The sequence below is a fragment of the Pleurodeles waltl genome, chromosome 5, assembly GCF_031143425.1.
Source record: "Pleurodeles waltl isolate 20211129_DDA chromosome 5, aPleWal1.hap1.20221129, whole genome shotgun sequence".
Lineage (NCBI taxonomy): Eukaryota > Metazoa > Chordata > Amphibia > Caudata > Salamandridae > Pleurodeles > Pleurodeles waltl.
The window spans coordinates 261,916,793-262,907,344 of NC_090444.1; the positions used below are offsets into that span (position 1 = coordinate 261,916,793).

At 44.2% G+C, this 990,552-nt stretch overlaps 1 protein-coding gene across 2 annotated transcripts; it reads left to right on the plus strand.

Moving 5' to 3' along the window:
* The first annotated feature begins 40,380 nt into the window (after positions 1-40,380).
* Positions 40,381-852,898, plus strand: PLEKHH2 (pleckstrin homology, MyTH4 and FERM domain containing H2). 2 transcript variants are annotated; one of them, XM_069233993.1, is made up of 30 exons: positions 40,381-40,732; positions 73,775-73,904; positions 187,106-187,168; positions 214,814-214,963; positions 228,928-229,011; positions 251,182-251,263; positions 334,020-334,208; positions 347,279-348,255; positions 403,668-403,743; positions 405,931-406,025; positions 407,336-407,480; positions 438,403-438,539; positions 530,608-530,718; positions 581,828-581,914; positions 587,791-587,949; positions 590,565-590,645; positions 620,070-620,249; positions 641,169-641,277; positions 661,005-661,117; positions 667,787-667,966; positions 686,174-686,271; positions 713,852-714,029; positions 725,693-725,848; positions 739,367-739,464; positions 740,271-740,412; positions 757,526-757,671; positions 776,099-776,228; positions 782,808-782,894; positions 806,240-806,377; positions 847,601-852,898. In XM_069233993.1, exons 1-30 carry the CDS (start codon positions 40,656-40,658, stop codon positions 847,784-847,786), a joined length of 4,584 nt encoding a protein of 1,527 aa, XP_069090094.1. In that variant the 5' UTR covers positions 40,381-40,655; the 3' UTR covers positions 847,787-852,898. The 2 variants fall into 2 exon arrangements, with proteins under 2 accessions (XP_069090094.1, XP_069090095.1); XM_069233994.1 differs by lacking the exon at positions 334,020-334,208.
* Positions 852,899-990,552: the final 137,654 nt, after the last annotated feature.

Here is a 990,552-nt window from a genome sequence, read left to right on the forward strand (position 1 = left end):
GTTTTTCATCCTCACTGACACCATTCTGTAGGGATTTCAATTCGTCCATTGTATCTATAACTTTTAGAGCAAATATTTCGCTTTGTTCAAGTTCTGGTTCACTTATCAAATTCCATTCATCCCTGAGCAATATACAGTTCAATGCGCAAAACCTTGCGACTTGATCCGCATATCCATTTCCTAGGGAAACATAGTCTTGTCCCTTCGAGTGTGCACTGCACTTCACCACTGCTACTTCCCCTGGTAACTGAATGGCATGTAACAATTCTCTTATTCTTTCACCATTTTTCACTGGTGATCCTGAAGAGGTCATGAAGCCTCTCTGTGACCACAATTGTCCAAAATCATGCACTATTCTAAACCCGTATTGGCTGTCAGTGTAAATGGTAACTTTCATTAGTGCAGAAAGTTGGCATGCTCTAGTAAGAGCTACCAATTCTGCTACTTGTGCAGAGTAAACCCCTTGAAGCCAAGAGGCTTCCAGAACACCTGTTACAGTACATACAGCATACCCTGCTTTCAATACACCCAGTGCATCTCTTAAACATGAACCATCAACAAAAATGATTTGATCATTTTCTTCTAATTTGGTATCTTTGATATCAGGCCTTGGTTTGGTGCAAAATTCAGTCACCTGAAGACAGTCGTGCTCGATGTCTTCAGCGTTCTCAATTTCAGCATTTTCACTGGGAAACAAGGTTGCTGGATTCAACGTAGTGCACCTTTTCAGCTGCACATTAGGTGATCCCAGAATTATTGTTTCGTACCTTGTGAGTCTAGCACCAGTCATATGCTGTGTTCGGGAACGTGTCAAAAGTATCTCGACTGAGTGAGGGACCATGACTGTTAATGGGTGTCCCATCACTATTCCTTCACTCTGAGTGAGGCTGATACCAACTGCTGCTACGGCGCGCAAACACCCTGGCAGTGCTGCTGCGACCGGATCCAAAGTAGCTGAAAAATACTCTACTGGTCTGTTTATGCCACCATGGGCTTGGGTCAAGACAGACAAGGAACATGCATCACGTTCATGACAAAACAATGTGAAAGGCTTTGTGTAATCAGGCATACCTAAAGCTGGAGCCCTGCACATGCATTCTTTCAATTCAATAAAAGCATCCATCTCATCTCCTTTCAGCTCAATTTCATCCAATGCATCCTTCTGGGTCAGTTTCAGTAAAGGTTTTGCTAGAGTTGAGAAGTTGGGAATCCATTGGCGACAGTAGCTCACCATCCCCAAAAACTTCCTCACCTCCCTCCTCGTCTTTGGTGGACTCATTTGAAGTACGCTTGTTATTCTTTCCTTCATTATTCTCCGTGACCCTTTCTCTATTTGATGACCCAAATATTTCACTTTCTTCTGACAGAACTGCAATTTTGAAGGAGACACCTTGTGTCCATTCCTTCCCAAATGGTTCAATAGGGCAATGGTGTCGGCCGTGCAGTCACTTTCTGTCTTGGATGCAATCAGTAAGTCATCAATGTACTGTACTAGGGTTGACTCGAATGGCAATTCTAACGCTTCCAAGTCTTTCTTTAGAATCTGATTGAAAATTGACGGTGACTCCGAAAACCCTTGAGGAATTCGACACCAACTGTAAACTCTGTCTAAGAATTTGAAACAAAAGAGAAATTGGCTGTCCTCATCAAGAGGCACCGAAAAGAATGCTTGTGACAAGTCGATGACTGAGAACCACTCGGCATCGCAAGGGACTTGAAACATTATCACAGCTGGATTTGGTGCTACAGGGCAGCATTTAATTATGATGTCATTTATTTTCCTCAAGTCCTGCACAATTCGGACCTTTCCACTTGGCTTTATTAGTCCCATGATTGGTGAATTACATGGACTGCTTAACACTTCTTTCAGTACTCCCTGTTTTACAAACTCATCAATGAGTTGGGCGACTTTCATGAGGGTGTCTTGTGCCATATGGTATTGTGGGGTCTGGGGAAAGGTTACATTGGGTTTTACGGTCACTTTCACTGGTTCCACTCCTTTCACCAATCCCACCTCTTTTCCTGTCATATCCCACACTTCTTTTCCGACTGTTTCCCGTAATTCAGCTGGAATATCTGCTTCAGTGATTATCGGAAAAAAGGTAATCAGAGGATATTCTTCATCGACAGTTTCCATCTCATCCCCTTCTACACTGTCCTCTTCTTCCCCATCACTGCTCGTCTGAATTCTAATTCCATCGTTCGAACACATAATCGAACATCCCAATTTGCACAATAGGTCTCTCCCTAACAGTGATATCGGGCTTGAGTCACATACATCAAAATTATGTGACCCTTGATAGTTACCAATTCTGACTTGTACTGGATCTGTGATTGGGTTCGTCAGGTACCTGTTTGCTACTCCCACTACTTGAACTGTTCTCCCTGAAAGTGGCAGATTTGGTACTTCAATGCTCCTAACAGTGGAACGTGTAGCTCCTGTGTCAACCAAGAATGAAACACGATGGCCCATAACTCTTCCCTCCACATACGGGCCCTTTTGATCAACTTCCAAGGATGCTGCAAGCACACAATTTCCCTCCTCATCTGAACTTTCACTCTCCCATGCATCGTTTATTCCATTCTCACTGTGTAACGGGAACTGATGTACTGTGTCATTTTGATTCATTCCTTGACCCGTGACCTGTTGAGGAAGCATTGCTTGCTGCTGATTCATTGGTGCTAAGGGTATTTGGATTTGCTGATTAGGTACCATAGGAAACTGCTGTTGCATTGGCTGCAATTGTGTCATTTGCACACAAGGCATTTGCACCTGTTGCGGTTGCATGGGTTGTAGACCCTGCATCTGGTTCATATTGTTTTGAAAATTTGTATTCGGACCTCTCAGTTTCGGTCCTCTCATAGTCTGAAATGCATTGACATCATTGTTTTGCTGACCTACACCTTCCTGCACCATCATTGGGCACTCCCGTTTCCAATGCCCGACAATTCCGCACGTGTGACATGGCATCACCTTCTTCATTGCCTGTATACCATTTGGAATCATAACGGTATTCAAATCTGGACCATTATTCACAAAACCTCCTCGACCTCTGCCTCTCATCTGTGGCTGAAACATAACATTTCCCTGTTGCTGCTGCTGCGGCATCTGTTGTTGAAACCCTTGCAAACCTTGTAAACCTGTCTGAGCTGCTCTGAGCTGCATCACCATCACCTTTTCCTTCAATCTTTTCTGCTTTGTCTCAATCTCATCACTGCAGTATTTTGCATAATTCAACACTTCATCGATCGACTTTGACTTCCAACAAATCAAATGCGATTTAATCATCTGGCTAATTTCGGGTCTCAGCCCTTCCACAAACCTGAACACAAAATGGAGCATGTCTTTTGGTTCAATCGTTTCCGTGCCACTGTAATTTTTAAACGCTTTCAACAACCTCTCATAATACGCGTGTATAGATTCTTTAACCTCTTGAGCGGTCCTGTCAATCCTTTGCCAATCCACATTTTTCGACGCAACCTTGGTTTTCAAGTGCTCGATCACCTTGTGGTACAAACTCATTACCATAGGTGATGGCGCACCTGTGTCCCTATCTCTCTCTGGTTCACTCGTCGGCCAACCTACAGCCCTTTTACAATCTTCCCACAAATCAGCCGGAACCACAATTTCAAATAAGGCATTCAGGTCTTCCCAGAGACACTTCGCGAGTTTCACAAATCTATCCGTTTGTTGATACCACTCTATCGGCTTCTCTCTCAATTTGGGAAAGTCATCCGTAAAGGATTGAATATCGCACCTGTGCCATGGTACATGCACAAGTTTTCCCCCTGCTGTCTCTCTCATTGGTAACATGGTTATCAGATCGTCATTCTGTTGTTTTTTCTCACTTCGTTCTGAAGTGTTTTCTTTCTTTTTATCCTTTTTCTTGACCCACCTGCTTTCCCACTTGTCTAAACATCTCCAAACCTGTGCACCCTGCAGTATCTCTTTAAGGTGTGTTTTCATCCCTGCGGATCTCATGTGTTCAAAATCTTTTGTCTCAAAGTCTAACCTGTAACTTCTGCTCAGGTGTTTGGTCTTACCTATATCGATCTCGTTTCTGTCTGCAATTTCTTGTAACTTCTTATGTATGTTGCTCACTTCTCTTGTAATCCTAGGGCACATGTATCTTAGTTCTTCCTCTGTGTATGATTCTAATCTGTTCAAACCCATTGTTCCCTCTACCAGTTCGTCTGCCTCCATACCCAACCTTATTTTATTCAGGTATTCTTCTCCCTTCCCGCTTGATGTACTCTGTGGGGAGTTCAGGCTGTTGAACCATTGTGTCAACTGTTGCGCGTTCAGTCTCATCAATGTAGCAGTTACATCAACTGCCATCGACGGTTTCTGTAATGTTTCAGTCTGTGAGGTTAACGATACTAATGGTGGTGGATGTGACCTTACCACGGTTGACGGAGCACAAATTGGAATTGGACTAAACTCCGACAAGGACCCAGATCCATTTGGCAGTGCCGCTATCGGAGTTGTCTCTGGAGTGGTTTCTATGCATCTTCTCCCTGTCCCATTCTGTATCATTAACCCTTGGTCGCTGGTGCTTGAATTTGCCTGTATGTACAGTGGTACTGGTGGACCTACAGTGATAGGTAGAGATATTGCATCTGGATTCTGTCTGTTCCCCGAATTCTGTGGCATGTTAATCCCCACATTGTGGTTCATCATTGCTGGCATACCTAACTGGCTTTCTACCACTCGCACTTCTGGTGTCTGCTTTTGGGGCATCGAGAACTGTGTTGATTCAGCTTGAATCAATGTCGGTCTCTGATAGTTTTGTCCTCCCTGCGCCATTGAATCGGAAGTCATTCCCACATTATGCTCATCGCAATAGTGTCTTTGGACCTGTGGCTGATAGTTATCAGCAGGTTTCAATGTTGGCACGTCTGGGTACATCCTCTGAACCCGTGGTATTCGTGGCGAGAAAGGCATGTCAGAACTGCTCGGCCTCTGAGATCTTCTCAAATTTGGCGTCACATTACCCTGTATTGGTTCTGGAGGGGCAGTACTAATGCTTGAGCCTTTTTCGCTTTCCACATATGGTGGTGGGCGATCATTCAGTAATTGTATAATGAACTCCTCATCATCTGACTCGTCTCCCCTTTTCGAGTTTCTATTGCTCTTTCCTTCCCTGGACTGACTCCTGTTTGTCTTACAGGTGGCTTTCCTTCCTTCCGTCTCCTCTTCCTCGGCAATCGCTGGAAACAATTTAATTCCCTGCAATACGTCTGATCTCCAAACCTTTTGTGTGCTGTCCCATCTAGCATCCGCTAGGGTCTTTTCTACTTTCCTTATTCTTGTCTCAAATTTCTTTTGTTGTTGATTTCTAGCTATTAGCTCCCAAATTGCCAATGCCTCAAACTGTGCTGGTCTTGGAGGTACTTTCATGTCGTATAGCGCAAATCTCAGGTTTTCTAAAACCCTTAGGTTAAACGACCCATGGATAGGGAACGCTACACTTCCATGTTTTTCTGTTAATTTGCACCATTGTTTTAGCCAAAGACATGGCGCTACACCCTTTTCTTCAATGACGATGTAAGCTGGTGTACCCTCAGGCGGTGTTTCTTCTCCTACATTTGCTTTAATATAAACATCTCCCCTCATGGCACTCTTAAATGCTTTGAAAAATTTAATCTTTCCGTCTTTTGTTTTTCTAAAAATATGTAATCAATAAATGACTTTAATTCCCGGAATACTCTTCGCTTGCCTTTCCCCTTTCAATTGCGCTTCACGGCTGCGTCCAATCCGTGCGCGACCCTTCTCACCAACCGACCTATCCCAGCGCGGCTCCTAGTGACGTCACACTCACACACTGCGGCTGACAAAGTCCTGCGGCTTGTCCTCTTTTCATTCGGCTTCACTCATAAACTAATTTCTGCAATATAACGCGAGCACTTAACCAAAAGAATAAAACAGATCTGTCGGTTTACTACAGGAAGGGTAACACAACCGCTTCAGAAACCTTAGGGATTTTTCACTAGCCTCGGCAGTTATTCCATCTTTCTCGGTTTCCCACTTTCGCAAGCAAAATTTGACCCGCAAACTTTACTCTCAACTGATCAATGAACTATTCTAGTGCACTTTAGAATTCGTCAAATCTCAAAGTCGAAGTTTTCTTTCACTCTGCAACATTCATACCGACTTGTTGACCACGCCCGATCAACCTATTAAACCGACCAGATCACAACATCAAACAAGTGTCACATACACTTTTCAACATACTCCGGAGTCTCTTGACCTCGCAGGGCCCGTCTCAACATCAACAACCACGTGGACAATTTTTCTGCTCAAAGCGCCACACACATGTGAAGTTCGACGACTTCCCTACTCTCACACCTTTGGAGTAACACTCCTCTAATATCTTTTAACCCCCCTTAAAATCCTCACAAACTTCTCAATTAATCTGCGGCGATAAGCTGTGCAAGCGCGAAACCCTAACTTCACTCATACCGTCACTAGAAACGCTGAGACCGTTCTCATACCTGCATGTTCCTCATTCGCAAGCTCCGAGATCCCGGGAAAGTCATCGGGGACTTAGGGCATCATCATCTTTCCAACTTGTTTTATCAAAGAAAATTCTAACCTGACTCTGTCTATTGTTCGGATGGGGTCCCAAAGGGCTAAACCATCAATCTCTGCTACCATCTACTGATAACGCGTCCAGCCCTTGTAAATTACCTGTACCTGGACACGTTGGAGGTCGGTGAATCTTTTAACCGAGTCGGGCTCTCCTCATCCTCAATAGTCGAGTCACTCAGATCAATAATCAATAACTGTTGTAATTGGTAATCAGCACTCAATTAATAGATCAATATAACACACCAGAAATCAATAACAGTTGGTATTTCGGCGCACCATGACCTTTCAGTCATGAATAACCACACCAGTTTATTAAAAGTTAGTGAATTTATTTCCCTATATTAACAAAGCTAGCACAATATATATGTGTCTCAAAACCAATTGATATATGTATATGAACATTACTAGCTGTCCATAACGGCGGAAGAAACGCAATCTACGTAAAATCTGAATAATGATACACTCTGTTATAGCAATGCAAATCACCAATGTGACTAACTGTATTTGACTAATTGCATACATTCGGTCAGCATAACAAGATTTCAATTCTTCATGGTACATTGAATGAATACCTCGACTAACCTCTAATTAGCATTGGCATGTGGGACTTCATGCAAAACGAATTTAGTCAACACAAATTTGGAAAAGTTCTAGCTAGGATCCTATCAAAATAGCAGTTGGTACCTAAAAGGAAAAAAAACACAATGCATAATACATTTATCCTTTCATATTTACCAAATACAATCAGCATTCAAGAAAAGTCTTCGTCCTTCAGGTACCGGTTGATCAGCATGGGGCAAATTTCAAAGGGACAAAGTTAAGGGCAAGCTTCCTTGCAACGGCAAGGAGAATAGGGCAAAGTTACTGCATGGGCAAGACGGGGCAAATCAAAGTTAAAGTCTCTAGGGTGAGAATTCTTAAAGTCTCTTTCTCTCAGATAGAGAAAAGGGCATCAGGGTGTCGTCCAAAATGGAGTCTGGCATCAGGCTTCAAACTGGCATCGAGGAAAATGGCTGACTTCTCTTTGTCCGGTGTGTTTAAGTAAGAAACATTCCAAATTCTGTAGGGTCTTCCATTGGAGGGTTCATAGGTTGGCTTCAAATTGTCCAATCAAAATTGTCTTTTACTAGCGCCCATTTATGCATACACTGTCCTTGGCGCCTTGGAACACAAATTGTATCATGGTTTGCCAATTATTTTACTATCTGTACCTTCATTGTCCGCACCTGCAGAGACTGACCTTGTATCAAAGGGGATGTAACCGGCCTAGCACGAAACCTTGGAGATAAGTGTACCAGCCAGTTTCTACTGGAAAAATACAACTTCAAGCAAGAATATATTTCATTAATTCAAGAAAAAAAGAATCACGCAGTTAGAATTTGAAACCAAGCAACTAGGCCAAAGCCTGTACTAAATTTAAGCTAAGCAAAACAGTTTTCAAACAAGAAATCATGGCATACATTTGCGATTATGACGGATCAATACATTTTTAATACTTCATGATTAATAGAGCTTGTTTATAATGATGGCGAACTGCCCCGAGGGCACAATTTCCCTCGTACATTATTTCTTTTACTTAAAATCACACTTCAATATGTATGTCGGTTACACAGTGTACATGAATATATGTCGAACCCTCTTTTTCTGCGTCATCACCCCTCTCCCACATTCCTGTCTTGCTGACCGCAGCGCCGCTCTATGTGCAGGCTCACATGACTCGCCAGATACTGTACACCTCGCGCCACCTGCAGTGGTGTGTCACCGTCATTGCCGCTGTTCTACTCCTCGTACCACCCGCTGCCATTCCCTGTATGAGGCAACCGGCGGCTTCTGCTATCTACGGTGGCCTGCGGCTGCCGACGGCCCCCGTACAACAGGCAGCAGGGGTGAGGGTGGTGGACACAATGCAGAGATATGGCCCCGGTCCCAACCCCTGAAGACGGCTCCGGTCTTGGTCCAGGATCCGGGACCTCTAGGGGAAGGGCACACATTTATATGGCAGTGGCTTTTAGAGGAGCGAGAGCTGTAGCTGTAGCCAAAAAATGGCCAAAGGGAGTCCTGCAGCGTCCCCTCAGGTCCGCGACTCCACTCCGCCTCCTTTGTCCGTGCATGCATCGTTCGTACGTACTTTCGTAATCCGCAAGCGCTTTTAATCTTGTGAACACCCCAAGTGTACATTTTACTGGATATCGTTTACCTTGCAGTCAGGTGTTTTTTCTTGTCCTCTGATGAACTGTACTTCCTTTGTTCACGACACACTTTCACAGCCTTGATGAATGTATAGAATCTTTCTTCTCTCGGCGAGGAAGATAAGCGGACTTTTGTCGGTGGCTCCAGGAGGGGCTCTGCACACACACAACTGGCGCTGCCTCCATGGTGCACTAAACCGATCCAGCCTCCGCGCTCAGCGGGCAGAAGATTAAGTTATGATGAGCAGGCTTTTCATTTTATGTTCTTCTACTAGTGGATGGTTATGATGGCTCATTTCAAAGATGAGGCTATTCATTGCTCACATGGAGAGATCAGAAAGTTTTCTTTTTACAAACTCCTGGGCCACCTTCCTTGCAGTAGTAGAGCCATAATCCTCAGTTCGGTCTCCTTAACCAGCTAGGACATCTGGTCTGGGGCTTCATCTAGCACTGTCAAGCCTAGTACGAGTCGCCTAATTTATAGATGGGTCACTACTGTAATATGGAGCACAGTTGCTTCACCTCTGTCATTGTTGCCACGCCCACTGCAGATTTATTATTGGGTATCTGCAAGAAATAACCTGTAAGGGAGCTACATCTTCTCATGGGTCAGATGGCATGGGCTATGGCCTTGTTTTGCCTAGTTTCATGGGTGCTGCTTTTATTATTTTTCCCTCTCAAGGGTGCACCATGGTCTCAGAGTACGCAATATTATACCCTCCCCCAAACACCCCCTCCCACCAGCCTGTCTAGATACCCCTAACTGTGAAGTGTAGGCAAGCAATACCTTTTAAACTCTAGTGGGTTTACCTTCCTTGATAGCTGCTGTCAGTCAGAGAGTATTATGTGGATTCTCCCATTACCAACTGCCACAGGCAACATCCTCCTACCGCCTTTTAAGTAAGGCCCCCTACTCTCAGAGACCCACCTACTCCTCCAGATGCCAAGACTTACCATATCCGCTTGGTTCCCCCGATTGACCAAGACTTAGTCAGACCTCAATCCTCAGAGCTGTGTGGAACAGAGAGCGGAGCGACCATATTGCTCACATGGATAAGCACACTGGGGCACTTCTGTGACTAGGTTATGGACGACAAAGATTCCTTTCCAGCAGTGCTACAAAGGTATCTGATGTTTTTAAGAAGCACACCAAATCTGGCTGCCATGTCAGCTGCAACATTTCCTTACAGCATCATAATAGCTGCAGCATCTCCTTGCAGCATCTCAAAGTCTCCCATCAGCACAGCACTCCTCAATGACTTTCAGCTGAGCACCAACCTCTGCATCTTCTCTGGATTTTCTTATGTTCAGCTGGCACCTCCCCAGACTAGAGGGTGTATTATAAAAATATACAGGATGACCTCACATACCGCTTGACTGTCACGCTTCATCATCTGCCATCTTCAACTGAGTCCCTGTAAAAAATGTAAAAATAAGAAAAGGGGCCAGGGTAGAGTCACCCTGACCCCTTAGCTCTAGTGCTGGGGTCCCAGAGGGACCCCGTCACCCAGAGAGCAAAAAAACATTTTTGTAAAATTTTTCGGCAGGAGCAAGGGCTCCCGTGGTTGTTTAACTGTAGCCCCCTGCGTGGGCCAATTCCACTGGGCACTACCATTATGAAATGCAGGAGGGGGTCACCCCAGGGACCGCCACCTTCTCGGGCCTTAAAACACAGGGGAAGTGTCCGGCCCCTTGCAGCCCTGGAGACCGTCACCTCCCTGGGGCTTTCAACTGATCTAACATGGGGGGTGGGTGTTCTGCCCCCCCCACAGACCCAGGGACCTCGCCGGTGCTTTAAATAAAATTAATGGGGGGATGCCCACCCTCCTCGCTGCCCCAGGGAGCACCTGCTCCCCGGGGCTTTTAGCAAATCTACCACAGGTGGGGTCCAGCACCCCCCACAGCCCCGGGGCCTGCCACCTCCCTGGGGTTTTAATAAATGTAACAGGGGGGCTGTCTGGCACCCGGCGCAAACCCGTGGACCCCCATCTCCACTAGCCTAATTTTAAAACAAATAGGGGGTCCGTTTTGGGTGCCCGGGGACCACCATCTCCTTGGAGCTACTGATGTTTCAGGGGGTCCATGTGGCACCCCTCGCAGAGCCACTGATGGGCCTGGAGACCACCACCACCCAGGCCCAGCTCCTGCTATGTCCCTGGGTGACCACCCCTGGGACATAGCTATTTGCTCTGACTTGGCGGGAACTTTAACAGCTCCCACCAAGTCACAGCAAACACTTAGCTTTCAGTGAGTGAGAATTGCCAAACACTCTCCCTCACTGCGAGTGGAGGTTTTCTCTGTTTCCCTGGAAACATTGCTCTCACAGAGAGGGAGCTGCTACAGCGATGTTGGCTCCCACAGGAGTTGGGAAGCCAGCTGGGACAGTGGGGCAATCAGGCTCCCCGTGGTCCCCAACATTGTGACTGGGTACTCTTGGGGGCACCCAGGTCACATGGCGGGGCCCCGGGGGATGGGGTACCTGGGGCCGAAATGGGCCGAGGGGAGGGGAGCCACATAGCCCTCCACCCCAAAAAATAATTAATAATTAGGCCAGGCCATGGAGGATGGGGTCCCTGGGGCAGAGATCCGCCCTGGGGAAGGTGGTCCCTGGGGCTCAGGGATGGGTTGGGGCTACGTGGCCCCCCGCATTACTTAAAAACATTTGCCCCAGATAGGTCCCTGGGGCAGGCACCCCCGCATAATTAAAAAGTAGTTCCCCTGGGAGGTAGTGGTCCCTGGGACTTTAATAAACCCTAGGAAGGGGCCCTGTGCACCACCTCCTATTTTTATGCTACGCCCCCGGGACCTGGCCCATCCGGGGGCAAAAAAAATGAGCATGCGTGGAAGACTGAACTTGTTTATTTTTCTATTTAATCACACTGACATTTGTGGGTTTGCTGCAATTTTTTTGCTGTGATTTTTTTTTTCAAAGAGACTTTTAAGCCTGGGGGGGGGTTCCTGGCTTTTGACCCCCCCTTTTTCTACACCCTGCTTGATGTATCACCCCAAAACCTACCATGCATAATAAGATTCTCAGGCACACTTTTTTTGGAAGTTTTTCTGAAGATTCCTCCAACGACACCAAAGATATAGGCTAGTCAAATGTTTTTTCTATGGAAACTAGATCCTAACTATGTGTGTGAGTATAAATATACACACACACACACACATATGAGCAGAGAAGACGAAGGTTGCTACAATATACTTTCACTCTCTGGGAAGGAAAGGTCTTACCTCCTCCAAATTGTGTTATCAGGACTTCAGGACAGTCTATGTCGATGATGTCTAACCTATGTGTCCTTAGGAGCACGCACATCGCTGTGAGAGGAGTCCACGGGTACTGGTCATCGTTTTGGAAGGTGCCTGCTGAAGCAGGGGAGTGACTCTGTCACCCAACGGGAGATTTCTTCAGTCCTTCTGGTGCAGGATAAAGACAGGGAGTCCACAGAGCATGCACACCATGGAAACTGTTGTAGTTGCTGACTTGGAGCTGAGGTTGCTGAAGAAAAGTATCTCTTGTGGATACTTTGTTGCAGTTACAGTGGTTCTTGGAGCAGGCTGCAGTTGATCCACGGTCAGAGGATGATGAAGTTGTTGCAGAGGATTCCTGAAGGAAACTTGCAAGCAGAATCTGAAGGGAACCCACAGGAAAGACTCTTGGCCAGTTGAGACTTTATTGTCTAAGTGGTGATAAGTGGAGAGTAGATCTGGAATAGAGTGGTTACTCCCTTTATCATCCAATACATGGTTACTTCCCTGTGGGGATGTAAACCACCCTGTTTGGAGATTTTTACCTAACCAACAGTGTGAGTGTAAATTCTCAGAGTTCCTATTAGTATGTTTTAAAGTTGGGTGGTGGGATTGGTCCACTGGGCCTATGTCAAATGCAGTAAATGCTAGACAGGGATGCTGTCTCAATAAAGCCATGGCTGGGCAAAAACTTTGTCCATATGGCTGTAAGAGAGGAGAGGGTTGCTGTTTCTCTTGAGTTGGAGCAAGGCAGGGCTGCTGTCCTATAAACTCCACACTAGGACAGGGCTGCTGTCCTAAGTGTTTAGAGGTAGTGCAGGGTTCCTGCACTAATGTTTCTCTGGGAGGGCTGGAGGGATGCTCCATATTTACTAAAATGGTGCAATTTTGCACATCTGGATTAGTAGTTCCACAGAGAGGTACTTTTACCTCTGGAAGTCCAGCTGTGGTAGCTGATGGCTCCTTTGGTACAGGTTCCACCTCAGGAGAGGTTTCTCCACCACAGGAATGGTATCCTTAGTGGCAGGGTGGGGAAGGGATACTTTGATACCCTTTTTACCTGTTGGTGGAGAGGGATCCTGAGATTTCAGGCCTTTTTCTCTCCTTTGCTTTTTCATTTCACCAGAAATTAGAGGAAGCAATTCCTCATGGATACCCAGCATGGATGCATGGGTACTAAACTCTCCCTCAGCCAAACCTGAGGCCTCTAGATCATTTCCTAAGAGACAATCTACAGGTACGCTAGGTGATACCACCACCTGCTTAGGGCCAGTCACTTCACCCCAACTAAGTTGAACTACAGCTAAGGGAAGAGACTGAGTGGAGTTGTTGACATCAGTAACTTGCCACTTCTGTCCAAGGAGGTGTTGTGCAAGTGACACCAAGTATTCAGTCACCAAGGTAATACTGGCACCTATGTCCCTGTAGGCCTGGGCCTCAACACCATTTATTAAGATTGACAGGCTGTACTTATCCATGTTAAGGGGACAAACAGCCATGGTGGCAAGGCCAGTGCCACCAGGTGTGACAGAAACTGTCTTGGGACTGTCTACCCCAGTTTCTATTATGGTCCCAAAAGTGAATCCAACTGCACCTTCAGTTTGACTATTGCCAGTAGTCCCACCACTATTACCAATACTGCTAGGGGCACTACAGACTGATGTCTTAGTCGTGGTAGGCTCAGGGGCTTTACTTGTGCAAGACTTATCCCCTGGCCAATGGCCTTTATTTCTACACACATAGCACCAAGGCTTTTTCTAATTGCGTAAAGAGCTTGAAGAAGATGAAGAAGTTTTATCCCCACCCCCAGAGAGTGTTTTGGACCTGAAGAAGCATCTTTGTGTTTACTTTTATCCCCATGCTTGTCCTGAGATTTTTCACCATCTTTCTTCTTGGCATCCTTGTCACCCCCTGTATGAGCTTTTCTGCTCACCCTTGTTCTGACCCATGTGTCTGCCTTCTTTCCCAATTCTTGGGGAGAGGTCAGATCTGAGTCCACAAGATACTGATACAACAAGTCAGACACACAATTATTCAAAATATGCTCTCTCAGAATCAAGTTATACAGGCTATCATAGTCAGTCACCTTACTGCCATTTAACCAGCCTTCTAGGGCCTTCACAGAACAGTCTACAAAGTCTGTTCAGTCCTGTGATTACTCCTTTCTGATCTCTCTGAACTTAAGTCTGTACTGTTCAGTGGTTAAGCCCAGACCATCCAAGAGTGCACCTTTAAGAATTTGGAAATTATCTGCATCATCCTCTCTGACAATAAGAAGTCTGTCTCTCCCCTTGCCAGAGAAGGGTAACCAAAGGATAGCAGCCCACTGTACATGAGGGCCTCTCTGAACATTACAGGCCCTCTCAAGTGCAGCAAACCACTTATAGATGCCATCACCATCCTTGTAAGGAGGGACAACTTTGTGCAGATTTCTAGAATACAATAAAGGTTCCCTAATATTTGTATCTCTGAAACTGCTGCTTCTGCCACCATGGGGAACTAACCCCAAACCCTTCCTCTCTTTCTCCACAGCCAGGGATTCCCTGTCTAAGGCCAGCTGTTGTTGCATTAGCCTCAGTCTGGCCTCCTCTAACCTCAGCTTTCTGAAGTCCCTACCTAGGGACTGGTCCTCAGGGTTAGAATTATGTGAAGCCTCTGAAACAGAGGTAACATGAGAGTGTGCAGAGGCAGACCTATCTCTAACAGGGTCCACTCTAGTGACCTGGCCTCTAGGGGTGAAGGGAGCCGTACTTGAGTGTGAACCCTTCCCACTACCAGTTATACTAGGGGGCTTGTTGACAGATAGGTCTGTGGAAGGACCCTCCCAAGAAGTGTCATCTTGCTCCTCTGAGCATTCCTGATTGGAGTCATCCTTTACCTCTTCCCCTGTCTGATCTGGACCAGTGCTGAGTCCCTGGTCATCCTGGAGGAGAAGATTTAAGAGGAACCCCTTATTGGGGTTCTTCCCAATCTCTAAACGTCTTTCAATGCAGAGACCCCTCAAACTTTTAAAGTTTAGATTCTCATAGGTAGTCTTGACAACTCTAGGGGTAGCTTCTACAGAGGACATATTGAAAGAAAAAAGTTTAGGAAAGTGAGTAAAAAGTTACTAGAATAGCAGAGCTACCTTTTTAGTGAAAAGAAGAAAGAAAACTTTTCAGAACTTTGTAAAAACTTTTGCAGAGTTTAATGAACTTTTTAGAAAGTTAACAAATAGTTTCTAGGTATATATTATATATGCTCTTAGTATTGGAGCAAACTTTTCTTGTGAAAAGCACATGTAACAAAGTGGTAAAGCAATTGCAAGTTCTTATCCCACCACTGCACCACCAATGTAGGAGGCTGGCCTGGTTTGTAGTGGGTACCTTGGGTATTTCCAGTTTATACCAGGTCCAGTTATCCCTTATTAGTGAAATGTAGTAATGTTCTAGCAGCTTAGGCTGATAGAGGTAGCTATAGCAGAGCAGCTTAGGCTGAACTAGGAGACATCCAAAGCTCATGCAATACCACTTATAGTTACACAGTACTTATACACAAGTAAAGACAATACTCAGTGTTACCAAAATTAAAGGTATTTATTTGGGTGACACATTACCAAAAATATCTTAGAGACAATACTCCTTCTGGAGGTAAGTATTATACACAATATATACACTAGACACCAAAATTAGACAAGTAAATAGTCATAGAACCATGCAAACAATAGGAAATGCTATAGAATGCAATGGGAGAAAATAGGTCTAGGGGCAACACAAACCATATGCTAAGAAAGTGGAATGCGAATCACGAATTCCCCGCAAGTTTCCTCAGGACACACTGCACCTCGCGATTGGGATTTTGTAGCAACCAACCAAGTCTGCAAAGAACAACTGCTGGATTCCTGGACCTGAAGACCTGAAAAGGAAGGGGAACAAATCCAGAAGTCGAAAGAAGTTCCAGGAAGGACAGGAGCCCCTGCCAACTCAGAAGAGGGTGCAAAAGAAGAGTCCACGGTTAGTTGAAGACTGCAGAAATGCACCCTAGGAAGATACCAGCGGGTTTCTGCATGATGCAAAGGATATCCAACGATGTAAAGATTGTTGCAGATGTCATTTCGTGTTGGAAGTCGCCAACAAGCCTTGGCTACGACAAAAGTGTGTTTTGCGTCAAAATGGCGCTGGATGGACCCAGGAGGGACCTGGGGGCCTCAACTCTGTGTGAGGAGGAAGAGGGGGCTCCCAGCACTTTAGAGAGCCCTCAGAGTGCCAGCCATCACCCCTGGAGGTCCCAGGACACGGGGCAAATGAGGTGCAAAACGCAGTTGATGCAGCACAACAAAGGAAGGTCACACGCCGCCGGAGAACAACTTAGCGAGTTGAGCATCGCAGGATGGAGTGCTGGGGACCTGGGCCAGGTTGTGCATGAAGGAATTTTGCACATAAGGCACAGAGGCCTCAATAGGTGAAGAAGATGCAGTACACAGGGGTACCGTTGCTCTCTTGGAAGGCAAGGCCTTACCTCCTCCAAATTGTGTCAGCAGGACTTCAGGGCAGTCTGTGTTGATGATGTCTACCTTCTGTGGGTAAGAGCACGCATGTCGCTGTGAGAGGAGTCCAAGAGTACTGGTCGTCGTCTTGAAAGGTGCCTCCTGGAGCAGGGGAGTGACTCCGTCACCCAACGGGAGATTTATTCGGTCCTTCTGGTGCAGGATGAAGACAGGGAGTCCTCAGAGCGTGCACACTGTGGAAACTGTTGCAGTTGCTGACTTGGAGCTGAGGTTGCTGAAGAAAAGTATCTCTTGTGGATACTTTTTGCAGTTACAGAGGTTCTTGGAGCAGGCTGCGGTTGATCTGAGGTCACAGGATGATGAAGTTGTTGCAGAAGATTCCTGAAGGAAACTTGCAAGCAGAATCTGAAGAGAACCCACAGGAGAGACCCTAAATAGCCCTGAGAGGGAGATTTGCTACCCTATCAGGTGTGGACCTATCAGGAGGGGTCTCTGATGTCACATGCTGGCACTGGCCACTCAGAACCCTCCAGAGTGCTCCCGCACCTTGCAAAGCAAGATGGCTGAAGTCTGGGACACACTAGAGGAGCTCTGGGTACCACCCCTACGGTGGTAATTGACAGGGGAGTGGTAACTCCCCTTTCCTTTGTCCAGTTTCGCATCAGAGCAGGGGACAAGGGGTCCCTGAACCGGTGTAGACTGGCTTATGCAAGGAGGGGACCATCTATGCCCTTCAAAGCATTTCTAGAGGCTGGGGGAGGCTACCCCTCCCCAGCCTGTAACACCTGTTTCCAAAGGGAGAGGGTGTAATACCCTGCTCTCAGAGGAAATGCTTTGTTCTGCCTTCCTGGGACTGGACTGCCCAGACCCCAGGAGGGCAGAACCCTGTCTGTGAGATGGCAGCAGCTGTAGCTGCAGTGCAAGCCTCAGAGAGCTGGTTTGGCAGTACAGGGGTCCATGGTGGAACCCCCAGGATGCATGGAATTGTCTCCCCAACACCAGATTTGGAATGGGGGGACAATTCCATGATCTTAGACATGTTACATGGCCATAATCGGAGTTACCATTGTGAAGCTACATATAGGTATTTACCTATTTGTAGTGCACACATGTAATGGCGTCCCGCACTCACAAAGTCCTGGGAAATGGCCCTGAACTATATGGGGGCACCTTTGCTAGTGCAAGGGTGCCCTCACACTTAGTAACTTTGCAACTAACCTTCAGCAAGTGAAGTTTAGACATGTAGTTGACTTATAAGTTACTTAAGTGCAGTGAAAGTGGCTGTGAAATAACGTGTGTGTTATTTCACGCATACTCCAATGGCAGGCCTGTGCAAGGGTTTGTCTGAGCCCCCTATGGGTGGCAAAAGAAATGCTGCATCCCTTATGGATCTCCTGGAACCCCAATGCCGTGGATACCTAGGTACCATATACGAGGGACTTATAAGGGGGGTCAAGTGTGCCAATTGGAATTGGTAAATGAAGTCACTAGCCTACAGTGAGAAATTTAAAAGCAGAGAGAGCATAAACACTGAGGTTCTGGTTAGCAGAGCCTCAGTGACACAGTCAAGCACTACTGACAACACATATATTAGGCCACAAACTATGAGCACTGGGGTCCTGGCTAGCAGGATCCCAGTGAGACAGGCAAAACACACTGACATATAGGTTTTTATCTATGGGCACTGGGATCCTGGCTAGGAGGATCCCAGTGACACAGTAAAAAAACACTGACACACACTCACAAACAGTCCAAAAGTGGAGGTAACCATGCTAGAAAGAGGCTACTTTCTCACATCACCTCATAAAGAAAGTGGCATTATGGACACACTTTATTGATGATTTTTTCATCCTATTGATGATCTTTTCATCCTATGGGAAGACAATGATTTGGAATCTCATTGTGAGTTTTTGGGTGTTGAATTAGATGTTTTGGACGGTAAGTTGGCTGCAAAGGTACATAGAAAGCCAATTGCTAAGAATTCTATCTTGCATGCAAATAGTGGACATCCAGGAGTACTGAAATGTAGCATTCCTTACAGTCAAATGTTAGGAGCTAGAAGGATATACTTGACTGATGAGGAGTTCAACAGAGAGATGCTGAATATGATCGTAAGATTCATCAAAAGTGGATATCTTATGAGGGCCCTGGAAAATGCAATGAAAAGAGAGCTGTTGCAGTCAGAGGGTAATGGTCCAGTACAAAAGAATTTAAAAAGTAAGTGACTGTTTCTGAAACATAATGCAGCCCAATCCAGTGTGAAGAAGATCCTACAAAGAAACTGGCATATCTTGAATAAAGATGAACACTTGAAGGACATTGTAGATATTAGTCCATGAATAACCTCAGAAAAAACAAAATTGTTGGGTGATATCTTCACATGTAGCTTCTTTGACTCGAGAGGAGAAAAGAAAAAATGAGTTGACAGACAACACTAAGGGCTTAATCAAATTTAATGCCTGCAAAGCTAGTTGAAATGGGTCAAATTGTAAAATTAGCAAACCTTTGAGGGTCGGAGTATCAAGATAGATGACAGGGTCACCTGTAACACCGATGGTATACATATTGCAATGTGGATGCAATAAACTATGTGAGTAGCACCATTAACAAGTTGAAAATTAGGATCATACAGCATGTGCAAGGCATTAGAAATGACAACCGGAACTACCATGGCCAGCCACTTTGAAAAATACCACAACCGATCCTTAGGAAGCTTTAAATATCATGGGATCAAGCAAGTGAAGTCTCACTCTCAGGGAGGGGATGGAGAGAAAGAATTGAGAAGGGAGGAATCGCAACTGATTATAATGTTGGGAACAGAAGTCCTTTGACATAATACAGATACAGAACTGCATGTCTATCTGTAGGACTCTAGCTACAAGGTCTTGGATAAATGGTTGAGTATACTTTAATTGTTCTACCTCATCTTATATGATACTTTCCATACCCCTTACTACCCTGGATGGTGATCCCAAGCAGTTTCATGATGTTGGCCTAAGGATGCCCTGGCCTCCTGTGTATGAAATTGAACTTTCAATTTCAGTCATTTCTTTTATTTTTGTGGGTATCTTTAACTGGTCATTTGTCCAATATGTTACATACTTTTTTGTATTTTTGTATATAAGCTGTATATAAGCTAAACAATTGCACTTATTGTTGATTGAATTACAGATCACATATCAGTCCCAGAGGTCAATGTCACTGGCTCAGGACCAGCGTATGATCGAATGTTGTAAGGCAGTGCCAGCTATGATATTACCATCCAATGGATTAACATGGCCAATGCTTCTAAGTCTTATTGAATTTTTTTCATCTTGAATTGACTAAATGCATAAGCACTTTGAGAAGTTGTGCACTTTAAAGCATCTGGAACCCTAGCACATGACTCTTTAGTAGGTTAAAATCATTAGGTGCATCAGCACTTTAAATAAAGGTCAATACAGGTCCATGTGTCTGCTTCTAAGTAGTACATGCCATGATTTAACACTGTAAGGCAGTCCTAGCAGTGCCAATACTATCACCTACAAGCCCAATGCATCTAGATCCCATTAATGTATTTTTGTCTAGAACTGATTAAAGGCATAGGCACTTTGAACAAATGAGCTCATTTTAACAACTGGACCTTAGCACATGGCCCTTTAATAGGTTGAATTTACTAGATGCATCAGCACTTTATATGAAGGTTAATGAAGACCATAGTGTATGCTTGCTTCTAAACACTTTAGGACATATTTAATAGAGGTAGCAGGTCTTCCCTCTTATAGATAGCACATGGCACTTTAGGAGTTTGACTTGATTAAACACATTAGCACAGATGGGCTCATTGAAACAACTGGAACCCTAACACGTGATCCCCCATTTCTGGATAGCACATGCCACTTTAGGATGTTCGAATTGGTTGAATGTATCAGCAATTTAATATGGACAGTCTTAGAAATTGGGTCTCTAGTTGGCACTGGTTTGCACTCTGTCCAAGTAGGGACCCTCAATCTAGTCAGGGTAGGGAGTCACACAGCTAAAATAGCCCCCTGCCCACCACCTCAGTAGCTTGGCTCAGGAGGAGCCTTATCTCAGCGGCAATGTGTAAAGTATTTGTATACACACACAGTAACACAGTGAAAACACCACAAAAGTACTCCACAGCAGTTTAGAATATTAGCCAATATATTTCTGAGAAACACAAGACCAAAATGACAAAAACCCAACAGATACAAGTCAAAATATCCCCTTTTAAAAGTTTAAGCAGGTCTTAATCCATGGGAATCAATGGATGTATCTTTTTAGTACAAATTACCTGGGATGTTTAAAAAACAAAGACGATGTGGGCCACAGGGGAGTTGAGGCCCCGAAAAACAAAGCAATGCATGGGTTCCTTACTGGCAGGGGAGATGATGTGTCAATTCTTTCTTTGCAGGAAAGGTGATGCGTCGATTTCCAGACACACAGCCTCGGTTCCTTACTACGGTGCTGGATTGATGGAAACATTTGCACCCAAGGACGATGTGTGTAAAATCCAGATGCATTGTGTTGATGGGACCGTGTTGAAACAGGTGCTGCATTGATTTTGCAACCGCGAGACCAGGGCTGCGTAAATGTTTCAGCTCAGCGCATTGATGCATGGATTTTCTCCTCAGATCACCAGCTTGCACTTCCAAAGGCCCAGGGATAGAGTTGGCACCACTTGGTAAGTCAGGATTCTCAGCAGAGTAGCAGAGGGTCTGGCAGATGAAGTCTTACCTGTCCCTGATGCTTTTTAACAGGAGGTAAGTTCAGTCCAAGCCCTTATAGAACCTTTGGATGTAGAAAGCCAAATCTAGTACTTTCACTCCCAGAACAGAAGCAGCAAGCAGCAGGCCAACACAACAAAACAACAGGCAGAGTGGCAGTCCCTCCTACAGCATCCAGCTCTTCTTCCTGGCAGAATTTCATTCCAGAAGGATTTTAACTATGTGGTGTCAGAGGTCCAGTACTTATACCCATTTCTGTTTTTGAAGTAGGTAAACTTCAAGGAGAAGTCTTTGTAGTGCACAAGACCCTGCCCTTCCCTGCCCTGGCCCCAGGCACACTCCTAGGGGGTTGGAGACTGCTTTGTGTGTGGACAGACACAGCCCTATTCAGGTGCAAGCTTCAGCTCCTCCCACCACTCTAGCTCAGGAAGACCCATCAATCTGGTGATTGGCCATCAGGATATGAAGGGCATGCCTCAGCACCCTTTGTGTGACTATCTAGAGAGAATGCACAAACAGCCCAACTGTCAGCCTGACACAGATGTGTATTCAGCAGACAGTCAGAGGCAGAGAATGGGTATGCAACAAAATGTCCGCTTTCTAAAAGTGGCATTTTCAAACTCACAATTCAAAAACCAACTTCACCAAAAGATCTATTTTTAAATTGTGAATTCAGAGACCCTAAGCTCCAATTTCTATCTTCTCCTGATGGGAAATTACGCTTAAAAGATATTTTAAGGCAAACCCCATGTTACCCTAAGGGAGAGATAGGTCTTGCAGTAGTGACAACCGAGTTTAGCAGTAGTTCACTATTAGGACATGTAAAACACACCAGCACATGTCCTACCTTTTAATACACTCCACCCTACCCATGGGTCTGCCTTGGGCCTGCTTTAGGGGTGACTTACATGTAGTAAAAGGAAAGGTTTGACTTGCCAAGTCGAAATGGCAGTTTAACACTGCTCACACTGACACTGCAGTGGCAGGTCTGAGACATGTTACATGGCTGCTTATGTGGGTAGTACAATCAGTATGGCAGGCCCACTAGTAGCATTTGATTTATAGGCTAAGGGCACACATAGTACACTTTACTAGGGACTTACTAGTAAATCAAATATGCCAATCATGGATAAACCAATCACCAATACAATTTAAACAGGGAACACTTGCACTTTAGCACTGCCCAGCAGTGGGTTTAGTGCCCAGAGCCCTAAAGCCAACAAAAATGAAATTTAGCACAGGATCAAAAACTGGAGGTCAGAAGCAGAAAGACCAGGGAAACCATGCCAAGAGCTGATAGGTCTAACACACAGGCTCATATAAACAACTTGAACCCCAATTTGTGACACCTTAATATTCTAGATATATCAGAACTTCAGTACTTTATATGAAGATGACTCAGTTTAATGATTGGTATCATAACACCTGTTAGTGTTATATGGCATGGTATGCATGAGACATCTAATAGGTGGCACCTTAATACATTGTTTTGATAACATTCACCGGTACTCTGCTGTTGATCCCATTAGAACTTTAGAACATGTTGCTTTAGCATAAAGGATTATGCGTTGGACAATCTTAAGCATATTAAACATGTCTTTCTCAATTGAGGATACTGTCACTCTAACCAGTTGAAAGGATTAAAATTACAATAGGGGTCGCTTTACGCATACCAAACCAATCTGGGTATTGATGCCTTAAATACAAATTATTTTATTGAATAATTAATATTGCAGAATGTGTCTACGCCAACATGATGTAATAAATATAGCTCATTATATGAAGCGTTTTTAGTCACAGTGAATTGATTGAATATACCAGTACTTTATATTTTCGTAGCCCTACTGAAACAATGTTTATGAACTGTAATCCACTGTGATATGACATACTCCAGTTGTTTCGATATACGAAACATGGTGGATCAATCAATGTGTGTTATGCAGATGTATTTATTGCGTATCAGCAATATTATTATGGGTCACTTTTGGTACGTGGGGTTGGTCAATTAACCAGTATTTTGAACATGATGAACTGGAATTGAAACAACACTGGCTATGTGGACAGAACAGAGGACTATATGCACTAACAAAATGTGAAATTGGCTGTTGGAATGCATTATCAGAAATACGTGAAATATTACCCAAAGTGAAATTGGCTATGTGGACAAAATAGAGGATGAAATTAGTTAATAAGAGGTCAAAATGAGTGCTCTAGTGTTTCAGGGCCTATGAAACTGTGAAAGTACTATGCAATATAATGGAATCAATCGTGGCAAGAGTTTAGGACCAGTTGAGGGCAGCATGCAAAAGCCCATTAGCCGTTAAGTTTTTTAAAAAAAAGAAATTATAGTATGTTTTTTCGCACTTTGTGTGATATGACTGGTGCTCACCAATAAAGAATTACCAATAAAGAACTGTTTTTTGCCTGTGGACGGGTCTGCGGGGATGCTGCTGATCACAGGAAGGAGACGAAGTTAAGATATATATGTATATATATGTGTGTGTGTGTGTGTGTCCTTTCCAAGTCGGTGTGCTGGCACTCACTGGAAGGTCAGACCTCCTTGTTTATAATTTCCAAACAATTTAGCGGCACTCGAAAGTTTCAGTTTTAGAACGTAAGTTGGGAAGGAGAAGACTGTATGCTTAGAGAGAGGAGAGAAGGTGCTGTACGGTACACGGCGATACACAGAGAAACGCACGGTGCTCAGTGCGCAACAAGGAAGCTGGGAAGGAGAGCGCAGCCGCCTGTTTGCCACCCAGGTGTGCAGCATGTGCGGTCCGTGTGCCTGTGCACCCATTTACCCGTGTGCTGCACACCAAGAGTTGTTTGTAGCGATGGGTGCTGACTGCTGTAAACTGCTGACACCTGGTCACGGTGGAGTGCGGCAGCGGGGCTCGAAGCCAGGCCGAGGCAAGATCCTGCAGCATGCGGCACCATTTCCCAGCAAACCTGTAAACGTGAGGTCCCCCGTGCCACCTTGGTCTCGTATAAACCGCCATTAAGCTGGTTTCACTCTACCAATTGGTGAGAGAACTATTTGCTTTGAACAGCAGCTTCACTACAGTAGGTGGCATTTTATGGTCTCACTGTTTCCTGCTTGGTGCCTTGGTTTAGGGACTAGCAGAGGGATCTAATAACAGGATTACCCTCATTAGTACTGCGGCAGAGGTGGTGGGACCCGTAGGGGCGCAGTGGTGTTAAGGCCGCTGCACTAGGTTGAGCCCCCTGGCCGCAAAAGCGTCCCGACTAGGGGTGCAGTCAGGGGGGTGTGCTCCTGCCCTCGCCCCTGCCCTGAATTCTGCAAATCTCGCAGTTTGAATTTCTGGACACTGGACGTTACCACCTCCACTTTCTCCCTTCTCTGTGACCCCCCTGCTTCCTCTCGTTCTACTCGGCTGCTGTTGCTCAGCTACCTCTCCACGGATTGGGGCCAGGACTTGAGGACAGCAAACTCTCCTCCTGTGAGAGGCTGAGGATTGCATTAAATTCAGAGATACAGCCGTAGCTTGCTATAAAGCAGGGCGGAGAATACTCCTCCTCTGCAGCCTCTAGAATTCTTCACTGCCCTTCATCTGTCATGACACAGACAAGTAAACCTACCAAACAGATGACCTTGAGGTGCTAGATAGGAGTCTATAAAACATTACTGGCAAGCTATCTAAAAGGGAAGGGATAATACAAGCATTCCTGATCCTGCTACTGGAAATGTGTGCGCAGAATCTGTGGTGGTACATCACACTGCCTACCCGAACTCTAAAGCTTTGGGCAAATCTGCCCCAAAACAAATAAAGCTTCTATCAAAAAAGTCGCAAAGGAGACTGTATCAGTACTGATCAATCAAGATGTACTGAGTTCTGCAATTCTGGCAAACGATCAACCTGGAAAATTGATTGATGTAGTATTGACCTCTGGCAAAAGTGGGTTGGCTCATTGTAGAGAAGCTAGACCAGACAGCAGAAATTCAGAGGGGACTTGCTGTGAGTGCAATAGTAACTTCAGGGATAGTAGCAATGCTGAAGGGTGTCTGACCTAAGCGGGGGAGCAAATCAAATTTAAGATCTTCAGGCACACTGGACGCCTCACAGCACCCAAGAGAGCCCATGAAGAGGCCTGCAAAGAAGCCTAGTAAAAACACTGACTCTTCCTCACCCTCCCCTTAGCCAGCTAGCTATCCATCAGCCAGCCCCTTTGCTCAGTGGGATGATAAAAGTTCAGCCAATGATTAGTTGAGTGCCAGTTCTTTAATGTTCTTGGATTACTCTCCTCCTGATATATCATCTGATTGCCTCACACGAGGTGGAGTAAAAAAAAAAAGAGTGATCTGGGAACCATGGTGATCCAATCATTATACTGGAAGGCACAGAGGAGGCCCAGGTTGACTCATATACGCCTCCAGGAAAAAGTAGCAGAGCCTCCATGGGAGGGCCTCATTTTGACAATTCAATCTTTCTGCACAACACAGGAAGTCGGTCGCCGGGGAGTATTTCACTCAAAGTGGAGGCCATGCAAGATTTTTGTACCCTCAGAGGACATGACCTCAACAGAGTCCTGTTATCAATCCTCTTGCTCCTAGAGAAGTCGCTAGGTGGGACTGATCACATAACATCATTGCTGACTTCAATACTCCGCATCCTATCACATACTGCCAGAAAATGGGATGTAGCCTCCCAGACAGACCCCAAATGAAGCTGAGAAAATTGGTATCCCAAGACGCACCCATCTTCCTCAGTTCTCCCAGGATGGCTAATATTAACCCCGATATTAACCAAGCCTGCAAAGAAAATCCTGGGCCATCTGATCTCCTTACAAAAGGAGCAAAGCTCAGCGAAGCCACTAATTTGCCAAACACTAGCAATGAAACCAGGGGCCCACGAATGTGATTTTTCAGTCATCATGTAGGAATGTGAGTCTGTGGCAAGGGTCGACAACCAAGGGTGCTCTGACACTGCACTGTGCAACTTAGGAAGCTCTACATTGCAGCCCACTAATGACAAATGTCCAGGCTCTGTAGTAAGATCTTGAGTTGTAGAGAAGAAGGATAAATACAAGAAAAAGGGATAAACTAACCCCTCTTTTTCTATATGCTTCCTAAAGTGGCTATTCTTGAATCCCCAGCAGCAACCCAACAAGAAGGAAGTGGCACAAAGAGATAGCCTGATAAACACAGATCCTGCAGAAGATAAAACCACCTGTGATTTAACACCCACCTACTCAAACAAGGTTGGGATGTTGCCTGTGCCACAAATAAAACAGCCATTTTCTCATGAGATGGCAAGGCCAAAGGCTGCAAAAATAAGAAACATGTGAAACAAACTTTTATGCTACCTAAAAAGAAAAAGACAGTCGAGGAGAACCCACCTCATGAAAAGAGCTGCTGTGGAGACAGAGCCAGACAGGGCAGCCGAGCCTGGACTATCGACTTAGGGACATCTGGCCCAGCAACCTGTCTTAAGCCCATGGCTCCAATCTTTGCTATGGCAGGAAGTATTGCGGGGGTGTCTAACTGTAAAAAAAGGGACACCTGTCAGATAGCAACTCTATTTCAGACGATAAAAAGTATTAGGCTGCTGCATAGAAGTTATTGAACTCTTCCCAGGTATTGGCACTGCAAAGCCTTTAAATAGATCCAGACTGTTAGCTCTTTTCTATGCAGTCCCGGAGCTGAGAGTAGTCTTGTTGGGCAACTTGAGGGCTGTAAAATTGACCAACCAGCATACTGGGTTAGCCCCAAAAGGGAATAATGTTTATATCGCCAATGTTGAATTCACTTTACCCGGTATTACCAGACTGATGCTCAGCCATGTAGATGACTTCCATATCATGGGGGTCAATGTTCTGCCTTGCTCAGGTCTCAACCATGAGGGTGTACTTGCATCAGGTCTCCATCAGGTGAAAACAGTACCCCCCGACTAAGCGTGTTCATTGACCCATAAGTCACAAGGGGGGTGATGAAGAGTGGCTCAGAGACCACAAACGGAGTAAGTTATATGAACATCCACATTACGTCACGCAATAACTCCAGGACAATCAAGCTCCTACTTCCTGAGCACAGAGAAACCAAGACTGCATGCAAAGATTGGTCAAGGTTAGCAGCAGCACTGCCCCTGTCACCTGGAGAGCATATCAGAGGGGATTCAGACTAAGTATGGATGACTCCACTTCTTGCGATAACCAAGGGGGGTCCCCAAAGTGGGCATGATGGGCTGTGGTGGTAATGACTATCCTCTTTGCTATCTTGGAACATTTCAGGCCTGGCTGGTAAAACTGAGGATGATGACTGGTTGAAGTTCATTGAGAAGTTTTCCATTTGCTGTTTTCATGAAACATGGGTCATTGAGGGAGTCATTGTAAATGGGTTTCTATAACACTATATCCAGGCAGCTAAGAAAAGGAGGGGATGGCCCTTTGGGAGGGAGATGGTGGGGAGATGGCTTGTGTCAGGCTTATACCTTACTGCAGGAGTGAAATGGACATGAAGTAGTTCCCTACTTTCCAATTAATCAAATGAACTCTGAAGAAGTCATGCCTGACCCACTGGGAAGAAGGGATGAACCTTGACCGGGACCATACCAGATTTCCACTGTGCGATGTCGGGTGTCTTTTCAATGTCTGAAACCATAAGAACACGTTTCAGTACGTAGATTTCTCAATTTGACTTCCTCCTATTTGTGTATCCCATGTTTGATTACCTAATGTCCCTTCTCTCCTGTTTAGGTGCTGGTTCCTTTTGTCTGAATTTCGCTATGCAATACTTCTAAAAAAACAAACTCAAGATAATTAATTCCGAAGGTAATAGTCGCAGGTACAGGTAGACCTATAACTATTTGCACTAACACATGTATAGGCTTTACAAATCTAGATAAGCAAACATCAGTCCTTTACAGTGAATCAAGGTTCAATGAATAGCTCCTAGGCTTAATCAGCTTTCATCTTCTTAAATCATATAATATGCAGAATTTCATTTCTCTATCTATGAGTTACTCTGCAATGATTAATGTCTTATACGTGTACTAATAACAACCTTAATATGAGTCCTTGATCAATTTTGAACAAAACACTGCTGAAAACACTAAAAAATGTATTTTTCTTTCCTCTAGTAAATCAACAAAAAAATGGTTGACTACACCAGTCCTTTTCAACAGGATTTCATCAGATAAGTATTTCTTCCTTGTTTTTTTTAGGTTTTTTTTTTAGTAATATTCCTAAATGTTACCACAATGTATAAGTTGTCACTTGAATAATGTCCTTTGATTGTCTTTTGTAGGTTGCCAGCCAGTTACTGTGCACAGAAGCTGAGAAACCAGCGGTCTGATGGGTAAGAGAGAAACCATCAAACGAAGACGCTAAAGACTCGGGAAGAATGCAATGAGAAGGAGACGGAGCCTCCACACAGGAGAGTATGGGTGGAGAGACGCTGAGGACGAGCAGTCATCATGGTGCAGCGCATAGCCTTAAAGGGGCCGCCACAGTATGCATGCGATGCCTGAGAGCTTGCTGTGCTGGTGTCCTGCAAACTGAAATGGAGAATAGAACAAATGGGAGTAGCTAAACTAACATCTAACGCTCAGCATGTGAAAATTTGGTTGTCAGGTACAGAAGATAAAGTGATTGACATACTCAACGTTCATATCCCTATGGGTTGGTCACCAGCAGTCCAGGGGATATGGGGAAATTGTGTTTCTTATATTGATAGTGTTAAAGCAGAGGTGGCTAGCTGAAAAATAATAAAGGAAGGGAAAATGGGTACGTTCCTGCTTCTAACATGGGGCAATTTTAATATGTAACCATCTGAGAGAATTATTAACAGTGAGGTTCTAATGGAAGATCATTAGCTGGGTATCCCTGAAACAGCTATGGTCAACTTTAAATCCAGTAGGAAAGGGGATGTGTTCTCTGATCTTTTGAAAAACTATCATCTGTGCTTTATTAATGACAATACCCTGTCAGATAGAACTCCCATGATGACCTTTGACAACAGGAGAAGCCAGACACTAATTGTTCATATTATAATCAATATAGAGGGGTGGGAATGTGTGCTTGATTTGACTGTTGTAAGAGTGGAGAGTGATTATGACCCTGTGGTACTGCTTAAACCTTTGTTCATGGTGGTCTGGCAGTGTGGAAAAGCCATGGGAGTATTTTTGGCCCAACGGTTACTCCATCTAATAGCAGGAGGAGAATAAGATGGAGTACTGAGAAATATAATCAAGATCTCCCTCTGCTAGAAGATATAATGGGCTGATTTGGAGCTATAATTGTGGATTCTCTGTGTACTGAAAATGAGAAAGTGATGGTAGTTTATGAAGGGGCGGTGAAGGAGCTGATGGCCCTGTGGTCCAAGCCTTCTGGAACCAAGTCCATGGACCCTAAGGGACGGAGATGAAGTGCTGGAGCCAGCTGGTACGATGGTGAATGTTATGAAATGAAGGAAGTTGTTTCTGCTGCCCTGGTTTGGCGCAGTTCTGGCCCTAAGTGTGAATCATTGGTCTGGGAGTCCTAGGGGATGTACAAGTGCCTCCTGAAAACTAAGAAATTGTTGCACCACCTGGCACTCTAGGAGGAACTGAGGGATGCCTCCCATGGGAAACATAGCAGAAGGTTTTGGGAGTTGATTACACGTGCAAATAAGGAAGTAGTAAACATTGTAGAAACACATAATGGTCCAGAGGCAAGGACCAGATATTTTAGTTCTTTATATATACTAAACCCATAGCTCCGCAAGACTCGTATACACCCCAGGATAGTGCTTGCACCAATCCCCATGTAATACCTATTCTGGTTCCTAAGTTTGAGAGAGCATTAGAAGAAATGAAGAGACACAAGGCCCCTGGTCCTGATTTAGTATCTATTGATATCTATTGTGAGGAGCCGCACTGGTGGGCCCTCATCCTTACTAAGGTGTTTGATGCTACATTAGCCAGCAATCCTATGTCTTCCTCCTGGCGCTCTGCCATTATTGTGCCTATCTTCAAGAAGAGAGACTGGGATAGCTCATCCATCTACAGCCCTATCTCCCTTCTTGACGGGGTGGGCAAAGTGTTAGGGAAGTTTCTGTTAAATCGCCTCCAGGGATGGGTAGCTACCCAAAATATGCTGAGAGAAGTGCAAGGTAGCTTTAGGTCATGAATAAGAACTATTGATCAGGCATTTAGGCTCTATATGGTTGCCTATAAATTTACGATAGCCAGGAAGTCATCATTGTATCTCGTATTTAAGGATTTTAAATCTGCTTTCCACTTAGTGGAGAGAGAGAAGCTATAGAGGTCCCTGCAGGATATAGGAGTAGATCCAGCTCTGGTAATGGCTACTATGGCCCTCCACACTGCTATTACAGCCAGAGTCAGGTACGGCCCCTTCCTGGTCGATAAGGGTGTCCGGTAAGGGTGCGTGTTGCCACCCTTGCTTTTTAGTCTTTTCATAAATGACGTGGCAGAATACCTGATGAAAAACCTTTCTGACGTCCCCATTATAGCTGTAAAAAGGGTCCCATTGCTAATTTATGCAGATGACACAGTACTAATGGCGCGAACAGAGAATGCCACCCATAGGTTTCTAAGCATTTCAAGGAATACTGTACTTGGAAGTCATTGACTACTAATGGTAGGAAAACAAAGAATATGGTTCTAATGTCATCCCCCAGTTTTAGGCAGGTCCCCACGATTGAAGGTTTTTACCCTAGAGATCGCTAAGCAGTTTGACTACTTGGGTATCCGCTTTTCGGGGAATTTACATTGGAGTAATCAGATGCAGAAGCCAGCCATAGTCCTGCAACAAGAAGCAGGTATGGTACTTAAATTCAGGCATAGAGCTGGTGCCAGAAGCATTAGTATTATTTTGCAACTATACAAGCATAGGGCTGTGGTGGCTGAGCTTTATGGGGTGAATCTTTGGGTGTACGCAAATGTGTGATTACTTCAAGTAGCAGAGAACAACTGCCTTAGAGCCCTGCTGAGGCTCGCGACAGGTACCCCGCTAATGTCACTTTACAGGGAGCTAAATATTACTCCAGTCTCAGAAATTGCAGCGTTAAGACCAGTTCTCTTCTGGGTCACACTGCTAAGAAATCCCAAAACTACAGTGTACCTGGAAACCCTATCAATTAATCAATATTTTTAGAGCACGCTACTCACCCTTAGGGTCTCAAGGTGCTGTGGGGTATTTCCTCAGGATTCAGTAGAAGATTCAGGTCTTGAGGTCCTTCCTGAATTGAGAAAGCAATGGCGACTGTCTGAGGTGGAGAAGTAAGGTGTTCCAACATTTTGACGCAAGGTAGGTGAACGATCTTCCTCCAGCTGAGAACTTCCTTATGCAGGGTACGGTGGCGAGCGACTGCTGGGAGGAGCGGAGAGGTCTGGCAGAGGAGTAAAAGCTTATGCGGTGGTTGAGGGAGCTGGGTCCAAGGTTGTGGAGGACCCTGTAAGCGTGTATGAGGAGCTTGAAGTTGATCCTCTACTCGACGGTGAGCCAGTGGAGATCTCTCAGGTGTCCTGTGATGTGCTTTTGGTGGGGGATGTTCAGGATGAGTCTGGTGGAGGCATTCTGGGTTTGCTGTGGCTTGCTCAGGTTCTTGCTCAGGTTCTTCTTGGTGGTTCGGGCATAGATGGTGTTGCCGTAGTCAAGTCTGCTTGTGATCAGGGCGTGTGTCACAGTTTTGCGTCAGCCGCTTGGGATCCGTCTGAAGATCTTCTGTAGGAGTCGGTGGGTGAGGAAACAGGTGAAGGCTATGTAGTTTGGCTTGTCTTGTCATGGTGAGCACTGAGTCGAGGACGACGCAGAGGATGCGTGCGTGGTCTGTAGGGTTGGGTGGCTGCAAAGTGCCAAGGAGTCATTCCAGGCTGAGAAGGAGGGTCCTATGGTCAGGATCTCGGTCTTGTCTGCGTTTTGTTTAACGCAGCTCTCCTTCATCCAGGTGGCGACTGCTTCCATCCCGTCTTGGAAGTTATCCTTGGCCATTGTGGGGTTTTCAGTCTGAAGGCTGCAAGGTCCTCCAGGAATTTGCTGTTCCTCCATTTTTTTCTCCAGTTTCCTGCAGGTGCACTTTGATTCTTGGAGTGGGGGTGAACCAGCTGACTTGCTTAGTGGTTTGTTTTCCTGTGGTCGTTCAGAGTGGAGGTAGGGTGTTGGCACAATCAGCGATCCATTGGCGGAGGCTGCATGCTGAGGTGTTTGCATCTGTTGTGTTGGGGTGGCGCGTTGCTGAGGCTGTTGAGTTGCTCCTCTGTGGTCTGGTTCCATTTCCTGTGGGGGGGTGTAGATGTGAGCTACGCCTTAATAGGGGGCTAGTCTATATCACCCACTAACACTTTTATAAATCTCATGAATCCATGATTGCCATACTGGGATATAACATTGTGTTTTACTGTGAACGTGCATTTTGAATGGATTGTGTTTAATATGTTACTCTTTCTTTTTTTTAAACAAATTACCATTGTATTTATTGCATTTTTACTTACTGTTTTAATTATTGTATGGCTGACAGTTGAAACAAAGCATTTTGATTATGACTATGAGAATGTCTTCTCTATATTTATAATAGTAACTGTTATCCATTCCCCAGCCAATGCATTTCAATCTCTCAGTCTTGACTGAGAGGTTGAAACATGTTGGCTGGTGTATGGATAAATATTACTTTTATAAATAAAGAGCTAAAATTGTAAAATTGAACGTTTAGGGTGCTGCTAATGGGTTTGGGAAAAAAATATATATATATATATATTTATATAATAATGTATGTTTTGCATGCATATATATATATTTGCTATCTATGTGTACATAGTCATATATACAAATGCATACAAAGTAATATTTAATCATTTTAAGGAAACATGTGGACTTATGCATTACATCAAACAATCTTTGCATTAAAAGGTGGTTGGTTATAATAATGCATGTGACAAGGTGCACTGGCTTCCTGTTTTTTCTGTGACAGTCAACAGCTTTAGTGGTACTCCCACCTATGGTAGAGTCACTAATTGAAAATCCAGGTTTTCAGCTTCTATTGGAATTCAAGAAGAGAGGAGGAGGCTCTGATATGGAGTGGGAGGCTGTTCCATGTTCATGCAATGTAAGAGAATCGCCACCCTCCTGATTCTGTGTATGCATGGGATGTGTGCGAGTAGGACTTCTCCAAAGGGGAGGTGTCTAGGTGGTTGGTGAAAGGAGATGCAACTGTTCAGGTAGGTGGGACCTAAGTTGTGTTGTGCTTTGACTGTGTGTGTGAGGAGTTTTAAATCAACATGTTTGTGTATCAGGTGCCAGTGGAGCTCCCTGAGATTGATGTGAGTTCTGTGTGGGCCAGGTCTGGCTGCCAAGTTCTGGATGGATTGTAGTCTTCTAGTGAGTTGGGTATTGATCCTGGTGAAGAGGGAGTTTCTGTAGTCCAACTTGCTGGTTACTACAAAGTGACTGACAGTTTTCCTAGTGTTGCTTGGGAGCCATTTGAAGATCTTCCCCAGCATCTTTAGCGTGTGGAAACAGGATGCAGTAACTGCGTTGACTTGTGCAGTCATGTTCAGTTTGCTGTTGATGATTATTCTGAGGTTCCTGGCATGGGATCTAGGTGTGGGTTCAAGTTTGGCCCGTCAGCCGTTGGAGTCTCATGGTGAGGTGTTCTTGCCGAAGATCACAACTTCTGTCTTTTTTCAATATTGATCTTTATACTGTCTTTGATGATGGCAAAGTTGTCCCTGCTGCTGTTCGTGCCAGCATCAATGCAACCTGCAAGATCTGTGTTCTTGGTCTTCTGTATCTGCTGATGGTAGCAGCTTAGGGCTGATTTGAAGGTGACTTTATCTGTGGTATCTTGACTTGTTCTTGTTAGACTTTTCTTCCTTGGCGTGGGCTCCCTTAACTTTTTACCTCTGTTCCCTAGGTTGTTGATGTGTGCTGGACTCTGATTTTACTGTTTTTGTTACTCTGGGCACTTTACCACTGCTAACCAGTGCTAAAGTGCAAGTGCTCTTTTACAAAATGTGTATGTAATTGGCTTATCCATGATTGGCATGCTTGATTTATTAGTAAGTCCCTAGTACAGTGCACTAGAGGTGCTTAGGGCCTGTAAATCAAATACTCCTGGTGAGTGTCTGGGGCCTGGCCTGGGCAAGGCAGGATTTCACATTCCAAAGAGACTTTACTTTAGGCCTACTTCAAAGGAGAAATTGGGTATAAAAAGGACACCCAAAACCACAGACTTTAGAAACACTTCTGGAACCAAGAGGAACCTCTGCCTGGAGAAGAGCTGAATAGCTGAGGAAGAAGAGCTGCCCTGCCTGTGACTGTGCTTTGTGGAGCTATCCTGCAGTTGCTGCTTCTTCCAGAGTAAGAGGGCAAAGACTGGACTTTGTGTGCCTTCCATCTTGAGAAGAAATCTCCAAGGGCTTGATTTAGAGCTTGCCTCCTGTTGTTTGAAGTCTCAGGGACAGCAAAGACTTCTCTCTGCCAGCATCTGGAGTCTCTGGAGAGACTCCTACTCTGCCCTGTGGTACCCATCCAGTTCCTGGGACCCTGACAGGAGAAGCTGGCAGCCTAAAGACAAGAAAATCCACGCACAGAGCGCCGTGCGGGGAAAAGATTGACGCAAATCCGATCTGAGGCTGAAAAAACGACCCGGCGCCGGCTCCGCAGCTGAGAAACTACGCTCGCAGGAAACGCGACCGAAGAATCGATGCACGGAGCAGGAGAAACGACGCGCAGTATCGCTGACCGAGGCTGGGAGAGCACAACCTGCGCTGCGGGATTTTCGGATCATTGTGCGGCTGGATTTTCGACTCACGTACCGCCGTGCGGAGTTATTTTTGATGCACACCCGCCCGTGAGGGGTTATTTTTGACGCACACCAGGTACATTTTCACTCTAGCAGCGCTAGTGTGTGTTTAAAACTACTTAAATACTCTTTTTGCATTTTTATAGATAACTTGACTTGTGTATGGTGGATTTTTGTCGTTTTGGTCTTGTTTTGTTCAGATAAATATTTCCTATTTTTCTAAACTGGTGTTGTGTCATTTTGTAGTGTTTTCATTAAGTTACTGTGTGTGTTGGTACAAATACTTTACACCTTGCACTATGAAGTTAAGCCTACTGCTCTGCTAAGCTACAAAGGAGGTAAGCAGAGGTTAGCTGAGGGTGATTCTCTTTTACCCTGACTAGAGTGAGGGTCCTTGCTTGAACAGGGGGGTAACCTGACTGTCAACCAAAGACCCCATTTCTAACAGTTCTCATTTTACGATCCAGTTGCTTGCAGTGCTGTTTCACCACCTTGAGTTCCTGTGTGTACCAACTGACCTGTGGTCAGGCTCTTGCAGTTGGGTTGCACCTTTTGGGGCAAGGATTTCAGCACAAGTGGTGATCCAGCTGTTGAGGTTCTTGATGGATTCTCAGCAAGTTACTTGTGCCGGTGCATTGAGAAGGTGGAAGTCTCTCCTCTTTAGTGATCCTATTCCAGCTGTGATGGGCTGGTCTGGTGGTGGTAGGTCTGTGGTGGTGCGGGTGGTATGCTAAATCTGATGAGGGCATGGCGTGTCCAGGTCATATTTGCTGGTTTGTTTACTGTGATGTTGTTCACTGAGGAGAAAATGAACAAAGGAAGTAGATCAATTGACCATATATAAAATTTGTATATGGTTAATCCCTGTTGATTCAGAATTTGACATTATAACTAATTTTTTTAATGGTTTTCATGAACTTCCATTTATGGGCTTGACCTACTTTCTTTGTACATATTGTATATACTTACGTTTTTCCCTTTTAGTTTGTTTACTTTGTTTTGGCGCACTGGTTTTCACTATTGACTGTACTGCCACTTGGAGCACTGTTTTTGTTTAACAGATCAGTCTCTGTATACAAATGCGCTTAAAAATATATACCATGTTCAAGCATCTACAGCTGCATCTATTAATTATTCTTGACAATATTGTCATGGCATTGTACTAAAAAAATTCTTGTGAATCCCATGACCATATAAATAGCATTCACTTGATGATTTTCCTGGCAGAACACTTGTTTAAGTTTTGATTCTATTACTCTTTTTGTCTGGATTACAGTGTGCCCCACTGTGCATGCGTTCAAGTGAATTGAGTCAACAGGATGGACATTGCTGGTGATTCCGGTAGGGTGTATCCTGGGGACAGATGCTTGAGGGGAGCGGAATGCTGAATGGATGTTATTTTGAGTTCGGGAGGCTCTACCCACCCACAGGTATGTGGTAATGACCATAGAGTCAGATGGGAGATAACAGGAGATACTGCAGGAGCTGCTAACAAGAGGGCTGTATCCTAGAGGGAAACTGCTTGTGAGTTAGCCTGGCCTGTGCCAGCATAATGGAGACAGCATGTTTGGCATCCAATTCATCCTCACTGTAGAGATGGAAAGGTTCTCAGGGGGGCTCTTTCGAGCTTCTGCTAAGAGTTCTTCATATCTGTTTAACTCCTTGAATAGGAGACGGCTCCCTGTTATGGGCAGAACAGAAGTTGGCAATGTCACCACAATGGAAGAAGAGTGGGCACTGAATCTTTTATTCCACAGAAAGGGCAGCAAGGACAGTATCTACGTAGAGATGTATCACCCAGGTCCTCATTATGCTTTTAACAGATGATATTAGAAATTAAACAAATGATTGATAAATCAATAGCGGGGGCTGTTGCTAATCTAGATAAACTGAATCGATTTATCATAACACTGGAAAAAACTTAAATGCAGTTGAAAGTACCACTAGACAACAGCTAGATTCTTAGAGCTGGCCTCTGAAATTAGAAAGACTAAAGGGTGGAATAGCATGCGTGTGAAAGTGGCGGGCAATACTGAATGGTTAGTAAACAAATGAGAGTGACCGATCTACAGACCCTCTGACTCCCAACAGATGTTGAGAAGTTTGAGTTCAAAGGCTTTGTAGATCACTTGCTGGAGGAGCAGTACTCTTTGTCATGGGAGTACATCCAGCTCGTTGGCACAGAGTACCATTGCACTGAACCACAGAATCGGAGGTCCCGATGAACAGTGCTCTCCTGCTCTGGATCTTGTGCTTCACTGCTCAGACTGGGAGTGGGATCTGTGCATGTTCTCCACTCTGCTGTGCAATACAGCTGGGTAGAGAACATGCAAAGTGTGAATGTCTGTTTGGCTGGCCAAACAAACATGCGCACCTTGTGCAGCAAAAGTCCTCCTCCGGTCCCCTCCCTCCAGCCCAGCCCCACCCCGCCCCTTACTCCCACGAAAAATAGAATGATTATAACATTGTGTTATTATCATTTTACTTTTCCTTTCCCCAAAATTCAGTGAGGTGACGGTCCTCCGCCATAGTGGAGGAGCCGCCCCTGAGGCTAACTCTACACTGAAAGAAGGGCGGAGCAGCAGAGGGAAAGTAGATCAGAGAGACAGACTACATTGAGACAGCAGGATCATTTGAGCTTCCAGGAGCCGAGCTGCTTTGTGTTGTATGCACACTGCCATCCACTTCAGGAACTGTGAATGAACATGGGGATCAGGGCCAAGCTTTTGTCCCCTGGTGCTCTTAAAAGCAAATCAGTGGTCAGTGGTATACCTTCACTGACACATTAGGTTAAGTGGATTGTAACAATTGATTTCTCCATCTTCTTGTTCAAGCAACGTATTTGTCATGTGTGCCTAACCATATTTCTATTAAATTATTGTAATTAAGTTTCACTAACTTACATAATACCTCCTCATGATAACCCTTTTTGCTAACCTCTAATCCTTTCCTTTTTGTACATATCTATCTTAATTTTAAGAAAGTATTTCTTTCACAAACATGTCATTGTTTTATTTCAAATAATTTAAGTTTCATCACTCATGTATTTATATTGTGTTAAATGTAATGTTATTAAATTGTTTGTATTATAATATTTTAGTGAGTTTATGATATCCTAAGCTAAAATATGCATGAGAGCTACTCTCACCTTTTCTTTCCTTTTTATAAACAAAATCACCAGAATAATTACAGTTTCTAAAGAAACTCCAAAGCTCAACACTTCTTGTTTTCAGAAAAATGATGAACTTTAAAAAAAAACTTTAATTCACATACAACCAGCTATTTTTTGGTACTGTGCTGTTTGTTGACGAAGTAGTGGTACTAGATGCAATAAAAGCCACAAAGAAAATTCTGACAAGGTATTGATTGGAAGGACATTCCATAATCCCTTTGTCACTTGGCAATAAACTCAGAAAATTCCTTTGTCAGCTGCTAGAGCAGATATTTTACTTTCTGTACCTTTTATTGCAAATTGGTGTCTCATGCAGTCCTCAGTTGCATTATACAGACTTGGGAGTCTTCTTCCTTGCCCTAACTGGACAATGCCAGCAAAGTCCTAAAGGCGAGTGTTATCCCACCTTTATCTAGTGTTCTACAAAAAATGTTTCCTAGCCAATTCCTTTGTTATACCATCTTTTGTGTTTTTTGCTATCTCACTAGAGATTGCTCCAGCTGGCTGTCAAAAGACAACATTGTATGCAATACTTCACATAGCCAATCCTTGCCCAAGATTAGATTGCTTGTATGTCAATCTCAACTCCCTTGCTTTCAGTCACGCCTCACGGGAGGGAAAAGGGGTGGCACGGCGCGTGGTGGTGGGGGGACAAAAAATAATAATTAAAAAAACTACCAGCTGTGCCACCCCACTCCGATACGCTCCTCTCCTCCTCTGCGGGCACAGGCTCCCAGCCTGCCCTGCGTCCAATCCTATTGCTGCTTTCATGCTGCTGGCAGCATGAAAGCAGTGTTAGGATTGGACGGAGTGCCCTGGCTGGGCGCTCCAAGGCAGAGTGGGAGTCTTTGCCTGTTCTCTCCAACCCGGCAACATAGTTTATTATGGTTTTACTGTAACAGTTTTGCAGCTGCTACTACTGGCAGGGAGTGATGCTACCCCACCATAGCGGAGGGAGCCTCCCCTGCTTTTTTTTATGAGTTGCTTTCCTCGCTATCTGTGTTTGACCCGCCCACAGGAGCTTTTTGGCTTCACTGTTGGTAGATTTGTCATTTGTCCTGCTCCATCCTAACATTCCAAAACAGGTCAGCTTAAACAACAGTTTGCTGACTTTCAGTGCCACCTAGTGGTCACTAGGAAGACTGCATTAGTAATGTGGAAACTACAATAGCATGAGCTTGGAGACATTGAAGATTAATGGCGAAAATTGTGTGACCACTGGCAAGAGTTAGGAATGTGTATTGATGCTTCCCCGCCACCATGGGAGGTGTGATTTGGATGAACTTGACTACTATTGTATTGACATGCAAAACGGCAAATGAAATAATAGTAACTACCGTTGTGACTTTAATTGAAAAAGGATTGTCCTGACATTGTCCAGTTGGTTGGGAATGTCCGACCCTATATAGTGCTTTAGAGTAGTAATGTATAATGTACTGTACATCACCATTAAGCATCTGAATATTCCATTACTATTTAGCACTTCCTTTAAAACCTACCGTTCTCATAAAAAAAGTTTTGGAAATAATGCGGTAAAATTAACCGTTAGTTCACATTTAATTTTTACAAAATCGGGTTTGTCATCCTCCATATTATCATTTTACAATATGTTTGACTCCTTGATGCAAAATGACCCCGATATTGAGTTACAGTACTCCTGAGAACGGTTCAACGTCGTTTGTATTACACGAGGTCAGCTAACAGTTATTATGGAAAAAGCAAGGACTGGAAACATAGAGTCGGCTCGCAAGATTGTGCCGTGATTTAGAATTATAGAACTCCTGGGTTACTACTGAAATCCAAGAATACCAAGAGGGACCGTCTAATTGCTTCCTCGTGCTACTCCACAGCCTGCAGCCTGAACCTTCTGAGCATCTGGCAGCGCGTGTAGTCTCTGACTCATTATGTCTCCGTTGCAGTTTATGGTGAAAGAAGGTGTCTTTCCCACGTTCACGCTTTGTCTCTTTCTTCGATGTTTATTATTTCACCGGGACAGTTTCCATTTCCCTCTTAAATGCACACGTCGGGTAACCCATCCGAGTGACAAGTTTGCCACCCTAGCCTCGCATTGCGCATTTGTATTTTTCTCTCACAGTTAGGGTTTCGCGCGCCATGAATAATTCACTAGACTGAGAGCCGCAGTCGGGCACTGTGTGCGGCTGTCGCGGGAACATTGAGTGAGTTCTCCGCTTGACAGCTGTTAGTCATCACTGACAGATCCTCCACATGTGCTTCGCATCTACCTAGGTCAGCAAACAATTTTCCCAAAGAAAGCCATTCAGCGGTTCACCCTTCTCCAGATGTGCCCCATAAGTGTACACCACTGCCAGGCAGCGGCAGCAGGCTAATTTTGGGACTCCTAACTTTCACCAACTTTTTCCTGCCTCCCACGCTAGAAGAGGGATTGCAGGAGTTAAGTTTTTTTTTTGGGCTAGTCTCACTTTTTCCCCCTACTGTGGTTTCCTTAGTGACGCGGCGATGACCAATGGAATCGCCGCTCCCCCCTCCGCCCCCTCTCCTGTACTGTACCGGGCAATGCACGGGAGCGACGAGAGGTAAGTCTGCTGCGCCCCGAAACTTAAGCGCTTTTTAAAGTGATTGGGGGGCGGTGGGGAGGGGGGTGAAACCGCAGAGGCAGCGTTTCACAGTTAACGTTGATGAAATCCGTGTAATTCTTTCCTCGTAGTTATCCATTTCTGGCCCGGCAATCTTGTCTTTCCCAGCTGGCTCAGCTGCAGTAACAGAGGCGCGCTTTGACACGGGGCTTGGAGCATAAGCGAACAAAACCAGAGGTGTGTGTGTGGTGGAGGCCGGGGTAGTGGTGGGCGCTTTAGGAAGTGAGGAGAGTGTAGTCGCGTCTCTTCAGATGTCAAAATCGTAGCAGCAAACTGTCTCCTTCAGTCTCAAAAGCTCTGTCATGAGTTGTTTTGGGTGACTGGACCGTTCTTACTTATGTGTTATCTTTTAAAGGGGTATATTGTGCGGATTGTACGGTTCGAACTCTCATAGCGGGACAAGATCAGAAAATTCAGCTATAACCTGTGCATTCACATGTCTCAATTTCATTGATTATGGAGTGCCGTATTCCTTTTATGGGTGCCGCACCTTCGGATCTACCCCACACCCCGAAAGCTAGACATCTCTTTAGATTCAGGGTTTGCATTTTGGATTTTGTACAGAGTACTGCTGGGCTTGTGATTGCTGCTGATGTTTGGCTGTGCGGCCAGGCACTGCTGCTTCTTTCACCTGCTCTGGGGTGCCTTTTGAAAACTATTCGTCCCCTCATGCCCTCCCCGCCACCTGCGCGCGCCGTCACACCCAGGCATTAAACGGTAGCACGTGCTCCCGTCACCGCAGCCCCCGCCCGACGCCTACACCCCGCTGCTGCGTTTGCAGCAGTGAGGAGTCTTCATGGGGCGGCTGACGCCTCCCAGTTAATTACCTTTTCCACAAATACTACATTCATGTTGTTAGCCATTATAAATTAGTCAAAATCAAGGTATGTTTTCAAAATACGGGACACTTCCTATCTGCGCGACTACGGCTTCTCAACCTGTGTTTCTTCAAATAATAAGCGATTTATCAACATTGTGTTTGTGAGTCATGTTCAGAATGTGGAGAGCGAGCCAGGCACCCATTTGGTTGCTACCTCGGGGGAATTCGGGAAACAATGTAGCCAAATGGGACTTCCATACTTCAATTTTCAATTAATTTGGTCATCTGTCCTTTCATCCTTCCACCCTTCCTTTCTCCATCCATCCACCCTCCCCTCATTCCCTCCATCCTTCCCTTCCTTCGATTCTCCCTTGTATTACGTCCCCCCCCCCCCCCGCCCCCCATCACACTAGTCCCCTGCAAAGGCATGTACGGTATTGACTTGTTTGACGAGAAGTGTCTCAATAGTCCAATGAGCCTTAACTACTTGTTTGCTACTCGCGCTAACCAGCGGCTCCACCACCATTCAAGCTGCTAATGTGGGGGTCTAATGACCCTCCCCCGCCCGGGTTTGTACATTATGCATAGATTTGGAATTACAAGTAGGTCCGTGCTTTTTACACGTCTCCGCATTTCGTATGGCTCTGTGAATTTGAGTGTATTTCGCACAGTTGTTTGCGTTTTCTCATACCTTTGTGCATTTCACGGACATGTGAATTAAGTAAGTGTGCGGCTCTAATTAATAGAGGTCTGTGCATTGAATGACTCAGTCTCTATTTCATTTTTGTCTGTATAATTTTCATAGATTTCTGCATTTTGTATACTGCCATTCCTAGTGCCCTATGGAATTCCTATATACTGCGGTTTCTGTAGTGGTTTGTTTATCATACATGGCTCTTTTTCTCTCTGACTCCCTATACATGGCCTTAAATTACACTCTTGGTAGAGGCACGCTTTGTAATGAGGAAATGGCATAATTACTTGTAATATTGAACTGTACACAAGTAGTAATGCTACATTGCCTCCGGTGTAAGGGCTTCCCTTATGGACCTCCCCGCGGGAGAAGAGCCCTGACGCCTGCGTGGTGTGCTGACAGGTATCCACGTGCCTATGTACACGCTCAAAGGGGAAAGTTTGTTTTATGGTGACTGGTCCCTCACACAGTTTGGAAACACTCCAGATTCGCTTCCACCTCTGTTTTTCTTGAATTCTTGGACTTGCAGCTCTGCATTTATAATCCAAAAACAAAGTTCCGGACTGCACAGAAAACTAAAAGTCTAATCAAGTTACTCACGCTTAACCTAAAGTAGTTTGAGAGTTATGGGGTATGGATGCACACACTTATTTGATGTTTGTGAAAGGACCGGCATTTTTGCGGCCAAGGCGATTCTTTTATGTTCAGCGATTTCGCAGAGATAGCTGCATGTGACCTGGTTACAGCCTCCCCTGCTCCTGTATTGACTACGAACTAATTCAAGCCCAAGTCATTTGTCGGACATTATTAGATGGTCATAGTCAACAAGATGCAGCAGCTGTGACATTGTCATTTTCCACTCTTTCGTTTCATATTGGCCATTCCCCAGGTTACATTTGGTCCTGATGAGACCCTTACATCCATAATAAGGGTCGAAGCGTCGTCGACAGCTTACAAGACAGACCTCTTGTTCTTCCTTTGTGGCGAGTTATGAACTGAGTTATTTACATAATTGGTTAAAAAACCAGAAAGGCTGTCTGGATTTTCATAGATACACCCACTAAACGATGTCAAGAAATTTTAATGCACTGTTTTGATTTTCTTCTGGTGGTGTTTTTGTTTTGCACTTGGGGAGCACACATTTCTTTTTCTAAATGATTCAAAAACTGTTTTTATAACAAGCAGGTCTCTTTGAAACTGATTAATAAATATTTAGAGCATATCAATTACTGGTAGTATTAGGGATTTCTGTCAAAAACTATCCAGAAGCGAGAAGTTTGAGGTTGATTCATTCTTTGGCAAAACAATGATTTGCTTATTTTAATTTTTTTTTCTTCAATTGAGTTTCACATGAATGTATGCTCTCTTTTTGTCACACTTTTTATATGACATAAAATACCACCAACTGTACAGCCAGCGGATACTGCAAGTTACCTTGTTTCTCTTTGTGCTTATGGAATTGTAATATCCTCGTGAGAAATGACTTATGCTGTGCTTATAATCTGTAGGTGTTTCACTTTTGAACCCCCCTGGTTTGGCCCTCAGTTGTGATATGAGCACAGCTAACAAAGTGTAACCACTACTTACTAGATTTCAACTTAGAGTAATATCTCATTGACCATCACTGTAAGATTGCTACTATAAGTCTGGCCGGACTTGAGCCAGGAAGCTTACTGGCCACCAAATGGTGTGTATGCAAAATACCTCACATAATATCAAAGTGCATAAGGACTGCACAGTTACACATTCTTCAGTTAGCCAACTAAGAAGCAGAACATCATTTTCTCATAGTCCTGAAATGCCTTTGTGGTCTAGAAACTTTCATTAGATTGCCAGGCATTTTAAAGTTAGCCACATTGTTGTTAAGATACTAAATTTATGAAAATGTTGTCGTAAGTCACGTCTGAATTTGGCCCCATTGGTCAATGATGTTCACAAACATCGGCTGAGACCCTCGGACCTCACATCAGTAATGGGGTGCTTTTAGGCGTAGTTGTGACGGTGGGAACACACCACTCTTTGCAGCACTGTTCATTATTGTTTTGATGTTATCATTGCTCCCTTGAAGTTGTGAACTGAGGGATCCAGCACTCCCTTGGCTGGGCGTGGAGGTGCTTCTGAGCAGTTGACCTTGTGTGCCCTGTGGCAGTGTATCTCCACTGTATCTTCACCTATGAGCACACACTCAAAGACACTTTCCTCTTGCCTTGCGGGCCTGTGATGTTGTTGCTGTTGTGTTTGCTGGTTGCTACCTTAATCCAATGTTTACAAACACTTAGGTCTGCAATCACCTTCAAGTGATTTGCAGTATCCAGTTTTAGTGGAGACGTTGTAGAATCCTCCATTTCGGCTAACTCTGTCTATAGAGGTTCACATACAATAGCTGCTTCTGAAAATTGGACCAGTGGTGCATTAACAAAGGCATGGGAACTGTGATGCTGCATGCAGTGGGGGCGGGGTCAGCGAGTGCAGGGGGCAGGATCAACGGTGAGGTAAAAAAAATATTTATATTCTGTGAGAATTTTTGGTCTTCCACCCTCAGGTAGCTATATAAGAAATAGTGCACAGCTTATATGAGAAATAAATAAATCAGTTAAGGTACTCAGTGGCAAATGCACTATAGTACATTATGAAACCTCTATTAGTTAATGCACTGCAGAGGGGTGGGTGTAACCAGAGAGCCACAGAAATAAATCTTGGTGCAGTGGAGAATAGTGACTTGTGTATTTTAGTGCTATAAGGTCCCCAGCCTGTAGCAGAAAGCATTGTAAATATGTAAATCATTATTTTCAACTTAAATTATACACAATATAAGATAGACTGCTGCAAAAATGTTAAAGGTGAAATTGTGCTTCGAAAATATAGATTTTAGTAAAACCCAGACTACCCAGACTGTATGCATTTTTTTGTTTATATAGATGTCCGTTAAAAGTAAGCACTTTACAGTTGAGCTGGTAACTCCCTTGCACTACCACTCAAAAGGATAAAAGCCCTCATTAAAACATTCAATCAATCAATCAATCAATCATTAAATTTATAAAGCGCGCTATGTACCCCTTAGGGTTTCGAGGTGCTTGGGGGAGGGGGGGGGGGGTAGCTGCTATCGTTCGAAGAGCCATGTCTTGAGGAGTCTCCTAAAGGTGAGGAGGTCCTGGGTCTGGCGTAGTGAGGTCGGGAGTGAGTTCCAGGTCTTGGCGGCGAGGTAGGAGAAGGATCTGCCGCCAGAGGTCTTGCACTGGATTCGGAGGACGATGGCGAGGGCAAGGTTGGCAGAGCGTAGTTGGCGTGAGGGAACGTAGAAGTTGAGTCTGGTGTTCAGGTAGGTGGGTCCGGTGTCGTGTAGTGCCTTGTGTGCGTGGGTGAGGAGTTTAAAGGTGATCCTCTTGTCCACGGGGAGCCAGTGGAGGTCCTTCAGGTGGTGGGAGATGTGACATCGGCGGGGTATGTCGAGGATCAGGCGGGCGGATGCGTTCTGGATGCGTTGAAGTCGTTTGATGTCTTTTGTTGGGATGCCTGTGTAGAGTGCGTTGCCGTAGTCGAGTCTGCTACTGACGAGGGCTTGGGTCACCATCTTTCTGGTTCCTGTTGGAATCCACTTGAAGATCCTGCGGAGCATGCGGAGGGTGTTAAAACAGGAAGAGGAGACAGCGTTGACCTGTTTGGACATGGTGAGAGCGGAGTCGAGGATGAAGCCGAGGTTTCGTGCGTGGCTGGCTGGGGTGGGTGGGGGGCCCAGGGCGGCTGGCCACCAAGAGTCGTTCCAGGCCGAGGGGGTGCGACCGAGGATGAGGACTTCCGTCTTGTCGGAGTTAAGTTTCAGGCGGCTGTTGCTCATCCATTCGGCGATGGATTTCAGTCCCTCGTGGAGGTTGGCTTTGGCGGTGAGAGGATCTTTGGTCAGGGAGAGGACGAGCTGGGTGTCGTCGACCTAGGAGAGGATGCTGAGGTTGTGCTGGCGGGCCAGTTTGGCAGGCCAGTTGTGCGAGGGGGGGCCATGTAGATGTTGAACAGCGTTGGGCTTAGTGAGGAGTCTTGGGGGACGCCGCAGATGAGGTTGGTGGCTTCGGAGTGGAAGGGTGAGAGTCGGACTCTCTGGGTTCTGTCGGAGAGAAAAGAGGAGATCCAGTTGAGGGCTTTGTCTTGGATACCGGCTTCGTGGAGGCGATTTAGTAGGGTGCGGTGGCAGACCGCGTCGAAGGCAGCGGAGAGGTCTAGGAGGATAAGGGCATAGGTTTCGCCGTTGTCCATTTGTTGTCTGATGTCATCTGTGGCGGCGAGGAGTGCAGTCTCTGTGCTGTGGTTGCGCCTGAAACCGGATTGGGAAGGGTCTAGGATGGAGTTGTCTTCGAGGAAGTGGGAGAGCTGTGCGTTGATGATCTTCTCGATGACTTTCGCTGGGAAAGGGAGGAGGGCGATCGGATGGAAGTTTTTGAGGTTGTTGAGGTCAGCCTTAGGTTTCTTGAGGAGGGGTTGGATTTCTGCGTGCTTCCAGCTGTCCGGGAAGGTAGCGGTGTTGAAGGAAAGGTTGATGATCTTGCGGAGTTTGGGGGCGATGGTGACATCGGCTTTGTTGAAAACGTGATGTGGGCAGGGGTCAGAGGGAGATCCTGAGTGGATGGAGTTCATGGTCTTTAGGGTTTCGGCGTCGTCTACTTGGGTCCAGGTGGTGATGCGGTCGGCGTGGGAGGAGTTGTTGGGGGTGGGGTCTGGCGGAGGTGTGGTGTTGAAGCTGTCGTGGATGGCTGCGATTTTCTGGTAGAAGAAGGTGCAGTATTGGGGGTAAATGCTGCCTACCGCCTCGGCGACGGGCTCCAAAAGACCGTCGCCTCTGCTAACAGCCGTCTGCCAAATACTGACCACAGCCGGATTTCCAGCACAAGAAGGGCAGAAATCCGGATGTGGCCATGCTGGCAGATGGCATTAAGGTGGCACTGCTACCACCAGCAGCGCCACACCAGTAGAACGCCGCCAGCTGTATTATGTCAAATAATACAGCCTGGTGGTGTTCTGCTGGCGGGCATTGCCTGCGGGCGTTGCTGGTGGTTGCAGCGTCTGTGCCGTCCCCTTCCGGAAGACCCCCTGGATTCAGGTAAGTCGGGTTTCTGACAGGGGAGGGGGTGGGGGGTGTTGTGTGTGCATGAATGTGTGAGTGTGTGAGTGAATGCAAATGTATGTGTAGTGTTGTTTGCATGCATGTATGCATGTGTGAGAATGCATGTATGAATGGATATGTGAATGCATGTCTGTGTCAGTGTGAATGTAGTACGGATGTGTGCATGAATGAATGGGTGCATGGTGTGAGTGAGTGTGTGTATGCATGGTGCGTGTCTGTATGTTTGTGTGTAGGGGGGCAGGGGCATTGGAATGGGGGAGCATGGATGGAGGGGATGAGGGGCATCTATATAGTGTTTGGGGGAGTGGGGGCCTCCTATCAGTGACAGGGAAGGAATTCTTATCATGGCAGTCGGAGTGGTACATTGGCGGGTTGGCTGCCAACCCGCCAATGTCATAATGTGGCGGTATGTACTGCCAGCCTGTTAGCAGTACCACCGCCACATTACCACAGACCAACGGGGTCAAAATGACCCCCTAAATCTTTGTCATCACAAAGCTTCAAGTGATTCCATCAGTTAAAGCCTGTATGACTCTTGAGCACCCTTTACATTTGCAGATTACCCAGTTGTGCACATTTGCATTTCTTTCAGTCAAGCAGGCACCCTGACAAGAAAGCTTGTTTATTGTTTAGCTGTCTCCTTGCCTTCGGTTTTACAGCACAGGAGGCTACTTGAATGATACTTCAGCTGAATTTTAGCTGTCGGAATTAACCATCCTGGAATGGTTGTCTTTTTACAAAAAGTAGGGGATAAGTTTTTTCATAAAGTAAAAAAGTATGGGCACATCGTGCCCTTCCGATCCTGCCCACTTCGACCACTGACCTGGACACTTTATCCATGCTGCGTTGCATTTTTGTTTGGAATTTCTGCTTACAGGTTTTTCTATGTACGCTCCAAAGTTCACAATCATTAGTGTTTTGCAGCCACTAGAGCTTTGTGAATGTTCAAACTTTGTGATTGTAACATAGTATATGTGGCCATGGGCCTGGTTTTAAAGCTGTATTGTGCTTACAACTGCTCTGCTTGTCTTAAGTGCTCCTTGTCGAACCTGTCAATCCCATAGTGAGAGGTTCACTGTACTATTACTTTCCATTGCTTAATGCATTTTGGTGGTGTGTAGTATTGTGTTTTTGACACTATCTGTTTATTTATACACCTATATTCACTAGAATCTTTATAAAGGATATATTATAATTTATCTTTGCACAGAACTGTATGATTAAAAAACAAATTCTCCTAAAATAGCTATCATTAAAGTGAAGTTATAGTAACAAAATAAAACTTTAAAGGTCTGCAAATTGAGTAGTTATGATTAGCAACACACACCATGACTTTTGCCCTCTCCATGCCAACAATATCATGCACCCCAGATGCAAAGCTAAGGCTGGCACTGTACCTCTCAGAATCTGTTTAGGGGGGGTCACAGGACTCAGGGGGGGCTACTTAGCCCCAGCGTGGTGGACAAGGTCATTTGCTGCTGGTGTCTTTGGGCCTGCCCTAGTATGGCTGCGTAAGCTGGGCATCTCAGGATAGTAAAGGAGAGCATTCACAGGTTTCCCAGGAAAGTAGTGTGAAGGGGTAAGTGCACAGAACTCAAACCTCAAACAAAAGACACCGTAAGTTAATGCCCAGCTGAGTACTTATCTTTTTGGAAAAGAAACTACTTTAATTTTACAGCAAAACTCAGTACTGCACATTTCAATCTTCCATTATACAGAGTTGTTGTATGCTGTGCTAATCATTAGGTACAACACTCATCTGCAGTCCCCAGTAATCATCTTCCCTCTCTCTGAGCCCAGGTTTCCTGCTATTACCTTTATGTATTCTATGCTATAGGCAGGTCCACTGAAATAATGCGATTGTGCAGCAGCAGTGATTTTCACATACTTTTAGATTTGTCGCATTTGCCACACAATCCATCACTTGCTGCGTAATCTGCAGATTTCAACAAAAAAATAGTTTCTGACTCAAATGGTTCAAAAATTACTAAAAATGCAATGACGTGTTGCTGCATAGTGGAAGGACCTTTGCAAAGCTGGAATGGTCACCTTTCTGTTGCTTATTGCTATTTTTTGGTCAAATTGGTACAGATGAGATGCAACCACTGCCCACACAGTGTTCACAAGTAAAAAAAAAGCCAAACTAATGAAGTTATACTATTACAAAATGTGTCACATTACTGCGCATAATTTGCCTTTTCTTGTTGCATAATTTACTCAGCTATAGGCATGGACGAGGCTCAGGTGGACATTGCTCAGAGTTCTAATGAATTCTCAATAGGAAACGCCATTCAAAGTTTTAGGATGGCTTTTTGTAGCACAAAGTCTCAAGCAGGTGCAGTGACCGAACCTGCATGCATCTCAGAATCTCTCTCATTTCCAGCCAGAGTTAGGCCTGCTGTTACCTGATGTTGCTTGGTGGGGGTCCGGATTATGCAGGAGGAGCAGAGGCTGTTCCTGCCCGTATGCAGTGATGGCTGTCCATAGGATGATCTCCTATGCACATGGGTGCCGATATGTGGAAACGCTCTTTGATTTTCAGCCAGTTTCTGGATATCAATCCAGATACGAGCTAATATATGATGAATCGAAACAACAGTTTAACAATGAATAGTAAACATACAGACTACAGAGATTACCCTAAGTTAGGGACAAAACATGCTGTCTGAGTCTTTTTGTAAAGGAATATTGACAAGATATACAAATAAAGACATTGAAAGGACCCTATGTTTAGACATTCCATTTCTTTGTGAACTGTTTTTTATTTTGACTAACTTTCTTGAAGAGATCGAACAAACCCTTATATTTGGAGGCTTATGAAACACTTGGGGAATATTGATTGCCCTCCTGCTTTGGAGTTTTCTAGTTTAATAATGTTAGACTTGGCATCCTTGGCGTGGTCTCCCCTAACTTTTTGCCTCTACTTCCCAGGTTGTTTCTTTGTGCTTGACTCTGTTTTTGCTGTTTTTGGTACTCTGGGCACTTTACCACTGCTGACCAGTGCTAAAGTGCAAGTGCTCCCTATGTGAAATTGTATGTGTGATTGGCTTTTCCATGATTGGCATATTTGATTTACTAGTAAGTCTCTAGTAAAGTGCACTGGAGGTGCCCGGGGCCTGTAAAACAAATGCTAACAACTCAGCCTTCCCAGACGCTTTTCTAGATACAGTCTCAAACCTTAATACATTATACTCAAACCTATGCATTCTTGGGGACCTAAATATTTGGTTTGACAAAACTAATATGCCCCATCCAAAAGCTATCACCACTGGCCTAGTCGCATTGAACCTACATCAGATTGTACACAATCCCACACACATTGCTGGACACATCCTAGATGTAATTTTTGCTAAGCCTGAACTAGTTACCGCTCATAGCATCACGCCAATCATATGGTCAGACCATTTGATAACTTTCCAACATAAAACACCACAAATCAACACACCCCACAACTACGTACATACATGCACCTATCAACCATGAAGCAAACTCAATTTTGATGACTTAGAAACACAACTAACAGCCAACACAGATCTAGATACAATTAATTCTGTTCCAAAACTTTGAGTGGCTACAGGGAGCTTTTGATATCCTAATACCACTCAGAAAAACTAAAGAGGACAAAAGAAAAACAACACCTTGGAGAAAGATAAAGCAACAAATCAGAAGGGTGCAGCGGACGTGGCTCAAAACAAACAACATTTAAGGCAAACTGCAGCTACACAAACCTAACAGAATATATAATTCATCAATCAAAAAAGCTAAAAAAAACGATACTACTCAGACAGAATCCAAAATGCGAAATCTGCAACCAAAGAGAATTTCAAAAACCTAAATGCATGTAAGGAAGTCATCCCACTACTCAAGATTTCACAAACAAACTGGCAACTCATTACACAACTAAGGCAGACACATTGGACTCCTATTTAAAACAGAAGAAAACCATCAGCACCAACCCTTTTCCTAAAATCCCCTCTAAGAATAAACCAACCCAACCTCTACACTCCTTCAAACAACTATCACAAGGTGAATTCATGGATTTGGTCAAAGACAGCAGGCCTTCTGGTTGCCCTTCTGACCCTTGTCCACCAAACATCTTCAAGAACATTCTTTTTTCTACTTCTGCTGCCACACCTGTAAGAAGAATCATCAACAACTCTTTAGCTACAGGAACCTTTTCTGAAGACCTGAAAAAGGCATACATATGTCCATTATTAAAGAAAACAAACCTAGACCCACAGGATCCCAACAACTATAGACCAATCACAAATAGACCTGGGCAAACTGATAGAAAGAGCAGCATTCGCCCAGATGTCACAATTCATTGAAGGCAATTCCATACTTTCAGACTACCAAACTCGATTCCGCCCAAAATACAATTATATTTTGACAGTTTGCGCCGCTTTTGTGTCAGAAAATGACGCAAATGCGGCACTAAAAAAGTATAAATACGGGCCTTAGAGGCTTTCAACCTGGCTGGAACAGTGGCACATCCACTGGTGTTAGTGAGACTGATATGGTGGTTTCCTCTCGCGGGAAGTGGGGAGCGACAGGTAGTGGCACTACCGGTAGTCCATTACAGGACTAGGTTACATCTAAGTGGGAGGTGAAATCATTCATTTCTCTTTTGTCATCAGTCTCAGTGCAGATGTCAAAGGCACAGAAAGGTGCCAAAGCCTGTAAATCTGCCCATATCAGCTCTTCAAAGCCAACAAGCTCATCACCTTCAGGGGATAGCTTTATTGTTTCAGGAAGTCACACTCCCTCACTAGCCCTATTTACTGATCCTCTTTCAGAGAAAGGAACACTGGAGCCATCTTTATCTTCAGTTATGCAGCTGCTCCAGGCTCAGGGGCTAGAAGCTCAGCAACACTATGCCCGGGTCAGGGCATATAATACATCAATTCAGCAAGCCTTGTTAGAAGTCAGTGGTAAAGTAACTGCTCTCGCCACGGATGTTCTGGACCTACATCAGAGAGTCTCGACCATGGAAGACTCAGGCTCTACGACTGAGAAAAGTGGAAGGTCGCGGTCATCATGTGGGGTATGTTCAGTCCAAGACTGAAGACCTGGAAAATATGTCAAAGAAGAAGCAATCTACAGGTTTTTAGGGTCCCAGAAGGGAAGGAAGGGGATGACTGGAGGCAGTACATTGTGCAACTGTTCAGGAGGGCTTTCCCGGATTTATCAGACTGGGACTTTCACTTCTTAATCCAGCGGGCATATTGGTTGCCTCTGAGTGTTTACCAGAGAAGCTCTCCAGGGCTAATTCCAGTTCTACTGCTCCGAGACCGATTCTCATCTATATTGGCAACTATCTGTTAAGACAGGCAATATATTTGAAAGCCCACCCTTCCCTCCCTGTTCTTGTGGACTCTATCTTCATTTTTGTTCAGTCAGACCTGTGTAAATCCACTAAGGATAGAAGATGGAAGCTTTGCCAACAATTAGATCCTTTCAGGGCTCCATGGGCCCTAGCTTTTTTGCAGGAGCCTGCTAGACTGAAAGTTATTAAGGGTGGCCGAACAAGGATTTGCTTTACAGAGCAAGAAACTGTGCAACTTTTAAGTAGTATGAAAAGCTCTAGACTCTAAATAGTTTAGAAGGTCATTAGAAAACGGGGGAAGAATTGTTCTCTTTTTGTAGTAGCACTTCAATGCTGTTTTTTTCCTTTTTTTTTTGGATGGCAGACTGTCAGTTGGCAGCAAGTGAAGGGTTTGGGGGGGGGGGCTCTCCTGACTGTCTGCTCCCAACGACAGCTGAAAGGGATGGGAAGATGTCTCCCTGTTAGGTACAGGGTTGGTCGGGTTGGCAGAGGGGGCTTTTGAGGGGGGTGGGTTGAGGGGTGTTGTGAATATGAACTGCATTTTGTAGGATTGGGGGAAAAGGTCTGATCGGCTTAGTTTTTCATATAGAATTTGGGTGTTTACAGCTTATAATGAGTAGTGGTGCGAGTATGTGTGCATTCAATATGGTTCCTTGGTTGGTGGTAGATAAGGGCGGTCTATGGGTACTGTTTTTTGAACATCCTTAAGTGCATGTGCTGGAATGTGTCAGGTCTCAACTCCTCAAGTGTCGACTAGTCCGAGAGGCGATTAAAATGTATTCCCCGCATTTGGTGGCACTCAGAGAAACTCACTTGGCGTATAAGGATTGTTCTTTACTAGCACAGCTGGGGATAGAAATATTATCTGTACTTCCCAATCTGCCTCCATTTGAGGGGTTACTATTTTGGCAGCAGCCAAGAACATCACAGTCAAGGCTCTTAAAATAATGGCGGAATATGGGGGGGAGATGGGCAGCCGTACAGCTAATGATATAAGTCAGAAATATGTTATTTGTTTGATAAATGGACCAAACATAGATGACCTGGAGGTTTTTAATCGACTTGCCATAGAACTGCTGGTGTGGCCTGGGAACTACATATTATGGAGGATTTTAAATGTGTTGTGGATTATAGTATTGATTCAGCTAATCAGTCTGCTATGCCTCACATGGTTAAAACTAGAGCGGTGATTCGGGAACTGGCTCATCTTCACAGGCTTTCGGACATTTGGCGGGCAATTCATCCAAACTCCCTGTGGTTTACTTTTTTCTCGTCTCCTCACAAAGAGGACTCTCAGATAGACATGCTTTTTGGCAGGGGGATTTTGGTTCAAGATATGGATATAGAGGTCTGCCCTAGAATCACCTCAGATCATAATCCTGTAGTACTTTCATTTAAATGTGAGGGAATGAAAAGTGAGAAGTGTCAGTTCACCTTTCCTCAGTATCTCCTGAATAACATTGAATACTGCAAGTTCGTTAGGTATTCCCTTACCGAAGTTCTTGGGATCAACATATGTACAGCCTCTCCTCCGGTGGTATGGGATATTATGAAGGCTTATATCCGGGGATCACGGAGCAGTTTATCCTTAGTGCTAACTCTACTACTTTAAGGGAGCTCAGGCTGTTGGGGGATGAAATTATCCAGCTGGAGACCATGCATGCCAGGGCTATCAGCAGTAGGGGCACCAGTACATTTGAGGAGCAGGAGCTCCAATTAAAATGGACCCATAAACAGTCCCTTTTGGGGTCCCTGTTCACTTTCTGTTTTGCCTTCTTGGGGAACCTTCTCATTTTACGTGGCATGCTTTGTATTCATCACTCTCATGCCTAATGACAAAGTTTCTTTCTTTTTTTGTCCTCTGTATTTACTATGACCGACTCAGACCAATAAAATACATTAAAAAAATAATTTTATATGTTGACGTTAAAAGTAGAAGAAAATCAAAATAATTCCGAAGCACTATTAACTTAATTTTTTATTAAATCTTCAGTTAATTTATAAATATTAAATTAAAAAATATTTTTCTGAAGTTTAAATTAAAAATAGATCAAAACGTAAGTGGAAAGATGTATTTTTTAATATGCAATAATAATTATTAAAACTGATGAACAGAATTAATTAAAAGTAATTTAATGATACTTTAATAGGAATGAATGTTGCATTATTGTATAAATTCAAAAAAGTTTGTTAAAATATTTTATTATTAAATATGTTTTATTTTAAGGTCCTTTAACATTAAATTATATTTATTTATATTTGCAACTATTTAAAACAATTTAATATAATTTATCATTGTTTCCCAGTGGGTTTTATGCTAAGCGCCTACCTTCTTTATGTTCTGTTAGAAACTGTTTCAGTGCCAGTAGTTGCCATGTGTAATGCTGGACTTACTTCAGCTCTGAGCTGGAGTAATTTACTACTGTGTTGAGTCCCTTTTTGGATGTAGTATCTTTAGAAGTGCAGTTTTTGAAAAGCAATGGGTTTACTCATTTGTGGGAGCGAGGGTGGATGTCCCTCCATAAACCCCTCCCCAACACTCCTTAAACCCCTCCCATTTAGTAGTAAGGATGCTCCTTTTTACAACCACTACTCTGGTCCCTCCCACATTTACTACTTAATGGTAAACGTATATGTAAGAAGATTTCCCCATAGAAAATATAAGAGCGGTGTAGATTTTCACTTGTTGTTTTGGACATGGAATTATATAGTACTTTAGTAGTACTATGATAGTACTACTGAAGCACTTCAAAATGCAAATTGAGGCTAGACTACCATTATTTGGACACATTTGCATTTGTCCAGCTATGTTTTCTAAAGTTGTACCAATTGCTGCCCTCTTTGCTGCAATCACAGTGGCTTCGTAAATATAAAGGGCCTGATTTATATATTGGAGGCGAACCCTGTCAGTAAGAGGCAGTAAAAAAACTTTTTAAAAAGGATCCCGTCCCCAAGGAGGTCTCCCATGGCGAGGGGGATATTGCTTTTTTATTTTCAAAAATAAAAACCTTTTGTGGTTTTGTTTGTGAGAATAAAAAAAGTATTGAAACTTTGCTGTACAGCTCATCGTGCTTGATGGAGTCATATAGCAGAGTTCCAATACATTTACAAGAACTGCCCTGATGGTGGTCCCTGTGAATGGTAGAAATGTCCATTGGGCTGACGGGCATTTCTAAATTTGGCAGTTGGTTATTCTGTCATGGTGTCTGAATAATTTAGTCTATCATCCTGATGGAGTATAACCCATCTGCCAAATTATAAATAAGCTCCTAAATTTCTGTAAAATCTCTCTTTGACTGGGTTAACATGAGCGAGTGTCACAGCTCCAGAGTGCTCAGTCTTGTTACTGTAGCTGTTGGAAAAAGGAATCCAGTCTTGCTGGGATTAGAAGCAGCAGTCTGGAGAGTATATACATTGCTTTTGTGGTTCCTGCTACGCTGGAATTATTACATTTAGGTGCCATTGCCTGAAACAGGCAGTTGACTAGCAGCATAGCGCAGGTACCAGGGGATGAATCACTTTGTTCTGATCAACCATTGATGTCTGCCTTTTATTCCCAAGTGACACTGTCTTCCTCACAAAGTGCACCTTCATGAGTGATGCAAAATCCGGAGTCGAGCTAATGAAATGAAACAATACAACATGAAAATTCCAGTAGGGATTGTACCACCAGTACACAGGAAAGTAAGAAAGAAAGGGCAAGCCTTCTCTGTTAATGAGCTGAGGATGCCGAACACCGCTCCTAATGGCAGCAGCTCAGCACCAACTCTTTTCACTTCGGTAAAAAGCTGAAGAAATGCCTCTTCAAGGAGCCCCTGACCCGGCAGTCTACCCTTGACCTTCACCCAATAATTGTAAATGTCCAGAATATGCTCCCTCTTTAGCTCTGATGCTTTTAAGCTAAGTTTGTGCTCTACAAATACCAGCACATACAGACATATATACGTAAAGACGTTGACTATCAGGAAGGAATGCAATAATATCCCTGGTGGAAATGCAAGAAAATAATAAAGGTGTCAGCCAAGAGACAGGCTATGGGTGATTGATAAATTTGACCAATCCGCCCATCACTTTTTGTTGCCTACTTACAATGCTATTAGTGAAACAGGTATGCCCAGATGTGTAGTCCTGTGCTCATTGTGCCATGGGACTGAAGCTGCAACCTACTGATGACCCAAATAAGTGGAGAAGGGTCTGTGGTTGCTTGTTTTCCTGCTCAGATGGGTCCAGGCGTGGAAGGTTGGCCTAGGCTCTCCTTTTTGGGTGAGATCTAAAGTTGATTTGCATACACCCGGTTCCTGTTTGAGGGGGCATGCTCAATAAAAATAGATGGACTGCATTGTGACTGAAGTTAATTCAAGCATTCTACCCATCACTTTTTTGTTGTCCTCAGAGCAAAGGCAGAAGATGATGGCATGCAATTTGCAAAGAGCTGTCAGATCCTATGGATCTGCCGAGATTGTAGGACTTGACACCTGGGAAAACATCACTCCAGCAGCATTTATCAGTGAGTGGCTCCACACCGCTCACCTGGTCAATAATGTTGTTGATGGTTCTATCCTCTGGAAATCCAGCTGCAGGGAATTTTGGAAGAAATTAATTGAGAACAAACCTGCCAACCCAAAGATGTTGACTATTTAGACTACGAGATTCAAAGAAAGCTGACATCTCATGCAGTTTGGTTCCACTGCTGTCTAAACTCATACCTCCAGGGGCTTTCCTAATACCTCTTGATGTGATCACGCAAGGCTCTTGGCCTGCAGATCCTTGGGACCATATACTTTGTTTCAACCTCTGGACCCATCACAGAAACAGCAGAGCCCACAGCCAAAGCTCAAGGAAGAGCAACCAGCATTGCAATAATAAAACTATGGCCGTCATTACGAGTCTGGCGGGCTTTAGATCGCCAGACTCACAATGGCGGTCGGACTGCCAAATTGCAACCCTGACGGTCGGACCACCAGAGGACCACCGTCAGGAACAAGGTTCCCGATGGGTAGGCAGTGGTCGAAGTCGTGCTCAGCCACAGTGGTGCTTAAAGCAGCAACACCATGCTAATCACAACTTCACTTTCCCCCAGCCTTTTCATGGTGGGGACCCCGCCATGAAAAGGCTGGCAGAAAGCGCGTGCTGGGGGCCACAGGCAGGCCCCTGCACTGCCCGTGTCCATGTCGTGGGCAGTGCAGGGGCCCTCCTGCCCAGCACCCTCGGAATGTGCACTGTTTGCTACGGCAGGGAGTGCACATTCCGAGGGTGCTGGGGGCGCCCTCTGTGCAACAGCATTGGCCTCGGTTCTGTGTGGAGCCAGAGCCAATGCCGCGGCACGGTCTCCAGTGGACTGGCCGGCGGAATCCTCAGATTTCTGAGTTTTCTTCCAGTTAGCCTAGTGCACACCTTGTAATTGGCCAGGAGGGGAGAACACCAGCTCCGCTGCGATCTCCTCTCCAAGGGGCTGGTGGGCTGATGGTCGGCCCACCAACCTCGTAATGCAGTCCTAAGTAAATGAAGCAACAAGAATCAATAGGGTTATTCAGGACATAGAGGGACATTGCACAAGGAAAGGGTTGCCAAAGACAGGAGCCAGGGTTGGTGCTATATCACCAGGATTTCAACTGCCGTTTACCCTACTCGACTGCCATATTCCCACCCCTCTGTTTATCTATTTAGCATTTTCTTTTTCAATTGTACTGGTGTTAGCAAGACTTCAAAACTGAAAATATCGTGACAGGCATTAAGATGCAAATAAACAATGAACAGATTTCTTCTGGCTCTATCATGGCACTGATCTTGTTGCACCCTAGAGCTCACAACGAATCAGGTAGGTGGAAACATATTCTGTTTGTGTTGGGTTGGGAGAGCAGTATGCTGGATGGCTATCTGTGGAGTATGTCAGTGAGCCAATCTGGCTGTATCCTTCCACCCAGTGCAGTGCACCCAAGCACAAATATGGAGAAACTGCCACCACACCCTGTGCCCAGAATGCTGGAGCACTGGTGGGAATAACTAATGAGCCAGCCTCATAGCATGCTTGTAACAAACCTCATTCATTGCTCGATTGCCTTTGGGCTCCAGGGGGTGCCCTGAGCAATGATCTCAATACCCCAAGAATAAATACTTCCCTCTACTGTTTGTGTGGAAGAAACATGCACAGATAAGGTGCATGTGTTTCGATTCTGTGTATGTTAATGTGTAAATGTGTCAAAATCATGCACTGCTGCTGCCTTTGATGTACCAATTATGGCTGTGAGGGAAGCTGCACTGCATATGTTAATGTGGTACCTATTCTTTGTTCCTGTGTGTGTTGGGGGGACATGCACAACTGCTTCCTATATTGCACCTGTTCTGTGTGGGGAAAACATCAACAGTAAATGCCTGTGGTGCATTTGATCTCGGTATCCAAGGGAGGCTTGTACTCTTGGCTGCCCCACTCTTACACAATGCCCTGCTTCCCCTTGGAACCCTGTGCTGCTTCATATGGTCCCTGTAGTGTTACCACTTGTGTGCCCTGCTCTATTGCCTCTCTTTCTCCCAGTTCCGCTCTCAGGGTTGTCTCCCACCCTACATTCCTCCCTGACACTCTGTGTTACTCTCCCCCACCACTCTACATTTGTCATTCCAGCATCATGCACTGATTCCCGCACCCTGTGCTCCGGCCCCAGCACTCTGCTCCACACATCTGCAACCCCCCCATTGCTCTCATCCACAGCACAGAGGCAGCAGGATATACTTCTTCATTCACAGAGCAGGCACAACACGTACAGCAGCATTGCAAGCTTCCTTAACACACAGAACAATTACAGGACAGGTGAGAACAATATTTGCTTCCTTACACAGAGGACTGATACAGCATGTGCAGCAGAAATGCAACTTTTTCTTTGTGTATAAAATAATCCTCTGCTACTGTTACCTAGGTGCTACATCTTCTGTGTATTACTGAAGCTTGTGAATATTCTTCAGCTATGCAAAATCAAAGTGTTTGACTTTACCAATGTTTTTGAATACTTGGAATGAACTGGCAAATTATTGATTGTTCTTATTTTGGACATGCTCATTAGCAACCCCAGAAGTGTCAAGCAGGATCCCAGTTATCGTGAGTTTTCAGTTAAAATTGAAAAATTATGTTTATCAGTCAGTAGCTAAATATTTTTTTAAGTATGGAAAGGCGTTGTACCAAGTAGAATGCAGCACCGAGGCAATGCTTAATTTGTTAAAAGGAATGCAGGTGTCTACAGTTTTTCTTAGGTAATCCATCTACAGAGTGGCCGAATGCTGGAGTTGCCAAATAGCAAGGCTAACCAGTCTTGATTCCCACCTTGTGCATCTTCTTTCTACCACCCTACACGGCCTTTCTTTATCTTATCCTTGCAGATCCTTTTTCATCCCTGCATCTCTGTTCGTCACCTTTTACCTACCGTTCCCTTCCTCGTCCTTTTCCCCTTTTCTAACTTCTTTTTTGCCTGTTGCTCTTGGTCAAAGTCTAATGATGAAAAATAAGTTCTTGTCCCCATAAAATGAGTGGGACAACAGTAGGCAATGACTTGACAAAGGGCTTCAACCAGGTGGTAGGAAAGGGTCACTTATCCAGTAATTTTCAGTGAATGCGTATTAGTGGCAGGAACCCGCTCAACTGACATTTCGAACGCCCTGAACCAGCTCAGATTCATCCAATTGTTAGCATTTCAGTAGAACACATTCCTATCAACACTGGTGTCCTTTCACTACCTATCTTGGTTCCAGCACCATTCTTGATGTAATCTGTCCTCCTGACTGTAGGAAAGTACCATCTTGCCTGGCATATTACCCCCATATTTCACTGTATATTTGTTGTTTTAGTTGTATGTGTCACTAGGACCCTGCCAGCCAGGGCCCCAGTGCTCATAAATGTGCCCTGTATGTGTTACCTGTGATATGACTAACTGTCTCACTGAGGCTCTGCTAATCAGAACCTCAGTGGTTATGCTCTCTCATTTCTTTCCAAATTGTCACTAACAGGCTAGTGACCAATTTCACCAATTTACATTGGCATACTGGAACACCCTTATAATTCCCTAGTATATGGTACTGAGCTACCCAGGGTATTGGGGTTCCAGGAGATCCCTATGGGCTGCAGCATTTCTTTTGCCACCCATAGGGAGCTCTGACAATTCTTACACAGGCCTGCCACTGCAGCCTGAGTGAAATAACGTCCACGTTATTTCACAGCCATTTACCACTGCACTTAAGTAACTTATAAGTCACCTATATGTCTAACCTTTACCTGGTAAAGGTTGGGTGCTAAGTTACCTAGTGTGTGGGCACCCTGGCACTAGCCAAGGTGCCCCCCACATTGTTCAGGGCAAATTCCCCGGACTTTGTGAGTACGGGGACACCATTACACGCGTGCACTACACATAGGTTAATACCTATGTGTAGCTTCACAATGGTAACTCCGAATATGGCCATGTAACATGTCTATGATCATGGAATTGCCCCCTCTATGCCATCCTGGCATTGTTGGCACAATCCCATGATCCCACGGGTCTGTAGCACAGACCCGGGTACTGCCAAACTGCCTTTTCAGGGGTTTCACTGCAGCTGCTGCTGCTGCTAACCCCTCAGACAGGTTTCTGCCCTTCTGGGGTCCAGCCAGGCTTGGCCCAGGATGGCAGAACAAAGGACTTCCTCAGAGAGAGGGTGTTACACCCTCTCCCTTTGGAAAAAGGTGTTAAGGCAGGGGAGGAGTAGCCTCCCCCAGCCTCTGGAAATGCTTTAATGGGCACAGATGGTGCCCATTTCTGCATAAGCCAGTCTACACCGGTTCAGGGACTCCTCAGCCCTGCTCTGGCGCAAAACTGGACAAAGGAAAGGGGAGTGGCCACTCCCCTGACCTGCACCTCCCCTGGGAGGTGCCCAGAGCTCCTCCAGTGTGCTCCAGACCTCTGCCATCTTGGAAACAGAGGTGCTGCTGGCACACTGGACTGCTCTGAGTGGCCAGGGCCATCAGGTGACGTCAGAGACTCCTTCTGATAGGCTCCTTCAGGTGTTGCTAGCCTATCTTCTCTCCTAAGTAGCCAAACCCTCTTTTCTGGCTATTAAGGGTCTCTGCTTTGGGGATTTCCTTAGATAACGAATGCAAGAGCTCATCAGAGTTCCTCTGCATCTCTCTCTTCACCTTCTGCCAAGGAATCGACTGCTGACCGCGCTGGAAGCCTGCAAAACTGCAACAAAGTAGCAAAGACGACTACTGCAACTCTGTAACGCTGATCCTGCCGCCTTCTCGACTGCTTTCCTGGTGGTGCATGCTGTGGGGGTAGTCTGCCTCCTCTCTGCACTAGAAGCTCCGAAGAAATCTCCTGTGGGTCGACGGAATCGTCCCCCTGCAACCGCAGGCACCAAAGAACTGCATCACCGGTCCCCTGGGTCTCCTCTCAGCACGACGAGCGAGGTCCCTTGAATCCAGCAACTCTGTCCAAATGACTCCCACAGTCCAGTGACTCTTCAGTCCAAGTTTGGTGGAGATAAGTCCTTGCCTCCCCACTCCAGACTGCATTGCTGGGAACCGCGTCTTTTGCAGCTACTCCGGCTCCTGTGCCCTTTCAGAGGGAATCCTTTGTGCACAGCCAAGCCTGGGTCCACGGCACTCTAACCTGCATTGCACGACCTCCTGAGTTGTCCTCCGGCGGCGTGGGACTCTCTTGTGCAACTTCGGGTGAGCACTGTTTCACTCCACTTCGTAGTGCCTGTTCTGGCACTTCTCCGGGTGCTGCTTGCTTCTGAGAGGGCTCCTTGTTTTGCTGGACACCCCCTCTGTCCCCTCACGCAATTTGCGACATCCTGGTGCCTCCTGGGCCACAGCAGCATCCAAAAACCCTAAACCGCAAGCTTGCAGCTAGCAAGGCTTGTTTGCGGTTTTTTGGCTGAAAAACACTTCTGCACGACTCTTCACGACGTGGGACATCCATCCTCCAAAGGGGAAGTTTCCAGCCCTCGTCGTTCCTGCAGAATCCTCAGCTTCTACTTCCTAGTAGCAGCTTCTTTGCACCCACAGCTGGCATTTCCTGGGCATCTGCCCACTCTCGACTTGATCGTGACTTTTGGACTTGGTCCCCTTGTTCCACAGGTACTCTCGTCTGGAAATCCATCATTGTTGCATTGCTGGTGTTGGTCTTTCCTGCAGAATTCCCCTATCACGACTTCTGTGCTCTTTGGGGAATTTTAGTGCACTTTGCACTCACTTTTCAGGGTCTTGGGGTGGGCTATTTTTCTAACCCTCACTGTTTTCTTACAGTCCTAGCGACCCTCTACAAGGTCACATAGGTTTGGGGTCCATTCGTGATTCGCATTCCACTTTTGGAGTATATGGTTTGTGTTGCCCCTATCCCTATGTGTCTCCATTGCATCCTATTGTAACTATACATTGTTTGCACTGTTTTCTACTACTATACTGCATATTTTTGGTATTGTGTACATATATCTTGTGTATATTTGCTATCCTCATACTGAGGGTACTCACTGTGATACTTTTGTCATATTGTCATAAAAATAAAGTACCTTTATTTTTAGTATGTCTGTGTATTGTGTTTTCTTATGATATTGTGCATATGACACTAGTGGTACTGTAGGAGCTTCACTCGTCTCCTAGTTCAGCCTAAGCTGCTCTGCTAAGCTACCATTATCTATCAGCCTAAGCTGCTAGACACCCTATACACTAATAAGGGATACCTGGGCCTGGTGCAAGGTGTAAGTACCCCTTGGTACTCACTACAAGCCAGTCCAGCCTCCTACATTGGTTGTGCAGCGGTGGGATAAGTACTTTGCAACTGCTTACCACTTTTGTCATTGTACTTTTCATAAGAGAAAAATATACAAAACAAGTTCAGTGTATGTACACCTAACCAAAAAGTTTTGCTTTTCTTCTCTCACTTCTTTTCTAAGTGCTGAAAAGTACCTCTAAAACTTTCAAAAAGTTCTTTAAAAGTTTTAAAAGTTTTTTTCCTGTTCTTTAAAAAGTTCTAAAAACTTTTTCTCACTTTTTCTATCACTTAAACAACTTTCTAAAATGTCTGGCACAGGCCAAACTGTTGATCTGTCCAAACTTGCTTATGATCACCTTAGCTGGAAAGGAGCAAGGAGTCTCTGCATAGAAAGAGGTTTAAGTGTAGGGAAGAATCCCTCTAGAGAACTGTTGGTTAATATGCTTGTTGAACAGGATAAGGCCAGAGGTGGCACTTCTGTTGAGAAATTAGCTGATGGTTCCCAATCTGACCCTGGGACACCCCTAGCAAAAGATTTAGAAAGGAAACTTCCTAGCCTGCCCATTATCAGACAACCTAGCATAGCTGGTACTGATGTAGAGTCACATCATACTGATAGTGTTGTCTCACATCACAGTAAGAGTATTCCTTCTCATCATAGTAGAAGTGATGTTTATGTTAGCCAAGCTGTTAGGGTGCCATCTGTTAGGGACAGGTCTCCTTCTGTTCATTCTCAACATACGTCTGTTTCAAGGCATGCCCCACCCACCTACCCACCCTGATGACAGAGTGTTAGAAAGGGAGCTCAATAGATTGAGAGTGGAACAAACCAGGCTGAAGCTCAAGAAGCAACAGCTGGATTTAGATAGGCAGTCCTTAGAAGTGGAAAGAGAAAGACAGAAATTGGGTTTAGAAACCCATGGTGGCAGCAGCAGTATTCCCCATAGTCATCCTGCAAAAGAGCATGATTCTAGGAATCTGCACAAGATAGTTACCCCTTATAAGGAGGGGGATAACATTAACAAGTGGTTTGCTGCACTTGAGAGGGCCTGTGTTGTACAGGATGTCCCTCAAAGGCAGTGGGCTGCTATCCTTTGGCTATCATTTAGTGGAAAGGGTAGGGATAGGCTCCTTACTGTAAAAGAAAGTGAAGCCAATGATTTCAAAGTTCTTATGAATGCACTCCTAGATGGTTATGGCTTAACCACTGAACAGTACAGGATGAAGTTCAGAGAAACCAAAAAGGAGTCTTCACAAGACTTGGTAGACTTTGTTGACCATTCAGTGAAGGCCTTGGAGGGGTGGTTACATGGCAGTAAAGTTACTGATTATGAAAGCCTGGATAACTTAATCCTGAGAGAGCATATTCTTAATAATTGTGTGTCTGATTTGTTGCACCAGTACCTGGTGGACTCTGATCTGACCTCTCCCCAAGAATTGGGAAAGAAGGCAGACAAATGGGTCAGAACAAGGGTGAACAGAAAAGTTCATACAGGGGTTGACAAAGATAGCAAGAAGAAGGATGGTAAGTCTTCTGACAAGGGTGGGGACAAATCTAAAAATGAGTCTTCATCAGGCCCACAAAAGCACTCTGGTGGGGGTGGTGGGCCCAAATCTTCTTCAAATCAAAACAAAGAAAATAAACCATGGTGCTATTTATGTAAAATAAAAGGCCATTGGACAACAGATCCCAGTTGTCCAAAGAAAAGCACCAAGCCTCCTACCACTACAACCCCTGCTGCTACACCTAGTGCCCCTAGTAATAGCAGTGGTGGTGGGAGCAAACCTACTAATAGCCAATCCAAGGGAGTAGCTGGGCTCACTTTTGGTAACTTAGTTGGGGTTGGTCTTGTTAGGGAGACCACAGAGGCTGTGTTAGTCTCTGAAGGGGCTATTGATTTAGCCACCTTAGTTGCTTATCCCCTTAACATGGATAAGTACAAGCAACTACCCCTAATAAATGGTGTTGAGGTTCAAGCCTACAGGGACACAGGTGCCAGTGTTACAATGGTAATAGAGAAACTGGTCCACCCTGAACAACACCTACTTGGTCACCAGTACCAAGTAACCGATGCTCACAACAACACACGTAGCCACCCCATGGCTGTTGTAAATCTGAACTGGGGGGGGGGTTACTGGTCCAAAGAAAGTTGTGGTTGCCTCAGATTTACCTGTAGACTGTCTACTAGGGAATGATTTAGAGACATCAGCTTGGTCAGATGTGGAGTTGGAGGCCCATGCAGCAATGCTGGGCATTCCAGGGCATATTTTTGCTTTAACCAGGGCTCAGGCCAAAAAGCAAAAAGGACAGGGTTACTTGGATCCTGGAAGAATGGACCAAGTGCTCCCTAAAGCTAGGGCTAGTAGAAGTAAAGCACTACCTACTATCCCTCCCTCTACAGTGGATTCTACTTCTGAGGAAGAAGAATTTCCACCCTGTGCAGAACCTACACCAGAGGAGCTGGAAGCAGACACTGCTGAGCTTTTGGGTGAAGGGGGGCCTGTCAGGGAGGAGCTGAGTGTGGCACAGCATACCTGTCCCACACTAGAGGGTCTAAGGCAGCAAGCTGTCAAACAAGCAAATGGGGATGTCAGTGACTCTCACAGAGTTTACTGGGAGGACAACCTCGTGTACACTGAAGCAAGGGATCCAAAACCTGGAACTGCCAGGAGATTGGTGATTCCTCAGGAGTACAGAAAGTTCCTCCTAACTCTAACCCACGACATTCCCTTAGCTGGACATTTGGGGCAAATGAAAACTTGGGACAGGCTTGTCCCCTTGTTTCATTGGCCTAGAATGTCAGAGGACACAAAGGAATTTTGTAAGTCCTGTGAAACCTGTCAAGCCAGTGGCAAGACAGGTGGCACTCCAAAGGCACCCCTTATCCCACTGCCTGTGGTTGGGGTTCCCTTTGAAAGGGTAGGGGTTGACATAGTTGGCCCCCTTGACCCTCCTACTGCTTCAGGCAATAGGTTTATCTTGGTGGTAGTGGACCATGCCACCAGATATCCTGAAGCAATTCCTCTAAGGACCACTACAACTCCTGCAGTGGCAAAGGCCCTCCTGGGAATCTTTTCCAGGGTGGGCTTCCCAAAAGAGGTGGTATCAGACAGGGGAAGGAATTTCATGTCTGCTTACTTAAAGGCCATGTGGAAGGAGTGTGGTGTTACATACAAGTTCACTACACCCTATCATCCACAAACAAATGGACTGGTGAAGAGATTTAACAAAACTCTCAAAGGCATGATTATGGGACTCCCTGAAAAACTCCGCAGGAGATGGGATATCCTGTTACCTTGCCTCCTTTTTGCTTACAGGGAGGTACCCCAAAAAGGAGTGGGCTTCAGCCCCTTTGAACTCCTATTTGGACACCCTGTGAGAGGTCCTCTAACACTTGTTAAGGAGGGTTGGGAACAACCTTTAAAAGCTCCAAAGCAAGATATAGTGGACTATGTACTTGGCCTCAGATCAAGGATGGCTGAGTACATGAAAAAGGCCAGTAAAAACCTTCAGGCCAGCCAAGAGCTCCAAAAGCAATGGCATGACCAGAAGGCTGTTTTGGTTCAGTACCAACCAGGGCAGAAAGTGTGGGTCTTGGAGCCTGTGGCCCCAAGAGCACTCCAAGACAAATGGTTTGGACCCCACATAATTGTTGAAAAGAAGGGTGAAGTCACCTACTTAGTTGACTTAGGCACTGCCAGGAGTCCCCTTAGGGTGCTCCATGTCAATCGCCTGAAACCCTACTATGACAGGGCTGATCTCACCCTGCTCATGGCAACAGATGAGGGACAGGAAGAAGAGAGTGACCCTCTCCCTGATCTCTTTTCTTCCACAGAACAAGATGCTCTAGTGGAAGGTGTAGTTTTGGCAGATTGTCTTACTGCTGAGCAGAAAGACCACTGCATAAATCTCCTAGGTCAGTTTTCTGAACTCTTCTCTACTGTGCCAGGTACCACTTCTTGGTGTGAGCACACTATAGATACTGGAGACAGCTTTCCTGTCAAAAGTAAGATCTATAGGCAGCTTGACCATGTCAGAGACTGCATAAAGCAAGAGGTGCAGAAAATGCTTGAACTAGGAGTGGTTGAGCACTCTGAATGTCCATGGGCCTCTCCTGTGGTACTTGTACCAAAACCTAATTCCAAGGATGGAAAGAAGGAAATGCGGTTTTGTGTCGACTACAGAGGTCTCAACCAGGTAACCAAAACTGATGCTCACCCTATACCCAGGGCAGATGAGCTAATAGATACACTGGCATCTGCCAAGTATCTAAGCACTTTTGATTTGACTGCAGGGTACTGGCAGATCAAATTATCAGAAGATGCAAAAGCAAAAACTGCATTTTCAACCATTGGAGGCCATTACCAATTCACAGTAATGCCTTTTGGATTGAAAAATGCACCTGCTACTTTTCAAAGGTTGGTGAACACAGTCCTGCAAGGGCTGGAAGCTTTTAGTGCAGCATATCTAGATGATATAGCTGTCTTTAGCTCCAGCTGGGATGATCACCTGGTCCACCTATGGAAAGTTTTGGAGGCCCTGCAAAAGGCAGGCCTCACTATCAAGGCTTCAAAGTGCCAGATAGGGCAGGGGAAAGTGGTTTATCTGGGACACCTGGTAGGTGGAGAACAGATTGCACCACTTCAGGGGAAAATAAAAACTATTATAGATTGGGTTCCCCCTACAACTCAGACCCAGGTGAGAGCCTTCTTAGGCCTCACTGGGTATTACAGGAGGTTCATAAAGAACTATGGCTCCATTGCAGCCCCTCTTAATGACCTCACATCTAAGAAAATGCCTAAAAAGGTATTGTGGACAGCTAGCTGTCAGAAAGCTTTTGAGGAGCTGAAGCAGGCCATGTGCTCTGCACCTGTCCTGAAAAGCCCCTGTTACTCCAAAAAATGCATTGTCCAAACTGATGCATCTGAATTAGGGGTAGGGGCAGTCTTATCACAACTTAATTCTGAGGGCCAGGATCAACCTGTTGCTTTTATCAGCAGGAGGTTGACCCCTAGAGAAAAGCGTTGGTCTGCCATAGAGAGGGAGGCCTTTGCTGTGGTCTGGGCACTGAAGAAGTTGAGGCCATACCTGTTTGGCACTCACTTCATTGTTCAGACAGACCACAAACCTCTACTTTGGCTAAAACAAATGAAAGGTGAAAACCCTAAATTATTGAGGTGGTCCATATCCCTACAGGGAATGGATTATACAGTGGAACATAGACCTGGGAGTACCCACTCCAATGCAGATGGACTCTCCAGATATTTCCACTTAGACAATGAAGACTCATCAGGTCATGGCTAGTCTTATTGTCCTTCGTTTGGGGGGGGGGTTGTGTAGGAAAGTACCATCTTGCCTGGCATATTACCCCCATATTTCACTGTATATATGTTGTTTTAGTTGTATGTGTCACTAGGACCCGGCCAGCCAGGGCCCCAGTGCTCATAAATGTGCCCTGTATGTGTTACCTGTGATATGACTAACTGTCTCACTGAGGCTCTGCTAATCAGAACCTCAGTGGTTATGCTCTCTCATTTCTTTCCAAATTGTCACTAACAGGCTAGTGACCAATTTCACCAATTTACATTGGCATACTGGAACACCCTTATAATTCTCTAGTATATGGTACTGAGGTACCAGGGTATTGGGGTTCCAGGAGATCCCTATGGGCTGCAGCATTTCTTTTGCCACCCATAGGGAGCTCTGACAATTCTTACACAGGCCTGCCACTGCAGCCTGAGTGAAATAACGTCCACGTTATTTCACAGCCATTTACCACTGCACTTAAGTAACTTATAAGTCACCTATATGTCTAACCTTTACCTGGTAAAGGTTGGGTGCTAAGTTACTTAGTGTGTGGGCACCCTGGCACTAGCCAAGGTGCCCCCCACATTGTTCAGGGCAAATTCCCCGGACTTTGTGAGTACGGGGACACCATTACACGTGTGCACTACACATAGGTCAATACCTATGTGTAGCTTCACAATGGTAACTCCGAATATGGCCATGTAACATGTCTATGATCATGGAATTGCCCCCTCTATGCCATCCTGGCATTGTTGGCACAATCCCATGATCCCACGGGTCTGTAGCACAGACCCGGGTACTGCCAAACTGCCTTTTCAGGGGTTTCACTGCAGCTGCTGCCAACCCCTCAGACAGGTTTCTGCCCTCCTGGGGTCCAGCCAGGCTTGGCCCAGGATGGCAGAACAAAGGACTTCCTCAGAGAGAGGGTGTTACACCCTCTCCCTTTGGAAAAAGGTGTTAAGGCAGGGGAGGAGTAGCCTCCCCCAGCCTCTGGAAATGCTTTCATGGGCACAGATGGTGCCCATTTCTGCATAAGCCAGTCTACACCGGTTCAGGGACCCCTCAGCCCTGCTCTGGCGCGAAACTGGACAAAGGAAAGGGGAGTGACCACTCCCCTGACCTGCACCTCCCCTGGGAGGTGCCCAGAGCTCCTCCAGTGTGCTCCAGACCTCTGCCATCTTGGAAACAGAGGTGCTGCTGGCACACTGGACTGCTCTGAGTGGCCAGGGCCAGCAGGTGACGTCAGAGACTCCTTCTGATAGGCTCCTTCAGGTGTTACTAGCCTATCTTCTCTCCTAAGTAGCCAAACCCTCTTTTCTGGCTATTTAGGGTCTCTGCTTTGGGGATTTCCTTAGATAACGAATGCAAGAGCTCATCAGAGTTCCTCTGTATCTCTCTCTTCACCTTCTGCCAAGGAATCGACTGCTGACCACGCTGGAAGCCTGCAAAACTGCAACAAAGTAGCGAAGACGACTACTGCAACTCTGTAACGCTGATCCTGCCGCCTTCTCGACTGCTTTCCTGGTGGTGCATGCTGTGGGGGTAGTCTGCCTCCTCTCTGCACTAGAAGCTCCGAAGAAATCTCCCGTGGGTCGACGGAATCGTCCCCCTGCAACCGCAGGCACCAAAGAACTGCATCACCGGTCCCTTGGGTCTCCTCTCAGCACGACGAGCGAGGTCCCTTGAATCCAGCAACTCTGTCCAAGTGACTCCCACAGTCCAGTGACTCTTCAGTCCAAGTTTGGTGGAGGTAAGTCCTTGCCTCCCCACGCCAGACTGCATTGCTGGGAACCGCGTCTTTTGCAGCTACTCCGGCTCCTGAGCACTTTCAGAGGGAATCCTTTGTGCACAGTCAAGCCTGGGTCCACGGCACTCCAACCTGCATTGCACGACCTCCTGAGTTGTCCTCCGGCGGCGTGGAACTCTCTTGTGCAACTTCGGGTGAGCACTGTTTCACTCCACTTCGTAGTGCCTGTTCTGGCACTTCTCCGGGTGCTGCTTGCTTCTGAGAGGGCTCCTTGTCTTGCTGGACGCCTCCTCTGTCCCCTCACGCAATTTGCGACATCCTGGTCCCTCCTGGGCCACAGCCGCATCCAAAAACCCTAAACTGCGAGCTTGCAGCTAGCAAGGCTTGTTTGCGGTCTTTCGGCGGGAAAACACTTCTGCACGACTTTTCACGACGTGGGACATCCATCCTCCAAAGGGGAAGTTTCCAGCCCTCGTCGTTCCTGCAGAATCCTCAGCTTCTACTTCCTAGTAGCAGTTTCTTTGCACCCACAGCTGGCATTTCCTGGGCATCTGCCCACTCTCGACTTGATCGTGACTTTTGGACTTGGTCCCCTTGTTCCACAGGTACTCTAGTCTGGAAATCCATCGTTGTTGCATTGCTGGTGTTGGTCTTTCCTGCAGAATTCCCCTATCACGACTTCTGTGCTCTTTGGGGAATTTTAGTGCACTTTGCACTCACTTTTCAGGGTCTTGGGGTGGGCTATTTTTCTAACCCTCACTGTTTTCTCCCAGCGACCCTCTACAAGGTCACATAGGTTTGGGGTCCATTCGTGGTTCGCATTCCACTTTTGGAGTATATGGTTTGTGTTGCGCCTATCCCTATGTGTCCCCATTGCATCCTATTGTAACTATACATTGTTTGCACTGTTTTCTACTACTATACTGCATATTTTTGGTATTGTGTACATATATCTTGTGTATATTTGCTATCCTCATACTGAGGGTACTCACTGAGATACTTTTGGCATATTGTCATAAAAATAAAGTACCTTTATTTTGAGTATATCTGTGTATTGTGTTTTCTTATGATATTGTGCATATGACACTAGTGGTACTGTAGGAGCTTCACTCGTCTCCTAGTTCAGCCTAAGCTGCTCTGCTAAGCTACCATTATCTATCAGCCTAAGCTGCTAGACACCCTATACACTAATAAGGGATACCTGGGCCTAGTGCAAGGTGTAAGTACCCCTTGGTACTCACTACAAGCCAGTCCAGCCTCCTACACTGACCATTTTCCTTTTGACCTAGTCAACATGATGTTCCCACATACCACAAAAGGGCCTGATTTAGATTTGTTCGGTCAATGGAAATCCTCCAATTTCTGGAGGGACTTCTAAATTTGGAGGAGGATCCACTGGTGGCATTTCATCTACTATACTATGCCTGGGGTGCAGCAAATACTGTTGCTGGTTCACCTGTGGATTTAGCACTTCTCCAAGAAATAAGGTCTTTTTCTGTTACCACCTAAAGCTAAATGATGTAACAGTTCTTTTCACTCTTCTATGCTATTCACTGTCTTCAACATTCCTAGTGCACCACTGTTAAAGCCCTTACATATGTCTGCCAAGTCATACATTCTGCTTTAATTACAAGTCTTTATTTACTTTTGATCATAACACTTCTGTTCAGATACTTCTCTCTTATGTTCCTCTTCTCCCCTAAACTCAGCACATTCATTCTTCTTTCTACCTCTGCAGTATTTGATCACTTCCCATTTGAAGGAGTCTCTGCTCATTTATTAGGCACCCTTTCCCTCCACAATCAAGTGATAATTATAAATATACTTTCCATAAGAACCTTAACTATATATTTTAATTTCTGCAATGTTTACTGCCATCCAGCTCTCATAAAACTAATATCTGAAAAGTTTAATGGACATAACAAATGAATACCAAGCAGTAATAGAACCATTTGATTCAAAGTGTGGTTACTAAATCCTATCTGGCACACACCCTGACTCCCTGATTCTGATCATTTCGTATGTATAAGAAAAGGCAATCGTGGTGCAGTGGTTGCACATCCCCACCCTTAATGCATAGTTGCAATAGAGATTGGTGCTCATATACTATTTCACATCTGTTGCCACAATATGCCTCAGCAGGGTCCCAGAAAAACCTGTGATTCTAGCCCAAATTGTGTCAATACCAAGAACAATGAAGCACTTGTTATGCCTTTGGACAAGTCCAGTTGTAAGATGGTACCTTAGTAAATACGAATATAACAATTATATAGAGCATTTTCAGTCCTTATACATTCCTTTCATAATCAACGTCTAGAATTCATGTAGCGTGTTAAATCATTTTTCAGTTTATCTTGATGCTATCAAACATTCAATGCAGTTGGTACAGTCATGAGAAGTTACTGATGATTCAATCGATTCAGCCCATAAGAACATTTTGCCGCCAATCAGGTTCTAGGCACTCCTTGTCAATAGCACACTTGCACATTCGTTTTGACAACCATACATTGCCTGGCAGTTTCCCAGGACACATTCCTGTTAACAGGGGATCCATAACTGACATCAGAGCCCTTGTAAGTTCTATATGCACTGCCATATAGTGGTGCAAATAGGAGCATGCCTTTCTTACCATACTCATTTCACATACATGTGACCTAGCTTGAGTATGGTGGGACCTTGGGCGAAATGCAAATCTAAATGTTTCTCTGCTTCTCAGATAATTTTGGTTTAATAGTAACCTTATACCTTTCCAGTTTACAAAACCTAATGAAATGAAATGTGTAGATTTGTATAGCACAGCTTATCCCCCAGTCCTGGAATCCAGGCGCTTATCCATGGGCACAGGGAGATTAAGTGATTTACCCAGGATCACGGGATGTTGCACCAATGCCACGGCTCGAGTCTGGATCCCCATCTCCCGCAGCTGCGCTACATCCTCTCCCAAGCCCCTTTACCTGTAATGACGACTTGTGTCAAAATTGTATTGCATGTAATGCTTGTTTTAGGTGTTTACCTCGGCCTTTATAGTCCTTCAGTGCCTGCTTGAAGATGTAGAAAACCACAAATGTAGACAGACATTATTTAATGCTACTTACTTAAAGAGTTGATTAGCTTTTATGTGACATCATCAACTATGTCTGATAACATCTAAAAACTTTGAATGATGCTTTATGTTTATATAATAAAACGCCACTACTGCCAAAAAAAATTGTTGTAGCGCTAAGGCATGATTTTTTTTCAGAATAAATATGGCGGAGCAGTCAGAGTTGGAGGCAGATGTTGACTGGAAAGAGAGATGCATAAGCCTAGAGTCCCAGCTGATGAAGTTTCGAGTGCAAGCCAGCAAGATCAGAGAGCTCTTAGCAGAGAAGGTAGGTACTCTCACAGCAAATATAATCTTCATGTAAATTAAATATAATTTAGTAATCACACCGCTATTGCACTCCCTGCCTTGAGGCAAGATGGTGTAATAAACAGGTACCACTCTGGACATTTTCATAGAATGTATCAAACCGAAGGGAAGCAGGTGACAATTTCATAATTTTCGCATGCATGTTTTTATCTGCCAGTTTTCACTAAAATGTGTATAATAACAGTCACTTTTCTTCTTAGGAGCACTATTGCACTTTCATTTAGTTATGTTTTTAAAAAAAACATTTGTAACTGCAAATTGATGAAGAGCTTCGTCTGAGTCTGGCCAAAAATCCACATCAGTGCATCCCAGATAGATATTTTAAATCATTGTTTAACCACAATTACATTTAAGATTAAATGGCATAATTGTTAGCCCTTAGATTTTTGCCTAAAGTCACCTTGCGCATCAACTTAATAACTTTATATGTTTGTTAACTTTCATCTATATTCAGTACATTTCCTAGGAACCCAGATTCCAACCTTCACATTGGAATGATTTTGGAATTCTTTCTTGGAGGGGTGGCCTACATCCCCCCTCGACACCTTGAGGAGTGTGCTTCATGCCAGTGAGTTTTAAAGCCTGCTGCGGCTACATGTCATATAAGTCTGGCCTTCAAGTGACACGTTTTTGTTAACCTTAGAGGTTCGTAGATTGTTTTCTAGAATTGCTCTTGCAGTATGAAATTCCCTTTTCCTTGACGAATTTTTTATTTCAAAGTGAATTTTATATAATATTATTTTATCAGGTGATCGGCAGTACCCTACTATTTCTCTTTGTTTCCTTTTGTATCTTTTATGGATTTTCTGCAGTGTCATTCTAGGCGTAGTCATCGAGAGTTAAGAAAAACGCGTTACGCTGGTTTCTTGTAACTGTAGAATCAACGTGGAATCTGTCCTGTCCTTATGAAGTGAAATACTTTCTTCAGCTTCACTCTCGTGATAATCAGCCGTCTTTTAAATCATTCCTGTTATCTTCTTCCCAGCTTCCACGTGAGAATTCGTGTTTTTTATTGACATACTTGTTTCATGAGGCCTTTGCTTGGCCGGGCATTGCCGGTCACCATGGTCCGAATGGGACAAAAAATAGGCCTGGAAACCACCAGACATGTGGCCACGTTCGCAGATCACGACCATTCCAGGATCACAACTTTTCACAAAGCATTGCTTGTTAGTCTCGGAGGGTATTTTTGCGAGTCGAAGAAACAAAGAAATGCTTATGCATTAGGAAATAACATATAAAAATATCCTGCAACAGTTTTGCAGCTCACAAGTAAAGGCTCTGTCTACCACATTCACATGTTCAGCAAACATTTCCAAAAAGAGCTGAGAGGGTGGAATCTAAGAGAAGCCAAGGCTGTTTAGAAATAATCACAGTTCACTCGACCACGTCATATGAGACGGAACATGCTACATCAGGACTTCCTGCTACTTTAAATTAAACATTCCAAATCTTAGGTGGGGTCAGAACATGTTGACATCTCTATAAAACAGACAGACATGTTCTTGATTGTGACGTTGAGGCACCTGCCCTTCTACTCCAAGACTCCACACGATCTCCGGGTTCACCTTTTCTCACTTAATGCTATTAAAGCAATTGGTCCCAGGCAGTGGCTGAAGCTTGGCCTAATAGGATAGCAATTTTTACTGCTCATCCCAAGTGCAGCAGTGCTGCAGGACCGTTAATGTCCTCTGGGCTATGGATACTCAACCAGCAGATGTCGTAGGCCAGCTCATCCTTTGCTTCAGAGTGCGATACTTACCCATGAGCAAAACAGGAGGTGGTGTGGCAGACAGATACAAGCACTGAGCTAGCAGGCAAACTCGCCCAATGATGGAAATTATTTTTGGAGTTTGGGAGGGTAGACTGAGCCTTTCATCAATTTAAGTCTTTTTTAATAGGTATCATTGTATTGGGTATTGATCATACTCATTATTTATGCAGACAGAAACATTACACTTTGTGGTTTACTTTAAATCTGTATGAAACACAAGCACACAGCAGGCCTTGAGTGGACTTTCAAGCAGAAAGGGGGAGGTGGGTTGAGGTGTGTGTGTGTGTGAATGGGGTCCTCTGAATTCTGTGTTTGTTTCCTGTGATTCAATCAAAGAAGGAAAGGAAGGGGCTTTCCCTGGGGCCTAGTCACACAAAAAGCAGAAAAGCATGGGGCAAGATGTCTGTCTCTGACTGCATATACTTTTCCCACAGATACTTTTCTGACTTTTCCCTATTTATTTACCACCATTCACAGGTGTAGGAAAGGCCAGGTGAATTTTACAGTGGCTCCTATTCCATAATGTGTGGACTTCTCTATAGCAGAGAATGCCGCACGTGGTGATTATTCATCTATCTATCTATCTATCTATCTATCTATCTATCTATCTATCTATCTATCTATCTATCTATCTATCTAAAAGATCTAGACAACCTAAGTGTAGATTTTCTATACCTAACTCTTTCTCTCACTGTATATTTATATATATATATATATTAGGTATAAAACCTAAGTGTAGATGTTCTATACCTAACACCCTCTCTCTCTCTCTCTCTCTCTCTCTCTCTCTATATATATATATATATATATATATAGAGAGAGAGAGAGATACATAGATAGATAGATAGATGTTGAGATCCAGGGAATGGCCTCCCCATCCTGGAGGGCTGTTGCAGACTGTGGGCGCCATCACTTAGTGGAGCACGTTGTCAGGGCTTCACAGGAACCTACACCTGCCCTGCAAGTTGTGTCTTCAATAGGGCGGGAGGTCCCCCACACTCTTTCTTAATGGGAACATTCCCTTCGGTGAGCGGAGGGGCCGATGAGGTGGCAGCAGACTGCTTTCGCGAGCCACCAGGGAAATCTAGTGGGAGCTTCTGGCTGGGAAGCTGATATCCCAGTGCTCAGACATTGGCAGACTTTCTGGTGTGCTCAGCGTGGCACAACCTCTCCACTGAGCCCAATGCATATCTACTGGTAGCAGAGACGCAGAGCACCTAACAGCACCAACCACGCACTGATTGAGGTCCAGATAAGGGAGAGAGCAATTAGCACTCCCCAAGCTCTTTAGGCAAAGAGCCTCCAACGCAGTTCGCAGGAGCAACCAAGCAACTAAGGATGGCTCTCACCCTGTGTTAATGTAATAATTATGAAAGCGCTCTTCACGCGCTGAATTAGACAAACCAAGGAGCAGGAAACAGCGCTCCTCCTGCTCTGGGCTCCTTGGGAAACACTTGGAGGAGGCACAAAGCAGGCAATAGTGGGGAAGCAGACCAGCACAGTAAAACCAGCAGCTCCAATGGCGATCTATCCTGTTAGCACCACAGAATTTTCACAGTCCAATGAGAGGGTACAGCTGGCAGCAGGGCAACATGCAGAAAAGCAATCCAGGTGGGCCACCCAACAGCAGCTGGGCAACAACACAAGATCAGTTCAGATGAGTCCTTTGTGTAGTCCAGAAGCCCGTCTGACAGAGGTTCAGTCCCAGTTCCAAAAGTGCTCTAACACATGGGGTCTGAGCCCCTGTAGTTATACTCCAAAAATGCCTTTGTTCAGGGGGTAACTTCAAACAGATCCTTTCAAGTGAAGCACAACACCTTTTTCAACTCAGCCCTGCCTCCAGACATCAGTAGGGTGTAATCAGACCATTGTGTGAGGGCACGGCACAACCTATTCACATGTAAGGTGGGAACGACCCCTCTCCCCCAAGCCCAGGATGAGTATGCACACCCAGCCATTCCTGTGTTATAGCTGTCCGGAAAGTATGCATCATGTGGAGCTGTCATTCTGCCCCAGATGAGGATTGGAGTTAGGCTGCAAAGCGCTAGAGTTAAAAGCACAGAAAAATGCCCATTTTCTAAAAGTGGCATTTCTGAAATAGTAATGTAAAATCCGACTTCACCAGTAAGCAGGACTTCTCATTACCATTCCAAACATACCAAACATGCCCACGCAATTCCTCACAGATCAGAAATTACCACTTAGACATAGATAAGGGAATTCCCCATGCAAACCTATGAGCGGAGCAACCCTCACAGTAGTGAAAAACAAAATAGACTGTCACTTCTAGGACATGTAAAAGCCTAATAGTAAATGTCCTACCTTTTACATACACAGCACCCTGCCCATAGGGCTATCGAGGGGCCTACCTTAGGGGTGACTTAGGTGTAGTAAAAAGGGAGTTTAGGCCTTGGTAAGTAGTTTGACTTTCCAAGTCAATGTGACAGTAAACAGCACACACAGACGCTGCAGTGGCACGCCTGAGACAAGTTTGAAAGGCTACTTTTGTGGGGGGTGCAATTTACTCTGCAGGCCCACTAGTAGCATTTAATTTACAGGAACTGGGTACATGGTATACCCCTTTACAAGGGACTTACATGTCAATTAAATAAGCCAAAAAGGTGTAAGTGAATAATACCAAGTTTTAGAGGAGAGAGCTCATGCACTTTAGCACTGATTAGCAGTGGTAAAGTGCCCAGAGTCCTAAAGCCAACAAAGAGAGAGTCAGAAAAATAAGAGGAGAAAGGAAAAAAGTTTGGAGATAATCCTACAGAAAGGGCCATTTCCAACACCATGAGTTACTTATACCTTCAAAGTACGTAGATGTGAAGTTAGGAATAGTAAATCTATACTGCCCTCTATGCACTCACCTTTTGATATTTTGATATTATTATGCTACAATATTGTTGGTGTCGTTATTCAGTAGTACAAGCCTGGAACAGAATTTACTCTGTCCCATGCTGGAGTAACTATCATATCATTTCCAGTGTGGAAAGAGGTCAAAGAGAAGTGTGGGAATGTTGACAAATAAAGCATGAAGAACTGATGTGTGGAAATCCACCTGCAGGTGAGCTGACAAGGCCTGGGGTACCTAGCAAGCACAGCTGTCAGCATCCAGCAGGTCAGTTAAGCAATGGATGGGTCATGTCATTGTAATGATAGTTCTCCACCATGCAACAGGCAGCAGATAGAAGGCATCAGGGTGGCTGGGATCACCTGTGTCGGCTGCCAGGTGCAATTTTAAGTGCAGAGAAACCTCTGTGCTGTAAAGACGTGAGTCAGACTCAGCCATACTGAGGTCTACCCAGTCAGTTAGAATGAAGGCCTGACCATCATACCTCCCTACGATGGGGATAGTTGTTTCGGCCCTTGCAGCCTGCCTCGGCGAGGGGTGAAGTGCAGTGGTTAATACATTTTATATGAGAGAGGGTGCCGCAAGCTCTGTTCAGAACCCCGCGGCCGCGCTATTACATTTTGGCGTGCCGAACACCAAGGCTGGTTGGTGTTGACTCCACCTCGTCCCGCTTTAATCCTCTACCAGACATACTCTGTACATTTATCTTACTTGTGCAGGTGCCTGCTTTCTTAGTTTGTGACAGTATTTCTGTCTTTTTCTTCCTCCTTGTTTCCTGTTTGGGCGATTTTCCGCTCTTGCTCTCAGAAAATGTATAATAAAAACAAGTGCCGGTCCCCTAAAACAAGTACCGATGGCCAGCACTGGCAACCACCGGCTCAAATTAAGCATTGGGAATGTGTTACTTGATCTGCACAGAAGTAGCAGCATCAGCTCCTTAAGGCCCGGACAGGACTGAATGAGAGCAGAGCAGGCACACATCATGCAGGACCTGCCCAGGCGAGCTCCTTGCCGTTCATATGTACAGCCTGCTCGACTTTGCATGGCGTCACAGGCACCATAAACTGCTTTGCGCTCCTCTAGATCCCTAAACTGGCTCAGCACGGAAAAGCTGTCCAGATAGGACCAGATGAAGCCAACAATTAAAAAAAAAAACAATTGTTCCTAACAAGCTCCCCTTGTCATTTTTACTGCCTTCATGCTGACAAGTAGTGTTAAACTTTAGTTTTTGTAGCATAATGTAACAATATGTTATGGTAATTACCATATATGGTAAAAAGCTCAGAATTCCTTAGCATACAAAACCTCGATGTATAATAGAGATATTTATAGACCCTTGGGAGGATGCATGGATGTGAGAGTCATTCTCGTGCTTAAGGAGTGCTAAGTAGTATTTTGCCAATATCGTATTACGAATACATTTATTTCCTTAAAAAGCGAGCAACCTTTATTTTTATCCTTTTTACGCAAAAGGCTGATTGCTCTGAGTAATTTTTAGATATTTTTATCATACATGCAAATTAATACCATATATTTCTTAATGCTTCCTGTATGGAATATTTTGCTACTCTTAAAAACTTGAATGAGCTGAAGGAGTTAATTTGATTGAGCATTGTAAAGACTAGGGCTATGTAAAGAAGCGTTTTCACTCCAGAACTGTTTAGAGAAAATCCCAAATTTCACAAAGTTTCCCAAACTAACTCTTTCAAAGTTTTCCTGCGCATTACGATGTAATTGTCACAGCGCTGTGTAAATGGCCACTATTACGAGCCTCGCTCCAGCAGTGAGATAGCTGACACCTCTGCTTCTGTTAAGTCTCTGCTCAGTAGTCAGGGTGGTCCAAGTTCCTCTCCACCATTCTGAGATTCGTGGAGCTTCTTGTTCTGCATATGTGCCAGAAAAATACTCTTGGCTTATAAGGTGGGCTGGGTGATGAGTTTGGTCTTTATCAAATGTAACTTGTAGAGTTTACCTTCGCCCAAGACCCCCAGCAGTACTATACCAGGGGCTTGGGTGATTGAATCCTCCTGACTTGTTGATTTTAGTAAGGACTACTTCACGGTATGCAAGAAATACCATAGATGCCACCGTATATGAAGCATTGTTCCAAACTAGCAATCCAATCCTTCTCTGTGCTGGTGGAGACATCTCTCTACCAATTCCTCTCTCTCACCCCTACACCTTCATTTGTGAAAATGCACTGCCTCATTTTCCCTCCCACAATATTTGGAGTGCCAGATGTACTGCCACACTGACTGCAAATTGCACATTGATATTTTGTGACCAGTATTTAATTTCACAAAGTGACTTATGTACTATGAGGTCGCTTTGTAAAATCATCAATTGCAGGGAGTCGCAGAGTAATCTGCCTACTGGAATGAATATTTGTTAGGCAGAACATAATTTGCGACCCTCTGATTGGCTACAAACAGGATCACATGATTAACATGCTTTATGAAAAAACAGAAAGGAATCACAAAATTCAACAGAGGAGAGGCTTTTCTTTATGAATGTTAAGTTGTTTCAACTAACATGAAAGTGATAATTGCACATTACAAGTGAACACGGTCTGTACTCTACACTCTAACATGAGAAGGATTGCTTCCAAGGGAACATGGTCTGCACTTTGTATCCTCTTCTACGTGTTGTGGCTTTTGTAACAATTGTTCCACCTAAAGCCACAGGTCCGAAAGGCTCAGCAAGGAGAGAATGGTGTATGCTTGTAAATATAGTTTGGTGGGTCAGGCATCTGCTTTTTAACTGGACTATACATTTTAGTATATACACAATAAGGCAGACGCCCCCCCTTGATTTTTCTTTCTTCGTGTTTCGTGTTTATTCACATTCATTTAGCCATCTTCCATGTCCAGAATGAGCCAAGCTTCAGCTCAAACTCCAGCCAACACGTTTCGTCTATTGGAGTTTAACCCATAGACTTCAAAAGTGGGAGAGAGCACCCCATTTACCCCGATCTCAGCCCAAAGAGAGCAGTATAGATTGTTAGCTTATTTTTGAAACAGGAGGCTGAAATTTATGCAGTCCAGGACTGGGAACTTTAACAGCCAGTGAAAAATATCAAAGACCTGCTGAAGGTCGATGAGAAACAAGGCATAGGTTCCCCTCAGACAGCCAGAGTGGTTAAGGTCCACCTACATGTGCCAGAAGGAGAGGTATGCCCTCCATTTCTGTACCTTTCATGTAGTGGAAGAAGATAAACAATCTAATAACTTCTTGTGGGATTGTGGTGTACCACAAGGGTCTTCTGTCAGCCCAACACATTTTAACATTTACGTTAGTCCTGGGATTATTAAAAAGTATGGCTTTACTGCTATTTCTTATGCGGACAACACCCAAATGATCATAAGTCTTTCGCATCAGGTGGACACTACCTCCACCCTTCTTGACGGAAGTGCCGGTTTTAGGGAGAAAAAAAACAGCACAGTTGTTAGACCTGAATTGGCCAGCATGCATGGGCAGTAAACACAACCCTAAACAAGAGGTGAAAAATCTTGGGGTCTGGATTGATGAGGGACTCTCTGTGGCAACACAAGCAAAGAAATTAGCCGCCACCTGTTATGGCCTTCTTCACACTCTCAGGAGTTTACAGAGGTCGCTGCCAGACTCCACACGTAGACCTGCAGCAGCACCCGCATGGTAGTTTTGAGGGTATCCGCAGCAGTCATCTGTGGGATATTTATGCTAAGTATGGACCATTTTTGTTTACCCAGGAGACCTGTGGTGGCTACAAACATGCCCAGGTAGTCAGTATGCATTTTGCTGACTATGAGGAAGAATGATTTGTGCAGGAGTATCGTTGCCCCCCTTGAGCCTTTAGGAAAGCCTGTGTGGTAGACCCTTGTGAAGCCACATTGACCTAGGAAATTGCAGTTGGTGCCTAGCAATGTGTTTCCTGTAGGGTTTACACTTTAGGAGCCTGTCTTTTGAGGCATCTACATTCCACAGTATAAATAACCACACTACATGAATAAATATCCCTTATGCAACATTGACCCGTCCCACACTAGAACTGAAGTATTTGTCACCTAAACTAGACTGTATAACTAACAAGAATGAGATCTGCACAACTAAACCAAGCCTATTTGGGCCCAGGTCACTGTAAGGTATCGATGTATGCCAGCCCAGTATTTGAGGTCATGCTGTGTCTAAGAAATGGTGTATTGTTTCATGGCTGTCTCAAGGTGACAGCACTACCGGAGCCATCATGCCCGCAGTCCTCTGGTTAAGGCATTGGTGTCTGATCTTGTAGCAGTAATGTGTGAGGCACTCGTTTGATTCCTTCACTGTCGTTGCTGAGTACTCTGATGAAACACCCTGTCATCTGGAGTCCTCCTGAGCCCCTATCCTGGAATTCCAGCTTTCTCCTCTTGAATCACCCTGTTTCCTCCCAGCCCGGGAGTTGGACTTCCCCCATACTCCAGGACCTAGGGTGATGCTCTCTCCCACCCACTCCCAGGCATCCTAAGGAATCTCAAAAGAAAAGGAGCAACTCTGATGCACAACTTTTAGTTTTGCCAGAAACAGAAGCATGTATGATAGCTACATCACTTTTAATTTGTGCTTAACACCCACAAAGTACTTCCTTTGCTGATGAACCAAAGCTGTCTAATCAGGAAAAATCATAACTTTACAATAGGCGATGTTGAGGGCTATTCCTGGCAGTGCCAAGCATTGCATCAACATAGTGGTAATTAAGAATGTGGACGATCATAGCACCCAGATGCACAAGGAGGGGAGCAAGAGGTCAAGGCAAGTTCACTCTTTTATTTATGAAGCGAGTCAAAAGGCTCTCTGAGGGCATGAAGAAGTAGAGCCAGTCTGCAAGGAGTTTCTCTGGCAATGTGCCTACAGACCCTCAGGTGATGGCCTCTAGCCAGAGGTTGTTGCACATCGATCTGATCTCCACATCCTCTGCTTTTTTCCCTAGCTGCGATGTCTTGATTGCCAGGTGGTACATTTCAGCTTTTAACTCATGGAGTGCATTTTCTGTTGTGGAGATTTGATATTTCGCTTCAGTCACATGTTCAGCCACCTTCTACAGATTTTGATGTATGAGGGAGTTTTCTAACTCTACACCGCCAATTCTTCCCTCTAGGGCTGTGTGAATTCCACATGTCACCGGAAAGATATTTTCCTGGAGATATTGATGGATGCTTCCGGACCAGCTACATCTCTCGGAGATACCACTGTCAACAGCACGGGCCCCTAGCCAGTTTGGTGAATTTGCCAATTTTATTTTGTTGTGCTGAGGTCTGTGCTTGTGATTTCCCTACCTTATTCAGGGTAACGGGGTCAGCTCAGTAGTGTAGGCGATCTAAGGGGTCTGCCACAAGAGCAACTCCAAGTGGCCCAGCAACACAAAACCCCTGAAATGCTGTTCTCGAAGCAGCCTTTTACACCTGCTCTGGCCATCCGGTACCATCGGCATTAATGGACTGTCCAAGGGGCAGCTGTCTTCTCCACTGGAGGGCTTTGTGACTTTCCAAATGAGAAGGGGGAAGAAAACCACAAACAGCTCCACAACAGGCACTGCCTCTTCTCCCCAGGGCCGGCCACACTTGCTGACCTGTCCACCAGATCCCCAGTAATTGTCACATCTGTAGACCCCTCAGTCAGACCAGGTGGCATCCCTTAGGCTTATCCAAAGGTGTCTGGCAGGGGAGGGCCTTGACCCCGAATATTCCCCAGTCTGATGCTGACAGGCCCCCTGGAGGCCTCCTGGCTAACCAAAGATTTTCTCTTTTTCAGTTTGGGCTGCTCCATTGTCCCAATATCACCTTGCTCAGACCTGATCTGCTTATTTACAGTGAGCCCCTGCAGGCCCTGCAAGGTGGCCAGCAACTCTTCAACACCACAGGGAGGCTGTGCTCACTTTCTATCACTCACCGGGTTGAGCCTTCCACCCACTCTTCTTACGCACACTACAGTCTTCGGCCTCAGTGTCTCCTCATCACACAGTGCAGGCTGCCATTACAGGTTTGGCATGGACCACCGCTGCACTGCTACATGGCTCCACAGCTTCCTATTAGCTCCTTCCCCTCACTCAAACCCAGTGCAGCCTCTCAGTTTCTGTAGGAGTCCGCTTTTGATTGAAGGCCCAAGGCCAGAACAAAGCTCTATTAAGTTGTGGCCACAATCTTGGTGTTCAGGACATGTCCCGCTAGTGGTAAACGTTGTGTGGAATAACAAAGGATGCCTTTACACCATGGATTTTAATTCTGCAAAATGCTAGGGGTAGCAGAAGTGACATCAAACATCCTTGGACCTTAGTGACATCACAGGAAGTGACATCATATGAACTTTGACCCCTGAATCTTCCCAGGAAGTGGTCACTTGACCATAACCCTGATGACGTCACAATAATTGATGCTGCTGAAGTACCATAGTGCCTGCATGATTAATATAACACCAAAACAGAAGTATCTGTTTCAGATAGCATCTATGTCATGGTGCTGGAATAATCCTCAATATACAAAATTGGCCCTAAATTGCAGCCAGTGAGGGAAATGAGTTTGTCAGACGTCTTTTAAGGGAGGTTTGGGCGGTTTGGTCCCAAGAAAACTTTGAAAAAAGGAGTCAAATAGTGCATTTGAAAACAATGTTCACATACATTTGCAAAAATAGCAAGGGGTTTGAAATGACACACTTTAAGTAGTCCATGTACGATGTGCCAAGGTATTTGAAGCCTGATGCTCCCCAGGAGACACCTTTTTCACACAATGTTTTGGGTGCTTCTGTATATCTAAAATTACCTCCATTGTGCCAGGGCCTGCATGTCCTCCTGGGTGCCTGTGTATGCACCAAATTACATACAATATGCCAGTTTCGGAATTTTGTCATTAATGCCTTCCGTATACCATCAGTGACCCTTATGTTTAGAATTACCCTCTAGTATGCCAGTTCCAGCATTTTGACAAAACTGCGCCCTCTAATTGGCTACTGCTGTCCTCCCTTATCCATTCTTTAAACACATTCAAAGTGCTATCACCAGCATTTTGACATTGGTGTCCCTATGCCAAGAATTTTCTACAGTGCACTAGACCCTACATTTTTTCACCGGTTTTCCATTTGCCAAGAATTACCTCCAGTATACCAGTACAAGCCATTTGCTATGGATGTCACATATGCTAATTATTGCTTTTAGTATGCCAGCACCAGTATTTTGTCATGGGTGCCTCCATAACAGTGCTTCCCAAACTTTTGTAAACTATGACCCATTTTTTTGGAACGTCACGAGGCAGGCAATTTCTGAATATAACTAAAGCATCATGTCGTAGCGCATTGCCATTTACAGCCAGCACATTTTCAATTGAAGTGACCAATACATTTGCACAGTCCTACAGTTATACTGATAAGACTATACAGCACACAAATGATAATTTGTGGAACTCTGGCTTCTCTGAATATTTATCATATGTTCATCACCAAGAAAAGTGTCTTGATTTGTTTAAATCCTATTAAAATCTCTGTTTCCAGCACCCTTCAGAATTACAAAAAAATTGACTTAATTTTTGCTATCCTAACTGCTGAATGCATACAGTTCATTTACAGGTATTTACATGTTGTTTTGTGCTGCAAAAACAACACCCTCCAGCTTTTCCTTTCACACTCCCTGTACTCCAGCAAGATTGTCATATAATTCACTTTTCTTTCTCTGACTGCAAAGTGAGAGGAGTTTGTAAACATCAATTCACATGGTAAAGAACAATAAGCAGCAATTTGTCAGAAGGCATAGCCTGACATCTGACCCCTCACTCTCACTTCAGTCCGAGAAAGTAAAATAAACACCAATTCCATATTCAGAGAGGAAGCAACAATTTGTCAGAAGACATAGGGCCTGATTTAGATTTCGGCAGACAGGTTACTCTGTCACAATGGTGACGGATAGTTCGTCCTCAGAAATATAAATCTCATAGGATATAATGCGATTTATATTTCAGCGGACGGGCTATCCGTCACCGTTGTGACAGGCATTGCTGAAATCTAAATCAGGCGAATAGTCTGACATTTGACATCTTCTTTGAAGCACTGGCAAATGTGACAAGATCAATGATTTAAAGGCATCTTTATTTATTGTTCACTCTTACTTTCAATCCTTTTTACTCTCACCTATGCTTTCTCATTAACTCACACTCACTAGTACTTACTCTCACTCCATAGTTCTCACCTTTTTCTCATTCACTATAACTTTCTTCTCACTCACTTGTTGATTTGTTCTCACATTCATTCTTACTTTCACTCATTCATATGCTCGTACTCTTAGTTTCATTGTCACTCACTCTCATTCTTTCTCACACATTAACACTCCCACACACTCATTTTCATTCTTTCTCACTCATCCACTCTCACTCGTTTGTAGTGACTTTTAGTCTCACTCATTCTCATGTAATCTCACCCACTCGTTCTTATTTACTGACATTCAGTCTCACTCATTCTCACTCACTACCTGTCACTCTCTCACTATCACTCACATACACACCCTCACACATACACAGGTTCTCTCACACACTCATCTGCAAGCACACCAGCAGCATAACATGTCAATTTAATTTTACTTTCCTCAGCTGTTAGCTGTTAGTTCCTGCTCCTGGTGCTCCATGTTTCTTTATAATAGTAGTGAATAATAGACAAATATGAACTTTTATTAAAATAAAAAATGGTCAGAAAACAAGGATCGCAAAGCACCAAGCTGCCCCTGTGTTCTTGCCACTGATTTGGTACCCCCTAAGACCAGGGCCACAAAGGCAGTGCCAGGTGTCGTAAGAGATAAGCCAGGATTCGCAACTGCAACCCCTAAATGACACTTACGCTTTACCCCTACTAATGTCATAGCAAACCTCTGATATTTACATTTTATGCATCAAAATGTGCAGTAACCCTGCAGGAAGCCCATGCAAATAGTCCAGTAATATGGTGACAGTCAATCGTTCTTTCAATGTCTGCATTTTCGGGGATTCCTCTTGATGAACCCAACTGTGGATGGTGCTTGAAGACCCTTCCAGTTGCATCAATGGGCCTGAAGGCTGATTTCAATCGAAAATATACTGTCTGCTGTCGCAAAACCTCACATGCAGCCACGAATCGGAGGCTGATGACTCTCAAAGTTCTCCTGGGTGAACAAGATACTAGACAACTGGCTGCTGGGTATGCTCGCAGTGACAGAAACATGGAAAATGGGTCCAATAAGCCAATATCTTTGAATCTTACTTTAAAGTTATAAGAAGTGGCCTTTTTGTCATCCTCCCTTGGACTCTGTCAAGCCATGGAGCAAGCTGTTTCCAAATATTTGGTTGAATACCAAAAATATAAGGGCATAATATTTAAGTTACTATGCTCGCAAAGTATTGAAATGCCTGTAGATACAGAAAACTAAGGGGGGCCATCAAACTTTATATTTGACCATTTCCTTTCACACTTTCCAAAAGAGTTTAAGGGGTGAATGAAGCTCTCCCCCGGGCCACTCACGCGCCGCACAAAAACAAGATACTGCAGACAAATGGCAGCAGCACAGCACTTGATGGTTTTACCTTTCCTGGTCACCAAAAGAAGTGCCTCAAATCCTGCAGGTACAAAATTCAAAATTATTTACATCCATCAAAACCATAGTGGCAGCTGACGGATGGCCTCGTGCCTAGTTTCACCCATGCCCTTGGGTGTTGGCACATGGTGAGGCACTTGCGACCCAAAATAGTACATGACAAACTGAATTCAGATGTAAATAGTTACTGTTAAATTAACAAAGTGAATTGCCATGTATGATCTGAATCTACGAAACCCCATATGGTTTTCGTTGTATGTGAGCTTAACTAGTAGATTAGTACAAACACTTTTTAAATAAGAAACACGCGTTACAAATAGCCTTCCCTTTAGCAGAAATAGATTGTTCAGAAAATGAAGCATCCTAGGACTCAAATTCACCTATTTGCAGCAAAAGACATTGAACTTTTGCAACTAATCTTTCAAAACCGCGGTGCTGTGCGCCAATGCCCAGGGACAGGCATCCTTGTTTTTCTTATGTTGTAGTTTATCAAACGTTTATTTTAAAGTTTACATTGTATGTAGCTGAACAGTTCAGGCAGAGTTGTTCCTAATGAGTCATCAGGCAAACAGTCTGCGATTGTAAAATATTAACATTCCAGTGTGCAAGTTCGCCATGGGACATTCTACATTGGGGGCCAAGTCGACTGAGGTCAATTATGTTCAAGTCACAGTGAAGTGAATTGTAATTTAATTTTACTTTAATTACGTGTAATTAGCATAACAGTTAAATAGAGGGTACTTTCGTTCTGAATTCCATTTACATCCTTTTGAGATGCTTGTTTTCGAACAAGGTTGCATTTACATGCACAGTGTTTTCAATTAGCATAATATTATTTCATAAGCACAAACATAATTTAAGTATTTTTTTCTTAGTTTAAACATTTATGAATATGAATGAAGCTTACTACATAGTCAGTAGTTTCCCCAGACATGGACATCCCTGCCTTAGCATTTGGCCATATGTCAGTTTCTGTTGGTGATACCAGCCTACGTGCCTGCCAAAGATTCTTGTACCATTTCCTGATGGGGCAAACCTGTCCCAGTGGCACATGCGCCGTGCGTTAGGCTTTACCTGATATGTGATATGTGTCTAACTGACAAAATGAATTGCTCTAAAAATGTGCAACTGCACATATAAATCTTGATTCTGACTCATAAAGTTAGAATCTCCATCTTTTTCTGGGGTTATTGGTGTGTCAACACGTTTGCAATATAAATTGTGTAAATACCCACAAAGTCGTATCCTTATGGGCATACTCAAACATTTTTTCCCACGCTTGCTACACTTCCAAATTAAAATCAAATTAGCCAGTTGAAAGTGAGTTGAGCGCATGCACATTTACATTTACAGCAGGTATTTGAGAAAGAAAGTCTTCACCTAAAAATGATTTTCCAGAAGAAACAAAACACAAAATGAATATTGAATTTCACAATAAACCTAATACTCCTTACATGTTTATAGTTTCAGAAATTCAGACAATAGACAGTGCGGATGTATTTTTGGAGGTATTCGAGATTAAAAAATATTGATATATTGGCACGCGGCTACTCCACGGATCCAACTGGCACCGTGCTGATATATGAAAGGCTGCGAACACTTCAACAAGGAAGTCTTGGCAGCCATCTTGGGACTCGGCTTCTGCCGAGTCCCATAAAAGAAGATTTAAAAAAAAAAAAATGGCCAGAATAGGGTCACCCTGTCCCCATAGCTCTGATGCTGAGGCCCCTGAGGGACCCCGCCAGGGCTAAAAAGCATTATTATTTTTTTTAATGCTGGAAAAATCTGCAGACCCAATGATTTTTCTGACGTTTAAAAAAACAAAAAACGGGTGGTTTCCTACCCTTTTCTTTTAATTAGCCTCGGGTTGGGCCAGGTCCTGGGGGATTGGGAGCTCTTAAAAGGAGGGATACATGGGGTACCCCTCCTTGGGCTTCTATTAGTCCCAGGGACTGCCACCTCCCGGGGCAAATACACAATATTATGCGTGGGCGGCACAGTGCCCTTGCAGCCCCGGGAACTGCCACCTCCCAAGGGCTACAATAAAAGAATGAAGGGGGTCCATTTAGGACTCCTGAGCGCCAGGGACCACCACCTCCCTGGGGCAAATAGAACATTGGAGGGGGCCATGCGGCCTCCCTCGAAGAGCCAATGAACCACCCCCCGGGCCGGATCCTGTTATGTCCCGGGGTGCCCACCCCTTGGAAATAGCTGCTTGCTCTCACTTGGCAGAAGCTTTGACAGCTCCTGCAAAGTCAGAGTAAACACTTCACTTTCTGCAAGTGGGAGCTGTTGTACAGCTCTCACTTGCTGAAAGTGAAGTTTTCATCTGTTTCTCTGCCTGCAAACATGCATGCAGGGAAACAGATAAAAACATTGCTCCCGCAAGCAAGGAGCTGCTATTTAGAGCAGCTCCTTGCATGTGGGAGCAATGCCGACTCCCCCAGGACGTAGAGAGCCAGCTAGGACCACGGGAGACTTGTTATTGAAATGGTCTCTCCATACAATTACTTCAAAGAGACAGATTAGCAGGATATTTGGTAAGAATTTTATAGTTACTTTTGATGAACAGCAGACCATGTTCACTTCTGGCTTAATGGTAAAGCTCATGGACTGTCACTCAGGAGATTGAAGGTTCAAATCATTGTATCTTAGGGCAGTGTGTCTGTTTATTTTCCAGTATTAGTGTGTGTGGCAGGGTGTGTGGCACTATCTCCCCTAACTAAGTCAGATTGCCTCTTGCATCCTGAGCTGAAGATGCTGTAGAAACCTATTATCGTGGGCAAAGAGTCAAGATAAGACACATGAGCTGACTCAAGGTAATTGAGCCACTCCCCACTTGAGTTGGTGTGATAGAGAAGTGAACATGTGTTGCACTTGGCAAGTTTTTTCTAATGTAGATTTTAGGTGGTACAGCAGTCCTTCCCAATGCTTTATCAGGAGATCCAAACCTTTAAAAAACATTTAATTTTATCTTACATTCCCTAAAAGCATTTGAATTTTCTAGACAATGTTGTTTTTGATTATTTCTAGTGCCTGGTTTAAAGGTTATGGGCCAGAGCTTCTCACAGTGCCTCAGAGCATCTCACAGTGGTGGGTCGAATAAAGGTGATCAGACTGTCCAACCTTTGGCCTTTCTGCAAAGCGATGTTCATATATGTGCCAATAGCAATTTCAGTTTTCTATTAAAGTGTCTGAAGTAGTAATCTAAGATTTGCAGATTGAGAATTTCAGATGGAGAGCAAAAGAGGGTGTAAGTGGCTGATGATAGTGAAACACTGCAGATGAGGGCAGTGTAAAGGGAGAATAGGAGTGATCAGATTGAGAAACTCCAAAGATGACTAGCCCTTTCACAGATCCTACTAATGTTTAATTCACATTTGCATCTTTTCAGGCTCAAATTATATTTTCAAATTTAATTATTCAGAACACAATTGTTATTACTCATTAACTGGTACTGTTAACAAGGATTGCCCATGCCAATAGGTCTGTCTTGTTTTAACGGTGTATGCATTTTTGTGATATGTCTAGACATAATAATAGGAAATTTACAGAGAGCAGTCAAGTACTACTTACTGCTTTGATTTACGTGCAAGAAAGTGTCACTCAAAGTGTGACTCATTTGACAGTATAATGCCACTCATGCACACAATTAAAACTCCAAAATGTCAGACATAAGCAGTCTGAAAACTTGACAGCTATGCACGCACATTGTATCACTAAGCATATTGTGCTTCATGATGGTTTTGGAATCTATAAGACAGATGAGATATACACACACACATGCACATACACGCATTGTGTTCATCCTACCAGGGCTTCTTTCCTTCACTTGAAGAGCTTTTTTTGAAGGATTGTTCAGAAGGCAACAGTGATGAAAAACACCACGGGGGAAAAGAAAACCTAGGAAAATTCCACACACTTATTTCAGAAAAAGAAGGGGGTGTTTAAAAACGTCTTGTCAGACAAAATTAAAACAAAACTGTAGCTTTTGCAAAAAAAAAGCCTTGAAAAGGCCACCGTTTTCAGCGATCCTAAACAGGTGAGGGAGGGCAACTAAACTGCTTCACTGATGCTGCACTGCATAATGATTAGAATACATTCATCGGCTTCATCACAATTATTTTCAGGGAGAAAAATGGAAGTATTCCCAAAGCCGGGCTCACATCCTCCCACTTGCCAAAAAAAACATAAGATAATGGGGAGCCATGGCCAACGGCCAATAGGTCAAGGGAGTTGTGGGTCAAAAAGTTTGGGAACCACTGCCTTAGGGATGAAGGTCACAGATCACAAACTTCTCAGACAGAAATACAAACACACATATACTTCCTAAATGCTTCATAATGCATATGAAGTATTAGATAGGTAGTGGGGACTTGCCAGTCTAATTGAGATTATTTCCGGTGGCAGGTGGTGAACTTTGAAAGTGGTAGAATGTAAAGAGGTGCCCTGAATTGGGCAAAGCAAGTCATAGTACTGAAAATCTTAAATGGAAAGGGCAGCTAGTTAGTTTGTGAAAATTTAGTACAAGAGTTTCATTTTGATAAACTCTATTCTCTCAAAGAAACATGTGTTGTCACAAAATACCACTTTCTATTTTTCACAAAATCAATCTTTGTCCTCAAACATCATCTTGTTGTTTTCGTGGTGTGCTTGCATTTGCTACATGCACATTTTCTGCCTAACATGCTCATGTATCACCATCAAATACCAAGGATACCCATCATATTCTGGTGATTTTCACCATTATGCCATGAATGCCCACAATCTGTCAAAGATGAGTCTTGCAAACATTGCCCTAAGTTCTGGTTAGATGACATGCATTCCCCGGAGGGTTTAAAGTCTGGACTCACAGGCTATTTGGCACACATATTATGTCTGTGGTCTTTTAAAGGACAAGGTATGCGGGTGAAATCCTAATCCTTGATGGATAAAACATGTGTGGCACATAATTAAATCAGTTGATCGGGGAGTTTAACACACTCTTTCTTGGGACCAATACTCCACTCTTGTTTTCCCATCACAAATTGTGCAACTCCAGATTAGATTCCTGTGGGGTACAGAGAACATTCTCTTGGCCAGTAATCATTCCACATGGTGGGGTGAGGTGGTGGGGGTGGGGGGGAGGGGGGGGGGTAAACGATAGGACCAAGTGATGTGGAGCAATAAAATGGAAGATATTTCATATCCGACTAATATGCTTACTAATTTTGCATTGTAGTTGTTCAAATCTTTCGAAAGTTTAATAAAGGTCATTTGAAACGATACACATACCCCTTACGAGTATCCCACAGAAATGGATTGTGCTGTCCCATTATTGATCCGCTACAGCTATGGCAATTTTTCAGGATAACCATTATGTAAATGATTCCCCTTTAGATTAATTGCAAGAAAATCTTAAAACTTAACTTTAAAATTAATTTGAATATAGTGAAAACCTGCATGACTCTGGCACATGTCTTTCTTCTGGAGCATGCCTATGGAAAACGGGGGATTTTCTGGAATAAAATGTAGGTAAATAGTATGAAATATAGCCCCGACATGCCAAATCCTGATTAAATACGGATTAAAATTGTAATTAAAACATGTGTGGGCTGGGGCTATGCTATTATATCTTTTATCATTTCCAGTTTTCTCTCTCCGTCAGGAGAATGTTCTGAAATAATAGTTCTCTTTCAGTTGAGCCCTAAGGGATGGTGGGACTGATATCATATCGGATATAGAGCTTCATGTGAAAGACATTACACAGATGGGTTGTTAGTGTAACATCATGTTCTTTGGGCTTCTTAGAAAGTCAGACGTCTCTTCAGTTTACAATAGGACAAACAAAATCGGACAAAAATGCTTAATTTGTGAAAGTCCACTGCCAAACTCACAGAGTGTCCCATTGGCTGCCTCCCTATGAATCCGGGTCGAAATACTGACTTAATGCTCAATATAGGGAATGGGCCAAAGAAGCGCAGTGGCGTGTACATACTCCTATTTTGTCAGTGTTGATTGTGCAAAAATCTGTTTCAGATCCAAAGTAAGAATAGGGAGGAAGGCTCTTCTCAGTGCTAGTTGCATCAAAGTGGAACAAGGTGGCAGTCCAATTAAACATGAATAAATACTGGCTTGTTTAGGAAGGGCGTTATGGAAACATCATTTTAAGCAACTTGCATTCATCTGTATTTCATGTCCAAATTTTGGGAGCCTTTTTCTAAAACTAGGCACTGTAAAAATACATATTTAGACATTTGTGTGAATTTATGGTATGAGTGTACTATTTCGAACTGTGCCGCATTGAAGGTCATGGGAAATATAGTGTTGTACATGTTCCTGGCGTGCATATTCTATCAGTATATTTTCACATGTGTACCCACCCTCATTATTCTTCAGAGGCGCACATCTGACATTTGCTACCAAATAGAGTGAATAACTATCCCGCCCAGAGGTTGGGCTCTGCGGAGTCCTTTCATAATGTTCCCGGATATACCACAAGATGAAAATTGCAGAAAAACGCAGAAAAACCTCTGGCTCGCTCACACCAACCATGTGTGTGTCAATCTTAAAATATAATTACAAATATTAAACTATTAAATACAAATCACCAATAACCAAGAGTACCAGTAGGATACACCGGCCGGTGACCTGGAGACGCATGAAACCTTGACTCATTTAGAAACCTCTCTTCTTGAGAGGGAGTATTGATGCAGACAGTTTCAGTATACCTACATAATGAAGCCTACACAGTACAAAGTGATTATTCTCTCTTCCGGTTCAAGGTCAGTGTTCAGTATTAACCTTAAGGTTCGTGTAGTTAAGTCCTTATTCAGTGCTTTGATCACGAAGTAAGGAAGGGTGACTAGATGGAAAATTATTTGTGGTTGCTCAGTATCCCACCATGTGAACATGTGAAAGAGCTGCTAGTGAGAGTATGTGTATACTGTGCAAGGATCCTTGCCCAGTTTCCCCTTCTGGCCTCTTGAGGGTCTCCTTGGTCCACAGTGATGTTTCCATCTAATCAGATTGATGGAGAGGGGATAAGATGTCACCACCAGCTGCTGCTGCTATGGGATGTTTCCATGAACTGCTGCTGTGGACTGGACTCTCTTAACATATAAGAACAAATGCATGGCCACATTCCCCTGTGCCATGATCTTTGTGATGTTATGTTTGTCTCTGGCCACTGACATTCATTGGTGGATTTATCCTTTCTGTGCCCAATTGTGGGGCCATCCACTTTACTCCAGATGTTCTATGTCCTTGAATAAATAGGGGAAGAGGCATTCCCTCTAGACCCTAACATCCTGTGACATACAAGAACATGTGCTGCCCAAATCATCCTGTGGCATTATTCTGATGATGACAGCATTTCTTGCTGGGGCAGTGACTGTTAGGAAACTATTCTTCAACCCTCCTCAGAGTGACGCAAAGAAAACACAAACACCAGGCAAGGCTCCGGAACAGATGAAATGCTTTCATGAGGTATCAAGGTTTATTGGCATGCCAAGGCAGAAGGCAGACGCACATCCCAGTGTAACGTCTTACAAGCTGGCATCTTCTGCCCTGAAGCATATAAGTCAGGCATTTATATATGTTGATAAGTGCTGTCACTGCACAACCCAAAAGGGGGACACAGTCCAAACATGGGCACGCACATACAAAAGAAATGCTGCACATACAAAACTAGAAGTCCATAGTGTAAAAATATACAGAATGCAGTGTGAGCATGAGCACGTGAACAGACAACAGGTGGTCCCTAAAGAAATGGGGGCTGGGTTGCTGGCTGAACTTAAAGTGTGAGACTGAGCTAAACTTAACAACGTGGCCTGGAGAGGTTTGTTTGTACAACTGGCATAGGTGTCAGAGAGGTCAGTAGGGAAGTCTTACTGGGATTCAGATAAGGGTAAAGAGAGTTGGAACTAAAGTATAATATCTATAGGTACATACATGTGAATATATATTTTTCCCAACAATATCTCCTTTTTGATAGTAATATCATACTGGATTGCAAAAATATATATATACATTGCAGAAATATAGTAATAACATATCAAAAATACATATCTTTGGATGGCATTACACATTTTGTTCAGATGAAACACATATATTGTCATCTAGATATACATCTATGAGGTATTCATTATTTAAACATAGACTAAATGATACGCTAGTATTTAATCTAAAGCATTCATGTGTTATGGGTCTATAGCCATTAAATCAAACATTTCTTTGTGTGCTTCCTCTACATCTTGTTGTATTGTAAGATATCTGAGGGCTATCTCCTGCTCTGTAGGATGTAGGACTTTAACAGCAGAAAATGAATAGATGTTCTTACTACAGAACTGCTGGAGCATGGAGCAACAGCACTGGAGGCAACACAAAAGTACCACTATTGTTATAAAGATACCTATTAGCGCTAGAACTAAGCTCTTCAGCCATCCTGTTGGTAACCATGACCAAAGCCAGGACCAATCTTCAGAATCAGACATTTTCTCTGCTCCATGAAATATTCTAACTGCTTTTTTAATTTGGGTGACATCCCTTGCTATGTTTCCACTTTTATTTAAAAAATAACAGCAAGAGGAATTCAACAAAACGCACAGTCCTCCTTGTTGTAGTGTCAGGAGGTCAAGGGCAATTCTATGTTGGATAGTCATGGCAGCCACTGAATTAATTTCCACCTGCAACTCTTGAAGTGCATCTCTTGTTGCATTGAATGCTATGGCTAGCTCAGCAGACATGTTAACAAGGGCCAATTCCAAATCATATACGCCATATCCAGGGATTAATATACGCATTAGCTCAAAAAATAGACCTTGTCTAGCCTCCAGAATAGGTGTATGTATATCTCTTTGATACCTATGAGCAAAACTCCCCAAGTTTAATGGCTCATGCACTGCAATATGCGGCACAACTGAAATGTTTGGTGTTAGATAAGAAATAGCACACATGCCTTCCCAATGCCGCGGAAGCACCTTGTAAGCCTTAGTTCCACAAATGAAATACATACTGCCCTGTAACTGTGTGTCCAATGTGTGATATTTACTGAGAGGAAGGCCTACCCCCTCAGGGAAAGTGTTCTGAAATTGGTCACACCATTTATAATCAATCCATGCAGAGTTTATAAAAGTAACATTTGCCCACGGCGCCATGTAAGAGCAGCGAGCTGACCATAAAGGATATTCTAATATTTTAGAAATCACACTTGGTGCCCTGGTATAATAATTTTCTTGTTCAATTAGTGGATCATATAGAAGACCATCAGGTGTTATCAACAGTGTTTCTCCAAGAATAGTGATGTTCCAGTAATGTAAAGTGTAGGTAACTTTCTTTCCTTGCCTCTTAGTTGTCCAGATCCTACTTATTAACTGTCTGTCCTTTAAATTCCAATTACCCGTGGTATCATCAAATTCTAATATGTTAGGACACTTGCTACTTGCGAGGTATCCTAAGTATCGGGAATCTGGGTTACATCCTGAAACTTGATGCTTTATACATACAGGAAAAGCACTGTCCTCTGCATTGTTCTCTCTCATAGGTGACACTGGGTATTCAGCTTGAATATTGGGCAGTATGGTACAACGTGGGTACCATCCAATCCTTCCTTCTCCACAGTCCCAAGTTACATTTGGTATAAGGCATCCTTTTCCTTGTGCATAATTCTGTATAGGCACAGGTGTCCCATGTAAGCCAATAGGGTCATTGGGGTTTCTGGATAATTCTCTACACATCCAGCAGTTTTCAAGACCTAAGACTTGGGCTATTTTCTCATGTACCGCAATGAGGGGATGGTCAGCTGTTTGTCTAAATACTGTTAGGACATACAAAATTAAGGTACTAAAAAATATTATTTGTACTATGCAATGCATTTTTTTTTTTTTTTAAAAAGTTTACCAAGTGCCCAAGGCCAGTAAATTAAATGCTACTAGTGGGCGGTAGTACTGGTTGTGCCTCCCACAGATGTAGCCTTTCAAAACCTGTCTCAGGCCTGCCACTGCAGCCTGTAGGCGCAGTTTACTGCTACTTTGGCCTAGCATTTAAAACTTTTTGCCAATCCGTAAAAATCCCTTTTTGCTACATATAAGTCTCCCCTAAGGTAGGTGCTAGGTTGGTGGGGCATGTACTTTTAAGTTTATATGTCCTGGTGGTGTCACGCACAAATTCGTTTTTTTTTTTTTTTTTCTTTCTTTCACTACTGTGAGGTTTACTCCTCTTAAATTGAGTGCTCTTTTACTATTAAAGTTAGTTTTATCATCACTATGTTATAAATGTCACTCCTAAAATGTAGATATTTGTCTGCTGTTACAGTTTTGTGTGCATGCAGCCTGTGTTTAATACCCAGGCTTTGTTACAGCTGCACTCTGCTTTTCCTCTCTCTGTCCACATTAGCACGCAAACTACTTTACATTTGTTAGACAGTCTGTGTCCTTCTTACCTTGCTCTATGGGGCTATCTGGTCAAAACATTTCTCGTCTGTCATCTGTTTAAACAACTTTTTAGTATTTTTCAGCATTCTAGGGCTTACCACCATTACATTTCCTTTAGACTTGCTGCTGCCCATTGTGCCCTTCCCTCTCAATTTTACAATCTGGAAATAATAAACACAATGGTTGTATCCTGCAAATAAATTGTTAAACAGGGAAAAAAAATTGTTATGCAGTGGTGGATAGACAGAGAGATAGAGAAAACAGGAGCTGTTGACAATTTAGAGGCACAACATAAAACATTTTTCTTGTCTAATGCAGTGCTGCTCTACTTTACATGGAATTCAAAAAAATTGCAATGAAACATAGTGGCACAGTTACACTTAAACAACACATAATTCAAACACAGCCATTGATCAATGACAGACTATTTGTCTGTGCACATTTCAAAATCATTTCCTGTGTTCCGGCGCCAGACGATCAAATGCTTCCCAAGCTACACTCCAGGAGGGTTTCTAAATAATTAATTTATTTATTTTCTCTCTGGGATTCCCATTAAACAAAAACAAAATTCTCTTCTTTCTGTTCAGGATCTCCTGCGTGGAATTACAATTCGCAGTACGAATTTGCCACTATCATTTAACGCAATGATACGGATAACTTTGTTACTCCTCAGTCACCTATTTAAGAAAAAAATTATCTTCAGTCTGGCCAGGTTCTCCTGCGTGGAATTACAATTCGCCGCACGAATTTGCCACTATCATTTAATGTAATGATACGGATAACTTAGTTACTCCTCAGTCACCTATTAAATAGCCAGCTATATTTTTATTTATATCAATCCCCAGTTTAACTCTTAGCTAAGCGTTGAAAGGCCACAACAACAGGCATTCATTTAACTTACCCGTGGTGGCATTTCACACATCCCACTTCTGACGCCATTTGTTAGGAAACTATTCTTCAACCCTCCTCAGAGTGACGCAAAGAAAACACAAACACCAGGCAAGGCTCCGGAACAGATGAAATGCTTTCATGAGGTACCAAGGTTTATTGGCATGCCAAGGCAGAAGGCAGACGCACATCCCAGTGTAACGTCTTACAAGCTGGCATCTTCTGCCCTGAAGCATATAAGTCAGGCATTTATATATGTTGATAAGTGCTGTCACTGCACAACCCAAAAAGGGGACACAGTCCAAACATGGGCACGCACATACAAAAGAAATGCTGCACATACAAAACTAGAAGTCCATAGTGTAAAAATATACAGAATGCAGTGTGAGCATGAGCACGTGAACAGACAACAGGTGGTCCCTAAAGAAATGGCGGCTGGGTTGCTGGCTGAACTTAAAGTGTGAGACTGAGCTAAACTTAACAACGTGGCCTGGAGAGGTTTGTTTGTACAACTGGCATAGGTGTCAGAGAGGTCAGTAGGGAAGTCTTACTGGGATTCAGATAAGGGTAAAGAGAGTTGGAACTAAAGTATAATATCTATAGGTACATACATGTGAATATATATTTTTCCCAACAGTGACCTTCCTGCATCTTCAAGCATGGTCCAGCACTTCACTCCATTTGTTCCATCTCTCTGGGCTAAAGGGGGGAGGAAATTGGGAAATGTTATTCCGATGAGCATCCACTGCTGACTAGATCCTTTGCATTATAGGAATAGCAGTGACTTTGTTCTTTGCTGGTAATGCATGGATGACATGCATTTATTACTGCATATTCTGACTTTGCCTGGTTTAACATTTGTCTGCTCTCACTGCCAGGACTGCTCTTGATTGGACACGATCATTCAGGAACTGGTGTGCTGCTACAGCTGTGTGTCTTGACAGACACAAAGCACATTGCTATGGGGCGGTTGGTCTGCAGGTGATGGCTAGAACTGTTGAAAGAGAAAAAGCCATGTAAATGATAATCTGTGCCGCTGACAGTACAGAAGTAGACATTTTCCTGCCAAGATACTGATCTGACTATCATTACCTGCTTTTTGTCCCTCATCTTGCCCCAATGTCAACCCATTTTTGCACCTCCCTATGGTATCTCTTTGGTTTTTGGTTGGTACATGGAAACGTAGGTGTTTGCAAAAATATTTAAATCACACAAATCAAAAGCAAACACAAATAGCAACTACACTCTGGAGGACACCTGCAGAGATAGAGGAAAGTGTCTGGGAGTTCCGAATCTAATTACAGTAAAATAAAACTACTCATGACAGGCTCCCAATTCTCAGTTCACCTATGTCATTTTCACACCTTCTAAAAGGCTCTGAAGTGCAGATGTGGGTATTGATTAGGTAAATACCTTGTAATACACTAGTTACACATGTCATTTTCCATTTTAGGTTGCTCAAAATATGAAAGGGCACTAATAGTGTGCATAATTTGCACTTAGTGTTACCTAATGAAAATTATGTGGGCTAAAAAACGATTGTGTGAAACTTGCAGCCGGGTTGCAATCCAAATTCCAGTTTGCATTCGAACCTGTATCAGCATCACCATTGGAATGAGGTTCTAATCGAGCACCTTAATGTCTGCTATAAGGGAAGTAGACACAACTGCATTTTGAAGTACATAAAGTAATACTTCTATGGGACTAATCATGGACTCCAGAATGCTATTCAGTAACCTACAGATGGAGTCCTCTGCCTCCACCTCCTTTATATTTTCTATGCAGAGATATCTGACCCTTTGTCGGAGATCTCCGCACAAGTACACTTACATTTTAATAGTAAATGTGGTGGGGGGAACTAGGAGAGTGGATGGAAAATGGGGAACCCTATCAAATAGTAGGGGTTCATTAAAATTTGAGAAGGGGTTTCGGAAAGGATAGGCTATTACAAACACCCATGAGCAAAAGAGCAAGCCCATTGCTACCTATAAGCTACACTTCTAAACGTGCTACTCCCCTAAAGGTGTCAAAACAGTAGTAAAATGTTCACGTCTGGGACTGAGTGAAACACCACACATGGCTAGTCACAGGTACTGCAACACACTCCCATAGGTAATAATAATAGCAGGGACTTAAAAATACACCCCACAGGAACTAAAACAGCATCAAATACATATATATATATATATATATATATATATATATATATACACACACACACACAGAGAGCAAGAGTGAGTTTAATGTTAACAAATACAAATAATTATTAAATAATTATTTTATTTCAAAATGTAACATTGCCAATTTGAACTGAAAGCTAAATTAAATATTTAAATGTTATTAACGACATTTAATTATGCCTTAAACATATTATTTGAAATTAAGTGTATTTAAAATTTTAATTAATTAATTAATTAGAATATATTTAATTGAATGAATTAATTTGATTTTAGATTGTATTAGAGTGAACTTAATAAATATTGTAATTATTATTTTTTGTTTATTTTTATTTTATGTTTAACAATGTTATTATATTTTTTAAAGGTGAATGAACTTTAATAGTTTTCTGTCTACTTTCCCATAGTGGTAGAGATCTTCACCCACGTGTTAAATGTTACTAGGAGTAACTTCATACTTCTAAATCCTCTTGTAGAGGTTCTACCAGGGAGTGGAGACATTTAAATATTTACTGTGGTGTAAATCTACTCCGTGAAACAGTATATACGTACACCAAGTGTAGTAGTAAATATATACGTGTATATCTGCAAATTGTAAATTTGACTCTGTGAGTCGGACCCCATGTGTCTATGCAACTTTGACCTGCTTTAAAGTCAGTCTAATAACAAAAGGCAAGGTCAGCAAGAACTGCATTGGGAAATAAGTAACTCGTGTTTTCCCAACGATGCTTTACCTACAATAAATTTACAGGGCACAAACGAAGACAACATCTTAAACGCGCAGCCTTTGGCCATGAGGTTAATTAGTAACCAAGGGGGTTTCAATTGTTTCCATGTGTTGCCAGCGATTTCAGTTTTATGAACCTTTGACTGACCTTCTACACAATTTACAATGTTGTTGTTTAGCTTGTTGGAACAGTTACTTATAGAAAGCGCAATTCCCTTTTCAGAAGGAAATGTTTAAGGCCGCTCTGCAGCTGCAGGTCCGTCTCACCGACTCGCTGGGCTGAGTGTTCTGCAGTCTGGGCTGTAAAGAAAGAGGCCTTGTTTGCGTGTAAAGCAGAGGCTGCTCTGATTGGGAGAGGTCTGTATAGGAATCCGAGGAATGGTGTAGGAATATGCCTCAGACACCAAATACTGGCAGCCTTCGGAGGCTAAGCTCACAGCATCACGTGCACATATGTGCTGCACGACCTCTCGGAGCAGTACACGCGCACTGACGCTCTCTCTCGCTTAAAGTGCTACAGGCTGAGGAGCCTTGGATTGCATTTACTGACCGGCCTTTGAAGAAATAAAAGAACTTTTGCATTCATACATTCGGACTAACATGGATACCACGTGACGACATGGCATATTAACCACACCGCAGCATGTTGAACAGCTGCTGCCACCCCGGGCGACGAGGTAGCCAGTGGCGTGATGCAGAAATGTTGGGGGCCCCACTGAGAATGTGATGGGGGCCCCAGAGTCTCCCATATCTAACAGATGTTCACTAACCGTGAGCTGACAGGTGGCCCCTGAATTATTCGGGCCCTCGGAAGAGCTTGGGGCCTGTAGAGAGCCACTCGGGCTCTCCTATGTTTTGTAGCCCTGCTCTGTGTCGTGGTACTGTGTCCGGAGTTTAGGGCTATATAAAAAAGTAGGGCGGGACCCTCGTGGTTTTTTACGCCCGTGTAACCAACGATGCTGTGTCGGCGTTATTGTACTGCGCGTGCTGCGCATAGCGTGCCATCGCTGCACCCGGGGTCGCTGGTTAGCACCCCTCTACAGGGCCCCCCTCACGCTGTAGGGATACACAGGCCTGTGTTACGCCCCTGGTGGTAGGCAGTAGCTGAGCAGGAGTGCCTGGGGCCTAATGTAAGCACGCCAATCCCCCTCTCTCATTGGTTTGGTAATAAAAAACAGCCACCATTTCTGGTGGAGTGGGCCCCTCGCACACCTGGGCCCTGGTGCTGCCCCTGCTACACTTTTGCTAGATTTTTATACACATGAAGTTTTGTTCAGTGCTTCTAGAACTAGTCATACATTTTAAAATTTATCAGGCTTGTGCACTAAATTCAAAAGGTACAGGGAATGCCACAGTCTCTTCACCCTGCATTTACTATGGGGACCACATCGCATTCTCACCGCTTGAGTCGAGAGGCGGGGCTCGGATGGGGCGGGGCCTTGAATGGTGCTTTAAGACCTCCAGGACCGGAAACCGGAGAGGCTTTGGCCGTGGTGAAGTTTTATATCCAACATTGGTACTCCAAACACACAACGATGTGTCAACAATCAAAAGGCTTCTGAAGCTTCCGCCCTCGTCCGGGGAGGTTTCAAAATCCTGCATAGATTTATTTAAGAAGCACAGAACCTGCACATGCGAGCAGGAACCCACCTTGTGTAGTGGTTTCCAGCGCACAGTCTGCTCACTCTGTGATATCGCTACATCAGCGGGTGACTGGTTGAAGTGTGCTGGTGTTGTGTCGCATCGGTGCCAAACTGTGTGCAGGTGTTCTGGGAAATCAGAGGAAGGTTCACAGCAACATTTTGAGTCCGTACGTGAGACTTAAACACAAATGCAATAAAAAAGGAAATCATATGTTCTGCCGGGTATGGGAAGTGATCATACTCTAACTGGCTTCTGACTGGCCCTAAAAGTCAATGAAATTCCTTCAGGGCTTTTACAGGAGTGCTGGCATTTAAGTAAATAAAGTGCATGTGCATGAAATTGTACACTAGGAAATAGCAAGGTTATTCACAACATTAACTGGCCTACACGACCGACGGAAGCTCCATAAATATTCCTTTATTAGGAATATGGAAACGAGGGCTACCTTAAAGGCTTGCACGCATATTGAAAGTGCATTTGCTCGAGGCTGGCCCCCATGCTGTTTGCGATAACATTCCTGGTTCACTGAATAACAATGGGTTGACGGTTTAGGTAAACCATATGTGGGCTTGCCTATTAAACACTCAAAGTTTAAACCATTTACAAGACTACTTAAAAAAAACCCACAATAGATAATTTATCAGCAATTATATATTCAGTCACCTAAGGGCACAGGCCCTTGTTTGGTTACAAAGTAGATTCCAAGTTTAAAACTCTGACTCGTTTGCACTGCTTTTATGTATTGTATGGAGTGGGAAGGCTACTATGACCTGGTTAAGTTCACACATTAAATTGATTTACAAAAACCGTGGCTTATTAGCCTCTGGGTCTTGTAGACTGACCTCATGGCTTCTCTAAAAAAATATTCTTAAAACCAATACTATAGTGTCTTGAGGAATTGGGTGAAGAACACAATTATTTTCAATAGGCTGGCTTTAGGACAGGCCTGGATATGTTGACCAAAATGATTGTTTTGTCAACTTACAAGTAGCCTTAATCAGGATTGAAAGCTGTGATTGAACACCAAGAAATGTGAATCCCTTTTGCAACTTGCTAAGTGGATCGGTTGCGTAAGAGGTGGATGAAAGGGAATATGCCTAAAGCAATCAGAAAAAAAGACCAACATCAAAGAAAGCCTTGTCCATGCCCTGGTTCTTGTTTGTGCTGTGTTCAGCAAACATACGACGAACTGCGAAGCATGCCAAAGCAAATCTTCCAAAGGTTTTGGATTAAACCTGAATCTACTACATTATGAAGAAGACCTTGTCATAAAAGATTAAGGGGGTTATTACAACTTTGGAGGAGGTGTTAATCCGTCCCAAAAGTGACGGTAAAGTGACGGATCTACCACCAGCCGTATTACAAGTCCATTATATCCTATGGAACTTGTAATACGGCTGGTGGTATATCCGTCACTTTACAGTCACTTTTGGGATGGATTAACACCTCCTCCAAAGTTGTAATAACCCCCTAAATGCCTGCTGGCCTCCACAAGATGAGAGAATGGGGGTAAAATAGTGAGTCAAGGTCAAGGGAATCAAAGAATCATGGAAAGTAGCTTTGACGGCCAGCAGAATGACAGTCTTGTTCTGCTCAGTCAAAAAATTGCAATATTTTTATAGCCTCATTTGCCCACCTAAGAACTCATAGGTCGTCATAAATGGTCCTATACAGTGCGGACTCACAATAATAAAACTGACAGGGTATATCACGTACCAATAACCCTTTATTAGCGTCTCCATCTTGTCTGCACAGTTAATGAGGTGCTCCTTTAGGTCTTAGTATCAAATGACCTTTTATTTAGTTCAACCTCTGTACCATCGCCTGTTCCTCGACATCTCTTAGTTGTTCACTTCTGTTGCTACTTAATTTCATCTGAATCCCTTCCACTTTATCCCCCTCTGCTCCATTCTTCGGCTTCTCATCTAGACCATCCAATCACCTAGTCACTGTACTCCAGTGGCTTAGTTCAAATGTGGAACTGCCCCTATGGTGAGTCTTTTCGTATTGCAGCACAATAAACCTGTTTGCAAGTCCTCCTCAGTGCCCCTAATTTCCAGGACCACAGCCACCTAAAGCAGGCATCGTCCTCCATTTCACCTCCAAGATGAAAAAACTCCTCTCCTATATCCCTGGGACCTTCAGTTATTGCCTCAAAACAGGCATCATTGCAGATTTTGGATTAACATTATGTGGGCTTTTTTAAAGTAAACCCGCAAAGTTCTCTCGCAAGGAGCATTTTTAAGTATCCTTAGCATGCCTTTGTCACTGTTTGTTACATTCCCATATTCAGGCAGTTACCATGTCACGGGTCCACTACTTTTCTTCTTGCATCTTCCAGACCATAGTCTCTCTGGTCCTTTCACACCATTCAATCTTGCAAGTCCCCAGCCTTCTTTAGATCCCCCTTTCACATACTAAGACTCTGCACATTGCCCTCAAGTGAGTTTGGCATCCCCAGGGGACTATTACAGTCGTTTTTACAGCTCTATAAGATTTCCATGCTTAAAATAAATAGATACATGCTCCTACATATTGCAAGCATCTCTAGGGTCAGTCAGTAGTCCAGCCACAAAACCATCCTCTTTTTTTACCTCTGCATAGTGCGTGATGCTGAGCAGGGATTGATTCCTTCACTTCCATAGTTCTCTGATGGTGAAAAGGGCTCAGAACAGTCATGGCGCACAGAAGGGGCAGGGCGGTGCGCGGTGGGGGATAAAAATTAAATACAAAATAAACATTTACCTTGCTCACCGCACCCCTCTATCCGCTTCTCCTCAGCAGGCACAGGCTCTCAGCCTGCTCTGGGGCCAATTCTGACGCTCAGAGCAGTGTCAGGATTGGCTGCGGGTGCCCAGCCAGGTGCTTCCAGGCAGACTTGGAGCATGTGCATGCTCTCTGCAGCCCGGCAACACAGTGCCGGGCTGGAGAGAGCCCACTGCGCATGTGTGTTTGGCAGGCCCGAGACGGCCAGCCAAACATACATGTGCAGTGAGGGGCAGTAGTGTGCACTCCCCCTCAGTGTACGCCACAGCCTGTGTCCCCACCCCTTTTGCCAAAAAACGATAATAAACGTGCTGCTGCTGGCGGGGGAGCGACGCTCCTCCACCCTAATGGAGGAACCACCCTTACTCAGACTCAAGCTAAACTTGTGTTTGAGTTAGCCATAACCTGCTGGGACTCTCTAAGCGGACCATGAGTTCGTGTTACCTTCTTCAGTGTCCAGACAATCAATTCAGCAACAGAAGCTCTCCGAGTTTTGAGTTTGCCGTAATAGCTATGTCCCGCCAGTACATGACATTTATACCCATCACTTATGGGAAAAGTAACTGTGCAACTACCTGGCAGGCAATACATATCAATTTCAAACACATCATACTCTATTGGCCATCTCACTGGATCTTGTGCACAAACAGTCCCATTGTGCATGGTGCATGTTTTATACATGCAGTATAATCTTCATCCACACTCCGTGGTCTCACTCCTTCCTCATTATCAACTGTACAAAGTGCTTTGATTATTTTTATTTGAGGTATAGTGGGGTTTTGAAGCATTTTCTGTGATCGCACCTCGTGCATGCTGAGTATCACATTTTCCTTGCTCATACAGTAGTGACAGCTTTAAGGTATTGCAAAGGTCAGGCCCTAAATATTACTAAAATTGCTGCATGGCCTACCTTAGAAAAAAGAAGAGGTTCACACTGTCTTCTCACGATGACTTTGGTATGCAGTCAAACCATTCATTTTCACTCAAGACACCCTACAAGGGGCTCCACTTATCTAAATTCCTTGAGGACCATTGCCCATAACCAGTGTGCTGTTCTCCTTTGGCTTATTCCATCAGAGTGTTTATCAACTAGCATTCAAAGCTTACACTTTCTCTAGTAATCCACTCACTGTAAACTCGTACAGCCTCTTGTACCCCTCCCCCTTTTCAACTTGATACTATACCAGTGCCCCTCCACTCCCTCTGTAGTCTCTAAGTGTCCTGCTATTTTGGGTCACGGTGGCCTGCCACCAGGGCAATCAATCAATTATCTAGCCATCTCTGCTCATACCTTTTAATCATCCACTCATTTTTCATCCGCCGGACAATTTTCATTAAAGTTTCTTCTGCAGTGGCCCACTCCACCATATCTTTAACCCAGCAGGCAACCCTTGGAGGCTGAACAGTACGCCAATATACATCAATTTGTCTTTTAGCTAGCACTATAATTTCCTGCCCATCTTCCATTTTTTCCAGCATAAGCCGAGCAGACAGTCCTTAGTTGTGGGGGTTCTCATTAAAATACTATTAATATGCTCATAAAAAGGGTCTATCAATGTTTAATAATTACTGTTCTATATCTTCCTATCTCCATGTTTCTGGGATTTTGCTGTGACATGAGTCTCTTTAGTCACCTATCTTTTCTGTTGGACCAGTGTAACAATGGGTAGTGGAGGACCACTGTGATAGTGTATTGTACCTGCGTTTGTACAGAGCAGTTGGATTTTGTCATTTCTCTTGTTTCACTTGTGTGAATGGTTTTCCATTGACTGGCACCTTCTGATGGTTGGTACTCCTAGGGGACATTCCAAAGCCCAAGTGTATGGTTCTGAATTTTTGGGCTTTCTGGTAAGCTATGTTGTATCTGTGAGCATTGTTAAGTGTAAGGACTGTACACCAGTGTTGGAGTGCATCACATTGACAACTGTATGTCTGTGGGGCTGTTGCATGCATGAATGTGTGGGGAGGTCTGTCAGCGGTGTAGCTGTCCCATTAAAGTTTGGTGGGTGGAGCCCCACACTTCCCATTCACTGCTGCAGAGAGTCTTCAGCAAAGCTGGGGGGCTGAACATTACCTATCAGCTTTGCTAATGGCTCCTGTACACAAGAGAGATGTATGCAGAAGGGGAGTGGCTGAGCTGTAGCTCTCCATATGCATGGAGTGTGCAAATAAACAACTACTTTTGCTGTTTTTCATCAACAAGGCACAGTTCTAGCACCAGTTCTCGCTCAGAATCTCCTGTACTCTCTTTATTCTCTGATTGGCAGATGAGGCGTGCACCTCAGTAGAAGAATGGGAAGCTTTCATTCATGACACCTTGCACCTGACCCTGCTGTCTTTCTATTGCTGTAAAATTGGAGGAGAACAGGAAAAGCAACTGCAGTGAGCAGAGCCTGGTATGATAAGTCGGATAGGGCTGATGACTTATTTGTGCATAAGTGCATAAGGATGATATAACCTGACTGCTGTTTGAGTCTGTGATGATCTCTATGTAGTTGAGCAGTAACATTGTTGTATGAGATTACAAGATGTGTGCAGCTCTGCTGTTTGTGGTCTATAATTGTGCTATTTGCATAGCTTTTGAATTGTTCACCATGCACCCTCCATGTAGATTTTCAGTCATAAGACATGACTGACCGTCTACATGGAAGGACATGGATAACAAAAGCAGTGTAGAATGGTTCTTTATTCAATTTGAAAAATGGTAGATTATGCAGCAGAGCATAATAAGATTTAACTAGATGAAAAACAGAAAGCTCTATAGCCATTTAGAAGGGGACTTTATACTGAAAAAACTACTGTTTTCCCACTATTGTTTTCAAAGCTTTCTTGGGAAGCATGAGTTTCAATACCCGTAGGAAGTATACATCCTGCCTTGCATACCGCAAAAGTATTGGGATATTTAATTAGTTCCCCTTTGGAAACGTGATTTATTCGAAATGGTGCTGGAAAATGCTTCATTTGGCCTTGTTTTTCAAACTTTTTGTAAAATTCCCCTTTGGATCCCTGAAAGGAGGTTGGACATACTCACCCAATTCGAAGAACACAGGAAAATGTTTGCATCTGTCCATTTGCACCTTTTGCATCAAGTGCCTTTGCTGTGTAATGTGTTGTGTCGTTGCTGTGAATGAGGGCTGTAGATGACAGGGTTTTTACTATTGATAGATTAACTTTCAAATTAAAAGTTGTATTTTGCAACACCCCCAAGGAATCGCCTTCTTTCATAGTGTGATGTCATGACTGGCACAGGCTGTGTGTAATTTTTAGGTCGAACGCAAGCGCTTTGACCTGTTGTAAGTATTGTGGCGTTTAACCACACCCCTCTCATGCCCATCACTTTCATTCATTCCTGGGCTTGCCTTTCAAAAATTTCTTGACGTAATTCGTAATTGCTTTATGTTTGTTCCGTTCTGAGGCTGTTTTTGTCATGCCTTGCAGACTGCCCCTATCACATGGATTATGGCATGATTGCCAATATACTTCAGTGAGGGCAAACTATTTAATTTGTCTCTCTCTTTCCTGCTGCATGGCGGCCATGGCTCTCACAGTGTGAGCAGGCCCAGCAGTGTGAACTCGATCAGCGGTATTGGAGCGCTGGTCATATTGTTCACAGTAACCTAATCAGAGTCATTTCTTGTGGCTCTCCCCTTAAAACACTTAAAATTAGTAAATGCTTTAAATAAAACAGAAATCCTCAAAGGGAAACTGGCTCTCGTGGCACAGCAGAGGACCAATACTACAATATTCACTGTGTTCAGGAAAACTCAGCCCATAATGCTTTATAAGTTTTCTTTTTCACAATTTTTTTGTCCACAACACATCTTGTGGTGGTCCTAGGACAATGGGACTACCACCAAAACGTTCAGCACAACACACTCTTTCTGTCTAGGCAATCCTTGCGTCCCCATACTGAGTTAGTGGGGACCCCAAAATAATAACCCCTCCCACCATTCAGTCTGTTTTTAAGCATTCTCATGCCTGGGACTTTCGTTTTTTAGCTAGGAATAGCTTGTGTTTTAAGGGCCTTGTTTGTAAAACTATTGCTATAGGCCTGTTAGTCCTGAAAATATGTAATGCACTATGCCCTCTAAGGGCTACATTTATGGTTACTCTGTATTATTTATTGTCATTTTGTTTTGAATTGGTTATTGCCATTTTTTTCATGTGCTCATGCCCTCTAGGGGCTAACTATATAGTTACATGACCATGTTTCTTACAAATGCTATTTTCATTGTGGTGTTCCCTAGGGGCTGTTCTAAGCTTTACAGTCATATCAATATATAAAAATATTCATGGAATGGAAACTTACCCCATAATGCTTTGAAGGGCATTACTTTTACAAATTATTTTTGCTAATAACTCAGCGTGTGGTGATCCTAGGACAGCAGGACCACCTTCAAAACATTGACCACAGTGTGCTCTTTCGGTCTATATCATCTCTGGGTCCGAACACTATGTTAGTGGGGACTCCAAAATAATAGCCCCTCCCACCATACAATGTCTTTTAAGCTGTCTTTTGGCTAGAACTTTTGTTTTACAGCTGGGAAGTTTTGCTTTAAAGGCTTTGTTTGTAATGTCATTGTAGTAGGCCTGCTAGACCTAAAAATGCTCTCTAGGGGCTAATTATATGGTTATGCTGCATTATTTTCTTCAGTTTTTTTTTTCATGGGTTTATGCTCTCTAGGGGATAACAATATGGTTGCATGCCCATGTTTTATACAAATGATATTTTTGTTATGGTGCCCTCTAGGGGCTGTTTTGAGCATTACAGTCTAATGCCAAAAAATCTTTCTGATAAAAGTTTTATATGATAATTGTATATGTTTTAACAATCTCTCCTTATTACAATTATGACCATAGTTCAGGCCAACTCAACAGCCTTATTACAGTATGACCATTTGAACACTCTTGATATGTTTGGGTGAACCTTCTAGTTTATTTCTTCTCTGTGGCTGTCATGCGTCTTTTTTGGAAATTGTTTTAGCCAGCCAGCAACTCTGATGGTGGGGTTGTGAAAGTGGTATTATCATTCTAATTAGCACAGCATTTGGTTAAGAAGATTTAACATTCAAACCCGGGCTCATTAGCCATCCTCACTTTTCTAAGTATGTCTGCGATGCCCACTGAAAATATAGGATGTACAACCTGAAGCAAGACTACTTATTCCATTCTTCATTGTCTTGAGTGATTTTTCTACTTTAGTGCAGTGAGTGCAGTAACACAGGTGCACAGAATTATAAAGGACCCAGGCCCATAGATGTTTTCTAGTACCAAACCAAAGGAAGGGGTCCCATTTTTAGCTGCTTGCATTATGGCATCTTTGCTACGCCACTGTCTGCTTTGTTTCTCTTTTAATATTCTGCAGGTGTAAAGGTGTGGTGACACTTTCTTCTATCAAACCACATCTGTGGCAAATGTAGCTATATTATTTTGCTCAAGATAAGCATTGCACAGGCTTCTTAACATGTTTTGTTAGTTTACAGGAGGACGGTTTTTGTTTAGCTGGGGTCTCTTTAGTACAGTGGTGTTCAAGGCAATAGTTTTTAGCTCAGTCATGCTCCGTCTTGTAATATTCTGGAAATGATTCATCTCTTGTGACATGTGGAAACAATGAAAGTTGAATTGAGCATGAATACTTCCGGATTGTTTTCCTCTGGTACCGGAGGCGTTTTGTAAATATAATGATGCCTAATCACTCCAGACCTAAACATTGTGGCTGTGTCAGCATTTGGACGTGATGGGGCCTTTGTTACACACAATAAGCTGCAGATGTTTTGGCTTTTAGTCACCAATCTCCAATTCCTATTGACCTGGACAGAAAGCTAATTCTAGACGGCTACAGTTATAGTTTTGTCTGCAACAGTATGAATGTAACCTTTGTATAATTATGGAATTTAAGAATGCCTTAGAGAAGGCACCCAACTAACACGACTTTTAGCAAGCAAGTTTTGCTTATTAGAGTTCTCTAAAGATAACACCACCTGAGTTAGCACCCAGAGAACCTGAAATGAACCAGAGCTCTTTACATACTTTATCTGTTTTTGTATAATGCCACGTGTCGCCTCAGTGACTTCAGGAAATTAAAAGCAAAAATAATGCACAGACAAAATTGAATCACTGAAAATATTGGGGTGAGAGTTTTACCAGTAATTAGAAGTGTCTGGAACGGGCATTCTTGGGGCACTCTCTTTGGTGAGTTAGATGTCTAGTTAGAACGTCTGCTGTATAGCTCTATTTTCAGGCATTTTAAAACGGAGTTTATTTTGCATGGAGAAAATCTATTGACTGATGGGTTTACAGAATTTCAGGCTTTGCATCCCCAAAGATCTGAATCCGTGTCTGATTCTTTTGAAAGATCGGTGTTGGGTTAAACAAATGAGAATTATCTTATGTTGCTGATTGGTAAGTAATGTGCAGCCAGGCTTTGAAGAGAGCTTGGGCCTTTTCTCCATTAGTCTGTATGCCTCATACAGACATTTTTAATTGTGGTTCTTTATTCTATTGAAGACAAAGAAGAACCATTAGTGCCAGTTTGCTATGATGCCATCTGTATAATTGCCTACTCATCTGCATTCTTTATAGCCTGGTGATGAGTTATTTTTAAAGACAGTGTAGATCACGGTATATTAGTCCAGGGAAGCTCATCAGCAGGGGTTGCGTCATATCTTTATAATGATCTGTCAGGAAGGATGTGAGGATTTTCATAAGTGTGAAAGTACATATTGATGCTCTTGACAGTTGTATTGATTTGAGAGGTCAAGGTGAGATTTGAATCAAAAATGTTTCCCAACTTTCATACTTTGTGTGTGGCTGTTAGATAAGTTGAACGGTTCACAAGTCCATTGAGAGAGAGTGATTCAGTTCCTTCCCAAAGATGAAAACTTTGCTTTTGCCTCTGTTTAAAAAGAGGAGGTCTTTATCCAATGATGGATAAAAACTATGAGGAATATTAACTATATTCTCTGGAGCTTTACCCAGATGATTATGAATCTGGTCATCGACTGAATACATTTGAAAATGCTCCTATTGTCAATGAAGAACTTATGCAGGGGTAATATGTTGAGAGTAAAGAGCAGCACTGAGAAGGAGGGTGCTTGCGGCATGCCATGTAGCAATCTACAGGATGGTAAAATTGAAGACCCAATTCGTACTTGCGGCATCAACTATGAAGCAAAGAACAAATCCATTGTAAGGCAAGACCATTCATCGTAACCCATTCATTAAGACTTTTATTATGAGTATTGTGGCAATTCCAATTGATCAGTGACATCAGCGACTTTCCTCATTGGAAATAACGTTTTTTTCTTTCACATGGAGTTTTCGGTTGCTGAAAAAAGCTGAAACCTTCATTTGAAAGTCCCCTTAATAATGAGGGTTACCAATCCTTTGAGTAATTCCTCATGTATTAGTGAGACTTCAGGGTTCAGTTCATAATGAGTCTGATTTTGGCCATAGCCAGATTTACTAGTTCCCATGCTATTTGGTAGTACCAGGCCATGTTAGGGATTTGAATCTTGGCTCAGGGTTGATTGGTGCTATTTAAAAGATATCAAGGCCATTCAGGTTAGATGGTATTGACCTTGTTGCTTTATAAATTATGTCAAAATTGCCTATTAAATGATTCATTTTTATATGTGGTATGGGATACTCTCCATGACTGAGATGAGGATGAGATTGATAAACAAAGGGTGGCCACTCCAGGATTGAGATTACACGGGTAACAACTTGGTTTTATTAATATTGGTGAACACCAATTTGAGGGTGTGATCCACCACATAAATGGGACCAGTCACTGCTTCAGGGAAACCTAGAGTTTAAATTTTTTCAATTAGTTCTGATGCTGGTTTTCTTTCATTGTTGTCTCCTCAAAGATTGAAACTTCCTATACTGATTGTTTGGGCAATAGATTGTAGGAGCATGGCCAGGTCAAGCAACTCTGCACAGAGTGGTGCTGAGATAAATAGTTGCCTGCCAGTTGTGCTTCTGCTTATCCAGTGCCAATTGTTGGATTCAGAACAACTGACTATACCTTAATGGTGACATAACTGAACACCTCTTCCTTGCTTAGTGAATCACATGCCTTTCGGTTCTACTACTGAATATCCACACCAGCGATATTGTGGTACAAGAGTATCGAGGACAGAATATCATGGGATAACATAATGAAAGGTAAGTGCATATAGGGAAGTATAGATGTATTATTCCTATCTCCACATCTATGTACATTGAAGATATATGTCCTGTATAAGTACACATATGTGGAGTTAGCTGCAGAAAATGTAGACTTACTTACCTTTCAGTATCTTACTTTTTATATTCTTTCCTTGACATTGTGATCCATCGATATTGAAGTTTGAATATTCAGAGGGCACACCGTGCCCTTCACCCTGTCTTAGCCAAAGGACCTATGCACCCCTTCCCCATCCAGGTGGATAAGGCCTGTAACCTTGGTGTGAATTGTAGTAGCAATCTCTCTTTCATCCCCTAGATCAAAACAGTGTCCGATATGACATTCCACCAACTTCGGCTGCTGAAAGGGCCCTACTACAGTTGCTCACAGAGAATCACAATTAACCTCACTGTTGGATGTCCCAACTCAACTATTTCAATTGCTTCTACTTTGATCATGATACTCTAGACCAGTGGTTCTTAACCTGTGGTTTGTGGAACCCCACGGGGTCTGCAACACCTACTGACGGGGTCTGCTACTGCTTATAAAATACATTTAGAAGAATAATAAAGTATATCTAGATAGTAAAACAGAAGTGAAATATGTAATACTGTGTAAATGTGAAGGAATATGAAATTATCATGATCCCTGGGAGCAGCAGAAGTACAGCAAAGGGAATTTAGTAGGGACTATTGTTGACCTCAATTGAAGCACTGGTATGCAAGGACAAAAGGAGAGTAATTTGCAAGAGTCTATCATATCACTTCATCTTTTATTAATAAAAGGACATTTTGAAAAGCTCCAACCTACCCATTACAATTTCTGTTTTTGTTTGTGAACTAAGGGCCAGATGTAGCAAAATGCAAAATTGCGACTTGCAATTTGCGAGTCCATCCGACTCGCAAATTGCAAGTCGCAATTTGCTATGCAGTACGGTGTCTCAGACACCGACTGCGACTCGCAATGGGGTCGCAATGACCCACCTCATCAATATTCATGAGGTGGGTCGCAAATTGCGGCCCCATTGCGAGTATAGGCACTCGCAAACATGGAGGCCTGCTGTAGTCAGCAGACCTCCGTGTTCGTGACTGCTTTAAATAAAGCAGTTTTTTTTTTTTAAGTGTAGCCCGTTTTCCTTAAAGGAAAACGAGCTGCACTTAAAAAAAACCCGAAACCTTTAGTTTCGGTATTTTTTCAGGGCAGGGAGTGGTCCCTTGGACCACTCCCTGCCCTGAAAAAATATTTTGGGGTCAATTCACAAAGTGGAAGGGGTCCCATGGGGACCCCTTCCAATTTGCGAGTGGGTTACCATCCACTTGAAGTGGATGGTAACTGCGAGTCCAATGGAATTGCATCCCACTGCGAGTCGCAAATAGGAAGGGAACACCCCTTCCTATTTGCGAGTCGGAAATGCATTTTGCGAGTCGGTTCCGACTCGCAAAATGCATTTCTGCATAGCAAAGAGGCATTTGCGCCTCGCAAACGGCGATTTTCGCCGTTTGCGAGGTGCAAATCCTTTGCTACATCTGGCCCTAAATACCATATTTCAGAATTTATGCACAGGTTTCATGTATACTTGTTTCTTTTTTGTATTCTTAGAGGTTCCAGTAATAGAACCTCGTTAGGTCAGGTTTCTCATCTTCCAATAGAGATTCAGTTGGGGTCCACAGAAGTCAAAAGTTTAAGAACTGCTGCTCTAGAATGACCAAACCTTGGTAGGATTACAGGCACCTTTTAAAGGACAGGGATTCCTTTTTAGTGTGTAAGGCATTCCATGACTATGCACCTAACTATCTTGCTATAATGTTCCTTCCGTACCAATAGTCCACGTCTGAGATCAGGGACAAACAGGGGCTTGTTGTTAACCAAGACACTCTAATACTGAAGTATCTGAGGCCGATTCTTCCACTTCCAAGACTCTTGTTTCTGGAAGTTTCTGCCACTTCACCTGTCACTACAAAGTGATTACTTTACATTCAGAAAATCCTTAAAAACGCATCTGTTCACTTTGTTGTTTGGTTGATTGTAGCCGTGCATATCACTCCTCGCCAGTCCAATGCCTAAGAATGGGCCTTTGCACTCTTCACCTACAAGGCTTTAACTTCTAACTGGGATTGTATTGTACCCAGCATCTTCCTCTGCTGCATGTTGCCTGATTGGGTACTTCTCTGTTCCATCATTAGGACCCAGCTGCAATTTCCACTCATTCAGTTTCTCCTCCAAATAAGTCTGAGAACACTACTCAATCGTTTATGGTGCTTTGTAAAAAGAAAAACATAAATACAATAATTATGAAGTAACTTTTTGGATTTATCCCACAACATATGACAACAGGCTCAAAGTAAGAAAAGAAGTACTGACTTTCTGTACAAGTCAAAGTATCTGAGTATGTAAAAGCTACCCATCTGAGAATCTTTGTATTCTATTTTTGTGAATGAATCTGTTTGGGATTAAGTCATCAAAATGGTGATCAAATGGTCACTGACCTATGTCTCGGTGAGTCAAAGTATGTGTTAGTTGTTTTCATTGAAGTGCCCTTGTGTTGCCATAGCATATTTGTGGGATGACTGAGTTTGTGTTAAGCATGTAGACACCTGATGGGGCCAGGGTCTCTCTTTGGTGAATTCATTGTCATTTGATGAGATGAGCTGTGTATAATGCCTGGCTTTGAGAGAGGGTAGGTGGGTGGATGCAACACAAAAAGATGATGGACAGAGTGCTGAACATTATCAAACATTCACCCCAGTACCAGATCTGGGATAAATCCATCGGTTTTTTTGCTCACCATGCCACCCTAGTTTGGACCCAGCCATATGCAAATCAGCCTTGACCCTGCTTCCCATGGGAACATTCCAGCCAGAACTGCCAGGCCAGGTCCTCCCTGGACCAGAAACAAGGGACCGTTTTCAAGGTGTCACCACTCATCAGCCAGGCTAGCTTGAATCCAGTGGCACAGTGAGCACGGGACCCTCATCGGGGCATACCCTTCCCACTTAGGACAACTATAGCAACACAAAAAGATGATGGACTGAATGCTGAACAGTGTCAAACATTAACTCCAAGGGTGGATGTGATGAGTAAGGCATTGTGTTTTGTCGATGTGTGATGCTATTTAAATTTGATCATCATTTGACCATCGACCCCATTTTGTTCGAGGGATTCCATTTTGTGTCCTGCAGCAGTTGCAGGGCAGCGCAGGTGTTTTTCCTCCCAAAAGCTGTTTTTCTCTTTTCCAGCACAGAGTCGGACAGTGCTGGAACATATTATGTGAGATGCGGACTTGATAAGAGTTTCCAAGACTGAGACTGTTTTTACCAGAGGAATGTACGAATCTGCCTCAGAACAAACATTGGGAGCCTGGCCAGCTTCTATGGGTGTTTTCGATGCAGATTTAGTACAGCCAGCATTTAATTTCATAACAGAGGGGAGGGCTTTCTAGAGCTCTCTTCTTGAGGTGTTTTAAGTTATAAAAAATGGGGAGGCTTGGTGCACTGACAGGTGCTCACTTGTGGAACAAATGCCTTGCCCAGGATCTGATTTGTGATTCCAATCGGGTCTCCTGCCTGACTGATCTGAGGGCTCCCTCAGTCACGCTGGCGAGCATGATGACTTCAGCTTAATTGGTGAAGTATTTTAAATCTTGATTATTTAGCTCATGTATACATGCTCTGTTGATGCATTGCAAATTCCTTTTTAAATATTGACCACGTGATGTATGTCTTTATCTTTGTATATACACATGTTCTGCTGCACTTGAGTTATATGCTTATTCTCATATATTTGTATGACCTTTATTTGATATTTTGGAAGTGCCATAATACATTCATTATTCAGACTAAGAGTGCTGCATTCTTTTGGCATTGTGTCCTCTTAATTTAAGTGAAAGCAATACCTGATGGTAAGGCCAACAATGCAGCATACAGCTGTTTAGTTATGGTATTGCTTCCTTGTGCTTGTGCTGTTCCAGTGGGATAGGGGTTGCAGATTTGGAGTATAGAGAGACATTTGATGCTTTAGTGACATATTGTATGCAGTGAGAAGTTGAATGTTTTCCTTAAAGGTACTACTGTTCCTGTTTCTGGCGAGGATCATAGCCATTGGTGTAAATGTTAACTGTGTTCTTTGTTACGGTGGGGAGTTCCCCAAATGCCCAGTTCTGTACCCATGGGCATCTAGATTTTAGGAAATGGTAAGTCTTTATAAAAATGTTACCAGATTTCAGTATTAGGCTGAAAAAAGATATCTGTGACATTAATCCATTTTAAAGTTGTATATTCATCTGCAAACAGTGTTTGAGAATTCAAAGAAAACAGTGATGCTATACGTGAATTGTCTCATGTGACCCTGGGCAAAGTGTTTATGACACAGAGAGTGATATTATTTGGCCCACCTGCTTTATTTGGGATGTCTGGTAAACAACAACATGTCTCTGATGCTTTGTAGCATCTTTTTAGAGAGGATCCCTCTTCTACCGTTATGCTTAGAGGCTGCGTGGGGCCTCTGAAAGTAAGGACCCAGGGAATTTATCTCTAGCTGTCCTACTCCCTTGTCTAAGACTCAGGGCTGGCTCCCAAGAAGGACAGGTACAATTAGATTCATGTGCATCACATCCCATGAACAACTATGCAGCATTTCCTCAGCCAATACCATATTCATTTTCCAAACCATTCCTAGGGACCCCACCCTTTCTCACCGTTTATAGAATATGTTGCCACTTACAAGCTTTGTGGTAACTGTGACCTGCAATAAGATCACATCCTGCTCTTCTGAATTATGTCACAAAGGGCATTAGGAAAAGGAGTTGTTTTCATCCAAGTGTGTGGCTCAACATATTCCAACTGTTATACAAGTTTTGTCATAAGGACTCTCGCATAGTAACGAAACTGCTGGATTTGGTGTGGCAGCACCTCTGCAATGTAGGCAACTGAGTCACTCCCACATCAGTTGGCAGCTGTCGGCCCAACCCTCTCTGCTCACTAGCAGCCCTCAAGAAAAAAAACTGGTAAAGGTGATTTGTGGCGGTCGTTCATGGACTGTGAACACCCTCTTAAGGGAAATCGTGGTGGAAACAGGTCTTACCCTTTTCTCTCCACATACAAGTCTCTTACACACACACATAGGCAAGAAAAGAGATGCAGGACAGTTTCCAATACATTTATTGAAAAGACTGAAATCTGTTAATATAAACAACCCCAGCATATTGTCATAACTTGAGTAAAAAATACCTATCATTATAACAATCTCTGCACAAGATAAAAACATGGAATATGTAATGCTATGCTTGCAAGAGTGTTCCCCTTTACTTTAATGGGAATGGGTGCTCATGCAGTATTCAAGTGATGGCTGTTTATTGCAAAAAAATGAAAGCAGCCAATCACAGCGAGGCAACCTCACTCTGCATAGAACAAAACACAGAAACCCAGTTCCTCTTCCAGCTATACCCTCTGCTGTGATTTTCAAAGGTAGGAATCTTCTTTCTGTCTTTCTCCTTTTAACTTGTTGGTTTAAAGTCCCCAAAATAGTGCTGTATACGGAAATCCATCAGCCACTCCTTGTTGACTTAGTGATAAGTCCAATTTAGATTCAACCTCACACTAGCAGCACCTGAGGGATATATCACACTAGAATAAGAAGGGTGACTGTCTTCTCCTCCTGTTCCCCATGGGGAAGCTAAAGAAAGTGTTCAGCAAGGAACTTTTGAGGGAAGCGTCTCAACTGTCTCAGATTTCTTTGAGGCTTGGCAGCAGCATTGTGAGTGGAACACCTTTATACAGCTGATAAAGGAACAGGGTGCAAGGGTTTGATGGAGGAGAAGATGTGGACTCTTAATTCTGGCCTTAATGTGCGCCATCTTCACCATCATTCTGCATATTATTTGAATATGATCATCAGATGGAGGTTGACCCAAGAAATGCTGAACCTATGGAGAAGGAAACAGTGACCCAAGAAATGCTGAACTTATGGAAAAGGAAACAGTGATGTTAGTAATGTATCATGTTATGATAAATCTGATCTTCCTATCATAAAATGATTCTCTTCACCAGAGGTGAAGAAAGCCTATTTTAGTAGTTCTTCACTGTCCAACCCCCAACTTGCCCTTTCAGCAGGCAATGAAGGAACTGATTTTGGGCAACTGTAAAGAAATACAGAAGCCCTCAGTTTGCATCACTATAACCCCTCTTTCCCCCTTATATCACTTTGTAGTGGCAGAGGCGATTTTCCTCAGAGTGTTATTGTGGCTGTGCCTAATCTGGTGGGCAAATGGTCTTTAGGTCTGAAGTTCACCTCTCTCAGTCCGAATTGGAAGAAAGTAAATTCTGCTTTCCCCAACACATGTTCGAGGCTGAATCATACTTGGCTGCCTCACCTAGACTTTTCAGTCTCTTTTGAAGCTGTGTCATGTCCCTTTATGGGCCCTTCAAGAAAGCAGGGTGCTTTACCATTTATCAACACAGTAAAATCAGAAGACCAATTTGTGATCACATTTGATTTGTTTCGAACCACTGCTTGGGCATCCCTTTGGCATCTGTGGATGGAGGAACTGATGAACAGATGAATGGAAAAGGAAAACATGTTCAGTTTCGCTTTCTGGGCAAGAAACTATTTGGGTTCCAACAAACCTTCAATGAAAATAAACACATGTAACCCTTTTGGAAGAGCCAAATTGAACTCTGGTGGGGCCTTTGCAGGTATTTCCCCATATCTTGCCTCCTGACCTTCTCATCCTTCCTTTCCTGAAAATACTTCAGTTATTTCACAGGCAGATTAGGTGAATGAACAGACTTTCAGGAAGAGTTTCTGGCAACGTCCCACTAATACCAAAATGGAGCCTCTAAATGTTAATGCCAAGTATTGAATGCTGGAATCTTAAGTTGGTGGTTGTGTGCAGTAGTTTATGTCCATCAGGAAATGCTTGCTATCAGCTAGGTGTTCCCTGGAAGTAGTCATGTAGCAGAAGATTAAGGTTGGCACTGTGTTCAGTGCTTTGGACATTGTATTGTCTGTCACAAACAAGTTAAAAAACACATGGTGTGAAAAGGCATGCCGCAGCTGTTGTGAAAGAGGCCAACCCACTGATTACTTGGTCACAGCAAAAGAGGTCCTTCTACCTGAAAATCAATCTTAAGCGGGATATTAATTTTAAGTGGAGGATTGTCTTCAAATTGAACATTTTCACCACCATCATAACCACCAAAACTACCACCCTAAACACCACGTTAATCACCACCACCTCCTTAACCACCGCCACAAACTAATCATCAACACCATCGGCCTAACCACCACCACCCTACCTACCACCACACTAACCAGCACCACCCTCACCATCACCACCACTGTAACCACAAACACCACCACCTCTACCATCTTACCAACAACCTGACCACTACCACCCTAACCACAACCACCACCAACCTAACTACCACAGCCACCCCCTTAACCTAATCACCACCACCCTATGCTAAGCACACCTACCCTACCCTAAACAAAAAAAGGCTAGCCACCACCACCATTCTAACCTAACCCCATTCCTAACCAACAACCCTCTACTACCACCATTAATGCCCTATCACCATAACCACCACCACCCTAACCACTACCACCCTTACCAGCTTACCACTACCCTAACTCCACCACCCAGGTGGTGGACACAGCCAACACAACCCTAACACTGTCCTACCACTGACCTAACCACAGCACCCTACCACTATCACCACACTACCACCACCCTAACCACCACCCTACCATAACTACCAACACTCTACCCAAACCACCACCCTACCATAACCACCATCACCACCACCACCCTAAACTCAATCACTCTACCCTAACCACGACCGCTTTAACCACCATCACTACCATTGCTACCACCCCCTACTACCTTCCTTTCACTTTAACCACCACCCTAATGATCAACACACTACCAGACACACCACCTCCCTACCACCACTACCCTACCCACCACCACCCTAGCCATCACTACCTGATTCTAGTCACCAGCACTCCAACCACAACCACTTTAACCACCACCCTATCATTACCACCCTTATCACCACCCAACCACCTCCTCTACCACCTTACCTGCAACCCCAACCATCACCACCTACCCTAACCACCACCACTAACCTTCCCCAAAATCACCCTAACCATCATTACCCGACCCTAACCAGCAGCACTCCAACCACAGGCTCTACAATCACCATCCTAACCACAATCACCACCAGCACTACCCAAACCACCACCAAAACCACCATTTTCTTCACCACTACTTTACCAGCATCATCCTACTACCATCATAACCATTACCACCATCACCCTACCACCACCACCCCCTGCCATCACTACCCTAACCACCACCACTCTACAACCATCGTAATTACCACCACCTTATCCACCACCATCATAACCACCACTACCACGTTAACCACAATAACCACCACCTTACCATAGTGTCCACAACACTGTCTTCACCACCACTATCCAACCCTAACCACTACCACACTCTCTACACTAAGCACCACCACCCTACCCAAACCACCAACCTACCCTAACCACCAACTCTACCACCATAACCACCACCACCTTCACCAACATCACCCTACCACTACCCTCTTATCACACCCTACCCCCACCACCAACTTAACTACCACTACCATGCTCACCACCACCACCCTGAGCACCACCACCACCTAACCACCACTACCACCAAACGCTAACCACTACCCTACCCTAAGTACCACAACCAACTGACCCTAACTACAGCCACCTTAACCAGCACCCTAACAACCACTCCACCCTCACCACCACCACCTTAACCACCACCCCATCTTCCCACCACCCCACATTCACCGCCACCACTACCCTAACTACCACCATCCTAACTACCACCACCACCTTCATCACCACCATCAACACCAACACAATCACCCACCCAAACCACAATGGCCCTAACCACCAGCACCCTAACTAACACTATGCTAACATCCACACCCTAACCACTATTACCCTGACCAGCCCATCTCCACCACCCTATCACCAGCACCATAACAGTAACCACCATTCAAACCACCACCCTATCACCAGCGAAGCCACTACCCTACCCAGCACCCTAACCACCACAACCCTAGACTACCCAACACTGTACCCTAATCACCACCACCCTACTCTATCCACCACCCTACCCTAACCAACAACCTACCCTAACCACCAACTCCACCACCATCACCTTCACCAACATCATCCTACCACCACCACTACCTTTTTATCACGCCCTATCACCACCATCACCCTAACCACACGAACTTAACTACCATGCTCACCACCCTAAGCATCTTCACCCTAAGCACCACCACAACAATAACCACCACCGCTACCATACTGCAACCACTACCCTATCCTAAGTACCACCACAATTAACCCTAACTACAACCTGTCGCGCCGCGCGGTGCGGCGCGAGCCGAGAGCTCGACTTCTGCCGGGCGTTCGGCTCGGGCCGCGCACCGCGTTAAGACGCGGCGCGCCCCCAGCCTCTCCTGCGCGTTTCGAGGCCCCAGATTTGCTTGGGGCCTCGTTCTTCCTTCTGCCTTTCACTGTCCCAGGGGTCTCTGAACCCTCTTACCTGTTTTTCTTCGTTTCTTTGTCCTTTCTTCTTTTTTGCAGTCTGTTGTGTGCCTTTCTTTATGTTTTTTCCTCCTTCCCAGATTCCTGTGCTTTCCCAGCATTCCTTGTTCCCTATTCTCTATGGTTCCTCTACTATTCTGTTCTATGTATTGTTTCCCTATCTAAGATGGTGTCCTTTTACTTCCTGTGGGTCACTTCCTGTTTTTTGGTATATAAGGGCTGTGTTTTTCCTCTTTCTTTGCGCTGCAACACTTTCTGCTCAGTTAGTGTCTTCGCTCCTGATTTCCTTGCCTTTTGGTTTTGGATTCAGCATTCTGTGTTTTCTGATTTTTGCTCCTTTTGGATTCCTGTTTGTTTGTTCTTGTTTTTCTCCAGGAGTCTTCCTGTTTGGAGGTTTTTTCCCCTTTTTAAGGGGTTTTTTCCCTCTGGCGCTACTTTCTGAAGGGCACGGTCTGTTCTTGGTGTCTCCATTGCCTACAGCACCGTGGCTACCAGAAAGAGTCGCCCCTTTTTGGGCCAAAGCCGAACATTGAAGATTCACGCCACCAGATCTGCAAATTCCAGGCGCAAGCAGCACGTGAGTCGTGATAGATTGCAGCGCCAAACCATTCCGACGTCCTCAAACACCATGGATAATACAGTGGCGGCTGCTGCAGATCCGGAGCAATCTCTGTTGACCACGATTCAGCAACAAGCCCAGGAATTGCAACAACTACGTAATGAAAATGCTGCGTTACGACAGGCTTTGGCCCACCGCACCAGTGATGTTCCGACAATCTCCGCTTCTACCCCTTGTTTCTCTGGTGAACCAACCAAGCTTCGCGAGTTCTTGGATGCTTTAACGGTGTATTTCGCCTTCCGACCTACTCAATTCTCCCACGACAGGACCAAGGTGGGTTATCTTATCAGTGCCTTATCCGGTCCAGCCTTGGCCTGGGCAACCCCGATGGTGTCCTCCAACGACCCTGTATTGTCAGACTATTCCGCCTTTGTGAGTCGCTTCAAACAGATGTTTAGTCGTCCTGGATTGGAAGCCTCCGCTGAAGAAGCCTTGTGCGACATCCAACAAGGCTCCCAAGACGTCCTGCAATATATAACCCGTTTTCGTCAGCTGGCGGCAGAGACCACTTGGGTGGAACGTACTCTGGTAACATTATTTCGTAGAGGACTCAAAGAAGAAATAAAGGATGAACTAGTGCATTCTACCAGAGCGGAAGATCTTCGTGGCCTGATGGATCAAGCACTGTCCATCGAATATCGTCTTCAGGAACGGAGATCGGAGAAGAAAAGGAGTAGAGGGTTTGCCCAGCCAAGTAGCTCACGTGCATACCTGCAGCGTTCCGAGGAACCTCGCACTCCTGCTAGAGACATCGAAGGGGAACCCATGCAGGTGGATACTGCCCGAGGTCCGCTCTCTGCTAGTGAACGAGAAGACAGACGCAAGAGAGGGTTGTGCCTGTATTGTGGTTCTGCTGGTCACATGCTCCGTACCTGTCCAGTACGTCCGTCCAGGCCTTCGGGAAACGCCACCTCCCGTCCTCTGTAAGAAGGGAGGGGACGGGATCTACAGCTATACCTTCCATCAGCTCCTTTAATGACAATACAACTGCCTTGTTCATCTTTCCGGTCCTGTTACAACTTCCTGACGGTCGTCAAGAAAAGACTATGGCATTACTAGATTGTGGTGCTAGTGGTATATACATGGACAAGACGTGGGCTGCTGCTAACCTAGTTCCTACTCAAGCAAAAGAAGTACCCGAACAGGTACACACTGTGGATGGATCTTTGATATCCTCTGGTCCTGTAGACACCACTACCCTGATGTTAAGTCTACAGGTGGGAAACCATCAAGAACACATCTCCTTCGATCTTATTACATCCCCTAACCATACCATCATTCTTGGAATTCCGTGGCTCATCAGACATAACCCATATATAAATTGGGTTACCCGGACAGTCTCTTTGTCTTCGCAATTTTGTCATGAGAACTGTTTTACTTCCGACAAGTATTGGTCTCCGAAAAGATCCTTAGCTACTGAAGGTGCCACTGGTATGTCCATTAATACGGTCCAAGGGATCCCAGACCACTATTTGGAGTTTCAGGATGTTTTCCAAAAACCGTCAAAACCTGTGCTACCTCCACATCGAGAATATGATTGTGCAATTCCATTGGAACCTGACACAATTGTTCCTTTTGGGAGGATGTACTCCCTCACGGAACCCGAAAAGGAAGTTCTAAAGGAGTATCTGGACGAAAATATACAGAGTGGTCTTATTGTTCCATCGTCGTCTCCGGCTGGGGCCCCTCTCTTTTTTGTGCCCAAGAAGACTAAGGATCTTCGTCCGTGCCTGGATTTTCGAGGTCTGAATAAAATTACCATTAAAGATCGTTATCCTTTGCCTCTCATCAGGGACATACTGGAAGCAATCAGAGGGGCCCAACGTTTTACTAAATTGGATTTACGAGGAGCCTACCACCTTTTACGCATAAGAGAAGGCGACGAATGGAAGACAGCATTCAGGACCCCATTTGGCCATTTTGAATATAGGGTTATGCCGTTTGGTCTTACTAACGCCCCCGCAATCTTCCAGAGATTTATGGACTCAGTGTTTTCAGACCTACTGAATCAGACAGTCGTGATCTACCTAGACGACATTCTTATTTATTCTAGAAATCCTGAACTCCATACTTCCCATGTGAAACAAGTTCTTCAAAGACTTCGTGATCATCAACTATTTTGCAAACCAGAGAAATGTGAGTTCGACATGACGGAAGTCAAATATCTGGGCTATCATTTAAGTCCCACCGGCATAGCTATGGATCAAGAAAAGGTACAAGCTATCCTCGAGTGGCCTTCTCCTTCTACCATAAAAGAAACACAATGTTTCCTAGGTTTAGCAAACTTCTATCGACAATTCATTCTAGACTTTGCCAGTCAGACTAGCCACATAACTCACACCTTAAAGAAGGACAATTTAAAGAAGGGGTTTGTCTGGACTGAGACTGCTGAAGCAGCCTTTCAAAGCTTAAAGAGAGCCTTCACCCAAGCCCCCATCTTAAGACATCCAGATACCACCAAGCAATTTATAGTAGTAACTGATGCTTCTGAGAGAGCCATCGGAGCTGTCTTACTCCAACGACAAGAGGATGATGGCCTTGAACATCCTGTTTTCTATTTGTCTCATATCCTTTCCACAGCTGAACAACATTATTCCGTACTTGAAAGGGAATTATTGGCTCTGAAAACAGCCTGCCTTGAGTGGAGACAGTTTCTGATGGGTTCCAAGGAACCATTTGAGGTGAGGACAGACCACCGTAATTTACAATGTTTAAGAAATTTTGTATGCCAGAATAGTCGTCAGGCCCGCTGGGCCTTTTTCTTCAGTCAGTACGATTTTTATATTACATATATTCCAGGATCTCAAAACATTCTGGCTGATGCTCTGTCTCGTCGATATCCAGAGTGTTCTCCTTCCTCATCCCAGTATCTTCTAGAACCCAGTAAGATCATTGGAGTGGCTCAGTCTTTCCTGGAAGAAGTACAACAAGAATACGCCAACCTATCGGACCATGACATAGAAGAACTAAGACCATTATTGTACAAGAAACAAGGATATTTTTATTACCAAGACCTGATATTCCTCCCTACAAACAAGGTGCAAAAGAAAGCATTACAAATGTGCCATGATTCCCCTGTAGCTGGTCACAGAGGCATCAAAGCCACACAAGAACTACTTTCACGATTTTTCTGGTGGCCTACCTGGAAACTGGATGTGGAAAAATACGTTCAGGCCTGTCCCATATGTGCCCAAGTCAAAATACCTCACACCAGACCGGCAGGATTACTACAGCCTTTGCCTGTTCCATCGGCCCCATGGCATACTATCTCTACTGATTTTATGTGTTCGCTCCCACCATCAGCAGGAAACCGGGTTATCATGGTCACAGTGGATTCTTTCACAAAAATGGCTCATTTCACTGGCCTAAAAAAGCTGCCTACTTCTCAAGAACTAAGTCAAATATTCATAGATCATGTCTTCCGTCTCCATGGACTTCCACATACCATAATATCAGATAGAGGACCTCAGTACATCTCCCGATTTTGGAAGCATTTTTGTAAAACCCTGAATATAAATAGAGCCCTGTCTTCAGGGTTCCATCCTCAGACCAACGGACAGACTGAGCGTCTGAACCAAGGACTAGAGCAATATCTTCGATGCTTTTGCAATTCTACCCAAAGTAACTGGAGCACTTACCTCTCTTTAGCTGAGTTTTCCTACAATAACTCAGTCCATAGTGCCTCCAAGGTCACTCCCTTTTTCTGTTCCTATGGTTTTCATCCTACCTCTTTCCCTACTTCTCCACAATCCAACTCTCCTCTGCCTGCTATTAACTATTTCTCCAAACGCCTTCTCCAACTCCATAAACTAATTCGATCTAATTTGTTACATACCAAGAGGTATATGAAGAAGGCTGCAGACAAGAGACGTACAACCAATCCAAATTATCATCTGCAAGATAAAGTCTGGCTCTCCTCCAAATTCTTGCCCTCACGTCTCTCTCAAAACAAGTTCACACCTCGTTACTATGGGCCTTTCCGTATTCTCCAGTTGGTCAATCCTGTCACTGTCCGTCTTCACTTACCCCATACATGGAAGATCCATCCGGTTTTTCATGTTTCTCAGCTTAAACCTTATGTGCCTGATCCTTACTCACGTCAGTTTCCTTGTCCACCTCCTGTCCTTGTGGATGATGCTCCTGAATATGAAGTGCAGGAAATTTGTGACTCTCGTCTTTTTCATAAACGACTTCAGTATCTGATTCATTGGAAGGGTTATCCTCTCAGTGAATGTTCATGGGAAGATGCCTCTTCCGTTCACGCTCCTCTCCTGATTCAACGCTTTCACCGTTTATTCCCTCTTAAACCTGGGCCTTCGGGAGGGGGACCTACTGTCGCGCCGCGCGGTGCGGCGCGAGCCGAGAGCTCGACTTCTGCCGGGCGTTCGGCTCGGGCCGCGCACCGCGTTAAGACGCGGCGCGCCCCCAGCCTCTCCTGCGCGTTTCGAGGCCCCAGATTTGCTTGGGGCCTCGTTCTTCCTTCTGCCTTTCACTGTCCCAGGGGTCTCTGAACCCTCTTACCTGTTTTTCTTCGTTTCTTTGTCCTTTCTTCTTTTTTGCAGTCTGTTGTGTGCCTTTCTTTATGTTTTTTCCTCCTTCCCAGATTCCTGTGCTTTCCCAGCATTCCTTGTTCCCTATTCTCTATGGTTCCTCTACTATTCTGTTCTATGTATTGTTTCCCTATCTAAGATGGTGTCCTTTTACTTCCTGTGGGTCACTTCCTGTTTTTTGGTATATAAGGGCTGTGTTTTTCCTCTTTCTTTGCGCTGCAACACTTTCTGCTCAGTTAGTGTCTTCGCTCCTGATTTCCTTGCCTTTTGGTTTTGGATTCAGCATTCTGTGTTTTCTGATTTTTGCTCCTTTTGGATTCCTGTTTGTTTGTTCTTGTTTTTCTCCAGGAGTCTTCCTGTTTGGAGGTTTTTTCCCCTTTTTAAGGGGTTTTTTCCCTCTGGCGCTACTTTCTGAAGGGCACGGTCTGTTCTTGGTGTCTCCATTGCCTACAGCACCGTGGCTACCAGAAAGAGTCGCCCCTTTTTGGGCCAAAGCCGAACATTGAAGATTCACGCCACCAGATCTGCAAATTCCAGGCGCAAGCAGCACGTGAGTCGTGATAACAACCACCCTAGTTAACACCCTAACCACCACCCCACCGTCACCACCACCCTAGCCACCTCCCCACCCTCACCACCTCAACCCTAACCACCACCACTTCCCTATCACCATCCTAACTACCACCACCACTACTCTAACTGCCAACACCACCCCACCCAAACCACAGCCGCCCTAACCACCACCACCCTAACACCATGTTGACATCCATCACCCTAACCCGCCCATCTCCACCACCCTACCGCCCCACTGCTCTATCACCAGCACCACAACCACCACCACCTAAACCACCAGCCTATCACCAGGCAAGCCATTTTCCTAACACCACCCCACCCACCACACTAACCACCACAGCCCTACGCTAATCAACATTGTACCCTAATCACCACCACCCTACTCTAGCCACCACCCTCCCCTAACCAACAATCTATCAAAACCACCAACTCCACTACCATAACCACCTTCACCAACATCCCCCTATCACTACCACCACTAATCTACCACCACCCCTAACCACCATCATAATTACCACTACCATCCTCACCACCCAACCACCACCACCGTAAGCACCACCATCCTAACTACCAACACCACCCTAACCACCACACCATCCTATCCTAACCACCACCACCACCAAATGGCCCTAACTACAATTGCACTCGCCACCGTCCTAACCACCACTTCACCCTCACCACCAACACCCTAACTGCCACCACCACCCTAACCACCATCACTACCCTAACCACCACCAGCACCTTAATCATCACTATCACCACCACCCTAATCACCAACACCGTCATCCCACCATAACCAAAACCACCTTAATCACCACCCCAACACACCACTAACATCCACCACCCTAACAACTGTCACCCTACCATGACCACTACAACACTAACCAACACCCAAACCATGGCCCTATCACCACCCTACCACCACCCTACCACCACCACCACTCTACCCTAACAACCACCACCTTCACCACCCTTATCCTATCCACTACCATCCTAACTATACCACCATGACCACCACAACCGTAACCACAACACCAACCTACCCTAACCATCACCACCCTATACTAACCATGACCACCCTACCCTAACCCAAACATCACTACCCTTTTCACCACCACCCTAACCACCACTGTACCCTAGCCACCACCACCACCCTAACCACCAACACCTTCACCAACCTTACCCTACCCCTATTACTACTACCCTACCACCACCCTAACTCCCACCCTCAGCATAACCACCATCCTAACCACCATCAGCCAACCTTAACCACCACCACCCTATCCTTACCACCACCACCACAATTGACCATAACTACACTCATTCTAACCACCAACCTACCCACTCTCACAACCATGCTAACCCCCACCACCACCCTAATCACCACCACCATTCTAACCACCACCACTCTAACCACCTCTACCCTAAACATTGCCACCCTAACAGCCCACCACCACCCTGCCACTAACACCAACACCTCACCACTACTACAACCCTCTGCCCCACCACCTCCTACCAGCATCCTAACTGCAACCACCAACTTAACTACCACCACCATACCTTACCCACCACCCTAGCCTAACCACCACTACCCTAACCCTAACCACCACCATCTTAACCACCCTCACCACTACCCTATCACCAGAACCCTAGCTACTACAGCCACTCTGACCCCTACCAGCACCACACTCACCACAGCTCTCACCACCACCACACTCACACCACCCTATCACCACTGCACTGTCGCCTCCCTCACCACCACCTTTCTCCCCATCACCACCACCTCCGTCACCACCAAAACCCTCACCACCACCACACCTCCTTACCACCTTCACTACCACTATCCTACTGGCCTTACCATCAACAATTCACCACCACCACTCTCACCAGAGACTGCATGTGTTTTCTAGCTGTCTCCCTCATGTATTTCTCTTCATACCTCCATCATGCTCCATGTTGTTGTCATTTGAGTGCATCTCCTCTACACCTATCCCTGCTGTGCTTGCCCTTGTGTGCTTCTCCCCGCGCTTTGTTTTCTTGCCATTGTGCTTCTCCCCATTACAAGTTGATATCTCTCATCTGCTTTGTGTACTTCTCCTGCCACCCTTGCTGTATTACTTCTGACCAATCCTCCATGATCCTTCACCCCACCTGCGTCCTTTGTTTGTTTCCACACGAGCTCTCCTTCTTGCATCCTCCACTCGTTTTTTTTAATGATTTGGCACTAAGGTTTGTTTCTTTATTTACCAAACCAACTTCGACCAGTAAATAAAAGCATAAAACACCTACACATTTTGTAGGCGAATGTATGCGTGGAACTCGCACCTACAAAATGATACAGTCTCTGCTGCTGCGTCATGGTTGTTTTTTTTGGTTTCCTCTTTAGCCTAGATACACGACATCGCTGAAAACCGATGGCAAAGTCAATAGTTCCCAAAGGGTCTATTGGCGTTGTCAGTGTTTTTTTTTTTAAGATCTCTTTTATTGCTTTATAATTGCATGAAACGCATACAAAAACAAAATAACTTCCCATCTTTTTGTAACTCCCCCTCCCTCTCCCCTTTCGCACTTCCCATCAATTATACAGAGGTATTTGTTTGGTTCACAAATGAATCACTTATTTGGTCTCTTGTACGATCTTCAACAGGAATGTCTTGAACAATTATACATGATCTGTTTCTGGTAAATCTGCCTCCGCATCAGAGTTAGAAGTGTCAGGTGTTCTAAAATTCTCCAGTATCATGTTCCAGTGCTGAGCATTGTCTCTAGTTCCTAGGCCCCTGAGTGTTTCCCTTAGTAATACTGTCCCTTCAGTTTCCGCCCACTTGATTAATGCATTTCTCCAACGATTTATCTGTGGTCCCTTCGGATCTTTCCAGTGTGTAGTTATTTCTCTCCTTGCAAGTATCAAAGCCAGGTCTATGAATCTGTTTGTGATTTTATGCTTGCTGGGGCGAGGGAAATCTCCCAAAACCGCCACCATGGCTGATCGGGATAAAGTTCTGCCCGTGCAAGTGGAGAGTGCTTCAAATATCCCCATCCAGTAGTCCCCGATTAGTGGGCAACTCCAGAGCATGTGCAGCAACCCTGCTGCTAGTTCTGCACATCGGGGGCAGCTGGCATTTTCTACACCATAAATCTTTGATATCATATAGGGGGTTAAGTAAGCTCTGTGATAAACATATATTTTTATTAATTTAAACCTGGCATTTCTGGAAACTGTATATATGTGTGTGGTTATTCTGGTCCACTGTGTGTCATCTATTGTAACATCCAGTTCCCCCTGCCATTTGGTCTTAAGTTTATTTAAGGGAAGACATATGCTGGTTAGTAGAGATGTATATATCCCTGAAATACACTTCCCCTGGTCTCCTATAGTGCATATTTGGTCACAGGTGTTATGTCTGGGGGGCTCTTCTAGTCCTGTACCCCATTGTCTACGAAGAGTCCTAGCAATTGCGTTAAAGGTTAGGAACAGCCCTGGTGGTATCTGGAACCTTTCCTGCAGTTCTGCATAAGTGCACAGTTTCCCGTTATTATATAGAGCCCCTATGGTGTCGATCTGAAGTGCCATGAATTGGGTGATACCCCTTATACATGATTTCCTGTGACGGTTCCTATACAGATCAGGGGGGCCTCTGGCGAGTACGGTGTTCTGGTGTGTGTTCGTTTTAGGTATTGTTCCCAGCAGTGACGTGATGCTTCCCATTCTATCGGAAGTGTTTTATTCTGTTTCTTGGGGTTTAGTAGAATGCCCAGCATTCTATCACGGGGGCAGTGGAGAGGGGTTCTCAGTGCTTCCCCCACTGGGGGTGCTCTGATGAGTCGCGCCAGCCATTGGAGTTGGCTCGCCCAATAGTATAATTCAAAGTCAGGAACAGCCAAACCACCCTCTGCTGTTGTTCTCTGGAGGGTGCGCAATGCTATCCTTTGTCTGTTGGTTCCCCATATAAATCCTGTAATCAAGGACGAAATTGTTTTAAATACCACCCTCGGTATAATGAGTGGGATGGTTGCAAAATAATATAACATTCTAGGTAACACTATCATCTTAATCAGTGCAACTCTCCCAGTAACCGCTAGCGGGAGTGTCTGCCAGAATATCATGTTGTTTTTGATACTCCTAATTGTACTCTGAATGTTTCCCTCTAGTAAATCCTCAGCGGAGTGATAGATATTGACCCCTAAATATTTGAATGTGGACGGGGACCACGGAAGACCCCGATTGTCCATTGGTTCTTCGATACCCCTAGCAGCTGGAAAAATGGAAGACTTCCCCCAGTTTATCCGGAGTCCAGATGCGGCTCCAAAGTTGTCTAACATTGTCATTGCTCCTGGTAGATCGGTCTCTGCGTTCCGGAGGAAGAGTAACATGTCATCCGCATAGAGAGCAATATGATGCGTCCAAGCATTGATTGTAATGCCTTCGTAGAACCTCTGGGACCTAGCTGATTGGGCGAGAGGTTCAACTGCCAATACAAAAAGCAAAGGTGAAAGCGGGCATCCCTGTCTTGTACCCCTACCTATGGCAAAGGAAGGGGATATTGTACGGCCAGTGCGTACTCTCGCTGTGGGGTTTGTGTAGAGAAGCCTCGTCCATTTGACAAACCCTTCTCCTAGTCCTAGCTGCAGCATCACTCGTTCTAGGTAGTCCCATCGCAGGCTATCAAAAGCCTTCTCGACATCTATCGAGATGATTACTGCTCTATTTGCGTCAGGGGGTAGGGCATGAAGGAGTGAAATCAATCGACGGATATTTTGGGCAGTGCTTCTCTTTGGGATGAATCCCGATTGGTCCTGATGGATTAATGAGGACATATATGGTAGAAGTCTATTAGCTAGTACCCTGCTTAGTATTTTATAATCTAAGTTCAACATTGATAGTGGGCGGTATGATCGAACTTCTGTGGGGGGTTTGGTAGGTTTCAGAAGGGGAATCATTATTGCCTCTGTAGTGGAAGGAGGTAAGCTGTTGTTATTCCATGCCTCTGCATATAAGATGCTGAGCTGGGAGGTTAATGAGTCCTGATATGTAAGGTAGAACTCCAGAGGGAGACCATCTGCTCCCGGTACCTTGCCCCTTGCCATGCTCTGGATTGCAGCCTTTATTTCTGTAAGTGATATGGGAGTCGCCAGGGCTATTCTATCTTCCCCTTTCAATGCTGGGAGGTTGAGGTTCCCCAGATCTTGTAATTGAGCGTCGCTGAGTACTTCGGAGGGAGGCGCATACAGCTCTGAGTAATATTTAAGAAAGGTGGTATTGATCTCCTTCTGTCCATATACTTTTATACCCGGGTGGTCTCTAACTCCACCACTATGGTTTGAAGTTGGGGCGGTTTGGCCAGCCATGCCAGTAGGGCGCCTGCTCTGTCGCCCTCTGTATGGTGCTTCTGCAAGAATTGTTTGTAATCGAAACATGATAATCTAGTGTTAGTTTCTATTATTCTAGTCCTTGTCTCTTCTAGTTGTGTTGAGAGGTCGGGTTGTGATGGGTGCTTACGTTCGAGTTCCCTAAGGGAGTTCTCGAGATCGGTTAGTTCTGTCTCTAGCACTTTCCGTACTCCCACAGTAGTGCTAATACAATATCCCCTGATCACTGTTTTAAAGGATTCCCATTCGACAGATCTGGACGAGGCAGTTCCAGCATTGTTCTCGAAGAATTCCGTAATCTGCGTGCCCAGTTGGGTTCTAAAAGCTTCGTCTTCAAGTGACTCTGCTCTCAGGCGCCAAGTGGGAATCAAAGGTCTTTCGCCGCACCAGGCCAAAGAGATCAATAAGGGATTATGATCTGAGATGGTGCGGCCAAGATACTCGGCCTTCGCCACCACAGGTTGCACCTCTGGAGATGCCAGAACGGTGTCCAGTCGTACATGCAGGTCGTGAACTGCTGAATAAAAAGAGTATTTTCTATTGGGGGGATTAAGTTTGCGCCAACAATCCGTTAATTGCCAGTGTTTTTGCCACTGCTGGAAGTGCAGTGCTGTTTTATGAGTTACGGATTGTGACAATGGTGGGTGCGATCTATCCATTGCGGTATCCAATACACAATTAAAGTCTCCTCCTATTAATGTAGTGCTAGTGAGAAGTGTGCTCATGATCAGTGATAATCTGTCTAGGAATTTTCCCTGTTCGTGATTTGGGGCGTATAGTCCCGCAAGAGTTATCTCTCTCCCGTCCAATCTACCAGATATTACTACGTATCTCCCCTCAGTGTCGATCAAGGTATGAAGAACCTGTAATGGAACGCCTGGTCTGATCCATATCAACACTCCCCTCGCAAATGCTGAGTGGTTAGTGACGAATATTTGTCCCCTCCAGCGCTTTTTTACGGCCTTGATCTCTTGCTCCAACAAGTGAGTTTCTTGTAAGATAGCTATGTGCACTCCCCTTCGTTTAAGAAAGCTGGGAACTTTGTACCTCTTGGACATGTTATTTAGGCCCCTGACATTCCATGTGATTATCTTGTATTCTGTGGTCATAGTTTAGGGAGGGGTGTGGAGGCGGTCCGCTAACACCGCTCTATTACTACTACTGGACAAACCTATTGAGTCTCGTAATCTAAGGTGTGAACCGTTTGGGCTGCGGTCAGTGTTTTTTTTCATTTGTGAATAAGGAAGTGATGGAACTCAGTTGCAGTACCTCTAAGATAAATAATTCTTGGTTGGGGGGCGAGGGGTGCAAAGAGGTAACAGAGGAGGACAAGGCAATGTTGAACGGACGGGAGCAAAGCTAATTCTCTCTGGTGGCAATTGTAACAGCTCTGTTTTCTACTAGCCCACTAGGTAAGGTATGTAAAAAATACGTATCATGTTGTTCTTGAAGAAGGGCGAGTCTCCAGGTTGGCTTCAGCCAGATGTATGTTCCCCCCTATGAGTCTCATGTGAATGGTAGACAAAGCCAGGGCATTGTCCTCCCTAAGCCCAACATTAAGGAAATTGTGCGAACAAAAAAAAACACGAAACATCCTGCTAAGCGAATAAGAGTTATTGTAAAATGTAATATGGACATAATCACATTTAAAATATTTGTGTTTCTGCTTTCTCTGTAATTGCAGTTCTAAATAAAAGCAGAGGAAATTGAAAAAGTATAGACACTGCAGTCAAAATCATGCCATAGATGTACCCGAGAGCCCGATGCTGGGGCTTTTCTCAATCTTGTTGTGTTGCAAATCTATTTTATGGCTCCTATTGAAAATAGTTTTCTATTTTGAGTTAGAAAAAGCCAGGGATAGTAAAATAAACCAAGGTTGCCTTGCTGTCTTACATTTTTACTTTAAAGTGTGGCGAGCGCATATGCACTAAAATTGTTTAAGTTCGCGTAATTTACTAGTTTTCCCAATAGCCATTTGGCAAATATTCGTTCACATCTGTACCCTTTTTAGGCTGAATGACACTTGGATTACTCAATGTGTTTGCAGAAAGAATTCATATATACTGTCAGGTTTATTCATTGTATGATTAGCAACCTTTGCAAGTCAGCCTTAATGAACGTACTGCCATAAAGTGGCCTTTGAAAGACCATCACACTAAAAGAATTGCCTTTTCAGTTAAAGTGGAGCCACGTAGGGATAACATGGTGTAATTGAGCACTGCGTGACCAAGAGATCTGGGCCAAATCCTATTTAGTTCCCTTGGCCAAATTGGATGATCCAAGGTAAATCGGTTTGTCTCTGTGCTGCTTGTTCCATAAAGGCCACATCTGGGAGTACCTGTTTTGTCAATTTATGCAGTGTGGTTCAAAAATGCAATAGTCTCGTGAATTAATTCAGGGCATCTTTAAGTAAATCTTTCTTAGATTATGACTGAACATTTTGTTAAATGTTACTCAATTCAGTAATATGATCTAATTAAAGATTATGTTTAGACATTTTAGAATGTAATAAATGTCACTGAATGCAGTAAGATAATCTAGCAGTAATATATTCTAATGTATAAAATCATAAAGCGTAATCATGTCAAAAAAATGAGAACTAGTTTTAACTTTTATAGCGTCACATATACGTTATCACTTGTGTTATGTACATAATAATTTTTTTTGTTGACTTGTCATCTTTTTTGGCCAAGCAAGGTAGTACCTCTGGCTCGTGCACATGGATAACTCAGCACCCACCTTAAAGATCAGAGTCAGTGAATTTATGAAGGCTGTATGGAGACTTAGCTTGATCTATTATTAAATCTCAGGCAAAGGAGCCATGATTTGAAATTAAATGTGTTACTCTCTATGAAGACATTCACGTTCAGTAAAAAGGACCATTTGGAGACAATACTTTGATCCTGTTTTGAAGTGGAGATCCTGCTAATAAAATGGGTTGGAGTTCAAGGCCACTCTAACATAAGTCTTACATGATACCTTCAGCATTGCACAGGCATAACTCAAAGCTTCGATAAAGAGGTTTTGATATATGGATAGTGCCTGGCATCAAGAAGTAGCGAGTATGGATCCAGGTATATGGTGCTACCTCTTTAACTGGGAATGGGAATGGCAAGCTTCCCAGAGTTTTGTTGAGCACTAACCAGGCATCAGGATGCACCAAAAAGGGTAACAAATATAACAGACTGTTGAGTAAGTGAAAGAGTAGTGTGTGTCATTAGATGAGGAGTACATGGAGAAGCAAACATATACAAAGTTGTCATTAGTCGCTGAAGATTTACAAATACATAATCACCAGTCATCTTGTCAGTCATTTTGCACAGTTTAGGTTAACATTACATTGTTTAACCCATGACAGAGATTCATTGCAACTTTGTACTGAAAGCTTGAAGACAAGCTAAATACATCAGCCAGGCTGAATACCATAGTCTTATTATCTGATACCTTGATTAACATCTGTATTACACATATATAACCTGCTACTGGGCAGAGAGGGATAATCAGGGCCACTGGAATAATGTGTTTGAGCAGTCATGCGTTTTTCGCATAATTATGAATCTGCCACGTTTGCCGCTTACTTCATCATCTGCTGCATACTCTAGAGATTTTAACAAACAAATTGTTTCTAGCTCAAATGGTTCAAAAGTTAGTACAATTGCAGCGACATGTGCCGTACAGTGGAAGGTCCTTTGCAAAGGTCGACTTTGCACCTTTCTTTTGCTTATTGCTATGTTTGGGTGTTAAACTGAGGTGCAACCTATTCCCAGACAGTGTTAGCAAGTGTAAAAGTGACAAAATAATGAAGTGATATCAGAAAATCTGCTGCATTATGTCTCATAATTTGCCTTTTCTTGCCACATAATTTGCCTTTTCTTGCTGCATAATTAAGTCGACCCTGATGCACAATTTGCCCCTCTCCAGCTGCATAATTCCAGCGGCCGTGGTAATAATCCAGCCGAAAGGGCATGGTTGTCCCTGGACCTTAACAAATTTTAACCAATTTTAGACCTGTCTGCCTTAGGGTGGTCTTCCCCCCAACTTTTTGCCTTCCTCCTCCATTTTCCTGGCCTGTTTTGTTCTGCTATTAGGACTCTGCACACTTTACCACTGCTAACCAGTGCTAAAGTGCTAGTGCTCTCTCCTCTAAACATGGTAACATTGGCGTATCCCCAATTGGCATATTTAATTTACTAATAAGTCCCTACTAAAGTGCAATACATGTGCACAGGGCTTGTAAATTAAATACTACTAGTAGATCTGCAGCACTGATTTTGCCACCCACTTAAGTAGCCCTTTAAACATGTCTGAGGCCTGTCAGTGCAGAGCCTACCAAAATAAACCTCTTGCCAGTCCCAAGCCTCCCTTTTTAATACATAGGTCAACCCTAGGGTAGGCCCCGTACAGCCCAAAGGGCATGTGTAATATATTAAAAAATTAGGACATGTACTTTTAAATTTCACATGTCCTGGTAGCAAAAAACTCTTAAATTCATTTTTCACTGCTTTCAATTCTTAATTAATTCCCAGTTGGCATTTTTTTGTCTCCAGCCATTTGGTGCCTGCAGCCTGTCTCAGGTCACATGACTCGGTGTAGTTGGCAGTTAGGCTTTGTGAATTCCTTCTAAGCTCACACACAATGGGAGCTTAGATGTGACTTGATGGGCCATCCTGGGCAGGATGAGCGAGAGGAGGTGGACAGGCTGTGTCCCGTCCACACACAAAGGGCCGAACAACCCTGTATTATAACTTTAGCCAGCTTGGAGGCAGGGCATGGGAGGCAGGGAAAATTTGCACATCAAAGCCACGGTCTAGATGTTTCTCCCACCCTCCTATACCAGAGTACCTGGCTATAAATACTAGTCCTCAGACACCATCACTTCAGCACACTTCTGGACTTGTGAATACTCTGCCAGGAAGAAGGACTGCCACTCTGCTGGTCTGCAGTCTGCAGCGCATTCCCCAAGCAGAACCGATGCATTGCTGCTGCTGTGTGGATTGGACCCGTTGCAAAGACCCGCATCGCCAACCACAGTTCTCAGAACCGATGCATCGTCCTGGGGATGGCGCATTCACCGGCCAGGCCATCACATCTCTCATTGAAGGCAGTCTTAATGACCACACCAGACTCCGCATCACAGCCGCACAGCTCTTCAGAACCGATGCATTGCCCTAAATATGCAGTGCATCCCAGACATCGGACTTCATCTCACAATCTCTGTCGATGGGATCCTCAACATCAGCGCAGCAGGACCTTGCATCGTAACCTCACTGCATCTGAGAACCGACGCATCCCTCTAGCTGGGCAACACATTTTCAACGCGGATCCACGCAACACTCCACAACCAGGATTTAACGTACTCTGTTCAGCGGGTCTAACTGGGTTCCAGTAGCCAGCCCGTGCTCCATCATGGTCTAGTGCGACTCGACCAGATATACCCAGTAGTGCTTTAAGCTTTTTGCCACTATTTTTACCTAATATGTTTAGATTCAAGATCTCCAGTTCTATGAATTAGATTTTTGCCATTTTGGTCTTGTTTTATTTAATAAAATCTACTCTAGTTTTCTAATTCTGTTATGGGCTCCTTTTATGGGGTGTTTTCACTGTGGTACAGTTTGAAGTGTTGCACAAACACTTTACACATTGCCTCTAAGTTAAGCCTGACTGCTCTGTGCCAAGCTACCAGGGAGGCTGAGCACAGGTTCATGTGGGGTTTGCTTCTGTCTTACCCTGACTAGGATTGTGGTTGCTGCTTGACCAGGTATCACACCCTAGTCAACCAGCAACCCAACTTCTCGCAAACAAACATTTACATCTGCCTCTCTTTCTACGTCAGACTATGTATTAACTTTTTGGAGGGCTCAACTTCTGTGAAGTGTTACTGGGAATTAATTTTAAGAGGAGTAAGCCCAGAAAGAACAAAGGATTGCCATTTAGACCTTGGATGATATTTAAATTAGATGATACTAGTACAAAAGAAAATTAACACTTATGGTGACTAAAACATAGTCACCATAGGCATTAGCCAACTTTTTTCAATTTATAAACTCTTTTGCGATTGAAACATGTTGAAAATGGTTTTATGAAATAAGCGTCTTGTACATTTTTGCACAAATTATACCGTTGCAAATCTTAACAACACAAAATAATAAATTGTAAATTAGCCTGAACAGGCTAAAAAAGCATTATTACACATGAAATAAGGGTTGAACAAGATAGATTTTAGTCAGTGCCATCTTCCTGGACCTCACTCAAGGGCAGTGCATGTGCCACATCAACTTTCCAATAACTCATGTTATTCAAATCCAAAGATACAAGTGCACCAACACAGAGAATAGCAGTTATGCATGAAGATGTGGCCCAAATGTCAATGTTCACACTTTTTCATTCCATAGAAACATGAAAAATTGAATCTATGCATAAAAATATGTACACATGGTTATGACCAGCAATGCAACATGTGACAGTGACTCCTAAAACCCAAGCATGTAAATCTTACACATTCATACATAAAATCCACATGTGTGCAGAATACATACTGGTACATGTATATTTTACACTTGTGCGCCTAAAGTATGCATCTAAACTTTATTTGAACTGTTTTCTCAATTACAAATGAGGCAAGACAGTGGGAGCGGTTTGTAATGATGAAGCTTTTCAGAATGTACACATCCACTAGTAATGAGAAGTGGAGGGGGGATTATAATTATGCGATCGTAGAGGATAGTTAGTGGGATTTGGATACTGGAACACACACACAAGTTCTTAACTTAAATGACATTCATTAATGTTATGCAGCACATATCTGGTCACCTTTGCCAGTCCTAAGCTAAAAATGCAAATTGGTGGCACAAGTGTAGGTGAGCATGTGTGTTGGACCTGTCAGCCTTTGAGTGGTCTTCCCCCAACCCTTTTGCCTGCTTGTCTCATATTTTTGCTGGTTGTTTTTGTTGGCCTTAGGACTCCGGGCACTTTACCACCTCCAACCAGTGCTAAAGTGCATGTGCTTCTCCCCAAAAACATGGTTTGATTGATGTATTCACAATGGGCACATATGAAGTATGTAGTACAGTGCATTACATGTGCACAGGGCCTGTAAATTAAATGCTATTACTGTGACTGCAGCACTGCTTGTGCCACCCACTCAAGAAGCCCTTAAACATGTTTCAGGCCTGCCATTGCAAAGCTTGTGTGGGGAGTTTACACTGCCATGTTGACTTGGCATTTAAAACCTCTTGCCAAGCCTTAAACTCCCTTTTTACTACATATAAGGTAACCCCTAAGGTAAGCCCTAGGTAGCCCATAGGGCAGAGTGCCATGTAACTAAAAGGTAGTACATGTATTTTTAAGTTTTACAATTCCTGGTAGTGACAAACTCCCAAATTCGTTTTTCCACTACTGTGAGGCCTACCCCTCTGATGGGTTAACATTGGGGATTCGCATTACATTTAATAAGCTGTATTTCCTAATGGAGAACAAGTAGCTATGTCATGTTTAGTACCTATAGAATTGTAATGACAAATCCTCTTTAAAGGTTAAGTCTGATTTATTATTATTGCAATTTTGAAAATGCCAGTTTAGAAATTTGGCATTTTTCTGCTCCAGACAGTCTCACACGAAGGAAGGATAGGTGTGACTGAGCGGCCATATGCATGTTGATGGGTTATCCTGGGCAGGATGGAAGGGAGGAGCTGACACTTACACCTGAATAGACAGTGTCCTGCTCTCACACAAAGGAATTTTTAACCCCATGTAGTGAATCTTGAGCCAGGGCAGGAAGACAGGACCTCTGTGCACTTCAAAAACCCTTCTTTGAAGTCGTCCCACTTCAAAGGCAAAGCTGGGCATAAGTACTGGATTTCTGACCCTAACAAATCAGTACACTTCTGGACCAGTGGATACTCTTGAGGGACTGCTACTTTGCTGACTGCTGCTCTGGAAGAACTGCTTTTCTGCTGTGCAGATGTGCCTGCTGCCCTCTCCGTCTGTGTGAGAAGGAAAGGGCCTATACCACTTGAACCCAGAGTGACTCCAAGGTCTTGTCTGCATGCCTTCTGTTCTGAAGTCTCAGGGGCATCAAAGACCTCTAGCAACTTTACACCAGCACCTGGGCTCTTGTCAACTGTGAGTCCTCCCTGCCAATTGGTGCTGATCCAGTGCTGGGCCCCTGCAAGTGGGTTTTCTTGTGCTGAACCAGCAGAAACCACACACTGCTGTCACTGCCAGTCGGAACCAACACATCTCCCTTCAACGCCAACACATCTCTGCTGTTTGAGGACATTGCATTACTGGCTGCGTGGTTCGATGACAACACATCACCTTAATCACAAAGGGTTCGACGTTGCACCACTTCTCAAGGACATTGCATCCATGACTGGACGGCTCCACAATGACACATCCCTGAGTGCATTGGTCGGAACCAGTGCATCACCTTAGCATCGGACACTCTGCTCTTCACCTCAGAACTTCAACGTCGATGCAGCCCACCATACAAGGTACTTTTTCAGTGAAACAAGGTGGGTCCCTGTAGCCAGCCCATGCTCCATTGCGGTCGGCCTGAACTTTTGGATTCACCCTGGTCTAGCGCGACTAGATAGCTCCAGTTGGTGCTTTAAGCTTCTACGCACTACATCTGCAGATATTCTTTAAAAAAATCTTATTTCAAATTCTACATATTGGATTTTTGTCGTCTTTTGGTCTAGTTTTACTCATAAAAATATAATCTATTTTTCTAACATGGTGTGGAGTATTTTTGTGGTGTTTTCATTGTGTTACTGTTTTAAGTGTTGCACAGATACTTTACACATTGCCTCCTACGTTAAGCCAAGCTACCAAAGGGTGAGCACAGGTTAATTTATGGTGTGTAATTGACTTACCCTGACTAGGATTGTGGTTCCTACTTGGATAGGGTGCATACCTCTGCCAAATAGGGACTCAGTTTCTAACAACGTGTGAAGACATTTTTGTTGGATGGAGAATGAGAAGGTGTGTTGTGGAAAAATATTTTAAGGAGAGAAAAAAATGTTTACTTGTTTTTATCTTTTTCATTTCAAAATTCTTATTTGTGTCATTGAGATCGCTTAAGCATGGCATAGGTTAAGTCACTTTTCATCTACTGTCAGTTACTTAAATGTCTTTTTTTGTGAATACCATCTAACTGCGTTTCAGACTTAAGACTTTCCCATATTATGTCTGGATGCTTTGCCTGGCATAATTTAAAAATGCATAAGAGTATTATATGATTATTGTAGGTTATGCCACTTTTGTTAATTGGCCCTCTCGTTCTACCAAGTTTTTGGACTGCATACTTTGGTCCTGCGGTGCCCACCACAGTTCGAGGGGAGAGGGGATGATACTAGGCTTCAGTCGGGGATGGTGTCTGTTGTACCCTTTTCCCCACAGCACCAGGGCTCAGAGCTTGGAGCAGTGAGGCAGTGGAGCCATCTTGGTGCTCAGTTAGCTTCACCCTGCATCAATAAATTTTTAAGTTTATGGGCACCTTAGAAGTGGACTTTTTGTATTTTCTTTCTGAAACATTGAGATAAAGCTGTATAAATATAGGTACCAATGCAGTCAATGTGTTCTTTCCACATGGAATAGCCAATCCCCAGTCAGCACTTCGAAGTGACTGAGAAGTGTTTGCATGCGCACAACAAAAATTTGAATGAATAAATAAAATGTATTCAAGTAAAATTCACCATGTTGTCACAGGATTCCATTAATCACTTATGTCCTCCTTACACCCCTCATTCTTGCGTTCCGTTTAGTGTAGGGTGCGATTATCGCCCCTTGCCAGTACAGAGCCTTGATGCTGTACTGGCGAGGCGCGTAAGAACCCGGTCCACACTGTACAAAACTACAAATAGAAAACAAAATCACCACAGACCGTATGACTCAAAGCAAGGACATAGGTAAGCACCCACTAAACCAACTTAAGCAGGGTTGTAATGGGACAAATTGAAGTGTTTTTTTTAACTTTTATAATTATGAACTGTGAGTCCCAGATTTCAAGACAGAAGCAGAAACTAATAAGTAGCAAAACGAAGATACCATAAGACAGTTGTGGGCTGGGGCCAATGTGTGACTAATGAACCAGAGAGACAACAAGCATTCGCAAAACCAATTGGTCTCATCTATGCAAGAGATATTGGCTTTGCGAATATGTTTTAGCCAAGTTGTACACCAAAATGGCTGCAGTTCAGCATGGCTAAAAGTTAGTGGGGGAAGGGGAGTGGCGTGGAGTGGAGTGCTGTAAAGTGGAGCAGAGTGGAGTGTTGTGGAGTAGCATAGAGAGTGGTGGAGTGGCGTAGATTGGCGTAGAGTTGAGTGAAAGGAGTTCCATGGAGTGGCATAGAGTGGAGTGTTGTGGAGTGTCACGGGGAAGCAGAATATCATAGAGTGGAGTAGAGTTGAGTGGCACAGAGTGTCAGAGTGGAGTAGAGTGTTGTAGAGTGGAGTGGCACAGAGTGTTGTAGAGTGGTGTAGAACAGAGTGGAGTGGTGTAGAGGGCGTTGCATAGAGTGGAGTAGAGTGTTGTACCATAAAGTGGCGTAGTGAGGAGTAGATTGTCATAGAGTGGAGTGGCATAGAGTGGAGGAGTGTAGAAGAGTGGGGATGTATACAGTGAACTAGAGTTTTGCAGAGTAGAGTGCCGTAGACTGGAGTGGCATAAAGTGGAGTACTGGAGTGAGGCGGAGTGGAGTAGTGTGTCATAGAATAGAGTGCAATTAAGTGGCATGGAGTGGCATAGAGGGAGTTGCATACAGTGGAATAGTGTCATAGAGTGGCACAGAGTAGAATAGAGAGTTGTAGAGTGGCATAGAGTAGAGTAGAGTTTAATGGAGTAGAGTGGAGTGTTGTAGAGTGGTGTAGAGTGGCCTAGAGTGAAGTGGCGTAAAGTACTGTGGTGCAGAGTAGATTGGCTTAGAGGTCAGTGGCTTATAGTGCATCAGTTTTGAGTAAAGGGGTGTAGACTGCATTAGTGTAGAGTGCAGTGACGTAGAGTAGAGTGACGTAGAGTAGATTGTAGTAGCGCAGAGTGGAGGAGAGTGGTGTAGAGCACAGTGGTGTAGTGTGTGGTGGACTACAGTAGATTGTTTCAGAGTAGAGTGGAGTGGTGCAGGCTACGGTGCAAAAGTGTAGAGTAGCGTAGAGTAGAGTGGTGCAGAGTGCAGTGGTATGGAGTTTAGTGGTGCAGAATAGATTAGAGTGGAGTGATGTAGAATGTAGTGGTGTAGAGTGCATTGGCATAGAGTACAGTTGAGTGGTGGAGAGTACAGCGCAGTGACAGAGAGTGCAGTGGTGCAGAGTAAAGTGGCATTGAGTTCAGCGGCAGAGTGCAGTCTTGCAGAGTAGAGTGTCATAGAGTGCAGTGGCATAGAGTGCACTGGCGCAAAGTGCATTGGTGCACAGTACAGTGGCACAGAGTAGTGTGTAGAGGGCAGTAGTGCAGAGTGTAATGGCTCAGAGTAGAGTGGCAAAGAGTGCAGTGGCGTAGAGTGCAATGGCATGGAGTGTTGCAGAGTATAGTGGCGTAGTGTGCATTGGTGCAGAGTAGTTGGTGTAGAGTGCAGCGGCATAGAGTGCATTGGTTTTGAGTAAAGTGGTGTAGAGTGCATTAGGATAGAGCACAGTGGTGTACAGTAGAGTGGTGTAGAGTGGCGCAGCATACAGTGCAGTGGCATAGAGTAGATTGTTTCAGAGTAGAGTGAAGTGCCATTGAGTGGAATGGTGCAGAGTAGAGTGCAGTGGCATAGAGTAGTAGTGTAAAGTCCATTGGCATAGAGTGCAGTGTTGCAGAGTAGAGCAGGTTAGACTGCACTGACATAGAGTAGAGCAGTGCAGATTAGAGAGGTGTAGAGCGCAGTGTCATAGAGTGCAGTGGTGCACTGTAGATTAGAGTGGTGTAGAGTGGATCGTCAAAGTGTATAGGTGTAGGGTGTAGTGATATAAAGTGCTTTGGTGGTATAGTGCATTGGTGTAGAGTGGTGTAGAGTAGAGTGGTGCAAAGTAGAGTGAGGTAGCATAGAATGCAGAGCGTCAGAGATTAGAGATTGGCATAGAATTTAGTGACAGAGAGTGCTGTGTTGCAGGGTAACATAGAGTGCAGTAGTGTAAAGTGACAGATGGCGTTAGTGTAGAATGCAGTGGTGTAGAGCATTGCAGAGTAGAGTATGGTGGTGTACAGTGCAGTGGCGCAGAGTAATTTGGCATAGAGTGCATTAGTTTTGAAACATGTTACACAAAGTGCTCAGGCAAAACCTGGCGCAATCCTTAGCGTATTCGGTAATTACAACAGAAACAAGAAAGCTTGGTGCTCAAGGGCAAAGAATCGGCCACTTCAACAAAACCCCTATGACCCACAAGGGATGCACAAATATACAACAATAGTCCTGAGCACTCTAAGAAGACATTAAAAAAAAGTCCAAATCAATCACATATGATCACAATGATCATGAGAAAAATGACTGGAAGATGTGTCTGTATATTATACTGGTGGGTATATGCTTTCTATGTATGAATGCACATCCTACTGGTTTCTTGGTTTGCTTTGGTGTTTATGTTTTACCTCAGAGGGATGGGTTATGTGAAGGTATCAAATTAATTAGATATTAACTAATTACTGATTTTTTGCTACATTTGATTACAGCCCTGAGGAAGATGGTGGTGAATAAGCCATTTTGATGAAACACGTGCTGGCTGTTAAGGAAAGAATGAACCCTTCTAGTGATTGTTTGGATTTAAGAAGCATGAACTCAAGAGAACATATATGGAATGAATAAAAGACCACAGAAGACATATGTGATTGATTTGGATTTTTTTGAACGTCTTATTAGAGTGCTCAGGACAATTGTTGTGCATTGGTTTTAGTAAAGTGGTGAAGAGTGCATTGGAATAGGGTAGGGTAGAGTAGAGTAGAGCAGAATAAAATAGAATGCAATAGAGTGGAGTGGAACATGGTAGACTGAAGTGGCGTAAATGGAGTGGAGTAAAATGGAATGGCGCAGTGTGGAATAGTGTGGCATAGAGTGCAGTGGCATGTTGTAGAGAGCAGTGGTGCAAATTAGAGTGGCTTAGCTTGGATTGGTGTAGAGTGCAGTGGTGTAGAGTGGGGGAATGTAGGCTGGTGGTGCAGAGTGCATTGGTTTAGAGGGCAGAAAAGTGGTGTAGAGTACAGTGGTGCAGAGTAGAGTGCAGTTAAATAGAGTGCAGTGGTGCAGAGTAGAGTGGCATAGAGTTCAGTGGCAGAGAGCACAGTATAGCTGTGTAGAGTGCTGTAGAGTGAGGTGGTGTATAGTGCATTGGCATAGAGTGGCATAGAATAGAGTGGTGCAGAACAGAGTGGAGTGGTGCAGGGTAGAGTGCAGTGGTGTAGAGTGGAGTGATGCAAATTACAGTGGCGTAGAGTGTAGTGGCATAGAGTACATTGGTGTAGAGTGGCATAGAGTATAGTGGGGTAGAGTAGAGTGCAATGAGTGCAGTGGCACAGAGTGCAGTGGCAGAGAGTTCAGTGTTGCAGAGCAGACTGTCGTAGAGTGCATTAGTGTATAGTAAAGTGGCATAGAGCGCACTGGCATGGAGTTCAGTGGTATAGAGTAGAGTGGCAAAGAGAGCAGTTCACAGAGTGTAATGCAGAGTCCAGTTGACTTGGAGTCCTGTGGTGTTGTGTGCTGCAGAGTATAGTGGCACAGAGTACATTGGTTTTGAGTAAAGTGATGTAGAGGGCATTGGTGTAGAGTGGAGTGGTTAGAGTAGAGTGCAGTGGCACAGAGGAGAGTGGCAGAGTAGAGCACTGTGGCACCGAGTGGTGTGGTACCGAGGGCCGTAGAGTAGATTGTTTCAGAGTAGAGTGGAGTGGTACATGATAGAGTACAGTGGCATAGAGTGTATTAGCAAAGAGAACAGTGGTGTAGAGTAGAGTGCAGTGACGCAGTATGGAGTGGCATGGAGTGGTGTAGTGAGGGGTGGTGCAAAGTAGAGTGCAGTGGCATGGAGTGGTACAGAATAGTAGTGTAAAGTGGAGTATGCATGGTGTGGTAGCGTACTGCCATTACAGACAGCACATCTTCAATTGAAATGACCATTACATTTGCATAGACGTACAGTTTGACTGATAACAGTATACAGCACACAAATGATAATGTGTGGAAATGTAATTGCCTGGAGTATTGGTTTGTTTTGATCATATCAAAATATTTGTTTCTATCACACTTCAGAATTACCAAAAGATGTGCTTCATTTGTGGTGTACTAATTCTGATATATTGTGAAATATCCTCTTGGAGAAGGTCATGTGGATCTCCTGTCATGCTCTGTGACTGAACCGCTTCCTGAGGATAGCAAGATGGCTGGATTGTATGCGGCTCCGGGCGACACCGCATTGTTCACTGCATGTTTCTGAAGTGCTATCGCCGGGATGAGCCCTCTGCCTGCTCAACAACACTAGCTACAGCCACAGCTGTACCTAGGGCCTACCAAACACTCCAAAGGGATTGCCTAATATGCTGGCCGGTTCAGTGGGTGCCTGTGTTCACGCTGACTCCGCTGGTCGAGAGCGTGGAATTAGCTCGTTGTTCCAGGCCACGTCTGTGCAGGTGCTGGAGACCCGCGATGCTGGGCAGAATCTGCAGAACCCGTAGAGGAGAATTACAGACCTTCGCAGCCGCAACGTCTTTTTTCTACTTGGATCTTTTTTCTACTTTTTTTACGGTGGATCCCCACCGAAACAAGAACGGTCGCCCACACCCTCGTCAGCAGCAGACTGGACTATGGCAACACACTCTACGCAGGAACCATAGCCAAGGTCCAGAGGAAACTACAACGTATACAGAACGCCTCTGCACGCCTCATTCTTAACATACCTCGCCGCGACCACATCTCAGCCCACCTCAGAGACCTGCACTGGCTTCCTGTCACCAAGAGGATCACCTTCAAACTCCTCATCCATGCTCACAAAGCTCTTCACAAAACAGGCCCGGCCTACCTCAATGAGCAACTCACCTTCCACACTCCCACCCGTCAACTTCGCTCCGCCAACCTTGCCCTCGCTGCCGTCCTTCGCATCCATCGAACTACAGCCGGCGGCAGATCCTTCTCCCACCTCACCACCAAGACCTGGAACACACTCCCTGCCCACCTTCGACAGACCCAGTACCTCCTGACCTTCAGGAAATGCCTCAAGACCTGGTTATTCGAGCAGTAGCAGTCCTTCCTCCCCCCCTTCTCTCAGCGCCTTGAGACCCTAGCAGGTGAGTAGCGCGCTTTACAAATGTTTGATTGATTGATTGATTCTACTTGAATGGACGTCTAGCCCAGCTCTCTGGCTGCTCAATGACCCTACAAGGGACCATACGACTGCACAACGCTGTAAGGTACATGCAATGCGTTTCCCCCGTTTTGAGCTTCTATTGTGCATCCTTTCTCTTTTTTTACCAAAAATAATAGGGGGGAAAAACAGACAGCTGATTAGCAGGATAACTTATATTGTAAAAAGAGTCTCAATCAGCACCTTTTTAATATTTAATATTTAATATTTTGCCTGTAGCCAAGCCAGCAAGCCAGGCCCATGTATTATTGTGCCATATCCCACACACTGTGCAAGCTTTTGATATTGGATGGCAAAGACATTAAGCGCTATATCTAATGCAAAAGCTTACGCACTAGTCAGAAGCATTAGCGTCCTGCTGCATTTACAGGAGGTTTACAGGAACTCCATCTCTGTCAGCCAGCTCTAGAAGTGGAGCTTCATCCAGTGTCTTGGTTCCTATGATTTTTCAGCACAGTCCTTCCTTTTTACAGTATTTACATTATCATTAGTCCTAGTATGCAGCATCTGGTATTGCAGCTACTTAAGAAACTACAGAGCTCATGGTGTACTTCTGTGTACTTTTACGCTTTTCATATCCTCCTGACATTTCTTTGTGCTGGGGCTAAGGGCCAAGGACTAAGGACCACATAGGGGTTGAAGCAGCCTCTGGACGCTGCACTAGGCAGCTCCATAGGTGTAGTGTGAAACGAGAGTGGTAGCGGAAGCGGTCTGTGTAGCACAGATACAGCCTGTTGCGCTCCAGTTTTTCTCTGGCGTCCCCCTGTACAATTTCTTCTAGCCAGCCTGAAGCACATTGCTTGTGATGCTTCATCCAAACCATGCACAGCGGATAAGGCCATGAAAGCTAGCAGATTGAAGAGTTTGACTCCTCTATTGGTAAGATAAAAGTCAGGCCCTGAACAAGACCATCTGTAGGTATCCTTGAGAAATTCTGAGAGGACTCAGGAAACTACAATTGTTCCTGTGTCTCTAACGGTATCTGCTCCAACCAACTCTAGCTCTGTGGTACGGCAGGAGTCTGGGTCAGCACATGCTTCACTGATCAGAGGGTCATCACCGCCCTTCTCAAGTTGGGAAAGGAATAACTCCCTTCCAGAGGATCAGACAAGGCTCTCAGCTGCAAGCATGGATACCCTTCCTCCCTCCGCCACATTTTCTTTTGTGGAGTATCATAAAGAAAAGCCCTATTATCCCTTGTTTTCAATGCGTAAAAACAAGGGGAGCGAAAAAAGAGACGATCATATCTCTGTCTAATGAAGCACCAAATAATCAAACTATCAACAACTCAGTCGATTCAGCAATCTGAGACCTCTCTTATTCTGTACCAGATCCGCTGCTTAACAGCGATGTCATCCACATTGAGACCTCGTCTACTATTTCATCCAGCTCAAACTCTACAAATTATGCTCAATCAGGTCCTTATCGAGTAACGTGATCTGAAATTTTTGCATGAGGAGGCACATAGGAAAACCAACAAACATCTAACTCAGCTCAATGCCAACATATCACATCTTTCCTCACGGATTTCCCAAGTAGAACATTGGGTCTCTGATCTCGAGGATGTACATAATAGACATGAAACTATGACAAACAAGGTTCAGACAGAATTCGAGGAACTTCATTGTAAGCTTGATGAAGCTGAATCAGATCTAAATGTTCAAATCTCAGATTTGTTGGCATTCCCAAAGAGGCAGAAGCAACGTCTACGGTGTCTAAAGTGATTACAGATCTCATCAACAAATGCATTCTTCCTAATAAGGCCACAGCTTATTCAGACCTTATCACTATGCGGGCTCATAGGGTTCCCGCAGCAAGATCCTCCAGTTCAAAGTATTGGCACACTATATTAGTCAACTTTGGTGAATTCAGGATCAAGGAACAGATTTTATCACAGGCCATAAAAACGAAAACTTTCAACTCTGGGCAACTTCACCTTTCAGGTCTTCTCCCACGTGTGTATAGCAACTGTGAGTCAACCCTGTGAATTTAGTAGCCTCATTGATGATTTCAAAAGGCTCAGGCCCCTGCTGGCATTGTCCTACTTGCAAAACATTTCACAAGAATCAAGCCAATATTTTTCAAAATGTCCAGCAGGCAATGAATTTCTTGGGCTCCCTTAAGAAGTAACACAGGTTCTAGTAAATCACTCAAATAACATAAAGATTGTATAAAGATTGTATTTCACATTAAGATTACAGATGCATCATTAATGAGGGGATATTGTCCACAATCGTGTTTACATAATGTTTGTTTACCTCTCGGCCTATCCGCTGTCTTCTCCTCGATGCAGGTTTTGAGAGTGCATTCCAGTGCACTCCAATTAAGGGTTTGGCGGGTGAGTCACGGGGGGTGTGGGTGCCAATGAGGGGGTGAGGTCAATAAGGGTTGGGCCTCTTTTGGTTGTAGGGAGGTGGAATCTTAACGTGGCGGGGGTGAGAAATGTGCAGGTGGTTCAAAAATTGTTGTATGTCTTTTTTCAGGGCTGACTTCAGGGGGGGCAGGTCCTTTTGAGTTATTGACTTCAAGGCTCTTAATTTGGTCATCAAATGATCATCAGACAGGCTAGGTTGCTCCCTCACAGCTCTTTCAAAATTGCTTCTTGCAATGCTAATAGGCTTAATAATTCCAACGCATATAGCGCTATACTTCAGTGGCTAAGATTTTCCAAAATTCAGGTCATTAAATTTCAGGAGACTCACTTTAAGCAACAGGCAAATCTTCCTAGCACTCATAGCTTTATCTCTCATTCTTTTTTTGCCTCCACTAGTGCAGCTGTACGTGGGGTTATGGTCCTTCTAACTCAGGAATTTCAAGGGGAAGTGCTTCAAGTCTATTGCGACCCCTAAGCCAGATGGGTAGTGATCAGTATTAAAATGGGGGCACAACTAGAGCTTTTACGGTCCTATTGAGGATCAGATTGTCTCCCTGCAGAATCTTTATGATCTTTTGAGTACGCTTTCTGTCCTCTTGATAGTAGGAGGCGATTTTAATTTAATTCAAGACATGAAACTTGATGCATCCCGCAAAAATCAAGCACAAAATAAACTGCAAGCTTTCCGATTTTTGGCCAAATTTATCCGTGATTTGCCACTTCAGGATCCCTGGCAGCTCGAATATCCTCAAGCCCAAGATTATACCTGTTTTTTTAAAAGGTTCAATTTGGCCTCAAGGATCGTTTTTTTTTTTTTTCCCTAGTTTCTCATTACTGGGATAGGGCTGGCTCAAGCATAATGTCCAACCCCTTTTCGGACCATTTGTTTACAGTGGTCCAACTGCCTCTTCCAGCACGACAGATAGAGAGCTGTAGGTGGTCTCTAGACAAGTCTTTATTAACTGACAAGGGTTGTATTCCAGTCTTATGGGCATCAGTTACTGAGTTTCTAGTTAGGAATGAGGCAACTGCTTCAATTTTTTCAATTTGGGAGCAGTAAGGCATTCATCAGAGGGGAAGCCATCGCTTACAAGGCCCTACTAAAAAAAAAAGTAAGGAAAAAGTACACAACCTTCAGCAAGAACTCAAGCATGCCATGCGTTCCCATCAAGTTCACCATGAACGCAATTCATGGGCCCGTGTCGAGGATGTCAGATCCAAGCTGAAAGACCGTTTTCTATTGCAGGAGATAGTTAATCAAAATACATGCTTTCAGCAGCATTATGATGAGAGTGAGTATGTAGGGAGGTTCTTTGCTCATCTTGTCAAATGTTTCAATAATTAAAACTATATTTGATGAGACCCAGAGTCGAAATGTGGATTGGCCAGAGGAGATAGGCAGTGTGTTCTTGGCACATTACGTAAACCTTTATACACCAACGATTGTGGTGCACGATCACCATATAAATGAATATCTTGATTCAGTTACTTTACTGAGTCTTAATGAGGAGCTTCAGGCTGCATTGCTGTGCCCAGTTACGATCATGGAAGTAACTGAGGCCATTAAGAACTACCCTAATGGCAAAGTATGCAGTGAAGATGGTCTTCCTGCAGAATTGTGTAAGGCTGTTTCCAAGCAGATTGCCACAACTCTAGCTGCACTTTTTAATGCATTATTTATGGTCCAGAAAGTGCCTAGCTCCTTCACTAGGGCAGTAATACTCAGTTTTCTCAAGAAGGGAAGCCGGGGGAAAAACCAGATTTCTATCACCCTATCAGCCTCCTTAATAACAACTATAAGGTCCTTATAAAAATGTGGGCAGCTCGCATTACCCCATTAGTCTAGAGCCTCGCACATAGAGATCAGTGTGGGTTCCTCCCAGGGAGGTCTCTCTATCAACACAAATATTTTGCTTCAGACAACAGACTATTATTTAAGTAACAAAATCAAGGCTGCTATTTGATCTAGTACAATGGGAGGTTTGTTTTTCAATCCTGAGGAGATTCATATTTCCTCTCAAATTAGTCCAGTGTCTGTCAAATCTTTATCAAGGGGTTGAAGCAAAAATCTTAGTTAATTCACAAGTAGTTTGTAAGGTGACAATAAGTTGTGGGACCTGCCAGGGATGTCCTCTGTTCCCGGTTCTTTTTGCATTATTTATTGAACAATTAACTTTGGCTCTGAGACAAGATGTATTTATTAAAGCTCCAATCCTAGGAGAACCCAAACTAAAACTCTTCGCAGATGGTACCATTTTGTACCTCGCTGCTGATGCCCAGAATATTGGGCGCGCCTTTAAAAAGATCATAGCCTTCTCTGATCTAGGATGCTATCGGATCAACAAATCGAAATCCGAAGCACTACTTTTTAACAACCAAAAATCAATATTGCCATACGAAATGCAAATCGATTACCAAACCTCTCACTCAATCAGATATCTTGGCATCTATGTTTCCCAAAACATCTCAGTTCTTTATTCACTAAACTATCTCTCCACCCTCTTGTGCATAAGTGGCAGAATTCCCCATTGACAATAATCGGTCACATTGCATAAGTTACAATGATGATACTGCTACTGTTCCTATTGATTTTTTCAAATGTAATGATCAAAGTCCCCCAAAAAATTTGTAAGGATTTAAATTCAATGATTCGTCACTTTATTTGTGAAAGTAAAAAACCTATCTGGCTAGAATCACTCAAGCTGACCATTGAGGATGGAGGCTTAGCTTTACCCCATTTTAAGAAATATTATGAGGCAGAATGCATGAATTGGATTGTAAATGTTGCAAGCACGCGTCAAGGTGATTCTATTTTCTACCTCAACCAGATGCTCTTAGAGAATAATATCAAATTATCCCTTTTTTTCAAAATACTGTGGCTCCTGAAGCATACTAGATATAAAGTTCCATACCTGCTGTGGTCTAGAGGTGTTGAAATGCAACAGCTTTATAACTTTATTCGCTTTCACTCATCAGTTTCTTTTAAGGAAGCTGGGGCATTTGGGCTCCAGGTCCCTAGGAAAGCTATAGATGACTGGGCAGATTTGGGTTTCTCTTAGTTTCCAGATTTTGTATTAGCAGGCAGGCTTTAAGCTTTTCATGTTTGAAGATCTCCCATTATATCCAGCCAATGCTTTCTTCAATTTATTACCATCCAAATCACTTTCCTCTAAAATTACTCAAGCCCTGTTGGTTCAAAGACAAACAGTCTGAAATTGGTACTGAGTTCTTCAGCAAGAGTTACCAGCAAGAATCCCATCATCTGCTCTAAACAGAATAACAACTACAACAGGCTGTGTGATAGATCCCCAGTCCTGGAAACAGTATAATTTATTTTCCTGTAAAGCCTTGATAGGTGCCAACGTTAAGAGAACGGCTTTTTTTACAAAATGGATGCTCTATTATACAGTTCAGCGGGTTAGCAAGATGTTTCCATCAATTTAATGTAAATGCGTTACATGGCATTGTGATGTTGGCGATTGACTTCGCGTTTGCTTCCTCTGTCCTCTTATCACTAGCTTTTGGGATAAAATCTTCCAGTTGATCAGTTAGCAACTTCAGGTACTTCTAGTGCAAGGTCCTACTGGAGCCTTATTTGCCATATCTAGTTGTTCTGAGCTGTCAATACAATCAAAACAATTCTTCCTCATTGCATCTTTAATTGCAAAATCTTTGATCTTGCAGCAATGGAGAACACCCTTGCCGCCGTCATATGATCTTTGGGAATGCAAAGTTAAAAGCTCAAGGAATGACTTTATTCCCAAAGAATTAGGGCCACTCGGAAATACCGTAATATTTGGGATAACAACATAACACTTCCAGGGCAAGCAGGATACGAAGAAATTGTAGGGTATGCAAATCATGAAAAATCTAAGACAAAGTGGCGATTGCGATGTATTTCTTTTTAATTATTATATTGTAAAGCTAAGTCCTTATTTGTTTGTTAAATTCTGCATTAAGTAACTGTCTAGTATATTACAGATGTATGTCCTGGTCTGAGAGGTCGACCCCCGACCTAACGTTTTCCTTTGAAATTTTGATGTATGATTATCTATACCTACACATATAGGCACATTAAATAAAAAATAAAAAAATTAATATCCTCACATTTCATTTGTGGGCACTTAAATTTGGTTGTGTGCTAGAAACCTTCTGTCCAGCACACCATCAGTAGCCAGCCTGGATGTCACATAAATCCTCTGACTTTGAAGTCAGAGACAGAAAAGAAAACACACAGCTCCCTAGAAGACAAAGCCTGACATTAGACCTCTGACTTTGACTTCACAGCAAATGTGATACAAAAACAAGATTTCAAGGTCTGTTTAAAGAAATCCAGTACTGGTAGAAGAATACAGTAAATACAATTTGTGCACGGGAGGAGATAAATTGATGCTGGTCAGCCTAAAAAAACTAAACCATCAAATAGAATGCCAGACTGAGTGAGTTTAAAACCACAAAGTCAATGGTAAGCAGTGAGCAGAATGCATTTGCAGGGAAGCTTTCCAAATGTCCCCAAGATGTTGTTAGCAAACCAGGCAGCTATGCTTTCTGGTAGGCTTTGACCTAAAACGGAAACAGATTACAGACAGAAAGAGGATAGATGAAAATCACAAGGGAATGTAAGTAAACGGCAAATGGAGTGAAAGCACAAAGGAAAGAAAGAAAAATGTAAAACAAGGAAAGAAAGATGTAATGAAAAATCAAAGCAGGATGGGAAGAAGGTTGAAACTGGCGAAAAAAACATCAGAAGAAGAAATGAAAAATGGAAAAAATAGAAGGAAAGGAAGAAGAAAGGAAGGGAACTTCCTGTAGAGAAACACATTCCTCTGGACCTTCATTAAAAGTGTTGGGATTGTGTGTTTCACTCTCTCCCTCTGTAGCAGCCATTTACATCAAAGTGGAGGGCATTTTATTTTTCTGTCTACTCCCTCGACTCAAGGCACTTTGTGTGAACATGACGGAAGTTGCATTAAGAGAAAACAGGGGACATTCTGCACATCTGGTGTTCTTGAATCTGAGTACAAAATGGCTAAGGGACAGATCTTGGAGGAAAAAATAAACAGAAAATTATAATAAAAAAAGAATGTGCTGGCTGCCTTTATCCTTGGGCTAATGGTGGTGTAAAGCTGCTAGGGAATCATAGCTTCTAAAGGTCTCCGGCCTTGGTAGCTGCTGTGAATATTCAACTCATAACAATGTGTCTTTTAGAAAAACAACATCTGTTCAATCTAAGCACACTGTGGAATCCAAAAGCATCCTGCTAGTCTCTTTAGTCCTAACACATTGTGCTAAAACCTCTGTGATGTTAATTTATTAAATACATGAATTGCCTAGTGGGAGTGTTTTTAATTAATAGAAATAAAATGCTTGATTTAAATGTGTTCTAGTTAGCAAAATCAAGCTTTAGTTAATATGACTGCAGTCTAGTCAGCCTGTGTGCATGTTCATTTTGCAGTGACAAAAGATGTGCATTTAATTTACATGAACAAGCTTTTTATCTGCATGTTTCCCTTCTGTGTCCTTCCATTTCAGAAAATAAGTGAAATAGAAATAATTTCATGGTGCTGTTTACAAGCTGAAATGTATTGATTAGTGTTCTTCGAGAAGGAAGCAAAGTACAAAAAGCTTCTGGATTTGTAACAAATTCAAAGTTCTTTACCCAAGCATGCTCTACAAATCGTTTATCAATTATACCGTCCATTGGTTCCAATTGTTGCGCATATCACTTGCTATTTCCTTCATTTTCTACATACACCTCAATTATAATTTTGCATGAAAGAACATGTTCTTAAATATTTCTTATTTGATGTATTCGTATTTTCTTGAAAGCTATTGGTTTCTGTGTATTTAACATTATTAGTACAACCATATTATGTCAGATCTCTCCATGTCGACTGTGTGATTTTCACTGACTGAAACCTATAAAATGTGCCGTTTTCAGGAGATATGCCAGACTTTTCACTCACTTCCACAAAGGCAGACTCCACATCAGCCTGTCTACACTTTGACATTTTGCTTCTCAAACTGTGAAGACTTTGCAGTAGTCTGTATAGTGACTTAATACTTAGGATATTTGAGCAGATTTTATGCTTGTCCTCTTGCTGAACTATAGTTAGATTCTGGCTATTTACTTTCCTTCGAGGTGGACCTCCTCACATTTGCATTGTTTGATGCATTATTAATGCTGATTTGAATTTGACTAACAAACTACTTTTTGCTTTTTGTAATGATTCTTACATTTGAATAAACCTACAGTTTTGACTCTGAATTTTGCCTTGGGAAGGATTATTCTTTTTGCACAAGGGACATCATCATATTATTAATAATTTAATTAATAACTTGATTTATTAATTAAAAGTGCTGACACATGCTTAATAAGAAACTGATCACACACACAAGTCAAAATCTAGGTATGTGATTAGCTCTTTTCTGCTTCACCTGGGTTCAAGAACTAGTTTGGAAACTGACTGTTAAACTGGAAGGCCAGAAGAGGTGACTGAAGGCCCATAAATGCCAAAATCAATAGTCCTCAACAACAATAGTTCATTAGAGAGGTGTGAACAGGCAGAAAAATGCTCCTGAGGATGGTCCCATTCCTCAGAAGACAGGTCAGAAGATTGGTGGTGTACCAATGAAAAGGCAAAGCAGACACAAATATAAATTTTTACCATAAATGAAGAAGAAATGAAATGTGCAACTCACAGGCTGTCTACTCTAACAGGAACCCAAGACCATGGCACCTATATGTAAAAAAGGGCTCCACTGAGGTACCAAGCATAATCTTTGTGTAAAAAAAGCTCTTCTCACACCTGCAAGAGTCGGCAGGCAACACATATTTTTGCAGTTGAAAAAACGTATAATCCCTTCCTAACTCTGCATTTCATATGGGTTAGATTGTGGACTGGTGCCAATACATATAGGTTTTGTCCATCAAACTGTGCACACATAGATTTTTAGAAATAGTTTTAATTACTTGAAGCTCATATGGAGGTAATTATAGACATCATAGGGTACAAGGGTCTGGTGCTTGATGGCGATGCTAAATTGACTCACCATCAAGTATGTTGGCTTCTCTTTGGAGTTCATATTAAAGATTTCCTGGTTAAGATATTGTTTGCTCCTCCATAGGAACAGCAGTTTGATTCTTAATTTTTATTTAAAAGCTTCCATTTGGCAGCAAGCATTCACAACAGAGCAAACCATTGAGGCCTGTTCAACTAGTCATGAGATCACTCTTTTCCGCAATCTAATTAAAGACAGGGTATGGTTGTGATGGCCGTGTTTTGGGGATCTATTTGGGGATTCCTCTTTACAGAATAGGTGGCCTCACACACTACAGTTAATGCATTATAGACATATGGAATGTTCTTTAATGTGAAGTATCTTTTTTGTTTTCCATGTAAACCACTACACTTCTCTGTTGGCTAAGTAAACAGGATATAACCTCACCTGTATAAAGCTATAGCACAGTAAAGAAGTACAGACATGTTTTTTTCAATTTTAATATCACGCTTTGCTCCATGAAGTTAAAAATGCAACATCAAGCCATATTGTTGGAAAAGTGTTTACTACCTTGATGGCACACCAAATTATACTTATACCTCCTATTACATCGATAGTATAGATTAGGCAGAACTCTCTGCAGCTTCATGCATGCAGCACAACACCAAGCCACATAGCTACTGAATATTTGCTACCTGAACTACACATCCACCTCAAATAATATTCATAACATAACCTGTACCAACAATACATATTTGACACACTCTTTGGAGCCAGTATGCTTTCCCCACATCTTTAAGTCCTATAATTTGGTAGGTGTTTGCCGTCTTAATGACACATACAATCAAATTGTACTAAACATAATATCAGCAATATATATATTAGGAGGCACACTCATTAGGTGTTTCCTTGAGCTTAGCTGAGATGTTAGGCATTTAGCCTAAAATGTTTTCGACCTTTCCATACTACCATCTGTTGACACATGGACATAAGGAGAAGTTCCTCTGCTAGATCTATTAGAGGGGTTCCCAAAGTGACATCTACAAGCCTGTCGGTCAAACGACAATGGTTGGCCTTCTCGATCTTACTGTTTAGCATGTATTCAATTTTTGTGAAGAGAAATTTTTATATGATTTTATATTTGATTAATAAACAGTTACTCTGGACACCCAGTAGCTGATATGTGACCAATGGCTAATTTTGGAAAACTTCATACTCTAAAAAAAAAAAAAACAGTTGTCTTCAGTTGCTTCAAATTTCTGAAAGAATAAAGAAAGACTACTTTGTTTCTTATACTTAATTCCTCTTATCAAGAGATCTTTTAGACCCAGGCTAAAATAATTGTATCTAATATGTATGTGTGTATGTATGTAGGTATGAATATATGTGATTTTTATAAAGCTCACGTCTAACTTAAAGGAAGCTCAGGACTGTACATAGCCTATAAAGTTTGATTGGTAATGCTTGTTAATGTTCTCGTTTAACTTGTTGATCAGCACTCTCAGTTTTGGGAACTAAGCATGAGGGAGTCACAATGAAAAGTTTCCTTTTTCTGCTGAATAATGATAACTTTGTCTCTACTTTGGCCTCCAGTTCTCTTGTCCAGAATTAGTAGCATTAGGGTCTACAAGCGGTTCTCTGATATAATATTGATCTATCAAATATCGATTTACACAAGTATCAGTAATTAAATATCAACCACAAAATATTGGTTCCACATACCTAACTACAAAATCACAAATATTGCGCACACAAATATCTTTGGCAAAAAATCTATTTTACATATTTCAATTACAAAATTACCGGAAACAAAAATATCTTCATCTGTAAATAAACATACAACATATCAAAAATAACAATTCATACAATATCGACTACAATATTATCGGAAACGTAACTCATGAATCCTTCAATTTTTTATAAAGATACCATGTTTAAGATAAAACAATTACTTAAAATATACCCACAACTTATTATTAAATCAAAATATATTACGTTGATCAGAAATTAAACATTCACCAAGCAAAAGTACACCTAGAATAAATACAATAAAAACACCAAAAGCACTTATATTAACTATAAACATTTAAACACAAACCTAAATATTAACTAATATATATAAAAACATATGAACAAAAAGCAAACTATATCATACTTCAAAATGTAAACTTACGTTAGCTCTTACCAAACAAGGACTCAAAAGATAAAAAATAATTCTAACCATACTAAACCAAACAATAAAATAACACTATAAACAGCTTTATTAAATAAAATCAAACAAACTATTAAACCGACAATATAAAAGGCATACCAATTAAAACAATGAAATACTCCAAAAACACCAAATGCTGCAAGAGGAGGAAACTCTGCCAGATTTGCACAGAAAACAATTAAAAAAGAAATAAATAAATCTCAACAACTACCCAATCAAGTAAGTTATACTATATTGAAACTAAAAATTATCTGTTCTTAAACATAAAAATATAAAATAACAAATAAATATTAACACACTCTGTCACTTTTATGTTTTTACATAGACTATCTACAAGAAAAAAAAACTACTTCCAGACCAACAAACTGCCAGAAAATATTGACTGTAACAAATCAGCAAGAACATATAATAAAGTAAGTATACTTTAGTAATAAATTATAAACTCACCCAAACAGCGGCCAAAAATAAATCTAATTACCTAAACCTCAACAAACTAGCAACAAAATACCGCATTAAAAAGACCTAAGGGGAAAAGTTGCAAAACTGCAAAACATCTCAACAAAACAAACAAGTAAGTAAACAGAATACAAGTTATTGCATTTTTTAACACATTAATAACAATCACGCAAAAGTTAAAATATGATATATATTTATACTATTGATGCAATGACAGAAGTCTCCAAATGTATCACTTCACAGAAAAGAAAGCAATTATTAAATCATATGGGCTACACACTACAGCCAAGTAAGTGCATCAATAGAAATGACAAATGGAAATGTTCTAAATATTATTCTAATGCATGCTGTGGAAGGGCAGCTACAAATGATAATGTTGTAATTAATGTAAAAGAGCACAACCAACCCCTAAATGTCACAGAAATAGAAGTTAGAGAAATCTTACACAATATAAGAGAGGCAAGCATTAGCTACCAGGAACCCACAAGTAAAATTGTTAAAGATACACTAACCAAAGTCCTTGAACACATAACAGCCACCTATCCCCTAATTTTTTTTAATAGAATCTGTTTTTATTAGTAGTTTTTGAGTATACATAAAGCCGAACAAGGCACTTAATGAACATATACCAACATTAGTAGCAATGGAGGTCACTGCTACAGTCAATCAATCAACATATATATCGCTATTATTCTCACAGTGAGACCACATATATATTTTCAGACTTCATACATATACTTCTAAAGTTGTTACTTTACTTCCGTTTCCACATGGGTAGTGATGTGCCCTTTTGTTCTCTTATGACTCATCTGTTGTGTCACCCAATGCTAGACTATCTCTTGCTTCAAAGTTAGTTATTAATGTGCCCCAGGTTTGTACATCTTCTTCAGCTTTATCATCTGTTTTAACTAATCTAAGACATACCTCTTCCGCCACCGCCCATTCCAGCATGTCCCACTTCCAGTGCTCCACATTTGGTCCCTTTGACCTAGCCAAGTGATCAAGACTGATTTGCATATGGCTGGGTCCAAACTGGAATGGCATGGGCAGCAAAAAAACGATGGATTAAACCCAGATCTGTGACTGGGGGTGAATGTTTGACAATGTTCAGCATTCCGTCCATCACTTGTTGTTTTTGCATTTTTCGCCCTAAGTGGGAAGGGTATGCCCAGACGTGGGTCCCGTGCTTCCCATGCCACTGGATTCAAGCTAGCCTGGCTGATGAGGGGTGAAACCCCGAAACCGGTCCCAGGATGCTTGTTTCCAGTCCAGGGAAGACCTGGCCTAGCAGTTCGGGCTGGACTGTTCCCATGGGGAACAGGGTCAAGACTGATTTGCATATGGCTGGGTCCAAACTGGAATGGCATGGGCAGCAAAAAAACGATGGATTAAACCCAGATCTGTGACTGGGGGTGAATGTTTGACAATGTTCAGCATTCCGTCCATCACTTGTTGTTTTTGCATTTTTCGCCCTAAGTGGGAAGGGTATGCCCAGACGTGGGTCCCGTGCTTCCCATGCCACTGGATTCAAGCTAGCCTGGCTGATGAGGGGTGAAACCCCGAAACCGGTCCCAGGATGCTTGTTTCCAGTCCAGGGAAGACCTGGCCTAGCAGTTCGGGCTGGACTGTTCCCATGGGGAACAGAGTCAAGACTGATTTGCATATGGCTGGGTCCAAACTGGAATGGCATGGGCAGCAAAAAAACGATGGATTAAACCCAGATCTGTGACTGGGGGTGAATGTTTGACAATGTTCAGCATTCCGTCCATCACTTGTTGTTTTTGCATTTTTCGGCCTAAGTGGGAAGGGTATGCCCAGACGTGGGTCCCGTGCTTCCCATGCCACTGGATTCAAGCTTGCCTGGCTGATGAGGGGTGAAACCCCGAAACCGGTCCCAGGATGCTTGTTTCCAGTCCAGGGAAGACCTGGCCTAGCAGTTCGGGCTGGACTGTTCCCATGGGGAACAGGGTCAAGACTGATTTGCATATGGCTGGGTCCAAACTGGAATGGCATGGGCAGCAAAAAAACGATGGATTAAACCCAGATCTGTGACTGGGGGTGAATGTTTGACAATGTTCAGCATTCCGTCCATCACTTGTTGTTTTTGCATTTCTAGCCAAGTGATAGCCACCCTACGCTTGGACCTATCCCCACTTTAAAACATTTAATTGCATGCACTTAGAAAGCCACCAGCGATACTCCACCTGCCCCTAGTAGACATACACATACCTAATCATTTAAAAATTACACATGAGGAACCTTTCCTTTTACATGACAATCTAAATAATAACAAAAACAAATCCTAATATTCCCTATAGCAAACAACCCAATGAAACCTAGCCAATGCCAATCCTGGATGATCGACGAGACCTTCAAAATGGGTCCCAAACCATTCATTCAGATATACACCATACATGGTGAATATCAACATACCAATATTCATTTCACATATGCTTTACTACCAAACAAAGCAGCATCTACCTTGAACTCTTAAACTATGTAAAACAAATAAATATTGCCCCCCAAAATATTCATGGATTTTGAGCAAGCCATGATTCAAACAATTCTAAAAATATACCCCCCACACAGTCATACAAGGCTGTTACTAAAGTATATGGAGACACATCCAAAAAGATACACTGAGGGACTCATTACGGATTTGGCGGTGGAGGTTGGGCTGCCGCACTCCTGGCACTCCAACCACCAGATTATGATCCTGGTAGTCGGACCACCAGGAGACCACTGCCAGTGCCAGGATCATGAATCCTAACGGGTTAGCGGCGGTTGAAGTCGTGGTCATCCATGGCAGTGCCGTGTTTGGCACCTCCGTGCTGATCACAATGTCACTTTTCGCCAGCCTTTTCATGGTGGGGTCCCCTCCCTGAAAAGCCTGGCGGAAAGGCAGAGCTGGAGGACACAGGGGGGCCCGCACTGCCCACAACCATGTCATGGGCAGTGCAGGGACCCCCTGCCAGCACTCTCGGAATGTGCACTGTCTGCTATTGCAGACAGTGTGCATTCCATGGGTGCCTGTGTGTGATGGCATTGGCCTCAGTTTCGTAAGGGAGCCAAGGCCAATACCGCCACACTGTTTTCCCCATGCTGACTGGCAGAAATGTTGTAATATGATGTTTCTGCCAGTCAGCCCGGTGGAAACATCGTAATACGTCGGAGGTGAAACTGCCGGCTTGATGGCAGCCTCACCCCCGCCATACTGGCAGTCCTAATGAGGCCGAAATTGTAGAATATTCCACTAACAGCCAATTTTCATTTGAAATATAAAGAAAATAAGGCACTAACCTATTCCATGTCACAGAGGTAACCAGCCACTATAAATTATTGATAGAGAGCCATTTCTACCAACACAATGAAGTCATACCTGGTGCCTTAATGGACTATTTTGAAGACACTTGGAATGGCAGACCACATGGGTCAGAACATAGACTCCAAGCCAAATTACAGATACCATGGTGGAATGTCTGTGCCAGCACCCAGGCACAGGAAGCCAAAACAAACATCATAGTGGAACGATGCTACAGTGCCTTCCAATCCCCACTAGGCATGTCTCAACCTGCATTATACACATTTTTGAAGCATTACAAAAAGAGCAAAGGTACCAACAACTCAGAATAAAGCAATCTGTTTACAAAATTGCCCCTAAACCTAACAAGCAAACTAAAAGAATATACAACATGCTACAATTTAAAGTCATCTTCATAACTAACAAAGGAGTAGACTACTTAGAAACATAGCCAAAACCATACTATGTAATAAATATTAATTTACCAAAATTCTCAAAACCCACAACAAACTCTAAACCAACAAACCATTTTTTAATAATAATAAACAAAATATTTTACTGCATCAATGAAACAAATAAATAAAATCAAAAGTTAATAAAAACTGATACAATAAAATTGAATATATTAATTATTTAAAAAATGTAATTTGAATAAAACAACTTAAAACCAAATTCAGCACATTAAGCACATTAACTAAGCACAACACATAATTCAAACAATTCCGCATTCTAATGACATAAACATGACAAAGAATATAATATAATTTCAAAATGGGTAAACTGTTCCTATAAAGGAAAAAGACAAAGAGGCACAGGTTCAAAAAGACACTTCTTAAATGAGAAGCAAGAGCCCTCACACACCCAATGAATGTCATGCTTCATCATAGGGCCAGCTCCTCATCAGGCCGGTGCTACAATGCCAGATGGGCCCCACAAAAGGGCACTTTACCAGAGATCTTTAATCAAGAATGTGTGCCAGGGTAGGAATCAATTTAGACCTACCCTCAGTAAAGAGCAGGAGAAAAAGAAAAGTTATTGACTCAAGGGCCTCCAAACAACTAATTTAATTGGAGTGAAGACCATAGGTCAAGCTTAAAAATAAATGGGAGTGGAGAGGAAATAAGGTTCCGCCACTCAACTAACCAACACCAAGTTAAAGAGGATAGTTTCCTTTTAGCTGGTAATCTGGTCAACATGTTTCGCTCTCTAGATGTCTTTACAGATTGTGCGGCGCTTCATCAGGACCAAAAAAGTAACTCCTAAGCTGCATTAAATACACTGATAGGATTTGTAGAGAGAATTACTCACATAACACAATACACTACTTCCAGCCTAAGTAGGGGAACCTGTGCAGAAAAGATAAACAAAGTCACTGAACACAATATAGTGTGTCAACATCTTAACAATGCCCAGTTGTTTAGTGACAATCTGTGTCTGTAGTGTTTCCATGCAATAAAAATGTGAAGTAAATCACCATACATAACTGTTTCTTACCCTCCCATATTAGGGATCAAGTTCCTTGGGACAATACGGACCTTTGAACCAATGACGCTATTAAGAAAATTTCAACAAAAGACATCACATGTTTGTAAATGGAAGCACCTACACACATATGTATATGTATATTCTCCCTTTCTACTACAGAAGACATCGAGTAAAGACACCTTGTTTATCAACTAGAGGGTTAAAAAAACGATAGAATAGCTGGTGAGAAAGACTGGTAAAATGGCTACTCGTGGCTCTGACCTTCATCACGTAGCCCATTTATAGTACACATAGCCCAGTCATTTAGGAAGAACCAAAGGATTTATATAGGGACTAAACTGTGAAGTGCAAGCCTTGCCACACATTTATAAGATCTCTCAACTATCTTGAATACAAGTCATGGTTAGCAGGTGCTATGGGTCACAATCTTTGGTGTTGCTGTGAAAGGTATACATGTCAAAAACAACTGTCAAAAGCCCATAAAAAATTATGGTGGCAAACACCCACGAATAGGGTCAGAATCGAGTATATCACATAGGTGAATACAATGGTGTAAAAACCCCGCAAGTGTAGTTGGAACTCGCAGTGCGGTTACGTATTCTGCAATGGACCCATTCGGCGGCCACCGTCCTCGGGAAGGATCGGCAATGTATCAGGTGAGGTCAGAACCTGTGAAAAGGGTCACTCCTTGCCTTGGTTGTATCAGGGAGAATTGAGTATATCACATAGTATCAGGGTCGGGACCGAGTTTATCACATAGTTGAATACAGTGGTGTGACACGCTGGAATCAAGTTAGGATCCGTAGTGCGGTTACGTGTTTAGCATTGGTCCCACCCGGCGGCCGCCGTCTTCAAAAAGAATCGGCAGTACGTCTGGTGAGGTCAGGACCTGTGAAAAGGAGACGCTCCCTGTCAGGGTTGTCTCAGGGTTAGGCAGGTCATGTACAAAAGTTAAACGTATCGGCGTTGAAACTTCTGAGTACATAGAAATGTATTTCAGGTAGAGTATAACGGTGAAACGCCACCAATTAACTCCAGTATCAGTGTACTTACATATTGGAGCGCGGTCCCCCACTGAAGACCTACCCGACGGCTGCTGTCCCGGAAGTAGAAAGTGGATGCGGCAGCATCAGAAAAAGGTCCGTCAGTGCGCTGGGACCATTCAGATAATCATATTGAAATTGAGGGGAGGGACTGGTGTCTGGAAGAGACTCATAGTGATTTTAAACGGAAGCACCAAGTTTGTGGATCTCGCATATTTTTTTGCGAGTCTGCAGTACGTCGTCATTTCAAATAAATGAATAGTTAATCATAACTCGATGTTGAGGAAGGACGAATTGGGCATGTCACCACCCACAGGACAAGGACAAGGTATACACTAACCTTAGAGATAGACTACTAATGCGTAAGAAGAAAGGGAAAGGGTGGAACAGGAGGTCACAGGTGTGACAAATGGTCCAGATTATGAAAAATAGAAAAAAATAGAGTAGAAGACATTTATCTTGATTGTCCAATGATCAGAAAAAGTAAGGAATGTACATACACATCCTCTGGTCAAGTGCCTGGGAAGAAGCTCATCCAAGGAATATCATCATTTAGCCCACTGATATGGGTGCCTTGTTTGTAAACCCATCGTTGTTCTTTTTCAAAAAGACCCTTAGAACCATTAGTAATGTAGTTAGGAGACTCTAACACTACCCACCTTATGTCGTTGGGGGTGTGATTGGTCTCGCAAAAGTGAACACTGAGTTTGGTAGTTGTCCGTCCACATCTGATGTTGTGGTGTTCATTGATTCTAATCTTTACTGGCCGTGTAGTCATCCCTACATAACGTAACTGGCAAGGGCAAGTGATCATGTATATACAGTTACAGGAGTTACAATTAGTATGTTTGAAGAGCTGCCATCGTCCTATTGGATAAACATCAAGAGACTCTATCTGTGAGGTTAACAGGCATACATTACAATTCCCACAGGGGTGATGCCCCTGTACTGGTGGCAACTGCCACAAAGTGGTCTGGTTCGATTTTAAAGTCAACACCCTGGGGCGAGTGTGGACCACTAGATCTTTAATATTTTTGGTCTGTTTAAAGGCAAACAAAGGTTTTGGGATGTTTTTACCTCCACCCAAAATGGACCATCTTTTGTTAATTAATTTCTTGATAGTATTAGACTGTGAAGTGTAGGTAGAGACGCAGGTGAATCGAGGATCTGAATGATTGGGTTTAGATGTCAAAAGCACCTCTCTCTGATTGTTGCAGGCCCATTTGCGGGCAGAGTTAACTATCTGCAGAGGATAATGTCTATCATATAGTTTGTGGGATAGAGCTTCTGCTTGTGTTTCAAAACTTGAAATGTTGCTACAGTTACGCCGGAGTCTCAGGAACTGTCCATAGGGAAGATTATCTCTTAATGATTTTGGATGATGACTCTCATATAGAAGTAAGCTGATACAGTCAGTTTCTTTGTGATAAGTGCAGGTCTCTAACTTCCCATGGCGAATGGTAATGAGTATGTCAAGATATTGCAACTGTGAGGCAGAGACCATAGAAGTAAATTTCAAAAACGGGTTGAGACCATTAATCCAGGTTGTGAAATCACCCACCAGTTGGTTAGGGCCATGCCAGATAATGAAGATGTCATCGATATATTGATGCCATAAGTTGATATTTTTCTTGAATGGGTTGGAATAATTGAGTATGAACAGTTCCTCGAAATGATACATGTAGCAGCAAGCCAGACTAGGGGCGAAGGTACTTCCCATTGAAGTTCCTCATATTTGGTGGTAAAGTTGGTCTTCAAATTTGAAGTAGTTCTCCGTCAGAACCAGTGAGGCGCACTCCATGATAAAGGAGGTGGGGGTTGATAAAGACATGGTCCTCCTAGTCAATAGATCCTCTACGACCTGGAGGGTCGCGACCTGAGGAATATTTGTGCAGAGAGACTCCACATCCAAACTAATCAGGGCATGGACTGGGTCAGAGGATTGATCTGGTCAACGAGGTTGAGGACTTCAGTAGTGTCTTTTAGAAGGGTTGAAGTCTCCCTCACTAAGGATTGTAAGAAATGGTCGCAAAAGGTGGATAAAGGTTCCAGTTCTGAACCAATACCTGACACAATGGGTCGTCCCGGAGGAGGTTGAATACCCTTATGGATCTTGGGTAGACAACAGAAATAGGGTATACGTGGATTACAGGTGTCAAGATAGTCAGCCTCCTTCCTTGAAATCCATGTGTTAGTCAGTGCTTCATCAATCATGGACCGTATCCTGGATTGTAAACCACCAGTGGAGTCCCGAGTAATGGGAGAGTAGTAGGTCGAATCACTCAAAAGACGTAGACACTCCTCTCTGTATGTCGGTGTATCTAGGATAACTATCGCCCCACCTTTATCAGCTGGTTTGATGGTTGTTAGGGTCACTGTCCAGGGAATAAATTGCTTCCTTTTCCCTCGAAGAGATGTTCTTAAAAGTGTGTTTTGGTTGTAATTTTTTCACATCTAATAAAACCGCCTTCTCAAATGCGAGTACTTCACATGGCATTGCGGAGGTGGGAGGGATAAAGGTGGATGGCTTCCTTAGGCCAGAGTCTTCCTGGCACTCCAAAGGTTTGTCCTGAAAAAAGAAATGTAATCGTATCTTTCTAAAAAAATTAGAAAGTTCACAATTGAGGTGAAAAAAATATTCCTGGGGGGTCGGCACAAAAGCCAACCCTTTGTTCAACACACGTAGCTCATCGGTGGAGAGATGTCTAGAGGATAGATTGACTACTAGGTCTTTAGATTCGGATTCTTGCCCTGACTCCTGGTCACCATTTAGGATTCTTCTCTGGTCCAGTGTACATGGCGCCCTCTTCCTCTGCGCCTGCCTTTTTCTCTGCCTTGGCCTCTGCCTAAAAAAGGTCTGAAGGGTACAAAGGGGCGTGGTCGGTAAAAGGGATAAGGGGGTTGCCATGGTAAATGTTGATGAACCAGGTAGAGAGGAGGATTGTAGAAGGGTTGTAATCCACCTTCATCAGTACTCCAGCCATCAGACTAAGAGCTATTACTATAAGTACGTGATTTTCTAAGGATTGGACCTGAATCCTCGGAAGAGCGTGACTGAGTGTCAGCCTCATAATCTTCTCTGGTGTAAGGATACACCTTCTCTCTACCAAACTTGTTGATATCTTTTTGTAGTTTGTCCCAATCCTCCTTCTGACTCCCAGTTGGACCAGTCCTATCATTCCCTAGGAGGGAGGGAGTCTGAAGAATGGCAGTCACTACATCATCGTTAAAGCTAAAACCCTGAAATTCTTCTATTGTGGAAGATCAGGGTATACCTAAAAAGGTCTACGCCAAAGAATATTGTAGTGTTTAGTGTTAGTTTTATTAGTTGTGTTTCTCTATTATTTTAGAGTTGTAATTTTATGTATTGTATGGTATATTCTGTCTCCCTCTATCCTGGCACACAGTGTTACAATCTAGAATGTATACGTGTTCTACACAGAGTCAGTTAGTGAGGAGAGAGCTGTGCCAGGTGTGGATGGAGTTTCTTTTCCTGAGATGTACTAATAAAGGAGACTTAGACATCTCTACCCTAATCTTCAAGATCATCTTTATTTCTAGTACCTGGTAGTACTACTACATTTTGGCGACAATTTGAACTTGGGACCCTCCCTCGCCTCTCATGGATTCTTCTGAAACTTCAACGCACTGTTAATTGTTATTTCTATTCATCTGAAAGGTACTGTTCATATGATTTTGCAATCATTTTTTTTTTTTTTATTGACTTGTTTGTCAATTTCGCTTTTCCTATTTCTGGTGCCACATTATTTAGTTTTCTACTTTGCCGTGTGGTTGCTTGGCAACCTAAACGTTTGTGGTTGCCGCGCGCTGACGCATGCTGTTATTTTTTAGCATTTATTGCTTCCTGACACTGAAACTAAAGCAATCCATTCGGCCGTGCGGTTGCTTAGCAACCTCCGCATTGTCATTGACGCACTCTGTCCAAGCATTTGGATTCTGAAACAATTCATTTTGTCGATGTGTGTTGTTTTTATGCGCGTACATGGACTGCAATGTGAAGTACTTGTTTTCTGGATAATGCGTGCTGTTTTTCATATGCCTGTGTTTTTTTTCTCCAAGTTTTAAGCACATTCTGCACAATGTAGTAGTACTATCAGGTACTAAAAATAAAGATGATCTTGAAGATTAGGGTAGATATGTTTCCGTAGTGTTGCCATGCAGAAAAAAAGTGAAGTAAATCACAATACTGAACGAACTGTTTCTTACCCTCCCATATTAGGGATCACGTTCCTTGGGACAATACAGACCTTTGGACCAATGACGCTCTAAAGAAAATTTCAACAAAAGACATCACATGTTTGTACATGGAAGAATCTACACACATATGTATATGTATAGTCTCCCTTTTTCCTACAGAAGACATAGAATAAAGACACCTTGTTTATCAACTAGAGGATAAAAAAAAGAAAGAATAGCTGGTGAGAAAGACTGGTAAAATGGCTACTCATGGCTCTGACCTTCATAACGTAGCCCGTTTATAGTACACATACACAGTACAGTATGACATTTCCCACCCACATTAAAAGTATGAAATAAAACTTACTGTTGTATAGCTGCAGAACTTTATCCATTTACTTGTAACAAACAATAGTAATCCAAAGATAATTAAATAAACCAAAACTGATTTCCTTTAAAAAATGTAATCTCCAAATTCCCATAGAAAACTTTCATAGACAAAAAGCTGCAAACAAAATGTTAAAGACCCACCTGCATAACACATTACAGTCCCAAAAATACATATGCATAACATTTAATCATCAAAACATAAATAACATCACAAAATTTAACATAACAGATTCACACATTACTCTAACAATGTAAAAAAAATCTGAATGACAAAGTAGTGCAAAACAGTAACAAAAACAAATCTAAATGTACAAAAAATACAGAAAAACACTATACCCAAGTTTTAAACATCCATCCCAAATCCCCCACCCTACTCTCAAACCCCTTAAAACATCATTAAAGAAGGACTTAACTGTTCCGACAAACTGCAGCACCTAACCATGACTTATTCCTTGGGCAACAGATCCAAAGTGACATCAATAGACTACAAAACAGAAGGTAGCAGTAAACCAAATGGCATCCAAATGAAAAAAAAAAAAGACTATAGGCCTCATTATGAGGTTGGCGGGCTGTCCTATGAGGAGGAAACCGATGTGTAGCTGGCGGTCTGCCCCCTCCCAGCCCTATTATGAGGTTTCCACTGGGCTAACTGGTAGAAACCTCTGAATCAGGAGGTTTCTCATGGAGCCGAGGCCAATGCTGTTGCAGAGGTTGCCCCCAGCACCCTCGGAATGCGCACTGTCAGCCCTAGCAGACAGTGTGCATTTCGAGGCTGCTGGGCGGGGGCCCTGCACTGCCCACACCATTGTTGTGGGCAGTGCTGGGGCCTTCCTGTGGTCCTCAGCACTGCCTTTCTGCCAGCCTTTTCAAGACGGGAACCTCGCCATGATAAGGCTGGTGGAAAGGGAACTCGTGATCAGCACGGTAGTGCTGAACTTAGCGCCGCCGTGGCTGACCACGACTCCGACCCCCGCAACTCCATCGGAAACCATGTTCCTGGTGGTGGCGGCGGTCCCCTGGTTGTCCGACCGCCATTGTCATAACATGGCGGTCGAACAAAATATGTAAAAAAAAATTAAAACTGTAAGACATCTTACACAATGTTATAACAAATTATGACCAAATTGTAAAGTATGAATTAAATAAAATATATACAATTATTTAATGTATACTAATAAAGAATGTGTTGAAATAATGTTAACAATTGTATTTAAAAAAGTTTTAAAATGTTCAAAAGTTGTACACAATGAAAAATAACACTTGAAAATGCACACTATACAAATATCTATAAAATATTAGCTATTTTTGTTTTTTAATTGAAAACTAACAAAAATGTATGTGACTTTATAATTGTTTTTATTTTTGCTGACTATTTAATGTTGCTTATTTTGGTTTATGATCCATACATACAAGAATTAAGAATTATACTTGACAGCAGAATAATATTTTTGTTAAGATGTTTTAACTTTTAACATTATTAAACATTTATTAAAAGAAATTTGGAAAAAGTGTTGGGCACTAAAGGGGTGACATTTAATATTCCCACTCCAATCTAAACCAACTTTGGGAAGGTGTTGGACACTAAAGGGATAACATTTAATATTCCCACTGCAATCTAAACTATCTTCAGGAAGATGTTGGGCATTAAAGGGATTATATTTACCATTCTCACTCAAGTCTACACTAATTTGAGAGAAGGTGTTTGACACTAACTTTTTCATAATTCTAATTAAACCCTTTGTCCTACAATATAAAATCAACATTATATTGCGTAGAAACTGCATAGTTATCAAAAATAAAATGTATCAGTAATATATTATATATATACTGTATGTATATATATATATATATATATATTATATAATAAATAATAATTTGTAAACTTTTATATTGTGAAAATATATATATATTTTTTTATTTTTCAGTTATTTTGTTACAATTTTATATAGTTATACCAATTTCCTAAAAATAATGTAATATTTTTAATTTAACCTTCAAAATAAATCCAAAGATAGTACTTCATTACAATTTCTATAAATATTTTGACCATTATAAATATTTAATATTTTTTGAAAGATAATACTATTAAGATGTCTCTCAAATAACATATACATGAAAAATATTAAAATATATATATATATTAATTTGCATTTTAGAATTCAAAACAATTAATGTGCATATCATTGCAATTGTTAACTTAACATTCAAAAATCAAATCTATATTTTTTTAAAATCTACCTAGCCTTCCTTATATCATAGTAACACAAAATCGCACTACTAAAAAATACACCAATTAATTAAACATTCACACAATTAAAAATGCAAATTTAACCAATTTAAAGTAAAACAAATCTAAAATAAAAGCAAAATAAAACAAATTATAAACACACAATTAAACAATACAATACATGACATACTAATAAGCACTAAAAAACAATATTTTATGCAACAACATTTTCAACATTGATATTTTGGACAAAGAACGTCAAAAATGATACTTTTACCTTTGATTTTCTCATCCACAATATATTTGAATTCTTATATTCTTGACACAATATTTCTGTACCACAATATTATTTTCTGACATTTTGTGCAAACATCCTACAAGGTCATCTGGACCCATAACCTGAGTTGAATCAGCCTTCTGGGTGTGGCTGCCCTGTCTGTGTGTCTGAGAAGAGCATTGGACAAGAGAGTGTTGTGAGCACTTGTTTGCTAATCTGGCATACTCATTTGCCATGCCAGGCTTTGATGACAGAGCATCATGTCACACTGTCAGATCCAGGTAACTTTCCATGGGGTTTTCTCCTAAGAGGGAAAGGGTACCTGCTGGTTGACATCTGCAGTTCACACAGTCATAGAAATACTTGCACTTCACAGGAGTGCCACTTTTGATTTCCAGAGATGTTTTAAATGTTTGATGTTGACATATAAATGCACATCTACCTATATGTATGTCTGCTACCTATCCCTGAACTCTAAACCCCTTACAACCACATACCTATATGTTAAATTATGTTTATGAAAGATTAAAATAAATGTATATTTTAAAATGTCGAACATTCTCATTCTATTGATTTTATCAAATGTTTTTATGATTCATTTTATTATCATTTAATTTAAATTTTATTATTTTAAGTATCTACATATATTTACTTATGGTTGTATTCATGTGTGTATCAATCTATATCAATAGATACGCATATATATAGTGGTTACAGTTAGGACCTAGTATCCATAGAAAAAACGTTTTTTTGACTTGCCTATATCTTTGGCACTTTTTGGTGAATCGTCAGAAAATTTTATTTAAAAAAGTGCCCATTAGGGTCTTGTGAATGGAAGTTTTCGGGATGATCCGCCAAGCGGGAGCCGAGAAAAGGGGGTGGGGTGTCAAAAAAAGAGCGTTTCCCATGTGTGTTTAGAGGCACTTGCAGCCTGAACCCCTGGATGGAATTATACCAAATATGGCAGAAATATAGCTGTTGGTCCGGAGATCATGCTTTTTGTTATGTGGTGTAAATCTGATCAGTAGTTTTTGAGATATTCAATTAAATCCAGATTTGTAAATCTTGGCGGAGGTTAAGCACAGACATCATGGTGAGATCTGAGGGAGGTGGTGGTCCCTGGGGCGGGGGGTCAGCCAAGGTGAGATCTGATTGGCTCTCAGCACAGAAAGTAATGGCAGCCATCTTGGGACCAATATACATGATAGAACCCCATTGAAATGCATTGTAGTGAATGGCAGGTTTCGAGAGTCACAAAAAGGAGAACTTATAAAGGGTGATAACAAATTTTAGTTACAATATAAATCATTTGTTCATGGTACCAAATTAATTTTAGGAATTGTGGTGTGTTCTAAGGTGATTTTACCCTGCTGGGATTTCATGAACCATGTTTGAGAGAAAACATTGTCCTCATGATTTCCACATAGATATTATGTAAGGTGTTTCAGAAGCTAAAATAAGGGCATATTTTCTGTAAATTCACACTATCTCTCTCACCCTTTTGAGAATGAAGTCTGACATTTTCAGTAAAAATAGGGCCTCATTACGAGTTTGGCAGACGCTATAAACCATCCACCGAACATCCGACGGGGAGGTTTCTGCCATGATGGACCATTACCTATTACTTACCATTGGCGGCAGCATTGTCGTGATTCAGCCGGCTGCAATGCTGCTGTGGCAGGGGGCCCCCCACCATCACAATGCTCATGCGTAATTTTTGGGTTGTGTGTGTTTTGGGTAATTCGCAGTGCTTGCAAGGGTGTGAGTTATAGTTACTTTATGGCACAAGTTATAGTTACTTGAAATACTTATAACTGCTGAATTTCTCTGGTTTTGTATGTTTAAATTGTGAGCCTAACTATAAGGTCCCTGTAATCTTTGTTTTTTTTGTGAATTTTGATGTTTTCTTTTAAAGTACAGTAACTTTAATTACTATACATTAAGCCAACCACCGCCGTTCATGGACTTTGGCTGTGCTGGCAGAGGTTGGCCGCAGAGCCTGGCCTGTGGCCGGGTTCTGTGGCCAACTCCTAACCACCCAACCCTGCATCATGCACGGCCTTTGGCCATACACGGCTGGGGTTGGCTCTCAGCAGCATTTCACAAGAAAGGACCCACTTGTCACAGTCAAAACATGAGATATTGTACTCTAGAAAAGCAAGGATGCAAACACCTCCATAAGGTTTACAGATAACTTTTCAAGGTGAAAATGCAGAGACAAAACACTTGTTTTGCTTCGACGATGCACTAGAAATTTGGATGATTAGTAGTTTACATAACTGGAGCTTCAACTTGAGCACCTGCTTTCTTTATATCTGGTAGTGCTTCCCGTTGTGGTTTAATTACTGAGAAATGAGCATTGTTCCAGAATGAAGCCTGTCATGTGTATTTATCCAAGAAGAGCCACTGCTTAGCGCAAAATGTCTACCCAGCTGGAATACTTTCTATTTGCTAGTTAGTAAGTACTACCTTGTTGGGTAAATGTATAGTGCATCTCCTACACTACAGCTGCATAAAGGATGCAAAGGAAATGTCTTCTGTGACCTTGTGTGTCTACCTTTTCCAATGTGATTGTTCCTCAAGTTTCTTAATCATACAAGTTATTATGAGGCTGATGGTTCCCTCGGTCCCAGGCAGTTCCTGTCTCCTGCGGGAGCTGCCATTGCCCCTGCATGCAGGAAGCTGCTTTAAATAGTAGCTCCCTGTGTTCAGGAGCAATGTTTTCATCTCTTTCCCTGCCAGCATGTTAGTGGAGGTGGTGGTCCTCAGGGCTTTAGTAAGCAGTAGGAAGAGGGCCTTGTGTGCCCCCTCCTCAATATTATGAAAATGATATGCCCCCGGGACGTGGTCCACCTGGGAGCAAAATTAAAAGCAAGTGAGGGAGCTTTTTTTTTTTTTTAATCATGGCAAAAATCACTAATATTTACAAAATTTGCCATTAATTAAAAAAATGCTTTCTTACCCTGGCGGGGCAACAGGGGTACCCCTGCACCAATGCTAGGAGCTCAAGGTATCCCATGCCTGGCCCCTTTTCTTTTTTTTTTTCTTTTTTTTTTACAACTGGGCTGAAGCTGAGTCCCAAAATGGCTGCCAACACTTCCTGGTTGAGGTGTTCACAGCCAATAAAATCTCTGCACAAGGTCGGGAGTATTCGCAAAGTCGTTGCAACCATATTTATAGAAATTTGACTTCCTTTAATTTCTCTTAAACTAATGAATGGATTTACACCAACTAGGAAAAAGGATCATCCATGGACCAAAAGGTACCTTTCTGCAAAAACTTTGAATAATTCTGTCCAGTTGTTCAGGCTGCAAACATGTCTAAATAGTCTATGGGAATTAACATAGGAAACCCACTTTTATGACCCCCCCTTTTTCTCGGCCCCCGCTTGACTGATCACCCCAAAACTTTCCATGCATAACAAGACCCTAGAAGGCACTGTTTTTCGAAAATTCTGAGAAGATTCGTCAAGCTGTCCCAAAGATATAGCCAAGTCAAAAATAACTACTCGCAACCCCCAGTAGGTAATGTGTATATACATGTATAGATATAAGTATGTGTGTGTGTCTATATATATATATATATATATACATATATATATATATATATATATTTCCAAAACAGGAGTTCAAAGTTTTATTCAGGGGAAAAACACCCAACATGTTTCGGCACAACAGCCTTCATCACAGCCCTGTCTGCAGTCTAAAGCACAGTGATTGATTAACTCACAAGTACAAAGGATAGCAGTTGTCCAAACGAGATGATATCAATATGAATGCATTTCAGGGAAAAAGCACCCGACGCATTCAGACACAGGGGCCTTTATCGCAGCCCTGTCTGCAATCTAGAGCACAGTGAATGATTAACTCCTAGGTACTAGGGATAGCAGTTGTCTAAACGAGATGCTATCAATGCTTGGATTACAGTTCTGCATGAGGAAAGTGGAATAACAGGAAATATTTTTCTCATTTACCTAATGATAAAGAAACACACTGCAGCTACTTGGTTGATGTGTGCCACATAAAAGGGTTTCATCAAAAACTGCTCCTAGGTTACGAGCAGAGTTTTTTTATTTATTTCTTTATTCGTTTTTTACTATGCATACAAAGTACAAACAATGTAAAATAAACAATGCTGCACAGTTTAGATGAAGCATATAACCTGTGCTATGCTCACACCCTTAAATGTCTCATCACAATGTCAGTCCAGGGGATAAGCTATAAATGCATGCCACACCCCCTTATAGTGGTCCGGGATAGTGAGTAAGTAGGTAATGAGGTGCCCCACATATCCTTAGGCCATGAGGTCATCAGCAGTTCTTCAGCATACAATTCCAGCTGCTCCCTACAGTACACCATATCTGATTCCCACTTCCGCTTGGTATGTCCTGTGTGGTTCCGTATCGGCACTCTTCATTTAGCTAGTAGCTGGGCCACAAGTCTACAGTTTGTCGGCCGCAGATCCTTTACAAAACCAAGCAGGCATTGGTGTGGGTGATGCAGCAGTATTTTCAGAATCACATCAGTCAGTGCCTCTATGACCTGCACCCAGAAGCGTTGAATGGGGGTGGAGGCAGGACCATGCCAAATGCAGTAAATCGGGCATCCTGCGCCCCACACCATCAACAGCGAGCCTCCTCCCTGAGCCCAAATTTGCATTACTTGGCGTGTGAAATGCATCTGGTGGAGGTACCTGAAATGGGTAATGTGTAATTTACAGTTAGGGGTGAGCATATTTGTTAGCACGCAACAAAATGCCAAAATGCCAAATTCAGTGGTGGGTCAAGTACTGCATCCCACTCTTTTAGTGCCAGGTCAGGGGCCTCAGGCCTATCATTCTGTACCGAGGCATTTAATTTGGTAATAAACCCCCTGTGAGTAGTGTTAGTCATTAAGGTGTGCAATGCACTAAGCTTGTGGGGTTCCCCTAAAAATTAAGGGTATAGCTCTCATATAGCAGTTCTAAGACGCAGGTATGCAGATGTCAGAAGCAGTGTGCTGCTGCGTGTGGGAGATATCCTCGAGTGCAGTGAAGGGCCTTAGTAAACATCTCCCATGGTTTTCAAATATGCATCGCTGAGGATCCTCAGTACGCTTGGTTCCTGTGTGACCATTATGATGGGTGGTATAGCCAGGGAGAGCTGGGGAGTATATGGGCGCCTTACAAGCAGGTTACCCGAGCAAGTCACATACCTTTGCGGTGTCGTATGTAGTATTAAATTCAGTCCTAGTAATGTGAGAGTGCTTGTGCAGTAAGATTGTGTTCAGTGGTAGTTGAGTAGCATCACCATTCTCAGTTGCTAAGTGCAGTATAAACTAATGGGGAAGGTACCAATAGTTGCAAAATGTGCTGACGCACACAAATAATAGAGCTCCAGGTCAAGCGTCCCTGTGGATACGGTAAGTGAGCGTGTCCCACTGAATCTTGGGTTGTTTGCTAGCCCATGCCAGTGTTATTAAATGGGTTTGACACGTTCTAATAGCACTACAGGGATGTTAATAAATAAATATAGAAGCCTTGGTAATATCCCCATTTTCAAGGCTGCCGCTCTGTCTGCCATGAACAATGGGAGACAAAACAATCTGATCACCTGATCCTCAAGCTGCATTACAGCTCTTCTGTAGTTGTATTGTAGAACCAAATCTGGATCTTTATGGAGCCAGATTCCCAGATATTGCACATGGTCAGACCTCTACAATAAACGAAAATCCAAGGGGTGCTGTGTCATGTTCGGGGTCAAGGGGAAGATAATGGATTTGGGCCAGTTAATACTGAAGCCAGACTAATAGCCAAAGTGGATATGTTCACGTGTAATGGGCGTCAGATGGGTGATTGGGTCTCCTTCACATATTAGACCATGTCATCGGCATGTAATGAAATACTTAGGGGCCGTAACTGAAATTGTAACACAGAGGTTGCATGTTTTAGGCAGATGACACATGTCAGGGGCTCCAAAACGATGGCAAATAATAATGGGGATAGGGGGCATCCATGTTGAGTGTCTTTATGGATATGTATCTCCTCTGATATGACTGTCCCTACCTGTGCCATCGGGTTTGTTTATAATAATCAGATCCATTGTAAGAAAGACCATTGGATCCCTATGCAGCCTAGGATGGTGACCATATAGTCCCATTCGATAGAATCAAAGGCCTTGGCGGTGTCCAGAAGGACTGCTGCTGCCTCTAATAAAGGATTCAACTGATGTAATGCAAAGATGGTGCAAAAATTGTGCGTAGCGGAGCAGGATGGGGGTGGGGTCAGACTGGTCCAGCAGCACTAAGCTAGGGAAGAGTGGTTGCCAGTATTTTGGGGAGAATCTTTACATCAGTATTGATTACAGAGACCGGTCGATAGGACTCACAATACCTGGTGCTTTATCAGGTTTTGAAACTGTAATAATTAATGCCCCTGTAAGAGAGGTTGGTAAGGTCTGTTTCTTGCATGTTTCCTCTTATAATGCATGAAGGTATGGTGCAAGGATAGGAGCGTACTCTTTATAGAATTCGCTGATTAAGCCTTTGAGGCCCGACGCCTTACCACTGGCAGTGAACTTATGGCATCCCTGATATCCTTAATTGTAATGGGTTAACAAGGCATTCTCACTGACCAGCAGACAACAATGAAAACAATATCATCTAAATAATTAGCAATGTCTCCTGATGACGCAGGGCTCTGTGCTCCATATAGGTGTTTTGCAGAAGCCAGTGAAGCCTGCCAGGATGGTGGGCGTATCATAAGAATCTGTACCCTCAGAGGAGATGTTCTCAACAATATGAGTGTAAGCCCATGGCAGCCACAATATGCCTCAGATGCCCCCCTTCCTTATGTCTCTGCTACATAGTGATGGGACATGTGACACAGTTCTTGTGCCACAGTGTCATTGAAATTTGTGACCTGTTTACGAATGGCTGTGAGGGTGCTGGAAAGGGATTAGATTCATAATCCCACTCAAGAGTCTGTAGTGTGTGTTTTATGGTCTGGAACTGTGTACGTATTCATTTCAGGACACCGGCCAGAGTGCTAATACAGATCCACTAATAGTGACTTTAAAGGCTTCCCAGAGTGTGTTCACCACTTCTACAGAACCAACATTATCAGTAAAGTAAGCTTTAATAGCTGAGCATAGTATCTCTCAGAACACACAATCCAAGAGACCTTATGCTTGAAATTGCTACGTAAACTCAGTGGGGACATATGTAGAGAGTAGCAGCATAAGTCGCTCCAGTGCATGGCTGAATAGTCTTAGGTACATGTGAGATATCAACCATCCAAGCACAAACATCCTGGGTAAAGACGGGACCAGGCCCCATGTACGGATGAGGTCAATGTGCCTTTGCATTGGATGGGCATGCAGTGTCTCCAAAGGTCTACAATTCCATGTCCCTCCATCTCAGCCCTAAGAATTCTGGTGGACTGCTTAGCATGCCAGGCCGTTGTCACCAACCGGTCAAGCACCGGGTCAAGATATGTGTTCAAGTCCCCACCCCAGATAATGGTCGTTTTGGTGAGGTGAAGAAGGTGGTGCCACAGTGTGGTGTAAAAGGCTGGGTCATCTGTGTTTGGGCCATATATATTTAGTAAAGTGACAGAGGTGCCCCAAAAGTTCCCTGTACGATTACATACTGGCCTAGATCATCTGTGAGGGTGTAAGCCATGGGGAGGGTCTAGTAGCATGTAGATGCTATTCTAACCACGCTATTCAGCTCTCAAAATCTCTTCCACCTGCTGGTAGTGGAGAGGGCTTACCACTCCCTCATGGTGCACCTGCTTCCCCTCCGTGTCCCATTATAGCAAAGTTGCTTAATTATAGGGACCAGGACACAGTCCTTTGGATGGCTCATGAGAAGGGGAACTAAACTACCCTGGCAACAGTATAGTCTGTTTTCCAGATTTCACGGCAGTGGTCCAGGCAGCATGCAGATAATTCATACCTGTTAAGAGACAACTGCAGAAGGTGGGAGACACCTACGCCATGCTTTTCCCGGCATGACTTTGTATAGATCAATGTGGATATCAGAAGATAATAGTGACTTCCAAAGCAGCAATGGAATACCTTCAATCACTTACACCATGCCGAGGAACCCCATCTGACTGTTATGGAAAACCGCGAAGACTGAACATCTATAGTTCCCTCAGTGCATGTCCTACTAGACTATTTGACACTCCACATATATGGGCCCCAACTCTGGACACTGCAAATCCTGGTTTACAATACCCATCACTTGTTTTTCTTTTTAGCCTCCCACTTAACGCTATGGCTGAAGCACTCCTATCTTCTCCTGGCCACCTCTAGTCTCTGGAGGCTGAATTGGGCACCTGGTGACACCCCCCACAAGACCCCAACCTGCAGGAACACCCCAGATGTTCTTGATATGTGCAGGCCATGCAGCAAAGCCTGGTGTCAGTGGCCGCGAGCACTTTTTCCATGTTCAAGCATTTATTCAATACAAGTTTTAGGTCATCTTCTGCAGTGAATATGCACTATTCTGCAGTCGTGATGTGAGCTGATTGTTTATCTAGCTTTGCCTCCATATGATCTATGCGCAGATTTCATGAGTCCGTTTTCCCATCTATTGATGCCAGGCTTTGCTGCATGGTCTGCAGTGTCACTTCAAGTGCAGTTGAACCAGCGAGTGCAGAAGTTTGTGGGAGCTTGGCAGCACGTTTTGCGTCGAAGCTTGGTCGAGTCTTACACCGATCTGTCTTCCCCATTTCAACCCCTAGCCTTTGCCCAGGGCCCTGCAGAACAGGTATTCATCAGCGCTCCTGACACATAGGGAGGTAAAAGGCACTCACAACAGGCACAGCAGAGAGTAATGCTTTCCCACGGTTGCCTGAGTCGATTCCAGGGACCAGGGAAAGACTGTTCAGGAAAGATCATCCCCAGGGCCCAGGCCCAAGGAGAAGTACAGGATTACCACTTGCCCTCAGTCAGAGCCCTCATGGGTCATAGTCATCCAGACAAGTCTCTAATGGCCTGCAAGAGCAGCAAATGTTCACTTGGCACTCCAACTGGGAGGTCCGTAAGGCAGACAGCACATGCAGCGGGCCTCACTTTTGGTGTCTGCTCCGCTCACCTACAGGACACTCACGCTCCCTCCAACAGGTTGGGTACGCCTCCCAGGTAGGGACCCACAGCAACGACAGCCAGATTCATCGCCAAGGCTCACTCTGCTGAGCCAACGCAGAGCAAGCTGACCCACTGCACATCGCAAATCCGTCCCGGACCTTTGCCACGGCTCACCCAACAGTTCTGGGTAACAACTCCAGACAGACAGTGACCTTCCACGGGTCCGCAGTACCAAGCGGCCTACCAAGAGGCCAAGTGTGAGGCAACCTGGTACAAGCCAGGTCCTCCCCATAGTCAGACCAGACCCTGCTTCCAAGCAGTGGCCTGTGTGGTGACGCGGCTGCAGGCCCAAAACCACACAGAGGCTGGGGAGAAGTCAGTTATATTGTGGCCACTGGATCCCCGCTATACCCCCTACTCAGGATTGTATAAAAATGAGGCCTAATCGGGCCGGATGTGAGGATGTAGGTCAGATTGAAACCCTGGGCTGACGGGTGCTAAGGTGCAGCTATCTTGCCGTGTCTCTCTAGCACCCCTCCTCTAGGTTACGAGAAGAGTTCACTGCCAGGGACAGAGGTTCCCGTTCAGATGACTACCACAGATTGGACAAGATATTTGAGGCCTTGACAGATATCAGGACCTATATCTTTTCTCCGTTTAATTGCAGGCAATTTCTTCCTATATAGGTCTTTACCTCTTGCATACATTCCTGAACTTTTTCTGCAACAGCCAGGGGGTCATTTGTGATGCTAATCATAATTTGGGTATCTTCAGCATATGATGGTACTGTAAAGGCATAAAAGTGCACCAACTCAGCCATTGGGGACATAAAAAGATTTAAAAAACTCTGGGCTGAGAGATGACCCCTGTGGAACCCCACAGGGCAAGGAAAAAGGTTTTGACCTAATAGGTTTGCATGCTATGGTTTACATTCTGCCTTTTAAAAATGACGAAAGGAGCCTTATCTTTGATGCCCAGCTTGGAGAACGGGGCAGCACAAGTAGGAAATTATTAAATAAACATATTTCTCCTTGTTACACCTCCCTTCGGGAGGCATAGGATTTTAACGCATTCCCAGGTCTACCACTAATGGTAAATCTGGAAATGTGCCAAAATGCAAAGGTGTGTACGTGGGAACACCCACGCTGCACTCATGTAACGCCTCCCTGGTGCAGAGTAATGCAAGGCAGCGATTTGTACTGTTGTTGTGCAGGAAGGTCATCCTTCCTGCACAAAAACAATCATGCCTACAAAGTACTGCCTGCGGTAGCGCTAGAGAGCCAAAAGTGCGCCAGTGCTTGGAAAGGACAGGATTGTGCTGTTCAATGTTAAATATGGCGCATTCAGGCCCATTCCCTTTCATGCAGCACAGCAATGTGGCTTGCTACGTTGCACTACGGGAAAACATGATAAATATGGGCCTAAATTCAAAAGCAAATCCTGCAACTCCACAATGGGTGGAATCCAACATGGACTGCCTGATTTTTACATTATATTTCAGATTATAAAGGTGTTGCGTGGTCCGTCCTTTGTAATGTCTAGCCAAGTTCCCCTTGCATCCTAAAACATTTGCAATCTCTCAGACCAGATACAGTATAGCGTCTCAGAATAAATATTTTCAATATTTGCAACCGTGCTGCCATAAAATACTGCACAATAACCCTCCAAAAACATGGCAATGCCTTTAAAACTCAGTATTGATTAGAATGCTTTGGTTCCTAGTCTTGGCAAAAGTTTAAATACCCTGGCCTTATCTGCATAATTTCCTATATTCCGCTTTACACAAAATTCACCCAATTCATCATAGTTAGTTTTTAAGCAATTTTTAAATTTTTTCCATGTGAGTGACTTAATGCCGCAGAAAATATTTCACTAAAAGACGTTTTCTGTTGGAACTACTTGCGTTCCACTATGTCGGAAAACTTTATTGTGCAAAGTACGCAGTATGCCAAAGAAACGTCATGAATTATCACATCTCTAGTTCTGAATCAGGGTTCCTAAATTACTGTTACATCAATCACTGCTATTATTTGTTTTGTAAAGAAAGCTATCAATTCTATGTCATCCTAAAGAAATAAGTATATTTTACTGTTTTTCTATCTAGATGCAGCAGCTGGAGAAACAAGTCATTGATGCGAACCGCCGAGCAGAGAAGGCATATCACCAGGTAAAAAAGTGAACATATTGTTACTGCAAAATGGCTCAATGCTCCCTCTAAGTTTGGTTTCATCTTTGTCGTGGGAAACTTGTGTTCTTGATAGAGAGTACTGAAAGTGTAAAGAGAGTGTTCTATTTTTTGCCCTTCTTGGTGAGGGAGGCATGCATTCTTTGACAGTGGCGGCTGGTGAACTTTGAAAGTGGTGGGGTGTTAGACCAAATCCTGATTTTTCCTATTCTTACAAGCACAGTAATAGAGCACTTAAGGGGGACTTTGGGGTCTACTATGAATAATTTTGTTTAATAATTGTGTAAAATTATGCATTTTCAATCACAATTACTAGAACAAATTGTCCAAAAAGTTATAGTTTGTACAAGCATCCCTGTAAGGACACTCATACAATATTTCAGATAATTCCTGTTTTGTCAATTAAGCTGATGTACACCATAACCTCATTGTTTCCTAGAATGTTTCCTCATATCCTCCTTGTTTCTATTAACATCCTACATATCTTCTGGTCTGCCACTTCGATTCTTCTTTAATGTTCACCTCATACTTTTGTAACTCCTTTCCAAATTGTCACCTCACCCATTCCTTAACTATCTCCTTCTTTAGGGGTTCTTTTGCTGTTTCTTCAATTGTTTCTTGATATTTACCTCACACTTTCTTGAACGTCACCTCATCCACTTCTTGATTATCTTCTTCTCCATCCGTTAGCTTCCCTTTGCCTCTTCCTTAATTGCCTTGGCATACATTTGCTGTCTCCTCATGCCTTCCTTGACTATCTCCTCAGTGCTTTCTGATCATCCCCTATCCTCTTCCTTCAGTGCCTTTTCAATCCTTTCTTCATATTGTTTCCTTTCCTGATTGTCTCCTTGTGCCCTCATCTCTTCTATGATGGTCTCTTCGCTCCTTTCTTGATTGTTGCCTAACTCTTTCTTGACTCTTTTCCCTTTCCATCCTTGACTATGTTCATATACCGCCCTTGACTGTCTCCAAGTCACATTCTCTTCATTCCTTCCTTAACAATCGCTTCATTTTTTCCTTGTTACTTCTTTCTTGATTGTCTCCTCATACCTTCCTTGAATGTCTCCTCTTCTTTTCACTGACTGTCTCCTTACTAATTTGTTACCTTGTCCTTTTGTGTCATTTCCCTTTCACGATAGTGACCTCATTGCTTCATTGAAAGTTTCCTCTTCCATTCCATAATTGTATTAATTGTCTCCTCACTCTTTTTTTTACCTCACCCTTTCTTGATTGTCACCTCATCCATTTCTTGTATCATCATCTCCATCTTTACAGTCTCCTTGTCCCCTTCCTCTCCTTCACCTCCCAGTTCTCTTCTCAGCAATTACACTTCTTGTTTCTTTTCCATGTATCAGTGGGGGCACAATTTGAAACCCACACCCTTTTCTACTTGTCACAGGGTCTTCTGGGTTTTTGAGGCTTGCCCAATCCCACCCCTCCCTGTGACAAGGCTGAAAAGGTATAACCTCACTGAATGACAAATAGCCTCAAGAAACACAGGCTGAGCTTTAAAGCGACCGGTCTTTGTTCAATTAACAAAGCTTCATTACGTAATGTAGGGGTGTGGATCTACACTGTAGGAGACCACTGTGAGTCAGGGCTGAAAAAACACAAGCCCTGCAAAACATGCGGCACCTGGTGCATGTGCCTTTCGAACATGCCTGATGTGCCTGACTGACACTCAGGAAGAACGACGGCCACACAAACATGAAAAATACTGCATCTGAGTGGCTGCAGTAAAATATAAGAAATATGACCATAGAAAAGTAGGAGGGCGGCACTCAGATGCTACAATTAACCCGCCGCCACAGTTCTGGGACAAGGTGATATGAGCATTGTGATAGGGACACATGGGGATAGGGAGACGTAAACAGCTTATCAGGGAGAAACAGCCTCTTGGTCAGGGAGACGTACATTGGGGTAGTGAGTGACATTCCTAGTGACAGTATGAAAAGGACACTGAGCATGGAGACTGTGACCTGCAATGATTACTGGGACAGAGAGTCTTTGACAATGGAACAGGGAGAGATGAATTTTTACAATAGGGAGACACAGGCAGTGGGACTGGAAGACACTAAGGCCCTCATTATGAACTTGGTGGTCGAAACCGCCATGCCGTAGTCCCATTGATGAAAGCCTGCATTTGAACCTCCGTCTCCGCCAAGAAATACCGCTCACGTCGAAGGTGGGAGAGGGAAAAGGGGTTGCCAGCAGAACCCCAGCCACCTTTCCCACTGTGCAGATTTGGATGTGCTTTACCACCAAGAAAAAAGTAGCAGTCCGACCTCCGTGTCTGAGTTAACGGATTGGGGGGGAAACTCAACATTTTCCCGTCTTCGACTGGGCAACACCTGCCATCACTGATGTCACTGACCCATGGAGAAAACACGACCCCCCACTGTCCCTGGACTAGAGGGTAGGGATGCCGCATTGGAAGGGTACCTTGGGTGGGCGCTGCACGGGTGGTCGGGACCACAGCAGACATGTACATGTCACTGTAAATTTTTAAAGTTACTGTAACATGCATATGTCGTGGTCATGAGTGGGTCAGACCTCGGGGGGGGGGACACTGGTACACAACACATATCGCACACATGCACAACTGTCATTATGGTGCCAGTATTCATTGGCAAATGAATGCTGGTGCCACAGTGACAGTATATCCACACTTGTCAACAGTGTCTATTTGTACACATTGCCAGGGGACCTGTGCCTGTCATGGTGTGCTGAGAGTTGTGTGTGTGACTCAGTATGTGTCTGTGCAATGCGATTGGCTGGGTAAGGGAGAGAGAACTGGAGTGAGTGCTGTGGTTATGTCAGTATGTGTGCCACCCGCATATGGCTGGGATGTTGTTGTGTATGTTGTATTATGTGTTGTGTTGCTGCATGCAGCATTCAGGTGAGTGGTGTAGTGTGGTTGTCATTTTTGTGATTTGTGGAGTTGAGCGTGTGTGTGAGTGTGTTTGTGGAACTGAGTGTGTAGTTTTGTGGGTTATTGTGGTTGTGTCACATGTGGGTGCAGTGTCAATGGTGTATGTATGCTGTGTCATGGATGTCCATCAAGGTTTGTTTGCGGCATGTGTTGTGGTGGAATGGCAATGGATACAGGTATGTATGCGGTGTGTTGTGTAGTGCAGGGGGACACATATAGCAAAGGTACAGTGTATATGTGCAACTTACCTCTATTCCACAGCCACTGCTATTGTCTGCTGTCCATTGGGTCCCACAATGACTTCCAGTCCGCCGCTTTCAGAGCTATACCCTCTAAATATGGCAGGTGGAACACCTGCGACTTGACGGTCTTTTCGGGTCCGCTGCCGACACCGCTTGGTAATGCAACCGCCAAGATCTAAATCAGGTCCTAAATCATCAACATGAAACACATTATGATCACTGTGCTGTTCACAAAACACACAGATCGTGATCCTGTTCATAGGAAACAATGGACCAGTGTTACGCAAGGTGTCACCACCATGGATAGGCCTGGAGATATTTTCTTTTAAATCACCATGAGAAGACTGCCTGCTCTGGCCAAAATTATTATCTATTTATATACAAACATGTAAAATTTTCATTGGTGTCAACATTGATTAAAACTGGTAGAAAACATGATAAATTATCTATAACTACTTCCTCAATATTTTCTATCAAATTGTTATAGATTCTTCTGGGAACTCAAGCTTCTGGTGCTAGTACCTAACTGTCACAGTCAGTCCATTTGAAATTTGGTTGCCCAAGCGGATCTAGAGCTAACCACTCGACAATGTTTGGAATTCTATAACTTGAAATAATTTTGTGTCTTGAACCATTTGCAAAAAGCTCACAGGTACTAGTCTATTTTCCGTTTCGGAATGCAGACTTAGGGAGCTTTAAACAAGGCTGTCCATAGATGATATCCATAGGCTCTCTGGGTATTAATTAGGCAAACTACTTCAAGCCCAGGGCAGAACAATCTTCAAGTTAAGTGAGTCAGATAAGCTTTGTTTCTTGGATGTAGATGTCATATGAACCCTTGGAGACAAAGAGGCAAATAAGAGGCCATGAAGGTCACACTGTGACACATGGATCTGACTAGTGCTTAGGGCATCTGGCTCGTGGAACTCTAAAGAATGTGGTAGAGGTAAACTTATTTTTGCATCAATGCAAAGAGGCTTCTAATAGCATACTTAAAATGTTAAGAAGAAAGCAGGATATAATATTATGAGGTATACTCCTGGTAGTTGTCAACGTGTTTTTGCTGTTAGTGAAGCACAAAAGATTCAGGCATTCATGAGAACCGGTCTCTATTGTCAACCATAGACTCCAGTTACCCGTTCAGGAGCAGATTCATGAAAGTGGTGCTGTACCTAGTGCATAGTCACTTTTCTTGTGCCCCTTAGCACCCCCTAATGCCATATTTAATGTATCAAAAATTCTGACGCTAATCCTGCAAAGCCCATTGAGGCTCATTGAAACTAATGGGAGCCTTGTTTTAACGCCTGCTTTGAGCAGGCGTTAAAGAGCAGAAAAAAATGACACAAAGAAATGTCTTAGATTTCTGTGTGCCGTTTTTTTGCCTCCCCTAACAGGGGAACACCCCGTTTGCATACATTATGTCTGGCACAGGCATAATGTAGAGCAAAGGGTTACAAAGTGGCGCACTGCACACTTTGTGCCACTTTGTAAATTTGGCGTGGATGATTTTGGCCCTGTTGGGCTACATTAGCGTAAAAAAAAATTATGCTAATATGACACAGGGAGGTGCTAGGGGCTCTTAAATCTGACCCTCAGCGTTGCAAGTCAATTGTGAAGAAAAGGCAACTAGACCTGTGATGATAAAACAAATATTTATTAAATATATCCAGTGGGTCATTTATTGACAATAAAGACAGTCCAACCTCCTCAAACCATTTCGGCATTTTTACTGCAGTGACTGTGGCCAATTGTATTATATGCAGTGCTTGCTCCACACATTTTTTTCACACACACCCCGAGAACAGAGCAACACTAATCAATAACTAACATTTGCAATGCAACGGGTCTCGCATTTGCTCGAGTTAGAGCTATTAACCTTGTAAACTCCTAACCGGACTTTTCTTTCCACATAAATTGAAACAAAAAAACGAGTGTGGTCGCACTATTTAAAACCCAGCGTGATCGCACTGAAATTGAATACTAAAAAAATAAGCGCGATCGTGCTTTGTAAAACCCAGCACAATCGCACTGAAATTGAAAACAAAAACCAAGAGTGATCACGCTATGTAAAACCCAGCGCGATGCTGCTGCATGGGAAATAAAAAGACAAAGTAATGCAGATACCTGGCTGAACGTGGAACCTTATATATTTTCAGTAGTTTACTGGTGCTCTCGAGGAGGGATAAACACCGGAAAAGGCATGACGTATGCATGCCTTTCACTAATGAAATCAAGCGGATTTTAAAAGGCAGGTCCACAAACCATTGAAAGTGACAGGCGTGACATGGGCATGGTTAAAAGCCCAAAGAGAGATTACAACGGAGGCGGAGCACTTGTGCGCTCAACCCTAAAAAGGGGTTATTTACCAATAATACCATTTGTCAAATTTTCAAACATAGTGTCAAGCTCCTAGTTTCTGTCACCGAAGTAAATGTGGAATAAAGATAATGGCTAAGTGGGAAGCAGTAGCACACACACATATTTCTCTCTCTCGCTCTCTCTTTCTCTCTCTTTTTCCCTACCTAGTGCTTAACATCTGTACCCAGGTTCCTTTAACCCCCTAGGTTTGACCAAATGCATTAAATGCCTGACAGCAGCTGCTAGAAGATAGATGGCTGTGTTTTTGTTCCCCCAAGTCCATCATTATCCGAAAAAAAATCTAACACTTAGCTACAGCTGTTCTTCACTTCTCTGCTCAGTGTTCTATAATGCAGGAGTCGGCCAGACGGAATAGTGGACTCCGTATGGATATCTGAGAAGGTTTTACGTTTCTGGTTTGGAAACCAGCTACTCTTTTTATCACAGCCTTCACACAGCCATGCTAGAAGAAGGGGTCTCCAACCTTTACTGTAGTAAAAGCTACTTACGTTCAATGAAAATGATCCAGAGGTACAAAGATGCCAAAGAGGTACAAGGATGCCACGAAAACCATGGCGGTAGGCAAGGTCATAATCCCACAGGCGGGCAAGTGACGGCCGCCGGCTGGAGATTGAAGTCTCCAGCCTAGCGGTTGTTACCACCGTGGCGGTCGGTGTGGTACATTGGCGGTTTGGCTGCAACCAAACCGCTAATGTCATAATATGGAGGAAAGTACCGCCAGCCTGTTGGCAGTACTTTCCTCCATATTAACACTGACTGCCGGGATCATAATGACCTCCATAGTGTCCCACAATGGCTAAAATAAACAAGCATTTCAATGCAATAGGTGTCGCATTTTCTTGAGCTAGAGCTATTGCATTGTAAATTCATAACTGGACTTTTCTTGCCACATAAATTGGTCAACCCTACCTCATAATGTCGGCTTTTCCTGCCATATAATTCCAGTGGCCCAGCATTTAACTAAAGCACTTCCATTTACCTTCTTCCTCTATCTTAAAACATATACAATTATCACATAAACCTTTATCACATATAAACTTTTGGCATTAGAGTGTAATGCTCAAAACTCTATTACAAGAATATCATTTTGGATGGATTGGAGAGTGAAAGGAAAGAGGTAGTCGGGAGTAAAGATGGAGAGGACAAATGGCGTAGTAACGGTGTCATGGGCCCTGGAGTAAGAAAGGAAAATGGTTGACTGGATTTTGGTAGGAAAATAGAGCAGTAATTAGAGCTGAGTGATGTCCGTAGGTCTCTGCGTCCCAGTGCCACTGCACCTGTTGCTCCATTGATAACTAGGCCTCACGAGAGAAAGCGGATGGGGCAGAAAAAGAGAAGCAAAAGAAATAAAACAGACAAAAGGGAGAAAGAGAAGGGGTCGCAAAGAAATAAAAGAAAGAAGCGAAAGAAAGAACAAGAAAATTAAAGCACAGCTGAGAGAAGAAATAAAGCATACATGTGAGACAAAATTAAAAATGGAAGGAAGCTAGTGAACGAAAGATAAAGAGGAAAAAATAATGAAAGAAGTGTGAAAAGAAATGGAAAAATGAACATTTGAGGGAAAGAAGAGAGATGGTGAGAGAAATAAGCAGTGAAAGAACCGGGGCATGTATGTACTGACATTTTCCGCAGACACAGAATGGGAAAATCACTTTGACATTTCGGGTCCCGAAAAGTAGCTCGTGGCTTCCACATACAGACAGGATAAAAGAGGGATTTATAGTAAAACATAAATTGACAGATAAAGATAAGAAAAACACCAGAGAAAGGAAGGAAGAAAGATCTAAAAAAAAGTGAAAAGACGCATACTGAGTCACAGGAAAGAGCAAATAAAAAAAGACAAAGAAAGAATGAAGGGAAGAGAAAGAATGAACACCTGATGAAGAAAAAAAAGAGGAACGAAACAAGGAAAGAAATAACCACGTTTTGCAAGTTTGAAAGAACAGGGTGGAAGAGGGAAAAAAAAGGGAGAGGAGTAGAAATAAACAGTTGAAAGATAGAGCTAAACTGTTAACGTGTGGATTGTAAGAGCTGGAAAGAGTTTAGTGGGGGTGAAAGAAAACATTGAGAGTAAACAGAGTAAAGGAAAGAACACAGTAGGATAGGTGAAACAGACCCTCCCAAATAAAGATGGCAGCTAAGAATAGATTTAATTGGCTTCCCCACATCCTCAAACAGAAGTCAGAGTGTGGAACAGCCGGGGGCACTGCAGAACACCAGGAGGTGCGTTAACAGAGTTGTATATGAACCCCAATACAGCAGTATTGGGGTGCTTCTGGTCAGGATTGGGGGTTTAGACAGAGCTGTGCCCCGGCCCAATTCTGGAACAACAAATGCAGCAGGTGAGGAAGGAGAAACTGAGTGCCGTGTAAACCTTGATATTAGGATAATGGGGGGCTGCAGGTTAGGTTTGAGGTGCACTGACAGAGTTGCATGTGGGCTGCAGTACTGGAATAGCAACAAGCACACAAGGTCAGAAGTGAGATATGTTAATGGAGCTGTGTGGAACCTAGTATTGGCGTGCCAGTGTTGCAGATTGTTAGCGTGGAGGTGCCCAGGTGAAGCTGCGAGTGGGACGCAGCATGGGAGTGGCTTTGCCGCTGAACCACAGAAGCGATAAGGGGTGTGTGTGTGAGCCTTAGTACTGAGAAGAAATGTGCACTCAATGTTAGAATTTACGGATTCTGTTGGAGCTGTGTTTTGCTCTTTTGGGTCCAGTATTGGCTTGGCAATGGGACTGAATATTAGAATAGAGCTTCTGTAACAGATCTATATGTGAGCGGGGTTCCAAAATAGGAAAGGAGGTGACCTCATCAGGGTAGAACTGAGGTGCACTGATGGAGCTGCGCCGGGGGTCCCAGTACTGGAACAGCACAGTGCACTGACGGTAAGAACTGAGGTGCTCTGGCAGACACTATGTGTGGGGTTCTGGCATGGCTGATGGGCTTGGAGTGTGTGAACTGAGGTGCACTGAGAGAGCTGTGCCCGAGGTCCCAATACTGGAACAGCAGTATGTACTGACTGTAAGAACAGAGGTGCTCTGGCAGACAGCGCGTGTGGGGTTATGGCACAGGCACGGCAGAGGGGCTTGGAGTGTGTGAACTGAGGTGCACTGGTGGAGCTGCGCATGAGGTCCCAGTACTGTAACAGCAGTGTGTACTGACTACAATAAATAAGGTGCTCAGGCAGACAGCATTTGTAGGGTTCTGGACTGGGCACGACTGAGGGGCTTAGAGTGTGTGTACTGAAGTGCATTGATTGAGCTGCCTCAAAGGTCCCAGTACTGGAACAGCAGTGTGTACTGACTTTAAGAACTGAGGTGCTCTGGTAGACAGCGTGTGTGGGGTTCTGGCAATGCTGAGGGGCATGGAGTGTGTGAACTGAGGTGCACTGATGGAGCTGCGCCCGAGGTCCCAGTACTGGAGCAGCAGAGTGTACTGACTGCAAGAACGGAGGTTCTCTGGCAGACAGCATGTGTGGGGTTCTGGCATTGGCGTGTATGACAGGGCTTGGAGTGTGTGAACTAAGGTGCACTGGTGGAGCTGCGAGTGGGATCCCAGTATGGAGCAGAACTGGGCACTGTCTCTAAGGATTGTGTAGCTCTGGTAGAGGTGGGTGCCTAGGCTATAAGCAATTACAAGAGATCCTCCACCCTGGGGACCACCATCAGGCACACCTGGTAAAGAAAATCCAAGCCAAGGAAGAGTGGGATGCAGGTAGCTGAGAGAGGGTGCAGAGAGCCCACAAACATCAAATGTGACCAAAATAAGAGCTGATTTATAGCCTTGTTTACAGCTAAGCTCAGAACAAGAATGCTCTGCAAATGAAAAGGGAAGCTTCCCTGGACAGGAGCAGGAAGCAAAGGGAAAAAAGTCCCCTACAGACCAGATAAACAGGACAAAGGGTAATTATACAGTGGTTGGTCGCTGCTCCCACACAGAAGAAGGAGGGACAAAGAGGCATGACTGGCTAGTAGCAAGCAAGGATTTTTAAATGACACAGAAACTAACAAATGAAATAGCTGTAAGCCCACAGAAGAAGTATACTTCAAAGTATACAAGAGATCATACGCTTATGCTCGACCTAAAAAGAGGCCTTGAACCTTCACGGACTACATTTTTGTGATCTAGATTATGGCCTAGCTCTTGTGCATCACCATACTAATTACTCGATATTTATTTGCAAAGCACATGTGACTTTTGTGGTCAACAAAATCCCTTATAAGTGTCTATACCTGTTCCTTGCACTAGCGAGTTTTTTTTGTAGCAAAACTATTTCCACTTTCTGTGGCACTAGGAATGACAGCACTTTTTCCATTTAATTGGCCATGAATACCATTAACATTCCAGGGAGATATTTTTAGAAGTCGACTTATTTTCAGACATCCGATATATCCAGAGTGGACTTTGAAACATAAGTAAAAAATGTTATATAACCCAACAGGGTATACAAATCAGACCTACGCCTTTTCTTGTTAACATGATCTTCTGCAATTAAGTGATGCACCACAGTCCTATTGCCTAAATGTGGGTGGGCTATTCTGACTTCAATCTGGTAAACTGAAGATTGCATGAGCTGGGTGCAAGCATACATCTTTGCCCAGCGTCTTTTTTCACATTCTGCACTTAAAGGTATAGTAATAACGAAGCTGTGCTATTGGGAAACCTAAAATTGAAAATAGTCTAATTGATTTCATAATTGTACATTTGGTCCCACGAAGACTTCCAGTCCGCCGCTTGCAGAGCTATACCCTCTAAATATGGCAGGTGGAACACCTGCGACTTGACGGTCTTTTCGGGTCCGCCACCGACACAGCTTGGTAATGCAACTGCCAAGATCTAAATCAGGTCCTAAATCATCAACATGAAACACATTATGATCACTGTGCTGTTCACAAAACACACAGATCGTGATCCTGTTCATAGGAAACAATGGACCAGTGTTACGCAAGGTGTCACCACCATGGATAGGCCTGGAGATATTTTCTTTTAAATCACCATGAGAAGACTACCTGCTCTGGCAAAAATTATTACCTATTTATATACATACATGGAAAATTACTGGAATAGTAACAAGCACACAAGGTCAGAAGTGAGATATGTTAATGGAGCTGTGTGGAACCTAGTATTGGCGTGCCAGTGTTGCAGAGTGTTAGCGTGGAGGTGCCCAGGTGAAGCTGCGAGTGGGACGCAGCATGGGAATCGCTTTGCCGCTGAACCACAGAAGCGATAAGGGGTGTGTGTGTGAACCTTAGTACTGAGAAGAAATGTGCACTCAATGTTAGAATTTATAGATTCTGTTGGAGCTGTGTTTTGCTCTTTTGGGTCCAGTATTGGCTTGGCAATGGGACTGAATATTAGAATAGAGCTGCTTTAACAGAACTATATGTGAGCGGGGTTCCAGAATAGGAAAGGAGGTGACCTCATCAGGGTAGAACTGAGGTGCACTGATGGAGCTGTGCCGGTGGTCCCAGTACTGGAACAGCACAGTGTACTGACTGTAAGAACTGAGGTGCTCTGGCAGACACTATGTGTGGGGTTCTGGCATGGCTGATGGGCTTGGAGTGTGTGAACTGAGGTGCACTGAGAGAGCTGTGCCCGAGGTCCCAATGCTGGAACAGCAGTATGTACTGACTGTAAGAACGGAGGTGCTCTGGCAGACAGCGCATGTGGGGTTATGGCACAGGCACGGCAGAGGGGCTTGGAGTGTGTGAACTGAAGTGCACTGGTGGAGCTGCGCATGAGGTCCCAGTACTGGAACAGCAGTGTGTACTGACTACAAGAACTAAGGTGCTCTGGCAGACAGCATTTGTAGGGTTCTGGACTGGGCACGACTGAGGGGCTTAGAGTGTGTGAACTGAGGTGCATTGATTGAGCTGCCTCAAAGGTCCCAGTACTGGAACAGCAGTGTGTACTGACTTTAAGAACTGAGGTGCTCTGGCAGACAGCGTGTGTGGGGTTCTGGCAATGCTGAGGGGCATGGAGTGTGTGAACTGAGGTGCACTGATGGAGCTGCGCCCGAGGTCCCAGTACTGGAGCAGCAGAGTGTACTGACTGCAAGAACGGACGTGCTCTGGCAGACAGCATGTGTGGGGTTCTGGCATTGGCGTGTATGACAGGGCTTGGAGTGTGTGAACTAAGGTGAACTGGTGGAGCTGCGAGTGGGATCCCAGTATGGAGCAGAACTGGGCACTGTCTCTAAGGATTGTGGAGCCCTGGTAGAGGTGGGTGCCTAGGCTATAAGCAATTACAAGAGATCCTCCACCCTGGGGACCACCGTCAGGCACACCTGGTAAAGAAAATCCAAGCCAAGTAAGAGTGGGATGCAGGCAGCTGAGAGAGGGTACAGAGAGCCCACAAACATCAAATGTGACCAAGATAAGAGCCTGATTTATAGCCTTGTTTACAGCTAAGCTCAGAACAAGAATGCTCTGCAAATGAAAAGGGAAGCTTCCCTGGACAGGAGCAAGAAGCAAAGGGAAAAACGTCCCCTACAGACCAGATAAACAGGACAAAGGGTATTTATACAGTGGCTGGTCCCTGCTCCCACACAGAAGAAGGAGGGAAAAAGAGGCATGATTGGCTAGTAGCAAGCAATGATTTTTAAATGACACAGAAACTAATAAAATGAAATAGCTGTAAGCCCACAGAAGAAGTATACTTCAAATTATACAAGAGATCATACGCTTATGCTCGACCTAAAAAGAGGCCTTGAACCTTCACGGACTACATTTTTGTGATCTAGATTATGGCCTAGCTCTTGTGCATCACCATACTAATTACTCGATATTTAGTTGCAAAGCACATGTGACTTTTGTGGTCAACAAAATCCCTTAAAGTGTCTATACCTGTTCCTTGCACTAGTGAGTTTTTTTTGTAGCGAAACTATTTCCACTTTCTGTGGCACCAGGAATGACAGCACTTTTTCCATTTAATTGGCCATGAATACCATTAACATTCCAGGGAGATATTTTTAGAAGTCGACTTATTTTCATACATCAGATGTATCCAGAGTGGACTTTGAAACATAAGTAAAAAATGTTATATAACCCAGCAGGGTATACAAATCAGACCTACGCCTTATCTTGTTAACATGATCTTCTGCAATTAAGTGATGCACCACAGTCCTATTGCCTAAATGTGGGTGGGCTGTTCTGACTTCAATCTGGTAAAGTGAAGATTGCATGAGCTGGGTGCAAGCATACATCTTTGCCCGGCGTCTTTTTTCACATTCGGCACTTAAAGGTATTGTAATAACGAAGCTGTGCTATTGGGAAACCTACAATTGAAAATATTCTAATTGATTTCATAATTGTACATTTATAACTAAACAAATTTGGAAAGAAGAAAAAGAAATATCACAGTTTCAAGTGGGATCTTTACCCATGTAATGTATTTTACTGGGTTCACACGAGTTGTGCAGATTCATTCCCAACTAACTTCATCGCTTTCAGTCCCATTTTGAATGCCCTTTTCAACTCTCAGTGCAAGGAAGTTTCCGGGTTAATGTGCGCCTTGTCTTGCTCCTACATATACTAGGCACGTATTTAGAATAATTAATCAAACAAATTCAGAAAAATATGTAGGACGAGAGTTCGGTTGGATTTAGGCATAACGCACGCGGAATGTTTGTGGAAAATATTTATGTAAGGTCGAGATTTCGGAAGCTTCTGTTGCGAGTCTGTTTTTGCAAAATATGCTTTTGAAGTCTGTGTTTTCACATGGAGCCCATATGGGGGAGGAGAGGAGCTTTGACTCCAGTGCTCCACACAGCAGTGAAGATCGTCAGCCCGGGGCAGAAGCAGTCTGAAATTGTCATTCAAAAAGGCCTTTTGAGTCCAAAGTGATTTTTCATCGAGTAAATCCATCTACTTCTCGCTGTGGACAAGTTTACGATTAGTGACGTTAACGTCATTGGCTTGGCAGAGGCCCTGGTTGTATTACAATAAAACATGCTTGGAGTGTGCTTTGTGGATTACATATAAGTAATAATGTAAATGATATCAAACGGAGCTACTTTCGTTGAAACTCAAAGATAGGGGCATATCTTGCACTCTTGAAGCAGACGGGAAATACTTGCAGTACTGACCTCAAGGCGGCCGCTGCATCTGAGCTCTGTAAACTATTCCTCTCTATAAGTAAACAGGGCGCTTCCGGGTCAAGACTCCGGAAAGCTGCTGGTGGGGTACAGATTACTTGTGTGCTTTGTAAACAGTGATGGCCGAATAAGGAATTTTGTTATCCTTCCTTAGCGACGTGTTCCCCACATGCCTCTTAATATTTAACAAACTGTGCGTGCCCTTGTAACCTAACGTATCATGCCTGGGAACGATTTTTGTTAGGAAACTATATTTTCTCTATTCTTGAAAGAGCTAGAACTGATTAAAAATAACCCACGCTAAAAACACCATCTCCATAATCACAAACTTAGCTTTTCTTGCACAGCTCCATACTGGGCCGACCATAATAGGCTAGGCAGGTATGTAAGTTCAATTCCTTTGGTATTATTTACTCGATGATCGTTCTATGCAATACAGTAAAGATTACCAGAAGTGCATAGCCCACATTCCATAGCTTTTGTTATTTCTCCACTAAGACTGTGAGGTCTTTTGTCCTTGTCCTGCCGCAGTCAGTGGATACCTGAAAGAATCCTTGATGGCCTCTTCAGTATCCTTGTGTGAGCACTTCCATAGTCACTGAAGTCCAAGGACCACAGGCCCTACAGCGCAGAATCACGTGAATTTCCAAGGGCCAGATGTACAAAGCCGGCACAGACTTTGTGACTACAAAGCGCAGTGTCAAAATGCACGAAATATCTTTCTTACATTTCTGCCCTAAAATGAATCTCAAAGGAGATGGGTCTTAATGTGCGTCCACCTCTTCTTTGTAAGTTAGTGGGCAATGTAATAATGATTTGTGACAGCAGATGCAGTTGCAAACCATTAGTCTGTTACCAAGTTACCAAGACTCGAAAGTGGGTAGTAACACATTAACAACGCGGAAACTGCCCCTGAAGACAGCTTCTACCTTGTGAATGGTAGTTGTCAGCACTGGTACAAGCATGTTAAAAATTGGGCTGTTAGTTGAGGCGGGGAACCCTACTAAAGCAAACTTTGTCAATGTGAGTCAGAAAAAAGGACTACATTTCCCTTGCTTTACCCTCTGGTAGTTTGGCACAAAAGCAGTCAGGCTTAACGTAGAAGCAATTTGTAAAGTATTTATGCAGCACTCAAACAGTAATAAAGTGAAAACTCAACATCAGCAAAATCCCACACCAAATTAGAAAAATAAAGTAAAATGTAATAAATAATTTGACACCAAAACAACAAAGACCTAATCAGAAGAACCAGACTTTTTAATGTTTAAAGTTCAAGGTGAAAAATCGAGCCTATAAGATCAAAGTGCGATCACCGGACATCTACTAGCGCAAGACTGCAGCAAAGTCAAAAGTTATGACCGACTGTGAAGGAGTGCATTTTGGATACATGAAGTGGATTGGACCTGGTCTCCACTTACCTTCGGACTTGGAAGAGTTTTTAAAGAAAAATGTCAGAGAAGTTAAAATTCAGCAGGGAAAAGCAGCTGTTGGTGTCTAAGGAAGAGGCGTCATTGGCGGGTTGCTGCTGGACGAACTCGCAGCAAAGATTTCTGCATTTGGACTTAGGGCCTGATTACAACTTTGGCGGAGAGGGTTAATCTGTCCCAAATGTGACGGATATCCTGCCCGCCGTATTACAAGTTCATTCTATCCTATGGAACTCGTAATACGGAGGATGAGATATCTGTCACATTTGGGACGGATTAACCCCCTCCGCCAAGGTTGTAATCAGGCTCTTAGTCTCTTTTTGGGAAGTCACAATCTTCAGCATGGATGAACGGCTCCAGGAGGTTCATTACCTTTCCAAAGAACAGCCGCTGAACAGGATTTGCTGCTGTGGAGAAGAAAGTAGTGATAGGAATTGCAAAGTCATGTTGACTGGTGATGTACCTCGGATGGACCAGAGGATGGGTAGGTCCGGATCTACTCTCTGTTCTCAGAGCACGTTTTGTGAGAACATTTTTTAAGTCCCAGGTTTTGGATTTGGACAATCTGGGCACCTTTAGAACCATTTCCAAGGGTCCAGGAGAGGATGAGCACACAAAGATGGTCACGTGTCAGTCAGACTGGGTCGAGGTGCCGGTTCAAGATGGTTGGAGTCTTTTCTGTCCCTGAGGAACTGATCAGGAAGCAAGCGATTCCTTGGACTTGTTCTGGAAGTCTTTGGTGCAAGCAGAAAAGCAGGACTCAGGCACCAGGGCAGTCCTCTTAGGGCACAGGGCAGGCTTCAGATAGCAGGGCAGTCCTCTGAAGTACACTACATGCCACAGCCACCAGGGCAGTCCTCTGACAGTTCTCTGCAAAAGTGAACTTAAGAGTGGGCCCGAGGGTCCAATATTTATACCTGGTGCCAGCTTTGAGGTGGAATAAACTTCTTGTATTCCTCCCACATATGGTGCTGGAATATCTCACCTCCCTACCCTGGTCGCAGGATGTCTGGATGACAAAAGGCTAATGTAAAGTTGTTTGTGTGTAGGCTGGAGCCAAGTCTTTCGAGTATAAGTGGGGCTGTACACAGCTTCTCCCCTCCCATCCTGCCAGGATGGCCCAACCTGCCAACACTCAGTCCACTCTTTGTGATACCATCTGAAAGGTATATAAAAAGGCCAGCTGCCAACTACACCTAGTCATGTGGCCCAGGATACATACTGCAGGCTCCAAATGTTTTGAACAAGGAAATGCAAACTTTCTGCAGGTGCATTTTCAGAATTTTGACTTTAAATCTGACTCTACAATTTAAAAGGTTCACATTCGTAATTTATGAGAGACCAAACATGACATTTCACCCTCTTCCCAAATCATGTATTAAATGTAATGAGCTAATCCATTTTTATCCTGTGGGAGAGATAGGCCTTGCTGTAGTAAAAAAATAATTTAAGAGTTTTCACTATCAGGGCATGTAAACTTTGTCCAACTTTTTAAATGCAATGTCCAGCTTTGTAAATACAATGCACCCTTCCTTGTAGGCTGTTTAGGGCCTTTCCCAGGGGTGACCTACATGTATTAAGAAGGAAGGTTTAGGCCTGGCAAAATGTTTGTTTATTTTGTCAGGCTGCAGTGGCAGGACTGAAACATGATTTAAAAGGCTACTGTAGTGGTTGCCACAACGAGGGCTGCAGGCCAACTAGTAGCATTTAACGTACATGCCCTGGGTACAAGTACTACCACACTACCAGGGACTTACAAGTAAATTAAATGTGCCAATCAACTGTGAGCCAATTTTATCTTGTTTTAGGTAGAGTGCACATGCACTTTAGCTGTGTTTAGCAGTACTAAAGTGCACCAAGTCCTAAAGCCAACAAAAATTAATTTAGCAGGATGGGTGAAGGCAAAAAGTTTAGGGGTGATCCTGCAGTGAGCCAGGTCCAGCAGTGCCCCACAGTATGCCAAGAACGTCCTGTGGCCAGCAACATGGGCAATAGGATATAAATCTGCCATCCTCCCCTGGCTGACACCTTTATCCAAAGTTTGTCTGTCATAACAGTAACTAGCGACTCACTAAAACAGATGAGCAAGCTACAGAAAAGCTTTGGAGCTGTTTTCTGTAACTTTGGGCAGTAATAATATATACTTGGAACTGCTGGGTCTCTGTTTCTCCTTCCTGCAATTAAATAACATGGCAGCCGTAAGGACACAGAGTAGAGGAGTACACAAATGAGGAGGACTCAGCACTGGCTTGGTTTATTAGAAAGCATGTAGCAGTGCAAACAACATAACAGTAGAATGCATCCTAAGGGAACTCTATGACCCATGATGCCTGTCCATCATTTCCGCCACCACATGGCTGGCACGGTGACTCAGCAGTCTGACAAGAAGAATCACCAGTGAGGGTAGAAGTGCTCTGATTTGCTGAGCTGCAGCCTCCTGGAACCTATAACTGGGTCTCAGAGAAGAGGTGCAATAAGAGGTTTTTGGTTCCTTGGAGTGAGGAGGTGCCCTAAAAGTGTAGATCTCCTGAGGGACTCTAGTGTTGGGTGCAGCTTACAAATCAACTGATGCCAGTTCTCATCTGAACTGAGACCCTGAAGGAGGCATCTTGTTGAATCCAGAAATGGGATACGCCTGTTGACCTCTGTGAAGGTGGCTGCCCTGGTACCTTGGTGTTGGCATATGTATAACCTGCCTAACGAAAAAGTGGAGACTGGTGACTGTCATATGATAGCAGACACAACAATTTGGTGTGAGACCCCACTGGCGAGTTGAAAACTGTGTGGAATAAACTAAGTGTACCTTTTACAGGCAGGCTTTGGTATGGTAAAACCAGTCCATAAAGGATCAATACAGCAAATGTGGATATATAATTTGCACTTAAGTACACATGACACACGAAAACTGAATGAGGATGGGGAACACATATCAGGCTGTCAGGTGCACCTGACAGAATGATCGCAGAACGACAGTCACCAATGATTGCCAATGTAGACACCTCTGACTGTTCAAGACATGTGGACGTCTCTGGGCAGTGAAACAGGAACAAAGCAATAGATGTAGGATTAATAATATGTGCGGACTAGAGAAAGGTAGCAGAACAGGTGGTGGATTTGTCTGTAGAATATAAGATCACACATTTGTCATGATCTACAGGAAAACAATCACTTCCTGGAGTATTGTGCTGAAGATGCTGAAGGCAGGACCAGAACAAGCAATATTCAACTTGTTGGTCTCCTAGACTGAGCAAACAGATCAAACATTGAACTGTTCCTTAAGAGGTGAGTAAGTGTAATGACGTAAAAGATACTGAAAACATTTTTCTTTATTGAAAGAGTGCCCAGAACTTTGATACTCCCACCAGCAAGGCCGCCTAGAGCCATTATTGCCAAACTACTGAGTGATCACGCTGTCTTCCTCCAGTGTGCCATACAGAATGATCAATACAAGGTTCGCAGGAGCTGATCCCACCAGATTAGCTTTTTGCAGTGTGACAAGGACAACAGTTGTTTCTAGAAGTAAAGAAAAGACTTTGAGTCCAGCATCTCTGATACATGCCGACAAAGCAAAGTGATCTTACTGTGCTTGGCTATGACTGTCCTGACTGATTTGCCTGTGCTTGGATGCAACTGCAGGCCCATACAGTGCTACATCACCCGATGTTGTGACCAAGCTGGATAAGGCAGTACTGGGTATGAGGCCATCACTGAAGACAGCACTGGCTGCAACACTCAACTTTGGTCCATTCAGAACCATGATGACACAGGACTGCCATCTATGTTTCTATGCATGAGCATGGGCAGTAGTCAAAGCAAGACTCATGTACGATGCTGCTGGCTGATGTGCATCGTCTTAGGGGAGGAGGTGCAAGCACTTTAATAGCCTGGCAGCTGCACTGATCCACTCAGGACTAATCCCCTGTGTGTAGTGTGACAGAGAGCAAACAATTGAGCGCACTGATTACAGGAGTGATATAACTACAGCTGAGCCATAAACATAACCCTTAGATGGGAAGCCACCTAGACACCTGAGAAACAGAGCCTAGAGCAAGGGAGAAGATTGGGGGATAGCATATAGAGGCTTAGCACTGCCAGAAAGCGCCAAGGACACTAAATTGCATAGTTTCTCCAGTGTGTAGTGTACTATACTAGTTTGCATTAAGGTACTTCTAGCTCTTGGAGTGTACATTCATTTATTAAGTTGTTGTGTGATTGTTGAGTTTTGAGCTCGAGCTCCTCCACACAACTTGCCTGATAAGCATGTGACTGCTCTCCATCGCTACCACTGAGAGTCAATTTCTAAAGGAGTTGTACTTTGCCCTGTTTGCCATAGTAGGATGGACCCTGGGACATCAGAGGCAAACTACCTCAGTTACCATGGTTGAGGCCCAATATCCTTTTCTTCCCTTTACTCCTCTAACAGAGTCTAACTATTATTATACTGTGATAGGGATAATGTACTAGAAGAAAAGGTTGGATGGGCACTGGACACTTTGAGATACTAAGACATCGTATAGATTGTTATAGGTGGATATGGGTCGGCCTGCTCCAAGTAGGACAATTATACGATGCAAGCTTTTTCAGAAATTAGAGACAAGTTTGGGATTCCGCCAGGCCAGTTTTTAATGTACTGTAGTGCTGTGAGTGTACTTTAAAAAACAAGGAACTAGAATAGGATTGCAGCTATGACGCATGATTTACTAAAAATAACTGAAACACGTGCTGGATTGCAAATAGTGACGATCCTCTACCAAGCACTGTTCAAATCTAGCAGGCAGGACCTAGTGGATGCAAGAACCAAATGGGAAGATAATATCTGACCAAAGTATGCTGATGAGGGTTCGGTTTGAGTGGAGAACTATATTGCAGGTATTTCACACAATGCTTGATTCAAATTGATTGAGGTTGACTATCCATTAACGTTAATTGACACCAACCAAATGTAATAAAATATATAAGGGAGTTATGGATGATTATTCTAGATTTACACACAATGATGCTGGGTTAAGTTAACATGGCCTGGAGCAGCTCAGTCTTTCTACTCTCCCGAACGGATGTGACAGAAACAATTAGAAGAATGGTAGACAGGAACATAAACTATGACCCGAAAATGTGCTTATTTGATTTGATACCTAGACCCAAGAAGGTAATGAATGCAAGTCTGTTGATTTAGCAGGCATAATGGAAGAGCTGACTCCCTTATGTACCCAGGGACCCTTAATGCCACTGGTGTATTTGGGGGCTAGGGATTGCCAGAAAGGAGGAACACTGTCTGCCAGGGAGGGCCCTGTAACCAGACACATTGGCACAAACCAGTTGATAACTGTTTGCACAGACCCACTCACTTCAACATTTCCCAGACCCACATCCAATGAGCAGTTGCTCTGCTCTACTTGTCCTAGAATTTTAGGTGGATTCTATACTCAGCCCACACATGTACATCCTGACTCTTGCTGTCCTGCACTTGAAATTCGTTCCTAGCTTTGTGCTCAACACACGCAATATGGCTGACATCACAGGTCCTACAGCAAGACCAATCATCATGTGTCTTTTCACCGTGGTGATTGATTGTGCTGTCGGCCCCATGCTACCAATCAGGCTCTGTGAGAGTGAGGCCATTCTATTAGTTTGGCTGCCTGTCACTCCAAGAGAAGTTTTGTGCATGTTGTTTCCGGAGCTGAACACTTCTCATCCTCACGCCACTTGAACGATGTCACTGGGCTGGCCTCTGTGCTTGAGGTACTTAAGTAGCAGCCAGAGAGCTTCTGGTAACTCAGAAGGTAATTACTGACGACCTGGACCCTAGAGCACTCCTGATTTCATTTATATTCTTCAGTGTCTCAGAAGATGACTTTTTTGGCTAATTTCCCTTTTGGATTGTCCATTGATTGACTTTTATCTTAAGGGCCTGTGTGTCTTGTTTGTCTATATCATCATGCATTCTTTACTTGCATACTATTTTAGATGAATGAATGAATGAAAAGATCCTTATAAAGCGCACTGCCACTCAAAACAGAGCATCTTGACGCTTTCTCAGGCACTTAATCACACCATCAGTAACACAACCTGTAGAAAACAAAATCTCTGAAAGAACATGGCCCTAAGCCAGAAAACATCTAATCAAACGGCTGCACACCTCATCAGGTGCTAAAAAAGGCCCGGATCTCGGTTGTTTCTTAAAGACTGCTTCATTTTCAACAAGTCTCAAAGAACCGGCGAGCTGATTCCAGGCCTTAGATCCTAGTGAAGTACAAGATTTACGGCCTCTAATTTTAAGCCTAAAATTAGTGGCAGATTTAAGGAAAGTGGCGCTGCACCCAGTGCAGTGCCACTTTCCTTGCACCTCTTAGCGCCCCCTTAACGCCACCATGTGTGTGCTGTATCTAAGATATGGCGCACCATGGCGCAGGGTAGAGGTCAATAGCATCAACATTTTTTACGCTATTGATGTATTGTTCAGGGTTAGCGCCAACATTTCGTTGCTAACCCTAAACAGTATAGAGGGGCCCATTGTAAACAATAGTGTGCCCCCTTTTAACGCCTGCTCTGAGCAGGTGTTAAAAGTGCAGAAAAAAATGACACAAAGAAATCTCTTAGATGTCTTTGCTCCATTTTTTCGGTGCCTCTGTTAACGGGGGAACACCCACTTTGCATACATAATGCATTTTGCATGCATAATATAGCGTAGAGTGTTTCAAAGTGGCTCAGTGCATGTATTGCACTACTTTGTAAATTAGGCGCCAGGAAAAGAACACCTTAGCGGCGCCTTAGCATAAAAAAATGACACAAAGGTGGTGCTAAAGTGGCTTTAGGCCTCTTAAATCTGGCCTTAGTTTGTAACAGATTGACATTAGAAGATCTGTGAGTTCTGTAATGCGTGAAACGATCTGAGAGGTATTTGGGCCAGTTGAACGGAAAGCTCTAAAGACTAAAACCAGAGATTTTCTGAAAAAAACACACTTATAGATGGGTAGCCAGTGATATTTCTTGAGAGACAGAGCTTTTGCAGGGAAGCTTAAGAACTAGTCTTACCACCACGTTTGAACTACATAAATTAACTCCTTGGTAGGGCCTAAGTAAAGGCTACTACAGTAATACAGCCTCAAGGAAATGAGCGGAAAAGCTACAGTTTTCCTCACTGCAAGATGGAGAAGTTCAAAGAACTTTTCAAGAGATTTAATAAGGGAGAAACACATGTCAGACCATGATAAAACGAGGTTGAAAAGGCAAGGCACCAAAGTTGACTCCTATATTTGTGGCCACCTCCACGAGAGACCGTGCGATTGGGGGGGGGTCAGCAGATTATCGGCCCATTTATCTTGCAGGGAAAACATATTATTATTCCCAAACAGAAGTATCTATTATTTTCTGCATTACACTTAGGATGGAAACATTACATCCAAAGGATGCTGGTGAAACAATTCAGAAAATTTTGCTCCGAACCAAAGGAGCTTTTGTTAGGAGGAAGAATCAGTTGGCTATCATCTACATAAGGGGTGGTGGCAATACAAAATGGATCAATCAAAGAAATCAAAGGAGACGTATATATTAAATAACAAAGGATTGAGTGATGAGCCATGTGGGACGCCATATTTCAGTGATTTCTCTCCTGAAGTTAACTGACCAATAGACACCATTGGTCCCCTGTTTGCAAGAAAAGACTTAAACCAGGACCAAGTCTGGCAGCTCATACCAATTTCAGTGAGATGCTGAAGAAGGACAGTGTGCAAGACTGTATTGAACATTGCATTGAGTCCAAAAGGATTAACATCGCATTTTGACCAATAGCCAGCATACCTTTTATTGTGTCTAAGCCTGGAACTGGATTGAGAGGTTTAAAGGGATTTGGACTTTTCATGGAACTCTGTTTATTGCTCATTAACAAGCTTTTCCCGCATTTTGGCAAGAGCAGGGAAATGGGCCTAAATTTGGGAAAGGTGCTTGGATTGGCAATTTCTTTTTCAATAGAAGGATTTTATCAGAATGTTGTTCAGTTGTAAGGAGAGCCAGTTACTTATCTCTGACTAGGGAGCATGTTATCCTCTGCTGCTGTGTTTCTAATAAAGGTTATTCTTCCTCCAAAGCTTCCTCCTGTGTTCTTAGTATCTCCTTTGCCTGATATGTTTGTAATAAAATGCCTGCCCGATGCTGAGAGAGACGATTAGCTGTTGGTTGATGGGACTTAACAACTAAGGCGTTTAGTACTGGGAGGTCATAGGAGGAGGGCCAAAATTGTAATGTATTGGGATAAATCTTCCACTGGCCATTTATCTTTTGATTTGTCACAGAAAGATACAGGAATAGAGTCATTGTCATAGAGTGTTTATATTGTAATTGTTATCATTATTTCTAATTATAATGCCGCACTAAGTGTTATACGAGTTTCTGACTTTAAACATGTCAAATTTTGGTAATGATGTTTTATCACAAAATATAGATGGAGATTATCATCTATAAATTCACACTCTGCAAGAAGTATGTTGTTCAAGAAATGTGTAGGGCGGTTATATGTTGAAACAACGAGTGCTTCAACCACCCATGCCTCAACAACGAAGTCGGAACAACGACCTCGTTGTTCTCACTAATGCCTTTACCACGAATGCCTTAACAACGATTTTTCGTTGTAAAGGCATTCCTGATAAAGGCATTACTGATCAGCATGCACGGTTCCAGCATGCGTCCCACCTGGCCCCCCACCCCTAAAAATTACCGCAACCTCCCTACCCCCACAACCACCCCAACCCACAACCCCAACCCCCCTCCCCTAAAACCTAAAGCACCCCAACCCCCTTCCCCACCCCTAAAACCTAAACCCTGAATCCCCCTTCCCCACCCCTAAACCCTAATCACCCCGAGCCCCCCACCCCCAAAAACTAAAAATACCCTGAGTCTCCACCCTCTCCCCTAAAACCTAAAGCACCCCAACCCACCCCTAAAACCTAAACCCTGACCGCCCCTCTGCCCCTAAACTCTAATCACCCGAGCCCCCCACCCCACCCCCAAAAACTAAATATACCCCGAGTCCTCACCCCCACCCCTAAAACCTAAAGCACCCCAACCCCCAGCCCACCCCTAAAACCTAAACACTGACCCCCTCCCCACCCCTAAACCCTAATCACCCCAAGCCCCCCACCCCAGACCCAGAAAAACAGCCCCAGCCCAACTTACCTCCTCCTTGGCCGTGTTGACTCCCTTCTTCTGTGCCTCAACCACGCATGTACATGGTTCACCCATGCGTGGTTAAGGCCCTAAAACAAGTAAGTTGTGGAAAACAAAAGCGTTGTTTTGCTTTCATTTTCCACAACTTTGTGGTTTAGGACTCGTTGTTCCCTGGTGCTTCCCATGTAGGGCATGACCACAATATGTGTACAGTACCACCTATGTAGAATCTAATGCTTCTCTCCCTCGTCTTGCAACGTTAGTCCCATCTTGTACTCACAAGTTTCCACTAATCATTATGTAGATCTATCCCAAGTTCTTTTCCCCACTTCGTTTGCTGGTATGCCCACTTAGACTATTCCTCGAACATTTTCATTATATTATGTATGAGGGATACACCATATATGGTGTTGTTCTTGGCACATCTCCTGAAACCTAGTTACCTTCCTTATGAGCCCCTCTCTTATATTCAGTTTTAACACCCAATATCTTCTGAATTTAATTGGAAAAACACAATTTATGTATAATACAAATGTTTACTTTGTACAAGCAGTGTCAGTGTGAATTATTGGGTGTTTTTATGGTGTAAAGTTCACCCAAAAACACACAGGCACATGCGTCATGATTTCAAGTGTCAAGCTAAATGCATGAAAAATTTGCTGACACAAATATTTACATTCGCTTCAAGATATTTCAAAATAATTTCTCCAAAGGATCATATTAGAGACCACCACAGTGCAAGTGTACCAAAAGAAAATTCTTTAGGCAGAGTGAGGGAAAGGGAAGATGTAATGCCTTTGCAAGTAAAATAGATCTTTCCTTTGTCTCGTTGGCTTTCTTCAAAATGATCAAAGTTCCTCTTTGGTTAGTGTAAGTGGTTCATTTTCGACCCAAAGTGGGAAAGATATTTAATGGTTCTTCCTCTGGACAGATTGAGCCATAGTCATGTTTTTCAGCTGGTGCGTCTTTTTTCATATACAGTTTGTATGTGACATACACGAAATATGAATATATCCTTGCCATAGTTACAAATCAAATCATTAATACTTGATCAAAGGAGAGCTATTCTAAACACAATGAGCTGTTGTTTTGCTCCAGTTTTCGTTGTGGTATAGTTGCTGCCATTGTTGGATCCAGGAGACTGCATGTGCAACACAAACAATGATATGCACTGTTTCCAGGGTTGATATTTTTTTCATGACAAATTTTATTAAGTTTCACGGTAGCAGATAGGTTGAGCTGGCCGATAGTTATTCAAGGAGGAAAAATGATCTCAGTTATAGTCATAGAAACACAAAAATTGCTCAGAGAAACTACCCCGCGACTCACCACCGGCCTACCATGTGCATTAATATGTGAGTCAGATATCATTGTGCACTCATGCAACTTGCTTTCCACCCACCTGACCATACTCTCAAATCTCATATAGTAATGAAAGCTCTGAGGAGACACGTTGTAGAGAAATCCTTTGGTAATCTGATTAGCAATGCCCGATCTTGTTATACTGTTGAGGGCAACCTCCGACCTGATAAAACGCCAAGCCCATGCAGTGTTCTAGGCCTCTCTTCCACACTGCCAAGGACGGGGGGCCTCTGCCTCCTACTCTCTGGCTATGTCTCTTTTCGCCAGGGTCAGCCCCAGAGACAGGAGTGCCCTTTTGTACCTATTGCCCCTATTGTCATCCATAAAGTGCAGGAGGAGATCACTCTAACCCCAAATCTATGCAAGACAGAGCACTCCCACACTTTGTGAATGAAGGAACACTCCTCCATTCAACAACGTAGGCATAGTGAAGAGTCTACCATCCCATGCATCATAGTTGGTATCTACTGTAGTAGATCCTATGAAGGTATTTAGGCTGTATTAGCCACAGGCATGGCAAAATGGCAGCCTCAGTGCATCAGCCCAATCGTCATTGTCAAGAGCACTAAGGTCAGCTTCCCGACCATGCAATAATGTGTGGGGGTTGTGTATAAAGAGGATGCAATATTATTTTGCCAACTTGTGATCTCCCAGATCTACTGCCAGAAGCTTACCCTCTGGTGGGTTGTACTCTGGAAGGGAGTCAAAGCTGCCTATGTATGGGGCAAGTTCATGGCGAATTTGCAGATAAAAATGAAATTGACTGCGGTGGAGGCTGAATTCCTGCTGAAGCTCTCCAGGGTTGATATTTTAATGAAAGAAATATACTACTAATGTGGCAGGCAGAGGGCTTTATAATGGGTTCCCCAAACTGATTTTCATCAATGTGTATGTGTCACTTTATAGGTTCAAACACACTTAGTCAAGCTTGAGTTACATTTGTGATCATTGTATCAGGTTTTATTACTGTGATTAGGATTACAAGACCACAGCTTATGTTGACATAGAAAATAGATAACGTTATGGCTGTATGCTTATATTTTGAATCAGTTAGCCCACCAAGCTGTACCTTGTATGTATACCCTGTAGGTAATACCTATCTTTAAATGAAATTGTCTCCTCAAATGTCACCACTGTTCCAAAAGAGATGTGGCTTTATTTATGCATTTATAAGGCCTCAGTGGCCTACAGGTACTCCCCACCAAGCTCAATATAACTATGTTGGGCTTGGTGCTTTGATTAGGATGTGGTCTGTTTCACCATCAGTATCTTCCTCTCACGCCTTATATTCTCCAAATGAAATGCCACCTGGCTCCCAGTAAAGGACCAGCCTTCACCAATGGCCTCAGCCTTGTATGCCTTTTTTCTTCTTGAAGATGAAGCAATTTCCTGGCTGCCCACTTTCTTCCTGGCAAACTCTGGCCTACCTGAGGGGTTGGAGGTCATAACATGGAGAAAAGAAATAACAAACCGCAAAATATCAACTCCCCAAATTGAGTTTTCTATGTCATATTGGTAATAATATAGAGAGAAATATAGGTTTGCTTGTGTAGCTCCACATCTGCTTATCTCGATGTATAATGCAAGATAATGCAAGTCTAGATTGTGGAGATGATTTTTGTGCAGGGCATTATTAATAACTTGATATTGCGGTACAACACTTTCCGGGGCAGATGTGTGGCTGACTGTGTTCCAGAGTACCTACACAGCTCCATTGGCACAAGCACATAAGAGCATGTGGTTGTTTTTTGCAAGAGTGGGAACAGGTTATGGTCTGAAGTCTTCTTCTAGGCCTGAATCTACCTCCTACTTTTCACCAGTTGCTCGGTTCCCCCGAGGTTTACTCCTTGTTCTGCTGCGCACACCCCATGACCTTGTTGATCGCACAAGTGACAAAACATCATCCAAATTCTTAGGGCTTTCTTAATGTAGCTAATCGGCCTTATGCAGAAGTTTTAATTTTGAGACTGGAGCTGAAATTATGATTTGTGCTATCATCTAGATTTGTGCATTTGTTGTTTACCCACAGGTGCAGGTTATGGAAGAGAAGCTGAAAGAAGCAAATGTTCAAACCAGCGAAACTGAGACCAGGTTGTATAAGAGATGTCAAGATCTTGAAAGTTTGGTACAAGAGAAGGATGACATGATACAACATTTGGAGCAACAGCTTGAAGAACAGGTTAAGACAAACTGTCTTTACATATATTTTGATTCGGTAGCAAAAGTCATTAAATAAACTGGAGGCCGAGCGGGCATCACCGCCAAGCAACATGTACCTTACACTTGTCCAGTCCATTGTGCTTGTAAATGTAGCAGACTCAACGTTTATAGAGGGGAGTTACTGCCAGGCTTGGTAGAGTTATTGTATCTTCTAATAATCCGCAGGTATGCACATCTTTTTGTGGAAGTCAAAAAGAAAACAATGAAAAGTTGTGTTGCTTTTCTCCAAACACAAGAAGCCTTATATGGGCATCCACGTAATCGAGCCCCCCTTTCAACTGTGCCTTTATGTGTTTCTTTACTATTTTCCTGAATCCGTGGAGTGCATGTTTGTCTCCAAGTCAGATCAGAGTCATCGTCCTTATTCTCCTGGCCTATGACGGTGCCAGAGTACTGAACAAGGACATTGGGTTCATGATTGAAATTTATCTGAAACTGTGGTGATTGTGTACATTTGTCTAGTAATTAATATATATGTAATACAGATGCGAAGGTCTGTCTTCTGAGTGAAAATTACAGTTGAATAAACTAACGCTTTCTATTTCTTTATGTTGGCTATGATAGGGAAGCGTTTGGAGGACATTGCAGCCCGCAAAGTATAAATAGGGATTCCATCAGCCCCGGATTCATTATTTGCCAGCAAGATGGCTTTGTGGGATCTGACATATGCACTGATCTGCAGTTCAAACCCCAGCATGGAGGACTCAGGCTACTGATTTCTCAGAAATTGTTCATCATTAAATTGGATGACACCAGCACCTGTTGTTTACAGCACACAGTAACGGCAGGAGTGCTTTGGCAGGAGCAAAATAAAAAACAGGGTATGCTAAGTGTCTGCATGGGATTACTTACCCAAGAGGGAACACGCGTTGTAAGAACAAAAACTCCAGATAAGACCTGGCCAAGTATCGATGGTCAGAGGTGCGCAAGAATACCATGTGTCCTAATGCAAGCAAGGACTTTGCCCTTATGATTTATTTTGGAAAACAGGCAGAAACTTGGGTTAAATGTGCCCCTGTGCCAAGGTGCCACTGCGCCTTTTATTAATTTAGTGTTATCCTTCTCTCAGACGTATACGCATGGACAGGATTGCGTCAGAGATATGTTTTCTTGTAGAGCGCTATGCACTATAAAGACTGCAGGTATATATTGTGAAATGGTCATAGTTTAGAGTGAAATATACATGCTAAAAATAATTTATAATTGTATTTATTTGCATGTGTGCTAGGGAGTACTAGGGCATTTTCTCAGCGAAAATTCTAGGGTCGGCCTTGCCAATAATTGTTGTACCATTCATGCCCTCAGTAAATATTATTCTTCATCTTGAATCATTAAGGCAGAGCCAGGATCTGGACATCAACCAATGTGTTTTGGACAATTAGCAGGTTAATGAAAATCTTTCATACCTTAGATCTCATAATGATTATAGTGTCATCCGATGTATTTCAAGACAAAGAATCCACATACCCCAGAGAGGCACTCACCTCTTACAGGTGATTCATAAACAAGACTAAAGGGACAGCTCCTTGGCAGATGCTACACTAGCTTTTATGACATTGCAGCAGGACTGGATGCTTTTATATAATCCATGTATTAGGCAGTAGTTCAGCCTGGTTTCATTGATCAGAAGTAGCTCTCACTATTGAAGAGGCTGCAGACCTCTGATGTACAGCAGCTCTGCAAAAAGTCTGTCTTTGGATACAGCAAAATATGTGGAAATTTACAGTGTGCTCTGACCTGAGACATTTATTTTGTTTTGTGACTGTTGAAACAAATATTTGTTAAGAGCACCTACTCCTAAATGATGAAACTTAAACATTACATTTTATTTTATGAAATGTAACCGGTTTTCCTTTTTAGGAAACTCGAAGTTCATTTCAGGAAAAAGTTTGCTTTATTAAAAAGCAATCACAGACATGGTTGCCTGCTGACCCCAGCAGGTGACTGTCTGTAATGCTTGCAATTCCTAATGGGTCACACATTGCGATCGATCTACCTCATTAATATTAAAGAGGTATGTCCATTGTGACCCCCTTTGAAATCGGTATTTCCAATTTGTATATTTTTGTAATTTAGGAATTGCGATTTCCTAATTGTGATTCACAAAGGATCGCTAATAACAAACTGAAATCCCTAAATTCTGTTCAGATGGCACCATATGTCTTGGTAAAGTCTCTGAAAAGTTTTGGCTATTTTTAATCCCAGCTAATTCTATTTTTCTTTTCAACCACATGTAAAATTGTACTGTAACTTGGGGGCATTGATATTCAAATCCTCCAATTTTACTAGATTCATTTTAAATTCCCCTGCTGTCTGAAATGGATTTAATTTTGTCAGTAGTGCTGGGTTTGATCATTCTGGGTAATTCAGAGTGAGCATTACATCATCGGAAATGCTGTAGCTTTTAAAATTCTTGCGCTAATTTCACCACTCCAATATTTGGGCTGTGCCAAATCTGCTATAAAAAATGCCTCCACAACTAGTGCAAAGAGCAGGGGGTAAATGTCACCTTTGTCTTGTCCCTCTTCCTATATGAAAACTGAGGAAAATATCCCCCAAATTTCCAATTTGTAGTGAAACCCTGCACCACATCTTTGTAAAGGAAGTCTGTGTTTAGGAATTTCAGAATTCCTATACAGCACTTAATACTTTCCCTTGTTTGGCAAATATTTAGAAAAAAGGATGTAGGTGTTTAGCAAACAAAGCTATCTTTTTTCTTTATAAACGTATTTGTAATTTTCACGCAAACAGTTCATCTTTTTTAAAATCCAACAAAGTGTATGTAGGTTTTTCAAAGTTGTTTGTTTGTTAAAAAGTTCTATATTCATTTTCAGCTTATAGTGCCAACTACTATATTATTTTCATTTGTTGGTTTATCCGTTGTATAAAAACACATGTATTTATCAATTAAAACAGCACCAATAATTAAGTACAATTCAATAAATTTTATGACACTTAGGTTAAAACCATTAAAAGTCCTATCATCATTAAATCATTATCATTCATTAATAAAATAGTTTGCTCAATTTCGGTTATCACTGCATATGTATGCAAATATGGAGAAGTAGCCTATTTTCGATATTATTAAGTGCAGTCAATGAAATAAAATATAATTAGTGGTTTCATTTCTTTGTTGGTAGAGGTTTCAAATTCTAGGTGATCAGCAACAAATAACCTGGCACTCATCACCAAGAGGGTGTTAGCATAAGGAAATCTATTGCCCATAAACTTTCTCATGATCTATGTATCTTTGAGTAGATTCAAGTCTACAGAAACCTCCCATTCTATAGGCGTCATAGTGCTGCTTGTAGGATACTTTTTCACAAAGAGTGGACACATCAACATCTCTAGAAAATTGACTCATATTATCTGTGGTTCTAACCTTAAAAAGTTTTAATGTAGTTGCTTGGTCACAGAGAAGCTGCTTATGGTTCCAGACCATCACCATACGCTACAAAAGAAGCTAAAGTTCCTGGTGGCACCTATAGATTGCTTTTGAATTTCTTCCCAAGCAAGTCTTAGAAAGAATGAGCATCGGCTCTTATGGAAGAAAAACTCACACAAGGGGTAATGAAAGTTCCCTTGCCCAAAGATTTTGTTAACACTAACTTGATTAATTGGCTGAGTTAGTTCGTCAGATCTCTAACTGTTTCCTCCACAAAAAAGCATTTAGCCTGTCGATGGACTTCAACATCGCTTGAAGACATAAGAATTGCCTCTAATTTGATATAGGGGTTATATTATCATTTTTATTAGATTCATGAGTGAAGATAAAGACTGAGTAAAACTTCGAAAGAGTTCTCGAAACAAGTTCCATTGATTTCTCCTTAGCTTCCCTCTATTTTGTTCCAAACAATATTTTAGGTACTTATATGTTTTGGTATGAATCCGTTTGAGACAACTAACCTATTATTTCCCATAAATGCAGAAGCACCAAACGTCATCATCTGGTTCTTCACCATATTTATGTTAAAATGGTTTATGGCTACAATTTGACAAGAATATTTAAAGTATACTGTATCCACTTGGAATTTGCTCACAGATTAAAATTTTATTGAGAAAGTGCAGAGCTGGCTCTGCTCTGGAGCCAATTTTATTTGGAAAAATCCCTACCTTAGGATCCAATTCTAATAACATCTAGCACCTGTTTTATTCCGCTTCTTTAACTTGTGTTTATGTTCATTTAAATTCTTATGACTCTGAACTGTCTTACGTGCCATAACAGTGAAAATATAATGCATTTAGGGGTGCTTTTAATAGGCCAGGAGACTGCATTTCAGTGTCCTTTTCCATTAACCCTTACAAAAATTAAAATAGTTGTTTGTAACCTTTAGTAAACAGTAGTTGATTTTTAATTACTTTCAGAACTTATCAGAACTTTGGCCCTAGCACCGGGTTTGGGTTTCATGTCAACGCCCCCTGCTCGGCTGTGCAGGACATTTATCTCCATGGCTGTCTTTACTTTACGTTTAGCTGACAAGTTGGGCAGCGTAGGGGAGAGGAGGACCATACTGGTCGTTGCCCCAGGCCTTCCCACCAGGCAGAGCTGTGCGTTCTTTGCTCACTACAGGACTGCTGGCAAATAGTGGTGCTTTTCCCAACTAGTGCTGCAACTGGTTGTCAAGAATTACATAATGGTCAAGAAGCTAATGTGCAACTTGAAGGAGCTCATGTTTTTTGGTATTTTTTCCTTCTCTGTTCTTTGGACACAAGAGCATTTGTAACGTTTATATGAATAGCATACTCGTTTATCCCTTCATTATAAAAGTAGCCTCAATAATTGCACATTTCTTTTCAGCCAGCCGGGCAAATGTTCTAAAATTAAGAAAATACGAAAAACAATGAAACAGTGGTAAGATTTATTTTCTGAGGCCAAATACAATATCCCTAAATCTAGATACTGTAATTTGATTTAATATGAAAGATGCTTTGTATTCCCTTGAAATTAAATAGAGTACAGTTGCCATAAACACTACTGCAAATTAACTACACATGATGAAAGGCAAACGCTTCAAACACCCTTTGAATAATACGAATAACATAGAAATTGTATTACAATATGGTATCTTGTTTTATGATGTTTTGACTATAGTCAAGTGTACCATGTCTTTTACAAAAACAATATTGCATTAGTATAAAACAATAAAGTAAGCTAACTGCATGAATGATACGCATATTTAAAAAATATATATAGGGGCATATTTAACAAAAATCACGTAGATCAGCAAGTCCCCTGTCCGTGCTGCGTAATAGGGAAAGGACAGGAATGCGCTATACTTAACATTATACGGCACATTCCTGTCTTTTCCCTGGCTTGGCGCGCAATGTGCTGCCAAGCACCAACGGAGTTACCCTTGCACTCTACACAAAAACAATCCTGAGAGGCATTTTCGTCTTACTGTGTGTGCTGCAGAATGTAGCACACCTAGAAAGAGGAAGTAATGAGGAGAAATAAAGATATTTCTCCTCGTACGCCTCACCTGGGGAGGCGTAGGATTTTAATGCATTCTGAGGGCTACCAGTAATGGTAAATCTGGGTATGTGCCAAAATCCATGGGTGGATGTGTGGGAACACCCACATTCCACCCATGGAATACCTTTCCAGGGTAGAGTAACGCAACTCAGCCATTTGTGCTGTGTTGCGTTATTCTAGATTTATCAAGCCAGGCAGTGCCATGAAAGGTGGCCTTGTGTGGGTTGATAAATCTAAATTAAGAGTTGAATGGCTCCTGCTCCTGTTGCATGGCGCAAGAGCGACACAACTGTTTGTGAAATATGCCCATAAAGTATTAAAAACAAAAAAAAAATGTTTAAAAGTGTACTATCAATTGTCAAGTCCATTACAGTTTAAAGCACAGACAAAATGGGCTGATAATGCTAATCCATTAAGGCCCATATTTATACTGTTTTTGAGCCTGATTTGCATCTTATTTTGATGGAAAAATGGCACAAACTTACAAAATATAATTGTATTTTGTAAGTTTGCGCCACTTTTGCGTCAAAAAATGATGCAAATGCGGCGCTAAATAAAGTATAAATATGAGCCTAAGCATTGAAATAGCTTTATATCTGAACTATTTAAGTCATAGAGATTTACCTCTGAACTAAGTAAATAGCAACCATTTTCTGTTCCACACATTGCTGTGGGTGGCACAGATTTTCTCTAGATGCACATACCTCCTAACTAGAGGGTCTTGAAATCTCCTGACTAGAGGGTCTTTAAATCAGGGCAGGATGGTAGTGGCGCTGTGAGGTTAATCTAATGTCAAAATATGTGTTTTGTAGCATAACATAAAATAACATAACATAGTATAAAATAACCTAAAAACCGTCCACTTCAAAATTAGATCCTACTGAATCATGGTTCAAGCAGCAGAAAAGATCGTAGCATGGCACAACCCGAAACAGAAAAGCCCTGTCAGCAGCAGAGGCAGTGCTTTATTGGGCGTGCACCCTGGTGGCCCCATTGCATACATACTTTACCTGGACTATAAATCAATGGGATTGCACAGGTTTTGTCCATAGGCCAAACTATGGGCCTGATTTAGAGTTTGGTGGACAGAGTAAAGATAGTCAGGGTGATGGAGGGCTTTAAGTTCACCACCCTGCCATTACTCCACCTGCCAAACTTAGGGCCTAATTTGAAGACTGGCAGTCTTAAGACCGCCAGACTCTCTGTGGCTGTCTGACCACTGCACTCCTGGTGGTCCAATCGCCATATTACGACCCTGGCAGTTGGATTGCTAGGGGACTACTGCCACCGCCAGGAGCATGGTTTCCGCCGGTCAGCCTGGTGGAAACATTGTAAAATGACTAGTGGAGGAGGCTGCTGGTAGGACGGTAGCCTCCTCTCCATGGCTTTGGCATCAGATGGTTCCAACCCTCAAAAGTTGTAATGAGACCCTTAGAGTTTACTGTCGGCCATGCAGTGAACTCTAATGGTAGGTACGAACCATCGTCACAGCAGTTCACACAGAGCCATTTATAAGTTTGGAATACATCATTCATTGGTGACGGATGCTTACACCAACATTTTAAAGTTGTTGCCTTTCAAAAAATAAACTCTGAAAGTGGGAGTTTGTTTTAAAAAAGTAATCTGACCACCCACTCTGAATAGGGTGGATGGTCAGATAGCTTACCTCCAAAAGCCTGTCCTCCCTTGGCTGTTGGAGGAATTTTTCCACCTATAGGTTATATTTTACTCAGTCTGCATAAATCATATGGTCCACCTGACTCAAAATTAGGCAGGCGGACCAAGAGTATGACAGATAGGTACTCCATTCCCATTATGATGATTTACCCTGTTCGCCAGACATTAAACTGGGCCTATGGGTTTTTTATACTGAACATTTTTGTCTGCTTTGAATACTCAGGTGTACAGCTGATGGAAATGTTTCACCTCAATCTGTGTGCTGGAGATGTCTGACTACCCATTCTGCAAGTTCCTATCCCACTTACCTATGAGAAGGGCCATTGGAATTATGCAGCAGCATTGACTAAATTATGCGACAAGGAAAGGCAAATTATGTGGCACATTTTGTGATAGTGTTACTTCAATATTTTGTCATTTTTTACACTTTAATACTGTCTGGGCAAAGTTTTCACCAGATTAGTACCGATTTAATACCTAAATACAACGATAAGCAAATAAAAGATGACCAATCAATCTTTCACTCTGTGTTTGAAAAGTTTCAGCACTATATCCAATATCCTTTTGTGTTGCTAAAATTGTCTTAAGTGGGAAGGGTATGCCCCGACATGGGTCCCGTGCTCACTATGCCACTGGATACGAGCCAGCCTAGCTGATGAAGGGTGATACCCTGAAACCGAACCCAGGATGCTTGTTTCTGGTCCAGGGAGAACCTGGCCTAGCAGTTTGGGCTAGACTGTTCCCATGGGAAACAGGGTCAAGACTGATTTGCATATGGCTGGGTCCAAAATGGGTTGGCATGCTGAGCAAAAGAACAATGGATTAAACCCAGATTTCTAACTAGGGGTGAGTCTTTAAAAAGTTTCAGCACTCCATCCATCATCCTTTTGTGTTGCTAAAACCTTTCACTCCACAAAGTACAACTCACCGCATTTTTTGTAACTTTTAATAAAATCTCAAATCATAGAAAAGATGATGGATTATGTGTCAAGGATGGCAAACCTATGATTATGTGGAATAAGTTGCCGCTGCAGAATCACAAAATTGCATTTACCCTTCCTATGAGGTTCTTCTTCCACTCTGTCCTTGATGTTGGGCGAAGTGTTAAGTAGGAAAATTGGCAAAATGGATCTCTTCTTACAACATGAAGACTCAATTCTGCCCCCCCCTACTTTTTTCTTTTTGTTTAACAGTCTTGCACGCAGGAAGGATGAGTAGTTCTTTGAACCCTGGTTTTTCAAGACTTATGCATTTTTGTACTTGCATTTAGCACCTTTTTATTATGTGAGTAAAATGGTTGCATTATCAGTTAGTTAAGGTTCTACATTTATGATGTGGGGCAGTGGGGCTGAGATAGATGAATGAAGCCAAACTTTGGTAGTTGGTTTGGCAGCATAGAGTTCCTCCTAAAGTCTTTATAGTCCCATTTTATTTGCTAGATTAGTACAGAGAAACAAAGGAGACTTCTTCCTCTTAGTTTTTCTTCATGTCTTTACTCTTTGCTTTTCCGTGCATGCAAGGACATCTGGTCAAGTAGGATGGATAAGTCAAATGTTCCAGCTCTCATATGCATTGAGCTACAACTGGTAAACTGTTGGTTTCCAGAGGATAATGAGTAGGAGTGCAAATGCTTCGAATCAGGAATAGGGGAAGAGAAGAATAACATTAAGTAATAAATGGGACAAAGCTAAGTTCACAATGGAATAAAGAAAAAACATCACAAGCATCGGAAAAAACGATGGCTGAGAAACAGATGGACAAGGGAGAAAATTAAAACTTGTGGAAATGAATTGAGGGCTTAGTTCACAAATCCAAACAGCAAATATTACTAATGGAGTCAGGAATGGGGAGCAGACTAGAGTGTGTCATTCCACTGAACAGGTTTTTCCTCTGTTGAGGCATGAAAGGTCCTAGAATTTTCTCAAAAGTCTAGGGGTTTGAACCCCAAAGAAAGCTGTTTCAATTTACTGTTATTGACTAGATAGATGCACAAGTATTCGGGTGACAAGGGGGTCTCGGTGCCGCGCTCCACATGGTTTGTGTCGCTGCCCATTGTTCCAACCCTAATGTTGCTGTGGGTTAGATTTGTTCATCTTGTATCTTGGAAATATTAGTAAAGAGATCGATTTTGATTACTCATAGTTGCCCAGAATTGTAGTGTAGTGCTTTGAACTCCATCCAGCGGGTCTATGCCAGAACTAGAGGAGTGAGATCATGCTTACACTTGTGGTAAGATTTAAAAGTCAGTAATATCGAGATAAGGAAATACCTAGGATCCAGGACACCTGCTAGATAGTTACTATCACTAATCACACTTGTAGACCAATGCAGATCAATGCAGTATCATTTGGATGACAGAGCAAGAAAGTCAATACATTGAACAGGAAACATTGGTTACATTGGAGACAGAGGCGGTCATTCTGACCTTGGCGGACGGCGGAGGCCGTCCGCCAAGGTACCGCCGTCAGAACACCGCACCGCGGTCAAAAGACCGCAGCGGTGATTCTGAGATTTGCCCGGGGCTGGCGGGCGGCCGCCAAAAGACCACCCGCCAGCCCCGGGCAAATCAACCTTCCCACTAGGATGCCGGCTCAGAATTGAGCCGGCGGAGTGGGAAGGTGCGACGGGTGCAGTTGCACCCGTCGCGTATTTCAGTGTCTGCTAAGCAGACACTGAAATACGTTGTGGGGCCCTCTTACGGGGGCCCCTGCCGTGCCCATGCCAGTGGCATGGGCACGGCAGGGGCCCCGAGGGGCCCTGCGGCACCCCCTACCGCCATCCTGTTCCTGGCGGGAGAACCGCCAGGAACAGGATGGCGGTAGGGGGTGTCAGAATCCCCATGCCGGCGGAGCGTGCTCCGCCGCCATGGAGGATTCTGACGGGCAGCGGAAAGTCGGCGGTACACCGCCGGCTTTCCGCTTCTGGCCGCGGCTGTACCGCCGCGGTCAGAATGCCCGGCGGAGCACCGCCGGCCTGTTAGCGGTGCTACCGCCAACCTCCGCCATGGCGGTAATTACCGCCGGGGTCAGAATGACCCCCAGAATGTATTGGGCTACATTGATCTGAGTACAAACTCACCAAACCTCAAATAAAAGTGCAGCAGTGCAGCCATGTTCCATGCCAGAAGTAAGACGGCTGAAGATATTGATAAGGTCATTAGCCTCCACTCCCATCCAAGTTTATTGTCCCTGCAGCTGGGATTATGTGACCTCTCAGGCAGTCACACCTGCCAGTACAGGTGCTGATAGCAGTTCAAACACCCAATATCCCTTTCCCAGTGTACAGACTGGTAGCATACAGCAAGAAAGATGCCTACTTGACTGATTAGAGGTCTTTCCGATGTTCTTCCCAACTCCTCAACTGCCAAGGATAGCAGTGCTGCACTTTCTCTACTGTTGTTGAATACTTGTCAGAGAGCATAATCCCCTTCTGTACTCTCTCTAATGTAAATGGCAGAACTGCTACAGCCTCCTTGGAAGAAAGACCATCCATTTCACAAGCCTCAAGGGGTTCCATACTTTGAGATGTTCACCCTATTTCTTTGCTCTGAGTATCTTTGTTTTTGGGCCCACCCACATGAGCTCTCCTTAAAGTACATCTATTTTGTTTCCCAAATTGCATAAATGCTACTATAGTAGGACAAGTGTATGTAGGCATATCCCCTGTTGAGATCCCTATATAGAAAGTAGTAGTGAAAAACAAAGTTATTCCAGTGACTTCTAAAACTACAGAACATAGAGGTGGTTGCAAGGCATGTCACAGACCACAAAGAATGACACAAAACAGAGGCAAAAGGGCCATTCCACCCATGCATAACTAGCACCCTTCCATAATATGTTAATGACCTTTACAGGATAAAATAGAATCTTGATGCAGGGCTTAAGGAGGCCCTGATGCAGGGCTTAAGGAGGCCCAAGAGCACTTGAGACATCAGAACAGACCACCAATGCCTGGGTGGTGGGTTACTTTCAATGTCAGAGGGACATCTACACAGTGAGGCATCTTCCGTAGAAGGCATCGTCCATCCAATGAGATGAGCAAGGATGAAGCTAGAAGAGGATGAGGTAGAGCACTGATTACATACAGCAGGCCTTATTTCGACCTTGGTGGGATATGATACACCAACAAAAGCATGACAGATTACCCTTTAAACAAACGTACAGTTCCCCACCTCTATTTAGAGTTGGTGAACCCTCCATGTGTCTGCTGACTGAGCCTAAGCTGCCTCCACTGGTGGAAACGTTTGACCAATGGCATGACTGACAGTGGACTATCAGTCAAAGTACCTCAGAGACTATCCGCCCTATTTTCCGACATAATTCTTTCCTGTTCAGAGCCACCAGGCTTTTCCTGGTGGTCCAAATCAGGAAACTAAAAATAAATGAATCTCACTGTGGAAGAATCCTCCATCATCTCAGGGTCATATGTTTTGTGTTTTCAGTAGGAAACTTCTGGTTTGGGAGTTTGTTTTTGAAAAGCAAAAATACTTTGCTCTATGGGTGCATCCAACACAGTGCTCACACAGCAATATTTGCACTGCCTTTAGTGCCTTACATAGTTGTTAAAAATTTCACTGAGTTCATTATTCTTAAAAATATTTAAACTTATCTAGCGGTCACCCATTGCAATAGAAAATAAACTCATACTTGTATTTGCAATTGTTGCTCCTAAGAATTGCAACATCTATTTTATCTATGGATAACATATGTGTGTTAGAGTGAAACTGTTAAAAGGTAAATACGCAGTGAATTTTACTTTATAATTTTCAGCAGATGCTTTTAAAGCTAAGTGGCAAGTGACACTTCTGAAAAGAGCGAGCTCTGTAGCACAAATGCACAGATTGAAAAACAAAATGTCTTACCTATGGTAGGCACCTTGTTTATTGCTGGATCTCCATGTCTTTTGTTACCCACAAGGGAACTTCCATGAAAAGTGAATATTTTAATCGGCCAAAGAAAGCCCTTCCCTTCCTCAAAAAGGACTTAGACAGGCTGGCTACACGAGGAGTTTGACTGAGTACTTGAAGATGCAGGGTTACTAAGGGAGATGGAATCAGTATATGATCTGGTGTCAATGGAAAATCCCCAAATTGCCTTAAGACCCTCTATCTGTTTGAAAACGTGAAAGGAAAGAACTTCTAATTCCACATCCTCAGGTTTCAGAACCATATCAGAAATGTCAAATATCAGATGAAACATGAGAATAAGCCATGCCCAGAGTTACAAAGAAATCCAGAAATTTACAGAGTTTGATTAATAGTTTAAACTTTTACAGAGGGTCAGAGTTACACCAACGACTCCATTTTGTAGTTGCTAATTGCAGCGGAACCCCAGAAGAGCAGGACACAAACTGGTAACAGCCATGGAACCCATGCTGGAATTGAGTGCAAGGTTTTATCACAATAGTGTTGCTCACCTTTTAATGGTGTAGCCAAATGTAGACTGTACGTGTTACTCAATGTTAGCAGCGTTCTTAGATCAGGCAAATCCTTTTGATGAATTCATCCAACAATGTGTTCCTGCATTTCTGCCAGCAGGATCCGCTTTACATGCCACTGTCCTGGCACCACTTGAGAACCCAAACTCACAGATTCCAGCTGCACACACCAATTCACTCCTCCGGAAAATTGGAACAGGTTCTTTGGTATTGACACTGGGACAGGAAAGGGATGATGTAGGACCCAAAGTGGATCTGGAAGCATAGGAACACAACAATGAGCCTTCAACCATGAGAGGCAACAATAGGCACGATCCTTTGATGCTTTATTTTAAAATACAGCTTTGCATTTCAGGTTAACTTCCGAAAACGTCAGAACTTTGCAAACTTCCAATTACCATGACCGTTGGTTGTTTTTTCTTTATCCAAATGCGTTTTCCTTGATCTCACGCTAACATTTGGCTTCCTGCATGGTTTCACGGTTAGAGCTATTGCACCAGAAAACTGTCTTCAGAATCTATGATTGTATGTAGTTGGGTTGTTACATTAAAATTTAAAAAATATAAATCACCTCCCATAGACCTTTCCCACTTTTAATGACGGGCACAACTTGCTCTCATTGGACAAACATTTATAGAAAATGGACATTACATTGGAGAGTTTCATCTAAGGTTAACACACCTGTCTACTAAGTGTTTATTGCCTATAATACTGTTTAAGGTATAGAGGATAGTAGCTGTGAAACAGACAGAACTCTTTTCAGTTTGCATCCTGGAATCAGCAGTCCTGTGTGTCAAGGTCAAAGACTATTGCTTTCTGACCTATATTCTGGATGTCAGTTCACAAAAATGCCAGGGATAATGCAAGTGACATGAAGCACACTTTGACCACCAGTGACTTCACACTTGACCAAGGATACCTAGCTATTAGATCTTTAACAAACCCCTCTTTACTACTGATGGGAAAAGGTGAAAACTAAACAAAATATACAAAGTTCTTTGAACCCTGTATACTTTTTGTTCGTGCATCTGGTTTCATTTATCCTGAGATCAGAGGGCTGTGTCAGAGGTACCAGAGAGCAAGCCAGGGGTGGACGTTGCCCCAAATTAATGCCTACCTGCTTTGCCAGCTAGTGTTATATCTGATAACCTTTTGTATGAGAGAAATATACTTTGCTTTTAAAATGGGTCAATTATATTTCTGTAGTGATATGCATTTCACATGGATATGAATGGCACATATTTGATGCTATGACAGTAATTGGATAAAACAGAGTTTCTGCTACACTTGTATATTTTAGTTTATATTTTTACTTAATATGAATCCTCTTACTTCAGAAGGAGATAAGGTTACAAGAAGCAAAAACCATAGAAGAGAAAGCAGCTAAGATCAAAGACTGGGTGACAGTTAAGTTACATGAGGTACAGTATAACTGTTGGTGTTTAACCTATTTGACCACTATTTGTTTAATTAAAACATGTCTATCAATGAAAGAAAGATGCACATTTTGATTTTGGATGCACACTAGTTTCATTAGTAGTAAACAATGCCATTTTGTTGTAGCACACCTTCAATGTTTCTCTTACAATGAATTTTTATGTATTCATTTTTATTTATGGTTATTACACTGCTAATCTTGCCTACCTTGCTTAATGAGCTCTGTGTAAATGATAATTAAAAAAAATGCAAACAGCAGATTAAATACAACATCATTATCAATATAAAACAAAACCTGACAACATTGATGTATAAAAACATAAACTAGTCATACATCAAGTGCATGATTAATAGGGAAAGTTGTCAATGCCTTCTTAATAGTCACCCATGTAGGAGCAAAATGTAAGCTTCAGCTGGGGTGGAGGGGAATTGCAACAGAACATTTTTTTTATGAAGACATAATGGCTTTATTAACTTTTGCAATCTTCACATGGAAAATATCCTTAATCTGTGTTGTCCAGGACCTACCAGTAAGCACTAGTTTCTTTACCAAATAAGTTGGTAGATTCAGAACAAACAACTTTTAGAGAAAACATTGTATTTTAAATAGCCGAAACAGCACTGATAATCAGTCTTAAGGATAGGTGTAAATCTGATGGATTTTCATGTGCCTACAGTAAGATGCACCGTAACGGAAAACACCTTTCAAGGGTGGCAGTACATATGTGGGAAGTCCCAGTAGAACCTCATTGCCACATTGCACATGTAAATATGTAATAGCTTGTGTTGTGACAGCAAAAGCTCTTGGATGGAGGAAAGGCTTGATGTGCCTTAAGAGTGATAATTGATATTTGATTGACTTCACTTTCATGACAACATGACACTGAAAAACTCCTACACCTAATCAGAATCTGTGGGCATGATTTAGATGTTTGTGGTAACGGTCCTGCTGTCCATGTTGCATATGTGCAGCCCCCTGCCGCTGCAGCGATCTACCTACTGTATTTAGATGTTGGTGGTCCCATAGATGAAAGGCTGTATTCGAACCACCGCATCGACAGCCGGTAAGGGAAATGGGGATGCCTGCGGGACTGCAGCCAGCCTTCCCACTGTGCAGATTTAGATGAGCATTACTGCCAAGGAAAAAGGGGTAGTCCGATCTCCACTTTTTAGTTGGCAGATTGGGGGGGAAGGGAGTGAAAACGTACCTTTTTACCTCTTCCCCTTTCCCTGTCTTTGACTGGACAACACCTGCTCTTGCTGTTGCCACCAACCCACGGAGAAACACAACATCCATTCCCCCCCTCCAGTCGATGGACTACAAGGTAGGGATGTCACATTGCTAGGGTATGTTGGGTGGGCAATGTGCGGGAGGTGGGGACCACTGGAGGCAAATACATGTCACAGTAATTTTCTTAATCTCCTTTGAGATGCATATGCCGGGTATACAAGTGGGTCAGGCACGAGTGGGCACATGCTGGTACACAACACATATCACACACATACATGCCCTTATAGTGCCAGTATTCATTGGCAAATTAATACTGGCACCACAATGACGGTACATTCACACCTGCCAACTCTGTCCATGTGTGAACATTGCCAGTGGACCTGTCATGTTGTGCTGAGAGTTGTGTGTGTGAGTCAGTATGTGTATGTGTAAATGCACATACATATAAATAAATAAATTGTCTGGGTGAGGTGTGGCTGTATGTGAGTGTGTATGTGTAGCTGAGTGAGTAGTTGTGTTGCCTGTTCTGGTGTGTGGGTGCAGTGTCAATAATGTGTGTATATTGTGTCATGAATGTGTGTCAATGTGTATTTTTGGCGTGTACGGGCTGTGTTGGGTCGTGCCGGGGTGGCAATGGTCAATTGTGTGTATGTGTTGTGTAGTGTGGGGGTGCACCTATGGCTAAGGGACAGTGTGTGTGTGTGTCACTTACCTCACTTCCATAGCCGCTGCCTTTGTATGAAGTCTATTGAGTACTGCTGCTGTCTCCCGCCGTCAGCAAACCGCTGCCATTCAAACCGCCTGCAGAACTGTAACATTTAAATATGGCGGGCAGAACACAGCTGACTTAACGGTCTTCTAGGACCCACTGCCGACGCAGTTTGGCGTTAACACCACCAAGATCTAAATCAGGCCCTAAGAGACTTAGGGGGTCATTCTGACCTCGGCGGTAAAAGGCCCTTACCGCCGGTCAGAAGTCCGCCATTCTACCGCCGCGGCCGCGGTAAACCGCCACGGTCATTCTGACCCACAACGGCGGGACCGCCAAAATCCCGACATCCAAGGAAGGCCGCCACATCAGCGGGCCGCGGAAAACTGGAGATGACCAAACCTCCACCGTCACGCCAACACAAACACGCCCATGCCATTCTGACCCACGAATCCACGCGGCGGTCTTTCAACCGCGGTATTCCATTGGCGGTACACACCGCCGCGGTCAAAATACACACACAGCTCCAAAACCCAGCCACATTGGACAATTTGAAATACACACACCTGACACACATACAAACAACACTCCCACACATCCAACCAACTATAAAACACACACCCACATCACCCACAAACCCCTACGACCGAAGATCATAGACGAAGGAGAGAGAGACACATCACAGAATAGAGAGCTACATCACACAGAGGCACACTACACCATCACACACACCACATAGAAGCACAAAGCACCACACACCAACACACTCTTCACCATATACACCACCCCACACCTCATCCACACCACCCCATGGCACCCCAAAGGCACCCACGCTTTTCGGACCAAGAACTCTGGGTCATGGTGGAGGAGATCATAAGAGTCGAACCCCAGCTCTTCGGCTCACAGGTGCAGCACACCACTATAGCCAGGAAGGCGGAGCTATGGCAGCGGATCGTGGACAGGGTCAACGCGGTGGGACAGCATCCCAAAAATCGAGAGGACATCTGCAAACGTTGGAACGACTTACGGGGAAAGGTGCGCTCGATGGTCTCGCGACACAACATCGCAGTACAGAAGACTGGCGGGGGACCCCCACCCACACCACCCGAATTCACAGCATGGGAGCAAGAGGTACTAAACATCCTGCATCCTGATGGCCTCGCTGGAGTACACGGAGGAATGGACTCTGGTAAGTACAATCTCAACTACTTCACCCCCCCCCAGCATGCCAACCCCCACCACCACCCTCACCCCCAACCCCCCATCACACATCCTCCCTGAGAATGTCTCCCCAGCACAACCCACCCAACACCAACCCCTGCATGCCACCACAAACTATGGACACCCATCACCTAAGCATGACCACTGCACATACCCCCCCCCCCCCCCAACACCCCCACAACACCTCCCCCAAGGGAATGACAGCACTGGGGGACAAGGGCACCCTCAAATCGCACACAATAGCACACACAGAAACAATAACCATACTCTCTTACCCCATGCAGGACCCGAACGCCAACACACCGACCAGGAGGGTCCAGAAATGTCCATCCCCCCCCCGGAAGAGGCACCCAGTGATGACAGCAGCTCTGTCGACCTGGAACCTGACGACCAGCCCGGACCATCGGGGACCTCTGGACAGTCGGTTCCCCACACACAGGCCACAGCAGAACCAACCCCCTCTGGGAACAACAGCACAGCTCCCACCCAGCGGGCCCATGGCTCTGTCTCTAGGACAGGTCAATCAGCAGTGTGTCTGCCACTACAGGGCCCCCAGGCTAACCCACCACCCCCACAACAACAGGGACCTGGGGGCAGTGGTAGTGGGCACACCGTCCAGGGGACAGAGTCCGGGGGAAACAGGGCAACTCGGAGGGCTGCTGTGCGACAGGGGGGGGAGGAGAGCCCCAGGGAACCGACTCTCCAAGAGGCCCTCACCACCATCATGGCAGCCTACCACCGCTCACAAGAGACGATGGCGACGGTACTGGCCAGGTTCCAGGAGATTCAGGCACAGCAGGAGGAACGCTACATGGGGTTCAACAATCATCTCACCCACATCTCTACCGCCATGGGGAGCCTAGTCCAGGCCCTCCACCGGATAGAAGACACGTTGCGGGACCATGTGGCACCACACAGGGCCCCTGTCACTAGCCCGGACCAGGAACATCCTACCACCTCCGCCGGCGCTAGTGGACAGGAGGCCCCACCACAACGACAGGCCACCAGAACCCCACCTCCTGCTGAAGAACAACCACCCCGCAAGAGGAGCCTGAGATCCAAAAGACAGAGTAGGATGTCAAGACCCCCGCCAGCATGAGATACCCCCTGAAGTCATCCCACTGTCCCACATTGCCACCCTGTCCAACCTTGAACTGCCCCTGCTCCGTCCTTCCACAGGCATATGGACAATGCACCTGTGAGACTGAGAACTGGACTCTGCCATGGACATTACTCCACCCCCACCCATCACCGTGTGAATATCATGTACCATTATCTAGCACCAAAAATAAATCACTCAATGCACTGAAATCATGCTGGAGTCAGGCTGTATTATTTACAAATGTAAAACACATTACCGATCAATTATGTTCTGTAAACTTTGTGCTGAACACATACCGAGATCAATAAGCATTAGTCCATGGGCTAACCAAGCAGAAGTCACGCAGTGGGTCATACAGCACTGAAAAGGGAAGGGAGAATCAAACATCAGTTTCAAATAACTGGGGGGTCATAGACAAAGTTGAGAAAAACGAGGCAGTCAGGAAAATTAAAATGGCGTGTGTGATTCTTACCTGTGTGCTACTGAAAATACTGTTGGATAACTCTGTCCCTGTTGTCTGGGTCGTCCTCTGAGTCTTCCTCCTCTTCACTCTCCACAGGCTCTACAGCTGCTTCAACACCACCATCTGGACCATCCTCCTGCAGGAAAGGCACCTGACGTCGCAATGCCAGATTGTGAAGCATACAGCAGGCCACGATGATCTGGCACACCTTCTTTGGTGAGTACATCAGGGATCCCCCTGTCATATGCAGACACCTAAACCTGGCCTTCAGAACCCCAAAGGTCCTTTCTATGATCCTCCTAGTTCGCCCATGGGCCTCATTGTACCGTTCCTCAGCCCTGGTCCGGGGATTCCTCACTGGGGTCAATAGCCAAGGCAGGTTGGGGTAACCAGAGTCACCTATTAGCCACACACGTTGTCTCTGTAGCTGTTCCATCACAAAAGGGATGCTGCTATTACGCATCACATACGCGTCATGCACTGAACCAGGGAACATTGCATTCACATGGGAGATGTACTGGTCAGCCAAACAGACCACCTGGACGTTCATAGAATGGTAACTCTTCCTGTTTCTGTACACCTGCTCATCGTCTTTTGGGGGGACTAAGGCTACATGGGTCCCATCAATGGCACCAATTATGTTGGGAATATGTCCAAGGGCATAAAAATCACCCTTCACAGTGGGCAAATCAACCTCCTCTGGGAATATAATGTAACTCCGCATGTGTTTCGTCAGGACAGACAACACTCTAGACAAAACCTTTGAAAACATTGGCTGAGACATTCCAGATGACATGGCCACTGTTGTCTGGAATGAGCCACTTGCAAGAAAATGGAGGACTGACAGCACCTGCACCAGAGGGGGAATTCCTGTGGGTTGGCGGATGGGGGACATCAGGGCTGGCTCCAGCTGGGCACACAGTTCATGGATGGTGGCACGGTCAAGTCGGTATAGTAGTATGATGTGGCGTTCTTCCATTGTCGACAGGTCCACCAGCGGTCGGTACACGCGAGGATTCATCCTTCTCCTCGCAAATCCCAGCGGACGGTGCCTAGGAAGGACAACATGGAGCACAGAGTCAAGATAATCACTGGTACGTTCACCACTGCTTGCATGGCACACGGTTATCTAGGTATTGAAAGGCGTGTATGTGTGGCAATGCCAGGCCTAGGCCTGTGTGTCGCAGTAGAGATTATGCCATGTGGGCCCTTGAAATGGCGGCTGCCTGACCTGTGAAGTGGGACAATGGGATGTGAGGTCACTGCGCTGGCGGAGCACACCGTGGCGGTAGGCGGTCGAAGACCGCTATACGGAGCCGCATTGGATAACATTGAAGCCTATGGGTTTCAGGAGCCAATGACGATGTGCGCCGGCGGTCGCGGTACGCACCGCCGCGGTACGCACCGCCATGGGCGTGACCGCCATTTTCTATCTGCTTAATCACTCGAGACCTGATCATCCACAGGAGAGGACCTATACTGCAAGTGCTGCTGTGAACTCGGTCTGGAAGTGACAATGGCTGCTGCGACTGGGGAAAGGGCCCCTGCCTTCACGTCTGAAGAGTTGGAGAAGCTCGTGGATGGGGTCCTCCCCCAGTATGCGTTACTCTACGGTCCTCCAGACCAACAGGTGAGTACACCGGGTGCACATGGAATGGGCGATGCCTGTGTGGAGTGGGGTGGATGTAAGTTGGTGGGGTGGGGGGCGAATGAGGAGTGCAACGCACGACAGATGAGAGCATGTGCTATATTGCAAGGTTGGGGAGGGGGGGCCAATCACATGTGACATGCAGTAAGTTGATGATTGTTTCCTTCCCACCCTGTACATGTCACATAGGTCAGCGCCCATCAGAAAGTCGGGATTTGGCGTGCCATCGCCAAGGAAGTCCGGGCCCTGGGGGTCCACGTCAGACGGGGCACCCACTGCCGCAAGAGGTGGGAGGACATCCGCCGCGGAACCAGGAAGACCGCTCAGTCACTGCTGGGGATGGCCTCCCAACCTAGGAGGGGTGCCAGTCGTACCCTGACCCCCCTGATGTCCCGGATCCTGGCGGTGGCCTACCCTGAATTGGATGGGCGCTTGAGAGCATCACAGCAGACACAAGGGGGTGAGTATCAGCACATTCAGCTATCTTTCTGCGCAGTGGAGGCGTCTGGGTGGGGGAGGAGGGTTGGGGGTGACATTAGGCCAGGGCGCTTTCTGTAGTGTAGTCCTCTCCCTTAGGCATGGCCCTGTGCTCCCGGCCCCCACCTCCGTAGGGTGACAAGTCCAGCTATTGATGGTCCAGCCTCACACATGTGCGCGCTTGTCGTCTCCTGACCTGTTGTCCGAGTCAGAAGTACTGAGTAGTGTGCCCCGAATGCGCGGCTTAGTGCATGCGGCTCCTGTGTCTGTCGTCTCCGCCAACGGTGTTGACATTGCATTCACTCAACCAGGTCTTCTCTTTCTCCCCCCACCCTTCTTCTTCATCTTCTTGTGCATGTGTGCATTAGCATCATCAGGCGGAGGAGATTTGGCATCGGAGCACGAGGGAGCTGCAAGCCACAAGGCCCCGGTGGGCACAGGAACAGACACCGAGGGCCCAAGTGAGCCGGAGGGCGAGGGGAGCACCACGACGGGGACCGCTGGTGAGAGCAGCAACAGCGACACGTCCTCGGATGGGAGCTCCCTAGCGGTGGCGGCAACATCCGGGCCCCCCGCCTCTACAGGTACAGCCGCCACCCAGCGCACCAGCCCCGCCCTCCCAGCAGCCCCTCAGCCTACGCTCCGTGCCCGCTCACCCAGGAAGGCGGGCGTCTCCTTCGCCCCAGGCACCTCAGCCCCTGCCCCTGTTACCCCTGCTGCCCTCAGTGAGGAGGTCATTGATCTCCTCAGGACACTCATTGTTGGGCAGACTACCCTTTTGAATGCCATCCAGGGGGTAGAAAGGGAGGTGCATCGGAGCAATGCCTACCTGGAGGGCATTCATTCGGGTCAGGCTGCCCATCAACGATCGTTCAATGCTCTGGCCTCAGCACTGACGGCAGCCATTGTCCCTGTTTCCAGCCTCCCTCTTCTGACTGCCTCCAGCCTGTCTCTGTCTCCTGTTCCTCAGCCTATCCCAGCCACACCATCAGAACAGCCTGCACACACCTCAACACCCAAGGGCAGCTCATCCAGACACAAGCACCACAGATCCCACAAACACTCACCCAAGCAACACACAGATGCAGACATCCCAACAGTCACTACCACCCCTGTGTCCCCCTCCTCCTCGTCTCCCTCCTCCCTCCCTGTGACGTCTCCACTCACACCTGCATGCACACCAACATCAGCCAGTGCTACCATCACCACCACACCCTCCTGTACAGTCCGCACGCGTGCAATCACCACCCCCACTGCCATTTACACGTCCCCTGTGTCCTCTCCCACTGTGTCTGTCACCACCCCTTCCAAGACACACAAACGCAGGCAGACACCCACCCAACAGACATCCACCTCACAACAGCCTACAGCACCTGCACCTTCACCCAATGACAGCACACCTGACTCTCCTACAACCACATCCTCTTCCTCCACTTCCATCTCCACTTCTACCTTTTACCTTGGCCCTAAAAAGCTTTTCCTGGCTAATCTTGACCTCTTCCCCTCCGATGACCTACCCCCTCCATCTGCAAAGAGTCCCAAGAGCACCACAGCCACCACCAGCCCAACTTCGGGTGTAACTGTTGTGCATGGGTTCTGGAGCCCACCCTTTGCCAGCAGTGACACCTCCATCAGCAGCAAGGACACATCCAGCCCCCCCCCCCGGCAAGAGGACCAGGAAACACAAGGGCCGCCGTGCGAAGACTGACATGGCTGCCCCCAAGGAGCAGAGTTCGCCCACTTCACCAGCCACAACGTCTAGGGGAGGCAAGGGCCCGAGAGCCCCATCTAAGGAGCGTAAGGGCAGCAGGGCGGAGACGTCAGCCAGCAGGAGCGCGGCGCAGGTGGGCCCCACATGCCACATCCCAGCTGTAAAGGAGGACACCAAAGGGCCCAGGACTCCGTCACCGAAGGGGCCAGAAACATCACGGCCGGAGGGCGTCTGAGCACGGAGTCCAGGCCAGGTCTGGCTCCCTTGAACCTACTGGATGTGCACCGCTGAACAGGGCCCGCCGTGCAGAAAAGCACTGCTGAACAGGGCCCGCCGTGCAGAAGAGCACCGCTGAACAGGGCCCGCCGTGCAGAAGAGCACCGCTGAACAGGGCCCGGCGTGCAGAAGAGCACCGCTGAACAGGGCCCGCCGTGCAGAAGAGCACCGCTGAACAGGGCCTGCCGTGCAGAAGAGCACCGCTGAACAGGGCCCGCTGTGAAGATAGGCACCGCTGAACAGGGCCCGCCGTGCAGAAGAGCACCGCTGAACAGGGCCCGCCGTGCAGAAGAGCACTGCTCCGCTGGGCCCTTCCTGTCAAGCACCGCTCCGCTGGGCCCCTTCATCTCAAGCACCGCTCTGCTGGGCCCCGCCGGCTCCAGCACCGCTCCGCTGGGCCCCTTCATCTCAAGCACCGCTCCGCTGGGCCCCTTCATCTCAAGCACCGCTCTGCTGGGCCCCGCCGGCTCAAGCACCACACCGCTGGGCCCTTCCTGTCAAGCACCGCTCCGCTGGGCCCCTTCATCTCAAGCACCGCTCCGCTGGGCCCCGCCGTCTCAAGCACCGCTCCGCTGGGCCCCTTCATCTCAAGCACCGCTCCGCTGGGCCCCTTCATCTCAAGCACCGCTCCGCTGGGCCCCGCCGGCTCCAGCACCGCTCCGCTGGGCCCCGCCGTCTCAAGCACCGCACCGCTGGGCCCTTCCTGTCAAGCACCGCTCCGCTGGGCCCCTTCATCTGAAGCACCGCTCCGCTGGGCCCCTTCATCTCAAGCACCGCTCCGCTGGGCCCCGCCGTCTCAAGCACCGCACCGCTGGGCCCTTCCTGTCAAGCACCGCTCCGCTGGGCCCCTTCATCTCAAGCACCGCTCCGCTGGGCCCCGCCGTCTCAAGCACTGCTCCGCTGGGCCCCTTCATCCCAAGCACCGCTCCGCTGGGCCCCTTCATCTCCAGCACCGCTCCGCTGGGCCCCTTCATCTCCAGCACCGCTCCGCTGGGCCCCGCCGTCTCAAGCACCTCACCGCTGGGCCCTTCCTGTCAAGCACCGCTCCGCTGGGCCCCTTCATCTCAAGCACCGCTCCGCTGGGCCCCGCCGTCTCATGCACTGCTCCGCTGGGCCCCTTCATCTCAAGCACTGCTCCGCTGGGCCCCTTCATCTCAAGCACCGCTCCGCTGGGCCCCGCCGGCTCCAGCACCGCTCCGCTGGGCCCCGCCGTCTCAAACACCGCACCGCTGGGCCCTTCCTGTCAAGCACCGCTCCGCTGGGCCCCTTCATCTCAAGCACCGCTCCGCTGGGCCCCGCCGGGCCCCGCCGGCTCCAGCACCGCTCCGCTGGGCCCCTTCATCTCAAGCACCGCTCCGCTGGGCCCCGCCGTCTCATGCACCGCTCCGCTGGGCCCCGCCGTCTCAAGCACCGCTCCGCTGGGCCCCTTCATCTCAAGCACTGCTCCGCTGGGCCCCGCCGGCTCCAGCACCGCTCCGCTGGGCCCCGCCGTCTCAAACACCGCACCGCTGGGCCCTTCCTGTCAAGCACCGCTCCGCTGGGCCCCTTCATCTCAAGCACCGCTCCGCTGGGCCCCTTCATCTCAAGCACCGCTCCGCTGGGCCCCGCCGGGCCCCGCCGGCTCCAGCACCGCTCCGCTGGGCCCCTTCATCTCAAGCACCGCTCCGCTGGGCCCCGCCGGCTCCAGCACCGCTCCGCTGGGCCCCTTCATCTCAAGCACCGCTCCGCTGGGCCCCGCCGGCTCCAGCACCGCTCTGCTGGGCCCCGCCGTCTCAAGCACCGCACCGCTGGGCCCTTCCTGTCCAGCACCGCTCCGCTGGGCCCCTTCATCTCAAGCACCGCTCCGCTGGGCCCCGCCGTCTCAAGCACCGCTCCGCTGGGCCCCTTCATCTCAAGCACCGCTCCGCTGGGCCCCGCCGTCTCAAGCACCGCTCCGCTGGGCCCCTTCATCTCAAGCACCGCTCCGCTGGGCCCCGCCGGCTCCAGCACTGCTCCGCTGGACCCCGCCGTCTCAAACACCGCACCGCTGGGCCCTTCCTGTCAAGCACCGCTCCGCTGGGCCCCTTAATCTTAAGCACCGCTCCGCTGGGCCCCTTCATCTCAAGCACCGCTCCGCTGGGCCCCGCCGGCTCCAGCACCGCTCCGCTGGGCCCCTTCATCTCAAGCACCGCTCCGCTGGGCCCCGCCGGCTCCAGCACCGCTCCGCTGGGCCCCTTCATCTCAAGCACCGCTCGGCTGGGCCCCGCCGGCTCCAGCACCGCTCCGCTGGGCCCCGCCGGCTCCAGCACCGCTCCGCTGGGCCCTGCCGTCTCAAGCACCGCACCGCTGGGCCCTTCCTGTCAAGCACCGCTCCGCTGGGCCCCTTCATCTCAAGCACCGCTCCGCTGGGCCCCGCCGTCTCAAGCACCGCTCCGCTGGGCCCCTTCATCTCCAGCACCGCTCCGCTGGGCCCCTTCATCTCAAGCACTGTTTATGGTTCACTGTGCCCCCCATGCCTCCTCCTTGACCAGTGGAGACTGTTATCCACTTGAGAGACTGTGGCTTTGCACTCCCCAGGATGGTACAGTGGGCAAGCCACCCACTGTAGAGACTTGAGAGACTGTGGCTTGGCACTCCCCAGGATGGTACAGTGGGCAAGCCACCCACTTGTGAGACTTGAGAGACTGTGGCTTTGCACTCCCCAGGATGGTACAGTGGGCAAGCCACCCACTGTAGAGACTTGAGAGACTGTGGCTTTGCACTCCCCAGGATGGCACAGTGGGCATGGTGGCCCCTTCGTGGATCTTGCGTCGTGGACTCATGTGGCTGTGGTGCCCCCCCCTTCCCTTCCCCCTGAGGTGCCTGTAGTATTTTCATCAGATGCCCCTGCAGTGTTCTCTCCAAAGGACTCAGGTCTCCTGTGTGGGCTTTGCCCTTGTGTCGCTACACTGTAGCCCATGGACTGTTCCATTTGACTTGGATGTAGCGGACTAATTGCCTCGGTTCGCCATGGCAGTGTGTATAGTATTATTTTGTTATGGATATTTTGCATAGTTGCCGATACGTCTCAGAGTCTATTTTTTATATAAAAATTTGGTTCAAAATTTAATTATGTCTTTGCATTTTTCAGGGGGGTTTGGGTGGTGTCACTGTGCATTGTTGCTCTGCATTGGTGTGTACATAGTTTGGGGGGTTGGGGGTCGCATATGTGTGTGCCCGTAACCTTTCGTCCTCCCCCCTCCCGTGTGTCGTAGGTGCAGTACTCACCGTTGTCATCTGCGCCGGAGTTCGTACTCGTGGTAGATGAGCAGGTAGACGAGTGCAGGTAGGATGTTTAATTTGGGTTCCATGCTGTCCTCCGTACTCGTGGAGTGTGTTTTGGTGAGCGTTTTCCCGTCCGTAGTCTGTTTCTGCCGTGTTTTTATCGGCGGGGCTCCCACCCCGGAAAAGGTGGCGGATTGGTGAGCTGTGATACTGTGGGCGGTACATTGTCTGCCGCCTGCCTGTTGGCGGTGACCGCCGCGCTGTTTGTCTGTACCGCGGTGGCGGTCGGAGTGTTAATGTGGCGGGCTGTGTTGGCGGTTCCCGCCAGGGTCAGAATTCCATTTTTTGGACCGCCGGCCTGTTGGCGGGTTGGCCGCCGCTTTATCACCGACCGCCAGGGTTAGAATCACCCCCTTAGTAACAAAAGCAGGTATACTACCTTGTTTTGTCAGAATAGATTTCTGAAACTGAGCTGCAGGTTTGAACTTTACAATATAAATTAGTAGTTACTCAGTTTTGAATGTATTAAACATTTGGCATGCTGCTTTCAGCCAAGCCTTGATTAATGAGAGGGAACAGTTAAGGCATTCGATTCATAAAACTCTCAAACATAAAGCAATGTGCCATCGACATACTGATGAATGGAGACACCTCAGCAAGTCACCAGATCTCCTAGTGGCCCAATATATAGTTTAAAAACACTGAAAGACAGGATAGACCCTTTGTGCACCTAGCACAATGTGGGCTTGGATGAGAGAAAACCATTGGATTGGATTGAGTACTTCTTGAGAAAAAGAACAAGGGCCATTCCATGACCTTTCAGTCCAAGCCCATAGGTCAACAACCCCTTGGTCGCCAATAAACAATTCCAGGGAACTCTAGCATTAGAAGCAGACTGATATCGGCACCATCAGCAGCCCTGGTCAAGTCATCAACCATCTGAGAGTAGACAACTCAGTACTGTGCCTGCAGGTGCAGCATCATTGTCTTCTATAACATATTCTCTCCAAAAAGTAGATTGTTAGTAGGAACAAGGGAAGAGTAATTAAGATTGGACTATTCTGTGTTATTTTGAGCTGTAAACAGAAAATACAATAACCTAAAGACTGATTATCAATTAACCTTGAAGGAGGCTTTACATCATGGACTAGATATTTATATAATTTCACAGAATTCAAATCAGAATGACACACGGCTTAACAAAATCATAACAATCCAAAGTGGAAGTAAATACAACGGTTCCAAGAAAGAATGGAAAACACCTGGTATGAAAAAGGCAGACTAATGCACTAGAATTCATATTTGTTTTCTAGAATGAGAGTTGTTTTCTTTCCAGACCTCCTGAGTAATATTTGAGGAACTAGATAGCAGAGTAGTGGAAAAATGATTTATGCACAATATGAAAAAGAACTATAGGCTAATTGATAGCATCAGTATTTTTATTTGAATCAGATTTTGATTTTGCTTCATTAACTAAGCCTCGTCTGACTGTCCTGGATTTTAAAAGCCCTCACCTGCAATATCACAGACTATTACTAGGTGCTCTGAGAGTGAGAAGTACAAGGGTGCACAACCACACTCTTGAGGCTATTCACAAAGGTAACTTACGCTTCTGAATAATTTGCACATGTAATTTACACCTAAACTGTTGAGTAACTTTCCTACGTTTGGATATTCACAAAGTCTGTATATAAGTTACTCAAAAGAGTAGACTTGCACATATCCACACCCTGGAAAAAGGGGTGTAGCCCAGATCACTAGTGTAAGTTACTACTGTCAAAACAAAACAGTAGCAAGTCTTGCAGCACACATGGCCAACCTCTGGTACTGCAACACCCTCCAATAGAAAATAAAGGGTAGGAACCTTCATATAGACCATTGTCACAGTTAAACACTGAATATAAAATCCTAAATAAAATACTTGCGTAAAAGGCTGCTCCGTTTGCACCCGAGGTTATTGCACACTGACCAATGCAGCTTCGTTCCCTGATGTAACACCTCCCTAAATATCTGTTGCTTATTTCATAGAATGGGAAACGCTCAAGAGCAGTACCCATTTGCTGGCTGTCTATTCCTGGATATTTGTCAGTCCTTTGACACCTTGGGATGGGACTTCATGATGGCTGCATTATATATACAGTGGGTGCAACTTATATACAGAGCACCCACGGCCCGAACTGGGCCTTATATCTCTGACTCTTATCAAGTATCATGTGAAACTCTGCAGGGCTACCCTCTTTCAATGCTCCTATTTGTACTGGCTATTGAACCTTTTGCAAACCAAGGTGCATTGTTACGAAATTAGAGGCTCCACTCAACCAATTTGAGTGGGAGTCTACGGTCCCCACAAGCGCTAGCTTACTAGGAACAATAGCCCTCACTCACCATTAGGTGACATGCCTCATCATCGGGCCATGCTCCTCATAAGGCCGGCAGTGCAATGCCTGACGAGCCCTTCAGGAGGGCTCTTCGCTGGAGATCTTTTTTTAAGAGAATGCCGGTGGTTAATGGGTGTGTGAGAAATTTGAACAAGCGTGCTAAAAGTGACGTTGGGTGTAAAAAAGACAATCTTTTCTATGACCTGACACCGATGTCAAGATTAATTAAAAACAGAAAAGGGAAGGCAACAGATTGTAATAGTCTGGTTCCCTATAAAAGTGAAGACGTGTCTACCTAACACCTCAACTGTTGGTGCATGTATGGGACTGAGTGTGTATATTCCCTAAACTACAGAACCTATGGTCAACATGGTTCTTGCCAATATCGTCACAGGGAACTAGTGGCGATTCATCAGGACCTACCATATAATCCTTAATCCTCAGTAAGAGAGTAAGAATACTCTTTATTGTCTAGATAAATGAAACCTAAAACTCCTAATAGGATATTGCTCATTGGAATGTAGGGACCTGGATTAAAAGACAAATAATAGAACAGTAATTAAATATACACAATGTCGTGGATGCACTTTTTTCTTTTAAAACAAGTGCATCATGTGCAAGTGAACACTGCAAGCCAAACTTGTGCTCTATATAAACATGCAAAAAAAAAGGCTGATAGACACACACCACAGAGTCATTCTTACCCTCTTAGATTCAGGTACAAGCCTCTTGGGAATTTCATGGAAGCTAGCTGCTCCTCCAATAAAGTAATCTATCCAAAATTAGATTAATGAAAGCAGAGCAAAACATTGACTGTCTCAGGTTCATCCTAGCTCATTTGCTAGCTGTCAACCTATCTCTAAAACTAGGGATGTACGAGGCAACTTAATTAAGTAATGAGGGCCTAAGGGTGTGGGAATGGCTTTGCAGAAAATCCTAATATCAAAGAAGAGTTATATTCAGTGAAATACTGGTTAAGTTAGAAGCATAAGTTGACAGCAGTGTTACTTAAATGGATGTCATCTTGAAAACATTGAAAATCAAGACCTGTCCATAGCTGCTCTCAGTAGGTTGGGAGTGACCCCGGAGTAACAGCTCCCACCAGCTCAATTGTTTCCTAAATAAAGCACTCCTAAATGCGTGCTTAAACAGCACCACCTCAATGAATGTGATTGAGAGTAAATGTGCGTACTGACAAAATGCTATCACTGTATAATGAACTCCACAAGTTAGAAAAGTTATGGTACTCAAAAAAGTGCTTATTGTCTGGCCCTGGTTATGTTAGTCCTTCCCATTTGGTAGCCTTAGTTAGTAGTGCAGTGCCCATATCGTCTCGGTGTAACTGGGATATTGCCCATAACCTCATCATAGTTAGATGGTACCGTCTCTTAAATCGCTCCCCCGTTTTGGCAGCCCCCACTGGTAAAACTAAAAAACAGCACACAGAATGCCAAAGAATCATGCTTCAGGGCCTCCTACTAGGAGGGCATTCCTAAATACACATGACCCAGAGATAATGTCATGTCAAGCTGTCTAGCAGTGATATTATGACCCCCGCCAGCGTTTTCCTTGAAAAACTGTAAAGATTAGTGAAACTCTCCCTGCGAGTAGCCAATTAGACCCGCCCCCTCACTACAGGAAATAGATGGAGAGCATATACAATAAACGTAAAAGAGTATTCACTTCTCTCTTGGAAACAGTGGTCACTTTGACCTACCCACTCACATTGCTCCCTGAAATGGATATGGAGCAGAAGAGTGTCTGTTTGAAGCCCTGCGGCTAGGAGGGAAGGTGGCACACCCTAGAAACTGAGAAAAGACTGGGAAAAGGGGCCTATAGATGTTAATTTCAGGATGGTGTGTTTATGTCTCATACTGATTTCATACATGCACATGCTTTACCAGAAGCCCTCTTTCTAATGAGCACCAGAATTCTTCATTTTGTCCGGCAGTACTGGGTGCCAGATGGGAGAGAACCTGTGACCCATGAACTGCTTCATGTGTTGCTTACTATGGAACATGGTAGACTACTAATACTCTGGTTCTATCAGGGACTCCAAGCTCACCTCAAGATACCACTGGTGTCCTTAAAAACTAAATGGAAGTTTGATGTTTCCCAGCAGTTCTTAGACATAGAATGAGCGTATTTGCTACAATATTCAAAAAAGTCTCAAGTAATTTGAGATTTAAATTCATTCTACATGTTACATAGAGCATATCTCACTCTGGATAGGCTTACAACATGTATCAGAAGGCCTTTTCACTGTGCCTCTGTTGTCATGCAGAAGACGCTGACCACAAGCTTGAAATCTCCGAGGTCAACACACCCCCCAGATTTGCTGTGGCAGTTGGACTGCCGTGGTTGTGGCGGTCCAAACTCCACATTACGAGGTTGGTGGGCAGACCCGCCAACATACTGCCGTCCCCGCCAGGATCTCCGATCCCGACAGGATAGAGCGTTCCCGCCGGTCAGTCCGGCAGTAACAGTGCTACGAGATAGCAATTGGCTCCCTCAAACTAAAATTGCACATTCAGTTTTTTGTAAGGGGCATGATGAAACTGAAAATAAGCCAGCTGATCCAACATTGGGAATAAAGTGGGAGTCTGTGTAAAGTAGTGACACAATTCATTAGGACAATATGTAAATGTTTGTTAGTTTTTTTTAAAGAAAATTATATTAATGTAGATTTTTCCCACACAAAAATGATTCCCTTTAAAAATTACACAACACATGGGGGGTCATTCCGCCCAAACACCGCCCCGCGGTCAAATGACCGTGGGGAGCATTCTAACTTTCCCGCTGGGCCGGCGGGCGATCTTCAAAAGATCGCCCGCCGGCCCAGCGGGAAAGCCCCAGCAAAGATGAAGCCGGCTCCGAATGGAGCCGGCGGATTTGCTGGGGTGCGACGGGTGCAGTTGCACCCGTCGCGATTTTCAGTGTCTGCCAAGCAGACACTGAAAATCTTAATGGGGCCCTGTTAGGGGGCCCCACGACACCCGTTCCCGCCAGCCTCTTCCTGGCGGTGTAAACCGCCAGTAAGGCTGGCGGGAAGGGGGTCGGAATCCCCATGGCGGCGCTGCAAGCAGCGCCGCCATGGAGTATTCCCTGGGGCAGGGGAAAACCGGCGGGAAACCGCTGGTTCCCCTTTTCTGACCGCGGCTTTACTGCCGCGGTCAGAATTGCCCCGGAAGCACCGCCAGCCTGTTGGCGGTGCTTCCTCTGCCCTCTGCCCTGGCGGTTACAAACCGCCAGGGTCAGAATGAGGGCCATAATGTAAAGCATTTACATACCTACGGCCTGATCACGAGTTTCGCGGTCTGGTTTGCCAAGTGTCAGACCCGTGGTGAGGAGACGGCCATCGAGGTGGTGGTCTCCCTACCGGCCATATTACGACTTTCCCACTGGGCTTTACAGGTGGGAAGCATTGCTGCCGGCTCATAATAGAGCTGGCAGCAATGCTGCTGCATGCAGGGGGCAACAGCACCCTCGAAATGTGCACTGTCTGCACCTCAGACAGAGCACATTTCGAGGGTGCTATGCAGGGGGGCCCTCACTTGTTCTTTGCCAGACTTTTCATGGCAGTAGAACAGCCATGAAAAGTCTGGTGGAGAACAAAGTTGTAATCAGCAGGGCGGCGCTGTGTTTATCACCACCGTGGCTGATTACAACCTGCACTGCTGTCATCCCATCGGGATCAGCGGTCCTGGCTAGGATGGTGGTAGGTTGGAGGGTCTGCCAGCCAACCTCGTAATGTGGTGGTCAACCGCCACAACCATGGCAGTCCGACCACCACCGCAAGTCTGGCAGTCTGTTTAGATCATACCTGGTGTGTTGGTTTTAGAGTTTGAAGCCTTCCATTCATAGTGACTTCTGTGCCCCCCTTACTCTTCCCACAAGCAGAAAACGGTGTCTCTCATGCATGCCAATAGGAGGACTTCCTAGAAGGTGGAATGATACACTAAACAGAAAATACATTGATATTAGAGCTGTTTATGCATATTTCTAGATAACTAGTGACAAACCCTCTGGCAGGAAGCTGTGCTGTCAAGTATGAACTATAGCCTTAGAACCTGCCGTAGCGGCCTCTACCGGCTATTAAAGGCCTGCTCCCGCGTTAAATGCCCGAGCCGAAGGCGAGGGCATTTAATAAGGGAAAGGGTCTTTAATAGCCGGTAGAGCCCGCTACTGCGGGTTCTAAGGCTATTAGAACATTCTGCCACTCAGGGCAGAATGTTCTATTAAAAAAAAAATGTTCACGGAGTCCGAGGGGATTAAAATCCCTTCGGGCTCCGTGAGGCTTTGTTCACAGCTGTTGCTGTGAACAAAGCGAACATTGGAATGTTGGCGCTGCGGGCTTTTACCGGCCAGTAAAAGCCCGCAGCACTCCATTGTTTTCAATGGAGCTACCAACATTCCAATGTTCTAATAAAAAGGAAGGATCCTGCCAGTTTGCATTTTCTGCGTAGGTAATATTAAGTGAAAACATACTACTTTTAATATCAGGCAGGCAGAGGTTGATGTTGAAACAGGTCATTATTTGGGGTAATTCAGGTTGTTTTCAGTTTTTTACACCTTTATTAACAAAACCGAGTTGTATCTCTGCTAATGCCATGATAACGGTCACGTCTGTGTTTACAATGTAACAGTTGCCACAGATCATGATATGCTTTGCAACAACAGGAATAAAACAATTTTGCAAACCCAAACCGCCCACCCACCAACATGAACACTTCAACTGTTAGGGCTCCAGTCTCAATACACAGGCCACAGACATTGGGGCAACAGTTAATTCTCGTACCTCTGGGGTTGGCAGGTGTAGTCCCCGCACTAACTCTGGGTGTTCAAACATCCCTAAGAGTTCACTCTATGTATCCACAATGGGATATTTCCGGCATCCCCTACTGTCTTCCAGTTTCAGTGCTAAGTGTTTGCTCCTTGACCACTGCACCACATCACTTCTCCACTGTATGGTGGACAGGGCCCTATTGGCCGTCCAGTGCAGGGCTTTGCACCATTTGGCCAGCGTCGGAGCTAACATCAGAAACCTACATCCCACACCTCTGGTTTATGTTCCCTTGTGTGAGTTCCAATAAGCATATTTCAGGCAGATGTGGAATCTCCCAACACCCCGCCCAAGCACTCCAGGATCTTCCCCCAATTTGTCTCCACCTCCCCCCCCCTACCATGCGCATAAAATCAGCACTGGCCAGGCCACATCGAGGAAAAGTATGGACAGTGATGGGGACCATTTTTATTAGCTGCTTGTGGGTTAAGTAGGTTGTGTGGATATAATTGAACTGTGTGTATGTAAGTATTGCATTGCGAGAGACCTTCTGTGTGTTTTCCAGTGTCTTAGACCTTTGCTTCTCCGTAAGTTTTTTCTGGAGATGGGTCTCCCATCGGACCCTCAAAGCATGAGATGGGGCATAAACATATTCAGGAGTGTCTTTTAAAAGCAGGCGATCAATCTGCTCCCACTCCCATAGATAATATTAACTGTAGGGCTCCATGTATGGCCAGCTCAGATTGCCCGGTTCCCCACAGCGCTTGTGCCATGCCCGATATCTTTCCATATAAAAGGAAATGCATGGCTGGGAGGCCCAAATTGTCCATCATCTCAAGCCCTGTCAGGAATTTTCCCTCGCTGTAGCAGCCCCCAATAGTGAGGTCGTCCAGTTCAGCCCACCGCTCAGGTTTGGTGGTCTGTTAATTATATGAAAATCTTATTTTGCAGTGGGGGGTGGTCTTTACAATAGGTGACTACTCAAAGGAAGAATACAACTGCATGGAATGAAGAGAGCATTGTTAGGCATTGCAACACATTATTACCGCCCTAGCCTCTCACCCAGGTCAGTGTGATGGCAAAATAATTTCTCTGTCAATAGTGTGTAAAAACAAGGTGGGGAAGAGGCTGAAAACCAGGTTTTAGTAAGAAGTAAAAACTTAACTTGCGGGGCTTGGAATAAGGTCAGCTATCTCAGAAGAGTGTGCTGAGGCACAGGGCCAGTTTCGAGCAAAAGCCTTATGCTGAATTTTACTTTAGGAATAAAGGAAGTGATAAGGACAGCAATACAACTGCCTATGTATGAGCTAGGCCTAAGGTGCACACAATATGATGAACTTGAATGTAGAAATGCACTAGAATAAATGGCATGTCATATTGTGATAACAAGATAAACACTAACTATAATGGCAAATAATAAAACTGCAACTCCCCATGCCCGGTGGCTCAGAGAAATAACATGCTTGGGGGAAGTGGAGAGATGATAATGTACAAGTGCAGTAAATGTTAAAGCCTACAAATAGTAGTGCTGCCTTAATGGTAATGTGATCCAGTGGCACAAGTGGGAAAGGGCAAAGTGCTGAAGGCAGATGGAGAAAAGCAGTTTTGTAGGTTCCCCCATATGTCATGTGGAAACACCTGCAGAAGCAACAGTTTGGGTAAAAAATACAGTCGATAGTCGAAAGCAAGAACAATTCTGATAGAAAGCACTATGCAGTAGATGGCAGGATTTCTGGCTCTTGGTCATGTGACCTGTGTTGTCACGGAATGGCATACAATTACATTATTGGGTATAAGCGTTGATGGCAGATAGAGAGGTGCATTTGAGGAGTGCATGTCTGCCACAACCTTTTAGTGTGTGTTAATTCTGAGGGTGTAAATGTTTTCTGAACTTTTTATCTCCGGACTGTTGAGATTTTCAGTAGTCAATTGTTGCATTGCTTTGAGAAGCTTGAGGACCAGCTGGATAAAGTCTATGGGCCTGATTCATAACAGTTAACTTAGTCTTTTGTGTAAGTTTACTCTTTTTCGGTATTCACAAACTACAAATTAATAATAACTTTATGACTGCGGAGACCCGGGGCGGAGAGCTCTGCACATAAAAACCTAGGACAGTATTATTATTTTTTTTGTGCGGAGTTCTTTGATTGCGACTAAATTGTAGTTTGTGACAGTGGCAGCTTCTCTGTTTCGGCAGAGGAGCATCGTCCCCCTGCCAGCAGCCGGAGCTGCAAACCTTTCACAAAGAAGGGACAATAAACGATGTTTATTGTCTCCGGCCAGCCAAACATACATGCGCAGTAGGCTCTATCTAGCCCGGCAACACAGTTGTTGGGCTGGAGAGAGCCTGCACAGGCTCCCAGTCTGCCTGGGAGCGCCCTGGTTGGGGGCTCCCAGCCAATCCTGATGCTGCTCTGAGCAGCGTCAGGATTGGCCCCAGGACAGGCTGGGAGCCTGTACTGCAGGATGGAAGAGAGGAGCGGTGTGGCGAGAAGCGGCACAAAGGTAAATTTATAATTTTTTTTAATTAAAATTCCTTAATTCCTTTTCCCTCCGCCTCCTGTAATCCCAGTGAGCCACGACTGGTTTGTGAATACCGAACTACACACTTACACAAAAGATATATATACTTTTGTAAATCAAGCCCTCTGGTTTGATTGCTGCAGGTGCGTTCGAACAGGTGGACACGCAACACAGATGTCAAATCTTGTATTGTTCCTGCCTGCCTGCCTAATGTTATGTGGAATGTTCAAAAGTGGAACCTGTCAAACCACTGAATGAGCATTCTTAGCCCATTGGGCGATAAACGGAGCTTATAGGGGCTAGAGTATGTGTTTGTATAAAGTGTTTAAACGTCAAAGCTCAGGCTCACAGGGTCTACTGAACTAACAATCTATGTTTTTTTTAATCAGCTTGAGATGGAGAATCAAAATCTTCGTCAGAGTAACAAAAACTACAGTGAAGAGATAAAAACAATACAGTCTCGAATGCAAGGTAATGTAAAAACATCCTTATGGCAAAATATCGAGATTTACTTTATTTAACAATGTAAATGAAGGGATAGGCATTACCTTGTGGTAGTATTCACGTAATGTAATGGAGACTTATTCTTCCCATTAAAATCCTGATATATTACTAAAAATATAACTAACGAGTCGTTTTGTCAAGCTGTATATCAGAAATAATAATCCAGCTGGGTTGGCTAACTCGATCCTTTACTAAATGGATTTAATTTCATTTTCTGGTATTCAATTAGTCACCCAGAAGTACATTTTGTTTGAAAGCACTAACTAGGTACAAGAATACGCACTACATTTTCTCACTAAAACAACATTTTACGAAACTATATTTTAATAAATACATGATCACAAATAGCTCAAATAAAATGGAGCATTCAATCAAAATTAACAATTTTATTGTAAAATTGCTTTTCAGTTTTCTGATGGAATGTTCAACTACCTTAAGCTACAGTAATGGTTGTTGGCATTCAGGCCAGCCATGGAAACGAATCCACAGGCAATGTCTTTGACTGCACTATATTTCCTCACAATTGCGGGGTGGGGGAATAGCGAGAGTCACTCATACTGGAAATAAGTCCTCGGCACACTAAACCTATGGACTTTCACTTTGGCAATCTTTACTCACACTTACAATCGTTTCTCCTGATTTTTCCATTTAACATGAGGATTTTCCGCATATAAGTATGCTAATTTAAAGGTAAACACTGGTTCCTTTCTCAGGTCAACTAATTGATAGCTAACTAGAAAGAGTAATTCCTTTTCTCCAACCAGTATAAGCAAGCGCTAACAAAGCATTGCATTGCCACCAGCCTTTTGACTTTATCAGTGCTTGTTTTGTTTTGCCATGATGTTTACAAAACGTTTATCTTGGTGGAGCTGCAGTGCCCTCATCAATCAAGAAAACGTTGACTAAAAGTAAAACTATTTTTTATTCTCTAAACGCACACATTGCCACAGTAGTCCCTGACACTTAAGGGAGCTACTTTGTGTGTGGATGTAAAACAATAACACACTAATGTTAGAAGAGGACGGCCTGATAGCTACTGTAAGTAAATGTGTTATACATACCATATGGTAAAATCAAATACCAGTTACCCTCAGACTTAAAAAACATGCAATACATGCCGAGCACGTTTTCATTTCATTCAAGGGGAAATGGAATGGAGATTTGATACGAAAATGTGTTATGCATAAACTCTAAAAGCAACCACTCTCAGCTCTCCTGGTAAATCCCAACCTTATGCCACCCACTATAAATATTTCTTTAAATGTGTTGTGTATTTCTTTCCATTTGCCTCTGAAATAATTTCGGATTATGGATATCACATAATTTTGAAACGTATTCCAATTTTACGTCCATTATACGTAATTGAGGGCACTCATAAAACACAGTATTTGAGGATAACACCACTAATCACACATTTCCAAATGCCTGCAATTGAATGAAAATAGTTTGGTTGGCAAAAGTGATCTTAATAAGCGAGCAAAATCTTGAACGAGCTGGCTTTATCCTTGCTGACAATGAAACTCAGACTTGAGAATGTCCTGATGAAATAGGGCCAGTTGATAGAAGGCTCCTATTTGTGGACCTTAATGAATGGATAGTTTGGGTTAAATTAATCTTTGCCGAAAAGTATTAGGGATCAAGACCATGGATAGCATTGTAGAAACGATAACACTTAACCCAAATGAAATTTCATAACGTAAAAGAATGTATTTCTATCTGATTAGATTAACTTGCATTGATTTTTTGTTTAAGGTTTCTGCATTATTTCATATGCAATTAACTGAAAGTGAAAAACAAACCACTTGAGGAATATTTTGTTCTTTTTAGCCACGTTTTTGACCCTGCCACCACATGGCTAAAATAAACAAAATATTCGGTAAATATTTTCTTTTCCACTTTGAGTTACCCGAATATAAAATAATATAGAAACCTTAAACAAAAAATAAATGCAAATTAAATTAATCAAATGGAAATATATTTTTACATTATGAGATTACCGATGTATGAATTCTTAACCACATCAGGGACGGCAAGCAAATGAAGACAGCCTGGAAACGTGCCCAGCTGCACATCCAGGCCATCTTCATTTACAAGTACTTGTTGAGCCTTTTGCGCCCCCCCTGGAAATGTAGCTACAGCCCCCAGGGAAGAACGCCCCACAGTTTGAAGACCTCTGGTTTGGATGGCTCTTACTTATATTTATATATTTAAAAGTTCCGTCTAGCAGTTGTGGTGATTGTTTAGGATTCCGGATGCTTGAAAGGGTTGAAAAGCACAGTGAGATTTCTAGGTGAACAAAACAGAGCTAGTTTATCAAGGGGGAAAAAGTTATCTTTGCTTTCCTGAGTTCAGCAAGAGGAAGGAAAGAACCGTAGATTGGAAAATGGATATTAGGTAGTCGGTGATCCATGACTGGAGAACGGTGTTTTGAGGGAGTTTGATGTGAGGAGCAGGAAGATGAATTGGGTGATGTCCAAGTAAAAGTGATAGCAGAACTAGAGAGAGAAGACAATATCACTACATGAAGTGATGTAAAAGTTGAGTAGGGGTCTGTACATGACTGATTTTTTCAGGACACCCACAGGTTGAAAAATTGAGATGCGGGAAGTAAAGAGGACTATTAGATGAGGAAGGATAGGAAGACATTAGTTACAGAGTGAACCAATAATGCCAATAGTGGTAATAGTCCATGTGCTTGTGGTGTGAGTGGTCAGCTGTATAAAATCTTACAAAGACTAAAGAGCATAAGTGTAGAAGAGTGGTGATTGTGGGGAGAAGAGGTCATGAAGTTAGACATGTAAAAGAGGGAAGATTTAATTGAGTAAAGAGTCCGGAAGCTTGATTGAAGATTGTTAATAAGGTTTGTGTGATGAGAAAGGTGAACAGTTAAATACAAGGCCTTCAAACTCTTTAAAGAAGAAAACGTGGGAAGATGAGGTGATAATTGAAGGTAAAAGAGGAAGCAGCAGGAGTATTTTAGCAGTGGCAGAACTACAGTTGATATGAGTCATTGTGTTCCTTATATTATTGAGTGAGGTCAAGCAGCCCAGGTCACAATGGTAAAGTTTCATGGTGTGAGGCTAAATTGAAGAATTTGAGCACATAGTAGGAGTGCAGCATAGACACAGAAGGGGAGAGAAACTGTTGGGCAGAGTGGTTGGGTGGGACAGGAGGAGAATTTCCAAGACAGTAGGACTACCATGCAGAGTGTAGGGAGGGTAGTTCTGATGGCTATGATTTTGGATCAGAAGTCAAACTAGAGCTGAGAAAGCTGAGGTGAGCTGGGAATAGTGAATGAGTTTCTAATGGCAGGGATGGATGTTGTGAATAAGAATGTAATGCTGTGTTCTGTTATTTTAATTACATTTCTAAAGTACAACTGAGACTTAAAAGGTATCCTGGTGCTCAGGTAAGAGACTAATGGAAACATCATACTAGCAGTAGGCAACTATTGCGAATAAAGCCAAGTTTTCAAGGCTTTCCTAAATGAGAGCAAATCTTCTGTCTTGTGCAAAGAATGAGGGATCAGATTCCAGAGAGAGGACCTCCAACTGAGAATGATCTACTTCCTAATCTCACCCTCTAAAAATGAGGTATTGGAACTAGCGTAGCCTCTGCCGAACACAAATTGTGCGCCAGAGTCTAAGGCATATTTTCATTGAAGATACTAAGGTCCTTTCAGTTAACGGCCCTATGGACCATGAATAAGGAACTAAAACTGATTCTTGTGGTATATGGTAACCATTATAAAGTGTTCAACTGTGTCAAAAGAGGCTATTGCAATTGCTGTCTGCCAGCTGCATTCTGAATCTGTTATAAACATTTTAGGAGTTCTGCAGGTGAGTCAAAGAATAAGGAATTGCAGTAGTCCAAATGGTTTAAAATTAGGGTTGTACAGTCAGGCCCCTACTGGGAAAGGAACTAAAGGTAAGATTTTTCACAGGACCTGCAAATGGGAAACAAGTTAGTTGACAGATGGATTTACACACAAAGTTACGCACAAAACTAGCTGGAGAGGGTGGAGAGTCATGTTACCCTGGTCAGAAGTCCATAGTGATGACACTAGAGGGGGAGGCACAAGAATAAAATAAGATCTCCGTCTTATCAACATTAAATGTCAAAAAATTAAATGATTGTCAAAAAGCAATGTTAACGCACAGTCCTGAGAAACCACATAGACTGCAATATTGCATAGACAGGCACTGTCTTGTCAATAGAATTCAACAGCTGGGTATCATTAGTGCAAGTTATGAAATTGATATCTGAGACCCTATCAACTGTACCAACGAGTGTAGTTTAAAGTACTGTTAAACATTAACTATAACTCGCACCTTCTCTGTGCACTTCTTATACCATTTGAAATTACATCACTTACACCATCTTTAATTGTAGCATTCATAACAACATGTATAACATTGCAAATTACATCATTTATTAGAACACAGTGCTTGGTAGAATGGCTAGTTATAGTTAATGTGGTGTGGCTCCCGAGTTCACTACGCTGTGTATGGAGGAGCGCAAGTTTGAATAATTTGAAGGTGGTGCGCAAATTATAAATTTAAGGAATAACTTTGACTTTAGATTTTGTAATGTATGTGTAGTTTAAGCTTTGTTTTTATTAAAAGAATAAATAAAGTTATAGTAATTTAAAGATGTTACGTAAATTATTAATTGAAGGTATAACTATAACTTTAGAATTTCTAATGTTTGTGTAGTTTATGTTTGGTTTGTATAGAAAGAATAAATAAAGTTTTCCTAACTATAACTAAGTTTTAACCTTTGTTTTTTTCCTTAAATTTCAATGCTTTATATTTTCAATAAAAATTAGCTTCAAATTGCAGAGTCCAATGTTGTTGAGTAGAGAGTCATTATGTACAATGTCATGCAATACCATGGAGGAGAGTGTCATTCAGTTTAGCGTGGTAGAGTGTAGTGTCGTAAAGTGGAGTGGCGTAGCGTATAGTGGAATAAAGTGTTATAGACTGGAGTGGAGTCTCGTAGAGTGGTGTGGAGTGCAGTAGAATGGAGTGAGAATGTCTTGAAGAGTGGAGTAGAGTGTTCTATGGTGGAGTGTAGCGGAAGAGAGTGCAGTACAGAGTTGTACAGTGGAGTGTATAGGGCTAGAGTGGCGTAGAGTGTTATACAGTGTAGTAAAGGTTTGTAGGGTGTAGTTGCATAGAGTGGAGGAAAGTGTCATATAGTGGAGTGGTGTAGAGTGGAGTGTCGAACAGTGGTGTAGAGTGGGGTAAAGTATCGTATAGTGAAGTGGAGTCAGGTGGAATTGCATAGAATAGAGTGAAGTAAAGTGTCCTAGAGTGGAGTGTTATGTCAAAGAATTGAGTGTCAAGGAGTGGAGTAGAGTGGCCTGGCGTAGCACACAGTAAAGTGTCATCGAGTGGAGTGATAGGTGGTGCACAGTGGAATGGCCCGGCGTGTCATAGGGTCTTGGAAACTGTTATAGAGTGGAATAGGGTAGAGAGCCATTGAGTTCATTAGAGTGCTGTAGAGGGGAGTAGTGTGGAGTACAATATAGAGCGGTACAGTGTGGTAGCAAAGAGTGGCCTAGAGTAGCATACATACTTTGGAATGGTGTATAGTGGAGTACAGTAGAGTAGAGTGGAGTAGTGTGCCACAGAGTCAAGTGTATAAAAAGTCTGGTGGAATGGCATTGAGGGAGTTGCGTAGAGTGTCGTACTTTTGAGTAGAGTGTCGTACAGTGGCATAGAGTAAACTAAAGTGCATATACTTGCATAGACTAGACTACATTATTTGACAGTGGAGTGCTACAGAGTGGAGTATTGTGCAGGAGAGTGGAGGGATGTAGAATGATGTTGAGTGGAGCAGAGGGTCGTAGAGTGAAGTAAAGTGGATTGCATACAGTGGACTACTGTGGAGTGGAATGCAGTAGAGTGGAGTGGTGTGTCACAGAGTGTTAGAAACTGTAGTAGAGTGGAGCGGCTTAGAGTGGGGTTGAGTGTTGTAGAGTGGAGTGGTGTACAGTACAGTGTTGTAGAGTATGGTAGAGTGAAGTGATATACAGCGGAGTAGTGATGTACAGTGGAGTAGATTGGAGTATGTGTCAAGAAGTAGAGTGGAGTAAAGTGGGGTGTAGTTGCGTAGAGGGAGTTGTATAGTGTGTCCTAAAGTGAAGTAGAGTGTTATTGAGTGGCATACAGTGGAGTAAAGTGTCATACAGTGACAGAGAGTATTGTACAGTGGAGTGTAGGAGCATAGCATGTAGGAGAGTGACATACAGTGGAATAGTGTTGTAGCGTAAAGTTATACAGAGTAGAGTGTCGTAGAGTGGAGAAGAGAGAGGTAAACTGTAGTACAGTACAGTTGAGTGTAGTGGCGTAGAGTGGAGTAAAGTGTCATTGAGTGGAGAGCATTGCCATGGAGTACAGTGCCATGGAGTGGAATAGAGTGAAGTGGCGTAGCATAGAGTAGAGTTGCCTGTCATAGAGTGGAGTGGCGTGTCATACAGTGGAGTGGTGTGGCATGTTATAGAGTCTCAGAAACTGTCATGAAGTGGAGTGGCATAGAGTGAAGTACAGTGTTGTACAGTGGTGTGACGTAGAGTACAGTAGAGTGTGGTAAAGTGGAATGGCATAGAGTGTCGTAGGGTTGCATAGAGTGGCGTTGAGCAGAATGTCTTTGAGTGGAGTAGTAGAGCAGAGTGATGTTACCCTTGCATTGCTTGGTAAATTTTACATAAGTATTGCCTGACCCTTACAACACCATACCTGATGTAAAAGCAATTCAATACAATGATAAATCTCTTCCATAGTGATATTTTGTGCCATGGTATACTGAGGTAACTTTGCAGTATAATATGGTATATGTCGATGACAAGGCGGTATATTATTGGCTAATGGCTACCTTTACAAAATTAAAAGGTAGCCATATTCTTTTTTACTACACTTTTGATGTGTTCTGGGTTAGGGCCTAAAATATAGGTAAGTAGTAAGTTTTATTGTTGTTCCCTACCTATTACCACTTTTTTAATGTGATAATAGGTAGGGAAAGTTATTTATATGTTTCTATATATTTTTTAAACATTTACTGAGTACTGCATTAGAATCTGGGAAGTACTATGCTTTGTAACAAATGTATCTTTTATAAAAATGATTTTTTAAGTAGTGTGCTGATTTCTCAGTATTTCTGTGGTACTCCGTACACTTTTCTTTAATAAAGAATAAAATATATGAACAAATTGAAAATACACTGTAGAACACTATATTTGTGAAATAGAAAGCATTACAGTATTTATTTTTTACATATATAATCTTTTTTAAGTACTGCAGTACTTCCTATATAGTACTGTGGTACTCTGTGATTTTTTTTTAAATATATAGAAACTACATAGAATATTTCCCTCCCTATTACTTTGATAAAGTGGTAATAGGTAGGCAAACATTTATAAAACCTAATACTGACCGTTGTCACGCACTCTCCTGCTCCCAACTGCAGACACGCCACTGGTGCTGATGCTGGATCTCCTGTCTCTCTCAGGACAATACAGGATTCAGGGACAGAACGCCTAGATCCTGCACTGTTCCTGGGTAGAAGGGGCTGGGAAAAAATAAGAAAAGAGAACCCTGCAGTTCTGGATCCGCTCAAGCAACTGTACAGCACTACTTAACAAGATGCCTCACTCCTGAGACCCTCTGTGTTTGCGAAGGTGAACATTTATGGGACCAGAACCTCTGGTTTCGTGAGGACACAAAACAGTGGGAACAACATGAAGAGGCAATTACCATCAGTACACTAGTGATTCGGTTCTTGGCAGTATTTCTAGATCTGGGGTCCTATGAATCTTCTTCCAAATTCTGAGGGGTGAGGAGACACACATTAACCTTTCTCAGTACAAATTACAATGTAACCTATTGCCCACACATTGAATCTCGGAGACCAAATAAAATTCAAAGGGCTTTATTACAGACTCAAAGTCAAGGTTACATAAATGAGCCTCGAAACCATAGTATAAATATATAAAGTCATCAAAGGAGAATTAAAGTGTTGCACTACAATTCATTCAATCAGCATGTGCATAACCGATACTTCAATAGTTATAATGCAGAAAATGAGAAAGAGTGTCTGATGGTTTAAATCCAAATCAATGTTTTTCAGCCTAACTATTAAATCTAGATTCCTAGCTATGCCAATATAGCCTATAGCCCACCTTAGTGGGCTATAGCAACCATTAAAGGCCTGTTCCAGTGTTAAAGGCGCGAGCCAAAGACAGGGGCCTTTAACAAAGGAGCAGGACTTTAATGCTGTATAGCCCAGTTACGGAGGGCTAAAAGGCTATTAGAACATTCTACCACTAGACGGCAGATGTTCTAATAAATAAAATAAAGTCTTCATGGAGCCCAAGGGGGACTGAAATCCCCCTGGGCTCCGTGAGACCTTTGCCCACAGCAACAGCTGTGAAGGAAAAACCTGGAATGTTGGAGCTTCGGGCTTCTACCAGCCATTAAAAGCCCAGAGCACTCTATTGTTTTCAATGGAGTTCCCAGCACTCCAATGTTGTAATATCTATGAAATGAGCAGAAAAAGGTCAGCACAATACAACTTCTGCAGAAGCTTCTGTCAAGAGAGGTGTGAGTTGCATAAAGCCACTTAGAAATAATTTGAGAACTGTGCCTCAGATAGTCCTGCTCTGATCAAGGGGAAAGCGGATTCTGAATCTACAACTAGCTACACCACATCTTGATTATTCCAGAAACTGACATCATAGCCAAAACCTTCCACTGAACAGCAGTTCTGTAAATCATTCATCTAATTGACATTTAAGCCCTTTGAAGATAATTGGTTCAGACTTGCTTTAATCCCATGCTCAGGAATTTCAGATGGGAGTCTGTCTGCCATCTACAAGTTATTCCTCTCGACCTAGGTAACACGTCTTTTCAGTCCTTCTTGTCTTCTCTATTCAATAGTGTACTTATTAGCCAAAACCCGTACCATTGCACATGCAGCTTAGGAAGATATGCAATAAAAACAAGCTTTGATGCTGAAGGTTAGAAATGCAAAAATAAGTCGGGCCTTCATTCTGGCCAAGCTAAAATAAACATGAATACCCTTTAGTTTAAATGGTTTTCCACATGTTTCTCATGATGAGTATATAATGATTATGGAAATAACATTTCCAAAATAACATAACATAGTTGCAAAACAACAAATAAATGTGGTTTACATGAAAAGCTATATTCATATGTGCACTTTACCTGTATGCATTTCAGTGCACCACATTATACGAAAAGCTACTTGCACAAGTTTATATAGGAAAATAATCACTCCTTTATTTCACGTTTATGAGACATAATGGCACAGCCAAGTTATGCTCTCTCAACCCTCCTTCTGATGGCATATTAAGTCATCATAAACCTGCTTCATCCTTGAATGAGACTACCCAAAACCATCTTTCGTCTGGACTCCTCCAAACGTTTCATATCATCATAATATTTACACTGACTCTCTTCCAGCTCAACCTCTTCTCTCCTTATTTTTCTACCTTTCTGCTTCTTCATACTCTGGAAAATATTGTATCCAGCCAACAGAACTGTTGCCGCTATCGAAATAATCAACAATGGCTTCAAAATAAACCCTACAATTTCACTCTCCAGGTTCCCAAACCATCAGCTTATAGCAGAAATCCATCTGCTATAGCTTCCAATGCACCTGTAGCTTCTCATTCCTTCAACTCCTTTGTTAGTCCTGAAATATTCTGGATATACCTCTTCAAATCCTTACTTTTATCTGGAATATAAGTACAAAATTTTGATCCTTCAGAATCTGATAGACTTTGCCCGTTTTTGTGAGTAACAGGGGTAACATCATAAGCCTATTTCAAAACCACAGATCTGATCGTTATCATTTCAGAATTTATTACTAACAAAGTTCCCACTGGACTAGTAGCTAATTTATCCACCATAGTGGACAGTCTTCTGATATTCAAATCATTTAAAACCACTCCAACAGATGGAATTAGAGCACCCAATACATCACCCAGTACCTCTCCAGCACTAGCACTTAATTTGGGCCTACAACCTCTAGTACAGACAAGATCATTAAAATAATCTACATGGTAAATCTTGGGAAAAACTATACCTAAATAACACCTGTCGTACCATCCTTTCACCAACTTAAAATTAGCACGCTCTCCACAAACAAAATAATCTCCAGGAATAACAGAGTCCTCACCATCTAGATACAACTTATAATTTCCTGGAACTTCAAAAGCTATGTGGGTCCTGGCCCCAAACATATTGACTGTATCAGATCTCTCCATCCAAATATACAGCCTTCCCTTATATTTCCAGTCTAATGCTAATGCAACAAAATTCCCAGCTAACTGATCTTCGATCTCTTCTTTAGTCCATTTATTCTGACTTTGAAAGGTCTCATGAACCTTGAGCTAGCTTCTAATTTCCTTCTTCGTCCCTTAACCAAATTTTGAAACTTCTTCTCATCTTCTGACAGCATACATGTGTGTCTGTGTGTATAAACGTTGTCTGGTGTTGTAACAGGTTTAAAAAATCTTGCAATTATTTTTATCTCTAAAGGGGCTGGATGCCTGTCCAAATGATCTCATATAGGAATCTCTGAAAGAATCAAATCACAATTTGAATAATAATATTGATAATGGCCTGTTCTATAAACCAAACTCAACAAAGGACTGCATGAAAGCCCGTTGGTCACAGGAATATGATGACAGGTGATACTTTTTAACACAGAGACAGGTAACTGGGTACAAATGTAGAAGTCTCTAGCATCCATTGTATTAATATAGTCATATAGCAGCTTAAAATATATATTTGCTGAATAATCTCCTCTAGACTCATCTAAGTATAATGCTTTCTTGACTAACATATAAGTATTATTAACTTTAGGACTAAGAGTTTGCGGGGAAGCACTAGGAGATAACTTATTTTCTACAGAAGGGGTAGGAGAAAATGATCCTATTAACAACACTACTAGTATCACAAGGAATATGAGCAATAAAGCACCTACCATGTATCTACATCTGTTTTTCTGATTTGGCTCCATTACATCTTCAGAATCAGATCTATTATCAAATAAGTATAGCAGCAGCAAAATATTTCTTTGTTAATATCACCAATATGAACAGCTTTCAAAGTTTAAAGGTAGAATCTTCGTGAGACTTCCCTCAGCATACTCCGTGTTTTTCTAAATGACAACCATCTCTCTCTCTAAAGGGTCCTAGGAAATCTTTTACATTTTCTATCCCAGTTAAGGTAAATTTCTATAATATTTACACAAACCAAGTTCATTGATCGCAACGGAAATTCAAGATAGAAATCAACCACAATGTTATGTTCATGGAGGTTCAGCTGAACCTCAATATTGATACCAATATTCCCAAAACTCTTGATTTGTGTCATTTGCAAAGTAGGTCTACTCAGGTGAAGAATACCTATGACTGGGCATTCTTCTTCTTTTTGATTTTCTGCCACACCTTCGTCTTCACTTTCACTCAAGTCAGAGTTCTCAGTTTCTTCAGCAATTGTTGGTGGCACACGTTCTTTAGGCAGACTCACTTTCCCTCTTTCCTTCCTTCTGGGCCATAGGTCTCCAGCTTCCACTTGCTTTCTTCCAGCACTTATTCCTTCTTCCGGATCTGATTCTGAGTTTAACTCATTCATCACTGGGCAAAGCTCTATTGTTTCTACTTCATTTTCAGTTGGACTTGCTCAAGACCCCCTTCAGCTTGATCAAGTGCTTTTTCAGGCTGAGTTTGATCCTCAACAGCTTGTCTTACCTGCTACTGTTGTCTTTCACATACACAGGTTCTTCTGGAACCGGTGCTGCCATATCAAGGGGATAATCAACTCTGCAAGTGAGGGGAGCGTGACTCCAGTTGGGGAGACCTCCACACTTTACAGCAGTTGTTGTGACCATAATAACCTGTTAAGGCCCACATCAACGGGCTTCTAGACACGTTTTCCTAAAGTGTTTCAACACCAAGACCCAATCGCCAGGAGTAAGGTCATGGCACTGTTCCTGATGAGGAGAGGCTGTAGCTGCTCCACCCTGATGAGACACAGAACGCACCACATCAGCTAGTCCTTTGCAATAATCTAGGACTGTATCATGAGTAATATTCACAAGTGCATTCACAGGAACTGCTGGTAATCTCATCATCCTCCCCATTATGATCTCATGGGGGACAGTCCAGTCTTTCGATCAGGCACACTCCAAAGACTCATCAACACAAGAGGCAGAGCAATCTCTGTTCTATATGCAATGCTGCACACAACAATCTCAAGACCTCATCATTGAAATTAGTTCCTCGATCTAATTCCAAAGAAGTTGGGAAGCCAATCTGGGAATGAGTTCTCTTGACAACAGTTTAGGTACAGTGAGACTATCCATTTGTCTATTTGGGTAAGCCTCAGCCCAATGAGAGACGATACATACCACAACCAAAACTTACCTCAATCCATTACACACAAGAATCTCAATTAAATCTATCTGTGTTTTATTAAAAGGTCCTCCTGACCTTCCTGTGTGACTTAATATGAATGTAGTTTGATTCCCAACATTGTTCTGTCGACACACAATGCACCTAAGACACAATGCTTCAGCCATCAATCTAAATCTAGGATTGAACCCAGTCTGTCAGAACAACCTCACCATAGCATCCCTACCGATGTGTTCTGGACCATGGAAATATCTAGCCATAGGAGGTAACAGACTATTTAGCAACACTGGTCATCCATCCACTGAAGACCAAATGTCATCATCTCTTTTGACACAACCTGCCATGACCTAACTCTGTTGGTCCTCCTCAGACACTTCCTCCTGAAGCCTCTTCACTTCATCCCAAGTATCAACTGTTGTCAACAAGAGGTTGAAGTTATTCTCATCCATTCCCTAGTTTGTGAATTCACCATTAAATGTAAAAACATTGTGTGCACAGTATTTTGCAACCTCATTGGCATACCTATTTCTGAAAGTCACATGATCATCTCCTGCATGATGTGCAGGGCACTTGGCCTCTGTGACTTTTTAAAGCAATTGTAGGGCATCAAGAAGGTTTCTTGCTTGTTCATCATTCTGGATCAGAGAAGATTAAAAAACTCCAGAAAGGGTACAAACAGCATAAGCTGCTCTCAGACTTCCTCCAGTGGGAGGACTTCCTTTTGGATAACCCTGCAACTTCCTCCTTGAACTTCTGTCGAAGGTGCTGATCCATGACTTTTCGAACCCCACAGTCATAAAAGGCAACTCAACCGGAATTGGAAGTCGTGTCCAACTTTCTGCAAACTGGAACAAGGGGGCGGCTTCCCCAATGACCAACAGGCCATAAAATCAGGAATTCTTCTGATCAGAACCTAAAACAATCAATGAAAAAAGGACCGGAAGCTGCTCTGCTCCCGGTGAGAACCGGCACAACCCCAGTTTGAGGACCGGACGCCTCTGTTTTACGTTATCCTTGAAGACTGAAGTTCCCTTTTAAAGGACCAACCCAGCGTCTTCCACACCCCACAGGACACCGTCAGCGGCAAGAGCCCAGCCCGCAGAGAGCAGCCTGGGGCCCGGACCCACATGAGCAGGCGGGAGAAGCGGGAAGCCCAGCAGATGTTCTTTGGGACAATTCAAGTTGGTGTTTCAGAGTTAAATTCTGTCTGAACAGGAAACTGCTCTCGTTTTGGGTTTGGAGATCCTGTGATGATAATATTGCGTGAAGCGGGACAGCGGAAGTGAAGTGCCAGCGTCTTGCGCACCAGCCGCAAGTGTTTGTCTGTCATCCTGCCGGAGGGGATCTCGTGCGGAGGCGGGGGTCAGGAGCGGGGAGCAGAGGGCAGGTGCTGTGCGGGCACGCCGCCGAGCACCTCCCGCGGACCCTGCACCGGGAGATTACCCCACCGTCAGACCGCCGAGAGACTCTCCTCTTGCCGTGAGTCCGTGAGGAACCAGCGCTTGGATTCCCAAGAGTTTACCCGCTGTGGCCTGTGTGCCCCGCTTACCCACCACACCTCCCAACTACACCTCGCTCCTCACCTACCTCCTCACCTACGAAACTTTCGAACATTCAGCCCTTGGGCACTCACCCCACTCCTGTACGGCGTCATGTGTACAACTTCACCTATTACTATCTAAACAGAAGGGGTAGTGCTCAGGGCCTACCAGGACCCACCATTCTCTACAGGTCGCAGTGAGCGCAGCAGTTTTGTAAACTGCTGCAGAGAGAGTGCACCGGGGTTACACGGATGCGGCCCGCTAGGTTGGGTGCGGCTTGTGAATCCCCCGGGTGCCCCGCTCACCTGCCGCTGCAAGCCACCGTAATCCTGTAATCCTAAACAACAGGAAAAAGCAAATTGCGCTTCTCTTTCACCAGTCCGGGCCAAAAGATAGCCACCATGAGATCAGGGCGACTCAGGACTCTAGCAGAGGGCAAAGTCAAACCTTTAAAACCCCAAAGGAGAGCGCAAGGGAAAGTGCGCAGTGAAGCACTCAGCACCAAGTCCGCAAAGTATCAGACAGGATCAGCTGGTAACGCCCCTCACTCCTTTTCAGCTCAACTTCAAACAAACAGGACTCACTAACAAGGCGGACCTTTTTTTGAAAGATCCAGAGGCGGCTTTCTTCTCAAATCCCGACGCCGACGTGGGCCTTCCAACCCCACCGATTCCACAACCTCTGATCACGGGGCAGCTGGGGCCCGAGCTGTTAACAAACTCAACACAACAATTAGGGGTAGCCCTCCCCTCTCAGGAAACATCAAAGGACCAAGCTCCTGTAGAGCTTAGTGATTCCCTGTTCTAAGGGCAACAAATCAACTTTAGCTACTTAAGTAGCCCAATAGCGCACAAAAAATCGCAAGCAGATAGAATCGTGACTATGGCTCAGGTACATGCCCAGGAGCAGGAAACTTCTCCAGGTGCTCATCTAAAGGGTTTTAACGGGCAACCCAAGTAACTCCGAGCTACCAATCACTACGGGTAATGCGACAGAGGTACATAATGACACTGGGTATGTGAAAACCCACCAACAATCGACCCCAATCCCGCGGTCAAATTTCAACACCCAGGGGAACAATGAGAGACTGGACATTGGTTCCGAAGTAATTACAGGATTGGAAGATTCCTGGTTACGGTCGCTCTCCATAACAAATAACAAAGACCTGGGAGAAGCGCTGGACTTAAAAACTTTTGGCCAAGTGAATCCTAAGGACCAGCAGTCGAGCTATCCTCTGGTGGTAGGGAGCATTAAAAACAGTATTACTACCCACCAACAAGAAATAACTTTTATCTTGATTACTGAAATTTCTAGCGAGATGTCCAAAACGCAATCACTTGAGGAATTAATGGTAAAAAACAACTCGACTGCTTCACCATCCAATAATATCCCCTCAAAATCCATTAACAGGGAAATTTTATTAAAAAATCCCACTCATGCAGGCCGCCCTACTTGTGAAATGGGAGATCTAACGCGACTACATACCTCATTGCTGAATGCTCTACATACTTCAACAGCGGTTCTTAACATGCAATCAGATAAATTAGACTTGCAAATGGATCTAATGAAGGTAATGGCCACATGCATAGCTGGCATCAATCACAAACTGGTCTCGCTGGCCATTCGTCCAGCTGAAAAAAATTGCAACCAACAGCATTTTCCTTGTAATTGTGGCCCAATATTAGATAAACTATGTACGTTACCACAAGTCTTAGTAGAGATTCTGCAGGAAGTTAAAGCAGGGAAAACCAATGAGGCCATCTCCAGGAACCAAGATACATCTCAAAAGACATCAGACTTTGGGGCAAGCAGCCCAGCAAAAAAAGATGCAAACATTCAGTGCATTAACCCAGTGGTCACAGACGGATCATATAGATCTTCACAGTCAGAACAAACAGCATCTATCAATTTGGAGAGTATAATTGAACAGCCGGGGCCGGCACTGAAACCCCGAACAAAGAGACAAAAAAAGCGAGCAAGAAAGGCAAGGAAACAAACACGTGCCAAAGCTGTTAATGACAATCTATATCCCATATTTTCAACGCTTCGGCAACCGCACAATCGAGCTTCAGGAACCGCAAGCAGCATGCAAATCTCAAATAGCTTCAAAGCCATAAGGGAGGGGGTAGTCACCAGTCCAGAACAACAATTCACTGGTGAGCATCTACCGACTGACTCGCCAATGTCGCTCAAATATAACATGCTACACCCAACATCCCAAGACAAATCGAACGTGCACGCATTGGCCACGAGGTTGGCAGCTCCTTGTCAGGGAGACCTAAGGGCAGGAAATAGTACCTACAAGGTTAAATCTGAGATCCCTTTAGATGCCCAATTACCAGTGAAGATTCCACCAGAACCACCCTCCTATGCAGCTGTCACACAAACCACTTCCTCACGTTCTACAATAACCCTTCCGGATAAGACCCAGGGCATCTTGTCGAGTCTCAAAACATCTTCCAGGCAAAGATTGTCAACCCAGGTCAATGCGGGGCAGGTCATAGTTATCCCCGCAGGCACAAAGAACAATAAATGTGCTCCTTTAGCAGATGACTCGCAGTCCAGATTCAATCCTCTCACCAGAGAAACACACCTGTCACCGACCCTAAATCTCAAACATCCTCCTAGGAAGGTCGCAACTACTCATCATGATGGACGAACAAAGACTAAAGTAACGATTCAAAATACTCAAATAGCCGCAACAGATCTTGAAAATAAAGCCTTTTTAAGCAAACAATCAGGCACGCTCAAAAGGGCCCCAACTAGAAACAATTCGGAAGATGGTCAACGGAACAGGCCTATGCCACACAGTATTATAGATCATTCCCAATCCAGCCATGTTATTGAAAATGATAGGGAATCGAGGCAGGTCATTCTAACCCCAGATTATGACTCACGCGGCCAACAAGATAGCCTGAACAGGGGCAACATTCTGAGGCTTTTGGCAGAGCTTCCTTCAACTAAGAAAATCATGTTCCCAGATTTAATATCACTGAAATTCCTCTCCAACACCACTCAGAATGACCGGGAACAAACTCTGACTATGTGGAGAACAAGCAAAATCGCTGCTTCAATTATGGCAGTTAAGCAACAGTTCGAAAACTGGGGTATACGGCTATCACAACCAACTAACCCACGTTATCCTTTTCCCCTATTGCTAAATCTGGAAAGTAAACCAATTAAAAAAACTGAATCACAGGCCCGCAAGCGTGGATGGGGCCCGGACGTCGGGGAAGCGGAACTGCTTCAATCCAAAAGGGGGGAAAAAGATTCAAACACCCCTATTGACCCCCTAGTTGTAGGGAATGGTCTACAAGACGAATGGAGATGGATGGCACGCACCCTAAATTCAAGGAGAAATAATTGACCCACCATACGTAATGCACCAGATACAGATCAAAGGCCGACCGTTACTATTATGTCCTGGAACATTGCGGGAGCAAAAGCAATTATTACAGAAGGATTTACAGCAATGCCCAGTTGCAACTACTCGATAATAGTGCTGCAAGAAACATGGCTGGTAGACCCGATAGAACTAGGAGGCTATTCTCTACACCACATTGAAGCTGAAAAATCAAACAAATCAGGCAGGGCAAGCGGTGGTCTAGCCACATACATCTCTACGGCACTTCAGGTCACAAGAGAACAGCTGGCCTTCTCATCAACGGACTTACAGGCAATAAAAATCAATTTTAGTTGCAACCGTCACGCTCCACTAATTATCTTTAATGTCTACGCCCATCCGCGGAAACATCGCAAAGTACTTCTCTTCGAGAAGTTACTACAAAAGGTAGAAGAGATACGGTGCGCTAATCCAGCATGGGACATCTTAGTAACAGGCGACTTCAACAGCAACCTGATATATACTCCAGAACCAGACGAGCAATTGGCAGCAGAAAACGCAATTTGGTCAGTGCTACCACAGTTACCATCAACACATATGAAACTGGATACAAGGGGCAAACAACTGGTCGAGGCCTTAGAACATCTGAGTATGAGGGTGCTAAACGGCAGGGTGAAAGGTGATGTCCCACCCAACTTCACTCATCATAGTGCAAAATCTGCAACTACAATTGACTATACTGCCGTCTCTCTTCCCCTACTGGCACATGTTAAAAAATTCAAAATCATACCTACTCTTCACAGTGACCATTCGCTTTAGCACACAGAATTGGCTTGGAACGCTCCGTGTTTTCTTCCAGCCATAAATGAATTAGGTACAGTTACCTCTGTCAATCTAAACCGCTTGTTCTGGACGGAGTCCTCCTTACCACAGCTGTGCAAAAATATAAAAACCCTTCTTCAATCAACAGCATGCCAACATCTCTCAGCTGGGGAAGTGTGGGCCAGCTTTCTACAGTTAGTACCATCACTTGGCTTGGCCAGGCGTCAAGCACCAAATCACAACCGGAGGCCACTAACTATGCCACCAAATATCTTAGAATTAAGAAAGGATCTGAGACGTAAACTCAGATCCACAAAAGATAAACCTCCTACAGAATCTTTATGTGCCCAAATAAAAACCATTCGGAAAAATTATAAGAAACAGCTATGGCAAATACGAACCCAAAAGGAGGAGGATTTCTGGATCAAATTACTTTTCAACTCAAGAAAGTCTAATATTAGAGAATTCTGGATGTCAGTGAATGAAATAGACCGAAAAGCAAGAGTAATAAACTGTACTTCAATTTCAGAAGATAAATGGGTGGATTACCTGTTAGACATCTTTTTTAAGCCAACTCCTCCTGTAGAAAATCAGCAACTGAAGGCTTCGCTAAAACCTACAGACCTTCCTCAGAGTGATATGAGATTCAGTGCCAATAAAGTAGCCCAGGTGATCAGAAGGAGCCGCAGGGACGGAGCTCCCGGCCCTAATGGTCTCCCCCAAGCCATATTTAAGGCAGATCTCGATTACTGGTCAGCCACTCTGTCAATATTATATGCTGAAGTCGAACGTAAAAGTACCATTCCTGATAGTTGGAAAGGATCCATCATTAATCCTATATACAAAGGAGGCAGCAGGGCAAACCCAGCTAGCTATAGGATGATAGCTCTAATTGACAGTGAGGCCAAATACTTTGCCTCATTAATCCTAGCAGACCTGCTCTCCTGGTCTAATTCAAATAACTTGGTCCCTATGAATCAAACTGGTTTCCGGAAGGGCTACGGCACATTGACTAACATTCTTGCGCTAGGAGATATAGCCAATCGAGCAAAGTGCTTAAAGAAATATTTACACATATATTTTGTGGATTTCAAAAGTGCTTTTGATTGTGTGGACAGAGCAATTCTCTGGAACAAACTACAGAGTTGGGGTTTGCAAGAACGCATTTTGAGGTGTATAGAATCACTGTATGACAAAACTTGGGTACGAATCAAGGTAACAGACGGCTCAAAAGTTTCCAGGAGAATACCAACAAATATAGGATTAAAGCAAGGCTGCGTGTTGGCCCCGCACCTCTTTAACCTCTTCATGGCAGATCTCTCTGTAAAACTAGATGCAACCAACTCACATTCTCCAAGGATGGGAAGTCTGGCTATAACACATATATCGTATGCGGATGACATTGTTCTGTTAAGCCACACAAAAATAGGGTTGCAACGCCTGGTTACTGCCTTGAGCAAATTTGCAAAGACAAACAAACTAGAGGTTAATACTTCAAAGACAAAAACAATGTCAATAGGCTGCTCTTTGAATCCTGCAAACAAAATAAAATTGAACGGTTTCACTCTCGATACGATCTGCAGCTACAAATATCTTGGACTTACAGTAGACAATAAGATCAATTTTGTGCCGCAAAACCAGTATATTCTACAGAAGTCCAAAGCCTTGGCGTTCGCTTTCTGCACTCTTGCTAAAAGATTAAAGGGCCCATCATATAAACCACTAATGTCGGTCATGTCGGCTAAATTCCTTCCAGCAATCACATACGGAAGTGCAGCCCAATACGGGAAAGATGCAAGCCTTCTCGAAAGGCAGCAAATAAAAATCTATAAGCAAGTCTTCAATCTTCCTCGCTCTGCTTCCCCGGCACAGATAAGGCTGGAATTTGGTCTAACGCAACAGCAGCTCGACAGGAAGGCCCACACAATAAAGATCTGGTACAAAATAAGTAAAAACACTGCCAGCCCGCTAGTAGCAGCACTATGGAGTTCAGTAAATGGCAATCCTAATTCAGTATATAACAGATACCTAAACAACTCCTTGCAAGAGACGAAAACAAAGTACCTATGGGATTCCAACATGTCGTATTCCCTTTTGTGTCAAGCAATAAAAAAGGAAATAAGTACCCAATCTTTTCTGGATGATAAAGCTAAACTTGTGCAACGCTCACACGCCTGGCTGGTAATGCACACTTATACCACCATGGCCCCATCACAATACCTGGCCGAAACCTTCGCACTTCACATCAAGCATCACTTCCTGACTCTGCGTTTGGGAGCAACTCCTGCTAGAGCGGATCAACCATCGGGGAAGAATAGAGGAGAGACTTCCTGCAGGCTATGCAAAGGCCCAAAAGAAGAAATGGTTCACCTGATTTGTATTTGTCCAGCCTTAAAAGAAGCCCACAGACAACTATTAAAACCGCTTTTTATGAGAAATGGGTCTCGTACCTGCCGGTCAGCGGTGATGTCAATATTTGATCCCAATGACGCACAATCAATATGCAAATTCATCAAATTCTTGACTGCACATACCAAAGACTTAAACCTGCCATCCAGGATGCATACCGAATCACGCACTTTTTTTGCATCCTAGAATTAAGAAACTGATTTTAGATCCTCGCATGGTCTCATGGTCAAGGAATTTACGGAATTTTAGAGAAGTTTTGTCTTTTAAACGTGTTGTATTATGAGATGATTGTTATGGTTTTTATTAACTAAACAATAAAGATTTAAATTACAAATTACTTCCTCCATTGTCTCTCAAACATGAACCATCAACATAAAGTACAAAATAAGATTCAGGTAACGGTTCATCTTGTATATCTGGTCTCGGGTTGGTGCACAGTTCAGTAACATCAAGACAATCATGGTTCCCTTCACAATCTTCATTGCTTCCCTGACCCCATACTGGCAACTGAGTACTAGGATTCAAAATCCCAAAGTGTTTGATAATCACATTTTCTTCTGCCAGGATAACCTGCTCATATTTAGTAAGCCGACTACTTATTAGATGTTGAGTTCTTGTCCTGGTCAACAAAAGCTCAACAGAATAGGGAACATACACAGTTAATGGGTGACCAATAACAATATTTTCATACCGCTCTATGCTAGTGCTGACTGCAGCTACCGCTTTAAGGCAGACAGGCAATTCAGAAGCAACAGGATCTAGTGTGGCGGAAAGTATCTTAACATTTTCATGCATTTGGGTTAGCAATGAGAGAGCACAGCCCTCTCACTGCAGAAAAGTGCAAAAGATTTGTTCTAATTGGGCGTCCCTAGAGACGGGGACATTCTCTCAGCTCTGTAAACGCAACAAAACACTTGTTATCACATGGTACTGGATCGGACACATCCTTGAGTGTCCTCCTCTGAAAAGGCTTGGCCACCAGAGAAAAGTTGGGTATCCTCTGTCTACAGTAGCCCACCATTCCCCAAAACATCCTGACTTATCTCTGTGTGGTTGTCAGACTCATTTTCAGTTGGCTGAAATCCTCTCTTGTGACACTTTTCTCACTCCTTTTTCAATATGATGTCTAAGGCACTTCTTTTTGACAATACAGTAACTTTCTTGGGGGATACTTTGGGAGTCATTCTAACTCTGGCGGGCGGCGGAGGCCGCCCGCCAGAGTTCCCCCTCCAGAACACCGCTCCGCGGTCCGAAGACCGCCGCTGTGATTCTGTGTTTCCCGCTGGGCTGGCGGGCGACCGCCAGAAGGCCGCCCGCCAGCCCAGCGGGAAACCCCTTCCCACGAGGAAGCCGGCTCCGAATGGAGCCGGCGGAGTGGGGAGGTGCGACGGGTGCAGTTGCACCCGTCGCGAATTTCAGTGTCTGCTAAGCAGACACTGAAATTCTTTGTGGGGCCCTCTTACTGGGGCCCCTGCAGTGCCCATGCCACTGGCATGGGCACTGCAGGGGCCCCCAGGGGCCCCACGACACCCCATACCGCCATCCTGATCCTGGCGGGCGAACCGGCAGGAACAGGATGGCGGTATGGGGTGTCGGAATCCCCATGGCGACGCAGCAAGCTGCGCCGCCATGGAGGATTCCTGAGGGCAGCGGAAAACCGGCGGGAGACCGCCGGTTTTCCCTTTCTGACCGCGGCCAAACCACCGCGGTCAGAATGCCCTTGAGAGCACCACCAGCCTGTTGGCGGTGCTCTCGTGGTCGTTGACCCTGGCGGTCAATGACCGCCAGGGTCAGAATGACCCCCTTTATGTCCATTCTCAGCCAGGTGGTTCAGCAACACAATGGTGTTCTATTGATAGGCTTCGTGAGTATTCAACACCACCATTAGGTCGTCGATTTGCTGGATCAGGGCTGAATTGCAAGGCATAACCAGAAATTCCAGATTTTCCTTCAGGATCTGATTAAAAATGGATGGAGACTCAGTATACCTTTGTGGGACCCTGCACCAGGCCAAAACCCTATTTCCAAACCGAAATGCAAAGAGGAACTGACTGTCCTCATGTAACGGTATAGAAAAGAAGGCTTGACACAAATCATTGACAGTGAACCACTCAGCCTCATATAGAATCTGAAACAATATTACAGATTCTGGATTGGGCACCATAGGAAAACAAGAAACAACAGTGGTATTTATTTTCCTAAGGTTGTGTACAATTCTGCATTTACCACGCGATTTCTGGAGACCCATAATGGAAGAGTTACAAGGACTCCCCATTATCTCCTTCAGAATTCCCTGCTGTATCATGGACTTGATCACAGGAAGTATTCCAGCAATTGTTTAGGGGGTCAGATTGTACTGTGGTGTTCTCGGGAATTCAGCATTAGATTGAACAGTAATTTGGACATATTCTACACCAGTTCTATGTATTTTACCGAAAAACCCCACACTTCATGTTTGACAGTCTTTCTCAAATCTGGGGGCAAATTATCAACTGTTAGCAACGTCAATAAAAAAGAACGTGAGACATTTCTTGATACTTTAAAGAAGGCATCTTCTACTTGGATTTGAATGTCTATTCCAGCAGGGGTACAAAAGATAACACAATTCATTTTTTATAGCAAATCACTTTCAAAGATGTTCACTGGACTGAGATAACATATTATAAACTTGTGTTTACCCTCAAAAGATCCTATTTTCATTGTGACTAGGGCAGTTTCTTGAGCTGTCATCTGTCTATTCTCTACACCAACAACATGGTCTGTTTTTCCCGAGAGAGATAGGTTTGGAACTTCTACTGTTCTTAGAGTAGAACGGGTAGCCCCAGTGTTGACCAAGAATGACACAGGATGGCCATTCATCTTGTTGTCTGTGAATGGTCCACCTCCAAGGCTGCGCCAAGTACGCAGTCTTCCTCCCCTCTCAGGCACCATCATGCTGACTGATTGGAGCCATTTCTCTCATTCAAAACAAACAGGGGAAACTGTTAGAATAGATTATTATCCTGTGTTGTCTTTGCATTCATTCTCTAACCCTGATTTATGTTCTGACGTGACCCAACAGCATTCTCCTGTAGCATCCGAGGTTGACAAACTTACATAATTGGAGCTTGGGGCACATTACATTTTTGACTCCTGAGTCTTTGTACACCCTGCATCTGATTAGGTTTATTATACTGAGAAGGCATAATCCCTGCATTTTTTATATCTGATTGGCTGGATTTAAACAACATTCCTGCTTCCAATGTCCCAGGTTATTGCAGATGTGACAGGGAGTTGATATTTTTAGGCTATATCCATCCATTCCTGTTCCAGGATCTCGACTTCTACCTTGTATTGTAATTGCTGATATACACCTTGCATCATACCTACATTATTTACAGCTGGAGGTGTCTGGCTAGTTCTTTGAGCTGCTTTAATCTGAGAATCAGCTTCTTCTTCATTTTCTTCTATTTCATCTCAATTTCGGCATGACAATACATGGTGTAACTCAGAATTTTGTCAAATGATTTGTTCTGCCAGCAAATCAAATGTTGATGTATCATCATCATGCTGATTTCTTGTCTCAGTCCTGTCACAAACCTCAACACAAAAAGTCCCATATCCTTAGCCTCTAATGTCTCCATACCAGTGTAGTGTTTGAATGCCTGTAACAACCTCTCATAATAAGTATGAATTGACTCCTTCGGCTGTTGAGTTGTTCTTTCAATTTTAACCCAATCAACATCTTGAGGAGGCACCTTCCCTTTCAGAAATGTAATGACCTGCTGATACTTCTTAATCACTATTGGGAAAGGACAGTTCTATTTGGTTCAGTCTCGGGCCACTTGACAACTACCTTACATTGTGTCCACAAATCACTTGGAAAAATATATTCAAATTAATCCGCAACACTTGTGAAATTTTCACAAACCTTTCAACCTATTGATACCACTCTCCTGGCTTCTCTCGTAATTTTGGAAAATCATTGGGAAATGATGAAAGATCATTTTTACTCCATCTCTTTCTTTTTTTGCCCATTTGGTCTCCCACTTATCTAGTTCATTCCATTTCCTAATATTATGAACTAGTTCTTTATTCTGAGTTTTCCTTCCTGGAGTTCTCATATAAAAAATTTCTATTTCACTGAAGCACACTCAATAGCTCCTCTGCAAACCCTTAGTTTTATTTAAATCTACTTCATATTTCTGAGCCACTTTTGCCAATTTGTCTTGAACTTGGCCCGCACTCTTAGGGATTTCCCTACACTCTAATTGTTCTAGGCCAAGATTTTCAGTAATCATGGCATCTAATTCTATTGTCATCTTTGCTACATCCAAAGTCCTTTCTCTCAGTGTGGATGGAAATGTTTCTTAACTCACTTCTGTACTTGCACTCCCTCTTGATGGAGTCCCTCCATTAAAACATTGTACCCAGCCATCTATATCCTTCACACTAATGGATCGAGTTACCACCGGAACTTTAGGTATGGAATTGTTCCCTTGGGCAACAACACCTGAATTTAAAGGTGGTTCCCATACATGAGTAGAACGGGTAGGTACTTTCTGATACATACCTATTGATGTGCATCCTGACATATTCAAATTCGTATCTGCACTTGCTATGCATGGAGTGCTAGTATGTGTTGGAATTAAAGGGCCAAACTCCCTAACATCTGGATTATTTGGAACTCCACTCTGTCCCCTATTATTGGGTACAGCCAGATTGTAAGTGTTTTTGTAAATGTTTTTGCTAGAGCCTTCTGACTTATACATGGGAACTACCAGGTGAATCATAATAGGGACTGTAAGAGCATTAACGGTACTCATGGTAGGATTAACTTGGACACACTCTCTCAAACCTTCCCTTCTAGATTCTTTAGGCTTAGTCACTGGAACAGCCCCTACAGGACTAGGAGTCACCTTGGCTGGGTCAGTTGGAAACGTAATTGTGCCATTTCCACCAGTACCATTATTCCCACTCTCACTCCTGACTTCATTATTCGGGGTGGACGTTCAGATAGTAACACATCCAAAAGACTTTCTCCAGAGCCATTATTACTTTCAGTGCTCATGTCATCAGTTTCTTTTCCTTCTGTTTTCTTATTTCCCTTTCTCCTTCTCACTTGCACACATCTGTTGTTAAAGTTGCATACAACCAAACTCCTTCTATTATGTCTGTTTTCCACCTTTTCTGCTCAGCATCCCATCTAGCATCTGGCTAAGTACGTATAGCTTTCTTTGCCCTACCCTGGTATTTATCCTTTTCTCTTGCATGGGCCACAAGTTCCCAAGCATTAAGTGCTTCATATTGTGCAGATCTAGGACGTGGCTTTATTTTGTACAGCACTCTCCTCAAGTTTTCAGTAATCCTCAAAATGAATGTGCCATATTGTGGGAATTTCAATGGACCTTCTTTCTCTTTGATCTTGTGCTACTGACAAAGCCAAACATGTGTGAAGCCCTACATTAATTGCCAGATAATGACCTGGGGTATCTTCAGGAGGCGCCACTTCATCTTCTCGACTTTAGATATGAACACCACCTCTAAACAAGTCTTGCATCAATTTAAAGCATTTCATTGTTCAACAATTATCACGAAGCTTCAGTTCAGTTCGAAACAATGCTGTATCCAAAATCCCTTGTTCCAAGGAAACTACCAGTCACAGCGCAGTTCCTTATGACGTCTTCAACCAATAGCAGCACAGTACCACACCAACTGACCTATACCAACGCTGCACACTATGACATAAACCTTGCTGCAGGTCCCCCTGCTTTACAATCTGCATGCACACTCGCTCTGCAATGTCACACACAGTTATAAAATACAATACAATACCCTTTGTCTTCTCCAGTAAAGAATGAATTGTTTCCAAACACACTAGAAAGTTTCCAAAAACTTCAAATTAAACCTTGACCTGTGGGGTATCATCCATATTAGTACAACTCCACATATTAATTGCCTCACATTCACACAAAGTAAACCCCTATCTTACCTATGCCATTGGCGTCTCATAATGCACACAACCTCTTAGCAGACAATTTAATATGGTGTCTTCTACGTCTTTTAATAATATCGTGGGATCTTAAGCCATGTTGGACTTGATAACCTCTTCAACTTCTTTATAAATCACCACACGCACACAACATGAAAAAACAATACCGCAAGACACCACCCAAATTCACACAATCACAGAAAACTAGATACAAACTGCTGTAATCAGCAACCCTATGAATACTCACTCTTCCACTGCCAGTACAACTCTCTTCCAAGTCTCTGCGGTTATGCCGATCCTCCAAATCTGGGTACTGGCATTTCAGGTTGGGTACTGGGGACTAACTACTCTAGAACATGGTTCCAGTTCTCCCCACTATTTCTAGATCAAGGATCCGATAAATCTTTTTCCAAGTTCTGAGAGGTGAAGAGACATATTACCATTTCTCAGTACAAATTACAGTGTTACCTACTGGCCAAACATTGAATCTCAGAGACCAAATAAAATTCAAAGGGCTTTATTACAGACTCAAAGTCAAGCTTACATAAATGAGTCTCAAAACCATAGAATAGATATATAAAATCAGCAAAGGAAAATTAAAGTGTTGGACTAAATTGAATTTAATCAGCATGTGCAGAACCAATATTTCAATAGCTAAAAAGCAAGAAATAAGAATAATCGTCTGATGCAGTACATTCAAATCCAGGTTTCCCTGCCAAACCATTAAATCTAGGTTCCTAGCTATTCTATTATCTATGAAATTCAGAGACAAAGATCAGCACAACAAAACTTCTAAAGAAGCTTCTGTCAAGACAGATATGAGGAATATGTGACAGAACAACTAGGTCCTAAACAACTATAGCCTAAACCACTACTGCTAAACAACTAAAAAGTCTCTACAACTAAGTACTGAACAACTACTGTCTAAACAACAATTGTGCCTGAATAACAATTGCCTGAACAACTATTTTTTATATATATATATATATATATATATATATATATATATATATATATTCTAAACAACTAATAAACCATAAAAACCCAAAAGAAAACTTTACCTTAAAATTAGTTGTTCTGGAACTCCTAGGATAAACTCAGAACATAGACTGGATTTACTGGCACTCACAAGATTACACTCGGCAGGAACATAGGTTGGAGTTACTGGTACTCCCAAGGTTACACTCAAAACATGGGTTGTAGTTAGGGACAGTCCCAAGGTTACACTCAGAACATAGATTGGAATTACTGGCACTCCCAAGGTTACACTCAGAACATAGGTTGGAGTTAGGGACACTCCCAAGGTATGCTACAAACACAGATTGGAGTTTACAAATATCAATCACTCTTAAAGAACATTCTTCTTTGACACTTATGTTCATCAAAGAAACACAGAATTAAAGCCTGATTTAGAGTTTGGCAGAGCGATTACTCCGTCACAAACGGGATGGATATCCCTTCCGCCGTATTACAAGTTCCATAAGCTGTAATGGAATTGTAATAGGCCAGACAGGATATCCGTCATGTTTGTGATGGAGTAACCACCTCCTTCATACTCTAAATCAGGCCCTAAGTCTCTAGTCCTTGTGTAATAGCAGTTCAAACACCAAGGTTGTAGGGAGGGTCCGGAATATGAACAAGCAAGGAACAAGCAAGGAGCGCTGGAGGAAGATCACGGAGAAGGGATTCGAGACAGGTCTTTAGTCTTGAAGATACTGATACTCAGGCCTGATTTCTACTATAAGAGGATTAGTGCACACTAATACTTAGCCTTGTCTAGTAGTTTAACAGGAGTCTGAAGATGACAGGAGACTTGGTGCAAGAGACTCAAGAGGAGATGGAATCATAGATCATGGAGGAAAACACTATAAGCGTCACAAAAGCCAGGATCACAGGATCATCAAGAAGGCTAGAAAGACTAGAGGGCTGGAAGTTCTGGGAGACTCAACAGGTGAGTGTAGGAACGATGCTTGCATACAACTGGAACAAGGCCAAGCGCCGATGCAGGTTTAGAGGGTGTATGTATGCTGAAAGGTAAGAGTGTTCCAGATGGCACATGCCCGATGTGGAAGCATGGAATATTCCAGTGAACCCGGGGAAGATCCTGTGTTACATACAATGGATACGAAGCCTTGGAGGTGCAAATGGTAATTGGCAACAATTAACAAGTATAACAGAACCCCAAGTTTATGATGGTAGAATCCAGTAAATCATAGTGGATAACGTAACTAGCCCTAAAAGACTCATAGTTCCTGATCAGCTTAATGGTGTCAAAAACTATGGCTCAAAAGCACAAAACCCTTGGGCACTCTCACGCCAAATGTAAGAAGGTAGTAGTAGGCACAGCGCAGTGTGAACAATGTGGCTCTTTGAGTACGCCCATCCCATGTAGCTGCACCGGTGTATTGTACAGTTGATGCAGGTATTTATAATGAATATGGCAGAGCCTGTAGTTAGGGGATAGGGCCTGGGACTGGAAGCAACAATAATGCCATTGTTCTTCATTGACAGGGGATACCAAATCAGCTGCTTAGGCTTCCCACGCAAGGGGTGTGTGGAGGAGCCCAGTTTCTTGCATCATAGTGAACAAGAGCGTGATGAAGCAGCACAGCGATTGATTGCAGCACACAGAAAGTCAGAGGGGCTGCAGGGAAGGTGTCATGTATAGCACGCAGGGTTGCCCACAGCTGATGGTAAGAAAGAACATCCAGAGGTGTGGATGCAGAATCATCAGATATTCTCAGCAAGGATGTGAAGGTCTCTTTCAGATAGACATCCCTAAAGGTCATCACCTACAGACATCGAAAGTGGCTGCGGGCACCCGCATCCGTAGTCACAGGAATCAGGGGGTGATGCATGAGTAACACTCCTAGGGCATACCAATGGTTGAATCTCATCAGCTAATGCAGCTTATCCCAGGCCCAAACCGCACAAGCCACATTTTTAACCTGAGCATGTGGTAGTTTGGGAGGGAGGAAAAAAGCAGCCCATAATAGGGAGGTGCCAATGTGATCATGATCGGTCACTCTGTGCAGATGGAACTGTGCGGTGTACAGCTAGAAATGGGCAAATTGTGCATGTACGCTATAGAAGTATAGATCTATGTCAGGGGCACAAAGCCCACTCTGCTGTAAAGGAAGAGTCAGCACCTCCCATGCCACCCTTGGCTACCTTCTCGCCCAGACTAATGTTACAAGGAAGAAGCAGTGGTGTCCATGAAAGTGAGCTGTCAGTGGCAGTGGGAGATTGATGAAGAAGTATAGAAATTAAGGGAGTACCACCATTTTAGTTAAGGCAATCCTCCCAATAAGAGGCAGCAGGTCATCAGCCGGCCATAGTTTTCACGCTAGAGGTCATCCATGTTGTGACTAGCCAAACTCACAGATATTTAACCAAGTCAGCTGCCCATACCAGGGGAAATGTGGACTCAAAGGCATGTGTGGCAGCTGTGAGCAGGAATATTATAGATTCCAACCAATTGACAGTAATGCCAGCAAAGTCTCTGAAAGGTATTATCTCCCTATTAGAGGATCTAAGTTAGATAGAGTGTCTCAAACTTACATCAGGGTACATTGAAATCAATATCCACCTGGGGGGAACGCAAGCCCATGATTGGCATGATGCTTCTGCCGTTAGGCAGCAAAGGGCTCTATTACAGTCTCAAAAAGGTGTAGGAGGCTGGCCTGGTGTGTGGGGGGGTCCTAAGGTACTTACACCTTATACCATGTCCAGTTATCCCTTATTAGTGTAGTGTAAGAAGTGTCTAGAAGCCAGGCTCTCTAAGGTAGCTGTGGATGAGCAGCCAAGGCTTATCTAGGAGACATGCAAAGCTCATGCAATACCACTGTAGTCACACAGTACTCACACACATGAAAGAAAATATTCAGGCCCTCATTATGACCCTGGTAGACGGCGTTATTTTGAAGAAAGGTACTGCCAACAGGCTGGCGGTACATTTCCCCAAAATATGACATTGACGGTTTGGCTCAAGCCAAACCGCCAATGTACCACTCCGTCCACCAGGGCAGTAACAGCTGCCGGTCTGGAGACTTCGGTCTCCAGCCAGGCGGCCGTCAGATTCCCACCCTCAGGATTATGACCCCGCCTACCGCCATGGTTTTCGTGCAATCTTACTGCCACGAAAACTATGGCGGTAGGCACTATCAGTGCCAGGGAATTCCTTCCCTGACACTGATAGGGGTCTCCCCTGCCCCCCTCCCCTCTCCAGAGCCTTCCCCCAACCTCCCCCACCTGAACCCCCGACATACACACACCTACACGCACAGACATACACACGCATACCCACATTCTCCCACGCATGCATACATTCATACACACACACATCAACACACACTGACATACATCCTAGCACACACGCATTCACACAACATACACGCACACTCACACCCATTCATGCACACACACATTCCACATGCCTCACACCCGCAAGCATGCACACAAAAACAGTCACACATACCCCCACACACACACACACAACACCACCCACCCCATTCCCCTGTCGGAGCACCCGACTTACCTGCTTGCAGGGCGTGCTCCAGCAGGAGACGGGATGCAGTGCTGCTGCCAGCAGCAGCGTCCACCAGCGGAATACCGCCAGGCCGTATCATGTGTCATGAAACGGTCGGCGGCGTTCTACTGGTGTGGCACTGCTGCTGGCAGCAGCGCCACCTTGCCGCCATGACCGTTGCCAGAATTCCGCCAGCCTTCTGGCGGAATTCCGGCTACAGTCATAATATGGCAGATGGTAGGGAGCCACAGCGACGGTCTTTTGAAGGCCGTCGCCGTGGCGGTAGGTGGCCCTTACTGCCTAGGACATAATGAGGGCCTCAGTGTTACAAAAATAAAGCTACTTTATTTTGGTGACACAAACACCAAAAATACTATAGAGACTATACTTCTTTAGGAGGTAAGTAATACACAAATTATATACACTAGTATGCATAAGTGTTATTTTTATAAATTGGTGTTAGATTCTTTATTAAGTGTGTGTCTCGCTTACTGGCTCTGTGTGTGCAGTAAATGCTTACACAGTCCTTTAATATGCCTAACTGCTTGCCCACACTACCACAAAAGACAATTTTTAGGGTCATTATTGTAATCCCTGTCAGTCAATAAATGTGACCCAGGATAATCTACATAGTGCCCGCTTGCCTCAGTACACTACACAGATAGCCAGCTTCCTACCGTACAAGGTGCCAGCTTTCTGCAGGGAGTGTTTGACAGGGAGAAGCTCACACCAGCCAGCCTGCACATCAGGGAAGAAGGAGACAGTATTTCTTTAGTACTGCAGTAGCTGGCGCTCCCTGGAGAGAGACAACATTGTGTCATACTCCCTATAAATCAGAAAACGTGCCACGATCGGGTGCGCCAGTGCTCCAGGGGTTGGACACACACCTAAGTACCGGTGTGCATGGGGTACAGGTATCCCCAAACAAGGATTGCAGCATAATTTTCATGTAGGCCTCCACCCTGTCCATTGCTGTTGATTCAGGGAGGCCAAGAATGCACAGATTTTTGCGGCGTGACCACGCTTCACGGCCTCCTTTTTTGTTTTTAATGACCTCAAGGACTTTTTTCATCTGGATAAGCTGTTCACCAGTAGCAAATTGTGGCCCTCATTATGACATTGGCGGTAAATTCCACTTACTGCCATGCCGACTGCCGCCAACATACCGCCGCCGCTGCGGATATCCACCAACCATGTTCTGACACACACATACCAATCCGTCACTATACAGCGACACACACAAGTCCGCCATCCCAAAGGTCAGTGATAAACTGGCGGTATCCAAACCCACACCGTTATGCCAACAGAACTATGCCCACACATTATGACCCACGAATCACCGCGGCGGACATTTAATGGTGGTACACCATTGGCGGTACATACTGCCACGCTCAAAATACACACAACCTGACAAAACAACACTACATTGGTTAATTCAAACCTGCACCTGGCACCTATACACACACCACACCACACCCACATCACTATAAAACACACACTCACATTACCCACAAACCCTTTACGACTACTAACCGTTGCCAACAGGGAGAGAGACAGCAAGAGCACCCACGCAACCAGAGTCACGTACCACCATCACCTATACACCACAAACGCACCTAACAACACACACCCTAATACATCATCCTACACACCCTCACCCAGACCACTCACACCACACTCATGGCACCACAACACCCCAGGTTCTCTGAGGAGGAGCTAAGGATCATGGTGGAGGAAATCATCTGGTTAGAGCCACAGCTATTTGGATCACAGGTGCAGCAAATATCCATTGCTAGGAAGATGGAGCTATGGCAGAGGATCGTGGACAAGGTCAATGCAATGGGACAGCACCCCAGAACAAGGGATGACATCAGGAAGAGGTGAAACGACCTGGGGGGAAGGTACGTTCCATAGCAGCAAGGCACCAACTCGCTGTACAGAGGACTGGCGGTGAACCCTCACCTCCTCCCCCACAACTAACAACATGGGAGGAGCAAGTCTTGGAAATCATGCATCTTGAGGGCCTGGCAGGCGTAGCAGGAGGACTGGACTCTGGTAAGTCAACTCTCTATTACTACCACCCCCTACCTGCATGCCATCACATACCCCATCCTCACCTTCACTCCCATCACTCCACCACCTCTCACACACCCTACCATCACAACCCACTCATCCCTGCATGCAACACCAATGCATGGACACCCCTCACAGACCTGCATGTGGTCCTATCACCACAGCATGCACACTAGAGAGAATCACCTAGCCCACCACATAACAACTCACACAAGGAAAAGCTGCCAGGGTAAATCGAACCAGAGAGGGCAACACACCAGTGCACAATATGCCACACACAGAAACAATAACTCTTCATTTACATCCCCACAGGTAACCCAGCCAATGTCACAGATGAAGAGGTGCCAGCAACATCCAGTCCCCCCACAGAAGAGGCCCACAGTGATAACAGCAGCTCTGATCGCCTGGATCTGGATGACCACCCTGGCCCACCTGGGACCTCTGGGCAGTCGGTTACCCAGGCACACTCTCACACCACCACAGAGCCTCCCCCCTCATGAATCACCATCACAGCACCCACCCAGCGGGCCCATGCTTCTATCCCCAGGACACATCAATCAGCAGCGTGTCCACCACTACAGGGACCCCAGGACACCCCACAAACACAGGACAATCAGGGACCTGGGGTCAGTGGCAGTGGGCACACGGTTCAGGGGACAGAGGCACAGGACAACAGGGAAACTGGGAGGACTGCTGTGCGACAGGGGGAGGACAGGCCCAGGGAACCGACCCTCCAGGAGGCACTCAACGTGATCCTGGGAGCATACCAACATTCCCAGGATACGCTGGACCAGATCCTGGACAAGTTGCAGGAGAACATGCGACTGTAGGAGGCTAATGGAGTACCTGGGTATCAGGGAGGACTTGAAGGTCATCAACACCACCCTGGTTTCCATTGCAGGGGTGCTGGCAGACATGGGCAACAGTATGAAGGAGGCAGTGGCACACCACCGGGCCCCTGACACTAGTCAAACCACTGAACCCCTCCACCTCCGCTAGTGAACAGGAGGCCCGCCACAGGACCAACAGGCCGCCAGGACCCCTCCCCCTGCAGAAAGAGAACCAATCTGCAAACGTTCCCTGTGATCCAGGCAGAAGCCAGAGACTATTGCCAAGACCCCCGCCAGGAAACGAGACTCTTCTGATTGTCACCCTTGTGTCACACTCTGTCACCCTGTCCACCTTGAACTGCCATTGCTCTCCTTCCTATGACCCCTTGGACAATGCACCTGTGATACAAATAGACTGGACTCTAACCTGGACTTTCCTCCATCATCACCCCAGCCCATTCCACTACCCCCTCTTCTTCAGAGCACTGCAATAAACACACTTTGATAAAATACAATTATGGTGAATGTCAAATGTTTTCAAAATGTATTCCTTAAACCAGGTTCAAACATTGCAATTCAACTGTACAGTAACGTTTACATTGGAAAGACCTGTAGTTGGCTGCACTGAACATACCTGGAGCAATAGTGGGGCACCAACATCTGCAAAAAGAGATGCCAAATGGTACAGTGAATGGGCATAGAAGTAGAAATACACAGCCTGCCAGTGACAATGTCACACATCAAACTGTCAATCAAATGTGTACTAACACTGTCTTACCTGTGTCTCATTGGAAGTATTGATGAATAATTGCACTTCTGTTGTCCTCATCCTCCGCCTCCTCATCTTCAATGTCCACAGGATCCACTGCTGCCACATGGCCATCTCCAGCCACCTCCTCCTGCGGAAAAGGCACTTGGCGACACAAGGCAAGGTTGTGCAACATACAGCATGCCATGATGATCTGACAGACCTTCTTGGGTGAGTAGCACAGGGATCCACCTGTTAGATGGAGGCAATGAAACCTTGCCTTTAGGAGACCGAAGGTCCTCTGTATAATCCTTTTTGTTCACCCATGTGCCTCATTGTAACGTTCCTCTGCCCTTGTCCTGGCATTCCTCACAGGGGTCAGTAACCATGAGAGGTGGGGTTAACCAGAGTCACCTGCAAATATCGAGGGACAACTTTTAGCCACACACTCTCCCTTGAGGCCTTGAGACACCAACATCCACTGGGTGGGAACCAGGGCTCATCCTGTGCCTCTGGAGTTGGCCATCACATTTGAGATGCTGCTATTCCTCAGGATAAAGGCATCATGCACAGACCCAGGATACTTTGCATTGATGTGGGGAGATGTAATGGTCCGCCAGGCACACCACCTGGACATTCATGGATTGAAAACTCTTTTGATTTCTGAACACCTGTTCATTTCGCCGGGGGGGGGAACAAATGCAATATGTGTTCCATATATTGCCCCATTGATGTTGGGGATATGTCCCATTGCATAGAAGTCAGCTTTCACTGTGGCCAAATCCTCCACCTGGGGGAAAACGATGTAGCTGCACATGTGTTTAATCAGGGCAGACAACACTCTGGTCAGCACTATTGACATTCCTGCTGCCAAGCCCAATGTCACTTGGAAAGAGCCACTTGCCAGGAAATGGAGCACTGATAGGACTTGCACAAGAGGGAGGGATCCCGGTGGGGTGACGGATAGCAGATATTAGGTCAGGCTCCAATTGGGCACACAGCTCTGTGATTGTGGCCCTGTCAAGTCTACAGGTGAGTATAATGTGCCTGTCCTCCATTGTTTCCAAGTCCACCAGGGGTCTGTACACGGGGGATGTCTCCATCTCCTATTCATCTGCAGCAGTTGCAATCTATGGGGCAAAAGAGTGAGCTGCTGGTCATTATCTCTACACTCCAACCACTAAAGTTCAATACATATTGTTATTGTAACATTATTTTGTTGGAGATGTCCAAGTAGTGCATTTGTGTACTGTGATGCAGTTAGGATCCATGGCCTGCACCCCCCTTGAAATGGCATCCGCCTGTCCTGTATGGAGGGACAGGTGGAAATGAGGTAATTCTGCTGACATTGTGCGCCGTTGCGAGAGGTGGTCGAGAACCGCAGTGCAACTCCTCATTAGTTATCATTGGGCCCTATGGGGTCCCGTGGCCAATGGTGATGTATGCCGGCGGTGACGGTAGACACCGCCGTGGACGTGACCACCATTTTCTAGCTGTGCACTCACTTGCTACATGACCTTCAACAGGAGAGGACCTACACTGCAAGTGCTGCTGTGACCTGTGTCTGGGACCTACCATGGCACATGTGACTGGGGAAAGGGCCCCTGCCTTCACCGCAGCTGGAGTTGGAGCGACTGGTCGTTGGGGTCCTACCCCAGTACCGACAGTACACCGTGAGTACGATGCATGGGGCGTGAGTGCGTGGAGTGCTGCTGGTGGGGGTTGGTGGATGGGCCATGGACAGCATAGAGCATGTGTGGTAGGCCATGTCTGTGCTAATGGGGATGGGAAGGGGTATGGTGGGCCATTAGTGTAACAGGCAGGACGGTCAGACTAATACCTTTCCCTGTGTATATTTCCCTGCAGGTCAGCGCCCACCAAAAGAAGGGTATATGTCATGCCAAGGGCGCGCGGACCCTGGTGGTCTACGGCAGGTGGGGCACCCACTGTCAGAAACGGTGGGAAGACCTGAGACGCTGGGCACGGAAGATGGTGGAGGCCCAGCTGGGGATGGCCTCCTAACGAGGAAGGGGTGCCCGTCGAAACCCAAACCCCCTGATGGCCTGCATACTGGCTGTGGCCTATCTGGAGCTAGATGGGCGCTTGGGGGCAACACAGCAGCCACAAGAGGGTGAGTACAGTGCCCTAATTTACAACTTACGCCTGGTGGGGTGGTATCCGAGTGGGGGGTGTGGGCCCTGTGGGTGCCCCTAGGCCAGGTCTGGCATTGCAGAGTAGGTCCCATGTTGTGCAGGATTCTGATGTGAAAGTCCTCCAACTGAGCTAGTAGGCATCCACTACCGGGCAGGGGTCTGTGGGTCTCAGGTATGCTGCAATTAGTGTTAGATGTCCCTATCCATGGGCTGGTGACTAGCATTGTGACTGGCAGTGTATTGCCTAATGCGTAGGGCTATTCCTTGTGTGTGAGTGTGTTGTGTACGCCAACGGTGGTGTTGGTGCCGCCAGTGACCAAGTGTATCCTTTGTCTATCCCCCCCTTTTTGTTTTGTCACCTTGTCCTTATGTGCATTAGCATCATCTGGAGGAGGAGCAGAGGCACCGGCACTCTTCTTCTCGTGGAGATTTGTCAAACAGGCACACATTTATTAACGATCAGAAATCTGAGGGATTCCCATCTGAGGGAATCCTAGCTACAACTACAGAGTGGCTACCACCAGTTTGTATATATATATATGTGTGTATATATATATGTATATATATATATATATATATTTTTATTTTTTTTATTTTTTTTAATTAAAAACAAAGGTCAAAGATAAGTTATGCTTAGGAAAGCTTTATTCTTTCTATACAAATGCAACGTAAACTATACAAACTTTAGAAATTCTAAGGTTATAATTATAACTTAAATAAATTTCTAATTTACACACCACCTTCAATTTACTACAAGTTGTGCACCTCCATACAGTTTTGTCACCTCGCTCGCCACACTACATTAATTAGAACTTGCCACTCTACCATGCAGTGTGCTCTCTGAAACAATGTAATTGCAGATTTTATAAGTGATGTTCTGAGTACTATAATTTAACATGCTGTAAGTAGTGTAATATTGAAAGGTATAATGAATGCATGGATTGGCCTGTTTTGTGTGGTGCAGTGGAGTGGAGTGGCATTTCCTTTAGTGTTGGAAAGTGCTGCACAGTAGAGTACAGTCGAGTGGCACAGAGTGGAGTAGAGTGTTGTATAGTGGAGTGGCATACAGTGTGTTGTATAGTGTGGTAGTCTGTAGTGGTATAGAGTGTTGTAAAGTCAAGTGCCATAGAGTTGCATTGAGTGGAATGGCGTATAGTGGAGTAGAGGAGTACAGTGCAGTGGAGTGGAATAGTGTGTCATAGAGAACTGTGGAGTAAAGTGTGGTGGAGCATAGTACAGGTAGCTGCGTAGTGTGTCTTAGAGTGGAACATTGTAGAGTGTAGGGTAGGGACATACAGGGCACTACAGTGTTATACAGTGTTATAGAGTGTAGTAGAGTGCACTATAATAAAGTTGAGTGTTGTAGCGTGGAGCAGTGTACATTGAAGTGTTTTACAGTGGCACATTGAGTGGGGTAAACTGTTGTACAGTGGAGTCGAGGGGAGTGGCATAACATAGAGTGGTCTAAAGTGTCAGTTAGTGGAGTGGCATCTTCTATGGTACAGTGCCGTGGAGTGGGGTATAGTGCAGTGGCGTTACATAGAGTGGACTAAAGTGTCACAGAGTGGAGTGTTTTTTCTTACAGTGGAATGGTATGCCATGTTGTAGAGTGTGGGAAACTGTTATAGAGTGGACTAGAATGGAGAGTACAGTGTTATAGTGTGGAGGTACAGTAGAGTAGTGTGTGGTAGACTGTGGTACACTAGAATGGCACAGTGCGTTGTAGAGTTGAGTGGCATACAGTGCCATTGAGTGAAGTAGAGTGGAGTAGTGTTAAAGAGTAGAGTAGTGGAGTAAATTGTGGTAGAGTGGCATAGAGGGAGTTGTGTAGAGCATCAAAGAGTGGAGTAGAGTCTGGTAGAGTGGCATAGGAGTGCACTACAGTTTTGTATAGTGACCTAGACTGGAATATCATGTTGTAAAGGGGAGTAGCATAGAGTGGAGTAGAGTTTGGGAGAATAAAGGGGCGTAGAGTGTTGTTCAGAGAGTAGATGCTTATAGATTAGAGTGGACAGAAGTAGAATAGACTGGAGTGGTGTGAAGACAGTGTTGAACAGTGTTGTGTCATTAAGTCTTGTATCGTAAATTACTGTGGCGTACAGTTTCATGGCATACAGTGTCATGAAGTACAGTAGAGTGGTGTAGAGTGGAGTGCCATACACTAGAATAGCATATAGTGGAGTGGCAACAGTTGAGCAGCATACAGTGACATGGCGTACAGTGGAGTGGCATATTGTGGAACAGCATACAGTGGAGTGGCATACAGTGGAGTAACATAAAATGGAATAGCATAGACTGAAGTAGCGGACAGTGGAGTGGGGTTTAGTAGAGTGTCCTAGACTGGAGTGGCGTGCAGTAGCATGGGTAAAGTGGAACAGCATACAGTGGAGATGGGTACAGTGGACTAGTGTACAGTGGAGTGCCAGAAAGTGGAATGGCATACAGTGGAGTGGCAAAGAGTAGAGTGGCATACAGTCGAATAGCATCTATTGGATTGGTGTACAGTGCAGTGGCTTAGAGCAGAATAGTGTAGAGTGGAGTAGCTTACAGCGTAGTGGCGTAAAGTGTAGTGTCATACACTGGAGTACTGTACAATACAGTAAGGGTGAAATAGCATAGAGTGGAGCAGTGCAGAGTGGAGTTGCATATAGTGGAATAGCGTAGAGTAGATTGGTCTAGTGTGGAGTAGAGTACAGTGGAGTGTCATACAGTCATAAAGTGGAACAGCATAGAGTGGAATGGTATATATTGGGGTGGCAAACAGAGGACTAGCATAGAGTCGAGTGTTGTATAGAGGAGTGGCATACAGTCAAATAACGTAGAGTGGACTGCCATAGACTGGAGTAGCACGCAGTGGAGTTGGTTGAATGCAAAAGCATATAGTGGAATGGAGTAGAGTGTAGTTGCATACAGAGGGATAGTATACACTAGAGCAGGGTAGAGTGGAGTGACGTACACTAGAGTGGCATAGACTGAAGTGGCATACAGTGGACTAGAGTACATTGCATAGAGTGGAGTGCCATAGACTGGATAGCATCCAGTAGAGTGGCATACAGTGGAATAGTGTAGACTGGAGTGCATACAGTGTAGTGGCATACAGTTGAATCGCAGAGTGCCGTGGCGTACAGTTGAATGGTGTTGAGTGGAAAAGCATAGAGTGAAGTGGTGTACAGTGGTGTTGTATACAGTGGAATAGCATAGAACGGATTGCTGTACAGTGTATTAGAGTACAGTGGAGTGGGGTAGAGTAGAATAGCATACAGTGTAGTTGCATACAGTGTAGTTGTGTAAAGCCGAATTGCAAAGAATGGAGTAGTGTACAGTGGACTGCCATTGAGTGGAGCTGTGTACATTGGAATAGCGTAGAGTGGAGTGTCGTAGAGTGGAGTGGCATAGCATACAGTGGAGTGGCATGGAGTGGCGTACAGTGGAGTAGTGTACACTGGAATGGCATACAATGGAATAGCATAGAGTGGAGTGGCATAAAGTGGAATAGCATACACTAGATTGGCATTCGTTGGAGTGGCATACAGTAGAATAGTGTACAGTGGAGTTTTGTACAGTGGAGTGTTGTACATTGAAGGGGCATACAGTGGTGTGGCGTAGAGTGGAATGGTGTACGGATGCATATTTAATTTGTGAGGAATGTACAAGATGGTGTGCAGATTGCTGCAAGACAGCAATTTGCACAGCCTTGCTTTTCTCCAGCTTTACCAAGCAATGGAGGGCCAAGCATGGGGGTCTTGTGTTGCTTTCTAAATGTGACTTGAGTATTATTTTGCCCACGGAAGACCATGTATGACACAAGGGTAATGCAATAGAATAATGAATCTGGCCCTTAGTTATGTATTGTGCCACGGTATACCATGGTAACTTTGTGGTATACCGCGATACATGCCGATGACAAGGCAGTATATTATTGGCTAATGGTTGCCTTTACAAAATCAAAAGGCAGGCATATTTTTTATTACAGTTCACCTGTGTTTGTTCTAGGTTAGTGCCTTAGTTACAGGTTAGTAGTAGGATCCTTTATTATTACCTGCCTATTACCACCTTATTAGAATGTTAATAGGTAGGGAAATTAATTTATATTTTTCTATATATTTATTAAAAAGATTATGGATTACCGTGCTTGTACCTAGGATATATATATTTTTTTTAACAAATGTACCTCTTAATTATTAATTGTTTTTAGGTTGTGCTGTACTTTCTCAGTATTTCTGTGGTACTCCATACACTTGTTTTTAATGAAGTAAAATAAAAAATGCATGCTAGTGCACCATATCTGTGATATACAGTGTATTATAGTGTCATGAATTTTTTTTAGAAATATCATTTTGTTTTTAAAATTGTTTTATAAGTACAGCGGTATCTCCTTGAACGTATTGCGGTGGAAGTTTTTTTTTTTTTTCAGTGGAATGGAAACTATGGCCCTCATTCTGACCCTGGCGGTTTGTAACCGCCAGGGCAGAGGGCAGAGGAAGCACCGCCAACAGGCTGGCGTTGCTTCAGGGGCAATTCTGTACCGCCGCAGTCAGAAAAGGGGAACCAGCGGTTTCCCGCCGGCTTTCCCCTGCCCCAGGGAATCCTCCATGGCGGCGCTGCATGCAGCGCCGCCATGGGGATTCCGACCCCCTTCCCGCTAGCCTGTTCCTGGCGGTTTACACCGCCAGGAAGAGGCTGGCGGGAACGGGTGTCGTGGGGCCCCTGGGGGCCCCTGCAGTGCCCATGCCACTGGCATGGGCACTGCAGGGGCCCCCTAACAGGGCCCCATTAAGATTTTCAGTGTCTGCAAAGCAGACACTGAAAATCGCGACGGGTGCCACTGCACCCGTCGCACCCCAGCAAATCCGCCGGCTCCATTCGGAGCCGGCTTCATCTTTGCTGGGGCTTTCCCGCTGGGCCGGCGGGCGATCTGCTTGAGATCGCCCGCCGGCCCAGCGGGAAAGTTGTGATCACCGCCGCGGTCATTTGACCGCAGTGCGGTGTTTGGGCGGTTTCCGCCGGGGTCGGAATGACCTCCTTTATGCAATTTTTCACTACCTATTACTATATTTAAGTGGTAATGGGTAGGGGAAAATTATAACACCTAGGCCTTGATTTATCAAACTTTCACGCATTGCAGCAAGACATCTTGCTGCACTCTATGAAAGGATAGTAATGCACCACATTTAACAATATATGTCAAATTCCTATCCTCTCCTTTCGCTGGTGCACAATGTGCTAGCTTCCGTTAAAGCAGGCACCGTTGCACCATGCCAAGGGGGCCTGTGTTGTGGGCAGGATTGCTTATGTGCAGTAAAGGGCACCTCTCTGCACACTAACACTCCTCATAGGAGTTTTCCTCTTTCTATGTGTGCTGCATAATGTAGCACATGTAGAAAGAGGAAAAACAAAGAGAAGTAAACATATTTCTCCTCGCTAAGCCTCCCGTCGGAAGGCACAGCATTTTGATGCATTCTCAGGTCTACCACTGAAGGTAAATCTGGGAATACACCAGAATCCATCGGTGGATTCATGGGAACACCCATGCTCAACCCATGGGACGACCCCCTGGAGCAGAGTAATGCAAGGTAGTGATTTGTGCTTTCTTGCGTTACTCCAGATTTACCAAGCACTGCTGGGCCATGCATAGTGGCACTGCATTACTTTGTACATCTAACTTCCTTGTTGCATTGCTCTTGCATGACACAAGGACAAGTCAACACTATGATGAATATGCCCCTTAACTTACCTGTAGCTAAGCCCCTAACCCAGACAAAGGGAAATTGACTGCCTTTATTTTTTGTAAGGCAGACATTAGCCAATCACATCACTAGGTCCCACGGTTGTTTTGCAAAATACCATGGAATTACTGCAACAATAGATATTAAAAAGTTAAAATACTTCATAAGTTAAAAAATACTTACCCTACTTATCTGTATTACCCAGAAAAGTCATCTACATTCAATAATCTATATTTCTGCCCAATTTAATTCAACTCTGTTTAGCCATTTTCCCGCCACATGTGTATATAAAGTCTTCGGAAAAAAGATTGCTGCCAAAACGAGTCTTGCGACCCTTTTTTTTTCTTTCCACTCCCTTGACGAATGTCCAGGAACGTCTGCATCATCCTCCAATGTAGAAAAAGGAATAGGTCTGCAAAGTTTTGTTGGGATTCGTGAAATGGACGCAAAGTTCTTAGTGACCAAAATTCGGAGGAATTCCTAAGGAATTCCTTTCTCTGGTAACCCTAACCATAAATATCTAACTATAAAGTGGCTACCGTTGTCCTATAAAATATATATGCATACGTTACAGGGATGTTATAGTTAGGTTCTGAATTTACTCATAGAGAACTGTAGAACTTCAGCAGTTACAGTTAGAGTGATTTCAAGTAACTATAACTCATGCCCCAAGGTAAGTATAACTCAAGCCCCACTATGCACAGTTTACTCTTGAAAATTCTGACTACTAATGTTTCATTGATATTCTAATGAATTTATAAAAGTTGTTTGAAATTGGGTCTTTGGTTGGCAGTCAGGTTACCCCCTGTCAAAGTAAGAACCCTCACTCTAGTCACGGTAAAGTAGAATCACTGCTCAGTTAATCCCCGCTCACACCCTTGGTAGCTTGGCATGAGCAGGCAGGCTTAACTTCAGAAGCAATGTGTAAAGTATTTGTACCAACATACACAGTAACTCAGTGAAAACACTACAAAATGACACAACACAGGTTTAGAAAAATAGATAATATTCATCTAAACACAGGACCAAAATGACAAAAATCTGACATACACAAGTCAAGTTATGAATTTTAAAAAGGATAAGAGTCTTAGGCCCTCATTACAACATTGTGGGTAACTACCGCCTACCGCCACGGCGACGGCTGCCAACATACCGTCGCCGTGGCTACCAGCCACCCATCCGCATTATGACTTTCTGGCGGAATACCGCTGACGTTCATGGCTGCGGATGGCGGTAAGGTGGCGCTGCTGTCAGCAGCAGCGCCACGCCACCAAAACACCGCCATCCGTATCATGAGCAATGATACGGCCTGGCAGTGTTTTGCTGGCGGACGCTGCTGCTGACAGCAGCGCTGCGTACCGTCTCCAGCCAGAGGTCCCCCTGCAAGCAGGTAAGTTGGTTTCTCCGACAGGAGAAGGGGTTGGGGGGTGTTGTGTGTGTGTGTGGGGGGTATCTGGTTATGACTGCGTGCATGCGGGTGTGAGTCGCGTTGAATGTGTGCGTGAATGCCTGCATGTGAGTGTACGTGCATGTTGCTTGTTGTGAATACATGTGTGCAGCAAAGTATGTTGGTGTGTGTTGCGGTGTGTGGGTATGTATGTGTGCATGCGTGGGTGGATGTGGGTATGCATGTGTGTATGTGTGTGCGCCTGTGGGTGTGGAAATGTGCGGGGCCAGGAGACGGAGGGGGAAGGTGGGGGAGGACTCTGGGGTGGGGGGGCGGGGGAAACCCCTATCAGTGCCAAGGAAGGAATTCCCTGGCACTGATAGTGCCTACCACCGTGGTTTTCGTGGCGGTAAGATTGCCACAAAAACCATGGCAGTAGGTGGGGTCATTATCCCTTGGGTGGAACAGTGACGGCCGCCTGGCTGGAGACTGAAGTCTCCAGCCCGGCAGCTGTTATGGGCCTGGTGGACGGAATGGTACATTGGCGGTTTGGCTTGAGCCAAACCGCCAATGTCATAATTTGGGAAACTTTACCGCCAGCCTCTTGGCAGTACCTTTCCCCAAATTACCGCCGACTGCCAGGGTCGTAATTAGGGCCTTAATTTCTTAGAAAACAGTGAGAATGCTGTTACTGCACTAAAGTACCTGGGTAGCGTCAAAATTAAGCCGCACTGGTGAGTGTGCGTCAAAAAAGGGCAGCGATGTGTTGATTTCTCACTCGCAAGCGAGCCTGTGCGTCGGCGTGCGGCATTTCTACCCTCCCGCAAGAGAGCAATGCGTCGTTTCCAGACAGGCATCTCGGGTCCGGGCATACTTTGCGCTGATTTTCCGCACCCAGTGATGTTGTGTGGAAATCCAATCGCATGGTGTCAAGAAGCCGCACTGCGTGGAGGCTTGCGTCTTTAACAGCAGCCGCTGCAGGTGTTGTGCGTTGTTTCTCCAGCCCCTGTGCGTTGATCTCCCAGCCACAATGCAGGTCGAGCGAGATTTTTGTCTCGAGGCCGGCGGCACATAATTTAGCAGCCACGAGGTGGGTGGTGAGTCAAACATTTCTCCGCACGGCGATTTTTGTGTGGATTTCTGTCCACCAGCTGTACCTTTCAAGGGCCCAGAGACAGGTTAGGGCACCACTGGTAGGCAGGACTCTCAGCAGAAAGCCCAAGTGCTGGCAGAGAGAAGTCTTTGTTGTCCCTGAGACTTCAACAACAGGAGGCATGCTCAGTTCAAGCCCTTGGATATTCTTCACCAGTAGGAAGTCAGACAAAAGTCTGTCTTTGTCCTCTCCCAGGCAGAAGCAGCTACTGTAGGTAAACCCAGCAAAGCACAGTCACAGGCAAAGGGGCAGTACTCCTCCTCCACGTTCACCAGCTTTTCCCCCGGGCAGAGGTTCCTCTTGGTTCCAGAAGTAATCTATTTTCAGGGGTTTTGTGTGCTCTTCGTATACCCCTTCAAAGAGAAGTCTCTGTTGTTTACAGGGTCCTGCCTTGCCCAGGCCAGGCCCCAGACACACACCAGTGGATTGGAGACTGCATTGTGTGAGGGCAGGCACAGCCCTTTCAGGTGTAAGTGGCCACTCCTCCCCTCCCTTCAGCCTAGATGGCACATCAGGATATGCAGGCTACACCCCAGCTCCCTTTGTGTCACTGTCTAGAGGAGCGGTGCAAGCAGCCCAACTGTCAAACTGACCCAGACAGGGAATCCACAAACAGGCTGGTTTAAGCAATAAAATGCCTACTTTCTAAAAGTAGCATTTTCAAACACACAATCTAAAAACCAACTTCACTAAAAAAATGTTTTTTTAAACTGTAAGTTCAGAGACCCTAAACTCCACATTTCTATCTTCTCCCAAATTGAATCTGCGCTTTAACCACATTTAGGGGCACCCCCATGTTAACCTATGAGAGAGATATGCCTTGCAACAGTAAAAATCAAATTTGGCAATATTTCACTATCAGGACATGTAAAACACATAGGTACATGTCCCACCTTTAACATACACTGCACCCTGCCCATGGGACTACCTAGGGTTTACCTTAGGGGTGCCTTACGTGTATAAAAAAGGTAAGGTTTAGGCCTGGCAAGTCAAATTGGCAGTTTAAAACTGCACACAGAGACACTGCAGTGGCAGGTCTGAGACATGTTTACAGGGCAACTAATGTGGGTGGCACCACCAGTGCTGCAGTCCCACTAGTAGCATTTGATTTACAGGCCCTGGGCACCTCTGATGCACTTTACTAGGAACTTACTAGTAAATCAAATATGCCAAACAGGGAAAGCCAATCAACAATACAATTTACACAGAGAGCATATGCACTTTAGCACTGGTTAGCAGTGGAAAAGGTCACAGAGTCGTAAAGCCAACAAAAACAGGTCAGAAAAAGTAGAAGGAAGGAGGCAAAAAGATTGGGGATGACCCTGAAAAAAGGGCCAAGTCCAACAGTTGTCATGAGTGCTGTAATATCTGGGGTAATTAGCAGTGCATGGTGAAGGAACAAATTATAGTTACCTTAGGGTGCGAGTTATAGTACTTGAAATCAGTCTAAATGCTGAATTTTTATGGGTTTCTAAAAGTAAATTCAGAACCTAACTATAACGTCCCTGTAACCTTTTAATTTTTTCATTGAATTCCTATGTTTTTTTTTAACGTAAAGTTATTTTAACAACTATACGTTAATCCAACCCCTGCCATGCGTGGCGGGGTTTGGCTGCGGCCAACCCCCTATAACCAACCTAACCCCCATGCACAGCCTTTGGCTGTGCGTAGCAGGGGTTGGCCGCAGGGCCCCTATTCACCCAACCCTGCCTTGTCTTCCTTCTGCCTTTCTGCTTGTTTCTTGCCTTCTGTTTGTCAATCTCTGACCGTTTCTTGCCTTCTTCTTTTTCTTCCCTGCCCGTTTTCTGCTTGTTCCCTGCCACCTGTTTGTGCCTTTCTGCTCATCTCTTGCACCCTGTTTGTACCTTTCTGACCATTTCTTGTCCTTTGTTTCTCCCTCTCTGTTCATTTTCTGCTCACTTCTTGCCCTCGGTTTGTGCCTTTCTGCCCGTTTCTTCCCTCTGTTTCTGTCTTTCTGGTCATTTTATGCTCATTTTTTGCCATCTGTTTCTGCCTTTCTGCTCGTTTCTTGCCCTCAGTTTGTGCCTTTCTGCTAATTTGTTGCCCATTGTTTGTGCTTTTCTGTTTGTTCTTCGCCCTCTGTTTGTGCCTTTATACTTGTTCTTTGCCCCCTGTTTGTACCTTTCTGCTCGTTCTTTGCCGTCTGTTTGTACCTTTATGCTTGTTCTTTGCCCTCTGTTTGTACCTTTATGCTTGTTCGTTGCCCTCTGTTTGTGCCTTTTTTTCTGCTTTTAGCCCTTTTCAGGTTATCTGGGACCTTGGGGGAGCCTCAAGGCCCCCCCATGGTCCCAGCCGCCTCCTGCTGGAGCCAGCATAGATCCATGACCCATGGAGCTGCTTTAAGTATCAGCTCTGTGGTTCCTGGAGCAATATTTTCATCTCTGCTCCCTGCATGCATATCTGCGTGTAGGGAACAGAGATGACAGCAGATATGTTTGCTTTTGCTTGGTGGGAGCGGTCAGCTCCCACCAAGCAAAAGCAAACAGCTATGTCCTGGGAGTGAGCACCCCAGGACGTAGCAGGAGCCGTGATCGAGGGTGGCAGTCCCCAGGGCCATCATTGATTCCAAGAATTATAGCCCCGGGAAGGTGGTGGTCACTGGGGCTACAGAGGGTTCAAAATGGACCCCCTTCACTTTTTTTAATCTTTGCCACCGGGGGTGGGGCAAGCGGTGGAGGGTGGAAAGCCCCCCGCACTAAATATTAGGAAAGCCCTGGGGAGTTGGTGGTCCCTGGGGCTGGGGGCGGGCGCTCCTCCCCCCAATTTAATTTATAAGGCCCAGGGAGGTGGTGGTGGACCCCAGGGCACCGGTGGGGCTGGGAGCACCCCCTCCACCACCTGTGTGTTAATTGATTAAAGTTGTGGGGAGGTGGCAGTCTCTGGGGCTGTGAGGGTGGCGTATGGGCCTCCCCTATGCCAATAATTAATTTAGCCCTGTGGAGGTGGTGGTCCCCGGGGTGTCATGTGGCCCCCCCGCACATAATTTTAGCTCCGTTCCGGGGAGGTGGCGGGCCCATTCCTGGGCTTAAAAAGGACGAAAGAGCAGGAGACTACACTTTGTTTTTTTCCATTTTTGCCAGATCCACGGCGAATCAAGGCAAAAAACAGCTTTTAACTCAGGGGGATGGGGTGGATTCCCTCTGGGACCCCACCACCAGAGGGAAGGGTATCAGAATGTCTGAACCATGGTCCCTTTTATTTATTTTTTTACATTTTTTTCCGGGACTCGGCTGCCAAGTCCCAAGATGCTGCCAACACTACCTGGTTGAAGTGTTGACAGCCAATCAGATCTCATCACGAGATCGGAAGAGGTCGCAAAACATTTGCGTCCCTATATATACAAATTTGTTTTCCAGTTAATTTCTCAAAAACTACTGAACAGATTTACACCAAAACAAAAGGACACTTTCTGGACCAGGACCTACCTTTCTGCCAAATTTGGTGTAATTCTTTTCAGTAGTTTCAGCCCTATTACTGTTCAAAATCCCCATGGAAAAATGAATGGGAAAAAAGTTTTTGGGGACTCCCCTTTTTCTCGACCTCCCCAACCCGCCCACCCCCAATCTCGACAAGCCCCTCTGGATGGATCATCCTGAAACAATTTTTTTGGGGACATTTTGTGAAGATTCATATCAAGCGGTGGCAAACATATAGACAAGTTAAAAAACACTTTTTACCTAGAAACTAGGTCCTAACTATAACTACCTAGTGGCGACCGCCACTAGGCAATATATATAAAGAAAGAGAGAGACAGAGATTTTGAAAAGGGAAGGTCTCAGCAAGGAACCTTGTGGAATGGCCATCTGTAAGTACTTAAACACGGAGCAGGACAGAGTAAAATATGCTGCCTGAAATCCATTTTCCGAATAAGACCTGATCCATTGATGGGCTGAACCACAAATTCCAACCTCTAGCATTCTTAAGAGCAGCTTATAATGGGACATCATATTGAAAGCCACAGACAGGTCTAACAGCACCAACACTGCAGGATGGCCCGTGCCTGCTGACAATCATAGGTCGTCCAAAATGGAAACCAGAGCGGAGCTGGTCAGAAACCTGATTTAACTAGATCTGATATATTATGTTGCTCCACAGACTTAGACAAGTGCCTGTTGAGTGTAGGAAAGTAGCCTCTTTCTAGCTTGGTTACCCCAACTTTTGGCCTGTTTGTCAGTGTGTTTGACTGTGTCTACTGGGATCCTGCAAACCAGGACCCCAGTAGTTATGCTCTCTCCCTTAAAATTGGTTGTTGGGTACTGTTAACACAGTATTTCACCCACAATTGGCATACCAGTGCCCCCTTATAATTCCCTAGTATGTGGTACCTAGGTACTCAGGGCATTGGGGTTCCAAGGGATCCCTATGGGCTGCAGCATATATTTTGCCACCCATAGGGAGCCCATGCAAAGGCTTCTGCAGGACTGCCATTGCAGCCTGAGGGAAAGGACCCTTTCACTGCCATTTTCACTGCACCAGGTCACTTATAAGTCACCCAATAGCAGGCCTTCCAGCCCTGAGGGCAGGGTGCGAAGTACCTGTGTGTGAGGACCCCCCCCTTGCACTGGCAGAGGTGCCCCCCCGAACTCCAGGCCCATTTTCCTGGACTTTGTGAGTACGGGGACGCCATTTTGCGTGTGTACTGGACATAGGTCACTACCTATGTCCAGCTACATAATGGTAACTCTGAACATAGGCATGTTTGATATCAAATATGTTGGAATCATACACCAAGGCTTTTGCAAGCATTGGTTGTATGACTCCATACACTCGGGGGGCTCCTTAGAGGACCCCCAGTATTGCCATTTCAGCCTTCTGAGATTTTCCAGGCAGCTCCAGCTGGTGCCACCTCCCAGACACGTTTCTGCCCTCCTGTTGCTTGGGAAGCTTGAGCCCAGGAAGGCTGAACAAATGATTTCCTTTGGGAGAGGGGTGTTACACCCTCTCCCTTTGGAAATAGGTGTTATAGGCTTGGGAGGGGTAGCACATTTGTTGCCCTCCTTGCATAAACCATTCTACACTGGTTCAGGGACCCCCAGTTCTTGCTCTGGTGTGAAACTGGACAAAGGAAAGAGGAGTGACCACTCCCCTGTCCATCACCACCCCAGCAGAGGTGCTCAGAGCTCCTCCAGCGGGTCCTAGGGTTTTGCCATCTTGGTTGGCAGAGAACTCTGGGAGTGTCTGAGTGGCCAGTTCCAGTAGGTGACGTCAGAGCCCTCCCCTGATTGGTGCTTACCTGGTTAGGTGACCAATCCCCCTTCATGGCTATTTAGGGTCTCTCCTTTGGGTGGTTCCTCAGATTCGGATTGCAAGACTCCAGCAGGAATCCTCTGCATCCTCCACTTCGACTTCTCACTGACATCACGGGTGGTGGACCGAAGTGGTCCCGACTGTCCTCTCTTCCAGCTGTCCCACTTTGGTAGCGATAAGACCTTGTCTCCCCACGCAAGACAGTACCCCTGTGCACTGCATCTTTTGCATTCTTCCTCCAAGTCTTTCATGCATCTTGTAGTTCTAGCCCCCAGACGGAGCAGGTTATCCAGCAGTGTGGGAGCCTTTGTTGTAGTGCTGCATAGGTCTCTTCTGCAACTTTCTTGTCCCCGTCTTGTGGGACTCCTGTGTGCGCTGCCTGGTGTTCTGTGGGCTCTCTGTGTCGCTGAGGGCCCCCACTGCGTACCCCTCCTGGGTAGAGTCCACCTAGTCCTTCTGGGTCCCCGGCAGCACCATTTTCTGTTAACCGAGAGCTTTGTGTGTGCCAAGGCTTGTTGGCAGATTTTGATGACACAAACCCGACTGCAATCCTCCATCCAGTGTGGGACATCACTTGCATCCTCCAGGAACCCAACTTTGTCTTCTTGGGTGCAGTGCTGACTTTTCTTCTTCACTCGTGGTTCTCCTTTTGCACCTTTATACGGGTTAGCAGGGGCTCATGCTCTTCCAGGACTCTTCTGTGCTTCTTGGACTTGGTCCCCTTCTTCCACAGGTCTTCTTGTCCAGAAATCCACTGTTGGTGTCTTGCAGTCTCTTCTGAGTTTTGCATAATTCTTCTTCTCATTTCTGTGTGAGTTCTGGGAAAGTTACTGTGATTTACGCCTGGTTTCCTGGTCACTGGGGTGAGTTCTGGTACTTACCTTTGGGCTTTCTAAGTACTCCCAGCTCCCCTGTACACACTACACATGCCTAGGTGGGAGACCGATATTTGCATTCCACTTTCTTAGTATATGGTTCGTGCTCACCCATGCCCATTTCCAACTATTGTGATTTTCACTGATAGCACTGTTTTCTAACAGTTTTTATGCCTATTTCTGCATACTAGTGTATATAATTTGTGTATTACTGACCTTCTAAGTGAGTATAGTCTCTATGTTATTTTGGGTATTTGTTTCACCAAAATAAAGTATCTTTATTTTTGTAACACTGAGTATTTTCTTTCATGTGTGTGAGTACTGTGTGACTACAATGGTATTGGCTGCTCTTCCACAGCTACCTCTAGAGAGCCTGGCTTTTAGCCTACACTACACTAATAAGGGATAACTGGACCTGGTATAAGGTGTAAGTAACATAGGTACCCACTACACACCAGACCGGCCTCTTACAATTTTTTCCACTCATCCAGCAAGAGTGCTGGAGTTCCAAATTTATTGTACATATCCAAGAGGGGTGTAGCAAGACAAGGCACAGCTGTCCTCTGTACTGCTGGGGAAATGGGATCTAAAGGAGAACACAATGTGGGGGAGTTGTCTCAGCCCAGAAAATCCTCATGCGTTCAGGTTTTGAAAGTGGGATGATTTACCATGTCTAAGGCGAGGGCCAGGGTCCTCAGGGCCTCAGGATTGTCAGAGGAATGAGATTTGTTGCATGAACTGAGATGCGTTATCATTTTTGTTATTCATGAGCAGACAGGGTGATTTGGACTAAGGCCATGTAGGTGGAGGCAAGCCAGCTGGGACGGTTTGGGGAGGGATGTAGTTATAGTTGAAGGTCTTTCTCTGTGTGTCATGACAGTGATGTAGACCATGAATGATGGAATACGATTAAGGGAATGTTTACATTTTGTATTATAAGAGAAAAGGAGGATACTGACTGGCTTGTAAAGAGACATAGACAGCTGGAAAAATGGTGATTGGTAGGCAAGGAGTGATAGAATTCAATATAAAATGTTGATACAAATGCTTCCCAGATTGATGAGAAGAATCCTGTCTGTACGGGTAGAGGTGGTGTGGGTGTTGTATTAGTGAGAAGCTCATAACTGAACAGCATGTACTTGTCATGCAATATTTGAGGTATTAGCCGTGAACCAGTAATGTCTAATTTGTAAAACATGCATGATGCTCTTGCAGGTAACTTTAGCCATCAATAGTGAATATGGCCAGTCACCTGAAATGCTTGGTTGAAGTTTGCATAGGTTTTCATCAGTTAAAAATCGATATTGATGAAACCAAAGCATTACACTATTATTTCCATTTCTAAAAACAACCTTGTCCTAATTGTCTAGAAATTATTTAGAGCAATTTAAAAATGCTTCTTTCAGAGTCTGGAAAATATTATTTTTCAGGAATCCCTTCAGAAAATGCCCTTGGAGCGTGTTAGACCTGGCAGCTTTTTGGTGTGTGTTAGAAATAGGGTCTTTGGTTGGCAGTCAGGTTACCCCCTGTCCAAGCAAGGTCCCTCACCCTAGTCAGGGTAAAAGAGAATCACCCTCAGCTAACCCCTGCATACCCCCTTGGTAGCTTGGCACGAGCAGTAGGCTTAACTTCAGAGTGATAGGTGTAAAGTATGTGTACCAACACACACAGTAACTTAATGAAAACACTACAAAATGCCACAACACAGGTTTAGAAAAATAGAAAATATTTATCTAAACAAAACAAGACCAAAACGACAAAAATCCACAATAGACAAGTCAAGTTATCACTAAAAATGCAAAAAGAGTCTTTATGTAATTTTAAAGACACACTAACGTTGTCAGTGTTAAAATGTACCTTGGGTACGTCAAAAATAACCCTGCACGGGCGAGTGTGCGTCAAAAAGGGCTTCTGATGCGCTGATATCACTCACGAGCGAGACCTTGCGTCGTTTCTCCTTTAGCTGGGTCAGCGTGCGTTGTTTCTTCTCTCTGCAGGAGAGCGATGTGTCGACCTGGTCAGCACTCTCGGGTCTGGGCAAGCCTTGCGTCGCTTTTACACGCCGAGCAGTGTTTGTGTCAGAAATCCAGCCGCATGATGATCCAAAAACCACGCAGCGCGGACTGCGATCTCACCAGTCGCCGTCAGCGATGCTGTGTGTTGTTTCTCCAGCTCCGGGCGTCAATCTGCAGGTCGCGTTGCAGGCGAGTGTCGATTTTCAGCCACGAAGCCGGTGGCACGTAGATTTTTCAGCCGCATATCAGAGTCGCGTTGATCTTTTCCCCGCATGGCGGTCTGTGCGTGGATTTCTCACTCTTGGGCTGCCAGCTTCTCCTTTCAGGGTCCCAGGGACTGGATGGGTACCATTTTGCAGAGTAGGAGTCTCTGCAGAGACTCCAGGTGCTGGCAGAGAGAAGTCTTTGCTGTCCCTGAGAATTAAAAAACAGGAGGCAAGCTCTAAATCAAGCCCTTGGAGATCTTCACAAGAAGGAAGGCAACACAAAGTCCAGTCTTTGTCCTCTTAGCACAGGCAGAGGCAGCAACTGCAGGATAGCTCCACAAAGCACAGTCACAGGCAGGGCAGCTCTTCTTCCTCTGCTCTTCAGCTCTTCTCCAGGCAGAGGTACCTCTTGGTTTCCAGAAGTGTTCTAAAGTCTGTGGTTTTGGGTGCCCTTCTTATACCCATTTTGCCCTTTGAAGTAGGCCTACTTCAAAGTAAAGTCTCTCTTGATTGTGTATTCCTGCCTTGCCCAGGCCAGGCCCCAGACACTCACCAGGGTGTTGGAGACTGCATTGTGTGAGGGCAGGCACAGCCCTTTCAGGTGTAAGTGGCCACTCATCCCCTCCCTTCTAGCACAGATGGCTCATCAAGATATGCAGGCTACACCCCAGCTCCCTTTGTGTCACTGTCTAGTGAGAGGTGCAACCAGCCCAATTGTCAAACTGACCCAGACAAGGAATCTACAAATAGGCAGAGTCACATAAATGATTTAACCAAGAAAATGCTCACTTTCTAAAAGTGGCATTTTCAAACACACAATCTTAAAATCAACTTCACTAAAAGATGTATTTTTAAATTGTGAGCTCAGAGATCCCAAACTCCACATGTCTATCCGCTCCCAAAGGGAATCTACACGTTAATCATATTTAAAGGTAGCCCCCATGTTAACCTATGAGAGGGACAGGCCTTGCAACAGTGAAAAACGAATTTAGCAATATTTCACTGTCAGGACAAATAAAACACATTACTATATGTCCTGCTGTACCCATGCACTGCACCCTGCCCTTGGGGCTACCTAGGGCCTACCTTAGGGGTGTCTTACATGTAAGAAAAGGGAAGGTTTAGGCCTGGCAAGTGGGTACACTTGCCAAGTCAAATTTACAGTTAAAACTGCACACACAGACACTGCAGTGACAGGTCTGAGACATGATTACAGAGCTACTTGGGTGGTCAACCAGTGCTGCAGACCCACTAGTTGCATTTGATTTACAGGCCCTGGGCACCTCTAGTGCACTGTACTAGGGACATACTAGTACATCAAATATGCCAATCATGGATCAACCAATTTCATATGCATTTTGTATAAGAGCACTTGCACTTTAGCACTGGTTAGTGGTAAAGTGCCCATAGTAACAAAAACAGCAAAAACAGAGTCCAGCACATGTCAACAATTTGGGAAACAGACACAAAAAGATAAGGAAGACCACGCCAAGGATGAAAAGTCTAACAGTGTGTCTCCCCTGTCTTTTTGCATTCTGACCTCCTGTTTTTATGGTATACTGGACTCTGTTTTTGATGGTTTATTGTCTCTGTGCACTTTCCCACTACTAATCAGTGCTAAAGTTCAAGTGCTCCCCATATATCTTGGACTGTTGATTGGTTTATCCATGATTGGTATATTTAATTTACTGGTAAGTCCCTAGTAAAGTGCAATAGGGATGCCCAGGGCCTGTAAATTAAATCAAATGTCCTAGTGGGCCTGCAGACCTGATTGTGCCTCCCGCATAAGTAGCCCTGTAACCTACCACTGCACTGTCTGTGTGTGCAATCTTGCACTGCCAATTTGACCTGGCAAGTGTACCCGCTTGCCAGGTCCAAACCTTCCCTTTTACTACATGCGAGGCACCCTTAAGATAGGCCCTAAGTAGCCCCAAGGGCAGGGTGCAGTGTATGTTAAAGGTGGGACATGTTTCTGATTTGTCTTACATGTCCTAGCAGTGGAATACTACCACATTCGGTTTTCACTGTTGAACGGCCTATCTCTCTCATAGGTTAACATTGTGGCTGCCTTTAATTATCCTTAAAGTGTAGTTTTCCTTTGAGAGCAGATCGATATTTGGAGTTTGGGGTCTCTGAACTCACAATTTAAAAATACATCTTTTGGTAAAGTTGGTAAAGTTGGTATTTAAATTGTTTGTTTGAGAATGCCACTTTTAGAAAGTGGGCATTTTCTTGCTTAAACCATTTTGTGCCTCTGCCTGCTTGTGTATTCCATGCCTGGGTCAGACTGACAGTTGGGCTGTTGTGAATTCCCTCTAGACAGTGAGACAAAGGGAGCTGGGGTGTTTCCTGCATATCCTGATGGGACATCTGTGCTAGAGAGGAGGGAGAAGTGGTCACTTACACCTGAGAGGGCTGGGCCCGCCCTCACACAATGCAGTCTCCAACTCCCTGGAGTGTGTCTGGACCCAGGCCTGGGCAAGGCAGGACCTAGGAGGCAACAGAGACTTTCCTTTGAAGTATGCCTACTTCAAAGGCAGAAAGGGGCATAAGTAGTGGACCCGAAACCCCAGTCTTTGAGAATCTCTATGGATCAAGAGGAACCTCTGCCTAGGAGTACTGCCCCTTTGCTGTGTTGCTTTGCTGGGTTGACCTGCAGTTGCAGCTTCTGCCTGAAATGAGAGCAAAGGGTGACCTGTGCTGTGTATCCTGCTTGAGAAAGTTCTCCAATGGCTTGGAGTACAGCTTGCCTCCTGTTGGAAGTCTCAGGGACACCAAAGACTTCAGTTTCATCTGCCTATAGCACTGTGAACTATGTGTTGTTTGCTGTTCAGAAAGAAAAACCACTGCGACGACAATGCTGGCCTGCACCGTTACCTGCAGATGCCGCACTGAGCTGCAGTGCCCCCTTTGCGCCGCAACCCTAGTCTCACTGACATGGACATCTGATGCCACCACTGAGCCACTGCTTGCACCATGACCTGAGGGCCCGACATGCCTACATTGCCTTGCTCACTCCGCAGCCTGGGTATTCCCAACGCCGCCGCTCCTGCTGACACCGGTGCCAACCCCTGCACTGTGGACACCGCTCGTGAGGTACTCAAAGCATTGTCCCGTTCTGCACCGCAGCCTCGGTCCACTGACGCCAGCACCATCGACTCCAGTGTTGTCACCAGGCGTCCCTGCCTGCACCGCTACCCGTCTCATGCTACACTGCCGACAGCGCTCCAGCAACAATGCTGCCACTGCCTGTACTGTGATCTGGTGACAGCACACGTCATACCGCCCTGCTTCATACCGCATCCATGAGCCGCTGCCTGCACTGTGACCTGTGGGCACTGCATGTTGCATCATCCTGTTTCGCACCGCAGCCCCAAAGCCATCCATGCCAGCACTCCTGACTTCATCAGCCCGGCGTTCGATCCGCAACACGTGTGAATTCAAGGGGCCTGACGACCCCCGCACCGACCTCCAGAACCAACGCCTGCGACGCCGCTCTCCAGATCTCATCACGAGGATCACAATGCCCTGCATTTCCAAGATACTGTTTGCGGGTCTTCCCAATACCATAGCTGGCCCGTGACACTGCGGCCAGCCTGAACTGTTGGTTTTATTGATGACAACGCTATGATAGCCCCAGGTGGAGCTATTGACTTCAAGGAACTGTATTTTTAAGTATTTTTTTCAAAATTCATAGCTTTTTTCTCTTTTTGGTCTTGTTTTATTTAGGTAAATATTGGGTATTCTTCTAAAACTTGTGTGGTGTCCATTTGCAGTGAGTTCACTGTGTTACTGTGTGTTATGTGCAAATGCTGTACACATTGCTTCTGCGATAAGCTTGACCGCTTGTGCCAATCTACCAAGGGGGTGAGCAGGGGTTATCTGAGCTGGGGATCTCCCTTATCCTGACTAGAGTGAGGATCCCTACCTGGACAGGGTGCAAAACAACTGCCAACTAGAGACCCCATTTCTAACAGAGTGATATTGTCCCACGTTGTTCGTAATGATAACTCATTATTTTGAAATGATTACAGAAGCAGTCCCACCTTTACAGTTGCACCCAATAACTTAACTCTGGTCTCCCTTCTGAGTATGCAGGCTTGGGCTCGCCAGAATATTTTCAGAAACGTATTTTGCTGGGGCGTAACACAGGGCGTGGCAAAAGAGGTCCCGGGTTCCTTGTCTGAGGAGATACCAAAGACACCTGCTGTATTTTTTGTGAAAATCTGTCTGGGCATGTGGTCGCTCCTCCGTGTACTTTGCAGCCCCACCTTATGTTTCATTGTGCCCTTGATGTTTTCAATGCTTTTTGTTCAACTACTGATGGTACAGTTTCTAACCCTTTGCCATAGGAATTTTAACTTCAGGCTACATTTTCTTTTCCAACACAGTTATATGTGACTTTTAGAAATGTCATGGTAATTGAAACAAGGTGATAATTTCATGTATGCAAGCATTATCTCAATTAATTTTAATTACTCGGTGATTTGTAGTTTGCATATTTTTACCCCTTTGTACTTTATATGCTATCTGTGAAAAGAAACTGGAAAGAAAATACATTGAGCAGATATCTGCCATGACGTTTCTATGTGAAGGGAAACCTAAAGGACAATTGTCATTCAGACGACCAACAAACATAATTTGTGTAATGCATGTCACTGTTTTAACAATTGTACATGCTATACATAGAAAAAAACAACTACACAATTTCACACACCCCTAATGGCAATTCTGTCATACAACATGGTTGAGAGCACACAAGTGTGATGTCTACAACAGTGGTTCCCAACCTGTGGTCTGCAGACCACCCGGGTCCCTGACACATTTCCAGGGCTCCGCAGGTCTGGAGTGCCTAGCCAAACTTTCTCTTATAATTGAAGGCATAGGGATCGGCTACTGGATATAGAAACGCCCATGCCCCCTCATAGCACACAAGAGCTGTGAATGTGAGCAAGGCCAATCACCATTCAGCCTTAGGTGCCAGCTGATGGGTGATTTGCCTTATTCTATTATCTGTCTCCGAGTCGCGCTCACCCTGCAGTGCTGGTGTCCCCTTGATCGAGTCGCTCCCCATCCCTTGCACTGGGTTTACTAACACGTAACTGTATGCAGTCTTAGCAATGGTATGCAATGACAAAGTAGTAAAACCATTCATACCTGCCCGGTATCCTTTTGTGGATGCATAACAGACTGAAATGAAACTATCTTTGGCCCAAAATGCAGGTTTAACGCTGTAAATGGTTTGTGAATTGGGCCAGTGAACTTATTTAACGGGACTAGGGATGCTTCTTGTGAATTTTGTGAACGATTATTCAAGTCCTACCAAACTTTTACTTGTACTCAGAGGGATAATGCGTCCTCCTATACTCTATTTGTTCAAGGTCCAGTTAAAGGCTTCTAAATACAACAACAAACTCTGTTGCCTTATGTGTTCACGTTGTTCAAATGATATTTGTTGTAAGCAAGTGGTTCCCAACCTTTTAACTCCTAAAGACCCCACCTGAATCACTACTGGAAGCTGGGGACACCTTAGCAATTTGTACGATTTCAAACATTAAAACAGTAATTTGCTCAAAATATACAAACAAGTACACACCAAACAAAAACTCGAATTACTAACGATTATATTTTTTTAAATTGAAAAAATATGCAGAAATCGAAAACATTTAATGGGAAGACTGGTACTGCATCTCAGCGCCTAAGTTTTCAATGCTTGGTTTTATTTCTGAAAGTTGAATACTCAGGTAAGATTCTACATTTCCAAAATTCTGTATTTATTTTTAGGTACATAGGATCTGAGAAAGCTTTTTCAAATAAATATGTGGTTGGGAAGAAAGTAAAACGTTAAGTGCCTCTCATCTCTCCATAGTCCCCATGTCACATGTATTACATTTGTTTTATAGCACATCTCATACCTGTTTAGCAGAGGTCTTCAATCTGGGGGGTGGGCTCCCCTAGGGGGACCTCAAGTGGTCCCGGGGGGGGGGGGGGGGGCAGACTCTGGCCAAAAGAAGCATTATACAGATAAAAGGCCTTTGTGTTAAGCAGAAGCATGTCATTGCCTTTTTAAAAAAGGTAACAGTACTTAACTGCAATGTTTTAATAGGTCTAGACATATTTAAACATTGCCATCTTTATAAAATACTTGTGAAAAATTCTGAGGGGGGGCCAGTGATTTTTATTTTTCAACTGGGGGGGGATGCGGCATTAAAAGGTTTGGAGACCACTGCTGTGTAGAGTGTCAGAGCACTTCAAACCACACACAAACAGAGACAATGAATTATATGTGTGTAAATCAGTGTATAGAAAATGGTACATAGGGCAAAGGGGCCTAGAAGCTGTAGGATTCACATCATCCATACTGGTAGGCATTTTTAAGAGAACCACAAACTCAGGATTCAGAACATAACACAGTGGTTAGTGTTGACTTTAACAATAAGAATTTATTTACACCCAAACAAACCTTCTTAGCAGCATCAGGAAAATGCCAGACTAGGACAAAAACATAACTTCCAAACTTGCATCATGCAGTTTGCATGCAGCTCTTTGTTGCCACTTCATAGCTCACCATGCTAAATTACAATTGTTACTTATGAAGTGAGAGCGCGACTCAGAGACAGAAAATAAAATAAGGCAGATCACTCTTCACCTTGCGCATAAGGCTGAATGGTGATTGGCCTGAATTCATTTTAGTCCCACCACCCCTGCACTGTCATTCACAGCTCTTGTGTGCTGTGAGGGTGCATGGGCATTTCCTTATCCAGCAGTTTATCCCAGTGCCTTCAATTATGAGAGAAGGATTGGGAAGGATCTTGAGACCTGTGGACCCCCTGGGAATGTGTTGCGGACACATGGGGGTCTGCAGACCACAGGTTGGGAATCACAGCTCTAGTGGAATCAATTACCTATGAATCACAGGCACAAAATAGTTGCCATTAGATCGAACAAAAAGCCTGCTCCTGTGTGGCGCTCTTTAGCCCCCATCTGGCATCAGTGATACAGACCCTATTCTGCGAGCCCATTCCTTGACGTTTAATACCGAGCCTCTCTGGAACTGCCTGTACATTTCCCACTTTGATACCCAGTACCTCATCCCTTCTGCGATATATTCTACCCAAATTGTTTCAAAGTAGCAGATATTTCCAAACCATCCCTTATTCCTCCCCTTTGCTTATTTTCTTTTTTTCTTTTTGCACATAACGTTTTCATCTACAACCCTTTTGCTGTTGCACAAGAAAAGCAATAGGTTAGAATACATAGAAACAACATTTAGAGTATACTCAAGCCAGAATTTATTTCATGTCTTTTTCCCTGGTCTATGCTGCCCAAATAGTGTTCTAATTAAGTTTAAGAGAGATGTAACCGGGAGGAGAGGGGGCGCTTGGAGGCATAGCGATTGACACCATAGGCATAGACATGCTAATAAGAAACATCTAACATGGCAGAACACAAACCACATTGTGCAGGCCGGGATGACCCTCAAGGTACTCTCCTGGAATGTTAATGATTTAGTAAGCAAATTGAAGGGGGGTTAATGTGGAAATATTTGGCTAGACAGGACCCCAATATTATCCTGCTGCAGGAATCCCATTTTGGGAGCTAGAACTGCAGGGGCCTACATCAGGGATGTACAAGCTACTGGTGCACATGAAGGGGGAGGAGTTTTGGTCAGCCAGTCCCTCCCACCGCAGGTTACTCATTCATGGGTTAACAAGGAGGGGTGTCAGGCGGCTATGAGTGGGTGTAAGAACGGAGAGACCTTGTTACTTGAGTAATGGTACTTCCCCCCAGCATTGCAGGCCAAGTGACTGGAAAAACTGGGGGGAGTAAAGAGTGTATAGCGGAGACACCAGAGGCCTATTTCTTACTGGAGAAGATGTCAACAGTACAGGGGGACTTAGATAGAGTGATAGTCTTGTGGGACAGACTCAGGGTAGACAAGCACTTACCCTTCTGCCTTGGCTCTAAGGGGATGGTAGACCTGTGACAAGAGAAACATCCAGCGACAGTACAGTATTCCCATGCCTCCAACAATATGTGCTTGCAGTCCAAGTTAGATTATTTTCTGGAGCCACACCGCCAGCTGGGAAGATTCAGTGACACCCGTTTCTGCCAGGAGGTATATCTGATCACTTGCCAGTAACCATACAAATACTGACAGATCTACGGGGACGTTGATTGATTGGAATACCACAAATTGCTCATAGACACTACAGAGCTTTATCTGAAGGAGAACACATGCACTGTGGGCTCAGAGGTAGGTGTCTTGAGACATATTAGGTGGTCGTATCTGGACAGATGATTGCACATGATCAGGAAGAGGAGAGAACGTGATAGAGAGTGCATGGAGTTGGAATCAGAATTGATCCAATGGGAAGGGAAATAAGTAGACACCTTCTCCCTGAATCTAGCCCACAAGACAGACTGAGAAGCATTCTCCAGCACTCTTCAGAGCAAAAGAAGGCATACTATACGAGGTGGACAACAAGAAAGGGAAGCTCCTGTCATGGGTAGCTAAAAAGAGAAGGGGGGCAACAATGGATTCAGGGTATGCACACTGAGATGAGTGAGACTGCGGAAACCCTGACAGCTATAGATGTGGCATTTGCAACAGATTTAGAGTGATTCATCATCGACATTCCAGACCCTTGACACGGAATAGAGTCGAGCCAGGCTGTGCAAGAGGAGATCATGCAAAAAGGAAATAGTAGAGGCATTGACACAGATAAAAGGGGGTACATCTCCAGGCCTGAATGGCCTGCTACCTGAATTTTTTAAGCGCATCAAGTCGTGAGTGGTGAGCCCTCTCCGTGTGCTGTTTTACAGGGAATAGTGGGATGGTCGGTTCCTACTGGACCTAAAGAGGGTGGCAATAGCAATGATCCACAAGAAAGTGAAGCCCGCAGATAACTGCACCTCATATAGGCCAATCTCATTGTTAAACATGAAAACTAAGGTCTTAACAAAAGTACTTGCCAATTGCTTGCTGCAAGTAGTAAATACTCTCTTGGCAGCGGATCAATCGGGCTTCATGCCATCTAGGCCAACAAGGCATAACCTCCTCAGGTTGGCTGGATGCTTAGGGCCTCATTCTGACTTTGGCGGGCGGCGGAGGCCGCCCGCCAAAGTACCGCCGTCAGAATACCGCTGCGCGGTCAAAAGACCGCTGCGGTAATTCTGAGTTTCCCGCTGGGCTGGCGGGCGACCGCCAGAAGGCCGCCCGCCAGCCCAGTGGGAAACCCCCTTCCACGAGGATGCCGGCTCCGAATGGAGCCGGCGGAGTGGAAAGGGTGCGACGGGTGCAGTTGCACACGTCGCGATTTTCAGTGTCTGCTATGCAGACACTGAAAATCTTGGTGGGGCCCTGTTAGGGGGCCCCTGCAGTGCCCATGCCATTGGCATGGGCACTGCAGGGGCCCCCAGGGGCCCCACGACACCCGTTACCGCCAACCAGGTTCTGGCTGTCAAAACCGCCAGAACCAGGCTGGCGGTAAGGGGGTCGGAATCCCCATGGCGGCGCTGCCTGCAGCGCCACCATGGAGGATTCCTCAGGCCAGGGGAAAACCGGTGGGAAACCGCTGGTTTCCCTTTTCTGACCGCGGCTTTACCGCCGCGGTCAGAATTGGCCTGGATGCACCGCCAGCCTGTTGGTGGTGCATCCGCGGTCCCCGGCCCTGACCGCCAGGGTCGTAATGACCCCCTTAGTGTGTAGTGAGCAGATGGAGGAACCAACAATGTTTCTGTAGCTGGACACCAAAAAGGCATTTGATTCCCTACGGTGGCCCTATCTGATGCCAATATTGCTCCAGAGAGGTTTCAGTCATGAGTGAAATTGCTGTACACTGATCGGGTTGCCAGGGTCAATGTGAGTGGAGTATTTTGGGGCGAATTCCGGCAGGTACCTGGTAAGCTTTCCCCACTGTCTCCTCTACTTTTGGCAATGGCAATTGAAGCCATTGCTACATGGATACGAAAGGTTGTACTGCTAACGGGTGGACGGGGAGACACAGAGTGGGAGCATGTTGTGTCGCTATATGCAGATGACATCCTTCTCTACTTGTCGGAGCCATACAGCTCCATTCCGAGAGTGCTGGAGATCCTGGAGATATTCAGGTCCTTGTATAAATTGACACAAATCAGTGGCATTCCTGCTTTCCAGACATGACCGAGGGATGACATGTCCTTGGGCTTCAGGTATCTAGGGACCTTCCTAACGAAGGACCACAACATATTCCTGAGGGAAAATCCAGCCAGAATCTTTGAGGCCTACTGAAGAGATTGCAGGACATTTGGAGAAGTCTCCTGGTATCCCTACTGGGTAGAGAGGCCCTCTATAAAATGATCTGTCTCCCAAAATGTCTTTATGCATTGCAGAGTATGCCTTTTTTAGTCCCAGAAGGGTTTTTCCGCTTAATCAACAAAGTGACGAGGGGGCTTACTGTGGAAGGGAGGGGCACCAGGGATGGCCATGATCACTTTGACTCAGAATCTCTGCCTTCCCTGACTTACATCTTTATTAGTCGGCAACACAACTGCAAGTGATAAATAATTGGGCCTTCACCATATAACAAGAACCTTCCCCACTGGCAGACAGGTGAGCGATGGACCAAGAGAGCTACATCAGATGCCTCTATGGGAGCAAGGAGCTGACACCACTGCCTGCACCAATGGTAGTAGTAATTATTACATGGCACCGGGCAACTCGAGTTGCGGGCTGGAAGGGAAAACGAACGTTGGAGACCCCCATTCAGGAGTAAGACACCCTGAGAGGTCTGGGGGAGATGAAGGGTCATAAAAAAGGGACTTACTGGGCATCTCCAAAGTGGGTGATGTGTGGTAGGATGACTAAATTATACAGTTACCGGAAAAGAGCAGTATGAACTGATGGGGAGTCAGTATATTTGCTACCAGTAACTACGATACATACTGCTGAGGCATGCAGAACTGTTACATGCGGTGCTGGGCGAGTTACCCTTGGAGTGCAGGGTGCTGGGATGCCCCTTGACCCACCACGCTGCGTCCTAAATATATTCCACGCTCCTTCCTACATAACAGCTCCCCCCGCTAGATAGCCTAAGAGGCAAGTGGGAATGAGACCTCGGCAGACTGGAGGACTGTAACTCGGGTGGCGCGTGCTGCTGCCCACAGGCTGTGTTCCCTCTAGCCTGAGCGCTTGCGCACCAGCCCGGCTTCCCACCTAATGCAGCGCAGTAAATTGTACCGAGGGCACAGGCATACAAAAGTCAAAAGTATGCAACTGACACACCTACTATTTTAAGCTTCACAGACAAAACACACGCCAGTGAAAAGAGTTTCCCTTCATGCCCCGATAGACCGGATTGCAAGTTAAACAGATTTGTTGAGGCAAAAATGTAAAAACGGTGGGGTGCAGATGTCTATGTGCTTGCAGCTCCTGGGGTGTAGCTATCAATGATGCAGCAGGTGTAGAGCCACTGGACACGAGGGCCCAGAGATCCACTGCACCCCGATTGTTGTATTTCAATCCCCACCCTGGAGTGGGGGTGGCTTTTTCTTGTCTGTACCAAGGCATATGGCATCCTTGCTAGCCCTTTGCAAGTTTACAGTAGTATTCCAGGGGCTGAGGCACAAAGGTTTTCATTTCTTACTGGTGCACGTGTCTTCACAGATAGTCTCTGCATTTAAAATGATTTCATAGTAAAATCGTTACCATTTTTAAACGCGCAGCTATTAGGTGGCTGGTCTGCCGCTTCTTTTGTCGTTGTTAAAAGGCATTGGCCTTGCTGTTCACATACATATGCACTGACCAGATGTAAATGCACTCAACGTTTTAGCTTCCTATGAAGGACAGAGGCGCGAGCTCACTAAGCAGAGCAGCTCTGCTCCAACTGAGAGCTATAATACAGAAATAACTCAAAGCATATTCTTGTCGGTAATAGTGCTGTCTTGCTATACACTATACCATATTTCCCTGGTTTTAACCGGATTTGGCACTATGAAGTCAATGTGGGGGCTTTACTCCTGCACTGAATGAAATGCTGACACGGGAGCTGCATATGTGACCTCTAGTGACAGGAAAGAGTACAGCATCCTCTCAGTATTGATTTGTTCCTCCTCGAGCTTACAGCCTCACAGGGCAGTAGTCTGTAATAAAGACCTACTGCAAAGCTTCTAAATCACTTAGCTGGTGGTTAAAGAGTTTTGTCTGGTAATATTAGACTGTAATAAGATCAATAAAAAGTAGCACTCTTGCACGAAATGCATTTTTTCTTTTAAGAAAAAAAGATTGATACTGATAATAAAAGTCTGAAATGACTGTTAGTGTAATGATTTAATGGAAACCTGGCATATTAGAAATGTATGTAGAGAAATATCTTTCTGTGCCTACCTTTAAATCTGCAGCTACTCTGGACCAGATTGCATTACTACAATGCGCCAGTTCAGCTGAATGTGCGTATCTAGCTTCTCTTCTATCACGCCCTATTCTAGCCTCTGCTGCACTTGCATGTGTAAGCGCGCACAAATGTCAACAAGTCTACCGTATTTTGACCTCATCCCCTTGCGAGGACATCCTTTCTACTGGAGCGAATTCTTGCACAAAAGTAATTATAGATGATTCCTGAACAGTATGTGGTTTGATTTATTTCTCAGATGTAAGTTCTAGGCTTTCCAGAGTTTTGGCCTCTGCATACCTAAGTAGCTGACAGTTTTTTTAGTCATCTAAAGGCTTGTGTGTGGATTAGCTGTGCAGATGCCAAGAGTCAGTTCCTGCTTGGAATGCAATGGGAGGCAAATCTGCAGGGGTATTGTAGGCCCATGTCCCAGTAGCAATTGTACAGGTGACTTTGAACTTCACCTTTCATGCATAGTCAGACAGCCTGATTTATGTAAACTCTGCAGCCTATTCATTTATAACGTACTTGTGTAGATAAGGATGCTGCGATCAAGCCGTTTTAGCTACCTTTGATTTGTATGAGCTAGAAACTAATGTTTTTGTCCTCACATCTAAAAATTATAAAGCAGAAGGTGATTTATGTGGCAACAGTGTGTGACATGTATGCAGAAAGACTAAACCATTTGGCTAAAATTTCAGATCCTTATATTTGATTCTTTTTAAGTAGCAGACAGTAAGTAGCTCGTGTCCCCATCTCCATTTATCCAAGAATTGATAATCCCAGATATTATTCTAAACATAACATTCTATCCCTTTAACACAGTCTATTAACGATATCAGGTTGCTAGAGTGTTGTAACCATAATTATGTAACAAATGCAACTGAATCATGAAATTCCAGTTGTCCTGATAGTAGTGGAGGAATGCCAAGGCTGGGGCTTTCTTGAGCTCCACTCAGTACAAGATGGAGTAGTGGGAGGATTTTCTGGAGGGGTGAGAGGTGCATTTTGATAAAGTTATCTACTGCATTGATTCGTGGTGCAGAGGGGAGCAAGAAGTCCGAGTTCCTAGGGTACCTTTGAAGGTCCCTTTGTATGTTAAAGAAGTCAATTGAGGTCTCGAGGCCAGGCGAAGGAAAATGAGTTGGATTATGCTCCTCTCACTATCAAACATGTGAGCTAGGCACAAAGTAATGTGGGCTACATTATCTGCTACATTTGCAAGCTGGAATTAAGGATCACTGCCTAATGTTTAGAACGTTTACTGAGATTGAGGAGATGCCAGAGCTGAACATTAAAAAATAGGCAAAATAGAAGATACATGCTGAATGACACTGATCATGAGGGCGAATCCATTCAGGTGCTTCTTATTTTTGACTGCATTTACAGAGAATGTATTGGATGTTGCTCATAGCCTTTTTAATCGTCAATGGATATCCTGTTTCAAAAAACAAATAATGACTCTTATTGTGGGTCACCTGAAACTTGATGCTGCCCGCAGCTTAGAAAATGGTGCACACAAAAATGTTTTGCCTCTCACAGAGAAAAATAATTAGAAGGAACATTGCCCTCAGGAGGTGGCTGTATGGGTGGGATTCCAATTCATCCAGCTAAAACTACTCCAAAGAGCATACATCACAAGGACCCAGTTATAAAATATGGGTAGGTCTGACAACGATCTATGTCAAAGAGACTGCCAACTGATTGAAACATTGGTACACATGCTCTGGGGCTCACACAAGATCCAGGAGTTTTGGAGGGAGGTGGGTGGCAGGATATAAGAAGTCATGGATCTTACGCTGGGTCTTATGCCACAATTGGTGACCTTGGACATCTGGTGGGAAACAAACACTGGACAACTGCACACTCTTGTTTTGTAATATCGCTCTGATCGTTGCATGTTACGTGATCAGACACTGGGGGCAAGGCGAGATCACTGTGGGCCTGGAAAGTGAATGGATTGGTGCACGAGGGTAGAAAAACTGGTATATCAGACAGATCAGTATGTCTCAGTCACTTGAACGCAGGTGTTAGTTGTTAAGGTACTTGTTTCTGTACTGAAATTTCAATAAAATGTATTAAAAAAAAAAAGAGAGATATAACCCTTCTCAATCAACCACCCGCACCGCACCCAGACTGTAGCTGTAAGAGCCGCTGCACTCACCTGCATCAACATCGGTCTAGAGGCCAAAATGGCAGCATGCTAAATCGGGAATGAGGAGGCATTTTGGAACTCAGGCAGAGGACCCGTTGGACCTGCTATGGGTCGCTTCTGCTTGAAGCCGCACTGGATGGCTCTGGACCTCCTACCCTGCCCATGACTGGTTTCTGCAGCAGCAGAGTGGCGCGGCCCTGCCTGGTGCCAGCCTGAGGGTCTTTCCCCGTGACCGGGAACCATCTGGACTAGCCCTACTACCAGACTCCTTGGACTGCACCTGGACTTTCCCTAGCAGAATGCTGGATTATGACCCTGGCAAGAGCCATTGGGGCAACAGTAGAGACTGAACACCAAGACCTGCAGCGACGCTGCATCTGGGCCCATATTACCTGCAGTGGCATATCCTTGCTTGCAGTGCCCCCGCCTGCTTTCTGACCTGGCAGAGCCAACACAGTAGAGCTCCTTCAGTACTTTGGCCACCAGCTCCCTGGAGGCCCACATGCTTGCCCCTATGCCAGGACTCAGGTCAGTGTGCTAATGGGGGGGCACAGCCCATTCATTATGATTGTAAGACCACCAACCTACCTGTACTCCTACTCGACCAGTGTTATTGCACGGCATCCCCCAGACCCATGCTGATATAATGCCTGGGGCCCAACCCATCTCGCTCTGCCACTATAGAAAGTTATTGTCTGCTTGGCCTTTTCCACTACACGTGTTGCACGCGGATGGTGTAGTCTAGACTGGCTATATCTGGTTTGCATTGCTGTCCTGAGACCCCTGTGTTAGGCCTTCTCCTTGGGGTGGGGTACGGAGCTGGTTTGAGTGACCACTTGCATTCTTCGCTCCGTTGCTGCTGAGCTATTGGGTTGTATCCTTGGTGCTCGTTTTGGAACAGGTCACAGACTGGTGACAGAGTACGTTCCCTGTCTTGGTTGGGGGAAGCACAGTCCAAGCCCTTCGTGCCTGCGCAGGGGAAGAGAGAGGCAGTCATTTTCAGAACACGACGTCCCACGTCGATCTGCAAAACCACATCACTCCCAGAAAAGCCACTCTATGACCCTTTCACAAACTTACCTCACCTCTGGGCTCTGACTGCTGCACCTTGCCCTGCCTGAAAAAAAGAGAGTTGTCTCTGGGATTTGATTGTTGCGCATTGCCCTGCCTTGGAAAAAACTTTCCTCCCTGCCCTTCCTGCTTCTCAAGGGTCCTCCTCACCTAACGGCCTCATACACATGCAAGCTTGATCAGGAATACTGCAGGCCTATTGCTCCCTGGTGTCCTTCCGCCTTCTTCACCTCAATAGGTTGCCCAAAAACCAGTGTACCAACCTCAAAACTGGTGCAGGCAGTCCCCTCTTCCTTGATACCTGATACCCCTCAACTGGATCTGCCTGCAGCTCCCCTACACAGACAAGCTTGACCAAGTTGTTGCAGCAATTAAAAGCTCACTCAAATCAATGTAAAGAACTTTGGAATCTTTAGTCACAGAGTTAAGCTTTCTCAGAGATGAACATCACAAACTTGCAGACCAGGATGCTGATGGGGAGAAGACTGTAGCGGCAATTCAACCCCAAACCTTGGACAATCAACAGGCAATCTGCAGGAGAGAGTCCACATGTCAGAGGAACGGGCTGGCTATGCAGAGGGCCGATAAGGAGGGCCATGTCCGAATTCTCAGCCTTCCGGAGGGAATAGGAGGGAAAGACCCCCTGCAGTTCCTCCACACCTGGTTTCGCTCTTTCGTCCCCGCCTCCAACCTCACCACCTTCTCCTCACTGGAGCCTCCATGGACCTCACCACAACCTATATAACCAAGCTTCTTCACCTCCACAACGGGGATGCCATCTTACACGCGCTTACCTCCATGGCCCTCTCCTGCTGGAAGATAAACACATCATGATCTTCCCAGACTTCACCCTTGCTGTCTGACACCGGCGGAGTACTTTTTTGGAGGCCAAGAAGCTTCTCCAGCAGGTGTCAGAGCTGAGTTCCTCAGGAGGAGTACCTTCTATTGCGCCCACCTTCTGGCAACGCCGACTCTGTGAATGTGACTTATACCAGAGGATCGGGGGTGGCCAGATGAGGGGAAGTGTTTTGGGGAGGGAACTGTGGGAAGGGAGAACTGGAATATCGATGAATGATGTTTTATGTTGAGTTACAAGATCAAAAATAACTTAACTGTTATGAATGTACCCAAGTTAAACTTGCCTTACCTCTATGGTATTTAAAGATGTGTCTCACAATGTGTTATAACTCACAGGAAATCTTAGAGATTTACATAGATAACGTATGGTGACTGCTTGACTCACCTGCCTTGTATTTGACTCACACCAGACTTAATTTTATTTTGTCCACATGCTTATGTTAGGTTTAATGTCCGACGTTCAAAGCCTTTCAAAATATAGACTCTAACCACTGCGTTCTGAATATGCATATAAGTAAAACAACTCAAACAATGGCACAAACCAAATACGCAGTACCATTTTAGAGTCTAACGTCAAAGTGTGTTTAAAGTTTTAAACCTCATTTAAAGTTTTCCAGTCGATGTGCAGATTTCAGTATTACTCGGATTCACTGATGGAACATTTTGCTGCATTAAATATCAGGTTCAGGGAGTGCAATGAGTACAAAGTCCCCTACTGTGATTTTGAAGTCAGGAACTACGGCTGCTGCCAGGATAAGAACTAATTACGAGCGCTCAGTAGCGGGAGGGGCCCGCTTATGTGGGCGCCTCCTACCTTATACTTGTTTTCACAATTTGTTTTATAAGGGGACACGTGAAGGTAACCAACCATTTACCTTCAGAAGGTCGAATGAACCTTTGGACTCAGATAGGTCTGAGTGTTTGGCTCTGAACAAAACGAAATCAACAATAAACAAACCCAAACAATACCATCATTAATCAACATTAGTCAGTAATTTATATGCACCATGACCTATTTGGCCATGAATCACCACACCAGTTTAGTAAAGTTCAAACATTTATTGCCCTTTATATTAACAATACTAAGATCATGTAAATCAAATGCAAAACCAAATTAAAAAGATACATGAATAACACAGGTTGAGCAAACCTTCTAAAGAATCTCCACTTTGACAGAATATGAATTATTAGGCACTCAAGAATCACCATACAGAATAACATCAATATCAGATGCACAGTTGAGCTTGAATACATTGATTTAACTCAGATGTATTATTCACAATCAGTTATTTTACACAGCCAAATTCAGAATGTGACATTCTAACTATTACCCTAATTAGATTAACCATGTTGGACTTCATGCAAAAAGAAAAAGAAGACAAAAACGAATTTAGAAAACATCTATCTATGGTGCTAGCAAAAATAGCAGTTGGGTTTCTAGAAGAGAAAAACATGTAAACCTGCAAGAAAGACAAATGCAAATTCTGTTATACCTCTCCTTTGTGGGTTCAGCAGGCAGCGAAGTCTTCATCATTTGAGCTTTTTCATGGTCAGCTTCAGTGGACAGTTACATATGTGGGAACAGTTCAGTAATATTTGGCTTTGATCCGTATGCAGCTTACCTGATGTTGGATGTGGACAAGGTGTTTGACACCATAGACAGGACTTACCTCTTCTCCGTACTTGCACGTATGGACGTAGGGGCCATCTATTAGGCTACCGTAAACACTTATACAAAAATCCAACCTCCAGAGTCAGAATAGGCCACCTAATTTCGGAAGCCTTTCCAGTGGAAAGTATCACACTTCAAGGGTGTCCGCTCTTCCTTCTTCTATTCACAATAGCTATGGAACCACTGGCTAGTTAATTCCACCGATATGGGACTCACTGTGGTATCCCTCTCAGGGACATGACACACATTGTTGTAAGGATTCTCGTATTGCAACGAAACTTCTGTATTCGGGGAGGAGCTTGTAGGTGACTGAGTCACTCCACACCAGTTTCCAGCTGTAGGCCCAACCCTCCCAGCTTGCTAGCAGCACCTCACCCAAACCCAAACGGTAAAGGTGAGTTGCAGCAGCCTAGCACATGGAACTCTGAAGACCCCTCAGGGAAGTTGTGGTGAACAGGCCTTACCCTTTTCTGTCCAAATCCAAGGCTCTTACACACACGCGGGCAAGAAAGGAGATTCGTGATAATTTACATGTACTGAAAAGACTGCAATCTGCGATAAAATGTATTAGCTGCAATGATTATGATAATGAGGAATAAAAAAATCAGGATTGTGAAGATTAGAGATGTAAAGATGAACAACATTAATATACTGCAATAAACATGAATATATGATTCCTACCTAAAGCCTATTCTCTAGCCTACAGGGAGAGCATGGCGGTGTAAGCCCAATCTGTCCATGCAGTGTTACCTTGATACAAGGTTGGGCCTCCAGTCTCCAGATCAGGTTGCATTGAGACACAAAGGCTGAGGTTGGCTGCAAACTGACATGCAGTGTAAATGGAATATCTTGGCTGGAACTCCATCTAACGCCCTTTGTCCTATAAGGTGTTTATAAAAGGAAAATGCTTTGTTCTTTCACAATAAGTCTGACGCTGGTATGTACTTAAGTGTTAGACTATTCATGCAGTCTTGTGGCGGCAATAAAATTGATATCCTGTGTCCTTTGCATTCTGTTCTTGTCAACCCGGGCCAGAAGAACAAAATATGTCACGCATAACACTGATAGTGAAGCTTTCACAGAATAGCAACTGATTATGAAAATAAAACATCACCACTAAAACAAGCTGTACTAAAATGAATAAAATGAATAAATGAAAGCAGAGCATATTTTCTGGATAAAAGGGCACAGGCTGCAAGCCTAAGCTAAGCCAAATACTGTGCCCACGCAACGAGCTAAAAATGGATGCACAACAACGTTGTATCCCTCTATGCGGATGATATTCTTCTGTATCTCTGTATCAGTTTTGAAAGGTTAATTGGTGTAAATCCTCTAATTACCCATTGCACAATAACCTGCCCCCTATATACGTTAAAATACACCGTGTTTCTCTTACTTGGCAGAACTTAGCAGTACAATATTTAGGTATCTGTCTAAATCATACTCTAGAAGACATCTTTGACAGCAGTTTATGCCCCCATTTGACATAATTTAAATTGTTAATGTTATTCTGGACCAATTTACCCCTGGCCACCACAGGAATAATAGCAGTATCGAAGATGGCCATCTTGCCCTGCCTCATGTATTAATTTGCTAACATCACAGTTATCCCACTGCGCAACTTCTTTTGAGATCTTGGTTTCTTTCTTACTGAATTTATCTGAGAAAATGGCCGCCGCCAAGTGGCTTTGTGAAAATTAGAATTTCTCACAAGAGAGGGAGAACTGAGTGCCCCTTATTTCGAGATATATTTCCTTGCAGCCCAACTTCAGTGGGTGGGCAGATGAGCCGCCCACCGGAATATGGGCGAATGCTGCTACCATTTCCCACCCCTCATTCACACCACAATTAGGAATCTCTTCCTCCCTCAAGACACCTGATCCCCCTCGTTTGCTCCAAGTTTGTGTCACCTCCAAATGCATTAATAGGACCCATGCACTTACACATCAGGTACTTTAGTATGCTCCAGGATTCTCGTTGGTAGGACTTCAAAATTCCCTGGCACTTATTCTTCCTCCACCTTTCGAAGCTGAACTGACTGCTCTATTACTATGATCGTAGAATTATTCTTGGGGGGCCATCTTCTTTCAGTTGAACAACCCCAAGAAGAATTCAGCCTCCCTGCGGAGCAATTCCTCATTTGGTGTCAGTTACACAATACTTGTCTCCAGTTGTGGCGAACTCGGGATGCAGAACCCCCAGTACATTCAGTACTCCAAACCATACTTACCATGGGTGAGGGACGGCGACTTATAACATGGCTACACAAATCTCTCTAAGCCCACACTGGCATTCCCTTGTCCTCCCTACGCACCAAATAGGAAGACAATATTTGGAGAGTATTCCATGATAAGAAATGGACACAAGCATTGACCTTCCAACACAAGGTTTCATGGAATGCGAGACTGAAGAACATACAGTTTCACATTTTGTACTGGGCATACCTTACACCCATGCAACTTAACCAACATTTTCCACCAGTGAATGTAGCCTCCCGTAGATGTCAGTCAAGCACCGCAGTTGTACGTTATATGTTATGGTCATGACCCACCCTTCATGATTACTGGCAAGGCATATACACCATCGAGCAGGAGGTCACCTAACTTACAGATTTAAATTACTGGGAAGCCTGTGCCCTTGGCATTTTAAAATGCAGGGAACAACATGTCGTTCGTATCTGTTTTGCCAGTCTAGCCCTTCTGTTAGCAAAAAGAACACTCACACTACAATGGAAGTACCCACAAGCCCCATCACTGAAGACATAGGAGGGCTCAGTCAGAAAATTGGGGACCACAGAGGGCACAGCTCTTCCCTGTGAGGAAGCCTGTCACATCCACAGACGTCCCATCTCTCTGGAATGGGCACCTTAATATTGGTGTTTGTCCATTTCACCACACCAAATGACTCTCCCCTAGATTCTCCAGCACCGATACTCACTGGCTGAGCCTCCCTTACTCACACTCCTTCATAACCCAGGTCCTCCGCAAATGAGCAATCAGCATACCTCACCACCTCATTATTGTTCACAACTTTTGTTCCCTCCACGCTAGGCGTTCAACAACTACATTGTTATCTTAGACAGACCACCTTGTGACACTGGGTTGTCTCCAGTCGCCCCCTCTGTGTCATTTATTAGCCCTTTAGGAGTACATGCCTCCATCCCCACCCCTTAGCCCCCAACCCTCTCTATGTTCCCCTTTTTAGGGTTGAACATGCAAGCGCTCTGGCCTCTGTTGTAATCTCTCTGTGGGTTTTTAACCACGCCCATGTCATGCCTGTCACTTTCACTGGTTCATGGGCTTGCCTTTTAAAATTCACTTGATTTTATTTGTAAAAGGCATGCATACGTCCATGCCTTTGCCGGTGTTTAGCCCTCCTCATGCGCACCGGCCAACTACTGAAAACCTACGAGGCTCCATGTTTTCAGCATGGTTTCTGGACTACTTTTTCTTTTTATTTCCTACACAGCGCGATCTCGCTGGGTTTTACACAGCGCGATCCTGATTGTTTTTTAAAACATTTTTTTTTTATTTCCCCGTCCCCATCCACACCCCTGCCCGCTTCCCCTTGAGATTTGCTGTGGCTGCCGCTGCACATATGCATTGCCATGCAGCATCTATTTTACAACGCTAATAGCTCTAACTCGAGTAAACGCAACACCTATTGCATTGCAAATGCATGTTTAGCTTCTGCTCACTTATCACTTTTCTCACTGGCCCAGATTCTTTGACTCGAGATGAAATGGATCCTTCCAATGACCTATGTCTTAAAAAATCGCTGTGGAGACACTGGCTTTCACAGCACTAGAGCCCCCAGGCTGCCGGTGCCACTCCCCGCCTACTTCTGACACAGACACTGTCATCCTTCCAAGGCCCACCCCACTGCTCTATGTAACGCTACAAGCCCCACTTCCTGCTAAAACTACATATCCCAGCGTGCTCCGTTAATGCTAATCAGTATCTCAGCTGGAGCCCTCCTCGCAGTCTAGCAGCAGTGACTTGTGTATGTTGGGTTGCTCTTTCGAGTCTCGTGTGCGTTCTGGAATTCTATGTGCATGAGACTCGACAGAGTAGAACGGAAAGGAGAACATTTGGGATGGGGACCGAAGTGGTTGTGGTGTTGCGCTGTCCTGTCTTCGTCTCTAATAAATAAACTTACCTTGTATCTAACGCTTCATTGGTGATGAGGGACCGGCAGGACAGCATGTATTTCCAAATATGCATTCTGCCAGCCGTTACAGCTTCATAGCTGCCTTCCGGCAGGCAGTGGATTTAACGGACATCTCCTGTGCAGGGTGCAACTCTTCTTTCTTTCTGCTGGCCGTGGTGACTCTTCTGCGACCGGGAGGTGTGTGTCAACTCGGTGGATTTTGAAGCAGGAGTGAGTAAACTGGCGAGGGCAAGTGCTGGTGGCATGCGATAGGTTGGAAACGTGCACACCTTGCACAGACGTTGTTGGAGACACAAGGTGCAGAAGCTGCCTCGCTCACACGCGCTGCCTTGCGCACACGTGCACCGCGTCATCAGGACATTTCAGGAAGAGACTTGTCTCCTAGACAATGGAGACACCTCCACCGCAGCATTCGGGGTGCTGGGAGACCTGGGAGATTTGTTATGGTCTTCTCCTCGGCAACAGTGACGCCTCCACCTCGACATTCGAGGTGCTGGGAGACCTGGGAGATTTGTTTTGGTCTTCACAGCTTCAGGGAAGGCAGTTTCAATGGTGATACGCACACCTTGTTTAGCAAGCATATCACTTTGTTTCAATTACAGTGCTTTACGGTGATACGCACACCATATGTTCAACATTAATAACTCTTATTAATTTATATTTTCAAACGGTAGTACACATACCTTGTTCTGTACGTTCTCTAGTATAACTTTACTATGCCACACTCCATCGTTCCTCCTCCTGTTTTTTCTCCTGATCCGGTTTTGTCAGAAGCTGATTGGGATTCGTGGAAGGAAGGTTTTGAAGCCTACCTAAACTCTCTTGATGGTGACTCCTTTACTCATAAAAAAGGTTTGCTGTTCTACGTCATTGTTTAGGACCAGAAGGTCATACATTTTAAAACACATTCCCTAAGTTTGTGTTCCATTGGTTGAGGGAGAAGGGGATAGAGGAACTGACGACTATGCTTCTGCCATTAAGTCACTTGATGTTAGATTTAAAGCAGGTAAAAATGTAATTATGGAGAGGCACAAATTTTACAAGAGAGTACAGGTTTCTGGTGAACCTGTTGAGAGCTTTGTGGGAGCTTGGAGAATGTTAGCTGTTTCATGTGATTATAAGGCGTGTGAGGATGAAATGCTAAGGGATCAATTGGTTGAGAAGACTAATAATAAGAAGGTACAAGAGACTCTCTTGTCTACTCCAAACCTAACGTTAGAGAAGGCGGTGGAAATTGCTACCAGAATTGAGAGTACTACTATGTTCGTGGAGTAAATTAACACACCTAGTGATAAGGACTCACATCAGAGTGTATCTTTAATTAAACAGAGGTTTAACAAAACTCATATCAATGTCAGGCCTGAAACATCTGTTAGGAAGGAGAATTCTAAGAAGCAAGAATGTTTTAGATGTGGTAGTTCTTTTCATTTAGGTAATGAAAGTAGTTGTCCGGCAGTAGGAAAGAAGTGTTCCAAGTGTTCTAAAATTGGGCATTTTGATAGGGTGTGTAAAGCCGCTAATAGGACGGGATCTCGTTCACAGGACAAAGTTCTTAAACTACATAATGACAATATGGGTGGTATAGAGCCATCTACTAGCGAGGAGGACGAAATTCTTACTGTCGCCAGTATTTCTAAAGTAAGCGATGGTAGTAATGAGGGTATATTTCTTAATAAATTTAAGAGGCCTTCCTGCAAATTGTTAATCAATGGATGTGAAATTGTTGTCGTAGCTGATTCAGGTTCACCCTATACTCTTTTGAGTGAGAGGAAATGGAAGGAGTGTTTTGATCATATTGAGCTTAGAAAGTCTCACATCAGACCTGTGGGGTATGGAGGGAAACCTGTGGAGGTTTTGGGTGAGTACGAGGTTGAGTTGGGTTTTCAGGGCAATTTTGCTAAAGGTATAGTGTATGTGGCTAAGGATGATACAATCCTGTTGGGTTGGGAAGACCAAAGGAATTTAGGAATTTTATTAGATCCTAATAACCCTGAACAGGTCATTTTAAGCAAAAATTATAACCATGTGTTGTCGGTAGGATCTACGTGGGTTGATGCTTTTCCTGATGTTTTCAAGGAAGGAATTGGTATGTTCAAAGGTTTTGCGCACAGGATTAAATTGAAAGATAAAGATAATGCTGTTCCTAAGGTTCATAGAGTACATAAGGTACTTCTAGCGCTGAGAGCGGAATTGAAAAAGGAACTTGACAGATTGTGTGAACAACACATAATTGAGAAAATTGAAGCGTCTGATTGGGTGGGTCCCATAGTGATTGCTCGTAAAGCTAATGGTTTGATCCGCATGTGTGTGGATTTGTGTGATCTCAATGCACAAATTTGGGTGAATCGCCATCCCTTGCCTAACATTGTTGAAATGTTGTCTACACTTGGCAATGCTAGTAAGTTCAGTTTGTTGGACATGACCTCAGCTTATCATCAAATTAATATGCATCACGATTCTAGGCACTTAACAGCTTTTGTTACACATGCCGTTTGGCTTGGCTGTGTTCCAAAGGGTGCTGGGCAGTTTATTCAGGGATATGGAAGGTGTTATTGCCTTCCAAGATGATATTTTGATCTTTGGAAAGGATCAGAAGCAGCATGACGAAAGAATGAAACAAGTGTTGTCTATGTTGAGTGAGAAATGGATCGTTCTCATTGCGAACAAATGTAAGTTAAGTACATCATGCATTGATTATTTAGGTTATAAAATATCAGAACGAGGGGTGGAACCAAAGGAGAGTTTGATTAAAGCTGTTGAGGATTTCCAATCACCATGTAATAAGGATCAAGTTAGATCTTTTATGGGTCTAATTGAGTTTTATGCCAGATTCATTCCTAATTGTGCTAGTAAAACATATAATATCAGGTCTCTTTTAAAAGATTTTTAAAATTTGATTGGTGCCACGAATGTGAGCAGGAGTTTTCAGCTATTAAAAAGGAAGTTGCCCTGGCCATTCCGTTGAAGGCATTCAATACTAAGGACGAAATTGTAATTATGAATGATGCCAGCCAACTTGGTTTGGGGGCTGTTTTGCTGCAGCAGAGGAATGGTAAAGATGAAGTGATAGCTTTTGCCTCACGAAGCCTGAGAGGGGCTGAAGCTACTTATTCGACTATCGAAAGAGAAGCTCTCGCGTGTTGGTGGAGAATTGTGCACTTCAAATCTTATGTGTGGGGTGTACATTTTACGGTCAGGATGGATCATAAACCTTCAGTGCAAATATTTTCTACTTCAGGTCGGCAACGCGCTACTCCAAGAATAGGAACAAGATGCTTCCCAGCAAATATCGTGATTTTGTACTTTTTGCTTAGAAGTTGTATAAGTTTAATGTTCTAATGTTGATGTACATTTTATTGCAATTTACTTAGAATTGTTAAGGGAAAGGATGTGTTGGGTTGCTCTATCGAGTCCCCTGTGCGTTCTGGAATTCTATGGGCACGAGACTCGACAGAGTAGAATGGAAAGGAGGACGGTTGGGAGTGGGACCGAGGTGGTTGCGGTGTTGCGCTGTCCTGTTTTCGTCTATAATAAATAAACTTACCTTGTATCTAATGCTTCAGTGTACCCCCAGATCCTACTGCTTTATAGCACCTCGGAGCTATAAATGCAGGTCTCCGTGCATTGTACGGGCATTCCTGCACGCTGTCGCAGATCGACGAGCTTGCAACATGAGCTTTACTGCGAGCAAACGGGGGTATGGATATGGAGGGGGTGCCAACTGGGTCTTAGGCGCCATATAATATTAAAACAGGAGTTTGTATCATTTGAAATGTCTTTAAAAGTGGTACTGGCTCTTTTCCATTCCATTGGGGCTAAAGGACCACTTCCAGGCCTGAGGTCTCCCTCTCCAGACTGTGTGGTGGCAGGTTATATATAACTCACTCACCTCACACATTCTTGTAGTGAAATTACGTCACCGAGTGAGGCGGCAAGAGTTTCAGGGGCTGTAACGCAAACAAGGACACTGGAACCCACTGCCTGGTGTGGTGGAAACAGCAGCTGTAATTGGGGTGTGGTGGGCTGAGGGACCCAGCGTCACTATACCCGCTGCACTTAACAGCTAGGCCGAGGGCTCGCACTCCCTCGACTAGGACACTTCTCTTAATAACGGGGCTCACTTTTCCAGAGAGAAGGGCTCACTGACGCATTACTCTGGTCTGGCCCATCCATGGCTAAAGTCTCTCACTCTCAGGGTTGGTCCCACGGCGTTTCGATGGAGGGGTCTGACCTTGGATGAGCTGGTATTCACTTTTCCGGTGCTCTCAAAAGTGGAGTGGCTCACTGTCTCAGGGCTGCAACCACACTCTCCAGGTGTGGCGTCTCAATCTCTTTAGGTGGCCAGTTCTGTTCTAGTGCATGCTTCTCTCTCTATAAGTGCTAAGGTCTCAGTTTTACTTAGGTAGTGTTTCGCACTCCTTCTGGGATGGGAGTGTCACATGTTTAGGCTGTGCCCATTCTCTGCAGGTGAGGGGGCTCACTCGCCCTCTATTCTTTTGCTGGCTTCCCACTTTCCCAATGATAGGTCTTGGTTTTGCTTGGCTAGGGTCTCGCACTCTCTCAGGGACGTGGATATCACCTGTTTGGAGCTGAGTCCACATGTTTCCAGGGATGTCTCACATTCCCTGAACATTTTTTATTTATTTATTTTTAAATATTTTGATTGTTTTCAAACAGCACAGGGTCATAAACCGATATCAGTTGCACCAATAAATAGATAAATTGTGGGATACAGATTCACAGCTTTAATAAGAGAAATAACATCATATATCCATTAAATAGTGGCATCTCAAACCTCTGCTATCATACACATATACATTTAGGGGTGGTGGACCTGTGCTATAATCGAAGTATAAATTGCCATCTATTAAGTTGGTCCTGCCATATTTTGTTGCCCTCAATCTTATCTTCATTTACAATTCAGTTAGATGACTTCAATTCCCTGAACTTTTATGACGATATTCTAATGCTGGTTTCTCACTCTCCCAGGGGGAAGACTTCTACCACAGAAGGTGTGAGACCTGTTTGTTCGCACTGTATGCTGGTAATTGTAGTCCCGCATTTGCAATGAACGTAGACAGGCAAATAAAGGAAATACCTTGGCTGGGCGAGCCGTTCACACCTGCCATCTGACAATTTGCGCGCTCTGATGTGTAAATGCTACATTATTATTAAGCGCCTCAGCCAAGCCTGCCCCTCCCACAGATAATGCTGGCAGTGGGAGGGGTGACCCAGGCCTCAAAGGCCGGGATAGAGCAACAGGAGGCGGCCTGGAACCTCCTTTCGAGGCCCTCTGATCGTAGCATGATTGAAGGAAGACTTTAAAACTCAGTTGGTGGCGTGGCTCGTCACCTGTTTGGGAGCTTGCTGGGGAGCAGTGCTTCAGAGTGAGTCTGCAGGAGCAGCAGGGGGCATCTGCGCCAGATAACAGGAGAGGAAGGGGTGCACCGGTGACTCTGGGCTGGAACTGTCTTCATCAGTTACCCTGTTGTGCGAGTTACTGCAGTGGCCATATCTGGGGGAATCTGACTTTGAGGGGTGGCCTAGCATGCGCAAAGGTGCCAAGTTGGCTACAGGAGTTGTCCCTGTTGCCCGAAGAAGGTGGCACAGTGTCCCGTGCTGTCCCACCGCACGCCCATCACTATCATTCGTTCATGGGCTTGCCTTTCAAAAATCCTTTGATATCATTGGTAAATGCTTTAAGTTTGTCCCTCCTTGGGGCAGTTTTGTTACCGCCTTGATTTTTGTTACCGCCCTGTTACATGGATAATTGCAGGTTTGCCGATACGTTTCACTGCAAGCAAACTTTCCTTTTGTGTCACTCCTTCGCACTCATGCTCATGGCGGCTGTGATTGCTTCTGTCAACTGTTTTACTTTTCATTTTTAATTTTGTGGCAAGAAAAGTCCAGTTAGGAATTTAGAATTCCAATAGCTGTAACTGGATAAAACGCCAGACCCATTGCATTGCCAATGCTTGTTGACTTACTCAGCCACATGTTATACAGCAAACGATATTATTGTTTATCTTATTTGCTCCCAGGTTTTTCCATGCGAATGCTACAAACTTTTATTGTATTTCTCTATATGTTGTAAAAACCCCAATAAATACAATATTTAAAACAAATTAACCTTCCAGCTTTTCCAAACCCTCTGATTGAGTGAATAGGAGGGTTTATGACCGCTTAAAAGTTTAGTACATCTGCATGTTGTGCCTTATTTTTTGCCAAAACTTGCATTTGGTGCTTTTTGATGTACCCAAAAAAATCTGATTCCTGCGGGATTTTGGTAGATTTTTTAGGGCACAACAAATATGGTTCCTTCCCCTGGGCTAGTCGTATTTAGGACCTAAGTCCAGTCAGAAAACAAAACTTCGAGCCGGAAATTAGAGTCATAGTGATGGACAGTCCAAGTTATTAGGATGGCACTCTACTAAAATATGGGAAAACATTTCATTTTTGTTTTTCATAATTTAGGTAACAACCTTGGCTTCTGTAGAGCTATCCGCAATATTTCCCGATGGCCACATTGCTGATGATGTTCCAACCTATTTTAAATGATATGTCCATGGACAAACTCTTCACTCAGCGTTGCAGGATTTGCTATGTGTTTTAAGACAAGGATTGTTAAGGGGGTGGGCAGAGCCTTTTCTGTGGAAGCCCCTGGATGCTGGAACCACAAATGTCTCTACTCAGAATGCTGTGTTGTTTAATCTAGAAAACCTCTTAGAATTTGTTTTTTCACTTAGTAGTATCTCTTTGTGGCTTTTCTCCCTATCGTTGCATACATGATTAGCTATTGTGTTAGGAAACTAGCACCATGAAGCTATGGTGATTGCACTCTTTACAGACTGAAGTAGAATAACATAACAAAAAATGCGGACTTTTTAAAGATGAATTTTGTCATAACAATATTTTATTAAAATTAATTTTCAGAAATTCAGGAGAAAAAGAACTCTGTCTCTGTAACACAAAAACCAGGAGAAGGCCAACGACTCAGCAGTTTAACATTTGGCTGCTTCCTAAACAGAGCAAAAAGCCCTCAGCAGCAAGTTATTCGAACGGAAGGAAGCAGTAAGACATCCGCTAAAGAATTAGATTTTTGTGAACGACACAGCCCATTAGGTACTTTAAAAAAAATACATTTTGTTATTAAAGTTTTAGTAGCAGAATTAGAATTTTGCTGTGCTACACAAGAAGCTTACATCATAGACATTATTCAAACTATGATCACAGACCAGAGACATTTTTCAACACAGCAACGTTCCAACTCCCTCCTCTCGGGGTACACTAATCTCTCTTCCTAAACCAGGCTAAGCATTGTATCTATCCACTTTTCCTTGTAGTAGACCTCCTAATAGTAGACCTCCTTGAAGTTATTCTTGTTTACATGTCTGAACATTCACCCAGGTCCTTTGTAACCTTGTTGTCTTTTCAAGAGACCCTCTTATGTTGTTTGACTGCCAGTGGCCATTCTGAAAGATCCCCATTCCATATCTCCCACCCGAGACCCCCGAAAGCACCCAATGAATAGCGATGCGCCTTTTCGCCAGGACAGATCCCAATGCCCACATTCACAATCTCATTTTGCAGTGTTCTCGTTTCAGTCATATGCCTAACAAACATGCCTTTATAGACTTAAACAAAGGCATGCCTGTCATAGCGTTTAGAATTTGCACCACCTCATTCAGGGAGCACGCAACACTTGGGCACACATATGTAAGATGGAAAGAATCTGTGTGGAGCAACCACATCTGCCACAGCAGGACGACCTACCCGAATAAATTGGGGCCAACTCACAAGGTGTTAGGTATCTTTTATGCAACTAATGAAATTGGATTAATTTAAACTGCGCATTATTGTCTTGACTTGCTCACATGCCGTCCTCCATTCACTTTCTGTAAGGTTTTCCTGTCAGTCCTGCTCCCAGCGGTCTCAAGCTTTTCACGTCTGTCAGTCTAGACTTTTGGGAATGTTCTCCAAATGTCATGCACCATTTTAGATACTGTGAAAATTGTCATGTGCCCATCCAAAAATACCCCTGTGCCTGTGTAAATGAAATAAATCTGCCTTTGAGGAACAAACTTCTGCCCACCAAGCATCCACCGTCCAGCCAGGCATGGAAGGACATTTCCTGTTCTATTTTTATGAAAGGCCTAGGATCTCCATGGCTAATGGACGTCTTCTCAGAATCTTAACCACAACTGTATGCCACAGGTTTGCCGTCCTGCAAATATGGTAAGGATTTTCCAGCCCACACAAAATGTGAGAGGTAGCTGACCTTGTTCACGTGCCTCAGTAAACACTTCCAGCAGTTTTCCTATTAGGGTGAATGCATTTTCTGATTAAACTCAGCTGGGATGCCATCCAAACCTGGTCTTTTTTAAAATCATACAATGCCTCAACGCTAAAAGGGGCCTTTAAAAGTAAGCAGTTCTTCCCCAATGGGTGTGGAAGTCCTGCCCCCTCTAGGTACCTCTCCTTCTCATCTGAGGGAACAGTCAACACCTGTGAAAAGCAATCTTTCAAATACACACAACTATCCTCATTAATATGTTCCCCCACTCCATATTACACTTCCATGCCAACATACCACAAACCAGTGCACCCACCTGTGACATTTAACCCACCTGCAGCTCAGGCAAAATCTGAGAAGCTAAGTGGTTGATAGCCCTCAGCACAGATCAGGGCAATCCCACAGACTACCTCAACAAGGACATCATTCGCTTCAACAACAAGATCAAGAACTCTGCAGACTCCTTCACACCCATTAAACCAAACAAGTAAAGAAGGACCAACAAGCAGGTCAGCTGGTACACAGAGGACATATGGGGCTCCAAACAACACTAGAAATGCAACTAGAAAACAAATGGAGAGCCAACCACAAAACTACTGACAAAGCCACCTACAAAGTGGCACTCATATGGTACCACCAGCAATTGAGAGACACAAAGAAAAGAGTGCTAGCTGAAGTATCAAAAAGAGCTCCAGCAGCAAGGGAATCTTCTCGATCATCCAGGATTTCGCCATTCCTACAACCTCCATCAACAGCATCATCCCCTCCCAAGAACTCTGCAATGACCTATCCAACTTATTTCAAATAAAAATAATGACGATCTACAGCAACTTCACTCACCAACCAGGCCCTAGTGAACTCATTGCCTACTGGCCCATCACCAAGCAAGATGTCCACCTGACCAAATGGAAAACACTCACTGGAGAAGAAACAACAACTATCATGAGGACATCCACTCAGAGGCCCAATTAGACCCATGCTCTCACCGTGACTAAAACCTCTCAGAGCATCCTGTATCAGCACTGCCTCACCAACATCATCAACACCTCCATAATCTCCACTACCTTCCCAGAAGACTGGAAGCGTGCAACGGTTCAAGCCTTCCTCAAGAAACAGTGAGCCGGCCCCAGCCAACTGAGCAACTTCTGCTCCATATCCCTGCTCCCCTAGCCAGCCAAATTGATAGAGAAGGCCATCAACAAGCAACCCATTAGCCACCTTGAGCTATACAACCAACTGTGCAATACCCAATCAGGATTCAGAAAGAACCACAGCACAGAAACAGCACTTATCGCAGGTACCGACAACATCCGAACCATTCTGGACCGAGGAGAAACAATGGTCCTCATCCCATGTGACCTCTTCACAGCCTTCAACACAGTCTCTCACCTCACACTCATCAGAATACTCCATGAGATCGGCACCCAAGGATCTTCTCTCAAATGGATCTGCTTCATCCTCATTGGAAGAACCCAGAGAGTCAGTCTGCCACCCTTCACATCAAAAACCAAGAACCTGATCTCTGGATTCCCCCAGGGACAGTCCCTCAGCCTCACCCAGTTCAACGACTACATGACAGCGCTCGCCGACTTGATCTGATCCCAAGAAATCACCATCCTTTCCTACACCGATGACACACAACACATCCTCTCCCAGGCAGACAAAACAACTTCCACCATAACCAACTTCATCAACTGCATGACCATAGTAGCACAATGAAAGAGAACCAGCTGTTTGAAGCCCAACTCAGACAAGACAGAAGGACTGGTCTTTGGGAACAAGTTCTTCCCATGGGTTGGCACCTGGTGACTAACAGAACTAGGACCAATACCCGCTAAACACGCCAGAAATATGGGAATCATCCTCGACAACAAACTCATCATTAAAGCACAATTCAATGCAGTGAGCTCCACCTGCTTCGACATCCTACATATGCTGCTAAAAATATTCAAATGGCTGCCACAGAATATCACATGAACCGTCGTGCAAGCCCACATCACAAGCAGACTCAACTACAGGAACACACTCCATGCCAGAATAGCCAAGCAGCAGCTCCTGCATAGACTTCCGACCATTCAAAACTCACCTGTAAGATTCATACTCAACTTTCCACACCGCAATCACATCTCACTTCAGAGAGCTCCACTAGCTCCCCATTTACAAACGCAGCCAATTTAAAATCCTCAAGCACACCAGATCCACATACTCCTCCACCAACCAACCAGACTCCTAGCCCCACTCCCACTCCCACCCTGCCCCCCGCATTCACAAAAGCAAAGTAGGAGGGTGCTTGTTATCTTATATCGCACCCAAAACATGGAATAAACTTCCACAGCACACCAGAGCCTCCTTTTCACTCCTTGAGTTCTGCAAGAAGCTGAAGACCTGGATCTGAATAACTCTATGGGGTGCACATGCTGACACAGCAGGTCAAGTGCCTGGATTCCCGCAGGGGTGATTAATGCGCTTGGCAAATCAGTGTAACATAACATGTCAGTAGAGCCATGATTGTGTGCAAGGAACTGGCTGGTATACTCACTCATATGGCCACCTCTGTGCAATAACCATCCTGTATACATGTCCTAAAACAACTAGGCCATTATCTCCTAACTGTGTTGAAATGGTAACACTACTATCTTCCATTTATGCAGTCAATTTAACTGCCTAAATTGTGCAACCAAGATTTTATTCATACGATACAAAAAGAAGCATCCTCTCCAAACCCACCCCAAGGGCAGACGCGTAGATTTCCCAAATGTTGGTTCACCCAAGTGTGTCACCAAGCCTCTCAAATATATCAAGTGACCGCACACTATTAATAAGACATCAATTCTGTAAAATATGAAAACAGACACTAATCATCCACGGTCAAGTTCCACCACAGACAGGACCCCAGCAAGGTGCAATGCCTCCAGACTAAGGTCCTAAACCAGGGAAGGATCAAGGCCGTACCGAACTTTCACGTCCACATGCAGTTGGGCTCAAGTCCTTTGTAGCATCACCCTAGCCCTCCCAGCTCACAGCAATGCAGTCACCAACCACAGCAAAAACCCATGAGATATAAACTGAACTACACCCAGCATATAACACCTTTCCACAGTTTCTACCCTTTGGAGGGTGCCACAGTCTTAACAGCAGTGTGCAGACTTCGTCATTCTGCCATCCCTCTACACCCTGTCATTTAGAGCTCTCCAGGATCTGGGTCCACTTTCACCCTGTCGCTCGGGGGGTGTCTGACAGTGATAAAACTTTTCAGCCTGTCTCTTCCACCCTCCCAATATACCATCTTCCTCTGCGATCACTCGGGGGGCTTGATTAGTTGTTCCTGCACCCTTGAGATGACTTTATACTGTCTGCCATAGATCCTGAGCGTCCCAGCAGGGGGTGGGCAGCCATGCCCCACTCCGGCCTCGCCTTTCCAACATTACCAACCAAGACAATAATTCTTCCGGTGTCACGAAGAAGTAACTATTCCTCTGCATGAGATTTCGCAAACGTGCATGGAAAAGCAACATATGTTGCAAATTAATTGCTCGAAGCTTCTGTTTCACTTCCAAGTAGGGTTTTCTTTGCAGTTGCAATTAACAAGTGTATTCCGGTCTGCAATGGAATGATTTTCAAACATGAACTTGTTCCCGGTCTGAGCTGCCCTAAAGATGAAATCTCTATGACTATGAAAAAAGGATCCAGAATATCACAGATTGGCGCGGGCCAGTGGAGAGGGGTCCGACAAACCCTGTGGCCTCACTTTCCCTTTAATCCATTCCTCCTTGCATTGGTCCACAGAGTCTCCTTCCACCCACTTCGGAAATCTGAGGAAGAGACAATTTTGTTGGTAGCATTTTTTGTGTCCCCTGCGCTGTTTCCCAAGGCGTTACACATTGAGTGTCGCCATCAGTAGTTTGAGGGCAGCCATTTCAGTATGCATCTCTGTTACTGTGTCTGCAACTGTTTGAACTTTATCTGACATTTTTACGAACATCTATGTGCAGTATAATCACAAGTATTGCGACTATTTCAGTTTTGCCGCTCATGAGGGCTCTTCTAGGGGTGGCTCCTGAGTCACCATCCTTTTTGCCCCTTCATGGTTCTTGTGGCTTCCTGTGGGAGGCGTTGTGTAGAAGTAAATTGAGTGACTGTGTTGCTTTGTTGTGATTTTAACACCTTATCTTTAACCACTTCACAGTCTATATGAAGGCACACCTCGGGAAAGTTACCCACCCCACTTGATGCTCAGTAATTTCCACAACCAATTTATTGTAAGCCACACTTAGAGGCCGGCCTCAGTGCATTCTCATGAGGTGGTTATAGCAACTCCCCCGGAAAACGCAACCTGCACAGACTCATACATAACAAGGAGGAGCCCTAGCTTGCCGTCAGCTCCAGGGTAAACAGTGCAGCATTTAGTTCTTCCTCAAAGAAGGGGCTGTTGGGTCTCAGGCTTCTGTAGTTACAAGCTACAGTACTTTCACATCACAGTACTGTACATATTCAAACCAGGCGGGAATATAACAATGCCAGGAGCCCCAAACATCTGCGGGTGGCCCCTCAGCACTCATGGTACAACTCAAGTGCTCTAGTACAGTCCCTTAGCTCACCCCCACCAGTCCAGCCAAGTCAGTATAGGGCAGCATCCAACTCCCTCCCACCACCCCGCTCAGCAGGAAGTGCTCTCTTGCTGCCTGGTGGACCCGATAGAGTAGACAGCCCTCAATACCGCTTGCTGAAGGCCATATCCTGAAAGCCACTTTGGAGGTGGAGTTGCAGCATCCCACAGTTGCTCTGTCTTTCTCCAGGCCGCCCCCTGTCTGAGTTTCAGCACCACTGGGGGAAGGCGAGTTTTCACTCTGTGTCTGTGATCAGCATCCCAGACCACGTCACCTCTCCCAGCAGGCAGCGTCGCTCACTGCAGCACTCCAACTCAGCCCAGCAAAAGAAGTCTGCTCCCATGCACTGCTCTCCTGCAGGCCTCACATCGGTGTTATTGTGCAGAGATTTTACTTAGCCTTTTCAGGAGACAGTGGGGGAATCAGCAGAGAGTAATAAAATTAAACACTTTAAAGCACTGTCCTGGCGAGGAAGAGTAAATTGCAAGGTGTAGGGTATAATAAATTTTTTTTTAAACTGATGGCGATCTAAAAACATTTACAAATTACACATTTTCCATCACACATCTCCAACACTACCCAACATATTCTGTTGCTTCAGGTGATCTTTCCTGTGCCACAAGTGGAAGAGGGATTGGAGTGACAAGTGTCAATGACTGAGTTTTGCCCAGCTGCAGCAAGGCTGCATCTCTTCCATGAGCACCAGTCCTAATCTTGCACTGACACTGGTCTTCAATTCCATTGACCCATTTGGGGCCACTGATAGACTTAGGGCCTGATTTAGACTTTCTCTTCTGCCAAATTATAAATCCAGAGGATATAATGGGATTTATATTTCGGCGGGTGGTATACCCCTCACCAAACTCTAAATCAGGCCCTTAGTCTGTTAGATGGAAGTGATTTGTACAGGTAACTCACAAAACCTTGTGTCTACTGTGGTCTAGCGTCACTACTGCATCACATGGGTGTTGGCATCCAAAACTGGTTCACTTGCAAACCATGTAAAGACTGGTGCTCCATGGAGAAACTGAAAAAGTCACTGATCAGTCCAAAATAGCCTTTCATTTTTTTTAAACCCATCTTTATTAAAGTTTTATAGCTGCAACAGTCATATCTTAGTATACAGTCATACAGTGCATATTCAACTGTGCACTGCAAATTTGTCCACAACAAGGCATAACACAATGCTTTGATTACATGCCATTTCAATCTTCTGTAACCCAATCAACAACATATAACATGAGCCTATAACCTCAGTATTCCATGTTGATGCAGAAAAAAAATTCTCTCTCTCTCCTGTCCTCTCCTGTCCTCTCCTCTGCTCTCCTCCTCCCCTCTCATGCCAGGAGCAGCAACATGCCACCCAGGCAGGGCGGCAGGGTCTGTGTACTCACTATTTGGCCATCCTCTCTGTGGAGGGAAGACTAGATCGATTCAGGAAGTTGCTGTTATCACAAGGGATCACTGGGGCCAGCTAATCATAGACCTCCTCGCTGTCAGGTGGCCCCTGAAGAGCAGACAAGCATTCATCCCATGCTGCCACTGTGAGTCTCTTCCTCAGACTACTTGCCTCTTCTCGACGAAACACTGTGGCCTCCACCATCCCCCATTTGATAGTCGCCGCACACCAGCACTCTGACTCAGGAGCACAGTGGCCTCCCAGTGCATTGCTATCAGCCATTGGCCTAACAGCAGCACCAAGTGGTTTGTGGCCCCCCTCACCCAACGGTGCTCATAGAGGCCCAATAGGCAAGCATCCACCCTGTCCAGCCCAAGGCAGCCCGTAACATGGATTATGGTTGTGCATAAATCTGCCCAAAGCACGTGAGCAGGACCAGAACACATGCAGCATGTCTGCAGCGGGGGCATGACTTCAAGAGCAATAAACGTATGCTGTAGGGTATATCCTATGCAGTCTGGCCAGAGTGAGATAAGCCTGATCAAGTAATTTAACTGAATGTACTGGAATCGTGCATTACAAGAGACTTTTCATGGGTACCCCAGGGCCCTAGCCCACTTCTTTTGCGACAGTCGCATTCCTAGTGCTGTCGGTGTAATGCAGGCTCAGTGTCAATGGGGCCCCACATTTGCTCCACTGCAATGTTAAGGTGTCTATGCATCAGGAACTGGTCCACCAGGATCCCCGATTGCTGTGACAACAAGTCAAATGGGATGTTGCCCTTGTTCTAACTCCCATGGGTCCCATACCTCCAACCCCGCTTGACCTGCGGCCTCACTAAAGACTCGAATAGAGGGCAGAGGTATCTCAGGTGCGTACAATATTGTACCAGGAGTGAGCCACATCACTCGGCGGTGAAACTCATATGCCACCTGGTGGAGGTTGTTGGAGGGCACCAGCCACACCGTGCCAGGAAGGAACAGCTGTCTGATCAACCTGATCGACTTTGTCCCTGGTGCGGATCGCACCTCTGACAAGTGCCGCCCAGCTAGCCACTGCACTGGCCATTGGAGCTGTGCTGTCAAATAGTAATGCTCGAACATGAGAGTGCAGAGCCCTACGCTCTGCGGATGATACAGATCAGCAGATTGGTGAAAACATATAAAAGCCATAGCAGCATGACCATCTTTGAGAGGGACACTCAACACTGCACTGTAAGGGGAAGGGAGCACCAGAAGGCAATCTGGGGTCTCAGGGAAGAGATAGCCTTGGTGAGGTTGCCCTCGAATAAATCTTGAGTCACATGGTAAATAGTAATGCCCAAATACAGAAAGGTGTGTGGCTTCCAGTGCAAGGTATGGGTGCCAACCGTGACAGTGTGAGCTGAACAGTCCAGGAGCAGGGGAAACAGACATGTCTTGGCCCAGTTGACCCCCAAGCCTGAGGTGACCCTAAAGTCAGCCAGGATGTGAGCAGTCGCCATTCCATACATCCCTTATGTACACAAGGATGTCGCCTGCGTACAGTGAGACAGCATGGGTCTCACCACCAACCGGCATACCCCAATCGTCAGACTGCCAAAAGCACTGTGCTAAAGGCTCTGTAGCCAAGGTGAACAGTAGAGGAGGGAGGGGGCACCCCTGGCTTGTGCCCCTACTAATAGGAAAGGGGTTGGAAATTCTGTAACCAATTTTCAACCTTGCAACCCCGTCAGTGTATGACAGCTTGAGCATTCGGTACAGCCTATCCCAGATTTCTACTTTCTGCAAGACTGTAAACATATAGTCCCCGTATAGGGTGTTGAATGCCTTCTCTAAGTCTAGGACGGGGCAGGCAGAATATGGCCAGCATGCTGTGGCCCCTTCCAAAATTCTATGCAGCCAGCACATGTTGAGGGACTTAAACCTGCTCGGTATAAATAAAGCTGTTCTGGTTGGGGTGGACCAGCTTCAGCATGTGCTCCAAGACACGCTTCACCAGTACATTACTTAGGATCTTATAATCACAATCCATCATGGACAACGGTCAGTAGGAAGAAATGCCCAACAGGTCCTTACATGGCTTAGGGAGGGATACTAGCAGGGCGTTCTGCATAGTTGGAGGGAGTTGACCAGCTGAAAGGGCGGCTGCATGCAATTCGATCAGCTTGAGGGCCAGCAGGGTGGTGAATGCTTTATAAAATTCTATATATAGGCCGTCCAAACTTGGAGACTTGCAGGTGGGGGATTGTCGTATGGCATCCCTAATTTCTGACTTTTGGGCTCCCATCCATTCATACTAGGGTGCTGGATTGTAAATGAACTCCTAATGCTTGCAGAAAACTCTATGCATCGCTTCATCGGTGGAGACCACCATACCAAAGAGATCGTAGACAGTGATCACTGGCACCACATAAGCCAACTTGTGCCCCGGCTTATATCCCTCAGTGTGTATTTTGGCTTGGTAAGCTTTGTAGTCAAAGCATTGCAGTGAATCAATCAATTGAAAATGGTGAATTCTGGCTCCCGCCAACCTGGTTAGGGTGCCATTGTCCCCCAGTGCGGCCTTCTCGAGTTGTTGCAAAGAGGTCTCCACTTGAATGAGTTAAAGATTGAGCATCTCCCTGGCCCCTATCACTGAACGTATGCAGTGCCCCCTGATCATAGTTTGAAGCGCATCCCACTCCACCATTCGTGTGAAGTCTGTATTGCTGTTCCCTGCTATGTAGGCAGTTAGGGTCACCAAGACAGAATCACAGAATGCTGGGCCGTTCAAAGCTATGGGCTGCAAATACCAGGTGGGCACCGGTGGAGCAGGGTTCCGTCACCCCACACGACACAACAGTGGTTTATGGTCAGACAGTGTCTTCCCAAGGTACTCCGCCTCTACCACTTTAAGGTGGGAGGCAGGGTGTCAGAGAAAGTGATCCTATCGGACATAAAGGTTATGTGGAGGGGAGTAGAAGGAGTATTCTCTGGCAGCCAGTGCAAGGTATGCCAGCTGTCTACCAGGGACATGTGGGTAAGCCATTGCAACACATACAACACAGTAGGTGCAGTGGGCGACTGGTGTAGAGGAGGATAAGACCTACATAGTGCAAGGTCTAGAACATAATTAAAGTCACCCCCAAGTATCCAGGGCAGGTGGGACCAGCGAGTCAAAAGGGAGAAGATAAGCACCAAAAACTTGGCCTGGTCAAAATTTGGCAAATATAGACATACCAGCAATACATCCACCTCGTTCAGCCTCCCTTACACAAACACATACCACCCCCGATCTACTTCAACCATGCTACTCTCAAAGGGCACTGACGGCCACACCCATATCAGCACTCCTCTAGCATACCCCAAATAGGTTATGCAATAACATCCACTCCAGCATTTTTGCAGTTTCGGGCCATTGCCTTTCACCAGGTGTGTCTCCTGCAGAAATGACGTGTGCCCCTCATCGTCAAATATATTGATGAACAGAGTTTTGCCTTCGGGCAGTTCCCAGCCCTCTCACATTTCAAGTGAGAAACATAAGGTTCATCATCTGACAGCCAATAACGGAAAGGAAAACGTAGAGAGAAGCCCCAGGCACTGTGTAAGGAAGGTACAATGAGAGGCTGTAGTAGAGCAACAAACAAAGTCCTGAACTCCCCACTCCAGGTGACAGAGCAACATCTGGCTGGCCAAACTGCTAACAGAACACAGTGAGTTCTGAGTCCCTGCAAGTAAGTAGTCCAGAAGGCTGCAGGGTTCTTGATATAGGAGCGTGAACAAGCCTGCCAAAACGGAGCAGTGAGTGCTATGCTATACCCAAGTGGTCAGCGCGTGGGCCCAACTTCAGTTACATGGCCCACAGCTGCCTCAAGCTTGACAGCAGGGAGAAGGGTTTGGCATCAAGGTTGAATTAGTCAGCAGCTAGTGAGAGGAGGCTCTGCAGATGGTCACAGCAAATCATCACCCATTTGCAGCGTAACAGAAAGGAGAACAATAGATAATATACTCAGCCTGGAAACTGCTGACCCCAACAGAGGACACCTCCTCCGACCCCTCCATGGGATAGATCGCTGCAGGGTCCTAAAGATGTGACCCCACTACGAGGGCAAAGGCCCTCTTGCGGTGCGCCTGAGCAATTGAGGGCACCCTAGGGACACCAGCACTAGCCACTCAGGCTGATCTGTCCCGCATCCATCTCTGCCCCAATATGGAGTGGCCCAAAGGCGACCCAGGCAGTGTTGGAGCACCGGCGTTGGGGGAAGTGCTCAACCAGTTTTTGACTCAGTCCCATGCATCCCCCCCGGCTCCATGAGGAAGTATGGTTTGCCATTTGCCATCACTTTAGGTTTAGTGGGAAACAAAAGAGAATATTGCAGACCCTCCTTTCATAGTTTGCACTTCACACTTGTGCACTCTCTGTGCTGGACCACCAGCATGTAATTCAGAAAAATTAATATCAGTGATTTGCCTGATGTGACACCAACCATTTGCAGAGTGGCTTGCAACACCATGTCGCAGTCCCTGAAGTTCAACAGTGTAGCCACCACAGGCCTTCGAGGGGCTCCCGACGGGGGGTGCTTAGCAAGCACTCTGTGTGCACGTTTGACATTAAAGTGGGAGGAGAATCTCTTAGGCAAGATGGTGGTTGAGAGCCAGGCTTCAAAGAAGGCTGTGGATCGCCCTCTTTTGCCCTCTCCAGGAAACCATTGATGCATAGAGTATCCCTCCAGATTCTCCAGTTTTCTCTCTACCTGCTGAAGTCAGACAGTAAGACCACCAGCTTGTGAGCGAAGGAGTGGTTATGGGTCACAACTCAGAATGGGCAGTTTTGCCCCCTTTACTTTGTCTGAGACTTTACTCTTGTCCTCGTGCAATAGCTCCAATTGAAGTGCCACAGCGTTGACTCTGTCCCCCAAGGCAAAACAGGTTGCGTCGATGGCCAGGAACATCTCGCCAAACTCCGAAGAGCACAGAAGCCTTGCCGTCAGGGCCTCAACACTGCAGTTTTCAGGAGCTTCGCTCAGCGGACAGCGGGAGTCCCCGCCTGGGCCATCAACATTCACAGGGACTCCCCATTATGTTTCTGATGGCTCCCACCCGCCTCAGGAATGGCAGATAATGGTGGATTTCAGGTCCTCTTCTCCGGAGCCTTAAGGAGTCGCGTCTGCTATCTTGTAGCGCTCTCCCATGCCCCTCTAATATATCCTTTCAAGTTGCACAGGTGACAATGACAAAATTGGTACTCTACTGTCCTCACCTATACCCATGTGGTCTTTGTAGGGCCATGATTTTAAAGCAATCCCTTGTAGGTTGGGTTGTCTGTGTTCATAAATGTGGTGTTGTCCAACATAGCAAACTTTGCACAGGTCCCATCTGCACATTTCATTCCTACCAAGACTACTAACATTCATGACATTGCCGACTTCATGGATATATATATATATATATATATATATATATATATATATATATATATATATATATATATATATATATATATATATATATATATATATATGTTACTGATGCATTATGCAGTGCAACTATTACGAAGTAACATACTTCCTTGCATAAGATGTAAATATTTCTTATTGAAAATATAAGTCTAGGGTGAGAGGTTGATGTCCCCACACTCCAATCAAACGGATTCTGTGTAACACAGATTTTGAACTGGTCATCTTTAGGTGTGCAATATGATTATGGACATTAACACTATGCCAGCAGATTCTAAACATTATATGATTCTCAAAATGTTGTACAATACGTAATCATGTACTGAATTATATTATTGTTATTATTTGTTAGTGTCATTTACAGTTAGTACGGAGGACTGATGGTATTTTAGACCTGCCTTGACTAGGACTTTGATGTATTTTTTATATTATGCCTATTTATTTTCCGATTTCTCAATTATATATTCTGTTCTATAGGAAAAGAACTCAGAGAAAGGTCAGTGGGCTGTCAAGCACAGGAGAACAGCAAAGATCAGAGACCAATCAACCAGAATTCTGTTACAAATGACCACGTTAGGAAAGGGCAGGCTAGTTACGCTGTCATAGACTTGGATGATAGTGTATCAAAGAGCTCTTCCATCAATACAAACAACTGGAGTTCTGATGAGGAGGAGGGACAGAAACCGCAGGCTAAACCCAGGTGCGCGTCTACACTTTCAAGCCACACTTCTGAAGAAGGCAGTGGGTTCTGCAGAATGGGAAGTGAAATGTACCTGACTGCATCTGATGATAGCAGTTCCTTTTATGAGGAAGATGGCTTTGAGGGTCAGAGGCCAGAAGATCGAGTGCTCTGTTCTTGGGTACTGGGGTCCCAACGGAAATCAAAGAACCATCCACCTAGGAAATGCCTGTCAGAATGCTTAAGTAAAGAGCGGGACGTCGACAGCTCTTCTGATGAACTGAGTAGAAAGTTTCAGTCTCAGAGACTTGATTATTCAACTTCGTCCAGTGAAGCAAACACCCCAAGCCCAAGTTTGGCCCTGAAGCATCCATCAGCATCATCTGCATGGGGCACACATTTTTCAACTCCAGCGCATTCAGCATCACGGCTTCCTCCTCAAAAGCTGCAGACCCCAAACGCATTCAATGTAAGTTTTGCTTTGACAAAGAAGCACTTAAGTCAACCACAATTGAATAGTGATCGGATGTTCGGGAGGAACAGAAATGCTTTAAGCATGATCCGGCCCTTCAGATTACAGGAGACGGATATAGATCTGGTGGATGGGCAACACATGGACATACTAGAGAACATGGAGAGTGCTTATGATGAAAGAGCTTTTTTTCATGAGTCTGCCCAAAATGAGAGCTCCACCGAGCAGGATGTTAGTGAAGCAACAGGGAAGGCAGCGACCAACACGCCTCCAACGCCACCCTTGCATCGATTCCCATCTTGGGTAAGTAGCATTTTTTTATTCGCTCAGTCTCTTTTTAACGAGACAAGAAGGGAACAATATAAGGATTTTCTCGAGAAAATGTGTATTATTACTGTAGAAAATCTTTAATGTAAGTTAGAATTATGCCAAAATACTTATGTTTCTACGTGGTGCAGATTTGGATAACCTGTTACTTTTACAATTTTTCTTATTAAAAATCCTAATATTCGTATTTAATGGCTGTATTCAGACGGACTTGTTTTTAATTTCAATTAGGTTTTTTAGTTTTCCGATAGTCTCTCCTAGTCAAAGTGTACCACACTCCTCCTAATCCCCGACGTAGAATATAAAGGCACTACAAGGAAAGTCATGGAAAACAAATGCAAGTCTTGTGAAATGTTTTTAAAAATGTGTTTTTCTTTACACTTTCGCACTATAATATGTCCAAGCATTTTATTACAGAAGAGTGGCAACACCTGGTGCACTTGCTGCAGTATCTGCCCACTAACAGGTGCGGGTGGAGTCTGATCAGTATCAAGACTTTCAACAAGACATAATCAATAACTATGTAATGTTACAGAAATTATCTTAATATGATATATATCATTTTCTACAGAGCCCCTCACTATGGTTTGGTCACTTAGGAGCACTGGAGTAAAAGCATATAAAGAATAGTGACTGAATTAGTGTAACCAATGGTGCAGCACAATGACCAGGTGTTAGCTTGAGCAACAGGTCTGGATTTCCTTGATATGTCAGCTTTGGGTGTTAGAGGGAAGTTGTTAATGATAGGTAGAATGTGGTGGGAAAGATATTATTTGTCAATGTGTAATGCTATTTATAATAGGTATCCTGTTTAGCAAACATGCACTACCGATGAGTTGCAACATCTGGCTAAATTGTTTTAATTTCTGTACACTGACCAATGTGGCTGGGTTTAACATATCTGTATACCGCATGACACAGTAAAAGTACAGAATAACTCTCCCTTGAAAACTTCATTCTGTTCTCACCATCTTTCTGAAGATGAGTCAGACTAGCAAGGCTCCTAGAGACAGTTTCATATATTTGGGTCCCATACTTTCAGGGGACTGTCCCAAGTTCTTGTCATTTGAACGTTGGTGAAAAGATGGTCTGGTATTTGGATGAGATGTAGGACCAGGGCAGAACAAGGTAAAAATTTGAAATGCACAATACCACTACGAGTAAGCGAAGTATTTTCAGAGCAGATTTGAAGTGGTTCCATCTTTAAGGTTTGGGGCACGTTTTGCTGCCTAATTGTGCACTCTGCATCATGTCTGTCTTATTGTAAGGGTTGTAGGCTATGATCAGCTCCTGCCAATGGCATGTTTGTAGAAGTGTAAGTGGTAGAATTTGTGAAGCATGTTTAGCTAGAAATCGATGCATTAACCGTATGTTGACTTGTGAGTGAAAGGGTATCTCTAGTTGAAGAACATGCAGATATTATTACCTTTCTATTTCAGGCAGGACCTGTTCACAAATGACTACCATTTATGCTACCATTGGTATAGCCCAGCACAAAAATCTCAGTGCTCAGGAGGAAGCTCCCCCTCATTCAATGATAAAGATAATTCAGGTGCTTTGTGATGTTGAACTTATTCCTGGTCGCGTTTTTCAGGTGACTATAGATTTGAGCCTCCATACATCTGAAAGTGTTAGAACAGGTGGGCATGTGTGGATGCAGATGTCAAATGGGGTTGGCATTGGTAAGGGATGGTGGTGGCATAAACCATGTAGGAATCTACATTTGAAGGATTTAGTATACTTTGTCTTGATATTATACGACTGCTGAGGAATGGTCTAATTCCTTCAAACGTGTCTCTTTGACTAAATTGTATTTTCTTAACCTGTTAATGAAAATGCTGTGGTTCACAGAGATATACCCCAGCGGCAGTGTATGGAAATGTAGACATGCATTACTCCATTAATCTAAGATCATAGAGATGTCCCTTTGTAAGTATCTTGATTAATACAGCTCTTGGAATACATATGATTACCTGGGCCTTACTATAGTTATATATTAATTTAAGATTTTGTGCAGCCTCTCTGCAGGTCTTGCCACTTTGATACCATTTGACCCCCAGTACCAGTCTACAGAGAGCTGAAAGGAGCTGGGAAGTAGATAATCTACTGAACCTGCTTTTGTTCCCTCTGGTGGCTAGGCAGAGACACAGTGTTGTATATTGTATTGTGTTTATTGTGTTACCTTATGTTATCTTATGTTATTTATTATGTGTAAAGTGCAGCATTCCCCATACACATCTTGGCTTTGTGAAGGTAACATAACTGCTAAAATGTAGCCTTAAATCAAGACAAAGGATCAATATAATAGAAGGAGGCAACAGAGGGAAAAATAGTTGAGGTTTTCAGGCTTCATGGTTAAGAGTTAAACAACCATATCTGGATTTTCTGTTCACAAGAGGATCAGCATAGTTAGAGCCAGAATTCCATTGAAAGTTTTTTTCCAGCTCCTTGACACTTCAACAGACAATGCTCTGTTACAGTACATCATCATTCCAGGTTTGGCAATCTTCAGCAAATTTTGGTGTAAGGAGTGTAGTTTATGGAAGGTGGGGCATTATTCACCGAAAAACTGGACAGCAATACTCAAAGATGGAAACCATTGTAATGGAGATAACCCAAGGGATCTATGCAGGGCATTGTATGGAAACTCTGCCAATAATAGTCAAGAGACCCAATCTTTCTGATGTTCTGCCAAAAAGCATCTTAAACATTGCTCCATGGTTTGATTTTAATGGACTCTCTCATTGTGCCCATCTGATTGAGGATGATAACTGGTGGATTTAAAGTTCACTGTCCCTGATTGTTTTAATAAGTTCCAAAAAAGGAACATGAATTCACTTTCCCTATCTGTGATTTCGGGTGTACCATGAAGCCAATCCGACTGCTGTAGGTAATGTAGGCAAAAGAATCAGATGTGCCAGCTTCACAAAGTGATCTTTTATCAGTCATAGAACTGTGTCTCCATGGGAATCTGGAGGTTCTGCTACAAAGTCCATACATATAAGGGGCCATGGCTGTTTGGGTGTAGATGAGTGGTTGCACTAAACCGTTTGTTCTTCTTGAGTTGTCTTTGTTCTGGGCTCAGGCAGCAGTATACCTCATATGTCTCTACTGTCATCTTTAAATTAGGTAACTAAATGTTCTCACTGCCTTTTCTTGTGTCTTCTTAACTGTCATGTGATCTATCCAAGGAGAGTCATTGTTCATATGAACAACCTGATTTTGAAGTTCTTGCCCTAGACCAAATAGCCTATTCTCATGGAATAGAAGTTCATCCACCCTTCATGCTTTGCAATAGTCCTTAAACCAATTCTTCTACTAGTGTACCTTTTTCTGATTCTACTTGATCTGCTCAAAAAGCTGGATTTCAGTTCCTGGTGCATTTATTGTTTGGCTAAAAAAGGTTAAAGGAATGGGATCCAATACAAGTCCACCAACCTCTACCATATAAGAGGTGAGACCTAGAAGGATACAATTGCAAGACTGCACATTCTGGAGAAGGGAAATGGTTTGGGATGGAAAGGGAAATGCACTGGTGTATAATGATTCATGTTGTAGTAATTCCGGTGAATATACATCTGCTGTCTGTCAGAGTTGGTAAATTGACATCACTCGCTACTGGTACAGTAAGACTGACTACAACAAAACTATAACAAAAAGACATAGCATTAGACAGAGAAACTGGTAGGATTGCACAAGTCACAGAGCAATCCCTATCCCACTATCTCTTACCTAATGCTTCATAAGCGACAGAGATCTTCCTCAAGCTCTTGAGCATCAAGCGATGCTAAGACCTGGCAGTTGCAATGAGCAGAGATCAGAAGATGATGGCCCAAGGTTGTAGCTGTAATCTTCTAGGAGATATGAAGTTGAAAAAGAGGGTGACACAAAGGGAAACAGATTTAACAAAACAAAGAACAGGTATTATGTCAAGTACGGTAAGGAAAGCATACAGGAACCATTCAACTAAGCAGTGACAAGTCATCTTGTCCCTACTACCTGACTGCTTAAATTTTCTTGGATGCGGTCCTTGTGGTGGTTTGACCTGGAATCTCTGTTTGACCTGGAAGACCAGGCTCCCATATGTCAGCCCTGCCTGCCACTGACCGATTCTTCACAAGTTCCACACCTATATCCTTTGTCGCACGTTCAGTGTATTGGATGTTCTGATCCTTGAGTGTTATTCCTATGAGTCATGCCATTTGACGATCTCAGGGCTTCATTTATATCTTGACGGATGGGATACTCCATCACTAACAGTATGGATATCCCATCATCCTTATTACAAGTGCATTACATCCTATGACACTTGTAATATGGCGCCAAGATCTAAATTAGGCCTTCAGTCCTCTTTTACACGGTTTTGACTATTAATAACCAAACTAAGGTGATTATGCATTCACTTATCGGTAATTTGTAATAGAAAGGATACTGGTAATAGAAATTAACATGGCATGATATTGAAAATATAACTTGTTCTTTTTTCTTCATATCCACAGAATTGGTTAGTTCTGAAACTGATCATCACGTTAAACTTCATATACTCAGGCCCGTATTTATACTCCGTTTGCGCCGAATTTGCGTCGTTTTTTTCGACGCAAATTCGACGCTAAACTAACGCCAACTAACGCCATATTTATACTATGGCGTTAGAGGCGTCTAGCGCCAAAGTTCCCGGAATGTGCGTCATTTTTTAGCGTGAACCCCTTCCTTGCGTTAATGATATGCAAGGGAGGCGTTCCCGTCTTAAAAAATGACTCCCAGGCCTTTACGTGGTATTTATACTCCCGGGCAAAAGAGACGCCCGGGAGTGGGCGTGGCTAAAAACGGCGCATTTGCGCCGCTTTTTAACGCCTGGGTCAGGCATGGCGTTAAGGGACAAGTGGGCTCAAAATGAGCCCAGAGTGCCCTCCCCTGCCCCCAGGGACCCCCCCTGCCACCCTTGCCCACCCCAGGAGGACACCCAAGGACGGAGGGACCCATCCCATGGACATTAAGGTAAGTTCAGGTAAGTATTTTTTTTTTTTTTTTTGTGGCATAGGGGGGCCTGATTTGTGCCCCCCTACATGCCACTATGCCCAATGACCATGCCCAGGGGACAGAAGTCCCCTGGGCATGGCCATTGGGCAAGGGGGCATGACTCCTATCTTTACAATGATAGGAGTCATGTTGATGGGGGATGGGCGTCGAAAAAAAATGGCGCAAGTCGGGTTACGACGATTTTTTCGACGTAACCTGACTTGCCCCATTTTAAGACGCCCATACGCCATTTTCCCCCTACGCCGGCGCTGTCTGGTCTACGTGGTTTTTTCCCACGCAAACCAGGCAGCGCCGGTCTGATTGCGCCATCTAACGCCATTCCATAAATACGGCGCCCGCATGGCGCTTCAGAATGGCGTTAGACGGCGCAAATTTTTTTGACGCTAAACTGCGTTAGCGCAGTTTAGCGTAAAAAAGTATAAATATGGGCCTCAGTGTATATTAGGCATGTGTGTTACTACACATGATGTGTAGAAATCATGATTGCCAATACACATTATGACTTAAAAACTACAAACACAAATACAGAAACACCAACTTGACAACAATACTTAATTTATACATGGTTCACGTTGTAACTTTGGTGAACTGGAGGGCTCTATACATCATTTAAAGCTCAAATTGTCTTCTTTAAGAGTACCTAAGAATATTTGGCATAGAGCTGACTGTGTGATTATGCAGCGATGCTTCTATTCACAAACTGGGATATGGCCTCCAAGATATCCTCTGATGCAGTAGTTATCACTTAACTGTGAAACATGGATTTCCATGTGTAAAAGTATTCCTAATTCAACTATTTACCGTTGAGTTCAACAATGTAAATAAAGTAGCATTGTTGAGAAAATAATGTATTATCGCCAGACAATTGAAAGACTTGGTGTTCCACTACATCACATGACATTGCTGAAAAGTACTGTCTGTCCCTTTTCAGGCTAGTGGTTCAATTGCTCTCACAAACAAGGCATGAGACACATCATAGCCCTGCATGGACCCACCATGCAGAGTGAGTATATACGTATGTATATATGTATATGGTAGTTCTACAGCACAGTCCTAGCCAAAAGGTATTGGAGTGCAGTACATAGTCAAAGACAAGTATAAACTCGATGTGATAGAGAAGATGGAGGTGGGTGGAGGATGGTTAATGCATTGGGATGTAGTGTTTTATAAAGAGATGAGCCTTTAACTCTTTCCTAAATTGGTACATAATTGAGGTGGTCAAAGTGGATACAGGAATGCTGTTCCAGATCCTGGCTGCACAGATATATAAAGCCAGCTGACTTTTTTCCCACTTCAAAGTCTACAGTCTTATGCTGTCCTGTCTGCGGGTGCTCCAGAGATGGTGAGGTTGTCTGCAAGATAAGCACAGGCCTTGTTGTGATAGCTTTGTAAATGATGCAGTCAGTTTTGAAGATGATGTGGACCGGAAAATGGAACCAATGGAGTTTCTTCAGGATAGGCATGACATGATTATTTCAGGCCCAGGATGACATGCTGCAGCATGTAGGATGCCTCTAAGGGTTGTTAGTGTGGGGTCATGGAGGCAATGGAGCATGACATTACCATCCAGATGCAGAAGTACTAGGGCTTGAACAGCTGTACTTAAGTTGCTTTCTGTAAGAAATGGTTTGACTTTCTTTAGAAGAGAGATATTGTACCAGGCTGTCTTTATTCTTTGGCAATGTGCTTGTTGCTGGTAAGTTTGGTGTCAAGGTTGAATCCAAATGACTTGACATTCAGTGAAACTTAGTGTTTGAAGCTGTCAAGATTTATGTAATTAATTAAGGGTTGTACTGTGTCTTGTTTACTGTTCCTGGCATCTGACAGGGATTTCACATTAGTTGTGTTGAGCTTCAGGTAAGTAAGACTATCAGATGACCCCACATAGTCAAGGATGCAATGCAATAGTCTTGAACTTTTCTGTGTTTTGTTTTCAGGTGTGTGGGTTCAATTTGATCAAGTCAACAAGAGAATTGGCCAAAAAATAGCAAAATGCATGTCGTCTTAATCCCAACAGAGTGATAAATGACACCAGGATCAGATTTCAGGATTTACACACCCCTTACAGTCACAGAATGTACTGAGACCGAAAATGCAGAATTCTAATGTGCCACCAAATTCCAGTGATCCAGGTTCAACAAGACCTGATGCCTCAGCAAAATGGTCCCCAATTTAGTTCAAATCAAGCCCCAAATATTAATCCCAATTCTTTCCAGAATCAGAATACATTTCAGCAGCTTCCCATGTTAGACACATTTGAGGGCTTCGGCTCTGCTCAATCACAATGACGGTGCCTGAGGGGGGAGGAAGATTGCGTGCTTGGTGCAGTCTTATGGGTAGACCAGAGTGGTCCATTTGTAGAAGGTGAGGTGAATGGCCACCCCATAGCATTCTTGATCTATACTGGTGCTACCCGCTCTACTGTTAAAACAGTGGAAGTTCGAAACCTACTCCTCTCAGGAAAAAGAACGCAAGTTGTAGGAGTCGTAAATAACCAAGGGCCAGATGTAGCAAAGGGTTTTACCCATTCTGTGTCTATGGGAAAATGTGTTTGTACATATGGCCCCAAATTACAAACCCTGTAACAAAAGAAGTATCTGTTAAAATAGGGTCCTTTGCAGAGAATGACCAGTTTGTTGTGTGTGATTCAAGTCCTGTGAGCTAATTAGGACGTGATTTGTTGTGAAAGATAAATTGCTCCCTGAAAGGAGTAAAATCCCAGACACATGAGGAAGATACAGACTTTGACTTGCTGAGCTAAGGGCTAAATGTTGGGTTATCTCCCATGATGGCATCTGAGGATTTACTGCCGGATTTTAAAGATATGGTAAAACTTGAGGTCATGGACTTTTCAGAAAAAGACATTGGTCTCATAATATAAAAGGAATTGAGCCTGTCCGCTTAAAAGTAAAACCCAATTCTGAATAGCCAAGAACCCCACGGTACAATCTGACTCCCGAAACAATTGCTGGGACTACTCCAGTGATTGTCAATGATACAAGGCATTCTGAAGGAGATGATGGGGAGTCCATATAACTCACCCTTTATGGGCTTACAGAAGCCTAGCGAAAAGTCCCACATAGTGCAGGACCTGAGAAAGATTAACAGTATCATTATTCCCTGTTGCCTCGTGGTACCGAATCCAGCTGTGGTTTTGTTTCAAGTTCCATAAGAGGCTGAGTAGTTCACTGTCATCAATTTGTGTCAGGCATTTTTCTCTGTTCCCTTGCATGAAGACAGTCAGTACCTTTTCACCGTCTGTTTCCAGAACCGTGTTTATCGTAGCTCCAAATCCCACAAGGTTATACAGAAAGTCCCTCGATCTTTAATGAGATGGTTAAAAAGAATCTTAAGGCTCTAATCATGCCATGTAATACTGTCCTGTTCCAGACACTGTCGACCTGTTGGTGGAGTCATATACTCAAGAAGCTTGCAAACGAGACACCATTTCATTGCTAAACCACTTAGCTGAGAATGGACATAATATTGCAGTATTGTCAGAGAGAAATTCAGCATCTTGGACATCACATTGAGAAAGGAGCAAGGAATGTGTCGCAAGAAAGAATCTTGGCGACTCTTAAGATGAATCTTCCAACCACTTAGAGACGTCAGGATGTTTTAGGAATGGTGGCCTACTGTCGCCAGTGGATACCCAACCTTTCCCTAGTGGTCAAGCCTTACACAGACTGACACACAGGTATGTGTCTGATCTGTTACCACGGAATAATGACTGCTTAATTGCCTTCCTAGAGCTGAGAGAAAGTCTCTGTCATGCCCTAGCATTGGGAATGCCTGATTACAATAATAAAGTGTTTACTCTTTTTTGCAGTGAGAGGGAGGGCTGCACTCTCTCAGTAGTTACACAGATTCACAGAAATGCGAGATGTCCTGTGGCTTACTTTTCTGCCACCCTTGATCCTGTAGCCGGATTCCTTAAAGCAGTGCAGCAGTTGGTGTAAGAATAGAACGGTGTGAAAGCATTGTGATCGGATATCCCGTAACTGTTCATGTGCCACATTCAGTTTAGATCTTGTTAACATGTACCCATACTCAATATTTGACAGATAGCTGCTTGGCTAAATATGAACAGGCTATACTTGCAGCTGAAGACGTTATGCTCAGAAGATGTGCTTCTTTGAATCCTGCTACATTGTTACCTCCCCGATGATGGGGAGGTTGAGCATGATTGTATCAATGTCAATGAATTATGCACCAAGGGCCAGATGTACAAAGCTTTTTGCACGTCTCAAACAGCACGTCCGCAGCAGGCCACCATCCCTGTGAGGGCCGCCATTCGCAAGGGGGTCGTAAATTGCGACCCTCCTCATGATTATTCATGAGGTGGGTCTTTGCGACCCCCTTGCGAGTCGCAGATGGTGTCAGGGACACCATCCAACATTCTGAATTGCGACTCACAAATTGCGAGTCGCTCTGACTTGCAATTTGCGGGTCGCAATTCAGAATATTGCTACATCTGGCCCCAAGTCCTGACCAGATATATGAGATGAGCCACTAGTCGAGTCTTATTACATACTATTTGTGGATGGGTATTGTCTAGGAGACAATGAACGAGCCTTGAAAGCTGCCTACGCAGTCTGCACAGTCTCAGGAGTAGTTGAAGCCTCCTGGCTTTGAGGGGTGTTTTCTGCACAAGTTGTTGAATTGATAGCTCTTACTAGAGCTTGCTGTGTCTCTGAACAGCTGAGAGTGACTATGTTTACTGACAGTATTGTCGCGTTGGCTCTCATTATCCTAAATGAGACTACTGGATTTCTCGGTGTCAGAGTCGTTCCTGGTGTGGGGGACTAAGTCTTACCCACTAAGAAGGACACCTGTCACCTTCAATCCGGTTTTGCTCCGGCTAACTAGCAGTGCCTCATCTCTCCCAAGGGGAAGGGATGATTTGGCAGCCGAGCGCATGACATCTTAGAACTTCTCAGGGAAGTCGTGGTCGCTCAGGTCCCAACAAGCTCTCTCATTTACAGTATGAACTCATATGCAAATGACAGAAACAGTTTAAGTTTTATAGATTGATTTAATAAAACAACTGCATTCTAGATAATAAGGTGTGAGCCGCAATAACCAGAACCATACAACACAGTAGGATTAAAATAGTAACCAAGAGAGTGAAACATAGGAATAACGCTATCATAGTGTCAACAAACTACGTTCCCTCTAGTTTTGTTCTATTTCGAGCACGGCATGTTAAGCGCTAAGCTTGCCTTTCAGATTCCCTGGGAAGACATCTACCCTCATACCTGAGCAAAGGCCTGTGATCTGGATCAGCATCTGCAACAGGGCAGTCAGTGTATAGTTGTGGTTCCCTGGTCGGAATCTCCCTCTTGCTTGTATTAGGACAAGGAAGTGTTTTTATAACTAACATGTCGATGTGGTAACAAAACGTCCTACGCAAGAATGTGTATCGTCTACAACCCAAAGACTAAACTCCTACCACGTCTATCGGCAATGTACCAGACTGTATCCTTGACTGAAGCACAGAGTGAGCGTATTGAAAACTCCGATGCTGAAGTAGGCTAAACAGTGTGATATAAAGAATAAAACAAGACCGTAGAACTGGTTATTAAAAAATAACAGTACGAAGCTGAATAAAATGCCTCTAGAGCAAAGTGCACAGAGGCCCGATGCTGCGAGCAAAGAAATAAAATGCATCTAGGGCAAAGCGCACAAAGGCCTAACGCCTGAAGCAAGCGCGCAAAAGCTACATAAAAATGGCTACACTACACCCTCCCCTTGTCGGTAGAAAGTGGTTCTAATCAAAGCATAATAAAAAATGCCCTAGAAAATCTAAAAAACACATTTCGACAAGTCCAGAGGACATCAAAGTCCAAAATTCTAATTTAAAGCATGTGACTCGAGAGCCAAATTTCATAGAACAATGTCAATTTTGAAGGAATCCAATTCAAACGGAAGTCACGGAAAGCAGGATAGTCTCCACTTCAGCAGATGACAAGACCGGAAAATCCACGTCAAACACCATCATGGAGCAGGTGTGTTCCAAAGCCCCAGAACCATCCAAGGCGGCATCCTGTGCAGGGCCTATGAACGAGTTAGTATCATCTTCCTCCAGGAAGGGAATCTCGTAAACCGCCTCACGAAGCAAACGCAGCCGCAGTGAGCATGTCTGGAATGAGCCCTGACCGGGAACATCAACAGATCAGCATCAACCACTGGGGGGCGCTGCAATGAGAGACAGAGAGCCAGTGCATGTTCAAATGAGCACCAAAGGCACCGAAACACGGGTTGCACACAATCCAAAACTGGCCTGAATGACAGGGACCAGTCACACTCCAAATGTCCCAGGAGTGTTGCTCCAAAATGCTGCATCATGCGTTCACGACACAGCTGTACCGATGGGAGCGCCCACACTCGCTCTTGTAGCAGCGGGACAGCCATTGCGGAAGAACAAAAGCAACAGCAAAACACCAGCCAATAAAGCCAAAGTTATCGGAAAACCACCAAAAATGCTTCCGAAAATAGAATGAATAGCCGAAGGTATCAAACCGAATATGGAAGAGAAGGTATGAGCAAAACCAACACCTACGGCTTTGAAAAAATGTGCTAGTCCAGCAGTGCTGGACGCATTAAATATACGTCCCACGAGTTCACCAAAGTGGCTCAGAAAGTTAGTATTTAATAGGGACTGTATTTCTGCTGATGACCTTGCCACCTGAAGTGCGTAGGTCTCGCTTGCAGATGTAAGGCCCACATGCTTTTGAAACAATAGAGCCTTTAGTCAACTCAACTTGTCAAAATTCACCTTGGAAGTAGCAATGTGAGGCCAGATATCAGCCACCTCCCTTAATTTAGTGGGGGGAAATAACACATTTCCGCAGCAAGTAACGACCTTGGTGACCAAAACTACGTAAACTATTCCGGCACGCATGCCACAACAGTCTTCACTGTTAAGGAGGACGTAGCTGCCGTTTGAAAGCACCTGGAACGTGTTTTTAACCACGGGGACTGGAACTCCCTTTAGATAGCAAACCAAATTTGCAACCGAGGCATTACACGCCCCATGCAAGGACAGCTGCTTACAAACCATCGAATGGCTGACAGAAGTTTTGCATTCACTACCGCTAAGAAAAACCTCTCTCATGCCATTAAGACATCTGTATATAAAGGGAAGCTCCCACACCTCATGTATATAACTGTCTCCTAACCTTTCATATCTGCCCACCGGAACGTGTTTCAAACAAGAAGTGAACTGTAATGTGGAAATGGGCAGATTAATAACCCCGTGTATTAACCATTCAGATGAGGGAATCTCGGCCACGGTAAAAGGCAACCTTTCCAACTTTTCAATATTCAACATGACATATGTCGCTTCCTTTTTCGCCATCAGCTGTTGTTGACGTGTCAAATTAAAGGAAAAAAATATCTCCCTGTCCCTGATGTGCTGCCACGGAACGCGACCCGCTTTCAGCGTCTGAAGTGTCCAACCCAACTGCATAATGGACCGCGTTTGACTCTGTCAATGATATAAGGAAGACATATCTGATTTAATAATGTCTATAGCAGAGTGAACAATGTTGTCAATTGTATATATACGGTCAGACAGGGTGTGTATTCCATTATCCACTACAGATAAGGCTTGTTTAAAATTTTCCTGATCTATCTGCCTTAACCGGGCCGCAGCCTCCTGTTGGGAAAGTTTCCATATCTCATTGTATACTTCGTACAAAAAACTTTTTCTCTTGGGCACTCTCGGTCCTGACAAAAAGTCTTGCAAGTCAGTATAATTAGACAGAAGCATGAGATGTGTCTTAACTGCATCTAGCGTGGATGACTTTAACCATTGTTGACAACGTTTCCCCACGCTATATGTAGTAATGATATCTGCATGTTCGAGTGATATATAGCGAGGGTCTGCCCTACTGGTCCTGAAACCCCCTGAGGAGGTGACAAAACGCTGATGACACCCATTTGTGTCTATGGGCCACAATAACCACCCGCCTGGACGTGTCAATGAAGTGTTAAACGTACCATTCTGGACCCACTCTGTAAGCGCACTAAAAGTGGCATTGATATATTGCTGCCAATCTTTTAGTTTGGAAGGGACAGGTATGCCAGGCATATTCAATTCTCTAATGGTTGCTAAGCCCAAACAGATAGTCTGTTGTACAGTGTCATTTAAGAATATCATTTGGACAGGAATGAGACATGCTCTAAACAATGTTTCCCTACCCTGCGTCTGCCAATGTTTTGTTCCCCAAACACTTTTCAAATCAACATTTTTTGACCAATACTCATACCCCTCAATAGATAGTTGGGAAACAAACAAATTTGAATACAGGAATTTCGTATTAGTCAACAGTATTTGCTTATTTGCATGCAGAGTTAATTTAAAATAATATGACTTAGCACTTGTTTGATGATGCCCAGAAAAATATGCAAACTTATCCGAATATGTTTTAGAACTCCCTTGAGGAGGAGTCGGGCAATGCTCCCATTCCGTATAGTCAAATATTGTTTTAGGACTACTGGCTTTATGAATAAAGTGGTGCCCATACAAATTGTAACAAAACATGTCACCATAATTATCTCTAAACTGGTAAGCATCTTCATTGTCATAGACAGTATAATATTGCAACTCTGTCAACATAGAATCAACTGTCTTCACGTCCCAATCATCAGATACAATGCCTGGTATTACTATATCATTCATCGATAACTTTAGAACATACGGTATTTGAATTGTCTCAGTGGGACCATATATATCAAACATTACTCTATCCCACACAATCCCATCCGGAATTGGCACAGCGGAAATGTTCACAAAGGACAAGTCTCTTCGAACCTTATGTGATGAAAAATGTGGCTTCAACACCTCCTCCACTTGTTCAACCTCTGATCTCTCAGGTAGAAAATGACCATGTATTACTAGAAAAAAGGTAACAACAAACCCTATCCACAGAAAAAAAGCCATCAGAGTCATAAGAAGCCACAGATAGTTCCTAGGAAAAACAAAATACGTATCTTTAAGCCAATACATCAGCTTACTTGGACCCGGGACAGTTGTTGAAGAGGACAAAGAGTCTGATAGACCATCGTCGTTGTTATGAAAGCATCCGGAGGCAGTTCTCGCAAAAGGTGCCACCGTAAACAAAGGAGTAGTAGGTGTTTCTCGCCGTGGTACACTGTAGATAACACCCTCAGTAACATCAGTAGTTACAGCGACTTGATCAAAGGATGCCAAATTATTTGTCGTGAGTGGAACAATCGTAAGATCATCTTCCACCCTCCCCATGCCCGGAGAGGAAGCAGCGTTGGAGCAAACCACCTGTAGCGGAACATCTTCCCCAATAGTGAGAGGGATTTGGGAACTACTGGGCGTTCCTCTTGGTCTGCTGTGCAGAATCGGCCACATGTTGTAACTTGACATTGTCGATGGAGACAACGCGATTTCCTTTGGCACCTTGCAACGGCGGCAAAATCACAGTTCGTGTTCCGTGGATTCCCAGTACAGGGACTGGTGCTCGATACGAAGGGACAAATTCTTTTTTCACTGCGACCTTTTCACGCACAAGATCCCCATTTCTGGGAATCCAACCAGTAGGCGTTACTGGCTCATCCTTAATTCCTGTGGAGGCAACACTGGCGGAAGAGTTATCCTCACAGAACTGCTGTAATTCCTGCAAAATAGTGACATGATCATTTATGTCAAAAGGCGTTTCCGCCGCCTCCAAACCAGGACCATCTAGATCCGGAACAAACATTTGTGTTCCAAACAGGCACTCATATGAAGTACGACCACCCAGGGACCTCCTAGGCAAGTTATTGAGTGCTCTCTGTACTCCATACAGGTGGGTTAGCCAACTACGACCCGTACCTATAACTCTAGCCGTTAAGGATTGCTTTAAATCGCGATTTAAACGCTCCACAACAGAATTTCCCTCGGGATGAAATGGAGACGAGAACTGGAGCTGGACCCCCAACGAAGCCATGGCGTCCCTGAATGCCTTAGAGGCAAAAGCAGGGCCCTGGTCCGAATGGAAAGCCGCAACTGCATATGTACCGACAAAGATACGCAAATCTTTAATAACAGTTCGAGCGTCAGCCGAGCGCTGTGGCCACACCCACACAAATCTGGAGCACGAATCTACAGCTACCAAGATATATTTGTATGCACTATCTGCTGTCAGCGGACCACAATGGTCCAAGTACACACACTGTAATGGTTTATTTGAAATCAGAAGGGGCGTCTGCTGCGGGCGTTTAGCCGTTGAAACTTTAATTTGTTGACATATGTCACAACAAAGGACATACTGCTTCGTCTCTTTATAGAGACCAGGCCACCAGTAACGGGCCTGTAACAGCGAAATTGTGGCAGCCACGCCAGCATGTGCAGATGCCACCCCCTCATGCGCTACAGTAATTAATTGAGGTTGCACTATTTTATTGGGCATTTTGCGTACACCCACGCCTGGAATTTTAACCTCAGCGTTCAGCATACCACCCGTTGAGTAATGATATTTAGATTGAAATCCCTTAGGATAAGGTGTGCCATCAGCCGTAGCCTTTATGGCCGCCAAAATCTCTGTGTCTGGTTTGGAACTCGAACGAGTAACTGCAGCCACAGTGGCAACTGCCACTGCCGATTTTGAGGCTTCATCAGCCAAAGTATTTCCAGCAACTCGATTCCAACACGCTGGTGTCCAAGAGTATGTACAACATGGACTTTAGGTAGCATCTCCTTTAGATCCGCTACCTTCCCCCACTGCAATCTGTGCTTTATGGTGTTACCCTTTGAATCTCTGAACTCATTTAACCTCCAGTAATGCAAATATTAATTAAAAGACTGGACACAGTAATAGGAATCACAAACCAGAAGTGTAAACTGTGCCGGATCCGTATGTTCCAAGGCCAATAATAGAGCTTTCAGCTCAGCCAATTGTGCCGTACAGTCCCCCAATGTCTGTGTATAAGTATGTTGGGGGCAGAACTTCTCCCCCTCCATATGGCCGCTCACCACCGCACATGCAGCAGAATATTGGTGTTTTGTTCCCACCGCAGGTTGCGCAGAGCCATCAGTGTACATGACTACTTGATATTGATCAATAGGCAACGTGTCAGCGGGAACAGGATATTCTATTTCATATTGGAGAAATTCCTGTGTCTGTAGTTTTGGGTCAAAAACGTAATCTACATCAGTGGCTGTCAAAGACGTAGCCCATTGTATCCAACGCGGATGTAATGCTTTCGCATTTGGTACACTCGCCTTTGTAACAGCCTCTAGGGCCGGAATGGGGGAAATGACTGATGCGTTTTCCCTGGGCAAGAGGTCGTTCTTTAATAACAGCCATCTGTACAGCAGTGAGAATCTTCTCTGTTTGTGCAAAACGTTGTTCTGCAGCTGAATACAAGTGAGACTTGTATCCTATCGAGACTGTATCTCCCTCATTAAAGGTAACATACGTAAAACCAACGGCCCCAGCTACAACCCTGATGACCAGATGTGTCTTATTGTCCCGTGTGTGTAAATGCTTTGCAGCTAGGAGATCATGTTGCAAATCTCGAATAGTATGTGTATGCTCAATCGTCCAAAACCTACTCGAAAAATCTGGGTGAATCAACTCGTATAATGGTTTTATACAAGTAGCATAATCAGGAATGTAAGTTCTGCCAAAATTTAGAAATCCCAACAACGACTGAAGTTTCTTAATCGTATTAGGAGGTTGCAATTGTGCACATTTTTCTAAGAAGTGTGGCGCTAGGCTCTTACCTTCATTCGACAGCTCATATCCCAAGAAAATGACGCTGAGGAAGGCAATTTTTGATTTTTTGAAGTTGAATTTGTAGCCAATATCTGCAAATCCCACAACAATGCGGGCCACCCGCCTTAGATGTTGTAGTAACTCGTCATCTGTGAGATATATATCATCAACATATGACAATGCTTCAGGGTCCAGCTCGTGCAATATCTCAGTCACACGAGCTGAAAACAGTCCTGGGCTATTCTTATACCCCTGAGGCAAACGCACTAAAACTCGTAAAATCCCTGCTTTCGGGCGCTATATTCTGGCAGAAGAAACCATTCGAGATATCTAAAGTAGTTTTGTATTTTTTACGCACTATATTATTCATGAGTGCTGCGCTATGTGAATTTTGTATAGCATATGTACGTGCATGTCCGTTCAAATGTCTGTAGTCCACTACTATTCTGTAAGAATGGTCCGGTTTAGCCACAGGAAATAAGGGATTATTCATCGGCGAGACACAGGGTTCAATTACTCCCTGGTACTCCAATTGTGTAAGTATGTTCCTCACCGATGCCCTAGCTTCATATTTAATAGGATATTGCGGTTGTGGCTTAGGTTCGCCCTTAATCGGAATTACATGATAAGGAGAATCCCTATCCCACCCCACATGATTTCTATATAAGGCGGGTGCTTGTGCCAGAGCCCAATCAATGCTATAGGACTCTGCGAGTTCTCCCGGAACAAGCGGTGAGAACGAAGGTGTAATAACCTCCTCCCCAACTGGACAGTCGCGAACAAAGTCAGGGGGCCAATCCTGTTCGGCCAGCAGAATGTCATATATCTTGACAACACGATCCCAAAAGATGGCGTTAATAGTGCGCTCAATGTCCCCTTCTAATTGCAAAGTCACCGAATATACTCTATCAGAGACATGCACATCTGCCGTTTCGACTTGTATGAAGTTGCTTTCACCTCCAGATGCTCTAGAAGATTCCGGCGAACTATTGTGACCTCTGCCGCGCTGTATAACATGGCTAGTGCCCATGTCTTGTTCTTCAAGAGAACTCTCTTCCTGTGTGGCATGTCTAATGAGACTGCCGCCACCTTTTTCTTTTTAAACTGTTGTTTTTGTTGGATCAGTTTCTCTTCCTTCTTTACAGAAACCTCCGAAGAGCGTTGTGATTCCTGTCTGGATTTCACGTACTCCGTTCTGCGCTCTGACCGCCCACTTCTCTCATTTCTTTTGTCTGAGGAGTCCTGAAAGGAACGAGATTGGAGATATATTGATATCTATCAGGCGTCTTCAAATTATCCCTATTTCTAAGATTATATTTTGTCTGAGGGGTCTCCACTCTCGGAGATTCTCCCCTTTCTTTCTTAGGTGTTTGTTGTTTTTTCTCCCAACGCTTATTATTACCCTCAGGCTTCTGGTTTTTAGTAGTATCCTTACTACCCTTCCTTTGCAACTGTGGTTTCTGTGGTCTAGCCCCTAGGCTATCACGACCAATACTGGAATATGTTTCCGCTATTATTCTCGGCAGCTCCTGCTCCTGGTCGAGTTGCGGGTCGTCACAAAGACGCATACGCACCGCCAGTGCTACTGCCTCTCCCTTGAGATTACTCAATATAATAGAAGAAACCGCGGCAAAGTTGCCCATCAGTTGCATCCCCAAATCTAAGGCTGGGGCAGCCCCATATTCATCCTGAATTTGTTTGAGCACTTCCGGTAAGTTTGCTAATGTCGGTGTACCGTGTTCTGTAGTGTAGAGCGCGGCAAACACCGTGCCCCATGTATTACAATGGTCCACTGCAGGAACCATTCCAAACGGTAAACACATCGTCAATATTCTATGTTTATCCTGAGGGCCCGTATGGGGAAATACTGCCTCTAACTTATTAATTTTTTGTGCCAGCCAAAACCGAGTTTCCTCCCTTTTAGCCGGTACTTTGCTCATAACAGAGTGTTCAGTCGCCGGATTGATACCCGGTACTACTGCATGTTGTTGCGCTGGGGCAGCGCGCGCTGGGTTCGTGTTTAGTGTCTGCATCACAAATTTTACTAATCTTCTATATGTAGCCGTTAAGTCTGTGTATAAACGACGAACTTCAGCCACCGCCATGTTAGCCACCGCAGGATGTGGTGTATATGTAGCCAATAAAGGCCATGTAGGACCATCGTTACTTAGTGGACCTAACCGAACAGGTGATATGGTGTGGGGAAGGGCACCATCAAGCCAATTGTTATGTTCTTGATAAGATAGAGGTATTTCTAAGTATGCATATGCCCTGTACTGTCCAGAGGTGTTCGCAAATGTGTAGTTGTGAAATGTGTTTGAAATCCCATCAACTGCTGGAAATGTGACCCAAGAATAAAAAAGTTCTGTTCTATAGGCTGCATGGGCGTTCACCACAAACGTGACTGGACCCCCCTGGTTTGTCAGACCATGTGCAAGCAAATGCCCTGTGAGCGGTTGTCGCATATTAACTGCTATTTGTATTACTTGGGGATTCGCCATTATTAAAACAGCAATAGTTCAGAGAAAGCACTTCAATTCGGGGTTTTTCCTTTCAAAGTTCAAGCTTGAACAACCAACCGCTATATCACGGAGGCGGAAATCCTCAGAGCCACGGACGTCTCCGTTTAACGGAACCGAGGAGTCAATATATATATGAGACCGAGAGAGTCAGCCGGACCCGAAAATTAGAGCCAGACCAATCGTTGGCGGCGCCATGTCACGTTGGATCTCATTATCCTAAATGAGACTACTGGATTTCTCGGTGTCAGAGTTGTTCCTGGTGTGGGGGACTAAGTCTTACCCACTAAGAAGGACACCTGTCACCTTCAATCCGGTTTTGCTCCGGCTAACTAGCAGTGCCTCATCTCTCCCAATGGGAAGGGATGATTTGGCAGCCGAGCGCATGACATCTTAGAACTTCTCAGGGAAGTCGTGGTCGCTCAGGTCCCAACCAGCTCTCTCATTTACAGTATGATCTCATATACAAATGACAGAAACAGTTTAAGTATTATAGATTGATTTAATAAAACAACTGCATTCTAGATAATAAGGCGTGAGCCGCAATAACCAGAACCATACAACACAGTAGGATTAAAATAGTAACCAAGAGAGTGAAACATAGGAATAACGCTATCATAGTGTTAACAAACTACGTTCCCTCTAGTTTTGTTCTATTTCGAGCACGGCATGTTAAGCTCTAAGCTTGCCTTTCAGACTCCCTGGGAAGACATCAACCCTCATACCTGAGCAAAGGCCTGTGATCTGGATCAGCATCTGCAACAGGGCAGTCAGTGTATAGTTGTGGTTCCCTGGTCGAAATCTCCCTCTTGCATGTATTAGGACAAGGAAGTGTTTTTATAACTAACATGTCGATGTGGTAACAAAACGTCCTACGCAAGAATGTGTATCGTCTACAACCCAAAGACTAAACTCCTACCACGTCTATCGGCAATGTACCAGACTGTATCCTTGACTGAAGCACAGAGTGAGCGTATTGAAAACTCCGATGCTGAAGTAGGCTAAACAGTGTGATATAAAGAATAAAACAAGACCGTAGAACTGGTTATTAAAAAATAACAGTACGAAGCTGAATAAAATGCCTCTAGAGCAAAGTGCACAGAGGCCTGATGCTGCGAGCAAAGAAATAAAATGCATCCAGGGCAAAGCGCACAAAGGCCTAACGCCTGAAGCAAGCGCGCAAAAGCTACATAAAAATGGCTACACTACAGTATGGCTTTTGTGTTGTTCATGACTTCGGACAATTATGGTCACAAAGAGGGCTTATGATATCATCTGAATCCCCTATCCGAAACGGGGAACATGTCATGAGACTGCTTGACGCACTACAGCTGCATGCCAAAATTGCAGTTGTAAGGTGTCCAGCTCATTACAGTGGTGATAACTGTGTGACAGGGCAACTGTAATACTGATGAGGTTGCACGATACTGTACTTATGGATCATGAGCATTCAATGGTGAATATGTAAATGAGACTGAACATGAGACCAACTATATCTTTTTGTTATCAACAACTGATACTTGGGAAGAACTGTAGAGAATGCAGAAGGAAGTGCCACAGCCAGAACAGAAGGGTTGGATAAGAGCAGATTGTGGGAAAAGAGTTGATGATCTTTGGGTTTCTGTAGATGGCAGACCAGTGTCACCAGATAGCATGCTGTCCCCTATGGCCAAACATTTCCATGGACTCACAAACACACACAGGGAGGGACGCCATGGTCAGATTGTTCAGACAACTTTGGTTCAACCTACAATGTAGACTGGTGACTGAAGAATTGTGTCACAGATGTGCTGTGTGTCAACAGATGAAAGTAGGGAAAGAACTCCAGTTACACTGAATCACAAAGGAAGATCAGGAGGGCCATTCAACAAGATGCAAATGGACTTCATCGAAGCGCCTGTCTGCAACGGGCTGAGATGTGTCCTGGTGATAGTGGGCATCTTCTTGCGTTGGGTGGGAGCCTCCCCAACCATGAAAAATTACATTCTCACAGTAGCCAAGCTGTTGTTGAAGGAGTTAATACCCAGATTTGATTTCCTGACTTCACTGGAATCAGACTAAGGGACTCATTTCAATAATGAGATCCTGAAAATGTTGTGTGCAGCATTGTAGGTGGAGCAGAAGCTACACTGCAGTTTAGGCCCGAGGCTTCTGGCATTGTGGAGCATGTGAATATAACGTTGAAAGCCAGATTGGCCAAGGTGTGTGCGTTAACATCTGTGAAATGGCCTGACTCTTTCCCTCTAGTGCTTATGACTCTCTGCAGTGACCCTGACCGGAAAACAGGATTCTCCCGACATGACATAATCATGGGGAGAGCAATGAGACTGACTGCAGTGCCTGCAAATGAGCTTGTGAACATTATGGATGACATGCTTCTTGACTATTGCAAGGGACTAGCTGATGTGGTCCATTTTGTGGCCCACCAGGTTGAAGCTTTTGCTGTCTCTCCACGTCTGGAGCAGTGCCATGACCTCAGTCCCAGCAACTGGGTCTTGGTGAAGAAACATGTCCGGAAGATGTATCTGGAGCCTAGGTGGCGTGGGCCGTACCAGGTCATCCTTGTTAGAAATACTGCTGTTAAGTGTGGGGGTCTTCCCAATTGAATTCAAGCAGCCTAGACTCGTAGAGTGGATTGCCCTCTTGATGACGTGACTGTACCTCTTCCTGAAGTGCAACCCACAATGGAGAGGCAGCAAGAAGAGGGTGCACAGAGTACAGAGACTCTGCAAGAGCCTGTGACAGTACATCCTCAGCCTGAAAAGGGCTGTAATGAGTTGACATTTGAGGAGTCTTGGCCTGAACTGCTACCTGAGCCAGGCTTAGACCCTGACTGACGAAGGGCCTAGTGTTGTGTCATGCCGAGTAGAGACTGAAGATTGTTGGCCGAATAGGCAAGAAAGAGACAGGCTAAGATTGCCTATTGAGTGAGGACCGAGTATTGTCCCAGATGATACAGAGGACTTTGGCCTGAGTGACAGTAGAGACGAAAAGCCTGTACTGAGATCAGAGAGAGCTAAAGTGCCATGTCAGAGGTACTCTGCTCCTGTCTGAGATACTTCCCCGAGTATGACAATGAAGAGGGAACATGTGATTCAGAGGACAAGAGTGAGATCCCAGTTGAACCACAGTGAATTTAAGTTGCAACCTGAACTGAGTTTAAACTGGCACTCTCAGAGAACTAATTGATTTGAAATACTATTGACATAATTATTTGAACTGAACTTTGACCTGTGCTTTGTTAGGTTAGTAAAAAGGATGTTGTTTGAAAAGAATTGAGAAGATTCCACAGGCTCGAGGCATCAGTAATAGCATAAGGGTATAATTTAGAAGAAGATGGAGTAGGGCTAGGTAAGACTCACAAAGACTTTGTAAATAACATCATTACACATCACATGAACTTTGTTTTATCATTTGCACACATAAAAACATACAGAGAAGACTCTTCTGGTAATTTCCACTTAATAGTCTGATTCTAGAGGAGACATGGAAACCAATAACACTAACAAGCACAGATTTATATCGGTAGGAGTGTTGTTTGTCATTGTTGCAGTACTACTTGTTTTTCTTGTAGGATTGTCTTCACCTGCCTTTTCCACAGTAGCTGAGCTTAAGCCTAATGTTATCCCAAAGGCCTTGAGTCCTGTAGATGATAGCTTGCACATGGTAAATTATAAGGCTTTAAATGTAGATTCGCCTGGAGGAGATTACTCTTAAAATGCTTTTTTAAAATTGCTTTATGAATATGTTGACACTTTGGAGTGCCATGTCTGCTTGCAGATACCCGTGTCGGCAGAAGAAGGGATTACCTATCACCATATTCCTTTTAGATATTGTGTTACATGTAGCCTTTTGTTGAGTCTGTAGTATGCAAAGAGGCATTTTCAATACTATTATTCAAGTTATGATTTGGTGCTTTCTGAAGTTCCTTTGTCTTGGCATGTGAATAGTCACCCCTATGCTAAGACAATGGAAACAGCTGACAGTTTCTTTAAACCGATTATGAAACTGGACACAGCTTATGCTAGTAGACATAATTTAACATGTTCTTTAAAACTGAATTTGAGAAGAAATTTTTAGATTTGACATTAGACAGGAAGAGAGAAATGGATGCATGGGGAAAAACAGGATGGGATCAGAGACATAAAGGACAGTGGGCTAAGGAAGAAGTGAAACACCAAGACTCAGGAATTATGCCCTAACTACTTTTAGATTGGCAACACAAGGGAAAATTATGTGTGTGTAGAGTCAAATCTGTTGTTCATACTGAAAACATGGGTAGGAGTGCCTGTGATCACATTTTTGAATATGGAGGAAATTGGCCTTTATTCACGGGAGAAGATCCTGTGATTCCTGGAATATATTATATTTGTGGGGCACATGCATACTTTACATTGTGCAAGGGATGGTATGGTACATGTTATTTAGGTCAATGTTTTTCCCAAGATTTATCATGTGGAACATTTGAATGATCCTGTGTGGGAAATTAAAGGTAGACCTAAACGAAGCAGTGGTGGTGCTGAAATAGGAGGAGATATCTTTGGTGCAGTAATTCCATCTGTGGGAGTAGTGCTGAATGATTTCAAGATTATCTTACATTAGACATCCTGCTCGCAAAGGAGGACCCAGTCTGCAAGATGTTAAAGGTCCAGCAATGCTGTTCTTATAGCCAGACAAAAGTAAGGGCATAAAGAAATATATTGAGAACATTACTGACCTGGAAGGAGATTTGAAGGAATTAGAAGCTGCAGGTGCTTGGAAAGATGTTCTGGATTTTCTAGAATTTGCAAATGGCTTGGAAACCTAGGAAGTGGAATAATGGGTTCTATTTTGAGACAGCTTATTGTTATCACTATCTGTCAGATATGTCTGTTCATTATTTTCAAGGGATAGAAGTGTATAAAATCAAGGGAGGAAGATCAACTTGCAAGGAGATTGGAGATAACTAGAAAGGATATATAATTAGAGGAGAATAAATGTAGAGTGTATGATGAAATGAAACACCTGGAAAATACTAGACAAAAGTTATTGAAAACTTCAAGACTTTGATTTGATCTTGCCTGATGAGACTCTGATGTGTGTTATTGTGATGGCTAACATAGCCATCAGAGGGGATATTGGAGCATCCAATTTAGACTCCATCCTTCACATGTTTTCATCGCACAATTAAGCATTTATATTCAATATTATATTTACTGTGTGCCTTAATAATATTAACATGTGAAATATTTAAACACACTAATGAATTGTAACTACTAAGCAAGTGAAGCTTTATAAATGTGTGTACTAATGTTCATCTAAAACTCTTACATATATTTATTTTTCATGTATATGATTACATTTCAAGTTATATTTGCATAAGTAATAATGCATTTTTTTAAATTCATGTTTTGCATTTATTTTGGAAGTTACATGCATGTATAACTGTGTTTAAAATGCACATTAAATATACAGTTGAAGTTAGCGTGACTAATCGTTTCATTTTTTTAAATATACTTTGCAGAAGCATTCTCATGATTCTTATTAGCTAGAGAAACAAGTATTGTTGCATGAGTTTGCTGATAGTAAGACCTGAAAGGAGAAATCTTGGCAAGGACTGTGGACACCTGGTGAGCAAACAAAGCCTCCTATTCATTGTGTACCAGGAATGGGAGATGCTGAAGGTTGCATTAACTTTGAAGTTTCTGTGGGTTGAGAAACTCAGGTGATGTTGCAAATGCATCACGAGAAGTGAATTGATTGGTTGCTGGTGGGGTGGGAAGAGATACTGATGTTGCTGAAGTTTCATGTTCTAACTGTTAGGAGCTAGAACAGATTCCCTTAGACTTTTGAGGGGGACATACCTCTCTGTTTCCTTTATTCTTGCAAGTTTGAAGGTTTATGCTAAACACATTTTTTGTTGTGGAAGGCTTCTACTGAAGTCTTCACTATGCTGGCACCTTCTTGTTTTCCTGAATTTCCTTGAGACACCATCTTACAAACCATCCTCATTCACTATTTAGACCTCTGATTAGATGAGTTTAGAATTGTTTCATGTTTAGGAGAGATAACAGGAGTTTCTTTATAGAACACCTATCTCTAGTTCTCATTTTCTGTATTGTTGTGGCTGCTACTTTTTCTATTTAATTCTGCAGAGATTGAACCATTGCGATATTTCAGCATGCCAGCTGTATTATTGTGTGTTCTGAATATATTCTTAACATGTCTTTATACTTGACAGATCCATAATCTGAAATACATCCTTCAACTTCAGTTACTGATTCCTAGACCTCATTGTGGGGTCAATTTAGCTTCAAAAGAATCTAAAATGTATTATTATTTTTAACTCCATTTCACGCTTCATGTCAACTTAGAAAGGTCTATCAAACTTAGAGATTGTAAATTGCGATCCTGAATGCTCTCATGTTGGATGTCTGAGGGGTTACTCTTATTGTTCTTCCTGTAGGCCAAGCAAGTGTAAGGAAAGTACCTCACTTCAAACACATCACATATATGACTAGCCCCATGAATGTAAAAAAATATAAACTCAAAATAAAAAACATGAAAAATGCATATATGTATTAAAAAACTGAAATTAATTAATACATATACAAAATTTATATTTAATCATTATCATTCAATAAATAATTGTTATTCAATTATTACTTAATTGATTTCCCGCCCTATACTCCTATGAACCTAGCAGCCCAAGCCTAAAATAAAACTAAAAATGCTTTCCATCATTTACATATTTAAAATGAATGAAATAATTAGCAATTCATTGTTAATCAATTTTTACCTAATTAACTTCCCACCACAGACCTCACAAATCTAGCCACCCACAACTAAAAAATAATTAAAGTAAATAAAAATTTCCCTAATTTACATATTTAAATTTCAATTCAATAATTAATTTACAAGTAATAATTAATAATTACGTATTTCTTCATTTATTTCCCACCATATACCCAAACAAATCTAGCATCCCACAACTAAAATATAAGTAAAATCAATCAGTATTCCATATTTTACATAATTAAAATCAACTAAATAATTAACAATTAATAATACATAGTTATTAATTATTACTTAATTAACTTCCCACCCTACAGGCCTACAAACCTAGCAGCCCACAAGTAAAATATAAGTATAATAAATAAGAAAACCATAAAGTACATAGCTAAAAATCAATTAAATAATTATTTAACAACTAATAATTAATTGTTAATTATCAGATAACTTTCCACCCTATACCTCTACAAACCTAATAGCCTGCAAATAACATAACAAGACTACATCAGTATTACATAATTTACATTATAAATATCAATCATTTAATTAAATATAATCTACTAAATAATTAGTCATTAACTTCCCACCCTGTCCCCCACAAATGCAACAACCTGCTACAAAGCTATAAATTACTAATAAAAATTGTATACAAAATTCAAACTCGCTTAAAGTGGCATGCTATATTAAAAAAACATATAAACAGTAGCGACATATAAAATAGATATATCAACTTAAACACATAAAAATAATTAATAAACAATATTTCTAACCACTATATTACTGAAAACAATATTAAAGACATTGAAATTATTTGAAACAATATGACTTACCTTGAAAAACAATATTCTTGACAGTGATATTCTTGCATCACTATATTTATGTATCACAATATTTTATTTCCAATGTTTCTGTATCTAGACATTTACAGCTCAATATTTTGAACAAACACCAAGAAATCCAACTGTGCAAGAATTGATTTAAAAAAGTCCAAGGAGCATTTGTTATCACATTCGTAGTGAATACCATCACTACTTTTATGCTACTCATACTTCAGTTCTCCTGCCCTTAGCGCCATGTTACCCCACCCACTGAGGACAGTACAGGAAAAGACAAACATTAAAGGCTAATGTTGTTCTAGTGGTAGAATTGGAATGTCTGGTATCAGTAAATGCTTTGGTTAAGAAATTAGTTTTGTAAGAGGTATAAACATTTGGCCTCTGTACACAATATTATTAACCATTCCATTCCTGTATGTTATAACAAAGAAGTGTTTTTTCTTTGTTCCAATAAACTTGAAAAACTAACACCAGGGTGTTTTTATCACAGTAAAAATCAAAAAGGCAAGACCTAGTGTTTCGGTCAGTGCCTCTCAGTTTTGTGGGAAAGGGTATTACCATTCAGTGACACAATGCTTTCATGCAATGTAATTTATTTCTTTTTTCTATACTTCTGATGAAACTGGGTCAGTCACATTTAAATTCATTAGCATCCTATGATGCACAACTACAAATTCTATGCATTTCAACCCATTATCTGAATTAGTTGAAATGCATATTGTGAAGTGTGGTCTTCATCTGAACAAAGTTGAGGACCTTGTATCTCAGAGATTGTTGTGATTGTTAGATATATGTTGTAGTTTTGGCACTGGATTGATTGATATACCATGTTGAATGGTAACCTGGTATTTCATTACATCCCCATCATGAGCTAATACAATACAGATGACACAGCAGGTGCCACTACATTGCAGGTAAGTATTAATGACTTTTACAGCAGGAGTCACTACCTCATAGAAATCATTACATATTAGTTAAGTATATATAAGTTGTAGTTAAAAATGATACAAATCATATAAAAATATAGTTAAGCATTTAAATTTTCAAAACTAGTACGACAGTCTGTTCAACTGTTGCGTTGAAAGCTTTTGGGTGATTCATCAAACGGGGGCCAATTAAAAAGGAGGGGTCCCAAAATGCTTTTTCTCCCAGGCAGTTTCCATAGGGATATTTTAGACACGACTAAAGCCCGAACCGCCGTACGGAATTACACCAAATCTGGCACAATGTAGCTTTTACTCCAGAAAGTGCCCTTTTTATGACTTGGTGTAAATACATTCAGTAGTCTTTAAGATATTAATGGAAAAATGCATTTGTATATCTGGGCGGAACCTAAGCCCAGATCACATGATGACATCTGATTGGTTGTCAGCACTTCAACCAGGAAGTGCTGGCAGCCATCTTGGGACCAATATGCATGATAGCACCCCATTGAAATACATGATAGAGAATGACAGGTTTTGAGGGTCACAAAAAGAGCACGTATAACGAATGATAACAGATTGTAGTTATAATATAAATCATTTGTTGATGTTACCAAACTAAGTTTAGGAATTGTGGTGTGTTCTAATGTGATTTTACCCGGTGAAAAAGCCGTCTACTGGGATTTCATTAATCATTTTTGAGAGAAAACCTTTTTCTCATGATTTTCTCATACAGGTTACGCAAGGTAAATTCACACTATCTTTCTTAGCCATATGAGAATGAAGTCTGACATTTTCAGTTTAACTTGCACTTCTAGAGGGAGTAGCCTGTCAGTTGTTTCCCTTGTGTTCTACTGTCGCCTCCCAGACTGTTCTAAAGAACAACTACAGCACTAATAGTCTTGCTTATGACAACAGTGTGGCACACCTGAAGCCATCTTGATTAAATCAAACTGGTAAAACTTAAAGCAGATAATTTAGAAAGGAACAAAATGAGGGGGTTCATTTTGCCATAGAAATCATGGTTAGTGCTGTCGAAAGAAACATTAGGACACGTTTTAAGTGAATTCTCAAATATCTTTCTCTTCTATTTTATTAAAACGTCCTGACATGTAGACTGAAACATGTACTTTCAACACCAGCAGTAGACTGACAGTTAACTCCGTGGTGATCAGAAGCTTTGCTACAGTGTTCTAATGAGCAACTAGAGTGCTAATATTATAAATTTATGTCAAAGGTGTGGCACATATGAATGCCTTCTCGATGGAATCAAAGTGGAAAACTGAAAGCATTTTCTTCTGCAGTAAATGAGGAAATTACAGAGCTTCATAACAAATAAGTCTTCCAAGATGGCCACCAGAGAAAAAAGAGACCAAATTTAGCACAAAAAGCGCGTAAATGTAGGCCAAGTATAGCCCAATGACAGAAGTGTGCAGAAAACTTATGGCCTCATTACGAGCCTGACGGACAACTGACTGGTGGCCACATTACGGCCTGCCAGCACTGCCAGGATTAGTCATCCCATTCGTCTAGTGGTCGTGGCAGCCCTAATCTGCCAATATGACCTCCTTCTCTGCCATGAAAAGGCTGGCAGAGACGGGTGCAGGTGGCCCCAGGGGGGCCCCTGCACTGCCCATGCACTTGGCATTGGCTTTGCAGACAGTGAACATTGCGACGGGTGCTGGTGCACCCTACTCATTACAGTATTGCCGCCTGAGGTTCCACCCGCTGACCCAGTGGGAAACTTGGAATGGGCCCAGTTGGGAGGCTGCCAAACTGGCAATAACCTACCTGTCTGGATTTCGGCAGATGGGCTTTTCTGTTCGCCAAACTCATAATCAGGCCCTTCATATTTTTGTTTTTTTAAAGTTTTATATAGCACAGGCTTGACCCGAAGGTACTGGAGTGCTTTACATGAGCACATGTCAGGAACTGTCAGTGAGTGCAGCTAGACTGGCAAGGAAGACAAAGGAGGTAGAATACTGGTACAGAGCTGCCCAAGATCACACAGAGAGTCAGAGGAGAGAGGGGATCCAAAGGGAAAGCTTTATTTAAGGGAACAAGAGAGATAAGGATCGGAAAGAGCAGGCAATGAAGAGGCAATGTGGCACCCAGACTAATGAACACCCCAGGACGGATGTGCAAGATATATATATATATATATATATATATATATATATATATATATATATATATATATGTGCAAAGCAATAAATTGGATGTTGGGTAAGGATACACACGGTAAGACTGAAGCTTAGTAAGTTCCTCACTCACAATTGTTTTTACAGATTCTTACTGCTAATACCGATATATTGGACATACATGCAAAGGCAGGATCTTTGGAGCTGACGACTATGGTGATGTTATAAAAGTACCTGAAAGACAATACTCACAGTGGACAAGAAACACCATCTAGGTTGTCAGCTGCTACCCTGGATCCTGGCAATCAAACAGGAACACACAAGGCAGTAACAGCAAGGGTGTAGAACTAAATACAACCATGATAGACAGGGAGCTAGCAAGAATGAGTACTTAACAGGAAAGAAGGGAAAACAAGGGCACACTTGGCAGAAAGCAAGTAATAAACATACAAGGAAACTAGAAGCAAGACAGCAGGAAAACAACCAATTAGGAACTGGAACAAGGAAATGGAAAGAAAGGCAAGGACTGGAAGAAGGAGAATTGAGAAGGAGAGGCTTTGAGGGAGCACACAATGTGCTGTTGCAGGAATCAAGGAAACATAGCAGGCAGAAATAGTTCAAGGGCTGAGGCTCAAGAGTCAAGTAGCACTGCAGGGAGTCCTAATCCAGGAACAAGGATTTGCTAAGGCTCGGGAACGGGGACAAGGAACAATGATGCAAGAACTCAGGAAATAGGAATAGCAAAGCTCAGGAAATAAGGGAAGAATAACTAAGGCTCTGGAACAGGAATAACTATGGCTCAGAAACGTCAGGAAACAAAAGTCGGTCTCACCGGAAAACAGCTACAATGACCAGCACTGGGCTGAAGGGAGCTGAGGCTTAAAAATGCTCACAGAAATCACATGCATCAGGTGTGAGCAGGTTAGCAGCAGCCAGTCATAGGCGTGCTGATTTCCTCCACTCATTCTTGGTCTGCAGCATGAGCAGACTGGCTTCCACAAACACCCGGCATGGATTGGGAGTGGATGGTAACTTGAAAATAGCATCCAAATGGCTGGAAGTCAAGATATGCATGCAGTGGAAGGTCTGGAAGCTTATTAGAGCATTGGAAAGTCCCACAATTTGGCCCCCTGGTATTGGCCACGAGAGCGCATGGAGTAAATTGTGACAGCATCAGTCACATTTCACAAGGACATGTTCATTTAGAGTTTAGGTATGGGGGGATTAAGTGATTTGCCCAGAATCACAGGATGTCGCGCTGATGCCAAAACTCAAACCTAGTTTCCCAGTTGCAAAGTCTGCAGCTCTGGCTGTAACGCCACATCCTCTCCCCTAAATGTGACATATAATCAAGTGATCAACTGGATACAAAAACAGAAAGATAGCAAATAATTTAAAAGTGCTTTGTCACTATTTGACAACTCAGACAATATGTCCTCATTTTAATTTTTTAGTGCATTAACTATAATTCTTAACGGAATAAGGCCCTCTCATGTTTATAATGTCTAAAGGAAATGCTTTAGGTATTACAGTTTTGATTACATCAAGATGACATAAGACTTGCCATTTCTTTTGCAATAAATATAGAATGTTAGCAGTCTAATTGTTCATTAGAGTACTGTGGGGAGGCAGAGGTCAGGGGCACAGACTCGGATAATTGAGGGAAGGGAGGGGATGCAGAGGCAACAAATTGACCATGCTTGGAAGGCAGGAGGGGCAGTGGCAGCACAACGGACCATGGAGGGAAGGGGAAAGAGTGGGCAGGGGTAACAAACCAACCATGCAGGACAGACGAGAGGCTGTGGCAGTATAACACACCATTGAAGGCAAAAGGAAGAGGCAGTGGCAGTACAGCCATACATGCCAACAGACCGAATCAGGCAGGAGACTTCTAATATTTTAAAGCTCAAAAGGGATTTATTTTTATCTGTCTCTCCTCTTTTTCCAATGTAAGTCCATGGAGAAAATCAACTCCCTACTTTTTTTCAAAATCTCCCTCTTACCAAGTTCAAAATATTGGCAAGTATGGTACATTGGATCAGAGAAGGCAGGAGGAATGGGGTAACCTCGGTGGTCTTTTTGGAAGACCACCGAGGTACCGCCGTGCTGAAGACCGCCAGTGCAGGCGGTTTTCCGCACAGCGTATCATGACTGCTGGCAGCCCTCCTTCCTTTTTCGGATGGAGAGCCGCCAGCAGCCATACTGGCGGTCGGGAGGGAAGTTGAGGCTGCTCCACCTCCACGTCATCAGAACACCGCCCACCGAATCACGTCACATGATTCGATGTGGCGGTGTTCTGGTGACGGTGTGCTGGCGGCGGAGCCGCCCCCATGGATCCTGTTCCCTCCCGAAGGATCACTGGACCAGGTAAGGTGATCGTCCGTGTTGTGTGCGTGCATGGGGATGTGAGTGTGAGTGTGTAGAGGGGGGTGTGAATGCGTGTATGCATGCAGGGGTGTGTTGTGTGTTTGAAAATGTGTGCATGTCTGTCTGTTTGTATGTCTGTGAGTATGTGTGTGTGTATGTCTGTATGTACGTGTGCATGTATGACTGTGTGTGTGTCTGTTGGCATGTTTGTTGGTATGTGTGCGGGTATGTGTAATGGTGGTGTCTGTATGCATGTAGGGTGAGGGGGTATTTTGATGTTGGGGGGGTGGGGCGGCGGGTCCTGCCACCTTTGGTGGGTGGTAGGGGGGTCGGGGGTGTGGGCGGAGGACTCTGGGGAGGGGGAGGGGGTGCGTGAGACCCTCCTTCCCTGGCACTGATAGTGCCTACTGCCATGGATTTTGTGGCGGTACAGAACCCCACGAAATCCATGGCGGTATGCGGGGTCGTGATACCGCCGGTGGTGTTGTGACAGCCGCTAGTCTGGAGACCGAAGTCTCTAGCCGCTAGCATGGCGGTCACCGCCATGCTTGTAATGCCATTTTGTTTTCCACCGGCCTGTTGCCGGTATTACCACCATTTTTCCACCGACCGCCAGGGTTGTAATGAGGGCCATTGTCTTGAATAACAGAGGACAGGTGGGAGATGGGCAGGGGAACCAAACTGACCTTACAGTGCAGGCATCAGGGGTTGTAGCAGCACAGTACACCACACAGGGCAAGCAGGATGGCAGAGCAACACAACAGACCATGGAACACAATTATGTACCTGTACAACAGAGAGTAGATGGAAAAGGAGCAAGGGCAACAAGCTGACCATACTGGACAGACTGGAGAGGCAGTTGCAGCATAACAGACCATGAAGGGCAGAACGGAGGGGTCAGGGGCACAACAGCAGACCCGGCAAGGCAGGAGGGAGGGGATAATGGCCTGCTCTTGGCAAAAGGAGGGCATGGGGCAAGAGGGCAGGTCAGGAGCAGCAAGTTAATCATGGAGGGCAGGCAGAATGGGAACTGGAAGCACAATACGCCATGGATGGCAACAGTGAGACTATAATGACATACACACAGACAACCGAAGGAATGTGAGATGGGGTCGGTGGCAGCAAGCTGAGCACACAGGACAGGTGAGAGGGGCTGTGGCAGCACACAAGGCCATGTGTGGCAAGTGGGAGTCTTAGTGGCAGCACAATGGCCATGGTAGGCAAGAGGAGGAGGCAGGGGCATGCACAAAGACCATGGAGGACAGAACGGAGGGGTAAGGGCTGGACACAGACAAGAGAGGGCAGGGGAAGAGACTTCACAACAGACCACGCAGGGCAGACAGGAGCAGCTGTTGCAGCACAACAGATCTTGGGCCATGGAGGACAGGAGGGAGGGAATATGGTTATGCAACTCAGACAGGCAGCAGCCCTCTGACCATGCTAGGCAGGTGGAAGGGGCTGTGGCTGCTCAACAGAACACTCGGAGTAGATAGGAGGGGCAGTGGCAGGCCCATGAAACATGGTGGGCAAAAAGGAGGCAGCAGGGCATGCATACACACATCAGAGGGTGGGGGAAGGTGGATAGGGACAGCAAGCTAAGCACAGAGGCTAAGCAGGAGATCCATAATGGAGATAGAATTGGGTAATGGAGGGCAGGGAGAGTGGGCAGGAATATCAAGCTAAATGGAGGGCAATGGCAGCACATCGGACCACGCAGAGCAGGAGGGAGGGGGCTGGTGCATGGGCTCGGACAACAGAGATTAGGGAGGAGGTGGATGGGGAAACAAGCTAACTGTTAAGGGCAGGCAGAAAGGGCAGTGGGAGAACAATGACCACACAGGACTGTAATGAGGAAGCAGGGGATTGGACTTGGACAATGGATGGCAAGGAGGAGGGGGCAGGAGCAGCAACCTTGGGTGGGGGCAGCACAATGGGAGGCCAGGCCCTGCATCCACCCCCGCAAGTGCATTGCAATGGGCTTCTTACCTAACATTACAAGAACCCTAGAAATTCACTAAAAAGAGCAATGGTTAGAGGGACGTCATAGGTAGGATCTGATAGAGAAATCTAGTTGCAGATTCCATACCAGGATCCAGAAAAGTTTGTAAGCAGTAACCCTGTGCACCGTCAGGTGACATCGATCAGTTCTGCGCTCATCGTCGCCAATGTCTGCTCCGGATCTGATGTCACAGGGCCTATATGAGTGCCACCCTGGTGCGCTGACATCAGTTATTTTCTTTTCCATGACAGCGAACGTTGATCTGAAGAGAGCTACCCGTCAATCATTTTTTAACTGGCTTTTTTTACTTTTTTCTGAGTTTCAACTCCTGGTGCATTGAGGATATCATCGAGGGAGACTAGGTTCAAACCCTACAGCTCTTGTCATCGGGCAATGTCCTTGATGGATCCAGGTCTCATATGTCTTTGGATCCTGGAGTGCAACAACGACCCAAAGACATGCTCAGACTGTCGGACCATGCATCTGGAACCTTTGAGGAAATGGATTCTGAAATTGATGGTGGCCCGACGCTCCACTCCGCGCAAGACCTCAGTTGAGAAGAAGGTCCCAGGCTCTGTTGCTGAGTCCTCCATCATCATCATCCCACTCCAAGTCCTCAGGGTGAGCAGGTAAGTCAATGCACAAGAAGAAATCTAAGTAGTCGAAGCGTTCTTTGACTTCTCCTCATCCGTCGGACGATGAGACGAGGGAGCGTCAATGTTCTAGGCCTGCTGAGCCTGCACCTGGCCCGACTCTGAACTTCACCGAGTTTCCAGGAGCCGGAGCAACCCCTGCCCAACTTAAAGAGTTTTATGACACCATGTGCCAATTTTTTGGCAGTCCGACCACGCGGAGTCGGAAGGGGCCACTTCAGGTTCTGTGCTGGCGGCGTAGGCCTTAGCACTGAGGGGCACCCAAGGATCCATTCCTGGATCTGGACCGTTGTTGGTCATACCACTCTGACCTTCCCTGACGCCAGTCCCAACGCCAACTCTCCCAGCATGGTCCACACCTACGGGCAGTGCCACCCCCATTGTAATCCTCGACTCTGACATGGAGCCAGATGGGCATCATACAATGCTGCTTCCAAACAGCAACAGGAACCTTGCCTCCTAGGTCAGAGCCTGAGCCGCTTTCTTATGGGCTAGGTTATAGCAATGAATGGGAGGGGTCGCTGGACCCTTTAGAATACCAGCTCAAGGAAGAACAATCTGTGGACTGGAGTACAGACTTGGGTGAAGCCAGGGAACTGGATGCTTCTCTAGATACCAGCATGCTTTCTCCCCCTACCATGGCAACAGAGGAAGGAGCTTCCTACTCTTGGGTGGTGAGGAGAGCAACTAAGGTCCTTGACCTTGAATTGCCTTCAGTGGGCATTGGGACTAATCTTCTTACAGAGGTGCTACAACCGGGAGTTTCCACCTCCGAACCCATGCTCCTGTTTAATGAGGTACTCACAGATGTCCTACTGGGTACCTGGTCCAAACCCAGCACAGGGGCTCCTGTGAACAGGACAGTAGTCCGCCACCATCGCCCAGCTCTGGAGGACCTAAGTTTTCTTTCGCAACATCCCACCCCTGAGAGCTCAACCTCCCAAGGTGCATTCCCTTCTGCACCCATGGATAGGGAATCCAAAAGATTGGACACACTTGGGAAGAAGATGTTTTCTTCCACCAACCTTGCATTGTGGTCTGTGAACACCGCATTTCTTTTGGGCTGGTATTCCCACATGCTGTGGGATACAGTTGCACAAGTGCTGCCTGAGGTCCTGGAGGAGGCCCGGGCTGTACTGTCTCAGGCTGTTGCTGATGAGAAATATACAGTGAAGTTCACAATCCATTGTGGACTGGACATGACCTACTAGCTAGGCAGAATGGTTTGCTTGACAGTGGTCACTGAAGACATCTGGCTTTCAAACCTGAATGGTCCTTGATGGACATGCATTTTGACGGCACCTGTCTCTTCAGAGACAAGGCAGACTCGCTTCAAGAATTCTCGAGCTACGGCCAGGTCCTTGGGCTTCGTCTGCCCCAGTCTGCCTTGCGCCCCTTCTGTGGCTATGGAAGGGGACTCCAAAGGCATCCATTCCTGGCAACCCACTGTACAGCCCATGCAACCGAGCTTCTGCATGGATAAGGGATCCACCATCAGTGTGGATCAGGGGGCCAGTGGTCTGGACAGACCGCACCCCCCACCCTCACAGAAGCCTCTAAGTCTACCTAGTCTGACACCCACCCCCCCATCTAGGGCCAGTTGGAGGCAGGATACACCATCACCTGCTCCGCTGACAATCCATTACATCACACAGGTGGGTTTTGCAGAAAGTCCAAAGAGGTTACTTTCTCCCCTTTGAGATTACCCATCAGTCCATGCCACCATCCTACGATCAGATGATGGAGGATCACTAGTCCCTTCTCTGCAAGGAAGTTATGGCTCTCTGGCCATGCCAGAAGTAGGCCATGGTTGCTATTCCTGCTACTTTCTGGTTCCCAGAAAGGAAAGGACCTCTGCCCTGCCCTAGACCTGCGGCCCCTCAATCTCTTCCTCAAGAAGAAGAAGTTCAAGATTTTATCCTGGTTCAGGGTCTATCTGCCCTGGACCCAGGAGACTGGATGGTAGCGTTGGACTTGCAGGACGCTTATTTCCATATGCCTGCTCTGCCTATCCACTAACATTACTTGCAGTTCACGGGAGGCCACAAGCATTTTCAGTTCACTGTGCTCTCCTTTGGCCTTACCAGTGCCTCTCGGGTGTTCACCAAGGTGATGGCAGTGGTCGCAGCTCATCCGTGAAGATCAGGGGTTTCAGTTGTGCACTATCTCAACGACTGGCTGTTGAAGACAGACTCCCCCCAGGATGTTGTCTCCCACATCCAGACTTCAGTGGACCTCCTGCATTCGCTGTGGTTCACTATAAACGTGCTAATGTCACAACTGACTCCCTCTCAGATGCTCCCTTTTATGGGAGCTGTTTAGGACCCAGTGGAGTTTCGGGCTTATCCTCCCGAGCCGCGGTTCCAGGATATTCAGGCTATGATACCGATGTATCAGCCTCTATCCTGGATTTTGGTGAGAATGACTCTGAGGCTTTTGGGCCTCATGGCCTTCTGTATTCTACTGGTAACACATGCCAGATGACATATGTGGGCTCTGAAGCTCCTGTGGGTGCAGCATCAGGGGAATCTCTCCGACAAGGTCCAGAACTCGGAGGAAACTGTGAAAGATCTGCAGTGGTGGTTAATGAACAGCAAATGGGTCAGCAGAAGATCCCTCTCCCTTCCCTAACCAGATCTGACAGTAGTGACAGATACATCACTCCTGGGAGGGGGCAGCCATCTGGTAGAGGTGGAGATCAGAGGCATCTCGTCTCTGGCAGAATCTCGACTCTATATCAACCCGTTTGGTTGCGATCTGGCTAGCATTGAAGGCATTTCTCCCCTCTATCAAGGAAAAGACGGTGCAGGTGTTCACAGACAACACCACAGCCATGTGGTACTGCAACAAGCAGGGGGGAGTTGTGGACCCTTTGTCAAGAGGCTCTGCGCCTCTTGATGTGGTTGGAACAGCAGGGCATATCCCTCGTGGTTCAACATCTGGCGCGCTCTGTGAACGCCAGATCAGACAAACTCAGCCGAAAATACCTAGTGGATCACAAATGGCATCTCCATTCTGAGGTGGCACAAAGTCTCTTTATGCAGTGGGGAGAGCCTTGGTTAGATGTGTTTGCCTCTGCAGAGAAAACACAATGTCAGCAGTTTTGCGTGTTGGAGTTTCCAAGGAGGTAATTGCTTGGAGATGCATTTTGTCTAGAGTGGAACTCAGGCCTCCTGTACGCCTTCCCGCCTATACCACTTCTGCCCAGAGTTCTCAAGAAGATCAAGAACTTCCGGGCCTAAGTAATCCTTGTGGCTCCAGACTGGGCACAGAAAGTCTGGTATCCTGAGCTGCTGAGCATGTCCATCGATCCTGCGATCAGACTGCCTCTTTGGGAGGATCCTCTGTTGCAGCAGCAGGGGAGGGTTCAGCACCCGAACCTATCCACTCACTACTTCCATGCATTCATTATGCCCCAATGGGATCTGAATTTGGTTTTGACATTTCTGATGTGTTCTCCTTTCAAGCCACTCCACATTTGTCCTATCCTGTTTCTCACTTCGAAAACAGCCTTTATTGTGGCTGTTACATCTGCCCGCACAGTGAGTGAGCTGCAGGTATTATCATCTAAGCCACCCTACCTTTCCATCTATCCTGACAGAGTGGTGCTTTGCAGTATAGGGCTTTTTTCTGCCAAAAGTGGGTACTCTTTTTTATTTAAGCCAGTGCATCACCTTGCTTACTTTTTATGCACCCCCACATCCTTCTAAGGAAGAGCATTGGTGTTCCACCTTGATCGTATTAAGAACTTCCTTGTGTATGAGCAATCCTTTATAAGTTAAGTAGGTGTAGATAAAGGTTGAGCTGTGCAGAAGCAGACCACCTCCAAATGGGTCATACTCTGCATTAAGATCTGCCATGCACTGGCCAAAAAATGACACCCGGAGGGTTTGTGTGGTGATTCTACTCAAGCTACAGCTGTGACCACTGCATTAGCATGCAGAGTTCCAGTCCTTGATATCTGTCAAGCGACAACCTGGGCATCACAGCTCATGTTTACCAAACACTACTTGCTGGACAGTCAGGTCCATAGGGACGGGTACTATGCCCGTTCGGTCCGCAGGACTTTCTAGTATGATCTTGGTTCGCAGACCCACCTCCGGGGATGGTATTGCTTGTGTATCTACTCAAAGGTAAGGAATCTGCAACTAGAAGTCTCTATCAGATGAACAAGTTACTTACCTTCGGTAACACCTTATCTGGTATAGACAATATCTAGTTGCAGATTCCTTACCAACCCACCCATCCTCCCCCCTCTGCGAACTGATTTCTATGGACAAGGACTCCCCCTTCACGGCCTTAGTTTTGACACACCAGTAGTCAGTTTCTTCATGGCTCTACACTTTTGGTGTGGAAAGTCATGAAAAGAAACTGATGTCAGCTCACTGGGGTGGTGCCTGTATAGGAACTGCACATTTATATCCTGTGCGTACGACGCCAAAAACAGACAAGGAGCTGACAAACACCACCTGACGGCACGGAGTGGTAGTGCTTACAAAATTCTACCACTCACTTCAGCTGCTGTCTTAGAAAGTTTTGGGGTGATTTAGCAAGCGGGGGGCGAGAAAAAAGAGGGGGTCCCAAAACGCTTTTTCATCCTGTAATTTCAATAGGGATTTTTAGACACAACTACAGCCTGAACTGTTGGATGGAATTATACCAAATTTGGCAGTAAGCTAGCTCTCGGTCCAGAAAGAGCCTTTTTTGTTATTTGGTGTAAATCTGCTCAGTAATTTCTGAAAAATGTAAAGTTAAAAAAATATAGATATCTAGGGATGCGGATCCTCTGTGGATCCTATAATCCACATGCTGATATCTGAGCCGGTCCCAAAAAAACCTTGAAAATAAAAAAAGGGGGGCAGGATTAACCTGAACCCTTTAGGCCTGGTGCTGGTGTCACCACAGTTAGGTCCCAGGGGCATATTGAAATATAAAAAATGGGGAGAAGGTGCATGCAGCCCCCTCTCCGCAAGGCTTTTTAAGGCCCCAGGGACCACCCCCTCCTGGTGCTTGGCCTTGAAATAAGAGGGGGACTGCGCAGTCATCATTTTTAAATTGCCACAGGGACCACTGCCTCCCTGGGGCACATTACTTGTTAAAGAGGAAGAAGGGCTGCATGGTCCCCCTCCCAGGCCATATTCAGCCCCAGAGACTACTATCTCCCCGGGCTGGACCTATGATTAAGAAACCTTCACATTGCTAACTACAATATGTTCACCCAATGAGTGGCATTTGCTAATTAGCAAGTAGAAAATCCTCCAGTTGGGTAGACATTTTGGGCAAAACTGCACCACTCTACGCCATTGCACTCTACTCCACTTTATTCTACACCACTGCACTTTATGCCACTGTACTTGACTCTGCACCACTCTGCTTTCCTCTGTCTGCACCACTCCACTCTAAGCCACTTAATTTTACGCACTTCTACTCTGCAACAATGCACTCTCCACCACTGAACTCTATACCACTCCTCTCTGCACCACTGCAGTCTATGCCACTGTAGTCTACTTTTGAAATAAATATAGAATGTTAGCAGTCTAGTTGTTTATTATAATAATACTGTGGGGAGGTAGAGGTCAGGGGCACGGGCTTTGAAAACGGAGGGCTGAGGGACACCACTCCACTCTAAGCCACTTCACTCTCTACCACTCTACTCAGCAACACTGCACTGTCCACACTGAACTCTGTGCCACTCTTCTCTGCACCACTGCATTCTATGCCACTGCATGCTATACTACTACACTCTACACCACTGCACTTTACACCACTCTAATGGACTGTGCACCATTCCACTCCATGACACTGCACTCTGTGCTTCTTCACTCTATCCCTCTCTACTTTGTATCACAGTTCTTTATGCCAGTGCACTCTAACTTATACTACTATGCACCACTGCACTCTTTTCCACTGCACTCTACATCACTCCAGTCTAGGAGACTTGACTCTTCTCTGTACCAGTCCATTCTATGCCACTACAATCTGTGCCATTCTATTCTGTAATACTGCACTCTCTGCCACTGCACTCTACCCCAATGCACTGTATGCCACTGCACTCTACCCTGCACTGCTCCACTCTGCTTCACTGTACTCTGAAACAATCTACTCTACACCGCTGAACCCTAAGCCACTGCACTCTACTCCACTTTACGCCACTGCTCTCTACACTGCACCGCTCTAAGCCACTCTGCTCTACAGCATTCTACTCTACAACGCTGCACTTTACACCACTCTACTTTAAACCACTGCACTCTATGCCAGTGCACTCAACACCACTTTACTCAAACCCACTGCACTCTACGGCAACTACTATGAAGCACTGCACTGTGCCACTATACTGTACAACACTCTACACCACTGTACTCATGCCACTGCATGCTACACCACTACATGCTATGTCACTCTACACCATTGTGCTCTGTCACTGCACTCTACACCACTCTATTCTACTCTGTACAACTGTACTATACAGAACTGCTCTCTGAGCCACTCTACTCTGCGCCGTTCTGCTCTGTGCCACTCTACTCTGTGCCACTGCACTCTACAACACTGCACTCTATCATACTGCACACTATAAGACTACTGCAAGACTGCACTCTCCACCACTGTACTCTACACTACTATTCTCTACACCACTGTACTCTGCACCACTCTCCCCTGCATCTCTGCACTCTACATCACTGCACTGTGTGACACCTGCACTCCTCAAGACGTTACTCTCTGCCACTGAACTCAATGCCAGTCTACTCCACACCAATGCACTCTACGCCACTGCATGTTACGCAACAGCACACTATGCCACTTTATACTGTTGCAATCTACATCATTGCACTCTGTGGCACTCTACTCCACACCTCTGCACTCTACCGTGCTCCACTCCATTCTACGTCACTTTTCTCTCCTCTGAAATACTCTATGCTACTCTGTTCCACTGTACTGTATGCCACTGCTCTCTGCACCACTCCACTCCTCATTATTCTACTCTGCACCACTCTACTGTGCATCTCCCTGCTCTACACCACTGCACTGATAGCCGCTGTACTCTATGCCACTGCACTCTGCTCTGCACCACTCTACTGTACACCACTGCACTCTGTGTCACTGCACTCTATGCCACGGCACTCTACGTCACTTTACTCAAAACCAATGCACTCTATGCCACTGTACTCTACGTCAGTCTACTCTGCAACACTATACTGTACGCAACTTCACTCTAGGCTACTATACTCCACTATATAACATGCCACTGTATCATGCTCCACTCTATGATGCTCCACTCCATTAAACTATAGTCAACTCTATGACACTCTACTCAACAATGTGCCACTCCATTCTAAAATACTCTACTCCACTCTATGCCACTCTACAATACTACTCATTCTACAATGCTCTATGCAGTTCCCCTATGCCACTCTATGCCACTCCATGACTTTACTCCAGTCTATTCTGTGACACACTACTCCACTCCACTTCTCCACTCTATGCTATTCCCCACTCCAGGCCACTCCACTCCACTCTGACACTCTATGCCACTCCATTCTGTGCCACTCAACTCTGTAACACTCTACTCTATTCCATTCCACTCTTCTACACTACTCCATTCTATGACAATCTACTCTGCTGTCCGCCACTCTACAATACTCTACTCCATTTTAAGACACTCCACTGAACGCAATGCCACTCTCATTTACCCCACTAACGTTTAGCCATTTAGCCTTGGTGAACAACAGTAAAGCTGGTGTACAACATGGCTAACGTTTGGGCAAAACCAATAGCTCTTGCATAGGTCCGATCTATTGGCTTTGCCAACCCTTTTTAAATTTGTAGTCAAGCCTCATAATGGAGGACAGACCTATTGTCTTTGTGAGTGTTTCTTACTACTGCATTCTCTTTCTATCCTATGTTCTTCTTTTGTATTTCGACTGTATTTGCTGATTTGCATTTTATTGCGTTTACTCTTGATCTTCACTTTTTGAGACGAGTGGCACTTAGGCGCCAACAACAATAAACAAACTGAAGAAGATAAAAGTAAAACATGGATCTGAAGGTATTTTCAAAAATATAATACAGGGATTTTCTAGGACATAAAACATATGTGATATTTCTTGTTGATTTGATTTTCTGTTTCTGTTGGTGTGGGTGACAGCCACTTGCTGCTTACAGTTCTGGAGTGGTGTGGGGCATAGCAACATTTCTGAATATTTCTTTGCCTTCCAAAACGCTAAATGTTGGAACAGACAGGACAGGTACATATTTGAAAAGTGATTCGTTTAATATATATTTTGGTAATTTTTTTTTTTTTACCTTGTCTCATTTTGTACTTGTGCCGAGCAATGCATTCCAAGAGGCAATGCCAAGGATTTAGACGAACTAATTAATTTCTCTAAAAACATTACCTTCTGTAGAGATATTCAGGGGGGGCCTGCTGCCTTTTCAGAAGAGATCCCATTCAAGCATGTTGTCTGACAACGACAGGTTTGAACTGCATAAATCCTCTATGGTATAGGTAGCTCCTTCTAGCATTTTGAACACTATTTCGAGGGAATAATTGATAACACGGCGAAGTGAAGTTGATGATTTAACATTTTTTTTATTCGAAGCTTCTCACCCCAAACTGCAGAACGCCCTAGAATGTGGCACAAGGACATTCAATAACAGTTTAAATTCAACAAGTAATACACTGTAAATCAAAACAACGGTAACCCATGCACACTTAAAGAACACGATATATGAACTGATGCATACATCACCTTCCTCTTTATTAAACAAAAATAGAATAATGTATATAGTTAGAAAGTAACATAATACTTAAATTTAGGAGGTAAAACCGCAGTGCGACCACACCGTGTTCTTATTTCAGATGGAACCAAGTTCAATTCTAAAATAGTCTGCTCACCAGCGCTTTCTGAGACTCCGACTCTGAAACAGTTTGTTCAGAAATTGACAGTCAAGAAGAACACAGGCTTTCCACACTCGCAGGATAGGGTCTTTCCACACTCACTGGAAGGCTGTCACTGACTGATACACTACTCCGAGTAGTGCAATCACAATCAATATTTAATTCTGAGCAGCTGTTCTTTACCTTAAATTGAGATTGCTCTGATGTTATACGGTTTACTGCATTAATATTCCACCATACTTTCTCTTCCAGAAGAACTGCATATTTGGTCACCTTAACCACTTCAACAGAAGCAGAATACTTAGATTCCCTTTGAGTTACTTTTAAAGGGTTTTTTAAATAATAATCCAGTCGCCTATCTAAACGTTTGTAGTAGCATCAAAGTATTTTTTACAACTCTATTCTTTTTCTTGCCCTTTTTCTTGCACTTTCTAAAATTCAAACTTACTGAACGCTCACCCACGTGCTTTTTGATCCAAGCAGGTTTCAATCTGGATACAGGGTCTTTTCCTGTTCATAACAAAAAGATGACACACTTGTAGTACTATGTGGCGTAGTATTATACCTCCAAATTTTCTCACGTATATAGATAAAGCACATAACCTGTTGGATGTAGCAGCGTGAATATCTTCTTTAATTATGGAATTAGCTCTCTCCACTGAATCATTCGAGTGCCGCTAGCAGATGCTTCACACAATGTACCCTCATAAACTGCACCATCTCTTAGGTGGAAATGATTGTGCCATTGTTTGCAATAATTACTTTATGTAGTTGTATTAGCTGTCTTAACACTTTGACTAATCATCTACTGCTGCAGTGAGGAATTTAAAATCTCTGCAAAATAGAATATATGGGCCAGCAAAATCGAAACCAAGATTTTTCCATGAACCATCCGGCCAAGGGACTGAATGCAAAGCTTTCTGTACAGTTCTTCAATATTTGTTTGACAGAATAGACTTTACAACTGGCCACATATTTTCTAACTTGACCATGTAACCTGGCCACCAATAATATTGCTACATTTTACGACTAGTGGCTGAATATCAATATGCCCCTCATTTGCAACATCAGTTCCATTATGAAGTAGTTTCTCAGGTGGAACAAATACTCATAAGGTTAACTCTTTATTCTAAGTTCTCCAGGCACCTGAACAAAATGTCTCAATACAGAACTCCAAATCCTGTCTTGTGGCCATCCTTTAATAATATACTCCTTGACTCGCCTCATAGTAGTGTCCTCCTTGTAACTCTCAATCCAGTCCACCTCTGAAATAGTGAAGTCTAAATTGTGGATGGCATCATCATCATCATCATCATTGTTAGACTTTTCATCCTTGGCGTGGTCTCCCTTAACTTTTTGCCTCTGTTTCCCAGGTTGTTGATGTGTGCTGGACTCTGTTTTTGCAGTTTTTGTTACTCTGGGCACTTTACCACTGCTAACCAGTGCTAAAGTGCAGGTGCTCCTATACAAAATGTGTATGTAATTGGTTCATCCATGATTGGCATATTTGATTTACTGATAAGTCCCTAGTACAGTGCACTAGAGATGCCCTGGGCCTGTAAATCAAATGCTACTAGTGGGCTTGCAGCACTGGTTGTGCCACCCACATTAGTGGCTCTGTAATCATGCCTCAGACCTGCCACTGCAGTGTCTGTGTGTGCAGTTTTAACTGTAAATTCGACTTTGCAAGTGTACCACTTGCCAGGCTTAAACCTTCCCTTTTCTTACATGTAAGACACCCCTAAGGTAGGCCCTAGGTAGCACCAAGGGCAGGGTGCAGTGTATGATTAAGGTAGGACATATAGTAATGTGTTTTATATGTCCTGACAGTGAAATATTGCTAAATTCGTTTTTCACTGTTGCAAGGCCTGTCCCTCTCATAGGTTAACATGGGGGCTACCTTTAAATCTGATTAAAGTGTAGATTTCCTTTGGGAGAGGATAGACATGTGGAGTTTGCGGTTTCTGAGATCACAATTTAAAAATACATCTTTTAGTAAAGTTGATTTTAAGATTGCGTGTTTGAAAATGCCACTTTTGGAAAGTGAGCATTTTCTTGCTTTTCTGTGACTCTGCCTGTTTGTGGATTCCCTGTCTGGGTCAGTTTGACAGTTGGGCTGGTTGCACCTCTCACTAGACAGTGACACAAAGGGAGCTGGGGTGTAGTCTGCATTTCCTGATGAGCCATCTGTGTTAAGAGGGAGGGGAGGAGTGGTCAAACACCTGAAAAGGCTGTGCCTGCCCTCACACAATGCATCTCCAACCCCCTGTTGTGTGTCTGGGGCCTGGCCTGGGCAAGGCAGGACTTCACAATCAAGAGAGACTTTGCTTTGAAGTAGGCCTTCTTCAAAGGGCAAAATGGGTATAACCACAGACTTTAGAACACTTCTGGAAAACAAGAGGAACCTCTGCCTGGAGAAGAGCTGAAGAGCTGAGGAAGAAGAGTTGCCCTGCCCGTGACTGTGCTTTGTGGAGCCCTCCTGCCCTGCAGTTGCTGCTTCTGCCTGTGCTAGAGGACAAAGACTGGACTTTGTGTTGCCTTCCTTCTTGTGAAGAGCTCTCCAAGGGCTTGATTTAGAGCTTGCCTCCTGTTGTTTAAAGTCTCAGGGGACAGCAAAGACTTCTCTCTGCCAGCACCTGGAGTCTCTGGAGAGACTCCTACTCTGCCAAGTGGTGCCCATCCAGTTCCTGGGACCCTGAAAGGAGAAGCTGGCAGCCCAAGAGTGAGAAATTCACGCACAGACCACCGTGCGGGGAAAAGATTGACGCAACTCCGATCTGCGGCTGAAAAATCGACGCGCCGCCGGCTTCGCAGCAAAAAATCAATGCTCGCCTGCAACGCGACCGGAAGATCGATGCTTGTGGCTGGAGAAACGATGCGCAGCATCGCTGACAGAGACCGGTGAGATAGCAAACCGCGCTGCGTGGTTTTCAGATTATCGTGCGTCTGAATTTCTGACGCAAACACTACTGGGCGTGTAAAAAGGATCCAAGGCCTGCCCGGACCCGAGAATGCTGACCGGATTGATGCATCTCTCTCCTGTGGAGAGAAGAAACGACGCCTGCCGACCCGACTAAAGGAGAAATGATGCAAGGTCTCGCTCGTGAGTGAAATTGACGCATCGCAAGCCCTTTTTGACACACACACGCCTGTGCAGGGTTATTTTTGACGCACCCAAGGTAGATTTTCATGCTAACAGTGTTAGCGTTGTGTTTAAAATTACATGAAGACTCTTTTTGCATTTTTGTGATAACTTGACTTGTGTCTTGTGGATTTTTGTCGTTTTGGTCTTGTTTTGTTTAGATAAATATTTTCTATTTTTCTAAACCTGTGTTGTGTCATTTTGTAGTGTTTTCATTGAGTTACTGTGTGTGTTGGTACAAATACTTTACACCTAGCACTCTGAAGTTTAAGCCTGCTGCACGTGCCAAGCTACCAAGGGGGTGAGCAGGGGTTAGCTGAGGGTGATTCTCCTTTACCCTGACTAGAGTGAGGGTCCTTGCTTGGATAGGGGGTCCACCCCACTGCCAACCAAAGACCCCATTTCTAACAATCATCATCATCTCATTCTTTCTCTTTATTTTCTTCGACTGGGATGTGGGAAAGATAGTCAGCCCTAAAATTCTTTCCACATGGGATATGTTTAAAATAAAAATTGAATTCCTGAAGGCATGGCATCCACCTCACTAACCTGAAAGAAGCTTCGTTTGAACAGCTGCCACCTAACGTACAGGCTTGTGGTCAGCAAAAATGTAAAATCTTAACCCCAAATATACATTTTGAAATACTTGACAGCGCAGTAACAAGATAAATTGTTCTTTCTCAATGGTGGTGTAATCGCGTTCTGAATCTCTCAATGTCCTAGAAGTAAATGATACATTTTTTTCCTTTCACGTTCACATTTTACTTAATACAGCTCCTAATCCAAATAAACTTTCTTCATCTGCAATAGTACATTTAAGACCAAACTTGAACACAGTGTCACCAATCCCTCCTGCTACTTTTGCACAGCTGGACAAACTGTAGGGAACCCTGGTGTGGGTGGGTGGTAGAAGTCAGTTCAAACTGGACATGCTTAAGCTCCCTTGGCAGCGTGGTGGTCTTGGACTTCCTGACCCTTATCTATACTACGCGGCATCGCAACTCCAGCATACAGTGCACTGGTTAGACAAAGAATTGAATTGGGAAAAGACCCTCCTTCTGGGAACCTCTGCCCCCTAGATGCTTCAGGAGGTCTTATGATGGGGAACATGGTCCCTGATTCCATCCCCTAATTGCTGTCCCAGATGGGTAGTGCGTGGCATAGAGTAGTGACGGTGGTATTGCGCTGGGTCTTGGCCTTGTGAATACTCAGACCATTCCCAAAATATGTAATTCAAGCGATGGCAGGAGGGATGATGTGAGATGGCAGGAGACCTTTATGCAAATAAGCTGCTTATCACGTTTGACCAAGCCTGAGAGTGATTTGAAATTGGCCCTGGTCAGTTCTTGCAATACGCCCGCTTGTCACATACATCACAGGGTGTCTGGACCACGTTCTGATCTAACCAAAGGAGAATGCGTTATCACAGAAATTGGGGGACTTGGTAGGTTGCAGGTGCCTCATCACGCAGCTCCACGCGGCCCTGCTTACGGATGGGGGGGATGCATTGCGTGGAAGAGCGAGATGGAGTGCGACTGTGGGGGAGGACCTGACTGATTTGGAGTGGCATAAAACCTGTAAGCAGATATAATTTGTGTCACCCAAAGCCCGCTTTAAACTCATACAACAAACCTATTTAAACCCCTCTCAGACTCTTCAAAATATACCCCACTTGCGGTAAATGCGGTCAGTCCTCAGCAGGATTTCTGCAGTTGACCTGGGACTGTGAGCAGTTGATATGCTTTTGGAGCAGAGTGGTTGGTACTTTGTCACACATAATAGGGGTTCTGCTGCTAACGGTAAAACTGTGTCTACTGGGAGTGCTCCCTCAGGGGAATGAGATTCCAAAGATGTTGGTCCGAATGAGTGGGAGGTGGCTGATGAGCAGCACATTAAGAGTATCCCCAGGGATGAGCGTGCGCAGGAGACATAGCAACGGGTGTGGGGGGGGGGGGCAAAGCAACAAGGCAACTTTGTCAGGGTATTAGGTGAGCAGATATTCGATTTGAGGCCGGTCAGGGGTTGGGGAGGTAGTGTTCCATGGTTTGAGGGAAATTGTACTGTATGCAACTCAACTGCACCAATCACACCATTATGTATTTTTATACATCTTTGTTGGTAAACCTTGAATAAAGACATTTCTAAAAACATAAATAAAAACCATATTTGAAAGGATTTATAGCAGGTGCCTCAACAATTGAATGCTTGACTTGACAAAAGGCTTCGTTCACTTTTATCAGTCTGTCGTACTTTATACCTTTTTTAATATATTTCTTAATGTTTGAAATCACTAATGCATAACCTTGAATAAAAATGTGCATAAAATTCACTTGGTCTTTAAAATGAAGGCAAAGCATCTTTATCATGTGTACTAGAGGCATCCTCAATCACCTGAACTAATGAGATTTTAGACTTTGTTCCCTCCTCTGTTATTCTGTGTCCCCCATAATCCACATTATATTAAACATTTTCAATTTTGTTTTGTTTACTGTCATACCATGTTGCTTAAGGATTGGTAAAACAGTCTCAAGTCTCTCATTGGGTTGTTTCACATTTTCAGCATACACATTCATATCACCCTGGAATGCTTTAGAACCACCTGCATTCACTAACATACCCTCACTGTGAGTTAATGGGTGGCAGTCCACAACTATAATTCCATTTAAATCACACGGATTTGCACATAGAGAAATATTCTCTGACTTTTCATTTTTTTAACAGTTTTATTATTATTTGTTTATAGATTTACAATTAAAACCATTACAACAATAAAAAATAGCTGCATTCACATAAAAAGTACATTCATTCTTGTGGGATCAATAAGGTGCTGCTTGAGGGATGTAATCATACATATTTATACTTTTTTTAGCGCCGCATTTGCGCCGCTTTTTGATGCAAAACGGCGCAAACCTACAAAATACAATGGCATTTTGCAAGTTTGCGCCGTTTTTGCGTCAAAAAAACGACGCAAATGCGGCGCAAAAAAAGTATAAATACGGGCCACAATCACTTTGCAATTCATACATAGCATAAAGGACGATGATAAAAACATACACAGCAATTCATAATAGATGTGCAATTCTTAGCAAGGGCTCATTGCAATAAAGGTGAAGCCATAAACACATTAATAGGTCAGATAGGTGGTTAGGGAGTCAGGACGATGAGTCCAGAGGCTCCGTGAATAAGTACTGCTGGAATGGCCCCCATATGGATCTGGGTCTACTGAGGGGAGCATAGAATAATAAAGTTATAATTGTTCTTGATAATACACCATATCCAGCAACTAGTCTTGCGTGAAGAGCGCCTGCCCTCGACCCCACATGCAGGCCACTCCGTGTTTAGTGAGACCAGTGGCAGGGCAAGAAACTTTTATCATCCTCTGACATTTCCATAGGTAGGCACCAGAGTGCCAGTCCCGGGGAAGGCGGAAGGTGATAGCTTAGAATATAAGAAAGGGTGGAAAAGACAGCTGTCCAGCAGGCTGAAATTGGAAGACAAAACCTAGCTAAGTGCATAGAATCAGCCCCTCCCCCATAGCATCTGGCACATTCGTCTGTGGTACACAGTTTATAGTTACACAGTTCAGACGGTGTGTTATATGCCTGATGAAAGAATCAAAAGTGTATAAGGCGGAGTTTGCCAGTAGGGGACAAACATTGTGTCAGACTACAAGTGCCTGCCCACACCTTCCAAAAATCAATTTGCCTAAGTCCGCGTCCCATTGACATTGAGCCTGCTGCAAACCCAAGGGTGTCTTCAACTGCGCGGAAGCGTAGAGGCAGGATAAGAGATGTCGGGTGAGGATGCTGTCAGGAGGAGAGTAGTCCCGGAGCTTCACCTGGATGTGGTAAAAGGTGAACAGGTTTAGCAAGCCCAGCGGTGTGCTAGTGATGGTAGTCAGTCTCTCACAATCCCCATCTCCGCCACCACTCATATTCCCTGACCTCTTCCATGTAGTTAATATGCCGGAAACCCATTCAGGTAATTCTACAAGCTGAAGTATTTGTTGCTCACACAGTTTGTCTAAAAGAACATTTCAGTTCTCCGGTTGAATTGGTGACAACTTCCACCAATGTTTAATTTTAATTTTTAATTTGGGTGGCTGCACCTCATCCATGGGGCAGTTCCTAGGTACTTTAACCTTCTTCCTTTAGATTATTTTACCACTGGTCCGTGACTGTCTTATAGTTTTCCAGCAGGGGTGGCAGTGTTCTTCATAGTCTCACTTGTGCTGCAATTCTTAGGCACTCAGCAATCACATTCCCCTTGTATTTTCTTTTGACAGGCACTTTTCAATTGACTATTAATTCACGTTTTCCTCTCTTCCTTTGTTTTTTCCCTCTTCGTTCCAGCGTACTTCCTTTACCATTGTGTATCTTCCCTCAGGCATGAAGTGTAATGTCCTGATGATGGCGATTATGGGCCTATAATTATGTAAGAACCTAAACGTTGTCGACTTCGGCACACTGACCCCAGTTATTGATTTACTACTGACTAAAGGGGCTAATCATTATTTATTTATTTCACATATTAATGCCGAAGTTATTTTTCATTGAATGTTGTGTGCCCTTCATGTGTTGGGTCCTTGTCCACCAATTGTTCGGTTATTTGATAAATAAATGTGGTTTTTACTTGTCAAATGGGCATTTCGCCTGGACATAATTATCTTCCCCAATAAAAACTTCTCATATGTAATGTGAACGTACTTTTCTTCCAGTAAAGCATTAAGTACCCCTTGGTCCCTAGATATCCCTGGGTTTTCCTTGTGTTTTTGTAATACTATTCTGTAGCTAGGCAGTTTTGTTTCCCGAGACAATCTGCATAATTCTTTCCATAAGAAGATGACTGCAATTTCCATGTATGTCTCACGAGTTGAGAATCTTAAAACAAGGTCATGGTAATTAGGACTAGGATGAAGAACATGGACACGGAGGTAACATCTTGATTACTTGATGTTAATCTTTCTTCCTCAAAGTCCTAGTCTTCACATCATTGTTCCAGATGCCCTCCATCCTTGCTACTTATGGCTCACAGGAAGGGGGTACCTGGGCTAGGGATTGAGTGTATTTGTTAAAAATAGTGTTGTATTAAGAGAGAACAATCCATTCTTTTAGACTGGGCCAACCTCACATAGTTAGGACATGATGAAAATGGATGAGTAGGTAATGGGTATTGCACGTGAGTGCCAAGGATGGTAATAGCAACCTTGCACTATGTTGGCTCCAGTAGGGAATGGTCCTAGGGAAAAGGGTCCATTTAAAAAAGGCTGCACTCATTACTTGCCTTGGGAAGCCATTATTGTCAACTCTATGAGAACATAGTCTGGTTTTCCGTTGCACATCCCAAAACAAAAGCTATGTAATGTTAACATAAATATCATACATTATAGGGCTGACTGAAACTTACCTTGTTGGATCGAAAGAAATAAAAAGTAATAGCACACCACACTTGTTTTCACAAATGATTTTCAGAAAAAGTCCATAGACAATTATATGACAACATTCTCATCTTTATGTTCGAACTGTTGCCTGCAACATCCTGTAGAGCTCTAGGTAAAGGTAAATCTGCATGGCCACACTGTAACTGTTAGAAAATACACATGTAACTCAGGAAGCCTTCTTATGTTTAGATGTAACCAGGTAGAGCTTGCGCCTTCAATCTTGTAAAATGTTAGTGCTCCACTAGGATTCTAAATGACACTCAGTTGCAGGGATTAGGCTTCCTACTGGAATCTGAGAACATATCAGCCTTGCAGCAAACAACTGTCCAATGTCTTAAGGCAAACAGAAAGATCATTTTTAGGCCTGGTACAGAAAGGGTTAAAGGGCCAAGATTCACTCTTTAGTGCATTTTCTCTGTAAACTGCTTTTTGTGATCTTGGGAGCTTCTGAACACCTAGCATTTACTCATGGACTGGTAGACAGGAATAGCACAGCCTCTGTGGCTTTGCACAGCGCAACATGGCTTCATCGTTCCCGCCATAGTCAATCCGGACATCTTATTCTCATCTCTTGGGCACAACTGTGTCTTAAGGCAAACAGAAAGATCATTTTTAGGCCTGGTACAGAAAGGGTTAAAGGGCCAAGATTCACTCTTTAGTGCATTTTCTCTGTAAACTGCTTTTTGTGATCTTGGGAGCTTCTGAACACCTAGCATTTACTCATGGACTGGTAGACAGGAATAGCACAGCCTCTGTGGCTTTGCACAGCGCAACATGGCTTCATCGTTCCCGCCATAGTCAATCCGGACATCTTATTCTCATCTCTTGGGCACAACTGTGTTACATTTGACACAGCCTCTTGTCCTAAAGTTTCTGAGCCACAGCACACCAGCTGTATTTCAACTCCACTCTTTCTGTATCTATCACCAACTGAACCCTACTTCCATAGAAAGATTAAGCATTTGTAGTCCCCCAAATGTCTGGTATGACAGCCGCGCTCATTGCCAGACTGTTTTGCAGTAGAAAAGGGAACTACGTACCAAATATTGTGCTAAAAAGCCCAATCAGCCGTCCTGGTTCCAGTCCCAGTATGGAATGCTGGACCATGTAATAGGCCTCCTCTGGGTTTCGCTGGGATGGGAAGTCTTTTTTCCCATCTTCATGACTCTGCTAGGCAGGCTTCCTTCAGTGTTTAGCCTGCCTACGTACTATATGACTACTCATGCATAAGACCTCTTTAGCCCATTACTCAAAGATGACATGTAGTAAAAAAGTATCTCACCACTTTGACAGGGCCGGACGCATGTGACATTCTCCTGCCTGTATGGTGGTACCATAGGATTTATCAAGGTCCAAAATATATACAGGACTTATCAGGGTCCAGATTTATGTTTTCAAACTACAATATATGGACAAGGTTTTGAAATTTAAATTGGATATTCACTTTTGTGCGGATTCCCTAAAGGAGGGGAAGAGACTGGTGTTACCCTGCATAAACGAGATTTTCAATGATGTTGGATTGACTATTACATTGGTCCTGTCTCTTGAGTGATATTTAGTCATTTCGGAATCTTTGCTACAACTACCCTTGAGAAAGTCAAGTGTTTGATGAAACACGTGTTGGCTAAATCTTCTGTATTCTATATGGGTGAATCATCTGCATTCTGCATGATGGCACACAACTGATTGAAAGAACTATTCACCACTTCCTATGAGTTTTGGATTACTGTTTAGAAGAGGAGACAACAAGGACTGTCTTGTGGTGACTGTTGGCAAGAAGAATATTAATGTGCCAGATTATTATATGATGTTATACATGCAAGAGTGCTCTAGTATACACATGTTTGAGAAGTTCTAATACACTGATATATTTGAGAGAAAGTGCAAAGACAACTTGGGTAGTATAACAAGAGAGTAAGTGAGCCCTCAGTAGCATTAAGGGTCAGGTTAGTAAAAATGTAGAGGAACCTGCAGAAAGTAATCTGCCATGGATACATTTACCCTTATATCTCACAAGTAGGGACTGCTATACATGACTTCAGTTCATGAATGGCAGAACTCCAGGTGCCAATGGTTGTTAACGAGTTTCCACATTGGTGGCTAATATATTTGAAAATAAAATATAAATGCATGTTAAAGATGTTTCCATTAATATTTTAAATTTCCTTTTAATTTGTGTAGTAAAAATGTTAATTAGCATAGATGACTGACTGGGTTGTTCTAAGACACAGCAAAGCTTTACAGTGTGCAGAAGGCATGAACCTCTGATCAAAGTATTTCTAACTGTGCTACTGACTTCCTTTGCTTATAACCCTTTCAACAAATATTGCACTGATGCACCCCGTCTACATTTTCACGTGGTCACATTTCATTATATCCTGGCCTTTCCTGCCATTGTCCGCGTAATTAATATCACATTGCCAAAGTCTCTTTTGCACATGATTGTGTAGCAAACACACATATTGTGAAAATTATCTCAAATCTCATTTATACAACTTGTGTGAAAATGAACTCAAGTCGAAGTTATACAGCAATTGAAAATCTCACTAACAGATAAAAAAAGTTGTAAGTGAGAAAACGTGACAAAATGTTTAGATCTGCCATAACAACGTACGTGGATGTGCTATTTCCGCGTTGTGCACCCTCTAGAATCATTTTCCGAAGAAAGACTATTTGAGTATTCTGGAAAGCCTGAGGAACTGGAATAGGTTGTAAAGTGTAGGATAGAAGTGGAGGCTGCAAGAAAGAGTTTTTGTGTTAAAAATAGGTCGTCTTCGAAGATGGTGTCTACTTATATTTTGGTAGATATACATTAAGCATCTAATGACACTTCTTCGCTAACACAAGAGAGTTTTGGTTTTGTGTAGAATGGATGCTGTTGATAATATGCTTTTGGGAAAAGTAATTTTTTCTTTTTATATTTTAGGAAAGTCGAATTTATGCAATTGCCAAATCAGGAATTCGAATGTCTGAAGCCTTAAGTGTGGACTTGATCAAAAGAAGTAAGTGGTGCACGTTTCTGCATTGTGCCTGCGATAAATTATTTTATTTCAATCACTATCAGTCATTTGGAATGCTACCACGCATGGCCGGATCTAGCCTTCTTGAAAAACATGAGCATCACATCCATATGCATGAGCTCCGATCAGCTGCTTTCGGCAACTCTTCGTCCAGCCCTATTTACAAGCGTATAAGGATGGCAGACATGTCCATGTGCTGATACATACTCTTTGTAGGTACAGATTTACCTCATCAATGATGACCTGATATTCCTCGTCAGAGCATGGCTACAGCCTAGCCTCATAAGCCAATGGAGGAGTCTTACATGTGCTTCGGTTTTTAAATGTAGTTAGGTTGTATTGTGCAAAAGTGATTTGGACTCTTTGTACTGCGAAGGACATCCCATGTGCCTCTAGGGGGTGGCAGGTGAGCTGGGGCACTAGTGGTACAAAAGCCACTATTGACTACATGTCTTATTGTTAGAAGTGCTTTTCTATCTATAGAGATTTTGATATAGTTGTTACAAAAATAATTTAATTATAGTAAAGAGTGCATATTTAACACCACTTATCCGGGGTGGGAGTGGGTGCTGGCCTCCCTTTCTGGGAAGGGATATATTAGGTGGTAACAAAATTCATATTTTCTAACTCTTCATCTTTACCTTCCCTAGACATAGAGGAGTCCTGATTGTACCTTGTGATTAAACCAGACTGGGGGGCATTTCCTAAATGGCAGTGGGCTTTAATATCATAGTGGCCCCGTTGATGTATGAGCTCTGCATGAGAAGGGATTGAGAACACTTTAGGGGAATATTACTCTGCTTCCTCTAATCTTGATCCAGGCACACACTCCTGGCTGTTCCAGAATGAGGATTATAACCAGTGCTTAACTTGGCCTGTGGTCGCTAATTTCTTCATCAGACAATTCTTGAGAACAAGTGAGCGAAAAGTAAATAAAGGAGAAAGAAGGAAAAACATCTTAGAAGGAGAAAACAGGAACCTGCAAGAGTAAGATAAAGGGGAGGGGAGTGTCCGGAGGTGGATTAGAGAGGCATGAGGTGAATTGAGGACTGCGCAGTCTTGGTAATCGGCACGCTGACATTTAATAGCACCTACCGCATGCTTCTGAGCACAGCCAGGGGCGTAGCTTGGTCAGTAAGATTGGGGGGTTGTGAGCTTCGTACTTCCCAACAATCACGCTGGGATATCATGTAAAAAAATACATTATATGAGAAGCAGGACATGAGGGGGGCTTAAAAAGCAGTGGAATGAGAGACAAGGGTGGACTGTTAGGGGTACTTGCAGCGGCAGCCGCTGCATATGTCAAGGGGAGAGTGTGGGAGGACGACTGGGGAAACAGCATTTAAAAAAAATTAAAAAAAACACCTTGCGCCGCACGTCTCCCGCTGCCGCCTCCTGCCGCCTCACGCCGGTTGTACTGAGCCAGCAGGTGAAAAATGCTGAAAATTAGTACAATTGCAAGCTACCGTTTTATTTTTCATCTGCTGGCTCTGCCGGGGGGCGACGCCCCGCCGACGCTGCAGAGGAGCCGCCCCTTGGTACTTGAACACAATATTTTTTAAGCTAATCAACATTTTTAAGGTCTTCAAACAGAGACAAAAGAGAGGGTGTGTGCATGTTTTTGTCAGTGTGGGCATGTGAAAATTCCTAGTGAAATCTGACAGACACTACGCTATATCCAAATGCCAGCACTAGTACCCAACTATTTACTACAGAATACATTTCTTAGTGGGAGTGTAACACTCCAAACACCCCCCTGAAGCTCCTCCCCTGAGTACAACTTTCTGCACTGGCACTCATTCTGTTCCAAATTGGGCACTGATTATAATTGGTGTAGAAATCGAACACCTGTTGGATTTAATCTGCAAGATTTTTGCAAAGTAAATCCTGTGGCTAATCGAGTAGGCCAACAACTCACAGTCTGAGTTTGTGTACCTCAGAATGGGGTAAGACTCGGTTTTCCCAAGTTATCTCACATTCAATCGGTCAAAACTCAGAATTGTGCGTAACTGCACACCTAGTTACCTCACCCGTGGGATCGCTATTTAACAAGTGCACAATTATTAATGCTTGGCTTCTGTAATGCGCTCCTTTGTCTTAATTTCTAGGAACGTTTAGCTTGTAAGTTGTGCTACAATTAGTGGTTAAGAATATTTTTCTACTTTGCAGATGGTTGTTCAGTTCCTTTAAATTCAACATCGGGCTCCTATACTTCGCTTATTTACAAGAATATGACCAGTCCCGTCTACACGACATTGAAAGGGGTAAAAGATCTTTGTTACTAGTATGAAAAATCTGCTCTGCCAAGTTAAAGGAGCAACAGACAAACGTGAAAATGTTATGATCAACTGTAGCTCAAAACTTTTAAACAAATGGCAGATTGGAAATTACCTAGAGAAAAAAGGTGCCTTCAAAAAATGTTAAACATAGATTGACAGGGCCACTGAAATTATGCGACAGGGGAGGACCAAATTATGCAGCAGGATTCACTAAAATAGGCAGCCAGAAAAGGCAAATTATGCGGCATGATACGCCACATCTTGTGATAGTATTACTTCATCATTTTGTTATTTTACACGTATTAACACTGAGCAAAGATTTCACCTCATTAGAACCAGTTAAACACCCTAATATAGATTTTGTTTCAGAAGAACAGTTTGTGTAACAGGGAATTGATTACTTACATTGTACTAGTGGACTAGTGACTAATTTTGCACTAGTGAAAGGGTAGTTTTGCCTTGACACTTGCACCGACAAACCAATGCAAAATTACATTTGAACCAACCAAGCAATGCAACAGCAATTGCATTGACCATAATGAAAATATTTTGCACTGGTTGCTGAGCGCAAATACTGGTACAATCTTGTCCTATGAACCATGCAAAATGGCCAAATTAATAAGGCAAAGCATGAAAAATGGCTGATTGCACCACGCTTCATTTGGTTCTTTTGCAGGTGAAAATGGCTATGGGTTGGTATCATTCTTGTTCAATTTTAATGAAAGTATTAATAGAAAAACTATTTTTCCTCTTTGAAGACGTCCTGAGTCTCCTCATGGCATACGGCCTTGAGTGCCGTGACCCAGCACAGTGCACATTCATTCTGTCTGTACTGAATGATGACATTGCTGTTGCTGTGTAACCAGTTAAGTGGTTGTTGACTAAACGTCAACCTCTGGTCAACCAGTAAAGCCTGGTGACAAAGGGATGACACAAAAACCATATAAGATATGTGTCTATGCTATCAATAACACATTTTGTTTTATATCCTACTCCATGTTCTCTACCACATTCAACTTTCCATCTTAGAAACCAGGTTTTAACCAACTCATTTATTAATGAACATGGAGGTGTGGATAAAAGGCTAAAGATGGCCGATCAAGAATATATGTGCTTGATGCTTTGCGTTTGTCTTACGTGTTGGTTCAGATGATCAACAACATTTTATGGTGAAGAGCACGTATGCACTGGTTGGTGCTGGCCACTGGCAAACTCTTGCACTTGCTATATATCTTTAAAAACACTGGGGTTCCACCCAGACCTTTATTCTGACCTTTATTGTTTTTCATCTTCAGAAAGCCACGCAGATAAGCACCAGCCCTTTTGCAGATGACTCCTCAGGTTCAGAGGAAGAGGCCAGCTCTAGATCCAGTTCACGGACCTCGGAATCTGATAGTCGAAATATAAGCGACCCTAATAGCCCACGGGCTATGAAAAGAGGTGAGTAAAAGTCATTTGGGTGCCAGTGAAACGCATCTCTAACAGAAATTGAGGAACAAAAGAAGGTATTACCTTGTTTGGTTCTTGGGAAAAGGCCTGTCTTCAAACTTCAAATGGGGGTGATTCTAATACTGTACATTTTGCCTTCAGTACATATCCTCATCATCTTGCCATGGCTGATGCTTCGAGAAGGCGAGGTAAGGCAGCATTCTCATGGTGGTGCCAAATTACAGTATAAGGAATGAGTAATTGACTATTTCAGCACTAAGTAGGAAGACGTGCAAAGCGCAACTGTGCCTACAGCATTGAAAATCATTCACTGTGCCTGCTTATTGTATATATATATATATATATATATATGTTGCATTATCCGGTTTTATACAGTGGTCTTTCACCAACTAAATGGCCTCTTACTTCTAGTACTTTCTTCCTAGTGGCGAATGGGCGTGCACAGTTGGTTACTAGTACGGAAAGTGGAAGCTATGAAAATAATGATTGACAATAAATCCATGGCTCTAGGTAACTTAGTTCTAGACATTGTCAAACGACAATCCACCTTTAGTTCTTTCAGATGTAGAATGAACAAAAAAAAGGAGGAAGTCGAGCTCAAGAACTTCATGGGAAAGAAATATTGACATTTCTTCATCGCAATAATGCCATGTTTATAGCAGACGTGTTAAGCAAGGTAGATGTCTTTCAGATACATGCAAGTAGTCATCGGCAGGCAGCATATTTGCATCAATGATGGGGTGATAGCATCATTGTTCTTCAAAGAGAGCAAAAATCCTGATGTAGAGTCGGGAACCTTCCATGAACGACATGTCCTGTGCTTGTGCGGTTCCAGGATAATGGTCCTGGCATAATTTTAAACTAATAGCACAAGTGTTATGCTGATATAACAAAACAAAAGTAAGACTTCTCCATACAGTTTTGAAGTTGTTGAATTTTCTTTTTCCACTTCATTGCTTAACTGCTCGAAGGACAAGGTACAACTGATAAGGACACTCAAACCTCAGTCTCTTCCGGTTTATTAATATTGCCCAGAGTGCGAGGCCAGATGGATAAAGACCAACTGGGGGATGCTCCCAACAAGATTTTAGACTTCATTTTCAGAATGATGTTACACATCCGTTTGGGGTTTTGTTGTAAGCACTGCATAAAAGTATCTCTGGCTGCATCTGAATTGAGAATAAACTCACACATCAACAGTGCTTTATTTGTTTACCTGTTAAAGATTCACTGTGGTTGGCAATTTGAGTGATGAGTGGGGTGATGTCAAAGCTGACAGAGAAATGAAACGTAATAAATCCTGGTAAATTCCAAGGGGAATGGAACAAGTTCATCATTTATTATGAGGAATTCCTATTGTCTGCAGCAGGGCTGAGAGGAAATGTTTGCAGCATTGATCTACTGATTCTAGTTTCAACGAACCACACCTATAAGATTCAGCGGCTGATGTTGAATGCCATTAAACATTTGAAATGGGGAATTTGACTAATCCCTCAGTTTACTATTACCCCTTGTTTGCTTGAGGATTAAAATTTGCTAAAGTAAACCTGCTACTTTGAAGTAATGTCAAGATGAGGTAAACGCTAATGTAAAAGTTATGTGGAGCCCGTAAACAAAAAACAATTTTAAATATTAATTTTCCTAACTTTGTTGAACCAAATGTTTTCAAAGTAAACGTGACAAAGACAGTTCCAAATTTTGTAGCTGTACGTTTCTCATTAAATGGTTCAAACTAACTACATTTCAATCTAAAAGTGTTAATATTTTTACAATATTCACTATGTACACATATCTGGTGCTTTATGTAATCAAGTTTCAGATATAGTTGGAACTTAATATTCGTTTGTCCACAGAATTCTGTGGTGTTGGATTGTGCAATTCCTTAGCAAGATTAAAAGAATGTCAATGATTCATTCAAAAACCACTGGCTGAAATGGGATGGAGTACATCAAGCAATAGCAGACAGGAGGTGACCCAAATCCCCTGTGTGTGGCAATTTATTTTAGGTCTCGTCTACCAGACGGCACACACTGTTTGTTGGCATAAAAATCTATCATCAGTTTACAGTGGGCTTAGACCTCGCTCAGGTCTTATCATTGGCTTGCTTTATTGTCACTGTCATTTTCTTGCTTTTTGTTTGTTTTGTGTGGGTTTTGCTTCTTCTTCTTGTGTTTATCCCTGCCTTGGAGCCTGGATGCATTACTTGTGTCCTTCCACTGCTCACTTTTAAAGGAATATTTTCTCTTGTTGTTAAAGCACTCTACAAGAGTGCATGTGTTTTCCAGTTGATTTTCTTTTTTATTGCTGTTACCCCTCTGCTGTCCCCGTTTTAGTCTTTCTCATATGTGTTCTTCTCCTCTCCATTGTGTTGTGCTGTTCCTCTTGTGCCTCTCTCTGTGCATTACTTTCTTATCTGTGTGCATCGTCCAAGAGCATCACATTTTTCTCTCTAGCTTTTGTGCTCCTCTTTTACCCGTGCTCCATGTTCCTCTCACCTTGGTTGCTTCCTTCTTCCCTCTGTATTGCTTCCCTCACCCATGCCTTTCGTGTTGCTTCTGTTCCCTGCCCATCATGTTGGTTCTGCCCTCCATATCGTCTAGCCCTTGTGTTGCTTCTTTCCCCACCCGCTCCCTACATGTTGCTTCTGCTGAGCCCCGCTCTCCATCTACTTCCCCCACCTGTCTCTCTCAAAAAAAGATAAAAATACTTGCACACTCATTTTGTTTCTTTTTGAGTTACCTACCCAACACAGTAAGTAAATAAAAATAAAAAAGTGCCTGTAGGTGCATGCATGCTATGTGCATCTACAAAAGGAGGGTAGATGCATCAGACGGCTGTCTCTTTTGCTTACTCTTTAGACATGGTGACCTGCATTTGGGAAGCAATACAACATCACTAAAACCGATTGAAAAAGCAAATAGTTCCCAAATGCGAGACCTGTTGGCTTTGCCACTGTTTGTTTAATTTGTGACATAAACTCTGGTAGATTGCTAAAGCTGTGCTTTATCAGACGGAACCTCCGACAGTAATTTTTTAGCTATACACAAAATGTTGTGTACAATCTACAGACGCCTAGTTCTTTCTATCACTCACCTTTTTTCCCATGTTAAACTGGAAGTCTTCCACTGTGAAATGATTTGTAAACTGCAGCCAGGGTCCAGTGATGAGCATTTTAGAGAGTGTGCCAGTTCATGAGGTAAAATATAAGGAATTCCAAGTTTGCTTTAAGCATGGGTGGATTGATGTGATCTGGAGGGCCATGATGTGGAGCAAGAAGTTCAAACAATACCACACAGTAGTCTGACCATGAAAGAGCATCATTTGAACTAAAGGTAGGACCAGCTGTGTATGGCCAGGCTTGTGAGGAGGGCTAGACATTCTGGGTGTTACATGCAAGCCATTTAGAGTAGCCCAGAAGATTCTACATATTTGTTACAGTAGTTCAGATCAGAGAGTAAAAATGTTAAAGATTGAAATGGTGTACAGTTTCATCATCAAATCTGTTGCAAGACTGACAGTGGCTTACAGGACGTTGATGCAGTAAGAAGGTCTAGAACTTGCAATTCACAATATCATCAGGGAGAGTATAGGCTTTACATCATTAATGTCGCTGTCAATTGAAGTCAGTCTTGCCAAATACCATTTGATCCATCTAATGCTTATCCTTTGTCTGTCCTAGTTGGACTTGGATTTGTCCTGTTCTCAATTCTCTACACTGTCTGCCTTTTAAAAAACAGATTTCATTTAAATCTCCCTTACCGGTTCACAGGGCAGTGTCTCAAGCCAGCCCAGGCTATCTTGCAGGAAGGTGTTCTCCCTACCGCTCCGCTAGAGTGTTGCGTTCTGCATCTGCCACCCTTCTAGTAGTGCCCACATTAGGCGTCTGAGGAAGGAAGACAAAGTGTTCTAGTTCCTAATAGGAAAAGTGTGGAATGAGCTGCCATGGGATCATCAGATGCTTCCTTTAGATGATGTCGTCCAAAGAAAGCTGAAAGCTTGGCCCTTCTCTTCTAGTGAATAGGGCTTCTGTGCTTTGATGCATATCATTGTTCTTCAGCACCAGGACACTCTTTGAGTAGCTGTGCACTTTACATATTCCCCTCATTCATTCATTTATTTTAAAGCCAGGTGCGACTAGAACTTGAAGCTGAGGGGCACTGTCTTCTCTCAGCCATGACTCTAATGAATGTTGGGTTGAATGGTCTAATGCCAGTAAAATTTCTATTGCCAGTCTTATGCTTCACAAGTAAGTGCAGTTAAGAGAATCTGCCTTATAGTTGAATGTGCTTTAAGGAGTTTAGCCTGTGTGCACGTCTGGGTTGAGCATTGGACTAGAGCTACATCTATTCTGGTAGGAGGATCCTACTCCCAAAGTCACATCTCTACACGAAGCTTGATGTATGAGACTGAGGGGGCGTGGCTACACGTCAGTGAAATAGGAAGGGAGTTGTGGTGCTCCCGTCCGAACTCCGCCATCTAGGGCTATCCCTGGCACCATACCCTGACCTGGCCTGGCAGAACATGCTACTGTAAGCTGCAGCAGTTAGACGACTTGGTCCTGGGTCCTGGAGGCAACACCTGACGGGGAAAAAAGGGGAATTGGCAGCTTGGCCGCCTAGCAGCACTACAAGTTGGTGGCGAGACAGGCAGACAGAGATGCAGAAGCGATAGAGCGGTGCGATACATTTAGCTGGACAGACCTGGTGAGACCACTGGAGAATGTTGGGGGAATTGGAGAAGATCCAATTGAAGAGAGCGGGGGCCTGTGAACCGGCCCCGGTGGTGATGAGACCCAGAACTGGAGAAGCCCAATGGCGTGAGGGCTAATAAACCATCCCAACTCAGCACTGCATGAGCAATGAGTGTTGCTCGCACCCTGGCGGGTGCACACTTGGGGCAGAGCCCATAATCCAAGTAGCTTACCGGAAGAGGCACAGGAGAGCTACGCCCAGCGCAGAGAAGTAATTCTGTGGAACCCATCTCATCAAAAAGAGTTTACTGGGGAAGAGCGCGGCAAACTGGGCCACCGAGAAATTGAGGGAGCACATGCCCAAATAACTTTCTGAAGTAGCTGTCTAGGCCATGACTGGAGCCTGCGCCAACAGGGGGTAGAGCGGCGTGACTGCCTGAGTGTGCAGCTCAGAGCCCTGCAAAAGTGAGGCACGTAGAAAGGACATCAAACTAGATGGGAGGGGAGTGGTGAGCACCCCCTGGCTGCCACTAGAACCCACAGAATAAACTGCCATTGTATTATGAGAACAGGGGGAGGCCCTCCCTGCAACTGCTCCAGGATCACAACAGGACTCATCCCTAGACCCCAGAGGGTTGAGCGGATGCCTCTCCATGCTGCACCACTTCGCCACATGGTCCACCACAAGGGGGGATTGTAGAACCTAACTTGATCCACCTAGGGCATAGACAAGGACACAGAGGTAACCATACACACAGCAGTATATGAAACCATCACAGACACCTGGTGGTCTTAGCATGGCTAGCTGTCCGAGCACTTGCAAGTTAGTATGGGGACCTGCGATTTAACTTGGATCTGACTGCCTTCCCTGTCTTCACACAACACCCCCTCCCCCATCTGGAAAGCTGCTAGACTCATAACTATGGGCAAATATTCCTAAAAACAAGACCTATCAATACTGGCCCCCACTGGAGACTAGACAATACCATGGAGGAGAAACAGCTCATTAACACTAGCCCGCCCCGGGTGGAATTCCAAAGTGCAACCTTAAACACAGTGCTGCAGGCCATCATTGCCTCGCACGAGGCACCTTTAGCTTAAAATAGACACTGTGGCAGCGGACATAGGACTCTTAGGAGACGACCACAGATGGCTGGTCATCAGAGTCACGACTATAGAGCGTTTGCTCAACACCATCAACCCCGATCTGGCATCTGTAATGGATCGAATGTTGAATGGAAGACAGAGTTATTAGAAATAAGAGCAGAAGATTCTGAAAACAGAGCCAGATGTAATAACATCTAGATCATTGGCCTCCCTTAGAATATAGAGGGTTCTGCCAAGGACCTGGTTGTCTTTCTGGAGCAGTGGCTCCGAGATGAAGTGGCTCAGGAAGGTCTGTCCCAATATTGTGCCCTCGAGCAAGCCCACCACGTGCCAGCCCGCACGCCCTTACGTGACGCACCTCCACTGCTGGTGGTGGCCAAACTCCTGGCCCAGGCGAGACTCAGAGGGGATATACTAGTAGACAATCAAAAGGTGAGGATCTTCCCTGACTTCTCCAGAGAAGTCCAAAAATGCAGGCCTCCTTCTTCAAAGTCAAGAAGCATCTTAGATCCCTGGGCATAAGCTACACCATGATGTTCCCTGCCAGTCTGCGGTTGGCCCATGGAGATGGAGTGCAGTTCTTCACCACATCTGCTGCTGGATAGATGGGCTCCCTCAGAGGGATGATCGACCAGCGGTGGCTGCCCCGAGAACAATTCGGAAACTGTCCAGGAAGAGACTAACTGGGAAAATGGGGGCAGCCCTGTCCCACGTCCAAACAGTGCAGGATGGAGGAGGTGGCAGCCATGAGCACGGCAGGATCCAGCCCTCCCTCTGTAGAAGAAGAAGACAGATCTTGCATCTCTGACTCGGAGGAAGCATCAGTGGCATCCCATGACACCGATTCAACAATGCTGAGGGTTACCCCAGACACAGCTGATGAAATCATCTAGAGTACGTCACCCTGAACAATGATGACCTGTGTTGTAATTCCCAGTGACTCTGCTTACATTTTGTGACTGTATGAATCCTAGCCTGTGGTTGGGCCATGACTGGGAATGATTATCCTTACCTACTTCTGGGTGGCGTGATGTGAGGTTGGGAGGCACTGTAACTGGCGGACCTCCTCCGCACCCTTTCGAAGTTGTTTGGATGATGACTGCATGGACGTTGAATGTTAATTTTCAGGTTTGGATGGGGAGTTTGTTTCTTCTTGCCCTGGGTTTGGGGAGTTGGGAAGTTAGACATCGATTAATAGGGGTTATATGTTGGTTTGCACATGTCCACCCAGGTACCCACTCACCAAGCATTCTTATGGCACATGACCGCTATACAAAGTCAGGCCACTTGCCCCCGACCTACATACCTCATTCTACCACACAGTCACGGCAGCCCTATTAACTTATACATTTATTAGCTGGAATGTGAGAGACTTATTAACATAGCTAAACGGTACAAGATACAGGTGCACCTAAAGAGAAGGAGAGCTCATTTTCCCATATTGCAAGAGATCCACCTCACTGCAAAAGAAGAGGCGGCATTACATAAGAGATGTCGAGGACAGATATATGCCACATCCTACTGACCTTTGCCAGAAGGGTGTTACTTTGGATCCATCCCGGAGCTCCTTTAAAAAAAACAAATGAAATCATAGACCTCAATGGGAAGTATGTGGTGGTATCAGGATGACTGGCTAGCCAAGACCTGACCATAGTAGGGGGCTGTGCCCCAATACAGAACAGGGGGGATTCCTGGCTGCACTATCCAGAACCCTGGCACCGTGCATGACTCATGATATCCTACTGGGGGGTGGCTACAACTGCGTGGCAGATCCAACACTGGACAGGTCCCATCCACCATTACCGGAGTCGCCCGTCCGTCGACTTGCCTGCGTGTTCATAATTAACAGTGAAGGTGGGGCCTGATGAATACATGGTGACACACCCTTCCCCCAACATTAGGGAATATTTGTTGACTTACATGTCCGCTTGGACACTTTCTTGTGTTCTCTGGGAGTGCACGGAGCAATCCAGACAATAGAATACTTATGTTGGACAGTATCAAATCACAACCCGGTGCTTCTGTCCCTAGACTGGCTCAGAGAATGTCCTTGAATCCCAGACTGGCAATTCCACTTAGAGACACTGGAAGATCCAGTCTTCCTGAACACCACTGGGGAGGCCATGCGCTCCTAGTCCTTAGATAACGTGGCCTCGGCAACCTCTCTCTTGGTTGAGTGAGATGCCTTTAAGGGAGTTATGAGAGGACGCTGCATAGCGAAGATAGTGGGAGTGCGGCACACCCTGATCGACCAAATCGAAACCCGCAAGAAAACCCCCAGGGAGTTAGAAATCGCAAGGCCAGGGAACCCAGAATTAACACAACAATTATTAGACACAAAAGAGCAGGTGGCAGTGCAAACTGAGAAGCTCAGCTGCTTTGACTACTGTGAATATATGACTCATACTCATGCAGAGCTCGATAAATCACAAACCCTGCTGGCCTGGCTGGCAAATCCCATCTCCAGAGAATCTGTCATACTTGAGGTAGACTCAGAATGGGGTGAACGTCTCTACACACAGGGGGACATAAACAGTAGATTAAAGGTAATCTACACAGCAGTATTGACTCCCCTACTTCCTCTGCCCCTCCATCCCCCCCAATTCATGAGCAAATTCTTGGGCCGAGTGGAGCTCCCAACAATCATGCGAGAAGAAGAGGAGGAAGAGAGCAGCAAGTAAGGCTCTCGCTTTGGGTAAAACCCCTGGGACGGATGGGTTGCCAGTAGAGTTCTTCGTGGCATCCCTGCAGACCTATCATCTAAACTGGTAGACCTTTATGCGAGCTCCAGGGAGTCAGGACATCTACCTGCTATCACAAGTGAAGCATTAGTGATCCCATTGCTGAAACCGTGTCAACCACCTTAGGCTGTGCAGGCATGTTGTCCCTTATCAATGCTAAATCTGGACTATAAGAATTCAAGCAGAATATTGGCGACTCAGCTCCTCCCCCTGATGCCCACCCTGATCCATATGGATCAGGCAGGGATTATTCCAGGGAGCAATATGGCGCACAATATTTGTGAGCTCCTCGGGATAGTAGGTGTGGAATTTATAGACAAACACAGAGCAGCCGTTGTGGCCATTGATATTGACAAGGCATTTGATATTCTACGGTGGGACTTCCTATACCAAGTGCTAGCAGAGATGGAAATAGGATTGGGATTCATCTGATGAGTTAAACTCCTGTACTCAAACTCACAGCCCGAGTCCTGACTGGGAGGCACATGTCAGAGACATATGAGGTAGGAAGGGTCAATAGGCAAGGATGCCCACTTTCCCTACCACTTTTCACCATTGCAATTAAACCACTGGCTAGTAGCACGTGCTCTGGCACAGCATATCGGGGACTGGGAGTACAAGGCAGACAGCACTATTCTGCAGTTTATGCGGATGACGTGCTCTTATTCTTGTGAGACGTATTAGACTCACTGCCTTCAGCAATAGATGTACTGGAGCGCATCCGGCCTGCACATTAACTGGCAAAAATCACACCTCTTCCCGCTCAGCAGCACGTCTGCCCAACCTCATGAGCTGCGTGCCTCACCGGGGAAGAAACGTGCCTCAAGTATCTGGGAGTCAGAATATACCATGACCCACTTGACCAGCTGGAGGGCAATATAGGGGCAGCTGTCTGAACTTTCCACGCTAGCATAGACTTTTGGAAGACCCTGCCATTATTCGAGCAGATTTGCACTCACAAAGTTGGTGGCCCTCCCTAGATTGTTGTACATTTTCTCCACACTGCCACTCATTGTACCAAGACTGGCTTTTAGGGAATTTGACTCCCTACTAATGAGTTCTTTTGGGAGAATGGAGGGGGGAGAGTGGCACTGACAAAGCTGTAATGCCCAACAGCAGAAGAAGGATTGGCGGCATTCGACATGGAGACTTACTACTTGTCAACTCAGCATCAGTGGCTTGCCCAGTGGATCTACTCCTGTAAAAATCATGAGAGCAATATGGAAGGGACACTACTGTATCCCCGACCCTTATGTCAGATTCTTATGAGCCCTGGGTGACAGCTGTAGGAGAGAGTACCACTGAATTGAGAGTCATCCACCACTGCTGTCAATGGGCCTTCCAACACACCTGCACTATGGTGTTGTATTCTCCAGACTTGCCGCTACAGGGACTGGGGTCTATAATTCAGGGGGAAGCCCTACATAATGATGAAGAGTGGGCTAAATATGAAGTAACCTGAGTAAGAGACCTTTACAGATACGGCGAACTATTGAGATTTCAGTACTTCTCCTCGACATTGGACATGCCAGAAGGAAAATTTCTGTTATATTGGGTGGTAATTGCAATGATGCGTGACCACTGGGGACATGGGTTTGAGAAGCCGAGCCACAGGGGGTGCCAAATCCTATGCACTATATTAGGCCGTTTTAAAGCAGTAACCTGATTCTACCAAGCCTTGCTTCATGACATTAACGCGTACCTAACAGAACTATGCAACACATGAGAGGAGGACCTTGCACATCCAATCTCAGAGTTAGACTGGAGCAAGATCCTTGCGAACACATACACAGTATCCGAAAATGCTTGTTTAAAATTGATCAGCTTTTACTTTCAGCACAGGGCCTACTTAACTCCTAGTAGAATTATCCACATCTTTGGGGCCACTGGAGCAGCCTGCCCACGTTGTGGAGCACAAGGAGCAGAGATGCTCCATATGGTATGGTCGTGCCCACATCGAACTGATTACTGGAAAGGGGTGGTGTACTGTATTAACGATGTCACTCAGAGCTCAATTCCACATACTTCTGTAGCATGTCTCCTGGGGGGCTTTGCGAGGTCCACAAAGACCTGGCATTGACCCTCACTAAGAGAGAGATCCGAATGAATTGAAAGAACTCCGGGGGCCCTAGACTGACTAAATGGAGGGAAGAACTGATTCGTTGAGGTAGGATACAAGGGCGACACCCTCCTTAGAGACAAAACGGGGCCAAGGTACATTAGACAGAGCACAGGCTTGGGAACATCTGACTGACTGCCTAAAACCCCTGCTGCACAAACCCCACCAGGCTCCCCTGAGCAAAGTGACACCACTGGTAGCAAATTACCATGATTACCTTCAGTCACTACTAGCAAAGGGACAGGGAGAGCTATGACTGCATACCTCACGGAATACTTACCAGAATGATTTTGGTATCTAAAGGGTCCTAGAAATCAAGAGTGTGGATCAGGGAGGGCTGAGAGGATTGGGAGGGGTGGAAGAAGGATTATTGTTTATGCCTGGACGAGTTTGGATACAGCATTTAGAGATACCCTGTGATTATCACACTGTAGAAGGTGCCTATTATACTAATGGATCCATCCCCACAACGTGCAATTGTAATACCTGGACCATGTGCTACTGAACTGTAAATGCATATGTTTGTGTTGTCTAAATATGCAATAAAGTTATTATTTTTTTTTTTTTCAAAGTAACTTGATGTGCATGTGGTTCTCGTTTGCATCACTGTTTTTGAACATATGTTTCAAAACACCCTTTGCAAATATAATATATGTCCTGTTGAGGCAAAGGACAAAACAAGTTTCTTTTTTTAAATGCATTAAGATGGCCCATTTCGGAGGCAACATATATTCTATTACATTGGTGTTCATCCTTAAGCCATGAAATTAGAAAGCTAAATTGTGCTAGTATACTGTTATGCTTCTGAAATGGAAATGGTTTAGTGAACCAAACATTCACTAGTGACATGATGCAGTAGCCTGCAGATCGCAAGAGTGTAATTGTAATTGGGCAAAGGTAATCCCTTTTAAAACCAATACTTAAGGATGGCAACACTGGGGTATTATTGACAATTATAAATACATTATTATTAGCTCATAATTTCAAGTTACATGTTTTAGATGGAATGCAGATTCAGAAACACATATAAGAAATACGTTACTTGATAAATACTGAACTAACATATTTAATTTGAAAAGGGCATGACTTTTTTAGGCTAGCTGGCAATTATAACGTCAATTTATTGTTCTCACAAGGCTGTGAGCTCACTACAACACCATTCATTCTTGCCAGGATTCTTTCTTAAATCAAGCTGATTGTTGGGTATTGTAGCTTTGAAACCTCTCCCTGTCCACTGTGTTGCATTTGTAGCTATTTTACATTCTGCTGATTATATCAAGCACTTGCAGAATAAAGTGGTTGTAAATTTCCCATACCCGTTTCAACTGAAGGAACATATCTGAAGAAACTAACTTTGCTTGTACAAATTGTAAAATACTTTGGTTTTCTGAGTGTTGTTTTAAATTGTATCTTGCTAGTCATCTAGTCTCTTTATGTGTTTGTAGAGTGGTTTGTAAATCTCCTATTTATAAGTATTGATTTGTGTATTGAGATTTTATTACACACTATGTTTTTCAAAATATAGTACAAATATATTTGTGGGTATTCCTAAAATATAAATGCAGCTAATTCTTCATAAATTACTTCAGATGTAAAGCATATGTGTGTTTGTTGCTTTAATTCTAGAACGTTAATCATGTAGGGTAAATAGATTAATATTGTTAATTGGTATGTAAAATATATATGCAACCTTTTGAATCTAATAAATAAATTTTTTAGGATATTAGGACACGACAAGACTGCCCAATGTACAGTTTGATGCCCGAAGTACACTTTCTGGTTATATTAAACAATTGCACATATTTTCATCAGGCTGAACACATTATATTTTAAGACCCGAGGTGATCAAATAACTCACGGAGACTCACTCTATATTTTTGGTGAGATAGATGCTTGAGCCAAAAACATGCCCTTGGGTCATCAGGCTCAAGTATCAGCATCTTTACTCATGTACATCTAGTATATTACCAGTACTGCCAGTAACAAACTGTACATTGGGCTGTTTTGTTGTATCCTAATTACATGTTTTCACTCTCTACATCAGCATATTTTGTAATCTAAAAGCCATAACAACATATATAAAATATGTAACATGACAAAAAATCAAAATAAAGTAGTTTAAAATTGTTTAATCTCAATGCAATACATGAACATAAAAATACAACTATACTGAGTCGCTTATAATAGTAATTAATCATACATCTAGCTGTAAGCAACCCAAGATAAGATGCACTATACAACATGCAAAATAACATTTTGAGAGCATTAAAAAAATTACACTTCTGCTATAAAAAATTTTTGCAATCCAGACTCAACTATCAACACACGGAAAATACTGTTCGGTATGCATCACTTCATGTTTGAAATTGTCCTACTAAAGTAAAAATGCGCCCTGTGAAGGACTCTGTTTTGCCTTTGTGCTTGGGCCGAACTATATCAAAAACCTAAACTAAATAAAATAATTACAGTCATTGCTTACTTTGAAAGAAGAGTTCTTATGAGGCCAACTCTGGTGTTGAGGATGCTGAATACCAAAGCTTCCTAGTCTTGATTCCACCTCATGCCTCTTCCACTACCCTACATATCCTGTCACTCTTGCTGTTTTTTTCTTCCTGCTTTCTCTCTTTGTCCCTGTTTTCTGTCCTTCTCATTCTCATTATTTCTCTCTTGTCTCACTCTGTAACTCATGATCAAAGTTTGATGGTGAGAAACAATAGTCGGCTGGTGCCCACCATCACAACCACAGCAGAGTTAAGCACTAATACAATTTCACTACTAAATATCAAAGTCCAAAATATCAACACATCCAAATATTGAACCCAAAATATAGACATCCGTCATATGGACATAATAATGACAACCCTATACTTATAATTAAACAAACAATTATATTGAATCCAGTTAAAAAAATCTAAACAAAAAAATGTAGATTCCAATAAAATATATTTTTAAAATTAACGTTAAAACACCAAAAACTTAAAAATATACAATATATTAATTATATTTCTTTGAAATGTAAATTAATTTGAACTTCAAAAATGTACAAACGTTTTTATAAAATATATATGATAAAATAAATGAATAGGCTAGTTATTCTGTAAAATTGTCCTCACATTAATACAAATAAATATATTTAAAAACGTAAAATAAATTTTTACTTTTAAAAAAATCTTTCTTTATATAAATAAATTAAATCTCTTTATATAAATAAATTATCTAATATATGAATACACGCTCACTCAGAATGTTTGTGATTCAAATGTCTGTTCACCAGTTACTCAAGAGCTGCTGCTTATGACTAGTGAATAAACGTTTTTTATTGCAAACAATCCTGAGTGACTGTGTATTTTGAACAATTGGATTTGATTACATGTAAGGCCGAGAAGCTTCTCCTGCCCAGGGCCGTTTGCAAATTTAAGGGGAGGTGGGGCATGCCGAGCCCGTTAAGAGCCATGGGACCCCGTGCCCTTGGGCTGAGGCCAATACTTGAACAAAAAAGAGAGGGAGTGTGCAGCACCCCTCCTCGAGCCTGTTAAAGCCCCGGGGATCCCACCCCCCAAGGACAGCTCAATGATTGTGTCCCGGGAAGTCCCCCCGGGAACACAGTAGTTACTCTGCCTGCAGCAGCTTGGACAGGGAAGACATGTCTCCTTTTACCCAGAGGACGCTTTAAAAATGATCCTGCAGGGTGGGAGCAGACCGTTTTTCCCTGCCCTTGCTCTTGGAGACAAGGAAAATCAGATTACTCCCACCAGGAGGAAGCATTGAAAAACCCCTTCTCTCGTTGGGTGGGTGCAATGCTGGCACCTATGCACCCTGGAATGGTGCATGTGGGGAGCCAGTGGGGCAGCTGAGGCCCCTGGGGCTCCTCCAGTGTTCCTAAATGGTGTGTTTATTGGGTGGTCCAGGTTGACACCGGGGCACCCACCAGAAGCCCTGGGGGATGCAGCCTCCAGGGCCTCTACTGTCTCGGAGGGGCAGACACCCCCTCTTCTTAAAAAAAATAAAATTAAAGGCCCGGGGGATAGGATAGGGTGCAAGTTATATAGATACCTTAGGGCACAAGTTATTGTTACTATAGATAAATATAACAAGTGATTTTGAGTTTTCTTTTAGTTTAAAACAGTACGTTGTCACTGAACCTTTTACCTAACTATAATGTCACTTTAACCTTTATTTTTTGAGTGAATATATGTATATTTCTATCTCTGTCTATCTATCTATCTATCTATCTATCTATCTATCTATCTATCTATCTATCTAGAGAGAGCTTTTTCAATTTCAGTGATTATAGCCCCGCAGACACCCCTGAGCCCTAAATCCACTCTGCTCTACCCATTCTGAGCCCAAAAACTTCCTTATTACCACTGTTCTCCAGCTATCCCTTCACCTTAAAAACTCCTTACTACTACGCCTTACCCATCCTTTGCCCTAAAAGCTAATTAATAAAGTCATGCAACACTCTTTCCTGCCCCCTAAAAACGAATCACTAAACAAGCGCAACACCCATCCCTGTATCTTAAAAGGTAATTAGTAACCAGTGCAATACCCACCCATGCACTCTAAAAATAAATCAGTAACCTGTTGCAATAACCTTCTCTGCTCCCTAGTAATCAAATTAGTAACCCAGTACAACACCCATCCCTGCACCCTAAAAATGAATCACAGCAACACCAATCCCAGAGTCCTGAAAACGAATTAGTAACTTGATGCAATACCCACCCCTGAGTCCTAAATACTAATTAGTAATCTGGTGCAATACCCATCCATGCACCAAAAATAAGAAGGCAGTGCAACCATATGCCTCACCCCCTAGGAAACCTAAAAAAGAACAATAATAGCATGTTTACATTTTCGAAATAAAAAAAAACAAGCATTTGCAATTCAATGGGTCTCGCATTTGCTTGAGTTAGAGCTATTAGCGTTGTAAAGTCCTAACTGCACTTTTCTTGCCACATAAACTGAAAGTGAAAAGTAAAACAGTCTAACATAAGCAAGCCCACGGCCACCATGAAGCATGAAAGAAACACAGACAAGGAAACAGAAGTACTGTATCGGTAAAAGAACAATAATCCATGTAACTGGCAAAAGTGCAATTCTCCACATAATAGGGTCGATGTCATGCAAAGCGCTTGACTACTGCCCAGCGAGATCGCACTGCCTATGAAATAAAAATAAAAAGTAGTCCAGAAGCCATACGAAAACTTGGAGCCTCGCGTGTTTGCAGTAGTTTACCGTTCACTCGAGGAGGGCTAAACTTCGGAAAAGGCATAACGTATGCATGCCTTTCACTAATAAAATCTAGAGAATTTTGAAAGGTGAGCCCACGAACCAACTAAACTGATGGGTGTGCGGTGGGCGTGGTTAAAGGCCCGAAGAGAGATGACAACAGGGACAGAGCGCTTGCGTACTCGACCCTAAAAATGCATCTGTGCTTGTGGGTATTCACAACATTTTGCAGGTGTCACCACCCTCAAAATCTCACAGCCCGATCCTTCGAGGAGAGTTACTTACACATAAATGTACCTATCTCTTTAATTTTATATGTGATTAAAACTATTTAGAAGTGCATATATGTGTCCAAAAACAGTTTGTACTAATGAACCAAATCGCCCGAGGCAAGGCAAAGAGTGAAACAATAACTGCAGGACGATGAAATGAAAAGGTGGTTAGGGCGCTTTCTGAAAGCCAACATGGCGACTTGATCTACGGTATGAAAAGGAAGTTGATTCTACAAACTACCTTTTTGCAACACTCGTGAAAATTGTACTTACTGAGCTATTGTATTTAAGCACCTTTTACCCAGGTCTCTTTTTTTAGGATTTTCCAATTACAAATGTATGAAGTAGCATTATGGACATAATGCATTGTGCAGTTGCATTACATTTGAACACTGAAATGTTTGCAGTAGTTCTAGTATGTGAGCAGTCTGAGTGATAAGCAGACTTATTGAATAAACATAAATAATTAAATTTGTCTTATGCATATGTAATGAATAACATCGTGTGGGGAAGCAAATGAAGGATGATTACCTACTCAGGGCAGCAGATCTTTACTTAGTGTTCTTGTTTTGCCTTAAAAATACTATTGGTCCAGTTCCCAAAGTTATTATAAAATCTTTACTCAGAGGCGTATACCTATGTTTTGATGTAAATTTAAAACTTCATAATTATGCTTTGGAAGGTGCAACATTCTCGGTTTCCCACAAAAACTCTTGGAAACCTTTAACTTCTTTGGTGCCAGAGACCTTTTGAGTCATGGGCAAAGTGGGCTCTGGCCCAGGGCCCAACCTTTCAGGGGGGCCTCCTGATACAGCCAGCTTTGTTCTATCAAAAGTCTCGCCCTGGTGACTTTGAATAATTTTTAAACAGATTGTTTTAAATACCTTTTTCATTTACTTTGTTTTTAATTTAGGTTATCTGTTAGAGACTATTACAGATACTTTATAGAGAAACTTTGTGGGTATGTTTCATGCAACATCCATAAAAACGTTTCTTTTGGATTAATACAGGACTTCTCATAGGAGAAATGGGAGGGTGTCACAGAGATTATTTGCACTAATTTCAGTGTGCTGCTGCTGTATTACAATATTGTTACAATCCCTAAATATTAGATGAAAACACATTTAGAATTTGGACGAGTGTGCCTTTGTACAGTCAGTGACCTGGCCAAAGAGGGCATGAAGGAGCTGAGATTGAATCATAAATTCATATCTAGTCCGAATAGGGGTCCCCAGAATACGTTTGGCCCAGGGCCCCAAAAATCCTTAAGATGTCTTAAACATTCCCATTTACCTGAATGAAAGGCATTTCCTCATGTGTAATTGTACAATTACACACACACACAAAACTGTATTGCATGAATGCAGGGGCAGCTAGTAACTTTGAAAATCGGTGGGGCCGGGTGTCGAAAAACTCACCGAGGTGCTGCTGGCCAGTGCCTCTTCTCTCCCAGATGACGAGCAGGAAAGGGGAGAAAGGTGGTTAACTTCAAGCATGCACATCCATCCAATCCTGGAGCTGCTCTCTTACTATTATCAGCATGAGAGCAGCTCCAGGATTAGTTGGAGCCGGCTGACACAGCGCTCTTTTTGAGGCTGGAGACTTCTGCCTGTGATCTCTGGGCTGCTTTAAACCTCTGGGATTGCTGGCTCTGAAGTGGGTATGCCAGATAGACTGCTATAGACAGTCGGCCAATCTGACATGAACACTGAGCACCTGCAGATGTCATCCTGCAATCCGCAGAAATCTGCCCCGCCCCCACCATCACACTTGTGCTACCGCGTCCCACGGCACAAAGAATAATAAAATGGTAACAACCATTTTATTATTCTGTGTTTACATGCTGCGCAGCAGGTGGGGCAAGGCTCCTCTGTCTCAATGGAGGAGCCGCCGCTGCATAAATGTAATTACACTTTTACTTTACTTCATAGTTCACAATTCCACATGCGAAAATGTATCTCATTAATGCAGTTGTACCTTTTAACATTTTGTATTTTTTAATTACATGTGGCAAAATATTTTCCCTTTGTAAAAACCTTTATTTTTTTCCTCCACCTCCAACAATTTTGGGGTGTTCCATTCCCATCCTGAAAACAGATGTAATCCTCCCTTTAAAAGGAGTCTGAACGTTTCTAGGATGGAAAAACTGATAATTGCCATATCGGTACCTACTGGTGCAGGAATCCCACATTACTTAGTCCATTAAAACCATCACCCTCTTTTCTCATACAAGCTCACCTGAATTACTCTTGAAGCTACCCTCTTGACGTGTAACACAGCATACACACACGTGGCTAGTTTGTAGGCTAATATGGCCACTGTTTGTATAAAGCGAATGCAGTGAGTGATGCATATGCAGAGCCCAGACAGCAGTCTGCGTCTGGATTGTGCAGCTGATAAAATGTTCACTGGAATTGCAATGTATTTTCTTAATAGTTATGCCAGCAAAGCAGAGAATGAATCTTTCCGTTATCCAGTGCACATACTGTTTACGGTTGCGGGCGCTGCCACATGACTACAAGGGGAGATGACCTTGTGTGTTCCGTCTTGTAGGAAGCAAGATAAAAAATACTAGAAAGCTTCAGCGTAGTTTTTAAACCAGAAACATTGTTCAGATGTCCTTCGTGACTTTATCGATAAAGGAGCCAAGCATGAGCTGACCCATCCTCGCTCCATAAAATACCATGCATCTGAAAGTTCTACATGAAACTGGTGTTAGGGTTGGGGTTAAAGACATGAACCAGTTGCTGGAAGTTTCGACTCCAGGCCTAATGGCAAAACAAGGTCCTAGAAGAGGCTTTAAATGATTTGTTATATTATACAGAACTAATATAACTATGCTTTTGGGTTGCTGATTGCACTTTTGGTAGGCTTCAGACTAATAGGAGTTGAATGTGTGATGAACTATTAGGGCCTATTTAACCTTTCTCTTAATTTGTTTAATAACTGCAGAGTTGGTTATAATGCTTATAAAAACATTCTAATACACATGTTTGCAGGCAAATAGTGTATATTAAATAATCATATGATGTAAAATACTAATTACTGTGTGTACGTCCCCAAATCGACAAACCACGCCAGAAACCTCAACATAATCCTGGACAGCAAACTGACCATGAAGTCTCAGATCAGCAAAGTTGCCACTGCCTGCTTTGGCACACTTCGCATGTTATGAAAAGTCTTCAAATGGCTCCCCCTGAACACCATACGTACCATCACTAAGGTCCTAATCACCAGCTGAACAGACTATGGCAACACACTCTAAGGTGGGATCACCACACACCTTCTTCAGAGGCTCCAGACCATACAGAACTCCACCCCCAGTCTAATCCTCGACCTCCCCAGAAGGATTGAAATCACCCCTCTCCCCATCTCAGAAACCTCCACTGACTTCCTTTACAGAAGAAATGGCAATTTAAGCTGGCGATCCACACACACAAAGCACTGCACAATCAAGGACCAGCCTACATCAACTACGACTGAGTCACCTGAGCCATCATGACCCTCAAGCATCTGAATACCCTCTCAGGTGATGAATCGAGCTATATAAATCTACTTCATTGATTGATTGCACACTGATTTGAGAGTACATGGGTGGGACTCTATACATACCACCTGCAAATAAATAAAAGATTCTCTGACAGGTTTGAGTGATGCCTAACACTTATACCAGCCAAACCATAACTCATTAGAGGAGAAGTGAGAGACATCTTTTAGTTCTCTTTTTCTCCAAGAAGGGAGCAGTTCTCATTTGGGGATTAGGAGATGTACTGGGTGTGTCCCCAAACGTGTGGTGGTAACGTGATATTCTGCCTTGAATGATAATGCCTTATCTATCAATTTGTACAGTCCCAAAGTTCTGATTATGCACTACTATGTTTCGTTCTCGAGTATACAACATGCTCAACGAATGGCTTTGGCGACATGTTGGCACATACCCAGCCAAGTACATTTCAATTAAATAAATGAATAAATAAGCAGTGAGACTTCTGGGCCTTATTGTGTGCAGATTTCTGACCCTACCAAATTCTAGATGCTTGCACTAGTCACAAATTGACAGGCGTATATCATGAAATAGTTTAGTGAAGTTCTTTATTCCATGCAGAAATATACACATGTATATGTTCATGTTTGAAGAGCAAATGCACTAGCTACCTTTATTTTTTTCTCCAAAAGTAAAAATGCAATATCCATCCACATGTGACTTAACTTACCATCAGAACGAAGGGCTCTTAGGGTGAGGTGCTGTTAGCCAAGTCAGAAATCGGGAGTGATGAGAGAACTGTCAACTTATTTAAAGATGGCCATCATGTGCATGAGATCTGCAGACACCCAGGTGTAGTTTGCTGGGGGTGATTGCTGGGCGTTGGGGTGTAAGGGAGTGCAAGAAGGAGAGCAGTACACCCTGTCTCTCGATATCCCGTGTTCACAACTTCACTTGCCCACATGCGTGGGGCCTGGTAGAGGAGCATTTTCACTTTTTCAGAGGATACACAATTCTGCGCCAGTTAGCTCCGTCTACATGGGATCGTGAAGGCAGATACTTTGATGGGGTAGTTCTGCACCATACCAGTCTGGGAGAGTTGTGGGAGCTGCGGAAGAGCTGCAGCTTAGGGTCCATAGTGCCAGGCGGGCCCCAGCTTCCGCAGAAGTGGTTCCGCTAGGACTGGGTGTGGCTGGTGGTGTTGGTGGGCTGACGTGACCCCCTGCCCACCCTAGTCCCTATTCTCGGCCCGTGGCAGTAGCCTTTACCATTGTCGAGCTCTTGCTCCAGTGAAACGTGAGGGGCTTCGGAGAAGCTTTGGAGGCCTTGGAGAAGTTATAGAAGGCCTGTGAGCCCTGTGAGGGGCCTTCCAATTAACTGTGATTACATCAGAGTTCCGCCTGGAGCAGGAGTAGCCAGGAACCACCAGGAGCTTTCCAAGAACAGCCACTCAGTCAGTCAAACCGCGAGTGTTACTGTTGATGCCCCAAGTATAGGGGTGTATGATTATTGCTGTAAATGTCACCATAATCTTTACAAAATAGCAAAAAATTGAAAATTATTTATAAATTAGTAATTTATACTAGTGCTGTCCTCTGTTGTTTTATTTCTCTAGCGTGGACACAATATGCGAAACAAGGGCTAAACTCAAGGCAAAAAAGCAAAGGCTGATCATTTATGACTGACAAGTGTCCATGGAGAACCTTTGGAGGATAATTCTGAGCAACCTGATGCACGGATCACAGTTTACACAGGAAATGCACTTTGTGAAATTCTAGGATCACAGCAGTGCGTAGCCCCAAATATGGGAAAACAAGAGTTGGGCAAGACTTCTATGAGATACAGCTAAGTACAACGATGCCATCGCTGACCATCTCAAGGTCGGGAAAAAGTGCACTCCAGTAGAGCTATTGGAACCATACACATCAAAAAGTTTTGTATAAAAAAAGGTCTCTAAAGACCGGTAGCACCAAAACTGCCACCACTGTTTCAATCACTGTCTGCTACCAGGAGCCCTGCTTTAATAAACTCTATTACAAACTGGTATAGTAACAGTTACGTCAATTCACCAGTTTTGTTGCACAAGGATCACCGAGTTCATCTACCTGAGCGTTTACTCTGGTTATCTATGGCAGCGAAATTACCAGAGTTAGAAAAGTCTTTTGGTTTGTTGCAAGTTACATCATCTCCTCTCGCAAAGGCGTCTAATCAAGCTTTAGCAAAAGCAACAGCCGAACATATTTTACCAAAAATATCACTGGAAATTCTACTGCAACATAAAACTGGCCTTGACCGGAAAAAGGCCAGATCGTGGGAGAATCTTGACACCACCACAGCAACCATAGACTCGCCTGCTTTATCACAGGCTTCAGTCTTTGACTCTGATAAAGTTGTCACATAAAATCTATCAATAATCATGCAGTCAGAACTCACCAGAGTCTCCGATACAGAACTTATTTTGCTCAATACCCAAAGCTAAAAATGATCCTTTCGACTGTAGCATTTAGTGCTTGAACTCCTCTCTTATGTCAAATGCAGAGGCCCTGGTGCAGAACAGATCAGGAAGCAAGGGGACCAGGTCACAACTAGATAGTTTAATATTCAGCAACTTTGATCTATCCGATAAAGGACAACTGTTGTAAAAAGGTTATGACACACATATCCCACTTTCAAATCATGAATAAACTCTGGACATAATTGCAGACGCAATCACATCACATTCTTCAAAACTTGATGCCCAATTAGAACTTGCTAAACAATTCACAACTTCTGTAGTGACCATCTAGCACATGATGGCTGCAGTTGAAAAAATGGTAAAATATAATCTAAAGACAAACTCTAACCAAGGGGCACTAGAGAGCCAAAATTGTATTCCCTTGTTGAAAAAAAATTGTTGGACGTACCAGAGGTTACATATGACATTATAGAAGAACTCAACTGTTGGCCAAAAAGCACCATCTGCTTGCCCAATAACAGCACCCAAGGCAGCATTGTCCATGCAACAGGTTCTGATCCACTGAAATCATCATTTGAGGATAGGGGGCTCAAATTATATAGATCCAGGGAATCCCCATACCTCTAATGTTGAGGCAATACCCGCTTCTTTTAAAAAGGCACAAAGGAAACAGAAAAACCTCAAAGTAAAAATGTTTAGGAAACAATCAAATGCAGGTGCTTTAAAAAGATCAATACCCTTTTCTATCCCTTTATCCATAGCACTACCTCTCCAAATTATCACACAATCATTTGAAGAGACAAATCCCCAAGAATCAGGAAAGTCGCAAAGCAATCACTCAATAAAGAAACAGAAATTGATCAAACTGATTTTTAATTAAATCAGAAACCAGGATTGATGGCTTTTATAAAACAACCATTTGCTGTAAGCAAGAAACCACATCATCGACCTTGATGGATATCTAACGTACCATCTACCTGCGAAAAAACAACAAAAAGGCAGACAAATAGGAGGTTTGATTACCTGGGTGAGAACCTCATTGACTGTTAATGCAGAAGTGATACATACTATAACCAAAGAGAACATACAAACTGTGGAGCTAAGAAACCAGGAGTGGTCACTAAAGATTCTGAATGTATATCTTCCCCCAGCAGGGTGGGCCCTAGTTAAATGAGATGTATGGCTATTCAAAGAACAACGTTTGGCTCCAAGGTTGGCGAAGCCATGAAAGATTGAAAAAAAGTATAAATGGAGGGCCTTAGATTGTCAAAGATGAATGCATGTTAGTATGTGGTGACTTTAATTCCAAAATGCACACTTTATTGTTGGATCCCATGCTAAAGGACGAAGATATCTAATGGAATATCCCTCACTCTCCAAAGGGCACTGCAATCGTACAAGCAGAGGTGAATCTATCTTTGAAACTCTAGGTGAGGGGGGATTATGTCCACTGAATGGTCAAACTCTGTCCAATGATCCTACAAAATTTACATTCAGATCTCGAAACAGGCAAACTATAATCGACTATATGGCAATCAACATTGAAGCATGGCACCTGGTCCAATCTGAACGTGCTGAAAGAATTGAAAGCGACCACAACCATCTACTTTTGGATATGGTGCAAACCTTAGTCAAGCTTTTCTGCTTATCAATCAAAACAACCCATAGATGGTCAAAATGTAGCCTTGAGACCAAACAGGAAGAACATTGCTGGCATCAGTGATATATGCACTCAAATGGTGTGTACTTCTAGTTCTAAAAGCTCATGCCTTGGCTATTAAGGCAGACTCGGCAGTGAGGGAATCGAAACTGAATATATTTGAAGATCTATTGCCACAGATGGCTGCAGTACGATGAAGCACAACCCAGTTCTTTTTTACTGGATAACCATTTCACAGATTGCTTGGACAGGTACGACAGGGAGTACTTAAAATGAAAAAAGTCATTGTCATTAGCCTTGAAAAATTGATGGCTGCCTAACAACAGCAAGCAGGACTTTCATGAGACTCGAAAGCAGTACGACTGCTAAAATACAAAAAGAAAAATCAATCATGGAAATTTTTAGCAAGCTTTACATGAAGCAATAACTCTCAAACATTCCAGAACATTGTAGAGTAGATTAGAAGATGGGCTGCAATGGTCCCTCCAAAGAATCTGGAGTTGAATATAAGCCCGTAAACTTGGATCAATCACTTTGCGACCCTCTGTCAGAAAATAGGAGTAAAAACATCATTAACAACAAGTGGCCTAGTCATACAGAATGAATTTCTTTTTAAAGACATTTACTTGAACATGGCAATGCAACTAAAACAAAATTCTGGAAAAGTTAACTTGAAGGTAAACATGAGTGATAACCTGAAATTAGTACACCAAAATGTAGCTTATCGAAGAATCATGGCCATTACACCAAACTCTGGTACTTTCCTAGTCGCTCTATCAGGTGTTTGCTTACATGAACTCACCAAAAAAGAAGTTGTTCAAGCAATTCAAACTCAAAATCTGTGCAAAGCTGCTGGACCAGATAAAATTCCAACAGATGTCTTCCAGAATCATTTAAACCTACAATTGCTCAAATACACAAAAAGGGGCCTAAAAATCACCTGATATTCAATTTGCTTCTGATAGTGTTGATTGCTGTACATTATGGCAAGTTATAAAGCAACACTGAGTCCCTGGCAAGCTACTAAACCTTCTGCTTGTGTTGCACTCCGAAAACACCACCTGGGCGAATAATAGTACCAAGAAGTACAGATACTGCCAAGATCCCAATAGAATGGATTGTCAAGTGAGTTTGTGTGTTAGCATCAACATTATTTAACTGTTATTTAAATAATGTCGTAAAAACACTAGCACATTTTTATTAAGACATACCAAAAGTAAACAAAGAGCCGATACCAGTACCAGTAAAGTACTTTGCGAATGACGTGGCGTTAATGGCCCAAACTGAGTTATCGATGCACTGTCTTCTGGCAGGTTTTGAGTCATTTTGTGACAATAGAAGCCTCATCATCTATGCTGGAAAACCAGGTATGTGATTCTTAACCAAAAACAACAAACTTAGAGTGACCTTTAGGATTTCCACATTGGATTTCGTGACCACCTATGATTACATGGGTATTCATCTTCAGAGCAAACTGCTGTGGACCCCCCAGGTGTCCATAAGTAATATTTTCTGGGCCAGCAATCAAGTGGGGTGCTGAGACATGCAAAATCGTGTGGAAACCATTAAATACGTTTGGCTACGCTTGCATATAAAATCAAAGTCAGGGCTGCCAGCATCTATGGTTCTGAGGTTTGAGGCACAGAAAAACTCCATCCATTCAAATCACTGAGAAGAACCTCTTACGATGGTTACTGCATTTGGACCCAAGATTGCAGCTGGATGCACTGTGAGCAGATTTGGGCATTGAAATAAAATAGACTTTTGTATTGCCCTAGCAAATGTAAAACACTGGATCCAAATTTGGACCATAGAGTAGCTTGTCTTGTATAAACATACATTATCTGATATTATGAAGAACCAAAACTATTGTTTTCTACCCATGATTGCACACATATCAAATGTTCTTTATAACATTGGACTTAAAGACCTTTGGCTTTACCTGGAAAATATTACCAACGCTAGTTTTCATTTGGTAATAAAAACCTATTGGTCTTATATAACTCATTTAAAAACAAGCCGCACAGGTCCAATGCTAAAATGTTTTATGGTATTCAAACATGCCTGCTGCTATCCACCATTTTGTAATTAAATCTTCCCAGTGGAAAAAATAACTCTTTACCTGACAGTTCGATTGGGTAGTCTGCTGGTCGCTTCAACAGTCATAAGATTGTGATTAAATCCTGTTGAGGGAGCACATCTGTACCAATGCCTTTTGGGAGGTCCAGAAACAATTATCCTTTTTAGGTTGAGCGCTCAAGTGCTTTGACCTGTTGTAAATATTGTGGGCTTTTAAACACACCCACTGCACGCCCATCACTTTCATTAGTTCGTGGGCTTGCCTTTCAACAATCCCTTGATGACATTGGTAAATGCTTCACGTTTGTCCCGGTCCGTGGCGGTTTTGTAACCTGCTTGCAATCTGAACCTATTACATGGATAATTGCACGATTGCTGATCTACTTCAGCGTCGGTGAGCTATTGCTTTCTTTTGTCTCTCCCTTTGTGCTCCATGGCAGCCATGGTCCTCACAGCGCTCACAGCGCAAACTCCATTGGCGGTATTGCAACGCGGGTCAGATTGTTCATGTGGTTTTGCCCCTTAGAGGCTAATTATTTGGTAATATGACCATGTTTTTTACAAATGCTATTTTCTTTGTGGTGTTGTCCAGGAGCTGTTCTGAGCATTACATTCTAGTGCCAAACATTTATTTCTGATAAAGGTTTTTATTAGGTTTATGTGATAATTATATATGTTTTATTACTATCTCCTTATTGAAATTAGCGATTGATTTTCCTACCAGGTGCTTCTAGTATTGATTTTTTTTCCATGTCTTTGTAGTTTCTTGTGCAAGGAGTACTCTGTACAGATTATAAAGGGTACCTCAACTACATATCAGTTTAAGGAAGACTAATTCAAATTGGGTCTTTTCTTGTGTGATGATCTGACAAAAGGCTGGATTCAAAACTCAGTGGTGTAGCTGAGCATAATGCAATCACTCATTCTCAGATAGGCAGAATTCAGCTTTGCAGTCCAAGATATTGGGGTGGAATTACTAAACATATTGAAAATCATCCAACAACCTCTCTCTTCCTTCTAGTGACTGAAGGACTAACCATCTAATGTGTTGTGTGAAAGGCTCATTGTATCGAATAGGGATATGGGGCAAAGGATAAGTTACCACCTATTTAGCCGCAACTGAGGAATCCCATGCAGTGTTGTACCCAAGAGAGTGCTCAGGTATGCATTAGGTAGCATATGCTTTTTATCTTACCATACTATATCCTAAAGAGGGCACCAGACTATAGTGCCTCCGATTCTTTCCAGATTTCAACAGGAACCATTGTACTGCAATCCTCGGTTGTGCGGAAGCATAGTAATGGGGAATGCTGGGAATGACCAATCCTCCCACCTGCTTGGTCAGACTAACAAGTGAAATTCATTCACCGACTCCTCACCAAGAGTCAAATTCAAGGCTTCAGATTTGTCATAGTTGATTCTGTAGCCAGACACCGACTCGTAGGTCTAGAGGAGAGTCGAAAGAGCCAGGATGGAGGACTGGGGAGTCAGTATTGAAGCAAAGCATTGTTTGCTTACAAAGAAATCTTGTACTCATGAGCTCCAAAAGTAATCTCAGTCATAGAGTTTGACTGACCAGCGGTTCAAGGAAGAAGGCAAAAAAAAAAGGGGTGAAAGCAAGGTAACCCTGCCAGGTGCCCCTTCTCAGTGCAAAAGCTCAAGAGGTATGACCATTCAACACAAATCTAGCTGTCGAACAACTATAGTTAGAGAAGACCATTTTAAGAAATGTAGATTCAATCCCCTTGACTGGAGGATAAGAAACATTTAGGACCAATCCACTCGATCGAGCAAGTTTCGGGCTGGGATCTGGACAGCTCCGACATCAGGACCAGGGGCTCTGTCAGGCCACCCCAATTTAGGTTCTGCTGCCCACAGCCTCAGCACACTTACAGCATTGTCCACATCCAAGCTTGAGATGGGAATGTCACAGAAAACCCTTGCCAGGTGGGGAGCTCAAGTGGAGATCTTGCAACTACTCCACCATCTTGGACAAGTCCCAGAATGATAAAGTTCAGTTAAGGGCATACACAAACTATTAAAACTCCAACTAGAGGAGAAGCTGTATTTGCGAATGTACTGTCTTTATTGGACTCGGGAACAACTTAATCAGATGTGCCCAATATCAAATATCGAGTAGCAAATGTGCTCATCCTAAAATCACAGTTGGAACTTGGGGCACATTTGTTTGAATGCTCAAAAATGGATTACTGGTTGCACATCTTCCATTATCTGTATGCCTCTATGGGCATCTCATAAAACACATCTTATACTTTGAAAATGGCATTACTGGGAAGGAACCTCAATGAACCAATAATTAGTTCTAGTAGCAAGATATCTGATCGCCAAGTACTGCAAATCAAACCTTTCCCCACCACAGAATATGAAGAATGATATCATACAATTTTATGTAAATATGCTGTCTGAGGAAATAAACCACAAGAGGATAGGACTGCACTCCATAGGTGATACAGTTTGTAGCTCATTGTGATAGAATATGGAAAATAAGGGCAAGAATGGAATGGGAAACAGAAATATAGTGGATACAATTGGATAAAATTGATTCAATAAAAATGTGTTTTTTCCTCTTGTTCATTCCTATTCATAGAACCTTGGGTTGCAGTCTGCACAAACCACTGTGGTAGCTTCACATATGAGTTGATTGGAGGAAAATTAAATAATGGAATGCCATGAGTATATGACTTACACTGCTCACATAGTAAGGGGTAAAGTGTGAGATGAGTATACTGTTTTCTTAGTTATGATAATCTGAGCATTCAAAATGGCAAATAATATGAATTACTATATAGCAAAGTAAAACTACTGTAGATGTACCTCTTTTTCAAATGGATCAATAATGTAATATCAGTATATATTTATAATTAACTTTAAAAAAAATATTTCGAAGGGTTTGATTTAAAAAAAACAAAAAAAGCAAGATCATCCATGTCATCAAATCACTGAAATCTTCCAATCCCATATAGCCTAATGTCTTCTCAAATGATTTCTGCAAGCATTTCTAGTGAAACTTGGCTCTGATTCTTTGAAGGCTGTAATACAAAAGTATTGAATCTGATTCTTATCCTCGTTCAGATTATCACTTGCACATTGTTCTCCGTAAGAATGGGATTGACACAGCTCAGTGCTTAAGATGTAGAACTACCTCTCATATAAACTCTGGAATCAAAATCTTATTAAGGTTTGGGTACCTATACTGGATCTAATAGTGAAGTAACGTGTCTAAAGAATAATCATGGTCCATAAAATCACAACACTATTACAATAATATTGCTTTTTTTGCTGACAATCAGTAGTGGTGACTGTGGAGTTTTGCTTGTTCTTTATGCAGAGAAAGCCTTTGACAATGTTCAATAGTCCTATTTCATCGCAGTTTGGAGTGGCAAATGCATACATTTGCTCTGGCATTTGCCTTGTTATATGAGAGAAGAGAACACTCTTACAAATGGAAAGTTGTTGGAACCTATTAAATGAAGGAAAGAAGTGAAAAATAGGTGTCTGATTTTTCCTTTATTGTTTAATTTCACTTTCAAGACACTTGCTATTGCTGTTGAAATAAGGTCAGGTGCTAATATGTGAGGATTAAAACTGTGAGACAGTGAATATATAAGGTAGTCTCCCTCTAAATCTTTGCCTTCTCTATTGAACTCATTGATACCCAAAACTTCATCTATGGATATGAACCCAATCATTATGAATCTAGGAAAACTGTGCTTTCACTAGTGATCCAGAGAGATGATATAACTTAATAGAACTTTGAAAATACTGTGACTCAGATCAGCTATTGAGAAATGTTCACATATAGCTACATTTACACCCTCCGAGATAAATTACATTTTACATCACCCAGTTGCGTAAACTGCATCTCTCCCTGTGGGTAAACATTAACATAGATGAAAAAAGTGGTTATTCCAAAATGTACTTTGTGTTTAATAATTCATAGCTGAATTGTCATCCAAGCCAGGTGTCTTGATTTGTCTTACTGAACAAGCTATTTTTAAGGAGAGTTCAAACATATTCACAGCTTGCTGAACAGAATGAAAGTACCATGTACAAGAATACTATGATCTAACCTCCTGCCACAAGCATCTATTCTTCAACATGCTAGCTATTGGTTTGGTAATCTTGGGAGAGTTGGGAAAACCACAGAGTGGATAGATGGTTGAGAAATCCTCATTAGTTGATTTGCCAATTTAACTTGCATTGTGGTCTGGAACCTTAAGAGATAATGATCCTATATTGGAGGTGAGTACCATCACTGGGATAATAGCTTGGAGGGTGGTCAGAAAAACGTTTTTAGGTATTTGGCTTAACTTTGCACAGCAAACTACTATTTTGGAAGGTATGGATGGTGGGTTTGATCTTCCATTTATGTCAGTTAAATGAGATTAACTGTTTTCAGTTATTTTGTCAGAATCAAAGAAGAGGTAAAGAAGAGTACCTTAAACAGGGTTTAAAAATGTTAAATATTGTATAAGGATACCAAAAAGTTTGTTTGAAAGGGCATACAGAACCTATACTGACTTGGAGAAAGAGCTGGAATTTCTTTGAAGAGTCAGAGTCAATAATTGAATTGCCCCTTAGTAAGTGATTGCTAAAAGGAAATAATATATAGTATTAACATGGTAATTGATTCAGCTAACTCGAACATTGGTTATTTTGATTGATGTTAGGCTATTAGATAATTGTGACTTGGGAGGTGCAGATCATTCATATATGCAATCTACCCACTAAAAGAGAGCAAACCCAGCCCATTTGTGAGTACACATATGCTCTTTTTATCATCAGTATATTTGACATCTTGATTCACTCGCACAAATTTTTCCCCTTTCCTTGGATTCAGATATGGGAATTAACTTTCCTGTTCTGTGCAAGTTGAATGAGTCTCTACTAAACCAAGACATGCATTGAGTAAGACTCAGTAATTGATGAGCTGTTGTCTTGCAAATTTGTAACAGATCCAATGTAAATTACCACATAGCAGTGACTGTTTTTCATGTGTTTGAACTTGTAAAATAATTGCTTGTCTAATAATATAATACCATTTATTTTGTCCCAGGTGTGTCCTTGTCGTCAATGACCTCTGAAAGCGACTATGCCATTCCTCCTGATGCTTATTCCACAGATACTGAATATTCAGAGCCAGAGCAGAAACTTCTAAAAACAGGTTCTTCCTCTAGCGACAATGGAAAGAATGTAAGCAACCGTTCCTTCTTCCTGAAAAACATGCCTACTGCTCTTGTTTCTCCTCAACCCTTGTATCATTCTGATTCTCAGAACAGTTTTGATATATCATGATGGAGAGTGAACACTTTTCATATGAGATTAAATATTGACAGTGTTAAAATGCCAAATAGGACTGTAGGATGCTGAGAGTAAATTTATTAATGAATCAACAAGCACATTTGTCATCTACTTAGCAGGCTTTTATCTCAGTAGAAAAGTCATTCCCATGGAATGAAAATAGCTGTATTTTATTACATGGTATTATACAGCGCTTAATACCCACGATGAGCTGTTAAACCACTTTTCTTTGGGGGAGCACGCTGCTCCAGAATCCATGGTTAGTCCAGTGTGGTTGGTTAGTGCTGGCTACTCTGATTAATCTTGTGCACTCAAGCAAACTATTCCATGCATTAATTGCAGTTCCTTGTGGTAGATTATATTAACACAGGTTAGCTATGATCATTTGTCAGGGGGTATCTGAGCTCATGCAAATGGTTAGTGGGATTAATATATAAGCAGAGATGCTTAGGTATAGTTAGGTATAGTTAGGTTACAGTAGTATGACTTTCAAGGATTGTGATCTTTGAACCTAGTTGTGAAGAATTTACTGAAATACTATAACAGAAATTAAGGCAAGCATGCATGTGAATTAAAGTAGGTTGTGCTCATAGGCAGGAGGCATGCAGAGGATGGAAGTGAAAGAGAGGGCCATTTGAAAGAAAAGAGTAGAGGCAACAATCAGATGTTTTGAGTAAAGGTTTGTTTTTTCAGGTAGACTTTTAGCAATATAGACTATGGGGGTTATTCCAACCTTGGAGGAGGTGGTAATCCGTCCCAAAAGTGACGGTAAAGTGACGGTTATACCACCAGCCGTATTACAAGTTCCATAGGATATAATGGACTCGTAATACGGCTGGTGGTAAATCCGTCACTTTACTATCACTTTTGGGACGGATTACCACCTCCTCCAAAGTTGGAATAACCCCCTATGTTTTTTGAGGTAGCATGCCCTTCGAGAATGCAAGACTGTTGAAAGAAACATTATTTGTATGAGAGGATAGTGCTAGAGTGGGTATTTTTGCTAGGCACTAGAATCACACAAATTGCCTGTCCAACACCATGATACTTCCATACTACCACTCCAGCCAGGTCAGCTGATCAGCACAGGGGTTGGAAGCAAATAGTATTGGGTTACATAGTTATTAGGAAACACTAAAAGCTTTAGTCTGCACTCAAAGGAAGCAATAAACTCTAGATCGTAATAATTTGAAAGCATACATGGGCATATAATGCAAACATTAAAAGGAGATTTTGCAAATGCTGATAAAGCATTTTCATTGTCTTTTGTAGTTGTAAGCATAAGATGTCATGGCAATATCTACAAGTTCTCTATTCATACCACTTGTATTCTCATAACACTGTATTTCCTCCATGCTACTTTTTCTTCTCTATACATTAATCCCTCAAAGTGACCTTTTTCCAGGTGCATATATAAATGTGTTTAGCTTATTACCATTGTGCCAAATGTTGAGTCTTTGTATCAAATGGGTGTCCAATAGTGGTTCACATAAGGAGGATTCATGCCAGGTTTTCAGAATGTTCACAAGATTTATTTACATGCAGTAAATCTAAATAGGAATCATTTAGCGCTGGGTTATCCTGAAAATGTTGCATTGATCTATCCCTTCTCTGAAGATGTCCAGTTTAATTAGGTTGTGATTCAATTTACAGTGCTGTGGATCCTACATTGACTAACTTTTGATGGTGGTATTCCATTTTTTGGAAAGGAGGAAAGTCTGCTCACAACTGTGGTGGACATTATGGTGGTCATTTTGACCCTGGTGGTCTTTTGATTGCCACGGTAAAGTGGCGGTACCACCCCCAACAGGCTGGCAGTGCATACTGCCACATTATGACCGTGGCAGGGTTGCCGCTGGTCATAATACCACTCATACCGCCGGGCCGGAGATCTTCATCTCCAACTCGGAGGCCCCCACAGTGCTGCCAGCAGTATTGTGACCCGGTCTACTGCATGTTTTCTGCAGCGCTAGCCCCGCCACGAAAATGATGGCGGTAGGGCTACCAGTAACAGAGAATTCCTTCCCTGTCACCGGTAGGCGGGTCCCTCAGCCCCACCAGCAAGCATCTGACCCCCTGCCTCCCATACAAACACAAGCCCCCAGCCCCCCACTCCATACACTAACCCCCCACTTCATACACTAACCCCCCACTCCATACACTAACCCCCACCCTCCACTCCATACACTCAGCCCCACCCCCAATCCATACACTTACACTAACCCCCCACCCCCTCATATGTGCACACACCCACAGACATGCACACACTCGATACCCATTCATGCACCCGCACACAGGCACACACCACACAACTGTCCCACAACCATACAAGCATTCACTCATCCATCCCAACACGCATTCATACATGCATCCATACAGACATCCAAACATGCACTCAGGCACGCACATGCAACACCCCCTCCCCTGTCGGTCGTTCACCTTACCTGCTGGTCACGGTGGCCGTCCGGGAGGGAACGGGGTCCATGGCGCTTGCTCCATCTCCAGTGCCACGTCCCCACAACAATGCCACACCTATTGCTAAGTCGTAATAGGTGTGGCGGTGTTGTGTTGGCGTGGCGGTGCCAGCGGAGCAACCTCCACTGCACCGCCAACCGCCAGTAAGGCTGCAGGCAGCTCTCCACCCAATTTATGGAGGAGAGCCGCCAGCAGTCATAATATGGCGGTCTGTAGACCGCCATCACTGGTGGTCTTGTGGCTGGCGGAACTTCAGCAATGTACGTTGTAGACCACTGAAGTCATAATGACCACCTATATCTTTTTTCTGCCTCAGATTTAGGCTCAGTGGAGATGAGATGTAGATACGTGAAAGAAAGCAGCAAGCACATTCACCAAGGTTTAACAATAATCTTAAAATTCTTGTAATAGGGCACAACTCCAGATCAAATGGAAAAAGCCAGCCTCTGGCACCCGCTACATTTACCCAGCATATCATCAATCCTTCTATGCAATATATTAGGAGCAAGGTACATTGTATTTAAATAAATTAGATGGATTAGTTTCAACTTGGCTTTCCCTGATACATGGTTTGCATGTTCACAAGCTCTTCTAGACATATATTCTATGATGTTGATGCCTCAGGATTATTTATTTAACTAACAGTTTTGTATAGTGCAGTGGCATTGTGAGGTATAGATGCCTTTAAGTAGTAAAAGTATCAGTTCTACACTGAACAAGGAAATGTACAGATGAGAGGAAAACTGGGGATCAGAATTCAGGGACAGTGAGAAGAGTGGCTGTAAAGAAAGTAAGAATATGTAGAAGAGAAGAAAAGTACAGCTGTGGAAAGGGGAAATGATAGATTTGGGGGGAGGATAGGTGAATCAGAGGTGGGCCTGTACATCGTCTATGGCACCAATGAGCTATGTTAATTCCAGGGCACTAAAAGCATTATTCAATCTCTACCTAGAATCTTTCAGTGGAATATTTCTGGTCTGTTGCAGCAGAGGGGAGGAATTATGAGGAGGCAGGTCAGGGAGCAAGAAGAGGAAGAGAGAAATTGGAGAAGAAAAGGAAGAATGTGGAGTAAAAAGGAGAGATGGGGAGGTGAGCAATAGGTAATGGTAGGGAGAAAAGAAGGAAAGATGAAACAGTAAGGATTGGGACGGCATAGAAGAAAGGGGAGGGGAAGGCTAGCAAAGGAGAAAAAGAGAGAAGTAGGGAGGGGTGATATTGAAAGGAGGTGAGGGAGGAGGGATGGAGTAAGGGAATGCAGAAGGGATGAGAAGAGAGGTCAAGCGGGGAACGTTAAGGGAGAGAGAGAGTAGGTAAAAGTGGGAGAAGAGCAAAAGAGGGGGAAACAGAGGTGAAATACAATTAAGCTTGCAAATGGGTGAAGTTAAGGGATCAGGAGGAAAAATGGAGTTGGCATGGGAAAGAAAGAAAATGAGTGTACATGCCACGTGACCCCTCTCCCTGAGCCATTGTCGGCCATGTGAACACCATCCTTCGGACCACTTATTTAAATAAATGGGAGGTGGTCATGTGCCCCCCAAGACTTGTTAGGCCCCATCCCCTATGGCCACTCTTTTATCACCTTCCCCAAGGGCCCATTGTGCTTCTTTGGGGGAGGGGGCACGCAGCCCCTCTCCCCGGGCTGATTTCTAACTAAGGTAGCCCATCCTCTGGGTTCCGGTGCAACGAATGGTGGATGCTCTTGTGCCCACCTAGGTTATCCACCACACTGTTGTTGGTAGCCACGGTTGGAGCCCCAAGAGCCCCAAGAGCCCCATGGCCCCAGCTGGAGCAGGAGCTGGTATTGCTCTGTTTGCAGGGAGCAGCTATTAATGTTTTTCCCTGTGGGCAGAAACAATATTTATCACAGCAGGCAGGGAAAAACGGTGTACAGTCCGGTTCCAGTGTGCTTGAGCTTTTGTGAGCGACTTGGTGTTTGCTCCGGCTTGGCAGGAGATTTAAAAATGCTTCGCCAAGTAAGAACGAACACAGGTTTTCCTTCCCACTCTATTGGGCGCCCAGGGACATAGCTGCTGACCCATCCCCAAGGGTGGGCTTCCCAGGGCCATTAGTGGTTCAGGGAAGGGGGCAGCGTGACCCCCTCTTAAAGGAATCGGCCCCAGGTGTGGGCTCCCGGGGTCCTTTCAGGCTCAGGGAGGGGGGCTTGGGTCCCATCAAATAAATATTAATGGTGGACCAGGGATAGGCTCCCCGAGGACTCTAATAGCTCAAGGGGGGGGGGGGCACACATCCCCATTCTCATGAAAATTGGTTTTGGCCCCATGAGTGGGCTCCCTGAGGGCCTCCGGAGGCTTGGAGAGAGTGGGACATGCAACCACCTCCGCTTTATAAATACAGCTCCGAGGGTAGACTCCTGTGGGCTTATAATAAATAAATGCGACAATTTCTTTTTAACCCAATGGTGTCTTGCAGGTTCAAAGCATTTTTTGCCTTTCTTTTAATTTTTACCCCGGGGGGTCCTTTGGGTCCCCCTATGGCTCTAGGGGTCGGGGTATCCCTACCCTGCCCCCCATATGTCTTTTTATTGTTTCGAAATTCAGTATGGGGGACCAAGTCCCCAAGTCCCCAAGTCCTGTAATGGCTGCCAGTAAAATGTTACTCATGTTGTTGGCAGCCAATCAAAGCATTCGCTGGACTTGAACTCCTGTGAGAGGGAGATGGTCCAAGGGAAATAAACCTGCCTGGGACAATCAGAATGCTCTGTTTTTAAACTGACTTTCTCACGACAGTCTTGGAGACTTTTGCTAGCCCAACTGATAAAATATACAATTTGACACTTCATTTCTTAAAAACTACTGAATGCATTTATACCAAATCACAAAAGCCTCCTGCTGAATTTAGTGTAATTCTGTTCTAAAGTTTTTCCTGAAGCATATCTTAAAGAAGTTTATGTAAAATATATGGCCATTTTGTGTTTTGGGATCCCCCTTTTTACTCGGTCACCACTTCACAGGTCACCTCGAACCTTTCCATGCACAAACTAGTCAAAAAGTAGCACCTTTTTGGAAATTGTTGTGGAGAATTTTCAAACAATAGCAAAGTTAATTGTAACAGAAAAAACACTTTTCCTATGAAAAAGCAGACCTACTATAACTACCTAGTAGTGACCACCGCTAGGTAACAAATATATATATATATATATATATATATATATATATATATATATATACATATATATATATATATATATAAGACCTACCTATTATCCACAGGAAAAACAGTTTTTTGTTTTGCTAATAACTTTAGTGCCATTTGACAAATCTTAATGACATTTTCAAAACTAATACGCACTTGAGCTCAGCTGCAGTGTGGAATGTTTTGGGGTGATTCATCAACCTTGGGGCTGTAAGAAAGGGGAGGTCCCAAAACTGATTTACCCATTTCAACATGACTACAGCACGAACCGCTAGACCAAATTACACCAGATTTGGCAGAAAGCTAGCTCTTGGACCAGAAAGACCCTTTCTGTGATTTGGTGTAAATCAGTTGAGTAGTTTTTGAGTTATTAAAAAAAAAAAAGAAATTTGTATATCTAGGGACTCTGATCCGACAGTTCTCATGCTGAGATCTGATTGGCTGGCAACACTTCAGCCTGGAAGTGTTGGAAATGGTCTTGGGACTTGGACTCAGCTGAGTCCCAAGAAAAAAGTGGAAAAAAAACAGAAGGGGGCAGCCTACTGACCACCCTACTTTTTTCAAATTTTCAGCAATATCCCAGTGGATCTGCAGTAAAATTTAAAATAAAACACTAGCGGGACCTCCCGCACTTGCTTTTTTTGCCCTTCCCCTCCCAAGGGAGGCCAGGTCCTGGGGTAATATATTTGTTAGGTAAAGGGGGCACAATCTTTTAATTTATTATTTTACCTCACTGAGCGGTGTTGGAGGATGTCACGGAAACAGGGGTCTCCCCAGGTAACTAAAGTTGTGGCAGAGCCACATGGAATATGTCAATAATAATACTGTCGCGTGGGCTCTCAATATCCTAAATGAGACTACTGGATTTCTAGGCAGCAGGATCGATCACGGTGTGGGGGACTGAGTCGGACCCACGTGTAAGGAACTCTGTCACCCTAAATCCGGTTTTTGCTCCGGCTAACTAGCAGTGCCTCATTTCTCCCAAGGGGAAGAGATGATTGGGCAGCCGAGCGCATGACATCTTTGGAGCTTCTCAGGGAAGTCGTGGTCACTCAGATCCAAACCAACTCTCTCATTTACAGTATGATCTCATATACAAATGACAAAGGCAGTATAAGTTTTATATAATGTTTTAATAAAACAACTGCATTTTAGATAAAAAGGCGTGAGCCACAATAACCAGAACCATACAACACAGTAGGATTGAAATAGTCACCAGGAGAGCAAAACATAAGAACAAAGCTATCATGGTGTCTAATAGTTTCTACTCTCCCTCTGCTTGGTCTATTTCGAGCACAGCATGTTAAGCTTCTAACTTGCCTTTCTGACTCCCTGGGGAGACATCAGCCCTCATACCTGAGCAAAGGCCTGTGATCTTGGTTCAGCATCTGCAACGAGGCAGTCAGCGTCTAGTTGTGGTTCCCTGGTCGGAATCTCCCTCTTGCGTGTATTGGGACAAGGAAGTGATTTTATAACTAACATGTCAGCGTGATCACAAAATGTCCCTACGCAGGAATGCCAAAGCCTAAACTCCTACCACGTCTATCGGCAATGTACCAGACTGTATCCTTGACTGAAGCACAGAGTGAACAGGAATGTGTTATGGAGAACTCCAGTGCTGAAGTAGGCTAAACAGTGTGATATGAATAAAAAACAAGACCGTAGAACTGGCTATTTGAAAAATAACAGTACGAAGCCTAATAAAAAGCATTTAGAGCAAAGTGCACAGAGGCTCTAAGCTGCAAGCAAATGAATAAAATACATCCAGGGCAAAGTGCACAAAGGCCTAAAGCCTGAAGCTAATGCGCAAAGGATACGTAAAACTAACCACACTACAATACAAGACTTTGGCCGGAGCAGTTATTTTTAATTTGCCAATTTGATGTCTGTGCCTTTCATCTTATTGTTTGTGTGCTGCTAACACTGTGAATCAAAACAAAGATACCACACACTGTTACTTTGTTACAAGTTTTAAAACTGCAGAGCTGAAGAGTAAAGAATTGCGGCATGGCCGTATAACAGTGCTAATGTGGAGTTGCATGGTTAATTGACTTTCATGACATATTGTGATCCAGCACTGGGCCCTATCTCCAAATCTGGAGTCTGATGAATCTTTGCTTTCTCAGTTCTGAAGGGTGAGGAGACAATGCATCAAGTTATTCAAATTAATTACAGTGTAACTCAGTGGTCACACATTCAATAAAGCTCAAAAGGTTTTATTTCAGACTCTAAGTCAAACCTATATTTATGAGGCTCAGAATCATAGTATAAATGTACAGGATAACCAAAGGAGAATCAAAATGTCACACAAAATTAAATTTAATTAGCATATAGAACCCCACCAATTCAATAGCGATAATGCAGTAAATAAGAACAAACATTTAATGCTTTAAATGTGAATCCAGGTTTTCCCTGCCTAACCATTTATTCTAAAATCCTAATTATCTTAATATTAATGGGTTTCAGAAAGAAGAGTGGTCAGCACAACAGAACTTTTTTAGAAGTTTCCATCAAGAGAGGTATGGCGGCAAGAAGCCTCATAGAAATTAAAGATTAAGGGATGCATCTCTGTAAGGTCTGCTCTCAGCTAAGGACAGTTCCCAGTTCAAAAGCATATCCACAAATCATAAGTTGGTAATTGACACTTTAACCTTCTGAAAACTTCAGCATTGACCTTGGTGTACCCTTGCGCTTTGGAATTTCACAAGCGTTACAGCTGCCAACTCAGGATACTCCTCCCTTGCTTGACAAGCGTTCCTCCGCTTTTCTTATCTTCCCACACAATGAGCTTCCTATTAACTCGGTTTCAAATCCTGACACCGCAGCTTTAAACAAACATGTAAAAAGCAAACTTCACATTGAAGGTTAGAACACAGGAAAAATGCAAGCCTTCACTTCGGCCAAACTACTTAAACATGAATACACTTTTCAGGTTAAATGAATTATATACATCTCATATGTCAAAGTATAAAATGATTATAAAGAATAATGTTTCTAAAATACTATAACATAAACGTTCTTTCAAAATGATGATAAAATATGACATACATGAAACATTGTATTCATCTTTGTGCTTAACTCGTATGTTTTGCAGTGACCACATTTAAATGAAAGTGTTTCTCATTCTATGCAGAAAAATAACCACCCCTTCATTTCAAGTTTTAAGAGACGTAATGGCACAGCCAAGTTACTCTCTGTCAACCCTCCCGCTGGTGACTTTTAGAGTCATCATAAATCTGTTTAATTGTTAAATGAGACTCTAAAACCTGTCTGTTTTAAGCAGTTTTTGCCTTGACTCCTCCAAACACTTCATATTGTCATAATATTTACAGTGACTATCTCTGAATCTTCCTTCTCTAAAAGATTTTGTACCCTACTAGCAGAACTATTCCCACTATTGAAATAGTCAACAACTCCTTCAAATCCTTTGTCAACCCTGAAACTGTCTGGATATACTTCTCCAAATCCTTACTCCTATTGGGAATAAACGTACAGCATTGTTGAACCTTCAACATCAGACAGACTCTGTCCTCTTTTGCAGTCAAGAAATCGAGCACAAGTCGATTTTGTAATACCATTGATTTTATCGCTACTGTTTCAGTATTTACTAACAGCAATGAATTGTCTCTGTTAGTAGCCAGCTTACCCACTATTGTATACAACCTTCTAATATTCAGATCATTGACACTCACTCTTACTGATGGAATCAATGCACCTAAGATATCTCCCACTAGTTCTGTAGAACCAGCTTCTCGTCTAGTTCTGGGTTTCATCTTTCACACAGGATCTTCAAGATGTTCTGCATGAAAGATCTTTGGAAATAATATTGCTAGATAACAGGTACCATGCCATCCTTTCAGTAACTTAAAATATGCATGCTGCCTACAAATAAAATACACTCCAGGAATCACGGGATCCTTTCCACCCAAAAAGAATTCACTCTTTCCTCTGACATCAAAAACATGCTCACAATCACTCTTCCCTATAAACAACTGATCTGTGTAGCTCTGATCAGTGTGTATACACAATTTCCCTTTATTCTTCTATTTTAAAGTTAAAGCTGGTTCATTCCCTTGCACTTGATGTTCTATTTCTTTCTTCTTCCATCTTTGTTGTGTTCTAAGATGTTTGGGCCTGATTTAGATGTTGGCGGTCTTACCACCAAGCTGCATTGTTGGTGAGCCTGAAAAGACTGTCAAGTCGGCGGTCTCCCACCCGCCATGTTTAGATGCATTGCAGCTAAGCCAACGACCGCAACGACGGAGTGCATACCACAGCTGACACTGTGGATTCCAGTGCCTACGATTAGCACTCTGTAACTGTCCTGATGGCGGCATCCTGCCAAGCTTATCTAGATCACATAGTTGTGATGGTGGTGTGTCAGCGGCGGACTCATGACAGCAGGACCAGTTCAGGCAGTAGCCCACATCTTTTGCAAATTGGACACTTGTGAACACACTGTAAAACACACTCTATTTCAGACCATGATTCTTTGCCATCCCACTGCAGAAGACCAGCTAACCAGCCAAATCCACAACATAGGAGGCAGGTTTTTTGATTCAGTTTACCTCTCCCTCTGTGTCTTTTTTTTTTATTCTATTTTTTTACAGTACCCTTCGTTTTTTTGCACACTAGTTTTCTTTAGATCTATTTCACAATGGCAGGGAGAAGAAATCCCCGTTTCATAGAGAGAGAATGGTCTATCATGGTGGACGAAATCGTTAGAGTAGAGCCACAATTGTTTGGAACACAAGTCAAACATACTACCATTTCCCAGAAAAGGCAAATGATGACCAGAATAGTTGACAGGGTAAATGCAGTAGCTACCAACCTGCACATACAAGGGATTTGGAAGAGGTGGAACGACCTGCGGGAGAAGGTTCATTCACTGGCCTCCAAACGTCACCAGGAGGCCCAGTGGACTGGTGGCTGTTCTCCTCTCCCTCCATTACAACTCTTTCCCTGGGAGTAGAAGGTCCTGCAAATACTCCATCCTGAAGGCTTGAATGGAATTCCTGGTGGAGTGCAGACTGGTACGTCAGACCTATGTATGTCTCCCTAATCACCAATGGAGTCCTGCCCTTAAAGTACGCTTTTAGAATGCTGCAACAACCTTAGCAACACAGATATAGCAAAATATATTGTGTCATACAAATTACCAGCAGCATGGGTGTAGCTGTCCTTCTAACAAAATGCAATATAGTCAGATTGTGTGTGGTTCCCTATGGATCATCCCTTGCAGGGGCTGTGCCCATTATTGTCTATCAATGTATGTTGTTGTACTTACAAAAACAGGTACAGAACTACATCCATTTTCACAGGAGAGTATGGTGTTCATAAATTGTGTTTTCTCCTAGTCAGATTATATCTATATGTGTGTACAAGTTGCAAACATGTTTTCATCTCTAAGATAGTCTTTGAAAATGAATTGTATAACTTATTTCTCAAACCAGTATTTTCCTTGGTGTCAACAGATGTCTACAGCTACCCTGATGCTCTGTTATTGGATCTGAAAAACAATGTTGTAATGTAATGTTGTTACACTGTTCTTTACTTCTATATGCACACACGTTTGAAAAACAAATGCATTTGTCAGTCACCATGTCATAGGTTAAAATATCACTTCTTGTGTATTTCAACCATGTTGGCGCCTGCTACATTGAATTGATCAAAATGCTTAGAACATTCATTGTTTGTTGAATCCAAGATATCCAAAAATGTTGTGTTGCATGCTGAACAGAATCAGTAGCCACACACAAGTTACAATTCACTGTCCATGTGATGACCAATTACAGTATCATGTATGTTATGAACCACTTTGTATCCAATGTTTTGCAGCATGCTAGGCCTTTGAATAGTCCAGTACTCCAATCTGCTCACCGCTGTGTTGGGTTCAGTGTCTGTCACATTTTTAACCTACAAATCTGAACTAACACTTTAGCATTTCAGGACATATCTACAAGGCCAGCACTGGAGTTGTCCTCTGTGTAAATCAGGCTGTATGGGTAAAACAACGAAAATAACACAAAGGTACAGTCAGTCAGTCTCACTCTTTCTACGTTTTAGGTTGGCAATTCTGTTGACAAAGACACATGAAATGCAGAAACAATATTTTAAACACATATCCTCTGTATCTTTCACAGGACCAACCACCCGGCGCAGCGCAACATCACCTGCCAGCCAAGACACCTCTACTCCAGCCCAGGAGCAAGCAATCAGTGAGGACTCCAATGCTGCAAGTCCAGATGATGAGGAGCAAGCTGGTCTGTCTGGCCACACAGCTCTAGTGAGCCAAAACCAGGTCATAGCTACACCTCCCAACACAGGTGCAGCAAGACCTCAGTGTGAGGGCTCCTCCACTTCATGGGCACCGAGAACCAGCACACCAATCCTGTGCCCACCCCCCCATCCTGGCTACTGTTGAGCCACCAACAACTCAAGGTCTGTCAGGACACAGTGGTTTGGGGCACACTGCAAGGGCACATGCTAGTGAGGATAGGTGTTGTGGGAGGGAAACTGTGGGCCAGCCAATGGAGGCCACTGGGGTGTTAGTTAGCTAGACCACCCTTGTCCAAGTCTTGGGATCAGTCCAACACGAGATGGTTCAAGTCCTAAACAATCTCCGAGACATTAAGCAGGTGCAGAAGAAGAACAATGTGGAGATGCATGACATCAATTCCAATTTGTGCTCCTTGACTGGGGTGATGTATGACATTTATCACATCATGCACAGAACTTTTCCCAGTCCATCTACCCCTGTCTGTGGTCCTTCAACATCTGGCCAAAGTACAACACTGCCAGCCACAGACAGAGAGGTCCTGCCACGGGATGAACCTACCCCTACCACCCCAGTCCCTGCACCTGTGCTCCCCCCTCCGTCCCAGGGAGGACGGTCATCTGTACCAGCAGCAGAGGATGGCAAGACCAACACCACCACCTCCAAGAAACGATTAACCCGATTTCTTCTTATGTGCCTACCATTCACTCTGTGGACACATTTACCTTTTCAGACGACATTAGTATTTTGGACATTGGAAATCAAACTTCATTTGGCTCTACTACTATGTTTCCATCCAACATGATAGACTTTTCTTGGTTTATTTCATCTTATTTTATTTCATCTCACACTTGTATTTTAAATCTAAATACATGTAATGGACACACAGGGTACAAGACTCTTGTTTGATTATTTATTGCATTTCCTTTGACATGTCCATCTTCCACCATCATGTTGGGAAAACTATTGAACCTCCATTTACGAAGAAATGTTGCAGTTACAAAGAGGAAATATGTCAACAAATTTATAGAAAGTAAACAAAATCAACTGAGAATGTATGTGGAACATACTAATGTTACAAACAGGTCCTTGTAGAAGTTGAGTCTGGGTTACAAAAACACTTCTAAGCCCAATATCTGTGACATGATCCACTACCTTAATACCATGAAGGAAAGGGAACATGCAAAGGGACTAAATTGAATAGGCAAACTATCAGTGATGCGTGTCTTTCACAAAAGGAATCCTAGATCAGTAATACCAATAGTTCACATGACGGCAGTAAGAACATTTGAAGCCACGTGACCAGTACAGGACATTGATGCAATAGCTGGCGCAATGACACATTCACAATTCAGTGGTGTGCTAACAAAAAGCCTTACCACCTATGATGAAACACATCAACAGCTACCTCTGCAGTCCACAAATTGAAGATTTAGCCAATGTGGATGGAGAATAGTATGCTAGGGCTTGACACACACATGTGGTTTGAGCAACTCAAGTGGCACGTATTGCCTTGATGGCACCATCACATAGGAAACAGGTCAGATACAATCTTCAGAACTTCCATGCTATCAGAGTACAAATTGTCTTTGAAAAAGATTTGTCCATCCCTAGTGGGTGTCTCTCCCTTGAGCAACACAAGTACACTTTGTACTTCAAAACAGCAATATATCACAGCAAATGTCACAACGTTGAAATGTCCAAATGAAGATGACATGGTGCAGGACCCTGAAACAAAATAACAAGGCGAAATTAATTTGACCACACATTAAATTGAAATCACTTGACGAGTTACTAGGACACACATACTTAGCACAAGCACTGTTCATCTATGTCAATGACCACATAACCCAATGTAGGGAAACTCTGTTTCACTAACATCTTGCCTTGAACTTTCCTGTAATTACCATTCCTAACAAATAACCATAGAAGACAGATATGTACCCCAGGGCACAAGTGGTACTGACATTGGAGCTTACTATTTGTAAAGGGATACTTACACTCAGTTGAAGAAGTGGGCAGTCACATCTTGACACAAGTCAACTCTTTCTTCTTCACCACTGTCATCTTCTTAGGGCATTTCAGCATCCTCACCCAGTGACCATCACGGTCTCCCTTGGATGTCTCTCCTCAGGGTGATGTTATGGAGAATGCAGCAGTCAACCAATTTGGCACAAGTTATCAGGTGAGTAGAGGAAGGCTCCACCGGTCTTGTCTAGGCACCTAGGAGCCCGAAAGCCCACTTTGCAGGCCTCTGTATTCCTCCATGGGCCTTAATGAAGCAGACTTCCCCTGGCGTTGTTGGATTCCTCTGCGGTGCCAATAACCACAGTGGGTTAGGATATGCTGCATCACCTACACTGAAGCAACACATCAACAGATCAGTCACATATTAAACCATTGTCCTTTCCTAAACTAGGATTCAGGCAAAAGATGAACATGTCATGTTGTACTTACCAACAAGCCAGGCTCTGTCTGGTTCAAGTTGTGACATCTGCATGGGTATATTGCTGTTCCGTAGTATGAATGAATCATGTGTTGACCCACGGAAGAGGGGACACAAACATACTTGAGATGAATAAGTCTGGTAAGCAGGCAACTTGCACATTGATGGAATGGAAGTTCTTCCAATTGCGGTAGACTTGTTCTTTGTTGTGTGGTTGCACAGAGGCAATATGCGTGCCATCTATTGCTCCAACCTCATGTGGTATTCCACCAAAAGCATAACATTTTCCCTTCACTGTGGCCAAATCCTGTGGACGCAGGAATTGGATGTAACTGTTGATGTTTTTCATCAGAAAAGCTAAGAGTTCTTGTAGCACACCACTGAACGTTGGCTGGGACATGCCCCTAGATACTGCCACAGTGTATTAAAAGGTGCCAGTGGCTACAAAATGTAGTACTGCCATAAGTTTTACTATTGGTATTATGGCTGTTGGATTCCTATTGTGAGGCAGGAGATCAGGCTCCAACTGCTAACACAAATCCAGGATAGTTTTTCTGTTAGACAATATTGCTTGATGACGTCCCTTTCCTGTATGGTGGGAAAGTCTGGAAAGGGATGGAACACCTGAGGCTGACGCCCTCCTTCCCATGGCTGGGTTCAGACATCTGTATTAATGGAACAGAAAAGAGCAGGTGAAATGCTCACTCCATATTTTTTTTATGTCAATACACATTAGAATTCTGGGTAACAGTAGAAATGTCATAGGGTAATACATGTACACACATTGACGTCAAATATTTGGTCCACTAAGATCTTACAAAATACATATTTAGGATTTTTCAGTCATCATGTGCAAATAATACATTTACATTGTATTATTTGCAACTATTTTTTTAACATTTTGTTTTAAAACATACAATCAACAGAGGTAGTACTTTCCCCCTCAAAGACAGTCACGATTCACATTTTATTGTGTCATATCGTGCCAAGAAAAGTGCTGTTCATACCTGACATTTAGAAATGCACGAGCCTCCATTTTAAGTGCTGGTAAGGCAAAAGCATTTGTAAAACACGCAGCTTCACACCTTAAAATGGCAGCTGCCGGAACTTGTGTCAGGACATTGGCTACCCAGCAGCCGGCAGCGGAAGTTGACTACGTAGTAGGTTGTAACCTCCTCGACAGGCCCTGCTATAGGCTAAGTTGGGTGAAGTCTACAGACGAAAGCCAACGGCTCTGTCCATCTCTATCACAGATCGCGTCGGCTGTGTACTTATATGCTAGGTTGTGAAAAAACACTCACTTGCCTCTTAACACTGCAGCCATCAAGACCTCCTCATTTTTTGCTGCTCTTACCGACCTCTGGGAGCCAGGATGCCGGGCAAAGTAGGTGACAGGGCCCCTGCTTTCTCCCCTGAGGAGCTGGAGCTCCATGTCAGGGAGGTTCTGTCACTGTACAGCCAACTCTATGAGACCCCAGAGGATCAGATACATGTCTGACTGAGTAACCTCTTCCTTTCTGATTCACAGGGTATGTGGTTCCTTTTCGGTAATGTGGATGGCGTTGTGCTTGGAGTTGACAGAATGATGAAGTTGGGACAGATTTTTGTGACCAATGTCTGAAATCGCTGTGCATGGCAGTGCTAAGTCACCCGATAGTAAAATCTGTAATGTATGTCCATGTAAAACACAAATCTTCTTTTATCACACAAACTACAGGCCACTGACTACCAGTGGCCAGTAGACAGTGTACCAGTAGTATGTCTGACAACATACAGCAAATGTTTAAATGACAGTGATGTTGAGTCTGGAGTTGTCTGATACCGTGCTGTCGCATGGGATTCCACCACATATTGGCTTTCACAGCAGGATTGGTTGCATAGTTCTAGTCACGATGATGTTGCAGGTCTGATCAGGTAACATGAAAAGCTATCAAGTATTGATGGTGCACATGAGATCAATTAAAATCAGTATTTCTACTCTACCTATGACAGTTTTAAGAAACAAAATTCTAGCAACAGTTTTTTAAATGTACACAGGAATTTATGAACAGTGATGTCACAGCTGTACTGCCCAACAGTGACACTGATTTGTCTTTTCCTCTTCTTTTATGTCATCTATGCAAGCAAATGCCCTTCAGAAGCGGGCTATCTGGAAGGCCATCCCCAAGAAGGTGCGGACCCTGGGGGTCTACAAGTGGCATAACGTGCATGATTGGAAGAGGTGGGGCGACCTGCGTCGAGAGAGCAGAAAATCAGCCAGGAGCCAAGTTGGGCAGTCTTCCCAGCAATCGGGGTAGGTGCACTGCACCCTGACATCCCTCATGGCCCGCATCCTTGCTGTGGCTTACCCAGAGCTTGATCGGCAGTTGAGGGCCCAACAACAGCAACAAAGGGGTAAGTCGTTGTCTGCAGATAGTGTTGTGGTTTGACCTCTTTACTTTCCAGCTATGATGTATGCCATGAACTTTGAGGAAGACACACATCCAAAGGCCAAGATGATTTCTGGAGATGTAAGTTGATCAGACACTTTGTGTGGTTGTAGGAGGCTGGCCTGGCTTATAGTGGGTACCTGATGGTACTTACACCTTGTGCCAAGTCTAGTTATCCCTTATTAAAAGATTAGAGGTGTTCTAGCAGCTTAGGCTGATAGAGGTAGCTATAGCAGAGCAGTTTAGGCTGAGCTAGGAGACACGCAAAGCTCCTACTATACCACATATATCATATAGGTGCTATATCATAAGAAACACAATACTCAGAGTTACTAAAAATAAAGGTACTTTATTTTAGTGACAATGTGCCAAAAATATCTCAGAGGATATACTCCGTTAGGAGGTAAGTAAAATGCACAAAATATACAGACAAACCAAAATCAGGTAAGTAAACAGTTAGAAAAGTAGTGCAAACATTGTAGAACACAATAGGATGCGACAGGCCTAGGGGCAACACAAACCATATACCAAGGCAGTGGAATGTGAACCAATTAGGGACCCCAGGCCTAGTGTAGTGTGTAGAGGGTCGCTAAGAGTGTTAGAAAACACTAAGGGTGTCCAAATACCCCGCCCCAAGATCCTGAAAAGTAGGAGTAAAGTTACCCTACTTCCCCAGAAACACACTAAAGTCGTGATAGGAGATTCTGCAAAGACCACAACTGACTGCAAAGCACTGAAGATGTATTCCTGTACCTGAGGACCTACAAAGGAAGGGGACCAAGTCCAAGAGTCACGAAAGTGTCCGGGGGGGGCAGGATCCCACTAAAGATGCAGAGTTGTTTCCACGCAGAAAGACCACAAAGAAGCCTTGCTAGCTGCAAAGGTCGCAGTTGAAGAAAATGGGTAATACTCGGGCCCAGGAAGGACCAGGAGGTCGCCCCTTGGAGGAGGAGACAGAGGGGACGCTCAGCAACACAGAGATCCCATGCAGAAGCAGGCAGCACCCGCAGAAGAACTTGAACACGGGTCCAAGAAACTGAGCACAGCAGTCATCTTAACACTACAAAGGAGGGTCCCACGAAGCCCGTGGTCAACTCAGCAAGTTGAGCAATGCAGGATGGAGTGCTGGGGACGGCTGTGCTGTGCACTAAGGATTCCTTGCAAAAGTGCACAGAAGCCCTAGAAGCAGCAGTTCACGCAGTACACAGGATTACTGTCTGGCGAGGGGAGGCAAGGACTTACCTCCGCCAAATTTGGACAGATGGACCACTGGACTATCGGGGTCACTTTGGATCCAGCACCTGTGTTCCAGGGACCACGCTCGTCACGATGAGAGGGGACCCAGAGGACCGGTGAAGCAGAAGTTTTGTGCCTGCGTTAGCAGGGGGAAGATTCCGTTGACCCACAGGAGATTTCTTCTTGGCTTCCAGTGCAGGGTAAAGGCAGACAGCCCCAAGAGCATGCACCACCAGGAAACAGTCAAGAAAGCTGACAGGATTAGGGGCTACAATGTTGCTGGTAGTCTACTTGCTACATTGTTGCAGTTTTGCAGGCGTCCTGGAGCAGTCAGCGGTCTATCCTTGGCAGAAGTCGAAGAGGGAGATGCAGAGGAACTCTGGTGAGCTCTTGCATTCATTATCTGAAGAGAAGCCCACAGGAGAGACCCTAAATAGCCCTCAGAGGAGGATTGGCCACCTAGTCAGGTAAGCACCTATCAGGAGGGGTCTGTGACATCACCTGCTGGCACTGGCCACTCAGAGGCCTCCATTGTGCCCTCACACCTCTGCATTCAAGATGGCAGAGGTCTGGGACACACTGGAGGAGCTCTGGGCACCACCCCTGGGGTGGTGATGGGCAGGGGAGTGGTCACTCCCCTTTCCTTGGTCCAGTTTCGTGCCAGAGCAGGGGCTGAGGGATCCCTGAACCAGTGTAGACTGGTTTATGCAAGGACTGGGCTGCCCAGACCCCAGGAGGGCAAAAGCCTGTCTGTGGGTTGGCAGCAGCGGTAGCTGCAGTGAAAACCCAAGAGAGATGGTTTGGCAGTACACGGGGTCCATGCGGGAGCCCCAGGGATGCATGGGATTGACATCCCAATATCAGATTTGGCATGGGGGGACAATTCCATGATCTTAGACATGTTACATGGCCATATTCGGAGTTACCATTGTGAAGCTACATATAGGTATTGACCTATATGTAGTGCACGTGTGTAATGATGTCCCCGCACTCACCAAGTCTGGGGAAATTTCCCTGAACTATGTGGAGGCACCTTGGCTAGTGCCAGGGTGCCCTCACACTTAGTAACTTTGCACCTAACCTTCACTAAGTGAGGGTTAGACATATAGGTGACTTAAGTACAGTGTAAAAAGGCTGTGAAATAACGTGGACGTTATTTCACTCAGGCTTCAGTGGCAGTCCTGTGTAAGAATTGTCTGAGCTCCCTATGGGTGGCAAAAGAAATGCTGCAGCCCATAGGGATCTCCTGGAACCCCAATACCCTGGGTACCTAGGTACGATATACTAGGGACTTATAAGGGTGTTCCAGTGTGCCAATTAGAATTGGTAAAAATGGTCACTAGCCTGCAGTGACAATTTTAAAGGCAGAGAGAGCATAAGCAATGAGGTCCTGATTAGCAGAGCCTCAGTGACACAGTTAGCACCACACAGGGAACACACATTCAGGCCACAACTATGAGCACTGGGGTCCTAGCTAGCAGGATCCCAGTGAGACAGGCAAAAACAAACTGGCACACAAGTAAAAATGGGGGTAACATGCCAGGTAAGATGATACTTTCCTACAGTGGTGTATTGCTTTGTGCTCTAGCATGCCACTAGATGCCTTCTCACAAGGCAAGTGCTGTTGTGGGCAGACACCTGGCTACATGCATACAAAGGGATTGGCAGCATTTTCACAATGACATGGAGAGTTTCACAAAACATACCCCATGTCATGATTGGGTCAGGTATGATGGTACGTCACAAATGTATGTAGTGAATGTAGGCTTCAGTCATGGTGACTTTGGCAATCTGCACAATTATGAAGCAGCTGATATATCAGGCTTGACATTGCTAAGTTGGTGCTATGACGATGTGAGCATATGCACCTGCACCAAAAATTTGATATTCTTTGTACATTGGCATCATTCCTTATCTGACACATGTTTGAAAGCAGTTTCTCCAGCAACTTTATGTGGACAGTAGCCCGTGGACTCGAGTCCGTAGTCCTTAACAAATGTGCATGTAAGCCAGTCTGATTGCCATTGTGAATTTCAATGCCCAACTGTATTGTAAGCAACAGGCAGGAATGTGTCCACATTGGTGAGAGAGTTGTGCATCCTACAGACTACATTCTTGTGACCTTAGTCCTGCCCATAGTACAACATGATGATGGAGAGCAATGTGATACTGGAAGGGACATTTGCATCTGGAAGGTAATATCACATAGGTGTTGGGGTGTCCCATTTTGGGCAGCCAATTTCCATCCTTTGGGAGAATGCAAGCAATTATAGCTCTGTACAGCAGTGGTTCAGAGATGTAGCCAGGCCTATGTGTTTACTCATGCCGTTGGAACCCTTTGTTATGGAGTGGCATCAACTGGGCAAGGTAATGGTGACAACGGCCACATCAGCGGGAATGAAGCTCGCCACTGGGTATAGGGTGTGGACACCATAGACACTGAGGGGCCCAGTGGCGCCGAGGGTGAGGGGTCTGGCCAGGAGGCCACAAGTGATTCAACATCTTCCTCGGAGGCACCAATGAAGATCAGTCCCTACTGGGGCGGACCCTGGAGAGACTGTGACACCTGCATCTTTATCCGCCCCTCATTCCAATCTCCACCCTCTCTCTTGCTCCCCTCACTTGGCCATTGCTGCCCCCCTAAAAGGAGCAGCGTCACCTTTGCTGCAGGCACCTCTGCCCCTGCCCTGGTGTCCCAGACTGCGCTTACTTAGGAGGCTGTTGATCTTTTAAGGTTGAACGCTGTAGGCCAGACCGCACTATTGAATGCCATCCAGAGGCTCGCTGGGCAGAACTCACAGATGATGTCTTACCTAGATGGCATTCATGGTGCCTACTGCGTTCATTTCAGGATCTGACCTCCTCATTGGCTGCAGCATCCCACCCCAACCTCATGCCCAGACTTCCACCCCTTCCCAACCCTGCCCAAGGCCCATCCAAACACATACACACACACACAACACCCACAACCAGCACATCACAACACAGGCACATCAAAAAACATAATCAAAGACACACACATGCAAACATCACACACACTACCACCACCCCAGTCAGTACACCCGCACCCCCCACTAGCACACTCACAGACACAACACCCACCACTACAGCAACACCAACACACACCACAAGCACACCCCCAGTCATCACACCCACCACACATGCATTCACAAGCACACCCACAGACACAACACCCACCATTACAGCAAAACACACAAACACCACAAGTCATCTCACCCATCACCACACATGCATGCACAAGCACACCCACAGGCACCACAGCTCAACAGACACATCTACACCTGCACACTCGACACAAACGCCCACACTCACCCACCCAGCAGACAATCAGTAAAAAACACAAATTTAAATATACAGCACATACACCAGACCCTCAAGCACCCACACCTTCAGCAGACACATGCATGACAGACAAAGCCAGTCCCTCTACCTCCCACTGCGGACTCCCTCTCAACCACCCTACCCATTTTCCCAAGACCTCCTTTTGTGCACTAGATCTGACCTCTTCCACATCCCAAACTATCTCCTCCAAATCCCAAACCATCCCTCCCAAATCCCAAACCACCCCTTCCAAAACCAAGGACCCCCCGCTAAGATCACTGAGGTGTCTGCTCTCTGCTCCATAAATGCGCCTTCTAGAGGAGGTTTATTCTGCCAGTGAATTTAGAAGGCAAGTGATGGGCCTGAAGCCCATTGTGGCCCACATTGGGCGCCGACATTAGTTTGGACTCATGACATTTCATTGAGTGACTAAACTCATCATCGCATAAAGTATTTTATTTTGAGTATTCCTTTGTCCTGGCCTTATTATTCAATTGTTACTAATTGTTTGCTGATGATGTTATTTCTGTGTATGAGTGAGCCACGCACTTACACTCATGTGTGACAGTGACAAACACAGGTTGTATGTTTTAGTTATTTTTTTAAATGCATACATTATTGTTGTCCATTAGTGATGGACATACTAATTTTTGTGCAGGTATTCATGTTCTTACTGGACACTTACACCAATATGTAAATGTTTCTGTTTTTGTGAGTGGAGAATGCATGTATGTTTATTTTGACATGATGTGTCAATAATATGCATGTATGTATTACACAGATGAACTGGCAGTTTCCGTTGAGTGTGATCTTGTGATATATTGCACACACCAAAAGGACATGAAACCTTCATACATCTGAAATGTTTGCAGATCTCTAGTGAATATTGTGTTACTTTCAATATACACCCACCTATAGCATGTTGTGGTGTAATTGCTACATTATATACATTAAATACATAAGGTTGTTTGGTTCAAATTGGGAATACTGTTACAGTTGATACTTGCGATCTTTTGCGTACATTCTTGCACACACGTTTACGCACACATTTCTATTTGTGACTTTCGAGACTTTGTGTACATTGCCATGTAGGCAGTGCGTACAAAATTGGCGGGTGCTACCTATATCTTGTGGTCTGTTCCGATACATTTTCAGGATTCTACATTACACACTTCAAAATTGCGCCACAATATGATGGTGTGCACACAAGCTATTGAGCCATACCCAAGTCCAGTGTTACTATGCAGCTAGAGCTTCGAGGGTAACAGGAATATCTGTGGCTTACCTTGTGTTCTGCCGACGATGTGGTTGATTTCCATCTTGAACCTGGCCCAGAAGCAACACGAGAGCTGGTAACTGTGGGTTCATGGTGACAGGATATGTGGAAAGTGTTCAGGTGGTGAGTTTTGTGTTTATATAGCTGCAAATAATCCACCAACTCAGGTGTGGAGGTTTAGCTGCCACAGTTGCATTGGCAGGTATGCACATCATGATTGGATGGGCTGTAAAAGGGGCTGGAGTACCCCTGCCTTCCGCTTTAGCCTATGGCGCCATTGATGCAGGTGAACATTTTTGGCAGTGATGGCAGACTGTCGGTGGTCTTTCGCCTCTGCTTCCGCTGATATCTTAATATAGTGGGAGGAACATCACAGCGGGTGTGGGTTTCCCATCGAAAAGCCAATGGCGGGACTGTTACAGCCAACATCCAACTTAGGCCCCTTATCTGTTTTGGATTTGGCTTCTAATTCCCTCCTTTGGTCTTCAACTAAGTTCAAAATTTTATTTTCTATCTCAGTCATTGAACAGGTCAGAATGTGTCTGTGCATATGCAGTGTCTAAAGGTTTTAATCATACAAAATATTTTCCTGCAATTTCTGCATCTTTAAAATAAGGGTTCTTAGTCAGATGCCTAAACAAAAGAAATTCTGGCAATACTAGGTCATAATTTGAAAAATAATGTTGAAAGCTTCCCTCAATATAAAATATACTCAGTAGTAAACTACAAGAAATAAAATAGGTTAACGGGATGTGATGATATGTGATAACCTCTGACACAGAAGCAGGTAACTGTGCACAGGCACAGCAGTCCCAGGCATTCATGGTATTTACATATTCGTACCGCAGCTTAAAATATACATTGGCTGAATAATCCCTTATAGACTCATCTAAGTGTAATGCTTTCTCATCTAAAATGTAAACATTATTGTCCTTAGGACTAAGAGTTTGTGGGAAACACTAGGAGATAACTTCCTTTCTACAGAACGTGTAGAGGGAAAAGTTCCTATTAATAACACTATTAATATCACAAAGGTAATAAGCAATAAAGGTCCTACTATGTATTTACATCTATTTTTCTTATTTGGCTCCATAACGTCTCTAGAATCAGTTCTATCATCAAATAGGTACGGCAGCAGCAAAATATTTCATTTTTGGTTTCACCAATGCGAACAGCAAACAGAGTTCTGAGTTCGTTAAGTAACAACACATAAATCTTTGTGAGACTTCCCTATCCCTACTCCATGTTCTTTTAAATGACAACCCTCTTTCTTCTTCTACTGGGTCCTAGGATTGTTTTTTAATTCTCTATCACAGTCAATATAAGGCCCATATTTATACTTTTTTAGCGCTGTATTTGCGTCATTTTTTGGTGCAAAAACGGCGCAAACTTGCAAAATACAATTGTATTTTGTAAGTTTGCGCCGTTTTTGCATTAAAAAGCGGTGCAAATGCAGCACAAAAAAGTATAAATATGGGCCTAAATGTCTCTTATATTTAAACAAACCAAGTTCATTGATGGCAACGAAAATATAAGATACAACTCAACCATAATGTTCAGTTCATGGAGGTTCAGCCGACTCAGAATGTTGATTCCAACATTCCCTGAATTATTTATCTGTGATTGTGTCATTTGCAAAGTAAGTCCACTCTGGCAAAGAATACCTACGACTGGGCACTCTTGTTCTCTTTGATCTCCTTAGTGCCTTAGCAGCTTTCCATTTCTTCGGCAATAGTTGGTGGCACACACTCCTTAGGCAGACTCACTTTCCCTCTTTCCTTCATTCTGGGCCAACAATCTGTAGTTTCCACTTGCTTTCTTTCAGCACTAGTTCAGTTTTCAGGGTCTGATTCTGAGTCCGACTGATTCACCACAGGGCAAGGTTCAATTGTCTCTGTTTCAGTCTAATTCGTGACTTGCTCAAGAACTCCTTCAGCATGATCAAGGGCTGTTTCAAGCTCAGTTTGATCCCCGACAGCCAGTCTGTCCTGCCCTTGTTATCTCTCTTGCACCACTGGTTCTAATGGAACAGGTGCTGTCATGTCGAGGGGACACTAAGCTCATCTGGGGAGACCTCCGCACTTAACAGCAATTGTCATAACCTGTATCACCTGGTAAGGTCCATCCCAACGAGGTTCTAGACACGTCTTTCTGATATGTTTCTTCACCAAGACCCAGTCACTGGGATTAAGGCCATGGCATTGCTCTTGATGCAGAGGGGTTGTGGGTGCCCAAGCCTGATGAGACACAGAACACACCACGTCAGCTAGTTCTTTTAAATATTCTAGGACCATATCATCAGTAATATTCACTAGTGCATTTTCAAGAATTGCTGGCAGTCTCATCGCCCTCCCAGCTATGATCTCTTGGGGGGGCAGTCCAGTCTAACGATCAGATACACTTCGCAGATTCATTAACACAAGAGGTAGAGCATCTGGCCATTTCAATGGCATTGAAGCACACACTTTTGCCAGTCTGGATTTCAGCGTGCCATTCACCTGCTCCACAAGACCCAAAGCCTCAGGTCTATAACTGCAATGTAATCGCTGCTCCATTTGCAAAGCTGCACACAATAATTTAGGACCTCACTGTTGAAATTAGTTTCTCGATCTGATTCCAAAGAGGTTGGGATACCAAACCTGAGAATGAGTTCCTTCAATAACAGTTTAGCTACAGTGAGACTATTGTTTTGCCTAGTTGGGTGAGCTTTGACCCAATGGAAAAAGACACACACTACAACAAAACATATCTCATTCCATTGCCACAGGCATCTCAATGAGATCCATTTGTATCCTGTTAAAAGGTCCTTCTGGCCTTCCTATGTGACTCAGTGTAACCTCAGTTCTTTTCCCAACATTGTTCTGTGACACACAATACACCTATGACACAACACTTTGGCCATCAACCTGAATTTAAGGTTGAACCAAGTCTGTCTAAAAAACCTTACCGTAGCAATATGAGCTGGCCCTCGAAAATGTCAAGCCATGGGAGGCAGGAGACTATTTGGCAATACTGGTCCTCAAGAAATTGAAACACAAATGTCCTCATCGCTCTTGACACAGCCTGCTCTGACCCAACCCAGTTGTTCCTCCTCAGATACTTCCTTGTGAAGCCCCTTCACTTCATCCAAGGTGTCAACTGTTTTCAACAAGAGCTTAAAGTTAGTCTCATCTATGCCCTCATTTGTAAACTCACCCTTAAAAGTACAAAGACTGTGTGCACAATATTTTGCAACTGCAGTGTGATTTGTAACTGCAATTGCAGTGCTTCTAGGAGGTTTCTCACTTGTTCGCTGTTCTGGATCAGAGATTCAGAAGATGTCATGAAGCCTCGCTGTGACCACAGCTGTCCAAAGTCATGAACGACACCAAGGCCATACCTAGTATTGGTAAAGCTTCTTACTTTTAATTGATTGGAAATGCAACATGCTCTAGTAAAAGCAATCAATTTGGCTACTTAGACAGAGAATATTCCTTGAAGCCAGGAAGCATCAACAACTCCAGAAAGGGAATAGACAACATAAGCTGCTCTCAGACCTCCTCCTCCACTGTCTCTTAAGCATGAACCATCAACATAGAGGACATAATCCGACTTGGATAATGGTTCCTCTCGTATATCGGGTCTCGGCTTGGTACATAGTTCAGTGACATCAAGACAATTGTGGTCCCCTTCACAATCTTCAGCAATTTCCTGATTCGATACTTGCAACAGAGTGCCAGGATTCAAAATTCTACAGCATTTGATAGTCACACTCTCTGCAGCCAATATCACTTGCGCATATTTAGTAAGTCAACTGCTTGTGAGATGCTGTGTTCTGGTTCTAGTCAACAAAAGCCCAACAGAGTGGGGGGACCCATAACAATATTTTCACACCTTTCTATGCTAGTGCTGACCGCTGCTACCGATTTTAAACAGCCAGGCAATGCAGAAGCAACAGGATTCAAGGTGGCTGAAAAACATGCCACTGGTCTCTGAGCATTTCCATGCATTTGAGTTAGAACTGAGAGAGCACAACCCTTTCTCTCACTGCAGAAAAGTGCAAAAGATTTGTTATAAGCGGGCAATCCTAGAGCCAGGGCATGACAGAGATATTCTCTCAGCTCTAGAAATACAAGACTTTCATTATCCCATGGTACTGTATTAGACACGTCCTTGTGTGTCAGCCTCTGTAAAGGCTTGGCCATCAGGGAAAAATTTGATAACAAACATCTACAGAAGCCTCTGTGTAGTTGGCAGACTCATTTTCAGTATGGCTGAAATTATCTCTTGTGACACTTTTCTCACTTCCTTTTCAATGAGGTGTCCAAGATACTTGGCTTCTTCTTGACAATATTGTAACTTTCCTGGTGATACTTTATGTCCATTCTCAGGCAGGTGGTTCAGTAATGTAATAGTGTCTTGTTTACAAGCTTCTTGGGTATTCAACACCACCATTAGGTTCACTCTGGTCTACGTCTAAAGCTTCACCAAGTAGGCAGACTTCCTCCCACTTCAGGCACCGTCAGGGTGATTGATCGGAGCCATTTCCATTATTCGAATTGAACAGGGGAAATTGTTGAGATGGATTATTATCCTGTGTCAGACTCATGTTGATTCTCAAACCCTGATTCATATTCTGATGAGACCCAACAGCATTTTGCTGTGGCATCGGAGGTTGAGGGATTTGCATCATTGGAGCTTGGGGCACATTAAACGTTTGACTTCTGGGTCTTTGAACACCCTGCATCTGATTGGGATTATTATTCTGAGAAGGCGTAAATCTTGTATTCTGGATCTGATTAGCTGGATTTAGGTGACATTCCTGCTTCCAATGGCCCACCCTATAGCAGATGCGACACAGAGTTGACCTTTTTAAGATATTTCCATCCATCCCTGTGCCTGGATCTATGAGGACTCCATGACCGCTATCCTTCATTGTATTTTGTGTTTGCTGATATACACCTTGCATTGTGTCCACATTATTTACAGCTAGGGGCATCTGTCTATTCATTGAGCAGTTTTCATTTGAGCAAACATCAGCTTTTTCTTAAGCTTTTTCTGCTTCATTACTATCTAATTATGGCAGTATCTTGCATAGTGCAAAACTTTATCAATAGACGTGTTCTGCCAACAGATCAAATGTTGTTGCATCATCATACTTATTTCTGGCTTCAGCCCAGTCACAAACCTTTACACAAAATGTCCCATATCCTTGCCTTGATACCACTCCACTGGCTTCTCCTGTAGCTTTGGGAAATCATTGGTAAATGATGCAAGATCACTCCAGCTCCATGGCACATGTACATAACCTCCATCAGGCACTTCTCTCAAAGGTAAGGTTGTAACACCTCCCTCTGCTCCAACCGGAGGCGGTCACCTGAAGGTTTCTCTACGTCCTTCTTTTTCACCCATTTAGTCTCCCACTTATCTAATTCATTGCATTTCATAATATTCAGAATTAATTCTTTAATTTGAGTTTTCAGTCCTGGAGTTCTCATGTCAGCAATATTCTTTCCTCTAAAGCATACTTGATAGTTTCTCTGCAAAGCCTTACTCTTATTCAAATCAACCTCATATTTCTGAGCCAATTCTTCCAATTTATCATGCGCTTGACCCGCTCGCTTAGTGATGTCTGTACACATTAATGCAAGCTCATCCTCTTGATAAGTCTCTAATTTCTTTAAGCCAAAAATTCCTGTAATCATTGTGTCCAGTTCTATTGTCAGCTTTGCTACATCTAAAGTCTTTTCTCTTGACGTTGATGAAATTGTTCCCTGACTCAGTTCTGAATTCATACTCTCTCTAGATGGAGTACTTCCATTAAAGAATTGTACCCATTCATCTATTTCCTTTGCACTAATGGATCGAGTCACCATAAGAACTTTAAGTGTGAAATCATTTCCCTGAGCTCCTTTTCCCAAATTCAAAGGAGGTTCCTATACAGGAGTAGTACGGGTCGGCATCTTCTGGTAGGTGCCTATTAGAGTACATCCTGACATATTCAAAGTCATGTCTGCATTTGCTCCACATGGAGTGCATGTGTGTGTTGGAATTAAAAGAACAAATTCCCTAGCATCTGAATTATTTGGAGCGTTAGTTGCTCCCCCAACACTATTCAGTACTGCCAAGTGTACATACTTCTTCTTGAGCTTTCTGATTTATACATAGGAACTACTGGGCCAATAGAAACTGGAAATGTGAGAGCATCAATGATACTCATGGTGGGATCAACTGGGACATACTCTCTCAAACTCTCACTTCTCTGTTCACAAGGCACGCTTGTGGGAATGGTTCCCACACGACTAAGAGCTGTCTTAGCCGAGGCAGTAGGGAAGGTAATTATGCCACTGCCTCCAGTACTATTGTTACCACCCTCACTTCTAGCTTCATTATACGGAGGTGGACGTTCAGATGGTAACACATCCAAAAGACTATCTACAGAGTCACCATCACTGTTTATGCTCATGTCAGCATGCTCTTTTTGCTTCTTCTGCTTCTGTTTTCTGATTGTCATCCTTTCCCTTTCTCCCTTAGTCACATCTGTGGTCAAAGCCGGATAAAGCTTAACCCCACCTATCATAACTGTTCTCCACCTTTTCTGCTCAGCATCCCATCTAACATTTGCATAAGTACGCATAGCTTTCTCAGCTCTCCCTTTCCCTTCACAGGGCAGCACGTTCCCAACCATTAAGTGTTTCATATTGTGCAGGTCTAGGAAGTGGCTTCTTTTCATACACCACTCTCCTCAAATTTTCAATAATTCTCAAATTAAATATGTTGGATTATGGGAATCTCAATGGGCCATCTTTTTCTGTGATCTTGTACCACTCACCAATCCAAACACATGTGGGAAGCCATACATTAACTGCCATATAATGACCAGGAGTACCTTAGGGATGTGCCACTTCTCCCTCTCTACTTGGAATATGAAGATCACCTCTGAATAGTTCTCGCAAAACTTTAAAACATTTAATTTTTAAACAATTTTCACAAGACTTTAATTTAATAAAAAGAATGTTATATCACAATTCCTTGCTCCAACGCAACCACTAATCGCAGCACAGCACTGTATGACGTTGTCCACCAATAGCAGCGTAACACCATGCCAACCAACCTATACCAGCGTGGCACATTGTGATGTAGACCTCGCTCCTCACAAAAGTCCCCCTCCTTTACAATCTGCACACACATGCTCCGCAATATCACATGCACACACAAAATACAAAACCTTTGTCTGCTCTGCTGAAATGAATAGTTTCAAGCACAGAAGAAACTTTCCAATCACTTCTGATGAAACCTCGACCTGCGGGGTGTCTTTGTGACCAGTACAGAATCATTCTGGCATTATGATCCACTGTACCAAACGCCTCACGCTCACATAAAGTAAGTCCCTATCTTAACCATGCTATTGACGATGTCTCACAACAACATAACCTCTTACCTGACAATATAATATAGTGTCGGATCTTAAGCCACTTCCGATCCGATAACCTCTTCAACCTCTTTATAACTCTTTGCACTCACACTATATGCAAAACATCTCAGCTAGTCACCACTTAAGTTTACACAATCACTGCAAGGTAGATGCAAACTGCTGCTATCTGCAACCCTATTGATACTCACTTGTCCACCGCCAGTATAACTGTCTTTTGAATCACCACAATTCCGCTGATCTTCCAAATCTGGATATGAGCATCTAAATTGGACGCTGGGGACTGACTGTTCTGGAGCCTAGTTCCAGTTCTCCTCAGTTCGGAAAGAGAACCATCCTCATCTCTACCATCTGATCCAGCACTGGGCCCTATCTCTAAATCTGGGGCCTGATGAATCTTCTCTTTTTCTGTTTCGAAGGGTGAGGAGACAATGCATCAAATTATTCAAATTAATTACAATGTAACTCAGTGGGCACACATTGAATCTTAGAGACCAACTTAAAGTTCAAAGAGCTTTATTTCAGACTCAGTCAAACTTACATGTTTGAGTCTCAAAATCATAGAATCATATGTTAATCAAAGGAGAATCAAAACATAACACAATATTGGGGATCAGAAAGAAGAGTGGTCAGCACAACAGGCCATCTGCAGAAGTTTTCATCAAGAGAGGCATGGCAGCATGAAGCCACATAGAAATTAAAGTTAAAGGGATGTATCTCAGTAAGGTCGGCTCTCAGCTAAGGACAGAGGGAATCTGAATCTTACCACTAGCTAAACCACACTTATATCTTGATTCTTCTAAGGGTGATCTCATAGGCAAATACCTTTCCCAGTTCGAAACCATAAATCCAAATCACAAGATGCTAATTGACACTTTAGCCTTCTGAAGTCTTTAATGTTGACCTTGGTGCACCCTTGTGCTTTGGAATTTCACAAGAGTTACAGCTGCCAACCCAGAATATGAGCTTCCTATTACCTTGGTCTCAAATCCTGAGACCTGCAGCTTTAAAAAAACATACAAAATACAAATTTATCATTGAAGGTTAAAACACAGGAAAAATATGGGCCTTCACTCTGGCCAATCTAATTAAAGACGCATACACTTTTCAGGTTAAATGAATTCTATACATCTATTATGATGAAATATCAAATTATTATAAAGAATAGTGTTTCTCAAATACTATAACATAAACATTCTTTCAAAACGATGCTAAAATATGACATACATGAAACTTTGCATTCATCTATGCACTTTACTCGTATGTCTTGTAGTACACCACGTTTAAATGAAAGCGTTTCACACATTATGCAAAAAAGAACCACCCCTTCATTTAATGTCTTAAGAGATGTAATGGCACAGCCAGGTTATGCTCTATCAATCGCTACACTGTCACAAGTTTGACATCTGGGGGAAAGAATTGCGGCCAAGCCATATAACTTTGTCAACCAAGATCAACAGGTTTAGAAGAGGTTAACAACACTGTCATACTGGAATTATCTGCAAAGTTGAAAAAGGAATGAACTGCGGTGAAACCGTACAATTTTACAACTCACGGATACAATAAGCACAACTAAAGCGGGACTTTTTGTAAAGCCTTGTCTTCTTAATACTAAGTGAGTCAAACTGCATATCACTGTACTGCTTTACATTTTGAAAGTTCACCGGGTGGAAACCAACAATCGTGGCTATCTCATTCGATTACATCAATCCAAAAACACCCTAATAAGAGTCAAAACTGAAGCCGGGTGTGATATTGTTTTTATGTTTGTGTGAATAGCCTGTTAAAGGGACAATTGCTACGGAGCACATCCGATATACCCGAGTTAGAGTCAAGGCGGTAGCCCGGTGTGAAGTGCATTTACTCATTTGTAAATAATCTGCAAGAAAGACAGTTGCTGCAAAGCACATCGGCTAGAACATCAGAGTCTTGTACAGCACAGAGCTCAAAGTAATCAAGTGTGGCTAAACTACCCATTTAAACCTACATCAAACTTATTCAACAGCACATAATGGAAACAATTGTGGATAAACCATTTGCTTACAAAAACTTCAAAGCCTTTCAGCGCCTCAAATAATACCTGAAGGATTTAAATGCGGTGAAACCACTAAAGCAGATTAACATTGAAGAAAGAACTGTGCTTGCTCCCCAGTCTGGGACCGTCCGAGCATATTAGACACTTCGCTGTAAAATCAGATTAGGATCTACTGTTGCATCCAAAACAACTATTTAAGAAGTTGATTACAAGTCTGGTATAATTCTAAGAGGAGTAATATAAGTAGCTGGTTCCGTGTGTGGGAATTAAGGAGCAGATTTAAGAAAAGTTGCCCTGCATCCAATGCAGCACCACTTTTCTTGCGCCCCTTAACGCCCCCCTAATGCCACCATGTTTCTGCCATATTAAAGATATGGCGCCCCATGGCAGTAGTTAGGGAACTAGCGTCTAAATTTTGGATGCTAGTTTGGCACTTTGCAGGATTAGCGTAAAAAATGTTGACATTAGCATCAAAAATCCTGCAAAGCACATTGAGTCCCATTATAAATAATGGTGTGCCTCCTTTAACACCTACTCTGTGCAAGCGCTAAAAATGCCGCAAAGAATGGCACAAAGATATCTTTTAGATTTTTATGCACCATTGTTTGCCCCTCTCCCCCAAATGGGGGACCGGCCCCTTACATACATTATGCCTGGCTCAGGCATAATGTGGTGCAAAGAGTTACATTGCACCGCTTTGTAAATATGGCACAGCAATTTTGCCCTTGTTGAGCCACATTGGCATTAAAAAAATGATGCTAATGTGGTGCAAGGAGGCACTAGGCCCTCTTAAACCTGGGCCTAAGTATGGAATATAATGTATTACATGTAAATAAGGTATGCACACTTGTTTTGTATATTTTAGATAAATGTAATTATTTTATTGGCTGTAAAGAAATCAAACTTAAAATAAAAAAAACAAAGGTTACAAGGACGTTATAGGTAGGAAATAGTATTAAAAACGTAGAATTTCAGTGAAAGAAAAACAAAGGTTACAAGGGCGTTATAGTTTGGAAATAGAATTTAAAAAACCTCAGAAATTCACTAAGAAAACAAGGGGCTTATTTATAAGCCCCGTGGCGCAGGACAGCACAGAAAGTGACCTTGCTGTGCTGCTCTGCGCCACAGGGAAAGGACAGAAATGCACCTTTTTTACAAGATACAAATACATATATTGCTATCTAGCGCCAATGCAGGTACCCTTGCACAATGGTGCAATGGTGTCTGCGTTGTCAGCAGGATTGTTTTTGTGCTGGCAGGGATATCTTCAGAGAGATAGATATCAATCCAGAGAGGCATTTTCCTCTTTCTATGTGTGTTGCAGAATGCAGCACACATGGAAAGAGAAAACAATGAGGAGAAATACAGATATTTGTCCTCATTGCACATGCACTGGGAAGGCATATAGTTTTGACACATTCCAAAGTTTGCAGGTTATTGTAAATCTGGTAATGCATCAAAACCCATGGGTATTGTCTGGGAACACCCACCACAACGCCCATGGTATTCCTCCCTGACGCAGTGTAAGGCAACGCAGTGACCTGCACTGCATTGCCCTACACCATATCTACAAGGCCATGAAAAGCCACACAAAGTAGCTTTGTGTGGTCTTGTAGATATGGGTCTGCAATATACACCACTGGTGCATCACAGAAAGTGACGCACCAACAGCGCAACCGACTTGTAAATATGCCCCCAAAGGTTACAGAGACTTTATAGTTAGGTTTAGATTTTACACACACAAAACCATAGAAATTCAGCAGTTATCGTTATAGCTTTCTTAAGAAATTCTAACTTGTGTCCTAAAACTCCTAAACTCACTGAAATCACTCATACAAGATTTGGGTTACAAGGTTTCTTTCCATGCGGAAAGTGCAAAGCATGTAAGTCAAGTCAGATAAAAAAGGAGTATAGAACCTTTGGTACACATACTCGGCCCATTAAACAATTTATAACGTGTGGTACACGGTATGCAATCTATGTGTTAGAATGTCCTTGCTCTTTGAGGTACGCAGGGAGTACAACATGTACAGTAAAAAAATTCAAGTTCTGGAGCATATGCGTGCCATAGAACATGGAGATCAAAAGTACCCAGTAGCAAGACATTTTGTAGAATATCATTTCAAAGATTGCACTAAACTGTTGTTCTACGGCATAGAACAGATTCCGATCAACCCAAGGGGAGGTAATCAAGTTGCACAGTTATGCAAATGAGTCAGAATATACTATAGAATAGGGAAGCGCTGTGAAGAGACCAGGGGGCAGGAGCCCTTTAATTTTGAGATCGTGCTCCCGCCGTCGCGGGAAGCGCTGAGAAGAGTCCAGGGGGCAGGAGCCCTTTAAATCCACATCGCGCTCCCGCCGTCGTGGGAAGCGCTGTGAAGAGACCAGGGGGCAGGAGCCCTTTAAATCCACATCGCGCTCCCGCCGTCGCGGGAAGCGCTGAGAAGAGTCCAGGGGGCAGGAGCCCTTTAAATCCACATCGCGCTCCCGCCGTCGCGGGAAGCGCTGTGAAGAGACCAGGGGGCAGGAGCCCTTTAATTTTGAGATCGCGCTCCCGCCGTCGCGGGAAGCGCTGAGAAGAGTCCAGGGGGCAGGAGCCCTTTAAATCCACATCGGGCTCCCACCGTCGCGGGACGCGCGCGGGCGGCGCCCGGGCCAAGGGCGGGCCCGTCCTTGCCCGTCAACGCCAGGAAGAGGCAGGGCAGGGCCACCCCCCTAACATTTCTCCTGACATTTCTCAAAAAAACTTCTGGACTTGATACCTGCGAGCATAGGGCTGCCTGAAGGTACTGTGGCGATTTCTTTGCTCTCCTTTCCTTTCAACCTTCTCTTCCAACAGTCGTGCTGTGTTTTGCTGAGGGGGCAGGAGTCCTCTAAATTCAACTTTTTAACCGGACTGGCCGCAAGGCCCATTTCACGAAGGAACCCTCTGTCCCTCGCCTGCTATCGACAGGAAGAGGCTGGGCTGGGCCCCCCTCTTTTTCTTTGTGCTTTAACCTGGTCCCTTAGTGATTAGAGCCTTTTTTTTCTCTTTGTATTAAGGGAAATTGCTTCAGACATACGAACACAGCTCTCCGAGTTACCGACCATTACGTAAAATATGGGCAAAAGAAAGCACTCAAAATTAAACACCTCAACAAATTTAAAAGACAGTTCATCTATATTAAAATACATCTCTGGGGCGATGGGAATGATAGATAAGCAAATTGCCACTGTTGAAGGGAAAATGTCATTATCTAAAGAGCAATCTCGTGATTCATTAGGGTCTGTACTACCGCAACATAACTCCCCATCTAGTGAACTTGGGGACGGTCACTCCAAAGTAAGGGTTACAAACGGCTGTATTAAAGACTCTTTGAACATAATCTACTCCATGGATGAAATATCCCCTGTTGCTAAGCGACCAAGGAAACCGGAGACGGGCCTGGTGGACAAGACCTCAAAAAAATGCCAGTGATAGACTTAATAACTACTCCAATTAAAAAACATTCAAAAAAACTAACCCGGAAGAAACCCTCAACCTTAGAAGGAGACACTATTCAATCACTCCTCATAAACCTCCATGAGATAGTAAACTCATTGAAATTATCTATCGGAGCCACTCTGGACTCAATGTCGGAGCGCTTAAAGGGGGTGGAGTCTAGTCTTGAGGCAGGCCTCGAAACAATAAAGTCCTTACAACGGAAAGACACACATTCTACAAGCAAGGACCCCAGAAATACATTGCGGTCCTCAGAATACGAGAACAACACACAATCTATTCCGTTCAACAGGCCAATTAGTATACATCGGAACGTTAACTTCCAGAACGAGCTCCAATCTCATCCATTAGCTCCTTCTTTGAACCAATATAACCAACCCCCATTTTCACCACATAATCTTTCCTCAGATAAAAAAGCTCTAAATCCCGCTCCATGTAAGACAGCGAGTAGTGATAGGTGTAGGGCAGCGAATACCTATCCCTATTTAAATCCAGGGAGAAATGCAACTAGCAGGCCTAGACCCCCGAATCTCGCTTACCTCCCTACTGACCTGTTACATCTTCCCCCGGAGGCTACACCATATGTTGTGGTCTTGGCTAATGTCCCACCGATAGATGGGCGACAAAGACAAACTTGGACGACCTTGAGAAACAAGGCCCTCAATTGGATTGGGACCCGAATGGGCCCTGGAATGGTGAGGACTCTTTTTGATGATATAAAAATGGTCAGAAGAATTAAATGGATAGGAATCAGCAGGAAAGAGCTGACGGGAGATTGCGTGGTCCTTTCTTTTGGCTCACCAAATTTAGTGAATAGGATTATTCATGACCTAGGAGCCAGACAAGCTACTTTACAAGGAATCTTGCTATTACCCCTGGGATACTTTTATCAGAGACCAGAGGGGAATAACTCCACCTGCTCACAGCGAGCTGTACCACCTTCATCCAGCCCAGACTTGTCTATAATGCGCAACAGATTCTATCCCCTTTCAACGCTGGAAAATATAGATTGACTCGATATGAAACAGTTAGCTCTCCATGATAGAGAAGCACAGATAATACATAGATCAGGGACGGAACTACAAAAGGAAGGTACATCACATACAACGTTTTTTATAAGGAATGAGATATTACCTCATCTAAGCCAGTGCGATGATGAATCTAGAAATATACCAAATACCACCATGGGCGATATCCCCCCTCCTTCCCCAAAGAACCATCCCTGTAATTTTAAACAGAATCCTAACCAGAAACCTGAAATAGTCCTACTATTTTGGAATATTGCAGGTCTAGCAAATAAGTTAGGTAATGAGATCTGGGTTAACTTTTTAAAAGATTATTCATGTGTTTGTCTACAAGAGACATGGCTTTTAACCCCTGCCCATTTAAACGGCTACAAAACATTCCACACTCCTGCCGAGCAGTCCAGGTATGGTAGACCTAAAGGGGGACTGTGTACATATATCTCCAATAAGTTGTCCTTACAGAATTTAGTGATGCAATTTATGAGTCCATACTACCAAATGATAAGAGTGTGACTTAGATCACAAGACCCTGTTACAATGAAGTAAATCCACGGATCCAAGACTTGTTGGTTAAGTCTTTATTATACAGCATCCACAACAGTCCTGCTGCTTACTTGCTTCTTCCTTCTCTCCCCAACCGTCCCTCCGAGAATCCTCAGGACGTCTCCCTTCCATTCTCTGACATCATTGGTCAATGATGTCAGAGTCTAGCCAAGACCACAACACATCTTCTTCCCATAAAAACAGTAAACTTAACTTATCCATATTACAATAACATTATAACACATTGATAAAAAAGAATACAATGGAAGGGAAACAAAGAAAGTTAACACAATGCAAAACCATAAAAAAAAAAAGGACAATATATAGTAAACTCATTTGTCAAAAATGTAACTAAAGCTAATGCAATGGAAATAAAAATGGAATATTCCAAAATGATCAAATATGTAATCACACACACAAAGAGCCTCTTTAACATGTAAAATCCTCTAAGTATTTGGGAGTTGTTTTATTTCTTACACTCCTTCTAATCTTCTCATCAGGATCAGATCCACCAATATTTTCCTCCTTGCACATTCCCTCAGTCATTGGTCCAACATTCTCACATTTGGCTAAACGCGACATGCTCCACACATCACCCCCTTCCAGAACAACAACATTCCTTCTCACTTGCACAATCTTCTTCGGTCCCATAAACTTAAACGTCCCTTTCCTTGACCAAAAAGGTTTCTTAACATATACCATGTCACCTACATGCCAAAACCTTTGATGAGCACCATGTTTCACATCAAATGCTTTCTTATATTTTGCTTGATTTGCAATAACTTTGTGTCGGAATACATCTTTACCATCCAGTGAATCCCCAATCTCCTTATCAGCTAACAACCACGGAGGATTAAGTTTAGAACCCGCCAATCTACCTCTCAATATTCTAAAAGGAGACATACCAGTAACGGCATTAGGAGCATTCCTGTGGGCCCACAACTTCTCCCTGAGGACCGTTTTTAAAGGAATACCTTTGTCCATAGTTGTCTGTGCACTAGCTACTACCAACTGGTTCATTTTTTCAACTAACCCATTGGCCTGGGGGGAATATAAAGCAGTGCGAAAATGAGAGATAGCTAAATTGTTAAGAAAATTCTTCATTTCCGATGAGATAAATTGCACACCATTATCAGTGACAATCACTTTTGGAATACCCTCACATGCAAAGACATCAGTTAAGAACTCTATGACAACTTTAGTGGTAATAGCACTCACACAACTAGCAGTGACCCACTTGGACATATAGTCAACTAACACAATTGCAAATTTCTCATTGTGAGGTAAAGTTTCAAACGGTCCCACAATATCTAATCCAAGTTTGCACCACGGTTCATCAGGAACACGGACCGGGGATAAAGGAGCAGTTCTTACACTCTTGGATTTATCACTCCTTGCACAATATATACAATTTTTTACAACTGCTTCAACTTGTCTATCAAGGCCTGGCCACCAATAGCATTCTCTGACACTGGCTTTGGTTAAATTCCTGCCTAAATGTCCCTCATGAGCTAAATTGATCAGTTTCTCATACAATCCAATTGGAGGAACCAACCTATCACATCTGTAGAGATCATTTCCAACAATACTCAATTCATCTTTGACATTCCAGAACGGTTTAACACCATCCGGACAGTTACACAAATCAGGCCAACCCTTCACAACATATTCACAAATTAGCATGCGAACAGTGTCTCGTTCACATTCTGACTCCCATCCTTCCTTATCAATAGCTGGTTCTTTAATCCACAAAATTGGAATCTGATCATCCGTAGTACAGTCCGTCAAAGGTAATCTAGAAAGGAAATCTGCTGGAATGTTTTCCTTTCCTGGTAGGTATTCTACATGAAAATTATATTCCAACAAATCTTCTACCCAACGTTTGATACGTGGAGTTGTGTTTTCTATATTACGGCATGAAAACATCTGCACTAAAGGTCTGTGATCACTTCTAAGTACAAAGGGTAACCCCCATAGATAGTACTTAAAGTGATTAACTGCCCAATTGCATGCTAAAGCTTCCCGCTCTATTACTGAATAGCGGACTTCTGCCTCTCTAAGAGATCGAGAAGCAAAAGCCACCACTTTCTCTTCACCATCAACCAACTGTGAGAGGACTGCACCCAAACCCTTCAGGCTAGCATCCGTAGACAGCAAAGTTCTTCTCTTGGTATCAAAATGACCCAGAGTAGGCATCTCTCCAATTCTGGATTTAACAATGTCAAATGCCTCCTCACACTCCGAGGTCCACACAAAATCCACACCTTTCTTTAGCATAGCTCTTAAAGGTTGTACCACACTCGCAAAGTTTCTAATGAACTTCGAGTAGTATTCTGCTAAACCAAGAAATGAGCGCACTTGATCTCTGTCAGAAGGAGTAGGCATTGATATGATAGATTTTGCCAATGTCACTTTAGGTTTAATACCATCACCAGATATGGTGTGCCCTAGATAAGAAACTGTTCCAACCTTGAACTTGCACTTTTCTTTTTTTAATGTTAACCCTTTATCCTTTAATCTCCTCAAAACTGCTCTGAGAACAATATCATGCTCCTCTTCATCTTTACTATAAATCAGCATATCATCTTGGAAGAATAAGACAGAACTCAAACCCTTAAGCACTTCTTTCATTATTCTTTGGAAACATGCAGCAGCCGACGCTAAGCCAAAAGGCATCCTAATAAACCTAAAAGCTCCCAAAGGCGTAACAAAAGAAGTTAAGTGTCTTGAGTCTTCATGAAGCAAAATTTGATGGTAGGCCGCAGATAAATCCAACACACTAAATACCTTGGCTTGTGAAAGCATGGTTAAAGTTTCATTAATATTTGGCAAAGGTTGACGGTCTACCCATATGCACTGGTTGAGACCTCTCAAGTCCACACACATTCTAATTTTAGAACCATTGTCCTTGGGGACTAAAACAATGGGAGCCAACCATTCCGAAGCTTCAATTTCTTCTATAACTCCCAAACTCAGCAGCCTGTTAAGCTCATCCTGCAACGGAGACAACATCAAATGGGGCACTTTCCTTACTTTATGTACTACTGGTTTGGCAGAAGATTTCAAAATAATCTTATGCTTGAAATCTGCCAACACCCCTAATTTGTCACTGAACACTTCAGGAAATTCTTTCACAATTGAATCATCACTTCCTATATGAGATATAGAAAGAACTTGTTCAGGGGAATTTGGGTCGAGAATAATGCCCAGATCTTTTTGATGTCTCCACCCCAACAAGTTATCTCCTCGTTTGGCCACATAAATTTTCCCTACAGTTTCACGTCCCTTGAATTTGATTGTCATCAATGAATAGCCAAATAAATCAATTCTCTGTCCACCATAGCCTATGGGGTTAATGTCTGGAGGGAAAAGTTCAATGTGGTCATTACCAAAAATTGTCTCCCAGTTTTTATCACCTATTAAGGTAAAAGGAGATCCTGAATCTGCAAGGACAGGAACAACCTTACCATCAATCTCTATATCACATTTTGGCATCACTAACTTGGTGTCACCACTCGTAGTATCAGGACACTTCACATTTAAGATCAATTGTTGACTTGACATTGCTTCATCTATTACATTTATCTTTAAATTTTTGCAAACTTTAGCTAAATGTCCTTTCTTTCCACAATTCCTGCAGTTGACATTCCTAGCAAAACATCTCGGATTGTTTGCTAAATGTCCAGAACTGCCACATTTATAACATTTAAGTTTGGGCTCTTTGGGCATGTCGCTGCCCCCTTTTAGATGACTTGCCACTGGTCTTTGTATGATATTCCTCTCTTGTAAACCTTCTTGGGTGGAAATTTTAGCTACCGCCGGATTAACCGGAAAGTCAGCTAAACAGTTCGAAGTGGTGTTCTTCATTTCCTTGACCCAGGAAGCAGCATGCTCCAAACTCTCCACAATAGCAACAGCCTCTTCTAGAGAGGGATTTTTCGCTAATAACTTTTCTTGCACTCTAGGATTATTGGTACATCTTACCAGTTGATCCCTGATAAGAGAGTCAGTTAAACCAGCAAAATCACAAGTCTGTGCTAGTGTTTTTAGAGAAGCAACGTAATTTCCCACTCTTTCATCTCTAGCTTGTGTTCTCATGAAGAATTTATGTCTTTCCATGACTACATTTATTCGGGTATCAAAATGTTTCTTCAATATCATGATTGACATATCATATACATCCCTAGGATCGCCATCTGCAGTGCCAATCATAATTGGATCAAGGCTGTCATAGATATTCCTCCCTTCAATACCTAAATTATGCAGAAGAATTCCTTGTTTCCTTGCTGGCGAAAATTTTTCACCACCAATGCCAATCAAGTAAGATTCAAAAAGGTTAAACCATTTTTTCCACGGTAACACAGGTTCCCCACGTTCAGATAAAAATTGTGGTGGTTGGGCCAAACTGAGAGTAGCCATATGAGACATAGTGTAGAAAATATGCTTCAAGATAAATCAGATAAATAAGAAAATAGATCAATAAATAAATAGCAATACAATGAAATGTTCAAAAACTCTAAATACTGAGATCAAGAATACTATATTATTCACATATTGACATCTTTCTATTTTACTACATACAACATTACCAGGAAACAAAGTATATGAAAATACGTTTTTTTTTTTTTCCACTGAAAACAATGAGTTAGCAGTCTAGACACTGTCAAGCTGTAAAACACACAAGATCTGACATTCGCGCCAGTCTCGCGATGTAATAAGGTGAAAACAAGTGTTGGAAAGCGTCGTGTCACGTTGCCAAAACAGAGTCTTGAAATGCTGCTGAACGCGTGCAATGGTAAGATTCCTGCTTCTTCTTTGAACTTCGGCGCGCGTTCGAGCGTCGCTACAATTCCGCCCAGCACGCGCTTAAAACAACTGTTGCCACACAGCAGGGGAAATTTTTTAAATGTTAATATCCAATAAACCTCGTGAGTTGTTCAAAATTGTTAACTCATGCCTTTCTTCAAATGCAGCTAAGAATGTTCCATACCACTCTATTGATTTATGTGAAGAGCTTTCTGTCTTCCATTTTCAAGAAAGTTCAATCCATCAAAGAGCACTTTCCTGCACAGGACTCCGTAGGTCCACAGGCCTTTTCATATCATGCTGGCCCTATTCTTACTAGATTAAACTACATATCTATAGAGGAATGAGCAGCTGAGCTTAAAAAAAAAAAAAAAAAGGCCAAATACCTTTTCTTTTCGTCCGTCGCAGCTCAACAAATTCACAATGCGCACAAGCCTGTGGCGCACTCGACACAGTTTCAAAACCCTAAAATGACAGCTCCTATTACTGCCACACAGGAGCACTCAAAACATCAGGATAACGCTGAAATCAACACAGCTCCTCTTCTCAAATGTAAGATCTTGATAGAAGCCCAGCCGACAGTCTATCACACGCCAGGTTCGGTGGATGCTGTAACACCTCGTCGCCACTCTTACAATGAAGTAAATCCACGGATCCAAGACTTGTTGGTTAAGTCTTTATTATACAGCATCCACAACAGTCCTGCTGCTTACTTGCTTCTTCCTTCTCTCCCCAACCGTCCCTCCGAGAATCCTCAGGACGTCTCCCTTCCATTCTCTGACATCATTGGTCAATGATGTCAGAGTCTAGCCAAGACCACAACAGACCCACCTAGTCATTATTAATTTTTACAATAACGTTGCTCCAGGAGAACTTTCCAACATTCTCGTGGATATGGGAAATGACTTAAAAATGTGGAAAAAATAATCGTGAGATTTTATTGATATGGGGTGGTGATTTTAACGTCCATCCGTGCAAAGAACTTTCATATAAGATATGTGGCTGGAACTCGGAAGGTATAGGTGCAAGTCTCCACTTCTCTCACAACACTCAAGGAGATTAAATGAATTTATTGGCTCAAACCTATAACCTATCCTTTGTAAATGAATTATTTTTGGACGAACCACGGTTTAAACCAACGTATAACGGAAGGGGCGCAAATACAGTGATCGATTATGTCCTAATGTCTACTCACTTTGCACACTATCTTACAAACTATACCTTGCACGACATCGCAATTAGTGATCACTACCCCCAGAGCATGAATCTCCTACTATCCCCCCTTTTAGTATCTAGGGAAGATAGCATTACACTGGTAGATGATATTGAACTGGTGCCGCGCAATGGATACACTATGAAGTGGTCCCAGACAGACCCCAAGTCCTTATTGAAACAGGTTATATGCCAATGTAAACATGCTTTCGCAGACTGTTTAAGAGAGAACCCACATCCAGGGCAATGTCTAAGTGCGTTTACGATGATTACTCAAACCATAAAAGAAGCCCTCACTATTAGAAGCAGTAAGGCAGGGAAAAAAAGGAAGTGCGGATGGGTTTGACCATAACTTCACTCAAGCACATAAGAGACTGAAAAAGGCCTTAAATGCCCCAAAAAGGTGCTTGAGTGACATACGTAAACGCAGACAGGAATATAAGACAGCAATAAAGGAAAGGAAATTAACTATAAAAACAAACTTGTGGGAAGCCCTCCACATAGCAAGCCGTAAGAAAGATAATATTCTCTTCTGGCAGACAATAAATTCCCCCGTGTTAGGGGACAGAGACACTCCTAGGATGGAAATTGCCATCTCCGAAGAAGACTGGGTGGCACATATTTCTAATATATACTCATTGACGAGCGATATATTAGACTATACACATGACCACGAATCACAGGAAGGTCTGCGCCTAGTTATAACCCGTCAATTTAGCCTTCAGGAGGTAGAGGAAGCTATAATAGAAAGCAAATCAGGGAAAGCAGCAGGGCCTGATGGCATTCCAATCGATATATTTAAGGCCAATATTGAGCTGTGGGGGCCTGTACTGACACAGACATTGAGGGCTATCTGCACATGCGGACCCCTACCATCTTGGAGAGTCTCTAACATAATTCCAATATATAAAAAGGGTGACCGCCTTAATCCAGCCTGCTACAGGCCAATCTCCCTGCTGGACACAACAGCTAAACTAGCAGGGAGAATAATTCTGAATAGGCTGTAATCATGGGCAGAGGAAAAGAACGTTTTATCCCCGGTCCAGTATGGATTCCGGAAAGGAATCGGAACAGTGGAACAAAGTTTAAATCTAAGTCTCATTATTGGAAAGTATACTAAGATCAGAGCAGGCAATCTGTACCTGGCCTTCATTGACTTATCATCAGCTTTCGACTGTGTAATCCATGATAAATTGTGGGACATTTTAAATAGCATGGGGGTGGAACCGGCCTTAATTCAATTTATTCGTGAAATGTACACAGGGTGCAGAGCAAGAGTGAGGTACGGCCTAAAAGGGGAATGTACTCGCCCCTTTGGTTTACACAGAGGAGTGCGCCAAGGCTGCGTTCTCGCTCCGTTCCTGTTCTCAATGTATATAAATAACCTAGATAAAGAATTGGCCACTAGGTGTAAAGACCTACCCCAAATAGATAAGCGACCTGTTCCGGCATTACTTTACGCAGACGACGCAGTATTAATGGCCAGGACCCCAATAGCTCTCCAGAAACTCCTGACAACCTGCATTACATACATGACACAGTTGGGACTTACTGTCAACCGCTCCAAAACTTTTATCATGAACTGTGGAGGGAAGCGCGGCAAGACTTATAACACCACTATTGTAGATAGCAAGGTCGAAATCGCGCAAACCTTTTCATATTTGGGCATAACATTTGATAAGCTGGGTTCCTGGGCCAACTGCAGGAAGACGAAGAGAGTGCACCTGATCAAAACAACGATGGCACTACGACTCTTCTCCAAAAGGCTTGGGGGGATTACACCACCTAACATGATAAAGATCTATAAAGCCAAGTGTATTCCGGCTGTTACGTACGGGGCAGGAATCTGGGGACATACAAACTGTTATCTAGTGCAGACAGTGGAAAACAATTTCCTACGACATCTGTTGAGGGTACCAAAAGGCACTTCATCGTACTTCACACACTCGGAACTCGGGGTTCCCTTCATTGCAGACTTGATAAAGATCCAGCCACTGCTACTATGGCATAAAGTCTGGACCTCGGAACACACCAGTTTTAACAAGGCCATCCTGACAGACTGTACGAAGTCATTATATACATCAAGGGTGCCATGGTTAAAATATATTATGACCTTCTTCGAAAAAATGGGCAATAAAGACTACTATACAAACCCAGTCTCGTTGCAGAAGATATCCAGGAAGGACCTGAGCATCTTGGCATTAAACTATCTAGAAGACATATGCTGGGGTGTCGAATCAAATAAAACCTCAGTCATTCACAACCAAATAATTTTGACGACAGAGGGTATGCAGCCGTACTTGGCAAACGTGGTACTCCCTCGCCACCGTTATGTTCTTACTAGATTTAGGCTAGACACATTTCACCGCCTAGTTTCATTTCCAATTATGAACGACTGGTCCACCTTGTTAAAACCATGCCCCTGTGATGCAAAAACATGAAAATCCACAATCCATGTGGTTTTATTCTGTATTCTGTTTTATTCTGTAATTTTTACGCCCATCAGAGGAAGCGCCTAGTTGTCCCGCTTTTAAGGTCAATCAATCTCCCCCAGTGTCGCACAGCCTATGCCTGTCTCCAGTCACTATCTTCTTTAGAGATGTGCGGAATTTTAGCTAACTTTTTATGTTCTGTATTAAAGATAAGGAAATCTATGGGGGAGGCGATTGAATTATAACTTATTGTGATAGGGTATTTATTTATTGATACACTAGACTGTTTTATTGTTGTGAGTTTTTTACATTTTTTAAATTTTTTACTATTTTACTTACTCAACCTTTTATTATATATTGAAATGTATGTATCATAATTGGAGATCTGATATGACTGTTATGTCTTTTATGACTTGTTGAAAGTCGAATTAAGATTTGTACTACTACTACTATAGATCTGCAAACTCTTATGCTAAGTAGACTTAATCATGATGAATAACTGAGTGCACATTTACATGAGTAGATTAACAGCATTAAGATATTTACTTAGAATCATGCTGTAGACAGGTATTGTTCTCTGAATGAAATTTGACCATAGGTAGTTTGATGCTTCCTTTGCGATAAGGTAGTTTTAAACGTTTTTGTATTGTTATCCTTCTTATCACGTTGGGTGTGGTGTAATTGAATGGCACTGGGTTTATTATGATGGATGTCGGACATTTTAGTTGAATTTAATAGAGGACGGTAGCCGGTTAGATACATAAGACACAATATATTGATGGAGATTTTGAGGAGTAATGGGGTGGACACATAGGCACCTCCCTGAGTAATTTTTGACAGTGTATGGGATGTGTATATATTAAATTTTTGCATAAATGGAAAGTACAAATGCATGTCTTATTCTGGACAGTTGACCAGCAGAGAGTGAGAATATATATTATGATCTACAGAGTATGTATTTATGACCAATTATCCCAATATCGGTTGTCCAGTATTTTTACTGAAGTACAAATCAAGAATCGCGAAATGCAGATGATTTAATTATGTATGTTAATTCTTCTATGCTTGAAATTATTTTGGCAAATTGAAAAATGTTTGTCAAAAAATGTCTTTGTAGACAAATGATATGAAAGAACAGAGTGCAGTAAGACCGAGAGCCCCAGTATTCCTTGCTGTATGGCATGATAGAGCGAGGTACATGTTAAGATGGCACCCATGTAAGAATAAAGTGCAGATCGAGTTTTTAGTCCGTCATCACTGTTTATGTATTGGATTGGTGTATTTCACGAGATGCGCACAGTATAGTGATTGTGTAAGCAAGGCCGTCGGCACGGCCGATACCTGTCATAAAGGAAAATGTAGATTTTCCTAGTCTATGACGGAAAGTCTTAATTTTATTAAAGACACGGTGGCGAGTATTATGCGTTTCTTTTCTTGCTTTATTTAATGAGCAGCAGTCAAGAAAACTACAAATCCCATAAGGCTTAACATCTGCAGCCAATGGGATTAAAAACGTAGTTCAAAACACACCAGAACCAATAGTCATAACGATATGCCATTGTGACGTCACTTGACTGCAAGCAGCCCTCTTATCTTGCGAATGTGAACAACGGGAGTAATAAACAAAGAATAAACAGAGCCATGAGGAAAGCGAACACATCAGAGAAAAAGTCTAGAATCTTGCCGAGGAAAGAATGGTCCGGCCAAACAGAAAGAGACGATCCAAATCTTGAAGGAAGCGAAATGATTGGATGGTCTGACGAGGTCCAATTAAGACGTTGTCTGAGTGGTCGAGGTCAGAACTAGAGAAAGGGAGGGAGAAATAAAGTTATACAAGAGGTGGGATAATACTCGCCTCCGTGACTTTAATAAAATTAAGACTTTCCGTCATAGACTAGGAAAATCTACATTTTATGACAAGACCGGAGGCTCCTATTATGCGAGTTTAAAGCATATTAATCACGTTCAATGAAGCATTATCAATCGGTTTGCAATAAAATACTCTAAAAGTATTATCATTGGACCAATCCGCAGATTTCAGAATATCCTCCAAACGAGATGCCGCCCAGAAAGCTTTGGAAGCCATAGCCCCCCTAGAGGAGTGGGCCCCGAATTTGGAAACATCAATACCAGCCAGGGACATAATCATTCTTACCCAACGGGCTAATGTAGCAGAAGAAACCGGGGTATAGGGTTTCCTGAAAGATATGAGAAGTTGGGAGGAGGATGTTCTCAAATCTGCGGTCCTATGTTCGTAAACCTTGAGACACTGTCCCACACACAATTTAGGTTGAAGCGGAAAATAAGGATAAAAGACTGACGGCAAATTGGTTTTGGTACGTCGTACAACCGAAAACAACACTCCCGACGGGGTGAATTAACGGTTGGAGACGTCCAAAGCCTTAACATCTGATAAACGTTTAATAGAAACTAAACATAATAACATTGTCAACTTGGCAAATAAAAGTTTTAATGATAAACTTGAATTATCTGGTAATGCCATCAAATATTTCAAAACAATATTAACATCCCACAATTGATTGTACTTTGATAGCGGAGTTTTGGAAAATTTGACTCCCTTTAATAATCTACATACCAACGGGTGTTCGCCTACCGGTTTCCCATGAACATGAATATGGTTGGAAGAAATATTAGATCTGTAAAGATTGATAGTGCGAAATGCTTTACCTTTGCTGGCTTCTGAGGCTAAAAAATTTACGACAAAGATTACATCTGCTGAAAAGGGATTCATTTGTTTTCCCACACACCAGCAGTCCCATAGAGACCAGGCTGCCTTGTAAGCTTTTTTGGTGCCTGGGGCCCAGGAGTTTGAGATATAATGGGAAGCTTCTGCCGAAATGACGGGGGAAGATTGGGGACCCTGGAGATTTTCCAAGCGGATAGGGTTAGGATATTGTTCAGAATAAGAGAATGAGAACGTTGAAGAGGGTCTAGTAGCAGATCCGGGAAGGATGGAATTAACAAGGGAAAATCTATTGACAGTTCTAAAAGAGTGGGAAACCAAATTTGGGATTGCCAAAACGGGACTATAAGAGAGAGAGAGGCGTGTTGACGTCTGGCCTGAACCAGGACCCTGTTGATCATTATGAAAGGGGGAAAGGCGTAGTTGAGGGAATGAGACCAGTCTTGTGAGAAAGCATCTGATGCCAAGGCTAAGGGATCTGGACGCCAGATGTAAAATTGAGGGAGTTGTGTGTTGAGTCGGGATGCAAAAAGGTCTATGGAGAACGGGCCCCATAAGGATTGAATGTTGTGAAACACGGAAGGATGAAGTCTCCAATCGCTGGAGTCTCGAAGGTGACGAGAATGCCAATCTGCCACCGTGTTGAGAGCTCCAGGAAGATACTCTGCATGTACCGAAAGATGGTTTGAGAGGCAAAACTCCCAAAAGCACTTGGCTAGGTCTGCCAAAGGTTTGGATTTTGTACCCCCAAGATGGTTTATATATCTGACCGCGGATATATTGTCCATCCTGAGAAGGATTGCACAATGTACTTTGTGCTTTGCCAGACTTCTGATTGCAAAGGAGCCTGCAAGCATCTCTAAACAATTGATGTGCAATTCGGACTCCTCGGTTGACCATGTACCTCCAGTCGAGATGGGACCACAACGGGCTCCCCAGCCTAGATGACTTGCATCGGATTCTAACACAAGATCTGGGGCTGATGAAAAGATACTTTTCCCGTTCCAAGCGTCTAAATGGTCTATCCACCATTGAAGCTCTGTGCGAGACTCTGTCTAAAGGAACGAGATCGGAATACGAAAGCCCCTTTCTCAGGTGTTGAATCTTCAATCTTTGAAGTGAACGGTAGTGAAGGGGACCTGGAAAAATTGCTTGGATAGAGGAGGAGAGGAGACCTACAATTCGGGCTAGAGGAGGAGGGAAATGAGGGAATTGCGGAGAATTTGCAAAATTTCTGATTTTATTGATTTTATTTTTGACGAGGGTAGAAGAAGGGTAGCTGAGAGAAAATTGATTTGAAATCCCAGGAATTCTATGATTTGGGAGGGTATTAGGAGGGATTTTTCTCTGTTTATTATAAAACCCAAGTCTTCCAACAGAGTGCAAGTTGTTTGTAAGTGGACTAGGAGAGTTTGTGGCGACTGACTTAGGATGAGGATATCGTCTAGGTAAATTAATAATCTTATCCCCTGAGCTCTTAGAAAGGCTACTACGGGCTTCATGAGTTTGGTAAAACACCATGGGGCTGACGATAGACCGAAGGGCAGAGAGGTAAAGTGATACATTTGGTCCAACCACTGAAATTGAAGGAATTTTCTGCATTCCAGATGAACAGGAACCACTAAGTAAGCGTCCTGTAGATCCAGTCTGACCATCCAGTCGTTCTGAAGGAGTATGTCTCTGAGATGGAGAATTGTTTCCATTTTGAAATGCCGGTATACTACAAACCGGTTGAATTTTTTTAAATTGATGACTGGACACATCTTTTTGTTCTTCTTTTGAACAAGAATAATTGGGCTGATAAATCCCGATGGAAGAGGAAGAGTGGGTGCAATCGCTTGTTTCTGTAACAGTGTGTCTACTTCGAGAGATATTAGATGAACCATTTCTGTGGAAAAATGGGGAGGAGCTTAGAAAAAAGTTTGCACCGGAGTAGAATAAAGTTCTATTTTGTAACCTAGAACCGTGTTTAACACCCAAGCATCTGCGGTTATTGATTGCCAATTTGACAGAAAATGGAGAATTCGACCCCCTGTCGGGAAAGAATCAACTAGGAGGCTTACCTGTTGGGTTGGAGGCTCTGGAATGTCTGGCGGACCTGGAACGGTACCCTCTGCCACGTTGGGGGTAGAATTGAGGTCTGAAGTCCTGCTGGTAGGAACTGTAATAACCTCTGGAGCCTTGATTGGTGAATCATCGGCCGGTAAAGCGACCCCTGCCTCTATCGGCCCAGACAAAAACCCGTTGGTGAAACATTTTTCTCATCGACTGTTGGGCTTTGTCTAATGAGGTAAAAGTAGCAACGTATTTGCTGAGGCCTTTTATGAAGGAATCTCCAAAAAGTTGTCCATCTGATTGAAGCTGAGGTTGAACGGTTGCCAAATTTATGAGTTTGGGGTCTAGTTTGATAAGTAGGTCTTTACGCCTCTCGTGTATAAAGGAAGAATTTGCATTTCCTAGAAGGCAGAAACAACGTTGAACCCATAATGATAATTCTTCTGGATCCAGGAAGGAACCCTCTAGTCTGGCTGATTCGACAAGATCAAAAATCCTAGTAAGTGGACCCGTAATGTCTAAGAGTTTGTCCTGACAAGAGGACCATGCTTTTTCCACACCCTTGCGATGGTCTTTACCCTGTTTGGTGAAGAAAGTCAACATTTGTTGGTCAATGGTAGGGGTAATAGTGGCCTTGTTAGAAAGCACAGGACGAGGGCATTCTGACTTTAATTTAGATCTAGTTTGTTTATCTAGAGGTGAAAATAATTTTTCTGCCACATAACGACCCACATGGTCAGCCGGAAACCACTCAGTAGAATTAGGGTGATGAATTTGAGAGGGATCAAACATAGGAAACCCTTCTGAGTCAAAAAGAGAAGGGGTAGTAGAGGCTACTTTTGATTTTTTAGGAGGAGGAATGGAAAAGGAATAATCATCGTCTTTGTCAGATATATATGAATCTGAATCTACATCAGGCATATCCTCGTCTGTATCCTGAATAACTGGAGAAATAACAGGGAGAACATTACGTTCCTTAAATTTTCGTTTTAAAGAAGATTTTGAGGCCATATTGTTATACTCCTTGGCAGGAGCCTTGTGAGGAACCGCGTCCTCTGGCGTGTGTGAGATGATCTCACCTTCCATTTGCGTCCCCATACCTGGCTTTGTTGGTGGACGTTTACTGCTTTCCCCCACAGTCTGGGCCGATTTGGAGATTAAATTAGAAAAATTGTTCTCCAGATTCTTTGATAATTTTTGTAATGAGGAAGATACTGCCTGATGGACAGAACTTCTAATAAAATTACAGAGTTCATGTCTTATATCTTCCAGTTCAGTGGAAACACCCTGCTCCATAGAGGAAGCGCCTGGTTCCATGGTGTCTAATATTAATAAAAATATTTTATGTAACTCAAAGAACTGCCAACTTATTATTCAAAATTGAAATAAATTTGTATATTCTTTTTTAAAAGATAACAAAACTATGCCAGGAAAAACAGGGTCCTTTTTAGTAAAACAGGGGTTAATGGTAGGGTAAATGTCGAATTAGAGCAACCAAAAGTGGCTCCGGATAAAGAATGAAAGTCTCCACGAAGCGCTCTTGACACGACGTCCTTGCCTCAGGAGCAATCCGAATGACGGATGCTGCCTGAGGCAAAGGAATGCCTGGAATGCAGAGCGCGCGCGACGTGCGCTAAAGGTAAACAAACCCGGTGCCAAAACTGAAGCACTCAGCTCGTAACAGCACGAGCGCTATGAACGAGTGAACGGTGCACAAAAAGGACATGCGGCAACCTGCCGTCGAACATAATGAATGCAACAATACCATATGCTGTAAAATAACAGTATTCACTAAGTATACAATAAAAGTAGCGTGAATAAAAGAAAGTGTGACTTATCTCGACTGCAGCAGCAAGAAAAGAGGGCTGCTTGCAGTCAAGTGATGTCACAATGGCATATCATTATGACTATTGGTTCTGGTGTGTTTCGAAGTACGTTTTTAATCCCATTGGCTGCAGATGTTAAGCCTTATGGGATTTGTAGTTTTCTTGACTGCTGCTCATTAAATAAAGCAAGAAAAGAAACGCATAATAGGAGCCTCCGGTCTTGTCATAAAATAAAATCTTTCCTTGATTATCGTATCCTTGCCTGAGTGGGTGCTACATACTAATTTGTGGACCAATGGTTTTTAGACCAGTGTGCTCACTGGTATATTTTGGTAGACTAATGCAAATTATGGAGGGCAATTTATGCACATTATTTATTTCAGTCATCTGTTCTCTGGAATAGAAAATTAGGATTTAATCTTCATTCCAAATTTTAAAAAGCTGATTAAAGTCGGTGCGAGAGTCCAACAACCAATAATGCGCAGTTCTCCTAACTTAACAGCAGTCAGAACAGGATAGCAGAAAATTCGTTTTGAATAGTACACTTCATTTTCGAACAAATAATATTGCCATTTTCTTTACCCCTCATACTCACATTTGCGCCCACATGGTTTGACACTGAGCTTTTCAGCAACTATGCCCCACCCAAAAAAGTCGCCTGACAGTTTCCTTGGCAACAAAAGGGCGCATTTCCAATGCATTCCTTTCTCGGCTTGGAGATTCCTGTCTGTTCTTCACTGTCTGCCACTTACACTCAGAGTAGCAATACCCTCCATCACATTCCCCTTTATGAAACAGTTTGAGCAAAATAATGTATTTCAGATGTTCAGCAGAGCTATCAGCTTGTAATTTACCGGGGATTCAGCGGATAGGCTTGATATTTCTGTGCTTGAGTGAAGGATGCTGTGCCTGCTTACTAACGCCATTCATCAAGCAGTCATTGCTGGCAGTGGTTGTGTGAACAGGGTTGATGGTATTTGGCACTCATTTGGTAGAAGCACTGAGCAGAGTGCACCAAGACCATCAACAAACAGGGAAAGAGAGCACGCGTATCTATTATTGTGTCTCTTCTTATCTTTCTTGAATAGTCCATATTGCATTTTGTGTGTTGAATAACAATAAGTTAATTCAGTGGTTCCCAACCTTTTGACTTCCGTGGACCCCCACTTTATCATTACTGGAACCCGGAGACCCCCACTGAATCATTATTGGAATCCGGGGACCCAGCACTTAGTCATTACTGAAAGCTGGAGACCTAATCTGTTAATATTACTTAATTATCTAAGCAGTCGCGGACCCTCTGAAGAGGCTTCGCGGACCCCCAGGGGTCCCCGGACCACCGGTTGGGAACCACTGAGTTAATTTACAAACGTGCATATTTTTATTTATATAGCGCACTTTTAAGTAAAATGAACACAAAGCAGACTCATGTTTTACACAGTTGTTGGAATAAGGTGGTTGGCCCTTAGGAATGCAGGAAATTAGTTGTGTGTGGGTGAGGGGGGGGGGCTGTCCTCGTGCATTGTTCATTAAGTCCATTGGAATGGACTTAACCTGGTCATCTAATCATCCCTTTACAAGTTCACTTAGAGCTGAGGACATGCTGCATGTCTCAGGCTTCTTCTTCCATGTTTTGTCAGTTACAATTTTGTTTGTTCACAGCCTGAGAGTCACTTGTGGCTTGGTAGAATAGAGGGCCCAGGTTTGTGCATAGCAAATACGTTTTCTACAGACAGTCAGACTCATATCCCAGAATACCTTATAAATGACTGATTCAGTGGAATGCTTTCACTGCTGGATTGATGTGACCCCTGGTTTTAGATTGAGGACTGGTTTAGCTATCTTCTTTTGCTCTCTCTTAGAGCTCCATGGTTTAATGATGCCTTGCGCGAAAACAAAAAATTCAAACATTTGAAAAGAATCTGTTATAAATCCTACTGTGAAAACAACAAAGAGAAATAGAGACAGGCTTTAAAAGCTTACCTTAGAAATTGTTGTATTGCCAGACCCTCCTTTTACTCGGAAAATTATCATTGCCCAAAATCACCCCAAAACCCTTTTCCAAGTGGTAAAAACCCTATCAGATCCCAACAGTATTTTGCCTTCTGTCTCTTTGTCTCAATCGCAGTGTGATGAACCAGCAGGCTTTTTCGTTAAAGGGTTGCTGATATACAGGCTTGATTTCTCTAAGCTTGGCTCCAATTGTCATCAGCCACTAATGGAGACAGTCAATACTTGTGTTGCATCTGGTTGCCGACAGTCACTTATTAGAGATGATTCCTGTTCCAGACTCACCTCTCCTTGCTCGCTGGACATTTTTTTGCCCCTTGACCTCTCAGCTTTCACTATGCTTGTCAACACCTCTAAATCAGGATCACCAATAGACCATCTTTCAACCTTGTTTTTTAGCAAACTTTGTCCACAACTTCTAGAACTATTAACCCAACATTTAAATGCTTCGCTTTTAAAAGGATGTGTCCCCAAGGCGTGGAAACGCAATAGTAAAGCCTCTGCTGAAAAAGCCAAAGCTAGACCATTTAACTGGTATAACTATAGGCCAAAATTCTGGAAAAGCATGTTGTTAGAAATGGCAACTTTGATGGGCAGTCAGGTTACTCCCTTTCCAAGCAAGGACTCTCACCCTAGTCAGGGTAAAAGAGAATCACCCTCAGCTAACCCCTGCTTACCCCCTTGGTAGCTTGGTACGAGCAGTAGGCTTAACTTCAGAGTGCTAGGTGTAAAGTATTTGTACCAACACATACAGTAACTTAATGAAAACACTACAAAATGACACAACACAGGTTTAGGAAAATAGGAAATATTTATCTAAACAAAACAAGACCAAAAAGACAAATCTACAATACACAAGTCAAGTTATCAATTAAAAAGCAACTTTGTGTAGTTTAAAACACTGTTGGTGTGAAAATGCACCTTGGGTGCATCAAAAATAACTCCGCACGGGCGAGTATGCGTTGAAAAGGGCTTGCAATGCATCGATTTCACTCACGAGCAAGACCTTGCGTTGTTTCTCCTTTCGTTAGTTCGGGGCGCGTCGGGTTTTCTCTCTGCAGGAGAGCGATGCGTGCATCCGATCAGCACTCTCGGGTCAGGGCAGGCCTTGTGTTCCAGCAGGCCCAGCGGTGTTTGCGTCGGAAATCCAGCCGCACGATGATCCAAAAACCATGCAGCGCGGGTTGCGATCTCACCAGCCCCCGTCAGCGATGCTGCACGTCGTTTCTCCAGCTCCGTTCGTCAATTCTTTGGTCGCGTTACAGGCGATCGTGGATTTTCAGCCGCAAAGCCGGCGGCGTATTGATTTTTCAGCCGCAGATCAGAGGCGCGTCGATCTTTTCCCCGCACGACGTTCTTTCCGTGGATTTCTTCCTCTTAGGCTGCCAGCTTCTCCTTTCAGGGTCCCAGGAACTGGGTGGGCACCACTTGGCAGAGTACGAGTCTCTCCAGAGACTCCAGGTGCTGGCAGAGAGAAGTCTTTGCTGTCCCTGAGACTTCAAAGAACAGGAGGCAAGCTCTAAATCAAGCTCTTGGAGAGTTCTTACCAAGATGGAAGGCACACAAAGTCCAGTCTTTGCCCTCTTACTCTGGCGGAAGCAGCAACTGCAGGACAGCTCCACAAAGCACAGTCACAGGCAGGGCAGCTCTTCAGCTCTTCTCCAGGCAGAGGTTCTTCTTGGTTTCCAGAAGTGTTCTGAAGTCTGTGGTTTTGGGTGCCCTACTTATACCCAATTTCTCCTTTGAAGTAGGCCTACTTCAAAGCAAAGTCTCTCTTGAATGTGAAATCTTGCCTTACCCAGGCCAGGCCCCAGACACTCACCAGTGGGTTGGAGACTGCGTAGTGTGAGGACAGGCACAGCCCTTTCAGGTGTAAGTGACCACTCCTCCCCTCCCTCCTAGCACAGATGGCTCATCAGGAAATGCAGACTACACCCCAGCTCCCTTTGTGTCACTGTCTAGTGTGAGGTGCAACCAGCCCAACTGTCAAACTGACCCAGACAGGGAATCCACAAACAGGCAGTGTCACAGAAATGGTATAAGCAAGAAACTGCTGACTTTCTAAAAGTGGCATTTTCAAACACACAATCTTAAAATCAACTTTACTGAAAAATATATTTTTAAATTGTGAACTCAGAGACGCCAAACTCCACATGTCAATCCGCTCCCAAAGGGAATTTACACTTTAATCAGATTTAAAGGTAGCCCCCATGTTAACCTATCAGAGGGACAGGCCTTGCAACAGTGAAAAACGAATTTAGCAATGTTTCACTGTTAAGACATATAAAACACATTACTATGGGGGTCATTCTGACCCCCGCCGGCGGCGGATGCCGCCGGCCTGACGGGAACCGCCAGAAGACCGTACCGCGGTCAAAAGACTTTTTGACCGCGGCGGTCATTCTGAGTTTCCCGCTGGGATGGCGGGCGACCGCCAGAAGGCCGCCCGCCCGCCCAGCGGGAAACCCCCTTCCACAAGGATGCCGGCTCCGAAGTGAGCCGGCGGAGTGGAAGGGGTGCGACGGGTGCAGTTGCACCCGTCGCGATTTTCAGTGTCTGCCACGCAGACACTGAAAATCTATGTGGGGCCCTGTGAGGGGGCCCCTGCAGTGCCCATGCCAGTGGCATGGGCACTGCAGGGGCCCCCAGGGGCCCCACGACACCCATTCCCGCCAGCCAGGTTCTGGCGGTGAAAACCGCCAGAACCAGGCTGGCGGGAAGGGGGTCGGAATCCCCATGGCGGCGCTGCTTACAGTGCCGCCATGGAGGATTCCCTGGGGCAGCAGGAAGCCGGCGGGAAACCGCCGGCTTCCCTTTTCTGACCGCGGCTTTATCGCCGCGGTCAGAATGCCCCCGGAAGCACCGCCAGACTGTTGGCGGTGCTTCCGCGGTCATTGGCCCGTCAGAATGACCCCCTATATGTCCTACCTTAACCATGCACCCTTTCCTTGGGGCTACCTAGGGCCTAACTTAGGGGTGTCTTACATGTAAGAAAAGGGAAGGTTTAGGCCTGGCAAGTGGATACACTTGCCAAGTCGAATTTACAGTTAAAACTGCGCACACAGACACTGCAATGGCAGGTTTGAGACATGATTACAGAGCTACTTGTGTGGGTTGCACAGCCAGTGCTGCAGGCCTACTAGTAGCATTTGATTTACAGGCCCTGGGCACCTCTAGTGCACTGTACTGGGGACTTACTAATAAATCAAATATGACAATCATGGATAAGCCAATTACATACACATTTTGTAAAGGAGCACTTGCACTTTAGCACTGGTCAGCAGTGGTAAAGTGCCCAGAGTAACAAAAACAGCAAAATCAGAGTCCAGCTCACATTAACAACCTGGGGAACAGAGGCAAAAAGTTAAGGGAGACCACACCAAGGATGAAAAGTCTGACATGTGTCCCCCCGAGCTGAAAGTGGGGAGCAACTACCCAACCTCATGGGAATTCTCATCACTAAGGTAGAAGAACCTGGACAGACCATCAGCATTGGCGTGTTCTGTACCATGATGGTGTTCCACTGTAAAGTCCATCCCCTGTAGGGAAATGGACCACCTCAACAGTTTTGTATTCTCACCCCTCATCTGCATTAGCCATCTGAGGGGCCTGTGGTCGGTCTGAACTTGGAAGTGAGTCCCAAACAAGCTGTGAGAGTACTGCTCCAATACCATGCTCTGAGGTGTCTGTTTGCACAACAAACTCCTTGGAGTAGTCAGGTGTCTTCAGCACAGGTGCTGTGCACATGGCAGCCTTCAGGACATCAAAAGCATTCTGGCAAGCCTCTGTCCAGATCCCTTTCCTGGGTTGCTTCTTCGAAGTCAACTCAGTCAAGGGGGTAACAATGGTACCATACCCCTTGACGAACCTCCTGTAATATCCTGTGAGACATAAGAAGGCTCTCACTTCAGTCTGGGTACTGGGGGTTCCCAAGCCAGAATGGTATCGATCTTAGGCTATAGGGGTGCCACCTGGCCACTCCCCACCTGGTGTCCTAAGAACACCACAGAACTCTGCCCTATTTGGCACTTGCTCGCCTTAATAGTGAGGCCTTCCTTCTGCAGGCTCCTCTAACACTCTCCAGAGGTATCGCAGGTGTTCCTCCCATGTGGAACTTAACACAGCAATGTCATCCAAGTAGGCGGCACTAAACTCATCCAGTCCTGCCAGCACCTGGTTGACCAACCTCTGAAAGGTAGCAGGGGCATTCTTCATCCCAAATGGCATGACTTTAAATTGCAAGTGTCTATCTGGGGTAGACAATGCTGACCACTCCTTGGCCCCCTCAGTTAAGGCAATTTGCCAGTACCCAAATGTTAAGTCAAACGTACTGAGGTACTTGGCAGCTCCCAACCGGTCAATGAGCTCATCAGCTCGGGGATGGGGTGTACATCAGTCTTGCTGACTGCATTGAGTCCCCAGTAGTCCACACAGAACCTGAGTTCTGGAGTGGTACCAGGTGCAGCAGCCTTTGGGACCAATACCACTGGGCTGGCCCAAGGACTGCTGGAGTGCTCAATAACCCCTAGGGTAAGCATTTTGGATACTTCATCCTTAATGCTTGCCCTGACCCTGTCAGTCACCCTGTACATTTTTTGTTTAATAGGTGTACTGTCCCCAGTATCCACATCATGTGTGCACAAGTGTGTGACTCCTGGGATCAGGGAAAACAGTGAGGAAAACTGTCCCAACACGTGGCAACAGTCACCTTGCGGCTCCTCAGACAGGCAGGGGGAGAGGATCACTCCCTCCACTAACTCACCTTTTTCTCCTACAGACAGGAGGTCAGGAAGAGGCTCACTCTCCTCCTCTACCCCATCATCTGTTGCAAGGAGCATGGACAGTTCAGTCCGCTTAAAGTGAGGTTTGAGGCGGTTGACATGCAGGACCCTTAAAGGGTTACTTGGAGACCGCAAGTCCACCAGGTAAGTGACTTCACTCTGGCGCTCTACCACCTCAAATGGCTCAGTCCGCTTATCCTGGAGCGCCCTAGGTTCTACTGGTGCCATCACCCACACTTTTTGTCCAGGTTGAAAATTGACCAGAGTGGCATTCTGGTCATACCACTGTTTCATATCCTCCTGGCTTGCTTCTAGGTTCTCCTGAGTGAGACTCCTGAAGTGGGCAGTCTGGTTTCTCAAAGCCAGCATGTAGCTAAAAACATCCTGGGGGGTTTAGTAGGAGCTTTCTACAAAGCTTTCTTCACCAGACTCGAGGTCCCCTCACAGGTGGCCATAGATGAGGTCAAAGGGACTAAACCCAAGTTCCTTTTGAGGCACCTCCCTGTAGGCGAACAGAAGGCATGGCAAGAGGACGTCCCACTTCCACCTCAAGGGCTCTGACAGGCCCATGATCATGCCTTTCAAGGTGCGGTTGAATCTCTCAAGCAGACCATTACTTTGGGGGTGGTAAGGGGTGGTGAACTTGTAGGGTACCCCACACTCCTTCCACAGAGACTTCATATACGTGGATATGAAGTTGGTACCCCTATCAGATACCACTTCCTTGGGGAACCCCATGCAGGTAAAACCCCCCATCAAAGCACGACCCACCACAGGGGAAGTGATTGATCTCAAAGGAATGGCTTCTGGGCACCGGGTGGCATGGTCCACCAAGACCAGGATAAACCTGTTGCCCATGGCTGTCATCTTAGGATCCAGAGGCCCCACAATGTCAATGCCTACCCTCTCAAAGGGAGTACTGACAACAGGTAAAGGTTGGAGGGGAGCCTTACATTTCCCCCCACTCTTGCCAATTGCCTGGATGGTCCAACAAGACCTGCAATGTACATCTGAGTGTCTGCACATTAGGGGCCAGTAAAAGTGGGTGACCAGTCTCTCAAAAGTCTTGTCCTGCCCCAAATGTCCAGCTAAAGGCACATCATGAGTCAACCCCAGTAGGAAGGCCCTGAAGCACTGGGGTACCACCAGCACACGGGCTGACCCAGGCTCAGGAACCTTAGGCTCACTATACAGGAGGTCATCCTCCCAATAAATCAGGTGTGATCCTGGCTCCTTGCCAGCTGTCTGGTCTGCAGCCTGCTACCGCAAACCCTCCAGAGTAGGGCATGTCTTCTGTGCTGCACAGAATGCTTCCCTGGTGGGCCCCCCTTCCTGCTACCACTGCGACAGCTCAGGGACCTCCCCCAGTTCAGCCACCTGTTCTCCTGTAGGCTCCGGGGCGTCACCCTCAGGCTCCGCCTCCTCCCAGACCGTGGGAACTTCTGGGGCTGGTTTCCCACACCCCCTGTCCTTCCTCTTCTTGACAGTCCCTTGGGCCACTGTTTCAGGCTCCAGGGGCTCTTGATTACCCTGACGGGCTGCCATTGACTGTGTGGATACGCATAGCCAACCAGGCAGACCCAACATCTCCAAGTGAGACCTGTGTTCCACCTCCTTCCAAGAGGAATCGTCCAGGTCATAGCATAGCAAACAATCAAAAGGCATGGTTGGGCCAACAGCTACCTTCAAGGAACCTGAGACCGCGTCCCCTTTCAAAGGGAACCTGCACCACTCTGCACAGGCCCTCTGAGTTGTCCACTACAACTACTTGGTGAAGTACCTGGGGATCAATCTGCTCTTCAGGCACCAGCTGACTCCTCACTGTAGTCACGCTGGCTCTTGTGTCTCTCAGAGCCTCCACCCTCTGTCCATTAATGGTCACCCACTGCCTGTACTTCTTAGTGTTATCAGGCACGAGGGTTCTCTGGACCATCTCACTGTCCCCTAATGAGACAAGGGTAATCTCAGCTGGCTCCCACCCACCTGGAACCAACTCCTCCCCAAGCGCTACACTGGCCAAACCGTGGGACGGCGCACCAGTGGATGCCAGTGTACTTTTGGGGCATTTGGGGTCCCCCTCACATGAACCACCTGGTCACATGCATAGCAGTCAGATGGGGGACCACCTGCCACTGGCTTCCATTTGAAGAACCATGGCATCTTCTCACTGGGAGGTTGGAAATCCTTACCATGTGAATCAGTTTGGGGCCCTTTAGAGAACTCCCCTTGTTTACCTTTACCCCCCTTTCTTCTGAGAGGGACCCTGCCCACCCTTGGCGTGGTCTCCCCCATACCTCTTCTGGACCCTGGTGCTCTCCCAGCAGTCTGCTTCCAGCGCAGTCTTCCTGGGGTCAGTCAGCTTGCTGTCAAAGAGCTGCTGGCACAGCTCTGGAAAACATAAACTGTACAAGTGCTCCCAAGCAATCAGATTGTAAAGCCCCTCATACGTAATTACCTTACTGCCCTTCACCCAACCATCCAGGCTAGACTACGGCAATGCCCTATACGCCGGCACCACACTCAAACTCAAGTGCAAACTCCAGAGAATCCAGAACACAGCCGCACGCCTCATCAGCAACCTTTGACCCTGCTTCTGCAGGCAGGTCGCTCCCCGCTACGCCTTCTGCGCCACCTCCACTCCGCATTTTTTTGCTTACTTTTTCCCCGCCGCTGCGTCCCCTGCGGCCCCTCCCGCTTCCCCCCTCCTTCTCACCGTTCCTTTTTGCCTTCTTTCCCGCCGCTGCGTCCCCTGCGGCCCCTCCCACCTCCCCCCTCCTTCTCACCGTTCCTTTTTGCCTAATTTCCCGCTGCTGCGTCCCCTGCGGCCCCACCCCCCAGCGCCCTCAATCGTCAGGCCCTCCCGCCTCCCAGCTACCACTCCCACCCCCACCCTCCCCATCTCTTATGGCAGCCGCAGCACGGCCACGCAGCGGGCGTGTCACTGGCGCGCCAAAGGCGCACCAAAGGCAAGCCCGTCTGCGCCCCTCCGCGCCTGGACCTCGCCCAGTGCCAGAACCCTTGGCCCCAGCAACAGCCACCCCGCCAGCATTCGCTACGACGCCAACACCCTCCGCACACTTAACACCAGCCGAGACACCACCTGCTTCCAGGCCTCTCCAAAGAGCACGCACGGACCCTTTTCCTGCCACAACTGCAGCTTCACCTGCAACAGAGCCCACATACCTCCTCGGATCAAGACCAACCACCTCCGTTGCATACTCCTCAACACCCGCTCAGCACGCAAGCACGCCATCGAAGCCTGGGACCTGCTCGACTCCACCTCCCGGACGTGGCCTTTCTAACCGAAACTTGGTGGAACGACTCCTCAGCACCCGACATCGCCATAGCCATCCCGAACGGATACAAAGTCGCTTGCCGAGACCGCACCAACAGAACCGGAGGAGGCATAGCCATCGTCCACAAAGCCACCCTCGAAGTCAAAACCACCCTGGACGACTCCTTTAGCGCCGCCGAACTCCTTCACTTCCAAGTCCGCACGGACCCCAACACCACGCTCAGAGGAACACTCATCTATAGGCCCCCAGGGCACCTTTCAGCAACGCCATCACCGACCTGGCCAGCAACCACACACTCGCCTCCACGGACTACATCCTCCTCGGGGACCTGAACTTCCACCTCGAAAACAACAATGACACGAACTCCACCACCCTCACCGAAAACCTCGCCAACCTCGGCTTCACACAGCTCGTCAACACACCCACACACACAGCCGGTCACACCCTTGACCCCATCTTCTACACAAGCAACCACGTCACCTTCAACCATACCACCGAACTCTACTGGACCGACCACCACTGCGTCCACTTCACCATCAAGAAGCAGACAGAACACCACCTCACCGAACAACCACCCCGCCGACGATGGGGCAAAGTCACTGAACTTCAACTAACCAACACCCTTGCCCAGAAACCGTCCGTCAACCCCACCGACCCTGACATCGCCGCACACAACCTCAAACTATGGATCAACAACTGCGCCGACCGGCTTGCTCCACTCAGAAAACCCTCCAACAACCACATTAAAAAAAGCCACCTGGTTCACCGATGACCTCGAAGCCTCCAAACGCCACTGCCGAAAACTCAAGCAAATATGGCTACTCGAACGCACTCCAGACAACCACACGGCACTCAAGGATGCCACACGCAAACACCACCAACTCATCAGGCTAGCAAAAAGATCCTCCTTCAAGACATGCCTAGAAAACAACGCCCACGACTGCAAAGAACTTTTCAGCAACGTAAAAGAACTCTCCAACCCAAACACCACCGTCAACGACATCACCCCCTCCCAAGAACTATGCGATGCCCTAGCAACCGCCTTCCACCGAAAAATCACGGACATCCACGACAGCTTCAACTCCCCTCACACTCCAGACACTCCTACCCCACCCACCACGAACTTCACCCACTCCAGCCGACTGACCTCCTGGACCAACATCAGCGACGACGAAACCCGCAAGACCATGAACTCCATCCACTCTGGATCACCATCAGACCCCTGCCCACACCACATCTTTAACAAAGCAGACACAGCCATCGCACCACACCTACGGAAAGCCATCAACATCTCCTTCGAAACTGCAAGATTCCCGGAAAGCTGGAAACACGTCGAAATCAACACCCTTCTCAAGAAACCAAAGACGGACCCCAAGGACCTGAAAAAGTTCTGGTCCATCTCTCTGCTCCCTTTCCCGGCAAAGGTCATTGAGAAAATTGTCAACACTCAGCTCACCCGGTACCTCGAAGACAACAACATCCTCGACCCCTCCCAGTCTGGCTTCAGACTCAACCACAGAACCGAAACCGCCCTCCTCGCCGCCACAGACGACATCAGAAGCCACCTCGACAATGGAGAAACATCAGCCCTCATCCTCCTAGACCTATCAGCCGCCTTTGACACCGTCTGTCACCACACCCTAAAATCCCGCCTCCACGCAGCAGGAATCCAGGACCAGGCCCTCGAATAGACCGCATCCTTCCTCGCCGGCAGAACTCAAAGAATCCTCCTCCCCCGTACCAATCCAAAGCCTTCAACATCATCTGCGGCGTACCCCAGGGCTCAGCCCGATGCTGTTCAACATCTACATGGCCCCCCTCGCACAAGTGGCCCATCAGCTCAACCTCAACATCATCTCCTACGCCGACGACACCCAACTCATCCTCTCCCTCACCAAGGTCCCGCACACCGCCAAAACCAACCTCCACGAGGGACTAAAAGCCATCGCCGACTGGATGAGAGACAGCTGGCTAAAACTGAACTCGGACAAAACAGAGGACCTTATCCTTGGGCGCACCCCCTCCACCTGGGAAAACTCATGGTGGCCGACCACACTGGGTCCCCCACCAACACCCACCGACAGCGCACGAAACCTCGGCTTCACCCTCGACTCCTCACTCTCCATGTCAAAGCAGGTCAGCGCCATCTCCTCCTCCTGCTACAACACCCTCTGCATACTCCGCAGAGTTTACAAATGGATCCCAACAGAAACAAGAAAAACAGTAACCCAGGCCCTAGTCAGCAGCAGACTCGACTACGGCAACGCCCTCTACACCGGTATCGCATCCAAACTCCTACAACGCCTCCAACGCATACAAAACGCCTCCGCCCGACTCATCCTCAACATCCCTCGCCACTGCCACATCACCCCCTACCTAAGAGACCTTCACTGGCTCCCCGTCAACAAGAGGATCACCTTCAAGCTCCTCACCCACGAACACAAGGCACTCCACAACACTGGACCAACATACCTGAACAACAGACTCAGCTTCTACACCCCCACCCGGCAACTCCGCTCCGCCAACCTCGACCTCGATCATTCTTGTACCTCGCCGCCAAGACCTGGAACACCCTCCCGTCAGATCTACAACAGACCCAGGACCTTCTTTCCTTCAGAAAACTCCTCAAGACTTGGCTCTTCGAGCCGTAGCAGCACCCCCACCCCCCCCCCCCCAGCGCCTTGAAACCCTCACGGGTATGGAGCGCGCTTTACCAATTGATTGATTGATCATGAACCTCCTCCGCCACAAACACATCTCACCACACCTCAAATCCCTTTACTGGCTCCCCATAGACAAAAGGATCACCTTCAGAATCCTCGTCCACGCACACAAATCCCCCCACAACACCGGCCCATCCTACCTCAACGATAGAAAAAACTTCCACACCCCCACCCGCCGCCTCCGATCCACCAACCTTGCACTCGCCACAATCCCACGCATCCAACACACCACCACAGGGGGCAGATCCTTCTCATATCTCACCTCAAAGGCTTGGAACTCCCTCCCCATCAACCTCCGCAAGACCCAAGACCTCCTGCTCTGCAGAAAAAACCTCAAGACATGGCTATTCGAACAGTGATCGTCCCACTCCCCCCCCCCCCCCAGCGCCTTGAGACCCTCACGGGTGAGTAGCTCACTATACAAATTTCTTTGATTGATTGATTGATTGATTGACCTGCAATAAGAATCAACACATTCCAACCATGTTTGAGATTCCTTCTTCTTGTAGGATCTAAACGTATCCTTGTACTGCTCAGGGGTGAGACCATACCTTGTGAGTAGGGCATCCTTCATGCTAGAGTAGGTGAGATTCTGAACATCCCCTAAGGCTGTCAGTGTATCCCTCCCCTCTACCTCAAAGTGCTTTCACAGACCCACCCCCCCAATGAGCTTCAGGGACCAGCTTCATATGGAGAGCAGACTCATACCCCTTAAACCACAAGTATATGTTGTCCTCCCTTATATAATCCTTCACAAGATCTTTAGGAATGTGCACCCTCCTCTCAGGCTGCACTGTGATGTGGCTGCAACCATCCCTACTAGACTGGCTCCTCTGATCCAGATCCCTTAAGCTGAGCTCATGAGCCAACAGCAACATTTTCTCTTCAATGGCCATCCTCATTTTCTCCAACTCCCTCTGGTGCTCCCTCTCTGCCTGTCTGTCCTGCAATTCCTCAGGGGTCAGACCCTTAGATGAGACACTGCTGCCTGCCCTGGAGACCCTCTCCCTGGACATACCAAGCCCACCCACAATAACATTGTGCATGGACTGCCCTTCCTCCTCCTCAACCTCTGTGTGCCCTTCAGTGCTCTTGGCTGTCACCCAGGCCCTCAGCGCCTTTTGCAGCTCCTCCTTCTTGGATGAGCTCTTAATGGGACAGTCAAAACTTTTAAAGAACTGCTTTAGCTGAGCCTTGGTATAGCTATCCAATTTCTCCAGGTCAAATGCAGCTCCAACTGATGCATCTCCAGATTGAGAAATGATGAAAAGTCAACAAAAGTGCAAAGCTCCAAAAAGCAGAAAACAAGCTCCCAAATGAAGTTCAGATGTCAATCGAAGATTACCACAAAAATGGATGTAGGGAAAAATCCAAGTAAAAGAGAAGAATCAAAGATCACCAAACAAGTAGTATGTGGTCGCGTGGTGGTTTGCACTGAAAACAGTAGTGTACACTTAATTACTGTATGTCAAGTACAAATACAGGTCCAAATCACAACCGCTGATCACCAATGTTAGACACGGGGTCTTCGATTGGCAGTCAGGTTACCCCCTGTCCAAGCAAGGAACCTCACTCTAGTAAGGGTAAAAGAGATTCACCCTCAGCAAACCCCTGCTTACCCCCTTGGTAGCTCGGCAAGAGCAGTAGGCTTAACTTGGGTGCTAGGTGTAAAGTATTTGTACCAAAACACACAGTAACTTAATGAAAACGCTACAAAATTACACAACACAGGTTTAGAAAAATAGGAAATATTTATCTAAACAAAACAAGACCAAAACAACAAAAATCCACAATACACAAGTCAAGTTATCAATTAAAAAGCAAAAAGAGTCTTTATGTAGTTTAAAACACACACTAACACTGTTATGTACCTTGGGTGCATCAAAAATAACCCCGCACGGACGAGTGTGTGTTGGAAAGGGCTTGCGATGCGTCGATTTCACTCAAGAGCAAGACTGTGCTTCGTTTCTCCTTTCGTCGGTTCGGGCACGTCGTTTCTTCTCTCCGCAGAAAAGCGATGTGCCGATCCGGTCAGCACTCTCGGGTCCGGGCAGGCCTTGCATTGTTTTTACACGCACAGCGGTGTTTGCATCTGAAATCCAGTCGCATGATGATCCGAAAACCACACAGCATGGGTTGCGATCTCACTAGCCTCCGTCAGCGATGCTGCTCGTCGTTTCTCCAGCTCCATGCCTCGATTCTTTGGTCGCGGTACAGGCGAGCGTCGATTTTCAGCTGTGAAGCCGGCGGCGCATTGATTTTTCAGCTGCAGATTGGGGTCGCGTCGATCTTTTCCCCGCACGGCGTTCCTTGCGTGGATTTCATCCTCTTAGGCTGCCAGCTTCTCCTTTCAGGGTCCCAGGAATTGGGTGGGCACCACTTGGCAGAGTAGAAGTCTCTCCAGAGACTCCAGGTGCTGGCAGAGAGAAGTCTTTGCTGTCGCTGAGACTTCAAAGAACAGGAGGCAAGCTCTAAATCAAGCGCTTGGAGAGTTCTTCTCAAGATGGAAGGCACACAAAGTCCAGTCTTTGCCCTCTTACTCTGGCAGAAGCAGCACCTGCATGATATCTCCACAAAGCACAGTCACAGGCAGGGCAGCACTTCAGCTCGTCTCCAGGCAGAGGTTCCTCTTGGTTTCCAGAAGTGTTCTCAAGTCTGTGGTTTTGGGTGCCCTTCTGATACCCAATTTCTCCTTTGTAGTAGGCCTACTTCAAAGCAAAGTCTCTCTTGAATGTGAAATCCTGCCTTGCCCAGGCCAGGCCCCAGACACTCACCAGGGGGTTGGAGACTGCATTATGTGAGGACAGGCACAGCCCTTTCATGTGTAAGTGACCACTCCTCCCCTCCCTCCTAGCACATATGGCTCATCAGGACATGCAGACTACACCCCAGCTCCCTTTGTGCCACTGTCTAGTGAGGTGCAACTAGCCCAACTGTCAAACTGACCCAGACAGGAAATCCACAAACAGGCACAGATATTGTATAAGCAAGAAAATGCTCACTTTCTAAAAGTGGCATTTTCAAACACACAATCTTAAAATCAACTTCACTAAAAGATGTATTTTTAAATTGTGAGCTCAGAGACCCCAAACTCCACATGTCCATCTGCTCCCAAAGGGAATCTACACTTTAATCAGATTTAAAGGTAGCCCCCATGTTAACCTATGAGAGGGACAGACCTTGCAACAGTGAAAAACGAATTTAGCAATATTTCACTGTTAGGACATATAAAACACATTACTATATGTCCTACCTCAACCATACACTGCACCCTGCCCTTGGGGCTACCTAGTGCCTACCTTAGGGGTGTCTTACATGTACGAAAAGGAAAGGTTTAGGCTTGCCAAGTCGAATTTACAGTTACAACTGCACACACAGACACTGCAATGGCAGGTTTGAGACATGATTACAGAGCTACTTGTGTGGGTGGCACAGCCAGTGCTGCAGGCCCACTAGTAGCATTTGATTAACAGGCCCTGGGCACCTCTAGTGCACTGTACTAGGGACTTACTAATAAATCAAATATGACAATCATGGATAAGCCAATTACATACACATTTTGTAAAGGAGCACTTGCACTTTAGAACTGGTTAGCAGTGGTAAAGTGCCCAGAGTAACAAAACAGCAAAATCAGAGTCAAGCACACATCAACAACCTGGGGAACAGAGGCAAAAAGTTAAGGGAGACCACACCAAGGATGAAAAGTCTAACACATGTAAATAAACAACTTACTGCATTTATTTATTTAGGTGGTTTCCTTCACTCCTCTCAGTCAGCTCTATTTGGTGATATGGAACATTTAGGGTTCCAGCTACAGAAAAGCAGCCCACCTGCTTTGATTTTGCTAGATCTGAGTGCCGCCTTTGACATGGTAAATCATAACACACTACTCCAAAGATTAGAAGAGTCAGGTGTGCACGGTAAAGCCTTGACATGGCTTGGATCATTTCTGGAGGACTGGTCCTTCCAGGTACACTCTAAACAGCACTGCTCAAAGTCCTATTCATTATCATCTGACATACCTCAGGGTTCTACTCTTAGTCTGACCCTGTTTAATATCTATGTACAGCATCTTGTGGATATTGTACAGAGCTGCAGTCTTACAATTTTCCCATATGCAGGCGACACCCAGACTATGAACTCCTTGTCACCTCAAGAGAATCAGAGTGCCAGTGCATTAAATACCTGCCTTTCAACAGCGTTGGCTTGGATGAACACTAACTTCCTCAAATTGAATAGAGATAAGCCTGAGGTTTTGGGGGCCACATCTGTGGTCTGAGGTTCTTGGTGCATTTCTTACTCTGGTAATCGTTGTCAAGAATCTCAGTGTCTGGCTGGATAATAAGCTCTCATTGAACCACCAGATCACAAAGGTAGCATCCACATGCTTTGGAACCTTAATTTTAAAGCACTCGGTATATACATACAGTTTTGTCAAACACTGGTCTTCACTGCCTCAGTTTTTTGGTGTCGTCTTATTAGCCAAATCTTCTTCTGCGCTCCAGTAATTCCAATCTTTCTTCAGTCCCCATAGTGATGAGAACCCATCCAAGGGACCGGGCTTTCTCCTACTGGAGTCCCAAATTGTGGAACCTGCTGCTGCCTTCTATGAGATCTTGTCATTCTCTATTAGTTTTTCATAAGCTTTTTAAAAAACCTGGTTGTTCTGATTTTGCCAGCAGTGCTAGCGTTAGTTGAGGTACTTTGAAGGGCTCAGTGTTGGCAAACCCTTTCTGGGTAGCTATGTGCTCTAAAAAAAACGACAATAATAAAAATAATGATATAATATTACCAATAACAATAATTATACAGGCAGTCAGATTCTTTAGAATGCTGTTCAACTGCACATTATCATCTGGTCAGCTCCAATTGAGGTCTGTTTGTGGGACAGATAGAATTTACAATAGCAGTGTTGGAAAATGGCCCTTCCTGAAGGGTCATCCCAAAACATTTTGCCTTCCTTCTATTTTTCCTGACTGTGCATTTTATCGCTGCAAACCATTGCTAATGTGCTTGTGTTCTCTCCTATAAAATATGGTAATATTGACTTAACCTCAATTGGCATAATTAATTTCCATATAAGTCCCTAATAAAATGCACTACATGTGCCAAGGGCCTGTAAAATAAATGCTACTTGTGAGCCTGTCGTACCTATTGCGCCACCCACTTAAGTAGCTCCTTAAACATGTCTTGGGCTTGCCATTGTAGAACCTGTATGTGCAGATTTATACTGCCCTGTCGACTTGGCAAAATAACCCTTTTGCCAGGCCCAAGCCTTCCCCTTTTATACATATAAGTCACCCTTCATATAGGCCCTCGACAACTCAGAGGGCAGGGTGCAGTATTTTTAAGATTTTCAATGGCAGTGAAAAACTCCCAAAGTCGTTTTTCACAACAGCAAGGCCTATCTCTCCCATAGGATTAAACTGGGGCTACTGTATTACAACTTATAAGTGTAATTCACAATCTAAAAGAGATAAACGTTTTGAGTTTTGTGTCTTTGGAGTCACAATTTAAAGTCACATCTTATGGTGAACTTGGATTTTAAATCACAATTCTGAAAATGACGCTTTTAAAAAGTTGGCATTTTCTTACTCTACCCATTTGGTGCCTGCTGCCATCCTCTTATCACTTTTCTGGGGTGGTGTAGTGCTTTTTCTCTTATCTAGTTTCTAAGCACTAACATAACACAACAGAAATGCACTTCTGAGGTCAAAGAAGACTTTTATTGTTGTTAATTCTTCCCCAACCACAATATTTATGAATGACGAATTAGTAGCTTTCAAGTCCGCGTTAATCAAACAAAATATATCAGTTTGCAATATACACAGCAGGTTATATTTATAAGATATTGAATGCAAAGCAAAACAAATACTTCACCGTGTGGGAACTATCTACAGCTTCATCTTTCTAAGGTCTGCAAGCTGATGACCCCTGTCAGCCGCGAGAAAGAGAGATTCATTTACCCACACGGGATTGCTGGCAGCCTGCGCCAAGCTCCAGCACGAGGTCCGGTAGATTCGAATCTGACTCTCTGCAGCCTGTTACATTCGTTACAAAGGTGTGCCCCCTCCTCTCAGACCTGGGAAACTGAGCAAGCCTTTTGGAGACTGGCCAGGTCTCCAAGACTACTCCTGTTCCCAAGCTCAAGCGAAGAAAAAACAACACCCATGTTCTCTCTCTTATCATGTCTAGTCTACTGTGGTGCAAAAACACAGCTTGGAAAAATACAGCTTGGATTCTCAACTGCAATGTCTAACTCCACGTTAAAGGCAATGGGCAGCTAACCTAAATATCAAATGCAATGTCTAGTGTCATGTCAAAGCCAATAGGCATCTAAGCTGAATACAAAATGCAATGTCTTATATCATGTCAAAGCCCATAGGCAGCTGAGCTGAATACAAAACTAATGCAATGTCAAAGCCCAGAGGCGGCTCAACTGAACAAAACATACCATGTGCTACTGGTGAACATTGAGCAACTAATATGCGCAGTGGTGAAACACAAAGTCATTGGTCAAAACAAAATTCAACAAATGGCAGTACATTCCGCCCTTTGACCAATGAATTTTTGTTTCACATATCTCTTGTTTCAAACAAAAACAAAAAAACATCAGCACAGAAAAAAAACATTATCAGTAAGTCAGATTTGAATGATCAAAGCAATCCCTGTAAAGCAATAGAAGTGAATTAACACATTGATTTCATAACCTTTCACATCAGATACATCTACATAGAAAAGACTGAGCAATTTTTTTTTTCTCTGAATGAGTCTCTAATTCAACAGTGTTAGCAATTTGATGTGGCATGAGTTCTACTCATGTAAAGGGGCACGGTCCACCTGAAAGGTTTGCTGGAAGATAAGCAAAAGTCAGAGTTCCATACGAGAGGGAAAAAAAAAAAAAAATCACAGCTTAGTTCCAGTGGAAGAATGCAATCAAACAAGTTGAACTTGAACTGAAGGCGCAGTTTGCGCAAAATGGATCCATGGTGCTGGCACTTTACTCAGCCAGGTTCAGGTTGGGGATTCGGTCCCTTCCCCGACCCCACACGCACACACCGGAAGGGGGACCACACAGCACACTCAGGGACAGTGGCAAAACGTGGTAGGATCTGCAAAAGAAACAAGTATGACTTTTCTTGCAAATAACATTTTTCATTTAAAATGTACCCTTCCTCTTTCTTTCCCTGTTTTATAATCAGCAGGACGTTTTTGGGGCCCTTTGTTATATTTTCTGCAGGTTCTGGAGGGTCACTTGGGGCTTCAGCCCACACATCAGCACTGAGGTTTTTATCTGCTGCACCACAGCTTCCCTTTTCTTGCACTGTCAGAAGGGCTGGGGCAGACTCATTCTTTACCAAACCTCCATTCACTGCATTTTTGCCAAGTTGGGCCATTCTGTCTCCAATTTGTATGAATGAATCAGATTCTTTTCTAGGTATCAGCATAATTTCGATTTTTCCTTGGTAATTTGCAGCAATCACTCTCCCTAAAACCTGATCAATTTGCCATTTCTGTTCTGGTAACTTTCCTCTCCCCAACTGCTCTGTGACTGCTTGCATTACAGATTGCTTTTGTGCGTGCTGCACAGTTTTTATCAAATCTAGGGGAATGTGCATCTCTCTCATCTCTGCCCACCTGTAAGTGGCTTTTTCTCTCAGCTGTTCACATTTCTGGGGCACCCACTTAGCCATCCCCACTAAGGCAGAATTCTGGGTGAACACTTCTCTCTCTGAATTTTTCTCATTAACATCTGCAAGGTAATTGAACCAGTTAGGTACAAGCCATATGTAAAAACAAACAGCTAAAACATTAGCAAAGAACCAAAAGTCAGCGTAAAAATGACACATCTCAAGTAGCTCTTGCTTTAAAATCTGACACACATTATACAACGCGGTTCCTTCTCCTGTGCCAGAAAGCAACATTTCAGTCAATGAATCATTAGTAAAACAAACATGCTTTTTATCTTCAGTAGACACGAATTCAAATGATGCACACAATTTCATTGGTAATTCTTTTATCTGTGGTACTCTAGCCCTGTGCACTATTTTCTTCCCTTGTTCTTGATTTACATGTACATCAGTTTTTCCTTCTTGCACTGCGCAGAAACCTAAAGTCTGCATTATTTCATTTGCCAAATCACAAGCGCGCAGCTGCATATAATTTTTCACAGTGACCATATACAAAAGTGTTAGGATTTCACTCAAATGAGGGCTATTCTTTTTCCAAAAATCAAACAAGCTAATGAAACTCGGGGTGTCTTGCTCTAAAATCCTGCAGCTCGGAGCTGTCTTAACCCCCTCATTACTGGAATGGGACAAGAAAGATTCTTCTAAAACAGCCCTTTTATAACTTTCAGTCGGGCTAATTTGCTCACGTAAATTCCTATTTTCATGTTCCAACTTCCTACATTTCTCCTGCATTTCTCTGTAAGCAGATAAAGGTATCCAGACCTTTCTGTCATCATTACTTCCAAAACACACGTTTTCTACATATGTACAACAGAAATTATTTCTCAAAGCATTATCAGGCCTTTTAGCTACACATGCATTTTCTTCTGTAATTCCCCAAACAGAAAACAATTCACAGTTTTTCTTAGCACTATCAGGCAGTTTATCAACACATGTATTCTCAGACATGGTCTGCCGTGCTACTGTGATTCCCCAAACAGAAAACAATTTCTGTAATTCTCCAAACAACAAAAAAACAATTACACTTTTAAAGTGTGCACTTAGAAATCTACCAACTCGTCAACACCCTCTTAATCACCTCTTAATGACCGACCCCACGACTCCTGGTACCAATTGTAGTGCTTTTTCTCTTATCTAGTTTCTAAGCACTAACATAACACAACAGAAATGCACTTCTGAGGTCAAAGAAGACTTTTATTGTTGTTAATTCTTCCCCAACCACAATATTTATGAATGACGAATTAGCTTTCAAGTCCGCGTTAATCAAACAAAATATATCAGTTTGCAATATACACAGCAGGTTATATTTATAAGATATTGAATGCAAAGCAAAACAAATACTTCACCGTGTGAGAACTATCTACAGCTTCATCTTTCTAAGGTCTGCAAGCTGATGACCCCTGTCAGCCGCGAGAAAGAGAGATTCATCTACCCACACGGGATTGCTGGCAGCCTGCGCCAAGCTCCAGCACGAGGTCCGGAAGATTCGAATCTGACTCTCTGCAGCCTGTTACATTCGTTACAAAGGTGTGCCCCCTCCTCTCAGACCTGGGAAACTGAGCAAGCCTTTTGGAGACTGGCCAGGTCTCCAAGACTACTCCTGTTCCCAAGCTCAAGCGAAGAAAAAACAACACCCATGTACTCTCTCTTATCATGTCTAGTCTACTGTGGTGCAAAAACACAGCTTGGAAAAATACAGCTTGGATTCTCAACTGCAATGTCTAACTCCACGTTAAAGGCAATGGGCAGCTAACCTAAATATCAAATGCAATGTCTAGTGTCATGTCAAAGCCAATAGGCATCTAAGCTGAATACAAAATGCAATGTCTTATATCATGTCAAAGCCCATAGGCAGCTGAGCTGAATACAAAACTAATGCAATGTCAAAGCCCAGAGGCGGCTCAACTGAACAAAACATACCATGTGCTACTGGTGAACATTGAGCAACTAATATGCGCAGTGGTGAAACACAAAGTCATTGGTCAAAACAAAATTCAACAAATGGCAGTACAGGTGGGTAACAGTTTGGCTTTGTGTATCCCCTCTAGACAGCCAAACACAATGGGAGCTTACATGTGACTCGATGGGCCATCCTGGGAGGATGGGAGGAAGGATCTGGGCACAGCCTAATTTTCACCTGTTTAGGCTGTGTCCTGTCCCCACACAAAGGGTTGCATAACCCCCTGTAGTGAGTCTGTAGCCAGGGCAGGAAGGGCAGGACCTTTGTGCACTTGAAAGACCTGACTTTGAAGTCTCCCCCACTTCAAGGACCCAACTAGTGTAAGTACTGGATCTCTGACATCACCCACTCAGTGCACTTATGGGCTGGTGAATACTCTGTGAGGAAGAAGGACTCCTATGCTGTTGAAAGACTGCACTCTGCTGGACTGCCGCTGTTCCCCTGCATGTGTGAAAAGGACTGGACCTGCATTACTTGAACCCAAAGTGACTCTAGGCTGGTTGGCCTCCTGATCTTCAGTCTCAAGGACAAAGTCTTCCAACCACTCTGCTTCTGCAGCTGGACTCTGCCATCTGTGAGTTTGCCCTGCCAAGTGGTGCCATCCCAGTCCTGGACCCTTGGAAATGGGCCTTAGGTGTTTGTTCAAGCGGAACTGACATATCACCTTCGGAAACGCAACGGCCTCACTTTTCCTGGTGCGGAGTCTTCAAACCTCTGTCGATGGAAGCCTCTATGACGAATCTCTGCATCGCAGCTTCTGCGCTCATCGGAACTGAACCGTCGCCTCAACTGCACAATGCATCCTCAACAACGGTCTTCACATCGCAAGCCCTGGTATCTGGGTCCTCAACATTGACGCAGCCAGGAACTCGTGCCCTAACTCCGCCGCATCTCATAACTGACACATCAACGCTATTGCATGGACACATTCCATGAATTCCCTTTACTGCGTGGTTCGGAACTGACACAGTGCGCTGCAACCATGATTTAAGGTACTTTGGCTCAGCTGTCCAACTGGGTCCCTGTAGCAGGCCTGATCTCCATTGTGGTTAACGGGAACTTTTGACTGTGTTCTGGTCTGGTGTGACCTGATATCCCCGGTTGGCCCTTCTTGCTTCTAAATGCTATCTTACAGTTTAGTCTTTAAAAATCCATGTCAAGTTCTACTTATTGTATTTTTGTTGTTTTGTTTGTGTTTTATTTATTAAATTCAGATCTATTTTTCTAACCTGGTGTGGAATCTTTTTGTGTGGTGTTTTTGCTGTTTCACTGTTTGAAGTGCCTCTTTTAAATAAGTCTCTTATCCTAAAATCAAATCTCTTTCCAGTAGCTTTGTGCAGTTCACAATCATAAACTGATATGGATCGTAGTCTTTATAATAAATCATGTTCCCCTGCCTTGCTTTAGTAATCTTTGCTTCATCTTGGTTTCTGTAAATCTTGTACTTTAAAACTGCTGTTTTGTTCTACCTGTGATTGTTTAAATTTCTCTCCTAGTTTTTTTCCCTCTACTTTACTAAGCCCTCTACCCCCCTACAAGGTATGAAGGCAAAATACACCTCAGTGGCTAACCACAGTGTGTTTAAGAGACTACTTGATCCACGTTATGTTTTAAACTGTGTTTAGAAAGTGTATGTAGCACTTGTTTTTGGCTTGAAAAAGTAATAAGTTTAAGTGTGTGAAAAAGCTGTATTTTGGTGGCTTCAGAATTGGGCCTTACCTGTAGAGCTTAATCAGGAGGCTACAAAGTATGGCTTGAGCCTGTCTGTATCCAAGGAAATTCTGAATTCAGGAGCACCTCTCAGCCCTATGCCCCAGTAGCCTATGTTTGCTGATTGGCCCTCTATCTCCCAGACAACCCTGAGCCATCCTGAAGCACTTGCACTGGCTTTTTAAGTTGGTGGAGGGAACCCCAAGACAGCAATCTCCATTTTGTGACTCCAGCTTCTTTGTGTGCCCTAAAGAGCATAGTGAGCAAGAGACAAAGAAGGTGGTAGAAATACAGACTTGGTACTGTGTATTTTTGAGATTTTAAAAGTGCTTTTCCCCTACCTGTGACTTTTTAAATTTACCTCTTGGTGTCTGTGAATTTTGTACTTTATAACTGCTGTTTTGTTCTACCTGTGATTGTTTACATTTCTATCCTAGTTTTTCCCCTATACTGTACGGAGTCCTTCCATCCCCACTCTCCCTACAAGAAAAAAAAAAGCAAAATACACCTCAGTGGTTAACCAGAGTGTGTTTGCAACAGCTTACTCTGCTTTATGGTTTGAACTGTGGATATAGCACTCGTTTTTGCCTCGAAAAATGATTAGTTTAAGTGCGTGAAAAAGCAGTATTTTAGAGGCTTCAGCAGTGGGTCTTACCTACAGAGCTGAATCAGGAAACTACAAAGAATGGATTGAGCCTGTCTGTCTCCAAGGAGAGTCTGAATTCATGAGCACCTCTATCCCCCTGCCCCAGCAGCCGGTACTTAAGGTCACTTGGCCCTTATAAAAGGTTTTACTGGTTGTTGCACCTGTGCTCTGATTGGTTGCTAGGGCTATGCCTTCTACTGGACTAAGGGCTTAGGGATTGAGCTCTGGTCGGCTGTTAGGGCTAGAGTTCTGATTGATTGCTAGGGTTTCTATTGGGCTGAAGGCTGAGGGCTTAGGGTTTGGATTTTGATTGGCTGTTAGGGCTGTGATTGGATAATAGGGCCAGGCCACCTATTGGCTCTAAGGTTTAGGGTTAAGGTTCTGATTGGTTAAGGCTAGGGTTTCCATTGGATAATATGGCTATTTAAGCCTAGGGTTCAGGCATTCAGGATAAGAATGGAGAGGACAAGGGCAGTTGGCTGTTCAGGTCGGGCCTAGGGCCAGACATGCTGCCCTTTTTGCCACACACCAGCAACCACCTTAAGCCATCCACATTCACAAACATACAAACATAATATTAGTGAATGCATACTAATCATGTGCCACAAACAAACCTCATACAGATTTCAATGTCTCAACAACCACTACAAAGCCCCACAAACCCACTTCTATACATACAATTCAAATATCACTCACCAGCAGTACTTAACATGCAAATCCTTCTCAGAAACCACCAGATCAATATCCGCTCTCACTACTGCACACAAACAAAACATAACACACACACCAGCACATCAGAATCACATACACACACACACACACACACACACACTTTCACAAAACTTTCCATCACAATTTAGAAACATACACCCACTCCCACCCTTATGACTACACAAGTAACACACATCCTAAACCATCTTTACTCCCAAATTTTCTATCTTCACCAACAACAAAAACACAAACACAACAACTCCCAATGTGATCCACAGGCTCTTCCAACCACCCCAAACAAAATAAACAACATGCCAATCTTCACAACTTTGCTTCCCCATATCTCTTACACAACAAGGCTGCTCTACAAAAACAACACAACCCACCCTTTATCTCTCTCAACAACCGTCTCCATCACAACACACGCAGTCCTAACAAAATGCCTTCTAAGCTTGCTGGGCAAGGGACATGATATAGAAAAACAACACTATTGTAACTCTCATATAGTTAATACCAGCATTAATGACACACCTGCTACAAGTTCAAAACAAACTGCTAACTCTTCTAAAAAAGAAAGTCACACCACCACCAAAACACAATCTTTAAACTGCCTACTAATAAATGTGCAGTCACTCTCTAAAAAAAAAAGCACCCCATCTACGACCTACTCACTGACATAGAACCTGACTTACTCTTCATAACTGAATCATGATTGAGAAATGACATAGCTCCAGTGTTGAATGAAGCCGTTCCACCAGGCTACCAAACTATCACACAAAATTGTATAGGCAAAAGAGGAAATGGGCTAGTTCTTATATTCAAGCAAACAATAAATCTCACTAAAACTAATGACATTTCCATACAAGGTTGTAAGGCCCTCATCACCTGATGGAGCCCTACACCAACTTCCTTCTGTAACGTTCTCCTCCTTTACAGACCACCACCTAGCAATGCAACATTCCCAGATAAGTTTCTCAGCACAGTTTCAAACCTTATAACACTACACTCCAACCTATGCTTTCTTGGGGACCTAAACATTTGGTTTGACAAACCCAATATGCCCTATCCAAACACTATTAACACTGTTCTAGTCACACTGAACCTACATCAGAAAGTACACAAAACCCACACACATTACTGGGCACATCCTAGAAGGCATTTTTGCAAATCTAGGACTAGTAACCCTTTGAAAGGTAACGCCAGTCACATGATCAGACCACCATTTGTTAGCCTTTTAACTTGAAACACCACAAAACAACACAGCCAAGACCACCTTACATGCATCCACATATCGACCCTGCAACAAACTCAATTTTGAACACTTAGAAAAACAAACTAACAGCCAACATAGATCTGGACACAATAAATTCTGTTAAAAAACTTTGAGTGGCTACAGGAAGCTTTCAATATCCTAATACCACTTAGAACAACAAAACAGGACAAAAGAAAACAAGCACCTTGGCGAAATACAGAACTAAAAAAGATAAAATAACAAATCAGAAGGCTTCAATAAATGTAGCTCAAAACAAACAGTAATCAAGACAAACTTCATCCATGCAAACTTAACAGAATATATAAACCAACAATCAAAAAAACTAAAAAGAAGTACTATTCGGCATAATTCAAAAAGCTACATGTGCAAATAAAGAACTTTATAAAATTCACAAACAATTTCGTAAGCCTCATTGCATGGAAGTGAATCATCCCATTACTCAAGAATTCACAGACAAACTGATAAATCATTACACATCCAAAGCAGAAATATTGGACTACCACAAAAAAAAGAAAAACCACCAACACCAACCCATTTCCAAAAATCCCTTCTAAAAGTAAGCCAACCCAGCCTCTGCATTCTTTTAAACAAATATCAGAAAGTGAATTTATGGATCTTGTCAAAGCATGCTGGCCTTACAGCTGCAACTTCTGATCCTTGACCAGCACACTTTATCAAGGACAATTATTTTATCTACCTCTGCTGACACACCATCAATAATTCTTTAGCTAGGGGAATCTTTCCAAAAGATCTTAAAGGAATCACACATACTCCTATTATTAAAGAAAACAATCTTGGTCCAGCATGACCCCGACAACTACAGACCAATTGCGAATGGTCCTTCCCTGGGCAAACAGAACGAGCAGCATTTGCCCAGATGTCACAATTCATTGAAGGTCACTCCATACTTCCAAACAACCAAAATGGATTCCTCCGCCCAGGAAGAGGCACGGAATCTGCCCTAATCACCATATGGGATGACCTTAAAAACACTGTAGACTGCAAAGGGGTTGCTGCACTACACCTCTTGGGCCTCTCAGCTGCCTTTGACACAGTTGACCATGATACCCTAATACAAGGACTCTACAAAGCCGGCATAGAGGGGGCTGTTCTCAACTGGATCACATGTACCCTCAAAACAGAACAAACTTCATCCATACTCCCCCTTTCTCATCTAAACCATACTTCACAGAAACAGGAGTCTCCCAAGGCTCATTCATCTTTCCCATGCTTTTCAAAATCTACATGAAGTGAAGTTATAACCTGCAATGATCAATGAATTTCAGTTCACATGCTACAACTATGCAGATGACACAGAAATACTCCTTAAACTGGAAAGCCCCAAAGACATTTGAAACTCAAAAATCTTCAGTTGCCTCAGAGCTGTTGATCAGTGGATAACATGGAGCCATCTCATGCTGAATGCTTCCAAAACGGAAATACTCAGATGTGGTGACTGGAAAAGTTATGAATCACTCTGCGCCTGGCCTGAGGATCTGGAGCCACCTCCTAAAGTACCTAAAGAGGTAAGAAACCTTGGAATTACCATGGACTCCAAGTTAACAATGAATGCCCAAGTAGATAAATTAGTAAGATCAAGCTTCATCATCACAGACCATTGCGCTAGAATGGAATAATCTCTTTAAATCTTTCAAGATAGCCCTTGACAATGGGACAGAGAATAGATGAGGCTGCCTACGCCGCCAATAGCATAATCCTGGATTATCCTGAATCCCACAGATACCGCAGAATGGGGAAAATGGTAAAGAGCAGGTCATAATGCACATGGGCCTCCACCAGGGATGGATCCAGAGATCACCGATAGATAAAGATACTTAACACAACTGCACATCACACAATATAATATCATGAACGGAGCATGTAACCGCTGTGTCCTTTCATAGTGGTAGTAGATGTCATGTCAAGGGAGGGATGGAGCGGGGGGGAGAGACAAGTTATCGTTGAACCGAAGTAAGCCGCTGGAAATTATTATTGCATTAGTGTATGATTTGTATCTGACAACTCGTAAATTTATATGCAATAGATGTAAACTACTCAAGAAACAGTCTAGGCTCAAATGATAATGTTATGCAATAACACAAGACTTACTGTAAAGCTTATTACGAAAAATACAAAACTTTTATTTAAATTAAAAAAAAACCTTCATAACCATAAACATTCTGTGATACCTCTGCCCCTACCTGGGATTTCCACAAAAGGCCCAGGCTACTATCTCTCTTGCACTGTCTAAACTGGATTACACTAATGGCCTCTACCACGGATCATCTCTATCAACTATGAAAAGACTCCAATGGATTCAGAACTCTGCTGCCAGGCTACTCTTACATGTAAAGCCACATGCTCACATCTCCCCTGTCTTGAGGGCCTTGCATTGGGTACCGGTTGCCAGAAGATCCACCTTCAAGCTGCTTCATATTACCCACAAAGCAATACATGGAACAGGAGTTCTTTTCATCAGGAATAACATTCAAGATTGGCACCTTGCGTCAAAACCTCACCATACAAGGAAAAGAGAATAGGTGGTACATCTTTCCCTGTTCAAGTGGCCAAACTATGGAATTAATTACCCCTAAATATAAGATCATGGATAACTATCTTATATTCAGACCATTACTCAAGAGTTGTCTCTTTCCTACATACTCACTATACTGAAACACCAGAGTACCACATATCCCTGTGTATGTAAACATTTAAACTTTTATTATTTGATTATACGTACATTTCTAGATATCTGTATTTCTTTGTACAAACATGAATAATAACTATAGTTTAAAAAAAATATATACATACTCAGTAGGCCTGCTTAACAAATGTAACAATTACTTATGCTTAAACACATGCACACACGCATACACACACTTGCACACACACATATATATGTTATTCTGTACTTGACATGTTCATAGGTCATTACATAGTTTCTATATAAATTGTTTGATTAGATGCTTATGAGTCTCTGTTTTATTTATCTAAAACAATTGTTATATAAAAAAAATACATAAATATATTAACTTCAAATATTGCAACACTTGAATGTCTGTGTTTATACAATACAAATTTAAATCTCAATATATTATCTTCCTTATACATATATTCCCTTTCTATGTAAACATGTATCTATTACGCTACTCCTACTGTACAAGAGAAAAAAATCACTCTCGCCAATGCACTTCGCTGTCTCACCCAATACCTCTTTCAATCTATCCTCTATCTCCACTCTCTGACTTATCCCTTCCCTCATTCTACTACTATGCTCTCCAAAAGAACCGTCCTAGACGCTTCCCTCTTCTATCCCTCCTGGCTCACCCAAACTTCAGTTTAATACTGTGATCTACTAAACAATTCTACTAAATTCTTCCCTCATGCATCTCTCATTTGACTCATCCCAAACCTCATTTCACTACTATGATCTCACTAATCCCTTTCTATAGACTCTTCCCTCCTCCATCTCTCCTTTTACTCATCCCAGACCTCATCTTACTACTATGACCTCCCAATTAACACTTTCTAGATTCTTTCCTCTTCTATCCCTACATTATTCTACTCAATTTAAGAAACAGACTCACATGTCCTCTGCTCAAATTAACTCATATTCCATTTTACTAATACACCACTAATCCTTTTGGTTCCAGAGCAGCATTCTACTTGCAGAAAAGCACTTTGACGTCTTGTCAGGGGTAGTACGCGCTATATATAAATACAATTACAATTGCAAATGCTTTACACTTTGCTTCTAGGTTAAGCCTGACTGTTCTGTGCCAAGCTGCCAAAGGTTCAGCATAGGTTAGTATAGGGTTTGTCTGATGCTTATCCTGACTAGGATTGTGGTTTCTGCTTGGCCAGGGCTCATATCCCTGCCAGCGAACTACCCAAATTCTAATACACAGTTAGCTGTACAAATGGTTTAATTTACTTGACGTGGGAGCAGTGGAAAAGGTGAGCTGAAAGTAAGTCTAACATCTAGATTCCTGAATATGTTTGTCAGGGTGGGAGTTGTGCCCATGGGTATGGCTCATTCAAAGAGGCTTGTGTTGCGCGTTCAGCCAAAAGGCACAAGAGCCTGTATTTTGGCACTGTTTAGACAAAGCTCATTTTTTTTCAAAGTCAGATGTGCCTCTGGCCTGATTCTTCACCACTATATATGTATGAAAACGAATTTGTGCATTACCTGCACCCAACATACACCTGAGCTGATAGGGACTAATTATTTGGGCTGGTGGTTGTATGTACATTTTGAGCATGAAAGGACCTGAGGACCCCTGGAGGATACCTTGTAGCACCTCTGAGCTGGACATTTCTGCAGAATCCATCTTATCTTCTGACTGTTACTGATGATTTGATCCATTTGACACCCAACATTCCTGATAGCCTTTTCATGTTTGGACATTTTAATCATTGGTATTACAGGCAGACAAGAGGTTGAGGAGAATTAATACTCTTTGGTGCCCTTTATTCAGGTTCACAAGTAGGTTCTCAGAAATATGTGCAACTCTTCCAGAACTGAAAGTTCATCACTGATTGACACAACCACACTGGAGATAGTGCTAACACTTTTAAGTTTTCAGTGTTGTGTGAGAACTAAATGTAAAGTGTCCCTTCATAGAGCTGAGAGATGTAGACTCCCAATGGTGTCTAATCTCTTCTCCCACCTAGAGTGCCCAGGGTAGAGACAGAAAGCCACATGGAAAAAAGGAACTGGAATAATAAGGGGCCTGTTTCCTTACGCTAGGTCAACCATGCATCAGGTGAGTGGGTTAAGCCTGTTACAAGTTAGTCAACTCCAGTGTTAAATTGGTCTTGAAAATTCTGATCACTGTTTATTTATATATTGAATATTGTATTCAGAATGTGTATATTTAGCAGGATATATCTGCTTCAATCAAAAAAGGACTCTTTGTCAGCTAACAAAATAAAAGCCAATAAAAGCAACAGTAAAAACAAACCCAACACTCAATGTCAGGCCCCACAATTGTGGCGCACCCAAAACATTTATTTGTCAGGAGTAATGTGAAGACAGTACTGAAGGGAACAAAACATGATGACAGAACAAAAACAACAGAATTACATTTCTTCAGAGAACAGCCATTGTAGGCAGGTGCACAGAAGCAATAACTCATGAGTCTTCTGTCCCCATTCAGATCATTCCCTCTATGGCATATATCCACACATGCAGTGTATAGCTTCATGTAGGGCTACATCAGCATAGCCCTCATTGAATCGTCTTGTTGGCATCATGGATACCTACCACCACCAAATGAGCCCACTGGGCTGTGAAACTTCCCATAGGAAAAGCATAAAGGACTGAACTGTGTAGTGCACAAGAGAAAGACAGATTGAAAGGTCACTGTGGGATAAATTGGACTGAACACAGGTGGTGCAGGAGCAGATTTCCACATTACGGCTCCAATGTTTTGAGCTGAACAGAGGAAGGAAAAGATCAGAGCCTTATGGCAAGGCAAGTTTAGTAATCTGTCGTTATTGAGCTAAATTTGCTAGCTGATCTTCACTTAGATTATAAAGCAGGTTTAATTAATGTAGCAGAGAGGACAGTGGATGCTACGTCCCCATGTCCCACCCAGACATGGGACCTATAAGCAAATGAGGAAGGACCACTGACAACAACAACATATTTAGGAGACCATTCATATGATCTCTTTGACTTGAATAAATGTGTGATCATCATTGGGAACAACATAGAGGGAAATATCAGATCACCTGCAACCCAGTGAACACTATCAAGTACAATAGTAAGCCTCAGACAACAAGAAAAGGGACTTACGCTGCTAATGAGTTGTGCTACACAGCTTCCTCTGCAGTAGAGAGGTCCAGCATACATGACCAACAAAAACATCCGGCAGCAGAGAACATGAAGAAGCAAGAGCGGTAGTGATATTTAGAATCATCTAAGACACTTAATTAGCTCCAAGCTATTGGGAATCCATGTTGAGGGCAGAGGCAGCCCTTCCCTGAGACCCAGACGCATTGATTAGCTACAAGATTGTCGTATAGATAACAGAGAAGATGAGAGTTCCCCAACCAGTAGTTGCTATCCTACTGGTCAAAGTGGTGTATCAAACTACTTGGATTTTTGGGAATGTGGTCAACCACATAGTTTATGGAAACTACCTTAAATGCTAATAAAACATTATTAGAGGCATGTTAAGATATAATTGAACCACTGAAGGCAACTTATACAATACAATTTGTCATACCGACTGAGCATGGCTGAAACCTACATAATAGAGGATAATTCTTCACTTAGGACCTCTTACCCCTTGCCAGAGGGTCCTCACTTCTGAAGATCTACCCTGTTTGGGAAAGGTAAGGTATAGGTAAAAGAATACCTTTCTCAAGTCTTCCTTGATCTACAAAAGGACTTCTTTGCTAAAATGTCTGAGGCATAGGAAAGTACTGGGTGAAAGTCATTGAAGTTGAAATCTTCAGAAGAGATACCTTATCAAAACAAAATATTTGATTGAGCCTTTTAGAATCTCTCGAACAGCACGCCACGGAGACAAAGTATGGGAGAACCTCAGAGTCAAGAGCCTGGAAAAAGAGGCCAAAGGGTAAGAAATAAGAGGTTTAAGCACAGATAAAATATCCTCAAGCATTGATGGCCACCAACACTCAGTAAGTAAATATATTCCACAAGGTGGGTCGAGAACAAACCTGTGTCAGATTGATGAAATTCAACTATTTTGCTCTGAAAGACAAGGGGCCTAATGTATCAAATGGTTTTAGTAAATACTGTGCCTGGGCCTGATACCAACCCCAGGGAAAAATAAACGTAGTCGCAGATTTATCTCACTGGGCCTACTGCTTGTAAAGCGCTGCATTGCAATTACATGGTTAGGGGTCACTCCCTGAAATACACATGACAGAATGTATGGTGCCAGAAGATGTGTGAATGAAGATGAGTGAGATGAGAAAACAGAAGATAATCTAGGTGCATGGCCTGGGATGTTGACCAAACTAAGTACAACCCTAGGTGATGATGGAAATGCCAGGGAGATGGAGAACACACGTTTGGTGCATTGACTTGTGATGGGTCACGTGTGAGTGGGGGAGCTATGACGGCCACCTGGGTGCCACAACTGGACGTACGTTATATACAATAGCCGTTGGGATGGCGTTGCACACGGGTGAGGGTGGAGATTGCAATTTAGCCATCATATACGTGGAGAGAACAAGTTGTATTCTTGCTCTGAGCTTGGACATTTCCCTCCATACAAAATGATTAAATACTAGTTTACACACTAACAATGATGGCTGAGAGCAGAAGGGGGCACTGGGGACTTGTTCTATTTATCGCAGCATTGAAACTCTTTGCTGTGTATTGGGGCACTGATGACCCAGAAGAATATGGTTATATCCTATGAATATCAAAAAGAGAAAAACAAATCTGTGCCTGTCAAGAAATCTATTGATACACAATAAAAGACCAAGATTCCTTTTGACATAGGTAAGTAAAAAAGCAGTCTCTATAAGTGTCACCCATGTACTCTGTTCACTTGCGAAAGAGGTATAAAATTGAGACCCGTGACAAACTCAAGAAAAAAATCAAAGATCACTGAGAGAGGTTAGTAACTTTTTAGGTATTACAGTTGATGATGGCAGGTTCATACTTTTATTCAGCATGTTTCCATGTTCCCTTTGGTTAGAAGTATGTTTATAAACCTGCAAATTGAGCAGAAAAAGACGAGACTGGACTAATACCCAAGGAAAAGAAGAAGAGATTCAATTAGGTAAAAAAAGCATTCACTTGTTAGAGTTCAAGAAAGAGCTTTGGATTTGCACACTGTGAGAAATGGGTCCTGGGGCACCTTACAGGCACTGACACAGGTGACAACATTTCACTCACTATTACGAAGAGTTGTAATCCTTTTTTCAGGAGTGCTGCAGATAGGTACTCATACAGGTATCCAGGATGTTTATTAGGACACTGTGACCGATTCTGTTGATGCCTAAGATCAGGAATACGAGGTAGGTTTCTCTACTGTCTGTTAACTGTAGTGTGTCATTGATAATGTGCAGCAGAGCCATTTCTGGACTGCAGCCAGACCTGTACCCAAAATGGGTTTTATCAAGAAGATTAGTTTCAAGTGTGAATTTTAAGAGTGAGAGAAGACACATTTGTAATTGTCCTGCCATGTCAGGAGGTAGTTGTGATGGGACACAAATTGCTCAAATGTCTAGCGGCAGAGGAGTGTTTGTTGAGCATGGGTGTACCTTGTGCAACTTTGAGTGCATTGAAATTCGTCTAGTTTTAGAGGCACAAAGTGATTTTGATAAAGCTGCTGTCAGTGTTGTCAGTAAGATGTTTCAGTAAGTAGGTCAACCGAGAATCTGATAAGTACTTAATGGGCTTTAGTTCTCCATGTCCTGACTATAGTGAGCTTCTCCCTTACAACTAGTACAGTTCATCACCAGGACAAAATGGTGATGGATCGTTAATAGATGCTGACATTGTGTATGCCGTTAAGAATCATGTTGAGTTTTTGGCACTCTTTTCAAAATTGACATATGGCAACTGCTGCCTTGTGTGGTTGGATTAGAAGCTTTCTTAGCAATTTCAGAATGGTTATTGGCTTCATTTATTTGATCGTTGAAGTAATCTGCTTTGGAGAAAAGAGCATACCCTTTAATATTATTTCCTTTCTTTGCAACATATGTTTAAGTAGTGGTCTTTGGCAATTATTACCAGGCTTTTCTTGTTTCTTTGACAAGCATCTTCTCTTCTGTTGTAACAATAGGAGAATAGGACATCGTCACTCAAAGGTGGTTATATGCTGTTTCCTTTTTCCACAATATTTTTATAAGGTTTTCAACCATCAGATAAATGAACATAAACATGGAAAACTGTTGATGTGGATTCGGGCCACCTTTTTGAGGCATTTGTAGACCTGAAATCTGCTTTCAACCTTGTTCTACGCCACAAATTGTGGGAAGTCATGAGTAGTGTGGGGGTTCCCTGTTCTATGTTAAATATAATCAGAGACACCTACACTGGCAATTGTGCCAGAATTCGATGGGGCCCGGAAGGTGAATTAACTTCAGAGTTTCCCACAACCCGTGGCGTGAGACAGGGCTGTGTACTTGCTCCCACACTGTTCCTTCTATTTGTCAATGCATGTATCCCTTACCTTTTGGAATGTCCCAGCAATGCCCCCAAATTGGGAGGGCAAAAGATTCCATGTCTCCTATGAGATGACACTTTGCTAATATTTCAAACAGCTATAGGTCTCTCAAATTTGCTTTCGAGGTTCATGGACTTTTGTAAAGATCAAGGTCTAGAAATCAATTCATCAATAACCAAATATATGGTGTTTGGGGACAAAAAGCATAAGATGAGGAGACCCATTCACCTAGAGGGTGTCATATTGGAACGAGTGGGTGCTTTTGATTATTTAGGCCTAAAATTAGAAGATTCACATAAATGGCATGCCCACCTCCAGAAATCAACAATGTGCTTGAAACAAAGGGGGGGTTGTATTGTGAGATTTGCAACTAGATCCCCCAGATTTGCCATGACTCCTGCTCTAGAAATATACAAATCTCAAGCAAAGGGGGGGCTCTTTATGGAGCAGAGTTGTGGGGCCACTGCAACCTGGAGGACCTGGCAAGGGCGGAAAACTCCTTTTTAAAGATGCTGCTGAGAGTTCCTTCCAGCACCCCATCCTTGCCTATCCGAATGGACTTAAATCTTCTCCCAATTAACCAGATTGCCGCCCTAAGGCCATTGTTGTTCTGGATTTGTTTATGGTCACTAGATTCTTTTATTCCATATAGACTTGGGTTGATCAATTTGGTGGGCACTAACATCACTACAAAAATTAAGTGGTGTGCTTACATAGAACGGACCTTTTCTAGCCTTGGTTTGGGGACTTATTGGAAGGACCCTTCTTCCATTCCTAAAAAGGCAACACAGATTTTGAAGGATGCATTTTGGCTTCATGTTCAAACTTCGCAACTGGCTGAAGTTTCGTCCTCTTCCATGACTGGCAGCTTTTTACAAATCAAATGCCATTATGAGTTCGAGCACTATATGGACATATTACTCTCTCCATTTGCATGCGCTCTGTATACTAGATTTAGAGTAGGGTATCTTCCTTTGCGTACCCTAACCTATAAATGGTCCAACACAAATAACAGATCCAAGTCATGTCCGATGGGCTGTAAGAATGAAGAATCTGTGATCCATGTCCTTTTTCAATGTCCTGAATATCGCAAACAGAGGGCCCTTTGGATCATCCCTTTATGTAAACGAATGGGTTTTAGGAATTGCTCATCGGCTTTGAGAGTATTTAAGTCAGACCCATCTGTGCAAATGGCGTGTTCTTTGGCAAAAAGTTTTGAATCCATCTGGCATTTCAGAATTGGAATCTTAAAAAATAAAATACAGTAACTGATATTAGAAGTAGGCACAGCAGGTTATAGTTGTGAAATATAATGTATGGCCAGCAGCTCATTTTAGATATAATTTAGATAACATTGCATGCCTTCACTATATTCCAATATCTATGTAAATTGTTAGGTATTGTATTTCGCTGTTTTAAACTTCTTGATTTTAGGGTATTATTTTAAATTTTAATACTTTTATTTCTATTTTTATCTTCTTGATTGTTTTGTATTGCACTTTTATGGTATATTTTTACCGAAATAAAGTGATGATGATGATGATGATGAACATAAATACAGCTTTAAGTGACATTTGATGGACAATAAATCAATAAGGCCATTGGATGCCAAGGACTGGACTTTCACTTGTCCTCTGTGGGTTTTTTGGGCCTGATGTAACAGCATTGGAAAATTACAAGCCAGTTTAGTTCTGAAGCAAGAAAGACAGTTTTCCTTCATTGAAAGTCATTATCCCCTGGTACAGCAGATAATGGGTAATAAATATTCTTCCCACCCTGAATTCAGCCTTGAGATTCAGCTGCCAAGGCTGAGATAGAAATACAGTGATACACTCCCTTACCATCCCACAGAAGGTGGCTCTGCAAAATACTGCTTGTTAATCCTATTTGTTAAATCTTAAAGGGTGTGTGTGTGTTCTGTAGCTGAGTTTCATGTGATCTAAGCAAGATTAAGTCAGTCGGGTTTCATGATTTTGGCATACACACTCATAAGTCCTCTGCTTAGAGCAGCACTAGTTTGCCAGGTGAGTCAGACAATATTTAACTGAAATTCTACTGCACCTACATACACATATGCATACCACGTGAGGTTTGTTCAGTTAGGCATTGTATGGCCTGATATACAAAGATATTTTACCTTTGCAAAGCCTGCCATTTACAATATCACAGGGTCTGAGACCACAAAATACAACTTTCTACTCTTTGCAAGAACCCTTTTATGAGTCAGAAAAGTCCTTCCGACCTGTAAAAGGGGTTTTATGTCACAAGAAGTCATAAATTGAGATCTGCCTAACCAATAATCATTATGTAATGTCATATTGCAACCCCCTGCTAATGTACTATTTGTGTTTCACCTATTAGTACTTGGTCGCATAGCACATTGTATTCCAATTTCCAAATCAGACTGTGTGCAAATCACATATCTCTGTTTTGGGAATGGAAATAGTACATTAGGGGTCTCAAACTTAAATATTACATTTAGAAAAGTGCTAAAACATTCTGCACATTCTGCACAAATGTTTTGTGAATGTTTTCTGATATTGTGAACCAACCAATGCACTAATAGTCATCAGGCAAGTTGCAAACCCTTTTGATTGTCTGCTAATCCAGAGACGGAGGCCTGCAAAGGACAACAGACCTCTGTCCCTGCATTTGCATTTACAAATAGGAAAAAAAAAATTAAAGCAACCTCGGTCTTTTAAAGGGACCAGTGTTGTTTTATAAAACAATATATTTCCTATTTGGCAAAATAATTTGAAGTGCTGAAACTGGCACCATACCGCTTAGCGATAACCAATGGAACGTATATAAAATGGCAACATCAAGGTCAGGACCCTGGAGAGTTTTTCAGACACAAAAGTAAAATTCTTGTTATCTCTGTATTAGTTTATGAAATCACTGGACGAATGCGCTGAATGTGAATTCTAACTCTCCATGCCTTGAAATTATGTTGTAAAGCAGTGGTTCTTAACCTGTGGTCTGGGGACCACTGGGGGTCTGCGTAGCCTTTTCAAGGGGTCCACGACTGCTTAGAAAATGAAATAATATTAACAGATTAATAAGGTGTACATAAATGAAAAGAAAAAAGTAAAATAAAAAAATTAAAATGTTCTGTAAATGTGAAGGAACTGAAAATTAGCAGCTAAAAATGAAGTTAGTATCCTCATATTGACTTGTGGGAGCACTGCAAATGCATCAACCAAAATATAGTATGGGTGATGAGTGGCCTCAATTAAATTTAGATAAGCTCCAACCTCCCCATATAAATGTTGATGTTTTTATATTTGTTTGTGAGTAAAATAAAACATTTCATCTTGGTGTATTTGTTTGATGAATGCTTGTTTTTATATTTTTTGTGCATTGTTTTGAGGTTCAGATTATCGAAAATGCTTGGCTGTGACCCACTCCTTCCAGTGATCACTCAGTTGGGGGCCCCTGGATTCGAATAATGATTCAGTAGGGGTTCCAAAGAACTCAAAAGGTTAAGAACCGCTGTTGTAAAGTATGTTGATTCCTACAGGTTTGGTAATTTCACATGCAGTTTTACCTCACATTTGTAATTCTGCACACACCAACTAAAAATTGCCAGATTATGCTCTTGTAAAACAGGCAAGAATATGAGAAGTGAAAGAGGAAAATTACTACACAAACAGATTTCTGCGGTAATTCCCCATTCCATAGTAAGAAAACTTGAAATAGTGTGGTAGTACCGCACGCTGGAACTTCTAATCTCCGCAGTATCTGAACTCCCTGTGTTCAAGGTTGTGACCACGCTTTATAAAGAATTAATACAAGAAAGAAAATAAAATACACATACTTTGTTTCATCCCTTAGGAACCGTGGGAAAAGTCTGGATATTTATTAAAACTTGGTGGTAAAGTGAAGACATGGAGGCGGCGGTGGTTTGTTCTTAAAGGTGGCGAATTATTGTACTACAAGTCCCCAGTAAGTACCAAGTGCTTAGTGCGTGAATTTTAAAATGTATTTATTAACATTTTTATCTTTTGATTTCAATCATCAAGCAGCATAATGCAATTCGGTAACGTGAAAAGCTACAGAGAACACACTATTTTATTGTTGATAAATTTCTTTAGACAACCACAGTTCTCTTTGCTAGCTATCCAGTTATACACGGTGTCTAAATAGTAGTTGTACTCAAAAAACAGACTTAAACAGAAGAATAAACCGGATACTAGAATTATGCACAAGATGCCGAGGAAGCTGCCAGATGCGTAGGGGGCAACCGATCTGGTCAGGTGTCTTGTCTCTGGAATTATCACATGATAGATGAAAGATGAACTTTGGAAGAAGAGGAATAAGATAGGTCCTGGGTTAAAGTTAAGGGCAGAACAGTGCTTTGGCGCATGTGGGTTACACCATAGGCACACAGTGAATGTAGGAACCCATTCTTCAGTATGTGGGTTACATTCATTTCTATTGTTAATTAAGCCAGTAAAAGACAGACAAAACACTGTCAAACACAAACTGCTCTTACACACACAGACATACTTAAACATGGCGATGGTGGTTGCAGCGGTGTTGTTGGGAGTAGTAGAAGTAGTATTACTGGTAGTGGTGATAGTGGTGGTGATGGTGATAGTCGTGATGATGCTTGTAGTTTATTGGTGGTAATAGTACTCATAGTTCCGGTGATGCTAGTAGTGTTGATGGAGGTAACAATAGTGATGGTATTTGTAGTATCTGTGATGATGGTATTGGTGGTAATGGTGATGATAACTGTGGTAGTGGTGTGGTAGTAGTAGTAATGGGGGTGTTAGTATCAGACATGAGGTGGTGAGATTGAGGTTGTGGTTATGGTGGTGGTAATGGTGGTGGTAATGGTGTTGGTGATGGTAATGGTGATGGTAATGGTGTAATTTCAGTGACGGCAAAGGTGGTGATAGTGATAATGGCGTGGGTAATGTTAATGTGTGGTAATAGTGGTGAAAATAATGGTGAAAGCAATGGTGGAAACAGTGGTGGTTTTAAAGGTCATACTGGTGTAGTTTTGGCTGTGACAATGGTGGTGATGGTGGTATATGAAATAATGGTGGTGCTGGTAACAGTGTTAATAGTAATGGTAGTGCTTGTAATAGTGGTGGTGCTGGTGCAAACAGTGGCAGTGTTAATAGTGGTGGTAATGGAGATAATTAAGACAATGATGGTAGTGGTGAAATGTCGTGGTGATAATAGCAATGGGGATGGTAACAATTATTATGTAATGATCATGGTAGTGGTGTTGATGATAACAGTGGTAGTAGTAGTAGTAGTAGTAGTGTTGGAACTGTGTTGCTAGTGATAATCTGGTGTGGTAATGGTAGTAGTGGTAGTAATGGTAAAGACAGTGGTAGTAATGGTGGTGGTAATGTGGTGTCAGTGATAATGGTTGTGGGAAAAGTCAAGGCTGGACTGGCCATACAGTGCATCTGGTATTTCCCTAAGAGGCTGGAAGGGCAGGGGGCACTTTTGTTACTAGAGGGGTCAGTTGTGTAGCAGTGCAGCAGTTTTAAAAGCACTGCAGAGTTCCTTGATCCAACGGTTTTCAGGCAACTTTAAAAGTGCCAAAATAACTCTAGTGATTAATATACCTCCTGGAGAGAGGTTGGATTGTTGTGTAGGGAAAGTTTTGACTCATCCAAGAGAGCAAAGAGGGTTAGTATGCATGCTGCAAAGAAGGTGTATTATGCAGATTACAGAAACGTATTTAATGTTCATAGCTCAGTGGGATACTGCTTTTGTCATAGAGATCCTTTTGTTATTGTGCAGTTCATAAGTTACATTCATAATCTAGCACAGTGAGATATGAACTGCCATCAAAGAGCTAATGCAAACTACATGGTACAGGTTAGAAAGTTATGTTGTTTCCCAGTTTTTGATTAACCTATGTTTGCTAAAAAAAGGGTTGATTTGGGTACATATAATTTGTCATTAGTAATGTCAACCCTAACCACTGTGTTACATTCTGAATCCTGTGTTTATTCTGCCCCATGCAAGCACTCTTAAAAAAATGCCTACCAGTGTGGATGGCATGTGAATCCTTCACCTTGTAGTCCCCTTTGTCTTATATAATATTTTCAATATACTGGTAATGATGGTGGTGGTATTGCTGGTGGTGGATGTGGTAGTAGTAATTCTTGTGGTGATGTTGTTGGTAGTGTTGATGAAATATTCATGACATAGGGTAAAGTATTTTTCCAAGTACTGGCATCAGGGGGAGACTCCTCAAAAAAATCAACGCTACCTTCAAACCACTGCAAAATGTAAAATCAACAATGATGGGTGAAAAGAAGCAGGAACTACCTGGGCTGCGACAAAAAGAATGACTGGTCAGAGAAGGTGCCAGGACCACTGTGAGCTGCAGTGAGGAGGGAAGGGCAGAGCAGGAGAAGGGACTGGACTGCCTGAGCTGTAGCAAGTTGAATGGCAGAGATGAGAAGGTGCCAAGCCCAATGTGATATGCTTTGAGATTGCAAGAGGAGCATTGAGGGAGCTAGGACTGCCTATCACACTTTGCTGTGAATATATAACTGTACTTCGCCCATACTTTACTGCCTCCCACTTGTATCGTGCCACCTATCAGTAAAAAAGAGACAGACTGGAACATTCTAATTGGCGCAACAATGAATTAGTTTAACCCGGTGCTGACATTGCCAACATGTAACATTATCTCACTCGCTGAACCATGCACAATGCTCGTCATTATTTGATGCTGCTTTACTGTACCACCTTGCCACGCCAGGCTGGGTGGTTTCACAGGAGTTACCGGCGTGTGCGGGGAATAGTGGTTTGCTCCAGCATAAAGCGGGAGTGTGAATAAAAGGATCGCTTGGGTGGGACTGGAGTCATTCACGTTGTACCTAAAAAGTTACCAAGTCTCTGTCATTGTTGCAGTACACCAGTCCCAGCAACGTGCACTGCAACAATAACAATGGCGATGAGGCGGGCACACAATCCCTACCTGTAGTGAAATATGTCTTTTTGACACTGACTTTGTGTCGCACCACTTTGCACCTGGATCAGTTGTCCAGTGTTCACCAGTTGCAGACTACATTTTTTATTCAGTTTAGCTGCCTTTTGACTTTATTGTAGGGTTAGACACTGCCATGTTAATTCCATTGTAAACTGTGTTTGTTTTCGTGCTTTTTCGCACCAAGGGCTTTGGTTGATAAGGATGTACTCAGACGGCCCGGGAATGGCCTTCTTTTGATTTAGCATCTTTGGACTGTGGCCAAATCCCAACGTGTTATTTTCAAAGCAGACCTAAACTAATCAGCACGTTTTGAATTGCTAAATGAGGGTTTTTTTCCAGAAAGCTCCTTTTGGTTCTTTAACATATAAAAGACCCAGTGCGACAGGGAGAGTAAGAGTGGTCTCAATCAGGATTCTTGACGTCAGATGCCTGATACCTGTCCGGTGAAGATGGTTATCTTTTCCTCTTTTGCAGTCGAATGAGTTCATCGTCTTGCTGGCATGAGAAAGATGAAGAGCTTGGCAGGCCCTACGGTGATGGATTTTGTACTGCATTATTTGCTTTGCATAATATAATGTATATACATATATTTGCTGTGTACATTGCAGTTGAGAATCATTATGGTATATTTTCCTTTCATTGCTGTGACTATTTTTAAACGTGTGCTTTCAACATGCTAACCTCCTTTTTAGGAACCTCGTGGGGAAATAATAATAAATGTCTTCTTTGAACTGAAGTGCATTCCAGAGATTTTTGTCAGCTCGGTCATTAGTGAAAGCAAAACACTGCCCCACTGCCAAGCACCGTGAGCAGACCCTAGGCCGCACTTCCTGCATCGCACTTTCCTGCTTCACAAGAGGAGTGCTCCAAGTCACGAGGGAGGCGGCCCATGGGCAATTACAGCACATACATGGCCTCAGCTCCAGTTTTCTGCTGTGTTGCCGTCTGCAGTGAGACAATTACACCAGCGCGGTAAGTGCTGCCCCGCCCATGTGTCCTGCCACAAGCCCTGGACCTAGCTCTGATTACCACTAAATTCACTTATCATTGGGGTAGAGGCTGGCTCAACCATGTGACACATGGTGACCTCACTTTTCCTACCTTGGAATACCGAAGGGCTGCTCCCCAATGCACCCTGCCATTCCTTACAGAGGGAGTGCTGACACCTAAACCCTACACGTAGCTGAGCAGAGTGACAACAGCCTGGTACGCCCAGAAAAACCCCACAAAAAGCAATGCATATATAGCCTTAGGATCTCCACGACCTCAGTAGGATGGCATCCATTTCTGCAACAGAACCATTCATTGTTGATGGAGCACCATCTGCACTAGTGCCAAAATTGAAGGATTGGGTGGAACGTCTCCAATTCTACTACAAAGGGGCAGGTATTCCAGCAGAGCAGGCCCCCCCCTACTGCATTTAGGTAGGAAGGACATTCACAAAATATAAAAGACTCTGTTAGAAAACAGGCCAAAATGATATGCCACCCTGCTGCAAGCAATAAATGGCCACTTCAAACCAATGGAGAACAGGGATTATGAGTGGTTTATATTTAGACAAGCCTGTCAAGAAGCAGAAGAGTCCCACGATGCATTTCAATATTGATTGATAGAACTGACACACGCCTGTGGATTCTCGGTCAGCAGGAGGAAATCAGCCAAATAATACAGGGGTGCTCATCAACAAAACTAAGGGAAGCAATCCTCCAGGAGCCAGGAAAATCACTCCAAAGTATTCTGATCTTGGGGAGGTCCAAAGAACTGTCAAAGGCCAGAGTCTCCCACATGGAAGCCACCCTCCACTGGCCGGTCAAAACGGAACAGGACAACGACGTCCAAGCACGTCCGAAACCAACAGCCCAGAAACTGTTGCAAGACAAACTCAAAGAATGTGGATACTGCGGAGGTCCTTCCCACAGAATCAGTGTGTGCCCAGCAAAAAGAAAAGGATAATCTATGTGTGGGAAGTATAACCACTTCACTAGAGTCTGTCACTCCTCCAAGTCCAAAACTCCCAAAGAAATTGTACAAGCAGTCTCAGGCACTCCCTACACCTCTGAAAACATGGACATTGATAGAGAGGACTATGTCATTCACACTGTCTTCACCATCAGAGCCGCCCAGTTCATACGCTGCAATCTCCCGCAATACCAGATTAATATAGGAAGCTAGCCACTCACAGTAACCATTGACACTGTGGCTTCCACTGAACTGTTGTCAGCAAGCATCTACTACTCCCTCGGAAACCCTCCCCCACTGAAGAGGGCAAAAATCAGAGTGTTCGCATATGGCGAGACACAACTGATATCTCTGCTGGGATATTTTTAATCACCCGTGTCCCAACGAGAAATCAGCGCTGGCTCCACTGTCCATGTAGCCAAGGAAGGACATGACATGCTGGTCAGTGGGTAAATGGTGGAAGCTCTCAAACTAATCTCATTCGCTTAAGGAGTACAAGAAGGAAAGATCTCAGCACTACTAGGAGAATTCTCAGACATCTTTAATGGCATCTGCTGCTTACATGGCAAAGAGGTCAAGCTTCACATCGACCAATCCATCCAAACGGTTACCTTGAGACACTGAATTTTCCAAAATGCCATCCGTGAGGTGCTCTGTGGCCTACCCGGAGTCATCAACGCAACCGATGACATACTCCTCTATGCCAAGTCTATGAAAGAACATCAAAACAGCTATGTGGAGTCCTTCAGAAGATAAGAGACGCTGGCCTCACCCTGCACAAAGAGAAATAAGAACAAAAGATAAGCTTCTTTGGGTACACATTCTCAGCAGAAAGCATAGCGCCAGACCCAGATAAAGTGAAGGATGTCTCCAGCGCCCACCAACACATCAGAACTAAGGAGCTTCCTGGTAATGGTTAACTTCTACAATCAATTCATCCCTGACCTCACAGGCCTCACATGGCCCCTATGAGCTCACCACAGCAAATACCCCATGGTTCTGCCGACCTGAACAAGAAAACGTTTTTCAAAAGACCAAAGAGGTGCTGTCAGCAGAGTCCTACTTTGAACTTGTCAAACCATCAAATTTCGTGGTTGACGCAAACCCGAAAGGACTAGGAGGTGTACTTACACAGCAACAAACACATGGCAAAGGGGCTCCGGTGGCATAGGCAAGCAGATCGCTTACCAAAATAGAGTGGGAGGTCATCGCCATACACTGGGCATGCAGGCATTTCCACTTATGTCTACGGCCTTCCCCTTATCATCACCACCAACCACCAACCACAAACCTCTGATACCCCTGTTCCAATGATCAGCATCAGACCCCCTTCACACGTTGAAAAGTGACTGCGACGTAGAGTTCTGGTCTGGTTCCACCAATCCGGTGTACTATCTCCCCCAGCATCCCCGAGCAGCATCCCCCAAAGAGGAGGAAGAAGCGTAAGTGACGGAAGCATATGTGCACTACGTGGCCAAACGATCTCACCCACTGCCACTCTCCCTAGAAACTCTGCACATGCCACCGATTAAGATAAGTGTCTATAGTTTGCACTAGCAGTGATCAAATCAAACGATTAGAAAACCCTCAAGACTCATTGTTGTAAAGGACGCCCGAGGCTCGAAGAATACGGGAGTCTTTATTCCATGTCCGTAAGAGCCGTCAACAAATGCTAGTGGATGTTTACTTAGAAGGCCTCACCTTGTCAACCCTGCTAGCCTCACCCAACAAGCAATCCAACTAACCCACCACAGCCATCAGGGAATCTTCAAAACTAAGAACAGACTCCGCACCATAGTCTGGTTCCCCGGCATAGACAACATGGTGGAAAACACAGTAAGATCCTGTCAGTGGTGTCAAGTAACTGGCTCTTCTAACTCCCCTCCGACAGTCGTCTTTGAATAAGACCCTTACATACCCTGGTAATACACCAGTCTCGATTTCGGCCATCTCCCAGTCAAGACATGCCTTAGTCATCATAGATGATTACACCAAGTATCCAGAAGCCCAGTAGTCATCATAGATGATTACACCAAGTACCCAGAAGCCGAAATAGTGGGATCACAAGCAGCCCCGGAAATTATAGCAAAGCTGGAAAAAGTTATCACCACCCACGGTATAATGAGAGTCCTGAAGACAGATAATGGGCCTCTTTCCATGAACAAGAATTTGTGGAATACCTAAAATCCTGGGCCATCCAGTACTCTAAGCTAACACCAAAGAGGCCTCAAGCCAATGAAGAAGTAAAAAGGTTCATGAGGACCCTAAATAAGGTGATTCGTATAGCTCACGCCACCTGCCAGTCTGATTCTTGAGTGAATACCGGCAAACACCTCCTTCAACTACCTGTCAAGATCTGGGACAGGCTAGTATGGGACGTGTAGTTGCTGACACCATTCCTCACCACCCGAAATGGACTCCACACCTGATAAATGATTCAGAAGTTCTCACCAGGAGTAGATCCACCAATCAAGGAGCCAGCGTGAAGAGAAATGCCAAGCCTAATGAGATCCAGCCTCGAGACAGGGTGTTCATCAAAGACAGATATCCCAGCAGCAGGTTTTGGCTACCATGTGAACAGATCCATGGATGGTAGTCAAGGTAAGGCACAATGGTCACAGCATGTCAGGGTGATGACACAGTCACATGTAATATGTCATTCTTCAACAAAGTCCAGGGACCCCGCAGAAGAACTTTAAATTCCCTTAATGCCTCAGATCCATCAGCAGACAGTGCAGTTTGGACATCCCAACTGGGACTTCCTCTTTCCAGGGCCCCAACAGATGAGCCCTCACCTCCCGAAAGCTTGCCACCCACCTCAAGCCTAGCCCATGGGTCTCCACCTACTCAGCCAGAGAGAGAGCCTTGCACCCTGAGCCAGGAGGGCTGTGAGGTGCATTCAAGATCACACCTACAGCGAAACCGCAACTGTCATCTCGGCTGGTGGGCTTCCTAATGTGAGCAAGCAGCCCCCCCTCAGTCACAATGGCTGACATGGCAAGGTGTTACATGTCCAAACAATTTACTATATGCTGGTTATTTGTTGTCATATTTGTTAAAATTGGGGAGGAATGTACTGTACAACCTCACCACATCAGGCAGGGTGGTTTCAAAGGAGTTACCCGCGTGCAAGGAGAATAGTGATTTGCTCCAGCGTAAAACTGGAGCGTGAATAAAAGGAGTGCATGTGAGGGACTGGAGTCAGTCAGGTCGTGCCTAAAAAGTAATCAAGTCTCCATGTCATTCTTGCAGTGCACCAGGCCCCGCAATATGTGGCACACCTCACACCCAACACAGTACAGCTGCGACCTTTGTAGAGGAGGGAGACCACTGTGGGTCAATAGGACTGCAGTGCAACCATTCTTTTACACAATCTACTTGAAAAACTGGCAAAAGGAAGAAGATCAACATAGGTTGACGACGAAGCTCTGCACCCTCTCTACTGCGTTTTTAAACTTTTTTGTTATTACATAGGATTTGTCAGACAGTTGCACTGATAAGCCAGACCTAAAAACACCACTAGTCACCTACAATACATATTACAGTCCCCTAGTGCCGGCTGACACCACAGCTCTCTCTAAGACACTATTTGCACATATCTCTCGACAAGTGCAATAAAGGACAGACAGCAGCTTTCTGCTAAGGAACAAAGAAGGAAATGCTAATAACACTGACCAGTACCCCATGTGATGATGCATCTGTGCTGAAATTATTTACATAGGACACCTTTCGACTTGAGTCCATGTTTTCAGAGATGCTAGTGAACAAGTGACTGTTTACTGGGTACTGAAGGCTTTTCCTTTACTGATAAAATCTTAAACATCATCAAAGGGATTCCTGCTTTTTAATCTGTGAAACTGCTTATATTTAAAGGTGTCTCCAAATTCTGTGTAAATGTGTTGAGTGAGATTTCAAACTGCAGTGAAAGACTGCACTCTGAGTTTCCATTTCCATGTTTCTTTTGAGATATTTACTTTTATTTTTATGACGCATATTAGACAAATCATATATTATACAGAATAAAATACCTCAACATCTTTGCAATGAGGATATTGCCTGCTACCCATGAGTTCCTTGAAAATATAAAGACACATAACATTTGTACCTCTGTTGGTATTAAATCTCCTCTGTAACTTACCATATTCTGAGCATTGAAACTAGGATGGTTCATTGTCACATTTGTTGTGCATATATAATTGATCACTGTTCTATATAAGTAGAGTGTTATGCCGTCTGTATTGTGAGTGCACAAAACCTATGTAATTAAAGAAATAAATACAAACATTTTCCTTACTCAAGAAGGAGGAAAACTCCAAGCATCGTGGCCATGCGGACCCACATTTACAAAGATGTCGTGGAATGCACTTGGAGAAAAAGCCTCAGACTCCCTCTGCAGTATTTGATCAATCTCTCAACCCGAACAAAATGTTAATTGCACAATTTATTGCATATATAATTCAATGTTGGTTCACAATCAGAATGCATACTATGAAGGTGCTCCTAAAATAGCGGGGCATTGAAAGTGATTAAAGTGAATAAATAATAAAGTGCACCAGTGTTATGTACAGCACTTACACAAATGTGGCGAAAACATAAGCAAAGTGGTCTTTAATCTAGGTCTAGAAGCCACTTTTCCATTCATAATAGTTCACATTAAACTTTTGTCGACGTTTTGACCCCACCTAAAGATTCAATCATCTACGGGTCAACCTCAGGACACAGCGTTTGTTGTAGGTAGCACTTAAAATGAGAGCACCATGTGTCAGACTCTATATTTGGGGCATATCTCCTTTAATCTATGCAATGTTACATTGTTGTTTATTAAGTTGCGATACTTCAATGACAACACATGCCCAGAGGACAAACAACCTCCCCGCTCTTTATTTCTCAGTTAGTAGCATGGCGGAAAATTACTCATTATCTTTAATATTCAAATATCTTTTTGCAATCACTTGTCAACAACCTATTCTCCATGTAAGGCACAAAAAAAAACTAAAAATAGGGGCAAAAGGTCTGTTTATGATTAGTGGTAGCCCTCATCCTTGATCCAATAAATTACCACCAGCATTCCAGTTAATCTTCAGAAGCTGTGTGGTAACTCACCAAATAATTTCGAATGAGAACCGACTGCCTCAGGGCAGCAGGGTACAGCTTCTGTCTTGGTCAATGTGAAGAACCCTTTTGTAAAAAATCATTTTGAATAAGTGACAATTCAGGAGGGTCTATTAAAACCTCATTAGTATTATGGGCGCCTAGTGTAATAAAATTGTTCTTTAAAAGATCACTCACCAATTTCTTTGGTGAAATAGACTCACTTCTGCATTGGAGCTTCCCGATTTCTGACAGCCATTATTGTGGCAAAACTCATACCACAGTCAATCTAGATTAATCTCCCTGCTCATACTTCAATAAGACCCTGGTCCCAAGAACGGGCCAATTTTACTTAAACAAATGGAATCCTTCACTTACATCAGCGAGCCGGAGTACGCCCACCAGCATCTCAAGCGGCAAGGCTGAAATGACTGTAAAGAGTGAACGGAGAGCCATGCGGGCTCTCCGTGGTTCAGCAGCGTGCTCAGCGTGTCCGGGAGGGGCACGGAGCACTAGGCTATAAATAAAGGACGGAACTGTGGTGACGCAGTTCCGAGTGTGGCAGCAACGATACATGTCTCAGCGTGTTCTTTAAACACCGCTGCGCCACGTGTACAATGGCGACGAGCGGGATGCGAGTCATCGCGCAGTAATTATAAAAAAAAAATAAAATACAAGGTTGTACAAGCCTGGAAAGACGTACTGAATAAGTGGTGCAGACAGCCGCTGAAAATAAAGGAGACCATGCGGTGCGGCGTCAACGCGGTGAGGAGCGAAGCCCCTTTGCCTCGTGGTGTGCCTCGCGTTGGTGGAGGGTGGTGCCGTTTGGTTTCCCGATCGGGGAAACCCATGAAGGTGAGCCCTGCCCCGCTCCGCCCCCAGAAGAGGATCGTCGCGGGGAGCGAATCGCCCCGTCGAGTGCCCTGCCCTAGGGCGTGTCCTTGCTGCCGGAAGAGCAGCTGAAATTGACGAGGCTCGTCAATTTCAGCCGAGCGCTCTGTCGATGAGCGTCTCCGGGCTGTGTGAAGGCTGCAAGTAAGGAGTGTTTTCCCCGAGGCTGGGGAATCTTGAAATCGACGAGTGTTTTCCCAGAGGCTGGGGGAATTTTGAAACGGACATATGTGTTCCCCGAGGCTGGGGAATCTTTTATAAAAGGAGGAGAAGACGTGCCTGAAAAAAAAAAAAAAAAAAAAAAAAACGTTGCAAGAGTGAAAGAAGGGGTGAAACTGGCAGGCAGACCCTAAGAGAGAGTAAAAAAAAAAAAAAAAAAAAAGAGAACGGAGACATAATTAACCTGTGCAAAGCACTGGAGTGAGACAGTGCAAACATGAGTGCCCCACCACAAGACAATGCCAATAATGCCAATCCTCCTCAACCACCAGGGAATCCTCAACTTCCAGCACAACTAAATAATAGTATTCACTCCTCACTTACCTCCTTACCACCGTTTAGCCAGCTGATTGACCCGGCAACAGCTGCGCCAAGGTGGCGTCTGTGGATAAACCGCCTAGAAAACTATTTTTGTGCTACCCGAGAGACGGATGGAGCAGTGCGTAGGTCTGTGATGCTGTTGATGGGTGGAGATGAGTTACAGGAGCTTTTTGATTCTCTCCCTGATACAGGGGATAAATCTGATTTTGACGCAGCTGTGACTGCTTTGAATAGGCATTTTGATCCTCAACTTAACTCCGATTATGAACATTTTAAGCTAAGACAGGCGCAACAGACCGAGGTCGAGTCGATGGATATGTTTTACGCCAGGTTGAGAAAACTGGTGAGCTCGTGCACGGGTCTCAACCAACAAGAAGAGATCCGAGCACAGATCATTCAAGGATGTCGGTCTAATGCTTTGAGAAAACTTATTCTTCGGCAACAAGGAATGTCCCTTGATGACAGTTTGATTCTGGCGAGGTCGCATGAACTGTCGGCGGTACGAGCAGATGCCATGGCGGCAGTGAGGGGTCAGTCATTGGCTGCAGCGTCATCGACTCGCGTGGTTCAAGTCAAAGAGGAACAAGTGGATGCCGTCCAGACACGTCTGGCAACACCTCGTAAGCTGAACCTCGCTAAATCCAGTGATAGAGCCTGCGGAAGTTGTGGCTATGAACATCGACCGAATGCAGGGTGCCCCGCAAAAGGGCAATCGTGTAACCGCTGTGGTAAGCCGAACCATTTTGCTAAAATGTGCAGGTCCAGGAGAAACAAGCCAGGTGAACAGAAAGGAAGAGACACGAATGTCAGAGCTGTATCCAAAAGTGCGGAGGAAGTAAGGGATCAGGCGACAGCGAGTGGTCCGGTATTTGTGGAAGATGAAGATGAGGACATTTTTGTAATATCCTTTACGGGAGGAAAACCAAGGAAAAAGAGGCCGCCGCCCATGAGTGATGTTTACGTCAATGGCACGCGGGTTTCTGTACTCATTGACACGGGAGCGTCTGTCAATGTCATGGATGAAACCCTTTTCAAAAAATTAGTACCTGCCCGCCACTTACGTCGACAGCTACCAAAATATATAATTATGGGGGAAGAGAGCCCCTTCCCCTCAAAGGAATCGTGGAAGTGGCCGTAAGCAGTGGAGATAGATCAGCAGAGGCAAAGTTCTATGTCGTGGCCGGGGATCGCGGCACTTTGCTAGGGTGTCACACGGCTGAAGAGTTAGAGCTGGTATTCTTTGCGCGTCAAATATATGACACTCAAGTGGAACGCCTTCTCCATGAATTCCCGCAGTTGTTCGAGGGACTAGGACGTTTGAAAGGAAAACGCATCAAGTTGCACATAGACCACAATGTGATTCCCGTGGCTCTACGACATCGTCGGGTGCCTTTTCATCTACGGCCGGTTGTTGAGAAAGAGTTGCGGTTGTTGGAAGAACAAGGAGTCATTGAAAAAGTGGATGGGCCTACACCATGGGTATCACCGTTGGTGATCGCACCGAAACCGAAACAGCCGGGAGCGATTCGTCTATGTGTCGACATGCGCCTGCCAAACAAGGCTATCAAGAGAGAGAGGCACATAACCCCCACTATGGATGACATCATTGCGGATCTGAATGGGGCCCAGTGGTTCTCCAAGTTGGATCTTAATGCGGGGTATCATCAGTTGGAGTTGGACCCTGAAAGTAGGAACATTACTACTTTCTCGACACATGTGGGGCTAAGAAGATACAAGAGACTGAGTTTTGGAGTGTCGTCAGCTGCTGAAGTATTTCAGAATGCGATTCGAGAAACGTTGTCCGGATTACCGGGGGTTATTAACTTAAGTGATGATATCTTGATATACTCCAAGACGAGAGAAGAGCATCATCATCATCTAAGGTCAACGTTGAAACGATTGATGGAAGCAGGGCTAACACTTCATAAGAAAAAATGTGCTTTCTATCCAAACTCGGCAGAGTTTTTCGGATATGTGTTTTCAAAAGATGGTCTGCAAGTGGACCCACGGAAGGCTGAAGCGATCCGTCAAGCCCCTGTTCCGCAAAATTCAACGGAAGTTCGTAGCTTTCTAGGGATGGCCAAGTATTGCGGAAGGTTTATACCACAACTTGCCACCATGTCTGAACCTCTTCGACGACTCACGAAAGGGCAACACCGTTGGGACTGGACTCCGGATGCGCAACAAGCATTTGTGGACATTAAAAATGCGTTGCTGGATAAAGCGACTATGGCTTATTTCAACCCCGGTAGGAAAACTGAGTGGTGGTGGATGCGAGCCCCGTTGGGCTTGGAGCTGTGCTCGTACAGGAACAGAGGCATCAAGAGTGGGTCCCTGTTGCCTACGCTAGTAGGGCACTGTCGGCGGTTGAAACCCGGTATGCGCAGATCGAGCGTGAAGCTCTAGCCATTCGATGGGCGTGCCGCCATTTCCACCTGTATTTGTATGGGCACGAGTTTCAAGTAGTGACTAACCACAAGCCGTTAGTCCCTTTGTTTGCGGGTAGTCCACGTTTGGCACCTCCGAGAACTGAACGATGGGCTGTTCTACTTCAACCTTATAGGTTCACGGTTGTATATCGGCCTGGTGCGAATAATCCTGCAGATTATCTGTCTCGACACCCGCCTCTGAAGTTGTTTGATGGTCATCAAGAACAAGATGAAGAAAATACTGAACTTTTTGTTAGCATGGTTGTGCAGTCGGCATGCCCTAATGCACTTCTCGTAACTGACATTGTGAACGCTACCCAGGAAGATGTAATGTTGAGTCACGTCAAAGAAGCGTTAAGTCACAAAAAGTGGAAATATTTTCTAGAGAAGACCCACATGTCCTGCCCTGATCAAAGAGTGGCTATGCAGAGTATCTGGAAGGTGCGTGATGAGTTATCTACTGATAATGATGGGTTGGTTCTGAGAGGAAGGCGAATCGTGCTTCCACAATGTCTCTGGTCGAAGGTGATCGAGTTGGCTCATCAAGGGCACCAAGGGACTGCTAAAACCAAAGCAAGATTACGGGCGAAAGTTTGGTTCCCGGGTATGGATACTCAGGTTGATGAAATGGTGGGGAGGTGTCATTCCTGCATTATCACGTCAACAGAACCTTCGAGTTGCCCCGTAGTAACTGAACCGCCCACTCTGAAACCCTGGGCTAAAGTGAGCATGGACTTTGGGAGTTTCCCCAGATAGGAGATTGACTGCTGTTTTGATTGATTCATATACCAAGTTCCCAGTGGTGGAAGTTATAGCGTCAACGGCGTTTGAAAATGTACAGCCCGTTCTACAAAAGACGTTTGCTTTGTTTGGTTTGCCTGACGAAATCCGAACTGATAATGGTCCTCCTTTCCAAGGGCAAGAGTTTAGGTCATACCTTGACGGTCTGGCAATTCGTCATCGTAAGATAATGCCTTACTGGCCCCAGGCAAACGGGGACATGGAAAGGTTCATGCGAACCTTGAACAGAGCTCTAAGGATTGGAGTAGAACAAAACGAAAATAGTGAACAATGTCTGTATCAGTTTTTGAGTGCGTATCGTCAAACGCCTCATAGCACCACTGGCTGTGCTCCCTCCTGTTTGATGTTCAAAGTGTCTCCACGTGATTGTATTCCTTCCGGTCCTAAGTGGAAACCTCCTGCATTGGACGTAAAAGCCACTCAAAACCGTCGAGAAGCTACCAACCAACGAGCGAGTGTCCGACGGCGAGCGAAGTATCGAGGATTCCAAGAAGGGGATCGAGTGGTCGTGAAACATCGGCGAGGAGGAGGAAAGTTCCGAACGCCGTTTGAGCCGGATGTATGGGAAGTAATTGGCATAAAAGGGTCCATGATAACTGCAGCAAGAGGGAGACAAAGGGTAACACGAAACGTATCACATTTTAAGAGGGCTGGTCTGAAAGAGTCGACCAATGATGAATGAGAGATAGAGGACTTTTTCGATGATTCACCACTACCGGCTGAGGAAAGGAAGGATGCTACAGAGCCAACAAGGATCGAGCAAACCAGGCCTGGTTGTGTTTTTGAACACGGGAGTGGTAGCACTAGAAGTGCGAGGTATGACTTACGCCCTAACCCTGTGCCGAACAGTCAGCTGAGAGACTTTGGGGCTCATTCTGAGCCCGGCGGGCGGCGGGAGCCGCCCGCCTGGAGGGAGCCACCAAATGACCGCACCGCGGTCAAAAGACCGCGGCGGCCATTCAGACATTTCCTCTGGGCCGGCGGGCGCTCTCCAAAAGAGCGCCCGCCGGCCCAGAGGAAATGCCCCTGCAACGAGGACGCCGGCTCAGAATTGAGCCGACGTAGTTGCAGGGGTGCGACGGGTGCAGTTTGCACCCGTCGCGTATTTCAGTGTCTGCATTGCAGACACTGAAATACACAGTGGGGCCCTCTTACGGGGGCCCCTGCAGTGCCCATGCCATTGGCATGGGCACTGCAGGGGCCCCCAGGGGCCCCGCGGCACCCCCTACCGCCATCCTGTTCCTGGCGGGAGACCCGCCAGGAACAGGATGGCGGTAGGGGGTGTCAGAATCCCCATGGCGGCGGAGGAGGATTCCCCCGAACAGCGGGAAGTTGGCGGGAGACCGCCGACTTTCCGCTTCTGACCGCGGCTGAACCGCCGCGGTCAGAATGCTCGTGGGAGCACCGCCAGCCTGTTGGCGGTGCTCCCGTGGTCGGTGGCCATGGTGGCCACCGGCCGCCAGGGTCAGAATGACCCCCTTTGTTTGTTGAACAGGGTGCAATGACCTCCAGCCGTCTAATTTGGACTCTGTGAGCGACATGAAGGTTTAGGGTGCTAAGAAATAAATTTGTAGTGTTCTCAGTTATTAGTTATTTGTGATTATTCCTTCAATTTTATATTGAGGGTTGTTTCGTATGAAAATGTTTTCACTATTTGTTTAAGTTCATTTTGTTAATCCCTGTCCATGTGGAGTAAAACATGGGAGGGATGTAAAGAGTGAACGGAGAGCCATGCGGGCTCTCCGTGTTTCAGCAGCGTGCTCAGCGTGTCCGGGAGGGGCACGGAGCACTAGGCTATAAATAAAGGACGGAACTGTGGTGACGCAGTTCCGAGTGTGGCAGCAACGATACATGTCTCTGCGTGTTCTTTAAACGCCGCTGCGCCACGTGCACAATGACCAACAAAAATAAACTTCGGCATGCTAAGCGTGCACGTTGCACGCTTGGAGCGCCCTCAAGTGTTCAAAATGAGAAACCTTTCTAGTAGCAAGTAAAGACAAGAAAAAAACCTTTTGACTAGCCTCAACGTTTCGTTCTTATGATCGCTGTGCAAAACCTTCAATACTTGCTTAGGGTGACCACCCGTCCGTAAATTTCACGGACTGTTGTAAGCTTTAACAGACAGCATTTGTCCCTAATTTTAGCCTTTCACCTAAAGGTCAACGGAGGCAGGGCGAAATTACGGGCAGATCAGTTTCCCCAGCCGGACTGGAAGGCAGGGAGTCTCCTGTGCTCTGAGGGAGGGGCAGACAGATAAGAATCAGACCACCTTGCCAGGGGGTCTCCTTCCCTAAAGACATGCAAATGTGCCCAACTGGCAAATCTGCAAATACAAAGGGGCTTGAAAACCTGCATTGACTTTACTAAAACGAGTCACTTGAAGTTTTCTGGTGGCAAAGATATTTCTTTTAGAGAGGTATTGTAATGGTGTTCCCAGGTGAGCTGTGGAGTGTGTGGTTTTAATGGAGTGTTATAAAACATTTTAGTACTAGGCATAAACTGTATATTATTCAAATTTGTACTTGAGAAGCACTTTTTTTTATTTTTATTTAACCAAAATGTATTTGCGCATTTTGTAGCAGCCTTCATTATGATGTAATTGTATTTTTCACAGTTCTTTCAGGTACTTCGATACCTCATAGTCACTAACAAACATTGGCATAACAATAGGTCTCATCTACGAAAGAGTTATTGGCTTTGGTAATGTGTTTTAGCCATTAGCCATGTTATACACCTGAGTAGCTGCTGTTCAGTATGGCTTAAAGTTAGTGGCATAGTGGTGTGGAGTGGAGTAGAGTAGCATAGGAGCAGTGGCGTACAGCCCAGTGGTGCAAAGTACAGTGCAGTGGGGTACAGTGCAGTTGTTTAGAGTGCGTTAGCATAGAGTGCAGTTGTTTAGAGTGCAGTGGCATGGAGTGGCGTGGGACAGAGTAGAGTGGCATAGAGTGCAGTGGAGTAGAGTGGTATACAATAGAGTGGCAGAGAGAGCAGTAGTGTAGAGTGGTGCATTAGCATAGATTGCAGAGGAGACTCACGTTGCAGGGAGTGCAGTGGCGTAGTGTAGAGTGGTGCAGAGTAGAGCAAAGTGTTGTAGAGTGGAGTAATGCCGAGTAGAGTGACATAGAGTGCAGTGGCATAGATTGCAGTTGTACATAGTACATTGGTGTATAGTACAGTGGTGGAGAGTGCAACGCTGCAGAGTAGAGTGTCAGTGCAGTGATGTAGAGTGGAGTAGAGTGGCACAGAGAGCAGTGGTGTAGAGTACAGTGGTACAGAGTAGAGGGCAGTGGCGTACAGTGCAGTTGTTTAGAGTGCATTGGCACAGAGTGCAGTGGCATAGAGTGGCATGGGGTAGAGTTACATAGAGTGCAGTGGAGTAGAGTTGCATACAATAGAGTAGCAGAGAGTGCAGAAATGCAGAGTGGTGCAGTGTCATAGAGTGCAGAGTAGACTCATGTGGTGTAGAGTGCAGTGGTGTAGAGTGGAGCAGAGTGGAGTATTTTAGAGTAGAGTAGAGTATAGTGCCTAGAGTGCAGTTGCATAGAGTAGAGTGGTGTAGAGTGCAGAGTTGCAGAGTAGAGTGTCAGTGCAGTGGTGTAGAGTGGTACAGAGAACAGTGGCATAGAGTACAGTGGTGCACAGTAAAGGGCAGTGGCATACAGTGCAGTTGTTTAGAGTGCACTGGTGTAGAGTGCAGTTGCATAGAGTGGCATTGGGCAGAGTAGAGTGGCATAGAATGCAGTGGAATAGAGTATATTGGTGCAGAAGGCAGTACTACAGAGCAGAGTGGTGTAGAGTATAGTGATGGACAGTGCAGTGTTGCAGAGTGTCAGCTTGCAGTGGTGTAGAGTGCATTGAACTAGAGTGCAGTGGTCAGAGTGGTATAGAGTACAGTGGCGTAGAATAGATTGTTTCAGAGTAGAGTGCAGCTGCATAGAGTGGAGAGGTGCAGGGTAGAGTGCAGTGGCGTATAATGCAGTGGCACAGAGTGCAGTGGCATAAAGTAGATTATTTCACAGTAAAGTGAGGTGGCTTAGAGTGGAGAGGTGCAGGTTACAGTGGAGTTGCATAAAGTGGCATAGAGTGTGATGGCATAGAGTAAAGTAGTGCAGAGTGCCGTGGCATAGAGTGCAGAGGTGCAGAGTAGATTAGAGTGATGTACAGTGTATTGATGTAGAGTGCAGGGGCATAGAGTTGAGTGTTACAGAGTAAAGTGCATTAGCATAGAGTGTATTAGCTTAGAGTGCAGTGGCGTACAGTGCAGTGCTGCAGAGTGGCAGAGAGTGGAGTTGTGTGGATTAGATTGGTGTTGCCTAGACTGGAGTGGTATGGCGTGCAGACGAGCAGAGCGCAGTGGTGTAGAGAGGCGTAAAGTGAAGTGGCATAGAGTAGAGTGGTACAGAGTAGAGTAGAGAGGCATAGTGTGAAGTAGCATAGAGTGCAGTGGCATAATGTGGAGTGGTTCCGAATAGAGAAGAGTGCAGTGGCATGGAGTGGAGTAAAGTAGAGTGATACAGAGTAGGGTGCAGTGGCGTGTAGTGGTGCAGAGCAGAGTGGAGTGCAGTATGGATGGTATGCTAACACACTGCCATTACAGACAACACATTTTTGATTGAAATGACCATTACATTTGCACAGATATACAGTTTTTCAAATCAAACTATACTGTGCACAGACGATAATGTGTGAAAATTGCATCACCTAATGCAATAATTTGTTTTAATCATGTAAAGGTATTTGTTTCCAGCACAGTTCAGAATTAACAAAAATGTGCTTGACTTGTACTTCTAATTCTGATATATTCTGAAGTTTATTTAAATGCTGTCATGTGATAGAAAAAACTCTTTCCTAACCCCAGTATCCAGCAAGATTGTTGCATAAATCCTCTCACTTTGAAGTCAGAGAAAGGAAAGTAAACACTAAGGGCCAGATGTAGCATTTTCCGATTTTGCGAATCACTGCCTGCTCTGAAAAACCCTTTTTGGCAACATTCACAAAGGGGAAGGGGTCCCATGGGGACCCCTTCCCTTTTGCGAATGGGTTACCACCAGTGTGACACTGGTGGTAACTGTGAATTGCTTTGCGACCGCATTCGCGGTCACAAAGCAATTTAGCATAGCGATGCGAGTCGCAAATAGGAAGGGGACACCCCTTCCTATTTGTGAGTCGCATTCACAATTTGCGAGTCGGTACCGACTCGCAAATTGTGAATGAGCATTGCAATCGGCATTTTGCATGGCGCAAACTGCGATTTTCGCAGTTTGCACCATGCAAAATGCTTGCTACATCTGGCCCTAAGTTCCCACCGAAGACAGAGCCTGACATTTGACTTTGTTCTTTGAATGCACAGCAAATATGATAAGATAAGAACAAGATTTACAGGCCTGTTTATAGAAAGGGAGCATTCGGCAGGATACTGTAAACAAGGTTTTGGCAAGGGAAGGGACGAATTCAAGCTGCATAGCCTAAAACAAATAAAGCCAGCAAATTGAAAGCAACAAATTGTGAGTTACAAACCACAAGGCCAATGGCAAGCAACGGGCAGAATGCATTCACAAGGAAGCACTATGAATTTACTTAAAGTGACAGCTGTGGGATACATTGTGGGGAAAGTCCAGTATTTTAGTCCATATCTTGCAGAGGTTTGGCCACATCAATCATCCAGGTAGTATGACAAGAAGACCTGGAGTGGTTTCCATGTTGCAGGATAGGTCTGTACACCCATTCTATCAGTATGCCACCATTTCCTATGGTACAGAGCTTCTGGCACACCTCTTGTAGGGTTAGTGCTAGGTGGCAGACATGAAATAGGGCATTTAATGATTATTTAAGGTGGTTGTAAGTAAGGAGTTGACCGGGGTGAAGATGGTAGTCTGCCAAAAGGGTTTTGAAATTTAGTAGCTCACTGTTCAGAAACAGAGTCCCCAATTTTAAGACACCTGCAACATGCCACTGATGGAGTTGCTCTGAGCACAGCCATCCTGTGTGAGTGGGAAGGCTTAGCAAAGGTAGTGCAGGAGCATAGGGTTTCTTCGTGTCAGTGAGTTTACAGGTTCTGGCAAGGCAAGAGAAAGCCGTGCATGATAACCCTGGATGGTGATCCGTAGAATGGTCAGCAGGAAACAATGAGCAGTGCATTAAGCCTTCCTTAAAAGTCTTTATTGGTAAACCCCATCTCATGCAGGGAGGTGGGCAGAAAGCCAGAGAGCCACCCATTGGACCTCTGCAGCTGAATAATAGCATTCTAAGTCCAGAAGACATAATCCACCCACAGTCACAGTTAGCTTTAGAGTGGAAAGAGCTCCCGATGGCGCCGCAGTGACCAAATCAGAAGTGTTGCATGTCTGAAGAAGGAATGAAGGACGAGCAGGGGAAGGTTTGCAAAATAATACTATCATTGGAGTAGCACACCATCTTCACTAGTGCCACGTGGCCTCTACAGAAAGCAGAAGAGAAGACCAAAAAGCAAACTGGGCTTGGAGGAACCGTTCACTCTGCCGAGATTGTCATCCTGGAAATCAGTGTAAGAATGGTAGATATTAATCACTAGATATCAAAAGGTAACTGGTTCCCAGTTCAATCTGAGATCTAATTGTATATAAAGGCAAAAACAGTGCCATATGTTAAAGAAACACTAATTAAATAAAAAAAAATGTAAATTTTGTTTGTGCAATTTACATCCCAAATATTTTGAAGATTCTATGTGTACTTGACACTTAGGGATAACCCAGATCTCTAGTTTGGCTTTTGCTCAATTTTAAAACCATATAAAGACATGGACAAAGCGGGCAATTGCCTTGCACAACCTTGCAAGGGGTCTGGCCCCTGCTCACCCTTCAAAAGCACTAACAGCGGACAATTGCACCAGAAGAGTTTGCCAAGGTGGATGGGTGTTGCTTGTTCAACCACTTTACAGTGCCCCTTCTGTTTCGCTCCTGTGTGCAGAGACAACTCCACAGGTACCCAATACCTTCCGATAGTCTTGGTGGACCCATCTTGTCTGATTTTAGGAATTGTCCCACCTTGTTCTTCTCTTCTTTATTTATCCAGTTTTTAGCAACAACCCTTTGAATTACTTCTTGGATCTCCCATTTGATCTCGATTTCATCCTCCTCTTTTATTATCTTTGATTGGTAGTCCCGGATCCCATTTCTGAGATAAATGTAGAGTCCCAGACATACACTCTAGTGCAGTGAGACTACAGACAAGTTATGGGTACATCACATCCTGACATTAGGCGTGAGACTGTCACCCACACCATCTGCCCTGCCTCTTTAAAAAAAAAAATAGGTTGAAAGTCCATGGGCGGTTGGGGTAAGCCAGATGTTTTTGTTCAATTTGTTTAAACCATCATAAGGTTAATTATCTTAATGTTTCCCAAAATGTTTGCCAGGGATTTTAAAATGTTCAGAAACATAATCAAAATTTTGCTGTTACTTTCTCTTCAAGAAAGATCGGGTAGATTTGGGTAGGGGTGATGGCCTTGCCGCAGTACTGAAGGGCATTAATTTACTACTGAACAAGGACGTAATGTGACACCTGAATGTAGTATACCAGGAGGCAATCACAAAAGGACCACAGTGAATAAATAGTGCTATGTTAAAAAAGAGTAAATAAATGCACTGACAACATAGTGAGGCATGACCTCTCTTGCGTATGTCTGTAAAACTGACGTATGTTCTTGAATTTTTGTCCTGAATTTTGACCCATTGTCCTGAATTTGTGTCCTGAATTTTGACCCTTTGTCCTGAATTTTTTACAGTCCTGTCCAGAATTTGCCTCAATGCCAGGTGGTCACCCTACTGGTACTTGTATCTGATCGTCCCTATTAAAGAGCCACATCGATTCTTATCTCAACACAAATTCCACAGTAATACACATATTCCCTTGGCACACTGAATAAATCATAGTTTTAACACATCATATAAATGCAAGTATATAACATATTCTCAGGGACAGTCTTTACTAGTGCATGTTTCAAATCCTTCGATTAGCGTCAACGTGTTGTTCTTATGATCTCTGTGCCGAACCTATAATACTCGCCTGACACTTATCGTCCCTATTAAAGAGCCAAATAGATTTTGATCTCAACACAAATTTCACAGTAATTCAGATATTCCCTTGCCACACCGAATACATTCTAGTTTTAACACATCATATAAATGCAAGTATATAACATATGCTCAGTGCCATTTTTTGCTAGTGACATGTTTACCAACAATCCTATCCCTGTGTTGGCATTCTTCCTCACAATACAGTGGAAATGTGATTTACGTCACCAGATCCAGTTCTTAGTGTACTCTGGTGAATGAATGGGAATGTCGCGTGGGCTCTCATTATCCTAAATGAGACTACTGGATTTCTAGGTAGCAGGATCGTTCACGGTGTGGGGGACTGAGTCTGACCCACTTGGAAGGACCTCTGTCACCCTAAATCCGGTTTTGCTCCGGCTAACTAGAAGTGCCTCATCTCTCCCAAGGGGAAGGGATGATTTGGCAGCCGAGCGCATGACATCTTAGAACTTCTCAGGGAAGTCGTGGTCACTCAGATCCAAACCAGCTCTCTCATTTACAGTACGATCTCATATACAAATGACAAAGGCAGTTTGAGTTTTATAGATTGTTTTAATAAAACGACTGCATTTTAGATATTAAGGCATGAGCCGCAATAACCAGAACCATACAACACAGTAGGATTGAAATAGTCACGAGGAGAGTGAAACATAAGAATAACGCTATCATGGTGTTAATAATTTCTACTCTCTCTCAGCTAGTTCTATTTCGAGCACAGCATGTTAAGCTTCTAACTTGCCTTTCAGATTCCCTGGGAAGCCATAACCCCTCATACCTGAGCAAAGGCCTGTGATCTGGTTCAGCATCTGCAACGAGGCAGTCAGCGTCTAATTGTGGTTCCCTGGTCGGAATCTCCCTCTTGCGTGTATTGGGACAAGGAAGTGTTTTTATAACTAACATGTCAGTGTGATCACAAAATGTCCCTACGCAAGAATGCCAAAGACTAAACTCCTACCACGTCTATCGGCAATGTACCAGACTGTATCCTTGACTAAAGCACAGAGTGAACAAGAATGTGTTATTGAGGACTCCAGTGCTGAAGTAGGCTAAACAGTGTGATATAAAAAATAAAACAAGACCGTAGAACTGGTTATTTGAAAAATAACAGTTCGAAGCCGAATAAAAAGCATTTAGAGCAAAGTGCACAGAGGCTCTAAGCTGCGAGCAAAGGAATAAAATACATCCAGGGCAAAGTGCACAAAGGCCTAAAGCCTGAAGCTAACGCACAAAGGATACATAAAACTGACCACACTACACCCTCCCCTTGTCGGTAGCAAGTGATTCTAATAATATAAAAATATGCCCCTGATACAAAAAAATACATTGAATATATTTCGACAAGTCCAGAGGACAGCAAAGCAGAAAACTAATTTATATTGGAAAGCATGTGACTTAAAGCCAAATTTGATACAATGTCAATTTCAATAAAAAAATCAAATTCTTAGACAGAAGCCACGGAAAGCAGGAGATCCTCCACTTCGACAGATGTCAATATCGGAAAATCCGCACCAAAAACCATCATGGAGCAGGTGTGTTTCAAAGCCCCAAAACCATCCAGGGTGGCACCCCGTGCAGGGCCTATGAATGGGACAATACCATCTTCCTCCAGGAAGGGAATCTCATAAACAGCCTCACGAAGCAAACGCAACCGCAGTGCACAAGTCTGGGAATGAGCCCTAATCGGGAACATCAACAGATCAGTATCGACCACTGGGGGGCGCTGCAGTGAGAGACAGTGCATGTTCAAACGAGCACCAAAGGCACCGAAACACGGGTTGCACACAATCCAAAACCGTTTGGAATGACAGAGACCAGTCACACTCCAATTGTCCCAGGAGTGTTGCTCCAAAATGCTGCATCATGCGTTCACGACACAGCTGCGCTGACGGGAGCGCCAATATGGGATCTCGTCGCGGTGGGACAGCCATTGCGGAAGAACAGCAGCAACAGCAAAACACCAGCCAACAAAGCCAAAGTAATCGGAAATCCCCCAAAAATGCTTCCGAAAATAGAGTGAATAGCCGAAGGTATTAAACCGAATATGGAAGAGAAGGTATGAGCAAAACCAACACCAACGGCTTTGAAAAAATGTGCAATTCCAGCAGTGCTGGACGCATTAAATATACGTCCCACGAGTTCACCAAAGTGGCTCGGAAAGTTAGTATTTAAAAGGGACTGTATTTCCGCTGATGACCTTGCCACCTGAAGTGCGTAGGTCTCGCTAGCAGATGTAAGGGCCACATGCTTTTGAAACAATAGAGCTTTCAGTCGACTCAACTTGTCGAAATTCACCTTGGAAGTAGCAATATGAGGCCAGATGTCCGCTACCTCCTTAATTCGAGTGGGGGGAAACAACACATTCCCGCAGCACGTAACGGCCTTGGTGACAACGACCACGTAAACTATCCCGGCACGCATGGCGCAACAGGATTCACCGTTAAGAAGGACGTAGATGCCGTTTGAAAGCACCTGGAAAGTGTTTTTAATTACCGGGACTGGAACTCCCTTAAGATAACAAGCTAAGTTAGCAATCAAGGCATTGCACGCCCCGTGCAAAGACAGCTGTTTACAAACCATTGAATGGCTGACAGAAGTTTCGCATTCGCTACCGCCAAGAAAAACCTCCCTCATACCATTAAGACATCTGTATAGAAAGGGAAGCTCCCACACCTCATGTATGTAACTGTCTCCCAACCGTTCATATCTACCCACCGGAATGTGTTTTAAACAAGAAGAAAATTGCAGAGTGGAGATAGGCAAATTAATAACCCTGTGAATCAACCACTCTGCTGACGGAATCTCAGCCACAGTAAAAGGCAATTTCTCCAACTTTTCAATATTTAACATAACATACGTCGCTTCCTTCTTAGCCATTAGTTGTTGTTGACGTGTCAAATTAAAGGAAATGAATATCTCCCTGGCACGAATGTGCTGCCACGGAACGCGACCTGCCTTCAATGTCTGTAGAGTCCAACCCAACTGCATGATTCGACCGTGTTTGACTCTGCCCATGATATAAAGAAGACATATCCGATTTAATAATAATGTATATAGCAGAGGAAACAACGTTGTCAATTGTGTATACACGGTCTGATAGGGTATGCATCCCATTATCCACAACAGACTAAGCTTGAATCAAATTTTCCTGATCAATTTGCCTCAACCGGGCCGCTGCATCTTGTTGGGAAAGCTTCCAAATCTCATTATATACTTCATACAAAAAACGTTTCTTCCGTGGTACTCTTGGTCCTGACAAAAAATCTTGCAAGTCAGTATCATTAGACAGTAACGTGAGATGTGTCTTAACTGCATCCAGTGTGACTTCAACCATTGATGACAAAGCTTCCCCACGCTGTATGTAGTAATGATGTCAGCATGTTCTGGTGATATGTAGCGAGGGTCTGCCCTACTAGTCCTGTATCCCCCCGAAGAGGTGACAAAATGTTGATGACACCTATTAGTGTCTATGGGCCACAATAACCACCCGCCTGGACGTGTCAATGAATTGTTAAGTGTACCATTCTGGACCCAGTCTGTAAGCTCACTAAAAGTGGCATTAATATATTGCTGCCAATTTTTCATTTTGGAAGGGACAGGTATGCCAGGCAAATTCAATTCCCTAATCGTTGCTAAACCCAAACAGCTAGTCTGTTGTACAGTGTCATTTAAGAAAATCATCTGGACAGGAATAATACATGCCCTAAACAATGTATCCCTACCCTGCATTTGCCAATTTTTCGTTCCCCAAACACTTTTCAAATCAACAGTTTTGGACCAGTATTCATACCCCTCAACAGATAGTTTGGACACAAATAAATTTGAATACAGTAATTTAGTATCAGTCAATAACATTTGCTTATTAGCATGCGGAGTAACTCTAAAATAATACGACTTAGCACTTTGTTGATGATGCCCAGAAAAATACGCAAATTTGTCAGAATACATTTTAGAACTCCCCTGTGGAGGAGTCGGGCAATGTTCCCATTGCATATACTCAAATATTGATTTAGGGCTACTGGCTTTATGAATAAAGTGGTGTCCATAATAATTGTAACAAAACATGTCACCATAATTATCTCTAAACTGGTAAGCATCTTCATTTTCAAACACAGTATAAAACTGCAATTCTGTCAACATAGAATCAACTGTCTTCACATCCCAATCATCAGAAACAATGCCTGGTATAACGATATCATTCATTGACAATTTGAGAACATATGGTATCTGAATCATCTCAGTGGGACCATATATATCAAACATCACTCTATCCCACACAATCCCATCCGGAATTGGTACAGCAGAAATGTTCACAAAGGACAAGTCTCTTTGAACCATATGTGACGAAAAATGTGGTTTCAACACTGTCTCCACATGCTCAATGTCAGATTGTTCAGGAAGAAAATGACCATGTATCACCAGAAAAAAGGTAACCACAAACTCCAGCCACAGGAAAAGAGTCATCACAGTCATAAAAAGCCACAGATAGTTCCAAGGAACAACAAAATATGTACGTTTGAGCCAACACAGCAGCTTACGTGGACCCAGGGCTGATGTTAAAGAGGACGAGGAGTCCTACACAGTATCATCAGTGGTATTGAAGCAGCCAGAGGCAGTTCTCGCAAAAGGTACAATCGTAAACAAAGAACCAGATGGTGGCTCTCGCCTTGGCACGCTATTAACCACATTTTCAGCAACATCAGTTGAACGTACAGCAACTTGATCAAAGGATTCCAAATCATTCGCTGTCTGTGGAACAATCGGAAGATCAGCTTCCACCCTCCCCAAGCTCGGAGAGGAAATAGCGTCAGTGCAAATCACCTGCAGCTGAACTTCTTCCCCAGTAGTGAGAGGGATTCCGGAACTACTGGGTGTTCCTCTTGGTCTGCTGTGCAGAATCGGCCACATGTTGTAACTTGACATTGTCAATGAAAACAAAGTGATCTCCTTTGGCCCCTCGCAACGGAGGCAAAATCACAGTTCTTGTGCCGCTGATCCCTATCACAGGGACAGGCACCCGATAAGAAGGACCAAATAATTTTTTCACTGCGACCTTTTCACGCACAAGATCCCCAATCTTGGGAATCCAACCAGTAGACGTTACCGGTTCATCCTTAATTCCTGTGGAGGCAGCACTTGCAGAAGAGTTATCTTCACGGAATTGTTGTAAATCCTGCAAAACAGTGACACGATCATTTATGTCAAAGGGCGTATCCGCCGTCTCCACACCAGGACCATCTAGATCAGGAACATACATTTGTGTTCCAAACAGGCACTCATATGAAGTACGACCCCCCAGGGACCTTCTAGGCAAGTTATTAAGTGCTCTCTGTACTCCATACAGGTGGGCTAGCCAACCACGACCCGTACCTATAACTCTGGCCGTTAAGGATTGCTTTAAATCGCGATTTAAACGCTCCATGACAGAATTTCCCTCGGGATGAAATGGAGACGAGAACTGGAGCTGGACCCCCAACGAAGCCATGGTGTCCCTGAATGCCTTAGAGGCAAAGGCAGGGCCCTGGTCCGAATGAAAAGCCGCAACTGCATATGTATCGACAAAGATGCGCAAATCTTTAATAACAGTTAGAGCGTCAGCCGAGCGCTGTGGCCACACCCACACAAATCTGGAGCACGAATCTACAGCAACCAATATATATTTGTATGCACTATCTGGTGTCAGTGGACCACAATGGTCCAAGTACACACACTGTAAAGGTTTATTTGATATGAGGAGGGGCGTCTGCTGCGGGCGTTTAGTTGTGGAAACTTTAATTTGTTGACAGATGTCACAACAAAGGACATACTGCTTTGTCTCTTTACAGAGACCAGGCCACCAGTAACTGGCCTGTAAGAGTGAAATTGTGGCTGCCACGCCTGCATGGGCAGAAGCCGCCCCCTCATGTGCTGCAGTTATTAATTGAGGTCTCTCAATTTTATTGGGCATTTCACGTACACCAACGCCTGGTATTTTAACTACAGCGTTTAGCATACCACCCATATAGTAACTATATTTAGAAGGGAATCCTTTAGGAAATGGCGTGCCATCAGCCATAGCTTTTATAGCAGTCAAAATCTCTGTTTCTGGTTTGGAACTCGAACGAGTTACTGCGGCCACAGTGGCAACTGCCACTGCCGATTTTGCGGCTTCATCAGCCAAAGTATTTCCAGCAACGTGTACTCCAACGCGCTGGTGTCCAAGTGTATGCACAACATGGACTTTAGGAAGCGTTTCCTTCAGATCCGCAACCTTCCCCCACAGCAATTTGTGTTTAATGGTGTTAGCTTTGGAATCTCTGAACCCATTCACCCTCCAGTAGTGCAAATATTCATTGAAAGACTGAACACAGTAATAGGAGTCACAAACCAGCAATGTAAATATCGCCGGATCCGCGTGTTCCAAGGCTAACAATAGAGCTTTCAGCTCAGCCAATTGTACCGTACAATCTCCCAAGGTCTTCGTATAAGTATGTTGGGGGCAGAACACTTTCCCCTCCATATAGCCGCTCACCACCGCACATGCAGCAGAATATTGTTGTTTAGTCCCAACCGCTGGTTGCGCAGAGCCATCGGTATACATGACCACTTGATATTGGTCAATAGGTAATGTACCAGCGGGAACTGGGTACTCCATTTCATATTGAAGAAATTCTTGAGTCTGCAGTTTATGGTCAAATATGTAATCTACATCAGTGGCTGTCAAAGACGTTGCCCATTTTATCCATCGCGGGTGTAAAGCTTTCGAATTAGGAACACTCGCTTTTGTAACAGCCTCTAAGGCTGGAATCGGGGAAACGACAATGATGCGTTGGCCCTGGGCAAGAGGTCTTTCTTTAATAAAAGCCATTTGTACAGCAGTGAGAATTTTCTCAGTTTGTGCAAAATGTTGTTCTGCAGCCGAGTACAAGTGCGACTTGTATGCTATCTGGACTGTCTCACCCTCGTTAAAGGTGACATATGTAAATCCCATGGCACCAGGTATAAACCTGATAACCAGATTCATTTTATTGTCCCGGGTGTGTAAATGTTTTACTGCTAAGAGATCAGTTTGCAAATCTCGAAGAATATTTGTGTGCTCATTCGTCCATAATCTGCATGAAAAATTTGGGCGAATCAACTCGTATAATGTTTTTATACGTGTAGCGTAATCAGGAATGTAAGTTCTGCCAAAATTTAGAACCCCCAATAACGACTGGAGTTTCCGAACCGTATTAGGAGGCTGCAACTGAGCACATTTCTCCAAAAAGTGTGGCGCTAAGCTCTTGCCTTCATTCGACAACTCATATCCCAGGAAAATGATGCTGAGGAAGGCAATTCTTGATTTCTTAAAATTAAATTTGTAGCCGATATCAGCAAATCCCACAACAATGCGCGCTACGCGCCTTAAATGTTGCAGTAACTCATCGTCTGTCAGATATATATCATCAACATATGATAATGCTTCAGGGTCCAACTCGTGCAGAATCTCTGTAATACGAGCCGAAAATAGTCCTGGGCTATTTTTATACCCCTGAGGCAGACGACAACTACTTTCAGGCGCTATATTTTGGCAGAAGAATCCATTCGAGATATCTAATGTTGTTTTGTATTTCTTATGCACAATATTATCCTTGAACGCTGCGCTGTGAGAATTTTGTATTGCATATGTGCGTATATGTCCATTTAAATGTCTATAATCCACCACTATCCTATATGAATGGTCCGGTTTAGCAACTGGAAACAAAGGATTATTCATTGGCGAGACACAGGATTCAATTACTCCCTGGTACTCCAATTGTGTAAGTATTTTCCTTACCGATGCCCTTGCCTCAAATTTTATAGGATATTGAGGTTGCGGCTGAGGTTCGCCCTTTATCGGAATTACATGATAAGGTGAATTTCTATCCCACCCCACATTATTTCTATATAGGGCGGGAGCCTGTGCCAGGGCCCATGTTTTACTATAGGACTCTGCAAGTTCTCCCGGAACAAGTGGTGAGAATGAAGGTGTAATAACCTCCTCCCCAACTGGACAGTCACGAACAAAGTCATGAGGCCAATCCTGTTCGGCCAGCAGAACGTCATACAATTTGACCACACGGTCCCAAAAGATGGCTTTTATAGTGCGCTCAATGTCCCCTTCTAATTGTAAAGTTACTGTATAAACTCTATCGGGATCAGAGACACGCATATCTGCTGTTTCGACTTGTATAAAGTCATCAGTTGCTTTCACCTCCAGATGCTCTTGAAGATTCCGGCGAACTATTGTGACCTCTGCCACGCTGTCTAACAGTGCCAACGCCCATGTCTTGTTCTTCAAGAGAACTCTCTTCTTGAGTGGCATGTCTAATTGAGACTGCTGCCACTTTCTTCTTTTTAAATTGTTGTTTCTGTTGGATCGGTTTCTCTTCTTGTTTGACAGAAACCTCTGTTGAGCGTAGTGACTCCTGTCTCGGTTTCACGTACTCTGTTCTCCACTCTGATCGCCCACCTCTCTCAATTCTCTTTTCCAAGGATTCCTGAAAGTAACAAGATTGGCGCGTATCAGTATATTGATATCTATCAGGCGTCTTCAAATTATCCCTATTCCTGAGATCATACCTATTCTGCGGGGTCTCCGGTTGCGGAGATTGCACCCTATCCTTTTTAGGTGTCTGTTGTTTTTTCTCCCAGCGCTTTTTAGTACCCTCAGGTTGCTGTTGTTTAGTAGTATCTTTACTATTCTTACCCTGTAACTGGGGTTTCTGCGGTCTAGCCCCAAGGCTATCACGACCGATACTCGAATATGTTCCTGCTATTATTCTCGGCAGTTCCCGCTTCTGGTTACCTTGCGGGACGTCTCGAAGATGCATACGCACCGCTAGTGCTACTGCCTCCCTTTGAGATTACTCAAAATCATAGAAGAAACCGCAGCAAAATTGCCCATCAGCTGCATCCCTAAATCTAAGGCTGGGGCAGCTCCATATTCATCCTGAATTTGTTTCAGCACTTCCGGTAGATTAGCCAATGTTGGTGTACCGTGTGCTGTAGTGTAGAGCGCGGCAAACACCGTGCCCCAAGTATTACAATGGTCCACAGTAGGAACCATTCCATACGGCAAACACATCGTCAATATTCTATGTTTATCCTGATGTCCCGTATGGGGAAATACTGCTTCCAACGTATTAATTTTTTGCGCCAGCCAAAATTGAGTTTCCTCCCGCTTTGCTGGGACTTTACCCATAACTGAGTGTACAGTGGCCAGATTTACCCCCGGAACCACTGCATGTTGTTGCGCCGGAGCAGCACGCGCTGGGTTTGTGTTAAGTGTCTGCATCACAAATTGAACCAAACGTCTATATGTAGCCGTTAATCCCGTATATAAGCGACGAACTTCAGCCACCGCCAATTGAGCAACCGCAGGATGTGATGTATAGGTAGCCAATAAAGGCCAGGTAGGACCATCGTTACTCAGTGGACCTAACCTAACAGGTGCTATAGTGTGGGGTAGGGCGCCATCAAGCCAATTATTATGTTCTTGATATGATAGAGGTATCTCTAAATATGCATATGCCCTGTATTGACCAGGGACATTAGCAAGAGTGTATTCGTGAAAAGTGTTTGTACCCCCATCAACTGCTGGAAATACAACCCAAGAATAAAAAAGCTCTGTTCTATAAGCTGCATGGGCGTCCACCACAAACGTGACCGGACCCCCCTGGTTCGTGAGACCATGTGCTATCAGATGTCCCGTGAGCGGATGGCGCATATTAAGCGCTATGTTCACTACTTGAGGATTTCCCATTATAAAAACAGCACTAGGGCAGAGAAGGCACACCAATATCGGGGTTTTCCTTTCAAAGTTCAAGCTTGAACTACCAACCGCTATTAATAGGATCTACCAATATTGCGGTGGCGGAAGTCCTCAGTGCCACGGACGTCTCCGTATACGGAACCGAGGAGTCAATATATATATATGAGACCGAGAGAGTCAGCCGGACCTGAAAATTAGAGCCAGACCAATCGTTGGCGGCGCCATGTCGCGTGGGCTCTCATTATCCTAAATGAGACTACTGGATTTCTAGGTAGCAGGATCGTTCATGGTGTGGGGGACTGAGTCTGACCCACTTGGAGGGACCTCTGGGGGTCAGGGTGGATGACCACGGAAGCACCGCCAACAGGCTGGCGGTGCTTCCCTGCCCATTGCCGCGGTCAGAAAAGGGGATCCGGCGGTTTCCCGCCGGATTTCCCCTGTCTGGGCTGAATCTCCATGGCGGTGCTGCAAGCAGCGCCGCCATGGAGATTCCGACCCCCTTCCTGCCACCCTGTTTCTGGCGGTTTTTACCGCCAGGAACAGGATGGCGGGAACGGGTGTAGTGGGGCCCCTGGGGGCCCCTGCACTGCCCATGCCACTGGCCATGCCACTGGCATGGGCAGTGCAGGAGCCCCCTAACAGGGCCCCAGCATGATTTTCACTGTCTGCTTAGCAGACAGTGAAAATCGCGAAGGGTGCAACTGCCGGCTTCTATGTTGCAGGGCCTTTCCCGCTGGGCCGGCGGGCGCCCGCCGGCCCAGCGGGAAAGCCAGAATGGCCTCCGCGGCATTTTGACCGCGGAGCGGCCAAATGGCGGTGACCGCATGGCGGGCGGCGCGGTCAGAATGACCGCCTCTGTCACCCTAAATCCGGTTTTGCTACGGCTAACTAGCAGTGCCTCATCTCTCCCAAGGGGAAGGGATGATTTGGCAGCCGAGCGCATGACATCTTAGAACTTCTCAGGGAAGTCGTGGTCGCTCATATCCAAACCAGCTCTCTCATTTACAGTATGATCTCATATACAAATGACAAAGGCAGTTTGAGTTTTATAGATTGTTTTAATAAAACAACTGCATTTTAGATATTAAGGCGTGAGCCGCAATAACCAGAACCATACAACACAATAGGATTGAAATAGTCACGAGGAGAGTGAAACATAAGAATAACGCTATCATGGTGTTAATAATTTCTACTCTCTCTCAGCTAGTTCTATTTCGAGCACAGCATGTTAAGCTTCTAACTTGCCTTTCAGATTCCCTGGGAAGCCATAACCCCTCATACCTGAGCAAAGGCCTGTGATCTGGTTCAGCATCTGCAACGAGGCAGTCAGCGTCTAGTTGTGGTTCCCTGGTCGGAATCTCCCTCTTGCGTGTATTGGGACAAGGAAGTGTTTTTATAACGAACATGTCAGTGTGATCACAAAATGTCCCTACGCAAGAATGCCAAAGACTAAACTCCTACCACGTCTATCGGCAATGTACCAGACTGTATCCTTGACTAAAGCACAGAGTGAACAAGAATGTGTTATTGAGGACTCCAGTGCTGAAGTAGGCTAAACAGTGTGATATAAATAATAAAACAAGACCGTAGAACTGGTTATTTGAAAAATAACAGTACGAAGCCGAATAAAAAGCATTTAGAGCAAAGTGCACAGAGGCTCTATGCTGCGAGCAAAGGAATAAAATACATCCAGGGCAAAGTGCACAAAGGCCTAAAGCCTGAAGCTAACGCGCAAAGGATACATAAAACTGACCTCACTACAGGAAATAATTATTAATCATGTGTCAGAGATATTCACATTATTGGCGCTTGTCACTGAATGCAGTGCGCACCCAAAGTTGCAGCGCTGCACTGGGTGACAAGGAGAGAGCAGGCAATCTCCATATCTACAGAGATATAGCACTATCCTGTTCTCCCCAGTGATGGTACACAATCGGACAGCCAAGCACCACACACACACTTTTCCACCATAGTGCAAGGGTGTCCGCTTGAGTGTTGCATAGATTTTATCCTAGAAGGGTACCCATTCTATACAAAAAATGTATACATTGACCAACTTTAAAACTTTTCCCACGTTGGAATGTGTGCTGCACAATGCAGGATACATGCAAAGTGGGAAACGTAGGAGAAATAACAGCATTTCTCCTTTTATTGCCTGTCTCAAAGTAGTGGTATTTTGTGGTGCATAACTCTACTATTGTTAGTAGATAGGGTTTTGTATAAAAAACCATGGGCGGTTGCATGGGAATCCCATTGTACCACCCAAGGAATGCCCCCGTGATGTAGAGTAACACAAAGCAGTGCTTAGCACTGCTTTGCTTTACTTTCGGATAGCTTTCCAGTGCAAAAAAACAAGTTTTGCGATGGAGAGTACATTTAAAAAAAAAAAACTTTTTGCAGGTTTGCATCACTTTTGTGGTGCAAACCCAGCGTAAAATGTTTGTAATCTGGACTGCAGAGTCTATAATAGTGTTTCCTGCAAGCTCTTCATATTACGCTCAGCTTCCACCCATGAGTTGCACAATAATATACTTCATATATATCATTTACACAAACACATGTACAAACTTAAGAAGCTCACTGATCTTCTAAATTATCCATAGCACGCTCACTATATTCATGCGGGGCAGTGAATTAGATCAGATTACCATCATTACCAGAACTGATCAATGATTTTCATCCCACATGCTACAACTATGCAGATGACACACAAATACTACTTAAATTAGAATGCCCCAAAAACATTGAAAGCTCAGAAATCTTTAGTTGCCTCAGAGCGATTGATCAGTGGATGGCTTGGAGCCATCTCAAACTAAATGCCTCTAAAACAGAAACACTCATATGTGGTGACTGGAAAAATTATGACCCACTGTGCGCCTGGCCTGATGATCTTGGACCACCTCCTCAATTATCCAAGGAAGTTAAAAACCTTGGAATCACCATAGACTCCAAGTTAACTATGAATGCCCAAGTGGACAAATTAGCACGAACAAGCTTCATCATCTTGAAAACTCTATGAATTATCTTCCCCCACCTCGGATTTCCACACAAGGTGCAAGCTACTATCTTGCTTGTACTATCCAAACTGGATTATGCCAATGGCTTCTACCATGGATCATCTCTATCTATTATGAAAAAACTACAACGTATTCAGAACTCCGCAGCCAGGCTACTATTACATGTAAAGCCCACATCTCCCCTGCCTTGAGAGCACTACACGGGTTACCCGTTGCCAGAAGATGCACCTTCAAGCTGCTTTGTATCACCCACAAAGCTATACATGGAACTGGACCACTTTTTATCAGAAACAAAATAACCAAATACATTCAACAAAGAAACCTCTGCTCAAGATTGGCACCCCGCCTTAGAACACCACCATACAAGAAAAAGACTATAGGTGGTACATCCTTCTCCGTTCAAGCAGCCAAGCTATGGAATTAATTACCCCCAACTATAAGAGCCACAGACAACTATCTTGTCTTCAGAAAACTACTCAAGAGTTGGCTCTTTCCTTCATAACCATCATATTCAAATAGTTATGGATGTTGCTAAATATTTTTATTGGATTATGTGCATATTCTAGTTATATATAGTTCTTTAGAAAATATGTATTGCTACTATGTCATAACAATAAACTACACACAGAGGGGGTATTACAACTTTGGAGGAGGTGTTAATCCATCCCAAAAGTGACGGATATACCACCAGCCGTATTACGAGTTCCATAGGATATAATGGACTCGTAATACAGCTGGTGGTATATACGTCACTTTACCGTCACTTTTGGGACGGATTTACACCTCCTCCAAAGTTGTAATAACCCCCATACTCTTTAAACCTGTTTAACTAATGTATATTTACTCAGCATTTAGAAATGTATATGCATGTACATATATGTGTTCATATGTGTGTGTATTCATGTGTGTATGTATGTGTGTGTGTTTGTATATATATATATATATGTTATTCTGTGCTTAACATGTTCATAGGTCATTGCATAACTCCTAGATACGTTGTTATACTAGATACTTATGAATCCCTGCTCTCATTTAACATCACACTGTATTTACTTTTATATCACACTTTGTCTACCCATCACCATATGTCATGTCTCTATCAATCTATCCTCCATTCCCACTCTGACTCATCCCAAATCCATTCTACTACTTTCATCTCCTAAATAACCCTGCCTAAGCTCTTCCCTCCTCTTCCACATCTAACTCACCCAAAACTCCCTTTACTACCATGATCTCCCAAACAACCCTTACTAAATTCTCCCTCATTTATCTCATCCTGCTACTATGGTCTCCCTAACCCTTTCCGCAGACTCTTCCCTCCTCCACCCCCCCCCTTTACTCATCCCAAGCCTAAATCTTATTACCATAAACTCCCAATTAACACTTCTGGATTCTTCCCTCCTCCACCCCTCCATTAATCCAGTCAATCCAACTAACAAACTCATATCCGCACCCCAAATTAACTCCTAATAATACTAAAACTGTACTCACATTTCCCTATACTAATCCACCACTAATTCCTTTTGGGTTACGGAGTAGCGTGCTACCCGCCAAAAAGTGCTTTGACGCCTTGTCAAGGGTAGTAAGCGCTATATAAATACTATTACAATGCAATACAATACAATCGCACATCCACGTCAATGCTAATGCTTTTCCAGTTTGAGAAGGCCACCGAATGTGCTTCTATTGAATTTGTGGGAAAGGTGACAGGGTATTAAGGTGTTGTAAAAGGTGTGAGAGGGAGGGAGGGTGTGGGGAAGGTTTAGAGGCGGTGGGAGGGAGAAAGACAGGAATCGGTCCCCTGAATGCCATATCACCTAGTCAGCCAGTCCCTTGTTTCCAGATTGGGAAACTGTAGATTTCAATACTTTTGTGAAGCTGAAACAAGTGTGCATTATGGTAACTGTACGTATTTTTTTCCACTCTGAATCTGTTCATTAAAATGTTCGCAATTTTACATCGCTTTAAGCTTCTTAGTGAGTTAAACATTGGTAAGCATGCACATACCTTTGACAACACATTGAGCAAAACAATATTGTAGATCTGCAGTTAGGAATAAGAGCTGCTTTAGATGTAAGTGCAAAGGAGTGAGCTGTCGTGTCTGTATGTTGCTGACGGTATGGCTGTGAGGTCCTACAAAGAGGACTCAGTGCTGTGCTCCAGTGGAGGTGTATACCTTTCCAGGAAGTGCAAGAACACAATGAATAAGAATGTGTGAACCAGGGGAAAGAAGAAAACTGGCGGGGGTCTGGGGAGGATAATGGTTCTTCGGTGGATGTCCATGTCGGTGTAAGTGTAGGGGGAGGCGGATCTTAGAGTGGGTCCTCGCCAGGGAGAAGGAGGGTGGTCTCCCCTATGCCATCAGGTCCAACATATAGAGGGCATGAAGCCTGTGAGGTTGAAAGCATAAATATTCTAAGCAGGACATGTAGTTAACAAGAGGTGCCCATGGACTCTGGGACTTTTTAGCTGTGAGTTGCAGCATGTGAGTCATCTGTTCCATTGCCATGTTGTGCCAGAGCTGTGTGAAGCAGGACACTGTTGGGGAAGTGCAGGGGGTCTTCCAGGCTCTGGCTATAAGCTGTTTGGCAGTCCCAGTCATGTGGCATACAAGGCACCAGTCTCTGTGTGAAATTGCTGCTAATAGCATGGGGCGTGTGCCAGGAGTGATCATGTGGTAGTCCACTGGGAGGGGTTAACCTAAGGGGCCCTTGATATGGCTTGGGATCTCCTTCCAGAAGATAATGAGAGAGGGGCATGTCCACCAAATATTACTAAGGATGCCTTTCTGCACTCCACAGCGCCAGCATGTGGTATTGGCCAAGGGGTAGATGGTATGTAGGGTACCACTGGAGCATTATCTTCTATGCAGTCTCCTGCTGGAGGATGCTTCTATGGGATGTCTCTCCATGGCTGCTCCCACTGTTTTTGGGTAACGTCTTGGGTGTTTATCTGGGGCCCATTTCCACTGGTAGGGGTGGTAGGGTAGGAGACGTGACCGCTGTAGGATTGCATAGGTTTTTGACACCAGGTCGCAGACACCCTCGAACCCTCAGATGAGCGTTTCAAAGGTGGTGAGAGAGCGAGTGGCGGCCTGCATGTTAAGGGGGTGGAGAGCCCAATGTCGTAGCTGGAAGTTTTGACGGTGGGCGGCTTCAGTGAGATGGAATTCAGCTTTACACTGATCGAAAGATTTAATACTGCCCCCCCGGAACAAGTCTTGTAAGATCCTGCATTTGCCCTTCTCCCAGTCTGGAAAAGAGTCCTGAGGGAGCACTGGTGAAAAGTGAGGGTTACATGCAATGAGGGTGTTTGGAGATGGCAATGTTGTCAGACCCCGCCCCACCATCAGCTGGTCCCATATCTCCAAAACCGTGCATGTTAGGGTGGTTACTTAGGCACTACGAGGGCATGGCTGTCTTGGGAGCCACGCAAGACCCCAGAGTGGGCAGCAGGCAACAGCCCTATCCATGTGTAGACAGTGTTTTTCGCTCTCGCGCACAACTCATTCAGAAATGTAGCGGAGGTGGGCTGCCCAATAGCAATGCTGAATGTTAGGACAGGCAAGCCCTGCCTGGTTTCTTGGAAGCATGAGCAATGCAGTGGAGATACGAGGGTGCTTCCCCTTCCAAATAAAGGAGCGGAGGTCCCCTTGCAACTGCTTAATGTCATCAGTGGGGATAGGGTAGGTAACGATTAGAAAAGGTAGAGCAGTCAGGGAAGTATGTTAATTTTCACTACGTTAATACGGACCAAGTATGAGACCTAGAGTGGCCTCCATCACCGGAAACTATCGAGTATTGCCCTGTGGTAGTGCTGCCAATTAGCCAATGTCTACATGGTTACAGAATTCGTGATAGGCCTAATTATTGGATGGAGTAGGAGGACCATTGGAAGGGGGTGAGTGTCTTGTAGGCATTGAAGGTGTTGTGGCGGTAGTGTAAGGCTGAGCGCTTGCCTGGCCAGGTTGATCTTGTACCCTGATATCCACTCATAGGTGTGGAGAGCATGGACCACTGCAGGGAGGGAGGTATCAGCCTTCGTCAAGGCATTGAGGAGATCATCACCATACAGGAGGTCTTGTTCCCCAAAGGGGATGCCCTTGATATCTGAAGATTGACGGCAAGTGACTCTACTGCAAGGGAAAACAGCAGAGGGGGCAAGGGGCAACCCTGCAGAGTGCCCCTGGACAGTAGGAAGGAGCGAGTCAACTGGCCACTAACTCCAACTGAGGCAGTAGGTGCCATGTAGGAGGCCATGATCCTACTGATCATGACAGTTACCAGCCCCACTTTTCGCAGGACTGCTTGTAGAAAGGGCCAACTCATCCTATTAAAGGCCTTTTCTGCGTTAAGGGAAAGAAGGAGGTCAGGGATGGTAGGCCTGTGGGTCTTTTCAATCGGGTTAGCTAAGTGCTGTACATTATCTGATCCTTGTCTTTGAGATATGAAGGCAACCTGGTCTATCAAGCCCGTCGGAGGGATTCCAAGCGGGTAGCTAGCATTTTGGTATACATTTTGCCATCAGTATTCAGGAGTGGTGTCAGGTGGTAGGAAGACAAAAGTGTGGGTTCCTTACCAGGCTTAGGAATAAGTGTGATTTCTGCATTAGACATGGTGGGTGTAAGGCCCGTAGTGTAGGTGAAAAAGTTGTAAAGCTTGAGCAGCCGATCTTTTAGTTGTGGCAAGAAAACCATATAAAAAGACGGGGTAAGGCCACACAGGCCTGGGGATTACCCTTGGGAAGTTTCTTAAGAGCCATGCACAGCTCAGTTATAAAAAAGGGCTCCTCCAGGTCTGTAGGTAAACATTGCAATGGGGCTGGCCCCTGCACTGCCCATGCCATATGCATTTTCATGGCAGTTGTTCCGCCATGAAACCGCTGGTGGAGAAGGGGGTCGTAATCCCAAGAGCAGCACTGCTTACAGCGTTGCCCTGGTGGATTAGGACCACCACACCTCCAGGCTGCCGGGATCTCCAATCCTGACAGAGCTGGTGGGTCTGTGGTGGCCCGACCACCAGGGTTGTAATGTGGTTCTTGGACCACAGCATTGGTGGGACTCGTAAGAACCCCTGGTGAGACTCGTAATGACCCCCTATATCTGGGTCTTTCTGTATAAGGTAGCGCCAGACCTGCTGCCATTTGCTAGGAGAGCTGAGCCTGAGCACATTAGGAGATAATGGCTTCAAGTCATGTGCAGTACCCATGAGGGAAGTGGAAGAGACCGCTCATGTGGAGTGGAGTGCCTAGTCGTCTCATGAGAGGCTCTACTTTTGCTGTTGATTTCAGGTGGGAGATGTAGTGGTGACCTGGAGACCTAAAAGGGAGTGAGGGGTGGTGGTGTGGGAGATGGGGAAATAAAATGGGCCAACAGAGCCCAACCTAGTGAGCCTTTCCATGAAGGATCAAGGGGGAGTACCCAACCCTGTAGAGGTGTTACCCTCAGTGGAGAAGTGGTAGGGGGTAAGAGGCCAGGATCGGCACAGGTGCGCTCTCTGAGCAAGAGTTGTAGGAAAATAAAATGCACAGGTGTTAGCAAGCATGAGCCCTGCTAAAGGCTGCAAACCATCATAGGTCAGTGACAGTTCCAGTTTGGAGCCGGGTCCCCGGATATTATTGTCAATTTGCTTCATCCAAGGAGTGTGAGGGTTCTGTCTTCATCTTTATGAGGTGAGTGATGAGATTAGCCTTTGTCGCTTGGGAGGACTGGGTGGCCTTGTTATTGCAGTTACTGCCACATCAATGGACCGGATACGAGACATCTGGGTGTGTGGAGGTGTAGCATCTCTATTGGGGGTGGTCCCACGGTAGATCAAGAAATGGCCATTCCTCAGCAAGGGAGCTAAACAAGCGTTGTTTTCCTTTCCAAGTGAACAGCCGACCAAAGGGTTGCGTCCATTGGTGTTTGGTCCCTTGGGCACATAGGTGTTCCATCACAGGCTTAAAGTCTCTCCTCTTCTTCAGGGTCAGGGGAGAGAGGGCTTGTTATATCTGCAGTGAGTGTCTGTGGACAAACAGATCTGCCATCCCTCTCGCCACTTTGAGCACCTCCTCCTGGTCCTGAAATAAGTAGACCCTGGTGAGGATGTTGAAGGACATGATATTGTCTCCCTCCACCCTTGAGGGATGCCCCTAATGCACAGATTATTGCATCGACCTCTATTGTCCAAGTCTTACTGCTTGGCCTGGAGTTCGATATTTTGTCCTTCCAGCACGTTGAGTCACCTGCAGAGCACCTTCTGGTCCATTGTTGGGGAGTCTACTGTGCTCGCTGTGTCATCATTTCTCTCCCCCACAGCTGTTATGTCCCTGTGGAGGTCTTTGAGGCAGTTTTTGAAGTCCATCTTTAAAGAGCCTATCTCCTGGTGGATATCTGCCAGCCCTACAGGGCTGTGTTAGAGTTCAGTCAGAGCCGGTGTAGGCAGCAGACATCAAGTCCCACCGCTGAGGCGCAGGTCCTGCAAGACGTCGCCAGATGGCCAAGTCAGGGGTTCAGCCCCCCCAGGCGGGGTGCTAAGGTTTCAAGTCAGGTTAATGCAGAGGGTCCCCAGTGGACCATCTACAGGTCTCAAAGTCATTCTGAGCGGTAAGTGCAGTAGCATGGTGGAAGCGAAGGGAGGTGAAAAGACAGTTTCTAGTCGCGTTGCATGGGCTAAAGCCTGAAGGAGTCCGGTTCCACCTGAGGGGTCCCCTAGGGTCCAACATAGCGCTGCCTTCAAATCAAATAGGGCAAACCCTTTATCTGCTGTCACACGGAAGAGAACGTCCTGGTTGTCGGCCTCATCACCTTCCAGGCTGCCAGGGAAGTGCTTCAGGGGCCAGGGACTCTTGGAGAGGCAGAGAAACAGCTTGTGGCCCTGGCAGGGGGCCAAGCCCCGGTCTATTACTGCTCCTAATCTTTGGAGGGAGATCAAAGGAGGGCATTCAGTTGCTGGCAGCAGGGGGCCTGCCCAGCCCATGGCCCACAGTCGTCCAGGTGGCAGCAGCGGCCGCTCCCTGGTTCTCAGTGCTCTGATGGGAGCGCTGCGGAGCCACCAATAGAAGGCTGTAAGGGAGGGCTTAATTCTCCTCCAGTTGCAAGAGGGAGTCACCGCCACTTGGGGCCCGGGTCCAATCTAGGTTCCCAGGACGTGCCTGGCCTCGTCCGGCAGGGGTCCCAGGCCGAGGGGCTGCTGTATGGGGCCTGGCGCCTGCAGCCACAAGCAGCCATTTGTGCTCTTCCTTTGTGCGTGCTTCCTTCCTATGCCGGTCAAGTTAAGATGGCGTCGTGTATCGGAGACTGGGACTGTGCGGTCCTCTATCGTGGGTGAGAGTCCACCTGCTGCTCTCATGGGGAGGCCGTCCCATGTTGGAGCCACCCCAGAGCTGCCACGGATATTTCCATGCCAGTGTTCATGCTGGAAGTTACTTTTGGGCCCACGGGAGAGAGGAGCTTTGATGATCTACGTCCTACTCAATGTTCGACCAGGCCATGCTCCCAACTGTATGTATTTTTGAGGTTGCAGTATTTATAGATTCCTTAGCCTTCTGGCACTGATGTGACCTTGTTTGAAGCAGACTGGCAATATTTTCCTGTGTTTGTCTTATGCCACATTAAGGGCAGCCCAATGGAGGGTGTCTGGAGAGAGGAAGCTTACAAACTAATGCAAAATACAGGCTTGTGTAAGGTTAACATTTGTTCTGGGAAGGACGGAAGGCTTGTGTGCTGTCACCTAGCATCAGTGTGTGATCTTTTAGAATGCAGCTTGTGAGCAGTCACATCTGAGGTCCTTTCAGTTTCGGGTTGGCCTTGCTGGTTCCTTAAACCCAAGTTGTTGTTTGTGCATCGTGTGAATGTGCAAAAGGGTCTAAAGCATCTTCTGGTCAGTGGACTTTTTTTGGATCAGGTATACTTACCTGAGGAGGTTTTTGTAATGTGGTTGTTGTGTAGAAGTGTTGTGTGTGGTAGGATACAGTGTCTAGAAAAGGATGTCATGGTATGGTGCCCATTTGCAGCATGGAGTAAAGGATTATGTTTATTTTTGTAGGAGTGGGATGTTATGTGGTAGAGGTGAGATAGTTTTGTTTCTATTGGCACTGTGCAACATGCTAGTCCATTGCTGTTTGTGAACTCAAATGAACCATGTGATGGGTGTGGATAGTGCTGTAGTCTGGTATACAATATGGTGTAGTAGGATGTGTGCTGTTTGAGGTATGTTGAGGGGCATGTTGGTGTATGGAGTGGTGCATTGCATTATATCGATTGGTAGTGTCAGTTTAGCCCAAACGTGAAAGAACAATGTGAGAAATAAACAATAAAACGGATGAGGCACAACAAAAACTGCATAATTTGAGGCCTGGCCACAAATGACAAGAGCAAAAAACATGAACTGAGTCTACCCGTATGTGCAAAACTGTCAGCAAGTAGGATCCACTCAGATGTATCATGAATAATGTCAGTAATGAGAACACAACTGTGCAAACTTTCTTGAAGAGGCTGAATCAGGTGAGTTGTGGGCTTTACCTCTTGTGTCCTCCACCAGAGGATGCTGATGAAATACAGTGTGGATTGCTATTAAAAAGAGTTCACAGTCATCTGAATTTGCATGTGGTTAGAGTTCACAAATCAGAAACAGGACAACCAGGATTACACTTGCATATCCCAAGATCCAGTTAAAAGCCAGCGCAGAAATTCTTAGCAGCAATGTATGACAAGAGAACAGTGAGCAGATAATCAGGCCTTCAACATCCTTGGGCCATGGAGAAACAACACACACATTAAAGGCAGGATAAATAGTGGTATGAGGAAATTAAGGAAACAGGATATTCAGAGCATTGGCAAGATGGAATGGGGGCCGAGGGACAAAAGAAAAAGATCAGGGACAAGTACTTGATCTATTGTGTCCCTTTTCTCTTGAAAGTGTGCATCAGACAGAAGATGGATGCATATTCAGGGAGATTTTGTGAGAGACAATGCTTACATTGTTTGTTATATCCTTGTGATGTCTCCCTATTTTTGTTTGTTGGTATAGGTTCAACAATATTTGTGGTTCCTTGGTATGAGGAAATGAGGTGGTATGGTTGTGTGTCCTCACCATGTAATACACTACCAACTCCCTTTAGGACCAGTAGGTTTTGTATGATAAAGCCGTAGCCCAACTTTGGGTCACTGTGCCTCTCAATCAATCAATCAGGAATTTGTAAAGCGCACTACTCACCCGTGAGGGTCTCAAGGCACTGAGGAGGGTGCAGGGAAGATTGAGGGGGGAGGTGCTGCTACTGCTCGAACAGCCAGGTCTTGAGAAGTTTCCTGAAGGTAAGGAGGTCTTTGGTCTGGCGCAGGCGGGTGGGAAGAGTGTTCCACGTTTTGGCGGCAAGGTGCGAGAATGATCTACCGCCGTTTGTAGTTCTGTGAACGTGCGGGATGGTTGCGAGGGCGAGGTCGGCGGAGCAGAGATGTCGGGTCGGGGTGTAGAAGAAGAGCCGTCTGTTGAGGTATTCTGGTCTGGTGTTCTGCAGTGCTTTGTGAATGTGGGTGAGGAGTTTGAATGTGATTCTCTTGTTGACTGGGAGCCAGTGGAGGTTTCTCAGGTGGTCTGTGATGTGGCAGGGGCGGGCTTGCCTCTGAGCAGTTAGGATTACAAAGAGGAGCATGTTTAAAGCATTTAAACAGCACCAAAACAATTGAAGAAATAAGCAAGACACTTAAGAAATCCAACACCAATTTAGAAAAATAGAGTGGATGTTCATATAATTTTTCACAATGAAAAAATCCACAAGAGTATTCTGGAGATTCAGAATTTACAAGATATAGTAAATCCGTACTTTTTACTTAACTGTGAACGAATATTGGCAAATTCAATGATTTGACACTTTTTTCTGGAAAAATGTTGGTAAGTATCACTGTAGTTACTTAAAGCTACTGTAAGTGACCAACTCCAGCAGGGAGCCAGTCAGGGGAAATAGTAAAATCCACGAAAACAGTTACCTATCCAAGAAAAGCAGCCTTCAGTTTAGTTCCAGCATCAGTGACTCTTTGCCATTGACTTCTGTGAAGTGGTCCTGATGCCAGGGATACAGGATTCTGAAGATGCTATGTGGTCAACGCCACTCCTTGGTCTATGGCCTTGGTGAGGCAATCTTGACCACAGGGGTAGACATCCTTCTAAGTCCTCTCAAGCTTAGCAGATGTCCAGTTACCACAGGGCTATCAGTCGCAAGGTACAGCGGTTTCACTGTTTCCCTTCTTCTGGTAGTAACTTGCCTTCTAGGAGACCAAGCTGCATTCCAATGACTCTTGAGCATTGGGTCAATGTCCCTGATGCTGCACGGGGGCTACCTATCACTGCAGTAGACTTCTTCAGCAGTTGTGGCTCTGTGCTGCAACCAGGAGGTCAGCCAATTGACATTTGAAGTCTCCTGCTACAGCTTCGCTCAGAAGTCGACTTCTCCATGAGCAGGACACAGCAGGCACAGTACCTTTTCTTTGCTAGCCACCAGGTGCAGCCCCGGTCGCCGCAATCTCTCTTCGTCTGGCCGTTGGTGCACAAGGGTAGTCCTTCTTCGGTTCTCTTCTCCAGTCTAATGAGATCGGGGTGCCAGGGATGCCTATATAATGCCCAGAAAATACCCTTACTGGAGGTTGCAGTCACTAGCCAGTGGGCTACCAGGTTCCATTCCTCCTGATGACTACTTCCTGTGAAATGTGACACTTAGCTGTCTCAGAAAGCTCTATTGAGCGCACTTCCAACATGGCAGAACTCCTCTCTCTGGTGCAGAGCTATTACCTCAACCCAGAGGTGTGGGTACCAAGGGGGCTACACTCCCCTGAAAAACTGGTTTGACAACTGGCTTACCTCTCTCTGTCCCCAGTGCCAGCCTCTCTGCCTAAAAATAGAGCAGCCCCTCTCGTAAGTGTTTACCATTTGCCCTTCAAAGATTGCCTTTGGACCAACCCCTATGTGGATTCCTGTCAGGGAGAGGTAACACCCCCCCCTTATGCAGGCTTTTATTGTGCCCTTTACTGGGAGTCATTCACAGTCTCCCCAGGAGGGCAGAAGGCTTCCTGTGAGGATAATCCTTGTGTGCATCCGTAAAAGGGCACTTGGGCAGCTCAAGTGGCAACTTCTAAAGTTACACTTTGCCAACCAGTGGACAGCTAATTGAATTTAATGCACAGATTCTTATGACAGCTTACAGCACCAACTTTAGTAGTCCTGGTCAGAAATTAGCAGGGCGGATGTGTAAGCCTGTAACTCTACATTCACCAATGGGCTACTAACCTACAGCACAGTAAAAAAGACAATTTGGGGTCTTTACTGCTGGAACATGTAAAAGTACGTTTCACCTTTCAATATTCAGCACTTTTCCTTAGGGTTCAATAGGCATATCTTAGGGTTGACATATATATGTTAAAAGGGAGGCTTTGCCATTACGTTAAATGGCCAATTCGAGTTATCAGTTTAAAACTACCCTACTACTCTGCAATGGCAGTCTCAGAAACATCTTTTAACATATACTTGTAGTAGCATAGCTAGTGCTGCAGTCCACGAGAGATGCTTCGACTTACAGGCCTCTGGTACCATACACTAGGGACTTACAAAAGTTGAGCTATGCCAATTGGGTGTAGGCCAGTCAAACATATACTGCTTTAAGGGTCTGAGCACGTGGACTGAGTCCTGATCAGCATGACCTTTGCCATTTCAGAGCTATTACACCTGTGCCTAGTAGTTAAAATGGGGGCAACAAGTGGGGTGAATCTGCAAAAGGCCTGTTTCCTTACTCTTGAGACCAAAGCATTTAAGGACAGTTACTCGCCACATTCTGCCTTGGTGGGAACCAGCTTTTCAATGTTACCACAGAAGGATTTCCTGTCTTGAGGAAAATTGTTCAGGAACTTTATGGTAGTTGGTTCCTGCTCTCGTGGAGAAGGAACTCCCTCTGTCTATCCTGACTCCAGTCATTTTGATCTCGGATGTGTCAGGCCTTTGTTGGGGAGTAACACTGAGAACCTAATAACTCAGTAAGTCTGGGGTGGTGAGCTTCAGCTTTTACCAGAATCACACTGCCAATCATGTTAAAAATTCTATGGGAAGCAGCACATGATGGGGGGCATAAGAGACAGTGGAAAGGGAAAGGAATGCAGATTGTGAGAGGTACTTAAACACAATGGGGGTCATTCTGACCCTGGCGGCCGGTGGCCGCCAGGGCCACCGACCACGGGAGCACCGCCAACAGGCTGGCGGTGCTCCCACGAGCATTCTGACCGCGGCTGAACTTCCGCTGCTCGGGGGAATCCTCCATGGCGGCGGAGCGCGCTCCGCCGCCATGAGGAGTCAGACACCCCCTACCCGCCATGAACAGAATGGCGGTAGGGGGTGCCGCGGGGCCCCCGTAAGAGGGCCCCAAAAAGTATTTCAGTGTCTGCTTTGCAGACACTGAAATACGCGACGGGTGCAACTGCACCCGTCGCACCCCTGCAACTACGCCGGCTCAATTCTGAGCCGGCGTCCTCGTTGCAGGGGCATTTCCTCTGGGCCGGCGGGCGCTCTTTTGGAGAGCGCCCGCCGGCCCAGAGGAAATGTGTGAATGGCCGCCGCGGTCTTTTGACCGCGGTGCGGTCATTTGGCGGCGGGACTATGGCGGACGGCCTCCGCCGTCCGCCATAGTCAGAACCAGGCCCAATATGTTATAAAAATAAAAAAAAACATGTTTTAAGACCTTCAAAACAGAGATAAGCGTGTGTGTGGTCGTTTTTGTCTGAGTGAGTATTTAAACATCCCAGGTAAAATCAAACATACATCTTACCATACCCGACTGATTGCTCCCGTATCCAACTAATTAATAAATATTAAATTATTAGAGGGGTGTAAAATCCCAAACACCCCCCCTGAAGATACGCTCCTGAACTCAGTGTATTTGGTGTCATTAGGCAGTGGATTAAACATCCAGTTGGAAGGAAATTTCATGAATTCTGACAGCCTTTCATGTCTTCAAGAGAGAGGTTGAGGAGAAGACAGTTTTACAGAATTCAGACTTCATCATAACATACGCACATGCCAGTCATCAGGTGGCACGCATTGAAGAATTCTGACAGAGAGGGCAGTCAGTACTCACCTGTAGGCATAGTGTTATGTTCTACCCCTCTTGGCAGACTACATAAGAAGGGTGAGCAAATCTAGAGTGGATTGTCTGAGTCATATCTTTCGTGCCTCTCAGAATCTTTACCTATCTCCTCAGATTTTTCAGGAAATATGCAACACATTTGGATCCCTATGGTGGATCAGTTCGCAGACTCAGAACCATATCTGCTCCCCAGGTTCTGCTCTTGATTTCTCGTGAACAAAGTTAAGGGATGAATGTTTTGACGTACCTTTGGCCACAGTGTCTTGCAGAAGACAAAGTGTAGTGCTAGTATTTTCTTGGTCACCTTTGAACCCACATTTCCAGTCGGAAAATGATTAGCATCTTCATTAGAGTTGATCCTTTTTTGTCTCACTATCTCTGTTGAGATTTCCTGCTCTGTCAATACTTTCTCTAAATAGAATGCACGTTAGTGTGGCTGTTGACTGCCTAGGCCTATAAAATATCAAGGTCTGCCCTCTTAAGTTGCTCATTCATTTCAAGCCTCTTGCAGGTTGTTTACCTGGAGGACATATCATTCATCAATGGGCTACTTTTAAAAAATGGTGTAGAAGGAAAAAGGGTATTCCTTGAGAGTGTGATCTCCAGTTTCTTTAGGATGGGTTTTCCTCAGGTTTATTTCCGGCTTCCTTAAAGGTTCAATGGGCAGCAATTATTTTTAAGAAGCCTTGTGGATTTCCTTCAGCCATCAAATTCAAGTCTCCTTATCTCATTGTGTCACTAGAGAAAGAGTGCCCTCTTGGGAGCTGCCTTTAGCTTTATCCATTCTGCAGTCCGCTTCTTGAGAATCTTTTAGAGCAGTGGTGCAACAAAGGCCCCTGTAGCCCTGTGGTGCAGGGTCCCTGAGCTCCGGGGGGGAGCCCCAGCACAGCACCTGGCCTTTAAAGGTCATGCATGAGTGCAAGGGGGGCTCCATGTTCTTTGCAGGGAGAGGGCTCCAGTTTTGTTGCACTACTGTTCTATGTAGGTTCTAGATAGGTTTATGTGAAGCATCTCTCTTTTAGATTTATAAATCCTGTAGATATAACCTCTGCTAGACAGCTAGCAGAATTAGGATCCTTGGATATTCAGGCTCCTTATGTTCACATTTTGTCTGAGGTAAAGATTCTAAATTTGGCCCATGTTTTGTTCTTGTAATTGCTTCTAACTTTTATCAAATTGCAGAAATTGTTTCTGTTATTTACCCAAAGGCAGTGATTCCTGAGTAAAAAGCCTGACATTCCCTATATATTTATAGGGCAGCATCTCATTATCTCGATTGGACATCTGGATTGAAATTGTTAATTTTGAGCCATCAGTAAACAACTCACATTTTTAGAACTGTAAGTGGGTGGATTAAGGCTACAGTATCTGTGACCTGTAACATTTCAGGTACCCCTGTCCCTGATCTTGTGCAAGGGCAATCCACAAGAGACATGGCAGCATCACGTTCCCCTCTCCGACATCTGTTTAGAAACTATTCATGCTCCTCCATCTACTTTTGTGGCTCGCTATATGCTAGAATGAGGAGCAGAGTTTTCATACATTTTGGCCCCCCTGTTTTATCTCCTGTTGCAAATTAATGTTGATGATTCTTATTTTGAGTCTGTATTAAATTGTACTTGAGTGTTGCATTCTACTCATTCCTTTTCATTCATTGCCCTCATAATCTATTCCAAAGGTGTCATTTTGGGTTGGGTATATCCTCATAAGTTAGGTCAAGTACAAGAAAGGGGAATGAGGAGGTAACATCTAGATTACTTACCTGTAACCCTATCAGTCTGATTTCTCCTTCTTCTGTCCGGGCTCTACTCCCTCCTTACCCTCCTTCTTGGTATACAGCTCGGTCGAGGGCCTGGGCATTGTTACTATAAGGTGATTAGAGGAATTCTCCCTTTTATCCTTGTGAGCCTCCTCATAGGTATTCCAGACATATGGAACTGGGGAGTCAGGTTTGTGACGTGGTGTCAGCGAAACATCCTGTTATTCTGTGCAGACCACTTAATGTCCCTGTGCCTAAAAAATGTATGTAACCTTGCGCAATGTAACTATATATATATGTATATGACATTTCATGTTTGCAAGAGGTAACTATCTTTTACTACTTTCTCATAGGTCTGCAGGAAATTATCAGTTTTGTATGTTGAATTTAATTTGTAATTTGGGTTACTTTATCTTCTTTCACTTCCCTCGTGGCAGCTCCACCTCACAGGTGTGCTCCTTTACCACCATCAAGCGCTAAGAGTGTTTGACAATCTATAAGAAGATAACTTAATTTTGTATTTATTATTGTGTTGTATATAGTGCTGCATGCCGTCTCCACGCTGCTCCAAATTGCTAATAACTGTATTTGTCATTTCTTTGAAAGTACTTCTCATGACATGTTAAATTGGGCGTTTGTTTTTCCTTGTCAGAGTGATGTGATCAGAAAGCCAGAAGGTCAAATGGAACTCAGCACCTCCAGTCACATTGTGAGGAGTGAAGGGAAACAAACAGTCCAGGTACAGTAGCACCGCTCCACACCTAAACTGTGGAGCAGTACACAAATATACCTAAACAATTAAGATTAAACCTATCCTTAAACTTATTGTTACATTTGTTTTTATAAGCGCGTTAATAAAGTGAAGAACTTAGAAGAGTTCCAAAGAAAACCAGAGGATCTAAAGGAAGGTTTAAGGCAATAATTGTTGAGTAGAAGAATCTCAGACTTATCAGGATTTATTTTATGTCCAGAGACCCAGCCAGTGCTAACTGGATTTGAAATGAAGAAAAGTATATCATCCGCATAGGCTGCAAGTTTCAATGGCTTATCACCATAAGAAAAAATGGAAATTGATGATTTATGGTGAATATGAGAGAAAAAAGGTTCTGGTGCCTAAATAAATAATAGTTTTGATAAAGAGCAACCTTGACAGACTCCCTAGTATAAAGTAAAATATGCAGCGGTCTGTCCATTAACCAGTACTGAGGGTTTAGTGGAAGCATACAGTAAAGAAATCAAAAATATGAAATAAGGACCACAACCATGCCACCTCAGAGGAAGAATCAAGAAATTCCAATTAATTTGATCAAAGGCCTTTTCTGCGTCAACTGTTATTGCCAACAAAGTAATTTCAACAGATGAAGTGTAATACATTAGCAAAAATCTTGTAATCAACACTTACTAGAGAAATAGAACAACAGTTTTTACAAAACTTGCGGGGTTTCCCCTCCTTTGGAATATGGCAAATAGTAGCTTCTTGAAATGTACTGGTTTGCATACCAGAAGTGGAAAAATAATGAGAACCCAATAACATTTTGGGTAATAATACATGGGAAAAGGAGTAAACAAACCAATAATAAAATTGTTTGGACTGGGGGGACTTGCCCTTTTTAAGAATAGACATTGCACTGAATACGTCTTGCTAGGAGATGTCTATTTTTAAAGCAGAGAAACCGATTTGGTTAACCTCTGGTTTTGGGGTGGATTGCAAATAAGTATTAATAGATGGCTCCTGAGAAATGAGTTCTGATAGATAAAGATCAAAATAAAATTCCTTAAATTGTTGCAAGATATCAGCATCTCTATATAAAGTATTTCCTCCATCAGTATATATAGAGTCAATACGAGAATATTGTTTCTTTACCTTTAGATAGTTAACCAAGATCTTCCCTACTTTGTTGTTGCCCATATAAAATCTAGTGCTTCTCTTAAGTAAGGTAGAAGAAGCTTAGGCTACAGAGATCTTAGTAAACTAGAATTTGCCTTATAGTTGTTTAAGGTTATGTTCTGTCTTAGAGGCAGAAAATTGGGATGCTTCTTGATATAGGAAAGCAACTCTTTGTGCTCTTTATCCTGTGTCTTTCTTTTCCAGAAAATGTAGTTTATGGTGAACCACATATCCACTGCCTTGAAGGTGTCCCACAAGAGGGGTACGGACACTTCAGAACTGTCATTAACCTAAAAAACAAAATCTGAAAAAATGAAAGAAAGGAAGAAGAGAAATTAAAGAAAAAAGTTATTCAATCTCCACCATTGTGGTGGTTTACTAAAATAAAACTGTAATCAAGTCTGGAGAGTAAACCATGTGTGGAATAATAAAATGTGTAGTCTCTGGATGTAAGCTGGCATAACCCCCAGGAGTCTAGTAAACCTCCTTGTGAGATTATAGATCAAAAGTGTTTATGCATCTTGTTTAGTATAAATCTATTGAGGAATGGGGCTATAATCTGGTTGCAATCTCCTCCTAAAATAAAATAAGATTCATCAAATTTAAGGCATTTTTTCGACAATAGGCCAAAAGTTAAAACCAACATTGTTAGGAGCATAAACATTCAATACTTTTTTTGGAATTTTGTTCATAAGAAGGCGAACCACAATCCATCTTCCCTTGTTGTCTGATTCATGCGATAAGAGTAGAGTCAAGGTGTCTGTTACAAAGAATGACAACTCCATTTTTCTCAATAACTGATGGGAATACAAACCCACCCAAACTGTTTTTGAGTTTTAGAGCCTCACTTTCTATGAGATGGGTTTCCTATATAAGGACACAGTATGGATTACACTTAGCAAGATGAGATATAACTCTCTGTATTTGATTGGATTTGTAAACCTCTTAACATTCCATGACAGTACTCTGAATTATACGATCATCAAAATATGCTATCCAACAGTAGGATAAAATGCAAAGAAATAAAACTGAGGGAGATATTGGAGAAACCTCCTTAGCTTCTCAGGATCCTCATTAGCTGGTGTGTTATTCTGATATGTCACCTTGAAAGAGCAGGGGTAAAAGAGACCATATCTGGAGCTTAGATGAGCAGAGCTTAGGTCCAAAATTCCTTACGTCAAGCTGAAATGGAGTTAGAAACATCCGGGTGATAAAAATATTTTTCCCTGACCAGAGTAACTGTTTTTGGATTTAGCAGCCTGAAGTACCTCCATGAGGTCAATAAATTCCAAAAAGAAAATAATAGTACCTCTGGGTGTGACTGAAGGAGATGCAGAGGATGGACGTTGCTCCAGTCTTTGAGCTCTCTGAATGTTTAAAGATGTAGTTGGAGCCATATCTATAAACTGTGGTAGCCAAAATAGTGAAAAAATAAATAGGATCCTGCCATCAAGGCCCTCCGGCAGGCCATAAATGCATAGGTTTTTGCATCTATTTCTATTTTCCATATCTTCTGTGTGATGCTTTAGAAGAGTAATCTCCTTCTCCAAGGACACTATTTTACTTGCTTCATCTTGGATATCACTTACTATCTGTTCTATTAAGGACAATCTAGCCTCCATTATTGACCACCTGTCATTTAAGTGGTGAATAGGTTTGTTGGTCTCTTCCACAAAATGCTTTAATGCACAGATTTGCTCAAGCAAAAGTTCCAGGGAATTAGATGAGGATGGCGTCTCCAGTGAGGGTGGATCCTTCTTAAGCTGTTTTTTCACAGAGGAAATACCGGAAGGTTTCAAATTGGACGAATGGGATGTAGAGGATCTTCGAATAGCAGAATGGACAGGTTCACTTGGGACAGGCATTGCCATCTCGAAGGAACAATCTGTTGAAGGCTTCAAAGACACAGATTTGGAAAGAGCAGATTTCATAGACAATTTCAGCTTTCTGGACGTACCCATATACAGGAATTGTCAATAATAATTCTTCTGATATATTGAAATGAGGGCACAGCCAGGGAAGGAGGGCAAAAACCAGGAGACAATGTAGATGCTGAGGTATACTGAGATATATTTCCCCTAATTTCTGAGACAAAAATAATAATAAGGTTGCCATTAAATGTCTATAGATTGGTAGAGGCAAGGTGATAGGAAGAGAGGAGCAACCACAAAATTACCTCAGCACGAAGAGAAAGCCTATAGAAGTCTCCCAAAATGGCTGCCGCTCTTCTCATAGTGCACAGGAGTAGTTGACACTGTCAAGAAAAACATACTTATGAGTGGCTAAACTGTTCATAATGGATGGCCTAATTATTAGTGAAAAAGAAGCATCCCCGACAGCGGGTGGGGAATGCGCTCTCCGATGCAGCACGGAGCTCCGAGGTCAGTCGAACATCTTCTTAGGCTTCAATATGTTATATTCTTTTAATAAGTGATTTTCCATGCCATGCAGGATATTTAATATTTCTCATGTGACCTTCTAAACACCATGGGCCAGCTTGGCAAAGATTTCAGGGCGTATCCACAAAAGCATTTTGGAGTATGTAAGTCTTACTCCTGCAGTACTTTTGTTGTACTCTTCCATGCCTTTGTGAATTGACCACAAAACATTGAAAAAGAGAATAACATAGGATTAAGTTCTCTTTGCCCTTTTAATAGAAAGTTGGACATTGTGGGGGTAGTTCTCAAGAGTATGGGAGAGTACATACAAGATTCCAATAGTACTTCTTTCTGTATTCAGAAATGCTTTTATGAATCAGCTCATAGATGTCTGCAGGTGTGACCTACTCTTGTTGCAGTCCTGGCTTACTTAAACATACTCCTGACTAAGGGCCTGATTTAGATCTTAGTGGAGGGGTTACTCTATCACAAACGTAACAGATATCCCATCCGCCATATTATGATCTCACAAAGGATATTATGGGGTCGTAATACTGTGGACAGAATATCTGTCACATTTGTGACGTAGTATTCCTCCCTGCCAATATCTAAATCAGGTCCTTCGTCCTCAAAAGAAGAACTATGGTATAACTGTACCACTTTAAATCACAGACAAATCTGTGCACCAGGCCCTATGTTTTATAGGATGGCTTATAGTAAAGTACATTTTGGTAATTTATTCATTTTGATTCTGTGAAATTATGTTTCATCCATCTGAGTATCAAAACAATTATTTACTCTGTTAAAAATAAAGCAATAGTGAAACCAAAATGAGAATTCTAATGGATGTTGCAGAAGAGTTTTGTGGTTCAATTTAAAACTCCTAGATTCTGAGCCTCCTATTTACAGGTGAACTGAAAGGAAAAGCTCGACTGTCCCTCCTAAAGACTACCTGACACCAGCCAAGTTTTTGGAGGTAGCCTAACAGGCTAAAATGAACACTTAGGTCCTCATTATGAGTTTGGTGGTTCCACCATGGGACACCCTAGCGTATTACTATGTTCTCACCGGACTGACTGGCAGGAACATTGTAATACATGGTTCCCGCCGGCTGCCCGGCCTTGGTTACCGCTAGTCAGCCCAGTGGAAACCTTGTAATGGGTCTGGTGGAGAGACCGCAAGGTCCACGGCGGTCTCCTCACTGCGAGTCTGGTGGTCGGCTTTTCTAATTGGCAGACTCGTAATAAGCCCAAACTGACATTGAATTAAATGATGTGCATACTTTCTTCCTGTGTAGATTCTTTATGGGTTACCTGTACTAACAAAGGCAATGAGTCTTGTCTTTGACAGATGTTAAATACCTTTTTTACTTTGCCATTGCTTTTTCTGATGCTGAACAACATTGGGAAAAAAGGAAAAAATGGTTGTTGCCGAGGTTGACCAACAGAAGCAAAAAAAAAAGGCAAATTGGTCACCCCAGCATGATGACATGTATGCTCCAGTGTGTCTCCAATCATGCACACTTATGAGTCAAGAGACGGCAACTGCCATTTTTTGTTTATTTTTAATTTGGCCAACCCCAGCTGGATGCTTGTTCCACCACACATGCTTATGTAGGTTTTATGAGGCTGCGGCAGCTATTTTTATTTGTTTTCGTATAACTTACTGTTCTAAAATGGCAGACACCCATCTCTGAGAAGTAAATTGATAGAAAGTGTGCAAAGACATATATTTGGGTAAGGAGCAGTCCGGTGGCAAATCACAGGTATCTTGCTCTCCAATTAAGAAAAAACGGGGAGGGGCAGTGCAGCAACAGAGGAGTAAGGGAGGGATGGAAAACACAGAGGAGCTGTTTTTGTATAAAAATAAAAAAAAAGTAAAGCAGTGTGGGGTGAGCCTGAGGAGGTAATAGATAAAATCATGGGAGCAGCAGGGAGAGTGGGTGGACAGGATATGAGGAGGGAAATAGGACAATAGGAACAAAGCAAGAAACACATGTACTCCCATAGAGTGCTGAAACAAAATAAAAAAAGCACAGTTCCCTTATGTCAACCAGGGATGGATACAAGTCATCCAATCAAATAATGGTAAATTGCTGTGCATCAGTAGAGGGACAAACACAAGAAGAGTAAGATAAGCGAGCGAATGAGAATGACCAGAGAGACAATCAATGATAATAAATATACTTTCTATTGTAGGCAGTAGGTCATCATCAGTAATAACTAAAAACAGGCCCTGCTATCATTATCCCTACATATACGCCGGTAGAAAGTGTTCTATGTGATGGCTGGGGAACGAAACTTAAGAAATAAGAATCAATAATTCACTGTTACTTGTTTTATGTTTCAGTTAATTACAGAGAAACGGACATATTATCTGAGCGCCGATTCTCCTAATATCCTGGAAGAGTGGGTCAGAGTTCTCCAGAATGTTCTCCGGGTGCAGGCTGCCAGCGCGCTCTTCACACAGCCTGAAATCAAACCCACGGCCAAGGGGTTTCTTTCCAAGGTGAGAGACAACAACCGTTCTCTTGTAATTTGCATAGTCGGAGTTCATCATTCACCCAAGTTCTCGCCTTGTTCTCCCTTTTACACGTAACACATTCTTGAGGAAATTATCTTCTTCTGGCTGAGTTAAGTTATGCACTGGAGTTCGCAAGTAGTACAGTGCACCCCCCACACAGAGCAATATTTCACTTAATTCAGTTTTCTTTGTAGAAATTCCCGGCTGCATGTGCGGTAGCAACTCAAAATTAACGGTTGTAAAAAGGATGATTTAATTTTTTCTTCAAATTTTATTTTTATGAAGATAGTTTTGCATCACAGATTCCAGTAAAAGCTAATGTTGGCCCAGCTTTCACAATCAAAGTATATATTTACGTTATATAAAATAACCCTATGTTTAATAAAAACGTACCAAATGTCATATTTAAGTACATTCTTTTCACACTTAATTAGGGCAAAACCACTAACACCCCCATTCCTGGAAAAAGGCACCACCCCTCCTCTTGCCCCTTCAGGCAAAATACAAACATTAACATTCAGAAGATGCTATACTTAAAAAATATATAATTCCCATGTAAGTTTGGGAAACCTAGCATCGCTGTTTCCAATTTCACATACATTTAACATGTCTGTGTGCCTGTAACAAAATTAATTTTATACACCTCCACTGGTCATATCTTATTTCTTAGAACAGTTTATTATAAGCACACTTAATTTTCAAATGACTATTTAGAGAAACAAATGAGAACAGTTAAAGTGGAACACAAGAGGTAAAGCTGCTGAGATTAGGCAACTGTCTATGTTAATATCACTCTTAAAAGCAGGGGGTATTGCAGGCCTACAAATATGGGGCAATGAAGCCCAACATAGTTTTGCAAGAGTCATATAGCTCCTTCTGTACATCTTGACAGCTATTGTTTTACCTGAATTGCTAATATTGATTCGGGTATGGTATCATTGGTTTCATTTCACTGATTACTCTTTTCCAAAGCAGCTATTGTAGATGGTTGTTGGAAAGCTAAATTAGACTATCATTATTTGGAGGTAGGATTACTGCCCTGATATGGTTTTGTTTATGTGGATCATGGTAGCCAACAATTCACCAATGAGTAAATGTAGTTTATAGATCAGGAGACTATGGCCAACAGTGTTGGAGGCAGCTGCCAGGCCTGAGGTATCAGTGTGCCGACTTTGGGCCTTATTACGAGTTTGGCTGTCCAGCCGTCGGACAGCCAATACGGCGGTGTGGAGGCCGCGGCAAGCTGGCAGCCTCCAGGCCGCCGTATTATGATGTTCCTGTGGGGCTGGCGGGACAGTCAGTGTGGCACCATTGGCTTCAGCTCTAAAAGAGAGCTGAGGCCAGTGCAAGCTGCAGTGACTGTGTTACCAGCACAGTTGGAATGCGCACTGCCTACCATGGCAGACAGTGCACATTCTGACTGTGCTGACAGCGGGGGGCCTCTGCACTGTCCTTGACATGGGCAGTGCAGGGGCACCCCTGTGGCCCGTCTTTGGGTTTCCATCAGCCTTTTAATGGCCGGGGCCCCCACCATGGAAAGGCCGGCAAAAAGGCAGGTCCTGATCAGCACAGCGGTGCCGACATTGGCACCATCATGCTTGAAAACGACTTTCACCGTCGCCAGCTCGTCGGGATCCACGATCGTGGTGGTGGCCTTGTGGTGGTCCAACTGCCAGCATCAAAATCTGTTGGTCGGACTGCCAAGGTTGTGGTGGTCAGACCATCACCGTGGTAAGACCGCCGTACTCGTAATAAGGCCCTCTGTTTTTAATGGCCACCACCCCAAACCCACAAACGACTGTGACCACCACAGTCTCTGTACTTTGAAATGAAAGCCTGCCTGTGTGCCATCAAATTAAATAAACCTGCAGTTTGAGTAACAAAATGGGCCAAAGCCTGTTATTTTCAGTATCAAAATACCACCTTTTTTAATGGACAGTGACTATGCCTTCTGTCAAAGAGAAATTAATGATGAACCAGAGATGGGGAACAATGGCCGAGCCAATGTATGATAATGGGTCACTGGGCAAGCTCTACATGAAATGAGATTTCGAAGCAGAGGTGGCTGTCGGCAAATAAGAGAGCGAAAGGAACAACAAAATCATGTTGAGAGTGTGGTTGGGAGGTCAGTATAGTCAGATATGCTTTATTTGGTCACATCTGCTGTGATAGTTTCAACTTTGTGAGGTGAAAGACATCACTAGCCCCTCACACTGGAATGGACAAGGGAGGATCAGTCATTAATGATTTTAACATTTTCCTTTTGCAAGTTGAACATCGTGAAAATTCTGTATGTATCACTGGATGTTGATGGTGAAAACGTGTAAAAACATATCGATTGTTAGGTGTTGTTTTTACATTGTATTGTTATGTGTCTTTTTATTTCTTTGTAACAATATGCATATGTGACGAGTTTTCTTGTGTTGCAACAACTAGACCAGCAAGTCGCAAATTGAATGGGAATTAATTAAAGTATTGAATGTTTGTCTTTCGCTGCATGCACATAATTTTGGTCTACAGTTAATTGGGTTGTTGAAAAGGTGAGAAAAGTTATGAAGGGATGGAGTAACATACTTCTTATATTGAATTTGTCATTTCAGGTCAAACATGGGTACTCAAAAAGAGTTTGGTGCACACTCGTTGGTAAAACTCTGTACTATTTTCGGGGCCCAGAGGATAAGGTATGCCTAGAAATGAGCATGGTTGCGTCAAGAGCAATGGTAGGGACGTTGTTTTTATATTTTTATTAGGTCTTGGGTCGTTGCTCCACCAATGGTAAAATCCAGTCGAGTTTTCACAATATCCACTAAGGATGCGCATGGCATACTGTTTCATCTATGAATTTCAGTGAGAATTATTTTCATATTTGTTTTTTATTCTGAAAACAAGACTTTTATTATTCTATTCAAAAGGGCGATGTGTCCATGCCTACTTACTAGTAAAAAGGTTGATGGTAATAGCATTGACATGTGACCCTGCAGGGGTGTACGAGTCTTCTCTGTCTGGAAAGGAATGCTGTTGCATATGCTTGTTGGTGCCCTCTTATCACAAAAGAATAACGTAACTAACAACCCAACCTCACTTGGCAGGTGGCACTCTCTTTCTAATGATATCCACACTCCTAAATGGGAGCATGATTTGATGGGCTTCTTGCAAACCAGCATCAGCTCCCTTCCTCTATCACCATCTCCATTGACTTTGTTAGGGTCTGCCCCTGTCAGATCTGGCCGCCATTCATAGGCAACGGGTTGAGAGGTGTGGACTAGTGCTACAATAGGTTTGACTGTTCTTTCATCTCGGCCACAGGTAAGGAGGAAGAAGCTTCCTTTGTAATCAGTGGGTTACCTCAATGGCAAATGGACAGTGCACATATTTTTACAATTCCTCAATTTTACAATACTCCTTTTAATACATGAAGACCGGTCCCTAATTTTTAGGTTGAGCGTTAGCGTTCTGCCTGCTGTATACTAAAGTATACAATAGAGTGAATTTCAGTGTTTTGATTTGTTAGTTGCAGTGTCCTTCAAAATTCCTTGCTTGCTAGTGGTCAGTTCTTTCATTTGTCCTGCTTTTTTTGATTTTGGGAGCAGCACAAAGTACTGTGTAATTACGCTATGTTCTCTTTAGCTCTTCTGTAAGGGACTTTTTTTTACCATTTGCCTGTTTGACTTCAAGACTGTGGGTGCTTGTTCAGTCCCTCCCTCCCACCAGCTCCCTTTGCAAACATAATAAAACAGAGGGGTGCTTTTCCAGGGCCAGCTTGCATGTTGTGTAAACATGATTCCCTTCCTCATGCATAGTTTAAAAAGGTCATGGTAAAACACGACCTTTGTGTTTTTGTAAATTGCTCTACCTTTCAGCGTGCTCTAGCAGCAGGGCTCCAAATGAGCAGGACAGGAAAACCTCGGGCGATTCACATCTTCATTTTCCGGTATTTAATTTATTTTAAAAGTTTATAATGAACTCTTCTCTGAATCTGTCTTTCTGGGCGTCCCGCAATGTTTGCCTCTGCTTACGTGCATCAGTCATCGAGTGCCACACTTTCTCTGCAAGTTCTGAATACCTCTTTCTGTGCATCTGTTTGTTGTGTCACTCTTTTTGTGTCCCTCTATTTGTGTTCATCTGTGTCTGTTTAGTAAGCGTCGTGTATTTCTTTTGTGCATCTGCCTCTCAGTGTCACGCTCTCTCTGTTTTCATTCTGTCCGTTTCTTTTTCCGTAGCACTCTGCCTACATCTCTCTTTCTGTGCGTCAGCCATTTGTTTTGTTTTTAATAAACAAATTTTATTGTTTTTGGGGGAGTGGGAAAAAAGGGAAAAAATAAAATGAAACCAAATAAGAAAAGAAAAACTAGGGTAAAGCAGAGAGCAGAGGACAGTCCACCATTGACGATAACATCTGGAGAGTGGTCTGGACCAAAAGGTAAGCCACAGTGTAGGTCCTGTTACAACAATCATGGTCATGTTCCTTCCCCATTCTATGATATCATGTCCACCCATCTTCCCCAAATTTTCTCAAATTTCCGCGGGCAACCTCTGGATTCATATACCACTTTCTCTTGGCTTGCACACCAATCAACACCCTTTCTCCATTTTTGGAATGACGGGCCTTTGGGGGAGTTCCAGGCAGTGGCGATGTCTCTTTTGGCAACCAGCATGGCCGTGGCAGCCAGGGCTCATTTCACCAGTGATCCTCCCATCTCCTCCATCACCCCAAGCAGGAACAATTTTGCGGACCCTGTACCTCCTGTCCCAGGGCCCTTCCCACCTTCCGGATCACTTTGCCCCAGTATGTTTGTATCACCTGACAAGTCCAAACCATTTGGAAGAAGTTAGCAGGCTCGCTCGAGCATCGTGGACACTGGGCGGAGGGGCAGAGGCCCGATTGGTATAGTTTGGATGGTGTCAGATATGCTCCGTGTAAGTAGTGGAATTGCACTGTACGGAGTCTAACCGTCACCGCCAATTCCCTGGGTGCCATCAGAGCCTCCCTCCATTCCGTCTCTTCCAGTGCCCCAACCCAGGATTTCCATCTGGTTGTAATGGAGTCCAGGTCTCCGGGAGCGTTATTAATTAGCATTTTATAGATTTGGGAGACACCTTTCCCCCCAGGTTCCCCATAAGTAGTTTGGCCTCATGTGGGCTAAATTCTGGCAGGGGGCCAGCGGCTGGCAGGTGTACCCTCAAGGCATGTCTAAGCTGGAGATAGCTGAAGAACTGTGTCTGGGCTAGTTGGAAGTCTTTCTGCAGGTCTTGAAATGATTTTATAGCTTCTCCTTTCCATACGTCTCCCACTAAGGAGATGCCCAGCAGATCCCAGTCTGCGAACCCTTCCAGCGCTGCTGTCGCACTTAACCACTTTCCTTTCCACAGGGGGTCTGGTGGGTGATAACGGCATTCCATCGGGTATGCCTTATTGCTGCGTGCCACACCAAGATTGCCCTAGTTCTCTCCTCCATATCTCGGGGGAGAGGTTTACCATACAACAATCCTAGGATATTCAGGAAACCCAGGATCTCCAACTCTATCCAGTAGGCCGGATCACCCATCCCCCATTGAACCAGTCGTGGATCACTATCAGTTGGGTGGCTAGGTAGTACAGATATGGGTCAGAGGCACCCAGACGCCCATCGTATGTCCCTCTCCGAAAGTACTGAGTCGCTACTCGGTGCCTGGTGCCCCTCCAGAGGAACTGCCCTGTGGTGCTCTCAAGAGCTCTAAACCAGGAGCGGGGAATTGGGAGGGAAAAGTTCTGGAAGATACATAGGAGCCTTGGTAAGATCATCATCTTGTAGAGGGCCACTCGGCCCATTACATTTAGCTGCAGGGTTTGCCATCTCTGCAGGTCCATCTTAATGCGCGCCAGCAACGGTGACATGTTCCTGGCCCACGTCAATTCAGGTAGAAGGGACACCCAGACACCCAAGTACTTGAAGCTGAGTCTACGCAGCGGTATTGTGTCCTGCCAGTCAAAGCAGTCACGCAAACTAGCCAGCGGGATCAGTATCGATTCGGAAGGATTCATTTTTAGCCCCGACGCCTGTTCATAGCGCCGTAAAAGACAGAGGCTACGTGGGCCTGTTTTGTTGGGCTCTTCCATGTACAATAGGACATCATCGGCGTAGAGCGCTATTCTATCCTCCTGGGAGTGTCCCCAGTTCCAGCCGCGGTATACCAAGTCTGTCCTGACCATCTGGGTCAGGGGCTCAATGGCCAGAGTAAACAGAAGGGGAGATAAGGGGCAACCCTGCCACGTGCCCCGCTGAACCTCGAAAGTTGAGGATACTGCCCCGTTGACCTGCACGTGGGCTGTAGGATTAGCGTACAGTGCCTGAACCAGACGGCAGAACCTCGGACCAAAGCCCGCGTGTCGAAGCACCAAGAAGAGAAACCCCCAATCGACCGAATCAAAGTCCTTTTCAAAATCTATGAGCAAAAGGGCAAGGTCTCAGGGGAGCCGGCGGCGTTCAGCCAACGCCAAGCGTAGTCGACGGATACAGTGCCTGGTACTGCGAGTGGCCATGAATCCACACTGATCCGGGTGAATCAGTTGCGAAAGAACCCTCTTGAGACGGGCAGCAAGGATGGCGGCAACATTTTTTACTTCGGTGTTGATCAGTGATAGCGGCCTATAATCAGCGCAATGCAGCGAGGGGGGTTGGGTTTTTGGGAGCACTTCAATGGTGGCAGCGTCTAGCTCTCGGGGGAAGGATCCGCCCTCCTCCATCTCCATAAAGAGTTTTAACGAAATATGGTGATACATCTTCTTTGAAATCTTTGTAGTATTCTAAGGGGAACCCTTCGGGTCCTGGTGTTTTCCCGGTACCCAATGCCGAAATAGCTACCCCTATTTCCTCTGCACTAATAGGTTCTTCCAAGATCCGTACCTCATCTAGCATTCGGCGGGCCTGGCCCAGATCGATCATTGCAGATGTTTGATACAGTGTTTGGTAGTACCTGGCGAAGGCGTTCGCTATTTCTTGGTGTTTTACTACGAGGTTTCCTTCTCCATCGTAGATTTCCGGGACAATCCTGGAGGCATGGTGGCGAGTCACCAGCCAATATAGCATTTTCCCCGTTTTGTCTACCCACCCATAAATTCTCGCGGTGGTAGCCCTTCACAGGTGCTTCGCCGCCTCCAGGGACTGATCCCGGATCTCTTTCCGGATTAGGGTTAGCTGTTGTGCCATTTTATCATTTGGGTCGGTTGCGTTCTCATTTTCCAGACCCATCGCTCGAGCTCCAGCTGTTCGATATGTTGGGCTTGTGTGCGCTCTTGTCCCCGTATCAGGCTTTTAGCCGTACCCCGTAGCACCACCTTACTCGCTGCCCACAGAGGGCCCACAGATGTTACTGACCCTTCGTTTAGTTCAAAGTACTCTTGCTCGCTTGCCGCAATTGTTCAGTGTATCTCTTGTCTTGGAGGTACCACGCGTTTAACCGCCACATGGGATGGAATTGAGACCGAGCGGGCCCCACGACAAACCGTAGCGGGCGTGGTCAGAAATTCCCCTCGCTAATATTTCGATGTGAGAAAGGGCTGTACAGTCTGTACTCGGGAGCAACACCAGGTCAATTCTGGATTGTGAGCCATGGGCTGCTGAAGTGTGGGTAAATTGTCGCTGTCTCGGGTGCCATACCCGCCAAGCATCACAGAGCCCTGTCATAGAGAACCATCCAGTAATTCCCACCGCTGTAGCGTGTCTGTGTACGGAGAGTGGGCTGGCGACGTCCAGGGCCGGATCGGGAGTTGCATTAAAGTCACCCCCCACCATAGTGAGCCCGGTCGGTAGGTCTAAAAGTAATTTGGTGAGGTCTTCGAGGGTTCTATGAACCAGCGGAGGAGGAGCATAGACACTGACCATGTTAATTGTAGTTCCCTCAACCTTCCCAGTGATGGATACATAGCGTCCATGTCGATCTCTCCACTCCCGGATATCTGTCATGGGAAATGTACGGTCTAGTAAAATGGCCACCCCCGCAATCCGCGCGTGAACCCAGCATGGTATACCCTATCAAAACCCCTGCGGGTCAAGAAGGGGCAATTGTCTCCTGCGAGATGTGTCTCCTGCAGAAGGAGTACTTCTGGACGATATCGGGGTATGAAGTCGAACACTGCGGTACGTTTAATTTTGTCTAGGAGGCCATTAACGTTCCACGAGAAGACCTGTGTTTGAGTCATGGTGGGCGGGTGTTTGGGAGGATCTCATAGTGACTACTAAAACCCTTGATTCCTGGGCCTGGGGATATCCGAAAACCCCTGTCTTGTCCCTGTCGTCGCAGAGTGTGCGCCCTTGCTGTGTCGGTTAAGTCCCTACATTCCCTGCTCTGTGCGCTAAATAATAATAAACCCAAACATGGCATTAACATGGGAACCGTAACATCGGCCTTTACAACCAAGCCAGAACTCCCTTGCCCCCCAAATCCCACCCCATACTTCCCCCCAGAAGCATCTGTCGCCCATATATAGCACCTCACTTCTAGAACTGGTGAGGTGAACCATCAACTGATAGGGTAGCGTTGGTGGTGGACCCCTCATACTGTCGGATCAAGTTCAGAAGCACAGTCGCCGTTAGTTGATTAAGCTTGACAAGATCCCATCAACCCATTAGTTTGTTTCTGTCTTGGGGATTTCCTTTGGTGGTATCACAGCACCGGACTGCGGGACAGTCCGTGTCCTCCAGAGACCCCGATTGGGCCTGTTCCACACTGTGCGGGTCCTGGTCTCTGGGGGCGTCCTCAGAGTTTTCCAGCGATCGTGGGCTCCGTGGCTCCATCCGATGAGTCCCCGAGGGAGAGACCGAATGGATCCGCGACGCACCCTGCGTCGCCGCGAGCGAGTTCGACGGCGCTGATCGGGCTGTTGCCCCTTCTGATGGCTCGGCATTGTTTCCCGCAGGGGTCGAGACCCATCTCTGTAAGGACCCAAGGGAACCTCTTCCGTCAACCAGGTCCACGTCGTGGCTGGCTGGTCAAAGAAATTGGTCTTGTTACTGTGGACCACACGGAATCTTGACGGAAACAGAGGACGGTATTAAATGTTCATTGTTCTCAGTTTCTGTTTCACCTCAGTGAAAGAGCGGCGTTGTTGTTGAACTTCTCGCATGTAGTCAGGGAAAAGGAGGACCTTCGCCCCATTGCAGAAGAGATCCCCCTTAGCGCGTGCTTCTTGCAGTACTGCATCTCTATCTTTAAAGTTAAAGAGATGAATTATCACCGATCTGGGTGGGGAGCCTGGTGGGCGTCTAGGGCCCTTTGGGCTTGTTCGATCGCGAACCATGGTGTTAGGTGATCTGCCGGCATCCAAGAGCGGAACAGGTCCTCTAACTACTTGGCCAAAGGTGAATCTGTTGTGGTTTCAGGAAGGCCCACCACACGAAGGTTATTACGCCTAGACCTGTTCTCAGAGTCTTCAGCTATCCGGTGTAGTTCCGATGTACGAGCGGTCAGTGCGGAGACTTGAGCCTTGAGGGCGGTCACGTCGTCCTCCACCGTGGAGATTCTGGATTCGGCTTCTGTAATTCGGCCCGTGGCGTTGCGGAGGTCTTGCCTGACCAGGGCCACGTCCACCCTAACCTCTCCTATCTTGGACTCAACGGCTACCTGGGATACCTGAATTGCCTGAAGAATAGCCGCCAGGTCACCAGATGTTGTCTGGGGTTTGCCACCCCCACCCGGGGCGCGGTCCTCCATCCGGGATCCAGCTGCACCTGTGGTGAATTGGTCCATGCGCGTTTACGCCGCCGTCTGCTGTGCCACTTTATCTTTGCCCGTGGTATTTCAGTCCCAGTTTCCGTCCTACATGAGCCTCAGTGGCCGAGTCTACATCACTGCCCGGGGTGGCCGCCGCATCCAAGACCAGGGCCAGTGATATTATTGTCAGGGGCCCAGGTCATCTGAGTCGCCCCACCGCTCGCGGGATGGCCAAGCAGTCCCAAGGATCAGGGAACCGCTGTTTTCAACAGCCAGTCCGATTTCTCCGGGTAGTCGACGTCCCCCAGAGGGGGGTGGGGGCCCCCTTGGCTCCTGCCGACATCCCGGGCGCTCCCGGGGTGATCTCCCAGTCTCAGACACTCACTCAGGTGGAGGGGGGACCCCCGGAGGAGGAGAAGGCCAGTCCCCGGCCCCTCAGCCGGGATTCATCATTGCCGTTAGGGTGTTTCTTTGTCGGAGAAGGGAGAGGGGGGAAACATGGGAGAGGACTCCTCTCCCTCGCAGCACTGGCGCCCAACTCCTGCACACGGGTGGCGGCCCGAGCCCACGGCTCACCTTTTGCAGGTCTTTTCTTTTCCTGGGCTCTATCTGGGCAGGCTCTTCAACCACCGCAGGGGGAACCCGCGGGCGCGCGTCGGCTTTGCCGCGTCCCGGGCCTCCTCTCGCCGTGTGCCCGATCTATGGCCCGGGCAGCCGTGGGTCCCCTTTGGCCCGCGTCCGGGCTGGTGGCTAGCGCGGTCTGAGTCTCTCTGCCCCTCTCCCCCGTGAAGGGGGGGTGCGGCCCAACGACCGCAGGCCTCAATGCATCTGCCATTTGTGCCTCTCTTTACGTGTTGTTTCTTTTTCCGTAGCACTCTGCCTACGTGTCTCTTTCTGTGCGTCTGCCATTTGTGCCTCTCTTTACGTGCATCAGTTATCGAGTGCAGCTTCATCTCCAGTTCACGGCCCTTTCGGAATTTAATCTATTTATAAAGTGCTTACTGTGCGTCTGCCACGTGTGGTTCTGTTTTCATCCATCAGTGATCAAGTGCCACACTCTCTATCTGTATTTATATTTGTGTCTCTATCGTTTATTACACGCTCCCTGTCTCTTTCTTTACTTGCAAGTTTCCTTATTGCAAGTTCCGAACGTCTCTTTCTGTGCATCTGTTTCTCGTGTCAGTCTTCCTGTGTGTCTTTATTTTAGTGCATCTGTCTCTGTTTAGTAAGCGTTGTGTGTCTCTTTTGTGCATCTGTCTCTCAGTGCCACGCTCTCTCTGTTTTTCATTCTGTCTGTTTCTGTTTCAGTAGCACTCTCCCTATGTCTCTCTTTCTGCGCGTCTCTTTCAGTGCATCAGTCATCAAGTGCCACACTTTATATATGTATTTCTTTTTGTGCCTCTATCGTTTATTACACGCTCCCTGTCTCTTTCTTTAGGTGCAAGTTCCAAACGTCTCTTTCTGCACATCTGTTTATTGTATCACTCTTCCTATGTGTCTCTATTTCTGTCTATTTTCTCTCTGTACTAAGTGCTGTGTATCTCTTTTGTGCATCTGTCTCTCAGGGCCACACTCTCTGTTTTTCATTCTGTCCGTTTCTCTTTCAGCAGCACTCTCCCTATGTCTCTCTTTCTGTGCGTCTGCCATATGTGCCTCTCTTTCCATGCATCAGTTATCAAGTGCCACACTCTCTGTCTGTCTTTCTGTTTGTGCCTCTATTGTTTATTACATGCTCCCTGTCTCTGCAACTGACCTTTATTGCAAGTTCCAAACGTCTCTTTCTGTGCATCTGTTTGTTGTGTCACTCTTCCTGTGTGTTTCTATTTGTGTGCATCTATCTCTCTGTAGTAAGCACTGTGTATCTCTTTTGTGCATCTCTTTCAGTGCCAAACTCTCTCTACTCTTCTTTCTTGCGGTTTCTCCTACAGTGTTACTGTCTCTATATCTCTCTGTAGTAAGCACCCGGTATCTCTTTTGTGCATCTGTCTCTCAGTGCCACGCTCTCTTTGCTTTTCTTTCTCTCCATTACTCTTTACAAGCATTACTTACACAACTACAAATAGTATCAGGTACTTAGTTACAATATTATTACAATATTCATATAAAAAAAAACGTATACCATTTAAACAAAATACATAACTAAATTACATTATTTTCTAACAACTTAAACACTAATTAAATAAACGAAACAACATTATTACACTGTTACAACTAAAAAATATAATAATACAGTGCTTAAAGTGGAAATCAATATACAGTTACATGCTATTTTACATTACAACACAAAAAAACACCATATTCATATTTTACTGCACATAACAAAGTGCTTACATTATTTACAAATTCAAAACACTTAGATCACACAAAACAAATGTGTTTACAAATAATCAAAAATCATCGCACAAACACATTAAGTAATTACATTACCAAAAGCTCAAACTTTTTCAAATGCAAGACCTATTACATTGAAAATGCTTGTTTTTCTTGCAAGCTAATTGTGACATCACTAGCCACCGGTAAAAAAAAATACATAGGTATTCTACTACTCTACTTTTATTAGAGTTGAGATTTTATGTCACTTTACTGGGTGAGCAAAATTCCTTTCTTTTCAATCCGCGGTAACCAGGTTCGAAAATGTGGGCCTGTCCCATATTGAAAACCGAATGAAGGGAAAATTCCACACAGAATAAAATCCTTTTATTCTGCACAGTGAGGAATGCACAGAGTGAGGATTTTTTGTGCCGTCCTGCACTTTCAGGGGCTGAACGAGGCAATCATATTAATGGTAATTGCATTAGTTTAGTTAAACGAGTTGGCACCTGGCAGTGGTCTTCAGGGCACCTTTCCCATCAGGGTAGCTTGTGCATGGTATCTGACTGCTACAGCGCCAAGATGTCCTTTCTGCATGCAGGTACAGCACATGCTTTTTTCTGCCCACTGAAAAGCAGATCAGCCAGAATTGCCCTCTGTTGGTGAAAAAAGGGCGAATTTCCTGTTTCATTTACACTGTCGGAAGTTTGCCCACCTCTTGTCATAATATTTGCAGCAAGAGGCAGCAGGTAGTGTGAATAGATGATCATGGAAGAGAATTACGGCGCTATTGATCCAGTACAATGGGTGACTGGATTTTCAACTTTTCTGAATTATTTTGAACAGTAAACTCATTAACGTCATTAACACAAAAAATACGTTTGAGGCATCATCTTAACACTGAAAGTAGGAATCTATCTGCATGCTCCACATATTCTGAGCAAATGTGTGTTTTTTAAAGGCTTATATTAAACTGCTCATGAAATGTTTTTGCAGTAAATTACTCGCTGCATATTGGTGTGTTTTTTTCGCAATACAAATTCCCCATTAATTCTAGAATCAGAAGCCATACTATCTATTTTTATATGAAGGGGTAAAAAACAAAGGTGGATGCTTTATGGGGAGGGAAGTTCATAATGTGACCATGTATTACAAGGAATAAAATTCAAGTTCTCATATTTGTTTAAATGGTGTATATTGTCATATGCATTATTTCAATAGCAGCTGATGAATAACATTATAAGCAGGTCCAAGCTTTATAAGCATTTCTATCAAGGACAGCCATCGGGTTATACATTGCCAAACGTAAACACTCCAACTAAAAAATGTATTCAACTTTAGCCATATATTCGAAGGACATCCAGTGTATAAACTCCAATCATAATTTTGTCTAAGCAATGTCTGGGGTAAGGCCATTAGTGTCCTTCACTAAATGCTTGTCTTTCATCTCTCTTCCAGCCCCACAAAGCCTGCCAAGAAGCCCGCCTGGTCCTCTGCAAGTGGTCGGCACAGCAGACCTCATCTTTCCTTGTCTCTCAGGGCTGATTCCTCCACTAGTCCCCAACAGTCAACCTCCCTTTTCCACCTACAATGGGCGGGGCCTCAGGTGATCTCAAGTGCATGGCAAGGGTCCACCTAGCAAGAACCAGGCCCAATCTCAAAACCTAGCTCCTGCTTTCTTTGCTGTCGAGGTAGGGGATAGTCAGTTAAGAATATACTTTTCACTTCAAAGGTTCTTCATAAACCTTTATTAGGTTCGAAGCATGTACATCTAACCTCCTCAGGCACCGAACGGATCATAACTGACCACATTAAAATCTCCCCCAGAAGCTTGACACTGCCTGGAATGCTGTGACCTCAAAGTGATTGTCACCACATTCCAGCCAAGTGATCTAATGTAAACCACAACACATCTCTCTCCCTTAAAATAACATATCAGAATACAACAGTTCAAAATCAATATTAAAATAATAAGCTTCTAATGGAACAAATTATATCCTGAAAATCATATGTGTACAAAAGGAAAATTAAACATATTATATACATACTATACAAAAACTCTGGGCAGAGGCAAGAATTGCCGCACCTTTTCCTTCAATTATATAAGTCAAATGTGTCGATAATTGTGATCACTTTATGAATAACAGTAGAAGGTTCGCTTATTTGATAAAATTCTTCCATTCATGACTTAATTCTGTAGTTTGTAACTTTCACCATTACGTAGTCTTTGTGCCAAGTAGGTTTATATTTCTCTCTTCTTTATCATCAATCAAATCCTCCACCCCATGGCTCTCTTTTAGCATAGTTCCTGAACCAACCTCATTTAGTTTTGTTAATCTAGATATACTCCAGACATTCCCTGAGTCTAAAATCGCAATATTCCTTTTAAGAGAAGTTATCACAAAATGACCCATTCAGTTTTGATTAAGAAATCCATGAGGTTCAGGGTAGGAATAGTACATGCTGATCCTAGAGGGAGGTGGGTAGTGGTAGAGCTGTGTGTAGGTGGTCATTGGATTACAGTGTCGGGTTACTACGGGCCGAATATTGACGACCCATCGCCATTTCAAGACTTATTTAATATTCTACTCTCAGCTAGGTACCCAGTGGTGTTGGGTGGGGATTTTAATATACTGCTAGACCCTGTACAGGATAAGTCAACCCCTAGGGGTACGGTTAATTCACCTAAAACAAGGGCAGTAGTGAAGCAAGCAATGCAGGATTTAGGCTTGGTAGATGTCTGGCACTGGAGAAGGGGTGAAGGAGATAGATATACATTCCACATTAAAAAATATGGGCATAGATCTAGAATAGATTTTTTTTTAATTCATAAAAGTTTATGCCCGGAGGTAAGAAGGGTAGCTCACAACACAGCACACTTGTCAGACCATTCTGCAGTAATACTACATTTAGATATTAGGGTGAGTAACAGGACAATTAGGAGCACAATCAATCGTGCTCTATTTTTAGACGACGCATTAGTAGAAGTGTTAAAAAAAAGATACTAGAGAATTTTTTCAGTTGAATCAAGGAACAGCAAGTTTGGGGTGTGTTTGGGATGCGTTCAAGGCTTTTATAAGAGGGAGGCTAGTTAACCTTGCAGCTTATAAGTATCGTGAAGAGAGGGAAAAGTTGGGAAACATGGAGTTGTCATTGAAAACCATGCAGGTTGCAAGGTATAATGCGCAGTTAGAAGGGAAAACGGATTTAGTAATGGAGCTGTCTTGTCAAGAGGAAAAGGTCCGGTCTAATCTAGATGCTTTTTTGGAAAACCGCTGCAGGTTAAAATGGGAAAGTAGTCAATATGCTCATTTTGATTATGGAGAAGGCTGCAGTAAACTGTTAGCGTGGAAGGTTAAGTCAGACTTTTCCAAAAGGCACATTTTATCAGTCAAATTAGAGCCTGCGAATCAGGTCTGTACGGAGCAAGAGGAGATTGAGGGGGCATTCGTATCTTTCTTTCAGGAGATATATTCAGAAAGTTCGGTTAACTTAGAAGAGCCGGTAAGAGAATTCTTAGATAATGTAGATCTTCCAGTCTTAGAGGAGTCGAAGAGGCTCCTACTGAATGATAAGTTAAATGAGGCTGAGTTGGCGGAAGGTCTAAAGGCACTAAAAAAAGGTAAGGCAGCGGGGCCAGATAGTCTCCCTAACGAATTATATAGGGCTTTGGGGGAGGAACTTATCCCTTTTTTATTAGAGTTATTCAACTCTATGTTGATAGAAGGGACCCAAATTCCCAATTCCTGGAGAGAGGCGACAATTTGCTTATTGCTAAAGCCGGGTAAGGATTCCACGTCATGTTCCTCCTATAGGCCCATCTCTTTGCTGAACGTAGACTATAAACTTTATTCAGGACTTTTAGCCAAGAGACTGGGGAGAGTTGCTGGCAATCTAATCCATTCGGACCAAAAGGGCTTTATGAAGGGGAGGCAGCTTCATGAGATAACTCACGAGTTATTTGCTGCAATTGATTTGGCGGTTCACGAGAAGGCGCCTCTGGCGATCTTGTCTTTTGATGCGGCCAAGGCCTTTGACCGTGTTAATTGGTTGTTTCTAAAGGTGGTTCTGGAAAAAGCGGGCTTGGGAATCCCTTTTATCAGGGCAATAGGAGAACTGTATAGATGTCCTCTAGCGAGAATTCTGGTAAATGGCCATTTAACACAAGAATTTAGGATTTGGTGAGGTGCGAGACAGGGATGCCCCCTATCTCCTTTGCTTTTTAATTTATACATTGAACCCTTGGCAACTTTACTCCGGTCTTCTAAAGAGATTATTCCATTTAGAACTGGGGGATGGGAAAAAAAACTGGCTTTATACGCAGATGATTTGATGATATATACGAGTGATGTTAGCTCTACTCTACCTAAGGTCACTGCTTTGATGGAACAATTTGGAAGTCTTTCTGGGTACAGCATAAATGCAGAAAAGACAGAAATAATGTGTTGGAATTTGATGTATGCTTCCCCTTTAGTTAAACAAGAGATCAGATATTTGGGTATTCGGTTAACAGCTGCTTTTAACGAGGTAGCTAAATTGAACTTTGATATAGTATATAGGGAAACCAAAAAACTGTTAAAAGCGTGGGTTGCTCTTCCTCTTACGATAATTGGGAGATCTAATATTTTGAAGATGTGTATCCTTCCAAAATTTACTTTTTTGTTCAACACTATCCCATTAGAGTTTGAGAAGAGTTGGTTTAAAAAACTACAAGGGGAGTTATCCTCATTTGTATGGGCTTCCAAGGGAGTTAGGATTGCTTGGAAGAAGTTGAGTAGAAAAAGGGAATGGGGAGGTATTGCGTCTCCAGACCTTTTTAAGTACTATTTGGCTTTTCACCTAAAAAATATTAGAGTTTTATTGAATAAAAGGACTGAGCACGATTCAGTCTGGGGAGCATTAACGGCTCACCTTGAAGAAGGAGCAGATCACTTTTTATATAAATTTGGACACCCCAGTTACTTCAAGAAAGTTCGCTTGAAACTCCCCAGACATGCATGTAAAGTTTGGATGCATTTTCGGAGGGCGTTAGAGATACCTTATTTTTGTAGCTCAGCTCCCATTTGGGATTCGCCTGGCACTCCGGAATGCCTCATAGACAAACTATCAACTCCTTTGAGAACAAGTGGGGTGGAAAGATGGGGCCAATTGATGGAAGGAGACGAAGTGTTAAGCTGGGGCGCATTCCAGGAAGGTACTGGCAGGACAGTTTCTAGATTTAAGTATCTTCAAATATCTAGTTGGGTAAAGTCTCGTCGAATTGGGGAAATAGGGAGGAGTATATGGGAAGGGAAGCTAAATCAGGGAGCTATCAACAAAGAGGTTGCATTGTGGTACCACGCTCTGTTAGAATCATCAGATGATAGCGCTTCCCTCCCCTTGTCGAAGTGGGGAGCAACTTTCCCAACTTTAGATGTTAAAACACTGTGGCAAAAGTCTTGTTCAATACTGTGGCTTACTACTAGTCCTGCAGGGCTGAAGAAAAATCATCTGTTCACACTCCATAGGGTTTACTGGACTCCGGCCAAATTAACAGCTATTGGGAAATCTCAGAAAAATTGTCCAAGGTGCGGGGATGATAAGGCGGATGATATTCATATGTTTTGGCATTGCACTAAGTTGTTGAATTATTGGGGGGACATAGAGAGTATTTTTAAAGTAATTTTTAATGTAAACTTAGTTGTAAATCCAGCATTGGTGGTGTTTGGGGTGTGGGACCAGGTTACAAATTATCAGAAACTGTCAGTTCAGCAAGAGCATTTGCTGTTCATATTAATTCTTCTAGCTAGGCGAGAAATTTGTCGTAAATGGATTGATCCTCTGCCTCCGCGGGTGTTGGAGTGGCAGACAGCTGTAAATCGAATCTGTACATTGGAACAATGGGGCCCCTTGTCTAGAAAAGATAATTTTTGGTTATATTGGGAAAATGTGTATCAATAACATATTATTTTTTTTTTGTGTCATATAAACTTCGTATACTTCAAAAAAAAATAAAAAAAAAATAAATAATTTAAAGTCCAATGATTAAGATCTCCCCCTCGTTCTCTGGAGGTGCTGCTTTGGCTACGATTGAAAGTGATAACTTTTGATCAATGACTCCCGTACGAGAAAGTACAATCAGTAGATTAGAGGGGATGATCTACTGAGGTTTGGTGGCATGTTGTCGTTTGTTGTGTCATTGCCTTTTTTTACTTAACCAAAGCACGGGGGATGAATATGAGGACAAAATAAAAAAAAAAAATAAAAAAAAAAAATGACCCATTCGTTTTGAATGCCCCTTTCTTATTATATTAGGTCTTTTCAGCGATGTCGGTGGTGAGGATCCTGCTTTTATTTTTGGCGATTTTCTGGCTGCTGGTGTTTCCATAACTTGAGGGGCGGCGCATTAAGAACCTCTTGATGTCCTGTATTAGCAAGATTCCTGTTTCGGGAAAAATATCTGCAACTATGCCAGGAATTATGGGTTGGAGTGTGCCCAAATTACTCTAAAGAGTGAACAACACCGTTGAGGCAGCCATTTTGAAGTGGTTTCTTCAGAGATTTTTTTGAATTCTACAAATAGCAAATTAGCAGCCATCTTTAAGGAGTAGACATCGTGCATGCAAATATTGTCTACAATTACAAGGAACTAGGCACGCTTATTGTGCCATAAATACAATTACAAGGAATTTGGCACGTTTAATTTGGAATACGGTGATAGGCACACCTTGTGCTTATAATTACAAGAAGAACCTTTTATCTATACATTTGACTTGTTGGATGTGCCGGAATTTATTGTGACTGGACTCTGTTAAAAAAAAAAAAAAGAAAAAAAAAGGAAAAACTGTATTGTTCAACTGCATTCAGTGATTATTGATATAGGACATTGTTAATTACAGAATGTCTAGTATTCAACCTCCACCATTTTTTTTTAATGAACCAGGAGATCCGCCCATTCAGTGGGAATTGTGGTTGGATTTATTTGAGGCATATGTTGATGTGTTGGAAGAGGGCGAATGTTCACCTTATAGGCACCTGTCATTGCTTAAACATCGTTTGGGCGCTGTAGGGTTAAGGGAATTAAAAAATTTACCACCTGTAGATAATGTGCATGGGGTAGATGTGTATAAATGTGCTTTACAACAGTTACAGGATAGGTATGGCCGGAAAATAAATGTAGTTATGGAAAGATACAAATTTTATTCCAGGGAACAGAAGGCTGATGAGTCCATTGACCAGTATATGGCAGTGTTAAGGGGCTTAGCGGTTACGTGTGCTTTTGACAATATGACATATGACCAAGTTTTGAGGGACCAATTATTAATGAAGACTAAATCTAAAAAAATACAGGAGAAACTTTGGTCTTCTGGGGAAGTATCTTTAAAAATGGCTGTTGAAGTGGCGAGGAGCATTGAGATTACCGAAGATTGCATTCAAACTATGAGGAGGGAAGTTAAAGATTGTGACAAAGTTTGTACTGTAAGTAAAAACAGGGAATGCATGGACAAAAAGAAAAAAATTGTTGCACGGGCTGGTAGTGGGGACAACAAATCTGGGGATAACAAGTCTAGCATGTACAACAATACTAAAGCGTGCTTTAGATGCGGCGCCAGTTCGCATTTTGCAAATTTTAATGGTTGTCCGGCGATTGGGAAAAATTGCAGTGCATGTAAAAAAAAGGGACATTTTGCACGCGTATGCAGAAGTTTTGAAAAAAAAGTGAGTTGTGTTGTGGAGAATGTGGATGATGATGAGGTTGAGGGAGGAATTCAGAATTTGGTACTAAGCATTCAAGAGCGTAACATTAAGGGAAAAGAGCTTCAATTTCCTAAGTGTTACAAAAATATTGACGGTGTACGAGTGGAAGTTATGGTGGACTCGTGTGCGTGGTACACCATAATAGGCAAGTCTCTTTTTAATCAGTTGTGGCCTGGAAGGAGTTTACAAAAAACAAAAACCAGTCCTTGTAGTTATTCTGGTCATAAAATTGCTATTGTAGGAAAAATACAGGCAGAAATCGAATATGCTGGAAAGAAGTGTTCAGGTGAAGTTCTTGTGGCAGAAGGAGGGGCAACTATTCTGGGTTGGCCACATATATGTCAATTGGGGTTGAGGGTGGACCCTAATGCTACTCCGCCAGTGTGCATTGTGAGTATGGATACGTCCCAGAATGATTTGTATCGTGATATAAAGGGACTATTTCCTACCGTGTTTAGTGGTTGTTTGGGAAGTATGAAAAATTTTAAACATACAATTGTATTAAAGGAGAATGCTGTTCCTATAAGGCAGAAGTTGAGGAATGTTCCCTTGAATTATAGAGAAAAATTGAAGGAGATGTTAAAGGATTTGTGTGATAATGATATTATTGAACCAATTGAGTGCTCCGATTGGGTTTCTCCGATTGTGATTTCGGTAAAATCCAGTGGGGATCTCAGGTTGTGTGTTGACCTGCCGGCGCTCAATGATGCAATTTGGATAGATGCATTTCCTTTACCAAATTTGCAGGAATTGATGTCCTCTATTGGAGATGCTACTGTATTTTCAACCATCGACTTGGCGAGTGCGTATCACCAGATACATTTAAGTCCTGAGTCTAAACATTGTACAGCTTTTATTACTCCGGAAGGAATATTCCAGTACAAAAGAATGCCGTTTGGATTGGCTAGTGCGTCTGCAGTTTTCCAGAGGGAATTGTCCAAAATACTTTCGAATGTTAAGGGGGCAAAGGTATTCCAGGATGACATTTTAGTATATGGTCGCGACAGAATTAAGCACGACCGGAACTTAAAAGCAGTATTGCAAGCACTGAGTGACTATGGATTAACTGCTAAGGATCAAAAGTGCAAATTTGGAGAGAGCCACGTGGAATATTTAGGTCATATCATTTCTAAGGATGGTATTCGACCTAAGGTTAGTCACATCAAAGCTATTAGTGAGGCTCCAGAACCAAGGTGCAAGGAACAATTGTTCTCATTTTTAGGCCTAGCAGAGTTTTATTCTCGCTTTGTGGAAAACTTTGCATCCAAGGTGGAGAACCTCCGTGCCTTGCTGAGGAAAAATGTGACGTTCTGCTGGACAGAGATACATTCCAAGGAGTTTTCGACTATAAAGGAAGAAATTGTCAATGCATCTTGTCTCAAATCGTTTGATGAAACTGCTGAATGTACTATAGCAGTAGATGCTTCCGCATATGGTATTGGTGCGGTTTTGTCTCAGAAGAAGAAAGGAGACACATGGGTGGTCGCATATGCTTCTCGTACTCTGTCTCAAGCAGAGAGGAACTATTCTGTAATTGAGAAGGAGTTATTGGCCGCTACGTGGGCTGTGCAACGATTTAGGATGTATATATGGGGGCGCAAATTTAAAATTTGTACGGATCACAAACCTCTGATTAATATTTTGAGCACGGGAGGGGGAAGGAACCTTACTCCTAGGTTGGCAAGGTTGGCTTCGAAATTACAAATGTATCACTTTGAGATTTTGCATCTTCCAGGGAAAAGTAATTGTGTGGCGGATGGGTTGTCTAGGTTACCACTATCGCATAGTAGTGCCGAGGAAATTGATGATGGAGAGTGCGATGTTGCGTTCACTTGTAAGGATGTTATGTTTTTGCAAAATGGAAATGTGCATGACAATTTATCTGAATGTGTGTGGATGAGAGAAATGCAGAAGGATGTGGTTTTGTTGAAAGGGAAAGAGTTTATTTTGAAAGGATGGCCATCAGAGCATAGTTTACGAGGCGAGAGCAGTACATTTTGGAAGATTAAAGAGGAATTGTCTGTGTCGAATGACCTTATATTAAGAGGTGATAAAATTGTGCCTCCCTATGGTATGCGTGATACCATTGTTAAGTTGGGACATGAAGGTCATGGTGGCATGGCAAGTACCAGGAGGAAGATCAAAGAAGTTTTTTGGTGGCCGGGGTTAGATGGTATGGTAGATCGTTGGGTAAGAGGGTGTGGTAAGTGTGTATTGAGTGACAAGTCTGTGAAACCATTAGTGGTACCATTACAGTTGATTGAGTTGCCAGATGGCCCGTGGCGCAAAGTTGCAATTGATTTTATGGGGCCGTTTGTTAACTTAGCTGCTAAGGAAGGGTATGCGATTGTCTTAGTTGATTATTTTTCCAAATGGCCAGAGGTTCGTATGGTTGGCAATATAACTACTGATACTGTGATCCAATTCTTAAAAGATGTATTTGCGAGGGAAGGAATTCCTGAAACTATTGTTTCGGACAATGGTGTACAACTTACTTCTGTTAAGATGAGTTCCTTTTTGAAGAGCTGTGGGGTAAATCATGTGAGGGTGTCATTATACCATCCTGAAGGTAATGGTCAGGTTGAAAGGTTCAACAAGGTTATCAAGGACACTATACAATTAGCTTTAGAATCTAATTTGTCTTGGAAGGAGGCCATCCAAAATATGTTGTTATCATACAGAATTACGCCACATTCAGTCACTGGAAAAACACCTTTTGAGTTATTGAGGGGTCGGAAACCCTCTTCTAAACTAATCCTTTGGTGGTTGATGAACAGAAGGCAAGGAAGTTTTGGTGGGGTAGACTTTAGCTCTGTGAAAAATCGGGTGCAAGAGTATCAAAACAAAGTTTTAAACAAAATCAATAGTGGAAAAACTATGCCAAACTTGGCAATTGGACAGTATGTACGTGTGAAAAACTTCGGGCTAATAAATAAAGGGAATGCGAGATGGTCACGCCCTATGAAAGTGGTGAAGGTATTGAATGGTGCAGTTCAGCTTGAGGATGGAAGAGTACGAAATTTGCGGCATGTGAGTTTGTTTAAGGCAAGTAACTTTTCCCAGGAATCTGTGTGTGAAGATTTTGATGAAGAGAGTGGATATTTGTGGGGATACGAGGATGCGCGGTCAGACAGAGGTGAAGGAGGTGGTGACTCCCGTGGTCTTGAATCCGGGAATCAGGAGGATGACTTCATACCTATTCGCAAAAGTTTGAGAGAAAGGAAATTACCAAGGCATTTCAATGAATTTGTGATGGGAAGTCAACTTAATGGGAATGCTTCCAATTCAATGTAGAAAATGTATTTTCTTTAGAGGTACATGTATTATGTATTTTCTCTTATATGTATTTTCCCGATTTTAAGTATGTTATTTGTTTTTGTTGTTGTTGATAAGAGGGGAAGATGTGTGGTGCGTAGATCGAATGTGGAAGGTTGACATTCGATCTACGAGACGGGGGTTCGGGAGGTGGCGGTTAGGATGAAAGCAGTCGGGATGAACGGAGCGATTCCGACATTGCTCCTGTAATGTACCCGCATTATCTAGGAATAAAATGATTACCTGTTACTGCCGGTCTCCGTCTTTACAATGTGCACAGTTCTTAGCGTCATAGTGAGTTTTATACTGTATTTATTTTGATGTTCCCGCCTACGCAGAACAAGTTCATCATTTGGAAACTCGACATTTTGTTCCCCCCTTATTTTTAGCCACACAGGATTGAGTTTACAATGTGGTTTCCTGCCTTTAAGTGAAACAAATGGAGATATAGATGTTACACTATTAGGAGTGACAGAGTGTGCCCACCATTTATTCAAGAGCGCTCGCTGTGCACAATTTGTTATCATCTTATTCATACTCTATGCTAAACCATTGGCTTGAGGTGAATAGAAGGTTGTCTTGAAATGAGTTATTGATAATTCTTTAAGAACATTTTTCACTTCCTGGGATACAAACTGTACCCCATTATTAGTTATAAGAGTTTTTGGAGCACCCTCCCTAAAAAATTCTTCTTTTGAAAATGTGATTACTATTTTAGTGTTTACCATAGCCATCCACTTTGTGGCCGCCCACTTAGATGTATAGTCTACCAGCAGCATAACATATAATTCATCATTGGCTAGAAGATCAAATGGCCCTGCTATATCTAGACCTAGCTTAGTCCATGGCTCCACTGCAACCTCAGCAGGTGACCGAGGAACTGTGCGAGTTTTCTTTGTTTTGTCATTATTCGCACAATGCCAACAATCCTTTACCACCACTTCAAACTCTTGATCCTTTTCTAGCCACCAGTACCATTCACGCAAACAAGCCTTGGTCAAATTTCTCCCTGAATGTCCTTTATGAGCCAAGTTAATTAACTTCTGTCTCAAAACATCAGGTGGTACCACCCGCTCCCCCTTAATACTTTCCCATCACTAAAGTTTGTCTTTTACACAAAGAAACCCTTCCACATTCGATAGTATATCTTTCTTGTTTGGCCAACCGTTTACAGTGAGTTCCTTTAATGTAGATAATTCAAAGTTATTTGAAATAGCATTGTCCCACTCCCTTTCCTCCAGGGCTGATTCATATACCCAATCTACAGCTACTTCTTCACACACATCTACACTCTGGTTGATTGGCAGTCTAGAGAGACAATCAGCCATTACATTCCCTGCTCCAGGTATATACTCAAAAGTAAAATTATAACTCGTCAATCCATCTGACCACCTCCTGATCATAGGGGATACATTGTGCATCTCCTTACATAAGAACATACGAGTAAGTGGTTGATGCTCCGATCTGGCCAGACATGGTATTTCCCCATAAAAAAAAACTTAAAGTGGATAATTGCCCTATATACAGCTAAGGCCTCTCGTTCAATAACTGAATCACGCTCTTCAGCAGCTTTTAACAAGCGAGAAGCAAAAGCTATCACCTTCATTTCACCATTCACCATTTGGGCTAAAACTGCACCCAAACCCTTCAGACAGGCATCGGTCAATAAACTTGTTTTCCTGTGAGCATCAAAATGTCCCAAAGTTGGTCATTTTCCAATGCTGCATGTAATACTTTCGAAAGACTGGTCACATTCTTCAATCCAGTCTAGTTGAACTGCGCACCCTTCTTTATCAGCATCCTCATTGGTTTAAAAACACTAGCAAAAGTTTGGATGAATTTTGAAGAAAATTCTGCCAAACTAAAAAACAATCATATTTGGTCTTTTTTTTCTGGTTTTGGAGCTTCCACAATACTGTTTGCTAAATCAACTTTTGGAATGATACCTTTCACCTGAGATAATGGGCCCCAGATAAGTTAAAGTGCATCCTCTGAACTTACACTTTACCTTTTTTATCACCAAGACTTCATACTCTAATCGCTCCAACATCTTCCACAGTGTTTCATCATGTTCACATTGGTTTAGTCCATAGACCAAAATATCCTCCTGGAAAAAGAAAACTTTGTCCAACCCTTCCAACACTATCTTCTTGACCCTCTGAAAGCATGCCGCTGCTTCCAAAAGTCCAAAAGGCTTCTGGATGAATCTAAATGCTTCCAACGGGGTTACAAATTATGTTAATGGCCTAGAATCAGGATGGAGTATAACCTGGTGGTAAGCAGGGGACAAATCCATCACACTAAATAACTCAGCATCTTAGATTAAATCCAAAGTTTTGGGAATATTCAGTAATGGTTGACGATCAACCCACATGTGTTTATTTAATCCTCTCAAGTCAACACTCCTACAACTCTCTTTACCCCCATCTTTTGATGCTAGAACTATTGGGGCAACCACTCTGAGCACTCAGTTTCTTCAATTACTCCTCTTTCTTTTAATTTCTTTAATTTGTGTTTGAGTGGTGCTAACATCATATGAGAAACCTTCCTTACTTTAGACGCACATGGTATTGCACCATTCTTGAGAACAATTCTATGTTAAAAAAAATTAAGTAACCCTAAATCATCTCGAGATACCTTAGGAAACCTAGAAACTATTTCATCTGAGAATCCATCATTTGCCATTGTTAAAACTTTCTGTTTGGAATTTGGATTTAATATTATCCCATGTCCCTTTGATGTCTCCATCCTAAAAGGTTATCACCTCTTTTCGCTACATACACTTTCCCACTTGTTTCATGCTCATCAAATTTAATTCTCATCACCGAATGCCCCCATACCCAATAGGATTTGTATCTGGTGGTAGTAATTCAATTTCTCCATTCCCAAATATTGAGTTCCAATTCTTGCCACTAATCATCGTGTATCGTGATACCAAATCAGCAAGTACTACAGCTTTGTTTTAATTTCACATTCCAACATTACTATTGGATCTGCAGCCACACAACCATAATCCTTAATATTAAAAAATATATATTTCTTAAAATGTTTCTTCTCCTTCAGTACAACTCACCGCTTGTAGTTTATTCCATCTACACACCCTTACATAGTGCCCTTTCCTACCAGATCTCTTGAAGACTGCTAACCTTGCGAAACATCCAGGACTGTTGGAAAGATGTCCTTTGCTCCCACATCTAAAACTTCTCACACCTCCACTTTTTGTTCATATTAGAGTATCATTATGAGAAAATTGCTTCTCAAATTTTTTATGTCCCTCCTTGCTCTTCATTCTCTCATGCTTGTCTATGTCCTTCTCTGCATTTCTACCAACTCCTCCTACTTCATTCACTGACTCGTCCACAAGAATGTTGCCTTTTTCTTTTTCCTCACGTATTTCCTGCACCCACATACTAGTATTCCCCGTACCTTCAACTATAGCTATTGTCTCTTTCAAAGTAGGATTTTTTGCTAATAAACTTTCTTGAACTTTTACATTGTTCATGCACCTGACAATCTGGTCTCTGACAAGAAAATCTGTCAGTTGTTCAAATTTGCATGTACGAGCTAACGTTGTCAAGGTTTCAACATGCGTGCCAATTTTTCTCCTGTTTCCCCTGCACTCTTGTGAAAAATTCTACAGTAATCTGTGCACCAAAATGGTTCTCCAACATAATTACACACATGTCAAAAACATGGTCTGGTTCACCCTCCCCATGAGCAATAATGATTTCCTCCAAACTCTCATACACATTTCTCCTTTCTATTCCTAAATTATGTAATAATACAGATTGGGGGAGAACATTTTTCGGCAGTTCGCAAACAATCTCAAGTAAGTATGAATCAAATATTTGCTTCCATCTTTTCAGGGGCAAAATAGGATCACCCTTATCTGAAAGGAAATGAGGAAGTTCAGACATATTAGCGCCTGCCATAATGTCTGAATATTTGAATTGTTAGTAACACTAGAAGTACTTTGGGCTAACAACCTACTTCTCCATTGTTCAAAAGGACTACAGTGTGCTGATCACTGAAACGAAGACCAGCAAATAACTTGTATATGTATATATACATATATATATATATATAGAGGAAAAAAAGAAATTCTGCCTCTTTTATTGTCAGCAATTACTTAATATCAATGGTGTGCAGATCACAGATAACTCTCAGAAGTGTGCAGATCACCGCTTGTTGCCGAGTGATCCATGTGTCAAAAAATAATTAAATATCATTGGTGTGGGGATCACCAATTAATATAAATGGTGTGTGTATCACTGCTTGCTGCCGAGTGATCCACATGTCAATAAATAATTAAATATTAATGTTGTGTAGATCACCGCTTGTTGCCAAGTGACTCGCGTGAGAAGGATTCATCAAAAATGGGAGTATGCATTTACGATCAAGGTTTCCCTTGTACGTAAGAAGAAACATCGTTGCAACAAAACTGCTTGCTCTCCTGTACCTACGTTCCCCAGCTTTATCCAATCATTCTGGATGTAATGTCATGTGCTCATGACATCATCATACAGCAACAAGAGCACACCTCTCTCCCGTCTCATTGCCTTCAACCAATCGCACACGCGCCCTTGTTCCGCTCACACCTCAGCTCGGTTCACTGCCTTCAACCGGTCTCAAAATGCGCCAAAGGTCCGCCCACACCTTGAGTCAGCAAAAACCTTGGGTTAGCAAAAACATACACACCAGTTCCACTCTCTCGTGGCGGCTCCCCTCTCACCTCGGTGTCCACAAAATCACTTCAAAAGTGATTGGGTTGCGTGGGTTCCAATTCATCTAGCAGGTTGGTGACATTTGCACTTCTAAGGTTTTTCATAAACTTTTATTAGGTTCGTAGCATGTATATCTAACCTCCTCAAGCAGCGAACTGAACGTAACTGACCACATTTAAATCTCCTCCAGAAGCTTGACACTTCCTGGAATGCTGTGACCGCAAAGTGATTGTCACCACATTTTAGCCAAATGTTCTAGTGCAAACCACAACATAGTCCCAGAAGGCACACCTCCAGCTTTAGGAGGTCTGTTTGAGCTGATGCGTGCTCTGGGTCTGTCATCACCCACTGCAGAAGCAGGTTATCTTAGGGCAGGTCCAAGTCATATGTATAAAGTCGGTGTCTAGTTTGTTGCATGTAGGTCACCTTTTATCTACCTGCCCTGCATTGTATTGTCTGTGAGGGGTAAAATATGTCATATGAAGGTAGTTGAACTGAGTATAGCAGAATCTAGTGTTACACGATACCGTATGAACATGTTCTAATACCCTTGTCCAGTTTCTGTTATTGAGGTCCCTACTCAACGCAGCTTCCAACCTCCTATGGAGCTGCACCAGATCAGTCTGGGTCTGAAGCAAGTCCGACTTGTAAAGCCAAGAGATCTGCTTGCCGCCGCACGAAAAAGTGAGGACAACTTTTGTGTTGGTAGTTTGGTCTGTCCCGTCTGCCACAGCGTATCACCGAGATTATTGTTGCATACGTCAGTAATTGTGCGGTGGGTAGGCCGACGTCTGCTATCAGCACCAGCAGTGATCTCAGTCAACCCTCATCAAAACTTCAGGTTCTCATATGTTAAAAGGATATTGCTAGTTGCCTCTGTGACCTTTTAGAGGATCTCAGCTTTGGTCTCTTTTCTCCATTTGGTAACAGCATTGTAAAGTGACTTGTAATTAAACTCCGGCAAAATTGCTGAAACATGGGCCTAATCTTGCACTACACTTGTTACACAAATTTCTAAAATTATGCTGATACGCCGTGTTTCATATTTCCATGCCATTCCCAGCAAAAAGTTAGAGCAAGCACCCAGAATGTGAGCAGCTTCTGTTTTCAGTGCTTGTGTTCTTTGCTGTATTTTTAGCACAAAATGCGTGCTTGCATTCAAAATGTATGCAAGGACATTTCGCACTGAAATATAGCGCCAAATGCCAGTTTTGCTTTTTGTGTAATTAAATTTAATTGTACAAAACTTTTCCAAACGTTTTGCATATTTACATGAATTTTGCACATCTCAACTTGTATTTTCCTCATAATGAATGGAAGAGCGTACTTTTCGCAACCGATAACTACATACATAGGAGCTAAATACCTGCATAATGGCAGGCATCAGGGAGAGAACAGACCTTGCAATGTTGACATTTTAAGCAACCACTAACAGATTCAACAAAAATAAATACAAAATGCAGCCAATTAGCGTAAGAGCATGAATTGAACATTGCATATATCTTCCTATTCTAGGGATTTAAATACTTCATCAAGACTCTGTTTATGTTCCTTAATTAATCCAACAATCTAGTAATGCTTAATGATAGAGGGCTGGTCTTTGCAAATTTGGGAAAAGGAATGCTCCCTCACTTATGCAAAACAACAACAATTTAAAGTGTAATCACTCATAAATGGATTTTTGGAAACAGAAAGTGTGGAAATTTCTAAATTAAGGATGCTCATCTTCGACATGCAACGTAGAAATGTCTGACTGCCTGACATGTTCGAGACCATGCGTTCAAGGCTCCTGCATAAAGTATGGTATCTTTGGAATGACAAGGTGGCGGCCTTTTAAACACATTTTCTCTGCTTTCCATGTTTTCTGTTACGATTTTGTAATGGTCCTTAGATGGTTTAGGCTTGTAGAGCCAACACTTGATCATTTTTCCATGACCTGTTTCTAGAAGTGCTAATTGCTGTCTGTAAATGTCTACGTGAATGGCTGTCAGTCTCCTGAGTTCTGACAAGGGTGTTTAACGCTGCAGGTTTCATGGCTTTTATGATGTAATGGTCCGTCACATTTGTGTAGTGTGGCATGACAAAAAGAATTGTCTCTTGATTTACCTTGTACAGATGTTCAACATAAGTTGTACCCTAACTATTTTATGCATCTCATGATCATTGAAACTACATCTCTACATGTCACTCTGAACCAGTACACATTTCTGCCTTGTTGTGAGTTTCACAAGGCGGTGGTAAACAGTTCTCCCAAACTTAATGAATTTCTTCTAAAACTCCACTCTCCCATAAGTTCATCTTGAACATACTTTATATTTTCACAAATAATCCTTTATCATTTTGTGTCACTTTATTACAATGAATGTATTTACACCATCTGCAGTTATGTAATATTTCAGGTATCAAACACACCTCCAATATAACTGCAGTCAGCAATGTCTAAGTCTTACTATACTTCTGTCTGTCTGCAACATTATCCAAATCCATATATAATATAAAAGTTTTATTTTAGATTTCAGTTTGTTTCAGGCTGTAGAAATATGTTTTATACATGCATTACCAAGTTGTACCTGGGATCTTATTTACAATTTTGTCTTCCAAGAGTGTAGGATATAAATATCAATCTGTAGTATTATTCCCAATGTCTTCCAGATGTCAGATGGGCAAGAGTCCTACATTTAAATTCCAGAACATCACTATTTAAAATGTAACCTCTCAATTGAGGTGTTAAAGATGGTAACCCTGGCAGACATCTCTCCTGAATTAAATTGAGCATTGTTTGTACTTCAAAGATATGGGGTATGCCTATTTCCTCAACATGACCTGGTTGCCCATTTAGAGGTGCCCACACTTTGGTAATGAGGGGGTGACTGAGTAATAGGGGCATGTTGACTGTCCATCTAAGGTGGAAGGGAAAGCATGTATACTCTCTCCCCAAAGAAAGAGGGATCTATAAGAAGGGGGGTAGAGATTATCGACTGCAACATTTCCACTATTTGATATAGAGCTATATGACCTTGGAGTCTTCAACACTGAAAACCCAAAACCATTGGTGTGATCATCAGCAAGGTATTGACCGGCTATGAAAAGATATCCTTTTCACTCAACATCAACACACTCTACTTTGAAGCTTAAGCTGGTGCTAGGAATGGCGTCATGTAGGGAAATCCTGTCGGTATCTTCAGTGTCAAAAGGTATGCCATCCAGAATATTGACGGTGAGCTGGAAATCTTACTCTCTTTTGTGACCAGTCAAGGAGATGACCACAGCATAATCACGCTTAGTGGGCAACTGAGAGGAGAAGTGCAGATTTTGACTCTTGAGTGAAATTTTCCCAACAGATCTCCAACTCCATTTCCAAACAGGATTTATTTGTTCAAAAAGATCCAAAGCTTAAAGTAGGGACCCAATTTCAGAGTAATAATGGAAGTCACATTCACTCACTTCATCCACATCCACCATTTTCCTTGTAGAGTTTCACAAGCTTTCAGGGGTTTCGGCTTGAGGCGGCCAAAAGTTACGAGGTTGAGCTATCATGCTTCTGCCTCTGATGAGTTCCACTCTCTTAGTACCATGATCAATCTGAGGTTTTCTACTTCATTTGGGGAAGATGGTGTGGGCCAGATGGTTCTAAGTTGTAAGCTCCTCCATTATACACTGGTTAAAGTCTGAGTTTTGGAGTTTGAGATGGCTACTCAACATCTATTCATCTATTGCACTGAGCCAGTGGTCAAGTTGTGACTTGTTTACAGTTTTCATGTTTTCCAGCATAAGGATAATCTCTGGATATCAGTGTGGTTGTAGTAAGTTAAGATGGAGAGAGACACTGATGAGGTCCTGTAGGACTCTGAAGAAGAGGTTGAACAGAAAAGGTGAAATGTATGGATTGCATTCACTAAGGTAGAGTTAGGCTGATGTTGGACATCCATCAGAAAGTGGCAGATGACACATCTGGTCTATGTGCAGTTCACAGGGGCCTTATATTTACACAATAAGGTGGACAAAACATCCACCACTTTTTGACAGATGTCCTGCATCCAGAAGACTCCCTAAATAAGACCATTAATCTAAAAAATGCTTAAACTATTCTGTATTTATAATTAATGTATTTCTCTTATCAGGAGGATTTATGAAAAAGTTATCTTCGTTATTTGTTTATCAAATGATCCGCAGTGTGACTTATAAAAAATAAAAAACAAACACGAGAATGCTTACTTTATTGTATGTTTATCTAATGATCTGCTGTGTAACTTATAAAAAGTCAACTAAACAAACAATGCATTACAATACAGATAGTTGCTTTTGCATAGTTTGAAGTGTTTTTTTCAGTTTCCTTTAGGTCAAATTAAGCTTTGGGAAGGGAAGGTTGAAGAAGTTGACAGGTCTTGTGATTCCGATGAAGATTATGAAGCCAATGGTCGTAGTTTACTATCAACACATTACACTATTGTGATTCATCCACAAGAGCAAGGACCTACATACCTTCTCATTGGATCCAAACATGAAAAGGTAAATATTCCTATCCATAAAAACACTAAAAACAATGACAGTTGAGGCATGCAGCAGAAGTGGGCACAGGCTCGCTCATGTTCCAACCAGAGCCTTAGTGCCTGGTACAGCTGGCTGTGTGTCTGCCCTATCGCACACCTTTTATGTGACTCCCGTTAATTGCCTTGTTGGAGGTCAAACACTGCTATGCTCTACCAAAGCCTTTGTGGAGCATCGCTCGCTCATTCGCCATTGTGTGAAGTAGTCTCAGAACGTCCCCTGCTGCAATCTACAATACTGTTGAATGGGTGCATGTTGAGTGCGCCATTCAGAGGGTTGCTCTCACCTTCTGTTGTTGGCTTCTGATGTGCTATGATTCATCTTAGGCACTTGCTTCTAACGGTCAGTTTAATTACAGGTAATGTAATAGGCAATGGGAGCTTTAGGTTTGGTGTGCAGATTGAAGGAGGTGGTTGTGGATTGCAGCAATACTGATGAGGATTATGAGGAAAGCAGTGAGTTCAAGATTGCATGTTGCCTTGTTATCTTGCTATTTTTACTGAAGAGGGTTTAAACATGCTTGTGTCAGAAATGTTGATGTGACAAGCCCCTGAAATTGGTGAGGTGGGATTCTATTAACATGGGATAACAATGCCAATACTATAGTAATCTGAGATATCATTGTCAATACTCCATTATTTGCTACATCTGCCTGGTGTGCTTTCTCCTGCATTCTCCTGCTTCCTTTTGTACTTATTGTGTGAGTGAAAAAATTAATAGCTGGTAGTAACCCATTAGTTTTGCTTGTGCCTGGGACATTTACACATGGAACCAAGTAAGGGATTTTCAACCGGATGTAGTAGAACAAATAGAAAGAAGATGTGTGGAAAAGGATAAAGAGAAACCTCTAAGCATAATATTATACGTGCATCACTCTTATCAAAGTCTGAAAGAATGTGTTGAGAAACTAATCACATAGATATTACTGAAGCAGGCCATGTACCAAAAATGAATAGATTATGCTTAAAAAATGATTGCATTTGGGAACACATCAAGGAGAGCAGGCAATGGTTCCCTGGATCCCTGATTACTCCTTGGTGTTTGCAGCCAGGAATATGAAAGTCAGCTCCTTCAGCCATCAATATGGCCACAGGTAGGAGAAAAATGGCTATGGGTGCTAATTGTTGCAGGTGCTCCAAGGAGGGATAGAGGAATGAAGAGTCTAAATAAGGGTATTTTGGAGATCATAGTTGTAGAATGAGGTTTGGGATGAGTCACAGAGTGGAGGCAGAGGAGTATTAGAGGATGTTGAATTGAATATATATTGGGAGAGATATAGGGTGAGACATAGATCAGTACATCGGAAAGAGTCAAAGATTTTTTTTCTACAATAGGTTTATATATATATATATATATATATATATATACATATATATATATATATATATATATATATAGATAGTGTTAGACCTGACATGCCTTAGGGTGGTCACCCCTAACTTTTTGCCTGCCTCCCTCCACTTTTTGGACTGTTTTTGCTGGCTTTTAGACTCTGTCTTTAAACATGGTAACTTTGGATCATACCCAATTGGACTATTTAATTTACTTACAAGTCCCTAGTAATGTGCACTATATGTGCCTAGGGCCTGTAGATTAAATGCTACTAGTGGGCCTGCAGCACTGGTTGTGCCACCCACGTAAGTAGCCCCTTTACCTTGTCTCAGGCCTGCCATTGCAAGGCCTGTGTGTGTAGTTTCACTGTCACCTCGACTTGGCATTTAAAAGTACTTGAAAAGCATAAACCTCCCCTTTCTCTACATATAAGTCACCTCTAATGGGTGCCCTAGGAAACCCCTAGGGCAGGGTGCTGTGTGGATGAAAGGCAGGACATGTAACTGTGTAGTTTACATGTCCTGGTAGTGTAAAACTCCTAAATTTGTTTTTACACTATTGTGAGGCCTGCTCCCTTCATAGGCTAACATTGGGGCTGCCCTCATACATTACTGAAGTGGTAGCTGCTGATCTGAAAGGAGTAGGAAGGTCATATTTAGTATGGCCAGAATGGTAATACAAAATCCTGCTGACTGATGAAGTTGGATTTAATATTACTATTCCAGAAATTCCACTTTTAGAAAGTGAGCATTTCTTTGCACTTAAATCTTTCTGTGCCTTACAATCCACGTCTGGCTGGGTTTAGTTGACAGCTCCTTGTGCATTCCATCAGACACACCCCAAACACATGGTACTCAGCTTCACTTGCATACATCTGCATTTTGAATGGGTTTTCCTGGGCTGGGAGGGTTGAGGGCCTGCCCTCACACAAAGGACTGCCACACCCCCTACTGGGACCCTGGCAGACAGGATTGAACTGAAAGGGGACCTGGTGCACTTCTAAGCCACTCTTTGAAGTCTCCCCCACTTCAAAGGCACATTTGGGTATAAAACAGGGCCTCTGCCCTACCACCTCAGACACTTGTTGGAGAAGAAACCTGAACCAGAACCTGCATCCTGCCAAGAAGAACTGCCTGGCTGCCCAAAGGACTCACCTGACTGCTTTCTACAAAGGACTGCTGCCTTGCTGTTGGCCTGCTGCCTTGCTGAACTCTTGCCTTGCTGCAGAAGTGCTCTCCAAGGGCTTGGATAGAGCTTGCCTCGTGTTCCCTGAAGTCTCAGGACCCTAAATACTTCTTTTGTTCAACTGGACTCCTCGTGCAGCGAAAGATTTGACGGACAGCTTGCTCCACGGTGAAAAATTCACCGCACGCCGACCCGGGATGACGCCACTCGACATCGCAACGAAAAGATCGACGCGGCGCCTGCGGTTCGACTGGAACTTCGACGCACGGCCCGCCTGGACAGCGTCGCCAGACTTCGAGAGAGGAAATCGACGCGGCGCCTGCCGTGAGGGAGAAAATTCCACGCAGCCAGACAACAAGCCCAGGATTCCACGCACAGACCCCGGGACGTTTGAAACCCTGCGACCCACAGAGGAGACTCTCCAGAAATCGACGCAACGTCTTCCCCGCGTGAAAAATAACGACGCAAGTCCGTGTGTGAAGGGGCGAAACCGACACACACACCATTTTCCACGCATCTCCTCCTCTTCACTCCAAACCAAGTACTTTGTGCTTGAAAGAGACTTTGTTTGCTTTTTAAAGACTTAAGACACTTCATATCACTTTTCAGTGATATCTCTACAATTTCTTATTGCATCTTTTATCGTTTTGATCTGCAGATATCCAGATAAATATTATATATTTTTCTAAACACTGTGTGGTGTATTTTTGTGGTGCTATATAGTGTTATTGTATGATTTATTGCACACATACTTTACTCATTGCCTTCTAAGTTACGCCTGACTGCTCAGTGCCAAGCTACCAGAGTGTGGGCACAGGGTAATTTGGATTGTGTGTGACTTACCCTGACTAGAGTGAGGGTCCTTGCTTGGACAGGGGGTAACCTGACTGCCAACCAAAGACCCCATTTCTAACAGATAGTTAGATAGATAGATAGATAGATAGATAGATAGATAGATAGATAGATAGATAGATAGATAGATAGATAGATAGATAAGTACACAGTGAGGAGACAAATGTATAAGGAAGAGAATATATTGAGATTTAAAGTAGTATTTTATAAACTCAAACTTTCAAATGTTGCTGTACTTTAAGCTATTTTTTTTTTAGTTTTTATAACTATATATTTTATTTATTTATTTTTTATTTATATTTATATGTTTCTCAATAATTAGTGAAGCACTTGTAGAAAAAATAGTTATGATACTTTTTACATATTGTGATAGATAAATAAGACAGAAACCATAAGCATCTATTCACATAACAGACAGTGTAGGCCAGAAAGCGGGGTAGCGTAATATTGAGGCATTCACCTATGTCGTTTAGGACCGAGTCCCAAAAGCAAGCTATTTTGGGGCAGTCTCAAAAGATGTGGAGCAATATGTCCGATTGGCCGCAATGACGCCATCACTGGCGGTCCTGTGCAGGGTTGCCCCTGTGAAGATTGGGTATGCCCCGTCGGTTGGTAGCTCAGGTCCCTATTTATTCTGGGGCACCCATCGGCCCACACAAAGTTTTGAAGAGCCCTTTGAAGGAATCAAAGAGTTCCCAGGGGTGGAGCCCCCAAGAGATTTTTAAAAAGATACAGAACCCATGAGAGGAGCATCATTTTAACAGCTGCTAACATTCCCAGCCATGAAAGGCGTTTAGAGCACCATAACGCTAGATCCTTGACCACTTGTTGGCATAGTCACCTATAGTTAAGGGATGCGGTGGGCGCTATTGATGTCAGTGCATTGGGCTCGGAGGCAATTCGCAAGGAGCCTTCTGCATTTATTACTTCCAGTGTAGAAAGTTTGTTTAAAACGGAGGAGCTCATATTCGGCTCTGTTCATTTCTAGCCCTGGCAACTGTTTCCTGGCATCTTCCAGCTGCCACCAGATCCTTGGAGCACCTGCTTGTTAGTGTATTCGCTCCAGCTCACCTGGTCGAGCAAGTGCCCTCTCTTCTCCCTACGGGATTTACTATCCACAGAGGATATGGCCACAAATTCTCCCAATAAAACTGCCTTCAGCACAGCCCATAGGAATGAGATACCTTTTCCTGTTGTGTCGTTAAGTGTCAGGTATGTTTTAAGAACCCCTTGGATCTGAAGGAGCACATCGGGTTTGTGTAAAGGTGGTGTGTGTAGGCGTCAGGAATAATGAGTGGATGTCAAGGGTGGAATGGTCAAGTCTATAGAAAGTGTGGCGTGATCAGAAAGGGAGCAGGACTCAATGCTGATTGAACTCACCATATCCTGTACATCTTGTGTCCTGAGAAAGTGGTCCAAGCCTTTTTGTAGGATTATGTAACTTCCAGATATCCCTAAGGCCGAGGTCTTTTAGCCAGTGTATCATGTCCTCTGATAATGCCCCGTGCTCCACTGCCGCCATGCCATGCGAACCGTTCTAGATCGTTGTTGAAGACTATGGTAAAGTCCCCCACCCCAGTAAAACCGTCCTGCAATTGAGATTCAGGATGTTTCCTATCGCTCTGCATACGAAAGGCTCCTGTCCCTCATTAGGGGCATACAATGATCCCAGGACCAGGTCCTGGCCACCCACTTGCAGTTGGTGGGCTAGAAGTCTTCCTCTGATTTCAGCTATCTTTTCGATTATGGCCCCATGGAATTTGCTGGAAATCAGTATCCCCATCCCTGCTTTCTTGGAGGGACCAGATGAGAAGAGTTGGTGTGGAAACGAATGGGAAGTGAGTCAGTGCCAGTCAGCAAAAATCAGGTGGGTTTCTTGGATGAGGAATAATCTGTGCCCCAGTCTGCTCCAGATAGGACAAAGAGCTCTCCTCTTAAAGGTAGAGTGGCGCTTGGGACTCCCTAAACCTGCTGGGCCCAAAAGAGGACCTAAAGACGTTGTTGCCTACACCCATGTGTAATGTACTGCGCGAAGGGCCTAAGTGTGGATATTAGTCCCGAACTACCTTAACATAAAAAAACAACCTTAATGAACATAATGTCTCTGGTGTCCTCGGAGCCCTGAGAGGTGCCTCCAGGAGACCGGTGGGAACAGGGACGTTGGTTAGACAACTTTCAAACTTTGTTGTGCCGTCTCAAAATGAAGGGGTCCTCACCCCTCGCTCTTCCCTCCAGGTATCAGCAAGCAGGTCTTATCCAGAGAGTCATTTGTCAGAGTCTTGTGAAACTGACTTAGGGACAGCTTTCCTCTCCTATGCGATGGTCTCCGGGACAGGTCGGAAATTCCCTGATGACAAGGGTCTTCTTCTTCCTTTGCAGTGCCCGAACCCACATCGGAGGAACCAATAGACTGACCCTGAACTGCGGTGATCCCCAAAACCTCTTTCGCAGCTGTCAGGAAGTGTAGGTGATGGACCCTCATGGATTCCGTGAAATCGCTAAGCTTCACCATTGGCAGCACTTTATCACTCTTACCTCACACCAGCAAGCTAGCCCATAACTCAAACGTGACTCTACTGAAAACTAAACTTCTTCTTTGACCCAACCAGCTTAAAACTCCACTCATGCACCAGTAATTACTCTGTATCACACTTTAGGAATATGCCATTCCAGCTGGACTTCTCCCATACTCTGATTAAATTAAAGATTGTGTTCCATGCTGTGGCTTGTATTGTATCTTCAAATACAAAATTCAGGCACATTACACTGGTAGTGAAGGAACAGCACTGACTTCCAATCTAGCCAAGAAAACAATTATTAATCTGCTGCCTGATATTAACATCTCTACATCGGGGCATTCCTCCATTCCCTCTAAGATTCTTGACCATAAGGAGCACGATCACTTTATACCTGTAAACCCCACATTTATGCCACCCCTGGCACTGAAGCAGTCATTCACCTCTGCTGCTTTCTTTTTGTTGAGGCTTGCACAATCTGTCATTTGAAAATCAGAGATAAAACTTAGTGGAGAAAATGTCAATAATAATAATATGATAAGTTACTGCTTCCACCAAAGCACATTACGTAGAACATGCTTATATATAATAATGATTACCTAGTCAAAATTGATACTTAATGTATTGACATTGAGAGGAAGAAAGAAACCTGTGACCCTTAGACCACAGCCAAGTGTCAGTACAGAGTTATAAGCTATTTTATCTAATGGGATGCTTAACGATAACTGCAAAGTTTGGTTGCTTCATGTGCTCTAAGTAGGGCTTATCCAGGGGTGCAGAAAAGGTTTGATTCTTTCCAACCTAATGCGGTCAACACACCTCATCAAAAGCAGGGGTTACTAAATACGAAAAGGGTAGGGAACAGGCATGGCTGTAGGACTAGTCGTGACCTTTGAAAAATAACCACAAATGGGACGTATGGGAATAGGCAATGATCAATATATGATTGTGGGCGATGGATAAATCATTGTCATCTTGAAGGTACTCATTCTCGCAGATGAAAATTGGATCTTAAGTGTAGTTCATACTGTGACAGCTAATCCTCGACCTGCGGCGCTGGAGGGATTGAAAGATTCATGGTCCTGGCGAGGGAGATACTGAAGTTAGAAGTGAGAGCATGGCGTTCGATACTCAGACTGGGCTCTGTCTCTTGTAATCTAATCTTCAGAGCACCCACTTCCCCTCTATCGTGACACATTAACACATACATTTTCTGTGCTAACAGTGCCGCATTAATGCACAGATTTGCCCATTTCCTCATTCCTGCAATAACACACATATTTATCTGGTTTAAACAATGCCACAGCAATGCATATTTCCCGTGGCTTCCACAGTGAAGCTTTAATGCACATATTTGTCCAATTTTTACATTGCCCAAGTAAACACACATTCTCAACTTACATAAAAACTCATGACACATACAAAGACTGCAACATGCATATAAGAACAGAGACCGGTACGCAGACAAGCCGGGGTCATACAGAAAGGTGCGCTGGTAAGCACAAAAACACACACACACGTCGAAAGTAGACTTGCAAAAACAGAGTCATACAAAAAGTCCCACAGACAGGCACACCGATATATCAGTAGGGATACAGACACATCAACAAGAACACAGAGGCAGATTGGCACGTAGAGATAGAACACAAAGCCAGATATATTGATCCTCAGACAGGGGCATATACAGACAGAGGCACACATGCACAATGATATGACAGGGGCGCAGACACAACACACACAGACATACACAAGCAAGCACACACACAGACTCACAATCCCAAATGCATGGTCACACTGTCATAGTATAGGGGCATCCTGTTTCAGCCTGGCCTTTCCCCATTATCTCTTGTTCTCAAGGTCACTCTAGTTTCTGGGTAGCAGTAAGTACATGCAGTCACTGTGACATGCACAGAATAGCATTGATGCAGGTGGCAAAACATGCAATTATTAAACTGAAAACATAGGTATGGATCCATACCTGCATTTTAAATCACAGATTCTACAGTGGGTGTGAGTGACAGATGATCTCTAGGTTCTTACAATTTGCCCCTTCTTAGCACATTTCTCTCTCCTTGAACATGTGCTAACATTTTATTTTTGTTTTCAACTCCGTTGGTGTATGACACCTCTACACTTTTAGTTTTAACATTATGCATACTATTAACATACAGGCAGTATCAACACCATTCATACATATAGAAAAGGAAAGACAAGTTTTACCTTCTTTTTTACTCGTTCCATTTTGATTGGGAACACTATCAATTAATTTAATCTGCTTTAAACATTACTACGTTTCCCCGGATTATTTAAACCATTAGTAACTTTTTGCAATGCATACATATTTTAGTCAAATAAGCTGTCTAAGAAAACGATTTCCATCTTGATTTTCTCTATCTCTTCAGTTATTCCATCTGTCTCAATCTAATGATCAAAGTACATTTAACGCATTTCTTAGATGATTAGATGTTAAACACTTTGGTACCTTTATTAATGTATGTCTACTTTCTGGCCCTCATCTCGACCCTGCCTCATAGTTCTGCAGACTCCACTGGTGCTTTGAGTCATGTATTAGGGCATCTCTTCAGCTCCCCCTCACAGTCGTAGCTTTAGGTTTGTCTCCTTGGAAGGGAGCAGTTCTCTACTTCCTTTTTGCTCCTCAAGACCAATGGGGGGTCTTGGGTGTCTTAGGGTGTGGGGAAGGTGACAACAGCGTACAGAATGGCAGAGCAGCAAAATAGAAGGTAAGATGATCATCATTTTAAGAACTGCTTTCTGCCTACTACTAATAGGTATCACATTTTAAGTCACTTGAGGCATGCACCGCAATTTTCGACCTAGTAGTTTAGTGTTCCCTTTGTGTTCATTGATCTATCGAACTAGGCTCCATTATGTATTCAATCCCTCCTTTGTTTCCCCTAAATTTGTGCCTCAAGTGGGCACTCATTGGGAACTCTAGGGAGAAGGGGTCTGAGAGGGCCAGAAAAAGGAGGAAGAAAGTGGTTAAAGAACCTAAAATCAATGCCCCCAGTACTTCTGCAAGAAATGAAAGCCAACACTCTCTCCCATACCCACTTCCATAAGGAAGTTTGTCATAAAGCATTTCACCTTCTGCACCTTTTTTTCATTAGAGCGCGAAATGGGGGCTCCAGGAGCTCAAGGTGCAGCAGAAGTGTTTTTCGAAGAAGACAATGGTTGGCTTGGGAGCAATCTAGACAATTCACTTTTAACTAATTTAGGGAAGGGCCCTAGACTTTCGTCCTCGTCTTGTCTTAGTTTACTGGCAGGTTCATTTGCTGCAGTGGGTCTGGAGTCTATAGTTCTCGATCTAGTTTGGACTCCCAGTAGATAAGTAAGTCATCTCTGATGGAGGAGTTGCTGGTCCAAGTGTCTGATTTAAATCCGGAATCGGTGGCAGCATTTATTGACATTCAGCCGTTTGCATCATCGTCACTGCTGGACGTCATCTTACGCATGCAAAAGACATGACAGGGAATTTTGGAGACTGCTGTGGTTGTTAGCTCTAACCGAGTTCTTCAGTCTAAACACCCGAAGGAGATTCATACTGAGCCATGTAAAGTCAACAACTGCATACCAACAGTGATGGGTCTGTGGAGCAAAATGTCCTAGCACCAAACATGTCTGAGGCAGGTTCACAATAAATGATAGGGGTGCTCAGCAGGACCGTGACCAGTCCCAGAGTTCCGTATATATTTCTAGATGCCCGAGATTAGTTGGGAAAAGGCAATACAACTATGGGTTTCTTAAGTTTTCCTCAGGTTATTATTATTCAAAGGGATGTAGAGAGGATGACACTCTGCAGGGAAAACTGGAAGGGAAGAATAGTGTAACTTCCAAAGAAGTGTTTGAGGCCACAAAGAGAAAGAAGCTCTGACCACCCTCTTAGTAGTATCACTGTTGTGTCTTTTGTTTCTGGGTTAGTGCAGCCATCAAATCAAGGCAGTAGCCAGTCATCTAGGAAGAGACACCCCACACAAGACCAGGCATTTAAACATAATAGTGGCCCCATGCTCAATGATGGGGAAAGAATTGAGTCTCTGAGGGTTAAGAGTAAGAATGGGGAATTTACCAACCCTGAAGAGATGCCTTCCACTCTTAAACTGGTGATCCGTGTACTGATGTTATATATAATCCACGGGGAAGAAAGCTAAGAAAATTTGCCAGCTGAAGTGTTCTAAAATATTTGCTATATTTCAACAGAACACTTCAGTTTCTGTGATTTCCTCAGGCAATTATCCCATGTGAGGTTTCATGCTGGGGAACTGGGGAAGGAACTAACAAAAATCAACTTAAATTCTCCCATTATTCCTAATATGCTAATTGAAGCAGAAATCAGTTTAGCTGGTGTGGGCCTGGGGATAAAGATCCCTATTAAGAGGAGCATATGATGAAGTGTCCCAGTGCCAACCCCAGCCTAAGCTCAAACTGAGGGTTATTTCTGAGTCAGTTGGAGTTTATTTCATATTCCTCCTTAATAGGGAAAATGCCAACACCCAACCTTCAGAGATATGTTTGGACCGACAGTCCTCTGAGAACCTGAGAGTTGTAATAGCTATAATAGAACAGAGGGATATGGTGGGAGATCCCATAGAAGGGAGCAGAATAATAGGTTTGCCCCGCTGATGCAGTATCAGAACATGCAACAGTGAGACTCACAACCTGGGAATCCTAAACTGGAATATACATGGGTCTGAGTGAATTAAGAGTACCAGTAATCTGGATCAAAGAGTAAGGTTATACCATGAAGTGTTCCTGCAGGAGTCCTGGTAGAGAAAGGACAAAATCATCAGGGGCTTTGTAGCCATAAACAGTACAGGGAGTAAGCAGGGGAAGGGTAGAGCCTCTGCTGGGCGATGACCTTAATCTCCACTAAGGTAATTAAAAATACTCTTGATGTAGTTAATTTGTCCAGTGGAATATAAATCTGACTAGCTGAGCTAGGGGCGTAGAACAAGGAATGTGGACAATTTATATGTATATGTAAGTATATAAATCCATAAAGATGAGTATTGTAGCATGAATAATGGGTTGAGGATTTTGATCAATCTTTTCCTAAGGTGGTGGGAAAATATCTGGAGGATATGGTAATTATGGTTGGGGACTTCAATGCACTTCTGTATTCTAGGCAGTTGGATTAATTGTTTTCAGGAGGCTTTGGGGTGCTGTAATATACCCCCTGCTTCTTTCTCAGTGAGTGTGATTAAGAAGGAGGCCAAGTTGTTGAATCAATGGTTGGCAAATAATGGTTGTTATGTTTAAATATTTGCTTTGAGAATGATACTCTGGCAGCTTCAACAATTCCCTGTGATTGTCAAGCGTGCCCCACCGACTACATTTGTTCCAGGTTGGCAGTATGGACTGTACTGGGACTTTAGAGTGAGTAACTACTAGATTAGCAATTATTGGGCCTTCGGCTGTTCTATGCTTGAAAGAACCTGAGGTGGTCACTAAGGTTTGCCCCTGGGTATAAACTTCCCTTGGAAACTTAAATAACATGCTTTGATCCACTGTATCTTCAGTACCTGGCTGCATATCAAGTTTCTGAATGTATCAATGTTTTTCAAGGTGCGAATGAAAATAGAATGGTGTAGTTCAATATGAATTTAGAAAATTGCTGACTTGTAAATATTTAAACTTTAACACAAGTGTGGTGCAATCAGCTGGTTTGTGTAATGGGGAAAGTTGGTTTGATGTAGCTTGTCAGAAAATGGAAAGCCATCTGAGGAGGGTGTCAGAACAATCCAGGATAGGACTAAGGGCATTATTATGAGTTTGGCGGTCCCACCGCAGGACCTCCAAACTAGCGGGGACGACTGTGGCAGTGGTATCCCCCCAAGCGTATTACAATGTTCCCACTGGGCTGACTGGTGGGAACATTGTAGTATGCGGTTCCCGCTGGGCTGCCTGGCGAGAACAGTGCTACGATATTGGTCTCGGCTCCTTTAAGGGAGCCAAGGCCAATACTGTAGCAACCAGCACCCTCAGAATGTGCACTGTCTGCAAAGCACAGACTGTTGCGCCGCCGCGTGCGGCACGAGCCGCACATTCAGCTCGGGCCGCAGCACGCGGTCTGAAGACGCGCCGCGTCCCCAGCCTGCTGTGCACATTACGAGGCGCCAAATTGGGCATGGGGCCTCATTCTTTCTTAGCGCGACGCGCTTCCAGGCAGGTCTGACCTCCCCCACTCACCTGTTCTTCTTCTCTTCTTCTTTTCCTGTCCTTCATTGTGCCTTCCTTTATGTTTTTTCCCTTTTCACATATTACCCCTCTCTTCCCAGCATTCCTTTGTTCCCTACTCTTTATGGCTCCTAGTCCATTATGTTCTATGTGTTTTTCCCTATCTAAGATGGTGTCCTTGTACTTCCTGTTGGTCGCTTCCTGTTTGTTGGTATTTAAGGGCTGTGAATCTTTCTCTCCTTGCGCTGCAACACTTTCTGTTTGGATGGTGTCTTCACTCCTGCTTCCTCGTATTCGATACTGGCTAACGTCTGTTCCAGTGTTTTTCCTGTACTTTTGCTCTTGTATTTACCTATTCATTTGCTCCATTTTCAGGAACTTTTCCTTTTTGGAGGTTTTTTCCCCTTTCAGGGTTTTTTTCCCTCTGGCACTTCTTCTGAAGGACACGGCCTGCTCTTGGCGTTTCCATTGCCTGCAGCACCGTGGCTACCAGAAAGAGTCGCCCCTACCTGGGCCAAGGCCGAACATCCAGGAATAAGATCCTCGCCACTCGTTCTGCGGACTCCAGGTTAAAGCAGCACGTAAGTCGTGACAGATTGCAGCACCAAATACTCCCAACGTCGTCTAACACCATGGATGATACAGTGGCGGCTGGTGCAGATCCTGATCAATCTCTTCTGGCAACCATTCAGCAACAGGCTCAGGAACTGCAACAATTACGCAATGAGAATGCTGCTTCACGACAGGCTTTGGCTTTCCGCAGTGCAGATGTTCCGGCCATCTCCACCTCAACTTCTCATTTCTCTTGTGAACCAACTAAACTGCGACAGTTCCTTGATGCATTAACTGTGTATTTCGCCTTCCGACCCACCAAGTTCTCCCATGACAAGACAAAGGTGGGCTATCTTATCAGTGCGCTATCCGGTCCTGCCTTGGCCTGGGCAACCCGATGGTATCATCCAATGATCCAGTATTGTCTGACTATCCAGCCTTCGTGAATTGGTTCAAACAGATGTTTAGTCATCCAGGATTGGAGGCCTCTGCTGAAGAAGCATTATGTGACATCCAAAAAGGCTCACAAGATGTCCTCCAATATATTACCCGCTTTCGACAGCTAGCGGCTGAGACAACCTGGGTGGAACGGACTCTGGTGCCTTTATTCCATAGAGGACTTAAAGAGGAGATCAAAGATGAGTTAGTACACCCCACCCGAGTTGAAGATCTTCGTGGTCTGATGGATCTAGCTCTTTCCATCGAATACCGTCTCCAAGAACGACGTATGGAGCAGAGAAAAAGTAGAGGATCCTCCCAGCCAAGCACTTCACGTGTCTTTTTGCATCCTCCTGAGGAACCTAGTCCTCCCGTCAGAGACACAGAAGGTGAACCTATGCAGGTGAATACTACTCGAGGCCCACTTTCCGTCAGCGAGCGGGAAGAAAGACGTAAGAAAGGATTGTGCCTGTATTGTGGTGGTGCCGGTCACATGCTTCGTACCTGCCCCATTTGTCCTCTAAGGCCATCGGGAAACGCCACTTCCCGTCCTCTGTAAGAAGGGAGGGGACAGGATCATCTGCTATACCTTCCATCAGTTCATTCAAGGACAATGCCACAACTTTGTTTATGTTACCTGTGACGTTACAGTTACCTGACGGTCGAGAAGAAAGAACAATGGCTTTACTTGATTGTGGTGCTAGTGGTATATATATGGATAAGACTTGGGCCACAACACAACAAATACCAACACGACCCAAAGAAGTCTTGGAACAAGTTCACACAGTGGATGGATCCTTAATATCCTCTGGTCCAGTCGATACTACCACCTTGACACTAAGTTTACAATTTGGGAACCACCAAGAACACATCTCATTTGACCTAATATCATCCCCCAATCATACTATTATTTTAGGAATTCTGTGGTTCATAAGACATAACCCTTATGTAAATTGGGAAACCCGGACTATTTCCTTGTCCTCACAGTTTTGTCATGAAAACTGCTTTGCTTCAGACACATACTGGTCACCCAAGAGGTTGATGCCTACTGAAATTGCTACCGGATGTTCCATCAATACTGTCCAAGGAGTCCCCGATCACTATCTAGAATTTCAAGATGTATTCCAAAAACCATCCAGACCTGTTCTACCCCCACATCGAGATTACGATTGTGCTATTCCCTTGGAACCTGGGGCGATCGTTCCTTTTGGGAGAATGTATTCACTCACGGAACCCGAAAGGGAAGTTCTCAAGGAGTATCTGCAAGAAAACCTGCATAGCGATCTGATTGTACCATCATCCTCTCCGGCAGGGGCTCCTCTCTTTTTTGTACCCAAGAAGACAAAGGATCTTCGTCCCTGTATGGATTTTTGAGGTCTAAATAAGATAACTATAAAAGACCGTTATCCTTTGCCCCTCATCAAGGATATTCTAGAAGCAGTCAGAGGGGCTCAACGATTTACCAAACTAGATCTTCGTGGAGCCTACCACCTTTTGCGTATCAAATAAGGAGATGAGTGGAAGACTGCTTTCCGAACCCCATTTGGTCATTATGAGTACAGAGTTATGCCTTTTGGTCTCACTAACGCCCCCTCAATTTTCCAAAGATTTATGGACTCTGTGTTTTCTGATCTCTTGAACCATATGGTCGCCATCTACTTAGACGATATCCTTATTTACTCTAGACGTCCTGAACTTCATTCTACTCACGTGAAACAGGTCCTCCAAAGACTCAGGGAACATCAACTGTCTTGTAAACCATAAAAATGTGAGTTTGACAAGACCGAAGTCAAATATTTGGGATATCACCTTAGTCCCACTGGAATAGCAATGGGCCAGGAAAAGGAACAAGCCATCCTAGACTGGCCTTCCCCTTCCTCTATTAAGGAAACGCAATGTTTTCTAGGACTGGCTAATTTTAATCAACAGTTTATTTTTGACTTTGCATAACAAACCAGCCACATAACTCAAACTTTAGGGAAGGAGAATTTAAATAAAGGCTTTGTCTGGGCAAGGGCGGCTGAAACAGCTTTTCAGAGTCTAAAAAAGGCCTTCACTCAAGCACCGATATTGAGACACCCAGATACCAACAAACAATTTATTGTTGTTACTGATGCTTCTGAAAGAGTCATCAGAGCTGCCTTACTCCAACAACAAGAAGATGACGGTCTTGAACATCCTGTTTTCTATTTGTTCCATGTACTCTCTGCATCAGAACAACATTACTCAGTACTAGAAAGGCCCTGAAAACAGCGTGCTTAGAGTGGAGACAGTTTCTTATGGGTTCTAAAGAGCCCTTCGAGGTGAGAACAGACCATCGTAACCTACAATGTTTACGTAATTTTCTATGCCAGAACAGTTGTCAGGCTCATTAAGCTTTTTTCTTCAGTCAGTATGACTTTTATGTCACCTATATTCCTGGATCCCAAAACATACTGGCCAATGCTCTGTCTCGCCGTTATCCAGATTGTACTCCTACCCCATCACAATACCTACTTGAGCCCAGTAAAATCATCGGTGTAGCTCAGTCTTTCCTGGATGAGGTACAACTGGAATATTGCAACCTGTCTGATCAAGAGTTAAAGACCGTAAACCCCCTAATACGTAAACAGAAGGGGTATTATTATTATAAGAACCTGTTGTTCCTCCCTACTAATGGAGTAAGAGAAAAGGCGCTACAAATGTGCCATGATTCTCCGGTTGCTGGTCATAGAGGCATTAAGGCCACGCAGGAACTGCTCTCGTGGTCTTTCTGGTGGCCTACCTGGAAATTGGATGTCGAAAGATACATTCAGGCTTGTCTCATATGTGCCCAAGTAAAAATACCCCCTACTAGACCTGCGGGATTACTACAACCCTTACCTGTTCCACTGGATCCCTGGCACATCATTTCTACTGAATTCATGTGTTCACTACCTCCATCAGCAGGAAACCGGGTTATCATGGTCACAATAGATTCCTTTACAAAAATGGCTCACTTCACTGCCCTGAAGAAATTACCTACCTCTCAAGAACTAAGTCAGATATTTATCCATCATATTTTCCGTCTCCATGGACTCCCACACAGCATTGTATCTGACAGGGGACCTCAATACATCTCCCGGTTTTGGAAACATTTCTGTAGGATACTGAATATCAATATAGCACTATCATCTGGTTTCCATCCCAAAACCAATGGACAGACCGAGCATCTCAACCAAGGATCGGAGCAGTACCTTCGCTGCTTTTGTAATTCTACCCAGAGCAACTGGAACACTTACCTTCCTATCGCTGAATTCTCTTACAATAACACTGTCCATAGTGCCTCCAAGGTCACCCCCTTTTTCTGTTCTTATGGCTATCATCCTACCTCTTTTCCTACTACTCCTCAGTCTACCTCTTCTCTTCCTGCTGTCACTTCATTTTCCAGACGACTTTTACAGATCCATAGATTGATTCGATCTCACTTGCTGAACACTAAGAGATACATGAAGAGAATAGCAGATATGAAGTGTAGGGATGCTCCACTATATCACCTCCAGGATAAAGTCTGGCTTTCTTCAAAAATGTTGCCTTTGCGCCTTTCTCAGAATAAGTTCACACCTCGTTACTACGGTCCTTTCCGTATTCTTCAGCTGATTAATCCTGTCACTGTCTGTCTTCACTGGCCACGTACCTGGAGGATTCATCCGGTCTTTCATGTTTCCCAGCTCAAACCCTATGTACCTGATCCTTACTCTCGACGGTTTCCTTGTCCTCCTCCTTTGTTAGTGAATGATGTACCAGAATATGAGGTACAAGAAATTTCTTGGCGTTGTTCCCTGGCAAGGTAGGCCCCCCTATATATTATGATAATTCTTTCCGTACTTATTCATACACTGAGCATGAGTAGCAGGGATCCTTCGCCCTGATGAATGGCCCGAGACTTTCCAGTGCTCATTTCTGAGGGCAGAAACATGTTGGCTCCTTCCTCCTAGATAGGTGACCCTGTGAGTCCTTGCTCTCACAGAGGTGTCCCAATCTTCTCTTTTTAACCACATCAAACAGAACCTTTTATTAAATATTTATACAGGTATCTGTTTAGGTGTTTTTTTTCCCTAGTTTAGCTGGATCCCTCTATTTCCAGAACCTGAATTAATTTACGCACTCCCTCCTGTTCCTTTAACAGTGAGGTTGAGTCCACCCAGGTGGCACTGTCCTACCTGGGTGGGGCTAGGTCGTCATATGATGAAGCATGACACTATATAGTGTGTGAGACCACCTAGTCCGTAAAGGAAATTCCCCTCCCCTTTGTGTTCCCCACCGCGACCTCCAGACCCTCCTCAGCACCGTATTTAACTGATACCTCACCTCTAATTGAGGCTCACGAGGGATCTGGTGTTATAATTGATACACCATTGATCCATCCCTCGTTACATTAAAAAGAACCCCGTACTCCTTGTTGTGATTTTGCAATGGTCCGACCATCACTTTGAGGCTGGTGGTCCATGGACCACCAGCCGTATTAATGCGGCTCTAAATATAGTTTCAAAAGAGGAAATTAACTGTGTAAAATCTCAGTATAGGCATCTCTTTGAGAGAAAAAATGCCTTTTTCCATACGCATTGGAGTAACATGTTAGAGGTAATACAATCAGGAGACCACAGAGCATTTTGGCAGAAAGTGTTTAAAACCTGTAATATCCATGATGGGTTGCCTCACCTGTATGATTCTGGAAGATACCTGGGTTACGACTCTGGAGGATTTATATTGCTCCCTTCAAATGTTGACCATTTCACAGGTGGGCTGTCAAAGAGATAAGGTCAGTAATTGACCGTATTAGGCTTAATAGGGCTGCAGGTCCAGATAATGTTCCCATAGTCTTATTCAAGACAAATAGTGATTGGTGATAGTGTACTAGGGTTTTGTTTGCAAGCTTTTGGTTGGATAATCACAACAGGGCTATATCCCCTTTGCGGAAAGGCTTTGCTGGGAAACCCATACTAAAAAGGGGCATGGCACACAGCTGTCACATTATAGGTTGGTTATCCTTCGGGATAGTTCTAAAAAAGTGTTTTCAAAATTCTTATTGACACATTTGAATGAATGGGAATGGGAAAATAAGCTCATTCCTATTGGGTGGGGTGGGTTTTGTGAAAGATACTCTACTGTAGATGCTTGTTTTGCCCTTTGGACCATCATTAGGAAATCACTGGCAAACAATCAGAGGCTGTGCTGTTGCTTCATTTATTTTTGTAAGTTTTTTGACTAAGGCTCCCAGTTTTTCATTTTACTGATTTTTACAGATAAATACAGACAGAAAACAATGAGGTTCCTTTCTGTATTTATTTCTAAAAGTGGAAAAATAATAAAAATTGGGCTTTGTGTGATTGACTTGGCATGCTGTCTTTTGTGAATTCCAGGCAAATAACTGCACAGATAGACAGCATGGGGAAATACAAGCAGGATGAGAATACCTTAAATATAAGCAAATGTTACAGTAGACATGAACTATAATGATAATCGTTACCCGTGGGTATAATGTTTTCTTATATTTGGTTGCTTAATCTGCTAAAACACAACAGGAATCAAAGTATGGGTGTATGTCATCAGTTAAATAAATGTGGAAATGTACCATTATACGACTCAATTTATTCTCAAAATACAAAATAAATATGGATACATGCCAGTAAGAAGGCCAAAAAATAAAAATGGCTAAATACAGACGGAAATGTTAAAAAATGTTAAAAAATAAATACCATAAAACCTGGAGCCCTACTTTTGACACAGAAGATAGGGGTCTGCTATGGGAAGAACTTCGCTCCTGGAAGATATCCTCCGACCTACTTAGGCCCGTATTTATACTTTTTGACGCTAAACTGCGCTAACGCAGTTTAGCGTCAAAACATTTTGCGCCGGCTAACGCCATTCTGAAGCACCATGCGGGCGCCGTATTTATTGAATGGCGTTAGCCGGCGCAAGCAGACCGGCGCTGCCTGGTGTGCGTGGAAAAAAACCACGTACACCAGGCAGCGCCGGCGTAGGGAAAAATGGCGTTAGGGCGTCTTAAAAATGGCGCAAGTCAGGTTGACGCTAAAAAATCGTCTTAACCCGATTTGCGCCATTTTAAACGACGCCCAGACGCCATTTACATGACTCCTGTCTTAGTAAAGACAGGAGTCATGCCCCCTTGCCCAATGGCCATGCCCAGGGGACTTATGTCCCCTGGGCATGGTCATTGGGCATTGTGGCATGTAGGGGGGCACAAATCAGGCCCCCCTATGCCAAAAAAATATATATTTTTTTTTTATACTTACCTGAATGTCCCTGGGGTGGGTCCCTCCATCCTTGGGTGTCCTCCTGGGGTGGGCAAGGGTGGCAGGGGGGGTCCCTGGGGGCAGGGGAGGGCACCTGTGGGCTCATTTTGAGCACACAGGCCCCTTAACGCCTACCCTGACCCAGGCGTTAAAAAGTGGCGCAAATGCGGGGTTTTTTGACCCGACCACTCCCGGGCGTGATTTTTGCCCGGGAGTATAAATACGACGCATTTGCGTCGCCGTCATTTTTTTAGATGGGAACGCCTTCCTTGCATCTCATTAACGCAAGGAAGGCGTTCACGCAAAAAAATGACGCTATTTGCCCATACTTTGGCGCTAGACGCGTTTAACGCCAAAGTATAAATATGGCGTTAGTTTTGCGCCGAATTTGCGTTGAAAAAAACGACGCTAATTCGGCGCAAACGGAGTATAAATATGCCCCTTAGTATGGTCCAGGCATTACATACTGATAATTGGGTGTCGATTGCATATCAATTCAGAATGGTCTTTTCTAGGGGTGTGTCATGGCCCCCAACTCTCTTTAGTTTATTTTTGGCAGATTTACCAGCAGTTTTAAAAGTAAAACATTCCTTTTCCCAAAAATGTGGTGCATTGCATATCGCATGTCTACTGTATGCAGGCAATCTAATAATGCTAGATTACAGTCACCTTGGTCTGCAAAGGAAATTGGAGTCTCTTGACACCTATAGTAAAAAGAACAGTTTGAAAATGAATTTAGAGAAAACAAAGAAAATGGTTTTGGGGAAAAGAGTAACTTAGGGGCTGGTTTAGAGTTTGGTGAACAGGTTACTCGTCACAAACGTGATATATATATTGTCAAGTTGTGTAGATATGGAGTTATTATTAGTAAATCTATACTTACTTATATGCATTTAACTTCTCAATAGTTTGGTCCTCGATAGTGTTGCCACAAGATTTTGGCCCAAATATATATTTGTCCCTGATATTCTGTCATACAACCATTTTATTTAAGTGCTATAGTAAGTAGAGCATAACAGCAGAGTGACATGGTATTGACCCACGCTGATGATACAGCTTCCCCCACTGGGTGGGATTCCTTGCCATTACCCCATAAAACATTTAGAGCAGTTCCTGAGTGGTGGCTGTTTGGAGGTTCCCAAATAATCGTACACTAATTTATTTAATTTTTGTATTTCTACCAATTTGATTATGCTAGATCATGAACCATTTGCAGAACAATATGTTTTCTGAGGTAGGAAAACAGCCAAGATGTTACCAAACACCCATTCCACCTGCAGACAGAGGATTTTACTGATGAAAGGGAATAGATTTTGAAAATATGCTCTGCAAGCACCACATGCCATCTGACAATTAAATGTTGTTAATATCATAATGCATTTCTACTTGGTTTTTACTGAAATTGTTATTTATCAATGAAAAAAGTGTGACTTCTGCACTGTTCTGCAACAGCATATGTTCTATAGTTGCAGAATTAGGACAGGAAAGTTTCAGATTTTAGGTTTCTGTTGAAAGTGTATTTTTTATTTTCTTAGGACACCTGGCTGTATCACCTGACCGTTGCTGCTGGAAGCCCTAATGTTACAGTTGGATCTGAATTTGAACAACTTGTTTGCAAACTTATGAGTTTAGAAGAGGAGCCATGTAAGTTATTATTTGCTTTCAACCCAGATTTTCTGAGCGACAATGTTAGAAATGGGGTCTTTGGTTGGCAGTCAGGTTGCCCACTGTCCAAGCAAGGACCCTCACTCTACTCAGGGTAAGTCACACACAATCCAAATTATCCTGTGCCCACCCTCTTGTAGCTTGGCACTGAGCAGTCAGGCTTAACTTAGAAGGCAATGTGTAAAGTATTTGTGCAATAAATTGTGCAATAACACAATATAGCACCACAAAAATACACCACACAGTGTTTAGAAAAATATATAATATTTATCTGAATAAATGCAGGTCAAAACGATTAAAATGCAATAAGTATAGCTTGAGATATCACTTTAAAAGTGATATAAATTGTCTTAAGTCTCTTATTTTCCACGCACGGGAAGGCTTTGCATCGATTTCTGGAGTGCAGACTTGGATCCTCTTCGGGTTGCGGGGTTTTCGGATGCCCCGGGGTCGATGCGTGGAATTCTGGGCTTGCCGAGCGAAGTCACAGGTGCTGCGTCGATTCGGTGGGCGTTGCATGGAAATTTCTCCTACATGGCAGGCGCTTCATCAATTTCTCTCTGGAAGTTGGGCTGCGTCATCCGAGGTTGGCTGTGCATTGATCCAGTGGGCCATGCGTCGAAGTTCTGGTCGCTACGCAGGTGCTGCGTCGATCTTCTCCTTACGAAGTCGGGCTGCGTTGTTCCGGTTCGTTGTGTGGTGAATTTTTCACCGCAGGGCAGGCTGTGCGTCATTTTTAGCAGGCTGTGCATCGAATGTTCACCGCACAAGGAGTCCAGTTGCAGGAGTGAAGTCTTTTTGGTCCTGAGACTTCAGGGAACAGGAGGCAAGCTCTCTCCAAGCCCTTGGAGAGCACTTCTCAGCACAGCCAGGGAGCAGCAAGGCAGCAGGGCAACTGCAAGGCAGCAGGCCTTCACAGAAAGCAGTCCCGGATAGTCCTTTGGGCAGCCAGGCAGTGCCTCATGGCTGGTATGGTCAGGGAGTCTTCACCAGCAGGTTTCTTGACCAGGTGTGTCTGTGAGGTAGAGTGTCTACCTCTAAAGTCTGTGGTTTTGGGTGCTCTTCTTATACCCATTTTGGCCTCTGAAGTATGCTTACTTCAGAGGAAAGTCTCACTTGTTTGTGAAATCCTGCCTTGCCCAGGCAAGGCCTCAGACACACACCAGGGGGTAGGAGACTGCATTGTGTGAGGGCAGGCACAGCCCTTTCAGGTGTGAGCGACCACTCCTCCCCTCCCTCCTAGCACAGATGGCTCATCAGGAGATGTAGGCTGCACCCCAGCTCCCTTTGTGTCACTGTCTACAGAGAGGTGCAAACAGCCCAACTGTCAAACTGACCCAGACAGGGAATCCACAAACTGACAGAGTCACAGAAATGGTTTAAGCAAGAAAATGTTCACTTTCTAAAAGTGGCATTTTCAAACACACAGTCTTAAAATCAACTTTAATAAAAGATGTATTTTTAAATTGTGAGTTCAGAGAAGACATGTCAATCTGCTCCCAAAGGGAATCTACGCTTTAATCATGTTTAAAGGCAACCCCCACATTAACCTATGAGAGAGATAGGTTTTGCAACAGTGAAAAACAAATTTGGCAGTATTTCACTATCAGGACATATAAAACACCCTAGTATGTGTCCTACCTTAACCATACACTGCACCCTGCCCATGCGGCTACCTAGGGCCTACCTTAGGGGTGTCTTACATGTAGGAAAAGGGAAGGGTTAGGCCTGGCAAGTGGGTACACTTGCCAAGTCGAATTTACAGTTTAAAACTGTACACACAGACACTGCAGTGGCAGGTGTGAGACATGATTACAGGGCTACTTATATGGGTGGCACAACCAGTGCTGCAGGCCCACTGGTAGCATTTGATTTGCAGACCCTGGGCATCTCTAGTGCACTTTACCAGTAAACCAAATATGCTAATCATGGATAAACCAATCAACAGTACAATTTAGACAGAGAGCAAATGCACTTTAGCACTGGTTAACAGTGGTAAAGTGCACAGAGTCCTAAAGCCAACAAAAACAGGTCAGAAAAAAATAGGAGGAAGGAGGCAGAAAGAAGTTTGAGGATGACCCTGCAAAAAGGGCCAGGTCCAACAGACAATATACGTAATATTTTAATCTCACTACTTTAACTAATGTACAGTATTTGTTGATGGTGTATTGCAAACTCAACTATAATTTTCTGTGAGTAGCTGTGATTTACATTTGGACTTACCCATAAATGTGTGACATTATATTGATGGAATATTTTTTGGTGTATGTTTGTGGAATTTCTGACTGTATAATTCCATCAACAGGCGATCTTCTTATTAACAAATACACAAAGAATACAAGATTACAAATGCAGATTCAGATTCATGTGGATATGGTGCCTACCAATGTGCAAGTGCCAGCACACAGAAATGTATAAAAGGTTGACAGCTAATAAATATATATCAATAAGGGCAAAAGCTTTTTTATAAATTCCCTTGACCGGATTATTTACATACTGCAGACTCTAACATAACTTAAGTTTAAAGTATATTTAAATCCTGTATTTAAAAAGGAGTCTTAATTGTACCTTAATGATTTGTTATTCCCAGATATTAGCAGAAACCTTGGCCTAATAATGCACTATGTCAATTCATATCTGACCCATTATCTCTTCACATAAACCTCAACAACAGAAATCATTTCATTTGCAGATCTTCTCTTCAGGAGACATAGATGAGGCAGAACTAGCAAGGGGCCAAAAAAGATAATTTCTGTAAGAAAGATATTGATTCATGTAAGGAGAGGATGTGCAGAGTTCATATGAGGATTTGCCAAATTTCGTTTTACTTTATTGCACACAACTAAAAGGTAGACCTGTAAAAATCTTGATTGTGAAGCCAGTGGGAATTCCTCAAGTCAGTCTATCTGGAATTTGGAAAGGAAGAGGTGTGCAGCTCTAAAAGTATCTATAAACAGTATAAGCTTGAGTGTCTAGTCTATCAGACAGGAGCGTATTAGTAGACATAGCACAACCACTGTTCTACAGGAGATCTTTCCAATGTTAATGTGTTAACGTGTCTTAGAATAGTGGGAGAATTAGCCTCACATACATCTCGTATATCACGAGGGTCACTGAAATAATGTGATTCATTGAGTGTAGCAAGCACCACATCATTAGCACATTGACACATAATCCATCATTTGCCATATAATGGCCCTCATTACAACCCTGGCGGTCGGTGATAAAGTGGAGGTAATACCGCCAACAGGCTGACGGTAACTACTGCCAAATTATGACCATGGCGGTGTGACCTCAGATAGACAGCCACTTTACCACACCAACCACCAGGGCGGAAACAACAGCCACCACAGCAGTAGCCACCTACAGCCAGGCGGAAGTCAATGTACCGCCCACCATATTAAGAGACACGAATCCGCCACCTTTTCCAGGGTGGTACCAATGACATCAAAAGCCTGGCGGAAACAGAACACAGAAGGGAAAGGACTCACCTTTGGAGACACAGGGAACAACCACACTGCCATGGAGCCTGAACTTCAGATCTTCCGAATGATTTTCTACGTCCTGCTCCACCACGAATACCAACGACGGTCAAAACAACCACAGTGAGTACAACCGCCTAGCACACAGGGGAGGAGAGGAGGAAAAAGAGAGTGACACACACACACCCCAACACCATACACAAAATCAGATGCAGTAATAAAACATATTTACCCTGTAACCCTCAGGAATAATGCAAGGACAACAGGAATTGATGAAAGTGAGTGTAATAATATAAATACAGTAGAAATACAAACATTCAGTCTAATGGTATATACATATGTACAGTTCAAGGGACACTGCCTAGTCCTCAATGTGCGAGGGCCACAGGCCAAAGTCCAAGGCCCCACTTGTCACCTGCAGCAACATGGAGCGAACACTGCAGGGGCATCAGTTGGAAAATAGTCAGGCACCTCAGGGGGACGGGAAACTGGGGGGGCACCTCAGCCGTCAGATGGAACAACACCACTGGTCCTGGCGGGGGCAACATGCCCTGTGCTTGGTCCTGGGGAGTGCAAGGCCACAGTCTCTCAAGTGGGTGACTTGCCTACTGGATCTGCAGAGGGCAACATGCCCTGTGCTTGGTCCTGGGGAGTGCAAGGCCACAGTCTCTCAAGTGGGTGAGTTGCCAACTGGCTCTGGAGGGGGCAACATGCCAGGTGCTTGGTCCTGGCAAGTGCAAGGCCAGTCTCTCAAGTTGGTGACTTCCTACTGGTTCTGGAGGGGTCAACATGCCCTGTGCTTGGTCCTGGGGAGTGCAAGGCCACAATTTCTGGAGTGGGTGACTTGCCCACTGGTTCTGGAGGGGGCATCGTGCCCTGTGCTTCTGATCCTCGGGAGGATGGGGTGAGTGGGTGACTTGTCCACTGGTTCTGGAGGGGACATTGTGCCCTGTGCTCTTGATCCTGGGGAGGGTGGGGTGAGTAGGTGTCATACCCACTGGTTCTGGAGGGGGCATCGTTCCCTGTGCTTCTGATCCTGGGGAGGATGGGGTGAGTGGGTGTCATACCCACTGGTTCTGGAGGGGGCATCGTGCCCTGTGCTTCTGATCCTGGGGTTGACCGGTGAGTGGGTAACTTGCCCTTGCCCACTGGTTCTGGAGAGGGCATCGTGCCATGTGCTCTTGATCTTGGGGAGGATGGGGTGAGTGGGTGTCATACCCACTGGTTCTGGAGGGGGCATCGTGCCCTGTGCTTCTGATCCTGGGGAGGATCGGTGAGTGGGTGACTTGCCCACTGGTTCTGGAGGGGGCATCGTGCCCTGTGCTTCTGATCCTGGGGAGGATGGGGTGAGTGGGTGTCATACCCACTGGTTCTGGAGGCTGCAACATGCCCTGTGCTTGGTCCTGGGGAGTGCAATGTCACAGTCTCTCAGCTGGGTGTCATTCCCACAGGATTTGCAGGGGCAGGCCGCACAGCAGCCCATGGAGGCAGGACTACAGACCGTCCGCCGGCAGTGATGGCTGCTCAGTGGTGGTGCTACTGATGCTGCTGGTGGTTGTGGGGGGGAGGCTCCAGCCCATCCCCTGCAGCCTCAGATGACTGCCCACTGCTGGTGGTGGTGGTGGTGCTGCTGCTGGCGGGGGGAGGCTCCAGCCCATCCCCTGCAGCCTCGGATGGCTGCACAACAATGGTTGGTGGTGGGGGCTTCCTGCCAGCAGCTGGGGATGGCTCTTGGCCTTTCCGGGCAGTAGCTGGGGATGGATCCTTGCCCTTCTGGGCTGCACTTGAGTCAGGCTCCTTGCCCTTCCTGGCAGCAGCTGGGGATTGCTCCTTGCCCTTCTGGGCAGCACTTGGGGCAGGCACCCTTTCCTTGACTCTGCCTGGTGCCCTGGATCCTTTCCCACCACGAGTGGGTGTGGAGACTACTGGGCCCGTGGACTGGGTGGCTGAGGTGCTTGCTTGGGTTTTTGCCACCCTGGCCAGATGTGAAGGACGGGGGGTAGGGAAGAGGTCAATGGTGGAGAGGAAAAGCTTCTTAGGGATATTGGGGTGGGAAGAGGGAGAAGGTTTGGGAGTGGAGGAAAAGGGAGGGGTTGTGGGAGGTGTCTGCTGTGTTTGGGTGCAGGTACATGGGCTGGTGGATGGCTGTTGGGTGCTTGGGCAGACACAGTGGGAGAGGACACAGAAGACGTGTGCATGGCTGTTGTGATGGTGTCTGCCAGTGAGGTGTGTGTTCTGCTAGGTGTGGTGGTGATGGCGGTAGTGGATGAGGAAGTAGTGCATGCAGGTGTGAGTGTAGACGAGGGAGGTGGAGGAGGAGGAGGAGGGGGACACAGTGGAGGCAGTGGATGTTGGTATGTCTGCATCTGGATGGTGTTTGTGTGAGTGCCTGTGGGATGATGTGTGGTGCTTGTGTTTGCCTGTGCCCCTCTTGTGTGTTGTCCTGTGTTCATGCTCGTCTGCCTGTGTGCTTGGGATAGGTTGGGGTTGAGGAGAATGGGATTGGCAAGAGGAAGTTGGAGGGTGGAGGGTGGAAACAGGGACAATGGCTGCCATCAGAGAGGAGGGCAAAGCCTGGATGAATCTCTGTTGGGCCAAAAAGCCAGTGTGACTGCCCTCCAGGAATGCATTAGTCTGTTGCATCTGGGCTGCCAGCCCCTGAATGGCATTCACAATGGATGACTGCCCTACAGAGATGGTTCGCAGGAGGTCAATAGCCTTCTCACTCAGGGCAGCAGGGCTCACTGGGGAAGAGCCTGAGGTGCCTGGGGCGAAGGAGATGCCCACCCTCCTGGGTGAGCGAGCACGGGCAACTTGCTGAGGGGCTGCTGGGAGGGCGGTGCTGGTACGGGGGAGAGCGATGCTGGTACAGGGGTGGCGGCTGTACCTGTAGCTGGGGTGGTCACTGAAGTGTCTGTAACCCCCAGGGAGCTTCCATCAGAGGAGGTATCTGTGTCCGAACTGTCCCCTCCTGTCTCCGCCTCGGTGCTCCCCTTGCCCTCCGTCCCACTGGTGCTCTCACCGTCGGTGAACTCTGCCTCCTGGGTCCTGTGGGATGCAGCTCCCTCTGTCGCGGGTGCCTCTGCTCCTCCACCAGATTATGCTAATGCACATAAGGACAGGATGACAAAACAAAAAGGGGGGAGAAGAGACAAAGGATACACTGGGTCAGTGGCTGCACCAACACCATCGTTGGTGTACACACCACCGTCACACACAGGGAACAGCCCTACGCACTATGCAATGCACTACTGGTAATAATGCAAGCCACCAGGGCATGGAGAGGGGCACATACTGCCAACTGTAGCACACCTGGGATCCACACAGCCCTGACCAGTAGTGGATACTTACAAGCTGGGTAGAAGGATTATCACTTCAGAACCCTGCCCAACATGGGACCTACTCTGCAATGTCAGGCCTGGCCTAGGGGCACCCACTGACTTACATCCTCCACCTGGGTACTCCTCTACCATGCGTAAGTTGTAATGATGGGCACTGTATTCACCCCCTTGTGGCTGCTGTGATGCCCTCAAGCGCCAATCCAGCTCTGGATAGGCCACCTCCAGTATGCGGCCATCAGGGGGGTCAAGGTTCGAAGGGCACCCCTTCCTCGTTGGGAGGCCATCCCCAGCTGGGCCTCCACCATCTTCCGTGCCCAGAGTCTCAGGTCCTCCCACCGTTTCTGACAGTGGGTGCTTCACCTGCCGTAGACCCCCAAGGTCCGCACGTCCTTGGCGATGGCACTCCATATACCCTTCTTTTGATGGGTGCTGACCTGCAGAGAAATACAGACAGGAAAAGGTATCAGTCAGACCATCCTGCCTATTACACTTATGGCCCACCATACCCCTTCACATCGCCATTTGCACACACAGGGCCCAGCACACAAGCTGCACGCTGCCCAGGGGACATCCACCAACCCCCCTTACATGAGGCCTACACACATACCTCTCCATGCATTTATGCTTCATGCATCGTGCCCACGGTGTACTCACCTGTTGGTCTGGAGGCCCATACAGCAGTCTGTACTGGGGTAGGACCCCATCCACCAGTCGCTCCAACTCCGCTGAGGTGAAGGCAGGGGCCCTTTCCCCAGTCACACAAGCCATTGTAGGTTCCAGACACAGGTCACAGCAGCACATGCAGTGTAGGTCCTCTCCTGTTGAAGGTCAGGTAGCAAGTGAGTGATCAGATAGGAAGTGGCGGTTACGTTGCGGAGGTTTATACCGTCACTGCCGGCGTACATCACCATTGGCGACTGTACCCCATGGGGCCCAATAATAACCAATGAGTAGTAGCATAGCAGATCCCAACCGCCTACTGCAACGGCGTACAACGTCAGTGGAATTACCTCACTTCCACCTGTCCCTCCACACAGGACAGACGGATGCCATTTCGGGGTGGGGCAGGCCCTGGATAATATCTACGTCACAGTTTATAATTGGACATACAGGACAAATGCCACTTATACATAAAAAATAACATAATGCATTGTACTGTTGTGGCTACGATGTACAGTTTGTGACCGGCTCCTCATTCTTTTGCCCATTAGATTGCTACGACTACAGATGAATAGGAGGTGGAGACATTCCCCCGTGTACAGACCCCTGGTGGACTTGGCAACAATGGAAGACAGGCACATTATCCTCACCTATAGACTTGAGAGGGCAACAATCACGGAGCTGTGTGTCCAATTGGAGCCTGACCTAATATCTGCAATCCGTCACCCCACTGGGAACCCTCTCTTGTGCAAGTCCTATCTGTGTTCCATTTCTTGGCAACTGGTTCCTTCCAAGTGGCAGTGGCGCTTGGCAGCAGGAATGTCACAGCCAATGTTCTCAATAGTGCTGAGAAGATTGTTGGCTGCCCTGATTAAACACATGTGCAGCTACATTGTTTTCCCTCAGTTGGAGGATTTGGCCACAGTGAAATCTGACTTCTATGCAATGGGACATATCCCCAACATCATTGGGGCAATTGATGGTACACATATTGCATTTGTGTCCCACTGGCAAAATGAACAGGTGTTTAGAAATCGAAAGAATTTTCAACCAGTGAATGTCCAGATGGTGTGTTTAGCGGACCAGTACATCTCCCATGTCAATGCTAAGTATCCTGGGTCGGTGCATGATGCCTTTATCCTGAGTAATAGCAGCATCCCAAATGTGATGGGCCAACTACAGAGGCATATGGTGTGGCTAATTGGTGAGCCCTGGTTCCCACCCAGTAGATGTTGGTGTATGGGTATGGTGTGGGCAATATGGGATAGTGTGTGGCTAAATGTTGTCCCTCGATATTTGCAGGTGACTCTGGTTACCCTAACCTATCATGGCTACTGACGCCTGTGAGGAATGCCAGGACAAGGGCAGAAGAACGTTACGATGAGGCACATGGGCGAACAAGAAGGATTATCGAACGTATATTTGGCCTCCTGAAGACCAGAATTTGGTGCCTCCATCTAACAGGTGGATCCCTGTGCTACTCACCCTGGAAGATCTGCCAGATAATCATGGCATGCTGCATGTTGCACAACCTTGCCTTGAGACACCATGTGCCATTTCTGCAGGAGGAGGAGGCTGGAGATGGCCGTGTGGCAGCAGTGGACCCTGTGGACAGTGAGGATGAGGAGGCAGAGGCAGAGGATGAGAACAACAGAACTGCAGTGTTTCGACAATACTTCCAATGACACACAGGCAAGACACTGTTACTTCACATTTCATGGTCAATTATTTGTATATCTTTGGCACTGGCATGCTGTTATTTCCAACTTCTATGCCCACTTACTGTACCCTTTGGCAACTCATTTTGCAGATGTTGGTGCCCCACTATCACTCCTAGTGTGATCACTGCAGCTAACTACAGGTCTTTCCTATTTTAGCATTACTGTACATTTGAAGTGCAATGTTTGAACCTGGTTAAAAAAATACATACTTAAATAAGTTTGACATACTCCATACTTGTATTTTTTCAAAGGGTGTTTATTTAAGTGCTAAGAAGTAGATGGGCAAGTGCATTGGGATGGGGTGATGATCAAGGAAAGTCCAGGGTGTTGTTCCAGTCTATTTGGTGCACAGGTGCATTGTCCAAGTGGCCATAGGAAGGGGAGCAATGCCAGTTCAAGGTGGACAGGGTGACAGAGTGGGATACAACGGTGACAATCAGGCGGGTCTCATTTCCTGGTGGGGGTCTTGGCAGTAGTCTCTGGCTTCTGCCTGGACCGCAGGGAACGCTTGTGGGGTGGTTCTCCTTCTGCAGGGGGAGGGGTACTGGTGGCCTGTTGGTCCTGTGGCGGGGCCACCTGTCCACCAGCGGCAGTGGAGGTGGAAGGCAGTTCTGATGTCTGGCTAGTGGCAGGGGCCCGCTGTTGTAAGACTGCCTCCATCATAATGTTGGCCATGTCTGCCAGCACCACTGCTATAGAGGCCAAGGTGGTGTGAATGGCCTGCAAGTCCTCCCTGATCCCCTGGTACTGTCCCTCCTGCAGCCACCTGTTCTCCTGCACGTTGGCCAGGATCTGGCCCATCGTATCTTAGGAATGTTGGTATGCTCCCAGGATCTCGGTAAGTGCCTCCTGAAGAGTCTGTTCCCTGGGCCTGTCCTCCCCCTGGTGCACAGCAGCGTTCCCAGTGTCCCTGTTGTCGTCCTGTGCCTTTGTCCCCTGAACCGTGTGCCCACTGCCACTGACCCCAGGTCCCTGATTGTCTTGGGGGCAAGGTGTGCCCTGGGGTCCCTGTAGTGGTGGACACACTGCTGATAGACGTGTCCTGGGGACAGAGGTATGGGTACGCTGGGTGGGTGTTGTGGTGGTGTTTCCTGAGGGGAGAGGCTCTGTGGTGGTGTGTGACTGTGTCTGGGTAACGGACTGTCCAGAGGTCCCTGATGGGCCAGGTTGGTCATCCAGATCCAGGCGACCAGAGTTGCTGACATCACTGTGGGCCTCTTCTGTTAGGGGACAGGATAGTGCTGGCACCTCTTCATCGCTGACATTAGCTAGGGGTACCTGTGGGGATGTAAATGCAGTGTTATTGTTTCTGTGTGTGACATATTGTGCATCAGTGGGTTGCCCTCTTTGGTTGTGTTTACCCTGGTAGCTTTCACTTGTGTAAGTTGGTATGCAGTGGGCTAGCTGATTCTCTCTATCTATAGTATGCATGCTTTGGTGATAGGTGTTCATGCAAGTCTGTGAGTGGTGGTGTGTGGCTCTGGTCTTGTCTGTGGTCATGGTGTCTGTCTCGTGCCAATGGTTTGTAGTCGTAAAGGGTTGTGGGTAATGTGGGTGTGCGTTTTATAGTGGTGTGGGTGTGGTGTGTGTATGTGTGTCAGGTGTGTATAGTTTGAATTGTCCAATGTGGTGGTGTTTTGTATGTGAATGTGTATTTTGAGTGCAGCGGTATGTACCGCCAATGGTTTACCGCTATTGAATGTCCGCCGTAGTGATTTGTGGGTCACAATGTGATGGGCTTTGTTCTGTTGGCATAACAGTGTGGGTTTGGATACCGCCAGTTTATCACTGACAGTGTTGGCTCAAACTCACCACAGTTTATACAATTTACCATAAAACAGACATTTGCTACCATCTTCTCTGCGATTCACTATGTCTCTAACTTTTTTGATGTTTGCATTGGATAACATCACAGCTAGTAGTGCTCTTTTCTGTGCTTCTACAATTTTATCCTACTGAAACTATGAAATAGTAGCAGAGAAATATATGTTTGCCATGAGCACAGTTCCTTTTGTAGCTCAGATCAAAAATTAAAGTGACCATAATGGCTGGCCTGAATGTCCTGTTCAACTTGCACTGTAAAAATACACTTATATTGATTCCTTTCACATCAGATGGTTAGTTATGTGCCCACCCAGATAAAAAACTAAGGGCCTGATTTAAATCTCAGCGGAGGGGTTACTCCGTCACGACGTTGAGAGATATCCTGTTCACCGAGACCTAAATCCCATTGTTTTGTTTGGGATTTAGATTTCGGCAGACGGAATACCCGTCACTGTTGTGATCGATTAACCCCTCCACTGAGATCTAAATCAAGCCTTCTATATCGGATCACACTATCCTCTAGCCCATCTTTCTTGACTCAGTTCTATCATGCATGAGGACATGTGCCTCACAGGAGACAAATTGCACTACAGACAATACATAGAAAAGGTTTTTTTTCTAATACTTCACAGTGGTTGCCTTACTTCCCTTTCTGCCCCTTCCCCTATCAACCCTTGTGTGGTGGTATCCAATAATCCACGCAAGATGAGGCCTTCAGAACTGCATGAATGTTTATTCTTGAATACAGGCTCTATTTACAGTAACACCTCCTCCTCCTCCTACCAAGTTCTCACTCCAACTGTCCCTGAACATTCCACAATCATCCTTTAACTACACTGGAATCTTTCCCACTATATGTTCCATAACTACAAGATTCCACACATTGTTCCACTCCTCTCCAATAAACATGTTTATCTATCTTCTACGGTGCTGATTGCCCTGCTGTCCTGCTCTGTCCACTTAACTCTGTTCATTCTTTTTATGCATATTTCAGATTTATAACTGAGCAACTTCTCTGCAGCTGGCTGTTGGCTTTGCCTGGGGTTCTGATTGAGTTGCCCTTCCCTGTCCAGAGAGAGGGATGAGCCCTTCTTCCATATTTATTTTGGCAGCATTGGGTGGTAGATATTGGGAACTACGGTTGCCCCACCCTTAAAGTAGTTGGTAATAAAGGTGTGTTCCACTATTCCCTTCTCAGGTATCAGTCTCCTTTGGATGTACCTGTTCGCTTGCAAATACCTCTGCTTACCCTGCTCAGAAGATTTAGCTAAGGAGAGGTGGCATATCAGTCCTTCTCATGAGTGGCCAAGCTTTTGTGGGTGGATTTTCACAATAGGCCGGGACTCTCTGTCTGTCGATGCTGCCTGATGTTTTGATGACAGTGTTCTCATGAGAGGCACAATTACTTACTGGCAATGGAGCTATTTGCAAGAAGTCCCTGCTTCATTGGTTCTTCATTCTTACTCAAGCATGGACGGAAGGAAGTGTTTGGAGAAGCACTGTCGCGTCACGCTCACTCTCAGGTGCAGGTTATGAATGCAGATGAGGTGGCTGTAGCCTTAGGTCTGGGTTATTAACCTCTGCCTAAAAAGCTATCCTCTGCCGAAAAAGCTGGCTCCTGACCCTTACTGTTATGACAAAGATCAGCCATTGCTTCCAAAAGGAAAATATGTACAGGTGAGATCAGGTCCAGGTTGGAGTTGCACTCATTAGGGAACAGCTTGTATTCCAGGAACCCAAATAGGAGGGCACCGAAGATTTCTGTGTAGAGCATGAGTTCCCTGCTGCCAATACCTGCATAATTAAGGGTATTCATTTGAAGAAATTGAAGAACATTGAAGAAACTGGGTTCCCGTGCTATCTAGGTAGGCGCTACAAGTTAACTGACATTGAAGAGGGCTTCTCTCAGATGCTCAAAGCAAGTTTGACTTTTTCCAGCAGGGCGTTGTTCTTAGCCTCTAAGTAGGCTGCGCTCTCGTATGCTCTGTACGAGAAGAGGGAGCAATGCTCAAGCAGTCTTTACCCACGCCCAGTTTTGTATCTAGACTTCAATTGACAAGCTTGTGCTGCCCAGACAGTGCTGAATGAGTCCTAGTTCTTCTTTGAGTGCATCCACAATGATAAGGATCTGTTTCACACTTGTGAATTGCTTTCTTTTGGACATCCCATTTGACCTTCTGTAGTTGTCTGCTACACAAATGTTTGCGATTTGGCACCTTTAAATAAAGTTGACAAGATAGAGAGTGGCCAATATGCCCTGATTAGTTAATTGCCCTTCCTTGGCCCCAAGCTATCAACCTCGTTTAGAAATCTGCTAAGGAACAGAAGAGTCTCCAGCCTTTTTGGGTGACTCCTGCTGACTGCCAAACATTTAGGAGTTCATTATGACCCCGGCGGTCGGTGTAATAGTGGCGGTAGTAGCGCCAACAGGCTGGCGGTACATACCGCCATATTATGACATTGCCGGTTGACATTTACCAATGTACCACACCGACCACCGCGTCAGTCATCACTAGGCCGCCCACAGGAATATGATCTCGCCCACCGCCATGGTTTCCGTGCTTTCTTACCGCCACAAAAACCATGGCAGTAGGAACTATCAGTGCCAGGGAATTCTTCCCCTGGCACTGATAGGGGTCTCCCCTGCCCCTCTCCCCCTCCCCAGAGTGCACCCCACGCTTCCCCTCCCCCTTCCGACACCCCCGACATACACACACCTACACGTACGAACATACACACGCATGCACACACACATACATGCATACATCCATGCACACACACGTCCACACACACTGACATACATACAAGCACCCACGCATTCACACAACACAACATACACGCACACTCACATCCATTCATGCACACACGCATTCCACACACCCGCATGCACGCACACAGAAACATACACACACACACAACACCCCCCATTTCCCTGCCCTGTCGGAGCACCCGACCTACCTGCTTGCAGGGGGTCCTCCGGCAGGAGACATGACTGGGCGCTGCTGCCAGCAGCAGCGTTCGGCAGCAGAACACCGCCAGGCCGTATTATGGGTCGTAATACGTCTGCGGCGGTCTACTGGTGAGGCGCTGCTGCTGACAACAGCTCCACCTTACCGCCGTCCGCCGCCATGACCGAAGCCGGAATTCCACCAGCCTTCTGTCGGAATTCCAGCTACGGTCATAATAATGGTGGTCAGCTGGTAGCCACGGCGACGGTCTTTTGGCGGCCGTCACCGTGGCTATAGGCGGCATTTACCACCTATATCTTAATGAGGGCCTTAGTGCCTAGTCAGGGGGTGGGAGCATTCACAGGATGTACAAGAACTTCAAGCCTGACTGTGCTACTTCAGATGACATAGGCTTCTGCATGCAGCTGTTCTTTGATGAATGGCTGTGCCTGCCTTATGACCGAAGGGTTCTGGATATTATCCGAGTTGATTATTCTATCGAGTTCCAAACTACCACTAAAAGAACCATTCTTCAGGATCTGTGTGTACGTATCTATGTTTTATTTCACAAACTTAGCTGGGGAGCAATGGAGCCCTGTACAGGAGGTAAATCCCAGTCAGCATATGTGGGGGCGGATAGAGTGGAAGGAGGTAGAGGAAGAGGTGAGACGTCAGCCTATTAGAAGCAGTATTCAGTGAAGGGGTGACTTTTCATTTTTTTCCTGAATTTGAGGAGGCTTGGTGCTGTTCCAACATTGGAAAGAATGCTGTGAGCATAGAGTGAGAAGGATTGTTTTCTCTGTCCTGCAGATTTAAGTCTCTAAGATGGTAATGCCAGAGCACTCTGCCTTGTGTTGACGTCCAGATAGTGTTATTTTGTCAGCTAGCTAAACAGTGGGCTGGATGTAGGAGACCTTGTATGTGATTCACCTGATCTTGAAAATGATTCAGGGTTCTATTGGAAGCCAGGGTAAATCCTTGGTTGTCTTTCTTCAGCCCCTTGATGAGCGATGCAGGTGCGTGAAGGATGCCTTTCACGGGAGTGAGGGAGGTCTTTTGGATGCCATTGAGTATGGCATTGCCTTTATATAGATCAGAGAGAACTGTGGCTTCAACTGTGGTTCAGAAGTTATTTGTTAGAAAAGGTTTAGCTTTTCTGAGGAGAGAAAGTTGGAACCATGCTGTTTTGGTCTTTTTTACAATTTGTTATTTGAGTTATGAGAGTGAGATCTTGGAGCACAAAGTGAATCAGAGGAAATTTACCTATTCTGCCAATTGGTGTTTGAAGCTCCAGTATGTTTACGTTGATGAGCGAATCAGAGAATGCTTCACGTTGTTGGCAAAATAGAGTAATTTAATCTTCCTGGGGTTTAGCATCTGGTAGATTGGTGACATCCAGATTTGAAGTCAGTTTTTGAGTCTCTTTATGTCGGTGGTTGATGAGATTTCAAGACAGAGTAGGATGACATCAACATACTGGTAGACCTTGATGTTGCTCTCTGCAAGGTTATTTTCGAAGGTTTCCACATTAAGGTTGAAAATTATGGATGATATGCTGGAGCCCTGGAGGATTCCACAGGTAAGGCCAGTATCTCCTATTTCCTGTCTGAACAAGTTGCTTTCGGGTGCTGAGGTTGTGTGTGAACCATTGTAGGATTGTGCCAGTGAAGCCTACGTGAGTTTTCAGGCTGTGAATCAATGCTAAATGGGCAACAGTTTTGAAAGCAGCCGAGTGGTTAAGTAGGATCAGGAGGGAAGGGTTGTTTCTGCACTGAGGAAGATAGTGTCAATGACTACTTGGGGTTTGTCTGTTTTAATACTGCAGCATGGTCTCAACCTCAATAGATATTGTAGAAGTAGCTTATTCTTGCTGATGTGCTCCTGTGTCTAGGTGCTGACACTGCCTTCTTGATGATTTATTCAGCTAATGGAAGGTGAGTTATGTGATGTAATTAGCAAGTTTGGCAGGGTTTAGTGTAGGCTTTTTCAGCAGGTTGAGGATCTGCTTGCTCTTGAAGCTGTCGCAAAAGGTGTCCTTAGTAAGCAGAGCATTGACAATGTAAAAATGGGGTGTGAAAACTTCTGTTTGCAGAGACCTGATGAATGAGGAGGGAAACACGTCATCTTTGTACAAGGTGACTTTCAGTGAGTTCAGAATGTTACAGAGGTCTGTGTGGGAAATAGTGTTGAGGGATGACCACTTAGTGGTATGACGTCCGGGAATAGGTGTTTGTGAGATGACTATAAAAAATTGGTGATGTTAAATCTGATTTTGGTGATTTTAGATCTGATTTTGGTGACATTAGTAGCGTTGCATCTCTTAGCTAATGGTGGGATAGGGAAGAAACTTTTGGGATGGGATTATCATACTGCATGATTCCAACGGTTTTCATCGCTGGTTCTTACTTCTCTTGATTGCGCCAGTAATGATGGTCTTGCAGTAGATGACTTAAGCTATAGGGATGATGGAACAACTTTTGGAGTGGAACCCTTTCAAAAGGGTGAGATCTTCCTGATATTTTGATCTTCTCCATTTTTGCACATGTATTTATATGACATGCTCATGAGTTTGTTCTTGGGTGCATGAGGGTACTGACATCTTATGCATGGAGGCATGAGTTTTCAGAAGAGTATACCATTCTGCATGATTCTTTTGTGTTATGCTGTAGATGTTGAGAAGGGTGTTGACAGCAGTAAAGGGATCAAAGTGGCGGGTAGGTCAATTCTGTGTGCTCCTGTCCTGTGGCAGGCTTTGCTGAATGGCATTACCTCTCTTCCAGGAGGACATCATATGGCTCCTCAAGCCTGGAAGGGTCTGAGCTTTCATATCATCTACTTGCTTGTCCTCGGGTCAAGTGGTGTCTTTTGTCTAATCCTGTGCTTAAAAGTAGTCAATTAGTATGTTCGTCACATCCCCTTAAAGATGGTGTACCTGCAATTAGTGTCTCTCTTGGTGTCTACCAAATTATAGGAAACTCTCTGCAATTGTGTTGGCTTTTCTGGGGAAAGGGTGCAGAATAGTGCAGAGCAGAAAACCAGTTTAATAAATCCTATGTCAAGCTATCAAGGGTGGATGAAGTGGCCAGCTATGGCTTAAGGAAGAATCTGTCACCTTGAGTCTTCTTCTACTTGGGTCCTCTGATCTGCGGTAGAGGATCACCTGCTGCCCCTTTCAGCCTCTTGTTGTATGGACATGAGAAACTGATTCTGGATTGGCTCCTGAGTATTCTTACACCTGTGCCTGGAAGCATTTTAATTTGGTGACTATTAGCTGCTTAGCTATGGTGTTAGGACCATGTGCTGTAGCACTTGTCATACCACAACCCAGAGGGGAAGAGGTGGCATTGACAGCCAGCAGCAATGGGAAGTGCACCGTGGACACTCTGGCCATTGTGGGGAGTGACAGTCCACACAGCAAGGGGATTCAAAATACACTAACGCCTTGTAGAGCGTTTAATCTGGTGGGGCCCCATACTTGCTCTCACGCACCTAGCCATCATACCTGACACTAGTTAGCAATTATTAAAAGGCCTATAAAAAGGCACAGCCACAAAAGGGCAGTGTCTCTTTTTATGATCCGCAGTGTGAGGTACAACCTGCTAAGACTGCTTATGTCTGACAAGACCTGCTCCTGTCTTTCTGCCATGACTGTTTAGGTATTTGTATTGTGTGCTAACCTTTTTCCAATTTGTACCTTACTCTCCTTCCATAGGGAGAATTACCTTGGTTCCTGTTCCTCCCTGATTGGTACCTCTCATATTATCAACAGCAGTTCATTCTGTGTCTGGTAGTCCAACTGGGAAGTCAGCAGTATGGGTGAATTAGTGAGAACATAGCCTCACATTGAACCATGAGGACATCCTACTGAGGTTACATCTGTCCCCAACTGTCAAACCGGGACACATAGTTGGACCTCTTTGCTTCAAGAGATTCCCCTGCCCAAGTGCTGTTCAGACATTTGGTGACAAAAAGCCTAGAAAGCTGGATGGCCTTTCTCTAGTCTGGCCTCATTCCTTTCCACCATTTCTCCTTCTCCAGAGAGTGCTTAAAAAGATTCAGGGGGTGTCAGCATCTGTGATCTTAATTGCCCCCTTTTGCCCACATTGTTATGGTTTCTGATCCCTCATCATCTGGATATGATTACTCCAGCTCACATTCCATTTTACCCTCCTCTGGTTCGGTCCCTTTGCCACACCCCTCTGGTGATCTGCTGTCTTAACCTCCAACAGGCAAAATGGTGATGAAAGTAGTGACTGAATTAATCTCACCCATTGGTGTTTTCTCTCTTCTGTGTCTACATTGGGAAAGTGATAAAAAATAATGTACTGGAGTGCGGCATGAGTGATCGGCAGTGGCTCTGATTGATTCAAGTATTCCTTCTGGCATTCTTAGTTTTTTTTACAGAAGATACATTATGCATGTACAAAAACAAGGTATACACAGTTCCACAATGTAAGTATAATCAGGGAAACCACATTGGGTCCTGATCTAAGGAAAAGATCGTAAAGAAAAGAAAGAAAGCCAGGTCCCTGGAAAATTAATTATTTTGGAACAAGAGCCCTCACTCACCAAAGGTGACATGCTTCATCCTTGGGCTTTGCTCCACGTCAGGCCGGCGCTGCAATGCCTGACGGGCCCCTCAAGGGGGGCTCTTTGCCGGAGATCTTTTGAGATATCCATTGGGAAACTACTTGGTAAAGGCCATACTCCCTAGGAGGCACCATCAGACTGCAGAACGACTGTTCATACAACATACTTGAGAGGTTGCAGTGTTCTCCCTCTCTGCATTTCCTTAATTGTTGTAGCTTTGTCCACTGCAGGAACCACTCTGCATCTCTGCTAATCCATCTCTTGGTTGCTAGCCTGGCCATTACTTCCACCTCAGCCCCCACGCTCTGGCTTCCATCTCTCACTGCACTGGATTGAGCCTGCCTCACCATCACCAGGAAACATTTTTACATTTCTTGTACTTTTCTTTGAGACTCTTCACATTGTAGGGGCCTCAAGCCCTATAACCTTCCTTAGACTCTGAGGGCAGACACCATCTGGGATAGGCATTTGTTTAGGTGCGTACTCCATGGTAGGACTGAGGTCCTTGAGATAGAGCACATAATTATCACTTTTTTATCTGCACAGTCTCTTCACTTTCTCCTAGTAGTAGCGAAGTGAATAAGGAATTTATTTGCTCTTAGTTATATTGTACTTCTGACACAAGAGCCTTGTTTGTGGTAAGATTCACTGACAGCTTTATACAAACCTACATTGTTACCTGGACCCATTCCAGGTCCACGTTGGATTATGTTATTCTACAACATGTTATGGCCCAGGCGAAAGGCACATTCACCTAACAAACAGCCAACAGTTGGGTGGAAAAACCTCAACAAAGGCCTCTAGATTATTTACAATCACCCCATTCCTGCATGCTCCCTGACACAGGTGATCCCCTATAATTTGCTGGCCAGCCAGTCTCGAAGAAACTGGTGAGTGAGGATTCCTGTTCACTCACCTCCTTTCCTGCAAACACCCAAAACCCACTAAAGTGTGTTTTGCTCTACTGAGTATTACTGAATAACTACCTCTACAAAATTGTCTAGCAAGCTGGCAAGTCTCCTTCTTAAAACATTGCTGGGAACCAGGCCAGCTACAACTCAGGTCTATCAAAATAGATAGCTAATATAATGTTTCTTTGTAAGAGCTTTCCCTAATGTTGCTTGAATGTTCTTTCTTCAGGTACTGAAATTTGGAGTCACCCAACTCTGTGTTACACCAAAGATGGAATTACTTCCCCACTCACGACACTGCCATCAGAAGCCTTGCAAACTGAAGCTAAGAAATTATTTAAGGTAAATAAACAGCATGGCTGTATGTTTGAGGGCACGTGTATGCAGTTTTGCAGCTAGTGCTCTACTATATCTCTACTTCCCCCTCTCACTAGTGGTGCACCATTAAAGGCTCAGAACCTAATTTAAAGTTGGGAAGAAATGGAAACTTTTTCCAATCTGTAGGGGAAACACTGAGAGCCAAATATGTCAAGGTTTTGTGTTGCCCTTACGCCACACAGGGCAACACAAAATAATGAGATTTACCAAGCCATGCAAGGCCACCGTATGTGGTCCTGCATGCCTTGGTAAATTTGGAGTTACTAAAGGCAGAGCAAGTAGCTGCCTTGTATTACTCTGCCCTGGGGAGGCATTCCATTGGTGAAGCATAGGTGTTCTCATGCATCTACCCATGGATTTTAGCGCATTCTCAGAGTTTTCAAGACAGGGAAATCTGTGAATGTGTCAAAATGCTACACCTTCCCAGGGGAGGTGCAACTAGGAGAAATATCTTCAGTTCTGTTAGTTGTTTTCTCTTTCTAAGCATTCTGCAGCACACGTAGATAGAGGAAAATGCCTTTGAGGATTGTTTTTGTGCAGGAAGAATACCTTCCTGCACAAAAACAATCAATCCTGCCTTCAAGGCAGGCATCCTTGCACCACAGTGCAAGGGTGCCTGCGTGGGTGTAGTGCAGCACATTGTGTGCCAGTGCAAGGAAACGACAGGAATGCGCTATATAATATTAAATATGGCACGTTCCTGCCCTCTCCCTTTCACTCAGTGCAAGAACGTGTCTTGCTGCGTTACATGAAAGTATGATAAATCTGGCCCTCAATCTATCAGGAGGTCCACAGGTTGAATTTAAAAAACCGTAGAAATATACTTGGTAGACATTGTTGATATTCTTCCATTGGATGAGTTTTCTGGGTCCTACAATCTTTGATCTTAGGCATTTGTGTCCTGTAATTAGTATCATGATCAAATACAGGAACCTCTGAAACGAGTTACACATCACTGACAAGTTGCTACAAATCAGGGCACCAGTGAAGCAGTAAATAAATCTCCAAGGGACGGAAGTGTCTTTGTAGCCATGGTGCTTCTGCTGTACAGCGTAAATACATCCTCCATGAAAATGCACTCCGTCAGTGGAGGATGCCACCAATGCCTGTGCAATGGTTTTGCTCCAATTGTTTGCATGAATGCCCAGTCTCTGGAAAACAAGATACCAGTAAACTGGAGGTGCAGATTTGATTACAGATTAAGTTTCCATTTAATGTATTGGAAAGCCTGCTGAAAGTCTGGCATGTGTTCCATATGTCCATCAGATGAGCCAGTGCCTTTCTGCAGTCCCTTAGTGCTGATCTTATTCTGAACTGGACAACAAAGTCACCAGTATCTGGCTTGAAACTGACCCACCTTGAAAGGAGGACGAGGAAGAGTGACGTGCTAATAATGCAGCCCTTCACTTGGAAAAACACATTTACTCTGTAGTCATATCACTGTACTCCTTAACTTATATTATTTTGTAAAGCAAGATTACATTAGCTTCTTTCTTAAAGGTACAAAAGCTCATTTTTGCCCTCATTATCCAACTTATTATACAATGATATGCAAAGTTGTTTTCATTTGTTTTTGTTTTCAGATTTATGGAAATAATACTTATGTTTTAATAGGCAAATGCATTTTTTCATCTTTTTTCCAACAAGTAACGTTTTTCTTCCTCTTTGAATTATACCAACTTCGGCACATAGAATAGTTGTCATGCAATAGTGAACGTGAATTGTGTTCATACAACATACCTTTGTGTCCCTAAAGCTCTAAAAGTAAATTATATAAAATGATAATTTGCAGTCAGAGCTCTGTATCCATCAAGTTACCTTTTATTCTTCAAATTTACCATAGCTGCCCTCCAGCTCTTACTGCCAAATGTGAATTACGACTGGACCAAGCCCTGCAAAGACAAGACTTTCATAAGTTTGTGATTGATTCTGGAGTTTCAGGGGCATCTGTGCAAGGCTCATCAAGAAGACTTATGGATGGAAAGTGAATCTAGGGATAGTGGGGTGAACTCCCTAGCCAACCAGGTGTTCTGCAAATAGGGGTGTATGGGTTATATGACGGAACACCGAATCTTAAACTACTACTAACCTTAACAACGAGGTCAGAACACCGACCTCGTCTTTACTACTAATGATTTTACCACGAATGCCTTACCAACGATATTTCGTTGTAAAGGCATTCCTGATAAAATCATTAGCAATAGGCACCATTCACCCTACATCCCTCACCCCACCCCCCCAATCCCACCCCAAAACCTAAAACCCCCTGACCCCCCACCCACTCCCCAAAACCAAAAACGCCCCACCCCCCCAGCCCCACCCTAAAACCTAAAACCCCCTGACCCCCCACCCACTCCCCAAAACCAAAAACGCCCCACCCCCCAACCCCACCCCAAAACCTAAAACCCCTCACTTACCTGATTCGTCACCTTGTCATCTGCGTCGTCCTCCTCAGCCGACTCCCTTGTTTGTACCTTAACCATGCATGTTCGTTGTTCAGGACATGCGTGGTTAAGGCACAAAATAACTAAGTCGTGGTTAAAGAAAGCGTTGTTCCGCTTTCGTTAACCAGGACTTCGTTATAAAAAATTCGGCCTAAAGGTTGTTTACCGGGTGTATGTAGTATAGATCAGTATGTGGTACAGGCCTTCTCCCTTGAGTACAGTTGATAACACTCTGGTTAGGAGAAAGAGAGAGTCCAGCCCAACCAGCCATTCACATGTGTGCCTGACATATGACAGAGTCTGTCTCAGCATTACTGGCTTGTCAGACAAGATGTGTCTGTCTAAGCACGGGCTCAGTAGGCATCTGTAGAATATTGAGTGTGGCTACTGCGAGAATGTGATGATGCATAGAATTTTGGTGTCTGTGAGCTGGGTGTAGCCTAGAAGTTGATAGTAGCTGAAGTGAGAATGGTGCTGTAACAAGACCCACCTGCTATGAACTGTAACCTAAGGGCCTCATATAGAATAAAGAACTTTAATGGCTCCAGACTCTTTTATGAATGCCCAACCCTCCAACTATCAATCAAAACATGTAGATATACAAAGGGGTTGAATACATATCTGTTTTATATCCAAGTGAAAATATCAATTAATCACTGAGCAATATTACTTCTTTACTATTCTTATTGTTTATTAATATTTATCTCTCTTTGTCTCGCACTCTTGATTTGAGTAAATATCATAAAATTATAAACACATCTTATTCATAAACAATATATACAAACATGTACACATATAGCTATAAACATCTAAATACTTAATACATAATGGTTGACATGTGCCACTTGGCATTCAATGTTCTAACGAATTCTTTGCACCGACAGCTTCCAATCAAAGTTTTTGAAATTGTAAGCTGCTAAATCTTTTCCAGGCAAGTAGTATTTCAAATGAGGTAATGTTGTTTAGTACCGCCCTTCCTAGGCTCTTTGTTCATTATATTTATATGCGATACAGTCCCATTTTCATCGTTTCATTATTCCACAATTCGGAAAACACTCCTCAAAGACATAGTCAACGTGTTTCAGCCTTTCAACTTCTGGCCTCCTCAGGACATCGGAAACAGTCCCTATATATACAATTTTACAATATATTACTCATTATTAATAATTACCAGGTCATATAACAGTAATTGCCACCAGGGCCACTCTGAACCCTGTTCACCATTACATCTAATCCACACTCTAACAGTGTTTCTATCAATATCTATGCCAAAATTCTCCGTGACATGCCCATGAAATCATGCTCAATTATATATGCTTTATTCACATTCTATTACAGTGATGCACCTTTTTAGTCTACCTTTCCAAAGTGGTGGATGCATTCATTGCAACCCAACTCAAAAAGCTCCTCGTTTCTAAAATCACACATCTTTATGTGTCCACTACACCTCTTCTATTCCTTGTTTTTACTTAAATCATGCACAAAACTCTTGGCTGACCTTACGTTTATATGTAGATGATCGTATTCACTTTCGCGAGACTTTTGTTGTCAGCGTTCACCATTATGCATTTGATTTATTGGTAAATTCATGGAAGGTACGGTATATTTTCCAATTCTGAAAAGGCCTGTGTGCCCCATGCATTTGTTTTAAATAGGCGCAAGTGAATCTTAGCAGCAAATCATTTCTGTCCTCTTGTCCGGTCAAAGAAAAACATAGTAGATCCCTTATAAACATGATGAATGACAGTTCTCAGACAGTCTTTAGGGGCACTTCTGGAAACATTTTCACAAGCAAACAAAAACACACAAGACAGCTGCAAAAAACAGTGAGACGTCTATGCCACTTCCTGTGTGGATTCATCTCACTGCCGCACTAATGAAATTGTTACATTTTTGTGCCATGGCAAAACAGCAGATATTAAACAATGGCTGATGTTTGTGATAAATGATGGACATATCATAGTGGTGGTCAAAAAATTAAATGCATATGAGTTGGCAAACGTTCACATACATATTGATTTTCTTGTGTCACTTAGGGTGCCTGCAGCACATGGTGTCCAACAAATCGCCAGTAGTGTATCAGCACTTTTAAACGTATTTCCGAATAATTCTGTAATAAGGGCTGAAAAAAGTGTATGAAAGTGCATCAAAATTGACCATTATACCGGGGATAGGGAGGGAGGCAAGGTTTTTATTGGAAAACCACTTTCTAAATAGGATATTGGATCAGGGTGCAGTTAGCCCAGCCCCTAGTTCACTAAATTGTACCTTCTCATAACTACTTCTGTAGCATTTAGTTTTGGTGCTCAATAAAGAGCTTTCTTTTTAAAAGTAAAGCACTGTATAGGACAATCATTTATTGCTGTATGATTGTTAAGTTCTGAGCTCGAGCATCCCCACGTTACCTCCCTGAGAAGCCTGTGACTGCTCACTATTGCTACCTCTGAGAGTTAAGTGCTGAAAGGGCTGTACATGACTCAGTTTGCAGAGCCATGGTAGGACAGACCCCAGGACATCAGCTGCAAACAGCTTCAGTCACCACAGTTAAGGGCCAGCAGCACCTGCTTGCTCAATGGCCAACAGAACGTGGTCTAACATGCAGTCTACCAGTGGTTCTTAACCTTTTGACTTCTGTGGACCCCTACTTACTCATTAGTGGAATCCGGGGAACCCCATTGAATCATTATTTGGATCCGGAGACCCATACAGTGAGATATAACTGAAATTATATGCAAAAGGGGAGAAAGTATGGGACTTTGGACTAAGCAGCTTGATTATTTGAAACCGGAAACAATAAGCAAAAAAGCAGAAGCAAGCATTCATGAAATAAATACACAAATGATTAAAAAATTCCAAAACAAATATAAAAAATAAAAATATAATTTTAATGGGAATGGTGGAGAATTTCTAAATTCAATTGAGGCCATGCACTTCCTTACTTTATTCTGTTTGATGTACTTGCTTTGCTCCCACAAATTACCAAATTAATTTGTAGCCTCCAAATTCAAATTCCTTCACACTTACAGAAAAAAACAATTTTACAGTTCGCTTCTTTATTTATTTATACTTTTTTAATCTGTTAATATTATTTCATCAAAGTAGGCTTCGTGGATCCCCAGGTGCACCACTGCACCATACATTATTTTTTCCTCCCAGTTTAAAAAAGGTAACAGTTTGCACACGGGTCTCCACGTCACTCAATTGGATGGTATTCAGCATGAGGCAGGGTGTAAAACATGGGATCGTTTTTGGGAGCACATCTCCCCAACATTTGTGCACTTCGTGATATGTCTTATACCACGTACCTGATACCAAATGAGTACAGTTCAGGAGATACATGACCTCAATGACTAAGTGACAAATTAAAGCATTTATACCGGGCAACTTCATTAGATGCTAAACTTTCTGGTTTACCCAGTAGAGGAAAGGGAGATAAAGTGACCAGATCTTTCCATTGCCTGGAGCAGGCCTTACAGCTCCTTGCTGGTGGGAATTCGGCATGAATGTGTTCACACAGCAAATATGACAGTGTTTGGAGACTTGAATTTTCCAAAACAGATCTACTCTGTCTGATAATACGCCAAAGTTCAATACTACACATAAGAGACTGTTTGAGGGGCCTGTGTAAGCAGCATTTAGAGAAATGTGTAGTATTTGTCCTGCTTCAAATCCCTGTTCATAAACAATGTCCAAGCCCTCGTGAACAGATATGGGAGTGTTTCCTCGCTGGTAAGTGGGTGTGATGTCAAAACGCAACACACACTAGATGATGCCTCTGTTAATGGAGGCGAAGAATGTAAACAGCCCAGGGCATGTTCTATGTATGGAAAACGCCATCAGCCGCCACCAGGGGAGTAGCTCGGGGTCCCAAGGGTCCTTCCTATAGCCCGCTGGAGGGCAGTCTTAGAGTATGCCCTTAGCTTCCCTCCTCCCTTTTGACTTCACAGCACCAATGTTAATATGTACCTGTGGCTGCCCCTCTCCCTCTTGCATAAAAAGGAATATAACAATATCTCTGTGTGGGGGATTATTTAAACCATTTAATGCAATGTTAAGACGGTGAAATACAGCTGTTGCATTGTCATAAATGTACAGGATTTTATGTTTTTATTCAAACTTGTAAGATAACCATCCATGATGTGTTAAAAGAGTCTTCATTGAACAGGTTGCTTTGTTTTTCTACATCCAGACTTGTCAATTATTCATAAACGCTGCAGTGGACTCTCCTGCCATCGACTACCATGTATCGTTGTCCCAGAGTGCCCTACAAGTGTGCCTCACACACCCCGAGCTGCAAAATGAGATGTACTGCCAGCTGGTTAAACAGACCACGCAAAGCCAGCCTCAGAGCCAGCCAGTCCCCGTGCAGGTACAGGGCAAATCTGCTCACTCGTCATTGCTTACGTCTTTGCGTATGCAGTCAGGGTTTTTAACCACGGTATGTTTTTGTTCTGTCTCACAAAACATTATTAACTATCTGACCGTTTTCACAACCTCTAGGAATACACAGCGTTTGTTGTGTGCTACGCATGAGTATTTCTACTGTTATTGTTGGTATTTTGAACCATAAACTGTTTCTTGGTTTAAGCCTTTCTAAGGAATGAATGGAAGTTTGATGGTGGATTACACTGTTTACATAGTTTTGGGCAGCACCACATACGGGCTTTCATCTGCTAACATTTTAAACACAGGCATGTAAGACTGATATGTGCATGCATTAGAAAAAACACCCGGGGGACTTGTCAATGCTTGTTTTACTTGTTATTGTATTGTGCATTTGGTGTGATAGCCTAAATTGAAAGTTGGTATCCATTTTTCCTGATGTAATTTTAAGATACATTGACAATTGAGCTGTATGCCAACCATACCTTATGTCAGTCAAAAACTATTGTTACTGTTTCACTTAATATTTAAGGTATACAATTTCAGAGTTTAGAAATGGGGTCTCCAGTTGACAGTGGCTTCCACTCTGTCCAAGTAGGGGCCCTCACTCTAGTCAGAGTAAGGGAGTCACACAGCTAAGATAACTTCTGCTCACTTCCTTGGTAGCTTGGCACAAGCAGTCAGCCTTATCTCAAAGGCAATATATAAAGTATTTGTACAGACAGACAAATCAGACAGACAGACAGTAACACAGTCAAAACACCCAAAAAGTATTCCATACCGCTTAGAAAAATAGCCAATATATATCAGAGTAAAACAAGACCAAAGCAACAAATATCCAACATACATAAGCAAAGATATGAATTTTTAAACATTATGCGCCAAGCGGGAACCGCCAGAAGACCGTACCGCGGTCAAAAGACCGCGGCGGACATTCTGGGTTTCCCACTGGGCTGGCGGGTGACCGCCAAAAGGCCGCCCGCCAGCCCAGCGGGAAACACCCTTCCACGAGGAAGCCGGCTCCGAATGGAGCCGGCGGAGTGGAAGGGGTGCGACGGGTGCAGTAGCACCCGTCGCGAATTTCAGTGTCTGCTAAGCAGACACTGAAATTCTAAGTGGGGCCCCCAGGGGCCCCACGACACTCCATACCGCCATCCTGTTCCTGGCGTCCGAAACCGCCAGGAACAGGATGGCGGTATGGGGGTCGGAATCCCCATGGCGGCGCAGCAAGCTGCGCCGCCATGGAGGATTCCCCTGGGCAGCGGAAAGCTGGTGGTACACCGCCGACTTTCCGTTTCTGGCCGTGGCTGTACCGCAGCGGTCAGAATGCCCAAAGGAGCACCGCCAGCCTGTTGGCGGTGCTCCCGCGGACCACGGCCCTGGCGGTTTTTACCGCCAGGGTCCGAATGACCGCCTATATCTCAGTTAAGTCCTTAGAAACAGAATAGCTTCAACTGGGGCTGGCATGGTGACTTGACGGAGTCATTCCCAACAGCCTGATGTCACTCGCGAGGGAGTGTGGGACGGTCATGGAGTCACACAGACCCCAGGTACAGTACCTTTAGAAAACGAGGAAACAAAGACGTTGCATGGAGTCGGGTAGGTGAGGCATCACTAGAGTCAGTGCGGCATCTGTCCCTTACTGCTACCGGGGAGGTTAGTAAATCCCTAGTAAAAGTGCACTACGGCCCTAATTACAACCTCAGTGGTCTTTTCCAAAGACCGCCAAGGCTCCGGGCGCCAGAATACCACCAGTGCTAGTGGTATTTCTGGCTTCCTATTACGACTTTTTTGTAATAGAGCCGGCAGCAATGCTGATGTGCAGCGGATGCAGAAGCACCCGTCGTGCATTTCACTGCCCTAAATCCGGGCAGTGAAATGTGTGATGGGGCCCCCAGGGGCACCCCAAGTCCCCCTTACCGCCAGCCTTTCCATGGCAGTGCTTACCGCCGTGGCCAGGCTGGCGGTCGGGGACTCATAATCCCCAGGGTAGCGGTGCTTGCACCGCTGCCCTGGGGATTATGATCGCCAACCAGAAGCCTGGCAGTATAGTGGAGGGGCCGGCGGTATGGCCGTGGCTATTGTGCCATGGTCATAATAGCTGGCAGAACACCGCCAGCCTGTTGGCGGTGTTACTGCCAGCTTACCGCCGGCCGCCAGGGTCATAATGAGGCCCTATGTGTGCCCAGGGCCTGTAAATCAAATGGTACTAGTGGACCTGAAGCACTGATTGTGCAACCCACATGAGTAGCCCTGTAAACATGCCTCAGACCTGCCACTGGAGAGTCTCTATGTGCAGTTTTAAACTGCCAGTTCGACCTGGCAAGTGCACCCACTTGCCAGGCCCAATCTTCTACTACATGTAAATCAACCCTAAATTAGGCCTAAGGCAGCCCTATGAGCAGGGTGCAGTGTATTTAAAAGGTAGGACATGTACTGGTGTGTTTTACCTGTCCTGCTAGTGAAATACTGCTAAATTTGTTTTTCACTATTGCAAGGCCTATCTCTCCCATAGGTTAACATGGAGATTGCCTTCAAATATCTTTCAAGTGTAATTTCCCTTTGGGAGCAGATAGAGATGTGGAGTTTGGGGTCTCTGTACTTACAATTTAAAAATATATATTTTGGTGAAGTTGTTTTTCAAATTGTAAATTTGAAAATGCCACTTTTAGAAAGTGGGCATTTTCTTGCTTTATCATTCTGTGCCTCTGGCTGTCTGGGGAATACATGTCTGGGTCAGGATGACAGTTGGGATTTTTTGAATTCACTCTAGACAGTCACACAAAGGGTGTGTCCTGCATATCCTGATGAGTCTTCCTCGGCTAGAGTGGTGGGAGGAGCTGACACTTGCACCTGAATAAGGCCTATCCTTACACAGAGCAGTCTCCAGCTCCCTGGAGTGTTTCTGGGGCCAGGGCAGGAAAGGCAGGGTCTTGTGCACTACAAAGACTTTCCTTTGAAGCTTGCCTACTTCAAAGGCCACTGAGAAACAACAGACGGCGGTCACTGGCCAAAAAGACAGAGGAAACCACACAAAGAACTAACAGGTCTAACACAGAGATACATTTCCTTTGACAGCTATAAACGCAGACTACACACAGCATTTTATTTGCGCAAGTGTCTTATGAAAATGAAAGTTAAAGTTCAGGTAGAGGCGAGAAGACTTGACGTTACAGCGGTAAAAAAGGTGGTAGAACGGCAGTGTCAGAAGGGGAAACAATTACAGGAGAAGGACCAGCAGACAATGCTACTCAGAGGAAAACAGATTTATTATTACAGAAGGCGGCTTACATTCAGAACACTGAAGACCAGTTGATGGCTGAAGTGCTAAGAACCTGATTATGAGTTGAGGTGTTTTTTATTGCCCCGATAAATAATGATACCACAGGGTTCGTTATTTATCAGGTGTGATTAATAAGATCTGTTATCAGTTTATGGGGAATAACATGCAGATTTTGGTGTTTAATGCACCAAAGTCTGCATGATACAGTAAATACTGTATATTTTCTCCTGTTAAATATCGGCAGGTTGGGCCTGCCGAAATTAAAATAAGTTGAGTTATTTGATGCATTTGATCAATATCGGATGCGTTGACTGCCTTTGAACTCTTTTTTTTTACTCTTGCAAAATCAGGGGTTAACACATGGGTCAGAATATTATGAGTAACTCGTAATCAGACCCAATGTAGCTTCCAAGAGATGATTTAACTCCTGTTCTACTCCTTTTCTGCTATCCCTTTTTTCTTTTGCAATCTGATTCACTTACTAATTAGTCTCATAAAGAGGAAACTTCTACTGTAGCCTTAAAGCCCGCTGTAGTGGGCTATACTGGCCATTAAGGGCCAGCTCCAGCGTTCGGCTCGAGTGTTTAGCAAGAGAGCAGGACTTTAATGGCTTGTATAGCCCAGTTACAAAGGGCTATAAGGCTATAAGGACATTCTGCCACTAGAGGGCAGAATGTTCTAATAAATAAAATACAAGCCTTAGGGAGACTGAAGGGATTGAAATTCTCTCGGGCTCCATCAGGCATTAGTTCACAACTGGTTCTGTGTCAAAAACATTGGAATGTTGGAGCTCTGGGCTTCTATCTGCCATTAGAAGCCCTGAGCACTTCATTGTCTTAAATGGAGCTACCAACAATCCAATGTTCTAATTAATCTTTGCTACTTCCATATTTACCTGATTGCTGATTATTGTGATTAGACTGAGAGAGCGGCTAGCAGCCTTCATGGCTCTGAGTTCAGCAGGGTAAGGTCCCTTCAGAAAGTGGCTAACCTAAAGCCCTCATGATTCCTTGGTTAGAGGAGCATGACAGCCATCCTAAAGCTTTGTAATTAATGATGGGTGGCCAAACGTCAGACTCTTGGGACTATTAATTCAGAGGGTATATGCACTGCTGGGGCTTACCCCTGCAGTGTTAATAGGGGGATTCCCAGAAAGGACAATGTTGTATACCAGGTCACCTTTGCCTGTCACCCCTGCTAATATCAAGCTAGCCTGGAGTCTCTCCAAAGTACATATAGAAGTATTCCTCAAACATGCCTGCCTCACCTGCACCTGTCAGATGTTAAAAATGTTCTGAAATCTGGGGGATGAAGAGATAATTTCAGTTCTATTAAGGACATTGGGCAAGGATTGTGCTTTTTTGCTCTGCTTAATTCTTAAGAGCAGCAGTAAAACCAAACTCCAACAGACTAAAAACTAAGTATCACACGAACACTTAGAAAACAAATGGTAGTTTGAAACAAAAATCACATCACATCAAGCCTGGGAAAATCCTTTACTACCTCATCCACTTCCTTTTTCTTTGGGCAATGGCAGCCTTTCCAGAAATAATCTCTATTTTCATCCTTATTAGGTCTCGCCTCTTCAAGACGTGCTATTTACATTCTTTGGGCTTTGAGCACACCCATCGTTTTCCATTTGTTCTTTCGTGTACTGTTCCGGGCTACTTGTTTTTCAGTAGTGCATTTGTTGTAATTGTCCCTCCCTTTGGTGTTTGGTGCCCTCCCATGGACACTGGCCCTATTACTTGTAGTCATTCCCTCTGCTCTACTTATGTTAGTTTCGGTGCACAATTTTGTTTGTTTCAGGTCGTGTTTTCCGAATGTTGTATTTTTGTGCTCAGCTGACGGCATTTTCATTTTCCAACTAGAAGGTTGCATGTGTAGACAAAATTTGTTTAATTATATGCTTTTGGAGCCCACGCGGTGGGCAGCTGTATATGACAATTGGCAGCATTACCGTCTTGGTGGTTTGCAGACAAACATTTTTAAATTGAATACAAATGGTGGTTGTCTATTTACAGTTGTGGTTGAGGTACTGATGAATTTTGAACAGAGCTTCTTTGTTTCCCATAAGGCATTGTTCTGTTGTTTTTGTATTTTAGCGTAGCGCAAACTCTGTCCAAGAACACTGGAGCACTTTTAATGGCCACCAGTGACAGTGCACAAGGTCAGGTCTTTTTTAAGGCACAAGAGAATAATTGATGTAGCCAGGATATTTAGCCAAGACTGGGACTGGAGCCTGGTTCCCCAATTTAGCCATAATGTCAATTGCTTTGCATACTAGTTCCTACCCCCATTCTCATTGGGTTCTCCCTTCCCTGTGCCTAGCTTTAAAGCCTCCCCAACCCACCTTTAGCGTAAACTTGGCCCTAGGGCTTTGGAACTCTTTATGCAGCACTTTACGTTATCACCAGTTCCATTACACAAGGTCGCATTCATACATTAGACCCGGGGGAGGTTAATTGTTGTGCCCAGGATCACAAAATGATTGTTAAGCCGACGCTGGGACTCAAACCTAGTTATTACACATAATTCCTGGATAGCAGTGGGATGCAGCTGAGTTGGGGTTGGGTGTCTCTGTTATTAAATTTCAATGTGAACGTTCTTCTAAAAAACTCATCTCACAACATCTTTGGGAAATGCTCATGCTGCATTTTAGGAAAGCATTACACCACCCAACTTGACACAATTACAGCTGACTATTTGTTGTCAACAATAAGCTACCCTTCACAGCTGAGTTTTTGCTAGTTATTTCTGCGCAATATCACTGTTGATTGCACAGTGTTAGTACGCCGGGACTCTGAGACTCACTGATCTTGTGGCATCTGTTTCTGATACCAGGCAGTTGAGCACAAAAACACTCCTGCTTCCACCCCTCTCCAAGATAAATGGCACAACCCCTTTCCTATCCCCGGAATGAATGCCCTTCAAACCAGCACTGTGCTTTACTTCCCGCTGTTTCTTTAATTTTGTAGCGCTGGCTCGTCCTAATGACATTGGAGCACTTTACATGACCACCAGTTACAGTGCACAAGGTCAGATTTTCTTTTAAGGTACGGGAGAATAATTGATGTGCCCAGGATGTTTAGCCAAGAGCGGAACTGGAACCTGGTTCCCCAGTTCCAAAGCCACAGCGTTGGCCATAATGCCATTTCTTTTGCGTACCCATTCTTCATCTGATTCTTTCCAACCTCTGCCTAGCTCTAAAGCTTTGAACAGTTTCTCTTTGATCACTGTATATCGAACAACAAATTTAAAGCGCAGGACCTTTCCTTTTGATATGTGAAAACGGAAAAACATACAAGCCAGAGCATTGTTTCCTGGAAGATCCCATATCTGTCTGTCTGTCTGTTATCTATCTATCTATCTATCTATCTATCTATCTATCTATCTATCTATCTATCTATCTATCTATCTATCTATCTATCTATCTATCTATCTATCTGTCTGTCTGTCTGTCTGTCTGTCTGTCTGTCTGTCTGTCTGTCTGTCTGTCTGTCTATCTATCTATCTATCTATCTGTTACATATCTATCTAATCCCCCGATAGGGTCTCCAGGCACTTGCAGGTCCAAGAGGCTCATTCAAACAGCCAGGTCTTGAGGGCCATTCGGAATTCTGGAAGTGAGGTGATGGTGCGGAGGTGCGTGGGGAGGCTGTTCCAGGTTTTTGGTATGATGTGAAAGTAGGAGCGTCCTCCACTTCTGCTTTGGTAGATGCGGGGAGCATGGACAAGTGAAAGAGAGGCAGAGTGCAGTCTTCTCAACGGTTGGTGGTGCTGTCATCTCTCTGTCTGCTGTCTTCTCTCTCTGTCTGCTGTCATCTGACTTCTGTCTGTCTGATGTCATCTGTCTGCTGTCGTCTTTCTGCTGTCTGTCTGCTATCTGTATTTCATTTGTCTGCTGTCATCTGCTGTCTGTCTGCTGTCATTTGTCTGCTGTCATCTGTCTGTCTGCTGTCGTCTGTCTTTTGTCTCTCTGCTGTCTGTCATCTGCTGTCACTTGTCTGCTGTCTGTCTGCTTTTGTCAGTCTGCTGTCTGTCATCTGACTGTTGTCTGTCTGCTGTTGTATGTCTTCCATCATTTGTCTGCTGTCATCTGTCTGTTGTTGTCTGCTGCCATCATCTGCTGTGCTCTGTCTACTGTTGCCTGCTGTCATCTGTCTACTGCTGTCTGTCATCTGTCTGATGTTGTGTGTCTGCTGTCATCTGTCTGCTGTCTGCTATCTTGCTGCTAGTGTCTGTCTGCTGTTGTCTATGGGAAACATCACTTACATCGCAGTGAATGCAACAAAATGCATTTACCACGATGTATTTACAACGCATATGCGTTTACCATGTATGGCTTTACCATACATGGCTTTACCACGAATATACCTTTACCACGCATGCCTTTAAAACAAATTTCATTGTAAAGGCATGAATGGTAAAGGTGTATGCATGGTAAAGGTTTTAAAGGTAAGTACAGGTAAGCATTAAGTGGATTGAATTATATATATATATATATATATATATATTTATATATATATATATATATATATATATATATATATATATATATATATATATATATATATATGGGCATTTTTAGATTTTAGGGTGGGCATTGGTTTTGGGGTGGTAAGAGCATTTTTAGGTTTTCGGGTAGGTATGGGTTTTGGGGTGGTAAGGGTATTTTTAGGTTTTAGGGTGGGTATGGATTTTGGGGTGGTAAGGGCATTTTTAGGTTTTAGGGTGGGTATGGGTTTTGAGGTGGTAAGGGCATTTTTAGGTTTTGGAGTGGTAAAGGTTATGGGGTGGTAAGGGCTTTTTTAGGTTTTAGGGTGGGCATGGGTTTTGGGGTGATAAGGGTATTTATAGGTTTTAGGGTGGGTATGGGGTGGTAAAGGGTGTTTAGGGTTTAGGGTGGGTATGGGTTTTGAGGTGGTGAGGGCATTTTTAGGTTTTAGGGTGGTCATGGGTTTTAGGGTGGTAAGGGGTGTTTAGTTTTTAGGGTGGGTATGGGTTTTGGGGTGATAAGGGCATTTTTAGGTTTTAGGGTGTGCATGGGTTTTGGGGTGGTAAACTTACTTTCAGGTTTTAGGGTGGGTATGGGTTTTGGACTGGTAAGGGCATTTTTAGGTTTTAGGGTGGGTTTGGGTTTTGGGGTGGTAAGGGCATTTTTAGGTACTCAGGTGGGTATGGGTTTTGGGGTGGTAAGGGCATTTTTAGGTTTTATGGGTTTTGGGGTGGTAAGGGCTTTTTTAGGTTTTAGAGTGGGCATGGGTTTTGGGGTGGTAAGGGTATTTTTAGGTTTTAGGGTGGGTATGGGGTTTGGGGTGGTAAGGGCATTTTTAGGTTTTAGGGTGGGTTTGGGTTTTGGGGTGGTAAGGGCATTTTTAGGTATTCGGGTGGGAATGGGTTTTGGGGTGGTAAGGGCATTTTTAGGTTTTATTGTTTTTTTGGGTGGTAAGGGCTTTTTTAGGTTTTAGAGTGGGCATGGGTTTCAGGGTGGTAAGGGTATTTTTAGGTTTTAGGGTGGGTATGGGGTTTGGGGTGGTAAGGGGTTTTTAGGCTTTAGGGTGGGTACGGGTTTTGGGGTGGTAGAGGCATTTTTAGGTTTTAGGGTGTGCATGGGTTTTGGGGTGGTAAGGTTATTTTTAGGTTTAGGGTGGGTATGGGTTTTGGGGTGGAAAGGGCATTTTTAGGTTTTAGGTGATAAGGGATTTTTAGGTTTTAGGGTGGTTTTGGGGTGGTAAGGGCATTTTTAGGTATTACAGTGGGTATGGGTGTTGGGGTGGTAAGGGTATTTTTGAGGTTTTAGGGTGGGTATGGGTTTGGGGTGGTAAGGGCATTGTTAGGTTTTAGGGTGGGTTTGGGTTTTCGGGTAGTAAGGGCATTTCTAGGTTTTAGGGTGGGTATGGGTTTGGAGGCTGCAAGGATATTTTTGGGTTTTAGGGTGGGTATGCGGTTTGGGGTGGTAAGGGGTGTTTAGGTTTTAGGGTGGGTATGGGTCTTGGGGTGGTAAGGTAATTTGTAGGATTTAGGGTAGGTAGGGTTTTGAGTGGAAAGGTGTGTTTGTGTGAGCATATATATATATATATATATATATATATATATATATATATATATATATATATATATGTTATACTTACCTCTAGTTTTTACCATGCATATGCCTTTACGAACTATGCCTTTACTGCGAAATGTTCATGGCAAAGACAATCGTGGTAAAAGCATATGCATTGTAAAAACATTTTGTGGTATGTGCATGCGTGGTAATGACCATGCATTGTACTTACCGCGTTGTAAAGGCATGCGTTGTTCCATCATACATCCGTTGTCTATCTGCTGTCATCTGTCTGTCTTCTGTTGTCTGTCTGCTGTCTGTCTGCTGCCTGCTGTTGTCTGTCTGCTATTGTAAGTCTGCTGTCTTTCTGCTTTCTGTCGTCTGCTGTCGTCTGTCTGTCTCCTATTGTATGTCTGCTGTCATCTGCTGTCTGTCAGCTGTCGTCCATCTGCGGTCTGTCATCTGCCTGCTGTCATCTGTCTGTCTGTCTGCTGTCATCTGTCTTTCATCTGTAATCTGTCTACTGTCATCTGTCTGCTCTCTGTGTGCTGTCGTCTATCTGTTGTCTGTCTGCCTGTGTGTCTGCTATCATCTGTCTGCTGTCTGTGTGTCTGCTGTTGTTACCTGTCTTCTGTCATTTGTCTGCTGTCTGGCTGTTATCTGTCCGCTGTCTGTCTGCTTTCATCTGCAGTCTGTCTGTTTGCTGTCATCTGTCTGTCTGCTGTCTGTCTTTCTCGCTGCTATCATCTGTCTGCTGTCTGTCTGTCATCTGTCTGCCGTCTGTCCACTGTTGTCTGTCTGCTGTTGTCTGGCTGTCTGCTGCCATCTGTCTGCCTTTGTCTGCTGTCTGTCTGCTGTCATCTGTCTGCAGTTGTCTGTCTGTCTGCTATCGTCTATCTTCTGTTGTCTGTCTGTCTGCTGTCATCTGTGTATGCTCCCTCTAACATTTGTCTTTCCCTTACTTGTGCTTCCTGCTCGCTCTTCTCTATTTTCATTTTATTCCTTTTGTAACTAACCAGCATTTCCAGTGTGTGTGGTTTCCTGGAATCACTTATAGCAAGTTGGTATGCATCCTCCAACCAATCACAACATACCCTGATTTTATTGCTGTAGTCTTTTGAGACTCTACTGCGTTCCTATGGTTCTTTATCTGAGGTCTCCAATGTGTTTCTTATCCAGCACTTGGCCTCTATATTGGTATCTTTCCTTGCTTGCTACTTACATGGATGTGTAACCCCACTGACACCACTCATTATCCATATTTCATGTCTCATGTCTTGGTGTAGGTATTTTCTACATCAACAAGATACTTTTTTAGCTTAATCTACAGTTTCAGGATCCATGTAAGTTAGAAGTTGACCATTCAATGCCTAATGCAAGAGACACTGCCAACACACCTACAAAAATAGCTGCTGTGGTCTGGCTAATATGCTGCATGTTTAAACACTTATAAGAGTCAAAAAACGAGACCTATTAGCTTTGTCAATTCTAATTTCTCTCCAGACCACTTGTAACAAAACAACAAACCTTAAGATACCCAAATTCCCACTTAATCTAACAATACCATAACACATTAGTAAAAGAACATGTACCAATAGGACCACTAATTAAATATCTTACTTTTACTCTTCATGGATGGGTTAACATGTTTCCATAATTTATTTGCATTGGATAATCTTGTCTCCATGTCATTAATAGAATTGAAACTTTATTTCATAATAGCAAGGACATTTTTCATTCTCTGTCATTATACATGACAGATGTACTCATCATGGGCCCTCAACCCAATGCATGGAACAACTCCTGGTGGCCACCCACCCTCGGAAACCTTCCCACCCAAGCCTTTGGAATCATCCTGAACTCTAACCTCAGCATGAACCATCAAATCAACTCAGTCACCTCCACCTGCTTCTGCACCCTCCGCCTCCTACGCAAGTCCTTCAAGTGAATCCCCCTCGAACATAGAAAGACCGTCACACATGTCCTCATCACCAGCAAACTGGGCTATGGCAATGCACTCTATGCCGGAATCAACAAGAAACTCACCGGCAAACTACAAAACATCCAGAACACCGCCTCCAGAAAGGTCCTCAACCTAACTCAACATTGCCACATCTCGCAACACCTGCGTACGCTGCACTGGCTTCCCAAGAGAAAATAATCACCTTCAAGACCCTCACCCACGCACACAAAGCCCTCCACTACACCGGACCAGCCTACCTGAATCAATGACTCAACCTCCAAATACCCCACAGTACCCTATGCTCAGCCCAGCTCTCTCTCGCAGAAGTACCCCGCATCAGGAAAACCAGAACAGGAGGACGCTCCTTTTCCTACCTCGCAGCCACCGCCTGGAACGCCCTCCCTCTCCACATCAGAACCACCCCACTGGTAAATACTACCTTCCCCTCCCCCCCAGCACCTTGAGACCCTAATGGGTGAGTAGTTGCACTATATACGCACTGATTGATTGATACATCATAATCAATGAACTATTGCTGGAGAGGAAACAGCAGTGAAAGTTTTTTTCTTGAGATCAACAGCCATTGAGCCCCAAGAGAACAAATTCCCTCTGTCATACTCTTTTAGGCTTAGACACATTCAACTACACATATATTTGGACAAACCTTAAAAGCTAGGTATGATATTATCTTGGTGTTGATATTTATCCATCTACTGATGGGGTAGAAGAACACATCTAGAGTAAACATACAACATGAGATGTTAATGGCCTGATATCTGACACCCACCTAGAGGACAGTAGGTATAGCAGTACGGTCAATTTTCCTGAAAGCTTCTTCCTGGTTAGAAAGTCATTATTGTTTGATATCAGGAGGACGTTTAGCACCCTATTTACATCCCAGATAATGGAGTACCTTTCTTCAGGAGGGTTAGAGGTGAATATCTCCTAACAAACTGCACACCATTGGGTGTTCCATCACCTGTACGCCATCCACTGGTAGGTGTCCTGCTGAGATTGCAGAACAAAAATGTTTACTGAACTGCAAGCCTGACATTTCACTGCCAAACTCAATAGAAAGTTCAAGATATGGACAGCTCAAAAGTGGATGTTAAACCTGGAGGCAGGCAACTCTATGGACACATCCACACCCCCTTTTCTGCATAATGACTCTGAAGAATTCTAAGTTCAGTTTCTAAGCAGTAGAATACAAAAAATATGTGGCTATTTCTATCAGAAGCTTCGATTTGGCTCTCCTTAGTGATTCATGTCCTGGACCTCAGAGATGTTGTCATCCTCAGAAGGATGCAACATTTTGCTTTCTGCAAAATTCTGCCAGAACATGTAGGTAGTTAATAAACAACCCCAATTTTACTTCCAGCCACTGTCCTCCTGTCCACACATCTGGCCCCCACCCGAATGATGTGCTGATTTCCGATTCGATGACAAGGTCCGAGGTTGACTTGAAGGTTGCTTTCCCATTACATGCCTCCATATGGTTGAGCCACCGCAGTATTTCTGCTGTGGCTTAATCGGATAAGTGTCCCAAGACCTTCCTGAGGTGTGCTGTCTTAGTCTCTACAAAGACATAGTGAGGAGCACCAGGGAACATTTGCCAGTAAATAGGATGCTTAGAGACTTACTAACCTGAAGTGAAAAGTTGACCTTTGTCAGGTCTCCCCTCACTTCCTGTCTGATCTGTGATATGTTCCTTGTCGGCAGCCTAAGAACTGTTTGATTGGAATCTACCATAAACTCCTGGAAGGTTATGGCCCTACTGGGTGGTAGCAGGGCAATCACCACCAGAAGTTGTTGCCACAGTCTGGTGACTGATCCATCAGCAGAATGTCATTCAGGTCAATAGTATTCATATTCCTTGCACGTGTAGAACCCTCACATCAACAAGCCCTTTGGACAGGCTAAACAATAGAGTTTTGAATTCTTATACTTGCTATCTGCAGACGCATTCTAAAAATCTGTAATGAGGCAGAAAGATGGGGATTGCCAAATAAACATCCTTCATGTTTAGTACACTATCCAGTCCCTATGCCACAGGATGTCCAAATTAATGCCTTTTATCATGAAGTGGCAGAAAAATAGTTAAAGAGAAAGTTCCTAAGGTTTATCACAGGTCTTTGCCCCTTGTAATTTTTCTCCACTATTAAGCAACTAATTATGAACCTTCCAAGGATCTTGCAACTGGAGATGGCTCCATTCTCATCCAGGGCAGCTACCTCCTTGTTTGTTAGCTGCATCTGGGAGAATGAAACATTACAGGCTGCAAGCAATGCCAATTGGCAATCATAAAACTTCATGTGGAAACCTGCAATCATCTGGAGAACCCTTTCATCAACTGTTAGTTTTCACCACTTGTATACAAACTCTGGTCTACTCCCGTATCTTTACAAGGGATTAATGGTTAAGACTTAGGGCCAAATTTAAGAAAGAATTACTTGCACTCCATAGCGCTCCCCTAAATCCACTATGTGTGTGCTGTATTTAACATATGACGCACCATGGTGGTAGTTAGGGAAGTAGCGTCAAAAGTTTTGATGCTAGTTTGGTGCTTTGCAGGATTAGCGCCAAAAATGTTGACGCTAATCTTGCAAAGCACATTGAGGCCCATTGGAAACAATGATGTGCCTCCTTTTAATGCCTGCTCTGTGCAAGTGTTAAAAATGACGATAAAAATAACGCAAAGAAAGCTTTTTGATTTAATTGTGCAATTTTTTCGACCCCCCCCCAAACGGGGGAGCGTCCCCCTTGCATAAATAATGCCTGGCGCAGGTATAATGTGGTGCAAGGGGTTACAAAGTTGCAGAATGCATGCATTGAGCCCTTTGTAGATATGGTGTGTTTTTTTGCCATAATATCACCACCTTAGTATAAAACATATGACGCTAATGTGGCGATGTATGGAGTTAGGCCCTCTTAAATCTGGGCCTTACTCTAGCATCCACTGAAGAAATTCTTGTACCACAGGCTCCACCTGCACCTCTTGGTATCAAAAATCAGCTGAATCATGACTGGTCCTGTCACTTCCCTCTTTTGGATGTCTGTCCCCGAACAGGGCCTTGGTATAGGAAGTGGATGGTTGAGAACATTCTATCCCACTAAAATTCCTGAGTCAAAAAATGGCTTCATTGCGGTGTGTACTTTGTTTAATGAGGCAAAGTTTGACACAAATTTTCACGTTTACTTAAGGAATAGAATTCCAAAAAGGCATACCTTGTCACTAGGCCAGCTTTGAAAGTGGCGTGGTCTCCCTGCTTTGGGTCCACATTGATGAGAACAGACCTGCCTCTGGGTGAGATGACACAGTTTCTTTTGCCTGTTCGTGCCATTAAAACATGGCCTAGCCAGGGCCATGTCATGCATCCAGCCCTTCACTGCACATGGCTCTCTGGTGGGTGGGTGGGTGCAGGGCTTGGCAGTGTTTGCGGCAGAGGTGGTAGGCTTTATTCAGAGTCATTTACAGTCACTTCTCATTCACATATGTCTCTTTGTGAAGGTCTTTTTGTTTCTTCAGCTTTGATGTCCAGCTCTCAGGGCTGGTGTCACACATGAAATGTGACTCGAGGGAAACAAACTATTTCTTGCCTATTTAAGCAATCAGCACACTGTTTAAGTCCTCTGCAGCCCAGTGGTGTATATTACATATTGGTTACATGTGCATCTGCAAAGTTAGCCCTTCTAGGGTGGTCAGCTACTAACTTTTGCTTCTTTATGGAAATTAGATTAACCCCCTATCGCAGGTAGGGTGGTGACTGGTGGAGCTAAGTGACAAGGCACGGACTGTAACCAGAAGCTAGAAGTCCAGTAATTTTAATCTATGTTTCCAATGCAACACCTTACAAGCCTGGCTTTTTACGGCATTGTCAGTCAGGCAAATCAAACAAACAGTGTGACAGAATCAAAGAAAGACAAGTAGAGACATCTGCAGTGCTAATATGCCAGCTAAGATCTTGTGCGTGTAATGTTTATCCATAGTCATCAGCTCCGGTCCTGGGAGAACTGAATTCCTATAAAGAGACATCACAACAAGGTCACCAGCGTCTTCAGTATCGACAATGGAGGATGAGTCTCAGTCTTTTGGCTTAGATGTGGAACATTGAAAGACTGCTGTTCCATGTCCTATGAACTTCAGCAATGCGTTACAATTTACAGTGCTGCACAGGTGTCTTCTCTAAAGACCTCACAGCTTCAGGATGACTTTAATTAATAACCAATTTTATTCTGAATTTTGTCATATTGAGACTGCAGCATAACTGTTAGACTTTTCATCCTTGGCGTGGTCTCCCTTAACTTTTTGCCTCTGTTCCCCAGGTTATTGATGTGTGCTGGACTCTGATTTTGCTGTTTTTATTACTCTGGGCACTTTACCACTGCTAACCAGTGCTAAAGCGCAAGTGCTCCTGTTTAAAATGTGTATGTAATTGGTTCTCCATGATTAGCATATTTGTTTTACTGTTAAGTCCCTAGTAAAGTGCACTAGAGGTGCCCAGGGCCTGTAAATCAAATGTTATTAGTGGGCCTGCAGCACTGCTTGTGCCACCCGGACAAGTAGCCCTGTAATCATGTCTCAGACCTGCCACTGCAGTGTCTGTGTGTGTATTTTTACACAGTAAATTCGACTTGGCAAGTGTACCCACTTGCCAGGCCTAAACCTTCCCTTTTCTTACATGTAAGGCACCCCTAAGGTAGGCCCTAGGTAGCCATATAGTAATGTGGTTTATATGTCCTGACAGTGAAATACTGCCAATTTCGTTTTTCACTGTTGCAAGGCCTGTCTCTCTCATAGGATAATATGGGGGCTATCTTTAAATATGATTAAAGTGTATATTCCCCTCGAGAGTAGATGGTCATGTGGAGTTTGGGGTCCCTGAACTCACAATTTAAAAATACATCTTTTAGTAAAGTTGTTTTTGAGATTGTGTGTTTGAAAATGACACTTTTAGAAAGTGCGCATTTTCTTGCTTAAACCATTCTGTGACTCTGCCTTGTTTGTGGAGTCCCTGTCTGGGTCAGTTTGACAGTTGGGTTGTTTTTCACCTCACACTAGACAGTGACACAAAGGGAGCTGGGGTGTAGCCTGCATTTCCTAATTAGCCATCTCTGCTAGGAGGGAGGGGTGGAGTGGTCACTCTCATCTGAAAGGACTGTGCCTGCCTCTGACAATGCAGACTCCAATCCCCTGGTGTGTGTCTGAGGTCTTGCCTGGGCAAGGCAGGATTTCACAAGTAGGTGTGAGTCCCCTTTGAAGAAAGGTGACTTCAAAGACTAAAATGGGTATAAGAAGGGCACCCAAATCTACAGACTTTGGAAACACTTCTGGAACCAAGAGGAACCTCTGCCTGGAGAAGAGCTGAATAGCTCAGGAAGAAGAGATGCCCTGCCTGTGACTGTGCTTTGTGAAGCTATCCTGCAGTTGCTGCTTCTGCCAGAGTAAGAGGGCAAAGACTGGACTTTGTGTGCCTTCCATCTTGAGAAGAAATCTCCAAGGGCTTGATCTGGAGCTTGCCTCCTGTTGTTTGAAGTCTCAGGGACAGCAAAGACTTCTCTCTGCCAGCACCTGGAGTCTCTGGAGAGACTCCTACTCTGCCCTGTGGTGCTCATCCAGTTCCTGGGACCCTGAAAGGAGAAGCTGGCAGCCTAAAGACAAGAAAATCCACGCACAGAGCGCCGTGAGGGGAAAAGATTGACGCAAATCCGATCTGCGGCTGAAAAAACGACGCGCCGCCGGCTTCGCAGCTGAGAAATGACGCTCGCAGGAAACGCAACCGAAAAATCGACGCACTGAGCAGGAGAAACGACGCGCAGCATCGCTGACGGAGGCTGGGAGATCACAACCTGCGCTGCGGGATTTTCGGATCATCGTGCGGCTGGATTTTTGACTCAAGTACCGCCGTGCGGAGTTATTTTTTACGCACACCAGGTCCATTTTCACTCTAGCAGCGCTAGTGTGTTTTTAAAACTACTTGAAGACTCTTTTTGATTTTTAATTGATAACTTGACTTGTGTATGGTGGATTTTTGTTGTTTTGGTCTTGTTTTGTTTAGATAAATATTTCCTATTTTTCTAAACTGGTGTTGTGTCATTTTGTAGTGTTTTCATTAAGTGACTGTGTGTGTTGGTACACATACTTTACACCTAGCACTCTGAAGTTAAGCCTACTGCTCTGCCAAGCTACCAAGGGTGTAAGCAGGGGTTAGCTGAGGGTGATTCTCTTTTACCCTGACTAGAGTGAGGGTCCTTGCTTGAACAGGGGGTAACCTGACTGTCAACCAAAGACCCCATTTCTAACAATAACATACAGTTATAAACATCTGCATGAAATGTTTTACTGTTCCCAGTCACAGATTCTTCAAGAAGTTGCTATCAGACTTCCATTTTTATTTTATACACACACCACACTAACAGCACAGCAAAAGTACAGTTTGAAGTGATTACTCAACTTCCCTTAATTTGGAGGATGAATTGGTGGTGCAATTGATGACAACAGAACCATCTTTCTATGGAGCAGTGTGATTTAGCAGACTAGTTTTATTTGAAAGCTTTGAGAAGAGGGTTATGTGGTTGTAATGGTGCCATGGCAGGTTTGGTCTCTGAATGGACAAAGTGGAAAACTACCACCTGTTTTTTTTTATGCTGAATAACCCACCTTGTAAGAGGGGTCCTCACGTAGATCGTTCTGTCACATCTTTCCAGGTCATGCCAGTTGTGTTGTACTGGAACTGTCTGTACGCTATACCCGTAAGGAGAGACATGATTTTCTTCAGGGAAATATTACAGATGCAATTAAGATTGTCAGTTTTAGAGCAGGAACTTTGGGTGTTTTAATGATAATGCACGCTACATTTTACAAATTGATTACATTTCTTTTCTTCTCTTATTTCTACAGGGTTGGCAACTGTTAGCTCTGTGTGTGGGTCTTTTCCTACCACAACATCCATTCTTTTGGCTTCTCAAGCTCCATCTGCAAAGAAATGCTGATTCGAGGTGCGGACTTGTCAGTGTTTTCCTTATGTTTATCACATTTATTGTGTTCACGGTTTGACACTTATTTAGCGCACTTTTCACCACTGAAATAACATCATAAGGCTCTATCTTTGAGATATAAAACTTGGATTTGTAGTATGTCACCTTTTATTTTTAGGTTTCCAAGTATAGAGTCCTTTCCAGAGGTGAAGTGGGCAGATCTTCAGAGACCTTCTGAATCTTTCGAGGGTTGTGTAGTTAGAAACTCATGTGGATGTCTATTCAATAGTTCACTTTTATGATCAGAAAAGGTTTGCCTATCAGTTCAACTTTGCAGTTAACTTGGTGGCAAGTAACAAGAGTCTTAGGAGGATAGGGTGAGTTAGTTGTCTAACAGTCGGGGCAGGGGTTTATCTATCAAATATTACAGACCTCTTTTGCATGGTCAGTAATTCAGAATGAATGTGGTTAACAATGTCAAATGCAGACTGAGGAGTAGATGTTGTCAGAGAGCCTGAGCTTTAGATTCAAACAGGCAACCACCTTATTCATCTGATGGATAAGATACTGATGGAGATCATCAATTGGCTGACACTTAAGGGGATGAGTGAAAATGCAGCTTGTGTGGATTTTTAAAATGTAGTTTTACTATAACTTGTGTGTTAGCCACATATGTGTAATAAAAAAAAATATATATATGCTAATGAATAATGTGTTTGTTGGGACTGGAATGTCTTCTGCTTGGTATATACTATTGTACCCTTGGCCTGAGAGCCAACTGTGTGTATCTGGTGTCATGAGTTCTGAATTTGGCCCTGTTGTCACTTTAACCTAGCATGTGCGAAGAGGCCTAGGCCTGTCCTTTGACATCAGTAAGGTCCAACTGGTCCTGTGACCTGTATGCCTTCATTGACTGGCAGCGGACTACTGTCCTAGTCATAGGTTTATCACATAAAGAAGTGGTGGTGGCAGCAAACCATGTTTTGAGAATACACTGTGTCACCAGACCTTTGTATCTATGTCACTGTAGTGGAGGTCTACTTCTTCACTCATGTAAAGTCCTGTTTCTATGTGTTAACCATGTTCCTAGCATTCACATCCCTAGTGTATCTTGTACATGCTTGTGTGGTACCTGCAGGGCATGTAAGAGAGTCTGGTTAATAGGGATCTTTTTCACAAGACCTGGCCTTTGCACAAGATCGAGATGAGGTTGTTTTCACAGTCAGTGAAATGTGTTGCTCACATTCTTGAAGCTGGAGGAGGGAAAACGAGACACTGACGTGATGGGAGTTGAGGCAGGGCTCCTTTAGAAATTTGATTCCCTGTTGCTAGCAAGTGGCTGCTGATTAGTCTTGCCAGGAATACTTTCATTTCATGGATGATAGGAGTGAGGGGTGGGACTGCAGACTCTGTTGTACAGAGTTAAGGGATCTTTTACATGACAAATTTACATTGCCTGGCAGCTTAACCCTTTGTCTTTTTCTGAGTACTCCTTTAGTAGGTTGATGACAGCTAGGTGTAGAAAATTCCCATCTCTTACAGCCTCTGTTGTGGGTGAATCACCCTCTGACAACACTTTTGGAAGAAGCTCTTCAAATTCCTCAGTAACAAAATCACCTTCATATACACTGCCTTCAGTCCTCAACCAGACCCCATCGTGGTTGCGGCTCAACTTGTCACGACCAAAGAATGAACTCTGACATCGTTGCCCACCATCACCATCGTCAAAATCCCTTCTAGCATGAAAACCACTCACTCTGGGCCCCATCTGTCCCTTGCCTCACCACGCCTTCACCAAATGGACTACTGATCAGCGAAGCACTAGCACATATCCTCAATGCCTCCATGGACTCAGCCAAATATCCAGACACCTGGAAACGTGCCACCATTATGCCCCGGCTTAAGAAAACATCCCCTGATCCAGCCACACCTTTCAACTACAGACCCATTTCTCTCCTACCATACCCAGCAAAGATCTTAAAGAAACTAATCAGCCAACCCCTCACCAACCACTTCAGCAACCACCAGCTCCTCAACACCACACAGTGCGGATTCATGCCTGAACACAGTACAGATGACATTCACATGATTGTTGGCAGAGGAGACACAGCAGCCATCATTCTCCTGGACCTCTCTGCAGCATCTGACATGTTCTCAAACCCTATCCTCATCAGGTGCCTGCACAAAGTTGGTATCCAAGGACCTGCTCTCCGCTGGATCTGCTCCTTCCTAACGGATAAAATGCAAGCTGGCAGTCTAGCACTTTACTCAACAGAAGCCCACAATCTCATCTGTGGAGTGCCTCAAGGTTCATCAATCAGCCCCACCCTCTTCCACACATACGTTGCCCCTATCCCCAGTGTCATCTACATAAACGACGCTAATGACACCCAACTCATAGTCTCCCTCTTGGATAAGACCCGCATTGCAAGAGATAAGTTCACTGCCTGCATGACCTGAGCCACTAACTTGATAAAACCCAACTTTCTCAAGCTCAACACTAACAAGACAGAAATAGTGATCTTCAGCAAGCCCACCTCACCATGGGACTCCAATTGGTAGCAGGTTGAACTCTTACCCACATCCAGCACCCATGTCAGGAACCTCAGAATAATCAACAGCAAACTGAACATGACTGTACAGGTCAATGCCATTGCTGCATCCTGCTTCCACATCTTTAAGCTGCTGAGGAAGATCGTCAGATTGCTCCTTAGCAGGATTAGAAAAATTGTCACACCCTAGTCACCAGCAAGTTGGACCACAGGAATACCCACTATGTCGGGATCACCAAGCAACTCACTAGAATACGACCAACCATTCAGAACTCAGCAGCCAGACTCATCCTCAACCTCCCATACAGATCTCACATCACACCACATTTCAAGCAGCTCCACTGACCCTGTTAGAAATTGGGTCTCCAGTCCAACTAGGGTCCACAATCCTAGTCAGGGTAAGTTAAAATACACACACTAAATTAACCTGTGTTCACCCTCTGGTAGCTTAGCGCAGAGCAGGCAACTTAGAAGGCAATGTGTAAAGTATTTGTGCATCACACACATGTACAATAATCACAGGAGGTACACCATAAAAAGACTCCACACAAATGTAGAAAAATAAAGCTTGTTTATCTGTATAAACCAGGATCAGAACGACAGCAATCCAATTCGTCAATTATTAATTATTCACTTTGCACGATTAAGTAAAGCAAGGCTGAATAATGATTACGGGTTAGAAGAGGTGGTGCCAGGGGCTTCTTGGCACAAGTGTGCGTTGTCTTCACAGATTACAGTAATTTCCAGGGTGCAATCTCCTTGGAGAGCGGCTGGGCGTGAGGTTCCTAGGTGTGGTTACCAGGAAAGCAGATGGGGGCCACGGGGGAACTCTGATGTGGAGGCTGGTGGCAGCAGTGTGAGAAGTCGCTGCCGGTGGCCCTTGGCGAAAGCGGGCGGCCAAGTTCAGCAAGCCGCTCAAGGTTGTTGGTCAAAGTGGGTGGCCTAGTTTAGCAAAGCCTCTCTGGGTGATTAAAACAAGTGGGCGGTGAAGCTTAGTGAGGCTGCTCAGGGTGATTGAAGAGAGTGGGCGGTGAAGCTTGGCAGAGCCACTCAAGGTGATTGAAGAACGTGGTGGCAAAGTTTAGCAGAGTCACAAAGGCTGACTGAAGAAAGCGGCACCGGAGTCCAGCAAGTCCTCTCAGGGTGATTGCGGAAAGAGGGCAGCGAAGCTTAGCAGAGCCGCTCAGGGTGATTGAAGAAAGTGGCAGTGAAATCCTGCAAGGCTGCTCAGGGTGATTGCAGAAAGCGGGTGGCAAAGGTTAGCAGAGCCACTCAGGGTGATAGAAGAAGTAGCAGCAAAGTCCAGCAAGGCCACTGAGGGTGATTGCAGACACTGGGTGGCAAAGCTTAGCAGAGACGTTCAGGGTGATTGAAGAAAAAGAGCAGCCAAGTGTAGCAAAAGCCGCTCAGAGTCACTCTGCGGTTGGTGGATGAGTCCTGGGCTACCAGGCAAAGATCAGCAGGGTAGCACAGCAGGGCAGGGCAGCAGTTCCTGGGAACAGTCAGTCTCGGCAGAGTGGCAATCCTGGCACACAGCAGCGTTCCTGTGAGTCCAGAAGTGTACTGATTTTACTTATACTCAAAAATGCCTTTGATGTGGGGGTTGACTATAAAGGATGTCTGTGAAGCGTACAGATCCCTCTTTTATGTCAGCCCCAGCTCCAGACTATCAGTGGGAGGTAATCAACCCCTTTGTGTGGACTCTGGTCACTAACCTTTGAGGTGTAAGTGTGAGCCCTTCCCACCCTGCCCACCAGGAAGACCCATCAGCATGCGGATGAATGTAGATTCCGTTGAGGGGATGCACAAGTGTAGCTGTAAGAGGTGTACTGGAGATAGGCTGTGGGCACACAGGGCAGTGAGTGCAGAGAAATGCCCACTTTCTAAAAATTTGATTTTTAAAATAGTAATAACAAATCTGACTTTACCAGTAAAGAGGATTTATTATTGCCATTCCAATGGTACTAAACATGATGTGGCTACTCCTTTCAGATCAGGAATTACAGCTTAAAAGTATTATAAGGAATTCCCAATGCTGGCCAATGAGAGGTAGGCTCACAGTAATGAAAAACGACTTTGGGAGTTTTTCATTATCAGGACATGAAAAACTTGAAAGTACATGCCCTGCTTTTCACTTACATGGTACCCTGTCCTTGTGGGCTACCTAGGGCCTACTTTAGGGGTGACATATGTATAAAAAGGGGAGTTTAAGGCTTGGCAGGAGGTTTTAAATGCCAAGTTGGGGTGTGGCTGTCAGACTGCATCCACAAGCTCTGCAGTGGCAGGTCTTAGGCATGTTTACAGGGCTACTAAAGTGGGTGGCACAACCAGTGCTGCAAGCCCACTAGCAGCATTCAATTACAGTCCCTGGGTATAAGGTATACCACTTTACAAGGGACTTGCATCTAAATGAAATACGCCACTTGTGGATACACCAATGTTACTAGGTTTAGGGGAGAAGCACATGCACTTTAGCAGTTGTTAGCAGTGGTAAAGTGCTCAGGGTCCTAAGGCCAACTGTAAAGATGGTCAGAAAAATAGGAGGAGAAAGGCAAAAGGTTTGGAGCTAACCCTGCAGAAAGGGCCATTTACAACAGTCCAGTTACACAAACACACTCATTTAAAATTCCTTAAAAGATACATTCAAGGCACTGCCCAACTTAGGACTCATCTACCAAAACAGTTGCATCTCCTTTCACCTAGTCACCTCCGCAGGACTCCTACTCGCTCACATCTCACACATATACAGAACTAGATCAGGAGAAAAGGCTTTCTCTTAATTGTTCATATGTTGTGGAACAGCCCCCCCACTCCACATCAGAGCCTCCTCCTCTTTTCTTGAATTTCACAAGAAGCTGAAGCTCCCATAGCCAGGGTGAGGCACACACACCTGCTCAATGACAGGGACCCTTGCGGGTGATAGTACACTTCACAAATACACATAAAATAACATAACATTTTTCCCTTGATGTTTTATACCCATTGTCACACGAATGTTTTCGGACAGTATTATGACCCAAGCACAATAGGCGGGAACTGAAGAAAGTATGAACGCTTTGATCTGCTTTTTGAGGGATGACGAGTTATGCATTCATTCCGGATATTTATGTGGTAGAATCACAGAGAAGTTTTAGTGTGGCCCTGCTGAATCTTAAATTCTGAATCTTTACACCATTGTGCATGCAGCAGAATATGGGTGTCTAGAGGTATTGCCAGTTATGCAGAACTGTCAGTGTAGTAAACTATATAGTAGAGGTCTTGTGGACTGTGAACTATGGATGGCTGATATTTAAGAAACTCCTGTATTCTTAAGGGGAATATTTAAGAAACTCCTGTATTCTTAAGGGGGTCATAACCAAAGTGTAGGAGAGTTGTCATATGGATTGCTGCCAATTGAAGCAGACCACAGTATAGGGATCTCAAGTAAGGCATACTTGCTATAGTAATTGGTTCCAAAGTGGGGTGGGAAAACAACATTTTTGTGCCATGGACAGCAAAACTCTTTAATTTTGGTGTCGGCAATGCAGTGAGAGGCGTCTCTACTGGTGCAAAGCACTTTTCTACTGAATGTGACCTATAGGCTATGGGGGCTGGCTGTGCTTCATTATATAGAACGTACATGTCCTCTGATCGGTTGCGTACTACTTAAATGGCTAGGTTTTATTTTTTAACTCTAGTCTGCACATATGCAGATTATGTCAGATCATTTAACAATTCTTTACCTGAAAATGTGGGAGTTATTAAGTGGTTTAGGGCTTTAACCACATTTCATTGTCTGCCAAGTGTGTATGGAAAGTTTTAGGACGACATAAAGGATTGCATTTTACTAAGCGTGTTAGGAGACTGGAGCTTTGCATACTTAGGAGTGAGTCCTTTCCATTCACTGCATAATTAAAACCTCAGTAAAATAACATAAGAAATGCAATCCTGAAGTCCTTACAGCTTCTCTTGCACTCTGGTTTTGTCAGAATTGTGACAATACTGTTATGATTATCAGTTTTTTTTTCTTTTGTTGGTATGCCCTTTTGTAGGTTACATAGGTTACTAATTTACATATAAATGATACCTATAGACTACATTATTTTTAATGTCAACTTTCTTTGCGACGTATAAAAACAAGTATGCTCGAATATATTTACAGTATTTTATCTGAGTTGCCTTCTCTGTTCTAAAATAATTATTGCTGAGTGATGAACAAACTTCCATGAAAACTGATAATTGCATTTTTCGTTTATTATTATAATTCAGAGAGCACAGTTTCACAAAATTAAGGCCATCAGGCGACTCTCTGTTAATTGTTTGATTTAAAAAATTCAACAACAGTCAGGTAATGTTATGTAAGTTAGAAACAGCGGTCCATATTTATACTTTTTTAGCGCCGCATTTGCGCTGCTTTTTGACGCAAAAGCGGCGCAAACTTACAAAAAACAATTGTATTTTGTAAGTTTGCACCGCATTTTGCGGCGCTAAAAAAGTATAAATATGGGCCAGAGTGTGACGGGATAGAGAGGACCCTTGTGCCAGAAGACAGAGATAGGCCATGCTTTTACTGAAGACTGTGAGGAGGGAGGCACATTCAGCCTTTACTTGCTGGGGATTATCAGCCTTCCTCCCCGTGGGCGAGAATAGCACACTATGGGCCTGATTTATGAAAAGTTAGCGCCGCCTTTATGTAATTTGTTTACGCAAAAGCGGCACAAACTTACAAAACATAATTATATTTAGTACATTTGCACTGCTTTTGCGTCAAAAAATGACATAAAGGCAGCGCTAACTTTTCATAAATCAGGCTCTATGTGATTAAAGTGAACAATAGCTTCATTATTCAAAGCAGATATCAGAATGTGAAACTTGAATTAGGTTATTCTTTTGGCACTGTGTTAAAGCCAATGACAAATTAAACAGGCAATACTTTACCACATTTGCTGTTATTCACATTACTCATAAGCACTGCGACTACTATTATGTTGGTTTTATTAGAGTTACAACTCCTATTGTTTTCACTAGGATAGGATTTTAATTTTAAAATAAATATTTAAAAAGTATTAATAGTTTTCTAGTGTTCTTGCGGGTGCCTTTCTAAGATGAAAGAGGACTATGGTTCCTCTAATCATTCCTGCAATACTTCATAGCTTTGATTGTTACCTGAAAATGTGCTCAGTTGATTGCAGGTTGGTTGCAGTCCAACTGGCTTTCTGTCCAGTGTTGGCACGTTCACAAAGTCTTAAGTTCCAGGTTGTCTAGAAACCTTATCTCCCAGACTGTGTTCAGGAGAGCGATTCTTTCTACATGTTTTAAGCAATATTCCAAACTATTGACTTTAATAAGGTAAATATTTTGAAGAAAGGACACTGCCTGTCAGCACCTTTGTTGGAACTCAGTCATTTGTGAAATAGACACTCTCGGCTATGTGTCTGTATTTATAACCTTGTGTTAAATTGATGAATTGACGTGATGGGTAGCCCCGAATTTAAATACAGTTATGGTGTTGTGAAGAACTTAGGGGCATATTTATACTCTGTTTGCGCCGGATTTGCGTCATTTTTTTTTACGCAAATCCGACGCAAAACTAACTCCATATTTATACTTTGGCGTTAGATCCGTCTAGCGCCAAAGATCTTGGAGTTTGCGTATTTTTTTAGCGTGGACACCTTCCTTGCGTTAATGATATGCAAGGTAGGTGTTCCCTTCTAAAAAATGACTCCAAGGCATGTGCGCCGTATTTACACTCCCGGGCAAAAATGACGCCCGGGAGTGGGCGGGTCAAAGAAAATGACGTCCAGCCGCTTTAGCGTCATTTTTTAACGCCTGGTCAGGTCAGGCGTTAAGGGACCTGTGGGCTCGGAAGGAGCCCAGAGGTGCCCTCCCATGCCCCCAGGGACACCCCCTGCCACCCTTGCCCACCCCAGGAGGACGCCCAAGGATGGAGGGACCCATCCCAGGGAACTTAAGGTAAGTTCAGGTAAGTATTTTTTTTTTTTTTTTGGGTGGCATAGGGGGGCCTGATTTGTGCCCCCCTACATGCCACTATGCCCAATGACCATGCCCAGGGGACGTAAGTCCCCTGGGCATGGCCATTGGGCAAGGAGGCATGACTCCTGTCTTTGCTAAGACAGGAGTCATTTAAATGGGGGTTGGGAGTAAAAAAAAATGGCGCTAATCGGGTTGAGGCGAAAATTTTGCCTCAGCCTGACTTGCCCCATTTTTTGACGCCCAAGCTCCATTTTCCCCTACGCCGGCGCTGCCTGGTGTAAGTCATTTTTTTTTTACGCACACCAGGCAGCTCCGCCGGCTAACGTCATTCCATAAATAAGGCGCCCGCATGGCGCTGTGGAATGGCGTTAGCCGGCGTTAAATGTTTTGACGCACAACTGCGTTGGTGCAGTTGTGCGCCAAAAAGTATAAATACGGCCCTTAGTACCTGTGGTAATGTGACATCTTGATCTCGGGCGAACTCGCTCAATAAAAGCTGAAGGCCATGGCTTTGTTGACACATTAGATGCTGGGATTGTTTGTGCCAGTGCTAGCACCTATTTTACTAATAGCAAGTTGAATATGGAGAAGAAGGCCCTGGTGGGAGAATTAGACATGGGTGACTTGTTGATGGTACATGGATACATGAGATGGAATCCTGGATTTCAAAAAGTTTCGTTTTGAAGACAGTGCAATCGGGAAGAGTGGTGTGATGTCTTCAGGGTTACTGGCTTGGTCATCTAATAAATATTAAAGATTTATTTTGTTTGCTTAGGAGTTTCGTTGACACATTTGGTAAGATAAACATAGGCATGGAAAATACTTTGCCATTCAGGCATGATGTTTTTAGAACTGATATATCTACAGAGGAATTACAATTTTTTTTCAAGTAATGGGAGCTGCATTCAATGAATCTGTAACAGCGTTCTCCAGGTTTAAGTGCAGCGTCAAAAACTATTTCACAAAGTGCTTTTTATTTGAAAGGAGTGTTAGAAATCAGATTGCTATATAAAATGCTTTTGCCGTCGGTCTGGTTTCAAGCACCTTTCAGCTCGAATTTACACGAGAGTTAGGCTTTGATCATTGGATGTCCAAGCACTATTTTCCGAATGAATTAAAATTATTTTCTGGTGATTTTAATTACAAGTGTGTCTGCTGTCACACTCTTACTAAGTCTATGCATTTACCGGATACAGCATTTTGGAAATAATTTAAAAAATGTGATCTTTTTTATTTGTTTATTTTTATGGCCCTGTGATTACGATTGCTACTTACCTGTGTAAAGGCTATTCTGGGCATTTCTCCCTCTAACAAAGAATGAAGGTGCCCTAGCTCTATATCATGGTTCCCCATTGATACCAAAAGACTGTCTGAGGTAGTAGCAGTTTGCCTTTTAGTTCACATTGATATACATAATTCACATTTAACGTTCACCTAAAACACATTTGCACCCAATGTAGCCCAAATGCGATAACATCTGAACCTGTCTTCATTTTTTAAATCTCTTTATTGATTTTTTGGTTTTTGCTCCTTAATTTGTACAGCGATACTCTCATTACGCGGACAGTAATCTCACACTTAACATCAGCAGTCTGCAAGTGGAGATTGTAGGTTAACTGATACGTTTCTTGTACACATCAAGGCATGAAAAATTCCAAACAGCAGGAAGAAACCAGTACAAAACCATTAAACATAGCAGACGTAAGATAATATGTTTTAAATGGGCAAGAACTACATAATCATTGCGTGTAATATTATACAGTAAATCCGAAGAGATTACATTTCATATGACTTTTGTGTGTTCTCACTTTACCAAAATAGTAGCTGGCATCTCTCAAGTAGGGGAGGTGTGTAGACATTGTATAAAGGATACCAGGAGGGGGAGATGCTGTCAAGGGTCAATTAAAATTCTGTAAAAGCCGCGAATAATGTGGACATGTCTGGGGTGGACGTATGTCCTAAGTAGCTTCATACTGGGAATGTGATAGAAAGTTCGCCCCAATCCTGAGAGAGGTGATATTTGTGGAGGCTCCAGGCTTCCTCCTTCCGAGGAGCTTTACTGTCTGCCCCCGCCCTGATCAGCAGCGACTGTTTGCATGCAGGTACACTCGGGGCGACGTGGCCTTCCAGGGACATATCATGGCGTCATGCTCGTGGTACAAGCTTTTTCTTGTGTGCTTCTCACCTGCCAAACTCCCTGTCTCCCCTGCGCTCTGTGTTGCTTTCTCACTAATGTGCTTCTCCCAGGCGCCCATGTTGCTCTCCCTAGTGCGCTGCTTTTGTCCTCTTCTGGTTGCTCCTTCCACCCACTTCTCCATTGCCCAATGTCTGTTTTAAAAAAAATCTATATATTATTATTTGTTTTGGAGCAACCCTAGAGGCAAATTGATGCCAGCCCATCTGCATTTGGAAAGCACATTCATGTTACTTCTTTTTAACTTTTTTAATTTGCTGATCCATCTTAGATCAGTTAATTAAAAAAGCACCCACTTCATTTTGTTGGCCCACGGAAATGACGCATGCATGTCTACAAAATGGCGGAGCTACTGCAGCCACCTCACTGTATGTTATTTTTGGATGAAAAGAGGGACAATTGTAAACATATACATGAGGTTTATGGAAAATAGTTTATGTTCATAAAAAATCATTTAAGAAATATTAATTGTATTGAAACCTGACATATGCTAATCTGAAGGAGAACTGATTCTCGGTTAGACAAACCTCATATTTTATAGAGATTACTGAGGGATGATAATATACTGTATAGTAATATCAGTTTCGACTTCTGCAGTTTAAAGAAATTATGCTCGCACTTGGCGGGTTTGTTAACAGTGTAAAAAACAGAATTGAACAAATTGGCCACAGCACACAGAAAGTATAGTCCAATAGTATGGTAGGGATAAATATCCCTTATGGTATGTTGCTATGATGCAAAGTTGAATGGAGTCTCAAGTCCTGTTTGTAGAGCGTGTCTTTTATTTGTAGATGCTGGAAATCATTGTGTCATCAGCGTGATACAGCTAAATTTTCTCCATCATACGCGAATCTGTACATGGGCCAATTTGAGAAAAACCATCTATGGTCCAACTGTCCGACACATATCACTGAACATATCCTGTACTGGGGGAGATACATTGATGACATTCTTGGTATCTGGACTGGCAACATCCCTGACCTTAACCAACTTATAGAACACCTTAACACGAATGATTTCAACTTAGTGTTCACTCACAAAGTGGACACCACTCAAATTGAATTCTTAGACTTACTGCTGTACATCACCAATAATAAGATCATGTCTAGACTTTACAGAAAACCCACGGCCTGCAATTCCATTCTGCATGCACAGAGCGCCCATCCCCTCACACAAATCAGGGCCATTCCCTACGGGGAAATGGTCAGGATTAGACGCAACTGCACTGACACGGATGTTTTCAGGCAGGAACTCAAGAACCTAACTGAACGTTTCCAGGCTAGAGGTTACACCAACAAACTTATCTCGGCAGCTAGTAAACGCATTTCTAACAAGAACCAACACACCCTTTTGCTTAAAAAACCCAAAGAACCGGGGAAGAGGGGTTCTCCTAACAGGCGACCAGTCTCTTTCATCACCCAATACAGCCCTGCGAGCAAAACAATACTGCGCATTCTCAAAAAACATTGGCACTTGTTAATGTTGGACACATGTCTCAAGAACTCAGTGGGTGTGTCACCCACTATTGTACACACTAGGGGTCTCACGCTCAGGAACATACTGTGCCCTAGTTTTCTCTGTCCCTCCCCCCCAACTCGCCTACTGGGCTGGATCCCAGAAAAACCCAATGGTTTCTACAAATGTGGCTGCTGCATATCCTGTCGTTTAGCCCTTAATAAAACTACATCATTCCCTTACAATACTGGAACCACGCACCATATCAAAACCTTCATGAATTGCAATACTAAATGTACTGTTTACTGCTTGATTTGTGTATGTGGCTTAATCTACATTGGTAGCTCCATACGCCCACTCAAAGAACGCATACAAGAACATGTAAGAGCCATCAGGAATGTCAATACCAACTATCCCCTTGCTGTACACTTCAATGACCTGCACGGGGAAAAAGACCTCTTAAACATCAGATTCCATGGCATCACACATGTCTCCAACTCACCAAGATGGGGAGATAGAACAGGGGATCTACGCAGATGCGAGGCTAAGTGGATCCTAAAACTCCGCGCAGTTGAGCTAGGCCTGAACACAGACCGGGAATTACATTACTTTCTTAAATGAATGGTAACTCCCTCTCCCTTATTGTCTGCCCAGTTCATAATTAGGTCCTCTTATGGCCTATAATGTTTCTCTCACGGTTCAAGATGTACTATCATCATGTGTCAACAATATCGTTCTTGCTCATTTGTTTCACCAGCTAGTCCATGCCCTGTCACATCTAACTACTATGCCTCGTGACCTAGGTCTCTACACGCTTCACTGTCATTTTTTTCAATGGACATTTGTGTGGTTTAATCTTACGGTTTACTCTGTATCATTATTGTGTGTCTACAATGTCGTTCTTTTATCATATATTTCAGCACCTATTCCATTCCTGTATATTACCACTCGGTACACTTGATTACTATGCCCCATGGCCTTGGTCTTCATATGCTCCGCTACTGATTACTCAATGTACTTATCGAAAATGTCTTACTATTATACTTGGTTGTAACCTACTAATTATGTATAACACCACATTCCTTGACTACACCCACACAGTTACCTGTTCACCAGTAGGACACCTATGTTACCTATCATTCTTCTCACTCACATTACCACCCTTGCCTTCCTTTACTACGGTTCACTCTACCTAGTTTTACCTCATACTACATACCTATTACCCTAACTTCACAATGCTCTCTAACTTGTACTCCGTTAGGTCATGTTCATTCTCTCTTACCTCCCAATTCGTTCTGCTTCTCAACCTACTACTTTCTAGCTATTTATTTATTTTTTTCTACCTACTTTCTATCTATTTTTTTTTTTTCTACCTATGTGTTTCATTCCCGCTTACTTTCATCCTCTCTAGGTTGTCCGCCCCTTCTTTTAACCTTTAGTCTCTCTCTCCACCTACCATTTTCTTGCGCTGGCATTTACTCCTTGTCTTTCGTTATTTCCTACACTTAAGATGGCCGCCATTTGTTTCCACTTCTCACTTTTGAGCCCCTCTTCTATCTCTATGCCACTCCCAGTTGCACTTCTTAAACTGAGAGCACAGGTTTATACTGACCAGTACTCTTTCAAGACAGCGTGTTGACACACGTCCCCTCGCCTTTTCAGGTAAACCTTCGATTTCCTATACTTATGTTTCCAACTCTCCTTCCTCGCTAGCGGTTCTAACTATCTTACTAACTTACTAGAGTTGCCTATAAGCGCACCTAGCGCTGCTTATCTATTTCGATACCGCGGTTAGAACTTGCTGCATTTTTTAGATACATTCCTTGCCTCGCCGCGCTTTTTCAATTTTAAATCATGTTTTCCCACTGTTAATGTGCTGCCCTGTACACACGGGCTCTTTTCATGATAGTTGTAATTATTTGCTCACTACCTACTTATTAGCGTATAAGCGCTCTAAAACGCTGCCCTTTGATTTTCGCACCGCGGTATCTAATTGCCGCACGTGTTTACTTAAATTGCTTGCCTCGCCACCTGTTCATTTATATTATTATTCACCACTGTTATTGCGCTGCCCTTTGCACACAGGCTTTTTTCACGCCCTAATCTTCCCAACAACACCAGTGTGCGCGCCTATTGAAGGCCATGACTTTTACCGATATTAGGTCTCCCAATTTCTCGGGACCACGCTTAGCTTACGTTAATGTGTTTTACCGTCTAGATCACTTGTTCTACAGTTATTGTTCATTATATCTTTTACGATTATGACGACCTTGTCACCTCACAGGACTCCACTTCATTTAAGTCCTTTCTTATAATACTACCGTTCCTACTAGCTATTTAGCTTGGTCTGTGCACAGCAATTACGCAATTCATGTGCATTTTCCCTCAATTACATGATAATAGCTCAGTTTTCTTTTCCCTTTCCCTCATATCCATCACTTATTAGGTTCCAACCACAGGCTTACCAGGGTCTGCATTCATCATTTTTTTCCCACTCAACCATACTCTCATTAGGTCTACTTTAAGAAGGTATGTACTTTTGTTCCTTTTTCTCTCTATAAACTTTTTATGTACTATATATATACCTTTTCCTTAGACTTTTTTGTTCCTCTTTTTCTTTTCTTTTTTGCTTCTAAATTCTATTTTTTATTCTTCTCTCTACTCTACTCGTGTTCACTTGACTACCATTGTCTCCTTTCTCAGTCACCACTGACGTTCCTGAGCCCACTCAACTGATCACGAGGCTCCCTCATTACTTACCTTCGTTACGCACCATCCTGGCCGGCTGGCCCAGGTATGAGCCACACACTTGGCCCTTCCATTTGATTTTTTCAACTCCATTATTGTATCTGTATTCTTCTACTTCTCTGATCGCCTTGTCTCAGCCTTTCCGTATGTATTCAGCTTTCAAACCTATCTCCCTTCACCTTACATTCGTCTCTTACTTATTCCAGGAACTTAATGGTTTCTATCCACCGTATACTCTGTCCATATACCTTTGAAACTTTCTTTCTTGATTTCAGAGCACGGTGACTTACACTTTATTCTCATATCTTGCACTTCGGGTCCCTACCACTTACTATGTTTGCCAGACTTTTTAACCTCTCACTTACCCACCTTTTAATGCCCACTTAGCTCACACATGGCTCACTGGTTACTATTATCCAGTTTTGGAGTCTTCTTCACATGCTCTCTTACAAACACACTCCTGTGCCCATATACTTCTATATGCCAAAACTCTTGTTTTGATTATCATTTTGCAGCCTTGATAAAGTCACTGTTGTGACGAAACACGTGTGGGCTGTATCACGCTGATGACACAATGATTTCCAGCATCTACAAATAAAAGACACCCTCTACAAACAGGACTTGAGACTCCATTCAACTTTGCATCATAGCAACATACCATAAGGGATATTTATCCCTACCATACTATTGGACTATACTTTCTGTGTGCTGTGGCCAATTTGTTCAATTTTGTCTTTGGGTATTCCATTACCCTGTTTGGTGCCTACCGGGTAGTAAGGCACTGGGCCAATTTGCACCAGACTTTGCAGTTACTTTGATACTTGTCTAAAATTATTGTTTTACTGCCTAGATGTGCGGCGTCTTTCACCCTTACTACCCCACTGTGCTTTGCCTAAGGCTTTTCTTTAGTGTAAAAAACAGACATGTTAGTTGTATACACTTTTGCCAAACTTATGTAATTGTGAAAGAAGTAAACAGGTTTTGCTAAAACATTTAGGCTGGACCATATTGTATGTTATTTTGCACTTTACTGTTCTGTTTTGCCTCGAAGTGCTACACATTTTAGGGCATAGGAAAATTATAAAAATAACAGACTAAGCATGAGTGGAAGGGCAGGAGGACGGTTTTGGGAGTTCTCATTTTATTTTCTTTATAGTGCCTTGAATAGCTGTGTCTTTATCATTTTTCTAATGTATGAGAGTGAATAACCTGCCCGATCTCGGGTGATACGTAGCTGCAGATGCTAGGTGTATAGCCTGGAATTCCTCCTTTACACTTCCTGATTTCATGTTTTTGATAGCATGAGTGTGTGTGTTCCTTTGACTTCCTGAAGTGGGGAGATTTTCGGTTGACTTGTGGATTGTTTGTTACTGCCACTTTGTTAGTGCATCAGGATTTTAGATGATGTAGGCCGAAATGGGCAGCCACTGCAGGAGGTGGAGGTGGCATTGTTGGGCTCTTCAGTCCCTTGAGTCAAGTCGTGGCATGCAGGATTCTCTTTATATGAGCTAAGGGAGCCTCAGAGCTGCCGGGGAATGGGTCATTGCCACCATCTGGTGGGCTTGGATAGTGCTTCCACTGTCTAATTCAGGAAGGCATGACTTTAATGCATATGAAAATAATAGCTGGTGATGGTCCCATGTTGTTTTGATGGATTTGCCAATTTGTTTTTTTGTGTGTATGTATGTATATGTGTGTATGTATGTTTGCGTGTGAGCACTGTACATGGTTAAAGACAAGCAAAAAGTCAACAAGAGGAGATGGGGCTGAGTAGCATACTCTTAATGCATTGTGATGTAGTGTTCTTTAAATTCTTCAACTCTTTCCTAAAGTGGAAGAGCACTGGAGTGAACTTTTTTACAGTTCTTAGTCTGCAGTCTGATGTGTCCTTGCTATGCGTTTGCTGAGATCCACCAGAGATTGTGAGCAGGTGTGCAAGATAAGCTTAAGTACTGCTTGGATTGTTTTGTAAATTCTATTGTACTTTTTCAAGATGGTGCAGGCCTGCCAGGGAAGTCAGTGGAAATAATCAGGATGTGGATGGTGTGATCATATGTCTTCAGGTCCTGGTTGATGTGCTGCTGCATGTAGGATACCCACAAGGGAGTACCAGTGTGGAGTCTGGGAGGCCATGGAGGGCATTACCACCATCTAGATGTCAGACTACAAAGGCTTGAACAGCAACTCAGGTCTGAATAATGTGCAAGCAGTGATTGAGTCATTGGATGTCTGATGCAGAGGACACATTCAAGTAGACTTGTGTATCATCAGCATATTGGTGAATCTTGATGCTAATATCGGTGAATAGAGCACCAAGAAGCTCAGTGTAGAGGTTGAAGATGACAGGAGATAGTATGGAGTCCTGGGGGACTCTACAGGTGACTATAATCTTTTGTGACCTGGAGGTTCCATTGTGAACAAACTGGTGTCAGTTGGAAAAGTAGCATGAGAACTAGTGCAGAAGATTGCTGGTGAAACCTATTTGAGACTTCAGAGTGCGTATGAGGGTGGGATAGTTAACTGTGACAAAGGCAGCTGAGAGGTCCAGCAATATTAGGAGCTAGGGGTTGTTTTAATCTGTAATCAAGAGGGCATCATCTGTCATGTATAAGTTTGTGGTCTCTGTAGTGCAGTGTGATATGAAGCTGTATTGGTAGTAATTCAGTAGGCCGCTAGCATTGATGTTATATTTAGTTGAACATAGAATGATCTTGCTGATGAATGGAAGTGAATGATGTGCCATTTTTGGCAAGGGCATCTGCGTCTAGTGAACCTTTCTTTAGGAGTGGGGGTTCTGGCCTGTCTTAATAGTTGCTGTGAAGGTGCCTTGAGTGGGGGAGTCTTGACAATGGTAAGGGTAAGACAATAGTAAAACATAATCTTCATAAATGTGGCTTTGCGGAGCTGAGTATGTCAGTGAGGAATGGGTGTGATAGGGCTTTGAAAGCTGGCCATTGCAGGATTCTAGAGAAAGGGGTGCTTGATGGTTTTGAACAGCATTCTGCTTCTGTTGGTGGCTTCATTGGTGATGGTGGTATAATACTTTGCCTCGGCTGATGTAATGAGCTGTTTACATGTTGAGCAAAGGAACTTTAGTATTTAGAGGTCCTCAAGAGTTATGTTTCTCTTCCGTTTTCTTCCCTTTCTGTGAATTGATCATTTATTGTCAGCAAGCTCTTTAGAGTACCAGGTTGCTGAAGGCTTTGACTTGCACTTGTGTGTTGTAGTTGTGGCACGGATGTTCACATACCTTTCCAAAACATTGTTGAGGTTTGTTAGAAATTGGGTCACTAGTTGGCAGAGGTTTGCACTCTGTCCAAGTAGGGACCACAATCTTAGTCAGGGCAATTAGGATACACACTGAAAGGCTTACCTGTGCTCACCCTCTAGTAGCTTGGTACAGAGTAGTAAGGCTAAACTAAAGAGGCAATGTGTAAAGTATTTGTGCACACACACAGTAGGAAAGTGAAATAAAACACAAAAGCACTCCACACCAGTTTAGAAGAATAGCCAATACTTATCTGAGTAAAACAAGACCAAAATGACAAAAATCCAAGATACACACGTCGACTTATTAATTTTTAAAGATCAAATCGAAATGCAGTGCTTAGTAGTCAATAGCCCCCACCGGGGCTATCTCGTCTCGCAGGACCTGGACAAATCCAAAAGTTCACTCGAACTGCAATGGAGCATGGACCGCTTACAGGGGTCACTCAGAGCCGCTGACAGTACCTTGGTTGCGTCAATGCTCGGAGATAATGTGTTGATCCAAAGGATTGCTGCTGCAGGCGATGCATCGTTTCCTCCTCAGACAACATCATTGATGCTTTGATGTCCAGAAGCGATGGGTGCCGATCCAGACTCATCATTGCTGTGCCAGCAAGGTCAGGGCTACGTTAAAAGTTGGGGATGTTGTGTCACGCAGTTGGGGAGTGGTATCCACAGCTTAGTGGAGCCAGCAGCAAGGCATCGTTTCTGCAGCAGGATGCGCTCGTTCCAGGTTCAATGCATCGCTTTCAATTGACACGCCTGTGTCGATGTGTTTCTTGAGTTGCAGCACCACACTCACTTCCAAGGGCCCAGGACTGGATTTGGCCCCACTTGGCAGAGCAGGACTCACAGCAGAGGAGTCCAGGTGCAGGTAGCAAGATGCAGGTGAGGCCTTTGATGTCCCTGTTCAGAAACAGGAGGCAAGCTCAGTCAGGCCCTTGGAGAAACTTTTGATTGCAGGATGTAGAGAGTTAAGTCCAGTCCTCACACTCCTAAGCACGAAGCAGCAGGCAGCTGGCCAACACTACAAAGCAAACAGCACAGTCGCAGTCCGTTGTGGCAGCACAGCAGTCCTTCTTACTGGCAGAATGTCCTCAGTCCAGAAGTGTACTGAGTAGATGGTGTCAGAGGTCCAATACTTATACCCAAAAAGGCCTTTGATGTACGGGTAACTTCAGAGGAACTCTCTGAAGTGCACAGAGATCCCTTTCAAGCAAGCCCTGGCTTCAGACTACCAGGAGAGGGGTAATCATCCCTTAGTGTGAGGACAGCCCACAACTTATTCAGATGTAAGTGTGAACTACCTCTTCCTCTCTCTACCCAAGAAGACTATCAGTATGCAGATGAATGCAGATGTATCCCCTGTCACATCCAGCCCTTCCTGTGTTGTGGCTGTCTAGAGAGTATGCACAAGTGTAGCTAAACCCAGACGTTTATTCAGAGGCAGGCTAAGGCACAGAATGGTTAAAGTCGGACAATGCCAACTTTCCAAAAGTGGCGTTTTCAGACCTGCAATTTAAAAAGCGCAACTTTACCAATAATGTCTTTTTATATTTTGAGTCCAGAGACCCTAAGCTCAATTTTTCCATCTTTTCCCAAGTTGAAATTTCACTTAAAAGATGCTTTATGGTAACCCTGATGTTAGCCTATGGTAGATATATTTCTTGCAATAGTGAAAAAGGAATTTAAGAGTTTTTCTGACCCTTTTGCAGCTCCTCCTTTTTAGAAAGAACTTTAAAAGAACACTTGCATTCCCTGCAGTACCCTTTGAGCTGGGACACCATGTAGGTTTCCAATTTCTCCTGCTCAAACTCCAGCACTGCAGTTGCAACTGCTGGCTCTCCAGATTGAGACATGAAGGTTGCAAAAACTCAAAAAGTTGCCAAAGAAAAAAATAAAGTATATTGGTACATAATATTCTGGGATATGTAAGTGGTGAATACCAATCACTGTATGTAAGGCACAAATATAAGTCCTATCCTCACTGCTGATAATCATTGTTAGAAATTGGGTCTCAAGTTAGAAGAGGTTTGCGCTCTTTCGAAGTAGGGACCACAATCCTAGTCAAGGCACATAAGATACACACTAAACGTTTGGAACAAAGCAGTCAGGCTAAACTAAAGAGTGTAAATTAGTTGTGCACACACACAGTATCACATTGAAAACACCTCTCATATAAACTCCACAATAGCAGTTATCTGAGTAAAACAAGACCAAAATAACAAAAATGCAACATACACAAGTCGAGCTATGAATTTTTAAAGATTAAATCAAAATGCAGTGCCTGGAAGTCAATGGCCCCAAATGGGGGATTGCGGTCACCCAGGATCGGGGCAAATCCAAAAGTTCAGTCTGACCGCAATGGAACACAAGCTGGATACAGAAGTCATGAGGACCTGCTGACAGTACCATGATTGTGTTGATGTTCGGGGACAATGCATTGATCCAAAGGAGGGGATGTGTCGGTATTGCAAGTGATGCATCATTTCCTGATTGAGCAATATTGTTTTTATGTCGATGTCCACTAGTGATAAGTGCTCATTTTGATGCATCAGTGCTGTGTTGGCAAAGTCGGGGCTGTGTTGAAAGTCAGGATCTTTGCGTCGGGCAGATGGGGTGCGATGTCCATGACTCGGTGCAGGCAGAGGTGAGGTGTTGTTTCTGCAGCAGGATGTACCGGTTCCGAACGACATGCCGGGTTCGATGAATCGGTTCCAATTGACGCGCCAGTGTTGATGCGTTGGTCTCTTGAGTTGCAACACCACACTCACCTGCAATGGCTCAGGACAGGGTTTGGCATCACTTGGCAGAGCAGGACCCACAGTGGAGGGGCCCAGGTCCTGGTAGCAAGATGCAGGGGAAGTCTTTGATATCCATGAGACTTCAGAAACAGGAGGTAAGCACAGTCAGGCCCTTGGATAAACTTTAGATTGTAAGATGTAGATAATTAAGTCCAGTCCTCTCACTCCCAGGCTGGAAGCAGCAGGCCAACACAGCAAAGCAAACAGCAGAGTACCAGTCCCTCCTGGCAGCACAGCAGTCCTTCTTCCTGGCTTGGTGTCAGAGGTCTAGTACCTATACCCAAAAAGACCTTTGATTTAGGGGTAATTTCAAAGGGATTCTCTAAAGTGCACAAGGATCCCTTTCAACGCAGCCCTGGGTCTTGTTGCTGTCTAGAGAGTTTGCACAAGTCTAGCTGTCACCTAAACCCAGATGTGTATTCAGAGGCAGGCTAAGGCACTGAATGGTTAAAGTAAGAAAATGCCAACTTTCTAAAACTCCATTTTCCTATCTTTTCCCAATTGGAACTTTCACTTAAAAGATGCTTTAAGGTAACCCCAATGTTAGCCTATGGGAGAGATAGTCCTTGCAATAGTTGAAAACTAATTTAAGTGTTTTTGACTATCTGGACAGGTTAAACTTAAAAGTACATGTCCAACTTTCTAAATACACTGCACCCTGCCCATGGGGCTAACTAGGGCCCACCTTAGGGGTGATTTACATTTAATACAAAATTAGGGTTTGGGCCTGGCAAGAGGGGTACACTTGCCAGGTTGAAATGGCAATGTAAAACTGCACACACAGGCTCTGCAGTGGCAGGCCTGAAACATTTGAAAGGCTACTGTAGTGAGTGGCACAACCAGTCCTGCAGACCTACTAGTAGCATTTGACTTACAGGCCCTGGGCACTCACAGTGCACTTGACTAGGGACTTACCAGTAAATCAAATATCCCAGTCATGGAGAAGCCAATGTTACCTTATTTTAGACACAGAGCACATGAACTTTAGCACTGGTCAGCAGTTAAAAAGTGCACAGGGTTCTAAAGCCAGCAGAAATGGAGCTCAGCACACAGTCAAAACAGGAGGTCAGAAAGCAAAATGTTCTGGTAACCAAGCCAAAAGATGCCAGGTCTACCAAAGTTATTAGAAGGGTGTTGGCATGGGAGTTGATAGTATGAGATACAGGTACAACCATTAGGTTGTTTATGGAAACGTCTTTGAAGAATCTGAAGGTTTGGCCTTCTCTTTTGTTTTGACCTTGATTTGTTGGTAGAATGCTAAGCATGGAGATTGAGTTGACAATGTGGTCAGCCCAGTCCAGGGTTATGGATAGTTTGCGTTGGATGGTTGGTGATGTTGAAAAGACAGGGTTGAGGATGTGGCAGTTGGAATGTATTGGTTGTGTGACATGCTGTACAACAGTGAGTGTATAAATGAGGTTGAATTGAGTCTCTCTTGTTGTTTCTGGGCTTGCATTGTTTGGGAGGCTGAGGTCACCCAAGAGGTTGGCAAGGGCATGTCAAATAGACAAAGTGGTGAGGAGATCTGAAAATTTATAAATGAAGTCTTTATTCTAAGTGGGCGGCCTGTGTAAGAGATTGAAGCTGGCGGTGTAAGTTGCAGATTAAGGGAAATGGCATGTCAGAAGTTCCATGGAGTTGAGAGTTACTTGCTTGTCTAGGTTGCTTGACCAGGAGGTCTTATGGATAACAGCATGGCCTTCTCCGTTATCTGCATGGTCCACACATAGCTTCTTGACTGAAGGACATCTTGGATATGTGAAGATGTGGGCATAAACCATGTTTCTGTAATGAAGAGGGTGTCAGGTTTGTGATAGGTGATGAGGTCTGCAATGTCCAGTGCACGGAGTGCTGCAGAGCAAGCGATGATTATGTGTTGGAATGTTAGTTCTGTGGTTCGAGGATGTGTGGAAGTTAATGAAATGTGTACGAGGTTGGGTCTGTCTGTTGTGCAAATGCCATGTGAAAGTTTGGGTTGTCTGGAGCTGGGTGTGATTGTTCGGATTGCCAGTATGGGGTGGTAGGTGATGTACATGATTTTATTACCTTGTATTCTTCAAAAGAACAAGGGTTTTGGCCCAAAACTCTTCCTAGTTACAATAGGTCCAAACCATAAATGTCCTTGTCTGTGTCCTCTTTTTGATTTTGAAGTCTGAGTAATACCCTGAAGAATTCATTGAATTAAGGAGCAGGCAGGAAGTGAGGTCACTTTCTGTTCTGATGGATGATGGGAAATTCAGTGCTCCCACTTCTCTGTGGATGGATGATGCAAAATGAAGGCCTCTTGCTTGTCTTCGTTTTTTAAAAGACAGAAGTAGGGAGGGAGAGTTTACTGTTGATACTGAATCCAAATGTCTGTGCATTGGTGGAGAGTTAGGGTGTTAATCCATCTAAATTCATGTGGAAGAAGCAATCCCATGTGAGGCTGTTGACATCAGTGGCTGGATAAGTGAGGATAGTGTTTGAACGAATTTGTGATCTGACTTGTGGAGGCTGAAATAAAGTAGATAGAACTGTGGGGCATATTTATACTCCGTTTGCACCGAATTAGCGTCGTTTTTTTCGACGCAAATTCGGCGCAAAACTAACGCCATATTTATACTTTGGCGCTAGACGCGTCTAGCGCCAAAGTATGAGTAAAGAGCGTCATTTTTTAGCGTGAACGCCTTCCTTGCGTTAATGAGATGCAAGGTAGGCGTTCCCGTCCAAAAAAATGACTGCGACGCAAATGCGTCGTATTTATACTCCCGGGCAAAAATCACGCCCGGGAGTTGGCGGGGCAGAAAACCCCGCATTTGCGCCACTTTTTAACGCCTGGGTCAGGGCAGGCGTTAAGGGACCTGTGGGCTCAAAATTAGCCCACAGCTGCCCTCCCATGCCCCCAGGGACCCCCCCTGTCACCCTTGCCCACCCCAGGAGGACATCCAAGGATGGAGGGACCCACCCCAGGGACATTCAGGTAAGTTCAGGTAAGTATAAAAAAAAAATATATATATATTTTTTTGTGGCATAGGGGGGCCTGATTTGTGCCCCCCTACATGCCGAAATGCCCAACGACCATGCCCAGGGGACATAAGTCCCCTGGGCATGGCCATTGGGCAAGGGGGCATGACTCCTGTCTTTACTAAGACAGGAGTCATGTAAATGGCGTCTGGGCGTCGTTAAAAATGGCGCAAATCGGGTGGAGGCGATTTTTTGCGTCAACCTGACTTGCACCATTTTTAAGACGCCCTAGCGCAATTTTTCCCTACGCCGGCGCTGCCTGGTGTACGTGGTTTTTTTCCACGCACACCAGGCAGCGCCGGTCTGCTTGCGCCGGCTAACGCCATTCAATAAATACGGCGCCCGCATGGTGCTTCAGAATGGCGTTAGCCGGCGCAAAATTTTTTGACGCTAAACTGCGTTAGCGCAGTTTAGCGTCAAAAAGTATAAATACGGGCCTGTATATTTTCTTCAAACTGGTAAATCTTGTTGGCCAGTAGCTTCTAGAGGTTCTGTGTTTAGGCTTAAGACTGCAGGAGAGAGGATGGGTGTAGGAAGCTGGCTCTGTATATACTATCTCAAAGTGAGAGATAGTGTGCACAGAATCCAGGGGTTCCCCTTAGAGGTTGATAGTGCCAATAATAGATAATACTAATGCTCTATTTGTGGTAGTGTAGTCGAGCAGTTAGGCTTATCAGAGGGTAGTGTTAAGCATTTGTTGTACACACACAGGCAATAAATCAGAATTCACACTCAAAGACTTAACTCCAGGCCAATAGGTTTTTATATAGAAAACAAATATTTTGTTAATTTATTTTAGAACCACAAAATTCAGATATCAAGTAAGTACATACATTGTAAGGTACTTGGCATAGGTAAATGTAGAACTTTGAATCAAAAGAGTAATGTACACAGTTTAACATAAAATGGCAATAAGCTATTTTAAAAGTGGACACAGTGCAAAATTCAACAGTTCCTAGGGGAGGTAAGTACAAGTTAGTTTAGCAGGTAAGTAAAGCACTTACAAGTTCAGTCTTCGGGGCATAAGCAGCCCACTATTGGGGGTTCAAGTCAACCCCAAACACCCAACACCCGCAACACAGAGCCGGTCAAGTGCAGAGGTCAAAGAGGGGCCCAAATAACATAGGCGCCTATGGAGACTAGGTGTGCTCCAGTTCCAATCTGTTAGCAGGTAAGTACCTCCATCCTCTGGGAGCAGGCCGGGGGGTTTTGTAGAGCACTGGGGGCGCCCCAATTAGGCACACAAAATACACCCTCAGTGACAAAGGGTGCAGTGTGTGGAGAGGGTGGCTTCTCGTGCCAGCCACCAACTGGGCAAAGATGAGGGCCTCCTGCTGGTCACTCCTGCACCGGTAGTTGGTTCCTCTCGGGCCTGGGGGCTTCGGGTGCAGTGCTTCTTCCAGGCATAGGGTTCTTTGTTACCGGGCAGTCGCGGTCAGGGGGATCCTCTGGATTCTCTCTGCAGGCTTCGCTGTAGGGGTGCAGGGAGGTTGTGTCAGGGTAGACACATCATGAGAGTCGCCTAGGGGTCCTCGCTGCAGTGTTGGATCCTCTGGACACGGGCCGGGGGCATCGAGTGCAGAGTGTTGGGGACTCACGCTTCAGGAGTGAGGTGAGAGTCCCTTTAAAGATGGTTCCTTCTTGGTTGTTTCGAACAGAGCCTCTGTCCACAGGAGTTTCTTGGTCCTTTGGGTTGAAGGGCAGTCCTCTGAATTGGCAAAGGTCGCTAGGTCTGCTGGCTGCGTCGCTGTTGCAGGTTCTTTGAATCTGGAGACAGGCCGGTAGGGCTGGGGTCAAAGCAGTTGTCGTCTCTGTCTTCTTCGCGGGGTTTTCAGGTCAGTAGTCCTTCTTCTTGTTAGGTTGCCAGGAATCAGATTTCCTGGGTTCAGGGTCGCCCCAAAATACGAGATTTAGGGATGTGTTTAGGGCTGGAGGGCAGTAGCCCATGGCTACTGTCTCTGAGGGTGGCTACACCCTCCTTGTGCCTCCTCCCTTTGGGGAGGGGGACACATCCCTAATCCGATTGGGCTAAATCCTCCATGCCAAGATGGAGGATTTTCTAAGGAAGGGGTCACCTCAGCTCTGGATACCTTAGGGGCTGTCCTGGCTGGAGGGTTACCCCTCATTGTTTTTCTCATAATCTGCTCTGGACTTGCCGCCAAAGGTGGGGGCTGTGACCGGGGGGGGGGTATCTCCACTAGCTGGAGTGCCCTGGGGCGTTGTAACACCAGGCTTGAGCTTTTGAGGCTCACCGCCAGGTGTTATAGTTCCTGCAGGGGGAGGTGTGAGGCACCTCAACCCAGGACAGGCTTTGTTCCTGGTCACAGAGTGCACAAAGGCACTCACCCCATATGGCCAGAAACTAGTCTGGAAGTGGCAGGCTGGCAGAGACCGGTCAGCCTAGCACTAGCAGTTGGGCTGGCATGCAGGGGGCATCTGTAAGATGCCTCCTGAGTGCTTTTCTTAATAAATCTCACACTGGCATCAGTGTGGATTTATTGTGCTGAGAAGTTTGATACCAAACTTCCCAGTATTCAGTGTAGCCATTATGGAACTGTGGAGTTCGTGTTTGACAAACTCCCAGACCATATACTCTTTATGGTTATCCTGCACTTACAATGTCTAAGAATTGGCTTAGGCACTGTAGGGGCATAGTGATCATGCAGCCACGCCCTCACCTGTGGTATAATGCACCCTGCCTTCGGGCTTTAAGACCTGCTAGAGGGGTGACTTACCTATGCCACAGGCAGTGGGCATGGCACCCTGAGGGGAGTGCCATGTCGACTTAGTCGTTTTCTCCCCACCACCACACACAAGCTGTGAGGCAGTGTGCATGTGCTGAGTGAGGGGTCCCCGGGGTGGTATATGGTATAATACATGTTGCAGCCCTTAGAGACCTTCCCAGGCCACAGGGCCCTTGGTACCAGGGGTACCAGTTACAAGGGGCTTATCTGTGTGCCAGGGCTGTGCCATTTGTGGAGACAAAGGTACATTTTTAAGGAAAGAACACTGGTGCTGGGGCCTGGTTAGTAGGGTCCCAGCACACTTTCAATCAAAGCTGGCATTAACAAAAGGCAAAATGTTAGGGGGTAACCATGCCAACAGTGGCATTTTCCTACAATGGCTTTGTGGTACTTGAGAATTCAACAGTAGCCAATGGATTTGGTAGGTACTCGTTTTGGTGAATTTGTATCCGATTGACTCATTAGGTCTAAATTTGGTTGGGTTTGTGTTAGTTGAAGACATTAGAATGGAAGCAGTGTAGTACCATAAAACGTAAAGTCACATGGGTGACTGTGGGATGTTTTTTAGGGCTTCATCTTCCAGCATCAAACGTGACTGAGAGATCAAGCAGCTCCTGTAGAAATGTGTCTTTTTGGTGGTGTATCAAATATAAATTGTTCATCCCTGAGAGACAATCAAGCAGTAAATAGTTAAAGAAAGAGCTTACCCTAGGTGGCAAAAGGTATGAGGGAAGTCAAAGAATTGTGCCGGATCACAGGATATATATCTGTACAAATATCTATTTCAACTTAAATGTACAGGTGGTTGCCGTTTTTGTTATAGAAGTATGATCAAGAAAGACATTTATGTTTTTAACACAGGACAGAAATAGGAAAGTATGCCATCTATTGCCAGCGTTGTGTGGAGAGAACCCAAAAGAATGGGGACCGAGAAGCCAGGCCTTCCAGGATGGAAATCCTGTCCATCCTGCTTCGACATCCGTATCATCATTCCTTGCCTTTCAGCATACCAGTGCACTTCATGAACAGCACATACCAGGTATTTTCATGTTTCTGCTGAAGTATGTGCATAATGAGTGACCATTACAAAGTACCAATAGCTGATGAATATGATGAATGACACAACCACCAATTCTTGAGTTGGGTCGATCTTAATGCCCCTCACTGAATAGATTACGGGCTGTGAGACAGCTAAAGCTTCTTCTGCCAGTGTTAACAATATCTTTGTGAGTGTAGGTTAGAGATGATTTGGAAGAGAACTAAAACTCTCTGTGCCATACCTAATAAACAACTACTTGTTTTGCCTGATTTAATGACGTAGAACTGAGGCTGTGGGTTATGGCTGGGTTTGCTGATGAGGGCTTGGCCTGCCCTGGTGACCTAGGCCCCTGTTGGAGGAAAATCTCTTAACCAAAACAAAGACACAATTTGACAAAGTAATATGGGTTTAATCAATTATAACAGCTGGGGAAGATCGGTCCTCTCCTTGGAGAAGAAAAACTGATGTTCCGAAGTGCTGCTAACATGCAGTGATATTTAAGCCAATAAAACACAAAGGGAAAGGTTACAAGCTCATCATTTACATAAGCAATGTTCAAACAGGATATACAAAATAACATCAGTAGGCATACTATTTTCTCAGAAACAGAAGCGCACATATATGGACCCAGCCTCACGTGATTAGTGGACCCCCCTGTGTGGTTTTAGCTTCTTGGAATTTAAGCGGTACCAAAGATATATTTATCTAGCTACACAGTGCGTGGTCAGGCCTTGCTACATGCTGACTGTCCCGCACCACCTGGCTCTTGCATGTGGTGTATTTTGCTAACCTTATATGTTTTGTCTTGAGTGTACTTGCAGTTTCTGCAGAAGTGAGTGGCCAAGCCATCTGACCTTTAGGTATGATCTTTGCAGAAGTGTGCACATTTTGTCAGTACGTCTTAAAGCAAGAATCACATCTGATGTGTCTCCCTGCATGTATATCGAAGCAAGTGGAGGAGAAAACCGTGAGGGCCTGTACAGAAGAAGCAGACCTTAATGTGATTGGTGCATCTTGGCTCATCTCTTTTAAAAGATGAAGATTTTGTAACCTGTTTTGTGACATCTGCACCAACCACCACTTTTCTGTCAGTTTCCTGAAACTTACGGGAAATGTGACCTATTTTTGTGCAGCAGCTCAGTCAGCTAACCACAAGGTGTTTCTTGAAACTGAAGAGTAATATGTGACCTGTATGTAACCTGGCAACCTCCGCTGCACCCAGTGTTTTCTATTTCAGCACGTATATTTGTTCCCCTTTTGGGCCTGTCACTCAATTATATAGGTTTAAAACCATCTGTAGCCGGAAATGTTTGCATGAGGGTCTGGTGTCTTAGATCTGTGAGGGTCTCTGCACAATGCATCCCATTTTTCCCTGTATCACCCCAAAAAGTGCTTCAGGCGTGCTACCTGCATGCCTTTGTGCCAGGGACCAATTGTCAGCCCATGAAAAGGGCTTATTTTCATGGGACATCACCTCCATTTCATAAACGATTCTGGGATTGATAGTTGGATTGTTGAACCCTAAATTGGGCATGCCAATATCCACCCAGTATGCTTGGGGATTAGCAAAATGTGAGGGGCAGGCACAATTCACCATGCTTAGAAGTTTTCTCTTAGACCAAACTCTCCTCCCTGTCCCAGACATCACAACACATGGCATAACACCACTTCTCCCCATTCGGCAGAGTGTGTGTTGTTTGGAAGGAGCTACAGCAGCAGAACAAATGTACATAACATCACTCATTGTTTGTGTTTTCACAAAGGAAGTTGGGAGTGTTCTTAAATCCCTCCATATGTATCGTCATACATTCTGGCATGCCCTCTGTAGCATAGTTATTCAGAGTTTCTGATTTATATTTGGCAAATGTATACCTATACTTTAATTTTAATGGACGGCTATATATTTTTTTTCTTCTGGCCACCGTTAGAGGTCAACTTGTTCTCTTGTTGAATCCTCTCAGTTTAAGCAACAACTTTTATGCTTACTGTATTCCAAGCTGCACAGCTGGTCTGTCAGCAGCTCATGTTCTAACAGATCATCACAATTTTGGGAAAAGTAGGTGCACAGTGACAGCACCATTGTGCACTGGTCTGCAGGCACAAAACATGCTCATGGGTTGTAGTCAGTGTTTTGTAAATAGGAGACAAATATAACGTGCATTGTAAAAATTAACAATACAGTTTCCTTTCAAGTCCGATTTTAAGGATTTTCTGAGCCCTGGGCAAACATATTTTGGGTGGCCTAGTCCAGAACAAATTTGAATTTCATTACCCATTTCCTGCTTATTCAAGAGCACATGATGTCAAACGATGCTAAATTATATGTTAAATTTAAACAGGGTCATTCAAAAGCAGTTGAAATATGTCTTGCTCAGGGCCTTAAAAATCCATAAAATGAAAAAGAGAAAGACCGTCAATGGTAGCCGTAGGCAGAGAAAAAGAGCAGTTTAGATAGAGAAAAGGAATAGACAGATCAAATAGAGCGAAACTTTACTTTCGCAGGGGTCCCCTGGGAAGGTGGGTGCCTTGCCCATGCCTTAAAATTCCTCTCTTTTTAGTGCTATTATTTTGTATTATAGGTATTTGAATTTTTCGAAATCTCCCCTAGTGCAGCATTGAACCAGTGCAGAAGCCCGGGTGGCTCTCCAAATGCTTCCCATGTTTCTGTTGGATGCCAGAGAGCGTGAAAAACCCCTGTCCATAGTTAGGTGGATGCATCAGCTTCAGTGAGTTGTGTGTGGACATTCTGATGATGGATGGGGGGACCCACAGGGCCGCACAAATTGAGCTGTGCACCGTCCAGGGCAGGCGCTGGGTCATTGCTCCACAGATGTGTAAGTGTGTTAGGTAATTGCTCGAAGCGGGTGCTGGATTAACCAGATAACAGCATATCTGGGCGTGTTTGGAATGCTGTTTTAATGTGCATCACAATAACGTGTTGCTTCCCATACCTCTTCAGCACATCCTAGTATCTGTAGTCTCATTTTAACTAGGCCTCATATTCACAAAACTGCTATGATGGCAGCACCTCAGGTTGGAGATGCACTCCGGCTGACATACAAATATTTTACAAAAAATGCATTAACTACAGATAATCTTGCAGTTTTACCCCTCTTGTGCCCAGTCTCTCACTCTAGCTCTTTCTTGCAGCAGGTGGATTAGCCCACCAAACTATCTTTCCAGTGCTGGAACATGTAACCTGCGGATTAAATGCAGATCACTGCAGCAGGCACTCCACGTTCTGAGCTGTGGCCTGCAGGGTACACGGTTTCTGCTGCATGTGTTCAACTAACCAGCCCAATGGCGACGCCTCGCTGGCTTTCGAAATAGCTTCCTCCCTGCGTCCCTCCTAAGCATGCATTTCCATGCTTGAGTGCACCACTTCCTCCATCAGAGCAAGGCAGGAGATGCATGCACAGTGGACTCTGCCCTGGAAGTAGGTAGCAGGTTGGCGGGCTGGGCCAGGAGACCACCGACTGTAGGGGGACTTGGCGCAGAAGGCAAGCACTGCTAAGCAAAAACAGCGGACCCCTTCCAATGCACAGCCCTCCGGCTCCTGCACCAATGAGGTGGCCTTTATCTGTCCTCCAGCGCGACCCTATGCTTTTTACATCAGTTACTGATGATTTTGTCAGTGTGGGCTGGGATGTTTGCGAAGGGAGCTCGCAACACCACTGGCTGAGACTGGATGGTCTTTTATCCCTTTCTTTGTGTAGAATAGATAAGGCAAGTGCTTTCGGCATAGCGAAAGCTGGCTCTAGACGCACCTAAACAGAATGCGCTTTACAATGATCGTCCCTTTATATTGTGAATATATTCTCTATCCTTTAACCCAGCAGTCCCATGTGTCTCCCAACTTTATTCTCAGCCTTGAAATTATAACTGAAGATCTTGGGCGGCGCTGCAATTTTACATTGGCCATGTGCCTCTGGATCACAATTCCTACCAACAGGCAGTGTACCAATAACATCAGGAAAAACTGTTCTCCATTGCCCTATAAATACACCAACACCTTCCAAAATCTGATATTGTAAAGAAACTCCCAGCTCCCCTCACCTTCAACTCCCCTAATCACTTTGGATGCTGTTCTGTGCTAGAGCTAAGGCAGTGCGAGCTCTTTTGTTGCATATTGTGTGGATAGCTGAGAAAATTAACATCCATTTTATTTATTTTCTTGTTTTAGAAGATTAGCATTTTTCGTGTATCACCATGTCCCGGTAGTCACTACTTTAGAGCTATACCACTATCAGATTCTAGTAAACTTTGGAAAATATCAGCGTTAACATACTTTGTCGAAAACTTTATAGCTCTTTCAAGACCTCAGAATGTGATGGGCGATGTCGTGTGTGATTTGAAAAGTCCAGCAGGTGTCGCTGTCTACTCACGCAATTGTATGCTTCCTATTTGCTGACAAAACATGCTCAGTGCAAAGGAATTTTGGAGCATGTTATTTCTTATATTTTATGCACTTAAAAATATTAACTTTAAATCCTAAGAAAAATAAATGTAAGTATATAATGGATACACTTTTCACACAAGGAGCTATTTCTTCAATTATCTGAAACGCTCCACATTGTCATCAATTATGGCACCATTACATTTCCACAGCATATTCATTTTCCCTCAAATGATGATATTAATAAGATTCCGCTATGATAACCCCCACTTATATCTCTTAAAATGTTCTTTGTTTTCTCTTCCTCTGCTCGAATACAGCAAAGATGCAATTATTACAGTTAAATTCTTAGCATTCAAGTATATTTCTAGACAGTGATAATATTGGCATTTCTAGCGCAGAATGAGAGCGCGTACTGCAGGATAGCCATCATAAAACTGAGAAAACGGGAACCGACTGTAAACCACGCTTGAGGTAGGGAATCGAAAACTCCCATATTTGAGTTTCAGTTTAGAAGTGACCGTCCTCCATTGCTACACTGACTGATCGCTGAGCACTCATTCTACGAGAGATAAGTGGGCAGCGGCACCAGGCATCTTGGCCATTGTTAAATTAATCATTGCCCCTTATGACATTTTACACATTTTTCTAAAATCACACTTCAAAAATGAGCTCCCCACTACTGTCCTTACCGTGGGCATAATTACGAGCCTCACTGTGGTGGGGAAAAGGGGAATTCGCAAGCGAATTGTCTGCTATGGTGCAGTAAATCAACCCCAGTACCATCCAATTACAACTTAATCCCAAGGAATGGGGAATAACTGCATGAGACTGATTTTTCCAGTCATAAAACCACACAAAATTCCCAATTCTATAGAGTTTAACACACACATTATCCACCTGTGCTGAGTAGGTGGTAAATATATACGGGTACCTCTGGGGAGTACTTAATTTGTAAATAAAAACATGCTGGTGCCCAAAGCCTTCCTCTTAAACATGCGACTGCTGCAATTAAATGCGGGAACACAGAATACTGAGGTGGCGTAATGCTGAAGCCATCTCGGGCCTCTTTAATCCATATAAAGACACTCCCTGCTCCTTCAGTTCACTCTTGCAGCTTTCTGCATTCTCCCTTTGTGATGCTTTTTCGTTTTTCCCTTCTTCTGTCGTTTCCATATGTGTCTTTTGCTCGCAGCAAATGCTTGAGACAGAAGAATAACCCCCAGACCTAAAAAATAAGTGCCGGTGCTCAGCACCGGAAACAACAAGCACAAATTAAGCAATGCCTCTGGGGAAAGGGGTGTGGGTTGGGAGTGTAAGTAATAGAAGGGGGAGCTCATTTCTGGTTAGGAGTGCATTATATGCTGACAACTGTCGGATAAAACGGGGGAAAGGGCCTCGTGATTTTTCTGGCTGGAGAGATCGGTCTGGTTCCCCCACACCATAAAAAACTGGGTGTGGAAAAACCAACCAACCAACGTGTAATCTGGTGGAGCGAAAGTCCATGAGGTAACTTCACGCTGCCTGCTCCTATTCGGAGCCATAGGGTCTGCCGCCTCAACCAAGTCAAAAACATGGTGCAACTGTGCGCCGATCTGAAAATTAGCCACTGCGAACACTAAACCTCCTACCTTTGATGAGGATTCTACTTCCAGTCCCCACCTCCAGGCAAAATAGGTGATATAATCTGGACTGTACTCCTAAACTGGTTACCTTTCAGAAATACCGACCTCGCAGCACCATTATCCCAGACTGCCAAAACAGGACATATTAAGTGTTTATTGAAAGAACAAACTGTAGACCCAAATATCAACTAACTCCCCAACTCAGCTCTCCCCTTTATTGCAAAAATCATCGAAAAACCTGTGGCCTTTCAAGTAAATGATCAAGTTGAAAGCATCAGCCTGCTTGCTACTTATTAGTCATGGTTCAGACTAAGGCATAGCATTGAATTGTTAATGCTGATGAGAAATGACAGCATAACCCTGAGCCCTCACCTACTGAACTAGTTGGCAGCATTAAACATTATAGATTACAAGACACTCCTCGACGCTCCGCAGCACAGGGTGAGCATTGAAGGCACCTTTCTAAAGTGATCCAGTTCATACCTATCTGAAAGAATGCATCTTTGGATGAAAAAGGTGCCAAACCTACCCAACATGGATGCAACCTAAGTGACAACATTTTCCTGGTTTTTTTCCGGTTTTGACTTTTGGCCATGGAGCTGAAGTTTTTGAAAAGAAGGTATTCAGCCTCGTAGAACCGTGGTCAGTCTCAGTTTCCAGCCTTTCCACACTGAAGACTCCCACCTTTCAGAAGTGTTTCAGAGTTCAAAGATATATCTTATGACAGAGTTGAATGGAGAACACCTGCGAAACATCTCCATCTCTGGTCACCTATAGAGGTTGCTGAAGTCCTGGTCCTTCATAAACCTTAACCAGGTTAGAACTGGCAGCCTGTATGTGACACTGCTCCATTATCAGTTGACCTCAGAAGGTGCCTATTGCTTGGACAAACACACCCCGTTGCCGTACGTTAGATTTTGGTCTCTACTATTTCCTATGGTAAGTTGAAATATTTTAATAACTTCTGAGTCCTACATCTTAAGATAGACACTTTTATTTCATTTTTCATTATATTGTATTCGTTTTAAGTAAATTGATTTTAGAATGTCAACTCATCTAGTGATTGAGTTAGAGTTTGAAAGACAGGATATTGTGCCACAAATTTGGCAGAGTACCCTGTCTGCCAAAGTGACGCTCTGCACTCGATTTTGATTCCATTGGACCATCGTGCTTCTGACAGCAGTGTCCTATTCCTTCTGCTGGGGGAAACCCTATAATTACTTCACAAGTTTGTACCCTTTGTGTTACTGCATCAGACCAACTCCCTATTTAGAGCAGTCTAATGTACTTTTTTTTCAGCTCAAGACTGTCTAAGAAACCTAGGCTGTCCAAACTGAAAAAAAAATACGAAATGACCCCCACACCCAGGGAGAAAAAGTTTCAGAGTCCTTAGTTCTGCCTTCAGAGGAGCTGTCATGGTGGCATCTCCTCTGAAGGCACAGAGATATCCACTGGCCAACTAGCCTTGGAGTCACTGGGAGTCCTGGGTTCAAGCAGCAAGGCAGGCCTCAAGCAACAGGGAAGTCCTCGGGGGGTTTAAGACAGTCCTTCTGATGTCCTGCACAGGTTCAGGAGTGTACTGAAGAGTTGATCTGAGGGACTGATATTTAAACTTCGTGCCAGCCTTTGTAGTGAGGGAACCTTTAAGGCTACCCCCTCATCTGGTTCTTAAAAGTTCCTTCCTTCCTCTACTAAGGTTACAAGGAGTCTAGGGTACAAAAGACTGGTATTAGGTTTCTTTGTGTGTGCCGGAGGCAGCTCCTACTGAAGTGCAAGTGGGGCAGGGAACAGCTCTACTCCCACCGATTCTGTCAGGATGACCCATCCTGTCCATCCCTAAGTCCTGTTGTCTCACTGCCTGGGAGGAATACACAAAACATTTTCAGAACTGTGACTTAAAATCCAACTTTACCATGAAAGAGGATTTTAAATTATAATTCATTTGAGAGTAAACATGACATTTCTACCTATTCTCAATCAAATATTAACATTCATTAAATGTAATAAGGTAAACCAAAGTTATCCTATAGGAGAGGTAGGGCTGGCATTAGTGAAAAACGAATGTAAGAGTTTTTCACTACCAGGACATGTAAAAACGAAAAATAACACATCCTACTTTTTAAATACCCTGAAGGCTCTTAGGGGCTTGCCTTTGCAGGGACTTTTCTGTATTAAAAAGAAAAGGCAAGGCCTGTCTGGTTGAATGGGCAGTTTAAAACAGCACTACAGGCTGCAGTGGCAGGCCTGGGACATGTTTTAATGTGTTACTTTTGTGGTGGTACAATGAGTATGACATGTCCGCTGGTAGCATTTGATTTTCAGGCACTGGAAACATACAGTACCATATACTAGAGCTTAAATATGCCAATTGGGTGTAAGCCATTTTTACTATGTTTAAAGGAGAGAGCACAAGCGATGGTAAAGTGAAATTCAGAAAACAGGAGAGGCAAGGGGAAACCATTTGGGAGAGGCGCTGTAGAGAGGGCCAATCCCAAAAGTGTATATAAAGAAAAAAGGAAGAAGTTAAATTGAAAAAATATATACATTCTGTAAGTGTGAAGGAACTTAAAATTGGAGACAAAAAATTGTTAGCATACTCAGATTGATGAACGGTAGCAGTGCAAAGGCATCAAGTAAAATATAGTATGAACAATGACTGACTCCATTGAATTTAGAAAAGTTTCAACCTTCCCAATAACATTAATATTTTGATTCGTTTTTATATTTGTTTGTGAATTAAACAAAATATTTCATAATTTGTGTAGTTGTTTGATGAATGCTTATTTCTGTATTTTTGTATATTGCTTTCGGTATTTTTGTGTATTGCTTTCTGGTTCAAACCATCAAATATGCTGAAGCAGGGGCCCTTGGCTTCCAGTATTGACTCCTTGTGTGCCTCAAGATTCCAATATTGATTCAGTGGGGGTTCTTGGGTTCCAGTAACAAGTAAGTGGAGATCCACAGAAGTCAAAAGACTAATAACCACTGGACTAAATGACACAGTTGCAAGAAAATACATTCAGAAAGTCTGCCATAATTGCACAATTTGGAGCTTCTTACAAACAGCACCTGTACTAGAACAAATATCACTACAATCTTGTGTGATTCGGCTAAAACAGCTAGGAAAAACTTTCAACATGTACAATTCTGCTGAGACAAAACTTTAATATTCTTGGGAACATTATTGTTTTGCTCGTGAAAAATACATCAGAACAGTGTTTTACTAAGACATGAAAATATGTGGTAGAGAACATGTAGCATGTGGTACAGAACATTTGCAGAAAATGTCACAAACAAATTAGAGTATGATGCTTACAGCTGTTGCTGTTGGCTAGAGTTTGATCGTTCACTAGTGCTGTGCATTCGAAACTGCAAAGTTAACAAGAGTCTGGCCAGGGTGGCAGCAATAAGGAGAATGTTCTCCACCTTGACGGACAGCAGGCTGCAAACCACACTCCAAGAGACTCTGAATTACAATACTCGTCGAGCGTTGTTGTCCAAGGACCACATGCAGTATCTTCCGAGGAAGGCATTGCTGCTCATGCTAAGGGTACTAGGTCAGGATTCCTCCTAGAAGCCTGGTAATTTATTAGGAACTCGATTGTTTTGACTTTACATGACTCCAGCCAGAGCTCATATACGGACTTAAGGCTTTCTTTACATATCTAGCAACCCAGAATCCTACGATTGAACTTTTAAAGATGATTCATGCAAATGCAGAGAGACAATGTGCAAGCAAATAGGTAGAGCATTCTTTCTTAAAAATGCAGAACGCATTTCTTAATAATGCAGAACGCTCGCACTGAAGTGCAATGAAGTCATTGTATGTTTATAAACGCAGATCAGGTATACTTATGTTTTTAACTCCAAAATCTTGCAAATATTCAAAAGAAACCAACTGTTCGTGAAATTAACCATTAAAGACATTAAAAACAATTTTTTTATTGAATATTAGTTCGTGGCTGTAACATCAATCAATCGAAATAGTGTATAGCTTTTGTTTGCAATAGCAGATGAATTCTGATGTTAAATATGGCCATGCCGTTTATAGGCTGATAGATTCTCTTTAGCTGCAAGACTGTCAGTTTGCACCATTTTATTTTTATTTGTTTTTTTGTATTGTTAGCACTTTTTTTTCTTTATCTCTATTGTGCGCCTCCAGCAAGTATTCTATTATCGTTTCCTGCAAAAATGTTTTTTTAACAACTGGAATGTTTTTCACTGAGCGGTTGTGAGTGACATTATCCAAATACTGTGATTTCACAAGGAACCCTGGGAGAAAGCACATCCCACTTTTTGATAGCTACCCAGCTCGAATTTTAAGCTCTATATGCCCCCTCCATAACCCTCCAAGCTCATTGTGTGGAGGAGCTCTGAAAAGGTACGTGAGGTATTGAGGAGTCATGCACAAATATGTTCTTCTGCCCATGCTACTTTAATTCCAATAACATTACCACAGTACTATGACACCTAGCATCTTACCACCCAACCACCACCTTTTTCCTCGCTCTCTTTAACAAATAGGTTAGTTTTATTTACCAAGTTCTTGACACACACCTCTCACAGCCCACTCCCCCTTTTAGAATGTATTAATATGATTTACCTGGTGTCTTGCTACACCACATCCTCTTCCGTTGCAGATTCATCCCCTTCTATCTTTTACTCAACGTGGTGCTTCTGCAGGACCATCACAGGCACTGTGCTTGATAGTGACTTTCACACAGAGCAGCTGCCAAACACAGCAGGGATCTGCTGACTCGGGCAGCATTCTACTGTCCCAAAACAAGCATCTGAGATGATGGATGGTGATGCCTTCCACCGTCCCTCCACATCCCTTGGAGACAGTGGAGGCCGAACAGAGGTGAAAAGGGAACTGAGAGGTAGTGAATCATTCTACCATCTATTTCAGATTTCTGGAGACGCAAGACAGGTGGCCGATCAGTGTCCACACGTCCACCACTTCTCTCATATCTTTGGAGACCCCGAAAAGAGAGGGATGCAAGGGAGGTGCAAAGCGTCCATACAACAGGGACATACCAGTTTAGTTCATTGGTGTCATGTAATAGCAGTCAATTATTGGGATCTGATTAATCATTTTGCTGATGGTTTTCTATGACAACAACAAAGGTACAAAATATATTGACTAAATTCTTTCTTGTTTCTGCGGCTTACTTCTACTGTCCCACTTCACTAAAATCTGCGCTTCTTTTTTAGTCTTTTTCCAGTATATTTAAAGGATGTCTTATCTCTATAGAGTATCAGTCTTTTTCCCAGTTACTTCAAACCTTCTCTTCCTTTTTGACACACCTATTGCTCTACTGTCAGATCGTTTTCTCTTTATTCAGAAACCTCTGGCCAGACTCACTTTCGGTGTCCAAGATATCACCTGCATCTCCACTCTTACATACTCTACCAGATTATTTCCCCTCTATTTTCTCTCTCTCCCCTCCCCTCTTACAGCCATGCAGCCACCATATGACTGATGAATGGAGAATGTACCTGCTGCATCTAGTGTGCCAAGAACCCTTGCCACTCAATAGGTCTGGTATAAAAACTAGATGACTTAAAAAAAAAAATGTATCCTTACCTAATATATATTTTTCAGTATTCAATGATAAAGCATATTCTTGAAACTTTTACAGGTGGTTGGGTTTGATGCTTCTATGTCAGTGGAAGAATTTTTGTGCACTCTCAACCAGGAGTCAGGGATGAGAAATCCAGCACAGTCTGGGTTTGCACTGTTTACAGATGATCCTTCTGGCAAGGAAGTGGAGCACTGTCTCAGAGGAAATATTAAGGTAAGTGAGGAGACTGGATAGTATGACTGCTTGTCGTAAGTGTCTGCAAGTACAGGAGAAATTTAGTATCAACTGAGTTTTTAGTACACTGCATTGGATTGGGGTTTGTACTTTTCACAATGCAGTGGGTAAACGGTACACAGTGGATGAACCTTTGTTTCTTGAGTGGTGAAGCTATGTAGATTTATTATGAAATATGGAAGACGAAAGTGACCGAAAGCCACCTAAAGATGCCTTGTAAACAGTATGATCATGGAGGAGGGTGGCTACTGTGACATCAACTGTCTGTAAGTGGCATTGAACAAATACTTCCTAACAATTAAGATCAAGGTCATGGTAGTTATGGAATATTTAATATAGGTCAACTACCAATATTACATTTGGGTATGAACATTTCTCACAATGAATGTGGAATGCTGTTACATGTTTGAGTTGTATTGCCATCTTACATTTGGAATATTGTATCCCACTCCTACGTTTCTTTAATGGTATGAAAATGAAAGAAAACGTTTTGATGCAGATAATCAGAAACTATAGTCAGGGACTCTGCAACATCCTCATCACTTGGCGCGGAGCAGAATGCTTTTATCTTCATTCAGAAAGCTCCTGAAAACCAAACGTTTCCAAATTTTGTTCAACTAGAACCAGTTGCACAAAGAAGAGAGACTGAATATCCAGCTTGCATCCAGTCCCCCTTAATTTATTTTTCTTATTTGTGGGGGCTTGCATTTGTTCCTCCTATCCTTCTGAAGTTACCAAGGAGAAATTTTGAAGATAAATAAACGTCTGTACAAATACATATCACTTACCAGAATTCAGAATAGGCAAGGGTAAGAATCTCTGCAGGGTAACCCCAAAGATTTTGCCCTCACCCTCCTGTTTTATGAAACCATTTTTGTTGGCTTTCAGGAATCTGTGCACTTTACCATTGGTAACCATTGCCAAAGTGCTTGCGCTCTCTCCTTCAAACATGGTAGGAATGGCTTACACCAAATTGGCACATTTCATGTACTTGTAGTACCACTGTACTAGGGACTCACATGTACCCAGGGCCTATAAATTTAATGCTACTAGGGGGCCTGCAGCACTCACTGCGCCACCCTCTTAAGTAAGCATTTAAACATATCTCAGGCCTACCATTGCACCAGCGTGGGGAGTTTTAAACTTCCTTTTCAACCCGGTAAAAATAAACCATTTGCCATATAAGTCACCCCAACGATAGGCTGGAAACAGCCTGTAGAGCAGGTGGCAGTGTATTTATAGAGTTGGCCATGTATTTTTAATCTTTACGTCTCCTTCCAATGAAAGACTCTTAAATTCCTTTTTCACTGCTGGACGGCCTACCTCTCCCATATGATAACTTTGGGTTACCTAATTACATTTAATAAGTGATAACTTTCAATTGGGAGCTAGTAAAGTAGTTGAGTTTAGTCTCTAAAGAATTGTAATTTAAAACCCTCCTTTACAGTGAAGTCACAATTTTGAAGCTGCTGCTTTTACAAAGTTGGCACTTTCTTGTCCTAACCATTTGGTGCCTGTATCCTTGGTCACCCAACTAGGTGTAGCTGGTAGCTGGTACTCTCAGTCCGTGAGCCAAATGGGGAATAGGTTTTGTGGTAGGAGGAGCTACCTCTGACTTGATAAGGGGGCAGAGCTGTCACCACATCACAAAGACTCTGCCTCATCACACTCACAAAGGGTTTCACACTAGTCTTTTGTGCTCTTGTACACACTGGGGTCAGGGTAAGGAGGCTGGAAATTCCAGACACTTCTGTAGGGGAAGGACTCTAGAAGCTTTTCCCACTTCAAAATGGGCATCTGGTATAAATGTTAGACCCTCAGGACTAATTCTGCATTACACTTCTGGATGTATGGAAGGCTCTAAAGAAGGACTGCAATGCTGCCATGCCGCTCTGCTGCTCTACTACCCTGCTGCCTGAGTGAGAAGGGCTAGACCTGTATCTTGAACTCAGGACCACCAGAGTGACTCCAAGCGCTAGTTGGCTGCCCTCCGGATCAGAGCCTCAGTCACAGAAAAGGCTCTAACCATCTTGGCTCCTGCACCCTGATTCGGACTGCTGTGAGTCCAAACCCCCCCATTCAGCCCCCAAAGTGGGGCCCCTCTAGTCCTGGACACTTGGGAGTGGGGCTAAAGGTGCTCTGCCAGCCCAGCTGTGGTCTCTACCTGAACAGATGCAGTCCAACACAAACCCATTGGAGCTCTTCACTGCCCTCATCGCAACAGATACAGTGCAACACAACCATGACACAAGGCTGCATTGCAGCCGTTGCAGCTCATCAGAACAACAGCTGTGTGACGCATACTCAACGTTAATCTCACATTGCTCCTGGGGACTGCTGCTATGCGGAGCAATGCTCTGAGGTCAAGATTCGTTTTTCAGCAAAACTAACTTGGTATATGTCTGGCCCATGCTCCATCACAGTTGACCTGAACTTGTGATTTTATCCTGGTCCGGCCTGACCAGATAACCACAGTTGGTGCTTTATGTTTTTAAGCACTATTTGTTTACCTTAGCCTATGAAATTGCATATGTCCAGTTCCACTGATTGGATTTTAGTTGTTTTTGGTGTCAAATCATTTATTACATTTTACTCTATTTTTCTGAATTGGTGGGGATTTTTCTTGTGTTGTGCTGTTTGTTTGCTGCATTAAAGTGTACACGTTGTTTCTAAGTTAAGCATGATCGCTCTTGTGCCATGTATCCAGAAGGTTGTTTTGGTGGTTGTAGAAAAGAGAGCCCCAACAAATTTCCATTGAATATAGAGCCCCAACATTTCCTTTGTTCTGACAGCCAGTCACGAGTGTCCAGCAGATTTCAAACAGCCTGAAGGTCCCAAATCACTTGAGGATAGCCATTCGCAAACTATGGAACATTTGTGAATCTTTGAGGATGTGGCCTGAGGTCAAGCACAATGTTCAAAATCTTGAATGAAAAAAATCTGTGTGTTAAAACCTTAAAGCATAGTGTTACGCATTCTTCCGGGCAGACATCTTCTGGAATACAGAAAACCAAATAGTTAGAATAGGTACTGTTGAGAGGAAGGAGATGGACATTATCTAGCTGTAATTGCAACTGCTCTTCCCCTGGGACTTTCATCTCAGACTGAGAATATGGACACCTAGATGAGTGTGTTGTTGATTTTGACCTAGGCTTAAATCTAAAGTGAAAGAGCTGAGCTGATTCCTGTAATGAAATTCCTTCTGGAGCAATTCTTAAATTTGAGGAACAAATAAATTCCACCCAGACATCAGTATCTTAAGAACCAATATTCATGGCACTTTCAGATTTCCATTGAAACTGTTACTGCCTTCTTTTCTCACAGTCATTCCCAGTAGTAAATGACTTTCTGTGCCCTCTAGCAAAGGCCATTTATGGTATGTTTCTGATCTTGTCTGAACCATGCTATTCAATATTTCAGGTGTTATATATGTTATGTTTCGAAATGTAAACAGTATGAGTTTGAACCTTACAATGAGATCATTTTCATTGGTGATGTGGCAGCGTCCCAGGAAATCCTGTTATCAATATGTCCATCACAGATCTGATTGTGCCTGAAAAAATATTTAACCTACGTGGTTAAAAGATGTTTGAGCAGGGTGGATTTGTTGTTTGCAGATAGGTCAGATATCATATGCATTCCTAATCAATGAGCCAGGACAGCTGGCTGCCAGACATGTATGCAAGACAGAATGGGAAATTGGGCACTTTGGTATTTATCGTGATCAGATGTCTAGTATCTAATGCCCATCTGATCTGTTCCCCCATTACTAAAGTTCCATGATTTGGTAAACAGACTGCACCATACTGCCTTCTAGTTCTAGATGGTAGTGTGAGAAGTGTAATTTTTCCAGCAATTTATTTTTAGGTTTTATGTTCACTACTGTAAGGCTGTATGCAGGCCTGCACCATGTAGGTGCATTCTGGAACTGTGCAGCTCAGCAGCATGACTGCATGTTGGGAACTGCTATCCTTCCCATCCCACAGCCTTTCTTCAGCACCATCCAAAATTATGTTTTGTGCTGTCTGGATCACGGAAGACCTGAAAGATATAAAATGAGAAATGTTTCAAAGTTAGAATTGTTGATTGAGTAAGACCATCATGTTTATTAGGATAGTCCTTCCCATAATCAACAGTGGACATTTCCCTCATTATTCATTTTAACTCGTAGGTCATGACAGGTTTCTGCCTATTATGGCCCAGAAAGTTAGCACAGGTGTGGGAGCTAAACCCGAATACATTACTGAACCCCAAAAATAAAGACACCCTAATTTGTTACCTCAGGCAGTTCAGTTCTGCTCGTTCTCGCTGATCTGGCAACAGGAGATACCACCCTCCACAACATTAAACTATTAGCATGGTAGAAATCAAATAAAAACCCTGACCACTCAATAACTGAGTTCTAGATCAAAAATAAGTTTAAACGATGTATCACAGAATTTTTATTATAAGTGATACATGTAAATGCAATACATGGCAAGAAGGCTCAGAGAGAGGCAGTACACAATCAGAAAACAGAACAATAATTTCTATTTAAGCAGTGAAATCTCTCCAGATTCTGAGTGTTAAGCTGACAAAATTATAAGGGAGAAAAGAAAGTCTCAATTACATTTCCAGGGGGAAAATGAAAAGGCACCCACAAGACTTCAAAATCAGGGGTTTCTATACACATATTATGCATAAACAATTAGAAAAACTCCAGATTCATCATGGGATGATCATGGTTAGCTCACATTGGACAAATCAAAAATAAATTAATTATAGGTGAAACCCCTAGCACTAACCAATTTCTTAAGATAAGAGAATTATTCTGTTCACTTCCTCAGTAACTGCAATCCGGAGATGTAGAAAAGAATATGAGACATTTCTCAAACAAATACTCATTCAAAATGTTCTTCTGCAGGCCTACGTTGGAACTTCCAGCAGAAGTACTTAAAAATGATACATAAGCAACACAGTGGAAATGTTAATACAGAATACATGCTTTCTGAGGACAGTTGCCATCTACATCATAGCACATGCTCCGTGGAAACTGTAGGGAAAGAAGACTTGCAGCGGGTCACTGATTGTGGGGAAGATGGGCTGATGAGAAGGAGGAAGATGAGCAGAACACCAGAAACCACTTCTATTTTATTAAAATAGTGTCTTGCTTGAAAATATGGAATAACTATACTACATCATTAATCACACTTCTAAACCACTTCATTGTCACTTCATTAGTTCATTGGTTATAACTATATCCACCAGCAAAATTATTAATTTGAACAAATAATTTGTCACTCAAAATTGCACATTAAAAAAGTCTACCCTGGTAGGTATCACGTATAACATAAATTAATTACATTTTTCAGGCAGATAAAAAAAAAAGATTGTGGACCGGTTAAGAGCGAATCCTGCTATTAGTTAACAAAGTAGTACTGTTTGCATAACCAATAGAATTGCTAAATTGGGCCTCAACCGCTTTGCAAAGTGGTATCAGCTCATTTTGCTCAGACACTACAGTGATTGACGACCTCTGTGTCAAATCCACTATGTTACTGTGGGATTAGCACTGACAACTGTTAGATGCACACAGCTAACAGTGTGGGGGTTAGGAGGCTTATTTGTCTGGTCCCGTTCTTCGTATTCATTTCAAACTTTATAATATTCTATTTTAAAAAATATTTTTATTGACGGGATTTTGCCAAACAAACAGCATTACACAAGTGGTAGTATCCATGGAATATTTCGTACTAGAATTATGCTATTAGCAAAATAAGTCTAGTGTTGGGACACATGATACAGTTGAATGTCAAACACTGCCACACTGTACACACAAGCCAGAGAAAGATGAAATGAGGTCTCAATTTGCGGTTCTCTGTAAGTTGCTGCCCAGAGGCCATGAGGAGGGTGGCCATATATTTGGCTCATCCAGCATGCCTCCCATGTGGCAGAAGGATCTGCAAGAGTGAGCAGTGCAGGTGATTTGTGTATTTTGAAAACTCCTACTGACCCTAAGGCAGCTTATGAAACAGAACAATAGAGAGAGTTGGTGAGAATAGTGCTAACCTCCTCACGCATGGTGCTGCCATATTCTATGAAAAGACAAGGATAGGAATTTGTAGTATGACATGCACAATCTTAAACTCTTGAACTGGGCTTCATAAAGAAAAAATATGATTACTTAGGAGTGGCACACCCTACGTTTTTGGAATTGTACTGTTTTACTGAGATTCTTGTGTTTGTTTTTTATTTAAAAAAAACACAACTCATTTTGTTGTAAATCATCTCCCAATTAAATATCTTCAATATTATATCTAACTCATGTCTTGAGTGATGTCATATCTGAGGTGATAAGGCGTGCTTGGCAGTGACATGCATTATTGTTAATTTATCTAAACACAACTAGTGACTTTCAAGGTTTTGTTCTGTAACCATAACTCCATTTGAATTGTGTTTTTTCCTGTGAATTTCTTAGATTTTGTTAAACCTACTTAGAGGTGCTATAATCAAAGCTAACCATGACTTCACTTTATTTTTCGTGATTTTTTTTAGTTTTTCTCTTGATCATACACCACATCCAACAGGTTCCTGTACCCAACCCACCTCAAGTGGCCAAGCCACTGTGCACTGTTGTTGGCCAGAGGGAAAGCCTTGCTTTTTAAAGTTTTTTTTTAAGGGTTTGCAGACCCTTGATGGACCACGTTCCTATGTTGGCCCTTCTGTGAGGTGCAGGTGTGCAGATTCCCCCATGGGTGTTCTAAAATGTGTCAAAGACCTTTGTTTGTGGGCTCTTGGACTCTAAAGTGCACCACTGTGGGCAGTCCTAGGTTCCACGAACTCTACAGCATAACAGCTTTGTTTCTTTATTTTAACTTATTTATGGTACCACCGGGCTCCCCAACTGTGCCGGGGGGGGGCACAGCATGCTACCCCTGCCCTCTCAGGTTAGTTTTGAACGTTTTTATGAATGGGTGATGGAGCCCAGAATCCTATAATGTCAGCCACAACATGTTTCTCCAATTGCGACCAGCCAATGAGAAAGCTTTGGACCATTGACCCGAAATTGATGACAGGACAAAAAGCTTCCTCGTCCAATCAGTTTTAAATATTTTATAAATTTGGATCTGTGGAAGGTATACAAAATCAGGTTGATGCACTATCCTTAGCTTAGCAGTCTTGATATCTCTATTATCCTTTCAGGTCCACCAATTGCCTTCAAACACCGATTCTTTGAAAACTACTGAACAGAATTACATCAAACCAGGCAAAGGTACTCTATTGAGTAAAGTTCTACTTTCATGACAAGTCTGGTGTAATTGAATACAGATAGTGTTTCTGTATCAGAGAGCAAAGAAACCTTTCAGTATTAAAATAGAGTTAGAGTATTTATCTATTTTAATACTTGTAGGTTTTAAAATAGAAAGTTTCACTTTTTTTTACTAATCCTTCCTTTTACTTTGGACCCTACTTAACAAGATTCATGAAACATGCCATGCTTAACCCAAATCAAATAGCTTTTTATTGTAAAGTTTGATGCATATTTACTAAGAAAACAATAAATGCCTTTCAGTGTAAATTCTGACCTAAGCATAGCTACAAGGCACTATCGCCAGATATAGAAAGTGGTTTATTCAAGGGAAAAATATTTCCCTTGAGAGATTTTTTTTTCTAATTTTGGCCCTGCTCAAAGACAATTTAATTTCTCCCTGTACAGTTGTACAGTGCAAACAATTACATACTGAAAAAATGTTATTAAGAAAACAAAAATGCCTTTCAATGGAAATTCTGACCTAACCATAGCTACAGAAGCACCATCGCCACATATAGGAAGTGGTTTCTCAACATGGAGAAAATATTTCCCCTGGAGAACTTGTTTCACATTTTGGCATTGCACAAAAACAGTGCCATTCCCTCTTGTATAGTTGTACACTGCATTCAATTACACAATGTGGAAATACCTCTGTAAAATACACGTTTTTAGGATTATACCTCAAAAGTTGCCTCTCCTGCCAATTTCCAGCCGTAGCCAGGAAAAGATTTGTGAATCCAAGAGAGCAATATACTTACATTCATGCGAGGTCACAGAATTGTGGATGCAGTTTTCTGACTTTCTTATGTGAATAAAGCTTTTGACATCTGTTTCTGTGGTGTGCTTACATCAAGCCCACCATAACACTAGATAATTCTTTGATGAAGATGTCTATCCTGTTTACATTTTAGAAGTCTTTTTCTTTATAACTGGTGAATGTTTAAATGGCAGAGAGTGCTTCATTTCTCCATATCAATGGTCCTGAATCCCATATCTTTATTGTGGCTGGAGATGGAGGGTGAACCTAAATAGCTATTCCAAAATAATCATGTTTAGCTCCTCTCCTGAAGTTTACCTGGCCCTTAGGCACCTGAGCATGTTATTAGTAGTAACTATGCCTGTTATTAGTAGGAAACAAAGGAGCTACATGCCATTCCTTTGGAATAGTTTCAGCTATTAGTGCAATCCAACAATTCAACAATGCAATGTCTGATATGTCCTCCACGACCAGATCCAACTTCATTAAATATATGATCCGCTTAGAAGAATGGATGAAAACAAACTGCATGAAACTCATTTCTGACAAGACGTAAGTGCTGATTTTTGGGAGCACAAATTCCCCATGGGACTCCTCTGGTGGCCACCAGAGCTTGGTCCAACACCTATACCCACTAACCATGCAAGAAACCTGGGAATCATCTTATACGACAAACTCAATATCGCCTCACAGGTGAATGAAGTCAGCTCCTCCTGCATCCTCAAAAAATGATCAAATGGATCCCCATGAGCACTAGGTGTACTATCACTGAAGCAGACTATACTACGACAAGGCACCGTGTGCCATAAACTTCAACCATGCAGGACACATCAGCCAGATTTATCCTAGACCTCTCACTTTGCACACATATCACGCCACACCTCAGACAACTCCACTGGCTGCCTATACACAAACACTCCCAGTTCCTCACACATGCATACAAGGCTCTTCACAACATAGGACCAACACACCTCAAGTGTCGCCTCTAGTTCCACCAACCCACCAGACTCCTACGCTCAGCCTCACTCTCTTGCATTTACCCCACCTGCATCCACAAAAGCAGAATGGGCAGCCTAGCTTTCCCCTACATCGTATTCAAAACATGGAACGACCTACCTCCACACATCAGGGCCTCCGCCTCACTTCTTCAATTCCACAAGAGCCTGAAGACCTGGCTCTGCATCTAACCCTCAGCAGACAACCTACACACCTGCTCCAATGCCTGGATACTCTTCGGGTGATAAGTTGCACTCTACATATCCACATAACGTAACAATGTTTGCTCATTAGAATGATCAGTTAAGTCCCAGAACGTTCTAATCAACTACACAAAGAACCATCACTGTGAATTTTTTATTTACTGAATCTGACAATGTGGAACATAACTAATGTTTCCTCCAACCCTCATATGCCTTTCACATAAGGTAAACTGTTGCTTGACAGGCAGTTCCAAATCTGATGTGTCACAATGTTTCCATTTACATTTTCACAAATAGTATTGCTGTTCAACTGACGTCTTCACTAAGTTACTGTTAGGCTATGCTCCTTCCCACTTTGCAAATAGGCATAAATTAGCTAGGGGAGGAGGGCTTTGGAAATGATGTACTTAAAATGTCAGTAACATATTGTCCAATAGAAGTTACTAGAAAGTAGGCAATTCTGAAAGAGGAAGTGGCCGCCAGTGGTGAATTTTAGGAAGATTTCATCAACAGCATTGATAGCAAGAGTATACACAGAATACCAATATGAATGGAATTGCGTTTTGCATAGTTACAAACTGATATAAACATTGAAAGAAATACATAACACATTAACTTGAGGAAAGAGTATTTTCCAATAAAGATATGGAAGAGAGGCAAGGTTAATTAATATTCAAAAAAACTGTAACATTCTTTTAGGGGGAGCTGAAAGATTCATATCAGAAAAAATAAAGGTAACAATCTTAACAAAATAGCGTCCACATAAAGATTCTTTCATAACCATATCTAATAAAATACTTTTTTTAATTTCTTCATATGAAAAAAGTAAAGTTCTTAATCATGGACTATACCAAAAACAGAAAGTGCTGTGCAGTAGCTATGGGCCAGATCTACAGGGCCCTAGTGCCTCCTTGCACCACATTAACAGCATTTTTTTTTTACGCTAATGTGGCTCAAGGAGGTAATTTTCACCAAGCCATATTTACAAATTGGCGCAATGCATGCATTTCTCCACTTTGTGACCCCTTGGGCACATTATGCCAACGTCAGGCATAATGTATGTAAGGGGAGGCGTTCCGATGTTAGGAGGCCTGCAAAAATGGCGCAATGAAATTTACAAGATTTCACTGCGCCATTTTTGGGGTCATTTTTAACAGCTGCTCAGAGCAGGCTTTAAAATGATGCACCCATTGTAAACAAGTGGCCTCCTTGCACTTTGCTACAGTAACGTCAACATTTTTGATGCTGGTGTAGTAAAGCGCCATAATAGCATTATCAATTTTGACATTATTGTTCTAATGACCGCCATGGTGCGTTGTATTATAAATACCGCGCAAACCTGTGTTGTCAGGTGGGGCAAGGGCAACGCAAGAAAAGTGCTGCATCAGTACTGATGTGCCACTTTCTTGTAAATCTGGCCCTAAATTTGACTACTCAAAACTGAGATTAAGGATTCATGTGTTGTGACCTTTGAGCGTTATTGAAGAATTGTATTATTCTGTTTATGTATCAATCGGAATTAATAACTTTTTATGAATCTAATGGAAAGTCGACTTTCCTTTTTTTAAATAAAGAAATTAAATAAAACTGTTTATAAATGTGTAAGGAAGAAGGGTTATTGACTCCGTGCGTTGAAGCAGCGCAGGGTCCTTGATATCAGTTAACCTTGAACAATTTTATTTAAATTGATTTTATTCATTTCGTAATAAATATGATTTTTTTTTGCCTGAACACAGACTTAGCTGCATAACATCATGGAATAACATGTAAATTGCCGAGGCTTGGTGGAAAGATGAGCCATTACTACAATATCATGAGTGTAATAGGCACATAAGGGATTACCATATATGTTGATATGTAATGAGAGAAGAAGAGTTAAGGAATGCCTTTTCGCTCCCTGGGGCCTCTTTCGGCTTCCTGAGGCCTCTTTGAGGATATGCTTATTCAACCGCGGAAGCGTGATTCTTCTGGGCCATTTCAGGGTGTGGGAGGAAGATTTAGCCACTGATGTGTAATCAGCAATCTGTATTTTTTCCCCCCACTGGTACCTTCAGATGAACGACCATTAGCAACTAATAGAGTGTTATTACGTAGGTGTTGTAGAACGGGGCTGTCTATAAGACTTTCCTTAGTGAGCATTAGGTAAAGGAAGATCTCGAAGAAAACAGCTTCAAAGACACAAGCCCATGTGGGGCCCATCCAGCAAAGGACCTGTGCAGTCTTAATGAAAAACAAAAAAAAAATCACAAATCTCTTCCGCTAAACTCTATACCAAATATGCTTTTTGTTTTGTGAATCTCCAGGTTTGATTTTCCGTTTGCTGTAGGCCGAGGGAGATCTATGTCCCCTGGCTTCACCCCTCTTTTGTTTTCTTGTCCCTCCCGTCTCCTGCGCTTGTCTCGCGCATTGTCCCGCTCGCTATTTCCCCTTCCTTCGTATACAGGGTGACCTCACTATTTCGTACCATCTCCCCGTCTCCTTCTGCTTCCTCAGTAGGGCCAATCCCTTGATTTCTTCACCCTCGTGTATCTTCCCTCTTTTTTAGTTTTAAATTACTTTTTTTAATATTTTTTATTGGCATTTCAAAAGAATACAGTTTTACAGGTGATACAATCCCGATGCCTTGCCTAGGGTTTATGTTATTCCATTAAATCCATCAATATATGCAATCAAAGGTAGGCAGACATCGCAATATACGGTTTCAGACACTGGGATTACATGTCGTTGGAAGCCACAGAGTGCATCAAAGCATACAAACAACATGCAACTCTTTAGGACACCGCTTCCCTCATTGTTTTAAATGATAATATTGTTTCTGCTGTCATTCCCTCTCCTCCACTGACTAAAGTTCCAACCCACAGTCCTTTGCTCCTACTTCCTTCCCTTTTCCCCCTGTTGTTTTCTCCTCCTTTCTGCCTTGTGTTCCTCTTCCTTCTTCAAGCAGGCTCTTCAGTAGAAGTAAAGACAGAGAAGTGAAGCCTGTATGTCCCTCTGCTCAATTGTTCTCCCAAGAAGATGCATTTTCCAAAACCATTTGAGCAATTCCACTCGTGGAATCATATACCATCACCCCAGGGTGAAGCATTTACCAAGTGTGGAAAGGAAGTGATAATTATCACCCAACAATTCTAATTATTGTGCAAACAAAAATTTGCACACGGATAAGAATGTAACCCTAAACATATAATAAGGACCTAAGGAGGGCACCGAGAAGTGGGGAAGACGCAACCACCAAGAAGGTGCAACTCTCTCAAAGTGATTCAAAGTCTGTGGATGCCACCGAGAAGCAGGGTTGGCACAGCTTTCAGGTAGATGCGCTCCAATAACCACCAGATAATTAAGAAGGTATAGCGTCCAAGTGGTGTACTTCTTGACAACTTTATGCTGAGATGAAAACAGTGATAAACTGGAACTCGATTAAATGAATCTCCTTTGTTCTCTGCTTCCTTCCTACCCACTGCAGTGCCTATGGAGTGTGCAAAGGGTAAGGGGAAGCTTATATTGTCTGACATTTTACCACTGGGTTGTAGCCAGAGGATCAAAAACACCTTAATGATGCTTCCCTGACAGTAATGCTTAAGAAAACAGACCACACACCAACAGTGTAAAATTGTATACTGCACAGAACGTTCCAGGCACTGTAGATCTCAGAGCTGTGCTGAGGATTTGCTATTGCTAGCCCCAGAATCGAAACATTTTTAATACATCTACCTAATCTATTGCTGCTTATGAAAGTATTAAAGAGAGTGATATTTCCTGGCTCTCCAGCTTGCAAATCAGTTGGCTCCTGTCTAGGTATTGCACCACCCCTGGCATGACTTCAACCCGTCTCCACCCGCCACCTCTTGTATTAATGAAGAAAACCAGGAGCATGCGCAATTGCCCCTTCTTGCTGCTCCCCTGAAGCTTGGTGAGTTGCTTCGCCAGCACTCCCCGTGCACAGATTTTTAGAGTCCCAGACTTCCCTCATTCTCTCTCCTTGGCGCTGCCAGGTGAAGAGAGATACGCCTCCGCCCATCTGCATGGTAGCTCACATGGCGGGTTTGCCGCACTGAGAGGTCATCGTTAAGTGGTGGCAAGTGCAAAGCATCTGGTCTGGCTATAATGTGGTAACATATTCAACTGCAGGCATGTACAAAACCTGTTTGATGTATCAACATATTAAAACTAGAGCTATTGGCTATTCCATAATTTGTCTAAAATATAGCGTCTGATAGTCTTTATTTTCCAAAATATCTTTTCCTTTTTAGATTTGTGACATCATTTCGAAGTGGGAGCAGGCTTCGAAAGAACAGCAACCTGGTAAATGTGAAGGTACAAAGACTGTGCGCCTTACATATAAAAACAGGTATGTAACGCTCGATATAGGCACCAAAACACACATTTCCACTATGTTGTCAAAATAGTTTTGTTTAGAACAGAAAAGCTATCCATAGCCCACAATTTCAAGATTCAAGACCCTTTTAATATTTTTAAAAAAGCAAGACAGATTTGTTGAGCTGCCAACCAATTTTCAAAGCCTAAATATGTTTAAAAAGCATCAAGGATTTGATATATTTGCTAATTCCAAACAATTTTAATGCTATGTTTAGTGGGTAAAATGGGAAAAACAAACCACTTTAATGTTCCAAACCTATATATGGGTAAAATTAATTACCCTTATTGTGTAGATGATCACGGGGAATACTTCCTTTAGATTAAGTTCAGATTTTTTACAGTGTTTTTATATTCACAGTAATAAACACATTTGAAGTTATCGTCTCAAGAATTCCCTCTGGGGTCCCCTATTGTTCTAATCTTTTTCTAATCTTATTCATCTTATGCATCTGATTTTCAAAGGCAAAGATACACTGCAGGCCGGTTTGGTGTAAATTGGGGACTGAAGATCAGCATATGCGCACCTAATATATAAGTGGACTTCTAATATCCTGAATGTGCCGCCTTCTTCCTAGCCTGAGCTCTCGGGCACATTAAAATCGTGTTGACATGTCCTTGTAAATGACCCAAAAATCACATAAACTATCCCTTTACAGCAGCACGATTTCTGTCCTTAAAAATGTCAATACAATGCTGCTTTCCATTTCAGTTTTAAAAATACAATGCTGATGTCCATTTGTCTATACTTTTTTTAACATGTTTGTTTCTTTATTGCAGGCTTTGTTTCTCAATGCAAGCTCGTGGAGAGACAGACAGGGAAAAGTTGCTGTTAATGTATCAGACAAATGACCAAATAGTGAAAGGGCTGTTTCCGGTGAACAAGGACTTGGCATTAGAAATGGCAGCTCTTTTAGCCCAGGTACCGTACAACACCCCTAACCACTTAACACCACAGGATGTTCACCCTAAAATTTATTTATTGCATGTATTTACTTGCAGTTTTGTAGAGCGTGGATGTGGACCTAGGGTGCCAGAGTGCTTTACAAACTAAGCATACTACCCAATGAGGTGTTCATATTGTCCAAGAAAAGACTCAACTTTAAGTAGTTATCAAAATAAATATTATAGGTGAATTGTAAGGTTGAAAAAGCATTCGTAAATGCATTAGATATTGCTTATGTGATTAATGTTATTTATTTTAAATAAGATTTAGCTTGGTAAGTAGTTGTGCAATATAAGTTACTAAAACTCCATAAAAGTGTTATGACTTGTTTATTGAGAAAACCAATATATTGTGTAGTAACTGGTGGTAATATAATGCAGGGAGTGTTAATTGAAGTTACCAATATTGTTTGGCCCATTGCTTCACGTGTGTTGTAATACAGAAGATGGCAAAGTGCAGTCCCAGAGCTGTCAAGAGCGAAGGGATGAGGATGTGCCTTTCACAGTTACAGCAATGCTCAGCAAATAGCCTTCACTAAGCATAATGCAAATGGACTTATTTAAGGCCACGCGGTAATGATAGAAATGAGCGGTAATTGTAATTCCTCCAATTACAAATCGCTATAGCACTATATTCCTTCACAGTATAGCTCTCATATTAACCAGCAAGTTTTCGCATATGCATGTATGTGGTATTTGTAGGGAGTAAATCAAACTAAAAGTCCACCCGAGTGCTGCATAGTGTCCAAGGCAGGGACGGGAGGGCAACATGGGGTTGTTGCATTTTGGGAGGCGATTGAACTGCTTATGCATCTTAACTGTGGCAAGACAATAAGATTCCTGGCATTGTAAAATAGCTTCAGCTATTAACAAGAACTTGTGGCATCACAATAAGAATTGTGAGTTGGTGGGCAGCACAAGCAAAGATGTTTTGATACTTTAGCCATGCAGCACAATACACATGATTAAAAATAGCCTTCACAGGAGGAGAAGTGGGCTTCCTGCTCATCTCCCACACAAAAAGCAGCAGACATTAATACAAAAAAAAAAGTATACAAAAATAAAGACCACACTCAAGAGAGTCCCAATGGTTTTAACGCAGACTCGTTCCCAACTCTCCAAAACATTGTTGTAAACTCACCCCACCGGACTGGTGTGCTGCAGGAAAGGCGAGCTTTCCCCTTTCCATAACAAAGTCTCAAAACCAGAAGAACGTACACGGTTTGGGAGAAAACTTGCTTCTCAAAGCGCTACACGCATAGCATCCAGTAGAGGTAGCCACTCTTCCAGCCTCACTGCCACTGCAGGAGCAGGAAGGTCTGCGAAAAAGAAAGACATAGAAAAGGGACAAAAAAAAAACAGTGCAATTTTGTAGCACGGTTTGCTATCTTAGCATGATGATCATCATTGAGATAAAATAGATTACAAGGCTGCACAACTACTTTCTGAAATTGCCAGTAATGTCCACTGTGGTAATGATAAGCCAGTTTTACAATCCTTGATGCTGTAATTTATTTTGAACATTTGCGGAAGTAGATGTGGCTATGAGAAACATTTTCTATCCTGTTCTACGTAAAAGATTATGGTGGTCATTACAACCCTGGCGGTCGGTGCTAAAGCGGCGGTAAAACCGCCAACAGGCCGGCGGGAAGAAAAATGGAATCACGACCGTGGCGGAAACCGCCAACAAAGACAGCCACTTTAACACTCCGACCGCCACGGCGGTATAAACAAACAGCGCGGCGGTCACTGCCAACAGCCAGACGGGAGTCAAAGTACCGCCCACAGTATCACAACAGTCCAATCCGCCACGTTTTCCGGGTGGGTGGGTTGCCCACTCTTCCATCCTGGGGAGTGCAAAGCCACAGTCTCTCAAGTCTCTACAGTGGGTGGGTTGCCCACTCTCCCATCCTGGGGAGTGCAAAGCCACAGTCTCTCAAGTCTCTACAGTGGGTGGGTTGCCCACTCTTCCATCCTGGGGAGTGCAAAGCCACAGTCTCTCAAGTCTCTACAGTGGGTGGGTTGCCCACTGTTCCATCCTGGGGAGTGCAAAGCCACAGTCTCTCAAGTCTCTACAGTGGGTGGGTTGCCCACTCTTCCATCCTGGGGAGTGCAAAGCCACAGTCTCTCAAGTGGATAACAGTCTCCACTGGTTCTGGAGGGTGCCTGTTGGCCAGAGTGCTTCTTCCTGTGCAGGAATGAGGTAGTGGGTGCATGTCTCCACTGGTTCTGGAGGGTGCCTGTTGGCCAGAGTGCTTCTTCCTGTGCAGGAATGAGGTAGTGGATGCATGTCTCCACTGGTTCTGGAGGGGGCCTGGTGCCCAGAGTGCATCATGCAGCCCTGTCCAACACAGATGCAGCACTGCCCCTGCCGCTCATGGGCCAGCGGTGCGTGAGATGGCGGTCCCCTGTTCAGCGGTGCTTAAGATAGCCGTGCCCTGTTCAGCGGTGCATGAGATAGCCGTGCCATGTTCAGCGGTGCTTCAGATGGCGGTCCCCTGTTCAGCGGTGCTTGAGATAGCCGTGCCCTGTTCAGCGGTGCTTCAGATGGCGGTCCCCTGTTCAGTGGTGCTTGAGATAGCCGTGCCCTGTTCAGCGGTGCTTCAGATGGCGGTCTCCTGTTCAGCGGTGCTTCAGATGGCGGTCCCCTGTTCAGCGGTGCTTCAGATGGCGGTCCCCTGTTCAGTGGTGCTTGAGATAGCCGTGCCCTGTTCAGCGGTGCTTCAGATGGCGGTCCCCTGTTCAGCGGTGCTTCAGATGGCGGTCCCCTGTTCAGCGGTGCTTCAGATGGCGGTCCCCTGTTCAGCGGTGCTTCAGATGGCGGTCCCCTGTTCAGCGGTGCTTCAGATGGCGGTCCCCTGTTCAGAGGTGCTTGAGATAGCCGTGCCCTGTTCAGCGGTGCTTGAGATAGCCGTGCCCTGTTCAGCGGTGCTTGAGATGGCGGTCCCCTGTTCAGCGGTGCTTGAGATAGACGTGCCCTGTTCAGCGGTGCTTCAGATGGCGGTCCCCTGTTCAGCGGTGCTGGAGATAGAAGTGCCCTGTTCAGCGGTGCTTGAGATGGCGGTCCCCTGTTCAGCGGTGCTTGAGATAGCCGTGCCCTGTTCAGCGGTGCTTGAGATGGCGGTCCCCTGTTCAGCGGTGCTTGAGATAGCCGTGCCCTGTTCAGCGGTGCTTGAGATGGCGGTCCCCTGTTCAGCGGTGCTTGAGATAGCAGTGCCCTGTTCAGCGGTGCTTCAGATGCGGTGCTGTTCAGTGGTGCTGGCCATGCCAGGGTGCTCATGTGCCATCTGGACTGGGCCTGGCGGGGCCCTCCTGCCCACCTGTCCTGTGGGTGCCGGGGCCCTCCTGGGCAGCTGTGCTGGGGCTTTTGGTGGCCTCCTGGGCAGCTGTGCTGGGGCTTTTGGTGGCCTCCTGGCCAGCTGGGATGGGGCTTTTGGTGGCCTCCTGGCCAGCTGGGCTGATGGCGGTGTTGTCGGGCGTGCTGCCCTTCCCAGCCTTTCCTGCTCTCCTGTGGCCCTTCCCCACCTTGGCCGGTGTCCCAGCTGCCTCGACACTCCCGTCGGGAGCCCTGGTAGGGGTTTTTGTCCCTGGTGTCTTGACCCTCTGCCGCCATGCACTGGCAATTTTTGGATGTTTCTGAGGAGGGGGGCTGGCTGTGCTGTGGCTCCGGACCAGACTGGCTGCCCTGGTGGGCGGTGCACTCCAGTGACCATGTACGACATGCACCACCGGGCCCGGTGATGTAGTGGCTGAGGTGCTAGCTCTGGGCCTATGACATGGACGGGGTGGGGGAGTTGAGGGAAAGAGGTTAAGTTTGGACAGGAAAAAAAATTTGGGAGCAGTGGGACGGGTAGGTGTAGTGGGTATGGGAGTGGAGGAAGAGGTTGTGGTTGTGGGAGGTGTAAGTGGGGTGGCTTTGGGTGCAGGTGCCTGGGCTGTAGGCTGTTGTGAGGTGGATGGCTGTTGGGTGGGTGGCTGCCTGCGTTTGTGTATCTTGGGAGGGGGCGGCACAGACACACTGGGAGAGGACACAGGGGACGTGTAAATGGCAGTGTTGGTGGTGAGTGCACGTGTGCGGGGTGTTCTGGTGTGTGTGCTGCTGAGGGACGTAGTGGCTGAAGATGCTGTGCATGCAGGTGTGAGTGGAGACAAGACTGGCAGGGAGGAGGGAGACGTGGTGGAGGGGGACACAGTGGAGGCAGTGGATGTTGGTATGTCTGTATGTGGATGTTGCTTGTGTGACTGCCTGTGGGATGTGTGGTGCTTATGTCTGCGTGAGCTGCCCTTGGGTGTTGAGGTGTGTGCAGGCTGGTCTGATGGTGTGCTTGGGATAGGCAGAGGTACAGGGGAGTGGGTCTGGGTGTAGGAAGTTGGAGGGGGGAGGCTTGACACAGGGACAATGGCTGCCATCAGTGCTGAGGCCAGAGTCTGAAAGGCTCGCTGAAGGGCCACCTGACTATAATGAATGCCCTCCAGGTATGCATTACTTTGGTGCACTTCCCTTTCTACACCCTGGATGGCATTCAAAATGGTAGACTGCCAACAGTGAGCGACCTGAGGAGGTCAATGACCTCCTCACTGAGGGCAGCAGGGGTGACTGGGGCAGGGCCTGAGGTGCCTGGGGCGAAGGAGATGCCCACCTTCCTGGGTGAGCGGGCACGGGGCAAACGCTGAGGGGCTGCTGGGAGGGGGGTGCTGGTGCGGGGGGTGGCGGCTGTACCTGTTGTTGCGGGGGGCAGAGATGTTGCCGCCACCACAAGGGAGCTCCCATCAGAGGACGAGTCCGATCCACTAATGTCCGCTCGTGTCCCCACTGTGGAGCTCCCCTCACCCTCCGTCCCACTGGCGATTTCAGAGTCGGTAGTGTGGCCCTCCATGGCCATGTGGGATGCAGCTCCCTCGTGCTCCGGTGCCACTGCTCCTCCGCCTGATGATGCTAATGCACACATGAACAGGAAGACCACAAAAAGGGGGGGGGGGAAACACAAGAAAGACATGTTGAGTGCATGCATTCCCGCTACCGTTGGCGGACAGCACAGACACAGAAGCCCCCTGCACTACGCCGCGCATTTGGGGTCCACTTTGCAATCCCTGGGACATGGCCTACAAGGCTATGGACGACATCTGCACACATAGGTGACACAGGGCCATGAATAGCTGTACTTGGCACCCTACAGAGGTGGGGAGCGGGGGCACAGGGCCATGCCTTACGGAGGGGCCTAGCCTATGGAACTCGCCCTGGCCCAGGTATACCCACAGCCCTCCTCCCACACCCAGACACCTCCACTGCGCGCAAAGTTAGCAGAATGAGAGTGTACTCACCCCCTTGTGTCTGCTGTGATGCCCTCACGTGCCCATCCAACTCGGGGTAGGCCACCGCCAGGATCCGGAACATCAGGGGGGTCAAGGTCTGACGGGCACCCCTCCCACGTTGGGAGGCCATCCCCAGCTGAGCCTCCGCCGTCTTCCTGCTCCAGCGGCGAATGTCCTCCCATCTCTTCCGGCAGTGGGTGCCCCGTCTGTGGTGGACCCCCAGGGTCCGGACGTCTTTGGCGATGGCACGCCATATATCCGTCTTCTGGTGGGCGCTGACCTATATGAAATGTACAGGGGGAGAAGAAAAGTAATTACCTTCTGCACCATCAATGTGAGTGGCCCCCCATCCCTACCCTTGCCATGTGGCACATGCACTCACCGTCGTTTCAAGCATGCCTCAATCTCTCCCCCCCCCATCTTTCATCCACCCCACTCAACACAGGCATAGCCCATATAGCATGCTCCCAGTGTATTTACCTGTTTGTCTGGAGGACCGTAGAGTAGCGCGTACTGGGGGAGGACCCCATCCACAAGCTTCTCCAACTCCTCCGATGTGAAGGCAGAGGCCCTTTCCCCAGTCGCATGAGCCATTGTCCCTTCCAGACCGAGGTCACAGCAGCACTTGCAGTGTAGGTCCTCTCCTGTGGAAGATCAGGTATCAAGTGAATTAACAGAGAGACAATGGCGGTCACGTCAGCGGCGGTGCGTACCACGACCGCCGGCGCACATCGTCATTGGCTCCTGAGACCCATAGGGTCCAATGTTAACCAATGCAGCATTGCGCAGCGGTCTATGACCGCCTACCGCCACGGTGTGCAACGCCAGCGCAGTTACCTCACATCCCATTGTCACACTTTACAGGTCAGGCAGCAGCCATTTCAGGGGCCCACATGCCTTACTTTTTGTACTGCGTCACACATACCTAGGCCTTGCATCCACACTCATACAAGCCATACGATGGGTTAAGATCCGTGTTTTTGGAAAGCTGGGGTTACGTACCTCTGGGATGTTTGACTCTGTGCTCGCTGTTGTCCTTCATAGGCACCGTCCGCTGGGACATGTGAGGAGATGGCGGCATCCTCCGGTGTACAGACCGCTGGTGGACCTGTCGACAGTGGAGGAGAGACATCTCATCCTGACATACAGGCTTGACCGTGCCACAATTCTGGAACTGTGTGCCCAGCTGGAGCCAGACCTGATGTCACCTATCCGCCATCCCACAGGAATCCCCCTCAAGTGCAGGTGCTGTCAGTACTCCATTTCCTAGCAAGTGGGTCATATCAAACAACAGTGGCCATAGCATCAGGGATGTCCCATCCTATGTTTTCCTACGTGTTGTCCAGAGTGTTGTCTGCCCTGCTGAAACACATGCAGAGCTACATCGTTTTCCCTGAGGTGGAGGATTTGGCTACAGTGAAAGGTGACTTCTATGCCCTTGGACATATCCCCAACATCATAGGTGACATTGATGGGACCCATGTGGCTTTGGTCCCCCCCCACAGGAGTGAACAGGTGTACAGAAACCGGAAGAGTTATCATTCCATGAATGTCCAGATGGTATGTTTGGCAGACCAGTACATCTGCCATGTGAATGCCATGTTCCCTGGCTCAGTGCATGACGCCTACATCCTGCGGAATAGCAGCATCCCTTATGTGATGGGTCAGCTCCAGAGGCACCGTGTGTGGCTAATTGGTGACTCTGGTTACCCCAACCTGTCATGGCTACTGACCCCAGTGAGGAATCCCAGGACAAGGGCAGAGGAACGCTACAATGAGGCCCATGGGCGAACTAGGAGGGTGATCGAGCGGACCTTCAGCCTCCTGAAGGCCAGGTTCAGGTGCCTCCATATGACAGGTGGATCCCTATTCTACTCACCAAAGAAGGTGTGCCAGATCATCGTGGCCTGCTGTATGCTTCACAACCTGGCTTTGCGTCGCCAGGTGCCTTTTCTGCAGGAGGATGGTCCAGATGGTGGTGTTCTAGCAGCTGTGGAGAGTGAAGAGGAGGAAGACGAAGAAGACGACATAGACAACAGGAACACAGTGATACTGCAATATTTTCAATGAACAGAGGTAAGAATACAAACCGGCCCACTACATGTACTTAAACACTACTACCTCTGTACTGTCTGTCCTTTTCACCCAGTGTATGGTAACTGAGTTGTCACTTTCCCTTACGATTTCAGAGATGTGGATCCCACAGTGTGACATCTGCTTTGTTTCCCCATGGACTACAGCTGTGTGACATTGGTATGTTGGCATCACAATGTAAATAAGCATTTTGGAACTGTAATTACAGATAAATATATTCACATTCACAGACAGACCCCTGATTGTTTTGTGCAATAAGGGTGTTTATTAAGGTGCTAATTATTGGGGGGGGGGTTGTAACTTGGTGAGGGGTGATGGTGGAGGAATGTCCATGGCAGAGTCCAGTCTATTAGTCTCACAGGTGCATTGTCCAAATGGGTCTGGGATGTGGAGCTGGGGCAGTTTAAGGATGGACAGGGTGACAAAGTGGGACAGTGGGATGACTATCAGGGTGGTATCCTTTCTTGGCGGGGGTCTTGGCATCTTACTCTGTCCTCTTCCTGGATCTCTGGGACCGCTTGCGGGGTGGTTCTCCTTCTGCAGGGGGTGGGGTGCTGGTGGCCTGTTGGTCCTGTGCCGGTGCCTCCTGTCCACTAGCGCCGGCGGAGGTGGTGTGCAGTTCTTGGTCCATGCTAGTGTCAGGGGCCCTTTGAGGTGCCACAGTGTCCCTCAAAGTGGTCACTACCAGATTCAGCACCCCTACGATGGTGCCCAGGGCGGAGCTGATGGTTCTGAGTTCCTACCTGAAGCCCAAATACTGTTCCTCCTGCATGCACTGGGTCTCCTGAAACTTGGCCAGTACCGTAGCCATCGTCTCCTGGGAGTGGTGGTATGCTCCCATGATGGAGGAGAGGGCCTCATGGAGATTGGGTTCCCTGGGCCTGTCCCCACCCTGTGTCACAGCAGCCCTCCCAGTTCCCCTGTTTCCCTGGGCCTCTGTCCCCTGGACCGTGTGCCCACTGCCACTGCCCCCAGGTCCCTGTTGTTGTTGGGGTGGTGGGTTAACCTGGGTGCCCTGTAGTGGTGAACACACTGCTGCTTGACGTGTCCTGGAGACAGAGGTGTGGGCCCGCTGGGTGGGTGCTGTGCTGGTGTTTCCAGAGGGGGGTAGGTCTGCAGTGGCCTGTGGCTGTGTGAGGGGAACCGACTGTCCCGAGGTCCCCGATGGGCCGGGCTGGTCATCTAGATCCAGGTCGACAGAGCTGCAGTCATTTCTGTGGGCCTCTTCTGGGGGGGGGGTGGACATTTGTGGACCCTCCTGTGCGGTGACGTTGCGTAGGGGTCCTGCAGGGGTATAAAAGCATGATTTTTGCATCTGTGTGTGGCATGGTGTGCAATGGGTGGGTGCCCGTGTCCCCCAGTGCTTGCATTCCTGTGTGGGGGCTTTTGTGTCAGTGGTTTGGGGGGGGGGTATGGGTATGTGCAGTGGGCATGCTTTGGTGATGGGTGTCCATGCTTTGTGGTCGCATGCAGGGCTTGGTGTTGGGATGGGTGGGTTGTGATGGTGGGACATTTGCAAGGAGTAGGAGTGATGGGGGTGAGGCTGAGGGTGGGGGTATGTGTTGGCATGCAGGTGGGGTGGGGGGGATGAAGTAGTGAAGATGTGACTTACCAGAGTCCATTCCTCCAGATACTCCGCCGAGGCCCTCAGGATGCATGATCGCCAAGACCTGCTCCTCCCATGTCGTAAATTCTGGGGGAGGAGGTGGGGGTCCACCGCCAGCCTTCTGCACTGCAATCCGGTGTCTGGATACCACGGAACGCACCTTCCCCGTAGGTCGTTCCACCTCTTCCTGATGTCATCCCGATTTCTTGGGTGCTGTCCCACTGCGTTGACCCTGTCGACTATTCTGCTCCATAGCTCCATCTTCCTTGCAATGGACGTCTGCTGCAGCTGTGCTCCGAATAGCTGTGGCTCTACCCGGATGATTTCCTCCACCATGACCCTGAGTTCCTCCTCCGAAAACCTGGGGTGTCTTTGCGGTGCCATGGGATGGTGTAGGTGATGTGTGGGGTGGAATGTGTGGTGATAAGTGTGGTGATGTGTGTAGGAAGTTGGCTCTGTATGTGCTATTTCAAAGTAAGGAATAGCATGCACAGAGTCCAAGGGTTCCCCTTAGAGGTAAGATAGTGGCAAAAAGAGATAATACTAATGCTCTATTTTGTGGTAGTGTGGTCGAGCAGTAGGCTTATCAAAGGAGTAGTGTTAAGCATTTGTTGTACATACACACAGGCAATAAATGAGGAACACACACTCAGAGACAAATCCAACCAATAGGTTTTGTTATAGAAAAATATATTTTCTTAGTTTATTTTAAGAACCACAGGTTCAAATTCTACATGTAATATTTCATTTGAAAGGTATTGCAGGTAAGTACTTTAGGAACTTTGAATAATTACAGTAGCATATATACTTTTTACATAAAACACATTTAGCTGTTTTAAAAGTGGACACAGTGCAATTTTCACAGTTCCTGGGGGAGGTAAAGTATTGTTAGTTTTAGCAGGTAAGTAAATTACCTACAGGGTTCAGTTTTGGGTCCAAGGTAGCCCACCGTTGGGGGTTCAGAGCAACCCCAAAGTTACCACACCAGCAGCTCAGGGCCGGTCAGGTGCAGAGGTCAAAGAGGCGCCCAAAACACATAGGCTTCAATGGAGAGAAGGGGGTGCCCCGGTTCCAGTCTGCCAGCAGGTAAGTACCCGCGTCTTCGGAGGGCAGACCAGGGGGGTTTTGTAGGGCACCGGGGGGGACACAAGTCCACACAGAAAGTACACCCTCAGCAGCGCGGGGGCGGCCGGGTGCAGTGTGCAAACAAGCGTCGGGTTCTCTGTAGGTTTCAATGGGAGACCAAGGGGTCTCTTCAGCGGTGGAGGCAGGCAAGGGGGGGGCTCCTCGGGGTAGCCACCACCTAGGCAAGGGAGAGGGCCTCCTGGGGGTCACTCCTGCACTGAAGTTCCGTTCCTTCAGGTGCTGGGGGCTGCGGGTGCAGGGTCTTTTCCAGCCGTTGGGATTTTAGAGTCAGGCAGTCGCGGTCAGGGGGAGCCTCGGGATTCCCTCTGCAGGCGTCGCTGTGGGGGCTCAGGGGGGACAACTTTGGTTACTCACGGTCTCAGAGTTGCCGGAGGGTCCTCCCAGAGGTGTTGGTTCTCCACCAGTCGAGTCGGGGTCGCCGGGTGCAGTGTTGCAAGTCTCACGCTTCTTGCGGGGATTGCAGGGGTCTTTAAATCTGCTCCTCTGTAACAAAGTTGCAGTCTTTTTGGAGCAGTGCCGCTGTCCTCGGGAGTTTCTTGTCTTTCTTGAAGCAGGGCAGTCCTCTGAGGATTCAGAGGTCGCTGGTCCTTGGGAAAGCGTCGCTGGAGCAGGTTTCTTTGGAAGGCAGGAGACAGGCCGGTAGGTCTGGGGCCAAAGCAGTTGGTGTCTTCTTTTCTTCTTCTGCAGGGGTCTTTCAGCTCAGCAGTCCTCTTCTTCTTGTAGTTGCAGGAATCTAAATTCTTAGGTTCAGGGGAGCCCTTAAATACTAAATTTAAGGGCGTGTTTAGGTCTGGGGGGTTAGTAGCCAATGGCTACTAGCCCTGAGGGTGGGTACACCCTCTTTGTGCCTCCTCCCAAGGGGAGGGGGGCACATTCCTATCCCTATTGGGGGAATCCTCCTTCTACAAGATGGAGGATTTCTAAAAGTCAGAGTCACCTCAGCTCAGGACACCTTAGGGGCTGTCCTGACTGGCCAGTGACTCCTCCTTGTTTTTCTCATTATCTCTCCTGGACTTGCCGCCAAAAGTGGGGGCTGGGTCCAGGGGGCGGGCATCTCCACTAGCTGGAGTGCCCTGGGGCATTGTAACACGAAGCTTGAGCCTTTGAAGCTCACTGCTAGGTGTTACAGTTCCTGCAGGGGGGAGGTGTGAAGCACCTCCACCCAGAGCAGGCTTTGTTTCTGTCCTCAGAGAGCACAAAGGCTCTCACCGCATGGGGTCAGAAACTCGTCTCTCAGCAGCAGGCTGGCAGAGACCAGTCAGTCCTGCACTGAACAATTGGGTAAAATACAGGGGGCATCTCTAAGATGACCTCTGTGTGCATTTTTCAATAAATCCAACACTGGCATCAGTGTGGGTTTATTATTCTGAGAAGTGTGATACTAAACTTCCCAGTATTCAGTGTAGCCATTATGGAGCTGTGGAGTTCGTTTTTGACAGACTCCCAGGCCATATACTCTTTTGGCTACCCTGCACTTACAATGTCTAAGGTTTTGCTTAGACACTGTAGGGGCATAGTGCTCATGCACCTATGCCCTAACCTGTGGTATAGTGCACCCTGCCTTAGGGCGGTGAGGCCTGCTATAGGGGTGACTTACCTATGCCACAGGCAGTGTGAGGTTGGCATGGCACCCTGAGGGGAGTGCCATGTCGACTTAGTCATTTTCTCCCCACCAGCACACACAAGCTGGCAAGCAGTGTGTCTGTGCTGAGTGAGGGGTCCCTAATTATCCTTTGTGGCTGCGGGTAATAATGTCATCCTTCAAGAGAATATTTTACTCAGTGGTACTCTCTTTCCAAGTAGCACAGTCGTGTGTGTAAGGTTGCGGGGCGCAGTGACACAGGAAGCTCAACTGAGGGACACAGGAGACTACAGATCGCATCTGGGAGTGAGCCCTGAGTGACCATGCTCCCCTTTATTTAATCCTTCTCCCTACATCGTTCTCCACTTTGGTTATGTCGTTTTTATTGTCTTTTGGCATCTTTGTTGAATAGTGCAGACATAGTTTCTTAGCATCTGTCTAGGTCTGGGTTAGGTCTTAGATTGTACCCTAGGCTCCAGAACATCATTGGAGGTTTCTATTTCTTTTTTTTCTTTCTCAGCTGAGGCTCCTGACTTGACTCCAGCATCTGTTGGTCCACTAGAACTACCTGCTTACTCTGGATGGTGGCAGAGTGCCAGGAACACTGCTTCAGATGATTGGGCTTTTAGAGTCACTTAGTGCCTCTTTGCCATCATCCTCAGGCGGTATTTTCTTGAACCATGAGACTTTATGAATCACTTTTTCTCCTCCTCAGTATGATTTTTTCATAGGGTGCTTGGACTCTCTCCACCATCCTTGGCCCTTTTCAAATGGTGTTCAAAACATTCAGCCAGGGTACGGTCTCCTATGAGCACCTGATTCCCAGAGCCTATTGGTGAGTCTTTTCGGGTTTGATTTCCATACTCATTTGTTTTCTTTTACCACTGTTGGGTTGTGGTGATGTCGATAGTGGTGGGGTGGCAATTAAATCCTACTGGAATGCTCTTGCATGCCGGCCTCTTAAACATAAGTGGCAAGGCTGAGCGCTGGGTGATGCTGTGTGGCATATACCCTCAAAAAATAGCCCAAGCTAGTTTGAGGGTCTTCTGTTTGCTCTGATGTAAAGGGCCTTGTTAAGTGTGTGTGTCAAGCATTCCATGTCCCTGTTGGCCTGTGGCCACTGCGGTGCTATTTTCCGGTGTTAATTCCCTAGCTGATCTAGGAATTTGCTAACCTGGCTCCTTGAAACAGAAGTCCGTTGCCAATCCTGATTTCTGTAAACAGTCTAAGTGTAGAAAATGTTTTGTCCAGCAGTGGGCCTACTTTCTGAAAGAACACAAAGTGTTCAACCACAGAGAACTTGGAATGTCCTTTGATAAACACTATCTGTCATCCATCCAGGAGACTTCCAAAGTCCATGCTGACTTTCATCCACAGGGTTCTTCACAGTTCTTCCGTTATGACGAGGGCGGGGTATGCTCCCTCCAACCCCCATTTAGCTGACAGGTATGGCATGTCTTTGCCAATATTTCCATTGCCTCATCCAACCCTGGGAACTACTGCATTTCCATCAGCTGTTAGTTTATTTTGGTGATCCCTTGGTGTCCTTGGTGCTCCAGTTCCATGAAAAACACAAAAGATGATGGGAGGAATGCTTACAATTTTTCTAAGCATAAGCAGTTGCTCAGGGTAGCATTCCATTGTCTTTTTGCTCACCATGCCACCTCAGTTTGGATCCACATCAGTCAGTTACATGACCATTTCACGGAGTGAGTGGGGTACTATATTGCATCGCCTCCTTAGAAGGAGACCCAATCCAGGTGTGCTAAGTTCCTCTCTAACTTTACACAGCTGCATGAGTATTAGTCTTGTCTGAGTGGTCCCACCCATGAGAGTCCCGTAGAAAGTCCTTCTACTTACGTTGCTGTATTGCTTTGATGACTTTCTAAATGGATTCATCTTTTTGCAAGGTATCAACATTTTTCCCAAGTTCATAGCCTTCGGGTTAGAGCATTGTGTGACCAAGAGGATGTACACCTTCTCCTTCGGTGGTGACATGGAAGTGGGTTCGGGTCTCCGCATCTCCATTTCAGGGGATTACTTCAATGACGCTTGCCAGCCTCAAAGGCTGCTGTCCTCCATATGCATATATCTGAGTACATGTCGAGGTTAGGGGAGTTGTGGCTGCAGGGTTCGGTACTGATTTAGATCCATGTTGTTTACTGATGCACCAGTGCCTGTCAGCACCTTTTACAGCATGCATGTGATAGACAATACAGAGATGGGTTAAAATCCCCAACTGTTCCGGCCTTGTGTGGTGTATGATAGCAAAAAGACCTCTTAGTCATCGTCATCATATTCATTCCATTGGTCATGCATCTTGGCCTGGGTGATGGTCAGCTGGTAGTTGTCTTCCAGACCAGGGCAGAGGTGGTGAATGGTCTTCTTTGCTGCAAATGGAACAGGTGTTCCTTGCAGTGGGATACTTGTCTGGCACTTGGGGGTCCAGCACACAGTTTCTGCAGCAAGTTATTGTGTTGTGCCCTAGGCGGTTGTTGTGGTGGGGCTTTCCCCTTTTATGGTGTCTACCTCCTCCTCCTTCACGCATACCGATCTAGGATTGCCTAGGTATGCTGGTCCTCTTGTGCGCGCTGCCTCCATCTCTTCCAGCGTGCTGTTATAAAGGTCATGGGATCTCACTAAAGTTAGTGAGTCCTTTAGACTTATTCCTGGTTGGAGCAGCATTAGGCATCATAGTATTGATGATTTACACCCCTAGATGAATGAGACTCTGACTTCTTTTTGTTAATTATTGTCAGTGCAGGTGTTGGCTAGTCCCCTTGTTCAGGCTTGAAATCTGTCTGTATGTCTTCTTTCTTCTGACAGCCTTGTTGCAGTTTGAATCACTCAGTCTGGTTTGAGCTATGGTTCAAAACAGGCATTCAATGCGGTTATCTCTGCATCATAGTCAAGTTCAGCCCCTGCCCCGGGAGGTTCTCAAAAAGCTTATATACCTCTTCTCCTGTGAAGTGCAGCCAAAGGGACCTCTTCACTGTTCCATCTGTTTCGCTTGCTCAAAAGTAATTTTTCAGGCAGCGACTATGTACTCCAACAAGGGGCTGCCGTTGCTGGATCCGCCAACTCACTCAATAGCGACTACACCGTCATGGAAGCATATGTTGATACCGCTCCCTGTGGGGGAACCATGGTTGGCAGCAACTTATGCTGCCCTGGTGTAAGTTGAGGGTCATCAGTCATGCCTCTGTGCTCTCTGTTGAAATTACGTTCACCGCAGCTGGTCTTCAGCGTCCATACATGCTGAGGGAGGCACTTTGACCATATTGTGTCTCAAGGTAGTGTCCTGACAGTCTTGTATCCTTACTTCTAGCAACACATGGTATTTAAATCAGCTCTGATCTGTTTACACCGGTTGCAAGTGCAGTGGCTGCAGAAAGCCACACAGGGTTTGCTCCATATATATTTGTGTTTGCCCTCCCAGTGACTGAAGCCGGTGCTGCACTGATAACACTGTGCATCTTCGGTCTTCAGGTGAGGTGCCCCGTTGTGCTGGATGAAGGTCGCTACTTCCCATGGCAAAGGAAGGTCGCATTAGGTGTAGGCGCCTGTCTCATATATCAAATGGCCCTAGGAATGGCAGGTGCATGTTGTGCATCCGTGGTGATGGAGCGCCACCCAGGAGGGGTCCACGGGCTGGTTGCAGACCTCATCACTCCTGTAAGATGACGGGGCCAAATGATGCAGCAGGCGCAACAGAGGGACAAAGGACACCATTGTTTGCATCTAGGAGTGAGCCCAGAACAGCAATGTTCCCCTTCATGTAACCCTGTGTGCATGCCCGGCCATCCAGAGGCATACATCATGCATCTTCGGAGAACCCATTTAAAAGAAAACTTTAAATCATTTGAGATTTTTTTTTAAAAGGAGCCTTTACAGTTTGTTTCTGAAAGTGCCATAGGCAATATTTGTTATGATGACTGGTGGTATGGAGTTCCACAATTTGGGTGCATTCCCTGAGAAGGAATGTTTAAGTGTGTTTTTGTTTGGAAAACGGAAGTTCAAGTAGAAGACCGACTCATATGCATAATTATTGTTGCCCACCTAACACGACTAGGTTTTTGGATAAGTAATTTGGGGCTTCAGGGTGAAGAGAATTGTGAATGATGGAGACTGTTTTAAGGGTGCTTCTTGGTTCAATCGGAAGCCAGTTTAATTATATGATAATAGTGTTGTGGTCATGTTTCCTGGTTCCACTGGCCAATCTGGCTGCCGCATAATGTGCTAATTGCATGAGATTAAAGTGGACTTTTGGCATACCAGACAATAAAGAAGTGCTGTTGTAACTATCCTGGGCAGGACCAGAGATTGAACTATTTGTTTAAAGGATTCTTCAGATCTGAAGAATTCTTATCTGGAGTTGTGCTCCTTTTGCCAAGGCATTTATCCATGGCCAAAGCTTAAGATTTTTGCCAAGTATAAAGCCTAGTGACCTGGTGCATTCAATTAAGGAAGTTTGACAATTATGCATGAGTGAAATGCCCTTTTTCCCCATCTGCGGAAAGCATACAGGAAACTGTGGGGAATTCTGAAATTTCCACATTCTCCTCCCACAGATTGGAAAAAGGCGTGAGAATCGTCCTGCAAAACATTCCTTGCATAAGGAATCCAAGAAACAAGGAGTTATGGTGGACTGTAAAGAGCCAGCCATTGTAGTTAACTTAATCACAACTATTAGATGCTTCTGATCAATAAAAGGAGACATTCCCAAACTCATAAGATAAAAATGCTCTTAAATGAAGGATTCACAGAATGATATCTGATTTTCCTTGCTACCCTGATAAAGCAAAATAACATCACAAGATGCTGTAATGGGCAGAGGACTTCTGTTTTATTATAGGTGGTGGAATGTTTTATCAAATTGTAAACGTAAGCGTTGTGGCCATGGTGTGATTGTACTGCCTAAGGGCAGCATCAAACTAACAAAACTTAATTTAAAGATGCTTCCATAAAATAATCTCGGGATTATTTGTGCACCATTTTTGGAATATTTGAATTGTGAATTGTATGTGTGGGAGAATGAGCTATGGATCCGTCTAGTCTAGTTTTTCACCATAATAAATATTGCAGCATAAATGTAGGAATAGGGCAAGCATTTCAGGCGCATGCATTCAGAATTCCCTGGAACCAAAGATACACAATGTAAGACTGTATTTCTCCCCTTACAGTTGTATGCAGCCTAGGTACCCAGTTGTTTTAAAACAGCCATGACATAGGGGTTGTGTGATGTGATGTCCTGGGCAATGATGTTTTACAGTGTTAGATTAAAATAAGGTTTTTGTGTAGGCCAGTGTGATCTATTGTGCTAATTTAGCCTAATCATTTGTCCAATAGGTGGAGAATGGTGATTATGAAAGACCATTCTCAACTCCATCAGGCCAAGCCACAACACAATCCAAGTCTAATCAAACAGTAAAACAGATCTTGGAGAAGTTTTACCCACACATGTACAGGAATGGCTGTTCTGAAGAGCAACTAAGGTGAGAAAATTTGAATTATCATAATTTAATAACCTAGGAGAGTGAATCGATTTGAACATGCTCAATAAATCGGTAAGGAAGCCCTCAGCCACGAACAGACAAACGCCTCTGGTTTGATTGGTGTGATCAAAGTACGTATGAATTGATTCCTGATTAAAACCGTGTTTGCAGATCTTGATGTATGCTGTAATATTTTATAAAGACTCAAGTTGTGATTTTTGTGGTCTTCCCATTTATACTAAATGGCACCTATCCAACTCATTAGTGTAGGTGCCAGTAGTAGTAAAATTATTCTTACCAATTACATTTTAGTTTGTCAGTTCATGTGGCTAACCTCCATATTGTTGATTATTAGGCCTGTATTGCAAGTGACCTTTTAATTCTGATGCAGGCAAAACCTGGGTTTCAGCCAGAATCAAAATTACAAATGAATCAGATTTACATGTGTTTTTGAGCACCTATCCATCTATCCCAGGTGCACAGCATGACATGAAATGTTGGGGAACACATGGAGAGAAAAGCTAAGTATTACTGCATCCTGAACATTATTCCAAATTTTGGGTCCATAGCTTAGGACTGCCTGGCGAGAGTGTGGAAATTCGCCCCAGTAACAGCAGTACCTGGTGCATTATTACATTGGTGCATGTTATTTCCCATTTGTAGGACAAGTTTTATTTGCACTTAGGAGTTTTTGCACTGCGATTTTGCACTGACTTGTATGTCATCAATAGAAAATAATAAGTACTATAAATACTACATAATTCTACCTTCAAGCACATAGTCAATGATGGATTGACGAATTTTAAACATGAGCCTCAGCAAATTAGATTTTTTTGTATTTGCTGTCCAGGGATGCAGAGCTACCCAGTGAAACTTGGCATGAGAGTGTGCCAGTCAATGTGGTCATTCTGATCATGGGGATGCAAAAATAATTGCTTTTTTACCCTCGACTCACAGTTGTGCCCAAACCTCCAGATGTTATCTGTTGTAAACCCTCTCTACAACCTAATGTGAAGCTTGAGAAAAATTAAGACATTTTTGCCCAGATTCATAAAGCCCTTTACATACCAATCTGGATTTAGGGGAACAAATGGCGTGAATGAATAGGGGTAATGCATCTTTTGTATTCATAACATTTGACTTCTTTACATATTTTAAACTGCCAGCCCGTGAAGCAAGGGCACCTGCTGAGAGATCATGACTACTTGGATTGGCGTAAGGCACGTACACTAGCGCCATCAGGTACGCACTAGTACTGGGGCAAGATGCAGCTTTGACAAAAGGAACCAAACAGGATTTCTATCTAATGACATCCACAGTGTGAAAAATAGCATATAGAGGCAGAGGTTGAAGCGCTGTAATTTAACAACAATGCACTGATTGCCCCGAAACCATTGTGGTTGAAAAAACTCACTGGGGGAGAGACTTGATTGGGTCATTATTAGAAGTGATGACATACTGTGTGAGGAGGGCGCTTGATTGGCTTTCACGCTAATGAACATTTCAGAGAAGAAACTTACATAAAGATATGCAGGTGAATGCTGTTGATGTGACTGGCATTTGAGAAAGGCAGAATGGCCGAAACGCGTCATGCTGGTTTGAATAAAGGAAAGTTGGAATCCGGAGAGTGCACTGTCCGATTCTTATGTAGCGCCAATTGTTTAAATATAAATGTGTGCTTGCCACTTCTACGAAGGGGGTATCTGAAAGTATTCAGCTGTCTTAGTGGCTTTTGGTGGACTTTGATTTTAAACTTGTAGGTCAATTTACTTCTAGGTGCTATTAGATCAACATGGTGCAGTGTTTGTTGGGATTATACCAGCTTCGGGGGTGGGGAGTGGAAATTATTGGCAAAGGATACCATGGAAAGTTTGTGTACACAAACCTTTACAGGGCTTATTCCCACCATGGACACAGTCAAAGGCAATTGTAAATCCCCATCCGGTGTATGAATGGGAAGAGAACACTAACAACATTTGTGGGAGTGTTTAGACGTGAGAATTTTTCCACGCTGAAAACGATTTCACTTTGAAAAAAAACAAAAATAAGATGCACTTGGGTGGTGAACTTACACGTAAGTAAAAGTGCACTTCTTAAACATACACTTGCCAAAATGCTCCTGCATCTGTACAATTGCAAATTCACAAAATAATTTCATACCTATGCCAGACTTTAATAGTAATGCAAATTCCCAGTCTTCCCATGTGTAACTGTAAAAGACTTTGCTTTTTTAAAAATTCTTTTCTTTTGACTTTAACTGAAAGCTCAGACCTGTAATTTCTATCCAGCCCCCTTTGCTTTACTTAATTAGACAAAACCATATGTACCATGCGCACCACACGGACAGTATTTGAGTAGCAACGTAGCAGTCAGCGTTGATGGTCTGTAAACGTGGGCCACATGCACCTAAAGCCTGGTCACAAAAAAGCTTTTGAAAATTGCGCACCAGCTTTATGAAACCGGTCTTTTATTTTGAAAAGAGATCTGTAGGGGCGCTTATGATGTTAATGTCTGGTCATGAAATCTTAGTCTGTCCGCAGCACCTGGAGATCTTCAGGCACTAATTAGACCTCTATGCGCTATGAGACATACAGTAGTGTGCATCAAACTGTTGGCCTTAAAACGGTGAGGTATGTGGTATTCAGCCCATGGGACGGGAGGGGCCCCTCCAGAGGGAGTGAACCGGTGGCAAGAAGAGGGACTGAAGCTTTTCAGCCATTGCTATAGCACTGTGAATTTGTTAGTGTATTTGGCAAATGTGTTTTTAAAAGGTTGAACTGAATATCAGAGCTACGTTTAAAATGTTAAATATTTGAACACACTAAAATAGAAGGTACAATAAACGTTGGTTTTTGTCTAATCTTCTTGGACGATATGTACAACAAAATTCCCTGTGCATGCCCAAAAGCCCTATAGAGTCTCTGCCTTCCTCATTTAAACATATTTTTAATGTTGGTGATTGGATTTATTGTAAGGCAAAGATCACAACAGAAAATAGTTTCTTGATGTTTCCTTCCAGATGCCTTATTATCTCTTGAGATGTTTGTCTCTCATGTTATTTCACATGGCATGCATGTTTGGTGATAACTTCAGAAGCACTATTGAATGCCGTGTGGGTTGATCTCTTCCTTAATCCTGCCAAGGACAGACTATACCGAAAAGATGCCATTTTAATAATCTGTTGTGTTCTATTTTGCTGAAAGGATTTAGGCGAAGTAGTGCATCAGAAAAAGTTATTCTTTGATACAGGAAGATATGTGGTATAACAAGCATATTCGGCTTTAGACACTCCTTGGTGGGTAATAGTGTGCTTTGTACGTATTTTACATTCATGATGAGGATAAAATAGGCCTTCCAGTTTGGCTGTTTCTGTGTGAGGAATGACATGCCATCCGGAGTTTTTTATGACTGGCATAATTGCTCTCGCAAGACGTTAGGGAATGCAAGAGATAAAAAAAAAACATAATAGCCCATTTGTTCTTGCAGTTGATGGAGCTTGGTTCGAAAGGTCGATCCACATGATTAAGTTCCTTCCAGTTTTAGGATTTGATGCCTTAAACAGGTGCTGATGTAGTTAACTGCTTGGAATGCTGATTACATATATTTATACCAACAAACATCCTTTAAATTCTTCTTCTTTAAGAAATGAAACGTGACAATGGAATACTGCGAGTACAGAACCATGAATTTCTGATAGGAACTGAAAAAATCACTTGAGTGCCGCTCCTTCATGGTACCGGTGGGCGAAGGTCATTCTAACCCTGCAGTCTCATCCTTAGAACGTGTAGAACAATCAGACGTCATCATTAAGAATCATAGATAGTAACCTGTTTCTTTGTCAAAATTACATTTCACAAGTTACACAGAAATGTAATGAAGACAAAACCTTCTAAATGTTTCTTTTATATGAATCTGATGTCACCTCCTATTGTTGAAAAATACCAACATGCTACCTAGATAAATGGTCCTATATTCATAACTAAGTCAGAAAAAATGGAATCCATGAATATCTGAAAGCCCATTGGGCGTTTTTTTAGCCCAGGAGCTTGACCCTCTACTACAGTACTTAAAAGTTTCAAAAGACTGGACTTTCAGTCTTCTCATTCTTTGAAGCAGAGTAAAAGATAACATCTGCCTAAAGTGAGATTAGTGGGTCAATTAGCCCCACAAACGGACTCCAACATGTCAGCAACAAAAGGAAAAGAACATCTGTCCTGCAGAGTTATCTGGTTTAACACACAATAATTGACATAGATATACATCTAGGGTTCTTTTAGTGACAAAAAGTAATGGTATATTTTTAATTCATCAACCCAAGTTTGTTTTTGTTCTCTCTTAAGGAGCACATACATATTCATAATTGTGCTGATATACATGGTATTGCTGATGTGTAAAGGGTAATGAATCCTTCATGCTAGGAACCTATATATCAAAACTGAAACATTCTTGGGTCCTTTTGATTACTAATCAATAAACACGTCTCATTTAATGTAGGTGCACACATATATAGTTTAATATTTGTTTCAGAAGGATCTGATAGCTTGGTTTACAACTGTGTATTGTTTGACAATTTGATAGTTCGATAATTGTTTTCTCTGATACCCAATGTTGCACCTTATTTAATATTTGCTTGAAGTTCTTCAGTAACGTAGTAATTGACACATGTAATTCAAACAGTTATCTTTCATAGAAGCATAAGTAGGTAAAAATGCTTTAAGACTCCTATATTGATTTCGATAACATTCAACAAGCTGAAAGGAGTGTTTAAGCTGCACATAGACAAAGGTTAGGTAGAGAGAGATCTTCCAGGGAGCAGAGAGTTGAGAGGCCACACACACAAAAGGAGTAAGCAACATTTCCACTTCGAAGGCCATTGGGGGGCACATTCAACTTGCAGAGAAGCCCTATTGGCTTGTCTGGGGACATCATAGCTGTTGAACGTAGAGAGAGCGAGAGAGATAACAGATATATTTCTACAGAACAGTTACTCTGTTGTTCTGCTTAGGTATGTGGGCCAAAAGTAAAGCCACCTAAGAAAATCACACAGGCTCCTTAGGTGCTAAGATTAGCGATGCTTGAGCTAGAGAGGTTATAATGTTGCAATTATTCCTACTATTTATTAGCTGTTATTGTTGCCACTAGTCTACTTTTTATAGTAACATCTATACACAGTGGATAGGATATTGATTTTAATAAAAATGATAAAACTATGTTCTTAGTGCATATTCCCCAGTATGCCTATTCATAGTGAAAGAAGATTTGGAACCTACTAACACCAAATATTCCTGTGAGTATCACAGGACTAATCGTTGCCTAGGATGTACTATCCTTTATGTAATGTTCAGGTGGTTTGTGGGTTACAGTTCATTGGGTTCTCTGTCTCATGTTAATATGTTGACTAAGTCTGTGCCACCAGAGGGGCTAGGAATTCCAAAGCTGGGCCCTGTTCTGGAAAGATTTAAAAAAATGTATCAATATAAACACTTATCAATTTAAGAAAGTACTTGGTAGAGGAGCAGTAAATCCATTGAGCATTGCAGCACCATCATTTAATTTAAAGTTGTCACATCCACTGTGGGGAATTAACAGGGGATGTCAGAAACTGTTTCATTCACTGAAATGTAATAACTTTCATCCCTATGGCACTACCAGTTTCTGTTCTGTGAAACAGCTTAGTGTTTTGGATCAATCGCTTCATTTACTGGCATTATGCTGGCTTGAGATTCCCAGAATGCTGGATACATACTGTAAGTCATTCACACAGGCTGTGTGGACGCTGCCTGGTACAGGTCACATGGTCCATGATTATACTGTCCAGTGTAAACTGCAGGGTAGCAATTGTGTTTAGCAAGCCTATGATGTGTGCCACATTCATGGTAGTGCATGTGGATTGCAAAGGCTAACATGAGGCATGTTGCTCTTTTGCAAACGCTGGTCTGGAGCACACATGGAGAAAAAAATAGTCAATTGTGATTGGTGGTGTGGACGACATGGCATAGTATGGCAGGATAAACTGGAGGGTCATGGGAATTCTATTGTCTTATCCAAGCACCCTGTAGGAATGGGAGGGAAAGGACAGTGCTGGGAAGAAGGATTTTGCAAGCCTGAAAGAACTAACTCAGAACGTTATCCTGTGCCTGGAGGAAGGTAACAGGTAGGGAGATAGTAGACACTCCTTTGTGAGGCATCTTGCACCTTAACAGGTATAGAAGGTATCTGGCTTTCCAATAAGCACTGTTGTTAGAGATTTGTCATGTGACAGCTAAACAATGAGGTCACACTCTTCATAATCTATATCAATGTAGTGTCTATGCATTGGAAAACAACGTAAATCAATGGGAAATGTTAACTTAGATAACCCTGCCACCCGACCTCCTGCCCTTGTATTGTTTTGCTACTTTGAGTTGATCTGTCATTAGTTGGGAAGAAAGGAAACATTTATTTAAGGTGTACAATAAAAACAATGGTCACTGGCATGCCGAGGAAGAGAAAAGGATACTTTGTAACTCTGTTCCAGGCAGACGATCTGAGAATGTTGGGGACGAGTGTGCTGCTTTTGATACAGTAATGTTGAAACTGGAGAAGCTTATTGTCATGAAAATCAATTTGGTCTTGGACAGTGCAGTTTACCCACCATTACGGGGTTCAATGAACGTGTTAAAATGTCTGAACCTTGTTGAGGCAGTTGATGGTGTGAAGCAAATTTACTGGTGTAGAGGATGAATATCTGAGACACCCATTGATGTGGATGTCGTGCTGCTGATTATAGAGGATACAGTGCTTTCACCAAGGCATGAGGTCCAGAATAATGGTTGAGACGTTAGTTTGAAGGTCAGCTAAGAAAAGACACATGTATTGATTTCATCAGTGATGCATGAGAGTGTCTTGGCCAGAAGCTTTGAGTGCTCAAAGGCAAATCACATAAACCTGGGAGGGTATGGAAGTGAACCCATATTCATTATGGGATATTATGTGCCAGACACAGGTAGCAACTATTGTGCAGGAGGCAACAGGAAGCCACAAGAACAGTAATTGGGTCTGCAAAGATGAAAGAATGTTAGAATTACAAAGACAAAAAATAAATCACTTCAACATTATATTTGAACTACACATTTAAAAGAGAAGAAACAGAACACGTCAAGTGAAGTATGGACGTGTACCATAGGTCAGATGGAAATGGCATCTGGAAATATGTCAGGAGATGGAGCCCTAGAAGGGAAAGACAGTCCACTGGGGTATTGAGGATATCAAGTGAGGAGCAAATCAACACGTATTTAGATGTCAAAATACCACAATACTACTGGTGTCTCCAGAGTATAGAGATCTAAAAGCAGACCGAGGTAAGGCACTTTGTCCCCAGAGGGGTGCTTTCAAGACAAAGGAACCCAGTCATTTAACACAGAATGAGACAACATCTCCGAGTGAAGAAAGGCAAAAAGATCATTTCTATGAGAGAGGTGGCAGCAGGAGTTAGTATCTGCTGACTTCACAAACTCCACAGGAATCGGCAAAGAAAGCCAGGCAGGACCACAGTAACAGAGCCTTGCCCTGCACCTATGCAACTAGAGACCTCTACGGAAGTTGGTTATTGTCCCCAAGAAAAAACAACAGTCAGTAATAGCATTCTGAAAATCTGAAGCAGAGAGAAGCAGGATGGACAATATACACAATCAATTCGGCTGCTCCTGCTCTAGACTCTGTAACCAGCAATGTCTCCTTCCTCAAACTCTGTCCATCTTCTTCCTCCATCCTACTGGAAACAGTTTATGATCAGATCAGATTTAAGTAAGCTGTTTTTTTGAGGGTTTAACTGACGGCATAGTGTTCTCAGAATAGATGTATCTTCTTTCTGTCATCCAAAAAGACGATTAGAGATCGTGATGTGCATGGACTTTTTTATCTGAATTTAAGTGTACAGGCAACCTTTGTTGGACATCATTGAGATAGGTACCACAGTAGTTCTCATAGACTAGTACAGGTACCACCTTTTTCCCCAAACCTTTTGAGCCTAAATTATGTCATCTTACTTCCTTTTTCATGTCCTTTTGGTTCTTACCAGTTCCGTGCATGCATTTTGGTTTAGCATTAATAGTGTTGCATGGTTTCATACACCACAATATCTATAGAATCCAGAAACCTTTGGGCTCTTGGAGTGCCTTGAATTACGAATTTTGTTATCATCTTAAATAGTAGTTTAAGTAGGATTTAAGTGATTTCTGCCAATTGTTTTGTACTGATGACGCCTTATTTAACATTTCATCTACGCATAAAAACGGGAGGCTGCTTAATTTAATTTGCAACTTCGAAGGTAAACTCAGCTCCACACTAGGCTGCTAAAATTTCAAATGTTCAACTAATATAGTGCTTGTAGAACGTTGAAAGATTCATTGCTTTGGGAGACTTAATTTGAAATATAGATACTTTTTAATGGATAAGTATTTTTTTTTAAATATATTATAATCAGAATGTTCCCCTGAATCCTGTCTGTGTCCGACAATTGTTTATCTGGGACAGATGCCAAATATCAATCAAGGTTTTTCTAGTTCTGTACTTTACTCAACTAGTAATGTGTTTTTGGAGCAGCATGTGTGCTAAAGTAGTAAGGGTCCATTGTGTGTTGACATCAATCTGTAACTTCAACAGGAAACCTTCTAAAGATTAAGTGGACATGAAACTTCTAACCATGAATTGGCTTTTACTATTTCTTCCTGTTTATTTTTCTATGCCTGTGTGTGTGTGCCTCCTCTACATGTGCTTTTAGTTATACCTGTATTGCATGGTATTGAATACATTGCTGTTGGCTCTGTGTGTCAGTCTCTGTGTTGGATTGTGGACAAGGGTACTTGGCTGTTCTTAGCATCTTTCTCTAACAACGTTCCTAGTTGTTACTCAGATGCCTGAATTCTTTGCCCACTCACAGTGTTATAGCTGACTCCAGTTTCCCTCTCCTGTAGTTTGTTTTACTCTCTGGGAGCCACATTACAAAAGGTGCCCAGTGGGCACAACAAACAAGTTACTTACCTTTGGTAACGCTTTTTCTGGTGGATAAAGTAGCTACCTGTGGATTCCTCATCTTATGAATTCTCCCAATGCGCCAGCATTCAACTGAAACTTTCTTCCAAGCTCTTCGCGTTGACGAGGACATCACAATTGCACGGCTCCACACGCGACTCCGTCTGACGTCATCGTGGCACTAAGAGGTCCTCGCCGGAGTGCTGACATCAGTTTTACCATTTTCTACGTGCCTTTGAGGTGAACAGGTGAATACCGACTTCACAAGAACAACATGTATATACCAATCCAAATACAAATTAAAATCACAATATTTGTTTATATAAAAAACACCAAAAACGTATATACATGTATAATAAAAGAAGTCTTGGTGTGACCAGACAAGGAGGTGGCTGGGACTGTGAGGAATCCACAGGTAGCTACTGTATCCCCAAGAAGAAGAGTTACCGAAGGTCAGTAACTTGTTCTTCTGATGGATACAACTACCTGTGGATTCCTCACCTTATGAATAGAATGCCAAAGGAGTCCTGCACTCGGAGGTGGAGCTTGCAACACAGAATGTGCAAAATGGCCGTCCCTCCTAACTTCCCAGCCCAAGCAACAATGCTTCGCGAAAGTATGGAGGGAAGCCCAAGTTGCTGTCTTACAAATATCCAACACTGGTACACCTCTAATCACGGCCGAAGTCGCAGACTTAGCCCTGGTGGAATGGGCTCTAAAACCCTCAGGGGAACCTTCTTTGCCAGTGAATAACAGATCTTTATTCAAAGAATTACCCACCTGGATATGGTTCTCTTATGGACAGCTTTGCCCTTCATCTTGCCCACATATCCAACAAAGAGTTGGTCATCCACACAAAAGTCTTTTGTTCTTTCAATATAAAAACTCAGAGCTCTTCTCGGGTCTAGGCGATGAAGTCTTTCTTCCTCCTTTGAAGGATGGGGAGGAGGGTAGAAGGATGAAAGAGTAATAGACTGCCTCATATGGAAGGGATTGACAACCTTGGGAAGGAAAGCTGCCCTGGTTCTCAACACTGCATTGTCAGCATAAAAGGATGTGAAGGGAGATTTGACACTAAGAGCCTGGAGATCACTCACATGCCTAGCAGACATGATAGCTATGAGGAAGACTGTTTTCAAGACTAGTAGGCTTAATAAACAAGAATGCATAGGCTCAAACAGTGAACCCTTCAAAAAAGTTAGAACCAAATTCAAATCCCACTGAGGCATGAGAAACGGAGTGGGAGGAAACTTGTTAGTCAGGCCTCTCAAGATCCTGACAACTATAGGAGATTTAAAGAGGAAGGCTGATCAGGAAGGCACAGAAAGGCCGACAGTGCCGATAAGTAACCCTTCACAGTCACAACAGCACAACCCTTCTGTGCTAAAGAAAGGGCACACAGCAAAACATCAGATGAATGGGCCTTTAAGGGATCAATTTGCCTCTCTCCACACCAAGTAACAAATTTTACCCATCTGTTGGCACTGACAGTTTTGGTGGAGTGTCGCCTGGCTGATAAAATAACATCCACCACTTCTGGAGGGAGAGAACTATGACTCAGATTGCCCTGTTCAATCTTCAGGCATGTAGGCGCAGGCTCTGGAGGTGGGGGTGTAGAACCTGCCCCTGCGACTGCGAGAGGAGGTCTGCCCTGTGAGGGAGACGGAGCGGAGGGCACAATGAGAGTTGGAGAAGGTCTGAGTGCCACACCCTTCTTGGCCAATCCGGAGCTATTAAAATTACTTGGGCCGGGTCTTGGCGAATCTTCCTCAGAACCTGAGGAATCAAGGGTATGGGGGAAAATACGTAAAGTAACTGGCTGTACCAAGACATCTGAAACGTGTCCCCCAATGCTCCTTGCACAGGATACTGGAGGCTGCAAAACAACGGGCAGTGAGCATTCACCCGAGTGGCAAACAGGTCTATCTGTGGAAAACCCCACATCCGGAAGATGTGAGGAACCAGGTCTGGATGGAGATGCCACTCGTGATCGGCCGAGAAATGGCAACAGACTGTCCGCACGTACGTTGAAAACTCCAGTCAGATGGTTTGCTGTTATGCAAATCCGATGGTCCTGTGCCCAGGACCAGAGCCGCAGAGCCTCTCTGCAGAGAAGGTACGACCCTATTCCTCCCTACTTGTTGATGTATCACATCGCGGTAGTGTTGTCCGTCAAGACTTGAACTGACTGACTGTGACGGGACGGGAGGAAGGCCTTGAGAGCCAGACGTATCGCCCGTAATTCTAACAGATTGATGTGAAACATCTGTTCCACTGGAGAACAATGACCTTTGATCTTCAGGTCCTCCAGATGAGCTCCCCACCCTAGAGTGGAAGCATCAGTTATGACTGTGGACAAAACGGCCTTCCTTGGAAAAGGTTGCCACCCACAGCCCACCATCGTAGATCCACTGCAACATATCTGGAGATTGTTATTTTGAAACATTGGAATCAACGCCTGAATGTCCTGAATCCGCCGAGGCGGCGGATAAGCCTGATTCAATGTCATATCCAGTACTGCCCCTATGAACAGGAGGCGCTGAGAGGACTCCAGGTGAGACTTGGGCACGTTTACCGTAAAGCCCAGGTTAAACAACAACTGTGTTGTCATTTGCAGGTGATGCAACAGAAGCTCTGGGGACTTGGCTTTTATCAGCTAATCATCCAGGTAAGAGAATACCGATACTCCCTTCCTTCTGAGGTTTGCTGCAACCACCGCCATCACCTTCGTGAGGACTCGAGGTGTGGAAGTAAGACCAAAAGGTAGGACCGCAAACTGGTAGTGTTGCGACCCTAACACAAACCGGAGATACTTCCTATGTGACTTCAGAATGGGGATATGAAAATAAGCATCCTGCAAGTCGACAGACACCATCCAATCCTCCTTGTTCAACGCCAGAAGCACCTGCGCTAGAGTCAGCATTTAGAATTTCTCCTGTTTGAGGAACCAATACAAAATCCTCAGGTTCAGGATGGGTCTCAATCGACCATCCTTCTTGGGAATCAGTAAATATCTTGAATAGAAGCCCTTACCCACTTCCTGCTCTGAAACCAACTCCACTGCACCTTTTGATAAAAGGACTTGAACCTCCTGCTGCAGCAACAGGAGATGATCTTCTAAACAAAATTAATGACAGGGAGGAATAGGAGGGGTAAATTCCTGAAAAGGAAGGGCATAACCTTTCCCCAAAATACTTAGTACACAAGAGTCTGATGTGACTAACTCCCACTCGTGACGAAAATAAAATATCCTGCCCCCTATGGGAGAAGCATGATTTAAGATGGATGGAAAACTAGGGCAGCTTTCCTTGTTGTGTTCCCCCAGAGAAAGAGGATAAGGCAGGGTGCTGTTAGGTGGCTCCTTGTGTACTAACCCTCTCCCGCCCTCTAAAAGATCTACAGAGAGGGTTGGCAGGCTGTAGAGTGCTGGACTGAGGCCTTCCACGGCAAGTGGATCCACGACCAAACCCCCTAAATCTCCTAAAGGTTCTAAACGGAGTAGATGCAGAAGCCTGTAGCCCTAAAGATCTTGCAGTGGCCCTGCTGTCCAAAGCAGAGTCCACCTTGTACCCAAACACCTTTTTGCCATCAAACAGGAGGTCCAATAAAGTTGCCTGGACGTCTGTTGAAAACCCAGAATACCTTAGCCACACATGTCTTCTGGTGGGGTGGCCACTGAAGTACCCATTGCCCTGGCTACTGAGTCAGCTGTATCCAGACTGGATGATCTGTTTGGCCACCGCTTGGGTGTCCAAAAGGAGCTCGTCAAACTGCCCCTGCATATCCTAAGGCAAGTTAGGCACCACAGCTCCAGCTGTGTCCATGAGGGCATGAACATATCTACCAGCACACAGGTAGCATTGACTGATTTCATGGCCATACTACAAGAGGAGAAAGTCTTTTTGACTGCTTGCTCCATTCTCTTGGACTCCCTGTCTGATGGAGTAGCAGGAAAGGAACCAGGTGCAGAACAAGCAGAACAAGAAGCCTGGATCCCCAAGCTCTTAGAAGTCAGATGTTGAAATAAAAATCCTGGATCCCCAGGAGCAACCCTGTACCTCCTTGCTACAGTCCTGGACACCACTGGAGACATAACAGGCTTTCTCCAAATGTTCAAAATAGGCTCCGTAAGAGCATCATTTAAAGGGAGCAGGGACTCTGCCGAAGTGGAGGAAGGGTGCAATACCTCTGTCAAAATGTTTATCTTTACTTCCGAAGATGGCAATGGAAGCTCCAATAATTCTGCAGCCTTCCTTATGACAGTGTGATAGGAAGCTGCCTCCTCCGTAAATTTACCCTGAGATGAAAGTTCCCACTCAGGGGAGCTATCCAGTTCACTAGCTGAGTCCAGACCCTGAAACTCTCCCAAGGGCTTAGAAATCTCTCCTTCCTCCAATAACTGTTGCTGGTATTCTTGCTCTTCCGAGAGCCTCAAAGCTTTCCTCCTTGATCTCAGCCTGGCCTCCAATCTCGGTGCCGACAGAGAGTTAGCTGACATCGATGACGCCGGCTTCAAGACAGATGGACGTGGCATAGGAGATGAAGGAGACCCATCCGGCGCCTGAATTGACCCCATCGGCATCATTTGAGGAGACGTCATCAGCGCCGAACCAGCACCCTCAGCCTGATAGAAAGGCACAAACGGAGCCGGCGAACCCAAGGAGAACGCTAATAGTCCCATGGGACCAGACGGTGCACCAGCAGGGGCCATAGCTTTATTAAAAATGCTGAACATAGCATTTAGAAAAGCCACCGGATCCGCTCGCGGAGTCGGGAAGGCAGGAAACCTCTGTTCGTCTTGCGGCGCTAGGGCTGGAGCTGAAACCAGTGCCACCGGCTCCTGAACCAACACAGGTGAAAAGTGAGTCGGAGGACTTGCCAGGTACTCAACCACCTCGATTAGTGATGGCGCCAGAGAAACCTGAGGACTCTAAGGTTGGGAAGTAACAGTAGGACTGACCTCCCACACCATACGACATTGTCTTAAAGGAGACCGAGATTGAGACCGCTCTCTAGAAGAACGGCGTAGAGAATCATGCCGGCACTGCTTCTTGTGTGATCTTGACGACTTATGAGATGAAGACTCCCTTGTCTTGACCTCCGATGACTCTGGTGTCCTCTCTTCGCTTTTGCTAAGAAAAGCTTAGCCTCTCTTTATTTTAACACCTTTGGATTCATCCTCTGGCAAGAAACGCACCCTTCCACTTTGTGGTCCGAACTCAGACACCACAAACAGTCTTCATGAGGGTCCATGACTGACCTACAACCCCCGTACTCACGACAAGGCTTAAAACCTGATTTCTTAGGCAGAGATATTGTAACAAGTACAATAAGACACCTTCGAAACAGTAGCTGTTCGAGAGCTAGGAGAAAACCGTTAGCTTCGAAGGCACGGAAAAAAGGGAACTGATGTCAGCACGCCGGCGAGGACCTCTTATTGACACGATGACGTCAGATGGAATAACGTGCGGAGCCATGCAATTGTGGCGTCCTCATCGACGTGAAGATCTGGGAAGAAAGTTTCCACTGAATGCTGGCGCATTGGGACAATTCATAAGGTGAGGAATCCACAGGTAGTTGTATCCATCAGAAAAGCATATGCACCCACTTCTTGTGCCCTATATACCACTTTTAGATTGCATAAGGGGTCACTGGACTTTGTGACTCCTTCTGTAATACAGATGGCGCTGGTGCTAAATGTGCACCAGCTGGATCTCAACGGGGTGTTTGTATGGGGGTGTGGCACAGTGAAAGGTGGACTGGAGACTACAAACAGCCAGTACCCCTTTTGCTAATGTGCTTTTTACAATGCAGGCGCGATTTGGTGTGCTGATGCACATACTTAAGTGTACGCCGGATTACATAGTGAACAGTGTGCCACATCTAAAATTCAGCCTCTGGTTCCTCTTTGCCAACCAGTTGCCTAAAGACTGCTATTGACCAGCACCACAAATTTGAAAAGATATTTGCATTCACAAGGGTCCTTCCTCATCCCACCTCTTGTTCCTTTCCATGGCCGTCAATTCACCAAAATGCCAAGGGTAGCGGAAGTGACATCACACGCCCTTTGACCTCCACTTTCACTCATACACACATACTTCCACATACACACAAATTTACACTTATGTACACCCTCAAGCACGCACACAACATACATTTAAAAGTATTTTTTACTTACCTCAGTTGCCATGGAAGTATACTCCATTTTTATTACACTCATAGTGAATAAAATGTTATTATTTACTATCGGTGTAGTAAAAAAATTACAGAAAACAAAGAGACTGGAGCTATGACGTCCGAGCTGTCACATTGTTCCTGGCACTACATTTTCCACCTCTGAGGCCAGGGATCGCAAAGGCAGTGCCAGGGGTAGCAAAGGGCAAGCCAGGGGTTACAGCTGCTATCCCTGGTGACCCCTAAATGACGTCCATGTTCCCTTCTTAACCTTCTGAGGTACGTCGCTATTATTCGTGCAGCAGGCACCGAGGTACACGGATGTCAGTGGCCCACTTCACCGCAATTAAGGTTGTTTTTACTACACAGCTGGGCACAGGAGGGTATATTTTCCTTGTTTGCATTACATCCTCCCTGTACAGCTGTCACTCTCCTGTCACATCTAGTGATTGTGGATGGCCTAGATTAAGGAGTTGTAGACCAACATTACATGTCTCTTTGTATATGTGTACGTTTAATTGCATATTAGAAGGTTTATGTCTGTGGCTGCTTGTAGGTCTTTGTACATCGTCGTCTATGGGTCTATGAGTGTACATGTTTGTAGGTAATGTTACTCGATCTCCCTATTAGCATGTATGTGTCAATACATGAGTGTGGATTCAATAAAGGCACACGCCTTATCATTAGTTTACCAATTACAACTCCATTGTTAATCTCTTTCTGATGTTCATTTCAAAACAATATATTGTCCCCATTTGGTCTCTGTTATCTAACATCAGCAAAGGTCCAGCCCATTAACTCAGTCTTTTATTGTCATTCCATCAGTATTTTCCGACAGCAACAGTTCAATTCCAACAGCTAACACGTGTTCCGTCTCTGTGATGTATCCCCACAACTTCCTCAGGGCTGTAAACATCATATAGCAACCATAATATATCTCACATTTCTAGTATAGTCTTTAATACAGTCCCCCACCATTTACAGTCACTATTTCTGTGGAAACCAAACACAATAATCTAAAAACATATTTTATATGCATCGTGAAATCCATCAATGTACTAGTAAGATCTGTTTGAACCCCCTAGATCATTAGTATAAAGCTTATTACCTATATACATTAATAAAGACCAAACCCATCTGTGCCCAGTGGACCATTGCTGTTAGTTGCGGGGTCTAATACGTAGCTTTCCCCTCTCTATTATATGCCTCTATCCCTCATGCTTGCAATTTTATCGCTAAAGGTAATATATGTCATCCAGTCTGGATTTTTTACAGTGTGATAATCTAGTTTTTTTAACAGAACCGAACAACTCACCATCAGCTCAGTGCTTGCTTCATTCATAATGTACACGATTAACTTCTCACTCCCTATATTTGTCCCATAAGCAAGACACAATTTTGATAAAATGAAAATTAAGTTTAGATTATACATAATAACCCAATTTAAGCAAAAATAATGATGCACACCACTATAGATCTGCTTTCTCCATTATCAGATGTGCTGAATATATTCCTTAAACGTACACAAGGCAATAATATTAGCCATAATGACATTATACTAAAGGTGCACCCGTATGTGTTACCTTTGGACATACTCCGAGCACTACCATAAACATATGCACGCAGAAGAGCGAATCTTAGTTATCCTAAGGGGAACTCACCCCTCATATGTGCACTTACCCCGCGTTGTCTGTAATCAGTTATGATCGGTCCATTAGCCGATATTCTTACCCGAAAAATAATTTTCGCTATGAGAAGCTCGTTAACGCTAGACACGCTACAGCCGTCTCCATACAAACATATGTACACATAAAATCAAATCTTTTTATTCCTAAGGGGAGCTCACCCCTCAAATGCGCACTTCCCCCATTTCATCTGGAACCAGTGTACTCACCAGAACGCGCTCCTCTGTGAGAAGCTTGTTACCAGTAGACATGCTGCAGCCGCCTTCACGCCAAATCTGACAGTAGTCCAGCTTCAATCTCCTGTGTAAAAAATTATTAGACATAGAGCTAGGACTATCCATGCTAGGTGTTTTCCCCGGTCTAATCTACAAATATCGCCATATTGCCAAATCTAGTCTATTTTCAGTCTTGTGTATAAAAGATTCTTAGATATAGACATAGGTGTATCCACAATAAGTATTACCTTCGGTGTAGTGCACAAATATCACCATATTTGATTCTGTAATCATCACACATCAGAAACGAAAATAAGCAAAACATAACTAGACCTTTTATTTCACTTGCGTGCTATCTTATCCAATTAAAAACCATGGCCAAATCTAAATACACATCAAAATAAATAACCAGTATAACTCATCTCACATATGCGCGCTGTCTCTCTGATTGCTCTGACAAGTTATACTGTATCAGTGCATGAGCGTGTGCCCAGATATTGTGTCTCTGCATGAACTACGTACAAATCAAATCTTTTGGCTTTTTTAGAGCTTGTTTAATCACAGCTTATTCTCTGAGATAAGTGAAATTGATGCTAGATACTATCCTTTTTGGAAATCTTGAGAGAGTACCTAAATGTGCAAACATATTGGTTAAGAGAAGTGTAATTTGGATTAAAGAAAGAAATCTAAGAAAAAAATATAAATTGTGATCAGTTCAATGTAAAGTACAGGAACTCGTATGTAAAAATGAAAGATTAAAGGAATATATCTCCAGGGTGAGCCATGATTTAATTATTAAGAAAGTGAGCTTATATGGTACCTTGCACTCCTCGGTAGTTGTAAATTCAGCATTTTTTTGTCAAACATGATCTGTTAGACCGGACATGTATGGGCAATATATATAACTTGAGAACAGTCGAATGATGATTCCACCAGTAAATATTGCTGATAACCTCGCATGTTTTACGGAGGCTTGATGTTTTTAAATTCTGAAGCCAGGTGTGTTCTTCTGCAACATATATCGAACACTTTGGAGAATGGCTTCATTGCAACATTTGTTAACATATTTTTCAGTGGTGCGCCGGGAAAAATTATCCACTCTTTTCAGTTCAACAAAACTGAATATTTTAAATAGGAATGTTTTTTAATGTATACCTATGTATGTACGTTGTGCAACTTGTGCCCCTACCCGGATGTGGTTAGTATGATCATTGTGTAGCTTAAGCCTCAACTTGAATTTTACTTAGAATCTGAAATTCTTAAAAGCCAATACAAATATTCGATATATTTAATGATGGGTGTTTGTTCAGTGCACTACGTTATTTTTTCTTCTTAATATAGACTTCTTCGTCAGAGGTTATCCACAAGATGGATGTCTCTCCGAGGTCACAGTGCTGCAGACTGTGTGCGCATTTATCTCACTGTCGCAAGAAAATGGACATTTTTTGGTGCCAAACTGTTCTCTGCTAAGGTAAGCCACTGCTGGAATAATGCATGCGTTCTTTGCTGTTGGTCATCCGGGCCTTGTCTTTTTGTGTGTATTTAAGACTAGTTATTTCAAGATAGGTTGATATTCAAGGTACATTTTTTGCACACCTCATGCGTTTTTACAGCACCCACACAACTAAAACCTTGTTCAATGAGTTTGTGATTAGATCACCCATAAGGAGACACCCGGGCCACCAAATTGCTGGTGCAGGAAATCCCGAGAGTATGGCGTTTCCAGACCGAAAATTCACAGGTCTGGTAGTGCCAGACGTGGTTTTACCAGGTGTGGATCTGAACAGGGCCGGCTTTGATGCCGGTGGCACCCTGGGCAATAGTCTATTTTGGCACCCCCCCCACCGCATGACCACCTCCTCGGATTCACTCACTACCACCCAGCAAATGTACCCCTCATCTCTCCATAGCCCCCCTTTCACATACATTCATTTGTTTTAAACTGCTTGTAAAGGCTGACTTTACTAATACACTCAGCTATCCACATAAAATGTAGTTCTGTTCTTTGCAGGAGGCATACTACGCCTCTCAGCTACTTTATGGCGAGTCAAACCTGCCACTAGACAAAACTCCCATCCCTCTCCCTAGCAGGAATGTTAATGACAAGAGGTATCTTGACATGAATTGTTTTCTGAAGGCCGGACGTACAAGGAACTTTTCAGCAGGTGCTTTTAAATCGCAAGTTTAATAATTTATTGCTAAACACAGCGCCTGGCAGGCAGAGACACAGACTGCCCCCCTTCCTCCCTCTACAGCACTGAAGGTGGAACAGGCATAGACCACAGTCTCCCCACCACCAAGACTCCCTCCCTTATCCTTGGAGAACCCCACCTGATCTGCACAGGTTGCCACTCAGATATTTATCATGTATTCACAGAAGGTGGCAATTATTTGCGTTGAATCAGGGGGAAGTTCAATTCTGGGTCCCACAAATTATTTTCCATTCTAGGTCATTTTCTTTGTAAACTATGTTAACTCATTGGGCGATATCATCGGAATTGTTCATTCTGGACCAAGTATATCCCTATGAAGTTAACAGCGAACATATAATTGAGGAACTATGCATTTAAATGCTATATTATTTTCTGAAGGAATTTTGTTTTTCTGTATCTAAGCTCAAGATACATCAGATGAATAGACACATGTATTACAAATTAATGTATATTACAATAAAAAGTAGAATGCGTAGCAAGGTATCTACTTGCTCTACATATTTGCAAGTAGAATGGAAGTAAAATTATCTGGTCAAATTTGAAAGAAGGACTTGGAATTTTATTGTGGAAAATCTCACAACTAAGCAAGCAATAATAATATACCATGGGCACCATTACATGGTCCAAGCTGAGCCCCGTGAAGCTGATTATGAGGATTTCGGGATCTTCAGTAACTAGGAGTACTGGATGTAGAAAAAAAGTACCCTCTTTTTGTCATGGTTACCTCCACTTTTTGCCTACTGTGAGTGTGTTTTAACTATGTTCACTGGGATCCTGCTAACCACGACCCCAGCGACTGTGCGCTCTCCCTCTAAATGTGGATGCTTAGGACTTAGCATACCCAACAATTCGCATACTGGTGCCCCCATATAGGTCCCTAGTATGTGGTACTTAGGTACCAAGGGCATTGGGGCACCGAGGGTTCCCCACAGGCTGCAGCATGTATTGTGCCACCTAGGGGAGCCCATGCACAATATGTCTGCAGGCCTGCCATTGCAGGCTGCGTGAAAAGATGCATACACCTTTTTACTACAGGTCTGTAAGTCACCGCTATGGTAGGCCCTCTTAGCCCAGGGGCAGGGTGCAGGTACTTGTGTGTGAGGGCATGAGCAGAGGTCCCCCAAAGAACTTCAGCTCCATTTCACTGGACATCATAAGTGCGGGAAAGCCATTTTACCCGTGTACTGGACACAGCACTACCTGTGTCCAGCTACATAATGGTAACTCCGAACCTGGGCATGTTTGATATCAATCATGTTGGAATCATACCCCAATACAGTTGCCAGTATTGACTGTATGATTCCATAGATCCTTAAATGGCATTGCTCATACTAGTCTTCTGGGGTTTTTTGGACAGCCCGTGCTGCTGCCACCCCTCAGACAGGTTTCTGTCCTCCTGCTGATCGACCAGTTCAGGGAGAGGAAGGCAGAACAAGGGATTTCGTGTGGGAGAGGGAGGTAACACCCTCTCCCTTGGAAAAAAGTGTCACATGGCTTGGGAGGGATAGCCTCCCCAAGCCACCGGTATGCTTTGAAGGGCACATTTGGTGCCCTTCTTGCAAAAACAGGTTTGCACCAGTCCAGGGACCCCTGGTCCCTGCTCTGGCGCAAAACTGGACAATGAAAAGGGGAGTGACCACTCCCCTGTCCATCACCACCCCTGGGGTGGTGCCAGATCTCCTCCAGGTGGCCACTTGATTCTGCCATCTTGTAGCCAGAGGCCCCTGGGAGCATCTGAGTGGCCAGGTCAGGCAGGTGACGTCACAGCCACCTCCTGATAGGAGGTCACCCTGCTAGGTGGCCAATCCCCCGTCCTGGGCTATTTAGGGTGTCCCTCTCAAGTAGTTCCTCTGATTCAACATGCAAGATTCCAGCAGGACTCCTCTGCATCGTTTACTTCATCTTCTGGCCACCTGGACTGCAAGTGGACTCTCCAGGAACTGACAATCTGCAACTCCAGCGACGTCTCTGCTCTGCAACATTGTTTCTCCGGCTCCTTCCAGCAACTGCAACATTTCTCTGGCTGTGCATCCTCTGAGGATGATGAGTCCTCAGCCTGCACAAGAAGTAAGAAGGAATCTCCCTTGGAGTGAAGGAATCACTCCTCTGCATCCACAGGCACCAACTGTAACGACGACTGGCTGCGTGGATCTTCTCTTCTCCGGAGCTGCGTAGATCCTACATCACAAGTGGTGGTCTGGAGTGGTCCCCTTAATTCTTTCTACCAGCTGTCTAACTTGGAAGATTGGAAGCCCTTGCCTCTCCTTGTAGGACAGTACCCATATGCACTGCGACTCTTGCAGCTACCAATGCTTGTTTGTTTCTTCTCCAAGGGATCTTCAGGCTCCGTATAGCCCCGGCCCCCAGCACTCCTTCCTGTAAAGCACAGTCTCCTGCCTGCTGCTCCAACGACGTGGACTCCTCTTCAGGTGTGCTGAGTGGGCCTCACTGCGACTCCTGTGTCTGCTGTCCGTGGGTCACCTGTGGGGGCTGCCTCCTCTTCTTGTGACTCTCCCAGCTGCTGAGGGTCACTTCGGACTCCCCTGCTTGGGTCAAGTCCCCTGGGCCTTGCTAGATCTATTCAGCCTTGCAAAACCTTCCTCTTCGACTCTTGCATTTGCCAAGGCCTGTTGGGGGTTTTCAAGCACCACTGACTGACCACGACATGACCGCTGACGTGGGGCATCACTCGAAGTACTTCTTGGACTCCTCTTCTGCTCCTGACCTGCACTGCTGACTTTCTTCATCCACCATCGACCTGGTCCTGCAGCCACAGAAGGGGGGGGGGGTAGTGGCTCCTGTCACAGCAGAATACTCCAACTCGAACTGGACTTAGTCCCCTTCCTTTGCAGGTCTTCTTCTTTCAGGATCCACATTTGCTTTTTTCCAGTCTTGTCTGGGTCTTGCACAGTCCTTTTTCCAAAGTCCTACTGTTGGTTTTAGGGAAAACCAGGTACTTACCTCTTCTCTCCTGGTCCCTAGGGGCACCCTGGTACTTACCTTTTGTGGTCCCTAGTTCCTCCAGCTCCTCTCTACTGATTCCACTTCCTTGGGACTGCCTTTCACATTCCACTTTTTTTAGTATATGGTTTGGCCCTCCCCGGGGCCCTCACTGTTTGCTATTGCTTTTACAAATGCCTATTGCTTCCTATCCTATTTCCTGATCCCTAATGTATATATAATAGTGTGTTTACTAACCTCTAATTGGGGTATTAACTATACAGTATTTTAGTATTTGTGTTACCATAATAAAGTACCTTTATTTTTGTAACACCATGGGGTTCTTTTATGTGTGTAAGTGCTGTGTGACTATAGTGGTATTGCATAAGCTTTGCATGTCTCCTAGATAAGTCTTGGCTGCTCATCCACAACTACCTCTAGAGAGCCCTGGCTTGCTAGACACTATCTACACTTCACTACTATGGGATATGTGGTATAAGGTGATACCAGCATAGGTGCTCACCACACACCAGGCCACCTTTCTACAGTACAAGTATTTCTTCAAGATTCAGCTGCTGAAAGCAGCCAGTCACCTGGGGAAATATCATGCCAAACATTTGGGAATCAGTGCAGAACACTGATTCTTGCAATTTCTCCCCCAAATCCCATAATCAGCAGCATTCCCAAACATCAGAATTATTGCTATCCAAGTATCAGTGACTCTGTTTCTGGGAATACAGGACCGTATGGCACCCAACTCATAATGGAGCAGCAGGGACACTTTTGGGCAAGTACAGTATAAATAAGGTTCAGAGCAGTGGTCATTAACATACTCATATAGCCGTAGAGACAAATGAATATTTTTAGTACTACAGTCACAATTGATCAAATACACCTATTGGGTGTTTGAATTACGGCAATAGAGGTTGCATGTGATTTCGACAAAAACAGCTTGAGAAAACCTGTACCTACAACTATTTAATGATGAACCCTGTTCTTTGAAATTTTCTACGGGAATGGAATTTTGCAGGTTGATGAATTAAACTACATAAGGGCTTTAAGGTCTGAAAAATACCACCTGTAGTTCATTGTCCCCTGAACCACATTGAATCTTTTTTTTCCTATCTTTCTCAGGGGTCGCTTCCGAATGTGCCATTTACTCTCCCTACTTTCGCCATATGTACTCATGGCATTTTGTTCAATCCCTGCAGAAGGGCCTTTTATCTTACCCCTTCTTGTATTCCGTAATCCTAGCGTGCCTCTCACTTTCTAGTGTTTAATTTAAAAAAAAAGGCAGGCGCCATATATATATTTATATCTTGAGAGCCATCTTCAATTGCTGCCACTACACTTTCGCAAGTTCTTGGTCATTCCTGCTTTCTGTTTTTGTCCTATCTCTCCCTTCCTCCCTAATTCTCCCTTTGTGATTGGTATTTCACTTGCTCTGTACCAAAAGCTAATGATGAAAAATAAGTCCTAGTCACCAAAAATAAATGCAGGTGCTCACCATCTGCAACCATATGCCCACTGCTCCTGTTGTCAGCTGCTTGTAGCTTCTCTTCATTGCCACTGGGGTTGGGTATTTTTTTAAACTGTCAGTTCCTGATGACGTTTCCTCATTGCCACTGGGGTTGGGTATTATTATAATATTTCAAGCCCCATGGAGCTTACATCACTGCCACCAGGGATGGGTATTCTGTTTTTAAGTTGATGACAACGAAACCTTCCAGCATGTACAGTAAGATCAGTGTTAATGATGAAGACAGACAATTTGGATGTGGTTGAGTTGCTTGGATTATCCACCAGGAGCATCAGATTGCTCAGAAACATATTGCTAGAGGACGGGGATATACATCATAAATCTTTCAACAAAGGAGAGGTTGTTTCAGAAAGGATGAAGTGAAATATGTAACTTGGTGAGGTGGGTTGGTGCTTCAGTTCCAGCACCAACCCTGTGGAAAAGGATGGTGTCTGACCTTCATTTCTCATATAAACAAAAACTGGACTCTAATGATGGCAAGGAAGCCTTCATTATTATAATCTTGCATTTGTTTATACAGCTTTATAAAAATCAAGTTCCGGAAAGGAATCTGGAGCGTGTAAGTTTGCTTTCTGCCTTTTGTGTATATGCAAGGGTGCATTCTAGCAAGGTTATTGCCAAATGTCCGGCTTTAATGTTGTTACTCGTGCAAACACAAGCATGTACACATCTACATAAGTGAATGCTTTTGCTTGTTCATACTAGCATATTTTAGCTAAACCTGGTAAATTGCACTTTGGATGTTTGTGCCAAATCATAGTCTACATTTGTTTCTGTGCCACAAAATGTCTTCGGTATACAAACAAACACAGGATTACAGTGAAGGTTCTCTTGCTTTCCGACCATAATTTTACAAAGGAATGAAGAAACAAAACCAGGACTATAGTGAAGGCAATATATTGCTAATGCATATAAGCCAAGCCATGCATACATGTGTGCTGCTGTGGGCATGTTTTGCATTAGCTCCAGATTTATTGGCTTTGCCAATTTATGATTTACTTTTAGCTATTGTACATAGATATCCCATGGTTCAATAACAGTTCTATGTTGGGTTTGGAGGTTTTTGGGCCAATTAGACCGTTATCAAACTTACCACCACCAAAAAGCAAGTAGATTGTACAGTGTAAATAGATAAACACTAGTTTTGATGGTCTTCCGTGCTGTAATGATCATCTGTGATCTCCTATAACAATACCTATACCAAAGCAGGACTGCAAGAACTTATAATAAGGGATGTGTGTGAAGGTAAAAATTAAAAATGTCATATTTTATAGTATATGTTAATGAACTGTGGTCACCTGTTTGAGGATTGGTATTAAAAAATATTTTTTTTGTTTCCATTGTCTTGCTTACATAGCCTTTGGCTCCATCACCACTGGAAACCACCTTTACATGGCTGGCTGTTCATGAGGACGGCATTAGTGTCCTGGAGTATAGCTCTATGGTAAGAAAGTATACACACTAAGCTATGAATCTTCATAATCAACATTTGTACAGCATTTAATAATTGGACGGCCAAAAGCGGTTTGCAGCTGTGATGTCATTTTAGAAAAACAGTTTTAAATCCATGTTTCTGATTTACAAAATGTAAAGGGTTTTCGTTCACATACTTTTTCGTGTAAGTAATTTTTCTCCCAGGGGCACAAAGTAGGGGTTCCAGGTGTGGTATGTCCTTAAAAGTTGGGAACACAATAAATATACTTGTGTGTGGCACTATTTCCTGTCCTATAGCAATCCTGGTTGTAGCTTTATGTCTGTTAAAGGGAGGCATAAATCAATTTTGACTATGGAAATGGGAAGAGAACATGCATCAAAATGAGGCAGAGATTTCCCCATTGAAGAAAAAAACAGTTCACAGTATATTTGCACAAATATGTCGCAGTTTTGCATACCTACATTTATAGTATATTCTTAAAAAACAGTGGTTTGTATTGACATCACAATATCTCAGAACAAATGCAATATCCAAAGCAACAATAACTGTAAACAATTACTATGTCCATGGAATTATTCCCTGGAGCAACAATAGCTCTAAACAATACCAGAACAAATACAGGTAATAATATGGCCATCACTCAAAGTAATTTGTTTTGTGATATTTTATGGCATATTACCACAGTATACATGATTATACAAATAAAAAGATTAAGGCCCTCATTACGACTTTGGCAGTCTTACAAAAAGACCGCCGAAGCCGCGGGCGCCACCATACCTGGGCTGAGAGAAGGGGAGGCTGGGCACACCTGCATATGTAAAGCATTTGCCCTGGCCTCACACAAAGGGCTTGTTTACCCCCATCTGATGTCTGGAGTTTGTGGTGGAGGAGAGAGGGGACAGTCCTAGAACCAGTTTTAACTCATTGGAACCTCTTCTCCCCGTCTTTGAAATTGCTTTGCAAAACTGAGTATAAGTACAGGGGATTTTCCCCATGTAAAACACAAATGGAACATTCTTGAAGAACTGGACACACAATGCTGCTGGAGGGACTGACTAGGAACAGCCTTGGACTGCTGCTGCTGTTCTGACCTGCGACCTACTGGGTCACTAGGAGAAACTGTCACTGACTGCATCCACCTTGTGCTGGCTGCGGTTAGACCATGCCACCCTGTATTTCACTTGTGTCCCCAGAGGCAGGGTGCTGTGGCCCCTGCCCTCTGCACCATTGGCTTCCTAGCAAGAGGACAGCACTGTGTTTGAAGCCATTGTGTTGGATCCAAGCGCCTGGTGAGTTCTTTTATTTATTTACTTTGCGCCTTGAGAGCTCCTTGTTTCTCTCAAGTGAGAGCACTTTCTTTGTTCCTGCTGCTGAAGAAAATCACTGCCGCGTCGTGGGCAGCTCGTATTTTCAAAGTGCGTCTGAAGTGCACTGTGTCTGGTGCCCCCACGGCATGGAAAACGAAGCTTGGAGTGAGCGTGTTCCTGGATGTGCCCCCAGGGCGAGTCGTGCTGAGAAAAGCACCCCCGGGGCACCGCCAGGCCCTTCCTTTTGCTAGAACTCAGTGCTGCGGCCCAATGACTGCAGAGAGGCTCGCGCACTTCATTGGAGGCCCTCTGCTCCACCGGACCCCATCCAGTTGGTGTGCATTGTGGGCACAGTGGAAGCCTCATTGGAGGCCCCCCGCACCGCTGGCCCCTTTATTGTTCACAGGGGCCCCCCATCACTGTTGGGCCCGTGCAGTGGCTCAGGGATCAAGGGTGGGGAGGAAGCCTTATCGGAGGCCCCCCACTCCATCAGGCCCCCATCCCTGTAGTTAGGCTCGCGGGTGGGGCAGAAGCCTCATCAGAGGCTCCCCGCGCCACTGGCGCCCCCCCCCCAAAGGGTACTGAGAACTCAAAAGCAGGCCAGGGTGGTGACCCTCGACGGAGGTCCCCAGCCCTGCCAGAATTAACCCGGCATTGCTGCAGGGCAGAAACCAGAGCAGAGGCGCTCCACGGTTGGGACATGGACATCCCCGTTTTGCCCACACTGTTTGATTGTGGCACCTCTAGAAATATGCTGATGAGGATATGGACATATGAAAATGTTCCATGCTTTGCATAATTTCAGTGATGATGTCTGGGCATGTGTTTTACTATGACTCATGCATTGGTGGGTATACGTTTTTTATTACTTGCCATGTGTTCTCTGATGTTCTGATGTTCCTTTTATGGGCATTTATGTTTATTATGTTATGTGCATTCTTTTTAGTAATGTTTTCCTGACTACTGCTTATGTTGCAGAATAATCAGTAACTTATGTGTTCTATGTGACTACTGCTGGCTCGCAGAGTAATAGTACTGTGTAATGTTCTAACAACTGTTGGGTAGCAGGGTATTACTGACGTGTTTGGTCTAATGATGTTGTGTACAATATAGTTTATTTTTATATAACTTGTGTTGTGTTTCCTTTGTGGTGCAGATAGTGTGTCACATGTGTTGTGCAAATGCTTTACACATTGCCACCGGGATAAGCCTGACTGCTCATGCCAAGCTACCAAGGGGGTGTGCAGGGGTTATCTTGGGAGTGTAACACCCTCGCCCTGACTATAGTGGATGGGTTCTGCCTGGCTTAGGTGCATACCCTAGCAAACCAGACACCCCATTTCTAACAATATTGTTTTGATTTGGTCTGAAATTGAAGACACACTTCTGTGTTCTATGGAATATTTGAATGGGTCACAGAAAGACCTCACATTTACATGTTCTCCCAATAAAATAGAGATTGCTTTCCTTGATCTAACCATTTGACAGGACAATGAGAAGCTATAAATCCCCCTCTGCAGGAAACCAACATAAAGGAATACATATCTCTCCAGTAAGAGTTTTCATCTGAGGCTATATACTGTATATAGTGTCCTTTTGGATTGATACATATAGAACAAACCTCAGCACCAGTGAAGACCAGGATATGCCAACACCAAAGTAGGATTAATTGCAAAGTGGTCAGTGTACCTTTGTTAACATACTCTGTGGAGCAAAGTCGCTCAGTGGAGGATATCACATGGCAAGGTATTAATGTGGAATACATCCTAGAGAGAGGTGGTGACCTCACTCACATACTGCAGAAGATTGAATGCAAATAGATTGAGCAGTGTGATTCAGTATTCCAAGGAATGAACACTGTTGAAGAGTGGCATACATATGTAGTTAAATTAAGTATATTCCTAATTCAACACAGCATGAATTCTGATCTGCCCCCTTCCCCATCCGCTTTGGTCAAACTTTGGAACCAGTTTGTAAACTATGAACCTTAATAGGATCTGCACATATATAGCTGTTTTGTCTGACTCTATATTTTATAGGATCATCATTAGTTGATGCAGTGTATTTTGCTCCTCTATTTATAGGTATCACTTACAATCATCATTCAAGTATTTTTGTGAAGTTACATCAGGGATAGAGGTACTGGTTCTGAAATATAGAATATGTGTGAAACAAAGGTTGTATGGCATTACAATTCATATATATATATATATATATATATATATATATATTTTTTTTTTTTTTTACATGGATGGAGAATTTGTGGCCTATCATTTTCCTTTTTTTCTCCTCTGTGGAATGCATGCGTTCCAAGCCTCATTTTGGTCCCATTCATTGTCGGGAGGAAGCACACTTGTGCATCTTCACTCGGACACTGACAGAGGCACTGATGGCAGGGCGGACTCATGCTGCTCTTGTGAGCAGCTGCTCTGTCCGAGGATCTATTGGGATTCCCACCTGAAGAATAATGTCCTCTGGCCTTCGGATCATTTTTAACCCATTGAAGGTTCTCTGTTCTCCATGTTTACTCAGAGGTGAGTGATTTGACTAAAGAATCAATTATTATATTTGCACTTGTGATTTAGGAATTTTATTGGTTCTTTTAATTTTTTTGTTTATTCTCAAAATATTCTTTTTGGGTCCCTGACTGAGTACTTTATTTTTTATCGGACCTTTTGTTATTTTTCACAGGTATGGGTCTTTGAGTATGTGAACTACAGCGAAGGCTGCGTATCAAGGTACAGGGGTGTCATTACTGATTATCTTAGGCACGTACCATAGCTATCCTTATCCATTGTTAAGGAAGGTATTTTATCCACTCTTCTAGGTAGTCCCTCTGTTAATTGTACTGATGAGGCCCTGTATCCACAACAGGTTCAAAACATAGTTAACATGAAATAAGCAAACAAACCTACCAAAATCCTAATTCAGGAATAGGTGCGGATTTACAATAATTCTTGAATTTAATTAGTACACTTTGTTGTTTGTTGTCTACCGAGCACATTTTTTCTTACTTTCTTCTTTGTTGCAAGTGTGAATAAACTGTAACAACTTTGATTTAGTGGTTCTTTCTTCACATGGGACATAGTGCACTTAATCTTTTTCTTTGTCTAATCATGTATACTGTGGTAATATGCTATAAAATATCACAACACAAATGACTGAGTGATGGCCGTGTGGTCACCAGTCTTTGTTCTGAAATTGTTTAGAGCTATTGTTGCCCCTGGGATTAATTCTGTGAACATAGTAATTTTTTACAGCTATTGTTGCTTTTGATATTTGATTAATTCTGAGCTATTATGATGCCAATAAGAACCACTGTTTTAAAGAATATTGTATGCCCTGGTTCCCATGGACTAAGGGTCGCCCTTGTTTTTACAAGAGATAAATTTACACCGTGGCACGCAGAAGTGCCTATACATAGTCCTATATATGTGATTTCAGAAAACATTCCAGGAGCAGTAATTGGAACCAGCAATGGTCACAGGTTCCTAGATGTACTTCTTCAAACGGCTAATCATTCCAAATAATAGGAAATGTATTCCAAAGTTAGGTGGGAACCTACAAGAGTAAATTTCCAGTTTTTTTTCTTTTTTTTACTGTGGTCATATACTTTTAAACATCAAGGAGCAATATGCTGAGACCCTTCACCACAACTACCTATATGCGCTAACCCTGGATGTCATACATATGCTTGTTCTAGTTAGTACCTTTCTTAATACTGCAGTGATGGAGGGGGGACAGTGGCAGTTAGATGGGGAGAGGGACGCCCACTGTAGAATTACCTGGAAGGACCAAGGAGCTAGCTTCCCAAATGACCCAGAGGGCAATGAAAGGCTGCTGTCCTCTCGCCTGTCTGGGCTGAGGCTCTGCAGAAGGATGCACTGCCCGCTTCCAGGGCTGGAGGCAGCTACCACAGAGGGGTCCAGACCCAGGAATCTCCCCGTCGGTCCCTAGGGAGAAAAGTAAAGCAACTGCAGTTTCTGCAGCTGATTGCTGCAAAAACCGACCTGAGTTTGGGTAAAACTTCACTGCATCGCTCCATCAGCACCAACGCAGCAGCTGTTCAACGACAGCAGATTCACAGCCTGCGTTGACTCATGACACTGCTCTGTGTGGCTCGGAGACTATGCATTGTATTCACCTCAGTGGACCCCGCCAACAACGCAGTGACCCGACTGCATGGAAGATATTGAGTCATCGTGCCCTCAATGGTGACGCTTTGCTCCATCAAAGTTGCTACCAATCAAGCTGTGAGTAAAATTAAGAAGACAACATGACTCTGAACTCCCAGGGGAGCCTGAACTTGCCTACATTTCCCAGTGGGCAGTGTGGCAGGAGGGCCGCTCTGCCGCCAAGTGCATCAGGAGACGCTAAATACAGCAGGCACACACCCGCAGCGCGGGTCCCGCACAGGCGCATACCCTGGCGACAACCAACCGGGCCCATATTTGCCCGTCATTGACAGGCAGAGGCTGGGCTATTTCGGCCCTCTGGCTGTGAGGAGGTCGAAAGGACATTCAACAAGTGAGTAAACAGTGCAACAGTATAGTCACAGGAGTGTGGGTTTATAAACATGGGCAAGCGCAAGGCAGAGGACATAAAGCCGTCAGTGAGCAGCGAGAAGAAACCAAAAAAGCCAGTGCGACTCAAAACCTGGGGGCCATCCTGGAGTGCTGATGCAGGCACACTCTCTGCTATGGACAACCTTATTGGGGAGATGGAATCATTGTTAAATGGTAAACTGACCAAAGGGATAAGGAATGGAGCACATAGTAACATCCCTGACATTTTTATTAAATCAAGGAACACTGCAAGGCTCACTCAAGCTGGTGCAGAAGCCCCGTCATTGCCTAGTGCCAATAACCCTTGTGATCTGATTGAAGCAGCTGAGTCTCCTAAGGACGACATGACCCCGCCAAGCATTCCCCTCTCTCCAACAGTAACAATTAATAAGATCATGCATTGCTCAAACAGGTTTTCCCCCTTGGCTATAACTGATAGTATTGATACGTCCACCAGCACCAGGGATGAACCTCACAAAAAGCCCAATGTTGGAGCAACACTAGAGGAGCACACCGCTGATCACGAACCCCTACACCATAATCAATCAATCAGTGTATTTGTAGAGCGCACTACCCACCCGTAAGGGTCTCAAGGAACTGAGGGGAGGGGGATGCTGCTACTGCTTGAATAGCCAGGTTTTGAGGCGCTTCCTGAAAGTCAGCAGGTCTTCAATCTGTCGTAGGGGCAAAACGAAGGGTGTTCCAGGTCTTGGCAGCGAGGTGGGTGAAGGATCTGCCTCCGGTAGTCGCTCTTCGGATGCGGCAGATGGTGGTGAGAGCGAGGTCGGCTGTGCAGGGTTGGCAGGACCATAAATTAAATAAAACTCAACACATTGGTTGTCACCTTAGCTAGCAGGATTGACAAACTGGCAGCAAAGCTGGAAGAATATAGATGTCCATGTCGGGGCGGTTGCAATGAACCCAAAAGTGAGGCGCCAGCCCTGAGGAGAAACCAGGAGGCTCATCGCCTAGGTATCAGCCATGATTCTGGGATGGATCTCGTGGCGCCAAATAAGCCACTTGAATTAAAGCCAAACTTGCATCCCGTATGGAGGGCCAAAGTTTGCGCTAAATCCATTGGCAACTCATGCACCAATGGTAATCCGGTGAAATTGAATGCCTTAGACTGCCTAAGCACAAAACAAAATCTTGACCTGGGGAAATCGCCATCCAGAAGAATATCATGCCTCAGCCGGAAGACATCATCTAAGGCTAAAGAATGACCTTGCGGATCGCAGAGACTTGATATATTTAACGCAGGTGACTAAACTAAAAGAGGGCTCTTATGAGAACACTGAGTCCTTGATCAACAAAGTTATATTTTGGCTTAGGATTAAACACAACTGCTTGTCTGACATCATCTATTTGAAGAGATCTTCATCTCAACTGGTAACAAATAACTACATCCCAGTGTGGATGAGATCTAATGCCCTAGTTGACAATCTTATAAGCTTTGAGTTACATACCTGCCATCTAAGGGAAGAGCAAATCGTCAGTAATTGGCTTGAAACTACTTCCTACGGAGATTGGGTTAGGGCGAAAACACGAAGGGGGTGCTTCAGTGTGCGCTCAACAGGAATTAATCAACCATGAACTAAACGCTTCTCCCCTTAAGCCTTCTACTCTTGATAAAGTGGATTGACTGTCTACAGGGGTTGATATAGAGGTCAACTCATGCTTGCTTAGCCCAAAGCAGATATGGACTAATATTGAAGGCCTGCCTGAGGAGGGACCCCATTCCGATGTATCCTCCACTGACTGCTCTGGTACTATCAATGATGAGTTAACAGTTGTCAAAGGAGACCTAGTACCTCCTGAGGTCTACAACCGGGGGAGGGGAGGTTTATCACAAACTATTCAGTTGCATCATAAGAGGTCCCTTTGCAAAGTGCCTCTGTCAGCCCCCCCTGGTTGGGACAGTGATGTGGCCACCACTACACCAGTTCGACCCCCAACCCAGGAAACAATCCGAGCGGGGGAGAAAAGGTCACTGCTGGTAGCCATCTTACATAGGTATCATGGAAGTTAGCCAGAATTAGATATAAAATAATTGATGCTGAATGTTTATCTTACATATAGAAATGTGATATATCTATGTTCCAAGAGACCTGGGCCACAGAGAAAATAGTTATCAATGGCTTCACCTCCTATAACATAGAGGCAAACTACAGCAGAAGTCAGGGAGAGCTAGTGAGGGTCTGTTGATTCTGCTGAAGAATGATTTACCTAACCTCCTCAAGACTGTGCAGACAGACTCCCATGACATTTTGGGTGTTATTATAACTGTTCCCTGTGGTGCATGCATCGCTTTTATTAATATCTATGTACGATAGGGAATAAGGAACAAAGAGGCCCCAACCCTATCTCTACTAGAGGAGACATTAGAAAATATTAATATTGACGTAAAGATTATATTGGCAGGCAATTGTAATAGTGCATTTGAGCATTCCCCACTTTTCAATGAGGTTACTGACTTAGAGGATGAACTGTGGAATATCCTTCCCATAGCCTTCCCGAAGATGGTATCGCAGACCCAATGGAGTCTGCAAGACGTACTGACAAGGAAAAAGAAAGGAGAGTGAAAGATGGATCAAATTAGCTCTGAACCCCTAGTATTTTAGTTTAATGACTCAAAACGGGGATCAGGCTAAGGTTAAAAAGAAGCAAGAGGAGTATTTGTAGGGAATAATGTCCCCCTATTATTCCCTACAAATACTGTTCAGAGCTAATTTGATCCATCTTTCACTCTCCTTTCTTTTTCCCTGTCAGTACGTCTTGCAGACTCCATTGGGTCTGCGATACCATCTTCGGCTGAGTGCCACCACTATATATGTGGTGGCCCGCCAGACATTGCAGTGCCGGTCTGACGAGGAGTTAGCCCAATGATGATGCTCAGCGTCCTAAGTGATGCTTGAGGGCTCTCCTACTACAGTACTGACTTTTCTTGTCCCTGTTGATAGAGTTTTTTGGAACAGTGTACTCTATTTATTGTTAGGTTCACGTTTTGGGAGAACGTACACTGGACCACAATCCTCCCAGTCCCTCTTCCTTTTTTCAGATTTTAGGATTAGCCAGACTGTTTATGCAAAGCTGATGTTCATGTACTTAAAAACTGTTATAGGCAGCATATAAATGAGCAACGAGTTCTGACAGATGCCCATGGTTCTCTGACGAGCAGGTTTCTGGTGATAACGTTTTCCCCATGTTTTGAACCATTTCTCAACAAGATCGCTCTTGCCAAAAGTCTGTATATTCAGTTTAGTTTTGGCACACTCGCATGTGGTTTAGCAAATGAAACTGAAGCCCATGTCCTGTCCGGTTGTTTAGAGTACAGTGAGCTGCGTAGGAGATGGATTCTTCCAATCTGCTTGCACCCTGGGATAACACATTACATGCAAGCCTTAAGAATTTTAAAATATGATGTGACAGAAGCTATTGTATTTTCAGTCAGAAGATTTTTGCTGACATTTTGGCATAGGCACCATAAGTTTTAACATAAACTACTTACTAATAACTGGAAATTTGTACTGTACTTATCTTGACTCGAGAAGATTTTGTTGCACAACTTAATGCACCTTCATGCGGGTTCTTGGTAACCAGAAAAAAATAGTTCAGCTGGGGGTAAAGGAGTTTGAGGCATTTTAAGGTTTGAGAGAGTCAAGAGAGTGCACCAGAGAAATTACCTGCCTTTTAAGGTATATTGACTTTTAAAATATGATTTTAAGTTCATATCGTTTAAACTTGTTTTAAATGTAATTAATGTTATTCGCGCTTTGAATTGACGACCGAATAAAGTATTTATACTACTACTAGCGAACTAGGAGGTTTTTTGTGGTTCTGTTTTGGGGCCCATTTATTTTTTTGAATCTATTGTTAGATTTGCAGATTACTTTGTTACTGCTTGGTCCTTTCTCTAAGTGATGCAGTGTTTTGTTATTATTTTACTTGGCAGGAAACCTGCCAGACATCTTCCTATTACATGCCATGAGGAAGGTGTATGGCAGATTTGCTCTTCTACACCAAAACGCATGTTTACATAGTGCAGGATACAAATGAAAAACATTATTATTCAATAGATGGATGTTTATGTATTAATATTCAGCTAACAAAGATTGCAATCTAAGGAAGTTTTGAAAGAATGTATTTCATGCTACACAACAAGTCTTGTGACTTAGTAGATATTGGGGATATGCTGATTCTGATTTTTTTTTAGGTTTTTACTATTGTAGGAGTGAATGTATTAACATGACAGTATAATGAAAGCTTTTTAGTAGGAGATGTATTATTGTAGGGGGAGGGCATGGGTCTACCTATACATACTTGAATATGTTCCATTTATGTGAACTGAAATAAAGAAGTACGTATAGATTGATATGTATATAAAATGAGAATATGAAATGTATTAATGAATTTATTAATTTAAGAAATTCAGGTCGCTGCATTTAATGTTGATAAGCAAGTGATTCTGTATTTATTACTGTCGACTTCCGAGCATCTCAGATTATTGGTGTAGGCCGTTTTGTTAGGTTACTATCGATCATTAGGTTTTCATCCTGCACCAAATAGTCCATCAGCAGTTCAGCACACTTTTTCACATCATGAAATTATACAGGCACATAGCTCCTGGGAAGTGCAATGGGGCGTGCCTACACTTCTTTTAGCACTATGTATATTATGGCATTGCATCACTGTTGTTGCTCGATTCAGCGGGCACCACTATTACCTATTGCCGTTATGGGTCCCACATGTCTCTGAGTCTGGACTGCCGCAGGAGCAGCTCACCATATATTTCTGACTACATGTTACACCATACCAGGTCCTTTACTCAATCTACACTTCTAGGCAACCTGCCCCAGCATATCATCAATCTTCGCTTCATTAGTAGCAGTGCTAGTGCTGTGGACATTTTATGGTTTTTAGGTTATATTCTTTACCCAGCCCGGCAGTGTTAGGAAAGGCCCAGGGTGTCTCCTATCATATGGTTAGTTTATTGTAGATTTCTCCCTAGTAGCCGCACTCCCAGGAGGATGGAAAAAACCTGCCTTTGTTGTGTTACATTTGACAGTGCATGTCAGTTGTGAGTGCTCGTCTCATCCTGCTTAACAGTGTGATACACTCCACATAAAAATTTAAAATGAAAAGGTCGATGTCTACCATTTGCATACACACTTTGGCCTCCATTTACAAGGGGATTGCATCACCAGAACGGCACTTTTACCAACGTTGCGGTGGCACAGTGCCCATATTTACAGGGAGGCGTTAAGCCTCTTTTTGTTGCTTAATGCCACTTTGTAAATACAGCCCCTTTACACGCATCACTTTGAGTGAAAAGGGGGTGCAGTGGGTGTTGCTGTGGGCATTCCACTGCAACACCCATTGCATTTTAACGCCACCACAGATTTATGAGGATTCGTAAAGCTGAGGAAGCGCTAAAAACTAACACCACCCAAGGGGTGGCGTTAGCATGCCACAACGAGGAGAAATACTTTTATTTCTGCTCGTTTTACTTTTGCTATGTGTGCTGCATTCTGCAATGCACATGGGAAGAGCAAAATGCCATTAATGATTGTCTATGGGCAGGAAGGTGTCCTGTGTTTTCACTAGTGCTGGTGCTAAAATTAGCTGCCTAGTGCCAACAAATGTTTCTAAATGGGAAGAGATACTCAGTCTATGTTTAGTGTCTCTGGAATCCTAAATTAAAATCCTAATTTATAGTAAAGTGAGATTTTAAGTTACAATTCTGAAAAGGCCACTTTTGAATTTGGGTAGGAAGATATTGATGCACAAGGTGTCTAGGCACTGGCAATAGGCAAGTCAGCATGAGAGGGGATAATGTCTCTAGCCCCCGCCCAAATGAGGAAATCGCCGCATAATATGATGATGAGAATAGCTAGCTGAGTAAGAGTCCACATCCCTGATCGACTCAGGGAGAGTATTTCACAACCTAGCGGCTGCTACCATGATGACACATTCCCTCCATCTGGCTTTATGGTACCAAGGGACAATCACCTTTCTGTGTCCCCGCCGATCTTAACAATCTGCTAGGGGTATACCAATTAAACATGGCTTAAAATAGCATGAACCCCTAAGATGGAGAGCCTTGTGCACCAGGCATACAACTTTGAAGGTTATCCACTTTCTAACTGGTAGCCAATGGAGGGCCCTCAGGCCACCTCTTACAGAGCAAGATTTTGGAAGACCACAAACCAGCCTAGCAGCAGTATTTTTAATTGTTTGAAGTTTGTGTAATGAGTATTAGTTTGCATTTAGGCAGAGGGCGTAGCAGTAGTCCAGGTGAGCTGTAATAAGCTCTGTGACCACTGCAACCCCAAGCTTCTGAAGAAGAAAGGGGAGGATTTTCTTAAGGGTCTTGATAATCAAGAAACATGTGCTCACTGTTCTTTTGACCTGGATGTCCAAGGGCAGCAAATTATCAAAAACTACACCTAAATGTTTAGCTGTATTAACATGCACAGGACATGGCCCACAAGCTTCAGGCCACCAGCTATTAGACCAAATTGAGTTCTCAGCTGCACAGATCACAATTTCAGACTTTTCAGCATTCATTATAAGCCAGATGTCCTTCATCCTTTTGCTGACAGCAGCCATACAAGATCTACATTTATTGGCCACAACTTCAAAATCATCTGAGATAGAAACAATGATTTGCGTATCGTCAGCATAGGAAGAAATTTGAAATCCAAAGGAGCAAACCAGCTTCACCAGAGGGGACGGTTGAATAGCATGGGGTTAAGGGAGAAACCTTGTGGAAGTCCACAGGGGAGCGGAAAAGGCTGATCCCAGAAATCAAAGCAGCTGACCGTAAGCGCTTTACTAGTCAGGAAGAACTGTACCAGCTCAAGGCCGTATCTAGCAATACCACCTGAGGCAGCCTTCGCACCAATATAGATGGAGATGTGCTGTCAAAGGCTGCCGACAGGTCAAGCATAATCAGAATAGCTGCTCCCCTAGATCAACTTGACCTTGGATGTAGTCAGCCACCATGAGCAGAGCAGATTCCGTGCTGTGATTACTTCCGAACCCATTTTGTGAGGGGTCCAAACATCCATGCTCACTAAGAAACTGTGATAACTCCTGAATAATATGTTTCGCCAGGATTTTAGCAGGAGCAGGGAAATTGGACAAAGGTTTTTAGGTCTCCCACATCTCCATGTAGCTTCTTCTTCAAGGCAATCACAATTGCCTCCTTCCAACACTGGGGGTATAATCCCAACTCCAGCACCTGGAAATATATTTTTTCTAATGCATCACCAATAATGTCCTGGACCTATTGAAGCTTTTAGAAAGCTGGCATGTTCTTGCCTTAACTATTTGCTGCCTTTCAGCTAGTCTCTGGTTAGATGACTGGGTGTAGCTGACAGACTTTGTGAATTCCTCCTAGACAGTCACACAATAGAGGGATTAGGTGTGCCTGAATGGGCCATCTGCTGGTAGGATGGGGCCGAGCACAGTCCCACTTGCAACTGAAAAGCCTGTGCTCTGCCTTCACACAAAGGGCCTGATGGCCCCACATTGCCACTACAGCCAACTTGGAGCCTGGGCAGGGTAGGCAGGGAAGTCCATGCACTTCAAAGCCACTGATTTTCTCTCACCTTCCAGAACCAAGGCACCAGGGTATAAAAAAGGACCTCTGGCACCAGCTCTTAAATACACTTCTGGACTTGTGGACACTTTACCAGTAAGAAGGACTGCAGTGCTGCTGAAAGGATCATTACTCTGCTGGACTGCTACTCTGAAGGAGCTGCTGCCTTGCTGCGCTGACCTGCTATCTGCTGCCTCTTACCTGGGGAAGAAGAGCTGGGCCTGCAACTCCATCTTGAATACACGACCCTAGAGTGACTCAAAGGGCTAGTCTGCTGGCCCCCTGATCTAAGCCTCAGAGACATGAAAGGCTCCATAACAAGCTCTTGGGGCCCCCTACAGCGAGTTCCTGACCTCAAAGTGATGCCTCTCAGGTCCTGTATCCTTGGTGTGGCTCATGGGCTCTTGCAAATCAAGCTTTTGGGCTCTTCGCGATCAGTTCTATTCACACCGGAACCACACTACTCACAACGAAATTCAGCATGAGCTACTGCTAGACGTATCTTCGCACAGCAAACATTGATCGCCCACGGAGGACCGCCATCAGAGGTTCCAGCCCACCCATCCACAATGCTTGCCATGCTCTTTGCACCACACTGCCCATCGCTCCTGACGCTCTCCTTGCTCCCTGCTACCCTCTCCAACACGAACGAGACTCTTGGCACAAAACTTGAGAAGGGACTAATCTGGGACTGTACCCGACCTGTGCTCCATCAGAGTCAGCCTGATCTTTTGACTTTGACCTGGTCCAGCATGACCAGATATCCCTGGTTGGCGGTTTCTGCTTTTAGGCACTTTTTAAAAGCTTAAAGTTCATTCTTTAAAAGTTCATAACCCTGGATATACTGATTGGAGTTTTGTTGTTTTGGTCTTGTTATATTTATTCAATAAATCTCTATTTTCCTAATCTGGTGTGGTATCTTTTTGTGTGGTGTTTTCACTGTTTTACTGTTTGAAGTGTTGCACAAATACTTCACACATTCTTTCAAAGGCAAGCCTGACTGCTTTGTGCCAAGCTACCAAGGGGTGAGCAAATATTAATTTGGGGTTTGCTTGTGCCTTTCCGTGACTATGATTGTGGCTCCTTCTTGGCCAGGGCTCACACCCCATCAACCAATAACCCAGTTGCGAACACTGTGCATGCAAGTTTTCCAAACATTCACATGCATTAAAATGTATACACAGGAAGGAACATTGTCTGCCAGGGGTCTCTGATCTTATTTTACAAAGGGATGCTAGGAGGCATTATTCCAGGGGTGGGGGGCATCCTGAAAACTATAATATGCTGCTACAAGCTAGGACTTGGGGAAAGGTATCAAGTAGGGCTATCCCCTCAAGACTATAGAGTGGGTGAACAATTGTCTCTCTAGTCTTAACCTACTCTATGGTTCCCTCAAAGAGCAACAATTTTTCAGTTTGGGGTCCTCTTACATCAGGGGATTCTTCAAACTATGCCACAAAGGTTAAAATATGTGTGAAAAACCTAAACAAATGAAAATAATGACCGGAAGGAACCAGGTGCAAACATGATAGTGGACTTTAAATCCTACATCAGTTTATACCACAAATATTTCTCGAGGTCTTCAAAATTTAAACAACAAAACTTTCTGAGATATAAAAAACGCCCCTTCAGTAAAATGGCCTTCGAACGATACCATAATACCGCACTGTAAATCTTGAAAAGCCCATTTATTTTCTTTTTTTCACAACTCAAATAATGTTGGAAGTAAAAAATGGATTTAGAGGGTCGCCTTGGGAAACAATGGTGGAATTGCCTCCAGTTTGTTGCTGCCGTGCTGTTACATACATTAACAACCGGGTACTCTTTGCTTACTATTAAGCTCTCAGCAGAATCCACTCTTAGCGTTTTGTTTTCCCGCCCTTGGATGGCAATGGAATTATAGCACTTAAAAGCTGCATATTACACAGCAGCAAGTATGATTACATTCTTAAATTGATAACATGCCTCGGTGAAGAGCGTGCGACCAAATAGCTATGTGGGTGTCGCTGCTTTCAGACTTTATTTTACAGCTGTGACTGCTGGAGCCTGCCATGTTGTTCTTAAGCTGGTATCATGTGAAATCTAGAGACCCTCCTACCTCTGCAAACGTGGGCTCCTCTCTGTGTGGCATCTTTTTAAAAGCAGAAATACCAATGTGTGCCTCTCAATTTTATGTAATTACAAGTAAAGAGTGTGAAATGAAAGAATGCTGTTCAAACGGGAACATCGCATAACATCACCTGCTCTGCAACTAAGCCTTAATGTAGGAGGGGCACCTTCTCGGCTGTTTAAGCTGCACGAAATATTGTACCAAAGCAATTCACAACGAATGTGATATTGTTTTTCTGTACCTGCGTGCCATACTTTTGTCTAATATCGCCAATAATATGATTTGAAATACAATGTTGTTTTGGCATTGCCACCGATTTACTGTTGCTGTGCTGCTCTGTAAAACCACAACTCTGACAGTGATGTCGCTTGCTGGGGGGCAACCTGACTTCCTACTACAAAGGACTCAGGTGCCAGATTACATGGTGCAAAAGTGACGCAGTGCTGTTTGTACCAAGGTTTGCTCCAACTGTGTTGTAAACGTTTTTGCAGACGCGGCTCCTCTGCTAAGGCAGCTGCCAAACTTTTACAATAAAATGATAATAAACTACGTTTATTATTATTTTATTGCAAAAGAGGCAGGCCACTGGTGTGACAAGGGCAGAGAGGGAGTGCACAGCGGTTCCCCTCAGTGCACATGTATGTTTAGCCAGCCGTCTCGAGCCGGACAAACATACCTGCGCACTAAGCTTTCTCCAGCCTGGCATTCGTTGCCAAGTCGGAGAGAGCAGGCAGACGCTCCCAGTCTGCCTTGGAGCGACCTGGCTGGGTGCTCCGACCAATCTGAACACTGCTCTCATGCTGCCAGTAGCATGAGAACAGCGTTCAGACTGGTCTCAGGCAGGCTGGGAGCCTGTGCCTGCAGCCTGCGGCGAAGGCAAGAGGAGTGGCACGGTGGTGGCGGCAGCAATTCAGGTCCTTTTTTTAAATTCATTTTTCTTCCCCCGCCCAGGAAGCTCTGCCCCTGCCATGTGCCGCAAGCTGCTCCTGCGTTTTTGCACTTTTCAACTGATACATATGTCGATTGTTAACCCGCCAGCTAACAAGCATGCCAATTCGGAATTGCGCTCCACAAGTGTTCATGGACTTATTTTTATTCTTGTGGCCTGAGTACACGTTTGTAGTGCCTCATTTGATCACATACACAGCACAAGTGTTCTGCTTACTACTGCTACAAATTGCAAAATGTTCCTGTCTGGGCTTCCCGGGAAGAGGCGACAAGAAAATTTTGTAAACAGCTTAAGGACTTACAGGTAAACGTTTTTGTGTCCTCTTTAAAGTATTCCCATGTCCTACGATGTTTATTCCAATTTTACTGTCATAATGTATAAAAACACAGTTTCTCATCACATTTGCATCAATATCTTCCTATCCATACACACTAGATGCCCAGTCTATGCCAGTCCACAAAGCCTGAGGACATTTTCTTAGTCTGATTTGCCCTCACATCTTCCTTTATTGCACCACCCCTGCAGAGCCATCTCAACCTGTTGTGTCTTTCTAGACGAGGTACATATGTTTGCTTCCCTCCCTCCCTCCCTCCTAATTTATCCCAGAGGTATGTTCGTTAGTGACATTCTTTTACTCCTTAGCAGGGGACACCAGACGAGTACCTTTGTTCCATATACATAGAAGTGACCTTGCACCCATGCCTCTGGCAACTATTCAATTAGGCCTGGGGCAGGAGAATATCCTTCATTTTTTTCCTTCCTTGATGTGGAAGCAACGGCTACTACTCCTCATTCTGTCGTGCCTTTGGATGTTTGAGGCAAAGTGGTAGTGCTCATCATCTGGGGCCAGATGTGTAAAGAGAAGGAATAGCGATTTCCAAATTGCAATGTTATGCAAATCGCTATTTGGAAATCGCAATTCCTTATGTATAAACCATTTTGTTTCATACTTGCCATTCCTAATGTGTTGTAAATCAACCTACCACATGGTTATTATAGAGGTAAGTCGCAATTTGCAACCCATTAGGAATCGCTGTCGTCAAAGGGATGGTGGCCTGCTGGGGTCAGCAGATCACCATGTCTGTGATTGCTTTTAAATAAAGTAATCTTTTTTTTAATGCAGCCCGTTTCCCTTATAGGAACCCGTGATGCGTTTAAAAAGAAAACAGTTAAACTTTGAAGTTTCATTTTTTAAGACTAGGCAGTGGTTGGTGGGGCCACTGCCTGCTCTTACAAATATTTTTTTATCATTTACAAAGGGAAATGGGTCCCTTAGGGACCCCTTCCAATTTTCAAGTGCATTGCCACCAACTGTGAGTTGGTGGTAAGGTTTTGCAACCACATTTCGGTTGCAAAACCTTGATACATTTCACTGGAAATCGCTATTTGGAGCTGTTCGACATTGGTCTCCAGTTGGCAGATGTTTGCACTCTGTCCAAGTAGGGACCACAATCCTAGTCAGGGCAAGTGAGATACACACTAAAAGTTTACCTGTGCTCACTCTCTGGTAGTTTGGAACAGAGTAGTCAGACTAAACTAAAGAGGCAATGTCTAAAGTATTAGTGCACATAAACAGTAACACAGTGAAAACACCACAAAAAGACTCCACACCAGTTTAGAAGAATAGCCAATATTTATCTGAGTCAAACAAAACCAAAACGACAAAAATCCAAAATACACAAGTCAAGTTATGAATTTGTAAAGGTTAAATCCGATTGCAGTGCTTAGAAGACAAGGTCTCCAACCAGGGGCATCTGGTCATTCTGGACTTGGGCAAAGCCAAAAGTTAGTCCGATGCGATGGAGCGTGGGCCAGGTACAGGAGTCATGTAGACCCGCTGCCGGTACTCAATGTACGTCAATGTTCGGTGACAATGCACTGATCCAAAGGAAGGGATGCGTTGTGCTTGCAGGTGATGCACTGTTTCCTGATCGGTCATGGTCATTTGATGTGCCAATTTCCAGAAGCGATGAGTACTGGTTCAGATGTGGTGGTGCTGCATCGGCCAAGCCTGGGCTGCGCTGTAAGTTGGGGTTGTTGCATTGTGCAGTCGTTGAGCGTGTCAACGGCTTCGGTAGAGGCAGCAGCAAAGTGGGGTTTCTGTAGCAGGATGAGTCAGTTCCAAGTGACATGCCGGTGTCATTGCATCAGTTCTTGGGATGCAGTACCACACTCACCTCCAAGGCCCCGGAGTAGATTTGGCACTATTTATCAGAGCAGGACTCACAGCAGAGGAGCCCAGGCACTGGGACCAAGATGAAGGTGAAGTCTTTGATATCTCTGAGACTTCAGAAACAGGAGGCAAAGCCAATCAGGCCCTTGCAGAAACTTTAGATTGCAGCATGTAGAGAGTTAGAAGCAGTGCTCTCCCTCCCAGGCAAGAAGTAAAAGGCAGCAGACCAACACAGCAGAGAAATCAGCAAAGTGGCACTCCCTCCTGACAGCACAGTCATCCTTCTTCCTGGTAGAATGCCCTCAGTCCGGAAGTGTTCTGATTATGTGGTGTCAGAGGCCCAGTAGTTATACCCAAAATGGCCTTTCATGTGGGGTAACTTCAAAAGAATTCTCTGATGTGCACAAGGTTCCCTTTCAATCCAGGCCTTGTTCAGCACTACCAGTAGGGGGTTATCAGCGCTTTGTGTGAGGGCAGGACACAGTCTTTTCCTCTAAGTGTGAACTGCCTCTCCATCTCCCTGCCCAGGACGACTGTTAGTATGCAGATGTATCTTCTGTCGCACCTAACCCTTCTTGTTTGTGGCTGTCTGGAGAGAATGCACAATGTCACCTAAACCCAGACATATATTCAAAGACAGGCTAAGGCACAGAAGGGATAAGGTAAGAAAACGCCATCTTTCTAAAAGTGGCATTTTCAGACCTGCAATTTAAAAACAACTTTATTCGAAGAAGTATTTTTAAATTGTGAGTCGCGAGGCACCAAACTCCATTTTTCTATCTTTTACCAAATGGAAATTAAACTTAGAAGCTGTTCTAAGGTAACCACAATGTTAGCTTATGGGAGAGTTAGTGCTTGTAATAGTGAAAAGCAGATTTAAGAGTTTTTTTTACTACCCGGACATGTTAAACCTAAAAGTACATGTTCACCATTTGAAATACACTGCACGCTGCCCTTGGAGCTAACCAGGTCCTACCTTACGGGTGACTTAAATGTAATAAAAAGGAAAGTTTGGGTCTGGCAAGTGGGTACAATCATAGAGAAGCCATTGCTATCATGTTTGCTACCATGCTGTAGACACAGAACACATGCACCTTAGCATTGATCAGCAGTGAAAAAGTGCACGGAGTCCTAAAGCCAGCAAAAACAAAGTGTAGCACATAGCCAAAACAGGAGGTCAGAAAGCAAAAAGTCAGGGGAAACTGTTCCAAAAATGCCAGGTCAGGCCATTTGCGATGGCAAAAATGCTTCATACGTATGGCCTATAGGCTCTTCTAGCTACTAGGCACTGCTTTCCAGGTAGTTATTTGATTGTTCCACAGTGCAAATCTGTTGTATTTTGGCACATAATCACTGGCAGATGAAGCCCTATGTGACTTTCTGGACGACTCTGATTTTAGCCTGAATGGTAGAGCATGTTTACATGGAGCTGTCCCTTATGCAGGGATGACTGGGTTGTGTTTGGTGAAGTAGGGAATCTTGCGAACATGGTGGATGCGGCTCATAGAGCTGGTATAATTGGTGGTATCAGCTATGGCAGTCATGGCCACCTATTGCATTCCTTCAGCCTGTATGACACATACTGTCCTGCAAAGTCTGCAAAGGTGCAGGCAGGCATTGTTTAGGGACAACCATCATACGATTTTTGAGTTGATTTGTGGCCAGTGAAGTCAATGTTGGTGTCTAAAATCTATAGCCTTTGTTTTTGGCATACATTAGAACACTTGCTGGTTCTCCTTGGCTTTGCTGCATTCAAATGTAATCCATCTTGTCCAATTGATGTCCTTTCATTTAGTGGGTGACTGCAGCTGTTCTGCATTATGTGATCTTACCAGGTTGCATGTGTGAATGATGCTGCCTCAGGCTGGCAGATTTGGTTAATTTTAGGACTGCTTATCCTGGGTCGTGAGTATGGAATAGCTAAAGCTGGACATCTTTTTGTGTTGTATGCTCTTTTAATTCGCTTATGACGGGTGGCTGCATGAGAGTCCAGAAGTAATGATGCAGATAAAAGTGGCTGTGCTGGGTTTGAAAAGAGTTATTGATTGCTCATTAATTTGCCCATCGTGTCTCCTCTACAGCAATAAAAACGCCCAGTGCTTTTATTGTGTTGACTTGCTAGTTGCAGTAGCCAGCACCTTACCTTGCGTAGCACCTTGCCTTGGTCTTGATGCTGAGGACTTTAGGTTTGGGTGTGGGTGTGGGTGTGGGCCAACATGTTTGCAAGCCTTGCAGTCTATAGTCAGAATATGATCATCAGATAGATGACCCTATGGTATTATTTTTGGTATGATCCATGTGACAGGTTGTGAGAAAGTGTCAGTGGGACCATGCTGCAAAGGTGTCAGATTTCAAAGGGACTTCACAGTTTACAGTTTCAGGCTTGCCCTGCTGGAAGATTTTGAGCTACATAAAAAGACTGAGACCCATATTTATCAGACCCTTGTGCCACTGCTGCATCACGTTTTGTGACACAACAACAGCGCAAACCACTACCTCATATTTATGAAGCCACACAAAGCTACTCTGCGTGGCTTTGAAGAGCCTCATAAATATGAAGTAAGACATTCTGTAGCACATGTAGAAAAAAAGAAAATGACTCCCTTTCTGCACTGAAACAATCCTGCATGCAAAGCAGACACCTTTTCACTTTGGTGCAAGGGTGCCTGCGTTGGAGCTAGGCTGCCAAAATGGTGCCAGTGAGTGCAGAGGAAAAGGACAGGAATGCGGCATATGCTATAAATACGTCACATTCCTGCCCTTTCCCTGTGACGCAGGGCAGCGCAGCAAGGTAACTTGCTCCGCTGCCCTGCGCCGCAAATCCATAATTATACCCCCAGGTTTGAAGGCAGAAATCTTAACTGGATGAATACACAAACGGTGTCTGCCTGATGTAAGGACTTCAGAGGCCCTGAAATCAGAATTTCTCTCACTCTGAGCTTTTCCCACCAAAGCCAATGACTTCAGTGGAACTACGTTCACGGCTCTGCAGCTTCAGGAGGACTTTGCTAGATACAGCCTTCTATTGCTACTTTGCCCCACTGGAGGAATTCAACTTCCATTTTAGAGACCAAGGGCCAGATGTATCAAAGTGTTTTGCAAGCGCAAACAGCCCTAAACTGCATTTTGGTATGTAACAAATCTAATTTGCGATTCGGTAACTTATTGTCGCAGCGGTATGCATGATTGTTTTGTGACTGTAAATGCGGTCGCAAAACAATCGCAGTTACCACCAATTTCAAATTGGTGGTAACCCATTCGCAAAGGGGAAGGGATCCCCAAGGACCCCTTCCCCTTTGGGAATGCATGCAAAAACATTTTTTAGGAGCAGACAGTGGTCTCACGGACCACTGCCTACTCTTAAAAAATGAAAAGAAAACTTTTTATTTTTCATTTTTAAACACGTCCTGTTTTCCTTGAAGGAAAACGGGCTGAATTTAAAAAAAAAAAAAAAAAAGATTGCTTTATTGAAAAGCAATCACAGACATGGTGGTCTGCTGAGTCCAGCAGGCCACCATCCCTGTGATTGTAGCCATTCACAGTGGCTCACAAATTGTGACCTACCTCATGAATATTAATGAGGTAGGTCCATTTGCGAGCCCTTGCGAATCGCAGTATGAAACTCCTAGAGTTTCATACATTCCAGTAGCGATTACTCAATTGCGATTCACACAAAATCGCAATTAGGTAATCGCTACTGGATATAATGATACATCTGGCCCCAAGTGAGAATGTAAAATCTTTGACCCATTTGGTGTACCCAACCCGCATGTCATCTTGGTCACCTTTAGTAGTTGGGCAAATGCAGCCCAATGTGGAATTTGTTTTTGGACACAAACAGGGATTTGCACTAAAAAAAAGAAATGACCCCAGTAATTGAATATGGAGAGCGTGAGCTGGCTACCTTTTATATCTCAGAACCACAGTCCAATTTAGAAACACATAGATCTGCAACAACATTCTCCAGACCTGTAGAAGAGCTATGCATACATTATTGTCAAAAAAGTAAAGAAATAACTCCTACTTCTGCACTAAACATTTTGCTCCATTCCACGCCTTGGACTTGCAAGGTTCTCAACTGTAGTAGTCCTTGGACATGTTACAAAGGTCTATCTTCACTCAGATTCCACTTGTATACGAGATGAAAATATATACTTTGAAGATTGCAAAACAAGTACTATCAGCGCGATTAACTACCTAACTGTACACTGTGATAGGCTTCTGTTTTTATGTATATATGTTTTAGAAATGTGTTCTCCTCATACTCTCTTTTCAATGTAAAGTCCTCTCACATGACTTGATGTGGTATATATCATACAAAATCTCAAGAATAAAACAAAAGTTGAAATCCAGGGTTTGGGGGTCAGTGCCTGTTTCTCGTTACAGTCCAGTGTGTCTTAAAGCTTTTCTTTTTGGATTATATAATCAAAAACAGATTAACAGAAAGCGTAACAAATTATATTTCATGCCCTTGTGCACACCTTGCACTTGATACTTTCTTTCCCTTTTAAAGCTGAAGTCATTTTGTTCGAAGTTGTGGCCAACCAGGCAAAATTATACTTCTTTAATGTACCAATTCTCAAATGTTACTTTCCAATGCAAAATCTAACAAGGTTATGTTTTTCAACTTCCCTGTCTGCTCTTTAGCGACTATTAACGACATACGTGTACAAGAACCTCATGACCTTTGGCGGTTACAGAGATGACTTCATGCTGGTCGTTGGAAGCTCTCACACGAAGGAGAAGTCAACCGAAAAGCTTATTTTTGGCATGGAAAGACCAAAGGTTAGTTAACCAGTGCGCGTTAGATGGGGTCTCCGCCATTGCCTCCCATCCCTCAGCTGTGCTTGTGACGTGGCAGAGTACTCCTCAAAGGCACGCTGCTCCGCAGGCGGTCTAGCCCGCTGGTCCAAGGAAGGTGTGCTTATTAACATGGTAGGGCATTTGGAGAAAAGGTAATTGGGGGTGAAACGCGTGCTAATGCGATGATTACATGTTTTAGTCTGCTTCTTGCATCCGGTGGGGGACCTTCCAAAGTCTTGTGTGCAAAAATAAATTCATGGGAGTGAGACTGAGATTTGTGCTGTCCAATAACTAAACATAAATCGACTGAAAACTGAAGCAGACTGTCGATTCAACACGACCCACAGACAAGTCAATATTCATTGTGGACTGACTTCTAAAACTAAGCGCTATGGATTCTGAATAGTCGACTCTGACTGTCAGGTAGCTGTGGCTCGAAGGTGCCTTACCGAGGACCAGACGTGCATTAAATGTAAATGCTTATGCTGCCAACAAAAAAAAACAAACAAAAAAAAAAAACAACCATTAAGTTTTGCTTTAAGTAATTGCCAGTTAGAGAATATTCAAGGTTTTACTGACAAATGATTTCATCAGATCGTAACAACGAGGCCTAATCCACAGATAAAAAAAGACAACACAATTATGTTTTTCTTATTGTAAAACCTACTGCCGCTGAAAGGGGCATCGACTATTTACAAAAAAAACAATAAATAAATGGATTCCATAGTAAGCATATATTATTTGGTCTGACGATATGTTTGGAAGCCTTGAGGAACCTTCACCTAACTTTGCAAAAAAGTCTCATCCACCTCAGCTACTTCTGGAAAGTTTTGATGTAATCGTTCAAGTCGGGGCTGGGAAGAAAAAAAGGGGGGTTGTTAAAATGCGTTTTGCCAATGTAATTTTCCATAACAAAAATGAAACAGCGATTCAGAAAAAACATCCGAACAAAATTACCAAATTTTGCAGAAAACTAGATTACGGAGGGCAGGAGTGGGCGGGAGGGATAACACGGATTCGGTAGGGATAACTGGAGGGCGGGAGAGATTACACAGGGGGAGGGATAACATGCAGGACGGGAGGGATAGCACAGAGGGAGGATAACACAGAGGGAGGGAGATGACACCAAAGGAGAGGAATAACACGGAGCGAGGAAGGGTGGACGGACGTGATAAAATGGAGAGAGGGTGGTCAGGAGGCATAACACAGAGGAAGTATGGGTACAACATGGAGGGATGGTGAGCGTGAGGCTGCCCATGTGCCCACTCAGGCACCCATTATGTCTTAATGTTGTGTGCTGCAGGAGGAGCCCCCGAGGCTTCTACAGCCCAAGCTGACTCTCGTGGGTAGAGCCAGCAAATTAAATAGTGGGCGAGCTGCAAGCCCTCCACAGCCCTAGCGGGCTTCCCTGTTAGCACCATACTTACTGCTTTTTTTTTTTGTAAACACATTTTATTTTGTTTCGATTTATCATGCAAACGCAACACATCAAGATGAGATGTGCTCTGAAGATCCATCCATCCTGCCCCATTACAGGTGCAAAGGCACAGCAGTGATCAAAGGGCATACTTGGAGCCAGTCCGTGCATGCCAGATAACCCAACCCTATTTGAATTGGGAGTCACCACCCCCATCCGAATTGGGAGTCGCTTACTCAACTTGAAACTACAGCAAGTCTTTCCTCAATACACATAACATAGCAAAACAACCACCCCCCTTTATATTCTGGTGTCCTGTTCACCCTCTCATTTAACTGCATTGCTAGTGACTATGGGATGTGGCATCATCTCTTATATAATAGTAGTATTCTATTCCAGGTACCCTCTGTCTTAGTAAACTCTCCTTGGTTGCAGGCCATTATTTTGGACCTCGAAGGCCACCAAATCTATAATCCCCGTAGCTTCTATTCACTACTCCAATGGATTTTAAAGGCAGCTATTCCAACTTGGTTCCATCGTCTTCATCCCACTCCTTTAGTTTGTCAGTTAATGCCACCCAAGCTATTGCAAATTCCATCCTTTTCTTCCCCAAACAGGCTTCCCTAAGCAGTGTGTGCCCCTCCCAGTCAGCCCATCAATGCATATGGGCTTTCCACCCTTTCACCTGGGGTCCAGCAGGAGCTTTCCACTGCATCGGTATAGGCCGCTTGGCTAGTATCAAGGCCATGTCAAATATCGGTCACCTTATGCTTAGCCTGTCTGAGGGAAATCCTCAGCATACACATTTTGAGGGAGAGGTCTAACGAGTGCTCCGTGACATCTGTCAGTAGGCACAGTATCTCTGGCCAATAGGCGGTCAAATGTATCATGTGGAGTATGCCTCCTCCTTCTAAGTGGCACCTAGGACATTCATGGGAAGTAAGTGGGAAGAAGGTATTGATCCATTGAGGCATGAGGTACCTCTATGTAATATGCAACAGTGTATGAGTTTGATATGAGCATTCCAGGATATTTTTAGGGCAACTTCCATTCACCATCAGTTATGAGCGAACTTCAAGTCTGCCTCTTAGTTTTATTCCAGCAGAGTGTGTGGCAATATCGTATCTAACCAGAGTGCTCCATAAAGCCTTGACACCAGCCTCAAAGTTTTTGCACTGTCACAAAAGAATAGGCAGCTCTGGTGCATAGGGGGTTCGGGGTCCCACCTCCCCAGCACCACGATTGTTGTGCCATATAGTAGGAACTACAATGCTGCAAATTCATACCCTACTGTGACCTTAATGTGTCTCCTGCTAACCAGCCCTGTAGCTGACCCCGTTCAATCCCCTGCTTACCATACTTGCGGGAGCCAGCACCTTTCCCTCTGCTCCCTCCCAGGCGGGAGCAGCATTTCTTACTGGTCCCGCCTGGATGGGAGCAAAGCTGTATTGCCTGCTGAATAGATTTTGGTTTCCAGTCTCCACTCTTCCCGGCAGGGAACCTCAGTGTCCTGGGGAATGGGGTCCCCAGCACAATGCAAACGAGCCCCAGCGGATGCGGTCCTTGGAGCTAGTTGGGGGGGGGGAGTGGGACCCCATGCACCACCTCTACCCTAACAAAGAGAAACTGGCCACGGGGGCTGGGGTCCCCAGTGCCTTTCGCAGGCTCAGGGAGGGGATTTGGACTACCCCTGCCCATATTATATAATATTATAATAATATGGCCCCAGGGCCTCCTGTAGGCTCAGGCAGAGGAGCCTCACACCCCCACCCCATAATGTAATAAAATGTCTCTGGTGGATGGGCTCCCAGGGCCTCTTTTAGGCTTGGGTAGGGAGGTGCATTCTCCCCTCCCCTTATTACAGCCCTTGGGATGGGTTCCTAGGGCCACTTAGAGGCTTGAGGAGGGTGCCACGTACCCCCTCCCCTAAACATGTGTTGCACTGCCCCCCCAGACCTTGACTCACCCCAGGGGATTTTATTTTAAAAGGAAGGAGACCACCATTTTTATGATCAGTGCTGCACATCCTCGGATGTATCTGCATCACTGCTAAAAAATGTTTTTTGACTGAGATGGGAGGGGGCGGGTATCAGGTCTAGGTGGGGAGGGTACCACTATGTATTTTAAAAAAAAACTTTTTTCCTTTGGCATGAGACTGAGTCTGAGCCATAAAATGGCTGCCGTAACATCTTTGTTGATGTGGTGAGAGCTAATCAGATCTCATCTTGAGGGCTGTCAGCTGAGCAGAACCTCCGTGGTGTGAAATATCTCTCTATTTTTTTTTTTTTTTTTAGCTTCTGTGAAACAACTGAACGGAATTACACCAAAAAGCATGCTTTTGGGACCAAGATCTTGCTTTCTTCCAAATTTAGTGTAAGTCTGTTGATCCGTTTTGGCTGTAGTTGTGTCTAGTTTTCCTATGGAAAAATGAAAGGGGACAATGTGTTCTGGGACCCACCTTTTTCTTGGCCCCTGCTTGAGGGTCACCACAAGACTTTGCAGGGAAGAGCTGAGGTGGAACAACTTTTTTGGAAAGTTTTGTGAAGATTCGTCAAACAGCCCCAAAGCTATAAAAAATGCATTTCCTGTGGACACATAGTCCTTACTATAACTTCCCAGTGGCAGTATATATATATATATATATATATATATATATATATATATATATATACACACACACACACACACACACACACACATATAAATATGTATATATATAGTCACAGAAAAAAACAAAGGTTACAAGAACGTTATAGGTAGGTTCTGAATTTGTTTGCATGAAGCCATAGAAATTCAGCAGTTATAGATATGGTTAGCTGAAGTAACTATCACTTGTGCCCTAAGGTGATTATAACTCGCACCCCTGCCATGTACAAATTTCATAAAGATTCAACAAAGAGCGCCAAAGATATAGCTAAGTCAAAAAACACTTTTTTCATGGAAACTAGGTCCTAACTATAACTACCTACTGGTGACCGCCAGTAGGTAAAATATATATATATACACACACACACACACACATATATATATATATATATATACACACACACACACACACACACACACACACACACACACACACACACACACACACACACACACGCAAATACACACACATATATTAATGACTCCCCTCCAACGCGCTTTGGCCGTAGCCTTGGTCACGGATGGAGTGTGTATGTGAAAGCACAAGTATAAAAATCATCAACCATAAAAGACGGACACATATCCAAATCTCAATATTAGCACTCTGTTAGAAATGGGGTCTTTGGTTGACAGTCAGGTTACCCCCTGTTCAAGCAAGGACCCTCACTCTAGTCAGGGTAAAAGAGAATCACCCTAAGCTAACCCTACCACTTGGTAGCTTGGCAGAGCAGTAGGCTTAACTTCAGAGTGCTCGGTGTAAAGTATTTGTACCCACACACACAGTAACTTAATTAAAACACTACAAAATGACAACATAGGTTTAAAAAAAATCCACAATACACAAGTTAAGTTATTAATAAAAATGCAAAAAGAGTCTTTAAGTAGTTTTAAACACACACTAACACTGTTAGCGTGAAAATGTACCTTAGGTGCGTCAAAATAGCCCCACCTGGGCAAGTGTGTGTCAAAAAGGGCTTGCAACGCGTCGATTCCACTCACGAGCGGGACCTTACGTTGTTTCTCCTTTTGTCGGGTCGCGTTGTTTCTTCTCTCCACAGGAGAGAGATGCGTCGATCCGGTCAGCACTCTTGGGTCCAGGCAGGCCTTGCGTTGTTTTTACACGCCCAGCGGTACTTGCATCGGAAATCCAACTGCACGATGATCCGAAAACCACGCAGCACAGGTTGCGATCTCCCAGCCTCCGTCAGCGATGCTGCGCACCATTTCTCCTGCTCCATGCGTCAATTCTTCAGTCGCGTTTCCGGCGAGTGTCGAATCTTAGCTGCTGAGCCGGCGGCGCATTGTTTCTTCATCTGCAGATCAGAGTTGCGTCGATCTTTTCCCCGCACGACGCTCTGTGCGTGGATTGCCTTTTCTTTTGGCTGCCAACTTCTCCTTTCAGGGTCCCAGAAACTGGATGGGCACCACAGGGCAGAATAGGAGTCTCTCCAGAGACTGCAGGTGCTGTCAGAGAGAAGTCTTTGCTATCCCTGAGACTTCAAACAAGAGGAGGCAAGCTCTAAATCAAGCCCTTGGAGATTTCTTCTCAAGATGGAAGGCACACAAAGTCAAGTCTTTGCCCTCTTACCTTGGCAGAAGCAGCAACTACAGGATAGCTCCACAAAGCACAGTCACAGGCAGGGCAGCACTTCTTCCTCACCTCTTCAGCTCTTTTCCAGGCAGAGGTTCCTCTTGTTTCCAGAAGGGTTTCTAAAGTCTGTGGTTTTGGGTGCTCTTCTTATACCCAATTTATCCTTTGAAGTAGGCCTACTTCAAAGTAAAGTCTCTTTTGAATGTGAAATCAAGCCTTGCCCAGGCCAGGCCCCAGACACTCACCAGGGGGTTGGAGACTGCATTGTGTAATGCCAGGCACAGCCCTTTCAGGTGTGAGTAACCACTCCTCCCCTCCCTCCTAGCACAGATGGCTCATCAGGAAATGCAGACTACGCCCCAGCTCCCTTTGTGTCACTGTCTAGTGTAAGGTGCAACCAGCCCAACTGTCAAACTGACCCAGACAGGAAATCCACAAACAGGCAGAGTCACAGAAATAGTATAAGCAAGAAAATGCACACTTTCTAAAAGTGGCATTTTCAAACACACAATCTTAAAATCAACTTTACTAAAAGATGTATTTTTAAATTGTGAGCTCAGAGACTCCAAACTCCACATGTCCATCCGCTCCCAAAGGGAATCTACACTTTAATCAGATTTAAAGGTAGCCCCCATGTTAACCTATGAGAGGGACAGGCCTTGCAACAGTGAAAAACAAATTTAGCAATATTTACGTGTCAGGACATATAAAACACATTACTATATGTCCTACCTTAACCATACACTGCACCCTGCCCTTGAGGCTACATAGGGCATACCTTAGGGGTGCTTGACATGTAAGAAAAGGGAAGGTTTAGGCCTGGCAACTAGGTACACTTGCCAAGTCGAATTTTACAGTTAAATCTGCACACACAGACACTGCAGTGGCAGGTCAGAGACACGATTACAGAGCTACTTGTGTGTGTGGCACAACCAGTGCTGCAGGCCCACTAGTAGCATTTGATTTACATGCCCTGGCACCTCTAGTGCACTTCACTAGGGACTTAATAGTGAATGAAATATGCCAATCATGGTTAAACCAGTTACATACACATTTTGTAAAGGAGCACTTTAGCATTGGTTAGCAGTGGTAAAGTGCCCAGAGAAACAAAAACTGTAAAATCAGAGTCCAGCACACATCAACAACCTGGGGAACAGAGGCAAAAAGTTAAGGGAGACCATGTCAAGGATGAAAAGTCTACCACACTCCCACAATGGTGGCCATCTTGGAATAGTGTGGTGTTTTTCATTATCTCTGTTAACGTTCTTCATTTCATACATGAAACATTATACATATATATCTTCTTTACTTATTATTAATATATAACAGCATATTATCATATATCTCCATTCATTTATACTATTTATATATTAACAATCAATATACCCATGTTTTTCTTTTATTATTTAGATATCATAATATATTGTTATATATCATAATTTATTAGTACTGGTATATATATCTTTTATTATGTAAACCAGATTGGATGTACCCACATTTGTGTCTACCCTGTTGTATCATTTCTTATGTTTGCTAATATTACACATATATATATATATATACACACACACACACACACACAAAATTCAAAAGTAACCAGTCATGCCCCAGTGGGCAAAAATATATTAATACTATAATCAATGATCCACTCTTCAATTTTTGTATTCAACAGGGTATCTCTAAATCTTTGGATACATTTCTACCAGAATACCAAAGTTCATAACTTATCTGACAATTTCATCATATGAAATACTTTTATTGTATTGTAATAGTATTTATATAGCTCTTACTACCCCTGACGAGGCATCGAAGCGCTTTTCAGTGAGTAGCACGCTACTCTGGAACCCAACAAGAATTAGTGATGGATTAGTATCGGGAAATATGAGTATAGTTTTAGTATTGTTATGAGTTAATTTGAGCCGCGGATATGAGAGTTTGTTAGTTAGATTGACTGGAGTAATGGAGGGGTGGAGGAAGAAAGAAATCCAGAAGTGTTAATTGGGAGTATATCCCTCATTTACTCATCCCAAGTGGGATGGAGGAGGGAAAAGTCTGTGGAAGGGTTAGGGAAATCATAGTAGCAGGGTGAGATAAATGAGGGAGAATTTAGTAGGGCTGTTTGGGAGGTCATGGTAGTAGAGTGAGGTTTGGTGAGTTAGATGTGGAAGCTGAGGGAAGAGCTTAGGCAGAGTTATTTAGGAGATGAAAGTAGTAGAATGGATTTGGGATGAGTCAGAGTGGGAATGGAGGATAGATTGATAGAGACATGACATATGGCGATGGGTAGATAAGTGTGATTAAGAGGAGAGCAGGGATTCATAGATGTCTAGTATAGCAACCCACCCAGAAGCCATGCAATGACCCACGAACAAGCCAAGCACAGAACAGCATACACATATATAATAATAATAATATATATATATACATACACACACACACACACACACACATAAATACACACACATTTATGTACATACAATACATAATTAGAACCATGACTAAATATACTTAGTCAAACAGGTTTAAAGAGTGTGTGTATTGTAATGACATAGCAGCAATACATATTTTCTAAAGAACTATACATAACTAGAAATAGACACATAATCAAAAAAAATATAACCAGTTTTGTAAACTGTAACCTTGCATTCAGATGTTAGAGCCCACTTTGAATGGTCCAGGCAGTTTGGTCATTAGCTACAGAATGTTGTGCAAAGTAGTATACACAGTGCTGGGGTCTCTGTGCTCTTTCACCACTTGGAAATGGATCCTTGGCCGCTGTGATCTGTTTTTGTGGGTTTAGTGGGTTTATGCAATACCGAAAATATATATAAAAGATAACCAGAGCACAATGCAAGAACCTTTCTTTGCGAACGCTTGTTTGAAATGGTAGGTAAAGTTTAGCTGAAACTAGTATGCACCATACGATCACATACCTACAAGAGGTAGTAAACTGTTGTCAAAATTAAGAAGTGCCATCCTTTCGTTTTTTACAAAGTTATTTTTCATGCAGGAGCAGTTTAATTTCCTGTCCATGTTTTCCCAAATGCCTATTGTGCACAGGCATACCTGTTCAGAAGGAGGCCGCTTCGGCGTTGTCAGTGTGGCTATGGTGTACACATAATGCCGTAGCCTGCGCACCTTCAGCTCTGACATTTCACTCCTTATGAACTGGAGCGTGCATGGCTTCAGCCCTCCTAAGAAAAGGGACCCGCAGCTTGCAACTAACTGTACAGCCTAAACTATACCTTCCCAGCTTCAAAACACAGCCTAGGCGATCGTTTGGCAATGTATGTATTCCAAATGCCAGGCTCACGCTATCCCCTTGTAGCTTTTGTCCTTATTCCTGGTTAAACAAAGCTATACATTGTCTTTACGAAACCGATCTCAGGCAGCGACATAGATTTGCCAGTGATAAAAAATTTACTATTCTGCAAGTACTTAAAGTCATCATTCTGTTTAGACATATTGTGTGATTATTTGAAATTATTTCAAACACCTGAACAGGGATCTAGATTACATCAGATGGGTGCAGGTGGAAGCCTAGACAAATATCTTGCTTTCCCACTGAAAACAAAATCAGTGTTCGCCCCTTTGACTTGTACACATACCAAGCATTACTGCTACTTGATGCATGGGGCTTGACTACACGGTGTTCACCGCTTGGTGAACTAAAGTTTGTAACATGACTATTTACAAGTGAAAGTATTACATCCCACTATAAAGGATCAGTTCATATATGTGACAGTCCACAGGGTTGGGGAAGAAGTTGGCAGGCGGATGGAGTTTAGTGCTGGAAGGAGGGAGGGATGTTTCTTGGCATACAGAATTTATCCAACTACCTCACTGAAAAGCAGCGATTGGTTGAGGCAATAAAAGAGCCCAGGTTGCTTAAAAAGGTTTATATTTATATATATATCATCAAAGAGGGAATCCTGTGTTTCTTCCAGCGCTCGCCTATCGAGGTTGGTGCTCAGTCAATGGGCACAGGACCCATTTTAAATCCACGCCAAAAACAATTCAAAATCTGGCACTCCTTGCAAAACAATGGCCTTCATTTATTTCAAAAATGTTTTATGGATTTTTGAAATAAACGAAGGCCATTGTTTCGCAAGGAGTGCCAGATTTTGAATTGTTTTTGGCGTGGATTTATATATATGTGTTCGATGGCATGTGTAGCTGCAGATACACATGCTTTGCACATCCCGCCATCTAGTGTTGGGCTCGGAGTGTTAGAAGTTGTTTTTCTTCGAAGAAGTCTTTTCGAGTCACGAGATCGAGGGACTCCTCCCCTTTCGGCTCCATTGCGCATGGGCGTCGACTCCATCTTAAATTGTTTTCTTTCTGCCATCGGGTTCGGGCGTGTTCCTTTTCGCTCCACGTTTCGGTTCGGAAAGATAGTTAGAATCTCAGAAAATTCGACGGTATTGTTTGCGTTCGGTATCTGGTTAGTTACAACAGATCGACATCGATTTTTGAAGAGCTCCGGTGGCCCTTTGGGGTTTTTCAATCCCCCGTCGGGGCCTGGTCGGCCCGACCACGTGTCTCTTCAAGGCTAATGGAACGGACCCCATTCCGCTTCTGACCCAAATGTCACAACAAGTATCCTTATACAGATCAGCACCTGGTCTGTAACTTGTGTTTGCTCCAGAACACAAAGAAGATACTTGTGAAGCCTGTCGAGCGTTTCGGTCGAGGAAGACATTAAGAGACCGAAGAGCGAGAAGACTGCAGATGGCGTCGGCGCCGACAGGACAAAGACACTTGGAGGAGGAAGAAGAAACCTTCTCCATCGAAGAGTCAGACTCGGACGAGGTCGATCCCGAACAGACGCCTAAAACCGTGAGTAAGACGTCGACACACAAAACTCACGAGAAGACCGCAAAAGCCCAGGGGACGCCACCGCCAGCAGGCCATGGCTTAACCCAAAAAATAGGTGACCGATCATCGGCACCAAAAAAGGGCACGCATGTGTCGAAGACATCCGACTCCGGTCGAGATACCGGCACACAGCAGACTCGACCCCAAGACAGCGGGTCCGAGCAAGTTCGGCACCAAGAGGGCGGCACCGAAACGAGTCGGCACCGAGAGAGCGGGACGCCGAAAATAAAAAAAGTGTAATCGGAGCCGAAAAAGACTGCCGAAAAAGTTTCCATTCCGAAACATCCGGCCTCGGAACAGAAATCAGGTTCCTACACAGAGGAACAGGGACTGTCCTCACAAATGCAAAGACATAAGTTCGGACAAGAACTAGAGTCAATGGAGCCAGACTACACTCAGAGAAGGCTCCACATCCAAAAGGACACAGGGAAGATAAGTACTCTTCCCCCAATTAGGATGAAGAGAAGACTTGCATTTCAAGAAAAAGACAAGCAGCCACAGGCAAAGGTGGCAAGACAAATAACACCGCCACCATCTCCACCACACTCAACGCACACATCACCGGTAGCCACTCCACCACTGATGCAGTCCCCAACCCATACTGGAATGAGTCAGGATGATCCCGACGCATGGGATCTTTATGATGCGCCAGTGTCAGATAACAGCCCAGACTGTTACCCAGCGAGACCGTCGCCACCTGAGGACAGTACATCCTACACACAGGTGGTGTCAAGAGCAGCGGCATTTCATAATGTCACCCTGCATGCATAGCCTATGGAGGATGACTTTTTATTTAACACACTATCCTCCACTCATAGCCAATACCAAAGCCTCCCTATTCTACCGGGAATGCTAAAACACTCCAAACAGGTGTTTCAGGAGCCTGTGAAGGGCAGAGCCATAACTCCAAGGGTGGAGAAAAAATACAAGCCACCGCCAACAGACCCGGTATATATCACATAGCAATTTACACCAGACTCTGTGGTAGTAGGGGCAGCTCGCAAGAGAGAAAACTCACACCTCGGGAGACCACCACCTCCAGACAAGGAGAGTCGCAAGTTTGACGCTGCGGGGAAAAGGGTTGCAGCACATGCGGCCAACCAATGGCGCATTGCCAACTCACAGGCACTGCTGGCAAGATATGGTAGGGCTCATTGGGACGAAATGCAACATTTCATTGAACCCTTACCCAAAGAGTTCCAAAAAAGGGCACAACAGGTGGTGGAGGAAGGACAGAGTATCTCGAACAATCAGATACGGTCAGCAATGGATGCAGCAGATACAGCTGCTAGGACAGTAAATACTGCAGTAACCATAAGGAGACATGCATGGCTGTGTACGTCAGGATTCAAGCCGGAAATAGAACAAGCCGTGCTGAATATGCCTTTTAACGGCCAGCAGTTGTTTGGGCCGGAGGTGGACACTGCTATCGAAAAACTTAAAAAGGACACTGATACGGCCAAAGCCATGGGTGCACTCTACTCCCCACAGAGCAGAGGCACATTTCGCAAAACGCAGTTTAGAGGGGGGTTTCGAGGCCAAACTACAGAACCCACAACCTCACAAACAAGGCCCACTTATCACAGCCAATATCAGCGCGGACGTTTTCGGGGACAATATAGAGGGGGACAATTCCAAAAGAGTAGAGGGAAGTTCCAAAGTCCCAAAACTCCTCAAAATAAGCAGTGACTTCCACAACACAAATCCCCAACACATAACACCTGTGGGGGGGGGGGGGGGAAGAGTGACCAAGGTTTACAAACATTGGGAGGAAATAACAACAGACACTTGGGTCCTAGCAATTATCCAGCATGGTTATTGCATAGAATTTCTCAAAGTCCCTCCAAACGTCCCACCGAAAACACACAATATGTCAAAACAACACATGGACCTTCTAGGACTAGGTGGTCCAGGCATTGCTACAAAAAGAAGCAATAGAATTAGTACCAATTCATCAGAAAGGAAAAGGAGTCTACTCTCTGTACTTTCTCATACCCAAAAAGGACAAGACTCTAAGACCTATATTAGATCTCAGAACGTTTCATCATCAAATACCTACATCAAATCAGATCACTTTCACATGGTGACATTACAGGACGTAATCCCACTGCTCAAACAACAAGACTACATGACAACTCTAGACTTAAAGGATGCATATTTCCATATACCGATACATCCTTCACACAGAAAGTACTTAAGGTTTATATTCCAAGGGGTACATTACCAATTCAAGGTGTTGCCATTCGGAATAACAACTGCGCCAGGAGTTTTTACAAAATGCCTGGCAGTAGTAGCCGCACATATCAGAAGGCAACAAGTACATGTGTTCCTGTACCTAGACGATTGGTTAATCAAAACCAACACGCAGGAACGGTGTTCACAACACACAAGGTACGTTATAGAAACCCTCCACAAACTAGGTTTCTCACTCAACTACACAAAGTCACACCTTCAGCCGTGTCAAACACAGCAATATTTAGGGGCGACAATCAACACAGCAAAAGGGATTGCCACTCCAAGTCCACAAAGGGTACAGGCATTTCACAATGTAATACAGGCCATGTATCCAAAACAAAAGATACAAGTCAAAATGGTGATGAAACTACTAGTCATGATGTCCTCATGCATAGCCATTGTCCCAAACGCAAGGTTGCACATGCAGCCCTTACAACAGTGCCTAGCATCACAATGGTCACAGGCACAGGGTCAACTTCTAGATCTAGTGTTGATAGACCGCCAAACATACACCTCGCTTCAATGGTGGAACAATATAAATTTAAACATAGGGTGGCCTTTCAAACACCCAGTGCCTCAATACGTAATAACGACAGATGCCTCCATGATAGGGTGGGGAGCACACCTCAATCAACACAGCATCCAAGGACAATGGGACACTCAGCAGAGACAGTTTCACATAAATCACTTAGAACTACTGGCAGTATTTCTAGCGTTGAAGACATTTCAACCCATAAGCCACAAACACATTCTTGTCAAAACAGACAACATGACAACGATGTATTATCTGAACAAACAGGGAGGAACACACTCAACCCAGTTGTGTCTACTGGCACAGATAATATGGCATTGGGCGATTCACAACCACATTCGCCTAATAGCACAGTTTATTCCAGGGATTCAGAATCAGTTAGCAGACAATCTGTCTCGGGATCACCAACAGATCCACGAATGGGAGATTCACCCCCAAATACTAAACACTTACTTCCAAAGATGGGGAACACCACAAATGGACCTATTTGCAACAAAAGAAAATGCAAAATGCCAAAACTTCACATCCAGGTACCCACAAGATCAATCTCAGGGCAATGCGTTATGGATGAGTTGGTCAGGGATATTTGCATACGCTTTTCCCCCTCTCCCACTCCTTCCGTATCTAGTAAACAAACTGAGTCAAAACAAACTCAAACTCATACTGATAGCACCAACCTGGGCAAGACAACATTGGTACACAACACTACTAGACCTCTCAGTAGTGCCTCATATCAAGCTTCCAAACAGACCAGATCTGTTAACTCAACACAAACAACAGATCAGGCATCCAAATCCAGCATCACTGAATCTAGCAATTTGGCTCCTGAAGTCTTAGAATTCGGACATCTAGACCTTACACAGGAATGTATGGAGTTCATAAAACAAGCAAGGAAACCAACCATAAGACATTGCTATGCAAATAAGTGGAAAAGATTTGTTTATTATTGCCAAAATAATCAAATTCAGCCATTACACGCATCTGCTAAAGACATCGTAAGCTACTTACTACATTTACAAAAGTCAAAGCTAGCTTTTTCCATCCATTAAAATACATCTTACCGCAATTTCAGCTTATCTGCAAATTACGCACTCAACTTCATTATTTAGGATCCCAGTCATAAAAGCATTTATGAAGGGCCTAAAGAGAATTAGCCCACCAAGAACGCCACCAGTTCCTTCGTGTGAACCTTAACATTGTCTTAACACGACTCATGGGTCCACCTTTTGAACCCATGCACTCATGTGAGATACAATATTTAACATGGAAAGTAGTGTTTCTCATTGCCATCACATCTCTAAGAAGAGTAAGTGAAATACAGGCATTTACCATACAAGAACCCTTTATTCAGATACACAAGCATAAAGTAGTTTTACGAACTAACCCAAAGTTCTTACCAAAAGTCATATCACCGTTTCATTTAAATCAAACAGTAGAACTACCAGTGTTCTTTCCAGAACCAGAGTCTGTAGCTGAAAGAGCACTACATACAATAGACATCAAAAGAGCTTTAATGTACTACATTGATAGAACAAAACAAATACGGAAAACAAATCAACTGTTTGTTGCTTTTCAAAAACCTCATACAGGGAATCCAATATCCAAACAAGGCATTGCCAGATGGATAGTTAAATGTATTCAAACCTGTTATCTCAAAGCAAAAAGAGAACTGCCTATAACACCAAAGGCACATTCAACTAGGAAGAAAGGTGCTACTATGGCCTTTCTAGGAAACATTCCAATTATTGAAATATGTAGGGCAGCCACATGGTCTACGCCCCTCATACTTTCACCAAACATTACTGCGTGGATGTGTTAACAACACAACAAGCCACAGTAGGACAACTCCTACAGGCTGAGCCACCGTTTTTGGGGAGATAACTGCTTACTAGTCTATGCAAAGTATGTGTATCTGCAGCTACACATGCCATCGAATGGAAAATGTCACTTACCCAGTGTACATCTGTTCGTGGCATGAGATGCTGCAGATTCACATGCGCCCACCCGCCTCCCCGGGAGCCAGTAGCCGTTTCGAAGTTGATCTTGAACATTTGTAAATTTGTAAATATATCACTTTAAACCACATTATGTACATACATATTTACTCCATTGCATGGGCACTATTACTATAATACACAACTCCTACATCACCCTCTGCGAGGAAAACAATCTAAGATGGAGTCAACGCCCATGTGCAATGGAGCCGAAAGGGGAGGACTCCCTCGATCTCGTGACTCGAAAAGACTTCTTCGAAGAAAAACAACTTGTAACACTCCAAGCCCAACACTAGATGGCGGGATGTGCAAAGCATGTGAATCTGCAGCGTCTCATGCCACGAACAGATGTACACTGGGTAAGTGACATTTTCCATATATATATACACACACACACAATTCATATTGTCCACACTTCTCTATCTTAATTCGGAATAAGTCCACCTGGTTCTAAGTGATTAATACAAAACAATTGTGAAATCAACAAATACCCACAAACCAAAAATTAATCTACATAAAATAATATAATGATCATACTAAAGACGCTTGTATAGTCATAAATCCTATTCTCCTATCCTAAATGTAATCATATTTCTTCACTGTAATTTAACCCTACAGGATCAAGTATATCAAATTTAATTATATATTTGGATTCCAAAACCCGTAACTCTCGTTCTCTATCTCCTCCTCGACAATTCATTTTCATCTGATCAATCACTACAAACCAAAGTAGATTCTCATTTCCAAAATGTTTGTTATGATTGTCTTGCCACAGGATAGTTTATCATATTTCTAATAGTTCTTCTATGTTCTAATACCCTCTTCTTGGCACTATGAATTATGCTGCCTACATATATCATCTGACAGGGGCACATTAGACACTAAACACAGTATGATGTATTGCAATTAAAATGCCCTTTGATTGCATGTTCTTAATACTTGTCACTTCTATTTTTTTTTGCAGTTTTCATTGTTCCTACATGCTTTACATTGCATACAGCAATACAATCCTGATGGCATCGTAGTCATAGGTTCTTGCTCACATGTCACAAAATTGTGACATAAATCCTTTCTCAAAGATCTATTCTTTTTAAAGGTGATCTGTGGTGTATCTTGTATGAATTTACATAGCACAGAATCTGTCTGTAAAATGTGGCAGCTTCTGTTCAAAATATCTCTAACATTATAGGATTGATTACTGTAAGTCATAATAAATCTGATTGTTTCCATTTTTTCTTCCTTGGGACAAATCTTAAATAATAGATTTTCCCTACAAGCCTGATCAACCTTTTGTTTTGCCTATATAATGACCTTCATATCATATCCTCTCTCCGTGAACGTTTTGTACCTGAGTTTACATTCTACTTGATAGTCTAATATATCACTACAGATCCATCTTGCTCTGAGTAATTCTCCATAAGGAATACTCTGTATTAAGCTAGAGGGATGTGCACTCCGAGCATAAAGTAAACTGTTTAAGCCGTCAGTTTTCTATGTAATTTGGAGGTAAAACCACCATTCTTAACCACCACTTCAACATCTAGAAATTCAATATTTGTTGTACTGTGCTGTTCAACAAACTTCAAATTGTAATCATTCTGATTTAAACTCTGAACAAATCTCATAGCCGAAGGTACATCCCCTCTCCAGATCACAAAGATATCATCAATATATCGACACCACAGGATCACTTTTTTATCAAACTCCTTGATCTAAATGGAAATCTGCTCCTCCCACCAGCCCAAAAAAACTAATTTGCATAGATGGGGGCAAAGCAAGTTCCCATTGCAGTCCCCTATATATATATATATATATATATATATATATATATATATATATATATATATATATATATATATATTGCTTTATATGGAGCACTCTACAACACCAAGGACACTCTAAATTTGCTCATACACACATTATATATATATATATATATATATATACACACAGCATATAAGAGCCATAAACAAATCAGGACGGGAGTTACCAGACGGCTAACCATTTCTGGGGCCCTCACTGGTTTTAAATACTACAGAATAAACCATATTAAATCTCATCCACATAATGGGAATCTTGAGTTGGAGCTATGAAAATCTGAATCCAAAATGATTATATCACTTGGCTCTGAAACATCTTGGGGTCATAATTTAGATGTAGAGCTCTCTGTGCATGTGTAAAATCTACATGTGGTTCATAGGGTGTCTGTCATAAATATTGTTATCAATAGAGTGATGAATGAAGTGGTTTAAATGAATAATTCATATTAGACATTTATTTATCCTCATATACATGTTTGTGTATCCTGTCCTTCCCTTCAATGATTGGATTATGTCAAGCAATATATATACCTCATAGCTTAATGCTATGAACTTAAGCATGTCGAAGAGGAGATATAGGAGGCTTTCCAAACCTAGGGCTACATGTACAAAGATCGGGTTGTGCGACTCAGAAACTGCAAGTCGTCGTGACTCGCAAAACCGGATGTACAACAGTATACTTTAACCCGTTTGTGATTCCCAATGGAGTCGCAAATGACCTACCTCATGAATATTCATGAGGTGGGTCGCAATTTGAGACCCCGTTGGGAATGGCCGCCCTCACAGGGATAGTGGCTGGTCTGCTGGAGACAGCAGACCACCATGTCTGTGACTGCTTTTAAATCAGGCATTTTTGTTTTTTGTTTTTTAAAATGCAGCCCATTTTCTTTAAAGGGAAATTATACATTTCAAAATCAAAAATGAAAATTTGTTGTCTTTTCATTTGTTCTGACCAGCCAGTGATCCGTGGAACCACTGCCTGCTCTGAAAAAATATCTTCGCTGCCATTCACAATGGCAAAGGGGTTTGTTTGCGAATGGGTTAGAATTTGCGGTCACAAAACAATCATATATACCATTTGGATTTGGTATTAGGAAGGGACACCCTTGACAAGCCACTTCCTAATACCGAATCCCAAAACCCAAACAAGTTACTGAATCGCAGTTTGGGCTTTGTACATCCCAAAAAGCATTTTTCAAGTTGCAAAGGGGCCAATTCTGCGAATCGGCCCCTTTGAGACTTGAAAAAATGCTTCGTACATCAGGCACCTAGTGTTTTATATTTATGAAATTTATTGATGAAGCTCTAATTGAATGAAATGATTTTTTTTAACACTTAGAAAATATTGGAGAATGGATTCCAGTATCAGAAATGATAGTATGTCTTATGTTATATTGGTGGTACTGTGAACTGCACTTTACTATGTGGATATAGATACAGGTTTGTTAAAGGATGCTTGTCATCTAAGAGAATTGATCGCACTGTCTCTGCACTATATACGTTCGAAATGTTTCACTTAAGCACCTGGCACTCTATGGAAAAAAGGAAAGAGAGAGAAAAAAAGTGAAACAGGTTTAAGACAACAAAATGTATTTTAAAATAGAAAAATGACACAAGAGGTGTTGCCGTTTCTAATTTGATTATTAATCGCATCTCCAGAATTTATGTGTGTTTAGATAGAAGCATTGTAAGAAACACAGAAGAATGTCCAACAAGTTTTGGGGCTTGTGAACGGAAAACATTTAAAAGAAAAAGAAAAACATATATTTAATGCAACTGTGTTCTTATCATGATAAATGATCGGGAGACAATGATTGCAGAGACAAAATGACTCAGGAGAGAATAAGGTTAGTGATCTAGCTGGTTGAATACAATGGAGGAAAGATTGCATAAGAAGTAGTGTGTGACATCTATGGGCTGGCCGGTTAGGAGGTGTTTGCCTAAACGTGTTATAGGCACCATACAAAAATGGGAAGTTAAGTTAAATAAACAAGCATATCATTTTTAATGCCACATGATAGCTCATGAATAATAATTTTGAGTGGCGTACACCAAGTGCAGCTGATCCTTTGAGGAGAAATTGTCTACAAAGGACTTGGCCTGTTTAATGCGTGAAACCACATGCACAGCAGCTCCCTGAACTGAAACTGGACTATTTACATAAAGAGGGAGTAGCTCTCCACCGGTGACACTCTGAAGAAGTGGGTGATTCAGTGGAAAGGGTTGGGTGAGTGTGTCTCAACGTACTGTCAGAAAGGGCCCATAGTGGAGTGGTATGTTCCTGCCATTTGGATACCCGTTCTCGGCCCACCCCAAAGTAAAGGAAAATACCTGTTGTTAGAAATTTATTTGGGTGACTGGGATGTAAACCTTTGTTAAACAGTTACCACAATCCTAGTTAGGGTAAGTGTCAGTGAAGCCCTAAATTAACATTTGCTCACTGTCTGGTGGCTATGCACAGAACAGTCAGGCTTAACTTAGAGGCAGCGTGTATGGTACTGGTGCAACACTTCAAAAAGTAGTACCATGTAAACACCACACAGAAAGATGCCACACCAAGTTAGAAAACAGACCTGACTTTAACAAATAAAGCAAGACCAAATTGCAAAAATTTAATAAGTAGATCTTGAAATATTGAGGTTTAAATGTTTTAGGTAAAATAAGCACTAAAAGTGGTTACCCGGTCGAGCTGGACAGGAACAGACTCAAAGGTTCAGGCCGACCCTGATGAAGCGCGGGCTGGCTACAGGGACCCAGTTAGGCCCACAGAATAAAAGTACCTTAATTTGAGGTTGCGTGGAGTTTCAGCGTCATCGTCAAGGCTGCCATCTACGAGCATGCGAGGACCTTGTGCCGTGGAAAAGTGTTTGCAGTGGTGGTTCCAGAGGTGATGCATCGGGTCAGATCCAAACATCAGATGTGATGCATCAGTTCTGCTCGAAGATGCAATGCTTAGCTGAGGCATTGCATTGGTTCGACAGAGGATGCATAATTTCTGCAGGGGCCCACTTCCAAGGGTCCTAGATTGGGTTGGCACCACTTGGCAAGGCAGACTCACAGAGGGCAGAGTCCATGTGCAGAAGCAGGGTGGTTGGAAGTCTTTTATGTCCCTGAGACTTCAGATAAGGAGGCCAGTCATCTAGCCCTTGGAGTCACTCTGGGTTCAAGTGATGCAGGTACAGCCCTTCACACCCAGGAAGGGGAACAGCAGGCAGCATCTCAGCACATCAAGGCTGGAGTCCAACAAAGCAGCAGTCCAGCAGAGTGCCAGTCCTTCAGCACAGCATTCTTTCTTCTTGGCAGAGTATTCACAGGTCCAGAAGTGTACTGAAGTGGTGGTGTTGGCAGTCCAGTACTTATACCCAGTTGGGCCTTTCAAGTGGTGGAGACTTCAAAGACAGGCCTTTGAAGTGAACAGAGGTCCCGCCCTTCCTGGCCTGGCTCCTGACTCACTACAAGGGATTATGCAGCCCTTTGTGTGGGGACTGCTCACAGTCTATTCAGATGTAAGTAAGCTGTGCACAGCTCCTTACTCGTAGGACGGCCTATCAACTTACACCTAAGCTCCCATTGTGTGTGGCAGTCTAGGGGGAATACATAAGCCCCTATGTCACTCACCCCAGACAAGTGATCAGAGACAGGCAGCAGGCACTAAGGGGGTCATTCTGACCCCGGCGGTTGCGGCGGTTCGGCCGCGGTCAGACAAGGAAAACCGGCGGTCTCCCGCCAGTTTTCCGCTGCCCTACAGAATCCTCCATGGCTGCGGAGCGCGCTCCGCAGCCATGGGGATTCTGAAACCCCCTACCGCCATCCTGTTCCTGGCGGGTCTCCCGCCAGGAACAGGATGGCGGTAGTGGGTGCCGCGGGGCCCCTGGGGGCCCCTGCAGTGCCCATGCCAATGGCATGGGCACTGCAGGGGCCCCCATAAGAGGGCCCCACTTTGTATTTCAGTGTCTGCTATGCAGACACTGAAATACGCGACGGGTGCCACTGCACCCGTCGCACCCTTCCCACTACGCCGGCTCCATTCGGAGCCGGCGTCCTCGTTGGAAGGGGTTTCCCGCTGGGCTGGCGGGCGGCCTTCTGGCGGTCGCCCGCCAGCCCAGCGGTAAACACAGAATGGCCGCCGCGGTCTTTTGACCGCAGTGCGGTCATTCAGCGGTTCCTGACAGGTGGGCGGCTCCCGCCGCCCGCCGGGGTCTGAATGACCCCCTAAGTGGCTTAGGTAAAAAAATAAAAGGCAACTTTCTAAAAGCAGCATTTTCAGGATTGTAATTTAAAATTCAAGTTCACCATTAGTTGTGATTTTAAATTGTGATTCCAGAGACACGAAACTCAAAAAGTTTCTCTTCCAGACTTTAAATTACACTTATGAAATGTTATACCATAATCTCAGTGTTACCCTATGGAAGATATAGGCCTTGCTGTGTTGACGAATAACTGTGGGAATTTTTCACTACTAGGACATATAAAACGTAAAAGTACATGTCCTGTCTTTCGAGTACATTGCCCTCTCCCCTCTGGATTGTCCAGGGCCTACCTTAGGGTTGACATATGTATAAAAAGGGAAGGTTTGGGCCTGGCAAAAGAATGATTTTGTCAGGTTGACATGATAGTGTAAAACTGCCCATACAGGCCTGAGACATGGTTAAGGGGACACTTAGGTGGGTGAAACAATCAGTGCTGCAGGCCACCAGTAGCTTTTAATTTACAGGCCCCGGGCACATGTAGTGCACTTTACTAGGGACTTGTATGTAAATTAAATACGCCAATTGGGGTTAAGCCGATATTAGAATGTTTAGGGGAGAAAGCACTTAAGCACTGGTTAGCAGTCCTAAGACCAGCAAAAACGAGGTAAGAAAAATGGAGGAGGTAAGCAAATATTTGGGAGGAAGACCACCCTGAAGCTGTCAAGTTGGATTTGAGAGACAATGCTATACAGAAAGATGAAGCAGATTCAATTAGACTGGAAGAGTGTAGACTTACTGCGCTGTGGGCCACTAGCATGTATAAATGAAAATAACTAGGTATCAGAGACACTGATTTATGGTTTACCATTCAAAGTCCAGGCTTCGACCGTTATATTCTATATAGAAATAGAACAATAATATTAAGTCGAAACCGGAATAACTGATGTAGACCGATTATAATTAAGTGCAATTCCACGTTTGTCAGGTACAGACTGTTAAATATGTCTGAAAGACGTGACCAACGGGAACAGGTATAAAAAAAGATGCATTTGATGAAAATGTGGTAGGAAACGAGAGACAGCTGAGATCTGTCATGGAAAAAAGCAGCCCAATGCGAATAATTAAAGAACTGAAAAAAGCTAACTGTGATGAGAAGAAAGGGACTTTTAGAAACTGCAACCATGATTAGATCCTTTTATTCACACGTCAGTTTCACCCGCGGCATGCCACGTCCATCTGGCTCCGTGTCCGACCCCTCGCCAGTGTCCGCTCCATGTACGATGGGAAGTACAAACAATAACAGTCTCGAGATAGTTACATGCATAGCATAACATCACCTTCCCTTTTTTAATACAAGCAAGTGCCATAAATTGCATAACGCTTAAACAAGAAAGTAATGCATTAAAAACACACTTATAGTAAATACCTATTGAATTGCAAATGCAACACAAATTCTCTGAATCTAATAAATAGTGAGAGATGACCTCACTAATAAAAGACTTAAAATGTGGTCGAGTGTCACGTGGTGTGAGAATACTATTGATGCCAACATATGGTGATATGAACCCGGATTTACTGAGTGAGTGGAGAACATATGCAGAAGATTGTTCTATGAAATGAATGGGTACCTTAATTAAGCACGCCAAACGCAAAAGTGGGTATGCAGGCAGTTTAAATTGAGGAACTGCTGCAAGAAATGAAAGGAATAAAGAAGCAGGAAGAAGTGAAAAGGTTAGTAATGAAAATAGAAGAAAAAGGTCACAAAAGATGAAGAAGAAACCATGATGAAGAAAGCACACAAGTCAGATGGAGACAAATTATATTATTAATAAGGGAGAATTTACACGTTTGCAAAGAGATCTGAACCTCCGAGAGCAAAAGAAAAACGGAATCAAGCTGCATCCATGAAGGTGGAGATGAGTGAAACAGAAGTGTGCGCTGATCCAGGTTCATCTGCTGACAAAGGTCCAAAGGAAAAGATGGATTTTTATGGGGAAATGAGGCTATTAGAGATGACTGAGCTACAGCGAGGAAAGGGAAAGGAAGAGGACGCGGAAATGCAAGACTTGGAGGGGTAAGGGGAAGAGCAACAATTACATAGATGAAGACTGCAGACATAACGAGAAGCCTAAAGGGAAACCATTAGTGATGAATATATCCAGAGTGAATTTAACACCTACACAAGAAAAAATGTTAAACTGTGCATTACATTTTTGCCCCATATCCGGTTCTGACTATGTGGATTTAAGAACAGAAACATATAAATACACAAGCAAATTAAAATTGTGTACATATCACACCACAAAAACTCACAGTCAACAATTTGACGATCTAGGGCCCAGAATACGACAATCTGAATTTACTATTGGGGATATCTCCGAATTATTATCATGAAATTGGCAATGATGAGATGGCTATCACATACTGTATAAGTAAAATATAACGGAAATCGACTAATTGTTAAGAACTGGATTCTCAACTGACTCAAATATTGAAAACAGCCTAAAACCAAAGAGCAAATTCTGCCTCCAGTCCCCAATTACCACTGGTAACATAACAGTCATATATATATACACACACACACACACACACACACACACACACATCACCAGTAGGTAGTTATAGTTAGTACTTTAGGACTTTGTTTCAATTGAAAAAGCATTTTTATGACTTGCCTATATCTTTGGCACCGTTTGACGAATCTTCACAAAATGTTCCCAAAAAACCTGGCCCAGTGATTCTTGTTGCACACAGGAAGTTTCAGGGTGATCTGTCAAGCAGGGGTCAAGAAAAAGGACATAAAAAAAATGTGTTTCCTATGTTAATTCCTATAGGACCTTTCAACACGTTTAGAGCCCGAACCACTAGACGGAATTACACCAAATTTAGCAGAAAGCTGGCTACCAGTACGCGGATTGTGCTTTTTGTTATTTGGTGTAAATCTGTTCAGTAGTTTAGGAGATATTCAAGGGCAAATACATTTGTATATTTTTGGCCGCAACTAATTGCAAAATTCGCGAATATTCACAAATGCACGTGCAAAAAGAAGTGCTGCAATTGGCTGACAGCAACTTGACTACAAAGGTGCGACATGGTCCCTGGGGGTGAAAATCGAAATTGAAAGTGGATTAAGGGGTCAGGGTGAAGGTACCCTGACCACAGGGGTGTGATATAGGTGTGTTTTAGTGGCAAATTACAGGTTTAACAAAATTGTGTGTCATGGCGATAGTCAAAAAAATGTGCATATTTTTGCAAATTTCCACAAATTATATTCAAAATATACACAATATAGAAAAATTTGAAAGAAAAAAGACAGACTAATTCATTCACTCATACATGCACTTAGAGGTTCAGGCCCCAACTCACACACCCAGGCAGGCACCCATGCACCCACTCAGACTCACACACCCACTTTCATATCCACTGAGACACTCACGCACCCACTCACACATCCACTGACAGAGACCGGCCCTGTGGCAAATCTGTGCATGGCCAAAGGCCATGCGTGGTCTGAGGTTGGGTGGTTATAAGGGCTTAGCTGCAAGGCCTGGCCTTGTGACCAACCCCTGCTGTGGACAGCCATAGGCTGTGCATGCTGAGATTTGGAATAACATATAGGAAATAACATTACTTTACATAAAAAAAACTATAGAAATTCACTGAAAAAAACAAAGGTTACAGGGATGTTATAGTTAGGTTCTGAATTTACTCGTAGAGGCCACTTTTGTGGTTGCGAGGAGCCCAATACATCTTTATCTTCACCTTTTCTCCTGCAGAAGTACACTTTGATGCCAGCCAAGGCTCCAGGACCCATGGAACCACCTTTTGGGATTTCAGGACTCTCTCCTGCAGAGTCCAGCAATAGAACTGAGGTAGGTCCAGCTGGTGATGGTCAGCTGGGCAGTTGCAGGGTAGGCCTTTGGATGCTTTTTGTGTCCCTGTAGTTAAAAAAAAGTCAGCCAACGGCCCATTTGAGTCATTTCCGGGGAGCTTGGTTTTAAGGTAAATAGGCCTAACCTTCTTCAAACAGCAGGGCATTCCCTCTGAATCTTCCACAAGTCCAGGAGTATTCTGATGAGATGTTCGGAAGGTGTCACTTTTAACCTCTGTGCCTGCCTGGGGATAGGGGGTTGTCCTCTTTGTCTACCCTTTTCCTGTGATGGAGTCCCAACTGTATAGGACAACAAAAGACAGACAGGCCTAGGTGTGAGCTGCATTTGTCAGTCACAGGCAAGCAGCCCTTAGACGTCAGGAAGTTGGTGGGGGGTGGGGTCTTGAGGCTACACCTTTGAAGCTCAGGGAGGCTGAGTACAACCCCGAGGGCATCCTGCTCAGGAGAGTAACAGCCTGCCCCACACCCAAGACACTTTCTGTCCCAGTGTCTGGAAGGAATACACAAAAACCACAGGGGACCCATCCATAGTTATGTCACATTTGGTTTAGGCAGATAAATGGCAAATTTCTAAAAGTGGCATTTATAGAATATTTATTTAATACCCAAGTTTAGCATTAAAGGGGTTTTAAATTATACTTAATTTAGTGTAAACAGCATGTCCCAATTTTGTAAGTGTAATAAGGTAACCCAGTGTTAGGTTATGGTAGAAATAACCATACAGCAGAAACAAATGACTTAAGGTTTTTTTTCTCGCCAGGACATGTAAATCTTCAACCCACATGTCCTAGTTTTTAAAAACCATGCTCTCTTCCCTATGAGCCTTTAAGGCCTACCTTAGGGGAGACTTACAACTATTAAAAAGGAAGGTTTAGGCCGGTAAAAGGTTTATTTGGCCTGGTCGAAATGGCTGTTTAACACTGCACTACAGGCTGTGATGTCAGACCTGGGACATGTTGAAAAGGCTACTAAAGTGGTTGGATCAATCGGTGCTGCAGGTCCACTAGTAGCATTTGATTTACAAACCAAGTACAAGATAGTAAATATACTACACTATTAAAAGTAAATTAAAGGCACAAATCAGATGTAGGCCAATTTTGGCATGTTTTAGGTAGAGACCTCAAGCAATTTACCACTGGTTGGTAGGGGTAAAACGCAGAGTCCTAATGCCAACAAAAACAAATTAATCTAAAACAGGGTGAAGACAACAAGTCTGGGGAAATGCCACACCAAGGAAGTCAGGTCTAACACACACGGTTATTACTAAAGGGCAAAGGTCAATTTTGAGTTTGTTACCAAAGTACAGCAAAATTGACATGAGGAAAAACACTTACTACCACACAGACTGCATGTATCAATGACTTAACACGGGGTTAATCAACTCTCCAAACAGTCACAGGTTGTTGCAATGTGACTCTAATGATACAGCACAAATGTAACCCCTTGCATCGTGGTTTTGGGTAAAACGTTTTGTTGAAAGAAGTACACATGAAAAATACATTGATATAAACCGTGTATGCAAGAATTCAGTGTATACAATGCTACTTATTACCATTGTTGCCATATTCAAATTCCACTGTTGAATAATGATTGAACTGAGAGAAAGTAAATTACATAAAAGTTTCAGAGTGCGTGCCACATGTGGTAGCTTAAATATAGATGGCTTAGTAGTGAGGCACACTAAGGCAGAGAGGGCAGCCAGAGACGTTTACAAAAGCCAAGCTTTGTTGAGTTAGAGATGGCTGAAATATAGAACATCAGAAAGGCAGTACCGAAAAGGGTCCAAACTATCCTACTGGCACACATCCAGAAGCTAATTCCAGATGCCCTTAAAATGGATTCAGTGATGAGTTTGCTGAAGCCAACATCTTGATAGCTGCCACTTTTATAAGTAAACAGAAGTTCTCTACTAGGCTCTGCTCGGTGCATGGAGCATTAGAGGACTGGGGTGGACAACTCAGCCACCCTGTTGCAGAAGCAGGAGCACCCAGTAATCCGTTGTAATTGCTTCCCATTTGGTGACAAAGTGAAGGCCCCCCTCACCTCTTACTGGAAGCTGGTAGTGGATGGGGAGGAGTTAGGAGATCCAGTGAGAGATTAGGTAGGACTGGAGCAGTCCTTGATAGTGCTGCCTTTTAAGCCAACCTCTGACCCAAAAGGAGCGATGTTGCTCCTGGGGAGTTTGGATTGGCTGGAAAGGATACTGTTGTAATGGAGGTTACCTTCTGGAATGGCCCAGCTTTGCAGGGGAGCCCATACCAAGCTAGTGTATCATGGCATGATTGTTCTTAAAACACACTATTGAACGGTATATCCATAAGGACTGCCTAAGCATCTCCTAAAAAAGCCTGTGGTTACAACTGAGCATGTTGGCACAGAGTAACTGCTGTGACCATCGGCTGAGCCACACTATCGGCAAAGTCCAGGACATACTGCACAATTAATTTAGAGGTATCTAGACCATCACTGATTAGAGCTGATAAAATACTTTTTTATATGCTCTGAAAAGATGATAGCCATATTTAAGGTTCTCACAAAGAACAGATCTATCATCTAAGAAGGCACGTTGCATTGGCAGCAAGAAGGGCTGGAGTGCCTGAAGCAAAACCTTTCCTGCTCATAGAAGCAAGTCTTTTCGACTCCCAGTCTGGAGGATCTGTAGGAAAGGCCCTTGGGTTTAATTTGGCAGATTATGCTTACTGGACTCTGTTGGTGGTGCAAGGACAACAATTTCAGATCAGCTGATGCTGGTATATGATGCCACGCGACCTACCTGTGGACTTCTGGCCCCAAATTGGCTCTAAATGTGCCTCATCGAAAGAAAGCAATATCTCCATGAGGATGTTTGATTATAGTACCACAATGGGCATGAATAATTGCAGTGCTTGAGTTGCTTTCTGTTGAACGGAGGTAATAGAATAGACCTCCTCTGAAAGAGATCCACAATGTAACGTTCTGGAAATGTGACAAGGCCACTAGTGTTTTAGAAGTTTAGAGTATAGAATCTTTATAATAAGGATGGAGGTTGTCATTCTCTGGCTCTTCTTTTTCAATGAACCAATAACACTTACTGGGCATCCTAAAAGCAACTAAGTCTGATCCAAAACGTTCCTAGCTATGGACAAAAGTTTGTGTCCAAGGGATTGATTAAGCAAAGGGTTCCTCATCAAAAACAAGCCGAAATTTCTTACTGGCCAGTTTGATGAGGCAGCAAAGTTCAAGGGTTTCATAAGTTGTACCAAAATTGGATGTGAGGATGGTGTTGGTGTTGTAGGGGGCACCAAATGCACATACACCAGTGCCTTAGTAGTCATACACTTCTTTGGAAATGGCATCAAGACTAGAGCCTTTGGACTGTTGAACCATGTGATATTGGGATCATAGCTGCCAAAATCACTGAACCCACACCCACATGGGGAGCTGCCCAGAGAAATTTGGAGGACATCACAAAGATTGCCGATACTGTCAGAAGGCTTCAACCAAATTATGATTGATAGAGGGAGGCATAAACTCTAGATTCACCTTTTAGAGAGGCATCATCAGTGCTGCCATTTTGAAGATATAAGCACAATTGTGACTTTCCAGTGCACATGCTCTGACTGTATATTATTATATACATAAATGTTCATGATCTATGAAAAATTATAGATACAGCTAAGAGTGCATGCATACTGGACATTTATGACATCTCACCTATGATTTTCTAGAATAATCGTAGATAAAAGCAAAAAAGTGCAGCTAAAAGGGTGAGCCGGTACATCACGAGGCACTCTTAATTTAAAAAGAAAAGAGAGTGTTTATCCTATCCCTGCTTGCCTAGCAGGACCCGGGGCTACACAAACATCCCAGCCTTATCTGCTGGCGTGTACATAAAAAAATCTCTTGGACCATTGCAAGTGTCTGTTGAGGAACTTCCTGCCCCGTTTCCCTTCAAGAAAAAGCAATGTTTTGCCAGGAGGATGGAGATTAATTTTTGACACTCCTCTCCCTTGCCCAAGGGCCAGAGGGAGAGGATGATGTCCACCTCATGCCTTTCCTAAAGATGAGGGGTGCATAAGATATAAAAATGGGACAGCTTATAGCTGTCTGAGCATTGTTCATGCTTAGTCCTATCCTGATTAAGTGTTAGGAGATTCCACTTTCTTTACCTTACCGAAGGGTGGCTAGTGCATATGAGACCTCCTCCACGCATTCACTAAGGGCAGATGGTTATTTCCCGCACCACCACCTTACTTAAAGGTAGGGAGTCCTTACCAGCGTCCCCACATTGCCTAATTACAGCATCCCCCACCTTGCCCTATGGTGAGGTGGGATTTAAAACAAGCATTGGCATAGCCATTAGGTCCTGATAACTGTTTGGACATAGAGCACATTATGCTGCGTCTGTTGCTTCCCTCAATTAACTCATGCTGTATGAGGCAGGCGAATAGACAAACACAATGTCAAATGAAGCTAAAAGTATTGGAACTAACTTGTAAAAGGTGATGTGATTTCTACAATTTACAGCAACAGAATATTCTGGGGATTTTAAATAGTTGTTAAACCCGCTACAAATCAATGAGCAGACAGCATTGACTGTGTAGAAACAAAACAATAGATCAGTACAGCCAATGCACTAACCATGCTATGCAACAATCACAAGGCGAACATGTGGAGAGATTTTTTTTTTATTGCTGGCTGGAGGGATTGTGGGGTGGTTGGCAACAGGGCGGGCAGGGGGAGAACCAAAATGGGCTCTAGAAAGTGTGTGGAAAATAACACTATCACGTGGCTAGCAGTGTCATAGTGTTTCTTGTTATGGCAGGTGATGGGGCATGAACAACATGGACGAGGATGGGAGGGCGAGTGGGGGCATGCAGCAACACAGACGTGTATGCTTTCATAAGCACACTTTTCGCTATCAGTTTGTGAATCATGCACATTTAGAAGTTTGATGTTTCATGAGGCCAGGCCCATTAACAACCGAAAACTGTTTTTGAGTTGGTCCCTAGGCAGGAGCGGCTCCTCAGCAGTGGCAGAGGGGCATTGCCATTCTGGATGAGCCAGCAGATAAAAAATAAAACAATAGCTTGCTATCATTTTATTTTTCATATTTCATCTGCTGGCTCAGCCAACAGGTCCAGGGAGGGGTGGGGCTGGGCCACGGGGAGGTGGGAGGGGCGAGTTGGGAGAGTGCACTAAGTGCGCAAGTGTGTTTGGCCAGCCATTTCAGACCAGCCAAACACACATGCGCATTTAGGTTTCCACAGGTCGGCTGAGTACACAGCCGGGCTGGAGAAACAGCACAGACCGAAGGCTTGTGTCTGAGTAGCAGTGACACAATGCACACACACACACTGCATGAATGAGCAACACAGACACACTAACAGACAGCAGTACTGCCATACGGAGCTACATAACACACAACCTCTTTGGTCCACATGGATAGCCTCACAACAAACACAGCCAACTGACACATGCACACAGAGCTACAGCAGACACAGCGCCTCACACACACACATCTACAACATCATTGGGGCAAAAAGAGAGCCATACAACACTCACATATGAAAACAAACAACTGACAGTCACACACCACACACACACACAGCACTACTGAGTAACACACAGCAGTACTGCCACACTGAACTTCACCACACACAAAGCATCAGACACACCAAAACACCCACATGGTCACTGGTACAGACACACACATGACTCATAAAATGCATCACGTGCACACAAAGACACACATAGCTACACAAGACAAAAGGCGCCTTTAATACAGACACCCAAGTGCACAATGTCACTGGTACTAAAGCAACTGTAAACTGAGCACATCATTGACATGCAGTCACCCAACATGCTCAGTGTCTGACACACCAGTACACACAGCATCAAGGGTACACATACAGCTGCAGAGCACCATTGTCACATATGCTATTTGACACACACGAGGTGTCATTGTTATGCAGATACGCTCATAGTGACATTGGTACATACACAGTCACTACAAATGCAGCATTGCTGACACATGCACAGAAAACTGTACAACATTCCCACATATGCACACTACACAGAGATACACAACACGCAAAGTAACACACCTCTGGCTTTACTTATGCACACATAGAGCACCAAAAATAAAGACACACACGGGCACCAACCTATGCCCACGTAACATAAGCTCACTATAAAACATGTAATGGCAGAAAAAAACATGACTACACATGCTGACACGCTTGACTGGATAAGCCGACAGTGAAGAAGGCAGGGACGAGGAGGCACATATGTTCACACAACTCCCATGTGCCTTTTTACTGCACTGTCACACTGCAATAATGCAGAGCCTCACACACACCTTTCAATCACCACACTGTGTGCAACCACAGAGAAGCTTACATGCACGGGTGCATTCAGGTATATAAAACCACAGGTGCCCAGCGAATCTGGTATCCTCATTTCAGTCGGACATCTTAAATAACAAGTTATTTAAAGATTATATTGTAATTAGCATGGTCAGCACTCACAGAGGGAAACATGCTACTGGAACTTTCGTCCTCCCCTGCATTGCACTCAGAGCCAGGGCTGCACTTGAACCGACAGAGCTTGCAGTGACATATACCAGGACAGGGTAGAGGCCAGGTGGCTCAACTGCTTTGAAAGCACAAACCACAATAAAATTAGACAGGTGGCCGGTTAGGTCTCTCGGTATCATCTCAAAAACCTATAAATGTGAGAAAAATCACCTAAATGAAGGTAAGGCAATGGAAGATCATGTTATACTCTCTGATACCTTTGGGTCAGGTTCACCTACTATATAGCCAACCACCTGAAAGCTTATTTTGAATTCGGAGGTTGGAGCACTGAAAATATCAAATCGCTTGTGTAACACGAGCAGGAAAGAACTAATAAAATATTCCCCCAAACACTGAGATAAACAAGGTAAGCGTAAGGATATAGTACTTGCCCGTGGCTCAGTGGGAGGAAACAAAAGAAAAAAACGAGGGACAAAGAGGAAGAACTGCCCATTAGCAAGTAAGGATTTTTAAAGGAGCCTGCCATAGACAAATGAAAAGCAATGAGCAGAGCTGAGCCCCAGAAAGCATATAAGCAGGTCACTAAGCGACTCCCTCTGTCTAGGCTCAACCTAAAAAGGGACAGGTCAACAGCCAACTGCTTGCCAGCGGCCTGCCAAATGAAGTAGGCAGTGGAGGACTCTGACACCTCAATGCTGTCCCACCCCTGAGTTCACTATTGTCTAAGTGTGATATCTTTAGGAATATTATTGCTGAAATTGTCCACTTTTCCCATGGGCCCATAAAAGTTCCGTTTCTGGACAGCTTTCCACCTGTCAGACAGTCTACTGCAGTAATAAATTAGAAATTGAGCTATTCTTTAGATCCTTGTCTACTGTGCCTACATTACAAATTAGACGCAAAAGAGTTCACAGTTCTAAGAAATATTTTAAAGAAATAAACTTTCTTGAGAATAGTACTTTCAGCCTTCAAAGAAGTAGTTGTGGTCCCAAATTAATTAAAAAAGTGCTTTTGATCCAGCTGTTCTGTTGAAAATTTGCCAGTCTTTTTCCGTCTTTTTGCCACTTTGGCAGCTAAAATTATGGAGAAAAAAAAAAAAATCACATAACCGGTCAACTACAGCCTTTCATAGGTAGACTTCGTTCAAATCAGAGTAACAAATCTGTTCTCACTGTACACAGTGATTCATTGTGGTGTTAACCCCTTGATTTTATTACAGTGTTTAGCAAAATCTGGCATGGTCAACCATGAGATATTGTTTGCCAGTATATAAAACTGATATGTGGTGACTAACTGGCTAGTCTCTGTTGTCTTTGAACACAAGAACCTAAATTTCCACCTCCATGAAACATCAAAATGGATAAGGAGTGTCCCAGAAGCTGCCCTGTCTCTCTACATATGTAAGATTTACATTCATCCACTGGCTAAACACATCAACTCTTAGGGATTCCTAGTATACATATTTACAGTTTACACCATTATATTTCCAACAAAGTGTGATGGAGATTAGGGGCCAGATGTACTAAGCCATTTAGCATTTCTTAACAGTCCGAATCGCTATTTCAGGCCATTAAGAAATGCAAAATGGGCTTTTCAGATGTACAAAACCCATTAGAGAAATGCAAATAGCTATTTTTACCTAGTAGAAATCGCAATTTGCGACCCTCTAAATAGGAAATGGCAAATAGGGATTACCCAGCGATTCCTAATCAGATGTACAAAGCATTTCCTAAATATGAAATGGAAATTTCTATAATACAATTACCATCGACTTCAATTCAATGGTAAGCATGTACAATTTAAAAAAGCATCCAAAGCTGTTTTTTTCAAAAGTGCAATCGAGCTCACACATGCCCCTAGGGCATATGTGCACTCTACATGTACACCACTGTTTTTGAGGTGCATCACGGGGGGCCTTTTGCCCATACCCATCCTTGGTTTTGCATTTCTTAAATGGCGATTTCCTAGTAGGAAATCACTATTTTTAGGAATCGCTATTAGGAAATCAGTATTTTGGTACATATAATATTGCATTTCCTAAATAGCGATTTCTATGGAGTCACTATTTAGGGAATGCAAAATTGCATCTACATACATCTGGCCCTAGATGTGGATGGACACTCATTGGCCCACATTGTTTTCTGATAAGCACAAAGTTGACAAAGGGAGAGATTTGACTTATGTACCTCCACTTTCTATCCTTAATCCCTGTGAGAGTCCCAGGCTGGTAAAGAATCTTGAGTTCAAGTCTCACAGTGAGTCAAAATCTATGACCCATCTATCTGCATTCATGAGGACTATGTAGGTTCTATTGTGATTGCACTGCCCCAAATGCAGATGGCCGAATGGCACTGAATCCACTCTCATAAAATTCTTGGACGAAAGTAGTGCCATTCTGGAAGAGGGGTCTGTAGCAGGTGTAATGCTGTAAGACCTCTTTGATCTGTTTGATACTGTGTATCATGAATAACATACTTCCAAAACTGGAGGATATTAGGATAGATGACCCCGTACTTTACTGGTTTAAGTAATTTTTGTTCGGCTGCTACCAGACTCTCATTCCCTCAAGTCTGTGAAAACAGAAATAACATGTAGAGTACCTCAAGGCTTGATCTTGTTACCTAATTTATTTAACCTTTATATAAGCATACAGTCATCTCACTTATGATCTGGCTGAGGGGCTAAGGAAAGTGACTTTGTAAGCCTGCAGGGTGTTGTACGGTTTGTACAAAATTTGAACTCTCTGCGCTGCTTGAAAGTCTGCCCTACCTGGACATTATGCTTGACATGCCGTCATTCTTTCTTATTCTTTGGATAAAGATGGCACCTATAGCAGGCGGATTCTTCTGCTACTTGATGCCTCAACTGTGGAAAAATCTGCCTTGTACCCTCAGGAATATTGAAAGTCATTTTGTATTCCCTAAGGCTCTACAATCCTTGCAATTTTATTAGCCCCCCTTGTGTTTTGTTTGTGTCTGATGGTTCACTTTGTCTGGCTTCTGCTGGTTTTGGTGCCAAGATGCCTTTTAGGTCGTTGTGCACTTACCCAAATAAATAAAAGACATGTCTATGGGGCAAGTGCAGTTTTGAAAACACATTGATTTAAGTATGACATAAATGGGCATCCCTACTCCTCTGTTTCCTTTTCCCTTTGTGGCAGGGGGACCTATTTAAGTGCCTGTTTATGCCATCTTGATGTGATTTTAATGTTTTTTTTGTTGGAACACATGAATGAATAAGAAATGTTGGGAGGATGATGATATTGGGTACTCTGATAGGTGTACAGGCGGCAATAGAGGTGATGTGGAAGAGCTCTTTACAACATAATAGTAGACTGTCCACATCCATAAGCCATATTCTTTCTTGTTAGGTTGGCGTTTTACCCACAGAGACGATTGCTGACCTGAACAGCAAGGAACAAGTCAATGCTTTTAGATTTTAAGGACTCATTCACATATACAAATAAATGCAGAGGTTAAGGGCTTCTCCCCTACAAAACATACTCCAGACAAACAGTAGAGTTGCACTCTCAAGTGCCCTGCTCTTACAATGCCTTGATTTGTGCAGTGTCATCTGCACAGAGCAACGTTAAAAAACATTGAAAGTTTGCAAAGGCTACAAAATCAGGCAGTTTGAATCTGCTTATACCTTTGCAAATATGGCCATTTGAAACTAGCCCTGAAATTGCTCCACTGGCCACCAGTGGCTGAAGGGATCAAGTTCAACATCCTCTGTATGTTTCACAAAACCTACTGGGACCATCCTTCTCAGGTTGGCCACCCGTTATGCTGCAAAGAGTGACCTACGTTCGGCAGCTGTACAGATAATCCACCAACAAACGTTCAATCGCTGAACCATCAAAGCAGAACCTTAGGAGTCTTAAGCTCTTGGCAAAGAAATGCCATGAACCCAAACCTGACAGGCAAATCAAATTACAGGTGGTTGAGGAAGATGCTGAAAACTAAATTTTGCAATATTGCTTATACTTGAACGTCACAGAGAACAGGGTCTTTGAATGAAGAGCTTCAGGACTGGATCTTAACTTGAGCCACAACTCTGATTTGCATATGGCTGGCCCATGGTGGACTGGATTGCTGCCGAGCGTTTGCCAGTAGCTAAGACTTTTGCAAGCATTTCACCCATCAACTTTATGTTTCACTGTGATGCCCTAACATCCCTCCCCACTGCTAAAAACATTTAGTCCTCACTTGGCTGCCTTCCTCGGAAGGGAAAGTATCAATAACATTTGAATTACAAAACCTGCCGTAAGTCAGCTAGATGATGCATTATTACTCAGTGGTGTATACTTCAGGGACCATGTCAGTTTGTCATCTCAGTTTTATTGGCAAGATCACGGTCTGAATCTGATCAGAGGAGTTTTTGAGGTGCTATTGCTTGTGATACCCGAAATCTGCCTCTGAGGATTTGCATCTGTCTTGTATTGTATTGTATTTACTCTAACACTATACTTTAACCCAGAAGGCAATTTCACTATTTTTAAAATAAAAATACTATAATTTAAAGTGAACTGTATTTTTTTACTGGTCACATTCATGTGAGGCCATGAAATTGAATATTGAGTGCAATTTATTCAAATAGGTTACGGTATGGGTAACAAATATATTTATAGATAGGGGTTGTGTACCATGGATAGGAATATGGTACGCAATCATAACTGACCAAGGTTTCGGTACCAACACTACCGCAACCATTTCATAGAGCGATTGTGCAATATGCTCTGTGATTTCTTAATAAATCATAATGCAAGATTGGTTAGACACTTCCCTTCCTGGGGCAAAAATCACAGGAAAACGCCTTATAGAGGTGTGGACCTAGCACAAGAGCTGCATTCTCCTATGCCGGCACTTAAAGTAAATAATGTGTCAGAGTGGATACCATGTGCTATGTTGCTATGGCAATGGATTGAGTCGGTTCTGATAGATATTTTATTACAAAATGTACGGTACTTGGGAATATCAAAAATCCTCTATTAATAGATATTTAAGTATCATGTATCAAGTTAAATTTACATAATGGTTTAAACAAGGGCATTACATCTTTTAGATGATCTAAGACAGTTTAAATGGTGGCAGAGGCAGGAAAGGTTTTTGTAGGTGTCCTCCAAAATAGTGAACAATGTCACTCTCCTGTAGATATATATGCACATTAGCATTTCAGATCAAGGATGACAATACATTTGGTCTGTTGAACATTGAGCTACTGGTTGAGGGGAGTCAAACCCTACTCAAGCAGCAACCACAATCTTGGTTAGAGTGAAGTAACAAGTAGACCTCAAATTAACCTGTGCTTAATCCTCTGGTAGCTTGGGACAAAAGCAGGCAGGTTTAGCTTAGAGTCAATGTGTGGAGTATATAGGCAGCACTTCAAACAGTAATAACGTGAAAACACAACACAAGAACAATCCCACACCAATCTCGAAAAATAGGATGAAATGTAATAAATTTGGCATCAAAATGGCAAAAATCCAATCAGTAGAACCAAAGATATGCAATTTTAAAAATGTAAGTGAAAATAGTGCCTAGAAGCACAAAGGTTATCTGAATATACAAAAGTGATCCCAAACTGTTGTTCTTTTGCACACAGTGCCACCTCAGTTTGGACCCAGCTATGTGCAAATCATCCTTGACCCTACACCAATGGGAACAGTCCAGCCCAAACTGCCAAGCCAGGACCTCCCTAAACCAGAGCACAAGAAACCCAGGGCAGGTTTCACCCTTGTGATGGCCTCATCCGCAGACTATAGCTTGGTTCCAGTGACACAGGACCCACGTCTGGGCATACCCGTCCTACTTAGGGTGACATATTAAAGTATATAAAAAGTGATGGATGGAATGTTTGACTTAATGTCAGCCACTGGTAATTACTCGGGCTGCATCCCAGCCCATCTTTCTTTTGCTCCCCGTGCCACCTGGGTCCTGGGCTCACTGTGCCATACCCAGCAGAAGAACCTATAACAAGGGTGAAACTGGTCCCGGTTTGGGTGTGTTCCAGTTCAGGAGGACATGGCCTGACAGTTCTGACTGGACTGTTCCCCTGGGAAGCTTGGTCATGGCTGATTTGCATATGGCTGGGTCCAAGCTGAGGTGGCATGGTGGACGAAAAACAATGGATTGGGATGCTGCCCAAGCCATTGCCAGTGGCTGAGATTAATTTGAACATTCCATCCATCACCCTGTTGTTTTTTAATTTGATGACCCAAGTGCGCTGGGTATACCCAGATGTGGGTCCAGGGCTCACTGTGTAACTGGAACCAAGCTATATCTGGCTGAAGAACACATAACAAGGGCAAAACCGCTCCTGGGTTGCTTGTGTACCGGTTCAGGGAGGAACTAGCCTGACAGTTCAGGCTGGACCATTCCCATAAGGAGCAGGGTCAAGGCTGATTTGCAAAGGGCTGCGTCCAAACTGAGGTGACATCGTGGGTGAAAAACAGTGAATTGGGAGGTGGGCACAAGCGATTGCCAGTGTGTGATATTAATTAAAACATTCCCTCCATCACCCTGTTGTTTTTGCAACTGTGGTTATCTACTTGCGTTGGGCTGGGACAAACATTTAGACCGACTGTGATGGTATGCAGACCAGATACAGTGCCCAAGCCCCTGGCCTGTTGAACAGTACCATAAATCCTGGTTGCAAAGCGTTGTGACATCCCACAACAGATTCATCGCACAGCTGAAGTGATGCATGGTCCTGTATGAAGAAGCATCATGCAGTGGTGTTCCTAAACCCTTGGCTTGTGTCAAAATGTACTCTTCCTAACAAATCCTCAAGCCTAGAATTTAGAAACGTTATTCCTCTGGGAACCAAGACTAACCTGCCAAGCCAATCTGATGAAGATGCATTTCTGCTGAGCCAAGGATTCAAGTTGCTACCAAATCTGGTTCAGCAGGACCTTGCAGAGAAGTTATGAGATCATGGAGCCCTTTTTGGCTATTGCCTGCAGCCTTGTCCCACTGGAAAAGTCTGAGCACCAAAAAGTGACTAACTCCGTAGGTGGAAGTGGTCACCGGATGAAGGTGTGAAAAGTATCCGGCTGGTGAGGGACTTTCTCTGGGTGCAAAATTAAAATTTCTCCCACTTGCAGCTTTCCCACCGAAAGTCAACTGCTTCTGTAAGACCTTGTCCTGTGGACCGCATTGAACACTCCACCACCACAGGTTGCTGCCTTGCCCCGCTAAGGATTTTTTAACTTTCTTTCTAGAGACTAAGGCAGCACGCAAACCTTTTAACTTGGATGAACATGGTCTCTGTATCTGACCTGTGCTACATCGCAGTTGGCCATAACCCTTACCCTTGTCCCTTTAAAGTGTAACCAAAGTACCCCGGTTGGCACTATTTGAACCTTAAAAGTTAAAAATGTATAACTCTGGTTCTAATTATTATATTTTTCTTAGGATAAATTAGGGACTTTAGTAGTTCACCCTAACGAAAATTGGGGTTATTATATGACATGGGTCAATGATACCCTAATTCCTCACATCCATGTACTTTAACACAGAAATTGCAGCTGTTTACAGCAGATAAAATCGCTGGATGACAATCCAGAGCTCTGCAATGTTTCCGCAGTTCTCATAATTCCAATAGAACCAGTAACTACTGTTACTGGCTCCATCTGCTTTAATAGAATGGAAGCAATAGCTGATTTGGTCTATAATGATGGGCAGCCAGCAGGAACTTTCTGGATCTTTGTCAGTGTGTATGTCACCAGGACACAGACAGTGTTTGTGAAACTCTCCCTGCTTCAGGCCAGCCAACTCGTTGATATGTCCATGTCCAAAGTAGCACATAATTCTCCCTTTTTACTCAAGCATGTATTTAAATTTTATCTGCAAACAATAGCCAGTCATTGATATTTATGAAAAATCAACATTTATTGTAATGGGAACAGTGTGATACAGTTGCTTCTGCCTTAATACCAGATCTCAAAATAAATTCCCTTTTGTTACAATACTCACCCAGGGTAAAGTTTTTAAACTTTGCGCACCCAAGTTCTATTAAGGTGTTCAAGGGTATTCAATCCCTTCTCATTTTCCATAAAGAGAGGGAAAAAAACAACCCAGCACTGACTGATGAACTCAAGATGAGTGGATTTACTCATTTACTAACGCAACCAGTAATATAGTTTGGATTTACATCTGATTTCAAAGTGTCACCCATTCCAGACATTTACAGGATCAGCTAATTTACATCTGCAGTCCTTCGAAAAAATCAAACCCTTTCTCTAACCTGCATACCTAAATTGGTATGCATGTGCCAGTTATATTCCTATTAAAGTTTGGAAATACTGCCCTGGCCAGGGTTCGTTAGTTCTCTGAGGTACCTGTCAAGATAGTCCTCCACTGAACCGCTAGACAAATGTGGCTAAACCCTGTTGCGCATAGCAGAAGTCTATGAATAGGTAGGGTTGGCCTCCTGCAAAAGATTATGTGCTGGGTCTGGCTGAACGCCAAGCATTGCTTCCACCCTGCTATGCACCTGGAGCCCTATTACAGACAGGGCACACTTTTCCAGTTTGTGGCATTGCACTCCATTAAATAGGAGCGCCATGCTTAAACAGAGAAAGTGCCCCCCATTAGGAAGAATGCACTGCCCTGAAGGCAACCACGAACTTGTGCTGCCCTGGGGGCAGCACATTTAAGTGAAATATGGAGTGGCTGCTTCAAAGCCGCTCCATGGTTCACTGTGCAGGAGGCAACTTACCTGCACTTTGAAGAGGATTAGAGATCCTCCAGCGGGTGAGTGAAAAACCCACCTGCAAGGGGATGTCTGGGCCCCTCCAGAGGGCTGCCATCAGGGGGTGCACTGACAATGCGCTACCTTTTTGTACTGCACTTTCAGTGCACCTCCTCACAGCTTATTTGCCTTTGTGGCAACACACATTATATGACACAGGAGCACAGGCAGAGATGTCCTCATTGCATGGCCCACGCGAATAAGGGAACACCCTCTTGCAATAACGTTGGCGCTACATGTGCACCTGCGCTATCTGTTTTTCAGAGGGTGCTGCATAAGCGTCTGGGGTCCCTTCTATAATACCAAAGTGCCTCCGGGCACACAAAGTGGGTTCCCATGCCCATTGCACCCGCTGGGTACTTTCAATACAGCAGCTAGAGTTTTCATCCTAAACGTTTGCAAGTATCATGCATCTATTTTGATTATTGTTTTGAAAAATGTTCCTCGTTATGATAATTCTTTTGAATCTCTGTTATTTCCTGCTTAAATATGTTGCTGTACATCTCTTTGTTCTAATGAACCTGAGTTTTCTATCGAATTGCCTCATTCCTGAATCTGTTAGTTGATCATCAGATAAATTAAATTCAAATTTGCGATGTTCTGTTGCTAAGGTTGTACAAGGTGCTTCCGTTAATGTGTCTATAAATGAATCACTGCACTAGCAAGTCTTAAAGAACATAACTTTGTTGACTACTTGACAGTATTAGCAAAGTAAGAATGTTATCATTTTTTTAATAGATATTGGAAATCACGCTGCTAATTGCCAGCTACATTAACACCTTTCATCAGCAGAAGGGAGCTGCTCATCATCTGTCTGCTCCAGCACTCCTCACATCTCGTGCAGAAGAACACAAGTCAAAACAGGGAGGAAATCAGCCACTATTATCAAGCAACCGACCAACAAAAGGTCCTACCCTTCTGTGAAGTGAGATGTCACATGCCATATTGTTCGACCCCTTATAAAGAGCAAGTGATGGTTGTAAAAAGGCTTATTTCATGCTCTTGACGTATTCACTCTTGCCTCATACCATATTTAAGAGCTATTACTGGAAGCAACCACAACCCACCACCAACCAACCCATTGAACAGTGCATCTGGTTCCATTCGGGAGTGAAACATAGCACAGCAAGGCTAAACCACAAACTACCTGGACAGAAATCCCTAAAAAATAAGAACCTTACAAAAAGCTCAAGACTTTTTAAAAGAACACAAAAACTGCTGCAACCCATCAACAGTATATGTAAAGAAGAATTAATTCTGCTTATGTTTCATTCTTATCCGATGCGTAATTCGAACATTAAACACAGACAGCAGAGCTGAATACAAAATAGCTCTACTGGGCACATCACACAGACATGAACAAAAGGTTGTTGAATATCACAAGCAAATGGTTGCAGGACCACTGGGAGCCTTTTAGACACATAAGCAATTCTTTAAAATCAAAAGCTAATACTGACTCCAAGATGGACAACGCATAAAGATGCATGTGAAGTAATCACTGTAACCTTGGCATTACAATTGTTCTGGGATCTGTGTACCATAACGAAAATTAATATCTTATCCTAATTATTCGTATCTTATTTATTAATAATATGTTGAAAGCCTTCAATGTGAAAACTAAATAAGTCGACTTTAAATGGAACTGGACTGAATATGTTATTTTCTCAATTGTAAGAACAAAAATACGGATGTTTTGGCTCGGATAAGCTTGTTAATTTGTCTGTTTGAGAAGAAATCTACTTGTTAGTCTTTAAGGGTTTCGTATTATGCTCAGCACTTTAACTGTTTTGTTTGCAAAGTGTAAGTTGCAAATATGTTGCTATCTCAATAAGTCTTAATGTTAATCATAAATGTAATTTGTATTTTTCTCTGGTTGTCTAAGACTAAATGTGCTCTGGAAGCGACAGCTGATGCATAAAACTGCCACATTATTAGATTGAGGGCCAGTTGATGCACAACGAACTAAGTTAAACGTGCATATATTTAAGAGGCCATTCCTTATTTAAACACAATACAAGGTTTTAAACATAATTAAGATTTAAAGACATTTTTATGTCGAAAACATTAGATCGTTTTCATTGTACCAAAGGGAAAGGCATTTTAGTATCTCTTTCTGCTTGAGTCATCCTCTTCTAAGGCTTTTGTCTGCACTGAAACTGGTTCCCTATCTGCTTAGTTTTCTGCACAGTTCAAACTAGGATTTATGGCATTTGTATAAATCCAGAATAGGCAGTGTTTGCATTTAGTTATCATTATCCATACATCGCATTCTTTTGTTTTCTACAGTGATTGGATGACAGAATTCAGTGGACCAATGCACCAGTTGCTTTTCTACCTATGAACTTATTTAATAAATGTGTTTGTTAGAAATGGGGTCTTTGGTTGGCAGTCAGGTTGCCCCCTGTCCAAGCAAGGACCCTCACCTTAGTCACGGTAAAGGAGAATCCCAGTCAGTTAACCCCCGCTCGCCCCCTTGGTAGCTTGGCACGAGCAGGCAGGCTTACCTTCAGAAGCAATGTATTTTACCAACACACACAGTAACACCGTGAAAACACTATAAAATGGACACCACGCCAGTTAAAAAAAATAGGTAATATTTATCTAAATCAAACAAGACCAAAAACGACAAAAAACCTACATACACAAGTCAAGATATTAATTTTTAAAAGAATAAGAGTCTTAATCCATAGAAAACAGTGAGAATGTTGATTTTGCACAAAGTACCTGGTTAGAGTAAAAAATAAATCCCCATAGGGGAGCGTGAGTCGGAAAAGGCAGCAATGCGTCAATTCCTTCCTCACTAGGGAGGCTGTGTGTAATTTCTTCTCCCTCACAAGAGAGTGATGCATCGATTTCCAGATGGAGCACCTCAGATCCGCGCAGATTTGGGTTGACTTTGACGCCCAGGAATGAAGCGTAGAAAATCAAGTCGCACAGTGTTAGAAAACTGCACTGCGTGGGGTTTGTGACGTTGCCAGCAGCCACAAGCGGGTGTTGCATATCGTTTCTCCATCTGCAAGGCATCGATCTCCCAGCCGCGATGCAGGTGGAATGTCGATTTTAGCCGTGAAGCCGGCTGCGCGTCATTTATCAGCCGCATTGCAGATAGTGCATCGAAAATTTCCCGCACGGCGTTCTGTGTGTGGCTTTCAGCTCTTGTCTGCCAACTTCACATTTCAAGTGCCCAGGGACTGGATAGGACACCACTTGGCAAGGCAGGAGTCTCAGCAGAGAGTCCAGATATTAGCAGAGGAAGACTTTGATGGTCCTGAGACTTCAAAACAGGAGGCAATCTCAACTCAGTCCCTTGGAGATTCTTCACAAGCAGGAATGCACAACAAAGTCCAGTCTTTGTCTCCTTTCACAGGCAGAAGCAGCAACTGCAGGATAGTCCAACAAAGCACAGTCACAGGCTGGCGCAGCAGTTCTCCTCAGCTCTTCTCCTTGGCAGAGGTTCCTCTTGAATCCAGACGTGGTATGATTTTCATGGGTTTTGGGTCCAATACTTATACCCCCTTCTGCCTTTGAAGTAGGCCTACTTCAAAGGAAAGTCTCTGTTGTTCACCAGATCCTGCCTTGCCCAGGCCAGGCCCCAGACACACACCAGGGAGTTGGAGGCTGCATTGTGAGAGGACAAGCACAGCCCATTCAGGTCTAAGTGACCACTCCCCCCTCCCCTCTAGCACAGATGACTCATCAGGATGTGCAGGCTGCAAACCCCAGCTCCCTTTGCCTCACTGTCTAGAGGGGATTCACAAACAGCCCAACTGTCAAACTGACCCAGACAGGCAATCCACAAACAGGCAGAGTCACAGAATGGTTTAAGCAAGAAAATGCCTACTTTCTAAAAGTGGCATTTTCAAACTAACAATCTAAAAACTAACTTCACTAAAAGATGTATTTGTAAATTGTGAGTTCAGAGACCCCAAACTCAACATTTCTATTTGCTCTCAAAGGGCACTCTGCACTTCAATAATATTTAAAGGCAGCCCACATGTTAACCTATGAGAGAGATAGGCCTTACAACAGTGAAGACTGAATTTAGCAGTATTTCACCGTTAGGACATGTAACACACATCGGTACATGTCCCACCTTTAACATACACCGCACCCTGCTCATGGGGCTACCTAGGGCCTATCTTAGGGGTGCCTTACATGTATGAAAAGGGAAGGTTTAGGCCTGGCAATTGTCAAGTCGAAATGGCAGTTTAAAACTGCACACACAGGCACTGCAGTGGCAGGTCTGAGCCATGTTTACAGGGCTTTGTATGTGGGTGGCACAACCAGTGCTGCAGGCCCACTAGCAGCATTTGGTTTACAGGCCCGTGGCACCTCTAGTGCACTTTACTAGGGACGGACTAGTAAATCAAATATGGCAATCATTGATAAGCCAATTTACCCATACATTTTACATAGAGAACATATGCACTTTAGCACTAGTTAGCAGTGTTAAAGTGCCCAGAGTCATAAAGCCAACAAAAACTGGTCATACAAAATAGAAGGAAGGAGGCAAAAGGTTTAGGGATCACCCTGCAAAAAGGGCCATTTCCAACAGCATTCATTATCTGCTCAATGTCTAAGTCTGAATTCTGAACTACATTACTAGAAAGGCATACCCTCCTGCCAATCTGCCCTCAAACGTTAGGCAAACCATACATTGTAATAAGTCTCGGCAAGTAAATGAGCTCCTACTTTAAAATGTTCTTGAAACCTCCCTGAAAGCAGCTTTCATCCTCTTCTCAATAGAGCTTCTAAGAAGGTGATACTAACCTCTGAAGACCTGGGAGCAGGAGAGCTCTTGTAATACCCAATCTATCTGTATTTATAGTTTTTACTACGGGGCTTTAGAGTGCTCCATTCAAATTATATTTTCTTACTGCAGGGCTCCCCACTTACTGAGAAATAAATTGGGTCCTTTTTCCGTCATTTGGGTTCCCTATTCTGTGCCTTATCCTCATCCCAGGCCTCTCATCATACTAGTTACTTATCTTTAATTTAATAGGCAGGCAATGTAATGCTATCCTGTCACCCTTGTATATACTCCAGTACATTTCATGGTTTGGACTCACCCAGGTTAGTTATACAGACTTACCAGCAGCCCACAGTGGTTTCGAAAGTGATTTGAAAATCATGCTACTAACAGTGATTCGCTTGGTTACTAGCCTTAATATAAAATTATTTGAAAAAATCCTTTAATCTCCACTAAAGCAGGCCCTCTAAAATTAGGAACAGTTTTACTGCAACTGCAGTATTACATCCATTAAACATAATTTCCCTGTGGTAAGGGACAACACTTTCAGAGTCCTGTGCTACTTTCTTTTAAATAGGTTTGAGCCCCGTGGCTACCTGCATTCAAATCTGAAGTATGTGCTTTTATGTCCTGCAGAGACGTAAATGGTAATTACAGTGTACGCAATATAACTACTTCAACGTAATGTCACATGTAGCGCTAATCATACATTAGTGCACACAGCATATTTAATTCATGTAGTATATTTGTATTTATTCATTTGGCTGTAACACATTGTATGGTGTTTATATAAATTATAGAACTTTATTTAGCGAAAAAATGGTTTGGATAATAAGAAAAATTATTTGTTCCAAAACAGTTTAACCAGAATGTTGCCTTAACAGGAAAGTAAAAGCAAACACTGCTAGTTATGTGCACACATTGTAGATGTAATCCATTGTGAAGCACACAACTGAAACAAGTGTACACCACCATGGACAGTAATACAGAGAAGTAGGTTAGTAGTGGTTTAAGTGTACCTTTTTAATGATCTGTTAAGGGCACACGATGTATACTTTGTTGTGCATTTTAAAAAATTGTAATGCCTTACAAAGTGCTGCTGTGCCTACAAAAGCTGTTTTATTCTAACACAGAGCTTTTTACAGCTGCTGGCCTCTATGAAACTAAGTGCACCTGCCTGTTCCTGGAGAACAGATTTTCAAGAACAATATAGAACATGATGATATAATGTTATTTTATTCATATCGTCAAGATTTCAAGTATAAAATAAAATTATTTTCGAGTAACTGTTTTCATTCATTTGAGCACTCATTTATGGTTGACTGAATCCGGTCATGCCTGTGATGTCACAGACAAAGCGAAGCCAAGCATAAACATTTGGAACATTCCTCATCACTCATAGGGAATTACTATTGTTCCTCATCCATCTAAAAGCGTATGTTTACATTACGTTTTATTCTTTTTAAGAGTTTCTTTTTGTTACTGATACCACACTTTTTGTTTAGATGACACGGTGAAAATGTTTATTTTTAAAATGATTTCTGAAGTGCAAACCTGTTTTCAGTATAACGGAGAGTTGTAAAATAAATAACAGTCAAAAGATAATGGTGGTCATTACGACCCTGGCGGATTACTTCCGCCAGGGCCGCGGGACGCGGTGGCACCGCCGACAGGCCGGCGGTGCCCCGTGGGGCATTCTGACCGCGGCGGCTTAGCCGCGGTCAGAGAAGGGAAACCGGCGGTCTCCCGCCAGTTTCCCGCTGCCCCCAAGGAATCCTCCAAGCCGGCGCAGACAGTGAAATACGTGACGGGTGCAACAGCACCCGTCGCACCTTCCCACTCCGCCGGCTCTATTACGAGCCGGCATCCTCGTGGGAAGGGAGTTTTTCCCTGGGCTGGCGGGCGGTCTTTTGGAGACCGCCCGCCAGCCCAGGGAAAAACTCATAATACCGTCCGCGGTCTTCTGACCGCGGAGCGGTATTATGGAGGGCGGAATTCTGGCGGGCGGCCTCCGCCGCCCGCCGGAATCGTAATCAGGCCCAATATCTCTTTTGTAATAGATGGCATACCAGGCAGCTCCCAAGAGTTCTACCATTCGTTAAAGGCTGTCTATCCATTCATATAGACCAGTGGTTCCCAACCTTTGTTTAAAAAAAAAAAAAACGCTTTCGCCAGAGGTGTTTTTTTTTAATTTGAAAAATGCAACTAAGCTTATTATATTGGGCAGCTGCAAATCAACTCATCACTTTCAAATCTGCTTGCACCAGGCCCACAATCTGCTATGAAGTAGGACCTAAATTGTTAGTAAGCAAATTTATAGTTTGGTCAGCCAAACTTTTTTTGAAGTCCCGGCTTCTAGGGATGCTAGGAAAGGTCCAGGTACACACAACCTAAGGTCCCAGGACCACAGAAACTGCATGGGGGGGGAGGGGGGGGGAAGATGACTCACTCCTTCAGAGGCCACCAGCAGGATCCAGAGGTCAGCAGCAGAATCCAGGTAAGGTCCATGTTGTACTGGTCAGCTGGGAACTTCAGGAAGAGGCCTCTTGAAGCTTTTGATAGCCCGATATGCATACAGGAGGAAAGCCAACTGGCCCTTGGAGTCTGCTTTGTCCTGAGTACAAGGGGAGCAAGCCAAGTCCTTCATAGCACCTTTCAGGTCACAGACAGCAGGTTCACTACGGGCAGCAGGTTCACTCCTCTTCTGTTCTTCCACAAGACCAGAAAGTGTTTGGATGGGGATGCCACATTTATGCCATGTACTAGCTAGTGGGTAGGAGTGACACCTGGTCCCTTCCTAACCAACAGGGTAAAGTTCCCAGGGGTAAACCTGCCCACTTTTCCAGCAGATCTGGTTTGCCCTACTGCAAACAATCCCAGTGTGTACCCTAAAATCCACTATGGGGGAACCCTATCCCCTTTGGTAAAAATGTGTGCCCACCCAGATATGTGGCCATGGTAATTAGCAGCGCCTCCTTCTTGGTCCCCTCAAACCAGTTATGGGGGCAGTTCTCCCCCCACTATGTTTGGTATCTGCCAGGAGGAAAAAGGCCATGGCCTGTCCAGGTGTCGCCTAATATTGGCTTGTGACAGGGAAAGCCCCTTTGAAGGAAATTACGTTTTTGGGTATACCCCTACTAGTCTTTCAATCCGGTGGAAGAGAAAACACCTATCCACACCCAAGCCATGCTTCCTGCTGTGGGAGCAGTTTTCACACCTCATTAGAGCCAAGCACTCATTGGGCTACTGCTAGAGAGTAAATGCAAATTTGCATGCAGGAGCAGTAGTATTAAGCTCCTTCTCAGTCAATTTGCAGATATTGAGAACAATATAATTAGATGCCTTTCAGGAATAATACACTACGCTATACGGTGGATACTCTCTAGATGAAGACCAGTTGAAATATTTAAAGATTACTAACATTCCACAGATCTCTGAGGCAGAAAGAGAATCCCACAACTCTCCAATTACCATTGAAGGAGTAAAGTAAGCAATCAAATCATTAAAACTGCATAAATGTTTAGCTGAGATGGCTACACAGGCAACTTATATAAATCGATTTCTAGCACTCTTACTTCCCATTTGCCCACCCTCTTAAACTTAAAAAGGGAACAGGGCAGGGTAGCAACTTCCATGTCCAATGACAGTACCTCCCTAAACTTGAAACATTTGAAGGATCCTACGTGATGTGTCTCATACAGTCATATACAGCCTTACTAAACCTATATGCTAAGATCTATACTAAAATCCTGGTGATTAGATTGGAATCCTTACTTCTATTGCTTGTACAACAAGCCCAATCAAGATTAATAATGGGAAGGCCGATCTGTGAGAACATCAGAAAAGAGGTTTGTTTGAGGAGGCCAAAAAGAAAGCAATTCTTGCTATTCTGTCTTTGCTTGACGCAGACAAGGCCTTCAACCGAGAGCTGGAACTTCCTAATTAAAACCCTCTGATATTTTGGGTTTGACCCACTTTTATAAAAATGGCAGTGATGGGGAGTCAAGCTCCTTGCTCATTCATTAGCACCAATGGGAACTTCTCCAATCCGTTCCCACTGCAAAGAGACAAACTAAATTGCCCTTTCTCCCTGCGATTTTTTGCTCTTAGAATTGATCCACTTGCTACTAAAGCTGAATCAGACACAAACATATAAGGCTTGACAAAAACACAAACATAAGTTTTTTGCAGATGATGTTTAATTTACCCTGACATTTCCAGCTACTTTATTACATCACCTACAAAACCAGCTTGATAATTATGACAAAAGTATTTGATTTTAAAATTAATGTTAACAAGTCTGAAATACTTTAAGGCATATTTATGGTTTTTGATGCAAAACTGCGCTAACGCATCAAAATCCTTAATGCCTGCTAGAGCAATTCCATAGCGGCAGCCGGGCGCGATATCTATGGAATGGTGCATGCAGGCGCTAAGGAATGGCTAGTGTCTAAGAAAAAGAAGGTAGCCGGGGGGATGGCAGTAGGGAAAAAGGTGCTGGTGGGACAGAAATGAAGCTAAGCTGGTTAGCAGCAATAAATATGCCGCTAACCAGCCTAGCGTAATTTCCTGATGCACTACCCAAATATGACTCCTGTCTCAGGAAAGACAGGAGTCATGCCCACCACCCCAATGGCCAGCACAGGGGACCAGTGCCACCTGGGCAAGGCCATAAGACCCAGTGCCAGGCAGGGGGCCCCATGTCAGGGGCCCCAATGGCACAACCAAAAATAAAAAAAATATGCTTACCAATACTTACCCAGGATGGAGTCCCCCATCCTGTGGTGTCCCTCTGGTGTGGGTGGGGGTGTTCCTGGGGCGGTTATCTGTGGACCCATTCCATGGTATTTGGCCATGGAAATAGGTCCACAGGTACCCTAATGCCTGGTCTGACCCAGGCATTAAATAATGGCGCTAAGTAGTCTTAGCGCCATTATTTGGGTCCACCTAATCCGTGTGAGTAGGTTCTGCGCCACACTATAAATAAGGCGGTAGGGGGTTAGCATTATATTGTGGACGGGAATGCCTACCTTGCATCTAATTAGCGCAAGGTAGTTTGCTGCATCCACAACATGAAGCTAACTCCAATATTTTGACGATAGACGAATCTAGCATCAAAATATAAATATGAAGTTAGCTCAGCGCCGTCTTAGCGCCAAAATTATTGATGCTAAAACGGCACAAGCAAAGTATAAATATGCCCCTTAATTTTACACTATCCACCAAAAGCTGGGCAAGCAAATCTATCAAGTACATCAGCACTGATATAAGTCCTAACCCAAATTGGATGGTTGCCTAGCACTCATTGACTTTCCACTATGTTACAGCGCTGCCAATCAAGAATTGTAGCAGTCTAGTCCCTTAGTCCCAAGTACTGTATCTCTATGGACAGGGCGACTGTCAGCTAAATAATATAGACTCTGGCATAGAACCCCAAGTGGATAGCTCACCAAACGCTTACAGGAACACACCCACATGCAATACCTTGGAGCTCTGTAAAGTTAAGTTTTCTCTCTTCACATACCAATCCATTACAACCACACCTTGACCCCAGATCTATTGCATAACACTTTTGATAAATGGAGGGTTGGAAATCGCCTTACCATCTCTGATTTGTTTTTGTGTCAGGAGATCCTCTTCTTCCCAGCATGTAAACAGAAAATCCATTTAGATGAAACGGAATGCTTCCATTACACACAAGCGAGGCATGTGGTTAGGCACCCATTTAGAAACATTTGTGAAAAAGGCGGGAGACACCAAATGTCAGTTTACAACACTTTAAAACATTCTCCAACATACTTGTAAGACAACTCCTGCCCGTTTCAAAAATATTGATCCATTATAATTGGGAAAAATTACAACAGAGGCTGTGGGGCACTGTGGCCAGACATCACAAAATGAACACACAGTATACTAGGAAGAAAAGCCTATTACAAAGTGTTTTTTTTCCTATATCCAACTCAAATGTAGATATTCTACTGCCAGGTTGACACTACCTGCTGGAGGAGGATTTTTGGAATGAGAAGCAACTTTAAACATATCTGGTGGAACTGCACACATGTTCAGCAATTTTGGGTCAAGGTATTAACTGCTATGAAAACTCCCAACAGATCTTGAATCTATAAGGCAACCTTTTCGTGAGTTTCAGTCACTTGGATCCTTATGGCTTCCTGCTCAGTACACCTTAGAGCTCTAAACATGTATTTTTTTACTAAAGAAGAGCTAGAGGAAACATCTGCCACACACAGTCTACACATAAATCATAACACAACTAATGTGGCAGGGACATGTATTCCTGTACACTCCCAGGAAACCAAGAGGGTTAGCTACCTTACTGGATATTGGTCTGAGTAGAGCATTTGCGAGACTGGTCGGATGGGCCTCACCTGGTCTTTTGTGGCATGCTTCATCTTCAGCCTGTCCGAACCACTGTGTTAGGATAATACATACACAGTGGTCTCAACCTCATTGTAGACGGAGATCAGAAATGTATTTTCAGGTTAATGATGGGGTCCAGTTGTTATTAATACAGTCTGGGTGTAAACCCAGAACTTTCCTTTACTCACTGATACACCTGGCAGGATTGAAATTTGGGTCAGGATGATCATGAGCTATTAGGTCTCAGGCATCCCGTCTCCAATCTGTTTGTAACATGCTTCAGGCACTTAATGGATCCCTCCAATGGTAAGAATAAGTCTTACCCGTAGAGTTGTCATCATTACCTAGAGAATACAATCATACAACAAATGGCTCTAGTCATTATTGCATTATTTACGTAGTTCGTAAACAGTCCACATGCTCTAAATAAGCTAATACCCTTCAGTTTGTCAAGGATCCAATCCTAAAATGTACATGCATGCACGCACTGTGAATCACACGCGCTATCACAGCAAATCTCAAACTCTGTGTAAAACAGAGATTCATGCAATGCTTACTCTATATTATAGTTTTGTTTTTAACCATAAGGATGCACCGGGAAGGAATATTTCCTGCAGCCACACAGTCTGTGAAAAAGGCATAAATGGTAATCCATCACGTCACAGTATTCCAACTGGTAAATTCTCAGGTGTGATTATTTCTCTAACTGATGTCATGCCATGGAAAGTTATTCTTAGTAAGCATCAGACAAGGTGTCGTTCATAAAATACATAAACACTCCTCCTCAACAATGATGGAATAGAAACGCATCCTGCCATAAACTCAAGTAACTATGCAGTGGATGGCAAAAGGGAGCCCATCCCAACATTTCTTAAACTATCTTCCTCCAAACCAGTGCTTAATTTGTAAATAAAAAGGTGCCGGTGCCCAAAGCCCACCTCTTAAACACGTGGCTGCTGCAATTAAATGTGTGAACACGGAATACTCAGGCAGTGTAATCCTGAAGCCATTTAGGGCCTCTTCAATCCACTTAAAGCCACTCCCTGCCCCTTCTGCTCACTCTTGCAACTTTCTACTTTCTCTGTTTGTCACGCTATTTCGTTTTTCCCTTCATCCGTCTTTCCCATATGTGTCTTTTGCTCGCAGTGAATGCTTGAGGCCGAAGAATAAGCCCTGGCCCTCAAAAATAGGTGTCGGTGCTCAGCACCGGAAACAACAAGCACAAATTAAGCACTGCTCCAAACCATTTCTGTATTCAACCTACGCATGCAACACACATTGCAGTTTCAAACTTGAAAGTGTACTGCAAAATTATGAGGCCCCAGACGAGCTTTCGTTTCGCACATTTTTCGTAATTAGACTTTTCTCCAATGTTCTCTTGGAAACAGTCACCTGGCCCCTAGCCCCTTTCCAATATAATGTACACTCTGCGGCTACATTTACTAATTACGGGGGAAACAAAAAAAAAATGGTCCCGACCCCATCTGCTCTTTTGGGGAGTGCGAGGGGGGCAGGGGAGCAGCCGAAAGACTGCGTGTCATGTGAGTTTCCAAATAACTGTAAAATTGACAAACATATATCATAAGGCCCCGACCTCCGCCCTTAAAGCTCACCTTAGTTCATCAAGGTCCAGGTTCCTGCACTGCGCCTACATTATTTGCCACCGGTGCTCTGTCTTTCTTGTGTCCAAGTCAGAGAGAGCCGCTGTTTTATAGCCAAAAAAATCTGGTTCTCCAAGCGGACAGTGTCATCCCTAATCACGGTGGCGGGAATCATGGTAGTTGTAGTCTTAAAAGTTTTGTATTTTGTTTTTTGAAAGAATCGAATGGATCTCTATCTCAGTGTTATAAATAAATGACCATCAAAGTCAATTCCATTCTAACCTACTGGATTAGCAAAGGAAGCAGGGGTCAATGTGTCAATTGCTAACAACATTTTACGTCATCATATAATATTTGGGGGGATGTGGGCCTTGCTGGCGACCAAGATGACTGTGCAGCACTTAGGCCCATATTTATAATTTTTTAGCGCTGCGTTTGTTCCGCTTTTTGACACAAAAACTGCGCAATTTACAAAATACAGGGGCATATTTATACTCTTTACGCCGAATGTGCGTCAAAAGTTTTGACGCACATTCAGCGCAAACCGTGCACTATATTTAAACGTTAACGCCCGAGCCCGTGAACACCTAAATTCCGCCGTGTGAGTCATTTTCTGGATGCGGGAAACCGCCTTGCGTTAACAACATGCAAGGTAGGCGTTCCCGTCGAAAAAATGACTTAAACTCCTGTGCGCCTTATTTATGCTACCGCGTAAAAATTACGTACGGCCGGGAAGCGGAGTCGGAAAATGACGCACAGCTCGATTTGCGTAAAAAAATAACGCCTGGGTCAGGGCAGGCGTTAAAATGGGGCAAACATACCTGTACTTAATGAAAACACACAGAAGCAACAGCAGAGCTCCAAATGGAAGACATGGAGGTGCTTTTCCTCCAGCATGCACGCAGACGCAGAGCACAGGACCAACAACAGCAGCTTCCACAACACCAGCAGGGACCCCAAAGGCAACGCAGAAGGCAGGAGAGGATATTCCGCACCAGGACAACCCTTCTGGGACTCTGCCAACAAGACATCATTTAGAGGTACAGGCTTAACTGGCAAGCCATTCAGCTGCTGCTGCGCAACATTGTGCCACAGTTGGCACCCAGCTTGCAGACATCCCGCACCGTTCCACCGGAAATCAAGCTGCTAGCTGTACTACACGTGTTGGCAAGTGGCTCCTTTCAAACCACTGGCGTACTGGTTGCTGGGATCTCACAGCCATCATTCTCCGCCTTCCTACCCAAGGTACTGGATGCCATCATCTCCCTCACACCCCACCACATCAGCTTCCCCAACACACAGCAGAAGCAGCAGGAGACAAAACAGGGGTTTTACCAAATTAATGGCTTCCCACACGTCCTTGGTGCCATTGACTGCACACATGTACGCATTGCGCCACCTGCTGCAATCGAACAGCTATACCGCAACAGGAAGCACACACACTCCATCAATGTGCAGGCCACTGTCGATCACCGGGGTTTGATCACCAACATCGTGGCAAATTATGCTGGGAGTGCACATGATTCATTCATCTTCCGTCACTGCACCATCAATCAACACCTCCAGGATGGACGATATGGAAATGGCCTACTTGTTGGTAAGTACAGAAACCCAGTTACATAAACACTGCACAGCAACCCTCTAGGACACACAACACATAGACCATGACATCGACACGTAGACAGGAACACACTGAGGTGACACCGCTAGGCATGTTTGATATCCTCACCCAATGGGAGACATACCAAGGGACAAATGACAGTTCCAAATAACAACAGATGCCATTCCACAGACTCAAGGGAACAATTTAAAACAACACAATGACAAAGACATGGCCTCAACTGGCAGTACATTTTGGAAGATTAATCTTTCAATGTCACATCAATAACACTCAATCCAACACCGTTCAAACCAATACGAACTGTGTAAGGGGTGTGTAATGTTTTTTGCTGCAGGTCAAACACCATGACACACATAGCATGATGATGACTCTAATGAAGGTCACGTGCAATCATTGAGGCTGTACCAATATCTCACATGACTCCTGCTTTCACATTGCCCACTACCAAGAAGCAAGTTTACTGTGTAAAGAACACATATTGATGGGACAATATTGAAAGTGCACATTCCTACACATACGCATTGCGACAAATTAACACACACACAACAGATTTACTGGCATACGGACCTTCTGAAACTCAAAATGACAACCTCACAACCAAGTTAGCCATCTGAACTAGAACATGTTCAGTAGTATAGGTACACGTTACAACCTGAGTCGACTTGGCAAGGGCAGAGAAATAGGTCTGCAATGAAATTGTCACACAAGTGAAATTAGTGCATAGTCAATTGTTAACACGTCAGTGTTCACAACGTACAGAGATGCTTTGCACATTGTCACCTTGCAAAATCTAAGGGTCTCACTGATGGTTAAATAATTCTATTGCATATGTGAAATTGTATTGGATGCCCAGGGTATACAGATGCAGCCGTGTTACCACCACTGTCAAATTGATTCTGTGTATGGAAGTATCATGTCACCCCTAGTTAAGACACAGGGACACCTATTTCACAAGTCACAATGCAAGGGAGTACACACTGTACTGCAACTCTACAAAAATACTGCTGACATCCGGTTAACAGCCAATCACCCATTCAGATAAGGAAACAACCCAATGGTGAAGGTACATCCTAGAAGCCTAGGATTCCACAAAATAACATCAACACCAATGAGTCACAGACAACACAAGAGAACAACTGCCATGCAAAGTGATATTTATGGTGCAAGGTACATCAACATGTTCTCACTCATTTTCTCTTTCAGCTGATCAGGGGTATGAGATCCAGCCTGGATCATGACCCCATATGCAAACCCAAGCACTGCAGCAAAGTGTGCCTATAATGAGTCACATAGGAGGACATGCACCATAGTCGAGAGGACCTTTGGCATCCTGAAGTCAAGATTCAGGTGCCTCAACATCACCGGAGGCAGCCTCCTATACTCACCAGAAATGGTGTGCAAAATAATTTTGACCTGTTCCAACCTGCACAACATATGTGTAAGAAGGAACATTGCCCTATATGAACCTGACCCATAAATGCCCGAAGAGGAGGATGCTGTCCATCAACATGAGGGGGACCATCCAAACACAGCTGCAGGATTGCGTCGGAGACAACATATTGTCCAAAATTTCTCTAAACTCTACTCATCCATCCCCACTATCTTACCATATGGAAATAAACACCTATACTAATCACTATATCATGGTCTGGATAATCATTTTTGCACACCATTATCTCTAACTATCAGAATCAGAGTGTAGCCTCATGGAGCATTGCTGAAATACCGATTAGGACACAGACAATTCCAAAACTAGTTTGATGCGTATGAATGTATAGCCACATTCACTCACACTGTAAATGACATATATCCTGTACATTTCACATTTGAAGGGCAATAGCAGAGGACCACACCTATTTCATACATACATGTTGGCAACATGGTTCATCGCAGCATATGGCACACAACTAAGACACCATCAGTCAATAAGGGAAAAAAATGCCTCATACATGAGGCAGTGGATGTGCTATTGTATTGGTAACAGGAATGTATGGCCAGACCCTTGACAGCAGTAAGTCTTACATCACCTATCTTTGCAAGGACTATGTGTGACTAGATTTCCATATAAGCAGCAAATTCATAGCGCAAGTGCCCCAGGTATGACTGGCATTGCTCACATGACATCCCCTGCACATGGCAGCCCATGTCCTAAGTCCAGCCACATCCATGTTCCCTGTCTCAGCCCACCCTTCTTCAGAGGTCCCTGTAATGGGAATATGTGTCCCCAGATAATCCCTCCTCTACACACTCCCAGACTCACAATGTAAATCCAGTGGGCTTCCCTCTTTTAGTATGGTATGCCATAGTCATTGTGCTTCTGTCTGCATGGACGTCAGGTTAAATAATGCACTGGTTTATAGTCTGTAGGACCTGTAATCACCTGTACATTGCTTCCCATGTGAAAGGTACTGTTGGCCCTTTGAACTTGGATCTCACCTACAGGACTTTTGAGAGACTGATGCTGCACACACCTGTGAGCTCCTCCATGGAGACCAGCTATTTGAACATGCACTGCCCTTGCAGCTACTTGGAACAGCATAGAAGCAGCCATTTTATCTATAACACTGTTATGCATTGCCGTATAAACCAGCTGTGTAACACAGCCCTTGGGTTAATGTGTTACGTTCCAACACACAGGACAAACACCGTTTTCCGTTTCCACAGTCTTGTTCCACCTTTGACCAGTCTCAGTCTGACCACTGTGTATTTACCTTGTGAAATGTTTGGATCCTGATTGACCCTGCATCCTGTTAGCCTGACTGGCTCCTGTCTTTGCTTTACCCTAAAGGTTCCTTTTGCCTACATTTGTATCATAGTTGCTTTCCCAACCCTCATGTTCCTCCTGGGGTATTGTGTCAGGTGGGTCTACAATGCATACTCAAATACATTGTAGAGCATAATCAGTTTATTTATCGTACCATGGGGGGGAACTTGTCTCCAAATAGCTGAATTATGGCCTATCCCTTGTCTGGGTTTCATGTTTGCATGAGTGACAAATTGTGACAGTGTACCCTGGCTGTATGCATGGATTGGGTATGGTGCCTCCAGCACAACAAACAACGTCAGATAATGTGCATGAAATGTCTACACATGTTAGGACCCTGACAGTCCACACGCTGATTCACATTGCTCCCGACATATTGATGGGGCTTGTGTGGTGAATAGCTGTGAGATTAATCAGCACAGAGGCACTGATGTTCCCAGATGCAGTGGGAATTTTAGAGGCCAACCTGTGTACAAATGTTGTGAGGACACCTGCCGGTATAAGAATCCTGAGACATTAACTTTGTCAGCACACCAAGGTTGCCCTGTTGACAGTCTCATAACACGTTTGCAGTGACAGGGTTGGACCATCCCATGTGCGTTCTCAAATCCTCACTGGCTTTCCTTCTATTGATCTGCGAAGGATACTTCGTAGATACAGGAAATGGCTCCACAGACTCATGACTAGACCTGCACGTAACTGTGACAACATAGACCCCAATAATTATACAGGCTAAACACTGGCCCACACACATGAACCAGACACCTCTGTGCATTTTACCACTGGAAATATGTGAATACATGCTGCTTGGTCTGCTGGTCCTCCACTGCCACAGGAGAGACATGGCTCAGTTATATGACTCCAACTGTGGCGTGACATTACAATTGTGTATTATATTTGGGACTCCGTGTCACAAACACGGTACCCACATAGTATGATCCCATGCCTGACTCATGGTGGGTAAACAAACAAGTGCCTAGGAAGTAGTATCCAACATTCCAGAACATGTGATGGCTAAGTTTTGGAACATTGACATGAACAACCATCTGCTATCTATCCAGTGCATGCTTTGTCATTGGTGGTGTTAATGTTCCAAAAAACCTAGGAAGTGCACACAGCAGCTGTTGCTATGTGTATGACTAACACATGTCCTCTCTCATTTCCACACTGACTTGCATCTGAGAGTTGGACACATAGACTCCACATGCACACAAGCAGACTTACAAAAATGCATCTTGTGATGCTCACACAGTGGGTCAACAACAATAGTAGTAGCCAAATCACACACATTGACCCATAGGCATTGAGTTACTGTAGTGAGTTGCGTCGCCTTGCTATTCTCTCTTGACGCAAAACATGCCCAAACTGGGTAATACATAATTGTATCCCACACGTTTGGCCATCTATTGCGTCAGTGAAGAGTGAAAATCCGGTAAACCAAGTAGAGGATCATGGTCCGCAGTGGTATGATCTGTCACATGTGCCCATACACCGTAATGCCCAATGTGGGTGCAATCAGCCTATCTCTGTATTGTCACAACTGTCATGTCCCATTACAAATGAGAAATGACCCAAACCCAGTTAATGACAGAAATGTTGACGCATAAGCGTAAACAAAGACACACATGTGTCAAACAATGATGCATATGCGTTGAAATATGACGCACATTGCCATGAAACATCCATTGCCCTGAGCGGTAATTCCCATACTGTACCCCCCCCCGGAAATTGGTTAAGTATGAAACATATTTAACAATATGGATGCGGGGTTATTTCTAATCATGTGCGTCAAAAAAATGACGCACAGACAGTAAGCGTCATAATATTTTGACTCATAACAAGAAAAACGCAATGCATTTGAGGCAGGAAGTGATGTAATAGGATATCCTGTTTACAGATTTGGTACAGTGGGTGTACTTTCACTTTCACTTTGCAGTTTGTGATATTTCCTGACTGTGTGGCTGTATTTAGACTTGTCTCTCTGTGCATTTTGGGATTTTGTCTCCAGTGTGGTCTCCAAATTGTCTTTTTGTGTGTAATAACTGTCTGTGGTATCCTGTCTGAGTGTTTTTTTGGTCATTTGTGTTGTCAACATTTGTCTTTGTTGTGTTGGGAGTCTGTTGTGGGTAGTGGCAGTTTGGGTATAGTTGGGCTGTGTTCTTAGTTATTTTGCATTTTCCTGTCCTACTTTTCCTCTATTCTCCTTTGCACCCCTTTATCCCCTCTTTTTTTGGGTGCAATAATGTTGGGTAGGCCTCGTCTTAGCAGGATGGGAGAGGAGGAGCTGGGTGGGTTTATTTGGCTGGTGTGTCACTTCCTACCCTTAATGATAGAGGCAGGTGGTTGTGTGATCCAAGGCTATCACACAGAGGCAAGGAGGCTCCGGTGGGCAAACGTGTTGTACCATCTGCAGAGAATATACAAAACACCGTGCAATGACCACCAGCTGAAGCACCGCTGGACTGACCTTGTTGCCAGGGAGCAAGACCTGCTGGACCACCTGGGGCTTGTGATTGATGGCCCTGTTGGTGAGTACAAATCAGAGTAATGTGCACGTTTAAATGCTCTGTAGTGACAGTAGCTGATTTGTTCATATGCTGCCGGCAATGTTTTTGAACATGTGGAATGCTAGTGAAACATACAGCGCCATATTTCTAGTTTGTTAGCACCGCTATTGCGACCTGTTTTGAAGCAAGAGCGGCGCAAACTTACAAAATACAATTGTATTTTGTAAGTTTGCGCCGCCTTTGTGTCAAACAGCAACACAAATGTGGTGCAAAATATGTATAGATATGGGCCACAGTTGCCTGTGAGGTATACAATTTTCATACACATTACGGTCATTTGTTGACGCAACAGCTAGACTAATTTTCAAAACACAACAGGAGCCTGTAAATTAGTGCTGGCTTCATGTCAATTGAAGATGGCAATGTGGTTCAAACATATGTTTCATGTGTGGTCTGTGAGAGTATCAGGAAACATATCTTGGAAATCCAGAAATCCAGAAATTTTCAATAAATATTGTGTCCCTCAATTGTTTTCGGATACATGTCTGATCTGGATTCTGACACATACATAACAAGTTATAGCTTACCTCAGGTAACATCTTAGACTGATATTTTAAGTTTGTAGTGCCACATTTCAATTAGGGATGGCTGGCAAAAGGTATGCACACTGGTTCATATCTCTATGGTTGGTGAAACTCACCATAGCTGTGGCACATCAAATGAAGAAAATGATACAAACTGAGGGCTAACAACTGTCCCTGGCCCTCTGTACATTGTACCTGAGTGTCTAAAATTGGTCTTAGTCACAATGTCTGGGTGACTGGTATTGCAGTCCTCATGGAAAGTGGCTTTGCATGTCTCTCATGGATACACATGATGAGAGGAATACACTCCATGAATTTGTCTGCTCACTAATGAAGGAGCATGCCACCACATGATAGTTATGGCCACTGCATGTGTGCAGATATGTGTGTATCACTCACTGGAGTCCCCGGGTCTGTACGCGTTTGCAGTGGTATGTAGGATGCAGTCTCATCATGTCTGAGAGGCTTTACTTTCTGAGTGTTGATGGGATTGTCCAAGGTTTGGGTGTATCCTATTTGGAGTTCCTCCTTACATGTGGTGTGCTTGCCAAACCCATGTACAGCTTTCCAAAGCTTCCTGGGTGTCCTTATTGTTAGAAATTATTACTTGCTTGTCCACCCCACCACCTCAGGCACAGGCGTAGGGTTGTGAATAGTGTACCTAGGACTGATGATCCAAGTTTGGTACACAGACATGTAAATCTGTAAATCACTAGTCCAAACCTGGGATACCCACTCATGATTAGCACCTGCATTCTATACTGGCAATTCCATTTACAACTTGGAGATCTTGTGGCCCTAGATTGCCATCAAGAACATAGAAACTTGTCGGCCTGTCAGTGGTGGAGGATTTGCAGTATGATTTTTACCTGACACGTGGCTGAACAATGATGCCAAAGTCATTCCAGTTGTTACCCATCTTTTAGGGTTTGGAAGTGCTGTTTGATGATAGGACATGTGTAGGCTGGCTTGCCATGTACTTCCTCAGGGAAAATCAGTGATCTGTATGATGATATAGGCTGTTTCAGGTACATTAGATGTATTGTCTGATTTACTTCTTGAGCCATTTCACACAATTAAGTACCTAATGTTTGGTTTTCTATTTGTCTTAACAGCTGCCAATATGACTCCCATCCAGATTCGAGAGTTTCAGCGCAGGGCAATGCGTTACCGCCACATTCTGGATGTGGAGTCTGGGTACCGCAACATGGCAAGACGATATCGCCATGAAAGAGCCTCTGGAGTGTGGAGGTCATTTGCCCAAGGGGGCTCTTCCGTGTCCACCACAGCCACCACCACCACTACCACCCAGGTGGCACCAACAGTAGCAGGGACCTTTGCTGGACCATCAACATCGACAGCTCCAGGACCTGTCACAGCACCACCTGCACCTCAGCCTACGGACATGGCACCAACAAGGGCCCATACTTCATCCACTGGCACCCAGACCACCCCTGCTGCAGCCATAGATCCTGCAGCTTTTAGCCAGATGCAACGGAACTTGGACCGTGTCCTACGTAAAATGACCAGACTACAGCAGGAGGTTCGTGCCATCAAAAAGACCCTGCGGAAGGCCAACTTGTAGGCTTATACTCAGCCGTGATTCTCTCCCCTCCCTCCTCTTTCCTGGTTCTTTAAATTAGTGGGTTTAGGGGGCTTAGTGTTAGGTTAGTATAGGCTGTTAGTTTAGTTAGTAGTAGTGGGTGGGGGTATCATACTTTTTACAACTGTTTTTTATTATGTGTGTGGGTGGGTGTGGTACGATGTTGGGGTTTTGGTGTTTAAAAAAAAATACAAAAAAATATATATTTGTTTAATATAAGACAGTAGGTGTTTAGGTTAGTATATGTTGTCCTCCATGTGTCCCTTCTTATAAGGTGGGTGGGGGGGTTGATGTTTAGATAATTTTGTTAATGTGATAAGTAAGTTTAGCTTAGGTTAGTTTGGGACAGTTGTGGGTAATGTGTAGTTAGAGTAGTTTAGGTTAGGTAAGGTATTTCCCCTGGTTTTAACTTCTGTTTTTACTGTTTATTAAATATCTAAGTAACCCTTTACAGTATGTGTCAAATGCTTGTAGATCAGGGCCTTGCCATGAGTGAACAGTGTCTCTTTTGTATTAGATTTTGTGTCCCATGCTGCAACCATATCCCAACTAAGCTGTTACATTGGCAGCTACACCAAAGCTACTTAGATAAGATTCGGCCATCCATTGCACCCACCACTCACGGTTACTATGGATCCCAAAGTGTGGTTATTTTGTGATGTGTGTTTTCAATGTCACATACTTTGCTAACATATTTGGTATTGGGGACACTGTGTTAAGTCTGCCTGCAGCCTGATGTCCAAGCAAATCCTTATAAGGTGAGTGGTAGTATGCTCTCATGTAGTATCGTATACATAACTCACACCTATCATTTGTTACAATGTTCAGCACGGTTACTTATTTGTATGGAAACTCATACACATCCCTTCATGCTGTTTGGTGTGTGTTAGCTAAAAGTTGGGGAAAAGGTCACATACGTAAGTTTTGACTTTCAGTAAAAATTGAAGGCACTATTTTCTCGTTTAGACATCCCTTGAGGAAGCGTTATTCTGCACAACACAGCATTTTGGTGTATAGTTTATATTTTCCTCTGAAATAACCCTCAGGGAGGGCAGAGGATGGTACAATCCAGGCCACTGGCATAGTTATCAGCCAAGATTCGTTCAGGTCAGGTGTATAGACAATCAATGATCATTGACCTGAAGTTAACATCACTGATGGCCATCACAGTTGATGTGTCACATTACACAGAGACAAAGTTGTTGTGTAAGTGCTATTTATTTAAAAGTGCTGTAGTGCTATATGTACATTGTCCATGATTGTGAGTCCATTAGTGTGACATCTTCCATTGTGATCGTACACAAGTGCAAAAGGACATGTCATTGGACATGCTGGGGTGAAGTGTCAAACAGTGCAGATGGGCAGGATTTGCCAATGAGTTAGTGAGAGACAATCACAGGGCAGGGTGACAAGATAAAAAGTGGGTTGAAGACAGTGCTTGAGTACAGTTGTTGCAAGACTGGCATGTTACAAAGCACAGGACCTTGATAATAGGTAGCCATGTGGCAGGGACTAGTGCTACCGGGTACTCTTACGGGTGAAGGTGATCTGTTCCACATCTTCATCTTCTGATGTGTGTGTAGTCTCCTCTGCCCTTGGTGGTGGTGGTTGTGAAGGGGCAACACACACCTCAGTGTTTGAAGACATGGAGTCAGACATCCTGGTAACTGCTAACTGTGGGGGTCTTAAGGGCAGTACTGCAGCAAGGAGGAGCTGCTGGTTCTTAAGAATAGAAGCCACATCACGGTGGTAGGCAGCCAGGTCGGCCCTGAGGGGTTCAATATTGCATTTGTGCACACGTTGACAGGATTGTTGTAGGTGTTGGGTCAACTCTATTACAGCTGTGCTGATTTCCTTCAACCTTTTTTCAAGTTACTGCAAGATTGTTGTTCGCCCTTGCATAGCTGCTGCCTGTTCTTCAGTTGACATCATGCTTGAACGCACCCCATCTAGGCTGGCTGCCATAGTTTGCATCCCCACCCACATCTCCTTGGCCAGCTCCTGCTGTACTCCAATCACAGTTCGCTCAAAGCTGGTGCCAGGGTCGTCAGAGTCCTCAGCTGTGTTGGAGCTGGCAGGTTGTACAATTGGGGTGGTGGGTGAGTCCTCTGTGATGGCTGCTAGGTCTGTGCTCCTCCTTGTGACTGAAGGTGGGGTCTGGAGGGTTCCAAGGACATCTTGGAGGGTCTGCTGGCTGATGTTTGTCAGCTCGTCATCCATGTCATCAGGGTAGTCCTGGACAGGCATATCCGCAGAAGAGCCATCGTCCTATGCAATGAGATATGGTACAATTAGTGTGACTGTGTTGTGGGCTTTGTAATGTGACATGCCTGCCTTCCGATTATTTTCACATTGTGATCTTGGTTCCTGTTCATTGTTCATGTCTATAATATTAGCATTCTCCCAGGCCCATGCCCCACCTGCATGACACATGTATTGTGGTCAGTTTGTGGACTTGTCAGCATCACATCCTCCAGGTGTTGGTTTAGGCCAAATTGTGAATTGCCACCTTCTTGTCCTACTCAACCCTCCGTCTTCTTCCATTCTCATGGTGAGGCCTTTCACTGGCTGTGGGTGCTCTGATGGCACTAGCACCACACTTAACAATCTGGACCTGCCCTAGTCTCTGATCTTTCACATCCACCTATATGTAGTTGAGATCTAGCGTATACTATGTATAGCTTTCTTATGTCAAAATATGGAAGTCAGTATTGGTAATGTGTACTGCTGATGTTGGGGAATGTGTGGTACATTGGATTGCACTGATAGTCCTAGCAGTGTTCCATTTCATCCTCTGACTGTGCAGGTGTATTTCTGTAACCAGTTACATGTGTCCTCCCCCTCAATGTTGTTGTCTGAGCAGTATGACATTTGGGATGTTGCATGGTGGCATTGGAGCTATTGTGACCCAGGCACAGGGTGGACCCTGCCATATGTAGCATGGCTAGGGCATTAGTGCTGTGTACTTCCTAATGTTAAGGACAATGGCTGATGTTTGTAGCAACTTTGGACAATCACATTTGACTGGATTGGAACATTTGTCTTGATTTCAGGGGATTGATAACGTTGTCATCCTGAACCCTCTAATTTGGGTGTGCTCGATCCATGGGGACATTACTGCCATTAGCTACTTGACCTGCACACACAGCAGAGGTGGTAGTGGCAACTGCTGTCAATGTTACATTCCACTTGCAGGTATGGCCAGAGGTTGTTAATTGGGCCCTAGTTACTGTAGGGAGAATACTGGCTGACGTGTGACGGGCTGCCAGTTTTACGTTGTACCCTGCCCTCCTGGCCTGGAATCCCCTTTGTAACATCCTTGGCATGGCAGCATACCCTCATGCAAAGGTTGTTGGTGTTGTGTAGTAGTGTGCCCCAGGTTCCCTCAGAACGGGCCATGCCCCCGTGCCATGCCCCTTTACCCATTCCACTCCCTGAATTTCATGACTGACATGCATTGTGTAGTAGGTATGTCCACCACCCCTGCTTACAGCTAACATTTGTGCAATTTAATTCCCCATGTGACTTACCGTGCATGTGTGTTGTCTCCTGGTAGTCTGCGCTGTCCTGTCCTTGAATCCCTGTGACGATCTCCTCAGGGATGACGGCTGTGACCATCTCCTCCATGTGGTCCGGGGCCTCCTGCGGTGCTGGACTCCCGCCTCCAGTCTGCAGTGCTGCCTTCCTGGCCATCTTTTCCTTGGTCCTGCGCTTACAGTCATGCCAGCGTTTCCTGCACTCAATGACTGTTCTCCGTACTTCTGCCACACTGTTGATCTTGTCAACAATTTGTTGCCATATCGCCTCTCTCCTACTGATGGGCAACTCTGAGGTGACAAACAGTTGGTGCTCGTGTTCTGTCACCTCTTTAACCAGAATTTTCTGCTCCTCTGCACTGAAGCAACACTTTATTTTCTTCTTCCCCCTGTCCTGGTTCTTGTGTGGGTCCTCCTGGCTGGTTCCTGGTCTGTTGTCATCTTCCTGGGGTCTGTGCAAGCATCTGGGATCCATTTTGGCTCTCCTATGCACATTTTGCAGTGTTTGTGGCACTTTTTGGTGCAATTGCGTCAAAAAACAGCGCGTATCCGGTTTGCAACGTCATAAACTGGCTCACAGTCATTTTCGCCGCATTAACGTCGTTTTCCTTTATGACGTGACTTATTGGTTTGAGTAAAAAAAAAGACTCACACCTGTGGTTTGCGCCGCCGTGCGCCAAAGTATAAATTTGACGCCCGCATGCGCAAAGAAATGGCGTTAGCTGGTGGTAATATTTTTGACGCAAAACTGCGTCTGCGCAGTTTTGCATCAAAAAGTATAAATATGGGCCACAGTATTTTGTAACTTTGCACCGTTTTTGCGTCAAAAAGTGGCGCAAATGAGGCGCTAAAAAAGTAAAAAATTTGGGCTTTAAGCTCTGGCACACCCGGCCCTAATAAGCACCAGAAAGGGTCTGAAACTTCGTCATGCTGGATTCCAGGGCACTCTACCCCCTTTACTGACTGCAGACGATCAGCCAGCCATTGCTTTTTTGGGTACCAATGGACTCTGAAGCAATCTGCCTGAACAAAGGGCAGACGGCCAGGCACCGCCTTGGAGGCACCGCAGCGACAGGGGACGCAGTTAAGCTTGAGGCTCGAGACCACCTGGTCTCGCTGGGCTGGCCAACCCGCTCCGACACCCTTGTGGACTCCTGCGCCCCCCCATGCTGCGTGGCTTCCAACAAATGACGCAGAGGGACTCCCTGCAGCCCCCCTGCAGCCCCATGTTTGCAGCAAAGAGTATCTTAATATTGAGCTGCTAGCAGCGGGGGTGGGGGGTATCAACTGTGACGCCCAATGACACTGCCTCATCTCTGTGACTTTCCCCATACACTGGAGGGGATCCATCAAATATCAGTGGCAGCATTCTCCCAGTGCAGGGACCGTGGGAAGACGCCCCGCTCCAAACGAACTATGATCCCTAGGCCCTTACTTCCTCTGCCGTCAATGCCTTACTGGGGCCACGTATTACAGGCGCTATAGCCTGCTTCCACTGCTCAGTTACCTCCCACCCCTTGCGGCCTACCACCATCCCCATAAGCCAGGCGGCCCATTCCTGCACCGGCAACATTGTGGACTCCTGCATTAGTTACCGCCTGGTGGGTGAGAGCAGCTGGAGCCACTTGGAGGGACATTGTGGCATCGTGACCCCAGCTTAACAATGCTGGGATGCTCCCCGAGGACTACCAGCAGGTACGATGGCGCTATCTGGCCCACCTGCACTCCATACCTACATTGGGGGGATATGAGGTGCGCCACTAGTGGGGAGACCTCATCCAACCACACCTCTGCCATGCCCCAGCTACTGTCACCACCTCACCCCAGCACATATCTCCATGCCCAGAAAGGCCTCTGCAATTGCAAATGGCAGCAATTCAGTGAGGTAGCCATGGGAGACATTCACCTCCATACTACCCGCAATCATCAAGCCCCAGCGGCTTGCACAATCATTATCTTGTTGGGGCTGAACTCTGTAAATGCCTTGGCCTGCGTCAACCACTATGCTATTCCACTGTCCCCACGTCCTACCATCATCTACAGAGACCCTTTGTCATCGTCCCCCTCTTCAAGCATCCACAGGGGACATCCTCATATTTGCCATTTCCTTCCTATACTCCACTTTTTTCAAAGGTGACTGCCCACAGACAGCTTACACATGACCCACTACTTGCATTCTGAACCCTTCTGTAACGCTTCTGGGTCACACCACAGTTGGACTCTGGTGCTGGTGCACATGTTTTAGCCATCGGCCCCTCAGCAGCAACACTCAATCAAACTGCTCCCACCTGGCCTGAATCAACATAAGAAACAGCTCATTGAGGCTTCCCCTTTTTCCTGCCAATTGTGGTATGCAGGGATCTCAAACAGCGAAAGCTGCCATTTGACAAATCAAGACACATGGACACGTTAGGGACCTCAGCAGCAAAGGACTTGCGTGCAACTGAGGACCCCAATGCTGATCGCCTGTCTGACACTGATGCCATTATGGTAGAACCCCACACGGGCTTCCGAGCAATAAATGGCAGATTTGACACGCCCACCTGCTGCCTTGACTTAATGGTGGAAACGCTAGACCGTCAAAACACGCCACTGGACAGTGCTGAAGAACGCATTTCCAACCTAGAGAATGGAGCCACCACAAAACATCTGGAAAAACTGGAACGCCTCCTCAAATCAGTAGCCATCAAATATGAGGACCTAGAGGCACAAGGCTGCTGTAACAATATTCACATACTGGGGGACAGAATCCACTGATACTGGACATCTTGACATGTTCATTGGACGATTAGTAGCTGATCTGTTTGGCCACAAGAACTTCACCTCTACCTTTGTAATAGTGAGAGCACATCACTCGCGTGGCCCATGCCCATCACCTGGCGATACGCCAAGAATGATACTCGCCAAGCTCCTCAACTTCCGGGACTGGAACATCACCTTAAGACTAGCTCAAGAGCAAACCCTCTGCAGTGGCAAGGATCAGCAATCTACCTCTTTCCTGACTTCACTATGGCATTACAGGAGGCACTCCCCTAATTTACAGATGTCAAAGCGGCGCTTTGGAAGTTGGGATTGTGCTACACAGTGCTCTACCCAGCCCTCCTTAAGTCGGACGTCCGTGCCAAACCTTGAGACACCCCGCAGCGGTCTTAAACTTTTGTAGACAACACACCAAAGACCGCATCCCCCCTTGACACGCCACTCCTGAGCGATCCCCACCAGACATAAAAGCTACTGCGAATGCAAATTTATTCCCTTCAGACTGTGCTTGCTTCACGACCCCACTGCTCCATGCCACCCCTCCTTGTACTGAACTCAGTAACTCTCTCTCCATGATGCCACTGCTGACCACATCGACTCCCCCCCAACCCTGGATCCTGCCTCGTTGATGACCAGCAATGGCCCACTCATGGTCTCCTCTAACAACCTCATCATAAGAATGGGTCTGTAATCTGCAGCATTGCCACCCCTCAGTGTTGTACACTATAGAGATGACTATTTATCTCTATTTGTTTCTAGGGCTTTTTCTAGGGGTTCACTGGGGTTATTCTGCCTAGTTTAGGTGAGGGGTTGAAGGGGTATTGTCAATGGGTTGTTTGTCTTTTCTTGTTTTTTTCACAGCTCCCCACAATATTGTTCATTGCTCACCACTTTGCTGCCACACGTCATCCACACTAGCCCATGGTGCTGCCACAGGACCTTAAGAAGTTGACATAGAAATGTACCTTCCTTTCATGAAACTTCAGGGGCCTCAATAACTCATTAATCCCCATAAGGTTAAATATGTGTTGCAAAACCTATCACAACACAGCGTGCAGGTGGCCTTCCTCTAGGAGACACACCTCCCCCCTCAGAAATCCCAGTACTTCTCCTCTACAAGGGGCTCACACTACTATTTCCCTTGCTATAGCACATATTTGCGAGGCGTCTGTATGTTAACACACAAAAATCCCCCTTCTGCCCTGCTGCCGCTCACTTTGATGACAATAGATATGTGTTGGTAACAGGAATCCTTATGGGACATCAAATACTCCAATATTTATGCCCCAAACATGGACTCGTGTCTAAAATAGCGTGCATGGAATTCGATCATATCTTATTAGGGGGTGATCTCAATCGGCTACTAGGTCCTTTACTTGACACCACTGAAGTTACACCGGTGGGTAAGCCACGATCACTCTGCATCCTCCAAGACCCCCGTGATATATACCTACTTCTAGATGCTTGGCACCTGCGACACATTATTCCGCGCCACACAACACTTGGTCTTGTGTCAACTATTGGCTCATATCGTCCACCTTAGGCCCCTGGATGGGCACTGTCTCACACCTTGCCCACACTCTCTCAGAACACCCCCCCCATACGATTGAGGCTGTGCAGACCCACCCGGGGAGGTCTGCAGTGACAGAGGTACTTTCCCAGTATGGCACTACATGACAAGCTGTTCCACTCAGAGCTACACTCAGGAGTGGTAGAACACTTTGAGCTCAATGCAGGGTCAGTCTCCTCTGTTGCCACCCTTTGGAAAGCATTCAAGGCCTATATCCGCTGCAAAGCATCTCCAAACACACCAGGGTGTTACGTGACATACACAGAAGTCTAACTCACATAGAAGTGAAACTGATTGCCTTAGATAATGTAGATGCCCAAACACATCATAAATCACAACTACATAAACGCACCACCTTACTCACTGAATATCGGGACTTGGCTGACTGAGAGGAGCACTTCCTGGGAAAATATGGTAATGCCTGGTGATATGGGGACGGGCAGAGACCGGGCCATACACTGGCCAGGCTCCTCTTACATTCCTGAACTACACTTAGCTGATGGGACCCATGTGACCAACAGCGATTAAGTTTTAACCACCTTGCTTTGCTACTATACGCATATATATGCTTCTTGACTGACTGGTGATCCTACTGACCAGGCGATATACCTCGTGGAGGTGGCCATGGGGTGGCTCGTGAGACCTCAAAAACATTTTCTCAGCAAACCCCTCTGGAGCAAAGAGATTGTTCAGGTTATTGACTTGCTCGGCTGGACTAAGGCCCCCAGCCTTGATGGCTTCACTGATGTCTTTTACAAACACTTTAAACACCTTCTAGTTCCACACCTGCTTGCCATATATGCATAAACCCTTGAAACTGGGGTGCTCCGACTGACACTCTGTGAAGCAGTGATCACCCTGCTTCTTAAACCTGATAAAGACCCGCACCAATGTGGCTCTTATTGTCCCCTGTCTCTTCTCAACTTTGAAAATAAGATACTTGCTAAAGTCCATGAAAATCACCTCTCTTATCTGGTGGACCAAATAATTTCTACAATACAATCAGCGTTTGTCCCACATCACACCACATCACTGAACTTGCGCACAGTTTTCTCTGTCATCAACAGGATCTCCCCTGACACACCTGCTGCCATTGCATTATTAGACACAATGAAGGCTTTTGACTCCCTCAAACGGCCCTTCCTCCAAGCTACACTCCTCAAACTTGGCATTCAATGAGGTTTCATTTCCCTGATCACACTTGTATATACACAACCTGGGCCTGGATCCAGGCCAATGGCTCCCTAACCCCTCCCTTCACTGTCACATGAGGGACCAGACAGGGATATCCCCGTCCCTTCTGCTCCTTATCATAGCTATGGACCCCCTTGTGCAACACCTTCAAGAAAAACATATCCATTGAGGATTACAGTTTAAACCCAGCCCCCTGCTCCTTTCTTTATACACAGATGACATCTTGTTATTTGTACGACATCCAGCAGACAACCTCTCCTCATTCCTCTGTGAAATAGTCCACTTCGGAAGTTTCTCTGGTCTCAACATTAACTGGTCCAAATCTGAACTGTCCCCCCTCACAGACCACACTTGCAATAATAAATGGAAGCAGAGAGGTTTGAACCCCTAGAAGTCTAAGAGTATCTGTCCTAACTACAAACTGTGTAAACACTAATTAAGAACAACAGAAACTTCAGCAACATTCAAATCTTTTCCAACACCACCAGGAACCAATCAGTACTTGTGATGTGCATTTGCAACATCACCTAGGTTTCCCATCTGATCAAAACTTAGACAGTTACTGCAACCTTGAACATCCCTTGTTCCTGATACATGATGAAGAGAAGGCTTCATCTGGTCATTTGGCCTCCAAGCTCCTAGCCAAGTTATCTCTTCTCAAGCATCACTATCAGTCATCTAATACCTACAACACTCCATTCTCTAACTAATGAAAATCATGAGAACGCTCATGCAAGCAAAGAACATGCTGACAAAGCAAAAACCATTTCAAGATGAGGCCTGTAGTCAAGCTAACTTTAACTGAGCATTTAATGTGCACTTCAAGTACATGATTATGGATGCACATGTGTAACTTTAAAAAAAAAAAAAAAAAGTGAATAAAAAGATACTTGCGCCTCACCATACACAGTTTTTCTTCAGTAATTTGACTGCTAATAATTAATTTATGTTTTTAATTACATTATAGAAATTTTCATGATTGCTGTAATATCTGGGGTAATCAGCAATGCATGATGAGGGCGCGAGTTATAGTTACATCAGGGTGCGAGTTAAGGCTACTTGAAATAACTAACTATAACTGCTGGATGTCTAAGGTTTTGTACAAGTAAATTCAGAACCTAACTATAACGTCACTGTAACTTTGCTTTTTTCCCAGTGAATTTCTATGGTTTCTTTAACATAAAGTAATTTTAATTACGGTACATTAATCCATCCACCACTGAGCATGGCCTTCAGACATACGTCGTGTGCGTTAGCCACAGGGCCTGCAGCCAAACCCCTATAACTACCCAAACCTGCCCCACGCATGGCTTACGACTGCGTAGCAAGTGTTGGGCGCAGAGCCTGTCTCTCTGGGTGTAAGAGGGTGTCTCTGGGTGTGAGAGTGGGTGTCACAGTGCCTGTCTGGGTGTGACAGTGGATATGAGAGGGTTTATTAGGGTGTCAGAGTGGGTGTGAGAATGCCTGCCTGGGTGTGAGAGTAGGTGTGAGGGGACTGTCTGGGTGTGAGAGTGTTTCTGTGAGTGTGTATGTGAGTGTCTGTGTGGGTTTCTGAGTAAGTGCATCAGTCTCTGAGTGGGTGCATGAATGCCTGAGGGGGTCTGTAAGTGGGTGGATAAGTGTATAATTGGGTCTGTGAGTGAGTGCATGAGTCTCTGAGTGGGTCAGTGAGTGGGTGGTAAGTGTTTGAGTGGGTCTGTGAGTGGATGTGTGAGTCTGAGTAAGTCTGTGAGTGTGTGTGTGAGTCTCTGAGTGGGTCTGTGAGTGGGTGCGTGAGTGTCTGAGTAGGTCTGTGAGTGGGTACATGAGTCTCTGAGTGAGTGCATGAGTTTCTGAGTGGGCCTGTGAGTGAGTGCATGAGCCTGAGTGGTGGGTCTGTGAGTGTCTGTGTGAGTAGCTGTGTGAGTGACTCGGCTACAAAGGAACCACACCTCCCCATATATCCAACAAGAGTTCACATTTTTGCACAAAATATCTACCCAACTGAAGTACTTTCTACTAGTCAGTTACTAAGTGCTACCTCGTTGGGTAAATGTCCAATGTGTATTCTACACTACAGCTGTGTAATGGACCACGAGGAAATGTCTCTAGGCAAACTTGTGTGCATTTAGCAGTGTGATTGTTCCTCATGTGTCTTCCTCCAGAATTCTGTGATAACATGAAGGCCAACAAGACTACAAAGACGTAAATCTCCTCTCTTTGACGTAAGTGCTTCTTTGTTTGTGGAGAAGTCCTCATATTTCTTGGCATCAAGAACGCACCACCAAAATCGTCGGGAATCACACTGGGGGACCTCTTGGTAAGCTGTACATCATCCTGGCAAAAGGCAGGAAGACCTTTGCATACTGCTAAGGTGGACAGTGCAGGGCCAAGCAAGCAGAGCTTTCAAGTGCTTTGCATATTTGCATACTTATAGCAATTGAAAGTGAGACCCTGGGACTCTAGGGGAGGGAGCCATGCCCCCCCTGGCACCCCCTCCTCCGGGCCAATTTCAGCCCCGGGTCCCCATCCCCTGTGGCTTGGCCATACATAATTGGAGGAGTGGGGTCACGCAGCCACCCTCCCTGGGCCAGTATTGGCCCCAAGGACCTCATCCCTCAGGATCTGGCCTCCACTAAATAGAGGAAGGGGGCCATGTGGCCCCTCTCCCCGTAGCCATCTTGGCCCCAGGGACCCTACCACCCTAGGCCCCTGCTATCTCCACTGGGTGCCCCCTGGGGCTCTCAGTGTGCAATGGGACCGTGGGGGGAGCCTGAATGCCCAACAGTCCCAGCTGGCTCCCTCCATCAAGTGGGATCTGGCATTGCTCTTGCATACAAGGAGCTACTAAACATGCAGCTCTCTGTGTGCAAGAGCAATGGTTTAATCTCTTTGGTGAGAGCACTTTGCGAGTTCTCACCCGCTGGAGGCAGTGTGTGTGCTCTGATTGACGGGAGCTGTCAAAGGTCCCGCCAAGTAAGAGCAACAGCTATGTCCCAGAAGTAGGCTCCCCGGAACATAGCAGAAGCGGGCCCTGAGGGGTGACAGTCCCCAGAGCCATTATTGGCTCCATGAAGGGGGACACGTGGCCCCCCTCCAATGTTTAAGTTAAACCCCATGGAGGTGGTGGTCACCGAAGCCTGGGGTCGTCAATGGACCCCCTTCATTATTTTTTTCAGCCCCAGGTAGGTAGCTGTCCCTGGGGCTGAGAGGGGGGCTGCGTGGGCCCCTCTCATAAATTTCTTATTCAGCCCTGGCGAGGTCGCATTCTCCGGGCTGTGTGGGGGCCATAAGGAACTACCCCATTACAAATTCCCATTTTGCCCCGGGGATGTGGTGGTCCCCGGGACTTGTTGAAGTGTCAGATATCAGCACTGGAATAGTTTTATCTGCGTCCCTAGATATCTATATTTTTTGTCCTTTAATATCTCCACAACTACTAAACAGATTATACCAAATCACAAAAAGGCCAATCTGGGCAACAAGAACTTGCTTCCTGACACATTTGGTGTAATTCTGTTCAGTGGTTTGGGCTGTTATCAGTGTCTAAAGACCCTATGGAAAAATTAATAGGAGAAAATACTTTTTGGGACCCCTCCTTTTTCTCGGGCCCCGCTTGACTGATCACTCCGAGAGACAGCAACTGAACCCACTGAAGTATAAGTTTGGAAAAGTTTGCGGCAATTCATCAAGCTGCGCCAAATTTATTGTGAAAAAACGCTCTTCTTATGGAAACTAGGTCCTAACTATAACTACCTACTGGTGACCTCCATAAAAAACTATAGTTAGGACCTAGTAGGGCTTCCTCCACGTTTAGTAATTGGCCAGGCCTTGGGGGATGGGGTCCTTGGGCCGAAATTGGCCCAGGGAGGGTGGGTTGTAGCACTGCCCCTCTACCAATATCTTGGATTGGCCAGGCCCTGGCGGATGCGGTCCCCGAGGCTAATATTGGCCCAAGGAATGTTCCTCTTCTAAATGAGAAATGTAGAAAGCCCGGGGCCAAATAGGCCTGGGGAAGGGGGCCACATGCCCCCTCTTCCTCTTTTGTGATGGCTGGCCCCTGGGAGATTAGGTACTCGGGCCAAAATCGGCCTGAGGAGGGTGGCTGCTTGCCCCCTCCCCATTTAATATATGGATGGGCCCAGTATATGAAATGGGGAGGGGGCTGAAGCTGAGTCCCACAATAAAAGAAAAGGGGGCAGGGTATAAATACCCTGACCCATGAAGTCTTGGTCTTGTGGTCCCAGAGGGACACCGCCAGGACAAAAAAAGCATTTGTTTTTTAAAACAATTTGCATTGCTTTTGCAAAATTCGCGAATTTGCAGCAACATTTTTTTTTTTAAACGAAAACCATCTTGTGTGCTTCTTTTAGTTAAAGCCCTCAGGAGGGCCATGTCCCGGCGGCCTGCACAGTTTAATAAAGAAAAATGGAGCGGAGTGCACGGGCCCACCTTACAAGGGCTTAAAAATTCCCTGGGGCTCTCCAGTGCTAATTTTAATAGGAAGCAGGGATCCCGCGTGGACCCCCCTAGGGCCCCGGGACCTCCACTTCCCCAGGGCTACAAATTGAAAATGATATAGGGGGCTGCACAGCCCTCCTCCCCGAACTCCAGGTACCATCACCTCCCCGGGCCTACAAATAAAATACTTAGGGGGGGCCACACAGACCCCTTGAACCCTGGGACCCCCATCTCCCCGGGGCTATAAATAAATTGACTAGGGGGTGCTGCGCGGACCCACCCCCAAGCCCCAGGGACCACCACCACCCCCTGGGCTTAGTTAAATATGGAGCGGGGGCTGCGTGGACCCCTGCAATCCAGGGACCACCACCTCCCTGGGCCTTTAAAAAAAAAAAAAAATAAGAGGGGCCCGCACGACCTCCCTCCTAGGCTCTTCTGGTCCTGGGGCCACCACCTTCCCGGGGTGGACTGTGCAGATAGAAGGAGGGAGACCACCACCTCCCTGGGTCTACAAATTTAAAATGATATGGGGGGCTACACGCCACCCCTCCCCTGAGCCGCAGGGACCACCACCTCCCCGGGCCTACAAATAAAATGCTGAGGGGGGGCACAGACTCCCTGAGCCCCAGGGACCACCATCTCCTTGAGGCTACAAATAAATTGACTGGCGGGGCTGAGCAGCCCCCCTGAGCTCCAGGGACTACCACCACCCGAGGCTAAGTTAAATATGGAGCGGGGGCCATGCAGACCCCACAGTGCACCAGGGACCACCACCTCTCCGGAAGGGGGCTGCGCGGCCTCACTCCCAGGCCATTCTGGACTTGGGAAACACCACCTCACTGAGGTGGCCTGTGCAAATAAAAGGAGGGGGGGCGCACGGCCCCTCCTCCTGGAGTCATACATGGGGCTGGGGACCACCACCCCCCAGGGCCGGCTCTAGCTATGTTCCGGGGTGCCCACCCTCGGGATATAGCTGTTTGCTTTTGCTTGGCGAAAGCTTTGACAGCTCCCACTAAGCAAAAGCAACACTTCATCGCTTTCCCTGCCCGCAGACATGAAATCAGGGAAAGAGATGAAACAATTGCTCTTGCACACAAGAAGCTGCAAGTTTAGCAGCTCCCTGTGTGCAATAGCAATGCCGGCTCCCACAGAAGGCGGGGAGCCAGCTAGGATGATGGGGGCCTTGAAGCTCCCCCCACATCCCCCATTGTGCACAAAGGGTACCCTGGCTGGGTCCAGGACACCCAGAGACACATGACCAGACCCCACAGGATGGGGTCCCTATGGCCAAAATTGGCCCAGGGAGGAGGGGGCACACTGTCCCCTTCTAATAAATGGGCAGGCTTCTCTGCCCACCTTAGTAGTATTCATATGTCTTACCGCCTTTTGCCAGGATTATGTGCAATTTACTAAGAGGCCCCCCAGTGCGTTTCCCGTCGATTTTGGTGGGGTATTCTTGATGCTGAGGACATCTCCACAAAACAAAGAAGCACTTATGTCATATAGCTAAGAGGAAGGACCCTGGTTTGGTGGAGATTTACATCTTTATAATCTTGTTTGCCTGTCTATCGGAGGATTCATGTTATTAAACAATTCTGGGGAAAGACGCATGAGTAACAATCACGTTGCCAAACGTACACAAGGTCGCTGAAGACATTTTCTCATAGTCTATTACGCAGCTGTAGTGTAGAATACACAGTGGACATTTACCGGAGGTAGAACTAACTAACTAACCAGTAGAAAGAACTTCAGTTGGGTAGACATTTTGTGCAAAACTGTGGACTCTTGTTGGATAAACAGGCAGGTGCAGTTCCTTTGTGGCCGAGTCACTCACGGAGCTACTGTCACACCCACACAGACACCCACTCACAGACCCACTAAAGAGACTCATGGACTCACTCACCGACCCATTTCAGACTTTCATACACCCATTCATAGACCCATTTAGACACTCATGCACTAAATTACAGACCCACTCAGACATTCACGCACCCACTCACAGACCATCTCAGACATTCATGCACCCACTTGCAGAACCACTGAGACTCATGCCCTCACTCACAGACACATTCAGAAACTCACGCCCTCACTCCCAGACCCACTCAGAGACTCACACCCTTAGACCCACTTAGACATTCATGCACCCACTCACAGTCCCACTCATTCATGCACCCACTCACAGACTCACTCAGGCTCACACACCCACTCACAGATCCACTCACACACTGACTCACAGACCCACTTAGTCACTCACACACCCACTTATGGACCCGCTCAAAGGCTCACGCACCCACTCACAGACCTACTCGGACACTCAAAATCCACTGGCAGACCCCTAAGGCACTCTCACACCCACTCACAGATCTACTGAGACACTTATGCACTCACTCACAGTCAAAGGTTAGTGGTTGCAGTTAGGAAATTAAAGAAAAAAACATCTTAGAAATTAACTTTAAAAAAACGAAGGTTATAGGGGTGTTATAGTTAGGAAACAACATTAAAGAAACCTTAGATTTTCATTGAAAAAGCCAAAGGTTACAGGGACATTATAGTTAGGAAATAGAATTTAAAAAAACGTAGAAATTTACAGAAAAAATAAAGGTTATAGGGACATTATAGTTAGGCTCACATTTCACTCGTACAAAACCAGTGAGATTCAGCAGTTATAGGTACCTGAGCTAACTATTACTTACACTCCAGAAACGCACTGTTTAAGACCTCACATACTCCATCACTCATGACATGGTCAGTGACATCAACTATGACATCTCAAATGTAACCTTTGTTTTTTTCAATTAATTTTTAAGTTGTTTTTTTTTACTTCTATTTACTAACAATAACATCCCATTAACCTTTGTTTTTTTCAGTGACTATGTATACAAATACATATATTATCTAGTGGCGGTTGCCACTAGGTAGTTATAGTTAGGACGTAGTTTCTATAGAAAAAGCGTTTTTTGATTTGCCTATATCTTTGGCGCCAGTTGATGAATCTTCATGAAATTTTCCCAAAAACGTTTACGCTCACTTCAGCTGTCTGGAAAGTTTTGGGTTGGTCCGTTAAGTGGGGGGTGAGAAAAAGAGGGGGGCCCAAAACACGTTTTTCCCATTCATTGTTCAATATGGATTTTGAACAGTGATAGTGCCCGAACCACTAGACGGAATTCCACCAAATTTGACAGAAAGGTAGCTTTTTGTCCAAAACATGCCTTTCTGTTATTTGGTGTACATCTGTCCAGTAGTTTTAGAGAAAGTAAAGAAAATCCAAATTTGTATATATATGGACATGAAGGATTCGTGACCCCTCCCGCTCTTGTGTTGAGAATTGATTGGGTGCCAACACTTCAACAAGTAAGCAGAGTCCCTGAAGAAAGGGTAAAAATAAAGAAAAGGGGCCAGGGTACGGACACTCTGACCCCTTAGCTCTGGTGGTGGGGTCCTAGAGGGACACCCCCAAGTGCTAAAAAGCACTTTTAAAAATAAAACAATTTAGCGAATCCGGGCAAAAATAAAATAAAATAAAAAAAGAAGAAAAAAACACATAATATGTGCAGGCTCCTGCGCTTGTTTTCTATTAAAGCGCCAGGTGGGCCAGGTCTTGGGGGCATTTCATAGAACAATGCTGGGGGTCATCTAGATCCCCCACCCCAAGACCACCACCTTCCCATGGCTGCAAAGCTATTAAATGGGGGAGTGGTGCACGGCTGCCCCAGGGCAGAGTGTAAAAATAATGTAGGAGGGTTACCTGTCCCCCCACAGGTCCCTGGGGCTGTGTTGACGCACGTCCATCCCTCCCCAAAATATATTTAAATATGTAGGCTGGGCCTGGGGGGATGGGATCCCTGGGGCCGAGGTCAGCCTAGGGAGAGGGGGGGGCATGTGGGACTGGGTTGTTATAGAGGTTGCCCGCAGGTTCTCCGGCTAACTGCTGCCGCGGAAAGCCTTTATGTATAGTAATGAAGATTACTTTACGTTAAAAAAAAAATTGAAATTCACTCAAAAATAAAAAAGGTTACAGGGACGTTATAGTTAGGAAATAGAATAAAAAATAAAAAAAGAAACTCACTTCAAAGGTTAAAGGTTACAGGGACGTTATAGTTCGGCTTACAGTTGAAATTTACCAAATCATAGAAATCTACCAGTTATAGTTAGAGTTATCACAAGTAACTAGTTCTTGGTCCAGACAGAGTGCTTTTTGTTATTTGGCGTAAATCTGTTCAGTAGTTTTCAAAATATTAAAAGAAAAACAAATTTGTATATCTGGAGGTGCGAAAGCGTTGCAAATAATCCTAATCTCGCGCAGAGATCTGGTTGGCTTCTAACACTTCAATCAGAAAGTGTTGGCAGTCATTTTGAGACTCGGCTTTAGACAAGTCTAAAAAACAAATTAAAAAAAAAAAGAAATGGGGGTAGGGTACGTTTACCTTACCTCCCTAACCTTGGTGCAAGGGTACCCTTGCGAGCCCCCCAAGGCTTAAAAGTGTATTTTTTAAAACCCATGGCAAAAATGGCAGCGGATATCGCAAATTTCACTGTGATTTAAAAAAAAAAAATGCAAGAACGGTCTCCAGCATTTTTCATTGGGCCAGGTCCCGGGGGCATTGCCAAGATATAGGAGGGGGCACAGGGGCCTCCTTCATAGGGCTTATCATAGCCTTGTCACAGTTCCAGGCGGTTCTTTCTGGACTCTGGTTGGGGCACCTCTTGAGGTCACAGAATATCTCCCTATGGAGGTACTGTACAGAAGCAGAAGTGCAGCTAAATGCATACACTGGGAAGGGAAGCTATGGTAAGGCACACAAATAGGATAGTGAAGGCAGAGCAACCTTAGTGTGAACAAACAGGGAACGAATGAGCAATGGACAATCACACTGGAGTTACCACTAAGGTTGTACACAGGTAAGGATCAGAACTTCCCACAGCAATAGGGATTATCAATGCCTCTGTGCAGATTACTCCTACAGATAGTCACCCCGCAAGCACCATCGAAAGGAGGATGCAGAAGTGATTCTGTTTCCAGACGCTTAGGGTACAAACAAGGATGATACTTACATACACGAGACAAGCCCTTGTGGGTCCCACTGGAAACACAGTGGCAATTCCTGGAAAACAGCAATAGCATATTGTCACTGTTAGGCACGTAAGACGACATACAACACTAGACAAAGGATGGGGCCGAAATTGCCTCCTGGAAACCAGGAGCCAACCCCAGTACAAAGGAAAACACTTATACACAGGCGAGGACTTATAGTACACTTCACAATAACCCAAGAGGAAACAGAAACAGAAGGAAGAAACTAGGAGGCAAAAGCAGGAACAGGGAACAAACTCAGGCTTAAGCAAAGCTGGAACAGGACTGGAACACAAGTCAACAAGAGGTCTGGTACAAAAAAGAAACAAACTCCAATGCACGACGAGGAGCTTCAGGAAATGGCAGCTGATAAGCAGTCCCAGGCAGCAGCAAGCCCAGGGCAGTCACATGGCTGGGCTGCACAAGAGTGATCACAGGTGTGTGCTGTTCCAGTCTCTCAAAAGTCCTGGAAAAGAGAATCCAGTACAAAGGAACAACAGGACTATTCCCATAGGAAACAATGGACAGCAGATTACAGGTCTTACCGACTACCAGGCAGTGTATTATGGGACCTGAAGTCCATGAAAGAAAATATAGGTCTTCAATAGCATACCATATCGAAAAGAGAAGCAAACAGGACTCAGAAAGGGACTCTAGGTGAGTGTTAATGGTGATTCCCAGGGTACAGATAGTCCATTTACAGCGCCCCCTACAGATGGGATGACAGAGTTATAACAAGCCTTGGTAACCACCACCTCACCAGGGCTATGTATGTTAAATGTATGCAGGGGGGCCTGTGTACCTCCCCTGCACCCCAGTGACAGCCACCTCCCCGGGGCAAACAATGTTAAGTCTATGCGGGAGAGCCACCACCTCACCAGGGTAATCTTTGTTAAATGAATACAGGGGGCCCTTGCGGCCCTGCATCCTGGAGACCGCCCTGGGGGATTGCCACCTACCTAGGGCAAATACATAAAGATATATGCGGGCCCGAACGGTCATCTTGTGTCCTGGGGACTGCCAGCTACCCGGGACAATCCTTGTAATGTATAGGGTGGCCGTGCACCCCCTGGGGACCGCCACCTCCTAGGGTAAATACAACATAAGGAGCAGGCCGCACGGCCTCCCTCTTGGAGCCAATTATGGCCATGAGGACCCCCCCCCCAGGGCTGGCTCCTGCTACTTGCCAAGGTGCCCACCCTCAGAAGCTAGCTGTTTGACTTTGCTCAGCTCCTGCCAAGCAAAACCAAACATAACTCTGCTTTCTGCACGTGGGAGCTGTCAAACAACTCCAGTTTTCTGAAAGCAAAGTTTTCATCTATTTCCCTACACACTAACACATGTGCACGTGAAGAGATTAAAACATTGCTCGCTTGCTGGAGCAATGCCGGTTCCCACAGGAGATGGGAGGTGGCTGGAACAGTGGGGCCTTGAGGCTCCCCCCGCGGTCCAGTCACTTTCTATTGCTCTCCGTCTTCCATTCCATAATGGGATGGAAGAGGGAGAGAAAGAGAAAGAGATTGTTACTGTCTCTCAATTCAATGACTTCAAAGCGTCACACTAGCAAGATGTTTGCTACGAATATTATAGTTACGTTTTGATGCACAGCAGAACAGAGTCGCCTCCTGCCTACTGGTAAAGCTCTTGCTCACTCAGAAGGTTTAAATCCTGGTATCTCACCGCAGTGTGTCTGTTTATTTACCCGTGTTTTGAATGTTAACCTGTTCCATGCGTTGGATGGCTGGGACCCATCTGACGTCATGGTGCCCATGTGCGTTGGACGGCTCCTGGCCATCTGAAATACACCACACTGGAAATCCACAAGAGGGATTTCCTACACAAATAAACAGCCTTGGCAGGTGGGGGCGAAGCTTCCCCACCTCCCAATGCTGTTTCTGTGTTTTCAGGAAAATTACTTCAGTGCGCAGTGTGCTATTGTAATTTCCCTGAAAATTAAAGTGAATCAGCTCATTTCACTTTCTTTGCACCAGTTCGCATGGGGCTTTCTTAGCCCCCCCCCGAGCACCGATATAGACAGGAAGGATATTGTTGGAAAGTGGAGAATCTCCTCTTCCCAATGGATTCTTTCCTGAGTGAATCCCTGCTTGGGGACTGTCCAAGGAGAGTGATGCCCAAGCAGGGATCCACCCACTAGACCCCAGGGAAGGAGAACAGCCCCTTGGGCAAGGGCTTTTGCACCCCCATTATTTTTAGGGTGCAATTCAGTCTTTCTGGCCCCACCCTGGAGGGGCAGATGATGAAAACAGCCCCTGATCTGCCCCCTCCCCACCCCCATGGGGCAGAAAGCCCACTAGGACATAAGGGATTTTTTTATTTATTTAGTGTAGGAGTGGGGCGGGCCATGATGGCCCTATCAATGACCCCACACCAAAAGCACAGTCTTTCTGCAACCCTGGGGAGGGGGGCAGATGGAGGCAATATCCCCTGATCTGCCACCCAGGTGGGGGCTAAAAGCTCACTAGCACACCAGGAAATCTTTTTTATTATTATTGTAGGGGTGGGGACTGGCCATGATGGCCTTGTACATGCCCCCACCCAAAAAAACTGACACAGTCTTTCTGCCCCTAATCTGCTTCCCGGAAGGGGGGGAGCGAAAGCCCAATAGGACACCATTGATTTTTTTTAATTAATTCAGTGTAGGGGTAGGGCGGGCCATAATGGGCCTGTCAATGCCCCCATCTCCAAAAAATGGGCAGTCTTTCTGCCCCCTGGAATGGGATGCAGAAAGCCCACTAGCACACCAGGGAATATTTATTTTATTGTTAGTATGGGGTGGGGCTCTGTCAATGCCCACCTTAAAAAAATAGAAAGTGTTTCAAGGGAGGAGGGGGCAGATGGGGCAATAGTTCCCGATCTGTCCTCCTGAGAGGCAGAAAGCCCACTAGGCACCAGGGATTATTTTTTTAATTAGTGTAGGGGTGGCGGCTGCCCTGTTATGGCATGGCAATGCCACCCACCCTGAAACAAAAAAGGGCATAGTCTTTCAGGCCAGAGGGAGGCAATAGCCTCTGATCTGCTCGGGGTATGGAGGTAGCAAAAAGCCTACTAGGCACCAGGGACTACTAGGGGTGGGGGCTGCCCAGAATGGGCATGACAATGCCCTACCCCCTAAAATGGGCACAGTTTTTCTGCCCGCACCTGCTAACTAAAGCATTTTGTCCATCCCAATGACAAGGAAAAGGAGATTTGACTCTTCTGGGTGTTGATTTCATATATAGGCCAGCAGAGCTTGGTTAGCTACCAGTATTGTCCCACTTTCAATGGTGAGCAGCTGTACTTTTTGGGCTTTTTGTGAATTTGCTGCATAACTGCGAAAATGTCTCAACTCACGCACTTGCCATGCACAGTTTTCTTACCAATAAATTTATTGTAAATGTTGCAGTGATAATATTAAAGATGCCATAGAAAGTTGTCATCAATGATATAATATGTGGAGGTATGTTCGCCTGTGCATGACGAACGTTTGAGATATAGGTACCGTAGGGTAAGAGTTATAGTTACTTGAAAGAACTCTAACTATAACTTCTGAAATTCTATGATTTTGCATGAGTAAATTCAGAACCTAACTCTAAAGTCCCTGTAACCTTTGTTTTTTTCAGGGAATGTCTATGGTTTTTAAACATAAAGTAATTTTAATTACTTTACGTTAATCCAACCACTGCTGCGCATGGCCCATGGCCCTGCAGCCAAGCCCTTATACCCACCCAATCCCATGCTGCTCATGGCCTTTGTCCCTATCCAGCAAGGATTAGCCAGAGGGCCTGTCTCTGTCAGTGGATCTGTGAGTGGGTGCGTGAGTGTCTGAGTTGGTCTGAAAGTGGGGGTGAGTGAATGAGTGGGTCTGAGTGGGTGTCTGAATGGACGCATGAGTCTCTGAGTGCATGTATAAGTGAATGAATTGGAGTATGAATGAGTCTGTGAAAGTTATTTTGAAGAATATTTTTTGCATATTCTAAAATATTTGTGAATACTCTGGAATATCATATCTAATTTCCTCGCATTTTTGAGGATATTCGCGAATATTTGAAGATATTTGCGTCTGGTGAAAAAAATCATTTTAAACCCATAATTTAACCCTCAAACACTCCAATATCACATCCCTGGGGTCAGGGATCGCCACTCTGACCCCTTATGTCACTTTTAATTTTATTTTTCAGCACCATCTGCAATGCGGCTGATAAACAACGTGCCACTAGCTTCACTGTTAAAATTGACACTCCACCTGCTTCACGGCTAGGAGATCGATGCTGTGGCTGCTGATAACGACGCAAACCACATGCAGCGCGGTCTTCAAACACCATGCGGCAGGATTTAACAAGCATCGTCCTTGGGCTTCAAAGTCAACCCGACTCTGTGCAGATCAGAGGTGCCCCATCCAGAAATCATTGCTTCACTCTTGCGAGGGAGAAACACGAACCGACCAGAGAAGAAACGGCACACGGCCTCCCCTACGAGGAAGGAATAGATGCATCGCTGCCTTTTCTGACAAACACTCGCCCGTGCAGCTTTATTTTTTATGTTAACCAGGTACATTGTGCAGAATCATAATTTCCATTGTTTTCTATGGAGTAAGTCTCTTATTCTTTTCAAAATTCATATTTTAATTTGAGTATGTTGGATTTTTGTGGTTTTGGTCTTATTTGTTTTACATAAATATTGCCTATTTTTATAAACTGGTGTGGTGTCCATTTTGTAGTGTTTTTACTGTAATACTGTGTGTGTTGGTACAAATACTTTATTCATTGCTTCTGAGTCATGCCTGCCTGCTTGTGCCAAGCTACCAAGGGGATATGTGGGGGTTAACAAGGTGTGTTTCTCCTTTGCCCTGACTAGGACCCCAAAGGTAACTATAACTCGCGCCCTTGCCATGCACTGCTAATTACTTCACAAATTAGAGCACTCTTGACATCTTTGATTACATAATTGATAATATCAATGTAATTTTTGCATTAAAATCTTGATGAAAAAACTGTGCATGGCGGGGGCGCGAGTTATAGTTACCTTAGGCCACGAGTTATAGTTACTTGAGGTAACTATAACTATAACTGGTGAATTTCTATGTTTCCTACGTTTAAAATGGGAGCCTAACTATAAAGTCCCTGAACCTTTGTTTTTTTAAGTGGAAAAAAAAAAAATATATATATATATATACATATATATATATATATATATATATATATAATATATATATATAATAATCAACATATGACACTATACACAGGCCTATGTACCAATTGCAAAAGTGGAAACGGAGTTAGTATCTGTTTGTATCCAGTATTTCCATGCAAGATTTAATGAGAAATCAACTAGGAGGAGCGAGGGGAGTCGACGTTTCGAACGTGGTTTCGAACCACGTTTATTTGTTGGGTCTCATTAGGAACAACGCCATTGCAGTTCTCTGCTGTGTAAAGTGGGCAGCCTTCACCATTTGTCAGGGTCCCAATGAGGTCTGTACTAATCGCTGCTTGTCAAAGCGTCTCCTCTCTGCACTGCCACCATCCGTGCAAGGACCAAAGGGCTTTTGTGTGACTCTGTTGCTCCCTCACCCCGCCAACTTCCTGTTGCTTCCTGTTGCTTCACCCTACCCGCCCCCTCACTCCTCCCTCAACCCCATCATCCCCACCGACCTACTACTGCTTAACCCTACCTGTTCCCCACTCCTTACCCCGCCCGCTTAGGTCATAGATTTAAAAAAAATATTTTTAAGGGCTTAGCAGCTGCCATTTGCTATCGGCCCCCTCAGCTTTGAGAAAACCTGTTTCTCACAAATACAATTGTTTTTTTTTGTTTTTTTTAATTTACCCACATAAATGCATCCGCTATTTTAGATCGGTAAATAAAAACAAAGGAAAATGGTTCCCACACCGTGCTTTTGACGTGTGCATGACTCATCAAGCATGTGCATGCATAAAGGATGACAAGGCCAGAAGCAGTTACTGTATCATTGTGCCTTTTCCCTATATAATTTTAGGTTTTTTTTTAGCTGATGCTCCACGGTATTGGCAAAAAATTACAAAGTGAATAGGTCAACAAGGTAAGGCCTGTTTACTTTGCCAATGCTTGTGGTGGAATTTACAAGGAAACCGTATAGGTGAAATGTGTTCTCAAATTTGGTATCCTACAAGGCACTAGAACTGGTCACTATATTAATGGAAATAGAAAAAAAATACTGTTAGGCAATGTAAACGAAACACTATCACCCTCATTGCGAGTGGACTAGATTTCCCCACCACTGCAATTAGGAATACGGGGGAGGGGAAAATCCAGGCTATTACAAGTGGGGCCGTGATGATCCTCTTAAAAATTGGTAACTACCAGGGAAATCCATACTTCTGGGTCTCATTTCCCTCAGATTTCGACACTGAGATTTTGACTACTGAAGCTGAAATCTCTTTGTGAAAATAAATAGATTTTCTGAAAAAGTGTGGTGCTCATGAGTCTCATGGGGCCGGTCACTCCTGTTTCTGGTCCCTTCTGATTTAAAAGGCTACTTCTAATGATGACCAGTGCTGTTTGTTAAATGACTTAAACAAAGCAAGCCCTTCCTAATGATCTACATTGCTCCTTACAATCTATTAAATCTCCAACCACATCCTTTTCCAGTATTGATGACAGATTGCAGTCGTCGCTCTGGATCCCCAATTTCTGGACGTTGTTGGTTTCACATATATCACTGTTAATGCATGCAGCAGTACAAGTGCTTAAAATACTTTGAATGCGTGATATACTCTTATTAATAATTTCACCCCAGGGCATTTGTATCATGTTATTATTCTTCAAGAAGGATGTGCCACTAATAAGCATTTTGGAAAGTCACAGACTGTGGTCTGGCGATAAACAAAACAAATCAAATGTTTTATTACGATTAAAAAATTGGTATATACATCTGGTGGTTTAGCAGTAGTGATAAAAAAGCATTTGCAATGCAATAGGTCTTGCATTTGCTTGAGTTAGAGCTACTGGCGTTGTAAATGCATAACTAGACTTTTCTTGCCACATAAATTGATCAACCCTGCTGCATAATTTGGTTCTCCATGCCACATAATACCAGTGGCCCTGCATATAACTAAAGCGCTTCTATTTACCCTCTTCCTCTATCTTCAGCAAAAAATGAAAATATTGCGTTATTTATTATATTTTTAATATTATTATTTTGGGGTCACCCCAATCTAATGTGGGGACCCAGAGATGATCTAGACAGAAACAGCACATCGTGCAGTGAGTTATAGGCAAAACATTTTTGTAAAAGGAATGTCCCACAAAGCATTATGGGGCAAGTTTCTGAGTGCAGCAAATACTGTAGTATCTTGATTGTAATGCTCAGAACAGCCCCTAGAGGACACCATAATGAAAATAGCATGTGTAAGAAACATGGTCATGTAACCATATAGTCAGCCCCTAGAGTGCATAACAACATGAAAACAGAACAGCAGAAAGTAATGCAGTGTACCCACATATGTAACCCTTAGAGGGCACACTGCCTTACACATTTTCAGGCCTAGCAGGCCTACTGCAATACTATTACAAACAAGGCCCTTAAAACACAAACTACTCTCATCTGTAGAAGAAAAGTTCCAGCCATGAGAGAACCACAAACAAATATGAATATATAAGTATGTATATATATATATATATATATATATATATATATATATATATATATATATATATGTGTGTGTGTGTATATATAAATATATTCCAAAACACACACCGATGCTCACCAGTCATACTTAATAGAAAAGTGAAAAAACTGAATTCTGATACTCAAATATCTGTGAGATCCATTACTAATTTTCACAGGCAGGTCGCTTCCTCCTCACCACTGCTCCGGTAAGTGCTGCCATTGCTTCGGGCTTGTTTGGGCTTGTCTGGGATTGTTTGAGCTTGTTTGGGCTCCTTGGCTTCTCCTCTCCCGGAAGGCCCTGCCCCCTCCCTCCTCCTCTGAGCTCTTCCTGCTCCTGACTCCTGCTGCCCCCGCCCCGCACTCCCATTGGAGGTTTCCCTCCCTCCTCCCAGCTGCCACTCCCTCCCACCTCCCCTCTTATGCCGGCCGCAGCGCGGACGCGCCGCTGGCGCACCGAAGGCGTGCCAAATGCAAGCCTGTCTGCGCCCGTCTGTGCCAAGACCGCGCCCAGCGCCAGACCCCCTGGCCAACACGCCTCCCGCGCCACCAAACATCTTTACACTGCCAACGAACTCCACGCCCTTAATCCAGGATGCTCCTCCATCTGCTTCCAGTCCACACCGACACGCACCAAAGGGCCCTTCTCCTGCAAAGCCTGCAATTTCACCTGCAACCTAACCTCCAAACTTCAAATCAAAACAGACAACCGCCTAAGATGCATCCTACTTAACACCTGCTCCGTCCACAAACATGCAATTGAACTCTGGGACCTCCTGACCACATACTCGCCTGACGTCGCATTCCTCACTGAAACCTGGATGAATTTGGCCTCAGAACCAGACGTAGCCATAGCCATACCAGAAAACTACAAGATCACCAGAAGAGACCGAATCAAAAGACCAGGAGGAGGAATCCCCATAGTCCACAAAAACAACATAAGAGTCTCCACCAACTCCCACGACACCATCAACTCCGCCGAGCACCTCCACTTCAAAATCCACATCAACGCCAACAACACACTCAGAGGAACACTGGTCTACAGACCCCCTGGACCCAGACTGCAGTTCTGTGACGACATCGCTGACGCCATCAGCCCCCAAGCCCTCGCTCAACAGACTACATCCTCCTTGGTGACCTAAACTTCCACCTGGAAAATAACAACGATATCAACACTACCAACCTAATCGACAACCTCTCCAACTTCGGCCTCAAGCAACTTGTCACTACACCCACCCACTCCGCAGGCCACACACTCGACCCCATCTTCTCAGCCAGCAACCACGTCTCTTTCAGCCACACCACTTAACTCAGTTAGACAGACCACCACTGCACCCACTTCTTCTACCAAAAACCAGTCACTCACCACCACCGCACACAACCCCCCCTGACGCAACTGGAGCAAAATATCAACGGATCAACTGATCTCCACTCTCGCCCGGGGCCCCAGCCCCTGGGATCCCGGACCCCAACATAACCACCACAAACCTGCATCGCTGGATAGAAGATTGCGCCAACACCCTCGCACCGCTCAAAAAAACCCCAAACACCTCGCACAGAATCAAGGCCAGCTGGTTCACCCCAGAACTACAGGAATCCAAACGGCTTTGTCGCAGAATAGAAAAAACCTGGCACCTTGACCCTACCAACTCCAACCACATCGCTTTCAAGGATGCCCTACGCAAACATCACCAACTGATCCGCGCCACCAAGAGGACCCACTTCAAAAACCGCATCGACGCCAACGCTCACAACAGTAAAGAGCTCTTTGGCATCGTCAACGAGCTCTCCACCCCCAGGACCTGCTCCAACGAACCCCCGCCATCACAGGAGTTCTGCAACTCACTGGCAACCCACTTCCGTCGAAAGATAGAAGAAATCCACAATAGCTTCAAACCCCAGACCCACCAGCTGACTACAAACACCCAAGAACCCAACGCTCCAAGCAACACCCACCTCCTCAACACGTGGACCTCCGTCAACATAGAGGACATCGCCACCACCATGGCCTCCATCCACTCCGTATCACCATCAGACCCCTCCCCACACCATATCTTCAATAAGGCAAACATCATCATCGCCCCCCACCTCTGCAAAATCATCAACAGCTCCTTTGAGTCAGCCACCTTCCCAGAAAGATGGAAGCACGCAGAAATCAACGCCCTGCAAAAGAAACCAAAGGCAGACCCAGACGACCCCAAGAACTACCGGCTGATCTCCCTCATCCCCTTCCCAGCCAAGGTCATTGAAAAAATTGTAAACAGCCAACTATCCCGGTTCCTGGAAGACAGCAAGGTACTCAACACCTCCTAATCCGGATTCTGCAGAAACCACAGCACTGAGACTGCACTCATTGCTGCCACAGACGACATTAGGACCATGCTCGACGAAGGAGAAACAGCAGCACTCATCCTCCTGGACCTCTCCGCAGCTTTCGGCACGGTATGTCATCACACTCTCTGCACACGCCTCCACAACGCTGGAATCCGCAAAAAGGCACTCGACTGGATCTCGTCATTTCTCTCAGGCAGAACCCAGAGAGTCCGCCTCCCACCGTTACTGTCAGAAGCCTCCAGAATCATCTGTGGTGTTCCCCAAGGATCTTCTCTCAACCCCACGCACTTCAACGTTTACATGGCCCCCCTCGCCAACATCGCAAGAACCCACCCTATCAACATAGTTTCCTACGCAGACGACACGCAGCTCATCCTCTCCCTCACGAAAGAGCCTACAACTGCAAAGAACAACCTCCACAATGGACTTCAAGCCATCGCCAGCTGGATGGAATCAAGCCACCTCAAGTTAAACACAGACAAGACAGAAATCCTCATCTTTGGCACCAACCCCTCAACTTGGAATGACTCCTGGTGGCCCACCTCCCTAGGAACCGCGCCCTCACCCACCACCCACGCACGCAACCTAGGCTTCACCTCAGACTCCACACTCAGCATGACTCAGCAGGTCAATGCCATCTCCTCTTCCTGCTACAACACTCTCCGCATGCTCCGCAAAATCTTCAAATGGATTCCCGTTGAAGCCAGGAAAACTGTCACCCACGCCCTGGTCAGCAGCCGATTGGACTACGGAAACGCCCTTTTTGCAGGAATAACAACCAAACTCTTAACAAAACTGCAAAGAATACAGAACGCATCCGCCCGCCTCATTCTGGACATCTCACGCCGTGACCACATTTCCCCCCACCTCAGAGACCTTCACTGGCTACCAGTATCAAAGAGGATCACCTTCAAACTCCTCATCCACGCACAGAAGACCCTCCACAACACAGGCCCAGCCTACCTCAACAACAGACTCACCTTCCACACCCCCACACGCAATCTTCGCTCCACCAGCCTCGCCTCCATCCCCCGCATCCGCTGCACCACTGCCGGAGGAAGATCCTTCTCTCACCTAGTCGCCAAGACCTGGAACTCCACCTTCGCCAGACCCAAGACCTCTTGACATTCAGAAAACACCTCAAGACATGGCTCTACGACTAGTAGCTCCCCCCTAGCGCCTTGAGACCCTAATGGGTGATTAGTGCGCTCTATAAATCCTTGATTGGTTGATTGATTGATTGAGTCAATCATGGGAAGTTAGACAGAGTCTCAACAAATATTGGAATATATTAACAGTAGATGACAATATTAGGAATTTTGTTGAGGAAAAAGTACTAATAACTTTTAGAATAAGTCCCTCATTAAAAGGCAAGCAATGCACGAATTTGGTACAGTCTCCACCTCAGAATTTACAAAGGTCTATACAGGGTTTCTTCACCTGTGGTATGTGTAAAGCGTGTAAAATTAGTATGAGTTGCCGAGAAATAGCATTATCCAAAGAAATTAAACCGTTTTTAATAAGAAAACATTTTACCTGCAACACACAATTTTTGGTATATGCATTGCAATGTCCCTGTGACAAGTTTTACATAGGTAGTACAATACATAAGGCAACAAAACGAGTTTTGGAACATTTTAGAGGAATTAAAAATGAAGGCAAACAATATCCGGTTGTAAGATATTTTGCAAATCATCATGGTAAAAATCCAAATTTGTTAAAATATTGTGTTTTGGATAATGTTCCTGCATGCATAAGAGGTGGTAACAGGGAAAAAGAATTACGAAGGCTTGAATCTAAACTAATCATCAAATACAAGACCTTTCAGCCGAAGGGATTGAATATGGATGAAGAACTTTCAGTTCATTTAGGTTAATATAATTGTATTGGCATGATTAATCGGTATTGAGAGAGTTTGAGATTATCCACATAGTGTATATTATTGATTTAACATTCATGATTGTTAATGTGACTAGCAATATGTTATCTGATAATAGTTGTGTCATTTGTTATATATTACATATTTCTGTTTATGTGTTGTAGGGAGGCCAAACTGATGGAGGCAGAAGAGCTATTATATCTTGTCCCCCAAATGGAGTGGAGAAAGCTCTCAAGAAATGTCACATAAAGTATTATTTTTTGAAATATATTTCCTTTTTCATTTTTCATAATTATGTAAATAACATAATTTGAGGCATGGCTTTATAATGTTAGAATTTTGATAATGAAATAGTAGATAACTGATTAATTGTATTGCTATAAAATTAATGTAGGTCATGTTTTGACTTTCTTTGGGTGAGAGGTATCAGTTTATGATAGAAAAACAGTTCAATTTAAAATGGCCACCACATTTATTCGATAATACTGTGAATGTGTTTCTTTAGTCCTTTTTATGTCTATGTAAGTGGTTTGGCAAGGGTGATAATATAGGATGAGAATGGATTTTCTAAATGTTTTTGACAAACTGCACTCGTGAGCAAGGAGCCTTAGCTCCGAAAACGCGTTGAGTTTCTTTCTGCCATTTGTTACAATAAATGAAGAACGCTGGATTATTTGGCCGTGGTACGAGGTTTCACTTTTCTATTAAGTACGACTGGTGAGCATCGGGGTGTGTTGGAATATTTGGGGCTCACCACCCCTCCACGGACCAGCTGCGTTTAAGAGGCAGTGATACAGTGACTATTTATTTGGAATTATTTTTTGGTATCGCCAGCCCGCCCCCGCCCTGGTGATATCAGAAATCGATCAACCGGAAAGTACGGAGATTACGTCTGAGGCATAACGCTCTGGAGAGCAAGATGAAGTGAAGCCTAGGTCGGAGGACGTCGGACATGTTCTATTGAGCTGAGAAGTAAGCACCCAGGCACAAGGAAAGCCTTTGGATGGGAATTGTTACATTTAAGACAGGAGGCGTCAGAGGATATTCTGTGAGACGCAGAGTGTTGGATTGTAATAAGGCACCCCAATATTTATATTTACCACAAGGTTTGTGAAGGATTGAACGAGTGCGGAATAAAGGAGGAACAACGTTATTCTGCACCCAATAGCCTCATTGAGGTGAGTGCGGCCTTATGATCAGTATTATTAATTAACATAGACTCTGCCGGTTTAATGAGAGGTGGTGAGGCAAGCAGGACATGAGACTTTTTCATTGAAAGTCTTATGATTTAGTGTGTGAATAATATTTGATAAATATTAACGAGGAAATTATGCAAATGGAAGCCTCAAGACAAAATAGAAAGATTGAAGCAGCACAAAAATTGTTTGTTGCTTCCAACAATAAACATTCATCAGGCATTGGTAACGGTAATAAGGAAGGTCAGGCAACAAAACAATTATGGGACAATTTGTGGAAAATCTCAAAATGTGAAAAAGCAAAATGGTGGGAGGCAACCACATTGCAAAAATATATAGAATGTAATCGGATTCCTAGGGGACTAAGGATTTTCACTTTACCCAATACGGTTAATCCTGACATGATTGAGGAGTGGATGTCAAATAATCATAATTGTTCAATGGGGATGCTAAAGATACTAATTAAGTATGCTCAGCAAGAAGTTGATAAATTAGCAGTACAAATTGATCAAATTACCGGAAAACTTGAAAGAAAAATGTACTGCGGAGGAGTTTGAAAAAGAGACAGTAAGATTAAATGAACGTTTAAATAAATTGGAAGAAGAAATTATGGCAAAGAAAAAATGTAAATTCCAAAGAGATGAAGTAGACTATGAGACGGGTCGAATTTTAACCTTTGGGCGAAGAGTTGACCATTTAAGAAACAGCAGTAGCATACAGGATGCTAATCCTAATCAATCCATTATTAAACAACAAACCTTAACAGTTCAAGCTGATTTGGCATCAAGTAGTACAATTGAAAGTCAATTAGAAGCCAGTGGGAGTGACACAGGTGAAAGAGATGTGTCTAATCAATCTGATGTGGCATCAGTAAAATCCAATATTTTAAAGGAGTCCAACCTTATGGCGCAAGGAAGAATGAATATTCAGAAAGGACGAGGAGCGCAAGGTTTCAGAGGTCGAGGAAGAGGAGAAAGAGGAGGCAGCAACAGCAAAAGAGATGGATGAAAGTTATGCGAGATCGAGAGTTACACGGGAATCCGCACAAGGGGGCAGAATGCCTCCAATCGAACAATAAATTGACAGTTGTTAATTTATCAAACATCATTTAAAAAAAAATCAAAAAGAAGTACTGTCCTTAGGTCTGTCCTTTTGTCCAACAGCCTCTTTTTAATTACACGCAGACTAGAATTGATTTATTTCATTTCACCAGTAAACTGAAACTTAGATTTTGGCATGTCACTAAGTCCCGTAGAGAATTAGGCAATTTAAGTTTGGCTCCATCAAATTTATTGATTAGTGATTTGGATGTTCTACAGACAATGGGAGAGCTCGAAGGTAATATGGGTTGGATGGAACATCCTATAAAAAATCTTGAAAGCGAGGGCCTTAGAACAGATGTAAAATGTAAAATAACCGCCAATTTTAGGCCTAAATCGACATTTTGTCCTCAGATAGTACAAGAATCTACTGACACTTTTGAGAAGTGTATGATACAGGAACTTCAGAGAATTGATAAAAAGAAGCAAGTGAGTCACAAGAACATGAAGAAAGGGCAAATACAAGCTATTAATGAATTAAGGAGTATGCATACTGTTGTTATTAAACAATCTGATAAATGTGGCAATGTGGTGATCTGGCCCATGGATAAATATCTATAGGAGGGTTTTAGACAACTTAATAACATCAGTCAATATGAAGTAACAACTCAACTAAATTATGTATAAGTGATTACTAAGTATTTCGAGAAATTAAATACTTGGAATGATTTGTCATTGATTACGAATGAGGAATATCTTTTCCTAAAATATGACTTTCCTAAATTACCCGCTATGCACTTGTTGCCTAAATTACACAAGGACCCTATTAATCCACCAGGGGAACCAATAGTCTCATCTAGAGATAGTACTCTAGAAAATACTTCCAAATATGTAGAACACTTCTTGCGGCCATTTGTACAATCGTTACCATCTTACATTAGAGACACAAGTTACTTTTTTAACTGGATTGGAGGTATAACATGGGAAAGTCAATATTTATTAGTTAGCTTGGATGTTGAGAGTCTTTATACCTCCATTCCACATAAACTTGGGGTTCAAGCTAGCCAACATTTTTTGAGAGCTAGATCGTTATCTTATCTCCAACACACTGAGATGTTACTCAGCATGATGAACATATGTTTGACTAACAATTTATTAATTTTTGATAACAAGATTTATAGACAGACCCAAGGGACAGCAATGGGAACCTGCTTCGCTCCCAGCTATGCGGGATTGTACCTGAGCTGGTGGGAGGAACAGGTGGTATATAATATTGACCAATTCGATGAACACGTTGTCCTTTGGTTAAGGTTTATTGATGATATATTCTGTACCTGGAATGGAAGTGTGGCACAAGTGGAAGTATTTATAAAGGAACTGAATGACAACCAATTGAATTTGGGATTCACAGCACATATACATACCACTCAAATTGATTTTGTAGATCTTAAATTAGAAGTGCGACGTGTGAATCTTGTCAGTGTTTTGTTTCGCAAAAAAACAGATGGCAACAGTCTTTTGCATGCTAAAAGTTGTCATCCAAAAAAGCTTATTGAAAGTATACCATATGGGGAGCTACTCAGGGCTAGAAGAAACTGCAGTGAGGAGACGGATTTCTGTCAAGAAATGGAGATTATGACAAAGAGATTTTTAGAGAGAGGGTATTCGAAAAAGATCATTGAAAGTGCTTGTAGAAAGGTTTCACTTATCAATCGAGATGAAGCATTTATTTCAGAGAAAAAACATAATTCTAATACTCAACTGTCTGTGAGATTCATTGCTAATTTTCACAGTCAATCATGGGAACAAAATTTGGAATATATTAACAGTAGATGACAATATTAGGAATTTTGTTGAGGAAAAAGTACAAATAACTTTTAGAAGAAGTCCCTCATTAAAAGACAAGCTATGCACAAGTTTGGTACAGTCTCCAACTCAGAATTTACAAAGGTCTATACAGGGTTTCTTCACCTGTGGTATGTGTAAAGCGTGTAAAATTAGTACGAGTTGCCGAGAAATAGCATTATCCAAAAAAATTAAACCGTTTTTAATAAGAAAACATTTTACCTGCAACACGGAATTTGTGGTATATGCATTGAAATGTTCCTGTGACAAGTTTTACATAGGTAGTACAATACATAAGGCAACAAAACGAGTTTTGGAACATTTTAGAGGAATTAAAAATGAAGGCAAACAATATCCGGTTGCAAGACATTTTGCAAATCATCATGGTAAAAATCCAAATTTGTTAAAATATTGTGTTTTGGATAATGTTCCTGCATGCATAAGATTATATATTACATCATTTCTGTTTTTATTTGTTATAGGGAAGCCAAGCTGATGGAGGCAGAAAAGCTATTATATCTTGTCCCCCAAATGGAGTGGGGAATGCTCTCAAGAAATGTCACGTTAAGTATTATTTTTTTAAATATATTTCCTTTTTCTTTTTTTCATAATTATGTAAATAACATAATTTAAGGCATGGCTTTATAATGTTAGAATTTTGAAATAGTAGATAATTGATTAATTGTATTGCTATAAAATGAATGTAGGTCATGTTTTGACTTTATTTGGGTGAGAGGTATCAGTTTATGAGAGAAAAACAGTTCAGTTTAAAATGGCCGCCACATTTATTCGATAATACTGTGAATGTGTTTCTTTAGTCCTTCTTTTATGTTTATGTAAGTGGTTTGGCAAGGCTGATAATATAGGATGAGAATGGATTTTCAAAGCGTTTTTGACAAACTGCACTCATGAGCAAGGAGCCTTAGCTCCGAAACGTGTTGAGTTTCTTTCTGCCATTTGTTACAATAACTGAAGCACGCTGGATTATTTCGCCGTGGTACGAGGTTTCACTTTTCTATTAAGTACGACTGGTGAGCATCGGTGTGTGTTGGAATATTTGAGGCTCTCCACCCCTCCACGTACCGACCGCGTTTAAGAGGCAGTGATACGGCGACTATTTATTTGGAATTATTTTTTGGTATCGCCAGCCCGCCCCCGCCCTGGTGATATCAGAAATCGATCAACCGGAAAGTACAGAGATTACGTCTGAGGCATAACGCTCTGGAGAGCAAGATGAAGTGAAGCCTAGGTCGGAGGACGTCGGAGATATTCTATTGAGCTGAGAAGTAAGCACCCAGGCACAAGGAAAGCCTTTGGATGGGAATTGTTACATTTAAGACAGGAGGCGTCAGAGGATATTCTGTGAGACGCAGAGTGTTGGATTGTAATAAGGCACCCCAATATTTATATTTACCACAAGGTTTGTGAAGGATTGAACGAGTGCGGAATAAAGGAGGAACAACGTTATTCTGCACCCAATAGCCTCATTGAGGTGAGTGCGGCCTTATGATCAGTATTATTAATTAACATAGACTCTGCCGGTTTAATGAGAGGTGGTGAGGCAAGCAGGACATGAGACTTTTTCATTGAAAGTCTTATGATTTAGTGTGTGAATAATATTTGATAAATATTAACGAGGAAATTATGCAAATGGAAGCCTCAAGACAAAATAGAAAGATTGAAGCAGCACAAAAATTGTTTGTTGCTTCCAACAATAAACATTCATCAGGCATTGGTAACGGTAATAAGGAAGGTCAGGCAACAAAACAATTATGGGACAATTTGTGGAAAATCTCAAAATGTGAAAAAGCAAAATGGTGGGAGGCAACCACATTGCAAAAATATATAGAATGTAATCGGATTCCTAGGGGACTAAGGATTTTCACTTTACCCAATACGGTTAATCCTGACATGATTGAGGAGTGGATGTCAAATAATCATAATTGTTCAATGGGGATGCTAAAGATACTAATTAAGTATGCTCAGCAAGAAGTTGATAAATTAGCAGTACAAATTGATCAAATTACCGGAAAACTTGAAAGAAAAATGTACTGCGGAGGAGTTTGAAAAAGAGACAGTAAGATTAAATGAACGTTTAAATAAATTGGAAGAAGAAATTATGGCAAAGAAAAAATGTAAATTCCAAAGAGATGAAGTAGACTATGAGACGGGTCGAATTTTAACCTTTGGGCGAAGAGTTGACCATTTAAGAAACAGCAGTAGCATACAGGATGCTAATCCTAATCAATCCATTATTAAACAACAAACCTTAACAGTTCAAGCTGATTTGGCATCAAGTAGTACAATTGAAAGTCAATTAGAAGCCAGTGGGAGTGACACAGGTGAAAGAGATGTGTCTAATCAATCTGATGTGGCATCAGTAAAATCCAATATTTTAAAGGAGTCCAACCTTATGGCGCAAGGAAGAATGAATATTCAGAAAGGACGAGGAGTGCAAGGTTTCAGAGGTCGAGGAAGAGGAGAAAGAGGAGGCAGCAACAGCAAAAGAGATGGAAGAAAGTTATGCGAGATCGAGAGTTACACGGGAATCCGCACAAGGGGGCAGAATGCCTCCAATCGAACAATAAATTGACAGTTGTTAATTTATCAAACATCATTTAAAAAAAAATCAAAAAGAAGTACTGTCCTTAGGTCTGTCCTTTTGTCCAACAGCCTCTTTTTAATTACACGCAGACTAGAATTGATTTATTTCATTTCACCAGTAAACTGAAACTTAGATTTTGGCATGCCACTAAGTCCCGTAGAGAATTAGGCAATTTAAGTTTGGCTCCATCAAGTTTATTGATTAGTGATTTGGATGTTCTACAGACAATGGGAGAGCTCGAAGGTAATATGGGTTGGATGGAACATCCTATAAAAAATCTTGAAAGCGAGGGCCTTAGAACAGATGTAAAATGTAAAATAACCGCCAATTTTAGGCCTAAATCGACATTTTGTCCTCAGATAGTACAAGAATCTACTGACACTTTTGAGAAGTGTATGATACAGGAACTTCAGAGAATTGATAAAAAGAAGCAAGTGAGTCACAAGAACTTGAAGAAAGGGCAAATACAAGCTATTAATGAATTAAGGAGTATGCATACTGTTGTTATTAAACAATCTGATAAATGTGGCAATGTGGTGATCTGGCCCATGGATAAATATCTACAGGAGGGTTTTAGACAACTTAATAACATCAGTCAATATGAAGTAACAACTCAACTAAATTATGTATAAGTGATTACTAAGTATTTCGAGAAATTAAATACTTGGAATGATTTGTCATTGATTACGAATGAGGAATATCTTTTCCTAAAATATGACTTTCCTAAATTACCCGCTATGCACTTGTTGCCTAAATTACACAAGGACCCTATTAATCCACCAGGGGAACCAATAGTCTCATCTAGAGATAGTACTCTAGAAAATACTTCCAAATATGTAGAACACTTCTTGCGGCCATTTGTACAATCGTTACCATCTTACATTAGAGACACAAGTTACTTTTTTAACTGGATTGGAGGTATAACATGGGAAAGTCAATATTTATTAGTTAGCTTGGATGTTGAGAGTCTTTATACCTCCATTCCACATAAACTTGGGGTTCAAGCTAGCCAACATTTTTTGAGAGCTAGATCGTTATCTTATCTCCAACACACTGAGATGTTACTCAGCATGATGAACATATGTTTGACTAACAATTTATTAATTTTTGATAACAAGATTTATAGACAGACCCAAGGGACAGCAATGGGAACCTGCTTCGCTCCCAGCTATGCGGGATTGTACCTGAGCTGGTGGGAGGAACAGGTGGTATATAATATTGACCAATTCGATGAACACGTTATCCTTTGGTTAAGGTTTATTGATGATATATTCTGTACCTGGAATGGAAGTGTGGCACAAGTGGAAGTATTTATAAAGGAACTGAATGACAACCAATTGAATTTGGGATTCACAGCACATATACATACCACTCAAATTGATTTTGTAGATCTTAAATTAGAAGTGCGACGTGTGAATCTTGTCAGTGTTTTGTTTCGCAAAAAAACAGATGGCAACAGTCTTTTGCATGCTAAAAGTTGTCATCCAAAAAAGCTTATTGAAAGTATACCATATGGGGAGCTACTCAGGGCTAGAAGAAACTGCAGTGAGGAGACGGATTTCTGTCAAGAAATGGAGATTATGACAAAGAGATTTTTAGAGAGAGGGTATTCGAAAAAGATCATTGAAAGTGCTTGTAGAAAGGTTTCACTTATCAATCGAGATGAAGCATTTATTTCAGAGAAAAAACATAATTCTAATACTCAACTGTCTGTGAGATTCATTGCTAATTTTCACAGTCAATCATGGGAACAAAATTTGGAATATATTAACAGTAGATGACAATATTAGGAATTTTGTTGAGGAAAAAGTACAAATAACTTTTAGAAGAAGTCCCTCATTAAAAGACAAGCTATGCACAAGTTTGGTACAGTCTCCAACTCAGAATTTACAAAGGTCTATACAGGGTTTCTTCACCTGTGGTATGTGTAAAGCGTGTAAAATTAGTACGAGTTGCCGAGAAATAGCATTATCCAAAAAAATTAAACCGTTTTTAATAAGAAAACATTTTACCTGCAACACGGAATTTGTGGTATATGCATTGAAATGTTCCTGTGACAAGTTTTACATAGGTAGTAAAATACATAAGGCAACAAAACGAGTTTTGGAACATTTTAGAGGAATTAAAAATGAAGGCAAACAATATCCGGTTGCAAGACATTTTGCAAATCATCATGGTAAAAATCCAAATTTGTTAAAATATTGTGTTTTGGATAATGTTCCTGCATGCATAAGATTATATATTACATCATTTCTGTTTTTATTTGTTATAGGGAAGCCAAGCTGATGGAGGCAGAAAAGCTATTATATCTTGTCCCCAAAATGGAGTGGGGAATGCTCTCAAGAAATGTCACGTTAAGTATTATTTTTTTAAATATATTTCCTTTTTCTTTTTTTCATAATTATGTAAATAACATAATTTAAGGCATGGCTTTATAATGTTAGAATTTTGAAATAGTAGATAATTGATTAATTGTATTGCTATAAAATGAATGTAGGTCATGTTTTGACTTTATTTGGGTGAGAGGTATCAGTTTATGAGAGAAAAACAGTTCAGTTTAAAATGGCCGCCACATTTATTCGATAATACTGTGAATGTGTTTCTTTAGTCCTTCTTTTATGTTTATGTAAGTGGTTTGGCAAGGCTGATAATATAGGATGAGAATGGATTTTCAAAGCGTTTTTGACAAACTGCACTCATGAGCAAGGAGCCTTAGCTCCGAAACGTGTTGAGTTTCTTTCTGCCATTTGTTACAATAACTGAAGCACGCTGGATTATTTCGCTGTGGTACGAGGTTTCACTTTTCTATTAAGTACGACTGGTGAGCATCGGTGTGTGTTGGAATATTTGAGGCTCTCCACCCCTCCACGTACCGACCGCGTTTAAGAGGCTGTGATACGGCGACTATTTATTTGGAAATATATATATATGGAATGCCGATGTGGTTTGAAATATGTGGGCAGTACCATATGCCCCCTAAGAAAGCGTATCTTAGAACACATAAGGGCAGTACAGAATGAGGATATGACGTACGCTATAACGAAACATCTTAAAACTCACTCGGATTCGAATTGGATGACCATGAAATACTATGGTATTGCAACTATACAAAAACATGAACGAGGGGGTGATAGGGTTCAGAAACTAAGACGTTTGGAGTCGAAATATATCATCAAACTAAAAACGAAGATGCCATATGGAATTAATTACGATGAGGAGTTATTTTGTCACTTATGATTTTGAAACAATAATGAGACACTACTGTTATTGTATTAAATTAAGAAAAGGCTGTTATATTGTTGATGTAAAATTGATAAAAAATGAGGGGGATCAGTATTCCTAGAATGAATCAAAGTACAACATAAGTTTGGCCGTTGATGAATAAGTCATAGAGATTGATTATTTAGAATTAGTAACATGACAGTAGTATACTATATTATAGATAATACCATATGTATGGAGTAGTAGGAACCATAGGTTTTCTTATTTTCATTGTTGTTTGTACTTTGTTATCACATGACTGTTTTAATATTCTGGGTGTACAGCAATTCACTTGTTTTCTTTTTGTTATATTAGTAACACTTTTGTGGTAAATTTATGTTCATTGGTGTAAGTATTGTAGCACTAGATTTGTTATATATAACTACATATCCCAGAATGCCACATAAAGGCATAGCTTAGTGGAAAAGTATAAATAGAACATGGACTGGAGTAATGAGTTACCGTGATCAAGACCGAGAGGGTCGAAACGCGTTGGTGTCAGTTGGTGGGGGTGTTTTTTCATTAAATAAAACAGGATCAATCACAATTCTGTGAGTGCAGCATCTTTAACTTAAATGTTAAGCTGGCAAATGATATATATATATATATATATATATACACAAAATAAACAACTCATCAGAATGAGACCTTAAGACACTGGAGATGCACAGACCTGGTGAATGAGGGGCAGCACCCAGTGCTTAATTTGATCTGGTGGTTGCCAGTGGGCAGACTTTTTATTTTTTTATTTATTTATTTATTCGCATATAAGAAACAAACAACATGCCTCAAGGAAGACAAACTCACATAACACAAGGTAAGGAAAAAGAAGGATCCAGTCCCCGTCCAGACTCCCGGGTCCCAACCGTGACACTGAGCCGACAGCTATAAACCAGCTGGAACACAACATCAGAGTCCAGGAGTGCCACCCAGGGAACATGGATCGCAAAAAAGTGTGCATTTCAAAACATTCATCGAGAGACTAGGACAAAAAGCAAAATGTTCATAGGCCAACAGAGCCTATAAGTTACCAACAGATGAATAGAGGAAAGTAGGAAGGCAGACAGAGAGGAAGGAAGGAGCACAAGTCAGCCAACCAGCTTCACACTGGGATCACATATCAATTGGAGCGATGACAGTCAGGGCCACCTAGCGCATAGGCAAACATATGCCACTGACATAGCAGCGCTATTAAGTTTCCAGATAGAAGTGCAGTGGAGCCCATATATCCTTTCGCCGCACGCCCTCAGGGGTTAGTTCCCAGAAAATCATCAATTGCTCTTGGCAGAAGGAGGTGTCACGGAGGCTGTCTGATCCACGGGGGGCCCGACACTAACACATCGCGACCCTGCGCTTGGCCATCAAAAAGAGCAAGCCTACCAGACGCCTGTGGGTCGGCCACACAACATCCACGCATCCAAGCAGCGCCAACCGGAGGGAGAGGGGCCACTCCGAACCAGTCATATCCACAATTGCGTGCATGACCTCCATCCAGTAGGCATGAACTTCAGCGCATTCCCACGCAAGATGCAGAAAGCCAGCATCAGGAGCGCGGCACCGCTCGCAGCACGCGTCAGCACGCAGGCCCATGGCGTATAGACCATGTGGGGTGTAATACAGGTGGTGCAAAAACTTGAAATGAATTAAACGTAGCCTATAATTAAGAGATAGAGCTCTCATGTGTGCACAGCATCTCCTCCACACCTCCTCAGATATAGGCTCACCAGTATCCTCCTCCCAGCGCACTCTGGCAGACGTTCCAGCGCCACCCTGCGGATTTTGCATACAATTATACAATTTAGTAATGAGCTTGCGTGGCGACTGGGCACGGCACAGCACCTCCATAGCTTGGCACTCCAAGGCGATCCCCGCAGGGCCGGATAAACGAGCACGCAGCATAGCATTGACACGCAGCACATACAGCCAGTGCAGAGCAGCAGCGTGCACATCATCTAGCGCCTCCCCAGGAGAGATCAACCGACCATCAACAAACCAATCACCCAGCGCAGATAGGTTCGCATCACGTAGAAAGTCACGTAATCCCACATCCTGAAACATCACAGCATCCGCAACAGAGATAACAGGAAGCAAGGGAGCAGAGGGCACTCTTACTTTAGAGCGATGCAATAAAGCAGTCCAAGTGCACGCAGTACAAGTTACGGTGTCCACTCTCCGCGTTCTAGGCCTGGAGGGATTTCCAAGTACACGGGACAAACCATCCAGCCACACCGCGTCACTCTCAGGTGCAAGGTGCGGTAAGTACCGAATCGGGCGCAGCCAATATTACGCAAAGTGCGCCTGCGCACAGTAATATTAAAGCTCCAGGTCCGGAGCGGCAATGCCACCCAGTTCAAAAGGTAACGTCAGCTTCTCCCATGCAATTCTAGGCTGCCTACCGGCCCACACCAAGCGTACCAAAGCAGAGCGAAGACCCCGCAGGAAGGCCACAGGAAAGAGAAGAGGAAGGTTAACAAACAAATGTAGAAATTTAGGCAGCACCACCATTTTAGCAATAGCGATACGTCCAATAAGCGAAAGCGGCAGCGAGCGCCACGCCTCAACTTTATCCTCTAACCATGACATAGCCTTGCCATAGTTAGCCCGCCAGAGTGCCTCCGCATCACAACTCAACCAAACCCCCAGATAATGTACTGGGTCTCTCGACCAACCGATTGGGTACCGGGAAGGAAAATCCACCACCCCCAAAGAGAAGGGCATCACCACTGATTTGGACCAGTTAATCTTGATCCCCAAAAAGGAACCAAAGCGCACAATTTCATCCAGCAAAACTTCTAAATTCTTCCTCAGTTCGCGAACGTACAAGGCAATATCATCAGCGTACATGGAGATCAATATAGGCCGCTGCCGAAATGTCAGTCCCCTGTCATTATGATGTTGTCTCAGCTACGTCGCAAGAGGTTACATCACCACAGCGAAGAGTAACAGGGACAGAGGGCACTCCTGTTGAGTCCCCTGAGCTACCGGGAAAGGATCCAAAATATTCCCATTCAAGTGTAGTCTGGCAGTGGGGGCCGAATATAACAAGTGAATCAGTTTTATGAAGCACGCACTCAGTCCAACTCTAGCAAGCAAGGCAAACATGTAATCCCAAGCCAGCAAATCTAACGCCTTGGTAGCGTCCAGAAACACCGCCGCCACGTCCTCTTCAGGCTCCATAGAACCCGCAACAGCGAAAAAAGTACGCAAGTTATGAGAGGTGGACCTGCCAGGTACAAACCCGGACTGATCCGGCAACAGCAGCTTTGGGAGCAGCGGCTGCAGTCATGGAGCAATCATCTTGGCCAAGAGTCACAGCAATATGGATCCTTACCTTACCGGGTTTAAGTATCGTAACAATCAAAGCCTCCTGAAGTGAGGCGGGCAAATGCCCAGCCTCCATAGACTCCACGCACACCTCCAAGAGTTGAGGAGCAAGAATATCATAGTACTCCTTATAGAACGCAGGAGTCAGTCCATCCAGTCCGGGGACTTGTCTCCAGGCAAACTGCGAATCACAGAGGCAAGCTCCTCAACAGAAAAAGGAGCATTGAAATAAGAGCGGTACGCATCATCAAACCAAAGCAGGGCAATCTCTGAAAAGTAAGACTGAGCCGCATCCCGGCCCAACCCGGCAGGTGCCGCATACAAATTTGTGAAGAACTCAGTAAAAACCTGCATAACACCCTTCATCCCAGCCACACGCTCACCAATCGCGCTGTCAATTTGAGGAACATAATTGCTGGCCCATGGCCTGCGCAACATGCTCACCAATGTACGTCCAGCCCTCTCCCCCTCTCCGTAGCACCGTGCCCTGGCGAACCTCCCCAAGAAACAAATCTCACAAAGAGAGGCCTCCTCATATAAAGACACAGCCCCCTCAGCTCCCCCAGCACTGCACCCGACCAATCCAACACCAAGCGCCACTCCAAATCAGCTATCCTCCCCTGATCTGCATGCACCGGGCAAGCGAGTAGTACACCCACCACACCCCACCCTGCCAGCCAGAAGCAATCAAGTCAGAAAAAAGAAAGAAAAGAAGGGCACAGAGAAGAGAGGATCCAAACTTTAACAACCCCATCCCACACCCACGCTGACCCCCCAAACAGACCAGAACTGAACCCCTCCCCCCCAAACTACAAAGAACCCATTTATAACAATTGGAGTAGAAGAAGGACTCATCCGAGGGGCGAGAGCCAGGCCATCTATCCCACCGTCCAAAAAGGGCAGGGGAAGGGAGGGCAAAGGGCCATACGAACAAACAGTACAGCTGAGCGGCCAGGAATTCAGAAGAGACATCTCATAAGCCCCCCACCAGTAACAGTAACACAGTCATGGCCTACAGTGTCATGGCAATTAGTCATTGTCACTCAGGGCTGCACGCTCAGACCCAGAACCATCTGGGCCCGAAACTTCCATCCGCCTAGGCACCGTCTTAGCAAACTTGGCTGCCAGCTTCGGGTCAGTAAAGAATAGTAGCTTCCCCTCATGCTGGACTTTTAGTTTAGCCGGATATAGTAGAGAGAATCTTGCGCCAGTCTGGCTGAGCGTACGCTTGATCAGCGCAAAGGCGCGTCACGCATCCTGCACACCAGGGGTATAGTCCAGATAAAAGTTAAGTTCAATGTTTTTGTATACCACTAGACTCCGCCCCGAGCCAGCCTAAGAACAGCATCCCTGTCCCAGAAGTTCAGCAGGTGGGCAATTATGGGACGCAGCGGGGTACCGGGGCGAGGGCCGAGGACCCAAGGACCTATGAGCCCTTTCGACCACCAACAGCTGGGAAAGTTCTCTGGGAAAAAGATCAGCGAGCATGCCTTCCACAAAGTCCTCCATGCGACCCATAGCTGTTGACTCCGGTAGACCATTTATACGTATGTTGTTGCGGTGGAACCGGGCATCCAGATCTTCATTCTTATTGCGGATAACTTCCAATATTCTCTCCATTTGTAACAATTGTTCTCTGTCACCATTGCGTTGGTCCTCTAAATCAGAAGTCTGCGACTCCAAATCTGGAGTCATGCTCATCCACCAGAGCCTTAATGCGGTCCAGCTGCTCTGTTACGTGGTCAAGCTTTGCATCTATGCCTGCAAGGCTTCTCTTAAGGTCCAAGAACATAGCCCTGATCGAGGGGCCCGGGCCCCCTCCCTCCGCAGGTTTATTTCCATGCAGGGAGGCTGAAGAGCCACACTTCCTCTTCCCACCCGTGAAGGAGAGGTTAGCTTGTTTCTGCTCGGTTTTGCCCATACTCGACGTCCCACCAGGATGGAAGAAAATGCACCACCAGCGACCGGAGCAGAAGGCAACAGTCCAGAGAATCCAAGCCCAGACAGCAGGGAGCCCACGCGTCCACCATCCCGCACAGTAGCTCCCACAAGCCGCCTCCCTCTTCTCCAGCCCGGGGGGAGACGGCAGCCAGTGATTTTCTGAGCACCGCCGGGCCGGGGGACCAGCCAGTGATCCCCGGCCCTGGCAGCACCTCCAAATCCAATCCGGGAGGAGCCGCCCTGGACCCGCTCAGCCAGGCGGCCCCACCAAGCACGCCAGCCCGGGCAGGCTGACCCCCCCCCCAGCGCCCAGCAGCAGCAAGGCCGCGGTCCGACGACCACCGGTCAGGCCTCGTGGAGGAGGCCAAATAGCCCCACATGGCCGCCACCTGCTTCGAGGGAAGCCGCGCCGTCCCGCGGGCCAGCCAGGGCCGCACGCCAGATGAGGCAAGCCCGGCAACGCCCCCGGCTGTGCCCACGCGGCAAGGCCCAACTCCCCGAGCCAGGGGAATTCACCAAAGGCGGCACACCCTGGGTCAAGCCGCCAAAAAGAAGGACAGCACCCAGGCCTGGGGGGGGGACGAGGTCGATTCGCGAAGTCGGCCGGCCACTCAGGAAGGATAAAATAGAGGATTTGGCCCTAAGCCCAGCAGAGCCTCACGGAGTGATGGCCATCTTGCCAGCAGGCCAGGCCACGCCCCCCAGTGGGCAGACATTTTCTGCAAGCAAGAGAGGGAAAACCCACGAAGGGGAAAAACGAAGGATGTGAAAGATAGAAAACTCACAAAGGAAGAAATCAGGAACCTACCAAAGAGAGCTAAAGGGGCACAGAGTGCCTGGCAATAGAATAAAGAGGCCAGGGGTGGATTAAAGAATATGCAAACTTGCTATTCGGAGTGTTGTCATTTAATAGTGCTGGAGTGTAATTATGTTGTATGGTATGGATTTATGTGGAATGGCTTGGATTTGAACTATGTGTAATGATGTTGAATTATATTGTATGGATTCCAATTATGTGGTGTGAAGTGAAATTATGTGGTTTTGAGTGGAATTGTGTGGTGTGGAATTGTTTGGCTTTGAATTGTGTGTGCTTGAATTGTGTGGCGTTGAGTGGAGTGGAGCTATGTGTATTGGAATTATGTGGGTAGGAAGTATGTGGTATTGTGTGTAGTGGAATTATGTTGAGTGGGATTGTGTGTCGGAGTGTAATTATGTAGAGTGGTGTGTATTGTGGAGTGGCAATAAGGGGATTTATATAGCGTGGCATTAAATTATATAGCATGATGTGGAATTTTTTGGTTTATATTGGAATTGTGTGTCGTGGAGTGGAATTATGTGGTTTGATGTGGACTGGAATTGTGTGTACTGGACTTAAGTTGAGTGGTGTGTGAATTTTTGGGGTTGAAGTGTGTGGTGTTGCGTTTGACAAGGGCCAGTAAAGCAAGTCAAAATGAGTAAAATGTAAGCAGGGATAGTACATCTGTCAGTTATTCATAAGAATCTGCTATTACTGAATGGCCAGTGAGCCAAATACATTTAATATCACATAAATCATATAAATCCCATGTAAAAACAATGCTATAGGTGCAAGTGTGTGTTTATTACTAAAATTAATCTGGGTTTAGGAATAAAAAACTGAGCATGATGTGCACAGACTGCCAGCTAGCAAAAAGGCACCATAAATATAATTTGGAACATACTGATGCAGAATCAACCATAATCAATGCATGTAGTATTTTGCTAAATTTGCAACAAATGGTGCTATAAAAGGCCTGCTAGAGCTCAGAAATCACAAGCCCTGGAGGAGAGACCAGATGACTTGTCTGAACAGAAATTGGAAAATAGGGTTGGAAAAATATTTCCTTTTTATTTTAACAGAATGAAAAGTCTTGCAAGCATTCTTACCTCACATTTCAATGAGCAGAGCAGCCTGAGAAGATTATGGCCCCAAATAAAGGAGAAAAGCAATGCCCTGTGTGCGATGTTGTAAGTGCTGGCAGGGATGGGGCCCAGGAGAGAGTGACTCCAGATACGATGTAGGGCTAAGCAAGTTTCACATCATTGCTTCTAGGTTTAGCTACATTCTACCAGAAAGCGTATATTGTGGCTTTCGTGAGCAGTGAGCTAAACAACTGGGTGTTTCTTTTGTAAAATAAGCTTATTTTAGGAGCCAGAGGTAAATGAGTACAGTACTGGAATAAAGCCAAAACAAATGTCAGCAATATGGGAGGAGATGGGAGGCACTGAATGCTGCAATAAAACGCATGCAGCTACCAGCCTTAAGACACCCACAGTAAAAGGTGAACACCAAAGAAATAACAAAAATAGTCTGGCACAGCAACAGATAAAGAAACCAAAGTGGAATAATACAGTAGTTGGTCACTACTCTGAAACAGAAAAAGGAGGGAGGAAAAGGCAGAACTGACCACTAGTGAGCAAGACTCTTTAAAGGACACTGTAACCAACAAATGAAATTGCTTTAAGCCATAACAAATTTACTAAAAGTATACACAAGTTTGAACGATTACGCTCAACCTAAGAAGAGGGCTGTGGCAACCAACAAATGAAATTGCTTTAAGCCATAACAAATATATTAAATTCCGTGCTGGCTCACCAAACCAATAAAATCCTGCAGCATCCTACCTTAAATGTACATCTACATTAAAAGTGGACTTTCTACCCACAGGCTTCCGGTGTGTGTTCTGGGCAAATACGATGGAGCAATGATATACAGAAGCCACTGCTACTGAATACGATGGTGCAGTGGTGTGGCCTGGTCTGGGCTCATCTGAAAGGAGCAGAGAAGAGTCAATGGAGGACCAGGGGAAGGCCCAGTGGGTCAGACGCGGAGAGACGGCAATCAGAGAGGTTAGTGTTCACCAGCAGAGAATGGAGTTTCCTTCTCTGGCCACGAGGATCATGCCAGGTGGAATTGTGCCACTGACTGCATGCGATGCAACACCAATGAAGGTGAGGCCTTGTGCCGGTCTATGTTGGGCAGGCACAAGCCTACATAGGAACCCCAGAGCAGGACTAGAAAGAGCTGGCACTGGTGGGGGTCTTCTGGTTGTGTGTTGCTTTGACACCAAATTGGAAGAGCGGGTTTGAGCTGCAATTAGCATCAGTGGGCAAGATGAGATTTACTTTCTCTTCTGCATGAAGGGACCCTGCTGCACAGCTGTGCTGAGGTCTGGTGAGACAAGGGCTCCAGAGAGTTAAAAGGAAAGGGACATGGTGACAGCCCGGAAATCATCAGATAGGGCCAACCTCCTTGCATTCTAATCTGGATTTTCAAACTAAGAACATTTCCCCACTTTCCTGTTTATGGTGCTGCCTGAGGGCACCATTTGGGTAATTTCATTGGTGCCAGTTCTAGCCCAACATGCTGAAATTCAGGCGGAGTCATGGTTCAAAATTGGTTCTGCAACTTGGAGTGGAGCTGATCTCTCTGCAGCTTTGACCTGTTGAGGGATTTGACACTTGGACAGGTGGAATTCAGACCATTATATTAAGTGAGTGATCAAGAAGTCGGCATGATGGTCAAGGACAGGTCTCAGGGCACAACTCAACAAGGGAAAATTGACAAGTACACAAAGCCTATTCGGACTGAACATACAAAGGGAAAAACGAGCCGAAGACGGAGAGGGGAGAGTGTGTGGAAATAACTTAAGACTGGTGGGAATTTCCCAGGGGGTAGGAGACCAGCAACCTGATGTTTTTTTGACTGCATGGGTCAAATCATGAATCCTGGAGACATACCTCCTAATGGGCTCGAATGAGAGCACCAGATGGTGATGCCCAAGCCTCCTCTTGGTGTACCACCAAGTCCGATGATTGTGAGTTTCCCTAACTGTAGATAGGGAAGTCATGTGGTAGAAAGCTCAGCTGCTGCTGGACATTTGCAGCAAATCTGCCAAACGTTTAATTTTTCTGGATTATACAGCCAAAAAACAGTGACAGGGCAAATCTTACATCGAAGTCAAACAAAAACTGCAGGCAGCGCAAATTAAAGTATATGATCTACCCAGCCAACTTAAAGCTTTTGTTTCAGGGGAAATCCTTCTTCTTGGGAAACCCAAAGTCGGATTGGAAATAAGTAGAGGGCAAATCTGTTTGGGTGGCTGGCAAAAACCTGCAAATGTCAGAGGGACCACAGCACAGGAGTGGCCGGTGTGCACTGGGGGAAATGTGTAGGCCTTGAAGGAGCAGAAAGCAGCAGAGCTCCAAGAAACACAAAATTAACAAAGATGAGGGAATTTCCAACACAGGGAACAGCAAAGAGGACGATACACAACCTTCCTCAAAGTGCCATTAAATCATGATCTCATACTAACTGGAGTGCTACGGTCACACTGAGGCAGGGTTGACAATGGAGCCTTGGAAACTGGGAACGTCAGTTTTATGTTGTTTAATCCCATTTGGGGTCCATACACAACAGATATGTAAACTGTTGCATTACAGATGGTGTACTTAAGACAGGTTTGGTGGGGACATGGTCACAGACTGTTGTAATGCCCCTGTATTGGTTGTAAATGTTTTCATTTTGCCCTTTATTTATAGTTTTCAAATGTTATGTGAGTGACAGATGCTTCATATTTTGAAGAGTGTGTATGGAGGGAGTTGTGATTTAAACTGGATTGCTTTTCTTACTTTGCAGCAAGACACTCACACCAACATGACGCAGCACTAGTAACCTGGCACTCTTTCTGCCATGACAACCACAACCAGGAACACTACTTATAAAGTAGTCTCCTGAAACATCAATGTCTTAAATAACGAAATTAAAAGGGAGCTGTCATGAGTTATGTTAAAACACTATCGCCCAAATTGCAGGAGACTGACCTTCTGGGCACAAACTGCATGTTTCTGGGCAGACATGCCTACAATAGAGTTTACCTCTACAGATTTACAAGAGACTTAAGAGGAGTGGCTATCCTCCTGCACAAATCCTTATTACTAATTGTGTCACAGGTATACAATGATGATCGTGAAGGTCACAGGAATGTTAGAGGCCTGGACAATAGTGAATGTTTATTTTCCCCAACACATATTGACACCGCTCTGTGGGACCTTTCACAACTGCTTGATGGAGCTGCTAATGGAATGACTTTCCTAGGGGGACTTCAACATGCTAATGACCCTGGGAGGGACTCCAGGAGTTTGAATACTTACTGGAGAACCACAACATTATCCAAATGGTCCTCCTCTTTCTCACTTACTGATGTATGGTGACTTTGACGCCATGATAATTCAGAATTTACCCTCTATTCTCACTCTCATAGTTCACACTTGAGACAGGACTATTTTTTCAGCCCAGGAGCAGAGATGGGAGATAGCCAGAGGTGGTCTTTGGCCTTGCTGCCTGTCAGACCACTGCTATTGAATTGAGATTGAAGGCCCCCTGGAAGAGCATGGAGGACCAATTGTGCCAACATACTAGATGGCTTCTAGATATTCAATTTTTGGACTTCCAGAGGGAAGAGATAGACACATACCTAAACCTCAACCCGCAATCAATGCCCTCGAAAGTCACATTTTGGGAGGGCTCTATGGGCTTTATAAAGCGAAGCACTATAGCACACTTAGTGGGTCGGAGACACAACAGAGAAAGGGAAAACACCTCTCTGGAAGTACAAAACTAAAGCATAGGCTGAATGACATGGTTAAGGGGCATGGACTGCTTCCCAACATACACTATATGAGCAGAGGGACAAGATTGGAAAATCGATACACTGGCTAGCTTATATGGAACTCGCAAAATGATTCATAACCGGGTTCAGTGACACAGTGTGTGGGAGGGTTCAGGATTCTTTAGGCATTGCTAAAGTGTTTGCAAGTTACTATGAGAAAATATATGCCTCATATTAACCGGGATGGCTGGAAAGAGAACTCTCCATAATGTGGGATTTAAAGATGCTCAGTGTAACCACAGAGGATAGAACAGACCTATATTCACAGATTACTGAAAACAAAGTGAGTGAGGCCCAGTAGGGGATGCCCGCAGGAAAGATTCTAGGTCCTTATGGGTTTCTTCTAGAGTTCATCAACAAAAATGCTTCCCGACTTATCCCTTTCATAGTTGCCATGCTTGAAGAAGCCCTACAAACCAGCAATCTGCCCTACAATCTCTACAGGTCCACAGTGGCTGGGCTAGCCAAACCTGACAAGCCAGTATCATAGTGAGCATCATACATGCTGATATCACTGATTAATAGAGAGGTCAAAATGGCCCCAAGGTCTTGGGACATACACTGATTAAGGTAAATGACTTCTTAGTACTGCGAGACCAGAATGGCTTTATGCCAATGAGAGGCATGAGACATTGTCTAAGAATGTGGCAAGTAATACTGTATACTGTCCCTGTTATAACAAATCATAGCGCCGACTGCCTTTTTTTTGTTGGATTTTGAGAAGGCCTTCTCCTCGGTCAGTGGTCTTTTCTGCACCAAAAACTAGAAAAACTTAACTTTGGTCTCTGTACTTCCAAGCATGATTAGAAATACTGTAATGTTGAGCGCTCCACTGAAGATAATGGTTTAGCTCTGGGCTTCCAATGGCTGGTGGAAGCCCAGAGCTCCAACATTCCAATGTTTGTCTTTCAGAGCTGTTGCTGTGAACAAAGATCTCATGGAGCTTGAGGGGATTTCAACCCCCTCGGGCTCTGTGAGGCCTTTGTTTTTCTAATGAGAACATTCTGTCTTCTGTTGGGGAATGTTCTAATAGCCTTATAGCCCCCCACAGCTGGGCTATACTGCCCATTAAAGGTCAGCTTGCTTGATAAAGGCCCTCGCCTTCCGCTCAGGCCTTTAACGTTGGAGCGGGTCTTTAATGGGTGGTATAGCCCACTACAGCGGGCTGTAAGGCTATATTAAAGTACTGTATAGTTCTAAATGGACTAGAGTTTGAGTAAATGGGGTACTTTCCCAGTCCTTTCCCATAGCACGCTGTACACCGCAAAGATGATGCCCATTGTCCCCACCCCTATTCTATTTAGTTATGGAACCGTTACCAGAGTTGGGGAAACAGATCTTAAAATCCCTGGGGCTCGTATGCCACAGTCCATTAAACCCATTTTAAATATCTGGACATGTATAGTCTCCTGTGATCAGAATTTCTGTTGGACCCTTTATATAGTCCAGCTACTAGAAAAGATCACAGCGCATATTGTCAGATAAAATAGACTCAGCTTGAACCTAATGATGAGGGGAGCCTTGTTTAAAATAGTAGAACTCCCACAACTACTTTATACACTATAAGACAACCAATGGAAACTCCCTCTGGGTTTTACCCTGCTCTGTAGTCTTTCTTGAAGAGCTTCTTTTGGGTGGGGGGCCACCTAGGGTAGCATATGGGAAATGTGTGGATTATCCTTAAAGGATGGTAAGGTGCACGCTATAAGATTCCACCAAACGCATTCTTGAGATGAGGTTTTTTAAATTCCAGTTGGCAAACAATGAACCCCCAACAAGGAGGCATCAGGTTTGTTCAGAGGACTGCAAGAGAATAACCAATGTTGTTCGAAGAACTCCCCCAATGTTTCAAGAATGCACAAATGACATCATTATACAGTGGAATAAACACTGCACGTACAATCTATTTGATGCACAAATACTACATCACCCCTCCCTCCCATACACAAAACAAAAATAAAAAAGAAACAATTAAACAATGTTGTTAAAATTAATACAATTCAAAATTCTGAAATGTAAAAGGTGATCTAGTTGGTCTGGAACTCTCCAACCTCCTATTAAGATATCTGACACCTCCCCTAGTGGTGCTCCTACAGGAGGATTCCATAGAATGTATCTAATCATCCTGACGTATAGTGGTAGAAGATTAAATATGTGCGGTAGGAAACCAAACATCAGTGGACAGCATAGAATCACTCTCAAAATTATTCTGACATGTTTTTGAATAAATTTCAGCTTGTGCATTGAATATAGGTATCACCCTGTCCCTGTTCCACCATCCTTTACCTTGCAGTAATACAGAAACTTTGCTTATCCTAATCACTTTGACAGGTGAAGAATAGTTGGATTCTCCCTTAAGCACTCTATTGGGTTCTTAATAATAACCCAATCATTTTCCTGTATGTGAACATTATGTGCTTTATGCTTGGAATTATAATATTCTTTTTGTTTGATAGGATTCGACAAAACTTTCTCTCTGAACGTATGACTCACAGGAGTACCCTGATATTTTTGGACATTTGATCCAGTGGTCTTTTCCAGCCATGCAGGTATGAGTTTGGTTCTTGCTCCCCTACCTTGTAAACGTTGGACAGGGGTAACTCAGTAGTGAAATGAGGTGTTGTGAGGTATGCCTATATTTTCTTTCAGAAAAGTATGTACATCAATATCCGAAGAGAGGGCAGTTTGAATGCCCTCTTTCACAATACAATTTGCTCTCTCAACTAATCCATTGGAAGATGGGCTATATAGCGGTGCCTGTAAGTGGGTAATCTCATACTTGGTCATAAAAGTAGGAATTTCTATAGATTTGAAATGCATACCATTGTCAGTAACAATGAATTTTGGACTTCCTTCGATTTTATCCACAAACAGGCCAGTGCTTCTCTTTCTATGGTGCTATAATTTGCCTCAGCTCCAGTAAGGGTTCTTGAAGCAAAGGCTACTGTGTTTTCTCTTCTTTGAGCCCACTGTCCAAACACAGCACCAATGCCCTTCAAACTGGCATCTACTGTAATAAAAGACCTACCCTCTGTTTCATACCGTTGTAGCGCAGAAGCAGATATGACTAGTTTCTTAATATCTTTAAAGGCTTGGTGAATCTGTTCAGCCAATCAAAGTTAACTCCTTTCTTGAGAAGAGATCACAATGACTGCACCAATAGGGTATAATCAGGAACAAATCTAGTGTAATATTCACAAAGACCCAGAAAAGACTTAAGTGAGTCTTTATCTTTAGGTGGAGGGACATCTGTGATACCCTTAACATTACAGGCTTTTGGCCTTATCCCAGAACCAGAAATCGTATGTCCTAAATATTCTACCTGTTTGCCATGAAATTACATTTATCCATCTTTACCGTCATTCCACATCTTTCTAATATTTTGAAAACTCCATCTAGAATGACCAAATGTTCCTCTTCAGTCTGAGTAAAAACCAGGATTTCATCCTGGAAAGCCTGTACTTGCGGTTCGTCGCTAAACAACTTGACCATCAGTTTTTGGAAGATAATCTCAGATATTTGTATGCACCAAATGGTGTTACAAATGTTGTCCCAGACTGAGCCTCTAGACCAAGGGCAATTTGGTGGCAGGCTGACTACAGATCGATAGTAGTGAAATATTGAGCATCTCTAATATTTGCCACCATCTCCTGAATACATGGTAAAGGATGACAGTTCACAACTATGTTACGATTGAGTGACCTAAGGTCCACATACAGCCTAAGATTTCCAGATTCTTCTTTTGTGATAATGGGGGAACCCATTCTGAGGACTCTGTAGTAGCAATAACACCTTCAGAAGTGAGTTTTTGCAGCTGTTTCTTCAAGTCTTCTCTCAAGCTACCTTATGCATTATTGGAGTAGCACCTTGTTGGTAGGTTCACTGAAAGAGATGCGGAGTATCCAGCGAGGTGAAACCCCACTCCTGATACCAGTAGAAGTATGGTAAGTTGGTCGCCATAAAATTCCACCGAACATGTTCTTGAGATGAGGTTTCTTTATTTCCAGTTGGCAAACAACAAAGTCACAACAAGGAGACATCTGGTTAGTTCTGAGGACTGCAAGCGAGTGACCAGTACAGTTCTAAGAACTCACCTAGTGTTCCAAGAAAGCACAAATGACATCATTATACAATGGAATAAAGATTGCATGAACAATCTATTTGATGCATAAATACTACTATCCTATGATGGAAGTTTGGGGATAGTCAACATGAAATTGTACTACTAGGCAGCTCTGCTTCTCCCTCTTAATGACTGGGTATTTGGCTGGTGGTCTTAGAAAAGTTCAATTGATTGTCAATGCTTTATGGAGGTAAGCACCCTCTGGGACTGACTCCCATAACGGTTATTTCTTCTGAAGTTGGAGGGATGCGCTAAAATGGACAGGCTGGAATAAACAATTAATGCAAAGAAAGTCCTCTTTGGAATGTAGGGATTCCATCCTTGAGAGGGGATTGGAATATCCAACCTTGTAAAGGTGCATGTTTCAAGTCTTATGTTGTCTTATGTACAGTTGTCGGTGGGGTTGGGCTCCACAGCTCTCAGCTTTATTGTTATGTACAACTAAGGCATGTGCTTCAGGATTATAAAAAAGAAGCTTAACCCGTTACCAAACTTTAACCCTCTGGAGTCCAAACTTACAGTAGAATGGCTGGAATCCAAGGATGTCTCCAGACTATACAAATTGTTAGTTGAAAATTCTCTGAACCCCCTGCTGGTACTGAAAGAGTGATGGGAGTGGAATATTGGGTCTTGAATGACAAAGAGTGAATGGAGTTGAAAATGGTTGCTAGGAAGGCAATCATATCAGCCCAACTGCACCTCTTTCAATTCAAACATTTCTAAAGGGTGTACTACACGCCAGATAGGATGTTAACAATGGGGACGGGAACACACCCCAACTGTCTGAGATGGCAGAGATAACAGAGGTACATTCATACACACAGTCTGGGAATGTCCTATCATACAATCATACTGGGCCCAAGTATTCAAGATTATTGAGTGCATCATTGCCATATATTTTGAAAAAAGTCTTAAACTATCAATCCTTAAAATGCTACAGGATTGGGACGGTAATATGTGAGCAGGAACATTGATTACAATTGGAATGTTGGTGGCTAAAAGAGATACTGCTCTTCCCTGGAGGTCCTCCGCAGCACCACCGATTGTGGAATGTTTACAGGGTAGGAATAATTGTGAAACAGCTAAGAAATCAGATTACAAAACTAGGGGTTGCCCACATAAATACCATACTATAGGGAGAACATGCTGCAATCACCTTAAGGTGAGAGTGGTATCCAGGAAGAATGCAGGAGGGAGGGGGAGGAGGTTCAGGAGGTTTGGGTGGTGAATGGGATCAAAAGTGCAAGTAAGTGTAAGTTAGTAATTTTTGTGGTTGGTTTGATGAGGCGGTGAGAGATTAGCCAGGCAGCGAGATGTATTTTATTGTCATCTTATATTGGTTGTGTGTAATTGATTTGTCAGTTGCACTTTGAAAAACAAATGACAATAAACAGAATCCTAAAAAGGGAGGTCTGGGGGTATCTGAAACTCATAAGTCAACAGAAGGTGCTTCTAGGGAATCAACCACAGATATATTGGTGTATTGTATTTGTTTGGAATAACATAGCATACAGAGCCTGCTTTAGCGCTGGTGGAGCCCTGTGGGACAATCTTTATTGGTACCCCCCTCACCCCATGCCTCCTGCCTAATTCCCTCACTACATCCTGGCTAAAATGCCTCTCATCTCTCCATATCCCCTCTCACAGTGGTAACAGCTGGCTTTACTAATCCAATCAGCTATCCACATAAAATACAGATCTGTTCATTGCAGCAGGCATATTAACTCTTTGCTGCTTTAGGGTGAATCAAAACCGCACTGGCCAAACCTCTGATCTCTCTCTCTAGCAGAAACTTTAATCACAAGAGAAAGCTGGATGCACAGTGAACACTGCAGTAGGTGATTTTGAATGCTAAATTATTGGTAATCACAGCAATCCCCCCCCCCATGGTCAGTCCCCCACTCGACCCCCTTCAGGTCACTGCCAAGTTTGGCCACACCAGTCGCACTTTCCTAATGCCGGCCCTGATAGCATACGCCATAAAGGAGAATATTAAAGTTGAACGAGTGATAGTGTACCCATTTCCCACTGTGACAACTGGTTGTGATGAAGCAGATTTTAGTTCAGGCTCAGACAAGACAAGAGAGTTTTAGGTCTTTTTTAAAAGTAACAAATGTTAGCATAGTTCTCAGATTTTCAAGTAGGGAGTTCCATAAAGTGTCGATAGCAGAGAATGAATTGTTGCGTTTGTTTTAAGTGCAACCAATGTTTAATTTGTAGGAGAGAAAAGGAGAGGATAGGATGTTTTAGACATGTTACAGATGGTACTGATAGCTGGCTGTAGGTTAAGAATTAAACAATATGACCTGCATATGAAAGCAGGGGTGTATCCATTAACCCCTTCTGTGTGTCGGACGGCTGATGACACAGTGGGCATGAGCGGTGCATGGCTACTGGCCATCCTGGCACCCACCCATGGAGGACGCGCTGGCGCTCCCCTCGTGGATCAACCATTTAACCCCACCCAACAGGGATGATAGTGGAAGCGCTTTCACTGCCCCCCAAACTCATCCCCACCCTGTGGTATCTCATGACATCAGCGCACACTGTGTGCCAATGTCATAAGAAATTGCCTGTGACACGCTGGAAGCCATTTGCTTCCAGTGCATTGAGAAGACAGGTGAGTTTTTCCTAGGGGAAAGGGGTTTTCTAAACAAAGTGGCATCCGGGGAAAGGAAAGTGTTTTCCTTTCCCCCGATGTCTCTTTGCAGTGCATTCCTTCTGCACAATTCCTATGACAGTGCTGCAGGAATGCAACCACTGGGCCACCAGAGATTTGTTTGTGTATTTGGGGGCAATATTTGTTACTTTGGGGAACTGCCCCTTTGGCAAGGGTCGCTCCCCCTTATGGGGGCATAATTTTGGGCCGTTTCTGCCCCCCTTGGAGCAGATCGGCCATACTATTTAGGCCCAACTGGCCACTAGACACCAAGGATTTCTTATTGTTCCCAATATTTGTGTTTGGGGAGCGGCCCCTTGGACAAGGGTCGCTCCCCTTTAGGGGGATAATAATTTGGTTGTTTCTGTCCCTTTTGGGGGCAGATCAGACATATTACCTAGGCCCATCTGCCCCCAAGGGGGCAGAAGCCCCTAGGCACCAGAGAGTTATTTTTGTTGGCAATATTTGTGTTTGGGGAGCGGCTTCTTGGGCAAGGGTCGCTCCCCTTTATGGGGATAATATCTTGGCTATTTCTGCACCCCCGCCAGCCCATCTGCCACTAAACACCAGGGATTTTAGTTTTTTCTAATATTGTAGTTTTTTTTGTTGTGAGGAGCGGCCCCCCGGGCAAGGGCTGCTACCCTTTTGAGGGTGATTGTTGTGGCCATTTCTGCCACACTTGGGGTAGATTGGCCATATGTTTAAGCCCTTCTGCCCCTCCTCCCTAGGGAACATTTTTCTGTGTGTGAACTGGAGTTTGGCTGCATGTACTGGTGTTTGGCTGGCTGTATGTGTGGACTGGTGCATTATTTGCATTTGTGATCATAATGTTTTATTTCTCCTTTTTATTCTAGTGCAACATTTTTGATTCCTTTGCTGTGACTCCTGCTTGTGGTTTCGGTGCTGCTCGATCTGCACTTTGTGTTTTCATGTGTTTGGTAAGAAAAACCTTTTTGTACTGTTTACTACAAGAGTATCCTTGTCATGCATGAATTAGTTTTTTGTAAATGGTGTAACAATAGCGCCATATTCAGCTTCTGTTTTTTGTGTGTAAAATTCTCCTTGAATTTATGCAATTTGTGTATTGTGTTGTCTTATGTGTCATTGTATTTTGTTTTTTCTTTTTAGTGGGATATCGATGGTGCATGCTGTGTCTGTGCAGAGTAGTTGCTGGTGAGTCTAGCTGTCTCTAGCAAGTGAGTGGTATCATCTTTCAGTATATAGGTCACGGCTCTCCAACCTTTTCTTTAGTGACAGCTACTTCTGATACATGAAAATAGTCCTGAGCTTCTAATGACTTTGACCATTGTTATAGCAGTGACTACATCAGGTACGACCACAATAGTGACCACACCTTGCAGGATCATAGTAGTAACCACCCAGATGTTTATCACAAAGTAAACTATGCTTATATATATATACTTTCCTTCATGATGTAGTGCTTGTCAGTATTCTGGATACCTGGATATATTATATTAGAAAACTGGCCAACCTAACACATGAGACAGGGTTACCAACAGCAATGTTGAGAAAAACCTAATCAATTAAAAAGCTTGCACAAGGCTACTGAAATAACAGTCACAGCAAAAAGTGCCCACTGGCAAACAATAAATAAATAAATACTAACAGCTATAAATATCCCAAGCACATGAGAATTATCATTCAAAGAGCAGCTTTAAATTTAAATATGTTTTTTTAAATATCAGCATGCCACTCTCTCAAATTAACGTTTTGAATCAAATATACCCTTTTCATTTTAAGTAGAAACACTCCAAGAACATCTTGCATTTTCCACATACTGTATGACTGATAGAGTGGGGCTTGCAGAATCACAAATCCCGATGTGACTTTGTAAATAAAGAGAGGAGACAGGTGATTATATTTCAAGTCCTGCAGGATGTCACAGTGTGCAGTCTGAAGATGTATACAGCAGCTTTCTTCAGTGTGGCTGGACCCTCTAAATTACTGTGTTGGGATGCACCTCAGGGAGCTACTTTCAAGTGGCTGTTTTAGAGGAGGAGAGGAAAGGCTTCCCATTAGAAGAGCTGAATTCTGGGTTGTCCTTAAAATGGTGCAGCTGGCATTGTTTACCTTTAATGGTGTAGTACGTTGTAGAGCGAATACTGAAAAGTTTTTCAGTTATTTATGGACAATGTATGTATGAGTGAGATTGTTGAACAGATAGAATGGTATGCTGCACAGTGTTTGAAGGACAACAGTGCCAGACTTAAGTCCCGTTCTAGAGCTACCCGGTGGACTCCCACAAATCTGGAAGATTTTAAGAAGTTCTTGTGTTTCACTTTTTTTATGAGCTTGATAAAAAAAGCCGTAGCTGTCTTCATATTGGTCTACCAGTCCCTTGATGGCAACGGCCATATTTCCTGCAATCATGAGTCGTGATCAGTATTTGCTTCTGCTTCGGATGCTGCATCTTGTTGATAATGCATTGGCGCTGCCACAAAATCACCCTGATATGACCAACTGTTTAAAATTCAGCCTGCCCTTGATCGTTTTATAGATCGGTTTTCAGAGATCTATTTTGCAGGGAAAGAAATAGCTGTGGATGAGTCTGTGGTCCTGTTCAAGGGCTGTTTGGTTTTTAGGCAGTACATTCCTAGCAAGAGAGCACGTTTGGAATTAAGATGTATATGCTGTCTGAGAATATGGACTGGATACATTTAGAATTTCTGGGTCTACAATGGTAGGGAGTCCACTATTGACCCCCCTGGTTATCCATCCACTTTCCGAGTTAGTGAAAAATTTGTGCGAGATCTTGGTAGATTACTTTTTAACAAAGGTCACGATTTGTATCTAAATAACTTCTACAGTGGTGTGCAATTGTTCAGGAAATTGTTCAAATTGGACGGTGTTGCTTTTGGCACAGTCCGCTCTAATCGTAAAGGTTATCCAAAGGACCTTGTTTGTAAAAAACTTGAGAGGGGACAGAGTAGTGCCTTGCATATTGATGAACTGCTAGCTGTGAAATTTGAAGACAGGAGAGATTTGTACCTGCTGACTACCACCCATGATGAAAGTACTTCACTTGTGACTGTTTGTGGTCAGGTTGCTGAAGTGCGCAAACCTGTGTGCAATATAGACTACAATAGGCACATGTGTGGTGTAGATGAGTAGATCAGAGATTGGAACCTTACACTGCTGTTCATAAGGCCTGCATTTGGTATAAGAAGTTGGCTATCCAGCTCTTTCATTTAGCAACCTTTACTGCTTTTGTTGTGTTCAAGGATTGTTCTCCAGAGTCAAAGATTACCTTTGTTTCGTTTTCGGAGTCTGTGATAGGCAGCTTTGTTGTAGTGGAACAGGCAAGTGTTCCTAGAGTTGGAGTGGTGGAGGGTGTGGCTAGATTGAAAGATTGCCACTTTGCTGGTCACATTCCTCCCATACCCAAATAAAAATCCCTGTAAGAGATGTGGAGTCCGTATGTGAAGAGGCATGCAGAAGGAGAGTCTTATGTACTGCCCTGATTGTCCTTCTTAACATGGGCTTGTTTTAGAATGTACCACACGCAAAATAGTTTTTTGGAGCACCCGTGAGCATTGCCTGGTCTGTATTGTTTTATATTTTTTGTCAGTTTCACGGTTGGCATTAGTATGATGCATTTAGTTAGAGTTGTTTTGTATGTAGTTTTGCATTTACTTACAATTGGTTTGTGTTTTCATTTTTGTTTAAAAAATAATTGATGGTGGTGTTTGTAGACTGGCGCTTGGCTGGCTGTGTGCATGTACTGGCGCTTGGCTGGCGGTGTGTGTGGACTGGTGCGTGGCTGGTAATGTGCATGCATTGACGTTGGGCTGTTGGTGTGTGTGGACTGGTGATTGGCTAGCAGTGCACGTGTACTGGTGCTTGGCTGGAGGTGTACCTGGACTGACACTTGGCTGGCAGTGTGCATGGACTAGTGCTTGACGGTTGGTGTGTATGGACTGGCGCTTGGCTGATGGTGTGAGTGAGCTGGCGCTTGGCTGGTGGCGCGTGAGAGCTGGTGCTTGGCTGGCAGTGTGTGAGTAGAGACTTGCTGCTGGTCACTACACACACTGCTAGCCAAACGTTAGCCCACACATTCCCTAAGTCAGTATGATTACTGTGTTAGGCAAGTGGCGCATGAAAGTGTTGAGCCCTTGAAAGGCACTGTCTGTTGATGTGAGTGTTTTAATTAGCTGGGCCCATGGCTGGCGGCATGAATGGTCTTGTGTGTCATGTATGAAAGGCGTGTGAATGGACTGTAAAGCGATTGGTGCCTAGACGCAGCTTTACAGCTCACGAGCTGTGAGTCATTGGTTCAGCTTTTTGACCTTTCAATTATTAACAGTGCATTTCATTTCAGTGAAATCTATTGTTAATAAAATGTTATATATTTAACCATCACTCACCCTCGTGCCAAGTCCAACCAGTATCTTTGTATACTTGATGAATATAAGTTTGTGTTATAATAATTTCCTTTTCTGCCTTTCTCTGACACGGTGTACATTGTCTCTTGTGGTGAATGTTGTGATGTGCTGGGCCCGTGGCTGGCAGTGTGAATGGTCCTGTGTGTGTCACGTATTAAAGGAGTGTGAATTGCCCATAAAGCGGTTGGTGCCTTGACACAGATTTACAGCTCACGAGCTGTGAGTCATTGGTTCAGTTTTTGGATGTTTCAATTATTAATAGTGCATTTCATTTTTTCAAAATCTCTTGTTATTAAAATTGTATATATTGACTCCCATCACTCACCCTCGTGTCAAATACAACCAGTATGTAAGAGTAAAAGTAATGTTGGTTAGCCACTAGATGTATTTATTGCATCTCTCCTCTCAGCTGGGAATACAACTCACAAAAAAACCTGCTCTGCTATGATGAGGTGCCCAAGCACACCCCTAACATGCTAGGTGTCACAACTGCGACCCCAGTGATGAAGCATGCCGCCAGCTATGTTGGTGGGTGAGGGGTCTTTTTGACGAAACCTAAGGGCTTTTTTCACAATTGAGTCTTTGGGGCATCACATAAGTGAGACTTGATAGGGAGCTTGCTTCTTGTCTAGGAAAAATCTACCAACTCTAGATATGTTCAAAAGATAGACACCTAGGGGTGTACATGGTGGTGTGCCTATTGTGGATCCCAACACATTTTCTTACTCACAGTGCCTTGCAAATCTTAAAACGTGACTAAAATCACACATTTTCCTTTGAATTTCTGTGCTATATTCTTCCAGAAATAGAACACAAATTTACTACCACCCAGCGTACCCCTTTGTCTCCTGATAAAAATTATACCTCACTTTTGTGGGTGCTCAAGGCAGATTCAGTCTAAAAGCGTATAAAAAAACTGACCTGATGAACACGCCTTGGTGCCCTCTCAATCTCTATCAGTTTTTGGCCCTTCCCTGTCGCAGACTCTTGTCCCACCCACACAAGTGAGGTGCCATTTTTATAAGGAGACCGAGGGAAACGCTGAGTGGTAGGAAATGTGTGGCTTATAGGAACACCTTGAAAGCTCTACACAAATGACCCCTTGCTGAATTCAGAATTGTGTCTGCTTTTCAGAAATGTATAGCTTGCCAGGATCCACCATTGGTTTCACACCCATTTCTGTCACTAACTGGAAGGAGGTTGAAAGCACAAAAAATAGGAAAAATGGAGTATGTTCCAGTAAAATGCCAAACGGTGTTCAAAATTGTGGTTTTCTTATTCAAGTCTGTCTGTTCCTGAAAGCTGGGATAATAGTGCTTAGCAGCTAAGGAGTTAAGAAATATATTGATGTGATGAGCAGCACTGAGAGCAGTTGTGAAAGCTCGCTCCTGCATCCATCGCCTCCCATTTACAAAGGACAAAACATCAGCCGAAAATTAAAAGAAAAGGTAGAGAGAGGGGTACTTTTATTGGCTGATGATTCTGATGCTGACCAGGAGACAAGAATAGCCTGTCAATAATAAAACTATTGATGTTGCAGTAGGTATCCTGCACAACTTGATCAGTGTGGTTAGTATATATATGATGCAACAATGAAGGTCAGCTCAACGGCTCTAGTGGCTCATGAATAATGATTTTCCCATTGCAAATCTTGCAGGATGTTTAGATCTCAAAGTGATTGGGTCCCAGCTGTCAATTTAAGCTGTGGCTGTCTATTAAGGCTTTGCACAGTTCTCAATCCAGTGCTTTCCAAAATTATACAATATTGTGCACGGTACATATAGTCGGTGTGGGTAATTTGTGCATCCTTCTTTAAATACAGTGTACCTCTACTCCGCAGAGGTTGGCTCATGCTGTCTTCTACTCCGAGTGATCAAGAAGATTGCTAAGGAGCAGACCAGGCTGTGTTCTTATCTCTATTGTTTATCCCATCTCCCCATTCCGCTCATCCAGTGTACAAAAGGACAGAGGTTGCATTACAGATCAGGATAGCCTACCCAGAATCAACTCACTGAACTACCTTAGCAACAAGCACAGCTATCACTTTGTGCTGTGATGATCTGTCTACTTTGGCTCTTGAATGCATACACAATTACACTCTTAGTTAATTATTTCAACTTTAAAACTATCCATGATTTTATTGTAAATTAACTATCTTTCCATTGCATTAAAAAAACTGTAATTCCATTTTCAGACACTGAAGCACCTGTAAGTTTCTTGGTTTTTTTCCAAGAGTCACAGTATAAAATCTTATTAAATAAATTAAGGCCCTCTTATGTTTAAATAAAAGCATTAGTGTGCTGCAAATTGAACATGATAAAGGTTGGTTTTCTTCCTGGGCAATGTTTATCAAAGATCTATTAGTGAAACTGAGTCAAGAATGAACATCTCTGCACTTGTGAGTTCACATACAATAATCCTATTGAAAAAACAGATATTAGTACACTTCATTGTGTGCGTAGTAAAAAGAGGATAACCTAAAACAGAACCACTTCAAATAGACACAATCTGGTATGCTGTTAAACAGCAGCAGTCAGATAAACAAAGACCACTCCAAAACAAATTTACAACAGCATTGGCAGGAGACAGGAACTGATAAAGACGAAAGTGCCCTTTGCTCATCAAAAGCATTAGGCTATGGCGGCTATCATATCAGGCTCCAAACAAAGAAGCAACACTCAAGTAATTATACAGTAAAAACAAAAACACTGGCACTGAGGGAAACTACCTTATGTGCGGATGTGCTTCTTGTGAAAGAGCAAAATGCAGTCACTCAAAGTAAATATAACTAGCGGCTTAAGTAGGCTAACCTAATGTCCCATGCAATAAGCTGTAGTAGGCAGAATCAAAATGTGAATGGTATAATAGACTATGGGATAAAGAGAGGTGTCTAGAAACCCCTTTATATAAATATTTTATACATAGAATTTTATGGTAGACCTAAAAAGGCACAGAAGGAAGAACAAAACTCACGGAAGCAAAGGTAAGAAAAATAGATGGAGAGCAGCAGTGAGAATTAAGGGTGGAGAGAAAAAGAAATACAAAGATACATGGATACCTCACATGAAAGACGTGAATGTTGACTATGACATTTCAGAATATACTACATAATGCAAGCCTGATGGTGAGCAAATGAAAGAGAGGTGCAGCGGGGCTTCCAGATGCTGAGAGAAGTGTTGGAGACCTCGGAGTGTGAGGAGAGGGTCAATAGTGTGGGTGGAGTCAAGGAGTAAAGGGCTGACACCTGGTCAATTTTGTTCTCACAGCTTTTTAGATGCAAGGAGACAGAGGTGTTCCCTGGAACATAGTGGCTGATTGGCAGTAGCAACAAATCCCCTGGATCTGTAAGATGTGCTAGTTTCATCATAAAGAATGTGTAGCAATTGTGGAGGATAATAGCTTAATGGGGGCAGTACCTCGTGCAGTGCAATACCAAAACAACATAAGAAATAAATATGTATACATTTCCATACCAATAAAGTTAAAAATAATAACATTTAAATATGCAAAAACAAATAAAGTAGGACGTAGAAATCTGAAATTATAAATATATAAAAAGGTCTATACAAAACAGTACGAAACTAAAAACTGAATGTTAATAAATAAAATGTTGTCAACTGGTCCCAGCCTCCTTATAGGGTAACTGGTAAGGAAGTGAGGATGGACAAGGCTTCATAGTTTATCTAGTCTGGCATTTTATATTCACTGTTAGTCATTTTCAGAGAAGATCAAATCTGCCAGCATGGCAAGGCAGGAGGCTGTGGCTGAGAAGTGCTCAATGGAATTTGATAGTTAGTTTGTCAGTCTTTCTTGTGCTCTGACCTTCACTAAAAACGCTTAGAGTGGGACAGCACTGGAAATTGTAGTCACTTGTTGTGTTATGTATGTTTACTTACAGTGCTTAGCATGCGATTTTAGAGACATAGAATAATCTCTGTTAGGGTTTATATTTTAGAATGTTGGACATGGCGGTTGGAGAAGACAGAGGACGGTGAGCAGATCGGAGCGTGGTCAAGCGTGTATCTTGCTAACACGACATATGCGTAGATTTTACAAGGAGACTGAAAAAATTGAAGATTTTGTGGCAGTGTTAAGGAAATTAGCTATTTCGTGCAAGTTTGGAAGCTTGGAAAAAGAAATGATTAGAGATCAAGTAATTATGCATTGTAACAATTCTACCTTACAAGATAGACTTTGGATTCATGGAGAATCCAGTTTACAAGAAATAGACTACATCATTAGCAAAGCAGAACTAACATCTAGATGCACCAAGGCTGTAGTCACAGCAAACAAAAAGGAGGAAGAAGAGAATGTTGTTAAAATTGTTAAAAAAATAAAAAAAAACGGTAAAAGTGGAATAAGAGAACAAGAAGAGAGATGAAAATGTAACTAGACAGAGAAGCAAACAAAATCGTAATACAAGCATGGAAGATCTTAAAGGCAGGTGTTACCGTTGTGGCAGCTCTGTGCATTTAGTGTACAACAGAACATGCCCAGCGTGAGGTCAGAAGTGTTCTAAATGTGATGTCATAGGGCACAAAACCAAAACAGTTAAGTGTGTGGTAGATGATAAAGATTTAAGCGATCCATCTGGGTCAGAAAAGGAGAGTCCTCAAGTACATTGTGTATAAGACCAGGTCATGGAAGTAAACACCACAGAAAGAAGAGACCAGTTTGCATTCTCAAGGCAGGAGGAATAAGGGTTGAATTAGAGGCAGATTCTGGATCACCGTATACAATAATCAATAACAAAATATGGTTGGAACAGTTTGCAACTAAAATTAGATCCAAATTAGTAAAACTAGACAACAAACTACAAAGCTTCACTGGAGAAAATATAGAACTGTTGGGATTTTGAGAGTTACAATTTGAATTCAAAGGCAGAGAGGCAATGTGCAAGGTGTACATTGCGGAAAATGGACCATCAATATTAGGATGGTGGTATCAAGGGGAGTTGGGTATAATCCTAAATCCCAATAGTTCAGATCCTGTACTGGTAGTTCAGATTGCGAACAGGACACACATGGACAAACTGGGGGAACAGTTTTCATCTTTTTTCTCAGGCAAAGCATGAGAACTAAAAAGTTTCATTCATAAAATAGTACTAAAAAGAATGCTTGACCTTGCATACATAAAGTAAGGAACATCACTTTTAACATAAAAAAAGAAGTAAAACAAGAACTTAATAAATTGGTAGAATCAGGAATTATAGAATGTACAGAATCTTCAGATTGGATTGCTCCAGTAGTACTTGCACGCAAAACAAATGGAGGCATTTGTTTATGTGTGGTTGTAAGACAATTAAACAAAAACATATTTTTTGATATGTTCCATTTACCCAAGATCAATGAATTACTGGCAGTAACAAAAGGCATAGAGTGGTTTCCCACTACTGACCTGTGGTCAGAGTACCACCAGGTACCTTTACATATCAACATTAATCACTTATCTGCTTTTGTTACACCCCTTTGATGTTTCCAGTTTAAGCGGGTTCTTTTTGGTCTAGCATCTGCGGCTGCTATATTTCAAAGATGAATGTATCAGTTGTTTAAAAAAAAAAGAAAAGGTGTTTTTTTTTCAGGGTGATATATTGATTATAGTTAAAGACAAGGTGAAACAAGACAAAGAGCTGAAGGGGTATTAAAAATCTTAGAGGAATGTGGTCTAACAGCTAAATTGTCTAAATGCAAATTTGGTAAGAATAAAGTAACTTATTTAGGACATGAGATCAGTTCTAGAGGGATCACACCAAAGGCAGAACTCAAGGGGGCTATTATGCAAGTACCATTACCACAGAATAGGGACGAGATCTGTTCCTTTTTAGGACTAGCAGAATTCAAATTTAAATTTATTCACAATTTTTCAGAAAAAGTGTGCCAGATAAGACAGTTACTTAAAAAAGGCAATATGTTTATGTGTCGTCAGAAGAATGCCAAATTGCATTTTATAGTACTAAGAAATATATTTGCTTAACTTCAGCACTGCAAGGGTTTGATCCACTTTGCAGCATTATAATTATCACTGACACCAGTAATAGGGCTGGGGGCGGTATTATCCCAAATTCAGAAGGATGGAACTGAATGTATTATTGCATTTGCTTCACTTGCTTTCACTAGTCCAGAAGATAAATTTTCTGTAATAGAAAAAGAGACATTGGGATGTGTTTGGGGTCTCAAACATTTCACAAAGAGTGATTCTACGGAGTGATCATAAACCTCTAACTAAAGTACTAACATTGAAGTTGTCTTGAAAATGTTTTACCTAGGCTATCCAGGTTAACAATGCAATTGTTAGGATATATATATGATGTCAAGTATGTACCTGGGGTTCGCAACTTAGCAGCTGATTTTTTAAGTATGTTGCTGCTACCATTAAAAGAAGACATAAGAGTGAATGGAGGAATACAGAGTGGCAATGGTGTTTAAGGAGGTATTAAAGAGTATCGACACAGAAACTTGGATTACAACATTAGAATTAGAAAATGAACTCACTACAATAAAATAATATGTTATGGAAGGATGGCCTGTTAGGAACGATTTGGAAAAATACCTTAATGTTTATTGGGAAGTTATAGGCAAATTGTCTGTGGTAGATGAATTCCTCCTAAGGTAGGGGAGAGTTTGCATTTCAGAGTTATCAGCTTATATCATGAGAGACATTTCAGTATTGTGAAAACCAAAGTTAGGGTTAAACAATCATACTGTTGGCCAGGTGCTGATAAGGATATGGAAAAAGTTGTGAGAGAATGCAATATTTGTAATAATGCAAATAAGACTGTTGCGTAGATTCTCATTATCCTAATGAGAGTACTGGATTTGGGCGGCAGAATCACTTGTACTGCAGGGGATTGAGTCTAAATCCACATCAGATAACACCTGTTGGCCTAATCAGGGTTTTCTTCCGGCTAACTAGCGGTGCCTCATCTCTACCCAAGAGCAGGGATGATTGCGCAATTGGGCGCATGACACAAATGTCTTCTCAGGGAAATCATGGTCACTCAGATCTCATCTGTTTCTGTCAGTCACAGTAGTCTCACATAAGCAAGGACAATCAGAGGCAGACTTTAGTTCAATAAGGTTTTATTGAAGTAACTGCATCTTAGAAAATAAAGCATGTATTGCAATAACTAGGACGATGAAGCACAACAAGATTAAAATTGTGACAAGGAGGGTGAAACATATTGTCACTAAGATCATTAAGAATAGCTCCTACCAAGGCTATGTTAGAGCACAGCATGTAAAGCTCTAATTCTGCCTTTCAGGTTCCCCTGGGAGGACATCATCCCTCATACCTGAGTAAGAGGGCTGCAGTCTACATGAGCAGCTGCAGCAAAGCACTCAGCAATCAGCCAACAGTCGTGGTCATCTGGCTGGAATCTCCCTCTAACTTACATGGGTCAAAGTAGCGTTTTTATAATAAAACAGCTGATGTTACAAGAAAGGATCCTCACCTAAGAGTGTGTATGTTTCTGTGAACATTGGAGACAAAGCATACCACTTTTGCCGGCAACCTATCTTACTGCAGCCTTGAGAAAGCACAGAGTAAATGAAATGTCTTGTTTAAGAACGCACTGCTGGCCTAGGCAAAGAACAGCTAGATAGAGACAAATAAAACAAGACCGCAAATGTGACTATTGTTAAAATAATATAGCGAAGCTAGAATAAAACATATCTAGGTTAAAGTGCACAGCGGCAGTCCTAGTTTTCTTAAATAACGTGTATAAAACTATAGTTAAAATGGCTACACAACACCCTCTCCTTGCCGGTTCAAAGGTGGTTAACAGCCTAATTATGCAGGAAAGCTACTAAAATTCAACCTAAGGCATATATATGTGAATGTCAATAATGACAAGTTAAAAGACACTTGAACGTATATTAAAAGGACAATTTAAAATGTTAATTGTGGCATCAAGAAAAATCCAAATTTCAAAAGCCAGAGTCATTTTGGAAGTTGCCAATTAAATCTGGGATAGTTGAAGACAGGAAATCTTCCACTTCGGCAGGTGGTAAATTAGGAAGTGTATAATTAAAAATAGTCTTTGGGGTACTGGCTCTGTGAATGAAATGGTGTCCATAATAATTTTAGCAAAACATGTCACCATAATTCTCTTTGGATTGATAAAAATCCTCACTTTCAAATACAGTAAAATACTGCAACTCAGTCATCATAGAATCAACTGTTTTCACATCCCAGTCATCAGAACCAACTCCGGGTATTATTACATCGTTCATAGAAAGTTTAAACACATATGGAATTTGAATGACCTCCGTCGGGCCATATTTATCAAATATGACTTTATCCCAAACAATCCCATCAGGAATTGGTATAGCGGAAATGTTCACGAAAGACAAGTGTCTGCGGACCTTGTGAGAAGAAAAATGGGGTTTTAGGACCTCATCCACCAGTTCAACTGTCGATCTTTCAGTAAGGTAGTGACCATGTGTAGGAAGTTGGCTCTGTATATACTATTTCAAAGTAAGAAATAGTGTGCACAGAGTGCAAGGGTTCCCCTTAGAGGTAAGATAGTGGCAAAAAGAGATAATTTTAATGCTCTATTTTGTGGTAGTGTGGTCGAGCAGTAGGCTTATCAGAGGGTAGTGTTAAGCATTTGTTGTACACACACAGGCAATAAATGAGGAACACACACTCAAAGACAATTCCAGGCCAATAGGTTTTTATATAGAAAAATATATTTTCTTAGTTTATTTTAAGAACCACACGTTCAAGATTTACAAACAATACTTTAAATGAAAGGTATTTCACTCAGGTATTCTAGGAACTTTGAGTAGTCACAATAGCATGTACAGTTTTCACAAAAATGGCAATAAGCTTTTTAAAAGTGGACACAGTTCAAAAATCAACAGTTCCTGGGGGAGGTAAGTAAATGTTAAGTTAACAGGTAAGTAAAACACTTACAGGGTTCAAAGTTGGGTCCAAGGTAGCCCACCGTTGGGGGTTCAAGGCAACCCCAAAGTTACCACACTAGCAGCTCAGGGCTGGTCAGGTGCAGAGGTCAAAGTGGTGCCCAAAACACACAGGCTTCAATGGAAATAGGGGGGCCCGGTTCCAGTCTGCCAGCAGGTAAGTACCTGTGACTTCGGAGGGCAGACCAGGGGGGTTTTGTAGGGCACCGGGGGGGAGACAAGCAGGCACAGGAAGTACACCCTCAGCAGCACAGGGGCGGCTGGGTGCAGAGTGCAAACAGGCGTCGGGTTTTCAATAGGAATCAATAGGGAGACCAGGGGGTCTCTTCAACGATGCAGGCAGGCACGGGGGCTCCTAGGGGTAGCCACCACCTGGGCTAGGCAGAGGGTCGTCTGGGGGTCGCTCCTGCACTGGAGTTCGGTTCCTTCAGGTCCTGGGGGCTGCGGGTGCAGTGTGGTTTCCAGGCGTCGGGTTCCTTAAAGCAGGCAGTCGCGGTCAGGGGGAGCCTCTGGATTCTCTCTGCAGGTGTCACTGTGGGGGCTCAGGGGGGTCAACTCTGGCTACTCACGGGCTCGCAGTCGCCGGGGAGTCCTCCCTGTAGTGTTAGTTTTCCACAGGTTGAGCCGGGGGCGTCGGGTGCAGAGTGGAAAGTCTCATGCTTCCGGCGGGAAACGTGTGGTCTTTAAAAGTTGCTTCTTTGTTTCCAAAAGTTGCAGTTTCTTGAACAGGGCCGCTGTTCTCGGGAGCTTCTTGGTCCTTTAGATGCAGGGTAGTCCTCTGAGGCTTCAGAGGTCGCTGGCCCCTGTTGGATGCGTCGCTGTTGCAGTTTTCTTCGAAGGAGGGAGACAGGCCGGTGAGGCTGGGGCCAAATAAGTTGTCGTCTCCGTCTTCACTGCAGGGTTTCAGGTCAGCAGTCCTTCTTATTCTTTAGATTGCAGGAATCTATCTTCCTCGGTTCTGGGAGCCCCTAAATACTCAATTTATGGGTGTGTTTAGGTCTGGGAGAGCAGTAGCCAATGGCTACTGGCCCTGAGGGTGGCTACACCCTCTTTGTGCCTCCTCCCTGTGGGGAGAGGGGCACATCCCTAATCATATTGGGGGAATCCTCCATCTGCAAGATGGAGGATTTCTAAAAGTAAGAGTCACCTCAGCTCAGGACACCTTAGGGGCTGTCCTGACTGGGGAGTGACTCCTCCTTGTTTTCCTCATTATCTCCTCCAGCCTTGCCGCCAAAAGTGGGGGCAGTGGCCGGAGGGGCAGGCATCTCCACTAGCTGGGATACCCTGTAGCGCTGTAACTAAGGGGGTGAGAGTTTGAGGCTCACCGCCAGGTGTTACAGTTCCTGCAGGGGGAGGTGAGAAGCACCTCCACCCAGTACAGGCTTTGTTCCTGGCCACAGAGTGAAAAAGGCACTCTCCTCATGTGGGCACCAACATGTCTGGTTTGTGGCAGGCTGGCAAAAACTAGTCAGCCCACACTGGAGTCGGGTATGTTTCCAAGGACCGTCTCTAAGATGCCCTCTGGGTGTATTTCACACAAAAAAGTGCACTGCCATCAGTGTGCATTTATTGTGCTGAGAAGTTTGATACCAAACTTCACAGTTTTCAGTGTAGCCATTGTGGTGCTGTGGAGTTCGTGTTTGACAGACTCCCAGACCATATACTCTTATGGCTACCCTGCACTTACAATGTCTAAGGTTTTGCTTAGACACTGTAGGGGCATAGTGCTCATGCATCTATGCCCTCACCTGTGGTATAGTGCACCCTGCCTTAGGGCTGTAAGGCCTGCTAGAGGGGCGACTTATCTATGCCATAGGCAGTGTGAGGGTGGCATGGCACTCTGAGGGGAGTGCCATGTCGACTTAGTCATTTTCTCACCACCAGCAAACACAAGCTGGCAAGCAGTGTGTATGTGCTGAGTGAGGGGTCCCCAGGGTGGCATAAGACATGCTGCAGCCCTTAGAGACCTTCCCGGCATTAGGACCCATGGTACCAGGGGTACCAGTTACAAGGGACTTACCTGGCTGCCAGGGTTGTGCCAATTGTGGAGACAAAGGTACAGTTTAGGGAAAGAACACTGGTGCTGGGGCCTGGTTAGCAGGGTCCCAGCACACTTTCAAATCATAACTTGGCATCAGCAAAGGCAAAAAGTCAGGGGGTAACCATACCAAGGAGGCATTTCCTTACACCATGTTTTAATAGAAAGAAAGAAATAACCAAGCTAATCCAAAGGAGGAAAGCTAATATATTTAAGGAAAGCCACAGATAGTTCCATGGAAAGATAAAGTAATTTGTTTTAAGCCAATTTATCAGCTTACGTGTTTTTGGCAGTTCAGGTGTAGAAGAGGCAAATTAGTCTGAGGTGTCATTGATGTCGGCAAAGTATCCAGAAGCAGTTTGTGCAAAAACTGAAGCCGCATGCGAAGGAGGAGAACTGGTAGGGTCTCCCACGTTGGTTCACTGTAAATGACGCCATCCTTTTATGTAGAGGTCGAATCAAATCGATCAGCAATTTCCATGTTGCTTGTTGTAATCAATGTTAGTGGAACTAATGCAAGATCATTTTCCACCTTCCCCAAGCTCGGCGAGGTGTCAGCGTTGCTGCTCAAAACTTGTAGAGGGACATCTTGACCAGTAGTGAGAGAGATTCCGGTACTACTGGTTGTTTCTCTTGGTCTGCTTGGTTTTCTTTAGAACCAGGCAGCGGTGGTAGAATAACAGCTCTAGTACTGTGTACGTTGTTGTCACAAAACTGTTGTAATTCCTGCAAGACAGTGACACTTTCATTTATGTCAAAAGGTGTTTCCACCTCCTCCACGCCAGGACCATCAAGATCTGTCACATACATTTGAGTTCCAAACAGGCACTCAAATAAAGTACAACCCCTCCCAGGGACCTTCTAGGCAGATTATTATGTGCTCTCTGGACTCCATTCAGGGTATTAAGCCAACTACGACCCGTATGTAATGGTTGTTAAGGATTGCTTTAAATCTCGGTTTCGTCACTCCACAACACTGTTTTCCTCAGGATGAAATGGAAACATGTAATGGAGTTGGACCTCTAACGAAGCCATGGCGTCCCTGAATGCCCTTTAGGCGAAAGCAGGGCCCTGGTCCGAGCGGAAAGCCGCAACTACATATGTGCCAATAAACACTTGCAAATCTTTAATAACAGACCAAGCGTCAGCAGAGCATTGTGGCCATAGAAATCTGGAGCAGGAGTCAACAGTGACTAACAAGTATTTGTATGCACTATCAGGTGTCAGGGGACCACAATGGTCCAAGTACAAACATTGTAATGGTTTGTTGGAAATTAGGAGGGATGTCTGTGGTGGGCGTTTGACGGTAGACCCTTTAATTTGTTGGTAGATATCACAACAAAGGACATATTGCTTGGTCTGTTTGTATAGACCTAGCCACCGACAACGTGCTTGCAATAATGATATTGTAGCCACCACACCAGCATGGGCAGAGGCAACCCCCCTCATGCACTGCTTTAATCAACTCTGGTCTTAGGTCTTTATTGGGAATTACTCAAACTCCAACGCCTGGTATTTTTACTTTTGCATCTAAGAAGCCTCCCATTCGGTAGGAATATTTAGCAGGAAATGCTTTTGGTAAGGGGGCACCTTCAACAATGGCTTTCACAGCAGCCCATATGTCATCGTCTGGTTTTGTTCTAGAATGAGTAACTGCAGCAACAGAGGTTGTAGCTAATGCTGATTTGGCTGCTTCAGCAGCCAGTGTATTTCCAGCAACGTGTATTCCAACGCTCTGGTGTTCAAGTGTATGTACAACATAGACTTTTGGTAGCGTTTACTTCAGATCCGCTACTTCCCCCACAGAAGTCTGTTTGATGGTGTTACCCTTGGAATCTTTGAACCCATTCTGGTGCCTGTAATGCAGCTATTCATTGAAGGACTGGACACAATAATACGAATCACAGACAATTAGTGTTATGCTCCAGTGCCATTACCAGAGCCTTTAGCTCTGCTAGTTGTGCAGTGGAATCCCGTAGGGTTTGCGTGAAAGTATGTTGTGGATAGAACTTACTACCCTCCATATAGCCGCTTACGACTGCGCAAGCAGCAGAGTATTGATGCTTTGTGCCTATTACAAGTTGTGCTGAGCGGTCGGTGTATGTGACTATTTGATATTGATCAATAGGCAATGTATTTGCCAGAACTGGGTATTCTAGTTCATATTGCAAGAAGTCTTGAGTTTGTAACTTCGGGTCAAAAATATAGTCTACATCAGAGGCTGTCAGAGACGTTGCCCATTGAATCCAACGTGAATGTGATGCTTTAGCGTTTGGAACACTGACTTTGGTAACAGCCTCAAGGGCTGGAATTGGAGATACAACATTAATGCGTTTCCCCTGGGATAGTGGTCTTTCTTTAATGAGAGCCATCTGAACAGCAGTGAGAATTTTCTCAGTGGGCACAAAACGTTGTTCTGCCATTTAATACAAATGTGATTTGTATGCAATTGGGACTGTCTCACCCTCATTGAATGTTACATAAGTGACACCAATGGCACCAGCAATTACTCTGATGACCAGATGTTTTTTACTGTCCCTTGTGTGTAGGTGTTGTGCTGCAAGCATGTCTTGTTGCAATGCTCTGAGAACGTGTGTGTGTTTGACCGTCCAGAATTCACTGGAAATGTCAGGACGTATTAAGTCATATAAAGGTTTTATGTGTGATGCGTAACCTGGAATGTATGTTCTGCCAAAATGTAGAAAACCCAATAGAGATTGGAGTTTTTTAATAGTGTTTGGAGGTTGTAACTATGCGCATTTTTTTAAAGAATTGTGGCGTTAGGCTCTTTCCTCCACTTGATAGTTCGTATCCCAGAAACAGGACGCTAAGGAAGACTATTTTTGTTTTTTTAAATTGAATTTATACTGAATTCGGCAAATCCCACAACAATGCGAGCTACTCGTCTTAGATGTTGCAGTAATTCATCATCCATGAGGTAGATATCATCTACATAGGACAATGCTTCAGGGTCAATGTTGTGCAATATTGAGGTTACACGAGCCGCAAACACTCCTGGACTGTTCTCGTACCCCTGTGATAAACAACAGAGTTTTCTGGGAGCCTAGTGCACTGAAACTTGTTAAGTCTCTACTCTCAGGCGCAATATTTTGGCAGAAGAAACCATTTGAAATACCCAGTGTTGTTTTGTATTTTTTTAGCACTATATTGTTCATAAGTGCTGTGCTGTGTGAGTTTTGTATAGCATATGTGCGTGTATGACTGTTTAAATGTCTATAGTCAAAGACTATTCTGTATGAATGGTCTGGTTTAGCTACAAAGAATAAAGGATTATTCATTGGTGAGATACTGGGTTTGATTACGCCTTGGTACTCCAGTTGTGTGAGGATTTCCCTCCGGGTGCTTTGGCATCATGTTTTATTGGGTATTGGGGTTGAGGTTGGGGTTAATTTTTAATTGGAATTACATGACAGGGGAAATCCTTATCCCACCCTACGTGGTTGTGATATAACACGGGTGTCTGCGCCAATACCCAATCAATGGCCTAGGATTCTGCGAGCACATTGGGAACAAGAGGCGAGAAAGATGGTTGATAACCTCTTCCCCATATGGGAAGGTGCGGACAAATTCAGGTGGCCAATCCTTTTTGGCTAGTAGAATATCATAAATGTTTATGACGTTGTCCCAAAAGATTGAGTCTATTGTGCGTTCACTGTCTCCTTCTAACTGTTACGTTACTTTGTACACCCTATCAGGCATTGAGACACGCATGTCTGCAGTTTCAACTTGCAAGAAGTCATCAGTTGCTTTCACCTCCAGATGCTCTTGAAGATGCCGGTGAACTACTGTGAACTTTGCTGCGCTGTCTAATGCCCACTTCTTGTTCTTCAATAGAGCCCTCTTCTTGAGTGGCATGACGAATCGCAATGGCTGCCACTTTTTTCTTTTTAAATTGGGTTTTGGGTTGGGGAAGTTTCTCTTCTTTTTTAACAGAACTTTCTGTAGAGCGTTGTGATTCCTGTCTCAGTTTCACGTACTCAGTTCTTCGCTCTGACCGCCCACCTCTCTCACTGCGTTTTTCCGGTGAGTCCTGAAAGGAAGGAGATTGGCGTGTATCAGTATATTGATATCTGTCAGATTATCTCCATTTCTAAGATTATGGCCCTCATTATGACAGTGGCGGTAAAAAAACGACTACCATCACGGTGACAGCTGCCAAAAGACCGTCGCCGTGGCTACCAGCTGACCACCCTATTATGACCATAGTCGGAATTCGGCCAGAAGGCTGGCAGAATTCCGGCTACGGTCAGGGCGGCGGATGGCAGTAAGGTGGCACTGCTGCCAGCAGCTGTGCCACACCAGTAGACCGCCGCAGACCATATCATGACCCATGATATGGCCTGGCAGTGCTGCTGCAGCGGCGCCCAATCCCGTCTCCTGCCGGAGGACCCACTGAAATCAGGTAAGTCGGGTGCTCCAACAGGGGAGGGCGGTGTTGTGTGTGTGTGTGGGGGTGTGTGTGTATGTTTGTGGGTGTGCGTTGCGTGTGGTATGTGTGTGCATGTGAGGATGTGTGAGTGCGTGTATTGTGTGTTGTGTGAATGTGTGTGTGCTTGTAGTGTGTGTGGATGTGTGTGTGAATGGATGTATGCATGCATGGGTGAATGTGGATATGAGTGTGTGTATGCGTGTGTATGATGGTGCGTGAATGTGCTTGTATGTCAGGGGCCTGGAGTGATACAATCCCGACAGCACGTTAGCTGTGGAAGATTGGATGAACAATTATTACAATAATCTAGCTGTGCTACGGCGGCATATATACATTGGCTATAGTTAGGGACCTGCACTCCAGGGTGGCATTCTTAATTAGGTATCTACCCTCTGGGTCTATTCCAGTATTGGAAGCCGTATATGGCAACCCTAGTTTGTACCATATTAGAGTGCCCCTTTGATTATGACAAATACATCACACAAATTTTTGTCTCCATTTTATCTGAATTTTGCCGTCCTTAGTATCAATTAAATGTGTCTCGTAAAAAAATGTGTGATTAACATTGTGACGTTTCAGATATGTATATATTCTGTGTTGTTTAGTTAAATTCCCCACCCCCTGTATATTCTGTGTCTTAATAATAATATAATAGCTGGCTACAGCCATCGCAAGTTTCCAGTGTGTTCAGGAACTGGTGCCAAATCCAAAATGTGGTCCCAGCATCCCCCATCGCCTGCTGAGTTACTGCAGCATCTATAAGTGCTATTTCAGTTCTCTTGAAAAGTGCAATTATCCTGTTTAATAGTCATCATGAACAACAAAACAACTCCAAGATAGTTCAAGATGTTGTTATAACGCTCAATGAGGGACGCAGCATTGAGCGTTATAAGAACATCTTGAACTTTCTTGGATGTATCGACCTTTCCGGGCAATGGAATAATGCAGAGTTGGGAGGTGGTTGTGTTGGCAAGATGCTCAACAATAACAAGGTAATGCTATATGTGGAACCATGGTTTTAATCATTATGTCATTCTCATCTCAAGTATTTAGCAGACTTATCAGTGCCCCAGCACTCCCAGAAGCTGGGCAGCAAGGCACAGGCTGCCGTCAGCAACAGTGGTCTCTGCAGCAGGAAGAAAAGTTACTTACAGCATATCATCAGCAGTCATGAGTTTATCCTTGGAGGATGTGGGGGCTGTTGAGAGTCCTCCCCTTCATCCATGGCTCCAATGGATGGCCTTGGCAGGTTTGTTCTGGAGTCCATCCAGTCAGAATCATCTTGTGGTATGTTATTCCTCCATGTAATGATCATCTCCATGGTTTTCTTGAGTTAGACCACCGCTGGTTAGGCTGTCGGTTTGTTTGCTGTCTGAGTGTTAAGGATGCTCTATTTCCCTGCAGGTTTCGGAAGTATGGGATGCAGTATACATAAGAGTTTTTCAGTTTCCCATTTATAAACCTGTATTCTATCGTCTGAAAAACCTGTGAAGAAATGGGCTTCCCAACCATCAATCACTTTTAGTTTGGCTGGAAGCATCAATCTTAAGTTCACTTTATGCAAGGTTTGTTTAATTTTGCTGAATGTGTTGTGTTGCTTCTGAATTATGGCTGTATGGTTCAGAAAAAAAACTATTTCCCCATCCTGGAGTTTATACGGACAATTCTTCAATGTTTGTTGAAGTATGGGGTTGTGGTCCCCATTGTTCTCAGCGGGGCCCCAGGACAGGTAGTTTTGCAGGGTCCCTGTGCACTCGCTCTACTGAGAAACATTTGGATAGGCAGCCAGAAGTCAGCTGAGTCATGAACGAAGTCTTCAAGTGAGAACTCCAGTGAGGGTGCCTCTATCTTTTCTAGGAGGCCTAGGTTTATGACACTGTTTCTTCTATATCAAACATCTGAATTCTCTGCTTTATATTCTAGAAAGTGTATGCATTATGTCATGTCAATGACTTGCTCCTGTAAGTCCTGGCCTGCAGGTTGTACCTCTGAGAGTGTGAGGTCACTGTAGTTGATTCTGTGAAACTAATTGCTAACCTGCGTGTAGGAGGCAAAGATATGTGGCCCTACTCCCTGAGCATTTAATGGCCCCATGGACCCCCACCTCTCGGATCTTGATCACTTAATGTGTTATGGAGAGACCACCCTGAGACACAGTAGTTTCCCTGTCTGCATTACCGCTGGCATGGAAACATGCGTTTGCTCCCATCTGGTGGGAGCATTTTTAAATCTTCTGCCGAATAGGAGCAAACACTCAGGGCCTGATTTAGATCTTGGCGTAGGGGAATACGCCATCACAAATATGATGGATATCCTGTATGACAATCTCATCATACCCTATGGAGACCGGAATATGGCGGAAGGAATATCCATCTGTGATGGAGTATTCCATCTGCCAAGATCTAAATTAGGCCCTAAGTCTGCTCCCAGTCGGGGGTGATTTAAAAATGCTCCTCCCTGCTGGAGCAGACTTGTGTTTTATTTCTCTGCCTGCACTAATTTAGGCAGGGACACAGAACTGATATTGCTCTCACCAGGAAGGAGCAGCATAAATAGCTACTCCGTCCATGTAGGAGCAATGCCAGCTCTTGCACCATGCAGGGAGACGTCTCGTGCCTCAGAGGTTCTGGGACTCCCCCACGGTACCCAATGTTGTGCTTGATGCACAACCGGGGCACCTACCTATAAATAATGGAGGCCCAAGGGATGGAGTTCCTGGATCCAAAATAGCCTCAGGGGGTCGGGAGCTGCATGCCCCTCCCTCCCCTTTTAAAATTCTCAAACAGCCCTGGGCGATGGGGGGTCGACAGGGCCTGAGGAGTCTTGGGGAGGGGGCTGCATGGCACCCGTCCTCTTTTTATTAACATAGTCCCCTGGGCCTAATAAGGCTCAGGGACGGAGGCCACACAACCCCACTCCTCTTTATAATGTCATGCGGTCCGGCCCTGTTGATTGGGTCCCCAGGGCCTAATAAAGCTCAGGAAAGGGAGCCATGAGCCCTCTCCTCTGCTTTTAAAAAAATGGATGGCCTTGGGGGATGGGATACCTGGGACCTGAGAAGGCTCAGGGAGGGGGGGCCTCTTTAAAAATGAGGCACAGCTCTCGGCTTGGGGATGGGGGATTGTCTGCACCCCACCCTTTTTAAAAAATGATATTTGGCCTGGATTCCTGGGGCCTATTAGGGCTCAGGGAGTGGGGGCTGCACGCCCCCATCCTTCGATTTTGGCCTCAGGGTGTGGGATCCCTGAGGGCCCAAGAAGTCTCTGGAGGGGGCTGCATGCCCACCTCCCCAGCTTAATTGTATTTCCCATGGTAGATGAGATGCCAGGGACCTTTTAAGGCTTGGGGAGTAGGCTACACTTCCCTGTACCCGTTTTATTGGAACCGGACACACGAAATGAAGTCCCTGGGGCCAATTAAGGCTTGAGAAGGGGGGCTGCACACCCCCTCCCCTTGAAATATTTGTTTGGCTCTGGCATGGGGTCCATGGGGCTTGAAGGCCAACTGTACGCTGCTGCTGTGGTGGCCTGATGTCCGCAGCCTGCTAGGGGTTTGGCCACAGGGCCTGCTGGCAATCAAAGTCCTTTGGCCAACCCCCCGCTGCACAAGGCCACAGACTGTGTGCTTTGTGATATTGGCTGCCTAAGGTGGGGTTTGTCACAGGGCCTGGCCAAATGTCAGGCCCTGTGACCAACCTGCTGCCATGCACAGCCATAGGCCTTATGTGGCAGGAGTTGGCTTTATGTATTTTAATAAAATATTACTTTATTTTACAAAAGTAGAATAGTTAGTGTGTTAAAAACATCTGTTTTCATTTTAAAAGAACAAAATTCTGTGAAAAACAAAGGGTAAGGTGAAGTCATAGGTGAATATGTCAGTGAGAACATTATTGTATTGAACAAAAAAAAAATCAAAAAAAAAAATCACCCATTATAGTTAGTAGAGCTAACTATAACTTGTGCTCCCACTGTGCACTGCTTATGGCCTCACATATTACATCACTCATGACGTGTTCTATAAAATCATTCATGACATCTCAAATTACCTGATTGATGACATCACTGATGACATCATCCAAAGTGTACGTTAATTTGTTTTATAGTTTACATAGTGGCAGGTAACTAACATATTACGTTTCTATCTAATTTTCTACGGTCTGTGTCCAGGTAATGGATGTAACTGTTTCCAAGAAGCATTTTGCTCCTAATGTATCATAGTTATGTGGAGGTATGGAACATGTAATAAATCTTTGTACTGAAGAGTAACTTTGTGTGCAGGTGAAAGTTTGCGACTTGTGGTCAGCATGTTCCACACAGGTCTTTTGGCTCTGCACAAAATGTTTCTAACATGGCAAAGATTCTATGTACTACATACTAAGAATTGTAAGCAGCCTTGAGTTATTAGACATAATCGTCTCAGCATGACAATTTCTCTACATAACATAGAAAACTGTGTGACCAGGTAATATCCTATGGAAATATCCTTGTTTTGCTTCAGAAACTGTGCTATCTTTTATGTTTTCACCACAGTATGAAGGCTGCAGGTAGTATGATCTTTAGCACCTTCACAGCTTGATTATCTTAAGTGAATAATCTCTCTTTGGACAAGTTTTGCATAGAGTGTATACTGTTTTTTGTAGATACTTTTTAATACTCTGTGGTGTATTTCTCATGAGAGTTTCACCGGTTGCAAACAGTGTTTTACAGAGTAAGCTCTCACCATAGAGTAAACACTGCTACAGTACCCACATTTCTACTCATTTCCACTTCATTTCTCAATGTAGGTTCAGTGACTATGAGGTGTTTGAAATAGGTAAAGAATGTCTGTAGTAGAGCATTAGTTATGTAAAAGGGTTTGTGTATCTGGATGAACTTAGGCCCCAATTTATGAAAAGTTAGCTCCGCCTTTGTGTCATTTTTTTACGCAAAAGCGGCGTAAACATACAAAATATTATATTTTGTAAGTTTGTGCCACTTTTTCATCCAAAAATGATGCAAAGACAGCGCTAACTTTTCATAAGTCAGGCCCTCAGTTTTCCCTGAACAGTTGCATACAGATTGAAAACTGTGTGCAGTACATTACCCTTTTATCTGTGGTTGTTAGTCAACATGAACTCGGCTACCCATGAAGTGTATAGTATAGAGTCAAGCCGATGGCTTGGGCAGTGCAAGAGCCCCCCCACCAGCACCCTCACTTTCCGAGGATGCTGTGGCACTGTTTCCTCTGGTCTGACCGACGGAAATGTTGTAATACGATGTTTCCGCCAGCCAGCCCAGTAATAACATTGTAATGACTTGGGGGGAAGCCGCTGGTATGATGGCAGCCTCTTCCCCGCGGCTTTGGCTGTTGGATAATTACGACCGCCAAAGTCGTAATGAGGCCCTAAGTTCTGGTCAATCGATTAACAGTATCCTGAAAGTAAATCAGTCAAAGCTAGATCAGCATATTGCGTGTGGCTCAAACTCGAAAAAATTAAGAACATATACAAGTTAACATGAGAGATATAGCCTGTCAATGGCACATTTGAAGGAAATGAGTTTCAAAGGTACCTAGAGTCCTTAGCCATGCACCATCTCTGAACCACGACTTAATAGGCAAACAAAAATTATTCTGATTGCTGAGAAGCAAAAGACAGATCTCAAACAAGTTATCTTCTAATACCTACATGATTATTCATCAATACCACACACATAACAAATGGGATCTCAGCTGCCCTCATGGGACGTAGAGTACCTGCCACCATCCTAATACACCTTTCAAATATTCAAAGGACATATACACTGAGAAACCGAAGGCCAGTTTTGCTCCACAATGAGTGTAACACAATATAAGGAACAAAGAAACCCATGGATACTCAGGGGCCAGGGGTCAAAGTATGCTATGAAGGAACTTTGGTACCTCAAGAAAAACATTAAACGGCACATAACAATAGAGACAAAATGGAGTTAAAAAATGTAAAAATCAACACATTTATTTACAAACTAAACAGTGGAGCACACGCATACAGGAAAAGGACATACAATGTACTTAAAAGACATTACTCAGGCATTTAAAATGTGACACAAGGAAACTTAATAATGGGGGTCACATTCCAACAATACTTATGCTCATCACTACTAAATACAAATTGTTAGACTTTTCATCCTTGTGTGGTTTCCCTTAACTTTTTGACTCTTTTCCCCAGGTTGTTGATGTGTGCTGGACTCTGATTTTAATGTTTTTGTTACTCTGAGCAATTTACCACTGCTAACCAGTGCTAAAGTGCAAGTGCTCCTTTACAAAATGTGTATGTAATTGGCTTATCCATAATTGGCATATTTGATTCATTAGTAAGTCCCTAGTAAAGTGCACTACAGGTGCCAGGGACTGTAAATCAAATGCCACTAGTGGGCCTGCAGCACTGGTTGTGCCACCCACATAAGTAGCTCTATTACCATGTCTCAGACCTGCCACTGCAGCGTTTGTGTGTGCAGTTTTTACTGTAAATTTGACTTGGCAAGTGTACCCACTTGCCAGGCCTAAATCTTCCATTTTCTTACATGTCAGACACCCCTAAGGTAGGCCCTAGGTAGCCCCAAGGACAGGGTGCAGTGTATGGTTAAGGTAGGACATATAGTAATGTGTTTTATATGTCCTGACAGTGACATATTGCTAAATTTGTTGTTCACTGTTGCAAGGCCTGTCCCTCTCATAGGTTAACATAGGGGCTACCTTTAAATCTAATTAAAGTGTAGATTCCCTTTGGGAGCGGATGGACATGTGGAGTTTGGGGTCTCTGAGCTCACAATTTAAAAATACATATTTTAGTAGAGTTGGTTTTGAGATTGTGTGTTTGAAAATTCCACTTTTAGAAAGTGAGCATTTTCTTGCTTATACCATTTCTGTGACTCTGCCTGTTTGTGGATTCCCTGTACGGGTCAGTTTGACAGTTGGGCTGGTTGCACCTCACACTATACAATGACCAAAGGGAGCTGGGGTGTAGCCTGCATATCCTGATGAGCCATCTGTGCTAGGAGGGAGGGTAGGAGTGGTCACTCACACCTGAAAGGGCTGTGCCTGCCCTCACACAATGCAGTCTCCAACCCCCTGGTAAGTGTCTGGAGCCTGGTCTAGGCAAGGCAGGATTTCACATTCAAGAGAGAATTTACTTTGAAGTAGTCCTACTTCAAAGGAGACATTGGGTTTAAGAAGGGCACCCAAAACTACAGGCTTTAGAAACACTTCTGGAAACAAGAGGAACCTCTGCCTGGAGAAGAGCTGAAGAGCTGAGGAAGAAGAGCTGCCCTGCCTGTGACTGTGCTTTGTGGGGTTATCCTGCAGTTGCTGCTTCTGCCAGAGTAAGAGGGCAAAGACTGGACTTTGCGTGCCTTCCATCTTCAGAAGAACTCTCCAAGGGCTTGATTTAGAGCTTGCCTCTTGTTGTTTAAAGTCTCAGGGACAGCAAAGACTTCTCTCTGCCAGCATCTGGAGTCTCTGGAGAGACTCCTACTCTGCCCTGTGGTGCCCATCCAGTTCCTGGGACCCTGAAAGGAGAAGCTGGCAGCCTAAAGAAAAGAAAATCCACGCACAGAGCACCTTGCGGGGAAAAGATCGACGCAACTCCAATCTGCGGCTGAAGAAACGATGCGCCGCCGGCCTTCTAACACAAATAAACAAAGATTAAGTCAAAGTACTCCAGTCAATGATGTTTCAATTCTTTTGTCCAATCCTAGGATCATCATCAGGACAAAACAATATGCCTGAGGAAAAAGAGTTATCAATCCATAGCCCAGAGCATAACTAATACAAGCCACTGAACGATCCCTTAATACAATGCGGGGATCATCATCCAGGAAAAGGAAGAAGGGGGTTATCGTTACATAACCCAGTGCCTATAAGTATCAAAAAGTGGAGAAACAGAAGGGACAGAGGGGGGATGGCACAGCAATGGTGAAAGTGGAGAGAACAAGAGAGAGAGAAAAAAAATAAAACAAAGGTTCCTAACCTAAAATTAATTAGAATGCTGCTGCACCACCAAGAACTCCCACTGTTTCAGGCTGTGGGTCCATTTTGGAACCTTTGGCCCATTAATTAGACTTCTTTATTGAGGAATTTGTACCTAACAGACATTGGTATGTAAGGGATACCATGGACATGATTGGCCAGATAGAACATTACCTTTTGACTCTAACACCTCTATTCTTAGTACATTAGAAGTGAAATCACGTTACACCAATATTTCACAGCAGGAAGGGGTTGGAGTTATTGAGAATATTTTGGAGTCCAGGACTCGTCCTCACTCTTTCCCTACATCTTTTATTATTCAACTACTGGAAATGTGGCTGTCCTGAAACCGTTTTCAGTTTGATGACCAATTTTAGCAGCAGATTAAAGGGACCTCAATGGGGGCCGTTTTTGCTCTAAATCTTGCTATACTTTTTATGGATGACTTAGAGATGACCAACATTATCTCAGAATATACCCTTTTCAGAGACATATTGGTATCTGGAAGAGGTATACTGATGATATTTGTATAGTTTGGCATGGCCCTGAGGATACCCTGAATTCTACCATTGGCTAAACAATAACAATAAGCATTTCAAGTTTACACTCACACAAAGCAGATCAGAGATTGCCTTTCTGGACTTACTAATTAAAATATTTGATGGCAAGCTTGTCACATCTTTGTATTGTAAACCTACTGAATGCAACACCCTCCTTACATACAATAGTCATCATCCACGTCCCTTAGGAGATTCCCTCCCATATTCTCAGTTCCTCCAGATTCGGAGGAACTGTTTTTTCAAACATGATTTCTTTAGAGAGGCTGACATCTTGGCTGATAAATTATATTACAGAGGTTGTCCACGTAGATTGGTCAGACATTGGTAGATTGGTACTGTCCCAGAGATGGGCTTCTTACCCCCAAAAATAAAGAGAACAATGAACATCTGGTTTGTGTCCCTACTCTTTCCCCTGTTTCTAATTAGCATAAGAAATCTATCTGTAAACACCGGTTGGTTCTCAATGCGGACATATTGAACTTTGAACACCCTGTCTGCATTCCACAGAGGAAAAAACATTAAGGATCATTTGGTAAGAGCTAACTTGCCCATTACTAGATCTAGTACTACTTTAACCACTCTCTGGTGACTTCCCCCTTTTGTTGGTCATTCCAGGGGTGGAAATTACAGTGTTTACCAGTTTACCTTTGAGACAAAAGAGTTTGTGTTTAACAACATTAAAATCGTGTTGAATCAGTTTTCAAATTGTAATACTGAAAATGCCATCACTTGTCCATGCAATATTATTTACATTGGTCAAACTATACAGAAGGTACGCATACGGATTACTACTGGGTAGTTCCTGGGTTTGTATTCCACTGTCTCTTAGAGAGCATTAGGTGAGTTCCATGGGAACGTGGATTGTGTTCTGCGTGGTACAGTCATTCATTAAAGTCTAATGGTTTGCAGATGTCATTAAAGTAAAACTAGCTGTCCCAGTGGCATCATTGGTCCCTTTAATATTTTCAAGAGAGAGAGGTGTGAACCAAAATGAACAGTGGTCAGGTAAGTCAACAACCTCCAGTGTGAAGAATCATTCTTTTCCCCATTTACCCTCTAACAAGAACCAATAGGTGGGGTTTCCCTCACTTCTCGCCCATCATGGATTTACATTGCAGCCAGTTCCCTTTATCTTAAACACCACACTGCCAAGTCATGACAATGGAGCTCTAAGGAGAGAAAGAATAGTTGGTACTGTAGAAGGAAGAGCAGAGATGAATCAGAATGTTAGGAAGGAAGGTGGAGGTAAATGAGGGAGTAGAAAGCTAGAGTCAAGGGGAGAGAGTGTAGAAGCTGCTCAACTGTGGCTGAAGGAGAGTGTGAAATTTGAAAAGGAAGCTCAGGTCACAAGTCTCAACTCCTCTATCCCAACCTACTTTGTAGGGAATTTAAGCAAGATTCCTAATCACATTCTTACCTATTCTTCACAGCGCTCTCATGTTTTTCAGGTCCATGCACGAGTAGCTTATACAGTCCAAGTTTTTTTGTTTGCATTCTGAGGCATGTAGCGCTGATGTCATAATGAAATACAGGACCTCAAGACTAAGAATGCAAAGCAAAAAGCCTTGACTAGATGTGTTTTTCACAACAGGATCTGGAAAGCTTGAGAACTTTGTGTTTGGTAGAGAGCTCTAGACCTTTGTTGGTTTGAATGGGCATTGATCTCAGCTGCACTGAGGGCTGTGAATATCAGGCAAGTAGTGTTAGTGGAAGGAGGTGCTGCACAGTGTTCCCACCTGGCTCAGGTTTGGTATGTTTTTGCAGTCTCTGTTACAAATGCCAATATTCCTATCTTCTGATGATCAGCGGCCCAATGGCTGAAAATTGCAGTCTCCACCAGACATACCGCCAGCTGACAAAGACTTGCCAATGGAATGCAGCAGGCCAAACACTGAAGAAATAGGGCAAGCAGTCAAACATCTGAGAAATGGTAAAGCAGCAGGACCTGACAACATTCCTGCAGAGGCACTGAAGGCAGACATTGAAACATCAGTAGACATGCTCTACCCCATGTTCGGACGGCTCTGGGAAAAGGAAAAACTGCCATCAGACTGGAAGGAGGGATATCTCATCAAGTTCCCTAGGAAAGGTGACCTGAGGAACTGCGCAAACAACAGAGAGATAACTCTTCTATCAATACCAGGCAAATTGTTCAACTGAGTCCTCCTGAACAGAATGAAGGAACAGGTTGATGCCTGTAGGAAGATGGCTCTGTATATACTATACCAAAGTAAGGTAAGGTGCACAGAGCCCAGTGGATCTCCAGAGGCTAAAATAAATAATCTTTTGTGGTAGTGTGTTCGAGCAGTTAGGCTTATCAGAGGGTAGTGCTAAGCATGTTCTGTGCACACACAGTCAAGCAATGAGGCACACAATCAATGAGTAACTCCATGTTTTATGTAGCAAAAAATATACTTTGTTACATTATTTCTAGAACCAAAAAGTTTTTTTTTTGCAGGTAAGTACGGTTTCAAGAATGTATTACTTTCAAATATCAAATGCACTTTGTTTAGAACTCACAAGTAAAATAGTTTACAGGTAAGTAATGCTTTTCAATTTCAAAAGTGGAAACAGTGCAATGCCTCAGAGGAAGCAATGCAATTCTAGGAGAGGAAAAGTAACAACACAGTTTGCAGGTAAGTACTCAACTTACGATTCCAGTCTTTGGGGATTACGATGTCCACAGGGCAATGTTTAGGAAGACACCAAGAGTGCACCACCAGCAACACGGGTCGGCTGGGTGCAGAGGTCAAAGTTGGTGTTGGGTGCTTAACGGATTACAATGGAGACGGGGCACTCAGAAAGAAATGGCTTGCTGGTAAGTACTCCCAACTTCACGGCACAGACCTGGGGGGTTTAGATCACCGGGGGGGAGGGGGCACAGGTCATCATCAAACACACACCCTCAGTAGCAAAGGGGCAGCCAGGTGCAAGGGGCAAAAACAGCATCATCCACCCAATGTCTTTAAATGAGGGAACCCCGGGTGTCAAAAAGGATGCAGCAGGCGTTGTCCAGGGAGTTGACTGAAGAAAACCAACTGCTGGACAGGTAAGTAGAGAGGCCTTTGGACGTTGCTGAACCGTCGGTTTGGTTCTCCAAGGCCAGGGGGCTGTGGGTGCAGGAGTACCTTTATGTGTTGGGAAATCTTCACTGGAGCCGATCGTGGTCAGGGGGGCCCTCTGGATTTAGGCTGCAGTTGTTGTATAGGTCAGGAGGAGTCAATGCAGGGTGGACTTGAGGTCGCCTGGGGACCTTCTCTGGACCGGTAGGCCACCTGGACTCGGGCTGTGGGCATCAGGTGCAGAGTGGGCAGGACTCGCAGATCCAGGGTGGTTCTGGAGTCATTTTTGGAGGTTTCTTTGTGGACAGGGCTGATGTCTTCGGGAAATCTTGGTCCTTGGGTAGGAGGGCAGTCCTCTGGGGGTTTGTAGAGGTCGCTGGTCCTGCAGGACGAATCGTCTTCTCGTAGCAGGATTCTTGAAGCTACAGACAGGCAGGTAGGGCTGCGGCCAAGTCAGTTGTCCTCTGGAGTCTACTCTGCTAGTGCAGCTCTTCACTCCTTGTTCTTCTTGTTAGGTCGCCAGGAATCTGAAGAGCAAGATTCAGGGGTGCCCCTAAATACTAGATTTAGGAGCGTTACAGGGATCAGAGGGAAGTAGACAATGGCTACTGTCTCTGAGGGTGGCTCCATCCTTCCTGTGCCCACTCCCTTTGGGTAAGGGGGCGCATTCCTAACCCTACTGGCTAACACCCTCCAAAGCACCTCAGCTCTGCGCACCCTAGTTGCGGTCCCAGCTGGGGTGGACACTCCTCTGGTGTTTACTAATTTTACCACCGGGTCTGCTGCCAAAAGTGGGGCCTGGTTTGGGGACAGGCTTCTCCACTAGCTGGAGTGCACTCGGACAGTGTAACAGGAGGCAGGAGCCTTTGAAGCTTACCGTCAAGTGTTGCAGTTCCTGCAGGGGGGAGGTGTGAAGCACTTCCACCCAGAGCAGGCATTGTTCCCGACCCCAGACAGCACAAAGGCTCTCACCCCGTGGTCAGAAACTTGTCTGTTTGTTGCAGGCTTGCACAGACCAGTCAGCCCTACACTAGAGGATTGGCTGAAAAACAAGGGGCATCTCTAAGATGCCCTCTGTGTGCATTTTTCAATGAATCCAACGCTGGCATCAGTGTGGGTTTATTGAGCTGAGAAGTTCGATACCAAACTTCCCAGTCTTCAGTTAAGCCACTATGGAGGTGTGAAGTTCAGAATGACAAACTCCCAGCACATGTACTCGATATGGCCACACTGCACTTACAACGTCTAAGAATGGACTTAGACACTGTAGGGGCATATTGCTCATGCAGGTATGCCCTCACCTGTGGAATAGTGCATCTTTTCTTAGGGCTGTAAGGCCTGCTAGAGGGGTGACTTACCTATGCCACAGGTAGAGGTTTGTGGGCATGGCACACCAGAGAAGGATGCCATGTTGACTTTACCTTTTGCTCCCCACCAATACACACAATCTGCAATGGTAGCGTGCATGTGTTTGGTGAGGGGTCCCTTTGGGTGGCACAATACATGCTGCAGCCCTTAGAGACGCTCCTTGGCCACAGGGCCCTTGGTAACACTGGTACCTTTTACAAGGGACTTAGCTGTGTGCCAAGGGTGTGCCAATTACGGAAGCAATGGTACAGTTCTAGGGAAAGAACACAGGTGCTGGGGCCTGGTTAGCAGGATCCTAGCACACATTCAGTCAAGTTACCATCAAATACCAGGCAAAAGGTGGAGGGGGTACTGCAACAAGGGGCCAGTTTTCTACAATGCTTAGTTGTGAGACCAGCAAGTTGGACTCCGCAAAGGAAGATGTATTGAGTATGAGAAGACATTCAACAACATACACAGAGGGACCCTTTGGAAACTCCTCCGCCACAATGGTGTGCCAGATAAACTCGTAAGAATTATCAGGAACTCTTACGAGGGAGTAACCTGCAAGATAGTTCATGTAGGCAACTCACAGAAGTCCACCAGGGTTGTTTGCTCTTGTTTTTCTCTTCCTGCTATCCAAACACTGGATCATGAAGATATTCACATCAAGGAGAAGAAATGGGATCCAGTGGAGACCTTGGATGTAGCTAGACAATCTTTACTTTTCAGACAACCTGGCCCTACTCTTCCATACCCATCTGCAGCTGCAAGAGGAGATTGACAATGTTGAAGTCACATCAGCACAACTTGGCCTAATACAGCCAGCATAACTGCAGTCATTGTGCCAGGCAATGCACTGGAAGACGTTGAAGTCTTCACCTACCTGGGTAGTGTCATAGACAAGCAGAACTGCACAGATGCCAAAGTCAAGGCAAGAATCAGCAAAGCAAGGGCTGCCTTCATTCAGCTAAAGACGGTCTGGAGCTCTAATGCTGCAAACCAAGATCAGGTTTAACAACACCAACATACAATTGGTCCTTTTGTATGAAGAAACTTGGAGGACTACATTGACCACCACCAACAAAGGCTAGACTTTCATCAACATCTGTCTGAGGAAAATCCTCCGACACCAGTAGCAACAACGATCTATGGCAGCGGACTTTCCAAGTCCCTGCTCATGAAGCAATTATGAAAAGACGCTGGGGCTGGATAGGTCACACCTTCTGCAACCCTGCATCAAACACCACCTGACAATCCCTGCCCTGGAACCCTCAAGGGAAAAAGTAAATAGGAAGGCCAAGGTACACCTAGCGCTGAGGCCTGGAGGCTGACTGAAAGGAGATGGGTTACACCTATAGTCAGATTGAAAGGAAATCCCAGGAAAGAGATGGCTAAAGAGTCCTGGTTAATGGGCTGTATCCTAGAGAGCATAGTAGGCATAGGTAAGTAATTCAAAATCCTCCAGCAACTTAAATCATTTGTTTATAGCATTTGGAGGCAGTGGACAAGTACATAACATAGACGCTATTTTTGTCAATAGATGGATTTGTTCTACTATACCCATAGCATACTCTCTATATGGCATTATGATCCCAGAGGGGATCCAAGGGAGATTTACAAGAAAGGTCCCTACGAGCATGCGTGTCAAATACCACTCATCATGCATTAACCTAACACATTTAGGAACATTTTCCACCTCCTTGCAATGATTGTCATTAATCATGCAATTAAGCTGACTCTCCTCCAGCTGTCAGGTGATATGTTCCTTTAATATATTCAGTCTTTAATATTTTGATATGGAGCCTGCCTCTTGTGGCTGCAGGCCAATCAGGAGAGGGTAATGGTCTGAAGCCTAGTCAGCAGCACTGTTTATCATGATTGGTAAAATTCACTCACTTCCTTCCCTGGTGCTGACTGAGGAATGCAGCAGTAATGACACAGCATCTGTGTACTGTGCTACTTGGCTTAATTGTAGCAAGAGTGCGTTTTTAGGTCTTGCATAGACAGCACGTGTGCCGTTGCTTCAAGGCATTTTTTTTTACAGCTAGTGGCTTACAGCCCGCCCACAGCCTACCATTGGCTAGCTCTAGCGTCACTCTCATTTTCTTTGTTCCCACATTTCCCAGCATGCCTGCGCCATGTGTTCTTCTTGCATTTGGGCCTCCCCTGGAGCATTGGCCAAGTAATTGTGTCCTTCCAATGCTCCCATTTCTGGACCTACTTTTTTGTTTGTGTTCAAGCACTCCATATGAGTGTTTTCAGGTTGTTTACCATATGTTGCTTCTTTTCCTTCTCACCCCCCTGCCCATGTCTGTTACTTCTCATCCCTATTTCACCTTACTCCCCAATCTGCCTCAGTTTCATCTCCCTCCACCCATCCTTGTGTCTTTTTCTTCTGCCATCACCCAGCCTGTGACACTTTCTTATCCCCAACGTGCTCTTCTACGGTTCCCAAGTCCTAATACTGCAACCACATCGGTCTCCTCTGGGTCCTTCTTTGAAGTCAGTTGTTCGGATCTGAGGTTCTGGTATCATGGGTGTCCCTCTAATCCTGGATTTAGGGGAGTTATGGGTGTAGAGCCTAGTGGTTAACAGGTAGCTAGCTCCTGCAGCTAATCCACCCCTGAGGCGACTACATCTGGTGGGGAGGGTTACCTTTTGCTACCCAGGATGCTCTATTCTGTCACTCCTAAGATGGCAGAAATCAAAATGTATTGCACAGGGCTGCTCACCCTAGAGGTGTGGTCAGCCTTCTGGGGGTGAGCACTACCCTGCATATCTAATTTCTTGCCTGACCACAAGCAAATGTGCTTGGGGGCAGAGGAAGGGCTGTTTCCTCCTCAATCAGGCTCTCAAGACAAGTGAAGCCTTTGAAGCTCACTTCCTTAAATTACAATTCACTAGCCCAGATGGCAACAGGAGGTGTGACCTTCTTCCTGTCTCAGCCTTTGTCTCTGACTCCTGGGAGCGTTCACTACTTGGTATGAGGTCAGAACCCTGTCTTGGCGGCAAGCGTGAGAAAGCATGGACTGACCATTTGGGGTATACAGGTGGGTAACCTTTAAGGTGCCACCTGGGTACATGCCAGCCATCCCTCAGTTGTGTCAGGGGAAAGAAGGCATATTGTTTGACATATCTAGGCGGTACCATAGTGGAGCTAGCAACTCAGGTCTGCCCAGGTGCAAGTCCTGTGTCATTCTGTGGACTGGCTATCACTTATAGCGTACTTCAAAGGTAAAGACACTATAAAGACATATAAGCTTGTGCTTACATGCCTGTACCTTAACTATAATGCACCCTACTTCCTGGGCTGCATAGGCCATCCTTAGGGGTGTCTGTCTTGTATGTAAGGCAGTGCATTAGATTGTGCCACTCATGGTGATGGCACAGTCGAACCTGAGCAGTTTACACTGCTTCTGCAGTCTGCAATAGCAGGCCTGCTATCAGTAGTTTGTTTGGGTCGCCCAGGGTGGCACAAACTCATGCTGCAGCCCTGGGGACTTCTTTACCACGTTTGCCCTGGGTGCCCTTTTATTAGGGACTTATAAAGGGGTAAAGTCTTTGCCAATTAGTGAATTATCAAGTTGAAAAATTAGTTTTAGGAGAGAGCATGAGCACTGGGGTCCAGTTAGCAGGCTCCAGTGCACTAACAGAGCGTTAATCATCAGCGTTGGGGGAAAAAAGTGGGGGTTGACCATACACAAAGGGGCACTTTCATACACCATTTGTTTTCTTTTTTTAGGTGAACAGACACTTGAGAGGGAAAGAGTTTTTCCTCCCCGTGTCTGTTTTTAGTGTATTCCTACTCCACGATCGCAGGTTGGGCCACGATTGAGGAGCAGGAATTAACTCCACTAGACCACCAGGGCATTTTTGTTGTTGGAGGAGCGGCCCCTTGGGCAAGGCCGATTTTTCAGCTGATCTGCCTCCCCCCATGGAGGAGGGTCGAAACTCTCTAGACACCAGGGGTGTACGTAAAATTGAGCGGAGTGACCCCTTGGACAAGGGACACTCCCCTTGGGGGATCTTTTTATTTTGTATTCCGCCCCCTGCCCCACACCCCCAGAAGGCAGATTGGCCATTTCTAGGCCAATATGCCCAAGGGGCAAGAGGAGGGCTATTTTTTGTTTATTCCACCCCCACTCCAAATGCAGATCAGCCTTATTTAGGCCCATCTGCCCTCTGTGTAGCAGGGGAGGCGGAGCCTACTAGACACCAGGGAATAATGTTTTGAAGGAAAGAAACCCCTTAGGCAAAAGTCGCTTTCCTTGGGGCCCAATATCCTTTTTTATTACACCCCACCTACAATATTTGTTTTTTTCTGCTCCCTAATGAGTGCAGATAGGCCGTATTTAGGATGATCTGCCATCTGGGGGGTGGGTGGCTAAGCCCACTAGATGCCAGAGAATAATCTTTTGCAAGGGGAGGGCCACCCTCTAAGACAAGGGTCACTTCCCTTGAGGGGGGCTATTTTTTTACTATCCCTTAAGGAAGGGCAAATCAGACCTTTTGAGAAGCCTACTAGACACCTGTGACTGTGTTTGGAAGGGAACTGACCCTGTGGGCAGGGGTCGCTCTCCTTGGGGGCCATATTATTTTTACATTCCGCTCGCACCCTTGAGGGCAGATATTTTTGGTCTTTTTTGAGTGTATTGGTAACACTTGAGTCACCCCGGAATAAGGTTATGTATGTGGTAGGGGTTCTGCGTGTGGGGTAAAGTTTGCATCTATGTGATGCTATCTTTTTTTGCCTTTGTCACGGCTCCTTTGGAGTGGATAGTAGTGTGCCTTCTGATTGATATTTTATCATTTTTGTGTTTTCATTTTCTTTTTTTACTGTAGAGCCAATCTTTCCTTTGTCTTGGTGGTGAATCCTGTTTGTGGATGCAGCTTTGGCAGATCTGTAGTTTGTGGAGTTTTGGTTGGTAAGCAACTAATTTTCTAATCTTTTTATCTAATGAGTATCCGTGTTTGTATAATATTTTTGAATGCTAATGTTTGAATCTTTAGTTTTTTGTGTGATTGTCTTTCAAAGTAACATATTGATTTGTGCACGTTCTATGCTGCCTTGTGATATATGTAATAGGTTTTTTGTTTTTTTCTTTCCAGTTGGACTTCTTTGGTGCTTTCTGTGCCTGTGCAGAGTAGGTGCAATTGATCCTCAGTCTTGCTGTCTCTGGCAAGTGAGTGGTATTGTTTTTGAGTACACAGGTCTTTGTCTGCTTTGTACTGATTAACTTTTCCTTCCAGATTACTATGTGCCAGTAGTTTTACTTTCTGTTTGATAAAGCCACACTTTGTTTATTACATATTTTACATGTTTCCTTTTTCAGTCTTCCTCTGACCATGGTTCTGAGACTGACTCTGCTTCTGAGGCTGAGGAAGAGTCCAAGATTCCTGCAGTGAATTTCCTGTCTGAGAGCAATCTTCTGATGATGTCACCCTAAGTGCAGAGGAAGTACCTCTTTTAGAGGAGGACACTGATATGCTGGTAGTGCAGCCTGTGTTGCCTGCCTTTAGTGGTGTCGCAGGGTATAGCGTCAATCCTGAAAACATTTTGCCTATAAATTTCTATCAGTTGTTTATGGAGGATGAATTTTTGGATGAGATTGTTGACCAGACTAATTAGTATGCTGAACAGTATTTGAGGGACAACAGTGCCAGACTTAAGCCCCACTCTGAAGATAGCCAGTGTACTTCACACACCTGAATACGCTGAATAAGTTATTGGATTTAACTATTTGTGTGGGATTGATAAGGAAGCTGTCACTATTCATATTGGTCTACCAGTCTCTTGATGGCAACTGCTAGATCTCTTGGAACCAGGAGTTGTGATCGGTGTTTGTTTCTGTTTCGGATGCTGCAATTTGTTGGTAACGCTTCAGCATTGCCATGGGATCACCCTGATTGTGACCGTCTCTTCAAGATTCGGCCTGTCCTTGATCATATTGTAGATTGCTTTTCAGAGATCTATGTTCCAGGGAAAGAAATAGCTGTGGATGAGTCTTTGGTCCTGTTCATGGACTGTTTGGGTTTTAGGCACTACAATCCTAGCTAGAGGGCACACTATGGAATTAAGGTGCATGTGCTGCCACAGTAGTACTGGATATGTCTGTAATTTTAGGGTGTATACTGGTAGGGATTCTTATATTGACCCCCTCCTGATTGTCTGTCCACTTTTGGAGTCAGTGAGAAAATTCTGTGGGAACCTGGTAGAGGATTTTTTGGCAAAGGTCACCATTTATATGTAGATAACTTGTACAATGGTGCGCAGTATTTCAAGGAATTGTTATAAGTGGACACTGTTGAAAGTGCCACAATCTGCCCTAACCGTAAAGGTTACCCTAAACAGTTTGTACGTAAAATATATCAGAGGGGACAGTGTATTGCCATGCATAGTGATGAACTTCTAGATGTGAAATTTTCAGACGGGAGTGATGTCCACATGCCGACAACCATTCATGATGAAAGTACTTCACCTGTGATTCTTTGGGGTCAGGTTGCTGACGTGTGCAAACCTTCGTGTATTTTTTTACTTCACTAAGCACATGCGTGTTGTAGATCAGAGGTTGGAGCCTTATATTGCTGTTCATAAGTCATACATTTGGTATAAGAAGTTGGTTGTCCATTTATTTTTTCATTTGGCAACCTTCAATGCTTTTGTTGTATTCCAGAATTCTTCTCCAGATTCAAGGATGACTTTTGTTCAGTTTCAGCAGGCTGTAATAGGCAGCCTTGTTGTAGTGGAGCAGGAAAGTGTTCCTAGAGTTGAAGTGGTGGAGGATGTGACTAGATTGAAAAATCACCACTTTCCTGATTACATTCTTTGTGCACCCAAAAGAGGTGTGTGAAAGGAGAGTCCTGTGTAATGCCTTGAATGGCCTTCTAATCCTGGGCTATGCATGCCCACGTGTTTTAAGTTGTACTACATACAACTGAAGTATTGGCAGCAAATGTGAGAGTAAAAGTGAACTGACTGGCCCAGGGGTCTCCAACAAGTAGCTTGTGAGCTACTAGTAGCTCTCAAGCTACCCATAAGTTGCTGTCCTGTGTGTAGCTCAGCCTACAAAAAATGAAAAGTTTATATTTAAAACAAACATGTAGAGTTGTCTGATGTGGTCGGTATTACAATTCTAATAATTAATTTTAATAATTACTATTTGTTCAGTTTCACATCTTGCGGTAGTTTGATGTATTTAGTTAGACTTCCTGTGTTTGTAGTCATAGTTGGTTTTTCATCTCCTTCAAATTGGTTTGTGTTTTCTTTTTTGTTAAAAAAAAATGTGATGGCGGTATGTGTGGACTGGTAGTTGGCTGGCGGTGTGTGTAGACTGGTGCTTGGCTGGCAGTGTGTGTGGACTGGTTCTTGGCTGATGTGTGTGAACTGACGCTTGAGTACCGCTGTGAGTGTACTGGCGCTTGGGTGGCAGCGTGTGTGTACTAGTGTTTTCCTGGCAGCGTGTGTGAGCTGGCGCTTGGCTGGTGGTGTGTGTGAGCTGGCGCTTGGCTGGCAACTTGCTGCTGGTCACTACACACATTGCCAGCCAAACGCCAATACACACGCTGCCAGGTGGTGTGACTGCTGTGTCAGTCCTGTAGGTGTATGTAACTGAATGGCCCTTGCATAGCGCTGTTTGTTTATGTGAGTGTTGTATTGTACTGGGCCTGAGGCTGCTGATGTGAATGGTTTTAGTGTGTGTCACTCATGAAATGGGTGTGAATGGCCAGTAAGGCGGTTGGCACATTCTTGTGGCTTTGCAGCTCACAAGCAGTAAGTGATTGGTTCAGCATTATGAACTTTCAATTATTAACACTGAATTTCGTTTTTGTGAAATCATTTGTTAATAAAATATACATTTTTAACTTTTCACTCACCTTTGTGCCAGTATGTGTGTGTGTACTTGAGGAGTAGATGCTTATCTTTTTTTTTTTTATTGTTTTTACCGAGATCCAGCAAATGAAAATAGCCAGTTTCAGATACATAATTTATCATACAGCAGTTCCATAGTGAGAGCACCCTTTTAATATAATTGCAATAATTAGCACCACTTATTGAACTATCCTGACCTAAATGTAGTTACTACCGGTCATCTCGAAAGAATTCGCCCCAGGTTTGGGAAAATTTCTTGAGCCTTGCTACTCTCTTTGCGTACCTGAGTTCCTGATTTCTTACCAAAACCATTTTATTCAGCCATTCTGCAGAAGTAGGGATCTGCACGGAGCGCCAGTTTTTCAGTAAGAGGGATCTAGCAATAGCAGGGGCAGTAAAAACTAGTTTCACTCACCTAGGTGGAAGCCTTGTTGCGGGATCATAGCCCAAAACCAGATACCAGGACAGCTTCAATACCCTATCCCAGTAATCTTGGATAAGCCGACACGTGCTGATCACATGCGCCCAATTTGCTATGCCTTCTGCTTGGCAGCAAAAACAGACATCGGGGCAGCTGGAGGTAATCAGGTACCGGGCTTATGGGGTGCGATACAACAGACATTTAATGAAAAATATCATAAGACGCCAATTTGCGCCTCTAAGTGACCTGAAATTTAATTGATTGACTTTCTCCCAGCAATCCCTTATCAGCTCCAAACCCTCCCGCCTATCCCATTTTCTCACCGCTTTTGCCCATAGATCGATTTTTTTTCCCTACGTAAGTAACCTTTCACACCCACCTGTTCACCTTGCCCCTGAGGGGTCTACCAGTTCTTTAACTAATGTCAGTGTGTCATAAATTGGCCCAGTGTCCAGACCCAAGGCTACGGAGCAAGATACTGTATGATCCCATCAACAGAAAATCGTTTTTGACCGCAACCCGAATGTTTGAGAGTGTTTCCCAGCTGTCATTGACACGAAAATCACCACTTTGCCTAACTCCAGCATATTCCCATTTCCTTACTATCTCTAAATCAAGCTGGGATCCTGACCGCAGCGTGAGCTGTGAAAGAGGGGTACAATAGTTCAGATATGGAATTGAATATCTTCGATTAGGATCAGACTTTTTTCTGAAAAACAATTTTAAAATCTTATTTTGGACTTTTTGGGGCGATTTCACCAATAGAGCAGGATTCCTTATATCATGTTCTGTGCAGATTAATTCACGAACGTCCTGAGCAAAAAGACTGTCTGTGGGTTGTTTGGTTTTAAAATTGGTCATATAGTTCGCAGAAAAAGCAAAATAATAATCTTTCAAGTTCGGAAATGCCAACCCACCCTTTTCTCTATTGATGAATAGTGTACTTAACGCAATACGCGCCTTTGATTATGTCAGATGAATGAGCCGAACATTGAATCTAATTTCTTTTAAAATGCAGAGTTAGAACACAAGGAATAGCAGAAAACTAAAAATTAAATAATGGTAATATAGACATTTTGATCAGCGCAATTCTATGAAGAATAGAAAGGGGAAATGATCCCCAGCGTGTGAGCAACACCTGGGTTTTCAAGAGCAAGGGAGCGTAGCTAAGATCATACAGATTTTCTATATGAGATGAAAAGTTGATCCCAAGGTATCTCTTGGGCCTAGTATTCCAGCAGCGCTATAATTGAGGGATTAATCTATTGGGAGTAGTGCCACAGAGGATGACATTGGTTTTATTCCTATTGACCCTGTATCCACCAGTTTGCTTGAATTCAGAAAAGACCTTAAGAGCCTCCTCCCGAGAGGGCTGAGCCTCCTCCAAAAACATGATAATATCATCTGCATAAAGATTGATCTTCCTTATTGACTTCAGAGGAGGATGAATCTAGTGGTTCTCTCTAATTGTTATAGCTAACGGTTCAATAAAAAGAGCATAGAGAATAGGGGAGAGGGGGCAGCCTTGATGGGTCCCACGCCGAACTTGAAGGTGACCCAAGCTCACAGAGTTGAATACAAAATCGGCTTCAGAATACATCTTTTGAATTAGTGCTGAAATCAGGGGGGGACCATCAATCTTGATAATATTTCAAACAATGTATCCCAAACTACTAGATCAAATCTTTTTCCACGTCGAATAAAAGAATAATAGCGGGAATTTGTGTTGGTTGCAAGTTATCGCCCAGCGATAAACCCGTTTTGATCAGGATGGACCAAGTTAGGGACAACCACATTAAACCGATTAGCCATTAGTTTCATAATGATTTTATAGCCCGTATGAGTGAGATTGGGTGATATGCATTAGAGTCTTCTTTATCCTTATTCTATTTTTTGGAAAGCTAACAACCTTCCCCATATGCCAAGAGTTAGGTATCCTCCCACCCTTTAACAAACTACTAATTATAAACAAAAAATCATCTACAAATTCCTTAAAAAAGATTTTGTAAAATTCGTCGGGAGACCATCTGGGCCACAGGCTTTCCCATTAGGAAGATTTTTTACCACCTCCAAACGTTCTAGCTTAGTGAATGGCTGGGAGAGAACATCTCCGTCTTCTTTTGACAGAGTGTGGACATCCAATTTCTCCAAAAAATCCAGGTCAATATCCTGTGTTTGACTATAGATATGTCTGTAATATTCTAACATAACCTCTCCGACTGCAGCAGATTCAGTATATCTTTGCCCCAAAATAGGACATCTCAGAGCATGTATCATATTACTAGCGACTTGGTCCCAGTTTGCCAGGCCAGTAAACTACCTGTAAAATTGCTTTCCTTATATACCATTTGTCTATGAGCCTGGTATCCTATATTGACCTTCTTCAGTAGACTGTCGGACAGTACCTGCTTGGCCAACCGAAAGGATTTTTTATTATTATCCATGGGGGATTGCAAATACATATCTAGGGTCTTCTGAACTGCTTCCTCCAACACCCGACTTTATTGTTTCTCATAGAGTTTATCTGCCGCCTCCTTGGCTATTACAATGCCCCTAATAAAAGCCTTAAACGCATCCCAAACCATAGATGGGGTTTCAGAACCCCGATTGCTTTTGGAAAATTCCTTAATTTCGACTTTAGAGGCTTTGACCCACCCTTCATCTTGGAGAAGTTGCTGGTTAAAAACCCATCGCTTAGGCTGAAGCGTGCATCATTCAGGAGGAAGAAACGCTTCCAAAATAAGGGTAGCATCGATAGTGCAATATCGATTGATCCTTAAAGTGCATTGTTTTGGATATTAAAAAAAAAAGTCAATACGGGAAGCACTTTTGAATTGTCCAGAGACACAAGTATACTCTCTTTTATTTGGGACATTTACTCTCCAAGGGTCACACAACATCAAAACTCTAGTGTAGTCCTTGAAGATTTTAGCGACTTTAGGTTTATGTTGTTTTTTTAGCCTTTAATGAAGAGTCAATATATGGGTCCTGAAGAAAGTTAACGTCCCCGCTGATGATCATTTTACCTGGGAGCTGTAGAAGGGATTGAAAAAGTTCCGCATACAGGCCGGGATCATCTGTTATAGGGGCATAAAAGCTCAGAAAGGTAAATCTTTCCTTAAAAAGTTGACAGTGTACCCAACACCACCATCCATCTGGATCACTGAGAAAATCAAGAATCTGAGCCCCCAAATCTCAGGTTAGAAAGACCGCGGCACCTCTGTGAGCGGCTGGGGCTGCAGTGACACCCTTATAGTCTACGGATGTTTTGAACAAACGCACTAATGTTTTTGGCTGGAATATGGGTTTCTTGTAGTAAAAATTACAGAGGGGTTTCATGTTTTAATCCATTCTTCAATTGCACCCTTGTTCCCCCTGTTATTAAACCCATTGACATTCCAAGAAACTATTCTTAATAGAGGGTTTGGCCCTACCACTGGATTATTTTCATAGAGTGCCTGAGAGAAAGACAAACTTGTCCTGCCGGATAACTTTGGCCCTGCCTGCGTTAGGTACTAGCATCAACATTATAAACATTGCTGCTGCTACACAGCTAACTTCTGGCATGGTATGAAGAGATCTTGTTCCCCTTGCTTTCCCATATCCCATCTTTCCCCCACCCCTGTTCAACCAACCCCTCCCCCCAACGTGGCTAACACCTGGAGCCCTCCCGTCTGGGCAATCCGGAACCACCCCCCATCCCACCCCATATTCTCCCACCTGAGTGCCTTGACATGGAACCTGGTCACCGAAAGCAGCAGAGGGTGTTAATAACATATAGGCCCTCATTACAACATTGGCAGTAAATGCTGCCTACCGCCGAGCTGACAGCCGCCAACATACCGTGACTGCAGCGGTATACCAATACGGGTATTATGACCCACACTGAAAAATCCGCCACTATACAGACACCCACACAAGTCCACCAGACCAAAGGTCAGTGATAAACTGGTGGTACCAAAACCCACACCGTTACGCCAACAGGAATACGCCCACAGTATCAGGACCCACGAATCACTGCAGTAAACCATTGGTGGTACACACTGCAGCGCTCATAATACACGCACACTTACAAAACTGCACCACATTGGACAATTCAAACCACACACACCTGACACACATACACACACCACACCCACACCACTATAAAACACAGACCCACATTACCCACAACCCTTTCAATGAAAAAAAAAGATAGCTAACAGAGAGAGAGAGACAAGCCAGGAGCACCCACTCAATCTGAGCCACAGAACACCAGCACCCATACACCATCCACGCACCTCACAGCACACACCACAACACATCACCCCACACATCCTCACACAAAGCTCTCACACCACATCCAAGGAACCCCAAAGACACCCCAGGTTTTCAGAGGAGGAGCTAAGGGTCAGGGTGGAGGAAATCATCCGGTAGAGCCACAGCTATTCGGATCACAGGTGCAGCAGACGTCCATTGCAAGGAGGATGGAGCTATGGCGGAGAGTCGTGGACAGGGACAACGCTGTGGGGCAGCACCCCAGAACAAGGGATGACATCAGAAAGAGGTGTAACGACCTACGGGGGGAAGGTGAATTACGTGGTTGCAAGACACCAGGTAGCCGTACAAAGGACTGGCAATAGACCCCCACCTCCTCCCCCACAACTAAAAACATGGGAGGAGCAGTCTTGTCAATAATGCATCCTGAGGGCCTCGCAGGAGTAGCAGGAGGACTGGACTCTGGTAAGTCAAATCTTTACTACTTGTCCCCCACCCTACCTGCATGCCATCACAAACTCCTACCCCTACCCTCACCCCATCACTCCACCACCTCACATATACCCGACTATCACAACCCACCCATTCCAATACCAACCCCTGTGTGCAACACCTATGCATGGACATCCATCACAGACCTGCATGGACACCCATCACTAAAGCATGCCCATTAGAGAGAATCACCTAGCCCACAAAATCACCACGCACACAAGGCAAAGTTGACAGGGCAATTACAACCATACAGTGAAACACATCCATGCACAAGATGGCACACGCAGATACAATATCACTGCATTTACATCCACATAGGACCCCCACTCAACTTCACCGGAGAGGAGGTGCCACCAACTTCCAGTCCCCCCACAGAAGAGGCCCACAGTGATGACAGAAGCTCTGCACGCCTGGATCACGATAACCAACCTGGCCCATCAGGGACCTCTGGACAGTCGGGTACCCAGGCACAGTCCCATACAACCACAGACCCCCCCCCCCTCAGGAAACACCAGCACAGCACCCACCCAGTAGGCCCATACCACTGTCCCCAGGACACGTCAATCAGCAGTGTATCCACCACTACAGGGACCCCAGGCAACCCCACAAGCCCAAGACAATCAGGGACCTGGGGTCAATTACAGTGGGCACACGGTTCAGGGGACAGAGGCACAGGACAACAGGGAAGCTGGGAGGACTGCTGTGCAACAGGGGGAGGACAGGCCCAAGGAACTCACTCTCCACGAGGCACTTGCAGGGATCCTGGGAGCATACCACCATTCCCAGGAGACCTTGGGCCAGATACTGGCCAAGTTGCAGGAGACCCAGCGGCTGCAGGAGGGACAGTACCTAGGGATCAGGGAGGACCTCAAACACATCCACACTGTCCTGGTCATCACTGCAGGGGTGCTGGCTGACATGGCCAACACCATGAGGGAGGCAGTGGCACACCAACGGGCCCCTGACACTAGCCACACCGAAGAACAGCCCTCCACCTCTGCCGGCGCTAGTGTACAGGAGGCCCCGCCGCTGGAACAACAGGCCACCAGCACACCACCCCCTGCTGAAGGAGAACCACCCCACAAACGGTTCCTGTGATCCATGCAGAAGCCAGAGAACATTGCCAAGACCCCCGCCAGGAAATAAGACTTCGCTGATTGTCACCCTTGTGTCCCACTCTGTTACCCTGTCCACCTTGAACTGCCATTGCTCCCCTTCCTATGCCCCATTGGACAATGCACCTGTGATAAAAAGAGACTGGACTCTAACTAGACATTCCTCCACCATCACCCCAGCCCATTGCACATCCTCCCTTAGCAGTTAAATAAACACCCTTGGAACAAATACAAGCCTGGAGTCTGTCAATTGATTGAAATATGTATTAGTTCAACAATCTGTAAACATTGCATTTCATATGTACAATTATATATACATTGGCATGACATGTAGTGGGCAGCAGTAAACACACCAGGAGCCAGAGTGGGGCACAGACACCTGAAAATAGAGATGCCAGAGGTACAGTAAGTGACCATAGACATAGGGAAATCATGCTGCCATGACCAATGTCCAACACAAAACTGCAATGTAAAGTGAAGCTACAGTGTCTTACCTGTGTGTCACTGCAAGTACTGCTGTATGAGAGAACGTCTGTTGTCCACATCTTCATCCTCTGCCTCCTCTTCCTCACTGTCCACAGGCTCCACCGCTGCCACAAGACCATCTCCAGGCTCATCCTCCTGCAGAAAAGGTACCTGGCATCTCAAGGCCAGGTTGTGTATCATGCAACATGCAACAATGATCTGGCACACCTTCTTGGGTGAGTAGTACAGGGATCCACTAGTCAGATGGAGGTACCTGAACCTGGCCTTCAGGAGGCCGAAGGTTCTTTCAATTATCCTCCTTGTTCACTCATGTGCCTCATTGTAACGTTCCTCTGCCCTTGTCCTGGCATTTCTTCCTGGGGTCAGTAGCCATGAGAGGTTGGAGTAACCAGAGTCACCTGCAGATTTCGAGGGATACTGTTAGCCACACACTCACCCTTAGGGACAACCCCATACCCATACACCAATATAAACTGGGTGGGGACCTTGGGCTCACCTATTAGTCACACCCGGTGCCACTGGAGTTGAGCCATGACATATGGGATGCTACTATTCCTCAAGATAAAGGCGTCATGCACAGAGCCAGGATACTTGGCATTCACATGGGAGGTGTAATGGTCCGCTAAACACACCATCCGCACATTCAGAGAGTGATTGCTTTTTCTATTCCTGAACACTTGTTAATTTCTCCAGTGGGGGTGGGGGGGGGCACCAATGATGTTGGGGATATGTCCCAGGGCATAAAAGTCAGCCTTCACTGTGGCCAAATCCTCCACCTGGGGGAATACGATGTAGCTGCACATGTGTTTCAGCCGGGCAGACAACACTCTGGTCAACACGTTGGAGAACATTGGTTGAGACATCCCTGATGCCATGGCCACTGTTGTTTGGAAGGAACCACTTGCCAGGAAATGGAGCACTGACAGGACCTGCACTGCAGGGGGGATACCTGTGGGGTGGCGGATAGCTGAAATCAGGTCTCGCTCCAATTGGGCAATTGGGCACACAGTTCTTGGATTGTGGCCCTATCAAGTCTGTAGGTTAGGATAATGTGTCTGTCCTCCATTGTCGCCAGGTCCACCAGGGATCTGTACACTGGAGGATGTCTCCATCTCATATTCTTCCTCAGCGGTTGAAGTCTAGGGAGGAAAACGGTGAGCAGAGGGTCATATTCACACATCTATTGAAATAATGATGCAGATCTTCATTTACAGAACCAGTATGTGAATCCGAGAGTCAGTTGATGTGCCAATGTCTGCTCGGATGCAGTTAGGTGCCATGGCCTGTGCCCCCCTGAAATGGCGGCTGCCTGACCTGTGAAGAGGGACAAGTAGAAATGAGGTAATTCCGCTGGCGTTATGTGCTGTTGCGGTCGGCGGTCGATGACCGCCGCGCAACTTGGCATTGGTTAACATTAGGCCCTATGGGTTCCAGGAGCCAATGGCGATGTACGCCGGCGTTGGCGGTACGCACCGCCACGGACGTGACCGCCATTTTCTATCTGTTTACTCACTTGCTACCTGACCTTCAACAGGAGAGGACCTACACTGCAAGTGCTGCTGTGACCTGTGTCTGGAAGCGACAATGGCTCACGTGTCTGGGTAAAGGGCCCCTGCCTTCACTTCAGATGAGTTGAAGAGACTGGTGGATGGGGTCCTACCCCAGTACACTTTACTCTATGGTCCTCCAAACAGGCGAGTACACTGTGAGCATGATGAGTGGGCCTTGAATGTATGGAGTGCTGTGTGTATAAGCCACATGTATGGGGGGCTGAGGTGTCCTGGGCAGAGTGCTGTATGTATGGTGGTCAATGTATGTTGGTAAGGGGATGGGAGGGATATGATGGGCCATGAGTATGACAGTCTGGACGGTATGACTAATCCCTTTTCTGCTGTATTTTTCCTGTAGGTCAGCGCCCATCAGAAAATGGGTATATGGTGTGCCATCGCCAAGGAGGTGCGGACCCTGGGGGTCTTTGACAGGCGGAGCACCCACTGCTGCAAACGGTGGGAGGACTTGCGCAGATGGGCAATGAAGACGGCGGAGGCCCAGCTGGGGCTGGCCTCCCAACAAGGAAGGGGTGCCCGTCGTACCCTGATCCCCCTGATGTTCCGCATCCTGGCGGTGGCCTATCCGGAGTTGGATTGGCGCTTGAGGGCATCACAGCAGCCACAAGGGGGTGAGTACAAATTCAGAATCATGACTGTGCAAGCGTTAAGGTTTTACCTGAGTGGGGATGTGGACTGTGGGTGCCCCAAGGCCAGGGCGAACATGGCGGGGTAGGTCCCTTTTTGGGCAGACTCTGAAGCATTCCAACCCCAATGGTGTTAGTGGGCATCTACTACTGGTCAGGGCCCTGTTTGTTTCAGGTGTGCAGCTGTTGGCATTATGCTATATACCCCATGGGCTGGTGACTATCTTTGTAACTGGTAGTGCATGGCCTAGTGCATAGGGCTGCTCCCTGTGTGTTGTGTACTCGAACGGTAGTGTTGTTGCTGGAATTGACCAAGTGTATCCTCTGTCTCCCCCCCCCTTTTTTGTTTTGTCACCCTGTCCTTGTGTGCATTAGCATCATCTGGCGGAGGAGCAGAAGCACCGGCGACGGAGGGAGCTGCATCCCACATGGGCCTGGAGGCCGAATCCACCGAGGGTGAGGGCACCAGTGGGACGGAGGGCGAGGGGAGCACCACGACGGAGACAGGAGGGGACACTACAGACAGCAACTCCTCCTCCGATGGAAGCTCCCTGGCGGTGGCGGACACCTCTGTGCCCACTCCAACAACAGGTACAGCCGCCACCCCCCCTACCAGCACCGCCCTCCCAGCAGCCCCTCAGCATGTTTCCCGTGCCCGCTCACCCAGGAGGGTGGGCATCTTCTTTGTCCCAGAAACCTCAGGCCCTGCCCCAGTCAGCCCTGCTGCCCTCAGTGAGGAGGCTATTGACCTCCTGAGATCCCTCACTGTTGGGCAGTGAACCATTCTGAATGCCATCCAGGGTGTGGAGGGCATTCACTCTGGCGTGGCGGCCCAACAGAGAGCATTTCAGGCTCTGGCCTCCGCACTGATAGCAAGCCATTGTCCCTGGATCCAGCCTCCCCCCTCCAACTTCCTCTACCCAGTCCCAATCCCCTCAACCCCAGCCTATCCCAAGCACACCTTCAGGCAAAAACAAACACCACACTTCATCTCACAGGCACTCACACAAGCACCATCCCCATGCAGACACACCAACATCCACTGCCTCCACTGTGTCCCCCTCCTCCTCCTCATCCGGCTCCCTCCCAGTTCCGTCTCCACTCACACCTGCATGCACTATATCCTCATCCACTACCTCCATCACCAGCACGCCCATCACTACACACCCCCTCAATGCAGTAACCACCCTCACATCCATGCACACGTCCCCTGTGTCCTCGCCCATTGTGTCTGTGACCCCTCCTTCCAAAGTACACAAACGCAAGCACACACCCACCCAACAGTGATCTACCTCACAACAGCATCCAGCTCATGCACCTGCACCCAAACACAACAGACTGACACCTCCTACAAGCACTCCCTCTTCCTCCACTCCCAAACCTTCACCCTCTTCCTGCCCCAATGTCCCTGAGAAGCTTTTCCTAGCAAACATTGACCTCTTCCCTACCCCCCGTCCTTCACCTCGGGTCAGGGTGGCCAAAACCCAGCCCAGCACCTCAGCCACCAAGACCACGTCCGCTGTGGTGTCTGCAGCTGTCAGAGGCTCAAAGAGGGGACCCGTCAGCCCAGCCACCAACCCCTGCCACGGCCAAGAACATTCCGCCACCTGGCAAGGTGAAGAAGAGGACAGCATCCAGCAAGGGGAAGGAGCCACAACCACCCAGCAAGGCCACCTCAAAGACTTCAGCTGCCAGACCCCAGGTGACACCACCATCTGCCAAGGGCAGGAAGGGGCACAAAACACCAGCCAAGGCACTTCAGCCGTCCGAGCCTGCAGGTGAAGGCCTGGTGGCTACCAGCACCACGGCCAGCACCGCCACCTGCACCGCCACAAGCACCACTACAGTCAGCAGCAGCAGCCCCAGTGGGCAGCTGTCCGAGGCTGCAGGAGAAGGGCTGGAGCCTCCCCCCACCACTGGCAACACCTGCACCACGGCCAGCACCGCCACCTGCACCGCCACAAGCACCACTACTGTCAGCAGCAGCAGCCCCAGTAGGCAGCCGTCCGAGGATTCAGGAGAAGGGCTGGAGACTCCCCCTGGCACTGGCAGCACTGGCACCTGCACCGCGGCCAGCACCGCCACCTGCACCGCCGCAAGCACCGCCACCTGCACCACTGACAGTAGCACCACTGCCGGCAGCAGCAGCCCCAGTGGGCAGCCGTCCAAGGCTGAAGGAGAAGGGCTGGAGCCTCCTCCCACCACTGGCAGCACCCTCACCAGCACCAGCACTACCACCACTTTGCAGCCGTAGCTGCCGGCTGATGGACTGTAGCCCTCCCTCCATGGACTATCATGTATCCTGGTCACTGCAAATCCCGTGGCTCTGATACCCAGGTGAGGGACTGTGACCTGGCACCCCCATGTGCTGCATCACTGGGCACAAAACCCCCTCCAGAACCAGTGGAGAAAGGCATCCACTCACCCTATCCTTGGCAGGATGAAGTACACTGGGCACAAAGCCCCCTCCAGAACCAGTGGAGAAAGGCATCCGCTCACCCTATCCTTGGCAGGATGAAGCACACTAGGCACAAAGCCCCCTCCAGAACCAGTGGAACATGTCAACCACTTGAGAGACTGTGGCGTTGCACTCCCCAGGACCAAGCAGTGGGCAAACCACCCACTTGAGAGACTTGAGAGACAGTGGCTTTGCACTCCCCAGGACCAAGCAGTGGGCAAACCACCCACTTGAGAGACAGTGGCTTTGCACTCCCCAGGACCAAGCAGTGGGCAAAGCACTCACTTTAGAGACTGTGGCTTTGCACTCCCCAGGACCAAGCAGTGGGCAAACCACCCACTTGAGAGACAGTGGCTTTGCACTCCCCAGGATAAAGCAGTGCGCAAACCACCCACTTAAGAGACTTGAGAGACTGTGGCTTTGCACTGCCCAGGACCAAGCAGTGGCAAACCACCCACTTGAGAGACTGTGGCCTTGCACTCCCCAGGAGCAAGCAGTGGACGAGGCATCCACTTTAGAGACTGTGGCTTTGCACTCCCCAGGAGCAAGCAGTGGGCAAACCAACCACTTGAGAGACTGTGGCTTTGCACTCCCCAGGACCAAACAGTGGGCATGGAGCCCCCTCCAGGCGCAGTGGCGTAGTACCATCTTCCGGCTGAGGTGCTTCCCCCTGTAGTGCCTGTGTGTTTTCGACCTGATCCCCCTAAAGTGTTCTCTCCGTTTTGAGGCAGGAGTCAAATGTGGGCTTGGCCTATGTGTTATAGCCTAGTGGGCCACTGACTGTATTTGTGTGGACATTGTCCCTCATTTTGTATATATTGTGTATATTGTACAGACTGTTTATTTATTTATGAACGTATTTCTCAAAATTTCTAATATTACACTATTTTGACTCCATTCCTTTTGTCCTTGTGTTATTCCAGAGGGTTACGGGGTGTATATGTAATGTTGCATGTGTTTGTGTGTATGGTGTTGGGGGTGAGGGTGGGGTTGGGGGTGTTGTGTGTTGCTTGTGTGTGTGTCACTCTCTTTTTTCTCCCCCTCTCCCCTGTGTACTAGGTGCAGTACTCACCGTGGTCATCGTCGCCTGCGTTGGTACTCCTGGTATATGAGAAGATACACCAGCATGGGTAACACCTGTAGTACGGGCTCCATGACGTCCTGGTTCTTCCTTGAGTGTCAAGAGGTGAGTGGTTTCCCTTCAAAGTACTGTTTCCGCCGTGCTTTTGATGGTGTTGGTACCGCCCCGGAAAAGATGGTGGATGGGCACGTTGTAATGGGGTGGGCGGTACATTGTCTTCTGCCTGGCTGTTGGCGGTTACCGCTGCGGTGTTTGTTGTTACCGCCATGGCGGTCAGAGTGTTAAAGTGGCTGTATGTGTTGGTGGTTTCCGCTGTGGTCATGATTCCATTTTTGTTACCGCCGGCCTGTTGGCAGTATTACCGCCGCTTTAACACCGACCACCAGGGTTGTAATGAGGGCCATAGTGACTAAGTGCACTGTGCTCAGTGTGATATCCTAACAATTACAAAACAAAATGTCAATGGAATATATTCCCCTGAATACTGTCCTCCTCAGCCAACCCTCTCACCATTACATATAGAATGCAACAAAGTTTTAGCCGCAATCACTGTGTGAATTATATTTGAGCGTCCCTTAACAAAATTTTTTTGCTTTGATTGCTGAAAAAGCCCAGCCAGAGCGCCTGCTTTTTGAAGAGCCGGAATCATTTCTTTCAATTACCCTATCCTTCGAGCAGCGACAGCTGACATGTCGGAAACAATTTGAAGGTATAATCGCCAGGGATCTAGTGTACTCTGCACTTAACTGCCTGGGATGCAATACGTTCTTTGATACGATAGTCACCAAAGTTCACCAGTATTGTGCGAGGGTATGTAGCATTAGGTAGCTGCGCAGCGGGAACGCGATGAGCTCGCATAATGGAGAGATCCTGGTGACTGTCCGCTAAATCCGGAGTACATGTTGTTTAATAAGATCTGTGATCAGTTCTATGATAGTCTGCCCATTCTCGGGCCCTTCCGGCACCCCCATTAATCTTAAGTTTGATCTACGTGAGCGGTTTTCTGCATCGTCCAACCGGATCTGTAGTTCCAGGAGATCCGTTTGACATTTGGAGATTGCAGCCGCAACATGGGCTCGGCCGTCCTCCAAATCTGAGACTCGCTGTTCTACCTTCACTATGCAAGAGTTAAGTTGCTGGATGTTGGTATTTATCAAGTTTAGCTGTATCTCTGTTTTATGGTTTGCTTCAGTTTATGAAAGTTTTAAGGACTTCAGCTCGTTTAATATTTGGAGAAGCAGGGAGTCCTGTGGCTGTTGGCCTGCCTGCTGTCTTTCCTGATGCCTTTCCTGCCCCTGGTGGCAGATCCAGAATTCCACATGGCTCTCAGAGTTCATGGAGGGGCTTGCGGCGCTTGTCTCTCTAGTGGAGCTTATGTCTGAGCCGTGTAAACAGAGGAAAGGAGGTTATCTTCCACAGGAAGTTAATTATGACTGGAGGGCTGGGGTCCCAAACAGATCTCCTTTGATCCCCTGCCAGCCCCACCAAGTAGCGGATATAGCTGCTTAAGAGTGCTGCCGCCACCCTCCTGGAGATCGCACCTGTCCAATACTTGGATTGCACCTGGTTTTAGCTGATTGCCTAAATCAAGATTGTCCAGGTTGGCTTGTAACCCTAGAATTCCTTGTTCTTCGTCCGCTGTCCCAATAGACTCCCTTTCTGATGCCTCATTATCATTGAGGTTTGGCTGAGCTGAGCCAGTTGAGCTAGAGGTCAGAGCCATGCAAGATCCAAAGTCATTATCAGCCATCTGTTTTGGCCCAATTATATTTGTGCTTAGCTCAGTGTTTGCCATCTTATCCGAGGGTAGAGGACGCTTATTTTTAATACTACGTGCTGATTTAAAAGTTTTTAGTGACGGACGGCCCTTACTCTGAGGATCTCAGGGGGAGCGCCGCTTTGCTGATAGGGGATGGTGTCATGTACTGCGCTGGACTTCTCACCTCTGGATTTCGGATTGGCGAATACACCAAGTCTTCTACAGGTCCTGGATACTCCCAGATAAGGGCGACCCCTTCTAGTAGCCACAGTGCCGCTTGACAGGCTACGCCAAAGCAGACCGTACCCTCCAGAAGGAGTCCCAGAGGGAAAAAACCTCTAACAGGAACTCCTGAAGGAAAACAAGAAAAAACAGGACTTGACAATGGGAAACATCCTTTATTATGACGTTTTATTAACGAAGTTGTGGTTAACGAAAGCGCAACAATGCTTTTTTTAACCACAACTCCGTTATTTTGTGCCTTAACTACGTATGTTCTGAACAACGAACATGCGTGGTTAAGGTACAAAGAAGGGAGTTGGCGAAGGAGGACGACGAAGGTGACAAGGGGTGGACTAAGGTAAGTGGGGGGTTTTAGGTTTTGGGGAGGGGTGGGGTGGGGGTTAGGGGGTTTTAGGTTTTGGGGCAGGTTGGGGCATTTTTGGTTTTGGGGAGGGGGTGGGGGGTCAGGGGGTTTTAGGTTTTGGGGCGGGGTTGGGGGGGTGGGGCGTTTTTGGTTTTGGGGAGGGGGGTCAGGGGGTTTTAGGTTTTGGGGCAGGGTTGGGGGGTGGGGCGTTTTTGGTTATGGGGAGGGGGTGGGGGTCAGGGGGTTTTAGGTTTTGGGGTGGGGTTGGGGGAGTGGGGCGTTTTTGGTTTTGGGGAGGAGGTGGGGGGTCAGGGGGTTTTAGTTTTTGGGGTGGGGTTGGGGGGTGGGGCGTTTTTGGTTTTGGGGAGGGGTGGGGAGTCAGGGGGTTTTAGGTTTTGGGGTGGGGTTGGGGGGTGGGGCGTTTTTGGTTTTGGGGAGGGGGTGAGGGGTCAGGGGGTTTTAGGTTTTGGGGCGGGGTTGGGGGGTGGGGCGTTTTTGGTTTTGGGGAGGGGGTGGGGTGTCAGGGGGTTTTAGGTTTTGGGGCGGGGTTGGGGTGTGGGGCGTTTTTGGTTTTGGGGAGGGGGTCAGGGGGTTTTAGGTTTTGGGGCGGGGTTGGGGGGTGGGGCGTTTTTGGTTTTGGGGAGGGGGTGTGGGGTCAGGGGGTTTTAGGTTTTGGGGTGGGGTTGGGGGGGTGGGGTGAGGGATGTAGGGCCAATGGTGCCTATTAGTAATGCTTTTATCAGGAATGCCTTTACAACGAAAATCGTTGTTAAGGCATTCGTGGTAAAATCATTAGTAGTAACAACGAGGTCGGTCTTCTGACCTCGTTGTTAAGGCACTAGTTGTTTTGGAAGTCGGTGTTCCGTCGTACAACCCTTGACAACAGGAAACAAAAATAGGCAATATCCAGGGTAAAAGGCAGGAAAAAAGGAACAGGCAAAAATATCCCAAGGCAAAAGCAGGAACAAAGAACAGACAAAAATCTCTCAAGGCAAAAAGCAGGAACAAAGAACAGGAGCGAACAGCACAACCAGAAAGAAGTGTTTGCAACGCAAGGAGGAACAAGACTGACTGACTTATATACTGAGAAAAGGGAAGTGACATCACAGGAAAGGGAAGTAACACCATCTTGGATTGGGAAAAGCCCATAGACCAGTATAGCAAAAAGAAAGTAGTATAAAAAAAAAAACAGAGCATGCTGGGACAAAAACACGAAGAAGACAAGATGGACACAACATGGATAGAGACAGGCAAAAGGACCAACAAAAAACCCACCACCAACAACAAAAGAAGAAAAAAGGCTACAAGTAAGTGTAGCGCGACCGGGAGCGAAATATATGCTTCCCAGAAAGCATAGTCAAAAAACACGGGGAACGGCGCTCCGAATATCGGTAGCGCGTTCCACCTGCGAGGACAAAAAGAGACGCCGCGTCAGAGCGCGGCGTTACAGTAGGTCCCCTCCCCGAGGCACCGGGTTTGCCAGGATGATCGTCAAAAAACAGGCGAACCAAACGGGGAGCATGGACGGAGGAAGCATCCTCCCAAGAACAGTCACTGAGGGGGTCTCCTTTCCAATGGACCAAAAACTGTAGTTTGCGTCGAAAAATTCTGGAATCACAGATCTCCTAGACTTCATACTCAGCCTGTCCGTTAAAAGAAAGAGGAGGTGGACGTTGGAACTGGCGATGGTAAGGATCAGGAACAAAGGGTTTTAACTGGGACACATGGAAAACAGGATGAACCCTCCAGGTATGAGGTAAGCGGAGACGCACAACTACAGGATTCAGGATGTGCGAAATTCGAAAGGGTCCATAAAAACGTGGTTTGAAATTAATGGTGGAAAACCAGGATGGTAGAAATCTGGAAGAAAGCCATACCTTGTGGCCCACTTGATACAAAGGTGCGGCTTGCCGATAACGATCCGCCTTTCGCTTCATAGCTTGTTTCAAAGCTAGGAGAGTAGTGTGAAGCAGGCCCTGGATTCGACGGACCTGTCGTGAAAAAGAAGTGACTGCAGGCACAGAAGAGGATGTTCGAGAAACAGTAGTGAAAGTCCTCGGATGAAATCCATAAGAACAATAAAAGGGTGTGGTCTTGGTCGCACTATGTATTGTGTTGTTATAGGAGAACTCGGAAAGAGCAAGATATTCCGACCAATTGCTTTGTGTGGCATTACAGTAACATCTCAGATACTGCTGAAGTTCTTGATTCACTCGTTCAGTTTGCCCATTCGTTTGTGGATGGAAACCCGAGGATAAAGAAATCTCAGTGTTAAAGAAGGCACAAAAGGCTCTCCAGAAACGTGATACATATTGAGGCCCTCTGTCCGAAATGACCTCTTGAGGAAGATCATGGAGGCAAAAAACATCCTGTAGAAAAATGCGACTCATTTCTGGGGCCGTTGGTAGTTTCTTCAAGGCTGAAAAATGGGCCATCTTGGTGAATGAATCTACGGTCACCATGATTACTTGGTTACCAGAGGAGGTAGGTAGAGAGGTGGATAGAGTACACCAAGGAGCGGAAGAAACCGGTAAAGGTCTTAATAAACCTGCCACCTTAGTTCGGGGTGTCTTAGTCTGGGCACAGACTGGGCATGCTGACACATAGGTTTCAGTGTCTGTCTTTAGCGAAGACCCCCAAAAAGATCGCTGAAGCAGCTCCTGGGTCTTCCTGATACCTCGATGACCGGCTATAGGAGAATCATGGCACATCTGCAGGGCTTCTGTCTGCATTTTCTTGGTAGGTAGGAAAAGAGCATGTTGATGATAGAAGTAGTTGTCCTTCTGCAAAAAAGGAGTCACTCTATCATATTCTGAAGCAGACAGAAACTGGTACTCGGATTGAGTGCGTTCTTGAAACGAATAAGTAGCTCTGATGATCCTGCTAGACTCCATAAGATGTGGAGAGGAGTTCTGGGCTATGTCAGGATATCTGCGGGATAAGGCATCTGCCACTAAATTCTGGGAACCAGGTATGTACGTGATCCCGAAATCGTACTGGCTAAAGAAGAAAGCCCATTGAGCCTGACGACTGTTGCGACACTGAAAGCTCCGAAGACGCTGGAGATTACAGTGATCAGTCCTAGCTTCAAAAGGCTCTCTGGAACCCATCAGGAAATGCCTCCATTCCTTACAAGCTACTTTGAGAGCGAGTAGTTCTCGTTCCAGCACAGAATAATTTCGTTCAGCCTCTGATAGAATATGAGACAGATAAGAGATAGGATGCTCCAATCCTTTATTGTCTTGCTTCTGCAGCAGAACTGCTCCAATAGCTCTGTCTGAGGCATCAGTCACGACGATAAATTTCTTGGTATTGTCAGGATGACGCAACACTGCTGCTTGTGTAAAGGCTGTCTTTGATTCTTGAAACGCGCGTTCAGCCTCCTTGGTCCAAATGAAACCCTTCTTCAGGTTCTCTTTCTTAATTGTTTGTGTTATGAAACTTTGTAGGTGGGCAAAGTTCTGAATAAACTGACGATAAAAGTTTGATAAACCAAGAAAACATTGCGTTTCTTTAATGGACGTTGGAGAAGGCCAATCTGATATGGCACTGACCTTGTCAGGATCCATGGATATCCCGTGTTGATTAATACAAAACCCGAGATATCTTACTTCAGATTTATGGAACTCACACTTCTCAGGTTTACAAAACAATTGGTTTTTCTTGAGTCTTTCCAGGGCTTGCAGGACATGATCTACATGGTGCTCAGGATCATGGGAATATATCAAGATATCATCCAAATAAATGACTACATATTGATTGAGTACATCAGAGAACACTGAATCCATGAATCGTTGAAAAACAGAAGGGGCGTTGGTCAGTCCAAAGGGCATAACACGATACTCATAGTGCCCAAAAGGGATACGGAAAGCGGTCTTCCATTCATCTCCTTCCTTGATCCGAAGGAGATGATAGGCACCCCGTAAGTCTAATTTAGTAAATATCTTGGCTCTTTGAATGGCATCCAATATATCTCTGATTAAAGGCAGTGGATATCGATCCTTAATCGTTATTCTGTTGAGTTCACAAAAGTCCACACAAGGACGCAGATCCTTAGTCTTCTTTGGGACGAAGAAGAGAGGAGCCCCAGCGGGGGACGTGGAAGGAGCAATCAAACCGTTGTGTAAGTTGTCGTCTAAATATTCCCTTAGCACCTTCTTTTCTTGGTCTGTCAGAGAATACATTCGACCGAAGGGGACGACCTCATCAGGAATTAAAGGAATAGCACAGTCATAACTGCGATGAGGTGGCAAAATAGGATTACTAGGTTTCTGAAAAATCCTGATATATTCCTGATAACAATCTGGAACCCCCTGGATAATATTGATAGAGTTAGTGTTATCCTTAGTTGACTGACAGGACCTTTTTGGAGTCCAATAAGAAGTAGTGGAAAAACAATTCTGTTGACAAAATGAAGACGTTAGGGATATAGTTTGTGTTTCCCAATTGATATAGGGGTTGTGTTGGGCTAACCAGGGAATTCCCAAAATCATGATGTGATTTGGTGAGGCTATGAGATCAAAGGCAACATTTTCTTGATTCCCCCCCAAATGTCAAACAAAGAGTGGGAGTTGAGGCCACCACAGGTCCTGAGGTTAACGGAGAGCCATCCACCGTGTGAACCTGCTCAGGAGTTTCTTTAGGAATGCGGGGAATTCCTTTACTCGTAGCCCAGGTCTCATCCAGATAGAGTCCACTGGCTCCACAATCAAGGAGAGCCAGAAGATGTTCTTCTTGATCTTGTGAACATTGTAACTTGACCGAGAGGATAAACAGGGTGGACATGCTTTCTTTGGAGGAACATATTGATGGTACTTTAGCTCCTCCCGTCTCCTTCCTCCTTAAAGGGGACGGGAGCTGGCATTTCCCGCAGGCCTTGAGGGATGTACCGGACAACTACGGATCAGGTGGCCAGCCTTACCACAGTATAGGCAAAGTCCCCTTCGTCGTCGTTCCTCCCTTTCTGACTCCGTCAATGGCCCACGAACCAGATCTATCTGCATGGGCTCTTCATGGGGAGGTGGAGAGGCTTCAGATGGACTATCTTCCGTTCGCCGACTGCTAGCACAGAAGGTACCGGACAGGTATGGAGCTCTAGTTCTACGTCTTTCCATCTTGCGCTCTCGAAGTCTATACTCGATGTTCATAGATTGATCCATTAATTCTTTCAAAGAACAAGCTGGAGAAGAGTGTACAAGCTCATCTTTAATTTCTTCACGCAGGCCTCGGCGGAAAAGGGTTACGAAGGTGTGTTCTACCGAGGAGGTTTCAGCTGCCAGCTGTTTGAAGCGGGTTATATACTGCAGTACATCCTGATTACCCTGCTGAATGTCACATAAGGCTTCTTCAGCTGCTGCTTCTACCCCAGGTCTCTCAAACATTTGTTTGAAAACAGTCAGGAAAGCGGAATAGTTAGCCAGGACTGGGTCATCTGCAGAAACCAGAGGAGTCGCCCAAGTAAGCGCTGGACCAGACAAGGCGCTGATCAGATAGCCCACCTTAGCCTTATCCGAAGAAAACTAGAGTGGACGAAAGGCAAAGAAAACCGTCAGGGCGTCCAAAAATTCCTTCATCTTTAAAGGATCTCTGGAATATCGAGGAATAGTAGCAGATACTGGTGGTATGTCCATTGATCGGGAAGACAAGACCTGTCGTAGCACAGTGTTCTCTGCCCGTAACTGTTGTAACTCTTGGGCTTGTTGTTGGACAGTCTGTAACATAGCTTGAGCATTTTCTGACGCCTCTCCCTGTGGATCTTCCATGGTGCTCTCGCAACGCAGAATCTTTTGGCGTTGCAATCTGTCACGTACTGCGCTGGACTTCTCACCTCTGGATTTCGGATTGGCGAATACACCAAGTCTTCTACAAGTCCTGGATACTCCCAGATAAGGGCGACCCCTTCTAGTAGCCATGGTGCCACTTGACAGGCTACGCCAAAGCAGACCGTACCCTCCAGAAGGAGTCCCAGAGGGAAAAAACCCCAACACTGGGGAAAAAACATCTAACAGGAACTTCTGGAGGAAAACAAGAAAAAACAGGACTTGACAACAGGAAACAAAAATAGGCAATATCCAGGGTAAAAGGCAGGAAAAAAGGAACAGGCAAAAATATCCCAAGGCAAAAGCAGGAACAAAGAACAGGCAAAAATCTCTCAAGGCAAAAAGCAGGAACAAAGAACAGGAGCGAACAGCACAACCAGAAGGAAGTGTTTGCAATGCAAGGAGGAACAAGACTGACTGACTTATATACTGAGAAAAGGGAAGTGACATCACAGGAAAGGGAAGTAACACCATCTTGGATTGGGAAAAGCCCATAGACCAGTATAGCAAAAAGAAAGTAGTATAAAATGAAAAACAGAGCATGCTGGGACAAAAACACAAAGAAGACAAGATGGACACAACATGGATAGAGACAGGCAAAAGGAAAAACAAAAAACCCACCACCAACAACAAAAGAAGAAAAAAGGCTACAAGTAAGTGTAGCGCGACCGGGAGCGAAATATATGCTTCCCAGAAAGCATAGTCAAAAAACGCGGGCAACGGTGCTCCGAATACCGGTAGCGCGTTCCACCCGTGAGGACAGAAAGAGACGCCACATCAGAGCGCGGCGTTACAGATGGTGCCAGTATTTAAGAACCTCTTTCTGAGTAGCTGGAGACACCTGGGGGCCACAAGCCGTATCTGTGACTCCACAGGCCGCTTCTGCGACTCCCCACCATGCTTCGGTAGCCCGGTGGTGGGACCTAGCGTCCCCCCCTGCTAGGAGAGATTAATCTGTGCTGTGTTTTGCAGCTCTATATTTAATCAATTGTTTGAAGGCGGGGGGATTCCTATTTTATGTCTTGCTACCCCCAGGGGCACTGCTGCTTAAAACCACTTCTCCCTCCCCCCTTCGCTTAGCCTGCCTCCACTATGGCGCACACCGTCCTCTCTTCTCCTTCCTGTCCTGTTTATATTATTGGACTGATCTCCTCTTCTTTTTTTTCCTTAATTTCTTTTTTGGGGGAGGGGCGTTTTATCGTCCCTCGCTGTGCATCCTAGCTAAGAGAGATCCGTTCCTCTGATTTCTGCCATAACCTGATTCTAACTCTCTCCCGCCTCTTCCCTGTACCTTTGTCGGTTGAGTAGTTTCGTGCTCTCGCTTGGGGGCAGGTCGGAGGTCGCGGCCCTCCTGCGAGCCTTCCGTAGATCCTTGTCGGATTTCCAGGTGGCCTACGATGGGGCCGTCACGCCGATCCTCGATCGAATTAGCCACGGCGTCTGCTCCTCTGAATTGCTGCTTCCCTCTCTGCGTGTCCGATGCCTCAGCTGCAGAGCATGACGGGAGATCCTGACGCGGCCTCGAGGACAACCAATCTTGTCCGAGGAGTAGGTGCTTGTGCAGTAATGTTTACCTTCTCTGTCTTTATCTGCCAGGATGTACATTGTTTCAAGGGAAAACCTACTCTAGATATCTTCGTAAACTAGACACCAGAGGGACAAAGGGTGGCTTGCGTGGATCCCTCAAAGTACTGGAATCTGCTGGGAGCCTTAAACTTCCAGCCACCCAGTTTCCACATATGTCCTGATAAAAATGGTACCTTATCTGTCTGGGTGGACCTAGTGCCTGCAAAAGTGCAGGATCTAAGAAGGAACGTGACAAATCAACAAAAGGGGTAGCTGCAGTGTTTGGGCCTGAGTTTGGCAGCCACACAGGAAAACCTATCAAACCCAGGGATTTAGGAAAACTAGACATGCAGGGGACTACAAGGTGGTGTGCCTCTCGCGGATGCCATAAAGTGTTCTTACCCACAATGCCCTTCACACCTCAAAATGTAATCGCACATATTCCATGCATTTATGTGACCTATTCTTCCAGAATCAGAAGGAATCCACAAACTTCCTGCCACCCAGCATTTCCCCACTTGGCCCAGTAACAATGCTACCCCACGTCTGTAATTGGACCTAGTGCCCGCAACAGGAACAGATCAAACTAACATCAATGAGCGTCCTCACAACAGGGCACTCATTGACCTTGGTTTGGTATGTTTCTGTTGCGGGCACCAGGTCCAGCCACACAAGTGGGGCAGCATTTGTATTGTAATAAGTGTAATAATGCTGGATACAAAAGATTTTGTGGATTTCTGCTGACTCCACAACTTTCCATCACAGAAATGTAAGGAAAAGGTGTTTTTAGTCAAAGTTTGAGGTTTGCAAGGGCTTCTGGGTAGGAAAAGCTGGTGGGAGCCACAGAAGTCAGCCCATCCTAGATTCTGCCAGGTATCTAGTTTAAAAACATTTGTAA

Coding starts and splice junctions, on each gene's coding strand:
- PLEKHH2 (XM_069233993.1), top strand. CDS start 40,656: ATGACCAATGGAATCGCCGCTCCCCCCTCCGCCCCCTCTCCTGTACTG. Junction 620,250..641,168: donor TTGGATCCAAACATGAAAAG/GTAAATATTCCT, acceptor TTATTTTCTTAG/GACACCTGGCTGTATCACCT. Junction 667,967..686,173: donor GCCAGCCAGTCCCCGTGCAG/GTACAGGGCAAA, acceptor TTATTTCTACAG/GGTTGGCAACTGTTAGCTCT.